Source organism: Canis aureus, chromosome 16 (assembly GCF_053574225.1).
Source record: "Canis aureus isolate CA01 chromosome 16, VMU_Caureus_v.1.0, whole genome shotgun sequence".
Lineage (NCBI taxonomy): Eukaryota > Metazoa > Chordata > Mammalia > Carnivora > Canidae > Canis > Canis aureus.
The window spans coordinates 16,569,633-17,466,987 of record NC_135626.1 but is presented as its reverse complement, the minus strand read 5'-3'; the positions used below and the strand labels follow the sequence as shown (position 1 = coordinate 17,466,987).

Genomic DNA, 897,355 nt, shown 5'->3' with positions numbered 1-897,355 from the left:
TGTTTCTCAGGGCAGTTACTATCCTTAGCTCACCCCAGTAGGTAGTATTTGGAGTCCGATTTCGAGGTGAGTGGTCTGAGAAGACAGAAAATGTAAGCAATTTGCCTACGGCTAGGCGGTTAGTAAGGAGGAATTCGAACTCTGGTTTGGAGGGACCGGGCCACGCCTCTAGGTGCTTCCAGTCCCCGCAATAGGCAGCCCCCGAGGTCAATTACACTTTTACTACAGCGTCTTCAGGGACGCTTCTGGAAGGATCTCTCTGCCCTGGGGTTATCAGGAAGAAGGTCTTCTCTGCAATCAGTCACTTCCTCTCCCGAGGGGACCACAACCGGGTGGAGGTGGTTAAGCTGCCACCTGCTGCTTTCTCCGCCCAGCCCCACTCTGGTCCTTGCACATAGCGGGAGGGGACTGTCCTTCCAGCATTCGTGGTCATTCCCTTTGTAATGTCAAGTGTGGAAGATGGAATTTAATTTTTTTGGGGGGGGGAATTTGGAAGACTCCTACATAATACTTCACCGTGCCAGATAGATAGATCCCTAGTTGCTCTGGCGACCTTTGGTACTAATATCCCGCACCTTTCTCAGGAGCCCCCTCCATCAGTCACTCTCCTTGGAATCTGGATCCCTCCTCACGTTCCACCGGGATCCAAACTCAATCCTCAAGGCCGCACCTTCCTTCCAGAGCAAGGCCTGTGGCCCCTTCCCTCCTCAGCGAAATGCAAAACGCCTGTGGGTGGGGGTGCACCCCAGTCCAGCCCGCGGCGTCGGGACACGGTCTCCGTTCGGGCCAGGCCTGACTCCCTTCCCCACCCTCTCAGGGGAGCGGGGGCGGGGGCGGGGGCGGGGACAGTGTGGGACCCTCTCCGGCCACCCGCCGCCCGCAGTTTCACGAGGCGGACTACATGCCCCATGATGCCACGGGGCCGGGCTACCACAAGCTCTGCCCCGGGCACCCGGGTCCCCCTCCCCTCTCCCCCACATCCCCGCGCCTCTCGCCGGCCGCTCGGGCTGAGGGCCGGGCAATGCAGCTGCAGGGAGCCGGGGGCTGCGGGCGCGCGTCCCTGCGGCGGCGTCCCCGGGGTTCGCGCCCCGTGCGCCCCCACGCCCGCTGCGGGCGCCTGCTCCCTCCGCCGAGCGGCGTCTTTGTGTGCGGGGGTGTGGGAGGTGAGGCGCGAGTCCGCGCCGCGCCGCCGAGCGCCCGCTCCCTCCCCGGGCGGGTGGGGGCCTCTCCGCGCCGCCCGCCACCGCCTCGCGAGGACGCCCGCGGCCCGCGCCGCCCCCGCCCGCCGGCGCCGCTCGCACATGCCCGAGCCGCAGCCCTGCGAGCAGGCAGCGCCGGCCCCCCGCCCCGCGGCCCCGGGCCCCGGTTCCGGCGCCGTCCCCCCTCCCCGGCCGGGCGCCGCGGCCCCGGCATGAGGAGCGGGCGATGATCCCAGCCAACGCCTCCGCCAGGAAGGGGCCCGAGGGCAAGTACCCGCTGCACTACCTCGTGTGGCACAACCGCCACCGCGAGCTGGAGAAAGAGGTCCGCGCGGGCCAGGTAGGAGCGCCGTCGGGGCGCCCGGGGACCCCACGGCCGGGCACGCCCGCCGGCTGTGGGGAGGGGGCGCGGCGCGGGCTGTCCCGCCTCCCTGGCGAGTTTGCAGAGCTTCTTTGTTCCCAGCCGCGGCTTTTGTGCTTGTTGACCGGGTGAGGGTGATGGGAGCGGCCCCCGCCCGCTCCGCTCGGGCTGGGACGGGGGAGGGGGCGCACGTGCTTGGGACCCTCCCGGGTTGGGGTCGGGGCCGGGGCGCGGTGCCCCTCCTCGGCCGAGGCGGAGGGCTGCGGGGAGGGGCTGCCGGCTCGGGGCTGTGCTCCATGTGGTGGGAGAGTCCACGGAGCAGCCGAGCGGCGACACCTCCCGCGCGAGTGTGCGGAGGTGGGCAAGGCCTGCGTCGGGAGGGGGTCACAGGTCAGGGATCGGAGACTAGGCGGCGACACTCCCGGGCATCCCGGCCCCACCCAGTGCCCTCTACCCTCGGGCCGAGCGCTACCTCTGTTTGCTCGGATTGGATCCCTCAGACCCCAGCGCCCTCTGCCTTGGGGAGCGAAGAAAGAGACCCTCCCCGCCCCCCATTGGGACCGCCCAGAGGGCCTTGTCCAGGTGCTGAAAGGAGCTCTCCTGCCCTCTGGTGCTGGGGCCTGGCTCTGGGCGCTGAGGAAGCCTGGGGCCACTGGCTGCAGGAAGGATTTGAGGTTCTTTACACAGAGCGGGCTCCCTGGTTCCTGCCAGTCAGTGAGGACGGGCGGGTCTGCCGGCTTTGGCTGGGTGGTGGCCTCCCAGAAGACAGGCTGAGGGATGGGGTCTTTCGGTCATTCTTCGGGACCAAAGCAGGCCCAGTTCACAGGTAGCTCTCAAATCTGCCTTTGGTCCCCAGGCCACAGACGGGCGTTTGGGGTATGGACAACTCACCGTCCAGGGTGGGGAAGCTGGAGCCAGAGCTGGGCCCAGCCTGCCCTTGCCCTGGTTTGCCTCAAGTTGAGGCCTGCAGACTTGGCCCAGATCCCAAGACCCTGGGGGCATGGGAGGGGTTCGTTCAGGAGTTGTCCCCTTGGGGAATATGCCTTTTGAGGGCCACTTCCTGAGTCACAGGAAGTTCAGTTTGAGGAGCTGTCTGCTTCCCAAAGGACAAGTGAGCTAGAGAGCAAGGTGAGGGTCAGAGAGTCTCTGAAGTCCATCACTGAACCCTCAGAGCAACAAAGCATCTGCCTCTGCAGAGTAGCCCTAGGAACTGTTGGGGTGACTTGAACCTCCAAGCCTCTGAGCTGGCTGGTATATCTACCTACATTCTACCTCTGCTTAGACAAGGGCACTCCAAGTTGCTTCTCGGACCGTGCCTCTGTCTGTCCATCATAAAGGAAGTGGTTTGCAGCCATACAGCCCTGATAAGGGAAGCGAGGCCTGAGTGATAGGTACCCCTGGGGGACGAAGATGAACAAACCAGGCACATCCCCTGCTCTCAAAGAGCCCCTGTTCTGGTGATGTGAGTGTGAACAGGGAGTAGTGTGATGTGCTGGGTGCTAAGACAATCCAGTCTCTTCTGACACTTTACTGTTTCTCTTCCTTGAGGGCCAAAGAAGACAAGCTTTCAACACAGGTTACAGCTGGAGGGATTTAAATCTGATCTGAGAGGAACTTCCTGATGGAGTGATTGATGATTGGTCCAAGGATTGTTAGGCAGAAGGCGAGTGGCTGAATCTCCAGAACGACTCCGTTGCACTCCCTTGTCTGAGGGGTGGGTGGTTCTCTCCTTGCTGAGATCAGAGAGAGGCAAAATGCCCTAGGAGAAAAGACTCTCACCTAGGCCTCTCTGAGTGACAATACTCAAGTCAGCCATCTTGCTGGAGTGAGACTTGTGGGGGGGGGGGAGCACTGGACCCCGCTGCATGTGTGTTTCTCTTTCTCTCTGGTTGCCACGGAAACTCACGGAAACTCGGGCCTCACCCTTGTCCTCACCCACTCACCTGCACTTCCCTGCTGGGCTAGTGTTTCCTTGAAAGGGATGCTGCCTGCCTGATCCAGGATAGCAGTATAGCGGGGAATGTCAGGGACTGGTTGATGTTAACCCTTGTTCAACCACAAAGGAGTGAGGCCCAGTCCTCTCTTTCGCTCCAAGGGTGCCAAGAAAAGGAATGCCAGTCTGTCTGCGTGAGAGAGGCCCCTGGATGTATCTCTACTCTAGGACTGACCCAGAGTGGCCCTTGAATCCAAATGTGTACTACTCAGGGTCCCAGGGAGAGCCGAGGGCCCCCCCAACCCAGCCCTTTCCTGCAGGGGATGGGCCAGGGGGCAGCCACCTAACATCATAATGAAGCCCCTTATGCCCTAGGCATCCCAGCAGGGGTTTCCTGATCTCTGGTCTTCTTAGCACCAACTGTCACAGAAAATATGCAGGCTTTCTTTAAGCACACAGCAGCTGGGTTTCCCTGGTCCTCATTGGCATAGTTGCCTCTCCTGCACTCCAAGAAAGCCCCACAGAGGCCCTCCCATGGGCAGAATGGGCAATGCTGGCAGGCTGGGGAAGGGGATGACCTGGCAGGCAGGCTTTGGAGCAGGTTTGTTGGCTTTGCTCAGTGCCCCCCACCCCCACAGTTCTTTTTCGGGGCTGGAAGCAGGGATTGGTGGGGAGATGGGAGGTGCTCATCAGGTGTTTTGGTGAAGGGGAGGGTCTGTGACCACCCATAGCTGGTACCCAGCAGTATAATGATTGTTGGGTGCCCTGTTTCCTGTCATACACAAGCCTGCCAGGTTGGGAGGGGGCGGGGGGCTGTAGGCCAGTGGATGTGCCAGTTTCCCCCTGGCTGGTAAGGCCCTGAGGTTGGGTCAGCTGGCTGTGTTCTTGAGTCACAAGTCCCCACTAGTCCCTGGGGGTTGGGAGGTGGAGGTTAGGCTGTAAAGCTCCCTGTGGGAGGGCCAAGGGGAGCAAGGTTCTTCCCCTGGCAACAGACACTCTGGAGGGGGCCAGACTAGGTTCCCAAGGGAACATTTTCTTTCCTAGGGCTGCCTCCATCATGGTCCTCCTCTCTGATTGCCTCCGTTCACCCTCCTGACCTATAGGCAGGAAAGATGGGATTGTGGGGGCCCCAGATGCTCAGACAGAGGCTGCCCCACCCAAGGTACATGGTGTGTCCTGGAGCACCTGTGATCCCCTCTCTCCCTAAAATAGTCCCACATCTGATGAGTTGGGAAGCTCAGGAGAGGGACCCACAAGACCTAGAAACCAAAACCAATGTGTCTGGGAAGCAGGGGAGGGGCCGCATGGGAGAATAGTCAGCAAGTGCTGCCCTCACCCACCTTGAGGAAGCATCCGGCCTCTCTCTGACCCTTGAGTGAGCTCAGGCCTACCTGGTGGGAAGGCTGGGAAGCAGTGAGTACCCCAGACTCTGGTTGTCCTCCTTGGGGGTAGGGGAGGCAAGGGAGCAGGGAAAGGAGAGCAAGGCTGAGCATATAAGGCTCTGTGCCCATCACCTTTCTCTTCCAGCTGTACACTTTGGTGTGTCCTTGTAAGATTTCATCTAAACAAAGTGTTCTGCTAATGTTAAACAAGTTTGCAAAACACCCTGCTAGTGCCTGTGGCTTCAAGGGATATGCATGTGCAGATATGCTGGCTACAAATGTGTGTGTTGCAGACACAAATGTGCAGTGTTGTAGACACTTGCAGATCCAGAGGGTGGCTGAGCACGCAGGTGCCTGTACATCTAGGGGAGCACAGGTGCCCGGAGTGTGGAGGCAAAAGGAGTATGAAGCTGTTTTCCTGTGGCACCTGTTCACATGTGTGTGAGTGTCTAGGTATGTGCCCGAGTGGAAGCAGGGAGTCCCTCTGCCCAGGGAGGTCAACAGACACCCCCCCACCCCCCCATCCCCCGCTTTTGACTCCAGCTGGGGCCTGCTGGGGGCGTAGGGTTTCATTCTCTCGGGGAGGAGGGCTTAGTGTTAGGTTTCATGGGAAACATTTTCACTCCCAGCAATGAAATGGCTGCAGGCCTTTGCCGAGGAAATGGATAAATTCTACCTGGGCCCAGGGGCAGGGTGCCACTTCCACTGCAGGGCCTGCTTTGGGCAGCTTGGGAGAGCTTTTTGGGGGTTGGCTGGGTGTCCACTGGCCCTGGGAAACTACAAGACCCTGGGGAGAGCTCCCAAGGAGTGGAGGGAGGGAGGGGCAGGACTGCCCAGCTCTAGCCATGCCAGCCTCTCTCTGAGGCCTAGAGGTGAGGCACCCAAAGGGGAGAGTAGCAGGCCTCATCTGGAACTCGGGCTGGGCAGGATGCCCTGTCAGCTCCCTGGGGCCTTGTTAGCAGCAGCAGCAACAGCCTCTCGGGCAGGGCTGGTGGGACGTGTAGATGGCTCAGCTGCAGCCCCAGGGGAAACCATTCCTGACTTCCTAGGGGCTGTGGATCCTCTACTCCCCTCCAGGACTCAGGGCCCACCTAGGTTGGACACCGAGGGGCTCGCCCATCCCATAATAGGTAAAGAGTAACTAGTGGTCTCCCTTCTCTGTGGGGAGTTGCTGTAGAGGAGTGTGTGTGTGTGGGGGGCACTCAGATTTCTAAGCCATGGCTCAGAGGGCCACTCAGGCCAGGCACACTTTTTTTTTTCCCCCAAGGTTCCTAATATATTTAAAAATGAAGAAATGGGGGCACCTGGCCAGCTCAGTTTGTAGAATTTGTGACTTCTAATCCCAGGGTCATGAGTTCAGGCCCCAGATTGGGCGTGGAGCCTACTTAAAAAATTCAAAGTAAACAATGAAGAAATGCCAACACAGGACTGTAAAAATTATATAAATTACTTAAATTATTTAAAATGTTTTGTTTTTTTACAAAGGAGTTCATTCTCATGTTTTAAAAAATATATATGTAGCTGTTGTTGGAGGCTTGGAATGAAAAGCAGTAGCCCTTGCTCCAGCCCTCCCCACCTCTCTCACTCCCTGGAGGTGACCACTTTGAACTCTAGGCCGTTCTGTTATTTACCTCCATAATTACAAACAATATATGTCTACAACTATTTATTGGTTTATCAATTTTACATTATATTGCCTTCCCCTCCCCGTGTCCCTTAAACTTAGTCATTTATGCATTTGTTGAACAAATATTTATTAAGCACCAGTTATGTGCCAGGAACCGTCTAGAGACTGGGGACGTGGCTTTGAACAAAACACCCAGGGACTTTCCCTTTGTGGGGCTTACAGTCTAGGTGAGGGAGACCATGGAAAAATGAACAAGCAATCTAATGTCAGAAGAGAACTAAAGCAGGAGCAGTAGCGGCAGATAAATAGCACTTGTCATTTAAGATGGGTTGAAAGGGCAGGTCTCTCTAAGGAGATGACATTTGAGTGGCCACCTGAATGAAGTGAGGGAGAAAACACTGTGGCTGCCTAGGGTATCCAGCAGAGTGGACTTTGGAGGAAGTGGAAGAGCACATGAGTTCAAAGAGATGCCCAGGGATGTTGGATTCTATTCCAAAAAGGATGGGAAGCTAAGGGAAAGTTTTGAGCTAAAGGGTGTCAGAACCTGAGGAACATTTCACAGGATGATGGAGGCTGTGATGGGTCATGTGGGGACCAGACCTAAGACCCAAGGGAGGAGTGAAAAGACCAATAAGGAGGCCACTGGGCACCAAGGTGAGAGAGGGTGGCTGCTACCAGGATAGTAGCATCAAGGTGATGAAAACCGAGAAGAGTCTGGATCTGTTTTGAAGGTGGAGCCCATAAGGTCAGGTCCATGCTGATGGATCAGATATGGAAGGTGAGAGAAAAGGAAGTGATAAAGATAATTACAAACAAAAAAGGGTTTGTTTGTTTTTGTCAAAAAAAAAAAAGAGAGCAAACTGAGGTAATATTTCCTATGGGGAGAGGTTTGGGGCAGGTGTAGCTGTCCAGGGGTGGCTGGAGTGAAGAAGGCAAGGGAAAGATGAGAAGTGGCAGGAAGTTGGGATGTCTCATTTTGTTTCATGAATTCAGGTATCTTTTCATATATTTCTGAGGATAGAAATTACTGTTTTCCTTCCAGAAAATTTTCTTCTGGCTCCTGCTTTGATAGTATTTCCTTTGGGTTTTTAGCATCTATTTGCATGTTTTGTATCTTTTGTGTTGGCTTTCCTCAAATGTCCAGTCACCCTTGGCTGTTGGGGCATATTTAAGAATGGCAGTGTGGAGAGACACCTGGGTGGTGCAGTTGGTGAAGTGTCTGGCTCGGTTTTGGCTCAGGTCATGATCTCCAGGTCATGAGATTGAGCCCTGCGTCAGGCTCTGTGCTTAGTGGGGGTCTGCTTGGGATTCTCTCTCTCTCTCCCTCTAGCCCCTCCCCCATTTGTTCCCTCTCTCTCTCTCTATCTCTCTCTCTCTCTCAAATAAATAAATATTAAAAAATAGAATGGGGGTGTAGAACTTATTGGTGGTCAATCACTACTATAGCACGGTTGGCTGGCAAGCTGGCTTGCTTATTGTAGGATCCCCATTTGTCTGTACCCAGAGGTCTTTGGTACCTCTAGTTTCTCCAGAGAAGAATCCTCCAGTCTCCTGCTAGGGGTGGGATGGGGCAGTGATGTGTACTGTTGGGCTGTCAGTACTTAAGGACCTGAGGCAGGGAAGAGACTGGCCTTTCACTCTTTAGCCCCATGACCTCATCCTCAGGCCAGTGTCCCCAAATCTAGTGCCTCACAGGCTCAGTTTCTACAGAGAAACTGGCATCCTATGGAGGGGAAGGGGCATCTGCCAGCTTTATAAGATTGGGGAGGGGATCAGGGGTTCTGAGTTTTAACCAACTCCCCTGTATTTAGCTCTGAGCCTCATTCACACCTCTGCCATTCCTGCTGCATGCACGTTCTGGACATTTCGAGGGTGATCCTGCCTGACATGCGTTGGGGTTCCCCTATGTGAATGCTTGGGTTCTAGTACCTTCTGCTCCCTTAAGCCCATTGTGATGCCCCAACCACTTTCCACATTCTGAAGATGTGTTATCGTTTCTTACCTGCTAACATCTCTTCTCTTTACTCATGCAGGTTTTAAATATTTTATTGACATTCTCATACTGACTCACAATTTTTCCTTTTGGGGCACTCCTCATTCCTCTGTATGGATTTAAGTTTTCATCTGTTAACATTTTCCTTCCACTTGAGTAACTTCCTTTAACATTTCTTACATGTCTTCTGGTGATAAATTCTCTTAGCTTTTTTTGTTTGTCCACAAAAGTCTTTATTTCCCCTTCATTTCTGTAGGATATTTTTCACAGGACAGAGAATTCTAGGTCAACATTTTCTTACCCCAGCACTTTAAACATTTCATGGTAATGTTTTCTAGCTTGCACAGTTTCCCTTGAGAAGGATTCGGTATTTCCTGTAGTTTTCATAGTACATCTCATTTCTCAAAATGATTTTAAGATTTTCTTTTTATTGCCAATTTCAGCACTTGATTATGGTGGGCCTTGGTGTAGTTTTCTGGGTGTTTGTCTTGCTTGGAATTCGTTGAATTTCTTGTTTCTGTGGGTTTATCATTGTGTTAGTTTGTGCAAAAAAATGACCACAGACTGGATGGGTTCAAGCAACAACATTGTATTCTCCCATTGTTTTGGAGGTTGGGAGTCCAAACTCAAGGAGTCAGCAGGACCTCACTCATCCAAAGGCTCCAGGAGAAAACCTTCCCTTGCCTCTTCCAGCTTCTCGTGTCTCCAAGCATCTCTGGGCTTGTGGCTGCATAATTTCAGTCTCTGCCTCCTCTTTACATGCGACTTCTCTCTTCATGGATCTCTCCTTTGTGTCTTATAAGGGCATCTGATTGGATTTAGGGCCCACCTGGATGATCCAGGGTGATCTCATCTTGAGAGCCTTAACTCTAATCTCATCCACAAAGAACCATGTTCTGGGGCGCCTGGGTGGCTTAGTTGGTTAAGCAGCTGGCTCTTGGTTTCTGCTCAGGCCATCATCTCAGGGTTATGAGATTGAGCCCCGTGTCAGGCTCTGCACTCAGCCTGCTTGTTCCTCTCTTCCCCCTCTGCCCTTCCACCCCCATCCTACACATGCGTATCTGATATCTCTTTCTCTCTCTCAAATAAATAAATAAATAAAATATTTTTAAAAAACCATTTTATTTATTTATTCATGAGAGACACAGAGAGAGAGGTGGAGACACAGGCAGAGGGAGACACATATGCTGAGAGAGCTAATTCAAAGGAAGAAGAGATTGCCTCCTTATTTTCCAAAGAAGGTTTCTTTTTTTTAAGATTTTATTCATTTATTCATGAGAGACATAGAGAGAGACAGATAGAAACACAGGCAGAGGGAGAAGCAGGCTCCCAGTGGGGAGCCCGATATGGGACTCAATCCCAGGACCCCTGGGATCATGATCTGAGCTGAAGGCAGGTGTTCAACCACTGAGCCACCCAGATGCCCAATAAACAAAATCTTAAAAGAGAGAAAGACCCATGTTCCAAAAAAGGTCACATTCACAGGTTCTGGGGTTAGGGTATAGATGTATATTTTGGGGGGACACCACTATTCAACCTCCTACAGTAATTTTTTAAAAAGATTTTATTTATTTGACACAGAGAGAGTACAAGCAGAGGACCTGCAGCGTGCGAGGGAGAAGCAGGCTCCCCACTGAGCAGGGAGCCTGATGCAGGACTGGATCCCAGGACCCCGGGACCATGACCTGAGCTGAAGGCAGACGCTTGACTGATTGAGCCACCCAGGCGCCCCTACAGTAATTAAAAACAATTTTTTGGAAAAATATTTAATGTAATTTCTTTAAATTTGTTTTATTTTATTTATTTTACTTTTTAAAGTGTAGCTCTGCCAAGTGTAGTCTACACTTTTTTCTTAAGATTTTTTTTATTTATTCATTTGAGAGAAAGAGAAGCAGAGAGCACAAGCAGGGGAGAAGGGCAGAGGGAGAGGGAAAAGCAGGATCCCCACTGAGCAGGGAGCCCAATGTGGGGCTCGATCCCAGGACCCCAAAGGCAGATGCTTAATCATCTGAGCCACCCACGTGCCCCTCTCTTTAAATTTTAAAGAGATAATGTTATCGCTTTAAATTTCTTATTTCTCCTACTTCCTTATCCTATCCTCTGGGACTCCAATTACAAATATGTTAGAATATCTATCTGTGTCTCTCATGAATAAATAAATAAAATCTTTAAAAAAACTCTAAAAAAAAACCCAAATATGTTAGAATTCCTTATAGTGTCACAAGATTGTTGAGGCTCTTTGGAGGTTTTTCAGTACCTTTTTCCTCCTCTGTACTCCATTTCTGTTCTATGTGCTATAGTTTTGTTGTTGTATCTTCAAGTTCATTGAGTTTTTTTTTATTCTGTAGTGTCTATTATTTTATCCAGTGAATTTTTTCATTTCAGATACTTATCTCTTATTCTTTCTTTATGAACATTGTGTTCATGTTTTTCTGAAAAATCATTAGTGCACTGAGCCATTCATCATCTTTATCATTTTTTAAAGATTTATTTATTTTTAGAGAGAGAGAGCATGGGTGGGAGGGGCAGAGGGAGAGGGAGAGAGAATCTCAAGCAGACTCCATTCTCAGTGGGGAGCCTGATATGGGGCTCGATCTCATGACCCTGAGATCATGATCTGGGCTGAAACTGGGAGTCCGACACTTAAACTGACTCTGCCACCAAGGCACCCATCTTTATCATTTCTGAATATGTTTCTATTAAATGAGTTTTCTCCTGATTATGGGTCATATTTTCTACTTCTTTGCATGTCTAGTAGTTTTTTTTCTAGTAGTTTGTAACTGGATATTAGATATTGCAAACATTGTCACGTTAAGCACCTGGAATTTATTGTCTTTCCTTAAAGAGTGGTAGGCTTTGTTCTGACTAAGTTAAGTTACTTGTGAATCAGTTTGATCCTTTTGAGATTATTTTTCATTTTTGTCAGATTGGATTAGGTGAGCCTTTTCTCTTAGGATAGTTTAGCCCTACTACTAAGGCATAACCATTCTTGGGTCTCTGTGGAATACCCTGGGTGAACAAGGACTCTCCACTCTAGCAGGTTAGAGCTTAAAGGTCTTCCTGCCCTGAGACATGAGTGCAGAGAATTTACCAGCTTATTGCTCCTTTTCTGTCTAATGTTGAGTTTCACTCTACACAGGCAAAGTTTAGTATTCTTGGAGGAACCCCATGCAGATTTCTGGAGCTGTTTGCTTGCATATCTCACTCCTTCTTGGAACTCTGTCCTGCAACTTTGTCTCCTCAACTCCTTAGTAAGACTCCCATGCTCTGCTAGAGATTCCCTTCCCTGAATTGCTTTCTAGAATGTTCCTCCAGGTAAAGATGTAGGCAATCACAGGGCCTACCTTGTTTGTTTCTCTTAACTTCAGGAATCACACTCTTGGACTACTTGTTGCCTACTGTCTGAAAACAATTTTGAATACAATTTTCATGTATTTTGAAGCAGTAGTTTTCTGTTTATGGGAGGGTGATTTCAGTTTATCTCATCATGGTTGCAGTAGAAGCCTTTGACTGGCATTTTCATCAATTTTGAGGAAGGAGATGAGGAGTTATATGCATGTGAACAGTACACTGTATTTAGCTAGAGGTTCTTAGACTCCTGGACTATATTTAAATATTTATGTTTAACAAACATGTTTTTATCACCCAACTGAAATCTCATACAGTTAATCATGCTATTCACAAAACAGTAATAGAACTTGTAAAAAAAAAAAAAAGTTTATACATAGTGTTTTACAGGCAAAGGACACGGGGTTGTTTTTTTTTTTAATATTTTATTTATTCATGAGAGACAATGAGAGAGACAGAGACACAGGCAGAGGGAGAAGCAGGCTCTATGCAAGGAGCCCAGTGTGGGACTCAATCCCGGATCCCGGATCACGCCCTGAGCTGAAGGCAGACGCTCAACCGCTGAGCTACCCAGGTGTCCCAGGACATGGGGTTAAAGTTGTACCATGAACGTATTCTTTCATTCTCATCAATCTATTACAGCATTTGTTTATCACTCAGTGATAATGTCAATGGTCTAAATTGATAGCACTTCCTGAAGGTGTGACCTTGGACCTGCAGGCTGGGTCCTGCCTCAAAGTGCCCTCCTTGGCCAACAGCTTCTCTAGACCAGCCTTCAACACTAGGCTTACTCTTCACAGACAGCCCACTATGGAGCCTTGGGGGAGCAAACCCAGCCAGGAGGCTTAGGTGGACAAGAAAGGAGGAAGGTCCTTCCTTTCTCAGAGCTGCCTCCTGCTCTGTCCTGCAACCCACCTAACCCCCACTCATGGTGTCTGACTCTTCCATTGCCTTGTAAGGTGGGCAAGGCAGGGCAGTGGGGTGGTTGCTGCCCATCTAGAGGCTGTTAGGTGGGCTGCCCCAGAAGTGACCAGGGATACATCTTCACCTCTTCCTCCAGGTGGACATCGAGCAGCTGGATCCCCGCGGGCGGACTCCCCTGCACCTGGCCACCACCCTGGGACACCTCGAGTGTGCCCGTGTGCTCCTGGCACACGGGGCAGATGTGGGTAGGGAGAACCGCAGCGGCTGGACAGGTTGGCACCCCTGCTCACTCCAGCCCCACAGCCAGGGTCCCCTGGCTTCGCATCTTCACCCTTGGTTAGCTGAGGGGGGCCCCAGGTAGGGTCTTGTCCTGTGACATTGCCCCCCAATCCCCAGTACTTCAGGAGGCTGTGAGTACCCGGGACCTGGAGCTGGTACAGCTGGTGCTGCGGTACCGGGACTACCAGCGGGTGGTGAAGCGGTTGGCAGGCATCCCTGTGCTCCTGGAGAAGCTGCGCAAGGTGAGGGCCAGCCTCCCGGCCTCTACACTGTAGCCCTTGAACCCTGTCTCCAGCACAGGCTCAGGCACTCTCCTTCTCATTCTCCAGGCCCAGGACTTCTACGTGGAGATGAAATGGGAGTTCACTAGCTGGGGTAAGGAGGCTGATGGGGGGCCTCTTGGCATTCTCCCACCTCAGGGCCTTTGCACCTGCTGCTCACCTGCTTGGAGCTCTGCTGTCATAGCTCTTCCCATCGTGCCTTCTCATCTTTTAGTTCCCAGCTCAGGGCCACCTCCTTAGCTAGGTTTCTCAGACACTGCCTTGATTCCATTCTTATTCTTCCTTCACTTTGTAATGATTCACTCATGTATTGGTTACTTGTCACTCCTTGCTAGAAGGTAAGCTCCAAGATGGCAAAGGTCCTGTCTTGTTCAATGTTGTATCCTCAGGGACTAGAATAGTGCCTGGTACATAGTAGGTGTTTAATAAATACTTGTTGGAAGATTGGATGGAAGATTGACTGAATGAATTAACAAATGGGACTTGCTAGTGCCTGAGACATGCGTGTCTCCAACTTCAGGTCGCTTACATCTGAGCGACTGGTCTCTGTTCTCACAGGGGGAGCTGGGAGAGGGGCTGCTCTCAACAGTTCTTGCGTCCTTTCCCAGCCACACCATTGACCCTGCCCCCCACGCCCTGAGGTGGCCCAGGTTGGGTGGGCCAGGCAAACTGAAGCTGTTCCTGCCTTTCCCTCCTACCTAGTGCCTTTGGTGTCCAAGATCTGCCCTAGTGACACCTACAAAGTGTGGAAGAGTGGGCAAAACCTACGGGTAGATACCACGCTCTTGGGCTTTGACCACATGACATGGCAGCGAGGGAACCGCAGCTTCGTCTTCAGGGGCCAAGGTCAGGCAGGCAGGAGGCGGGGGCAGGGTGGGAAGGCTGGAGACACTCCCCCACGCCCCTGACACCCCCATGCTGTTCCATGGCTGGCAGACACAAGTGCCGTGGTCATGGAGATCGACCATGATCGCCGAGTAGTGTACACAGAGACTCTGGCCCTGGCTGGGCAGGATCGTGAACTGCTGCTGGCTGCTGCCCAGCCCACCGAGGAGCAGGTGCTAAGTCGCCTCACTGCGCCCGTCGTCACCACGCAGCTCGACACCAAGAACATCTCCTTTGAGAGGTGAGTGGGCGTGGCCTTGGTAGCCTAGAGCCAGCCTGCCTGGGTGCCCCCTCACCCCGACCACCCTGCTTCCCCAGGAACAAGACTGGCATCCTGGGCTGGCGCAGTGAGAAGACCGAGATGGTGAATGGGTATGAAGCCAAGGTGAGGCCACCACTCCCTGCTACCAGAGCCCGCCAAACTCCTGCCTAGGGAGCTGGCAGGGGTTTCCTGACCACCCTTGGGGGTGCAGAGGCAAGGCTGCGTGGAGAGAAAGGCACTAGACTAACAGGTACCTGATGAGGATGCCAGAGTTTATCGAGCACTTACTGTACTCATGGTCGAGGCACTGGTCCCCGTTTTCTTTGGATGTGTGTATGAATACAGGTACACACCCACACTCACTCAATCCCAATAACCCTTTGGGGAAGGTGCTGTCAGTATTCCCATTTTACAGGTGTTTCTTGAGCCTTTCCCACAGCATCCCATTTAATCTTCACCAGGACTCTGTGGAATACAGTACTGGCCCATTCTCTGATGAGGAAACAGGCTTGGAGTGGTCTCATGACCTGGACAGGGTCACATAGCTATCAGTGGCAAAGCTGAGGTTCAGACCTTGGTGGCCTGGCTCCAAAGTCTGGCCCTTACCCCCTGAGGATACTGTGCGGGTCACTCTGGGATCCCTGTCACCCGTGTGGGGCCACATGGTGTCACTGGTGAATGAAGGAACTGACATGGCTCTGCAAGGTTTCCCCCTGGAAGGCTTCTCTGGCCCCATAGGCTGGGTTAAGGCCTCTGCTTTTGGTTCCCACAGCCCTCTCCCCCCGCCACACACACACATAGAATGTGTTTCATGCTGCATTATAACTGTCCATTTTCTTGTGTCTTCAACTAGCTGTGAACCTCAAAAGATGAGGGTTGTCTCTAGTCATGCTTGTTCACTGTGGCCTGATGCCTGCCTCAGTGCCTGGCACTTAAAGGCTCTTCACAAAATGTTTGTTGAATGAATAAGAGAATGGATGAATGGCTTCATATAATTGGAGTAAACAACTCTGCCATCCCCTAGTGGACTCCTTCCTTGCAAGAAGTGTTCATAATGCCCTTGGGGGTAGGGGGTAGGGTACCAGCATTGTCTTTGAGCCCTTTGCTCCTCTGTCCCCAGGTATATGGGGCATCCAACGTGGAGCTCATCACCCGGACACGGACAGAGCACCTTTCAGAACAGCACAAGGGCAAGGTCAAAGGTAACTAAGCAGAGGTGGAATGCGGGGGAGGTGTGAGGAAGCAGTGCCTGCTGGAGTACCTCCCCCAGTCTTCCCTGTGACGTCCCAGCAAAAGCCAGGAGAGTTTATTCATGCAAACACGTTTCAATTCAAGTGCTGAATGCTAATAATTGAGAGTGACTGCCTGGAGTGCAGCCAGGAAGATTCTAGGCAACATTTGGGCCCAATGGGAAGGAATGCTGTAACTGGTAATTAATGTCTGCATTGGATTTGAGGTGCAAGTATCACATGTGCTATTTATTGGCCATCCCAGTCTCATGGAGCATATCCTAAGAAGTAAGCCACGGGGCCTGCCACTGATATTCTGTGCCTCTTGACCTCATACCTGACTCTCCAGGCATGAGTTAGTCTGTCTAGAAAGATGGTTCCTACCTCACAGGGGAACTAAATGAGGTGATTAAGATGGAAGTGCCTGAAGGAAGACACACGCACTCACATGCACACCGCAAAACTGCTCACCAAAGGCAGGTATATTTTGTCCAGTGTCACCAATATGGACACTTTTGAAAGTTTCTCTGGAGCCCCAGGTCTCCTTCTGTCCCTGCTGTGCTTGTAGTGGTCCTGGCCCCTGTCCCTTGGAGTCCTCAATCACCTCCAGATGCAGGTGCCTGAGTGTTTGGCATGGGCGAGCCGTCCTCCCGACCTGCCAAGACCTAGTCTGCTCCCTGGGTCTGGGTGCTGTCACTTCTGAGGGCTGCAATGTCCTCTGAGATGCCACATTTCTTGTAGGCTGTAAGACACCTCTGCAGTCCTTCCTGGGAATTGCTGAGCAGCATGGGGGCCCCCAAAATGGGGTGAGTGTATGCTGGGGTGCCCGTGTATGGAAGGGTGTGGATGTAGCTCAGGAGGCCTGGAAGGCGTCCTGCCTAGAGTGGCCCATGTGGAACCACTTTACACGCTGCCCAGGGCAATGTCGGCTCCACAGTGGCAGGGGGGCTCGCCCTGGGGCCCCATGATATCAAATGGTTGGCCTGGCATCAGAGACTGAGAAGGGCTCATGGGCACCTCTTCATATGGTACAGACCCTGATCACTCAGACTCTGAGCCAAGCCAACCCTACTGCCATCACTGCAGAAGAGTACTTCAACCCCAACTTTGAGCTTGGCAACCGGGACATGGGCCGCCCCATGGAACTGACCACCAAGACACAGAAGTGAGGCCCCCTGATGGTGCTGGGGAGGGGTGGGCAGGGCGGGGGGTGGGGGGACCCTCCAGAAAGGTACGAGAGGCCATGGCTTCTACTATGCCCCTCACCCCTTGGGATCTGGGGGGGCAGGTTCAAGGCCAAGCTGTGGCTGTGTGAGGAGCATCCCCTGTCCCTGTGTGAGCAGGTGGCCCCCATCATTGACCTCATGGCTGTCAGCAATGCGCTTTTCGCCAAGCTCCGGGATTTCATTACCCTGCGCCTGCCGCCTGGTTTCCCAGTCAAGATTGGTGAGACCCCACCCGCCCTTTCCTTGCAGCTGCTGGTGTGTGTGTGTTGGGGGCAGGTGGGGTCTAGATGGGGTAAAGACCGAGGGTGCCTAAGGTGTGACAAGGTCGGCGGTGGCACCCACGGTTTCTTCTCCCTCAGAAATCCCCATCTTCCACATCCTCAACGCTCGCATCACCTTCGGAAACCTCAATGGCTGCGACGAGCCGGTGCCATCGGTGCGGGGCAGCCCTGGCAGTGAGACCCCTTCCCCCGGCAGCGACTCCTCCAGCGTCAGCAGCTCCAGTTCCTCCAGTGAGACCTCCCCCAGCTGCGTGTCTGCCCTCCTACCCCTGCCCCCAGCACTGGCCGGCTCCCTCCCCGGGCCGTGGGCCCCTCCGGCTGCGCGCTGACCCCCAGCCTGGTGCCCTCAGCCTCGTGCCGCGGCTGCGAGATCTCCCCCGCGTTGTTCGAGGCCCCACGTGGCTACAGTGTGCTGGGCGGCCAGCGGGAGGCGGCGACCCGCGAGGATGACGACGACCTGCTGCAGTTCGCCATCCAGCAGAGCCTGCTGGAGGCCGGCAGCGAGTATGACCAGGTGCGGCCTCACCGCTGCGCCGCCCTACTGGACGGTGGCCTGCAGCGCCACCCTCGCTAACTGGCCACGTCCCTCCCTCCAGGTCACCATCTGGGAGGCGCTTACTAACAGCAAGCCGGGCACTCACCCCATGTCCTACGAGGCCCGCCGACAGGACAGGTCAGTGCCCGCCGGTCCTGACCCATCATCCCTGCCCCGAAATAACACATGCACGGAGCACCTCCAGATCCTGTCCCAGTGGCTGCGGACACCGACGGCTGGGCAGCTCCTCTGGGGCCCAGTAGAGCCCCTACTGGTATGCAGAAGGCTCCCGCCCCACCCTCTCCTCACTCTGAGCAGTACTCCGAGAGCGCCTCCAGGCCTTCGGACCCTTACCAGGCAGGAGGTTGGGGCTGGGGTTCTAGATGATGCCCACATGGGCCGGTCCACCGTCAGCTGGGCGGATGGGCTTTGCAGGGACTGAGATCTGTCACAACTGGGTGGGAGCCAGGTGGAGCAGGACTCGTTGCCTCCACTGGAGGGTGGCGAGGCCCCCTCTGTCCCGGGGCCTCCACGCCGTCTCCCGGCCCCCCTGACATAGGGGCAGGCGCGCCCCAGAACCCTCGACGTCTGTTCCCCCAGGAGCGCCCCGCCCACGCCGCAGCGGCAGCCCGCGCCGCCCCCGGCCCTGGCGTCGGTGCCAAGCCCTCGGCCCAGCCCGCGCCCGGGCCCTGGCGGCCACGTGTTCCGGAGCTACGACGAGCAGCTGCGGCTGGCCATGGAGCTGTCCGCGCAGGAGCAGGAGGAGCGGCGGCGGCGCGCGCGCCAGGAGGAGGAGGAGCTGGAGCGCATCCTGCGGCTCTCGCTGACGGAGCAGTAGCGCCCACTGCCGGGCCCCTCGGCCACGCCCCGCGCGACCTGCCCCGGAGCGAGACTCGCTCGGCTGCCCGCGTACCCGCCGGGACCGTGGAGGCGCGGCCTCGGGGGCGCGGAGGCTCACCTGGCACCGGACGGGGAGGGATTCGCGCGGCCACGAGGTGCCCGGCCCGGGCCCCGGAGGCTGCTCGCACGGTCCGGTACCCCTGCTTTGCTGTATCCTGACGCCCACCACTCTGTCCTGGGCTCAGACTTGTCGGAGGGGGCCAGGCCGTCCAGAGGGGGAGCCGGGTCCTTAGAGGAGCAGTGTCCCCGTCCCTCGCTCCTTCTGGCCCGGCCTCCTTTTCTGCTCTCAGAACCTACTGTAGGACACTGTCCGTGAAGCCTTTGCATCTCCGCTCTTCACCCCTGGAGGGCAGCTGAGCTCCCCACGTGCTGCGTTGCTGCTTTGTCCCAGACACAAACCAGCGCGTCAAGGGCCCAGCCCTCCGTCACCCCGGCATTTCAGCGTCAAGTGCACTTAGCGGGGTGCCCGGCTTCCCCAGCCCCCCACACCCCTCCCGGGTCTCAGGGTGGTCCCAGTTTCTCCTTGGGCGGCCAGAGGTTGGAGTCCCCATCCCCAGGGCACGCTTTTGTGATCAGGGAGGGTGCCCAAGGTGGCCCCCGGTTTGGGCAAGGCCAGGTTCCTTCACGATGTCTCGGCAAACGGGGGACATATTTGGGCCGGGGGCGAGCACTAGACCCTGTCCCCTGGCCCCGCTTCTGGGCAGGTGCACCCTGGAGCCCTCTCACCGGCTCAGGGCCCTGGCACCACCCCCCACCCCTTCCCACCAGCTGCTGCTAGCCCTCTGTGGTCGTGTGTCCCACCTGCCCCCAGCCAGGGGCTGACTCTAAAACCCTTCATCCAATGGTGCTAACCCCCGGCTCTCCCCTGCCCCGCCCCACCCACCCAGAGAAGCACAGACCCCGCCAGGGGCAGGGGCCACCGCACACCCTTGTCCGCCTTCTCTCAGGCTGGCCTTCCTGGCTCAGCCAGTGAGGCTCAGTAGGGACACAAAAGGGATGGAAGAAAAGAACAAAGAGAAACTGTTCCTCTCACCTCCTTCCCTGATGCCAGGGGCACCAGACTGACTCTGAGGCACAAATAAAAGAGGCTTCAAACCCAAGGCTTTTCCTAGCTGGCTTTACTGGGAAAGAACGCCCACCTACGGCTTGGGGGTTCCTTCTGAACCTCAGTGTGGGGAGGGCTCTGAGGTAAGAGAATGCCTGGTGGGTCCTGAGCCTTTGTCAGCACCCCTGCAAGCCTGGGGATACAGCATTTGCAGAGGTTGGGGGTCTGGCCCCCTCACCCCCACGCATGCTGGAGGCACAGACTGAGCAATTAGTAAAAGAATTAAATTCACTAAGTCTTGTTTTCCTCCTAGAGTCAAGGCCACACACAGCAGAGGGCTGGGGGCAGTGGGGGGCGGGGGAGGGGGGTGGGAAGAAGGGTGTGAACCTGCTTCCATGCCAGTTTTCTGATTAGTTCTCCGGCGGGGGTGCAGTGAGGAAGCCGCCCTCTCCCCTGCGGGTGAAAAGAAGGAAGACAGCCCTCTGCCCTAGACTGCTGGGTGTAGCCGTGGGTTCGGCTCTACAGCCAACGGGTTTTGTGTATGTCTGTAGAACTGGGGTGACATCCGTCCGCTTTCCCACTTGGGGGAGTGGAATCCAGTGAGCTGATTAGAGGGGGAAGCCCTGTAACTCTCCCCGTTCGGTCTGGCGAGATCTGTCCAATCGCCACCCCTTTGAGGTCAAGCCCAAGCGCCCCGATATCCCCAAGAATAGAGCGAATACTAAGCACTTCCCCTGCCCCGGGCGGGGGACAGAGGGGACACCGCGTCGCCGTGCAGCACCATCACTGAGGTCCCCGTCACCCCGGGGCTCCCGAGGCCAGCTCCTGCCGAGTCCCGGACGAGGCATGGAGCCCGGCGGGTGCCAGGCGGACGCGAGCCTTCGCGACGCTCCATTCGTCCAGGACTCCCGCGAGGGGGTGGTGTTCCCTGCCCAGTTCCGCCCCAGCCCCCGCCCCGAGAGGCGGGGTCCGGAAGTCCGGACCCAGAGTCGGGGCGGGGCCGAGTCCTGCTCCCCGCCCCGCCGCGCCCCCAGGCTCCGAGCGTCCCCCGCGCGCGCCGCTCTAGTCGGTGCCGTCCACCAGCTCGCACAGCATGTTCTCCAGGGCCGTGATGCGCTGCTCCTGGGCCTGCACCTGCTCGCGCAGGGCCTTGATCTCCTCCAGCAGCGTCTCCAGGGTGTGCTGCTGCTGGGGCGCGGAGGGCGGGAGAGGCTTTGTCACGAAGGGGCCGCGGTGGGGAGGGGGGTTGGGCCCGGCCGCGCGGAGCAGAGCGGGAGCTCACCGACAGGGAGGCGTCGCTGGCCGACTGGCTGCGGCGGGGGCCAGAGGGGGGGCGCACGTCCAGGATATTGCGCTTGGTGACGCGGAGCTCGCGGTGCTTGGGAGGCACGTAACCGTCCCTCAGCGAGATGAGCACCGGTTCGGCGTCCTGGCCAGATAGCCATTCGTCCGCTTCTAGGGCCGGCTCGGGGCCGGGAGTATCTGGGTATAGGTCGTCCTGGAACAAGTCTGACTGTGGGGGCGGGGGGGGGGCAGGAAGACCAGCGTTAGCAGAGGGCCGGGTTGCTCCGCTCCCTTCGGCCTCGGAGCCCTCTCTGCCCAGCCCCTCTCCGGGCCCCCTCACCTTGCGGGGCACAGTCATGACGATGGGCTCACATTTTCTTTCGTGCAACTTGTAGAACCTGCAAGGGAGCGGGATTCAGCACCCCCGCCGGCTCCCACCCCTTTTTCTGCCTGGGACCAATAAGTCGGAGACCCAACACTTGCTGAGCCCCTACCATGCACTGCACTTCAAAACACGTTATTGATCCAGTTGGTAAAACATTTCTGATGGGGGGGGGGTTATCATCGTTTTACAGATGAGGAAACTGAAGTTTAGAGAATGTTACACTAGTGAACGCTGGGGGCTGGCATCGAAACAAGCCAGTTTGACACACACCCCCAAGCCCCCTCCTTCTCTTCCCCCTGCAAAATACCCCCACTCCTTCTGAAAGATGATACTATTGGAGAAGACTCTGTCTTCCCCGATGGCAAGTGGGGACAGACATGCAAGAGAGAAAGGCAAAGGCTGCTGACCGGGCGATCTCACACTTGCTGACTTCCAGCCCCCGCTTGGGCATGAAACCCATGCCCCTCTGAGGCTCCTTGCTGCTGAAGGTGTTCAGGTAATGCACGAAAGGTGGTTCGTCCGTAATCTCAAAGTATCGAATGCTGCTGTCGCCCTGCAAAACCAGTGGGTTCGGAGACGCACCCAGGCGGGGCCCTCGACAGGTCCGTCCAGCCCCTGCCACTCCTCCCGGGTCCAAGTACCTTGCCGCATAGGTAGACGATGCTAGAGTCGGGATCATAGAAGGGCAGTAGGACCCCGTTGCTTGTGTCCATCTCCTGCAGTGCCACTGGCTCCTCGAAGTTGTTCTGCCCGGGCACAGGAGGCGTGACCAGCTCTGTCCCAGCCACCGTGCCACTTCTGGATCCCCTGAAGCCCCTTTACACTTCCTACCCGCTCCACAGCCCATGCGTTCCCAGGGCAGCTCTGGTGAACCGAGCCGCACGTCCCGCCCACGGACACATCACTCCCAGTGCCCCGCCCGCCGGCACATCTGGCCCCTGCGCCGCCGCATGCAGTCACCGCAAACCACCCCCAGGGACTCGGCATCACCAGGTGGGGGTGCCAGCCTGGGCTCCTTCAGGCGACGCAGCAAAACTGGGCAGAGGGGTGGGTGTGGGGATGGCAGGCGCTGCAAAGGGGGCAGCAGCCTCCAGCCCAGTCCAGGTGGGCATGCCCTGCGGGTGGGGGGCGCCTGGCCCCTCTCCCGTGATGCCAGTCCCCGGGGCACACACCCCAAGCTTCCAGCTGCGTTACCGGGTCCCACAGGCCCAGCTCTCGCTGGCTCATGCGGGTGAAGCCCGTGGTGAAGATATGACCCTGGCGCGTGAAGACGGCCCGCATGGGCCTCATTCCCTCGTGGGCCGCAAACCTCTCCTGGGGGGAGGGGGAGACAGGGAGAGGCGTCACCCAGCTGCCTGCCTGGGGGAGCTTGGAGGGACGAGCGACCGGCTTGCTGACTTTGGCGGGGGAGAGCCGGGGAGGTGGGATGAGGGGGCTGGAGACAGAAGGGGGCCTAACTACTCAGCTTCCTCGGGGGGGCCCCGGCTGGCGCCCAGGCCGGGAGGGAGCGGGAGGCGCGCGCCTCTCGGCCGATCCCGACCCTCAGGCGCGCTCGGAGGCGGGGCCCTAGAGCAAGGGAAGTCCGCCGGCTCCCCGGGGTCGCGGCGAGGCTTCTCCCGGTCGGGAGCTCCTCGCGCCGCTTCCGCCTTCTCGCGCACGGGCCGCGGCCTGGGAGGGCGCTCGTGGAGCCCCCGAGGGAGCGAGCGCGCGCGCCCAGCGCGGCCTGGCCTACCGGGTCCCAGAGCGCGAGTTGCCGCTCACTCATCCTGCTGAAGCCGGTGCTGAGTAGCTTCCCGTCTGCAGTGAAGACGGCCCGCAGCGGGCGGGCGCCCTCGTGAGGCCGGGCTCGCTCCTGCTCGCGGGGTTAGTGGGTTAGAGCGCCCGCCGGCCCGCCCCCGCCGCCACCCCGGCCGCGCCCGCCGCGCGCTCCCGGCGCAGACGAGCACGTGCCCCGCGCCCCGCGCTGGAGTGAGGCTGGCGAGGCGGGTGCCGCCGCCCCCCAGGGCACCGAGCTAGGACTAGCGGGGCGCGAGGGCTGCCCCCTGTCCCCTCGCCCGGCGGGTCCACTAGGGCAGAAAGGGGCCCGCCGGAGAGCCGCTGTCGGGGGGCCCCAGACCCTGGAAGACGGCGCTGGGTGCCGGCCGGCGAAGAGGAGAGGGGTCCGGGAGGTTTCATGCAGGTTCTGGTGGAAGGACAGAGCTTGCGGCTTCTCCCCTGCTCAGTTACAACTCGCAGAGCACTGCTCTGAGCTTCTGGGATGGAGGGAGACGGAGGGAACAGGAGCGGGGCAGAAAATTGTGGGCTTAAGTGGGGCTTGGGGGTGGCCTCGGGTTGGGGCGGGGGAGGCGAGAGCTGGGACTAGAGATTCCGAGGATCCAGGATCGAGGGTACGGGGGGGGGGGGCGGGGGCTGATAGTTGGTCCCTGGGGTAAGGGTTGGGGAATGGCCGAGCCAAGCTTACTCACCGCCACCACCTGGCCCTTGCGGGGGTCGATAATGCGCAGCGTCTTGTCCTTGCAGGTGGTGGCCAGCAGGCTACCGTTGCTGTTCCAGCACACGCTGTGGATGACGTCCGGGTGCAGGTCGTCTAGGCTCAGGAGCACCTCCCCGGTGCCCACATTCCAGATGATGATCACATTGTCACCACCTGCCCCGAGCAGCCAGTCACTGTTACTTGGGTCCTGCCTTGCCCACCCCCCCCCCACCCCGCATCTACAGTAGGGACCCCTCCCTAGGCCCCCAGACCTGCACTGAGCAGGACATTCCGGGCAGTGGGGTGCCAGGAGAGGATGCCCACACGTTTGGAGTGGCCCTCGAGTGTAATGATGGGTTCTGTAATGTTGCGCACGGGAGTATAATCTGGAATTTGCCACACCTGGGAGGGAGGAAAAGGCATAGGGTGAGTGGAATGAGTAGCCTGCTTTGTCCCTCCACTCCTCCCCAATTTTGCCCTCCCTACTGCCCACCCCTACCGGCTCTCTTGAGTGGTAAGGGTCAAATGCAGGGCAGGATGTAATGATGTCTGTGAAGGGCAGAAGCAGCTGGGAGCCAGGAGGGGGCAGTGCCAGCTCTCCAGAGACCTCTCTATGCACCCCAGCAGGGAGACTTCAGAGCACTGCCCCTTGCTCTTCAGGCCTCAAGTTGGCCATGGCTATAATTAGTCCTAAGAAGTGCATCCTGGGAAAGGGTGGGCATGTGGCTAAATATAGCCTGGGAGCTGGGCAGAGCAGGGCTAGGGCACCTCTTTTTCCGCCTTCCCTAGCACAGGTGAGACGGGCCTCCCCCCTTCCCCTGCCCCGCAGCATCCATTTGGCTCCTACCATGACCGTGGTGTCATCTGAGGCACTGGCAATGACGTTGTCATTGTGTGGGCACCAGTCAATGTCCAGCACAGGAGCAGTGTGCCCAGTGACCAGTGGGTAGTTCTTATCCACTCGTCCTGTCTGGAGGGGTCAGAGAGGGAGCTGTAGGGTCAATTTCCTGTGTGTTTTTTGGGGGCAATGGACCTGTTTACATCTCAATACTCTATCACCTATTTTCTCTTTGCAAACCCCTTTTCTGCACCTCCAACCGCATCCAACTACTTCCTGTATTTCACTGAAGGCAAAGAGAGTTGAAGTATTTAACATCAGGGGATCAGACACAAGAGAGGTAATGACTTAGCGAAAGACCCAGAGCAAGATACGGGTTGAGCCAAGACCTGAATTCTCAGCCCAGTGCTCTTGCAAAAAATACCTACTTGGAGAAGGCTATTCTTGGGCCTGTCCCCCCAGTTAGGACGTCTGTAGGAAGCCCCTGGTAGAAGAGGTCAAGATGAGGTAATATGCAATGCAGTGGCCAACAGCCCTTTCCCAGTCACCCTTGGCAGAACTCCCCCTTGACCTTGGAACCACCAGCAGCAGGTTCCCAACCTAAGCTGGGGCTCATCTACTTTTGGTCTTTATGGGCTTTTTATGGGGTCTCTGAGGCCTTTGCAGGGGCTGGCATCAGTCCAGACCAGGCAGTAGGGGAGAGGGGTGGCCATGTGGCATTGGAATGGCAGTTGTACTGGGTGAGGAGGTGGCTCCAGCTGAAATTTGAGCCCTGGGGATGGTGTCCTTGGATGATGTCTGCATTGTCCCTGAATGAGTCACTGGCTATTGTCAGGCCTTTTCCTGACCCTGCCACCTGCAGGGTCTCCCTTAACAAGGTGTGGGGGCCAGATCAAGGTCATGACCTGGAGTGGCCATCCTGGGGGGTGCAGATTTCCAAGGGGCTTGAGGTTACTCAGCAAAGGTGGCAGTACTTGCCTGGCCCCCATCCCTGGGGTAGGAAGTGGTCTGGCCTTATGTGTTATGTCCCTCTGCCCTTTGTTTTCATTCTATCTCACTATAAGAACCATAGTGGGGAGGTGACCAGGGACTATTTGCAAAGACCTTGATCCTGTCCTGGGTGTGCTGCTCTGGGGTATGATTTGATCAAATGGTCACCCTGCACTGGGGAGAAAGATCCCACACCCAAAACATGAGGTGGTGTGACACTAGGAGAGACAGGAACAGAATCTGGGTCAGGTCCTGGCTCTACTGCTTCCCAGCTATCTCCACAATAGCCTTCTGGACCCTGCTGGGAACAGGGGGCTGCACAGAGAAGGGGGTGGGCTATGAGTGGGTGCAGGCTGCTGTGATGCTGCTGTTCTCGGTGGGGTGAGGGAGCCTCTGAGTTGGTCCCCAAGGGCCTGGGGAACAGGGAGCAGCCGATGGATACAAGCTGCCCTCCTGACTGTAGAAGGAGTCCCCAGGGGCCACAGCCAGCATCTTCCCACGTGCTTTCTTCCCCTCATCCCTCACCTTGGCCAGAGGCAGGACAATGAAGGCACCTCCACCCCCAGCCTCCACAATAATGGCCAGGAATTTGGGGTTGACCGCACAGAAGGAGCTGTCCCATGTGACCTTGGACACCCGGATGTCCTCGTAGGACTGGTCAGCCTTTGCGGCCTGCCCAAACACATGGCGGAACTTGCTCTGCCGAACCACACGTCGGCTCATGGCTGTGGGTGGAAATGGAGGATCTCAGTGCCCAGAAATGCCTTTGGTCTTGAGTCCTGTGAGCTGTGGGAGGGAGGAAGAGCAGGAAGGGGGGTGACGAGTGAGAAGGATTACTGGCTACGAGTCAGATCCTAGAAGCAGGGAGCTCTCTTCCAGGTGATTAAACTATGGGAAGGGTCTTTGCTGCCTATAAAGTGCTGCTTAATTCAAGGGGTTAGGATTTGGGGCCTGACTTCTCCTTTGAGACCCAGGCAGGGGACAGTGGAGTTTGACTGGGCCTGAAAGCTTCCTGCAAGTGAAGTGGTTTTGGGAGGAGCCTCAATGCCAGGCTGCCCTCCTGCTGCCATCCGTGGATGAGCATCTCTTCAGGAAGTGGTTTATCTCCCAGCAGCACCTTGTCCAGAATCAGAGGCCTTGGTTGTGGGATCTTGGCTCGACGCCAGCTATGGGGCTAAGACTACAACACCCCCAAGGTCCTCAACTCTGTGTCTCTAACATAGTTCAGGCAGATGGGCTTTTGTCTTCTTCTAAAATTTTGCTAAGGAGAAGTTCCTCCTGTCAGCTAACTTGAGTCTTTCCTGCTGTTTTCATCAATTTCCTCGCATCCTGTTGGGGAACACAATGTAAGGTGGATCTCTCCTCTTTCCACTCTTTTCTTCTCCGTGAGGTCCTGACCATGGTCTGGCTTTTGCCTACCATACATGGGTCTCGCTTCTCCTGTGGGTCCTCTCTCCTGTTGAACTCTCCCAGGGTGGGGTCCTCAACCCCGCGGGGCTAGGGCCAGATTTGCAGGAGTGGGGAGGGTGAAGTGCTTTTTCTTCAGCTGGGGTCTCTGCTGTGCTCTTCCCCAGGGGACTCATCGAGCTCTTCCAAACCCCATCCCCTGACTCCTGCCCCTCCCCAGCCCCGGGCATCCTTGTGCCCTTCACGCCGCTCCTGCGGCCCCAGGCCTGAGGCCCGGGCCTCCCCGCACCCCCTCGGCTTCCAGCCCCGGCACTGCGTTCTTAGGAAGCGAGGTGTCGGTGCAGTGCAGGCGCGCGGGCCGCTGTCCGGCCAAATATAGACACCAAGTCCGCCCCGCCCGGGACCGAATTTGGCGGCGCGGGGGAGGGGGCGCAGATCTCAGCCACTTCTAGAGCCCCCGCCCGCTGGGTGGCTGCGGTGGGGGCAGGGGGCAGGGGGTACCTGGTCCTGAGTGGGCGAGGGGCGCTCGCGCTGCGGCTCCTCTGCAGAGGGGCTCGGTGCGCGCTGGGGCCGAGGGAGTCGGGATGCCGGAACCTCCCCTCCGGGTGTCCGCGGCGTCTGGGGCCCGGGTGTTCCTCTGCGCGCTCGGGCCGCTGCTCGCGGCTCTCCGGGCCCGGCGTCGCTGCAGTCCCAGCTGCCGCTGCCATCAACCTGCGGGGGCGGGGCCGGGGCCGGGGCCGGGGCGGGGCCGCTGTGGCCCCGCCCCTCCAGCGGCGGGAAAGTCGAGCGCCGCAGCCCGCGCAGCGCGGCCGCCGGCCCCGGAGAGCTGTCAGGTGGTGGAGTGTGACCGGCGGGCTGCGCGCCTCCTTCCCCGCCCTCGGTGCTCCCGGGCAGGCCGGGCAGACCCGGGTTCCCGCACCCGGCGGGGCTCCGGCAGGGAGGGCCTGCAGCGCGCAAGGTCAGGTGCCCTCGCGCCGCCTTCCTGCCGCAATCGCACGCCGGATTTAGCCTGTGCCGGCTGGCGGGCCTCGGCTGCGGGCCTGCACGTCCGGACCCTCCCGGGGACAGGCTCCGGAAAGGTGCCCTGGAGTGAGGGCCGAGCCAGGGCTGCTCCAGTGTACCCGACAGGCGCTGTGAATGTCGCTGTTACTGTTGTTGTAAGTGGCCATAGCGACCACTTGAGAACCTAACACGTTGGCACTGTAACTAGGCCTTTCGCCCGGTTAGAGAGGATTCCGTGGAGCCCGGCAGAAAGGCAGCCCAAAGATGGGGAAGTGAATCCACCTCGACCCCGTGGGGAGACACCACATCAAGGCGAAGCAGCTGCCACAGGCCTTTGGCAGTCACGTTTTATTTTATTTTTTATTTATTAAAAAAGATTTTTAAAAATTTATTTATTCATGAGACACACACAGAGAGAGAGAGAGAGAGAAGCAGAGACAAAGGCACAGGGAGAAGCAGGCTCCACGCAGGGAGCCCGATGTGGGACTCGATTCCAGGACCCCTGGGATCACGACCTGGGCTGAAGGCAGGCCCTAAACCGCTGAGCCACCCAGACGTCCCTACTTAAAGAAGGATTGTATTCATTTATTTGAGGGAGAGAATGAGGGTGAGAACATGAGCAGGGTGAGGGGCAGAGGGAGAAGCAGCCCCCCTGCTGAGAGGGGAGTCAGTTGGTGGCTGGGCTCCAACTCAGGACCTCAGATCATGACCTGAGCTAAAGGCTGATACTTAACCTACCGAGCCACCCGGGAGCCCCAGTAATCAAATTTTAGATGACCAGCCTGACTCCTAAGTCTTCTGGGACTTGTTTGAATTGATGCCCAGCTGTGTTCCAGGGAAGTCCCAGCCCTCATTCATTCCCCCTGAAACCCACAGATCTGAGTATCCATCAAGGCTAAGGAGGAAATAAAAAGAAACCTGTCAAAATACAGCCAGTGAAGAACCGCTCGTCCCTGAAAGCTGCTGTGCACCCAGCACTCATCGATTCTTGCTTTGGATCATCTGGCCCTGGAGGACAGCATGAGGCTAGTTATTACCTCCAATTCTCCAAAGCACACCTGGGAATCAATGGAATGGCCTTCCAGAGGGCAGAGATTAGCATTGGGAGTAAAGGAGATGGCAGGTGGTAGCCCATACAAGGCTCCTTCTCAGAAAGAGTCCAAGTATCCAGTGGCTTGTAGGGGAACAGAATCAGAAACTGTTACGGGTGCTCCAGAAATAGTTTATGGCAGGGAGGGCCATAAGGGTAGATGAGTTTCCCTTTCACCTAAAGATTCCAGGCACATGATTAGGAGGGAAAGATCTGAGTGACTCAGTTGCTCCTTAATAACAATAGCTCGTAGTTATTGTGTCAGACACTGTTCTAAGGGCTTTACACATATTAATTCCATTCTGATAATAGCCTTCTTATTAGCTATTATTATCCCTATTTTATAGGTGAGGAAACCAAGGCACAGAGAGATTAAGTAGCTTACCCATCACTCAACTGGTAGTTGGTGGAGCTGAGACTTATCCAGGGGTCCAGCACCTGGGTCCATGCTTTTCAGTACCATGCATTTCTGTCTCTTGAAGGATAGTGCCACCTTATCTCATAAATGCTGATACTGAGATTTACTTTTTGTGGCACAGAGGAAAGAATGCTTGGACTAATTAGAAAACTGGAGTTCCAGCTCTGGCTCAATCACCTCAGTTTTGCAGTTCTCTGAGCTGTAAAGAACAGGAGAGGCCTGGGTCAGTTTCTTTCCGACTCTGCACCACCTGTTGGCAGACAAGGAGTTTGACATGCTGCCTCCTACCTTTTCTTTCTCCCTTGCTTTTTCTCCTCTTTAAAGAGCCTTCTAGTCTAGAGGCAAGAGTCTGAAACTAGGAAGTAGGAATCCTTTAATCCACCCTGCCTTTGGTTCTGTCATCTGAGAAGGGTGCTCTCCAGGTACAAGAGCAGGGATTCACAGGTAATACTTGGACCAGGAATGCCTCAGCCCTGCCCTCTAGCTTTCTTCTGGCTGCCAAAGCTTGGCAGAGAGTGGGCAGGCAGATCCAAGGCATAAAGAACTAATCAGGGGAAGAAGCCATTTGGGCTTGGTGCTTTCCTGTGTGGTTAACCAATTGAATTATTAGCGGGGTTTTGAACTACAATCTGTAGAAGACAGGCATGGATTTAATCTTTCATAAAGTCTTTTTCTGGAAGAGGTGGCCTGGCAACTTAGACCCTATTTGCTTTGGCCATACAGACTGAGCTTATCTAGTCAGTGACGCCAGGCACCCGTAGAAAATTTTGTAAAATGACCTTGCCTTCACCATCATGCACTGGCACTTTAGCCAGAGACCAGTGATGTGCCCCTCCTACTTGATTTGGATAATTCAGAATGTAGCAGGCAGGCTTAACTTTAGTTTAAGGCAGTATTTTAGTATTTTTTTTAAAGATTTTATTTATTAGACAGAGAGAGAGAGAGAGAGAGCACAAGCGGGGGGAGCAGCAGGCAGAGAGGGAGAAGCAGTTCCCCATTGAGCCGGGAGTCTAATGTGGGGCTCGATCCCAGAACCCTGGGATCATGACCTGAGCTGAAGGCAAACGCTTCACCAACTGAGCCACCCAGGTGCCCCTGAGGCAGTATTTTCTCTGGAAACGTCAGTACATTGTTTTGTTAGCAATTTGGAAACTGAGCTTTCCCTAGGTAATAGTGATGCCTTGTATGTGATGAATGGTACCACTAAATATCTCATGATGGGTCTGTGGAGGAGTGGGAGAATTGGAGAGCCTCTCCCTTCCAGACCCAGCCTGTTTTAGAGAACTGCCTGTTGATCTGATTTCCCTTCTTCCACCATTGACATCCAATGCTTCTCTTCTAATAGCAAGAGAGGGTTAAAAAGTTTTTACTTCTTTAGAAATCAGTGAGCTGAGGTGGCTTGCGCTGGGAGCTTGTGAGCTCTATCTCACAAATGTCCAGAGAGGTCAGCCACCCAATAAATCTAGTCCCTGTTGGGGCAGGTCACAGCAGCTGTCCCAGAGCAGTCACTCTGTACCACACACGGCAGAGGACTTTTGGTCCCTTTGCTTATTCATTCTCCTAACATCCAGGTGGTGGCTTTGGCAAGAGCTTCTTTGACCAGGCAGGTTCCCAGCTTGGTCACTTGGTTGGAGCCACAAAGTCTGAAATAATCTTTAGTGATTCTATTTCCCATTCAGTCTTTATTTTCTGGGAGGTAGAAAGTTGTACTTCTTCCCAGAGCTCAGCTAACTCTTAAGGATGTACATGACAGAGATCAATGAGAAGTGTTTCATGTGCTGCATTGCTCATCAGTGTTCTCTTCCAATCCCTCCACCTTCTCAGCATCGCCCCCCTTTTGTGGCACTTTATCAAATACACGTTTCATCTTCAAAATAAAAATTTATTTAATCTGTAACAAGAACATTGAATCTGCACATTTGCGCACAAGTTCACATTTAAAAACAGCAGAGCACATCAGTAATAAAAAAAATCTATAATACAAGTGGAACATCCCAACCACCAGGAAGATTAAGGAAGGAGATGAGACCACTCTTTATATTCTGCTTCAAATGCCTCAAAAAGGTCCCAGAGATTCCAGGGAGCACCTGCTTTATTTAATAAAATGTGAGCATAAAAGTTTGGGACTGGCCTGGGGCAAAGTTAACAGTCAGTGGGAGTCTTTTGGACTTGCGTTCTACATTTAGAACAAGTCCTATGAAATAAAGTAGGAAGAAAAAAAAAAAAAAGGCACCTTAAGCTATGCCAGGCAAACCAAAACCCCCCAAAAACAGAAAAACCAAACAATTGCCTGCAGGCCTGTTGACTGAGAATCATTTCAGGGCCAGTTACCCAGTTTCCAGATTGAGTCATCAGCTTCAATTAAGCCCTGGGTATTAGCTCTGCATGTGCACGGAGGATGCTGCCACCAGTGTCGCTGTGAGGACACAGATGACTAGCACTAGTCATAGACCCTTTGAGGCATCTTCAAGCTAATGGATGACTCTAGTTTAGAAATCCTGTCCTGATCTCTGGGGCACTGAGAAAACGAGGCTGGTTTTCTTTTCATAGCAAGAGCCAGGCCCGGTCACCCTCCACTTCCAGGCTGGAAAAGTACAGAAGCACCTTGCAATAGCTCTTCATGGCATCAAGGGACCTCAAAGCCCTGGAACAGGAGTGAGGAGCATGCAGCTTCCTGCTTTGGGGGTGGGCTTTTTCCTAATATGAGTGTCAGAAGAGTTGAGGCAGCAAGTACATTTATGCCTAATATATGCCTTGATCTTCTAGTCTGGAAGGGAAAACAAAGTCCAAGATACCTTCAAGTTGCATTGGTGCTGAAAGAGCTAAAATTTCATCTACCATCAAAAAGCAAAACAAAATTAGACAAAAATGACACTAGCCATTCACCATTATAACCATCACTGTAAGACACGCCATCACTGACTGAGGAAAGGGCTATTTCCACACAGAGTGCTGAACAGGAGTGCAGGACAGATGGGAGTCAGCTCCAGGTCCTCCTCATTCACCCCTGAGGGCTGGCCACTGTGGCCCTGCTCTGTTTGAGGACTCACAGGACAGCCGGGGCTGGGTGCCTGGACGAGGGGACTCAGTGGCTGTCAAGATGATGCACGTTTTAATTATCACAATGTAAACAAAGTATCCACAAATAGTTTTCAAAAAGAGCCTAAGAATGGATTTAAAAATTTTAAAATGCCCTTAAAAGTGACTCTCTTCACAATAATGCTTTCTTTTTTAAAAGAAAAAACTCCCACGAAAACATCTTTACCAAACATGCCTGGATTGCTTTAAAACTGAAATTCTCAGATGGAATAGGTGAAGATTTTTGTGAGCTGCTATGTCTCAGAAACTTCAGGTCTCTCCAAAAGTATTTGTCTGGGCCCCTTTAGCAGGAGGGGACCTCAGAGCCTGGGCTATCATTCTCAGGCCGTCCTTGGAGCTCTTGGTAGTTCCCCAAATGAGAAAGAGCCGGGATAAAGGTACAGAACCAGGAAACTGCTAGATAGAGAGCCTTAAGAGGTTGGGATGCTAAGAATGATCCCAAGCATTACGAATCTGAAAGGCAACCAAAATGAGAGATGAATATTACTACACTATAGTACTACAGGTCTACTCTAGTATACACTACACCTAAGTGTTTCTGAAATCAAGAAAGGGTTGGGGTTTCTCTCCTTCCTAATGACCAGGTAACCCTCTAGATTACAGCTCAAAAGTTGTGTGCTCCTGGGGTTTCTACCCCATGCACCAAAACGTTACTTTGTATTTGCATGTGCAGGTGTATGCACGTGCGTGTGCACACACATACACACATTTCTCTCTCTCTCCTCCAGAGTAACTGAGAGTCAGACTATGGTGGTTTTCAAAAGAGAGGCATGGAGCAAGAGGTCAAGACTTTTCCTATTCACCTCTGTCAACCTACTAGACCTGCTGTTCTGTATCTGAGTTTTCCATGAACAGAAAAGGGAAATAAACCACCCAGGATTATCAAAAAGTTTGAAGAGAAGAAAGTCTGAAAAGTCCTTGATAGCTTATCATGTATTTTCCTTGGACATCGCTCAGCTATGCAAATAAGAACACTCAGTTGTGGGAGTTTGAAAGGGCTGGCAAAACCCTATATGGCATGGTTGAATTACAGACCCCATGTAGAGGATGTTTATTTAAGTGGGCAAATTAAATGGTAACAAAAAATGTAATTCAAAAAAAGGAAGGCAGACCAAGACGATTTCCTTTCTCCTTTTTCTTTAAAAAAAAAGTTTTCTTCACAGCATTAGAGGATCTCCTCCCCATCTCTGTTGTTATTTAATGCAGTATTAACCGCAGTTGCGGGGACGAGAGAGAACAGGGCAATACTGTCGATCCTGCTTGTACTTAATGTGAGGGAGGTCATCATTGCATCACTACTGTCTTCACCTCCATGCAAATCCTTCTCCCCAACCCTGCCACAACTTCCTGTCCTTTTCCTATCATAACGAGGGTGGTGGAACTGCCTCAACAAGACAGGGCCATTTAGATGGATGAGCCCTGGAAATTCATAACCCTGTCTTGCGAGCCTCTTCACATTGATACAAATACCACCTAAACCCAAACACTTTACAGCACATTAAATATCCAGGAACCACAAAGCCATGTGGAGGATATATTTAAACATTTAAGGGAACTGTTTAAGGACAGCACAAGTACGTGTAATTACTACATCATAGAGACACTAAGAGCAGGAGGTTTCTGTCCAATCTACCTCCCAGCAGTGATGTGAGACCCAACTGTAGCTTCCACACAGGAACTGGATTCACAGCTCCCCTGGAGCACCTATGAATGGCCTCAGTCCACCTTTCCTCTCTCATGCAGGTCACCCTACTATCTGCTCCCACCAAACTCTGGCCTTTGATATCCCCTCGACAGTCTGGGCATCTGTCTTTTCCTCTCAGTGCCGGGATGAGCCAAATACCAAAGCCCAAGGCTGTACTCGGTCAATCTCTTAGCAATGTGGACATCCACCGAAGCACCAGGAAGCAAATCTGCAAACCTCTTCAGTTTTGATGAGCTACAGGTGTTCCATTCCAGGCTGAATGTTTTCTGTAAGAAGCTCAAACTGGCTTGTTTATGGCAAGTGCTCCTGTGTTAGGCATCTCCACGAAAGCAGCAAAGCAACAGCATCCTAAAGTTGTAATGGCACTGGAGTCGTAATGGGTGCCTGCCCTTAGCATTAGAAACTTCCACCCTGGGCAGCAGGAACACTCATACACACTCCCTGGCTGTGGCTCAGCTACTGGCAAATAACCCGCTGGGATTTCAGCCTCAAAGAGAATTCAGCTCTCAGTCAAAATGTGACCTATGGGAGCCTGAAGGAGTTTCTCCAAGGAGGAAGTTACTAAAACATAACTTGGCAGGAGCTGGCGATCAGAAGTCTCCATTTAAATGATTACAACCACCATCAATAGACTCTGCAGATTCCTACCAACACCCATCAGCTTTATTTCTGTGGTATGTGTTTTCTCCAGTTGCAGCTTTACTCTTTCTTAAAAAGATTAAATCAAAAAGACCCTACGACATCAACAACAAAACACTGTAAGGAAATGACAACATTATGTACATAAATACTGTGTATAAAGTAGAGAAATGACAAATCTTCCAGGAAAAGGAGAAAAAAAAACCCATGTCAAGTGTTAACGGTGATAACATCGATAAGAAAACTGCGTTCAACGGAGGTTATACATAGGTAACGTAACAATTTAAATATCATCTATGAAATAAAAAAAAAAAGGCAGCACTGGGAGAAACAGCATGAGGAAGGAAAGTAAATTGGAAAAAAAAATGGCCATTAAACTCAGAAGGCCCACAGAATTATTCAAGTAATGGAAGTGTTAAAACCCTACGGATGTATTCATTTTTACAAGAACACACTGACTTTCAATTGCTGTTTTTCAAACTTGTCCCTATTATTTTTTTTGTTGAGAGGATGTTGCAGAGCACATTTCCTGGCAGGGAGGGCCAGGATAACCGCCTATGTGCAGCCCACTGACCTGGAAGATACTGTGCCGCAGCCTCTGCACACTTTGCTTCCACCTCCTCCTATACTTTCTTCTACACAGAATCTCTCAAGATTTCATTTGGGGTTCTCTTTTAATTTAAAAATTATGTGCTTGGGGGAAAAAAAACTATTTGCTTGGTAAGTTTACAAAGCCAGCCATTATCATGCCTTTTGGTAATGATATACTCTGGAATTCAGAAGTGGTTTCTGGAAGACCCCCCTTTGAAAGCAAAGCAGAATCAGCCCACTTGGGGAACTCTCAGTGGGCTGGGGCCCAAGGATGAGAGCACATGGACGTGTGGCTGCCCTTCAGTCCAATCCTATGCATCAGGTCTGAAGCCCAAACCATCATCACACAGGCCCAGGGGAGCATTTCCGATTTCCAGCTTCATCTCCATCCTCCCCATCTGTTTCCTTCCTTAAGCAAGCAGGCATGCTTTTTTCTCAGAGGGGAGCTGATTGAAAAACAGCAATTTGCCTTTGATAAAGGTGCTCTTTGAAAATGAGTATTTTTTGAGGTTTGAATTTTCTAAAAATAAAAAATGATAAAAATGGTCTAGTTGTCCAAATCAATCTTTCTCTCTCTCACACACATACACAGAGAAAAAAACCCAAACCCTGCATGCGCCAGGAACAGTAAAATGACCAAAATATTATAAAATTAACCAATAAAGTGCATGTTCCTTACATATTACACCTGCCCCTTTTATAAACATTTCTTTTAGAAAGTTCCATGTGTAGGCTCAGAATCACATGGTATTATAGAAGGGGTTGCTTGTCCGTTTTTTGTCGTTTGCTTTTTTCAGTCTCCTAAGGGGGTGAGTTCTGCCGTGCTGCTGACGGGGCGCCACAGCCAGCCCTGGAGCCGGACCCGCATACTGCAGTCCCTGGGATTGGAGCAAAGGCAGGCCTCCTTCAGAACTAGTCAACTCAGGGCCTGCCCTGGGGAGCGAACACTGCTGACTGTAACCAAATTCTTTGGCATACTGTACAATGGGCTTCTCCACTGGCTTGCTCTGCGCAATACACTCTGTTGTTCTGAGTTGCTCTATAAAATACTTGGTGGGCTCTAGGTTCTGGGGGGCATCTGGGCTTTCTGAGGGCTCCTGGGCCTCCATGGCATGCATGCCTGCATCCGTTCTGAAGAAGGGCTGGAGCAGTTTGAGATGAGGGGGATCAGAGGAGACAGGCTCTCTCTCCGATAAACAGTTTTTACAGAGGTCCAAGTAACCTAACTTGGCAAGGGAAGCCGAATGCCTCATTTGGGATGGTTTGGTGAGCCCTCCCTGGCAAATCGCTCGGGACTCGATTTCTTTAGTGCGCTCCTTCACCACACTGGGGCTATTGCTGAGACCCTTTATATTGTCACTACTAGAGCTATGTGGGAGTTGACAGGCTATGAGAAATGGGTCCAGTTTTTCTTGTAACCCCCCACTACTGTCATCGAGTTTGCCTGGGTCTTTGCTGGTTAGCTGTGAGTCCTTGGACAGCACTTCACTGCCACCAGAAAAGGGGCCCTCCTGACTTTCTTCCCAGCTACCCTGCTCTGATGAGGGCTCATTGTCTGTGGTGCTGGTTTGCTCTGTGAAGCCTTCCAGGTGAACAACGGTCTGGGGAGGTGCATAATCCAAGTTGGCAGATGGTACGTGGGTTGTGTGACTGACAGAAGGCACTCCTGTGTCTGGGGCTGTTGACAGGCTGTTGTCCCAGTCCTCAGGGCTGCCCAGGGTAGAGGTCATGTCGGTGGGGCTGTCGTGCTCAGGAGGGGAAGAATGAGACAGAGGTAGCACGTTGGGGTGCAGAGGAGCCTGGGCGGGGCCCAGGGTCCTGTTCAGATTTTCATCCAGTGCACAGAGGATGGTGATGGAGTCCTCCACTTTCACTTTCCTCAGCCCTTGCTCCCCACTCTTTTTGCTGGTGGCTCTTTCACCCCCCAGCCCAGGGTGATCAGGGGGTGTAACTGTGTGGGTAGACTCCATGATTTCCACCTTCTTGGGAAGGGAAAGAAGGACCGCCTGTGTCTCTGATCCCTGGCATGAAACCACAGTCCTCTGCTCCCTCAGGACTCCTTCCTGGTTTGTTCTAGTATCTGACCCCGGGCGCTCCTGAAACACCAGTAGCTCAGGTGCTAGAACAATGGAATTTTGCTCAGAATGGGGTAGTGAACCAGTTTCAGACCCACCGCATTTCCCTTTGCACTTGTTAATCTCTGGTTCCTTGGGGATAAAAGAATGTTCAAGGGTAGCTTCATCACTTTTCCCTTTTGGTGCTGGGTCTGCTACAGAAGAATCATTCTTGGAATTCTTGCGAACAGACAATGAGGTACAACCAGGGGCAGCACCGTGGTGCTCTTGCTCTTGTCGCAAGCGCTCTTCAAACTCCAAGGTGGCTCGCCTCACAGACCCAGGGCACCACTTGGCACCTGGGTGCATTCCTGGGCCCCAGAGCTCTTGTTCCTCCTCAGCTGGTTCCTCTTCTTCTAATTCTGTGGTGGATGAGTGTGTCGTCAGGCAGCCTTCAAGGTCCCACTTCCCTGAGTCTTTGGCGAGTTCAAGTTGGGCTGCGTAGGAACCCTCACTCTGCTCCAGATTTCCAGGTCTGTTCTCTAGGGCATGGGCCCTTTCAAGGGGTAGCTCATGGATAGTGTGCTTCTTTGGTGTGTGGCATGGGTTAGATAGGAGGTCTCCTTTCAGTTGAATCTGTCCGACTCCTTGACTGATGGATTCGATCTCAGTAACGATTTCTTTGACCGAAATTGCATTTTCTGAGTGAGATTGCATGAAGATGTCTGGGCTGACCAGTTCTGAGATTGCCTAGGGAGAAAACAGTGAGATGGTTATGGCAAACAGTCTCATTAAGAATGCCAGATGTTTTGCTTATTAATCTTCTAATCCAGGAGAACCTTCTGGCTATGAGGACACAAATCATGGAGCGCCTGAGACTGTCCTCTGGCCATCTGTTTTATCAGACAAGAAAAAAAACAACAACAACCCAGATTCGTCAAAGGCAGAGATACAAAACTTGTTACAGGTTGAATCACGGTCTACTAAACTTTTGTTCTGTTTACTCAAACAGAATTCCAACCCAATATCTTCCTTCCAAATGAACATCGGATAGCCCTGGAGGTTCCTATAATCCTTACTTTCCTAAGACTATTATTAGTCTTCAGGATTTAGGTCATTCTGGGGTAGATGAGATTTTTCTTCTCTGGCCTATCAACTTCCAGTTTGATTCTCACCTAGTTCAAGGGGAAGAGTTCCATTTAGGGGCTCAGTGGTCACCTTAAATATACCCAGTGTTCAGGCAGGATGGAAGAGGCTATCATCTGATGTCTGATTTGGAATCTCACTGTTCTCTTCTTTCCTGTCCTGCCAGCTTTCATCTTTATCCTCCCACTGCATCTTTTGGCAGTAGCATTCCAGCACATGAGGGCACTCTGTACCTGATCACACAACTTCCAAGTTTCACAAGGCTCCTTCCGGGCAAGGTTTACTTGGTTTATGGAGCCACATGCTTAAGCAAACTTAGAAACTGTGACTCTCTGACATTTTATTGTTCTACCAGTTACAAATTCCTAGATGGTTTAGAACGAGGCAAAAGAAAATTAGCCAATATAAAATCAAGTCCTACTGTTAAAAAAAAAAAAAAAAAAAGAGGGTAAGAATTTCATAGTCTGAAAAATGGCCGTTGGACATCTCTTAAAATGGCATCATGATAACCATCAATTTACTTTAACATTTTTATAAACCTTCAAAGTTTAGTATTTTCCTTGGAATTGTTCTGGTCTTTCTCCTTCAAAAGAAAGTCAGAGCTAGTACAAACTAACAAGGTCAGTTACACCTTTGGGAGGAATCTGCTGGGACATTTGGCAGGGGGTAAACTAGCCAAGACTGGGAGAGAAGCCACAGCGGGCCCAGTGTGTGCATGGGCTGTGGAGAGAGTGCTCATATGACGAGGGACTCTGCAGAAAAGCTATTTCTGTCAGAGCTACTATATTGACTGGTCCAAAGGAGAGTTCAAGCATTTCTGATTTCCCTGTAAAATAAAGCAGGGGCATAACTTTTGGGGAGAGAAGACAGAAGCAGAGGCAATGACTGCCCCGAGGTAGTTAGAGAAAAGATAAGTCAGGGACAAGGTGGTAAATATAAGTAGGCAGGTATCAGGAGATGTAAAAAATGTAGTCATCCCCAGTGGAATCATTAAGTGAAGTTTGGTTCGTGAGAGTAAATCTGTCACCATTTGCTTCCCAACTACTGTATTAAACTGATCTAATATACCACTGCTTTTAAGATATATCCCAATTTCTCAAGTGCAAAATGACATGTAAGTATGAGCTGTAGAACTGATGACACACAGTAGGTCTTTCCCTGGCCTGAAATGGCTCCTAAGGGCTCACATGCCACAGAGAAGAATCTTCAGATCCTGTCTGCTCTCAATCATTTCCCAAAACCATCCCTCAAGTCTTGGATACCATAGGGCCTGAGATGAGGAACAATCCAGAAACATTATCAATAGCAAGAACTCATCATTGATTGCTACTCTAACGACTATTTACAAATGTCTAATCTTTGAATTTTCTAAGACGGGATTTCCTAAACAAATTGACGTCCTCAGAGAGACTCAGGTCTTACTAAGGCAGCATGTCAGTCCAAGGCACTTCATTATCTGTGAGATCTGATCCAAACTGCAGAGGTCCAGGGAGGGGAACTCTCCTTGTGCAGGCAGGACATTGTTTCGGCTAATCCCTTTTTCCCCACATCCCCCTTTCAGAAGTGCTTCCAAAGACACCAAGAGCCTGGAAAGATAAATTCCTCAAAAGGAAATGGATTAAAAATTTTTTTTAAACTTAAGTTTTCAAGAAAAGTCTCAGCTACACTGTCTCTCCCATGCTGCCTTCCTAAATCTTTAGCAACATCAAATACAAAATAAACACAGAATCCCAAAGATTTTGTCTTCCAAGAGAACTTCATTAGGTAGAGAACTACTATAGTTTTTACCTTTGACTGTTCCTCATCTATTGAAGATTCTTCAGATGCATGGGGAGTATTACTCAAAGAGCTGCTTCTCTGGTCATCGGTTGTCACTTCAGAAGGGGTGACTTCCACCACTGAGAGTCGACAGTTCTCACTCCTTCCTCCACCCAGCTCTTCCATCCTTGAGTGGGAAAAGGATCGGGATCGGGTTTCTTGGGACAGCTCTACAAACTTTTCTAGGGCGCTAAAGAAATCAATGCGATCTGTACTGAAATCTGAGACTTCAGCCTGGCAGCTGGGTTGGGGGCTCGGAGATTCAGGGTCAGGGGACATGGGAAGGTCTTTCAGGCGAGATGTTAACTCTTCCAAAGGCAGCAAGTGGACATTCACATCTGTTTTCAGTGCGTCTGTCTCCAAATCTTCCACTGTTAAGTCTGGGAACTTGCTGGCAATTTCTGAGGCCTGTCCAGGTTGGATTAAGGCTTTGGATGCATGGCAGTTGTCAAGAGGGAATTTTGATTCATTGAGACAACACCCTGACGAGCATCCATTGATGTCATTTAGATTTAATTCATCTTCAATCTGTCCAGCATGAAATTCCCTAGAAGTAAACTCCAAGCAGATCATTCTTTCTTTGGTACACAGACCCTTCTGATGTTCATCCTGTGGGACAACATGTTCCACAAAGACGGGTGGTATGGAGGGGTGACCCTCCATGGTCTTCACCTCAGCAATCTGGTCTGCTGAGCTGGTGATCTCCTTCTTGTTGAGTTCTAGCCCTGGTTTGCAGATGGGTTCATGGTGGTCTGAGAGGTCACTATCTGAATGAGATCTCCAGAGCTTGTTATGCCGCTGTTTGCTGTGGAAGACATACACAGGAAATGCTTTACTCTGGTTTGTGAAATCAATCAACACCCTCCCAGGAAACTGCTCCCAGATAAATTTAAATCTTAACCTGCAAAATGCTTTGTTAATACCCAAGGGAAGAAGTAGGCAATAAACATTTGTAAAGGTGCTCAATTTAACTAATAGCAAAAGACAAACAAAGCAAAATAACAATAAAAACGAACATGAGATCTGATTTTTTGCCTATCAGACTGAGCTTAAAATGGATTGCTAGCACCCAGTGTTGATGATGGCATGGCCAAACAAATCTTCTCATATACAGTTGGTAGGAATGTGAATTGTAGAAATTCTGAGAGTGAAATCTGATAACAGCTCTCAAAATTTAACTCTTTAACCAGCAATTCTTCTTTTAAGAATTTTTCTTGGAGAAATACTACTATAAGTGCACAAAGATATGGATATAAGGATATTTGCTATGTAATACAGTGGTACCAAAGGATGAGACAGACACATACAAAAGAGGATTTATTTAAATTACAGTCCATATACCTATATGCCATGCATGAAGCTGTTAAAAAGAGGTATTTTAGTGGAAGGTTGTCCAAGGAATACTATTAAGTGAAAAAGCACGCTGACCACATTTAGAATGGTCAGCTCCCATGTTACAATAAGTAGAGGAAAATACCTGGAGGAACATAATTAAACTGGTAACAGGGTTTCTTTTTTATTTTAATATTTAAATTTTTTAAATTTTTTTATTTTTATTTATTTATGATAGTCACAGAGAGAGAGAGAGAGAGAGAGAGAGAGAGAGGCAGAGACACAGGCAGAGGGAGAAGCAGGCTCCATGCACCGGGAGCCCGACGTGGAATTCCATCCCGGGTCTCCAGGATCGCGCCCTGGGCCAAAGGCAGGCGCTAAACCGCTGCGCCACCCAGGGATCCCGGTAACAGGGTTTCTTTCAAGGAAGCCAGAATACTTCCGGGGAGGGCTTTACATTCTATATTCTATATTTCTATAGGTTTTAAAATTTAAAAATAATGAGCATGTTTAACATTAATCACCAGGAGGGGAAGCTAAAACAAAACAGCATCTAAGCAATACAAAGAGAAGTATTCTATTGGAGCCCATTACAAGTCCCCATTACTGGAATAAAAATCTGATACAGGATCAATCACTCAAGTAGAAATGTGAGGAGGGTAGTAATCTTTCTTGAATTAGAAAGCAAAGATGAGGCCAGTAAATCTGCAGAAAAACGTTGGTTAACAGAATGGAAGAGGATACGCCTAAAGTATAGGCTCCTTCCGTAAGAATCTCTGGATAAAAATCATGAAGCTAAGGGGAAGCATAGAAAAGCAGGTGGCCCAAAGGAAGATCACACACACATATCCATCCTTTGGCTTGTTTTATGGAGTTTTTTTTTTTTTTAAAGATCTTATTTATTTATTTGAGAGAGCGAGCGAGCGAGCGAGGGCACATGAGCAGGGGCAGAGGGAGAGGGAGAACCAGACTTCCCTATTGAGCAGGGAGCCCGGCAGGATTGATCACAGGTTCCTGAGATCATGACCTGAGCTGAAGGCAGACACTTAACTGACTGAACCACTGAGGTGCCCCTAGAGAGAAGTTCGGATGGGATCGAATTTCATTTCAAACCATACTCTCTAACAAGGGAGCAGTTCCCAAAGTCCAAGCCAAAAAGAAAAAGGTGGTCCTGTGGCTGTCAGGATCACCTGCCCAGGAAACAGGTCCCTAAATGTGGCATTTAGGGGTGTGGTTTTCATGATTTATGAGTTGATGAAGAGTTACCTAACTGCAGAGTGTAATAGGAAATAGCCCAAAACAATTTACCGCAGGCTCAGTGCCACGCCTGCCTGTGAATCTCTGCCGAGTCATGCGCCTGCACTAATGTGAACCCATTTGTTCTCAACTCTGCACCTGCTCTCAGTAACCCCTGTCTGTCTGCTGCTTGGGTGGGGCTTGCTCTGACTCAGGCCCACACAGCAGAAGGGTGCTTTTCCGGGTAGGGATCAGGTCATTCTGTTTATGAAGACAAGCTATAATCAATCAATAGCAGGGAGGAAGGTAGGGTTTTCACCCTTTCCAAGCTGCATGAACTCCAGCCACCCCTAGGAGGAGACAACATATCACACATGCCAAATGAGTGAGTGACCCTGGGGAGGGGCAAACTGAATGGTGGAGAGGTGGAGCCTGAACTATACACTGTGACCAACCCATGCCAATGTGCTTCCTTTTAAAGTTTCTTTTATATCTAGACGCTCTTGTTTCCTGACCTACATATGGCTGCGTTCTCCAATTTCTATCCCTCATCTAACCTGAGGATGTACAAACCTGCACCAACTTCCCTAGGCATCGATGGCAGGACAGTTCCTTGTGATGCAAATGACTGGGAAGACATTTCAGGGAGTAGCTGTTCTCACTATATTTTCTAGTAATATAAAGGAACAGCTTATTTTACCAGTCAACAGGCAAATGGGATTTTTCATGATCCTAAGGACCTTCCAAAGTATGATTTTCCAAAACTGCCTGCAAATGAGATTGAAGTTATGCTAATAGGTACCAACAGTATGTTTCAGAAGTGGCTGACATTACAGCTGCTTTTTGCCCAATAGGGATTTCCTTCTCTTCCAGAGGTAAGTAATCATCAGAAAATATTAAGTCAGGGCTCTGGAATTAAACTGACACCGACTTGTAAAGGAGAAAGAAAAATCCCCACCAAAGATAGGTTTGATTCTGCTTTTTCATTTTTGTAGTAAGACCTGCAAGGAGACTGGTAGATGGCTCTCTGATATAATCAAGATACTCATTAATTACCATGGTCTTGGAAGCACTTTCCTCCTCCCACCTCAGAGGTTTTAGTAAACTCTGTCCTGAATTTTGTGTTTATCATCTTCTTTATAGTGTCATTAGGCTTTGTTCTTAATATACTGCTTAGTTTTGCATATTGTGAACTTATATAAATGAAAATATACTCTATGTATGTATTCTTCTACAACCTTCTTTTGTCCACACTGTTTTTGAGATTCATCCGTGTGTGCAGCTGTAATTTCAGAGTGTGATGAATATACCACAGTTTATTTATCCATCCTGTTGATGAACAGTTTTGGCTACTATCAACAATTTCGGCTACTACTGCCATGGACATTCTTGCACTTGGTACATACTTTGGCTTATGAAAGATGTTAAAATATAGGAGCAGAAAAGGTGGGTCACAGGGCATATGTGCATCATCAGTTTTACTCAGTAACACCAAACTGTTTGTCAGTGCAGCTTTTCCCCAAGTCAGTTTATTCTGATGCTTGATCACTGGTAGGGATAGATTTAAGGCACTGGACCATATTTGTTATTTTTAAATTGTTAGTGTTCACTTATTTTATTTTTTTTAAAAGATTTTATTCATTCATTCATGAGAGACACAGAAAGAGAAGCAGAGGCATACACAGAGGGAGAAGCAAGCTCTCCGCAGGGAGCCTGATGCGGGACTCAATCCCTAGACCCAGGATCATGCCCTGAGCTGAAGGCAGACACCAAGCAGCTGAGCCACCCAGGCATCCCAACTGTTAATGTTTAAATTCAGCTGACTCTCTCCATCTATTTCAGGTAGGCATCAAGTAAACAAGTCACCAAAAAGAACTTCAGAGTTGGTTTGTGGCCTAGATGATGCAAAGAAGCTTCAGGTTCTTTTCTCCCTTGAGAAACCTCAGACCTGAATTTGGATTCACATAAATACAGTGACACACATGCGATGATTGGGCCATTCTGGGCAAGAATTTGGCCTTTTTTTTTTTTTCATTTGTTTTTATTGAAGTTTGATTTGCCAACATATAGTATAATACCCAGTGCTCATCCCATCAAGTGCCCTCCTCAGTGTCTGTCACTCAGTTACCCCAACCCCCCACCCACCTCCCCTAAAATTTGGCCTTTTACTTTATAAATGAACAAGAAGGAAATCTAAGGGACAGGATACATATGCTATCCCATTTTCTTGCCTCCAATTTGCTTTCTTTCTTCTTGTTACATGTTTGGTAAAGCACCAACTTTGAGAAAGTTATATAGAGGAAAATACTGCTAAAAATGAAATATCAGTTATAGTAAAATCAGATTGTTTATGCTACCTCTTAGGGCATTAGGTAGCCCACAGAAAGTAGAAGAAAGAAAAAGCATTAATTGAGCATTTTCTATGTGTTGTCCATGGTCCTAAATGCTTCAAGATTATTTCACTGAAAAGCTATTAAGGAAAGCCTTAATCTACAATCTCAATTATAATGTGAGTTCATTCTCAGATTCCCTCCTGCTGACTGACCACTGTGCACCAGCTAACAAGACTTCAAAGTCTCCACCAGCAAAGCAGGGGAATGTAAAAGACACCTCTGCCTCTTTTGGCCCTGGTGATAGGGGCGTTCAAAGAATCAAAACTGACATCTATGAAGACATGTGGCATGAACTCTCCCTGGCTACCACCCAGTTTCTTCTCTGCCCCTTGTATACTGGAACCTAATATCACAGACACATGGTCCAGCTTGCAAATGCCTGAAATCTGAACTTGTCTAATGGAACAAAAATCTGCCAGATACCTGCATGATCAGAGTACAGAATGACAAACACGGCTGTTGGCAGTTTAATGGAAGGTTTCAACACACACACACACACACACACACACACACACACACACACCCTCTTCCTGTCTCATTCCCATCCCCCAGCTATAAAAACACAAAAAATAAAATTAGAAATGAACAGTATTAGTGGCTTTATAATACCCTCCCTTTTTAGGTCCAAAGGATTAAATACTAGCCTTCCCCAGGCTCTTAATGACATACTGAAGTATGCAAAAAGTTCCCTGCATTTCAGACAGGTGGTCACTGTTTGGCCCATAGCCTCACATTCTGATTAAGAGACTATGACCAATTCATAAATCACAGGAGCCTGGTATCACTTTGGTAAACTTCTTTTCCACCAAGATGTTGAAGTACCGAGCTAACACCCTCAAACAGAGGGCTGCCACCTCAAGTTAAGTACCCAGTGCTACTCTAGACAACCATGTAGTTGAAAGAATGCTAGTAGCAGGGCTCTATCTTTTTGAGAAAACTAGTACATCCTTCCTGGGAGAAGATCTGGAATATAAGATCTAAGTGCCTCCATAGGAAATGGGTTTCTTGGCAAACAGATAAGTAGGATTTTTCTAAGGACTTTCTTCTCCTGGTTACCTAAACTGTAGAGCTTCAGACAGTTCCAGGAGTCTGGGGCTTCTCGGTCTTTGCTCTTCTAAGCAGGCAGACCCTGGAGTAGCACTCAAGGGCTGGGCAAGATTCTGTTGGGCCCAATACACTTGGCAGCTAGTTTGCCAGTAGCCTCAAGTGCTGTCTTTTAAGAAAACACCAGAGACTGAAGATCCTAATGACTGTATACCCAGCAGGCACTCGCACTCTTTTTCCTAACTGGCAGAGGCCTAATTTGGTTTGGGTATTCACTGTTCCATGGGAGCCCCAGCAGGAGACAGTCTGGAGGGAGGAGAGTAAAAACTGGCCACTTATTCCTCTAACTCTCTCTCCCTGCAGGGTCACTTCAGGTTGGCTGTGTCCCCTGACTGAAGGTTATCTCTCTTCTCTGAAGGTGCCTTTTTCTCCAGGAGTTTCCTTCCAGGTTCTAGTAACTGCTCCCTCCCTCTTTAGGCCTCACAGCTATTACTAAACAGCTCTGCTGACGCAAGTCCCTGGATTCTACTACAATCCCACAACTTTGTAAAAAATTGCTTTATAAAATCTTCCTCAAATAATCCTAATCTAAGCATGCTGTTTCTTGTTGAGAACTTGATTGATGGATGTATTCTATTACTTGCAGCTGAAAGCAGCCGAAGTGATACCCCTAGCACTAGATTCTAATTCTTAAAATCCAGGAAACATCACAGTACAGGAAATTCTAGGACCACTTCCTATTCTAGTTTCTAATGGAGTTAATGTGCCTGTGGGTGGTGGCAGGCAGCGGTTGGAGGAAGAAGGAGGGGATAAATGGCACATGTATGTATGTGTTTCTGGGTAGCCCTGGAGAAAAATGATGATAACTATATTAGAATAACCCTTACCAGTATATATTGTACATTTAAAAAAAAGATTTTATTTTTAATTTTTTTTAAAATTTATTTATGATAGTCACACACACACACAGAGAGAGAGAGAGAGAGAGAGAGAGGCAGAGACACAGGCAGAGGGAGAAGCAGGCTCCATGCACCGGGAGCCCGATGTGGGATCTCCAGGATCGCGCCCTGGGCCAAAGGCAGGCGCCAAACCGCTGCGCGACCCAGGGATCCCTAAAAAAAGATTTTAAAGTAATTTCTACACCTAATATGGGGCTTGAACTCAAAATTTCAAGATCAAGAGTTGCATGCTCTAATGATTGAGCCAGCCAAGGCACTGTAGTGTACATTTATACACATTTTTATTTACAACAGCCCTGTGGCATAGGGTTCTTTAAAAATATAAAAAAAAATTAATTTAAATTCAATTTAGTTAACATATAGTGTATTATTAATTTCAGTGTGACATAGGGTTCTTGTCATTTTATAGATGGAATCAGGTGAGAATCAGAACTGTGAAGTAACTCCTCAAAGTAGCAACAAGAGAATGAACCAGAGATGGAAACTAGATCTACTGACTCAAATTCTGTGGTTTCCTCATTCCCCAGGGCTTGCTCCTCCCTCCATGAATCAAGCCAAGGAAGGCAGGATAGAACTGAAAGGGAAAGGAAGAGGCAGTGTGATTTTGTGGGTTATGCTGCCCTTGTTATCCTCATCTAAGATTTTTCTGAAGTTCCTTTAATATCTAAGAAAAACCACATACGCTAAAAAAAAACCCAACCCAACAGCTTGCAGTAGCCTGAGATTCCAGAATAAATACTGAAATTGGCAGGACACATAGTATCCTTGCTCTCAATGGGTCACGTGAGGACACTGCCTAACATCCGTCATGTGTATGTCTGGGAACATACAATATTTGTGTCTCATCTAACCCCCAGATGCCTCTTTCTTGTGCCAAAAAGAACTGCTGTGTCCTACCTTTTGATCTAATCTAAAAATGTCATCAAAATCTGGCCCCAAAGACCTCTAAGTTCTTTTTAAGTGGAGGAGACTTGAGTATCCTCCCTGCCTCCTAAAAGAATGGCTCAGATGAAATCATGCCAAGTACTGAGTAAACAGGAGGGTTTTTTTTTAGTGGAAACCATAATGCTATGCTGTGGCCACATTTTCACAAGACTTTGGGGGTAGGAGGGTGGTCCCTCTGCCTGATAGGCTGGAAGGCTATTTAACATTTTGTTCAGGGAAACAGATTCAGATTCAAGAGTCAAGACCAAGTCATGAGACTCACTGGAGTCACACTCTGGCACTGGCCCCAACTGCTTCTAGGCAGCTGTGCCTTCATCTGAACAAAACCACCTAGGACATGCCCATATGGAAAAAACAAAGCAAAATGTAGCACTCCACAGAACTTTAGCATGTGGCATCTCATGAAATTGATCCTTAAATCCAATTTAATATACAAATCTCTTTCCTGAAAGTGGCTTCCACCACCAAGGGGTAAAATAACATTTCATTACTCATTTTATAACCGATTACAAAATTATTGTTGAAGTGAATTCTTATTCATACAGGAAGATGTTCAAGATCTAGTACTGGGTAGACAGAGAAAGATAAATATTGAATGGTATCACTTATATGTGAAGTCTAAAAAAGCCAAACCAAGAGAAATAGAGAATAAGTGGAGGTTATTAGGGGGTGGAGGATGGGGGAAATGGGGAGATATTGGTCAAAGGGTATAAACTTCCAATTATAAGATTAGTAAATTCTGGGAATCTAATGCACAACCTGGAGATTATAGGTTATAAAATTGTATCATATACTTGAAAGTTGCTAAGAGAGATCCTAAATATTTTCACCATAAACAAAAGAAACAGTATGTGAAGGAATGGAGGTGTTAGCTAATGCTGTGGTGATAATCAGTCTGCAATATATAAATGCATTAAATCAACACCTTGGATGCTTTATTTTTTTTTATTTTTTATTTTTTTTAATTTATGATAGTCATACAGAGAGAGAGAGAGAGAGAGAGAGGCAGAGACATAGGCAGAGGGAGAAGCAGGCTCCATGCACCGGGAGCCTGACGTGGGATTCGATCCTGGGTCTCCAGGATCGCGCCCTGGGCCAAAGGCAGGCGCCAAACCGCTGCGCCACCCAGGGATCCCCCTTGGATGCTTTAAATGCATATAATGTTATATGTCAATTCTATCTCAGTAAAGCTAAGGGTTAGAAAGGATGGTCAAGTGATGGCTAAGTGCAGTGTAACTGTTCAATATACATTCCTGCAGCTTAATAAAAACAAAAAAAGAAGATCAGCTATTGGATGAAGAGGTAGGTAGGCTGAAGAATAGTTTTTGTGAGAAAATATCCATCAATATATGTGGTAGGAGTCAGAGCTGGAGAAACACGCAAGATAGTGTTGATTGCTGTCTATGGGTATTGAATTTATAAATTATTTTTCTTTGTGTTTTCTGCATTTTTGCAAAGCATATATATATATAATCAGATTAAAATATGTTTAAAAGAAGAGAGTTATTTCCAGAAGTGCCTTCATACCCCAACTGTGATTTGTCACATAACCAAAATTCTGGAGAAGGCTCACTGAAACCAAGCACTGAAAAAAAATGATGCCTAAAATAGCACCAGGTATTTTTTATTTTTTTATTTATTTTTAAAAAATGGGCTAATTTTTTTTTAAAGAATTTCATCTATGCTTAGCATTACTCTGGGAGCAATAAGTATCCGTTTGATAAGGCAGCTGTGTCTGGCCTTAGAAGAGGCTGAAAAATGTTTATGATAATCAGCACCAAGTTAAGAATTAAAGTAAGAGAACAGTATTTTCACCTTTTGGTTTAAAGATCATTTTTGAATGCCTGATCTTCTGTATTATTCTTAAATGCTTGTACTTATTTTTTTAAAAACTAGATTGACAGAGGTTTCAATTTTCAAAATGTATCACACATCCAAATTGGGCTGAGAATTAGCTGCAGGGAAGGATGTTTTATCTTGCCCCAGGGAGCGTATTGGAGGGAAAATCTGAGAAAGTCACTGAAGGACTCACCTTGCCAGTAAGATCCCCTGGTACTCTTCCAGTTGTCTCATGAAGCTGGGATTGGGCTTGGTCACTGTTCGCCTTTCCTTCACATAGTCATAGGCCCGGTCCAGATTCCAGCCATATTCCTTCATTGCATAGGCAATCACAGTGGAGGCTGAGCGACTCACCCCCATTTTGCAGTGCACAAGGCATTTAGATCCATGTTTCCTACATTGGGGAATTGAAATAAGTACACAATAGTGAGTATATGTTATTTTATTTATTATTATTATTTTTAAAGATTTTCTATTTTATTTAATCATGAGAGAGAGAGAGAGAGAGAGGGGCACAGGGAGAAGCGGGCTCCATGCAGGGAGCCTGACGTGGGACTCGATCCCAGGTCTCCAGGATCACACCCTGGGCTGAAGGTGGTGCTAAACCACTGAGCCACCGGGGCTGCCCTATTATTATTATTATTTTTTTTATTGTTAAAAATATTTGTTAGTTGTTTATTTAACAAGAGAAACTATTCCATAATCCAGTATTTGTGTTTCATAGTTCAGGAACACAGGTAAGTGACAAACTTCAATGGAACTCAATCCAAAGAAATTCTTTATATTCCAAATTTACTTTGCTCTCTGAAAGATACCAGCCTTCTTCATCTCCTCAAAATCTTTCATGGAATCAGGGCAGCCCCAGTGGCGCAGCGGTTTAGCACCGCCTGCAGACCGGGGTGTGATCCTGGAGACCCAGGATCGAGTCCCATGTCAGGTTCCCTGCCTGGAGCCTGCTTCCCTGCATGGAGCCTGCTTCTCCCTCTGCCTGTATCTCTGCCTCTCTCTCTCTCTCTCTATGTCTCTCATGAATGAGTAAAATCTTAAAAAAAAAAAAATCTTTCATGGAATCATAATTTCTTTCTTTTCTTTTAAAGACTTATTTACTTATTTGAGAGAGAGAGAGAGATGGAGAGCAGTAACAGGGTGGGGGGCAGAGAGGGAGGGAGAGGCAGACTCCCTATTGAGCAGGGAGCCCGATGTGGGGCTTGATCACAGGACCCCAGGATTACAACTCAAGCCGAAGGCAGACGCTCAACTGACTGAGCCACCCAGGCACCCCGAAATCATAATTTCTGTAGAAATCTGCATACGCCTCCCTCTTGGTTCGGCCACAGCAAACTTATAGAAAGTTGCAACCCCAGGGATACAGTGAATGCTCCAACAATATGAAATCTCAGACGCTTGGCCAGAAGGTCTCACATCTGAGGTTTTGTCAAAGCGCTTGAAGTCATGTAGTTATTCTCCTTAACACCTACCTACCTCAAACCCAACATCCTTCCTAACAGAAATGGACCTAGTGAGTACATTTTAAAAGGTTTTAAATGTTTCCAAGTATCCTGTTGTCCTTCCATTTTCTTCCGATCCATCCCACCTTAGTATACTTATATACATAGTTGAATGTGCAAGGAAGGGAGGCAGTTCTAGTGTACTCAAACAATATTCAATGTTAATATTAATCCTTTTAAATTCATTCAGCAAACATTTACCAGGCGATCACTGTATGTAAGACAATGTGCAAGATACTAGGAGGTAATGATAAAGTAAATTTTCGCTGAATGGTAGGGTTCAGTGGGAGAAAGAATTAAAATTCAAGATGGTAATTGCAATAACAGGTGGTCACAGAGTATGAAGGGAGAATTTTTAATTTAGAGACTGGGCCCCATGTTGCAGGTTTGAAGGCCAGTACCCTTGCAGTCCCAGGGACATGTTTCAAGGCTGGCACACTCTTGAGTTACAAATGTGACGGTGATTCATCTACTTTATCCAAATGTTCTGAGTTGCTTCCAGTTCAAATTCCAAGAAAAGTTGTCTCTGGAGGAAAGTACAAACCAAATGAAACTAGCCCTCCTCTTTTACTCAGATGTAGCTCTAGATATCGCTTTTCACAACACCATCATCATATTTTGTCTAGGGCCTGGCTCTATAATCCACGGAATTGGATGGGACAATGTGACACACCATGTGGTTTTCTCAGTGAGGAGGGTGGAATTACCTACCTGTTGTTGTTTTAATGGGGTGGAAGAAAGAGGAAGCAAAGTTGCCATAAAGTGACACTAAGAAACAAACAAAACCCCATGGTCTCAATATGCCAGAACTCATTACCTTGGATATGAACATCACTCAATTATGCTATGCTAATTCTGCTAATAACACAGTGTCTGGCACAGAGTAAGCCTTCAAATATTTACTAAATGTATGAACAAATGTATGGATCTGCTGTTAGATCTGTCAGCTGTTAAGTAGAAACATTTTAAAATCTGGAAAAAAGAACAGTTACTCTTGGGGCGCCAGTGTGGCTCAGTGGTTGAGTGTCTGCCTTTGGCTCAGTTCATGGGGTCCTGGGAGGGAGTCCCCCATCAGGTTCCCCACAGGGAGCCTGCTTCTCCCTCTGCCTATGTCTCTGCCTCTCTCCATCTCTCATGAATGAATAAATAAATAAAATCTTAAAAAAAAAAAAAAAGAATGGTTACTCTTTTCACTAGTATATGTGGGCTAAAAATCCTTCCTAGGTGGCTATTCCAATAAATTAAAAAAAAAAAAAGTACATTAGCCTAATAGGGGAAATCTATTCATTCATTCACTCACTCACTGTATTATAGTAAACACGCTTTCTTCCAGAGGCTTATAATTCTTCTGCTGGAGATAGACACACATGAAAAAGTTAAGTACAATGCAAGGAAGGCATGAAGTTATGTGCCAAAATGAGTGAGCCAGATAAGTGATAGGAATTCAGAGAATGATCTGCAATAATCAAAATAGTCTCAAAAGGAAGGTAAGATTAACTTCCTACCCATCATTTAGATGCAAAATTTTGGGGTCCTTAGGTTGGTGCAGGTGTGTGTCTCTGTGTGCTTAGATCCCAAAGGACTAGAAAATTTTTGTGTTGTTTACAGCACCATAGGGTTTTCATTTAGACTACAGTACACAGTAACTCAGATATAAGTTCAGACATGTGCTCTATATTTTCCCATCAAGCTCTGACATCAAATTTTAGGTCTATATCTGCAGGCATGGAAGGTATTCAAAGTTAGATAATTTTAAGAAAAATACAAATATGAAATCCACCCCTATAAAAGCATTTATTCATTTTGAATGAGGCTTTTTCAGTAGATGGCTTCTAACTCACATACTGAAGGATCTGAAGTCAGTTCAGAAAATCCAATTTCCTCTTTCAGTTTCTGCCACATACCCTCCCCTCCTCTCCTGCCCCTCCCTATGCTGGGTTGTCTTAGATTAAGCCTGCTATCACTTTAGGAATGCTAAACCCACCCAGCCATCTGTAGATCAAGTATGGAATTCAGGGCCCTGATCAGCGTGCCATCTCAGATGCTGACCTAAACTTGCAGGAGTAGGAGAGCCTGCTTACATGTAACCTGCATGCCTCACCTTGAGGCTGAAATCAGCCTTTCCTTTCACTGGGACTAGGGCTTGCCTGAACTCTAGCCTCTTTGGCTGTGATCCTCACAATTTGCCTAGTCTTTTCCAGTCTCCCTTACTTAGGATACTAGACTCTTCCTAAATACTTGATAGACTCCGAGATAAGACATGATCTTTGGTTCAAGTCCTATTTTCAACCCTTGTTACTTAACCTCTCGGAACCTCATCTCTACAGTCTGTTCCCATCTGTACAAAAGGATGACAGTATATGCCTCTTTGGGTTCTGGAAAATATTACATGAGAGAATATGTGTAAAGTACCTGGCACACAGTAAGCATGCCATGAGTGGTATTATTGAGAACAATTTAATAATAGCCTTCAAGAATATAAAACACTCTCTCAGGTGCTAGCTAGAGACACACAGAGTATGGGCTCAAAGCCAGTGTAGGAGGATTCAAGGTACCTAAGAGGAAGAGCTTCTTGACTATGGAGGTCCTGAAGAAAGATGTGGAATCACTGCTGAAGGAGGACTTTGAAAACAAAAGTGCTTCTCATCTGCCAGGGATGATTTGAATGTGGTCCCATCAAAGGGGCAGCATGGCCAACATGCTCATTTATGGTTTCTTCTACTGAGGGAATATGTAGGATTGGCAAGGAAATCCCCAGGGACTTAAAAAACAGTGCTGACATATTAATAGTAATTAACACTAAACACTAAAGTATGGGACGCCTGGGTGGCTCAGCAGTTTCGTGCCTGCCTTCGGCCCAGGGCGTGATCCTCAAGAGACGGGATGGAGTCCCACATCGGGTTCCCTGCGTGGGGCCTGCTTCTTCCTCTGCCTCTGCCTCTCTCGGTCTCTCATAAATAAATAAATAAAATCTTTAAACAACAAAACATTAAAGTAATAGCATTAGTTTCACTAAAATGATTATCAACAGAAGGGCCAGAGAAAAATTTCACTGTTTAGAGTACCGTTAAGAGTCAAGTAAAAGAATGAGAAAAGATTTCCAAAGCTCACTATGCTTCCCATCTTGTCTTCAGAAAGGACTCCGTATCCCAACCATCTGGAATAATTTCTACCCTATAACTTTCAAATGTCCCCTTTGGCAATGTAGGCACTTCCTTCAGAATATCTTCCTTTGTTTCCCCTCATCTTGTGCTCAATGCAAACAGTTAACAGGAGCTTATCTTCTTCCAGGGGCTTCATCTACTCACAGGGAAAGTATGATGCCACCAACCAACTTTTCCCCAGGATTAAGGAATCTCAGTCTCCTTTTCTTCTTTACTTCCTTCTCCTAGAGTATAGACATTAAACCACCTATACCTCTCAGGCCCCAGCCATGTGCGGTGCACGAGGAACACAGGTCAGAGGATTTGTGGAACCATTACTCACTTTGCTTTAGAGATGAATTTGTAAGTGTCATTCCAGTAAGCCAGGAGATCTGTTGCCTCTTCATCATATACTCGGATGTTATGATACTCAAAGACTCCTGGGAAGAAGTTATCTATCTCTCGAGTGACATTCAAGATATACCGCACCCTGTGAGAAAACCAAGGGAAAAATATGTGCTCTACTATTCAGGCTAAACCCATTCTTAGGACTGTTTTTCTTAATTAAAATTTGCTTACTCCCTAGACTGAAATTAAATACTAAAATATTGAAAAAAAGCTAAAAAACTAAGGGACTATATACTTATTTAGTACAGAAACTACATAGCAGAATCCAGGATATATCTGGCACCAATGAATTACTAAGAGAAAAGGTGTCTACCAAGTTCAACATCTAAATTCCATTTTCAAAAAAAAAATTCCATTTTCAGTTTATGTAGTTACACAATCTCATCTTTGACAGTCTTTCGAAAATATGTCTCGTATTTTACTTCAAAGGATCAACCCAAGGCCAATGATCTGAAAATTTCTCTTCAGTTGCTAAAATTACCAGAAACATAATTCATTCTTTGGAAGTCATTTGTATTAAATCAGACTATTAACATCTACTTCAAGAAACTAAAAACAACAAAATAGGAAAGGTCAAAATTTCCTCTTACCTTTCTAAATGCTAAATTTTGCTCTATTACTCTCTATAAACAAAAAGAAAAGCAGAATAGGTGAGGGCTGGGAAGGTCAGAGGAAAGTTGGACCTAAAACTCTCATAACTCCCTGGGCTGCTGTCCTGGCCATCACAGCAGCAGATGTACCTGCAAGTTCTCCCATACCAAGAGGATTGCAGAAAAATTTCTTCTGATATGTCTCTCACTGTACAATTTCAATAAATGCTTGAGTTCAATTTGCCAAATGCTTATCTTTTCTCAGTGCTGTGTGGACTTAGACTTCACTGGAGTTTACTCCACCAATACAACACAGACTAATGTATTTCCTCTGCAGAAGCGGTTTCCTTCTTAGAACTAACTACACACGGGGTTCTTACAAACCCAATCTCTGAAGTCAGAGAAACGACTACAAAAAGAGAGGGAGAGTCCTAGCTAACCCATTCTGTGGTTAAGGTCAAGAGACCCAAATTTTTCTTTGTTTTTTGGTTTTTGGTTTTTATGAGACCAAAATTTTTCTGAAACATGATTTGAACCTGTTTTAAATCTGCATCAAAGTCCATTACTAGAAACAATTTTTTTCTTTTTAATATAAAAAGCAAGCACATGCAATTGTGGAAAACAGTACACAGAGTTACTTTATAACGCAGCATTTTCCTCTCCTAGGTACGAAATGAAATGAAAAATAAATCTACCCCCAAAATTGTACATGAATGGTACAGTAGTATTCATAATAGCTAAAAAGTGGAAACAATTCATATGTCCATCAACTTACAACTAAATAAACAAAATGTGGTATTTCAGACAATGGAGCATTTTTGGCAATTAAAAAAGGAATGAAGTACTAATGCATGCTACAATATTGATAAACCTTGAAAATATAATGTGAAATGGAAGAAACCATTTTTAAAAGAGCATATATTATACAATTCCATTTAAATGAAATGTCCAGAACAGATAAATCCCTAGAAATAGGAAGCAGATTAGTAGTTTCTAGAAACTGAGGGAGAAGGAAAATGGGGGTGACTGTACAGGATTTCTTTGGATTTGAAAAAATGTTCTAAATTAATTATTGTACAACTCTCTAAAAGACAGTATCATTAAAGTGTACATTTTAATGGGTGAACTATATGACTTACACTCAATAAAACTGTCAAAAGAAAAGCACACTTCTCTTATTTAAAATAAAAATGAAAAAAAAAAGACCTCTAATCCCATATTTTACTAATGGATTATGACAGAAGCCTTCTCAATCCTTTCATTATAGAACTCTAGACAACCACTACCAACTGAAATTAGCACTCCTTGAAACTTCTTCTGACATATCTTATGGAGTAGCACTTTACATGGGGTTCTGCAGTCAGTAGATTGGGTGCCACTGCCAAAATTAGACTTGAAAATCCCTTAAATGATCCAAAAGGGGCAGTGTTCATATTTTGTAACTGTAATTCTTAATCCACAAGCGTTTAAGAACCAGTGAATTTATGAAACAAGATCTAAGTAGATGTCTGAGCATCTAACTATACTGTCTTTTAAGACAAATGCATCTGTGTTTTATAATTTAGCATTATAAGTAGTAAATGAGATGAACAGGTATCATCTCCAGCTGGGGTTGTAAGTTAAAGTGCATTCTAAAGTCAAAGTATATGTATGCATGATGTTATTTCAATGCATTTGGCAAGCACTGGCTGTATAAAATCTCAGATTTCATATTAAACACTGTATCTACATGCTAGTTTCTGGCAAGTCACAGTCAATTTTTCTATCATTCCTTCACATTTACTGAGTACCTTCTTGGTATAAAGCTCTGAGCTAGGCAGACATGTTTTATACAAAACTAAGATACAGTCTCTATTTTCAAGAACTCTAGACTCAATTCTAATCAATTTAAAATGTCCAAGTTCTATTTATTTTTATATCTTAAATTAAGTAACCAGATTCACTCCTCGCATCTCCCCACTCCAAGAACTCTTTGTATAAATTCTCTGGCTTAAGTCTTGTTCCCAGTTCATTTTAACAATTATGACATACTTTTCTTTTGAAGTAAAAGTAGGGAGTATGACTCTGATTATCATGCTAAAGATAACCAGAAGGCTGACTTACAGCTTAGAAAACAGGCAGCCAGCAACTATCCATCACTACTTCTGGATTTCAGTAGGTCTTATCACTGTCCACAATTAAGAGTTAGCATGGCTATGTTCAATGAAAAATTTAGGCATTAGCTAAGAAGTAAAAAAGGAAGAAGAATGGCAGCTTTTTGCTTGCTAAGTGTTCATGGTGATCTCAATAGCTACTATCAAACTCAATAACCATACTGTTTAGGGGCACATTTCTTAATACAAGGTAGGTATTCTTGTTCAATTTCAGAAGCTTGTCCACTTTATATTTATAACCTACTTAGACTTCAAACACCTTACTAAAAAAGGATAGGGATTGATTCTTATTTTTCCTTGGATCCCTAGTATCTAGCACTGTACCTGGCCCACAGAAGATGGTCAATAAATGTTGAATGAGCAGCTATGAACCCAACACATGCAGTTCTGTGTACTCTCACATAAAAAGAGGAACCAAAGGCAAAACTATGGAGACAGTAAAAAGATCAGCGGTTGCCAGGGGTGGTGGTGGGAATAAATGGGTGGAACGGAAGATGTTTAGGACAGTAAAAAATCCTCTGTATGATACCATAAATGATGGATGCACGATAGATTTGTCCAAGGCCAAAAACTGGACACCAAGAGTGAACTATACTGTAAATATGGACTTGGTGTGATTATGATGTACTAATGTAGGTTTATCAATTATAACAAATGCACCACTCTGGTGGGGATGGTAATAATGGGGGAGGCTATGCACATATAAGGGCAGAAGTATATGGGAAATCTCTGTACCTTCTTCTCAATTTTACTGTGAACCTTAAATTGCTCTAAAAACAAAAAAAGGAATCAATAACTACATTTGTTTTAAACAGCAGGAAAGGCATGCATATTTATTTTGGAAAGCCTTTCCACCTAAACAGTATCTTTTTCTTGAGAGTTGTGTGTGTGGGAGGATGAAACAGTGGGAGAATAGCCACTTAAATTTTTATTACATTACACCTGATTAGAATCAACTTGAAGCAACTCCTAAGATTAAAGTTACTCACTGACACCTATTTGACAGGAAAAAGTAAAGAAAGAACAGTGATTTCTGTCATGGGGATGAAAGCAATTGCTCTGTGTGCTTACCCTCGGTTCTGTAAATCCTCTAAATTGGAGGCATTCCATTCTGAGCCCTGTGGAACCAAATAAAAAACAAGGTTAGGGAGTATTAGCAAATGAACAAAATACAATACTTGGAAAGGAATCCTGAGGAAAGAGCCAATAACATCTATCATGCTTCCTTTCTATATGTCAGGTACTTTGTATATTATCACATTTTGTTTTCATAAGTGATAGGGTAAAAAAGTTATCTTTATTTTTACAGATAAGAAAACCAGCCCTCATAGAATTCAAATAATTTTTGCTCAAGATCACATGCTGGAAAGGTATCTTTAATCATCCTACATTCTAAGTTAAATGTCATCTGTTTTCCTTGTTAAAGTATTTCTTTCAGGACAATGTATTGTAATTTTTACTTGCATATTTATTTATGTGCTTATTTACTACTTTTCTCCTCGACTGTAATGTAAGCTTCTTGAGGACAGCAACCAGGTGGGAAACAGGATATGCAAAATTTAAAGAAGGGAGAGTTGTACAGATTATCTAGAAGATATACCAATTTTTAATATTTTACCACACTTGCTTTCTCTCTCTCCTTCCAATATGTATCATACTTTTTTGTCCTGAGCCATTTGAAAGTAATCTGAGCAATCATGACACTTCAATACCTGATCATATATTATGAACATGAACATTCTCGTTTCACTTTTACAACGAAGAGAACACTAACACAATATTCTAATACATTATCAATATTTTATTCAAAAACCGTCCTCTCAAACTATCCTTTATGTTTATCCAATCAAGAATTATACTTAAAAAAAAAAAAGAATTATAATTTGCATTTAGTTGCCACGTCTTTCTCATTTAATCTGGTCTTGGACAGTCCACCTCAACTTTACATTTAGTCTACATTTTAAATGTAGTCTACATTTTTGTAGACTATAGGTCTGTAATCTTGGAGAACTCCTAACAATCTGGATTTGTCTGATTTGTCTCCTGATAATTAGATTCAAGTCAAAATTCCTGGCAAGAATATTACAAGGATGATATTGTGTATTTCCTTTTTTTTTTTTTGATATTGTGTATTTCCTATCGCATCAAATCTTGAGGCAAATTATGTCCATTTATCTTACTTGTCATGCTGAGCTTGAATTCTTGGTAGGTACCTTTGTATCTGCCACATCTCATATTGTAAAGATTTCTTAACGACTAATTAGTAATCTTTAGGTATCAGATCTTTGAGGTCATGTGAATATCCTGTTTCACAATAATCTTTTACCCTATGGTTTTAGCATCAACTGCTGACCTTGTCCAAGGCAATTATATTACTGGAGATTGAGAAAATGGTGGTTTTTTAATTCTATCATTCCTTTGGATGGTAGCTGGCATTCTTCTTTGTAAAAGAGAGCTTCACCGAGTCATCCCTTCTGCACTGTGAATGCCACTATGACTTCTTGAATTCATTTTGTACTTGGAATGTTATACAATCCATTACCATTTTTTTTCCTGACACTCAAATTGTCCTAAATTTGACCAGTGGGAATCTCTTCAAGCAGGCAGGCTCCTTTTGATATGACCCCACTAGTTTTTGAATAGGTCCTTGCTTTCTGGCACAGGAAATTGTTTCAGATTCACTTTGTGAATGGAATTAGCCCTTTCCCCAAGGAGCCCTGGTTTCTTTTAGCAAAGAATATTTTGCAATCAAAACCTGGACATAATTAGATATGCTCATAAATATTTAGTGTTACTGCTTCTAAACTTTTCAGTGGACAGATCTAGGGACTATTTTTTAAAAAACTATTGAATTTCCAGGGGCACTTGGGTGGCTTGGTTGAGTGTATGACACCTGATCTTAGCTGAGGTCTTAATCTCAGGGTCATGAGTTCAAGCCCCATTTTGGGCTATAGGCTGAGTATGGCATCTACTGAAAAAAAAAAAAAATTTACACCGGTACCTCCAATTCAAAGTTATTACCACAAGGTTCTTCCTTTTCTTTCTTGCCCCTTTGTCAACATTTTTCTCTCTCTATTCCAGAGTGATAGCCTTGGTTTCCAACAACTCATGTGCTCTATTTACAAAATAACTTCAACATTACTATTACTACACCAATACCATAGCCAATTACAAAACTATCAAGTTGAAATTTCTTTTTGTAGTTTTTTTTCTCTTCCCATGAAGAGGTTCAATCAGAATATTATGCTCAGGGATCCCTGGGTGGCGCAGCGGTTTGGCGCCTGCCTTTGGCCCAGGGCGCGATCCTGGAGACCCGGGATCGAATCCCACATCAGGCTCCTGGTGCATGGAGCCTGCTTCTCCCTCTGCCTATGTCTCTGCCTCTCTCTCTCTCTCTCTCTCTCTCTCTGGGACTATCATAAATAAATAAAAATTAAAAAAAAAAAAAGAATATTATGCTCAAAAGTTATTTGAATTAATTTCCCTCTGTGAAGTTATCCATTAGATATATACTTGGGTTCATTCACCCTTGTCTGTATTCAATTTTGGGTATATCCCTAAAATTGTGCCTTTTCCACTTGATTTTGCATATGCAAACTTTTTTAAGATTGAAAATCAAAAGCTTATTTTTTTTAAAGATTTTATTTATTCACGACACAGAGTGGAGCCTGCCTCTCTATTTCTCTCATGAAAAAATAAAATCTTTTAAAAAAAAAAGTAAACTTTAAGTCTCACTCCCACTCTAATCTCCTCAATCCCTAAGGGTAAACATTTTCATTAGTTTCTGGCTTATTCTACCTATGTTCTATTTTGAAAAAACATAAGCAAATATATCCTTGTTACTATTTCTTACTTACATAAAAGTAGTATACTACATATAGTTTTGTTCTTCGCTTGCTTTACTTTACAATACATTCTCAGAATCACTTTGTAGCAATTCAAAGAAAAATTTTCCTTATTCCTTCTTACATCTACATAGCACTTCACTGGATAGTGATAGATTTATTCAACTAGTCTCCTATAAATGATGTTTCATATTTGTGGAAGTGAGGTTGTTGAGTAAAGGGCCAATGCAGTTTTGTTAGACATTGCTAAATTCTATCCATAGAGGCTGAAACAATTCTGCATTCCCAACAACAACTATGACAGTGCCACTTTCTCCAAGGCCTTGCCAACAAAATGTGTGGTTAAGCTTTTGAATTATTGCCAATCTGACAGGCGTGAAAGGTTATCTCAGTGTAATTTCAATTTGCATTTCTCTTAAGAGTGAGCAACTTTTCAATGTGTCTGGTCCATTTACTTTTTTTGGACTATCTGTTCATCTCTTTTGAAAAGGCAAACATTTAAAAGTAAGAATTTGCCTATTTTAGAATTATATATTAAATGGAATTTAGCATTAGAAGACTCAGGTTCAAGTTCCAACTTCCCACTCTACTGTGGAGCACTGGGCAAATTGCTTAATCTGTCTTCACTTTTCTTATCTGCAAAATGGAACACTCCTCCCACCTACTCCTACATACCTAAATGAGTACCGTCTCAAATTACAAACAGGAAGTTTTTCCTGATCTCCTCTGCCATGTGAGAAAACAAAGAGAAATCTATAACCCAGAAGATGGCCCTCACCTGACCATGCAGGCACGCTGATCTCAGATTTTAGCCTGCAGAACTATGAGAAATAAGTTTCTATGGTTTTTTAAAAAGTATTTTATTTATTTATTCATGAGAGACACACAGAGAGACGCAGAGACCTAGGCAGAGGAAGAAGCAGGCTCTCTGCAGGGAGCCTGATGTGGGACTAGATCCCCTGATCCGGGATCACACTGTGAGCTGAAGGCAAATGCTCAACTGCTGAGCTACCCAGGTGTCCTAAGTTTCTATTGTTTAAGAGTCTCCATTCCAGTGCCCACCCCTTGACAAAAAACAAAACAAAACTGGTTTCTCCCATATTAAAGTGGAAAAACCCTCTTTCCATCCTGAATTCTCTTCCACATACCTTTCTTCATAGAAGTAAAATCTAATACTTTATCTGATTCCATATTTCCCATAGGTCTCAACCTACAGCACTGTGGTTTCTGCTCTCATCACTCTTGCTAATGTTACTAACGACCACTTCTAATTGTCTATCCCATTGGCCTTCCGTGAATATCTATCTGATATGGTTCACTACTCTCTCCATATAGAAATAGATCAGATTGCACAAAAATCTAGCCTCATACCTGGCACAAAAGAGAGGGTCAACAAATGTTTATTGAGTGAATGATCAAATAAGGTAAGTAAATGGAGCACTCTGAAAAGTGCTATGCAAGTACTATCATCATAATACAAGTGATATGTTATTCAATTTGTCCGTTGAACTGAGATATATATTTATCTATCTCAGTAGATCTACTGTATAGTAGATCTACTGTAAAGTTCTATTTAGGAAAAGGACAGTAACTGATGGATAACTGATCTTTTTTATAAATCAGGGCTCAGGTGACTTGCTTTAAAAAAATCTGGGAGGTTCTTAAGGCTCTGTGCTCAACCTTTGAAAACAAGCTCTCCCACAAAGAAAGAGGTAAGAATCCTAAAGAACTTCAAGGAGACAGAAGACAAGCAATAAGGGTTGAGTGGCTTAATGGTAGCCAGGGAAATGTGACCACTGCACTTCTTAATTTAGAAGTCTAAATCCTCTGTGGAACTTTGTCCAGCTAGATGGAAATAACCCTTACGTGATGGGAAAAGTCCATGGTTTTCATCTACCTGTCCAGAGAAAACTCAATGACAATCTGAAATGGCACATATCCAGAAACAAAATAAATTAAAAGCTTTGGCTACTTTCTCAATGAAGTCCATATAACATGACTTGGGCTCTGCTTAGGGCTGCTTCAGGTTCAACCTGAAATGAAGAACTGGAATCAACATGGTGTAATTACTTTTCTGTCCTTAAAATAAATGCCATTCATATTAGCCCCCTGGGGCCCTCCAAAGACTCAATCTCCCCCCCACCACATGCTTCTCAGGCTTACAATGACACAATTCCATGGGGTTTTCCACTATGTTCTATATAATTATGCAAAGCATATTCTAATCTTACTGAGGTGTAAAATGAAATCTTGGGACTATAATACATTTTTAAGTAAGTTCATTTTCATCTTTTACTCTGGTTCCCCTATATTGTGCCATAGTCCAAAAACCCAAGTGACTAATTTTTTTTTCTTTCTAAAAAAAATTTTTTTTAAGTAGGCTCCATGCCCGATGTGGGGCTTGAACTCATGACACTGAGAATAAGAGTCATATGCTACTGACAGGGCCAGCCAGGCACCCCCAAATGACTTATTTCTTTTCAAATATTATCCTTATGAAATAGCCTTGTAAGAGTCCAAGTGCTTCAAGCAAAAGAGAAGAGAGCACATTTATAGCAAATAAGAAGGACTGTATTCGGGTTCTACTAGGATCACTATAATTTGACATAATCTCCAAGGACTGGTACCTTCTCCATATCTTCATCATACCACACCTACAGCCTCAACACTGTGAGTCACGTTATTGAGGCAACCAGGCACAAGAGCTCTATTAATTTTTCCTTCTGAGAAAAGTTCATGCTACAAATCTCCAGTTGAAGGATAAAATCATGAATAATTAAAACAGCCCATTTGATTTAAGTCTCATCTATTCATATATCTTCTATTTCTCTGCACCTACAAAAGTAACTACCAATTTGAGGCTTTATTTTTCTTTGAAAAGGAAATATTATTCTGTAATGTCACATATTAAGAAGGATAACCATCAGCAGTAAAAACCAACTAGTTTTTTATTTATGAACAAAATTACTGGTTGTGTCCAATATTCCTGTTTCCCTTGTTCAACTAAGAAAGCTGCCTGCCTTTCAGCAAAGGGTCTCTCTTTTTTTTTAAAAATTTTTATTTATTTATTTATGATAGGCACACAGTGAGAGAGAGAAAGAGAGAGAGAGAGAGAGGCAGAGACACAGGCAGAGGGAGAAGCAGGCTCCATGCACCGGGAGCCCGACGCGGGACTTGATCCCGGGTCTCCAGGATCGCGCCCTGGGCCAAAGGCAGGCGCCAAACCGCTGCGCCACCCAGGGATCCCAGCAAAGGGTCTCTGTTCACATTTAGCTTTTTCTCAGCCAAACTGGACAACCTCCAGGAGAACTGTTGATATTGAGACTTGGTTGGGCAAAGGCTTCCAGCTCAGAGTACAACTCTTAAGGGTGTGGAAGAACTTTGGGTGGAAATACCCTGGCTTCCAACCAATCAATTCTCTCTTCTCATTGCAGATTTTCTTTAAACTATGCCTTATACTTTTCTTCTCCATACCAGCTGGATACCTTTCTAAATAAACAGCTCTGTGCAGTGCATTGCAGAGCTAAGCAGTTTCAAAAGGAAGGGGAAAAATCCTGCCGCCTTCCTTCACACAATCTGCTTGCACTTCAGGCATGGCAGCTCCGCACAAGATGAAATGACTTTGCAGAAAATTAACACCACCACTTGCAGCTTGGATAAAACCTCTTTTTCCATGTCAATTGCTGGGAAAGCCAGCAGAGTACACACTCACTGGAGAAGAGATAGAGGTTTGGATACAGGATATGGTGGTGCAAAGGGAGAAAGCCATTGATGAAGAAGTGTTATGTACTCATTTTGCTGGGTATGAGTTAAATTTCAGAATTCTCCAGTTTGGAAGTTTTTCCCAAGTAAGAAAAATATACACAATGGAAAGAACATGTCCATTCTTTAGGAAACAGAATTATAATCTGAAGCTGATTAGGATTTCCCTTTTTCAAAAATATACAGACCACATTAAGAAAGTAAAAAAAGACTGGAATATTATATAACAAAATGTATCATTGCTTATCTCTTTTGCTGGTGATTAAATGTTATTTATTGTCTTCTGAAATTGTCTAAGCTTTCTACAACAAACATGAATTACTTTTTTATAATAAATAAAAAACCTAAGACAGAAGAATATGCCAATAATCATGCTAAGTAAGTCCGAGAAAGACAAATACAATACGATTTCACTTATATATGAAATATAAAAAACCAACAAATAAAACCTGACTCAAATATAGAGAACAAGGGGATCCCTAGGTGGCTCAGTGGTTTAGCGTCTGCCTACGGCCCAGGGCATGATCTTAGAGTCCCAGGATCGAGTCCCATATTGGGCTCCCTACATGGAGCCTGCTTCTCCCTCTGCCTGTGTCTCTGCCTCTCTCTCTCTCTCTCATGAATAAATAAAATATTTAAAAAATATATAGAGAGAACAAATTGGTGGTTGCCAGAAGAAAGCTGGGTGGGGGAATGGGTGAAATAGATAGGAGATTAAGAGTTACAAACTTCCAGTCATAAAATTAATAAAGTACAGAGATGAAAATGTACAGATTAGGGAATACAGTCAATAATATTGTAATAACATTGTACGATGACAAATGGGACTGTACTTATTGTGGTGAGCACTGAGTAGTACATAAAATTGCTGAATCGATATGTTGCAGCCTGAACTTAATATAACATTGTACGTTAATTATACTTCAGTCAAAAAATAAACAGAAAGGAATGGACTATGTGTAGCTCACTAAAAAAAATTAAATTGTCTAAACTTTCTAAAATGAACATGATTTATTTTTATAATAAGTAAAAAAAAAAACCCAAGACAGAAGAATATGCCAATATTCATAAAATAATAGGATAAATATACTGGTAAAAATACTCAAATGCATTTGTAGTTGATTAGGGACTCAAATCTCAGGAGAACTGGACTGTTTTTTCTGAAAGAGTACTACTAAAATTTCTCTATATATCCTAAAACATATTATTTCAAGAGGAAGTACGGAGAAGATAGTCCTTGGGTGGGTGGCATCAGAGACACAGGGAAGTCCACCCAAATTAAACAGGTTGAACAGTCACATATTAATTGTATTTCATATTCATTATGTCTACATCCTTTCTGGCATTAAAATACAAGTAATGGAAAAGTGACTTCTGAGTTTACAGCTCTGGTCATTTTCTAACATGAGCTATTTTTGGGTATAAGTACTTGCTGTTCATAAAAATTAGTCATGTTACACAGACACAGTTAGGGGCAGGGTCCATTTGAATGAGTGACTCATAAGTTTTCTATAGATGATCCAAAAATTCTTTCCAACGATACACCAGCAGGGAATACTTGGAACCCTTGCGGAGGTATACACAGATGACAACAAAGCCAAGTACTTTACAAATGGAAAGGTCAATGACAGTTTTGCAGTATAACCTACACCCAGAAATGGCAACACACATTGGTCAAGTTAAAGTCATGGAAAAAAAGTTCCCTTTCCAGCTCACAGCTTTTCATGAGTAATTTCATAGCTATACAGCACTATGAATCACTCTACAAGCACACATACTCTCAGACTGTCAAAAAGTTAATTCAGGGCACAAGCCTTCAATGGCATAAAATCTGACTGCTTGGTGACATAAACTCTTGAATATTCAGGGGTGAGATGATCCAATTTAGTCAGTTCCTGTGCATTTATTCCTCTTGTTTCCTGTTTCTCAGCTTCTAATCATTTCACAAATGTGAAATAGAGAAAGGAAATGAAATTCAAACCAATCAATTTATTTCCTTATTACAGTATTTTTGGTCAAAGTGTGTGGGAAGTGGAAACAAAATGAAGTTCTGACATTCCCCACTGATTTTAATTACCTTCTTAACCTTATTCCCACTACTGTGTACAGATGGAAACTAAAACTCTTCTAACATTTGGGAGGAGAATGAGTCTTAAGGTTTTTAGAAGCTTCCCTAATCCATTGGTCAGAAAGCTATCCTTGGGCTAAGTGCAGGTCACTGAATGTTCAGGAATCACGAACAATTTTAAGTCACTAAAATTTTAGCAATCACAAAAGTATCGGGGGGACTCAAAATGCAGCTATAAGGTTCTAAATGTTTCTAAAGTTCAATAGTCTCTCAGTTCATAAGTAGTCCAACCTGCTCTGCTCAGATATATTAGGCCTTATGCAAATTTGGAAAATGTGAAAGAGTGATGTCAAAGGATCATTCTATTTGGATACACTGTATAAAGCTATCGTGGACTGGTCTGTTTGACTTTTGACTGTCATGAAGAACAGATGAGATATTTAACAGTCCATGCAGGAGGGAAGGGACTGATTTGTAGCATTTGCCCATTTCCTTGGTGTAAAATTTCCCACCAAGTCAATTTTAATCCACCAGCTTGATGTCACTGAATGAGGAATTGGGAAGAGATGAGCAGAAGCCCACCATTATCTAACATTTCCACCATATAGTAGATGTAAATAACCTAGAGCACAGATAACAATAAAATCTAGTAAAAAACTAGAAAGGGATAGGGTTTAAGTATTTATTACTTTTGTTTTTAAGTTATATTTTATTTAAATATACTCAAATTTAACAATTGTTCTCCCAGAGCTGGTATGGACTAGATTTAGCACATCACTTAGAGTGGTCCTCAGACTTACCAAGAATACATGCTCAAATATCTGTGTAGGGCTATCCATTTGGCCAAGGATCACTATCATTTCATTATCTATAAATTCCTTGAATTCTCGCAAGTTGCACACCATTTGCATTTCCAACTCAGTTCGTATCTGAAACAAAGAAGACATATTTTACTCATCTCTGAAAAGTACCTCTGTACTTTCAATCAATCATTCACTATTTCTAACCCCATACCCACTGTTATCCCACTCCTAGTCTTGGAATAAGAAGAACTCAAGGTCTCTCACCTCTTTGGATGTGATATTCTCCAAATCCTTTTGCATCATTATCTCCCTTAATTTGGTTTTAATTAATCTTTCTGTTCGCTCACGTTCAGTTGGTCTGAGAAGAGAGAAATGGTGATTTTTTTTTCTTAGGCAGGAATTTGACTAGGTTAATGAAAGTGCCATTTGGTTGTTTCCAAATTGGCAGACTTTCTTTTTTTTTTTTTTTTTCCAGACTTTCTATATTACCCTCAAACATTTATATTCTGGGGGCATGTCAAAACAAACAAACAAACAAACAAAAAAGTATTTAAAAAAGTTTTTCACAATGTATAGAATGTAAACATGTAGAAATGATTACTTGAAGAGGTCGTACATGTTTAAAAGCCCTTAAATATATCCACGTACATCTATGAAGGACTAAAAAATAAGCTATACTGTGTATACTACTTTAATGCAGATGCATAGTCATACTGTTCCATCAAGTATCCCTGACTACCACTTGCTGAACTAGAATACCAAGCTGGGTAGAACAGTGGTGTGACTCAGTAGGGATCAGGTCTTCTGTGGCTTAAAATGCCACCTAATGCTCACCATTCATTGCTATTATTCTAGAAAACAGGAAAGATGAAAGAATGATTTCTGCCTTCTTAACTGAAGCAAATTCACTCCAAAATGGGTTTTTAAGAATTAACTACTCAGAATATTTCCATCCAAAATACATTCCTTCTCATAAAGCTCTCACAACATCTCTGTGAAATTGTTACCCCCATTTTATAGATAAAGGAATAAATATGTGAAAGGTTAAATGACATGCCAAAGATCGCATACACTGGCAGGAGAACCAGTACTCTCAGCCCAGCCTAACACTCTACCTGCAGGATTATGTTGCTTCCCTTAATCTTCTGACTCTTAAAAATAAAATTACCCTTGGAACTTTAATAGGAAATTAAACTAGTAAGCTAACTCTCCAATTACTAGAAAGGTATTGGTTTAATGTAACTGGATGCTTCTCTCTAAAAGAATTATTTCATATTATGCAGAATTTGAGTGAGGCTGACAAAGAGCACTTTCTGTCTCATCTTTCCCTCTTACCTACTCAAGAAAGGTATCTGCTCTGTACCTCCTTATTTGGAGATGGAAATGGACTAAGCCTTCAGGCATCCTGTCTGCCCTTGCTGCCTACAGCCTTATCACTGTCTGCAAAAATAGCTTCAGTAATCTCCAAAGATGGATGCTCTGACCTCAGAACCTTGGGGCTCCCCACCACTTGGGCTTGTAGTTTCTCATGAACCCTGCAGAATACAGATAATGCCTGTGCCATCTCCCTATCTGCCAAGGCATCCCTGTCTTGAGCAGGATTAAATTCTTAATCATGCTCCCAACCATTTTTCCTAGACATAGCTAATGGTAGAAAGTTATACATTAAAGTCTTCCATTAAAAAATATTTATAGGGACGCCTGGGTAGCTCAGAGGTTGAGCATTTGCCTTCAGCTCGGGACGTGATCCCAGAGTTCTGGGATTGAGTCCTGCATCAGGGTCCTGTATGGAGCCTGCTTCTCCTCTCTCTGCCTATGTCTTTGCCTCTCTCTGTGTCTCTCATGAATAAATATATAAAACCTTTAAAAATATTTATAAAACAAATTTTACCACCTATGTGCATGAGTTAGATCCCTAGTTAGCAATCTTTCTCCTAATCCTTCACGACAGTTCTCTGAGGCAGAGTGATTTGGGAGCAGACACACCTGGGTATTTTTTTTTTTAATTTTTTTTTTTCTTCACACCTGGGTATTAATCCCAGCCCTGCAACTTTACTAGTGGTACAACCTTGAACAAATTCCTTCCCTTCTCTGAGCGGGTTTTCTTTTTTTATAAAATGAGTATAATAATATCTGCCTCATGAGGTTCTTATAAATGATGTACCACGTATAAAGTGCCTGGCATAACATTTAACATACACTGGAAGCACTATACATGTATGTTCCCTTCTTCCCTTTCCTTGTATTTCAAAATACAAACTTTATTTGCAGTAGAGTACCTAAATCCATTTTGGCACATATTCTCCCTGTACGCTCAGCATTCTTTTTCAGGCTTTTCTAGTCAATTTAGGGAGAAAAAAACATTATAACACAAACACACTTTCTTGATTTCACTAGAGAAAAATTTGAAAATACACAAAGACATGAAGAAAAATAAAAATCACTGAAAATCTCTACATTAGAGATAATCATTATCAATACTCTGACCTACAGCTTTTCAGTTTTTCTTTCTAGGACAGACCTTTGGTTTGTAAATATATCATTAAAGCTGGAGTTATATTGTACATACTAAGAGCTAAGATTTAATGAACCTCCAGCATGTTCCAGGGACTACTTTCCCTTGCTTGGGGATATAGACAAATTATTGCCAATTTTCTTTCCTTTTCTTTCTGATGTAATATCCAAATTTTCTCTAATAAAATCATAAGAAATGAAGAGTTTTCACTCTCATGTAAGTCTGGGATAGAATGTCCATTTTTTTTTTTAAAGATAGTTACACACACAGAGAGAGAGAGGCAGAGACACAGGCAGAGGGAGAAGCAGGCTCCATGCACAGGGAACCCGACGTGGGATTCGATCCCAGGTCTCCAGGATCGCGCCCTGGGCCAAAGGCAGGCGCCAAACCACTGCGCCACCCAGGGATCCCCAGAATGTCCATTTTTGAGCCAGATGAGACATCCATTCCTTTGATAACCATCAATCAGCTATAAAGCATGAACTCAGTAACGTTTTCCAAGATTCTGAAAGCCAGACTAAGCCTTATCATTTCAGTTACTGTGGGATCTTCAAAATGACTAGGGCTAATGAAAAGGAGATCCTAGTATCAATAACACCCTATGCAAAAAAAAGTTCCACTTCTTTTTTGACTGTCCTGTTCATACAATTCTTGGAAATTTCACCTTTTCTAGTAAAAGTAAGTTTACACTATTACCTAAATAAAGCATTTTCTTAAAACAAAATCATGAACTGTTTTGGTATCAATTTAGGAATCTGAAGGTGAAGGTTTGTACAGTCAGATAGTAAGTAGATAGATACTCTTCTTTTCCAGTTGTAGAACACCTTGAAAGTGCAGAAAAATAAATTCAGAGCAAAAGAAACATCCTGATTAATGTCTGAAAGTTTTAACGTGTAGGCCTAAAAAGGAAATAAACATCCACCTCAGGCCTTTATCCAACTTACCATACACCAGGGAGATTTAATAAAATCTCACTGACAAAGACCCAACAAGGCAACAGTGGGGTTGAGTCAAACACTTGAATTATAAATTATTTTTAAAAATATGTGACCAGAAATCAGTTTAAAATGAGCAATAACAACCTAGGCAGTCTTTTAAATTGACTGGAAACTTCTTGTTTTCTTAAGTATTAGAAACATCTCTTTAAAAGCTTCTCTATGTTGGGCTCCTGGCTGGCTCAGTCAGTAGAGCATGTGACCCCTGATCTAGGGGTTCTAAGTTTGAACCCTACATTGGGTATAGAGATTACTTATACGGAATCTTAAAACAAAAAAAGCTTCTGTGTACCATTAATTTGCTTATTAAATCCTTCTTTCACAGATGATGCCAAGGCAGACTTCAGCCTCACTCTCTTTAAACTCAAATTTCAAATTAGTGGAATCTGAATGGGATTTTATGGAATTGCAGCTCTTTACTATGGAGATTTCATTGTGCCCAGGAGTTAAACTCCTGTGTTTGCAGACAACAGAAAGAATAGGATTCTTTGTGTGGCCAATGTGTAGTATAGACATTGACTAGTATCATTGGCTAAGATTAATTCTCGAAGAGGAGAGATTAGGGAAGAACATGTTGCTTTTGACCCCCTAGAATACAACAGAGACACTTCAGTGATCCTGAGTAAGCTGACTTACATGTCTGTGAAGAGAGCTGGAGAGTCAGGCCGGTGGGACTGCACATCCTGCATAGCATTCCATTCATTGACTGACGATTGATCTGAGTTGATGTGGCTCTCGTAATAACTCACCCAGGTGAGAAACAGGCTGCCTGGATAGTAATTATGCATTCTGGCCACTTCACAAGCCTTGTGTAAACTCTGTAATGCAGACCTGAAAGATACGCTGGAAAATGAGCACTGCAGAACCATGGGGATACCAGAAAGCCAATAATCCACAAGTACCCAAAACTCTTTCAATTTTTAAACCCTATAGAATTTGGCCTCTGGAGAATCTATTCCTGGAATTTAAGATTCTCTGATTTTGATTATACCATATTATCGATTTATAGCTATCTGCTAGACACTTTTTGCTGAAATATATAATGCATTAATAAGGTTAGGAGTAGAGAGGAGCAGAACAACCAGGACAACCCACCAGTGAAAAATAGGTCTAGGTACCTACAGAGCTCATGATCTTGTAGTTGGATTCTATATGTTGTATCACTATAGAACTAAAGATCTCAACCATTTACTACATAAGATTTGTTTCCCTTGGCACAGAATCATCTTACAGCATAAATTCCCTATGATTCTTAGAGGGTCCACAAAGACCATATAGATAGATGTCTCTAAGCCTTGAAGACATGTCCTTTGATGCCCAGGAAGTACTTATCTAATAACATTTATCATTCTTGTTGCTTTAGTCTCTCAGTCTCTTCAAACCATTTATTCATACACTTGAGCTACTTTCTAAGAATAGCTCTGGTTATACTAATTAAATCTCTGACTATGAACTCAGGAACCCAAGAGGGTAAACAAACCTGAAAAGTACCTTTTAAAAAAAAACTTTTATTTTTTTATTTGAAAAGAACCTTTCTAGTTATATATTTGAGAAAAGCTGAAGCCTTAAATGGTAGGAAATTAATTACATAAGAGCAAAGATCTTTCTACATTTTGTTTACTGACACATCTCACGTGCCTATAAGAATGCCTAGTTCATAGCTGGATTAAACAAAATGTCTCATTAGCTATAAGCTAATGTCTTTCTCTTATGGGAAGAGGACAGTATGAGAGAATTCTATAGGCAATCCATTGACATCTTTCTTTTAAAAATGCCACTTAATTTCCACCCCCCATAGCAAAAGTGATCCATGCTAACTCTAGAAAATTTAGGGACCTTAAGTAAAGGCAAAAATATCCTGTAGTTAACTACTGAGAAATAACCACTGTTAAAGTTCTAGTATAGATTTCTTCAGTCTTTTTGTCAAGGCATCCATCAATAATAAAGATATGACCACATTCTATATACATTTTATTTTATTTTTTTAGAAGATTTATTTATTTTAAAGAAAGACAGAACAGGGAGAGTGGCAGAAGGAGAGGGAGAATCTCAAGTAGATTCCCTGCCGAGTATAGAGCCTGATGCAGGACTTCATCTCATGACGCTGAGATCATGACTTGAGCTGAAATCAAGAGTCAGACGTCCAACTGACTGCGCTACTCAGGTATCCCTCTATATTTCTTTCTTTTCTTTTCTTTTTCTTTCTTTCTTTTTCTTTCTTCTTTCTTTCTTTCTTTCTTTCTTTCTTTCTCTTTCTTTACTTCCTTCCTTCTTTCTTTTTCTTTCTTTCTTCTTTCTTTCTTTCTTTCTCTTTTCTTTCTTTCCTTTCTTTCTTCATTCATTCATTCATTCATTCATTTATTACATTTTAAACTTGATTTTACTTTAAACCTTCTTACCAGCATATATGTCAATATTCTTCAATGAAATTATTTTAATGGCTGTATTATATTTAATAACATCAATGCACCATAATTTAATTCATATTTTTCAGACATTTAAATTGTTTTCCACATTTTGCTATTATTACAACACTGACAAACATTCTTATAGTTAAAATTTTTACACATATCCACAATTATTACCTTAGGATACATTTTTATTTTATTTTATTTTTATTTTTAAAAAAGGATAAATTTTTAGAAGCAGAATTACTAGGTCAAAAGGGCAGGCAAATGGTAAGGCATGTTGGCAAGAAAGATTCATTCTCAAGAAAGGTTGTTGTAGTTTATTCTCCCACCAATAGTAAATGACAATTTACTTGTTCAAGTCCTTGTCGATCCCAAATAATGTAAATTAAAAAATAAATTAGTTATCAACCTAATAAGGAAAAAAATTTCAGTCCATTATTTTCTTAATTTTAAAGATTTTATTTATTAATTCATGAGAGACACAGAGAGGAGAGAGAGAGAGAGGCAGAGACACAGGCAGAGGGAGAAGCAGGCTCCATGCAGGGAGCCTGACATGGGACTCGATCCCGGGACTCCAGGATCAGGCCCTGGGTTGAAGGTGTCCCTAAACCGCTGAGCCACCTGGGCTGCCCCATTTCAGTCCATTTTTATCTGGGAAAGAGTTTTCCTTAAAAAATAAAGTTGCAGAATCTTTTAGAATGCTTTGTATTACTCAAAGTAAGCCAAATTCTCAGAGAAGTTTTTCTAATTCTCAGATAATTCTCTGTGAATTTCAGTTTCACTACATAGATTTACAGGTAAGGGTCAGCTGAGCACAATATTTGATGCATATTATCTTCATTGGGAAAACTTGTGCTTCAAAAGCATATGCCACATGTGTCTGAGGCAAGAATCCTAAAATACACTCAAGGCTTAGGGACGCCTGGGTGGCTCAGCAGTTGAGCACCTGCCTTTGGCCCAGGGTGTGATCCTGGAGTCCTGGGATCGAGCCCCATACCCCTGCATGGAGCCTGCTTCTCCCTCTGCCTATGTCTCTGTCTCTGTCTCTCTCTCTCTCTGTCTCTCATGAATAAATAAATAAAACCTTAAAAAAAAAAAAAGAAACTAAAATATACTCAAGGCTTGGCCATCTCAGATATTTCTGTTGCATACAGGAGCTTCCCAGGAAACTACATTAAACTACCTCCTGTGAAGGAAACACCTGGTCAAAATGCCACTTTGATCCATAGATCACCTTTTTTTCCCCTGTGACTTTCAGTTCACTATTCTCCAGATGGCACAACAAAAAGTTTATTCAGCAATAAGCCAACAGAAGTAGGACTAATCAGTTTGCTTTAGAACATCAAAGATTGAACTAGGTTATTACTTGAATCTTCTTTCATTGTCTAAAGAATTAAGACTGCTTTGTACTCCTTCTCAAAATATAACTGAAAATACTGTCATTTATGGGATGTCAGCTGTTTGGCTTTACTTGGTACCTAGGAATAGGTATGTCAGTTGCGTGTAAAGGAGCCTTAGTCAAAGAAAGTAAGCTTTCCATGAGAAAATTATGTGAAATATGCCCTAAAATTCAAAAATCTGTTTTAAACACATGACCTGTAACTCTCTTGCACCTCAATTACTGCATGAAATGATAAGATTCTGAAGTTCAGTTGTCTCTGCTTTATGACTGCATCCACCTCAAGCCTATCAGTCCTGTTATTCAGGGGCAAATGAGCTCCTTGGAATCTTTTCAGGCTCCTTTATTTCCTGTTTGGTTTTTGTTCTATCCATTCTGCTCCTCATGAGGACTTCTACTACAGAATAAGGTAACTGAATGAGAAACTGAAAATCAAATCCCTAACTCAGGGATAGACTCTGAATCTTAGAGTCATACTATTCCCTAGTCATCAGATCATTTTTCTAGATAATCTAGAATAAGAGAGTAAGAGTCTACTCTGCCTACATGGAAAAAATACTCTCAGGCCAGTTATGTAACCTCTACAAAACTTCAGCTTTCTCACCAATAATAAGAACTACTATTATTATTTTGGGGAGTTGGTGTGGTGATTAGATAGATATAACCCATATAAAGCGTAATTCTGATATATATAGTTAAGTAGCCCAGAAGTGTCAGTACACCAGTTGATGGTTATTAACATTTATAATGTTTCGGCTTTATTTGCATTTTGCAGTCTTACAGTCATCAGAAATTTTAATGGAAACTTATCTATTAATAGTATCCCTGATTACTTTAAGAAATTAAACACTAATGCACTGTAGTAGTATGATGTTCTAGATATGGCTCTAGACTGCCACTAACTTAATCAATGTGTCCCGATAAAACTGTTCCAACCAGCAATCTGACCCAATAAGTATCTTCCAGAGTCTAAGAACACCTGTGAATTTTACTTGTTCACCAGTGCTTAAGGACTTCCACTATGATAATTTGAAAACTGAGCTCCTAGGTCATCTTTAACTATGAGGGACACACAAACAGATCAAACAAAAAACCACACACAGATCATACAGCATTTTCATAGAGAACTGTACTATTTCAAATATTACTACTTACAAAATATTGCCCCAATAATATATTTAAAAACTTTCACAGAAAAAAACCCCAAAAACCTTTATAGAGACATTAAAAGTCCTCTTACCACATTGCCTGTACAGATACAGGTTTGAATATATGCACTCTGTTATCCGTTGATACACTGAACCCACTAAGGGAAGAAAAAAAAAAAAAAAGAATGAGATAAAAATCCACAAATGAGAGTAGCTTATTTCAGTTGTGAATTTTCAAGGTCATTTCCCAGGCTAGCAACTGCTGGCTCAATGGAAGAAATCATCAGGCACTTCATGTAGAAGTTAACTAGAGTACAGGACTTGACTGAAAAGCTTCAACAAATTGTCTGATTTTATCTACCAAGCAAAATGAATGGACTCCCACACTGGAATTGGGGAATTACATATAATTTCCCAGCTGTAGCTACAAACTGTTCTGCTATATATTTCTATTTGGAAGCCTTGTGGGTTCTTAGCAAACCTGACCCTGGTTTTATAAACTGGAGCAAACATCTTGGTCTCTTGGGGACACATTCTAAAAACACCAGGAGGTGGGGGTGGAGGGTCACTGGAAGGAATTGGCACAGGAATGGGGTTATACTGTAGGCTGACAGCTGGCAGAGGCAGCAAGAGGTTATTTGAAACAGAACATATCATCCTCTGGGAGAGCATTGCAACAGTCCCACATGTTCAGATTGAAGAGCGAGCCAACAAACTAGTTTTTCTTTGTTTGGATTCTTACTGTAGTCAGCCTAGAAGAACAGAAGTAAGAGGCCCTGGCAAGTTGTATTTTTACTCCACTTTACAAAACAGGAGTTTTTTTTTTTTTTTTAAGATTTAAAAATTTATTTATTCATGATAAACACAGAGAGAGAGAGAGAGAGAGAGAGAGAGGCAGAGACACAGGAGGAGGGAGAAGCAGGCTCCATGCCGGGAGCCCGACATGGGACTCGATCCCGGGACTCCAGGATCGCGCCCTAGGCCAAAGGCAGGCGCTAAACCGCTGAGCCACCCAGGGATCCCCAAAACAGGAGTTTAAAAGGACTCACTGAGTTGCTGACATGACAGTTCACTTGGGCACACTGGGCCTCCCAATCAGCTTAATGAATGGGCATGAAGATGGAACCTCACCCCTTGGCTTTCTATAGGTGAATAAAAAGGGAAAGCTCTTACCCATCACCATCCAAATGAATTAGGGTATCACTCCAGAGGGGCAGGACTAAGCCCATGGTACAAGTACTACTGCAAGACAAGACAAGAAATAGTGTATAGGTTAATTCCTGTTACTCTAGGAAGCAGTTCTTTACTCTTTCAACACAAAGGATAAAACCCCTAAACTCTAAATTCTGTCGTGTTAGAGTGGAGGAATTTCTATCATATTACTTTTAATGTAATGCATGTACTCTGGAGCTGTATCAAACAAGTAGTCAAGTCCTTATGGATTTAACAAAGAAAACTTACTGACTGAGCTCCTTGTATTGCTATTTCAAAAATGGACACTGTCTAAAAAAATCCAGGTGATTGCTGCTAACTTGTGATTGGTAGGCTTCACCTCAAGGTCACAGACTCCAATTCAACTCTAAAAATTATTTCTAATGCTAAGAACTATTTCTGGTTGCTGAAGACCTCTGAATACATAATTTGTCCAAATTTAATCCTGAGGTTTATGTAGTTATTGAACATTAGAACACATTCAATACTCTAAAAGGGAAAGGGAATTAAAATACTTTAAAAAGTAATTGTTAATGGTTTGTGATCAAGTTAGACAAAATACACTCAATACAACTTAAGTAAAACAGTACTTGGTGGCAGTGCACTGAACTAGCCTAGCACTGCTGAAATGCAGAGTGAATAGAATTGTCTGCAAGCAACAAAAGGGTAGCCCCAATACAGTAAATTAAAATCCTATTTAAATCACTCATTAACCCAGGGAGGAAACTAGCTTTAAGCTAATGGAACAGGTTGGAATAGGATGCCAGGGACTCCCAATTGTGTCTCTAACACACCATTCCTCTGGACAACTGTAATCTATCCCCGATCTCTGCCACTTTCTCTTCTTAAGGCTACTATAAACCATTTCCCTCTTCCATCCAGTCTCCCAAAGGCTCTGACACCCTCTTCCTGCCAGTGTAGCTAGAAAAGCAGTATGGTATAGTAGAAGGAACCTTACACACGGGAGGCAGAACAGCAAAGTATGATTAAGAGCACAGGCTCTAAAATCAGATGGGCTCTGGACCCTGAGTTCTAGCACTACTGCATAATTTTAGGCAAATTATTTAATTGCTTTGTGCTCCAGTTTCCTCATCTATAAAACTGAATAAATATATACCTTCTTGATTGGGCTGTTTTTGAAGATTACATTAGGTAACACATTGAAAAGTGTATATAACAGCACCAAACATAATAATAACTACCACTTACTGGGCAGTTACATCTTGTCAAAATATCTGGATTTGATCTTCAGTATTTCAGTCCCTTCTGACAAGCTATTCACTGTCTCTCCATCTTAATTTCACCTTTTTTTTTTAAAAGATTGTATGTATTTATTCATGAGAGACACAGAGACACCAGCTGAGGGAGAAGCAGGCTCCCTATAGAGAGCCTGAAGTAGAACTCAATCCCAGGACCCCAGGATCACTACTGGAGCCAAAGCCAAAGGCAGATGCTCAACCACTGAGCCACCTAGGCGTCCTTTAATTACTTCATCTTAAAATGCAGGTAACAAAACCTACTTTATCATAAATATATTTTTAAAGATTTATTTATTTATTTATGACAGAGAGAGAGAGAGAGAGAGAGAGAGAGAGAGGGGCAGAGACACAGGCAGAGGGAGAAGCAGGCTCCATGCTGGGAGCCCGACGCAGGACTCGATCCCGGGATTCCCGGATTGCACCCTGGGCCAAAGGCAGGCACCAAACCGCTGAGCCACCCGGGCTGCCCACACATCTGATTTCTTAAGACACTGGATCAGGAGAATCTGAAGTTATTGCCTTATATTTCTAGGGCAAGGCTGAAGTGAAGTTTCCATGCAGTCCCAGTGCTTGTTTTATTGGGTTTCCAAAGGAGGAGTCAGGAAGAACCAAAGGAAATAAGATACAGAGTAGCACTGTCCACCTGAACTTTCTGCAACGATGGAAGTGTTCTATGTATATACTGTCCAATACTGTAGCCACTAGTCACATATCACTAGAGTACTTGAAATGTGGCTAGCTGTGATTGAGGAACTGAAATTTAAATTTTGTTTAACTTCTTTAAATAGTCACCATGTGGTTAGCAACTATTGTACGGATAGCACAGATGGAGAGAGAAAAATCCAAATCAGAGGTCTTATAATACTAATGAATGTAGCAAGGTAGGTGCTCTTAAAGGGGAAGTGCTTACCAAAAGGTCTGTTGCTTAGCTAACATCAGAGGTTAAATCTATGCAGAGAAAACCTAAGTGTGGTTTACAAGCCTGTGCAATTTCAGAAGATAAAATTAAAGGCTGTAAGAGTTATACGAGGTAACAACTCTGGCCTTGTGATCCTTGTGAAACCACAAATAATTTTCAGGTTGACTATACAAGCTTAGGTAAACACTTGTTTGGAAAATCTTCTAATGACAATGTGATTCTTTTCTTCCCAACAGCAGAACAATTAGAATCACTCCCAGCCTCTTCTTTGTGGCTAAATTCTCCCAGGCCTGGGTCATGCTGCTAGCTACTCCACAGTTCCATTCTAGTTCTAAACCAGGAAGTCAATGCTTTGAGACATCTGGCAGGATTTCCTGAGGCTTATTATCTAGAGAGCAAAGATCTGCTTAGCCACATTCCACAGTCTTCCTAAGGTTTCTCCAGAAGAAGTAGGAAAATAAAAAAGGAAAGCAATAAACTTTAGGGGGCACAAAAGAGCCAGGTTCCGAGTGCGGTATGATACCTTTAATTACAGGATGCAAAGTACTGCTAAAGCCAAAGGTGCATGATTATAAAAGGTTCTGTTCTGAGTTTAAAGAATCAACTCTGTCCTTTTAACTCAGAAGGAAAAAGGAAGCATAAACATTTGGTAAAAGCAAGGTGTAAGGCCATGAATAAATATAAGAGATTAAAGTAGGGGCCTCTTTGAACCCAAGACCTATTGGTACACTATCACAAAGGGTACATGCTCTAGAATCAGCAAAGTGATTCTAAAATAAAGTTAATGACAAAGAAAATGCAGCTTTTTATTCCTGGAGATAATAAGTTTAAATCATTTGCTTTATATTCATTACCACCTAAGGATGAGAGGAAGGTAAGGAAGAGTGATAAATTAGGAACATAACCAAAGACATTCGCTAATCATTTTCATCTCTCAAGACCGTATGGCTAAGATACTTTTGTACTCCGTAGTTTTAGGCATTGAACTTTAAGAGTAGAATGGCATAAGATGTTTTTGTAGTAACCCAAAAGGCAACTGGAATTTTTATTTAAAAAGGAGTTTTCTCATCCTTCCTTTTTTGGTACCATACCTGTCATTAGAAGAGAAATCCATTCCTAGGACGATGCTTTCTTCAGTGTCTTGTCTACCATTAGTTGAAACCACTACCATATAGCGTGTTCTATTCTGGTAAGTACTCTCTAGTCTTACAGCCTGGAAGTTAACAGACAACAGATATATTAGGAAATTTAGAAGGTCAGTTTTAGATCATTCAACCTTTTTTACTCAGCATCTTAAAGCATGCTCAGGAAGACTTAAATTCAAATTCCAAAAAAAAAAAAAAAAAAAAAAAAACAAAACAAATTCCAGCTCATGTATTAACTATGAAACCTTCAGTAAGTTACTAAATTAATTGGAGGGAGATAAAATAATACCTATCCTATTGGATTATAAGAATCATATGAAATAGTGAATATAAAGCACAGTGCCTGGCATATAGTAAAAGCTCAATAAATACTGGCTACTAGCGTAATTTATAATAAGAACTACCAGGGCATGTTCTAAAGACTGAGGAGGGAAATGTGAGGTATATGAATGTGAGCATTGGACTCATAGATACAAGTCCTACAAACAATTATAATACAAAGCAAGCTATTAATATAAGAGGAGTGCACTCTATTGAAATCTTACAGATTATACACTACAAGATTTCCTTCTTTAGTTTCAGTGATAAAGAAATTGCTTTTTCAGAGGCTTATATTACTTTTTGTCAAAAAATTTTTATTTATTGATTGTTTATAGTATTTTAAAAGGGCCTTCTGAACATTTGAATATGGACAGTGTCTTAATGATATTAAGGATTTACTGTTAGTGTTACAATGACACTGTAGTTACACCTTTTTCTTAAGTACCTGGAGTAAAATAACATGGTGCCATTTTAAGGTTGTACTTTAATATATTCCAACAATGGGTAGCAACCAAGATGTCCTTCAGTAGGTGAACGGATAAATTAAATACATCCAGACAATGGAACATTATTCAGCACTAAAAAGAAATGAGCTAAAAAGCCATGAAAAGACATGTGGAATCTTAAATTATTACTTATATTTACTGTTTATATTACTTACTTATATTACTATGTGACAGGAGCCAATCTAAAGAGGCTACAGGGAAGCCCTGGTAGCTCAGTGGTTGAGTGCCTGCTTTCAGTCCAGAGCGTGATCCTGGAGTCCAGGGATCGAGTCCCATATTGGGTTCCCTGCATGGAGACTACTATTCTCTCTGCCTGTGTCTCTGCCTCTCTCTTTCTCTTTATTCTCATGAATAAATAAATAAAATCTTAAAAAAAAAAGAGGCTACAAATTAAGAATATATATTTTTTTTAAATTTGAGAGAGAATGAGAGAGCGCGGGAGCACAAGTGGGAGAGAGGGAGGGGGAGGGAGAAACAACTCCCTGCTGAGCAGGGACCCTGAGATCATGACCTGAGCCGAAGGCAGACACTTAACCAACTGAGCCACCCAAGCACCCCAAGAGGCTATATATTGTATGATTCCAACTATATGACATTCTGAAAAGGCAAAACTATGAAGTCAGTAAAAAGATCAGTAGTTGCCATGGTGTGTAGGGGAACAGTTTTCAGAGCAGTGAAACTACTCTGTTTAATACCCAAAGTGATAGGTCCATGTCATTATACAGTTGTCAAAACTCACAGAATGTACAACACCAAGACTGAACCCTAATGTAAACTACGGACTTTGAGTAATAATGATGTGTCAATGTAGGTCCATCAATTGTTAATAAATGTACAACTCTGGTTGGGGGGGGGATGATGATAATGAGGGAGACTATGCATGTGTGGGGCTAGAGGATATATGGGAAATCTCTGTACCTTCTGCTCAATTTTCCTAAAAGTGCTCCCCAAAAACATCTACTAAAAATTTTGTTAAAAGAGATCTTATATTAAGTGTCCTTATAATAGTAACTATTATTAATAGAATTGGAGGCAACTTTGGGAAATGATGGACATGTTTATGGCATAGATTGTGGTGATGGTTTCATGGATGTATACTTATCTCCAAACTCATCCAGCTGTATATATTAAATATGTACAACTTTTTGAATGTCAATTATATCTCAATAGTTATTTTATTTTATTTTATTTTATTTTATTTTATTTTATTTTATTTATTTTATAGAAAGAATGACAGAGAGTATGAGCGGGGGGTGAAGGGGCTGAGGGAGAGGGAAAAGCAGACTCCCCGCTGAAGGCAACCAGATGGTCCTTGCCTTCACAGAGCATACATTCTGGGTCACTCTTCTTTTAATGTGTTAATAAATAGCCAGGAAACTTGTGTACTAGAGGCAATTTACTCTGTATAAAATACCCCCCACTCCTTATTTCAGAAGAGACACAGAGTTTCAATCTCATCAACTGGCTTAAGACATCTCTCAGAAATGGGGCAGAAATTTCTATTCAGGATTCTTTCAGTGCTTCTCCTTTCCCTCAATTCTGTCACTAATTCAAAAGTAGCCAGAAAAAAAAAAAAAAAGTAGCCAGGCAAAGAAAAAAAGAGACCCAGTCACATGGCTTAAGTGAGCCATTTAGCAAGGCAGAGGTGCGACTCCAGTGGCTATTTCTTCGTTTCTGTTCTGATACTCCTAGAAAAAAGTAGGGAAGCACCAAAGGCAGAATTTGCCACATTAAAGCTTGTTTCTTAAAAAAAAAAAAAAAAAAAAAAAAAAAAAAATTAAAGCTTGTTTCTAATAGGTGCTGATGCAACAAGAAGGTAATGCCTACCATTCTGATTCTAAGTACACAAGGTAGAGAGCTGTATTGCTAACTTTATGTCTCATAAAGTAACAAAGAAACCAAATTCATTTGTGAGAAGCTAAGAACTAATATTTAAATAGATGAAGGTCTAACCCTAGTGGGCTGGGTTAAACAAGCATTATACACATACAGCTATGGATACTAGTAAATACACATAAGGAGGCCTGAAAGGCAGCACAGACTCTCTGATTCTAGGAACACATCATAAAATATTAAACTATTCAGAAACCCAGTTGTAGGTAAACTAGAATCTTTTATAAACAGATCTCAGATGTTATTATATATCTAAACTTGGGCTTGCCTCAGCAAGCTCTGAGCTAACTTTAGTTCAGTTTCCTGAATATGTTAGAGGCTCTTTTATCCTCTGTCAAGGCTCTAAGAATTTCTGGCAAGGATCAAACACAAATGGAATGGGAACAACTGAACTGTGCTCCTGATAATTTATCCACAGCTTCTACACCAACCAGTGGCAACTGACTGGCTAAGTGGAAACTGATAAAAAGAAAAAAGAAACAACCTCCACAAATATCACCCATCGTATAAGTTATCAGGCTAAATTAGCAGGTAAGCAAACGTTTGTTTGTTTGTTTATTTTGGATATTCAGGGCAAATATTAGTTATTTCTTTTTAAAAAATGAGGTGTGTTTATTTACTCATAATATCAAGAGCATTTCAAATGTTAGGCCTTCCCTTGCTAATTAATATAATCATAACATCAGGTCCCAAACCTAATGGGGAAGACCCTAGTCATTTTACATTGATTTAGAATTGAGTAATAGGTGCAACTCAGATTTTTTCAATGCCAAGCTTCTTACACGGAAGAAAGGCATTTTGAGGCCTTGGGATTTGATCACAGACCTCTAGAGAGTAACAATGTAATTGTTCTTTTTTTCTAAAGATTTTATTTTTAAGTACTCTTTACATCCAACGTAGGGCTTGAATTTACAACCCTGAGATGAAGAGTTGCATGCTCTACCAACTGAGCCAGCTAGGCACCCAATTAATTCTTACTAAAAGGAAGTAGAGCTTTAATCAGGGGGTCAAAAGCCATGACGTTAATTCAACACCTATATATGTGTTGAGGTGAGATGAAATTTCTTATAGAAAAAATTGGTTGAGATGAAATTTCTTATAGAAAAAATTGCAATGCTGAGGATGGATCTGAACTTTCAAATTCCCTTTTAGGCTTCAAGATTCAAGGTTAAGAAATTAAAATTTTAAGAGCCACAGCATAAAGAAAAACCTAATACCTAACTGGTTTGGAGGTTTATTTCATATTCCTGTTAGGAAGAAGATTGACAAAATCTAATAACCTAATTCATCAAGTTAATCAGAGACATGTAATTAAAAATGGCAGTTTGTACATAATACCCTAACATTAGAATTGGCAGCAAGTCCAGTGTTTCCTTAAATTCCTCCAAAATTTACATGGAATTGACAACTGAAATAAGACAACTCAGGTGCATTTGATTAACTCCAGTTCTCACTAAAAAAAGATATCACTGAAGTTTATTCTAATTGTCCAGTCAAAGTAATATTTTGAATTTTAAATAAATACTTGCAACAACAGCAACTATGAAATTATTCCAAGAAAGTCCGATTATTGCTTAAATTTGGAAACCTATTACAAGTGTCAGGTGAACTTAATTCAGCAATCTGAGGATTGAGGTAAGTCTGAGAAGTCATCTGCCTCTGCTTTATTTCTGATAAGATGTCAACCTGTTTGCAAAGCTCATCTATCAAAGGATGTTAAAACTTCTCTCAGTGACTAATTTTGTAATTTGATTACAAGCAGTTCACAAACAGTAACCTGATAAAATAACTTCTGTCCTCAGTAACATCAAGAAATACTATTCCTTAAGCTTACACTGCACCTTTGCCTTTAATTTCTTTTCACCAAGAGTCTTACATCATGCCACTGCATGCAATGTTTATCCTCAAGGAAGCTACATTATAAAGTCCCAATGTCTAGACAGGCAGCTCACCCAATTCATCAGAGAGAAAGGTTTCAAAAATATGTAAATATTAAATTCTAGCCAAAGAACAAAGCAAAGTCATTATCTAAAATTAAAATAGACTTCAGATGTGACACTAATAAGCTAAAGAACACTGTTTTCAAAAGAAACAGAGCTTGAAGGAGTTTTAGGATTCATTTTTTTTTAGCCTATCACCATGAAATTCTTAAGTTAAAAAAATGTATTATATTCTGTGTAGCCATTAAAAACAGATTTGTTTAAAAAAAACAGTTTTGTTGACATGGAAAGATATCCAAAATAAAGTGTGAAGTAAGCAGGTTATACGTCAGCATTTATATTTTTATCTCATTTTTGTTAAAAAAAAGTGCTCTGACACATATTGTTTTCTCTGTTCAATTCTGAGCTCAAATCAATTGTCGAAACCTTCATAGTCATAAAGATCAGTAGTAAAACCTTTTTGTCCATTGCTCAAAACTGATTAGCCTTTCATATACACACACATTTCCCCCAATCTCATTCATCCATGAGCAAGTCTTGTTATCTACCGTCACCTTTTTTTTTTTAAGGTTTTATTTATTTATTTGACAGAGAGAGAGAGCACAAGCAAGTGGAGTGGCAGGCAGAGGGAGAGGGAGAAGCAGGCTCCTGCTGAGCAAGGAGCCAGATGCCAGGCTCAATCCCAGGACCCTGGGATCATGACCTGAGCAGAAGGCAGATGCTTAACCAACAAAGCCACCCAGGCACCCCTACAATGTCAACTTTTAAACACACACAAACACCCCTCCTCACCCTCAGACATAAGTCTTATTGTTTTAAAGATTTTATGTATATGTGAGAGAGAGAGAGATAGAGCATGCGTGCGTGTAAGCATGATGAGTGGAAAGGAGCAGAGGAAAAAGGACAAGCAGACTCCATGCTGAGTGTGGAGCCTGATGCAGGGCTCAGTCCTACAACCTTGAGATCATGACCTGAGCCAAAATCAAAAGTTGGCTGCTTAACCAAGTCAATCAGGAACCCCAAGTCTTACTGTTTTAAATTACTTTATACTTTGGCTTCTCAGAACTACAGAGATCAATCAGGGAGACTAGTATGTCTTCTGATACTCAGATTTGGCTATTTTCATTATTGATCCACTTTAGTAAGAGCAAAGGTCAGAGAATCTGATATACTCTGACAATTCTCACTCTCTCTCTCTCTCTCACACACACATACACACACACACGAAAGACCAGAAGGATGCTAAGAATGGTTTTCTCAGAGTATAGGATATACAGTGATTTTTACTTTCTTCTTTATACCTTCCTGTATTGTATGAGTTTTGAAAATTTTATGTTTAGAAAAAATAAACCCATTTTCATTTGGGGAAAATATCAATGTACTATAAAAAACAAAACCCCAAAAGTCCTTATTTTTTAAAACTCTACTGCAAATTACTCAAAAAAACATCTCCTTGTACCTTATCAGCACCTTAGTTCTGGTTAAGAACATTAGTTAAAATTACTTCAAATGTTAGGTAAGTTTTTCATTTCCCAGTCTATTTTTTTTATTAAATGGGTCTTTGATAATGTGCAAGAGTACTAAAAAACCAGTCTTCATTTCGCCAGCTATGGTTTTCTAAGTACTGAAGTTACTGCTTGATACTGTATTTGAAATGCAGAGCTTCCCTGGAGGAAAAAATGGTTTAGTCTGATTTTCAACTCTAAATGTGGGATTTGGTGCCACTATCTGTTGTTGGGTTGTTAAAAAAATAAAGGCAGGGCTTTCAGTTGACTATCAAACTTTTAACCTTATGCACAAGCCCCAGAATGAGAATTTTAGCATTCCAAATTTAACTCAAAACAAAAGGCCTTGCTTTGACTATACAAATGCTCCTTTCAGTTAGAAAAGTGCTAATTTGTCCAAAGTCATACAATGTATTCACTCATTTTCTTGAAGATGACTCACTCAATAATCTGAAACATAATGACTATGTGTTTGTAACAATTCAAAACAACTGTAAAATGGCTTGCCATTAATTCAGAAGCATCAGTTACATTTTCTGAATTTATATCTTATAAATGTAAAGCAGCTGAAGCTGCATAGTTTAGCAAGGCAAGAAAAAAGCTAATTGCCAACTCTGTCTTCTTTTTTTTTTTTTTTTTTAAGATTTTATTTATTTATTCATGAAAGACACAGAGAGAGAGGCAGAGACATAGGCAGAGGGAGAAGCAGGCTGCATGCAGGAAGCCCAATGTGGGACTCGATCCCAGGACTCCAGGATCACGTCCTGGACCAAAGGCAGACACTCGACCACTGACCCACCCAGGCATCCCACCAACTGTGCCTTCCTAACTGCTTCCTTAATGCTCTCCTGTGGTTAAAATTATTTTAACATTTAGAAGTGCAAGCTAAACTCCTGAAGGTTATCAAGGAGAAAAAGATAAAGTGATGACAGATCTCAAACTCTACCAAACCACAAAAGTTTTGGAAACTATAAACATGTATCTAATGGACATCAAGTATGTGCAAGTGACCATTACGGATTTTAGAGGAGATGTTCTCAAAATGTGACTCCTGGATAAGCAGCATCAACATCACTGGAAGACTTGTTAAAAATGCAAATTTTTACTGCCTTCCTCTCCCCAGATCAAATGCTGTGTGTGGAGTCCAGCAAATGGCAGTTCAACAAAGCTCTGCAGGTGATTCTGATATACTCTAAGGTTTGAGTATCACTGCTTTAGAATATTAATCCTATAAGAACTGTACCTCACTTTGTTCACTTATAAAGAAGTGTTTACGATAGAAGTATATAAAAATATAGACAAGACTTACATAAATGTATGCTGTGATTTTTCAGATTAGGATAAAAAATAATTGTGTAAGGTTTTCTTTTTTTTTTTTTATTCACTTATTCATGAGAGACACACAGAGAGAGGCAGAGAGAGAGAGAAACATAGGCAGAGGGAGAAGCAGGCTCCTTGCAGGGAGCCCAATGTGGGACTTGATCCCTAGACCCAGGATCCTGCCCTCAGCTGAAGGCAGATGCTCAACCACTGAGGCACCCAGGTGACCCTGTGTAAGGATTTCTTATTTCATATTCTTTAAATTTCAAGGGAAATTTCTCACTCAACAAAAATTTGTTGCCATTTTAAGAAGGTGATACAGGCAGCATTTGAGAGAAAAAAATGACAGAATTTGAACACAGAATGATTGAGTGAAAAATCAGTTAATTACCACTGAATTCAGAGACCTGATCATCAATTTTTTTAGAGTCATTCTTATATTCTACTCATTTTCTTTCTTCCCATTGAAAAAGCAGAGATCAACCATTTGAATTTAACATGCTGACAGAAACCCAATTTCCAAATTACCACCCCAACCTAGAAGGGCCCATCACCACAGGCTTAGATTAGTGGTACAATAACTACCTAGTAGACCTCCATGACTTAAGATGGCTTCCTCCTCCCTACTATTCTGTATTACTTCTGAAGAATCTCTCTCTCTTAGTAATCTCTACAACCAACGTGGGGCTCAAACTCATAAGCAGAGACCAAGAGTTGGATACTATACTGACTGAGCAAGCCAGGTGCCACTCTCTTAAATACTGTAGCTATTCCATGTAATTCTTTGCTCAAAACCTTGTAATGTTTCACACTACTGCTTACTGAAGAGGCAGAGGTATTATCTTCAAGTATTAATCTATCTAGAGGGTCAGATAGGGAATATAAATGAGTGAAGTAGGCCAATATGAAATATTAATTAATTCAGAAGCATCAGAAATATTATTCAGAAATATTAAATGGGTAGAAATGCTCTTTACTTTTCATAAAGAAACATATCATCTCATTTTTTTCCTATTTTAATTAAATATTCTAATATATATATTTTTAAATTTTTATTTATTTATGATAGTCACAGAGAGAGAGAGAGAGAGAGGCAGAGACACAGGCAGAGGGAGAAGCAGGCTCCATGCACCGGGAGCCTGATGTGGGATTCGATCCTGGGTCTCCAGGATCGCGCCCTGGGCCAAAGGCAGGCGCCAAACCGCTGCGCCACCCAGGGATCCCCTTAATTAAATATTCTAAAAGAAAACTAACAGTGAAGAAATGATGACAAATGGTGACACCTGGCTTTACAGTCTAGGAGACAATAGGATATAGGGGAATTATGGTAAATTAAGAGCCAAGGCCATATCCATGTCTGCCCCTCCAGGTCTAGCAAGTTTTGTCATGTGAGAATAAGGTCCCAGTGTTGCCAGAATTTTATATTTTGAAGTCAAGCTCCAATTATGGTTTTTTATGTAAAATTCCATTTTAAAATTTTGAAATTCTGGCTCAGAGTGAAAAACACCACCAATGAGGTCCAAACAAAACAGATCTGTCAGTTTGAGACCTCTAGTTTGAAGCATTAAATCCCTATCTGCCTGCCTTAGTTTTCTGGTATCTAATCTTCCTTATGGTAACAATAATCCCCAGATTTGGGCAGCATTTTATACTTCTCAATATACTTTCATATCCATTTGATCCTCTTGACTATGAGATGTAGAAAGGAGATGAGAGGAAGCAGGCTGAGACAAGCTAAATAACTTGTCCAAGACCTGAGCCCAGGTCTCCTCACTCTAAGACCAGCACAAATCCCTGGCCCTTTTACTCTCTCCTTGTCCCTTACATGCATTTGCCTCAGTCATGCCCTCATTTAGAAGGACTGTCTTCTTTCTCTCTACCAATCTAAATTCATCATCTTTTAAGACCCAGCTCAAGGTCAGCTGTACACATAAAACCCTTCTAACTAGGGCAAGTCTCAAAGTATTCTTTCTTTTGAACTTTAGTTGTTGTTATGGTCAATAACTCACAAGCTGGTGCTTATCAACAGCCTTGAATAATCAATTTATTTCACATCATTTCACATTAGTTCATATCCCCAATTATATTCTAAGCTCTTTTTTTTTTTAATTATTATTCTAAGCTCTTTGATAGAGCTGGCATGTTACTCTTTTTTGTTCCACATAGTTTCCAGCACTCTGTTGGGACATTAAAAATGACTGCTTAATGTCTGCCATCTTGACAGTCTTTTGAGTAAGAGTTATAATGATAACACTAACTTACCAGCCTGATGTTATCTTCTGGTCGGAGTAATATGAACATTGCTTGGAGATGCTGTTGGAGATCACCTGGTGAAATTTATGAAACAAAAAATAATTATTCTCCATTGTAATATCAACAGAGAGGATTCCTTCTATCTTAATAACCTATATAAAAGAAAGTTCTGGGTCACTGAAGGACTACAATTAGACACATAAATTAAATGTCTTTATTAATTATTAACTTCTTTTTTAAGTGGAAAGACAGATGGTAGACTGTATTTCTATACATTCACTTTTAGCCTATACTATATTAAAATTTGCTTTATGTTTGTTCAATGGGAGGTGCACTTGAAACCAATCTCAGTTCCAAACTATTGTGGATGTTGATGAAAGCAATGGTGAGATCTGCAGGGCTGTGCTTTCAGGCCCACTAAAAGTGGTAAGGAGGGAATCCTGAAAATGGGGTGTGTGATGAATGAGGTTAGAATTACCTCTAGCGGTTAAGGACCATCCTGCTAAAAGATGAAAGGGTCAACCAGGAAATTAAGGAAGAATTAAAAAGATTCATGGAAACTAATGAGAATGAAGATACAACCGTTCAAAATCTTTGGGATGCAGCAAAAGCAGTCCTAAGGGGGAAATACATCGCAATACAAGCATCCATTCAAAAACTGGAAAGAACTCAAATACAAAAGCTAACCTTACACATAAAGGAGCTAGAGAAAAAACAGCAAATAGATCCTACACCCAAGAGAAGAAGGGAGTTAATAAAGATTCGAGCAGAACTCAACGAAATCGAGACCAGAAGAACTGTGGAACAGATCAACAGAACCAGGAGTTGGTTCTTCGAAAGAATTAATAAGATAGATAAACCATTAGCCAGCCTTATTAAAAAGAAGAGAGAGAAGACTCAAATTAATAAAATCATGAATGAGAAAGGAGAGATCACTACCAACACCAAGGAAATACAAACGATTTTAAAAACATATTATGAACAGCTATACGCCAATAAATTAGGCAATCTAGAAGAAATGGACGCATTCCTGGAAAGCCACAAACTACCAAAACTGGAACAGGAAGAAATAGAAAACCTGAACAGGCCAATAACCAGGGAGGAAATTGAAGCAGTCATCAAAAACCTCCCAAGACACAAGAGTCCAGGGCCAGATGGCTTCCCAGGAGAATTTTATCAAACGTTTAAAGAAGAAATCATACCTATTCTCCTAAAGCTGTTTGGAAAGATAGAAAGAGATGGAGTACTTCCAAATTCGTTCTATGAAGCCAGCATCACCTTAATTCCAAAGCCAGACAAAGACCCCGCCAAAAAGGAGAATTACAGACCAATATCCCTGATGAACATGGATGCAAAAATTCTCAACAAGATACTGGCCAATAGGATCCAACAGTACATTAAGAAAATTATTCACCATGACCAAGTAGGATTTATCCCTGGGACACAAGGCTGGTTCAACACCCGTAAAACAATCAATGTGATTCATCATATCAGCAAGAGAAAAACCAAGAACCATATGATCCTCTCATTGGATGCAGAGAAAGCATTTGACAAAATACAGCATCCATTCCTGATCAAAACTCTTCAGAGTGTAGGGATAGAGGGAACATTCCTCGACATCTTAAAAGCCATCTATGAAAAGCCCACAGCAAATATCATTCTCAATGGGGAAGCACTGGGAGCCTTTCCCCTAAGATCAGGAACAAGACAGGGATGTCCACTCTCACCACTGCTATTCAACATAGTACTGGAAGTCCTAGCCTCAGCAATCAGACAACAAAAAGACATTAAAGGCATTCAAATTGGCAAAGAAGAAGTCAAACTCTCCCTCTTCGCCGATGACATGATACTCTACATAGAAAACCCAAAAGTCTCCACCCCAAGATTGCTAGAACTCATACAGCAATTCGGTAGCGTGGCAGGATACAAAATCAATGCCCAGAAGTCAGTGGCATTTCTATACACTAACAATGAGACTGAAGAAAGAGAAATTAAGGAGTCAATCCCATTTACAATTGCACCCAAAAGCATAAGATACCTAGGAATAAACCTCACCAAAGATGTAAAGGATCTATACCCTCAAAACTATAGAACACTTCTGAAAGAAATTGAGGAAGACACAAAGAGATGGAAAAATATTCCATGCTCATGGATTGGCAGAATTAATATTGTGAAAATGTCAATGTTACCCAGGGCAATATACACGTTTAATGCAATCCCTATCAAAATACCATGGACTTTCTTCAGAGAGTTAGAACAAATTATTTTAAGATTTGTGTGGAATCAGAAAAGACCCCGAATAGCCAGGGGAATTTTAAAAAAGAAAACCATATCTGGGGGCATCACAATGCCAGATTTCAGGTTGTACTACAAAGCTGTGGTCATCAAGACAGTGTGGTACTGGCACAAAAACAGACACATAGATCAGTGGAACAGAATAGAGAATCCAGAAGTGGACCCTGAACTTTATGGGCAACTAATATTCGATAAAGGAGGAAAGACTATCCATTGGAAGAAAGACAGTCTCTTCAATAAATGGTGCTGGGAAAATTGGACATCCACATGCAGAAGAATGAAACTAGACCACTCTCTTTCACCATACACAAAGATAAACTCAAAATGGATGAAAGATCTAAATGTGAGACAAGATTCCATCAAAATCCTAGAGAAGAACACAGGCAACACCCTTTTTGAACTCGGCCATAGTAACTTCTTGCAAGATACATCCACGAAGGCAAAAGAAACAAAAGCAAAAATGAACTATTGGGACTTCATCAAGATAAGAAGCTTTTGCACAGCAAAGGATACAGTCAACAAAACTCAAAGACAACCTACAGAATGGGAGAAGATATTTGCAAATGACATATCAGATAAAGGGCTAGTTTCCAAGATCTATAAAGAACTTATTAAACTCAACACCAAAGAAACAAACAATCCAATCATGAAATGGGCAAAAGACATGAACAGAAATCTCACAGAGGAAGACATAGACATGGCCAACATGCATATGAGAAAATGCTCTGCATCACTTGCCATCAGGGAAATACAAATCAAAACTACAATGAGATACCACCTCACACCAGTGAGAATGGGGAAAATTAACAAGGCAGGAAACAACAAATGTTGGAGAGGATGCGGAGAAAAGGGAACCCTCTTACACTGTTGGTGGGAATGTGAACTGGTGCAGCCACTCTGGAAAACTGTGTGGAGGTTCCTCAAACAGTTAAAAATAGACCTGCCCTACGACCCAGCAATTGCACTGTTGGGGATTTACCCCAAAGATACAAATGCAATGAAACGCCGGGACACCTGCACCCCGATGTTTCTAGCAGCAATGGCCACGATAGCCAAACTGTGGAAGGAGCCTCGGTGTCCAACGAAAGATGAATGGATAAAGAAGATGTGGTTTATGTATACAATGGAATATTACTCAGCTATTAGAAATGACAAATACCCACCATTTGCTTCAACGTGGATGGAACTGGAGGGTATTATGCTGAGTGAAGTAAGTCAGTCGGAGAAGGACAAACATTATATGTTCTCATTCATTTGGGGAATATAAATAATAGTGAAAGGGAATATAAGGGAAGGGGGAAGAAATGTGTGGGAAATATCAGAAAGGGAGACAGAACGTAAAGACTGCTAACTCTGGGAAACGAACTAGGGGTGGTAGAAGGGGAGGAGGGCGGGGGGTGGGAGTGAATGGGTGACGGACACTGGGTGTTATTCTGTATGTTAGTAAATTGAACACCAATAAAAAAAAAAAAAAAAAAAAAAAAAAAAAAAGAATTACCTCTAGCTTTACAAAAAGCTAACTATTTTGCCATTCCAATTTCTGTAAATCTTCAGTTGCACTTAACGTAAGAAGATTTTTAGCTTCCCCTTAGAATAATGTCAATGGTTTAAAATGATTTCCGTTATTAGTGGCTGATATTAAAGTAAGAGTATTCATTAAATATTGTGGATCCCAAGAAATATATATTCCATTGAACCTAATGTTAGGTATTTTAACATGGCCAACCATTATTTGAATACACATTTGTTTCTATACATTCCACAAAACTAAATTGAAAATTTTTTTTGTATTAAAGTATTATAGATTTCCTTATACTTCCTATTCTACACTAGAAAGCTTTGGCTAGTAGGAGATAATTAGATGAAGTACTGTTATAAATGATGACAATCCGAGAAGAAAAAACTTCATTTCATGGCCACCCAGGTCCAGCTTTTTTAAGAGTCTAAAGTGACTGACATAGCCACTTGATCATAGATGCCAGTGGAACCTGTTCTTACATTTGTCTTGAAATCTACATACAAAATCTTCCTCCAGGTAACTTCAACTGTAACTGTGAGAGGAAATACTAATATGTGCAAGAAGCGGTGAGGGGCAAGAAGAAAGAGAAGTAGACTAGCGAACAGGTATTTGTTTAAAAGGTCAGCAAGTCTGAAAGCTTCTCCTTTTCCCCTGATGTTTCCTTCTCTTAAAGAATAGTTTTCTTGCCTCCCATCCCCACCCCCATTTCAATGCTGGCTTCTCACTGATTCCATTACTGCAGAATCTTTCAACTTTCAAAATTAAAAAGGAGAATCATTATGTTTGGCCAGGTCTGTTCTACCACATTTCAAACCCAGAGACACAATCTTAGTCTCACGTGTAAGAACCAGTATGGGCTCACAGGTATAAAGCCAAGAGAAATGAAAACATATGTCTGCACAAGAACTTATAAAGATTCATAGTAGCATTATTCATTAACAGTCAAAAATTAGAAACAACTCAAAAGTCTATTTACTGGTGAATGGAAAAATAAAATGTGGTATATCTACACACTAGAATATTGTTTGGTCATAAAAAGTAATGGAGTACTGACACATACTATAATGTAAATGACTCCTGAAAACATTATGCTAAATGAAAAAAGCCTGTCTCAAAAGGCCATTTATATAATTCTTTTATATGGAACTTCTATGGAACACTCAGAATGAGTAAATCTATATACCGAGAAAGTAGATTAGTGGTTGTTTAGTAGGACTGGCAGGGAGGGTGGAGGATATAGGGAATGACTGCTAATGGGTAACTGGGTTTCTTCTAGGGGTGATAAAATGTTCTAAAATTATAGTGATAATTTTTTATATACTAAAAAAACCCCACCACTGAATGTATACTTTAAATGAGTAAACTAGTGAATTACATGGCATATGAATGGTATTTTACTAAAACTGTCTAAAAAAAAAGGAGACAAAGTGTTAGGTATAAACAATGAAGAGTGACTTAAGATACATGTTATAATTGAGCTAAGCAGCTGAGGCTTTTTAAAAATTAAGATTCCTTCTGTTCTATCAGTAAAATGACTGGAGGACAGGATTTTTAAGATGGAGAACTTGTAGACGAGAGCCATTTCTGGGCAGATAGTGGCCCTAAGTCCCTACACCAAGTGCTATTGGCCCAAAGATCCAGCTGGCTTCTTGGAGGTTCAGGTAAAAGTTAAGAAGCCCTATCCCTACTGTAAAGCTTCTTATGTGAGTTGGGTATGTGGAAGCTAAGGTTTGTCAGTGAAAAGTACTGCCAATAAGCAAACTGGGTATCTGCTACTGGGAAACCTTAATTGAAAAGTCACATAAGAATTAGAGTATTTCTGTACCTTATTATTTTTCCAACACAAATTGATTGAGATATATATATACTTATATATATTCATAATATATGTTTCTAACACAAATTTATTGATACACACACACATACATAAAACAAGTTTTGCTAAGTGCCAGAAAAATAGTGGGAGAAAAGTGATTACTGTGCAGTACAGTGTTTTCTTTCAGTTCTACAGGACCGTTGGAGAAATGGGACTGAGGTTGTCAGCTGTTTTGAACTAAACAAAAGGCAAAGAAACCAAGAAAGGAGTGGCGTATGTGGAACTTTACCTGCATGCTTGTTGCGTCTGTGGCTAATTCTTGGTGTGGATGAGCCATTTCCCCGTGGTAGAAAAAGCGCAGCACCTTTGACAGTTAGAAAGCTCTCACTGATGCTATAAGGAAAAAAGTCAAAAGGAAATGGATTATTTAAGGAGGAAAAAATCAGAGTGAGATGGAGATCCATTTTGGGGTTATTCTCTTGCCCATCTTCCAAAGTCCCAATTTCATGGGATGAAGTAAAAATAAAATTGAAAGAGATCCTTTTATTTACATAGTCCTATCTACTCCAGACAATTTTTCTGAAACAAAACTTACAATATTCTCTATATATTAAATGGTAGCAGTTAAGAATGAAAGGCTCTGGAAACAAGATGGTAAAGGCTCTGGAGCCAGACTGCCTGGGTTTGAATCCTGGCTCTGCTGCTTCTTACCTGAATGAATTTTAGGGGGCTTAAATTTCCTTATCAATAAAACAAAAGTAATAAAACAAAGCTGTGTGAGGAGTCAATAAGAATACAGTTTTTTAGAGTGATGCCCTTATGCAGAGGGATTTTTGAATTCAAATGCAACCAAGGTATAAAGTTCTCAGTTTTGCTTTAGAAGTGTCTCTAGAAATGAAGCTGGCAGACACATCTGAGAACATTTTAGTTGCTTTTAAAATTCCCAAAGCTCCATCATAAATTTAATTCTTAGTGTCCCAAGTAGAAAATAAAAGGTACAACGGGACTTAGAGTACTGTTCAGGACAGTAGTAATATAATTTTCACTTAGACCGCTGACATGGGTGGTTTTTTTTTTTTTTAAGCTTTTTATTATAGAAAATTACAAACAAACAGAAACAGGATAATATAATAAACCCCCATGTTCTCACACATTTCAGCTTTAATTCAAGGCCAATCTTTGTTTCTTCTACATTCTTACTCTCTTCAACTTGTCCCTAAAGTGAAACTAATCCCAGACATTCTATCAGCAAAAAGTCTTTTAACTGGTCTGTCTGCAACTACTTCTGCATCACCGTTATCCACTTACCAAAGAGCAACCAAGGGGATTTTATATATATAAAATACACATATATATTAAATGTGCTTCCCTTTGTATTTACAAGTAAAAGTTGAAGTCTTTAGTTTAGACTTCATGGCCCTGTAACATCCAATAATATATTATTTCTCTGATTTTGTGCTAGCTTCCCTTTTGTTTGCTGTAGTTACACTGGTCTCTTTTGTGTCTTCTATATTCCAGGCCCCTTCTCAGGGCCGTTGTACTTTTTATTTTCTACTTGGGACACTTTTCTCCTGGCCATCACTATTTAAGTCACAGACCCAGCATCATCACCTCTTCCCCATCCCAATCATACTCTACCCTGCTGTTCTATTCTGTTTCCTTCAGGATATAGATTACTCACTAAAATTACATTTATTTACTTTGTATACTTGATTGTGGTTATCTCTTTATGATAGAATATAAGCTCAGTGAAGAGCAAGGATTTTATTTTGCTCAGTATGTATCCTCAACATTGGAAATAAGTGCCAACCACATATTAGGTGCTCAATGGCTATTTATGAATTAATTCATCCTGGGTTTTATTTTTTTTTAAGATTTTATTTATTTATTTATTCATGAAAGACATAGATAGAGAGGCAGAGACACAGGCAGAGGGAGAAGCAGGTTCCCCCTGGGGAGCCCAAAGTGGACCCAATCCCAGGACCCCGGGATCACGACCTGAGCTGAAGACAGACACTCAACCACTGAGTTGATGTGTCCTATCACTGCAGCAGGAATTGTAATTTAGGACAAGAAAACAGAAATTCTGTAATTTCACATGTAGAGAAATAATTGTTACAGAACTCAATATAAGTGGCAGGTTAATGGATTATAAATATAAATGTTTGATGTTAAGTTAATTGGCAAATAAAATGAAAACACCTCTATAATGTTGTTAGTCATTGACTCAATTTTATCTTCAAATTAAATGGCATGAAGCTGATAAACTTTTGAGCTCACTTTCCAAATAGATTAGAACATGCTTCTAAAAACAAAGGTAAAAATCCAGATGCCACTTTAAAAATCTGCATGCCGGCTGGGAGGGGCTGCCTTTATTTTGTTTTGTTTTCATCTTTAAATAAAGCATTGCACTCTTGTGGTCTGTTTCACAAGTCTTGTCTCTTGTTACGTTCGTGGTATGCACATGTCACCCTGCTGTGGGTCACTCTGTCTTACTCACATTACAGGAACAGCCTAAAACAAAATGTCTTGAGTGACAGGATGAGTGGGGTACACCACAGACAGGAAATGAAATTCACACTTCTGCCAACACAGCAATTGTCTGCTTTACCAAATGAAAATACTTAAAAAATACAGGCCAATATTCTACCTATCACCAGACAAAGTTACAGCTGTTGGCACTTTGGTTTCTGGTAAGCAAAGTGGTCTCAACATCCACAAAAGAAGTGTATTTGTAGAGAGCTTAAAAACAACCAAGCATACTTCAGTCATTCCTTTTCTGAGACAGAGGCAGTTTCTCTTTGGCAAACACTAGTTTAAGAATGAACTTCTGGTTTGATACATTTATTCTTGCTCATACTTTAAAGCAAATCCAAGTGTGTTCTTTAAAATGTATGCAAGTGCTTTCACAGGGGGAGGGCTGAGGGAGGGCCAGGGACCCTTGCTTATTTCAAAGCTACCTAAAAAAATTCCTGATTGTAAAAGACAGACCAGGAGTCAAACTAACATAAGAGAAAAGAATCTTTTCTATTTGAATCACTTACACAAACCTCAGCGAACTTTTCTGAGAGAATAAAATGCACAACAGATACAGCTGGGTCAGGAGACTGCCGTACTAAGGTGCAATACAGGCTCCCAGAGAGTCATGGCAGACACACTCTGGATGATACAGTCAATCCTCTTTATTCTATTCTACAGATTATGACTCTATTATCATGAAAGTGGCATATACTGTTGGTTACAGGGGACCAGAAATAAAAGTGTGACTGATTACAAAAACCCTTTATCATCACTGAGCAAAAGTCAAAAAGCTCTATAAATGCTATCACAGATGGGACAGCAGTATAATGGTGTGGAAGTGAAAAAATAAAATTCACAACAATAGGGTTAGGTGGTTCAAATTCAACTTGAAAATTAAATGCTTTAAAAAAAAAAAAAAAAAAAAAAAGAAAATTAAATGCTTTATTTGCAGATGAATAAAATTAAATGTAAATTTAATTATATGTAATTCACATGTACTTCAGTGTAAGGTAAAAGCTTAGTATATTTGCTAGAACAGCAAAAGATTCATTTATGTAAGTATTGGTCTTTCTGAAAAAGCTTCCTGAAGATTCAATCAACATAGAGGTGGTTTCTATTTAAAAATTTAGAGAGCAAGTAAAAACTTCTACACATTTTCTGAGTTGACCAATTCTGGAACAGAAACAGGATTTCACCATTAAATTTTATGGAGCCATCCATAGGTGATTACAGATGTCTAAATTAAACACAAAACCAAAAGGACTTTAGAACCTCTATATTAAGGAAAATGCAAGATAAAGAGGATACCACTTTCTCTGTCTAAAGATGGAGAGTACTTAGCTCCTTAAGAAAATGACACAGGATCATCTTTCTAACAGAGTGACATCTTTATCTGAATACTATTGAAGGATGAGCACTGGGTGTTATACAATATGTGGGCAAATTGAATTTAAATTTAAAAAATTAAAAAAGAATACAACTGAAGATTGTCTATTCCTCTCTTGCCATGAAGATTACTTGCTCAACAAAAGAGAAAATCATTCCTAATCAGACATGTGAATAGCTAATAATAACTAATTTGACTGAATGCCTAGTGTATGCTGGGCACTAAGCTAAGCACTTCATTTAATCTTCACAACAATCCTATGAAGTAGGCACTATTTCTTTTTACCCCCAATTTATACATAGACTGACGGTCTCAACAGATTCTTATTTGTCCAAGATCACACAGCTAGTAATCCTCAGAGCAAGAATTCAAACCAAGATTTAACTTGAAAGTTCATGCTCTGAATCACTATTATGCTGTTCTTGTTTTATGCTATACTTTATGTACGATGAAATGCAATATTTTCCCACAGAACTTTCAACAGAATAGAATTTAAGAGTACAGGAGTGAAAGAGAAGGACTGAAATAAATCCAGATCTCAACTCTTCTCATGCTTTGTTTCTCTTATCAATGTTACAAACAGAAAGACTATACACTGAGGGGAATCAAGAACATCTGGCTGAGAGATGAATCCAGATGGGCTGGACAGTAGAGAAAAGAACTGTAACTTCTGATGGGAATGACAGTAGCATTTCAGTCTTGAAAATGGAGGAAAGACTATTCTGTTTTAAATAGATTTGGGGAAGCACTCTGTGCTAATCTCTCCCAATCAAAATCACTTCCTAAAGCATGAAATTTGTTAACTGGCAGTTTGTTCTCAGGCACAGTGTAGAGGAAAGGGTCAACTAATGGAAGAAAATACTTAACTGTTCTGCAGGTGGAATAATTTTTGAAGAATGTGGCCCGGGTGATCATCCATGACCAGCAGAAAGACCAAGGAAGCAAAATAAAGCAACAACACACCTGGCCAAATTGTGGACTATCAATTGGATAGTCTCCTGTTTTACAAAAAACATACATGAAGAAATGGATCATTTACTATGGGAAATTGGGTTTCAGAAAGTGGATGCAATACTTCTATTTCAACACATATATATTAAATGTGCTTCCCTTTGTATTTACAAGTAAATACATTAAAATGAAGTAGATTTTCATGTTTGTGTTTGTAATGTTTGGTATTTCTGTCTAAGCCAAAGTTTATAGGTAAATTATATTTTACCTATATATTACACAAAGTAAGATGCTTGCCATTTATATAAAATCATATAAAATTAAAATACACATAACATAAACTTTTATTTTTGTCTTGAGGAATATTCATCTAGGAGAACGTTTCAAATATATTCTACTCTAACATTCTCCTTTTCTTGATATATGTTCTCTGCTCATTTAGTTGTTTAATTTTCAGATTCAGGGCACTAGGAGAGCTTCTGTCAATTCCTTAAGTGGAGAGGAATTCATGTCCCCATTTAGCGTGACCATATCAAAAAGAAAGGAAATTTCATAATAAAAAGCTTCAAATATCAGACCAGAGGCCAAAAGACTACAGAACTATCAATACCACTACCTACTAAAAAGTTTGGCTAAATAAAAAAAAACAGGAAGGAAAAAGTCATTGTGCTTTGATGTTGAAACATTGCTGCAAAAATCAAAAGCATATTTCCAAGTAGTGAGAAGTTTGATCTGTAAGCCTAAAAGAACTTAGGGACTAGACTATAATGTGAGAAAATCTACATCCAAATATCATATGTACTCTTCTCTGTGATTAAATATTCCCCAATCCCATCCCCACCATACAGGGTCATATATTCAAATGACAGTATTAGAACAGGAATCAATACCTGGAACCCTCTTCCCCAAGGTATGAACTCCAGACACATGTCTATGAATGCAGGCAACAGGATTATTTCTCTCCTCATTGACAGACAAGCAAAAGTTGGGGGTACATTAGTAGACCAATTGCTGGCAAAGAAGAGAAGGACTTAGGACTCTAAGTTCTTATTCATTAACTACAACCATCAGACCATTTTAGTTACAGCTAATCTTCCACTGAAAGTATCTTGCACAATGCCCAGCACAAATGCTCTCAGATGCAGCTGTTTGTTTTTCCCCTTTCCTACTTTTCTACAGTCTAAGAAGAAAAGCAAAGGTCTATTTGTTTAAGGCTGAGGGACAAACACTTTCAGGTCTATCCTCCTGGCCTTTTCCCTATAAATCATAAATGGGAGAAAAAAACAAACCCAGAAAATTCCCTTTGTTTTGTTCATTCTGGATATTCATTCACTTGGTAAGATCTTGCAATGATTCCATTTTGTCTCAAACGTGCATCTTAGAAATGTTCAGACAGAAACAGAATGTAGGATCAATAATTTTACCACTCAACCTTCCAATTTCTACAGACTGGTGTACATTTGAATTGACATTTGCTGTTTTTGGCTGTCCAGCAACAGATCTCTGGTCTCCATTTGGGGAATTCCCCAAATGTGCCTAGTCTTGATGGCTTCCCATTCTGAACTTCAAGGGGCTTTCCAGGAACCTGGCATGTAGTTTAGGCCTGGCCAGTTGGATATTCTCCCTGAGTCTTAAGACAGGTGACCCAAAGGAGTAGAGAGTGGGGAATGGTAACATTCACTGTGGGGAGAAAGACAAGGTATAGACCAGTTTGCTCCTACTTCCTGGCCTTCCTTGAATGCCCCTGGCTCCTGCCTGTTCTCTAAGCCTCCTGTCCATTACGTGAGCTCTGACTTCCTTCTAACAAATATTCTGGTTAAGATTGTTAAAATTCATTTCTGAGCTTGCAACAGAGAATCTGATATATTAACTGAAGTTCAAAGAATTTAATGACTTGTCGCAAGTCATGCAGATGGTTAGGTAGAACCTAGACTAAGCCCCATCATCTGACACCCAGGGCAACACTTTAACCCTTTATCCTGAGTTAGATGTTCTCACAACAGGACATTTTTAGTATATGTGCTGCCGAAGCGAGCACTCTCACAACAGGACATACTACAGGTCTAATAATTTGAAGCAACCAGCAGTTAAAAACACATCTGGTCAGTTCATCTAAAGAGAACAAAGACAGGATTTTACTGCAAAGCTTGGTGTGATATTTGTTCTATTTTTCACAGTATCCTGAAGACAAAGTTCAGGTTTGAGTGGGGGAAAGTTTAGACATATTCCCATGAGGCAAATATTTTAATGGTATTTCTTAAAGTTGCTTTCTCCCCCTTTTTCCTTTAATAAGCTTGTTGACTATTAAACTTGCTTTAAAAAAATATCAAAAACTATATGCCAAAAGTAAAAAGTTAGGAAAATCATGGGGCCTAGGAAGGAGGGCGAGAAAGCCAACTTGAGAAGTGGATGCAAAAGAAAAAGAGGAAGGATTCAATACATAAAATCAGAAATGAAAGAGGAGAAGTAATTCACAGCACAGAAATATAAAGGCTTATGAGACAAATATGAAAAATTATGTGCCAATAAACTAAACAAAAAATGGATAAATTTCTAGAAACATACAATCTTCCAAAACTAAATCAGGGAGAAATAGAAAATCTGAACAGACCATTTACTAGCAACAAAATTGAAACGGCAATCAAAAAAGTCAAACAATGTCCAGGACCAAATGGTTTCACAGGTGAATTCTACCAAACATTTAAAGAGTTAATACCTATTCTCAAATTTCAAAACACAAAAGAGGAACGAAAACTTCCAAATTTATTTTATGAGGCCAGCATTATCCTGATACTAAAACCAAACAAAGACACTACAAAAAAAAAAAAACAAAAAAACTACAGGTCGATATCCCTGGCGAGCATGGATGCAAAAATCCTCAACAAAATACTGACAAACCAAATTCAACAATATATTGAAAGGATCATTCACCATGATCAAATGGGACTTATTTCAGGATAGTTCAACATCTGCAAATCAATCAACATGATATATTACATTAACAAAATGACGGATAAAAACCACATAATCATCTCAATAGATGTAAGGAAAAAAGCACAGGACAAAATTCAACATCTGCTCATGATAAAAACTCTCAACAAAGTGGGTTTATTTTATTTTTTTTTAATTTATTTATGATAGTCACACAGAGAGAGAGAGAGAGAGAGGCAGAGACACAGGCAGAGGGAGAAGCAGGCTCCATGCACCGGGAGCCCGACGTGGGATTCCATCCCGGGTCTCCAGAATCGCGCCCTGGGCCAAAGGCAAGCGCCAAACCGCTGCGCCACCCAGGGATCCCAAAAAAGTGGGTTTAGAGGGAACATACCTGAAAATAATAAAGGCCAGAAATGATCGAGAATCTTGTTCTAAAGAAGGTTTTCCTCCAAGGAAAGGAGAAACTGTCTCAGCTCAAGGGAGAGGAGCCCATTTCCTTTACAAGCTGAGTTAACAAAGCTGTTCAGTCGTGTGGCCTTAAACTCCAGACTTAAATACTTCTCTTTCAAAAAGGTAAAGCTTAAAAGCTGTCTGGACCAAAAAGTAAATGACCTGAACAGTTCTTTCTCAGTATTTAAATTGCCAGATGTATTGGTTACCAAGACATGACCAATATTACTTGAGACCAAATTTAAAATAGTTGGTGGGAATAAACAAGACAAAACAAAAAGATATTAATTCAGAAAAACTGTTCATCATTTCATTTGCATGATTCACCAAATACCTTCCCAGGTATTTAAAACACACCTGCAGAAGGAATGTAAGCTGTTTTAAGCACTTGGCCAAAATGTCCAACCCAAATCTGTTTTCAGATTTCTCTTTCACCCTAATGCAAAGCTTCTTATGAGGTTCAGGCCATCTTCTATTCTTTGCTGCTGTCATCTTTGGACATCCTTGTCACTATCTTTTACTTAATATTAATACCTCTCACCTAGCTCAATCTTCTCTTTCGCTTTGATTTCTACTATAATCTTAGGAGATTCCATTGTTCATATAGATGAACATGCAAGTTTTGTCCCCAAATTTCTCATCCTCCTAATGTTCAAAGACCTTCACCTGGACTCCAGATTTCTAACTCCCAGAGTCCCTTTGGAAGGCATCAGATCTTAATGGACTTGATTTCAGAAACCAAATTCCCAATTTCTGGCTATAATCTCCTCTCTTGTGACTCTCTTTTGTTCAGTCTCTTCACCGCACTCATGGCCACTTTGTTCTATATAAAGATGACTTCTGATTAGTTATTTATTGCCGAATAACAAATTAAAAAGTAGAAGCTTAAAACAATAAAGAACATTAATTCTCAGGCAGCCTGGCTGGCTCAGTGGTTTAGCACCACCTTCCGCCCAGGGCGTGAGCCTGGAGACCTGGGATTGAGTCCCATTTCGGGCTCCTTGCGTGGAGCCTGCTCCTTCCTCTTCCTGTGTCTCTGTCTCTCTCTGTGCCTCTCATGAATAAGTAAATTAAAAAATATATATATATATATATGAAGAACATTCATTCTCTCACAGTTTCTGTGGGTAAGGAATTCTGAGCCCCTTAACTGGGTGGTTCTGGCTCAGGGTCTCATTATCAGGATGCAGCAGGCATTTTGAAGCCCTGATGAGGACGGACAGATCTGCTTCTAAAAAGGCACCCTTGGGCAGCCCGGGTGGCTCAGTGGTTTAGCACCACCTTTAGCCCAGGGCCTGATCCTGGAGACCCACATCCAGCTCCCTGCATGGAGTCTGCTTCTCCCTCTGCCTGTGTCTCTGCCTCTCTCTCTCTCTTTGTGTCTCTCATGGATAAATAAATAAAATCTTAAAAATAAAATAAAATAAAATAAAATAAAATAAAATAAAATAAAATAAAATAAAATAAAATAAAATAAAATAAAATAAAATAAAATAAAATAAAATGGCTCCCTTACGTGAACCTCGGTGGCTCAGTGGTTGAGCGTTTGTCTTTGGCTCAGTTCATGATCCTGGGGTCCTGGGATTGACTCCTGCATCAGAATCTCTGCAGGAAGCCTGCTTCTCCTTCTGTCTATGTCTATGCCTCTCTCTCTGTCTCATGAATAAATAAATAAAATCTAAAAAAAAAAGGCTCCCTCAGATGGCAGATAGGAGACTTCAGTTCTCTGCCATGTAAACTTCTGCACTGTTCACCCTGCGTACTCTTATGACATGTCAGCTGTCTTTCCTCAGAGTAAATGATCCTGAAGAGAACAAATGCAATGTTTTATGACTTAACTGTGGAAGTTACACACCATAATTTTTCTCTTTTTTTAAAGATTACTTATTTTTAAAGATTTATTCATTCATTATTTTTTTTAGAGAAAGTGAGCACACATGTAAGCAAGTATGCATGTGAGTAGGGAGTGGGTGAGGGAGTGAAATCCTCAGATTCCCTGTTGAACATATAGCCCCACATAGGGCTCAATCTCATGACCTCAAGACCATGACCTGAGCCGAAATCAAGAGTTGCATGCTCAACTGACTGAGCCACCCAGGCACCCCTCCACACCATAATTTCTGCAACACACCATTAGTTATACAAGTCAACCATATTTAATGTAGGAGGAGGCTACATAGGGATGTAAATACTCCAAGTCAAGAATCAATGGGAACCATCCTGAAAGCTGCTTACTACAGCTTCTACACTGGTTCTGTAGCTCAGATCTATTACTAGAGGTTTAGACCTATAAAATAAACTGTCTACTAGATAGCTTTTTGTTGATAATAATGACAACAACTTTACCATTATTTCACAGACTTTAATTTGTGAAAACTTGCAATTTGACATAATTGCACCAAAAGGTTCTCTTTGGGAGTTGTGTCATGGTGGTGGAAGTGGTTAGGTGTTGGTTCTGAGCACAACAAAATAAACTTAAAGATGCTGGGATTATCATTTATTGGAATATCCACCCTGTGTCAGGCATGAAGTCTGGTGTTTTAATTACTAACTCACAATAACTTTAGTAAAGGAAATCACTCTTCCCATTTCATAGATGAAGAAGCATAGATGAGAGTAACTTGCCTCAGCTTATCAATTACATAATTAGTATGATAGAGCAGGGATAAAAATTCAGGCCTATTTCCAAGTTTTTTTTTTTTTCCTTTCTTTAAATTCAATTCCATGGCTTCTTTAGTAGTTTGAGTTCTTTCTGTACAATGCAGTCTCATTGTAGCCTACCCACTAAAGTACCAACTGGGTTCTAAATGAGAATTCTCAAATATCAGAAAACCAAGGGTTGGTTAGTTGGTTTCTTTTAAAATTGAGTCAGTTCAGTGCTACTTTATTGTAGTCTTACAAGTAATTCTCAAAACTCCCTGGCCACAAACATTTAAAACAGTCTATAAAACACCAGTCTGTCAATTTTCCTTATCAAATCATTTCTCCTAGAGTTGTTCTCTACCTTACTAGGCTAAGAAAATGAAATAATTTGCTAACATACACTCTTGAAAATCCTTCAAAAATTTATACTCTTAAGGAATTTCTATACCTAATGTGGAGCTCGAACTTACAACCCCAAGATCAAGAGTCGCATGCTCTTCCAACAGAGCCAGCCAAGTGCCCCCAAAATAATTATTCTTAAATATCAAACAAAGGGAAATATGAAAAGGCATGGCAAAGTATGTTGAATGTCTTTTAAACCTATTGCTTGATTTTCTTTACTATCACTGCACTGACTTTTTAAAGTCCTTGAGCAAATCCTTATTTTCATAACTATATTAATGCATATTACAGATCCCCTTGGCACAATGAAATCCAGAAGAAACACTGCTGCCAGTTCTTAGGTTTTGACACTTATAAAAACAGTTAACTTCTATAAAATAGTGATGATGATGGAGGAAGAGAAAAAGGAAGAGAATGAGAAGGAGAAGAAAAACATAAGTAAAAGGCAAAGTTCAAAGGACAATTTAAGGGGTTGTCAAGGGAAAGGAAAAAGAGAAAGCAGTGGCAGTCTCGGGCCTTAATTAGCTCACAGTGGTTAAACCAATCCAATGTTGCTTGTTTCCTACTCTCTTCCTCCTTTTTTTTTAAAAAAAAAAAAAAAAAAAGATTTATTTATTCATGAGAGACAGAGAGAGAGCGCGCGCGCGCCAGAGACACAGGCAGAGGGAAAAGCAGGCTCCATGCAGGGAGCCTGATGTGGGACTCAATCCTGGGTCTCCAGGATCAGGCCCTGGGCTAAAGGTGGTGCTAAACTGCTGAGACACCGGGACTGCCCTACTCTCTTCCTCCTTAATCACTATAGACTCATCCTAGAATTGCATCACCAGTGGAGATAAAAAGTTTACCCCACTTGTTCCTTGCAAATTTAATCTGTTGAGCTTTCTTGATGCCTAATCTAATGTTTAATAATTAATTTTTCAGATTTACTAAATGCACACTTTAAATCAATTCATGAAGAAGCAATGACCCAAAGCACTTTCTTCCCTATTTTCCAAATACTATTCATAAGAAATCAGAGAGTTAGAAATAAAGAGATCACATTGTAGTATTTTGCAATACCCTAGAGTGCAATGTGAAGCAATAAGAATTCCAAACATTTTAGTTAGGATTTGGAAAAAAAGAAAAATATTCCAATCAAAATGATCCAAGTATAAATTTCAATTTCATATGTGTTTTAAAGAAAAAAAACTGGGGCACAAAAAAACTGGGTGGCTCAGTCAGTTTGAGCATCTGCTTCAGCTTGGGTCATTATCCCAGGGTCCTGGGATGGAACCCCACATCAGGCTCCCTACTCAGCTGGGAGTCTGCTTCTCCCTCTCCCTCTGCCCCTACCTGCTGCAGCCCCTACTTGTGCTTTCTTTCTGTCAAATAAATCAAGAAAATCTTAAAAAAAAAAAAAAAAAAAAAAAAAGAAAAGAAAAGAAAAGAAGAAAAGAAAAGAAAAGGATACCTGGGTGGCTCAGTTGGTTAAGTATCGGCCTTTGGCTCAGGTTGTGATCCCAGGTTCCTGAGAATGAGTCCCACATTGGGTTCCCTGCTTAGGGGAGTCTGCTTTTCTCTCTCTCCCCCACCCAAACTCATTCTCTTGCAAAAATAAGTAAATGAAATATTTTAAAAAACTAAAGAAAAAAGTTAAAATATCACATATTTTCGGGTTTTCAGGCAACTGGCTGGATCACAGTCAGTGAAGCATGTGAGTCTAGATCTTGGAATTGTGAGTTTGAGCCCCATGTTGGGTATAGAGATTACTTAAAAATAAAATCTTAAAAAAAAGTCACATATTTGCTCCAGTGTAGCAACAGATGTACAATTCCATACCTAGACTGCTTTTAGGTACTGGTTGAGCTAGGTCCTATAAACTCCCAAATGGCAACTCAAAACAAAGGAAAACATAAGGAACAAAAGGAAATGATTTTAAGTCAAAAGGCAAAATTTTTGTACAATGACTAGAAGGAGAGCTGCAGTCCTAATCCTACCATTTTCTCACATGGTACCCGACAATGAGGCTGTATGTGTCTTACAGACTTGCTTAATCAGAGGACGCTGCCACCCCAGAGATTTATCCTTTAAACATCTAAGCACAGGGGACCACAGTTTCTAAAAGGAAGGTGGCTGAAGATATTCTATTTTAGTAAAACAAGAAGATATGGTCCATTTCATTCTTTTTTGTAAAATAAGAAAAGAAGAATAATGAGAGATAATGGATATGGCCTTATTCACCATTAGAGAACACAAGGTGAGATGTATAAACAGCTTGACAAGGTAGACAACCAGTTACAAGTGTAGCACTGCCACCAACAACACTAGTCCGTATTGGGAGAGTTAAGGCTTGCACACACATGCAGGGCAAAATACATAGACACTTTTTTTTTTTGGCTGTATGAATTGGTAAGTTTGTTTATATTTACTATGAATGCTGACATGTGGACTAATTTGTGTTTTCGATTTGCTTTTCTGTTTCTTGTATATCTTTTGTTATCTATTAAGGTAAAAAAAATACATACATTCTATTTCTATCTTCACGTGCATATCTTAAAGCCTTAATAAGTATTTTTAACAGCAAATTAAACTATCACAATGTAATAGTTTTACATTGTAGACATGTTTTTTTCTTTTTCTTTTTTTTTAAAGATTTTATTTATTTATTCATGAAAGACACACACAGAGAGAGAGAGAGAGAGAGAGAGAGAGACAGAGACAGAGACAGAGACAGAGGCAGAGGGAGAAGCGGGATCCACACAGGGAGCCCAACGCGGGACTCGATCCTGGGACCCAGGATCACGCCCTAGGCCGAAGGCAGGTGCTAAACTGCTGAGCCACCCAGGGATTCCCACATTTTTTTTTTTCTAAATAAGGCTGTCCTGGAGTGGACCCAGTAATGTGCCTTAAAAATCAATGTAATTTAAAATACCAGTTTTTAAGTGTTAATGAAACTAAAAATCCTACACATACATATGTCTTACTTTTAAAAATAAAAGTTGGGTCTCAGTCATACTCTAAAAACTAGAATACTTGGGTGTAGGAAAGGAAAATAAAAACCAGAACTCACTGACAAAATGCTGATAAAGTTGCAATGCCCTTTCAGTAACTCAAGACCCAAAACCAAATTATGCTAGAATCAGGGAAAAAAAAACAGGGAAGTGGCTATATAACAAAGTACCTGAACTTCTGCTTAAGAAAAAGGCCATAACCAGGCAAAAAAAGCCATGCATGTGAAGAATGGGAAGGTAATATGGTAGGAGTGGAAATGGCTATTAGCAAAGAAAGGTGACATTGTGGGTGACAGTCTTCTCTTTTTGCAAATTTCTCTTTAATGATGTTATACTGTGTTTTCAATTTTTAAAAAGCCCCCCCCCTCCTTAAAAAAAAGCAGTACAGGAAAACACACCGTGGGAACGGAGTCAACCACACAGATGTTTTGCGTAAGCTGCTTTTCAGAGACATCTGCCTTTGTGCAAGACTTGAAAAAGTAAAGCTGTTGTCAACAAGTTCTCCAAAGTGAGGGGTGGGGCCTGAGAGAAAGTGAGCTGTGAAGAAACCAACAATTAGAACCCTGAGGGCTGTGAAACACAGAGTTTCTTAGATTAAGTTCTTCATTTATGAACCACCTCTCTGCCCAAAATGCTTTGCCATTAGCAATGTCTACTACTCAAACAAGGAGGATTCAGCTGCCCCTATGTTCTCCACTCAAGTGATCGAGGCTGTTCGCAGTGCCATTTGGCTCTTTGCAGTGGTTGCCTATCTTTGTGGTAGGAGAGATAGGGCACAATCTCCTATGTAAAAATCCAAGTGGGAAGCAAGATGCCCTACTCCTCTCTTCTTGTTCCAACTCCAAATAAAAATGATTATGTACAAAAGAATTCATGTAAAAGCAAAAAATAATAATGCATTTATCTGTTCTACTATCTTGCTTTTGTTTATTAAACTTTATTCTGGGGGATCCCTGGGTGGCTCAGCGGTTTAGCGCCTGCCTTCGGCCCAGGGCGTGATCCTGCAGTTCTGGGATCTTGTCCTATGTCAGGCTCCCGGCATGGAGCCTGCTTCTCCCTCTGCCTATGTCTCTGCCCCTCTCCCTCTCTCCCTCTCTCTGTGTATCTCTGTGTATTTATTCATGAATAAATAAATAAAATCTTTAAAAAAAATAAACTTTATTCTGTCTAGCAAGATGAATATTCCTAGGTCTAAATTGTTGGCTTTCCTGAGTAAGGCAACAAAGGGAGAGTGCCTTCACATTGCTTTACATAGTGGCCAGTCTAACGCCATGTACAGAGTTTAATAAATGTGATCTGCAAATAACAGGGACAGTGCTAAAGACTCAAGCACACTTTGGAGGGTAATTCAGTGTGAAAATCACTGTGTAAAACCTTTGGAGCTCATGGAGCAAGTGCCTAAGCCCACATGTCTGCAACACAGACTACAGGAAAAGGCTTTCTACTTGTCTGCAGTTTCAGTCATGCTTGATGTGAGTGGGGAACTTCTCTCACAAAAGAACTTTCAACTTACTTGCAAAGTTCTCACAAAGTCCTAATTGGTGTTCTGTCTTGAACTTCCCTTTTCTGAGAAGTTGGGTGTGTTGTGTGGGTTACTATCCTACATCTGCCTTCTGAGCAAGTTAACTGCAAAAGATTTTAGACACCTCTTGGTCAGGCACAGGAGCCTCTAAAGCTCCACTTACTGCTAACATGACAATGGAGGTGATAATCTATAGATTTATATAAATTTGTTACATATAACAACTGCTAATATAATCTGACAAACTGCTAATATGATCTCATTATATTGTGCAAAAGTGGAGGCAGGGCGCAATAAAGATGGGGAGAAGTTAAGTGGGGCACAGATCTATAAGGTCTTATACAACTTGCCAAAGAATTTGGACTTTACTCTGAGGATAACAGAGATCCAAAGTTTGCATTTCCAGAAAGATTTCTCCAACTACAGCATGGAGAATGGATTGGAAGGGGTTAAAACTTAGAAAAAAGGAGACAGATCATACTCCAGGTGAGCAAGAAAGGTGGTTTGATCAGAGCTAATGGGAAGGAAGAGGAGATGGATATCTTGGGGATATTTGTCTAGCTTACTTTCTGGTACAGATGGAAAATTGTCAGAAAAACCTGAGAGAGAAAAGCTTTGATACACACAAATTTCTTGCACTCAAAGAATGCTTTTTCTTTTACCTCCTGACTCTTCATTTATTCCCTTTAACAAATTCCAATGCTTTAAGACTCTCACCCAGGAGGATCAAAGAAATATATTTACATGGCTATCAGCTTTCATACCACCTGCTTTGTCCAAAGGTTTCTTTCTCATAAGTTATACTTCGTTAATCCTTAGATTTTTGAGATAAAATCTGCCTTACCCTATCTATCTGCCAGCTGACAGCCAATCATCCTGGACAAGTCAGAGAACCTCAGAGGCAATTCTTCCTCATGTCACTTTGTTATCACACATGTCTGTATCATTTCCTGCCAGGCACCAAACTTCCAGCATCTAGGAAGAACAGCTGAGGAGAATGTTTTTACACAAAGGACTTCCCTCCTTCCTTCTCCCCCATTCAACGGATATGACAATACGTTGATGATATAGTTAGGGCTCAAGTTAAGTGAATGATAATGCAGCTAAGTTCTGGAACTACCATTTTAAACCATTCATAAAGACAGCAAACTTAGTTGTCTAAACATAGTAATAAGCAAAAGATAATCAGAATGTCCACCAAAGGAAGGCCAAGTGAATTTTATAAATTCATTTGTATTACATCAGAATAGGATATTAATGAAGAACTGCTAAGCAAGTAGTGCTAAATCTCTTTGGCTCTCAGCTAAATTAAAATACCTGTTATTAAAAACTATTAAAAGACAAGTAATTAAATTCCCCACCTCTAAAATCAGTGCTTGTATAAAACACGGCTGTTGGGGAGTTTTAAGAGAATTTATATTACAGATGAACCACCCACAGGCTATCCAGAGGAAAGGACTGGATAAGTCTGGGAAATGAGATTTGATTCACTATATATCTAAATTACAATACAGTTGCCATGTTGTAATAAGCAACTATCTTCACTTCTTCTCTTCTACAAATGAGATCTAACAGTAAACAAGATGTTCGAGTGAAATAGGATGGAAAATATGATAAGGTGATTATATCAAACTTTTCCACAAATAGACTTTCAGTTCTCAGATCACGTTTTCACTGACTTGGGGGAAGCAGTAAACAGTAGGTACACACTTGGCTAGGACTCAACTGACCAGAGGGTTATGTTTTTAAAAAATTTTTTTAAAGATTTATTTATTTATTTATTTATGAGAGAGAGAGAGAGAGAGAGAGAGAGGCAGAGACACAGGAGGAGAGAGAAGCAGGCTCCATGCCAGGAGCCTGACGCGAGACTGGATCCCGGGACTCCAGAATAGCGCCCTGGGCCAAAGGCAGGCGCTAAACCGCTGAGCCACCCAGGGATCCCTGTTTAAAAAAAATTTTTTTTAAATAAATTTATTTTTTATTGGTGTTCAATTTACCAACATACAGAATAACACCCAGTGCTCATCCCATCAAGTGCCCCCGCTCAGTGCCCGGCACCTATTCACCCCCACCCCCCGCCCTCCTCCCCTTCCACCACCCCTAGTTCGTTTCCCAGAGTTAGGAGTCTTTATGTTGTCTCCCTTTCTGATATTTCCCACATATTTCTTCTCCCTTCCCTTCTATTCCCTTTCACTATTATTTATATTCCCCAAATGAATGAGAACATATAATGTTTGTCCTCTGATTGACTTACTTCACTCAGCATAATACCCTCCAGTTCCATCCACGTTGATGCAAATGGTGGGTATTTGTCGTTTCTAATGGCTGAGTAATATTCCATTGTATACATAAACCACATTTTCTTTATCCATTCATCTTTTGATGGATGTTTTTTAAATTTTTTAAAAAAGATTTCATTTATTTATTTGAGAGAGAGAGCGAGCACACACGTCAGAGCACAAGCAGGGAGAAGAGGGAGAAGCAGGCTCCCTATGAACAAGGAGACTGATGTGAGGCTCGATCCCAGGACCCTGTGATCATGACCTGAGCCAAAGGCAGATGCTTAACCAAATGAACCACCCAGGCGCCCCTGATCAGAGTTTTCTTTTCTTTTCTTTTTTTTTTAAAGATTGATTATTTATTTATTTATTCATTCATTCATTCATAGAGACACAGCTAGAGAGAGAGAGGCAGAGACAAACGCAGGGGGAGAAGCAGGCACCATGCAGGGAGCCTGATGTGGGACTCGATCCAGGTCTCCAGGATCATGCCCTGGGCTGCAGGCGGCGCTAAACCGCTGTGCCACCTGGGCTGCCCCTGATCAAAGTTTTCTAATCTCACTTTACCTATGGCTGAAAGCCTTTGAGTCAGTTTTAGTGCTTTAGGATTCTCTATTTACAAAAGAAGTTAGTATCTCACCTCTTGCACAGAAACATGAAGAGGTAGAGAGAAAAGCATGGAACTGACAGGTGACCTAGAATTCTTGTTCAGTCACTAACAAATCATATTAATATGAGGTGAGACAATTGGATCTCAACTTCCTGATATAACATTATAAACTCCCCAAGTTTATGATTTTTAAGAGATTATCACCACAAATCTTGAAAGTACTCCATTAGTTCAAGATGAAATCATCACCATATTTCAAGGGTATTAAACAATTTAAAAAATATAACTAGGTTTTTCACAGCAGAAGAGATAACTCTCAAAGAACTTTCCTAAAAGTTATGTAACAATGGGATAGACTATTCTGTGAATGTGACTTAAATCCTGTCAGTTTCTGTTCAGTAACCAAAGAGTGAATTTGTTTACTGAATTCCTTGTTCAACTGGAAAATCTATCTGCAAGTGGAATCCCATTCCTCTCCAACCCCAGCATTGGTTAATCAAGAAGAAAAAAAAAAAAAAAAAAGGAATATAGGAAGACTACTGGGGTAGTTTTACACTCATAAAGAAGGGTAATGAATGACTGCTTGAACTAAAGGGTGGTATACTGGAATCACCTGCACTGGCCATATTACTGATTCGTTTAGCCCTCTAGAAAATCATTGTACTTCTCTTTATCTGAATTTCTTCATCCATAAAATAGGATTAATATATCTGCCCTGTCTCACATGGATAGGGGTCAAATGTCCTTTCTTCTTAGTAGACAAAAGTTTGTGTGAGCTTTCTAAAAAGTAGCAAGTATTGGGACTATATAAACACGAGATATTCTAAGGTACATAAAGTTTATGCTTTACCTTTTACATCCTGAATAAATATTAACTTTAGGTCAATTAAACAGAGAAATCACTCTCTAGGCATGTTTTCACATGGCATGAACTTCTGCCATCTTTCTGAAGTGACTCACATTAGCTTTTAAAACAATTTATTGGTTTAGTGCAGAAAACTTTTTACCTAAGAACGCTGAGCAGCTTGAAAGAGCATCTTAGCCTATTGGCAGAATTAGATCAGTGCCTCTATTTCTTTAAATCTAATTGTAACACTAGTATTGAAGACCAGTTAAGGTCATTCTACTGTCTCTCTCCATACTGGCCAAGTCTACACTTTGCTATATTTAGACAAGGTATGCCTACCCCATTAAAGATAGGAGACTCAAACCTAGGCATAGGATCACAGCAGTGGGGTTTTATTTCAGCTGGTGAGGGGGGAAGACACTAACCAAAAAAACTAATGATGCATTCCTTGGCAACCAAAAGAACAACCAATGCTCAATTGTATTTCATTCTGAGCAGACGTATAATCTCTAGTATGCACGGAGCAATCTCCATCACAAACTCTGGCATAGTTATGACTAACTTAAAACCTTGAACATCTTTTAGTTAACTCACCCTGCCATGTCTTAACCAGAGACCAAGAGCTGCCCAGGTCAAAAGGGTAAAACATTTCAACAGTTTGGTCTCCTGGGAACTGGAACAAACAGGTTTTTAAACCAGGAATCACCATTGTATCAAAACACCAGGGTCTGGCTGGGCAGAGCCCTCCAGCAGTGTCTGGCTGACAGCCTCCAGGACCTAGCATCCAACAAAAGAACCAAAATGGAGGTAAAGCTGGTTTATGCATTCATTAAAAAAAAAAAAAAAAGTTATAGAACATGGATTTTATAATAAAAATGTGTTGAACTAAGTCAGAGACATGGTAGTTTAGGTAATGGGGGAAACTGCTTGGCTAAACATATTTCTTTAAGTGGCCCCTAAATTTGGAATCAAAATAGTCCGAGAAAAGCTAAGAAAACCCCAATAACAATCAGATGTTTTGGTATCTCCCCAACTGACAGGGGAAAAAATTAAATACATTTAAAGAATGCAGTAAATGTACTTCTGAAACAGAAGTATAGCAAACAGAAATCTGTTTATCTTCATTCAGAGGAAACTGCACATTGCAATTATGAATATTTCCACTGCAGGAAAGATAAGCAGATGTTGGATGTTTTCCCAAAGTTTCTTTAGTCTCACTGAAGAGGTTTATGTATCTGCTTTACAGTTTTTCAGTTAACAGTTAATGCTAAAAAGGAACATTCTGAATGTTTTTTTCTTCATAATACATCTTAACATTTCTACAGTGACATATTTAAACAATAGTACCAAAAAGATAACTAAACATGCAGTTTATATGTTATACTTGTTTCTTTATTTTCCAATATTTACTTCTAAATTAAAAGTTACATAAATAGTTCAGTATTTCAAAAAGAGTAAATTTTGAAAAATTCCATTTTCTGTTTCTTCTGCATTAAACCCTACTTAAAGAAAAATACCTGTATCTAAGTATTCTCAATTGACCCTGAAAACTGAAATAATCCTCTTAGAGGAAAAAATTCTAAGAATGATATATAAAGGTGAGTTTTTTTTTTTTCTTTCTTATTAGGGTGTTTAATTTCTGAGAGCTAAACTAGTCTGAGTTTTCTCAAGGTTTTATATGCAAAACCCAGAATTTTTTGCCAGAGCAAATAGGCACTGGATTAAGGCCTAGATAAATAATGTGAATGGCCAGAAAGCAAAAATGGCACATAAAACTTGATTTGTCACATTTCTGAAGATTTATACGTGGTAGGCTGGATAATCTACCTTAATAGCAAAGAATGTTTTAATGGCTTGGAGAATCCCTAACCTTCAGTGCTTAGTTGAGATCAACTAAATATCTAAGCCCAGAGAGGTAGTCTCTCAAACCTCCCAACAAGTTCTTTATAATTAATTTCATAAGTACCTGAATTAAATACAATTAGAAATCTTAATTCCTCTCACAACTTTTTCTTCAAAGTAAGACTTTAAGTCATTTTTGCCTTCTTTTTTTTTTTTTAAATTTTTATTTATTTATGATAGTCACAGAGAGAGAGAGAGAGAGAGAGAGGCAGAGACATAGGCAGAGGGAGAAGCAGGCTCCATGCACCGGGAGCCTGATGTGGGATTCGATCCTGGGTCTCCAGGATCGCGCCCTGGGCCAAAGGCAGGCACCAAACCGCTGCGCCACCCAGGGATCCCTCATTTTTGCCTTCTTGGATATAGTTCAAGGCACTGGAAATGCTTTACTCAATATTGCTTCTTTTTCAACTTACCACATAGGTTGTGACTATTTGTTGAGGAACACAAATATTCAGGCTTTACAGTAACATTCTGAGTTTTCCTTAAGCAAATTCGATTTTTGGAATATCTACTCCAAAATTATTATAAGAGAGACAGAGACAGAGATAATTCAAAAGGCTGTACAATCCTTCTCAATAGAAAATGTTAGTTCAGAATCTTTGTGTTGGGAAATCATGAGTGATTGTTTAAAAATGGAAAAATGAATCTAACTGGTAAGGTCAAAAAGCTTAAAAAGAGTTTACTTAATTTCTAAGTCAAATGCCTGAAACAGTCTATTCCAGGTTCTTAATTTGGGGTGTGAGAGGGGGTTGGGAGGGAAGGTCACTAGATTCCTTTGAGACTCTGATGAAAGCTATGGCCTCTCCTCCAATAAAATAAATGTACTAATCATACTTCTGCATATGATTTCACCGTATCCATGAATTTCTAGTCTAAAACTCTGGTTTTAGAAAGGAACTTGGTAATTGCCGTAAAGAAACCATGGGCAGCTGGGAATTAACAGCCTCCCCACTACCACCACCTCATCTTTTAGCAGGTAACAATTTAGCTTTAACAAGAGGTAAGCGCTGAATGATCGATCTTGGATTTAACTTTGAAACCAGAGGAAACACACAAAAACAGATAAAAATTGGGACTTTCAAAGGGTCTTTTTAATTAATACTTCGGACTTTGCCATTCTAAAAGCGCACAACAGGCAAATCCTTTGAAAAGATCCTCTATTTGTCGCACTATGTTCCTCCCATCTCTCCCCATTTCTGAAAATCCCTCTACAACAAACGTTTATATTACAAGGATCCCCAAGCAGTAGGTGAAAGTTCTAGAGTACTAGATATATTTTATTTTTAAAGATTTTATTTATTTATTCATGAGACACACACACACACACACACACACACACACACACACAGAGGCAGAGATACAGGCAGAGGGAGAAGCAGGCTCCATGCAGGGAACCCTACGTGGAACTCGATCCGGGGTCTCCAGAATCAGGCTCTGGGCTGAAGGTGGCGCTAAACCACTGAGCCACCCAGACTGCCCCTAGAGTACTAGATATAACAGAATTTCAGTACAATAAAGAAATTTGGACAAGATTTTGAAATTCATTAAAATTAAATCAGACCAAGGGTATCTAGGTGGCTCAGTGGTTGAGCATCAGCCTTTGGTTCAGGCTGTGATCCCGGGTCTGGGATCGAGTCCCACATGAGGCTCCCTGCAAGGAGCCTGCCTCTCCCTTTGCCTATGTCTCTGCGTCTCTCTCTCTATCTCATGAATAAATAAATAAAATCTTTAAAAAAATTAAATTAGACCAGCAAATGAGATTTTACATTTCCTAAACCTGATGGATACTTCAGAAATTTTAACAACTGTCCAGAGCATGCTATGTCATGCACCATGCCATTACAGTACTTATTTTCTAGGAGTGTGAGCAGTCTAAGATCATCAACACATTGAACACTGCTTTATATGGTGATTCATCATAAAGGTAATAACTAGGGTTAGAGCTTTATTGATCTTGTGATTTTATAATCCATGCTACATGGGAAAGGATAAATGCAAATTTTGACTGTTACTATAAAGGTTAATGTTTATTACAGTTAACAATCCTTACCTATTGCCATTATGTTCATAAATGCAGTCGCCTCAAATTGTTTAGGTGACTTTTTTGTACCTAGAAATTGATTTATACATTTACATCAAATATCTAGACTTCAGTTTGTGGCTCAATGATTTATTAGGCAGGTACCTGACCATTTTCTCTAAAATAGTACTGCCTACTCCCAGCCTACTTTCCATCTTTTTGTCCTGCTTTGTATTTTCTTTACAACCATATCATCAACTGATTACTCATAATAATTTATTTACATGATGGAATGTAAGTTCTAAGAGCTGAGACTTGGTCTTTTTGGATAACTGATGCATTCCCAGTGCCTAAAATGTTGTAGGTGATTAAAGAATGAATGAATAGATATTTACTAAGTAGAGATTTGAGATTAATTATAGCCAAACACAGACCAGTACAAAAGCATGGGATATAAAGTAACAGACCTTGGATTTCAGTCACTGCTCTTGTGCTTTTTATAGAACCTTGAACAAGTCATTTAATCTCTTTGAACCTCAATCTCTTTCCTTTAAAATGATGCTAAAATATTATTACACAGGGTTGTTGCAAGGATTATAGAAAATAACAGAAGTAAAAACTTGTTGCAAATATTCATGATTATATCCCAGGAGTTATTCTTGGAAAATTGACAGAAAATTCTGTAAAACAGATCAATCCTGAGAAAACAAGTTATTTCAAGTCCCCTTATCCTTTGTCTTGCAGATCTGTAGAGGCAGAAGGAAGTAATGAGAAAGAACAATGTTAAAAGAGATGGGCTTGAATTTCTCTTACTAGGTGGCTGACCTTTAGAAAATCTCTTAACCTCTCTGAGGCTTAATTTTCCTATCCATAAAATGAAGGGGGCAAATACTGCCTTAAAAGTGTAGTTGTTTGATTCACATGTTATACTAATTGTGAAAGCACTTTAAAAATAAAATGCACAGGGGCACCTGGGTGGCTCAGTGGTTGAGTGTTTGCCTTTGGCTCAAGTAGTGATCCTGGGGTCCTGGGATTGAGTATCACATGGGGATCCCAGCAGGCAGCCTGCTTCTCCCTCTGCCTCTCTGTGTCACTCATGAATAAGTAAGTAAAATCTTAAAAAATATATATGCATATATAATACACAAATAATATGTTTTTATTGAAACCAATTAACTGCCATTCGTTAAAGAAAATCCTAATCTTGTTTGTTCCACCAGTCAAATGGAAGGTGATATTCAAGAATGTGTTCACATAGACTACAGGCAGAAGCATACATACTCCTAATTCTTGCTGCAGGTTCTCCAACTTTGGTGAGAGGATGGAATACAACAGAAAATGATGGAATAGGAAGGTATAGAATGGGAAAAGGAAACAGAGGTTCAGAAAGACACTGAGTAAGTAGCAAAGCTCTCATCTATTTAACTTCATATCCCACAGGCAGCACTAGCTTCATGGATGTGTGATCTGTGTAGTTACACAGGGTGGGTGCTTGGAAGGGCCCTACACTTGGTTTAATGTTCTGCTGTTGCTGTCTTGAAATTCTTAATTCTTTTTGAACAAGGGGTCCCATGTTTTTGTTCTGCACTAGGCCCTGCAAATTAGGTAGCTGGTCCTGCTCACAATCTTTCCATTAGACTAGAGGACAAGGACAATAGCTTATAATTTCAATAGCTCTGTATACAGGAACCACTGCTAACTTAAAGGACAGTCACCAAAAAGGAAACCTTTAAACAGGCTGGTAGATAACATATTTGTAATACTTGAATTCTAAAATGAGCAAAATACTACTTAAAAGCCAATTTAATTTTTTTATAACTTTATTTCATGAGAGACACATAGAAAGAGGCAGAGACATAGGCAGAGAGAGAAACAGGCTCCCTGTAGGGATCCCCATGTGGTACTCAATCCCAGGACCCCAGGATCACAACCTGAGCCAAAGGCAGATGCTCAACCACTGAGCTACTCAGGTGCCCCCAAAGCTAATTTAATTAAAAAGCATTAGCCCAGGCAGCCCCAGTGGCTTAGCAGTTTAGTGCCGCCTTCAGTCCAGGGCGTGATCCTGGAGACCTGGGATCGAATCCTATGTCGGACTCCCTGCATGGAGCCTGCTTCTCTCTCTGCCTGTGTCTCTGCCTCTCTCTCTCTCTCTGTGTCTCTAATAAATAAATAAAATTAAAAAAAAAAAAAAAAGCATTAGCCCTTGAGCACCTGAGTGGCTCAGTTGGTTGAGTGCCCAACTCTTAATTTTGGCTCTGGTCATGATCTCAGGGTTGAGGCATGGAGCCCTGCCCTGGGTTTAGTGTTCAGCAGGGAGTCTATTTGAGATTCTCTCTCTCCATCTTCCTCTGCCCCTCGCCTCTCATGGTCATACAGGTGAGTAGGCATGCACATGCGTGCTCCCCTTCTCTCAAATAAATTCTTATTTAAAAATAAGAATTCTTAAAAATATTCTTAAAGTATTCTTAAAAATACTTTTTTTTTTTAAAGTATTAACTCCAATTAGAAATGCAAATGGCATACTTCTTTCCTATCTTTGTGATCCTCATAATGGGCAAAAAGGTAATGTTAGTAAATGAAATACTGGAATCTAATCTCATTGACTTTCCATTCTGAAACCCAACATAAGATCCTATGATGGTGGATTATCTTTGGTTTTGATTTAATATCTGTTATCTCACAGTAAGCAAAGTGACACTGCCACATAAATCATTTCTGGAGTGAAATCTCTAACACAACCCAATTCAATTAAATCACACCCTTTAAATAATGTTGTTTATTTCTGCTTCTGCTGACTACAGAGGCAGTTGGTGGTTTTTCTTTGACTGAAGTGGAGACGCTGAAGCTGCTAAAAGGAACATTTCCCAGGTCCCAATTCAGTTTCTGATGTCTGCAAGCCAAAAACATGCCTTTTCCCCTGAAATCTGCACTGAGTCTATACTAGTCCATTTTGACCTTTGGACTCCTTATCAGTCACCTTGGGTCTCTGACAGTAGTTGGGACAGGCCAACCCACAGAGGTCCACTCTCTGTGAACAAAAGCTGGCTATGTAAAAGCGATGAGCTGTGGGCAGAGATACCATCTGAAGAGAAGGTGCTGAACTCATCCTCTGTGTGCCAGCAGCATGTCCAGGACTGCTGCCACTACAAAAAGTGAAACTTTTTCTCAAAAATGTTTTCTCAAAAATGTTTTCTCTCCCAAAATGTTTTCTCTCCCGGTGATTTAAACATATATCTTCATTAAGGAAGCAGCTGGATTTCAGATAGAGGCAGGCAACCACTACTACTGAAACCAGTGTGCAACTGTGATCTGCACTCTAACGCTCGGCTTTTTCCTTCTCATCTTTCTTTCTTTCCTTTTTTTAAGTCGGCCAGAGGAACCACTCTAGTTACTGTTTAGATCTGCCAGTGACATTTCAAGGTAATATTCTGTAAGAGCTTTAGGAAATATACACACCCTTCTCCTTTCTCCAATACTCAACACTCATATAATCTCAAAGATGAAAACTTTTGTTTCAAGAATTTAGCAGCTTGTTCCCTAAAAGAGTTAACCTCCTCACATCGAGAGATATACCCACTCCTTCCTATGGATAGGATCAGGAAATTCTAACTTCATGAGTATAGTTAGAATAGTTAACAAACTAATATATTTGATCATCTTTTTAAATTTCACGGTCTTTAGTAAGATGGTACTATGGGAAATCTCAATGCTGAGTAATACTTCCTAAACAGAAAACAATGAAATGTTGCTCAAGGTCTGAGCAGCAGGAGTTTGCTGCAGGATCCTAGGTAAGTCTGTTTATCTTTTGGGTCTAAAAGTCTCTAAGTCAAAAATGGTGCTGATTTTAGAATAAAATGAAAAAAGGTAAAACAAACTTAGATTCATAAACACTACAAATATATTCAACAACATCTCAGAATAATTAATCTTATCAACATACTATTATTTCATCTATTAGTTCTATACAAATAGTTCACAAATTAAAGCATTTTCCATTAGTGCTTAGGTATGAAATAGCTTCCTGACAGGAAAAGGCAAATGAGGATCGATTTTTCTGGGTCTCCAAGCAGTTCAGATGAATTAAAGAATAAAACTGGGGATCCCTGGGTGGCTCAGCGGTTCAGCGCCTGCCTTTGGCCCAGGGCGTGATCCTGGAGTCCTGGGATCGAGTCCAGCATCGGGCTCCGGACATGGAGCCTGCTTCTCCCTCTGTCTGTCTGTCTCTCTCTATCATGAATAAATAAATAAAATCTTAAAAAAAAAAAAAAAAAGAATAAAACTGTATTTACCTTGATTTCACTTTTTATCACTTCAAGTGAATTTTATCACTTAGTAATTCATTCAGGAAAATGAATTACTAAAATTGTTGGTGGGAGTGAGACTGGTACATTTCTCGTAAACAAACTAGCAATCTATTAAAAGCCCTAGAAATAGGCCTACCCTTTGGCCTAAAAATCCTAGAATTAGGCTTTCGGATATTTCTTTTGTGGATATGTGCAAAGACTTAGGCACATGGATATTCATTAAGTTTTGTTTATGGCTGCAAGAAACTGGAATAGTCAAAATGTGCAATAGGACAGATTTTGAATCAGTTCTATGGAAAACAAATAACTCTTAAAAAATGATATGAAAGAAATGTGTTTGAGGACAATGGCAGGATATTTGCAACATGCTAAGTGAAAGAATCAGATTACAAAGCAGTAGATAGAGGACAGTTCCATTTTTAAAAGTATATACATACACACACAGAGAAAGCCTGGATAATGTTAATAGTAAAGTTCTTTGGGAGATAAGAATGAAAATAATGGTTTTTGTGAGAAAAAGGACTGCCTTAGTTTTTTTTTTTTTTTCTATAATAAATGTGCACCATCTACAAGTATTGAAAAATAACCAATACTTTCTGCTTGGTTTTTAATTATCAGTAAGACCAGTTACATTAAAAAAAATCACTCACCTAGGAGACAAGTTTGCTTTTAAGCTGAGTGGATGGTAAAGAATGAGATATTACCAACTTTACTGAGTATAAAGTAGGTAAGTTTTTTTTTTTTCAAAGATTTTATTTATCAGAGAGAAAGAGAGAGGATGAGAGAGAGAGAGAGAACAAGCAGGAGGGAGGGGTAGAGGGAGGAGCAGACTCCCTGCTGAGCAGGCAGACGAAGACCCAGAACCTTGGGATCACCACCTAAGCCAAAGACAAATGCTTAACAGTAGTGGCACCCCAATAGATAAGTTTTTAAAGCAAAAGAGATTCTCTATTTGGAAATTTCTCCAAAAGTGACTTTTAAGAGTGCCATAAAGAACAGCACTGGAATTCAATATTTGTTAATTTTGATTTTAATTGAAGAAGAGACTAGATGTTATTATTTTTTTAAAGCACAATAAACATTTTCTGAAAAACAGGGCATATAGCCTTGCTGAGAAGTTCTCCAAGCATCAAAAATGGCAACAAAAAACAAAGAGAATTCTGGTAGTGTGGGAATAGTTAATTGACCCCAGAAGAGCCGCAGAAGAGAACAAGCTCCAACTCACCGATAGTTAAAAAGACTGAAGTATGTTCTCAACAGACATACTCAAGTACTTCCAAGGAGGTAATAAAAAAGTATGATTAAAACAATAATCGCTTTTCATTTTTAAGATAGAGAGATGATAACTAGCCAGTCTACAATTTTCAGTTTTGCTTTAATTTTGAAAAAAAAAAATTACTCTGGTTTTAAATTTATTTACTTGGAATTACGAAGTAGAAATAAGGGTGCAATTTCTCTTGTTTTCTCAGTCTGCTATTTTCTCTCAGTATAGGAGAGTATAATAAGGAACAATCTGCAAAAGTTTTAGTACTTTGTTGCAGTAACTCATCTTTGAATTTATATCAGTAAACTATCTTTTGGGCTAGGGTAACATGGCACTTACTCTTGATCTTTATTAATTGATGTGTAATTGTGGGTCTATTATGTGTGTAAAAGATCCAGGTCCACTTGGATGGTTTGCATATGTATTTGACTTAGAAACTAAGGAGCTGCATTGCTTACAGAACGCTAAGTTGAGCCATTAATAGGCAACCAGGCCATTAAACTGGTAACCCAGCCAATAAGAACAAGGACAAATAGTAATCAGAACACCCCACCCCTTATATCTCACCCTACTGTAAATATTACAAGCCCTCTGTGCCATGGGAACCACCTTACCTACCACATGATGCTGATATAATAATATCTAGAGTTAAAAGTACCCAGAGGAAGCAGAGAAAGAGGGTTTTGCTTTGAATTACTCAAATGTGCTTTTTTCTTTCTCTTTCCCCTTTTTTTTTTTTAAACCATAAAGCCACTAACAGATAGATAGTTTAATGATTTCTGTTCTTAGGCTGCCTGTGGGGATTTCACATTGTGCTCCCAGACACTGGTACTGATTCATTAACAGCATTGTAAAACTGGCAGCCTTCCTAAGTAAGCTATGTAAAGTCTGCAAATGTTAATTACTGTGCTGTGTATTCAGTGGGTACTCGATATAACTTGATAAATTCTGTCCCTGATATATGCGAAATACACTCATAGCAATATCCTAAAGAGTATATAATCAGTCTACACAAAAGCCTTTCTGGATTCTCCTTTTTTTTTTTTAACCACAAATGATTAATAGCAGTCCTTTATTGAAAATTAACTATTTGTGGGATCCATGGGTGACTCGGCGGTTGAGTGTCTGCCTTTGACTCAGGGCATGATCCTGGAGTTCTGGGATTGAGTCCCGCATCAGGTTCCCTTCATGGAGTCTGCTTCTCCCTCTGCCTGTGTCTCTGCCTCTCTCATGAATAAATGAATAAAATTTAAAAAGAAAGAAAGAAAATTAATTATTTGTAATATGGCCATAACATCTGCCACATTAGTCTTCCTTTTCTCTCACCACTCAAGTAGCCTTTATCTCTGTTTATACAAATCAAGACATTTAAGACAGGAAGAAATAAAGGTCAGAGTCCCAGCTCAAATCCTACTTCTATAATGCCTTTTCTGATTGGCTCATTTACAATACCTTTCTGTCCTCTGAATATTTAAAGCACTGTTTGGACCATTCATCTGGCACTTAGGACTTGCTGTTTTCTTATTTATCCTTTTATTGACCTGTCTTATATCTTCAACAGACTGAGCATTCCGACCACTAGAACCATGTCTAGTGTTTCTTTTAATCTCCCACCCTTCGCCCAGAATAGGTACAATCGTGACAATGACGCAAATGATAGAATTTTACCATCAGGCTGGCTTACCACTCTGTATTCTAATTCTTTCCCCTATGTTTTAGCTTATATCAAAAGAGCAAAAATATTAGCTACTATTTACTGAGTGCTATTAGCAGTAATTCACAAATATCACATTTAATCCAAATAGGTATTCTAAGCTCCATTTTATTAATGAGGAAATTAAAGCTTACAGTGGTTATATAATATATTCAAGGTCACACAGCTCATAGGTGGTGAAACTTGGAAAGGGACTATGGTCTGCTTCATTCCAAACACTAGACTATTACTATTAGCAACCAGAACAAAGGGTAAGTAAGATTCTGAATATGTGACCCATGAGAACCTCTAAGAATTTTTAAAGAAAATATTTAAGAAATGGGATACTTTAAGAATTCAATGTGAAATTTTACTGGGGACAGATGAGTATCACAGAGGGGAGACTGACAGAATGATCTATACCAAATCTGGTTAAAGGGATATCAAAGTAGTTCAGTTTCATATACTGTTTGACCTATTTCATTCATCTTCTAGGAAAAGAAATATACATTGAGTATTTACAACCTCTTTAGGTGCTGCAACTTTTCAAACTAAAACTCCCCACAAAAATAATAAAAAATAAAAAATTAATAATAACAGAAAATTAAAATATTTTGGTGTTTATGGGAATTGGGTATGTTAATCTTAGGAGAAACAGTATAGGTTCCTTGAACAATAAATATGGGTTTGAACTGCATGAGTCTACTTATATGTAGATTTCTTTCATTAAAAATATTGGAAAATATTTTGGAAATCTGCAACAATTTGAAAAAAATTCACAGAAGAACCATGTGCATAGAAAAAGTCAGAAATCATTGTGAGAATATAGTATATAATACTTATAATATACAAAATACATTTTAATTGGCTGTTTATGTTATCAGTAAGACTTCTGGTCAACAGTAAACTATTAGTAGTTAAATTCTGGGGGTGTTAAAAGTTATACACAGATTTTTCTCTTTTTCTTTTTTTTTAAGATTTTATTTATTTGAAAGAGAGAGAGAGAGCGCGTGAGCATAAGCAGGGGAGTGGGAGAGGGAGAAGCAGGTCCCTCACTGAGCAGGGAGCCTGATGCCTACCTTGATCCTAGGATCCTAGGATGGTGACCTGAGCCAAAGGCAGACACTTATCAACTGAGCCACCCAGGCGTCCTTATACATAGATTTTCTATGCATAGGGGGTCAAGGCTCCTAATTCCTGCCTCATCAGGGGTCAATTGTAATTCCAAGTCTTCCACATCTAAAAACTGTTACAATTTTAAAAAACAACACTCCAAAATAGGCTAACAAGAGGTTTCTCTTTATTCAAACTAATTCAAGCCTCTGGGTTCTGTTGCTTTAACAGACATAATTAATGCCAAAACTCTCAGGTTAGTAAAAGAAGGATCACACCCCTGTAAAACAGATTAATGCAGAAAACAAGAGTTGCTCAATTCACACAAACCTGCAAAAAAGGAAGTGAGCCCAAATTTGCCCTTTGGTGTGCAACACAAGCAATCTATTTATAAATCATGCGCTACATCCTTTCCAAATCACAGGAACACCTAAAAGGCCTTAATGTTCTTAGCACATTTCTTCAGGTTAAACCTAATTATATTAGTGGCAGCAACATCCTGCATCATTCAACAATGCAAAGCTAACTTTAACCCTAGCTTAAAGTAGTTAGGATACCAATTTTTTTTCTTTCACCTTAGAAATTCAGAAACATTATGTGATAGCATCTAAACAACTGGTCTTTGGCCTCAAGGTAGTTTAACATATGGTAATTAAGAGGACTCACATTTACTGGAGAAACCCAAGAAGAGATGTGAGCAACATATGCACAAGTTTGGACCCCTCCATTACCCCAAGGTCCAACAGCTCTTGAAAACAGAGAATGACAACATCCTTAATTATTTAGCTTAGGGTAGTGGTTTCTCAGTACTAAAGAAATTGCTCAATTTTAGGAGTGATTACACATAAGCACACAAGCAAAAAGTAGTAATTTAGGAGGAAAAATCTACTCTCAATTAACCAAAAAGAAATTCTGACTTGAACATATCACAACTTCACCATTCCTGTTCATCTTCATTGTGCAGATTTACTCTTCAGGTAACTTGGTTAAAGCATGGCTCCAGTAAGGTCAAAGTTGAGAGCTCTCTTTTTTTCCCCCTTGGTTCCAAGCCAATTACAGCTCTGACTTCAAACAAACACAAGTGTGGATAAAACCACATAAAGTTATCACCACTAATGAAAACATACATGCACCCTTATACTCTGACAATAGATCATTAACCTTTTCTTCATATTTGAAGTCCATAACACCTGGAAGATTCACTAGATGTAAACTTATTTGATCATCTTTTAAAAAACATTCCCCCTTTTAAGGCTATTTTCTCTATGTAAAAATCAGGTAACTACAAAGACAGTATTAAAATCAAAGAAAAAGAAACACTTCATGACTCTTTTAAATATTACTACTAGTTTCCCTACCCACCAAAGAGAGGAAAAAAGACCTTATATCATAAATAAATGCTTGGTTTCAATCCATTATCAATTATCTATCAATTATTCTAATTCTGTTTGCCCATTTCTGTAGAGGACAAGACGTAGATTTAAAAAGTATCATGGGGATCCCTGGGTGGCTCAGTGGTTTAATGCCTGCCTTTGGCCCACGGCATAATCCTGGAGTCCCAGGATCAAGTCCCATGTCGGTCTCTGCACGGAGCCTGCTTCTCCCTGTCTGTGTCTCTGCCTCTCTCTCTCTCTGTCTCTCTCATGAATAAATAAATAAAATCTTAAAAAAAAGTATCATGGATGATAATTATACTTAATGTGAACAAAGACATTTAAAAGTTTGAAAGGCAAAAAAAAAAATCATAAAATTGTAATAGTGGGAGTAAGACTTCTTGGTTCCAGGCTTTTAAAATACGGATAATTTCTGCTAAAGAACGGTTTCAGATATAGAAACAAATGAAAGGCTACACCTAAATTATTCTACAAATCAGACATAAGTGAGACAAAGATAACATCAAAGATTTGACAAATACTCAAAACCTAAAATCTTAAAGAATAGTAAACCAAATCCAGCAATCTGTTAATAAATAATGCAAACAGCATGTAAGGATCTAACTTTAGCAACTCAATATAAGTCACTGCAATACTGGCAAAAGGGGGGAAATATTACCATTCCAACAGATGCCCAAAAAGCATCTAATAAAATTCAATAACTATGTATACTGATATAGGTTGATTAGGTATACAGTTGACCCTTGAACATGTGGGGATCAAGGGAACCAAGCCCCCACAAAGTCAAAAACCTGCAAGTAACTTCTGATTCTCCAAAAACTTAATAGTCTACTGTCGACCTTCTGGGTCAACAACATAGTCAAACAACAATATAGTCAACAGTCAATAATACATATTTCACATATGTATTACACTGTATTCTTACAATAAAGTAATCTAGAGAAAAGAATATATTATTCAGAAAATCGCAAGGAACAGAAAATACATTTAAAGTACTGATTGTAAAAAATATTCTGTGTATAAGTAGACTTGTATAGGTAAAATTCATGTTGTTCAAGGATCAACTATAGCAGGAAATATCCTCAACTTGATAAACAGTCTATGCCAGAACATATAGCACAAAATACCCCTATTTACAAAGCATAAGAAACATTCCTTGTACAATGGAAAACAAGATAAGACCATTAGCACTGCTAGTATTTAACATTACTTTAGAGCTCTAGTCAAAGCAATGCATTTATAAACATTCAGACAAAATTTATTTACAGGTGATATAATTATCCACCCAGAAAAGTGAAAAAAATTGCTTTAAAAATCTACTGGATATTTGGATCAAGCAAGAACTCAGCAAGGTGGTCTGATATAAAAGCAAATATACAAAGAATGGGGCACCTGGGTGGCTCAGTTAAGTGCCCGACTCCTGATTTTGGCTCAGGTCATGATCTCAGGGTAAAGATCAAACTCTGCACTGGGTCTGGATTCTGCTTAAAATTCTTTTTCCCTCCCTCTGCCCCCTCACCTAAGGTGTATGAGTTCTTGCATGCATGTACTCTCTCTCAAACAAAATTATGTGTGTGTGTGTGTGTGTGTGTGTGTGTGTGTGTGTATAGTTTTGCTAAACACAGTGAATAATTACAAAATGTTATGGGAAAGAAGAGTTCAAGAAAAATATTTAGATATCTTAACAAAAACTTTATGAAACACCCATGAACATAACCAGTAAGAAATGTGTAACTGCTGTATGAGGAAAAGAATAAAATTTAAATGAAAAATATTTAGAAAATAGTAGACACATACCACATTCCTCATTGAGAAAGCTCATTTCACAAAGCTGTTAATTCTCCCCAAAACTAATTCAGTACAATTTCAATCAAAATCCTAATAGGAGTTTTTATTTTTACCTTTTAAAATTTTATTTAAATTCCATCAACACATAATGTATTATTGGTTTCAGAGACAGAGGTCAGTGATTCATTAGTCTTATACAACACCCAGGGCTCATCACATTCCATGCCCTCTTATTTTTTTTTTTTCCATGCCCTCTTAATGTCTATCACCCAGTTACCCCATCCCTCCCACCCCCCCACCCCCATCTAATAGGATTTTTTAAAGTCGAAATTGATAAGGTGTTTCTAATACTTATCTGGAAAATAAAATAAGCAAGAATAGCTAATACACTGAAAAACAGGGGCACCTGGCTGGCTCAGTCAGTAGAGTGTGTGACTCTTGATGTCCAGGTTATGAGCTTGAGTCCCATGTTGGATAGAGAGATTACTTAAAAATAATGAGGGTGTGCTTTCAAAAGAATTTGAGGGGCACCTGTGTGGTTCAGTGGTTAAGCTGTTGCCTTCAGCTCAGGGCGTGATCCCTGGGTCCAGGGATTGAGTCCTGCCTGGGGCTCCCTGAGGGAAGCCTGCTTCTCCCTCTGCCTATGTCTCTGCCTCTCTCTGTGTCTCTCATGAATAAAAAAATAAAAAAATAAAATCTTAAAAAAAAATCGAAATATCCACTAAATCCCCATAGTAAGTATACAATGTGGTACTGATGTCATGAACAGAAAAACATCAACAGGATTTACTTGTACAGAAGCAGACTCCAAATATCTATTAGAATTTAATATATAGTAGGTGTAGCATTTCAGATCAGCAAAGTAAGAATGGACTAAATAATGACATTGGAATACATGACTATCCATTTGGAAAAAAGGTAAAGTTACATCCTTGTCTCAGGTTTTAGAGAGTGAAATATTTAAAAAGTATACACATATTAGAAAAAACACAGTAAAATATTTTATAATCCTGGAAGTACAGGAAGGGTTTTTTAATTAAGATACAAAACTCTGAAATCATAAGAGAAAATACTAGATTTTATTACACAAAATTAAAAGCTTTTATAACAGGATGCAAAGTTAAAAGACATGCAATGAGCTGGTAGAAGAGTTTTTTTTTTTTTTTTTAAGATTTTATTTATTTATTTATTCATGACAGACAGAGAGAGAGAGAGAGGCAGAGACACAGGCAGAGGGAGAAGCAGGCTCCATGCAGGGAGCCTGACGTGGGACCCGATTCCAGGTCTCTAGGATCACACCCCATGCTGAAGGTGGCGCTAAACCGCTGAGCCACCGGGGCTGCCCGGTAGAAGAGGTTTTTGCCACATATTTAGAACATACAGACTACGCCAAAAAGAAACAAATACCAACAGAAAAATGGTCATAAGTACAAACACACAAATAAGAAAGATGAAAACGACCAATAAACAATATAAAAGGATACTTAAGCCTCTCTAGTAATAAGGGAATTGCAACAGAGAAACATTTAAGACTGCCTGTGTCTGCATCCTGGTTGTATGACCTTAGACAAGTTACTCAACATCTCTGTGCCTCTCATCTGTAACTGAGTATATCTAATTCACAAGAAAGAAAGAATTAGATAATATGATCAGTATTCATAATAATGCTTGGTACACAGTAAGAGTTCAATAAAAAATTAACTGCTATTTAATATTGTTATTAACATTACCAGGGTTGGTGAAGGTAGATTCTTACAGCTGGTAAAAGCTTTTTTAGAAAGCAGTTTGGCAGTATGCATCAAATTTTTAACATATCCATACCACTAGACCCAGAATTTCCACTACTAGAAATTTATCTAAAGAAACGTTCCCACATATAAACAATGGTATCAGCAGAATGCAGGATTGTAGAAGCTCTGTATGTGGAGACAGGAAATGCTGGTTCTAGTTTCAGTTCTACCGATAACAAATCATGTAACTGCTATGCAAAAAATCATTTCACCATTACAATTTTGTTAGTTTATTATTCCATAAAATGTGGATGATGACTTGCCCAATCTGCCTCAGAGTAATACTTAAGGGTTGTGGTTCTCAAAGTGTAGTTCCTGGACCAGCATCATCTAGGAATTTATAAGAAATGCAAATTATGCATACTCATCCCAGACCTACAGAGTCAGAAACTCTTGGGGTGTGGGCAGCATTTGTGGTTTATTTTGTTTTTGTTTGTTGTTTAGAGAGGCAAAGAGAGAGAAGTTTGGGGAGGGGCAGTGGGAGAAGCAGAGAGAGAATCTTAAACAGACTTGATGCTTAGCCCCACACAGGCTTAATCTCACCTGAGATCATGATCTGAGCAGAAATCAAGAATCAGATGGTTAACCAACTAAGCTACCCAGATGCCCAGGCAGCAATTAAATAAGTTGTTTAGGTGACTCTCATAGAAGCTTAAGATCAGAGATGAGGACATGTGAAGTCACTTGGATAACTACAGAGCAGAACTCAAAGATTTCTAGTACTATTACTAATTAACACAAAAATTAAAACTGTTTCTACCTTTCAGTTTCACAAAATGTTACATTTTGGATAACCATCTGGATATGCTCCTGTTGCTAAGCTTGAGCTTTAGAAAGCCTTGATGTGAAGCTAAGAAATCAAACTCATATATGAAATCAAGTAATAAATACAAGTATCTTAAGTCAAGGATAAAAAGCTCAAGGTAACCTGTTTAACAAGTCAAGCAATGTCCCAAGCACTTAAGTTCCAAGATTTCTTTTTTTAAAATTTATTTATTTTTAATTAATTTTTTACTTCCAAGATTTCTGATCAGAGGTTTTTATAATGGGAGGTTTCATAAATGGGTTTTAGTGGTAGCCTCTGCCAGCATTTTATCTATAATTCTTGATCTTTCTCTGAACTTTGTAGGACACAAAAATAACCACGTATTTGATAAGCTGTTTGGCATATACCAGTAACACCAGAAGGCCCCTTGCTCAGCAGCTATATCTCTGCTGCTGGGACTGGAGCTTGGCTTCTTAAAACAAGATAGGCTTCCATATCTTTCAGAAATTCTGATTTCTGTTTTATTGAAAAGTATGTATAGACTCTTAAAGGGTATGGAACTTTTCATGATTATTTGAGATGTCTCATTTAAGACTCCTGAAATTTGATCACATGATGCTCTGGGTTGCTCACATATTTTTTTTCTAGTAGGATTTAAACTTATGACAGTAACTATTCTTAGTTTCTGGAGTAAATTTAATCACCTCTTAATGTTCTTCATTGATACCATTCAACCCCATATTTGGTACAACGAAAAAGGGAGATCATAATCTCTAATAAAATACAGTAATATCTGAGCTATGCTCTAATTTCATCTATGTATAACAGTTCAAAGTCCAGAAATTAGAATGAGCCTGTGAAATCATCAAATAGGTGTTTAAACACTATACTCTAAAGGTCATGAACTTTCTCCATAGGCTTGCCCCCAGGATCTCACTCTATTACTCTAGCCTTTTTACTGACACAGTTCTCATAGGATTTGTTACTTGGTTTCTAAACCTACAGCAAATTTTAGGCAGCAAAGGAAAATAAAACAAAGGTTCTTACAAGTGGGTTCTCAGCAGTGCCAAGAGAACCATCCAGCTAAGACTGGTCATGTGTCAAAGTACTCCCTTCCCTAAACATACACTTAAAATTTTATTTTTAAAGATTTTGTTTATTCATGAGAGATACACAGGGAGAGAGGCAGAGACACAGGCAGAGGGAGAGGCAGGCTCCCTGAGGGGAGCCTGATGTGAGACTCGATCCCAGGACCCCAGGATCACGCCCTGAGCTGAAGGGAGAAGTTCAACCACTGAGCCACCCAGGCGTCCCTTAAAATTTTTTTGGAGTCAGTATTCACTTAGGATCCTGAATTTTAATCTTTTAGTTGCTCCCACCAGTTGCTGCTATTTATAATCTGGCATGACAGGGATATGCTCACACTAGTTGAGCTTTACAGTATCAAGCCTTAGAAATAATACTTCCTTTTGGGAAGGAGATTAACTTTTTATAAGATCACATTTCTTTGAGAATCTGATTAAAAATACATTTATCTGCAAAACATTTTCATACGATCTCAAGGAGTTTACTGACCTTCTAAAGCCAGTCCATAAAATACTAGGCGACCACAGATTCAATTTAAGATTTTTTGCATTACATGCCAAAAATGCATGTTTTAACAAAATTTTCGGTTTTATCTTTATCAGAATGATCGCTAAAGATTTTTAAATGACGATGAACTCAGCGACACTATGAATGCAAATAAAAATGATGGCTAATGTAATACTAATGAATACATTTTAGGAGAAGAGAAATTTGGATATTAAATCTCTTATAAAGAAATAAGTGACAAAGACAAAAATGAAAAAGAAATATTCTGCAAATTCTTTATAAGACTGTCTACCTTAGCAAATCTTAGTGTAAGCAAATACATTTTTCACTGCTAAGTTGAAGATGTCAGCAGTTAAGGACAATTCCCAAGATTAAGTCTCAAAAGTGACCTTGTAACTACTAAGAATATAATTTTATAGTGGTTGAGAGCACCAGTGTGGGAAACATCTGGATTCTAAGGACAGTTTTGTCACTTACTAAGCTACATGGCCTTAAGCAACTACTTAACTTCTTTAAATCTCAGTTTCATCGTCTGTAAATAAAACAAAAAGATTCACAGAGTTGCTGTTATTATTAAATGAGACAATATACATTAAACTCTTAGCACAGTGACAAGCGGTCAACAAATGGAAGTTCTTAATTATTGTTCAATTTCAATTAACTCATTTTTTGTGCAGGGGTTTATAGTTTGCAAAGTGTTACTGGCACATATGATTTCTTACGATTCTCTGGATTAGGAACCTCATTTTTACAGTGGAAGAAACTGAAGACAAATGATACCCAAAGACAGTAACTAGTCAGAAAAGAAATTTGGGCTTAATTTGATTATACTAGGAACTAAAATGCAACATTCCTTTTCTCCCCCAAAGCTGAGAAGCTCTACCTTTTAAATTTTGTTTAATCTTCTTAAAAATCATAGTTAAATATACATAACAAAATTTGCCACCTCAACCATTTTAAAGTGGCATTAAATATAGTCACATCATTGTGCAACCATCACCACCATCCATCCCCCAGAACTTTTTCTTCTTTCTGAAATTGAAACTCTATCAAACACAAATTTCTCATTCCCCCTTCCCCAAATCCTGAGGATTACTTTAGGTACCTCATATAAATGGAATCACACAGTACTTGTCCTCTGTCACTGGCTTATTTCACTTAGAATGTCTTCAAAATTTATCCATGTTGTAGCATGTGTCAGAACTTCCTTCTTCTCTAAGGTTGAATAATATTCAGCTGTATTACATTACACATTTGTTGTATCCATCTTTCTATTGATGGACATGTGGGTTGATCTTCCTATTTTTTAAATACGTTTTTCAAGTATTGTTAACACTATTGAGATTGGTTATCCAGTTTTAGATTATTCCTTCCTTTCCTTTTCTTTTACTCCATTTAAAAAAATGCAAGTAAGTAATTGATTTAATTTTGTACATTCACAGCAGTAAAATCAATTTTTTTGCGTGTGGCTATTTTTTGTAGGAGCACCACTGTGAATCAACACAAAAGAAAAACACCTGAAACTCAAATAAATTTAATTTGATTTGGTGGGCAAAGCAAACCATTAATTAAAATATATTAGATGTAAGATTATTTATAAATCACATAACTGGCTATTCTTGGAACCTTTAATAGAGATAATGGAAAGTTTCTATTGTTGGACATAAAAGTTTTCCAGTGTTGACCTGGGAAGGAGACAGCAGCGTTGCTTAAGTACCAGGAATCTGGGAAAACCTCAGTAGCTGACGCTCCTGGAAGGACTCGAGAGTACTAATACACTACCTAAAGTAACCCTAACCACTCCACTGGTTTAAGGATGCAACCTGCATAGACACAGTTCCTCTACTCTGCGTTCTATAGATAGCGTTGAGGGGAGATTAACCACAAGGTTCCGCACACAGTTCTCAGAAACAGCTAAACCACAAAGGAAGGGAAGGACAACAACTCTAGAGACTTCAAAAACAGCGACGATTTAAAGATGCGTTGAATCTTGCACTTCCGTGAATGAAGGTGTGCAGGCGGACTTGCACTACTATAGGGGGAGACTAAAAGAATAGCCAAACTACTGAAATCCAGATTACAGCCAGCAGGAGCGAAGAATGGACAGCCTTCCTTTGTTAACGGCTTGCAACAGAAACCTATAGTCACCGCAAACTTACTCGAAACAACAAAAACCCCAAACAACACAGATCACTAGCAGGACCCGCAAGGGAGTCCAAACGTTTCCGGGCGCCGTTTCAGAAGCTACAGACCGCCCTGCACCCCTAGAGTCTCCTGTTCAGCTGTCACTCGGTCCCCACAGACAACTTCCCAGGGACGAATGCACTTTGTGCTTCCCTCAAGGTTTACCAGAAATTCTCGCAAAGGGTTCTCCAATCCGCCCAGCCCCCGGGGACACGATCTGCCTCCAAGAATTACCCCACACCTCCACCCCACTGTACCCCTGGACACCTCGAAACCTCCAAGCACGCAGGGTGCGATTTCGCTCTCGCTCTCTTGCTCCCCATGATGTTGGGGAAAGCGGCTGCTGAAACGCAAACTTTCCCAGCTTTCGAAGGGCGGGAGGGCACGCGGCGCACTCACAGCTGGTTGATGGCGTTCTGCGAGATGACCGCGTTGGCGGAGAAGTAAGGGATCATGTCGGGGCCACCGAGGCTGCAGGTGCAGGCGGGGGACGCCTTCCTCTCGTGGGCCAACGTGCTCAGGGTCATGGGGCCAGCTCAAGGAGCACAGCTCCGCATCTTGGCGCCCGCCCGGTTCGGGCACGAGGCGGTCGCGTGGGGCTCCGTCGGGCCAGAGGCGCGGGCAGCCCGAGCTCCCCGCGTCCAAACTGGGCCCGCCGGGTTGTGCGGAGGCCGTCGCCGCAGCCCTAGGGCTCGGCTGTGAAGTCCCGGCGGCTGGGCGCCACCACCAGCCCGCCCCAACCCGCGTCCGGGGCGGGGCGCTGCGGCGGGGCGGGCCCAGAGGGCGGAGAGAGTCCGAGGAGCCAAGAGGGTCCGCCCTTTGGGCGCTCCGCCCCTGAGCTCGTGGCACCTACCGTTGCGGGCATCTCCGAGTGCCGGGAAGGATCCGCACCCAGATGCCACGGCTCGCGTTAAGGAGTGAAGCGAGCCTGGGGTAGGCAAGAAAGGTTAGCGTTTCTTGGGAATGTTTCCATAGCAAGATCCTGCTTCGTGAACGACTCTACACATTGAACTCGAAACCCCATTTTTTCAAATGTTCTTAAAACTTTGAAAGGCAGTTCATTCACAAATGCAACGAAGACTTATCAGTGGGTTTCTATGTACTAAGGGCTAGGGAAACTCAGAGGCTGTTTGTGTGTGTGTGTTGGCGTTTTCTTTTGGGGGTGGGGGGCAGAGGGAGAAAGAGAGAGAAATCCAAACAGGCTCCACCCAGCGGGGGCAGGGGATGCAGGGCTCATCTCAAGACCCTGAGATCCTGACGTGAGCTGAAATCAAGAGTCAGAGGCTTAATCCAATGAACCACTCAGGCACACTTGGATTTTTTTTTTTTTTTTTAAAGCAAAACAGCTTAAGTTGTGATGGGGAAAAACTCCTATCTACATTTTCCATACCATCTGCTAACCCTTGTAAATAAATGTATAAAGGGCTTTCCAAATGATTCTCCAAACCAAGGATTCACAGCCTTAGCTGTACATATGAATCACCTGTGGGTTTTTAAAAAATGTTTATTTTTATTTATTTATGATAGACATAGAAAGAGAGAGGCAGAGACACAGGCAGAGAGAGAAGCAGGCGCCATGCCCGGAGCCTGACGCGGGACCCGATCCCGGAACCCGATCCCGGGACTCCAGGATCGCACCCTGGGCCAAAGGCAGGCGCGAAACCGCTGAGCCACCCAGGGATCCCCCACCTGTGCGGGTTTTAAACACCCCAATGCCCGGCTGCACTCTAGACCTATCAAATAAGAATCTCTTGAGGGTGGGATCTTAGACATCAGTATTTTCCAAGGCTCCCCGGATGACTGCAATGTACAGCCATGGTTGATAACTATGTGCCAAATGATCTAGGAGATGAAGACAGGCTAGAGAGTATATCCTCTCCTTACAGAGGTAGAAATAAATATTCAGGATCTAGCCAGATGACCTCATTTGTAAGTGACATCACCAGTTATATGACTTCTGATGTAGGTGAGGCTTTTTCTACCAAACCCTATATACCCTGATTTCTTCATGAGTTTAAACCTTTATCATGTTCCTAACAACTCACTAAGCAATGCCTTTTACCTGACCAGGAACTAGCTCTTCATAAGATGAAAATTTCTCTTCTCTCTCTCTCTCTCCTGTATGCTATATAGTGGTTTACAAAAGGGGTTGACCTGGTACAGGCACTCAGTAAAGGTTCCCTCATCTCTTGCCCTTCCAGTCTCATCAGAACAAATATTTCCAAGCATGAGCATGTTAGGCTTTTCTGAATACCTGACTAAATTATGTATCAATAAAATTGTCTTTGGACCTAGAGCCAGAAATTAATAACTTTAAAAAATGACTTCACTATCCAAGACAAAAGAAACAAAAATGAGAAACAAGTCACTTTAAGACTCAACATATGCTAGAATTAAGAAGAAACAAGTTTTTGTTCTATATGATTTTTCAGATCTTTTTTCCTATTAGGAAGTTTGGTGATTTTCTAAATACTAGTAATGAAATAATCCATCTAAATTATATATTTTATGCCTAAAACCAGAAACTCTTTTGTTAGTTTATCCTTCCATAAAACTTAAAGTTGTTGCCAAGGCACTAGGGATTTGAAATATTGCAAACGCATCCTGGAAATAGGGATCAAATTTCCCTCAGATCTGGTAAAAGAGGGATCCCTGGGTGGCGCAGCGGTTTAGCGCCTGCCATTGGCCCAGGGCGCGATCCTGGAGACCCGGGATCAAATCCCACGTCGGGCTCCTGGTGCATGGAGCCTGCTTCTCTCTCTGCCTGTGTCTCTGCCTCTCTCTCTCTCTGTGACTATCACAAATAAATAAAAAATTAAAAAAAAAAAAAAAGATCTGGTAAAAGAACCAGTTGGCAAGTGAAGAGTTAATGAAAGGTCTGGAGTCCAGTGCATCATCATCTTCATCCACCTCTAGTAAGGAAAATGTTTGAAAGATTTATACAGGCTGTGTCAGCAGGCACCCAAATGGCAGTGTAAGAAGAAATCTGCTGATACACCCCAAAATAAATTGCTTTAAATATCTGGCAAACTTGCCAGTTTGTAACTTCTTCCAGGCTGTAATTTATTACAGCCTCCCGGCAGTGATCAAAAAAAGTCAGCAAGCTGTTTAGAAGAGCACTGTTAAGGTGAGTCCATTCCTTTCATGACAGCAGAGATGGTATTTTATCGAAGTCAGTACTCAATGATGCAGTTTATGAAAGATGATGGAATGGTAATCATCTATATCTATTTGAAAAAGAAGTCAGCAGGAAATGTATCTTATTCAATTCATACTTAATATCTCTGACATGTAAAAAACGCTAAAGATAAGGATTTCATACATATGTATATTTGTCTTTTATAGATAGGTTCCTATTGTGACACCCCAGAAGTGCATAGTCCTTTGTTTCCCCTCAAAAGACCTCTGCCAGTGTGTGGTTCAGTGGAGTCTATTTTAACACCCCCATCCAGGCCTTTTCAAAAGCTTTCAAAGTTAAATTCTCACTTTGAACTGTAAGATTGGAAATTGGGAAAGTGCTAGAACGTGCTTCATAGTTTTTTTTTTTTTTTTTTTTTTAAGAAAAAAACGAAATCATCTTTGCAAACTGGGGTTCCTTTAAGGGAATAGTTCTTTCTGCTACTGTCTTAAAAAGTTGAACAAATTCCCTTTCTTTTCCCAATCTGCAGAGTGTCAAAATGTCAATCAATTTGGTTTCAGCTCAATTTAATCCTTTACTCTGGACTGTCAGGAAACAAGGCTCTAGGGAGCAAGCTCTCTGTACCCAACCATCTAGGAATTCAAAACTGATTCCAAAGTAGACTGAGCAACATGAAATAAACTAAGCTACTTTTCTACTTCACATGAAGTCAGAAGAGGCTTTAAAAAAATCTGCACAAACGCCCTGGAGAAAAAATGCTGCATTTCTTCATTCTCTTGCTTGAGTTAGAAGATTTAAAATAAATTTTGTCTTGTCATTTGCTGACCATTTCAAGGCTCAGAAATATGAATATTCTAAAATGTTATTTTGGCTTTTGACAGCATTAGCAATAGCCAAATTAAATTTTTATAGAATTATATGCTAAAAGCATTAAAATTTTATTTTCTATTTTTTTTTTATATCATGGTTTTTTTTTTAATTATTTATTTATTCATGAGAGACACAGAGAGATGGAGGCAGAGACATAGGCAGAGGGAGAAGCAGGCTCTATGCAGGGAGCCTGATATGGGACTTGATCCCAGGACTCCAGGATCATACCCTGGGCCGAAGGCAGGCGCTAAACCACTGAGTCACCCAAGGATCCCCCAAAATTTATTTTTAACAAATTTTTAAATTGGAGTTCCATTTGCCACCATATAGCATAACACCCAGTGCTCATCCTGTCAAGTGTAAAATTTTTTTTTTTTTTAAATAATAGATGTCCCTTGTATCCGTAAGGTACTTCTTGTTACTATGTCTTCCTGTGCTCTCTGTAAGGTATAAACACGGACTTACTTGCTGACCAGGACAGACACAAAAGTGGCTTTAAATGTGAGTGAAGGATGTGGCATGCTTTTGCTGCTGTAACAAAATTTCAACCTGGGTGGATCACTTGAATGGAAGGAAGCTAATGAGCTAAAAAAGTGATAGTGTTCAAGTGCCAAAAGCAGTAGACTAGAAACCAGAGGACCTAAGCTCTAGTTCTAACATGGCCACTTAATAAACTAAGATTTTGGCTAAGTCATTTATTTTCATCTGTAAAATAGGATAATAAAACTCTAAGGAAAGGTCTCCAAATCTTTTTGTTAGAGTTGGGAACCTTAGGAAAGGAATTTCATTCAGCCTAGAAATCTTGAAAAATGCATTTAATCCACTTAAGATAAATAGTCATCTAGTTCAAAGCAATAGAGCCTAGCACTTAAAAATCCTAACCTTAGTTTATACAGAAAATGGAGTATTACTTAGCTATAAAAAAGAATGAAATCTTGCCATTCGCAACAACATGGATTGGCCTAGAGAGCATAATGCTGAGTAAAGCCAGTCAGTCTGAGAGATAAATATCATATGGTTTCATTCATATGTGGAATTTAGTGCTTGCTTTGGCAGCATATATACTAAAATTGGAATAATCATTCACATGTGGAATTTAAGAAACAAAACAAATGAACAAAGAGAAAAGAGACAAAATACTAGACATTTCAATATAGAGAACTGGTGGTTGCCAGAAGGGAGGTAGGGAATGGGTAAAAAAGATAGAAAGGATTAACAGTACACTTAATGAACACTGAGAAATGTAGAGAATTGTTAAATCATTATATTGTACACCTGAAACTAATATAAAGCTGTGTGTTAATTATATTTGAAAGAAAAATCATAATCTTGCAATTATTAGGCAGGATTTGAATCCTAATGTCACCATTAGCTGTGAACTTTGGATTGTTACTTAATCTCTGGCTCAGTATTGGTATCTAATTTATGAAGTTACTGTGAGGATTAAGTTAAGAGACAAAGTTACTTGAAAGAGTGTACAGCATAAAAATCTACACTTTGGACTTAATGGCTCTGTAAATTTAAAAGAGTTAAAAGAAAGGTTGGGGAGCTTGCTCTTCACAAATACAATTAGTGAGTCAGTCTCCAAAGAAGAATCTTAGAGTGCATGGTTGTAATAAATCTACTTATTTATTTTTAAGGTTTTATTTTTTATATATATTGTTAAAGTTTTTATTTATCTATTCATGAGACACACACACACAGAGAAAGAGAGAAAGAGAGAGAGAGAGAGAGAGAGGCAGAGGGAGAAACAGGCTACATGCAGGGTGCAGGACGCGGGACTGGATCCTGGTCTCCAGGATCACGCCCTGGGCTGTAGGCGGCGCTAAACTACTGAGCCACCCAGGGATCCCCAAGATTTTATTTTTTAAGTAATCTCTATACCCAGTGTGGTTCTTGAACTCACAACCCCAAGATCAAGAGTCATGTGCTCCACTGGCTGAGCCAGTCAGGAGCCCCTAAATCTTTTAATTTTAAATTCTTTTGCTTTTCTAACTCCTCTTCATCATATTTTTTGGCTGTCTTTCTGACATAAAAACTCTTAATAGGGAAAAAAAAACCTATGTGCCTTTCTTTAGGTCATTAAGAAAGCTGAGTGTGTATGTGTTTGTGTGTATGTTGGGGGTGAGCAGGGAGACTCTAAAGTCTGTCTGGCATCTTTGAGGTAAAGTTGACTGTACATTTTAATTTATTCGTTGAAGAAGTTAAGATGTTGACTAGAAATAATTCTCTATATTCTTTTCCACTAGTCTGAAAAATAACTAAAGCAGACAACATTAAAATGTCAATGAATCTGATATCAGAAGTTCTAGATTCTAGTTACTTTAATCATGGGCAAACTTTTCTCTGTTCCAGCCTCAATTTCTTTAATCCTAAAGTGGGGATGGTAATGTTTTACCTCACAGTTTTATAGAAGTGCTTTGTGAACAAGACGCATGAAATTCTCATAATTACCATTCATAAATTGGTCAATCAACTTCTAGTAACAGAAAGCTAGTTGTATTTCTTTGTATTTTGGGTGAGAAGTTGATGAATGAATGAAAATTAAAATACATACAAATATCCCCAATGTATCACCCCATTTCATTCAGGAAGTCTTCATTATTATTGTTTGCCAGGTAGTTAATCACATTAACTTAATATTGCATTTGATAGTAAGATCTGCAGTGTTTACTGGATTTTTATATTTACAGCCTTTATTTTTTACTTTTAAAATATTTTATTTATTTATTTGAGAGAGAGACAGCAAGAGATCATAAGCAAGGGGAGCAGCAGAGGGAGAGGGAGCCCCACGTGAGGCTTGATCCCAGGACCTTAGCCGACTGAGCTACTCAGGTGCCCCTGTATTTACAAGTTTTAAAATAACAGTATAACTTTATTTTAAAAATACCTAGTCATAAGAAAATATGATTATATCTGTCAGAAGGCCTGTTTGTATTTTTGTTTTCTCCAAGGGCATGATCTACAGAAATAAATAGTAAATTAATCCCCTGAGTGTCAAAAGGGAGAAAACCAACACTTTAAAGAGTTATAAAACAAAAAGCCTGTTACCTGGAGTAGCACAACATTCTGTCTCCTGTTAATCTCTAAAATGCTAGGATAAAACTCTCAAGATAAAACACCCAAGTTCATACAATACAATAAACCAAACTCTGTAAAAAAAAAAAAAAAAAAAAAAAAAAAGGCTCTTAAAAGCAATCGTTTTGCAATCACCATGTGGCTAATAGTATTATTTAAAAGAGCATCAGACAATAGTTTTAAACACTGGATAGAACAATGTCACTGAACCCTTCTAGTCCTTTCCATGGAACTTTCCACCATAAGAGCATGGGGAATACTGAAAAGATCTGCGTATCAACTCCATGAGAGGCAATCTCTAAGGCATTCATCTGCCATAGTCTTAACCACCATATGCTCCAGTAGGAAGAGATGCTGAAATGCTGCTTTCTTCAGGTTACAAAAGCCCCACATGCTATTGTTTAGTAAAAATAATAGGCATTTTTATAGATCACTTTTCACATCCAATACACCTTATAAACCATTTAATCATTTAATCCCTATTCTGTCTCTTTAAACATTTTATTATTTAAACATTTTTTAGTTAAGATTTTATTTTTTTAGGGGATCCCTGGGTGGCGCAGCGGTTTGGTGCCTGCCTTTGGCCCAGGGCACGATCCTGGAGACCCGGGATCGAATCCCACATCAGGCTCCCAGTGCATGGAGCCTGCTTCTCCCTCTGCCTGTGTCTCTGCCTCTCTCTCTCTCTCTCTCTCTGTGACTATCATAAATAAAAAAAATAAAAATTAAAAAATTAAAAAAAAATTAAAAAAAAATAAAAGTAACATGCTGAGTGATTGAAACTTTTTTTTTCATATTCAGAAAAGTAAAATAAAAGTCACTCTTCTTATCCCCATCATCCTACTCCCTGGGATGATTGTTAATATTTCTAGAAATTTTCCTTGCATATGTAAATATATTGTAGCTGCCCTTTAAGAAACATACATGCACCTAAGCATAGTATTATATTATATACATCATACATATTATTCTGCTTCTTGTTTTTCCCTTCACTTATCACTGTATCTTAGACATTTTTCTATATTTATTTTTTTAAAGATTTTATTTATTTATGAGAGACACACAGAGAGAGAGAGAGAGACAGAAACACAGGCAGAGGGAGAAGCAGGCTCCATGCAGGGAACCTGACATGGGATTGGATCCCGGGTCTCCAGGATCAGGCCCTGGGCTGAAGGTGGCGCTAAACCGCTGAGCCACCCAAGGCTGCCATATAGATGTATTTATTTTTAAAGATTTAATTAATTAATTAATTAATTCATTCATTCATTCATTCATGAGAGACACACACACACACAGAGAGAGAGGCAGAGACACAGGCAGAGGGAGAAGCAGGCTCCACGTAGGGAGCCTGATGTGGGACTCGATCCTGGGACTCAGGATCATGCCCTGGGCCAAAGGTGGCCCTAAACCACTGAGCCACCCGGGCTGCCCTGCCCTATATTTATTTAGATTTGCCTCACATTCTTTTAAAGGAATGCATAGTGTTCTATTTTACAATTAAATATTCTTTATTTAAACAGTCCTCTACTGATAGACATTTAAGCTGTTTACAGTCTTTACCATTATATACAATATCATTATGAATATGCTTTCATGTGGTCTTTATGCATACATGTGAATATTTATACCTAGAGGCAGAATTGGCAGTTAGTTAAAATATTTTGAACATCTTAGGAATTGTTAGATATGATCAAATTGCCCTGCTGAAAGGTTTAGTTTTTTTTTTTTTTCCCCATGGAATCCTAGTGCTTCCTATGCTGTGATCTATTAAATTAACTCAGCGCCCAAGATCCTCTTCTACATCCCATCTTTTACATACTACATTAAAATATATATATATATATGTGTGTGTGTGTGTGTGTGTATGTGACACAGGCTTATAGAGAGAAACTAGAAAAACAGACTATAAACAAAAATTAAAAACTATTATTATGGATATTGATTTCAAAGAATTAATTAGACTATAACAAAATATATATAATATATATATTTTAAAGATTTTATTTCTTTATTTATGAGAGACACACACAGAGAGAGGCAGAGACATAGGCAGAGGGAGAAGCAGGATCCATGCAGGAAGCCTGATGTGGGACTCGATCCCGGGACTCCAGGATCATGCCCTGAGCCAAAGGCAGATGCTTAACTGCTGAGCCACCCAGGCGACCCAAATATATGAAATATTAAACTACTTTGAAGATAATATGATTTTAAATTAAGAAGTAATTTTGGAGGATCCCTGGGTGGCGCAGCGGTTTGGCGCCTGCCTTTGGCCCAGGGCGTGATCCTGGAGACCCGGGATTGAATCCCACGTCGGGCTCCCTGCGTGGAGCCTGCTTCTCCCTCTGCCTGTGTCTCTGCCTCTCTCTCTCTCTGTGTGACTATCATGAATAAATAAATAAAATCTTAAAAAAAAAAAAAGAAGTAATTTTGGGATCTTGTTTGATGCTAATGCTGTATACTATAGTAAATGAGCCAAATGTGGCTTTCAATGTCTTGGAATGGGGTGTGAGACAAGAGATAGAAGAATAGAAAGTTAATTTGAGAATAACAAAAAAAAAAAAAAAAATGGAGGCTAGAGGAGCTGAGAGGTTCTTAAAAATAAAAACAATAGCTGACATTTGTTGAGCTGACATTTACTGTGCACCAGATACTCTATTAAGAGTTTACGTGCAGGGGAGGGAGAGTTTGAATAACTTGTTTAAGGTTATACACCAGTATTTCAACCCCTGCCAGTAATTCTGGCTCCAGAACATGTTTCCTTAACAATATTCTACACTGTCTCCATGATGATGGAGGTTCACTATGGAACAAGTTAAGTATGAAAAATTCTATTGCCAACAGGAGGAACTCCTGAAGATGTTACTTACCTTATTGCACTGGGTATTTTCTCTTCAATTTGATCCTAGCTATGCCTAACAGGTTCCTGACAGTAATAGCGACCTAACCCAGTACTATATATAGCAGTTAAGACTTCTGGCTGTTGTATACCATCCCCTTGCTACCAAATCCCTTAGAACTCTGAATTTCAAGCTAATATTCATCACAAGACATTTTCCAAGGCATTTATATCTATAGTTTTTTGTTTGTTTCCTAGTTTCTTTATACAGCATCCTATGTGAAGGAAGCATTTAATGTATTTGTGGATAATGGTGGCATCATCATCTTATTTGATGTTTGAAATAAACCTACTAGCTAGGCAGGTATTATCATTCCTTGTGACAGTTAAAGAAAAAGATGAACAGACTAATACCTAGGTGATAAGAAGCCTAGACTCTAGGTGCAGATGTGTCTAATTTATCCTATATACTGTTGATAGACTGACTGAATTCAGTTGGACTGAATACCTGTATGCCAGGCACTTTCTAAGATACTATCAAAATGACTAAGAATTAAATACTTTTATAATAATTCTTCACTCAGAATCCCCAAGCAGTTCCTTATTCCCTTTCAGAACAAGTTGAAACTTTCCCTTCTGGTCTTCAGGTCCTCCATAATTTAAATCCTACAATAATCCATTCTGTATGGCATATTACCCTCAATTCCATTCCTTCTCCAACACAGTCAATGTAACTTTTTTTTTTACCCATTCTCCCAAAACAAATCTTTGCTATAATTAGGAAGGTCTTATCCTGTCCTTCTGTATCTGAGTCTCATTCTCCTCTCTGTCTGTCCTTCTGTATCTGAGTCTCATTCTCCTCTCTGTTCAAGTTGTCCCCCTTCTGAGACCACGTTTATCCAGACTTTCAAGTATCCATGAAACAACATATTTTTGAAGGCCTAGTTTTCTCAGTTCTTTCAATAATTAGAAACTCTATAGTGTTTTCATATTCATCCTCACTTGATTCTCATTATACTCCTGTGTATAGGTAAACAGAGCTACCTGGGATTATCAGATTCATTTTCAGATGAGGAAACTGAGGCTTAGAAATTAAGGGTCCTGCCCAAGTTTACACAGCAAGTGTCAGAGCTAGGATTTGAACTCAGGTCTTCTGATTAAGCCCAATGATCAATTCCTTATTTGTAGTATGCTATGACTTTTTCTAATTCCTTTAGAATTTATAATCTATATTATAATTCAAAGTTTTGCTATTTTATGCTGTATAACTGTCTCTCAATGGGAGCAAATCAGACACAGTAACTCTCTTTTGTGGACTTCACAGAGCCCAGCACAGTGCTAGGAAGTCTAAAGCATTAAATATATTCTGATTGGTTGGTTGATCCCTTATACTGCACCTCACTATAGTTTTCTTAGGACTCTAGATAAATATTTCCTGAAGGAATCAATACATTAGTTATCTCCCTCACAGTTGGTAACGGAGCGGCCCCTAAGACTCCTTTTCACAGCCTCATCTTTCTCCTGCTCTCTCTTTTCTGATAGATATATGCCTCCTTCACACAGAGAATCTAGTAGAAGGCCTGGAACACAACCCAGCTAGGTATGGGCTTTATTTTTATTTTCAAGCCTGTCCTAGACTTTCAGGAGCCAAAAGTACAAATCACAGCAGGATTGATTCAGCCCTTTCACAAGCAATTTAGTACTACGCAGTTTGTTTAGAGTGGTCAAGTTTCTAGGCCCTGGCTGAGCAGCATCATTATCTCTTCAAGCTTTCATGTATCAGCTTCCCAGACCATATTTCACTTTCCATGTCCTTCTTTTCTAAAATCAGGTGAACATACAAAATTATATACTTACACAATTATACACTTTTCAACAACTATGTCAAATATCTTCAAGGAATTTGAGTATGCTACAGGAAGTTTTTCTTTTTGGGTTAGGCAAAACCAAGAAGTATGCAAAAGTTAATACTCCTCAATCCTTCGTAGAAAGGATATTTTGTACTTTAGCAAGTGCATCAACAGAGCAAAGATATGGTGTTGTCAGATTCTATTTAATCCACCTCAGCTGGAAGGCCAACTGGACAATGAATCTTAAGTGAAGTGAAAAATACTTTCAAGGGAAAAGAAAACTAAGTAGCAAATATTTTAATTTTTAATTGTGAAATATTTTAAACATATGTCAAAGAATAGAGAGGATAACAGTCAGATACTCAATAAACAGTACTATCACATTCTTTTTACTCTCCAATTTTAAGAAATAAAGTATCACAACTGAAGCCCTCTGTGAACTTCTCTATGATCCCTTTCCTGCCTGTCTGTACAAATAGCTACTCTTCCTGAATTTGCTGTTCATCTTTCCATTCATGTTTTTATATTATGCATATGGCTTATTTTTAATGTAAAATTCACTTAGAAAGTTGTAGCTTGTAAAGCCTTGAACTTTAAAAAAATTTCTTATATGTTACTACATCAAAATACATATAAAAGAATAAATAAAACATGTTTCCTGCTTAAAACTTCTAGGCCAGGGTGGATAGGTTAAGTAGATATGTGATAAAGTCAACAGAGTAAAATGCTAATTGTGAATCCAGAAAGGGTGGTTATTTGGGTGTTTACTGTACAGTTCTTTCAATTGTCTGCCTGTTTACTTTTTTAAATAATAAAACATTGGAAAGATAAAACATGGGCGCCTGGGTGGTGCAGTGGGTTAAGCCTCTGACTCTTGTTTTCAGCTCAGGCCGTGATCTCAGGGTCCTGAGATTGAGCCCAGTGTGGGGTTCTACTCAGCACAGAGTCTGCTTGAGATTCCCTTTCCCTCTCCCTGCTTGCATTCTCCTGTCTCTTACTCTCTCTTAAAAAAATGAATAAATAAATCTTAAAAAAAAATAAAACAAAAACCTCTATTTCATATTTTGTCTAAATATCTCTGAGGAATAGTATTAACTGGTTTTGGATACTCAAGAACCTGGTACACTTACAGAAAACGATAATTAGGCCTGATAGTCTAACTACTATTTAGGTTCTTACTATATGGTATCTAACAAATAAAATGAGAAAAAAAACCCAGACCCTTTAAGATTTATCTTCACATAGTCACTTATAAAGCAGTTATTTCAGCTTTGACTTTTCCATCCTTTTCTAGGGAGTTAATGAAATGATTTGAAATGATTTTATAATCCCCTTCTCACCAGCTCTGGGCTTAAACCCAGAGCTGGAAAACTATTTATGGTTGATAAGCATCACTAATAAAATGAGTATATTACATAATTAGAAGACAATACTTTAAAAAAATTTTAAAGATTTTATTTGAGAGAGAGAGAGGGAGGGAGCATGAGCAGGAGGAGGAAGAAGGAGAAGCAGACTCTCCACTGAGCATGAGCCTGATGTAATACAGGACTCAATCCCAGGACCCTGAGATTATGACCTGAGCTGAGGTCAGCTGCTTAACAAACTGAGCCACCCAGGCACCTGTAAAACTTTTAAAAATGTTTCACCATGATAAAATATTTATGTAACAGTACTTTGCCTATTTTGAAGTATTTTTATATTTCTGTATTATTTATGCCTCATAATAAGCATGCTAAATTTTTTTTTAAGGAAGAGGAAACTGAGTCTCAAAGAATGAAGGTCATGCAACCAATACAAACATACATCTCCTAACTCCAATACCAGTGTACTTTCCATATAACTGAAAATAATGGAATATAAATCTTTTGGTTTTAGTGTTTTAAAATGACTACATTACCAGTAATTACATTATTTATTATTTGTTTGTAAGGTACTTCATGTTAAGTGGTCTAATTTAATAGTAATTACTCCTTGAGCTTGATGTTTTCATAATTTTATAGGTAAAATAACAGAATAAACTCTAATGTGGACTGTTTCAGTTGCAGAATATTGCCTTTCAAAATGAAGATCTTTAAGGAAAAGGATTGTGTTAAGTTAAAAATAGCAATTCAATTTTGGGAAATAAGAGATGTTACTGCCTAAACCCAATTCTTTTAAAAGACTTTATTTATTTATTCATGAGAGAGAGAGAGAGAGGCAGAGACACAGGCAGAAGGAGAAGCAGGTTCCATGCAGGAAGCCCAATGTGGGACTCGATCCCAGGACTCCAGGATCACGCCCTGAGCCAAAGGGAGATGCTCAACTGCTGAGCCACCCAGGCATCCTCTAAACCCAATTTCTAACAACAAAAAAATTTTTTAAAAGATTTTATTTATTTGAGAGAGACCATGAGAGAGAGCATGAGCGGGGAGAGGGGCAGAGGGAGAGGGAGAAGCAGGCTCCCTGCTCGGCAGGACCCTGGGATCATGATTTGAGCTGAAGGCAGATGCTTAGCTGACTAAGTCAGCTAGGTGCCCCTCTAACAAAATTTTTAATGAAAAATTACTTGTTAAAATTAAATTTAAAAATATGTCAAAGCTGATTTTTTTAAACTGAGCAAACAGGAAGATATAAGTAGCTGTTAAAAATAAAGCCCTTAGTGAAATTTATTGATTGCTGAGAACCACTTATAATTATAGTGCTTTTTATGTCATAGAAAATAAATTGGGGTTTTGAATGAGAGCCTGGTGACAGATTTAGCTAACACTGAATGAATTACAATTAAAGAAAGTTATTTTCTTCTTATATTATTACAGGAGCAATTTATTCTAGATATTACTGGAACAGAGGTGGATGATTAAACAGTCAGTTAAACTGTAACAAAAACATAGCTGCCCAACTCTCCATTCTGAAACTCTTTATAGTTGAATGCAATTGAAAGTGGCACCTAAATATACATTTAAAATATAACTCGTAAGAAGAAATCCCATCAATAAAAGAAAAAAAAAAGCACATAAACACCCACCTTTGTGAGCTGTTAAGTTTCATTTTCTTTGTAAAATGCAATCTCTGCTTAAAGACATTTTAATTCTCCACAGCACTCCCATCTCCAAAGGTCCAGACTGATACTGGACTATATTGGGTGATACTACTTAAATGACAGATGTGTTCTACCAAACATTAAGTTCACATTTCTCAGAGCTCAAAGTTTGTTCTGTATTCCAATAAACATAAAACATGTTTTGCCCAAGAACCCTTTCTTAAAAATTTTCAGAAGAATGATAGCTTGAGTCTGTCAAACTAAAGCATTAACTACAGAATTGCTGCTTACATTTTTACATGGACATAAGGGTAAGCACTGAAATGTAAGTGAAATGTAAGTGCTAATCTCTAGAGAAAAACTCTATAATAAAAACAGAACACTGGGAGATAGAATATTACATTTCTTATACTGAATCTTTACAACAGGGCTTTCAATGTCCCTTCAAATATTAATTCATAATATTGAATATTTGGACATATACAATAATGGCTGTTCATATTTTACCAATAGATAAACAGAGGCACACCAAAATATTAATACCAACTCTGCCAGGCACCATATTAATGCTAGGTATTCAAAGAAGTATGAGAATATATAATTATATACTAAATAGTTCACAACAAAGCAGGGCAGACAGAGGAGATATATGAAAAACTGGCCCTCAATTCACCTAACTACCCAGTGTTCTCCCTGAATGGTGTGCTCTTTACTGGTCTGCATTTGAACAGTTTATTCCTCCCCTCCACTCATCACCACCCAAAGCTGATTAATGCTTTAAGACCCCTTTTATCAAGGTTATAATGGTTCTTAGTAATAGTGAATAACATTTGCTGAACATTTACTATATGCTAAGCATTATGACAAATTATATAAGTGAATTATACCTCATTTCATCATCATAGCAATCTGTGAGAATTGCTAACCAGCTCCTACTTTTCAAGGACTTGAGGGGGATGCCTGGATGGCTCTGTGGTTGAGCATCTGCCTTTGGCTCAGGGCGTGATCCTGGGTCCAGGGATTGGGTCCCGCTTTGGGCTCCCTGCGAGGAGCCCACTTCTCTCTCCATGTCTCTGCCTCTCTCTGTGTGACTCTCATGAATATATATATTTTAAAAAATAAATAAAGGACTTGAGGGACTTACAGTCTCCATTCTCTCTATAAATCATACTGTCATAGTAGCAGAGATTGTGTCTGCCTAACAGCCCACTCTGCTCTAGTAATGCCCATTCACTTCTACTTTTGCCAGTAGTTGAGTGCTTATCAAGAATCTGTGTTGGGATCCCTGGGTGGCGCAGCGGTTTAGTGCCTGCCTTTGGCCCAGGGCGTGATCCTGGAGACCCGGGATCGAATCCCACGTCGGGCTCCCGGTGCATGGAGCCTGCTTCTCCCTCTGCCTGTGTCTCTGCCTCTCTCTCTCTCTCTCTCTCTCCCTTTCTATGTGACTATCATAAATAAATACAATAAAATAAAAATAAAATAAAATAAATACTTAAAAAATTTTTTTAAAAATTTATTTATGATAGTCACACAGAGAGAGGGAGAGAGGCAGAGACATAGGCAGAGGGAGAAGCAGGCTCCATGCACCGGGAGCCTGACGTGGGATTTGATCCTGGGTCTCCAGGATCACGCCCTGGGCCAAAGGCAGGCGCTAAACCGCTGCGCCACCCAGGGATCCCCCCCCCAAAAAAAAAAATTAAAAAAAAAAAAAAAGAATCTGTTTGTGGGGCAGCTGGGAGGCGCAGTTGGCTAAGTGTCCAACCCTTGGTTTCAGCTCAGTGTTCAGCTCAGTGTTTCAGCACTCTCAGCAGGGAGTCTGCTTGAGATTCCCTCCCTTTGCCCCCTCCCACATAAATAAATCTTAAAAAAAAAAAGAATCTGTGTGTTTGTTTTAAAAACTGTTGGTGGCCATTGCATTTCTTATCATAATTGTATAATGTAATTAAGTATTATGTAAACTCAATTACATGAGTTCAAAAATAAAAAGTTATTATTTCTAAGAATATAAACTCATGTTTTTGAAAAACCTAAATAAAGGCTAATTACTTTAAAAACTGCTGTTAAGTGCAGCCCAGGTGGCTCAGCGGTTTGGTGCCACCTTTGGCCCAGGTGTGATCCTGGAGACCCGGGATCGAGTCCTGCATCTGGCGCCCTGCATGGAGCCTGCTTCTCCCTCTGCGTGTGTCTGTGCCTCTTTCTCTCTGTGTCTCGAATGAATGAATGAATGAATGAATGAATCTATCTTTAAAAAAAAAAACAACAAAAACTGCTGTTTAATTAGGTGTGGCTAAGCAGGCTGTAAAAGACTAAAGGAAAGTTCTAAATTCCTAGTAGGATTCCGTGTTCAACTGTCTTCACAATTATCTCTGTAAGTCCTCACTCTAAAGAAATCAAAACAGGAAACTAAAGACAATGCTTGCATGATGGTTGGATTATACAAGCAAAACTAGAAATCAGAGTATCAGAAAACCAGGACAATCCACATCTCATCTAATTCTAAAATCCAGATTTGTCACCAATACTCAAAAAGCACCCAATAAAAGTTAACATGATAGGGGCACTTGGGTAGCTCAGATGGTTGATCTCAGCTTGGGTCTTGATCTCAGGGTCATGAATTCAAGCCCCATACTGGGCTCCATGCCCCCCCTGCCCCCCTCCCCAAGTTTATAAGATAAATGAATGAAAAGAGAAAACTCTTCATGGGAGGTGATATGAAATAAACTTTAAAGGATGAATGGGATGTTACTAGACAGAAAAATGATTGGAAAGGGCATTCTAGAAGGGGATAGGAAAGGCATTAGTTAGAATGAATATATACTCAGTTTGAATTTGAGTTTGGAGCTGTATGATTTGAGCAAGTCACTAATCTCTTTGGGTCTCAGTTTCCTCATCTGAAAAATGGACAATAATTCTCTGGAACTGTTAATAGGATTGAATGAGATAATAAATATAAAGCATTAATTTGGTGCTTGAAGGCATATATAAGTTAGCTATAGGAGAATAAAAGGTATGCTTAGGGAAGAGCACATAGTTCTTTCGGGCCTGAATAAAGGGTGTAAAGTTGAGTGGTAATAGGTAAGGCTGGAAGGTTGAACTGGGTTCAGTGTTTATTTTATTTATTTTTAAGATTTTATTTATTCATGAGAGACAGACAGAGAGAGAGAGAGAGAGAGAGAGAGAAGCAGGCTCCATGCAGGGAGCCCGAAGTGGGACTCGATCCTGGGTCTCCAGGATCAGGTCCTGGGCTGAAGACGGCGCTAAACCGCTGAGCCACCCAGGCTGCCTGGGTTCAGTGTTTAAAATGCCATACCAAAGCCTAGACCATCCTATAAGCAATGGAGAATAATGAGTGACTTTAAATTGTAAAGTGACATGACTAAATCTGAGTCATGCCTGAAGGTAGATGAAGGATATATCAGCATGAGGATCAGTTAGATGCAAAGGGATTATATAGGAGGCAATAATTCATTTTTTTAAAGATTTTATTTATTTATTCATGAGAGATACACACACAGAGAGAGAGAGAGAGAGAGAGAGAGAGAGGCAGAAACACAGGCAGGAGAAGCAGGCTCCATGCAGGGAGCCCGACGTGGGACCTGATCCCGGGTCTCCAGAATCAGGCCCTGGGCTGAAGCTGGCACTAAACCACTGAGCCACCTGGGCTGCCCAGGAGGCAATAATTCAAGGAAGAAAAGGGCCTAGACTAAAGCTGAGGCAGAAATTATAAGCAGAAAAGGAAAAATCTGAGATAAAAATACATATATTTTATGTAACCCCTCTGCCCTTGATTCTATAAATACAGAATTAAAGTCCTTTATAAAGCTATTAACATAAATCCTGCCACTAAAATAAATTCTGTATTATATTATACAAGCTTTTAAAATTTGATTAAAATAGGTTTTGCCAAATGGTAGTGAATACCCAGATTATAAAGCTTGTAGTATCATCACAGAATAAAAGGATCAGTCTGTCCAAATCCACCTTAACCTGTTGCTTACTATTCTTACTTGGATATTTATTCAAGAAGTTGTTTTCATGGTGTGGGAGGAGGGAGGATGGGTGAAATAGGTGAAAGAGATTAAGAGTACATTTATAATGATGACAAACACTGAGTAATGTACAGAGTTGTTGAATCACTATATTGTACACCTGAAACTAATATAGCACTATAAATTAATATGCTGGAATTAAAGAAAAAGAAGTTATTTTCTCTAATTAAAATTTTTTTTTATCTGTACTAATTCCTTGTTTCAGTCTATAACCTTGTTATATTCTTTCATCAGGAAGAGGTTAAGAGGCAGAAGTGACCTTGGGCTTTATTGAATAGCAGGGGGTAGGGTAGAGTCAGGGATACATATGAAGTTTCTAGCTTAAACTAGTAAGTGGATTGTGGGATCCTTAATAAGAAGAGGAAGAAACTTTGTAAGAGAAATTTCATATATACAATAAAGACAATCAGAGGACATACAAGAGACTGTAGGCAGTTAGAAATAAGAATTTAAAGCTCAAAAAGAAATCTGAGGTGAATACATAAATTTGAAAGTTCTTGGCACATGGGCATGAAGAATGGGATGTATGAGTTCACCAAAGGACAACATACAGAGCAGAGAATAGGAAGCCATCAACACTTTTGAAATTTTATGCAAAATTAAGTTGTATGCACACATTTTTCTTTTGAAAAGGTCTAGCATTTCAAATGATTCCATCTGTGTTCCCCAAAAGATTGAAAATATTGCTCTAAAGTTAAAGAGAGGTTACGATGATTTCTTGGGGAAAAATTAACTTTTAAGAGATGAACAGAGGTAGACTTGCTGGAGAAACCAACTGGGAGGCTATGGGCAGGGGATATAAAGGGAACCAGGAAAGAATGATGAAAAGCAAGCCAAAGGAGGTCAGAACTGCAGAGAAGAAAGGTCCATGGTGCCATTTAAGACAGGAACCAAAAAATATTCACTGGTGATCCTAACAAAAGCAGCAGTTTGAGTGGCAGAAGGGGTAAAAGATAGGTTTCATGGGTTAAAGAGTGAATGGGAGCAGACAAAGGATGCAATATAAATGTATCCTAAATCTAAATGTAGACCATCCTTTCAAGAAATCAAAATAAAATTGTAATTTGAGATGAAAACAAGGTTATAGAATATTTTAAAATCATATTTTAATTTATTTTAGTCTGATAAAGATCAACCACATTGATAAAATGAAGGAAACAAGCCAGTTGAGAAAGGTAAAATATATATTTAACTTGATGACAAAGTAGGATACTGTCACAATAATTGATCTTGTTATGCAAACATTTTTAACTTAAAGAATATAATATTAAAGAGTCTAAACTCCAAGAAACCACTAGAATTTTTTTTTTAAGATTTTATTTATTTATCTATGAGAGACATAGAGAGGCAGAGACATAGGCAGAGGGGAGAAGCAGGCTCCCCGTGGGGAGCCTGATGTGGAACTTGATCCCAGGATCTGGGGATCATGACCTGAGCCAAAGGCAGCCGCTTAACCAGTGAGCCACCCAGGTACATCCCCCACAGAATGTTTTACGACTATTAGAATATTTTGCAGAGTCACACTTTCCAAAATGTATTCACATACTTGAACCTCAATGATCCATGTCAAGTTGGCTTGTCAGCTATTTTCCAGAAATTTCTAGAGTGACAAATCTAATTGTGTTGTATGTGTATGTGTTTTAAGAATAATTTAATCTTTCATTCTTGACATGTTTCTTATATGAAGAGATCTGTATAGGTTCATTTTCTGCCCCTTCCCCTTTGCCTAAGAGCAGATGCACAGTGATAATTGTGTTAAAATAATGGCTCACTCCCTCCCTTGGCAATCTCAACCAAATCTCTTAGTTTATAATATTATTATTATTGGAATCCTGCTAAGTAATCCTGACCTTCTCAATTCCAGGCCAGTTCCTAGGACAACCTACCTGCATGTTATAAGGCATTTAGAGTACAATACATCCCTAAATAAACTACAGTGTATATAAAAAACCAAAACAGTATGTGTGGGGGAGGGAGAATTCAGTTAATAAACTTTGCATGGTAGAATCTGGTACTTTAAAAACTGAACACCGGCATAGTGACCTTATCTAAGGAACTTGGAATTTCATATGTAACTTCCAGCCAACAGGTTACTTAAAACAATAACAAAAACAACAACCATGCCCTTTGCTCAAACACAGATAAATCTCCAATTTAAAAATAGTAACACTCATGAACTTCCTATTGGCATAATATTTTTACATGTAATTTACATGCAATCTTCTCATATATGCCTTTCTTATCTTACACATGGCCTATATTTTCCTGTTCCAGAGGATACAATATTTTATATGGCTAAAGATGTAGCAGCAATATATATGTAAGAGTAATGTGTGTTTGTAATGTATATATGTTAGGGCATCCTTTTTTATAGAAAGCCCGAAGTTTGGTTTTCTTAAAATTCTTAAAATTTGGCATTCCATAGAGTTCATATACCAACCTAACACAATCACCATTAAACTCAGTTGAATATTAAAAGTGATTTTGATTATATGTTCCAGCTGTTAAGAGGAGGGATAGTTAAACAAAACAAAACACTTTGTCCTGCTGGGTATATTTTAACCTATTTGAAAAAAGCTTTAACCTTAAAATCAACTGCTCTTATTCCCTCTCTGAGGAACTAGGCTATAGTGATTTTGAAGGTTTCTGAAATATGTACTGTGAAGATTTATTTATTACGGACAAAAAATTATGATCCTAATTTGAAAAGAACTCAGTTTATAATGATAAAAAGGAAAAACAGTAAAAATAATGCTAATAGTTACTATTCCTTGAGTGCTTATTATTGTGATAGGCATTTGGCCTTCATATTTTATGAAACTACTTATGAAAAACTGTAAAAGATTCTTGTTTCTATTATAGAGTTAAGTAAACAGGCTCAAAGAGGCTAAAGATATTTTCCCAAAGCCTGAAAATGGATGAGAAGTTTGGTTCTTTATTCATTACTTCTACCAAAAGTTACTGAATACTTTATATGCGCCAGAATTCAAGGATACAATCATGAACAAGACAGAGATTCTTTCTGTCCTTACTCAGTGGTAAGTGGCAAGAACAGACAACAAGTCATATATAACAGTGGTGGAAGTGTTGTAAAAGGGAAGCAGAGAATTCTGTTAGTGCATGAAGTGAGAATTTTTCTACTGAAGAGTATGGATTGTTGTAAGCAAAGATGGCTCACAACCAATCATGTGTTTTAAACAGTTTCTAAATTTCCTGACTTTTTGTTTGGTGTTTCAGCAGAACAGCTGTTTTAGGGCTGGGCTAGGTAATCAATAACAGGTCCTTTCTTCTTTCTCCAAATGACTGCCTGGCTTGGGGAAATTCCCAGTGAATAATTAACACCAGAATAGTCTGCCAGTTATGTTTATTAATATATTTTTCTGCCTCAGGACAGTGGAATAGTAGTGAGTCAGAGAAGCACATAGATGTGCCTCTGCTTAATATTCATTGAATGAATAAAACAAGATGATCAGTACCTTTAAATAGGGATTTCTAAATATCATCCAATGGCTGTGACTTTAGGTTATCATCCAGGCTAAATCAGATTTGAACTACTGACCCAGAGATGGGAAATTCCCATTTCTAATTAAATACTAGATTTGTAACTAAATAAGAATTTTATTGGTATCTAAAGTCTGTCAACTTCTTGTTTTCCTCAGTAAATAATCTTAATACTATATAATATAAAAAGTGTCGGTCAAAACACAGAGTTAGAGAAATGGGGCTGTGAGTTTGTGAAATTAAAATGGAAAAGAATTTAGACAAGTCTAGAGAAAACATACTACTAGTTTACATCTTGCTGTAATACTGGGTGCTTAATATTTGGTAAGGCTTTCCTATATGTTATTTTGCTTTTTCAACAGACCTAAAGGATAGATAGGCAGATGTTATACTCATTTTTCAGAAGAGGGAATTGAAGCTTAGCATAGTAAGAGGTGAGACAGGACTAAAATTAGGTCTTCTTACTGTTTGTTCACTGCCTTCTCCCTCTATTACACTGCTGGATACCCATGCTTTCCTTGATGACCCCTTTGTATATATAAAAAGAAAATAAAACTGTAGACTTAGAGTCTTATCTAACTAGACAGGATGTCTAAAACAAACTAATTTTATAGCAATAATATTATAATGAAGATAGAAAAATCATAATGTGGTCCATTCCAGGCCATTACATCAGTATGATAGAAATTGTAATGCCTATAATTTATATACATTTATATATGTTTCTACTTTAATTCAATTTGAAGAACAGATGCTGCTCTGGGATAAATTTTTACTTTTACCTGGGAAATTTTTTGTTTTACAGAAATGTTTTTCAGAAGATAAAAATATGGCAAACATTTTGGGACACCTGCGTGGCTCAGTGGTTGCGTGTCTGCCTTTGGCTCAGGTCATGGTCCTGGGGTCCCGGGATGGAGTTCCCACATCAGGCTCCCACAGGGAGTCTGCTTCTCTCTCTGCCTGTCTCTCTGTCTTTGTCTCTGTGTATCTCTCATGAATAAATAAATAATATCTTAAAAAATATATGGCAAACATTTTGAAGTACCTTTTCAGAAGACTAATATTCTATAAGTAATACTAATATTCAACATATTAGTTCTTGCAAATGCTCTTTAATTTCACTTTGTAAAAATTCTCTATCAGAAGGTTTAGAGCATCTTTTGAGATAATTAAATGTGAATGTTGAAGTGATATGGAATTTGATGATGATGGCAATTTGAGAGTTCATTTGGGTTATAAAGGAAATCTTTCTGTAGTATCTATTTCCTTTAAAATATATCTAAAACTAAACATACTATATATATATATATATATATATATATATATATATATATATATAGTTTTCTTACCCTGAAATATATATATATTTGTATGTGTATATATATATATATATATATATGCATGTGCACACACACACACACGTATGTGTGTATGTTTCAAGAAAAATCATGTAAATCAGGAGTTCCTACAGTTAAAATTGTTTAAATCCACAAGCATAAGAATATAAGAAAAAAAAAGCTTGACCTTATACTGAACTCAGCAGTTCTGAATTTAAGTATTCAGAATAAAACTTTCCTAATAGCCTCTTATCCTTTCATCCAAAACAAATAACTTGAAGAGAACAAGAAGTAAAGTACATTAACTTTATTAATTTTTTTAAAGCCCCCTGAATATTTCCTGGAGGAAGATGATCCAATGCAAAAAAAGATAGTCTCTTTAACAAATGGTGTTGGGAAAATTGGACAGCCACATGCAAAAGGGTGAAACTGGACTATTCCCTTACACCATACACAAAAATTGACTCAAAATGGATAAAAGACCTAAATGTGAGACAGGAATCTATCAAAATCCCAGAGAACAGAGGCAGCAACCACTGTGACCTTGGCCACAGCAACTTTTTGTTAGACACGCCTCCAAAAGCAAGGAAAACAAAGGCAAAAATGAACTATTGGGACTTCATCAAGATAAAAAGCTTTTGCATAGCAAAGAAACAATCGAGAAAACCAAATGGAGAAGATATTTGCAAATGTCTTATCAGATAAAGGGCTAGTATCCAAATTCTATAAAGAACTTATCAAACTCAACACTCAAAGAACAAATAATCCAATCAAGAAATGGGCAGAAGACATGAAGAGACATTCTCCAAAGAAAACGAAAGGGCCAGGGATCCCTGGGTGGCGCAGCGGTTTGGTGCCTGCCTTTGGCCCAGGGTGCGATCCTGGTGACCCGGGATCGAATCCCACGTCGGGCTCCTGGTGAATGGAGCCTCCTTCTCCCTCTGCCTGTGTCTCTGCCTCTCTCTCTCTCTCTCTCTCTCTCTCTCTGTGACTATCATAAATAAATAAAAATTAAAAAAAAAACAACCAAAAATGAAAGGGCCAAGAGACACATGAAAAAATGCTCAACATCACTTGACATTAGGGAAATTCAAATCAAAACCACAATGAGATACCACCTTACACCAATCAGAATGGCTAAAATGAACAAGTCAGGAAACAACAGATATTGGCAAGGATGCAGAGAAAGGGGAACTCTCTTACACTGTTGGTTGGAATGCAAGCTGGTGGAGCCACTCTGGAAAACAGTATGGAGGTTCCTTAAGAAGTTGAAAATAGAGCTATCCTATGACCCAGCAATTGCACTACTGGTTATTTACCCCAAAGATACAAATGTAGGTGATCTGAAAGGGTACTTGCACCCTGATGTTTATAGCAGAAATGTCCACAATAGCCAATGCAAAGAGTGCAGATGTCCATCGACAGATGAATGGATAAAGAAGATTTATGTGTATATGTGTATGTATGTATGTGTGTACACACACACACAAAACATGAGACTCTTAATCACAGGAAACAAACTGAGGGTTGCTGGAGGGGAGGGGAGTGCAGGGATGGTGTAATTGGGTGATAGACATTAAGGAGGGCATGTGATATAATGAGCACTAGATATTATATAAGACTGATGGGGGTGCCTGGGAGGCTGGTGGCAGTTAAACATCTGCCTTGGGCTCAGGTCATGATCCCAGAGTTCTGGGATCAAGCCCCATGTGGGGCTCCCTGATCAGTGGGGAACCTGCTCCTCCTTCCTCTGCCTACACTCCCCTGCTTGTGTTCTGTCAAATAAATTAATTAAATTAAATTAAAAGTCTTAAAAAAAAAAAGACTGATGAATCACTGACCTCTGCCTCTGAAACGAATAATACCTATGTGTTAATTGAATTTAAATAAAAAAATTAAAACAAAAAAAGAGAATATGATAAAATTTCAGAATAATAACTAAAAGAAATAGAAATAAATAATCTACCAGATAAAGTTCAAAGTAGTGGCCATAAAAAATCTCATGGAACTCAGGAGAAAAATGAATGAACATAGCAAGAATTTCAACAAAGAAACAGAAAATATAAAAAGAGTCAATCAGAGCTGAAGAATTCAGTAACTGAAATGAAAACTACACTAGAGGCAATCAACAGCAGATCAAAATGTAGAATGGATCAGCAATCTGGAAGACAGGGTAACAGAAATCACCCAATAAGAAGAGCAAAAAGAAAAAAGAATTTTCTTTTAAAAGATTTTATTTATTTATTTATTCATGAGACACACACACACACAGAGGCAGAGACACAAGAAGAAGAAGGAGAAGCAGGCTCCATGCCCAGAGCCCCATGTGGAACTTGATCCCAGGACTCTGGGATCATGCCCCAAGCCAAAGGCAGATGACTTAACTGCTAAGTCACCCAGGTGTCCCAGAAAAAAGAATTTTTAAAAATGAGATTAAAGGATCTCTGGAACAATATCAAACATACAAACATTTGAATTATAGAGGCCTCAAAAGGAGAAAAGAGGCAGAGAAAGGGAGAGAAAAACTATTTGAAGAAATAATTGCTGAAAATGTAGCTAACCTGGTGAAGGAAACAGACATCCAGTTTCAGGAAGCAAAAAAAGTCCCCAGTAAGATGAACCCAGAGAGACCTACATCAACACACATTATCAAAGCACCATCAGTTAGAGAGAGAATCTTAAAATCAGTAAGAGAAAAAACAACTACTGAAGTACAAAGGAATTCCCATAAGATTATCAATTGATTTGTCAGCACAAACTTTACAGCCAGAAGCAACACAATATATTGAAAATGCTAAACGGAAAAAACTTCCAACCAAGAGTATGCTACCCAAAAAGGTTATATCTCAGAATTAAAGGAGAGATAAGGAATTTCTCAGGAAAGATAAAGACAAAGGAATTCATCAAAACCAAACTGGCCCTATAATAAATATTAAAGAGACTTCTTTAAATGGAAAAGAAAAGTACATAACTAGAAATAAGAAAATTATGAAAGAAAAAAATCTCATTGGTAAAAGTAAATGTATAGGAAAAGGTGGTGGATCAACCACCTACATAGCTAGTATTAAAGTTAAATACTAAATTCTTAAAATCATCCAGATCTATAATAATTAGTCAAAGCATACACAAAATAATAAGATGTAAAATGTGACATCAAAAACATAAAAGATGGGGAGGGAGGAAGTAACAATGCAGTGCTTTTAAAATGTCTTCTAAGAGGAAAGTTTATAGCAACATAGGACCACTTCAAGAAACAAGAAAAATCTCAACACAAAAATGTACAATTACACTTAATGGAACTAGAGAAAGAACAAAACTCAAAGTTAGTTCAAGGGAGGAAAGAATAAAGAGAGTGAAAATTAATGACACCGAGACTGAAGTAAAAAAAAATAGAAAACATCAATATAAGTAGGAAGCAGTTCTCTGAAAAAAAAAAAAAAAAAAGAAGAAAATTGATGAGCTTTTAGTCAGGGAGGAAAGAATAAAGAGAGTGAAAATAAATGATACCAAGACTAAAGTAAAAAAAAAAAAAGAAAACATTAATACAAGTAGGAAGCAGTTCTGTGAAAAAAAAAGAAAAGAAAATTGATGAGCTTTTAGTCAGATTCATCAAGAAAAAGAGAGGACTCAAATAAATAAAATCAGAAATGAAAAGAAGTTATAATTGATACCACAGAAATACAAAGAATTGTAAGAGACTAATACAATTATATGACAACAAATGGGACACCTAGAAAAACATATAGATTCCTAGAAACATATAATCTTTCAAGACTAAATCAAGAAGAAACAGAAAATCTGAATAGATTGATTACTAGTAATGAAATTGAGCCAATAATTAAAGAATTTCCAACAAACAAAAGCCTAAAACCAGACAACTTCACAGGTGAATTCTATCATTTATGGAAGAGTTCATACCTATCCTTCTCAAACTATTCCAAAAAACTAAAGAGGAGAAATACTTCCAAAATCATTCTATAAGACCAGCACTAGCCTAATACCAAAACCCAAAGATATCACACGCTAAAAAAACTACAAGCCAATATCCCTGATGAATATAGATGCAAAAATCCCTAACAAAATATTAGCAAGCTGAATTCAACAATACATTGGAAAAGTCATACACTATAATCAAGTGGGATTTATTCTGAGAACACAAGGATGGTTCAATATCCACAAAATTAATGATACACCACATTAACAAAAAGAAGGATAAAAAATCATGTAATCATGTCAATAAATGCCGAAAAACCATTTGATAAATTTCAACATCCATTTATGATAAAAACTCTCAACAAAGTAGTTATAGAGGGAACATACTTCAACACAATAAAGGCCACTATGACAAGCCCACAGCTAACATCATATCCAATGGTGAAAAGCTGAAAGCTTTCCCTTTAAGATCAGGAATAAGACAAGAATGTCCATTCTTGCCACTATTATTCTACATAGTATCAGACATAGCAATCAGACAAGAAAAAGAAATAAGACATCTAAAAAGGATGTCTTGGAAAGGGAGAAGTAACACTGTCATTATTTGCAGAGTAAATGGTACTACATATAAAAAACCCTAAAGACACCACCCCCAAATTATTAGTAACAAATTAATTCAGTAAAGTTGCAGGATATGAACTCAGTATACATAAATCTGTTCTATTTCTATACACTAATAATGAACTATCAGAGAGTAATATTAAGAAAACAACCCTGTTTCTGATTACATTAATAAGAATACCTAGGGGTAAATTTAACCAAAGAGATGAAAGATCTATACTCTGGAAAATATGACATTGATTTTTAAAAAAATGAAGTTGATACAAATAAATGGAAAGATAAACTATGCTCATGGACTGGAAGAATTAATGTTATTAAAATGTCCATACCACTCAAAGCAATCTACAGATTCAACACAATCTCTATCAAAACACCAATGGCAATTTTTCATAGAACTAGAACAAGTAATCCTAAAATCTGTATGGAACCACAAAAGGCTCTGAATAACCAAAGCAATCTTGAGAAAGAACAAAGCTGAGGTATAACATTCCATGAATTCAAACTATACGACAAAGTAATCAAAACAGTAATGATACTGACATAAAAACAGACATATATTTCAATGGAACAGAATAGAGTCTAGAAATAAACCCACAATTAGAAAATTAATCTTTGACAAAAGAGGTAAGAATATGCAATAGAAAAAAGACCATCTCTTTCATAAATAGTATTGGGAAAACTGGACAGTTTACATGCAAAAGAATGAAACTGGACCAATTTTTACACCATAAACAAAAATAAACTTAAAGTGGACTGAATACCTAAATGTGAGACCTGAAAACTTAAAACTCCTGGAAGAAAACAGAGGCAGTATGCTTTTGGACATTGGTCTGAGCAACATTTTTTGTATCTGTCTCCTCAGGGCAACAAAAGCAAAAATAAACAAATGGGACTGCATCAAACCGAAAAGTTTTTGCACAGGGAAAGAAATCATCAACAAAATGAAACGCAACTTACTGAATGGGAGAAGATATTTGAAAATGACGTAATCAATACGCGGTTAATATCCTATTTATATAGATGACTAGACATTTTTCCAAAGACACATAGATGGCCAACAAACGTATGAAAAGACACTCAACATCACTCATCATCAGGGAAATTGCAAATCAATCACGGATATCAACTCACACCTGTCAGAATGGCTAATATCCAAAAGACAAGAAATAACAAGTATCGGTGAGGATGTGGAGAAAAAGGACTTGTGCAGTGTTGGTGGGAATGCAAAATGGTGTAGCTACTATGGAAAGTAGTATGGAGGTTCCTTAAAAAATTTAAAAAAATAGAACTACCATATGATCCAGCAATTCCACTTCTGGGTATTTATCTGAAAAAAACAAAAACACAAATTCGAAAAGATATATGCATCCCTATGTTCAGCACAAGAAACAGAGTTAATAATATTTCAACAACTTGAATGGTGACAGTACAGTATGGTGTTCCTCCCTACGAGGAACTCAATATATATATGTATATACTATATTTTGTTCATCCATTTATCTGCCAGGGGACACTACCCCTATATCCCCCACTCCCACAATCCCTTCCCTCTGGCAACCAACAGATTGTTTCCTGTATCTATGAGTATTTCTGTTCTGTTGTTTGCTCATTTTGTTTTTTAGATTCCACATATAAGTGAAATTATACAGTATTTCTCTAACTTATTTTACTTAGCACAATACTCTCTAGTTCCATCCATGTCACAAAAAGGCAAGATTTAATTCTTTTTTTTTTTTTTAAGATTTATTTATTCATGAGAGACACACAGAAAGAGGCAGAGACATAAGCAGAGGAAGAAGCAGGCTCCCTGCGAGGAACCCAACGTGAGACTTGATCCTGGACCACAGGATCATGCCCTGAGCCGAAGACAGATGCTCAACCACTGAGCCACCCAGGCATCCAGATTTCATTCTTTTTTATGGCTAAGTAATAGTTCACATATTCTACTGTACTTGTTTGTATGTATACTTATATCCATACCACATCTTCTTTACCCAGTCATCTATTGATGGACACCGAGGTTGCTTCCATTATCTTGGCTATTCTAAATAATGCTACAGCAGACATAGGGATGTATATATCTTTTTATTTTTTTATTTATTTATTTTTAATTTTTTTATTTATTTATGGTAGTCACAGAGAGAGAGAGAGAGAGAGAGAGAGAGAGAGGCAGAGACATAGGCAGAGGGAGAAGCAGGCTCGCTCCATGCAAGGGGAGCCCGATGTGGGATTCAATCCCGGGTCTCCAGGATCGCGCCCTGGGCCAAAGGCAGGCGCTAAACCACTGCGCCACCCAGGGATCCCTGTATATATCTTTTTAAATTTGTGTTTTTGTTTCCTGCCACAACTATTCACCTTAAAAAAGATGTCTTGGGATTTCAAAAATTTATTTCAGTGGTATACTTCTTTTGTTGATTTTTATTTATTGTCTTATAATTTTATTAGTTAACTCATGTAAGATAGTTGTTTATAAGTCAAATGATTAAATATTGGATGCCGTATGGTGTAGTTTCATACTCATCTTCCTGGTTGTTCACAACTAATCAAAGTGGGTCATCACAATCAACAAAGCAATGAGTTCATAAACATGCACAAGGAAAACTGGTATTGAATGTCGTCCATTTATCTTTTTACCAAAAAGTTAATAATATACAATCTGATTTTTAGTTCTGTGATATTATGTTTTTATGTTTATCTTTTGAGAAAGACAAAGTATTGCTAGAATTGTCATAAAATGGGTACATTGTTTATGTACCCATTAAACAATAACTCTTCATTCTCCTCTTCCCCCAGCCCCTGGCAATCAATACTCTACTTTCTATCTCTGAGAATATGACTACTTACTGTATGTATCTGGTATAAGTGGAAACATACAATATTATTTGGTGACTGGTTTATTTTACTTAGCATCATATCCTCAGGGTTTACCCATGTTGTAACATGTGTCAGAATTTCCTTCCTTTTTAAGGCTGAGTAATATTCCATTATATGTATATACTATATTTTGTTCATCCATTTATCTGCCAGTGGACACTTGGATTGCTTCCGTCTTTTGGCTATTGTGAATAATGTGCAATGAACATGAGTGTACAAATTTCTCAAAACCCTGCTTTTGACTCTTATGGGTATATACCCAGAAGTGGAATTGCTAGATCATAAATATTTTGGCTTTTTGAGGACCTGTTATATTGTACCATTTTACATTCTCACCAACAGTGCACATGGGTTTCAATTTCTCCACATCCTCAACAATACTTGTTATTTTCTGTTTTTTTGGATAGTAGCCATCCGGATGCATGTGGTGATATATCTCATCTTAGTTTTGATTTGCATTTCCCTAATGATTAGTGATACTGATACTGAACATCTTTTCGTGTACTTATTGGTCATTTGTATATCTTCTTTGGAGGAATGTTCTTTACCCATTTTTTAATCGAGTTGTTCAAAGGTTAATTTTATGTGTCAATTTTGCTGGGCCACAAATTTCTGGGCCCAGAAATTTGGTTAAACATTATTCTAGGGTGTCTCTGAGGGTATTTGTGGATGAAATTAACAGCTGAATCAGTAGACTGAGTAAAACAGATGGCCCTCTCTAATGTAGGTGGGCTTCACCATTCCATTGAAGGCCTAAATAGAACAAAAGGCTGAGCAGGAAAGAATCTGCTCCCTCTGCTTGTCTTTGAGCTATGATATCAGGCTTTTCCTGATCAGACTCAGGTTCAGACTGGAAGTTATGCCATCAGCTCTCCAGGGTCTCCAACTTGTAGATATTGGGGACTTCCCAGCCTCCATAATTGTGAACAAATTCCTTATACTAAATCTGTCTATCTATTTCCTATTCTTTTTCTCTGGAAAACCTTAATACAGATTTTGGTACTGAGAAGTGGGGTGCTGCTATAATGAATACTTAAAAATGTGGAAGTGGTTTTGGAATTGAGTAATGGCTAGAGGCTGGAAGAATTCTGAGGTGCATGCTAGAAAATGATAAGATTGTCATGAAGGGAGTGTTAATAGATTGTGGTGAAAGTTCAGAAAGAAAAGAGAAGGGCTGGAGAAAAAGCCCTTTATCTTCTTAAAGAATATATCAAATCATGAACAGAATGTTGGTAGAAATATGGGCAGTAAGTCCATTCTGATGAGGTCTCAGATGGAAATGAGGAACATGTTACTGGATAAGGGAGAAAAGGCAATACTTGTTATAAAGTAGCAAAGAACTTAGCTGAATTGTGTTCATGTTCTAGTGTCTTATGAAAAGTATAACTTGTGAGTGAGGAAATTAGATATTTAGCTCAGGAGATTTTTAAGCAAAGCACTGAAGGAATGGCTTACTTCCTCCAAACTGCCCATAGTAAAATATGAGAAGAAAGAAATGAAGTAGTTGTTAAGCAAAAAGAAAACAGAACTTAGAGACTTGCAAAGTTCTCTGTCTATATTGTAAAAAATGAGAAAGCATGTTCAGAAGAGAACACTAATGGTGTGGTGATTAAGCTGGGTAGAAACCATGGACCTCTCCACAGAAACTAGGAATAGAGATGGGATTTATACCAGCCAGCTGAGACTGAAGGAAGCAAAGAAAACAAGACAGAATGAAGGGAAGCTGTGAACATGCATTATCCTTCAAGAAAAGGGAAGAAGGACCCAAAGGCGATTCAGAGATCATCAGGACTGCTACTCCAGCTAAAAATCCAGAGTGCAAAGCTGCCTTTACATTGGTTCTGCTGCCTAGCAGAGTGCCAGGTGGATGGGCCCTTGCAGAACACCAGATGGGTGGCACTTCAAGGGAGCCAAAGGTGCAGGACTGCTCTGCTGAGCCTTGGGGATGACACAACTCTAGGGAGTCAACTGCCCTAGGGGGTCCCCAGTGTAGAATATCAAACCAAAGAGCATTTTTCTTGAGCCTTAAGATCTAATGGAATTTACCTTGCTAAGTTTTGGATTAACTTGGGGCCTGTCACATCTTCTTTCTTTCCTTTTCGGAATGGGAATGTCTTCCTAAGCTCATCTTACCACTGTGTTTTGAAATACATAGTTTACCTGGTTTCATAGTTCATAGCTGGAGAAAAACTTTGCCTCTAATCTCACCCATATCTGATTTAGATGAAATATATTTTTTAAAGATTTTGTAAAGATTGTATTCCCTGAGCAGGGAATCTGATACGGGACTTGATCCCAGGACTCTCGGATCATGACCTGAGCTGAAGGCAGATGCTTAACTGAATGAGCCACCCAGGTGTCCCATATTTAGATGAGATATTTAGATGAGACTTTGGACTTCAGACTTTGGAGTTGATGCTAAAATGAGTTAAGACTTTTGGGGTTGCTGGAATGGATTTTTTTTATGTGAAAGGGGCATGAATTTTTTGGGGGGGCAAGATAGAATGTACTGAAGTGAATATTTGTGTGTTTCTTCAATGCATAAGTTGAAGCTCTAACCCCCAATGTGATGGTATTTAGAAATGAGAGCCTTTGGAAGGAATTTAGGGTTAGATGATGTCACAATGATGCCATGGGGCTCCCATGACAGGATTACTGTCCACATAAGAGTAAGAGACCAGAGTACCCTCTCTCACATAGCTATATGAGGATACAGCTGTTGAAAGAAGACAGCTGTTGAAAGTCAGAAAGCAAGCTCTTACCAGGAACCAAATCTGCCAGCACCTTGATCTTGGATTTCCCTGCGTCCAGAATTGTAAGAAATAATCCTTTTGTTTAAGCCTCTCAGTCTATGGAATTCTGTTATAGGAGCCAGAGCTGAATAAGACAGGTTGTTCTTTTGTTGTTGTTGTGGTTGAGTTGTAAGAGTTCTTTATATATTCTGGATATTGTCCCCTTATCAGTTATATGGTTTGTAAAAATTTTGATGCAGACTAATTTATTTTTGTTGCCTGTGAACATTGGTTTTTAAAGACTTCATAGTTTGGGGTAATGATATTAAATGATTACTTTTAACTTACGACTTTCCCAATAAGTAGCATTTGGTTAAGATAAGAGATAATTAGTGCAACTTTTTATTACCTGGAACCGGCATTAGTTTTAATAATATGCTGTTTACTATTTAATTCTCTACTACAAACCACAATTGAACCTGCAAACTGAAAAGATGAATTCAGGCATGCTCAACGAAATGATGCTAACTTAGTGCTGGTTTATTCTGTGATAAGTGATGGAGAATGCCAAAATAATCTGTAGTAGTTAAGCACACAAAAAAACCAACCTCTTCTATACCATCTAGATACAAAGGGCATTCAACTGGCACTTAAGATGAGTTTTTTTGCTTTGAGTCAGACTAAAGTAATTAGATTTAGAAATAGCCTGGGAAATATGCTGAATGTAAGAAATTACAGCAGGTAAGTAAATTTTGATTTTTTTAAAAAATATTTTATTTATTCATAGAGACACACAGAGAGAGAGAGAGAGAGAGAGAGAGACAAGCAGGCTCCATGCAGGGAGCCCGACGTGGGACTCGATCCCAGGTCTCCAGGATCACGCCCTGGACTGAAGGCGGCACTAAACCATTGAGCCACCCGGGCTGCCCAAATTTTGATTTTTTAAAAGAGATTTTGTTTATTTATTCATGAGCGACACACACAGAGAGAAGCAGAGACACAGGCAGAGGGAGAAGGCTCCATGCAGGGAGCCCGACGTGGGACTGGATCCTGGGTCTCCAGGATCAGGCCCTTGGCTGAAGGCGGCACTAAACCGCTAAGCCACCCAGGCAGCCCTGTAAATTTTGATTTTTAAAAATGTGGGTGCTTCCAGGTTTTTCTTCATTTCTTCTTTGAATAAATAATCCTTTTCTTGTAAATAGAAGAAGTTTACAAATCTCCTCTGCTCGTCATATTAATGATTTATTGTTGACAACTTTAAAAACAGTGGTCTTTATGGTTTAACAATTCAGGATTGTGAATGAGAGTAAACTTGCATTGCCTCATTGTTATGTAATTTTTGGAACAACAATTAACCCAACAGATGCCAAGCCAACACATAAAGCTTGAAATTAACCCAAAGATCTTTACATTTGGCCTACTAGAAAATTTAGAATCTTTTGGAATCCTTTTTTCACTCTAATGGGAATAAGGTTGTGATACCTCTGGTAATCATTCAGCTAAAATTTTTTCTGGTTTCTATCTCTTAGCCCTATGCAAAAGAATGACACTTCACTGTCAGATCATCCCCAGGAGATAGTGAGAAATTAAGCTTCAAGCCTAATTTTTAAAAAAATATTTAATTAATTTATTTATGAGAGACAGAGAGAGAGAGAGAGAGAGAGAGAGGCAGAGACATAGGCAGAGGCAGAAGCAGGCTCCCTATAGGGAGCCTGATGTGGGACTCAATCCCAGGACCCAGGGGATCATGACATGAGCCAAAGGCAGACACTCTACCACTGAGCCACCCAGGTGCCCCCAAGCCTAATTTTTCATGCTAACCAAGACAGGAAAAATACTGTCAATAAGTCTCAGTTACTGATGAAAAGGAACTATTTTTATATAAACTTGTAGTTTACAAGGATGGTATACAGCAACAAGGACTTGATAATCAATTCATCATTAAGGGAGCATTCCCTTTAACCAGGTTCCCCACATTGAGCATGCTTAGTGTATACTGCCTCTGTATTATTCAGAATGGCTCATGTGATTGAGTTCAAAGGATACAAGTTTGGTAGTATTTAAATGACCATCTTGAACTTACCAGGACTGTTCTTAGGGAATAAAGCTGATTTATAAAACCACTTAAAAAAACAAAACTTAAGAAGATAACAAAAATATTATTATATACTTCCTAAATATCTCTCATAATCTTTTTGTTTTACTGGCAGCAGGTATTGGTACCCTTTTAACAACATTCCTACTACTCTTTGAGTATTCATTTTATTTGAAGGACTGGGTAAGTAACTCAGTATATCCTTTGTATTTAGGAAGTGAAATATTGACCAATCTGTAAGAATTTAAATATCTATCAAAATGAATAATAAACCTAAGTACAAAACTGAAGGCTGAAATTTTCCTAAAAGGTAATGAAAAATTACTTTTTATTTAATTAATTATTTTTTAAAAAAACCTTTTTCTTACTCAAGAGTCTCCAGACTTGGGTAAAATTTGGGCCAATACTGGCATATCTGCACTTTCTTAAAGCAATCTACCATTTTATGTATGTATGTGGATACGTATAATTGACATACAACATTATATTAGTTTCATGTGTACAACATAATGCAATCTACCATTTCAAATCTTTGAGTCAATAACTGGATTCTTAAAGCAATCCCATTTAGAGAGACCAATTAAGGATCTTGGAAAACCAGAATAAGCTAATCTAACAAGACTAGGAAAGAATTAGAGAAAAAACATTAACTACAGAAATGCTACAGAATGTAATACACAAACATACCTCCGGGGCTGTGACCGGCATTCCTCCTCCCCACTGTCTGCCTCCTGCATAGACAAGAAAATGATAAAAAAATAATTTAAAACCTGAGGTCTCATACCATAATACCAACAATGCAATTTTACTAAGCTTTACATGTAGGACTATCTCATTCATCTTGTGCACTTGAACAAATTCTCTCCATAAATAGCAACTTCAACACAGAAGGTTGATATGTATCAGTAGAATTTATTTTTGGAAGAAATTTCAACAATAGTCTACAAACAAATTTCACTGATAACAAAATGCTAACAGTTAAAGCATTACCTCTAAAAACAACTAAAGATGTTATGCCACTTTACGCTACTTCAAATTCAAAATGAGTGGGCATTCTGATTACCGCCAACAAATCTCATTCAGATGATCTATTAAAAATTTTGATCCCCAAAGAACCTAAACAATGAGCAGCACTTCACAAAGTGCTCATGATCAAATCATGAACAGTAGCACTTCACAAAGTGCTCATGATCTAATCATGAACAGTTAACCTCAACACAATGGCTACTACTTATTGAGTGTTTATAATGTGCCAGGCTCCTTGCTCAATGCTTTAAGTACAGTGTCCTACTTATAAATTCAGAAGGCTGAGGGGTGCCTGGGTGGTTCAGTTGGCTAAGTCTTGGTTTCTTTCTCTTTTGTGTGTGTGTGTGGTTTTTTTTTTTTTTGAATAGTTTTTCTTTCTTTCTTTCTTTCTTTCTTTCTTTCTTTCTTTCTTTCTTTCTTTTTTTTTTTTTTTTTAAGATTTTTATTTTATCCCTGACTCTTGGCTTCTACTCAGGTGATGATCTCGGGGTTGTGGGATGGAGCACTGTATTGGGCTGCACACTCAGTGGGGAATCTGCTTGGGATTCTCTCTCCCTCTCCTTGTCCCTGCTGCCCTGTTTGCTAGCACACACACTCTTTCAAACAAACAAACAAACAAACAAACAAATAAATAAATAAATAAAATCTTTTTAGAATTCAGAAGGCTGATGGTACTATATTTCTCACTGATTCTTTTTTTTTTAATTTCTCACTGATTCTAATACATACAAACAGCTTAGGATAAATATCTTCAGTCAATAAAAAAAAAGGCACTGAATCATAGTTTAATTGCAATATCTATTTTTTCTTAGTGGTACATAAAATAATTGAGGGTGTTATGGCAATTAGATCCAGTGAAATATGGATTTTACAGATGAAGAAACTGAAATTCACAAAGAGGAAATACATAAGTTTCCCAAGGAAACTCATGTGGTGAAGCTAGAATTAAAAATGACAAAATACTGCCTCCCCATGCATTAAAAAAGCATATCATTTACTCCTCCCTGGCCTAGGTTAGAATTTTTAAGTTATTACACAGATTTTTATGTACATAAGAATGCTGACATAAAGAAAAAGTAAGAAAAGATGTCAGAATTAATAATACTAAAGTGCTAAGTTTTTCTTTGAGTTTGCTCCCTGACATTTTATATTTGCTTTTTGGTCACTTTTTCTCTATTTGGCAAACATAGAAACTGGAGGACAAAAATAATTTCAAACAGTATGTATACTGTCTGCCACTGAGAGCCACCTACATTTTCATGTTTATGGAACTATCCCCATTCATCTCTGTATCATTCTGTCTCCATCCCTGGTCAGCTACTATTACTTAAAATTCTACAACATTTATTCCCATTTTATTTTTATTATTTTAAAAAAGATTTTATTTATTTATTCATGAGAGACACACAGAGAGAGGCAGAGACATAGGCAGAGGGAGAAGCAGGCTCCCTGGGGGGTGCCTGATGTAGGACTTGATCCAGGACCCCAGGATCACAAACTGAGCCAAAGGCAGATGCTCAACCACTGAGCCACCCAGGTGCCCTATTTTCATTATTGATTTCAGGCATGCCTATTATTTCCCACAAAGGAAAGAATATAGCAAAGAATCTACCTACAGAGAGAACAAAAGTTAAATGTCATAGTGTGCTAAACTATTGCCTAAAGGTAGGTTTTAGGTTCAGAAGTATTCACCCTTTAAGGACTGAAGAGTGTTAAAAGGAAAATAACTGATTGTCCCTAGAGTCAATAGAATCTGGAAAGTTTGCAAGAAAGAAAATGAAAAGATTCAGATAAGCAAATGTAAATGTTAGATTTTGAGGCCCAAGGGAACTATTATATATAGAAATGATTTCCTGGAATCTTATTTAACAAATAGTGCTTCCTTACGATTACTACAATTAATGAGCTCAACTTCTGATGTATTCTCATATCTTTTAATTGTATAAAAACTATATAAAGGGTATATTTAAGATAAATGTAAGTTATGAGGCACAGTAATACAATGAATACCTGTAAATACCTTTCTACTTAAGAGCTAGACTAGTACTGGGGCTCCTGGGTGGCTCAGTTAGTTGGGCATCTGACTCTTGGTTTTGGCTCAGGTCATGATATCAAGGTCCTGAGATCCAGCCCCTGTTGGGCTTTGTGCTCAGCATACAGTCTGCTTGATCATGACCTGAGCCAAAGCCAAGAGACAGAGGCTTAACTGACTAAGCCACCCAGATGCCCTTTTTGTGTTGTTTTGGTGGAAATATGTTTTTGTTTCTCTTGGGTAATGGGACAGATGCATGCATAATTTTGTAGGAAATTACCAGGCCTTTTTCCAAAGTGCTTGTAACACTTTACACTTATCAACAATGTATGAAAGCTGCAATTACATTTAGCATTTTTCTTCTCCTATGGTTATTGTTTTCCATGTCCTCAGAAACTTTTGCTTACTCTTTAGTTACAAAAATACTTGATCATATATAAGGTCTATCTATGACCCATCCTGAAAAAATATTTGTATATGGTGTCAGGCAGGGGTGAGGGATGAGGTTCCTTTTTTTTCACATGGATACCTAGTTTTAAGTATCATTTGTTGAAGACTTTCCTTTCCCCATTGGATTACTTGGCCCCTTGTAAAAAATCAAATGATTGTATATGTGAGGTCTACTTTTGGGTTCTTAATTCTGTTCCATTGATCTATTTGTCAGTTTTTATGCCAGGCCCACACTATCTTGACTACTGGATTTTATAGTAAGTTTTGAAGGAAATATAAATCCTCTAACTTGATTCTTTTTCAAGATTTTGCTTTATCTTCCAGTAAGACTTTCTGCCTTGAAATCTACTTTATCTGATATTAATATAGCTGTTACACTTATTTATGCTCATGGTTTGCAAGACTTATTTTTCAATTTCTTTATATATTAAAGAATGTCTCTCTTTTTAGATTTTTATTTATTCATGAGAAACACATACACACAGAGGCAGAGACAGAGGCAGAGGCAGAGGGAGAAACAGGCTCCCCACAGGGAGCCCAATGTGGGACTCGAGCCCTGGACCCAGGATCATGTCCTGAGTTGAAGGCAGATGCTCAACGGCTGAGCCACCCAGGTATCCCTAAAGAATGTCTCTTATAAACAAACCATAACTGCATCTTGGGGTGTCTGGGTGGCATAGTCGGTTGGGTGTCTGACTCTTGGTTTCAGCTCAGGTCATGGTCTCAGGGTTGTGGGACTGAACTCCAAGTCCAACTCTGCATCTAACATGGAGTCTGCTTGAGAATCTCTCTCCCTCTTCCCCCGTACCCTTCCCCATTCTCTTTCTCTGAAATAAATAAATCTTTTTAAAAATATAGTTGTATTTTGCTTTATCTATTGTGACAATCTTTGCCTTTTAATTATAGTGTTTAGTTCATTAACATTTAATGTAATTTGATACAATTAGATTTGGATCTACAATGTTACTATTTATTTTCTATTTGTCACCTACATTTTCATTCCTCCTCTCTGTCTTCTTTTGTATTATTTGAATATTTTTTAGAATTTCATTTAATTTATTGGTTCTACCTCTTTTCATTATTTTCTATTCCATTGTCTTTTTTTTTAATTATGGCTTATTCTTAAACAATATATCATTTAGTTTTGATTGTTTAAGAGCTTTAAAAATTGTATTATATATATGTGTGGTCTTGCCAATATGCTTTTTTAATACTAAGTATTAAAAGCTAACAAGATTAACCCACTTACTACATATAGCTATATTTCATTTTTACCAAGGTAAAAGACTGCATTATATGAATATAAATAACAAAGTTTATCCATTCTACTTGTATAGATTGTTCCCCATTTTTGGTGACATCAACCATGCCACTATAAATATTCTTGTACATGTCTTTTGGTCTATATGCATAAGAGTGTCAACACAGGATATATACTAAGCAATGGGATTGCAGGGTCACAGGGTAAACAAAGGTTAACATTTACAAGATAGTGCCAATTTATTTTCCAAAGTAGTTGTGCTGACTTACACTCCCACCAGGAAAGAGTGTTTTGGTTAATGTTAAATCCTAGCTACACTTGGAACCGTCATGTTTTTATGTTTTGCCAATCTAGTATTATATCTAACTATGGTCTCAATTTGCTTTGCCTTGGTTACTAATAAGTATGAACAACCATTTATGTTTATGGCCTATTACTAACTTCCTGCTTTTTGCCTCATACCTAAAAGGAGCAGACCAAAAGGAGGATAATTCAAATGATTTTCAGTTCTTTGATGGATTTTTTTCTTTTTTTAAAAAGATTTATTTATTTGAGAGAGAGTGTGTGCATGAGTAGGGGGAAGGGGCACGGGGAAAGGGATAGAGAGAATCTCAAGCAGATTCTCTGATGAGCACAGAGCCTTAGTTCTTGATGCTCAATCCCACAACCCTGAGATCATGACGTGAGCCAAAAATCGAGAGTCTGACACTTAACCAACGAGGCACCCTAGATTTTTTTTTTTTTTTTTAACCTGTGAGAATTGTGATGAAAGTATATGGAGAAGTAAAAAGCAAAAACATCCTTGATGCTTCCTTAGGAGGGCATACACAACAAAATCATTTATATTTACAGAGGTGAACAAACTAACATTTATTGAGCATCATTATGAGCCAAGTACTTTATTTTTTTTTTAATTTTTATTTATTTATGATAGTCACAGAGGGAGAGAGAGAGAGAGGCAGAGACACAGGCAGAGGGAGAAGCAGGCTCCATGCACCGGGAGCCCGACGTGGGATTTGATCCCAGGTCTCCAGGATCGCACCCTGGGCCAAAGGCAGGTGCCAAACTGCTGCGCCACCCAGGGATCCCCCAAGTACTTTATATGTTATTTACTAAGCACCATAATTAGACTTGTTCAATGACACAATGCCAATAAATGGTATAGTTAGGATTTGAACTCAGGTCTATCTTTCTGCTATAACCAGCTTCCTCTAAACTAAGAATCTGACTTTGATACCTATATCCAAAGATAGGGAGTAGGGAGGGAGCCACAAAAGAAAGCATTTCTTTTTTCATGGCTTATAATAAAATAATTGTCAACTTTCTTTTATGACTTCTACACTTTAAAATAGTGCCAAAGGAGGGAAAATTTCTTTGGCACACACAAAAGAGCAGGTCAGAGTAGTGCTTCTAATGCAAGATCCTCAACTTTTTTCTTTCTTTCTTAGATTAATATTACAATATTCAGGGCAATGAATGATTTGCTTTCCATTGCTATTACTTGGAAAAAGAGACTTAAAGAAAAAAACAACTTAGTATATATCAAGGTACTGTAGGCCTTAGAGTACAATGGATTCAAAAGGAATGAAGAAAATGCTCAATTATATTTCTTTCAGTAGAATCCATTGCCACAAAAGCAAAGATAAAACACTGCTTACTCAATAAGAATAAGTCATACAGTTATCTTGAATGGTGGTATTTAAATGGTAACTAAAGGTAAAATTCTTACTATTCTATTCTAACAAGTGCATATGACAGATATAACCAACTACTCTGTCAAGTAACTTCACACCTTGTTAGGAAAAAAAAAAAAAAAAAAAGCCAAAATAGTCAACCTGCTCAGAACATTAGAAAATACCAGGAGGAAAGTACAGAGTTTCTTCTTAGTGAATGGAATAATTTCTAATGTGTAAGGAAGAGATCTAATTAATTGAATGACTAAATATATGTTTGTTGGTTTTTTTTTATATTCCAGAATCCTATTATTAAATAATTAGTTCTTGATGCTCCTAAGAAAAATTCAACCTATAAACAATATGGTATGAGATTTTAAATAGAATTTAATTTTAGGCTATTTTCAGGAACCATTAAGTATGAACTGAAAGATTAAAGCATTCTTATGAATCTATTACTACCTAGGCATAAAAGTAGGTTGCTAAATAAAAGATGTCTGGAAAAATGTAAGCACCCAGGTGATATTTGCTGATGAGTAGGCTGGGGAGAGGGAGATGCTGCTAGCCTTGAAATACACTGCACTAGACAGGTGTTGTTAAGCATGTACCTTCCCGAACCTTACTGTTTAAGATTCTTTATACTTTCTATATGCTTCAATCCAAGTGGACTCATTCATTATACTTCAAAGGTATCTATTAGCTTCCTTTGTCCACACTGTTTCATCAACATGGAAGGCCCCACTCCCCTCTCCTACATCCCTTCCCAGCTTTGAAAGATGGTTTCAAAAGCCTGAAGTTCATAACATTTTTAAAAATCATCTGATAAGCTGTCTGTCTCCCTCCAAACTTGTGACACCACCCAGTTCTGTTTCTGGGTTACCACTGGGAGCTGTTGCTGGATGTCTTTTTTCTATAATCTTTAAAAATGTTATTAAGATGTGCTACTTAACTCACCCATTTGTGAAAATTTCAGAATTGCTATATTGTCTTTTCTATCATCAGAGATCCAACTCTTTGAGGCTACTTGGTTTTAAAAAGCAACAAGACTTACTGTGTTCTGAACTTGTTATAACTGACAAGCAGGCAATATGAAAACTTTACAAGGTTCTTAACTCTGGCTCCCTTTACAACTTTTTAATAACAATAATCTTTAGTCCTCATGCTTACCAATTTTTATTCCTTAGCTTTGAGGTGGGGCCAATGGTGTGTTGGGGCTGGTTAGTAGGCTCATGAGACCAAATTGTTAGATTTTTAGGAATGTTGTGACACTTACATTGGTAGCTTGAAATTGGCCATAGTGGGTATTTACTGGGGAAATCAGCAAATGCTACATACAAATCAGCCCCAGCCCAGAGAACAGGTTTTTAAACATCTATACCATGAGGTATGTGGCACAAGAATCTGTAAATTTAAAAAGCTTCATAGATAACTAATAAGCAGTTAAAGATTGAAACCTTTCTCTTTAACATTTGGAAAAACATCAAAAAGCCCAGGATACACATAGCTACTACTTCCTCAAGGTAACTGTGCTAGGTACCAGGGAGATCAGTGATAATGGTAACTTAGCTCTCCAAAAGGATCTATTGTCCCCCTTTCTAGACTATAAGGTCTGTAAGGGCAGGAATATGTTTGAATAGTGATAGTCATATGCTCAGTAGACATTAGATGAATTAATAAATACTGTACAAAGTATCATAACCTTGGTATCACAACTAGGTATCACAACCTAGTAAGTGGCAGAAGTAGGAATAAACCTTCAGCTAATTCCAATATATCATATGCGTCATCTCCATTAAATTACTGGTCATATCCTTGGTCTGTCAATCAAAGATGAGTGCTTAAAATGGGAAAGAAAGAAAGTAGCATCCATCATAAGGTAGTAAGACTATGGCTCTGTGCCATGTTTTCCTTCTCCATAATTTAAAGTCTTCTCATGGGGCACCTAGGCGGCTCAGTTGGTTAAGCATCTGCCTTTGGCTCAGTTCATGATCCCATGGTCCTGGGATCGAGCCCCACGTTGGGCTCCCTGCTCAGTGCAGAGCCTGTTTCTCCCTCTCCCCACTCCCACTCATGCTCTTTCTCTTAAATAATAAATAAAATCTCTAAAAAAGTCTTTTCATGACTATAATTCATTTAAGCCACCCTGGGATGAATGCTATGCAGGTATGATTAGAGATTTACTTTTCTGCTGAAGAAACTAACTCATGAAAGTGTGAAGATTTAACCTAAGAGTAAGCAGTAGAGTCAAGATTCTGTCTGTTAAGGTCAAACCTTCTGCCAGAACAAGCTACCTCTCTTATATTAAAAGAATACTGTGGGGACACTGATAGGGGCCTGATCCTAAGGCCTTATCTTTGAGTTACTCCCTATCCAGATTCTGTTCCCTTCTACTCAAGTGAAATTCCACATCTCATTGTCCGACGACTTCGCCATTGGTCCATTTCCTTCTTTGTAGCCTAAGCCCTCAATATGGACATACAGTCTTATGTTTAGTCAGGACATAGTGGTATAACTGTACTAATTGTTTAAACATTGAAATACTTCTATACTAGAGGGCAAATAGTAGCTGTCTACTGCCTCAGAATGTTTCAAGATCCGACAACAATCAGGATGATGCCTGGACAGCAGAGGATTTCCAGGTCTTGCTCCTGCTTATTCTAAGTGGTTTTATAGCAATGCCAGACCAGTTGCTAAATATTCTGAGTATCATTTCTACCTACAGCAAATCTTTTCTGTTCTCTAAACTTAGATTTAAAATTCTTAGCTCTGTCTTAGCTTCACCCTAGAGATAATGCCTGTATGCCTCTTTCACCTATATCATCTGTTCTGTTTTGCTGTGTGTATTCTGCTAGCCACACTCCAATAAAGTTTTTATTTTATTTTTTTAAAAGATTTTATTTATTTATTCATGAAAGACTGAGAGAGGCAGAGATATAGAGGGAGAAGCAGGCTCCTTACAGGGAGCCCAATGTGGGACTCGATCCCTGGACGGGGATCACACCCTGAGCTGAAGGCAGATGTTCAACCACTGAGCCACCCATGCATCCCTGACTTTTGGTTTTAGTACCAGTCCTTTGCAACACATGATTATTACCATGCCTCCCCAAGGAATTTAAAAATAAAAAAGGCACTGATAACATCTGAAGGAGCTAAATAAAATCTGCTTATTGAAGTTTTTCTTCATATTAAACATTTGAATTGTTTGTGGATATAAAGAATTAGGATACAATTAACCAAAGGTACAACTTGAAACATTATTCAGAAATAAATCCACAAAAGACTCTGAAAAGCCAAAGATATCTTGAGAAAGAAGAACAAAGCTGGAGATATCACAGTCCCAGATTTTAAACTATACTACAAAGCTGTTGTAATCAAAGCAGTATACTACTGGCACAAAAACAGATACATAGACCACCGGAATAGATTTGAGAGCCCTGAAATAAACCCACTCTTATATGGTTAATGTGCTCCTACAAAAAAGGAGGCAACAATATACAATGGGGGAAAAGATAGCTTCTTCAATAACTGGTGTTGGGAAAACTGAAGGACTACATGCAGAAGAATGAAACCAGGCCTTTCTGTACCATACACAAAAATAAATTCAAAATGGATTAAAGACTTATTAAATATAAGCCTGAAACCATAAAACTCTTAAAGAAAATAGGCAGTATTAGTCTCTTGGACATCAATTTCAGAAATATTTTTCTGGATATGTCACCAAAGGCAAAAGAAACAAGCAAAAACAAACATTTGGGACTACATAAAACAAAAAGCTTTTGCACAGTAAAGGAAATCATCAAGAAAATGAAAAGGCAACCTTCTGAATGGAAGAAGATATTTGCAAATGATATAACCAATAAGGAGTTAATATCCAGAATATATATATATATATAACTCAGAGAACTCAACACCCTAAAATAATACCATTAAAAACTGGGCAAAGGACCTGAATAGACATTTTGCCAAAAAAGACTTAAAGGTAGCCAACAGATACATGATAAAATTCTCAACATCACTGATCATCAATCACTGATCATCCCAGAAATGCAAATCAAAACCTCAATGAGATCATAACCTCATACTAGTCAGAATGGCTAGTATCAAAAAGATAAGAAATAAATGTTAGTAAGGATGTGTAGAAAAGGGAACCTTCCTTGTGCACTGTTGGTAGGAATGTCAATTGATGTAACTACTCTGAAAACCAGTATCAAGGTTCCTCAAAATACTACAAATAGAAGTACTATATGATCCAGTAATCCCACTTCGGGGCACTTATCCAAAGAAAACAAAAATGCTTATTTGAAAAGATAAATGCAGCTCTATGTTTATTGCAATGTTATTTATAGTGGCCAAGATATGTAAGCAACCTAAGTGTCCATCAACTGACAAGCAGATAAAATATGATACAGATGTAAGATGGAGTACTACTCAACTGTAAAAAAAGGAAATCTTGACATTTGCAGCAACATGGATGGACCTAGAGGGTATTTTGCTAAATAAAATAAGTCAGATGGAGAAAAATAAATACTGTATGATTTCACTTATATGAGGAACCTAGAAAATAAATAAGCAAAAACAACAACAACAACAAAAGAAAACAAAAAGAGAAATACATTAATATATAGAGAGAAGGGATCCCTGGGTGGCGCAGCAGTTTAGCACCTGCCTTTGGCCCAGGGCGCGATCCTGGAGACCCGGGATCGAATCCCATGTCGGCCTCCCGGTGCATGGAGCCTGCTTCTCCCTCTGCCTATGTCTCTGCCTCTCTCTCTCTCTCTGTGACTATCATAAATAAATAATAATAAAAAAAAATTTATATATAGAGAGAAAAACTAGAGGTTGCCAGAGGGAAGGAGGGGTGGGGTATAGGTGAAATAGATGAGGGAGATTAAGAAGTACAAACTTCTAGTTATAAAATAAGTTATGGGATGCAAAGTACTGCATAGGGAATATAGTCAATAATATTTTAATAACTTTGTAGGGTGCCAGATGGTAAGTACAGTTATCTGGTGAGCATTTCATAATATATATAATTGCAGAATCACTATGTTATATACCTGAAAGTAATATAATATGCCAACTATACTTCATAAAGCAATCAAGGAAAAAAGCTGGGCAAAGAACACATGTAGAAGAGTAATAAAGGAACACTGATTACCTACCAAATACTACTAAGCAGCATAATTGTTTCAAATTTTCCAAAGTCATTTTCAAACCAAGTAGTTGATAAATATATGATCAAAAAGAAACGAGAATATTTAAGACATAGTGTACTGCTGGATGGCTCAGGGCGTGATCCCAGGATCTGGGATTGAGTACTGGATAGGGCTCCCTGTGAGGAGCCTGCTTCTCCCTCTGCCTTTGTCTCTGCCTCACTCTGTGTCTCTCATGAATAAATAAATAAATCTTAAAAAAAAAAAAAAAGACCTAGTGTGCTGCTAAGACTAGTTTGATTAGGGGGAAATGCATTGCTATTTTGTTTGTATTCATATTTAAATCTAGATAATTAGCTATTCAGCCATCAACAGGGGAAAAGACGGAATCAGGATATGGGATATCTTTGGCAAATAAATAATCAACATATTCATTAAAAGCTCCTAGAGTCCACAGGGGACAAAAAGAAGTTTTGAGACAGTATCATAGTCAAGGAGTTTATCTGGTCATTATATTTGAACGGTAGATACAAACAAGTACAGTGTAATTGCATGGCACAGGAAGTATAGTTCACTGAACTCAATTCAGAAGAGAGATCTCACCAATTCAGAAGAGAGATCTCACAATGGGTTACGGTATTCACAGGAACAGTGAGCTATGAGTCCAATCTTGACAGAAGAGTAAAATTTGAAGAGGCACAGAGACTGACAGGGCATTTGAGACATGAGCAAAAAGAAGGAAAATAGGGAATACATTTGGCACTGTTGGAGTGGTGGTGAATGGATCTGCTGAGTTGAATGAAACATAGCACTTGCCCTGAGATGAGTTACAAAGTTGCAAAAGGCAGGGATCTAGGCCTGATCCCAAGGGGAAAGCTAGGGAAGGTATTTATCAGCATTTTAGAAAATTAAACAAAATTATAAATACGTTGCTTTGGTGGTAATGAACATTCTCTAAGGAAACAGAGGCTAAAATTTAGAAAGCCAATTAGGAAAAATGAGGTACTCTTCCTAAAGCCGGAGGACATTGTGCAATATAACCACAGATCTCCACTAGAGGGCAGACAAGTCAAAGCTTATTCTGTAGTTAAACTAGAGACACTGGCATCCACAGAAAATACTGAGAGAAAACGTCATGTGTTCTTTAAAGACCTTTTTCAGTGCTTTCAACCTTGGACAGAGCCTTTAAATAGCATATAAATCTTTCACAGAATAGCTTTCTGTGGTATAAAATGCTTCTTAGTTGCAAAATAGACCAGTGGAAAAGTTATACATTAGGAACCTGGCTTAGCTGACAGGCACATGTGCTTATAAACATACCTGGAATGCCAAGAGCAGCACTCATTACTGGCTACCTTACCTCAGGCTTCCCCACCCATCTCAGGCACATCCTAAACACTACTCATGCCAATGCCTAACAATGTGTATACTAGCTGGACCATGATTTCAATCTAGGTTCTCCTTTTGGTCAATGGAAGATGTGCTTGGTCTTAAGGACTCATCCCTTTAAAGTCAGAGTGAGGTGAGGTCACCAGATAGAGGTTCCTACATGTACATTTGATTCAGTAGGCTGAGGAGTTCATATGGGGGTGCTGGTGGGAGTCATAGGGTCTCACTAACATAGCATGAATATTAACGTCCAAATAAAGGGTTGAGAATGCCATCAAACTTTTTAGATGCTAAAGCTAGATTTTACAAAGTACATAAACACTTTTTCTGTTTTGATCTCTTGCAAAATGTCTGTCATTAAAGGTACAAGGGCAATAGTAGGTTGCCTTTCTGCCATTAGCTGGGAGTAGTTTTCTTCCACTCTTGATCAATGCTAGTATCACAAGTATTTTCTTGGCAACATTTAGTTTCTTAAAAACAACAACATGTGGGTTCAGATATTAGGTATTTCAACTGCAGGTAAAATTTGCTATACTAAGATTCTGGTAGTATCTTTAATAAGCCAGGCTACTGAGTATCTTAGATTTTGCTATACTGTTCCCTCTGCCTAAAATACATTTCATTTCCCTTTTGCTTGCCTACTTCTACTCAAGTATGGAGAACAGATCCTTCAACCAAGGTGTCCCATTTTCCATGTTGTAGATTCAGTCTTCAAATATTATTTACTATATATAATTTAAATAGAAAAATGTAGTAAAAATCCCTAGCACAAGAATATTCATAGCCATACCTATTGCAAATTTTCACATGGTCAATCATTTTAGAGACTTCCATAACAGAATTCTGATATAAGCAAAGATGAATGGTGCAATGTTCTCAATAACAGTTAGGAATCAGTCACCTAATCATCATCCTCTGCTTTATGGCAATCTCTATCAAGAGCTTTAAAATTGGTTCCATTTTTGACCTTATAGTTTCATGTCTAGCAAAAACAAAACAGAAAAATCTTCAAAGATCTGTATACAAGGTAACCAAATACAGACTATTCATAACAGCAAACAAGTCACCTTAATGTACAAAGACAAGAGTTGAGTAAATAAAGAAACTGCTAAAGAATAGAATTGTATTAAGCCATTAGTTTATATTGTCTATTTAAAAGAAGAACATGATCAGAAAGTGAGGATTACTGAAAAAAAAAGGACAGGTTTCTTATGGGATGTGGGTTCTAAGTGATAACTTTCTTCTTTATGATCACTTATATTTTCTAAACTTTCTACAATGATCATGTATTATAATCAGAAAAAAACTTTTAAAATGTGGATTAAGGACATGGAAGAAATGTACAGATTCCTATTCTTTTTCTTTTCTTAATTAGATGTCTTCTGATATATTAGGTAGAAGATTACACATGTCCATCAAACCAATGTTTTAAAAGAGACAGAATTAATAATTTGGAAGATCAACCAGTAAAAGCCTCTATTGGCAAGTGGCTACTTGAGTAAATCACATGCTCTTTTGAACAGTGGCTTCTAAACCCCTGCTACAACTATGTGAATTCAACTCCAGTTCACAACTTTTCCTATTCAATGTTCTTTTTCTCTAGAGCCATGCTTTTTAAACTGGGATACAAGTACCCCAGGGTCATGCCTCAGTGTGGTAGGAATTACTGAAATCAAAGGTTGAGTATAAATCATACTCCCAGAGCATCAGTTTTACTTAATTGGATGTAATATTTTCTTTTCTTTCTTTTCTTTTTTTTTTTAAGAGAGAGGAAGTGGGGAGGGCTGAGGGAAAGGGAGAAAGAGAATCTTAAACAGGCTCCACACCCAGAGCAGTGCCCACTGGGTTGGGGGTAGTGCTTAATCTTACAACCTGAGATCATGACCTGAGCCAAAACTCAAGAGTCCAACACTTAACTGATTGAGCCACCCAGATACCCCGATGGAAAGTAATATTTTTATGGCAACAGAGATACAGATATTTAATTTGAAATTTGAAGTAGACTATAATAATTCAAATAAATCTCAGGCTTATAATAGACTCCTTTAAACTCTGTATACCCAGACTGCCAGAGGTTTTCATTCATTCATTCATTCATTCATTTTAAAGATTTTATTTATTTATTCATGAGAGACAGACAGAGAGAGAGAGAGAGACAGAGACACAGGCAGAGGGAGAAGCAGGCCCCATGCAGGCAGCCTGATGTGGGACTCGATCCTGGGTCTCCAGGATTAGGCCCTGGGCTGAAGACAGCACTAAACCGCTGAGCCACGGGGGCTGCCCCAGAGGTTTTTTATTCACTACCCTCTGCTGTTAGAGACACTTCTGGTAGAAAGACATGACGAGTACTATAGAGGACTGCTGTGTGTAACTTTATTTATTTGTGTATTTATGTACATACATATGTATATATGTATTTTTACATAGGTTCTATGCCCAAAGTGGGGCTTAAACCCACAGCCCTGTGATCAAGAGTCACATGTTTTATCAACTGAGCCAGCCAGGGACCCTTGCTGTGTGTGACTTTATTTTTTTTTATTTTTTATTTTTAAAGATTTTATTTATTTATTCATAGAGACACACACAGAGACAGAGGCAGAGACACAGGCAGAGGGAGAAGCAGGCACCATGCAGAGAGCCCCACGTAGGACTAGATCCCAGGGTCTCCAGGATCAGGCCCTGGGCTGCAGGTGGCGCTAAACCGCTAAGCCACAGGGGCTGCCCCTGTGTGTGACTTTAAAATAAAGCTTGTGGGGCAGCCCGGGTGGCCCAGCGGTTTAGTGCTGCCTTCGGCCTGGGGTGTTATCCTGGAGACCAGGGATTGAGTCCCACATCGGGCTCCCTTCATGGAGCTTGCTTCTCCCTCTGCCTGTGTCTGCCTCTCTCTGTGTGTGTCTGTCATAAATTAAATAAATAAATAAATAAATAAATAAATAAATAAATAAATAAATAACGCTTGTGTCTAATATTGAACAATTAACATATAAGTTAAATTCTGGGGAGTATGGTCAGTTAATAAATATGAAGAGAAGATCAGATGCTTATGACTCCTTATTCTAATTCCTTGATCTACCTCTAAGACTACAGGCTGGCCACTTAACTTTATTTGGTTCCATAAACAAGAGACTAAATAAAGAACAAAAGTGGTGAAAAAGTTGAGTACTTAAACAACTCAAAGCCTTAAGGTTTTACTTGAGGTGAAGCAGAGGTACTGAAGTAAAGAAAAAAATATGAAATTATAAATTAGAATGTGACCTAATTCTTAATATAAGTTAGGCCTAGCTAAGGATCCTTGCTAACACACTGAACATCATAAGGAATCCAATTATTAATAGTCTTCCACAATTAAAACACCCCTGGCTTTATTTTATTAATGGAAATAAAGGACAGAGGAAAAAACTGGCAACTTATTGCAGGAAGCTTTTAATTACACTCAATCCCCATTAACTTTGACAACCCATCAACTCAACTACAACAAGAGCACCTCTCCCATTAATATAAGTCTAACTAGAACTGCATGAATACAAAAAACTGTTTAATAGAAAGGTAAAATCTTATGAGAGAGAACCATTCCGTCATTTGAATTTCTCCTCCAATTTGTTAAAAATCAGAATCATGTATTATTAATTTTTAGATTATCTAACCCACCTCAGAAACTTGTTAGCTACTCGTTGTTATGTGTCTATTGTTTTTCACTAAATACTTCCACAAAGTCTTCTCATTTTCTTCTCCAGCCTCACTTTTAACTTTCCATTTTGCACAAACCTCAAGAAATTCTCTCCTTAGTCTTTGAATTTTATACCTGGAGATAACTTTAGGAAATATTTATTCTCTAAACTCTGGGAAAATATTATTGATGCATCTATCAATCTCCTCACCAGTTATCAGTCTAAGACAGAAGAAACTGTTACAATCAACTTTTCAATACAATCCTTTTCTTCTTCCATCTGCAGGGAGTTTGGGAAATACCTCATCAGTGATGCTTTAGAATTCTGACAATCAAGACCAGTAACTACAGGAAGCCTGTGATGATATAATCAGATTAGTTTTCTAATTACCCTGTTGTCTATTAGTAATGTATTCTTTGATTTGGATTTTTTCCTCAAAACTGAATAGAACTGGGGAGGAAACAGGAGATTAAAAAGACAAAATTGAAAGGCAAGATGGATATACCTGATAGGAAGCCTCTTCCCCTATTTACAGATTCTAGTACAAAAAAGTTTAACTGAAAACATTTATCCCCATTGTCATCAGTTAGATATTTCTTGAGAAACTAGTACAGTCCCAATAGGGATTTGGCTGTATGTAAAAATTAAAAAAAAAAATCAATAAAAAGCACCAGCAATGCCATAAGAATGCAATTCCTGGAAGCAAAATAGTTTGAAAAAGACATTCCCCAGACAGTATCCCGGTTAGTAAACATTTTGAAACAACTGCCAAGAAATATTTATTACTTCCCTAATTTCCTGGAAACATAACTTTCCTGATAAACAATGCCTTGAACATCTCGTGAAAAGAACAAATTCCAGGACTACTGAGTAAGTGTTGGTAAAATGAAATATTACACGCTCTATTTCATCAACTTGAATCTATGGAATAAAATAGTAGCTATAAAGTATACTGCAGAAAAAAAAAACTCTCAAACTATCAAAGTAAATTGAGATAGCAGACAAAAATGCATTCACGCTGGGGCACCTGGGTAGCTCCAATAGTTGAGGGTCAGACTCTTGGTTTCAGCACAGGTCATGCATGATCTCATGGGTCATGAGATGAGCCCTGAGTTGGGCTTCACATTCAGCCAAAAGTCTGCTTGAAAATTCTTTTCCTCTGCCTCTCTCCCCACTCACATGTGCATGCATGCTCATTCTCTCTAGAATAAATAGATCTTTTTAAAAAATGTGTTTGTGCTATATTTTCTGTAAGATCTAAGAGATCAACAATGAGAAAAACTAGGCCTTAAAGAAAATCAATGGTGGCTTATAGTTTTATCTATGCATATGATATGAACACATGTACCCAGTCATTATCAGCTTCAGGTAAGTGCTTCCACAGACTGCACCACAGAACTGAATTTTTATAAAGTGATCATTTCCAATTTTCATAACTTTGAGGAGTCACATAGTGGAATACTCAGTATGCACAATCCAATGGCAAATAAGCAGTAATTAAGCTAACTACCTGTGACAATTATAATATATTCAGATCTGATTCTCAACCTTTTGAGCAACTGCATCACATAGATAATAACTAATCAACTCCGGGTTCATAAATACTTATTTCTTGGGCTGTATAGTCAAGGGTTTAAAACAATTTCACATAAGTAAAATATAAGAAATGTAAAAAATATTTCCACTTTTTAAACTATTATATTTTATATGAACTAGGCCCATGACGTTTTCCTATCAGGGAGTTGGTTGGGCAAACTAATTCAAAAGTTATGGTTCTTCTTTCTATATTGATTAAAATAAAGACCAATGCCAATAATAGTTATGCTTATAATGTAGAAAGACAAAATAAATTTAAACAGTATACCACAGGTTGTAAATATCCAGCTTTTCCCCCACACTTCACTTCAAAAAGCTTGTGTGAGAAAAGCAAAATCTGCTTCCATATGACTCTTGACATTCTTAGATTCTTCAAAATGAATCTACCACTGAAACAGGAGACATAAAATATCAGACCTACATGCCCATTTAAGAATTGTCTCATAAGTCAGTCCAATCTCCAAGTATAGTGCTAGGTGTTGGGGATAAAACAGATACCATCCCTGCTTCAGTCTGAAAAAGGAAGCAATCAAATAATCACGAGCAAAGAAACAAAAATAAATTGTAACTATAAGCAGTTGGGAAATAAAAATACTACTACTGGTGTTCACACATACAAACTGATTGCACACCCCAGGTCCCAGCTATTATGCTGTCTGCAGTAAAAACCCTAACTCCCAGGGTACCTGGGTGGCTCAATCAGTTAAGTGTCTACCTTCTGCTCAGGTCATGACCCCAGGATCTTGGGAATGAGCGGGCATTAGGCTCCCTGCTCAGTGGGGATTCTGCTTCTCCCTCTGTCCCTCTCCCTTTGCTCGTGCTCTCACTTTCTCTCTCAAATAAACAAAATCTTTAAAAAAAATCCTAACTCCCTTCTAAAAGTTATTCCTCAAGCTTTCTTTCATTTTTCATCATTCATTTACAGAATAAAACAAATTTAAATAAAACATTTCCATTGAATTTATGAGTGCTGCCATGGAGACCACCTCACAGGCTATTAATGTAGACTTTGGATTTTAAATTATAAAGAAGCCTACTGGAAAACTAGTTATAAAAATTAAAAAATATATAACAGATATTAAATTCAGATTAGACTGAATTCAGCCCATTGCCATCTCTCTCTTCTAACTGGTCCTTGGACTGTACACCAATTTCTGCATCTGCTGCTTGGGGGAACCATCAACCATAAGAACTCCAGGTACTTTCATTTTTCTTTCCTCCTATACCATCTACAAGCATCTGAAAGAGTCCATTCAGAATTCAAACTACTTCTAGTTATTTATAGCACCACAACCTAGGGAAATGCTTCAGTCAAAAACATATTTTGCTTTGACCTTCCTACATCAAGGAGTTGGTTCCTGTTTTTTAGGAAGAAAAATCATGTAAAATCCTAGTCTCTGATCTCCCTTGACTGGGTATGAGCTCTCCTTTCCTGAATTCCTATTCTTTCTTCTTGCATTTATCTTCTTTCTTCAATTATTATTATATGTATTTATACCTTATCCTCATTTATTAAGGGGAAACCACCTAATAGATATTCTATAAATTTTTACTGAATGAATGAGTAAAATATGAAAGCAAATTATGAAAAAAATGTTTCTATGTAAGGAAAGGAAAAATGAGTAAAATGGAATTTATATAAAAAAAAAAACAACAACATGGGGGAGGTTAACGTTCTGGTCTATTATGTAGCAATAAGGGCATGAAGCAAATAATCAGCCAACCAAGGCAAAATAATAACCAAAGAATATCTAAATGTGTTATACTTAATAAATTTTGGAATTCGTGGTGATAAGAAACTGGAATCAAGAGCTAAATAATAACCTGGGTCAAATTTGTGGCCTAAGTAAAGGCAAAGGCCACACTTAATATGATCACAGAACCAGAATCACCAATGCCCTCTCATTCAATGCATCTTGTCCTCTGAATTCAAAGATGCTGCTACCTCCTTATATACTAACCTATTCTCTTCAGCATCTCCAGTGATATGCAACATACTGGCAATTAGTTAACAAGTGCTGCACTTCCTCAATCTCACTAAACTAAGCAAATTTTAAGTGGTATATATTTCCAGCTATAGAAAGCCTTTGTTAAAATAGTGTATAAATACTGAAAAAAAAATTTTATGAGCCAGGTACTCTTTTACTTTCCTTTATTTCTTCTGGCCCTCATTTTCTCCAATCCTCACTTCCATAAAGCACATTTAATAGACAATTAATAGCTCTTGGCTTTGGGAAAATCAACCTAGCTCTAGTTCTTCCTGAAGATCACAGTGGGCTAAGGTTGGCCATATTTATCACTAATAAAATGAGGCTAATGTTGACTACTTAATCACATTTTCAAAGAGGCTGCAACCACACTGTATTGTTGTGTTGATAATAATGGTGAGCTGAAACTTGGGACATCAGTGAGCCTGATCTTTTTTCCTCAAAAGACAATTTCTACAATGTTTCCTTTGAAACTTTTTTAAAGTGCCAAAGTACAATTGTGAAAAAATTAAATAGCTTTACTCTACTGAAAACTAAAATGAAAAATATTTTCTAAGCAGATGCATGCAATGCAGGTTACAATTAATGAAATTTATGCATTATAGAAAATAAGCTGATTTGCTGGGAAGGCGAAATTGCTTTAATCAAATAGACATGATTTTGAGGAATTTCATGTGATATATTAAAATAATAGTTTCTTATTTTATTTTTTTTTTCTTATTTTAAAAAAGGGCATTAGAAATGTTAACTTTGTGACATTTTCATTTAAAAATGAAAGAGAGGTGTACTTGAGGCACGTATGATTACAAAATTATAGTAAACTTTCCAGAACAGTAGAAGTAAATATCTTCCTCACCCCACTCAGGGTCTGATACCTTGCAACGGGCCAATGTCCCTCTGGGTAGAAGCCTTCTTCATGTTCCTCAGGCTCTAACTAATAGTCCCTGTATTAGGACATGCAACCTTTGCTTCCCACAGAGACCCTCACCTCACCCTACTCACATTCTAACAATTCACCTCAGGGCTCTTATATCCCACTCGCACTGAGCCTGGGTGCCTAAAGACACCCATCATGCTTAGTCCCATCTAATGGCTTTTATAGTGTATTGTTAGAGACAGGAAGAAATGTGTTTTACTTTTAATGATTTTAACTATAAACACAAAGACAACCACATTCCTCTAACAAGTATTTACTGGACTTCAACTATGTGCAAGGCATATACTATGTCCAATGGAAGTATGTAGCTCTCCCAAGAGCTGCTTTTCTGAAGAGTCCATGATATCTCTACTTATTAATCAGGATGTTTTTCAGTTTCAAGCAATTAAAAAAGCCACCCCAAAAAGGCTTAAACACTAAAGAAAAGTTTCATCTTAATTCTGTAGCTGAATTTTCTCAACAGTGCAGTTTTTCCCATCTTTTGGCTCTGCCATCCTGACTGTGTCAGCATTTCTCTCAGGCTACTATGGTCCTGAGATGACTGCCACATTCAAGGTCCATCACATATATATCCAACAACAATCAGCTGAAGAAAACAGCGTTTTCCTCGTGTCTCTTTAAGTAGAAGGAAAATTGCCCCAGAAGCCTCTTGTACCCCCCACCTTCTCCAATTTCCCCTCTCAACTCATGGCTTTGAACTGGGTCACATGCTCACGTTTAAGCCAACTACTGGCAAAGGGATGGCACTCTCTGGCAGCTAATGAAACAATAAATAATTTTATTTTCAACAATAAATAACATTTATTTTCCTAGCTAAGCCAGTTTTTATTTACTCTCAACTAAGAATCCAAATACATTATTTACCATATTTTCCCATGTAGATAATTGAGAGGTAAGAAAAAATTATTATTATTATTATTATTTTTGGAAGGAGAGGGAGAATCTTAAGCAGACTCCATGCCTAGCACAGAGCCCAACACAGGGCTCGATCTCACAACCCTGAAATCATGACCTATGCCGAAATCAAGAGTTGGTTGCTTAACCCATTGAGCCACCCAGATACCCTGAAAGAGAAAAAAAATTTATTTCCATTTTATAGGTAGAAAAATTACCCAGTGTGCTCTGCCTGTGAGAATATGTTGCCCTTCACACAAGTTGGAGAGTCCAACACAGATACTGAAGATTAGAATAAATAAATAAATGTGTGTGTCTAGTTTTTTTTTTTACAGCAAAATATTCCCCAAAATTTTGGTGAAAAAATTTTATACACCTGTCTTTATTTAATTTTTTATTTTTACACCTGCCTTTAAAGTCTAGGACTGGGACATGTTTTATGTGGTATGAACAAATGGCATTGCCTCAAAAAGGCATGACTCAAAGAAGATGTTCATGTCCACAGAGCTCACTGCTGCCTATATTACACACTCACTTTGCAACTACTGTAGGTTCCTTGATGGTTAACTGCCAAGGCCTCTTAATTTCAAGGCTTCCATACTGATCCTACATGTCTGCAAATCAGGCTTTTGTTCAATCTGTCCTTGAAGCATTTCCTCTTATTTGTCTGGTTTCTCTACATTCAGAGAGAAGGCCTATTCAGGCCACATGAGAGAAGTTATCGTGGGCAAGGCCAGAGTGCTTACATACTGTCTGAGTTTTAAATATTTGTCATTATAAACTTTGTCCTTCCACATAATATGAAACAAGGCAATTATAACTTGGTCAGAGGTCACAGTCCTAAAAGAAGGTTTAATTCTGTAGTAAACCAGGAAACAACGCTGCTTACTTCTAGTGTGTAGGCTAATACTGAACTAGAATAACTCTGTATACTAAATATTTTAATAATCTCATTCTGTGGACATTAGTGTTTTTAGATCTTATACCAAAATATTTCTTCACCTAGGGATACTTGGGTGGCTCAGAGGTTGAGTGCCTGCCTTTAGCTCAGGGTATGACCCCGGAGTCCCAGGATCGAGTCCCACATTGGGCTCCCTGCATGGAGCCTGCTTCTCTCTCTGCCTATGTCTCTGCCTCTCTCTCTCTCTCTCTGTGTCTCTCATGAATAAATAAAATTAAAAAAAAAAAAACAACAAAAACGATTTCTTTATCTAAAATATTTAGAAAATTTTAGCATAGAAAAATATGTTCCACACAAGTATCCAATCAGATTGGCTATAATAACCTATAGCATCAAAGTCTTAGTGGCTTAAAAGAGTAACAGTTTCTCATTAATGCTACATGTCCATTTTAGATTACTGAAGATTTTGCTCACTCACCAAGGACATGACTGGCCACTAACTATGGCAGGAAGAATAGAGTATAACAGATTATGCATCAGCTTTTAAGACTTAGAGCCTTCCACCTAGAAGTGGCAAAAGTCACAAATTTCATTTGCTAACGCAGTCACGTGACCATGTGCAACTCCAAAAGCAGCTTAATCCCACCATTATCTGGAATAAGGAGAACCAGAAATATTAGCAAACACAAATGACTATCATAATAAAAGATAAGGACACTGTATTATACAAGATGCTTTTGGTTACAACCAATCTGACTTAAGGAAACAAACAGTAGTTAGGTAGTGGTTCACATAACTGGTAAATCTAATGGAGGGGGGATTTAGAAATGCGATAATGTTATTAAGTCTCTATCTTTCTCTCTCTTTGGATTCTGCTCTTCTTAATCTTAGGCAGATTGTTTCCATGTGGTAGAAAAGTGACCACCAACCACCAAGCATATATCATCCTTTTAATCAGAGAGTCCAGGAAAAAAGAATGTAATCTTTTTTACCACCAGCATCCGTATCTAACATGAGTCTTAACATGACTCTAATTGGCCCTGCTTGGGTCATATGCTACTCTGAATCCATCATGGAATCCAGGGAAAATGGGTACTTTGACCAGCCTGATATGTATCTATGGACATATGGCTGTCCTAGTGGCAGAAAAGCAGGGCCAAGGATTGTCAGCACCACCAGAATCACATAGAGTAGAATAGACAAGCTCCCAAAAGGAAAGCAGATCATACCAAATAAGCAGCAGCTATCTACCCACAGAACCCTATTATTTCATTTCCTTCAGCATTCCCTTCAACTGTGATGACATATTTAAAGTTAAATTCTATAAACATAAACTCATGTGGTCTTGGCTTTCATACTACAAATTACTGCTGATATTAAGCCAGATCCATTGTAAAAACATACCAGGGAATGTATACAGGTAAATCCTGGGACAAAATTTCTTTAAGTTATTTTGCATAAGGCTTCTCTGACTGTAAATCCAAGCAATTAACAAGGAAATTTCCTCTTACATAACCAATGCAGTGGGTGATTTTTGAGATACCCAAATGAACAACATGACAACATGATTACTATGCTTGTCTATGTAAGGATTAATATCCTTTTCTTATTTTAAGTGATAGTCAACAGCAATAAAATAAACTTTGTTTTCTCATTGTTATTCATCTAAAATTTTTGTAGAAACAAATTTTTAAAGAAATTAAATGCTCAGCTCCCAGGAAGTTCTAGGTAACACACACTGTGACTTGGTACATTCCTCAGTGTAGCTTCTTAAAACTGAGCAGGACACACACAAAACAAAGAAAAAGAAACACAAAACAGTATGAACAAGAACACTAAAAAAAATCAATATGGTTTCAGCATCTGTATATGAACATTTTTCTAGATCAACATAAGCCCACATGACTTTAGGTTTCAGTAGTAATACTATATAACACATTACTTAATCATTTTAAAGAAGGTAGCTACATATAGTAAAACCTCTGTTTACCTTCCTGCAACAGCTGATAAAGCCCTGTTTTTGGCCAATCCTTTCTCACTCAACACCCTTTCCACTGCCAGAACAATTTAGCTGATGCTTTTAAGTCTTTCCTTAGAGCATAGAGCAACAGAAAAAACAGCTATGCAGGTGGAGCCATCATGTTGGACAAGAGAAGGAACAAAACACAAAGCCCACTTTCATTTTTAAAATGGAATTATTCACCATCTGTGAACCATCTCACCACAGGAAGTCTGACAAATTCAGTAAGTAAACTTGATTGCAGTGAACTCTCATTGACTACATAAGAAACGTTAAATTTTTTTTTTTTTTTTTTTTAGCACTTGGCAGCAAAACTCCCTTCAAAATCTTGCCCTCTTATGTTCTCAAGCTAGAAGACAAATTTAAACATAAAACAAAGACATTCTGGGCAGGGTCTGAATTCACTGTAAACTTCTAGAATAGATTTCCATCTACGCCAAACTCCCCAGGATTCTTAAAAAAGATGACATGCTTTAGCCACTCTCCCTAGTTTCATATAAAGAATCAAAGGCAGAAATGTATAATTTTAGAAAACAGGCTAAAGATAACAAAAGTCAGGCAGTGAGAATTTCTATAAGCATGTGATATGGCAAACTTTAAAGTGAAAGAAAAAACACATTTTTTGTGTACTAATTTCTTAGAAAATATTAAATTGGAAGATCCCAGTTTCCAGGCCTAGAATTACATCTCACTGAATGAAGAAATGAATGGCATTTAAATCTTTTGTGGGGCTGGAACAATCTATTTTGGAAAAGCAATTTTGGGGGGAGACATTATTAACATTTCAAATAGTGTCAACAATTAACCTTGATCAACCTGAAGCTTTGCTCAGCAGTATAATTACACACATCAGTTACCCAGCATTGTGGGAAACAAAGAAATACAGATGTTTCCAAGCAACTAACTACATTTTGTTGAGTTTCCTATGTCATACTCTATCATTGGTATTTGTGAAAAGCCAGCTTCAAAGCAAAACCATAGCTAGGGCTAAAGCGAACAATCATTCCTCAGCCTCCATTTCCATCTTCGAATGACATTTATAAAAGTAAAGCATAAGAATGATATTTCCTTACCAGTCAACTAGACTAGATTCCTACAGTCCAGTAGTGTGGTAGCTAGGCGAGCCCATATGTGACTTTTGGATAGAAAGCTACTCCATGGACCACCAAAAATGGGTGATTCTCAGAGGAATAGATGAACCCTTTGTGAGACTGTTAAATTATAACAGTGGCTAACATTTATTACAGGCTTACAATATGCCAGGCCTTAATCTAAATGTTAGCAGATATTATCTCATTTTAATCTTCATAATAATCCCACAAGGCAGGTATACTATTTATTATTTCCATTCTTCAGATGAGAAAATTGAGACTTAGAGATGGAAAGTAACTTATCCAGGGTCGTACACTCTTCACCACCACACCATACTGACTTTCTGCCAACTTTCCTATTATTAAGAGCTCTATCCCCCAACAAATGAGTTAATCAAATCAAATCACAGAAAAACAAAAAGCCATAGACAGCTGGGGCTTTGTTTTTCTGTACATTCTTCAGAGTACAGCCAGGCAGATCTTTTTAAAATGTTAACTGGTTCACTCCCCAGCTGAAAACTCTGCAATGGCTTCTTATTGTCTAGAGAATAAAGACCAAGATCCTTAATTTAGCTTATAAGAGTCTTTGTCTGCTGGCCTTTGCTGATATCTCTAGCATCATCTTGCGTTTTTTCCTCCCTTATTTTCTATGCTCCAACATTACTGGCCTTCTTTTGGTTCCCTGAATATGCCATAGGTTTCCTGAGCTGTATGTATTTTCTTCCCCACTCTCTCCACCCAACTCTCTAGTTAACTTTGACTTATCTTTCAGAGCACAATTCAAAACACTAGTTCTCCAAGGAAGCCCTCTTTTGCCTACTAACCCTTAAGGGTGTCAGATCCCAACTTGCTAGATTCTCATAGTATGTGTACTTTCCTCTTTTCAGAATCCATCACAATTATAATTTAAAAATTCAGTGCATAATTAGCTGTTTAATGCCACTTTTTCTACTAGAATGTAAGTTTCAAAAGGAGGGACCATGTTTGTCTTATGCGTCACTATATCTCAGCAACTAGCACAAGTGTCTGGCACATAGGAGGTACCCTGTACATATTTGTTCGTTGAAAGAATAACCAGTGAAGGGTAACCATATACACAAGAAATGGAAACTAAGGTCATGCTCTTAAGGCACAGGGGTCAGTCAAGGAAGTGTGATTATGGTCACACTTGAAGGAAGCTCCAAGGCCAGTTCTGCTCCACTTTTGGTACTGTGCCTAGTGCTGCTCCACATTAAGACAGTTTAAATAGTTCAAGATAGAGATGTAGAACCAGACCAGTAGAAACGGAGAAGGAAATGAATGGAGAAGGATATGAAACAGTAGTGCTTGCTTTAAAACAAGACTTAATGAGAGATGGAGCTGATCATAAGACCTGGACCTAATTCACATGGTAGAATTTAAATTATTATGACACAGCAACATCATATTTATGTTCCAGTGGCTTTTAATTGGTATTTACTTGTTATATGTACTCATAACAGGAAGGGCCATAAATTCTGAGTGCCAGAATTGCTTAATATAGTCCTGGCTGCTCTATAGTTCACTTTTAAGACATCTAAAAATGGCCCTAGTGAAGGTCTGCTAGCGTTAAAGAAGTTCTTTGAGAAGGAAAACGCACACACACACACACAAACGTTATATACCAAAAATTGAAAAGGCAACCCCTCTCCCCCATGAAGATCACTGAGCACTTCCACAGATATAACCTGTACACTAATCAATTCCAAGGCTCTTCATAGCAGCCAGAGAGATTCAGGCTTAAATGGAGGGGACAGGTAGAGACGTGTAATAAAGAGTCGTTTTATCCTATATATTAACTTAGGGCAAATACAGTATTTCCTATCCTCTCTTCTTTGAGACTACAAGTAAGAGATTCTAGAGACCTTGGCTTAGTTGGGTACTGGATTGATTTTTAAAAATCTAAAGTAAATTTCAAAAACCCATTGTCTTTAAAATATGAATAAGACAACTTTGATATTCCAAAAGTCCTTCACATCTTCACCATTTGAATGACACTCCTTATATTTAAGGCCTCTGTGTGTTTTAATTCTTTTTGTTATTTATTTATATAGTTTTTAGTAGTTGTAATCAGAGTCTATGTGTAAATTTTGTTCATTTTTATTTTATTTTTAAAGATGGTTTTAAGTACTCTCTACACCCAATGTGGGGCTTGAACTTACAAACCTGAGATCAAGAGTCTCGTGATCCACCAATTGAGCCAGCCAGGTGCCTCAAATTTTTTTCATTCTTAAATTTGTCATATCACGCAAGGAGTGAATTACTCTCTTCTTGTGCCACATTGTATCTAGTACACACATCTACTCCATTATTGAACTTACACTATTTTTAATAATCTTATTTAGATATCTGTCTCTTTTTCTAGGCTGTGAGCATTTAAGGAAAGGAGTTGTCTTCTTTCTTTTAAAATAACATTTGTAGAATGAATGAATGAATGACTGGTGACTATGAAATTCTGTTCTACTCCTCTTTTTAATTATTTTAATACTTTTTAACACATACACATGGTATACAATTCAAAAAAGGACAATATGATAAACATTAAACAAGTCTCCATCTCACATCTGTTTCCTGAGCCAACAAGTTTTTCTCCATAAAGACAACTGCTGTTTATTATTTTTATGTGCATTACCAGATACAATCTAGGCATATTTAAAGATCTAAATATATTCTTAACCTCTAATTTTTTTCCCACACAAATGAAATCTACATACTGCTTTACATATTGGGTTTTTTTTTTTTTTTGGTAAGATTTACTTACTTATTTTAGAGAGAGAAAATGAGGGGAAGGGAAGATGGAGAGGGAGGGAGAGAATCCTTAAGCAGACTCCCCACTGAGCTTGGAGATGGATATGGTACTTGATTCCAGGACCCTGAGATCATGACCTGAGCAGAAATCAAGAGTTGGTGGCTTAACCAACTGAGCCACCCAGGTGCCCTGTTCGTATTTTAACAATAGGAGATAATTCCATATTAACTCATATGGAAAGACTTTGATAGAATCTAGAATATTTAAAATTTTTTACTATTACAAATGACTTTGCAATGGATATCCTTGAATATATGAAATTTCACATACATAGGAATATTTCTGGAGGATAAATTCCTAATGAAATTTCTAGAGCAAATTCTATGGACATACAGAATTTTGATAGAAATTTCCAAAATGTCCTCCATGGAGCTCATCCTAATTTATAGTCCACCAACAATACATAGCATTGCTGCTTCCCCTATGTCCCCACCAACATAACACAATATCACACTTTTTTTTTATCTTTGCCAATCTGATGGGTAAATAACGGTATTGGTTATGAGGACTACAGAATATTTTTTCATATGGTGAAAAGCCATTTGTATATCTTTCTGAAAAGTCTATTAGTTTCTTTTGCATATTGTTATGTTTCTGATCTTTAAAAAAATTGTAGAACACATTATGTATTATAGAAATTAGCTCTTTATCATACGTGTTGAAAAGCTTTTTCCAACATGCCGTCTTGTAAGTTTACAGGCTCTTTCAATGTAGAATTTTTGGCTTTATGTATTTGAATATATCAACGTTTTCTTTTATGATCTCTGAGTTTTGTGCCTAATGCCTTCAGAGTTAATATTACCATAGTTTACTTAACCATTCCCTTTCTCTTATTATTAAACATATTCACTAAAATTTTAGTACTATAATTTTCTTTTTAAACAATTTCCTTAGAAGAAGTTTTCCAGAATTAAATTTCTAGGTCAAAGAGTTTGGACATTATTATAACTTTTGACTGAACTGTCGGATTGCCAGGATTTATAATCTTCACCAATATAATCATCAAGTTAAGAAGTATACATGAATATCATGCACAGATCTTTTCTAAACATAAATTTATACTAGCATTATTCGAATCTATTAGGCTCATAATCCAGGGTTTAAAGACTTGTATCACACTTCTACAGAATCTGATCAGCCTAAGAACTGCTGTTATTTCCTGGGAAGAAAAAGACTAAATGGACAAATTCTTCTGGAGCAAAGAGGGGAATTCAGAGGACTCTGCTGGAAAATCCTGAGAGTAACTTGGCAAATTAAGCACTGCAGTAGAGTCAAAAGAAGACAGCAGCATTTAAATTCAAGGCTGTATTTCATCATTTACTTCCTTCTCTTCTTTCCCAAGAGCACAGTGTCCCTCCTGTCCAACATTCTTTCCAAGTATCTTGAGGTTCTAGCAACCATGTAACACATCTCAGTCAGCTTCTTCCTTTCCATGTCTTCTGCTTGGCTCCTGGATTAGCCCTTCAAGTTCTTTAAGTTCAACTAAGGCCAGGAAATAAGATGTTGATCCAAAGTGGAAAATCCAGTCACAGCCCATGCATGCCAAGAGAGCACTTCCTTTTTTTTTTTTATTTTTATTTTTATTTATTTATGATAGAGAGAGAGAGAGAGAGAGAGAGAGAGGCAGAGACACAGGCAGAGGGAGAAGCAGGCTCCATGCACCGGGAGCCCGACGTGGGATTCGATCCCGGGTCTCCAGGATCGCGCCCTGGGCCAAAGGCAGGCGCCAAACCACTGCGCCACCCAGGGATCCCAAGAGAGCACTTCCTTATGCAAATATACCTAGTATAGTTATAGCAGAGATTTTCAGATTCTTTGGGGGCTATGTCTCTCTATCATTTGCTGAAATTCATATTCTGCTTGCAATATTTTTTGCTATTTTAGGAGGAAAGAATTATTATTATAGTTTCATAATCATAAATTTTATGAGGCCTCTTCTGGAAATTGGTACAGTGTCATGAAAGTACTGCTTGTCAGACCAAATAGGAGAGTCAAAAGCCTGGGGTAGATTCCATGCACATATCTGACAGCCGGTATAGTTTGGTGAGCAGAGCCTTGGAAATCAGACTTGAATTTCACCACTTACTAGATGTGTGACACTAAGCAAATCCCTGAGCTATTCTGAACTAAAATATCACCATGTTAGAGAAGCCCTTCTTGACCATCCTTTATCTAAATGACTATTCTCCCTTATTATTATTCCCCCATTTGTATTTTTCATTCCACTATCACATTTTATAATTGAATACTTATTTATTTTTTATTATGTGTGTTCCTCTGTAAATTCCATTAAAGACTGGGTTTGATTTGTTCACCACAGGATACTCATTGCCTAGCATGGTACCTACCACAGAGTAGGCTCAAATAACTGTAGAATAAATGAGCTTAATTTCACTGACCCTAAAATATTATTTAATATGAATAATACACATAAAAACATATAATACAGAGCCAGGAACATGGTTAGTGTCCAAGAAATGTTAGCCATTTTAGTTATAGTTCGCAGCAAGTCATGGCCTTTGTAGCTCAACTTTCCTAACTGTAAAGTGAAAGGAAAAGTTACTAACCCTTCTCTACTGCCAAAGTACACTGTAAGATTACAAAAAATAAACAAAAGGCATTAGAAGGAACTCAGAAGACAGGATTCATTAAGATTAAGAATTTGTTAAATTTACAACTCTCCCATGACATTTATCTTAAGTCAGGGCCATCCACTGCTCTCTCTAGGATTAGGAGTTCTTGCCTAATAGTCTGAAATTGCAAATTCACTAGGACTTCACCCTAACCACTGAGTAAAAAGATATTTGGGAGAGCAAATTAGGGTTGAGAAGAGCTGTGCTTGAGTACAACAGTGGCAGCACTCTAGAAATTAACAGAAAGAATGGAGAATTAATCTGGCTATAAAATAGTCCAGTGATAATTCCAATTTCCAGTGATATGTACTATCTTACCTCTTGAAACATGAACTTGTTATTAAGCTACCTCCTCTTTCCTTAAACTTCTGTCAACACTTTTTTACAATATCTCAAATTCAGTCTTCAGAAGCCCCTAGATCTGTAATCTTATAATTCCTCCCTAGTGAATTTCTAAGAACCATGATTCTCAACTCGGGTGCATGAAGTACCACCAATGGACCTTTGTAAAGAATAAAGATGTCCAAAATCCGCTGAATGAAAAAGTTGCTAAGATTTGAGTGTCTATTTTTGAAAAGCTCCACAGATTATTCTGGTGCAAAAAAACAGAGCTAATAACCACTATTCCATTTGCCCCTGACCTCCTAGCACCAGAAAAACAATATTTCATTCAAGAGCAAAGGCAAATCCAGCATTAGGATAAAAGCTCAGAGTATCAGGCAGACTTAGCTGTCACTGCCAGCAGGATCACACACCTCACGCAAGCCTCTGTTTCTTCAGCATTAAATGGGAAATACTAGGAGTACTTAACCTCAAAGACTTGGATTTAACACTAACTTGTATGAAAATCACCTAGAATGTTTGGCAAATAACAAGGGCTAAATAGATCGCCTTGCTAACCTTCCAAAAGGTAAATTATTTCCACGCTACAAGCTAAAAACTGTCTGTATAATTTTATTAATGAAAAAACCTACAAGTCATGCCATCTTCTGGTTTTCTTGCTTTCCTAAATCAAAATAAGGGACAAATACACCTGAACATGCCCTGCCTCAGATTATGAAAGCAAGATAACTCAGCTAGTCAGAGACTTTTATTTGGTTGATTTTATAAATTAGACCAAGCTTTTGGTGTCCGCCTGCAATTGTTTCACTGCTACATTCTATATCCTTGTGCCAGATATCTCTGGTCAAAAGGACCAGAAGTCAGACCAATATAAATTCAGCACAGGTGAAAGCAAGCATCATTTTTAGATTCCATTACCCAAGGCATTAAATATGTGTAACTTGCAAATCATTATGCTAGGCACTATGGAAAATATAAGGATGTATATATAAGAGAACATTTCTGGCCCTTCAATTATCGTTTTATGAATTTAAATATATTTTACTTATTTTTTAAAGATTTATTTTTTATGAGAGCAAGAGTGCTTGCACTCATGCACAATCACAGCAGGGAGGTGCAGAGAGGTCGACTCCAAGCTGAGTGTGGAGCCCAATGTGGGCTCTATCTTGCCACCTTGTGATCATGACCTGAGCTGAAACCAAGAGTCAGAGGCTTAACCAAGTGTGCCACCCAGGTGCCCCTAAATACTATAATTTAGAAATGGCCACAAGGCAAATCAAGGATGGTGAAGAAAAGGAAAGATGGTCAAGATGTCCATTTTTTCCTTCTCCTCCTCTACAGAGCTGGACTATAAACTTAAATTGTGCCCACAGACAACAGTGGCACTGTCCTGACTCTGTAGAAGAGATGGTGACACTAGGGGATCCTACATCTACCCCTGCTCTCTACTTAGCACAGAAAATGTGCCAGGCCACCTAAGTACCTTATATAAATCATCTCATTTGATACTAACAACTCTCTGAGACAAGTACTATTATTACCCCCATTTTACAGATGGGGAAGTGAGGCTTAGAGAAGTGAAGTCATAAAGCCAGGAAGTGGTGGAGCTGAGACTCTGACCCAGGTTGTCTGAGCCTGAGCTCTTTATTACATGATGTTGAGCCCTGATTCTGGAGGCTAAAAAGGGTTGTCTAAAGAGCATAGCCTCATGCTCACATCGAAATCATGTGGTCAAGAAGTCATAATAGTGGTTACCTCGGGGGCTGAGGGTGACGATGGCTGAGAAGGGAGAAAGAGGGGTATTTAGCAAAAGGGGGAATTGGTGGAGGGGGGTGGTAATATTCCATTTCCTGTTCTAGGTACAGGTTATGCAGTTTCAATGTGTCTTTGTGAAAATTCATCAAGATATAAATAAAAGTGCAAGGTAAGTGCACTTCTCCACATGTATATTTTATTTCAATTAAAGTAAAATATACAAAGTCTAAAAGTGGTCTTTAATACTTTGCCTGTATACCAGCTCCTAGCAGTACTGATGAAGGAAGAATAAGTCTTTATAACCTCATGGAAAATCTTGCCCTTAACTGACACAGGTTCACTGAGGATTTGGATCACTGAATTTCAATATCTTGCTCCTCTTTTAACAGAAGCCTAGGGAATTTCACTGAATAGAAGTTAAATGCATTGTACCTGAGTTATCGAATGCAAAGTCAACTCTTAGGATTCTAATCAATATCCGGGAATCCCTGGGTGGCTCGGTGGTTTAGTGCCTGCCTTTGGCCCAGGGAGTGATCCTGGAGTCCCGGGATGCAGTCCCACATCGGGCTCCCTGCATGGAGCCTGCTTCTCCCTCTGCCTGTATCTCTGCCTCTCTCTCTCTCCTCTGTGTCTTTCATGAATAAACAAATAAAAAATCTTTAAAAAACAAAAAAAAAGGATTCTAGTCAATTTCCTATTTCGTCCATTCTTAAGGAAACAGATATTACAGACATTGCAGATTGGAGCTCTGATTGAGGAGGTACAAAAATTAGCATAGCTTAGAGTTAACAGTGGTTTTTAATCCCTCATTCACATTAAAATAATTCTGGAACCACTTACAAAATACCTATATTTGGGTCCCCCTCACAGAGATCCTGATTTAACTAGACTGGGGTGAGACTCTTATTAAATTATTTTATTTTATTTTTATGATAGTCACACACAGAGAGAGAGAGAGAGAGAGAGAGAGAGAGGCAGAGACACAGGCAGAGGGAGAAGCAGGCTCCATGCACCGGAAGCCCGATGTGGGATTCGATCCCGGGTCTCCAGGATCGCGCCTGGGCCAAAAAGGTCGCCAGGTGGGCAGCCTGGGTGGCTCAGCAATATAGCGCCCCCTTCAGCCCAGGTGTGATCCTGGAGCCCCGGGATCGAGTTCCACATCCGGCTCCCTGCATGGAGCCTGCTTTTCCCTCTGCCTGTATTTCTGCCTCTCTTTCTCTCTCAATTTCTCTCTCTCTCTCTCTCTCTCTCTCTCTGTCTCAAATCAATCAATCAATTTTAAAAAAAAAGGTCACCAGGTGACTCTAGTTGCAGACTAGTCATCTAGTGATGTACTAGTGTACATCTCACACATAATGAGATGTACAGAGTTAAACAATAAGGATAATTTTAAAAATAGCCTCTGTATATCTAAGATTACTACAAATCTCATTTTCCCTCAATTAAGTCCACTCATGCAGGTAAGATTTTAAAAAAAGAAAAGTTGAAAATTATTTCTCATTTGTTATTCTAAGATAAAATAGTTGAGGTATGCTTTCTGATTATATCTTATTCTGTAACAAAGAAAAATAAATTTGGCATCACAGGAGGCCTTTTGCCAATTTCTTCATTTAGATCAGACTCCCTCCAAAGGGAAAAACAGGAATACCATTCATGGTGAAACTATGTTTTTGCCATCGGCAACACTTTTATCCTGTTCTCTGACCAGGTGCCCTAATAAGTAATCACTCTACTACACAGCAGAGGTGATGTAGAAACAATTCAAATAATCCTCAACTCTGGTGGGAACAGCTGTTTGCTGTTGGCTAACTGGTCATTTGGAACCCATAATAAAACTCACATCTTCTTAGCAACAAATTTACTTTTTTTTTGCTTTTTATATTTGTGTTGTCCAGTGAAATGATTATCTCTGCAAATGAACCTGAAAAAAGGAAAAAAATATAGTACTAAGAGCAGAATGAAAGAAGAAAATACAAATCATCAGAAACAACCAGATGCACATACTGTCGGCCTACACACCATCACCACCTTCCAGCCAACTACTTTAGTTATCATTGTTTCTGTAGATTATCCACAATATATAGTTGTTGCATGTGTCTGCTCACAATCTCTAGAGTCTTACAAAAGCAGGTTTAACGACAATAGCAGTTTTCCCCTTTTAAATACAGTTTTACTTTCTGAGCTTATAAATCAGTCATTGTTTTGATCATCCCATATACCAGATTCCAAGACTTAAAACATACAAGAAAAATAAGATGCTTCAGGAGAATCCTGAAGATTAAAGTCCCTTCTATTCTCAGTCCATAGGCTGGCTACTCAATAGCAGGCCTTGAATTAGCGCTTGCTTTATCTTAATGCTAATAACTTTTTACAATTCTTAAATCCTTTATCTTAAACTTAGTGAGATTTAAACATTCTCTCTCTCCAAAGTTATTCTTCCACTCCATAAAATGACTACAAGAGAAAACTTCCACAGAAGTTGTCATCTAGAAGGACACTGGTATGTTCTGAGACACGTGTCTTGCCCTAGAAAAGAACACAAATCTACAGTTTAAAAATGTAAAGCATACTAAGCCAAATAATCCTTACATTTTAGATTTTCCTTTCTTTTTGTCTGCCTTCTCAACATTTGATTCAAGGGTGGCCTTTTCTTTTTTTCTTTATTTTATTTATCTATTTTTTTTAAAAAAGATTTTCTTTATTTATGAGAGACACAGAGAGAGAGGCAGAGACATGGGCAGAGGGAGAAGCAGGCTCCATGCAGGGAGCCCGATGTGGGACTCGATCTCAGGTCACCGAGATCATGCCCTGAGCCTAAGGCAGATGCTCAACCACTGAGCCACCCAAGCGCCCTTTTTCTTTCTTTAATAACAAAAGGCTAACACTCTTTCCTTTCACTGGGTTAATCAAACAAAATGCTGTTTTGATTGCATTAAAGGAAAATGCATTCTCTACAAGGATTTAATATCCAGGCAAAGGAATTAAACAGACCACAAAAATAGTATGACCATCTACATGTGTCTCCTCCTGTTTGGCAGGGTGGGAGTGGGGTCAGAGAAGCAGGGAGAGGAGAGAAAGAAATAGCTGTTTTGAGGAAATAAGCTAACGTAACAAGCATTTTCCTGACCTCTAGGCTGGGGAAGATATAAGCCTGCAATGGTAATGAACTTACTTGTTTCTAATTGAACCCTCACAAACATGATAATCAAAATTCCAGCTCACACAGAGCTTTTTCTCCTTTAAGGCAGAATAGCAGCAGGTCTGGGATGAGGAGTGAAGAGGACTCTCAGGAGTCTCAGTGGCTACTGCAGCCACCAGTACCCCAACCTGCTTTAGTCACTGTCTATGATCTTTCTCATCTGAAGCCGAAGGGAAACTGCAGCGAGGGCCACTACCTTCTTTCTCTCCAGCCTTTGCCAGTCACATTGTCAACCCTGCTCTGGGGCAGACAGTCCCTTTTCCCATGATGGAGGCCTCCAACAGCCCTGCGCACAGCAAAGGGAATAAGAAGCAGCCTCCACCCTTTATCTGGTTCCCTAGAGGCTGAATAGGCCCAGAGAAGAGGCAGAAGCCTTTCTATATTCCTCCCCTCTCTTCCAAGAAAGCCCCAGGAGATCTAAGGCAGTCAGTCAGTCCTCTTCCAGAGAAAGAGCTTATCCCTTCTTTGCCTCCAGCCAAGTTTCCTTCCACTCATTCAAGTATTTCTTTTCTTCTCCTCATATACTGCATATGAATGATTTTCTCCTCTCCTTTTTAAGAACTTCTATGAATATCTGTAAAACTAAGTTGTTGAAGCATAGAGTGTACAGTTCTCCCAGGGTAGATTCTTTAAAAAAATAAAATAAAATAAATTAAAAAAAATTCAGCTTTATTGAGGTATAATTCACAAATGAAATTGTAAGATTTTAAAGCGTACATCATGGTGATTTGATATACATATACACTGTGAAAAGATTCTCCCCATCTGGTTAATTAATATATTCATCACTTCATATATTTGTCTTCTGTATTAAAACATTTAGGTTCTGCTTTTTTAGCAATATCAATTATAAAATGCAATGTTATCAACTACAGTCACCATGTTTTACATTAGATCATCAGACCTTGTGCATCCTATAGCTGGAAGTTTGGTGTTAGGGTAGATTCTATACTTTATGCCTAACCTCCATAGCCCTGGGCCCAGTGATTAGTGCCTGACAGTCAATCAATGCTTGGAGAATAAAGGAATGAATATATGCACGTGTGTGTAAGTGAATACAGCCAACCAAAGTTTAGAATTCGGTTATCCTGAGATTGAAGAGAAAGTCCTTCAGTGATTAACTTTACCTCCTACTCTTCTTTATGACAGTTAACTTCTATTTCAAACAGTTATCAAGATCCCATGTCATTTCCTTTGTAGAAAATTCAAAGTGGGTCTTTCAATCAGTTTACTCTCCAGTTTGGTTTTCAAGTATAAGCCTTCAAACTGGGAAGAAGCTCTTCAATCTTTTTTAATGTGAGGGTGGGGATGGGGAGCTAAGGAAAGGGAAAAAGACATATGGGTGGGACGTACTCCCCAAGAAAACAAATCAGGAGGAGAATCCAATACTTTTTAAAAGCCAGCCAGTATGTGTAACCACTTTTGCCTTATGAAGAGGAAAAGACAACAAACCTAACTTAAATGAATGAAAGGTCTGGCAATTAAATAAAGCAACCCAGAATAATCTGCAAATACATATACCCAACTAATAGTTTCTCAGAGACCCACTAAAAGTAGAGTTATCTTTTCTCCACATGTGTACAACTTCATAAAAATATTCTTCATATAGCTTGCCATGTACTGGTCTCTTTAAGATGAAATCAGCCAAAAAATAAGCCAGTCCAATAGAGAGGATGCCACTGCTGACTGAACCAAATAAATCTTGAGGAAACTATATAAAGAACCTTGGCATATATTCTATCAATGACGATGTTGGGATCCCTGGGTGGCGCAGCGGTTTGGCACCTGCCTTTGGCCCAGGGCGCGATCCTGGAGACCCGGGATCGAATCCCACATCGGGCTCCCGGTGCATGGAGCCTGCTTCTCCCTAGCCTGTGTCTCTGCCTCTCTCTCTCTGTGACTATCATAAATAAATAAAAATTAAAAAAAAAAAAAAAGACGATGTTACCTGCTGACAATGAGATCACTGATGGGTGTCAGCCAAGATCTGGTGTCAGTGCTGCCCCTGCTTATCATACAACACTGGGCAAAGACTATAACCTTTCCATACCCAGTCTGTCATCTGCAAAATGTTGATAATAAATAAGTGTTCATGTGAATTCCTCAGTTAATGTTTTCAAACACTAGGAAATGAGTACAGCTCTAGCTATTAGTGAGTGAGTCACAATAATTAACTTCCTGCCATTCCACATTCATCATCAATGCTGAATGAAGTGCAACCAGATAAGTCAATGTAATAGTTGAATGAGGTCCTGAAATAGTGATCACCTTCTTTGTGCAATGAAGGTGAAGTAAAGAAGACAGTCTACAAGTAGGCAGTACTATGGTGATATACTTAAGAGGCACAGCTCACTTCGAGAAATAAAGTTTCCACTGGTGAAACTTTAACAATATTTATAAAATGCCTACTGTGTACAGTAAACATCCTGAAACAGACAGAATCCAGATTTTATCAAGGTTTGTAGAACCTAGTTTTAGCCATGGCTAGCAAAGGTAGTTATCCTGTTGGAAGAGATTTACATTTGTTAAAAGTCAATTTAAGGGCACCTGAGTGGCTCAGTGGATTGAGCGTCTACCTTCAGCTCAGGTCTTGATCCTAGCATCCTGGCATCAAGCTCCCTGCTGAGCAAGGAGCCTGTTCTTCCTTCTCCCTCTGCCCTCCCCCCTTGTGCTCTCTCTCTTCTTCTCAAATAAATAAATAAAACCTTAAAAAAAAAGTCAGTTTAAGTCCTCTAATTTCAGCCTGATTGCACAGGTAATTTGCAATAATCAAGCAATTATGTTGGGGATCAGGCCAGATAAATAAAATCTATAACATCTCATGAAATGTAGTTAGATAGATCCACATTTGAAATGACCCAGTAATTATAATATTGTATAGCTTAACATTATCAACAACCAGGATGTGTTGGGTTTATGTATGTGGGGTATAAAGGTCCAGTGACAGCACTAATACCAAGCAATTGCCATGGGGAAAGGGAAACTATTGACAATTTAAAAATGTAAAAACCCACAAAACAATCATCCTTTGTTGAGGGAGAACTTACTCAAAGTTCCAGGATACAATATCTTTCTACTTTATAGATACACCTTGAGTGGAGATTACTATGCATACATATATACCATACTATATATATACTCATTCTAAGTCACTTATTTGATTTCACAGACTATATATTTGGCTGAGTGACACCAAATAGATGAAATAATAGGTGCTATTTCAGTTGCATTTAAGAGCTAGATTCATCTAAAAAGCTTTCACTTGAAATACCAAAGGCTTTATAAAACATATACCTACGTACATTGGAACCACTAAAGATATCTGATTCTTCACATTCACGGCAAAGTAACACTGCTGATTCACTGTCTTCCAAATGAGAGCTCTGTAATATAAACAACATCATTTCAGAGATCCAAATGAATGGGGCCATAGGCATGAGGGAAAAGCCAGCAGAAATCACTGAATCATGTTAGCTCATAGGTGAGAAGGTGCAATTCTGATTAATGATGTCTATTTTGGAGAGAATAAAGCCAACGAGTTGATTGGTTAGGTGACTAGAAAACTGATTGAGGAATGTTTGATTAGCTTGAAGCATTTTCTGTGGTTTCCAATTTGGGCAATGGGGTGTCCGTTTTCTGGTCACCCCATGGAGGACATGGAGATAGAGGACATGGTATACACTCTGGACACTTCTCGGAATGGGGTAGGTTTGTGTTTATTTATCCTCATATCCAAAGGTACATATTTGATATGATTGTTTAGAGTCAGGCTTTAGAATATAGCATAGGACATGATTGGGGTATCTAACTACTAGCCTCATTAGCCCTCTGCTAACAAGTGTTTATAAGAACAGCCAAAAGATATGCCCTACCCAAGTCCCCCTGACAGATGCCAGAAAATAATTTAAAACCTTTCTTCCACTATCCAATCTCTTTTTCAGAATCTGTCTAGAAGATAGATACGGAAAACGAGACAAAGGAGTGAAACAATTAGCTGGTAACACAAGACTATTTTTCCCTTATGAATAACACCACCACAAAAGAGGAGAAAAAAAGCTCCAACTCTGACCCATTAAGTTCCATCCAAATGTTTGCTGTTTGAGTAACAGCTGCTGGAAACTGAGCTTTCCCTACATAGAGATGTAGATGCTATGTCATCAAAACTTCCCATTATCATATTATCCAGCAATCCCACTTCTGGGTATAAATCCAAAAGAACTAAGATCAGGATCTGGAAAAGATGTCTGCACTCTCATGTTCATTGCAGCATTATTTACAACAGCCAAGATAACAGAATCAACCTAGAGGTCCAGATATAATATACGTATCTATCTATCTATCTATCTATCTATCTATCTATCTATCTATATTTTAAAGATTTATTTTTACTTATGATAGACAGACAGAGAGAGAGAGAGAGACAGGCAGAGGGAGAAGCAAGCTCCATGCCAGGAGCCCGATGCGGGACTCGATCCCAGGAACTCCAGGATCGCGCCCTGGGCCAAAGGCAGGAGCGAAACCACTGAGCCACCCAGGGATCCCCCCTATCTATCTATATTATAGCGTTCTCTCTCTCTATTATTCAGCCTGAAAAACAGGAAGTCCTAAGTGAAATAAGCCAGTTATAGAAAGATGAAAACTACATGATTCCATATATTTGAGGTATCCAAAATAATCAAACTCACAGTAGCAGAGAGTAGAATGCTGGTTGCCGGAGGGACAAGGTGAGGAGTAGAGAATTTTTGTTTAATAGGTATAAAGTTTCAGGGATCCCTGGGTGGCGCAGCGGTTTGGCGCCTGCCTTTGGCCCAGGGCGCGATCCTGGAGACCCGGGATCGAATCCCACGTCAGGCTCCCGGTGCATGGAGCCTGCTTCTCCCTCTGCCTGTGTCTCTGCCTCTCTCTCTCTCTCTCTGTGTGACTGTCATAAATAAAAAAAAAAAAAAAAAAAAAAAAAAAACGGAGCTCTCCAATTCTGGCCCCAATGCTCCTGTTGCAAAAAAAAAAAAAAAAAAGGTATAAAGTTTCAGATTGTAAGATGAAAAAGTTATAGAGATCCACTGTACCACATAGTATAATACTCTATTGTGCTTTTAAACTTTTTGTTAGGAGAGCAGATCTCAGGTTAAATGATCTTACCACAAAACAAACAACAAAAAATTGCAAAGAGGCACAAGGAAACTTTTGGAGGTGATAGATTTGGTGATGGTTACAATGATGGTTTCACAGGTGTGTATGTCCAAACTCATCAAATTGTATATATTAACTATGTGTAGTTTTTTTAATCAATTATACCTCAATAAAGTTTTTAAATAAATGACAAAAAAACTTCTCACTACTACTGGCTGAAATTTAATCACATTTAACTACTCTGTGGCTAACCTAGTTGACTCTTTGATTTTTCAAAGCTGAAACTATGTTTCAACCCACTGAATACCCGCAGAGATTAAGAGTTTTAGAGTGGAAATAAATGAAAGTAAAGTTCATTGTTATTATTCCTGGTAACTGCCTTTTCCTGGTTTATTTCCTTCTTTCTTTTTTCCTACCTTGATCCTTTGCTTACTTTAGTTTTCCTTATTACAACCAAATCTCATCTCCATTATCCCTCTCTCTTCCTCTTTTATAAAATAAAACAGAAACAACCAAATAGTTAAATCACTTTTTAAATCCTGCAAATACATTTGTTTTTACTTTCTCTTTCTAATTTTTTTAATCTATTTTTATTTATTTATTCTTACTCCCTTGCATTTTGGAGGGGGGGGGGAATAAGAACTTTTAAAAAAAGATTTATTTATTTTAAGGGGGGGATGGCTGGGTGATGGGCATTAAGGAGGGCACTGGATGTGATGAGCACTGGTGTTATATGTAATCTCATAACCCTGAGATCATGACCAGAGCCAAAATCAAGAGCTGGACCCTTAACCAAGACACCCACCCCGGGAAAAAATAAGAACATATACCTCCCATTTGTATTCTTTTTTTAATGGTGGTTTTAATATTTTTTTTAATTTTTATTTATTTATGATAGTTACAGAGAGAGAGAGAGGCAGAGACACAGGCAGAGGGAGAAGCAGGCTCCATGCACCGGGAGCCCGACGTGGGATTCGATCCCAGGTCTCCGGGATAGCGCCCTGGGCCAAAGGCAGGCGCCAAACTGCTGCGCCACCCAGGGATCCCCCATTTGTATTTTTTAAAAATCAGACTACAACATACTTGAAGACTTCTAAAGTCATATTAGAAAGGCTAAAGGCATTAAAAAAAAAAAAAAAAACCACACACACAAAGGATCTGAAGGAATAAGGTAGAGATCAAAACTGCTTTCAATTCTCCCAAATACTCATATCAAAACAGATGATAACATAGGTAATGTTAAGCATATCAAAAGTAGCTTGTCACTGCCACAGAGTATACAATTAATCCAAATTACACTAGTTAAGAGTTTAAAGTTTTCATTCTTGTAAATATTTCAGCATGTTTACCTGAGCTCTTTAAAATAGCTTCAAGACGGGATCCCTGGGTGGCGCAGCGGTTTGGCGCCTGCCTTTGGCCCAGGGCGCGATTCTGGAGACCCGGGATCAAATCCCACGTCGGGCTCCCGGTGCATGGAGCCCGCTTCTCCCTCTGCCTGTGTCTCTGCCTCTCTCTCTCTCTCTGTGACTATCATGAATAAATAAATAAAATCTTAAAAAAAAAAATAGCTTCAAGAAAAAAAAAATAAAAAAAATAAAATAGCTTCAAGAAAGAGGTCCTGTAACAACTTGCACTCCTAAAGTTATTTTAAGACTTTACTGCAGACTTATTAATTGCAATTTAATTCGTTAAGATACAAAGTATCAATTTAAATATACTGGTTGCATTAGAAATAACTGGTTCACAGAACAAGTATTTACTTGCAAACAACATACTTAGTTCCAAATTAATTCTAATCCTAAAGGAAGACAAAGGATATTTCAAGTTTTTTCCTCTGCTTTCTGGGGTACTTGGTAATTCCAGTCCCTGAGTTGAGTTGTTCCTGGGTTCTGCAGAGTGAACTGCCATACTTTATAACTATGAATGTATATTAAGGAATTCTATTAATGAACGAATGAATATTTAGGAATTCTATTAATATAATTCAGCACATTAAGTCAAATGAGAAAACTATAGGATTATCTAAATATATTGATGCTAAAAAAGTATTTGATAAAATTAACACTTTCGGTACACTATGAATAAAAGATGCTTCCTTTACTCACTCTTTAGGTGGGCTTTCATATATACACAGTACTCAAGTTGGTAGGCCCTTACCCCAACTTGGCCTTGCCTGAATTTCATATTGAACAAAAACCTCCAGTGTTTTTCTAGCATGAGGATGGTGATCATCCCCACTTGGTACTGCAGATACCAATTCTCCTTTCTTTTCCCTCTTTCCCTTCCTTCTTTCTTTCCTTCCTTCCTCCCTTTTTAAATGTCCTTTTGGTCATTTCAGTAGGAATTTTGAAGAGGATAAAGTCAAACTCATGTTTTTTGCATTAGAAGTGCCAAGTTCAAATCTTAACTAATTTTTTTTTTAATTTATTTTTTATTGGTGTTCAATTTACTAACATACAGAATAACCCCCAGTGCCCGTCACCCATTCACTCCCACCCCCCGCCCTCCTCCCCTTCTACCACCCCTAGTTCGTTTCCCAGAGTTAGCAGTCTTTACATTCTGTCTCCCTTTCTGATATTTCCCACACATTTCTTAATTGAGTTCATATCATAGTTCTGCCACCTATTAACCATGTGATGTTGATTACTTAATCTCTCTGAGCTCAATTTCCTCATTCATAAATATTGGCACAACAATAGCATCTACCTAAATAGGGTCAATGGAAAGATTGCATGAGAGATTACATAGGAAGAGCACTTAGCATGACTTAGCTACTAATGTTCTACTGTTGCTGCTGCTGTTGCTAATAATAATATGATAGCAATAATAATCTCCATACTACATGTAAAAAGCTTACAAAATTGCATTAAATTCTCTTTCAAAGGAACTTTTGCTATCTAGGGAAATTTTGCTCCTATAAAATTATAAGTGTTTCAATTCTAAATAGAGACAACTTGCATTCCCTATATAACCCTGAAGTGTTGAGCTCACAATGAGTCATTTGTTACAATTTATTGTACCCCTACTAAGTAATTTTCTGGGTGCTGAATTAAATACAGTAAAACTCTAAACAAAAAGGGAAAGATAACTGAGTAGGTTCCAGAATTGTTTTTGTTTTTTATGGAGATGCAAAAACTACAAAAATAAGGATATGGCTCTGTGAAAATATGTTCCTTTGGCTAAGTATTGTTTGGAGAAAAACAGAGGCGAAGATTGTTGGTAGTAAACACATCCATATATAACAAGAAATCTCAATCCAGAACAGCTTCTAAGCAACAATTATAGTAATAAAATGTTGCAATTTTTATATGGAATGTATGATGCAAGGACTCATGTCCTAAGGAGGATGTTTTGAAGAGTGTTAAAATCTAAGTAGTGCAGTTACCTAACAATTTGCAAGCAGAAGTCTTAAGAAATAATCCCACAAGAGTCAAAACCTTTTGCTACTCTTAAGAGTCTTTTATTCTATTCTTGTTACAGTTTATGTGATTTTAAGAAGCAGAAAACACTATTACATTTCTTTTATCTTTTATATTTTCTTCTCCAACTTCTTTGGGGAGTTCTAAGTGAACACACTACAGTAGTTCTTAAAAAATAAAAAACAAAACTAGAGATTTAGAAAATATACTATTAGACACCATACCATAAAATATGTGTGTACCTTAAAGCCTGGTGAACACTTTGGGACTAAGAGCGTTTAACCCTTAAAAGGCCAAGACAAGAGGTAGGTATTATTTATCCTGACACATACATGTAGCTGGCTTGACAAAGTGACTTCACAGCCTAATGATGACCTAAGTGAGACAATTCTCTCTCTGTAGTCCCTAACCCCAAGTTACACATTTAAAAACTCCCTTCCTTCCTTCACATTCCTATGACTTATTTTTATAACTGAAAGTTTGTGCCTTCTGACTCCTTTTACCCATCTTGCCACACTTCCCCCACCTCTGGCAGCCACCAATCTGTTCTCTGTGTTTATGAATTTGGTAAAAACCATGATTTCAATATATAATATATGCATATTGCAAACAAAATTCAGAAGGTGTAAAGGAGTATTTAAATTTTCCTCCCATCCCTATCCTCCCACCTCCTAATTCTCCACAACCCAATTCCTAGAAGTAATCACTATGTGAGTTTCTCGGGTATCTTTTCAGAGATATTATGTGTACATACAAGGATATATGTATATCCTTTTTTCTCAAAATATACAATGACACACCATACCTATTTTTCTGTCATTATCTTTTAAATCTATTTTTGTTTCACTGTTTTAAAATAACATAACACAAAATTTACCACCTTAACCATTTTTATGTATAGAGTTCATTAGTATTAAGTATATTCACATTGTCGTTCAACCAATCTCCAGAACTTTTTCATCTTGCAAAACTAAAATTCCATGTCCATTAAAAAACTCATCCTCCCCACTCTATCCCCCTGGCAATGGCTATTCTGTTTTCTATCATTTTGATTACTCTCAATACTTCAGGGGCACCTGGGTGGCTCAGTGGTTGAGCATCTATCTGCCTTTGGCTCAAGGAGTGATCCCAGGGTCCTGGGGTTGAGTCCCACATGAGGCTTCCCCCAGGTAGCCTGCTTCTCCCTCTATGTCTCTGCCTCTCTCTGTGGCTCTCATGAGTAAATAAATAAAATCTTTTAATAAATAAATACTTCATATAAGTGATATTATAGAGTATTTGTCTTTTTGTGACTGGCTTATTTCACTTAGTATGTCTTTAAGGTTCATCTATGTTGTAGTATGTGTCAGAATTCTTTCCCTTTTAAGGCTGAATAATATTTCACTGTATATATACATACACCACATTTTGTTTATCTATTCACTGGTCAATAGATACTTATTTCAGTATTTTTGATCAGTTAGTCCATTGTATAGATGTTCCACAATTCAGTTAATCAGCCTCCTATTAATAGGTTCAGATTACTTGTAATTGTATTCATTTTCTAATTTGCTGTAACGACAAGCTTGACAGCTTAAATGACGCAAATTTATTATCTTTGTAGTCTAGAGGTCAGGAGTCCTAAAATCAAAGTGGTGGCAGATCCATAGTCCTTCTGGAGGATCTAGGGGAGTTTTACAGATTGAAATGTGCCCCCTCCCCCAAATAATCCCTAGGACTTTATAATGTGACTGTATCTGGAGATACGGTCTTTAGAAAGGTAATTAAATTAAAATAGGGTTTATTAGAGTAGGTCCTAATACAATATGACTGGTGTCCTTATAAGAGGAGGAAATCAGGACATGGTAACACAGAAAGGAAAGCCCATGTGAAGACAGAGATAAGACAGACATCTACCACCTAAGGAGAGAGATCTCAGGTAAAACTATCAACCCTGCCAACACCATGAATTCTAGCCAGAACTGTGAGAAAATTAGTTTCTGTGGTTTAGGCCACTAGTCTATGATACTTGTTTTGGCAGCCCTGACAAACTAATACAGGGGAATCTGTTTCCATGCCTTTTCCAGCAACTAGAGGCCACCTGCATTCCCCTGACTTGTGGCTCCCTTCCTCCATCTTTAAAGTCAGCAAAGATGGGTTGAATCTTTCCCATTATTTTATCAATCTAACCTCTTCTCTGTCTCCCTCTTTCACCTTCAAAGGCCCTGGTAATTACATCGCCCCCTATTCCAACAATCCAGAATAATCTGCCTATTTTAAAGTCATCTAATTGGAAACCTTAATTCTGTCTGCAACCTTAATTTCCTCCTCACCATGTAACATATTTCCAGATTCATAGCTGATTAAGATGAGGACTCTTTGGGAGAGGGGAGCATGATACTGCCTACCACAGAATCTTCTTTTCTGCAAGTTTTACTGGTGAAAAGAATTGTTTTATAGAACCCAATATTCATACCAGTATAGTGGGAAGCACAAATAACATTACAGCTATATACTTTGCACATAAAGCGGATCCTAAAAGCTTAGTAGCAGCAGCAGAATGTTTGAAATTGCCTTTTCTGGATGACTGTTTGGATTTCATTCAACCACAATATCTCACACACAGGCCTCTTTGTAATCAATGGTACAGATCTGCAAGACAATTGGCTAGTATTAAGGATATAATCTATGGCCATTGAAGGACAGCAATAATTAGTCACCTAGAAAGTTTAAATCCGGATGAATTGGTAGTTCCTTCTTGGCATCCACAGTTCCTTGTACATATATTTTCTAACCCTTACCTCACTCTACCATAATTATTTCTATATATATTGTTTTCCTTCCTCTAGAGTGTGAGTTTTTCAACTTGTATCTTTAGGGCCTGGCACACGTTAAGCATTCAATAAATATTCAGGGCAATTCTTCCCTGTTGTCAATAACAATAACACAAATTGAAGATGAGTTGTAGTCTTTGTGTATAGCTATGGTTAAGAGACCAATCGTCTTTCCAAACACATGATGTTTGTCCTTTAATTAGTCATAGTAGCAACAGCTCCTACTGAAGGGCCAACTGTTACACGAGACACTGCCTCCATTAGGCTCCAAGTTAGCATGGAGGCTTTAAGCCAAAAGGGAATCTTTATTTCTCAGAGCTACTTAGAAGGTTGGCTTGTCAGTGGCTGACTGAGTCCAGGTACTCATATCTCAGTACTCCCTAACTTTGGCTTGCAATTTAGTCCATCTCACCTACAGAGGTATTGTTGCTTTTCACTCCTTGCATGTACCATGTAGCTATTTTACAGTAAGCATCACAGGCATGTTTCCCCACTCAGTGCTCCCTTCAAAAGCAATAGGATTTCTCAGTATAAATCTTATCCATCCTTCACAGATCACTCAAATCCCAGAATTTCAGGAAGCTTCAAAATGATGATTTCAGCCTCACTCACCTTCCTCTCCTTTAAGCCTTCATTGCCTTGGCAGGGTTGGCAAACTATAGCCTATTATCATATGGCCAGCAAACTAAGAATGGTTTTCACATTTTTGAAGGGTTTTTTGTTTTGTTTTGTTTTGTTTTGTTTTTTTAAAGGAAGAAATGCAACAGAGACCATTTGTGACCAGCAAGACCGAAAATATTTACTACCAGGCTCTTAACAGAAAAAGGTTGCCAACCCCTGCCCAAAAACACACAATTCTGCCTAATGAGAAATTGCCTAGAATTGTCTCTAATCTTTAAGAATCATAGTCTTAGCTCCCTTTAGTAGATTCTCCCTGTTGTCTACCAAAAGTCATCTCTCAACTCTCTCACATACCTACTAGTCCCACCACTGAAGCTGAAAAGCCATATACCTGCCTTTTTAGCCTTCAAGCAGGCCAGCACAGTTACATATTCTAATCCTGGGCAGCCTTCGTGGCACAGTGGTTTAGTGCAGCCTGCAGCCTAGGGCGTGATCCTGGAGACCCGGCTCTCTGCATGGTGCCTGCTTCTCCCTCTGCCTGTGTCTCTGCCTCTCTCTCTCTCTGTCTCTATGAATAAATAAATAAATAATCTAAATAAATAAATAAATAAATAAATTAATTAATTAATTAATTCTAATCCTAGTCAAGGGGACCTAAGGGCAAGTCTGCTCGAGGGAAAGATTTCCAACCCTGATAAAGGAGAATTGAGAAAAATAATGACAAAAACTCTGCCTTTTCTCTGCCTTTGGCTGCAGTGGTGCAAAGATATGAGGTCTATAGCTGTGACAGCTATTTTGTGACCTTGAAAGAAGAGGCTCAAAACCAAAAGGCAACATGCTAAGGATGGCAGTGCAGGAAAGCAACAAAAGAGACTAGCTTCTATGGACAGTTACGATAATCAGAGCATTTCTGATTTAATACTAAAATATTTAATACTGGGCAGCCCCGATGGCGCAGCGGTTTGGCGCCGCCTGCAGCCCGAGGTGTGATCCTGGAGACCCGGATCGAGTCCCACGTCGGGCTCCCTGCGTGGAGCCTGCTTCTCCCTCTGCCTGTGTCTCTGCCTCTCTCTCTATCTCTCTGAATAAATAAATAAATCTTTGAAAAAAAAATATTTAATACTAAATCTTGTAAAAATTATACACTACAAAATCATTCATTAACTGTAAGTGGCAGAACAAAGATTTTAACTGAAATCTCCTAGATACCAACATCCTACTCTTTTATTATCTCCCCCTTCTAAGTCTTTTATCTCAAAAAACAGTGATAAGATTTAGAAGTTCTCCACATTTTATTGAGATATAACTGATAGATAACATTTTATTAGTTTAAAGTATACAACATAGTGATTTGATAGAAGAGTAGTTGTAGATTGGGAGACTTTACTTTTTAATTCTTTGAATGTTCACTTATGATAGTATGAATGTTCACTTATGATAGTATCTCAGATCCTAATTAAATACATTACTTGTAATAAAATTCACACTCTCACACATATTATTTGAGTATTTTTTTTAAAAGCCCACCAAATCCTGTCATCTTGAGGTTTGGGGTTTTTCCTTCTCTTTTTTTGATATAACCATCTGTCCTACAAAGGCATGTTTCTGAAATAGGAGAAAAACCTTAAGGAGTGATTCTTAAAGTGTAGTCCCACATCACCAGCAACAGCATCATCTGGGAACTTGTTAGAAATGCAAATTCTTAGGCTCCACCCTGGATCTACCAAATCAGAAAATCTGGGGGTAGGGCCCAGAAATGTGTTTTTAACAAGTTCTACAAGTGATTCTGATCTACATCTACAGATAACATTGTATAAATCACTGCTTTAGAACCACAATGGTGCAATCATATCAGTCCTAGACTAGCTCTTTAAAGCAAAACCAACAAAAGGAAACTGGTGAATTGTCAGTGAGATCTAAAAGCAGTCATATATATATACATAGATTATTCAATTTACATAAAGAGGCATTGCCTGTATTTAATGAATGCCTACATAGGTAACTAAGGTACCAAAGAGGATTCTGAAAAGCAATCATCCACAGAAGAACAAATTAATAAACAAGTAGCTAGCAAGTTCATAAACACATGAAAAAGCAAAGAAGCCAGTAGTAGATGGTCAACCCTCACTGAAATCTCACAAAAAGAAAATAAAATAGCAACTCAGAACTTCTAGATCTGGAATCTCAAAATACAAAACTTGGATTTATGTCTCTAGTTGCTAATTAAACGGCTCAAAACTGATATACAATCCATAGAGAGATTATCTATTTGTCTCACCTTAGGCAAACCAAACAATCTATTATTTTCCATTTGGAGTTGGGCTTCTGCTATTAACAAGTTAGCGGCTTAGTTCCCTCCTTTCTGTGTAGGAACTAAAAAAGAATGTTCTGTCAACTTCATGAGCTGACAGCAGGCTAGCAAAGCAAGGAGATATAAAAATTTAATGTGCGCTGAAAGCATACAATTCTCGTTGACCTCCATTTATTTTGGTAAATCATCCTATATATTATCTTTATGGTCATTAAAACCTTAGACTTCCAATTCCTTATTTCCCTCCTCAGACTAATATATGAGAGCTACCTGTGGTTTAAACACAGCCATTAAAGACCCCCAACCCCTGCCATACAAATACCTTTAAAATTTTTTGTGTGCAGCTTGGTTTGGAACCTGGGCTATGAAAGGAAACAGGGTTTTAGAGACGATAATGCGTATACCATGTAATATGACCACTGTATGCTTCTGTAGAGTGTGCAAAGAAGTGAAGCTCTGTTATTCCTTTGGGGAACACAGGTTTGAAGAGCAAAGAGACAGCTATTTTAGAGAAACTGGAAGAATTCAGAAAACAAGAAGACACTGAAAAAGAAAGCAGAGAAAAGTCTCCCTTGGACAACTGTCTGGGTATGTGTGCCAGGAAAGAAAGACAAGTGCAGAAAGATTGCTGTTACTGAGATAGAGTCCTGAGACATGACCAAGTCAGGTTTCAGATGATTGTGAAAGAACAGTTTTTACTTAAAATCAAAGATTAGACCTGTTTCTCAGTAAGTAAAGAGCTTGATTCCTTCTTTAATAAGTAAGAGAACTGAGAGACTGAGCTCTAGCACCATAGGAGGAATCCAGGCTGATTAGCAAGGAAAGCTAGAGACACTTAAAATTAAGGACTAACAAGCTGAGCTGGGAGTAAAGTAAGTGATGATCTTGACTTGTAATTAGTTTCCTATTTTGACCACAAGATCTCTTCTTACTGCAGAAGGGTCATTTTTGCATTCTAATTAATTGCCTGGACTATGATGAGAGAAGCTGCTCAGAAGGAGCTAAAGGGCTGTAAACCTCAAGTATAATCTTCCCAGAAAATTCGCTCCTTGTTTCTTTGGAGAAACAGTTATACCAACTATTAAAAGTATCTGAGGGGATCATCACTTGAACACCTCTCTAGAGCTTTCCTTCTCTGATTCGACTCTCAACATGTATGAAAAATCAGTTAGTTTGAGGTCTGGTAGAGGTAGGGCTTGCTCCTCAAAATCCTTTAATTCATAAAACTGTTAAAGATGACAGAAGCCCAATTACAGAATTGGCCCAAGTCTGTCTTTTTTTCTCCAGTCACTCACAATTCAGGGGCTGACACAATTGTGAGATTGCTAAACTCCTTGGGGAAACTCTCATGCTGGTAGGAGACAAGGTGATCACATAAAATTTAGTTTCCACCAGAGAATTTTGAGAAGGGTCCCTATCAAATATTGGTCATGGGCCAATGGTATTCCCAAGTGACAAGAACAAGGATACGAGAGACCCAAAAGAGGAGAATATCAAGGAGGATTTAGAATCAGGAAACTTGCAAGAAAGAGTCACTCTGTTCAGGCCAGGGTCAGCAGAGACCCTTGTTAACAAGATCCTCTGATGACTGCCACAGAAAGGAGTTCTTCTGAAAAGAAACTTGCAGAAAATGATGAATTGCTTTTGACAGTGGTTCTTCTCAAGAACAAAGGCAAAATGCAGGATGGTCCTCTGCAGAAGTCAAAATCCATGTCAGCTTTTTCACAGAACCCAGGCCTAGTAGAAATCAGAGCTCTTTTCATGAGTAGCAGGGCTAGATACTAAAGCATAGTTTATGGTTGCTGTTGTCCTGATACTAGAGAAAAACCTGGAGTTTACACATGGATTTCTTGCATAGGACATTAGTCAGCACAAGGAAAAACTCTAGGCCCAGGCAATGCCCCTGAGGAAGCAGTGACAAGTGCCATGTCCTATAAACATCAGTCAAGTTCTGAGAGGCAGAGCTGTCTGAGCCTGGATAGAACTGTCAAAAACCAGGATGTTCCAGCAGAAAAAAAATCCCCTCCTAAGAAGATAATTTCTCTGAAAGAAAATGTTCATTCCATGTCAAACTTTAGTTCTTTCTCATGTTAACATATCCTCTGAAGTGGATGGTCTGTTTCTCTTAACCAAGAAAATTCTTTACAAATATACTAATTCCTTCTAGCTGGAGTAAAAAAAAAGATAATAAAACCCGAAAAGCCATTGACTTGGGAGTTGTCCTAACCCATTTTGTTATTCCCACTATTCCCACAGTCTAGATGGAGAACAAATTTTGACATTAGAATACCACTGGTATTATTGGTTGGTAATGAAGCCATGTGCATCTCAGAAAATTATCATTTAAAATACAAAAATGCACGGCTCCCAGGTGGCTCAGTTGGTTAAGCACAGAACTCTTGATTTTGGCTCGGGTCATGATCACAAGGTCATGAGGTCAAGCCCCGTATGGGGCCTCACTAGGCATAGAGCCTGCTTGGGATTCTCTCTCTCTCCTTCTCCCCTGCACCACTGCATGCACATGTGTGCATGCTTTCTCTCTCTCTCTCAAAAAAAAAAAAAAAAAATATATATATATATATAATTTACTCTCATCCCTTTGCCACAACAAGATAATTCCATTAGGAAGGGGACCAACTCATCAGGAAATGCAATGGAACCCTACACCCTCCAGATACTTTAAATCTGGAACTTACTGTCTGTAAGTTCAGATCACTGCCATTGGCTCATGTGGATTTGTCAAAGGAAGGTGGTTAGAAAGATCCAAAGTAAAAATCACCCTAATAGTTACACTTCCACTGGGAGTTAGAAAACAAAACATCCACTACCAAAACCCAACTTTTAGATCCAAACTGAGTAGAAAACAGACTATATAGTGTCACAGAATAAAACTTCCTCTGATGAAAAGTGTCTAGTTTCCAATTTCCAATGTCTTTCTTTCTCTAATCCTCAACTAACTGCAAACAGAAATGAATAGGTAGTTCCTTCTTGTGATTTGAAGCTACGAATTGTCTGCTTAAAGGATAAGAAACAGTTTCATATTTTGACAAAAAAAGATCACTTGTGGTTAGGGCTCATAAAAGTCCTCTCTCCAAGGACTGTTCATAATTTATACCTAGTCAAGTAATACCACTAAGTATACCCAGTTTCCTCAGTTCCAAATAATCAAATGAAGATACTTTCTAATCTTCTTATTGAAATAGTTTTTCAGGTTTCTGTGTATGTTTTAGCATTAACATTTTTTAAAAAGATTTTATTTATTTATTTATGAGAGGCACAAAGAAAGAGAGAGATGCAGAGACACAGGCAGAGGGAGAAGCAAGCTCCATGCAGGGAGCCTGACGTGGGACTCCCAAGTCTCCAGGATCAGGCCCTGGGCTGAAGGCGGCGCTAAACCACTGAGCCACCCGAGCTGCCCTTAGCATTAACATTTGACAAAATTCCTTAGCTAGTTATTTCCCATTTACTCGTAAATCTATAATAGGCCTAATAATTTTGAGAATAAGTAAAGAAGTGTTGTCCTTTCCGACACTATAGAATCTTATGAAGGAAGTTAGCACTTCCTTTGAAATTTTGAAAGTTTTGGTGTGTTTGGGAGGAATGTGTAGTTATATTCCCTGTCCCACTTGGCCAACGGACAGCTGGTAATCTCAAAAAGCAGACACCATCTTCATTTCTCAGGAGCCCCACTGCAACAAACCACAGTTTTTCAAAGTCTCCCCTGAATGTGGTAATCAACTAGCATCTACTCATTTCTTCACATTGCAGGCTGAGAGCCACGAATAGCTTGTGAAATCAATTTAGTAGTTTGCAGCAACATAGCTTTTTTTTTTTTTAACTGAATAGAAAAGAAAATATCAGAGTACACTGCATAAAGGAAGAGGAAGAATTGTTTCATGAAACTTCTGTTTTAGATATGTATGTGTTTAAGAGCACCTATATAAGCATAAAGTAATCAGAAAATATCTTTTATGAAGGCACTAAAAAAATAACATTTGAGGGATCCCTGGGTGGCGCAGCGGTTTGGCGCCTGCCTTTGGCCCAGGGCGCGATCCTGGAGACCCAGGATCGAATCCCACATCGGGCTCCCGGTGCATGGAGCCTGCTTCTACCTCTGCCTGTGTCTCTGCCTCTCTCTCTCTCTGTGAGACTATCATAAATAAATAAAAATAAAAAAAAAATAACATTTGATTAGTAAATTTAATTTACTTCCTTTCACTTGCCCTCTAACTGATGTGCTAAACAAACAGTAGATCCCAGCAGGAAATAAGAGAATAGTTACCAAAAAATAAAAAATAAAATAAAATAAAATAAAATAAAATAAAATAAAATGGTGTAACTTCTAGAATACTGGAGAAAATCTTTGTGGCAATGGGTTCAGCAAAGATCTCTTAATGGTACAAAACACATGCACCATAAAAGAAAAAAAATCATGAGATATATTTCAACAAAATCTGCCTTCAGCTCAGTATATGATCCTGGAGTCCCGGGATCAAGTCCTAGGTCAGGCTCCCCTAGAGGAGCCTACTTCTCCCTTTGCCTATGTCTCTGTCTCTGTCTCTCTGGGTCTCTCATGAATAAATAAATAAATAAAATCATAAAAAAAAAGAGAAATATTCCATATTAATACATAAAGAGCTCCCTTGTTTTTATTCTTCCTAGGTAGGATTTCATTGCATAGATGTATCATGATTAATTAACCAGCATCCAAGCTTTTATTATTAGAATAAATGCTGCAATAAATAAGAAAAATATCATTTCACATAATTACAATAAATTTCTAGAAACACAGTTGCTGGGCCAAAGGAAAAGTATAGCTTTATTTTAAGTAGATGTAAAGTTAGGATGTGACCCAAGAGTTCGGTTCACCCTTAAAAACCAAACCTGACAAGGAATAGAGGTCATATAGTTAGCTGACCAGCGATGACTTTAAAATATTTTTCTTTATGTAAGTAAAAATGGCAATGAAAATACTAAATGATTATTTTCAGTAATGGTTACTTTTCAGTGATGGCCAGTAACTCTAATTCAGCGTTCTATATTATTTCCTTGTTGCCACAGATGGTTCAAGGCAATTACAGAACTCTTAAGTTCATTTATTCAACTTGCTATTGTCCTAAATACTGCTCTGCACTTTTTAAAACATTAATGTTTGGCATTTTAAATAGCATCATGATTTTAAACTCATTCACAATGCACCAAGTTTAAACATTTATTGAATCCTATCTATAAAGACATTGTCCTTGCCCTCAAAGCGTTGACTAAATTAGTAGTTTACAATTGGGGCAAAAATTCAGAAAGGAGTGTTTTCATCTTTTAATGTTATATAATGATCTGTGCTTTATTTATCTTTCCTTCAATAAATAGTACACCTGGCTGCATATTTTCATGTGCTTATTTGTTATCTATATCTTTTCTTGGTGAAGGGTCTATCCAAATCTTTTGTCTACTTTTTATTCTCATCTTCCTATTTAGTTGTAAGAATTCTTTACATATTCTGTATACAAATAACTTTGTTAGACATATTTGACAAACATTTCTCCCAGTCTTTAGCTAGTTTTTATATTCTTTTTTAAAGATTTTATTTATTCGAGAGACAGCAAGAGAGAGCAGAACAGGAGGGAGGGGCAGAGAGAAGCAGACTCCCCACTGAGCAGGGAGCCCAATGTGGGGCTTGATACTCAACCGCTGAGCCACCCAGGAATCCCAATATGGAATATTTCTAAGTTGGACTAGGTGGAAAAAAGCAAAAGTATTGTGTATAATGTGGTACCATTAAAGTAAAAGAGCAGAAAGGCATACACACACACACACACACACACACACACACTGCTTATCTACATAAGCATATAGTATGTGTAGAAAGAGTCACAGAAAACTAATAATATTAGTTAATTAGTTGTATGTGAAGAGGAGAATAGCATGGCTGGGAAACAGAAGGAGGAAGAAGACTTAAAAATCAAATAATAACAATGAAATAATTTACTTATCCTTTCAGCATAAACAAACCCCAGAAAAAAACAAATTTGATTAAACTCCGACATGTCTGAGTGAGGATACTGACATGTCATAGAGGCAGGCACCTATCTGGACCTGTGTGAACTCCTTTAATGACATGGAATATTGGTGTCTAAAACCCCAAATCCATACATGCCATCATTCAGACACTGATTTAGCAAATTCCTGCTGGAATTACATCTTCATTGTCCATTTGATAAAAATAATAGTTTCCCCTTAAAATTTCTCTTCATTACCTGTAACTTCTATCTCAATAGAAAATGAAGAAATAGTCTTTCTTATAATGGATAAATGAAGTCTGGGCATTCCCCAAAGGTCAAAATAGGATCTTCCATAGGTAAACCCTAATTATATACAGGCTTCTAAATATGACAACAAAATATGGGGTAAACTGAGGTAGTATAAAGGCTTTCTGAAGTTGTGAGATTCCCTTCAGCATTTCTAAAACTTCTCACATGAGAAAGAAGGGAAGCAAAATATGGAATTTTAGGAACGAAACTCTGGCTAACAGGGTTATGGAACATCTAAGAAGTCACGGGATAGGTCTGACTTTCTCAGAGGAGAGTTGCTTTTTCTTTTTTTTTTTTTTAAATATTCCCAACATCTGCTATTAAAATTAGTTCTGCACAAATGTTTGCAGACGCAGAGCAGCTGGCAGTCTTGCCTGCTGCATTTTGCCTATTGGTGGATCATAAGCAAGTCACTAAAGAAGGGCTATTGAATTTTCCATTTGTGTTCCAGTGTTTTCAGAGAACTGGCAAATTTATGTTCTGGAATACTGGATCCAGAATGTTAATGTTGTACGGAACTCTGGGTAGAGATTGAGATATTCTAGCAGAATTGAAAGTTTATACCTATTCTCTCAAGATAACAGGATTTGAAAATATACTCCCTTGCAGCCATTTGCAAGCAAATCTTTTTCACACCAGTATAAAGATATACTACTCTATCTACACTAGTGCTTTCTGATTCATTTGATTTTTTAAAAAAGAAATCAGAGAATAAACATGTCCTACTCCATTAGTTAATAAAAACTGTAAAATAGAAAGGATACAATTTTCATCCTTCAGGCTGGCAAAATTAAGACTATAAACATTTCTAAAACTATTAAAGAAAAGAAGAACAGGAACTTGCACACCAATAGCTCTGAGTGTAATATGGTAAAATTTTTCTGAAAAGTAATATGACATTGTATCCTAAATAAATAAATAAATAAATAAATAAATAAATAAATGCTTATTATCCTAGGATGCCTGGGTGGCTCAGCAGTTGAGCATCTGTCTTTAGCTGAGGACGTGATCACGGGTCCAGGTTCCCTGCAAGGAGCCTGCTTCTCCCTCTCCTGTCTCTTAGGAATAAATAAAATCTTAAAAAAAATAATGCTCATTATCCTAAACTCAGTAAATTTCAGAATTCATTTTAAAAAGACAATCAGAGATGTATACAAAGATTTATGTACAAAATGTTCCCTATAGGGGGATCCCTGAGTGGCTCAGCGGTTTAGCGCCTGCCTTTGGCCCAGGGCGTGATCCTGGAGTCCCGGGATCGAGTCCCACATTGGGCTCCCGGCATGGAGCCTGCTTCTCCCTCTCCCTGTGTCTCTGCCTCTCTCTCTCTCTATCATAAATGAATAAATAAATCTTAAAAAACAATGTTCCCTATAGAATTATATATAATGAAACCCAAATGTCCAACAGGTAAATAGCTAAATTATAGCACACTAAAATGACTATTTTAGTAAAACACAGGGAGACTCTTATTTCAGCCAAATCCTTTAATAAGTCTGAATCATTTTTTTAAAACAGAAAAACAGTGATAGAAAGCAGTGGTCTATTAGACATGCTTGCTTTGGGTTGTTAAAAGTTATAGAAAGGTAAATTAATTTCTTTTGAATTATGTAAACATTGGTTTCAGACTAATTCCAGCTCTAATTCTTGAAAACTTTTCAAGAGTTATGCATTTTTTTAAGATTTTATTTATTTATTCATGAGAGACACACAGAGAGAGGCAGAGACATAGGCAAAGGGAGAAGCAGGCTCCTGGTGGGCAGCCCAACGTGGGACTTGATCCCAGGACCCTGGGATCATGCCTTGAGCCAAAGGCAGATGCTCAACCACTGAGCTACCCAGGCATCCCGAGAATTACATCTTTAAGGTTGTTTTAATATCACACAATTGGAACTGGTGACTATTAGTACTCACTGGACATAACCACGCAGTACAACATTAGCATGAAGTCTTGGCTCCCATTCAATAAACAATACATAGCAACAATAAAAATAGGTGTGTATTCTTATGCGTAGATCCTACATGGAAAAAGAAAGGCCAAATTGCCCTCCCATCCAAAAATGCTGAATGATACTTACATACAGGGAGGTGGGTAAGGAACAACTAAAGAAGGCGGGTGGGCTAGTGTTCTTTTAACATGCTGATGTGGAGCATAGGAGGGCTTACAGTAGCATGGGAAAATTCTTGGTAGCCTGAAAGGTAATTTTATGGCACAGTAAAGTACAAGTAATGTCTGAAATACTTCATGTTTGAAAGAAAAAAGTTAAATAATTCTGGTAAGTTTCAGAGCTACAGGGTTAAAAAGAAAAAGCAAGCAAGCCAACATAGAAGCAAAACAAAAATATCCATACTTACTAATGGGTTACCTTAAAAAAACCCAAGAGAAATGAAATGGAGTAGAATGGAGTAGAAACATAATTTTAAAAATAGTCTTTAAAATGTGTAACTAGCTCAAAAACTTTTAAAGAAACATATGAAACAAATACATAGAGACAAGAAATACATTTAAAGAAAGAAAGAAGAACCAAGGTCACATATCAGAGAAGAAAAGTTGGGCTTTTTCATCTTTATCTACCAAGGCAAACATCAATCAACTTCTACTATTAGTATAAGACCTGTGACCAGAGTAAAGCAAATTAAAAATAATTGGAAACTTAATTCAAGGGAAGGTTCTCCCCACTCCATCCCCTTATATTCTGGTTTTATAAGAGGTTATTGACAAGAACACAGATGGACTAATTTATAAACAAGTTTCTAGGGATCCCTGGGTGGCGCAGCGGTTTGGCGCCTGCCTTTGGCCCAGGGTGCGATCCTGGAGACCCGGGATCGAATCCCACATCGGGCTCCCTGTGCATGGAGCCTGCTTCTCCCTCTGCCTGTGTCTCTGCCTCTCTCTCTCTCTCTCTGTGACTATCATGAATAAATAAATAAAATCTTAAAAAAAAAAAAAAAAAAACAAGTTTCTAGGAAAAGTTCTCCAGAGATTTCATATTTGGCCCAGTTTCTTCCACTTTCCATATCTATACTCCCTCTAAAGAGAAGTGTTCAAAATAATGGCTGCTTTCCAGAAACGCTTATGAATATTCTAAGAAAGATATTTAATTAAAAGGAATTTTCAGACTCTTTTAACTAAAAAAAAAAAATCATCATTGGGTTTGTTTTATTTATTAGCTTTATGAGTTGTGAAAAGAGAACACTGAGATGCAGAATTCTGATTGTCAGAAAGCATGTAACTGGGCCAAAAAATTAAGTTAACTAGAATGCTGCAGAATCTCAAAAGAAAAAGGACTTGGTCTTAAGCTTTCTTTTCTTTCTAACTTTCCCCTGCCAAGTGATCTCATTAGTCACAGGACTTCAAATATCAACTGCTCACTGATGATTCCCAAATGTATATTCCTAGCCCCAAAACTCTCCTTTAAGGTGCAGACTCATATTCAATTATTTGTCATCTGTATGGGGGGTCTCACACTCATGGGTAGACTCCCCAGTTGAACTCCCACTCCCTCCCCCAAATCTGCTCCAGCCTAGAATTCCTTATCTTAGAAAATGGTGCAAACATACACCTCAGCTGCTATAATCAGAAAGCTGGAGGAGCACCTGGGTGGCACGGTCAGTTAAACCACCCTTGATTTTGGCTCAGGCCTAATCTCAGGGTCGTGAATCAAGCCCCATGTTAGGCTTCACACTCAACTCAGCACAGTCTGCTTGAGATTCTCTCTCCCTCAAGCTCTCTCTCTCTCTCTTTCAAATAAATAAATAACTTTATTTATTTATTTATTTATTTATTTATTTATTTATTTATTTATTTATTTAAAAAAGCCGGTCATGTTTGACATATTCCTTTGCCTCAATCCTCTATGCCACTTATCAGGAAGAGGTTCTACCTCAAATCTACCCACTTCTTGTCTCAGCTGCCATAGCCTCCCTACTGGCCGGCCTGTTTCTACCCTATCTCTCAGTCTGTTCTCTAAAAAGGGCAGCCCGGGTGGCCCATCAGTTTAGCACCACCTTCAGCCCAGGGTGTGATCCTGGAGACGCAGCATCGAGTCCCAGGTCGGGCTCCCTGCATGGAGCCTGCTTCTCCCTCTGCCTGTGTCTCTGTCTCTCTCTCTCTCTGTGTCGCTCATGAATAAACAAATAAAATCTTAAAAAAAAAATTAAAAGAAACCAAAAGCCATCTTTTGAAAGCAGAAATTTTTTTAAATTTTTTATTTATTCATTAATGATAGACAGAGAGAGAGAGAGAGAGAGAGAGAGAGAGAGGCAGAGACACAGGCAGAGGGAGAAGCAGGCTCCATGAAAGCAGAAATATGGTCACACTCTGTTGAAAACCTTTCAGTGGTTTCTCCATATCTCTGGGGGTGGGAGGGTGGGATCTAAACTTCTATGTTCTATAAAAGCCTCACATAATCTGGCCATTGTGTACCTCTCTAGTTTCCTTGTTTGCCCCACTGTGTTGATCCAGCCACACTGGCCTTCCTGATTCTCAAACATGCCAAACTCTCTCCACCTCAGAACCTCTGTATATGCCATTCCCTTTATGGAGACTACTCTCTCCCTTGTCTTCCTGGGACAGTGGCTCCTACTCATTCTCCAAAGCTCATGAAGTTTGACTTCTTCAGGAGGCCTTTCCTGACCTCCAATCTAAGCACTGCTTCCTATTTGTTTCAGTTGTAGAATTACCAGCCTGTAATTAAAAATTCATGTACACACTTAATTTTCACTGCTATGTAGAGTAAGCTTTGTGAGAGAAGGAACTATGTCTGCTTTATTCATTAGTACGTATTTATTGCCCTACCACAGTAGGTGACACATAATAGATACTCAATATATATCTGTAGAATTAATAAATAGACAAGTAAAGATTTTTAGAAAGCAACTGGAGAAATATATGATACTCATGATCTCAATCATCTGAGCTACATAAATTATGATTAGGCAGAAAAATAAGCTCAAAGCAGCAAGTAAACAATTGAAAAGTCTGATTGGCTTATTTTCTGATGTCATCATAGGAGATCTTAAGCACAGCATTTGGTGTTATTTTTCATAATTATATAAATTGTACAAAGTGGTGGCTAAATTACATGAATGTCCCCTAAACTTCATGTCTATACTATTTATTTTTTAAAATATGTGCAGAAGTATCTGGGTTTTGGGTTTTTTTTTTTTCTAGCTTTAAAATTCCAAAAAAAGTCTAAGAATTAAAATATGATGACTATGCTTCCCAAACAAAAAGAAATCAGAATGTATGTTGATGAATATTTAAAACTAAAAGTATTAAAAATCCACAATTATTATCATTTCCATATTACAAATAAGGGTATAGGACTCAAGTAATTTACCAAGATGAGTATAAGAGTCAGAATCAATATTCAAAATAGGTTTTCTTACTCAGAAGTGCATGCTGTTCCTACTTTGTCACAGTGCTTTCCACTGTTCATTTATGTCAATATTTGTCAAGTATCTACTAGGTGCTATTGTGATTTAATAAATATGAGGAAGGAAATTATAACTTGTCCTTAAAGCTAACAAATACTTCCAGAATTAAACTAAACCTAATGAGAGAAAGAGTGAGAGTGAGAGACACTACTTGAAACAAAGAGAATCAACTGTCTGTCATTTTCTTTGTTACATCTGCTCCAACAGCATGTGACATCCTTTTGAGGCCTCTGGCCCATCAGAATGTTATCAAAACAAGATGCATTGTTTCCAAGTCCCAATCAAGGCCCAAGAAAATAAAGCTGGTGTAAGTAATGCCATAAATAGAATGTTGGATATTCTAAGTTTTGACACCTAAAGATGTTAGAAAAATGAAGGATGTTTTTTAAAAAACTTAATGTTACAAAATAATTTGTTCTTGATGATCAAATAAAAAATAAAACGCAGACCAAGTGCAAAGCCATAATATACTTATGCACATGCTGCTAGGAAAAACACCCCACTAGTCATTTATTCATCCATCTATCCATCCATCCGTCCAATATGCACCTGACTAGCCAGCCATCACACATCACTGTGAGTGCCTATTACAAAGGATACTCTGCCGCACAATATGTAAGGATAAATCTAGTGTGGATTCCACCCATAAGTAGCCTTCAATTTAGTACTAGAAGGAAAAAATAATTATAAGATTGGTTAAATAGTGAGACAGAAAAATCCTTTCTGCTCAAGCATTAGGGATGGCTTTGTGGAGGAGAGGTGTTTGAATCAGGCGTGGTTCAAAGATACAAAGATACATATATATGGAAATGTGAGGAGAGTACACATGTGCATTCTGTCTGGGTAGAGGCAGCAGGATGAATACTCTAGAGGGGCAAAATGGAATGCAGGCTTCATCCTGGAGTCCATAATTGTGCTATTAACTCAGCCCACTTAATTCGTAAATGTTGAGAACTTTCCCACTTGTAACTGTAAAATGGAGCTAGTTATCACCTTCCTTCTTGACTGAGCTTTTGTGAGAAGTAATTAATATGTACAAAGGAGTAATACTCTCAGAGGAAGTTTCTTTTCCCAGATTTTGAAGTGAAGTTATTTAAAGTAAAATAATTTTACACATTACATTTTCTATCCTAGCTTCTCCTCAATAAGTCTTGCATGAGCCAAAGTTACTCTGGCCAATCTAATGAATAAAACTAGCATAATTCCACAAAGTATCACAGAATCCCTTGCCTCCTCCAATTTATGTCCTAATCTTGCTAAGCTAGTGACACAGGTAAAACAGCAACTGCCTGGGAGTGAAATAATGAGACAGAAAATAGTTTGCTGCCACCAGACTATAAGCTTCTTCTTCTTTTTTTTTTTTTTTAATAAGCTTCTTAACATAAAAGAAAATAATTCTCAGAAACTGAAAGGATCATTACAAATGGATTTAGTTCAGCTTACACAGATGAGGGAACTGAGGTTGAGAGAGTTCTAATGATCTGTTCAAGACTGCTCATCTAGTTAATGCCAGACCTAGGACTTTCATTTCTGGTCCAGCATTCTTTCCTTTACACCAGAGGCTCTCAGGAAGAATCCTGCCTGCAGAACTGTTCAGCATAGCCCTCACAGTATTTTATTAATCTGAATTCTTAAATTTTTATTTATTTATTAAGTGCAAGTGAATGCGGGGAGGGAGGGGTGGAGAGAGAGAGAGAGAGAGAGAGAACCCTGATGTCATGACCTGAGCCAAATTCAAGAGTGGGACACCTATCAACTGAGCCACCCAGGTGCACCTAAACCTTTTTTTTAGTTTAAGACTAGAAACTAGAACTTATAGTATCTAATAGTAAAATGGTTTTAAAATGAGAAAGAGACATAAAATTCTTATATTAAATGGAATTAGGAAATCGTAAACCATCTACAGCTCTTATTTTCCCAATATCATTGTTAATAACAATATATTTATGAAAAGTAAACCAGGGAGATGAAATTAGAACTTGAAATTCCCTAAAAACTCAAACGTTTAAAGCCTTCAATGAGAAAAAAACATTAAACACCTCCACTTAGATTAGATTACATCATTGGCTTCTCAAGATGTAGAGCATGAAGTTTGGTTATGGAATTCAATAGCTGGGGGCTTCCAGGACATACATACATAGCTTAGTTCATAGCTATCAAATCTGCCTGTCACCTGAATAGCTATACAATGCATTTTCTTAATTTTTACTAAAATGAGAATATAATTTTTAATTTTTGGAAAATGATGTTTGGGGCACACTCACTGCCATTACTGCTAGAAATGTCAACAAAACAACCTCCCAGATTCCTAGGAAGCAATCTGGCACACATGCCAAAATCCCTTAAAAAGTTCACTGCCAGGCATCCCCAGTGGCTCAGCGGTTTAGCGCCGCATTCAGCCCAGGGCCTGATCCAGGAGACAGGGGATCAGAGCCACGTCCAGTTTCCTGCATGGAGCCTGCTTCTCCTTCTGCCTGTGTCTCTGCCTCCTTCTCTCTCTCTCTCTCTCTCTCTCTCTCTGTGTCTCTCATAAATAAATAAAATAAATAAATAAAAATAAAAATAAAAATAAAAAGTTCACTGCCTTTTTTCCAGTAAATCTATTTTGATATGCCATGTTACTTTCTCTTACTATCATTACCATCAAATGAACATAACACATTTGAAATCATTAAGGATTTATCAACTGACCTTTAGAGTCTAGAGAATGAACAAGACTGGACTCAACCTACCTACATACAGGTTTATCCCACCCTTTAGCACTGCATAGTGTTCCAAAGTTTATTTAAGCATTCCCCTATTATTATTATTATTATTATTTAGCACTCCTGGGAATTTATTCCAGAAAAATGAAAATTAAAAAAAAAAAGCATCAACACAGCCATTACACATTTGAAGGCATCTCTGCAGAGATGATAAAGATTTCTCAAATGTCTTCAATGTTGATTTTTTTTATAAATTTATTTTTTATTGGTGTTCAATTTGCCAACATATAGAATAATACCCAGTGCTCATCCCATCAAGTGCCCCCCTCAGTGCCCTATTAATGGATATTTAGGGTTTTTGGTTTTGTTTTGTCTTGTTTTGCTATTACCAACAATACTACAACAATCATTCTGTGGCAGATGCTTCTGTTACATATAAGAAGTTTTTCTAGGGTAGATACCAAGAAAAGGGCCTGCTGAGTCATGAGGCACAAGTATTTTAAATTTTAATAGATACTGCCAAATTTCCCTCCAAAGCACCTGTACCAATTTATATGTCTACCAACTGTTTATGAAAATATCTTTCCCAAAAAAAAAAAAAAAAAAGAAAATATCTTTCCCTATTTCCTCATCATACTGGATATTTTTCACATTAAATATTTTTCCTAACCCAATGAGTGAAAATTTTATCTTATTTTTAAATTTCTCTAATTACTGATGAAATTGAACATATTTTCTTATTGGTCATTTTTATTCCCTCTTCTATGAATTTGTTTATTTTTCCTTTTAAGTATTTTTACATTATTTATAGGAATTCTTTTTATATCATTAATATAAAGCATTTGCTATATATATTATAAATATTTCTCAATTATTGCTTTTTTAATGTAATTATGCTATCTCATATTAGAATTTACATTTTGATATAGTCAAATTTATTCATTTTTTTAGGTTTTTGTGTTTTGTGACTTAATATCTTTCCTTTCACAACATCATAAATATACTTTCCTATATCTTTCTTCTAATAACTTTATGTATTTAAAAAATGTTTAGGCCTATAATCCATCTGGGATTTATTTTTGAGATAGGGGTAACGTGGGGCTCTACTTTTTTACCTTTTAGAAAGCTTATTACCAACTCCAGCTGTAGTTCTTCCTATCCCCCTGGTTTGAAACATCATTTCTATCCAAATATATACATAGATCTGTATCTGTTCCATTAATCTATATTGCTTTAGTAATGGTTTATAATACATTTTGATATCTGCTAGAGTACATCTTCTCTCACTCTCTTATTTTAAAATATTTTAAATGCTTGAGCATTTTCTCTTCCACATAAATTTTTATTTTTTCAAAGATTTTGCTTATTTATTTATTTTTTAAAATATTTTATTTATTTATTCATGAAAGAGAGAGGCAGCGACACAGACAGGAAGAGAAGCAGGCTCCTCGGGATCCCTGGGTGGCGCAGCGGTTTGGCGCCTGCCTTTGGCCCAGGGCGCGATCCTGGAGACCCTGGATCGAATCCCACATCGGGCTCCCGGTGCATGGAGCCTGCTTCTCCCTCTGCCTGTGTCTCTGCCTCTCTCTCTCTCTCTGTGACTATCATGAATAAATAAATAAAATCTTTAAAAAAAAAAAAAAAAGAAGCAGGCTCCTCGCAGGAAGCCTATGTGGGACTCAACCCCTGCACCAGGATCACACCCGGAGCCAAGGGCAGACATTCAACTGCTCAGCCACTCAGGAGTCCCTTAAAGATTTTATTTATTAATGAGAGACACACACACACACACACACAGAGAGAGAGAGAGAGAGAGAGAGAGAGAGAAACAGAGACACAGGCAGAGGGAAAAGCAGGCTCCAAGCAGGGAAGCCGATGTGGGACTCCATCCCGGGACTCCGGGATCACGCCCTGAACCAAAGGCAGACACTCAACTGCTGAGCCACCCAGGCATCCCCTACATAAATTTTAGAATCAGCTTATCAAGTTCCAAGAGAAAGCCTATTGGATACTGACTGGATATAAACTAGGAGCAGCTCCCAGTAGGTAGAGTATGTAACTCTTGATCTCAGGGTAATGAGTTCAAGCCCCATGATGGGCATACAGCATACTCTAAAAAATTTAATAAATAAAATTACATTTTACAAAAGGTATAAATTAATTTGGTTAGAAATAGTATCTTTGCAATATTAAGTCTTCTCTTTAAGGAATATTCCTTTACTTGGGTTTTCTTTTATATCTTTCAATAGGTTTCATATAGATTTACAGATCTCTTGTCAAAGCTACCATGCACAGTATGTAAGAATGGTAGTTACTATTATTATTTTTTAATATTATTTATTTATTTATTTATTTGACAGAGAGAGAGCGTGCGCGCACACAAGAAGAAGAGCATCAGGCAGAGACAGAGGGAGAAGCAGGCTCCCCACTGTGCAGGCAGCCTGATGTGGGGCTCGATCTCAGGACCCTGGGTTCATGACCTGAGCCGACTGAGCCACCCAGAAGCCCCAATTACTATTATTATTAAGGGTTTATTGGTTACAGCATACTGAAAAATAAACAAGGAAGCATATTCTAGAAGCCACTGTCAGTTTCCCAGGCCGAAACTAAATCTGGATCCTAAATTATCCTTCATCCCACATCTCTCTTCCTATTCTTACCACTGTACCAAAAGGTCCATTTTTAAGAATTATTTTAAAACCAAGTTTTAAAAATTCTAATTTTAGTCACTAATGTATTATTAACTCTTTAGAAAATTTATTCAAGCCTTTTACAATCTTCGGCCAAATCCTAATAAAACACTAAGAGCATCTAAAACTACATTTCTAAGACACAGCATGTAAATCATACTTCCTGTGTAGGGAAGGGATTTCTAATTTCTACTCCATGGATCCAGATATCAATTAACAGAATTATCTCTCATCCTATTCTGCCTGCCTGCCAGTAATTACCATAAAATCCCAAGGAATAAAACCCAATTATAGTACTCCTTCAACTTCTATCCATGGGCCTGAAGATACTTTACCAAGAGTATACAGTACCTCTGAATGCTAAAACTGAACAGAACCTTAGGGAATCATTCAACTCTTATTTCTCAGATGAGAAAACTAGGGCCAGATAGATGAGGAGACTGGCCAAGGCCAGAGAGTTATATGGTAGCAAAGCCAGATGAATGGTTCTCTTATCAGGCCAATATTATTTCTCTCACACCGTGTAATTTGTGTTACTCTGAAGCCACCTGTTTTACTTGATAATATTCCTATGGATATTTCAGTAACACTTAATGTATAATAACCAGGAGCAGTAATTAATTAATATTATAAAATCAAGCTATAACCATAAAATATATTTACAAATATAAAAAAAAAGTCTTGGGGAGAGAGGGAGGGAGGGAAAAAAAAAGTCTTGGAGCACAAATGGAGACTTTTGTACATTTGGGATATTATTATGGAATTGTTTAATGAGGATTAATGGAGAATAAGCTTGGGCTTTAGTAGAAAAACCAACAAATACAAGGCATTTGGAGTGTATTTCCTAGATCCTCTTTCCTAGGCCCACCAAAAATGATATGGAATTCAAGACTGGAGTTTAAGACAAGAAAAATAAGGTAGGCCAATCTTTGGCATGAACTGTTAAGGCTCTGAAGTCAACTGCCTGGATTCTGACTCTGTTCTACCCTTTATGGGTCCCTCAATTTCCTCATTTGTAAAATATGGGTGATAACAATACCTATTCTCAGAAGGTTGTTGTAAGGACAACATACTTATAAAGAGCTCAGTGCCTGGCAAAGAGTAAGTGCTCAGTAAATGTTCATTATTCTTACTTCTTTCTCTTTGGAGAGAAGAACTTTCTGGTCACGGTAGCACAGGGAATAAGACCTATTTTTAAATGGTCATCTATACTGGAGGTTAGGAGATTCTATTACTAAATAATAATTTTAGGAAAAAAAGAAGTATTTTCAGCTTTGTAATTTAATGTGAAGAAAACATTTCCTTCCTTACCTTTTATAAGAATTAGTATAATCTTATAAAATGCATAATAGCTTTATAGGTTAGTATGTGTAAAGTTAATGAAGGAAATTGTAATTAGACATTGCACTTGACCTCACCATAGAAACTGATAGATACCAGCAAGAAAAAGCCTACCTCCATGAAGCTCAAGAGTGGGAAGTCTTCATGGTCCCACAGAATGATTAGAAAGAACTTTGAAAAGAATCAGACATTAAGTGTATTCCTTTCCCTCCAAAATCCAAGAAACAAGAGTTGGAGCTTTATAAATAAGATTCAGTTCTATGGCAGAGACAACTTGGAAATTAGGTAACTCTTTGGGGTAGGATCTTTATGAATGCAAAATAAAAATCTAGTAATTTTTACAAACCAAATATTTTGATGGTTTAAATTTCTATAGTCTTAGCAGCAATCTTTTTTTTTCTTAGCAGCAATCTTAACCACGTAAGTAGTAGAAAAAGTAATTATAAAGAAAGAAAATTGAAATAATTCATATACTTTCATAGGTAACTTCCATCCTTCTAGCTTAAAAGAGTGAATAGTTTTATATAAAAATTGAGTCTAGTTTTTCTTTTTTTTTTTTTTTTAATTTGCATTTATTCTATGCAGAATTTACTCCCGGGTCATAAGTTTTTGTTTCTTCAGTTTCTTCTGGGATATCGTTTTCTTCTGCAACCTCCTCTTCTGGTTTAGGAACAATCTGCTCTTTTTCAGTAAGAATCATCTCAATGTGGCAGGGAGAACTCATGTATGTATTAATCCGGCCATGAGCCCTGTAGGTTCTACGTCGCATCTTGGGGGCTTTATTCACCTGGATGTGCTCAATGACCAGAGAATCTACATCTAAACCCTTAAGTTCAGCATTACTCTCCGCATTTTTAAGCATGTGCAGTAAAAATTCAGCACTCCTCTTGGGCCACCGACCCTGTGTCCAGCCCCACTGTTTGGCCTGCGCACACCTACCAACTCCACCATTGTAGCGACGGAATGGCACACACTGCTTCTGCAAAGTGACATCTTTCAGATACTTGGTGGCTTTTCGAATATGCATACCCTTGATGGCCTGGGCAGTTTCACGTGTGTTCTTAAAGTGAACTCGAAGATTTGAATCTCTCGACTTGCATGATTTTGTAGGGTTTTCTGGGTCCAGCAAGTAGCGAACCATCTCCGAAGGTCACCTCAGGCCGCTCGGGGGAAGAACGAGTCTAGTTTTTCAAGCAAATAAATGGTGCTGAGACAAAAGGATAGCCACATGCAAATGAAAGAAGTTGGTTCCTACCTCACACTAAGAATTTAACTGACTGAGCCATCCAGAGGCCCCATCAAGAAGCTTCTTTCTAAAATGAAAAAAATGGCTTTTAGAATTTAAAAAAGCTGAGATATAAGGAGATAGTAGACATTTTCAATAGTAAATATATATTATATAAAAAAAAAGACTTCCTAGAAGTCTTTATCTAGTATTTCTATCTGTTAAATGTAGAAATTTGGGGATCCCTGGGTGGCGCAGCGGTTTAGTGCCTGCCTTTGGCCCAAGGTGCAATCCTCGACACCGGGGATCGAATCCCACGTCGGGCTCCCGGTGCATGGGGCCTGCTTCTCCCTCTGCCTGTGCCTCTGCCTCTCTCTCTCTGTGTGACTATCATAAATAAATACAAAAAAAAATTAAAAAAAAAATTAAATGTAGAAATTTGAGGGGCTCCTGGGTGGTTCAGTGGTTGAACGTCTGCCTTTGGCTCAGGTTGTGATCCCAGGGTCCGGGGATGTCCTGCATCAGGCTTCCTGCAGGGAGTCTGCTTCTCCCTCTGCCTATGTCTCTGCCTCTCTCTCTGTCTCTCTCATGAATGAATAAATAAATAAAATATATTTTTTTAATGTAGAAATTTGAAAGCAGCTCCACCCTAACACCTCACCTAAAAAAAGGGATTCTACAGAAAAGATACGTCCCAAAGCTTATAAACTCATCCCTTGGTGGTAGAGAGTAGCATGCTTTTTAGACCTTCAGTTTATTTACTGTTACTTCCTTTTTTTAAAAAAAGATTTTATTTATTCATGAGAGAGAGAGAGAGAGAGAGAGGCAGAGACACAGGCAGAGGGAGAAGCAGGTTCCATGCAGAGACCCCTACATGGGACTCGATCCCGGGTCTCCAGGATCATGCCCTGGGCTGAAGGCAGCGCTAAATGGCTGAGGCTGCCCTTTACTGTTACTTCCTATTCAACTCTGTGAAGCTTGATTTCCTGGTTTTCTAGTTGGAAGAGGATACAAAGCAGCAAATTAGTGGAAGTAAAGAACTACTATAGAGGAAGCAGGAAGTGACAGCTGACAATAAGGAAGAGGATCCATTAAAGCTATAAAATGTAGACACAAACACAAATACCAAGAGCACATTCCTACTTGAAAAAGAAGCTCCTAAGGGTATTACTGTATTAGAACTCAGTGTAATGACTCCACTCTAAAGCTAATCTCCCCATCTGTCCTCTGGAACCTCCCTCCTCCCATCTCCTCTTCCCTACCATATCTTGACCCCTCTTCTTGCCAAAGGACTCCTTCCTCTCAGCAGAGAAATATTCTCAAATCTCTCCCAAATAACACAAAAGGGCCCTTCTTTCATCCCACACTCTCCTCTAGTTACTTTCTTCTCCTCTCCTTCAGAGACAAGGTTTTGGAAAGAACAGTCTCTGCTTGAAAGGGGAACCCTCTTACACTGTTGGTAAAACTAGTGCAGCCACTGTGGAAAACAGTATGGAGGTCCCTTGAATAATTGAAAACAGAGCTACCCTATGACCCAGCAATTGCACTACTAGGTATTTACTCCAAAGATACAAATGTAATGATCCGAAAGGGCACCTGCACCACAATGTTTATAGCAGCTATGTCCAGAATAGCCAAACTATGGAAAGAGCACTGATGTCCCTCAACAGATGAATGGATAAAGGTGTGGGGCATATATCCAATGGAATACTACTCAGCCATCACAAAAAATGAAATCTTGCCATTTCCAACGACATGGGTGGAACTAGAGAGCATTATGCTAAGTGAAATAAGTTAACTAGAGAAAGATAATTATCATATGATCTTACTCATATGTGGAATTTAAGAAACAAAACAGAGGATCATAGGGAAGAGACAAAAAAAATAAAACAAGATGAAATCAGAGAGGGTGATAAACCATAAGAAACTCTTAATCACAGGAAACAAACTGAGGGTCACTGGAGGGGAAGTGGGTAGGGAAATGGGGTAACTGGGTGATGGACATTAAGAGGGCATATGATGCAATGAGCACTGGGTATTATATAAGACAGATGAATCACTGACCTCTATTACTGAAACCATACAATTAATTATATGTTAATTAATTGAATTTCAATAAAAAGAAAAGAAAAAGAGAGAATGAAAGAAAGAAAGAAAGATCTCTGCTTGCTTCCTCCCCTTCCTTACCACTCATTTATATTTTAACCTGCTGCAATACAATGGTCTTCTGATTACCCACTCCACCATAAGTGCTCTCACATAGGTCACTAGTGTCCTAACTTCCAAAGTCAATAAGTGCCTACCCGTTCTACTCTGTTGACCTCTCTAAGACATATGATCCAACAGTGACCACTTCCTTCCTGAAATTCCCTCTTTGCTTATAGTCTGTGATGCCACACTCAACTTGAATTCTTCAGTTTCGGGATGTCAATGCGATGTATGCACAAAAAAAGAGGGGAAGAGGGATGAAGCTTATGATCAAATGGTTTGGGAAATGTGGTATTAAGTTAAACAGGTTTCCTTACTATAAGATTTCTCAGATTTCTCATATCAATACTGGTGTTCATTCTAACTCTACAAGATGGAGTTCTGCAGTGTTTCCCAAACTTACTTGACTCTAGAACCCTTCCTTCCCCTTTAAAGAACCATGTTATATGACAAATTAATTGAGGAACATAATTTGAATAACATTACTCTTGATTTTCTTTTCCAGTCTTATCTGCAAGATCTTCTTCCTCTGCTAGCCTCTCAAATGTCCAAGTTCCTCAAAAGTCCACTTTTAGTGCTTCACTCATTTAGTATCTTAGTGACCTCTCAGTTCTCCACTTAATCTCCAACCTATACATTCGTCCTAATCACTCAATCACATACTCATGGTTTTGATCTGGCCTTAGAGTCAACAAGTGACTCTGCCACTTACTGTATAGCCTTGGATTCTGGTTTCCTAATCTGTAAAGTGGGAGTAATGGTAACTATTTATAGGAATAAATCATATAATATAAAGAATTTACCACAGATATTTAGAAATTATTTACACATTTAAACAAAAATTCAATAAGTAGTCACGATCACTTTCTCTGTCTCCAGCTAGATCTCCTTGCTGAGCAACAAATATATCTATCCAACTTAGGAATTTCCCTTGGTTGTTTCAAATATATCTCTAACTCAAGAGGCACATCCCCATCCTACCCTCTAATGGCCCCTCTACTCTTTAGCTAGATGAATATCACTACTCTCTAACCAGCTGCCCAGACCTGAAACACGTATTCACATTCATACACGTTCTTCCCTCTGCCCGTCAATTTACTAATTATATCTCTGACTTCCCTCCAATATATTTTCAGATAGCTACCTTTCTAAAGTGTAAAATCTGATCACATTACTCTTTTGCTTAAAATTCTTCAATATGTTCTCATGATTTTCAGGATAAAATTCAATCTCCTAACCTATCATTTGAGGCTCCTGATGATCTGGCCTCTTATACCTCATCTCCCTCCATATTCCATCCTGATATACTCTCCACTCCAGTCAAATCAAATCACCTGTATTTCTACAAATGGTCATACTGTCTTGTCTCTGGACATTCTATTCTTCTGTTCATAAAGTCAGTTCAACCACACTCCTATCCACTTTACTGCTGGTTAATTCTAAATGGTCTTTTTCATGAGTTTAATTATATGTCATTTCATTCCCAGTCTTTATATTTTCTCTATAACAAATGTAAAACAAAAAAAAAAAAATAAAAAAAAAAATAAAATAAAATAAAAAAATAAAAAAAATAAAACAAATGTAAAACACAGCCTATAAATTTAAATATTCATTCTCTACCTATTTAATACTATAAAATACAAGCAATACATTCAAGTTGGTTAGGTAAAATCATCAGCTCCAGAACAGTTTTATTTTAGTAATTAGGAAGTCTATAATTAAATAAGATTAACATTCCTTCACTGTCATATATTTATTACATATTTTTTTATATTCCAGATACTAAGGGGGTCACAGAAATGAACAAGAAAAGCTCCTGACCTCTGAGGCAGGCTGACCCTTAAATAAATAACCTCAATATAATGCTATATATGTGCGTGTATAAAATTCTAAGAGAAAACAGAGAAAGAAATAACTAACTTAGATGAGGTGGTTTCAAAATAATATAATGGGAACAAATTACAAATAAACTATTTTCCCCCTCAGTGAAAAACTCACCTAATAATATCAAGATAAATTCTAGTTCTATCACTAGGTTCATTTGCACATTCCAGTTAACATCTGTTGTACAATGAAATGATGACTTTGATTCTCATTATTTTCCTGGTTTAGATAATAAATTACAAATTCACCTTGTCTACCATCCACTTCCTGTTCCCCTAAAAACAACCTCAATAATTTGTTCTTTTCATTCTGAAAGCTGTATCTATCATTTAACATCTTTAGGGGGAGGCAAGTATCTAATTTTAACTACTGTCTCTGAGATGGATCAGCTTAAAAATATTTCAGTTTTACTACCTCGTGCTCCCTCCCTCCCCCTCAAATTTGCTGGGAAAAAAGACTGTCTTGTTTAACCGTCCACTCCCCCCACCCCCAAAAAAAAAAGGTAAGTAAGTGGCTGGAATCAATAGACAAAATCTATATTAATTTACATGGTGAATACTTTTTGAAAATGTCTCTCAAGGCAAAAATAAAGAATTCAACCTAAACATATAAAATAATAAAGCAATGAAAGTATCTTTTTTAACTAATAAAACAGAAGGTATATTTTTAAATGAACATTCTTTCCAAATAGTCATTTTGAGAGGTTCTATGATATCCTGCTATTTGAAACATTTTGGGACTATCTGCTTGGAAACAATGCTTAAGCCAGTTCCTGATTCATAAAAATTTATCTTACTATCTGGTAGACAAATCTATTTTCTTTCTTTCTTTCTTTCTTTCTTTCTTTCTTTCTTTCTTTCTTCTTTCTTTCTTTCTTTCTTTCTTTTTTTCCCTCTCTCTCTCTCTCTTTCCTTCCTTCCTTCCTTCCTTCCTTCCTTCCTTCCTTCCTTCCTTCCTTCCTTCCTTTTCTTTTTATTAAAGAGGAAGAAAGGGAGGGAAGGAGGGAGGGACAGCAGTGAGGGGGGGAGAGAGAAGGGGCAGAAGTAGAGGGAGAGAGACTCTTAAGCAGGCTCCATGCCCAGTGCAGAGTCGGATGGTGGGTGGTGGGGGTGGGGTGGCTCGATTTCACAACTCTGAGATCATGACCTGAGCCAATACCGAGTCGGATGCCTAACAGACTGAGCCACCCAGATGCCCCTTTTGCCTTTCTTTCTTTGACTGAAATTATTAATTTTGTGAATTAGGCTCCAGGGCTTAGGGCTCCCTTCCCTGTTATCTCTCTGCCAAAACTCTTGAACAAGTCAGACAAGCACAGATGTGCTATCGGCCCCAAGATTATGCACCAAATATTGTCCCACAGCTCTGAAGGCAGGGACAGATTATTTCAGACATTCTTGTACCCCAAGGGCCTGAAATATGAAAGATACTCAATTAAGATGTTTTGGTTTGGTGAATTAATAATCATCAGATATGGATACAAATTTTTCTGGCAATTGCCAAAAATCAAATTTACCTTCAAAGGAAGATTTGCTACCCTTGGAGATATTTAAAAGAATTGAAGGCAAAGCCAAAAAAGAGGTTCCAAAGATGCTAAGTGAATACTGTATCATTTGCACAAGCATGTTGCCTACCTTCTTTAGGAACTAGACAATAGTGCTTCAAATATACAAGCTCTGTTATGCTTGTCAAAGGAACTAGTCTTATTACCCTATATCCTGGAACTCCTTAACTAACTGAAATCTTCCAAATAAATAAAGAAAAAACTAAGGTCCAAAACCCAATTTGCTATTTTTCATCAACTTCTGCCCTTAAACATTTTCTTACATTTAAAAACTCTCTAATTCACTCAAAGATAAGACTGCCAATCAATTACAGTCAAAATGCATTAATCCTGCCAAAATCATAATCATGTTTCAATCCTCCCCAAAGTTTTTGTTAAAAGTTTCTGCAAACTTCTCTTAGCTTTAGATTATTAAAATTGTATTTTTCTTTACTGTAAAAATGTCTTGAGTTTAAGTTTCAATACAATCTAAAAGAAAACCATAAAAATCTCTAAATCTCTACAACTACATAAATAAATGTCTATATATCTTTCCAGTTATCCATACCTGCCCCCTTTTTTTACTAGCAAACAGTATTTCCAGGTATCACGGTAATATCTGTACCACTATAAAGGTATCAAAATCAAATTTCCATTAGACCTAGTTCCATAACCACAGTAAGATTTAAAAAAAAATACAATAAGACTCAGTAGCTGAATTTAATTAACTGTAAATGAGTAAATCATCCAATCATAGAAGAATGGGTCTCCAAGGACAGTAGGAGAAAAATAATCACAGGTAAGAAAGATTGAGAGATATTTAAAGTTTTAAAAGTATAAGCTAATTATAACTCATGTATTATCAATGCCACACCTTAAATTCCCATGGTCACTCACACAACAATGATACTTAACCATTCTTACTATTAAGAATTTGTGGGGGGGATCCCTGGGTGGCGCAGCGGTTTGGCGCCTGCCTTTGGCCTAGGGTGCGATCCTGGAGACCCGGGATTGAATCCCACGTCGGGCTCCCGGTGCATGGAGCCTGCTTCTCCCTCTGCCTGTGTCTCTGCCTCTCTCTCTCTCTCTCTATCATAAATAAATAAAAAAAAATTAAAAAAAAAAGAATTTGTGGAACAAGGTCCCTGTATACACAGATTCCTAAGAATTTTATTCCAAATATGAATTAAATTCTATGGGTAGGTTGCCAGCATCTGTTATTACTAGTGCTCATACTGAGCAAAGAAACACCACCCTGTTACTAACATACTACATCACTATTTATGAGTCACCTTAAAACAAGATTTTCCTCCTTTGTTTAAAAACAAGACAACCCTATACCAAGCAACAAGTGATAAGGTACAAGTTTAGACAACTTTACATTCAGTAGAAGAAAACACTTGACAGCACTTGAAAAAAAGGACATTATTGCTTTTAGAGTTTTACTATCACTCTTTTTTTTCTATAAGATTTACTTATTTTAGAGAGAGTGAAAGTGAACATGAGACGGGTAGGCAGAGGGAAAGAGAAGAATCACAAGTCGACTCTGAGATGAGCCCCAAGTGGGGCTCCATCCCAGGACCCTGAGATCATGGCCTGAGCCAAAGCCAAGAGACAGATACCTAACCTCTGTGCCACCCAGGTATCCCTAACACTCTTATTCTTACTTGAAAATTTTGGATGTTCAAGAGAAACATTCAGAGGTTGCACCCCCTGCCCATTGTAACCTGCAAAATAAATATTTCATCTCATAAAAAGGGGGGTTCTTTTTGTCTTCCTATATGACAATTTCTTGAGCTTTATTTATACCTTTCCCTATATATGATTCATTATATTTGAGTGCTACAATCTGACCTAAGCAACTTAAGTCCCAAAGCATTTTAAGCAACAAAATACAAAAAGTACTTTTTTGTCAGTGGTATAAGATCTTGTTGGACATGTGTGAACACTGTAAAACAGAACACCAGTAACTGTCAGTTATGGGTCAGTACAACTGTAGTTGAAAATGGTTAACATCCTTAATGAATGACTCCTAGATGAATTTTATCATTAGGGCTTCCTAACATCTTAGATTTCACTTAATATTACTTTGTCCTTGGAAAACCTTTACATCATAAATTTGAAAGGAAGCAAAACCAATGTTGCATTAAAATAAAAATATTCTCTTTTTTAAGATTTATTTATTTTAGAGAGAGTGCACAAGCAAGAGGGGGTGCAGAGGAAGAGGGAGAGAGGAAGCAAACTCCCGGCTGAGTGGGAAGCTCAACACTGGCTTGATCTCAGGATTCTGAGCCTGAGCCAAAATCTAGAGTCGGATGCTTAACTGTCTTAGCCACCCAGATGCCCCCAAATCAAAATATTCCTTTTTCTTTTTTTTAAGATTTGATAGAAAGAGAGTGCATGCTAGTGAGGAGAGGGGTAGAGAGGGAGAGAATCTCAAGCAAACTCCCTGCTGAGCATAGAGCCCAATGTGGGGCTCAATCCCAGGACCCGGAGATCATGACCTAAATCAAAATCAAGAGTTGGACCTTTAACCTAAAATCAAAAAAATTTTTAAAAAGATTTTATTTATTTTTTCTTGAGATACATACAGAGAGAGGCAGAGACATCGGCAGAGGAAGAGCAGGCTCCCTGTGGGGAGCCTGATGAAAAACTGGATCTGAGGACCCCAGGATCATGCCCTCTGAACCAAAGGCAGCCAGCCGCTCAACCGCTGAGCTACCCAGACATCCCAAATCAAAATATTCTTTTTTTTTAAAAAAAAGGATTTTATTTATTTATTCATGAGAATACACAGAGAGGAGAGAGAGAGGGGCAGAGACACAGGCAGAGGGAGAAGCAGGCTCCATTCAGGGAGCCTGATGTGGGACTCGATCCCACGACCCCAGGACCACACCCTAGGCCAAAGGCAGAGCTAAACCGCTGAGCCACCCAGGCTGCCCTCAAAATATTCTTTAAAAATATTCTGTGTAGGGATGCCTGGGTGGCTCAGTGTTTGAGCGTCTGCCTTCGGCTCAGTTTGTGATCCTGGGATCCAGGATCGAGTCCCACATTGGGCTCCTGGGAAAAGCCTGCTTCTCCCTCTGCCTGTGTCTCTCTGCCTTTTTCTCTCTCTCTGTCTCTCTCATGAATAAAATAAATAAATCTTTAAAAAATATATTCTGTGTAAATGCTATATTTCAAAATTTAAACAATAAAAAAATAAAAGAAAATTAGCATTTTTTAGGTCATGTTAATTTTGGCCTATATTTGGAGGCAGTTATGTTAGAGTTCTCCTTTGAAATGTAATTGATAATCTTTGTCCTAATCCATCAACACTGACACTATTCCTCTCTCTAAGTTTTAGCTGGTATGACAGAAAAAAATAATTATCATTGGTTCATATTGCACATCAGGAGCCTAGATGAGCCTTGGACAAATTCAATTTCTTCATCCTCACACATCATATGCTGTACCTATGGTAAAATTAACAGCTGCCATTTATTGAAGGCTTAAAAAGACCAGGTTCTATGACGAATATCTCACAAATAACTCTGGAGTTGCATCAAATGTGCTTTTCATTTATACTAATTTGATTATATGTGCTTAGAAGAGAGTAAATATGAATGAAAATATGTTATGTTATGGTACATATGATTTTACCTGCAATTATATTCAATAAGTGCATGTAACAAAGTGAGCATGAAGGCAAATGGGTGGCTCAGTTGGTTAAGCATCGCCTTTAGCTCAGGTCATGATCCCAAGGTTCTGGGATGGAGTACCACTCTGGGCTCCCTGTATAGTGGGGAGTCTGCTTCTCCCTCTGCCACTCCCCCCTGCACATGCTCATTCTCTCTCTCAAATAAATAAATAAATAAATAATATTTAAAAAAAAAACAAAAAACAAAGTGAGCATGAGATGGAAGAAGCTGCATCCCCTCAGACAGTTTCAATTATAGAGTTGTATGTGCAAAACCTATATATTGTTCTTTATGGATGATTTAAAAGGTTTTTTTCTGAGATAATTTTGAGTATAATTTAATTTTTGCCTTATATGCTAACTTTAGAACTTTGCTAAGGTAGGACTTCACTGTGTCTCATTTGGTCTTCATGAAGACTCTGTGAGATAGGTATAACTACTAACCCTATTTTACAAAAGAATTAACAGAGAGATCATGCAACGTGATTGGCAGAGATAAGATTCCAACTTGGGTCTTTCTGATTCCATTAAACTACTATGCTCTATCGCAATATGCCCAGTTTCCATATGGGGCATGAGAGGCTCAGAAAGATTAATAAGCAAACTGGTCCAGTATTATTCTGCTAATAAGTCTTTATATTAGGACATAAACTCATTTTAAGTTTGACATTCTTTCCACATGACAAAAAAAAAATGTCCTTTTTTCCAACAGGTTATCCTAGAAACCTATAAATTACTGATAGAAGCCAGGAGTGAGTAGTAAATGGGGGGTGGGGTGGGGGTGGGGAATGTTGTTATAAAGTATTCATAAACTCGTGGCCTTATGTTTAGCCCTCGAGATACATTCCTTTAAATCTCCATTAGTTGTTATGATAGACAAAGTTTGACAACAGCTATTGCAAACATCCTTCTCCCTTGTTGCCACTCAATGATTACAATGGAAAGTCATATACTTGCCTTCCCAGGCTGTCTTGCACTAAGGGTTAATCATGTAATCTAGTTCTGGCCAGAGACTAAAAGAGAAGTCTTCTAGGAATGGGGGGTTTATTTCCAGGAAAACTTATGCTCTTCTAATCAAAGGTATAGCTAATTGCTGGCACTGTACCTTTTACCTCTTTCTGTATCAAACACAGATACACTAGCTGGAGCTACAACAGACATTTTTTATATAGAGACAAATATAAAAATGAGAATCAGTACATTATTGATGGAAGAACACAGTTATAAAGGACTAGGGTCCTTATGACATTGTTGAGCTACTGAGTTAGTCCTGGACGATGTATCTTGGACTTCCTGTCAGATAAACCAAAAATATTCTTATGGTTCAAACTTGGTCTTTTGTTACTTGTAGCCAAAATCATTTCCAGCCAATTCAGTTGCTAATATTTAAAAATCAGGAGATTTCACATAACAATCTGCATTACTAGTGTTTCTTGAACTAGAAGACTTTTCTGGAAACACTGGGTCTCTCACTTGGTCACAAATGTCAGTCCCTGACCATAGAGTTCTCAGTCTCCAAATTACCACAGACCCCATGTAGCCAGCTTTGCTAATTTTGTTCATCTGTCTAATCCCATTGTCACTTTTAAATGTGTGATCTTCTGTATTTCACTGTATGTCTAGTTTAGAACCCAGGTAGCCACTTGAATGCCTAGTATCCTAGAAAATCTCCAATCAGTTACTACCAAAGACATAATAGAGCAGTTTTGTTTATTGTTGTTTTTTTTTTTTTAAGATTTTATTTATTTATTCATGAGAGACACAGAGAGAGAGAGAGAGAGGCAGAGACATAGGCAGAGGGAGAAGCAGGCTCCATGCAGGGAGCCCGATGTGGGACTCTGATCCCAGAACTCCAGGATCACGCCCTGGGCCGAAGGCAGACACTCAAGCACTGAGTCAATATGGAGTTTTTAATACAGCAAAGACTCTCCTGAAACTGTTTAAGAAATGAGTTATTCTAAACTTTATCCCTGGAGCCAAACTCTGGAAACTATTTAACATTAAAATAAGGAGTTAGAGTAGTCAATTTTCTAGTTCTGAAATTCTGTGAAACCTTAGGAAGCAATATGTATAAATAAACACTAAAATTTTGATAGTAATCAAAAGTCCAAGAAACCTCCTGAATTTCTTACATAGAAGTAGCAAAGAAATATATAAAAACCACTATATTCAAGATCCCCCAAACAAGAAACTGGGATTGTGACTTTGTAGTCTTAGCAGCAAGGTTAACTTGGGGTTCTGATATTCAAAGCTATTAAATTAGAATTTCATAAAAATCTCAGAAGTCACAGGTGGGGGGATGATGTAGGACATTTCAAGATGGCTATCATCCAGGAGAACCAAATAATCTCAATTTTTACTAGAAGCAGTTCCAAGAAATGACACACGTCTCAACTGCCAAAGACTATTTCCTGCCAATTCTTTGGAAAATAATATAAACAAAGGCTGAATTATGTTAAATATCACTCATTAGTGCCTACTGAACATTAAATTTGGAAATATCCTCAGTGCAAAATTCACCATATCTTTATCTGAAAAGAATTCTAATAGGTCTAATGGTAGTTGTAGATAACCACAAACTATAGTTTTCACTATCTTCAAATGTACTTCATTACACATTACTTCATTACTGTTACAAAGATGGTTGTGTCCATTTGAATCCAGGGAATACAACTTCTCATAAAGTAACACTTTTGAGAGTAGTACATACTGGACACAATATAGTAACCAGTAAAGACCAAAATATGTAGCCTAAAATAAATATGCTTTGGAAGCCAAATTACCATAATCCTTTTTTTTTTTTTTAAGATTTATTTATTTATTTGAGAGAGAGAGAGAATGCAAGTATGAGAAGAGGATGGGGCAGAGGGAGAGACTCCCAAGCAGGCTCCCAGCTGAGCCTGGAGGTGGATGTAGGGCTAGATCTCAGACACTGAGATCATGACCTCAGCTGAAATCAAGAGTCAGAAGCTTAACCGACTGAACCACCCAGATGCCCCCTATCATAATCTTTTAAAATTATGTATGTAATACTGTACAAAAAGCAAAAAATTAAATCTAGTTAAAAAGAGTAATCACTAGTAGTTATTGAACATTGAACACCCACTATGCTATAGTGCTAGGCACTGTACTAAGCAGTCATTTAGTTATTTCAAGAAAGCCAACAATAATTCTGTAAGATAAGGAAACTGAAACTTAGGTGATTTGCCCAAAGTCTACACTTAATAAGTGGAAGAGCTCAGATTTTAACTCCAGAATCTGAGTCCAGAACCTAAAGCCAATTTAACCACGATGCCATAATGCAGCCTACTTCCTTGAGAACAAGTACGTAAGACAAAAAATCATTATTAAATTAGCCAGAGAGGGAAACTGTCCTTTTGGGTCTGGATTTGGCAGTGAAGAAAAGCATACTGAATGAGGGCCAATGTATAAAATACTTTTTCTTCAGAAGAATATAATCAAGAAAGGTTTAGCAGCATTAAAAAAAAAAAAAAAAAAAGCCCCATTATTTCAGTATCACTATCACATTACCTAATAATCTTAAAGAAATTCGGCTCTCAACTTCCAAAATGGTATTTCAAAAAGTCAGTAATAAACCAAGTAAAGTGAGTAAAAAGTAAAATGAGGAAAGAGAACTTAGTAATTTTAGGGAGAGGTTAAGAAATAACTATCTTACAAGGCATTTTCTCTACTATTGACCCATACATTTTCCAAGAACATTTTTGTGTACTCAAATATTTTCCAAAGGCAATTATCCATTTCAATAATTTTTCCTTCATCTTTGAATTCAGGTCTATATATGATCTAATTCTATATAAGGTTTCACTTTGGAGTCCACACAACTATTACAGAAAAGTTTTTGTCTTTTTTTTTTTTATATTTTATTTATTTATTTGACAGAGAGAGCCCAAGCAGGCGGAGCAGCAGGCATAGGGAGAGGCAGGCTCCCAGCTGAGCAAGGAGCCCCAGTGAGGGATTAATCCAGGGTCCTGGGATCATGACCTGAGCTGAAGGCAGACAGATGCTCAACTGACTAAGCCACCCAGGTGCCCTAAAAAGTTATTTCTAATTAGAGAATCACTATTATGGTTATTTCAGAAATGTGAGCCACAAATAAAATACAGAATAAAAAAGTACAAAATCAAATGGGATAGTATTTCAGTATATCAGCAGAATGAAGAAAGAATAAAATACAGAACCTCAATCATCCAATTTTCTGAATCACATGTTCAAGATAAGGCAACTTATAAAAAAAAAGGCAACATGTTTTTAAAAAGGTAGACTATAATAGCAGCTTAAATGATATAAAGTCTTGTGCACAGTAGGACTTAATATTTGCAAATGAATAACCCAATAAAGTGAAAAAAAGCTATGAGAAAAAGAAAGAATAAGCCTGAGACCTGTTAAAACAGTCTTCCCCTAAGTGCCTTGAATCACCTGCAAGGACAGCTGGAAACAAAGCAAAGATAATTTGGTGAGCAACATTTCTATTTCTTTTAACGTTTAAGGCCGACTGGCATTCTGAACAAGCTCATGTTAAACAGAGGTCCAAATCTTCCTGTGTCTTTAATGTTTTTCATTTTGTGCCACAACTATAGTCTTCAATTTCAAAAACACAAGAAGATTTAATGGTTTTCTAAAATTCTCTTGTTAAAATATTTTGGATTAAAGTTCTATAAAGCAGTGCTTACACAGAAATGTCCTAATATCTTCTTTCTCCTAAAGGCTCTATATTTAATTTTCAAAGTTCTATACCCGGCAAAAATGTTTTGTAGTAAGTGGAGGACTTCCTGGATTTTTCAGCCACATCTTGCCTAAACAGGCTTCCTTTACAATCAGTATAGTTTCCTTTGAAGTTTAACTGAAAACCACATAATCAGCATAAAAATGCTCAGAGTTAACTCTTTGAGGAATCTCCACACAGTTTTCCAAAGTGGCTGCACCATTTCACATTCCCACCAACAGTGCAAGAGGGTTCACTTTTCTCCGCATCCTCTCCAACATTTGTGGTTTCCTGCCTTGTTAATTTTCCCCATTCTCACTGGTGTGAAGTGGTATCTCATTGTGGTTTTGATTTGTATTTCTCTGATGGCAAGTGATGCAGAGCATTTTCTCATGTGCTTGTTGGCCATGTCTATGTCTTCCTTTGTGAAATTTCTGTTCATGTTTTTCCCATTTCATGATTGGATTGTTTGTTTCTTTGCTGTTGAGTTTAATAAGTTCTTTATAGATCTTGGAAACTAGCCCTTTATCTGATATGTCATTTGCAAATATCTTCTCCCATTCTGTAGGTTGTCTTTTAGTTTTGTTGACTGTATCCTTTGCTGTGCACTACGACCCAGCAATTGCACTGCTGGGGATTTACCCCAAAGATACAGATGCAATGAAACGCTGGGATACCTGCACCCCAATGTTTATAGCAGCAATGGCCACAATAGCCAAACTGTGGAAGGAGCCTCGGTGTCCATCGAAAGATGAATGGATAAAGAAGATGTGGTTTATGTATACAATGGAATATTACTCAGCCATTAGAAATGACAAATACCCACCACTTGCTTCTACGTGGATGGAACTGGAGGGTATTACGCTGAGTGAAATAAGTCAATCGGAGAAGGACAAACATTATATGGTCTTATTCATTTGGGGAATATAAATAATAGTGAAAGGGAATAAAGGGGAAAGGAGAAAAAATAAGTGGGAAATATTAGAAGGGGAGACAGAACATGGAAGACTCCTAACTCTGGGAGGTGAACTAGGGGTGGTGGAAGGGGAGGAGGGCGGGGGGTTAGGGTGACTGGGTGGCAGGCACTGAGGTGGGCACTTGACGGGATGAGCACTGGGTGTTATTCTGTATGTTGGCAAATTGAACACCAATAAAAAATAAATTTATTATTAAAAAAATGCTCAGAGTTGAGAAAGTTGCAGCTTTTATAAGATGGAGAAGACGAATCAAAATATTATGCTCACAGAAAATTTAGTGCAAGTTTTTCCAGTACTCTCTCAAGGAAGAAATAGGTTGTATTTCCTAACAGGGTTCAATAATAAAAACCATAATCAAAATGTAGCCAAAGTCTGAACCAAAGACCTCTTGTTATATCATATGTGACTTCATTCTTTAGAATTGCAGTTGCTTTAGAATTGCATTTATTAAAAGCTGCATTCAATTTCAATTGCCAGCTGTTTGGTATAGTTGAATTAGATAGATCATTCTTCTCACCTATTGTTTCTTTGTACAAAGATATATTTAAACCCATCAATACATTCAGTGTCCTCAGATTCTCTATATTTAAAATATATCTGTACATTTTTGTTCTACTTTGCCACATGATTTATAGCCTCAATCATTAAAAACACCCCACGTTCAGTCTCTTATTTGACTATACAAACTAAGATGACCTCTTGCAATGATCTGTCTTACCATATAGCAGAACATCCAATTGATTAATTTGCTGCTCCGCATGGTCTAGTGAACTGATAAGCTCTCAAGAGAAGGTTTTTTGTTTTTTTAAAGATATTATGTATTTATTCATGAGAGACAGAGAGAGGCAGAGACATAGGCAGAGAGAGAAGCAGGCTCCCTGCGGGGAGCCCAGTTCGGTACCGGATCCCAGGACCCTGGGATTAAGACCTGAGCCAAAGGCAAACACTCAACCACTGACCGACCCAGGTGCCCCAGGGAAGATTTTTAAAGATATGGTTACATTAATCATTCTGTATGGTGCTCCAGTATCATTATACAATCATACATAACTTGCCATGAAGACTGGGACTCTCTCATTTAAAAAATAAAGCTATTACTGAGTAAAAAAAAAATTTAAAAAGAAAGAAAAAAGATATAGAGAAACTAATCTCTGAAATAGGCTATTTGTTTGAATTATATTGCATAAAGCAAGTATCTTCCCCACCAAATGTGTGTTCTAATGAAAAATTGCTTAATAAATGGCAATCCTAAATCACCATCATTATAAAAACAATTACTCCATGAGTGCATGCTTATTTAGTGCCAGATGTAGTGCTAAGGCTTATTTCTATGAAAGAAGTACTATTATTACCTCTATTCTACAGATGGGCAAACTGAAGCATAGATCAGTTAAGTGACTTGTCTAAGTCTGGTACACAGTTAAGCCAGGATTCAGATTCAGGCAGATATTTTCCAGACCCCACACCCTTAACCACTATAGTGAACTGCTTCATGTTGCTATAGCTATTTGAAGCCTAAGAGAGAAATAAAAATACTATTGGGGCTTCCCCACCATATGGTCTATATTAGAATCACTGGCAGATACTATTTTTATTTGAAACCACAATCACTTTCTCAAACCCCAAGGAATCAATGAACTTCCTTAATAGATTAAGATGCTAACATTGTGGTTTAATTTTTGCTTGAGATATGCTAAGTATCATAATTGTGAAGAGAAGTTGCTCTCAAATTGTTACTGTTTCTATAAAAGTGTCTGCAGCAATAATTGGAGAATCACTGCTCCAATGAGTAAGGTGTACAAAGACGTCTTTCCTTAAACTTTAATAAATATTAAAAAAAACTTTAATAAATATAATTTCACACATTCCCCTGTTAAGCAGTAAAAAAGAGGTTGGGCTTTTTTTTTTTCTTTAACTAGAACAAGGTATGGAGCTGGGAGAGGAAGAATGGGTGAGGGGCAAGGTAACTACAAACACACATTTTCCAAAGACAGAAGCTTGAGTATCTATCTGGCTACCTACCATGCCTTAGACAGCAATATCTTACAATAACTGCCTTGTAGGAAAAAAACAAACTTCTAATTACGAATGGAAATGAAAGAGATTAGTATTGAGAAGTAAATAACATATCTTTCATTTTCTTGGCTGTAAAGATCTTTTGTTCCTCCGTGTTTCCCAATTACTCTGTTCCACATTCCCTATCCATTATCCCCTTCGGAAGTGGTATCTTCTTCACTGTACACACTTGGTTTTGCCTCTCCTATTGCACTCACTATACTACTTTTATTCATTATACATGCATAGTTTATAGCTGCCTTCCCCCCATTAGACCTGTGAATTCTAAGACAAGGATAATGCCTTACCCCACAGTGCTTGAGAAGGTTCTCAAATGAGTTTATCAACTGCCAAGATACATGAAGCAAAATGACACAAATCACAGTGATTCAAACTAAAGCAGGGCAAACATGAAACAAAATGAGTAAAAAAAAAAAAAAAAAGGAGAGGAAGAAGAAATCAAACAGTACCCAGAGAGACTAACTCTAACACCCAGAAAATAATTTAGTTAGTCTAGTAGCTGGTCTCTGAGTGTGACGACCAAAGCCTAAATACCAGCTCTGCCACTCAAAGCTATGGGAATCTAGATAGTTCTCTGAAAATCACTTTATCGGTAAAATAGGAACAATAATAGCATTCCTTCAAATGGTAGTTGTGCTGTCTTTTTAGTGCTGAACCTAGTGTCTACAGCACAGCAAACGCTTGAAACATGGTAGCTCTTAGGACAGTAATACTTTAAGGTTTCTTACCCCTTATCACAAATTTTAACAAATTCACTTTAAAGGATAGCCAAGCAAATGTATACACTATATGAAAAGTAAAACAGCGTAGATGTTACAATTCAGAAAAATTATGTTTACTTCTCCAGCTCTATTTTCTGCACTTTGCAAGGCATCAGCACTGTACTGCTTGTGGTTCCCAGCGTTCATGTGCCATTTCTAATCCCTGTCCTTTAAATTCATGCTTAAGAATGCTTCCCTCCCTCCTGCTACTCACCCCTAACTCCCTGTTTGCCAGCCAACTCCCACTTTTTAAAGCTCAACAAAGAAATCCTTGCTGGCCTTCTTTCTCTTTCTCAAGGCTTATATCATCATCTATGATTACTACACTGTACTCTAATTACTTAATACCAATCTTTCCACTTATACTCTAAAGGCTTCCTGAGGCCAGGGACTAACTGGCTGCTGGATCCCCAATCCTGGCATGAATGAGTAAATAGTCATCTCCAGAACTGAGTATAGCATAGGATACAAAAAGGTACTAAATTACCTTTTTTAAAAAAATTAAATCAAACAGCTCCATAAAAACTAAGCTGCAACACAGTATACTACTTCTCCATTTGTTTCTAAGCATATTTTCTCCCACTCAGTCAGTGAAATATTTCCCATTTCTCAGGAAAGCTTAGGAACCATGGGACCTCTCATTACATCTCAGAGCCAAAATCACCTCATGAGATTTTCTCTTGACAAATAGGAAAATGAAGGGCACTGTGAACAGCAGCTGTGCTGCTCAGCTGGGCAAGAAAATGCAGGGCAGTTTGTAAAAGTATCTGAAAAGGACTCAGTGCTGAGAATCAGAAATAGAGAATGGATGGGGTTACCTGAACAAAACAGCACTCATTAAATATTTGCTGATTAACAAGATTCGTTAGGTCTCTCCCATGTACACTTGACTTCTGAGATATTTCAGACTGTGTCTTATCAATAATCACAGAGTTTTTAAAATTAGAAAACATTTCCTTATTATAGCTAAGTTTTTTTTTTAAAGATTATTTATTTATTCATGATAGACATAGAGAGGCAGAGACACAGGAGGAGGGAGAAGCAGGCTCCATGCCAAGAGCCAGAGGTGGGACTCAATCCCAGGACTCCAGAGTCGCGCCCTGGGCCAAAGGCAGGCGCTAAACTGCTGAGCCACCCAGGGATTCCCTATAGCTAAGTTTTTGAATGAATGAACAAGTGAGAAACATGGACATGTGAATGCCTACAATGGGCCAGGCAATTGTGCAGCCAGCAAAACAGAGACATTTAATGGAAAAACAGTAAAGCCAAAGCTGCTGGTACCGGGAATGGCATTTAATGGTGCTATATAGAAAGGTCCTGTGGGCTCTGCATGGTGCCTTTTTTAGACTGGGCATTATCTAGAATCTGCTCCCTTTCATTTTTTTTAAGATTTATTTATTGGGGGACCTGGATGGCTCAGTTGGTTAAGCATCTGCCTTCGGCTCAGGTCATGATCCCAGGGTCCTGGGATCAAGCCCAGCATTGGGCTCTCTGCTCAGCTGGGAGCCTGTTTCTCCTGCTCACCTTACTCGTGCTCTCTCTCTCTGTCAAATAAATAAATAACATCTTTAAAAAAATGCTATTTATTTATTCATGAGAGACAGAGAGAGAGAGAGAGAGAGAGAGGCAGAGACACAAGCAGAGGGAGAAGCAGGCTCCATGCAGGAAGCCCGACGTGGGACACAATCCCAGGTCTCCAAGATCACGCCCTGGGTCGAAGGTGGCGCTAAACCGCTGAGCCACCCGGGCTGCCCTAAATAAATAAAATCTAAAAAAAAAAAAAAAAAAGATGTAATTCTTTATTTGAGGGGGGAGGGGTAGAAGAAGAGAGAGAGAGAGAATCTCAAATAGACTCTCCACTGAGCATGGAGCTGGATGTGGGCTTTATCTCATGGCTCTGAGATCATGACCTGAGCCTAAATCAAAAATCAGTGGGTGCTTAACCCACTGAGCCACCCACACACCTGTTCCCTCTCACTTAAAGCCAGACAGAAAGGACAAAAGACCTGAAGATACCTTTTGATTACCAAAGGACTGCTCTTACTCTGGACTTCCCAAGGCACCTGAGTCAAGTTTTAAAACCTAACCAGTTGAAGTTGTCTGTCCATAAATTAAATGAATACTAAGTAATATGTGCTAAACTAAACTTCTGTGGGGCTAGCAATGGAACTTCAATGGAACACATTTTAGCTTATACTTCAGTTTAGTATTTCCCATAGGAAATATATACTCTAATATATCATCAGAAAAAGAAGTGATTGCTTCATAAAATAAACTGAGACAAGTTGTTAACTGTTTGGAACAAAAAAAGTTTAATATTTACCTCATACTATGTAGTAAAATTAATTTCAGTTGATTAAAGTTAAATATAAAAATAAACAATTAAAAATTTTAGGAAACTAAAAAGAAAAAAAATTTTAGGAAAATATCGGTGAATATATCTCTGTTGATGGAAAATTGAAATAAGTAGAAAAACAATGGGAAAACATACATACACAGACTTTGGATTGATGGTACTAAAATTTTTTTTATTCCATTAAAATTTTTTAAATGTCTAAACATCAAAATGAATACGACAAACCAAATAAAATGGCAAATGAAAGCCAAGGCAAAATGTCCAACATAACAGAAAAAGGTTAATATTCTCAGTATATAAAAAAATATTTACAAGGGGAACCTGGGTGGCTCGGTTGGTTGAGGGTCAGACTCTTAGTTTTGGCTCAGGTCATGATTTCATGGGTTATGGGATGGAGTCCCTCATTGAGCTCCATGCTCAGCATGGAGTCTGCTTGTGATTCTTTCTCTTCTCTCTCTCCTCTCCCTCTTCCCCTTCCCTGCTCTCACACACTCTCTCTTAAATAAATAAGTAAATCTTAAAAAAAAAAAAAAAATCAGGGGAGCCTGGATGCCTCAGTCAGTAAAGCATGTGACTCTTGATCTTGGGATCATGAGTTTGAGCCCCACACTGGATGTAGAGATTACTTCAAAAATATATTTATTTACAAATCAATGTGGCAAAAACATTCATAGAGAAAGCTGAGCTAATCATACGAATGACTTACAAAACAGGGAATATAACATATGATAACAAATATTTGAAAAAATGTTTAACCTCTGGAAAAAAGGTATATTAAAATGATAAAATATTAGTGGTTAAGAGACAGGGTTCTGGGGTTAGACATCAGGCCTATAATCTTGTGTAACTCATTCTACTTCTCTGAGCCTCAATTTTCTTTGTAAAACAGAGATGATAATAATAATACCAGAGGAGTGATGGAAAGATCAAGTAATGTAATGTATGTAAAGTACTCAGCACAGCTCCTGGTACATAGTAAGTGTTCTATAAACAATAGCTCTTATAATAAAGAATATGAATGATGATTATGATATTCAGTGCTGATGAGAGTACGGTAGAGCCAACATTTTTATGCACCTGACCTCTGACATATTTCACACTTAATCAACAAAGTTAGATTCAACCTTTCTGGAGGACAATTTAGCAATATGTACCCAGAGTCTTAAGGTGGTCATATTCTTTAGGCTTCTGGAAACAGAAAGGTTTAAAAACAATGGAGGAACTCAAATTGGAAAAGTCTGCTAAATAATACCAATATCCATCGATTCATCCATCCATTGATTCATGTTTTTGACCCTGGTGATACAAAAGTATGAAAACAGACCTAGTTCCTGGCTTAAAGGTTAGTTGGAGAGATAAGCAAACAATCAAGTACATTAAGGAGATAGAGCCATGATGGTTAAGTATAGGGTGCTATGGTGTGCATAGAAGGAGCACCTACCATGGTCTGAGAGTGGAGTCAGGGAAGCTTCCCAGAAGAAGTGACATTTAAGCTGAGACCTGAGGATGAGTAGGAATTAGTCAGGTAAAGAGATGAAGAAAAAGTGTTCCAGGTAAAGGGAACAGCATGTGCAAAAGCCTAGAGATCAAAGGGAGCATGGCATGTCAGCTTGACTAAGCAGTGTGCAAGGCAGGAACTTGGGAAAAGACAAGGCTGAAGAGGTAAAGCAAGGTTTGCTCTTTAAAAGTCTTGCTAGCAAAACTCTGGAAGTAGACTTTATTCTAAGGGCAATGCAAAGAATGTAAAAGCAATCAGTGCTAATAAATAGTCAACATTAATGATATATCAAGAGGATATATAGGTTGAAAAGAATGAACAAATAGCTCATAAAGTAGAAATACAGGATTGTAGTGAAGGTGGCATAACTCTAAGTTTTACTAAAAATCACTGAATTGTACAATTATTAAAATGGGTTTATTTTAGGCTTTGTAGACTATTGTAGGCTTTTTTTGTAAATAAAGCTATCTTTAAAAAAGTTAACAGAAATGCCTACTGAACATCTGAAAAATACTCAACTTGTCTAGTAATAAAATATATATATAATTAATGAGGTACTATTCTTTATCCTTGAAAATTAGTAATGATTAAATATGAAATGAGGATATCCAGTGTTAATAAGGCTAGGAGAAATGAGTATTCCTATACTATGATAGCTGAAATAAATGTTAATTGGAACCTTTCTAGAAAGTATAAATATACAACAGGAGTCTAAAAATTGTTTATACTGTATGATCCAGTAATTATATTTCTTGAAATCTTAATAAATGTTCCAAAATGCAGTCAATATTTATGGCCAGTGATGTTCACTGCAATGTGATTTATAACAGAAAAAAAAAAAGTTGGAAAAAATCCAGATGTTCAACAATAGTGGAATGGTTAGGACAAGTTACAATTGCCCAATGCAGCCATATTAGTGATATGGCGCTATACCTATGATATATATCAAACTGAAAAAGAATCAAATATGCCAAATTATACAGATATATTTCAGCTATGTAAAGTATATATACAATGATATAGCACATATCTCTCATTCTCTTTTCTGTGCTTTTCTGTATTTTCCAAAATTTACTACAAGGACTGTGTATTATTTTTACAGTATAAAAAAGTACCTAAGCTGTCTTCAAAAAATTAAAAAGGATCACTTTTAAGTATTCACACTTCAGATAAATCAATTTCATATTTGCTACAGTTTTATTTTCTGTCTGGGGGAAAGGTGTGATCATATTTGAATATATGAATAACATATTTATCTAGCATCATATATGTAAATAAATTTCCCAGTTAATAAAAATGTGCATCAAAAACTTGAAAACTTCAGTGAAACTTGGATGGATATCTATCTCAAAATACAATTCACTTAATCCTGATTGCTTAAATGAAGACAAAACAAGATGAAGCTTTATTACGATTATTCAGGATCATTATTATGACCACATAAAAGTAGCTCTGAGGGACCACTGGTCTTAGGGACGTATTTGTCATTATATTAAGTAGTTTATAACTGCTAAATTTTTTCTTATGCCTGCTATTTATAAATCTCCTTCTTCCTCCCTTGCTATAAACCGTCAGCTAGCATTTCCCAGAACCATAAGCAGACTGCCTTCAGCAGCACCTGCCACACTTTCCATTCCTATTTTGCCATTGATAATCTTCTAAGAGTAAGAAAACTAAATATCCAAGTTTTAAGAATTATGTGTAAACTAAGAGATAATAGGCTTCAAATAAGGGTATCGCGTATCACCTAAAAATGATTTGTACAGACCAAGATTATTCTGTTCTACTTAAGGTTACAATATAAATGAACTGCAAAGAGAATGAGTTCTTTTTTTTTTTTTTAAGATTTTATTTATTTATTCATGAGAGACACACAGAGAGAGAGAGAGGCAGAGACACAGGCAGAGGGAGAAGCAGGCTCCATGCAGGGAGCCTGACATGGGACTTGATCCTGGGTCTCCAGGATCATGTCCTGGGCTGAAGGCAGTGCTAAACCGCTGAGCCACCTGGGCTGCTGGAGTTCTTGACTGTATCTCAAATCTTGATTATATCTCAAGTCTAGTTCTTTTACTATATTGGCAGTCAAGTTCTCAGGATCAGAAACTCATATGCTGTTTCATGAAAAGAGATGTGGACCAGGAGTCAAAGGCTATTTCATGAAAAGAGATGTGGACCAGGAGTCAAAGGAACTTAGTTCTAGGCAGGTTCTTACCCTAACCAGTTTTGTAACCTTTAGTCTTTTAACCTTGGTACTTGTCCTGCATAACTTATGAGGCTGCCCTAGAGTTAAATTAGATCACAAACGCAAAAACACTCTGAAAAGTATAAAGCACTAAAGTAAATATTTGTATGGTATTTCACTGTATTTATATGACCATGGATCAACATAGGTATCCATTCAGAAAATTCATACCAGAAAGAAGAGAATTTTTAATTGCCTATTAATTAGGAAATATCTATTATCTCAGAAGTACAATACATTCCAAAGTTAGCATCTCTGATTCCTCCTCCCCTATATCCAAACAATTCCCAGGTCCTTTGTGTTTTCTCCAAAATCCCTCACATCTGTCCCTTTCTTTCCATTACCATGTCACATCCCCAGTTTAGGCCTTTATTATCTCACACCTGGGCTACTGTAACAGCCTCTAACTGACTCCACTCATGGCGTCCCTCTGCCTCTCTTAAATCCCTCTAGCTAATAGGTGCCACATCAATTTTCTTAAAACACCACTGTGATCATATCTGCTCAAAAACCTCTTTAGGCGCTCCACTAACCTTCCCTATCAAGTCCAAACTCCTAAACTCAGCAGTCCCGTGCAGTCCCAACTTCCTCTTCACCTTTATCTCTTACTATTCTTCCAAAGAAATCCATCCTTAAACTGGTCTAGTTAAGTTATTCAAATATGCTTTGTACTTTTCTGCCTGTAAATTTTGGTAATACAGTTTCTCTCCGCCTGGGATACTCTCTATTTCCCAGGCCCTACCCTAGACTATATTCTACCCATACTTCCAGGCTGAGTTTGAATCCATCAACTATATGTACTTCTCTTTGATTATCACAAAGGGAAAGATGGAAGATTCTAAAGTTAAATACATCTTCAACAACTGAGTGACTCTGGGCACATTAATTAATAGCTCTTGGCCTCATTTTATTTACTTGTAAGACAGGAATACTGGCAATTTCCTTTGGACATAATGTAAGGAGTAAATGAGTTAATCCACGTAAAGCACTTGGAATGATGCTTGGCATAGACAAGAATCCAAGAGATGTTAGATATTGTTATTATTACTCTTTCCGTTAGTGAATTTATCTTAATCTGAATTCAGCCAATACCTACGGCCATTACAAACTAGCTGTTCATGTACATACAGTACCATTACCCTCACTCTCCTTTTCTACTCTTTTTTTTTTCTCCTTTTCTACTCTTACATCTCACATTTGTTCTTCTTTCTATTCCCTCCTAAGTTTACACAATACTAATACAAGGATTAATGTCTTATACATCTATCTGTAATAGTCATTCATAACCAGTAGGTGACCTATAGATTTGTTTAATCCCCAACGAATGAATACTGAAGAGCTGACAGTATTAAAATGCCCTATATCACCTATGGTGAAAAAGTAAAATAAAATGCTTAAAATTATTAATTTAAAAATCTAAATTTCCAGTCTTACAAAATTAAATCTCTCCTTTCATGATTCTCTAGATTGTTTTTGCTCTTTTATCTTCAAAGCAAACAACTCGACCTATTTATGCAACAAGAGATGCAAGAGCAAATATATGCAGGTCAGAGAGCAGTCAAATATTGGAACACAAGAACAAGACAATTGAGCTGAATATAGTTCTGGATGAAGTGAAATAGGAAGACAATTTAAGGGGAAAGGTAACTGGCTCATCAGTCATACACTGTTGACACACACACACACACCAGTCCTAGGATTCCTTTACACTCAGAGCCACATATAAACAGCTGAAATAACCAGGCTACTATAGCAAGTAGATGGAGAAATATCAGTCAGTTAGCTCACCAACTGAGCTTACCACATGAACAATTTAATTACCTATCTCAAAAGTGACTATATCATACTTCAATATTCTAATAACTAAGGTATGGCTAATTAAGTCATATCAAGTAGATATGGCCTTACTGTATACTAATCATTCACCTCAAGAAACTTAGTATGATAACTTGATATATATATATATATGTTATTATAACATAAACTATTTTTAACAATGCCCAGGGAAATGATAGTATAATACTAGTTTCTAGTGTATTTGCATGACTCTACCAACTTTCAGTTGCTTTCTCAGCCAAGATCGGGCCTAGTGACCACTATCCTCAAAAGAGAGAGAAGATGGTCTAATGGAATGTTAACTTTACAAAAACCAGCATAAAGTACGTAAGAGAAAAAAATTATTAAGTTTCTGTCCATATGATACTTGTCTTCGGAGGATCCTAAAACATTTTACCAGCTTTGAAGTGCAATTATTCTCAAATCACAAAATCTTAAGAGTTGGAAAAAGCCTTAGAAGTCCCCCACTTCAGGAATTCTTTATATTATCTTCCAGGCAAAAGGTCCTCCAGCCTTTCTTTTAATACTTTAAGCAATGGACACTCACTATTTTTGCAAGGTTGTCCACTTTACTGTTACAAAATTCTTCCTTACAATACAATCATTGAACATCTGCCTCCCTGAACTTTTACTCAAAGATCCTAGTTCTGCTCTCTGGAATAATAAAAGTTAATCTCCAAAACAGAATCAATTCTAGAATTAGGATGTAATTGTCATTTTGGTTACACAAAATGCAAAAGAAGGCTCAGGAGAAAAAAAAAAAAAAAAGAACAGAAACCGCCACTATACACAACAAAATTCTGAAATTCAGGAAACTATGTTGAAATCACAAGCCACCATATTTTCAAGATACCAAAGCCCATGCCTCAGTGAACAAACAATATTAAGAATAACATGATGCTTTACAGCGAAAGGTGGTACAGTGTTTATTGAATACCTTTTGGCAACCTGAAACTACTAAACCCACCAACTCAAGTTTTAAAAATTACAATTCTGTAGGAAGTTCAGGATGGCTTTTCCAATTGCTCATATTATCATTCTATTTCCTTCTAAAATATCTGGATTTTTTTAAGAGATCCCATTTCGCCCCACTGGTGACATATTTTATTTATTTTTAATATTTTATTTTCTTAAATTAACATTTTCAAGAATAAAGCTTAAAAGAATGGGATGTAAAGGAGTGGGGGATGGGGCTAGGAGGGAAGTCAAAAAAGGGCCCAGCCGGAAAAGGCTGGTTACTGGGTAAGATTTTCCTTCTGGAAGCATGCTTCACTGGCATAGGTATCTAAAGGAGCCATACAAACACCACCCAATAATAGGAATGATCATGAACGATGAGTGTTATGGCATTAATGTCTGTTAAGATGTAAGTGAATTGGTACTGGTCAACAAGCAGCGCCAGATGCTTCAGGACCTCTTAAGAGGAAAGGTAAGGGGTCCAAGAAGCAGAGACCACGGCCACCCTCCGAGGGAAAGAAAAAGGGAAGAAACCAAGGAGTAACTACCAGCTCAGCAATCCAATGAAGCCCGAACAGTACCAGAGCACAAGAAAGACAGCAACGGACTAAGGAGAAGGCACACACCCCGAGAGCCCTGAAGAAGGGGGTGCAGTATGCGAATACTGAACGCATCCAGGAAATGGGTGTGGGTAAGGGGATGTGGTGGGTGTAAGGGGCAACGCAGGTGTCCCGTGGTCCTCTCCCTGCAGCAGAGCAACAGAGGGTTCGAGGAAGGGGGAGGGTGAAAAGCGAGAATGACTCATTCCCAAAAGGAAGTGTTCAAGCCATAGGAAAGCATGCCACGGCGGGGGGGGGGGGGGGGGGGGGGTTGTCCTCAGGGCGAGGACGGCGAGAGCCAGGTGCCCAGAGTGATGGGAGCAAAACCCAACGTCCCGTAGCTCCCGTAGCTAGTCTTTAAGATAGGGGGTGTGGGGGGTTCGCGGCAGCCGAGTGCCAAGGCCTGGGAAGCGGCGCGGCGCGTGCGCAGTGGCGCTCGGCGGGACCCGCTGAGGCAAAGCGGAGCCGCAGTGACAGAAGCGAGCGGAGCCGCCGCCGGGTGGGACTCACCGAGGCGCAGGGGCTGGAGGTGGTGCTGGGGGTAGGCGACCGCTGGACCGTGACCAAAGCCATCTAGGCGCTGCTGGGTTGTTCCGGGCAGGGCATTCTTGTCCTGAGTGGGGGGGGGGGGGGTGACGGAGCCGGGATGGGGAAAGGGGTATGGGATGGGGGTGAGGGGAACGGGGAGAAGGAGGAGGCCGCGGGAACGGCCGCAGGCTCCGCACCCACCACCAGACTCTCGCCTACTGACGCGCCGAACCGGCGGCGGGCGGGCGAGCGGGCGGTTCGACAGCAGCGGGGCACAATGAGCGCTCCCAGTGCGCAGGCGCCACCTGTCAGCAACCGCCTCTCCCCTCGGCGCGCGCCGCCGCCTCGCCGTAACCCTTGAGTTGCCGGAAGCGGGCCGCCGCCCCTTCCCGGGTTTCCTCCTTTGCTCCAGACTCGCGCGGTTCGCCCGCGTGGAGAGGCTGGCTGTGAGGTGGGATGGGGGAGGGGCCCCGGGCCGGTTTAGGTGGGGGAGGGCCGCTGGAATCCCTACTCCTGAGAGACGACCATTTTATGAGGTGGGGGCGCGCGGCTTAGCCGATCTTAGTGAAAGGAAACGGAGGTGAAAATCCTGAGGCGAACACGTTGTTGTCTGGTGAGAAGGGGCTTCGCGGGGTTTCAGAGGCTTTCTCTAGGCGGGAGGGAGACTTCCTGGACTGGAGACCCTCCAGGCGCGACCAGGAGACGGGTTTACCCCCCTTTGGACTCGGCTCTCGGCGGCTTTTTCTGAACTTTACCACCCTGTGTCCATGGTTTTTTTTTTTTTTTTTTATGATGAGACTTTATGAAAGAAAGAAAGAAAGGTTTTTAATTTTATACCCTGGGAAGCTTCAGGGTACCCGTCAGGCTTCCCCTATTACCCTGGCCTCTCAGGACTCATTCAGTATTCCCAAGGTGGAGAGCAGGCTGCGTGAGCCCCGGAGGCCAAGAAAGCTGGGCTCACGGACTTAGAAGGGTCCAACCTGCTATTTACCTCCCACTTGTTTCCTGCTAGGTAGAAATTCTCTTAAATAGGATTTGCTTCTTGAGATTTTTTTTTTTTTCTCCTTTGGCTCTGGATTTCCTTATTGCATAGACATATATGAGATGTAGATTATTAAATATTTTCCAGGAATACTTTCTAAAAGATAAACCGTCCACAGACTATAAACCAAGAAATTAATTTTAAAAAAATCAGGATTAAAAGGGGGAGGAGGATCTCACTATGCAAATACCACTGACTACACAGAGAAAGAGTTGACAAAGCTATTTCTCCGTTTGAGTGGATGCCCTGCAATATACCACCATACATATCAAAACTGTAGAAAACACACACATTAAGGAGTTTGCAGTTATTAAAGCCTCCTCCTTCTATTGTCACTCAAACTCTCTTGGATCCTTTAAACTGACAGGGCTGTCATGAGCTCTTTCTGGCTGCTGTATGGTTAAGTGCCACTAGAGCCCTCTGTGCTGAGCCTTTGTTCTCTCTCTGGGGCCCTGCGGTTGAAATAATTAGCAGGGAGGTTCCATCAAGAATCAGACACTGAGGGTCCCTGTACTGTACAGTCTTGTGTAGAATGAATTGCAGAGAAGCTAGCTGGTAGGCTTTTGCCCCCTGGTGGTGATGAAGAGTGCCTGCGAGACAAAATTAAACAAAGATGTATGGTTCACAGATTAAACAATCTGACTGTGTGTGTTTTTTTTTTTTTCCCCAGAGCTGCGTAGTAAACAGGAAAAGAAAAGACAAAGTTCAGAAATAAGAACTTTGAACCAATGCTTACGAGACCAAACAGGAAGCTACATGCATAACTAAGAAATGTACGTAGCTGAAAGCAGAATGAACTCGCTTAAGTGAAACCTGTGGTGTAGAAACTATTCTAGAAAAAAAATATTGTACAAATCAACAGGTCTTAGTAATGTGCTCGTATGTTAATTTTCTTTGTGACTCAGGGATAGCAACACTGATTATCTGCTTTTGTGTGGCAACATAAATTCTTTTGGCAGATGACTTAATTCCATTAATCTTAGAGTGGGATAGATCACTACCATAGCAGTCAAAAGACCTGGCTTCTAGTTCCAACTCCGTAAAACTTAATTCAAATGGCTTAAATTTTTTGAGCATTAGTTTCTACAGTGGATCACTAACTCACAGGATTCTTGTGATCGAATGAGATGATGCATGATAAAGTACAGTATAAACTGTAAAACCCTGTATGTAATTCAGTTAACTTTATTATTCTCTAAAGTTTGTTCCAAGTTCAGTCAGCTTTTGTTGAGTGTACCCTATGTGTAGAAAACAGCATCAGGCTAAAAGGGAATAAAAAGGGCTTAAGAAGACATAATTCACACCTTTTCTTAATAGTAGGAAAAGTAGGTTAGTGGTGAAGACATGTCTCATCTGTAGGCAGATATAGAACATCTTTGTTAAGCATATCTGGGGTGATAAAATCCTGGTCAAAATTAGGATTCTAAAAAAATGGGATTATAAGGTATACAGATTCACATTAAGTCCATTTGTATCAGGAAGGTAATTTACTAAATTACAGAGGAAATATCTCTTCCTGGTATATAACCTTTTAAGGAAACTAAGATTTGGAAATTACTGGCACATGTTCATTAATTTAGTCACCATTAATTGAGAAAATGCTGAGTGTGTATTATATTGCTAGGCACTGTTTTTAAGAACAAATAAAAGTCTACCAGGGGCTCAAAGCCTGTTAGCAGGGAAAAACACACCAAATAATGACATAATGGTTTAGTGGTACTGTGGTTTCAATCACCTCTACTAGGCCTCCAAGGGAGATACATATACAGGAGAAGCCTAGATGTGTACAAAATGCTTTAAAAACACAGAGAAAGAGGTCTGGGAAAATTCACATTTTATGATACTGACTTTCAGGCTTTGGCTGCCGAGCTAGATCACATATGAGCATTTGAAATCTATGCTCTCTGCCCCATTTATCCCTCTTCCCTGGGCTCCATCCTGGTTTCTACTTGGTCTTCTGGTGATCTAAGTGTGGAAGTATCTCCTTCTAATAGAGAAAAGATCCTAGAATCTTCTTAGTATGTGAGTTGAATTTGAGAAGAGAGAGACCAAGAAAAAAGAGAGAGAGAGAGGCCAAGTGTAAGATTCCCAAAAGAGGAACCCAGAGACAGAAGTCCTCCTAGTTCTATTTATGGAAACTTTTTTCTTCCCACCTGTGACCTGTGATAATGGAGGCCTACTTGTGCCATTGGAACTCCTTTAACCCTTAACTTTTATCATCGCTTCTTAAGAGGTGAAATTATAGGGGAACTTTTGAAATTCTTGAGGTCAGAATTTGAAAACTTTGAGAGCTTGATGAAAACTATTAATTCTCTCTCCAGAAAGATATACTTGCACATTTCACATACTCACTGAAATCCATTGAGAGTCCCCAGGTTAAGAATCCCGATCTAAGGCTTAAAACAGTGCTTCTCAACCTTTTTTCATATCATTACATCCATAGAAATGATATATGTATAGCACACTGGGATAAATTAAAGGGGATTTGGAGGCAACTCTATGGGGCTTGGTGAAAAAAAATACTATATAATATAATGATAAAAATAAACTAAAAAATAAACATATTAAGGATAATATTAAATATTGCATTTATATAAGCTTCAAAATAGTCTTCTCAGAAATTTAGTGAAAAAACCTGAGGTTGCTTCTATAAACATAACATTTTTTTATGTAGGTTTTAAAAAACATTATTACAATATTATTGACTGTATTCTCTATGCTGTACTTTTCACTTCCATGACTTAATTATTTTATAACTGGAAGTTTTTGCCTCCTAATCCCCTTCACCTATTTCATCTGAACCCCTACCTCCCTCCTTCTGGCAACCACATTTGTTCTCTGTATTTATGAGTCTATTTGTGTTTTTTGTTTATTTGTTTTGTTTTTTGGATTCCACACATAAGTGAAATCATATGGTATTTGTCTTTGGCTTATTTCACTTAATATAATACTCTTCACATCCATCCATGTTGTTGCAAGTGGCAAGATTTCATTCTTTTTTATGGCTGAGTAATATTCATATGTATACGTATTCATATCTATTCTATCACATTTTCTTTATCGATCCACCTATCAATGGACACTTGGGTTGCTAACCTATCTTGGCTATTGTAAATGCTGCAATAAACATAGGGGTGCATATGTCTTTCCAAATTGGTATTTTCATTTTCTTTAGGTAAATTCCCAGTAGTAGAATTACTAGATCATATTGTAGTTTTATTTTTGATATTTTGAGGAATCCCTATACTATTTTCCACAGTGGTTGCACCAATTTACCTTCCTACCAACAGTGAACAAGGGTTCCCTTTTCTCCACATCCTCACCAACACTTGTGATTCATGTCTCCTGATAACTAGCCGTTAAGACTGGTGTGAGACAATATTTCATTGTAGTTGTGATTTATCTTTCCCTGATTATTATTGATGTTGAGCATCTTTTCATGTGTCTATTGGCCATCTGTATGTCTTTGGAAAAATGTCTAGTCAGGTCCTCTGCCTATTTTTTAATCAGATTGTTTTTTTAGTGTTTAGTTGTATAAGTTCTTTGTATAATTTAGATATAAACTCCTTATTGGTTAATTTGCAAATATCTTCTCCCATTTAGAAGGTTGCCATTCTGGTTTGGTTTTGGTTCCCTTTGCTGTGCAAAAGCATTTTATTTTGGTGTATTCCCAATAGTTTATTTTTGCTTTTGTTTCCCTTGTTTGAGGAGGCATATCCATAAATATGTTGCTAAGGTCAATGTCCAAGAGATTACTACTTATGAATTTTATGGTGTCAGGTCTCACATTTAGGTCTTTAATTCATTTTGAGTTTATTTTAATGTGTGGTATAAAAAAAGTGGTCTAGTGATCCCTGGGTGGCGCAGCGGTTTGGTGCCTGCCTTTGGCCCAGGGCGCGATCCTGGAGACCCGGGATCGAATCCCATGTCAGGCTCCTGGTGCATGGAGCCTGCTTCTCCCTCTGCCTATGTCTCTGCCTCTCTCTCTCTCTCTCTGTGTGACTATCATAAATAAATAAATAATTTTTTAAAACATTAAAAAAATAAAAATAAAAAAGTGGTCTAGTTTCATTCTTTTGCATGTAGAAGTCCAGTTTTCTCAGCACCATTTATTGAAGAGACTGTCTTCATTTTATGTTCTTGCTTCCTTTGTCAAAGATTAATTGACCATATAAGCATGGGTCTGTTTCTGGGCTATTTTGTTCTATTGATGTGTCTATTTTTGTGCCAGTACTATACTGTTTTGATTATGATAGCTTTGTAGTATATCCTGGAATCTGGGATTGTGATACCTCTAGCTTTGTTCTTCTTTCTCAGGATTGCTTTGTCTATTCAGGGTCTTGTGTGGTTCCATACAAATTTCAGGATTATTTGTTCAAGTTCTGTGAAAAATGCTGTTGGTATTTTGATAGGGATTACGTCAGATTTGTAGATTGCTTTGTGTAGTATGGACATTTTAACAATATTAATTCTTTCTATCCATGAACATGGTATATCTTTCCATTTGTTTGTGTTATTTTCAATTTCTTTCATTGGTGTCTTATATTATTCAGAGTATAGGTATTTCACCTTCTTTGTTAAATTTATTCCAAGGTATTTTATTCTTCTTGATGTGATTATAAACAGGAGTATTTTTAAATTTCTCTTTTTGCTACTTTGGTATTAGTGCACACAATTGTAACCGATTTCTGCGTATTAAGTATGTACCCAGGGGATCCCTGGGTGGCTCAGTGGTTTCGCGCCTGCCTTTGGCCCAGGGCGTGATCCTGGAGTCCCGGGATTGAGTCCCACAATGGGCTCCCGGCGTGGAGCCTGCTTCTCCCTGTGTCTCTGCCTCTCTCTCTTTCTTCTCTCTCTCTCTATGTCTGTCATAAATAAATAAAAATAAATTTTAAAAAAAAGTATGTATCCTGCAACTTTACTGAATTCATGTATTACTTCTAATAGTTTTTTGGTGGATTCTTTAGGGTTTTCTATATAAAATATCATGTCACCTGCAAATAGAGATAGTTTTACCTCTTCTTTACCAATTTGGATGCCTTTTATTTCTTTTTCTTGTCTGATGGCTGTGGCTAGGACGTCCATTACTATGTTGAATAAAAATAGGGAGAATAGACATCCTTGCTTGTTCCTGATCTTAAAGGAAAAGCTTTCAGTTTTCACCATTAAAGATGATGCTAGCTGTGGGCTTTTCATTTATGGCCTTTGTGATGTTGAGATATGTTCCTTCTAAACCTACTTTGTTGAGAGTTTATATCATGAGTGGATTTTGTATTTTGTTAAATGCTTTTCTGCATCTATTGAGATGATCATATAGTCTTCATCCTTCCACTTGTTAGTGTGATATATCACATTGATTGGATTATGAATATTGAATCATCCTGGACTAAATCCCACTTGATTGTGGTGAATGATTCTTTCAATCTATTGTTAAGTTTGGTTTGCTAATGTTTTGTTGAGGATTTTTGCATCTATGTTCATTGGAGAAATTGGCCTGTAGTTTTCTTCTTTTGTAGTGTCTTTACATTGTTTTGGTATCAGGGTAACTCTGGCCTCATAGATTGAATTTGGAAATTTTTCTTTCTCTTCTATTTTTTGGAATAGTTTGAGTAGAATAGGTATTAACTCTTCTTTAAATGCTTGGTAGCATTCAGCATTGAAGACATCCAGTCTTGCACTTTTATTTATTGGGAGTTTCTGAGGACCTACTCAATTTCATTACTAGTAATCAGTCAGTTCACACTTTCAATTTCTTCCTGATTCCATTTTGAAGACTGTATGTTTGGGGGAATTTATCTGCTTCTTTTAGGTTGTCCAATTTGTTGGCATACAATTTTTCATAGTTTTCTTTTATAATCTTTTGTGTTTCTGTGGTGTTGGTTGTTATTTCTCATCTTTCATTTCTGATCTTTTTAATTTCAGTCCTCCCCTTTTTTCTTGATGAGTCTGGGTAAGATTATCAATTTTGTTTATCTCCAAAGAATCAACCACTGGATTCATTTAACTTTTCTTTTGTTGTTGTTTTTTGTTTTTCTGCAAGCGTATTTCTCCTTTTTAAATTTAAATTCAATTAGCCAACATATAGTACATCATTAGTTTCAGATGTAACGTTCAATAATTCATCAGTTGTGTATAACGCCCAGTACTCATCACATCACATGCCTCCCTTAATGCCCATCACCCAATTACCCCATCCCTCCTACCACATCCCCTCCAGCAACCCTCAGTTTGTTTCCTATAGTTAAGAGTCCCTCCTGGTATTTCTTCCTCTCTGGTGACTTCCCATTAAGTTTTCCCTCCCTCCCTGTACAATCCTCTGAACTGTTTCTTATATTACATATGTGAGTGAAACCATATGATGATTGTCCTTCTCTTATTGACTTATTGCAAAATAAGTTTTGATTTTTTTCTATTGATTTTTTTAGTTTCTGTTTCATTTTTTTCCACTCTAGTCTTTGTAATTTCCTTTATTCTGCTAACTTTAGGCTTTATTTGTCCTTCTTTTTCTAGTTCCTTTAGGTGTAAGTTTACATTGTTGTTTCGAGACTTTTCTTGTGTCTTGAGGTGGACCAGTATCACTAAAAAATTCCCTGCTTCTGCTACATCCTAAAGATTTTGGACTATTGTGTTTCCATTTTCATTTGTCTACATGTTTTTGTTGTTGTTATTGTTGTGTAGTTTTTATTTCATAATCAGAAACTTAACTCTGCAATCCAGCTAGACTTTGAAGGGAGTAAGGAAAATATGGAACCTACTTTGTGCAGTGAGAACACAAAGATTATAGGATATTTCAAGCAGATGGGGGTGAAGGGGTGCTCTCCTGAGCTACAGAAGGAATGGTCTAGTAGTTAAGATAAAACACAAGTCAAATTTATTAGATTTGTCCACAGTAAGCAATAGTGATCTTCTTGCTGGTTCTGCCATTCCTGGACCCAAAGCTCTCCATGGCTTCCACGATATTCATGCCCTCTTTCACCTTGCCAAAGACCACATGCTTGCCATCTAATCTTTCAGTCTTGGCAGTGCAGATGAAAAACTGGGCACCATTTGTTTAGGGTCCAGCATCTGGACAAGATGCCAGGACCTGTGTGCTTAAGGATGAAATTCTCATCATCATATTTCCCCCCATGGATGGATTTGCCACTAGTGCCATAACAGCCTGTGAAGTCACTACCATGGCACATAAATCCCAGAATAATCCTGTGAAAACTGGAAACTTTATAACCAAATCCTTTCTCCTCAGTGCTCAGAGCACAAAAGTTCTCTGCTGTCTTTGGAACTTTGTCTGCAAACAGCTCAAAGGAGGTGCAGCCAATAAAGATGGCAGGTCTTTAGAGACTTGCCATCCATAGCAATGTTGAAGAACATGGTGGAGTTGACCATGGCTGGGTGACATGGGCAGCTCTGGGGTGGTGGCATCTGCAAGGTTGTCTCCATGTATATTTTTATTTCCTCTTTGATTTCTTTGTTGACCATTGGTTGTTTAGTAGCATGTTGTTTAGCCTCAATGTGTTTGTGTTTTTTCCATCTTTTTTCTTTAAAAAGAAATATTTTATTTATTCATGAGAGACACACAGTGGCAGAGACACAGGCAGTGGGAGAAACAGCCTCCCCACGAGGAGCCCAACATGGGACTCAATTCTGGGACTCCAGGACCATGTCCCCAGCTGAAGGCAGCCACTCAACCACTGAGCTCCCTCCCCCGCCCCGCCCCAGCATCCCCATCTTTTTTCTTATAATTGATTTTTAGTTTCATACTGTTGTGGTCAGAAAAGATGCTTGATATGATTTCAGTCTTCTTAAATTTATTGAGACTTGTTTTGTGGACTAACATGTGATCTATCCTGGAGAATATTCCATGTGCACTTGAAAAGAATGTCTATTCTGCTATTTGGGGATGGAATGTTCTATATATATCTGTTAATCCAGCTGGTCTAATGGGTTATTCAAAGCCACTCCTTCCGTATTGATTTTCTGTCTGGATGATGTATTCATTGATGTAAGTGGCATATTTAAGTTTCCTACTATTATTGTATTACTATCAATTTCTCCCTTTATAGCTATTAATATTTGCTTTATATACTTAAGTGCTTCCATGTTGGGTGCACAGATATTTACAATATCATTTCTCTTATTGGATTGATTCCTTTGTCATTAGGTAATGCCCTTTTTCTCTTTTAAAGTCTGTTTTTTCTGATATAAGTATTACTACCCTGGATTTTTTTTTTTACTTCCATTTGCATGGAATATCATTTTCCTATCCCTTCATTTTCAGTCTATATGTGTCTTTAGGTCTGAAGTGAATCTCATAGACAGCATATAAATGCATTTTGGTTTTTTATCCATTAAGTCACCTGATGTCTTTAATTGGAGCATTTACATTTAAAGTAATTATTGATGGGTATGTACTTAATACCATTTGTTGTTTTCTGGTTGTTTTTGTAGTTCTTTGTTCCTTTTTCTCTTGCTCTCTTCCCTTTGGCTTGATGGCTTTCTTTAGTGTTATGCTCAGATTTCTTTATTTTTTGTGCATCATAAGGTTTTTATTTGTGGCTACTGTGAGGATCGTGTATAAAATATGTGTATAGTAGCAATCTGTATTAAGTTGATGGTTTCCTACTGTTGGTTTGTTGACTTCAGTTCACATGTGTGCTGAAGAACACATTCTAAAGGCACTACATTTTTACTCTCCATGTTTTATGTATGTGATATCTTATTCTACATCTTTATTTTGTGTATCCCTTGACTAATTTTTGTAGATATAATTGATTTTACTATTTTTGTGTTTTAACCTCCTTACTGGCTTTATAAGTGATTAATCTACTACCTTACTATATGTTTGCTTTTACCAGTGAGATTTTTTCATAATTTTCTCCTAGTTATGTTCTTCTCTTTCCATTAAAAGAACATACTCTTCCCTTCCCTGTAGGGGCATCTAAGTGGCTCAGTTGTTTAAGCGTCTGAATCTTGGTTTCGGCTCAGGTCGTGGTCTCTGAGTTATGAGACCAAACCCCACTTTGGACTCCTTGCTGGGCATGGAGCCGCTTGGGATTCTTTCTCTTCCTCTCCCTCTGCCCTTTCCCCATCCTGCTCTCACTCTTGCTTTCTTAAAGAAGAAGAAGGAGAAGGAAAAGAAGGAGAAGAAGAAGAAGAGGAGGAGGAGGAAAAAGAAGAAGGAGAACTTCCTTTAAACAAAAAATAAATACAAACAAAAAAAGGAATTTATTTTAACATTTCAGGTCATCATTCAGAATTTAAGATGAGATCAAGAGTTTCCCAGATAAACAAATGTTAGAGGAGTTTATCACCACTAAATCAGTCTTATAAGAAATGTAGAATTTTAGGATTGAAATGACTGCATGTAATTCCTGAACAAGACAATTTAACAATGATCACTTGGTAGTCATTATTGATGAGACTATAATTCATGTAACTAGGTGATGAATTTAAAATGATTTTCACAACAATTAAAAATGTACGCGTATAAATTATCTGTGACTCTAATAGCTCTTACTTTTTCCCATGGCAAATATAATGTGGCATTATCTTATAACATGACTGGATTTAAAATCCACTTAAACTTTTCGTATCAAGTATATATTACAAAATAATGATGAAGCTCTAATTTGCAGAGTATGACTGTGTTATTATAATGAAAATTCTGCAGCTAAGTTGGATGTAACTAAAAGGATACATCAGCTGTATACGAAGGTAAGAATTCAATATATATGAACAGAGGCAGATTGGGAGCTGAGTTCATAAGTATCTGGCAGGCCTTCCTGCCTTTCCTGGCCACACCTTGGGCTGTGAGTCCTGCCCTTTGAGTACCTGAAACTGCACTTTTTCAGCAGCTCCAAGGCTCTGAGCTTATGACAAGCAGCAATACTCACTGCAACTGGCTTTGGAAAGTGATGCCCTGGTAGTGGAATACTCCTTGGCTTTGCTTCTTTCTTAAAGAATGCCTGCTTTAATAAAGCAAGTTCTTCGTTGTGCTTGCCTCCTGTGGGACCATGGGGGACACTAGGATCATAAGGCTCTTATTACTTTGGGCTACTCTCCGAGAATCCTTGGAAGAAATTGCTTCTGGTCAGGGGTGAATTATGTGGAGGCACCAACCACCCCAGTCATTCCAGGCCACTCAGAGCTGAATAGGTAACTATCTTGCAGCAGTACATCTATAACTCATTTATTACACACTAAATGAAGTGTGTCACTTAAAAGACTATGGTTTATATAGCTAAACTTATTAAAATATTTTGTTTTTAATAACCCAATTCCTTACATTTGAAATGACTAGTTACAAAGTGATATAGCTATAAATTAATCAATACAGATAGAATATATAATAGGTGGAGTATGATTGAGTCATGTATTACCTTTACCTGGTTGTAATTTTTAATAAACTTTAGTAATCTTTTACTAACTTTAATAATCAGTGCCCAGATAGGGGCACAAATAGAAACCACACTAGTTATTTGAATAGATACTTTAACAAGAACTGTTAATTAGATATAAAGTTAAGTAGATGACTGCAAAGCTAAAAAGAGAAATCTAAGGTATGATAGAGGGACCAACTGTTACTGCATCTAGAGCTGGAGAAAAAAATAAAGGAAGCAAAGGAAAAAATTTACAAATTTAGAGGAGTGACCCCCCCCTCCCACACACACACACATACACAGAGCTAAAACTCAGATCTCTGGGAAGATGCTGCTTAGCTGATGTTGGTGCTTCTGAGCTTAGAGGAGGGACTACATTGGACCCAGACTTCTAATTTTTTTTTAAGATTTTATTTATTTTTTCATGAGAGACATACATAGGCAGAGACATAGGCAGAGGGAGAAGCAGGCTCCCTGTGGGGAGACTGATGCAGGACTCGATCCCAGGACCCTGGGACCACGACCTGAGCCAAAGGCAGACGCTCAACCACTGAGCCACCCAGGTGCCCTGGACCCAGACTTCTAAGGCAGGAACATTGTCTGGCTGGAGTTGGTGTCTTTGAGTCAATGAAATGTACAGGACTGTAGAAAAACTACAAACTGGATTTAGTCATTGCAACAGAAAGGACCTACTGCTAGGAGGATAAAGAAGCATTGCAGAGGTAAAGCACACAGGAACCAAAAGATTACAAGAAGCAGTCTTGAGATACACAGGAAGGAACAATTCTCTTCTCCTTCTTCAGTCTTGGGGTCTCCCTCTGGTGCCCCCAATTAGCAGAGCTTACCAGAACCCACTGGCAAGGCAAAAAAAATGTGGTTTTTAGAGTCTCAGCTCCAGCATCAAAGAAGAATACAAAAAGATGAGTTTAGTGCTGAGTTAATAATTTAGTAACTAACATTTGACTGATATTGAAATTGATACTAGAAATGGAGTTTAACTTTCATCCTTTAGTTTGCACATATTTTATGAAGACAGTTAAAGACCATACTACTTCCTGCTCCCCAAATCCAATAAGCATAATGTCATCAATGTACTGGACAAACTCAATGCTGATTGGAAGGTCAAGATGCTCAGTATCTCTGTGGACTGCATTATGGTAGAGAGCAGGAGAACTGAGATAGCCCTGGGGCAAGACAGTGAAATTATATTGTTGGCCCTGCCAAGTAAAAACCAATAGCCTCTGGTGTTCTCTCCAATTTGTATGGAGAAATAACCATTTGCTAGGTCAATAGCTGTATACAGGGTGGCAGGGATTGTGTTGAGTTGCTCTAATAAAGATATTACATATGGAAGGCAGCTGGAAACATCAGCTGATTAACTTTATAATAATTTACGATCATTCTCCAAAATCCATCTGCCTTCTTCATAAACCAAACAGGCAGGTTAAATTGGCATGAGATAGGTTTCATCACTTCCTGCTTCTTTCAGATCTTTGTTGGTGTTACTAATCTCTGTAATTCCCCATTCTGCCATCCCAGGAAAGCAAAATTGTTTACTCTTCTGGTATATATGTATGTAAGGGAGGGGACTTCCCAAGGGCTACAACTTGGCCTTTCATATTATAAGTGCCCTGGAAGCACTCCAATATTAAGAACTCTGAGAAGGCCAGCCCCGGTGGCGCAGTGGTTTGGCGCCGCCTGCAGCCTGGGGTGTGATCCAGGATTGGGTCCCACGTCAGGATTCCTGCATGGAGCCTGCTTCTCCCTCTGCCTGTGTTTCTGCCTCTCTCTCTCTCTCTCTGTCTCTGTCTCTGTCTCTCATGAATAAATAAATAAAATCTTAAAAAAAAAAAAACTCTGAGAAAAGAAGAGTAACAAGAGAAACGTAAAAAACAACTAGGGAAGTGGGAGAAAAACTCAGATATTGTTATCCTGGAAGCCAAATTAAGAAAGTACAGTATTCCCCCACTATCTGAAGAAAGTACAGCATTCTTTTGAAACATTCTGTAAACCAGAATGATGCCAAGAAGTAATTACCATTTATACATATGGAAAAAATTTTTGAGCATTCCTAGACCCCAAAAATCAAATCTCTTAGGCTTTTCTGATTTCTTATGACACATCTTGCTAATGGATACATAAAATACATTGAGATAAAATACAGATAGAGGCTCAGACAGAGTTCAAAGCAACAGTTGCTGAAGGCTGAGCTATTGAGTGTGGTTCCTAGAGAAGGAGCTTAGGGTGTATGCTGCTGTATAGTGGCTCACTGCAAAATGCTGAATGCTATTTTGTACTTTCTGCCTTTTTTTGGTAAAAGCAAAAATCCTCTTCATATTTCTTTCCCTTAGGGAAACCAGGTGGTGGTCGATGCATCATCAAAATTAATGCTCAGTTATGACCTACCTCAGCAATACCCCAATTCAACTGTGTTCAGGCTTTTCACCACTGGCATAAATGGTGCTAATCTTAAAGGATCCTGCACCCCAAGTCAGTCAGCATTACAACAATACTTCATGAGACCCTCATGCTGTGCCATGTGCAGTTCAGTAATACTTGCTAAACATCCCAGCAAGCAAAATCTTCCAAATCCATGCAGAAGAAAGATCAGTGTGAAAATTCAAATGTCCTCCAGAAGTTTCTGGGTTCTCACCAGACCATCCTCCTTACTTTCTTTGTGGTGCTGTTGTCAACAGCTTTTGTCTTTCTAGCATACAATGCCTTCATAAACAGGATACAGGCAATACCAGTTGTTTATGTATCCACTCTAGAAACACCACAGCCAGGTTCTTATATCTCCACACATTCCTCCCCTCCCATTCATGGCTCTACAATCCTCACCAGCCTAAAGTCAGCTGCAACATTGGCTATGGAGTATAAGGTACTAACTTCCACTTGAACAAGTCCCCTTAACTGTAGAAGGCTGGAGATTTCTAGCCCTAGACCAGGAAGCCTAGCAGCAACCTCTACATTCATAAGCCCCTAAACAAGGCTTCTGAGAACTGTAAATAAAGGGTCCTAAACTGTTCCATTAAAAAAAAAGACTCAATTTCTCACCTGTCCACCATAAGCCCACACTTAAACTGGTAGATTGTAGTGGCATTTAGAGTCCCCAGGAATGAACATCACCTTAGTGCCAATGTTTAGAAATCCCTGAAAAACCTGAATATTTATTTTCCCTGGCACATAGTCATTTTAGGAGATGACCACAGATCCTGTGAAGAAGATTTGGAAGATTTTTCCCTATATACTGATGGCAGTGCTGCAGTTTCCTCCTTTAAGTAGATCCAACCTTGCCTTCAGTTATGGGGTTTAGGCCTAGAAACTGGTGAGATGTCAGAACTCTCCACTGTGGTTACTAGAGTCATATTTTTGGTCACCATATATGGATTTTTTTATACCATAGGTAGATGACCAACATTTCAGTAGGCTGGCCATCTCTTTTATTCCTAGAAACACCAGTCCTTTAACCACACAGATTGCTGAGAGTCAAAAAAAACATCTGATTACCACTGTATTTCCACTGCTCTTTATGGTAAATGTGTCTACTTAGGTAGTTAGGTAGGTAGTTAAACACTAATATTTGGCCTCTACTATCCTGAAATGGGTCATTCCATATGCCTATAGAAGAAAGCCACTATAGAGCTTTTCAAGAATATAAATACTCCCATCACTAATATACTTTTCAATGCTTTAGTAAAGTGTTGTCCCTTAGACAGAATTCTCTTAGAGGATGTACTTGGGGGGAGTGGATGTGCAAGTCAATATGCAATTAAATCTACTCCAATATTCCTATTTCCCTAAGCCTTGGTATTTCTTCTTACATTATGCCAAGGAAGTTCCAGTATCTCAGTTTAAGCACATGCTACTAAAGAGTCCAAGTTTCAGTGAATTTACCAAATAAATGATTAGTGTCACTTCCAGCTGTAGATGCTAAAACATTAAATCCTTAATTTCTGATAAGTGTACCCATATTAATAAATTCTAACAACTCAGCATTATATTCTGTGCTTCTTTCTTTAATTTCCTTATAATATACTCTCACACACATTCCTTGGGTTTCTGCCACTGTCTATGCAAATCATAAAATCTTTTGCTATAAAAACTATTTCTTCCTGGCCAGACTTTGTATTTGCACTGCTGGAGCATTTTAACATCTGATTGTAGTTATGAATCTCCTAGAAGTAAGAGGTGGTTATGGTGAGTCTTGAGGAAAATGGGCATCTCCTAGTAAGGCAACTGCCCCATCCATTTTTCATCCATTCTTCATCCATTCAGCCACTCTATGCATTTTAATGGGGAGCTTTTTTTTTTTTAAGGTTATTTATTTATTCATGAGAGACACAGAGAGGCAGAGACATAGGCAGAGGGAGAAGCAGGCTCCCTGCAGGAGCCTGATGTAGGACTCAATCCCAGGACCCCAGGATTACAACCTGAGCGGAAGGCAGATGCTCAACCATTGGGCCACCCAGGTACCCCTTGATGGGGAACTTAATCCATATACATTTAGAGTAATTATCAATAGAGAAGAACTTAATAATATCATCTTGTTCATTGTTTTCTGGTGTTTCATAGTTCCTTTGTTGCTTTCTTCCTCTCTTACTGCCTTCCTTTGTGAATTGATAATTTTCCATAGTGGTATGCTTTGATGCCATTCTTTTTATCTTTTGTGCATCTACTGTAGATTTTGGCTTTGTTGTTACCAGGAAACATAGACTACAATAATTATTTTAAGCTGTTAACAATTTAATTTCAGTTACATATAAAAACTCTACCTTTTTACCCTCCTATTTTGTTTTTGATGCCACAATTTACATCTTTTTATATTGTATGTCCATTAGCAAATATTGTAGTTATAGTTATTTTTAATACTTCTGTCCTTTAACCTTAATACTAGAATTAACTGATTAATATACTACCACATTACGGTATTGAAATATTCTGAATTTGACTATATAGTTGTATTTATCAGTATGTTTTATGTTTTCATATATTTCATGTTACTAATTGGTGTCCCTTTTTGCCAGCTTGAAGAATTCCTTACAAATTTTTGTAAGACAGTTCTAGTAGTGGTGAACTCCCTCAGCATTTTTTTTGTCTGGGAAAGACTTTGTCTCTTCTTTATTTCTGAGGAGAATTTTGCCAGATAGAGTATTCTTGACTACTTTAAACATATCACCCCACTTTCTCCTGGCCTATAAGGTTGCTGCTAAGAACTCTACCAATAGTCTTATGGGGTTCCCTTGTAGGTAACATACTTCTTTTCTATTGCTGCTTTCAAGATTTATCTTTGTCTTTGATTTTTGACAATTTTATTACAATGTGTCCTGGGGAAGATATCTTTGGGTTGAATTTGTTTGCAGACCTGTGAACTCCTTGAACATGGACATGCAGATATCTCTGCAGATTTGGGAAGTTCTCAGACATACTTTTTAAACTAAGCTTTCTGCCCATTTCTTCCTCTCTTTAGACTCTCATAATACATAGATTATTTCTCTTAATGGTGTCCCAACAATTCCAAGGGCTTTCTTCATTCTCCTTCATTTTTTTCCCTTTGTTTTTCTCTGACTGGATCATTTCAAGTGATCTGTGTTCCTACTAGGTATTTATTTACCCCCAAAAAAGTGAAAACGATAATTCAAAAAGATAAATGCACCCCTATGTTTATTGCAGCATTATTTACAATAGCCAAGATGTGAAAGCGACCCAAGTGTCAATCAATAGATGAATGGATAAAGAAAATGTCAGAGTGCCAGGGTGGCTCAGTGTCTGCCCTCAGCTCAGGTCATGATCCCAGGGTCCTGGGATTGAGCACCGCATCAGGCTCCCTGTCAGTGGGGAGTCTGCTTCTCCCTCTCCCTCTGCCTGCTGCTCACCCTGCTTGTGCTCTTTCTGTGTCTAATGAATAAATAAAACCTTAAGAAAAAAAGATGTCACACACACACAATGGAATATTACTCAGTTGTAAAAAAAGAATGAGATCTTGTCATTTATGACAAGATGGATGGACTTAGAGGGTGTGCTAAGTAAGTCATACCATATGATTTTACTTATATGTGAAATCTAAAAAACCAAAACAAATAAACAGAAAGCAAAAACAATCTGATAAATACAGAGAACAAAGAGATGACTGTCACAGGAGAGGGATTTGAGGAATGGGCCAAATGGGTGAGGGGAGTGGGAGATACAGGCTTCCAACTATAGAATGAATAAGTCACAGGGATAAGAAGTACAGCATAGGGAATATAGTCAATGGTATTATAATAGCATTGTATGGTGACAGATGATAGCTACATGTGTGGCGAGCATAGCATAATATATAGACTTGTCAAATCACTATGTTTTATACCTGAAACTAATGTAACATTGTATGTCAACTATACTTCAATAATAATAATAGTAAATCTGTGTTCAGATTCACTGAATCCTCTGCTTGGTCTAATCTGCTAGTGAAGCTCTTTATTGAATTCTTCATTTCAGTCCTTGTATTCTCCAGTTCTAAAATTTCTGGTGTTCTTTTTTATGTTTTCTCTTTGTAGACCTTATCATTTTAAAAAGATTTTATTTATTTATTTGACAGAGTGCACAAGCAGAGGGAGGGGCAAAAGGAGAGGGAGAAGCAGGGTCCCCGCTGAGCAGGGAACCCAATACGAGGCTCAAACCCAGGACCCTGAGATCAGGACCTGAGCGAAAAACAGATACTTAACTGAGCCATCCAGGCACCTCAGGAACTTATCTTTTCATTATTTTATTGTTTATTTCATCAAACTGTTTATCTGTGTTCTCTTGTAGCATTCTGAACATCTTTAAAACAATTATTTTGAATTCTTTGTTAGGTAATTTATGAGTCTCTACTTCTTTGGGGTCCATTACTGGAAATTTACTGTGTTCCTTTAGTGGTATCATGTTTCCTTGATTCTTTGTGATCTCTGTCACTTTTGTAGGTGTTTGTGCATTTGAAGAAGAGTCACCTCTTCCAGACTTTATGGAATGACTTTGGTAAGGAAATACCTTTACCTGTGGTTGGGAGCATGCTGGAACATGCTGTGACCCTTGGTCTAGTACTACAGGATGCCAAGTGTGAGGGCATGTAGTGCCTGTAGATGGAGATGGGTGGAGGTGGCATGGTGTGTCATTGGCTCAGGAAGCTGTGGTCCATGACATCAAGAACTGCATGATCCTTGGTGAGAGTTGCAGGCAGTGCACAATGGCTGGAAGGACTGTTGGGTCCTTTAAAAAAAAAAAAAGATTTATTTGTTTTCTTTTAGAGAGGGAGAGCATGTGAGGGAGAGAGGGAGGGGCAGAAGGAGAGGGAAAGAATCCTAAAGCCGTCTCCCTGCTGAGCACAGAGCCTGTAACGGGTCTATCCCAGGACACTGAGATCAGGACCTGAGCCAAAATCAAGAGTCAAACACTTAACCAACTGAGCCACCAGGGTGCCCCTGGTGGATTCTTTAACAGAACCTCCTGTCTACTGGCTAGGTACCATGCCAGACAGTGATGGTGGCCATAGCCAGTGGTATGCACACACTTGGCTGTGGGGCCAGTTGAGGCTGGCTGCAGAGACCATACAGATGTGCAGTGGTGAAATCTAGGGCCCCCAGCAGAGTCTGGGGCCAACTGCAGGCACATAGGCAGCTGCAGTGGCTCTGGCTGTCAATGTGTACATGTGTGACTATAGGGGCTAGCTATAGGCACATGTTTGGCAGGGGAGGCCAGTGATGGGAATTGGGGCTACTGTCTTACAGGTGCACAACTATAAGGTTAACTATAGTGAGTGGGACTATGTAGACCAATGTCGGGTTAGGGTCAACCCAGGCCCAGCAAAGTCTGTACAACTGTACAGACTTTGGCTTTTCCTGTGGGGCTGCTGGAACAACTTGCTGTGGCATATGCACAGTAGTAGAGGCTGATATTGGGAGTTAGGCCAGCAGCATGCAGGTGAATAGCTGCAGGAATCTCTTGCCATTCTCAGCAGTTATCTCTGTCTTACCCTGGATTTTCTTTCCTAGCCTTACCTCTAAGTGTTCATCAGCAAGGGTTTATCTTTAACCTTTTTTCCCCTCTCCTAGAAGATACTCTTATTGGGTAAGCTCCTACCAGCATCCGTCTGCAAATGTATCCTTCTGTCAGTACCCAGGGGTTTAAAACTCATGAAATCCAGCTAATTGACATCTCTTATCTTCTATTAGTCTGACAAATCAGAATTGTGTATAATTTCTGCCTTCTACCTAGAAACCCTTTCCTCAAGGTTAACTGGCTGTCCTTTCATATATGACTGACAGTCTTGTCAATCAAGATGCCAAATGCTGCAATTCACCAATTTATAAATCTACTGGGAATGCATATAAAGGGCCCTTACCAGATTCACAAAAACTCTGTCTCATAGCTGGCAATCTACATAAAATGACTGTATAATCTCACGGATGGGAGGATGAGGTATGTAGAATGTTATGAACTTTGAGTAATTCAAAAGCAAGTTAGTACTATTCAGACTAGGTAATACTTCTGTCATTTCCCGATGGACTTGATTATGCATAACTTCCTACCAATGCACCATAATATATTTCAGTGTCATTAAGATTCTTACTGGAAATTTCTATAGACCACTGGGCAGATACCTAAATGTGTTAGCATCTCCAAACTCAAACTCTTACCCTTCCTTCAACCTGTTTTCTCCCCTTTCCTTATTTCATTTCATGGCATCATCATCCATTTAGCCTTGTAAATATGAAAAAAAAAAAAAAAAAAAAAAAACCACTCCGCGAACCTTAACTATTTCTCTTTCACTCTTTAGATCCAATTTTGCCCTCAATCCTGATCATCATTATCTGTTTTAGTTTATGTTCCCTCTGAGTAGACTGATACAAAGAGTTGAGTGCAAGTTCATTTGGGAGGTGGTTCCAGGAAACAATGGTAAGGGAATAGAGAAGTATTACAGGAAAGTGAAGGAAGCCTGTATTATTGGGCAGGTTGCAATTCAGGCAACTGAAGCTCTATTCCATTGAGGAACTCTGGGAGACAGAAATGTTCTACCCATGGGACCATTATACAACTCCCTATCCATCCCTGGCCGAGGGCTTCTCTTATTAGATACCAGCTCTCAAGCGCTTCTTGCCTATCCCCACATTTGAACTGGCAGGAAACCCTCAGACAGAATTCCAGGTGCTTACAGTCTAAAACCATCTGCATGCACTGCAAAAAGTGAATCTGAAGCGATATGGTTTGGGGATTGGCAATGTCAGGCAGAACCTAGACTGATGAGGGCCATTTACTGCAAGTGCAACATTTCAGGTGGAAATTTTACCTTCATTCTTTCTTCCCCCTGTCCTTCATAATTCCAGTCTTTGCTGGTGGAGGTAACTTTTTAAAAACACCAATCTGATCATATCTATTCTATGCTTAAAAGCATAAAGTCCAAACTCCTTGATTCAGCATGAATAACTTTTACAGATTGAAAAGTGACTTTTTCAGCCACATCTGCAATTTTGTTTTATATAACTGTGCTCTGCTACATGAGTGCTTCCTTTTTTAACTTTCATACCCTCGCATGTATTGTTCCTTTTCCTTCAAATACTCTTCCCCTCTTCTTTACACAAAAATGTCTTATTAGTCTGTTAAAATCCAGTTTAAAAATCTGTAATTCTATGAAAACTTCCCTGATCTCCCTGGGAAAAGTAATTGCTTAACCCTTTGTGTTCTTAGCATTTTATATGCACCTCTTCTTTTGCACTTTGCAGATTGAATTGCATTTTTTTATCCCTTTTTCCATCGCTAAACTAGGAACTCTTCAAAGGAAGTTTTCCTGTCTCCCTGAGCACAAGTCTTACTCATCTTCACAACTCCAATGTCTTTTTGCATATAGAAGGCACCCATAAAGGTTTATTGTATTGAATTTATCTGGGTGGATCCAAACAAACTGTTTTAAAAAGAAATGGAAAGGAACTTCTTAGTAATTTCAGGAGATGGACACTGTAAGCAGAGAAAGCAGTCTATTGGGACCTAACAAAGAAATCTATTTTATATTTATTATTTAAGAACTTCAAAAATGCTTTGAAGCAGCTATTCTAAAAGGTTGGAATCTGTTGTCTCCAAAGGCAGTAATTTTGGTTTCTTCAACTAGAACATGTGCTGTGTTGATAAAAAGAAATGTAAACACTCTAGCACATTATAAAGACACCATTTCAAATTAAATCGTCCCTGCATTGTAGCTACCCCTAGAAGCAGAGGCCAAGTATATAAAATCTCCTTTCTACATAGCACCTAGCCTAAATATACACAAATTCTTAAATGATTTTTGACACAGCAATGATTTTGATAATTTGTGACTGAATCTGGTCATTTGCAGTGAAGTAGAGATCTGATAATTATCCACTTTCATTCCTTAATATAAATAAATCACATTCCTCTCAGAACTCCTCATTCAAAAAAATACTTAGTGAGATTATTACTCTAATGTCTGTATTGTCATTCTCACATGAACTGAGTAACCATCAAAGTTTCACTTCATCTCATCTGAATCATTATTTCAAAAATTAATGATAATAATAATGTCTTAAAAAATTCACTTGCATTACTGTTGCCATTTTGTGTGTGTGTTTCTTTTTTTAATGATAATAGTGGTGATTATTAATGGTTGAGTTTTCTTGTCATTAGCCTTGCACTAATCTAGTTTTGGTCAGTAACAACAGCATTAACAGTAGTACAGTTTGAAAAGTTTAGCAGTTGAGAACTTACCATTCAATAGAATCATGGGATGCAGTGGGGGTTGGGGGTGATTTCAGCCTTCCACAGTACTTTTTGTTATTTATTAATACTTTCTCTTTTTGTTATTAATATTGGTCTGGTAATACTTTTCCCTACCATTTTATGATACTTTTAGTGGCCCAGATGAGTGAGTCAGCATTTCAAGAGGAACCTAAACCTGCTCAGGTATCCAGCCTACATAGGTTTCTAACTACTTAACTATGAGAGAATTTGAGATGCAACATTCTTGAGAAAATTGAGATGTGGTATCATATTTTATTATTTAATTGTTTTTCTTTTTAGTTGCAGTATTGTGCATCAGGTTATGATAAAAGTGCTGGAAAAAAAGGGGTTGGGGTGCCTGGGTGGCCCAGTTGGTTAAGCAGCCAACTCTTGATCTCAGCTCTGATTTGCTCTCAGGGTCATGAATTTCAAGTCCCACATTGGGTTCCATGCTGGGTGTGGAGTCTACTTAAGAAAAAGGGGTGGGGAGACGCCTGGGTGGCTCAGCGGTTGAGCATCCACCTTTGTCTCAGGGCATGATCATGGGGTCTGGGATCAAGTCCCCCATGGGGCTCTTTGCAGGGAACCTGCTTCTCTCTCTGCCTATGTCTCTGCCTCTCTTTCTGTGTCTCTCATGAATACATAAATAAAATCTTAAAAAAAAAATAAAGGGAGGGATGAGGAGGGTATCAAATAATAATTGGGTCACTGTAATCTGCTTCTAGCTGGTTGGCATTTATAACAAGTCTATTACTGTTTTAATTTAATACAGCTACTTTGTGTGATTTTATTTGGTATGATGTTTGCCCATTATGTAAAATTTTTTTACATAAAAGCTTACTATACTAGAGTATGTTAGTTTTATCTTTAGCTTCTTTTGTATACCAGTTACTAACACTGTTTCCATTTCAGGAAAATGGAAAAGAAGACAAAGAAAACAAACCCGAAGAAACTGAAGTGAAAGAACCTACTGAGGTAGAGTTTTCATGAATAATCAGATGTTAGTGTTGGAGAGTCAGCTGGACAAATTAATTTTCTTATGAAGAAGGAAAAGAAAATATGTGGGTATTCAAAAAGATAGACAAAATGGCAAATGGAAAAGAGCAAGTTCATGTTAATAAGCTGACTCATTTGAGTCAGTTGCAGGAAGTTTCCATGGACAAGTAAATTATTTGTGAAAAGCTATTATAAATTATAGGTATATAAAGATTGCTTTCTAAAATGAGAACTATTACCCTGAGTACAATAATCATCAGTTTTTAGGGTAACTTCACTATTTGTTCTGAAAATATAATTCCCATGTTAATAATTTAACTAACTTTGTGTTTGTTTATTTTTTTTAATTTTTTTTTAATTTATTTATGATAGTCACACAGAGAGAGAGAGATTGAGAGAGAGAGAGAGAGGCAGAGACATAGGCAGAGGGAGAAGCAGGCTCCATGCACCGGGAGCCTGACGTGGGATTCGATCCCGGGTCTCCAGGATCACGCCCTGGGCCAGAGGCAGGCGCTAAACCGCTGCGCCACCCAGGGATCCCTGTGTTTGTTTAAATACAAGACTTTAATGAGGAGGAACATTCTATAAAAAAGGGGAAGCAGGGATCCCTGGGTGGCGCAGCAGTTTGGGATTCCAAACTGGGATTCTTTAACTGGGAAAGTTGATGCAACTTTGAGGAAAAGTAACTCATTTTAAAACTGAGGTTTCTTTTCTCCTTTCAGAGTTCACAGGGTGTACCAGGCAGTTCAGCATTAGACACCAGCAGCAATGTGGCCGAAACAGAAGCAGATGAAATCAAATCCCAAGGTAGAGAGCTAACCTACAATGGAATTTAAAACAATTATATTTTCACTGGGGATGCAGTCCTTTAAGAGTTTGCCTTTAAAAAGATATACTCCCAGGGGTAATTTAAATACAATTTGGGAAATAGTTTAAAATCTATTCCCTTCACCATCTTTTTTTTAAGATTTTATTTATTTATTCATGAGAGACACAGAAGGAGAGAGGCAGAGACAAAGGCAGAGGGAGAAGCAGGATCCCCACAAGGAAGCCAGATGTGGGACTTGAACCCATGAGCCTAGGATCACCACCTGAGCAGAAGACAGACGCTCAACCCACTGAGACTACAGGCATCACTATAGATGCTACTTAAAACTTTTAGGTGCTTGCTTTTCTCCAAAGGGCTTTCTGTCTCTTAAACCACTTAAAAACAATTATTTACTCTTTTTTATTATTAACATATAATATGCACTTTAAGAACCAAACTTTCCAACACTTATTCTGTTTCTATTGTAAATTTGTAATATTAAAAAATTTTTGTAATATTTTTGTAGCTTCACTAAGTTTTAAAAAGTTTCTTGGAAAGTCCCTTGTCACCTGCCCCTCCCCCCATCCCAGTTTCTTGATTTTACTTCTTCTTCACTCCCACCCTCCATCACTGTTACCACTACATCTACTTTACCTTTACCCTAATCATTTCAGCCAGGTTTTTTTTTTTAAGTTAGTTTATTTATTTTTAGTAATCAACACCCAAGGTGGGTGAGATCAAGAGTTGCATGTTCTTCTGACTAAGCCAGCCAGGTGTCCTTCAGCCAGGTTTTTAAGTGGATTCTTTCATTTTAAACATGCCAAACAGAATTGTTATAAATTTAAATTGATTTTCATTTTAATCGGTTTGTGACCAAATTTGCATGTGCAAAACTTCACACTTGTATTCCATCATATAATTTATTGCCTCGCTAGAAAACTAATCAATCAAGAGTTTGTGGTATTTCCTGTTCTTGTACTTTCCATTTCTGTTATTGTTTTTCAAAGTATGATAGTAGGAAGTGTGTTTTGTTTGAGTTTTTTCATCCCAGTATATGATATATGCTGAAAAATTGCAGTTGCTTATTGCAAATCAGTTGCAATGCAATGTATTTATTTATCTAGTAGCCAGTCACTATGAAGCCTAATATTTTAAATCTCCCTTTGTAAACATGTGTGTGCACATGCATGTGTCTGCCTATGTATGTACAAGAAGTGGGAATAGGAACTTTTAATGCAGTTTCAATATATCAAAGGAAGTGTCTTTATTCTTCTTATATACTTGTCAAAATTAAAATGATGTTATCTTGTCAGACAGCTCTCAGAATGCACTCAAATACATATCTTTGCAAAGAAAATATTGTGTTTAAGTTCATTTCTTTACCCTAGTTATTATACTTTTCAAGGTATGAGCTTAACTTACATTTTGAGATGTCGTTTTTTGAAAATATGTTTGCTCAGGGTGCCTGGCTGGCTCAGTTGGTAGAGCATGCAACTCTTGATCTCAGGGTTTTAAGTTTGAGCCCCATGTTGGGTATAGAAATTACTCAAAAATAAAATATTAAAAAAAGAAAATATGTTTGCTCAATTCTATTCTTATTTCATAGCCCTATTATTAACAAAGTTTTGTAGGAAATGCATTTTCCTAAAGCTATTGAATCTTAATTCCAACAGTATTTAATAGTGCTTCTTTTCCTCCTTCTTTCTGTATAGTAATTCTGCCTTATACAAATGTTAAGAATCAAGCCAGCTAAGTTTCAGACAGGGCCTGTATTTAAGAACATCACACATTTAGTTGAGTAGCCCTGCTGGGTCAATTTGCACCAGTTTAATCTGCAGCCAATCCCACTAATGTTATAAGCCCTCTTGTGAAGAAAGAATCTGCTAAAGCTTGTTATAATGTGGATAATAATTCATTCCTATATATGTCCTTAAATAGGGTTGTACCAAGGCCATGTACTAAGTGCAAGAAATTATGAAAGTCATTTCTAAGGCTGGACCTTTCAAAATATGAATACAGAATTCTTTTGTGTTCCTACTTATTTAGTTGAAAGCATTAATGCCCAAATAAGTCTTTGAATGTTAGAAGATGGATTAATACAAGGGTGAAGGTATACATGTTGGGGAAGAATTTGAAAGGCTTTTAATGCTATGAAGAGTTTAGGAAGGTAATCCTGAAAAAGAATTTCAGTGCTTAGCATATGCCTGCCACAAAATGAGGCATTATTGAGTGAATGTGTAAATGAATCAATCAATCTATAAAAGATTTAGGAATGCCCATGCATAGACCTGCTCAAAAACCCAGTACCTGTTTGAACTATATTCAACAGGACCTCAGAATTAATTTGCCCTTGGGCAGTGCTGTAATTTTTGATCCTTGAACTCAGAGGTCACTCAAAAAACAGCTCCACATAGGCTTGCATAGAATTCTAATTTATTAACCCCACTATTGCTGTGCCTACTTTTCTTTTCTTGGTCTTACGGCTCTATGAGAGAAATGTTTGACTGGAGTTGTAACCAAATACATATCTCTTCCACTCTGCATTTCAGTGCAAACACTAGGATTATTGCTTAGCCAAGCACACTAGAGAAGCACTAGCAGTCTGCAACAAGATAGAGAATGTCATAGTTCATGTGTGAATGCACATATGAGCCATGGCAGATGGGTAGATATTAAGTTGCTATACATCTGTAACACTACCTTTAAAGCAGGAGGGGATCCTCTTTGGTTTATGCTGGAGAGGGTAAAAGCAAAGAGAGTAACATTAGAATCCGCAGACTTTAAAGGATTGCTCTCTTTTTCACTTATTTAAAACAAAAACAAAATTATTGTATATTAATGTGCATTGTGATGAACCAGAGTGGAAACATCCCCTCCCCCTCAAAAATGTGGTTAACTTGTTGACAGATCTAACTGAGAGGAAAGGGAAAGCACTATACTACCCTCTTTACTACCTCTATATTGGAATAAGAGAATTAGCCAAAGAGGAAATCAAAATACTTAATTTTTTCCTGGGCAGAAAAATGGATACTATCTAGGTAGGATTTAAAATTATTCTTCAGAGTATTCTCAATAAGGCTAGGGGAAATTGTAAATAAATAAAACAAATTTTAAAATATTTGTGGATAGCTCCCCACCAAAAATGAGATTGAATAAATACATTTCAATACAGTCATATAATGAAATACTGTGAAGCAGTCACAAATGAACAAACTAGTTTGTTCAAAACTAGTTTTGGTTCAAACCAAAAATAATAAGATACCTAGGAGTAAATCTAAACAAAGAGGTGCAAGATCTGTACTCTGAAACTTTAAAACACTGGTTAAAGAAATTGAAGATAACACAAAGAAATATAAAGACATTCCATGCTCTTGGATTGGAAGCACAGATATTGTTAAAATATCTTTATTACCTAAAGCAATCTATATAGTCAATGCAATCCCTATCAAAATACCAATAGTATTTTTTGCAGAACTAGAACAAACAATCCTAAAATTTTTATGGAACCACAAAGAACCCTGAATAGCCAAAGCAGTCTTGAAAAAGAAAAGAAAAGCTGGAGAGGCATCATATTCTGGACTTCAGATTATATTACAAAGTTGTAGCAAAACAGCATATGGTACTATAGACACATAGATCAATGAAACAGAAAATCCAGAAATAAACCCACAATTATATGGTCAATTAATCTTTGACAAAACAGGAAAGAATATCCATTGGGAAAAAATATCTTTAAAAAATGGTGTTGGGAAAAATCGACAACAACATACAAAAGAATGAAACTGGACCCCTTTCTTACACTATGCACAAAAATAAACTAAAAATGGAAGAAAGACATAAATATGAGAGCTGAAGCCATAAAAGTCTTAGAAGAGAGCACAGGCAGTAACTTCTCTGACATCGGCTGTAGCAGCTTCTTTCTAGATATGTCTCCTGAAGCAAGGAAAACAAGAGAAAAAAATACATATTGGGAATACATCAAAATAAAAACTTCTGCACAGTGAAGGAAATAATCAACAAAACTAAAAGGCAATCCACAGAATAGGAGAAGATGTTTACAAATGACATATCCAATAAAGGGTTAGTATCCAAAATATGTAAAGAACTAATACAACTCAAGATCCAAAACCCAAATATTCCAATTAAAAAATAGGCAGAAGATATAAACAGACATTTCTCCAAAGAAGACATCCAGATGGTTGACGCATGAAAAGATGACGAACATCATTCATCATCACGGAAATGCAAATCAAAATTACAATGAGATATCACCTCCAACCTGTCAGAATGGCTAAAATCAACAACACAAGAAACAATGAGTGTTGGCAAGGATGCAAGAAAAGGACCTTGTGTACTGTTGGTGAGAATACAAACTGGTGTAGCTACTGTGGAAAACAGTATGGAGCTTCCTCAAACTGTTAAAAATAGAACTACCTCATGATCCAGCAGTCTGCTACTGGGTATTTACCCCCAAAACAAAACCAAAAACACTAATTTGAAGGGATACATGCACACCCCAGTGTTTTACTGTGGCATTATTTACAATAGCTAAACTACGGAAGTAGCCAAAGTGTCCATCAATAGATGAATAGATTAAGAAGATGTGATATATAACGGAATGTTACTCCACCATCAAAAAGAATGAAATCTTGCCATTTGCAACAACATGGGTGGAGCTAGAGTAAAATGCTAAGTGAAATAAGTCCATCAGAGAAAGACAAATACAATATGATTTCACTCATATATGGAATTTAAGAAACAAAACAAATGAGGAAAAAAAAAAAAACAAATGAGGAAAGGGTGGGGAGGGTAGGTGAAATAGGTGATGGGGATTAAAGCATGCACTTGTCCTGATGAGCACTGGGTGATATATGGAATTGTCAAATCACTATATTGTACACCTGAAATTAATATAATGCTGTATGTTAACTAAATGGAATTAAAATTAAAAAATTTTAAATCAATGAACTAGAGCTACACTTTTCAATAGAGATGAATTTTCCAAACATAATATTAAGTATTAAAAAGGTCACAGAATACACATGCATGAAATAATTTTTACAAAATTTAAAAGCAAGAAGAACAATATTATACTGCTTTGATACAATATAAACAAATGCAGAGAAATGATAAGCATGAAGTTCAGAATAGAGTTTCTATTAAAGTAGGGGTGTATGAGAGGCTTTAATATTTAGGTAATTTCTTTTTTAAACTAAGAGTAGATACATGACTACCTATTATGTCATCATTATACTTATAGGTCTTAAATATTTACTAATAAGATTTTTTTTAAATGCTCTATAATATGGAGGTTCTGGTCCCTTGCCCTTTTATTTCACTAGTACAATTTTTGAGAGGAATTAATTATTGAGGCATGAATCAATATCTTAAAAATAATGTGTATAAAAATAATTTCCATATCTATTTCTTCCTTTCTTCTGCATCCATGAAATAACAAAAGCAAAAGACTTTAACAATACATGGCCCTGATCCTATTGTGGTTGAGCTAGGCACTGGTATCTTTTTCAACACACAGAGGCAAATTGACTAGTGGGTAATATTTGAAAAGGCCTGAAATATTCCATCTCCATGGCCATGTGAGAAAAAAACTTTAAGATTCCCATTAAGTTTTTTATTCCAATCACCTCAACAGCCAATATATATGTATATTATTATATATAATAATAAATATATATATTCTAAAAATGGATAGCTTATTGTTCAGAGCCTGAGTTAGCTTGGTCCTGGGAACCCAGAGTCATGCTAGGAAAAAGTCATACAATTTAATGTGCTAACACCAACAGAAATATGTGGTCTTCCATCTCAGATGGACTTTCTATGTTACTTGGAAACTCATTTATCTGTTTGTGATATGCTTCCTTACACCTCCATAATGATTATTTCAAACTTTTATTATGCACATTCAAGCCTATGATCACACCATTTGTCAGTTTTAGCAATATTTATTTTATCCCACAAAAAAATAGAGGCTATTAGAGGGAATGCCCTCCAGTAAGTGTAGGAAACACCTCATCCAAGTTTATTACATATTTTTTATCTCAATCTCTCATAGCTCCTCAGATCCTAAGGACCATCATCTAATCTCTCTCCTGTAGTGTCTGTTTTCCTCTCTACATTGGCTCCTTCCTTTCACTCTCTAAATATAGTCAAGACTATCATACTGTAAAGAAAAGTCCTTCCCTTCACAATCACATTCTTTGAAATAATTGTCCACTTTTCCAGTTTATACCTCACCTCCAAGTCCCTTTTCAAACCACTGAAGTCCTAGTTCCTTCCATTCTTATCACAGAAATTGCCCTAAGGTCATGAAGAATAACTGGATGGTAAATATACCTTCTACTTCTTATATCATTTGATTTCTCTGCAGCATTTTTGACACTATTGACCACTTCCTCTGTAATGGTAATATTTTTTTGTCTGTCCAACATCTCTTTGGGAAACCACCCTTCTGTCCTTAATCCATTTGCTTTATTTTTTTATTTAAATTCAATTAGCCAACACATAGTGGATCATTAGTTTCAGATGTAGTGTTCAATAATTTATCAGTTGTGATGTGTCTCTTGGCTATTTGTCTTCTTTGAAAAAAGTTTGTTCATGTCTTCTGCCCATTTCTTAATTGGATTATTTGTTTTTTGGATGTTTAGTTTGATAAGTTCTTTATAGATCTTGGGCATTAGCCCTTTATCTGATATGTCATTTGCAAATATCTTCTCCCATTCTGGAATCCATTTGATTTAAATGTGGCTGGCTTCATCCTTTTATTTCTAGGGATGGGTGGTGATCCAAACTTGATCAATCAGAATATTCACCACCCCTTCAATGCTGTGAATGGTTCAGAAATTGGCAAATAATTTATACCAAGTCAATTAAAGCTTTAAACCAGATTTTTTTAAACTGGAATTTTAATGGCAAATTTTTAAAATCAATGATTATAAAGATTATGAAAATCTAAAGCTGCTGCTGACCATTTTTATCAATATCTGAGGACAACCTGCCTAAAAATTCAACAGAGCAAATTAGAAACTAGAGGTAGATTTCAGTGATTCCTGAAAACAGTTATATTCCTGGATTTTCCAGCTATATGAACTAATATTTTATATTTTTAATTTAATATCTATGAGATGGATTTCTATTGCTTGAAATTGAAAAGGTCTTTAATAATACACCCTTCTTGAAACTCTTCTTGTGGTTTCTATGATTCTAATCTATCCTATTTTCCTCCCAACTCTTTAGTCACTCCTCAGATTCCCATGTTCTTTTCTTTTTGTCTATTCTTTAAAAATGTTGCATAAGACTTATAAGTCATGCAATGACCTTTGAGCAGCAGCAATAACATCCTGACTTAAACAACAAAAAAACCCTGATTTTAATAAACATGTGTGTTATTTTTTAAATGTTGTGTAAGATTCCTTTCCTGGTCCTCTTCTCACTCTAGACATTCTCTCTGTGTGAGTTCATCCAATAAAAATAATAACTATAGGACTCCTGGGTGGCTCAGGGGTTGAGCATCTGCCTTTGGCCCAGGGCGTGATCCCAGGATCCAGGATCGAGTCCCACATAGGGCTCCTTGCAGGGAGCCTGCTTCTCCCTCAGCCTGTGTCTCTGCCTCTCTCTCTCTCGCTGTGTCCCTCATGAATAAATAAATAAAAATCTTTAAAAAATAACTATAGATGTTTTAGAGTATATAATTTCATATATACACATATATAATTTTCTCATGACTATCTTGTAAAGTATGATTATTATTTTTTTTTGTAAAGTATGATTATTGTTTCCATTTTACAGAGGTAGAAACTGAGTCTAAACTGGGTAACTTGTTCTAAATTACTGGGCTAGGAAAGATTAGAGATGGAATTTGAACCCTGGTATCTGTGATTCCAATGTCCATAATATTTTTTAACACAACATTTATTCATTTATCAAGTAATTGAGTTCTTACTATGTTTTCTGACACTGTTCTAACCTCTGGGAGACAGAGTCCCTGCATTAATGTGTCTTAATTTCTAAAGGTGTGTTAAAAACAGATCATTCCTCCTAAAAAAATACATGGTTTTAGCCAGTGCAAGAACACAAATAAAGGAAATAAAAGTTATAAAAATTAGTAAGAATAAGATAGAAATGTCTCTTTTTTTTCTGATAACATAATTGAATAAAGTAATCGATATAAATTTAGCAAGGTTTCTGCATACAAAGTCAGTATACAAAAAATAACTTTCATGCATTACTTACCTCAACTCTTAGCTTGTGAGGGATGGTAACTGGGACCCTATGACTGCTCCTGTCACCTGTGCCTGCTACCTGGAGCCATCATGCATAAGTACATCTTCATCCATGTTGCCCAGGCTGGTGTCCAGATTGGCAATGCATGCTGGGGACTCTGTTGCCTGGAACATGGCATCCAGCCTGATGGCCAGATACTGAGTGACAAGACCATTGAGGAAGGAGATTATTTCTTCAACATCTTCAGTGAGATGGGTGCTGGCAAGCATGTGCCCAGGGCAGTGTTTGTAGATCTGGAACCTACAGTCATTGATGACGTCTACACTGGCACCTACCACCAGCTCTTTTACCCTGAGCGCCTCACCAAAGGCAAAGAAGTTGTTTCCCCAAGGCACTACACCATCGGCAGGGAGATCATTGGCCCTGTCTTGGACTGAATTCAGAAACTGGCTCACCAGTGCACAGGTCTGGTTCTGGGTTCACCTCCAAACTCCATACTGATGGAACATCTCTCTGTCAGTTATGGCAAGAATTCTAAGCTGGAGTTCTCCATTTACCTAGCCCTTCAAGTTTCCACAATTGTTGTAATTGAGCCCTACAACTGTCCTTACTACCAACACCACCCTAGAGCACTTTGACTGTGTCTTCATGGTAGACAACAAGGCCATCTATGACATCTGTTGCAGAAACCTCGATATTGAGGCACCTGGGTGGCTCAGTTGGTTACGCGTTCAACTCTTGATTTCACCTCAGGTCATGATCTCATGGGTTGTGGGATCAAGCCCCGCATCTGGCTCTGCCCTCACCAAGGAGTCTGCTTGAAAGTTTCTCTCCTTCTGCCCCCCTAAACACGCACATGCATATGCGCTCACTGATTCTCTCCTAAAAGAAGAAGAAGCAGCCTTGATATTGAATGCCTAAACTACATTAACCTTAACCACCTTATTAGCCAGATTGTGTCTTCCCTCACTGCTTCCCCCAGATTGATGGAACCCTGAATGTTGATCTGACAGAATTCCAGACCAACCTGGTACCCAATCCCTGCACCCACATCCCTCTAGCCACATATGCCCCTGTCATTTCTGCTGAGAAAGCCTACCATGAATAGCTTTCTGTAGCACAGATCACCATTGGATGCTTTGAGCCAGGCAGCCAGATGGTGAAATATGACCCTTGTCATAAAAAAAAACACATGGCTTGCTGCCTGTGATTTCCCAAGATGTCAATGCTGCCAATTGCCACCATCAAGACCAATTGCAGCATCCAGTTTGTGGACTGGTGCCCCATTGGCATTAATTCTAGCCTCCTACTGTGGTACCTGGTGGAGACCTGGCCAAAGTATAGTGAGCTGTGTGCATACTGAGCAACACCACAGCCATTGCTGAAGCCTGAGCCCACCTGGACCATAAGATTGACCTAATATATGCCAAGCATGCCTTCATTCACTGGTATGTGGGTGAAAGGATGGAGGAAGGAGAGTTTTCTGAAACCCATGAGGACATAGCTGGCCTTGAGAAAGATTATGAGGCAGTTGATGTGGATTCTCTTGAAGAAGAAGGAGAAGAACACTAATTACCATTGCTTTCAGCCCTGCTTGTCACACTCAGAACTTTAGCTTAAACATTTGCTGACAGGCATTAAACCTCTCTGGTTATATTGTCTTCACTTTCAACTGTGATCATGTCTTACTTTTCTGTGTGTAGCTGTAAGATTTTTCCATCATGTTTCAAAGTAAAGGCTTTAAGAAATAAAACAAAACCCACAAAAACAATTATATTTCTACATATTAGCAAGAAATAATTAGAAAATAAAAAATTTTAATACCATTTTAATAACATCAAAAACATTAAATATCTAGAAATAAATCTAGCCAAAAATGAGCAAAACTTCTATTCTGAAATTACAAAGCTTTGCCAAGAGAAATTAAAGCTGTCTTAAATAAATGAAATATATACCTTACTCATGTCATGAATTACAAGACTTAATATATATTGTTAAGACAGTAGTTCTCCCTCAATTGATCTCTAGATTCAATGTAATTCTAATCAAAATTTCTCAGGGCTCTCTATATATGTGTCTGTATGTGTATACATTGACATGTTGATTCTAAAATGTATGTGGAAATGCAGAGGACCCAAAAAAGTCAAGGAAATCTTGAGGAACAACAACGTGGAAGGATTTATACCACCAAATATCAAGATTTGTAACAGAGTTACAAAAATTAGGATGGCATGATAATGACATCAGTATAGAGAAGCAAATGGAACAGAATAGTCCAATTGGAAGTCCTACATTTAAAACAAGAGGTGGGGGATCCCTGGGTGGCTCCGCGGTTTGGTGCCAGGCTTCCGCGCAGGGCGTATTCCTGGAGTCTGGGGATCGAGTCCCACATCCGGCTCCTTGCAGGGAGCCTGCTTCTCCCTCTGCCTGTGTCCCTGCCTCTCTCTCTCTCTCTCTCTCTCTCTCTCTCTCATGAATAAATGAATAAAATCTTAAAAAAATAAATAAAAATAATCTTTAAAAAATAAATTAAAAAAATAAAACAAGAGGTGTTTTCAGAAATGATGAAAAATGTATTTTGAGTCCTACCTTACCCCACACACAAAAATAAATTCTATATATTTTAGACCTAAATGTGAATAATAAAACAATTAATCATTTTAGTAAAATGCATAGGAGAATATTCTCATGATTTGAGAGTAGGCAAAGATTTCTTAAGCAGAACACAAAGAATGTTGTACATAAAAGAAAAACTTGGGAAATAGACATTAAAATTAAGAACTTCTGTTCATGGGTGTCTGGATGGCTCACTTGGCTAAGCCTCTGATTCTTGTTTTCAGCTCAAGTTGTGACCTCGTAGGTTGTGGGCTGAAGCCCCATGTCTGGCTCTGTCCTCTCCAGGAAGTCTGCTTGAAAGATTGTTTCCCCCTTGCCCCACTTGCTTGCTCTCTCTCAAAATAAGTAAATATATCTTTTTAAAAAAAAAAAAAAAGAACTTCTGTTCATCAGAAATCACCATTAAGAGAATGAAAAGGCAAGCAGGATCTGAGAAAAGATATTTACTGTACCTTTGTTCATCAAAGGTTTTTAACTGACTATATAGAAAATTCCTACAAATCAATAAGAAAGCCCAACAGAAAAATAGACAGTAGATTTGAACAGAAACGTCATCAAAGAGAACATTCAAATAGCCTATAAATAGAGGAAAATGTGTTCCAGTTCATGAGTCACCAGAGAAATGCAAATTTAAATCACGAGATAAAATTATGTGTTCAACAGAATAACTTAAAAAGCAGACAGTGCCAAATGTTGGCAAAGTTATGGAATACAGGGATTTTCATACACTGCTGGTGGGAATCTAAATTGGTATAACTTCAGAAAACTGTTTGGCACTATTTATAAACCTGAACATACCTCATTTTCAGCATTTATACTCCTGGAGAAATGAATCTATACACCTACCAAAGGACATGTGGAGAATGATTATGGCAGCTTCTTTTTTGTTCTAGCCAAATTTGGAAACTATTCCAATGTCTATGACCAGTGGACTGAATTTTAAGAGTATAGTATATTCATACAATAGAATACTATGCATCAGTGAATAACAACTACTGCCATGCAATGTGGATAAAAGTAGTTAAATTATTGGGCAAAACCAGATACAACAGAGCACATGCTGAATGATTCCATTAATATGAAGTTCAAAAACAGGTAAAATTAATCTATAGTGCCGGAAGTCAAGGAAGTTTTACCAAAGAAGGAAAGAAAAAAAGGAAAGAAGGTAGAAAAGAAGATGGGGAGAGAGGGAAAGGGAGAGGAAGAAAGGAAGGGAAGAAGGAAGGAATGTTAGTGTTAACTTTGGAGGGAAGCTGTGACTGGAGAGGTAGCATGAGAGTGATTCTGGAATCATGGTGATGCTCTTTTTTTTAATGTGGTAAAATATACATAATATTTTTCATTTTAACTATTTATGAGTGTACAATTCAGTGACATTAAATATATTGCCAATATTGTATAATCATTATCACTGTTTATAGCCAAGGCATTTCCATTATCCCCAACAAAAACCCTCTACCCCCCCCAAAAAAAAAAAAAACCCTCTACCCAAAACAATACATTCCCTTTTTTTACTTTCCCCAATTCATAGTGATATCTATATCACTTTCTATCTCTATGAATTTGCCTACTCTAGCTACAATATTTTTCCTTGGATATCCAGGTCCATCCATGTTGTAGCATATATCAAATTTTATTCCTTTTTAATGGCTGAATGATATTCCACTGCATGTATATACATTTTATTTATTCATTTATCTGTTGATGTATGTTTGGGTTGTTTTCACTTTTTGCCTATTGTGAATAATACTGTTATGAACATTGGTGTACAAATATCTGTTCAAATCTCTGCTTTCAATTTTTGTAGATATATACTTGAGAGTGGAATTATTTAGTTATATGTTATTCTATGTTTAAATCCTTTGAGAAACTACCAAACTCTTTCACAGCGGCTACATCATTTTACATTCTTACCAGCAATGCACCAGAGTTCCAATTTCTCCACATTCCCACCCATACTTATTTTGTTTTTATCTTAATTTTTTATAACCATCCTAGTAAGAGTGAAGTGCTATCGCATTGTGGTTTTTTTTTAAGATTTTATTTATTTATTCATGAGAGACATACAGAGAGAGACATTCATGAGAGACATACAGAGAGACATACAGAGAGACATAAACAGAGGGAAAAGCAGGCTCCCCACAGGGAACCCAATGCAGGACTCTATCCCCGGACTGGGATCATGCCCTGAGCCCAATGCAGACACTCAACTGCTCAACCAATGAGCCACCCAGGCATCCTCTCATTGTGGTTTTGATTTGTGTTTCTCTAATGACAAATGGTGTTGAGCATTGTTTATATGTTTATTGGCTACTTGTATATCTTCTTTGAAGAAATGTCTCTTAAAGTTCTTTGTCTGGGCACCTGGGTGGCTCAGTTGGTTAAGTGTCTGCCTTCAGCTCAGGTCATGATACTAGGATCCTGGGATTGAGTCTGGTATCAGGCTCCCTACTCAGGAAGTCTGCTTCTCCCTCTACCCCTCCCCCTTGCTTGGATCTCTCACTCTTTCTCTCAAATAAATAAATAAAATATTTTTTTAAAAAGTCCTTTGTCTATTTTTTAATTGGGTTGTTTGTTGTTATATTTTAGAAGTACTTTATATTCTTTATGTTAAGGAACATTAATTTCTTATCAGATAGGCAAATATTTTCTCTCATTCAGTATTTTGTCTTTTCACTTTCTCGTTCTATCCTTTGATGCACAAAACTTCCTAATTTTGATGAAGTTGTTTATCTATTTTTCCTTTTGTTTCCTGTGCTTTTGATGTCATATCCATGAAGTCATTGCTGAATCCAATGTCATAAAGATTTTCCCCAAGTTTTCAGCTGAGAGTTTTATAGCTTTAGCTCTTAAGTTTAAATCTTTCATTAAATTTTTGTTCATTTTTGCATATGGTATAAAAGTCCAACTTTCCAAATCCTTTGCATGGGATATCCAGTTGTCCTAGCACCATTTGTTGAAAATACTGTTCTTCCTCCATTGAGTAGACTTGAAAAAAATACATTAAAAAATTAAAAAATTAAATAAAATAAAGTTTAAAAAAGAAAAAAATACATATATATACACACAAATTAACATATATACTTACATACATATATAAATATGTGTGTATATATATATATGTAGATTTATTTATGGGCTGTCCTATTCGTTGGTCTGTGTCTGTCCTTATGCCTCTAATACTGTTTTTAATTACTTTAGCTTTAGCTTTGTAGTAAGTTTCAAAATTGGGTAATGTGAATCTTCCAAGTTTATCCTTCTTAAAAAATATATTTTATTTATTTATTTGAGAGAGAGAAAGATAGCAAGAGAAAGCACAAGCAGTGGTGAGAGGGAGAAACAAGCTTCCTGCTGATCAGGGAGCCTGACTCAGATCTCCATCCCAGGACGTGGGATCATGACCTGAGCCAAAGGCAGTTGTTTAACTGACTGAGCCACCCAGGCACCCCTTCCAAGTTTATCCTTTTTCAAGATTGTTTTAGCCATTCAGGGCCCTTTACAATTCTATATGAAAGCAAGGATCAGGTCATCCATTTCTGTGAAAGAGACTGTTGAATTTTGATAAAATTGCATTGAATCTATAGATCCCTTTGGGTAGTATTTACCTCTTTACAAATTAAGTCTTCCTATCCATGAACACAGGATTTTTTTCATTTATTTGTCTTCTTTAATTTTTTTCATCAATAGTTTGTGGTTTTCAGCATTTATATCTTTATTCTTCTTGGTTAGATTTATTCCTAAGTAATTCTTTTAGGTGCTTTTGAAAATGGAATTGCTTTCCAAATTTCCTTCTTGGGTTGTTCATTGCTATTGTACAGAAACACAACTAACTTTGTGTGTTGGTGTTGTACCTTGCAACCTTGCTGAATTCATTATTAGCTCTAGTGGCTTTCTTGTGAATTTTCCAAGATATTCTATATATAGGATCATGTCATCTGTAAATATAGGGCTTTTTTTTTTTCCTAAAATGGATGACTTTTAATTTCTTTTTCTTCTCTAATATCTCTGGCTAGAACTTCCAGTACAATGTTGAATAGCAGCTGTGAAAGTGTGTATCCTTGTCTTTTTCCTGATCTTAAGGGGAAAGTTTTCAGTCTTTCACCATTGAGTATGATGTTAATTGGGGGTTTTTAAATAAATATCATTTACCATTCTGAGGAATTTCCCCTCCGTTTCTAGTTTTCTGAGAGGGTTTTTTTTTTTAATCATGAAATGATGTTGGATTTGGTCAAATACCTTTTCTATGTCAATTGAGATGATTATGTGGTTTTTTTTCCCCTTCATTCTATTAATGTGATGAATGACCCTGATTGTCTTATGTTGGATCACAATTGCATATCTGGGATAAATTTCTCTTGATCATGGTGAATATCCCTCTTACTATGCTCTTGGATTTGATTTGCTAATATCTTGTTGAGGATTTTTGCATCTATATTCAAAAGGAATATTGGTCTGCAGTTTTCTTGTGTTGTCTTTATCTGCTTTTGGTATTAGATTAATGCTGGCCTCATAGAATGAGTTAGAAACCATCCTGTCCCCTTCAATTCTTTGGGAAGAGCTTGGTAAGGATTGATTTTATTTTACTTTATGTTTATTCTTTTTTAAGATTTTATTTTTTTAAAGTAATCTCTACACCCAACATGGGGCTCAAACTCACAACCCAGAGACCAAGAATCACACACTTCACTGACTGAGCCACCAGGGGCCCCCGTTTTTAATTCTTTAAATGTTTGATTACACTGTTGGAGCCATCCAGTCCATGGCTTCTCTTTGCTGGGAGAGCACTGATTACTGATTCAGTCTCTACCTGCTATAGGTATGTTGAGATTTTCTATTTCTTTTTTAGTCAGTTTAGATAATTTTTTTGTTTCAAGGAATTTGTCCACTTATTCTAGGTTATTATTCCTACCTCTTTGAGACTGGTGGTAATGTTCCCACCTTCATTTCTTATTTTGCTTATTTGTGTCTTTTCTTTTTCCTTGCCAGTCTAACTAGATGTTTATCAATTATTGGCCTTTTCAAAGAACTAACTTGGCTTTATTGATTTCCTCTACTATTTCTATTCTCTATTTTGTTTATCTCCACTCTAATCTTTATTATTTCCTTCCTTCTGTTTCAGTTCTGAGTTTATCTTGCTCTCCTTTTTTTAGTCCCTTGAGATGTAAAGTTAGGTGGTGCCTGGGTGGCTCAGTTGGTTGAGTGTCTGACTCTAGGGTTCATCTTAGGTCCTGATCTTATGGGTTGTGAGATCAAGCCCAGAGCTGGGCTCCATGTTCAGCAGGGAGTCGGTCTGGGGATTCTTTCCCTTTGCCCCTTCCCTTATGTACATGCATGTGCGTGCACACATTCTCTCTCTCTCTTAAATCAGTCAATCAATCTTAAAAAAGATGTAAAGTTAGGTTATTGATTTGAGGTCTTTTTTTAATGTAGTCACTTATGGCTATAAATTTCCCTCTGAGCACTGCTTTCACTGTATCCCATAAGTTTTGTATGTTATATTTTCATTTTCATTCATCTCTAAGAATTTTCTATTTCCCTTGTAATTTCTTCTTTGGTTCGTTGGTGTTTAAGAATGTGTGTTTAGGGGGAGGGGCAAGATGGCGGAAGAGTAGGGTCTCCAAATCACCTGTCCCAACCAAATTACCTAGAAAACCTTCAAATTATCCTGAAAATCTATTAATTCGGCCTGAGATTTAAAGAGAGAACACCTGGAATGCTACAGTGAAAAGAGTTCATGCTTCTATCAAGGTAGGAAGACGGGAAAAAGAAATAAACAAAAGGCCTCCAAGGGGGAGGGGCCCCGCGAGGAGCCGGGCTGAGGCCGGGGCGAGTGCCCCCAGGACAGGAAAGCCCCGTCCCGGAGAAGCAGGAGCTGCACCAACCTTCCCAGGCGGAAAGGGGCTCGCAGGGAGTTGGAGCAGGACCCAGTAGGGCGGGGATGCCCTCAGGCTCCCTGGGACAGTAACAGAGCAACTATGCACCCAGCTCCCTAAGGGCTGCAGCGCCCACCGCGGGACCCGGAGCAGCTGGGGGGCGGGGGGGGGGCTCGGGCGGCGGCTCCGCAGAGGGGGCTGCTCGGCCAGGAGCAGCTCGGAGGGGCTTGAGCGGAGGAAGAGGCTCCGTGTGGAGGGGGCTGCGAGGCTCGGGGAGCAGCTCGGGGGGCTCGAGCGGCGGCTCCGCGGAGGCGGCTGCACGGCCGGGAGCACGAATTCAACCGCGCAGACCAGGAGCACTGGGTGCCGGGACACAGCCCAGGATCCGGCCTCCCCCCGGGACAGGCAGAGGCCAGGAGGGCCCAGGACTGCAAGGACGCTCCTACCCCGAGCTGAGCAGATCAGCGGCCCCGCCCCGGAGCCTCCAGGCCCTGCAGACAGAGAGCTCCGGAGCTACTGCGGGAGCTGAATCCAGGGCTCCAGAGCTGGCCCCACCACTACGGTTGTTCCTCCTGGGGCCTCACGGGGTAAACAACCCCCACTGAGCCCTGCACCAGGCAGGGAGCAGAGCAGCTCCCCCAAGTGCTAACACCTGAAAATCAGCACAACAGGCCCCTCCCCCAGAAGACCAGCTAGAAGGACAAGTTCCAGGGGAAGTCAAGGGACTTAAAGTATACAGAATCAGAAGATACTCCCCCGTGGGTTTTTTGTTTTGTTTTGTTTTTGTTTTGTTTTGTTTTGCTTTTTTATTTGTTTGCTTCCCCCACCCTTTTTTTCCCTTTCTTTCTTCTTTCTCTTTTTCTTCTTTTTTTCTTTTTTTCTTTCTTTTTTTTCTCTTTCTCTTTTCTTTCCTTCTTTCTCTCCTCTCTTTTTCTCCTTTTCCCAATACAACTTGCTTTTGGCCACTCTGCACTGAGCAAAATGACTAGAAGGAAAACCTCACCTCAAAAGAAAGAATCAGAAACAGTCCTCTCTCCCACAGAGCTACAAAATCTGGATTACAATTCAATGTCAGAAAGCCAATTCAGAAGCACTATTATACAGCTACTGGTGGCTCTAGAAAAAAGCATAAAGGACTCAAGAGACTTCATGACTGCAGAATTTAGAGCTAATCAGGCAGAAATTAAAAATCAATTGAATGAGATGCAATCCAAACTAGAAATCCTAACGACGAGGGTTAACGAGGTGGAAGAACGACTGAGTGACAAAGAAGACAAGTTGATGGCAAAGAGGGAAACTGAGGAAAAAAGAGACAAACAATTAAAAGACCATGAAGCTAGATTAAGGGAAATAAACGACAGCCTAAGGAAGAAAAACCTACATTTAATTGGTGGTTCCCGAAGTTGCTGAAAGGGACAGAGGGCCAGAATATGTATTTGAACAAATTCTAGCTGAAAACTTTCCTAATCTGGGAAGGGAAACAGGCATTCAGATCCAGGAAATAGAGAGATCCCCCCCTAAAAGCAATAAAAACCGTTCAACACCTCGACATTTAATAGTGAAGCTTGCAAATTCCAAAGATAAAGAGAAGATCCTTAAAGCAGCAAGAGACAAGAAATACCTGACTTTTATGGGGAGGAGTATTAGGGTAACAGCAGACCTCTCCACAGAAACCTGGCAGGCCAGAAAGGGCTGGCAGGATATATTCAGGGTCCTAAATAAGAAGAACATGCAACCAAGAATACTTTATCCAGCAAGGCTCTCATTCAAAATGGAAGGAGAGATAAAGAGCTTCCAAGACAGGCAGGAACTGAAAGACTATGTGACCTCCAAACCAGCTCTGCAAGAAATTTTAAGGGGGACTCTTAAAACTCCCCTTTAAGAAGAAGTTCAGTGGAACAATCCACAAAAACAAGGACTGAATAGATATCATGATGACACTAAACTCATATCTCTCAATAGTAACTCTGAACGTGAACAGGCTTAATGACCCCATCAAAAGGTGCAGGGTTTCAGACTGGATAAAAAAGCAGGACCCATCTATTTGCTGTCTACAAGAGACTCATTTTAGACAGAAGGACACCTACAGCCTGAAAATAAAAGGTTGGAGAACCATTTACCATTCGAATGGTCCTCAAAAGAAAGCAGGGGTAGCCATCCTTATATCAGATAAACTAAAATTTACCCCGAAGACTGTAGTGAGAGATGAAGAGGGACACTATATCATACTTACAGGATCTATCCAACAAGAGGACTTAACAATCCTCAATATATATGCCCCAAATGTGGGAGCTGCCAAATATATAAATCAATTAATAACCAAAGTGAAGAAATACTTAGATAATAATACACTTATACTTGGTGACTTCAATCTAGCTCTTTCTATACTCGATAGGTCTTCTAAGCACAACATCTCCAAAGAAACGAGAGCTTTCAATGATACACTGGACCAGATGGATTTCACAGATATCTACAGAACTTTACATACAAACTCAACTGAATACACATTCTTCTCAAGTGCACATGGAACTTTCTCCAGAATAGACCACATACTGGGTCACAAATCGGGTCTGAACCGATACCAAAAGATTGGGATCGTCCCCTGCATATTCTCAGACCATAATGCCTTGAAATTAGAACTAAATCACAAGAAGTTTGGAAGGACCTCAAACACGTGGAGGTTAAGGACCATCCTGCTAAAAGATGAAAGGGTCAACCAGGAAATTAAGGAAGAATTAAAAAGATTCATGGAAACTAATGAGAATGAAGATACAACCGTTCAAAATCTTTGGGATGCAGCAAAAGCAGTCCTAAGAGGGAAATACATCGCAATACAAGCATCCATTCAAAAACTAGAAAGAACTCAAATACAAAAGCTAACCTTACACATAAAGGAGCTAGAGAAAAAAACAGCAGATAGATCCTACACCCAGGAGAAGAAGAGAGTTAATAAAGATTCGAGCAGAACTCAACAAAATCGAGACCAGAAGAACTGTGGAACAGATCAACAGAACCAGGAGTTGGTTCTTTGAAAGAATTAGTAAGATAGATAAACCATTAGCCAGCCTTATTAAAAAGAAGAGAGAGAAGACTCAAATTAATAAAATCATGAATGAGAAAGGAGAGATCACTACCAACACCAAGGAAATACAAACGATTTTAAAAACATATTATGAACAGCTATACGCCAATAAATTAGGCAATCTAGAAGAAATGGATGCATTCCTGGAAAGCCACAAACTACCAAAACTGGAACAGGAAGAAATAGAAAACCTGAACAGGCCAATAACCAGGGAGGAAATTGAAGCAGTCATCAAAAACCTCCCAAAACACAAGAGTCCAGGGCCAGATGGCTTCCAAAGGGAATTCTATCAAACGTTTAAAGAAGAAACCATACCTATTCTCCTAAAGCTGTTTGGAAAGATAGAAAGAGATGGAGTACTTCCAAATTCGTTCTATGAGGCCAGCATCACCTTAATTCCAAAACCAGACAAAGACCCAACCAAAAAGGAGAATTACAGACCAATATCCCTGATGAACATGGATGCAAAAATACTCAACAAGATACTGGCCAATAGGATCCAACAGTACATTAAGAAAATTATTCACCATGAACAAGTAGGATTTATCCCTGGGACACAAGGCTGGTTCAACACCCGTAAAACAATCAATGTGATTCATCATATCAGCAAGAGAAAAACCAAGAACCATATGATCCTCTCATTAGATGCAGAGAAAGCATTTGACAAAATACAGCATCCATTTCTGATCAAAACTCTTCAGAGTGTAGGGATAGAGGGAACATTCTTCAACATCTTAAAAGCCATCTACAAAAAGCCCACAGCAAATATCATTCTCAATGGGGAAGTACTGGGAGCCTTTCCCCTAAGATCAGGAACAAGACAGGGATGTCCACTCTCCCCACTGCTATTCAACATAGTACTGGAAGTCCTAGCCTCAGCAATCAGACAACAAAAAGACATTAGAGGCATTCAAAATGGCAAAGAAGTCAAACTCTCCCTCTTCGCTGATGACATGATACTCTACATAGAAAACCCAAAAGTCTCCACCCCAAGATTGCTAGAACTCATACAGCAATTTGGTAGCATGGCAGGATACAAAATCAATGCCCAGAAATCAGTGGCATTTCTATACACTAACAATGAGACTGAAGAAAGAGAAATTAAGGAGTCAATCCCATTTACAATTGCACCCAAAAGCATAAGATACCTAGGAATAAACCTAACCAAAGATGTAAAGGATCTATACCCTGAAAACTATAGAACACTTCTGAAAGAAATTGAGGAAGACACAAAGAGATGGAAAAATATTCCATGCTCATGGATTGGCAGAATTGATATTGTGAAAATGTCAATGTTACCCAGGGCAATATACACATTTAATGCAATCCCTATCAAAATACCATGGACTTTCTTCAGAGAGTTAGAACAAATTATTTTAAGATTTGTGTGGAATCAGAAAAGACCCCGAATAGCCAAGGGAATTTTAAAAAGAAAACCATATCTGGGGGCATCACAATGCCAGATTTCAGGTTGTACTACAAAGCTGTGGTCATCAAGACAGTGTGGTACTGGCACAAAAACAGACACATAGATCAATGGAACAGAATAGAGAACCCAGAAGTGGACCCTGAACTTTATGGTCAACTAATATTCGATAAAAGAGGAAAGACTATCCATTGGAGGAAAGACAGTCTCTTCAATAAATGGTGCTGGGAAAATTGGACATCCACATCCAGAAGAATGAAACTAGACCACTCTCTTTCACCATACACAAAGATAAACTCAAAATGGATGAAAGATCTAAATGTGAGACAAGATTCCATCAAAATCCTAGAGAAGAATACAGGCAACACCCTTTTTGAACTCAGCCACAGTAACTTCTTGCAAGATACATCCACGAAGGCAAAAGAAACAAAAGCAAAAATGAACTATTGGGACTTCATCAAGATAAGAAGCTTTTGCACAGCAAAGGATACAGTCAACAAAACTAAAAGACAACCTACAGAATGGGAGAAGATATTTGCAAATGACATATCAGATAAAGGGCTAGTTTCCAAGATCTATAAAGAACTTATTAAATTCAACACCAAAGAAACAAACAATCCAATCATGAAATGGGCAAAAGACATGAAGAGAAATCTCACAGAGGAAGACATAGACATGGCCAACATGCACATGAGAAAATGCTCTGCATCACTTGCCATCAGGGAAATACAAATCAAAACCACAATGAGATACCACCTCACACCAGTGAGAATGGGGAAAATTAACAAGGCAGGAAACCACAAATGTTGGAGAGGATGCAGAGAAAAGGGAACCCTCTTACACTGTTGGTGGGAATGTGAACTGGTGCAGCCACTCTGGAAAACTGTGTGGAGGTTCCTCAAAGAGTTAAAAATAGACCTGCCCTATGACCCAGCAATTGCACTGTTGGGGATTTACCCCAAAGATACAGATGCAATGAAACGCAGGGACACCTGCACCCGGATGTTTATAGCAGCAATGGCCACGATAGCCAAGCTGTGGAAGGAGCCTCGGTGTCCATCGAAAGATGAGTGGATAAAGATGTGGTTTATGTATACAATGGAATATTACTCAGCTATTAGAAATGACAAATACCCACCATTTGCTTCAATGTGGATGGAACTGGAGGGTATTATGCTGAGTGAAATGAGTCAATATTCATTGAGGACAAATATTATATGTTCTCATTCATTTGGGGAATATAAATAATAGTGAAAGGGAATAGAAGGGAAGGGAGAAGAAATGGGTAGGAAATATCAGAAAGGGAGACAGAACATAAAGACCCCTAACTCTGGGAAACGAACTAGGGGTGGTAGAAGGGGAGGAGGACGGGGGGTAGGAGTGAATGGGTGACGGGCACTGGGGGTTATTCTGTATGTTGGTAAATTGAACACCAATAAAAAATAAATTAAAAAAAAGAATGCGTGTTTAAAGTACCACAGATTTGTGAATTTTCCAGTTTTTCTTTTGTTATTGATTTCTAACTTCATCCTGTTTTGGTCAGAGAGGATACTTTATGTGATATCTATGTTTTTAAGTTTGTTGAGATTTGTTTTGTGGCCTAACATATGATTTATCTGAAGGATATCCCATGTGTGTTTGAAAAGAATGTGTATTGTGTTGTTGTTGGGTAGAATGTTCCCTCTATGTCTATTAGGGATAGTTAGTTTTTGTATATGATAGGAGCTAGAGGTCCAACTTCATTTTTTTCCCATGTGGATATCCAATTTTTGTAGCACCATTTGCTGAAGAAACAGTTTTTCAAACCCCGTTGAATGATCTTGGCACCTCTGTCAAAAATTAGTTGGTCGTGGGATCCCTGGGTGGCGCAGCGGTTTAGCGCCTGCCTTTGGCCCAGGGCGCGATCGTGGAGACCCGGGATTGAATCCCACATCGGGCTCCCGGTGCATGGAGCCTGCTTCTCCCTCTGCCTATGTCTCTGCCGCTCTCTCTGTGTGTGTGACTATCATAAATAAATAAAAATTTAAAAAAAATTGGTCGTAGACATATGGGTTTAGTTCTAGACTTTCAATTCTATTATATTTACATATGTCTATCCTTATGCCAATACCAAAAGTTTTATAGTTTTTTTTTCATATTGGTCATGACACATTTTTGTTTGGTTTATCTCTAGGTATTCTCCAGTTTTGTCACTATTGTAGAAAGAAACTTCAAAAAATTATATACTTAAACAGTTATTGCTAATACCTAGGATATATATCATATATATATATATATATATATATATGATATATATCTCATATATATATAAATCTATCATTGGTTTTTTAACAACTAATAATCAATTTTAACAACTAATAATCAATTTATTTAAAAGGTTAATTTAAGCACCTGTAATGGTGACTTCAGTCTTAACTTTTGGTTCAGTATTGATGGAAGTAATCTGCCTAACAATCTCAGAAGGGCTGTGCAAATCAGTGAGTTGTTTGTAGATCCTTATCTGAAAATGATCTTCAAGTCTTAGAACTTTCACCACAAGGAGTTTTTCTTATGGTGATTCTCAAGGCATCCAAACTGGTCCTTTCATTTTGAGATTCTTTACATTTTTGCCTCTGATCAAGTAAGGCAGCATAGACTTTCTCCAAAGATTTTATGTTGTGGTTGGCTAGAGTAATTCTAATTTGGTGAATTGCCACCTCTGGTTCCATAGGTGTCTTCCCAGGTCCTTAAAAGCCATGGCTTTGGTGGACCTTCTGACAGACTTGTTTCTCCAAGTGAGTGAACTGAGGTGAGTCAGGAGCTGAGCCAGGTGTCCAGAGCTCTGCTGTAGGTCTGGCTTCATTGTTCTCAAAGACTACTTTTGTATTTTAATCATGTATCTTGCATTTGTTATTTGGTGCTTTTAAAAAAATAATGGTAAAAGGCACATAATGTACAATTTACCATTTAAACTATGTTGAAGTGTACAATTCACTGTCATTAAGTAAATACACAATGTTGTCCAACCATCACCATTGTCTAGTTCCAGAGGTTTTTCATCATCCCAAACAGAAACTCCATTTGGTAAGATTTGTATCTTTCTTCAGTAGTAAAATATCTTCTTGCATTATCACTTTAAATATTTCCTTATCTCTCTAGTCTTGATTCACTCCATTAAACACTTTTATAAGACGAATATTAAAAGTTCTGGATCTATCCTCCATTCTCTTATTTCCTTTGACCTTTTTATCTGCTTTGGCCTGGTCTTCCAGCTTGCTGATCTTCAAGGCAGTGTGTTTATGGTTTTGTTGATAGCAATGATTCTTTTTAATTTCCAAGTGATTTCCCTTTCATTTTTGGTTTGTTTAGTTTCTTTTTCTTTTTTAAAAAGATTTTTATTTATTCATTTATAGAGAGAGGAGAGCACAAGCAGGGGGAGCAGCAGGGAGAGGGAGAGGAAGAAGCAGACTCCCCGCTGAGCAGAGAGCCCAATGTGGGGCTCAATCCCAGAACGCTGGGATCATGACCTGAGCTGCTTAACAAACTGAGCCACCAAGGCACCCCTAGTTTCTTTTTTAAAATAAACTTTTATTTTTTTAATACTTTTAGATTTATAAAAACATTATGAAAATAATACAGAAAGTCCCTGTTTATCCCACATCCAGTTATACCTATTATTAATACCTTGTATTAAAGTGGCACATTTGTCACAATTAATAAGCATATTTTATCCAGATTTCCTTTGTTTTTTTTTAAGATTCTCTCTCTCTCTGAGAGAGAGAGAGTGAACAAGAGAGTTCATGAGTGGGGAGAGGGGTCAATCTCCCTGACCTAGGGAGAGGGAAAGAGAATCTGAAGCAGACTCTACACTGAGAGTGGAGCCCAACATGGGGCTTGATCTCATGAACCTGAGATCATGACTCCAGCTGTAACCAAGGGTTAGTTGTTTAACCAACTAAGCCACCCAGGCAACCTAGATTTCCATATATATATATATATATATGGTAGACTCTTCACTGCCTCCTTAGCAGACATTTCCTCACTTTTTTGCCTGCTAACTGAGCCTCAATTTTGTAGCATATGGAAATCCCTTGATATCCGGAACTTGCTCTAAATCCTGGCATGAAGGAATAAATTATGATTAGTTAAAACTATTCATAATCCCTTTTTCCTTTACCAGTTATTAATCTAGGGGTAGATATGCAACTTAATAAGGCCAAGGAAACATAAAGGAAAATCTTGGAGCAGAAAGTCAGGGATATTCTCTTCTTATATAATAAAACAGAACCACAAAAGGAGAAGAAAACCCTTTTGTTCTCAATTCTCTTTTCCCATAAAGAAGTGATTCTGGGAGCTGCAATAGCTACCTTGTAATCCTCAGGTACAAGCACAAAAAACGAAAAAGAATAGAAACAGGCTAGGTACTTAATGAAAAGCAGTGAGCTGTTGAATGACTTCTGATTAAGTCAACAATTAATGTTCTTATGGTGAAAGTCACTGTTATCTGATTTTGTGTTATTTTCAGCTATGTTTGGATATACCATGTAAATGGATGTAAAAAATCTTTTTTTCTAATAATATTCTAAAGTAACATAGATTAAAATCTACTTCTCATGTTTCTTATGTTTCACTTTTCTTCCTCCTCAGAAATACACCTGGAAGGGCAGTCAAAAACTTCAGTTTGTTCAATAAAGGACTCTAGCACTAGAGTCTCAAAGAATTTTGTGGTTAGAAAACCTGCAAAAGTGATCTTCAATTTAGATCCAACTGCGCTGAATTCAAAGCTAGAACAGCCATGGAAGAAAAATTTTTTTGAAAGATTGGAGGCAAAAGCCCAGAAAATGCAGCAGAAAATAATAGATAAGGATAACCTGAATAAAGAACTAGAAAAAAAGGCTGAAAAAAACCTCCCTAGGGATAATTTGGCCAAAGAGTGGTTTAATGCTGAAAGCATGACATTGGACAGTCGTGCATATTTGCTGGACAAACTTCTACCTACCTTAGTTCCTGGCGTGGAAAAAATGTTAATGCAAGTGGAAAAGAAGAAGCTTTGGGCAGAAGGTGATATTACAACCAAGTTTAATCCAAATAATCATTTGGGGGAATACTTAATGAGAAACAATCCTTATTATATAAAAGATTCAGGAATGTCTGGTTATCAAAGAGTGATGAGGGATGTCACAGAAGACCTGAAGATACATGTTCCCAACACTGTTGGCAACAGGTACAATTTGTTGTATTTTCAGTTAATGATCTAAATTCTTACATTGAAAGCAAGTAAAACAGTAACATAATCATACAAATAGGACATACATAATTTTGTAGCTATTCAAGAAGTATGTATTGAGCTACTAGTATGTGCTTCACTATTTATGAGGTGCTATGAAGATTAATGAAGCATATTAAACAATTTTCTTGAATTCGTGGATTTAGTTTTCTCAATGATTCAAAGTATATATTTATTTGGTTATCTGTCTCCTTGCACTACAAAGTAAGCTATATGAGAGTAGGGACGTTTAAAAAATTTAACTTTTGAAAAAAAAATAAAAAAAAAATAAAAAATTTAACTTTTGGGTTAGGCAATATATTCATTTGGTTCAAAAGTCAAAATGTATAGAGTTATACAATGAAAAGTTTCTGTCCCATTCTTATCTTCCATCTACCCAGTACTCCACCTCTGACATAAATAATGACTGTTCTTCATTTTCAGTGGATTTTTCCAGTTTATTTATACATACAGGAGCAAATGCAAATACAGATTTTAAATTTCTTCCTTTTATCTTTTTTTTACTTGCCATTTACCTCTTTGTCATGCAGAAGATATTTTATTTCTATGTGATTGAATTTATTTACTTTCATTTTATGACTTCTGGATTTTGAGTCCTTGTTATTTTCAAGATATCAAAAAAAATCCTCCCATGTTTTCTTTCTGGAGTTTTTATTGTTTTAATTCCCATTTTAAGTATTGATCCATTTGGAATTTATCCTAGTGTAAGATGTTAAGATATGAATTCAACTTTTTCCTTTTCCAAATAGCTACATACTGATCCCAACAATGTCTATTTTGCCCTGCTGTTTGAAACTTTATTACTAAATTCCTATATATTATAGAGTGTACTTCTGCATTTTTCTATCCTATCCCATGGACTATCTCCCTGTTCACGCACCACGTTGCATCGCTTTAGTCACTGAGACTTGTGGGATGCCTGGGTGGCTCAGCGGTTAAGTGTCTGCCTTCGGCTCAGGGCATGATCCGGGAGTCCCAGGATCAAGCCCCACAACAGGCTCCCTGCATGGGCCCTGCTCCTCCCTCTACCTATGTCTCTGCCTCTCTCTGTGTCTCTCATAAATAAATAAAATCTTTTTCTAAAAAATCACTGAGACTTTTAAGTATACAGTCAGTCCCTGATTTACAATGGTTTCACTTAATGATTCTTTTATTCTATGTTGGTGCAAAAGTGGTATGTGTTCAGTAGAAATCATACTTAGAATTTTGAATTTTGATCTTTTCCTGGGCTAGCAATATGCGGTGTGATGCTCTCTCATGATACTTAGCAGTAGGAGGTGAGCCACAGCTCCCAGTCAGCCATGCAATCACAAAGGCAAACAACCCATAGATTTAAACAATTTTGTACCCATACAACCCATCTGGTTTTCACATTTAGTACAGTATTTAATCAATTATATGAGATATTCAAGAGTTAATAAAATAGGCATTTGTTAGACGATTTTGCCCATCTGTAAACTAATATAAGTGTTCTGAACACATTTTTTTAATAATAAATTTATTTTTTTCTGAACACATTTAAAGTGGGCTTGACTGAACTATGATTTGGATAGGTTAGGTGTATTAAGTGCATTTTCAACTTAAGATATTTTCAATTTATAATGGGTTTATTGGGACCTAACCCTATCATAAGTAGAGGAAGATCTGTATTTCAATAAATCTGACTGTGCTTGTCTTCATTATTTACTCTTTTATTCTGGTGTTTTTACTTTTTTAAGATTTTATTTATTTATTTGAAAGAAAGAGTGTGCACAGAGGGAGAGGGAGAGGGTGAAGCAGACTCCATGTTGAGCAGGGAGCCCAATACAGGATTCTATCCCAGGACCCCAGGAACATGACCTGAGCTGAAGGCAGATGCTTAACCAATTAAGCTACTCAGGCGCCCCATGTTTTTCCTTTTTAGTATGAACTTTAGAAACGGTTCATATACTTGAAAACAAGAAAAAGAACAGCAAAACAAACCTTATAGGAATTTTTTATTGAAATCTGTTTAAATTTATTTATTAACTTAGGGAAAATCAACATCTTTAATAATGACAAAAGTTTCTATCTGAAAACATATGTCTTTCCATTTGCTCATCTTATTTTGTATCTATCATTGTTATCTTAAGGTTTTTTTCATTTAAGCTTGCATCTCTTATTAGGTTTATTACTAGTTGTTTTATTATTTTTTTATTGCCATTGTAAATGGGACTTTCTGCTTTCATTACATTTTCTATCTATATGTAGTTTGAATACATGAAAGGTATTAATTTCTGTATATTTTTTATACTCTGCTACCTGACTGGATTCCATCATTTATAGAAAAATTTTATTTTTATTAAAAGATTCATTTATTTGTTTGAGAGAAGAGAGAGAGAGAACACGAGTGGGAAGGGGCAGAGGGAGAGGGAGAAAGAATTTGAAGCAGACTCTGAACATGGCACTGGATATGGGGCTTGATTCCACGACCAAGAGATCATGACCTGAGCCAAAACCAAGAGTTGGATGCTTTACCAACTGAGCCACCCAGGGACCTCTGCTTATACAAAAATTTTCATTGTTTTTTTGGATTTTTCTAGCGAGGCAACAATATCTGCAAAAATAGAAATTTTCCTTCTTTGTTTTCAATTTTTATGCTTGTAATATCTTCCTCTTACATAGTTACATTACCTATTACTTCCAATAGAATGTTAAATATAGTGATGACATGGGCATCCTTGTTTATGACTTTAGTAGGGATGATTCTTGTATTACTGCCTCATCATGAACAGTTTTTAAAACTATATATTAATGCCATAACTCTACTTCATTTGGATCTGAAAAAGATATATTTTATTACATTAGAAAAAATGTGCAGGGTGTCTGGGTGGCTCAGTTAGTTAAGTGTCCAACTCTTGATTTGGGTGCAAATCATGATCTTAGGGTCTCAGGGTCCTGGGATGGAGCTTAGCTTCAGGCTCCATGATGAGCATGGAGTCTGCTTAAGATTCTCTCCCTTTCCCTCTATCCTTCCTCCAACTCTTAAAAAAAAAAAAAAGGAAAGAAAGGAAAAATGTGCCTAATTTCTATATTATAAAATGACTTTTTAATTTAACTTAATTTTATTTCATCATAGTAAATGTACTCTTTAATCCTCATCTCCTATTTTCTCTACCCCCACACCTACCTCTCCTCTGGTAGCCATCAGTTTGTTCCCTATAATTAAGAGTCTGATTCTTGGTTTGTCTCTCTTTCTCTTTCTCTTTTTTTTTCCTTTGCTCATTTGTTTTGTTTCTTAAATTTCACATATGAGTGAAACCATATTGTATTTGTCTTTCTCTGGTGGACTTATTTCACTTAGCATTATTCTCTCTATCTATCTATCTATCTATCTATCTATCTATCTATCTATATATATTACTCTGCCATCAGAAAGGATGAAATCTTACTATTTGCAACAACATGGGTGGAGCTAGACTATAATGCTAAGTGAAATAAGCATTGTAATATTATAATATATATAATATAAAATATGTTTTTGTTTTGTTTTGTTTTGATCCAGTAGTGGACTGCTGGATCATAAGGTAGTTCTATTTTTAACAGTTTGAGGGAGCTCCATACTGTTTTCCATAGTAGCTGCACCAGTTTTAATTCTCACCAACAGTGCACAAGGTTCCCTTTTCTTGCATCCTTGCCAACACTCATTGTTTCTTGTGTTGTTGATTTTAGCCATTCTGACAGGTGGGAGGTTGTATCTCATTGTAATTTTGATTTGCATTTCCGTGATGATGATGATGATGATGATGGATGGTGTTCATCTTTTCATGTGTCGACCATCTGGATGTCTTCTTTAGAGAAATGTCTGTTTATGTCTTCTATTTTTTAATTGGAATATTTGGGTTTTGGGTCTTGAATTGTATTAGTTCTTTACATATTTTGGATACTAACCCTTTGTTGTATGTGTCATTTGCAAACATCTTCTCCTATTCTGTGGATTGCCTTTTAGTTTTGTTGATTATTTCCTTCACTGTGCAAAAGCTTTTTATTTTGATGTAGCCCGAATAGTGTATTTTTTTCTCCTGTTTTCCTTACTTCAGGAGATATATCTAGAAAGAAGCTGCTGTAGCCTGTGCTTTCTTCTAGGATTTTTATGGCTTCAGGTCTCATATTTATCTTTCTTCCATTTTTAGTTTATTTTTGTGCATAGTGTAAGAAAGTGGTCCAGTTTCATTCTTTGCATGTTGCTGTCCATTTTTCCCAATACTGTTTGTTGAAGAGATAGTCCTTTTCCCATTGGATATCTTTAACTTTTTAAAAATGTTTGATAGAATTCACCCTTGAAGCCATCTTGTCCTGGACTTTTGTGTTTTGGAAGTTTTTTGATTGTTGATTCAATTTCATTGCTGGTGATTAGTCTGTTCAAATTTTCTATTTCTCCTTTTGTTAGTTTTGGTAGGTTGTATGTTTCCAGGAGTTTACCCATTTTTTCTAAGTTGTCCAATTTATTAGGAAATAGGTTTTCATAATATTCTGTTAGAATTGTTTGTATCAGGCAGCCCAGGTGGCCCAGCGGTTTAGCGCCACCTTCAGCCCGGGGTGTGATCCTGGAGGCCCGGGATCCAGTCCCACGTCAGGCTCCTGCATGGAGCCTGCTTCTCTCTTTGCCTCTCTCTTTCTCTCTGTGTCTGTCGTGAATAAATAAATAAAATCTTTTTTTTTTTTAAAGAGTTCCTTATTGCATGTATTTATTACCGAACCAACTTACTGGTGCAGAAGCATAGTAAGAGAGTAAAATCACTTCCGTGATAAAACATGTCTATTCAGGTAGCAGTGATGTTTACAGAGTGACAGGATACAAGCACATGACCTCCATGCAGCATAAATATATGTGCCATCCCATGTGCTGTCATTACAGATCCAATTTGATTCTTCTCCAGTGTCTCCTCTTGAAATGGTACCTGATTTTATTACCAGTTTTCATTTGAACCCACTGGGAAATAGGACAATTCTGTCTTTGTTTCTTGGCCAGGAATCACTTGATCCTGAAAGTCTTTTGAGAAAACATGATGAGAAACCCTCAACTGCACACACTACCATGGCGGAGAAAAGAACTGTTCTATTGGGGATTTTTTTGGTTTCCATATTATTTATTTCCCCTCTAAATCTTTATTATTTCTTTCCTTTTACTGAGTTTGTGTTTTGAACTTTTTTCTAGATCCTTTATAGAGTGATTTTTTAAAAAGATTTTATTTTTTTGAAAGAGAGCACACACAAGTGGGGGGAGAAGCAAAGGGAGGACAAGCAGGTGCTGTGCTCCCCCACCTGCATATGGGGCTCAGTCTCATGACCCCGAGATCATGACCTGAGCTGAAATGAGTAATCAGATGCTTAACCAACTGAGCCAATTTTTAAAGCTCAAAAATGATTGTTAATTTTGTCAAATGTTTGTTCAACACTTATGGAGATGATCATTTGATTTTCAGCCTAGACCTGTTGATGAATTTTATTAATAGATTTCCTAATTTTGAGCTATTGGAAACCCTGAAATAAATCCCACTTGGTTGCTATGTATTTGGTTACATTGAAATATGCTTCCCACTAATAAGACAAAACAAATGTTTAATTCTTTTTAATCACAAATTTTCAAAATATTATATATATCTATGTTTCTTTATGTCTCTGTATCTGTCTATCAGTAGTCACCTGGAGGGGCAACAAATGAAAGGTTTTCTTTCCCTTTTGGGAGAAGCGTTCCTTTTGAGTATCATTGTAGACACATTGATTTTAATATATATTCAATGTATTTTAAGTCATTATATTTACCTTTTCTTTTGATCCTCAGCTTGATCCAACTTTGGCTCCTATATTCTTCCAACATTACTCCTTTAGTCTTTGAAAGCTTTGTGCACTTTTTAAAAGGATTCTTTGTCACTTTTAATAGCAATCATTCATCTGGGAGCTAGCAATGCTCATAAATATTGTATTATCATTGCTTCTAGGCTCTTTCAGGACTCACAAATATAATTTTTAAAAATAATGAGTAGGGATCCCTGGGTGGCGCGGTGGTTTGGCGCCTGCCTTTGGCCCAGGGCGCGATCCTGGAGACCCGGGATCGAATCCCACATCAGGCTCCCGGTGCATGGAGCCTGCTTCTCCCTCTGCCTGTGTCTCTGCCTCTCTCTCTCTCTCTCTCTGTGACTATCATAAAAAAAAAAAAAAAATTAAAAAAAAATTTTAAAAATAATGAGTAAATATTGATAATTTTGTATCAAATATAATGTTTCAGGTTTTTTACCTGACTCCTTGATTTTGAATTATATTTATATTTTTTCTAAAAATCTTGGCTCCTAACAACATGAATAGGATTATTTGTCTTATCCTACAATTTACATTAAATAGTTTCAATAGCTTCAAAGTAATAATACCAACAATCCCAACAAAAGAACTACTAAATATTGTTTTAGCTTTATTTGCAGATTTTTTTTGTCCATAGAACATATCCTTCTAAGTATGTGTATGTGACAAATGAAACCACACAACAACTAGAAGAAACCAGAGATTAAGTTCCTTTATTACCATAGAAAAGCCTTTTTAACCATAAAAATTATGAAAATATTGCTAAATTTGATTACATAAAAATTAAAGGGTTTTTGCCTGGAAAATTAAGTCACAACTACTCGATTTTGCTATTGTAGTACCAAAGTAATTATATAAAATATGTAAATGAATAAGCATGGCTGTGTTCTAATAAAATTTTATGAATACTAAAATGTGAGTTTCATAGATTTTCCACCTTGCCACAAACTATTATTCTTGTTTTGATTTTAAAAAACTATTTTAAAATGTAACAGCCAATCTTAACTATTGAGTGGTTCAATACCAGGTAGTAGGCCAGATTTGGGTCCTAGGCCTAGATAACATCTAGGTCTTTTCCAGATCTTTAAAAACAAAACAAAACAAAATGAAACAAATAAGACACTTTGGATGTCTTCTTCTCTTCCTAAATCTTTCATACTTTCCTTCTAATATCTTCTGGCATGAATACTTATACTAAAATTTATAAAAGAACCTAAAATTCTTTGTGATCTCTTTTAGTGTTCTTCCTATAGGGTAAGCAACTAATCAGGAGCTTTAGAATAATAATTCTTGGGATCCCTGGGTGGTGCAGCGGTTTAGCACCTGCCTTTGGCCCAGGGCGCGATCCTGGAGACCCGGGATCGAATCCCACGTCGGGCTCCCGGTGCATGGAGCCTGCTTCTCCCTCTGCCTGTGTCTCTTCCTCTCTCTCTCTCTCTCTCTCTCTCTCTCTCTCTCTGTGACTATCATAAATAAATAAAAATTAAAAAAAAAGAAACTTTAAAAAAATAAAAATAAAAAGAGCTTAGACATGCAAGACCAAGTTCAACATTGCCTTTAAAAAAAAAAAAAAAAGAATAATAATTCTTTTGAAATTAAGTACATATATACTTCTAGAATAAAGTAAGAGATATATACAGAACTCTTGTTTTCTTTTATATGTGGACATGGAATTTCAATTTTCAGCTAAAATAGCCTTTCTCAGAGTATGGTTACCTACAAATCGCATCGGGATTATCTGGATTCTTGGTTAAATGTGCAGATTCCTAGCTTCTTCCTTAGACCTTTCGAATCAGAACCTTTAGGAATGTATTGAGAATAAGTTCCAGAGGAGGTTATAATGCACACTAAAAATTTTTTTGCAAAGCCAATTATGTAGAGAAACCAAATTAAGGGAGTTTAGTACTAGTGAAAAGTTCCAACAGCAGCAGGGAGCAGTGTCAAATTTAATTAATAGCTTAAAGAACATTTCTGTTCACCATCTGTTCTTGCAGAGCAATAAATTAGATGTGTATTTAGATTTACTGCCATAAGAAATACTTAAAATTTAGGAACTGATGTCAAGGCTATAAATCAATATATTGACGTATTGACAAACACTTCCTCCTGTTAGAAATATGGAAATCTCAATCAGTACATAAAACTAGGCATTTGTCAATACTTATAATAAGAATAGTAATGAACACACTAGGACTCTGGTCTAGGTCTCATTGCCAACAAATGACATGATACAAGAGGGTTAGTTTGTTTCACTGAAGCTTCTTGAATTAGGGGTTTGAATATTTAGGGTCATTTGAAGCTTGATTAAGAGCTCAGTTTCTATTTTTTTTTATTAAGAAAATTTTCTTTAAGTAATCTCTACACCCCATGTGAGACTCAAACTCATGACCCCAGGTTCAAGAGTCACATGCTCTTGCTGACCAGGTGCCCCAGAGCCCTACTTTCTATTGGAACAATGCTGTTGTAGGAATTTCATGCAAGAGTTAAAGAAATCAAAGATGCAAATAAATAAATAAATAAATAAATAAATAAATAAATAAATAAGAAATCAAAGATGCTTTGTTTGCCTAGATTGTCAGGATTTGGGCTTTATCTCTTTCTGGCAAAAATTCAAGATCTATATATCAATATATGACTGTGTTAAGCATCTGTAGAATATTCAGAAATCGTAGGGATACTTTACAACAGCACATATCTATTGACTTAAAGCTTGGATACCCCCCCCCAAAAAAAAGCTTGGATACCCAATAATCTTAACTAAAACAGTCTTGCTTTTAAACTCTCTGAGCTATGTTATTGTTTGTGTCATCTTTAATCCATTAGATAGTTTTAGAGAAGTCTATTTATATTAGGAGTGAGAATTTTTCTTATTTATATTAAAGAAAAATGATGATGAATACAATTTTGTTTAGTTTGTCAGGACTTTATACTCTAGTAATGATGTTAAAGTATCCATTTGCCTCAACCTGATCCAAAAAAAATTTTCATCTATATATTTCCCTGGATAAAAAGGGATTTGTTTTTGTTTGATGTCTAAGAACAACAGACAAGACATTCCTATTGATTTTGGACAATTTTTATAGTGGTAATCACTTGTCTGAAAAATAAATATAACTGTTGTTTCTAAGTCTTATGCATGCAGTATACCTTTTTTTGCTTTTCCTCAGAGTTTCTGACTGACAGATAAAGAATTAAAGTGGATTTTAATTCTTACATGTAATTTTGCAAAACTGATGAGGTTAAGTTGGCATCATTTTGCTTTTCTTCATATTTTTTCTTTTAACATTTTTTCTTTCAGTATCTTTTCCCTCTGACTCTTGATTCCTCATGTGCTTGGAGATGCATATTTTATAAGTCACAATTGCCTTATTGTGAATTAATAATGAAAAGTAGGGCAGCCTAGGTGGCTTAGCAGTTTAGCGCTGACTTCAGCCCAGAGCGTGATCTTGGAGACTCGGGATTGAGTCTCAACGTCAGGCTCCCTGCATGGAGCCTGCTTCTCCCTCTGCCTGTGTCTCTGCCTCTCTCTCTCTGTGTCTCTCATGAATAAATAAATAAAATCTATTTAAAAAACAAAAAACAACAAAATAATAATAATGAAAAGTATTTGCTCTTTAAAAAAAAGATTTTATTTATTTGAGATAGAGACAATAAGAGAAAATGAGCATGAATCAGGGGGAGGGACAGAGGGAAAGGGAGAAGCAGACTCCCCTCAGAGCAGAGAGCCCTATGTGGGGCTTCATGCAGGACTCAATCCTAGGACCCTGGGATCATGACCTGAGCCAAAGGCAGTCGCTTAACTGACTGAACCAACCAAGTGCCCCTGTATTTGATCTTTATTTTTTTTTTATGATTGTATTTATTTATTCATGAGAGACACAGAGAGAGAGAGAGAGGCAGAGACACAAGCAGAGGGAGAAGCAGACTCCATGCAGGGAGCCTGATGAGGGACTCGATCCCAGGACTCCAGGATCACGCCTTGGGCCGAAGGCAGGTGCTAAACCGTTGAGCCACCCAGAGATACACAAGCCAAGTAAAAACTAAAAGGGAAAGAAAGAGACACAGGCCTTTATATTATTTAATAATTAAAATTTTTTTACTTGATAATTCCCTGTGAGTTAACTAATATACAGTGTTTAAAGAACTTATGCAAACTATGTGACAACATTCATTGTGTGTTTCTATTAGAATGTAGTATCTACAAGGGGTTTGTTGATTTACTTCAAAGTGCTTGCTTTTTGTGTTCCAAAAAAACAACCCCCACCCCCATCCTCACTTGCAACTTTCAACAATTTTGATCACATTGTACATATAAGTTGGGCATATTATAAAGCCTTCATTGTATATTAGCACTTTTTATAAAAAAAAGTATAAGTAAAAAAGTAAAGTACTTTAAAAAGTAAAGTATCTTTGTCATTGTTTTTCAGAATTTAATCTCATCTGATGTTAATTTTGCAACCCTACTTTCTTTAATGTGTATTTTCATAGAATATCTTTGTTCATCCTTTTTTTTTTTTTTTAAGATTTTATGTCTTATTCATGAGAGACACACAGACAGAGAGAGGCAGAGAGAGAAGCAGGCTCCATGCAGGGAGCCCGATGTGGGACTCAATCCCAGGACTCCAGGATCACGCCCTGGGCTGAAGGCAGCCGTTCAACCTCTGAGTCACCTAGGCATCCCTGTTCACCCTTTTTTGTTGTTGTTGTTCATCCTTTTAAGATTTTCTGAGTAATTTTAATTTAGTACTTTCTCAATGTACAGAATATACAATGTAGAATATTCTTTGTTTTATAATTCAACCAGAATTTTTTTAATGGGTAGGTTTTAATATATTTACATGCATGGATATAATAGGTGAGTTTTAGTTCTATCACTTTGTATGACTTCTTTCTTATTTTTAGCCTTTTAATATAATATTTCACTATAAAACAAACAAATAAAACCCCAAATATCTAACTTATGCTTACAATACACCAGCCACTAGGACTTGGCAAGAGTAAGGGAATGTTTCATCCTTGATATGGATCTTCTTCAGTTGCCAGGAGACAGTGACTTCCTAGACAGATGTCTGCTCATACTTCACACCAGCTGCTACCTCTTAAGTGAGCCAAATTATACTAGGAAATCCCATAGGCGCTTCTCCCACAGGTGATATTATTAATATCAAGCATTTTGTCAATTTGCATTGAATATCATTGTTTATCAATCCAATAAAACAGGTTATGCCAAAAGTGAGTGGATAGATAAGGAAAATGCTTTTTTAGAGTGTTCAAATGACTATTATACCCAGTGGTGTGTGGTAGGACTTCATCAAACAGGTTCTACTTTTGTTCAGCTTGAAACATAATAATAATGTATATACATGGGCTAGTTTCATAGCCATCTCTAAACCACATTTTGTTGCATATGTATATATCCCATTATTAAGTACTTAGAAATTGAAGAACTTATGGACTGAGAAGTCATGGTCTTCTTGGATGTTATCCTAATATCATACAAACAAGCATACTCTACAACTTGATGTTCAAGGAGTCTTTTGTCCTGCTTCAGTGGCACAGGACATTCCTAATATTAAAAAGACAGTTGAAGTTTCTGAGTCAAGTTCACTCCAATGGGGGTTGGATATCTGGTATAATACCTGACAAAATGTGGTGGTCCTAGAGTAAGACTGTCCAAGATGTCCAGGAATTCCTAGGATTTGCCTGGTAAAACTATCGATTCATTTTAAACTGTCCAGTAACTGATATCCTCATAAGAAAACAGGAGTTTTCGAGATGTCTGGGTAGCTCAGTGGTTGAGCGTCTGCCTTTGGCTCTGGTCATGATCCCGGGATTGAGTCCCACATCAGGCTCCCCACAGGGAGACTGCTTCTCCCTCTGTGTATGTCTCTACCTCTCTCTCTCTGTGTCTTTCATGAATAAATAAATAAAATCTTAAAAAAAAAAACAGGATTTTTTTTCTGTTTATAGAAGAGAATAGACTGAAGATCTTATGTGCTATTGCATTGGTTTATATATCTTCTGCCCTACTTCAGTCCTGAACCATCAAAACAGATGCTTTCCAGGACTCCAGTGGTAAATATTCAGTGAGAAATGCCCTCTGCCTTGTTCATATTCTTCCAGGAAGGTGGTTCAATTGGAACTCAATTACCTCATTTTGGAGATAGAAATTTTCACCATCAAGGCCAGCTTCAAAACTTGCAGGCACTAGATCTGAGGTACCCAGCACATAGTGATATTGAACTCAGACCACCCACCAAGCCCTGACTTCGTTCATCTGGGCTAGATAGGCTGCATTATTTATGGACATCAATTTTATTATCTCTTACATATCAGCTAATCAAAACCACTAGCCAGATGCCCTCTCCTCTAATCCAGAGTGTCAACTTCCTCTGTCTAGAACATTATTCCCTTCTTTTCTCTTACTAAACAATTTTTTCTTGTGCTTCAAGAATCAACCCAAGTACCTGGGCACCTGGTTGGTGCAGTCTGTTGAAGGTTGAACCCTTGGTTTTGGCTCACGTCCTGATCTCAGGATTGTGACATTGGGCTCTGCACTCAGTGAGGAGTCTGCTTAGGACTTTCTCTGACGCGCCCCCAACCCCCCACAATTGCTCTAACCCTCTCTCTCTCTAATAAAGAAATAATAAATTTAAAAAGAATCAACCCAAGTATCTGGGGTTGGCATACCTTCTGTCACATCTGCTTTGGTTAGGTACTCTTTCTTTATATTCCTGAAACACCTGTAGTCTTGTGTTAATCGTTAGCACATTGTAATGTAATTGTTGATTTACCTCCCCATAATCTCTTTGAAGACAAGTACTATTTTTCTATTATATCTATGTTTCCAACACTGAGCACGATAGTATTGGCATGATAATATTTGTTTTTTCTTAGATAAATTAATAACTTAGATTTACTGAAGAGTCTTCACTCAGTTTATCAGTATTTGCCAAGTGCTCAATGTTGAGCCATACCTTATAGGGAAAAAATTTTAAATTTGATTCTTGCCATGAGGAACATACACACTTGAGTTGAAGAAATATAACTAAAACATAGGTAAGTTTATCAAAGCAGTTGTCCAAATATGTTTTCTCCACTTCCAACACATTTCTCAATCTGTTATACCTGGCCTTCATTCGAGGCCCTCTTCAATAAATGTCACTTACTGAGATCACAATGTTCTCCATGTTTTGCAATCCACAGCTTACTTGGCCTCTTATGAATATTCAAGGATGTTGACCATCTTCTTTGAGAGTCTTTCCTTTCCCTTCCATGGTATCATTCTTGTTTTCCTTCTACCTCTTTTTAATCCTTCTTAGCATCCTGACTGGCTCCTTCTCTGCCATCTGATCTTTAAATATTAAGATTCCTTGAGTCATGGCTCTCCAATTACTCCAAATCATCCTTGAGTGTTCTCATTCCAACACATAACTTCAGTCACCTTCAAGTTGCTTAGAGAAATCTCTAGCCCAAATGTCTTTTTTGAGCTTTAGACTCAACTAAATGTGCAACTATTTATTCAATATCTGTACTGGGATGTTTCACAAGCACTTTAGTGTCAAAAGCATTGTCTTGCTTGGTTTTGCTTCAAGATTTTCAAGCTCAAATCCAAGGGATGACCCTTGACACCTTCTGCTTCCTCACTACACACTTCTTATCAATCATTAAGTCCTGTTGATTTTATGTCCTTCTCTCAAATATTCTCATTTCTGATCTTCCTTGTTGCTGTTACCTTAGTCTAATCTATTATCAAGTCTCACCTGCACTATTGCAAGTTTCCTAGTTAGTACATTTACACCCACTCTTGTTCTCTCATAATCTATTCTTTACTTGTAACTGAAGTGATTTTTTTAGAAGTTAATCTTCTGCCCATTTCTTAACTGGATTTTTTATTCTTTGGATGTTGAGTTTGATAAGTTCTTTATAGATTTTGGATACTAGCCCTTTTTCCAATGTGTCATTGGCAAATATCTTCTCCCATTCGGTAGTTTGCCTTTTAGTTTTGTTAACTGTTCCCTTTGCTGTGGAAGCTTTCCCAAGCTTTTTATCTTGCAGAGTCCTAATAATTCATTTTTGCTTTTGTTTCTCTTACCTCCAGAGACATGTCTAGTAAGAAGTTGCTGCAGTTAAAGTCAAAGAGATTGCTACCTGTGTTCTCCTCTAGGATTTTGGTAGATTCCTGTCTCACATTTAGGTCTTTTATCCATTTTGAATTTATTTTTGCATATGGTGTAAGGAGGTGGTCCAGTTTCATTCTTCTGTGTGTGGCTGTCTAGTTTTCCCAATACCATTTGTTGAAGAGACTTATCTTTTTTTCTATTGGATATTCTTTCCCACTTTGTCAAAGATTAGTTGACCATATAATTGAGGGTCCATTTCTGGATTCTCTATCCTGTTCCATTTGATCCATGTGTGTGTTTTTGTGCCAGTACCATACTATCTTGATGATTACAGCTTTGTAATACAGCTTGTGAATTGCGATGCCTCTAGCTTTGGTTTTCTTTTTCAATATTCCTTTGGCTATTGGGGTTCTTTGCTGCTTTCATATAAATGTTAGGATTGTGTGTTCCAGCTCTTTAAAAATGCTGGTGTTATTTTGATAGGGATTGCATTGAATGTATAGATTGCTTTGGGTAGTATAGATATTTTAACAATATTTGTTCTCTCAATCCATGAATATGGAGAGTTTTTCTGTTTCTTTGTGTCTTCTTCAATTTCATTCATAAATGTTCTATAGTTTTCAGAGTAGAGATCTTTTTACCTCTTTGGTTAGGTTTATTCCTAGGTATCTTAAGGATTTTGGTGCAATTGTAAATGGGGTTCATATCTTCATTTCTCTTTCTGTTGCTTCATTATTGGTGTACAGAAATGCAACAGATTCTGTGCACTGATTTTATTTTCTGCAACTTTGTTGAATTCCTGTATCAGTTCTAGCAATCTTGGGGTGGGTTTTTTGGCTTTTCTACATAGAGTATTAAAAAAAAAAAAGGTTAATCTTAACATGTTTTTCCTCAATATGGAAGCTTTCGATGGTCTCCATTTACTCTTAGGAAAAAGACTAAAATTCCTAACTAGGTCTATAAAAGTTTCCTTGTATGACCTTCCTGTTCCCTAACTTAGTTCACTGCTGCCTCTCTTCTCACATTCTACTCTCCAGGCACATAGGATTACTTTCAGTTCTTTGAATATATTATGCTTCTTTCCACCTCAGGGTCTTGTTGTATGCCATTTCCTTTGTATCATTCTTCTCCTTTCTGTTTATTTTATCCTGCCAATCCTTTCCAGTTTAGTCACATACTGCTTCACTGTGAAATATTCCCTTATATGTTCTCTCATTGCATCCTGTGTTTCTCCTTTACTGCATTGATCAAAATTGTAATGCTTTTTTTCCCTCCTATAATGTAAGCAGGAATTGTTGGTCATATTAATCCTCACATCTCCAGTATCTAGTGTTGTGCTGTGTAAGTAATGCTCAATAGGTATCTGTTAAATGAATTAACTTATTCTAATCCTGTTTTTGCTTTCATGATGAAAGTTTTTTTGTGCGTGTGTGTTTTACTTTTTTGTTTTTGCCTTTAGATACATATGATTATTATAAAATATATCTTACTTTAGGGTAATTGAGTATTTAATTTTGAAATCTTTGGAATTAATTATCAGTATTTAGTGGGGAAGCTATGATAAATGTTTTTCATCATTTCATAAAATTCTAAATAGGCCTAATTATTCATCTGTTCAAATATCATTGATTAACCATTAACTTAGATTTTTCTTAAGTCATTACATTTTTCATCAGGAACCTCATTTTGTAATAAGATGTACTTTGAAAATACAAAATATTTTGTAAAATAAGTACTTACAAAATAAGTAAGTACTATAATTAAATAGGCACGTCATATGTGGATTTTTATAGGAATACTCATCACATAAATAATAGGGACATCCTCCAGGAATGGCAATTCTAATTTAGCTTTCTGAAACTGAGATCACTGGAACTTAAAAACAAACAAAAACTGAATTTATTAACTTGCCAGGCAAGGTAACATACAGTAGTGAAGAATTCACTGACTAGTTTGCAGAGGAGGAAATTTTAGGTGTTTTTAAAAAGTGTTAGGAAGGGAGATTTTATAATGTTTATACTTATAACAACTTACAACAACTACCACACTGTATGAATAGAATGAATCCATAAGTTTGTACATGATTGATTATAACAAGTCCCATTGTTCAGCAGTCCAAAAAGAGTCTTCAGTTAGGCCCAGTAGTGGTATACTAAGGTCACTCAAAGTTTATGGTCAGTTCTCCACATAAGCTGGCTAGAACTCATTTTGATGAAATACAATATTCAGTTTTAATACAATATAGGCAAAGGCTGCTGTAAGAGGAAGATGTTCCTTGTACTACTTGAATGAATAGATAGAATTTGGATTGTCATAATTAGGATAAGGAACATTTTTACTTGTATTTTTTTAGAGAGGTGAGGGGCAGGGAGAAGAGAGAATCTTAAGCAGGCTCTGTGCCCAGCATAGAGCCCAACATGAGGCTTGATCTCACAACCCTGAGATCAAGATCTCACATACCTGAGCCAAAATCCAGATTCATATGCTTACCGACTGAGCCACCCAGGTGCTCTTCTATTTTTTAATTCGATAGGTTTATACTGTGCTTTTCTTTAATACATCCCAAAACTCTTGTTAAGATGGGGAAACTTTTTTTAAAAAAAGATTTTATTTATTTATTCATGAGAGACACAGAGATAGAGAGTGAGGCAGAGACACAGAGGGAGAAGCAGGCTCCATGCAGGGAGCCTAATGTAGGACTCGATCCCAGGACTCCAGGATCACACCCTGAGCTGAAGGCAAACACTTAACCGCTGAGCTACCCATGCACCCCAGGGAAACTTTTCTTATTTAGCTTTTGCTACATAACAAAATGCCTCAAAACTTGATGGCCTAAATCAATAATAATTTATTTGCTTGTGATTTTGTGGGTTGATAATGTTGGGCTGGGCTTGTGGCTCATCTCTGCTACACATCTTATCAATTGGACTCATTCATACATTACAGTAAGATGTTGGCTGTTTACAAAAGTAATGGACGTAACAGGATCATTATCCAGCAGGCTAGTGTAGGTCCATTTCCAAGGTGAAGGTAGAAGGGCTTCTAAGTTCAATTAAAAGGGGCTAGCCCCAATGTTCAAACATTTTTCTTCTTCTTTTCATTTTTTCCAGTTTTGTCATGATATAACTGATAACATTTTTCAACTTTCTGTTTGCATCATGTTTGCTAATGGCCCATTAGCCAAAGCAAGTCACTTGGTCACAGCCAGACACAAAAGATGCAGAAATAGATTCTACCTCTTAAATGAGAGAAGCTGCGACATCATGTTGCCTGCAAATGGACATGTACACAGGAATGGGAAAAATTAGTGACCATTTTTGTACTTTATCACATTTTAAATGTAGATTTATACTTAGAACCTGCTTGTAGGTTATGTCTACCCTACACTATGCAAAGTTAAGAGTTTTGGATGCTATAAAGTTCTGTTGATTGATGTAGATATATATCCTCATGAGATAATGCAGACCACAGAAGAAAAATTTTACTCATTCCCTGAATGAGTTACAAAATCAATTTAAAATCCATTTGGATTATATTTGGAGTCTCATGTACAGTGGCCCTGAAATACAAACTAGGTTTTGTTTCTTTATTAAGAAGAGGGAGGAAATGATGTCTGAGCAGAGTCCTAAAGGACGGGCGTAGAGGATTTAGTGAAACAAAGAGAGGAGGAAAGTATTTTAGGCAGATGGAAACATGACAGAAACCCCGTTTTGCTAATCCATTTTTGTATTTCAGTGATTGGTACACAGGAGAATTTGGAGATACCCAGTACTTATTATGCAATATTATTTACTTATCTTGTTCTGCATTGGACCCTAAGCTTTATGATGGCAGAATCCATAGTAGATACCCAATAAATGTTTGCATAATGAATGAATAAATGATTGATTTAGTGAGTGAGTGTTTGAATGAATAATGAGAAAAGGCTGGAAGAAAGATACAGATAAAGATTAGAAAATCATGCAAGAATGAAGATAGAAGTGGGGAAAATGGCTTATAGTGAGAGGGAAGAGGGGAAAGAAGGAGAGAGAGAAGAGAGAGAAGGAAGAATGGTGAAAGAACAGGAGAGCCAGCAGAGAAGGGACTGCAGAACTGAGATAAGTGGTAGAGGTTTGGCTGCTTAGCATTTGCATCAGAGGAGCTTAGCACTTCCTTTAAAATACTAATTAATCTTCCAGCAGCTCAAAAACAGGTCTTTCTGCACTATTAAGCCACTTGCCTATTTTTATTTTCAAGCTTCTAAGTTTATTTTTGAAGGCCTATTTACCTTGAGAATTTTGAAGGCATTATATGGGCATAATAAAGAAATGACAGATTTTGATTGATTCTTTTGGATTATTAGAGGTATTCAATTTACTAGTCCTAAATAAAAATTCTTTTGCATTTCCAAATCTGTCAGGTCACATTAGTCTTTTTTCTTTAAAAGATGAAGACCTGGCTCAAACAAATTGTATTTGAAACCAGCAGCTATTTTGATTATTCTGAGTCATTTTGGTGTTTCAGTCAAAACCAGTTCGAGGGTTTTAAAGTCTTAATAGGGATGATGAATATGGGAACAATTAAAATCATGACACTTTCGGGGGATCCCTGGGTGGCGCAGCGGTGGCGCCTGCCTTTGGCCCAGGGCGTGATCCTGGAGACTCGGGATCGAGTCCCACGTCGGGCTCCCAGTGCATGGAGCCTGCTTCTCCCTCTGCCTATGTCTCTGCCTCTCTCTCTCTCTCTCTCTCTCTCTGTGGGTGTGACTATCATAAATAAATAAAAATTAAAAAAAAAATCACGACACTTTCCCCATTCCCATCTTGGGTGATAAAGCTCTATCTGAATATAAGGATAACTGTTATGCTTAGAGGCTGTCAAAATATTTGACTCTAGATGTTTAAAGGAAATTGGTAATATATATTCCTAGACAGAAATCAAAGTTTGGTCCAAGACATCACAATTACCTAAGATGCTTGTTATGAATGCAGCTTCTAGGCTTCCACTCTAGACTTAGAATTAGAATCTTTCCAGATGATTTTTGGGTCCAGAGAAGAGAGAGCCCCTTCATCCTAAGGCCTTAGTGCATTCAGCTTTGCTTTTAGGTATATGTGGCAGCTTCTGGGGCTATTTTTAATACTTCTTATGTATGGTATTTTGTTGAGTATGATAAGGCGCACCTCTTATAAAAAGTCAAAAAATACTAGAAGGTAGCATATGATTAAACCAAATTCAAGTGCTGCGGAGAGGAAGGGTCACCTAAGTGCTGCGGGGAGGAAGGGTCACCTCAGGCCTAAATCAAGGAAGATCTCATGGAGTAAAGACAGGAGCAAAGTTTATTTTTTTTACTTTTTATTTTATTTTTAAGATTTATTTATTTATTTGAGAGAGAGAGCACAAGCGAGTGGGAGGGGAAGAGGATGAGGGAGAGAGAATCTCAAGCAGATTCCTCACTGAGCATGGAGCCCCGTGCCTGCCCAATCTCATGACCCTGAGATCACCACTTGAGCCAAAATCAAGAATTGGAAGCTTAACTAAATGAGCCAAACAGGCACCCCTTTTATTTATTTTTTAAGATAGGAACAAAGTTTAAATGAGGCTCTGAATTGTTCTTTTCTGCCATTTGAACAATCTGAATCGGTCTTAACTCAGTATGTCTTTTATTTCAATATCCTTTAGAGTAACCAAGATGAAGGAGAGTATTAAACAGAAACGAGAACAAAGACAATTCATAAAAGAAGTCAAAGTCAGGGTGACCAAAACACGGAAGCAGGCTCTGCAGGAGCAATTCAGTGAATGGATTCTAGACCCCAAAGGAACAATTCCTATGGTTGTGGTAAGAAAGGATGATATTGTGCAGTGTAAGGGGTGGGTGATAAGAGAATGATTGCTGTAATTTTGAGTAGAGTGCTAGAAGCCTACCTCTAAATTTTCAGTCTTGCTGAGTAAGCTGATTCTTGACCTGTCTGGTCCATAAGAGTCAATTTCTTCAATTTTCTCTTGAGCATTTGAAAAAAAAAAAATCTAGCTAGATTTCTAAGATATTGACTCTGGCTGAGGTTCCCAAACTCTTCAGTATAGATAGATGTCACTTTGATTTGTTTCTTTGTTTTTTTGTAGATGTGTGACTAATTACTTCTGTAGACAAAGAGTATGTGTCTTTTAGCTTCAAGAAACAACTGTACTCTAGCAGCTGAACATTTTCTCTTAGGTATAGGTAGATGTGAGAACATTTATTGGTTATATACAAAGCCAAGCATATTTTCAATTCAAAGTGAATTATTAAAAACAGACCAAGGAAGACAAGCCACAGACTAGGAGAAAATATTTGCAAAAGAGATAGTTCTGATAAAGAACCATTATCCAAAATATATAAAAAACTCAACAATAAGATAACAAACAACTAATTTAGAAAATGGACAAAAGACCCGAAACAGACACTTCACCAAAGATGTATAGATGGCAAATAAGCATATGCTCCACACTTGTCATCAAGGAAATGCAAATTAAAACAATGAGATACCACTACACACCTATCAGAATGGTCAAGATCTAGAACTTTGACAACACCAAATGCTGACAAAGATGCACAGCAACTGATGGGAATTGTTGGTGATAATGCAAAATCACTTTGAACGACGGTTTATAATTTCTTATAAAACCAAACATTCAAAAAAAATAAAATAAAACCAAACATTCTCTTATTATATGATCCAGCTATCATGCTTATTGATATTTACCTAAAGGAGTTGAAGACATGTCCACACAGAAACCTGCATGTGGATATTTATAGCAGCTTTATTCATAATTGCCAAAATTTGGAAACAACCAAGACTTCCTTCAGTGGTTGAATGGATAAATAAACTGTGGCACATCCAAACAATGGAAATTATTTAGCACTAAAAATAAATGAACTAAAAAATAATAATAAAATAAAAAATAAAATAAATGAGCTATCAAGCCATGAAAAAAAAATATGTATTATTAAGTGAAAGAGGTCAATCTGAAAAGAATACATATTCTATGTTTTCAACTTTATGACATTCTGGAAAAAAGTAAAACTTTGGAGACAGTTTAGATCAATGGTTTCCAGGAGTGAAGGCAGAAGGAGAAATGAATAAGCAGAACACAGAGGATTTTTAGTGTGATCAAACAATTCTGTAGAATATAATAACAATGGATACACATCATGATACATTTGCCAAAACCCATAAAATGTACAACATCAAGAGTGACTCCTAATGTAAACCATAGACTTTGGATGATATTTCATGTAGGTTCATTGATTATAATAAATGTACCACTGTGGTGGGGAATGTTGATAGGGGTGAAGCTATGTATGTGGTGGAGGGGCAGGGACTATATGGAAACTCTGTGTACTTTCTGCTAAATTTTTCTGTGAACCTAAAACTGCTCTAAAAAATCAAGTCTACCTTTTTGAAAGTAAGCTGTATGCCCAGTGTGGGGCTGGATCAGAGTCGCAAGCTCTACCAACTGAGCTAGCCAGGGATCCCTCAAATCTATTTTTAAAAAATGGACCAAGAACTCAGAAATTTTGTGTTTTTTAGTAATTGAAGAACGAGGAATTGTAAAGGATTTTTTGGATTGTCAAGCTGGTTGCCAAAGATGCCCAGTGTCTGAGGATTGCTAGAAATGTCCTTGGAGGGGACAAAATAGGATCACTTTCAGCATCCTAGTTCTCACACAGAACGTTCTCAATGGGAATTATTGAGGGAATATGTGAAAAAACATTTGATATACTTTGAAGTAGTCTATAAACTAAATGTTAACTATTACTATTTCTGTTCCTGGGTTGAGAAGGAATCCTTGAGAAGGATTACTCAAGATTTAAATAGACTCTAGATGGCTTTTAGTCTAAAATACTAAATATATGTCAATTGAGAAGTAATACATGGTATATTTTCTTTGATTTGCAGATTCAGAATGTTCTTCATGAATTTTTTCAAAATCCAGATTTACAGCTTGGTAACCCTGCCTATTCCCATAGTATTTCTATTTTTCCCTCTTTTTTTTTTTATTTTTTTTATTTTTCCCTCTTTAATAGGGGTTAGAGAGGTGGTAAGGGGACAGATGCTGGATTAAGATAGAGTTAATATTGAGATATATGTTATTCAAAGTTCTTATACATATACTTAAGTTCTTTTGCTCTTTCCAGATGAAGAATGTAGAAAAACAGAAAAGGAATCAGTTATTTTCAATCCCTTTAGTCAAGTGCTCCATTATATTATAAATATTCTATATTATCCCTTTATCATCCTTGATTATCAAGTTCCTAGAAAATGTTACTTACATACACAGAATTTAAAAAGAAAGATATAATGTCCTAATTGTGATATAAAGGGAAAATATAAGGAAATATATAAGAAAATTGTATGTAGTGTATTTCAATATATAAATGCCTGATTATAGCTTCACTAGAAAACATATTGTAATCAGATATTTGTACTTACTTATAATGAATGGTTAGATATAAACAAAGTAAAATTATATCCAATTGAACATTTTCATTATATTTGACATTTTGAAATTAGAGCAAAATGAATTATTTGTATATATACATAGAATTCCCATAAACAGGAGAGCTACAAATGCAAACTGACACAGATGTGGTGTATTGGAATTCAGACAAAACTTATGACATTATCTCTCATTACATATTTTCTGAAATGGTGGACAGCTCTTGGTAGTTTCAGAAGAAAGCAAAATACAATCCATTCTCAAATTTTCATAGTAGTTACACTCTTCGAAAATTTAACAGTAAAAAATATATTCTGTATTTATATGTGAAATAGTTTCTAGACTCAAATTTATTCTAAGCAGATTTTCCCCCTACTTGAATATCTGGCAGGAGAGGGAAAGTCTCTATTGTGCAGGAATTGCAGGCTTAAAAAAAATTTTTTTTTAAAGATTTACCTATTTATCTGAGAGAGTACAAGCAGGGGGAGGGGCACCGGTAGAGGAAGAGAATCCTCACGCCAACTCCCTACTGAGCCAACTCAGTACATTCAGTGTACTCAATCTTCAAGCCAACTCCCTACATTTAAATGTATTATTTGAATCCTTTACTAAAAGAACATATTAATATATTATTTATTTAATTTAAGAAACATTGAAGACAAAATATTTAAAAAGAAAATTTGTAGAAGTGTTATATTTTAGGACATGCTTATATAAATGCTAGCATAAACCAACACAGTTGTTTTTGTAGTCTTTTTTATACTATTGATATGAATATTTGTTTTTGCTTTATCTCAGGCTGGTCATTAATAATGTAGAAATGTTTATTTCAGTGTTTGGGTTGCTTGGTTTAAATAAAAGCCAGGAAAAATAATAATTTTGTAGTAATTGCAATGTTACCCAACTATATATCATTTGCTTCATTGTGAATATTGATGGATGTTAAGATGGACATTAAGAAATAATTTTATGTCCTTTTTTAAAGTGCTATAAAATGAATATGAAATATGAATGTATTATAGCCAAACTAACTAGCAAATAACCTTTTTTCCACAATTAGAAACATGTTGCAAACCATTGGATATTGTTGACTCGATGGGACCAAGATTGAACAAAACAGAATTTATAGAAGTAAGAAGTTATTCATTATTTGAATCAAATTATTTTGCCTGGATGTCATACAGACATTAACTTAGAGTTAAATTAAACTAAGGTATACTAACTTGTTTCTATTCTAAGATGCAATATTTATTTTATTTTAACTTCTCTGAAGTTAGGGTACATCTTATGATCAAAGGCATTTTACAGCTTCTTTCAGTTAGTGGTCCTCTTGCTTTGAAAGGGAGAAAAATCTTCACTCACACCTTCAGTTAAGATCAGGAAAAACCAGCTTATTTTTTCACTGACTTTTAGATAATGAAATCTAAAAGTTATAAAACATTTCCTATGGGCCATTGTCCTAAGCTATCCATGTATTAACTCAGGTAATGTGCTCAGCAATCCTTCTTCCTGCTTTTATTTTTTTTTTAAGATTTTATTTTTTTATTTATGAGAGACACACAGAGAGAGAGAGAGAGAGAGAAAGAGAGAGAGAGAGAGAGAGACATACGCAGAGGGAGAAGCAGGCTCCATGCTGGGAGCCCGATGTGGGACTCAATCCCAGGACTCAATCCCGGGACTACAGGATCACGCCCTGGGTGGAAGGCAGGGGCCAAACCGCTGAGCCACCCAGGGATCCCCTATAGACAAAGACATTTAGGTACAAAATGGTTAAGTAACTGGCACAGGTCTCATAATTGGGGAAGCTGTGCAAATTTGTACTCATGCAGTTTGGTTTCAAAGTCTACAAAGTATTTATTTTCTTAAAAAAATTTAATTCAGTTAGTCAACATATAGTACATCATTAGTTTCAGGTGTAGAGTTCAATAATTCATCAATTGCATGTAACACCTAGTGCTCATCCCATCACATGCTCTCCTTAATCCCCATCACCCAGTTACCTCATCCCCCTACTCACCTCCCCTCCAGCGACCCTCAGTTTATTTCCTAGAGTTAAGAGTCTTTCATCTATGGAACATTTTATCTGAAAAAGCATGGGATTACTTTTGTATTTGGGTTGTATTAAGATAAGCAAAAGAAGCCATCTAATGGTACCAGAGTCCTAAGTCTTTTATAGGCTGATTTTATATTTGTTCATGTCTTTCCTCTAATTTCCCTGGTTTTTCTCTGAGTCCCAGAGTCAGGGTAACTTTTTCCTTCTCTCCTACACCCTGGCTCCATTGTAGGTGATGACTATATACTGTATACAGTTTCAAAGTTCTGTGTGAAGAATTCTGGAATCCTTCTTGAAGTCATTATCATAGAAAAATGTGACAATTCTGTCTTAGTTACATTCTGTGGTTTCTTAGATCTGTATTTGTCTACATGGCAGCCATTAGTCACAGGACCAAACTCATATCCAAAGTTGTTTTTATCTTTCCTGTGACCCAAAGCCCATACCCTGAACCACCTCCTTATCTAAATCTCACCAAGCCAATATTTCCTCTGACCTAAATCAACCCAGGGCCAGGTACCAGACAACTAGGGATGGCGCCTATGCCCCAAAGCCCACCAGAATTATTCAAGCTAGCCAATTCTAAGCTGTTCACCATACCCTGTCTTACTTTTCCTGAGGAAACCCAATAAAGGCTCTGACCTAGACTTTCTCCTTAGTCCTCTTCTGACCAAACCTGGTGCTTCCCCTGTGGTTTTGTGTGATGTGGCATGTTCCTTTCTCCCTGAAAGTGGTAAAAATATTTCAACGGCATTAGCCTCTCCATGTTGTCAGTAAATCACTGCCATAAATTACAATCTTGATGATACAAACAAGACAAGTTACTAAGAAATATACAAAAGAATGAACTATAATATTAACATGGTTTAGAAAAAGCTAAGGCCTTATTGCTTTAGTGTAGTAATATTTCTATTTCTTTGCAAGACACTGATTCTATGTGCTACTTGGCTTTTTGGCTTATACTAGTTTCCCTAAAAGTGGGCAATTTAGAAACTTTTATTTTTTTAATAAAAATGTAATACAGATTTTACTATAGTAAAGCAATAAAGCTTTTTCAGCCTCCAGAACTATGGGAAAACAAATTTCTGTTGTTGAAGCCAGCAGTTTTTGGAATTTTGCTATGGCAGCCTCAGCTAAGACACAACTCTAGTAATTTTTAGGATAGATTCCTAGAGGGTATTACTAGGTCAAAGAATGCACACTGGAAAGATTTGGGTATCTATTGTCAAATTATGCTTTTAATTGTATTGATTTATTCTCCCATTATCAATGTATGAGAGCTTTCAAAGTACCATATTCTCACCAACAGTGGGTATTATCGACTATAAGAAACCTCTGCAGGGTGCCTGGGTGGCTCAGCTGGTTGAGCCTGGGACTCTTGGTTTTGGCTCAGGTCATAATCTGGTGGTTGTGGGATCCAGTCCTGCTTTGGGCTCTGCACTCAATGCAGACAGAGTCTGCTTCAGATTCTTTCTCCTTCTTCCTCCTCCTCTGCCCCTCCCTGCTCACACTTTCTCTCTCTCTCTCAAATGAATAAATAAAATCTTAAAAAGAAAAACCACTCCAATTTGAATGCATTTTGTTTTTTAACTTTTATCTTTTTGATTACTAGTGAAGTTAAACATTTTCTATATAACTTTAAAATATCTAAATCAGTAGTCTACCTTATGATTGGTGGGTTTTGATAATGGAAAAAAGATGCTGTATGCACTTTATAATAAGCAAAGTATCTAATAAAAAGTGACAAAAAAGATGAAATTAAAACCATTGTTAAAAGAATATCAAATAATGAAAATAAACAATAAACAAAACAGCAGATTTAAATATTAAGAATCATGTCATGGAACCAAGACTATTTTTATATTTGTAAATGTTAAAATTTTAAGTTTCTAAAATTTAAAAATAATAAAGATGATAGGACTAATTTAAAACTATGAATTTATGGAAATTAGAATATATAAAAGGAAAAAAAGAAAGGGTACTGGGTGGCTCAGTTGGTTAAGTGTCTGACTCATGGTTTCACTTCAGGTCATGTTCTCAGGGTTGTGGGATTGAACCCTGTGTTGGGCTCTGCACTCATGGAGTCTGCTTGAGATTCCCTCCCCCTCTCTCTGACTCTCCCCCGACTCCCCCCCTCAAAATAAATAAATACTATCTTTTTTTAAAAAAGAAAAATAGATTAGAAATATAATGAAAAGTTAACAATTAAATATTAAAACTTTTTTGATAATAGCTTTATTGAGATATAATTCACATACTACATTTATTTCCTATAGTTGCTGCAACAAATTACCACGAATTTGGTTGCTAAAAAACAAATTATTCCCTCATAGTTCTGGATGCCAGAAGCGCAAAATCATTATTACTGGGCCAAAGTCACGCTGTTGGCAGGGTTGCATTCACTCTAGAGAGTCTTGTAGAAAATTGCCTCTTGTAGCTTCTGGTGGTTGGCTTGTGGCTACAATCACCAATCTCTGCTTCTGTGGCCATAGTGCCTCATCCTCTTCTGTCTGAGAAACCTCCCCCTTATAAGGATATATGTGATTACATAACCCAGGATAATCTCCTCATCTAAAATACCTTAACTTAATCACAGCTACAAAGACTTTCCCATACCAGGTCATATTTACAGATTCCAAGGATTAGAACCTGCTGTCTTTGAGGTCCATTATTCAGCCTTCTATACATACCTTAAAATTCTTCCATTTAAAGTGTACAATTCATCATTTTTTAGTATATTTACAGAATTGTGTGATCAACAATCCATAGAACTTTTTCATCACCCAAAAAAAGAAACCTCATGCTCATTAGCAGTCTTCTCCTATTTCTCTCTAAACCTCTAGGTAAACCTAGGCAACCACTAATATACTTTCTTGTATGGCTTTGCCTACTCTGGAAATTTCATATAAATGGAATCACAAAATATGTGCCCTTTTGTTATTGGCTTCTTTCACTTAGTATAAAGTTGCCAAGGTTCACCCATTTTGCAGTATGTTCACTTAATGTAGCATGTACTTCATTTATTTTTATTGCTGAATAATATTTCTTTGTATAAGCATACCACATTTTATTTATCTATTTATCAGTTGATGGATAATTTGTTTGTTTGGGTTGTTTTCACTTTTTGACTATTGTGAATAATGTTGCTATGAACATTTGTGTATAAGTTTTTGTGTGAACATATGTTTTCAATTGTCTTGGGTATATACCTATAAGTGGAATTGCTGGATCATATAACTCTGTTGAACCTTTTGAGGAACTACCAGACCCTTTCCCACAGTGGCTGCACAAGTTCATATTCCACAAACAAAGAATGAGAGTTCTAACTGTTCCACATCCTTGCCAACACTTGTTATTCTATTCTTTAGTTTTGTTTTTTAGTTATAACCATCCTTGTAGGGATGAAATGGTAACTCACTGTGGCTTTGAAAGACATTTCCCTGATGGCTAAAGTGATATTGAGCATATTTTTCATGTGCTTATTGGCCATTTGTAAATCTTCTTTGGAGAAATATCTACCTTGATCCTTTGACTATTTTTTTAAAGATTTTATTTATTTATTTGAGATAGAGAGCAAGAGCGAGTAAGAGAGAGAGATAGAAAGTGAGCACAAGGAGGGGAGAGGAGCAGAGGAAAAAGAAGAAGCAGCCCAGCCGGGAGCCTGATGATGGGCTCCATCCCAGGACCCTGGGATCATGACCTGAGCCAAAGGTAGACGCTTAACTGGCTGAGTCACCCAGGCACCCCAATCCTTTGACTATTTTTAATTAGGTTATTTGTACTTTCATATTTTTGAGTTATAAGAGTTCTTTATATACTGTAGATAATCTTTTGTCAAATATATAATTTGCAAATACTTTCTCCAATTCTGTGTTATCTTTCTACTTCCTTTTTAAATTTTTACTTTTTAAATTTTTTAAAAAAGATTTTATTTATTTATTCATGAGAGACAGAGAGAGAGAGACAGAGACAGAGACAGAGACACAGGCAGAGGGAGAAGCAGGCTACATGCAGGGAGCCTGATGTGGGACTTGATCCTGGGACTCCAGGATCATGTCCTGGGCCAAAGGCAGGCGGCCCTGGGCTGAAGGCAGGTGCTAAACTGCTGAGCCACCCAGGGATCCCCATTTTTAAATGTTTTTAAAGTAATCTCTATACCCAACATGGGGCTTGAACTCACAATACTGAGATCAAGACACAGACTCTATCAATTGGAGCCAGTCAGGTGTGGATATCTTTCCACTTTCTTGATAATGTCCTTTGACACACAAAGTTTTTAATTTGGGTGAAGTGCAGTTTATCTAATTTTTTACTTTTGTTGCTTTTCCTTTTGGTCATATCTGAGCCCATCATCAGGCTCCCGGCTGAGCTGCTTCTTCTTCTCCCTCTGCCCCCTCCCCTCCTTGTGCTCACTTTCTATCTCTCTCTCTTACTCGCTCTTGCTCTCTATCTCAAATAAATAAATAAAATCTTTTTAAAAATAGTCATATCTAAGAAACCAGTGCTTAATTCAAGGTCAGAAAGATAGACTCCTTAAAATTTTATAGCTTTAACTCTTCCATATATGCCTAGTTAAGTCTTTGATCCATTTTGAGTTCATTTCGTGTATGGTGTGAAGTAGTAAAACTTTTGTTTAAGTATTTGATAAATCAGAGAGGTAAAACATAACCTCTCTGTAAACATAAACATAAACAAATCCTCATAAGGATATAAACAACCTGTAAATTACTTATCAGACTTCAATTCCTATAGATCTTGTTTCAGTTTTCACAGAATATTGGTAAAAATTTATCATAAATAGGCCACCGAGAAAACCTTATAAATTCCCCAACCTGGAAATCATTACGTAGGGGCGCCTGGGTGGCTCAGTCAGTTACGTGTCTTTGGTTCGGGTCATAATCCCAATGATCCTCAGATCAAGCCCCCCACTGGGCTCCCTGCTCAGCAGGGAGTCTGCTTCTTCTTCTGCCCTTCCTCCCTCTCATGCTCTCTCTCACGCTCTCTCAAATAAATAAATAAAAATCTTTTTTAAAAAAATCATTATGTAATAAAACTGGAAAGTAATAAATTTTAAAATTATTGAAGTCCAATCATTTGGAAATTTTAAAAATACTCTTTTAAATAATTACTGAGTCAGAATCTTATATCTGATTATGTGGAATCTTGTATCTAATTATCTGGAATGCTACTAAATATTTAAATGATAAGAAATTATAGACTTAAAATTCTTAAAAGGGATGTGGTGGGGAATTTTAAAACAATAGATAAACATAAAATAAAATAATAATATATATATTCCCATAACTTTGAATTTTTGTTAATACATTGGCATATTTTTTCAAGAAAAAGTATTCAATTTTGTAAATATTACTGTTACCAAAAAAGAATTCAAACAAAACATAAAAGTACAAAGACAGAAATTTTATTTTATTTTTTAAATTTTTTAAAGATTTATTTATTTATTCATGAGAGAGACAGAGAGACAGAGAGAGAGAGAGGCAGAGACACAGGCAGAGGGAGAAGCCGGCTCCATGCAGAGAGCCGGACGTGGGACTCGATCCCTGGTCTCCAGGATCATGCCCTGGGCTGAAGGCGGCGCTAAACCACTGAGCCACCTGGGCTGCCAAGACAGAGGTTTTAAAATCACCACAAATTGGGGTGCCTGGGTGGCCCAGTTGGTTAAATGTCCAACTCTTGGTTTCAGTTCAGGTCATGATCTCAGGATTGTGAGACTGAGCCCTGCATTAGGCTATGTGTTGACTGGGAAGTCTGCTTAAGATTCTCTTTCTCCCTCTGCCCCTCTGCTTCTCCTCCCTCTCTAAAAATAAATAAGTCTTTAAAATAAATAAATGATAAATAAAATCACCACAAATTTCTTACCCAGAAATAACTATTGTTACCCTTTACATAAAGGTGAGCTTTATGTAAAATAATTTTATATACTGTCTTAATAGATAGATGGGTATATAGCAACGTAGATGATCATAAAATCTGTTATAAATTTTGTTACTTAAAATAAAAAAATTATATTGTAGCTGATTCCAATGGAAAAAGAAAATCTGAAATAAAAGTAATTATTGAGGGATCCCTGGGTGGCGCAGCGGTTTGGCGCCTGCCTTTGGCCCAGGGTGCGATCCTGGAGACCCGGGATCGAATCCCACGTCAGGCTCCCGGTGCATGGAGCCTGCTTCTCCCTCTGCCTGTGTCTCTGCCTCTCTCTCTCTCTCTCTCTGTGACTATCATAAATAAATAAAAATTAAAAAAAAAAAAAAGTAATTATTGAAATTGAACATAACCTCACAAAAATTATTCTAAAATCACTCTAAGACTCTATGATGAAAATTTTATTATTATTATTATTATTATTATTACGATGATCCACTTATTATTATTTTATTTATATTTTTCAGAGAGGAGGGTGGGGCAGAGGCAGAGGGAAGAAAAACTTAAGCAAGCTCCATACCCAATGTGAAACTCGATTCTGGGCTTGAAACCCTGAGATCATGACCTGAGGCAAAATCAACAGTCAGACGCTTAACTGACTGAGGCATCCAGGTGCCCCTCCATTCATTATTTTTTAATCACATATTTCAATTATAGAAATAACAATTGACACTCTACTATAAAAGATGAAGGTATTTAATACTCCCTCATCTTCTTTTTCCTTGTTTCCCAATTTTAGTTATTTTATAATTTTTATTTTATGCAGATTTACATTATTCACTTTCTTTTCTGTAATTATAATTCCCATAGTTGATTAATCTTGAACTAATGGATTTGAGATTCACTTGCTGTCCTTTCTTAAAATTTATTTTTATTTTTTTTAATATTTCACTTATTTATTTGAGAGGGAGGGGATTGGAGGGAGGAGCAGGAGAGGAACAAGCAGACTCCATGCACTAAGGGCAGAGTCCAAGTAAGGGCTCCATCCCACAATCCTGAAATAGGACCTAAGCGGAAATCAAGAGTTGGACACTTAATGGACTGAGCCACCCAGGAGCCCTGCCCCCCCTTTTTTAAATTGAGGTGTAGTTATACAATGTTATATTAGTTTCAGGTATATAATATAATGATTGAACAGCTCTATACTTTTCTCAGTGCTCATAAGTATACTCTTAATCCCCTTTATCTATTTCACCCATCCCTCTCACTTACCTCCCTTCTGGCAATCACCAGTTTGTCTTCTGCATTTAAGAGTCTGTTTTTTTGTTTCCTTTTTTCTTTATTTGTTCATTTGCTTTGTTCCTCAAATTCTACATATGAGTGAAATCATAAGATATTAATTTTTTTTTTTTATGATAGTTACAGAGAGGGAGGCAGAGACCAGGCAGAGGGAGAAGCAGGCTCCATGCACAGGGAGCCCGATGTGGGATTTGATCCCGGTTCTCCGGGATCACGCCCTGGGCCAAAGGCAGGCGCCAAACCGCTGCGCCACCCAGGGATCCCAAGATATTAATCTTTGAATCACTTATTTCACTTAGCATTATATTCTGTAGGTCCATCTACATTATTGCAAATGACAAGATTTATTTTTTATGACTGAATAATATTCCTTGCATATATATGTACTGTATCTTTTTTTTTTAAAGATTTATTTATTTATTCGTGAGAGACAGAGACAGAGATAGAGAGAGGCAGAGACATAGGCAGAGGGAGAAGCAGGTTCCTCGCAGGGGCCCGATGCGGGACTCAATCCTGGATCCCGGGATCACGACATGAGCCAAAGGCAGGTGCCCAACCACTAAGCCACCCAGGCATCCCTTACCATATCTTCTTTATCCGTTCATCTATTGATGGACACCTAGGTTGCTTCCTTATCTTGGCCATTGTAAACAGGGCTGCAATAAACATAGGGTTACATTTATCTTTTTAAATTAGTGCTTTCATTGTCTTTGGGTAAATACTCAGTAGTGGAATTACTGAATCATATGGTAATTCTATCTTTAATTTTTCGAGGAACCTTCATACTGTTTTCCACAGAAGCTGCACCAATTTACATTTCTACCAGCAGTGCACGATGGTTCCTTTTTCTCTGTATCTTCGCTAACATTTGTTATTTCTTGTATTTTTTATTTTAGCCATTCTGACAGATGTCAGATAATATCTCATTCTGGTTTTAAGTTGCATTTCCCCAGTGATTAGGGACATTGAGCATCTTTCCATGTGTCTGTTGGCCATCTGTATGTTTTCTTTGGAAAAATGTCTATTCAGGTCCTCTGTTTCTTAGTTGGATTATTTTTTTGGTATTGAGTTATATATATTATATATATATATTATATATAAATATATAATATATATATTATATATTTTGGTATTGAGTTAAAATTCTTTATATATTTTAGGTATTAACTCCTTATCGAAAACCATCATTTGCAAATGTCTTCTCCCATTCAGTAGGTTGCATTTTTGTTTTGTTAATGGATTCCTTTGCTATATAAAAACTAGAACAAATAATCCAAAAATTTGTAAGGAGCCACAAAAGACCCCACATAGCCAAAGCAATTTTAAGAAAGAAGAACAAAGCTGTAGTTATGACAATTCTGGGTTTCAAGATATTTTCTAGGGCAGCCCCAGTGGCTCAGTGGTTTAGCGCCACCTTCGGCCCAGGGTGTGATCCTGGAGACCTGGGATCGAGTTCCACGTCGGGCTCCCTGCGTGGAGCCTGCTTCTCCCTCTGCTTGTGTCTCTGCCTCTCTGTGTGTGTGTGTGTGTGTGTCTCTCATGAATAAATAAATAAAATCTTTTAAAAAAAAGATATATTCTAAGCCATAATAATCAAAACAATATGATACTGGCATAAAAATAGATATATAGATCAAGAGAACAGAATGGAGAGTCCAGAAATAAAACCACAATTGTATGGTCTATTAATCTTTGACAAAAGAGACAAGAACATACAATGGGGAAAAGACAGTCTCTTTAACAAATGGTATTGGAAAAACTAGACGGCTACACTTTCTCACACCATACACACACACACACACACACACACACACACACACACAAACCCTCAAAAAGGATTAAAGATCTGAAAGTGGGACCTGAACCATAAATTTTGTAGAAGAAAACAGAAGCAGTAATTTCTTTGACATTAGCTGTAGAAACGTCTTTCTAGATATGTTTCCACAAGCAAATTAAACTATTAGGACTACACCAAAATAAAAAGCAGTTCTAGGATACCTGGGTGGCTCAGTGGTTGAGCCTCTGCCTTTGGCTCAGTGCGTGATCTCGGTGTCCCTCGGTGTCCCGGGCCTACTTCTCCCTCTGCCTATGTCTCTGCCTCTCTCTCTTTGTATCTCTCATAAATAAATAAAATCTTTAAAAACAAACAAACAAGCAAGCAACAACATAAATAAATAAATAAATAAATAAATAAATAAATAAATAAATAGCACTTCCTGTCCTTTTACAATGGCTTTGCTATACCCGAACTACTTATTTTGATTCATCTCTTAATTGGCTGAATTTATTATAAAGTAGTTTTTTTCAGGAAGGTCATATAAGTATTATATTTTCTGAGTTCTTTTGTGTTGAAAATGTCCACATATTGCCTCTAAAAATATACTGTATATGGGTATAGTGTAATTAGGTCATAATTTCTTTTCACCTAAAAACAACTAGACTTTGCTTAATTGTTTCCTGGTATTGAATGTTGTGAAGTCTGATGTCAGTTTTACTTTCCTTCTCTCTTTATTTATTTTAATTAATTCAGTAAATATATACATATACACACATACATGTATTCATACACACAAATCATATACAAATACATATATATCCAAATATGTGTATATATGTGTGTGTATGTATATCCATACAATTAAAATGAGGAAATGGGTAAGTCATGTAAACCCAATGATACTTGATACAAACTCATTAACATTCTACATAATACCTTTGTGTGTATATATATATAGTATATGTCTACACACACACACACACACACACACACACACTTTTGTTTTAATGAGTGGTTTGACCTATTAATATTAGTTTTCCTGACATTTCCCAACTTCTCTTCCTGAAGTGTAAACAACCCATATTCAGGTACTTTCATTATAGAGAAGAATTATTACATCAAGAGAAATCAAGAAAATATTTCTTGTATAGAAATATTTTTTTAATTTTTTTAAAGATTTTATTTATTTATTCATGAGAGACACAGAGAGAGAGAGAGGCAGAAACACAGGCGGAGGGAGAAGCAGGCTCCATGCAGGAAGCCCTATGTGGGACTTGATCCAGGGTCCCCAGGATCGCACCCTGGACCAAAGGCAGGCGCTAAACTGCTGAGCCACCCAGGGATCCCCTGTATAGAAATATTTGTTGAAAATATTTAATTATCTGATCAACAAATCATTGAGCCATTCTATATAGCATATGACATAGAAGTAGTGTTTGGAATATTTGTTTTTAAAGAGATTTGCTTTAAGGCTATTTTATCAACACTCATTTAATCAAACTGGAAGAAAATAAAATTGTAAATGTTGGGCTCAGGGGCAAGATATTACACACACGTGCCATCCAGTGGAGATACTGCGCCATGCAATTACCTGTGATCATTTGTAATAAGCAGTGTAATTAGCATTCAGGATGGAGCGTGTTTGAAGAAAACAGAATCATTGAGTAATAATATATAGAGAAAGACAAATGCAGAGAACATATGATCACAGATGCTTCCATATACATACCATTTTCCTAGGTGTCTATTTTTGATGGCTAAATGAACAGGTGACAATCTTTTTGTGGAGTATAACCTCTCTTGCTTTTCATCTGTTTTATTCCGTAAATGAAGACCAAAAATAACTACTTTTAGAAGAATATTTTATATTCTTTATAACATATTAGAGAAGAATATATTCATATCTAGTCTCTCAGTTATTGAGTATATACTAAATAATGAATATTTACTTTCTGGAGGAGAGATGTCAAAGTCAGAAGTTGTATTTTTTACCCTTGAGGACCAGATAATGCATTGTTGTATGGAAGTGTGCCTGTGAGTACATACAGTGTATGTGTATATGGATGTGTGCATGTGTGTGTGTATGTGTGTGTGTGTATATATGAGCATGCAGACATAGACAAGCTGGATGAAACCAGAGTGGGATCCAGGGTCAAAGTATAAGCAAACTAAGGAACACACCACAACAAGACAATTACAAAGCAACCAACAGGTACAAAGCATTATGATTATTATATTCATCACTGCCAAGGGATGCATAATAAAATAAAAGAGACTTCAGTGGGGCAGATTTCATATAGGAAACTCATCTGGTGGTCAATAGGTTTAATGACCTGCCATACCTTTCGCCCCTAACTTTCAAAGGAACCTTTAGACATTTCTATGTTGACAGGAACAATTTAAGATGTAGAATGTACTGATTTATTTAGGATTTTTGTTTTGTAAGTTGAATATTTATACAAAAGAAATATGTTTTGGGAGAATGTCAGGCTTGTTAAATTCTCAGAACACTCTGGTTTCCAAAAGACAACTCATTCCAGCAGACAAAACTTAGCAGTTGTATCATTTTAACACTGGTTGAGTTGTCAAAATAGATATCGTTTGCAAGTTTAAAAAGGAACTGAGGTCTTAAAGTTTGGATTTCACTGGGTTTCCATTATTGTGCTCAGGCCAGAAGTAAGCAGGTGCTGACAAATGTATCTTTCCTGAAATTTCCAGATTTCAACCTTACAGAGGATCTACCCTTTCATTTCACTATCTGATTAATTTTTTTTATCAATAGACGAAAACCACCATTAATGTGGTTATAGACAACATAGTTAGATTTTTTAGGTAGGAAGTTTCTTTTAATTTCCTGGACTTTTTGAGCTCTAGAAATTCCATTTGTTTTGATAAGAATTTTCCTTTTTATGATAAAGAATTTTCTAATAATTTGCTTCCAGAGAAGTCTGAGAAATAAGCATGATACATCTTAAAGCAAAAGTTACCTGGAGTTGTTAAAATGCCCATAATTTTTTAATGACAGTCCCACAAATGGCTGTATGCCCCTCTCCAAAAAAAAGGTCTCTGTAGGTTTTTTGGAACATGAAATAGAAGGGATATTTTATATAGTGACTGGAGTCTGTGGTTTATTTTATTTTATTTTTTTGTTACTTTTTAAAGTAGAATCCACACCCAGCTTGAACTTACAACCCTGAGATCAAGAGCTGAGATCAAGAATTGGACAGATACTTAACTAACTGAGCCACCCAGGCTCCTCTGGGGTCTGTAGTTTGAATGTGCCCGAAATGGAGTTCTTCATAAGAGTGACTTTCTGTGGGGAAAATGCTATCTGAAGAATGCATCACCATGCACTACCAGGGAAAGGAACTTTCTTATCTCTAAACCATGAGTGATGACTTTTAGTATGACAAGAGTTCATGGAGTGAAAGGTAAAGACAGCCTCAGGTAGAAGAGAAACTCCAAAGACCCCACAGTGAGGAACTGAGGGAGGCTGACTTCTTTTCACTGCAGATCCTCTTTCCCCACCTCTGGGGGCTCCAGAGACTGACATACTTCTGTTTCTACTGATAGTATCAACTGGCTCTGGCCTAGGTTATATTCTTTCCCTGGTGTAATTTCAAAGTTAGTTCCTCCAACTTTTGCCTCCAAAGTAATACAAAGTATAGGTTTCTCAAACAAGAGTGGAATCTCTTTATTCATTTATTTACTTTTTAAATATTTTATTTACTTATTCATGAGAGACACAGAGAGAGAGAGAGACAGAGAGAGAGACAGAGACACAGGCAGAGGGAGAAGCAGGCTCCATGCAGGAAACCCCATGTGGGACTCCATCCTGGGACTCCAGGATCATGTGCTAAACCGCTGAGCCACCCAGGAATCCCCAAGAGTGGGATCTTTTTTTTTTTTTTAAGATTTTATTTATTTATTCATGATTGGGCGGGGAGAGAGAGAGAGAGAGAGAGAGAGAGGCAGAGGGAGAAGCAGGCTCCACACAGGGAGCCCAACGTGGGACTCGATTCCAGGTCTCCAGGATCACACCCCGGGCTGAAGGTGGCGCTAAACCGCTGGGCCACCGGGGCTGCCCAAGAGTGGGATCTTTTAAAAGACTATTCTCTAGGGGGGTATGACCTACTTATCAGGAGGTATGACCTGCTCACTCTAGGCACCAGAATCCTGACTCAGGTTGTCATTTGTGTTCATTGTCATTCCCAGTTATCTGTAACAAACACTTATATATTCTTTATCATGTGATTATATAAATACAACAAATGGATTGAGAATGGATGAATGCATACCATAGAATAAGAACTCTCTGTCCTGTTTGCCCCATGTGTGGTTATCCAATGGGATGGTAATGGAATGATTGCTTCCCACATAGTTAAAGGCTGTGAAGTTTCTTTTATGGCAAAGGATTTAGATATTTACAGAAATGGTCTGCTGTGTAAAAGCAGGATACAACACACCATGCTTCCAAACAGAGGTTCTCCAAAGTTTTCCATAGGAATTAAACCATTGGCATGGATTAATGTCTAGATTTTCAAACCATCCTGGTTTGCTCATCTCTGAGGGGTTTCTTAGAACACTGGACTCTCAGTGCTAAAACTAGGGAAGTCCCAGGGAAACTGAGGCAGTTGACCACCCTCATTGAGGAGTTCTCTTTGCTTTGATCTTATCTCCCACCTGATCATTGTGAAGACTCTGGCCACACATCTACCTGCTCACCAGGGGCAAGTGAAAACAATCTAATACCTTCTTGTTTACTATGGGACTGGGTAAAGTAAGGGTCAGTTTCTCAGGAGCATCCTTCAGTTGGCCTGGGCTTCAAGTGGTATGAAGTCTGCACCTGAATCATATAATGGGCTATATGCAAAACTACAAATACTATCCACTAGGATTTAAATATTAACTTCAGATTCTGTGACACTAAGGAATTGGTGCAGGAGTGAATAAGGACCATGCCTCTACCTGAATTCTCTTTTCTGGGACTTAGTCTGTTCTTGCTCCACAGTGCTCTGCTTTGAGATAGTCCCTTTCTTATGCTCAGTTTTCTTTTCTTTTTTTCAAAAAGATTTTATTTATTTATTCATGAGAGACACACAGAGAGAGGCAGAGACACAGGCAGAGGGAGAAGCAGGCTCTGTATAGGGAGCCTAATGCAGAACTCAATCCCAGGACCCCCACATCATGACCTGAGCCAAAAGCAGACGCTCAATCGCTGAGCCACCCAGATGGCCCTGCTGTTGTTTTCTATCAGTCACACAGTCTGAGGACTTCAAACTGACGTGGCTCAAAGTTTAAATTTTAAATGAGAGGCTTCACCAAATTACCCAAAGACTGTGTCTTTCCTTGAATGTATTCTACTAAATCCAGGCTGTGCATTTTCCCCAAAATGGTATGTATCTGAGTGGCTCTCTATTCTGTTATTTGTAATTTGCATTTTGTAATTTTTGCAGTTTTGTTCTGCTCATTTTGTTTTTCATGTGTTTTGAGCTATATGGCAGGGAAGGGAAGAAGAAGGAAGAATGATGGCCTTAGTGGAGGTAGACGTAGGAGCAGCAATATGTTGCAGCAAAAACTGCGTGAGGAAACCTTGGGATGAAATGAAGGAATTTTATTATTTTTAAAAAATTTTTATTTGTTGTCATTATTATTATTATTTGAAATGAGGAAATTTTAAACCGGGAAATGGGATGGTCCATGGTAAATTATCCTCCAAGGTGTGCATCTTCGTAGGTGGTCTTCAGCTGTAGGAAATACACAAATTAAGGAATTTACTGATTGGCAACTCCTTATTGTATCAGTTTGCTAGAATTACCATAACAAAGTACTGTGTGACTTAAACATCAGAAATTTAATTTTCTCATAGTTCTGGAGACTGGAAGTCCAAAACAAGGTATTGGCAGGGTTGGTTTCTTCTGATGACCTCTGTCCTTGACTTATAGATGGTCATCTTTTCCCTGCACCTCCACATGGTCTTTCCTCTGTAAGTCTGCGTCCAAATTTCCCCTTCTTATTAGGATACTAGTCATATTAGCTTATTACCCACCCTAATGACCCCATTTTAATTTAATTACCTCTTTAAAGATCCTATCTCAAGAGTGCCTGGGTGGCTCAGTCGGTTAAGCATCTGCTTTCAGTTCAGGTCATGATATTAGGGTCCTGGGAATGAGCCCCGCATCGCATCATCCATCATCGGGCTGCCTGCTCAGCAGGGAGTCTACTTCTCCCTTTGCCTCTGCTCCTCCCCCCTGTTTGTGTGCTCTCTCTCTCTCAAATAAGTGAATAAAATCTTTAAAAAAATAATAAAAAGGGGATCCCTGGGTGGCGCAGCGGTTTGGCGCCTGCCTTTGGCCCAGGGTGCGATCCTGGGGACCCGGCATCGAATCCCACGTCGGGCTCCCGGTGCATGGAACCTGCTTCTCTCTCTGCCTGTGTCTCTGCCTCTCTCTCTCTCTCTCTGTGTGTGACTGTCATAAATAAATAAAAATTTAAAAAAATAATAATAATAAAAAATAAAGATCCTATCTCAAAATGCAGTCACATTCTAGGGTACTAGGGTTCAGGCCTTCAATGTATGAACTTTGAGGGGGCACAACCTAAACCATAACATTGCCTAAGCTATATCTTTCACTAGCAGGTGAAAAATCATGTGTTTCAGTCTGTCACTTTTATTATTATTGGATATCGAATAAAGCCTTTGTTCTATTCATTTGTTAACCAAATGATTCTGATTTTTTTTTTTTTAATTTATGATAGTCATACAGAGAGAGAGAGAGAGGGGCAGAGACACAGGCAGAGGGAGAAGCAGGCTCCATGCACCGGGAGCCTGACGTGGGATTCGATCCCGGGTCTCCAGGATCGCGCCCTGGGCCAAAGGCAGGCGCCAAACCGCTGCGCCACCCAGGGATCCCCTGATTCTGATTTTTTAAAATCAAAAGAGTTAAAAAAAAATAGGAATCTAAAGAGTGAAAATATATTTCTGCTTTGTTGAGTATATAATTAGCATTAGTTGTTTTTATTTTTTATTTTTTTAAAAGAACTTATTTATTCATGAGAGAGAGAGGCAGAGACACAGACAAAGGGAGAGGCAGGCTCCATGCCGGGAGCCCCATACAGGACTCAATCCAGGGACTCCAGGATCATGCCCTGAGCCAAAGGCAGATGCTCAACTGCTGAGCCACCCAGGTGTCCCAGCACTAATTGTTTGTAAAAGTTCCCTGAGACTGGAAATCTAATTTTCTTCCCAAATGCTAAATGAACATACTATTTCTTCAATGATAGATAGCCAATATAATTTGTGTATTTCAGTATTCTACAGTCCTTGTTTGCAGGCTTTCCTGAAAATCTTGTTTACTACCAGGACTTCCAAATACAGTTTGGAGGTTTAATGCCTAAACTAGTTAATATTCAAATACAGTTTTCTTTCTATTGTTTTATATCACCTACTTCATCAACTCTTTAGTATGTCTACAATTAAATAAGTGTAAATCCCAATGGCCCAGAGCTGTAGAACTTAATAGTAAATACCAGCCTTACTGTCTCACCAGTAAGTGTGACATTTACTACATTCTCAACACTTTGGTTTTCAAGTCAGAAAGGAACAGCCCAGAATTCATCACAATGGGACCCAGCACATGGAGATAACTTGATTAAGTACAATTCAAATGTTTATCAGTTCACAGAGCTATTAAATGGAAGGATATTAGTGGATCATTCTATTCTTAATTAATCTAAGCAATCATTTCAAATTGGTGGATATTGATTGATTTCATAGGATAGGATTGTAGTTATTTGGCAACTGATAGTCTTTATGTCATATAGCCCACACTCATTCAGAAAACCCATAGGCTATAAATCCAGAATGTTGAAGTGTCTCTTGGAGAAATAGTTAAACTAGTCCTTGGTTTAATAGGATTATACAACAAGAAAACTCAAATAGCCTTGAGGTCAAGTCCCAAAACCTAAGTTAATATATTAAGGGATTTTAGGATTCTGGAATAATTAGGAACAGTTGCCCCACGTCATCTATTTCAATGGTTCTCAAACTTTAATGAACATAAGAATAACCCAGAGGGCTTATTGGCTCCAGAATGAACTTTTTATTTCAAGTTACCATTTGTAAAGATTGGTAGAAAAATACCCAAGTCTATCTGTCCCCTTAGCTGGGGCCCCCTTGGATTTCCATACATGGTTTATACCACCACATGCCCCCACTGGCTAATGACACAAGAGTTCTGAGTATTGGGATAAAAAGAAAGAATAACACCGGAAAACTGTTGGGGCCTGTTTTTTTGAGGAGAAAAGAAAGTTGATTTCTCTTCCCCAAGAACCCTGGGGGTAGCCAGTCTGGTCATGTGACATCTACTCATATTATTTCTTTTTTTTTTTTTTTTTTAAGATTTTATTTATTTATTCATGAGAGACAGACAGAGAGAGAGAGAGAGAGAGACAGAGACAGAGAGAGAGAGGCAGAGGTAGAAGCAGGCTCCATGCAGGGAGCCCGACCCGGGACTCAATCCTGGGACTCCAGAATCACGCCCTGGGCCAAAGGCAGGCGCCAAACCGCTGAACCACCCAGGGGTCCTCTACTCATATTATTTCTGTTCTGACTCTCCATACTTGTGATTGAAAGAAGCCCAGTTAAGAGTTGGAAATGTATTTTGCTTCCAGAAGGAACGCAGATTCTAGGTCCCACTCCAGAGTTTCTGATTCAGTAGGTCTAGAGTAGGGCCCCTAAATTTACATTTCTTTTTTTTTAAATATTTTGTTTATTTATTCATGAGGGACACACACAGAGAGACAGAGGCATAGGCAGAGGGAGAAGCAGGCTCCCTATGGGGAGCCTGATGCAGGACTCGATCCCAGGACCCTGGGATCATGACCTGAACCAAAGGCAGATACTTAGCCACTGAACCACCCATGTGCTCTTTAAAAAAAAAAAAAAGGTTTTTCTTTATATACATTTTGCTTTAATAGCCACCAAAAAAAACTGTGTTCTTTCTTTTTTCTTAAGTTTTTATTTTGGCAGGACTCAGCCAGCGGTTGAGTGTCTGCCTTCGGCTCAGAGCATGATCCCAGGATTCGGGATCAAGTCCCACATCGGGCTCCTTGCATGGAGCTTGCTTCTCCCTCTGCCTGTGTCTCTGCCTCTCTCTCTCTCTGTCTCTCGTGAATAAATAAATTTTAAAAATCTTTTAAAAAATTATTTTAAGGCACCTGGGTGGCTCAATCGGTTAAGCATCTGACTCTTGATTTCAGCTCAGGTCATGATCTCACAGTCGTGATATTGAGCCCCAAGTCAGGCTCCATGCTGGGTGTGGAGCCTGTTTGAGATTTTCTTTCTCTCCTGTTCCCTCTGCCCCTCTCCCACCCTATATCTCTAAGAAAGTTTTTATTTCATTTCCAGTTAGTTAACTTACAATGTTATATTAGTTTCAGGTATACAATATAGTAATTCAACACTTCCATACATCATTCTGTGCTCATCACTACAGGTGTGTTCTTTAATTCCCATTCCCATTCCCCTACCCACCTCCCCTCTGGTAACCATCAGTTTGTTCTCTATAATTAAGAGTCTGTTTCTTGATTTGCTTCTCTCTCGGTCTTACTTTTGTCCCTTTGCTTGTTTGTTTTGTTTCCCAAATTCCACATATGATTGAAATTATGTGGTATTTGTCTTTCTCTAACCTATTTCACTTAGGATTATACTCTCTATCTCCATCTATATCATTGTAAATGGCAATATTTCACTCTTTTTATGGCTGAATAATATTCCATTTTATTTTTATATATATATATGCCATATATTCCATCTTCTTTATTTTTTTTATTCCATCTTCTTTATCTATTCATCAATTGATAGACACTTGGGTTGCTACCATATCTTGGCTATTATAAGTAATGCTGCTATAAAAGGAACACTCATGCACTGTTAGTAGAAATGCAAACTGGTGCAGCCAGTTTGGAGGTTCCTCAAAAGGTTAAAAATAGAACTACCTTATCCAGCAATTGCACTATTGGGTATTTGCCTAAAGTATACAGGAATACTAATTCAAAGGGATGCATGCACCTGTATGTTTATACAAAATTTACATTTCTAACAAGCTCTCAAGTGATGCTCTCAGAGCTTCCAAAAGGCCTCAGGGGATATGGTCAAGGGATCACTTTCTGAGAATCACTGATTTCATTAGGTTTTTCCTTCTAAATAGGTATGTCAGCCAAGAGGACTTTCATTTTATAGAGAAAACTTTCTTGGTTAATTTCTTACCTAGCTCAAATGAAAGCAAGAGCAATGGCTACAAAGAACTTATTACATGAAATATCTATATTCTGTACATACACAGGATCCTCTTCCTGACCCAGTGAGATAGCTGCTGTGATACATGTTTCACAAATGAATAAACTAGAAAGTTCAGTGGCTTAGCCAAGATTTCTCAGCCATATGGGAACTGGGATTTGAACTCAGGTTTCAAAATGTGAGGTTTTTTGGTCTTCACCTTCCAGAAATGTTTAGAATCTAATGCCTTCTCACCACCTGCGCTCTGTGGTAAGCCATCATCATCTCACAAACTGCCTTATTTCATTAGCCTCCTGACTGATGCCCTTGCATTCACCCTTGCCTTTTAAAATGAAAGGTAGGGTCTCCTGGCTGGCTCACCGAGAAGAGCATGTGACTCTTGATCTCAGGGTGAGTTTGAGCCCCACTTTGGGTATAGAAATCACTAAAGAAAATAAGATTTTAAAAAAGGGGGATAGAAACATAGATAAAGGCAGTCTTCTGCTCAAAATCCTCTCATGGCTTCCTATCTTACTTAAAGTAAAAACCAAAGTTGTTAACATGGCCGCAGGGCTCAACATGATCTGTCTGGTGACTCCTTTTTCTTCACCTCTCTCTCCACTCTTCCCTCATTATGCCTCTACCATATTAGCTGCCTTGCTTTTTCTAGAAAACTCCAGGCATGTTCTCACTTCAGGGCCTTAGCACTTTTCCAGGACAGCGCTTCTTCCATATTTCCATGTGGTTTACTCCCTCCTCTCCTTCTTGGCTTAAATGTTACCTTCTCAATGAGGCCTTCCCTCAGGTTGCAATCTCTGAAAGTAGGTGCTGATGCAGATGTTGGTGTGCAGATTATTAATTAGGGATCGATAGCTATAAAGGGGGAGAAGTGAAACAGAATTAGGCAGAAGTTGGCTGCAATACAGGCCTGATAAAGCCTCATCCAACCCAGAAGAGAGCAATACTGAAGCAAGTATTATTGCCCATTAGTGTATCCTTCATCAGGTTGAATGTCCAGGCCTCTATATTTCTCTCTTATTTAATTACTGAACTCAGGCTGCCCTATGAAAGGCATCACCAAGGCATGCTGGCTTTCACCAGTGGAAGCAGACCCTGAAGGAGGTGAAAGCTAAAGACTGTCTGCTGACCACCCTCTTACTATAATGGGGAATCTGTGCAATGTATCTCCAAATCTACTACACCATCCTATTTAAAATTGCAATACTTCCTATAGTCCCTGTCACCTTTCCCAGATTTCTTCTCTTTTTTTAATTTAAGTAAAATTGGGTTATAATGTCCTATTAGTTTCAGAGACATATCATAGTGATTTGATATTATTATACATTATGAAATGGTACCCATGATTAAGTCTTATTATCATTTGTCACCATACAAAGTCATTACAATATTATTGACCATATTCCCTATGCTGTACATTATATCCCCAGGACTTATTTGGTTTGTATCTGGAAGTTTGTCTCTCTTATTCCTCTTCAACTATTTTACCTACCTCCTAACCCCTCCCCACTCTGGTAGTCAACAATTTGTTTGCTGTATCTTGATGTCTTTCTATTTTGTTTGTTCATTTGTTTTGCTTTTTAGATTCTATATGTAAGTGAAATCGTAAGTATTTGTCTTTTGTCTGATTTATTTCACTTAGCATTGTACCATCTAGGTCCATCCATGTTGTTGCAAATGGCAAGATCTCCTTTTTTATGGCTAAGTAACATTCCATTGCATACATATACCACACTTTCTTTGTCCATTCATCTACTGATGGACACTTAGGTTGCTTCTATGTTTTGGCTATTGTAAATAAAATGCTAATGAACATATATATCTCTTCAAATTGGTGTTTTCATTTTCTCTAGATAAATACTCAGAAGTAGAATTGCTGGATCAGATGGTAGTTCTGTTTTTAATTTTTTGAGGAATGTCCACACTGTTTTCCATAATGTCTGTACCAATTTACATTTCCACCAACAGAACACAAGTGTTCCCTTTTCTCCACATCCTTACCAACACTTGTTGTTTTTTTTTTTCTTTTTGATAATAGTTTGACTGGGGTGAAGTGATATCTTATTGTGGTTTTAATGTGCATTTGTCTGATGATTAGTGATGTTGAGTATATTTTCATGTGTGTGTTGGCCGTGCCATCAGTATGCCTTTGTTACCCTTGCCTCAAGAGAATGGTCCAAAAAATACTATTAAGACAAATGTCAATGAGTTTACTGCCTGTGTCTTCTTCCAGAAGTTTTTGGTTTCAGGTCTTACACTCAAGTCTTTAATCCATTTTGAATTTGCTTTGTGTATATGGTATAAGATAGTGGTTCAGTTTCATTCTTTTGCATGTAACTGGTTTTCCAATACCATTTATTGAAGAGACTGTCTTTTCCCTATTTTATGTTCTTGCCTCCTTTGTCATAAATTAATTGACCATATATGCATAGGTTTATTTCTGGGCTCTCTATTCATTGATCTATGTGTCTGTGTTTATGCCAGTACCATGCTATTTTGCTAACTATAGTCTTACAGTATAGCGTGAAATCAAGGAGTGTGATATCTCCAGATTTGTTCTACTTTTTTGAGGTTGCTTTGGTTATTTGAATCTTTTGTTGTTTTATACAAAATTTGGGATTCTTTGTTCTAGTTCTGTGAAAAATGCTATTGGTATTCTGATGAGGGAAAATACAAGTTCTTAACCATTACACTATTCTGCATCCCAAAGTAACACATAAAAACTTAACTGTACTCATTGATCCATCAAAAATAATAACAATTAGAAGGTTTCAGTCACCAAGAAAGCTAAATATTTAGAAGAGCTCTCTTACTCTGCTTTAAAATTTCCTTTTGGGGCAGCCCAGGTGGCTCAGAGGTTTAGCGCCGCCTTCAGCCCAGGACTTGATCCTGGAGACCCGAGGCCGAGTCCTACGTCAGGCTCCCTGCATGGAGCCTGCTTCTCCCTCTGCCTGTGTCTCAGCCTCTCTCTCTCTCATGAATAAATAAATAAAATCTTAAAAAAAATAAAATAAAATTTCCTTTTGATCTCTAAGCCAGTTGAATAATAGTTTATGATTCATTAGCATGGATTCAAGCCTAATGTATCTCTTACATAATACATTCTAAATTTGTCTAGATGATACTAATGAGGAAATGAGATATATACTATATCCTGCATTTCAAAAATCATGTCAATAAAATATTCCAACAAAATGTTCATTTTAAACAAACTACATTAGTATCCTTTAATTGCAAGAAATAGAAGCCAACCTGAGTTAATGCAGCTGAAAATGAAATGTATGAAGTCCAAGGACAAGAATATGGTCTGACTTCCGGAAGAGATTAGAACAGGGATTTGGAAAACACCAAGACTATTCTCTCTGCTTTCTGTTTCATCTGTCTCTAGGTACTGACTGTTCCTGCATTCTCAGTTCACCTGGAAGAATCTGGTCACCCAACAACTCTTAAGTTTACATTTATAGGTCCAGCCCCGTGCTCGCTTAGGCAGCACATATACTAAAATAGGTCCAGCCCCTCTCAGAGGACAGTTGATCATTTCCCAGTTCTATTTCCCAATTCCTGGTGGAAAGAACCCGAATGGCTTTGTTTAGGTTAAGGATCATCCCCTGGTCCAATCATTTATGGCTAGTCAATCTAAACTGGACTACCAGTACAAATTTGGCTACCACTGTGCTTGATTGGGATAGAGATGGAAATCACTGACTTATGAGTTGGGCTAACATTTCAAGAGGAGTTCATTCAGAAAGTCTTCCAGTGCTAGATCTACATATATAACACAAGATATTATAGTCAGGTATAGATCAAGAATGTAATGTCCCTGACCTATTAAAGGAGCAAAAATCCAGAAGGCAATATACACTGGTGGTGAGGCTGAGGAGAAATAACCTCTCATTCATTAGTGGTAGAAGCACAAAAGGGCACAAGCCTGATGTCAAACCTATCAAAAATACAGTTGCATTTACTTTCTAAGTTAGCAATTCCACTTCTGGGAATCTATCCAACAGAGGTGAGGAGAAATGTCCCACAAGCATATATGTCTTCTGACTCTACACTTTCAAAATAATAAAAAGATAGACAAAGGATAACTTTTTATAATGTCAGAAGACAGAAAATCCACCTACAATCCCCATTACCTTATACTCCAATAATTAAATGTAGCCAGTCCTGGAAAACACATGATCTTATATGCCATATATCAAGAAAAAGACTACATTCAATTTTTTAGAACTATTAATTTGCAGGCAACATTTTATAACTGCTGCTATTTCATACTGTGAAGTAAAAAGTCTGCCCTATATAATGCTGATGTGATCTAGAGGGGAATTGCTCCAAAAATAGTCTCACTGGTGTGTAGTTTTGGGGACTGTATTGATCACCATTCTGTGCAGCACAGATGTGGAATAGTACTAACATTAAAATGCTTTATCTATGTGACAAGAGAAGGATACGGAAAAAAATTGTAGCCAATACTTTCATGTACAATGACTGAAGTCTTGGGAAAATCCAAATAAAGAGCCCGTTTTTAAAGTAATCATTTATCCTTCTTTTCTCTGCAGTATGTCTCTTCATATGTTGCAGACTTTAAAAATGAAATGTTCGAGAAACTCCTTAAGCACTTTTGTCACTGTGCAGATGAATTCCGGGAGGTTATAAAAACAGACATGCGGAGGCAGATATTTGCTGAACTCTTCCTGCATTGTGACCATGGGAAGGTAGGATAAGACTCTTATTTTTTTTTTAAGATTTTATTTATTTATTCGTAAGAGACACAAAGAGAGAGAGAGGCAGAGACACATTCAGAGGGAGGAGAAGCAGGCTCCATGCAGGGAGCCGGATGCAGGACTCTATGCTGGGAATCCAGAATCAGGCCCTAAACCAAAGGCAGATGCTCACCTGCTGAGCCACCCAGGCATCCCAGTAGGATAAGACTCTTAAAGCAGTGCTTCTCAAACTATTTTTTTTTGAAGAACCTGTTTGTTAGGTTTTTTCCAAATGAACGGAGGAGAAATAAAAAACGGCAGAGCCAGGCAGTAGGTTCGAGAGTGCTTTAATGGGGCGTGCTCCAGGGCGAAGGCCAGGTTCCGTGACTCGGAGAGGTGGCCGGAGTCAGGGAAGTCGCACTGTGGTTGGGGAGTGTGGGGTTTTTTAAGCCTTATTGGTTCCAGGTCTGAATCTGGGTGAATCCCTTGCCAAATTAGGCAAGGGAACACCATGTCCCTAGGTGATTGGCTGGGGATGGGGATAGTAGACGATGGAGGGTGATCCCTGGCTGGAAAGTCCTGGATGGAAAGTTTCGGTTTCCCGTCTAGGCTTCGATTTACTGGAGATGATGTGGTGGTCCTGGCTGTTTTGGCGGGAAGATCAGCCATTTTGACCCAATTTGAGATGTCCGCCATTTTGGGTGCCCCTGTCTCTCAGCCAGCCCAACACTGTTGGTGTTGATGGTGATGCTTTTAATTGCTAATCCACTGTGGACTGACACTCAATGAAAAATGCACATACAAAATACAATCCACATTTTAAGAAAGATTTATTTATCTGAGAGAGAGACAGAGAAAGCACAAGCAGGGGGAGGGGCAAAAAGAGAGGAAGAGGGATAAGCAGACTTCCCTGGGACTGGGGACCCTGACTTGGGGCTCAATGCCAGAACCCTGAGATCATGTCCTGAGTAGAAGTCAGATGCTCAATTGACTGAGCCACCTAGGCAATCTACATGTTTTATTATCAGATTCAAATCTGATTTATTATCAGTTACTTTCTCAAATTGTTATAAAACTTTCTGGATACTATTCTCAGTTTCTGTATCTTTCTTGTCACAGACTAGTACCAGCCTGTAGAACACATCTTGCATGGCACTGCATTTCACAATGTACAACTTGTCTCTAAATCTCTTTCCCATTCTTAATAATGAGTTGCTTAAGATTGTTTTTGCTTACTCTCTTTGCTAGTGGCTTCTTACAGAAAAGAATTGTTGGGAATAGGAAGCTTACCACATTTTATTATGCTGCCTCTTAAAACATGAAAAGTTGGGCAGCCCAGGTGGCTCAGCGGTTTAGCACCGCCTTTATTGGCCCAGGGCCTGATCCTGGAGACCCAGGATTGAGTCCCACGTTGGGCTCTCTGCATGGGGCCTGCTTCTCCCTCTGCCTGTGTCTCTGCCTCTCTGTGTCTCTCATGAATAAATAAATAAAATCTTAAAAAAAAAAAAAAAAACATGAAAAGTTGATATCTACAAGTATTTCTAAGAATGGTGTTTGGAAGGATACAAGTATGTCATGATACCAAATGGATTTGCAAAAATAGATACAAACTTTATTGGAATACATTTATTTATGAACTTTATATTAGTTTGTATCCTTATGTTCCATAATAGATTTAAGGAAGCTTACAAGATTAGATAAAATGCAACAAAGGAACAGATTAAAAGTAGGATGAAAAAAAAAAAAGAAAGGATACTAAATGAAGCTGGGAACAAAGCCCAAATTGCATACTCTAACGACCTAAATATTTATTATAGGTCATCTACAAGTTTGAATCTAAGCTTCCTAGCAGTGAATGTGAGTAGGGAAACATAACTATGCTCTATTGGCAATGTTTGCGAGATAAATATAAACTGGGTTAAGAAGTACAAATATTGGGGCACCTGAGTGGCTCAGTTGGTTAAGTGTCTGCCTTCAGCTCAGGTCATGATCCTAGGGTCCTGGGATCAATCCCCATGTCCGGCTTTCTGGCTCAGAAGAAGTCTGCTTCTCCTGCTTCCTCTCCCTCTGCCCCTCTCCCCCTACTCATGTTCTCTCTTTCTGTGTATCTGCCTGTTTCTCTCTCTCTCTCTCTCTCTCTGTGTCATTCATAAATAAATAAATAAATAAATAAATAAATAAATAAATAAATCTTTTAAAAAATAAATAAAAAATATAGATTTTATTTACTTATTCATGAGAGACCCAGAGACAGAGAGAGAGGCAAGGACACAGACAGAGGGAGAAGCAGGCTTCATGCAGGGAACCCGACGTGGGACTGGATCCTGGGTCTCCAGGATCATGCCCTGGGTGGAAGACGGCGCCATACTGCCAAGCCACCAAGGCTGCCCAATAAAATATTTTAAAAAATAAATAAATAAAAAATAAAAAAACATTAAAAAGTACAAAAATTGAACTACTCTTGCAGCCCAGGAATAAATCCCATTTGAGTGGTGAATAATTCTTTAAAGGTACTGTTGGGGGATCCCTGGGTGGTGCAGCGGTTTGGCACCTGCCTTTGGCCCAGGGCACAATCCTGCAGACCCGGGATCGAATCCCACGTTGGGCTCCCGGTGCATGGAGCCTGCTTCTCCCTCTGCCTGTGTCTCTGCCTCTCTCTCTCTCTCTGTGTGACTATCATAAATAAATAAAAATTTTAAAAAAAAGGTACTGTTGGATTTATTCAATTTGCTAGTATTTAATTGAAAATTTTTGCATCCATGCTCATCAGAGATATTGTCCTGTAGTTCTCTTTTTTAGGTGGAGTCTTTATCTGGTTTTGGTTTCAGGGTAATGCTGGGCTCAGAATGAAATTGGAAATTTTCCTTCCATTTCTTTTTTTTTTAAGTTGCATAATGTTAAATCTAAAGCAATTACTAGGAAAAAAGAGATAGAGCTAATAAATCAATGTGGAGATAAATGGAATATTAAAATGTAATAGAAAGAAGGCAGGAAAAGAAGCAAAATCAAAGAACAAATGGAACAAATAGCAAATTTGTATATTTAAAGCCAACCATAATGCTAATTATGTTAAATGTATATGGTCTAAATAATCCAGTCAAAAGGCAGAGATTGTTGAGTTGAATAAAAATGCAAGAACCAGGCGAGAGCTTGGGACAGTGGTGGAGTAGGAGGACCATGAGCTCATCCCATCCTATGTTTGCAACTAGGTATCATCCACATCCAAGTCAATAAACCAGAGATGCTCTGAAGACTGGCAGAGCAAACTCCACAATTAAATATAGAGAAGAAGCTACATCTGAAAGGTTAGGAAGGTCAGAAAGGTGGAGTGAGGCTCCTGGGAGGTGGGAGGGAGCTGCACACAGGGAGAAGGAGAGAAATGGGCCCTCACACCAGAGGGGGTGTGAGCAGAGGGAGCTCACACAGGGAAGATTAATCCCCATAATATTTGACTTTAAAAACCAGAGGGACTGAATTCTGTGATTTTGTAAAACTAGTGGGTCTTGGAGCCTGGAGCTTTAAAAGTCAACTGTCTCAGCACCTGGCAAGGGTGAGTGATAGCTGGGCTGTGACCCTTAAAGAGACAGCAGCCTGCTTGAAGAGCCAACATAAAAATGGCAGTTTACACAATACCAGGGCAAACAGGAGATAGATCTATCTATTCATACTGATTCTGGAACATGTTGGGAAACTTCTTTGAAAATGAGGAAGTTGGCAGGCACTATTTTCCTCCTCTGCCTCCCCAGCATAAACACAGAGCCATGTGGAAGGCAGTGCTGCACAGATGCTTGTAGCCTAAGACCAGGGCTCAGGGCAAATTTTGTTAAAGCTGTGCATGCCCTGCCCAGCCACTGGGTACACAGCTGCCACCAAGTGCCCCCAGCCACTATCACCCACTGAGTTCAGCCGTTGTCACAAGCCACACCCAGCCTCCCATCCCCAGCTGCCCCATCATGCAGCCCCAAGCCACTGTAACACTTTGGGGGATCTGGCACAGGACTAGTGGCCTAGTGGAAATTTTGCTAACATAACTGCCCTGCTCTCAATTTCCCTGACAGGCACACCCCCTCAGAGTTGATCTGCATGGGTCCCACTAACAACACAGAGAGCAAGCACAGCCCACAACAGACAAAGTGTCAGTGCAGATGACTGCACTGAAAGGAAAAATGACTCAGACACAACAGCAGGGCATAAGCAACACACATAGGATACTGTCCTGAAATGCCAGGTTATGGTAAACAGGGGATACTATGCTGCAAGGCTCTCTAGGACCACCTCTTCATAAAGTCACTACTTTCAAAAGCAGAAGACATAACTGGCTTCCTTAAAATACAGAAACAGACACAGAGGGGAGACAAAATGAGAAGACAGAGAAATTTATCCCAAATAAATACAGGACAGGACTACAGCCAGAGATGAAACAGATGTAATAACATACCTGATGGAGAAATTAAAGCAAAGATCATAATGATACTCACTAGATTTGAGAAAAGAGTAGAAGAGTGAATGAGACCCTTAACACAGAGATAAGAAATAACGGCAGATAAAGGGCTCAATAAATTAAATAAGAAACATGCTTAACGGAATGAATTGCAGGATGGGAAAAGCAGAGGAATGAATTAGTGACCTGGAAGACAGAGAGTAATGGAAAGTAATCAAGTTGGACAGAAGAGAAAAAAAAATTACACAAAATGATAATAGACTTAGGGAACTCATAACACAAAACATTCGTATTATGAGTCCCAGAAGATGAAGAGAGAGAAAAAGGGACAGAAAATTTATTTGAAGAAATGATACCTGAAAATTTCCCTCATCTGGGAAAGGAAACAGATATCCAGATCCATGAGGCACAGAGAACTCCCTTCAAAATCAACAAAAGCAGACCCATACCAAGACATACTGTAATTAAATTTGCAAAATATAGTGATAAAGAAAAAAATCTTAAAAGTAGCAAGACAAAAGCAGTAACTTACAAGGGAAAACCCATAAGGCTAACAGGAGATTTTTCAACAGATATTTTACAAGCCAGAAGGGAGTGGCATGATTATTCAAAGTGCTAAGTGGGCAGGCAGCTGGGGTGGCTCAGCAGTTTAGTGTTGCCTTCCTTGCAGGGCCTGATCCTGGAGACCTGGGATCAAGCCCCTTTTCAGGCTCCCTGCATGGAGCCTGCTTCTCCCCGCTCTGCCTCTCTCTCTCTCTCTCTCATGAATAAATAAAATCTTTTTTTTTAAAGTGCTAAATGGGAAAAATCTACAGCCAAGAATACTCTATCCAGGGGTGCCTGAGTGACTCAGTTGGTTAAGCATCTGCCTTCAGCTCAGGTCATGATCCTAGGGTCCTGGGATGTAGCCCCACATTGGGCTCCCTGCTCAACAAGGAACCTGCTTCTCCCTCTCCCTCTCCCCTTTGCCCCCACTCATGCTTTCTCTCTCTCTCAAATAAACAAAATCATTAAAAAAACACAAACACTGTAATAAGAGACAAAGAAGGACACTGTATAATAATAAAGGGGACAACCCAACAAGAAGATATAACAATTGTAAATATTTATGTACCTAACATAGGAGCACCCAAATACACAAAACAGTTAATAACAAACATAAAGGAACTAACTGATAATAATATAATAATAATAGGGATTTTATAACCCCACTTACATCAATAGGTAGATCATTTAAACAGAAAGTCAACAAGGAAACAATGACTTTGAATCACACCCTAGAACAGATGGATTTTACAGATATATTCAGAACATTCCATCCTAAAACAGCAAAATACACATTCTTTTCAAGTGTACATGGAACATTCTCCAGAATAGATCATGTATTAGCCCACAAAACTAGCCTCAACATTTCAAGAAGATCGAAGTCATACTATGCATCTTTTCTGACCATAGTGCTATGAAACTAAAAGTCAACCACAAGAAAAAATCTGGAAAGACTACAAATATATGGAGGTTAAATAACATGTTACTAAACAATTAATGGGTCAGCCAGGAAATAAAAGAAGAAACAAAAAATTGCATGGAAACAAATGAAAATGAAAACACAATAGTCCAAAACCTTGGGGATGCAGTAAAAAATATTCTAAGAGGGAAGTTTATAGCAATACAAGCCTATCTCAAGAAGCAAGAAAAATCTCAAACAACCTAACCTTTCATGTAAAGGAGCTAGGAGGAGAATAAACAAAACCTAAAACTAGAAGGAAGGAAATAATAAAGATTACAGCAGAAATAACTGATATAAAAACTAAAAAAAAAAAAAAAACAAAAAAAAACACACACTCCATAAAACCAGGCACTAGTTCTTGGAAAAAAATCAATAAAATTTATAAACTTTTCAATTTTACTTGAAACATTCACCAAAATGATCATTGATACACCACGAAAGTTGTCCCAATAAATTTAGAATTGAAAGAATTGAAATCATATAGTATATGTTCTTTGACTAGAGCAGAATCAAATTAGAAATCAGTAACAGGAAGATAGTTGAGAAATACCCAAATATTTAGGAATTAAATAATGCTTCAAAATAACCAATGGACAAAAAATAAATTACAAGAGAAATTAGGAAATATTTTCAACTCAGTGATAATTAAACACAATATGCTAACATTAGAGCTGTAGAGCTAAAGTGTGCTTAGAGAGAAATTTATAGAGTACTTTCATAAGAAAATGAGAGAGGTCAAAAAAAAAAAAAAAAAAAAGAAAATAAGAGAAGTCCAAGTATCAGTGATCTAAGCTTCCATCTCAAAAAGCTAGAAAAGAAAAGCAAAACTAAATAAATGAAAAGTAGAAAGAAAGAGATGATAAAGTAATGGGCAGAAATAATGAAATAGAAAACAAAGAATAGTGAAAATCAATCAAAACAAAAGCTGGTTCTTTGAAAATATTAATATAATTGATAAATCTCTAGGTAGACTGATCAAAGAAAAAAGAGAAGATATAAGTAACTGATATCAGGAAAGAAAAAGGGGACACCAGCGTAGAGCCTGAAAACATTAAAAGAACAATGAGGGAACATTATGAACAACTTTTGCCAGTAAGTTTGCAGCTTAGATTAAATGGATAAGTTCACCAAAAGACATAAATTACCAAGTCTGACTCAAGAGGAAATGGAAAACCTGCATGCTCTTGCATTATAAAGAAATTAATTAATGCCATTAAAAACCTTTCCACGAAACTCTAGGTCCATATGGCTTCACTGATGAATTCTATCAAATGTTCCAGGAAGAACTAATTCCAAACCTGTGCAGTCTTTCGAAAATAGAAGAGAGAACACATCCTACTCATTTTATATGACCAGGATTAATTTTATATCAAAACCAGATAAAATGATTCCAAGACAGAAAACTATAGACTAATATCCCCCATGAGCAAGATATAAAAATCTTTGATTTAATTATAGCAAATTAGTTCAGCAACATATTAAAAAGGAAATATATCAGGATCAAGTGGAATTTAACCCAGAGATGCAAAGTTGGTTTAAAACTCAAAATTCGATCAAGTCAATTCACCACATTAAGAAACAAACAAACAAACAAACAAAAAAAGATGTATGATTATCTGGCAAAATTCAACACCTATTCAAAATTTTAAAAACAGGGATCCCTGGGTGGCGCAGCGGTTTGGCGCCTGCCTTTGGCCCAGGGCGCGATCCTGGAGACTCGGGATCAAATCCCACATCGGGCTCCCGGTGCATGGAGCCTGCTTCTCCCTCTGCCTGTGTCTCTGCCTCTCTCTCTCTCTCTCTCTGTGACTATCATGAATAAATAAATTTAAAAAGAAAAAAATTTAAAAAACAGAAACAAAAAAATTTCAGCAAATAGAAATAGAATTTCTACAACCTCATAAAGAGCATCTCTGAGAAACCTGCAGTTAGGGCAGTAGGGGTGGCTCAGCGGTTTAGTCCCACCTTTGGTGCAGAGCCTGATCCTGGGGTCCCGGGATTGAGTCCTGCATCAGGCTCCCTGCATGTGTCTCTGCCTCTCTCTCTCTCTCTCTCTCTGTCTCTCATGAATAAATAAATAAAATCTTAAGAAAAAAAGAAAGAAAAAAAAAGAAAAACCTGCAGTTATACTTCATGGTGAATTTTTAATGATTTCCTCCTTATGTCTGGGACTAGGCAAAGATGTCCACTTTTATTTAACATTGTGCTAGAAGTAGTAGCCAGTGAAATAAGGCATAAAAAGAAAAAGAAAACTTTGTTTATTCGGGAATTTCATGATCTTCTATGTATAAAATCCTAAGGAATATTTTTTTAAAGATTTTATTTATTTGTTTGCTTATTTATTTATTTATGAGAGAGACAGACAGACAGAGAGAGTGCATGAGCAGGGTTAGGGGTAGAGGAAGAGGGAGAAGCAGACTCCCCACCTAGTATGGAGCCCCATCTGCAGCCTGATCCCAGGATCTTGAGCTCGTGACCTATGTCAAAGGCAGATGCTTAGCCAACTGAGCCACCCAGGCACCCCAATACTAAGGAATCTTTAAAAATAAAAATTGAGGGCATCCCGGGTGGCTCAGCAGTTTAGTGCCGCCTTCAGCTCGAGGCATGATCCTGGAGACCCGGGATAGAGTCCCATGTCGGGCTCCCTGCGTGGAGCCTGCTTCTCCCTGTACCTGTGTCTCTGCCTCTCTGTGTCTCTCATGAATAAATAAATAAAATCTTAATAAATAAATACATAAATAAAAATAAAAATTGAATTCACTAGAACATATATATGATTTAGTAAGGCTTCAAGACATACAGTCAATACACAAAGATCAATTGTATTTCTATATATTAGCAATGAACAATTGGAAGATGAAATTTTAAAATGCCATTGGCATTAACATTACACACATGAAATACTTAGAGATACATTGAACAAAGTACATGCAATATCTAAAGACTAAAAACTAAAAAACACTACTGAGGGAAATAGAAAAAAAAAACCTAAACAGAGAGAGCATTTCTCAATTCTCTCAAAGGCCATATTCATGAATCAAAAGACTAAATATTGTTAGTTCCCAAAACAACCTATACATTTAATACAATTCCAACCCAAATCTCACTTGGAATCTAAGTGACGCTTATTTATTAAAATTGACAGAACTAATTTTAAAATTTATATGGAACTTCAAAGGATGCAGGATAGCCAAAATAATTTTGAAAAAGAACAAAATTGGAATATTTACACTACCTGATTTAAGGATTTGATATACATCTACAGAAAACAAGACAGCACAGTATTGGTATAAAGATAGACAAAAAGATTAATGGAACCAAATAGAGTCAGACATAAAACCACATGGGCACAGGCAATTGTTTTCAACAAAGAGTGGTGCCTAGAATAATCTTTTGAAAACATGTGCTAGAAAAACTGACTACCAATTCTAGGGGGAAATAATTGTACCTCAAACTTTACCTCCCACCATACATAAAAATAAGCTTGAAATAAACTTTAGACTTAAATGTTTAAGGTAAAAATCACAAATTTCTAGAAGAAAGCATGAAACTTAAAAGAAAATTTGATAAAATGGACTACACCCAATTTAAAAATTCCATTTTTTGAAAGATACTATTAAATAAATGAAAAGAGGGACACCTGGGTGGCTCAGTTGGTTAAGCATCCAACTCTTGACTTCAGCTCAGGTCATAATCTCAGAGTTGTGAGATTGAGCCCCATGTCAAGCTCTGGGCTCAGTGTGAAATCTTGAGACTCTCCCTCTCCCTCTGCCACTCTCCCTGCTTGTGTCTTCTTTCTAAAATCAAGAAATAAATCTTTTTAAAAAATGAAAAGGAAGCTATAGACTGGGAGAAAATATTTGTAATACATTTAATGACAAAAATTTGCATCCAGAATCCATAAAGGACTCCTATAACTTAATGAAACAATTCAATTAAAAATGCCTATGCCTTTTCATGTCAGAAAAGAAAATATATGTATGTTGAATACATGGAAATATGTTCAATGTCATTAGTCATCAAAGAAATGCAAATTAAAACCACAATGAAAAAAAAAATAAAAAAAAATAAAACCACAATGAGATAAAAATTATACTCACTAGAGTAGCTAAAGTTAAAAAGACTGACAATACCAGTACAATATCCATTCATGATTAAAAACCCTCAACAAAGAAGATTTAGAGGGAACATACTTCAATATAGGCCATATATGAAAAACCCACAGCTAACATACTATTCAAACTAAAAGCTTTTCTCCTGAGATCAGGAAAAAGACAAGGATGTCCACTCTTACCACTTTTATTCAACATAGTATTGGAAGTCCTAGCCACAGCAATCAGACAATTAACAGAAATAAAAGGAATCCAAATCAGTAGGCAAGAAGCAAAACTTTCACTATTTGCAGATGACATGCTACTTTCTATAGAAAATCCTAAATACCACACCAAAAAAACTACTAGAACCGATGAATGAATTCAGTAAGGTCTACAAAATCAATATACTGAAATCCATTGCATTTCTGTTCGCTAACAATGAAGTAGCAGAAGGTGAAATTAAGAAAACAATCCCACTTACAATTGCACCAAAAATAACAAAATACCTGGGAATAAACTTACCAAGGACATGAAAAACCTGTGCTCTGAAAGCTTATAAAACACTGATGAAAGAAATTGAAGATGACACAAACAAATGGGAAGATATTTCATGCTCAAGGACTGGAAAAACCAATATTGTTAAAATGTCTGTACAACCCAAAATAATCTACAGATTTGATGTAATCCCTATCAAAATACTAAGTATTTTTCACAGAATTAGAACAAATAATCTTAAAATTTGTATGGAACCCTAATAGGCTCCAAAAGTGAAAGCAAACTTGAAAAAGAAGAACAAAACTGGAGGTATCACAGTCCCAGATTTTAAGATACAACATAAAGCTGTATTAATCAAAACAGAATGATACTGGCACAAAAATAGGCACACAGATCAATGGAATAGAATAGAAACTCTAGAAATAAACTCTCATTGATATGGTCAATTAATTTTCAACAAAGCAGGCAAGAATATACAGTGGAGAAAAGATAACTGCTTTAACAAGTGGTACTGGGAAAACTAGACAGCTGCATGCAAAACAAAACAAAACAAAACAAAACAAAAACACCCCAAAAATAAAACTGGACCACTTTCTTACACTATACACAAAAATAAACTCAAAATGGATTAAAGACCTAAATGTGAGACTTGAAACCGTAAAAATCCTAGAAGAGAGCACAGGCAGTGATTTCTCTGACATCAGCCATAACAACATTTTTCTAGAAATGTTTTTTTAAGGGAAGGGAAAACAAAAACAAAAACTATTGGCACTACATCAAAATAAATTTTTCTGAACAACAAAGGAAACAATTCATGAAACTATAAGACAGCCTACTGAGTGGGAGAAGATATTTGCAAATTACATATCCAACAAAGGGTTAATATCCAAAATATATAAAGAACTTCTAAAACTCAACACCTCCAAAACCAAATAATCCAATTAAAATTTGGCAAAAGACATGAGAGTCATTTCTCTAAAGAAGACATTCAGATGGCCAACAGACACATGAAAAAATACTCAACATCACTCATCACTCATCATCAGAGAAATGCAAATCAAAACTCAATGCAGTATTACTTCATACCTTTCAGAATGGCTAAAGTAAAAAATACAAGAAACAAATGTTAGCAAGGATGTGGAGAAAAAGGAACCCTTGTGCACTGTTGCTGAGAATGCAAACTGGAGCAACCACTGAGAAAAACAATATGGAGGTTCCTCAAAAAATTAAAATAGGAGCAGCCCAGGTGATCGCCGCCTTCGGCCCAGGGTGTGATCCTGGAGACCTGGGATCGATTCCCATGTTGGGCTCCCTGCATGGAGTCTGCTTCTCCCTCTGCCTTGTGCCCCCCTCTCTCTTTGTGTCTCTCATGAATAAATAAGTAAAACCTTTTTAAAAAATTAAAATAGAATTACCATATGATCCAGTAATTCCACTACTGGGTATTTACCCAAAGAATACAAAAACACTAATTCAAAAAAATATACATACCCCTATGCTTATTGCGGCATTATTTATAATAGCCAAATTATGGAGAGAAGCCCAAGTACCCATCGATAGATGAATGGATAAAGAATGTATATATATATATATATATATATATATATATATATATATATACACACACACACACACAATGGAATATTATTCAGCCATAAAAAGGAATGAAATCTTACCAATTGCAACAGCATAGTTGGATCTAGAGAGTTCAATACTAAGTGAAGTAAGTTAGTCAGAGGAAGACAAATACCATATGGTCTCACTCATATGTAGAGTTTAAGAAACAAAACAAATGAATAAAGAAAAAAAGAGACAAAACAAAAAACAGAATTTTATCTATAGAGATAAGATGATTACCAGAGAGGAGGTATAGGTGGAAGAGATTAAGGATCACTAATGATAAGCACTGAGTAATGTATAGAATTGCTGAATTATTCTATTGTACACCTGAAACTAATATAACACTATGTTAACTATATTGAAATTAAAAAAAAAAAAAGACTGACAGTGCCAAGTATTGGCAAAGATATGGAACAACTAGAATTTTCATACACTGCTCATAGGAATGGAATAACCACTTTAGAAAACATTTTGGCAGTTTCCTAAAAAGTTAAACATATACCTACCATATGATCCAGCAGCCAGCAATACCACTTCTAAATATTTACCAAGAAGAAACGAAATAAAATTAGAAAATTTAAATATATGTATATACAAATTTTTGTATGTGAATGCTCTTACCAGTCTAAATCACAACTCCAAACTAGAAATAACCCAAGTGTCCATCAACTTGTAGATAAACTAAACACTTTGTAGTATATCTATACAGTGGAATATTACTCAGCAATTGAAGGAAATGAACTACTGATAATAACATTGATGAATCTAAAAAATATTATACTAAATGAAAGGAGGCAGACAAAAATACATACTACATAATTTAATTTATATGACAATCTAGAAAAAGGAAAAGTAATCTATAGCAGTAGAAAGCAGAAAGATAGTTTTCTGGGGCCATGAATAGAGGGGACTGGTTACAAAGGGGCACAAGGGAACTTCTTGATTTAATGAAAAAATCTATGTCTTCATTGTGGTGGTAGTTACATGCATGTATATATTGTCACAACTCTTTGAATTCTACACTTAAAATTGGCTCATTTTATTGGATGTAAATTATCCAAATTATCACTGGGGTCAATAAAAAACAAGAATGGGGACACCTGGGTAGCTCAGCGGTTGAGCGTCTGCCTTCAGCTCAGGGCATGATCCCTGGGGTCTGGGGATCACTTCTCACATTGGGCTCTCTGCGGGGAGCCTGCTTCTCCCTCTGCCTGTGTCTATGCCTCTCTCTGTGTCCCTCATGAATAAATAAAATCTTTAAAAACAAAACAATAAGAATGTTCATAGCATTATTTATAAAATCAAAAACTAAAAAGAATACAAATGTATATCAACAATGGAAAGATAAATAAATAAAATAAACAATATAATAAATAAATAATATAATAATATAAATAAAAACTTATTTAAAGTTTTTATATATTAATGCACTACAATATTATGTAGCGATGAAAAATAAATTACAGACAAATGAAACATGAATAACATTCACAGATATAATGTTGAACAAAAAAATGTACAAAAGGGCATATACTATATAATTTCATCTACATTAAATTTTAAAATAGGAAAACTATTGTTACCTTTGGAGAAATTATTGTCTAAGAGAAACCATGAGGGACCCTTCGGGAAATGATGAAAATGTTCTATCTCTTTACCTGAGTGGTATTTATACAGAGTATAGACAGGGAAACATTCATTGAGCTAAACACTTGGGATATGCACACCCTATTAGTTTCTTTTTTAAGTATGCTCCCACCCAACATGGAGCCCAACTCAGGCTTGAACTCATGACCCTAAGATCAAGACCACCTTTTACATATTTATTATCCCTCAATGAAAAAGTTTTTAAAATTAGCACTGTGGTTGTTTAGAATGCACTGCCCTTATAGGAAGGGCTGTAAGAGAACAAATGGCTGCTGCATTAAACCACAATTACAAAGTGTTGACTACAAGGACTGTCAGTGGATGGGCTTCCTTTCACTGCATTTGAGAAGTTGTAGAAAGTAAAACCAAGCTCAGGGCTTTAAATTCTCAGCGCAAATTGCAGTCAGAAAACCAGAAAATTTTCATGATGACTTTGAAGGAATATCTATTTCTTGTAGATTCAGGGCAGATGTGGATGAAAAATCAGCCCCAAATTTAATGTGACAAGATTAAAATGTAAATTGAATTCATACAGTTGCCAAGTCTCTTATGTGAAAGTTAGCATGCTCCTTGGAAAATAGAGGAACCCCAAGACTTGGAATGTTTACATTTGGATGGAAACTAAGACTTGAGCTACAAATCTCTCTAAGCCTCCCTTGGCAGCAGAAGCAATCTCTTCTCTTCTATTTGAGAATATTAGCCTTTATTTCCTTAGAGTCCCTATAATAACTTCACTTAAGGTAATTAGCTTGCAGGGGTGTGTCTATTTTCCTTAAGGTCCCCCTATTTAGCATTCATTGCCTTTAGACCCAAAATTGGAGTCAGATCTCATGTCCCATCAGGACTAGTCAAATCTGTACTGAGAGTGATTGTTGGTACTCCAAGAAAATAGCAAGTTTTTGCTCATTCATCACAGCAAAAATCTGGAGGATATGTGTGGGGATTGATTATAAAACCTTTAGGCTAAGAAGGATTGGATCAAACTTGTCAATATTGTTATACTTAGAAGATTTAATTAGCAGTAATATTCTGAGTATCTGAGAATGGTTTTAACAGTTCCCTTGACAGGTTAACTGAAACCTTGACCCAAATATGGCCTACATTCAATGAGATTGCAATGCTAGAATCTTCTTGGCATACTATAGAGGAAGAAATCCAAAGGCTTATAAGATTGTTAAAGTTGATTCTCTTATGTATCCTGCTATTATGCACCTTTACCATATCCTCCCAGAGGGCCCAGATGACACTTTCTTAAGAAATACATTAATGAGGGGAGTATTAGCATCTCTAAAAAGCTCTTTGGCAACTGTCTTCTGTAGACTGAAAATGATGGTAGTAAATATTGCCATTGAAATTATGGGAAACCAGAGTAATAGAAGACATGGTATTTAACTGCCAGATACAAGGTCTACTGGTGAAAGTCAGTACTTATAGATAACACAGATAAACGGTATTTTGACCCAATGCCTAAGGTCAAAGTTCATATTATAATGGGCTCATTTTGCTTAGGGCTCACACTACATTATTTACCTACTTACTGATTGTATAATTGGAAATACAACAACGAACAGCAAGAATTAAAGTGGTTATCTGAAAATTTTGACCCACATGGCTTTTCTCTGATGATCATGGTTTCCCCAGAAATTAAATAGATAGGATGTCTACTAAATTATTTTTAGAGTTAGTTATAGAAAAGCTCTAACTATGGGGCCAGAAATGTGAATTGAGACACCTCAATGGAAAATCTTGGCTTCTTATCTAGTTTCTAGACTTAAGCCAATTTACACATACAGAATTCTTTGATTCAGAAAAGGAAGCCGGCTCTCTTGAGGAAGAATCCTATAAGACCACCTCAAGCATGTACAGTAGATCTTACTCCAGGAGTTCCTCAAAAGATCTGTAGCCATTTACTAGGGTGAAGTTCATTGGAAAAAGGGCAATATCCAAGATTTTCTGAGATTACCAGACACTGACTTCAAGTTAATATTAATCCCTAGGATCTCAAAATGCCCCAGTGGGCCATTGGTTAAAATTAGAGTTTATCAATAAAATTGTTTAGAAAATAAAAAAAAATTTTTTTTAATAAAATTAGAGTTTATGGATGTCAGGTAATAAATGCTATTTTGGCCCCCCAATTAACCTGTGTATTTAGCTATGTTTATTTCTGGTTCCTGAATGTATAATTGGAATAGACATACTCAGCAACTAGCAGCATCCTCACAAATTGGGGGCTGAAGGCTATCATGGTAGGAAGGAACAAATAGAAACTCGTGAACTTTCTCTGCCAGAATGGTAAAAATCAATCAGTCAATCAATCAAAAGGAAAAACAAAACAATTCTACAGAAATTAGATATAAAAATATATGAATGATGTGAAGGATTCAGAAGAAGTAACCCTATTACATTCTTGTCTAATTCTTCTGTTTTGCTTATACAGAAGATATTTTTTTTTAAAAAGATTTTATTATTATTTGGACAGAGAGAGAGAGCACAAGTTGAGGGAGCAGCAGCAGAGAGAGAGGATGAGGGAGTGGCAGGCCCCTGGTGGAGCAGGGAGCCTGATGCAGAGCTGATCCCAGGATCCCCAGGACACCGGGATCATGACCTGAGCAGAAGGCAGATGCTCAACCAACCCGACCACCAGACACCACTGCAGAAGATAAATCTTAAAGAATGTTTGTAGGTTATTGTGACTCCATTTGTAGTTGTTATTCACCATGTGGAATCTTTATTAAATCAAATTGACATAGCCTCCTCATTTACAACTATTGGTTTGTCAAATACTATTTTCTTCAGAGCAATTTACAAGACAAACAGAAATTTGACTTCACCTGTCAAAACTGTACTTTTACTGCCCTACCATAGCACTAAGGCAGGCTTCTTTCTCTCTATTATAATCTAGTATGCAGACATTTCACAGAAATGTCAGATCTACTACCTCAACTATTTCCATCATGGTGATTGGACCCGCTGAGCATAAAGTAGCATTAGATGCCTCAGTACAGCCCATATGTGTCAGAGGGTCAAAGATAAAAACCACATAAAATCAGGGTTTACTACCTTAATAAAAGTTTTAGCGGTTCAATAGTCTGAAGCATGATAGAATATCTCAAATATGAGGCAAATGTGCCACCTGCCACAAAGAAAGAGTCACAATGTTTATTGGACCTTTTTACAGCTTAGGAACAACTTATACTTTCATGTGCTGCTCTTATACACTAATTGAGCTGTCAGCTGCTAGAGTAAGTCCCAGAGCTTTGTAGAAAGAAAAGGCTTTGTGAGATTTGTAGGGCTGCAGCACAAAAAACCTTCTTTACCTTATACCTTATCACCTAGACGATCCTACGGTATTTGAAGTGTATGGGGCAAATTGGAATGTTATAGCAAGTTGCATTAGAAGAATTACAGAGTAGATTCCTTGAGTTTGGGAGAAAATCATGCCCTCTACTAATGTTAACTATTCTCCCTTGGGAAACAGCTCCTGTGTATGATTGATTATACTGTGATAAAACCATTCACTTATTACCTGTGTAATTTTCTGTATGTATGTTGTATTTTTTTTAAAAGATTTACTTTTTAAAAACTCTACGGAGGTGAAGGTCCAAAAGTAATTACAAAAAGAACAAATTGGGGAGGATTTCTCTGGTTTTTAAAAATAAAGCTATATTAAGAGAATATTGGGCCTGGAATCAGATTTATGGGTATGTGAGACTTTAGTGTATACCATAGGTAGCATAGGTGAGAAGGGCACCTAGGTGGTTCAGTGGTTGAGCCTTTGGCTCAGGTCATGATCCTGGGGTCCTGGCCCACATTAGGCTCCCCACAGGGAGCCTTCATTTCCCTATGCCTCATCTCTGCCTCTGTGTGTCTCTCATGAATAAATAAATAAAATCTTAAAACAAAACAAATAAATCAGTGAGAAGAGACTAATCAATAAATGCTAAGTTGGGATAATCGGGAAAAAATTAAAATTAGACTTGAGCCTCAATAATGAGCAAAAATAAGTCCTGTGTTATCGAAAACGTGGATGTGGAAAACAAAACTGTAAAAGTCTTAGAAGCACCCATAGAAGACAGAGCATGTCTTTTGACCTTGGTATAGGTAATATTTCTTAATGAATACCTGTGATAAGCACAAACCATGTAAGAAATATTCAACACATTTGGCTACCTCAAAATTAAAAACATTAATATGCCTAAACTTACCAAAAGTTAAATTTAAAAATAAGTGATTAAACTGGGAAAGGATATTTGCTATATAGATAACAGAATAATCATTATCACAAATTTATGAATTATTAAGAAATAGACAACTATTCCCAACTGAAGAAAGGACATAAAAAAGCCTTCCATAGGTGAGGAAACCCAAATACAGATAAACATATGAAAATATATTTAATTTCACTAATAGTTAAGGAAATGCAAATTAAAATAACTAGATACCATTTTTTATCCATCAGATTGGAAAAGAATTATGAATTCAAACAATATCAAGTATTGTCATGATATGGAGAAATAATATTCTCATTCAGCAATGGTGAGAAGTAAATTGGTATAGGTATTTTGTGGAGCAACTTGACAATATCCACTATAGCTGAAAATGTTGATAGTGTACAATCTATTAATTAACACTTTTAATTACTTACCCTAGGGAAATGTTTATACATGTATGCAAGGAGATGTGTATAAGGATATCCACTGCAGCATTATTTTGGTATCTAAACACTGGAAATAATCTAAATGCCCATCAATAAATGAATTTTAAAAAAATACAGTGTTTTGGGGACACTTGGGTGGTTCAGTTGGGTTAGTGGCCAACTCTTGATTTCCAGTCAGGTTATGTTCTCAGAGTCCTGGGACCACACTCCGCATTGGGCAGTGAGTCTGGCTTGAGGATTCTCTCTCTCTCCCTCTGTCCCTCCTCTCTCTCTCTCTCTCTCTCAAATAAATAAATAAATCTAAATATTTTTTAATTACAGTGTTTTCATATTATAGCATACCATACAGCAGCTAAAAGGAATAAAATCTATTTCTTTACATACATGAATTGACCTCAATGTTTGGTAAATAAAAGCAATTTTAAAAAGCACACATGTGGGCAGCCCCGGTGGCGCAGCGGTTTAGCGCCGCCTGCAGCCTAGGGTGTGATCTGGAGACCCTGGATCAAGTCCCACGTCAGGCTCTCTGCATGGAGCCTGCTTCTCCCTCTGCCTGTGTCTCTGCCTCTCTCCCTCTCTGCATCTCTATGAATAAATAAGTAAAATCTTTAAAAATAAATAAAAAAATAAAAAGTACACATGTGCTATGATATCAATTATATGTTTTTAAAGTACATAAACAAAATATTAATAATCATTTCTGGGTGCTGGGAATACAAACATTAGTTTTATAATTTTCTCTATTTTTCTGTGGTTAAAATATTTCTCAAAAATTATGCAAAAAACAACTAGAGAGCCGTTGTTTCAAATGTCATACTCAGATCACATTAAATAAGAACTGAGTATTACACATTGGATTTAGCTATTAAATCAGTAACTACTGTAAAGCATCTATTAAGTGCAAGGTATTTTGACATGTCACAAGATAGAGAAGTAGAGTATAAGCCTAAAGACAAGATACACTTTCCTGATTTTGACTCTGCAACTTTTATTTACATAATTATGGTAGTAGTAGTGATGATAAAAGCTTCAAGAAACTGTATTTCATTTACATAAAAATCTCAAATCTCCTGTATCAACTAATTGCAAACTTTCTGCTTAGGTAGGATTTTTGGATCGGCAGAGGACATTGGCTTTGTTGGAAACATTCTATGACCAAAGTTCAAAAATGCTTAGAAGTTTGCTACGAAACCCAAGACAATGTAAGTGCTGTTCAAAGGGAGTATGCTTGGGGATCCCCGGGTGGCTCAGAGGTTTAGCGCCTGCCTTCCACCCAGCATGTAATCCTGCAGTCCTGGGATAGAGTCCCACCTCAGGCTACCTGCATGGAGCCTGCTTCTCCATCTGCCTATGTCTCTGCCTCTCTCTCTCTTTCTGTCTCTGTGTCTCTCATGGATAAATAAATAAAATTAAAAAAAAAAACACAAAGGGAGTATGCTCAAGCTGGAATGACAGAGTACATTCATATACTAAAAGTATTCCCACGGAATCCTTTCACATGACATCTCCCTAATTAGATCATAGTAGCTAATCTAGCTGTTCATTCACCACAATTAGATGTATTTTTCACTATAGTGCAATACTAAAAGTTGTCAAGTTAGAACTCAATTTTAGGTTCATTCGAATTAAGAGGTGCTTGAGTGAAATCTGAATGTTTTGGAAATTAAGTTGGTAATGGTAATTCCAGTTTTAATGTTCAACTTAGAATTCTAAAATTTCTAAAAAGAATAATTCCTTTTCCCAAGTATTTTTACTTGTATGCCTTTACTGAAATTATACAGTAAAAATCTTTCTTTTATTGCTTCCAAAACAAGTAGGATTATGGGTTTTGTTTTTATATTTATTTTTTTGAAGGGGGAGAAAGTAGGGGAGGGGTGGGGAGAGAGAGAGGGAGAAAGAGGGAGAATCTCTTTTTTAAAAAATCTTTTATTTATTTATTCATAAGAGACACAGAGAGAGAGGCAGAGACAGTCAGAGGGAGAAGCAGTCTCCCTGCAGGGCACCTGATGCAGGACTGGGTCCCAGGACTCTGGGATCATGACCTGAGCCAAAGGCAGATGTTTAACAATTGAGCCACCCAGGTGAGAGAGAGAATCTTAAGCAGGCTCCATGCCTAGCATAGAGTGTGATGTGGAGCTTGATCTCACAACCCTGAGATCATGACCTGAGCCAAAATCAAGGGCCAGATATTGAACCAACTGAGCAACCCAGGTGCCCCCCCCCCTTTTTTAAAAGATTTTATTTATTTATTCATGAGAAACACAGAGACAGAGAGATTCCTCCATGCAGGGAGCCTGACGTGGGACTCGATCCTGGGTCTCCAGGATCACACCCTAGGCCGAAGGCGGTGCTAAACCACTAAGCCACCCAGGCTGCCCAGCCATTTTTATTTTTTAAAAAGAAAGTCTTTGAGTGACACCTGGGTTGCTCAGTGGTTGGGCATCTGCCTTTTTGGCTCAGGTTGTGATCCCAAGGTCCTGGGACTGGGTCCCACATCAGGCTCCCAGTAGGGAGCCTGCCTCTCCCTCTGCCTATGTCTCTGCCTCTCTCTGCATGTCTTTCATGAATAAATAAATAAATAAAATCTTTAAAAAACAGTCTTTGAAGGATGGGTTTTCTGAAGAATGTCAATATTTTAGATCTGTGTGAAAATAGATACTTAAAAATCTATGAGTGATACAGATTATTCCTGAAAATTGTGGGAATCACACTTTTAGAGCTTAACAACTAAGTGTTTGGGGAGGGAAGGGGATGGTCTTGTTTCATGAGTCCCACTACAGAGAGTAGTCCTGGACACCAGGGTCGTTTTGTTATTGTTGTTATTTTTTAAGTGGGATTCTGGTAAATGCTGTGCAATCTTCCCCTAGAATTCTGAATTAGGTGTTCACATAAATTGTGGAGGAAAAGAATTGAGGCATAAAGAAGAAAGAAAGGGAGAGATTAGGGAAGGTAGAGAAAAGGAATATTAGAAAAACATAACCCAGGGAATGATAGAGACTTGCTTTTATTTTGATATTGTAGATATTGAAAAGGTATTTGAGGTGGAAGACATGTGTCCTCTTCCTCATCCCTATGCTATACTTTTTGTTGGAGGGCCAAAAGTAGAAGATAAATTTTATTGTCTTGGCAGCCTAAGCAACTCTCCAAGCAGAAAAGGAAGAATCAGAGCGCCTGGGTGGCTCAGTGGTTGAGCATCTGCCTTTGGCCTAGGTTGTGATCCCGGATCCTGGGATAGAATCCTATATCAGGCTGCCTGCAGGGAACCTGCTTCTCTACCTCTCTCTGTGTGTTTCTCATGAATAAATAAATAAAATCTTTTTTTAAAAAAAGGAAGAATTATGCTCAATTCCATACCATACCTTTTAGAAAGGGATGATTTCTAACTTACAATAGTAAGTATCTTTTATGTTCCTTTGAATATCTTTTTGCTTTTATTGTGTTGTAGGGAAAGGTAAGTTTTATTTATTTAAAGCAATAGGCCTATGCTACAATTACCGTGATCAATGCTGTTTTACATTAGTTTACTAGCTCTGATTCTGTATTATAATATCAATTATTTAGGGAAATATTTTGTTTTCTGCATTAGGGCCATTCATTGAATTTGAAGAGATAGATTTGCCTGAGTTCTGGGGAGACATGGATAATCAGAAACATATTTATGAAGACTTTGACAAAGTGCTCTTAGAGATGAATGCACAACTTTCTGAAAAATATGCTAGCAAAACCCAAAGCAAATTGTTAGAAACTCCAGAAGATCAACATTATCATGATGAACATAGTGAATCAACACTACCAGAACAGCAGAGAGGGACAACTGCAGAACAAGAACGAAACAGAATTTTAACCAAGGAACAAGAACAAGGCAGAGAGTTAACTGGAGAAAAAGAACTAGACAAAGACTCAGTAACAGAACAAGAAACCCACACAGGGTCAACTCCAGAACAGGGATCAAGTAGAGAGTTAATAATAGAACAAAGACTACATAGTGACTCAGTAATAGAACAAGAGCCACCACAAAGCATGTCTTCTTCAGAACAAGGAGTCAACATGGGAGCAACTGCAGAACAAGGACTCTACAGAGAATCAATAACAGCACAAGGACAACACAAACGGTCAGACACAGAACAGGGACCACACAGAGGGTCAACCTCAGAACAAGGATCACGCAGACAGTCAGTAATAGAACAAGAACCACTCAAAGGGTCAACTGCAGAACAAGAGCCATCCAGAGAGATATTCCCAGAAAGACAACAGGATTCAACCTTACAATCAGGAAGAGATAGTATTTTCAGAGAAAGTAAAATATTTAGGAATGCTACTTCCTTTGAGTACACTGAAATCTCCCCACAGAAAGAGAGGACTCAGGAACAAACCTATGAAAAAGAACTATTTGTGAGTTCTGAGCTGCAAGAAGAAGTCTCAACATCACGAAGAAAAGATCATCTTTCAGGTAACACAGTTCAATCTATGACATTGCCTCCATGCTTTGTGGAGTGATTGTAAAAGTCTTTTCAGAAAGTATGCATTCCAGTTGGGATCTTTTCTGGCATATCAGATCATTCAAACCTTAGATATTTTGCTGTTCAACATGTGTCTAGGCCTTGAACAATTAAATGCAAACCAGAATGTTTCTATTGTCAATTTACCTAGAATTCCTTTTGTACAGGAAGCCCGTTCATAAGGAAGAAATCTGGTAATGTTACATATAGAAAATTTCACTGAATTCCTGAAAAGGCAGTAGAAGCCCCTTTGTTTGTTTGTTTGTTTGTTTTAAGATTTTATTTATTAGAGAGATAGGAAGAGACAGAGAGAGAAAGGGAAGAGGAACAGAAGGACAGGGACAAGCAGATTGTGTTGAGCACGGAGCCTGACACTGGTCCAATACCAGGACTGTGAGATCATGACCTGAGCCAAAATCAAAAGTTGGTTGCTTAGCCAACTGAGCCACCCAGGTGCCTTGGAAGCTCCGCGTGGTTTCTTTCTTTCTTTCTTCCTTCCTTTCTCCCTTCCTTCTTTCCTTCCTTCCTTCCTTCCTTTCTCTCTTCCTCTTTCTTTTTTTCTTTTTAAATTTTATTTAAATTCAATTAATCAACATATAATGTATTATTGGTTTCAGAGGTAGAGGCCAGTGATTCATCAGTCTTGTATAACACCCAGTGCTCATTATATCACATGCCCTATTCATGTCCATCATCCAGTTACCCCATCCCCTCATCACCCTCCCCTCCAGTGACCCTCAGTTTGTTTCCTATGATTAAGTCTCTTAGGGTTTGTCTCCCTCTCTGATTTTGTCTTGTTTTATTTTTTCCTCTTTTCTTCTATGATCCTCTGTTTTGTTTCTTAAATTCCACATATGCATAAGATCATATGATAATTGGCTTTCTCTTATTGACTTATTTCACTTAGCATAATATCCTCTAGTTCCATCCATGTCATTGCAAATGGAGATTTCATTTTTCTGATGGCTGTGTAACATAGTCTGTTGTGTGTGTATATACATATATATATATATACCACATCTCCCAGAAGCCCTTTCGTTTTAACTATAAAATGGATCTTCCACTTTTTAAATAAGATATATATTCTAGGGCAGCCCGGGTGGCTCAGTGGTTTAGCGCCGCCTTTGGTCCAGGGCATGATTCCGGACACCCGGGATCGAGTCCCATGTCGGGCTCCCAGTGTGGCGTCTGCTTCTCCCTCTGCCTGTGTCTCTGCCTCTCTCTCTCTCTCTCTGTGTCTCTATGAATAAATAAATAAAATATTTTTAAAAAGATATATATTCTAGAAGAGTTTCTGAAAGTTATATTTAAGACAAAACAAAAACAAAAACAAAAAACAGGGACGCCTGGATGGCTCCGTGGTTGAGTGTTTGCCTTTGGCTCAGGTTCCTGATCCTAGGGTCCTGAGATTGAGCTTCCTATCAAGATCCTTGCAGGGAGCCTGCTTCTCCCTCCTCCTGTCTTGGCTGTCTCTGCCTCTGTCTCTTTTTCTCATGAATACGTAAGTAAAATATATATATTTTTTTTTTATTTATCTACGATAGTCACACACATACACACACACACACAGAGGCAGAGACACAGGCAGAGGGAGAAGCGGACTTCATGCACCGGGAACCCAACATGGGACTCGATCCCGAGTCTCCAGGATCGCGCCCTGGGCCAAAGGCAGGCGCCAAACCGCTGCGCCACCCAGAGATCCCCCTAAATAAAATATTTTTAAAATTTTTCTTTAATTTTTTTTTTTTTATGATAGTCACAGAGAGAGAGGCAGAGACACAGGCAGAGGGAGAAGCAGGCTCCATGCACCGGGAGCCCAATGTGGGATTCGATCCCAGGTCTCCAGGATCGCGCCCTGGGCCAAAGGCAGGCACCAAACCGCTGCGCCACCCAGGGATCCCTAAATAAAATATTTTTTAAAAGAAACCCTGCACTTCAAGTATTTGTTCTGCAGAATACTTTTACTCTGAATTACCTATGCCAATATATGCCTTTTTGCTGAAAATTTTTAACTTCTTAGAGAGCCAGTCTCAATACCACTTAAGACCTCAGTTAGGCATAAAATTTTTAAAGTTCTGTTCTTTAATTTTAGAGTCCCACAGTCCCAAAGAAAATCCTTATTCAAAACTTGTGTTCTAGATTCTACATTAACTAATTTGAAATATATCATTTTATCAGCATTGTGTTTATCTCTCCATAAAACAGGGCTATTAATTTTTGGCTCTCCTTATATAGTGGGGATGCAACTAGAAAAATTGTGAATATAGCAACTTCACAATAGTAAATTAATAGTAAATTCACAACTATTTACTAATAAATAGATGTTATTTATTAGTAAGGACTTAATTTCATTGACTGTAACAGTGATCCAAAATGACAGTGTCTAAAAAAAAGAACAAAAACAAAACAAAACAAAAAAACAAAATAACAGTGTCTAAAAAATAATAATAAAACAAAATAGCAATGTCCAAACAATATAGGAGTTTCTTTCCTTCTAATACAAATGTCAAAACTTATATGACAGCTCAATCTCATGAAATCAGCAGTGGCTTAAGTCCTATCTTGTGTCTCCTCTTACTACATAGTCCTGGATAGCTCACTACCATGTCCATATTCTGACCAGAAGGTTAAGGAGAACAGGTAGGCATTACATCACTTGCTTACAATTGGTTACAATTTAGGCATTTGTTGACATCTATCTATGACAGAGGCTAGGAAATGTAGCCCTCATATTGAGTGCCCAAATTTGGATACCACAAATAGTTTTTGTCATAGAGCTGCTCTCAACAACTAAAGTTACTAAGTGATATCATTGTGATTGAATGTGATATAACATATATTGGAAATAACCTGATAGAAAGTTTTTGGTGTTCTATTGCAAGTCATTTTTCTCATTCATTAACTTAGGAATATATCATGGAATTTATAATGTCCAATTCATAGGCATTTTCTTTTTTTCCTTGCAAGTTTTTTTTTAAATTCCAGTTTGTTGTAGCCATTTTCTTTTGTACCTTCTAGAAACTACAAAAAAGGAAATTCAGAAAGATCCATCCTGTGAAAAGTCCCAAAAAATAGAAGGAAAGTCATGGTCAGGTAACTCCTCATTTAATCCTCCTTGCATTTATACTCTAGAACAAAGACATTATGAAAGTGAAATTAAATTGTCTATGTAACGAAATGTATATTTTGTAGGTGAACTTCTTACTTGTAACTGGAAGATGAATTATTTCAAATGTGAAGATGAGGAGCAAGCCAACTTACTCTACAGTGATAACAGGTTCACAGGTACATGTTAGCAACCAAACTAGGAAGGATAGATAATAGCTCAAGTGATGAATTTAATTTACTATGGTACCCCATGATAAAGTCTGAACTTAGTCAAGACACAGGGGATCCCTGGGTGGCTCAGCAGTTTAGCGCCTGCCTTCGGCTGGGGGTGTGATCCTGGAGACCTGAGATCGAGTCCCGTGTCGGGCTCCCTGCGTGGAGCCTGCTTCTCTCTCTGCCTATGTCTCTGCCTCTCTCTCTATCTGTGTCTCATGAATAAATAAAATCTTTAAAAAAAAAGTCAAGACACAATGGCAAGGTGATCCTTGCATTATTTTGTTCCTGAGCTAATGGTTCTAAACATATACAAGATGAATGTTTTTGGTGGTAGTTGTACATGTAGGCATGTGCTATTGGTGAATACTTCTCTGCTTTAAAATATATGTGTTAATATACAATTTGTTTTTACCATTACATGCCTTTACAACTGCTTTGAACCTATGATCTAGGTATACAAAGGGAATCAGATATTGGATATTAGAACTCAATAGAAATAATCCTAGCTATTCCTCTCCCTGGTAGTTCCATAACTCAATATGTGACACAGGTTAGAATCGGTCTTGTTTTTGAAGACTTATAAAGAAAGATCTACTTAACAGAGAGAGAGTAGCTTTTAGATCCCAGATAAACCATGTATTTAACAATGATTGTTCCAACAAGTACTCATATTTTACTACACTGTTATTTTATCATTTTACCTTTCATCAACAAGTAAAATAATTATATTATTTTCTTCCTACCTGCAATTTTTTCTAATTTAAGCCTGAATCAAATAACAAACTTTCTATCCTCAAAATATTTTGGTGAAATACGTGGCATTGGTCAAGGTCCTGTGGCCTGCTAGTTCATATTCTTCTTCTCCTGTTCTTACTTCTTTATTTCAGTTTTGCTTAACCATCTTAAAAAACTGCATGGGTGATTATTTTTAAGTCATATCAAATCTCATATGGAAGGAATGAGGGCACACATGATTGAATTGATGAATAAATTGAACATAAGTCCCTGGGCTGATATTTTATGAAATACACTTTATATTATGAGATTGAGCTTCTAGATAAATATATTAGTCAAGACTTTTTGGGGAAGAGGCTGCAATAGTATTTATAGATTTATATAACTGTCAAGACCAGACGACAGCTGGCTTCAGGCACAAATGAATCCAACAACTCAATAACAGCTCAATAATAATTTCTGCCTTTCAGCCCTGTTCCTTTCTGTGTAATTTTCAGTTTTAGGTAATCTTCTCCATGCTGTGGCAGAAATGTCCATAAGAGCTGCTGAGCCTATATCCTATATTCAGGAATCAGAATATGTAAAGAGTGATTCTTCCCCAGTAGTACCCCAAAAAGCTCTGCGGTTCATTTTTATTGGCATATACTGGACTACATGGTTGTCATATGGGAATCATTGACCAGACCTGTATCATATGGTCACTCTTGTAGCAAAGGTGGAGGAGGCTCAGTATCACCTGATTCATCTAAATCTAAAAAGAACTTATCAAACTCAATACCCAAAAAACAAATAATCCAGTTAAGAAATGGGCAGAAGACATAAATAGACATTTTTCCAAAGAAGACATGCAGATGGCTAACAAACACATGAAAAAATGCTCAATATCACTCATCATCAGGGAAATACAAATCAAAATTACAATGAGATACCACCTCACACCTGTCAGAATGGCTAAAATTAACAACACAGGAAACAACAGGTGTTGGTGAGAATACAGAGAAAGGAGAACCCTCTTATACTATTGGTGGGAATGCAAACTGGTGCAGCCACTCTGGAAAATACTATGGAGGTTCCTCAAAAAGTCAAAAATAGAACTACCCTACGATCCAGCAATTACACTACTAGGTATTTACCCAAAGAATACAAAAATACAAATTCAAAGGAATACATGCACCTCAATGTTCATAGCAGCATTATCAACAATAGCCAAATTATGGAAAGAGCCCAAAACTTCATCAACTGATGAATGGATAAAGAAGATGTAGTGTAGGAGTGCCAGGGTGGCTCAGTTGGTCAAGCATCCTGGGATGGAGTCCCACAAATGGCTTTGTGCTCAGCAGGGAGTCTGCTTGTCCCTATGCCTCTTCTTTTGCCCCTCCCCCCAGCCATGTTCTCTTTTTCTCTCTCTCAAATAAATAAATAAAATCTTTTTTAAAAAAGAAAAGATGTAACATATCTAGATATAAATATATATAAATGGAGTATAACTTAGCCTAAAAAAGAATGAAATCTTGTTATTAGCAATGAAGTGGATAGAGCTAGGGCAGCCCAGGTGGCTCAGCAGTTTAGCGCTGCCTTCAGCCCAGGGTGTGATCCTGCAGACCGAGGATCAAGTCCCATGTAAGGCTCCCTGCATGGAGCCTGCTTCTCCCTCTGCCTGTGTCTCTGCCTCTCTCTCTCTCTGTGTCTCTCATGAATAAATAAATAAAATCTTAAAAAAAAAAAAGAAGTGGATAGAGCTAGAGTATATTATGCTAAGTGACATTAGAGAGAGACAAATACCATGTGATTTCACTCATATGTGGAATTTAAGAAACAAAGCAAACAAGCAAAGGGGAAAGAATAAGAGAGAAAGAGAGAAAGAAACAGATTCTTAATTATAGATAACAAACTGATGGTAAACAGAAGGGAGTTGGTTGGGAGGATGGGTGAAATAGGTGATGGGGATTAAAGTGCATTTGTCATGATGAGCACAGGGTGATGTATGGAAGTCCAGAATCACTAAATTGTACACCTGAAACTAATATCACACTGTACAGTAAGTGGAATTTAAATGAAAACTTAAAACATAAAAAAACCAATTATTCTAAAAGAGTAATACAATAAGATCTCATCAAATAATACTTTTGTCTATTAAAAGATGTCATTAAAGAAATATATAAGTCACAGATGTGGAAAAAGTACTTGAAATATTTGCAAAATTTATATCAAACAAAGGACTGGTATCCAGAAAATATTAGGATCTTCAACAACTCAAAAATTAGAAGATAAACAACGTAATATAAATGAGCAAAACATGCTAATAGATGCTTCACAAATAAAATACATAAGAATGACCATGAACACATGAAAATGTGTGCAATGTCATTAGCCATCATGAAAGAACAGGCTAGCATTAATGAAAAAACCACTACCCCTGACCCGAATGGCTAAAATGGAAAAGATTGACAACACTGACTATTGGCAAGATTGTGGAGAAACTGGAACTCTTCAGTACTGTTGGTGGGAGTGTAAAATGTTACAGTTATTTCAGAAAATATCTGTGTGTTTATTGTAAAACCAAACACATATTTATCCATGGCCCAGAAATTCCAATCCCAGGTATTTATCCAATAGAATTAAAAGCATGTTTACAACAACAACAAAAACACATATAAGAATATGTAAACCAGGTATATTTATAATAGCCTAAACTTTCTGGAAATATTTCAGGGGTCTCTCAGTAAGAGAATAAATTTAAAAATTGTGATATATTTATAAATTAAATATTTCTCAGCCATAAAAATGAAATATTTGTACATGTGAAATAAAAATAAAAATATAAGCTGACAATAAGGAAGAGATGCTTTCCTGATGAGGGGAACATAGATTCCTAACAGAAAAAAGGCAGCAGATGTTTATTACAATAAGTACTCATATATTTTCCCTAAGCTTTAAGAAATTGTTCACTTTACTGTTTGTTGTATGTTTCCTGCTTATTAGACCTACACTCAATTATCAGAAATATTCAGTCTTACAAGGAAGTAAAAGGTAGAAGTGCTTTCAATGGAGTTTCCTTCAATCTGCTCCAGTTTGTGCAACTTTTGGAGACATTTGTTGGTGAAGATGTCCCCTTGAGTGTCAGTGAGACTCTCACAACCTTTTTTAAGAGGGGCTATGTTGAAACAAAAGAAGAGAAAATAAGTGGCTTAGAACAGGTGAGCGATATTATTTATCAATAAAACAAGTAGAGTCACTATTATTAGTAAATCTCTCAACCTCAGTTACTCCTAATGTGGCTTTTTAAAAGACTTATAACCAAGGGACCCCTGGTAGCTCAGTTGGCTGAGCATGTGACTCTTGATCTCCATTCAGGTCTTCATTTTAGGGTCATGATTTCAAGCCCTGCATTGGGCTCCACACAGGACATGGAACCTACTTAATAAAAGAAATAAATTTCATTAGAAAAGATTTATAACCAAATTTATCATTTTGTTTCAATGAGCATAGCCATTAAATATTTTATTTTATTGTCAAATGTTCCGAGATCACACTCCAGAGAGTTCATTCCCCTAATAACATGATTGCTGGTGGCAGGAGATGGTTTATTGTACAGCTTTCTTTTGCTCCTCTGAAGCTTGAAGAGCAGATTCTGAAGAGTAGATATGTGTATGTACAAAAAAAGTGTGTGTGTGTGCACACTATATGCTGTGTGAATGAATTTAAAATGCACATACCTAGGAGTACAATTATTATTTGTATATATATTTTTATTCATGTGAGTCCAGGTAAAACATATTTCCTAAGACCTTAACTAGTTACTTGAGTGATAAATGCATACACATTAGCCCATTTAAACAATTTATATGCTCTTTTGTGAAATACATAAATTACACTCACCAGGCATATTCACTAACCTCAGCAGCCTTATGAGTCTTCTCAATCTAATCCTAGAATTGATATCTCTTTTGCTTCCTCAATTGCAGTTCCCCCATTTAACCAAATGCTATATATTCACTTTCTTTTAGCAATTAAATCTATGTAAAAAATAATTTAGTTACTATCTATCTAACTTATATAATTAACCTAGTAAAAAATCTAAAAGGTAAATAAAATCAATGTCAAGTTGTGTTAAAATATAAAAAAATAATTCTTGAATGCAGTCATTTTTCATTGTTTGAATACTAACATTCATCCTCTTTCACTGCACAGCATCTCCCACCAAGAAGCCAGGTAGAACGTGCCATGTATTTATCACATTTCTGAACAATCAGTGAGGGAGTAGAAAGAAATGAATCAAAAATTCTTTAGAGGTGTAGTCCTCTTCCTAAGTTAATGTGTTTCAGTCCAATGCAGAGAATGCCTGTTTTTGTTTGGGTTGGGTTTGGTATTTTTGGTCTAGGGGTGAAACAGAGAAATGGTGTTTAGAGGATTAAAATTAAATGATTCATTTTCCCATCAATATGCTATTTCAGCTTTCTTTTATAAAGCTGTTTTTAGAAATAGTGCTGTACTTTTGGAAGGATAAACATAGGATGGCAGCTAGCACAATGAATAGTGTGTCTTCTGTACTTTGTCATCTTGTTTGTATCCCTAGACTAGACAAAATGCTTCCAGAGTCCGACAGGAACTTCTCCTAGAAGCCCTGTTTCAGAAGTGGGACAGTGATGGCTCAGGCTTCTTGGATCTGAAGGAAATTGATGAACTTTTGTACACATACAAGGAGGGAATGGAAAAAGAATCCATGAAGAAAGGTAAAAAGATAAGAATTTTCCTATTAAAGGTGTGGTAACAACTTGGCTTCAAATTTTCCAGTACTATGACATGTATAGTTAAAACTCTGGTTCTGAAACCACAAGACACCACTTCACACCTATTAATATGGTTATAATTTTTTTCAGCTTTATTGAGATATAATTAACATAAAACATCATGCAAGTTTAAGGTGTACTATGTGTTGATTTGATACATTTATATACTGTGAAATGATTACCAAAGTAGCATTTGTTAACACCTCTATAACTTCCCATAATTACTATTTCTTTTTTGTGATGAGAACATTTAAGATCTATTTTCTTAGCAACTTTTAAGTATATAATACAGTACTGTTAACTATTATCACCATGTTGTACATTAGACCCACAGAACTTACTGATCCGGTAATAGAAGTTTATGCCCTTTGGGGCACCTGGGTGGCTCAGTCGGTTAAGCATCTGGCTCTCAGTTTTGGCTCAGGTCATGATCTCAGGGTTGTAGAAATGAACCCCATGTTGGGCTCCACACTCCACATGGCGTTGGCTTCAGACTCTCTCCCTCTTCCTTTGCCCCTCCCCCGGCTTGCGCATGCTCTCTGTCTCTAAAATAGATTTTAAAACCTTTAAAAAAAAAGTTTATACCCTTTGGCCACCAGTCCCCCATTTACGCCACTATAACCCCTAAGAAATACCATTTTACACTCTGAGTTTTGCTTTTTTTAGATCCTACATGATATGTAGATCATGTATATATCATGATATAATATTTGCCTTTCTCTGTCTGATTTCACGCAGCATGATGGCTTCAAGATCCATCCACAACAGCACTCCATCTTTTTTCATGATTGAATAACATTCCAGTATGTGCATGTGTGTGCGCATGTGTGTCTATGTGTGTGTGTCTGTGTGCATTTAGGAATCACATTTTCTTTATCCATTCATTCACTGATGGACACTTAGAGCTTTTTTTCATATCTTGCCTATTGTGAATAATTCTGCAATGAACATGGTGGTACAGATATCTCTTCGAGAGAGTGATTTCATTTCTTTCCAGTAGATATTCAGAAGTGGAATTGCTAGATAATATGGCAATTCTATTTTTAATGTTTTGAGGAAACTCCATACTGTTTTTCTTAGTGGTTATACCAATTTACATTCTTTACATTTTCTCCACATCCTTGCCAACACTTGTTATCTCTTGTCTTTTTGATACTAGACATTCTGACAGGTGTGAGATATCTCATTGTAGTTTTGATTTGCATTTATCTAATTGCTAGTGATGTTGAGCATCTTTTCATGTACTTTTTCAGTCATTTGCATGTCTTTGGAAATATGTTCAGTATCTTTGCCTATTTTTTAATGTCTTGTTTTGGTTGTTGTTGCTTAACTATATGAGTTCCTTATGTATTTTGGATATTAACCCCTTATCAGATGTATGATTTACAAGTATTATCTCCTATTCTTTAGGTTTCCTTTTCATTTTGTTGTGCAGAAACCTTTAGTTTCAGGTATTCCCACTTACTTACTTTTGCTTTTGTTACTTTTGTTGTACGGCTGTAATTTTAAAAATAGAAAAATAATAAGTGTTGGCAAGGATATAGAGAAGTCGGAACGCTCATGCACTGCTGATAGGAAGTGTAGAAAATGGCAGAGCTAACAGGAGTGGAATATGTTGTAGAGTGCTTTGTCCAAGACCCTAATGTTAAATAGTTATATTACTTTTGTACCTAGCTACCCTCATTCTTAGGGTTTAAAATATCCAAAACATTTCTCAGTTCTGTCTATTTTCTCTCTTTGTTGTATCTCTCTGCCTCTACAAGGTTTGATTCACCTCTCAAGTGCAGCTGGCTTGCAAGTTTCTCCTGGGTTTAATAATTTAACCACTTAATTCTCCTTAATGACTTCTCCTAAACTTCATTTTTCTCTTCTGATCAATACTTCCCAATCAAAAGTTACTAAAATTATTTTTCCAGTATAATAAATTTCCTCATTCATTTGATTAGATTCCAGTATAAATTATTTTGCTTTCCATTGGGTTTAAAGATTTATCTGGTGACTTTTACATACTAGATTTCCAATTCTTAAAGTATATGGTGCATGATAAAAAGAATGATCAGGGTTAGTTAGGTTTTCAACTCTTTCAAAAATTATGTGTTCATTGATCTTTGAATGTACCTAAGTTTATCAATTGTCATGTGTTTTTCATTCACTATGTCTTTTGCAAACTTTATACTACACTACTTGTCATAAACTGCATCCAAAGCACGAAGTTTCAAAGGACACAATGAAGTGGTTTCCACTTATTATTTCATAATACAGAACTGTGTTCTATAGAGGAAAGAACACTACACAATGGTCAGGAGACCTGGGTTCCAGTACTGGATCTTTCACTTAATGGTCACATGACCAGGGGTGCCTGGATGGCTCAGCTGGCTAAGCATCTGCCTTCAGCTCAGGTCATCATCCCAGGGTCCTGGAATCCATCTCAGTGTTGGGCTCTCTGCTCAGTAGGGAGTCTCCTTCTTCTCCCTCTGCATCCCCCCAAAATAAATAAATAAAATCTTTTTAAAAATGGTCACATGACCGAAGGCAGGTTACTGAATCTCAACAGAAGCACCTGTCCTCATTTGTAAAAGATAGCAGTTAGATGTGACAATTTCTAGAATTTAAGAAATCTGAGGATATATTATATTATATATATTATATAAATATTATAAGGAAGTTCCAATACATATTACTGAAGTACAGCAATAGGTTAGATGTGACAATTTCTAGAATTTAAGAAATCTGAGGATGATATTATAAGGAAGTTCCAATACATATTACTGAAGTACAGCAATAGGGATAGGTAGAAAGCATAAAATGTAATGAATTAAGCCCAGCAAATGAGAAGGAGGAAAGTAATGAGGAGGCACAATCTGCTGCCAGAAATAGATTTCTGCAAGCAGGAAGAACAAATTATTCTCTCCAAGGGTAGGCTTATACAAAATGACTTTCTCTAAACACATATTGGTAGCCACCTGGCCTAAGGGGATGATTGCTGAGTTGATGGCCATATGGAAGAAGAAAGGCAGATTTAGCTTCTATAAGAAAGGAAGAAAATTCTAAATTCAAACATTAGCTAATAATTGATCAGCAACTCTTCAAATAGCTCTTTGTTGTTGTTGTTGTTGTTGTTGTTTGGTTTTACTCTACCCTTCTTATCTATTTCAGATTAAAAATTGGATAAAAATTAGAGGGAATAGGATAAAGTGACAGAATTAGGAATTTCTACAAATGTTTCTGCTGGTATCCTCAAAATGAAAGTTTTTTATAAGGAATGGGCAACTTGAAACTTTTAGCCAGTAATTTTCCCTTTTTATTCCTGTCTAATACAGCCTAATGTTCTGAGAAGAAATATCATATATAAAATGTGTAAAACATGTGATCTGTCTATACTGTAGAATTTAATGGACTAAATCACACTTTCTCCATTACTTGCCATGTAATAGCTATTAACATGTGTTGGATATATACACCCTTTAATTTTCTATTAAATTATAATATCTGTTTTTTATTTTTATTTATTTTTTATTTATGATAGGCACACAGTGAGAGAGAGAGAGAGAGAGAGGCAGAGACACAGGCAGAGGGAGAAGCAGGCTCCATGCACTGGGAGCCCGACGTGGGACTCAATCCCGGGTCTCCAGGATCATGCCCTGGGCCAAAGGCAGGCGCTAAACCGCTGCGCCACCCAGGGATCCCCTATAATATCTGTTTTAATACATAAATTTCTTTTTTCCTTAGTAGGCTCCACAGCCAGCATGGAGCCCAGCATGGGGCTTGAACTCATGACCCTGAGATCAAGACATGAACTAAAATTAACAGTTGGATGCTTAACCAACTGAGCCACCCAGGCACCCCTATATAAGTTTCTATCTAAGTAGAATTTTTAACTTTCTTAACATTAAAACATCTTGGTGATGCATTTTGTCTCCAAATTCTAGAAGTCTTAAACACTTGAAAACTACATTTGTTTAGAAAATCTCATTTAAAAACTCACATAGTGGTTTTTAAAGAAACTGAAAACTGGGCAAATAGTGTAAAACAACAGCTATTTCTTCACTCTGAAACAAGAAATCTACGAAACTCCTCAGTCTTTCCTTGATTGCCATAACCTATACATTTTTGAAGATTTTAGGCTGATTGTTTTTAGTATGTCCTCCTTTTAGGTTTGTCTTATGTTTCTTCATGATTAAATTCAGATTATTCACTTTTAGCAGTAATAACATGTAAGTGATGCTGTGTTCTTCTCATTAAATCTTAGAAGCCCCATGATATCTGTGGAGGCTCCTCAAAAAATTAAAAATAGGGATCCCTGGGTGGCTCAGTGGTTTGGAGCCTGCCTTTGGCCCAGGGCATGGTCTTGGAGTCCTGGGATGGAGTCCCACATCTGGCTCCCTGCATGGAGCCTGCTTCTCTCTCTGCCTCTCTCTCTCTCTGTGTCTCTCATGAATAAATAAATAAAATCTTTAAAATTTTTTTTAAATTAAAAATTAAATTAAAAATTGCCGTACAATTGAGAAATTATGCTACTGGGTATTTACCCAATGATTACAAAAATACTAGTTCAAAAAGATATATGCACCTCTATGTTTATTGCAGCATTATTTACAGTAGCTAAACTATGGAAGCAGCCCAGGTGTCTGTTGATAGATGAATGGATATGGAAGATGGTATAAAAGCACACACACTTGACATACAGTGTAATATTACTCAGTCATAAAAAAGAATGAAATCTTGCCATTTGTAACAGCATGGATGGAACTAGAGAGTATAATGCTAAGTAAAATGGGCCAGAGGACAAATACCATAAGACTTCACTCATATGTGGAATTTAAGAAACAAAACAAAGGGAAAAAAAGAGACAAACCAAAAAACAGATTCTTGACCCTGGAGAACATACTGAGGACTACCAGAGTGGGGGTGGGTGAGTGAGGGGATGGATGAAATAGGTGAAGGGGATTAAAGCATACACTTATCTTGATGAGTATTGAGTAATATATGGAATTGTTGAATCACTGTATTGTATACCTGAAACTAATATAACACTGTATGTTAATTACACTGGAATTTTATTAAAAATGATATGTCAGTTCCTTCCATTTAAAAATTACTCTTTTCCCTTTGTAATTAATAAGTTTTTTGTGTTTGTATGTTGAAACCATAGAAATATTCTTTATTTTTTTTTCTTTTTTTAAGATTTTGTTTTTAAGTAATCCTTACACCCAATGTGGGGCTTGAACTCACAACCCCAAGATCAAGTTGCACACTCTACCAACTGAGCCAGCCAGGCCCCCCAGAATCATTCCCTTTCTGGTCAAACCTTTTGTTCATTTATTATAACAATATGTATTCATGGTTTCCTATTTTATTCAATGGATTGTGATCCAACACTAACACTATTTATCCTAACATTCCTATTGTCCCAGTTTGACCAATGAGAGTCCTTTCAGCTTGGCTCCTGTGTCCTCTTCTTCCCACGAACATTCTATTATGAAAAATTTCAGGGGCACCTGGGTGGCTCAGTTGGGTAAGCATCCAATTCTTGGTTTTGGCTCAGGTCATGATCTTGGGGTTGTGAAGTAAAGCCCATGCCAGGTTCTGTGCTTTCCCTTTCCCTCTGCCCCTCCTCCTAGTCATGTGTGCTCGCTTGTTCTCTCTCTAAAAAAAAAAAAATCTTTAAAATTTTTTCAAGTGTACAGCAAAACTGAATGAATTTTACAGTGACCATCTATATACCTACCATCTAGATTCTACCATTAACACTTTATTACACTTTAAAAATTATCTATTTATTCATCTCTTTATCCCTCTATCCTTCTATTTCTCTTATTTTTGATACATTCCAAAATAAACTGCAGACATCAATAGATTCCTCCCTAAACACTTCAGCATTAATATCTTTAATTAGAGTCTGATATATGTTAACAGCTTTTTTCTTTTGAGGTAAAATTACAACAAAATACTTAATTTTTAGGTGTACATTCACTGAGTTTTGGCAAAGCATAACTTGTGCATCCAATATCCTTTTTAAGATATAGAATACAAAGTTCCCTCATGCCCCTTTCTTATGCAATCCCCATAACCCAATCCCCAAGACAACCACTCTTCTATTTGTTTTCCACTATAAATATGTCTTATCCCTTCTATTTCATATTTATGCAATCATTTATATATACCCTTTTGCTTAATGCTTCTTTCACTCAGCATATCCTTTTCTTGAGATTCTTAGATGTTGTTGCATGTACTAATAATTTGTTTCTTTTTCTTTTTTGAGTAGTATTCCATTACATGAATATACTATAGTTTGTGAGTCCATTCTCCAACTAATAGATAGACTGTTTCCTATTCTTGGCTATTATGAATAAAGATGCTATAAACAATCGTACAAATATTTTGTGCGAATATATATTTTTATTTATTTTTAATAAATACCTAGAAGTAGGACTTCTGGGCTATAGGGTAGGTGTATTTTTAGTTATATAAGAAACTGCCAAACTGTTTTTGTGTCCTTTTAACATATACCCATTCTTCTTTGAACACCTCTTGTTTTGCACAATGAGATCTTCAAGATTCATCTTATATGTGCCCTGCTTTCACTCTGGAATCACCCATTTCTTTGAGGAACCCTGGTTTCCTTTAGTGGAGAATGGTATTTAGACGCCATGATCTTGGTTCTACACGTGTTTACTGCTCCCAGGTCACACTGCTTCTAAGTTTCTCCTGCAGAATATGTGTGTGTGTGTGTGTGTGTGTGTGTGTGTAAACATTTACATCTGTACATGTGTAAATATCTATTAATATTAAAAACCAGGGATGCCTGGGTGGCTCAGTGGTTGAGTGTCTGCCTTTGGCTCAGGGTGTGATCCCAGGATCCCGGATTGAGTCCCACATCGGGCTCCCTGCATGGAGCTTGCTTCTCCCTCTGCCTGTGTCTCTGCGTCTCTCTCTGTGTCTGTCATGAATAAATAAATAGTATTAAAAATATTAAAAACCATAAGTTCATGCCCATACTTCCTAGTTCAAAATAGTAACAGGGTTCATTCTAGTTTTCTCACTTTTTTTGTAGCTCCCTTCTTTTTTGCTTGTTTTATTTATTTATTTATTTATTTATTTATTTATTTATTTATTATTTATTTAATTTATTTAATCAGTCCCCCTGTATGGAACTAATCTCCCACCACACTGTCCTCTCCCCCCACACTGAGGTCCTGACTTCCCAAGTCAGGCTGTCCCTCCATTTGATGCCCTCCTAACTCTGCTCAGGACTAAATACCTCATGTGGATATCCTCTTCTTCCTGCTTGGGTTCTGATACCCCAAGCTAAACAACCTCTGCAGGGCCACCCTCTCCACTCAGATAGGCTGAAGATTGCCCTTTTACATGGGTAACATCCTTACCTGCTCAGGCTCTGACAACCCATGCCAAGTCACTTCCTGAACAATGCCCTCCTTACCCCACTGGATTCGGGTATCCTGCTCTGGGCCATCATGGCTTCCTTTGATCAGGAGGAAATGCTTACTTCACCCTGCCCTACCAATGGCCTAGGACCTAATTGTTCAAAAAGGAAAAGGAATAAAAGGAGAAGAAGAAGAAGAAGAAGAAGAAGAAGAAGAAGAAGAAGAAGAAGAAGAAGAAATGGAAGAGGAAGAATCCACAAGTTACTTTTAATTTAATTCAAGACTATCAGTTAGGACCCTTTGAGTCCAAGTAATAGAAAACAAAAGTCCAACCATAAAAATGAGAAGCTTTCGCATCACTTGCCATCAGGGAAATAAAAATCAAAACCACAATGAGATACCACCTCACACCAGTGAGAATGGGGGAAATTAACAAGGCAGAAAACCACAAATGTTGGAGAGGATGCGGAGAAAAGGGAACCCTCTTACACTGTTGGTGGGAATGTGAAATGGTGCAGCCACTCTGGAGAACTGTGTGGAGGTTCCTCAAAGAGTTAAAAATAGACCTGCCCTACGACCCAGCAATTGCACTGTTGGGGATTTATCCCAAAGATACAGATGCAATGAAACGCCGGGACACCTGCACCCCGATGTTTATAGCAGCAATGTCCACAATAGCCAAACTGTGGAAGGAGCCGCGGTGTCCATCGAAAGGTGAATGGATAAAGAAGATGTGGTCTATGTATACAATGGAATATTACTCAGCCATTAGAAATGACAAATACCCACCATTTGCTTCAACGTGGATGGAACTGGAAGGTATTATGCTGAGTGAAGTAAGTCAGTCGGAGAAGGACAAACATTTATATGTTCTCATTCATTTGGGGAATATAAATAATAGTGAAAGGGAATAGAAGGGAAGGGAAAAGAAATGGGTAGGAAATATCAGAAAGGGAGACAGAACATAGACTCCTAACTCTGGGAGGCGAACTAGGGGTGGTGGAAGGGGAGGAGGGCGGGGGGTGGGGGTGAATGGGTGATGGGCACTGAGGGGGGCACTTGACGGGATGAGCACTGGGTGTTATTTTGTATGTTGGCAAATTGAACACCAATAAAAAATAAATTTATTATTAAAAAATAAAAAAAGAGAAGCTTTCATTGATAAGATTACTAAATGTACCAGGCAGTATTTGTTCATTGTCAAATAAATGGTATATAATGGCTGCTTGTCTTTCAAGGGAAGGAGAAACTAGTGGAAGACTTCTTCAGGAAGGAGAGATTTTGAAATTTAAACGAGAAGGGTGCATAACCTATGACATTAATTTATAAGTATCAAAGAAACTTGCACATGTGCACTAGGAGACATGTATAAAAATGCTCATAGCACTGTTCATAAGAGCAAAACACTGGAGACAACCTACATGCCCACTGACAGGAGAATAAACCAGTGGTGGTATGCTTACAAAATGGCATAGTATATAGTGGTAAAAATGAATGAGTCACAGCTACAAGAACAACATGGATGATATGGTAACATAATGTAGAATAAAAAAGTAAATCCCAGGAAACTATGTATAGTATGATGTCCTTTTTCTGAAGTTTACAAATAGGCAAAACTAAACCACATATTGTTTAGGAGTACACACACAATAACACTATTGGGAAAATAAAAAGAAGAAAAAATAAAGCAAAAGCAAAATTTCAGGATATTGGTGGGAGCGTGGGGAGGTAGGGTATGGAACAAGGGCAGGACATGGAGGAAGATGTGTTATTGGTAACATTCAGGTTTGGTAGCACATTTGTAATTGTACAATTAAAAAAATAAAAGAGTTATGGATGCAGAAGTGGCAACACATTGTCAGGATCATAAGTAGAATGGAGATACTGGAGCAACTAATTTCTATATGGTATTATGGCTAGATATTATTGGAAAGTGGACTGGATCTGGATATGGTGAGACTTTTTCCCTTGTCTCTTTTTATTTATCTTTAATTTTTAAATTTCATATGGTTGACACACAATGTTACATTAGATTTGGGTGTACAACATAGCAATTCAGCTTCTCTATACATTACGCTATGCATACCTCAAGTGTAGATGTCATCTGTCACTGAATATGGTAGGACTTTGAACAAGGGAATTGCATAATGCAAATTGTGCTCTATTTTATTTTTTATTTTTGCATGCTGATATCTTTTTATTAGATATTGTTTGGAATAATTGGAAGGGTGTGTTTGATTATTTAAATGCTGTGATTAATTAAAGCCAGAAATTTGACTTATTGCCTTTGAGGTTCACTTGAGTTGTGTGATATTTATTTATTTATTTATTTATTTTAAAAATTTTTATTTGCATATAGCTGACACACAATGTTACATTAGTTTCAGGTGTACAACATAGTGATTCAACTTCTCTATTGGTTATGTTATGCTATCTATGCTCACCTCAAGTGCAGCCACCATCTGTCACCATACAACACTATCACCATATCATTGACTTTATTCCCTATGCTGTGCCTTTTATTCCTGTGACTTATTCATTTTATAACTAGAAGTCTGTATTTCCCACTCCCCTTCACCCTTTCTGTCCATCCCCCAAGCTTCCTTTCCTCTGGCAACCATCATCAGTATGTTTTCTCTGTTTATAGGTCTGATCCTGCTTCTTGTTGCAAGTTACGTTTTAATTTGATTTTGTAAATATGTATTGAGCCTTACTCTTGGTCATTTAACTATGTAGTAAATGATTAATACTGGCTTGGGATTCTGGAAGTAGGAATGGAGAGGAGTGGCAGAAAGCTATATTACCAAAGGCTAACAGGATAGGATTAAGTGGCCTATTAGATATGGAAGGTAAAAAATAGGGAGGAGTCAAAGTTGACCCTGGGGTTTCACCTGGCTGAGTGTGGTAGAGTTTTGATGTTTTAAACAAAACAAAACAAAAAAATCAGAGGATACCTGGGTGGCTGTTGGTTAAGTGTCCAATTCTTGATTTTGGTTCAGGTCATGATCTCAGGGTTGGGAGGTCAAGCCCCAAATATGGCTCGGCATGGAGCCTTTTTAAGAGTCTCTCTTTCCCCTTCCTTCTGCCCCTCCTCCACTCTCCTCTCCTTCTTCTTTTCTTTTCTTTTTTTCCTCTCTCTCCCACAAAAAAATTAAAAATAAAAAAACATAAACAGGGAAGATAACATAGGACTTCTTGAGCTCAATACAGGAAGTCATTGTACGATGCTCCATTGGACTTTGTTTTTTTTGTTTTGTTTTGTTTTTTCCGTTGGACTTTGAGATGCCTTTGATATACACCTGTTTTCCCATGGGGAGCAGTTGTTAGGGGCTTCAGTCAGAGATAAAAAGGGAATAAAAATTTCCCCCCATAGATAAATGAACTTTTGATTAGTTTTTAGTTTCATGTTTATGTCTTTTAGCTAAACTACACATCCAATTTCCAAAGCCACAACCTGATCAAGAAGTGAGACTGTCTTCAAAACAATTTCAGAAATACATAGAATTGGTTGTCTCTGAACTCAGGGGCAATGAAGATCATGTTCTGGAAAGTATTGTGGAGTTTCTGGTGAATACTTTAGAAAGGAGCCATACTGAGAATCTGAGGAATTGTGCCAGACGAAAGTGGCTATACCAAATCCAACATGCTGCAGAGACAAGTGGAGTATCCCTGGAGCCTGTGTACACTGAAACCTTTAAGGCCCTCACCCAGGTATGTTTCTCTAAAGTGATATATAAGAGGAAAAATTTCCCCATAGTAGGTAATATTCAATGGTTGCAAAGAGGTAGTACACTAAAGGCTATTTGAAAAAATCACTGGGTACCGCTATAGATGTTTTATTCATTCCAAAACATTACAATGATCCAATATCTAGGAAAGATGCAACAGGAATGATTGTAGGTTGGGAAGGTAGAAATAAAGAGGAAAGGTATAAAAGACAGAATCATGTCTTGAAATTTCTAATTTCATTTCTGCAGAAAGTCAAATAAAGCTTAGAGCAGAAAATAGACTAATATTGAAAAATACCAGTAAGGAGATGTGCAGGCAATTTAACCTACATTTCCCTTGTATGATGTTTTGGAAGTTGGTTTAGAAAGGAACTACATGAACCACAAAATCATTATAAAGTAGGATACAACACCACACAATATTTCATAGCACTGCTTAGAAACACGCTGATACTATTATAGAATCGTGTTACTTAAAATACATGACTCTGATGGGACCACTGCCCAGAGCTTTGCCATCCTCTCCTAAACTCCCAGCTGGCTGCTCCTCACAGGCAGAAACAGCATGGCTGTCTTCTACATATGTCACAAATTCCACTAGTCCAGGAAACCTGGAGTCATTCATCTCAGTTAAATTGCAGCACCTAATTAATGGACTCATTTACTGAATGGCTGAATTTTCTAATGTAGTTTGGAGTGGTGTGACCAGCAACAGAAGACAATCTAGAAAAAGAGGTATTATTTCAACTTGCTTTAGGGATTTGTGGTACATTTCTGTTAATTGTTCTATAGGTCTTTTATGTAGAAAAGAAAGACTAAAGGCAGAAGAAAAAACAGCATCAAAAGCAAACCCAAATATATAGAAAGAGAAGACAAATATCAAAGAAAGCATCTTTCCATGTCACCAACTTATGGACATGCTCAATATATGTGTTAACACACAGTATTGTTAATAACATAATATTTTGGGTACAGAGAATTTTCAGTTATTTTACTTAAAAATAGTAGTTGCAAAAAAATAGTGGTTGCATGAAGTCTGCAAGCTGGGGCCCCAAGAAATTTTTTCCTGACATAAATCAAATGTCATAGCTAAAATATGTTAAGAATTCCTTAAGAGCATTTTTTTCTACATTAACTTCATAGTAGATGGTGAAAATCTACTTAAGAAATATGAGTGAAGTGAAGCCATATTCTTGCCCTAGTCCTCTAAAATAAATACTTTTGACTGAAGCTTAGACAATATGGCTATAGTTTAAAGGGATCCAAGTTTTAAACCTCTAAATCTGAGTAAGACTTGAAATTTTTTTATTTTTTTTTTTAGTAAACCAGTCTAGTTGATATAATGTAAATTGATTCCACTCATTAAAATTCAGATTTGGGAGACAGCTGTGATGTCAGCCTTTTCCCCAACTATCCATGAAAGGTAATTATTGCAGTCAGATGTTCAAACAGGCTAATGAAGGGAGACATGATTAAAATAATAGTTATTTGACTATTGGCAAATACTATGGCCAGAAACATTTTGCCATAGGATGCTGAAGCCCATGGAAATAAGAAGATCTGTGCTCATATTTCCCTCTTAGAAGAAAACCTACTACTGCCTGATAGAGGGGAAGTTGTATTAAGGAACGTAGCTTGTACTTTAGATGATGCTCCATTTGTACTGAACAAAGTGCTCTACAGGGACATGAAGGGAATCAGGTAAGAATTTCTTGAGGAGGTTGGTTTTATCCTTCTAAAAGATAATTGCCTTTCCAAAGTAAACTAGTATTGAAATCCTAGTTAGCTGCCCAAGAGATAAATGCCTCAGGTCACCAATGCTTCTAGAGTGGGAGGTGATGGGCTTCCAGTCTTGAATAATTTCACATGGTAATTTCTAGAGCTCAGTCCTAGGCTTTGATTTGCCATGCTGGGACTCTGCTTCACAATATCAGCTCAATTATTTCTGCCTGTTTTCTAAGTTATGTCTCTGGCATCCCATTTGTATATGTTTATTATGATCCAAACTTGTTTTAAAATCTTTTTTCAAGTCAGACTCTCCAAACTGGTAATTTCCTGAGTCCACTTCTCTGACATATAATTCCAATAATTATGAATGGAGAATTTATCTAATTTCTTGCACAGTTTCATCTAAAGCCTCCTCCTGTGCCTTTCTATCATCTTCATATTCCTCTTCCTCAGCTTTACAGTAGTGGATGAAGGTAAGCCAATACACGTCCCCCAAGTTCAGCACCATGGGAACGTCTTTTTCTGGAACCATTCCCTCAAGAAGAGTGATCAAAATGGATCATTCCTGGCCCTGCCTCTTCAGGATGCATACATGAGGATCTTTGGGGTCATGGCTGTGGACACCCTAAGAGATAAAAAAAAAATAAACATCTTTGTACCTCATGAGATCAGATTCTATCAGGTAAGTCATGGAGGAATTCTTCAAGAACAATGGTAGGATGGCCTCTCCCTCTATACTTTTTAAAAAGCAAAACCTAAAACCAGATAAGAGTAAAGCTATATATAGATAGAGTCATCATACTCGTCCCTGTTCACTGTGTATACCTAACAGTCTTCTGAAAGGTTCCCCATTACACGTGGAAGGGACTCTCAGCCTCAGGTATACATCTATGCTTCAGCCTTGTTGGGGAGGTTGTTAATATGTATCCCATTGCACTAATCATAGGAACAGCATTTTATGCTATAGGACTGAAATCCAACCATTAGACTACAATTAAGATTTACTAAGTAGGAAGGAACCTTTAGAAGAGACATATTTGTGTTTTGTTAATAGGAGAACCTAGAAATCTTTTACTATTTTCACAAATACATTCCTATGGCTCTTGGTTTCAGTGTTAGGATTTTTGAGGATGAAGAATGAAGGAAAAAACTTGAATGTTTCTCGAGTATGCACATTTTCAAATTAGAGCACAAAAAGATAAGCACTTTTAAGACTATAACTGCACCGGGATCCCTGGGTGGCGCAGTGGTTTGGCGCCTGCCTTTGGCCCAGGGCGCGATCCTGGAGACCTGGGATCGAATCCCACGTCGGGCTCCCAGTGCATGGAGCCTGCTTCTCCCTCTGCCTGTGTCTCTGCCTCTCTCTCTCTCTCTGTGACTATCATAAATAAATAAAAATTAAAAAAAAAGACTATAACTGCACCATTTCTACAAGCGTTTTGATTTTATGAATAGAAATTGCAATGAAGGAAGATTGAAAGCCTTCATGGAGGTGATAGCCTGAGATGTAGCAGCAATCAGGAACTTGCTGCTTTATCACTTGTTCCCTTCTAAGCCTCTGGCTCTTTATGTTTATTTCCATGATTTAAAATTTTCTCTTCCTGGGGCACCTGGGTGGCTTAGTAAGTTGAGTGTCTGACTATTGGTTTCAGCTCAGGTCATGATCTTGGGGTCATGAGATTATGCCGCACATCAGGTTCAGTGTCGAGTCTGCTCAAGATTCTCTCCTTATCCCTCTGCCTCTCTCTCTGCTTGTGCTCTCTCTTTCAAATAAATAAATAAATAAATAAATAAATAAAATATTTAAAAATAAAATTTTCTCTTCCCATTTACTGGATGTATAACTGAGAAAAGTGGTAGAACCTTTTTCTCTGGACATCTTTTTAATAATATGATTCACTCTCATCTGACATAAGAATGATATGAAGAAAAAAAAATGATATGAAGATAATTAAAAGAAAACAAAGGAGTATGGAGTTATCAATATAGTCTTGTTAGAGAACATGTCAAAATGAATTTTAAATGGACTCTAGCTTCTGGGTTACCCTTAGATGGCTTGGGTATATTATAAAATTCATATAGTTTTGAAGAATTTGTGGTTCCTAGAGTCTCTTGACAGTAGGATGACAGATGGGTTCTAAGGACTTACTATCCCTTCTCTGTGGAACAGACTCTCTTTGCGTCTATAAGAAGACTGTGTAACCTAGCATGTTGCAGGCCTTGGAACAGAGCACAGCCTGTACTACTGATCTGATGACAGAAGCCACATGAAGATCCAGACGTTAATATTTCATCATATCAGGGGAGCTCCTACCCATCTGCCCAAGGCTGGCATTAGTTCCTGGCTTTTAAATATTTTTCCTCATTTCAAACTTTATCTTATTCTTCTGACTCTATTCTCTGATAGTACATATCACAGATTTCATTGGATGATTATCAGGAAGCATAATAAGTTATATGGATCTTATAGTAGATCTCTCCTTACATCTTTGATTTCTTTTTTTTAAGATTTTATTTATTTATTTGAAAGAGAGAGTGACAGTGATAGAGCACGAGAGGTGAGGAGAGGTGAGGAGAGGGAGAAGCAGGCTCCCCACTGAGCAGGGAGCCTGATGTGGGGCTCCATCCTAGACCCCAGGATCATGACTTCCGCTGAAGGCAGATGCTTAACTGACAGAGCCACTCAGGTGCCCCTCACACCTTTGATTTCTTGAGATCCTTCTTTTGTTGTAAAATCTAGAACACTGCCTTTTGAGAACTGATAAGTAATTTGTCGTAAATAGATTATCATGAACTTATAAGAAAATCCAATTAATGCATTATTTTCTGGTTTTTAAAAACAAAAGAAAATTAAAATTTTCTGTCTCTACAGGGTGTTGCTAATGTCTTTAGCACTGCCTATCACTATGTCCACAGCAGGGAGCACATCCTGCATGTTGTGATTACTGGCATTGGCTGGCTCTGTGACATCACACCTGACATCACCGCCATCACTACATACTTCATTGAGCCTGGCCTAATGCAGGTAGGCAACGTTGGGCAGTATTAGACCTCTAATAGAGTTTCTAGATATATTATCTTGCTAATATTTTAAAACTATATTGAATTAGCTGTTAAAGCCACCTGGAGGGATCCCTGGGTGGCGCGGCGGTTTGGCGCCTGCCTTTGGCCCAGGGCGCGATCCTGGAGACCCGGGATCGAATTCCACGTCAAGCTCCCGGTGCATGGAGCCTGCTTCTCCCTCTGCCTGTATCTCTGTCTCTGCCTCTCTCTCTCTCTCTCTCTCTCTCTGTGTGTGTGTGTGACTATCATAAATAAATTTAAAAATTAAAAAAAAAAAAAGCCACCTGGAGACATATTTCCCAAAATCCCAATTCAAGATCCTTGGTTGTGGGACGCCTGGGTGATTCAGTGGTTGAGTGACTGCCTTCGGCTCAGGGCGTGATCCCAGAGTCCTGGGATTGAGTCCCACATCAGGCTCCTTACAGGGAGCCTGCTCCTCCTTCTGCCTATGTCTCTCTGCCTTTCTCTGTGTCTCCCATGAATAAATAAATAAAACCTTAAAAAAAAGATCCTTGGTTGTGAGTGACAAAAGTCCATCTCAAACTGCCTTAGGCAAAATTAAGGAATTGATTGACTGATGTGACCAAAATGAAGAAAGGACAGGAGTCAGGCTGCCTTCTGGGATGACCAGAACCAGGAATTCAATACCATTAGGGTTCTCTTGTGTTTTCTCTCTGCAGTTCTCGTGTTTGCTTCCCTCTACGCTTTGGCTTGGTCCTTCCAGCTTAAGATAGGTTTTCTCCACAGGGCAAGCCAAATGCTTAGTAACTGAAAAAGAATCTTTCCTTTTTGTTTCAATTTGGAAAACCCAAGAGAGCTCTTTTTAGTCTATCCTGAGATATGTCCCCCAGCTGGGGGTGGGGGTGGAGGAATTTACAGTAACTGATAGCCTCCACCAGAATCATATGGGTAAAGAGGGAAGAGATGAGGCACTGCTGTTTGGAAGGATATAATTACATCACACCAGTTTAAAAATGCCTATCTATAACATGATGAGTTTTTGCCAAATGTTTATTTTGCTTCTTTACACTTTTTCCCCCAAGTTTTTATTTAAACTCCAGCTAGTTAACAAACAGTGCAATATTAGTTTCAGGTGTAGAATTTAGTGATTTGTCACTTATATACAACACCCGGTGCTCATCACAAGTGCACTCCTTACTACCCCTCACCTGTTTAACCCATTCTGCATGCTCCCCCACCCCCCAATGGCCTACCTCCCCTCCTGTAACCATCAGTTCTCTATATTTAAGAGTCTATTTCTTGGTTTGCTTCTCTTTTTTTTCACACTTAATTTTATTAATTTTTAAAAAATATTTGTTTATTTAAGAGAGACGTGGCACGGGCAGAGGGGAGAAAAAAAATCCTGAAGCAAACTTCCTGCTAAGCACAAAGCCTGACATGGGGCTTGATTCCAGGACCCTGAGATCATGACCTGAACTGCCTCTCCCCTTCTCTCCAGGCTTCTTCCTCTCTGAGTGGTTGGACCAAGCTGATAAGGCCCTGGCCAAAGAGCAGAATCACAGAGCTCTCTGGCAGAATGAACAGACTGTGGAGGTGGAGAACGCATAGTCCCGGGTGCTGTTCCTAGGGGTGGGGTAGGAAAGGGAACTTCCAAGTGCCCTCAGAACTGGGGTGGGCCACCCAGCGTGTGGGGGTGGGGGCTGAGAACCATTCAGTGTGGGGAGCAGACCACCAGGTCTGATAGGCCACAGTCGGAGTGTTGGATCTGGGGAGGATTTGATTTGGCCAGTATCCATGCTTAAGAAGACCCTTTTTAGGGCCTGAAATTTCCCTTGTTAGGGAAATGATATCTAGGGCTCCATGAAGAAAGTTAAAATTGCCCACAGCAGTCAACAGAAAGCATGGCTTCTGGGGCATGTAGTTTTCACAATCACAATGCTGTGGACAAGATCATGAGAGTCACTATCCATCTGACTCATGTTATGGAGGTGAACAAGACTATCTCCAAAGTAGGGGGGAGGAGGACCATTCAGCAGCCCAGGGTCTGGGGAGCATCACAACTGGGCAGAGACCAGAACAGCCTGTCCAAAGCTGTAGTCAGGGGTTTATCCTAAGTGGAAACTAGGTGAGGTTTTGGTGTTGAAAATGGCTCAGGGTGGCTATAGGATACCTTTTTCCAACCACCTGACTGATAAATTCTTAAGCTTCTCCTTCCTCATCTGCAGCTCCTCCAATCTATTCTGCTCCCTTCTCCAGCCTGCTTTCTACCTCAAAAAGTAGACAGTATCAATAGGCTCCTTGGCTTCTGTTTAGGTTTGTCCAATGAGATGTATCAATAGGAGATTGCAGGGCAAAAGGAGAGTGAGGCTGGGGTGTTTTGCTTCTGGCAGTCTTTCTGCCAGCCTGCTGTGGGTTGGCTATGTTTTTCTACACCAGGTCCCACTGTAATCACCTAGTCCTTAAAAGAATAGGACCTTTTCTGGCTGTGGTCCCTGAGAGATGGGAGGTTGGAAGAAAAACCAGAGAGATGGCAGGGGGTAAAGAATTGGACACTTGTTGCTGGTTCTGAGATGTGCAGGGCTATGTACAAAGATTGAGGTTTCTGGGAGTTAAGGGCAGTCCCCAGCAAACAGCAGGCAAGGAAACCAAGACCCCAGTATCTTACATCCCTAAAGTCTTGAGAGGGACAAGTGATTAACCTGTGTGCCTGGTTTGCTATCTTAAATCATATCAGTAGGCTTTTGAAAAAGCAAATGCCAGAGATTAGTCAATGATTGCTGCTTTCTACCTCATCACATTTCTTTTCTAAGGCAATACAGACTTTCTGCTTGAATGAGAAGGAAGGGGGAAGAGATTCTCAGGAGGAAAAAATATACAATACCACAATTAATGTTTCACAACTCATCATATATGATAGAAAGCAATTTTTTTTCTACCTCAGGCTTCAAAAATACTGTTATTTTGCCTAAAATATTCTCCCCACTTCACCCTGTAACCTTCAGATTCTACATGAAATAAACTACAAACATTGCCAAGGAATCAAAGTTTTTTATAAAATAGAAAATCATATCATGATTTTTTTGACAAGACCACCACTTTTTAAAAATATAATTTCTTCCAAAAATTATTTATGTTTAACAAAATTCCAAGAAAAAAATCCCAAAATTATTTCTTAAATTGACCAGAAAGCAATTTTTTTCTACCTCAGGCTTCAAAAATGCTGTTATTTTGCCTAAAATATTCTCCCCACTTCACCCTGTAACCTTCAGATTCTACATGAAATAAACTACAAACATTGCCAAGGAATCAAAGTTTTTTATAAAATAGAAAATCATATCATGATTTTTTTTGACAAGACCACCACCTTTTAAAAATATAATTTCTGGGATCCCTGGGTGGCGCAGCGGTTTAGCGCCTGCCTTTGGCCCAGGGCGCGATCCTGGAGAGCCGGGATCGAATCCCACGTCGGGCTCCCGGTGCATGGAGCCTGCTTCTCCCTCTGCCTGTGTCTCTGCCTCTCTCTCTCTCTCTGTGACTATCATAAATAAGTAAAAATTAAAAATATATATATATAATTTCTTCCAAAAACTATTTATAAGTTTAACAAAATTCCAAGAAAAAAATCCCAAAATTATTTTTTAAATTGACCAAATTATTTTAATTTTAATCTGGAAGAAGAATAAATGCATGATCATAGCTAAGAAAATAAGGGATGAGAGGGAATTTACAGTCTTGGTCTGGGGAAGAACAGTTAACCCTACATCACAGGTTGAAACAACTGTGAAGTTGCTACAATGATGACATAATAATATAGAACTTCCCTGCACCAAAATTAAAGACAAAATAAATAACTTTAGTCAAAGTGGGACGAAATTGCCAATATTTAACAAAGAGTTAACATTGTTCTACACAACTTAGTAAGATTTTTTAAAAATCCAAAAGAAAAATAAAGACAAGTATACTAAAAAAAAATTTTTAAGCATATTCAATAAACATTGAAAAAAGTTCCATTCTATAATGAAATAAGTACAAAGTTAAGTAAAAGTAAACCTTTACCTATTAAGTTGAAAACAATTTTTTAAACTATAATTTGAAATGCCTTTTAGGGTACTTGATAGGATGAGCACTGGGTGTCATTCTATATGTTGGCAAATTGAACACCAATAAAAAAATAAATTTAATTTAAAAAATGAAATGTCTTTTAGACTCTAAATGGAGATATTAAATAGGCAGTTGAATATATGAACTAGTGTTTGGATAGAAATCCCCCCTAGCAAATAAATGGTATTTAAAACCATGAGACGGGGATCCCTGGGTGGCGCAGCGGTTTGGCGCCTGCCTTTGGCCCAGGGCACGATCCTGGAGACCCGGGATCGAATCCCACATCAGGCTCCCGGTGCATGGAGCCTGCTTCTCCCTCTGCCTATGTCTCTGCCTCTCTCTCTCTCTCTCTGTGACTATCATAAATAAATTAAAAAAAAATTTAAAAAAAAAAAAAAAAAAAAAAAAAAAACCATGAGACAACACGGTGAATGTATTTCATGCCACCAAATTCTATACTTTTAAATGGCTAAAGTGATAATATTATGCTATGTATATTTTACCATAATAACCAAAAGCAAAATAAAAACCATGAGACTAGATGGAATAACCAAGAGAATGAGCGAGGATAGAAAAGAAGTCTGAGGTCCAAGCCCTGAGATAATCCAAGTGTTTGGAATCATTGTGGCTCAAAATTATGTTAAAAAAAATAAAAAATAAAAAAATAAAAATTATGTTGACTTTGACCTATTATATGAAAAACATTTTGTATACTAACCCCTGACAAAAATACAAACACCACACACTTAAAACAGAAGTTTCACAAAACAATACCTACTTTTACTATTTGAGAATATTTTCTATTCTATTTCATTCTTAAAAAAAAATACTTGTCAAAAGAGAAAAGCGAGAGGATAAATACTAAATAATGTGTGATGCATCCTATAAGATACCTAGGAATAAACTTAATCAAAGAAGCAAAGGATCTATGCTCAGAAAACTATAGAACACTCTAGAAAGAAATTGAAGAAGACACAAAGAAATGGAAAAACGTTCCATGAACATGGATTAGAAGAACAAATATTGGTAAAATGTCTATGCTACCTAGAGCAATCTATACATTCAATGAAATCCCTATCAAAACACCATTAACTTTTTCACAGAGCTGGAACAAATAATCTTAAAATTTGTATGGAACCAGAAAAGACCCCAAATAGCTAAAAGAATGTTGAAAAAGAAAACCAAAGCTGTTGGCATCACAATTCCAAACTTCAAGCTCTATTACAAAGCTGTGATCATCAAGACAGTATGGTACTGGCACTAAAACAGACATAGATCAATGCAACAGACTAGAGAACCCAGAAATGGACTCTCAACTCTATAGTCAACTAATTTTTGACAAAGCAGGAAAGAAGATCCAATGGAAAAAAGGCAGTCTCTTCAACAAATGGTGTTGGGAAAATTAGACAGCCACATGCAGAAGAATGAAACTGGACCATTTCCGTACACCATACACAAAAATAGATTCAAAATGGATGAAAGACCTAAATGTGAGACAGGAATCCATCAAAATCCTAGAGGAGAACACAGGCAGCAATCTCTGTGACCTCAGCTGCAGCAACTTCTTGCTAGACATGTCACACCTCTCCAAAGGCAAGGAAAACAAAGGCAAAAATGAACTATTGGGACTCTGTCAAGATAAAAAGCTTTTGCACAGCAAAGTAAACAGTTGACAAAACCAAAGTCAACTGACAGAATGGGAAAAGATATTTGCAAATGTCTTATCAGATAAAGGGCTAGTATCCAAAATCTATAAAGAAGTTATCAAACTCAACACCCAAAGAAAAAATAATTCAAACAAGAAATGAGCAGAAGACGAACAGACATTTCTCCAAAGAAGACATAAAAAAATAAATGGCCAAGAGACACATGAAAAAATGCTAAACACGGGATCCCTGGGTGGCACAGCAGTTTGGCGCCTGCCTTTGGCCCAGGGCGCGATCCTGGAGACCCGGGATCGAATCCCACGTCGGGCTCCCGATGCATGGAGCCTGCTTCTCCCTCTGCCTGTGTCTCTGCCTCTCTCTCTCTGTGTATGACTATCATAAAAAAAAAAAAAAAGAAAAAATGCTAAACACCACTTGACATCAGGGAGACACAAATCAAAACCACAATGAGATACAACCTCACACCTGTCAGAATGGCTAGAATTAACAACTCAGGAAACAACAGATATTGGTGAGGATGCAAAGCAAAGGGAACCCTCTTACACTTTGGTGGGAATGCAAACTGGTGCAACCACTCTGGAAAACAGTATGAAGCTTCCTCAAAAAGTTGAAAATAGTGCTCTATGACCCAGCAATTGCACTACTAGGTATTTACCCCAAAGATACAAATGTAGTGACCTGAAGGGGCACCTGCACCTCAATGTTTATAGCAGCAATGTCCACAATAGCCTGACTATGGAAAAGAGCCTAGATATCCATTGAGAGATGGAGTAACTGGATGATGGACATTAAGGAGGGTATGTAATGTAATGGTCACTGAGTATTATATAAGACTAATGAATCACTTAACTCTACCTCTGAAACTAATAATAGTTAATTGATAGTCAATTAACTAATATAATTAACTAACATAGTTATTAATTGAATTTAAACTTAAAAAATCTTACAATTTTATTTTCAATTATATCTCAATAAAGCTGAAATTAAAAAATAATAAAAACAAAAAAAAGGAGAAAAATGTGTAATGCATAAAGTGAGAATGACAGATGCTAGTATCCCCACTTTCCAAAAGTTCATGTTAGGTCACTTCTCTTTTACAAAAGACCCTCATTAGTACCTGTTTTTGCTAACCGAAAGAAATCTGATGAGCAGTTTTGCTTTTATTTTTAGAAAGGCAAAAAGTGAAAATGGTGTTCAGCATTTGTTTTGCAGTGAGTCTGTAGAGCAGCAAGAGCGGCCCTATTAAGCTCTCCTCACCCCACAACTGCAGTCAGCATCAAGCCACCACACCTTCAAACTGTATCTGTGAGCATCTGTGCTTGATCTCAATTTATATTGTGCATCCATTAGCAAGATGTGCTCTAAAAGCCTGAGAGTCCAGGAATGCTCAAAAATCTCAAAAAATGTGTAAGTTATTAGTTTTTCATTTTATGCTGTTTTAGCTTAAGAAAAGTTTCTTAGGTATGCTCTACTTTCAGATAGCGGAGCAAACCTGTATTGGAAAAGTAAGGGGGTGGGGAATAACAAGCCAGTAGCAGAACAAATAAAATGGGGGATAGTATCATTGCAGCTCTTTTTCTGAACAGTTTCCTGGAAATTTTTGACCAGAGTAATTATCTCATTACTGAATAATTACTGAGGCACTTGCTGAATTTATAGTTTCTTGGTCCAACTGAAATTAAATGAAAAGCTTATTATTAGGTATAGTATTTATGAGCCCCTTATTTTCTATATTATGCTTGTAGTCTTAACAGAAGTGGCCAGACTGACACAATTTTGGGGGAGAAGTGGAAACAGGAGAGGAATTGTTTAGTTTGGGCTAAAGATTTAAACCTAGAAACATAGTCACAGTGAGACTCTAAAAAATCATGTTAGTCTAATATATATAACACTAAATAAGCCATGGAAGAAAGAAATTAGTAAAAGCTGAATGCTCATTTGCCAACATCAGAGAATCTTTCTAGTTTGCTAAATACTCTGTGGAGAACACTTTTTGTCCAAAAAGTTTGAGGGAACACTTGAGGTCATGGCAAGAGGAAGCTCCATACTACACAGCAGTGTGCTTCTTCAGAGCACCATTCATCATACAGTCACTATTAATTCTATTATCAGTTTCCCTTTTAATCACAGAATTGTTTACAGGTGGAAATGAAAACCCCTTTTTATTTCTTCTAATTGAATTTGTCTTTTCTACAGTTTAGTATATCTTACAGGATATGTTAATCTTACTTTCTTATAAATAAACTAATCTCTACCAAAAAAGAAAGTTGGTGAGACTTATTCCAAGCTCATCTAATTGTATACATAAAATATGTGCAGTTTTTTGTTTATCAGTGATACTTCAATAAATCTGTTTTTAAAAGGCATTAAAATGGGGGGCTCAGTCAACTAAGCATCAACTCTTGATTTTGTTCAGGTCATGATCTCAGAGTGGGGAGATTGAGCCTTTTGATGACTCCACGCTTAGCATGGAGCATGCTTAAGATGCTCTCCTTCTCCCTCTGCCCCTCCCCATTTGTGTGCACTCTCTTGGTAAAAGAAAAGAAAAGAAAAGAAAAGAAAAGAAAAGAAAAGAAAAGAAAAGAAAAAAGAGAAAAGAAAAGCATTAAAATATTTTCACAACCCATAGGTTGATTATGACCTACAGTTTATAAATCTCTTAGAGCTGAGGAAGAGAAAGAAGCAGAAAGGAATATGAGTGATTCATAGGAGAACCTGAAGAGAGTGATGTCCCAAAAGCCAAGTGAAAAAAGTATGTCAAGAAGAGAGTTGTTCCCTGAGTCAAATGCTGATGTAGTGGAAGATAATGACTAGGGGTTAATCAGTGGATTTCACAATGAGAGAATCACTAGTGACCTTAACCATAATGGTTTTGATGAGATGGTGAAGACAAAGGTCTCATGGGAGAATATTTCTTATTGTTCTTATTTTCCTTGGACTTTTCTGTATTTTTCAAATGCTCTACATTGTACTTTTCACATAAAAAATAATATAAACACATGGTTTTATCAAAATTATTTAAAAAATAAGTTTCTGTGCTTAAAAGAATATTGTAATTTGAAATTTTTCTCTTGTGCACACCTTGTTCTTAATGGTATTAAATAAAATGTCTCAGATGCTTCAAGATAGAGATCATCTAAACTTTCCTAATTTTTTTCCTATTTTTCTGTTCCCAAAACCTTTACTGGGAAAATGAGGTCTAATTATTCCTCTCTATTGAAACTCCTTCATCTTTTCAAGGATTCAGACTATGTTTTACGCAATATGATGGTTACCAGACACCTGGGTCTAACAGAAATCCACAGGAACCCCCCTATAATTTTCAGGAAGACATGCATCTTCAGGTATGAGATACATCTTTATGCCTGTTTTGTTTGACTGCCAAAACACATTCCCCCTCCAAGTTAGCAGCCCTGAGAGACACAGCTTTTGCCTATTATTAGTATACACCTGAATCCTATTCCGATTGATTTTTAAAGAAAAATTCTTGTCTTTGTGGGACATGTTAACTCCTTCCCCCTTCAAGTCCTTTTTAAAACAGGTTTCATTGGTATTTTATATTAAAATTGCATGTTTTTAAGCACAATAAGTGTTTTATTTTCTAGGATTTCCTGGTAAACATGGAATTCAACAAAAAACCACCAGGACTGTGAAAAATACATACACTTACCCGAGCTCATCATCTTAATGTTAACAAGCCTGTGAATGTGTATTTTTCATTTAAAGACAGGCTGGGTGGCTCAGTCAGTTAAGTATCTGCCTTCAGCTCAGGTCATGATCCCAGATTCCTGGGATTGAGCCCCACATCAGGCTCCCTGTTTAGGAGACTTCCTGCTGCTCCCCCTGCTTGTGCTCTCTCTCCCTCTTTGTCAAATAAATAAAATCTTAAGAAAAAAAGGAAACCATTTGTTTAAAAAAAATTTTTTTAAGCAAATAAAGAAGACAGGCTGGGAACATCTGTGTGGCTCAGTGGTTGAGCATCTGCCTTTGGCTTGGGGAGTGGTCCTGTGGTCCCAGGATGGAGTCCCACATCAGGCTCCCTGCATGGAGCCTGCTTCTCCCTCTGCCTATGTCTCTGCCATTCTCTCTCTCTCTGTGTCTCTCATGAATAAATAAAACCTTGGAGGAGGAGGAGGTGGAGGAGAAGGAGGAGGAGGAGGAGGAAGAGGAGGAAGAGACAACAGTCTGGGCAAAGGTGGGGAGGAAGCAGAGAATATGGTCTTTAATTAAAGTATCCAGTTCTGGATTATTTTGAGTGCCTTTCCCTGTGGGATGCAAGGAACATTGCCCATCCGTAGACAGGTGCAAAACAGATCTTAACAATGGACACACATATTGCAAAAATTGAGTAGGCAGTAACCAATCTCAGTTCAGAGGGCTAATTTGACATTGAAGTACATGCGGTAATTAGTATATGTGCTGCCGAAGCGGAGCACCACATGCGGTAATTAAATTTTAGTGTGGCCTCATACCTAAATGTTCATTCAGGTTTAAGCTCTTTTCCACATACTTATTCCTTGTGCTGGTCAAGCGTTTTATCAGAGTCCTTGTGACACCCAGACTCATTACCTTTGACTCCTGTGTGTAACTTAGAACAGTTGCATTTTGAGGAACTTTGTTGACCAATCAGCTTTATTGTTATGCCTGGCAAGTTTAGCATGATGCATCATTACTATGGTAAAGACACAGATTGGTGGCTTAGCAGCAGGAAGGGGTGTGAACAGCAAAAAAAAAGAGGATATAATCTTACCTGGCATTATAGGATTGATGTTATGAGCCATAAATGTACTTTTTGAGGCTATGCAAACACCAACATTTTTACAAATATCTCAGAAGAATGACATCTCAATATCAATGTAGACTAGGAAGGGGGTTAAAGAGGTTAAAAGAAAAAGAGAGAGAGATGTGTCTGTGTGTCACTAGAGACAGAAGCATCTATACATTTCAATGAGAATCTCAGGCCCCTTGAGGAAGTACTGCCGCTGCTACCCAGATCCCTAATATATTTTTTTGCCAGCTGCTGCAGGTACAGCTGCTAATGACTCACACCATAACTTGCTCTGGAGGAGTGCCCTTGAGTGATGGGAGCCCCTTACTAGGTGTGTCTCACAGTTATGTAAACACACACTCAAAGCATCTTAGAGCCAATGACTGCTTCAAGGTGGGGCAAATTCTTTGGCACAATTTGCCTTCCAGAGCTCCCTTGGAATAGGACTGAGGTTAGCCTTCGCATTCTTTTTTTTTTTTTTTTTTAAGATTTTATTTTATTTGGAGGCGGGGAGGCGGGAGGGGAGGAGTGGAGACAGCGGCGGCGGCTCAGGGGGGCGGGGGCAGGGAGCCCCGGGAAACTGATGGGGTCGCGGGGGATCTTGGGTGAGGGGGAGGTGGTGAAAGGGCAGCCGTTCAACGTGGGTCCGCGCTACACCCAGCTGCACTACATCGGCTAGGGCGCTTACGGCATGGTCAGCCCAGCTTACGACCACGTGAGCAAGGTTCGCGTGGCCATCAAGAAAATCAGCCCCTTTGAGCATCAGACCTGTTGCCAGCGTACACTGAGGGAGATCCAGATCTTGCTGTGCTTCTGCCATGAGAACGTCATTGGCATTCGGGACATTCTGCGGGCGCCCACCCTGGACGCCATGAAGATGTCTACATCGTGCAAGACCTGATGGAGACAGACCTATACAAGCTGCGCAAAAGCCAGCAGCTGAGCAACGACCATGTTTGCTACTTCCTCTACCAGATCCTGCGAGGCCTCAAGTATATCCACTCAGCCAATGTGCTCCACCAGGATTTAAAGCCCTCTAACCTGCTCATCAACACCACCTGTGACCTTAAGATCTGCGATTTTGGCCTGGCCGGGATTGCCGATCCTGAGCATGACCACACTGGCTTCCTGACAGAATATGTGGCCACACGCTGGTACCGGGCTCCAGAAATCATGCTTAACTCTAAGGGCTATACCAAGTCCATCGACATCTGGTCTGTGGGCTGCATTCTAGCTGAGATGCTCTCCAATGGGCCCATCTTCCCTGGCAAGCACTACCTGGACCAGCTCAACCACATTCTAGGTATCCTAGGCTCCCCATCCTAGGAGGACTTGAACTGTATCATCAATATGAAGGCCCGAAACTACCTACAGTCTCTGCCCTCCCAGACCAAGGTGGCATGGGCCAAGCTTTTTCCCAAGTCAGACTCCAAAGCCCTTGACCTGCTAGACCGGATGTTGACCTTTAACCCCAACAAACGGATCACAGTGGAAGAAGCACTGGCTCATCCCTACTTGGAGCAGTACTACTACGACCCAACAGATGAGCCAGTGGCTGAGGAGCCTTTCACCTTCAAAATGGAGCTGGTGATCTACCCAAGGAGCGTCTGAAGGAGCTCATCTTCCAGGAGACAGCCCTCTTCCAGCCTGGGGCACTGGAGGCCCCCTAGTCTGGACAGACACCTCTCTTCCTTGGGGCCTGGCTCTGCCTCCTGCCTGCCCCTCCCCTGCCAGACTGTTAGGAAATGGGCACTGTGCCCCACCCAGACCCCAGATGGCCCAGGTCCAGGCAGAGGGTGCACCTGGCCACCTTCCACGGCTTTGCTCTGGCCTCCTGCTCCAGGCAGGCCAAGGCTCCCTCTGCCCCGCCTCCCCTCCCAGGACCTGAGGGGCTTAGGTGGCCCCAAAGTAAATCGCCCTCTGCTGCTTGCCTTCGTCTACCCCAGCTATCCCAGTCTCTGGTAGTTCTGGAATGGAAGGGCTCTGGCTGCCCGAGACCGACTGAAGGGTGGTGGGGGTATGGGGGACACTGACCCATTAAAACCTCACCCCTTTTTCCCTGAAGGAATATTCCTGAGGCTCCAGGGCTAGTCCCCCTGAGGGGCAGGGCCCAGGCCTAAACCCCCTCCCCCAAAGCTGCCACATCTAACACCCCCTACTGCCTCTATATGTGGGTGAACAGAAGTGGAGCTGGGGGCACGAGGACAGCCTGGTGCTCCTGCCCACCCCTGTGCCTATATCTAATATATAAATATAGAGATGTGTATATTAAAAAAAGATTTTATTTTATTTTATTTTATTTTATTTATTTTATTTTATTTATTTATTTATTTTTTAATTTATTGAGAGAGAGTGTGCTCACGAATCGGTGGAGGAGCAGGGAGAATCTCAAGCAGACCCCCCCGCCCAGCACTGAACCCGACGTGGGGCTCAGTCTCAAGACCCTGAGATCATGACCTAAGCCAAAATCAAGAGTTGGATACTTAGGAAACTGAGCCACCCAGGTGCCCCTAGCCTTCACATACTTATTACATTTTTATTTTATTTTAATCAATTAACATATAGTGTATTATTAGTTTCAGAGGTAGAATTCAGTGATTCATCAGTCTTATCATGCCCTCCTTAATGTCCATCACCCAGTTACCCAATCCCCTCCTCTCCAAGGACCCAAGACCAAGGCAGACGCTTAACCAACTGAGCCACCCACGTGCCCCTAGTCTTCACATTCTTAATTAGCTTCTCCTTCCCTTTTCTACTTTCCTCAGACCTTTATAGGTTTTCCCAGAAAGCACTCCCTCAATAAATCCTTTGCATAAACATTCCTGTCTCAGGCTCTGCTTCTAGGGAGCCTGACCTACCTAACATACTCCCTGTTCCTTCTGGCATTCAACAGATACGTACTGGACAATATGTAAACAAACAAACAAAAAACCCCAAATACCTTCAGAAAAGCATAAGTCTAGCAAAGACAATAAAGCAGAGCAGCATGCTGGAGAGTGACCTTAGATGGCTTGATCAGAGAAGGCTTCTCTACCAGATGAGTGAACTGAGGGAGAGAGCTCTGTGCAATCACAGAGAGGAGCAGTGCAGGCAGATGGAATAAGGGCTGGTGCGGCTGCAGCACTGTTGGCACAAAAGAGTGATTCAGGACATTTGGGTGGAATTTTATGAGCAGGCTGATGTTTTATGTCCTCATGCTTATTTGGTTTTGGTTTCAGAGACTTCCTCTTTAAATGTACAGACAGTTCCGAAGTTGTCTTGGCCTCTGTCTGTGGAGAAAACCACATACTAATTCCACTCCGTGAGAGAACAGGAAAAGCTTTGGGAGTTCTTGATTTTAACATTGGCAAGAGTAAAATGTTATTGTATCGAGAATTTAAAGACCTACAGAAAATGATGAAAGTGGTCCAAGCTGCCTGCTACGAAATACTGGGCGAATTATCTGGAGAAATAAAGAAAAACTATATCCTAGGTATCGTGAGTGAGGCAACAATCTCAATTCATGGGTTTAATAAATACCAAAGGAATCACAGAAGGGTGCATTTTCTAAATGGAATGACAATATACAGCTCTTTCTAAGTCAAAGAAATTCCCTCATGCAGTCTTGGGCTAATGAGTATGGTCTATAAATTAGAGCGAAGGGCACGAATCTCACCTCCTTGGCTGGAATCATGGTGTAGAACTGGAAGGGGGCTCATAAAAGCAATGTAGAACTGGCATTTATCAAATGCCCCATTGTATATCGAGTGCTTTAAATATGTAATTTCAATTAGTCCTTACCATAATAACTCAGGCGAATGGTGATAACTCATTTTATAGGTACAGAAAGTAAAGTTCAGAAAAACAAAACAACTTGCACCAAACCACACAGTTAACAAGTGGTGAAGCCTGGATTTGCACCCCAGTTTGGGTGTTCTTTCCACTGTATTACACAGCACTAATTCAATGGAACATTTTGTTTTACAGATAAAGAAGCGAAAGCCCATGAAAGTAATGATCCAATAGCAAGCTAATGGCAGAGCCAAGACTAGACCCTCATGCCTGGGATTCCACACCCACGAGGCTACTCTTAGCACAAAACCAGTTTGGGCATAAGAGAGGGAAGAAGGAAGCATGGAAACCTTTAGCTACCTAGGATGGAGTAAATAGAGTAATGTGTGGGATTAATCTGAGAGGTTTCTTGCCATTAGGTAAGGTGGGTTAAGAAGAAAAAAGAACAAAATTCATGTCTTATAAGCATCCACTATGTACTTATCCACTAAGCACTTTTACATATATCACCTCATTTAATTCCCGCAGATCATCAGGGAAGTAGGGATCAGCTCCATGCTCACAGAGAGGAAAAGGGGGTTCAGAAAGACAAAAGGGAGAGAGTAGGTATTCAAACTAAGGTCCAACCTCAAAACCTGAGTTTTTACCTTTCCTTAAAGCCTCTTCCTGTGAGCTTCAGGTATAATTTCATTTCCATGTTTTGATTTCATGACTAGAGAAACTAAGATTGTTTAAAACCATAGGATATGGCCTTTTTCCTGGAAAAAAAGAAGTGTACTGTATATGCTCAGAATGCTCTGAAAAACTAATATATGTACTGAATGTGGGGAATGTCACCCTATTGTTTCAGAGATTGAAAATGTAGGAGAAGTCCAGCGGGCAGGAGTACTCTTTTTCCGAATCATGCTACAAGAGCTGCAAGAAAGCCTCCGATTGCTTACCTCCATAGACTTTGTATCACTGTTGATCTATGATTATCATATTCCAGCAGAGTCCGTATCTCTACCAGACAGCAAGACCCAGGAGTTGGAAGCCAACATAAAGCTAGTACAGGACATCCTGATAGGGGTTATTTTGTTCATCCATCCAGAGTTGGAATTATCAAGTGAGTTTGGAAATTGGGAGAAGTGTAAACTGGTAAGTTTTTAAAAGTACTCTCTTTACTGAAGAATAACACACACAGGTTTCGGTCTACCAATAATAATTGTACAAATCCTAAATGTACAAATGCAAGGATTTTCATACAATGAACATTTTTAACCAGCATCTAGATCAAGAAACATTAGCAGCATCCCCAAAACCTTCCTTTGTATCCTCTCCCATACACCCCGCATCACACATTCGTACACACACCCACACACACCCCAGAGTGACCAGATCAGAATCATTCCTGACTTCTAACACCATAGATTGGTTTTGCCTGTTTTAAAATGTACATAAATGGAATTATGTAAACTGGTGAATTGGGTACTCTACTTCCACTTGCTGGTGCTCCCCCATCACTTTTGTTCTTTTGTTCACAGTATGTTAGCAGATATTTAGTCGAGAATATTTGTGACTTTGATCCAACTGCTAAGCATGTGGAAGTTAATTTACAGCTCATTGGTGAATATATCAGAGGTAAATTTACACTTAATTGTGGTCTAAATCTAACAGCAATAAAACATGGTTGCAATTCAGATATACAGATTTTTTTTTACAATAAAGTAAGTGGCTTATAAAATCAATTTTTAGGAGAAACAGTTCTGATAGTAGTCTTAAAAGGAGGGATATTTGTTTATGATCGACTGTATTCCCCGAAGTGACTATTCATGCCACACATTTGAGAATTCTGAGTCACATCCATCTCCCACTTATTTAACTACATTACATTATTTACTAAAAGAAACAAAAGTAGGGGCACCTGCGTGGCTCAGTCCATTAAGTGTCTGCCTTCAGCTCAGGGCCCTGGAATGGAGCCCCGTATCAGGCTCCTTGCTCAGTGGGGAGTCTGCCTTTCCCTCTCCCTCTGCCTGCCACTCCCCTGCTTGTGCTCTCTCTCTCTCTCCAAGTGTCAAATAAATAAATAAAAATCTTAAAAAAAAAAAAAAAGTGAATAGGGGTTGTAGTGAAGATGGGAAACAAGTACATTAAGGAAAAAAGGCTTACCTTTTAGGTTTCAATGAAGAACCAAAGGAAAAACAGATCTTGAGTCTTTATAGACTACTAACAGACTTTTTGGAAAAGTAGAATCAGCAGGAATCAAGAATAGGGAAGCTCCCAGGTTGGAGAAGGTGATGAGCTCTTCGGCCACAGAGAACTACCACATGTAACAGTAAATATCCAGAGTGAAATAGGTGAAGAGATTAAGAATACACTTATGATGAGCACTGGGTAATGTATAGAATTGTGGAATCACTGTACTGTGCACCTGAAACTAATATAACACCATCTGTTAGCTATACTGGAATTAACATTTTTTTAAAAGAGTAAATATACACATAGAAGCATACATTCTTCCAGTTGTGTATGTTATCTCACCAAAGACTTCAGGCTGTTTGTGTGAATGGGCCAAAAAGGAATAAATTTAAATTTTATTTCTTTTTTGATTACTTATGAAAAACTAATCATCAGTTGAGATGATGGCTCTGTAGAAATTGTTCACTAAACCTGTCCCTTTCCTCACCTTCTCCCTCTGCTACTGTTCGTGGAGACTCTGCGCCAAGTCAGAAGGGTTTCTTGACTTCTGTGATACATATATGAGGCCTAGAAGCTCAGATCCAGAGAGACTCCAAGGAGAATAGGAGGGGAAAGGCAACCAGAGGAAGACACTCACTCCTCAGGGGTGTCTGTGGTAGTGGAAGCTTATAGCACAGTGGAAGGATGTAGCCGTGAGCCAGGGCAGATGGATAAGGGAGAAAGATGTTTTAGCCTAGGAAGGCAAGACAGTCTCAGAAGTTTGGGAGTGCTAGAGAGAGGAGAGAACATGAAATCCAAAGAAAAGTTAACATGAGTTCATGTGGACCATTAGTGTGATATGAACAAGATTAGAATTTCTATTTGGAATGGCTTCTACTGTAGCCTTGTGACTCTGGGCTGATTTCATGGAAGCCTCTGAATTCACAGATGTCACAGGTATCACTTCTTCTAAGGTGTTATTCAAGGGAAATAGTAATAACAGCAACAACAAAATTAATACTCTGTGACTATCTTGTTCCATACTTGTTCACTCTCCATTCGCTAATGACTTAAAACCCAGAAGAAATATTCTCTATATTGGTTACCCTTTTTTCCTTTAAAGTAGATTCACTCCCTACCATGAGCTCCAGCACACCCTCCCACTCCACGTGGGAAACTCTCCCTGAGCCCCTGCTCCACTTTGGTCACCCCCAACCTGCCAGCTCCTTGGCCAAGAGCCAGACCCTGCTTCCAGGGACACTCATGTCCTCTCAGACTGCTGTTTTCCTTCTTGGGCAAGGACGCAGGCACTCACCACTGAACAATCTAGTCCTTCTGTCAGACGGAAGCTGAGGATGGGGAGCAAGCCCATCCACTCTCCATCTTGCAATGGTGTTCAGGATTTGGCTCTTGCCGTAAATAAACTCATCCTCAGATAAAGACTTATTCTGTGACATCATCCCAGTGCTTTAAGGGAATCTCCTCAGGTTCCACCTCTAACTTCCCTATCAGAACTACCCCCCCACCCCCACCCCATAGTCTTGTATAGCTCCTTTGCTTGAGGAAACATGCCAATTTCCGCCTCCTTTGCCTGACCCCACTTTAAATTGTATAACCAATTCGTGAGCTGCCTTGATCGCCAGTGCTCCCACTTTATCTTTTCCAACAGTGTCCTCAGGTGGCAGGAATTTTAATTGCAGTTGGATTCAGCCAGAGCTCCAGAGCTCCTAGCCTCCCCTACAACCATTGCCAGAGCTCTAGTATTATAGTCTCTGCTACAATCAAGAAAGTCCATAGGCCACCCAGATACCAACCTTCTCTCCTTCATTTGCAATTGTATTTGGAGATTCTAAGCTCCCCAGTTGGGGAAAGGAAGGGGAACTTTTGGGGGCACCTTTCTGTTTGTGCTGAAAAAAGAGGAGACTTCTGGCAGGGCAATTTGTTGCTTGAAATTTATCTGAGCCTCCTAGCGGTGTCAGTTAGGGCCCTACTCAATAACCCTACCCAGCATGAAATACCACCAACAATGTTTGTCCCTTCTGCCCATGTTGGGGAGGGACTGTTAACAGCTCCTAACCCATCAAGCCTTTCAAACTAATGATTTTGCCAAGAAGATAAAATCAGGGCTGGTGGTGCACCCATACTTTCTTAGGACTTCTGTTGCCAACTTTTTCACCCTATTCCATCCTAGTTTTAGAAAGGCATATATATTTTTTAATGTTTAGAAAAGGTATATTTTTTATTATTTTTGTCCTAGATTTATTGAGGCATTATAACATATAACATTGTATTAGTCTAAGGTGTACAACATAATGATTTGATTGTGTATATATTGAGAAATTGTCACAATAGGTTTAGTTAACATCCATCACCTCACATAGTTATAAGATTTAAAAAAAATAAAAATAAAAAAAATAAAAATAATAAAATAAAAAAAATATTTTTTTTCTTGTGATGAGAACTTTTATGATCTACTCTCTTAGCAACTTTTTTTTTATTGGAGTTCAATTTGCCAACATATAGCATATCACCCAGTGCTCATCCCGTCAAGTACCCCCCTCAGTGCCCGTCACCCAGTCACCCCAACCTCCACTACCCCTTGTTCGTTTCCCAGAGTTAGGAGTCCAAAGTGGAGTGGGGTGCCCACCTCCACTATCCCTTGTTCGTTTCCCAGAGTTAGGAGTCTCTCATGTTCTGTCATCCTTGCAACTTTCAAATATATGGCATAGGATTGTTAACTATAATCCCAAGGCTGTACATTACATTTCCAGAATTTATTTATCTTATAACTGGAAGGTACTTTATGACCACCTTCACTCATTCCCCCACCTCCTAATCCCTGTCTCTGGTAATCACTAATCTCTGTTTCTGTGAGTTCAGTTCTTTCAGATTCCACACACAAGTGAGATCATATAGCACTTGCCTTTCCCTGACTTATTTCGCTTAGCATAATGACTTTGAAGGTCCATCCATTTTGTTACAAATGACAGGATTTCTTTCTTTTTATGGCTGAATAATATTTCATTGTATATATGTACACCACATTTTCTTCATTCATCCATCGATGGACACTTTGGTTGTTTACATGTCTTGGCTATTGTAAATAATGCTGCAACAAACATGGAGGTTCAGATATCCCTTTGAGATAGTGATTTCATGTCCTTTGGATATATACCCAAAAGTTGGATTTGCTGGATCATATAGTGGTTCTATTTTTAAAATTTTGAGGAACCTCCCTATTGTTTTTAAAGTGGCTCTACCAATTTACATTCCAACAGTGTACAAGGGTTCTATTTTCTCCACACCTGCATCAATACTTGTTACTTCTTTTCTTTTTGATAATAGCTATTCTAACAGGTGTGATGTGATATCTCATTGTAGTTTTGATTTGCATTTCTAGAAAGGGGTATTTTATAATATTCTGGTAGAAGTCCAGGCAGCAGAATCCCGCCTTTAGATTGGGGCATCTCTGAAGGATCATTGGGTAGCTTTGTTCAGTGGGCTTGGCTTCTAAGGCTGTGCCACTGCACATGAATGTTGCTGACACACTTTCCTGTCAAGAACCCAGTGACTCTGGTGACCACTGGACCAGGACCCAGACAGCTGTGCATACAGTAGTACATTAAAAGCCTCTGTCACTTTGCCTGAAGCACTCCCAGTAGTTGGCCTCCTACCTGAAGACCTATGACCTAACCACCTTCTCAAGGATCTATTCTCCCCACTCCACTTTGGACATCTGCTGCCAATCTTGTCTGCTCTTTCTGTAGGGTATCCCATACCTGTCCTATGTCTGCCTTCCAGGGGGTTTGGACAGATGGTGTCTACCAGGAAATGTTCTTGGACCTGGAAGCAAGAAGAACACTGCCTTTCATTTCAAGTGTGACCATAATCACTTTGCTATATAGAATCTGTACTTCTGCCAAGTGGCCATACTTCCTCCCCATGCCTAAATCCAAGGGTCTCTTAAGTCCACAGGCACTGGTCTCTGCAAGAGTTCCCCAGACCCTTCACTTCCCCTGCAAGAGCCCTAGAGTTCCTCCTATGCCAAAGCAGCCTGAGCCTCAGTGCTGTTACCATCTATCTATCTTATCTATAAAGAAATTTTCTTATCTATAAAGAAATTTTCCAGCTTCCTCAAAAAAACACCATGATGATCCTCCAAAGATGGCAATGGAGGGAGATACCCCACCATCAGAGGAAAGGATTGCTGGACTCCTAGCCCTGATTAACTCTGTTTTCAAGATTCACCTTCCCCAGGTGATCTTGACCTAAGTGCTATTGCCACCACCATGGTGGCTCTAGCAAGTGCTATTCTCTAACTCCCTCCATTACAAGAATGGGACAGGACTCTCTCCTTCATTCCCCACTGCACAGCTGAATATGAGACAGGAATCTTTCACAAGATTCTCCCACTTTCCAGAAATAATCAATATGAATACAGTGCTGAATTGAATCTGCAGCTGTGAGGATGTGCCTGATTCTTTTAAACAAGTCAAAGTGAAATGGATTACGAGATACCAAGAACATTGTTTTGCCCTACTAATTAGGACACTCTGTATATTATCATTAGTTTGGATTTACATTCTCTACCACCTTCTTAGACCTAGTTTCTTGGATGGTGATTACTTCTGGAATTTTTTGTTTTCCTACCTGTTGGACAAAAGCTGCAATCACAGTTAGATGTGGGTTTAGCAGGGAGCCTGGAGTGTGCCATTTATGAAGTGCTCACAGATTTCAGGTTCTAGAGGAGGAGACATCCATTCAGTTTCAGAAGATTCCTTTTGTCCTGGAAAAAACTCTTAAAGGCACCTATTAGTGAAGATACTGAACAAGTACTCATTCACACACTGTTTGGGAAACTATTTTAGGGTTCAGTAAAGACTTGGGGCCTGGATGCTTGACCCATTTCCCCTGCACGCAGACCCCTTCCATCTCCAGTCCAAGTCCTCCAGGGGGAAAGAAGAAAAAAAAATCAAATAATCAATTCTCTTTCTGCTCCTATCACCTCTTTTGATTTTAAACTTTTATTTTCCAACAATAGTTTTTGAATTTAGAGAAACAACATGGTTTAGTTGTCTGGGTACCATCACTGATGCTTTAATATCTGATAAATCTGCTAAAGATCAGTTTAATGACAACATTTTTCTATTTAAGGCAAACATAATTTTCAAGAGTTCCTTGACACATTTTTTTAAACTTTGGTAGATGTTAAGTAATCTTTTATTGCAAAGGATTATAAAAATTTTATTTTTATTAAAGTATTTTAAAAGGTCAAAAAGAACTAAAAGCCTTCTAACAAGAGTCAACTCTTTTAACAAAAGTTCCCCTCACCAGAGGTAATTCCTTTTGACTCTTTTGACTGTTTCTTCTTTTTTTTTTTTAAGATTTTAATTTATTTATTCATGAGAGATAGAGGCAGAGACATAGATAGGCAGATGGAGAAGCAGGCTCCTCGAGGGGAGCCCAATGCAGGGCTTGATCCCAGGACCCCAGGATCACGACCTGAGCAGAAGGCAGACACGCTCAACCACTGAGCCACCCAGGTGCCCCTTGACTGTTTCTTCTGACATTCACACATTTCTGTGTTTCTAATATACAATATTGCTATCTTTTCATTCATCAATTTTAAACCTTTTCAGTTGATTTCCTCTTATTATAGATGAAAGTTTAGCCCTGTTGTACCACCATTCTCTTATCCTATCCTCCCAATGTAATTACATTACCATTTGGGGTTAAATAAAAATGCAGTGTTTACATGATTTTACAGCTGAACACTGTAACATATTTAATTGCTCCTTTTTCATTTTTTGTTTTTCCTGAAGTAAATAATTAGCTCTTTTTTTTTTAATTGCTAAGTTTTCTTTGTATTTCCTGATAATTCCCACTCCATCCATTTGTCTTTTCATATAACTTCCCAAAAGGAAAATTTGGGGGAAAGTTTTAACTTTTTTAGTTCCTTTTTTTTTTTTTTTTTTCTTGATGACATCTCTTCTAGAGATCTTAATTCTCTTTCTAGGGCTGCCTGGGTGGCGCAGCGGTTGAGCTCTTCCTTTGGCCCACGGCGCGATCCTGGAGACCCGGGATCCAGTCCCACATGGGGCTTCCTGCATGGAGTCTGCTTCTCCCTCTGCCTATGTCTCTGCCTCTCTCTCTCTCTGTGTATGTGACTATCATAAATAAATAACAATTAAAAAAAAATTCTCTATCTAGGGTCTTCCCCGCACCCCAGATCTGCTACTCAGTTGCCTTCCTGAAATGCATTCTGCTGCTATCATAGGAAGTTACTTTGCCTTATTCTGAGGTAGCACATCTCCAGCAGTATTCTGAGAAAAAGTGGGCGAATGGTAAATTTCTTGAGACCTTTCATGTCCGAAAATGTTTTTATTCAGCCCTCACATTTGATCTGTTGTTTGCCAGGAAACAATCTTGAAGACAATGCCTCATTGTCTTTTTTGAGAAATTGATATAATTCACATACCACAAATTTCACCAATTTATAGTGTATCATTCAGTAGCTATTAGTATATCTACAAGGCTTTGCAATCATCACCACTATCTAATTTTAGAATATTTTCATGACTCCAAAAAGAAACTCTGCACTTATTAGCAGTTACTGTCCCTTGCTTCTCTCTACCACAGCCCCTGGCAACCACTAATCTACTTTCTATCTCTAAGATTTGCCTATTCTAGCTAGACATTGCATATAAATGGAGTCATACAATAGGTGGCCTTTTGTATCTGGATTCTTTCACTTAGCGTAATGTTTCAAGGTTCATCTTTGGTCTATGTATCAATATTTCATTCATGTTTTATGACTGAACAGTATTCTATTATATGGGTATACCAAATTTTATTTATCCATTTATCAGTTGACAGACATATGGGTTGTTCCTACTTTCTGGATATTGTATGTAACGCTGCTATGAAGTTTTTTTTTTACAAGTTTTGTGGGAGCATATGCGTTCAGTTCCCTTGGGTGTCTAACAGGGGGTGGAATTGCTGAGTCATAGGGAAACTATGTTTAACTTCTTAAGGAGGTAGCTCCATTGTCTGAAAAAGCTTGGAAACTACCAAGATTGCTGTTGAGAAGTCTAAAGCCTTTCTGAAACCTGATTCTGTGCATTGTGACCTTTTCTTTTTTGTTTGTAGTTTTGTTTCTTTCCAGAAGCTGGAGAATCACCCCCCTTTCCTCCAAGACTGAAATTTCATAATGCTGCTATGCCTTGATATAGGGCTGTTTTCATCTACTGATCTGAGCATTCACTGGGCCTTTTTTCTCTTGTGAAACTCGGGTCCTTAAGTTCTGTGTGTTGTCTTCCATGGCATCACTGTTGCTACTGCATAAAGGTACCCTGCTGAGGAGGTGGGTGGAGACTGAAATCTAACCAGGATTCTATTCACTAAACTGTGCGCCTTAGCTTAAGGCTATGTCTACTTACAGGAGGGGCATCCTTTTCTTTCTGCCTCTTTTTCTGCTTACTGAGCTGCACTCACAGAGTGTATTCATCCATGGTAGGTGTCTTTTTCTCATTTACACAAAGGTAACCTAGAGGGTGGTGACACCGCCCTCCCTCTTTGAAACTCCCATTATTCAGACATTGGATCTCCTAGATTAAGTCTCTCAAATCCCTATATTTTCTCTCCTATTTTCCATCTTTTTATTTCACTTTCTGAGACCTTCTGTCAACCTGATCTCCTAATCCTATCGAATCCTTGTTTCTGCATGTTTTAATGTCTAAGAGCTTTGGTTCTCTAAATCTTTGCTTTGTACAACATCTTGTTCATGTTTCATGAATGCAACATCTTATCTCTCAGAGTATTAACAATAATTATTTTTTGAAGGTTTATTTTCTCTGTTGTTTCTCCTTTCTTTCTGTTTTACTGTTTTGGTCTCTGTATCTCATCTCTACATCACACCAATGGACAAGTTCCTTCTCCAACACTAGCTGTTTCTCAAAGAGGGTAACATAGAAAGTCTTTGGACTAGGGACTTCAGACACAGTCGAGAACGGAGAGTACCAGAGTGAAAACAGGGACAACCTGAGTCTGTTTACTGAATATAGAGACCTCTATATTCTAAGTTTTCCCACCAAGCTCTAGGCAAAAAGGAGAAAACAAAAGGAGCAAACAACTGATACCTATATCTTTGGGGTATAAGAAAAATATTATAGGACTTTTATTTGTAATTATTTTATCCCATCATTGCCTACTTTCTATTTTTTGTTTTTAAATATTTTAAAATGAATAATTTATGGGGTGCTTGTGTGGCTCAATAGGTTGAGCATCTGCCTTTGGCTCAGGTCATGATTTCAGGGTTCTGGGATCAAGCCCCATGTCAGGCTTTCTGCTCAGAGGGGGTCTGCTTCTCCCACTCCCTCTGCCTGCCACTCCCCCTGCTTGTGCTCTCTCTCTCTCTAATAAATAAATAAAATCTTTAAAGAAACTAAAAATTAAATGAATAATTCATAAATATACATATATTGGGGCCCATGCTTAACATTGTTACTGAGGAAAGCACATAATCAAAACAGAGTTCAGAGGCCACTGCATTAAACTATGAATTTTTGTACAGTAAATCACATTGATTTCAATTCTCGCATTTGATTTATAGCTATATCATGAAAACAAGCCAATACAATGTAATATCTTACAGAAATTTTGCTTATTTGGTCCTGGGGTCCTGGGATCACGTCCCACATCAGGGTCTCTGCTCAGCAGGGAATCTGCTTCTCTCTCTCTCAAATAAATAAATAAATATATATATATATATATATATATGTCTTTTTATTTTTATTTTTTTAAGATTCTATGCATCTATTCATGAGAGACACACACACAGGGAGAGAGGCAGACACAGGCAGAGGGATAAGCAGGCCCCACGCAAGGAGCCGGATGCGGGACTCAATCCCGGGACTCCAGGATCGAGCCCTGGGCTGAAGGCAGGCACTAAACCGCTGAGCCACCCAGGGATCCCCTAAGTAAGTGTTTTTTAAAAAATTTTTTGCTTACAACAAAAATGAGACTAATATACCTACAAGAAGTCAATGTTCCACCCGGAACAAAATTCCATTCAATTTTGGATAATTCAAGAAAATGTAAAAAAAAAAAAAATGTGTTTTTCCTCCTACTTACCACTGGTTCTTTCCTGATAAGCAGGAAGCAACACCCTACAGTACATTTCAGACTACATTAAATTAACAATGACATATTAAGTGCCTGACTGCCATAGCAAATATGAGTTTTCTGACCCACATGAAAACTGAAATATGCACACACACATGCTCTTTTAAGTATACAATGTTGCATGGACATTGAGCTCATTGCATGTAACGGTAATATGAAGAGGTGGCATAGGATGTATAGAACAATAGAAATAAAGGAACTAAAACTAAGAACTAATGATAAAGAGAGGAACATTCAAGACATACTGCTGATCTTGGATTATTAGTTGAAAGGAGCAGTCACACTTTAACTTTGGAATTTGATGCTTAAGTATTTCATTATTTTTGCTTTGCCCATCTTTCTAAAGATTTAACTAATCTAGTGTTAAAGCAGAGATCCATAAAGGGAATTTGAATTAGAAATATCCTAAAACAGGGCAGCCCCGGTGGCGCAGCGGTTTAGCGCTACCTGCAGCCCGGGGTGTGATCCTGGAGACCCAGGATCGAGTCCCACCTTGGGCTCCCAGCGTGGAGCCTGCTTCTTCCTCTGCCTGTGTCTCTGCCTCTCTCTCTCTGTGTGTCTCTATGAATAAATAAATAAAATCTTAAAAAAAAAGAAATATCCTAAAACATCCCAATGTTTTCAGCGAAATCAACTTCTTATGTAAGTTTGATTAAATAGAACCTACAAAAATACCGTAAAATGTTTCTGAGTCAATAGGTTCATAAAGAGATTTGAAGATTGACCCAGCTACCCCGCTCAGATGCCTTCAAATAATTTACTATAACCTTTATCAAGGCAAAGCAAAAAAACACAATTTCTTATAGTTAGAAAAGAGACAAAAGTAGTATATCTGCTTCAAAGAATTAATGAAACCTGTGCAACCTGACATCTGCCAAGCTGCAAAATCTGGCATCTCTCCATCACAAGAGGGCAGTAGCGCTCAACCATCTTTAATGGAAACCCAACAGAGCCAAGGAGGCTTCATTAGAGAAATCATTACAGCCAGTTGTTAACACATCAATCTTTCATTGGAAAACTCAGGCAAACAGGAACCACAGCCCAGATAGGTCCAGAGCTTCTGTCCCCGGTAACAAAAAGACAGGAAATAAGCAAAAGGGGCTTGTGAAAGGGAGAAGCCTCCCTCCCCATCCTCATGTCCTTGAATCACCGTGGAGATGGCTGACTAGCTTAATAATGGCTGCAGATAGGGGTCTGTTTCATTTGGATGTTCAGATAAGAACACTGTGGCAGGCATCAAGGGAACAGAGCTCTTAATGGGGATTTGGGAAGGGCAGAATAAAAACTGTTGGGTGCAACAAAGCTGATATCTCAGAAAATGAATTAGGCTTGGTTTTAGGAATGAAACCTTGAATAAACTTTAGATTCATTAACATTGGAACATTAAGATAATCAAAGTAAACTTTGCAACCTATAGCATACCTTGTAAAGGTTCCAGGAAACTAATTAATACAACAGGGATCAATTATAACAAATGCACCTCAATATTTTTAAATGTTTATGTTGATTGGTCTAGTATTATATAACTTGAGATGAATCAGGTATTTTTAATGTGCTCTCATGTCCAGCATCTGTTTTTGTTTCCATTCATTATGGTCACTTATGTTAATAAGCTATAATCTGAAAAGACTTTTAAGATTTGAAAAACCTAACTTAATCATTCCGTACTTTAGTCCCGGAACAATTTAGAAAAAAGATAGTACTTCTGTGTGTGTTAAAAGAGAGAATTTTACAAAATTGTACCCCCATGTTTTAAAGTTACCCTCAAATAAAAATTGAGTCTTGTGAATATTTCCCAGTTTTTATGTGACTTTCATATCTCATATTGTACCTTTTGTTACCAAAACTTTGAAACCATAGAAAGGCTAAATCTAATTCAAGGAATCTTGTTCCTTCGTATATAAAAAAAAAAAAAAAAAAGGGCTAGAATATAGGGAAATAAAATATGTTCTGTCATTCTAATAGATACCCATGAGGCACAGAATTGTCATTGTTGTCAATAAGCCATTGGATAGAAGATGATATTTAAAAACTCCTATTCAATTATGAGTATCATTTAATGGTTTAGTCAACTCAAATTAGCAAACATTTATTGGGTTAGGCACTATAGTAGACAATAGGATTAACAAAAATGTATAAAACACCAAGCTGAGGGTGAGAGTCAACCTAAAAGAAGGAAGGTAATTAATATGTTTTAGAAACTATAACATTGTTAATCCTCATAAAATATCTGAGGTATTATCCCTGTTTTATGGAAGATGAAACAGACTAACGGCGATTAAGTGGACTGCTCAGTCACAGAACTAGTTGGTGTAGAGCCAAATTGGAACCCAGATCTGTTCAACTTTTATAATTTTTTAAAAAAGATTTTATTTATTCATGAAAGACACAGAGAGAGAGAGGCAGAGACACAGGCAGAGAGAGAAGTAGGGCCCATGCAAGGAGCCCGATGTGGGACTCGATCCCAGGACTCCAGGATCACGCCCTGGGGCGACTGGCAGATGCTCAACCACTGAGCCACTGAGGCGTCCCTCTGTTCAACTTTCAAAGCATATTCCCTTTTCATTGGACCATTCTGTCTGAATATTAGTCATTGACTCCTGGGGAAAAGTAACTTTTATAAATGACAGTTTAATAGTTTTCAATTTGACAAATGAAACATCAAGGTGTGCCGTGATCACATATTTTATTATTTTATTAAAGATTCATTTATTTATTGAGAGGGGGGGAGAGAGAGAGAGAGAGAGGCAGAGACACAGGCAGAGGGAGAAGCAGGCTCCATGCAGTAAGCCCAACGTGGGACTTGATCCCGGGTCTCCAGGATCACACCCTGGGCTGCAGGCGGCGCTAAACCGCTGCGCCACCGGGGCTGCCCATGTTTTAAAATAAATTTTAATTAGGAAATATTTTATTTTTTTTAAAGATTTTATTTATTCATGATAGTCACAGAGAGAGAGAGAGAGGCAGAGACACAGGCAGAGGGAGAAACAGGCTCCATGCAGGGAGCCCGACGTGGGATTCGATCCCGAGTCTCCAGGATCGCGCCTTGGGCCAAAGGCAGGCACCAAACCGCTGCGTCACCCAGGGATCCCAGGAAATATTTTAAACATAGAAGTTAGAGGGGTGCCTGGCTGGTTCAATCAGAAGAGCATGCAACTCTTGACCTTGGGGTTGTGAGCCCAAGCCCCACATTGGGTGTAGAGTTTACTTTAAAATAAGTTAGGATTAACACCTGTGTAGTCATTACAGTGCCATATGCTATATTCAATCTTAACGCTATTTATGAGTCAGACACTTTTAAAGAAATAAAACATTATAGAAACAGTTGAGACTTTCTATCTCTCCTTGATCCCATTCTCTTTTCTCTCTAAAGTTAACATTATGATTTGATGTTTATCAGTTTTATGCATGATTTCTTTTATTACATGCTTATGAATCTATAAACAATATAATATTATTTTGCAGTGTTTTGGTTTATCTAAAAGAACATTTGTTTAAACGATTTTATTTATTTATTTGAGAGAGAAAGAAAGAATGAGCAGGGAGGTGGGGCAGAGAAAGGAGAAGCAGACTCCCATGCTGAGCAGGGGATGATCTCAGGACCCTGGGATCATGACCTGAGCCAAAGGCAGATGCTTAATCAACTGAGCCACCCAGGTGCCCCAAGAACATATTATTTTACAATATACTTTTTGTGATAATTTGTTTTTGAGATTTATAATCAAAAGTAGTTCTAGTTCTTTAATCATAAAATGCTACATAATATTATATGAATATAGCAACATTTATTATAATCTATTTTCTTATAATTACATAAAATTCTGCTATGGCTTTAACTTAACATGCCTAATGAACTTTCATTATAATACTAGAACTTATATTTTAATAATAGAATTACAAAACTAGCTGAATTAACTTTTTTTTCTTGGTACAGGTCATTCTCGAATTGAAGTATGGAAATTTGGTAATATTGTCATCGAATACCTATACCACTGGGCACACATCTGCTTAGCTCTCATGGAGCTAAACAAAAAACCAAGCAGTGCTATTTTACCCCCGTTGCCCTCCAAAACTGACTCCTGTGTTTATGCAAAAATGCCAAAGGGAAACTTGCCAGGGAAATGCTAATGAATTGGTACTGTATTTAGGATATTTTTGTCATGTTGTTTTGTTAACTATAAAACATTTTCAATTGGAAAGGAGTGCCACATAGACATATTCTTCTCCTAGACATTTACCTCAGCACTTTTAAAACAAAAATGCTACCTAAGGAGAAATTGATCTAAAAACTATCTAGTTAAGGTAGCCGTAACCAAATATATGTTATACAATATATTTAAAAGTTTCCTTTTAGTCTTAGCTTTGTATCTGCCATGGGACTCTTGTGGTTAATCGGGTAGAGTTATTTTTATTCTTTTAAGGTACAAAGTAAAGACTGAGGATTTAAGGGGAAAAAATGGCAATTTTTACATTAAGAGTACCAAGTAATAAAGATTTTAAGAAATGAACTGGGAATTGTTTTTCTAACTTTTCAGAGACTTAAGTGAGCACCACTTCTTCTTCCTCCCCAGCTCTGGCTCCCCCTCCCCACTTATTTTAACAAATTATTCCGATGAATAGAAATTCTTGTGGAAAAATGTCCATGACTCATGGAAAAAAGAAAACACTTTTTTTTTAATAACAAAAACCTCTCAAGTTCAAGAACTGCAAAAAGAATTTATATTTATTTAAAGCTTATTATTATGGCAAACTTTACTGCTCTTTTGTGAGATTTCATCTTTGCAATAAGATATCTGATGAGAGTCCATTTTTAATAAAAATTTGGGAAATTAAACTTCATTTTCTTTATTTTGTTGACAAAATGTGATGTGTTCCAAACATCTTATAATTTGAGATTGGAGGCCCCTTCTTAACCTTTTCTGATAAGATGGCAGTGTTATTACCAGTCCTCATCTCCTGGATGCCCAGTTTTAACCTATAAGCCTATTTCATATTTAGAAGAGGGCTTTTCAGGGCATTTGCAACAACATTTCTAGGAACAATGTTCTTGAAGATATTAAACTGAGAGTCACATATCCTGATGGTTTCGGAACAAGCTTATAGAATTCACCGTGCATACAAATGGCATTTTAGGCAGTGAGGAGAGGACATTTTTGCAGAATGCTACCTTCTTAACCATTATCACAGGCATTAGGTTAACTAAATGGCATCTAGCCTAATGAGAACAGATATCATACATTTGCGTGGATTTTAACTCATTAAAAGTAATTTCATACTCCATTTCATTTGATCCTCCCAATAACCAGTAAGGTAGTCAGTCCAATATTATAATCCCCACTTTATAAATGAGGACATAGGCTCAAAGAGTGAGTTACCTAGGTCCAAACAGCTAGGAGAACCAGGGGGACCCAGCATTCATCTTTCCTAATTTTTGCCAGCACCTCAGTCATCTCACAAACACTTTTCAACCTTTACCAAGCTAATGACCATGTGATCAGGCTTTTGGAAACTACTTTAAAATTAAGCAACCAACAATTAAGATTAATTGAATTTATTTGACCATCATTCAAGTAAAATACCATGCCTTAACACCAGGAACTTACTTTAAGTGAAGCAGATGCTGTTTACACTTGGCAAAAATTTGGATACAGATTTATATTTAAATCTATTTATTGGATAGATTGATTTGAATAATCTGAACAGATTGAATTACCTATAGTTACATATACTTCAGAAGCATATAATTGATTAGATTTTTATTGGCTCTCTTTGCTGTAGCTTATAGGTAACAAGGACACTGTATGGTGTCAACCATCTAGACAATTTTCATTCTTTTTTTTTTTTAACTTAAAGGAGATAGAAGTTTATTGAATATACTAAGGGAGGAACGAGTAAGGAGAGACTATCTACCAGGACATGGTGGTAGGGCTAAAATTATGGGGGAAATGAGAGGGTATGAGAATGTATGCAATTTTCCTTCTTTGGTAATTATGTCCAGTTTAAGTAGCCCATTGGTCAGCTAGGGCCTATGGCTATTTTGAAGTGAGTCACTTAATGAGCCTGTTTGCATTCAGCCCAGTGGTCATGGTGAGCCCTTTAGCCTTTCTCAGGTTTCCATTAGTCAAGCCTGTTGTCTACAAGTGGCCTCTACATTCTTCCCCACCTACTCCCCCCCGCCCCCCCCCCCAGAGATCAACAATGACAAATCTTTGGCATTTGAGCAGAGGACTCATCTTCAGTAGCTGCTTCATATTGAACAGAGGAAGGCATGCTGTCCCTACCTAAACTTGTGGATCCATCAAGGGTTTTGTGCAGTCATAGACCAGAACATGGCATTATATTAAAGTGCTGAGAGGAGATTTGAGTGAATTTAAGTGAAATTCTCTAGTGGCCAGGTCCATGGGATTTAGAGGGAGGGGACCCTCTGATGGCATGGGCTGGAATCCTTGTGGAATCATCATTTGTATGTAATTGTTGGATTCAATCAGATGCATAGGAACATATTTTGCCTGTAGATCAGGATGGCAGCTGGAGCCAAGGGAACAAAAGGAAAAGGGGTGGGGAGGTGGGGCAAAAGAAGCCAGGCAGCTGAGTTAAATCAGCATCAGGAAAGGGTCCCAGGGATTCCTGGGTGGCTCAGCAGTTTAGCACCTGCCTTTGGTCCAGGGTGTGATCCTGGGGTACCAGGATCGAGTCCCACATCGGGCTCCCCACATGGAGCCTGCTTCTCCTCTGCCTGTGTCTCTGCCTCTCTCTCTCTCTCTCTCTCTCTCCATGTCTCTCATGAATAAATAAAATCTTAAAAAAAAAAAAAAAAGGAAAGGTTCCCAAATGAGTCCATCATGCGTGCAGATTTCCCTAGATGAGCTTCTACTGCCAAGTGCACTGTCCATTAGGAACAGAGACTTCAGAGAGATGGAGTGGAAGATGAAAGGAAAGGGATCCTTCACCCTCAGAGGCACAGGCAGTCTGACTTGTCTGCCCTCAGACCTTTAGATCACATCTGGGAGCCATCCTGGCCAGAGATCTTCAGTTGTCTGAGAAGTACTAGGGTTAGACTGCCAAAGGGCCCAAAAGAAAGGAGAGGGAAGGAAGGATCAAAGGGCAAAAGGGGCAAAAGGGTAAATTCCTCACCCTTTCAGCAAGGGTGGTGTGGTGGGCTCCCTCTGGGGCTTCAGATCCTCACCAAGGAATAACCTTGGCCACGGTTGTCAGTCCCCTAAGGAGTACTAGAGTTGGTCCATTGAGGAAAAGTCCTGGGAAATTCCAAGAGAATCTGAGAATAGTCTCCGCCCAGGAGAGGTTCTCCATATGGGCCACAAAATGTGGGACATTCAGATTGGGTGAAGGCCGGTGGTGCAGGCAGTGAAAGAACTCACCTAAGGCAGAAGAAAGGAGATAGAAGTTTATTAAACTGCAAAGGAGCCTCAGTGGGAGAGATTGTCTGCTCCGAACATTTTCCTTTTTAATTATGGCTTTCCATGGTCTAGGAACAAGTTTTCAAGACAATGATACTGGAATCTTCAAAAGTTCCTGTTGGTTCTTTTAACAGCTTTATTGAAATATAACTTATATAGAATATAATACACCCACTTAACATGTACAATGTAATGGTTTTTAGTATATTTACAGAATTTGCAACCATTACAACAATCAATTTTAGAACATTTTCATTACCCCCATAAGAAACCTCATGCCTATTAGTAGTCACTCTCCATTTTCCCCCACCCAAGCCCTAGGCAATTATTCATTTTCCTTCCTGTATGGATTTGCCTACTCTAGATATTTTATATAAATGGAATCACATATTATGTGATTTCTTGTGACTGATTTCCCATTCCCTCTTAATATAAGCTACCAGCTACTCTTACATTCCATAGACATCCCCAATCCACTGACTCAGATCTTTTTGCCAGTAATTTTGGGAATTTTCATTCTTCTCATGGGAGGTTTATGTAATGCCACTCTCACCTAAGCCCACCCTACATCATTAACTCTGTGTTCTTACTCTCCCTTATATGATTTTATTATAAAGGCCTCCCTCAATAGATAATATCAATTAATTAAATATTGCCTATTTCTTTGTGATTAGGCATGGTAATTATACTCAGAGGGTGTTCCACTTCCTAGTCATTAATTCTATTTTACCTCTCCTCAATCTGCTGCCTGGGCTTAGACTGTCCTGCCCACAAGCCACAACCAGAAGGCACCTCTTGGTGGCCACATTTTGTTCTATATGACCCTAACTCTCCAGCCATAGCTTTTTGCCAAAGGGAGACCAATTTGTGAAATGGACTAATATAGAAAGTAACCAAACCATGGATAAACCAAACTGGGAAATAGCAATAGAAGCAGTGTCTAGAAGGATAGTTAAGTGTTTAGAGAGGCCAAAAGTTTCATGCCAGGCCTTAAACAAATTAAAACATACTGACTTTCAGGTAGTACAAGTTAGCAGAAACTGTTGGTAGAGAAAAAGTTTAGAGAATGGGTAGGGATAAGAATGCACAAAAAGGCAAAGGGTACAAAAAACACCAGAGACTTAAAGAGTAAGGAAATAACATCAGTAACGTTAATGTCAAATGACTCAATGGAAGACCCATTAGTTTGGGTGCTGAGGACCCTATAGTTGTGTTGGATCCAATTCTAAGTCAACTGTTTTGTTCTTGAGGTCTTATTTCTAAAAGTCTAAGAATTATCTCTTGTGTAACAGACAGGAGTATGGTAGTGATGATACCATCTTTTATTGGCTTACTCTGCTTCTTTTCTTCCCGCATCTTCAATAAAAGTTCCTAAACTCAGGTTCAAAATGTTAGGAGGTTTCTCTGTGTTTCTGATTCACTGATCAGGAACCACCATTGCCGCAAACTCTGCCAAGTGACGGAAGAACCTGAGATCTCTGAAACCCTTCTACCTCTGGGAAAATCATACAACTGCTTCACTACATCCTAAAGGTAATGGGAGAATACAGGATCCAATACACCAATTCAAAAGCTCACTTTATATATAGGATATTGAGCTGGGTAATTTTGTATAACTAATTCCCTATTCAGTCTCTTCAAGCAAGAGGCAGACAGTCTTGGCAGAGGGCTTTATTTTTACCTTTTATTGATTCTTTTTATTTTAAGCAAAATAACATATACTCATAGTTTAAAGAGTCATCCTGTTATACAAGGTCTTTTAAGACCAGAGCATTTCTCAGTCTCTCTTCCCCCCTATTTTTCTTACTTCTGAGTCAACTACTTTCAATTCCTTTAGCTCAGGCATTAATAAACAGCCCAAGGACTAAATCTAGACAGTTGCCTATTACAATATAGTTTTATTTAAAAAAGCCATGCTCAGGGGTGCTTGGCTGACTCGGTGGAACAAGTGACACTTAATCTCAGGGTCATAAGTTTGAGCCCCACATGTGACATAGGGTTTACTTAAAAAGGAAGGAAGGAAAAAGAAAGAAGAAAGGAAGGAAAGAAGAAAGTAAAGTCATGCCCATAATGTTTATGACTGCTTTCCAATTTTAGTATATGTGCTGCCGAAGTGGGCATTTATGACTGCTTTCACACTACAAGGGCACAGTTCAGTAGCTGCCAAGCTACTAAGACCCCAAGCCCACAAAACCTAAATATTTTTTATTTGACCCTTGGCACAGAAAGTTTCCCAACCCCTATCTTGGCTTTTCTTTTGATATGTACCTCCACAGTGTGAATGAACATGCTGTGTGGCTACATTTTTCCCCCGATTTAAACAATATTTATTAGCCTCCCAGTATGCATTACAAGGATTTAGCTTCTTGCCCATATGTGTGTTGACACACACAAACACGAAACATTTCCTATTCCTCCATCCTTTACAATATATTACAATGTAATTTAAGTTAGAATAGACTGATATTTAATTTAGCATTAGCATTGTGATTATGTATGCTATTTAAGGGCTTAGCCATGAGGTAAATTATAATTTTCCTTTTGTAAACATTTTTTCACTTTCCCTGGAATTAATGTCAAAAGAGTGGCTGGAGTGACCATAATAATAACACACAAAGTTGATTTCAGAGCAAAGAATATTACCATGATAAAGGTCATTTCATAATGAAAAATAGGTCAATTAAGAAATCACAGCAATCTTCAATATTTATACATCTAATACCAGAGTTTCAAAATACGTGGAGCTAAAACTGATAGAACTGCAAGTCCAAAGAGACAGGAGTAGATTACTGGTTACCTAGGGTCAAAGGGTCTGGGATAAAATAATTGACTAATGGATATATGCTTTCTTTCTTGGGCATTAAAAGTACTCTAAAATTGATTGTGGTGATGGTAGCACAGCTCTCTGAATATATATTAAAAATCACTGAATTATACACCTTAAATTTGTGAATTGGGGGTGCCTGGGCGGCTCAGTTGGTTAAGTGACTGACACTTTATTTTGGCTCAGGTCACGATCTCAGGGTCGTGATATCAAGTCCACATTGGGCTTCGCTATGTTGGCTGTGGAGCCTACTTAAAATTCTTTCATTACCCCACTTGGCCATCCCCGACTTAAAAAAAAATGGCTGTACTAGATAGAAATCTGATATACACAGAAATGGTAAATATGTGAGCAAACATAATATTTTTATTTAAAAAATGTTTTTGGAAGATAATTGCTTAAAGCAAAAATAATTATGTGTTTATAACATAGAAGTAAAATGTGTGAAAACAATAGTACAAAGTCTAAGGGAAAATGGAAGTACATTTTTGTAAGGTTTTTAACTTATACATAGAGAAGTATATTCTTACTTGAAGACAGACTGAGATAAATTTTTTTTTAAAGATTTTTTTTTTAATTTTTTAATTTATTTATGATAGTCACAGAGAGAGAGAGAGAGGCAGAGACACAGGTAGAGGGAGAAGCAGGCTCCATGCACCAGGGAGCCCGACGTGGGATTTGATCCCGGGTCTCCCAGGATAGCGCCCTGGGCCAAAGGCAGGCGCCAAACCGCTGCGCCACCCAGGGATCCCGACTGAGATAAATTAAAGATGTATATGAGAAACCTAAAGTAACACCTTAAAAAAAACAAGTATGGCTAATAAGCCAACAAAGACGTTGTATCATAAAAATCTTAAGGTGAATTGTAAAAATTTCTTGATCAATCCAAAAGAGGGCAAAAAAAAAGGAAAATAAAGAGCAGGGAGGGTTAGAGAACAAAGAACAGATTGGAAAACAGAAAAACTGCAACCATACTCATAATCACTTTAATAGGGGGTTTCTATACTCATAATCACTTTAATATGGGGTTTCTAAACACCATAGTAAAAGAAATTGTCATATTAGACAAAAAAAGCAAGACCCAAATATATAATACTATCAATATGTGACCCACTTTGACTATAAAGACACAAATAGGTTAAAAAGGTGGGAAAAGATATACTATGCTAACAAAGCTGGCTGTATTAATATCACATACAGTACATTAAAAGAGGGTAATTCTCAATGGCAGAGATCAATGCAAGAGGACCTAACAATCCTAAGTGTTTATATACCTAATAACAGAACTGCAAAATAGAAGAAACAAAACTGACAGAATTGAAAGGAGAAATAGATCCACAATTATAGTCGAGTATTTTAACATCCTTCTGTTAATTGAAAAGATATCTTTGGTTGCCGTAAGACCAGCTTGGAATGGGCCAATTGCTAGTGAATGCAGACGGAATGTGACTAGATTTAAAAATATACATATATATGATTTTGACTTCTATACCCAGTATTGACACGTTATTCATCCCTTTGTCCCGTGAGCACAGGTCCTGTATTAACGTATAGATTTTCATCTTCTGCCCAGTTCCTGGAGCCAGGTATACTCACACAGATTACCTCCGCGGGGCGGGGGGACACAAATATCGATAGCCTTAGGGCAGTGTTTTTCAAATTTGAGTGGTTATCAGAGTTACCTGGAGGGTTCGCTAAAATTCAGATTGCTGGGTCCCATCTCGGGAGTTTCAGAGACAGGAGGTCTAGGAAAGGGCCAGGGAATTCGCATTTAACGAATTCCCGGATGATGCTCCACACTTTGGGAACTACTGGCTTAGAATTTTGTCATTCCTTTCCTCCCATTAAATTCGAGACAGCCAGTGGGTTTCCAAACAAAGCCGAAGGCCGTAGGAGTCGTCTCCCCATAAGGCGTAAGCAACTCAAAAGGACTCAGCAGCCACAAGTGGTCCGCACCTCCCAGACCCGCGCGAGAGTTTACGTGACGACGTCGGCGTCGGCGTCAGCGTCACGTCGGCGTCAGCCACGTTCAGCGGAGACGGGAGCAAGATGGCGATTCCGGGCAGGCAGTGAGTGATCCGGGAGTTAGGGTCAGGCTGGGAACGGAAAATCGCGGCGACTTTGTCTTTGGCCGAGGAGTAAAAGTGCGCTGGAAATGAAGGGGCTTGTGTCGTCAGGGATAGAGACGGGGAAAAGCGAGAAATCCTGAGGAACATATTCCCCTCCCCCCCCCCCCCCCCCCACATTTTCCAGGATGGAAGCCCGAAGTTTGAGGGAGAAACTTGTGAGGAAATAAAGGAAGTTAGGCTGAGGGGCAGAGAGCGAGACTTTTCTATTTTCCAAAAGCTCGGTCTGAGGCCCCTCAGTCTTGCTTCCTACCCCGCGCTTGAGTTTCTCCGTGGTTGGATGCTTTCATGGGCAATGAGAAGAGACAATTCCTGGCTTCCTTAGACGGCCTTATTCTCCTTGGCTGCTCAAGTCCTGATTCCCGCCCTCCCTTCTTGTTTTAGGAATGTTGTGCTGAGAAACCACAGAAAAGGGTAGGCATATAGGGAACTGGGGTATACATTACCGCAAGAGAGACAAACATTACGTGTTCTTGGAAGTTTTACCTTTGATGTATAATCCTTACTTCCCGTGATCTCGGCATTTTAAAGGCCAAAAACGTGAGAAACTAAATGAGTTGGATCAGACGGTTCTCTGAGATGATCCAGGACAGCAAATGAACTCAGTAGAGTGTAGTGGGCATTTGCCCCGTGTCTACAGGGGTTTCTCAGTTAGTGGGCATTAACAGCTTTCCGCTAACATGTTCTTTCTAAAACGATACTATTATTTCATTATCTAAAACATTCTTTAATTACTTCTTTTCTTTGATTAAAATGGTATTTGAATTTGGCTCTTGTCTGCAAATAGTTACTTAAAAGTAATACTTATAAAATCTTAACGCACATTAGAATTTTGAGATCACTAAAAAGCAGAAACTGTTACATGTTCATAACCTATATGATATGTTTTGGCGTGTTAGCTTCATCTGGAAGAGGTAGTGGATGTATTATTTTTTAACATTTAAATATAATGGTGTAATTTCTATTTCAAAAAAAAAAAATGCAGGTATGGGCTTATTTTGCCAAAGAAAGCACAGCAGTTGCACCCTGTTTTGCAAAAACCATCAGTGTTTGGGAATGATTCTGATGATGATGATGAGGTAAGGGAACCTATGTTTTTCCGTTGCATTGTTGGAAATAATAATATTTTTAATAGAACTTGCAAATTTGATGTCTTTGCGTGCCTTGTCATCGCAGTGTATCTGGAGTATTATATAACATATAATGTATTGTATATATAATATATACACTCTAAATATTATATGTAAGTATATATGATATATAAGTTTGTGTAATGTATAGTATGTGATAATTATATTTACAGCATTATCAAAAGGAATATTTAAAGAAAGACTTCTCACTGATTTTTTTTCTTCATAAGTGATACATGGGTGATCTAAGTATTTTTTTAAGTTGTGAATTTCAGTTATTTCTAAGCAGTTATACAGAGTTGTTTTAGACAGCTAATACTGATGTGACAAAATTGTTAATATACAGATCCCTGAAAATGAGCTATTGATACTACTACAATAACATCTAATGTTAATATTTTTTGTTTTAGCAGCCAAAACAATGTTTTCCTGTGAAATCCACAGCTTATAGTAGAAACAACCCCAAATGTATCTATCCTTGTCTAATACTTAAGTCGTTTTCTGTATTTCTAGACTTTTGCATCAGTTAATCTCGTACTTCGTTTGTTCTGGCAGACAGGTAGCTTTTCTTTCAGTTTTTACAGATGTTATAATGCAATAGGTATATACTTGAACGTATTGCATTTTATAATGTTCAATATACTTGAATATACTGCTTTTTGCTTTCCTTCTGTTTAAGAAATTGGTTCTGGATACAGTCTACTTCCCTACATTCTGCCTAGACAACTATCACATTATGATTTTTATTTGCATTTCCCTGATGGCCAGTGATATTGGCCATTTAGATAGCATCTATGGAGAAATGTCTGTTGGTATCATTTGCCTATTTTAAAATTGGATTATTTGTCCTTTTAAGAGTTGTAAATTTTCTTTATATATTCTTTTTTTTTTAAAAGATTTTATGACAGAGAGAGAGAGAGAGAGAGAACAAAAAGGGGGAACAGCAGGCAGAGGGAGAGGGAGAAGCAGACTCCCCACGGAGCAGGGAGCCTGATATGGGGCTCCATCCCAGGACTCTGGGATCATGACCTGAGCTGAAGACAGACACTTAACTGACTGAGCTACCCAGGCGCCCCATCTTTATATACTCTAGATACTAGTCCCTTATTAGATATAATTTGTGAATATTTTCTCCCATTCCGTGGGTTATCTTTTCACTTTCTTGGTAGTATCCTTTAAAGCACGAAAGTTCAACTTTGAGAAAGTCCAATTTATTTTTTTCCTTAGGTTTCTACTGCTTTGGTGGCGTACCTAAGAAACCACTCCTTAATCCAGTGGCACAAAGATTTGTACCTGTGTTGTCGTTTTACTACTTAAATTTAGGTCTGTGATCCAATTTTTTTTTTTAAAGATTTTATTTATTTATTCATAGAGATGCAGAGAGGGAGAGAGAGAAAGAGAGAGGCAGAGACATAGGCAGAGGGAGAAGCAGGCTCCATGCAGAGAGCCTGACGTGGGACTCGATCCAGTGTCTCCAGATCACGCCCTGGGCTGCAGGCGGCGCTAAACCGCTGCGCCACCGGGGCTGCCCTGTGATCCAATTTTGAGTTAATTTTTGTATACTGTATGAAATAGGGGTCTTTATTATTTGCATATAGATATCCAATTGTCCCAGTGTCGTTTGTTGAAGACTATTCTCCATTAAAATGACAACACTTCTGTCGTTTGTTCTAATATACAAATAAATATATATATATATATATATATATTTATATATATATATATATATATATACATAACCTACCATGGACATGCTTATTCTGTAGTTTCACATCCTGGCATACCATGTAACACAAAGCAAAAATCTGAGAAGGATGGATGTACACAAGTGATTTGAAAAGTTTACATATGTTATTGTTCTTTCTTTTCCATTGTGAAATGAGGCTGGACAGTGGATACACTAGAGCCAGAAAAGCTGGGCTAGTCCATTTTGCTCTTTCTTCTTTCTGTCTACCCCTCCCTCTTTTCTTCTCCTCTTCTTTTACATAGAGGGACTTTAATTAGTTAATTAAAGTTAATTAGTTTAATTAATTAGCAGCGAATTAGTTACATAAATAGTCAAAAAGAGGATGGTGAGGCAACCCAGAGATTAGCAGTAGTAAGAGCAAGTAGTGATAAATGGAGGGATACAGGTAAGATACAGGTCTTGGAGGCCAAGAGCTAGGGTGACCTGGGAACTGGATTCTTACAGAAGGAGCTGAAGCCACTGGGGAAATTCCGTCTTAAGTAGAGAAAAACGCAGAGAGGAATACTTTGTTTTTGATCTTTCCAATAGATCATCTTTGTTTTCCTTAGGTAGAGCTCAGCCAGAAGCCAACTGACAAGAAAGTTGTAGCTTAGTTCTTAATGAACAGAATATAAAACTTTTAGTGTAACAACTTACCAATAATGAGATCAGTCTGATGAATTCCAGCTTATTCTTATACTGAGAAGTAAATTTCTTAAGTATATTTAAATAGTTGTGATGTTTGAATATAAATCTCTTATTTAAAAATTAATCAACAATTTAGGCAGCAATGAAATTATTGGTGCCTTGGGGAAAATGTGGAGAAAGATATTTTATGGTTCTTTCCTAAAGAGGGCATTTGATATACCTGGAAAGGAGCTGCTACAAAGCAAATGCATTGGTGCTTGCAGCAATTAAGAAGCATTTGAGAGCCCAAATTTAAGATTAGACTTTGTTTCCAATGGTCCAGCAGATGGGGCCCTAGTAAATGAATTCAATTTTAATATATACTTATAAATCCAGAGTAAGTTTTAAAAGTAGGAAAGTACTATTTAAATGATTCGTCTTTTAAAAATTATCGAAACTAATTAGAAGTAATTATTTTTGTTCAAAGGTAGAGAAGATGGGAGTTTTTACCCTATATGAGTAAGAAGTTTATATTGTATCCAAATGCTACTGTCTGATCATGTGTTAGAAAAGTTTTGCTGTGATAGTAATGTGTTTATTCCAGTGTATCCTCTTCTAGTCCCATTGCCACCACCTTCATTACTTAGATTTTAATAGCTTTGTAACTAATTTTTTTTATCATCTGTCTTCTTAAATTAATTTGAAATACTGTTTACAGATTGATCTTTTTAAAGTTCTATTCACTGTAACTCTTGCTTTTGAACCTAATCGTATTTAAAATCTAAACTGCTATTGAAAGCTTGACATTGAAAGCCTTCACTGTGCTCTGGCTTCCAAATGCTTATTAACATTTTTTCTAACTGTGCTCCTCTATGTATGTATGTGTCTGAGTTTTTTTGCAACTCTGCTTTTCTTCACACTAGAAGTCTCCTCATTCTGCGTGTCCAAATTATAGCCATCTTTCAAAACCCATTGCAAAAGCTGCTTTCTTCATTTCCCTCAGGGGAAGCAGTCTCATCCTTTTTTGGTCGCTGTTCTTTTCTTAGCACTTAGCTTTTTATACCTTGTATTGTAAGTTACTTGAAAGTCTTTTTACTATATGAGCTCCATGGGTTAGGTTCTGGATATCTATGCTGATACGTTTACTACATGTAAAGTTACTTACTCAGATGCTTTAGCTGTCTGAATTGTAAAGAGCCAGGAAGTAGATGTTTGGACTTTGCAGACTAACTGTTGAACTTCACTCTCTTGCTGTGAAAGCAGCCATTAGATAATATGTAAACGAACGAACATGACTAATGAATGTATTCTAATAAAACTTCACTTATAAAAAGAGGGGTGGCTGGCTTTGGCTGTAACTTGCTGACCCCTGGTCTACACAATTATTCTCAAAAGTACTTGTGATAACCAGTAGTTTTTCACAAATGTTGTAAGATAGTCAGTGACTAAAATAGATTTTGCATGACAGGTTAAACAAGGAACTTCATTTTAGATGTTGCTACTAAGTGCTTGTGCATTTTGCAGAGCCAGTGGCTTTTCCTTTTAATCTTGGCAACTGAAATACTTATTTCTAGACAATGTTCTTGTAAGATCCTATTTTACATTGTAATTTCATGAAAGAAGTATGAGCAATACAACATGAAAGTTGTTGCAGTTTGCTATCTTTATCCAAAAGCAACAATTTTCAGATTAGATCAAGATACAGAACTCTTTGATCTCTTTACAGAATTACTAAGTTAAAAAAAAAAGAATTACTGAGTTAAACTAGATAGCAAATATTTATTAATTTAGTTTTCTTAAACGTGTCAGAAATGTCAGATAAATGGTGGATGATAACAAAAATTGCACTTTGAGTCACTCAGAAGCCATTGTATAGTCCTTTTATAGGTTAAGCGTTCATTTGTCACAAGATGTATGAAGCATTTATAAAAACACTAATACTTCAGGAAAATGCATTTATAGACAAATATAGAATAGAAATATCTAATAAACATTACAGATATTTCATCATAGTATATTTAAGAAGTGTAAATTAAATTAGGACAACAGTGAGCTGCCATTTTTTACTATATTAGCAAATACTTTTAGAGAATGGTAATGGCAAGGTTTTGGTGAAATGGGTGTTCACACTTGTGTTAGTATAAGTTGGTGCCTCTTTTGGAATGTAGCTATGCAATTTATATCAATCCTTTAGAAGTTAAGTGTGTTTAACTCAGTATATCAATCAAAGACAAACTGTATTTTCCCTTCTAAAATTCTCTCTGGAAGAAATTATCAGAAATTTGAATTAAAGATTTATAGATACTCAAAAATCTTTGTTTCAGGGTTGTTTATGAAGGCAAAAACTTAGAACCAGTCCAGCTTTCTACAATAAGTGTATGGCTAAATGTGGTGTGATGTATATACAAAATTGTTACAGATAAAATCAAAGGAAAAAAGAAAGCATTGCAGAATATTAATTATAGTTGTCTTTGTGTAGTCTACTGATGAACGGTTTTTTGTATTTTTATGTATTTTCCAAATATTCCACAGTAGTTGTATAATTGAAAAAATATTTTTTAAGAAAAATTAATGGTGAATTTGATAAGCATTGTCTATAAGATACTTAGATTTTAAATCATGTTAAAATATAAAAGGAAATAACACATTTCCTCTGATAGAAGGCATAATGAAACAGTGAGTATTGGAACTACTTAGAAGCATGAAGTAAGGTGAAATGAGCAGAATACAAAACTGAATAATATAGTTGTATACATATGTGCAAGTAGAAAAATAAATGAAATCTGTTACTTTTTTGGATGATAGCACGTGGGTTTTTTAGTTTTCAAAAAAGTTATATTGTTATTAAAATTTTGAAGAATAGAAGGAAATGAGTGCTTTAAAAAAGATAGCCATAATTGTATATTCTTGAAGTTAGAAACATTAATAAGTAACTGGGTTACATGATAACACTTCATTGCTTTCACTATTTCTTAATCTTTCTCCACTTTAATTGCAATCTTTTAAAAGCATTTTCTAGGAAAGTAGTCTGTATAGGTCTGTTTTTCCTAATGAAAAAACTAATTATTTTGGTTGGATGCCTATTTGGTTTGCTAATAGTGAGAAAAAGTTAAAATGTTAATCTGTCACAACAGTATAGTACATCTGAACCTATAAAGTTTCAGTTGTGGTTTTTCGTTAGTTATAATAATTTTCTATTTCTCTGAATATAGTCTGGTATAGTTAAAATGACAGTTTTATGTAAACATGACAAAGCAGATTATGTATGGAAAGCAGAAAATGTATATTATTTTAGTGGTGACTAAAAATTTTTCATACTTTTCTCATACTACTAAAATGAATTCCTGGTAAATTCATGATACTGAGTATATCTAACAGCAATATAAGCCATGAGGGATTTGAAGTAATTGTGCAGTTTTACTAAAAAAGGCATCCCTATGACTTGCTGTCCATAAGTGAAACAGAAACCTAAGAAAATGCAAGAGGAGAAAAAAAGACAGCACTAAATGATAGAAGTCTGTTACAAGGAGTGGGACAGATGACAAGAGAAGTCTATTCTTTTCTTTTTTTTTTTTTTAAGTAAGCTGTACACCAAGTATGGGACTTGAACTCACGACCCCATGATCAAGAGTCACATGCTTTACTGACTGAGCCAGCCAGGTGCCCTGAGAATTTTCATTTCTGTTCCCAACCTATTGGAAGGTAAAATTAGAGAAGTAGCTGAGTGAACCCAGATTATGAAGATGAGATGAGGTAGGAGTTTATTATCTTTTTTAGGAAGGAAATGCTACTATTAATCATGAGTCCTTGTAGATATGTATAATTGATTTGTGAATCTATATTTAAATCTATGCATTTTTAGCCAGACTTACTTATGTTTGCAGATGGGCAACTTTTAAAAAAAATTTTTGGTATGAAATATAATGCGCCAGCATTATTGTATTTTTCAGCTTGAGTGTTTTGTTTTATAATTTCTATCTCTTTATTGGTATTCTCTATTTGATGAGACATTGTTCTCATACTTTAGTTCTTTAGATGTTTTCTTTGGTTCTTTGAATGCATTCTGTGTATGGATCATACTTTCTTGTTTCTTTGCATGTCTCTTAATTTTTGATTGGGAACTGAAAGTTTAAAATACTACTGTTTGCCAACTCTGGAAACCAGAGCCTTTCCTCTTTCCAAGGTTTATAGTTTTTTGCTGTTTTTTGTTGTTTTTTATGTAATGGCCTTGCTGAACTAATTCTTAAAGTTTATATGTTTTGTTGTGTGTGGCCACTGAACTCATGTTTGGTTAGCTTAGTGGTTAGCTAATGATTTGACAGAGATTTCTTTAAATACTTGTTAACTAATAAGTCTCCAGTCTGCCAAGGGGCTCTAATTGCAGGGCATGTCTGCAGTATACCATCAGGCATTTTACAGCTTTGCCTTAGCCTTCACTTCTTGCTTGTGCAGAGCCTCAGGGTCCGTTGTGAGAGTTTAGGACATTCTCAGGTCTTTCCTGATCAGGCACAAATGTCTGTATGCATGTGGACTTCATGATCCTCAGGAATATGGGAGAGCTTTCAAAGCCCCCTATTGAACATCTTATTTCTCAACATTTTTAAAGCTTTTTGTTTAGCCTATTGTTTTCCCCAAATGTTACAACTGGTATGCATTATGGCAGGCAGCCCTGATGTTCAGCAGTTGTCTTTGATTGTTTTTGACAGACAGCTCCAGGGAAAAGGCTCTTTTACTTTGGTGCTCTGTCAAGTTAAATAAAGGCAGCCTTGTGAGTGGTGTGTCTTCCGGGAACCACCAGACAGGTCCAATAATAATTCTCTGGGATAGAGGTTTTGAAGGATCTCTAACCCCATTCTGCCTTCTCTAGTGGCTGCTAGACTGCTGGTTTCTGTAGCACAATACAATCTGCCATGGTTGTAGGCTGTTGTTTTTAGGCTACCATGACACTAGGGAGGGGATGATGGAAATGGGGGAAGTTAAAATGTTACAGAGTTCTTACTAGATTCAGCTGTTCTTGAATAAATGCTCCCTGGACTCCTTTAAGCCTTTAGTTAATTTCCAGAGTTCTGAAAATACCAATTCTGACTTTTTTTTTTTTTTTGCCAGTGTTAAAAAAGAAAGTTTTGTGCATCCATATTCTGCCATTTTCAGTGACTTCCCAAGGTATCTTTTAAGCTTCTCCAATACATTTTTGTACACTTCAGATAAAGTCCTCTTCCTGGTTTTTAAATCACTATTGGCTTCCCATTGCTCTTAGTATGAGGACCAGAATCCTTATTTTTGACTTGCAAAGTCATACATTGTCTTGCTATTCTCTTGCTGTCTTGCCCTATTTGAGTCTTTAAAATTGCCTTAGTAAGTGAATTTTAGTGCACTTTCAAGTACACATTTTAAAAACTAAGTATCTTGGGCAGCCCCGGTGGCGCAGCGGTTTAGCGCCGCCTGCAGCCCGGGGTTTGATCCTGGGGACCCTGGATCGAGTCCCACATCAGGCTCCCTGCATGGAGCTTGCTTCTCCCTCTGCCTGTGCCTCTGCCTCTCTCTCTCTCTCTCTCTCTGTGTGTGTCTCTATGAATAAATTAATAAAATCATTAAAAAAATAAAAATAAAAACTAAGTATCTTGATTGGACTTGTATTGGTTTTATAGGTTAGCTTAGAAGACAATTGATATTTTAATATTTTAGTCTTTTCATTTATAAAGACGACATATGTCTTTATTTGTTTAGGTGTTTTATATATCCTTTAGTACAATTTGAAAATTTCTTTCAGATCACACACATCTTTTATTTATCTAGGTACCTTCAATTTGTTGCTGTTGTAGAAGGGACTTTTTTTGTGAATTATTATTACTAGTACATATGAATGCTGCTTATTTCTTTTATTGATTTAATTCTGGTTCCTATATAGATCTCATAACTTGATGATTTCTTTTGAGTTCTTTTCACTAATATTTCTTATTCCTCTGTGTGTGTGTGTGTGTGTGTGTGTGTGTGTAATTGCATTACCTGGAAACTACAATGTAGTGCTAAATAGAAAACAGTGATAGAAACATTCTTATTACACATCTGACTTTAATGGGAGTTGCTTATAAAGTTTTATAATTAAATGTGATGTTTGAGCTGTAAGTTTTTGGTACTGTTTCTAGTTTACTAAGAACTTTTATTATAAATGAGTATTAAATTTTAATCTTTTAGCATCTATTAACATGAATTTATTTTTTGAAGTTAAGCCATCCTTATATTCCTAGAATTTTTTAATTATTATTTAGTCTGATTTGGTGCACTCTTGCCAGTCTTTTTACTGGTGCTTTCCATTTCTGAGGTCTTTGGCTTAATTTCTTTTCTTTTATTTTTTAATTTCATTGTTGAGTAGTTTTTCAGCAGGTGCTCATAGGGACATATTTTCCTAACAATCTTAATTATTAAGAAATAATTGCTTATTGCTTTTATCACCTAAATATCTGCTTGAATGGGTGTACTATTTCTAGAATAACAATTTATTTCAAAACCTTGTAGCCATTAGTCATTTTCCCTGTTGTAGAATATTCTTATGAGAAAGTACAATACTATAGTGTTTTGTTTTTTTTTAATCCCTCTTCTAGATGACTTTTTTATTGGCTTGGACAACTAGTGGGTATTTTCTTTTTATTCTTTAAGTTCAATGTGTTTTGGTGCAAATAATTTGGAATTATTTTTTCCTGGAATGAATTGTTGCTTTTTATCTAAATATTTAATTTTTTCTGGATGCCTGGGTAGCTCAGCAGTTGAGCGACTGCCTACTGCCTTCAGGTTCCGGATCCGAAGGGGGAGTCCCATATCGGGCTCCCTTCGGGGAGCCTGCTTCTCCCTCTGTCTAGGTCTGTCTCTCTCTCTGTGTCTCTCATGAATAAATAAATAAAATCTTTAAAATTAATATATAAATAAATATCTAATTTTTTTCATCATTTCCCAAAAATTTATTATCACTGTATCAGAATACTTTTTCTGATCCATTTGCTAGGTTATCTTTTTAGAGGATCATCTTGGTTTTTATATTGCTGTGCACTTATTCATTATGTCACTCAACAAATATTTAGTGATTTCTGTTCTGTGCCAATGAAACAAAACAAAGCCATGGCCCTTGTGGAGCTTACATTCTTGTGAGAGGAAGAGAGGTGATAGTTATCTAACAGATAAGTAAATTACATGTTAATTTACAAGGTGACAAGGACCAAGATAAAGTAAAGCCAGGTAACATAAGAGTTAAACAGATATTTGGGGAAATTAATCAATTTTTGTCTTTTTTCTCTGAATTAAACATTATCTTAAACCTTTGTTGGTATTTAGGTCTTTTCTGTTTTTTGCTGTTTCTGATTTATTACCTCTAATGGTGTTATTTCAGTCCTCAGTATGTTTTCTTAGTTCTTCAGTCTCCCTTTCCATCCCTTTTATTGTTTTATTACCTGACCATTAACTCATTTGATTTAATTTGTGGTCTTATTCTGAAGGGATTTGACAGGGAAGAGAGAGAAGAGTTAGAGATGATAACTTAAAGGAATAATAGTAGAGTTAGTGGAATTTTCCTTCTTGTTTTCTTAGGATAGAGATGATTTATGTATGTTTAAGCTGGAAGGGAAGAAGCTAAAGAAAAGAAGAGATTATATAGCTAAGGAAGCAAAAGTGTCAAGCAGTAAATTGGTGTATATCCCACACAGAGCACTTGGGTAATAGTAAGATATTTGAATCTGGATCTGCCTGATTCCAAAGTCCATGCTTTTAAACATTATAATACTTCCTTTGAGAGGTAGGTTGTTTATAATAGAATTTTAAAAGTTTGAGAGAGCGGTGCCTGGTGTCCCAGTCTGTTAAGTGTCTGCCTTTGGCTCAGGTCATGATCTCAGGGTTCTGAGATCTAGCCCCACCTGGTGCTCTCTGCTCAGTGGGGAGCCTGCTTCTCCCTCTCCCTTTGCCTGCTGGTCCCCCTTGCTTATGTGCACTCTCTCTCTTTCTCTCTCTCTCTCTGTCAAGTAAGCAAATAAAATCTTGAGAAAAAAATTTTGAGAGAATGGATTTCAGAAAAAGGGTTAGTCTGGGGACTGGCAGAGATCAGACAGACTTCAGAGACTCCGTCTTGTTTACTGGTTGGAAAAGGAACACAAATAGAAGTTATGTTGAGACATGGTTTTTACCATGTGAAATTGCACAGCTCTGCTTCCAGTGATTTAGGAATATTTTAAGGAGATGGGGCTATTAACTTTCAACAAAGTGGATATTCAGTTGTCCAGAATATTTTTTTGAGGAGTTTCTCCCCAGGGTTTTCAGTAGAGGTGTCACTACTTCCAGAGGGGCATTGGGAAATTTTTATGGCGGCTCCTGCTTATTGTAGTTTTTGAGAGTATTATTGACACCAGTTTTTGATGTGGGCCAGGGAACGTGGATATTCTGCATTTCATGACCCCCATCTATATAGGTAAGATCCTATAGATTAAAAACTATAATTTTATGAGGCTATCCCTAAGTTCTTTTTGCACATAAACACAAAATCTTTTGTACATTTTTTTTATTAAATAAGTTTAACCAAAATTTTAATACTTTTAGAAAAGTATTCTTACATGGCAAAACATATGCTAAAATTTCCACTAATTTGTTTTGTACATCAAGAGATTATATCTTATTTTGTTTTTACCAGGGGAGAGGGGGAGAGAACTTTTACAGAGAGTTCATTTAAAAAAATTCTGTCACCATCATCAATATCACTTGTGATATTTAGTTATCAGTTCTGCAGTAGCATTTGTATCTATAGCATTAATGGTGATTATAGTGAGTCTATGTAGTAGAATGATACTTTGATACTTACTATTTTCTAATATGCTTATGCAGTTACACATAGAAATATAGTATTATTCCATTATAAATTACTTCCCTTTATTCTTTATAGTTCTTTATGGATGTATATGTGTGTATCCAAAGCTGCACAAAAAAGAAGGAATATGTCTATAATTTTAAAAAATTGTATAGAAGGTTTATTATCTGTGTTTCATTTCAATATAAAGAGCCCTATAAAAGAAGGGTATTGAGTATAATAGGACTGAGAAGTACTGTTTAGTGCCTTTCCCAGTGATGTAAAATGGTTCATTTATTGTATATTAAATTCCCATAGATATGTGGGTCTGTTTCTCTAGACTATTCTGTTCCATTGATTTCTTTCTGTAATCCTTTTCCAGTGCAGTTTTATTTCAGTTACTCTAGCATTATAATTTGGTTTGATATATTGGTTCTAAGATGCTTCATTAGTGATACTTTCTTGAGTCACCAGAAAGTGTCAGTGGAGATTTTCATTTGGCATATCATTATTGCCTCCTGGGTGACAGCTATTATTTTTAAGATGTCATCAATTTCTGAGACATTAAAATGTGAAAAAAATGTGTTGTAAAATCATTGAAATAGGGTGTTGTTATCTTCATTTTACAGTTGAGTAAATGAGCAGAGAGTTTAACTTGCCTAAGATCACATAGTTAATTGATTTCATAGCTCATATGCTTGATTGGGGTCTTTTAAATTTATTGTTATATTTTTTCTAAGTATTTATTGCTGATATATAGCAATAGTTACATTTGCTCTAGGTTCATGGTAAATACCCTTTTTCAAATTGGAGAAGTTGCCCTCTGTTGTAGGTATATCATTTCTAAATCTTTTTGTTTACAATTTTTGGGTAATCCTGTCTACTGGGTCCATCTCTATAGAGTTCTGTCAGATGCTCCTCCCTGTGAGAGAATATACTTTCTGCCCTTGATACTAAGCTTATCCATGAGACTTGTTTAACTAGTGGAATGTGAGTGAAACTGATAAGCTATATCTGAGCAGAAGCTTTCAGAGCCATCTTGATTTAGGCGTTGCTTTTCCGCTCTGCCGATATGAACAGCGTATTGCAGATAGGGTCTGCCTTCAGCCTGGAATGAAGTCAGTATGGACCTACAAGCCATCCATAATGGACATGTAGCATGAGCAAGAAATAAACCTTTATACCGTAAGCCATGGGATTTTGGTTTTCGTTGTTTTTTTTTTTTTTTAAGATTTTATTTATTCATGAGAGATGCAAGAAAGAGGCAGAGATATAGGCATAGGGAGAAGCAGGCTCCCCTATAGGGAGCCTAACTTGGAACTCTATCCTAGGACTCCAGGATCATGACCTGAACCAAGGGCAGATGCTCAACCACTGAGCCACCCAGGTGCCCTGAGTCATGAGATTTTGATGATGTTATTTGTTAACACAGGATAGATTAGTGGAAGTTGACAATAATCTAGAATGCTGAAAATTTTTATTAGGCATTTGGATTGAATTTTATCACTTTTTTTTTTTTTTTGACATCTATTACTATGGTGAATTACATTGATTTTTCTAAAGTGAAACCACTCTTTACTAGAATAAACCCTCTTGGTCTTGGTGTATTTATTCCTTTATATGTGCAGCTGGATTTTATTTGCTTTTTTTTATTGTGGGAAAATATACATAACATGAAATTTACCATTTAGCCATTTTTAGATGTGGAGATAGGTACATTTACATTGTTGTACAATCATTACCACTCTTTAGAACTTTTTAAGCTGTAATATGGAGTTCTAGAGATCCCCAAGATCTTTTCATGAGGTCTGCAAAGTCATACTGTTTTCATAATAATAAGACACTATTTGCCCTTTTTTAAATTTTTTTATTTTTATTTTTTATTTTTTATTTTTATTTATGATAGTCACACAGAGAGAGAGAGAGAGAGAGAGAGAGAGAGAGGCAGAGACACAGGCAGACGGAGAAGCAGGCTCCATGCACCGGGAGCCCAACGTGGGACTAGATCCCGGGTCTCCAGGATCACGCCCTGGGCCGGAGGCAGGCGCTAAACCGCTGAGCCATCCAGGAATCCCCAGCAATCTTCTATTAAAGGGATTCACCGAAAATATAAAACACTGCCACTCTTCTTAATTTATTTGTAAAGTACATTTATTTTTCATAAGAATGTCATTAGCATGAATGGATTTATAGTTATGATTCAGTGAATTAATAAAATTTTCTTTTCTAATATCGAATATGGTAAATATTGATAGGATGACTCATGTAATAAGCAAAAGCTCTTTGGGTCCTCAGTAAGTTTTAAAAGTATTAAAAAAGGTCCTGAGACCAAAATATTCAAGAACCTCTGCCTTAGAGTAGTTAAAAGGTGTTAAAATGGGCAGCCGCGGTGGCGCAGCAGTTTAGCGCCACCTTCAGCTGGGGGTGTGATCCTGGAGAGCGTGGATTGAGTCCCACGTTGGGCTCCCTGTATGGAGCCTGCTTCTCCCTCTGCCTGTGTCTCTGCCCCTCTCTCTCTCTCTCTGTCATGAATAAAGAAATAAAATCTTTTTTTTTTTTTTTTAAGAAATAAAATCTTTAAAAAATAAAAGGTGTTAAAATGCAGGGCGCCTTGGGTGGCTCAGTTAGTCAAGCTTCTGCTTTCAGCTCAGATCATGATCCTGGGGTCCGGAGATCAAGCCCTTCGTCAGGCTCTCTGCTTCATGGGGAGTCTGCTTCTTCTCCCTCTGCCTCTCTCCCTGCTTGTGCTTTCTCTCTCTCAAATAAAATCTTTAAAAAAATAAAATTTGTTAAAATGCAAAGTAATATATTTGCATTTTGTCCTTGACTATTTCCATTTCTTCTTTTTTTTTTTTATTTGTTCAGATTTCTACTTTTCAGCTAATGTCCATTTACATTTTCCTAAATAATCGTTCATTTTTTTTCTAGGGATTCGAATCATACTTGCAGAGAATTTCAATAATAGTTAAAACGTTTTCTTAAAATCTCTTAATTTGTGATTCTGTCTGATTGTATTCCTGAAGTTTATTTGTTTTCTCCTTTTTCTTGGTCAGACCTGGCAAAAGTTTGATTATATTATTTATTGCCTTCTCGAAGAATCAGCTTTTCGATTACTGATCATATTCACTCTTTCAGTTTTCTATTATATTACTTTTTTCTTTGTTATTTCCTTATAATTGTTTTTTTTTTTTATTTTGTTTTTGTTTTGTTTTGTTTTAGGATTTTATTTTTAAGTAACATGGGGCTCGAACTTAAAACACACATACTCAATTCAACTCACATGCTCTTCTGACTGAGCCAGCCCAGTGTCCCTTTGTAATCTTTCTCTATTCTTGGTCTGTTTTCTTTTAAATTCTTTGACTAAAAGTCATTTTTCTTTCCTAAGAAACTTATTAATAGCTATAAGTGTTTCTACAGTCCTGCTTTGCAGGTCACAAGCTTTGGTTTTTAGTGACCTCATATATTTTTTAAAAAGTAGTTTATAATTTATATTTTGTCTTTAATACCAGAATCATTTAGAATTTATTGGGGTTTTTTTGTTGTTGGTTTCATCATGCTACTTCTCTGTCTTGTACTTGCATAAATATGTTCTCAAGTAATTCTTTTGGAGAATTAATGATGTCCCATTATCTGTCTGTGGGTAACAATCTTTGAATCCTTGCAGACCTGCATATGTCCTTATTTGGCCTTCATACTTGAAAGATAGTTTTGTTACATATAGAATTCCAAGTTCAAAATTATTTTCCTATAGAACTATTAAATATAATACTTTGTTTTTATATCCACTATTTATAAATGGAAGTATGTGATATCTAATTCTTTGTGAGTAATCTGCACTCCCAACTCCCTTCAGATGTTTTAAGGTTTTTCTCTTTATCCTTGGTATTCTAAAATTTTACCAGGCTTACTCAAGTTCCTGTGTTCGTTCATTCCAGCTAATGGCAGAAATGAAATTTCTGTTATTTGCCTTTTCCAAAAAAAGGCAGAATATAAGAATCCACTTGTATTGCTGCTTCTGATGCAAAAACTTCAGTTAACCTATCTTCTGTCTTTTCCTGTTTTCTGTCCCTTACTTAGCGTTTGTGGCACCTTGGGAAATATTCCTACCTTCTCTAGCATTCAATTTCTGTGGGCAGTTTGGTTTCTTGGCTTTTATCTTCCTCACATTTTGAGTCCATTGAAGGTTCCCATTGTTTGTAGCATGATTATGGATTTCCTTTCTGTCATTTTGAGGGTTTGGAGGAGGAGAGGAAGAAGAGGAGGAGACGGCTGCAGCATGTATTAATTTGCCACCTTAAACCAGAAGCTTTGCATATTTTCCTAGCTTTAAGATCTTGGGCAAATTGTTTAATCTTAGTTTCAGTTCCACATTAAAAAAAAAAAAACCTCAAAAAAAAAAAAAACGGAAAAAAACCCTCTATTTTTTAATATGGCCTACTAAAAGTTTATTTTAAGGATTAGAGAGTATATCTTAAATGCCTAGTACATTGTGCAGCATAGAGTAGATGTGTAATAAATGGCACCTATAGGGATGCTTGGGTGGCTCAGCAGTTAAGTGTCTGCCTTCGGCTCAGGGAGTGATCCTGGAGTCCCAGGATTGAGTCCCACATTGAGCTCCCTGCATGGAGCCTGCTTCTCCCTCTGCCTGTGTCTCTGCCTCTCTCTCTATGTGTCTCTCATGAATAAATAAAGTCTTAAAAAAAAAACAATAAATGGCACCTATATTGCTATGATATTGAATGCCTAGAGTAGAAGTGTAATGAATGGTACCTAGATTGCTATAATAAAACTAGTATCTTCTCTATATCATCATTAATCATTAGGCACCTGAAATTTTCTTGTGCTGTCTCCATCTTATGTTGTATTTGACAGTCATAATTTTGGTAACCTGACCTTTTTTGTGTCTTTAATAGAATCTTGATCTTCATGTTGGATTGTGGCCATTAGCAGAGGGCCATTGTATTAGAAAAAATTCCATAAAGAAGACAGTAATAACCATAGTTATATTTTTGAATTACTGGTTTGTTTGATTGTATACAATCTTATTGTATCTTTTTTACTCATTTTTTTAATTAACAGTTTCTAATTAGAAGATAGTAAAAGCTTTGCTTCCAAATTTACTATTAAATAACAAAGTTAGCTTTTTATTTTTCTAAAACCATACACATCTTCCTCATATATTGACAGGCTTTGTTATTGCTTATTCCAACTTTACCATAAAAAAAATCATTAAAAATTTTTTTTCCTGTATTTTCATGTTGTGTTTCAGTGTGTATAGTGAGACAAAAAGCAATAATCCCCCATCTCATTCTTGGATTTATCAAAAGCTGAAAATAAAATAGATCAGATCATTTCTGGAACAAAATTACTTTATTAGTTTAGTAATAATTTGAGGTTACTTTAAAGATAAGAACCAGCTTTTGGGAGAAGATTGATTTCCTGCCTTTGGGCTTTATCTGCAAGAACTACATCTTCAGTGTCAAGAGATTGTGTATTTATAACTGAACTCTAATAAAGTCTGTACTGGGGGTGCTGCACACCTGACTTAGTCATTGTGATTATATATTAGGTGCCAAACTGTTGCTTGTCTTTAAAAAAAAAAAAATTTGCCAAGTGTATTTCATTAAAATTTGTGTGGGGAGGACTGCAAGACCTTGACTATTGATCATAAGTATGCCAGTTATTACCAATATAGTTAATGATGTCCCATTGGAAAATAAGTTTGTGTTTTTAAGTGGGGTAAAATACAATTTTCTTCTTATTGGTGAATTAAGCAGTAATTGGAAGAGGTCATTAATTGCAGTAAATTATAATTTTGCTAAATCTTATAAAATATTTTCTATAGCTCTTTGACTGATGCAACACAGGATATTGAAAACCATGTTCTCAGTTTGTTTTCTTTAAATCTGTATCTTGTACTTCATGTGAGTGTTAAAGAACTGTACTTTTTTTGATGAACCATAATTACCCTCCTTTAAACACTCTTTTTATATTTCTCCTGCTTTTTGCTGTCTTTCTGTCACAGAGAAGTTACCACACAGAAGAGAGAAGATAATTTCAGAACTGCATTTTTCATGACATTTTCATATCTGTGTGTATATGTCTTTCTGGAACTGAGACATTTCTTTGGCAATGGAAAGAACAGTTACATATGTAGTAAACTTTTTTCAAACAGAATTGTTAGTCATACTCTTTGTTTCAAGGCACACTTAAATTATCAGCCTGTACAAAGCTCTTTTCCTGTTTTATTATTTTTTCTTTTTATCCGTAATCCCCTCTCCCATTCCCTTTTAAACATACCCTCGTGTGTTTGATATATAGATGTGCTTGAATACGTGTCCTCTTGTATTGTGTTTTTGAGCATGTGTGTTTTATATGTATAAATATCAGATCTTTTTTTCAGTCAACACTGCATTGCAACGTGTATACCTAGTTGATTGTAACTACAGTATTTGTCAATTTTATTTGATATCATTCCCTCAGAAATAAGCATTTAAGTTACCTCAGTTTCTCCTACCACAACAGTACTGTAAAGAGAAAAAAAAAAACTGTTCTCATACATGTCTCACCAAAGAGTTCCTTTGGGGGATATATCTAGGAGTGAGATTTTTTATTTTTTTTTTATTTTATTATTTATTCATGAGAATACACAGAGAGGAGACGGAGAGAGAAGCAGAGGCACAGGTGGAAGGAGAAGCAGGCTCCATGCAGGGAGCCCGACGTGGGACTCGATCCAGGGTCTCCAGGGTCACGCTCTGGGATGAAGGCAGGCGCTAAACCGCTGAGCCACCCGGGCTGCCTGGAGTGAGATTTTTTAATCAAAGAGTGTATAGGGGCAGTAAGCAGTAAGCTAGAAAGAGCTTAGGTTTCTGAATGACATGTGTACTAAATAGTTGTCTTGCCAAACTGAATTGCCCCATTGGAATAGTTATTTAAGAAATATATAAACTTAAGCCCAATATTCAAAAGCTAGTTTACTATCAAGTTTAGAGTTGACTGTAATGTAGCATTTATGGAGGATAAATTCTCTCTTTTAAATGTAGCCAAATCAGTTTCCTTCTATATGATTTATGCTTTATAGAAGTCTTGTTTAAGTAGATAGTCACTGCCCTGAGGCTCCCAAGATTATTCTCTCTACTATTGGATTTGTGATACCTTTTATATAAAGATCTGTAATCCATATTGAATTCACCTTTATACATGTGAGGTAGGGATCCAGTGTTACTTTTCTTAAAATGGTGCAGGTGTCTTGCAGTACCATCTATAAATAATGCATGCATTTCCTCCTGATTTATCAGCCGTCTTTATCATGTCAAGTTTCCATATATCTGTGAATCTGCTGCTAAGCTCTTGTTTATTGTTAATATGTTGCTATGGCAATTATACAAGTTTTATTGTTACGGCTTAGTAGTAAATCTTACTCTCTAGTAGAGTGAGTCCCTTTATACTTCTCTTTAAACTTGATTGAATTATTTTTAGATGTTTATTCTTACATAGACATTTTAGAGTAAGTTTGTGAAATTTCTTGAAAACTAAAACAAAGCCTTCCTGATTTGTACTGGAACTGCCTTGCATTTATGATTAATCTTTAAGGAACTACCTCTAAGTGTGGTATAGTTTTTGAATCATTTAGACTTCTTTATGAAGTAATTTTTTTACCCCATTAATGTTCTCTGCCTTATCTTTAGGTTATATCCTAGATAATTCATAAAACTAATTTGAGTGATACTTTATTTGCCTTTTGACTATTTGGTACAGAGCAACGCTGTTGATTTTGTAAGTTGATTTTGCATCTGGCAGTCTTTCTAAACTCATTTACTATAATTTGCCTACTCTTCTAATCCTTATACCTTGCTTTCTCCCACCCCCATTTTATTATATTAGCCACATCTTCCAGTAACATGTTGAACAAAGCCTCAATGGGCATCTTTTCTTGTCTGTATCATAAATGCAATGATTATGAAGTTTTCCATTAAGTTTGATGTTGATTAGTTTTTAGTATGTAGGCTTTATGAAGTTATTTACCTTCAGTCATAGTCATAGTTTACTGGTAACTTTATAATAAATCATAAATACATATTAAAGCTGTCAGATGACTTTTCTGAATCTACTGAAATAGTAATTTTCTCTTGTAGTCCATTATTAAATTGATTTTCAAAATTTTTTAAAAGATTTTTTATTTATTTATTAGAGACACACACACACAGAGAGAGAGAGAGGCAGAGGGACAAGCAGGCTCCATGCAGGGAGCCCGATGTGGGACAGGATCCCAGGTCTCCAGGATCACTCCCTGGGCTGAAGGCGGCGCTAAACTGCTAAACCACTGGGGCTGCCCTAGATTTTCAAATATTAAACCATTCTTGTATCTCTTGTTTATTTTTGAGCAGGATGTTATTTTTAATATACTAATAGATTCAATTCACTAATTCTTCATTTAGGAGTTTCAGACTTCTATGTTCATAAATGAAATGGGCTTTAGTTATTGTCTTAAAATGTGCCTGCAGATTTTAATTTATGGAGGTGACATTAACATGGAGAGGTCAGTGCATTGAAAGATTATTACTGTTTGCAAGAGAAGGGAGCATGCTAATTCCAAATACAGGGGATACAGGAACCACCAGGTTTGGTCAGGAGGCAAAAGAAGGAGCAAGGGGAAAGGCAAGGCAGGGCAGTATAAACAGTTTAGAATTTGCTAGTTTGAATAATGTTGGCAGGCTCTGGACTATAGAGGTGATCTCCAGTTGTTAGTATCTGACCCTTAGTGCTTAGGGCAGAGGAATAATGCCTCCTAGAGTATAATAACTAGGCTAAGTAAAGGAGATGATTTGAGTATGAGCTCTAGGTTGGTTAGTTTACATAGGAAAGATACATTCCTGGACTAACCCTTTGCATTCTGTCAGGAATTGGCCAGTCCTGGTAGAGATAGTTTCTCCCTATTCAGTGAAGTCACAAATGCCAGAGCATCAAGAATACAGAAAATAAGAAAATACATTTAATGTAATTGGCCTTATGGTAGATGGATGCCAAATAGACAAATACAGAATCTAAGGAAACACAAACAGCTCTCTGTTCTTTTCTTATTACTAAGTTTTTTTTTTTTTTTTTTTAAGATTTGTGTATTTATTCATGAGAGACAGAGAAAGAGAGGCAGAGGGAGAAGCAAGCTCTCCGCGTGGAGACTGATGTGGGACTCAATCCCAAATCTCAGGATCACGCCCTGAGCCGAAGGCAGTCACTCAACCGCTGAGCCACCCTGGCGTCCCTACTATCTAGTTTTGAAATCAAAATTATGTCAGCCATATAAAACATGTTAGGTATTTCCCTCTTTGCATTCTATTATCTGTAACACATTGCAGAAAATAGAGATTATTTGCTCCCTAAAAATTTGGGAGAATTCAATTTGTAAAGCTATCAGGGTTTACGGCTCTTTGGGAGAGGATGTCTTTTTGGTTTTTGGTCTCTTCAGATTCCTTAACCAATTTAAGAAAGTGTATCCATTCTGATTTTCAGATCTATTAACCTGAGATCTATGATCTTTTATAATGTAAACAAAATATTATTTTATTATGATAGTACTTTTAAATCTTTTGTCTATCATCACCTGTATCTCTGTACTTTTCTTGATTAATCTTGCCAGAAGTTTATGTTTTATTAATCTTTTCAAAGAACCAGCAATTTATTTTATTCATCTTTTCATTTCGTGGGTTTCTACTCTATTTGATTGATTTCTGCTCATATCTTTGTTTCTTTTGTTTTTTTTTAAGTTATTGTGTAGATATTTTTTCAACTTGAGTTTAATCTTACATGAGTATATAAATCTGTAGGTTTTTTTGTGTACTGCTTTAGTTATGTCTTATAAATTTTGTTATATAGTATTTTTATTGTTACACTTTTTGTAACCTGAGAATTTAGTATGGCTTTTAAGTTTCTAGACATATGGGTAGAGGTTTTTTTTTTAAGATTTTATCCTTTCATTCATGAGAGACACAGAGAGAAAGAGAGAGAGAGGCAGAGACACAAGCAGAGGGAGAAGCAGCCTCCATACAGGAAGTCCTATGCGGCACTCGATCCCAGAACCCCGGGATCATGCCCTGAACCAGAGGCAGACCCTGGACTGCTGAGCCACCCAGGCGTCCCTAAAAATATATTTCTGCTGCTGTTTCTTTTTTGTTATGGGTTTATAGTTTTATTGTTAAAACCAAAGAACATAGATTATATGATGTTTGCTTTGTGGCCAGCACATAGTTTTTATAAATGCTTCTTCTATCTTTGAAAAGCATGTACTTCCTACAGTATGTAAGTTCTCTATATATTTGTTAGAGCTTACTTGTATTTTCTGTAATTAATCTTTTCCTGTTGATCAATTAGTTTTGGAGAAGAATAAGTTAAAATTGCTATCTAAAATTGTTGATGTCCTATAATGCTGAGAATTGTTGCTTTGTGCCTGTGTTTGTAACATTATTGCGAAGAAATTCATATGCCATAAAATGCAGTGGTTTTTAATACACTCACGTAGTTGTGCAGTCATTATTATTACTTAATTTTAGAAAATTTTTGTCACCCCAAAAAGAAACTGGTGCACATTAGCACTCACTCCCCATTCCCCCTTTCCCCAGACCCTGGGGACTAATTGACTTTCTGTCTCCTAGTCAGTGGGTTTGCCTGTTCAGGATTTCAAGTAAGTAGAATCATAAAATATGTGGCCTTTTGTAGTAACAAAACATGGCTTCTTTAACACAGCATAGTGCTTTCAGAGTTTTATCTGTGTTTTAGCATTTATCAACACTTCATTCCTTTTTTTTTTAATAGTTTTTTTTTTTTTAGATTTTATTTATTTATTCATGAGAGAGAGAGAGAAAGAGAGACAGAGACACAGGCAGAGGAGAAGCAGGCTCCATGCAGGGAGCCTGAAGTGGGACTCGATCCCAGGGTTCCAGGATCAGGCCCTGGGCTGCAGGCGGCACTAAACCGCTGAGCCACTGGGGCTGCCCTACTTCATTTCTTCTAATGGCCAAATAATATTCTCTTGTATATTATGCCATATTTTGTTTATCACTCATTTTGGTGGGCATTTGGATTTCCATTTTTTGGTTATTAAGAATAATGCTGCTATGAACATTCATGTACAGGTTTTTGTATAGACATGTTTTCAGTTCTCTTGAGTATATACCTAGGAGTGGAAATGCTAGACTATATGTTGTCTCTCTGTTTAACCTTTTAAGGTATTGACAGACCTCAATATTGCTGAATCATTTTACATTCCCACCAGCAACATTTAAGGATTCCAGTTTCTCCATGTCCTCATCAGCACTTACTTTTTTATTTTAGCTCTTCTATCGGGTGTGAAATGACATTCATTGGGGTTTTGATTTGCATCTCTCTGATGACTGATACTGAGCTTCTCAAGTGCTTGTTGGCCATTTATATATCTTCAGAGAAATGTCTATTCAAGTCTTCAATCAAGTCCTTTGTCCATTTTTAAATTGGTTTTAGTCTTTGCATTGTTGAATTGTAAGAATTTTTTATTCTGGATACGAATTCCTTACTGTATATATGATTTGCAAATATTTTCTCCCATTCAGTGGCTAGTTTTCCACTTTCTTGATGGTATTCTTTGAAACACAACTACTTTTAATTTTGTTGAAGTGCAATTTATGTCTTTTTTCAGTCATTGCTTGTACTCTAGGTTTAGTAGGTCTCACAAATTTTGTCATGTAATGTGTAATCCATGATCACAAGATTTATTCCTGTTTTCTAAGTTTTATAGTTTTAGTTCTTATTTTTAGGTTATGGTCCATTTTGAGTTTTTTTAATATGGTATGAAGTAAGTATTCAGCTTCATTCTTTTGAGTATGGGTATCTAGTTCCAGCACCATTTATTGAAAAGACTTTTCTTTCCCCTGTTGAATTGTTTTGGTGTTTTATTTATTATAAGAAGCATAAATGTTTATGTATGCTAGTTCTTGATCTCTTTTTCCTTCAGTATATAATACCTTACTTTGTCCTTTATATTTGTTTTTGCCTTCAATTCTGTTTTAATTTTCTAATTATTGTGAAGCTCTTGGTTTATAGTTGTCTTCATATTTTTTTTCCTAGCCATTTATTTTCAGCATTTTTGTGCCTTTTGGGATTTAGCCTCCTTAGGCTATTCCTATTGACCTCCTATTCCTACATTTAAAAAAAAAATCCAATCTTAAGAGTCTCTCTTTAGATCAGTGAGTTTGACTCATTTACATGTATTGGAATGTTGGGTTGGAACTTTTTGTCACATTATTTTGTATTTTTTATTTATCATACTTTTTTTTTCTTTTCCCATTGAATAGATTGGATTTTCTTTTCATAGTTTAAAAGTTATACATTTTGTTCTATTTTAGTTAGAATTTTGGTCATTGTATGGTAACAGGTAGTAACTATACTTCATGGTGAGCATAGTGTGACATATAGAATTATCGAATCTATATGCAGAACATAGTGATGTTCTGCACCTGAAACTAATATAACGTTCTATGTCAACTGTACTGCAATAATAAATTCTTTTTTTAAAGACAAATGGTCATTTTTAGTTCAGACTTTTTTTTTTTTTTAAGTCCAGACTTTCATTTATGTATTTGGGTTTTTTAGTTGTGGTTGTTATAAGTATTTTTATATACATTACCTACTTCCCTTCAACCTAAGTACTACAGCAGACTCTGGCCTCCTGCTGTTCCCAACCCCACATCATCACTGTTTTTATGTCATCTAGTAAGTGAGATGTTGGCAAACTATGGCCTATGTGCCAGCAGCCTGTTTTTAAGTAAAGTTCTATGGAATATACTGAGATCTGTGCTATCTGTTATGGTAGCTACTAGTCATAGAGAATTTTAATTTTAACCTTAAATAAAATTTAAAAGTTAGTTCCTTAGTCACTCTAGCCATATTCATGTTGTCCGTAAGCTGCATGTAACTAATGGCTACCATATTGGACAATGCAGATATAGATAGAATACTTTAGTTACTCCAGAAAGTTCTATATTATACTTAGCTACTCTAGATACTTGGCTCTGGATGTTTGGCTACTCTATATTGTTTGGGTTCTATGTTTTCCTTTTTGAAGATAATAGTAAGTTTTACTAAATTATTTGTTCACTTCCATGTATCTTACAGTGACGTTTCTTGCTGGGAATAATTCCTTTAATGGGTATTTTCAAAGAGAGCCTTTAATGCAGGAAATCTTTAAGACTATGTTTAAGATATCTTTACTTTTTGGTGATAGTTTACATGGGTATAAACTTTTTTTGGGGGTGGGTATAAACTTTTTGGTTCAAAATTCTATCAACTTTTTTTTTTTTTAAGATTTTATTTGTTTATTCATGAGAGACAGAGGCAAAGACACAGGTAGAGGGAGAAGCAGGCTCCATGCAAGGACCCCAATGTGGGACTCGATCTCGGGACTCTGGGATCACAACCTGAGCCAAAGGCAGATGCTCAACTGCTGAGCCACCCACGTGTCCCTCTATCAACATTTTAAAATAACTCTGCACAGTAATTCTAAGAATTACTTTAAATCTTGTGTTACTGATGAGATAATCTGATGTCATTTTAATCTCATTCCTTTATAGATGAACTACTCTGTTAGAAGCTTTTAGAATTTTCTTTTTGTCATTGATTCTCTTAAATTTCGTTGTATAAAGATGTTTATGTATATATGTATGTTTTATTTATCCTCTTTTTGGCATTCATAGCTCTTTAGTTTGACTTTTTTAATTCTAGAAAATTCTCACTCATATATTTCTGTGAATCTGTTTAATTTATACATCTTCTGTGTCTTCTGTTTTTATGAAGTTAATATTCCATCATGTCTCTATACCTTTAAAAAAAGTCTTTTTTGTCCTTTCCTCTTATGTCTCACGAATGTTTCTTAGTTTAGTAATTTCTGCTCACTAAAACATTTTTCAGCTATACCCATTAATCCATTCACGTATTTCTTTTTCTTTCTTTTTTTTTTTTTTTTAATTTTTATTTATTTATGATAGTCACAGAGAGAGAGAGAGAGAGAGAGGCAGAGACTCAGGCAGAGGGAGAAGCAGGCTCCATGCACTGGGAGCCCGATGTGGGATTCGATCCCGGGTCTCCAGGATCGCGCCCTGGGCCAAAGGCAGGCGCCAAACCGCTGCGCCACCCAGGGATCCCATTCACGTATTTCTTTATATTTTCATTTTAACTATATTTATATTTTTTATATGTACACCTTATTTCAAACTGTTTCTTTCTTAAAAACTTTTTTAAAAATTTAATTATTTAGGGACGCCTGGGTGGCTCAGAAGTTGAGCGTCTACCTTTGGCCCAGGGTGTGATTCTGGGATCCAGGATCAAGTCCCACACTGGGCTCCTTGCAGGGAGCCTGCTTCTCCCTTGGCTTGTGTCTCTGCCTCTGTGTGTGTGTGTGTGTGTCTCTCATGAATAAACAAAATATTTTTTTAAATTTTTATTTATTTATTCATGAGAGGCAGAGAGAGAGAGAGGCAGAGGCAGAGGCATAGGCCAAGGGAGAAGCAGGCTCCATGGAGGAAGCCCCATGTGGGACTCGATCCTGGGACTCCAGGATAATGCCCTGAGCCAAAGGCAGACGCTCAACTGCTGAGCCACGCAGGTGTCCCTCTTAAAAACTATTTCTATTTCAAGTTACCCACATCCTCTCATGTCTGAGGTTATGTATTATGGTCATTTAAAATTTATATTCTTACTGGCTCTTTAGTTCTCTTTTTTCTGTGTACAGTTTTTGTATTTTTTATCTTTAAAAAGATTTTAATAGTTCTTTTACTTCTTCAATGCTTGATTGGGGTTTTTTTCTATGAACACATTTTCCATTGAGATTTTCAACCACATTAAATTAGCTGGTACTGTGTTTGAGAGGAGTGGTCAGGTAGGAGAAAGGAAGAAGAACCTCAGGGCAGAGAGCCTGTGATGTTAGTTGGAATTTCCATCAGACTGCAAGTCTGGATGATTTGCATCATCCATCAAGTGACCCCTCCTAATAACTCTGTCAGAGGGTTACTCTTTATCAGGACCAAACTTCCATGAAATTTTGTTTAGCCAATGGAAAAGGAAAGATTGGGGTTGTCACCATAGCTAAACTGGAGTGCTGCTTTGACATTACCTCAAAGCAATTGCTTTTTTTTTGTCCGATGAGGCTGGAGGAAGACATATCTAAAAAGCTCTCCCACCATCCAGCCCCCTAATTGTGTACCATATACTGTTCAACTCTGGGTTACTACTCTTCCCTTCCTCTGTCTAGACAAGCCAGTGTTCATTTCCCCAATGGTTTTTCAGTTTTGTTTGTTTCTTATATCTAGCCTCTCACTTGTAGAACAATTTCAAAGGGACAGAGCTTGGGTTAATATCTTATCAAGAATTGTAAGCTGAATATGACTAATTTAAAAATTATGTACTTTTGAAAAAACATTATGTACTTTTGGCTTTTGATTACTTAATTTTTTTTGTCACAAAATTTTCTAATTTTTCTAATTATTAATTTAAGCTTTTACTAGTTGTTTACCATTTAGGAATCATATATTGTCTTGACAGTGGGAAAGGAACAAAGGGAGGTCCTGGGCAATGGAAGGAAACTGGTTTAGGAATATTAAGTGATAATTCAGAAAGTGGATAATGTAGATTTCAGTGCACTTTTTTTGTATCGTTTTCTTGTTCAGAAGTTTTAAGTATCATTATTTAAGCATCTGATGTCTAGAAATTATAATGGGTGCTACTGATAGAAATTTGAATAAGAGGATCTCTGCTTTCAAGGAGCTCTTTTTAATACTTTATGAAAGTGAATTTATATATAATTTAGGTTAAAACTAAAATATCTTCACTTCTGAGAGAAGCTAAAATTTCAGAAGCTACTAAGGGTGTTTTGTTAGGATTAGGGCCATTTCTCTTTGAGCACCCAGGGATAAAAGGCCAGATGGAACAACCAGCCTTACTTTGAGAAGAATTTTTTTTGTGGGCTCCTTTTCTTGTACACAGCTTTTGTTCATTCTGCAGTCTATTTGACTATGATGGTTTTTGGCTACATATGGCTTCATCTGATTTGGGCTACCCTGCTTTCTCTTCTTGAAATCAGCCTCTTTATCTTTTATGCATTCCAGGAATGATTTGCTTTGTGTACTTGGACCCTGCTCTTTAACTTGTCTCTGTCAGTCTGTTGATCTGTTGCATAATAATTTGCCTCTACTACCAGATTCCTGCCTCTGAATTTGCTCTGTACCTGTCTCATATGTAGTTGGTTTGACATATATATTCTCTTGGCTTTGGTTTCTAAATATGCCCTTTTGTTCTTCCTGAGGTGATTCATTGAGGCTTTCCTGCAACTGATTTTCTAAAACACTGGTCAGCCCTGTCACTGGTTCAGATCCTCTCTTCTTTCGGTCTTCCAAATTTTTGAGTTGTAATAAGCACAGCTCATTTTATTTTAAAATTGTTATATATATTTTTAAATTTATAATTACCTACCACAGATAAAAAGAGTCTATAGTTTTTTTGTGTATGGACTGATGTTATTTTACTTTTTAAAAGCAGCCTTATTGAGCTATAATTGATAACATACATGCACCTACTTACAGTATACAGTTTGATAAATTTTGACACAAGTATATTTCATGAACGGTCACTGAGATAAAGATAATGAACGTGTCCAACACACCTGAAGATTTCCTTCTGTCCCTTTGTAGTTTCTCCTTCTTGCCCCTTCCTATCCTTTCTCCAACCCCCAGGCAACTACTGATTTGACTTCTATAACTGTAGTTTTCATTTTGAGGGATTTATATAAATGAAATCATACAATACATACTTTGGTTTAGGGACACGGGTGGCTTCTTTCAGCATAATTACTTTGAAATTAATTAACACTGTGTGTTTCAGTAGTCTACTCTCTTTTCTTGCTGAGAAGTAGTCTATCCTATAAATATACCACAATTTGTCTAATTCACCTGTTGATTATTTGGATTGTTTCCAGTTAGAGCTGTTAAAAGTAAAGTGGCTATGAACATTTGTATGGACCTAGATTTTCATTTCTCTTGGATGAATACCTAGGATTGTGTTTTTAACTCTTTAAGAAACTTCTTAATTCTTTTCCAAAGTTGGTACACCATTTTACGTTTCCACTACTAATATATGAGAGTCCTAGTTGCTCTAAGTCCTTTGTATGGATATATTGTTACTTTACTTTTTAATAAAACATTTTATTCTTTTAATGTTCTACAACTTGTGTTTACAATTAAATATTTAATAATGCCTGGAATATATTTTGATGTTTGTTAAAAATAAGGTAAGATGTCAGTTTTAATATTTCTTTCAAAAGGCAGACAGTTGTCTCCACCTCATTTTATTAACTAGTCTATCATATTCCCATGGATTTAAAACTTGCCTTCCTAAGAAATTGTTTCAGAAAAATACATTTTTCATCTTTGCCCATTTTTCAAAACCTAAATGTTTAGATATTAGAGAAAAATGTAGAATAAATCAGAAAGTTCTCCACTTGTAATGTGATAAAGTATTTTTTTTTAAAGATTTATTTATTTATTTATGATAGAGAGAGAGAGAGAGGCAGAGACACAGGAGGAGAGAGAAGCAGGCTCCATGCACTGGGAGCCCGATGTGGGACTAGATTCCGGGTCTCCAGGATCTCGCCCTGGGCTAAAGGCAGGCGCCAAACCACTGAGCCACCCAGGGATCCCCATGATAAAGTATTTTAAGGAGGTAAAATTATGAGGATCATGTCCTATATATGAGATATAATTGAATTCTCAATGGAAAACTTGTCATAAGACTTCAGAAATACACATTCATATCTTTTGGATAAAGTATAATTTTCTGTTCAATGCATAACAGTTCTAAAGACACAGGTCTGGATGAAGTGATCTCTACCAGATAATTTGTATGATTCTACTTCTGATTACTATTTCTGCAGCCTCCTAGCTTAGAAACTTTTATACCATGTTTGGTCCTCTTTTTTTCTTCATTCCTTCTGTCCGTCTGCTTCCAAGTTCTGTTTCTTTTAAAGCATTGCCTAGTTTATCCCATTTATCCATTCCCATGTACTATGGTCTTATAATCTCAGTGCCCCTTAGTCTAATTCCCTATTGTCCATATTACATTGATTCCAGATCATTTTTCTAAATGACTTTTTCATTGAATTAAAAAAATTATTTTTTTGTCTTTGCATCAGAGGGCTCTATTTTTCATAATGTAGTCTGAGTCCAATTTTAGTTCTTAGCACCCATGTAGAAGTCATTTGTTATAATCATCTTGATCTTATTCTTTCCTGCCAGGTTTATATCATTTTCTTTTCTTTTCTTTTCTTTTCTTTTCTTTTCTTTTCTTTTCTTTTCTTTTCTCTTTTCTTTTCTCTTTTCTTTTCTTTTCTTTTCCTTTCCTTTCCCTTCCCTTCCCTTCCTTTCCCTTCCCTTCCCTTCCCTTCCCTTCCCTTCCCTTCCCTCCCCTCCCCTCCCCTCCCCTCCCCTCCCCTCCCCTCCCCTCCCCTCCCCTTCCCTCCTTCCTTCCTTCCTTTCTTTCTGACTTCATTTATTTAGAGAGAGAGAGTTCAAACATGGAAAAGGGGGGAGGGAGAGACAGAATCCCAAGCAAACTCTGAGCCAAGCACAAAGCCCTACGTGGGGCTCAGTCCCGAGCCAAAATCAAAGAGTCAGACATTCAACCACTTGAGCCACCCAGGCACCCCTAGGTTATTGTATTTCTTTATAGGGTTTCCTTCATTTCTCTCTTTTTTTTAAGATTTTATTTATTTATTCATGAGAGGCAGAGACACAGGCAGAGGGAGAAGCAGACGCCATGCAGGAAGCCCGCAGTGGGACTTGATCTTGGGACCCTGGGATCACGCCCTGAGCCAAAGGCAGACGCTCAACCGCTGAGCCACCCAGGCATCCCTATAGAGTTTCCTTTATGTAATACAACGTTTTTTCCCCATGTTACCTGTCTTTCTAAATTTGCCTTAGACCTTCCTCTTCCATAGATATTTCTTTGACTCTCTCAGACCATAATGTCTTCTCTGAATTTTTAATACCTATAGTAAGTTTCTCCATTTACTCTCTTTGATCCTTGCCCACTTCCTTGGACATGTCAGCTATGCCATTGCCTATTCCCTGTGCCTGAAAAACTATTCTCTCGATCTCATTGTGACTTGTTTTCTTACCTTTTACAGGTCTTTTTTTTTTTTAACCTTTAGAGGTCTTGGTTCAAATTACACCTCATTGAGACCTTCCTTGAGTGTCCTATTTTAAATTCAGTCCTCTCTTTAGTCTCTGTACCTTTCTTTGATTTTTTTTTTCTTTTTTGGCATAGAGTGCAATATATCTGACATAAATTTTACTTGTCTGTTTTTGTTTCCTTACAAGTTCATCAAGGGCAGGGATTTTGTTTATTATTTTTAACCAATGCCTTGAATAGTGCCTTACACATGGCATATGCTCAGTAAATACTTAGATGAATGAATAAATGCTATTAGGTTGGTATTAAGTGTTCTTTAGTTACATAAAGGTATTATTGTTTAGTTTGTTTAGTTCTTTAAAGGTTGGACAGAGTGACCTAGCAACATTAAGTACTAACTGACTGAAGGTGTAGAATTGGAAACTTTGACCACACTAAGGTAGGTGGCACTTAATATTGGTCAAGATACTAAGCATAATTAACTTTCAGTTCTTTTTTTTTTATTTATTTTTTATTTTTTTTTTATTTTTTTAGCTTTCAGTTCTTTTTTTTTTTTTTTTAATTTTTTTAATTTTTATTTATTTATGATAGTCACACAGAGAGAGAGAGAGAGAGGCAGAGACACAGGCAGAGGGAGAAGCAGGCTCCATGCACCAGGAGCCCGACGTGGGATTCGATCCCGGATCTCCAGGATCGCGCCCTGGGCCAAAGGCAGGCGCTAAACCGCTGCGCCACCCAGGGATCCCTTTAGCTTTCAGTTCTAAGTAGGATCTTAAAGTTGCTTTTGTTATAATAAATTAGAATAACTCTGGTTACTTAATAAATTACAGTAATCTGGTTATATAAAAATAAGTATTCCTTTCGACCACTTAGAAAATACAGAAAAGTATAGACAATATAAAATGTTCATAGGAATAAAGTAATAGGAATTTATACACTCTTGGTGGGAGGGTGAATTGGTTAGACCACTTTGGAGAACAATTTGTCAGTATTTAGTGAAGTTAAAGATAGGTGACCTACAATGTAACACTTCTCCTAAATAGTTACACATGTATCCAAATATATGGACAATTTTCATAGCTGCTTTCTTTGGGGAAAAAAGAAAAGGAAATTACTCAAATGAATGTTTATCAGCAGGAGAATGTGTAAAAGTTTCAGGTCATGCAAAATAAACAACATCTGGAGACATACATAGGGAGGTAAACTATTCCTCCACTGTCATAGTCTCTGGCTTTGACTGACATAAGACAAATTAACAGGAGAAAAGCAGAGCTCACTTATATTTATATGGGAGCCCTCACAAGAAATATGAAGACCCAAAGAAGTGACTGGACCTAAGTACTTATACACTAGGTTGAACAGAGCAGAAATTGTGGGAAAATAACCAAAATATATGTATAGACTAAAGAAAGATAGTTATTTTAACAAGGTATGTTTAGATTTCTCTTGGCCTTGACTCCCCATCTTCAGTGATAAGTTCATTTCTACCTTCTGGCACAGGGAAGGCACCTTTCACATGAGAAGTTTATCTTCTGCTTTTAGGAAGAGAAAGGAACGTCTGAGTGTCCTTACATTTAGCTGTTTTTCAAGTGTCTTCAATTCAGAATATGCCAAAAGCAGCATATTTGGATGGCCATGTCCTGAACTCATTCAATACATATGTGGCAAAACTAACATAAAGCAAGGAGATTATATAAACAAAATTTAGGGTGGAAAGGTGGGAGATGAGATTTAGTGAAGGATATATATAGTGACTTATTGATAATGTTCCATTTCTTAGGCTGGGTAATGAATTCACAGGTATTATGTTATTTTTTTGTACTCTTATTGTACATAGTTTTTCATAATAATTTTTAAAGGTAGCAGGTATAGGGACAGTTGACAGGGTGTAGGACGTTTGCAAAGAGAGGAGGCTTGAATATAGTTGATAGGGAAAGAAGAGAGACTTGATTAGTAAAAGAGAAGATTTGGTAAATACCTTTAGGGCCTGGTTAAAGAGGTACAGTTGGAAGCTAAGAAATAATTTTCAGGAGTGCTTGGCAGCCCTACTATAGATAGCAGATGGTTGCATGGATCCAAGACTTGTGTTTATCAAGTAGGTATAAAAGATGGGCAGTGGGAGTTTAGATTATTGGCAAGAGTAGCTGAAGATTCACTACTGTAAAGAGTCTAATAGAAAATGGAAAAATCAAGAGATTAGTGGCATCTGTAAGATCAAAGAAAAGATATAGTGGAAATAAATATTCAAGAGAGCTATGCATCTTACTGAAATCTGAAATATTGTAAGTTGCCTTTTTATTTTATACATCGTTAAGAAAACACTACCGGGGTGCCTGAGTGGCTTAGTTAATTGAGCATCTGCCTTCAGCTCAGGTGGTAATCCCAGGGCCCTGGGATTGAGCCCTGCATCAGGCTTCCTGCTCTACAGGGAGCCTGCCTCTCCCTCTCCCTCCCTCTCCCTCTATCTCTTATAAACAAATAAATAAAATCTAGAAAGGAAGGAAGGAAAGAAAAAAGAAAAAAAAAAGAAACGGGATCCCTGGGTGGCACAGTGGTTTAGCGCCTGCCTTTGGCCCAGGGCGCGATCCTGGAGACCCGGGATCGAATCCCACGTCGGGCTCGCGCGATCCTGGAGACCCGGGATCGAATCCCATGTCGGGCTCCTGGTGCATGGAGCCTGCTTCTCCCTCTGCCTATGTCTCTGCCTCTCTCTTTCTCTCTCTCTCTCTCTATCATAAATAAATAAACATTTAAAAAAAGAAAAGAAAAAAAGAAAGAAACCACTACCAATTAATCTATGACAGTCTTGGGGCAGCCCAGGTGGCTCAGAGGTTTAATGCCGCCTTCAGCCCGGGGCCTGGTCCTGGAGACCTGGAATCGAGTTCCACGTCAGGCTCCCTGCATGGAGCCTGCTGCTGCTCCCTGTGTCTCTGCCTCTCTCTCTGTGTGTCTCTCATGAATAAATAAATAAAATATTTTTTTAAAAAAATCTTTGATAGTCTTAGGAGTTAGAATTCTAATCATGTTTATTACACAATGCAGTATTGAAAGAGTTCTTTTAGTCTTAAAATGTAAGTTTTTACTATTATTCTTATACATATATAAAAGCAAAATAGGAATGAAAATAATTAGTTAAGGGATCCCTAAAACTTTTTCAAATCCAGAATTTTTTGTTTGTTTTTTTCTTAATAGTCGTGAGGTTGTGAGTTCTTGTTTTTAGATTTTCCAAAGGATGCATATGAGGGAGTCATCATCAGTCTTTATTTGGACTTTCTTTTTCATTCAGACTCATTGATGACTGTATTTTTCCAAGTTTATCATTCTTTCTGACATCAAGCTTAATAGTCATAGGATGGTATTTGGAGGTGGTAAACTAGGCATGTTAAGTAGTAGTCCCAAGAGGGAGTCCAAAGTAAATTGTCTCTACCGAACAGCATAATGTTAAATACTACGTCACCAACACTTGATGACACTCATTCTGCAAGTTTTGATGCTGACACCATGTAATACTCACACACATGCAGATAGAACCAACTATATTAAGAATACCTCTTAATCAACAGTAGTTAGATGATGCCCACTGATTATAAAGCGTATCCTGATTTCATTGATACAAGGATGTGAAATAATGTACATCTTCTATTCAGTGAAATTTGGTAGAAGAGTAGTGGTTGTTGGGTTGGTTGTCTAGATTCATAGTTTCAGAGCCAGGTCAGTCACAGATAATGGCAAGATGAGCATGATAGGGTGGCTAAGTAGAGAGGAGACCATTATAACTGGACCTGAGGAAAATAAGGTCAGGTCAAAGTGTTGTATGGTTATCTATGATGATGATGGCATAATCAGGGTGTCAGAAATAGTAATATAAATTGAGAGTAAAAGGGATAAAAGTAACAGTCACATGGCATGCAGGGATTATAAAGGACTTCATGGGAAGGTTTTAGTCAAGGTAAAGACACGAGAAGCAATGTGACCATAATATGGAAAGGGATGATTATTATTAGCAGGAGACTTACTTCCTGAGTAGTGCTTCCTGAGACGCTACTTCCTGAGTAGCGAATGTGGACTAATATGGATATAGCATTAAAGTTTGCCCCATACATTAAATGTTGTTGAAAACAAATTTTTAAATGGCTGCGGAACTTTCTGTTGAAAGGTATACAGCTTACTTAACTGATCTTTTTTTTTTTTTAAGTTTTTATTCATTTATTCATGCGAGACACACACAGAGAGAGATAAGCAGAGACACAGGCAGAGGGAGAAGCAGGCTCCATGCAGGGAGCCTGACATGGGACTTGATCCCAGGTCTCCAGGATCCCGCCCTGGGCTGAAGGCAGCGCTAAACCACTGAGCCACTGGGGCTGCCCTTAACTAATCTTCTGATGTTAGAAGTTAGGTTGCTTCAAGTTTTTCACTAATGTGAATGGATATCCCGTCATATATAATACAATGAATATCATAGCACCAAAATCTTTTTGTATATTTTTGTATATCTTTTTTTATATATCCATACAACAAACTCCTGAAAGTGGAATTACTGGATCCAAAGAAGTGGTTATTTTTTTCAGGCTTTTAATACATTTTGCCAAATTGGAACCATTTCACACTTCTCACAATGTAAAAGTATATATTTAGTCATTACCTTGCCAGTATTAGATGATTAGAACTCTAAAAATCTTTATCAGTTTGATAGATAATAAAAGTACTTTCATCTCTTTAGTTATTAGTAAGATTCAGTTTCAGTTCATTTTTTCATACTTAATGGCCCTTTATGTTTACTCTTAATTTTCTGTTGATAGTCATGTCCATTTTTTGTCTGAGCTTATATAATAAAAATTTTGTATCTTTTTTGCAGCCCTTAAACAAGCTTTGTACATACAAAAGAGTCATGTGAATGTGGACAAACAAAGCTCATAATAGAGATTACTGAGTTGTAGGACCTTTAGTAAATGATCTGTTGCTAAGTTAAAAAAAGATAAAGAACAGGAAGTTTTCATTTCTAAGTTCTCAGAGCACAACCAAAAATTATAGCCATGAGCCATTTATTTGAGGAAGGACTGATTCTTGAACTATTTTTTCTTTAGTTGCAAACTATTTTGGATAAGTGGATAGGTAAACATCTTATTTCATAAAGAAGGCTATATGAGATTTTTAAAAATTTTTGACTTATGGAAAAAGACCGATTTCTGAAAAAAAAATACTCAGACCCCTTTTCTGAATTTTTGGGTTTTTCTTATTTTAAAAATTTTTTTGTTTAATTTTATAAAATATTTTTGTGACTAAATAAAGGTAATTCAGTAATAAAAACTAATGGGCCAGTATCTTATTTCTTTCCTAGTGTCATTAAACTATATTCTGTGTATTGGTGAAGGAGCTCTGGTAATACATATAAAGCTATTTCTCTTCTGGCAGTTCTCACAGCCCAGGAGTCAACCCATCTGAACATCCATGGTGATGTAAGAAATGTGCAATTGTGTGATTTCTCCTGTATTTATCTGAGTTGTGAAGGTTTTCAAAACCATTTTCCTTTTAATTCAGTCATAATCTGACTACATCCCAATGAAATAAACACTAGATTGATTAAATAATTTTTATTCTCTACACAGAACAATGAAGGTAGTAAAGACCAACTAGTTTTTTATTTGGAGTGTTTTTCTTTCTTTCTTTTTTATTTTTATTTTTTTAATTTTTTTTTATGGAGTGTTTTTCTTTCTTTCTTTTTTATTTTATTTTATTTTTTTTAATTTTTTTTTTTGTGGAGTGTTTTTCTTAATTCTGCAGTTTATGGTGCCTGTACTTGATAACCACATCTGTGTGTGTGTGTGTGTGTAGAGGGAATAGTATATTGTTATATATTATTAGTAGGTATAAAATAGACCTGGCATTTTATCTCCTTTTTCTTTATGTTCATTTTTTATTTGGAATTAAAGTTAATAGAAACCTACCAACTCTTAGATTAGACAAAAAATTAACATGTTGGGGTACCTGGCTGGCTCAGTGGTTGAGTGTCTGCCTTTGGCCTAGGTCGTAATCCTGGAGTCCTGGGATTGGGTCCTGCCTTGGGCTCCCTGCAGGGAGGCTGCTTCTCCCTCTGTTTGTGTCTCTGCCTCTTTAAGTGTGACTTGCATGAATCAATAAATAAAATCTTTAAAAAAAATTAACATGTTGATCAAAAATGATTCCTCTCCCCCTTTCAGTGTTGTACACATAGCAGGTTCTCAGAACATGTTTGTTGAGTGAAATTGAAATATTTGCAAGGAAATACTACTTGAGGTTTTACAAAAGGTTATTTCCCTGAGATTTTTGGTATAAAACCTATTTTGAAAGATTGGTATGATAAATTACTAATGTATCATTTATAACTTCAGTTATTTTTTCTTTAAGATAAAGGTCCGGGGTGCCTGGATGGCTCAGTTCATTTAAGTGTCTAACTCTTGGTTTTGGCTCCGGTTATGATTTCAGGGTGGTGAGATCAAGTAGGGCTCTGCAATGATTATGGAGCCTACCTAAGATTCTTTTTTTTTTTTTTTTTTTTTTAAATTTTTTATTCTTTTTTTAAAAATTTTTTATTTATTTATGATAGTCACACAGAGAGAGAGAGAGAGGCAGAGACACAACACAGGCAGGGGTGCAGGCTCCATGCACCGGGAGCCCGAAGTGGGATTCGATCCTGGGTCTCCAGGATCGCACCCTGGGCCAAAGGCAGGCGCCAAACCACTGCGCCACCTAGGGATCCCCATCTTTTTTTTTTCTTTTTAAGATTTTATTTATTTGTGAGAAGCAGAGAGAGAGGCAGAGACACAGGCAGAGGGAGTAGCAGGCTCCATGCAGGGAACCCGATGTGGGACTGGATCTAGGGTCTTCAGGATCACACCCTGGGCCCAAGGCAGGCACTAAACCGCTGAGCCACCCAGGCTGGCCAAGATTCTTTTCTTTCTGTCTGTCCCTCCCTATCGCTTGCTCATTCTCTCTTAAAAAGAAAAGATAATATAAAGACCCTTACAGGGAGTAATTTTTTATCTTCCTACATTTAAAACTAATGGTAATTTGTGGTTTTATTAAAAGGCACGGTTACTGAATACTCTCTTGTATTATCCTGTGAATGAATTGGTTTTCAAACATAAAATTTGAATAATTGCCTGCCTGCTCGTTTTTGGAACTAATCAATTAATTACTGTATTGTGTGATTAGGTCACTCACATTCAACCTTAATCATTTTATTTAACAGCTGTTTTTCCTTAGGTCATTTGTAGGCTAGAATATTTTGTGGCAAGAACTAAAGGGTTTTGTGATATCTGTACTAAAGAAAATACATTCCTTTAACATAATGCTGAGTGAAAAAAGCCAATCTCAAAATGCTTCTATTTATTAAACATTCATGAAGTAACATACAGAGATAAGGAATAGATTAGTGGTGTCAGGGATTAGGGATGAGGAGAAGAGGTGATATGGCTATAAAGGGGTAACACAGAGGAATCGTGTTGGTACAGTTAAATATCTTGATTAAGATGGTAGTTACATGAAGCTATACATGTCATAAAATAGCATAGAACTGTACACATATTTTCACAAATGTACAACTGGTAAAAATCTAAATAAGCTCTGTGGCTAGAACCAATGTCTGTTTCCTGGTTGATATTGTACTGTAGTTAATACAAGGTGGGGGAGGATAGGTAAATGGCCTCCCTATACATGTCTTACAAGTACCTGTGAATTTATAATTATGTCAGAACAAAGTTTTGGAAAATATACCTTGACAAGAACTCCACCCTAAACCAAAACAATTTTTAAAGGCAGATACCCATTCAGTTGGCATCTCCTTGGTATCAAGTCCCACCATCCAGTTATTACTATAGCAGTGTAGTAGAGGACTCCCTCAAAGAAGAGTTCTTTTTTAATCTACTCATGCTTTGAGGAATGTACTCTCATTTATAAGCAGTTCCTAGGAAAGCCACTATCAGTTCTAGAAAACCCATTCCTTAGCTATGCCATAGTTCCCATGACTAGTGATGGACTCAAATGTACGGATCCTCCATTTTCCTGTTTATTGATATATTGAATATCAAACCTTAAGGAATCTTAGCACACAAAACATGCACAGCCTTTTGAATATTCAACAGAATAGATGTTTCTCTTTTAGTAGATGTAAACTGAATCATACTGTACAACTCTGAATAAATTCCAATCTTATATTTTATTAACTATGCTGATAAATATATTAGACATAGTTTGCATGCTTTGTGGTAAACACTTTGGTTTAATTGTAGTACTGTTTTCCCACAACTTATTGTTTAGATATAAACAATATTTTTTTGAGCACTTCTTTGAGCCAGGTAGTTGCTAACCACTTTTTACAGATTATGTCATTTAATCCTTGTGAGGATTAAAGAACCTTGTGAAGTGTAGGTACTGTTACATAGATGAGTAACATACCTGAAATAAGACAGCTAATAAGAGAAAGAACAGTTTGAATCTTGGTTAGATTCCTAAGCCATTATTCTGTACTTCCTTTTTATACCATACAATAAAGGAATTCTAAAGTTCAAGGCTGATGTGTTGGTGGTTATTATATATCCCCACTGAGCCGGGAGCCTGAGGCGGGGCTCCATCCCAGGACCCTGGAAACATGATCTGAGTCAAAGGCAGACATTACCAACTGAGCCACCCGAGCACCAGAATATTTTCAATTTATGATATGTTTATCAGGATATAACCTCATCATAAGTTGAGAAATGTTCATAAATTTAAAGTTGAGTCTTAAAATTTTATTAGTATTTTAATTCAAGGATATCTCTAACGACTTGGAAAAACAACCTTTAAAATGTAAAATCTGTGCAGCCCCGGTGGCACAGCGGTTTAGCGCCGCCTGCAGCCCAGGGTGTGATCCTGGAGACCCTGGATCGAGTCCCACGTCAGGCTCTCTGCATGGAGCCTGCTTCTCCCTCTGCCTGTGTCTCTGCCTCTCTCTCTCTGTTTCTCTATTGAATAAATAAATAAAATCTTAAAAAAAAAAAAATCAATCAAATGAGCTTCAAAAGGAGATAATCTATGACTTTTTCAGCTTAGGTTCAGAACTACTTCTTTATCCCCTGATGGTGCTGTTGAAATTCCAGGGATACAAGTCTGTGAATAGAATACGTAAAATTATTGTACTCCCCTCCATTGTGATACTACCCTGTAAGTAATATCTGATTTTTTCCAAAGGTCAGAGAGACATCATCCTTCAAAACAGCCAAAAACATGGAAATAAAACCTCTTGTCTCAGTACATATATATATATATATATATATATACTTTTCGTTGGAAAGGCTCTTCCCAGTCTGCTTATACCATATTATGAGAGTCTAAAAAGTACTAGCTCTATGTTTTATTTTTCTAAGTTCAGTAGTTTGAGTTGAAACAATTTGAAAGTGACAGCGGGGCTGCCCCGGTGGCTTAGCGGTTTAGCACTACCTTCAGCCCAGGGCATGATCCTGGAGACCCCCGATCGAGTCCCACGTCAAGCTCCCTGCATGGAGCCTGCTTCTCCCTCTGCCTGTGTCTCTCTCTCTCTCTCTCTCCCTCTCTCTCTGTGTGTCTCTAATAAGTAAATATCTTTTAAAAAATGTAAAAAAAAAAAAAAAAGACAGCAGTTGAACTGTGACCAAATGGAGGAGAGAGGAAAAAATAATAAAGGCAAGTAAAAGTCTAGTATTTGGAGACTTCTAGTCAATTCTTAAGACATTATTAAGTCAATGATCAAGAAATATTTAATTTATACTGGTTAGAAAGACTGAAATATTAAAAATTGGAAGGAATTTATGAGATATGCTTATTAGAATATTTAATATTTTAAGGTTTAAAATGGACATTCTAATGAGTAAAATGTATTATTACATGATAGGGAAATTTGTATTAAATGAGTGATAAATGTAATACACAAGTAACACACTTAGCATAGCACCTGGCTCCGTAAATGTTAGCTATTGTTTTTGTTAATAATATCTTTTCCTCTAGTTGTAGTCCATTTACTGTCACCTAAAATGCCCTTAGTTCTTTGCCTATCCACTTCTTTAATTTATTAAATATGTGTTCGATTATTTGAATTGCCTTTGTGAATTAACTTTATCTCCATGGTCATAGGGAACTAGAATTAGGTTTATTTTTTCTGTTCTGTTTGTTGCCATGGAAGACAAAGGAAGCACCACTTGATATTGTACAGCTGAAAGCAGCAAATGTCAATAGGCTAGAAAACTAGCCTAGGGCTGAGGATTATATTTTTCAATAAAAGATAAATTCATCAGTAGACTCATTTTAAGATACAATTCACATAACATAAAATTCACCCTTTTAAAGTATACATTTCAGTGTTAATATATTTACAGAACCTTATACTTTTAAGACAATATTTTTTTAAAGATTTATTTATTTATTTATGAGAGAGAGAGAGACGGAGAGAAAGAGGCAGAGACACAGGCAGAGGGAGAAGCAGGCTCCATGCCGGGAGCCTGACGCGGGACTCGATCCTGGGACTCCAGGATTGCGCCCTGGGCCAAAGACAGGTGCCAAACCGCTGAGCCACCCAGGGATCCCCTTAAGACAATATTTAAGTAGTTTAATTATATATATATATATAAAGTTTAGCTGTAAATGTTTACTTTCACCCATGTGGTTACTACTTCCTAAACACCTCTTGGCTTCTCTTAAATTCTTTTTGGTTCAGGTCTGTCATATCTCTTTTAGGAACACTTTCTTGATTCTGTGCTCCCACAGACTTTTTTTTAATCCCTTTATTATATATAGCATATCACATCTATATTGTAGTTATCTCTTTAGTTACTTGTCTTCCCTTTCAGACCATTTATCTTTCAGGGATAGAGCCTATAATTTTCCTTACTATCTTCAGGAGCTGGAACACCTTAGTACATATTTATTGAATGATTATAACCACCGATAGTTTTAGCTTAAGCATGTACTAAGCCTTAAGCATATACTGATAACTTGATATACTATATACAATATGCTATATTAAAAATATGTGCTAGGGATGCCTGGGTGGCTTAGTGGTTGAGTGTCTGCCTTTGGTTCAAGGCATGATCCTGGGGTCCCCAGACCAAGTCTTGTCGGTGGGTTCCCTGCGGGGAGCCTGCTTTGCCCTCTGCCTATGTCTCTGCCTCTCTCTCTGTGTCTCGAATGAATGAATAAATAAATAAATCTTTAAAAAATAAGTATAAAAAATGTGCTTTTTGTTGCTGAGAATCATACCATTAAATGTGTTGGAAGGGACCAGTGCTCCCCCACCCAACACATGCACACTCACATACTCACATTCACATGTGCATACAAAATAAATTGTAGTCCATAGAGATTGAGTACCTTAGTGGTGAAGTTGGGAATAAAAGGCCACATCACCTCATTTTTTTCCTGTATCACTCTTATACCTTACAGCCTACTGTCTTGATTTATAACAAAAATTCATTTATTTCTTAAGGTTTTGGTAAAGACTTTGAAAATGTAATTTACTTATAATATTTTTCATAATACTTTTCTGGTTTTTCGTATAAGTAAGGAACTAGTTGCCAGCCAGAATACTTGAAAAGAAATTTTCAATTGGCTTAAACAGTGACATTTTTATGTTTTATAGACCTCCGTGAGTGAAAGCCTTCAAAGGGAAGCTGCTAAGAAGCAAGCAATGAAACAGGTAAGGTGGCTGAGTAAATATATGTATTTGGTGAAATAAATATTTTCAGCCCACATTTTTATTTTATTTTATTTTATTTTATTTTATTTTATTTTATTTTATTTTATTTTATTTTATTTTATTTTATTTTATTTATTTAAGATTTTATTTATTTATTCATGAAAGACACACACAGAGAGAGAGGCAGAGACACAGGCAGAGGGAGAAGCAGACTCCATGCAGGGAGTCCAATGTGGGACTCTGTCCCAGGTCTCCAGGATTAGGCCCTGAGCTGAAGGCAGCGCTAACCCGCTGAGCCACTCAGGCTGCCTCACCCCATATTTTTAAATGTCAGGTTTGGTATCTAGGTCCTGAGACTAAGCAGTATAGCTATGTATAGAGAGATAATATTATCTTGACCCTCATTTTCTGAAAATGTTTAAAATATTTCTTGATTTACATATATTTCAGGGTTTTGTGATAAATTTTAAAGAAAAAAGCACAATAGAGAATTAGCTCTTTATTGCTCTGTTGTAGATTAAACCCATTTCTGCTTTCAGCTGACTCAGTAGTCAGTCTTACAGTGGATTATATGGTTTAATAATTCTTACTAGTGAGCCTTGCTTAAAAAAAGTCTCTTCACACCAAAGTGATTTCATCATTATATAATTATTTGAAATTAATCTACTAAGAATGGGGAATATCTGATAATTCTCAATAGATTTCTCTCGCACTTTATATAGTGCTCTATAGTATTTCCGAGCACTTTTTTGTAAATACATTATATTTTTTAAATTCTCACAAATCTGCCCATGATCTGATTAAGAAATCTGAAGGTTCAAAAGGATAAATGACCCCTTATGATCACACAGCTAATTACAGAACTAGGCCTGAAGGTTTACTAATTTTTCTACTACACCATTGAATCTTCGATTTAGCTGTTGCAAAACATAATGAAATTAAACAATGACACGGTACCTTTCTTTTTCATTTTTTCCCCTCCACATTTTCTTTATCCTTTAGCATCTATGTCTCCCTACTCTACCTGAATCCTGTATAGGAATGAATTTGTTAAATACTTTCTAATGTGCCAGACATTATGGTAACCACTTTCTAAGAATTAACTTCTTAAAATAATCCTCTAAGATAGACGCTCTTAAAATCTTCATTTTATAATTGAGGACTGGAAGGCAGAAGGATTTATGTGACTTTCATGAAGTCTCATAGTTTAACCCAAGCAGTACAATTGCAGAGCTCATGCTTTTAGTAACTATGTTTACTGCTACTCCGAGGAATGGCACAGAATTATATATTTTGGTTATGTTAATGAAAGTGGAATATACTGTGTAACTCAGCAGTCTGAAAATGATTTAATATGCAATTTTTAAAAATGTGATTTTTTTTAACATAAATGCTGAAATGCTTTGAGTTATAATTTTAGAGCTCTAGAATTTTTAGAGACCATCAGAGTTCAACTTCTTCACCATATTGATGAAAGAATTAGTTATGGAGAATCTGGTGACTTTTCTAAGGTCATGTAGTTATCTTGTTTTCTAGTTTATTCTGACATTTTTTGTGTTGCCTTTCCTTACCTATTTAAAGCATAAATCCCAAACTTAACTTTATTCTTAATCCTAGCTGTCCCAAACTACATTTTCTCTTAGTGAGATTTTTTTTCTCATAGTTTGCTTGAAAGTTAGGAGTGCTGCTATGCTCTTCACGTACCTTTTCCCTCCTGCTGCTTTCACAGAGCTGGAACATCTGTACTTCCTGCTTTTCACTTTATTCTCCACTAACTAACTTTTATGATGAAGAATACTAACTTGACTACTATATCTAAGATAAAATACTCTTAGAAATGGAGTATTTTATTTTTTCTTATTATTTTTATTTAAATTCAATTAATTATGGGATCCCTGCGTGGCGCAGCGGTTTGGCGCCTGCCTTTGGCCCAGGGCGTGATCCTGGAGACCCGGGATCGAATCCCACATCGGGCTCCCGGTGCATGGAGCCTGCTTCTCCCTCTGCCTGTGTCTCTGCCTCTCTCTCTCTCTCTCTCTCTCTATGTGACTATCATAAGTAAATAAAAAATAATAATAAAATAAATAAATTCAATTAATTAACTTATAGTGTATTATTAGTTTCAGAGGTAGAGTTCAGTGATTCATCAGTTGTATATAACACCCAGTGCTCATTACATCACATGCCCTCCTTAATGCCTGTTACTCAGTTATCCTATACCTTCACCCTTCTCCCCTTCAGCAACCCCCAGTTTGTTTCCTATGATTAAGAGTCTCTTATGCTTTGTCTCCCTCTCTGATTGCATCTTGTTCTTTTTCCTTCCCGCCCCCTATGCTCCTGTTTTGTTTCTTAAATTCCACATATGAGTGAAATCATATAATTGTTTTGGATTGGCTTATTTTTCTTAGCATAATACCCTCTAGTTCTATCCATGTTGTAAATGGCAAGGTTTCTTTCCTTGCCTGCCTGCCTGCCTTCCTTCCTTCCTTCCTTCCTTCCTTCCTTCCTTCCTTTTTTTAAGATGGCAAATACACCATTGTGTGTGTATATATACATATGTATATACACACACATATATATACATATATATGTGTATATACACACACACGCACACACAACATCTTCTTGATCCCATCTGTTGATGGACATCTGGGCGCTCTCCATAGTCTTGCTATTGTGGACATGGCTGCTATAAACCTTGACATGCAGGTGCCCCTTCAGATCACTACGTTTGTATCTTTGGGGTAAATCCCTAGTAGTACAATTGCTGGGTGAAGGGTAGCTCTATTTTTAACTTTTTGAGGAACCTCCGTACTGTTTTGCAGAATGGCTGTACCAGCTTGCATTCCCTCAGCAGTGTAAGAGGCTTCCCCCTTCTCTGCATCATCGCCAACATCTGTCATTTCCTGACTGGTTAATTTTAGCCATTCTGACCAATGTGGGGTGGTATCTTATTGTGGTTTTGATTTGTATTTCCCTGATATTGAGTGATGTTGAGCATTTTCCTTTGTCTCTTGACTATTTGAAGATCTTCTTTGAAGAAATGTCTATTCATGTCTTCTGTCCATTTCTTGATTGGATTATTGATTCTTTCATCCATTTTGCATCTGTTTTTGTGTATGGCGTAAGAAAATGTCCAGTTTTGTTCTTCTGCATGTGACTGTCCGATTTTCCCAACACCATTTGTTGAAGAAACTTTTTTCCATTGAATGTTTTTTCCTGCTTTGTCAAAGATTAATTGACCATAGAGCTGAGGGTCTGTTTCTAGGTTCCCTGTTATGTTCCATTGATCTGCGTGTCTGTTTTTCTGCCAGTACCGTACGGTCTTGATGATTAAAGCTTTGTAATAGAGCTTGAAGTTCAGAATTGTGATGCCACCAACTTGGTGTTCTTTTTCAACATTCCTTTGGCTATTTAGGGTCTTTTCTGGTTCCATACAAATTTTAGAATTCTTTTTTCCAGCTCTGTGAAAAAAGTTGATGGTATTTTAATAGGGATTGCATTTAATCTATAGATTGCTCTAGGTAACAGACATTTTAACAGTATTCTAACCCATGAGCATGGAACATTTTTCCATTTCTTTGTGTCTTCCTCATGAGGTATCTTTCATGAGTGTTCCATAGTTTTCTGAGTATAGATTCTTTGCCTTTTTGGTTAGGTTTATTTCTAGGTGTCTTATGGTTTTGGGTGCAATTGTAAATGGGATAGATTCCTTAATTTCTCTTTCTCCTGTCTCATTTTTAGTGTATAGAGATACAACTTATTTCTGTGCATTGATTTTATGTCCTGCCACTTTGCTGAATTCCTGTATGAGATCTAGCAATTTTGGAGTGGCATCTTTTGGGTTTTCCACATAGAGTATCATGTCGTCTGCAAAGAGTGAGAGTTTGACTTCTTTGCTGATTTGGATGCCTTTTAAGAAATGGGGTATTTTAATAGATGACATTTTCTTTCTTTCTGTTCTTTTATCTGGACAGTGCACAGAACTGATGATGGCAATATTATCTTACTCCCTATTTCATCGGAAAAGCTATTAAATGTCATCATTAGATGTAATGTTTTCAGTAGGTGTTTGGCAGCTATCCTCAAGCTAAGCTCAGAAATTCTTTTTTTGATCTTGGTTTGAGGTGTTGTTTGTTTATTTTTTAAAATCATATATGAATGAACTGTATAAAATAGATAATACAACAACTTGGAATGTAAATACAGTTACTATCCTCATTTTTTTAGATGAAAACTGAGACACAAAAAGAGTACACAAACTTGCCCAGAGTAGCTAGTAAGTATAGAGCCAGGATTGAAACCCAGGCAGCCTGGCTCCAGACCGGTGTTTATATTTTCAGTCTGAAATGTGATTCATAGAATTTTTATAATATATATCTGATTCACGATCCTCTCTCAAAAAAATTACCTAAGACTTTTTATGTATTAGCTGGCTTATATTTTTTATTTTTTTTTTAATTTTTTTTTTTTTAATTTTTTATTTATTTATGATAGGCACACAGTGAGAGAGAGAGAGGCAGAGACACAGGCAGAGGGAGAAGCAGGCTCCATGCACCGGGAGCCTGACGTGGGATTCGATCCCGGGTCTCCGGGATCGCGCCCTGGGCCAAAGGCAGGCGCCAAACCGCTGCGCCACCCAGGGATCCCCATGGCTTATATTTTTTAGACATGTTTGTTTGTTTGTTTATTTTAGACCAAACTAGAAATCCAGAAGGCCCTTGCAGAAGATTCCACTGTATATGAATATGACAGTATTTATGATGAAATGCAGAAAAAAAGAGAGGAAAATAATCCTAAATTGCTTTTGGGAAAAGACCGAAAGGTTTGTATCTGAAAATACAAATTTATTTGACCTTAACTGTATTTTAAAGATTTATTTCTTTATTTTAGGGTATCTGCATCTGCAAGTGAGAAGGGAAGAGGGAGAGGGAGAGAATCTCAAGCAGATTCCCCATTGAGTGCAGACCCTGACACAGGGCTTGATTCTCACTACCCTGAGATCATGACCCGAGCTGAAATCAAGAGTTGGATGTTTAACTAACTGAGCCACCCAGGCACCCCTTGACCTGAATTTGTTGTTGTTGTTGTTGTTAAAGATTTTATTTATCTATTTGAGAGAGAGAGATAGCAAGAGAGCGCATGAGTCCGGGACAGGGAGAGGGAGAAGCCAGCTCCCCACTGAGCAGGAAGCCCAACATGGGTCTTGATCACAGGATCCCAGGACCACGACCCAAGCCGAAGATGGCCGCCTAACCAACTGAGCCACCAAGCACCCCTTGACCTACATTTTATATCAATCATATTTTAGCATGAGGATGATATGAGGAAAAGCTTTCAGGTATTTAAATTGTGAAGAGCCCCCAGTTCCAGATGATATAGATTTGATTTAGAACCCAGGAAGCCCTAGGTTTAGTATCCTACTAAAGTGAATAAATTATCTAAGAATAAAAGCAATAAGTTTTCTTACTTGCTTTAACCCCTTCACAAATTTTTTAAATTTTTTTCTTGAAATTTTTTTTCTTAGAAAATCTTTATATTAATAACTCCTCTTTTCATATTTTATGCTTTATCATCCTCTCATCTCAGTTCAGATTTTCTATCACTTTTTCTTTCACAAACATAGATTTTTAAAGATCTTTGCATTTTATAGTATGTACAAGTAGGGTGCTGGTGTAAAATTGCCACTATTTTTTTTTTTTTAAGTAGGCTCCACATGGAGCCCAGTGTGGGGCTTGAACTCACGATCCCAAGATCAACACCTGAGCTGAGATCAAGAGTTGGACGCTTAACTGACTGAGCCACTCGGGCACTCCCCACTCTTCTTTTAAATAACCGTATATCAACTAATGTGAAAATCTAGTAAAAACCTTTCTGATTCACTTATCTATTGAAGTACTCAGAACAATACCTGTAAAAAGGATGAAAACACAGTGGAAAAATTACTTAGTTTGAAATTTTAAAAAAGTAAAATGGCATTTTGAATAATTTCTGTCTTTACACTTAAATTTTTATTGAAAAGACTTTTAGTTTCAGCCTTGCTAGTAAATTTATATTGAATTTTGAGAGGATGAGGATCCCACTTATTTGGATTAGCCATTTTTATCTTAATTCATGATTAAAAATAGAATATTCTTAATTTTTATTTTTTATTCTTCCTAAGTAATCTTATTTTTCCCCCTAGCCCAAGTATATTCACAACTTACTAAAAGCAGTTGAGATCAGAAAAAAGGAACAAGAAAAGAGAATGGAAAAGAAAATACAAAGAGAACGAGAAATGGAGAAGGGAGAGTTTGATGATAAGGAGGCATTTGTGACATCTGCTTATAAGAAAAAACTGCAAGAGAGAGCTGAAGAGGAAGAAAGAGAGAAAAGGGCTGCTGCACTAGAAGGTGAACTGGAAGAGGGAGGAGGGGAGAAGGAAACAAGCAGCAAAATTCTGCCCTGTGGTTTAGCCATGTGCTCTGTCCCTGAACTCCTAGATGATAATGTTATGGTCCTCATTTATGTGTATGAATTCAAGATGTAGTTATGATATTCTGTAGTATTATAAAACAGAAAAGATGATGACTGAAAACACAGCTGCACTCTCAGTAACTATTACTTCTACTGGACTTTTCACAACTCTCCTTTTATTGCTTAAAACTATGGTTGTTACAAGTCATTGCCTTAGAAAATGATTCCAAATATAAAAACCTTTGTTACAAGGCACAACACCACAATATTTGTCAGAAACAATATAAACTAAGATTTAAATCCAACTTGTATTTTCTGGGTTTAGAAAACTAGAATAACATCACTCAAGGATGGGCATTTAGAAAAAGAATAACATTAATTCAAGAAATAACAGAAGATGTGCAGGAGCCAAAGAATGTCTTAGTACTTTATTTCAGTATTTTCTACTCATGGTCATTTCTCAAGATCTAAGTACATTGTGTTCTTTTAAATAGCTTAATTGGCAAATATTCATCAATTTTAAATAGAAGAAAATTAAACCTATAATATTATGTCTAACCATGTACTGGGTATTCATCTAGAATACCAGTTTATATGTTTTCTGTGAAAGACCACATAAATATTTTAGGCTTTGTTTACCATATGATTTTTGCTAGAGCTACTCAGTTCTGCCTTTCTAAGGCAAAAGCAGCCTTAATAAATGAACAAGGCTACATCCGATAAAATTTATTTACAAAATAATATAGGCCACATTTGGCCTGAACGCTGTAGTTTGCCAACTACAGATCTAGAGAGTAGTTTTATACACTCTGTATGTTACATTGTCTACACCATAAAATTGAACTGTGTTGTGCCTTGTTGAATATTTTCCTCTCGCTTTTGCCTTCCCTCTCTTAGCACGTTTGGATGTAACCAAGCAGAAAGATCTCAGTGGATTTTATAGACACCTATTAAATCAAGCAGTTGGTGAAGAGGAAGTACCTACATGCAGCTTTCGTGAAGCCAGGTGAGACATGGCATATGGAATATTAGAAGAAAGAAGAAAGATTCTGTTCATGATCTATAATTGTGGGATCATTTTAACCCTTTGAAAGATAGGGGATTACAGCATTGCATATTGTGTTGTCAGTTAAACCTGATCTAATTGAATTGCTAGGGATTTATACTTTCTTAATTAAAAACCTGCAGATTTAGTTCAAATATTTCTATTCTGCAGTAATCCTACAGGTATTTTCAGATAGTATATAGAATAAGTGGTTTATTTTCGTAAGTAGAACATGGCATCTATAAAACATAAGATTCACGTATCAAGGGCTAGAAATGTACCACCTAATAATGTAGCCACTAGGCACATGTAGACTGTTGAAGACCTAAAATTTTGGTCATAGTAGCCACATTGTAAGTACTCAGTTGCCACATTTGGCTAATGGCTACCATATTAGATGGCACAGATATGAACATTACAATTTCTGTAGATATGTCCATTAGCACTGACATAGAAAGTAAGTATTGGAGGGGTTTTTTGGATAAAATCATATTGTAAGAATGGTGAAATGACTGTTATAGGTATATAGCTAAAGGTAAAGGGGAGAATTTGTCCTGAGCTCATATCTGAGTAAATGGTTTTTTGGAGCAGAAACCTCAGATTAGAGGATCTAAGTCTGTATTGCTGCTGAAGGAAAGAGGGGAATTATGACTAAAGAGACGGAATCAGATTTATACTTTGCTCTGCCAAATGCTGGGTTTGATTACAAAATTGATGAAAATTATAAGTCTTAGAAAGTATATTTGAAGAGAGATTTTTGAATGGAAAAAGAATTTCTATTAGAGTTTTATCAGGAATAGTTGTGAGGCCAGCCATGAAACTCCATAATGTCATTTGGTAGTTGTACTTTTCTTGGAGTCTAATAATAGAATTTCTAACTATTAGATAATCCTTTAGCCCAGACAATTCTGCCAGCAATTCCCAGAGAACCACAGTTGTTCTGTTAGTATGATTATTAAGTAATCCATAAGAATGAATGTGTGATTGATGTAAATAAATTAGCCACACTTATCAGTTGGGAAAATGTAAGTTATGTAAACAATTTTTAGTGTTAGTGATTGTAATCAGGTGGATTCACAAATTCCCATTTTGTTGTGATAGGTGCCAAAGGGTTATATCAGGAAGGTTGTGCTTTTTTAATCATAAGAGATTATTTAGTGATATTTAGAATTAGATTTCACTGTGAAAAAAAATCATCTTTACTTATTTTGAGGACTATTTTTAAATTTTTTAAAGAGAGAAAAATCCAGCAAAGAGCTGCAACTTGAGCTTCATGTTGTGAAAATAGTACTTAGATCCAGAATATATCTTACTTTTCCCAATTATTCTTTGTCATGTCTATAAAAATGTTAATGCCTGAAGGTTCTAGTGGTCCAATACAGAAAGCCTGATTTTCTCTCTTTCACTTCTACCTTTTTCTGAAAATATTCTGAATGGTTAGAAAATACTAGTTGGCAAATGTTTACAAGTTAAATAGCACCTTTTGCATTTAGTAGTTGTATAGGTTTAAGTATTGAGAAAAATTGCATGAACACTTCATGTGCTTACTTCAATGATAATGTGGCATTTTGTGTTGTTTTAAGGTCTGAGATAAAGGAAGAGAAATCAAGGGGTTATTCTGATGAATTAAGTTCAGAGAACAGAATAATACCACGTGAGAAATGCAGTCTCCAAACTGTTGTGCAAGTAGGGGAAAACCCAGATGCAGACAGTGACTTTGATGCTAATAGTGAGGATGATGAAATGGAAGAAAATAATAAAGTGAACTGCAGAAGGAAAAAAATCACAGAGACTTCTGAGAGTGACTCCAAGCATCAGAGGCACTCCCCATCTTCTAGTGAAGAAAGAGAGCATGGTATCAAATGCCATACAAAAAGGTCCAAGTCAAGAGTTCATGAGAAAAGGGAAGATCAGCACCAAGAGAGACAATCCAGGGATCATGAGAACTATTACACTGACCGTGATTACCGAAAAGAAAAGAAGGATTCCCATAGGCACAGAGATGCTGGTCATAGAGATTCCCACTGGAAGAGGCATGAACACGAAGATAAACTGAGGGGAAGAGACCAAAGAGAAAGAAAAGACAGAGATTGGAAAAGGGAGAAATACTCCCTAAGAGAACAAGAAAGAGATAGACAACGAAATGAACATGACCGACACAGTGAGAAAGGAGAAGAGAAGGAAGAGAAAAGCAAAGAAAAGGAAGAGCATATGAAAGCAAGGAAAGAAAGACATGAAAACAGTGATAAGTACAGAGATCGAGAACAACAAGAAATAAATGTTCAATCTTCAGGAAGAAACCGAGACAAAAAAGAAAGCAGCCCAAATTCTAGGGCAAAGGATAGGTTTTTTGACCGGGAAAGATCCAATAAAATGAGAAATACGGAAAAGGACAAAGAAAGAAACTCAGAGAAACCCTCCAGTTCTGAAACATCACTGGGAGCAAAACACAGACTCACAGAGGAATGTCAAGAGATGGGCAAAGAACAAGAGAAACCACATGAGGTGGGGAACAAGTTTGCAAAGCGAAGCAATGAAGAAACTGTAATGTCAGCTAGAGACAGATACCTGGCCAGACAAATGGCACGGGTTAATGCAAAGACATATATTGAAAAAGAAGATGATTGATAACTACCCAAGTAGACCTGTGAAAGCACAGAAGATTATAACTCCTGGAACATGCTGTGTGAAGGTATAAAGGAGTGTGTTAACAGTGGTTGAGAGGCTATTTTTTAATATATTTCCAAAATTTATTTTTGGTTTAAGTAAAAAATAAGTCCTTTTATCTTGAATATTTGAATGAGTTGATACATATTTATTTAATTATCAATACCTGGTTGTATTCAAACAACTTCAAGAGTGTTAAATCCCTGTAGTTACTTAATGAGGAAAATGGGCTCCACTATAACCATTAAAAAATAATTCAAACAACTCTCCTAATAATGTTGGTTTTGTTGCAAGAGGTATTACTTTTATAAGTACTGTATTCTGGATAAAAATATGTGGATTTGAACAATAAAGTAGAAACTGTTGCTGTACTTTGTGTTCTGAAATTTGTGTTAATGTATAAAATAGGGATCATACATCTTGTCGAGTAACTTCTAGCTCACAGCATATTTGGCTTAAATGCAAATAAAAATAGTGATGTGTTTGTACATTTAATTTGTGCTCATATTTTATTTTAAAAGTATGTCCTTAATTTATGCCACAATTCCTTTTTTATTTTTTAGTTAAAAATCACTTTAATTCTGAAACCCTAGCAAGTTGGTAAATTAGTTATATTATTTCAGTCAGTTTTAGCTAAGGATGAAAAGATGGAGACATTTAATCTAAATGAAGTTAGCTAAAGATCCAGGTAGCCTATTTAAGAGCCTCTCTTATTAAAAAAAAAAAAAAAAAAAAAAAAAGAGCCTCTTATTTTATGTACTCTAATAAAGAACTTAACATTTGGAGGCACCTGAATGGATCCATCACTTAAGTGCCCAACTCTTGATTTCAGCTCAGGTCATGATCTCACAGTTGTGAGATCGAGCCCCATGTTGGGCTCGCACTGGGTGTGGAGTCTGCTTAAGATTCTTGCTCTTCTCTGCCACTCCCCCTATATTCTCTTTAAAAAAAAACAAAAAAGAATATTGGCTTTTAGAAAAGAAATTATATTAAGGATCAAATCTAGTATTCATAAATCATTTTATTAAACCTTTAAAGCCAGGGCGCGTGGGTGATTCAGTGGTTGAGCGTCCACCTTTGGCTCAGGTTGTGATCCTGGGGTCCTGAGATCAAGTCCTGCATTGGGCTCCCTGTGGGAAGCCTGCTTCTCCCTCTGCCTATGTCTCTGCCTCTCTGTGTGTCTCATGGATAAATGAATAAAATCTTTTCTAAAAAATTTAAAAATAAAAATAAACCTTTAAAGCCAAAAAGGAAAGTAACAAGAAATTTAATGCCTGTATCTCTTGACTGACACATTAATTATCAGTTGTATCCTAATAATTTAAAATAGATCAGTGATGGGGCACCCACATGACTCAGTCCATTTAGCATCTGCCTTCGGTTCAGGTCATGATCTCAGGTCTCGAGATTGAGCTCCGTGCTGGGTTCGTACTCAGTGAGGAGTCTACTTCTCTCTCTGCCTTTGTGTGCGTACTCTCTCCCAAATAAATAAAATCTTTAAATAGAAATAAAATAGATTGGTGACAAACACTTAAAAAGCACTGATTGCAGGTACATAGAGTGATATAATGTAACTGAAAAAGTTCAGGTGAGGTGGTAGAAGGACCACAAGTGACAGGCTGGCTAAAAATCTTCAACCTCTGTAGGGAATATGGTTCCTTTGTTGGGGTTGTTATAACTATAGCTGTGTATTGGGAACATAGTATGTAAGACAGAGTCAAGGAGGGAGAAGACTGGAGTCCCAAGAGTTCTAATAAGAAACTCGATTCCTTTCCCCCAGAAGTTCAGAGATTTTCACAAGCAGCCTAGATGTTTTAGATAGGAAAAGCTATATATATTACTTTTTTTTTTTTTTTAATTTATGATAGTCACAGAGAGAGAGAGAGGCAGAGACACAGGCAGAGGGAGAAGCAGGCTCCATGCACTGGGAGCCCGATGTGGGACTAGATCCCGGGGCTCCAGGATGGCACCCTGGGCCAAAGGCAGGCACCAAACCGCTGCGCCACCCAGGGATCCCTATATATTACTTTTATTTATTAACAAAATTTGACATAACTCAGGGGTGAACTACAAATTAAGGGTTTTCTCTGATCTCCAGATAGATGTTTTTGCATCTCTGGCATTCATATTACCCTTTTCTGAGTACAGTATCTTGGTTTTCCCTTGGGAAAATAACCCCCTTCACTACTTAATCTTGTGATTCAAAAGGGGTTGAAAAGGCTCCAGGAAAAGGTATGTGACTTAAGCGAGGCCACTTCTGATGCTGTCAGACTTAAAGAGATGTTTTCCACTACCATTGTCGACTTCAAAGATTGAGGTGAGTCCAGAATTCTGTGGGAGAATGAATGCCTCACTGTTTGACAGGATAAAGCCCACACAAAAGAGTAGAAATGAGTGGAGAGAAGGACAAACACCTGATTACTTTCTACTTTCTGGCTCTAGTTGGTTTTTTTAGATATTTTAAACCAATACTTACCCTGCCTTTTCTTCAAGTTTCAGTTGGATTTCTGGCACTACAGCCAAAAAAGCCCTATTTTATTCGAAGTTCTACTTATGATAAGTACATGGCAGAAGTTACTGGAACATTCGTAATAAACTTCTAAAACTTGTAGCATAACCTGCATTTTTTAAAAAGTGCATATAGGGCAGCCCCAGTAGCTCAGCAGTTTAGCGCTGCCTTCAGCCCAGGGCATCGAGTCCCACGTCCAGCTCCCTGCATGGAGCTTGTTTCTCCCTCTGCCTGTGTCTCTGCCTCTCTCCCTGTGTCTCTCATGAATAAGTAATAAAAAAAATATTTTAAAAAAATAAAGTGCATATAAAGTATATAGTTTAATTGGTTTACACAGGGTGAACAGATCTGGTATAAAAAGAACATTATCTGACCCACAGAAGCTCTCTTCATACCCCTTCCTGGCCCACTTATTACTCCTTCCCCCCCACCTTTTTTTAAGATTTTTATTTGAGAGAGAAAGCATGAGCTGGGGAGGAGCAGAGGGAGAGGGACAAGCAGACTGCTGAGCATGGACCCCAACGTGGGGCTTAATCCCATGACCAATGAGATCATGACCTGAATGGAAACCAAGAGCCAGATGCTTAACTAACTGAGCCACCACCCAGGCACACCCTGCCCCCTGCCTTTGACTTAACACTATAGATTAATTTTTCGTGTTTTCTAGATTGTACAGTATTTATGCAGTCTACTATAGATGGACATTATTTCCTATTTGGGGTTATTATGGAATATACTTGTAGGAGCATTCTGATCCTTGTCTTCTAGTTTGCACATAAATATGTTTTGGTTAGGTATTTCTTAGGGATAGAATTGCTGATCCATAGGTTAGGAATATGTTCAGCTTTAGTAGATAACTATCAATAAATTATACAAAATATACTTCACCAGTGTATGAGACTTCCAGTTATTCCACGTTCTTGCTTACACTTGATAATTGTTTACCTTTTGTCTTTCGAGTTTCATCGTTCTGTTGGTATATCTCATGGTTTTGAGGTTCTTATGGCTGTTGTGTTAGTATTTGAATATCTCCCTTTTGGTTTTAATTTATTTGAGCGAGAGCGAGCGTGTGCCAGAGAGCATGAGTAGGGGGTAGGGATAGAAGGAGAGGGAGAAGCAGACTCCCCACTGGGTAGAGCCCACTGTGGGGCTCAACCCCAGGACTCTGGGATCATGACCTGAGCCAAAAGCATATGCTTGACTGAGCCACCCAGGTGCCCTTGAATATCTCCCTTTAAAAAAAAAAAAAAAGATTTTATTTATTCATGAGAGAGAGAGAGGCAGAGACCTAGGCAGAGGGAGAAGCAGGCTCCATGCAGGGAGCCTGATGTGGGACTAGATCCTGGGACTCCAGGATCACTCCCTGAGCCAAAGGCAGACGCTTAACCGCTGAGCCACCCAGGCATCCTAAAATCTCCCTTTTGAAGAGTATGTTTCTTTTGTCTATCTTAGAGGGGCTGGGGCTACATTACCTGCCTTTTTTTTTTTTTTTTTTTCATGACCTAAATGGTTTTTGTTTTGTTTTAAGAAAAGGAGAAAGAGAAGGGGCAGAGGGAGAGAGAATCCCAAGCAGGCTCGACACCCAATACAGAGTCCAACGCAGGGCTCAATCTCACAACCCCAAGATCACCACCTGAGCCAAAATCAAATGTTGGACATTTAACCTCCTTTGCTACCTAAGCACCCTATTCTTTATATATTCTGAGTAGGAATTGTCCTTGTAAGTAACTTGTAACTTCTCCCCTTCAATGGCTTGCCTCTTCACTCTCATAATGGTATCTATTAATGAATAGAAATCTTTAATTGCCATAAAGTTTAGCTTAGTCGAAAGTTAAATAAAATTTAAAAGTTTACTTCCTCAGTTACACTAGATGTTTGAAGAGCTCAATAGCCACATGTATCTAGTGGCTACCATATAGGAAAGTGCAGATTATTATAGAACATTTCTACCATTGTAGAAAGTTCTGGGCAACACTCTTCTAGAAGCATAATGCTTTTAGTTCTACATAATGTCCGCTTTTCACAATTTGATTAACCAGGTACCCAGAATGAATTTTTTATGTAGCGTAATATATGGGGATTAAGATTTTTTTCCCATCTGGCCATCAGATAGACTCACCAGTGAGTGAAAATTTGTTTAAGTAAAAACCACAATGAATACCATTGAACATCCACTGAGAACAGCAAAAATGTTTAGATATAATACCAAGTGTTGTTGAGGGCGTGGAGAGCAATAAAAAGTCGTATATGCTACCAGTGGCAAATGAACTTGTAGAACTTTCTTTGAAAACAATGTGGTAATGCTGCGCGTTTTCTGTAACTTGTTTTTTTCCACAGATGCACCAGGAATTTTCATAATAAGTGTTTTTCATCAAACCAGAAACAACCTAGAGTGTCTATCAGTAGTAAATAAATCTGGTATATATATTTGCACAATAAGACCTACACACAATTGGGATGAATTTCACAGTATTGTAAGTAACATAAAGTAACTTGCATAGTTATTTTTAAAACAAGCAAAATGGTATGGTATAGAAATACCGTGGGTAGATAATAAAAGAAAAAAGCAAGGAAATGATTGTTAAAGTCAAGACTCATGATGCAGGAGAGGTACACACAGGCTTCTAGATGCTGGCAATATTCTATTTCTTGACTTGGATGGTAGTTATTCTGTATGGATAATACATCTCACAACATTTTTGTAATCTTAAAATTTCTAATTTATGAGTCAAAGAAACTGTTAGCCATCCTGGTTAATTTTAGTCATTTCTACAGGAAGAATCTATAGAAATATTGATTATTTAGCTTGTGCACAGGGCAGCAGTATTTGATAATGTATGATTTGAAATTGTATGAATTTGAAACTCATACAATTACTATCAATAAGTAATTCATTAAATTTATTGATAGATGGGGGGACAGTTTGCCTTTTTTAAAAAAAAATTAATTTGTGAGAGACACAGGCAGAGACATAAGCAGAGGGAAAAAGGAGGCTCCCTGCGGGGAGCCTGATGTGGAGTTGATCCCAGGACCCTAGGATCATGAACCGAAGGCAGATGTTCAACCACTGAGCCACCCAGGCACCCTAGATATGTGGCTTTTTAAGATTTTATTTATTTACTGGGGAGAGGAAGAAGCAGACTCCGTGTTGAGCAGAGAGCCTGACATGGGCTCAATCCCAGGACCCCGGGATCATGATCTGAGCTGAAGGCAGATGCTTAACTGACTGAACCACCCAGGTGCCCCTAGATGGATATTCTTTTAAATATATGAGATCCAGAGGGCACCTAGACGGCTCAGTTGGTTAGACGTCCCAATTCTTGGTTTTGGCTCAGGTCATGATCTCATTGAGCCCTGCGTCAGGTTCTATGCCCACCAGGGAATCTGCTTAGGGGTTCTCTACCTCTGCCCCCCTCCTCTCTCTCTCCCTCTCTCTCAAAAAAATAAATCTTTTTAAAAATAAATAAGATCCTGGGGATCCCTGGGTGGCTCAGCAGTTTAGCACCTGCCTTCGGCCCAGGGCATGATCCTGGAGTCCCGGGATCGAGTCCCACATCGGGCTCCCTGCATGGAGCCTGCTTCTCCCTCTGCCTGTGCCTCTGCCTCTGTGTGTGTCTCTTATGAATAAATAAATAAATAAAATTGTTTTATAAATAAATAAATAAAGTCCAAAATAATATACCTTAAAGAAATTTTATGAATTGATAAGTGGCTGTTCCTCTGACTCCATTTTCAACAATACATAAATAACTCAAAATGTTTTCATTTTCCTTCTCTCTCCCTTTGTTGATTCTCACTCCAATCACATAAAATAGTAGTGCTGTTTCATGATAACCATGCTCATATATACTGGTTGCTTTGCTTAGAACACCACCTATGTTTCTACCCAACTCCTTATTTTTAAAACTGAACTAAAGTGTTCAGAGAGCCACTCCTAATACTCCTCTTTGTTTTAGCAACACCTGTTTCCTTTGTATTCTGTGCATTATGATAGTGTGTTAGTTGTTGGAGGGCAAAGATCCAATGTCAACTTTGTATGCCCAGTGCCTACTATAATGCAAAGTTTTTGTTTCTTTTATCTTAATATCCCATAAACATTTCTTAAAATTAGAATTTTAAAACTGGAATGACCTTAGACATCATCTAATGTAGCCCTTCCAATTTAAAATGTTTTTAATACACTATGACATCATATTTAAGTCTTTTTTAAAAAAGATTTTATTTATTCATGAGAGACACAGATTAAGAGAGAGAGACAGAGACCTAGGCAGAGGGAGAAGAAGCAGGCTCCTTTCAGGGAGCCCGATGTGGGATTCAATCCTGGGAATCCGGGGTCACGCCCTGAGCTGAAGGCACTCAACCGCTGAGCCACCCAGGCATGCCTATGACATCATGTTTAAGAGCTGAAACTTGGAGGTCTAGGGTCCACTAGTTACTACCTGCATAACCTCGGACAAATTAAGTTCTCTAAGCTTCGGTCTCATTTGTAAAATGGGAGTAATAAAAGTGTGTCTTTGGGGCACCTGGCTGGCTCAGTCAATGGAGCATGCAGCTCTTAATCTCAGGGTTCTGAGTCTGAGCACCACGTGGGGTACAGAGATTACTTAAAAAAAATAAAAAACAGTGGTGTCTTTCATAAGATTGATGTGAGAATTGCTTGAAACAGTGCATGCAATGCTGTGTCCAACATTAGTAAGCACACAATAAATATTAGTAATATTGTTACTACTCATAAGGAGATGGGGCCAGTGAAGTTGAGTGACTAAGGTTACTTAGTTTGGTAGTTGCTGGGAAAGGACTTGAGCCCTTATCTTCTCAATCCTGTCTGGTTGTACTTTGCATTGGTGCAGGGAATTTTTTTGCTTTTGGAGAAATAGATGACAGTCACACAATGGAAGGAACGAGGCCAAATGAATGACATGAAATATGACATATTTTCATACATTTATCAAATTGAGGGCTATGTGTCATGTGTTAGATTCTTGTTCATTGTGTTAAGAAGACAAAGCCTAAAAGAAGAAATAATAGTTTATTATCAGGCAAGGTTGTGGATTGGGAAAAAGAATTTAGACATATGCTTAAGTTTCTCCCTTGGAAGTTGCTTTCTTTGTCCAAGCTCTGCCCACTTCATTATACACTAATCCCCTTCCTTGCTTGGCCCCTTAAGAAAATATGATGTTTTTTTAAGGTTATAATTATAACTATGAATGTAAACTGATCCTCTCCCCTTTTGATTATCCTTTCCCTAGCAATTCAGTTCATTAAGTGTGCAGGATAAAAGCTGTCATGGCCCAGAGCTGGGTGTCACTAAAACACAGTGAATAACTTATGTAGGAGCAGCCTACACTTTGTGTCAGCCCAAATGAGGGTTGGGGGGGGGGGCGCAGAGTAATTATGAAGAGAGGAGGTCCATGCAAGAGGTCGATTCCAGGTGTGGTCAAGAAGGCATCCATAGGGCAGCCCCAGTGGCCCAGCGGTTGGTTTAGTGCCGCCTTCAGCCCGGGGTGTGATCCTGGAGACCCAGGATCGAGTCCCATGTCATGCTCCCTGCATGGAACCTGCTTCTCCCTCTGCCTGTCTCTGCCTCCCCCGCTTACCCGTCATGAATAAATAAACAAAATCTTAAAAAAAAAAAAAAAAAAAGGCATCCATAGCATGAGTGTCAGCGGTGACTGCCCAGCATGAGTGGTCAGCCTGAGCAAGGTGAGAAGGGCATTCGTTCAGTGCACAATCCCAGTGTGAGGTGTCAGAACCTGATTGAGATAAGGAGAGGAGCAGTAGAATATTGCTTACATTCAGGGACACCAATCAAATAAGTAAATATATTCAGGATAATGGGAGCCAGGTTTCTCATTGTCCTAAAGGAGTCATAAAGAGAAAAAAATTGAGAGAGACTGTTACAGCGTTGGATTAGAACTGGAGATAACTGCTATGAACTCAGTTTTCACAGTAGAGATCGAGAAATAATTATGGATGCCTGTGTGTGTGCGCACAAATATGCACATGCACACACATGCTTTTGTTCTGTCCAATGAGAGACTTGGAATCAGGGACAACCCACTATGATCATATCTACCCCCTAGACCTTGGTTTCTAAATACATTCTTCACTAAAATGAACCAGGGCTTCTTGAAGGAAAGGCTGTCACAGGGAAAGTACAAGATGATCCTGGAACATCTTATTCCAGAAAGGAAGGAAGTGTTCTAAATGATGAGGACATGCCAAAGGGACAGAAACGATATTGCCAGGACTCTCACTGGCTAAATAAGGGATCATTTGAGCATCAAAATTAATGATTACAGCCCACTGAACAAAATAGGAATCCATAAAACAAAATAAATGAATAAAAGAGGAGGAAAGGAATATTTGCACAGTCTCAGAATAACACTCCCTACAAAATACTAATTAATTACAAAAAGAAAAAATTTACAGTGGAAAGCCTGGCAGACACAACCTTATTTGGGTGATTGAAGTTAACACCAATATGGGACAAATCAAATTGTGCTCCACCAGATACAGGAACATGGCATCATTTCCACAATATTTGCCAAAAATACTTAACCTGAATCTAATCATGTGGAATCTATCATCAAATGAAACAAACTGAGGGACATTCTGCCAAATATCTGACTTGTAATCTCCGAAAGTATCAAGGTCATGAAAATCAAGGGAAGACTGGAAATCTGTTCTGGCATGAAGAAGGCAAAAGAGACCTGAAACTAAATGAAAAGTGTGATTCTGGACTGGATCCTTTTGCTAAAAGTACGTCATCGAACGGGGTCTGAGATTAAATGGCAGTGACGCATCAATGTCACTTTCCTGCTTTTGATGGTTCTATTTTGACTATGTAGGAGAATGTCCTTATTTGTTGAAAATTCATCACACATGATTTTCATTTTTGAAATTAGGATCTGTGTATTTAGGCTTCTATGGATGATGATTTTAAAGACAGCATGCAAATAACCTTTGGCCTGGAATCAGAAAACCAAGGTGTAAGTCCTGTCCTGCAACTTTTCAGCTGTGAACTTGAGAGAAGTAATTGACTTCTTTGGGCTTCAGGCTCCTCATCAGCAACACTAGGGAAATAACAACTGTTGTCACCCAGAGCTCTGATGATCATGTGAGATAATATGTGTGAAAATACATTAAAACCTTAGTTTTAAAATTTTACACAAATTACAAGGACTTGTAATAATTTAGCTTTCCTGAAATTTAATATTTCTCATTCTAGGTAGTTTTGATACTAAATATTTGTAAATGATATGCAGTGTTTGGGAATTGTGTAAATGTTTTGATAATATACAATTAAGATTTTTATCTTAACCTTGAGAGTTTGGGAGTTTTGTTTTTATCATGAGACAGAAGAAAGCTATATATCAGGCTGTTAAGAGCTATTACAGTTATAGTTCACAACATTTGCCAAGACTTCTCCTCTAATTCAGACCATTTATGACTAAACTGCATAAATGAATACAAGGGCATGCTATGCATCTTAAAGAGGGGATTCTACTTTTATACAAATAAAACATAGTTTAGTTCTGCCACTAAAGTTTAAAAATAATTGTTTCATGTAAAAAATAACTGAGAAATTTCATATTCCCACTGTTGACAGAAGTGAATAGAAGAAGGAATTTACTTAATTTTAGCTGTAGGTAATGTGGAAGAAGAAAGTAAAGATGAGGGGAAAGAAATACCATTTATATAATTCAATTAACCATAACCCAGAACTTGAAGCACCTTACTGATATGTCCAACTCATAAAGTATCCTGAAAAATTGTTTGTAAATCAAACCCTATTTTATTTTGTTTTAAATGTTTATTTATTTGAGACAGAGTGTGTGACTCAGGAAGGGACAGAGGGAGAGAGAAAATCCCAAGCAGACTCCCCACTGTGGGCAGGGCTCAACTCAGGGCTCCATCTCATTACCCTGAGACCACGACCTAAGCCGAAATCAAGAGTGGGGCACTCAACTCCCTGAGCCACCAAGGTGCCCCAATCAAATCCTATTTTAAATGCCATTGGAGAAATAACTGCAAGTCCCTAATTTTATCTTTTAAAATATGTATTTTTCATATTTCATATTTCATACCAAGTTTTCTTAAAGTGTACTTCTAGTATTAGAGTTTGAATAAGAATTATCTTTCAAAATAGCTTTTTTTTCTTTTTAAGATTTTATTCTTTTTTTTAAATTTTTTTTTAAATTTTTATTTATTTATGGTAGTCACACAGAGAGAGAGAGAGAGAGAGAGGCAGAGACACAGGCAGAGGGAGAAGCAGGCTCCATGCACCGGGAGCCCGACGTGGGATTCGATCCTGGCCCTGGGCCAAAGGCAGGCGCCAAACCGCTGCGCCACCCAGGGATCCTAAGATTTTATTCTTAGGTAATCTTTATACCCAACATGGGGCTTGAGCTCAAAACCCTCAGATCAAGAGTTGCATGCTCTACTGACTAAGCCAGCCAGGTGCCCCCAAAATAGCTTAAAAAAAAAAACAAAAAACAGAAAATGTTCTTATTTGGCTATAGTATTTTAGCATAAAGATGGAATACTCCTCCTCCCCAAATATTTGTTGTTTGGGCTGTCAGTGTTTACAAACTGTTAGAAATAAATGATCTTTAATAAATGATCTTTAATAATAAATGATAATTTAGTTGAGTAATTTGGCCTGGATATTGTGATGTATTGGTAAGAGAAATACCATCTGAAATTCCAACTGAAATATATTGTGAATCATTAAAAAAAAAAAAAAAAAAAAACTTTTCTTGAGGGACGCCTGGATGGCCCAGCGGTTGAGCGCCTGCCTTTGGCCCAGGGTGTGATCCTGGAGTCCTGGGATCAAGTCCCACATTGGGCTCCCTGCATGGAGCTTCCTTCTCTCTCTGCCTATGTCTCTGCCTCTCTGTTTTTTTCATGAATAAATAAATAAAATCTTAAAAAAAAAAACTTGAAAAGATGAGTTGTTCTGAAACACCCAATTTAGAAACAATTTAGATCTCAATTAATAAAACAGAAGGACATATTTAAGATTCCATCTTAAAATGTTTATCTTTTCCATTAAGGTAAATGGAATTAAATTAAATTTAATTAATTAAATTTAATTTAATTCCATTAAACCAATTAGGAATATTATTTCATTCTAGCAGAGAAAATAACCTCACCTTTGTTTAGAAATTTCCAGATCCCAAGAAGAGCATAGAAATAAGCTAGATCACAAGTTTGCTCTGCCTATAATGTGGTTATCTGAACTTCAAAATATTGTTCTATTATAAAAATTTAAAGATTTAAGCAATGAAAGGAAAGTAAGAAAAAAAATTAGAGATTTCCATCCATGGAACTAATCACACTGAATTTTAATAAGATAATTTACTTATCTCTGATATTGAAAAAAAATTTCAAAAAGCAGAATGTTTCAAATGGGCCAGAACAGCTTTCTGCAGTTTAGAGACAATCTCTGTGGTTACATTTCTTTTCCCATATTTGGATTTATAAACTTCTCTAACATAAGCTCGACTTCTAGTGAAGAGCATTTTGTGTAACTCACCTTTTATTTTAAATGATGCATGAGCTCCAGGATGACTTTAAAGTATATAACTCTTCCCACATAGCATAGGACTATTTTGTTTTTATTACATTACTTATGGGATGACAGGTTATGACATAGTCTCTCTGAGGAACCTACTGCTTTTCTTTCCCACCATCCCGACCAAAAAAAAAAAAAAAAAGAGTGAAGAAAGGGTATGGTGAAAAGTACCCTCTGGTTACTGCTGTGTTTAATGAAGACAACTATTCTGAACAATTCTGGTATTTTAAACACCAGTTATTGATTTATGAGTAGAGATGTGCTAAGAAAGGAACCAGGCTTGGATTGTATGATTCTGTAGCTAAGCACTAAGATATGTGTAAGAACACCACACAGTTAAGTCATTGCATTCCATACTTTTAGGCTTTGTTTTGATGGTGAACCCCAAACCCCAAATACAACGGGTGGAACATATCAGGTCACTCCTTCCTACTTATCAGAAAGAATATGATTCTACTTCTAGGAGAGTAATCTCCCTTTTCAGGCTTGGGGGTGGGGTGGATGAATTAAATGGAAATTCATATTTAAGCTTAAATTTTGAGATTGGTGTCATCAAATTAACAAGCTTAATAAAAAGATGATGAGGGGGATCCCTGGGTGGCTCAGCGGTTTGGCGCCTGCCTTTGGCCCAGGGCACGATCCTGGAGACCCAGGATCGAATCCCACATCGGGCTCCCGGTGCATGGAGCCTGCTTCTCCCTCTGCTTGTGTCTCTGCCTCTCTCTCTCTCTGTGACTATCATGAATAAATAAATAAAATCTTTAAAAAAAAAAAAAAGATGAGGAAGTGAGCCAGCTCACTAAATAACTTTTTTTTTTTTTTTTTGCCCTATTGTGAGATTTCATTATTTGATTTGATTTTCACTGTTTGATCTTGGAGCTATTATTTTTACTTTGTGTTTGTCAGGGTCTTGCCTCCATTTCCAGATGGGGCAGCCAGAGCAATGAATTTAGGTTACAAGTCATATGCATTCTACACACAAATGTAATAAATTTTAAATGGGTTGTAAGTTTTCTGGAAGGCAAATCAATTCTTTGGCTTCATTGCTTATCAATATAGGAAACAATCTTAATCAGTTGAATTGCCCCCATGCTTTTATCTTGTGTCTTGCCTATTTCTTACTAATAAAATCACAGAAAAAAATTCACTTCAGTACTTAACTTTACAATTCAATTCCATTTTTATTTTTTTTTACTTTTGTGTATATACTACATTAGGTGTAAAAGGTCTTTAAAAGATTGTTTTAAAGTCCATCTACCTACTTCTAAGTTTTCCTTTAAAAAAAATCCATAGTAATACTGATAAATAGGGATCAAGTAAATGCAAAATGTGCAGAACAGAGATTTTGGTTTTGTTTTTTTTTTTTTAAGTCCAGCGAAGTCTGAAAACTTTTCAAAACACCTATATAATTCCCTCAACACCTGTCTTGGCAAAACTTTAACTCCCTTTGAAAAAGTGCTTTTAAGAAATGATATCTTTGGAGCATGTGTAAGTGTGTGTGGGATGGAAAGAATTCATATCCGAATATCTTTATAAAGTAATTCTTAAAATTTGCAAAGCTATTTACCACTGAACACGCTGCCACTTATACAACCCCTCTCCTTTCAGCGTGCTAGGAAGAAAAGAGAATGAAAATAAGGTAGCGTGAAGGAATGAAAGAGTGAAGATAATGAAGGTAGGTCAGTGAGGGACATTTTTTTAACCCCTCTTCTTTTCCTCTAATATTTTGGGAAACTTCTCAGCAGCACATATCTATAAGGAAAATATCCTGCTGGGAGAAGCAAAGAATCAGAAATAGAAGGATATAGGGGAAATACAAGGAAATGGCTGGGGCAGATTGTTGGGGAAAGAAACCAAGAGAGGAAGATCTATAATTGGATAAAACCAAGCCTCTGCTATATGAGTCTTCTTTCTATAAGGCTGTTAGAATTAAATTCGATATATATAGAGGACTGAAATTATATGGGGCTAGACGACTGAGTCCCTTTTATCATTGACTAGGCTTTATCCCCTTTAAGATTTTGGTGAGGAAAAAAAAAAGATTTTGGTGAGGAATTTTATGCTACAAGATAAATTCTTCACTCATGCATTTGAAAGTCACAAGCCACCAAAGGTCAAATTTACTCGATCTGTATCAAAGGCTTTGTGTGGGATGCAAGGTTATTATTCACTTAACTGACCCTTTTCCAATTAGCCTTACTTAGTTTCGACTCAATCCTGAATATTATCTGGAGGGCTCACAATCCTGGTGACCAACCAGGAAGGGTTGGGGGAATTCCACTTAAGGCTAGAGTCTCCAATCACTTCTGGATTGAGGGTGATCTTGGTTAAGGTCACGGTGCCAAACCTATGCCCTATAAGCAAGAATTGGATTTAACCTTTCTTCCCAAAGCAGAGTAACCTGAGCAGCCAAACCCAGTCATTTGAAACAGAGCTTAAACCAGATAGTCAACTGAACATTGAAGATGCATTTGTCAGTATCCTTCCACAAAGCAGTTTATGGCCAAGCCACAATCCCTAATGAAATAGGCCATATTTGCCTGTGGAACATTATCCTGAATGTTTAGCTGGCAGAGACAGGAAGATAGCAATGAAGTGCAGCAAATGCTAAACACTGGCCCATAAAGGAAGGTGTGTGCTAACGCAATGTCACTGGAAAAGAAGGTGGCAGAGCATGTTGTAGTAGTTATACCCTTATAATAACATACATACACATTTGTTAATGTAAGAAAAATCAGAGCAAATTCATAGTTTGTAATGGGCCCAAAGTATTAGAATAGAGATAAGGATCCACTGAAACAACAGCATATACACAGGCTCACATGTATACATTATTTCCATTTAGTTTCTACATCTTCCTGACTCCACAGCAGCACATGGGTTGTTACAGGGTTCTAGTAGATTCCAGCTATAGAATTCTATGCTACTCAGAAAATATATGGCTAGCAAAACAGCGTCCCTGTTTTCTTCTACATGGTTTATGCATTTATGAACAGTGAAACTTTTAGAAGCAAATGGATGTCAGATACCAATGATCATAACAAGAAATGATGCAGGAGACTTTTACAAACTTGATTCTAAACCTAATCCTGATTAGATGGTGGCTTTCATGACCTCCATACACAGCCTCACACATCTAAAATAGTCCAGTTTAGCTATGTCATAGATTTAACATGGTGATATGTCCAAGAGATTTCAGAGAAACAAGTCATTGGAGGCCATAAGAGTCTGGGCACCATAGTCTTCTGGGACCATCTCTCCATGAGAAGGCCCTTCCATTGTCAGGGGTAGCTGGAAACTCATTCACTTAGAGGGGTGAAGGTGAGGCATGACTTGTCAGAACCAGAGGAAGAGATTGTTAGGAAGCCACTTTCTCTCACTGAAGCATGTTATATGGCATTCAAATGGATGTCCCCATAAGGAATTTCTGTCGCAGTTTCTGGAGTAATGCCTCTAATAATACGCTGTTGGGAAGAAAATATGATGTTAGACACATTCTTTTAACAGTTTTGCAAAAATATTTCAACGTTAATATTAAAACATTTAGCATTTTAATGGCTTTACTAGTAAGTTGGAATAGTATCATTGACTTTCCTCATGAAAGGAATTCCCAATTTATTTGTTCTCAAATACCGATAAAAGTGATGTATTCAGGGAGCACCTGGCTGGCTCAGTTGGACAATGTGACTCTTGATCTCAGGGTCATGAGTTTGAGCCCCATGTTGGGTGTAGAGATCACTTAAATAAATACAACTTAAGGATATATTCAAGAACTATAAGCATCTGTCAACTAATTACAGAAATCATCATAATACTAATGGGAGAAAATGATGAGCTTTCATTAGAACCTCCACTGGTGTATAACATGCTTTCGATGACCCAGGAAAGGACATCTTTTTCTCTGGACAGAGGCGGCTTCCTGTAGCCCCACACCACAGGGTTCAGGGAGCAGAGTTAATGCTGGACTCTGGCCCTCACCCTCAGCCAGGCTCCTTGCACCCTGCGTATCCACCAGAGGCCTGGTGCGCAGTGCCAGCTGATGGCCACAGTGATGGCCAGGATGTTACTGATCTCATGAATCTACCAGTGAAGAAGTACCGGTTAGTTCACACAAGGGTACAAACTATCACATAATTTAAAAAGATGTGACCATTTAAATCATCACTCCTCAAGCAAACTTATGTTGGCATAGTACTCATTACAGGGAAGAGTTTAGGAATTTTTAGTTTAAAACAGCTGAGATACACAGAATCTTTTTTTTAAAGATTTTATTTATTTATTCATGAGAGACACACACACACACAGAGAGAGAGAGAAAGAGAGAGAGAGAGAGCCAGAGACACAGGCAGAAGGAGAAGCAGGCTCCATGCAGGGAGCCATGATCCCATGTCTCCATGATCCCATGTCTCCATGATCCCAGGTCTCCAGAATCAGGCCCTGGGCTGAAGGTGGCGCTAAACCGCTGAACCGAGATACATAGAATCTTTAAGACAGATCTGACATATGCTTGGGTTTAGGTATGAAATCCATAGCCCACCGTTAGCATCAGGGTCACATGAAGCAGCTCAGGGATGCGAAGAAGTGAAGCAGCACTTCATAGGCTTAGGAAAATCTTCATTAAGTTGCTTGGTAAAATCGATGATGGCCAAAAGTATGTATGGGAAGTGGGTGAAATTGGATCTGAAAGCTTTTTTTGATTTATGGATTGTAGGTAAAGCTCTGCTACTGTTCCTTTTTATTTGGGATTGAAAAAGTATGTAGTCCCCTTCAATTTTTTTTTTCAGTATAGTTGATACACAATGTTACATTAGTTTCAGCCCTTCAATCTTTTATTTCCTGGTTCTGGGACTTTGTTCTTTAAGGAGCAGAGCCTATGGAATCCAACCAGTTCCATCCGCATAGTTAGTGAAATTAACAAAACTGTACATTTTGTGTTCTGAATGGCTGAAATATATCACACTAGAAATCCCCATAAAAAGGAGTTGCTGCGGTCCTCCTCAGCTACCTGGACATGTCAAGCCATAGGAAGCAAAATTTCACAAACTATCCCTCCCCAGAGATGAATGTGTAAGCCATACTGATTGAACAGAATTATGTCTAGCTAATTGGGAACTAGACACAGATCATCCTAACCAGTTGTAAGTGGAGCTATGTTGTGCGGGAAGAGAAGAGAGCACTAGGTGTAAGGTGGCATGGTATAAACATTGGAAAGGAGAATTTTTGGCTTTTGTGTCAGAGTCCCCAGCCACCATTCAGCTACCCTTCTGGCTGCTGATCTCCCAAAATGCCAGGCCCACTTTTATTTTCCATATTTTGGCAGCATTCCAGCTGCCAGACTCCCGTTGCTCTCAAAATTTGCGAGGCCACTTGGCCTTTCGAGAGGTGATAATCTAAGAAACAGGTCACCGTTGATGTCTTCATGAATCCTTACTTATCAGGGCCCCTCTTCCCAGGGTCTTTGTGCAGTATACTAGGAGTTTCTACAGCAGAGACCTAATCCAGCTGATGACTCCAAACTTGGGACTTCCAGGCTGCAGGTACATGTGATATCTGCCAAATTCCAGGTGAGCAAGTGGTGGACCATTCCACAAACTCCAACCTTATATATGGTTGGAAGGTGCAAAGATTTTAAGAAATTTACCTTTCTCTTTGTCTTTTTTTTTTTTTTTAACTATACCAAAATTTCCTATGAGGCCTCCCTCTTATCATAGATAGAATTATGGACCATCAAGTCTGGTATTCACAAAGAAGTATAGTTCCTTGGAGTGCTTGGCAAAAGAACCCAACATGTTTTATCCTTCTCAGAGATTAAGTGTGCAAAGGGGCATATAAAGGCTTTTGAGAAGTACTATAGTAAAGAAACGTATGTAACTTGCATTAATCCACCATTCTTCAAAGATATTTGACCACATAACCTTTTCCCCCAGAAGTAACACCTAGTGATATTCCATAGAATATTTTATTCCTTAAAACACTTTGAGGGCAGCCTGGGTGGCTCAGCGGTTTAGCGCTGCCTTCGGCCGGGGTGCGATCCTGGAGACCTGGGATCGAGTCCCACGTCGGGCTCCCTGCTTGGAGCCTGCTTCTCCCTCTGCCTGTGTCTCTGCCTCTCTCTCTCTCTCTCTCTCTTTCTCATGAATAAATAAATAAAATAAAAAAACACTTTGAGAAATGGTAATCCAGTCCAATAAGCACATTTTATAGATGAAGAAACTAAGGCCCAGAGAAGGTGAGTGACTTGCCAAACCATTCGACCAGGTCCTTTCTCTACCAGTCTTCCTTGACTGGCTGTATCATGCTTCCTGCAAACCATATGGTGGCTTATGGCAAAGATGACCCTGCAATCACCCTTACTTAACTCTATTGCTAATGGATCTGAGCTGTGTTAATTATTCACCTTTGGGTGACATTTCCCTGTAGTCAATGGGGAATTTGCAAGACAGATGATAAGGATTTGAGGTGTAGTCTGACCAAAGAATACTGACATTTACTAACGTAACTAGAGTTCCCACCCTTGACCTCGACCTCTGGATTTTAATCAATGGAACTAGTGGATCATCACAACCATGATAAAGGACAATTTGAAGGAACAAATTCAACGATTCTGGGTCTGAGTGTGTATTTCAAGCAACACCAGAGTCCAAAGCCCTTGGGGAGGAATGAGGTTGTGATAGGACTGGTTTCAGTATAGAAAATAACTCCTTGCAGAGTTCTGTTCATCTAGGATTCAGTTTTTCTCTTTGGAAAAAGAAATGAACTCATCTCTTTTGAGAAAGATCTGATGTTTAATTGCTTATATTCCCTTGCTTAATGTTTCTTATGAAATGTTTTAGGAAGGTGAGTAGGATGGTCTCACATTTGAGCTTTGCATATAAGAGCCAGTAGACTAGCCCACTTCCATTCTCAGGTCATTACAGATAAGGTCCCTTCTAGCTTTCCCCAACACCACTCTTCACCTTTGCACTCATCTCCTACAAAAGCACCGAACTGCAGACTTCTTTAGGCTCCTCTGCCACAGTAACCTTTTTGCTATGGCAAGAAAGATAACCAAACAAGTAACAACTCAAGCATTTTCAATTCTCAAAGTAATGAAATACCACATTACTGGGAACCCCGGTGGCACTAGATGAAAAATGGCAACTCATTGCTCCTGAACCTCTAGTACAAGTTTCTACATAAACTATAGATACCCTGAGGACAAAAGTGAACAAAACTGCACCTGGATTCTGAGCTTCCCATAGTTATGTCCTTGGACAAGTCGTTGAAATAAGGAACTTTTGGCAAAATTATTCCCAGCCTCAATATCTTACATCTAAGAATATCTACCCATCCACCTCACAAGGGTGCTGATAGCAAAATGAGATAATCTACATGAAGATGCTTTAGAAAATATACAATCTTACACAAATTATAAGGTTTTAATAAGAAAATTTTATAGCACATTATTCATTACTGTATTAATATTACTATAATGGTGACTTTTTTATTCCAATGGTTTGAGCTAAAACTATTATATTGCTGTAACATCTTTATTTAATGATGATTTTCAAAATAGCACTCATCACACTGATGTTAGAAAAATGACAAGGGACATTTTCCACCATAATCTCCACTTAAATCAAAATATGTGTCTTGCTTCAGGGGCATCTGGGTGGCTCAGTCAGTTAGGTGGCTGACTCTTTATTTCAGCTCAGGTCATGATCTTGGTGTCCTGGGATGGAGCCCTGTGTTGGGCTCAGTGGGGAGTCTGCTTGAGGATTCTCTCTCTCCCTCTCCCTGTGCCCCTCCCACTGCTCGTAGGCTCTCTCTCAAATAAACAAATCTCTAATAAAAAATATATGTATTGCTTCAGACATTACAGATCTAATGTCCATCCCCAATGGCAAGCAGAAGGCAAAATAGTCATCTGATAAGTGTAGAATGCTATACACACCTCAACCTGTGTGCTGTGGTGCATGCAAATAACAACTCACACTTTTGCCACTGCATCTAAGGCTCATATGAGTGGCAACCATTATAGCTCTGCACATTGGTTTTGGTATATAAATATATAAGATTGAGAACCAGCTGGTGAACTTCACATGGTTAACTTATCTCCTTTAAATAGAGCAGAATAAGAAAATCCTTTTCTCCCCAAACAATTACTAGTCTGAACATACACACTAGTACCTACCTCTTTAAATGTCCCTGGAGTGGTGACCAGCCGGTAAGTTATATATGTGGGGATGCAGATGAAAGATGAGGTTCCTATGCAGTAACCCAGGATGATACTCCACTGCGGATAATTATATTGGAAAAGTCGTAGCTGTGGTGGGCTCATCAAAAAACTACAAATGATGAACTGAAACAGAAATGCCAAAAAACATTAAAAATCATAACAATATCCTGGCAGACAGTTCTGATACCATGAACACTAAATGCTAAAGCTGAGTTCCTTTCAGGAAATTCCCCAAATGTGATATATTCTAGATTGGTGCATTGAATCCACTCATTTCTCTGCCCAAGCTGTAACAGTAAAACAGCCAGGTGGAGATGCCAAGGGCCCAGAAGGTTGTTTACAAGGAGTTAAAGCAACCCCTTCAGGGCAAGAAGGAAGAGACTGGCATCTATTAAGAGTATTTGGGCCCCGTCTCACCAGACAGTGAGGAACAAACTGGATGAAGACCTCTGTATGGCTCCTGCCAGTCCTAAGGCTTCACAGTTCTCTGAGCTGTTTTCATTTTGTCCTGCATTTCTCAGCTGTCAGATGGAAGTTACCTATGTCCAGGAGAGATATTAAGATTCTCAAGACCTGGAGAGGATGTGGACTCCTGGGTGTGTGTTCCCTCTTTGTCCTTTTCTTGAGCTCTCTGCTTTTCTGCACTGAGCGCCTTCGCCTGGGGTTTTCACAAGGATGGCCCAGCCAGGACCCATCTCAACAACGAGTGACTGCCTGCCATAGGCCCTCATCATGAAAGGAATAATGGAAGGAAAAAGCAGCTTAATATACTTTTTACTTGAAAATTCAAGTGAAAATGTCTCCTAAGAAAAATTTCACGATGTGCTCCCAACCCGTGGTTTATAAGTTTCCTTACCTTGGTTTGGTTTCTAGAGAGAGTGTAACTACCAGTTTTTGCCTAGTAACTACTGGACCAAAATCATTACGGCTCTTGATTTAATTTTATTGTATTACTTCATAGTCATAAAGAAAGCAGTAACGTAAATTGTGTGGTTAAACATCTACTTATATATTTTTTTCTTTGTCAGCAGGAACAAAATGGGAAGTTGTTAAACACACATCCATCTTCCCAACAGTATTATCCTACATCTGGGAGGAAGCTTTCCAAACAGGACCTGGCCAATTGCAAACCTTTCTCCGCATTTACTCACACCTCGACCCAGCTAAGGAACACAGAAAAGATGGGATAGACATAGTTAGGAGCCCTCCCTTCTCTAGCTCATCTCATCTTGATGGTAGGTGTGTGAAATCCAGTGCAGTTCCCAGAGGTCTCAAGCTCTTGTGGGAGTAGTAAGTGCTGCCCTGTACACCTCTTTGCCTCTCCTTGCTCATATACAGTATTTTCTTTCTTTGTAGCTTGGCTTCCGTGAAAAAGAATATTTTTAGTAAGCTACTCATTGTTTACCAAAAGCAGCCTTAAAAAGCACAGAGCAAGGGATTCTGGGTTCAGTAAACCCACAAGTAGAAGACAGATTTGCCTCCTCTTAATTGGGCTCTGGAGCATTTGCCTTTAGAGGAAGTGAGTAAAGCAAACATCACAGGGATTATGAGTGAATATCCCTGAAACAAATCTGTGCGTGAGTTTTGCTGAGCAAAGAAACTCACTGACTGTAAACCAAGTGTTCACCCAGTCTGTAAGACAACCAGAGGTGCGCAGAAATTAAAGTAGTAAAAGCCTGGAGCCAGAACGACCGTGGAGCATGAGAGACACTCACCATGGGCATAACATTTAAGTAAATTTCAGTAATCAAGAAGTAATATGCGAGTGCAGCATTTTAAAAAGACAAGAACTAAAAGGGCCAGATTAGGGTCAGTGAGGTGAGACATGCAAGTATGGGGTCAGATTTTTGTGTTTATTTAAAATCTTGAACTCTATTGACTGGGGACTTCTTTTGCATTAGTTTTGGTTTTTAAAAAATACTATATTAAAATAGTCTTTATCCTGATTACTGAGGTTTATGGCCCCCCTTAAATTTGACACATGTGGTGCATGCCTAACTTGCCTCTCCCAAATCCCAGGCCTGGACATTGTTTCCTCAACCATGTGGGGGAAACACAAATAAACAGACAGATATAGCTTCTTCCCTCAAGGAAATAATGCAATGTCTCCTTTTCCTTTGAAAAACAAATGAAAGGATTTAAGTAGATTATCAAGAAGCACTGGTATTGGGGCACCTGGGTTGCTCAGTGGTTGAGCCTCTGCCTTCGGCTCAGGTTGTGATCCCGGAGTCCTGGGATCGAGTCCCACATGCTTCTCCCTCTGCCTGTGTCTCTGCCTCTCTCGCTCTCTCTCTGTGTCTCTCATGAATAAATAAATAAAATCCTTTAAAAAAAAAAGCAGCACTGCTATTAATATAAATTAATAATCCATTTATGTCAGCACTTCTGCTTCTAGTTATGGCAGACTAGGTGGTTCAATGCCAACCCTCTTACTGAAAACAACCAAACTTCTCGATTTAAAAAAAAAAAAAATACACATTTTCAAAACAGATAAACACCGGAAGGGGGAAAAAAGAGAAAGAAAGGGAAGCAAACCATAAGAGACCCTTAACTATAGGGAACAAGCTGAGGGCTGCTGGAGGGATGTGGGACAGAGTAACTGGGTGATGGGCATTAAGGAGGGCACAATGTGATGTGATGAGCACTGGGTGTTGTACGTAAGTGATGAACCACTAAATTCTACTCTACTGGGATGCCTGGGTGGCTCAGTGGTTAAGCATCTGCCTTCGGCTCAGGTCGTGATCCTGGGGTCCTGGGATTGGGTCCCGCATCGGGCTCCCCACAGGGAGCCTGCTTCTCCCTCTGCCTGTGTCTCTGCCCCTCTCTCTGTGTCTCTCATGGGTAAATAAATAAAATCTTTCAAAAAATAAAATAACTAAATTCTACTCTACTAAATATTAAAGCATATGTTAACTAACTAGAATTTAAATAAAAATTTGAAAGAAAAATATACATGTGTTTTTAATCTACCTAAAAGCACCAGGGAACTTGTAATAGGAACTACCAGGCCAAGTCCGGGACACTTAGCCACCCTGGGGCAAGTGTCTCCTTCAGAAGGATACCAGAAGGAAGGCAGAGGCGCATGCTGCAAGGGGTAGGGACAGCTGATCATGTCTTGACAAATAGGCAACACTTAGAACTGAACGTTCTCACCCAGAGTCCTTTGTCAACAAAAAGATTCTACTTTTGACTTAGGCCTATGCTTGAGGACTTTTGTGTGAGGGATAAGAGAATGAATAAGAAATTATAAGGACCACTCCTAGGGCCTTCGAAAGCGAAGCTCAGTAAATCCTTCCCAGGTCTTGAAAAGGTCCTACTTGTCATGTGACCTGGGACCCTTTAGACTTCAATTTCCTTAACTGTAAAATGGGGTGTTAGGAAGAATTGTTCACAGAATTGTAAGGATTAATAGAGCAATGAGTGTAAGTTTAGCACAAAGTCTGGCCTGGCAGTGCATATTCAATAAGTGTTATTTATCATTATCACTGAGCTGGGGAGTGATGTGACACATGCAGCAGGGACTCAAGCCCAGCCTACCCTTTCGTGGTGCTGGGAATCAGAAGAGGTGGGAAGCATGGGGAGGGCAGTGACTCGGAGGGGTCGTCAATGGGGTTTCAGAAGCGCAGGTCATGCTTTTATTTCTTAGCATGGTTTTTGCTGCAAAAGTGTGCTTGATTTATAAAACTCCAATAAGACTCACACTTAAGATTTATACACTTTTCTGTGTACGTTACACCTCAATACAATTTACTTTTTATAAGTGTTTGGGTGACTCTTCAGAGCCAGAAGGAGAGGGAAACGACCACTCACCAGGAGAAACAGAGGGCTGATGGCTACCCAGCAGATCCTCCAGAACCATCCAGGGCTGAAGCCAAGCATTTCCTTCACGTCACTGCAGAACTGAGTGATGCCTAAAATCACGCGCAAGAGAAAGAGATTGACTGAGGGAGGACATGGCCCGTCTTACCCCTTGATTCTCAGAAACAGTTAGCAGCTCTGGAATTCCTCCTCAGCTGGGCTCAGGGGCACCAATCTGCTCTGAAGTTGAGACGGCGGACTCGTTACACAACTGCACCTGATACAAGCAATGTTCTGTCTACATAGAGTGGGGGCTGGGTGGACATTTGGGCAGGGACCCAAAGCCCCCTCCTGGTGCCCACACTGCCTTTCTAAGATCTCAGCACACGTTTGATTTTATTGTTACTGCAGAAAATAAAGTTGAATTTTTAGAAAAAGATTTTATTTATTTTTTCAAGAGAGACACATAGAGAGGCAGAAACACAGGCAGAGGGAGAAGCAGGCTCCCTGCAGGGAGCCCAGTGTAGGACTCAATCCCAGGACCCCAGGATCACACCCTGAGCCAAAGGCAGACGCTCAACCACTGAACCACCCAGGTATCCCAGAAAGTTGAATTTTATCTAGGAATTGTGAGCCCACTTGACAAGAGACTGACCCAACACTGGAAACTTTCAAGATAAAATTTTAACCACATATTGACCATTCATATGCCGGATCAAGACCAAGGTTCTTCTATAAAGAGTATGTGAAGGAGAGAACTGAGAACTCCTGACTGGTGAGAGATTGGGAAGGGAAGACTAGGCTGCAGCTGCTTCCCTGACTGTCCAGCACCGCGAGGTCCACAGCGATGCACATACTCTGAACTCTGTCCTCATCACTGAGAAGGTAGGGAGGAATTCTTTTTTTAAAAACTGGGCCCATGTGCAACTCAGAATATGGGGCCTCCCCTTCTTCATATTATGTATAATGGCAAACATGCTAACACTGTTTTATTACCATAGAAACTAGGAAAAATCAATACATTTTCAGAATGAAATAATCACTTCTTGATTTTAAAGATGAAGAGAGGTATCTCCAAGCCTGGTTTTTCTTTCTTTTTCTTTTCTTTTCTTTTCTTTTCTTTTCTTTTCTTTTCTTTTCTTTTCTTTGTTTTCTTTTCTTTTGTTTTCTTTTCTTTTCTTTTCTTTTCTATTTTCTTTCTTTCTTTCTTTCTTCTTTCTTTCTTTCTTTCTTTCTTCTTTTCTTTCTTTCTTTCTTTCTTTCTTTCTTTCTTTCTTTCTTTCTTCTTTCTCTCTTCTTCTTTCAGATTTTATCTATTTATTTTTTAAGTAATCTCTACACCCATTGTGGGACTTGAATTTATAAGCCTGAGATCAAGAGTCACATGCTCTACAGACTGAACCAGCCAGGAGCCCCTGAACCTGGCTCTCTTCGTTTCAATTGCCTGGGTCATCCCCATCCTCACCCACGGATTCTTGGGACCCCCTGCCAACAGACCCACGTTAGCTCACTCTCTGTGCTCCTGCTAGTGTCAACCTTATCAGATTCCATCCCAGGCTCATAGGAGGTGAACTGGAGATTCTACCAAAGCAGATAATGCAAACAGGAACATTCCTGCCTCTTCCCTGGAAGATAATCTCCTAAACTCTATCTCAAGGCTTTGCGGAGGGGCTCTTTCTTACAAAATTTAAATTGGCGGCCAACTCTATAAAGTAGTAGTATATTGTACACTCTAACAAATGCATTCACTTTGCACTATTTCTTTGTTGTCTGCAATTCTTAGAGCCAATCAATATTTTAAGCATCCACTACAGATGAGCTATATGGAATTACTTCAGCCTATCTCTGCTGGGTGAACATTTAAACTCAGAAGGAAAAAAAATGTCTTTCCACAAGTAAGGTGAATTTGTGGTAGAGCGTGAAGGAAAAGGTGACCTGTTTCTGAAGCAGGCACTCTGCTGGGGTGGTTTTACAGACCCCCAGGCAGGTGACATCTTGTACCCCGCTCTGGCTTTCTTTGATGAAATCTGCCCTTCTTTATTCTGGCGGCTACAAGCTGGTGTAGAAAGGCTTATGACTGGGGGAAGGAAGCATCTTACCATAAAACCAATACACAGCAACTGCCTCTATAAGTGCAACGGTGAGCACTGCGGGCCCTGTGGCGTACTCCTCCAGCAGCTTCACCACGTATGCCCCGCCCTGGAAATGAGATCACAAACCTGATTAAGTACTTTCTGAGGCACTACCTCCTCTTTATGATGAAAGCCAAAAGCAGGTTCTTAACTTAGGATAATTCCTGCATTAGACCTAATATAAATACCCTAGAGCCTGCCTCTTAGGCCCTTGCAGTGTGGGCCAGATTTCACTCCATCAGATGTCTCTTCCTGTCCTATGGAGCACTCTCTCCCTGTTTCCTCTCCCACTAAGCTTTAAGAGACAGACTCAAAAGAACCCCTGGATCTGTTTTCAACTTTCAATTTACTGAACACTTACTGTGTACTCTACCCTAAAGAATCCTGGTCCCTGGAGACTGAACCTGGGAGAGTTCACACAATACCAGACACACTGAGCACAATGGTCCTGGTATCACCTTCTGTCTTAACTCACCAATTCCTTGGGTCCTCCTCAGCTTCCCCAACCCTCCCCCCCACCACCTGCTGAAGCTCCAGAGCCATTGGGATGATGGCTTGAAGATGCATGTCTTCAAAATCTATCCTGAGTCAGGAGGACACAAGCCTAGGATGCCTGCGGGTTCTATCAGATTCTGTTTTACAGTATTTGCCTCAGCTACAAAAAAATAAAAAAATAATAAAAATAAAAAATCATGGGAGATGGTCTGACTTCTTCACCACTGCAAATTCTCTGGAGGAGACAAAGTGACATTACAAGCATGAGATGCCAGCCTTCAGATATTCTGCATATTAGGACATCAGGGCAATAATCCCATGAAAGCCGAGAAGCAAATCTTATTTCTCCAGATACTCTGTCAAGCCTGAAATCTAGTTGAGTCTCCTGTAAAATGCTAAGACCTTCAGTTACATGCACAGATTCTACCAACAGATGCTGCCAGAAACCATTGCTCTTCTGGTCCCTGGTGATATTTTAACAGCAGTGTCAACCCCTCTTACTTTGGCCCCTTATATGGCCTCAGGGCACCATATAGGATGGGAGGAAAGGAACAGGTTCTTGCAGTGTTCTGCTGCCCAGGGGAGGCTGTGCAAAGCTGAGAATTGTGGTACTCACAAAGGTCAGGGTGACCAGGGATCCAAAGAAGCAGGTAATGACCACACAAAGCACAAACCACTCCCGGCGCTTGGACCAGATGTGTGGAAACTCATCTAGCACAGCTGTGATCACCCCCTCCAAGCCTGCAAACTGAAAGGGACACACAAGCAATCACAAGGGAGGGCTGGGGACAAGTCTGTTACCTTTAAGGACAACAAACAGGAGAGAGAGTTGCTGGTCATGAGTAGATCCCCTTCTACACCGGCCCTCACTGGAAATATACCACCCTGTTTTACAATGTCATTTAGAACCCAGCCCTAAGGATATCAAGGAAAGAAAATATAGTACCTGGACAGGACTTCCTTTTTAAAAAATATTTTATTTATTTGTTTGAGAGAAAGCACACAAGCAGAGTGTGGGGCAGAGGGAGAAACAGACCCTCTGCTGAGCATGGGGCCAGACATGGGGCTCAATCCCAGAACCCTGAGATCACGACCCGAGCCAAAGGCAGGCACTTAACTGACTGAGCCACCCAGAGCCCCTAGATAGGACTTCTTTATGTGAGGTCTCTTGGGGAGACTTTGGTTGTGCCAGAAAGGCCAGCTCAAAGCTGAAAGTCATCCCCCACTAATAAGTAAATACAAGGTGCTGAGACAAATGTGAGATAGCAGGGTACGGAGACACAAGAGTGACTTTGCTCTGGCCTTTGGCTGTTGCCATCTGGTCAAGGAACAGGGTATAGTAATAATAGTTCACATATGCTGAGCCCTGGCCTATGCAGACACCTCACTCATTAGCCCATTAATGAACCTCTAAATGCACTAAAGATCAAGAGCACCACAGTGAGGGCTGAGCAAAGGGCTGAGGGAGCCCCAGGAGGAAGTAGCCAATGTCTGGGGTGGCTGGGATGGGAGGGATAGGTCCACCTTCCTCCCACTCCCCTGCTTCCTCTTCCCCTATCTCCACCAAAAAGCCAGGTTTCCTTCCCCATTCACTCACAGTGCTGTCCAGGCCCAGTGTGATCAACATCAGGAAGAAGATGATAGCAAAGAATGTGGATGCTGGCATGTTGGCTATGGCTTCTGCATATGTGATGAAGAGGAGGCTGGGGCCTGAAACAGAGCGGGAGAGAGGAGGTGGTGGTCACCAACACCTTCCCTGCAAAGATGTCTCGGGGGAAACTCAGCCACACCAACAATGACAATTCTTGTCACAAGGCCTTACACATGAATTAGGCTTTAACACATACCAAATTCTTGCTCACGCTCCACACCATTCCACCTGCCCATCCCAATATCATGCAAGGCCAGGAGGGAATAGTATCATCTTGAAAATTGTGAACCCTCAATCAATGGGGGAAAGAGAAACAAACCCAAGACCCTAAGACTAACAAAGCTGCATACAGGAATAAGAGTTTCTGCCATATAATTCAGAGCTTTTTTTTCCAGGGCCAGGATATAGCCCTATAGCATTTAGCTCTTTCTGATGGCTTTAGCTCCAGAGCTCCAGAATGGTAGGAAATGTGAAACTGATTGCAAAAGAGTCATAGAGTCCTTGGAATAAAGATCTCCCACTATTTTAAAGTCCCTTTTGATAGCGTGAGGGACATGTCCTCAATCTCTCATGAGCTAGATAGGGGTGCCTTAGTTTGGAGTACAGGAATGATTGGAGCTATGCATCAGGCCAAAGACAGAAGCAAGAAAGCCCTGGGATTCCATCCACAAGATTCCATTGCCACTTTTTCAATATCTGTTACTTCTTTTCCATGGAAACCTCATAATACAGTAGAGGGACTATGTCATCTACATTTTATTTTTCTGCAAGAGGAAATTCTAAGGATTAGTAATCGTTTGCTTACTTACTAGACTTGGACTCATTGCCAGACCCAAACCCACTGGTTCTAAAAGCCCTCATCCAAGTCATATTTTCAAGCCCATAGTGTACTGAAGGCCCTTGAACCAGATGCCACGGGTGCTGCCCCATCCCCACCATGGCTAAACACAGAGGCAGTGAGTTTCTCTTAAACTGTGGAAAGTTTTTAGAGGAACACTTAGAAATAATTCAAAAGATATATATTTGTAAGGATCCAAAGAGTAGCCAAGCAACTCAGTGAGAGCAAGGCATGTAAAGAGAACCCAAGTTCCCACCTGCATCTTTGGCCACCTCAGACACATCTTCGTTCCTCATCTCAGCCATATATCCGAGCACTGTGAAGATGACAAATCCTGACACGAAGCTCGTCATACAGTTCACCACACTGGTCACCAGGGCGTCTCTAGAGCAGAAAACCCATGTGGTCTGAGACATTTCCAAGTAGAGAGTCTCAAGAGCATCTGTCTCCAGCCAAGGCAGGGTGAGCCAGCTGAACCCGCAGGGACCTCAGGCCTGTCCTGGTGTCCCCTCCCCTCCTCCCAGTCCCTGCCTCTCAGACTGGTTGGCAGCTGCCATTACCACCATGCATGGGAGGGGAGAGCCGCAGGTCAGGACTGGTTAAAGAGATGGTCCTGTTGTGAACTGGAACACAGATTTCTTGACTTCAAATAAGAATTTCTCCGAAGCAGGGCCCGGATTGGAGTCGGGCCATCTGAGGGCCTTGGCCTCACATTTATGAAGCCCTCAGATTTAGACTATAAACATTATGTGCAAACAGGTTACAAGACTGCCATAGGGATATCCTGACACTTTTAAAAGAAGACCTTGTCATCTAACTTCAGGTTGGTGTCTCAGTGCAATGCCACATTGATTAGGGTACTTTTTAAGAAAAAATTAATTCTGTAATTATCTTGTGAACAGCACCATTAGACTGCTGGACACTGCCATCTGTTATAGAGCATTAAAACAAAGTTAACTCTAAAGATGATGAGTGATATTGAAATTGTAATTGGTATTACACTCCCTATTTCATCAAAATTTCTGAAATGAGATTTTGCCACAAAAATTATGGCATTTTGCATTGGTCAAAATAACTCAATCATTATACTTTTGTGAAGATGTGCATAAATAAATGGTCACATTATAATTTTTGTTAAACACATTAATAAGTGAAATCTAAATATTTAACATGTTGCGATTTTTGTAAATCTGTTTTGGAATTTAATTTTTTTTATACACAGAGACTCTCACCAAATGGAATTGGCCTGGGGCCCCTCTCAATCTCTGAATGGCCTGGGTGAGGCTATGGACTAGGTGGGTGCTCTGGCCATGGTGCAGCTGGTCAAGGACCTGTGGTACACCTAAGCCCAGCCGAGTTTGAGGCCATAAGTTCGGTTGCCTTCCTCCGGGCCAGCTGACTATGCTCACCCTACATTCAAGCTTTGCTTGGGGAGCCCCAGATACTCACTGGTAACAATTGTTGTTGAATTTGTTGTAGCTAGCAAAAGCCAGTAAAACCCCAAAGCCAGGACCAAGAGAGAAGAAGATCTGAGCAGCAGCATCCACCCACACCTGGAAGGCAGGAGACGTAAGGGTGAGAACTGAGCCAGGGCCAGCGCTCTCCCCTCCATGTGGCTCCATGCAAAGTGAAAAACCAGGTTTCAAGCTCCTTCCAGGGGCAGCCACATACCAAGTGCAAACAAATGTGATTTCTCTTCCTCACGTTTTGGCATAAACCAATTCCCTGGCCTTGACTGTACTTTTCATGCTTGCATTTCTGATTTATAACATTATTGCAAACTTGCCACTGAACCTAAATTTCAGTTGTCCCTATTGAGCTTCATTTGGTAAAATGACAGACAGGTGCACATCGTTTTCCTCATCATCTTACCCCTGTCTCCAGGAGTTTCTGCCAGTTGGGTTTCAAGTAGAAGAGAACACCCCTCCAGGCTCCAGGGAGGGTGGCCCCCCTTACCAGCAGGACAGAAAGGATGATATAAGGGAAGGTGGCTGTCACCCATACCACCTGTAAAGGAAGGGAGTAGAAACACAGGTTGTCAGCAGGTAGATAGATGTTGGTGTCTTTCATTCTTGAAAACATCCTAGAAAAGAGACACACCTCTCCTTTTCTGTAACTATAGGAGGCAGGGTGACATGGCTAAAATATCAGAGCCTTTTGAACCAGACAGGGATCTGGTGCACAGCTTGCTAGTACTATCACCTCTAAACCCACTTCCCACCTGTAATATGGGAAAACACCCAGCAAAAGATAATGAAGTAGCCAGTGATCAATAACGCACTGATCATGGCCCATCATGGGTTTTCAATAAATTATTGCCATTTTTATTAATTGTGACACCACAGATAGGTTAAAGGAATTTTTTTAAAAAAAATCACACAATGGTTCTTGGGATTGGCCCATTTCTAGAATTTTTGAACAGATTTGGTAAAGAGAAACCAAATGAATTGTGAATCATGAATCGTGTTTGGTGTTGAAGGAAACAATGTCCCTCTGTCTGTGGCTGTCCAGGATACTGAGTTCTGAATTTGAATCCTCTGGGACCCCTTGGCAGGCCTGGATCCACAGCCAGAGTCCTCCTCACCTTGCCAGATGTTTTGACACCTTTCCAGATACTGAAGTAGATAACAACGAAGATCAGCATGATGCAGAGGGTGAGCTGCCAGCTGATGCCACCCAGGTCCTGAAGTCCATTAGACCGATGGAGCTGCAGGACGTGGCGCCTGGAGTGAGTGAGAAAAAAAGGTCTGTGAGATGGCCTGAGCAGCACGCTGAGCTGGTGGTCTGTGACAGTTCCGGCAGGTGCCAGAAGAAGCGGACATCGCCCTACAAGGACCAGCCTTAGGAACTCCTGGCTCTGCCCATCTTGAGGCACAGGGTGCCACAATTGGCCCACAAACCCCGGGAGGAGCACTCAGCTCCCAAGGCGGACTTTCAGGCATCTCCTTTCCTGGCTGGGTGTGCAGGTGGGTCCCTTCCCACCTCAAAATTACTCTCTCTTGGGCTGCAGCTGCCAGAAATTCTGGCATTAAAGAGTACTACCTACTCCAAAGGGTAGGTCCCACTTGTGAAGTGAACACATGATACTAGAAACTCTCTGAATAGTTTCCAACTACTGAAGCAGTGGGAGGCTTTGATTCCATGACAAGTGGCTGAGAGTGGGGTCCAGGAAGAAGGTGCTTCTGACACAAGGAGTAATTTCAGAATGTGCAAAAAGGGATGGACTTGGGCACACTGGGGCAACCTGGCCTGCCATGCTGGAAAGGAGGGGGACAACACAGAAGGCCATATTAGGGAGCACCCAAGGTAGAGTCCCCCTGGCTCCAAATCTGCCTGGGGCTGGCCTTGCTGCTCCCTCTCTTTCATTTACCTCCCTTGCCCTCAGAGTTGCATTTCTCATAAATCTGGAAAGAGATAAAGAGCCTCTGCCTCCTTCCTCGGAAGCCAAGTCCCAGGGGTGTGACCTGCACCTAACAGACCACCCCCTCACTTACATGTAAAATTCTTCTGCAGGGGATGTTGAGTGGGGCGTCCAGGTGATGTTGTCCCCGGAAAAGTAGTTGGTGCAGTTGCCAGTGTTCCAGGAGTTCTTGCAGCTGGTCCAGGGCAGCTGGTCCGTGAAGGACGAAATGAGGTAGTAGAGTGCCCAGGCCATGATGGTGTTGTAGTAGGAGGCAATGTAGAAGGCAATGATGCAGATGGCATAACCGATCCCTGGGAAAGGGAGGGGGCGGTAGGCCACGTTTACAGGGCGGCCTGGGCCTTGGAGGGCCCTGCAGCTCAGGTGAGGGGGGGGAGGGGCTGCCATTCGCCACGTCCCCCAAGACCTGGGAGATGGTGGGCAGGTGGCAATGTGGTAAATTCCTTAGATGTATTTGTAAGATTACACGTTTGACAAAATAAGTGTGTGTGTGTGTGTGTGTGTGTGCAAGTGCATGTGCTGTTAATGCTTTAAACTTTTTCTAGTTTGGTTGCTTTAAAAAATATTTTTATTTGAATATAGTTGACACACAATGTTACATTAGTTTCTGGTGTACAACACAGATAGACAATCTACACGTTATGCTCTGCTCACCACAAGCGTAGCTGTCATCGGTCACCACACGACATTACAAACACCACTGCCTCTATTCCCTGGGCCGTGCCTTTCATCCCCGTGACTGATTCATCCCATAACTGGAAGCCCATACCTCTCACCCCCTTCACCCATTCCGCCCATCCACCACCTCCTTCCCTCTGGCAACCACCAGTTTATCCTCTATATTTATAGGACTCTATTGAGTTTACTTTTATTTATTTTTTTTTTTTACTTTTTTCACTTTTTTTTAACTTTTTTTTTTACTTTTATTTTTTAATGCTTATCTTACTTCTATTATTTTTTTAAGTTTCTTTTTTTTAGTCATCTCTACAACCAATGTGGGGCTCGAACTCATGACCCCGAGATCAAGAGTTGCTTGCTCTACCAGCCAAGTGCCCCAGGTTTACTTTTAATTGTCATTTATTCTGTTTCCTTTTAACAATTTCATGCCACTTGAGCAGTCAAAAACTTAATTACTCAATTATTTCCCAGAGATACCTTAAGGCCTGATTCCAGAAGAAGGTCCTGGCTCCCACACATGGACGGAAATCACCTTCCCTGCAGGATGCACTCACCTACCCACCCAGCAAGCCTTTCAGTTACCTTTGAAAATCGGGCAGATTTTCCTCCATATTGAAATGCATCCATTTCGGTGGTACTGGCCCAGCGCGAGCTCCATGTAGAACAGCGGGATCCCCCCAAAAATGGCCATGATAGTGTAGGGGAGGAGGAATGCCCCTGAGGTAGATGAAAGACAATTTCACCCCCTGCCCACATCTGCCCCAGAACAGCCCAACTGATCTGGACACCAGAGGTCATGCCAAGATTCACAGGGCCATCTGACACTCAAGTATCACAAAGCCACCCTGTGTTGAATGACCTCACACGGTGCCCCTGGTCTTAGTGCTTTGCCAGAACTCCACGGTCAAAGAGGGGTTTCAGAGAGTAAACGAAGGAGCCAGAGAGTACATGGAAAGAAAGCTGGATTTGGGATCAACAGACCAGGCCCTGGAATGGGTTGTGCTTCTAACCACCCAGCGGACCCTGGTCACCACCCCTCCCTGAACCTGTCATGGGAGCATGAAATGACAGGATTGAGGTGGGCTGAGCCTCCCCACACCAGCCACACACAGGAATCACTGGTGGTGAGTTTAAGAACGCACATCCACCCAGACTCCCTGAAGCAGAAGTTCCAGGGATGGGTGTATAAAGGTAATTTTTAAGCTGCCCAAGTGATTCTAACACAGCCAGAGTTTGAGACCCTTAGGACAGATCACCTATGACAACCTGCATGATCGCTGCAATAATCTACAAGTCCCTGAATTCTTATCTTTGTTCATCCGTAACATCCCTGGCTCCAGACACTTATTACTGATATTTGGCTATATTCCCACAATCCCACTAAGCCAGAATGCTCCCCTCTTTAACCACCCTTTGCAGATGTGGCTGAAATGGTCAGTTTGCCACAGAATGAGGAAGTGCGGAGCTGCTGCGTCACTGGAGATGCTGGTGTCCCCTGGCTCTCATGGCTGAGACAGAATTTGGAAACACCAAAGTGGGAATTGCTCACCTGCTGCCTGAGTTTTAGCCCAAAGGGTGGGTCAGCTGTGATTTTCACCGCTAAATTTGAACCCAGAAGGCAGTGCAACTCAGAAAGTTCCCACCTCACTTGCAAACACCCTGACAACATCTGGCTTGAGAATAAGAACCATGTTGTGTTTTCATGGTGGCATCTGTCCAGTGGATCTGCTTGACTGGCTTTATAGTGGGGAATGAGGGTGGGAGAAACATCACCAGTACCCCCAGCCCCTTATAAAATGCTCAAGCAAAATGTGAGCCCTCCTAGGCTAGTGGTAACTTCTGCTCCTTCCCGGCAAGGAGGGCTGGGCTTCCCAGGCCTCCTGGAGCTGCCTTTGCCTTCACATGGACCAAGGTTCTTTAAAAATGCAGCAAATCCAGGCAACTCTGCATCATGCCATCGAGGAAATGAGGACACTAATGAATTCTTTCCCAAATTTCATTTTAGCTGCCCTCCCAAATCAGTTGCCAGAGCTTCTGTCAAAATAAATATTGACTGATTTGACTTCCACTTCTTGTCCTTTTTCCCATTTTGATAGCAAGTCCAATGTCAATGCAAAGGCCCCATACCTACTCCCTCCTCTCCATTCTACTCTCTGCAGCTCCCATTGCCATGCCTATAGTCAACTGCTCTTTTTGATAATCTACAAAGTTAACTGCTATGAAGGCGTTAAGGGTAGAAAGAGGAATATGGGGCAGCCCCGGTGGCTCAGCGGTTTAGCACCGCCTTCGGCCCAGGGCGTGATCCTGGAGACCCAGGATCGAGTCCCATGTCGGGCTCCCTGCATGGAGCCTGCTTCTCCCTCTGCCTGTGCCCCCCCCCCCTCTGTCTTTCATGATTAAATAAATAAAATCTTAAAAAAAAAAAGGAGGAATATAAAATAGTCTCTCGCCTCAAAAATTTAGCACCCTTGTAGGAGACATGAGGCAGATTCAGTGGATGGTTTGGGGTTATCATTAATGCCAGGCTGTGGCTGGGTTCAGCTCTGGATCATGCTCAGGTTCCAGCTCAAGACTGAACCTAAGCTGACGCCCTTCTCTGACCACACACAAGTCCAAACGCCCGGGAGGGTCTGGGACTCCAGAGCCACTTCCCAATTTATCCTTACACAGATGTAACCTCTCTGGACTCTGCTGAGCAGAACATGCACAGTGCTGATGGCCATTCTCTTGCTGTGAGAGCAGAGCTTGGATAATGCAGGGATGAGAAGGGGGCTCTTCCACAAAGCACTAAGGATGCTGAAAATCTGGTGAGGGCAGGTTTGGGAGAGCTTTATCCAACTTCATAACTCAGAGAGCCTCAGACATGCTAACCTAACATTTGACTTCTGGGGATTTGTTTTTTGGACCAGCCTGGAAGTCTAAGCAATCAGGTTCCCAGACTCATCAGTTAGGTAAGACTGAAGAGACATGATCACTGCTCTGGCCTCCCAAGAGGATCTACAGACCATCCCTGGGTCAGAGCCTCTGCACCCCCGATACTGACCCCCTCCATTCTGGTAACATATGTAGGGGAAGCGCCAGACGTTGCCCAGGTCCACGGCATAGCCAATGACCGACAGGAGGAAATCCATCTTCTTGCCCCAGGCCTCTCGTTCCCCTTGATGAACTTCGGCCACTAGGGCTGTGGTGGCAGCTGGAATGGAGTGCTGAGGGTCATCTCCTGCACCAGGGCTTGGAACTGCTGAGTACCCACTGGAGATTTGGCCAGACTCCACCTTATCCTCGGGGACAGGGACACCCTGCTGTAGAACTCCATTTTCCTGACAGTCTTCTTTATCCTTACATGCTGATAGCTCCTTCTGGGAATTTAAGGCTGTGGTTTCCATCCTGCTGGCTAGGAGATGATACTGACACCCATCTGCTGAGGATCCAAACTGAATTCTCAGGGCTCAGATCTGTGGATCTCCTCAGAGCTTTATTTCAATGGGATCGACAGCTCTGTTGGAAAGGCACACAATGAAGGGAGAACAGAGTTACGCATTTTACTTGTCTTTGGTATTAATTCAAAAGACATCTTAAACTACATTAATTAATGGGATTACAAATGCATCCATCAGGAGTGAAACCTCTTATTTGCTATATAGCAGTCAATAAAATCAACTACAGTTTTCAACCTGTATGAGGTATCAAATCACAAGTCATTCACAAAGGAAAAACCAAAACAACAAACCAAAGACAGCAAATCACCCAGGTCTTGCATCGGCTCTGTTTAAGAACAAAGTACTGACCTCACTTAGAGGGACTGGAATTGCATCCTGGAGTTTACCAGTAACTTGGAAGAGGGTAAGAAGAGGGCTTTCTTCATCAAAACCTTGCAGAGCACTTACCTTGTCCTGAATGCTATGCAGAGGGTGGGTGAAGAAACAACGAAAGAAGCAGTTTCTACTTGCAAATAGATTATTAGGACAATCCTTACTACCATTTAAGCTGAGCATGAGCTATATTTTACATAAATTATAGGTGTGACTTTAAAAGGAAAAGAGTAAAGGCATGAGGTGAAAAGGCCACCTTTGGGGAGGCACCCCTAGCTCCTTAGCTGTGGACTTTTCCATTCTTCCTGTGGTCCAGCTCTTAGAGATTCTAGCTGCTTCTGGCCACGTCCAGTCCATCTGTGCTTCGCGGAGCCGCGTCCGCATGGTGCCTGGGCAAGTCTGCCCCGGCTCTGAACGGCCCTGCTGCTCACCGTGTATCTCACCTGCCTCTCCCGGCAACTCCTGAGGCGGATCCACCAGTTACTCTGCAACCGTGGGCAGGCGGGGTCACTTCTCCTCTAGGCCGGAAGAGCCAGTGAGAGGAGCGTGCAGGTTACAGATGCCAGCTTGGCCCGTGTCTCTGCGTCCAGCACGCTGGTAGGGAGGGCTGGCCAGGGCCCCAACACCCCCATAGCCCTGCCGGGGCCGAGGTGCGGGGAAGTCAGGGCAGCAATCTGGACCGAGGCCTCACCCGTCAAACGTGAGGCAGAAATCTGAGCCCTATTGGACTTTAAACCTATGGCCTATTATAAAGTAGTAAGGAGCCAAGACCTCCCAGCTAGCTTCATTTCATCTGGACCTGAACTTTTCTAGCTCTTGAAGTAGTCTGGGAGCTGAAATAGGTTTCTGCTTAGCTCAGATCGTGTCCTACCTTTCTAGGGATGAGTGCTATCACTGCTCACATCTGCGAAGATCTGATATCACCCTTCAAATCCAACAGGTGGAGGATGGCTAGAAATGGATAGTTAATGCCCTGAAAAATTCGAACACAAAGTAGTAGATTCACATATCGATGACTATGTACATAAATATCATCAAGGAAGAGAAATGAACATGAGGTGAGGCAAATAATTAGAGCTTTGCGTTCATTGGGTTCATTTTCCTGTGAAGTAGAAAATAAAAATTTTAAAGAGATTGACTGTTGCCAAAAATATTACAGCAACAAGAGAGAAACCAGCTCTACCGACCTAGGGTGTGTATGTGTGTATGTAAGGGGACAGGGTGGGCATCCTGGCTTCTACCGATTCCAGCTGCTTGGCCCCCACCCCCTGACCCTACCCTGGGCTCAAGGATGCAAACACCACTCATAGAAGAGCATGAATTTCTGACAGTGATCTAGATAAAACCCCACTGTGTTCATCTTTATGCTGTTCTCCAGCTTCTCCCTGTCCCCCTCCATGGACTTTTTTTTTCTTTAAAGATTTTATCTAGTTATTCATGAGAGACACACAGAGAGAGGCAGAGACACAGGCAGAGGGAGAAGCAGGCTCCATGCAGGGAGCCTGACGTGGGACTCAATCCCAGGACCCCAGGATCACGCCCTGGGCCAAAGTCAGGTGCCAAACCGCTGAGCTACCCAGGGATCCCCCACCCTCAGACTTTTAAAATTAACCACACAGTCTCTCATCCACTATAAGTAACCATGTAACAGGCTAATGGATTTTTTTTTTAATTTCATTATTTTTCAAGAGATGAAAAAGCAGTGTATTTAAATACACAGCTAAATTCAATCTGGACTTTGCAGTCTCTGGTTCTGTTGTTTGAAGACAGCCTCTGCACTTCCCTTCAGCCTGTATCAACCACATGTTTGCCACCGTGAAGAAGTTCAACACTGAAGAAGTTGAAGACCAGATGACAGGGAGCTTTATGGTGTGCAGCCCAATGGCATCCAAGGGACAGAGACAGCCTATGACCAACGCTCCCCCTTCCCCACCTTTCTTTCTCCACCTTCAAAATGGTACCCAAAGTCTTCTGAAGGAACTTCTTCCTATCTTGAATACTGCACTGTTGCTCTTGTGCAAACTGCAGCTCAGGGGCACCCAGTCAGTTCAGTTGGCGGAGCCTGTGCCTCCTGACCTCGGGGTCATGAGTTCGAGTCCCAGGTGGGGTGTAGAGATTACTTTAAAAACAAAACAAAAGGGATGCCTGGGTGGCTCAGTGGTTGAGCGGCTACCTTCGTCCCAGGGTGTGATCCTGGAGTCCCGGGATTGAGTCCCACATCAGGCTCCCTGCATGGAGCCTGCTTCTCCCTCTGCCTTTGTCTCTGCCTCTCTCTTTCTGTGTCTCTCATGAAAAATAATAAAATATTTAAAAACCAAACAAAAAACTACAATTCAAAGAGCAGCTATATCCTCCAATCTTGCTCTGGCGGGCTATGGGATGGACACGTCACCCATCTCTGAAGAATACAGTGGTAGGATGAGCAGATACTTAGCCACACTAGTGCCTCTGTCACCTTCCTGACACCGGGGTTTCCTGTACATTCTCCCTTGGGGCACTCTGCAGGGAAGCTGGACAATGTACATGTGTTGGTGAACTTTTAGGGGCAATGCCTGTTCTTCAGTATCTTCAGGGGTTCATCCCCTAAGGTAACTGATCTGGATTTCTTGGCATCTGTCACAAGCAGCTCCTAGAAGAGTAACACACTCTTCTCTATGTTCGTTCTGAGCATTACAAAGACTTTGTTTCCGGAAATATCCCCCAGCACTTTTTTTTTTTTTTTAAATTGCATCAACAGGCTGAAATGGCCCAAGTTGTAAGAAAGCTGGTCCAGAGTGATCCTCAGCTGACTCACAACCCCAGGCTGGTCTCTCTCCAGCCAGCTCTGCTCTCTAGCTTTCTCTGATGGTGCCTGCACTCCTGATCACAAAACCTGGGGTACAAACATAAGTTACAGCCACCCAAAGCCACCGAACAGGCAAAAGACGCACATCTTTTTTTCTCCGTCTCCCAATTGGAAGAAAGCTCCTCCCGTTACTAATCCAGTTGGCCACGAGTAGACGGCCTGGTCTGGACCCTCTTCTGTGGCTCCCACTTTCTGATTTTACAGAGTACTGGCCACCTTTTTCTACTGAGACCAGCAGATCACAGTTGAGAGCAAGCTGCCTCAGGAATATAGAAGTAAGCGTTAAGAAAATTGGCTTCTAAGAATGTTCTCTTAAAAGCTTTCTTTTTTAGAAGATATTTTTATCCTGCTGGGTAGAGATTGTAAACGAGGTCAACATTATAGCTGTGACCTCCTCCAGGCAGCCTTTGAGTTTCTCTGTGGCCAGAAAAAGCCCCAGAAGCCTTCCTTGGCACCCTGAATGTGTACCCTTGTGCCAGGGTGAGCAGGTGCCAGGCTGACGGTGGCACTACATAACCCTGCTCCTCAGTGGGATGACAACCTGACATGTAGGACCCTTGTCCCCGCATCTCTGCACGTGGGCAACGTGGTGGTGCCATTGGTGGGCTGACTGTTTTCTGTTCATACCCCTGCTTCATCTCAGCCTAGGAGGGGGGCTAAGTCACCCCCTTTCCCTCTACCACAGTAGAAAGGAGGACTGTTTCTATTTAAACTTCTTCTGATCAAATCTCCATTCCTCTTCCCACAAATCCTGTCTCTGTAGCCAGGGAACCAGTATTGGAACAAGCATGTAATCACAGTGATTAGTCATGAAACCACCCAGATCTTTTTTTTTTTTTTAACCACCCAGACCTTTGGAAATGTCCATGACCCTACTTGTCACATCTGTCAGCACACTCCAAGCAGAAACACTATAGAAAGTTTGTACTTTGACTTCAGTTGTCGAGATCAAAGTGAGTTCATGTCTCAAGACACTCAGTTTTCATTTTCAATGACAAAACAAAACCAAATCCAGCACGAATTAGAGATTTATCGCTGAGAAAAGATTAATTATAGTTCATATAGCCAAGTGGCAATTTGCATTCTCTCTTCAGAGAGGGAGTCTGAAGTTCCCAAGACCCCTCCTGAGGGTGGCATGAATTACAAAGGCCCATTGAGATTTTGAGCCTGGCCCTCCGCCACCGGCAACACTGTGCAGAGATGTACTGTATGCCTACTACGTGCTCGGCTCTTGGAGGCAAAGCAGGCACAGTCCTGCCTTCATGGAGTTCATGGTGCAAGGCCAAAATCTGACTGCAAGAAAAGCAGTATTTATGCTTAAAGAGGGAGAGGCAGGTGCTGCTCGCGATCGCTGTTGCACATCCTATTGTAAACAGAGCTTTCCGCTGACCCCATGCAACATGTTCAGAGGCCTCACATTTCCAGCTCCAAGGTGCCCTCAGATTTTAAAAGTTTTCCTTTGGTTCCTATTGTGCAGCTTGTCTCACAGGAGCCTGGACTTGAGTGGGTTCTGGCTCATGGTCCCCACAGTGTAAAGACAGTGGTTTATATTTGTATCCACAGGGCCTCCTGGCTCACCCTTCAAACAAAATAGACCTCACAATGTGAATGGGGAGGACAGGGAAAATCCACTTGTTTTTGGACAAAAGGGGTAGAAATGAACACCGCCATCCCAACTGAAGAAGTCTTTGAGTGAGACAGTCAGTTTACTTTTTTGGAGAGGAATTAAATAGCCTATAATCCTTAGGTCCTTATCATGTGAAAGGACAAAGGTCTCTGTCCAGAACTTTCCCTGCCTGGGAGAGGGTAAGCCTAGACCAACCACCTTCCAGAGGCACCACTTAACTGTTCTCATGCCTACACCTCATGGCCCTCCAGTCTCACAGATCTGCCCCAGGACCCCAGACCTTCCACCTACTGGCTATGTGACTTGGGGCAGGTCCCTTAACCACTCTGGGCTTTCATTTCCTTGTATGTAAAAAAGACCATGAAAATTCCTGCTTCCTAAAGGCCGTTGTGGGAAATGAGGGGGTGACGGCTGCTTTTCTCAGTGTCTAGCACGTGGAGAGTGTCAATAAATGACGGGGAGCTGATGGCCACCAGGCCACTACAATGTGCAGCGCATCCTGCCCTCCAGCTTCACAGCTCTGTCAGGGGGCCTAAGGCCCAGAGGCTAGGTGATTCCTAGCCCACAGCACAATATGTGGGCAGCCTGAGACAGAAGGACGGGCTTCCATGCCCTTCCATGGGCCCTCCCTGACTGTGCTTGGTCCTCTCGGTCAGTTCCTCTCCCTGGGGTCACTGGGAAAGTTATAGACAGCAGATTCCCAGGCTGCTGTCCCAGAGATTATAATTCAAAAGATCCATGTGGGTACTGCATGCTTCACAAGCGCTCTAGGTTATCAGGGGCAGGTGGACCACCAAGCACGCCCAGTACATCCCTACCCTGTACTGCTGCTTCCCTGAATTATCCCATATCCTTCCAGCCTTACTCACCACTCCAGCCCAAGATGGTCCCTCTCTACTGTGTACAATTACTAATGTGCATTCATCACTGATTATTGTGTATCATTAGTTATCCTTTTACGTACCTTTGCTTTGGATGCCCTGGCAGCAGGGGCCATGGCTCATACATCTCTGTACTCAAATACTTGTGCAGCTGCCCACACAGAGGTTCTATTTTGGGTTTCCTGGGTGCAGGACCTAGCGAGCCCCAGGTGAGGCATTTCTGAGCCTACCCCTCTCTGCTGCTCACCTATCAGAGAGATCTGCTGTGTATCTTGGGGGTGGAGGGAGGACTGTCACAACAATCATTTTAATGGACTGTGGACTACAAAAGACTGACATGTCTGGGATTAAAGAAGAGTCTAGGTTGTGCTTTTAGACTTTGAAACAAGTACCAGCAGGCACACCCATCAACGGCCTGTGTTCCAAACGTTCATCTGTGAGTTCCTCATCTGGAATTTGGAATGTATTTTCTACCTACAGAAATAAATCTTGCAAAGGATGGCTAGCCTCTTAAACTAGCTTAAAAAATCCATGCTGACCCAGAAAACACTGAAACATCTAAAACAGAAGGTGTGGGACACAGCATTGTCAAGTATGACCAACGATGGGGGTGGACAATGGAGCTGATGGGGCGTTATCTCCCAACTGGCATCTATCCATCTGAACTTTTTTCTGGTTCTTCAGAAAAACTAAACTTCAGGAGAGGGCAGGAAGTGGAGAGAATCCTATGCAGACTCTGTGGAGGAGTCTTCCAGGCACCTTTATTAGAGCTAGAGACATTGAGGACATGGATTTATCATATGGAACCTCACAACTTCCAACTATTTGCTGAAAATGAAACTGCTGCCACTGTTTCAATGTGGACAAGGCCCAGAGAGGACTTGGGAGACTCAGACAGCTGACAGGTTAGATCGGGCAGGATTCAGATGGTCATTTACACCTTCTAAGTAGGCCTTTATTGTTGTCATAATGCAATTTATGCCATACATAGAAATCAAGATCCAGAAACATGGCAGTATTTCCAAACACAGATTTTCTCTTCCTTAATACAAAGCCTATCACTAAAACTACTTTTGTGTAAAACAGACATGATTAGGCCCACGAAGGGAGCCAGGAGAGGGAGAGCTGGCAGGGAGAGAACATGCCACCCCCACCCCACCCAGGGAGAGGGTGTTAGGAAGGGAGGGTGGATTTACCTGTGGCAGTTGAGCAAAGCAGTGAGAGAGGGTGGGGAGAAAGAGATCTGAGATGGAATGAAGTACAGTGGGAGTGGTGGAGGCAAGAGGAAAGGGTGAGCTGGGCCTGTTTGTCTGGGCAGGGCAGGGAGCAGAGAGGACACAGTGGGGTGGAGAGTGGAGGAGTCATGGAGGCCACAAGATGTTAGTGATTCAGAGAATGTTGCTTGAAGGGGCGTATATGCTCAGGTCAAGAAGTTCTGAAAGGTGCTTTACAATGTGTCACACATACAGTTTGGCAACATTAATAAAGATCAGTTCAGGGCAGCCCAGTGGCTCAGTGGTTTAGCACCTGCCTTTGCCCCAGGGTGTGATCCTGGAGACCCAGGATTGAGTCCCACATTGGGTTCCCTGCATGGAGCCTGCTTCTCCCTCTTCCTCTCTCTCTCTGTGTCTCTCGTGAATAAATAAATGAAATATTTTTTAAAATAAATAAAAATAAAAATCAGTTCATCATTACATAGTATCGAGCTAGGCCTCAGATGCACAGAGGTCAGAGCAAGAGGTGGTTTCCAATCCCTGGGAGTCTGGAGTCTCAAGAAGTAACCCTCCATGCTGCAAATGACACCAATGAGCTAGTAGGGAAAACTTAAATAAGGACTGTAATAGTTGCACATTTGATAATATTTTATCAAATTGTTTCCCAAATGTGACCATAGTGGGGCTCTGCTTATGTAGGGGAATGTCTTTATTCTTAGGAGACAAGAGGTGAAGTATTTAGATGTCTGCAAAGACAGAAAAATTATATAATATATAGTTTGTATAATTGTTACATGAATTATGTCACACATATTACATAAAAGTGTATCAAACTATGTATGTTACAGATGCAAAAGTTAGAGTGTACACACATGTGACAAAATGTTAATGACTATTGGCTCTGAGGGAAGGTTCACTGGGACATTTCTCTGATGTTTTAGTTGAAATTCTTTAAAATAAAAAACTGGGGGCACAGGGCACCTGGGTGGTTCAGTCAGTTGAGCGGCTGCCTTCAGCTCAGGTCCTGATCCCAGGGTCCTGGGTTCAAGTCCCAAGTCAAGTTCCCTGCTCAGCGGGGAGTCAGCTTCTCCCTTTCCCTCTGTTCCTCTCCCACTTGTGCGCTCTCTCAAATCAATCAATCAATCAATAAAATATTTTTTAAAGAACCAGGGGGAGGAAAATCACTCTAGTCTTCAGAGTGAGCGCTGGGAACCCGGGAACCCTCCAGTCAGCCGGGCCTCCCTGCGGCTGAGACATACCCAGAATAGCATATCTCTTCTCTCCTCTCCCCGGGCAGGGCCTCTCCTCCCCTTTCCTGCAGCTCAGCTCCTTTCCTCTGAAACAAGGAAAAGAGCCAGCTAGCTTGATTAGTTTTTTTTTTAATAATAAATTTATTTTTTATTGGTGTTCAATTTGCCAACATACAGAATAACACCCAGTGCTCATCCCGTCAAGTGCCCCCCTCTAGCTTGATTAGTTTTTAAAAACAACACACTCGGGGGAGAGGCAAAAACAGAGGCACAGGAGATTCGGGTTCCAGCCCTTGCAGCCATGGGTGAGCTCGAATAAGCCACAGGGCACCTGGAGCCCTTCCAGCTCTGCTCCCCCCTAAATTTGAGGGAGTCCTTCAGGTAGAGGAAAAAATGGTGTTTATTTTATTTTCATTCAGTAGGTCAGTAATAATGGAAATTAAATGTTCTTTGTGCCCAGAAAAATCACACAAAAACAAGAAGGCAAAGCCCGCCAGCTCACTCCCTCCAAGCGAGCCTCTCTGCCAGCCTCCAGCTCTGGATTCTCCCAGAGTACACGATGGGCTCTTAGATCTGCCGTCTGGCCTGGTCAGCGCCTGGAGACCCTGGCCACAGGCTGGCCCTGGGATGTTACCTCCACGTCTCCACATTGCTGGGCTTCATCTCCTGCCCTGCAGTCCAGGGGCTGGGGGTGCGGGGTCTGGGATTCATGAAAGTATATCCAGTCCTGGCTTTTAAAAAGTCCACGGCTGGGACACCTGAGTAGCTCAACAGTTGAGCATCTGTCTTCGGCCCAGGTTGTGATCCTGGAGGCCCGGGATCGAGTCCCACATCAGGTTCCCCGCAGGGAGCCTGCTTCTCCCTCTGCCTGTGTCTCTGCCTCTCTCTCTCTGTCGCTCATGAATAAATAAAATTTTTTTTTTTAAAAAAGCCTATGGCTTAGGGGCACCTGACTGGCTCAGTCAGTGGAACATGTGACTCTTGATCCCAGGGTTGTAAGTTTGAGCCCCACATCGGGCGTAGGGATTACTTAAAAATAGAATCTTAAAAATAAAATAAAATTAACTGATTAAAAATAAAAAAGCCTATGGCTTAAATACCCACTAACAAGGACCGTTGATCCAAGGATGGGTGGCAGCAAGGGAGCTGCTGCCAGGTTGCAGGGGAGCCAAAAGAAAGGAAAAAATAAGGCGAACTGCCTCACACTGACCTCCTCTCTACTCATTTTGTCACCACATAGACACAGGGCTAGGAGAACACTTACTTGGTTTAAAAGTGTGTTAGCAACATCCCTTGATCTTCCCACTCGTTGACAGCCAGCCTAGGTCAAACTGAGGGAATGCCCCTGCATAGAGACGTTACCCAGAGATCATTTCAGAAAATGGGGCCAAGTCAGTAAGATGAGCTCTGCCTAGAAATAAAAGGGCTGTGTCAGCCTGTGGTGGGTCTTGTGCCCACCCAAGAAAAGCTGCTCACCCTCTGCTCAGGGAAAATCACTTATGCCAGGTTTCTTTTTCTTTTAAGATCTTATTCATTTATTCATAGAGATGCAGAGAGAGAGAGGCAGAGACACAGGCAGAGGGAGAAGCAGGCTCCACGTAGAGAGCCTGACGTGGGACTCAATCCAGAGTCTCCAGGATCACACCCTTGGCTGCAGGCGGCGCTAAACCGCTGCGCCACCAGGGCTGCCCATGCCAGGTTTCTTCTACGGGCCGGTTTCATCTATTTCCCATCTGAATCCCTCCTAGAAAGATGAGTTTTCTTTCCTTAGGGTACTGTGAGAGTAAGCCCAGAAACTAATTCCCCACAGGAGCAGGGTAAGTCTCACTTGCCCCAGAAATGGAGAAGTGGGGTGATTTATCAGATCGTTGGCTCCACACCCAAGCCTGTTACTGCTACGTAGAACAAACCTCGGAGGACTACAGCCAATTGGCAACAGCTCGGTGGCTGGAAAGAAAATCGGCACAGCCCAAATCTCACTGCCTGGAGGCTGATTCCACTGCACCACACCCTGGGCATGTTGCAAAAGGGATGTGGGGAGTGGGCAAACTCAGGCTCCTGTTACCTGTTGGTGCTGAGGTGCAGGACTTGACTTGTGCAAACCGCTGCCTTAGAATGAAAGCCCGGGGCCCCAGAGGACCCTGACTTGACAGCAGCATCTGGGCAGAGTCCCGGCACTCAGGCATTTTGCACCATCATTTCAAGTGGCGTTTGCTTAAAGTAGAGAGATTAGGATGAATTGGAGGGGACTCAGACATCATGTCATGCAGGGCCGCCTCCTGCCCCTCACTTAGAGCTTAGGACTGTGACACCCAGAGGAGCTGATTTGTGATGGGAACAACTAAGGTGTGAGGTACCTTGTGATAGAGAAATGACTGCATAATTTTCCCTTTGGTCACATGGGCATCTCTCTTCAAAAAGTCAAATCATGACCATATCCTGTTGATTCATTAAATCAAATTAAACTTCTTCAAGCAGCCCTTCCTTTGTTCTCTCAGATAAAACCATTTGATGACTACAAAGGAGAAGGAATTGTCACTTACTGGCTTAATTTCTGGAATCACCTGGGTCTCTCTTCAGAAGGGGACACTGGGGATGTTCCTGTAAGCCTGCCCTCAGAGACAACCACCTCCAGCCAAGCACCTCCATTCCACCACCACATGGCCCATTCGTGAAACTCTTGGACATGCCTCTCTGAGTCGCATCAAAATGTTCAGATAGGGGATCCCTGGGTGGCGCAGCGGTTTGGCGCCTGCCTTTGGCCCAGGGCGCGATCCTGGAGACCCGGGATCGAATCCCATATCAGGCTCCCGATGCATGGAGCCTGCTTCTCCCTCTGCCTGTGTCTCTGCCTCTCTCTCTCTCTCTCTGTGACTATCATAAGTAAATAAATAAAAATTAAAAAAAAAAACATTATAAAAAAAATGTTCAGATAGCTCTAAAAATTCCCCAACGAGGAATTTCTGAGGTTCTGCTAATTCCATTAAAACTTCAACATCATTCTGCCCCCACCGTCACCACTTCACCCCCTTAGTATATGTTTCTTAAGCAAGAACCTGAAAGAAATGGGTTGAGTGTCTATCTGTGCTGCTACTACATTTCTGGAATGTCCCACGTAGATCACCAGAGTGCTGAGCAGACTTTTGATTAATTGTGAAGCAGTCTCTATCTGTTTTTATTCAGGTTCAGGGAAAAAAAAAAAAGAAAAAGAAAAACCCATGCACAAAATAGCTTGCTTAGTTTGCACCAGCCCCACTAGGACCTGACTCTCATTGGTGCTGGTGGTATGAAAACCACCACTGGGCATCAGTGGCTCCACACAAAAGCAAGGAGCAGGGCAGAGTCAAAGCTGTGTGCTTCCCTCCACTGCTGAAAACCCAAACACTAATGCCGCTCATACTGCCCCTCCGTCTCATTTAAACATAAATCCCAGTGTTGTTTTCTTAGACATTTTCCCTATGTAACTGAAAGCAAAACACATTAAATATTTGATCTAGTCTTACCATGATGAGAGCTAGCAGGCTCATAAATAATCCATTGACCTGGTTCATTTTTCTGGACAAAATAGATCATAAAAATACACACACACACACACACACACACACACAAGCGTTTGTAATGTCTGCCTCTTAGAAATTCCACCCCTCTCAAGTTCTTCAGAACCCCAACTGAAAAAGAAATTCTTTATGCAAAAAGACCCAGTGCAAAAGGAAACGTGCTCCTTTGCGTTCTTTAGCTCCACAGAGTGTTTTCCAAGACATATTTAAATGCACACATTTTTCTTTAGCAACACTAAACATTTTTTCTTAACACACTTCAACGGCTGGAGTCTGAGTTTCCCATAAATTCTGAATGGCCCGGGAGGCGTTTGAGCGGTGCCTGGGCTCTGCCGGCGGAAACCACCGTCCCACTTAAGAGTCGTTCAGAGACTTCTCTAGATACCGGGCATTGATGTCAACCAGACCCTCCCTGCAGAAACGCCTCGGCCGGGCCGCCTGCGCGCCGCGCGCTGACCCAGGGGCGCGCAGAAGCCGCGACTTCAGCTGCAGCAACTTTCCCCCCGCGCCGGGCAGCGCTCGGCGTGCGGCCGCCTCGCAGGGTCTTGCTCCGGTACCGGCCTCGGAGGAAGCCCCCCACCCTCGGGAGGCGAAGGAGCCCCCGCGTCCGGGGACCGCGCGCCCCGCGCCCCCGCGGCCGCCCACCCACCTGCCGGGAGTCGGTGCGGAGGCTGGTCCGCGGCGCTCCGAGGTGGGGCGACCCTCGCGCCCTCGAGGCCCGGGGGCGCGGCTGCCTGTGCGGAGCTGGCGCCCGAGCGGCCGTATTTGTACTCTCCTTCCCTCACATGGTCTGATCTCTAGATAGCCGCCGCCAAAGAGCTCTTTAAGAATTTTTGCGTCACTTTGAGCCGCAGAAACTTTACATTTCCGCGTGGCCGCGGCTCGGCGTTCCCCCGGGGTGGGGTGGGGGCGCCCGGGGCGCTCTCCGGGTGGGGGAGGGGCCGCGCCTTGCAGGGGGGCCCGGGGGGTGGCGGGGCCCCGGGGGACGTGAGGAGGCCCCCCCCCTCCCTAGAGGGGCCAGCGCGCTGGGAACGGGGGAGCCCGGGGCCAGCGGGGGCGCTGGCGGAGGCCGAGCCGAGCCAAGGATCCCAACCTCCTTGCTCTCACCTTGCGGGAGAGGGGGCCGCCCCACAGCCCGCAGGTCTAGTTCCGCCCGCACCAGTTGCCCCCAAAATTATGTTTGGGATCCTGCTAAAAATCACTCCTTCAGAGCGATCTTTCTGGACCACTGACACCCCATCACCTCCCCCCGCCCCCCACCCCGGAGTCCTGCTCTATTTCTCTCCCCAGGACTTAGCGCCTGGCAGTCCTTGAGCTCATCTGCCCCCCACCCGCCCCCGTCCCCCGCCCCGGGACGTGCGCTGGGCCAGAAGGGACCTGGCCATCCCCAAGGCCTCCAGCAGTGCCCAGCTTAGTGGCTCACACCAAATACTTGCAGACAGAAGGAATGAAGGCATCCGTTCCCCTGTTAACTAGCCACACTTCAAAGCTGTATGGGAACAGCGTCTGGCTAGTGAGCGGCCCAAGCGGACATGCCCCTGGTCGTTGCTAGAGTCGATAAGGTGCTACGATATCTGCATTATCTGCGGAGGTTCAACAGGAGCTTATTGTTTTGAACCAATGTGAAAATACTGCTTAGATTTTAAAAAAAATTTTTAAACTTAAGTTTAAAAATGAATTTCATGTTATTTGTCGGGTTACCTTTTCAGTAGATTATTGCAGTTTTGTTTTGTTTTGTTACATTTTGAAAAGAACAGATGGAGTCCTTGCTTTGGGATGTCCCTGAGGCAGAGATAAGAGGGCTGGGACTAGCGCCTCGCGCTCCTCCCAAAGGAGGCCAGGGCCGGAGCAAAGCTGAAGGAAGAAAGGAATTACAAGCTTGCAGCCCCTATGCACTTGGAGGTATGGAACCCACGAAGCTGAGCATGCACTCAGCCGGGCTGAGCAGGTGTCTGCGGGGAGCAGGTGGGTTCCCCAACCTGGGAGCCGTCAGTGTGAGGCTTTGGCGCCACCTAGACATCAGGGTGGCAATTACAAGGCAGCCGGGCCGCTCTGGTGAGCCGCGGGCGAGAAGCGCTGCGGAGCCAGGCTGGTGATTCCTGGGCAAGCTTGGGAACTTCATCTCGGGCCAGATCCCCGGGCGGCAGGGGCCCGCGTGGGCACCTCCCCCTTTCAGGCGAACAAGTTGCTGTCCCCCTCCCCCCCGGGTTCTCCTTGGCCTTCTTAAACTCGTGTGTAAGAGCAGTATGGGTAAGGGGCTAAGCAAACACAGGGTGTCATTCCAAGGAGGGAGCAGGGCAGAACCGGGAACGAGAGTGCGAGGGGCCACAGGCTGTGGCAGCACTGGGGGTGACTTTAGGCTCCACCGAGTCTGTCCTCCACCTTGATTCCAGCGTGGCTTGTAACACCGCTCCACGGCCCCACCAACCGCTCCAGTAGGATTTCTGGCCAGCCAGCCCAGGCCGCTCTGGGTGGCGCCTTCTTTGGTGCGGTGCTGGCCTGGAGAGTGGGAAGCCCCGGGCCTGGGTTAAATCTCGGCTCTGAGCCCTTACTGTCCTGTCTTTGTGAGTTTGCTCCCACACAGGGTGAGCTCCTTTACGTCAACCTGTCTGCCCTTTGGGTCCCTTATGTGTGAAATAGGGATTCTGTGAATGGTGGGCACCACCCAGCTGGGGGGTGCGAAGAGGCTGACATTGCATGGCCCAGCTGTGCACCTCTCCTCCCGAGAGATGCTTCCCCCATCCTCCTCCTTCAGCCTTGGACCACCCAGGCCAGTCTTCTGTCCTCTTGCTCCCTGGCTAAGGGGACACTACCAGAAAAAGACGTTAGACTTTACCCAGACTTACCTTCTCTCGTTCCTTACTGCCTCCCTGGTGGAGCCCACACAGAACTGTCCCACACAGCCCATCCTCTCTCTAAACATGGGCTTGCTCTTCCACTTGTCCCTGTGGGTGCCACCCTACAAACACTGCTTAGCTTCAGCCGCCCCTGAATCCAGCCCATCTCTCCTCCCTAGGGTGACCCCTTCCCCACCTGCTGCTGACTCTTTGCCGCAGCTGCCCAGGGATCTCCAGCAGCTGGCTGTCTCCCTGCTTCCCCCTGAGGGTGGGCTCCCGCAGCCCTGCGCCCTGCCCGGCTGCCCGTCCCCATCCCAGCGCCTTCAGGCCTGGGCACCTGCTCGTGCGGGCACAGGAGCGCGGAGGCTCTCCCGTCAGAGCCACGCAGCAGGGCAGAGCTGACGTGGACGCCGTGTTCCGGGGAAGGCTCCCGGGGCTCGCCCGACCCAGGCCAGGGATACCCCAGGGCAGCTGGGGGGCGCGGGGCGCAGGCAGGGCCCTTGGAACAGAAGGAAGGAGGCCGGGAGGGAGGCGGAAGTCAGAGCCTGGAGGAGGACCTGTGAGGCTGGCGCCTGGCCGGCGTGGAGGGGGCACGACGGCGCCGCCCCAGTGCCCGAGCCCGGAGCCCGGAGCCCGGAGCCCCGGCCGCTCCGCCGCGATTGCTCCCGGGCTCCGGCTGCTGCAGGGCGCACGCAGCCCGCCGCCACCGGGAGCACCGTCTCTGGGCGCCTCGAGGCCCCGCGAGCCCTTCCCCTGCGGAGCCAGACCAGGAACAGCGCCGAGGCCAAGCCCCCTCCTGCAGGCCTGGGGCCGTCCGTCCCTCGGCCTCTGTTGTGGTTAACACAGTCATGGAAAGTGCGGCCCACGCCTCTGGGCCTCGCAGCGTTCGCGCCCTCGCAGTTCAGCCTGCGCCATCCCTCCCGAAGCGCCCCGTCCCGTGACTGGCGGGGAGGGGACAGCGTTGGCCCCTCTGTTCGCGTCCAGCCACGTGCAGAGTCCAGAGCCCCGGGGCGGGATCTGCGGCGTCTCCCCCTCAGAGGGCCGGGCCGGTCCCCAGCGCCGGGCTCCCCGGATCCCGAAGAAACAGGGAAGGGCCTCGGCCGGGCAGCCCCATCCCGAGCGCCAGCAGGGCCCCGGGAGGGCGGCGCGCCTGGGACGTTGGCTCCCGCTCAGCCTTGAGGAAGGTGCTTTGGTCACCTTTCCGGGCCCCTCCTTTCCCAGCCCTTAGCAGCCTCCTGCGTTTGATAAACAAGCCCTCCCGTTGTGACAACCGTGTGTCATATCTTTGAACTGGGATGTTTGATCTTCCTTCCTTCCTTCCTTCCTTCCTTCCTACGGAATTCCCTCCTCTGGCGGGAAACCCCCTGAGCTGGGGGCCACCTTCTGGACGGGGCTGGTTTCTCACCCTCTCCCTTGGCAGAGGAGTCTGAGCCCAGAGCAGCACGAGCCCCAGGAAGGGCCCTGCTGCCCTGTGGGCCCCACCGGGTATCTGTAACCCCGTCTCTCCTCCTTGCCTGCCCGGGCCGGGGCTCTGAGCTCCCGAGGGAGGGGGCTCCAGTCTCTCCCCGCCTCGCCCACAGCAGGCCCCGGAAGCCCCCCTGTTGCCAGGGAGCTGAGTTCGGAAGTGCTTTCTGCTCTTGACAGACTGGGAGCACCACTGAAACCAGGGCTCCAGGTAAATCCTGGCACAGCCCACAGTGGAGGGCCACACAGCTGGTGGAAAGAGGGAGGCAGCTGATTGGGGCACATCTGGGAAGTTCACAAGATTTACTGTTTTTGTTTAAGATTTTTATTTATTCATGAGACACAGAAAGAGGCAGAGAGAGAAGCAGACTCCCTGCAGGGAGCCTGATGTGGGACTCGATCCCAGGACTCTGGGATCAGGCCCTGAGCTGAAGGCAGACGCTCAACCACTGAGCCACCCAGGTGCCCCAAGATTTACTGTTAACCGAGGGGGGAAAAAAGCCGAGCATAGAGCAGGTGCTACTCTGTTTGTTGGGCAGGGGGAGGCTGATAATGTGCATTGAAATCAAAGTATATACAGGTGAGGAAGAAGAACAGGGAGGAGGAGAACACGAAGGGAGAGAGAAACAGAGGGAAAGCAAGAAGGCAGGAAGACATCACAGGAGCCCCAGCCTTGCCTCGGAGCAGGGTAGAACCTGGAGGTGTCCCCAGGACCGTGGCTCTGCCTCACGTGGTTCAGACTGATTCTTCCCCAAACAGGGCCAAATTAATCAGCACCATTATAAATCCATTTCTTCCCTAAGGAAGGGGGCAAATATTTGCTCTTACTAGCAAGGATGTAGCGAGCTGAGAGGTGAAGTTTAGGGCTTCGCTCAAGATGAGACCAAAAGGTACATAATTCTTTTTGGATCACCTGTCTTGTGCTTCCAGCCCCTGAGGTTGGTCACCCCTCCAGCCTGTGCTCATACTGCCAGTTTTCCATCGCCGGTTTAAGATTATAAAACACTCACCCTCTCTTTGGCTTTTCTTCCCTTCTAGGAACTTCAAGATAACTTGTGCCTCTGTGTGTAGGGAGGTTTTCCCTTTGTCTCTTCTTGGTAATCTGGCCACCCTCATCCACCAGCCTCATTGAGGTCTGTAGTCACTGTGGTTAGAAGTGAGTATAGAACCAGTCAGCATTTTTTTCCTTTGCCAACATTCAAGCCATTTGTAAGTGTATGGCACTTACTAGAAGGTCTCACTCATAGAAAGCCACCTTTTCCCCCGGCTTGTGTATAAACACCTGACTTTCCCAGCAAAATGATCAACCCTAGAGAGGAGGGAATTGTTTGGACCTCAGAGGCCCTGGCACAATACTGGATGCGTTGGAGAAGCTCTGTGAGAACTGATCATTGATAAAAGCTACCATTTGGGGTGCTGGGTGGCTCAGTCAATCAAGTGTGCCTTTGACTCAGGTCACGATCCTGGGGTCCTGAGACTGAGTCCTGTGTAGTGTCAGAGGCTGCTTTTCCCTCTGCCCTGCCCTCCCCCACCCCCTTAGGCTCTCTCTCTCTCAAATAAATAAAAACTTTTTCTTTTAAGATTTATTTTTTTCGTAAGACACACACACACAGGCAGAGACACTGGCAGAGGAGAAGCAAGTTCCCTGCGGGGAGTCTGATGTAGGACTCGATCCCAGGACCCCAGGATCATGGCCCAAGCCCAAGGCAAATGCTCAACCACTGAGCCAACCAGGCGGCCCTAAATTAAATCTTTTTTTTTAAAAAATAAAAGCTACTGTTAATGGGCATCTACCAGACTCATTCTACACATTGTCCTTTGTCCTTCTCCTACTTTATAGGGTAATATGCAGTATAAACTCTTTGGTTGTATTTTGCTGTAAACGTCTTTAAAAATAATGGACAGTTTTCATCCTTTTCAAGCTGAAAGTTTTCATATTTAATACACTTAAAAATATTATTTTCCAATAAAAGTGGTAGGAAGACCAAGGCTCAAAGAGGTTCCATAACTTGTCCGTGGTTACACAGACAGTGGTAAAACCAGACTGAGTCCAAAAGCCCTGCGCCTCCCATGGTGCTGGGCTGATTTGAAATGAGAAAGGTAAAAGCAGTGAGAAAAGTGACATAAAACTTGGCGGGTTTTCCCTCTTTTTTCTACTCGCCTTAAGTAAGTCACCTTCATGAAGTCTAGACCTTTCTGTTCAGCACTGAAATGAAGATCACAGAGACTTTGTTCTGCTCCTCGTCCCCGTTGAGCAAGTTATATAGGAAAGCAGACTTCAGATCTATGTATAAACTTTTAATTGAGTAGAGCTGTCAGAAAATAGGGCATTTTCAATCAGTCAGCCAATCAGTGCTTACCACGAGTCAGGCCTGTGAACGCAGTGGTGAGCAAGACAAAGCCCCTGCCCTTGGGGAGCTGACAGGGAGAATCGACTTTGGGGCACACAGACAAACATATAAATAAATAGGATCATCACAGAAAGTGATAAGCGTGAAGAAAATAGGCCACGATGGCAGCAGAGAGGGCTGGTGTGGCAGTGGTCGAGGCAGTGGGGAGGGAAGCTGGCCTTCACATCACCTGGGTCGTGAGGAGCCAGCCATGCACAGACGGGAGGGAAGAGCTCTAGGGAGAGGAGATGGGAGTGAGCTTGGTGTGTCTGAGGGGCAAAATAGGAAGAGGGTGGTTGGCAGCAGCAGAGTGAATAAGACGGGAGATGAGGAAGTCCAGTCTGCAGAGGTGGGCAGAGGCCACGAGGGAGGAGGCCGAGTGCTCCTGGCACAGAATGTTCCAAGGATCTCTTCACTGTTCTGGGCAAGTCAGGTCCCCAGCCAGGGGAGAAGCAGGGAGGCTACAACTCTACGTCAACCACACTCCAGTACTTTCCACCATTGGCCCACCCTGTCTTGGCTTCTCTGCTCTCCTGAACTGCAGCTGATTTTATTTTTTTTATTATTTTTTAAATTTTTATTTACTTATGATAGGCACACAGTGAGAGAGAGAGAGAGGCAGAGACACAGGCAGAGGGGAAGCAGGCTCCATGCAGGGAGCCCGACGTGGGATTCGATCCCAGGTCTCCAGGATCACGCCCTGGGCCAAAGGCAGGCGCTAAACCACTGCGCCACCCAGAGATCCCTGCAGCTGATTTAAAAAAAAGAAAACAAACATGAGGCAGCCGGGAAGATGGTTCCCAAGAGCACTCCATCCACTTCAGGAGGAGTTACAGAACTAGAGCTCTAGAGGAGTAAGCAAAGCAAAGCAAAAAAGAGAACAGTTAGTATTCAAACTGTACAGAGAGAGGCGCACAGAGGCTTCCCGTCTTCACAGTCCTGCTCCCAAATAGCTACAGCTGGTAGGAACCAAACGATTGAACACTCCCTCCGTCCCTGTCTTCCTTTCCCTTTGTGGTAATGCAGAAAAGGCTGAATTTGAAAAGGGACACAAGGGGCACCTGGGCAGCTCAGGCTCTTGATTTTGGCTCAGGTCATGATCTCAGGGTTGTGAGATGGAGCAGATCCGTGCTGGGTGTGAGGCCTGCTTAAGGTTCTCTTTCTCCCTCTCCCTCTGCCCTCCCATCCTCCCCACTCTACGTCTCTCCTCCCCCAACAACCCCCCAAACCGCTTGTTCTCTCTCTTTAAAAAAAAAAAAAAGGAAACAAAACAGCTCTGGCTGGCTTATTGCTAATTTTCAATCACATTGTTTCATAGACCCCCAGGGAAGAAGAGTCAGAGTCAGAAACAACAACAACTGTTTGAACAAGTTGTCCTAAACATGGGAATGCTCATCTGGAATTACTTAAAGGAGTCAGGCTCAATGGCGGTGCCCATGCTCAGCAGCACTGCTGGCCCACACCACACAACTGGAGGAATGAGTTACAGCACAGGGCCCTGGTGCTGCCAGCAGCAAATTCGAATTAAGCTGCTCTTTAAGGACAAGCTGGAGCAAGCAAATGCTCCACAACCACATCCTGAAGGCATGTCTCATTATCAGGTCCTGGCTTCTTGGATGTGTAGGGTCAGCATGACTCTACATGTCTCCAGAGTCATCCTGGCTGGCAAGGACTTTCTAGGGGTCAGAGTAAAGCTAAAGAGTTCCCAGTCCCACCTCCCTATTTCTGCATTCAGCAGTCACCCAAATATTTGCAAGTTCCTCCAATTCAGGTCTCTAGCTAAACTTTTGGTTCATTTCCCTTAGTCTTCAGCAGAGAGCACATATGCAATGTTGTTTGTTTCTCTCCACTGGATCTGAATTTTATTTGAGAAATAGTTTTTAGGGATGCCTGAGTGGCTCAGCAGTTGAGCATCTGCCTTCGGCTTAGGGCGTGATCCTGGAGCCCTGGGATCGAGTCCCACATGGGGCTTCCTGCATGGAGTCTGCTTTTCCCTCTGCCTGTGTCTCTGCCTCTCTCTGTGTGTCTCTCATGAATAAATAAAATCTTTTTTTTTTAAAGAGAAATAGCTTTTATTAAATATTTGGTTATGAAGATTATTTTTTACTTATTGTGGATTTGCTTTGTACTTTGTTTTAGGACTTTTGCATCTATATTTATGTGTGATTTACATGTAATTTTTTCTCTTACTATCCTTGATAGTTATGCCAGATCATAAAATAATGTTTTATGCCATAAAATAATTCTTTACATCCTTCCTTTTAGGCTAGTCAAGATTCCCCAGAGATTTCCAATCTCCTGAGCACCAGAACTTTTTTTTTTGAAAGACTTTATGGGGGGGAGGGCAGGAGAGGAGCAGAGAGAGAGAGAGGGACAAGCAGACTCCACACTGAGTGCAGAGCCTGATGCAAGGCTCCATCTGAGATCATGACTTGAGCCAAAACCAAGAGATGGGTGCTTAACTGAGCCACCATGGCAGAGAACATTCAGAATGCAAATACTCATTTTATCCTCTTATGGCACTTTCATCCTCAGTTATGTGTCCATGAACTCTTCTCCCTCGAGAATAAATCTTGAGTTGGCTGACAGAGCAGGGGATGTACAGTTACTTAGCTGCCCAAAGTAGGGAGGGGGAACCTAACAGACATCTCCAGTAACCCTCCTTTTGTTCCCAATTCCCTTAATGACTAGCTGGAACTACCATATTCAGGGGATTATGCAATGTAAATTGGTTTGCTTAGCGCTGGCTTTCTCCACCATTGCTTAGGATTCAGTTTTTTTCAGCTCTGCTAAATCTTCCAATGCCTCTGTCTGCTTTCCAGATTACTGTTTCTCCTTTTCTGTTACTCTGGAGGTTGTGGATGTAGGTCTTCTAAACCATTTAACAAAGTTGAGGGTATCCTCCAGTTTTCAAATATCTGCAGTATCTATAATAGTATACTCCTTTTTGAAAAATATTTTATTTTATTTTAATTTTTATTTATCTATGATAGTCACAGAGAGAGAGAGAGAGAGAGAGAGAGAGAGGCAGAGACACAGGCAGAGGGAGAAGCAGGCTCCATGCACCGGGAGCCCGATGTGGAATTCGATCCCGGGTCTCCAGGATAGCGCCCTGGGCCAAAGGCAGGCGCCAAACCGCTGCACCACCCAGAGATCCCAATATTTTATTTTTTTAAGAGAGAGCAAGTGCTTGGGGGAGGGGTAGAGAGAAAGAGAAGCAGACACCCTGCTGAGCAGAGAGCTGGATGTAGGGCTCCCATACCAGAACCCTGGGATCATGACCTGAGTCGAAGGCAGATGCTTAACCGACTGAGCCGAGGTGCCCTAATAGTATTCTCCTTTTAATTTCTTGTGTATGTTTTAATTGCCAAGATCTGTTAATTTACTTCATTTTTTAAAAGGACTAATTTATGAGAAAAAAAAAAGGACCAATTTATGGCTTTGTTGATCCTATTTTTAATTTCTGCACTTTTATGCTTAAGATTTTATTTATTTATTCATGAGAGAGAGAGAGAGAGAGAGAGAGAGAGAGAGAGAAGCAGGCTCCATGCAGGGAGCGTGATGTGGGACTCGATCCCGGGTCTCCAGGATCACGCCCCTGGGCCGAAGGTGGGCACCAAACCGCTGAGCCACCCAGGGATCCCTACGTTTATGCTTTCTTTTTTTTTTTTTTTTTTTTTTTTACGTTTATGCTTTCTTTAGGTTGATTTTGCATTTCTAATTTCTTGACATAGATGTTTAGCTCAATTTTCAGCCTTTCTTCCATTCTAATAAAAATTTAATGCTATAAAACTTAAGTACTGTTTTAGCTGGACCTGCCATTTTGATACGCAGGTTGTTTTTTGTTTTTTTTTTTAACCATTGTTCAGGTTAAATTTCCTTTGATTTCTTCTTGGATCTATGAATTAATTTATAAACATATAGGAAACTTCTAGCTATCTCTTAATTTTAGCTTCTAACTTAATCACTTGGAAATTTGTTGAGGTTGACTCTACTCTGTAATACATGGCCAATTTTTGAAAAAGTTCCATGTGTGCTCAAGAAGAATCTGCAGTTATTAGTTGCAGTGTCCATTATACCAAACTTACTAAATGCTTAAATCTTTTACATACTCAATTGAGTTTTTGGTTGCTTGATCTATCAACGATTGAGAAGTGTGTTAAAATCTTCCATTATGATTTGGATTATTTTTCCATATAGTTGTTTGTTTTATATATTTTGAGGTTATTAGGTACATACTAATTTAAAATTTAGGATCTATATTTTTCTGGAGAATCAAGTAAACACATAATTATGCATTGATTGTATCTCTAATATCTCTGCTTTTTGTTTTAAGCCTATTTCCAAGGTCACTGTGTTGTACAACTCCAGGAAGGCTGTGAATAATATACCCAAGAATCAATCTAGTTATTGAGTAGCCTTAATTTTGCTAATTATTAGTATAGCCACAACAGATTTATTTTGATTAGTATCTGCCTGATATATCTTTCCTATCCTTTTTATACCCCAGGTTGCTGATGTTTCTTGTAATCAGCTTATGGCTGAATTTCTTTTTTAAAAACTCCAGTTTGAGGGGCATCTGGGTGGCTTAGTCAAGTTAAACATCTGCCTTCAGCTTAGGTCATGATCTTGGGGTGCTGGGATTGAGCCCTGCGTTGGGTTCCTTGCTCAGTGGTGAGTCTGCTCCTTTACCCTCTGCCCCTCCCCACCTCATGCTCTCTCACTCTTGAATAAAATCTTAGGAAAAAAAACCCCAAAACTCCAGTTTGACAATCTTTTTTCAGGAACACAACCCACTTATACATATTGTAATTATTGACACATTTACATTTATCTCTTATTTTGGACGCTCTATTTGTTCTGCATTTTTTTTTCTCACCATCTTGTATTTTCATAGATTGATTATATTCTTGCTTGGAAACTATATCCTTATTTTTTAGTAGTTAATCTAGAGAATTTTAGGATAAATTATTAACATACCAAAGTCTAGTATATGTGCTGATGAAGCAAGCACTGACAGACCAAAGTCTAAAATTAATCAATATTTTTTCCTAAATGACAAGGATTATGTTTAGTCCAATCACCTCCCTAATTATAATTATCTACTTTTGTGTATTTTAGTTTCATCTTTCTTTGAATGCTACTAGACTTACCTACAGGCACTTTTTGTTTAGATGCACTTATTTATCATATCTCAGAACTTCCATACTGGATCACTTCCCTTCTGTTTGATTGAAAGTATATCTTATTTCACCCTTGAAAGACAGTTTCATTGAGTATAGAATTCTAGGCTCACAGTTAACTTCTCACAGCACCTTGAAGATATATTTCACTCTTCTTGCTTATACAGATGCTGATGAGGTTAGCTGTCAATCTAATTGTCTTTTCTTTGGAGGGAATAATCTGTGTTCCTAGATGCTTTTAAGATCTGTTCTAGGGGGATCCCTGGGTGGCGCAGCGGTTTGGCGCCTGCCTTTGGCCCAGGGCAGGATCTTGGAGACCCAAGATCGAATCCCACATTGGGCTCCCGGTGCATGGAGCCTGCTTCTCCCTCTGCCTATGTCTCTGCCTCTCTCTCTCTCTCTATCATAAATAAATAAAATTAAAAAAAAAAAAAAGATCTGTTCTAGGGTTTTGACGTGATGTGTCTAGAAATGGGTTTATTTATCTTGCTTGGAACATCAAGGGTCTACAACAATATTGTAAACACTTCGATTAAAGCTTGGGTCTATATCTAATGTTATCTTGGAAAGTGCTTTACCAGACAATATCCCTGGTAGGACTGAGAAGATTCTAGGAAAGCCAGAAAGGTAGGGGGCTCAGGCACTGATGGAAATGCTGATTAGGATGCTATACTTATTTGCTTTCAGTGAAAGGGAGATGCAGTCTCAGTAAATCACATACTCTCCAGCCAATTCCAAGGCTGGACTCAACAAAGCTTCATTTCTTACTCTTATAGAGACCCTGGATCTGGATGAAAGAAAGGGCTAAGTGCAGGGACACAAGCTCTCTTAGATGCTTGGAAATCCTCTGCAGAAGCTAGTGAGGATCGGCACCAGCTGGCAAGGATTATCTATACCACAGAGAAACTGAAGCAGGGAAGCCCTGAACTCTCTAGCTGTTTTTCCATTTTGAGGTATATGAGTCACCTGGTTGCCTCCCTTTGTTGCTAAATAAAGAAACTCTTAGATAGATCAAATAAGCCACTTACTCTCATTTAGCAAAGTGTTTTATTCAAAAGCTTCTCAGCACCATCTAGTTGTCAGAAAGAATGGTATCACCTTTTCCTACCCACCCAACTCCCAATTCCAGAGGCAGAAGTTAAACCATTTGGCTAGAGCTCCCCCTAATGATTATAATTCAGATCATGATAAAGTTTTAGTTGTTCTCACACTCCTCTTTCTCTAAGCCTCTACTAACCCTGCTGGAGTAGAGCTGTGCTCCCTCACAGTTCCAAACAATAGGAAGGAATCATGTCAGACTTGATCAACCTCCCTTTCCTGGGTTATTAGAGGCACATAAAATTACCTTGAAAAAAAAAATGAATTTAGTGACTGCCATCTAGGAAGGACAGTGATACTGTCAGGCAGCATGCAGTTTGAAAGCTCAAATCTTAGGATAACCCTCCCCCAACTCTACTCTAGAAACAAGGAGCATCAGGTCCATTTTCTCTCCATATTCAATCGCTCATCCTCTCCTGTCTTATTAAAAGACACTAACTACACCAGACCTGTTTTGACAATTAAGACAAACAATTACATCTGATTAAAATGCGAAGAGATCCTGAGCTGTTGGAGGTGAGGAGAGTACATAGTGTGACCTGATCTTTCCTTTAAGAATATTTTGTTTCATCATAAAGCACACTTCTCCAAAGAGGTTCCTGGAGGAGAAATCCAAGAGTCTGACTGTGTCCTGTGGGAACCTGTGTAACTTTGGCTTCAGTCCTTGGATCTGTCTTTTGCAGCTACTTCAGGTCCCAAAGGAGGAAGAGAGTGCTGGAGGCAGCATCACTTGGCCAAAGCCCCCATGGGGTCCCAGGCTGGCAGGACAATGGGCTCCTGCTCTAACACGGCTAGCACCTCTTCAGGGACATGCTTCCTGTCCACCACCACTTCGTAGACATATTCAGAGAACCACTCATCTGTCATGCACAGGTAACCTGGAGAAAAGAACAGAAGCCTCGTGAATGCAAAGGGCAAGGGGCAAAGGGCAGGAACCCTACTGGCACTATAAAAAAGTGTCTTACAAAACTTGTATTTGCACATGTTTTTCAGCTTTCCCATCTATATAACCTCACTTAATCTAAGTCTTACTAACAATTCTGTGAAGCAGACATGACGGGCATGCCTATACTTTTATCAATAAGAAAACTGGGTGACATTCCAGAGTAAGTAAATGACAGGCTCCAGTCATGCAGGTAAGGTTCAGACCTGGGCCTCAGATCAAAGACGTTACCATATCTGGTGCTATTGCACTGGCCAGGCTGTCTGGGCTGAAGATGAGCACATGGCCCCAGAAGACAGGTGGAGACGCTTCGTGTTCATATAGCCCACACCAAGGGGATTAATCTCTAGGATCAGAAGGGCAAGCACACTAGTTCCATTCTTACCCTCCCCACCCTCTCAGCATTACCGGCTCATCTCCTACCTTCCTCCCTACTGTAAATTCCTACAACCAGTTAATAAGCTGCCAGGGGAAACCTGGGGCCAGGTTAGCCACTTATTTGCAGATGATAACACATATGCAAGTTACACAGTCTTTACTTTCCTAGTGGGAAATCTGTGGTGAAGTTCAGGCAGCACTGGAAGGCCTTCCTCAGCAAGTCCCTGGGGTTTCTGGATCTCTTTAGTGGGGAGGGCTGTAGAGAGGCACAGTTGTACAAGCGCCCCAGGTTGAAAGTGCAGGTGGGACAAAACATGGTGTCACCAATCTATCCATCTTAGAAGCCTGCCTTTTCCCATTAGGAAGAATAACCCTGTATCTCAGGCTCCACTAGGACAAAACAAATTCCCCTTCAGGAACATACATCCAACAAATCTAAACAGGGAGGGGGAAATGCTTGGGAAATGCTTCGCTTGAGCCACAGATGATATAAAGAGCAAAATTAAAATGTGAGACTAAAATGTGTGTATTTAAAACAAGAACTGGTCAAGGAGAGAGCACAGAGCACAAAAATGTGAATCTACATAGAGGTACTGTGTGCACCTACACTACCAAGGACTCAGGGGCACTAGCAGTTATCATCATCATCATCACCTATCTTACCGTATTTGGCACCTGTTCTGTACCTGACACTTGAGCCATTTTTCTCTCAAACTGTTTGTACAAATCTGTATCTGTGCTATATAGTTTCTCACTACATAGGACCGAAAGAAAGGAAGAAGATATAGGTATTTCTCCCAAGGTAGTCCTCTAGTGCAGTAGTTCTCAAACTTCTAGGTCCCTGAATCCAAATGACACACTCTTAAAAATTACTGAGGACCCCCAAAAATGGTTTATGTAGGCAACAGCTACTGATATTTACCATATTAGAAATTAAAACAAAAGTTAAAAATACTAATTCATAAGAATGAAAAAAACATGAATATAAATAATATATTTTTAGGAAAAAATCATTATATTCTCCAAAACAAAATAAACTTTAGTTAGAAAAGTGGCTTTGTTTTCCAATTTAATGTCTGGCTTCACAGAAGACAGGTGAATTCTTTTATCTGCTTCTGTCTTCAATCTGTTGCAATCTGTTCTCTGGCTGAAGTAGAGGAAGCAAAGTCTGGCCTCACACAGATATGTTGTTGAAGGAAGACCTTGCAACCCTCCTAAGAGGGCCCTAGGGACCTGCACACTTTGACAACTGCTGCTTTACAGGCCAGACCGATTTAAGTACTTAAAATACAACAGGATGGCAAATCTAATTGTGTAAGCTAAATGGTGTAACAGGGGACATTATTTAACATGAAAACACAACTGTTTTGGTCAGGTGACCCGTACCCACTTCCCCTCTTCTCCTCTGACAGAAGCCAAAGACAGCTCCCCGTGATGTGGCATGGGATGTCTATCATCACCAGAAAATGCCCTGGCAAAGTGCTTATGGGCTCCCTCCAGGACGGGTAAAAAGGAAGGCATATTTGTCCATGATGCCAGCCTCCTGATCCAAAGCTCCTTTTCTCAACGGAAGGTCCTGACAAGGGAACACAGGTCCGTGTTGCAGCCTGGGCGGCTTCTGGCTCCTGGCTTGATTATAGACTCCCAAGTCCCTGGCTTTCCTTCTGTCAGTCAGTCGAGGACCTGGCTGCACTATCACCTATACTGCTACCAAGTTCTATCGACGGACAGACAACTCTGTCTACTGAAGAGCTAACTAGTACCATTTCCTGCTGCATCCTAAGTAACTGCTTCCTGAGAAATTCATTATCTGCCTTCCCCAAAAGGGGCTTTCAGGACAGGAAACCAGACTCCTAAACACCATGCCATTTGAGACAATAGTCATCCTTCCCCTTAACATAACGCAGGCTAAATAAATCCCTGGAGTAGCTCTGGGCAGTGAGGCAGGTGAAGGACAGAGGCAGATTCATGTAATAAAGTTCTGTGTCCTTATGACAATACTATCATCACACAATCAAATGAGTCTTCAAAGAATGCACAGAGAAAATGGACAATAAATACATGTACACTATCTTGTTCCAAAAGCAGATTAGATTAAGTCCTCACAAATTAAAGCTCCTATCAATTGCAATCCACCCTCGCAGTGTCCCTACCCAGAGGACCTGCCTTGATTAGTCTCTCTTTTCAGGATATGAGTTCTTTGGGGGCCCAGAAAAACCTCACGCTCTAGGTGGCTGCCAGGTAATTGCACCCTGAGCAGATAATGAACTTGGGGCTGCTGTAACTGTTGTATACTGTGTCTCTTGGGAGTTTCAGATTAAGATCAGTATGTCTGAAACCCAAGCAAGCACTGCGTAGGGGAGCAGCAAAATACCCATTCAGACAGGGTGTTTGGGTTTTTTTGGCTTTTTTTTTTTCCCCCCTAGGCAGGTTTAAAGGTTAAAATTTTGATTTGAAGAAAGTTGCAGCTTCTAGCCTGTAAGCACTGTGGCCACTAGGAACATGCATTCCCCAGGGAAAAAGGAAAAGAAAAATCTGCAACCAGGATCCCAGGGTTATATTTAGGGAAACAGATAAATGGATAAAGAAATTCAGCTTTAGGAAATAGGTGAAATTACAGTTTGCTTAAGCTTTAAAGTGTTATTTACATACAATGAGAAAGAAATAAGTGAACAGTCCCTTATAAAACTGCCAATGTTTCTGTATTTGTTAAGAGAAAGGGTAGTGTTGGTCTGTAAAGGGAACAACAGTGTTTGTCGATACAGTTCTAGACTGATTAGGCCAAATTCACTCAGAAACAGAATAGTTTTGAAAAGGTTAGTGTAAAAAAAAAAAGAAAAGAAAAGGTTAGTGTAAGGGAAAGAAGATCTTTACCTGAGAAGAGTTTTCTGAAATTCTACCAGAGATCTTACATTTCAACCTTTCAGACTTGATTAAAGTGATAAATATATTATCAGTTATGAATTAGATGTATTTTTTGCTATCTTCTATGAGGTACTTTGCCTCACTAACACATGATTTGGGGTTGATGTGGTGTTTGGGGGGGGGACTGTTTTTGAAAAAGGTGTGACAAAATCAAGTTTCTGTTCTGCTCTGATGGATGTGTCTGGCAGAAGGGACCTAAGGAGGTTGGACTCTCATGGCTTCATTAAGTCACTGCCAATCTTTCATCTGATGGTGATAATTCAACGTTGAAGAAAGCCTCCAAGAAAGGAAAACAAAAACCTCACTGGCATTTGTCTCATATTTCCAACTCCCTAATAAATAGTTTGAAACTGGACAGCCCGGGTGGCTCAGCGGTTTAGCGCCGCCTTTTGCCCAGGGCCTGATCCTGGAGACCCGGGATCGAGTCCCACATCGGGCTCCCTGCATGGAGCCTGCTCCTCCCTCTGCCTGTGTCTCTGCCTCTCTCTTTGTGTGTCTCTCATGAAAAAGTAAATAAAATCTTAAAAAAAAAATTTAAAAAATAGTTTGAAACTACTTCACGGAACATTAGCTTAAAATGAAATTAAACTTAAAATGAAGTTGCAAAGACCATGTAACAACATGGAAAATATTTAAGCAATGAGAGTAAACTATATAAAAACGATGTATCTAATATAATTAAAACCATGTTACAAATCCAGGTACAAAAAAAAAAAAAAAATCCAGGTACACAGGTGAAGAAACCTTACAAAAAATAACAAATTGGTAATTTTATACAACGGGTTAGGTGATTTTCTCCTCAAAACTTCTGAATTAAGTCTTACATTGGTTTTTGACTCCCAAACCTAAAGATTACCCAAACAACGCTTATTAAAGAGATTTTGTAAACATGGGAAGAGGAGGAAGATGAAAAGGAAGAAAATGAGCAAGAGGTGGTTGAGGAGCAGAAGAGAGATATAAATTTAAGAACTGCCTACAATCTCACCATCTTGAGATAAGCCGTGTTCAGATTTTACATACAGTCTTTGATAAAGTTTCGGTGTGTGTAGATTCTATACATTTAATAAAAACAAGACATCACATATACTTTTTTATTACAAAGTACCACACAGGCTGGTTTCCACTTCATCTCTTTCCATATTAATTTAAAGAATACAACTATTTACATCATAATTTTTAAGTGCTGAATTTGGATGAGTAAACCAATGAATTTTAACCCATCCCCTACTGATGAAGTCTGACTTGTTTTTTCATGCTATAAATATTTTTGCAATTAAATCTTTGTACATATCCTTAATTATCTATTTAATTTTCTTAAATCTTCATCAATATTTGGTATCTATAATTACAAACAAATTGGTCTTTTTGGGTCCAATTTAAGCCTTTCTGTGTTTGTGTATTTACTTGTATTTATAGTTTTCTTTTGCAAACTTCCCATCTGGGGCCTCTGCCTATTTTTACCTGGTGTATTTCCCTTTTTCACAGGGATCGGTAATAACATGTCATATATTAATACATTAGCATGGCTGCACACATTTTTTTCTTGTCATGTCATTTTCCTTCTAATGTAGTCTGTGATGCTTTCTAGTCCACTCCACGTTTTTATTTTTATGAAGCCAAATTTATCAATCTTTTCTCCTTTACAGTTTTAACTTTGGTGCTATGCTTAATGAACATGGTTCTGCTATTATAATGAAAAATACGAGAAAAAGGTAGGTTAAGTGGTAGGAAAATATTAGAAGCATAGTCTAAATGAAAACCCATCACTCACTATGGCCTTGGCACAGTCTAGTCTCCAAGTATGAACATACATAATTTCTACAGATAAGTGATGATAATCTGTCAACCACTTCTGTTAGGTGCCCATTGTGTAAAGCAGCCTTAATATGTTTTATTTCTATAGGGTATGCTGTTAATGTGCAAAATGACACAATCCCTATGAAATGGAATTTGGCAATATCTACAAAAGTTCCAAATGCATTTACCCACCTTCACTAATGCCATTTCAAGGACCTTATCCCACAGACATACAATAGTTGCACAAATACTTTATGTATTTATGCACAATAATTAATACTCATTTAGCACTTACCATATGCTAGGCACTGCTCTAAGTATCATATATATATTAACTTACTGCAATATTGTTTGTAACAGCAAAAGACTGGAAACACCCCAAGTTCCATTAGTAAGGAAACTGGTTGAATAAACTATGGTACATCCAGACAATGGAAAATAACCAAGCTGTCCCGTTACGGAAACATACTGATATTGAAATGCCTCCAAGACATGCTGTTTAGTGAAGTGAGAGCAAGAGCAGGGTAATATGGTGTGTTACCTTTGATGCACTAAAACATGCTAAAAACATGAAACAGAAACTAAGAGAAATTGGTAACCTGAAAGAGGGGAAGGGGAAGAGAGTAGAGAGTGACAGGGAAATAAGATTTCCCTTGATATGCTTTCTTGTAATTTGATTTTAGAGCAGTGTGATTTTATTATTTATTAAAAGAATTACACTCTAGAAAGCAAACAAAAGCATAGACATAAATCTTTAGGGAGTTTCATTTCACAATGCAATTTCACATCCACTATCCTTTTTTTGTTTGTTTTTTAAGATTTTATTTATTCATGAGAGACACAGAGAGTGAGAGAGGCAGAGACACAGGCAGAGGGAGAAGCAGGCTCCATGCAGGAAGCCCGATGTGGGACTCGATCCCGGGACTCCAGGATCACAGCCCTGGGCCGAAGGCAGGCACTAAACTGCTAAGCCACCCAAGGATCCCAACACATTCACTATCCTTGTTTTGGTTTTAATCCTAAACAACACTACAAGGCAGAAAGGGTTGGTATGAATTGTCTAAAGTCATATAGCCAGTAAGTAAAGCCCGTATGCACACCTGGGCTTCAATATCAGAGTGTCTGCCATGGGGCTCAGCTTCCTCCTAGAGAGTACTTAGAGACTTGGTAGTTATGGCTGAAGCAACAAGTAACAGCACGTAATCTAGTTCAGGTACCTGCTTGGTACCAACTCCACCTGCTCACACATTCACATCAATAGCCATGTCATGGCCCAGTTTTTGCTTATGAGGTATTCTGTATCTTTAAATCAAAGAGATGCCATATGATCTGGATGCATGTATTTAGAAGACAGAGAACAGGGTGGGCTGGATGTTAAAAAAGAGAAAAGGAACCAATTATGAGACAGACATTGGACAGTGATCTGTAAAGAGGCTTCTCTTCCCTCGAGTAAACACAGAAGTCTGGCTATATGGTGGGAACACATTCCTGAAATCTTTCAATAATAGAAGGGACACTCTTCTAGCTTGGTATTACCTATGACTTTTTTTTTTTTTCCCAAAAAAAAACCCAACAACAACAACAACAACAACAAAAGCTAGAGAATTTACAGAGTGAAAAATATGGTAGGGAAAGAGGGCTGTTTTGGTTTATGGGTTGTATTTTTTAAAACCATCAAATCACAACCAAGTTCAATTAACAGAAGCATCAAATCACAACCAAGTTCAATTAACAGAAGTTCAATTATTCAATTAATAAAGAGGAAGAGTCCTCTGCTAAGGAGTCCAGAAGGATCCCACCCACCTCTGCACTGAGGAGAGAAGGCAACGTACCAACCAGTCAGATTTCTCCTTCCCCTGGACCAGTAAGCACTATCCAGAACACACACAATTCTGCCAGATTTCTAATGATGGACATGAGAGCAAAGTACAGATTTAGGTGTCATCCAAGGGTTCTACTGTCCACTGAAACTCAAAGACTTCTCTTTGACCCCAAAACTGTCACTACTCCTGCTGCAGGTAAAGCTTGCTTTTTGATATCCTCAAAAGCTCACACTTTCTTGGCCTCATTCCTCAGACTTACCTGACGCATGCTCCACATGCCAAGGGCTACTGGCCTCCCACTTCCTTTCCAAAAAAATTTTTCTTAAAATTCCACTCACCCTTGAAGACTCACTAAGGGGCCTTCACAGTTCTAACCACTCACCATCTACCTTGCAATTTATCCCTCATTTTGCACTTATTTTTGTGTTTGTTTTACTTATTCTTTTTTTTTTTTTTAAGATTTTATTTATTCATTCATCCAAGACACACAGAAAGAGAGAGGCAGAGACACAGGCAGAGGGAGAAGCAGGCTTCACGCAGGAAGCCCGACATGGGACTCAATCCCGGGTCTCCAGGATCACAACCTCAACCGAAGGTGGCGCTAAACCGTTGAGCCACCCGGGCTGCCCCTACTTATTTGTTCTTATAATAAATTACAAACACTAATATATGGAGCAAGATTTACAACCTCAACTGTCCCAGCTCCAATCCTCCTGTCCCCTCCCTGTACCTAGCATTTGGAGGGATTAGTACGGCTGTTGGCTGATGTGGTAGATATAGGACAGTTGGGCTTCCATTCCCATCCCTCCTAAAGTTTCTAAAAACTGCCCAAAAGCCTTTTCCCTTGACTCATTTTCTGACTGCTCTGCTGTAGCACTATTCAGCACCAAGTTCTCCTTGACACCTTGCAGTTCCTTGACTTCTCGAAAAGCCCCCACCTTGGCTTCAGAGTCTTCCTATTGTCTCCCTATTGAGAGGGCTCTCTGCAGTTATCCCTTTCTCTGTCATTTGCCTTCTTGGAAAAATCATCTCTTCACTTCCCTTTCTGGGCCCACTGACCCTGTATCTTACAGTCTGAGGAGCACACCATGAATGCCACTTCTGTCCCATCACAGCCCTCTTCAAACCCCTTTCCTGTGTCCCTGGTGAATATCAGTTCCTCGGAGGGTCAGACATTCATTCCACCATAGTCTGTGCATGGTTCCCTGCATCCCATCAATAAATGTGAGGTGATGCTATTGCTAATGGTTTTTCCTCAGCACTAGGTTTATTCATCCCCACTGCTTTCTCTCACGAAACTAAGCCCACGTGGTGAGCCATCCATCTGGTAAACTGGTGATGTAGTGCAATGGTCACACTATGATCCTGAATTCTTAGAGATCTGAAACTGGGGAAGCATGGGCAAGTTAAACAGCCCTCCTCTAGAAGAGACTATTTAAGGGGCCTTCTTGTTCTGCCTTCATTTGTCCAAAGGTAACATTAACCACAATAATAACGACAGCTAATATTTTTGAGCACTCCTTATATGCCTGCCACAATTCTCACAACAACCTTATGAGGGGGGTACAATTATTATCCCTATTTTACAGATAAGAAACGTACAGTATAAGTAGGTTAAATACCATGACCAAGGTCAGACTGCCAACAGGTGGGATTGCCAGGCCCAGGTGGTCTGGCTCCAGATCCTATGTTTCTTCACCTTTATCCTTCTCAAATCAATGCAAATACACCTTGGAGATGATCAGGTGAAAACAGTAGATCCTCTCTACAGGAGAAAGCAAATACATGCACAAAACTCTATGTTGAATGTGAGGAGATTTATCCCTAAAGCAGAGGCCTGTTACAGGTCAAAAGGAGCTACTGTGCCATTGTTTGTCCCCTCTCACAAATGGTAGCTCTTTCCTAGTCACACACTTTGATAAGGAAGCAGCAATCTGAGAACGCACACTCCCTCTGTTCCACACACATGTACTGTTTTTTTAGCCCGATTCATGCAGGCTCTCTGGTTAATAAAGATGGAGGAAAGAACTCTGATACTCCTATTTGGTAACAGCAGCACTTTTCCCAAGCTGGTAGAGACATGAAAACCCTGAGGCAACACAACAAATTTGTACCTTGCCCCTTTCCAGAAAGTTAGAAGCCTCTGCTTTTAGCTTGTATAATTTTCTCTTATTTCAGTATATTTAGCTCAATATTGCCTGTAATTTACGTAACTTGTACAAAACTGAATCTCAAACAGATCTGCATATACTACATTATCTTTTATAGGTAATATACATTTTTAGGGAAGCTGTCTCTGTCAAATTAAGAAATCTGAATCCCGGGGCACCTGGATAGCTCAGTTGGTTAAGCGATCAACTCTTGGTTTCAGCTTAGGTCATGATCTCATGGGTTGTGGCATTAAACTTTGGGATGGGCTTGAGGAGTATGCCTGAGAGTCTCTCCCTCTGCCTCTCCCCCAACTTGCATGTGCAAACTCACTCTCTGGAGAACAATCTTTTTTCTTTTCTTTTTTTTTTTTTTTTTTTACAGATTATTTAGTTATTCACGAAAAACACAGAGAGAGAGGCAGAGACATAGGCAGAGGGAGAAGCAGGCTCCCCAGAGGGAGCCTGATGTGGGACTCGATCCCAGGAACCCAGGATCATTCCTTGAGCTAAAGGGAGATGCTAAACCACTGAGCCACACAACCATGCTCATATCCTGAGTTACTCTACCTCCATGCCATGAGGAAAAATAAATACAAATGCATCAACAAATTTTGAGTTCTTATAAAGATGCTATGAACTATATATACTGAGTACCTCTGAGAAAAATATGGAATACTCCTTAAACTCTTCAGAGTTACATACATATGTATGCAGCATACAGTTTGAAATATGCACTCATATATTATTTCATTTGATGGCTATAAACAAACTGTAGGACGTCATAAAGAAATAGAAATTACCATGTTACTGATAGAGAAATGTGAAACTATACAAAGTTAAGTTATTGTCCAGGATCTATAATCAAGAAAGTAGTAACTGTCTCTTTTGGTTTCACGATAAACATTAGATGAAGGATATGATTTTTTTGCCTAGCTTTGGACATACTATCTCCAAAATCATATGGTATAGTTTGGCTGGTGAGGCTAGTTTTCAGGAAGCAGCAGAAGTCCAGATATAACCTGAATCAGCCAAATAAATTTCTTTCCAGATAAATCTCTAATATAATATGGCAACATCTCTTTGATGGAAATCAAGACATTCTCTTTTAGAAAGAAGCCTGGAAATGTCACTAAAATGAAGTCAGGAACAGAGAGGCTACTTGTAAGAAAAGATGAAGAATATGGGTTAAAAACAATTGTAAAGATTTATTTATTTATTTGACACAGAAATAGAGACAGAGAGTGCGTGCACACGCATGCACACACAAATAGCGGGAGCGGCAGGAAGAGGGAGAGGGAGAAGCAGACTCTCAGCTGAGCAGGGAGCCTGACCTGGGGCTTAACCCCAAGACCCTGGGATCATGACCTGAGCTGAAGGGAGACACTTAACTAACCCACCCAGACGCCCCTTAAAAAAATGTTAGATGTTCATCTGAAAGGTACAAAAGCAATTTGAAAAATGAAAAACTAATTTTGGTTCAAAATAAAAACTAGGAGAGACAAAATTTTTAAAAGAAATATTTTCAGGATGCCTGAGTGGCTCAGCAGTTGAGCATCTGCCTTCAGCTTGGGGCATGATCTTGGAGTCCTGAGATCGAGTCCCACATCAGGCTCCCTGTGGGGAGCCTGCTTCTCCCTCCGCCTGTGTTTCTGCCTCTCTGTGTTTCTCATGAATAAATAAATAAAATCTTAAAAATAAGTAAGTAAAATATTTTCTGGGGCACCTGGCTGGCTCAGTTGGTACAACATGTGACTCTTGATCTTGGGGTTGTGAGTTCAAACCCCTTGCTGGGTATACAGATTACTTAAAAAAAAAAAATAAAATCTTAAAGAAAAAAAAGAAATATTTTCTTTTCTACCGTGAAAAGATTTAGAAAATAATATTCTCCCTATCCTCACTCAATGGTTGTATTATGTAGCATATTAAGAAACCAGACTAAATGAACATTGAGAACTTTGCTATGATAATTCCATGTTCAGAATTCTGCTGTATCAGACTTTAAAACTAGAATACATCTCATGATTAAGTGAATCAACCATAAAGAAGTTCCATAATGACACTGGTTCACTAGGAAGACCATTCAAGAATTCAATTTATTGACTATCAGAAACACTTTATTACATGCATGCCAGAATTTGATAGTTATTGAAGTTGGGTGACAGGCACATGGGAGGTTCCTTAATACTATTCTGTTTACTTTATATATACTTGAAATTATGCATGATAATAAGGTAAAAAAATATAAAGCAGCATGGACACAATAATTCTGGGAAGTTATAGGTGGTTAAAGTTTTTTACTTGCCCAACGCACAATGTGTTGTTGTATTTGAACATAAACCTTCACAAGATATCCCATCCCTCCCTACTCATTCAGATCCGTAGCCATAATGGTGCTCCTCGGGCCCCTTCCCCTGGCATGGCACATTTACATGATGTCTCCAGATCCTTTATACTTTTATATGTCCCCCAACCACTAGTTTCTGATCACCAAAGATCATGAACTGATTTGTTGTTTCCATGAGTAGACCACATGCTGTTAGGACAGAGAAACTGAGAGGAAGCAAAGTTTAGTGGTTAAAAAAACAGGCTCTTGGCATCAGACTGTCTGGATTATAATTCTGGCTCCATCACTTATTAGCTAGATGACCTGCAGCTTATTTTGGTTTACAGTATACTCTTTTCAAGTGACTTACTAACTGAGAGAAGCACTAAAGGCTATTCTATTTTTAAATTCTTAAATGTTTTACCAAACTATTTTACTCTAACAAATAAGCCTACTGACTTTTCAAAATGAAAGACAATGTAACTAACAAGTCCCAAGGTCTCTTCCTCATCCAGTTGTGAAATCAATTTTTTTTAAGATTCTAATTTTTAAAGTAATCTTTATATCTAATGTGGGGCTTGAACTCACAACCCAAGATCAAGAGTCAGATGCTTTAATGACTGAGCCCCTCCATTTTGTTGTGATCCATTAATGTACAAAATGCACAGCCAAGTATTTTAAGAAGCAAGTGAAAGAAGAAAGCCATGTTGGTAAAACAACATGTTAGACATGTGGTCCAATTTCAGTTCAGCTAAGAATGCTGGACTTCACCAAAAGGAAGTAACCCAAGGGGCCCAGTATGACCAGAATTAATTTCTCCTTTTACATCTCTTGGGGTCAGAAGGTACTTTTGTCCATTTTGGTAAACAGGTTATTCGATTTACTTCATCATCTCTGGCAAGAAAGGCCATGAACATGACCAATGGGGAAGACCAAAGCCAGGAGTGGGCAAAGGGCAACGGCAGCATGCCTAATTATCTCTGCTGTGTTTATATCTACACTGCTTTTTCAGAAACCATCAATCTTAACAGGCAGAAATAGAATAGAAACAAACGGTTAACAATGTTATCTACAGAAACAATCCCAGCAATGCTGCTTAAGATTGTTTTGTCTCCTGAGAGAGCACAGAGGTTCTGCCTCACATATGCTGGTCAATGCCCACCAGGATGACAGACAGCAGGGCCTTGCTGGGATGAAAGTGTATCACCAGCATAATAACATACTACACATACTCTCCTAAGGTCAGGCCAAGTGTGTTAATTAATAAGTTAGATACGGTTTTCTTTCTTTCCTTACTGTTAAGTAAAAAGTAACATTGCTAAGGGGGGCCTGGGTGGCTCAGTTAAGCCACTGACTCTTAATTGGCTCAAGTCATGATCTCAGGGTTATGAGATCAAACCCCAAGCCCTGAGTTGGGCTCCATGTTAAGTGTGGAACCTGCTTAAGATTTTCTCTCCCTCTCCCTTTGCCTGCCCTCCCCCCCAAAAAAATTACTAAAAAATACATGAAAATAATTTATTTTGGCTTTGAGAACTACCCCCTACTCCCAATTAGCTCATATCTTTTTGCTCTACTGAAATGCTTTGCTCAGTTATTCAAGAACAACAAAAAAGTTAGTTTAATCTTCATTAGATAGTTGAAGATTTCACCAAGAAGGATTACAGGCAGATTACAGGGTGAATAAGACCTCAGCTCTCTCAATATAATGGAATTACTAAATTAGCAAAAATAAAATTTTTATTTAGTAGTAAAGGGGTACAGTTGATTGGGGAAAAAGAAATAACAAAGTGGCCCAGAATCTTCTTTAAGAGTAGGTATTTAGGGGCACATCTTGGTGGTGCAGGCCATTAAGCATCCAACTCTTGGTTTTGGCAGGGGTTGTGATCTTGGGATCGAGCCCCGAGTTGGCTCTCAAGCTGGCAGAGTCTGCTTGGGATTCTCTCTCCCTCTGCCCTTCCCCCTTGCTCTCTTGCTCTTTCTCATAAATAAATAAATAAATAAATAAATAAATAAATAAATAAATAAATAAATAAATGGTATTTAGGTTCAAAGTAATAAACAGTATTTAGGTTCAAAGTAAGTTCAATAACTTACACTGCAAACAGAACATTTGCCTGACTTAACAAGTGTTTATTCTATCTTAAATGGATATAACTGTGTAGTGTAAAACCTGAGAATTGTTTTTCTTTCTTTTTTTTTTGTAATGCAAGGGCCTGACTTAAGCTTTGATTGCTAAGACATCCACTGCAGAGATGGCTATCTCAAATAAACACACTGCCAGCCACATGACTACATAAAGAGCCAGGCCACCTCCTTCCACTGAGGCTCCTTTGTTTTGGAGATCCTAGTTGATTTTGGTAACTGACCATTTAGGCCACTTGCTTCTTCTCTTCCCACACTTTAAGTTCCTGCTCTTATGTTTTAAATTCACCAATAAACAGTGAGCCCACGAAACCCGTCTCCCACCCTCAACTCCCATTAAAAGATAACTCCAGGCATGTGCATGCTCTCTGTCTACCTATAACACTGATGTGTTGGCTCCAGGTGAGCTGTGTAATTTCCAGGTTCTGTAAGCAATAAACCTTTATTTTTTCAAAATTTCCTGATGGTTATTGCTGAAGGGCATCTTGCAAACAAATAAAAACCACAAGGACTGATCGAGCCACAACACTGGTTATTGGCAGGCTGAGACTAACAAAAAACATACTACTAATCTATAAACCGAGTGACTGTTACAGATGGAAAAAATATCATAGAAGCAAGCCAAAAGATCCAGGCTCATCTAAACCATAACTTTAGTCCATTTCCTAAGCATTAACCTTTATGATAACAAACCCAATTACAGGGACCAAATTAGACCAAAAATGAAACAGAAGCTACAGAAGTGCATATGAAGCAATATCTTATGTTTTAAAATGTTACAAATATTGGGACGCCTAGGTGGCTCAGTGGTTGAGCACCTGCCTTCAGCCCAGGGTGTGATCCTGGGGTCCCGGGATCGAGTCCCACATCAGGCTCCCTGCATGGAGCCTGCTTCTCTCTCTGCCTGTGTCTCTGCCTCTCTCTGTGTGTCTCTCGTGAATAAATACAAATCTTTAATAAAATAAAATAATAAAATAAAATATTACAAATATCAAATCCTTCCAATTCAAGGCAAGCTATCCCTTTGCATTCATTTCTTTACTACCAATTTGCAGATGTAACTATATCATGAGTTATCTTAATCTTTCTGCTAGGTTTGTTAAGCTTTCTAACCTTTTCCACCTGATCCCAATGTGTATTTGTCTTAAAACTCATCATATAAGGAATCGCTAATTTTAAAAAATACCTTACTTTAATTCATAATATAACAAGCACCATATAACCATAAAACAATCGCAGAAATCACAGAAGTACACCCAACTGCTGATGAACAGAAATGCACGAATAGCACTTGTATTTGTTTACACAGAAACACTGAGCTGCTGAGTTTCACAGCAGATCCCAAGGATGGTCAGCCAAAATTCACAAGGATCACATCACGGGGAGATGAAAAGACTGGGAATGACAAATTATATGGCTTTCAGGTTTTGGCCTGTGCTGCTGAATCACAGCATACTCAAGTTCAAAGCTCAATTTCTAAAATAGCAGTTTTCAAATAAAAATGACTGATGTCCCATGTGTTCACCCCCAAACCTCTGCACTCCTCCTCTTCTACCTCTTACCATTGGAAATACTAAAAAACACAACTGGGAAACCACTATCTAAACAGGTAACAGAAAGAGTTGCTGAGATCTCTATTTTCTTTTTCTTTTTTAGTAAGGAAATTTCTGGCTGATTCTTGATTGGTGGGATGTATAATGAAGTTTGATTCCAAACGTTTGGGTATCTCACTCAATTTCCTACCTACTTCTTCTCAGTCTTCTAGCTAGTCTAGTAAGCTGTGGTTATTGCATTTTTCCTAGTCAGAATCCACTGGCTAAATGTTAAGAATATGGACTCTAGGAAAGAGCTGCTACAAAATACCACCAACACAAGTGAATATACACGCTCACTTGCATAATACTCTATGGTGGTTGCCACTTTGGGTTAGAAACTGTAAAACTTAAAGCATAAAAACACCTTGCAGCTCCCAGGTGACTCAGTCAGTCAAACATCTGCCTTCGGTTCAGGTCATGATCCCGGAATCCCAGAATCAAGTCCCACATCAGGCTCCCTGCTTAGTGGGGAGTTTGCCTTTCCTGTCCCTTGGCCCCTCCCTCTGCTCCTTCTCTCTCTCTCTCTTTCTCTCTCGTGCACGCACAAATACATAAAATCTTTTTTAAAAAAACCAACAATACAAAAAAAAAAAAAAAAAAAACCTTAAAAGGCTTTTATCTAAACTATGAAAAACTGTCTTGAAAAGTAGGGTCTCAAAAATTTGCAAGAATATACCCTAAGCTGTTAATTGATGGTGATCTCTGGGTGATAGGATTAATTTAAATTTTTATTTTCTTCATTTTGCTTATATATGTGTTTTTTTACTTTTCTTTTTTTTTTTAAGATTTTATTTATTTATTCATGATAGTCACACACAGAGAGAGAGAGAGGCAGAGACACAGGCAGAGGGAGAAGCAGGCTCCATGCAGGGAGCCCGATATGGGATTCGATCCCGGGTCTCCAGGATTGCGCCCTGGGCCAAAGGCAGGCGCCAAACCGCTGCGCCACCCAGGGATCCCTTTTTTACTTTTCTACGACTCATATATTACAACTGTTTGCTTTTAGCCCAATCACTATAATCTCCTTAAGACTTCTGCCTGGGTATTGATTTGTCAGAATAGAATAGTTCTAAATGGTAACCATTAGAAGTCATTGGACTTCACAACGTCTAAGGAGACTCCAACAAATGCTTAAGGTTTCTTGCCAATCCCATTCTCCCATTCAGAAGGTTCTGACTTTCTAGAGAGTTTGTGCAGTAGATGAAAATACACCAGATGCATTATAGGAAAGCATCCTGGCAAAGGGAATTCAACCTTCTCACTGGTCAAGTGGTTTTGGTACAAAGAGGTTTGGTAGGGTCAGCATGATTTACAATGAAGACCAGCACATACTGGTCTCAGAATCAACTTGGGGGTTTCAGGCATACCATGTCGGTCAGAGATCAAGGGGGCAAACGAGATCCTCAGGTTTTCTGTGCAATAGTCTATGCAATGGATTAATTACTAAAAAAATGCTCTACACCAGAGCAGCTTTTACCCATATCTCTTAGGAGGCAGAGAGTAGTGAAAACTCCAGTCACCCTGAGTTAGCATTGTTAGACTAAGCTCACCTTTGTGGCCATGATCTTCACCCCATGAATTCTCCACTCTCCATTTCACAAATGCACCATCCTGATCATCCTGCAAAAGAGTGGATAACAGTGTATAGTCTGAAACAGATCCCTCCTGCTGAAGTATCATATAGTTTCAGCTCTTCTTCAGCCACTCAGAAGAAATAGCCTTCTCTATACAGCTATGATATACGTGATCAGGGCCATATATTCTTTACTATAACTAAGGGGATCTAATAAAAGTGGCGTTTAACTCTCTTGGGAGTAAAAATGCAATAAACCTAACAACAAATACTATTTTCTCCTTTATATTCGATGCTAAAAATAAACATATTAAAGTGCTACTTAGCTGACAATATGAAATATCAAATTACTAAAAGTGGTCAACACCATCTGAACCCAGGGACCCTTGCTTTTAACCAATCAGCAGTCTCTGTAAAGGCTTCCTACTGTATTCATCTTAGAAATGACTCTAAGACCTGGTCAGAGTTTTAAAAGAAAACAAACACATTCTCATCATACTGTCTAATTTTCTACTCAATGCAACCAAGTAATGATATTCCCCAAATGTGTGCTTTTATTGATTCAGTTACATAAATATGGAATTTAATACAATAGAGATTAAATGGCAAAGCAAAAGTAAAAAGACTATTTTCATAAAACAAAATCCAGACAGTTCTTCTATTGTTCTCCCTCTTTTATCTTCATTAATAAAATAAACTCAATTATAATCTTCTTAAAAGGACAATGATAGTTATCATGATAACCTTCATTTATAACCTTTACTATAGTAACACAGAAAGGGACAAGAGGAAGGCTCCATTTGGGAAAAGACTTTTTTCTTTTACATTTACCCAGGGCATTTGCTGATGTCAAAACAACTCAAATCTTTGAGAAGAGCCCTGGCCCCTAATGATTTCATCTGTCAACTCCCACTTGCATATAACTGCATGAGTCTCATCTACATGGGATCTAACTCTACTCTTTTCTTAGCTCTCAATAATTTTCAGTCTCAGAAATAGCCAACTATCAAACTAACAAGTTTCAAACACTCTTATCTGTCCTACCCCTTAATCTTGGCCCCGGGTACCTTCAAAACCAAATAATTAGGGCAGCCCCGGTGGCATAGCAGTTTAGCGTCGCCTGCAGCCTGGGGTGTGATCCTGGAGACCCAGGATCGAGTCCCACATCAGGCTTCCTGTATGGAGCCTGCTTCTCCCTCTGCCTGTGTCTCTGCCTCTCTCTCTCTCTGTCTCTATGAATAAATAAAATCTTAAAAAAAAAAATAATAACAACAATTAAACTATATATTTTGGGCTAGCCTACCAGATGTCTGTTTTGGTTTTCTACTTCCCCATTGTAGTACATTTTTACTTTCCTTTTAAATATCACCGTTAGAATCTATACCACCTAAGGTCATTTACTATGAGTCTGCAATTGATTCCTCTTCTTTCCTTTGCCTGCATGACCTAGATAGAGCTGTTCTCTGTGTCATCTACAAATATGGTATAATACCTGGACCTCCAACACAGATTCCAAGAAATCAGCAACCAAGAAAAATAACCTAGAATATAGCTACTACCATTTACCTTTGCATAATTATTCAAATGTAGTACAAACTAGTATTGGTAGCCAAAAACACAAAGTGGCGGGATCAGAGAGATCTCAATATAGAATTCCAGTTATGATAACATAAATTCAGCTCTATACTATTAGCACATAAAGTAGCTCCATTTCTCTGAGGAAAAAAATGGCACGTTAATAAGCCATACCAATCAAAGAATGGAAGTTTCAGAGAAAATGACATGGTGTGTATGATTTTTATTTCTCAAAATTAGGAGTATAATAGAGATGGAAAATGATAAAAAGCTGAACCTCTCCTGGAAAATACTGGTTTTTCATTTATTTTTGTTTTTTAATAATTCTCTAAATAATTTGAGTATATTATACATACACTGAATTTTACAATATGGTAGGCCCAAATATATAAATATAAACCACTTAAGGGACACCTGGGTAGCTCAGCGATTGGTTGACCATCTGCCTTTGGCTAGGGTTGTGATCCCAGGGTCCTGGATCAAGTCCTGCATCGGGCTCCCTGTGGAGAGCCTGCTTCTCTCTCTGCCTATGTCTCTGCCTCTCTCTCTGTCTCTCTCATGAATAAATGAATAATAATAAGAAAAGAAAATCTTAAAAATAAATAAATAAATAAAAGCCACTTAATATTTTATTTTAAGTATTTTAGTATTTTACTTACTTTGGTATTTTGTTCTATTTCTTATAGCATTTTATGAAAAGTTCCTTCTAACACTTTGCTTCTAATATCAAGGTAGTTACTCTTTAACTTTCTATCCAGTAATTTGGCTGGAAAAAGAACACTTTTGCTTGTGTTGGTAAAGAATTAAAGTAGTTTTAAGTCTTTTCTTCCCATGATCCCTGAGCACAGGAGTGAAATATATACTCTACAGCCTAGAAATGGGAAAGCTTATTTATGAAAGATAAAATTTCAGTTATTGTTTCCAATACATGGTTCCAGAAATAGCGATACTACTATTCAGAGTATTTCATAGGAAATTCTAAATACTTTACGTCCAATTTTCTGAATAGCTCTGTATAAATCCTATAATGGGCAAGGAGTCCACAAATTACTGTATTGACATTTTATTGCAGAAGAATCTGAATGACAAATGAAAAGAAGGTAACTCTGAAAACGTAAGTCATCAAAATATGAACACTTTCAGGGTACATTTTAATTCCTTATAAATAGAACTTATCTTTTCCCTCAGGTTTTCTCTTCAAATCAAGAACTTCCAAAGTCACAGAAAAGCTGTTACTTCCTTACTCCCGTTTGACCCAAATTTTACTCTTCATGGAAAGTTCCTATTTTTATTACCTCTGAGCATGCAGCCAAACCCCAAGTGACGCATGTACAATGTCTTGCCTGGAAGCTAACTTTTAACAGAAATCACATGAATGAAGATCTGTTGGATAACAGTCTACAGGAGAACGTAGGTCCATCTGGGCAAACACTGCAATAAGCATGCTGAGGGTCATACCTTCTCTGAGACAGCGGTGAAGGTCATGGCGTGGGTCATAAGTGACTCACCAAAAGTCAGCCTCTCAGCTTTATTCATGTTCTTCAAGGAGACACCAAACACTAACTCATGATCATAGCTGTAAAAAAGCATGGTAGTACAAAATAAGGACAGTATAATCATGGGGAAAACTGACTTCTGGTTGCAAAAGGAACATAAAAGAAACTGAAGGAGTTCTACAGTCCAAATATGGGCTGTGGCTCTTCAGAGAATATGGTACACATGCAGAATTTGGTCTTTCTTTCTTTTTTTTTCTTTTTTTTTTTTTTAAGATTTTATTTATTTATTCATGAGAGACACAGAGAGAAAGAGAGAGAGAGAGCGTGAGCAGAGACACAGGCAGAGGGAGAAGCAGACTCCATGCAGGGAGCCCGACATGGGACTCAATCTGGGGACCCCAGATCATGCCCTGGGCCAAAGGCAGGGGCTAAACCGCTGAGCCACCCAGGGATCCCAGAATTTGGTCTTTCAATGGGATTCCATTCTCTACGTGTGGCAAGAGTACTGAGGAAAATATGAAGTCAACAAATTTCCCATCTCAAAGGCTGACAAGTTTGTGATGATCATTTGGCAAGAAAACCTCAAAAAAATTTTTTTTTTGAAGTAACCTCTTTTAAAAATGGTCTCTTCTGTGGGGTGCCTAGGTGGTTCAGCTCAGGTCATGATCTCAGGGTCAGGAGATTGAGCCCCTCATTGGTCTCATGCTGGGTGTGGAGCCTACATAAGATTCTCTCTCCCTTTGCCCCTCCCAGCCCCTCCCACTCTAAAAAAAAAAAATCTCTTCTGAGCTGAACCACCCAGTTTCTGAACTCCTTTAGACCACTGCTGACAGTAAAATTTAAATAATGTCAAAAAGATTAGAGAATATCTGTCAAAGTTTAAAAAATCATGAATTCTCTCTTTTAGCAGATTTCTCTTCTCTGTTGTTAAATGTCAAATTATTTACTCAACTTCTTAAAAGTAACAATAAGAAACCAAAAGGGGCATAATAGGGAATTCTGTATGATTTAGTTAGCAAATGAACCTTCACTGCCATAAGCAAACAGGAGGCATGCTTTAAAGTATGCACGTAAATTAGTTCTAGTTGCCATAAAGACAAAATATATAAGGCATCAAAGTAGGAGAAGTAGTTAAGAAGGAAGAAATAGCAAACAAGAAGTGTAGAAAACCTTTCATCGCACCTCAAATGTACTGAGCAGATTTACACAGTAATCAATTCATTTTTAAAAGTGCTTTTCTCAGCGGCCCTCGTGGCTCAGTGGTTTAGCGCCGCCTTTGGCCCAAGGCATGATCCTGGGGACTCGGGACTGAGTCCCACATTGGGCTCCCTGCATGGAGCCTGCTTCTCTCTCTGCCTGTGTCTCTGCACCTCTCTCTCTCTGTGTCTCTCATGAATAGATAAATGAAATCTTTAAAAAATAATAATAATAATGAAAGTGCTTTTCTCATATAGGATAGTTTTTTAGGAACATGCAATAATTTCAACTCAGATATGAAGTATGATATTGACTTCCCAGGTTAGAGCATATACATATGTGGAGCTTATGCAGTGAGTCCTTAAACTCTACAAGATGGAAAAGATAGGGGGGAACCCTGGGTTGCTCAGCGGTTTGGCGCCTACCTTTGTGTGATCCTGGGGTCCCGAGATCGAGGCCCACAATGGGCTCCCTGCATGGAGCCTGCTTTTCCCTTGGCCTGTGTCTCTGCCTCTCTCTCTCTCTCTCTCTCTCTGTCTCTCATGAATAAATAAATAAAATCTTAAAAAAAAAAAAAGATGGAAAAAGATAGAACCGCCCTCAGGCCAACCTTCATCTTTGGGTGAACCTCAGCTAAGTCATTTCATACCAAGAGTGCAATCCAACAGCAATAGCCCACAGATGATTTTCTATTTTAAATCTCTTGTACTCACACATTCATGTCACTGAGGCCCAGCTTGCCACTGAAGTGTTTTCCAACATCACAGCCAAACCACACAGCCTAGAAACAGAGGAAAGAAGAAAAAAGAGTCAACATAAATCCTGCCTGCCTATTACATCAAATAAGTAGAGAAGAAATTTTAACCCCAATGAGGAAGACCCAGAAAAGACACCAACCTCTCCATCTTTGATGGAGGCAGCAACCATCTTTTTCAAGAAGTCAATGGGCTGGTTGTTATAGAGAGTTTTTCTCCCGCCAACCATATTGCTTAGGTAGTCCACTGTGTAAACTCTGTTGTACTTGTGCTGCGGCCGAGGGTCATTCACTAAACAAATCTATTGAGATTAACGCATGTTGATTAGAACATAAAACCAGGAATGTCAAACAAGCAGACACCTTTCCTCTATATTCATACATGGGCATCAAACTCATCACTTCTGCCTACAAGAATAAAACACTACAAATACCTTGTTAAATAACAAAGAAACAAAAGGTGGCAAAGTCATGTGAAGAGAGATTCTTGCATAACCTAGTTAGTGCAAGGTACACCCTTTGGGAGCTGCATCTAATTGTTTTTCCTACTAGAACTACCTCCAAACTAATTCTGACGAATTGTATGCCCTGAACATGGCAAGATAGAGATCCTGTCACTATAAGACTCCTGCTCTCACGTTACAAGACAGGCTCAACTCCTGGCAACACAGCAACCAAGCTGAGTTTCCACTCCTAAAACAAAGCCACTTGTAAGACGGTCGAAATGCCAATAGAGTAAGAGGCTCTGATCATCTTGCTAGTTAGCTGGAGAAGACCTGAAGAGAACAGGAAAAACCTGAAGAGAACAGTGCTTTAAGGACAGCGCTCCTTTCTATGAGAAAGTCCCCAGTGAGGCCCACAGTACAGAGATGCTCGGAACTCATGGTGAGAAACACTTCATCTCCTTTCATTGGCTTGCACCTTAGAATAATTCTGGGACCAAACTGGAGGAGCGTGTGGGAATTAAACTGACCGCTGGCCTTTAGTTAGAAAAGTCTCCGAAGAGGAGCAATGGGGAAAGATGACAGATCCTCAGATGACCAACTTTATCATTACATACATAAAATACCTCAAAGGAAAGGAAAAAAAAGTTTGTTCAGTGTCTAGTTTGATGACCAAGCAAAGAATCTTAGACCTTTCCTTGTAGTCAACAGGTATTTGAAAATAAATAGCCAGTGGCTGCCAGTGCCAGTCTCCAACCTTATTTTCCATATTGAAGAGTGGCTTGACATGTTCCCTGTAAAACTCCAATGGTGTTATGGGACCAATCCTCTGATAATTTTTATCTTTGTCTCGATACTCCCAGGTGAATGTCTCTGGTGGATTACCCAAACAAATGCACACCACTCGGAATATCTGGAAGAAAGGAGAAGGACAAATGAGCAATGGCTGGGGAAAAGCCTTACTTTTTACCTCTTTGCTTTCCTCAAGCTTGGGAAACACTAGAAATTAGCAGCTAAATCAAGCTAGAAGTTTCACAGGAAATCTAATATTGTTCCAGAAATTTGAAGGTTGAGGTCCAGGATTTGATATCAGTTGACTTGTGAGTTCATAAACACTGAACAATACAATTCTGAAATGTTAATATTCAGTACTTAGTATTTGCCCTGCAAATTAAACTTTAGTCAAGAAACCACTCACCACTGATACCCAACAAGACCTGGGTTGCTACTCTGCTGATTATATTTCAAGTGACAAATAATGACACATATCATAAATGGATTTTCTTCCCTTTAGGTATCTAGGTTTTCCTTTGATTGTGACGGGGTCTCCACTCATAGAAAAGGCATTCACTTTTCAGTTGGAGCTTGGAATAACTTTCAAGGGAAGATACCACTTTTTGGGTTGAGACCCTACCAAAGTTTTTAATGATGTCACACCTTCAAGTTAGCATCATTACAATCCAAGGATATATTTTGTATCATTTTCATCTTATAAAAAGACAAAAATAGAGGCATACAGAGATACCTTATAAAAGGTCACAGTATAGAAAGGCTTCTTCTGCTATATCAAATTTGCTGTTATCTTTTTAAAATATAACAAGATCAGCTTCTTCTTCCACCCCACAGTTACTACCCTGATTCAATTTCATCACTTATTACCTGCATTATTTGTACTACACATTTTTTTTTAAGATTTTATTTATTTATTCATGAGAGGCAGAGACACAGGCAGAGGGAGAAGCAGGCTCCATGCAGAGAGCCCAATGTGGGACTCGATCCTAGGACTCTGGGATCACAACCTGAGCCGAAGGCAGACACTTAACCACTGAGCCACCCAAGTGTCCCTGTACTACACATTTGTATACTCCATTACATACAAGAGAAATGGTTCTTATATTTATTTAGCGTGCTTCTTTTGTGCTAGATACTGCATATCCGCTAGGTTCTTTTAATTCTCATAACTCTCTCTTAAGGTATAATCTCCCTTCCCATTTTTCCCTCCTAAAAGATTGAGAGATTAAGTAAACTGCCTAAGGCCACATAGCAAATAAGTGCAAGAACCATGATCTAAATGAAGGTGATACATTGTTTTAAAAAAATATGTATCGCTGTATAAGTACAGGGTTTAAGAAAAGGGAACATTTACTAAATGTCTACTGCATTGTACTATAATCTTTGAATATCACATCTCTGAATCTTTTCAACAAAAGTAGTAGATATTATTCCTATTTTACAGATAAGGAAACCAACATTCAAGGAAATAAATAACTTGACTGAAGTCAGAAAACTAATAAATGGCAGAACTAGGAGTTGAACTCAGATCTGATTTCAGTGGCATTTCCATACCCCCACAAATCAAGCATTTATCACTGTAACTTTCTGGGTTTCAAATAATTTGTCTCCTCCAAAAGACTTCAATTCTTAAGGATAAGGACCAGGTCATGGATGTTTTGTCTCTCCTATAACATCTAGCACTATATTTGATCTAGATATGATAGCTGACCTGAACACTGTTCTAGTCTCCATATCATTAGAGGATGAATAATTTTAGAAGCACTAGTTTCTTCAAGTCATTTCCTATTGAAGATTCCATAATGCTTCCGTATTACCTCCCACAACAAATCTAAACTCTGAAACTTAATTTATTATTCTCACTTTTTTACTAAGACATAACATATTCAGTAGGTATGTAAAGTGGACTAATTTGAAACATACAACTCTATTCAACTTTTCACATACACTTATACTCATATAACTACCATTTAGATTAATATATGAAACATTTCCAGGACTCCTGAGGTTCCCTGGATCCTCTGCAATCAATAACCAACACTTCCCCCAAGGTAAGTGGCATTTTAACTTATATAACCAATGATTAATTTTGTCTTTCTTTAAGTTCATATAAATGGACTCATATAGCACATTCTTTTTTAAATTTAAATTAAATTAATTAACATATAGTGTATTATTAGTTTCAGAGCTAGAGTTCAGTGACTCATCAGTCAGCATATTCTCTTTAGTGTCTGATTCTTTGGTTGACATAATGCCTACGAGTGGGCTTACTAATCCATTCTTCACTGCTCCGTAGTATTCCACTGTGTAAACACATTATGGTTTATCTACTCTCCTGTTCATGAGACATGAGAGTTGTTTGCAGTTTGGGTTAGTATGAATAAAGCTACTATGGACATTTTTATCCAAACAGTTCTCAAAATGGTTGAAGGAACTTATATATTCACCAGTATGAGAGAGAGGAAAAAAAAAAAAAAGTAAGGAAATTTCAATTGTACTTCATTCCTCCTAATACCTGACATTCTATTTTTAATTTTAGCCATTTTGGTGGTTATGTAATTGAATCTCAATGTGGTTTTAATGTGCCTTTCCCAGTTTTTAAAGGCCCCTTGTAACTTCACCAAACATTATTTCCCACCATGGACCCTGCTCTCCAGTCAGACTTGTCTGGGTCTCTTTACTGTCCACTGAATGCACTCAACTCACTATCACCTTCATAATTTTGTTATTTCCTCTGTTCCTGAGATCCCAATCCTACTCCCATACTTTATAGCTCAGTACAGAATACTCTTCCCTCAGAAAGTTTTCAGTTTTCATTAATTATTCCAGCTCACACAAACCATTCTTTGAACACTTCTGGCATAAAATTTTTTTTTAAAGATTTTATTTATTTATTCACGAGAGACAGAGAGACAGAGAGCGAGAGAGAGGCAGAGACACAGGCAGAGGGAGAAGCAGGCTCCATACAGGGAGCCCAACGTGGGACTTGATCCCAGGACTCCAGGATCACGGCCTGGACCGAAAGTGGCGCTAAACCGCTGAGCCACCCGGGCTGCCCCTGGCATAAAAATTTAACATTTGATTCCATAGAGCCATTTATGTTTCTCTAAGGTCTTCCCCACCACTAGACTTAATCAGTACGGACAGGAACTAGGTCTTAGACATATCCCAACAAGCCCTAGAAAAACCACATTAAAACAGTTTTCTTAAATCAAAAGTTCTCTAGCAACTGGCATGAAATTTGAATTCAGTTCAAACTCAGCTTCTGCTCTCTTTAAAAACATTCTGATGGGGATCCCTGGGTGGCGCAGCGGTTTGGAGCCTGCCTTTGGCCCAGGGCGCGATCCTGGAGACCCGGGATCGAATCCCACGTCAGGCTCCTGGTGCATGGAGCCTGCTTCTCCCTCTGCCTATGTCTCTGCCTCTCTCTCTCTCTCTCTCTCTGTGACTATCATTAATAAAAAAAAAAAAAAATCTTAAAAAAAAAACAAACAAACAAACAAAAAAAAACATTCTGATGGTTGAGGCCTTATTCACAGGTATAGACAATATTTTCCTACACTCCAACATCCCAGAACTCGGTAATAGTTAAGTCAAACATGCCAGCTCCAGGCCATTTCTGACAAATGGACCATGGACTCACACCTGTCACAAGCTGATTATACTAGGAAATCATCATCTATCAATTCCATTTATAATTAAGGACATTTCTCGTTTTCCTCCAGTTAAGGGAAGAACAATGGCTCCCAAAATAACACCGGTTTTTTTTTTTTCTCATTTCATCTACTAGAAACTTATACTTTGGAAAATTCTCTGTTAGAATGAAAATCTCTGAACTTTGTCCTTCTAAATTTTAAGAAAAGGTGTACTAAATATGGATACGATTAGGGTAGCCTATCCTATGTTGCAGAGTCATTCCTGGAAGCAGTGGAGCTATTTTATTTTTAAAATAATGTCCTACGGGGATCCCTGGGTGGCGCAGCGGTTTGGCGCCTGCCTTTGGCCCAGGGCGCGATCCCGGAGATCCGGGATCGAATCCCACTTCAGGCTCCCGGTGCATGGAGCCTGCTTCTCCCTCTGCCTGTGTCTCTGCCTCTCTCTCTCTCACTGTGTGCCTATCATGAATAAAAAAAAAAAAAAAAAAAAAAAAAAAATAATGTCCTACGAATTCTATGGGCTCTTTCCATCACTGTGGTCTCAACCTAGGAAGATGACTAACTCAGAGGATGACCTGTGCCATATCCCAAAGGTACCCGAAAAGCAGGCAAAAGCTTAGAGAACAAAACAAAGCTATAGCCTCTAAGAAACACTTCTCTTTCCCCTCCTTCTCCTAGGACCTATTCTACTCTGGAGAACCCTGCTGTCCTTAACCTGAACCCACATTCTTTTTTCACTTTCTAGTCCTTCCCCTTCAGAAATATCTGCTCCTACCTTTGTTCTAGTGAAATCACCAGATAATCTATGCCTCTCCCATCCTCACCCATCACTTTTACTCTGAAAGACCACGTTAAAAGCTTAGTTTTGGGTACTCCTTAGCTGTACTTGAGTGGTTGATTTCAGAAGCCAGAACTTTTTCCAGTTTGACCTTGAGGGAAATTTATTAGATACCCTCGTCCCTATCTGACTTCCTCATCCATCAGGGAACACATTCGTAAGATCTCCTAATGCTTAGTTTGCATTTGTATTTTATCATCAAAACCGAAATTGCTATGTATTTATTTCTCTTCATCATCCCCACTGCATTTCAGGCCTCAAAACACTTGGGAGAGACTGGAACCTGATACCACGGTTCAAATTTATGCTCTGAACCAAAGCTAGAAAACAAGGAACAAGCCTGCTTGTTACATTAGGCCAATGATTAAGGAAAAAGAGATTCTTAATTCATGGGTTATTATAGAAGACAGAGCAGGATTCTACCATCTTAACAGAAGCAGATTAACCAACGGAAGAGGTTATGCTTGCCTTTCATTTTGTTATGTTCTGTTTTCCAAGAGAGAATATTCCTTTACCAGTATTTACTATATGGTCCTTAAACCACCTGTCTCTTAAGGCTGTATCATTCTCAGGTTGGTTTCTACTACTGAAGAGGCAGGGCATCATATGAGCAACTGTAATTGAACTACTCTAACCATGGATGAATGAGTTGTTTGGGATTCACATGGACTAGAAAATCATTTGTATTTGCTCAGCACCAAGGTCACATATGGCAACCGTACGAATCTGTCATGAGGAGGACACTGTCATTGGTAACTATGCTCAAGACAATGACAATGAAAGTGTACAGCTAGAACACGCTTTGATGAGGAAAGTTTTATAAACTTAAATGATGTGTACTTTTTTTTACAGCTTTTATTTTAATTCCAGTTAATGTACAGCATAATAGTAGTTTCAGGTGTACAATATAGTTAATTCAACACTTCCACAGAGTATCCTGTGCTCATCATGACAAGTACACTCCTTAATGCCCATCACCTATTTAACCCATCCTCTTATCCCCTTCCTTCTGGTAACCATCACACTGTTAAATGATGTGTACTATCAACTTAGTATTTGTTACACGTGTATGGCCATATATCAGTGAGACCATTTTGATCAATTCTTAGTCAACCAAGGGTGGTTTATCAAGCTCTGCCAGACAGTGGCCAATAAAAAGGAAAGGCTAGAGCTAAGCCCATTGATATTAAGACAACTAGGTGAATTTGTTTACTTTTAAATACATTTTAAATATAAATACAGATGTTTTACACTATAATTTACATAGTACCTTACTATTTGGCTCTATCTAAAGTAAAAAATGTTAAATCATTTCCTCCTTCTCCCCAAAAATACATTAGTGGAAATTCAAATTTTTGCTATCTAAATGGATTCTATGGTGAATCCTTCTGCAAGATAAATGCTTATGCCCTATTGCATATGTTTTATAAATCTGAAATTTTATTAAAGATGCCTATAATGCATAAATGAAAGTAAGAGTGACATCCTTTTTTCTAGAATTTTAGTAAAACCATAATTTGAGACATGTTGCTTTGTTTTATATTATTTGTTTACCATGATTATAATTATCCAAAGCCATTCACATTCACGTCAGTTTGTAACACTCTGGAAAGAGTACCGGGCTCGAAGCCAACTAAAATCGTTAAATGAGCTCTAACTTAAAAAAATTTTCCAAAGTATAATCTCCAGAGTCCCTGATACTATATCTTCTTGATAAGAGGATCTGCTGTTCTAAAATAACATTCCCTGTTCTCAAAGGTACAAAACTGACAAGAGAGCTTTGGACAGCCAATTCTGCTCTCTGGTGGTCAACCTGGGAGCATCACCTACTTCTCACGAGATACATTTGGCTTTCAGAACAAAAGAAAGATACCAGACATTGAACACAAGTCATTACACACAATTGAATACAGTTAAGACTAAAAGCATATTCCTCAGAATATAAGTACATATGTAAAGCCACAATTAGCCCATTTAGGAAAATATATTTGTGACTTCAATTGAAATTACCCATTCCCCATCCCAGCACTTCCTATCTTTCCTTTATTTTTGTTCATAGCACTTACCTTCTGGCATATTATATTTTTTACTTATTCTATTCATCTCTATTAGAAAGTAAACTATACGAAGGCTGGAATTCCTGTCTGTATTGTTGACTGCTAAATCCCCAATGCCTAGCTGGACAGTATCAGGTATATATGTTAAAAAAAATATTTACTGGATAATTACTCGTAATTGTGATTTTATATTACACTTAGCATCAGAACCAATCCAATAAAAAAGTATTAAAACAGAGTCAAGGGAGTGCATCCAGGGAATATAGGTTTTCCAATATGCTAGAAAGCTGAAGGTAGAAAGATCTATTCCTTAATGTCACCTGGGAACTGAGTCTGCTTTCCTCTGAATTGCCCAACCAAATAATAAGGTGACCCTGCTGATTCTGAATATAGTTTTAAAAATGACAATAAAATAAAATAAAAAATAAAAAAATGACAATAATAACAATAACCTGGAAGAATCCAAAGTTTGTAATTATTCCTTTAAATATAGACTATTAGAGGATATTGTCTTAAAATTGTGATGTGGACCAAATATAAGAGGGCAGGGCAGCAATATGCCAAAAATTGATCTTGGTGAAGGAGTCACTGAGATCCTTCCCTCGCACACTTTGAGGAGTAAAGGGAAGCTCCGCTGCCATATGCCTCATCTATAGCTGCCTCTTGTGGTCAACTGGCTTCTATGATTTTATATCCTTGGCTAATTAAAATTACTGGAAGTTGAAACTAACTTCACAATGTGAATATGAGGACCAACTTGTAATGCATCAAAAAGCTGCAGCTGGGGTCAGAAAGGCAAAAGTCTTATTTCCAGTTTATATTCATTTTGTATTTGTTGCCTATATTATTACCTATTATATTGCCTATAAGTAGGCAGAATGTAAATTATAAAGAAAATTCTGCCTCTCAAGTCTAATTTTATGAAGAAAGGTCTATTGTAATTGGTCTCTAAAAATACTTTTCCCAGAGAGATCTGTTCATTTTCAACGATTTGCTGAAATCTAACATGGTGAATAAAGGAATGGAAAAAGAAAAAAGGACACAGAAAGCATGAAGCACGGAACAGGAAGCAATGGATGTGTGGATCTCAAAGACAAATGATGTGGCTGTGAGTCAATTCCCATACACCTGGCTCAGTGGGAGACCGACGTGGGGGATGGGGGAGTAAAGTGGGGGCAACAGCTGAGCGAATCATGAATCTTTACAAGGGTGAGAGCTTAAAGTCGGCTACAGGCAGACATGGAATGGAGGAAGGGTTACAATGGAAAGGCAGTTCAAAGATAACCTAACAACTTGTAATGGAGTAAAACTAGTGAAGGTAAAAGATTTCAGGGCTTGGAACCACTACAGAAGTGACAGAATCTTGGAATCTTTATTTGTATTTACAAAACTGGGTTGTTGAGAGAGTGTACAATAAAATTTGAAGCACTGTAGAAATACTAGTTGCTACTATTGTTATAAAAGTTACAAAGTTACAGTGCCCTTAAGAAATCATCTGCTCCTGGGGCAGCCCAGGTGGCTCAGCGGTTTAGCACCGCCTTCAGCCCAGAGCCTGATCCTGGGGTCCTGGAATCAAGTCCCTGCACGGAGCCTGCTTCTCCCTCTGCCTGTGTCCCTGCCTCTCTCTCTGTGTCTCTCATGAATAAATAAATAAAATCTTAAAAAAAAAAAATTCATCTGCTCCTTACTGACCAAGGAATTAAGCTCAAAGGTAAATGGACCTATTGATCACAGAGTAGAAAAGTCATACGGACACAAAAATGTAACAGAAAACAGGTGAACTATGAAGAAAGAAAATTCAATGTGGAAGTAAACAAGCTAGTTACAAGAGGGAAGGAGTAGGGACCTTGGTGACTGCTCATGTGCAGAGCAGAGAAGACAGCTCTCTACTGCTTTCTAGTGGAGAATGAAAGAAAGGCAATGATTAAAAACAGAATCAACGGGTGTCTGGGTGTTGCAGTCAGCTAAGCACCCAACTCTTGGTTTCAGCTCAGACTGGTCTCGGGATCCTGGGATCAAGCCCTAAGTTGGGCTCTGCCTGCTTAAGACTCTTTTTCCCTTTCCCTCTCCCAGTCCCAACCCTCTCTAAAATAAATTAATTAAAAAAATAAGATAAAAACACCTACCTGTGGCAGAGGAGATATTTTCTGGAGGCATTACATATATTTTTAGGCAGGGCAAGACATTAAAAAGTATACTTAAAAGCTATGTGCCCTTCTGTGATGTTAAAGGAAATGAGCTCATATAGAGAGCTGATAACTAATAGTCAAATGATGACTTTGAGGATACTTCTAGAGTGGTGTCTGAATCAAAGAAACAGTAAGAAATCTGCATTTCCAGTTCTATCCAGACCTGAATCAGTCTGCATTTTAATAAGATCTCTAGGGAACTGGTAAGCACATTAAAGTTTGAAAGCACTACTTTAGACCACATCTGTTCTTTCCCTTCTCTAAAATCTTAGTATTTATTATTTTTCTCATTTGCATTTGCTAGCCCTTTCCACACACGGGTTCCCTCACACTCCCTAACTGCCAAAAGACCTTCTTTCATATCTGCAAGCTCTCCACCTCAAGCTACCATGACATCACCAGATTCTTCCCTTTTACCTGTCCCTTCCATATTAGCAAGTCCTGACAACTTCACTTCAGAAATACACTCCAAAATGTATTTACTTCTCTCTATCCTCACTGTCACCAGCCTGGTCCAAATCACTATAACCTCTCATTACATAACCACTAGAGCCCTCTAACTCACCTCCCTACTTTCTCTCTCTGCTTTACTATCCATTCTCAAAACACTCAGAGGGATTTTTTCTTTTTTTAATACTGTCATAGTTACCTCACTACCATGGCTTGCAGGCCACATGTAAGCCAATTCTCCTTTCCTCTACAAGACCCATTCCAACCATTTTCACCTTCTTTCCAAGCCAAGCCACACTGTCTTCTTTTGTTCTTCAAAATACTAAGCTTTCTCCCATCTTATAGTTTTTGTACTTACTGTCCCCTGTGTCTGGTATGCTCTGTATCCACATCTCTCATGGGTGGTCTTCCTGTTTGTCATGTCTTAGCTCAAATTTGACCACAGAAAGGCTTTTCCTGACCACCTCAACAATCATCATATTATTTGTTCTTCAAAGTATGTGTATCGCATTAGATAGTTTCTTGGTTCATTTACTGTGTATTGTGTGTCTCCCTCCACCAGAACGTAAAGTCCATGAGAGCAGGGACCATGTCTGTCTTGGTCATCACTGTAATCCTAGTGCTTAGATATGATTAATATTTAGTAGGCATTCCATTAATACTTAATGAGTATCAACTTTTTTCCTTCTCTTCATTGCCAAGCTTCTTGAAACTGCCTTTCTTTTCTTGCGTGGTCTGACTCCTCTCCATCTAGCTCCTTCCCTTCTCCTTTCTGCTGACTTTTCCTGACACACCCCTATTCAGGAAATCAGCAGCCTTTTCTCAGTCCTCATTATTATCTGACCTATCTGCAACATCTGACACTGATGACCAATGCCTACATCACAACATAGTTCTGGCACTCACTTTTATAGAAATGGGTATTTTCCAGAATTCTTTACTCACATCTGTTCTATTCCCCTGGAGGAAGCAAGATGGAATCATTCACATCAAGCAGTGACTTATGTTAAGCAGTGACATAAGCAGCTAAGGGTGTTGCAGTGGTTAAGACCAGATATTGCCAAAACCAGCAAAGGCTGACAACCAGAACTGATAGCACAATCAGAGGAAGCCTGCAAAAGGCTCACAGCTGATTAACTCTAAAAATGGGAGGGTTTTTGCAGCAAACTGTCAGACCCTACAACAGATGTTGACCCTTTCACAACTGACCAAATCAAAAAGGCAACTGCCACCAAAGCTCTGCCTGACTCATCTCTGAACAGATTCTCCACTGCTTGAACATAACAAGTAGCACATGTCTAGAGGTGACCCTATCCAGGCCAAGGCCCCAACTGACTTTGCATTTGTTAACTTCTTACCCTTGCTGTATCTTGTCTGCTGTATGACTTTGTGTTGCACTTTCCTTTGTGTGATGTGTATGAAGCCAAGTTAAACATACAGTCAATGAATTTGGAATCCTGAACCTCCTTTACAATTATTTTAACCCTGCTTTATGACTGAATAAAGTTGACAACGTAGAAAGACACAACTTACATGTGTGTCTTCATAACATGCTCAAAAATACCTTCTATTCTCCCTCAGGGATTTGAATCATTCCCAAAACTTTAGCCATTTGTACTATCATCATTATCACTTGATCATTCTCTTTCCTGAGCTCCAGAATTGATTCCATATGCTTGAAAACCATCTCCAACTGGACAGTGAGTGCCTTGGGACTAGGCACTTTAAAGCCAATTATTTTTCCTCTTCACAGGTCTCTGAAAATAGTTTCTCTGACTTGTGTGAACCACAAAAGCATTCTCCCAGATTAACTGTATTCTTTAAAAAATTTTTTTAATTTGAAAAAATATATATTTTTTTAAATTTGAATATAGTTGACATACAATGTTACTTTAGTTTCGGTTGTAAAACAGTGATTCAATACCTCTATACATTAGGCTACACTCATCTCAAATGTAGCTACCGTCTGTTACCATATATCATTATTACATTACCATTGACTATATTTCCTACTCTGTACTTTTTATTCTCATGACTTATTCATTCTATAACTGGAAGTCTGTACCTCCCATTCCCCTTCATCCATTTTGCCCACCCCTCCAACCTCCTTCTGTATGGCGAACATCAGTTTGTTGTCTGTATTTTTGGTCTGATTCTGTTTCCTGTTTGTGTTTATTCATTTCCTTAAAATTATATATATATTTTTAAGATTTTACTTATTTATTTATGAGAGACACGGAGAGAGAGAGGCAGAGATACAGGCAGAGGGAGAAGCAGGATCCATGCAGGGAGCCTGACGTGGGACTCAATCCCAGGACTCCAGGATCATGCCCTGGGCCTAAGGCAGGCGCTAAACCACTGAGCTACCCAGGGATCCCCTCCTTAACATTATTTTTAATGATGAATTCTTGGCAGATAAGCTGCCAAGTTATACAGATTCTCCTCAATTTCTCCACTCTTTTCCATTTCTCTGGTCACTACCCTTGTTCAGGCCAAATTAGTACCACCTGAACTGCTACAACTTCATAACTAGTCTCCCTAACTCTCCTCCTTCCAACTTCACCTAATTAATCTCCTAAAGTCCAGCTTTATTTCACATCACTCTTCAAAAATCTTCCTAACGTCTCATTTCCTACTAAATTAAATTCTCATCCTAGTATTCAAAACTCCTATGATATTATATCTAATTCTAACTTTCCACATTATTCTAGCTTCAAACTTCAATGTGCCTCAGGATCACTAATTTAATGCAGATTATACGGATCATCTCCAGAGATTCAGATTCAGTGTATTTGCAGTGGGACTCTGAAATATGCATTTTTTGACAAACTTCTGATCATTCTAATGCAGACTTCAGACTACTTTTTGAGAAATACCATTCTAGCTCTGCCCTAAGATTCTAAGTAAACTACCCTACTCACTGCTCACCAAATCTGCCTTGAGTATACCAAGAATGCTTTTTACTCCAAATTCACTTCATTCAAAGCACATCTCAAATGCAACTTTCTCCAGGAAGTCTTTCTTGATCACCAAGTAAACTGTAGCAATTCTATCATTGTAGTTCAATATGCTTGCATATCTCTCAAGACATTTACTTCACTTTGTATTACTTATTTTATTTCCCTATTAAATGTAAGTTACTTTACATGTATTATCTGCAACTCTTGTCATATAACAGGCACTGAGAAATATTTGACTGCATGCTATGGAGGTCCAGAATGCTTCATACAGTATGCCTCCTGAGTGCTATCATCAGAAATAGAACCTTGGGCTGGATGGATCCAAGTCTGACTCAGTAAGCAATTTTGAACATTCTTTCAAGTCAAGAGTTAGAAGGATAAAAGTTTTTCATCTACTGTGAGAAGGAAACATGTTCCTGGGCTTTTGTCTTTCTTTTAACAGCATCCATTAATTATGATAGAAGACATACAAGTTTATTTTCAAAAAAACTTCTGATCCTCAATGAGCTAAAAAGAAAAATGTGACTTCAGATTCAATGAAGACATTTAAATGATAGTTTACAAAGTTAAGGAATAAAGATCTTCATTATATTTGGTTTTCAAGACAGATAATGATGTAAAATGTATTTAGGGTTGTAAGCAAACATGAAAACACAATTTATCTCCATTTTAACTAAGGATTTTGTATTGTTTGGAGATGTGAAATTTTCACTTCTGAAGTAATTCAGTCAACTAACTTTTAGCTCCAGAATACTTAAAAGAGGCTACCTAAATTTAAATATTTAATTCCTATTACTCAAGAATTTTAACTATTAAAGAGAGTCTTTGGTTGAAGTACTTATTAGTTTTCCTATTATATATCTCTTTAGTAAAAAAGGAAACATAATATGTGAACATTATCTATTCCCTTTAAGAACCTTTAAGAATTAACCTGAGGTTAGTTCCTTATTCAGTGTCAGAGATGTCCTCTAAGGCTATCAAAAAAATAATTCTCTCTTCTCTTCCAGAATCCAAAAGAGATAATCACACTAGAAAATGTTACTTCTTTGCAACAGTTGATCTTAACCAGACATCTGAGAAGCTTTTAATAGACTTCTTTTTGAGAAATACCATTCTAGCTCTGCCCTAAGATTCTAAGTAAACTACCCTACTCACTGTTCACCAAATCTTTAATAGTATAGATGCCTTAATTATACCAATGCCAAAACAGGAAAACAGAGAAGAATGAGATGGGACTAGCCTCACAAATATTACATTATAAGTAGCTTCAGCAAGTAAAATAGAGTTATTGGCAAATGAATAAACAAACTGATAGAACAGAACTGAAAGCCCAGAGGCTTTAGAATGATAAAAATGGCATCAAATTAAGGGGCAGAGAGAGGATAAAAGGAAAAATGTGTGTAAACCAGGTAGTCTCTCGGGGGGAAAAAAGTTAGATCTATACCTTATACCCTATGCCAGGATAAATTCTAAGTGGATTAGAGATTCAAATACAAAAATAAAAACCCTGCAAGCATTAGAAGAAAAATGGAAGAATTCTTTCATAATTAGAGAAAAGCCTTTCTAATTAAAAACCATAGTTTTCAAATTTGATCATATATAAGTAAAATATGCTGCACAGAAAAAAACATAAACAATAAACTATGAAAAAAATTGCAATATATCAAAGAGGGCTAAGGTAAAGAGTACCTAGAAATTATAAAAGAAAAACAAGCTAAAGATATGAATAGTTCACAGAAATGATGCTCAGCACCACTCAAAGAAAGAAAAATATAAGTTTAAACTACAATGAGATACTTTATCTATCAGATTATCAACTCTTTACCTATCAGACTGGTAAGTATCCAGTTGTTTGATAAATATATTGCCTTGATAAAACTAATGGGAAATAGGTTCTATCAGATATTGCTGATGAGAGTATAAAATGGTATAGTCCCCAAAGAGGATAATTTGGCATTACATATTAAAATTACAAATGAGTATTTTTCTCTGACCCAAAAATCCTACTTCTTGGGGCACCTGGTTGACTCAGGTGGTAGAGCATGCCCACTCTTGATCTCAAGGTCATGAGTTCAAGCCCACATTAAGTAAAGTTTACTTTTACAAAAAATTCTACTTTGAGGCAGCTCAGTCGGTTAAGTTCCTGACTCTTGATCTCAGCTCAGGTCTTGATCTCAGGGTTGTTAAGTTCCAATTCTGCACTGGGCTCTATGCTGGGGATGGAACCTACTTATTGAAAAAAAAAAAAATTCTACTTCTAGAAACGTAACCTACACATATACAAGCATGTATGCAAAATGATGCATGTACAACATTATTTACAATATTTTTAATAGAAGCTTGAAAACAATGTCCATTACTAAGGACCAAATAAATCAATTATGGTACACTTATATTCAATAGACATAGATACATTAATACATATTAAGTTAAACAAAAGGATGTGCAGAACAATATAAGTACAATACTAACATCTCTGCAAAAAAAAGGAGGAAAATAATATAAATTCATATTGGATTGTGAAGAAAAAAGGTTTCTGAAAGGATAACTAACAACTAATATAAGAACAGAAACTAATAAAACTGGTTGCAGGGGTGTATGGGAACTAGAAGGATGGAGAACAGAATGGGAAGAAGACTTCTCACTATATACCTTTTTATATTCTTGATATTTAGAAAATGCTTTTTATTCAAAGATGTATTTAATATAAAAAAAAAAAGAACATAATTAGGCTCCAGTCTCAGGGAAACTGATCTTGCATGTCTGGAGCAAGCCTAGGCCTATATTCTATTTTTAAGAGCTGAGAGCCACTGCTACAGAATTTCTTAAGCAAACCACAATGGCTTCCTATCTCTTTTATGGGATTGATATTATTTCTACTCCTTGTTTCATGTTCTGCTTTTAAGAGAGTTTTGAAAGAATACATTAATAATCCTAAAATCTGGGAGTAAAAAAAAAAAAAAGGGTAGATACACTGAGAAAACTTGTAACAGAGGTGACTACATGTTTCCAAAATGGAGCTGTCTGGTCTGTCATCACAACAAGCAACCTGCACTTCTCTAAATAATGCCTTTAGTACAAACACATTTCATTCAAAGCTATCTGAGCTTCACAGCTGTTGATTTTGATGTGCTTAAAAGGCTAGGCAAATCATAGGTACTAATTTGTGGTTTTTAAAACCTTAGTTAGACTCTTCCATTACCAAAGAGTCAGGATCAATAAAGATGGGTTTGAGAGACTGTAAAAATCTAAAGACCTACCACACAGAATTCTGTAGTCAACAATTTAGGTAGAATCATTAGGTAAATAATCTTATAAAACATCCATACTCAGGACTTAATAAGGTTAAATTTTATTATTTTTTCTGAAGTAGGAGCAGGGAAGGAAATATATGTGAAATATATCTGCCCTAATTCTTACCAGCCAATCCCAGATCTTACGTACATCATTTGAAAGATCATTAAAGCAAACTAAAGCCAACAGGATGCTTATTATTGGCAACAAATATTATCTAAGCCTTTTTCCATAACTGTTTACAGAATTTTCATCCTTATTACATCCTACCATTTTACTTCATCATAAATGAAGGCAAATTATGCAGGAAATATGGTCTCAACGAGAGAGCATTCCAAGTCAGAAGGAAGAGAAGACTTACTAGACAACTGCCATGTATGTGCCAGGCACCATGACTTGCATTCTTATATTTAATTCCTTATTTGATCCCCTCAAAAATCCAATGAGGAATATATTTTAAATCCCAAACTGAACTCAGACAGGTTAAGAATATTACCCCAAATCTGGGACACCTGGGTGGCTCAGTGGTTGAGTGTCTGCCTTTGACTCAGGGCATGATCCCAGAGTTCTGGGATCGAGTTCCACATCAGGCTCCTTGCATGCCTGCTTCTCCTCCCTCTGCCTATGTCTCTGCCTCTCTTTCTCTGTCTTTCATGAATAAATAAATAAAATCTTTAAAAATATATATATATTACCCAAGTCAAAGAGCTATAAGTGGTAAAGCTCAAACTATAATCCATATCTAACTGCAAAGATTATTTTTTCTACTATACTTAGATACTTCTCTAAAATAGGAATCCTTAAATGAGGTAAGTATGAAATAATTTAAATGCTTTTGACAAAATGAAACCAATGAATATTTAAGAAACAGGGTCACCTGAGTGGCTCAGGCAGTAAAGTGTCCAATTCTTTTTTTTTTTTTTTTTTTTAAAGTGTCCAATTCTTGGTTTCAGCTCAGGTCATGATCTCAGGGTTGTGAGACTGAGCCCTACATCAGGCTCCGCACTCAGCAGGGAGTCTGCTTGAGATTCTTTTTCTCCCTCTCTCTCTCAAATAAATAAATAAATCTTAAAAAAGAAAGAAAGAAAGAAAAAGCAAGCAAGCAAGCGAGCTACCGTGTTAAGCACTGGGCTAGACACATTACACTTGAACAGACTTGAGAGCTTAAGGAACTCTGTCTCTGATCACATATCTGTTAAATAATGAGAAGATTAGAACTCAGACAGTCTGACTCCAGAGACCATGCTTTCAACTATACTTTACTGGCTCTCTAAAATTCAAAGGAAAACATGAGTGAAGCACTAGCTTTGTCCAAAGCAGTGAAAAAATTAGATCATTTTAACTCTATACAAATAGTTTTGAAAGGAAACAGCTGACTGATTCCTAGTAACGGCCCACTGGATGAAAAAGGGAAACGCTTTTCTTTTTTCAAAGTAATTCATACTTTTACACAGTCATCTGTATTATGGATGGTCTTTTTTTTTTTTAATTTTATTGATCTTTTTGAGAGAGAGCACACAAAGGGAGAGGGAGAAGCAGACTCCCCACTGAGCAGAGAACCCAACACAGAGCTTAATCCCAGGACCTTGAGATTATGACCTGAGTTGAAGGTAGATGCTTAACCAATTTTGCCACCCAGGCACCCCTGTATTATGGATAGTCTTAAGTAATAAAGATTAACTGCATATATAATAAATACTACCACATAAAATTTGCTTAATGCTTTTTATGTTTTCCAAAATATTTTTACATGTTATTTTAACTAAAATAACCATCAACAGCTTCCCATCTTTATTCCTACAAAATAAAGCCAAAAGTCCTGGCAACTACCTAATATCCCTCACAGCTCTGCCTTTCTAGCTTTATTTGCTACCAATCACACACAAGATGTTTTGTTTCAGCTACTCTATTCTCTGAGGATTCTGCCTTTGTTCATGCCCCTGTACATGCAATTCCCTTTGTCTGGAATGGCCTTCCCAATTACCCGTCTGATAAACTCCTATTGCTATTTCAAGAGCTGGTTCAAATACCTTTCCCACAAAACCTTCAGCTCACTGAATTAGTTACTCCCTCCTCTAAGACCACCAAATCCTTTTTTCACACCTGTGGCATAGGATTTACCATATCTCTTCCAAGATACATACTCTTGGAAGAGATTGAACTCTGTAGAGCTGTCTTTCTCTCTTTTGTATCCCTAGTGCCTTAAGGTCCTAGTGGGTAATCAATACTTATGAAATGAATAAAAGAATAAATTATATAAAACACTAAATTGAGAATTAGAAGATGAAAGTATAAGTCCCATACTAAAATGCAATGTATACCTCAGTTTTTTCAGCTGTAATTTTCAATTCAATTCTATACTTACTGCAATGACTATGCTTAATTATTTTAACAGTTGGAAATATCCTGAGAGCTTTTTAAAACAGTCACCAAAAATCCCAATTGTTATTACCTCCTCCATCATGACATCTTGTGTGGCTGAGATTTCTCCTTTGGTCGCTCCACTATGTACCAGGTTCCGTAGTCGTATACAGAATTCTCTCATCTATGACAGAAACTTATTCAGTACTCCAAATAGTTAACCAAACTTCAACTATAAATGAGCCTAGCAGACCAGTGCTAGTTCTTTTGAAGTATAACTAGGCCAAGACCCAGGGCAAAGTTCATAAAAACATATATGTTTTCCCCAACCAGTCCACTTAAACACATAGTTAAAAACTTTCCGTAAAGGGAAAAAAGGGATTATTCCCAAAGAATTCTATGTGGAACTGCTACTGCTTTGAAACTGATGATATGCTCTGTGACAGTCTGTACCTGGGTATGAGGAAAATGTCTGATCCCATAATGCCTATCACCCTTAGGAAAAGCAGGAGACTTAAGTTGATTATGCTACTAAGTCATTCTAGTAGATTTTTATTTAGAATTTTACTGGTTATTCACTTTTTCTCTGCCAAATCTCTTTAACAATGGCTATGCCCACCACCCCCCCCAATAGTTTTCATTTTTTGTTTTCAATTTTGAAAGGACCTAAGATAAAGGTGAGTCTTAAATCTAACCACCGTGCTAAAAAGGATCTTGCTCTCCTCTAAAATGAAATCCAATAATATGTTATTAAAGATCTTTTAACCTGTGGATAAGAATTCTGAGTTTCCTGAGTGGAAAATAACCTATCTCTAATATTGGGGAAACACATGTATAGTTTATTTTAAAATGTAATCTTTCTCCCAGTGGTGACAAATCCAATTTCAGCCTCATAGATCAAGAGGACAGATTCTGGCAACTCCCAGTTCTCAAAAAAGATGTCTGGCTGGTAGAACAGCATCCCTTTAAGACTTATACTTATAACCTCCTGGGGGTGCCTGGCTGGCTCAGTCAGTAGAGAATGCAACTCTTGATCTTGGGTTCATGAGTCCAAGCCCCACGTTGTGTGTAGAGTTTAATATAAAAATTATACATATATTTCCCGCCTTGGGAAAATGGGTTATGTAGAGAAAGAGAATGATTCATTAAAATAACTGAAGCAATGAAAAGCAGTTCAATGACTACATCAAACGTTTAGTGGGTGGATAAACTACACTGATGTGGTTCGGGGTCACCTCAGAACTCTACATACTCTTTAAGAAAGTCTCACAAATAGTTCTCTCTGGTTTTACTAGAACATAAAGCTTTCCCAGCCCACTCCCACTAGAACCCAGCGGGCTTATAGCCCATATTAAGCATGAGACTTTTCTTTCCTCAGTACCTATAAGAAAACATTTAAATCAATAGAAATAAAAGTAGAAGGTTTTTAGAAAGAAAAGAAAAACTCCAGTCTCAATTATTTTTATAGTTAATATGTAGCTACATTGCCTTTGATAGACACTGAGCAGCTACCTTGTACATAGACTGTGTATACTGAAATGCCCAGGAATCCCCATGGAAAATCAGTTAAGAGTTTTAAGGTAAGTACACTAAATTCAATCCCACCCTGCTCCATATGTTGCACCTTGTGATTCAGAATATCATTCATCCTTCTGGTTGCCTCTGTTGTGTAAGATTCAGGGAAGCACTTCTTAGGGACAACACCATATTTTTCTAAAAGAAAACAAAGTTTAGTGATCGATAAGGTAAAATAAACTTCAACACTAAAAACTGGGGCAAAAATAGCTTTTTGTTTTAAAGAATAGGCCGTATTTTTCTGGCCTAAATCAGAAAACTTAACAACCTTATGCTTCATATTAATAAACAGATCATTTAATCTGGATATTTATCAATATATCTAAAAATGAATTGTTCTTTTGATCTATCATACTTTGTAAAGTGCTCAGCATGATGAGGTTTTTCCAAAAGGCACTACTTTTTTGATTGAGGATATTTTCAAATAGTTGCAGTTTCAATATGTTTCTTGATTATATCAATGGACAAGAAATAAGCTTTTTCACAGAAAGTTAGTTCTACTTAATACAACCAACTCATCACAGTACCTATCTCCTTACCTCTTATTTAAGAAAGGTGAGAGTGTGAGATAAAAGTTCTTAGAGTTAACTGTATACCCTTCTGGGAGACTAATTCTATTCTACTCCGTACATAACCCACAAAGAAATGGCCATGCCCAATCATAGACTCTTGTTTGACCACACTATTTCAGTTCCATTAGAGAAATGCTCTTACCAACAATATTGACAAGCATATCCCACTGTCCGCCATCATTTGCGGGATTCATAAGCAAATACTGCACCAGCCTACCATCCTCAGGCTCCTTTTTCTGGGCTGTGTCCACAAAAGCATTTAAGAAGAAATAACAACGTTCAACCTAGAACAAGAGAAGTTAAATAAAATTAAAGGAAAAAAAGAACTAATACTTTTATAGGCATTAGCAACACAATAGGAATCTTGGGCCTAGCATAGACCCACCATAGTAGGTATTTTTAAACTAAAGTTGGTAATTAAATACGAATATCTGGCTTCATAAGAATATTTATTTTCTTCTTATAGCTCTACAGATACATTCCAATAGTTTATCCAAAACAATGCATTGCTTTATTTTGAAACAAAATCTGATATTTAGAGTCTTAATCAGTAAACCCCTCATGAACACATCTAATGAGCACATTTTAAAAATTAAAAAACAAATAAAATTATTTACTGTTTTTCAAATAACCAGTACCCAGAGATGGGAAATTTGGTCTTAGAAAGACCAAATAACCTAAATAAAGATGGTAAAAGGAGAAATCATTAAAAACAAAACAAAAAATTTTAAATAAGAAACAAAGAAACAGTAGGGTGAGTAAGTAGACTTACTATTTCATTGTAAAAAGTAGCCTCCTACCAACCAAAAGCAATTCTGCCTTTGAAGAGAATCAACCTTTGATACTTTGAAAATCAGAATAAGTGATGTCCCATCTATAATGGAAGGCAAACTACAACTGGAAAAGCAAGAAATGAAGGGATATTCCCTACCAACGTTGATACTAAAACAAAGAGTCTTGCAAGATCAGTCCCCTACCTTGTCCCAGAAAAAGAGGTAAGATTGACTAAACTCAAATTCTTCAATATTTAATTTTTTCATGAATGGAAGTCTCATAACATTCAGACAAGAAAAGATCCAGCATCGCCCTGAAACAAGAAAGCAAACCAAGAAATTAGAATTAGTGTTCACATAGATTACATTGTTCTATCTCTGTTTCCCAAAACTGAATGCATGACAAGATCTTGAACAATTTAAAACTAAATTAGAAAGAACAAAATAGGAAAGGTAAATTAGTATTTGAAATATATATGCAAAGACTTAATATCCTTAACATATGGAAAAAACTCTTTATATATCATTTAAAGAATCGAATACAAATCACCTAAGAAAATCACATTAGAAAAAGAAATACTGGGCAGCCCCTGTGGCGCAGCGGTTTAACGCCGCCTGCAGCCCAGGGTGTGATCCTGGAGACCCGGGATCGAGTCCCACCTCAGCCTGTGTCTCTGCCTCTCTCTCTCTCTCTCTCTCTCTCTCTGTGTCTCTATGAATAAATAAAATCTTAAAAAAAAAAAGAAAGAAAAAAACAGATATATTGCTAAAGACATGAGCAGAGATCATGAATAGATAATTTAATGGCCAAAAAAGATACAAATGGCAAAGAAACATTTTTTGAAGTTCATCACAAGACACCTGTTAGGTGAGGATACATTATTTTTTAACTGATAATGCCCAATATTGGGATGAATTTGGGAAACAGCATTATTATACAGTCTGGACATAAATCCAAACAAGTAAAAGATATCTGAGAGCAATTTGGCAATATATGACAAAAGTTTGAAAAAGTTCTACCCTTTATTCTGGAACACAAAGTATATGCTTCAAAATAAGGTAACCCTAACATAAGTCAACTTCCATTCTCCCAAAGAGAAGTAAAAAGAAAAAGTTGTTGGAATGCCTGGTTGGCTCAATCTGTAGAGCACGTAGCTCTTGATCCCAAGGTTGTGAGTTCCAGCCCTGTGTTGAATGTAGAGATTTCTTAAAAATAAAATCTTCAGGGGTGCCTGGGTGGCTGTCAGTTAAGCAACTGACTCTTGATTTTGGCTCAGGTCATGATCTCATTATGAGACAGAGCTCCGCTCTGGGCTCTCCATTGGGTGTGGAATCTGCTTAGGGTTCTCTCTCTACCTCTCCTTCTGCCTCTACCCTCACTCGTGTGCCCTCTCTCTTTAAAATAAATAAATCTTTTTTAAAAATAACAATAATTTTGCAACAAGAGAAAACAATTTAAAATAAGTAACTACAGTGTTTCTTAAAAGTCACTAATTACATAGTGCATCTTTACCTTAGGTTTGTCTGTATGCCACCTCTCTCATATATACTATATTATTTTCCAGTAAAGAAGATCCAGATGAACTGTTAATGTGAAAACTGCATGAAATAAACTATATAGCTTATGTGCTACTTGAATCTCTTGTAAATAAAAGTGATACTACAGAATATATAAGAAGTGATCTATTCTAGAGGCACATTTCCAGGCTTTTCCCTAAGAGATCACTGCAATCTGAACTATGTAAGACCAGTGTGACATTACTAACTGGATCATTTGTAGCCTGACAGTCCACACCATCAAGCACTTCTTACTATGGCACAACAGTAACTACGGCAAGGTCATGGCTTTTTTCCCCTTAACATTTAAAAATCAATTTTACTGAGGTTTAATTTACATACAATGAAATATACCCATATTAAATGTACACTTTGAGTTCTGACTGGTCCTCAGCAAGCACCGATCTGCTTTCTGTCAAAACAGACTGGGAGTGGGGTGTCTAGGTGGCTCAGTCGGTTAAACATCTGCCTTTGGCTCAGGTCATGATCTCAGGGTTCTGGGATTGACCCCCACATCTGGCTCCCTGCTCAGTGGGGAGTCTGCTTCTCTCTCTGCCTCCCCCAGCTTGTGTTCCTGCTCACTCTCTCTTTCAAAAAAAAAAAAAAAAAAAGACTGAGAGTAGTTTTTAAATGGATACAATTTAAAAAGTTATTTTAGTATGATTTTGTTACAAGAATGTCCTCCTTATTTAGATTCCTGGATAACCAATCTTTTACTGTAGCTGTTTTTCTGACAGTGGTGCTAGACAACAAAATAAGAACTCTTAACAGGTAAAGCATGAGAACTGAGTGTTTTTCTGCATTACAAATTGGTCTAGTGAGCCCAATAGCACATCTGCTCAAACTGCAACCAAAAAGCCTTAAAAACAACATTTGGGGGATCCCTGGGTGGCTCAGTGGTTGAGCGTCTGCCTTTGGCTCAGGGCGTGATCCTGGGGGTCCTGGGATCCAGTCCCACGTCGGGCTCCTGGTGAGGAGCCTGCTTCTCCCTCTGCCTGTGTCTCTGCCTCTCTCTCTCTCTCTCTCAAATAAATAAATAAATAAAATCTTTTTTTAAAACCCCACACATTTGATATTTTGATACAATTACATTGAGTTTTTTCCATTGCAGACATTTGTGTATGGCCTTCAGGGCGAGAACACGTTGGGGAGTTTTCTAGAGCATGAACGTATTTGGATGGTCCGTTTTGTACCAAGAACACCTCTCTCCAAGACTCCAGGCTACAATCACATGACTTCAGGGCGGAATATCCTCAATTACATTCAAACAAATGACCATGGACTTGTCACTTCGGTGTTCTCGAAGCAAATACACCACCAAGCCACGGGGGGCCAAAATAAGTCACAAGGTACTGTCCTTGGAGCTGCCTTTCCTTGTGTCTGTTTTCTGAAATTCGCTACAAGTTCTTTCAAACAAACTTCTGCTCGAGACCATCAAGACCTCGAAACGGGGCGCTGTTAATAAGGTCCAAGAAAAGTGTGCAAGGAGCCGTGAGACCTCACCTGAGCTCTTCTGGTTGGTGACCGGCTTGCCTTCCTGAGTCACAGCGTGCTGGAACACATGCTGGGCACCCTGCACCGTGGCCCTCTTCAGGCAGATGTCCAGCAAGTCGTGGGTGGTCCCCACATTCTGGGCAAGTACGAACTGAGGGTCCGAGTTCAGTTTCTGAATCAGAGCAGCCACCTTCTCCGGGTTCAGTCCTGTTGGAAGACCACACGGGATTTGCGACACCAAAACGGGGCTGAAGAGGGCTGACCCGGGGCTCCCGGAGCCCTGCTCTAACTTCGGAAGACCCTCCGGAGGGGACCCTGGCGGCGGCGAAGCCCTTCACCGGCGCCATCGCCGCAGGGCCGGCCCCCTCCAAGAGCGCTGCAGCCCGCCCAGAACGCTGCGTTCCCGCCCGCGCCCCCGGGTCCCGGGTCCCGGGTCCCGGGTCCCGGGTCCCGGGTCCCAGGCCGGGCTGTCCCCGCCGCCGGCCTCCGGCGCCCCCGCCCCCGCCCCCGAGGGAGGACCCGGGAGGGCCCCGGCGGGGAAGAGCGGCGCCTCACCGGCGTTGTTCATGGTGGCCACGGCGCCCGGCTGGGGGACGGTAGTTTCGGGGTTCTCGGGGGGGAGCACCGGAATTACGCGGGGGCTCGCGGCCTCAGCTGCCGGACCTGCCACTCGCAGCCGGAGCGCCGGAAGGAGCGAACCGGCTCGGTGGCGGCGGAGGGCTGAGGCCCGGGGAAACGGGGTCCGCGGAGGGACAAAACTCCCCCTCGCGTTGCTGAGTCAGCGCCGAACGGGCTGGCCCCGCCCGGGGGAGGGCCGAGCGGGCGGGCTCACGATCGCTGCGTGCCGCCTGCGCCCCTGCCCACCTCCGCGTGGCCGGCAGCTGCCCCGCGCGACGCCGGCACCCTGGCCCACGGGGAGGCCGAGCCGCGCCGCGCCGCGCCGGCCCGGAGCCCGAACACCCTGGCTTTGGGGAATGCACCCAGGAAGCCTTTCCAGAGCCTGAAGGCAGCTCGAGGCACGAGGGCGGAGCCGAGGGGCTGCAGAATTAACGCGGGGCTTGGGGTGCGTGGGCTCGCCGCGCGCGCACACGCACCCACGTGCACGGAATGTGCCCAGAGGCTCTTCCTATAGGCATCCTTCGCTGACCATTCGCTGCATTTTCGATGGCAACTTGTTGCTTGGATTCGAGTCAGAACCAAGTTCTTGTATTTGAGGGAAAATTGGAACCAAGCTCTTTCCCACCCACTCAGAAGCTACTACCACGGTTCTACAAATATGCATCTGCTCGTTTCAAGAAAACTACCCATTTTGGGCTTCATGGAGTCAGTGAGTGTTTCCTGCTTAGCCCAGCATGTTCTGTGGGCTTAACTAAAGGGGAAGCCGGAGGTCAGTAGGATGCATGAACATTGTATTGCCAGGCCCTCCACAGAGCCTGCAGATGGGCGCCCCTGTCCTTTCCGCAGGCTTTCAAGAGAACTCAGCAGTTTTCGAAGGTTTTGAGATTTTCAAGCCCTTTATGTGTTGTTTTTTTGTTTTTTTGTTTTTTTTTTTTTTTTGTGCTCTGAAATCTCAACCTTGTTTTCTTTTTACGATTTTTTTTTTTTTTAATTTGAGAAAGTGAGCGAGACAGAGAGAGAGAGAGAGAGAGAGAGAGCTCAGGAGCAGGGCCAGAAGGAGAGGGAGAAGCAAGCTTCCTGCTGAGCAGGGCGCTGCCAGGCTACACACATCACAGGACCCTGAGATCATGGCCTGAGCCATGGCAAACACTTAACCCACTAAGCCTGCCAGGTGCCCCTCAAACCTTTTTTTAAAGATTTTATTTATTTATTTATTTATTTATTTATTTATTTATTTGAGAAAGAGAGCATGAGTATGAAGGGTAGAGGGAGAAGGAGAGAGAAAATCTCAAGTTGATGTGTGGGGCTGATCCCAGGATTGAGATCATGAGCTGAGCTAAAACCAAGACTCTGGGGCTCAACCAACTGTGCCACCCAGGTACCCCTGAAATCTCAACCTTTAATGAGATTTTGGGATGACACCCACAGATGATAAGGCAAATAACAAATATATCTGCCTTATTGAAAATCCTTTCTGCTACTCAGAACAGTGAGAAACCTACTGTGGAACCCAGAATCTAGATCCTAGTTTGAAAATCATCGCTGATTCTAAGGAACCCTATTATCTGGAAAAATCCACACTCAGATACAAGTTATTTGAGAAAACACAATTTCTATGTCCCCACAGAGACCTACCTAAAGTTTGGGGATATGACATAACTATCTCCAAAAGAGCCCATCAACTGTCCTATTTTGAGATTCTTCTGATGTCTGAAGAAAAGGAACAGGCTGAAAAAAGTCTTGGCTCTTTCACAAAATGATGTCCAAGCATCCTGCCCAATTCAAGTGACAAAATTTTATTCAATATCTTTCATGTACCAGGCACAGAGCAAGCTGCTGATGATATGGAGATCAACAAAGCTTAACCTTACCCTTAAGAAATTCACAATGCAGTGGGGAAGATGCAAAATAACCTTTAGACAATCTATACTAGTATACCAGTAGTACTGTAGAACCAATGAGGAGAGAGCCATTAATTAGGGCCAGAAGTGCCTGAAAAAGGGGATGATAAGTGAGCATAATCTTAGAGTGGATGGGATTTTACAAGGAAAAAAACAACACCAAAAAACAGAGGAAGGGCATACAAGGCAACAGCAAAGGCACAGAGCATTAAAACACATGGCAAAATCATGTTGAAGAAACTGTGCATCATAGTCTGATGTGGTTAAGAGAAAGGAAGATGTTGAGCTCAGGGGCAAGGTATAGAACTGGAAAGGTAAGTTTGGTCAGGATATGAAGGGTTTTATATGCTATGCCCAAGCATCTGTAGTTTATTCTATGATTAATTAGGAGAATTGATTTTTAAACAAAGGAGCAATGGATAAAGAAAGAAAGCCAACAAGCAATGAGGAAGATGACTTAGAGGGGACGGATTCTGGAGATAGAGAAAGTAGTTAGGAGAATGTTCCAGTAGTGCCTTTGAGAGACGATCCTTGAACTGAGGAAAGGAAAGAGATACAGATAACCTGGAAGTCTACAGTTGAATGAGAAGCTGGATGGTGGTGTCTAACCCAGAGGGAATATAGAAAAATACATATTTAGAAGTATGTGAGTGAGCAGGTCATGAATTCAGTTTGGGCCTTGGCAAGTTTGGGGCACCCACAGGATCCCCAAGAACAGAATTAGAGGAAGCAAATGAAAAGATGTCTAAAGATTAAGTAAGACATGCACTTCTTGGAACCATGAAAGTCAACAAGGTTGCAGAGTGAAAGAGAATAAAGCAAAAAGGGAATGAGGAGTGAGGATAGTACCCTCATTGACAGCATGCAGTTTTATCTTATTTTATTTTTGGAAGATATTATTTATTTATTCATGAGAGACACAGAGAGAGGCAGAGACATAAGCAGAGGGAGAAGCAGACTTCCTGCGGGGAGCCTGATGCAGGACTCTCTCCCAGGACCCCAGGATCATGACCTGAGCTGAACGCATATGCTCAACCACTGAGCCACCCAGGTGTCCTGCATGCAGTTTTATAGGGTGTTTGAGGAACAAGGATGCCAGGCTGAGTGGGGTGAATAGAGCCTGAAGCTCAGTCCAAGCTCTGCTTGCCAAGCCATGCACCCTGGCCCAGGACTGTACTCAGCATATGGTGCATCTTTTACTGTTTATTACAAGGAAGCCATATGAGGATACCACTAATTCTAGAAATAGCAACATTTAAGGAATGGGTGAAGACAGAGGAACCAGCAGGGAAGGACAGAAAAAGCAGACAGAGAGGTAAGAGAGGATATAGAGTGGTATGTCTTGGAATCCAGGAAAGCAAGGAGAAGATAGTGAAGGGGATGGAAAGGTTCAGAGCAGTTGGCTCACCACCAGATCAGAGGTGAGCTTAGAGAGGAGGGCTTTAGCGGAGGGCAGAAGCCACACTGCAGTAAACTGAGGCGGAAGAACTAACTGGGAAGCTCTTTGGGGAGAAAAGGAAATCTTATGTTTATGAGGAGGATGAAAGGCAGGGACCAGTACAGATGATGGATGCCAGAAGTGTATAATCACTAGAACAAGAGCCCAGAAAAAAAGGAGAGATGGAATCACTGGAGAAGGTGGAGGGGCCAGTTTTACAGCTACTGCCACCCTTTTCATGGCAATGATTACATTTCCCCACCCCATGCCCAGAGATTCCTATCATCACTTTGCCAGATCTCCTGCTCTACCCTCATTGTCAGGGTGGCACCCTTAGTACCAGCTTTCCACCCAGCAACTCACACCCAAGTATTCAGCCCCCGTGTGAGCACAGAGAAGAAGGGCAGAATAAAACTGGTTTCTCAGTGGGTTCACTCCCAAATGACCCACCCAGAAAGATATTTCCCCAAGAATAGAATTCTTAGGACCTACCCCTCCAACTCCATCCAGAAGAGATGTTGTTAGGGCCAGTGACACCTCATAGAACAAAACAACTGAAACAATTCTAGGATGAAGTCCACAATATTAGAAATGGAAGTCTTTATAATTCCTGTGAAATGATGCCACCTGCCATTGCAGATGTGCCTAGCACCTGCTGCTTCCTTGGGTTCCACCCAGTTAAAGCAAACAGGACCAGTCTCCAAGCAAATTCTACATCCTGGCTCCCTCCTGTGCTGTCCACCAGTATTGACATCTATTGGTCATTTGCTTCCACTGTGATGGAAAAGAACAGATTTTTATGTTGGATGGAAGTCTGGATTAGTATCTAATGTAAGTATTCTGAATTTAAGTGTTGCCCTAGTTAACGCTGAGATTTGCTTTGATCAGAAAGCCTTCTGATAGTTCACCAGACCTGACAGTAAACTTCAGAGGTCACATACTGCTGTTCTGCTGGCCCAAATTCAGCTCCTAGATGTATCATTTGGCCTACATGGTGTTTTAAAATTTTTGAGCCAGTATTTAGAATTAGGAAGTTTTATATACAAATCTGGGCTACTGGCTTCTTTTGAAAATATTTCCCCACAATAGTCATTTCTCTATCAAAAGTGAAAAAAAAAAAAAAAACACAAGTTAAGGAGGCTTGCCTCCTTAACATTTTTTTTATATCAAGCTTGTTTCACTCATTTACATTTATTACATTTATTTATATTTGGGGTTTTCATCCCCTTATTTCAGGTGACCTAGGCAGAGTTTGGAAGGACTACTTCTCTCCTTCTTCTTTTTTTTTTTTTTAAGATTTTATTTATTCATTCATGTGAGACACACACACACACAGAGAGGCAGAAACACAGGCAGAGGGAGAAGCAGGCTCCATGCTGGGAGCCCGATGTGGGACTCGATCCTGAGACTCCAGGATCACACCCTGGGCTGAAGGCAGCGCTAAACCGCTGAGCCACCTGGGCTGCCCTACTTCTCTCCTTCTATACCCATCCCTACCCTTAACCTGCAAATTCCTGCCTCCCTGAGATGAGTAAAGTTAGCAGGAGCTGACTCAGATAAGGCTTTCAGATACTGGATCTTGGGACTCTTGGGGCCCAAAGGAGCCCATGTCCCTTCACTACACTTTTTCTCCAGATGCACTCATCTGAGTACAGATAACTGGCAACTTCAGGACTTCTACAGTCTCTGCCATTTCTAAACTCCATGTAGGCTTAATCCAACCCTGTTACCCTTCCTCCAGATTCAGATTTTAAGTGTTTAACATATTTGGCATCGGTTGTAAATCATGTCCATGGTTTTTTTGAAACATTCTCCATATTCTAGAATGACATTGTTTTATCAGTAATATTATTCCTTCCTCTGGATATGACATTTCTGCCACGCACTCCCTGTTCTGGATGCTACCCATTCACAGAGCATTCCAGGCAGAGGAAACAGCATATGCAAAGGCAAAGAGGCACAAATGGGCTTGAATGTGATTCAGGAGAAGTAAGAAAGTCTGGTCAAGTTTTGTGAGTATGTTATTTATACACATTTGAAATAGTTCATTATAAACTATCAGTAATACCTTACTGCATGCACAAAATTTGCAGCAACATGAAGCCTTCACGATGTTTAACATTTGTCAGAAATGGCATACTTTCAAAGCTAGTGGTAGCTCAGTAAATCAGAAAGTACTTCTGTGGAAGGAAAGAAAAAAGAAAGAAAAAGAAAGGAAGAAAAGAAAGAAATGAAGGAAGGAAGAAAAAAAGAAACTACTTATTCTGTTGCCACATGGAGGAGCCATTTTAGCTAGTAAAATAGTATCTTCCCTTCAATAAATTTACATTTATCATGAAACAGTCTTGCTGAATACTACTGCTAAATAGTCTTGAATTATGGATGTTTTTAACTTTGTGTAAAGTTTCAGGAATGTATCCCTTGTATAAAATTCAACTGCAAAAAAAAAAAAAAACAAAACAAAAAAAACTCAACTGCGGGGCAGCCTTGGTGGTCCAGCGGTTTAGCACTGCCTTCAGCCCAGGGCGTGATCCTGGAGAACCGGGATTGAGTCCCACATCAGGCTCCCGGCATGGAGCCTGCTTCTCCCTCTGCCTGTGTCTCTGCCTCTCTCTGTCTCTGTGTCTGTCATGAATAAATAATTTTTTTTTAAATCTTAAAAAATAAAATTCAACTGCACTAGAATTTGGTGTGGCAAGAGTAAATGACGAGGAAAAGAAGACATATAGGTAGTAAGAAATAAGGTTGAAAAGATCATTTATAGTCAGATTGTGAAGCACTATGAAGGTCATGCATCTTTTATTCGCGAGAATATTACTGTATCTACAAAATTCCCCCAAAGGTAGCAAGAAGACTGGGAGAAAATTATCTTCAAGTAATATTGCCCATAAAAGCAATAGGTTAGTATTATATTTCTCCTTATTTCCTTCCTTCCTTCCTTCCTTCCTTCCTTCCTTCCTTCCTTCCTTCCTTCCTTCCCTTTCTTTTCTTTCTTTTCTTTCTTTCTTTCTTTCTTTCTTTCTTTCTTTCTTTCTTTCTTTCTTTCTTTCTTTCTCTTTGTCTCTTCCTCTCTTTCTCTCTTTCCCTCTTGTTCTTCCTTTCTCTCATTTATTCAACAGCTTATTGAACTATCTACTATTTGGCAGCTACTGAACTAGGCACTTGAAACACAAAAATAAATAAGATATTGGTCCCTGACCTCAAGAAGCTTCAATCTAGGGATCCCTGGGTGGTGCAGTGGTTTAGCGCCTGCCTTTGGCCCAGGGCGCGATCCTGGAGACCTGGGATCGAATCCCACGTCGGGCTCCCGGTGCATGGAGCCTGCTTCTCCCTCTGCCTCTCTCTCTCTCTCTCTGTGTGACTATCATAAATAAATAAATAAAATTTTAAAAAGCTTCAATCTAGTAGAGAAAATTAAAAAACAAAATTGATCATTATTTTTTGATTAATAAAAAAAATATTCAGTGAGTACTGACTATGTGTCAGGCACTGTAGTTAGATAGAGAAATATGCAGGAAAACCAGACAGACAAGGTTCCTGCCCTCATGGTGCTTACATTCCAGTGGGGGAAACGTCATATACAGATGCAGATAATTTCAATACTGATATAAAGAGAGTAAAACAGCATGATGTGATAGTGACTGGTTAGAGGTAGTGGTAGCATAAAAAGCCCCTCTGAGGAAGTGACCATTTGGGCTGAGACTGAATGGCAATAAAGATCTGACCATGTGAGGATCTCTGGGAAAAAGTAGCAAGAAACGAGGAAAATGAAGGCAAGGGCCTCATTAGAGAAATAAGCAGTGGCCAACAAAGTCAGAAAGAACCCAGGTGCTGGGGCACCTGGGTGGCTCAGTGTTTGAGCATCTACCTTCAGCTCCTCTCATGATCCCAGGGTCCTAGGAGTGAGTCCCACATCAGGCTCCCTGCATGAAGCCTGCTTCTCCTTCTACCTATGCCTCTGCCTCTCTCTCTCTGTCTCTCATGAATAAATAAATAAAAATTTTAAGAAAGAAAGAAAGAAAGAAAGAAGGAAGGAAGGAAGGAAGGAAGGAAGGAAGGAAGGAAGAAAGAAAGAAAGAAAGAAAGAAAGAAAGAAAGAAAGAAAGAAAAAGAAAAAATGAAAAAATGAACCCAACTTCTTTCTGGCACTGGGATCTGCCATCCTCAGTATTGGCACTGTTCCTGGCCTTGTTCCCCTTGTGCTTACTTCTTCAAGTCTAGTGGATAAAAACCTGGCTTTTTCTTACTTCCTTCTAAGAGTTCAGACCATCTTTCTCAGGAGTTTCCAAGAAATTTCACCCTGGATTGTACTGTCTACAATGAGGTCATGTGCCTTTTCCTGAACTGACCATTGATTAAGGGAATGGGATTACCCCTACATCCATCTGGCCTATCCCTAGTGCAATAGTCAATTCCCTAAACTACGTGGCTTCTTTGGAGTGCAGGATGGGTGGGATGGCTGTGGGGCATCAACCTCAATGCTTACTACATCAGTAAGATGTTTAGATTTTATTCTAAGTGCAATGGAAAGGAGCGAAGCACATGTCCTGGTTTATGTTTTTAAGGATACACTGAATGTATATGTAACACATTTAATTAAAAAAACATTAAAATATACATGAAGAATTCCCAACTATAAATAGGAAAAAGACAAACAACTTAATAGGAAAATAGACAGGGGCACCTGGGTGACTCAGTCATTGCTTTTGGCCCAGGTCATGATCTCAGGGTCATGAGATTGAGCCCTGCGTCAGGCTCTGTGCTAGGCATGGAGTCTGCTTAAGATTCTCTCTCTCCCTCTCCCTCTGCCCCTCCTCCCACCGTCTCTCTTTCCCTCTAAAAAAAAAAAGAAAGAGAAAAAGACAAAACAGGCATTTCACCAAAAAAAAAAAATTATAACTAGCAAATAAACAGTCATGATAGTAATTCAAAATAAAATTATGATAAGATGCCACTTAATATGTGGACAGGTAAAAATTTTAAAGGTGGGGTGTTATAAAATACTGTTGATAATTCTTACATACAGCTTGTGAAAGCATAAATATTGCCACTTTGGAAAACATCTGTCAATATTTATAAAATTGGAGTCGCACACACTCTATAACTCAGCAATTTTATTCTTGGGTGTAATATTCTAAAGATACTCCATCCACTATGGTAGCCACCAGCCACCTGTGGCTGTTTAAAATGTTTTAAATTAATTTCAGTTAAATGAAACTAAAAACTCTACTTTCTCAGTCATAGTAGTCACCTTCCAGTGCTCAGTAACTACACATACAATCATATTATATGGTATAGATATGGAACATTTTCATCATCACAGTAAGTTGTATTGGACAACCCTGCCCTGGAGAAATTCTTGTATACGTGCACCGGAAGTCACAGTCAAAACCATTTATCTGAGCATTGTTGGTGATTGCATAGCACCTGGAAGAATTCCAATAGTTCATCAACAGTAATTTGCATGAATTGTGACATTCATACAATTGAACACTGCACAGAGTGAAAATCAACATGGATGAATTTCAGAAACAATGTTGAGTGCAAAAAGCAAATTGCAAAGCAAATGGCATGCAAATCTCAAGATTCAAAAACAAGCAAATTTAAATAATGTATTGTTTAGAGATGCCTACATGGCAAAGGAATTAAAAAATAAAAACAAGGGATACCTGGGTGGCTCAGCAGTTGAGTGTCTGCTTTCGGCTCAGGGCATGATCCCAGGATCCGGGATCGAATTCCCCATCAGGCTCCTTGCAGGGGGCCTGCTTCTCTCTCCTCCTCTCTCTCTCTGTCTCTCATGAATAAATAAATAAGATCTTTTAAAAAATAATAATAAAAAATAAAAACAGGGTCATCTGGGTGGCTCAGCAGTTAGGTGCTTCTGCTTTCAGCTTGGGGCGTGATCCTGGAGTCCAGGGATCGAGTCCCACATCAGGCTCCCTGCATGGAGCCTGCTTCTCCCTCTGCCTGTATGTGTCTCTGCCTCTCTCTCTCTCTCTCTCTCTGTATCTCTCATGAATAAATAAATAAAATCTTTAAAAAAAAATAAAAACAAAAATAAAAACAAAAACAAAGGAAGGGGCATCCAGCTGGCTCAGTCCGTAGAGCATGGGATTCTTGATCTGAAGGTTGTGAGTTTGTTGGGTGTAGAGATTACTTAAAATAAAATCTTAAGAACAATTAAAGAACAAGAGAAAATTAAGCACCATATTCAAGATAGTGTTTACCTTTGGGAAAGAGACACAGTCTGCTTCAAAGGTATAGGCAATATTTTATTTCTTAAATTGGTAGCTGTTCACTTTATTCATTATACCTAATTTTATACATTATCTATATTTTGTATATATGAAAGGTTTCTTCTTAAAAAGATTACTCTAGGGGCACCTGGGTAGCTTGTTGGTTAAGCATCTGACTTTGGCTCGGGTCTTGGGATTGAGCCCTGCATCAGGCTTCCCTCTCAGCAGGGAGTCTGCTTGTTCCTCTCCTTCTGCCTCTTCCTCATGCTCTATCTCTCAAATAAATAAATAAATAAAATCTTTAAAAAAAGATTACTCTATCTGTAGTGTAAGTGATAGATTGAAGAGAGACAGGAATGTAAGCAGGAAACCTGTTAGATGACAAGAATTTGTTCAGGCAAAAGGTGAATGGTGACATAGATCTAGAAGGCAGCCATAGAGAAGAAAAAGAAGTAGATATATATGGGATATATTTTGGAGGCAAATCACCCTAGCCCAAACCAACTCTAAGCCTGATCCTAACCATTATGCTCTGGTAGAGGTTTGCACCATGTAATGTAGAGCATAGAAAAGGAATATCTAAGTTAGACTAGGAGCTTCGTGGAAGAGATGACAGATCATCTGAGTTTGGGACAATTAGGAGTTCCTTAAGTGATGATTGAGGAAAGGCATTCTAGGTGGAAGTAAGATTTATTCAAAGATCTTAAGGCTAAAAGTTGCTGTTTGGGAACTGAGAACACTGAACATAGCTCAAGCTAAGAGTAAAGGCAGGAGTCAAACATGGAGGGTCAACTGTGCCCACTGAGAGGTTGAGACCTTATTCTGAAAATGCAGGAACACTGCCTCCATTTTCTTTCCCTTTGCTGGGAAGAAAGGAAGATGCCTGTAAACAACAAAGCAGAGCACTGATACAATGCTCTCAGATAATCTAGCCACAGGAGGTCCTGATTAAGCTGCTCTGAAAAATGCTTCTCCTCATGCCAATTATCTTTATAAAATGATCACCAAAACCTAAATTTTGTCGAATTACTAAAAGATTAAAATGAAGATGAAAGGAAAAAATAGGCATAATGGAAGAGAACATGATAGAGATGAAAAAGAAGAAATTAGATCTGAGAGAACATAATTAAATATCACTGGAAGAAGACATACAGCTGGCTAACTGACACATGAAAAGATACTCAACATCACTCATCATCAGGGAAATCCAAATCAAAACTACAATGAGATTACCTCCTCGTCCCTGGCTAAAATTAACAATACAGGGGGAAAAAACAGGTGTTGATGAGGATGCAAACTGAAAAGGGTACCCTTTTACACTGTTGGTATGAATGCAAAGTGATGCAGCCACTCTGGAAAACGGTGTGGAGGTTCCTCAAAAAGTTAAAGATAGAACTACACTATGACCCAGCAATTGCACTAGGTATTTACCCAAAGAATACAAAGATACTGATTTGAAGGGACACATGCACCCTGATGTTTATCAGCAGCATCATCAACAATAGCCAAATTATGGAAAGAGCATAAATGTCCATCAACTGATAAATGGTTAAAGAAGTTGTAGAATATATATATATATATATATATACATATATTTTCCAACCACTGAGCCAAACAGGCAGCTCTGATTTTTTTTAAAGAATCTATTTATTTGAAAGAGAGAAAGAGTGATCATAAACATGAACAGGGAGGAAAGAGAGAAGCAGGCTCCCTGTAAGCAGGGAGCCCAATGTGGAGATCAATCCCAGGACCTGGGAATCACAACCTGAGCTGAAAGCAGAAGCTTAGCTGACTGAGCCACTCAGATGCCCTGAAAAGCCAATTTTTAATGTTAAATAAGAAACGCAGCATGGAGTAAAGGTTTGAAGCCCATTAAATCTGATTTTATTTTATTTTTTTAATTTTTTTATTTATTTATGATAGTCATACAGAGAGAGAGAGAGAGAGGCAGAGACACAGGCAGAGGGAGAAGCAGGCTCCATGCACCGGGAGCCCGACGTGGGATTCGATCCCGGGTCTCCAGGATCGCGCCCTGGGCCAAAGGCAGGCGCTAAACCGCTGCGCCACCCAGGGATCCCTAAATCTGATTTTAGTCTCAACTACTATTTATAGGCATAAAGAATCATTTAAACTGAGTGTCTATTTCCTTTTCTGAAAAGTAAGATACTAGTTATAATAGCCAAAATTGAGTGAGTGCTTATTATGCCAGTCTTACATGTACAAATCTTTGTTCCTTTATTTCCTCATTTACAAAATGCGGATAGTTATAGAAGCTACATCCTAACTCAGGGTCATGGTAAAGATTAAATGATCTGAAAGGATAGGTAATTTATACAGCATCACAAGCTAGTGAAGTGGTAGAGTTAGGATTTATACCCAGGTAGCCTGATTCCAGAGACTAAGAATATAAGCTTGAAAGATAAAGTGTAAATGAAAGCATTTTGAAATTCAAGTACTTTAGGTGCACCTGGGTGGCTCAGTGGTTGAGCATCTGCCTTTGGCTCAGGACATGATCCCAGAGTCCTGGGATCAAGTCCCACATCAGGTTCCCCACAGCGAACCTTCTTCTCCCTCTGCCTATCTATGTCTCTGCCTCTCTCTGTGTTTCTCTCATGAATAAATAAAATCTTAAAAAAAAAAAAAAAGAAAAAAAGAAACTCAAGTGCTTTAGACATGTCAGCCTAAACAATAAACCTGCAGATTTATAAATTATTGTGTGTCGTATGTCATTTTTCAATTTGCAACAAAGCAACCATTGTGGATATTCAATTTGTGGATGGTTTAGGTTTATGGGTGCTTTTATTTTAGGTTTTGACAAATGAGATAAAATCAGGAAGTTTGTCTTAGGCATTTACATATAACACTTACATGTTATGCTTTTACACTGGCCCATTTTAATTTGTCTGACAAAGTAGAAAATCATGAAGACCACGCAACAAGACAAAGAAGGATCAATGGCAGAAACCTTAGATGATTAATAGCATTACAGAATCATAAAATAAGTTATGCCCGCATTTAGAGTAATCAAAGGAGATTGTACAGAAATCTCTAGCAGAAATATGAACTTGGGGGATCCCTGGGTGGTGCAGCGGTTTGGCGCCTGCCTTTGGCCCAGGGCGTGATCCTGGAGACCCGGGATCGAATCCCACGTCGGGCTCCCGGTGCATGGAGCCTGCTTCTCCTTCTGCCTATGTCTCTGCCTCTCTCTCTCTCCCTCTCTCTCTCTCTCTGTGACTATCATAAATAAAAAAAAAAGAAATATGAACTTGTTAATAAATCAGTAAATATTTTCTTAAAAAGAAATATAATACATGTCTCAAATGGGGGCAAAGTCCTGTAGCTTAGTAATTTCCAAGTGAGCCAAGTTTGTTATTAAACACTTTTATGAGTACCATAACTATAAAATTCAGGAAGTCAAGGCTATACTTCTTTAGCAGAAGCAAAGTTTATACCCTCTTGGGTGGAATGTTTTAAATTATGCCCTTGAGCTGCCTATAAAGCCTACAAATGACAGAATGAAAAATGACCTGTTTGGGGCTGAGAATCTGTTGCAAAAGAAGCATACAGTTTGCAAAATGCCATACAAGGAAGTATAGGGCCTCCGAAGAAGTGTTTCATTATCAAATCATTTAATATGAGGACTCACAGGATCTTAGAGATTATCTTTTGGTCTAGAACCTCAGTTTAGAATCTCTGGAAGATTATGGGACACCCTTGAACTGAGCAGCTCATTAGTGGCCGAGCCAAGAAAGGAGGCCTTTCTTTTCCCCAAAGCAACTGTTCATACATCTGGTAGTTTCATGTACATCTGATAGCTAAAACTCTTCTATGAGCAATGTTGAATATACACAGCAGAGTTGCATCACAAACTACAGAATTCAATGACCTCCTTCAGCACCAGTCAGGATGGATGATACAAATGGGTTTTGGTGTTACTCAATTAAGTTCCAAAGTCAGGCAAAAGATGGATTATAACCAATATCCTTGGAAATTCGTTAGGGAAGCATCACTTCCAAGACCCAAACAGCTCCTCTTCATCAGCATAGCAGAGTGGGTTTTCATTCCAGGATGGGAAGAGATTGCTGTTTCTTTGGTTGAGAACCAAATTAAGTAGTTGGCTTGCTTTAGGAGCCATGTTGTAAGATAAATGCACATCCTTGAACACTAGACTCATCCTCAGCTCATGAGATGCTCACACTTTAGGAACCGTGAAGAAACTAGAACTGGCTGGGAGAGCTGATTCTCCTCCTCATCCTCTGCTCACGTCAGGGCGCAGATTCTTTGCATTGAAAGGCCAGCCTCTCACAGGCACTTCTACATTGTTTTCTTTCCTCCTCTTCTACTTTTTCCCACCTTCTTTTCCTTCCCCCCCACCCTTCCTCACCTCTGCCCTTTTTGTCCATTCCCCCCTCACTCTGACACTCTACATCTACTTTTAACTTGAATTCAAATGTTAAGTGTAATAGGGTTTAAATCAGTCTATGTATGTTTGTTCCTGCCATATAGGAAGTACTGTGCCAGTCAGTTTTTTTTTTTTTTTTTTTTTTTGCCAGTCAGTTCTTAATGTAAAGGTAATTTTTCCTAGTGGTTAAAAACTCAGAAACCATACTACCCAGGTCTAAATCTGGTTCAGCCACTAATAAGCTGTGTGACCCAGGACACACAGTACTTAAATTCTCTGTGCCCTTGTTTTCCTCTCCTGTATAATGGGTATGATAAAAATAGGATCTTTGTTGTGTGATTGTTATGAGGATTAAGCGAATTATCATATATTTAAAGTGCTTAGGACAGGGATGCCTGAGTAGCTCAGCAGTTGAGCATCTGCCTTCAACTCCGGCTCCGGCTCCGGCTCCGGGTGTGATCCTGGTCCCGGGATGAGTCTCACATCAGGCTCCGAGCCTGCTTCTCCCTCTGCCTATGTCTCTGCCTCTCTGTGTGTCTTTTATGAATAAATAAATAAAATCTTTTTTTAAAAAAGTACTTAGGACACAGCAAGGTAGGTACATAGAAGAGTGTATCTATTGTTTTGTGATGCCTGGATATTTCAGGTTACCTAGACTAGGAACTCAATTTTGACAGTTCCGAATAATTGTGTATGCTAGTTTAGTTTCTCCTCTTCTGTCTCCCTTCTTCCTGGCATACAGTGATCACTTACAAGGCTCGGAGGGCTGAATGACTGTCCTGTACAAAACTGAAAGCAACAGCAGTACTGACACAGAGCCCAAAGGCAGGGTGATAAGAGGGGTGACTCTTCTTACTAGTTGTGTGACCTTGGACAGATGACTTTAACCTTTTGAACGTTAGTATCTCTGGTTGCAAATCATATAGGAAAAGAGCACTACCTATGTCACAGAGTGGCTATGAGGATCAAAAAAGATACATGTACCAATGTTCCATAAATTATTAGGTAGCGTGAAAGTATAACAAATTGTTATTAGTAGCCATAATTTAAGTAGAGGCTGAGGCTATTGTTGTTGCTATCATGAGTGTCTGAAGAAATCAAGACAACTATTTCCTGAATTTCCACAGCAATACTTTACCATAGGAATCTGTTGGCAGGGGTGCCAGATCTCCACAATTTTTTTCTTAACATGTGCATAATTCTCTGAGAACTCAAGTGTCGGGGAATTCACAGTAGTGTCCTCCATGTCTTCCCATATTCTGTCAGTGAAAACTACCCATGCTCTATGTTGTTTGCTCTGGAATCACCTTGTGTTGCAGAGATAGGCTCTTGAAGAAAGATCTCCAGAGTGTTAAAGAGTTTGTGGTACACTATGGATGCCCTATTTCTTTAAAGATGTGTTGTCTTCTTTAAAGATGTGAGTTTGTTCAAAGGGGAAAATGTGATTTTCATTTCAGGCTTGTCAGCATTTTAAATAATGCAGGGTCTCTGATGGGAGGGAATGGGGATTATGATTAACTTGTGCCTGATATTAAGCATCATTTCATTAAACTAGATTAAATTGTCTCTTGATTTCTTATTATAATGAAATGCCTGCATTAGTCAGGATAGGCTGAGTTATGCTGCAGTAGCAAATTAATCCTAAAGCCTAGTGGTTTTAATACAAGGGTCTATTTCTCACTTACCTGTGAACAGGTAGCTCTGTTCTACATAGCTACTCAGAATCCCAGGCTGGCAGATGCTCTAACATCTCTCCACAGTTGCCATGTCAGGGAAAAAAGAATCTAAAGAACATGCACCCATTCTGCTTTGCTTTGCCCAGAACTGACACTGTTATTTCTACCCATAGCCCCTTGAATAGGACTAGTCATATGGACTATCTAGTAGCGGGCAGGGAAGTGTGAGAAGAACAAGGATATTCAGTTAATGATAAATATCTTTGCCACGACCCTCAAGCCCCCAGTCAGTAAGATGCTCTCAGTCACATTCCAGTATCTTTACCCCTGTCCCCTACCCCAGGACAGTGCAGTGTAGAGAAGCAGTGTGGACTGTGAAGTCAATTTGAGGACACTGAATCCCAACTCCACCCTATTCTAATTGTGCAAGTTGGAACAAGCTATTTTGTTTCTCTAATCCTCAATTTCCTCATCTATAAAATGAGGATTCCAACGCCTACCTTTTAGGATTGTTGCAATTATAAGAAATTATCTATGCAAACCCTTTGGCAAAGAGTAATACTCATTGATTATAATCAGAAGAAGAAGGAGCAAATATTTAGGGCAGCAATTCTCAGCTCCAGTGCTGCAACACCGCAAGACATATCGAATGATGTCAAGGAGTGTTGTAACATCTTCAAGATGCTCCCCAACTAAGTTTGTTTTAAATTCCCTTTACTTACTCAAATAAATTGTCTATAGGTCACTAGAAGTAGGATTGGACATCATTCTTGGTGACATATGAGAGAAGTGAAGTTTGTCTTTATTATTCAACCTTTGCCCCTTCTTTGATATCCTCTCCCCTATTCCAGGCCCCAGGCTTTGGATCAGCCCAATAGGAATCCCATCTTAGCCACTCCCTATAAGTTAGTTAGCTCCATTAAAGTTGGGACAGCCATGAGTATTTTGTAAGGGTTGTTTACAGGATCAAATAATGCAGGTAAAGTCCTCAGCACAATATAACTAACTGTCCTCTGGCTTAATTCTTCATGGTCATGCCTGAGCTTTGGAGAAGAGGATAGGAGTGAAAATTACAAGAGCTGTTTCATAAAAATCTCCACGAAATAATGAAAGCCCAAGACAATGCTGGGTTGTAACTTAACTAACAGAGATCAGCATGTATTGGGGTAAGAGGATTCTTCTACTCCTAGACATCCAGGATTTAAATTAAAAATTTTTTTTAAAGATTGTATTTATTTATTTGAGAGAGACAGAGGGAGCACAAGCAGGGGGAGGAGCAGAGGGAGAGGAACAGCAGACTCCATGTTGAGCATAGAGCCTGAAGCAGGGCTTGATCCCACAACTGTGAGATCATGACCTGAGCAGAAACCAAGAGTCATATGCTTAATCAACTGAACCACCCAGGGCACTCCCCGCCAAATTTTTTTAAGTAAGAAAATTACACATTTTATTTTTTTTTAAAAGATTTTACTTATTTATTCACGAGAGACACAGAAAGAGAGAGAGGCAGAAACACAGGCAGAGGGAGAAGCAGGTTCCATGCAGGGAGCCCGACGTGGGACTCAATCCTGGGTCTCCAGGATCAGGCCTTGGGCTGAAGGTGGCGCTAAACCGCTGAGCCACCAGGGCTGCCCAAAAATTACACATTTTAATTCAGAGTTCTGACTTCTCTTAAAGAATCAGAAAATCTGTGCCCGATGGTAGCAATTAACCCTTTTTTAGACAAAGTTGTGTTCTCCATTTGCCACTGTTCCCACCACTTCCTATTGTTTTACCACTTGCCTATTCCACTGAACTGCTTAACCTCTGTAAGAATTTGACTTTATGACCTCCTGCCAGTAAGTTCAGGAAGTTGGTGATGGTGGCCATAACAGGGGTAAAATTGGCAAAGGAATTTGTAAGCTATTTTCAGTGATTCAAAAAACCTAATGGCAGTGATTTTATTATTAACCTATAAAAGATTGCCCAGGTTAATTAAGTCAAGCACCAGATTTCTTTGCTTTGAAATGGAATTACATCAACTGAGTAATTGTGTTGTAATCATAAAAGAAGTTCAGACTGGCAAGTAGCTATCACTGATGTTTTATTTATTTCTTTATTTTAATTTGAGTAGGCTTCATACCCAGTGTGGAACCCAATGCAGGGCTTGAACTCATAATCCTGAGATCAAGACCTGAGCTGAGATCAAGAGTCAGATGCTTAACTGACTGAGCCATCCAGGCACCCCAATATCACTGATGTTTTGAAAATTGGGAAAGCAGATTATTATTACCTAATAAATTCAGGTGCTTGATAGACCAGTTTTGTTTTGTTTTGTTTTGTTTTGTTTTCAAAAAATGGGGCCCTAGATGGAGAAAAATAATTATTGTAAAAGGTACCTCTATTGATAGAGGTGGAGAAGATAGCAACTGATAGAAAGGTGGAGAAGATAGCAACTGGCTTTGTCTGTCACTTCTCCACTGGTATTTGTCAAAAACAGACTATTAATGTTGGAATTTCAAGTAGCTTATGGTAGATAGAGAAGACACTTAGGGAAAGGTTATGGGGGCTTCTTTTAAGTTCTAGAATTTCATGACCTTTTAAGTCAGGTTCTAGGCTGAACTTCTCATTTTAAATAAGAGACACAGTTTGGGGCTGCTTGGGTGGCTCAGTTGACTAAATGTCCAACTCTTGATTCTAGCTCAGCTCATGATCTCAGGCTCATAAGATCCAGCCCCACCTCAGGCTCTTGCTGGGTGTGGATTCTTTTTCTCCCTCTCCTTCTGCCCCTCATCCCCCTCAATAATAATAATAATAATAATAATAATAATAATAATAATAACAGACACAATTTTTATTTTTATTTTTTTAATATAGATTATTTATTTATTTATTTATTTATTTATTTATTTATTTATGATAGACACACACACAGACAGAGAGAGAGAGAGAGGCAGAGACACAGGAGGACAAAGAAGCAAGCTCCATGCTGGGAGCCTGATTTGGGACTCGATCCCAGGACTCCAGGATTGCTCCCTGGGCCAAAGGCAGGTGCCAAACCACTGAGCCACTCAGGGATCCCCCAAACACAATTTTTAATAAAGGCTCTGTGTTTTTTTCAAAACCGAAACAAAATGAAATGCAGTGACTGTTTATGATATTGCCATGCTCTGTTAAAACCACTTAATGTCCCTTGTCTGTGCTAATGTACAAGGTCACAGTAGTTTATAAGGGTGAAGAGATTCTCTACTGATGACCTGTAATACTTAAGGATTGCCATATGTCCTAGAACAAAGCTGATTCATAATTCTACTAGGTAGGGCAAAGGTATTACGTTTTCATTTTTCTTGCCAACTCCTTTCAGCATTTAACTAAACTATTTGGGAATCTTTTGAGCATCACATGCATTAACATGAAATTTAACATGAAAATTAATCCTAATCCTTCTTCTAATTCAACCTCCTTATTTTCCAAAGGCCCAAGAGAGCTTAAAGGACTTGTCCAAGGTAACACAAGCAAGACTGGAATTCGGGTCTCCTGATTCCAAGACCAATTTAATAGTTTTTCCCCATTTCCCATTCCACTTTAAACTATCCCAATCATTGCCTGAGATCTAGTTTTTTCCATGTAGTCTCTGGAATTCTCCTTAATTGTCTAAACTTTCAGACTTTCACAATCCTCCTACTTTGTTCTTACACTGTTTTCACAAGGCTTCCAAATTCTACTTTGAGAAATCCTGAATGAGGAGCAAGATCTGAAGGCTTCCCCACAAAAACCTGCTGGGGCCTCCAGGAAGACTGAAAAACCTGTAAGTCCCAGTCTTTAATGGTCTCTCCATTCCATGCAGAAGGTTCCAAGGAAGCAGAGAGAAGCCTAACAAGGAGGATGTGTCTGGGTCCCTCTTACACACAACACTGTTGGGATTTCATACAATCTGCTCATTTCCTCTCTGCTTCCGTGTCAGTGAGAAACTTTTAACCACTTGGCTGATAGCAGATCTCTTGCTTTCTCTCTTGCTGTGGCACATTTAGCTACTGCAATATTAGACCAAAAATTCTGGTTTTTTCCCCCTAAGTTAGAGGGTGAGCACAGCAGATATCAAAGGTGGTTCTGAGCAAGAGGGCCTCTTCTCCTAACCCATCCCACTGTGTGGGACAGCAAAGCAGAGATTCTCAGGGAAAGAGAATGAAGAAATAATGGAAGTAGTGAAGGTTGATGATAAATCAGAAGAGCTGCAATTTATAACAGAGGTATACGAGAAGAGTATAGGCTGATTCATAATTAATGTTGCTGGATCTAGGCAAACAACTGTGCCAAAAGGGCAAAGGCTGCTTTGTGTGCAGAGCCGTTGGCTAGCCCATGTCCCCGGCAGTTTTCATCTCCATCCCCACATAGAGCTTACAAAGTCAGCGACTGTGTCACCAAACCAGGATGAGATGAGAAAAATAAGGACATATGCTGACTTTTTCATAATGCTAAATTTATTCTGTTTAAAAGAATGCCTTATATTCTGAGATTATATCCATCCTTTTTTTAGTCCTAAAACATTTCATTTATGAGACGACAGTGAAAGTAGATGATAATTTATATTATTTATGTACTTCTTTGGCAACTCAAAAATTGATCACTCTATGTTCAGCTCTCCTTTCCATTTTGGTATTGCACTTATTCATGAAACCCAAATGTCTGCCCATTTCCTACCTAGAAAAATACATACTAAATGGTAAACGGTGACCAAGCTTTTTGGAGCAAACCTCCATTAAATAACATATGCTTCAAGGAGAAGACAACAGAATCTTACTTTTCCTTCTTAATAGTTTTCTCCATAAAAATGTTCTGCAAGAATATCAAATTAGTCATCACAGCTACTGTTAAGTGCCTAATGAAACACTTCTTCATAACCTCTGACAATTTGACAGGAGTGAATTTAATAATAGCAATAAATACAGATGGGACTACATTAAATCAAGGAAGTCCTGATGCAAAACTCTTGTTGTGTTGGATGGCATCTCAGCTTTCTCATCTGAAATGAACCAAGAAATCAATTATAATGATGATCATGGCAATAAGAAAAAAAATTCAAAACAAAATCCACACTCTCGGAAAGAATGCCTTCGTTCTTTTTACTGACTGCTTACTTCTCCAAGGCTGGGGCCAACAGAGTAAAAGGAAGCCCCACAGAGAAGGCAGTGTTCAGAATGAGGACTGTGGCTTCTGACGTCGTTGTGAAGGAGAAGCGGCGTGGCTTCCCCCAGGGTCAGCCCTCTCAGTCATTTACATTATGTAGCTATACAATGCAGGAGCTGGACAGTAGCCCAGAACTTCCTAAGTGGAAAACAGGCTTAAGAGCAAGGGTAGTATTCTCAGTTCTAGGCAACCTTCCAATGGAGCCTCACCTGTCTTCTTCTAAAGTAGAGGCAGATTCTCCTCCACCCTCCATTCTAATCTGAACCTCTTCACCTCCCAGCACCTCCCATCTCAGGAGGAGTTTGCCCAGGATGGGCTTTATGACACACACCACTGTTACCTGTCTGCTCATGGAAAATCATTGGCCCCAGCCCAGAGTACTTACAAAGCGGTTTCTCTTTGAGGATCTTCATTCTTTATGCAGAGCTAAAAGCAAACACAGGGGCAATGAGTTTGCCTGCTTTTCTAAGGCTGTAGATAAACATTTTGAATGCATCAATGTGGCTCAAGGGATAGGAAGCCCAAATGTCTGTTAATCTCCTACCAAGAAAAGTACTCATCAATACAGAGGTAGCTGGAAATATAGAACCTCTGCACTGGTGCAGGTCTTATGTCTTTGGCCATACTAATTATTTCTACTGATCCTACAAAGATGTAATTCTTAAACCAAAATGCTTCCAGGATTCTTAGGTAGTTGAATATTTCTTTTTCCTTTCCTTTTCTTCCTTTCTTCCTTTTTCTTTTCCCAGGAAAAAATTTTGCTTTGGATTGGCACCAGGGGGTGGGTGAATTTCTTCTTGGGAGACGTTGTTCCCCTGAATCACACCCAGTTACCATATGTTTCAAGAACACCTCTTGCTGCATAACTAACAGCCTAGATCATACAGGTCTTTCCTTAGAGGCTTTCTGCCACATTTGCCTCCCTTTGGCACTGGGTGGAGCCAAATGCATGGCATTAACCTATGCATACACATACTCGGCATCAAGCTAACTGACAAGGTTAACCCTTCAACAATTCAAACTTTAGCTCATTACTACCAGGGACTGTGGCTATACTCAGAGGTGAACTGCTGTTCAGTGTCACTTTTTTCATGCAGATCTCTGAATCCACAGTAGATGTTTCTCTGTATGTTTATTTATTGTACCAAAGGTACCATAGCAACAATAAAGGGAAATTTAAAAGAAAGAAATATCAGCCCCAAATCCCCTATTCCTAACACCACAGCTATTTTCATACAGGTTTTGTCCATATGTATTTCCATTCTTTGCTAAAGCTGTATTCATCATATGTGTGCCATTTTATTCCTTTGAGCTACTTCCATTTTGGTCTTTGGAGAGACCAGATTGTCCAAGTATGGTTCCCAACTCTATAGTCATTTAGATAGCCAGTTTCCTGACTGGATTTAGATGAATTTATACCTCAATAGCTTAGAATATTTAGATACCTTCATTATTCTTTTTCTTCTAGCAATCAGTCCAAAGCACAATGTCAGAAAGACCACAATACATGCGGCAATAATGGGTTCTTTTGGCACAGTCACAGCTCTATCTGTTGGAAATGCAAACACAAGGAATAGCAACTAACATTTACATGAGTCTAATTTACGTACTTCTATGTCCCAGCCATGATGCCTTGCACTTCACATATATCATCCTCTTAATTAAATCCTTCAAACAAACCCAATAATACCTACCCAAGTTTTACTCTCTTATTGGTAACCAGATTTGGTATTTTTTCCTTCATATTTATTAGGCAAGATAATCCCAACACATAGGATAAACGCTTGTGCTCAAGATCTGTGCTTTCACTTCTAGCTTTGTGTGGCCTCATTTAGAAACTACTCTACTGAGCTATGAAGCCCGGAGAGGTTCATGGCAAACATATTTAGCCTGAGCACCAGCAGCAGAGCACTTAAAGCTGTGAAGGCAGCCCACAGCCAAGAAAATAATAGAGCAGGAAAAAATAAGAAAAACAAGTTGGTTTGGAAGAGCTCCACCCAAAACAGGATCCTGCCCACTTGAAAGCCAATTTGCCAAACTAGCATCCAGCTTGCCATATGAGTTGTGTATATATATATTTTTTTACATCACGGAGCACTTGTGATTCCTTCGTAACCAAGAGGGATGATATAATTCCCTAATCTCTGCATGTAATTTTACAGCCGGTTAGAATGACAGGGCCAGGGGACTCCTAGGTGGCTCAGTGGTTGAGTGTCTGCCTTTGGTTCAGGTCATGATCCCAGGGTCCTGGGATCAAGTCCTGCATCAGCCTCCCCGCAGGAAGCCTGCTTCTCCCTCTGCCTCTGTCCTCTCTCTCTCATGAATAAATAAACAAAATCTTTGAAAAAACACACACACACAAAAGAATGACTCGGCTAGGGGTCCCTACCAGCCATGCTTTTGTGGAGAGTTGTGAAGTTGAATAGCCTCAACTTCAATAAGCTGCCTCTTCTACCCCTTCTATCCTAGGAGTACTTGGGTTATTTGTGGCTTTGGTTTTTAAAGCAAGCGGCCCCTGGGCATACTGTCACTCTGCAGGACAAATTACTGAACACGCCAGTAATCACAGTAATGGGCATTGAACTGCAGTGGCTCTTCCTCCCCACCAGCCACTGTGTTTGTGTCCCAGATCTCCTCGAAGGGGGAGGAAATAAGCCCAGTGGTCACATAGTCCAACACTTCTGGCAGGGGTTCAGTTGGCTTCCTAGGAACTAGCAAGAAAGGCAATGAGTGGGCACAGGGAAGCAAACGACAAAGTGAATAATATTCTAACAAGAAAGAAGAGCCTCAGCTTGTTTGGCTGCTCTGAGCATATTGGCCTCGGACCAGGAAATGTGTGCATGAGCATTTTCTGCATCTGCTGTGCCAGGTATCTTGCCTTTCTCTTTTTTGATTTTTTCAGAAAAATAAAATTCTGTTTCAACTGATCCATATGATCCAATTAGAACAAGAAGGAACTTATTAAATGTACCCAAACAGAGGCTTTCTTTTTCTTTTTTAAGATTTTATTATTTATTTGAGAGAGAGAAAGAGCACAGAGGGAGAAGGAGAAGCAGACTCCCCACTGAGCAGAGAGCCTAACAGGGGGCTAGATCCCAGGACCCCAAGATCACAACCCAAACCAAAGGCAGAAGCTTAACCCACGGAGCCACCCAGGTACCTCAAATTTTCTAACCAGAAAATTAACTTAGCTTGCCCAAGTTTGCAGATGACATCATCTGATATGTCTATCAACTTCATAATTGAAGTTTTAACATGAAAGCAAACTTTAACGATTTTTTTAGTATGCCTGTATATTCAGCAACTAAAATTGACAGTTAAGGGTCTTAATAAATGTTTTTTTCAAATTAGAAGAGATGTTATCTAAGAAAACTTGACTACTTTAATCAAACTTTCAGAATCTGTATCAAAAAAACAAGTTATTTTTGAACTTGGATTCAGTTAATAGCAGCAAAGAATGATTGACAGCCTTGACTACTGCCAATTTCTATCTCACACTGTCCTGCTTGTTTCAACACCCGAAAATTTCCAGGGCTGGGGCACTGCCTAAAAAAGCCCTCAAGACTCAACATCCTCTACGGGTCTTCTGTGCTGTGCTTAGACTGCGGCTTTCTTTATCCTGGTACCAAGATGGTTGTTCCTATTTCAGTCATCACAGCTGCATTCTTGAGAGTTTCTTTTCATGCTGCTCACCTCAAGGTCAATTTTTGCCACAATCACCAGTGGTACGTGGAGGTGGGGGAACACTGGTCTGCATTCCGTTTGCTCTCTGACCTCATTTCTTTCTACTGTCTTCCTTGCTTTCTCTGCTCAGGTCCCCTTTCTCTTCTTGTATGAATGAGAAATATGAGGAGGGAAGAACACTTGGAACTTCATTTGTTCCCTGTTATTAATTGCAGGTGTGAAGAATCTGGGTAGATGGAGCATGAAGCCAAGAGAAAGACCTTTCAGGAACCATCTTCCCCCTCCCTCCTTACTGCTTAGCCTGTAGATCACAATTTCAGGGATAAGAATGATTTTAGAGATTCATTTTCTTATCTATTTTATCTTTCTCTTGGTGTTTCTGACTTCTCTTTCTGGTTGTCATTGGCTGTAAACTCAAAAGTCCAGTTCCAACGAACCTTGTTGCCCAGGAGAATTCATGAAAAGTACTCCTCCCTAAACGCTGATCAGAATTGTCCCCCCACTTGGTTCTAAAAAGGACCTTTACTCAAAAAGCAGTGTTTCATATGGAATGGGCATCCCAAATGGAAGATTTGGAATTCTTAGTGGAAATTCCTTAGATAGGGATGACTCACTAAAGAAAATCATAGCTACTAATCACAACTGTCATCATCAATTGCCACAAAAACATTTATGAAAACCTATTCTGACTTTTTGCGAGTTACCATTACTTAAAAAGAGAGTTACCAGAGAGAGAGAGAGAGAGAGAGAGAGAGAGTTACCTTTGACGATGAGGTGAAAGTCCTTGGTCTCCATTTGCAGAGATGAATTTGCAACACAGCTGTAGGTTCCATTGTCAGATTTCTTGACTTTGGTGATTGACAGTTGAAGAGACTCACTTGTCTGGTGGACTTGGTGATTTTTCTCTAAATTCAGGATATCACTATTTCTGTGCCACATCATTTGAGCCTGGGGGTTGGATCTCACATTGCAAACCAACTTCACATCACTGCCTTCCTCAACTGTTTGGAAGTCGTCTCCACTTAGAATAGGAGGAACTGCAAGACTCAAGCATTTAGGTTGAATTAGCAGATAAGCAGTAATTTACTATCAGTGTTCAAGATTTCCCTTCAGTCCATCTCATGGAGTAATTCATTAATTTGACAAAAATTTATTGAAGGGTACCTGGGTGGCTCAGTGGTTGAGGGTCTGCCTTCAGCTCAGATCATGATCCCAGGGTCCCAGGATCAAGCCCCACATTGGTATCCCCGCAGGAAGCCTGCTTCTCCCTCTGCCTATGTCTCTGCCTCTCTGTCTCTCTCTGAGTCTCTCATGAATAAACAAATAATTTTTAAAAAATTTGTTGAGCATCTACTCTGTGCCAAGTGTTGGACTAGGAACTGGGGATACAATGGTAAATTATATACATCCAGTTCCAAACCTCATAGAACTTTTATGTGGTACAGAAGATAAACCATGAAACAAATGTATATAATAATGAATCTGGGGGTGCCTGAGTGGCTCAGTCAGTTAAGTGTCCAACTCTTGGTTTCAGCTCTCGTCATGATCTCAGGGTGGTGGGATCCAACCCTGTTTGGGCTCCACGCTCAGGGAGGAGTCTGCCTGAAGATTCTCTCCCTCTGCCCCTCCTCCCACTTCCACGCATGAGCACTCTCTCTGTCTCTCAAATAAATAAATCTTTCTTTAAAATAATGAATCTGTACCAAGTAGACAATTTATAACACTACCTAAAAGTATAAGCCTTGAGTCTTTGCTCTCTGAAACCCATCTGTACTAATATGTTGGAGAAAAGAGTATAATATGAAGAAAGCAGAAATTGCAGTTATTGGTAATTCCATCCATGCCACTTACTCTGACCTTGGGAAAGTTACTTAACTGCTACGTAACCGCTCAGTTTCCTCATCTAGAAAAGTGGGATATTACCTACCTCACAAGGGGTTGTAAAGATTAAATGACATAATGCCTGCAAAGAATTTACCACAGTGCTAATAACCATTATTGTGGTGGTGGTGGTGGCAGTGGCCACGGTGGTTTTGTGGTGTCCTCACATCCTCTGTTTTTGCATTTCATCTAACCACATTTGCCCTGGCTACATTTACCAGTACCTATTTGCATTTCCTCAGTGATCCTCTAGAAATAATCTCCTCCCAGAAGGTGTTCCAATGGTGGCAACTCTGACATCCATGGAAAGTATGATCTTCTGAGTCTCTCTCATTCCTCTGTTAAAGCAAGTCCTTAGTCCCTCTATGATAAGAGCAGTCATTGAGACATAGATACTTGAACACATTTATCCTCACCAAATAATTCCAGCCCTCACCCCCACACAGCTTTCCAACATCCAAGGGGAGAAATGGCTGAGCTCTTTCTCTTCTCCTTGCCCCTTGCTTTTCTGGTCAAGGTGCTGAAGATTAATAAAGTGCTTGAAAAGTGGGTAGTAGGAAAGAGATAGAGGTGGAGAAGAGGAAAAAGGAAGCTTGTATAATCTGTGCACTGAATAATTAGACCATGAGTAGGCTGTGCTATTAATAACTCTTTCTGAAGAATGACATTTTGTTGCTCTTTGGAATGAGCTTGAAATTCTGTATCCATATCCAACAAGAAAGTTACGTGGTATTCAGATATGTAGGAAGCTGCTAGAATAGATAACACTATTACCAAATATATCATAGGACCTGTGGACATGCCCTATTAGTTGTTCCTTTTTATTTAACTATTTAAAATTAATTTTGAAGTCTATCAACTATACATGAGTATTCTTTTTTTTGCAAAAATTAGTACGTTTCAGATAAAGTTAAGGTCGTCTTTGATTCCATCTTGTTCACTTTCTAGCTCCCCAAAGATATCCACTGCTATGAGTTTGATGTAAATCCTTGCAGATCTTTTTTTTCTCAGATCTTTTTTTAAAAACCATTTTTATACATATAATGTACCAATAGGAAATACATCATATTGTTTTAGAAGACTTACATAAAAGACTTTATTCTCTCAATAGCTTGTATCTTTTTGAGATATATCCACATTGAACCATAGAGACCTAGCTCATTGTTTTAGAGCGCTACAGTGTAATATAGGACACTTTAATCATTTTACTTCATGGGCATTCTTTTTTTTTTTCTTCAGGGTGAGGGAGTGGAAGGGTAGAAAGAGAAGGAGAGAGAGAATCTTAAGTAGGCTCCACACCCAGCACAGAGCCCCACACAGGGCTCCCCATGGGGCTCAACACAGAGTTCTTAGCAGAGCTCATTGGGAGGCTCAATCTCACAATCCTGAGATCATAACCTGAGCCAAAATCAAGAGTCAGTCACTTAACCAACTGAGAGACCCAGGAACCCCTAGCCAAACCAATTTTAAAAAGGTAAATAACCCCCCCCCAAAAAAAAGGTAAATAACCCAATAGAAAAAATGGGCAAAGGACATGAGCAGGCATTTCACAGAAAAGAAACATAACAGCCAATACACTTATGAAAGGGTGGACACCCTCATTCTTAATTTGGAAAATGAAAATAAAATTTCAAATCAGGCTGGCAAGTTCTTAGAGTTTGAGGGTACTCAGTGCTCACGAGGGTATGGGGAAATAGGCACCCTCATGCATTGTTGCAGGAGCATAAATAGGGCAATTAGGCAACACCAAACAAATGTTAAAATACACACACTCTTTAGTCCCAAATTTCAAGTACCACTTAATATAGGGCAGACAGCACAGACTGACTAGCAGTTTCTCCCCCCTCACTCACAAATGACATTCAGCACCACGGAAACGGACACCGACTGATTTCTCTGCAGTTTGCAGGTAAAGGTGACTCCGTTGTCATCTTCACTGATGGAGGAGACACACACAGAGCTGGAATTGATTTTGTTTCCAGATTTCAAATCCACTGTCCCCTCTTCTCGGTACCAGAGAAGTTCTTCCTCTCTGGTGTGGTTTTGAACAGCACATTTCAGAGATTCTTGGGAGCCGAGCCAAGTGTCCAAGATATAGTTCTCAGTTCTATCATTCACAGTTAGAACAGAACCTGGGAGGGCAGGAAGAAACCATTAACACAAAATGAATGATCTAAGTGGCATAAACAGGGGATTGGTTAAATAAATCACATTACACCAGTACAATGAACTACTCTACAATAATTAAAAAGTCATAGTGATCTATACAATTTTACAAGGGAAAAGCTTCAGAATGTATTATTAACTTTAAAAAAAAGGAAAATGTTAAAATGATGATTACCAGATTTTGCTGCACGTTGGAATCACTTGGGGAATCTTTAAAAGCATACTGATGCTTGATTTCCACCCTCAGACATTATGATTTATTGATATGAGTGCAATCTGGGCATTGCATTTGCAAAAAGCCTTCAGGCAATTCTAATGTGCAGTGAAGTTTCAGAACTACTATGCACAGAACTATCCCATTGACACACACATACACACACATGCATGCACACATGCATGCATTTATGAGAAAAAATCTTGGGGAAAATCTCACTGTGTATACTGAGTAGGATTGATAAAAATAGAGAAAAAAAAAAAAACCCCTTTCCAGACTTAAATTGTTTATGTGAAAGTAGCAAAGGGAGTTGAAAGTAACAAAGGGAGGGGGCGGGAGAGGAAAATACAAATGAAAAAGGACTATAGTAAAATTGAAACATACTTAAGATACAACTTTAGGAGAATAGGCATAATGTAAAGTACATCTATAACAATTACTATAAATATATAAAATTGAACATACAATTGAATATGGGCAGAAGCCAATTTGAAAAGCTTTCTGATTAAGTGTGACAGGATTGTGGAAATTTTGGTTCTGCATTTCTTATGTCTTATTTGGGCAGTGCAGTAAAATAATTGATGTTTAAATAGCTATGGTTTGAGGGTAGTCGAGTTGTGGTGGAAGGATAATCAGGATACATAGCAGTTGGTTTTCATCTCTGATTTCCAGAAATCCATTCACTGTAACACACCTGAATTTCAGTTCTTACTTTCTTGGTTCAGGACCAAGTAACCACAGCTAAAAATGGCGTTAGCTGCCACAGACTTGTTTTCTACAGAACATTTGTTAATACAGTCTGTAAACACATGAACTTTTCCTTTAAAATGCACAAAGTACTGGTGAAAACTATGTGATTGCTGCCTAGTATTTTTCAAAAATCTGGAAGAATATATATCAAATGTTGTTGAGTGATTATCTCTGGATGATGGGATTTGGTTTTCTTCATTCTTTTTTTTTATTAAAGATTTTATTTTTTTTTAGAGAAGGATCGAGAGAGAGAGAGAGAGAGAGAGAGAGAGAACATGACATGTGCACATGCGTGCAGGGTAGAGAGGGGCAGAGAAAGAGGGAGAGAGAGAGAATCCCAAGCAGACTCCCTGCTGAGCTGGAGCCTGACACAGGCCCATCCCATGAAATTAAGAGTCAGACACTCAACCAACTGAGCCACCCAGGCACACCTTCTTTATTCTTTTATATATTCCCCCCCCCTTTTTTTTTTCACAATGACTACGTATTACTTTTAAAATTGGGGTTTGGAGGGATCTACTTCCAGGGTGGGGTGGAGAACAAATGCAGGGAAGATTTTCCTGTAGCAGTATGCTCAAATAGACATTAAAACTTATTTTGGGGATCCCTGGGTGGCACAGTGGTTTAGCGCCTGCCTTTGGCCCAGGGCGCGATCCTGGAGACCCAGGATCGAATCCCACGTCGGGCTCCCGGTGCATGGAGCCTGCTTCTCCCTCTGCCTGTGTCTCTGCCTCTCTCTCTCACTGTGTGCCTATCATAAATAAATAATAAAAAAAAAATTTAAAAAAAAACTTATTTTGGATGTCATTAGTAATGAAATGCATTGGGATCCCTGGGTGGCTCTGCAGTTTAGCGCCTGCCTTTGGCCCAGGGAGCGATCCTGGAGTCCTGGGATCGAGTCCCATGTTGGGCTCCCGGCATGGAGCCTGTGTCTCTACCTCTCTCTCTCTCTCTCTCTCTCTATGTCTATCATGGATAAATAAATAAATAAATCTTAAAAAAAAGTAATGAAATGCATTAAAAAGTAAAAAAATTGTTTTAAAAAGTAGAAAAATTTTGGCTGCGGCTATGGAGATAACAGAATATTTACTCTACCTTGCCATCTCAGAGCCATAAACAATTTTTCCATTTAACATTTTATCATGTTGTCTGACTCCCGTTCTCTGAGCCATACCAACTGTGTATCTGGTGATTTGGATTTTGGATTTTCCCAGAGCCAACTGATCATGTTTTAATCGGGAATTTTTCTTTATTTACAAAGAGACCAAAGGAATATTATTAACTTACTTGTCACCTCACGTGGAAGAAACAAAATCGCTAAGAGAAGAAATCTGCACATTTTCATTAGTTCCCTGATGTTCCACGCCATCTTTAACAAATTTACTTCTGATCTGCTGGGGAAAAAAGGGTGTAGTTTGTTCTGAACTTTGGTCTACACTGAGTTTATGAACCTTCCTCTTGTCTATCTTGCATTTAAAATAAAATCCCAGATGAGTCATCCCAGCTGTAACAGTACTTTTTCTAGTTTTTAATTAAACAATCTTGCTCTGATTACTGAGTTCAAAGTACCTTCAGAATTAAAGATTTTTTTAAGGCAAGAAAATGAAAACCACAAAGATATAGGCTATAAGATATAGGGCAGCCCTGGAGAAGCCCTGGGGAGGGTAGAACCAGTCTTCCCTGGAGAAATGGATAGAATGTCATTTTAACAGAAAGAGAAAATAAACTTGCTTCGTTCACAGACAGTCTCTACTGAACTGTAGTAATTCTGGTTTTGAAAGCCCCTCTTAGGGATCCCTTGGTGGCTCAGTGGTTTAGTGCCTGCCTTCGGTTCAGGGTGTGATCCTGGAGTCCCGGGATCAAATCCTGTATCGGATTCCTTGCATGGAGCCTGCTTCTCCCTCTGCCTGTGTCTCTGCTTCTCTCCCTCTCTCTGTGTCTCTCATGAATAAATAAATAAAAATCTTAAAAAGAAAAAAAAAGAAAGCCTCTCTTGGGTCGTTTTGTAAAAGTTGCTCACTGCTAAAGAGAGTTTTTGAGACCCCCTCCAAATCCCATAGACTCAAATGGTTCATAACTTAGAAAAGACTCAGTTGCAGTATGGTCTCTAGTCTTAAACCAAGTTAATCTCTCTGCTTTCTCCCCTCCCACCACCATCGTCCCCCTCTTATATGCGTTCCCTTTAACCCAGTGTAAACTAAAAATAATAGATAATAAAGTCCTCCTTTTTATCCTGCTATGCTTTTGCTTCTGTCATCTGCCTCCCTAGATACTTTCCACTTCATCTGGGAAAAACATGCATTCGTTGACCTCCTTTCAAGAGTACCGCTATGAATATGGTAGAAACACAAGTTGAATGATTCCTATGCAACAGGCACTGTGCTAAACCCTTTACATACATTCTTTCAATCCCCATGAAGTCCCTAGCAACCCTCTTGAGGTCATTTCTAAATGTTTGGAGAGGGGATCCCTGGGTGGCGCAGCGGTTTGGCGCCTGCCTTTGGCCCAGGGCGCGATCCTGGAGACCCGGGATCGAATCCCACATCGGGCTCCCGGTGCATGGAGCCTGCTTCTCCCTCTGCCTGTGTCTCTGCCTCTCTCTCTCTCTCTCTCTGTGACTATCATAAATAAATAAAAATTTAAAAAAAATAAAAAATAAATAAATGTTTGGAGAGATTACATAATTTGCCCAAGATCCCAAAGGCAGTAAATGTCAGGGCTAGGATTCAAACCCCATACTCCCAAGGCCAGGCTCTTAACCATCCCATTGCATCCACTGATATTATTCTCCATTAAGAAGCTGCTGTTAGGGGCACCTGGGTGGCTCAGCAGTTGAGCGTCTGCCTTCAGCTCAGGTCATGATCCCAAGGCCCTGAGATCGAGTCCTGTTCATAGGGATCCTGTTTCTCCCTCTGCTAAGTCTCTGCCTCTCTGTGTGTGTCTCTCATGAATTAAAGAAGAAGCAGCAGTGCCGTTAATCCCTTCTGAGCCCTGGCCTCTCCACAGGGGGACATGGAGTTTTGTCCCTTTAAAATAAATATTAACATTCAAGAGCTGAAACTTCCCTAGGACTTCTGTAGACAGGCTCTGCTCCTCCTCAAGCCTGTCCTGACAGGAGCAAGCTTCACTCCCGCCAGACTCACCCTTTCTGACTGGTAACCTTACATCAATATTTCCACAAAATGTAGTTAGTACCAACATCAATTCTTTTTGTAATTTTAAAACTTTGCCAAAAAGATTTCTATCAAGGCACTCCAATGGTGATGACCTCAGAATTTGGTCATTTGTAGAGTTTTCTGAAGCACTGACCACCGAAGGTGCCTAATAAGAACTGAGTAAGTGTATGGGCTCCTTGGCAGACCCTGCCCTACCCTAGTAATTAAGGAGGAGGATTAACATCTCCCCTCCCCTTCCACCACACCAGCCAGCATCTTTTAAAAATAAATTTCCCTTACTTGGCTTGTTCTAAATTTTCACAACTCTCTACTCTTCATACAAGACAAAGTTTTACTGCTTACCTGCCGAGCTCTGAAAAGCTGACTTCCTTGGCCAATCGTTCCTTCATCTGGAACCCCAAATCCTTTCCCTGTTACCATCTTTATAATACTTGCGTTTAAACACTTTATGACAGTAGGGTCAAGCAAACAAAATAAATTGGGTTCAAAGTCTCTTTCTTTTTATGGATTCTTAGAGAAGACACTAACTAGGAAAGACATCTTCAACTCTAAGTTTTCATGTGTACCCAAATTACCAGGTGGGACCAGATATTACTAAGGATGTAATTATTCCAGGAAAACCTGACCTTGTGCAAAACTGTGTGACACATTTCACAGAACATTGCCATGTTCAAGTTAGATAATGCACCGGGCTTTATTTTGACTGCTGTGAAAATCAACCCTCTCCTCAGGCTCGCCCTGTTACCATTCTCAGGATGTCAGATTATCTAAGTTATCTAACTTGAACATGGCAGCCAAAATACTGGAAGATTCCACAACTTATGCTGGAGACATATTACTTGCCACTGGTAACCTATGCCTGGTGCATAAGCTGTACTGAGCCAAGCACGACAACGAAAAGTTTTATCCCTTTAACTCATGTCTTGTAAGGGAATCCTTGTGTTACACTTTCACAAATTAGCAATTGAAGATAACTTTTTTATTGGTTAAAAAATATGTATGTTTATGGTATTGTTACACTGTGTTACGTGGCTAGTACCGTTCCCATTTATACAAGAATAGAATAAAAGAACATTTACAGTTATCTGCACATTTTAACATGTTGGTGACACATACCAGAGATCTGCCTCTTGGTGGTCGTGTGACTTCACCAAGGTATTTAACCTGTATGAGATTCAAGTTCTTTGTCAAGACAGTGGGAAAAATAATAACGTGCTCCCTACAAAGTCATTGTGAGGAGTAGATAAAGTATGTGAAGCAGCCACACAGTAAGCTCTTAATTAGCAGTAGCTATTATTATTAATAATACAGGCTGGGCAGGCATAATAAATAAAAACAGCTTCAGCATATAATATCGTTCCAGTAAGAATCGTAGCTAAGGGCATTTCTGTGGTTGAGTTGCAAGCACCATCTAAGAAGTTTCGAGTTTGCTTCTCTGTGAATCCAAGAGCAGTGTGTTTTACTATCATCATTTGTAAATGAATTTAGTAATGAACTGATGTCTTGGTTCTGGGTCCCTTGAGAGCTAACTCTGAGGCAAAAGCTTTTGCTGCAAGTAGTTTAATTCAAGGTGATCTCAGGGAGCACAGTAAGGAAATGAGGTAGGGAAGGAAGGATAACGAATAAAGGGTATGTTAATAAACAAGCTAGGGCTGTGGGTGACTGTCCTATGGACCCTTTGACAGGCTCTGCGGAGCACACCTCAGAATCAACTCATGAGGAGAAGGAAGCTTAGATATTTATCCATTAACTTCTTTCCATCATAAGTTAAGGAACATTCTTGAGGTATTGACTCCCCAGCATCTCCAGCCCATCCTATGAGGGTGGAGTGCACTCTTTTAATCCAGCCATGAACATTCCTGACTCTCAGGAAGTCGCCGGTTTGCTATATGGGAACTGTTTGCAGGTGACCTCTAGGCAGGCCAAAGGCATGTGAGCAGGGCACCAATATCAACTTCTATTTCTAAAGGATATTAAGAAATAACGATTAATTATTCTTAGGTGTGATAATAGAATTGCAGTTATTTACGAGAATGTCCTAATTCTTAAGAGATACCTGCTGAAATATTTATGGGTTAAGTGCCACAAGGATTGCAATTAACTTTCAAATGATTCAGCAAAAATACACATAGAGGCAGCTCTGGTGGCTCAGCAGTGTATGCCACCTTCAGCTCAGGGCGTGATCCTGGAGACCCAGGATTGAGTCACCCGTCGGGCTCCCTGTGCGGAGCCTGCTTCTCCCTCTGCCTGTGCTGTGCCTGTGCCTCTGCCACTCTCTGTGTGTGTCTCTCATGAATAAATAAATAAAAATCTTTTAAAAAATAAAATAAGAATAAACATACAAACACACACAAAACAAATAGCAAAAATTCACACCTACTGAATCTAGAATTTAGATAGGGTAAATAGATACTCAGTTTCAACCTTTCTACATACTTGACATTTTCATAACTAAAATGTTAAGGGAAATTATTTAGCGATATTTATTGAGTATCTCCTATGTGCTGAATACTCTACACACCGGGAGTGCCATCCAAGCCAACATGGTGTCTTTATCATGAATAAATAAAAGACTTTGCTTCTCAAGTCACTCTCCTAACATCTGTGGAAAATTGCTTTACTAACTATATAAATCTATGATGTCTACAAGATGAATGATGCTTCCTGAATTCCACAACAGTAAGTGGGTACCCTGAGAGATATAAAGATGCACAAAGCAAAGCTTCTCTCTTAAAGGGTCTTCTCATCTTAAAGGGAAAGTTAATAATGGTTAGGAGCCAGACAGCATGCACTCAGTGCTGGAGAGGCATTTCACATTTTTAAAAAATGATATCATGGCGCCCCTTCTGGAGAGTCAAAGAAGTGATGAGATTTGTGTAAGGTCAAAAAAGCCATTTCTGGAACATTCTTCTTTCCTAAAACTGACAGAAAAGGAAAACAATTTTGCCACAAATAGTTAAGCCTCGTAGTTAACCATTAAGCCCAAGTAGTTTGGCTGGTTGGAGTATTAACAGTGTCTATACTTCACATCTTCCACAAGTAGATCAGGCCCAGAGGGAGAGGAGAGAGGCAGACTCGAATCTGGAAATTCTTTGGAGTAGAAACCAATCTGGTCCACATTAGTCCCATGCATTTCTGGACAGAGGAGGGGGGTCTGAGAACTGGCATCCACAGCCTGCTGATTTAGGTGAGCAGAACAAACACCTGGAGAGGGGCACCTGGGTGGCTCAGGTGGTTAAGCGGCTGCTTTCAGCTCAGGTCATGATCCCAGGGTCCTGGGGTTAAGCCCTGTGTTGGGCTCCCTGTTCCCCGGGGTGTCTGCTTTTTCCCCTGCCCCTGCTCATGCTCTCTCTCTCCCTTGCTTTTTCTCTGTCAAATAAATAAACAAAATCTCTTTAAAAGAAAGAAACAAACAAACACCTGGGGAGTCTCCAGGCACCTTTCCTTCATCAGTTCTGATGAGACTCAGATGTTCATCTTTAACAACCTACCAGGTGACTGACACAGTGTTCAGGTTTCTCATTTTGAGAACCACAAACTATGGGACTAAATGTTGATGAGAGTGATGGAGGTGGGAGCCCCTCAACTAAGGGGGACGTGCCTAGAGCAGTGCCTACTGAATGACAGGACTCAAGAAATATTAGCAAAAGAATAAGAGGGAGGGAAGGAGTAAGGAAAGGAGGGAAGGAATGGAGGGAAGAGAAAGAAAGGAAGGGGGAAAGAGATGGGGAGAATACCCACTTGGAGATAAATTAGGGATGCAGGTTGGGTGCTCCCCTGGAAGAGACTGTGTACACAGGGCTGTCTGTAGAAGATGGACTCTGCAGGTGCATGGGCCTCACAGTACCTCCCGTGGTATGGGGATGAAGAATGGGAGAGGAAAATAAGCAACCAGCATGTCAGAAAGGTCTGAGAGGCACAATTTTTAAGCCATTTTTAACCAGTGCCATTCTCAAAGGTCTTCGAGCCACAGCCTTCACATCTGCTGTGACGGAGGCAGCAGATGGCTGGAGGGTTGCAAGCCTGGAGGATCATCTAGCTGGGTCACGGGGAATTCATTGAGGGCTTTAAAGTGACAGAAAAGCTAGAAATCTGGCAGTCACAGCCTAGCAACAATAGAGTGGTTCTTTGAGCAATGCAGGAAAACTTGGGTGACTTTACTATCCAGAATCTGACACAGAGCCCACTAAACCACTTAAACTCAGGGGCACCTGGCTGACTTGCTCAGAAGAATACATGACTCTTGATTTTGAGGTCATATGTTCAAGCCTCACATTGGGTGTAGAGATTACCAAAACATAAATAATCTTTTTAAAATGTTTTAAAAATAAATACACTGCTTATACTCACTCAGTCATGGGACTTCAGAATTTCTAGCTTAACCAGTGATTAATAATCCTCTAACTTCCCAATCTCCATTGGATTTCTTCATCATCAAAAATCTTAGACCTTAAATCAAGACCTGAAAGGCCACCTGTCTAGGGCTGGCAGATTTAGCAAATGAAAATACAGGACACCCTGTTAATTTTTTTAAAATATGTTTTTAAATTTATTCATTCATGATAGACACAGAGAGAGAGAGAGAGAGAGAGAGAGGCAGAGACACGGGCAAAGGGAGAAGCAGGCTCCATGCGGGGATCCCGATGCGGGACCTGATCCCGGGTCTCCAGGATCAGACCCTGGGCCAAAGGCAGGCGCCAAACAGCTGAGCCACCCAGGGATCCACCTCCATCCCTGTTAAATTTTAATTCCAGGTAAACAATGGATACTTTTCTAGTATGATTATGTCCTGTTAACTCATGACAAAGCCAATATTTGGGATATAGTTGTACTAAAAAAAAATCTGTATTTATTTGAAATTCAGATTAATTAAGTATTCTTTTATCTGGAAATCCTACCTCTATGTCTACCCTTCCTTTTTTTTAATAGATAAGGAAGTGCAGTCCAGAGAGGTAAAGAGACTTGTCCAAAGTGACACAGGGGTTAAAATCCATTCAGGATTTCTGGCTGCCCCACTGCATTCTTACCCAAATGCCTTATTCCAGAGTTTAATCAGCTTCTTGAACCACTATGGGTATGCCTTAGAGCATCAGTGAAATTCCTGAATTTCAGACAAAAATTGTGTGTGTGGACGTGTACCTGTGTGCAAGTGCACGTGGTTATTTTTCTGAGGAGACAGTTTCTTGCTTTTAGTTAGCCTCTCAAAGGAGTCATGATTTTAAAAAGAGCTTAAAATCCACTCCTTTACAGTATTATGCTCCACCTTCAAAATGAAGAACATCTATTACTTTGAGCTGAGGTCCCAGTTCTGATTCCCCTATATGCCTTCACTCCCTGGCACAACCCTGGACCCAGTCTCCCTACGGGATGAGTAGATTTTGTCTGCAAGAATACAAAAAAAGTACCCACTACCTCGTCTACACGCCATACAGCAGAAGTCATCCTACCCTCCACAACCTACTTATATCAAAACCAAAAATTCTTCTGATCTATTCTATATTTTCCTTGTTCTACCTCTTAGAACTGACAACCCAGAGTTGACAGACTAGAACATTATTCAGGGACTAAGGAGAAGGTAGCCGTGATGTGACCTTTGAGATTGACCACTAGAGGTCCCTTCTCATCTGCAGTGATTTTGAAGTCAGACTGCTAGAAGTTAGAGATGTTTTCCTGGGCCAATGGGGAAGGTCTCTGCCTGTTACAGGCATACTGTTGTGTTCTGTGCCAAGCAGGGGGGAGTAGCCATGTGATACAGCAAGAGTGATACAGAATAAAATGGCCTCCTCAGAAGTTGGACAATGTCTTCCAGTATCGGGCTCAAAGGCAGAGTTTCTAAGCAGAACAGGATTTGGAGCTTCCTCCTCCTCCAAAAGGAAAAAAAAAAAATCACAGGACCTTCCACTGCTCACCGTCACCAGGCAAACATCCAGCTTTCTTTGAAGCATAGTCTGGTACAAGCTGTGTTTACTGGAAGCTAATGAAGCTTCCGCTGGAGACCCTCATTTGCACAGGCCCATTCTAAAGGCCCTGACCCTAATAGCTTTATATTTATATTGACATATTCTTTTCTTTAAAGAAGGTGATCCCCTAAGTATATAAACATCAGGCCCCTTGGGGCCTGGATGTAGCTCTTCTGGCTCCGGGAAAGGGGCGGAGGATGGTTCAAATAGAGGCAGCCCTGGAGACTAACGAGGGAGAGTTTCCTGTGAGATGAGGAAGAGGTTCGTACATGTGCCAGACAGACAGCCACTTAATTTCCAAAGAACTGTAGCTGTGGGGGCACTAGAAGTGAGGGAGCTCCCTCTTGCCTGCTAGGAGCTTTCCTTGGCCAACAGGAGCTTGCCAAATCTTGAGGGCCAGGGTAGTTCACTGATGGGCCTGTAGCATCCTGTTGGCTGCTTTCTGAATAAACAAATGGCCCTGCCAACCATTGTGTAGATTTTGAGGGGGGAAATACTCCAGTCCCAGAATTCCCATGAGCTATGATGGGGCACGAACTTTACAAAAGAGTAAATAATCAATAAGGGTTGAATGAACAATGCTGTTTGGGTGGTTTAGCATGAATTTGGAATAAAAACTAAATCAATATCTAGAACTCCAGAAGCAGATGAGTGTAAGGAGCTGGGTTTTTTGGGGTGGGTTTTTTTTGGGTGGGGGGGCGGGGTTCTGAACAAGAACTGTGCTGGAAACCTGCAGCCAGCAATGTGTTAGAACTCACTAGTACCAGCTGGTAAAAGCTGACTCTGTGCATTTCTTCTCAATTCTGCATTCAGTTATTGCAACTCAGTAGTAGCTTGAAATGAGCCACGTGGGGAATATTTACACCATTGAAACTGGCAACTGCTACAGTACAGGGCTCTCCTCCCCAGGACTGGTAGTTAGATCTTTACCAGCACATCGCTGCCCATGCTTCATCCCTAAAACCTCCCTTACCCCAACCCCTCACTGACAGATCGCAGAACCTGCAAGCGTGCTGCCCTGTGTATTTGTGTGTGAGTAAACGCACAAAGGATCACATTTGTACACTTCCCCTTCATAGCCAGCTTGGATGTCAACAATCCTCCTTGCTCTGTGTTGACATTTTAGTGTTTTCTTACTAATTACATCCTAATTCCAGGCAGTGATCTCTCTCTCTCTCTCTTGAATTCACAATTGTTCTCTCCTTTACATCATGAGGACTTCAGTACCTCAGGGATTAAGGAGCTGGTTGTGAAAGCTTCTGAGGCAATGACACAGTCAGGACAGCCACTACCTTAGCTGCCCATAAGTGAGTAGTAAAGACCATATCGACAACTTGCACAGCATCGTCCAGATGGAAATCATGGTACTATTTGGTGAGTGTTCTTTCAAGATGCAGGTTCTCACCAATGCACATCCTATTCCCCTAGCACTTGGAGAAATTTGAAATGAGCATCTTTGCATCAGATGGACAAAAGCAGACAGAGAAAAGTCATACGGCTTTCTCAGGCCAGACCCAGGAACATTATGTCACTTCTCAGCCTGAAAGTCTTAAACTGCAGAATTTTATATGGGAAACATAGGGAGGGGACGGACATTTTTGTGTCTACTTTATGCAGATACTCTTGTAGCCACTAGTCTTTGAGGAGATCATTATTATCCCCAATTTCCAGACAAAAGAATGGGGGCCCAGGGATTGAAGTCATCTATTCAAGGATATCTAGCTAATAGGTAGTAGAATATTTAAGTAATAACTTGACATATTTAATGTACACACAGTTTGGCAGAACTTGCAGGAGAAACAATCCCTTGTCCTATTTCTCTCCACCTCCCCCCCTTCTAAATCTGCTCCCCAAGGCAACTTTTTTTAAGCTTTTACTATTCCTTCTGGTAGTCACCTTAATAACTCTGTCTTTAGCTGATAGGCTTACTAGTAGAATGATGAGTATAGTGAATTTGTTTAGTTTGTATTACGTCTGTATCCTCATTGCCTTCGTACATCAAATATTTGTTGAAAAAATACCATCATTTGATGTATCAGTTGGCTTCCTGCTATGTAAGGTAAGGATCTAGTGTGCTAACATTTGCCTTTCACCCCCCAGACTGCTTCCCTTTAAAGCTTTATCAATATTTTTACTTCCTCAGCTAGTCCTTTATAACTCTAAGTAATGCATATACTCCTTTATTTCTTATTCCACAACTACAGATGATATCTTTGGACTGTAGTGTGAGAGTGTTGGTTTCCCTACAGATTGCCTGATTTGAGGACCCACATCTTTTCCATCCCTCTGACCACTCCTGGGCCAGCGAGTGCCCCATTTTGGAAAATATATTTGAAAATAATAGGCCCTGGGTAATGGATTTTGAACTAGAGGTATTATTGGGCCAGTGAATATGAACAGAGAACAGTCTGAAGAAGTTGGAATGACTTTATCAAGCTAAAGTTAAGTTTGTTCAGAAGCATTAAAAAATACGCACAGACCAGAAGTCTGATAGCAGGTTATAATTTGCTGAAATTCTCCTATTGCCTAAGGTGAATTCCTGCCCTTTCTACAAAACAGGACTTACATTTTATATTAGGAATTCAATCGGCCCAAGAAACTAGTAGATACTCTGGGGTCTATCAACACAAAATCCCCGAGCAATGCCCTCCCATGTGTGCCCCAAGCCAAGTTATTTCCTTGGCATGCTGTGAAAAGGAGAGTGGGAGCTGAACATAGCCCTGGCATAAGCCTGGGTGTGGGTTTCATTTGAGAAAGTAATTGACACCGGGGAGCAGAGGCCATGAAAGGAAAACAGACATGGCCTTTGTTTCCCAGGGCCCTCTGGCTGACATTACACACACAACACAAACACTGTCCACGTTGGTGCTTGATACAGACTTTTTGTTTGTGTCCAGTCCCTGCCTTCTTCCAGAAGACAGCTTTACTTGTCTTTTATCTGTACTTCCAAGTCCCATTCTCTGTTCTTAAAGTACCTGCTGGCTCTGCATATCTGAGTAAGACAAGGGCTTGACCTACACATCTTGAACCTATCAGGCTTTTGGACTTCAGCAACACCCAGGACAGATGGCAGGAGAGCTCAGTTCAGAGCCCCACAGGCACCTGTTGGTCCTGCTATCTAAAGAAAACTCCAAGGACTAGCCCCTGTCCTGACGTAGCTCCATCCCTAAGTTCAGCAGGAATGTCCTCCTCTCTGCAGATTGCAGAGTTGCCAATGAGAACCCTGGCAATGTTTGCTTTAACTCTCTGCCCTGCATTTAGAGACAATATCTGCCTACTAGAAGAATATCATAGGGAGTAGTAGGGGAGTTCATGTCATGGCAAGACTAGATTGTATACATTTAGGGTCTGGCCTTGAACAACGCCACATCATTAGTTAGGACTAGAATCACTTAGGAGTAACAAAAAAATCTAGAAATGACTTAAATATGCAAATCTATTGCTCTCTCCCATATTTAAGAAGTCCAGAGATAGTCATCCCAGGATTGGTAAGGTGTGCCACCGCACCCTTCTTACATATTGCTTTATCCTTCATGGCTTCTATTCCCAAAGTTATCTCAACATGGCTGCTAGACTTCCAGTCATTGCATCCACATTGTAGCCAACACAAGGGAAGAGGGTGAAACTTGCTTCCTCTTTTAAAGCTATTTCCTGGAAGTTGCCTGTACCAACTACTTACATTGCTTATAACAATAGCTACTGCTTATACCCCATTGGCCAGAACATAGTTATGTGACCACATCTAACTGCAAGAAGACTGATCATTGTGGTTTTTACTCCAGGCAGCTCCATGCCCAGCTAATAATCAGGGATTTTGTTATTAAGTACAGAGGAAATGGAGGTTGAAGGACAACCAGCTCTTTCTAATCCCTGATGGAGCAGATCAATAAGAGCCTTGCTGCCCCAACTCAGGACACTCTTGTTTTAGTTGACTGGCTGAAACAAACATTACACATGTTTGAGAGCCAACTCCCAAGGATAAAGATGAAGCATCCTCTCAGGTCAAACCCACTCCACTGACCTCTCAGGTCACGCCAGACCAACTCCATTTGAGGGATTGGCATAATTAGTATCTCAATGTATCCTGGCTAGGAGGGCATGCTATCCAAAGATAACCTTTGTCCCTGCCACCGGAAAGAAGATCAATAGGCCCAGACCTGTCCCACCACATAGCCATGCCAACTGAAGGAGGCAGGGTTGGAAACCCACCAGCTCTATAATAGATATGTACCCAAGGGCATTGGACTCCTAATGAGGATCTGACTTAGACCTTGGACCTATCTCCAATGACTAACATGGTTGGTCAAGATATGCCTTCTAGATCACAGAGCACTGAGAATTCAGGCTATGCCAATTGGAGGAGTATAGAGCTTCACTGACCAAGACCTGGTGAATCATGGGGGCACCCCTGGTCCGGGTAAAGTCCATGCATGTATATGGATACTGTGGCAGGCAGTCTCTGAGAGGACCTCAATGATCCCTCCTCCTGGTATCCATATTTGCGTGTAATTGTTTTTCCTCGTGCGTGGCCAGGACTTAACAATGGAATATGGCAGAAGCTATGGGATGTCACTGCGAGATTAGGTTATAAATCTAACTCTGTCTTGCTCTCCATCTGAGCACTTACCAAGAGAATCCAGTTGCCGTTGTGAGATGCCCTGGGGGAGGTCCACATGGCAATGAACTGTCTCCAGCCAACAGCCAGGGATGATCGAGGCCTGCCAACAGCCACCTGAGTGAGCTTGGAAATGGATCCTTCTCCAGTCAAGCCCTGAGATAACTGCAGCCCTCACTAATAACTTGACTGCAATTTCGTGAGGAACCCTGAACCAGAGTCACCCAGCTAAGCTTCACCCAGATTCTTGCCCCACAGAAACTGTGAGAGCATAAATGTTTATTGTAAATTGCCAAGTCTTGGGGTAATTATTTATGCAGTGATAAATAACTAACATAGGTTGCTTACATCTTCTTAAGAAACTCTGTGAGTTTATTCCCATTTTCAACTTTTAAGACTTGTTGCTATGTCAGTCTTGAAGTGCCGGGTTGAGGCCATACAAGCATGTGAACACAGAGCTGAGATAATCCCCTTGAAATTAGAGAAATATCTCTACATGCAGTATAAGTGTCACAAGGAAATACTATAAATCACTTTCTTTATTTAAAAAAAAAAATGTGTGGGAGCACCCTTCTGCAGCAGACAACATGCCTCCACTTAGAGAAGCACTCTTGTTTCTTCTCGAAACATACTGAAAAGGCATTCACTCATTGGTTATATTGCATATTTGCAATCTCCTCTCTTTCCTTCAGCCCTGAGTCAAGGTCAGGGCACCTATTGTTTGCTTTGTTCTCTGTGAGGGAAGCAGTGTGTGGATTGTCATTCCGGTGCAACCTTTTATTCCTAGAATAATGCTCTTCTTTACTAAGCATATGGCCACGTTTCCAACAATACCGACTCCAATATTTTTTTTTTTTCACAAAATGATTATTATAGATGAAAACTCTTCTCCCATAGCAAGAATCTGCAGTGATGAATAGAATAAAATGCCACGGATCAGGATGCCTGGGTGGCTCAGTGGTTGAGCATCTGCCTTTGGTTCAGGGCATGATCCCAGGGTACCATGACCGAGTCCCGCACCTGGCTCCCTACAAGGAGCCTGCTTCTCCCTCTGCCTATGTCTCTGCCTCTCTCTGTGAGTATCTCATGAATAAATAAATATAATCTTTTGAAAAAAATGTCATGGAGCATTTTCCCCTTCCTATATGTAGCCACAAATACCAAGGGCAGTTTTGTACATAGAACAGCAGCCTTTTCCTTCCTGTGTGAAGGGAAGTATCTTTTAGGATGCACACGATACTAATTGCTCTTTTACATTGCATGTTGTTGAATTTTTGCAACAGCCTAGAACATTACTGGATAAACAACTTTTGTTTGCTTTCTCTTTGAGCATAAATTGTGTAATTAGCCCCGTGATTGTATTTATACCTTTTTGGCAATAAAATGATTTATAGCCTTGTTTTGCTGCAAAAGTGTAGGCTTTTTAAAAATATTTATTTATTTATTTATGATAGACATAGAGAGAGAGAGAGGCAGAGACACAGGAGGAGAGAGAAGCAGGCTCCATGTGGGGAGCCGGACATGGGACTCGATCCTGGGACTAGAGGATCGCGCCCTGGGCCAAAGGCAGGCACCAAACCGCTGAGCCACCCAGGGATCCCAAAAGTGTAGATTTTAATAATGTTGCTATAATTATAATATTTTCTGTCTGCTGTTAGAAACAAAATTTATCAATTTGGAAAGTATTATTTTGTTCTTATTCTAGAAAAAATACTACTTCTTTATTGAGAGCTCACCATGTTTTGTTTGAAAAAGACAATAAAAAGTCATGGGTGGGGATCCCTGGGTGGCGCAGCGGTTTGGTGCCTGCCTTTGGCCCGGGGCGCGATCCTGGAGACCCGGGATCGAATCCCACGTCAGGCTCCCGGTGTATGGAGCCTGCTTCTCCCTCTGCCTGTGTCTGTGCCTCTCTGTCTCTCTCTGTGTGACTATCATGAATAAATAAATAAAATCTTTAAAAAAAAAAAAAAAAAAAAAAGTCATGGGTGGCTTTATGTTTATATCTGAACAAGTTCATAATAAACAATACACTGAAGAATAGGGATGAATAAACTGCTAGCCCAGTAATATCTAATTTTCAGATACTCAGTATCCCTTTTACTATTTGTACTATTTTTGCTTTCTTGTGCAAAATAATCACATTTTCAGAAGCTTATCCTATAACATACAATCATACTCTATATTTTCTCTAGAGTCCTAGTCACTATTTTTTTCTTAAAGATTTTATTTATTTACTCATGAGAGACACAGAGAGAGGCAGAGACATAAATAGAGCGAGAAGCAGGCTCCATGCAGGAAGCTCAACATGGGACTCAATCCCCAGACCCCGGGATCACGCCCTGAGCCAAAGGCAGATGCTCAACCACTGAGCCACCCAGGCAGCCCCTATTCAACTTTATAATGCTATTTTGATTTATTGCATTCACATTACTATATTCGTGATTTTTATTTTATTTTATTATTTTTATTTTTAGAGAGGAAGGGGCAAGGGTAGAAGAAAAGGGAGAGAGAGAATCTTAAGCAGTCTCCATGCCTAGCACAGAGCCCAACGCTGGGCTTGATCTCACAACCCTGAGATCATGACCTGAGCCGAAATCGAGAGTTGATTATGTAACCAACTGAGTTACTGAGGCACCCCTATTTGTGATTTTTAAAAAATCTATAATAACAGGCTGATTGAGATATAATTCACATAAAATTTGCCCTTTGAAAATGTGCAACTTAGTGGTATTCAGAATATTCGTAGACTTGTGCAACCATCACTGTTATCAAATTTTAGATCATTTTCATCATCCCAAAGAGAAACCCTCTACCCATTAGTAGTCACTGTCTAGTCCCCCTTTCCCTCCAGCCCCTGAAAACCACTAATCTACTTTCTATCTCCACGGATTTGCTTATTCTGGACATGTCCAATGAAAGTAATCACACAACATGTGGTCTTTTATGTCTGACTTCTTTCATTTAGCATGATATTTTCAAGATTCATCCATTTTGTAGCATGTATCCTTTTAATGGCCAAATATTATTCCATTATATGGATATGACAGATTTTGCTAATTCCTTCATCAGTTCATAGACAATTAGATTGTTTCCACTTTTTAGCTATCATGAGTAATACTGCTATGGACATTCATGTACAGGTTTTTGTGTGGACATGTGTTTTTATTTCTCTTATGTATATACATATGAGAGGAATTGCTTGGTCTTATGATAACTCTATGTTTAACATTTTGAGAAGCTTCCAAATTGACTGTACCATTTTACAATCCCCCCAGCAAGAAGTGAGGGTTACGATTTTTCTGCATATTCATCATTTGTTGTTGTCTGCCTTTTCTATTTTAGCTATGCTAGTATGCTTAAAGCGGTAACTCATTGTGGATTAACCAAAAGATTAACAACTTTATTGAGATATAATTTATCTCCATACAATCCACCCATTTAAAGTGTACAACCCAGGATCACCTGGCTGGCTCAGTTGGGGGAGCATGTGACTCTTGATCTTGGGGTTGTGGGTTGAAGCCCCACGTTGGGTGTAGAGATTACTTAAAAATAAGATCTTTTAAGTGTACAGTCCAGTGGTTTTTCATACATTCACAGTTGCACAACCATCACCGCAATCAGTTTTAGAACACTTTCATCATCCTCAAAACAAACTCCATTCCCTTTAGCAATCTCATTGTGGTTTTCATTTGCATTTCCCTCATGAATAATAATGTTGAACATCTTTTCATGTGTTTATTGGCCATTTGTTATTGTGTTTGGAAAAATGCTCAAATCTTTTACCCATCTTCTTTTTTTAAAGATTTGTTTGTTTGTTTGTTTGTTTATTGAGAGAGCGCGAAAAAGAGAGTGAGCATGAGTGGGGGAAGGGGCAGAAGGAGAGGGACAAGCAGACTCCCTGATGAGCTCAGAGCCTGATGATGATGTGGGGCTTGATCCCATGACTCTGAGATCATAACCTGAGTGGAAACCAAGTGTCACACACTCAACTAACTGAGCCACCCTCGCTCCTCTTGGCCATTTTCAATTGAGTTATTTTTCTTTTTATTGTTGAGTTGTAAGATTCTTTATATATTCTAAATACAATTCCCTTAACAGGCATATTATTTATGCCTGTTTTATCCCATTCTGTGGGTTGTCCTTCTTCTACCTTGATAGTGTCCTTTGAAGCACAAATGTTTTTAATTTTGAAGATGTATAAATTACCTATTTTTTCTGTCACTTGTGCTTCTGATATCATATCTAAGACAACATTGCCTAATCCAAAATCATAAAAATTTACCCCTAATGTTTGAATTACACATTTTTTCTCTTACAAAAAGACTAGTATTCCAAAATTCTTGACATTTTCTCTTATGACAAGTGACTTTCAATGCTATGCTACCTAGCAGATATTAAAATAATAAATACATTTAGACATATCTTTAAAAGAAAAAGTAGTGCAACATAAAAGTAACTGCTTTTGCAAAGAAATTCTTTTTATTGAGAGACCATTTTGAAAATGGATGTCTGGAAATGTTTCCATTGTTATTTTATTCCTGAAATTAATATAACTGTATCATCACCTAGGAAACATTTGAATCTTTATGTGTAAAAAATTTTGGAAACAAAGTCCTCTAATCTAGTCATATTCCAGACATACGATTACAATGCCTTTCAATTGGCTTGCAAGAACAACTCTTTGACATCAGTAAATTTATTGGCTGAATTTTGATAAAACCTGGCATAATTGGTGGGTGGAAATGAATATTAGGATTTAATAATGCATTTTGGTGCATTTTAATACTATATTACTTTGTATCTTTTTCAGCTATGATGATGAATAAAAGCTTTTTTCAAAATAAACCAAAGTTAGAAATGTACTTGTGAACCTCTGAGTCACTAATTATTGAACCAACGTTAAAACAAAAACAGTGATATTTATTCATGTATACAGAGAACAAAAATGTTTTGTAAGTCTGAGAAATCAAATAAAAATTTAAATAAGAGTAGTCATTTCCTCTCTATTTCCTTTTAATTTATATTCTTATGCACATTTTACAATGTTCGTATATGTTTAGTCCTATGTACATTACTTAGAAATATGTAAATATACTAGATATTCGTACTCAAGCATTTTTATTGAGAGGGTGTGCTCTCAAAAGAATTTGAGGGATGCCTGGGTTGCTCAGTGGTTGAGTGCCTGTTTTCAGCTCAGGTTATGGTCCTGTAGTCCTGAGATCAAGTTCTGCATGAGGCTCCCCATAGGGAGCCTGCTTCTCCCTCTGCCTATGTTTCTGCCTCTGTCTCTCTGTGTCTCATGAATAAATAAATAAAATATTTTTTTAAAATTGAAAACCACTGCTTAGAAAGAGAAGTCTGAGCCTATGTACAAGATAAAGGAAGGGGAGGCAAGAAGATGTTAGGACAGGGGTGCGTGGGTGACTCAGTGGTTGAGCGTCTGCCTTTGGCTCAGGTAGTGATCCCAGGGTCCTGGGATCAAGTCCCATATCAGGCTCCCTGCATGGAGCCTGCTTCTCCCTCTGCCTATGTCTCTGTCTCTCTCTGTGTCTCTCATGAAAAAATACATTAAATCTTAAAAAAAAAAAAAAAAAAAAGGATGTTAGGACAAGAGACCAGTCAACACTTCTGCCACACAACATTGCAGGTCAGTGGTAATAAGAAGCTGAATTAGGGTGGTGTCATTTGGGGTGGAAAGGGACAGATACCAGAAAATGAGGTGAAAAGAAGACAGAGCAATAAGCTTTGGTGACTAATGGCATTTAGAAAGCCAGGAGAGGGAGGCATCAATGACTGAAACAAAAGAAGAAAAAGTTATTGGGTCATATAACAATGGATTTCATATTAAACCTTCCAGTTTTGATTGCCTTTGAGACCTTAAGAGAGAAGATCAAAGGAGCAATTGGAAAAAAAGACAGTGGGTGACAGAGGCTAAAAACAACTTTCCAGTCCATATGTTTTACAGTTTTAACATATTGCTGTAAAGATAATACACATTCATGGGAACCAACAGATTTGACTTCTTAAAATATGAGTACCCTTTAGAGGCACACACATCTCTCTTTCTCCTTCAGGACTTCCCAGTGTAGCAGAAAATAGGTGAGAAAGAGAATCCAGAGGCTTAGTGTGGAGACACCGCTCTGGGAAACTCAGATTCCAAACCCACTCTACCACTTAAGGCAACTTGGAGACTTATTTAACACTTTTAAGACTTAGTCTCCCCATTATTAAGTGATGGCCTAATAATAATTATTTTATATAGTTATTGTGCTCATTGAATGAGCTGCCTAAAGAACTTATGTCCTTGCCTTGTACAGTTTTGAAGCATTATTTAAGCATTAAATAAAAATTAGTTCTAATTATTGTCTGGTCTCTGTAGTTCCTGGAAAACAAATTGACTGCTGCGTTATCTTTTATCTCAGCCTACTACATCAGAGACTTCACATTCACATTCTTATAAAGTCTGGACCTCGTGTTACATCTGTCTCAAGATAAGTGTTGTTTTCTTCCTTCATTATTACTATAAACAGTGACACCCATTTAGCACATTTTTTTTAGTGTTTCATATAAAAACTATATATATACTCACATTCACATGTACACACACACACACAGACACACACACACATTCACACATACACTAAAGACCATATGAGACCTGAACTGAAAAAGAACATTAAAATGTCCATATTTGGATCATACCTATAGTAATGATTATTATCTTTATGTTGTAGACTGGGTGTGTCTCCCCAAAATTCATATGTTGAAATCCTAACTCCCAATGTGATGGCATTAGGGGGTGGGGCCTTTAGGAGGTGATAAAGTCATAAGGATGGAGCCCTCATGAATGGGATTAGTGCCTTTATAAAAGAGACCTCATGGAGTTCTTTTGCCTCTTCTATCATGTGAGGACACAGTGAGAAGACAGCTATTTATGAACCAGGAAGTGAACTTTCACCAGACACTGAATCTCCTGGCAACTTGATCTTGAATTTCCTAGCCTCCAGAACTAAGATAAATAATTTTGTTTGTAAGCCATCCAGTCTATGGTATTTTTGCTACAGCAGCTCAAACTTAGACATTTTACATCTATATAGAATTTTGCAGTCGTAGAAATGAAACACATTGAAAAAAGACAATGGAAATCCACCATGTATATACTTGGTGTCCCTGAGTAGAAAGCTGAGCAAATGGAGAATAAAAATATTCAAAGAGAGGGATCCCTGGGCAGCGCAGCAGTTTGGCGCCCACGTCGGGCTCCCGGTGCATGGAGTCTGCTTCTCCCTCTGCCTGTGTCTCTGCCTCTCTCTCTCTCTGTGTGTGTGACTATCATAAATAAATAAAATAAATAAAAAATAAATTATAAAAAAATTATAAAATTTTTAATAAAATTATTTTAAAAAATATTCAAAGAGAAAGTAGTTTCCTGAAATGAAGAACAGAATCTACAAATTTAAATCATACACTGTGTTGTAGGAAAAATTAATGCGAGAGGCATAAAAACATGACATAGTCACATGAAATGACTAAACTTCATGAACAAGTAAATAATTCTACATACATCTAGGCAAAAGATACAAGTCACTTGTTTTGTTTTAAAAAGATTTTATTTATTCATGAGACACAGAGAGAGAGAGAGGCAGAGGGAGAAGCAGGCTCCCCACAAAGAGCCTGATGTGGGACTCGATCCCAAGACCCCAGGATCACAACCTGAGCCAAAGGCAGATGTTCAACCACTAAGCCACCCAGGCACCCCTACAAGTCACTTGTAGGAAGAGGTAAAGCTGGATTCAAACTTATTTACAGCAATGGTCCATGCCAGAAAATGATAGAGCAATGTTTACAGAGTTTTAAGGAGAAATAAGTGTGACCCAAGAATTTTATACCCAGCCCAATTTCTACCTGTATATGAAGGCAATCAACAAATAGTCGTACTATTTGGTTAGGCTTAGCTCAGGTAAGGCATATATAAATACTTTTTGTAATAGCTACTAATGATGAAATCCAGTCAATTAAGATATTTCAGAATAAAAACCTAGGGAATGGGGGAAACGTGATGTAATGGGATTAGTCACGAAGTCAGATTTATGTAAATCTAGAAATAAAGCAAAACAATTACAGATGTTTACAAAATAGGTCCTACATGTTTGAACAAAGAAGAGCCAGCATGCCAAAGTGAGGAGGACATCTATGTGGTGGTGTGGCCTGTCACAGGATGTCAGAGCCTGAGTAGAGCAAAGAGGGTAACCATTCAGAGGAGCAGCCCCACACAGGGTAGGTGTCTATGCAAGGTACTGATGTTGGAGATCTGCTTGAATGCAAGAAGCTGGAGCCTTGCAGGGTGAGAAGGATATCCATATGGAGTGAGGGTGGTGGTGGTGGCAGCTAAGGGCAGAGTGACAGAGCCTGAGCCAGATGGTGAAGATGTTCATGCATGGAGGTGACCTGGCGAGGGTATCAGAGGAAGTCCTCTCCATGGGAGCACTGACTGGAATAGAGTTTGAGAACTTGAGCATGGTGAAAGGGAATCTCCTTTGGAGGGCATAAAAAAGTGTTTTGTCCTTATTTGTGATTTTTCTGACAGTGTATGACTATTTTTAAAATGTAGTTTTCACATAGACTATTTTTCTAACATTTCAGCTACTTATTGGGAAGGAAACAAGACACAGACAATATTTTTTAAAGTCTTATTTGATATGTATGTATACAAATGCTGGGAGTATCATATTAATCACATGATACAGATTCCTTTTAACTATGTCTTACTTTTCTAATACATAAATGCTTTCAGCTAGATCATTAAGGAATTTCATAAGGCTAATGTAAAAAAAATATTTTAATTCTACTCAAAGAAGCGGGTAGACAGTAGACACTGAGACTTCCTTGACCACTTCACTTTGCAGTGCCCATTCACCTCTTTCCTCAGCAGGTGAATGAAGCTTAGTGTTCAGGCTCCCAAGATTTCCTGGGACTCTGCTGCAAAGGCTAAAACTTGAAACCAACTATGAATTTCCTTGTGGTTTCACACTTGTTATTTTTTTTTTCTCACCTTACCACCACCCACACAGACTCAGCCTCCCTGGCTACATCGACTTTGGGTTGCTTTACTTCCTGGCTTCTGAGAAGCTGCGGCAGCAGAAGCTTTTGCTGGCTAAGCAGGGCCCCCATTACAAGCACACAAATAAAAATGTAGGCGCAAGAGAAGCACCAGTGCACCATCTGATGGTGTCTGAAGACTTTCAGTCACTGCCTCTGGGACATTTTTGCTTTAAATTCTTCCCTGTGAAAGAAAGCATGCTTTTGGGACACTAGAAAGATCATATTGGATCAGCATAATGGTTTGGTGGACTCAGGATTTCTATCATTGGTGGTGCCATCCATCCCTACTTTGTAGTATCTACCAGTAGCAGTTCCAAACTCTTGGTCTCCAAAACGATGCTAACCCAGGAAGTTGTGTGTGTGTGTGTGTGTGTGTGTGTGTGTGTGTGTTTAATTAATCAGTAATGAAATAAAAAGAGTAAGAATATGGGAAAACATATCCAAATGTCATTTTGGGGAAAGAACTGTTTTTTATCCTGGGGCTATGTCCTTCTTCTTCTTCTTCTTCTTTTTTTTTTTTTTAAGATTTTGTTTTTATTTATTTGAGAGAGAGAGAGAGAGAGAGAGTAGAAGGAGAGGGACAAGCAGCCCTGCCCTGAGTGCAGAGCCTGAAGTGGGGCTCGATTTCACAACTCTGAGATCCTGACCTGAGCCAAAAGCAAGAGTTGGAGGCTTAACTGACTAAGCCACCCAGGCGCCCCATAGCTATGTCCTTCTTACATTTCTTTTTTTTTTTTTTTTTAAGATTTGTTTATTCATGAAAGACAGAGAGAGGGACAGAGACGTAGGCAGAGGGAGAAGCAGGCTCCTCACAGGGAGCCCGAAGCAGGACTCGATCCCGGATCCCAGGATCAGGCCCTGAGCCGAGGGCAGGGGCCAAACCACTGAGCCACCCAGGAGTCCCAATCTTCTTACATTTCTTAACTGCAAAAATGTACCTCCTTTTAGGAAATGCAGGTGGTAATAGATGGCAGATTGTTGCTCATCAGTATGCTTACTTGGCAAAGCAAAAAGTAGACAACCTCATGTCAATCCCTGGGTAGGTAGTCTTTATTCTTTCCTTTTCTTTCTTTCTTTCTTTCTTTCTTTCTTTCTTTCTTTCTTTCTTTCTTTCTTTCTTTCTTTCTTTCTTTTTCTTTCTTTTTTTTTTAAAGATTTATTTATTTATTCATGAGAGACACACAGAGAGGCAGAGACATAAGCAGAGGGAGAAGCAGGCTCCCTATGGGGAGCCCGACATGAGACTCAATCTCAGGACCCCTGGATCATGACCTGAGCCAAAGGCAGACATTCAACCACAGAGCCACACAGGTGCCCCTAGTCTTTTTTCAATATGCTTTTTTTTTAAATGGTGGCAAAATACACATGACTTAAAATTCACTATCTTGACAATTTTTAAATATACAGTTCAGTGATATTAAAGGCATTCACATAGTTGTGCAGCCTTCACCACAGTACATCTTCAGAATTCTTTTTATTTTGCAAACTGAAATTTTGTCCCCATTAAATATTAACTCCTCATTTCCTCCTCCCCTCAGCCTTGGTAATCATCATTCTGCTTCCTGTCTCTTTGCCTTTGACTCTAGGTACCTCATATAAGTAGAAGCATATAGTGTTTGTTCTTTTGTGACTGGCTTGTTTAACTCCGTGTGATGTCCTCCAGGTTCATCCATGTTGTAGCACATGTCAGAATTCCCTTCCCTTTTAGGGCTAGATAATCTTCCATTTTATGTATCTGCCATATATTGTTTATCCGTCATTGGACACTTGGATTGCTTTCACCTTCTGGCTACTGTGAGTAATGCTGCTGTGTGAACAAGAGTATACAAATATTCTTTTTAAAAAAACTTTGATGAGTTTCGAAACATACATTGATTAATGTAACTGCCACCCTAATCAAAATATGGAATATTTCTATTACCTCAGAAAGTTTCCTTGGGCCTCCTTGCAATCTCTCCTTCCAAACAGGCACTGTTCTGACTTTTATCACTATAAATTAGTTTTGCCTACTCTAGAACTTAAAATAACTGAAATTATACAGTATGTACTCCTTTGCGCCTAGCTTCTTTTGCTCAGTAAAATGTTTTGAAATTTAGGCGCATTGTAATTCATTCTCCTCTATTCCTAAGTGTTATGCCATTGTATGAATATATGCAGTTTGTTTATTCATTCTCATTTGGGTTGTTTCCAATTTGGGGCTAATCATAGAGCTGCTGTGAATTATCTTGTATATCTTTTTGTGGACATATATTTTCCATTTCTCTTGGATACATACCTAGAAGTAGATCAGCTCTCATCAGAGACGTCTATTATAACTTTATTAGAAAATGTCTAACAAAAGTGTTTTATTTCATTTATTTTTGCCATTTTACCTTGTACTTCCCAGCAATGTAGAAGAGTCCCAGTTTCTCTGCAGTTTTGCCTTTGGTCTTGTCAGTTTTAAAAAGTTTTAAACTGTCTAGTGAATGTGTGATGGTACTTGTGCAACTTTTTATAAATTCCCCAGGTAATCAATTTCAGGGAATGTTTCAGATTAGCTTTGCTAGGATAGGACTCTTTGGATAAAAGTTAAAGAACACAACTTAAACTAGTCGAAATGGAAAACAGGGCAGCCTGGGTGGCTTAGCGGTTTAGTGCCACCTTTGGCTCAGGGCATGATCCTGGAGACCCGGGATCAAGTCCCACATCGGGCTTCCTGCATGGAGCCTGCTTCTCCTTCTCCCTGTGTCTCTGACTCTCTTTTTGTGTCTCTCATGAATAAATAAATAAAAATCTTAAAAGAAAAAAAAAAAAAAAGGAAAACAGTCTTTATTGCCTCCTCAACCTATCCATGGAGGACAGAGATGAAGCGGCCCTCAGGAATTACTCTCAGATCACTCCTGTATAACCTGTTTGCTCTGCCTCTATTCACATGTTGGCTTCATTCTCAAAATTCATTTGTCCCTGGTAAATTGGAACTTTTTCTTCAGGCAAGTCTAGACTTTCATCCACATGGTCTTCTAACTGAACGGAGAAGAAATCACCTTTCTCGTTAGTTCCACTTAGAAACTGATCTTTAGGGGAGCCTGGGTGGCTCAGTCTGTTAAGTGTCTGACTTTTGCTCGGGTCATGATCTCAGAGTCCTGGGATGGAGCCCTGTGTCGGGCTCCGTGATCAGCAGGGAGACTGCTTCTCTTTCTAACCTCTTCTTCTGTGCTCTCTCTTGCTCTCACTCTCTCTCAAATAAATAAATAAGTAAAATATTTAAAAAAAGAAATTGATCATTCTAGCTTGGGGTACACATCATCCCTGAATCAATCACCATATTTATCGCAGAGACCAGCCTCGGTTGTATGCCAGGCCTGTAGTGGAGAATGGAGAAACTATGATTGGACTGCCCTACCATAACTGTGTTTGGAATGGGGAAGAAAATTTTCTTTTCTTTTTTTTTTTAAGATTTTTATTTATTTATTCATGAGAGACACAGAGAGAGGCAGAGACACAGGCAGAGGGAGAAGCAGGCTCCACGCAGGGAGCCAGACGTGGGACTCAATCCTGTGTCCCCAGGACCACACCCTGGGCTGAAGGTGGTGCTAAACTGCTGAGCCACCTGGGCTGCCCCGGGAAGAACAGTTTCTAAAGAAGTAGAGTACTCTTTGAGGCAGGTAAAACAATACACGTCTATATATTCATCTTAATTTTTAAGAATGTTTATATTGCTAGACGCCTGGGTGGCTCAGTCAGTTAAGCATCTGCCTTCTGCTCAAGTCATGATCTCAAGGATCCTGCCCTGGGATCAAGCCCTGCGATGGGCTCCCTGCTCAGCAGGGAGTCTGCTTCTCCCTCTCCCTCTGCTCCTTCCCCTGCTTGTGCGCACAGGCTGTCTCAAAAAGAAAAAAAAAGTTTGTATTTCCTTGAGATCCAAAAGTCCTGGAACCCTGTTCTTCACTTGACAACCACAAGTCAGATATCTTAGACACTTCTAATCTCACTTAACTGGTACATCTTTCAGCTCTGAGTTTTTCCGATCATGCATGGACAAATTCCTGTATGACCTCTCAGGCTTACTGAGGAACTAGGAGGGGACTTCCATTTGAACAACATTCTGTTGGGTCCAGTAGCCAAAATGCCATCTAGGCCTCTTAACAACCTACCCCACCTTGCTAACATGTCAACATTCTCTTCCTATATTTTTCTTTGGCTACTTCATCTTGCCTTTGGAGCCAACTCTCGTCAGTAAATCATTGACTTTTATTTCCTCTCCCATTGTCCAGCTTTTAGCATTGGAAACTTTCTTTTTCTGCAATTCCCAGGCTCCAAATCTAATTATTTTAGCTCTTAGAAGCTACCTCAGGAACTCTCTTTTCCTTCCTGGCCTTGACCCATTCCTATACTACTTTTTGCTGGGCCTGCTATCTACCAAGTTCTGCTTGGTTTAACATTATCCCCAAGCATTAGTCTCTGGGCTACACTGGTGCCTGTGTTCAGCTTCAAGAAGTAACCTGTATTTCTAGCGCTCAAGGCTATGGTAAAGAAGGCCACATTTGCTGAAGCCATATCTTTATGATTGGGGTCATATAACCTCCCAGTTTCTATATTTCTAGATAGCAGTAAAAGTACAAAATGATTTAGAAGATGGAAGCCATTCTGTCTCCCTAATATGTTGTTGTTCTCAAAACCTCCTCCACACCTTGAAGTAACAACCACCAAAAGTTCGTTCAGCATCCTGATATGAGACACAATGATTTTGTGGGATTTTGTCAACAAGCAGACTGGTTCTTTTTCCAGAATACCAATTCCTCCCTTGTTGCCACCCCCCTCTTCCTTTCACTCATTAACAACCATGATGACTACCAGAAATTGGGAACGAGAAAAGTAGTTGTAGCAGCCAGAAAAGCAAGAGGCATCCTCCCATGAGTATTTATTTATTTATTTATTTATTTATTTATTTATTTATAAAGATTTTATTCATTTATTCATGAGAACACAGAGAGAGGGATTAGAGACATAGGCAGAGGGAAAAGCAGGCTCCCTCCAGGGAGCTTGATGCCTGACTCCATCCCAGGACCCCAGGATCATGACCTGAGTCAAGAAAGACGCTCAACTACTGAGCCACCCAGGTGCCCCCTCCCATGAGCTTTTAAAGGGCAGAGACAGGGCAGCCCGGGTGGTTCAGTGGTTTAGCATCACCTTCAGCCCAGGGCCTGATCCTGGAAACCCGGGATTGAGTCCCATGTCGGGCTCCCTGCATGGAGCCTGCTTCTCCTTCTGCCTGTGTCTCTGCCTCTCTCTCTTTCTGTGTGTCTCTCATGAATAAATAGATAAAATCTTAAAAAAAAAAAATAAAGGGAAGAGACAATGTCCAAAGCTGGGACCCCTTAAGACACCAGTGGGGGTAGGAACACCAAAGTGAAAGCAAGACAAATATCCATCTTTAATTAATGTAACCAGAATTTTGTAATCCTTAAATCTAGAAAGAAGCTTTTAATTTGAGCACATATGTAAGGTTTGTGGCATTCTGAAAAATAAAATTTTATTGTGAATTGTCTTTTGGGAAGGAGAAACCATAATCTCTTCGGCACTTAAGACCTCTGATGGTTTTCTTAATCTGGTTTTAACTGTGTTTTCTTTACTTCTGTATATCCAGAGCCTTGACTGAGTCTGGCAATAGAGACCGTGCTTAGTCAAGATATGTTAGATGAACTAATAAATGGATGGAATACCTGCAGAACACAACGAAGTACTGGAAGGAGGCAAAAATGAGAGTGAGAGGTGGGGTGGTGTTGGGAAGCAACATTTGAGAACCCGATGGGAACATCTGCTCTGGTGCCCTTAGAGTTTTGCTATAATTTCCACTCATTCTGTTTTATCTTTGACTGCATCAGTTCACTCTTTTTTTATCTGTCTTCATTGTCTGGTCTTTCTTTGGGTGCTGTGAAAAGTGTTTCCCTTCTTTAGTAAGCAAATGAGCTAGTAATTACTTCTTACAAGGGTCATTTTGCAAACCCACTGCCTTGTTCTGTGTCCCTGGCACTCAGGCTATCCTGGGAGCTTTGGCTCCTTGTGTGGGCTTGCAGCATTTCAGTAGCTGCTTTCTCCTTATAGCTCCTATATTCCCTTGTACTATTTCCACCCAGACCTATAACGGAAAGATGACTGCAGATTGTTCCCATAAATAGCATCAATCTCTTCACCTTCTGGAGCTTTATCATGTACTCTTGAGATGGAGTCCAGCTGGCTGGGTGTGAATGTGCGTTGCTTATGCCAATTCAGTCTCGGCAAGTATTTTCATCAAAATTAGAGGCTGAAATTGCTGGCTGCCAGAGCACCCCTGGTAACTAAACTAATCTGGTTAGGGGGTGTGAATTGTACTCTGAGGTCTTTATGCAAGAGTGCACAATCTCAGTTACTTGCTCTTTTTTTGGAGAATGTCTTTGAATCTGGGCATTCCTTACCACATCTGGGCAAGAGAGCACTTGGTCCCATATGAATATGTGGCTGGAATCAAGGGCCAGCCTTGGGCAAACCTGTAAAATAGGTATAAGGTATAACCCAAATAAAACTAGGCTACCTTTGGTTCTGTCTCAGCACAGAATTGCATCAAAAAAAAAAAAAAAAATCCAAATCCAACTCCCATAAAAGTCTTGAAAAGTTAAGTACTGTTAACTTTATATTTTGCTTTAGGATTTACCTTTCCATTATAGAACACACTTTCTCCTAAAGTCTCGCTTTTTAAGAGCTTCCTCCAATTTTCCTTTTTTCTCTGAGATTCTCCACCCTCATACATGCCCTTTATTACCCTCTCCCCTCTTAAGGGATGCAGAGTGCTAGTATCTTTTTAAAATTTTAACTGAGGCACAATTCATATAATCTAAAACTCACCATTTAGTTTATTTCTTTTTAAGTAGGCTCCCCGCCCAGCATAGAGCCCAATACAGGGCCTGAACTCACGACACTGAGATCAAGACCTGAGCTGAGATCAATAGTCGGATGCTTAATAGACTAAGCCACTAAAAAAAAAAAAAAAAAAAAAATAGACTAAGCCATGCAGATGCCCCTAAAATTGATCATTTTAAAGTGCACAATTCTTTTTTTTTTTAAGATTTTATTTATTTGCTTGAGAGAGAAAGAAAGAACATGAGCAGAGAGAGGGGAAAGGAGAGGGAGAGGAGAAGGAAGAGCAAACTCCCTAATGAGTAGGGAGCTTGATGGGCCAATCCCAGGGCACTGAGGGCATGACCTGAGGTGAAATCAGAGGCTTAACTGACTGAGTCACCCAGGTCCCCTAAAGTGCACAATTCAATGCCATTTAGTACATTCGCAATGTTTGTGCTACCATCAGCTTTATCTAAGTCCACCATATTTTCATCACCCCAAAAAGAAACCCTGTCCCTGGCAAGCAGCCATTCCCCTTGCATTTGTGTTTTGTAAAAGTTCCCTCTGGGATTCTCAAGGGTAACCAGAGTTGAGAACCACGAGCATAGAACAATTCTGTCTTTCCTGGGGCTTCCTTTGCTGACATCTCCACTCTTTACCCTGGCAGACTAAGCAGCCAGCCAAGCCAAAGATCCTCTATAGAAATATGGGGGCAAAGTCTGTTTTTGGCTCCAGTCACATGGCAACCCTATTCTTTTTTGAGGATTTTTCTCCTTCTCCTGTTCCACCCACTTATATCCTACTCTCATGAGCCCAGCTCTCAAGCAGCTGTTAATTAAGTCCTAAGAATCCCCACCATTCCCGCCCCATCCCTGGTCTCAGCTAAGATCACAAGATCCCTGACATGCATGCCTTTGAATTGAGGAAAAAATCCTTTAAGACTCTGAGGAACTCCTCTCTTAAAGGCATATTTCAGGCACTAGACATATGGGGGAAAGGGAAGGACTATTTGGGGAATGAAGGAGTCTTTCCCAGTTTCTCTCATTACCTATGAATGAGGCTTGTACTGAACAAACTAGCTGGAAGATAGGGTGATCCTCAGCACCAGTTACTGAACCTCTCAGAGCCTGTATTTTCACCCGAAAAATAAGGATGATAAAACTGACCCCAGGGCACCTGGGTGGCTCAATTGGCTAAGCATCTGCCTTGGGCTCAGGTCATGACCTCAAGGTCCCGAGATTGAGCCCCACATCATCAGGGTCTTTGCTCAGCGAGGAGCCTGCCTCTCCCTCTCCCTTTGCTCCTCCTCACTATTCATGCTGTCACTCTCTCAAATAAATACATAAAATATTTAAAAAAAAAAAAACTGACCTCAAGGGTTGTATATCAGAAAGTTGCAGCCACACAAACAGATTCTGGTTTAAGATGAGTTTATTAAAAGGATATTGGTTGGTTCACGGAATTGTTAGGAGGACTGGAAAATCCAAGATGCTACCTGGAGAGTAACAATGCCCTAAGGCAAGTGGCAGAATTTAGGACATTGTTCCTACTGTCACCAAGTACCATCTGCAGCAGTTTATCCTGCCACTACCACTGGTGCTCAGAGTGGGGTGTCCTGTTTGCTCTGTCACATGGAAACTATAGGTTGTTACCACTCACACTCCACTACAATCAAAATGAATTTCCAACAGTCTCTGCCTCTTTGTGTCACAATTCAAAGTTGCTCTCAGGTCCATCTGCTTGGCCAAACCCAGGCTGTGTGCCCATGACCCGGGAGAGCAAGCACCTGGCATTTTTAGCCTGTATCGTGGGAGAAAGTCTCACATCCCACCAAGACTCATAAGGTGGAAGATTCCCTAAAAGAAGGGAGGGGGTCTGGATACTGGACAGTCAGAAATGTGGACAATTGTTTCTCTTCAAGTTGTGAGGAAGAGCAAGACAAACTGTATAAAGAGCATACTGTAAGCTCTAATGCCCACATGGGTGTTAGTTACCAGCACTGTGTACATACTTATTCACGTATTTCTTACTTATTCCTCTCTGTTCTTATTTCACTGCATTGCAGGACTTCCGCTTCCTTCTTCTTTTCTTCTTCCTTTTGTCTCATACAAGGTTAGGTAACTCCCAGACCCCGGTACAGGGCACATGGATATATACCTTACAAATGTTGAATGGATAAAATGTTCTGTTGTTAGTATGGTGACACAGGTTGATATAGATTGGTTGTCTTCCCAGCTTCCATTCTCCACTTACTTTTTGCTAGAGGCTCTGACTTCCATCTGGGGATCCATGTAGTTCCTGGGATCAGATTCCATCCCGAGCCAAAGCCATGGAGTTCATAGTCTACACTAAGCCAATCAGTAGACTCCATCTCTCCAGCAGTGACTGGTTCAGGGGTGAGCATGTGACCTAAGCTGATCCAATCTAAGTGAAACTCAGCAATATTAATAGGACAAGGACATCCTTTGTTTCTTGCTGAGAATAAATGAGAAAGCATGTGGTTTTGGGAGCTTCAGGCAGCCCCCTTGGGACCTCAAAGGGAGACAAACTTAGAATAAAGTGAACATTACAGAAGACAGGTGCTTGGTGACCATTTAGTCATAAGGTAAAGCTATGCCTGAATCCAGGCTTCTCCTTTGGACTTCTTAGTTTTATGAGCCAACAAATTCCATTTATTATTCAAGTTAAACGAGTCAGGTTTTCTGATATGTATAACTGAAAGTATTTGATACTTGCTTACCTCCCTCTCTGCCTTGTGAGAATAGAACTGCTGTCCATTTGGTGCTGGTTGATAGTGAATTTTTTGGAAACGCAGATCAAAATCACTGTCAGCGGCATTGTGGTTGGGCAACAGTATATATATGCCCTAGAAACAGGCCTAACTAACTAAAATTTAAAGAACAGGCCTGCTTAACCAAGGGTAAGTTTTGAAAGAGATTTCAATCAACATCTTTCATTTCTCTTTGCCCTGGAAAGAAACAGACTCCAAGAAAGTAAGAGCAAACTCTATAAAGACAAAAACAAAAAACAAACAACAACAAAAACATAAAACAAAATGTATCCTATCTAACCCATAGAGAGAAGTACTGTGGAGTTACACCCTATCTGGCTGTCTTAAAGCAGGTTTTCTAGAAGCACAGTCTGAGACATTCTTGGATGAATGATTCATTGAGGAAGTGCCCTCAGGAGAAACCTGTAAGGGATTAAAGGAAGCAAGATAGGGGAAGAAGCTAAGTAAAGATGAAAGGACTCTTACTTCAGCCTGATTCCACAGAAAGCTTTGGATCATAAATTGCTGCAAAGTTTGTCCCATCCAGAGGCAAGGGACCCTGCATCTGTCATGACCCTGGTTGGGGAGTGGAGTGAGGAGCAGGGAGGCACATACAGGCAGTGTGTGCAACTTGGCAGGGATTTCTGGATAAAGCATCTCCTGTCAGATAAGGAGAACCTTCCAGAAAAGGGTGTAGGTATAGCAGCTGTTAGGGGATGGGTAGGCTGGTTTGGTAAAGAGGATCTGGGCAAGGATCCAACAGCACCTACAAGATGTGGTCAGATCTTCTCTGGAAAATTTCCTTACTTCACCCATCTTGAGGCTTCATTTTATATTTAAGAATTCCTCTTCAGAAATCAAACTGTTTTTGTGTTGTGTTGCTTGGAACACATCAGCAAACTTATGAAAATTCTAATTGAATATTGCTTCATGTTTTCATCATTCTCATCTCCTATACACAACTTTTTGTCAGTTTCTCTAATTCTTCTTTAAGTTTCTATGGCCTTCAGTTTATTCTTCATTTTCTTTTCTTTTTTTTTTTTTTTAAGATTTTATTTATTTATTCATGAGAGACACACAGAGAGAGACAGACACAGGCAGAGGGTGAAGCAGGCTCCATGCAGAGAGCCTGATGTGGGGGGGATTTGATCCTGGGACTCCAGGATCATGCCCTGGGCCGAAGGGAGGCACTAAACCTCTGAGCCACCCAGGCATCCCTACTCTTCAGTTTCTTCCTCTACAGGCACTAACCATGTGTCTGGTCACCTGAAAAAGCATTTCATTTCTTTGTTAACCCCTTAAAATTATTTCCATATTCTTTAAGGGGTGTTCACCAACATACACTTCTACTTCTGTTTTAGGCTTGGTTGCTTATTTCTTTCAGTCTTTTTCATTGCAAGTTAGATGTGCACACCATGTACTGACAGCTCAGTGTGAGTTAAGTGCAATGAGCCTCAGGGTGTGAGGGCAGGAGCTCTGGAAAGATTTTGCAGATTGGGCTGGAGTTCCCAGCTCTGCTGTGTGTCTAGCTACAGAACTTGTCTGAGCTGTTTAGTAGCAGCTGAAAACTAGAAACTTTTTAGGCTGCCCTGCTACCCATCAGAGTTGTTGTGAACATGAATAACATACATAAAAGCACATTATGTTATTAGTATGCAAACTGCATTGACATGATACCTTTCTTTCAAATCTCAAATTTGCTTTCAGATGGTTGCTTTTGGTCAGAATGAGATGATTTCATCTCTTACTAGTGTTTCCTGGGCTGCAAGCTGCTAGGATTTGACATTCTTTTGCAGAGGTAACCAAGAGCATGTGGTCACTTATCTGAGTGAGTCAACACTAGGGGGACCTGGGCATGGAGCAAAATTAAAGTGAAATGGAGAATTTAACTGTGATCCAACCTTTCCCTTGTCTATGTTTATCTTCTCAGGAGCCCTCCATCCCCTCAAGCTGGCTTTTCAGAACCCAATTCTTTGAACTCTAACTACACTTTTCAGGCTCCCAGATGATCTCATCAATCAATCAATCAATCAAACAAACAAACAAACAAACAGACCCTCTGTTCCATGTCACATTAGCTTTCAGGTATAAAGGACGTGATAAAAAAACAGCCAGTCCCTATTAAGTATCAATGATTGGAAACTATTATTACCCTCCATTTCTCCCTCCCAGTCTTTGAGATGATTATTTCACACCTTTCTTTTCTCAAACTTCTGACACCCACTATAGCATCCTTAGTCTCAGCTGATGGCCTTATTTTCCATTTCATTAAGAAAACAGAAGCAATCAGAGAATATCCACCAGCTCTCATCACCTTATCTACCCACTTACTTGTGCCTACGCCCATATATTCTGTGTTACTACAGATAAAGTGTCTGGCTCCTACCTAAGCCCTTCCACTGATGGATTAGATCCAATGGCTCCAGCAATTCTCCACCCTCTCTAATGCATTATCAGATTTTCCCTCTTTACTAGATCATTCCCATCAATACACAACCTATTATTTCTCCCATCTTAAAAACAAAAAACAAACCCAAACCCAAAAAACTCGTTGGCCTTGCACCCAACTCGTTTAGTCCCAATTTTCTACTCTTCTTTTTTTTTTTTTTTTTTCTACTCTTCTTTATAACAGGACTCTTCAAAAGAATTATTTCACCAACTCCACTTCATTGTCTTCTAGTATCTCTTGAACCCAGTCCATCCCGGTTTTTCCTGCACAACTCTGCCATGACTGCTCTTACAAAGGTCACCAGGAACCTCTGCGCTGCTAAATCGAATGGTCAATTCAATTTAGTCCTCATCTCGAAGAGTTTGTCTTCTGCCTTCCTTGTCTTGGATAATGGCAAGGCTATCTATCTGGTCACTCTCACCAGCTTGTGAAGTCATCCCTCTCTTCTTCTTCCCTCTTACCCAAGCCGTTGGGAAATCTCACCAATCCAACAACCCAAACATCTTTCTAATTTATCTTCTCCTTTATGCCCTTGCAATGCTTGCCAGACAGCTTCTGTCTGGATGGTAACTGCTCTTTAGTGTGCCCCACACTGTCCCTGCAATTCTCTTGCTAGAACAAAGATGTAATCCATACCACTCCATTCATAAGCAACTCCCTAAGTTTCCTATTTGCTGTGCAATTAAGCAAAACCCCCTCAACATAGTACTGAAGTCCTTTTACCATCCGGCACCATCCTGCCTTCACAGCTATGACTCCTGCTTCTGTCAACACATCTTATATTCTATCCACCATTCACAACCTGCCTCTGTCCTTTTATCCTTGCTGGTCCCACTGCCTGGAGTGCCTCTTCCTCCATTTTTTTTCCTGTTTGAGAATTATTATTATTATTTAAAAAAATGATTTCTGAAAGCTTGTAATATGCAAAGTATGACACAAATATTATACATGTATTATTTCATTTAATCATCAGAAAACTGAAATAACTTTCTCAAGTTAATACAGCTAGGAAATGGTTGATCTAGGATTTGAACTCTGTTCATGATCTGACAGCATTGGTAAAAATTTCTCTGACTCGTCACAATTAGTTGCCTTTTCCTGTGTTCCAGTAGCAGGTTTGTTGTTGTTGTTGTTGTTGTTTTTAATTGACTACACAAAAGCAGTTTTGTTACAGATATTAAACAAATAGACTCTGAAGCTAAACTCCCTGGGTTTGAGTCCTAGATCTGTGGCTTGCCAGTTCTGAGATCTTGTGCCTCAGTCTTTTTATTTTTGAAATAGGAATGATAATAGTACCTACTTCAGGATGGTTGTGAGAATTAAATGCAGCAGCCAACAGAAAGGGTTTAGCACAGTGCCTTTGCATAGCTCTGGCCCTAGACACACCATGTCCTGTCTATGCTCTATCTCCCTCATTAGACTCTGGCCTCCTGGGAGGGGAGACTTTCCTATTCATCTTCCAGTTCTCCTGCCCCCAGCAAGGTAGGCCTTTCACTAGAGTGGGTGCTCCATAAACATTTATCAAACTGAATTTGTAAGTGTATGGGTGTTCATGCCAGACAATGTGACATTTACAAGTTCATGGTCTATGCTGTGCTTTAATTACCTTCAAGTCCTTTAAAGAAAGTGGTTACCAAAGTCAACAAGACCATCCAACAGCTCTGACTTGTTTTTGAAAGTCCAGGTCATTACTGTTCTGCTTCTGTGAACAGGAAGCCTTTTCACCTTCAAGTTTTTCCTGAGTTCCCTCATTTGTGAGAACAACACTCTCCTTATGGGGGAGAAGGAAAGGGATACCTGTCACAGGGTTCAAGACTTCTCTGGGACAGCTAGAGGTATATAGCTGGAGGTTTCCCCTCCAGTGAGCAGTAACCAGGGTCAGATTTCACTTCTAACCACTGGCACAGTGTGCTTAGACCTGAAAGAGGTCAGAGGATTCCTGGGAGGGCCCTGGCTCAAGTTACATCACATTGTTTAACTGCCCTCAAGCTTGTTTATTTACATTTCAAGGATGCCTCACTAGGTGAGGTTGCAGGAGTGAGGTGGCAGGAAGAGGTTTCAAAGGAGTGTGAAAATAGTAGAAAGGGAAATATTTGATTAGAGGTTAACATGTCCCCTGGGGCTTCTTTGATTTGGATGATTAAGCACTCTCCAAGAGGAAGTGGTCTCTGTACAGAGTGGGGGCTTCTGTTCCCGATGAGTTGCAGCTGTGGTGTATGATGTGCACTAAACTAAGTGGGCCATGAAAGAGAAAGAGGCATTTACAGGACCAGCACAGTGACTTTTATACTCATCATCTTCACCTGAGCCTATGTTTTCTTCTGTCCTGTATCTCAGTGAACACCTGCAAGTTGGTTAGGCTGTAACTTGGGAGTCAGCCTATAATCCTCTTTCTCTGTCACCAGATTCTGTATACTTTCTCCCTTGAAAGTCTTTCAAACCCATTTCCTTCTCTCTGCTTCCACTGGCACCACCTTTGAAGGTTAAGAACTTCATCATGTCTTCTTGGATTGTATCTTCCTTATGGCTTTCTTGGTCTCAAATCTTAGACCTTCTGCTCTATTCTCTGTTACAGTCAAGGGAATTTTTCTTTTCTTTTTTAAAGATTCTATTTATTTATTCATGAGAGAGAGGCAGAGACATAGGCATAGGGAGAAGCAGGCTCCCTGTGGGGAGCCTGATGTAGGACTCGATTCCAGGACCCCAGAATCATGATGTGAGCGAAAAGCAGCTGCTCAACCACTGAGCCATCCAGGTGCTCCATATCAAGGGGATTTTTCAAATTTAAAATCCATCAGTGGCTCTCCATGGTCTTCTGTATTAAATGCTCCCCAGAGCCTAGTTTGTGAGGCTTTTCAGGTTCTGGTCTTGCTTCGCTGGCTTGTGTCCTATCAGGTCACCTCCAAACCTGTGAGTGTCTTCACATCAGTAATCTTGACCTGCATGCAGTCCTCAGTGCCTGCATTATTTGCTCTCAAGCCTTGCAGCTTTCTGTGTTTGCTCCTCCTTCTGCCCAGAATTCCTCTTTTCTCCTTCAGCTTCTCTTGTCCTTTTTTCCCCTTCAGGTTGAATGTCTCTATCATAGACTGTATCTGATCTCTATTTTGTCAGCATCTAGCTCTGGCAGACAGTAGTTGCTCAATAAATATTCGACAGAGAAATGAATTAACTCTGTACTAGTCATAGTAGGGTTCAATCATAGTTCAGAGAAAGGGCCTTGAAATATCTGGCTCTGAAAGAAGGAAATATCACAGTTACTGCAATTATGTTATTAGATGGGTAAAATTTCACACTTGATAAAAGAATTCTGAGGTTTTGTGTTTCTTCAAGCTAAAGTGACTGAAGATTATTTTAAAAACCATTTTAAAAGGCCTCTTCTCTAGACGATGAAAACCTTATTTGCCAGCTTTGACAAAACATGGAGGAGTTCAGGAATTACAGTCACCAAGCAAGTGTTTCCAGAAATGTCATACCTGCTGCTTTAAGAATGCCGTTCTAGGGCCAAAGTTAAACAAATCTTTCAAGAGAGTTGTGAGAGGTGAGAAAGCGAACTATGAAATGAAATCTGGGGATCCCTGGGTGGCGCAGCGGTTTGGCGCCTGCCTTTGGCCCAGGGCGCGATCCTGGAGACCCGGGATCGAATCCCACGTCGGGCTCCCGGTGCATGGAGCCTGCTTCTCCCTCTGCCTGTGTCTCTGCCTCTCTCTCTCTCTCTGTGACTATCATAAATAAATAAAAATTAAAAAAAAAAAAAAGAAATGAAATCTGCCTACATAGGGCTGAAGCCAGCACACACAAGAATTGGTGACAGTTAAATAACCTGGAGTGACATCAAAAGACAATATACATCATACATGATTCTACTAATGTATACACAAAGGGAATCTACTACACAGCACATTTCTGCTAAACATAAAGGAGACACCTTCTTTCAACACAGAAACTAAACTCTGGAATGGACTGCCTTGTGAGGTGAGCTTGAAGCGTCCCACTGTCTTCAATGGCTTGCACGGCGCTGGGCTCAAGCCAAGGCAGGGCGGCTCCAGGGGAAAGGGCTCAGGGTGGAAAGGGCTAAGGCATCCTTTGGCTCCTTAAACGTAGATTCTTTGGAACCTTTTGTTTTGTTTTGTTTTGTTTGTTTTGTTTTTAGTCCTTTGATTCTTTGGAACCTTTGATTCTTCCGATTGATTGTCGGTTCTAAGCGTTAAAGCTCAGTGGGGAAAACTGCAACAAAGATGGGAAGGGAGCTAGTAAGAGTACTCAGAGAAAAGTGGGTGGGACTTTAACGAGTAAGCCATAACAGAGAGATTGGGCGAGTAGAGGACAAGCGGAGCAAACGCAGAAGAGGAAACGGGGAGGAGGGAAAAGAGCGCGAGAGGAAACTTAGCGAAGGAAGGAAGGAAGGAAGGAAGAGAGTGACCCAACTCGTCCGGGACAGGAGAAAGGCACGCCCAGAGGGACCTGCTTCTTTAAGGGAAAGCCCCGCCCCCCCACGTGACGCCTCAGCAGGCTCGTCCACGATTGGCTGCGGCTGGAGGGCGGGAGGGGGGTTGCTAGGCGCGGAGGGGATCCGGCGGGCCCCCGCCTCGCCGAGCACCGAGCACCGAGCCGCAGGAGCCCAGCTGGGTAGAGCCGAGCTGCTGGAACATGGCGAGAGGCTGGGACGCGCGGCCGCCCCGGCGGCCCGGGCGCCTCCCGCCTCTGCTGTTCCCGCTGCTGCTGCTGCTGCTGCTGCTGCTGCAGAACCCGGCCCGGGCAGCGCACATCAAGAAGGCGGAGGCGACGACAACGACGACGAGCGCAGGCGCCGAGGCGGACGAAGGCCAGTTCAGTCGCTACTACCACGAAGAGGAGCTGGGCTCGGCGCTGAGGGAGGCGGCGGCAGCTGGGCCCCCGGGCCTGGCCCGCCTCTTCAGCATCGGCAGCTCGGTGGAGGGCCGGCCGCTGTGGGTGCTGCGCCTCACGGCCGGCCTGGGGCCGCCGCCTCCTGACGGCAACGCGGGGCCCGACGCGGCGGGGCCGCTGCTGCCCGGCCGGCCGCAGGTGAAACTGGTGGGCAACATGCACGGCGACGAGACCGTGTCGCGCCAGGTGCTGATCTACCTGGCCCGCGAGCTGGCGGCTGGCTACCGCCGCGGGGACCCGCGCCTCGTCCGCCTGCTCAACACCACCGACGTGTACGTGCTGCCGAGCCTCAACCCCGACGGCTTTGAGCGCGCCCGAGAGGGCGACTGCGGCCTCAGCGATAGTGGCCCCCCCGGGGCCAGTGGTCGCGACAACAGCCGCGGCCGTGACCTCAACCGCAGCTTCCCCGACCAGTTCAGCACCGGCGAGCCCCCCGCCCTGGACGAGGTGCCCGAGGTGCGCGCCCTCATGGACTGGATCCGCAGGAACAAGTGAGTGTGGTAAACCTCCCCGCGCCGTGCCCATCCACGTGGGCCTGCAAGGGCAGAGGCTGGGTCGGGCACTCCGTAGGCATTCGGACTGTGCTTGCGGGCCTGAGGGGCGGGGTCGTGAAGGTGGAAGGCGACACCCCGCAACCGCAACCGGGACAGGGCCCAGGCCGCTTAGCCTCCTGTCCCGCTAATAGTCCGGGAAGCGCTGCCTAGAGGCTGTCCTTTTTGTTCTACGGGTGCGAAGAGCTGTTGAGCTAGAAGGTAGACTCCTTTCCGGCATTCTGGTCCCTGTTGTCACAGGACCGTAGAATATGAGCAGTAGAAGAGAACTTAAGGATGACTTAGGTCAGCTCACTCATTTTATAGATAAGCTATCAATATTGCTCTTATTACCATAGGCAACGTGCTAAGGAAGCTCTTTCCCTGGACCGCGTGATCTCACTTTATGTTGGCCGCAACCTCATGAAATACACATCATTAATATCCCTGTTTTGCATATATGGGAAATGGAGGGTCAGATTGGTTAAATAATTTACACAGTAGGGAGTGTAGGTGGGATTTAGATTCAGGCAATCTGACTCTGTCCGTGCTCTTAGCCATAGAGGGAGACTGTAACCCATTAATGATCAATGATAAGTGACACTCCATGGGTCCTCTTGGTTATTTGACAGACACTGGTTCACTCCCAGTCTTTACTTCTGACTCCGCTAGGGAAATATATGGCTATGGCTGGAGAACTTGCACAGAGCTGGTACTATCATCTGTGAGCTGCTTCATTTTTGATTCTCCAGAAGGTTTCTGATGCCATTTGTGCACTTTATTAGTGGGCTGAATGCCCAATTATCACATTTAACACACACCTTAAGTGTCATTAAGCATTATGTGGAATGTAAAAATTAAAAGCAATAGGACCTCAAGAAATTGGCATATAACAAGAGAATATTATAAATATCTATGAGGTGTGTTTATGTATCCAGTTAAACTTTACAGGAATTGTTCCTACTGGCAAAATGTGTGTGGGCTGCAATAATATGGATCATCTCTGTGCAAGAGGTGAACTTGAACCATGTCTCAAGAGATGTGTCTCAGGAGATGAATAGGATTTTCAGCAAAAAGGAGGAGGAGAGGAATAAAAGAACTTACTCCAAATGGAATAATGTCTGAAGTGAGCGTGTACTTCTACCCTTTTCAAGTATAAGCTTCGCTAGCATATCCCCAATTTTTGTGTTTCATAAGGCTTGCGAGGCAATAGTTAATCTTGCCATCTCAATTTGAAGATTTCTGAGTGACAGATACTATAAAAGTAATAAAGAACAGAAAAGTTTCTCTATGAGACTTGGGATCATCTCTTTTGTAATATTTAAATACATAGAGCAGATCTAGAAAATTCGTAGGCATTATGACAACCCTAGATTTTTTTTTAATATTCTACCTTTCACTTTACTCCTCCTTTTGAGATCCCTTGTAGGTATTTAATTACACATGCATCTCCTGGAGAAGATTTTTTTTTTCTTTTAAAGATAACCATGTCACGATCTCTGAACATTTGCCTAAGAAACATGACTTTAATGTGTATCTTGCTGTTAGAAGCTGTGATGGCCAGGGCTTTTCTGAGATGATATATCAAATGTACTGTTTGCATTGCTTAAATGAAAATGCCCTGTTGTGACCCTTGCAGAGATATAAATTCCATGACTAGATTTTTCTCTTCAGTATTAGTTTTGCGGTGAAAATGAAAATGAGCTTTGCCTTGGTGCAAGTCACCTTGAGGCTGTACCAAAAGCTTTAAATTTTAAATGTGGATCAAAAATTTGCTCTCTGGTTAACTTTTTCATATCACAGTATTTAAATAACATAAGTTTTGGTTAGGGGCAGTTAGTTCAATGATAGGAGCTTGTACGAATTTAAAAGTTAATCTGTGTTTGCTGGCATCAGACAGAAAGTCATTTTGTTCCATAGCTATGGACCACCCGATGGTAACCAACTATGTTTCACACATGTAACTCTAATAAGAAGGGAAAGTGGGTGATTAGGGTGAAAAGTACATCCATCTATCCTCAGTTTTCACAAATTAACTTCACAATTTACCTCAAAATGGATAATCTTTTTTAAGATTTTATTTATTTATTCATGAGAGACACAGAGAGAAGGCAGAGACATAGGCAGAGGGAGAAGCAGACTCCTTGCAGGAGCCTGATGTCGGACTTGATCCCAGAACTCCAGGGTCACGCCCTGAGCCAGAGGCAGATGCTCAACCATTGAGCCACCCAGGCATCCCAAAATGGATAATCTTTAATGATAAATTAATAACAAAAGACACTGATATGTGAATAAAATTAAAAACACAAGCATACATGCAATTTGAGATTGATGCCTAGAGTGAGCTCTATGAATAGGAAATTTAAGAACTGAATGTATTAGTCTGTATGGGAAAATTATCTTTTTCAATGTATTTTCTGAAATCATTTGAATAATTTCTTGATATAGTATTTACCCAGCTATATTAGAAATAGATTTTTGTTGCTATTTCGGGTATGTAAGAATTTAAGACTTACTTCCTTCTGCTTCGGATAGTGAATTTTATTTTCTTTGTTTCACTTTATACATAATCCAATGGGTGTTTTTGTATTACTGATAATTGACACATGCACTTAGGAAAATATACAAGATTTTAACCCCATCATTAAAATAAAGATTTTATAGTTTTCTTGACCCCCATTTCTGGCACACTAGGCTTCTTTAATTAAATATACCTGCTTAGACTTTAATAGGAGATTGGCATGTAAATGATTTTTTGGTATGCTATTGAAAAGCATTATCATATTGCTGGGGGTGGGTATTTTTGAGGGGCTTGTGTTTTAACTATAGTGTCTTGAATCTTTAGAATTTAGTTTATCAGATTCAAGTTCTCATAATTTTTATTTATTTTTTATTTATTTTAAAATTTAGAGAGAGAGAGCATGGGAGGGGAGGGGCAGAGGGAGGGAAGAGAGAATCTCAGGCAGACTCTGTGCTGAGCTGAATGTGGGGCTCGATCCCCTATCCCTGAGATCATGACCTGAGCTGAAATCAAGAGTCCAACACTTAACTGACTGAGCAACCCAGATGCCACTCCAGTTCTCATAATTTTTAAAAGTTATTTGTAGGGTTATCCAAGACATAATAATGTTAACCTAGAGATTAACTTTTTAATATCTATAGAGTCTTGCTTACATACATTTATATTTAGCAGGTACTTTAAATCTTATGTAAGGAATAATATATGATACTGAAGTCAAGTATGAGGAACACTTCAAAGAATTGATTTGAATGGAAACCATAAAATATCTTTCAAATAAAATTGGATTGACATGCAAAGTTGGTTTGATAAAGACTAAAAGTGATAAGCTTCTAGCTACTGTAATAGGTATCCCTTTGTCTTGAAATCCTTATGAGTGGCATTCATACTTTTAAGACTACATAAGTAAAGGGAGGAAAATCTAACAATTGGATTTTATTACCTATATAGATTGCGTGTATTTTGTTGTTCTAAAAGCATTTGGTTAGGCCATTTTAATATTTCAGGAAAGCATTGCAAGAATTGCCATACAGGAGCACCTGAGTGGCTCAGTCGGGTAAGGGTCTGCCTTGGCTCAGGTCATAATCCCAGGATCCTGGGTTAGAGCCCTCCATCGGGCTCCCTGCTCAGCGGGGAGTCTGCTTCTCCCTCTCCCATTGCCTCTCCCCCTGGCTTGTGCTTTCTCGCTCTCAAATAAATAAAATCTTTTAAAAAATGCCAAAGTGAAAACAGCATTTAGTAGGGATTCCTGGGTGACTCAGTGGTTGAGCATCTGCCTTCAGCTCACAGTGTGATCCGGGAGTCCTTGGATTGAGGTCCCCTCCATCCCCCTTCATCATGTCCCCGCATTGGGCTCTCCCTAGGGAGTCTGCTTCTCCCTCTGCCTGAGTCTCTGTCTCTCATGAATAAATAAAAATCTGTTTTTTTTAAAAACCACAGCATTTAGTAGAGAATCTCAGACTTTAATGTTTTAATTGAAAATATACAATTAAAGTAGTATGCTTCACTTACTTAGAATATGCAGTTATCCATTTTATTTTTCTAGAATATGAGTGCCATGAGGGCATTTTTAATGTTTTTTTCCTGACATATTCCCTAGTGCCCAGAATGTTGACTCTTAAGAACATTTGTTGCTGAATGGATTACCTGAACTGGCCTAGCTTTCTTTAAACTTTCCCAAAATCAGAAGGGGAGAGAAAAGTACTCAAATTACTTTAGATATACAAATCAGAAGTAAATTGACAATACCTTAGCAGTATTAAAATGCCATTTTTTAGATAGGTAGAATGGAGTTAGAATGTTAGAACATACACTTAGGTTTTGTTTCTGTATCATTCTGTCACCCAAATGCTAGCACTGGTAGTGGGGAATAGAATGAAAGTCTGAAGGCAGTGATTCCCTAAGTAGGATGCTAGATATCTCCAAAGGAGTGAACATTAGTTGAGCAGAGGCTATAAAGCAGTTGTTATGCTAGAAGGTGTTTACGTGTATTAATTCTTAAAACAACCCTGGGAAGCAGGTAGCGTTAATCCTCATTTTACAAAAAAAAAAAATACAAAAAAAAATCCTCATTTTACAGATGAGAAAGAAACTGGGGTTCAATGAATTTAAAGGCAGTAACTTCTTTCTGATCATATTTTATTACTGGTGAGTGACAGCTCTGGGAGACTGAATGTTCTTCCCCATATTTGCGTGGCTCCAAAGCCCATGTTATTGCTGTTCTGCCAAATGGCATCCTCTGGTGTCTGGAAGATTGCTAATTACAGTTTTATATATATATATATATATATATATATATATATATATATATATATATAATGTATTAGTTTTTAACTAGTCTCTTTTCATAGTCTATTCTAGTCTATAATCATTGTTTTTATTGATTAAATTCTGTCTTCTGATGAATATTCTGTTATATTTTCACTTTTTGATATTTTCTGGGATAACATTGATCATACTTAAAATAACCTTCCAAATTAGACATACTATAGGCCTAAGGTTCTTTGAAGCATATAGAAAGAAATGTTCTATATAACTCCCTTTAGAATTTCTGTAGGTCAGTTCATTTCAGCCACAGAGAGGTAGAAGCAAGAAAATCCAATTTAGAGTGCAAAGAGCAAAGTGTTCAATCTGTAGTCACAGCATTAGTTTGAACTGTTCCATGAGGGAAGGATGTATAAATAGGGCTTCAGCATGTTTTTGCCTTTAGCTTTCACCATAAAAGGAGTTCTTCAGTATTTCTGTATCTATAAATTTCACCAAATTATAAATTGGTTCACTTAGAAGTAGAAACATTAAAAAAAATGTTTCTTTTATGGGAGCAGCCTTGTCTCCATGTCAGTTTATTTTTTAATGGGCCAATCAGAAGTCTTGGGCTTAGAAAGAGAGCTGCTTCTATTGTGATGCACTGAAGGACTAATCTTCTCTGTGCTATATTGTTTTTCTCAGAAAGCAGCTCACTGTATCAGGTTCTCCCCACCCCCAGTCTTCTCAACTGTAGCTTCTCTCTTGACAATGTGAATTTACTATATTGTGAAACTGTATTTGTGGGGCAGAACACATCCTGTTTTAAATTAGACTCTGTGCCTTAAACATTTTGGGATAGTAAATATAAAAAATCATGAAAGTCATTAACCTAACTCACATGTTCAACAAATATTTAAACAAACCATGTTTTCTACAATGTTAACATGTTATGAAATACAAGTATCAGATTGAACTATATGAAACTGTCACTTTTGTAGATCAAAAGTGACTGAACCCTGGCAGGTTCATATGACTCAACCTGATACATGCATTTGAATTCCCTGAATAAGATGTCTCCTAAAACGTTAACTTGTACTGTTTTTCAGCTATTTTTTCAATGATGGGGAAATTCTTTAAAGTTGCTTAAGGTTGGGGGGGAATCCCTGGGTAGCTCAGCAGTTTAGTGCCTGCCTTTGGCCCAGGGCGTGATTCTGGAGTTCCCGGATTGACTCCCACATTGGGCTCCCTGCATGGAGCCTGCTTCTCTCTCTGCCTGTCTCTGCCTCTTTCTCTGTGTATCTTTTATGAATAAATAAATAAAATCTTTTTAAATTATTAAAGTTGCTTAAGGTTAACTTAAATTGCAAAAACTGTTTGCCTGAGATTTGTTGAACTGATGAGACTTTCTTTCCTTTTCTTTTGTTGTTCTGCTTCCAATAGCTGATAGAGTTGTTTTCTAGGTCTCTAAGAGATACCTGAATTCATTTATGAAAGAGGATTTTTAAATACATGACATTTTCTGTGCCTTTTTTTACTGATACATGCTTTGGTTGTTTTCAAAGGTTCGTGCTTTCTGGAAATCTGCATGGTGGCTCAGTGGTAGCAAGCTATCCTTTTGATGACTCTCCAGAACATAAGGCCACTGGAATCTATAGCAAAACCTCAGATGATGAAGTCTTTAAATACTTGGCAAAAGCCTATGCATCAAACCATCCCATAATGAAAACGGGTGCCCCTCATTGTCCAGGAGATGAAGATGAGACTTTCAAAGATGGGATCACAAACGGCGCACATTGGTATGATGTGGAAGGTATGGAAAGTTATGAATTTGCTATGTTTTCCCCCTTGTTCATTTGGCCTTCCTTCCTTCCTTGCTTGCTTCCTTTCTTCTTTCCTTCCTTCCTATCCCCCTCCATCCCTCCTTCTTTTCTTTTCTTTTCTTTTCTTTTCTTTTCTTTTCTTTTCTTTTCTTTCTCTTTTTTTCTTTTCTTCTTTTCTTTGCTTTCATTAAGTAAGCTCTATGCCCAACATGGGGCTTGAACTCCCGATCCCCTGAAATCAAGATCACATGCTCTACTTGACTGAGTCAGCCCAGTTGCCCTCATTTAGCTTTCTTATGTATACTCTAAGTGGAAAAGAGGAAATTTTGAGGAATTCTAATTTTTAAAAAGCATTTCTTTTTTAAATTTTGAAAATTTCAGACCCACAGTACAATTGAAAGACTATATGAAGGCCTATATTATCCTTTATTTAAATTCACCAATATTAGGCAGCCCGGGTGGCTCAGCGGTTTGGCGCCACCTTCAGCCCAGGGCGGGATCCTGGGGTCCCGGGATCGAGTCCCGCATCGGGCTCCCTGCATGGAGCCTGCTTCTCCCTCTGCCTGTGTCTCTGCCTCTGTCTCTCATGAATAAATAAATAACAATTTAAAAAATAAAAATAAATAAATAAATTCACCACTATTATCTTACCCTGAATGCTCCACCTCTCCTGTCCCTTCCCCTCACACATTCTCTTTTGCCAAACCATCCAAAAGTAGGTTGCAGTTTCCTTAATATTTCACCTGTAAGTACCTCAGCATGTATTTTCCAAGTATAAGAACATTTTTATGTACAACTATATACCATTATGTAACTGAGAGGTCAACTGTAATTCAGTACTACCATCCTGTATTCAGTCCATAACTCAAATTTCTTTATTATTCCTCAGTTCTCCTTTATAGCTCCTTTTCTTCCAGATCAGATCCAATCAAGGTTCGAGCATTTTATTTGGTTCTTGTGCTTTTGTAGTTTCCCCAATATAGAACCATCATATCAGTACTCTCTTTTCTTAATTGTGGTGAATCCTTTGAAGAGTTCAGGTCACTTGTCCTACAGAACATCCCATATTCTAAATCCTAGTCAAATTTTCCAGCAAGACTTACATAGATTACATCATACTACATCAGGACACACATAAAGTACATGTGCCATGTGGCCATGGAGGACATCTTAGTTAATGTGATGCTTACCAGTTCTTTCCCTTTTATATAAGGACACATTTTCCTTTTATATTTTAATCTGTCGGGTTCATGTAATTTTTTAAAATTGTGGTTGAACACACACAGACATATAACATAAAACTTATTTTAACTATTTTTAAGTATAGAATTAAATGACATTAATTACATTCACAGTGTTGTACACCCATATCCCCACTGCCTACTTACAAACATTTTTCAACACTCCAAACAAACTTGGTAACCATTAAGCGATGATTCTCCATTCCCTTCTACTCTACTCTCTATCTCTGGATTTCCCTATTCTAGATATTTCATGTAACTGGAATCATGTGTTTGACCTGCATCTGGCTTATTTCTCTTAGCATGGTGTTTTCAAGGTTCATACATTCAGCACTTAATTGTTTTTTATGATGGAGAAATATTCCATTGTATGTATATACTCCATTTTGTTTATCTGTTCCCCTACTGACGGGCACTGGATTGTTTTCACCTTTTGGTTGTTGTGAGTAATGCTGCTATGAACATTGGTATATAAATATCTGTTTAAGTCCTGGTTTGGGGAGCATCTGGGTAGCATGTCGGTTAGCCTGCAACTCTTGGTTTGGCTCAGGTGGTGAGATTGAGCTCCCTGTCAGGCTCTGTGCTCAGTGTAGTCGGCCTGGGACTCTCTCTTCCTTTCCCTCTTTTCCTCCTGCTCATGCTCTCTTTCTCTCTCCCTAAAATAAATAAATCTTAAAAAAAAAAAAAAAAAAAGTTCTTGCTTACAGATAGATCTTTTGGATATGTACTCAGGACTGGCATTGTTGGGTCATATGGTAATTTTCTGTTTAGTTTTAAGGAACCACCAAATTGTTTACCACAGTGGCTGTATACCATTTTACATTCTTATCAGTAATATACAAGGATTTTTCACTTTTCATGGAATATTGTTTTTAAAAAAGTTGTTAAATTAAGTTTTTTTACCTTTTCTTTTTAAGTGTTACATAGACCAGCTGTTGTGCTTTTTAAACTTTTGATGTCCTTTGAATAATAACCTATTTTTTAATGCAGTCTTAGACTATTAAGACTAAACAGAAGGAAAAAGGTAATTCATGGAAATGTCCTCTGTATAAACTTTTTCTCCTCTTGGAATCTGCCCATGGTGAAATATCTTACCTCGTCCTTACTTTTTTTTTTTTATTGGCAGTTACATTATAAAGTGTCTTATTACTTTCTCTTTAATGTGCCTCTATTTAAACCTTTGAATTATTCTTTGACTTTATATGTGTGAAGCATTGTTTACCCAAACTGGATCCTAAATTTGAGGACTTGATAATTTTGAGTTTTTGATTCCCCTGTATTTCTACCAATATTTTTTGTATATAGCAAACATCCATAAGAGGTTTAAAATAATTAGAAGCCATTTCTGCCCGTAACAACTAGAAGTGATTTGAAAATCATTTAATTTTTTTATAGATAAGGGACAGACTTTGATGTTTAATCCCATTTCAATCTTCAGCAAACATACTTAATCAAATCTGACTTTATGAACTAATGGTTTTGTGATATAGTCAAGTTGCTTCATAATAATTAAAGATATTATTTAAAATAATGTGTTAACAATAATTTACTTTTCTTTTTTGGAGAAAATTGTAACCAGAAAGTAATTTCTGGTTGATGATTAAGGAAGGTAAATCTATGTTATACTATTAAAAAAAAGAGGGTGTTGCCTTCACAGTAAGATTATTCAGTTAAACCGGGATCCCTGGGTGGCGCAGCGGTTTGGCGCCTACCTTTGGCCCAGGGCGCGATCCTGGAGACCCGGGATCGAATCCCACATCGGGCTCCCGGTGCATGGAGCCTGCTTCTCCCTCTGCCTGTGTCTCTGCGCCTCTCTCTCTCTCTGTGACTATCATAAATAAATAAAAATTACAAAAAAAAAAAAAATTTAAAAAAAAAAAAAAAGATTATTCAGTTAAACCAGATATCAGATTTTTCTGATTCTTCAAACATATGAAGAAGCTAAATTTTGCTGCTGCCATTATTATTGTTTTAATGAATGTCAACTTTTCTCCTTTCCTAGCTGGGTGGCCATTTACTGTTATTTCTACAACTAGCTTTTATCTCTTCCTGCCCCAGCAATATTGAGCAGTTTTAAGGGTTTCAACAGGGCAAATTCACTTTGTTTATCTTATGCAGGACTGCAGTGAGTAAGATATTGTGAAACCTGTGACTCGGCATGTATTCAGACCCGGATGTCCTGGAGTAATCTGACTGATGCCTTATGTGATGTATTTAGAAATTCTAGCTCAGGGGATCTCTGGGTGGCTCAGCGGTTTAGCGCCTGCCTTTGACCCAGGGCGTGGCCCTGGAGTCCCAGGATTGAGTCCCAGGATCGAGTCCCAGGATTGAGTCCCAGAGTGGAGTCCCACATCCAGCTCCCTGTATGGAGTCTGCTTCTCCCGCTGCCTGTGCCTCTCTCTCATTCTGTATCTCTCATGAATAAATAAATAAAATCTTAAAAAAAAAGAAAGAAAGAAATTCTAGCTCAAAGAAGTATATACTTTTAGAGCTAAAAGTGAATATATTTATCTACTCTAACTCTTTTTCTTTATAAGAAATCAAGACCCGGGATCCCTGGGTGGCGCAGCGGTTTAGCGCCTGCCTTTGGCCCAGGGCGCGATCCTGGAGATCGGGCTCTCGGTGCATGGAGCCTGCTTCTCCCTCTGCCTGTGTCTCTGCCTCTCTCTCTCTGTGTGTGACTATCATAAATAAATGAAAAAAAAAATTAAAAAAAAAAAAAAGAAATCAAGACCCAAGAAAGGAAATAACTTGTACAGTATCATTTATTACTTTAGCAAATATTTACTGAGCCTCTGCCACATCCCATATACTGTATTAGGTGATGGGAGCAAAGCAGTAGGAGCAAAATAGGAACAATTCCTGCTGCCAAGGATCAGGAAGGATATTAGAAGCATGGGATATGGGGTCATCTGGCCTCACCATGTTCACGCTCGTTGCCAGGATTGACTCAGCATATCCAGCCTGCCTATGAGGGTGGGCCTTGCTTCTCTCAACATGTGTCTCAAACCTGCAGGATCCCTCTAGGGAGTAACTATCCTAATAAGGCCTCTGAATGAATAGTCATGCTCTGCTACTAAAGCCTCCTTATTGTAAGAACCTAAGCTGAACTTATTCATGGAGCAGACTCTTTTTTTTTCACCACAATGTGCTGATTTGTATGACTTTTGTCTATCATTCTTTTTTTCTTTCTTCACAGTTAAGAAGACCTAAAAATCATCTGATGGTTTATTCTAAACCAAATTTAATGAAACTGAACTGTAGTTTTAGGTCAACTTTAAAAAATTGCTTTCTTTCAACTTACAAAATTTTACAAAATGGCAAGTAATCCTAGACCACCTATAATTGAAATTATATGATCAAAAGTCACAATTAGATATGATTTTTAGAAGTTTACTTGGGCAAATGCTGTTATATTTCATTTCCTTGCAGGTAAAAGAACTTTGGAAGGCAGTATAGTATAGGCAGTGTAGTATAGGGGCTAAGGACAGAGCTTTGAAATCTGACTGGCTTGAGTTTGAATCCCAGCTCTGCCACTGACTACCTCTGTGTGTGTGTGTGTGTGTGTGTGTGTGTGTGTGTGTGTATGAGAGAGAGGGAGAGAGAGAGAAAGTGAAAGAGATATCTTGGGCAAGTTAAGGAATTTCTCTGAGACTCATTTCCCACATATATAAAAGGATGACAAATACTATCTACCTTATAGGATTACGAGGCCCAAGTGAGAATGGATGTAAAACACTTAGCTTCGTTGCTGACTATGATTAGGTCAACTGCCATAGGCTTTATACTTATGTCTTTTTAAACCACTGCTAACTTTTCAAACTGGTAATTATGAATTTTTTTTTCCCCTTTTCCCCTTTGGAAGAAGAAAATGTTCTGTGGATTTATCAAACTTTATTCCCTCTCCTTTTATACTTTATTTCAACCTTTTCCCCCTTCACCTTTTATTGGGCAGAGAGTTATGAAATGTGACCAGATAGCATCTAATGTAACTAACTCAGTTTTTTGTGAGTATAAGCTTTTTGATCACGTGGGCAGCTATTCTCTGCATAAAGTGGAGGTCAGACTGAGCAGCACTAATGTGCTCTAAATTTTGAGGTATATTTGGCTTTAAATAGATTGCTGACAGAAAGGGAAAAACATGGGGGAGAATAATTACCAAATTGTTTTGAACAGCATGAAAGGTTATATTTGGTCCAAAAAGCAACTGAAAAGCTTATTCTGAAGTAGCATTTTCTGTGTCATTAAGCAGGATATTATGACGAGGATGTGCAGAAAAAGGAAGCCTGGTACACTATTGATGGGAATGTAAATTGGCATAGCCATTGTGGAAAACAGTATGGAGATTCCTCAAAAAATAGAAATACCATATGATCCAGTAATTCCATTATTAGATATTTACCCAAAGAAAATAAAAACACTAATTTGGAAAGATATATTCATCCCTATGTTTATTGCAGTATTATCATAGCCAAAAGATAGAAACAACCTAAGAGCCATCAGTAGACGAATGGACAGGGCACCTGGTGGCTCAATCAGTTAGTCATCTGCCTTCAGCTCAAGTCATGATCCCAGGGTCCTGGGATCGAGCCCTGGTTGGGCTCCCTGCTTCTCCTTTGCCTCTGCCCTTCCTCCTTGCTTTGTTCTCTCTCTCAAATAAATTAATAAAATCTTTTTAAAAAATAGACTAGTCTATAAGGAAGTGATGTATATATGTACACACACGTATATGCACATATATACATATATATAAACACAATGGAATATTATACAGCCATAAAAAGAATTCAGTTGTGTCATTTGAAGCAACATGGATAGACCTAGAGGGTATTATACTCAGTGAAATAAGTCAGACTGAAAAAGAAAATACCATATGGTTTTATTCATAAGTAGATTCAAAACAAACAAACAAATGAATAAAAAAACAACCAAATCAAACCTATAGAGAACAAACTGATGTTTGCCATAGGGGTGGAGTGGAGGCTTGGGCAAAGTAGAGTGAAGGGGAGTAGGGTGTACAGGCTTCAAGTTATGGAATTAATGAGTCAGGAATAAAATGCACAGCATAAGGATTACAGTTGATATAATAGTGATGTATTGAGATAGGTGATGACTACACTTGCAGTGAACATAGCACAATGTATAAACTTGTTGAATTTTTACTATGTTGTACACCTGAAACTAGGTTAACATTGTATGTCAGCTATACTCAAATAAACAAAAAGCAAAAACAAAACAAAGCCCAGGACATTATGGATTAATCATAAGATGCCAGACAATTGGAATCTATTTAAAACAGACCAAAAATGAATCAAATAGTGTAGAATTGAAAAAATACATATCTGATAGTAAGAATAGACCAATCCATTAATACAATAGATTTTAATTAAATATTTTATTTATTTATTTATTTATTTGACACAGAGAGAGCGCACAAGCAGGGGCAGTGGCAGACAGAGGGAGAGGGAGAAGCAGTGGGACTCAATCCCAGGATCCTAGAGTCATAACCCGAGCCGAAGGCAGATGCTTAACCGACTGAGCCACCCAGGCGCCCCAGTAGGAGATTTTGAACATGTCTCAGTATTTGTTAGATCACAAAGACAAAAATATCAATAAAGACACAGTAGATTTAAATAACATAAATAAACCAACCTGCCTTAATGAACATGAAGAGAATACTGTCATATCTAATTTTCCTGCAATCTTTACTAATCTGAAGTATAGAGGAAAGGTAATTTACCACTAGTTACACTTACAGAAGATGTGTCTGGTTCTCTTAGTGCTTATATTACTTTGTTTTTAAAATTATGTTATAAGCAAAGTAGCAAACCTACAAAAACCTAAAGCATTCTTATATCTTAGCTTGTTTCACATTTTAACGGGATCAGGTCCTAACTTACTAGCAGGACACTAAAGGTCCCAGACTCAAGCCTACATTTCTGGTCTTCTCTCTTACTTCTTCCCTGTCGTTGAACTGCTTGTCCTTTCCTCAAAACATGTACCTTGGCTATTTTCTGGAATGTTTTTCCCCAGTTCCATTCTAGTGGAACCTCTAGTGTAGTAGCTGTCACTCTTTTGCCTTCCTGGAGCTTTTTGTTGATACCATCAATACAACGCTTACCCATTTCTGTTGTTAGTAGCTTTTTGTGTCTCCTGCTAGGACAATGTGGTACTATTCGTTTAAAGTTATCTTTACACAAAATGTATTGGTGGGGAAAGAGTGCTAGAGTAGGAGGCACTAGGGAGGTGTTTACGCTATTTGGAGCAAGGTCTTTTTTGGAAATAAGGGCTTTATCTAGAGGGATGCTGTGGGGATGAAGAGGGTGTGTGAAATATAAGAAATTGTGCAGAAAAAACTGTGGGATTGACTATCCGTTGTTAGATGGTAGAACAGAGTGTCAAAAAGAAGGACCCAAAGATATAATCGGAGGTTTTGAGCTTGGAAAAGTGAGAATGATAATGGAAATAGGAAAACTCATGGGAGGAGTGCTCATGTGTTCCTATTCTCTTCGGGTGAGAGAAGAGTGAAGATCAGGATGGTACTTGATGTTTTAGTTACAAGTATCCAATGGGCAGTTGGGAAATAGGCCCTGGAGATTGGGAGAGAAGTCAAGATGATAAAGAGATTTAGGAGTTTTGAGATGTGAAAGTGTATGGCAGCGTATATGATTTTGAAAATTAAATTGATATTGTTTCCTGGCATAATTTAATTGGCTAGAGCTAGAGCCAGAAATTCAACTAGAATATATTATATATATATATATATATGTTATATATATTATTGTATATTATATATGTAATATATTCTATTTATGTAATATATATACACACATACACACAAACTATATATATATATATGTAATACAAATACAAATAAACAGATGGCTGGTTTTTTGTTTTTGTTTTGTTTTTTACCTCTAAAGTGAATGTACTTTTGGCATTTTGCCCTGGGATGTTTTTTTTTTTTTTAAGGAATGCTGGAAGTTCAGATATTAATTCTCAGTCCATTGTTCATGTTTTAAGATAAGCAAATGAGCATTAGTAAAGTGCTTTTGGTCTTCTCTGATTTGTTCATTAGGGAGGTGATTGGACCTCTTTCTTTTTTCTTTATTTTAATCTGAGTGCTGCCTAATTTGAAAGTAAAGCAAAAAGGTAAAACAGTTCTCAGAGTACTTGCTTCTACTTGAGTCATGAATTTGCTTTAGGAAACTGAAGTATAGCCTGATATTTTAAAATCTGACCTTTAGGAGCGGCACAGTTGTGTATTTTGTAATGTGATAATAGACTTATGTGACGGTTGAGAACCAAACATTAATTACTACTTTAGGATTGGTCCCTAAATCTTCAGATCTGATGTCTAGAAATTAGATGTGCTTTTTCTTTTTTTGTTTTTTTCTATTTAACTCAGGTGATAGAGAATTGGGATTCTACTTTAAAAAAAGGAAAATGCAGTTCAAAGACCTGTGTGAGAGATCATGTTGACCAAACTTAAACAGAACTGAAAACAGATGCAGAACTGTGTAATTTAGTTTAACTTTGTACAACCACATCATTAACAAATATATATTCAGTGGGAGTGGTGAGGGAAATAGATTTTTAAGATAAAGTTGCTGAGAATACAACGACCAAGTTAAGATTTGCTCAAAATGAACTTGAATTTAGAGACCAGGAATATGGGGATTTTTTTTCAAGGGCAACCTCTTTTTTTTTTCCCCCATTCATTTTATCCAGATGTCCCACTTAAAATTTTTTATGAGCACCATCCTCATTAGCTTTTAAAAATATCTCAGGGAGTGTAAAATTATCACTTTATATCTCATTCATTATCAGTAAAGAAATTATTCACATATGTCAAAATTGTGAGAACTTTTCATTATCCTTTGAAGTAGTTTTATTAAAGAAATAACAGTAAGCTCAAAATTTGAATATAGGATGGAAATTGCCAATCTATATTCAAGCACTCCGAAATGTTTTTCCTAATGAAATTTCTTTTTTTTTTCCTAATGAAATTTCTTAATACATTTGCAGTTTTTTTCTGTAAATGATTTATAGGATTCTTGTATAATACAGTTTCATACTTTATAATTTGGCCTACAAAGGCAAGTTAAAACAAACTTGCTATGTTCAAGTCTTAACACTGAAGAATTGATTATATTTTTTTCTATTGACTTTCTGCTTGAGACAGAAGAGTGGGTCATTCCTTAGTTCTCTATTTTTGAATGAAGGGTTAAATTTATTAAAGTAATTCTCCCCCAACAAAGCTAGATCTCTCTGTAGTGAAAACAGTAATAAGGACTGGTTCCATCATAAAGATGAATTGAGTGTATTAAAGCATATGAAAATGTGTTATTAGACAAATGAAAGAGTTTAATGGATATGAATAGATTCTTTGATCAGAAGGTTTAGCCACCCATTACAATTACTGTTGATCACAATTTGTTGTACTACTGGACAGATTTCTAATGGTTACACTTTCAGTCTTGTTTTTTGATACTAGAAAAGGAATTAAAGCATTATAGGTTTCATAGTATGTTACATCAGTTTTTTCTGAACATAGAAAACTTCGGATTGCTAGGTAGGTTTTGTTTGTTTTTTTAAAGTTTTTTTTAATATATTTTTTTAAATTTTTATTTATTTATGATAGTCACAGAGAGAGAGAGAGAGAGAGGCAGAGACACAGGCAGAGGGAGAAGCAGGCTCCATGCACCGGGAGCCCGATGTGGGATTCGATCCTGGGTCTCCAGGATCGCGCCCTGGGCCAAAGGCAGGCGCCAAACCGCTGCACCACCCAGGGATCCCCCCCCCCCCTTTTTTTTTTAATATAAGTAATCTCTACACCCAACGTGGGGCTTGAACTCATGACCCAGAGATTAAGAGTTGCACACTCTTCTGACTGAGCCAGTGAGACACCCAGATAGGTAGGCTTCAAAACAAAATTCATACCTTTTTTCTTTCTTTGTTAATTCTCCTTGTGAGTAGAGGAAATAATCTAAATCACTGGTTTTCAAACTGAGGTATGTGTGGGGAGAAGGAAGAGACCTGTTAGTTTCAATAACTTTAAGAAAATAAATTTCCAGGGATCCCTGGGTGGCGCAGCGGTTTGGCGCCTGCCTTTGGCCAAGGGCGCGATCCTGGAGACCGGGAATCGAATCCCACATTGGGCTCCCGGTGCATGGAGTCTGCTTCTCCCTCTGCCTATGTCTCTGCCTCTCTCTCTCTCTCTCTGTGACTATCATAAATAAATAAAAAAATTTAAAAAAAGAAAAGAAATTTCCAGATCTTCCATACCTACTCTTTCCTAAAATTGGTTTGCCTGAGAGAGGTGCTTACTGCGAAGATTCAATCACATGTCCTCTTTGACCACTTGACTGAATATAGGCATAGTTTTCTACACACCTGAAGCTCACTCTGGTATATTGACTCAGTTTTACAAACTCTCGGGGCAAAACAAAAGGGACAATTTGGTGATTACTTTAATGGTATCCTAAAAGCATCACGCCAAACTTCTCATTAAAAGATATTTTTGGAGTGCCTGGGTGGCTCAGTCAGTTGAGTGAGGGGCTCTTGATTCTGGCTGAGGTCATGATCTCAGAGTCCTGAGATCAAGCCCCACTTTGGTTCCATGCTCAGTGGGGAGTCTGGTATTCTCTCTTTCTCCCTCTGCCCCTCCCCTCTAAATAAATAAATACATCTTTAAAAAAAATATTTTCAAGAATTATTACCTGTTTATTGTTTATTAAAATTTATAATTTTGCCTTTCTGATAAATTTTATGCCAGTTGTTATAATAATTCAATCTGGAAGACAAAAATTAGTACTTAGGGCATTAAGGTAACTGAAAATTAAGGAAAATTTAAGTATATACACATACATATTATAGTTTAAAGTGTTATAGGATGATCAGTGAAAGACTTGGAACCGTACAAATATGTCACACTCAAATAACAATCTGTGGGGGCGCCTGGTGGCTCAGCCAGTTAAGCGTCTGCCTTTAGCTCAGGTCGTGATCCCAGCGTCCTAGGTTTAAGCCCTGCATCCGGCTCCCTGCTCAGAGGGGAGCCTGCTTCTCCCTTCTTTCTGCTCCTCCCCTCTGCTCATGCTCTCTCAAATAAATAAATATTAAAAAAAAATCTGTGGATGAAGCAGAACAGAAATATAAGTTCAAGTAGAAAAAGGGAAGATATAAAATTCTTATTGTTAAAGAAGAGTATATGTTCATACAAGTTTTAAATAGATGATTCCAGGAATTAAACCTCAATTTTTACTTATTTGGGGACATCTAAAATAATAATGTAAAAGTTTTATTTAAAAGTATAAAAATTTGTGCAGTCCCAGTGGCCCAGTGGTGTAGTGCCACCTTCAGCCCAGGGCGTGATCCTGGAGACCGGAGATCGAGTCCCACGTTGGGCTCCCTGCAAGGAGCCTGCTTCTCCCTCTACCTATGTCTCTGCCTCTCTCTGTGTGTCTCTCATGAATAAATAAAACCTTTAAAAAATACAAATTAAATAAAAATATGTAAGCATTGCATAATTTTTCAAAATTATTTTAATATGAATAAACAAGTTTGAAAGTCATTGGTTTAGATAGCCCCCTGAGAGAGACTAATGGGTAATAGAGGCTTGCTTATTTATAATTGTTAATAAGTTAGATAAATAACAGATCATTTATGCTATTAGTAAAGTGCTTTATTGCTTTGAGGCATGCCTGTAATGAATGTTCCACTTCCCAAATTAAAATTTTCTTTGACTGGATAAATCTATAGTTCTGAAGTCTGATATTTAATCTTTTAGCCTGTGTTGAGCTGCATGACATCACCTTAAAAAAAGCAAATGTGTTAACTGAATCTGGAAGTAGGTGCAGCTGTCAGTAACATCAGACTTATCTACAGATTAATGGCTATTATCTGCTACAGGGAACTCTTTGTATAGGGAGGGTTTTTTGTTGTTGTTGAGGGAAAAATCAAGACAACAAGATCTAAATCAGTTACTTACTCAGAGTCTTTGACATTTAGTATTGGGAAAATAAATGTTAAGTTTAACACAGATAACAAATAATGCCTATTTGTAGCATCTCACAAAAAAAAAATCCCAAGTTATTCATAATACTCAATTAACATCTTCATTTGCTTCCAGTTTTTTTTTTAGATGATTTTAAAAATGTAATTTCTAAACTGAAGCGAAGTTGGTGAATAAAAACTTTGTGACATTCTAAACTTAGGGTAGCTTTATCTTTTTTTGTGTTGCAAATAAAGGTTAGTTTGCTACTATTCACATTGGTGGGTTCCTATGAGTTTAGAAATAGGTAGATTGGGTAGACACCACAACTTAACAGTTGCTTTCTGAGAATAGTTTATTATTATAGGCTTAGAGGAAATATGCTTTACTTTTATGAGATTTCATTAAGAAAAGGATATCCTGGGACGCCTGGGTGGTTCAGTGGTTGAGCGCTTGCCTTTGGCTCAGGTCATGATCCTATGGTCCTGGGACAGAGTTCTACTTCCGGCTCCCCGTGGGGAGCCTGTGTCTCCCTCTGCCTGTGTCTCTGCCTTTCTCTGTGTGTCTCTCATGAATAAATAAATAAAATCTTTAAAAAAAAAAAAAGGATTCTTGGGCACCTGGGTGGCTCAGTTGGTTGAGCGGCTGCCTTCAGCTCCTATCTTGATCCCGGGGATCTTGGGATTGAGTCCCACATTGGGCTTCCTGCTCAAGGGGGAGTCTGCTTCTCCTTCTCCCTTTGCCTGCCTGCCACTCCCCATGCTTGTGCACGGTCTCTCTCTCTCTCTCTCTCTCAAATAAATTTTTAAAAAGGATATCCTATATGTAGCCCTCTAATACTAATTTCTGTGTAATTCCATCATATCAAAGAATATACCTTGTATGATTTCAGTTCTTTTACATTTGTTAAGTCTGTTTTATAACCCAGGATATTGTCTGTCTTGATGAATATTACATTTATACTTGAAAAAGAATGTGTATGCTACTGTTGTTGGGTGGGATGTGCTATAAATGTCATTTAGATCTAGTTGATGGTGAAGTTGAATTGTAATGTTTTCTTGGTCAATTGATCCTTTTATCATTATGTAATATCCTCTTTATCTCTGGCACTGTTCCTTGTTCTGAAATCTACTTTAGCTGATACTACTATACTACTATAGCCCCTCCATTTTCCTTTTGTTCTATGTTTGCATAGTATGTCTTTTTCCATTCTTTTACTTTTAACTTACCTATGCCATTACATTTTAAGTGAGTTTCTTATAGACAGCATGGAATTGGCTCTTGTGGGGTTTTTTTGTGTGTGTTTTTAAAAAATATTTTATTTATTTTAATTTTTAAAAAAGATTTTATTTATTTATTCATGAGAGGCACAGAGAGAGGAAGAGACACAGGCAGAGGGAGAAGCAGGCTACCTGCAGGGAGCCCCATGCAGACTTGATCCCAGGACTCCCGATTATGACCTGAGCTGAAGGCTGATGCTCAACCACTGAGTCACCCAGGTGTCCCTGGCTCTTGTTTTTAAATTCATTTGACAATTTGTCTTTTAGTCGGTATGTTTATACCATTTACACTGGATATAATTATTGATATGTTTGGATTTAAGTCTACTTTTTAAATTATTTTCCTCTTTATTCCCTCTGGTGTTTATTCTGCGGCTTCCTCTTTCTTGTCTTCTACAGGATTGTTTAAATGTTTCGTATTTTATCTCTGTGTTTTTTACTATATCTCCTTTGTATAGTTTATTTTGGTGGTTGCTCTAGGAGTTACAATTTACACACTTAACTTTTTTTCTTTTCCATTTGTTTTTATTGAAGTTCGATTTGCCAACATATAATATAAAATCCAGTGCTCTCCCATCAAGTGCCCTCCTCAGTGCCTGTCACCCAGTTACCCCAACCCCTCCGCCCACCTCCCCTTCCACAACCTTTGTTTGTTTCCCAGAGTTAGGAGTCTCTCATGGTTTGTCTCCTTCTCTAATTTTTCTCACTCAGTTCCCCTCCTTTCCCTTATAATCCCTTTCACTATTTCTTATATTCCCCATATGACTGAAACCATATGATGATTGTCCTTCTCTGACTTATTTCACTCAGCTAATACCCTCCAGTTCCATCCATGTCTATGTAAATGGTAGGTATTTATCCTTTATGATGGCTAAGTAATATTCCAGTGTGTGTGTGTGTGTGTGTGTGTGTGTGTGTGTATCTATACACCGGTATATATACCGCATCTTCTTTATCCATTCATTTGTGGAAGGACATTGTGGCTCCTTCCATAGTTTGGTTATTGAGGATGTTGCTGCTATGAACATTGGGGTGCAGATGCCCCGGCGTTTCACTACATCTGTATCTTTTGGGGTAAATACCCATTAGTGCAATTGCTGGGTCACACTTAACTTTTCATAGTTCTACATAGGGTTGATATTTTACGACTTCAGGAGGAATGCACAAATCTTAACCACCACATTGTACCCTCCACCACTTTATTTGGTTATGTGTATATTCATTGAAAACCTCACCAATGTTAGGATTTTTGTTTTCAATTGTCATACATATTTTAAAGAACTTAAGAGGAAAAAAATAGTTTATTATATTTACCTAGATATTTACCATTTCTGTTGTTCTTTCATTCTAGAGGTTCCAAGTTTCTCTCTGGTATCATTTCTTTTTTACCTGAATAAGTTTCTTTAGCATTTCTTTTAAAGCAAGTTGGTTTGTGATGGATTCTTTAGTTTTTCTTCACTGAGAATGTCCATTTTTGCCTTTTTCACTGGTTATAAAACTCTAGGTATTGGGTTGACAGGTTTTTTTCCTTTTAAATGTTCTGTGCTCTTGCCTTCGGGCCTCCATGGCTTTCAATGAAGAAATTCAGTCATTTGGACTGTTGTTCCCCATATGAGCATATCATTTTCCTCTTACTGCTTTCAAGACTTTTTCCTTTGTCTTTGGTTTTTAGAAGTTTGGTTATGAAGTATCTAGGCTTTCTTTTTTTTTTTTTTTTTTTTAATTTATCCTGTTTGGGATTTACTGAGTTTCTTGAAATCGAAGTTTATGTCTTTTGCCAAATTTGGGGAGTTAATAGCCATCATTACTACTACTACTACTACTTCTTCTTTCTCCTCCTCCTCCTCCTCCTCCTCCTCCTCCTCTTCTTCTTCTTCTCCTCCTCCTCCTCCTCCTCCTTCTTCTTCCATTGTGCCCTTTTTCTGCCCTCAGATTCCAGTGACAAGAATGTCAGACCCATGGGTAGACCTTTGTCCCTAAAATTATTCTTTTTCTTCTCTGTTGTTCACATTAGGTAATTTCTACCTGTCTGTCTATAACTTAACTCATTCTTTCCCTTTGTCGATTCCATTCTTCTGTTGAATTCATCCAGTAAATTTTAAATTTTTGGTCATTATATTTTTCAGTTCTGAAATTTCCTCTTTGTTCTTCTTTATATCTTCTGTTTTTTATTTCAAGAATGGTTCATCCTACTTCCTTGTAGTACGGCTAAAATAACTGCTTTAAGGTTAGTGTGATAATTCCAACATCTAGGTCACCTTGGAGTTGGTATCTCATCATTATTTTTTCCTTTCAAGTGTTTGACATTTTCCTGGTTCTTTGAATGTAAAATAATGTTGAGTTATAGACTGGAAATTTTAGATCTTATGAGATCTGAGTCTTGTTTAAATTCTATAAAGATGATAATTTCTTTTTTTGTTTTAGCAATGAATGACCCAGTTAGGCTCCATTTTAAGTTTTGACTTGCCTCCTGTGGGCTGTGATTGCAATATCAATTTTCAAAACTTTTGTGATTCTGTTCAGATCTGTTCTATGTACTCATCTCCTAAGGACCAGTCTGGGAGCTAGGCGGTGATCTGTTTTGTAATTCAGTTCTCCGTGCTTTTGGTATGTTGTTTAGGATCATACCCACACATGTGCAGTTCAAGATTGAACCCAGGAGTTCATAGACAACTTTATGGGATCCCTTTCTTAAGGTCCTTCCTCTCTAAGATATCACCAATAGTCCCTAGTCTCCAAGGTCTCCTAATATAGATGATAAATAAAGACATGAAGGGATGTGCAGTATTATCTGTGGTCAGGGAAATACAAATTAAAACTACAGTGAGACCCCACTACACACCTACTAGAATACTTCCAGTTAAAAAGTCCGAACAGTTGCTTGAGCAGTTTGTTAGGTGAGGATGCAGGGCAACTGGGACATTCATGTACTGCTGGTAGGAATGTGAAATGGTAAGCCACTTTGGAAAGCAGTTTGACAGTTTCTTATAAAGTTAAACTTTTACTGTATGACTCAGCCATGCCACTCCTAGATATTTATCCAAAAAAAACCATGAAAATATATACCCACACTAAGATCTCTGTACAGCTCTATTTATAATCACCAAACTGAAAACAACTCAAATACCCATCGAATGTGAATGGATAAATAAATTGTACTATATCCATGCGAGGGGATACATAGTAATAAAAAGTACAACTTAGGACAGCCCCAGTGGCTCAGCGTTTTAGCTCCGCCTTCAGCCCAGGGCGTGTCGGGTCCCATGTCAGGCTCCTTGCATGGAGCCTGCTTCTGCCTCTGCCTGTGTCTCTGCCTGTCTCCCCCCCGCCCCCCTGTGTCTGTCACGAATAAATAAATAAAATCTTTAAAAAAAAAAGTAGAATTTATATATGCAACAATATGAATGAACCTCAAAAGCATTGTGCTGAATGAAAGTAGCCTCATACAAAAGGCTTCACACTACATGATTTCATTTATATGACATTCTGGAGAAGGCAAAAATATAGGCAAAGAAATTAGATTAGTGGTTGCCCAGAGCCTGGGAGCTGGGGGGAAGGGAACTTCCTGGGATGTTATAAATGTTATGCATCTTGATTGTGGTGGGGCTTATATGAATGTACACATTGCACTATGTACTTAAAAGGGATGACTTTTACAGTATATAAACTATATGACTCAATAAACCTGATTAAAAAAAACACTATATAGCAGTATGTTGATTAGAGAGATTGTCAAAATTGTTTTGATTGATCAGTTAACTCATACTTGAGTATAGGGGAGTATTGTTTTGAGGATAGTTTGAGTATAGTTTTTGAGAAACTGTATGTTTCAAAGAAGAATAAAATTTAAGTATCATGAAATAAGATTTATCTTTATATGCTGTTTTGTAATCTTGTTTGTTATATGGTAAATACCATGCCCATAAATATATGTCCACAACACCTTAAATAGTTGCATAGTAGCTTATTTTATATAATAATTTATATACTGACCCACCATTTTTGGACATTCAGGTTGTTTCCAGTTTTATTCTCTTTCAATTTAAACACTATAATTCTCATCCTTGTAGCTATTATCTTGGAATAAATTCCTGAAAAAGAAATTTCTATGTTAGGGTCATACCTTTTTTGAAGATTTCATACACATAGTTTTTGAATTATTACTCAGGAATGTTCTAAATTCCCTTATTTTATGAGGTTTTTTTGGTCTCTTTTTTAAAACTATTTTTAAGATTGTTTTTTGATTAACCAATATTTTACAATTGTTACCAGTTAAATCCATCATTTTTTTCCTTTTATGCTTTTGTACTATTTTGTTGTCATACTCGGAAAGGTTCTCATCCTGAGACTATGAAAATATTTCTGTTGGCTTCCAGTTTTGTTTACGATCCCATTGTTACATCATTCCATATGGATTTAAGCACTTATTTGGTATGATATGAAATAAACCTCCCCTCTATTTTTTGTCACATGGTTAACCAGTTGTTCATGTAATAATTACTGACTAATTCATTACCCATCGGTTTTAAATGTATCTTTAATCATTTTGTTATTGCAAATGTTTTTGTTACTGTGCTTTCTGCTTTGTTCTATTGGTCTGTTTATTTTGATCTTAACTGTACTGCCTTAGTAAGTACAGTTTTAAGACATTTTAATATGTAGCAATGCAAGTCCCTATTGTCATTCTTATTTTTTAATGTTGTCTTGGATATTCTCATCCATTTGTTTTTCTAAATTTTAGATCATTTTGTCCACTTGGAATAAAAATCTATTTTTCTGTGTAGTATTTATAAATTAATTTCAAGGAAATTTGATATTTTTATAAGCCTCCTATCTAGAAGCATGAAATCTACATCCCTCATTAAAATTTTATGTTACTTAGTATTATACATTTTATTATATTTATTTTTATTTTATTTTATTTTATTTTATTTTATTTTATTTTATTTTATTTTATTTTTTTTTATGATAGTCACAGAGAGAGAGAGAGGCAGAGACACAGGCAGAGGGAGAAGCAGGCTCCATGCACCAGGAGCCTGATGTGGGATTCGATCCCGGGTCTCCAGGATCGCGCCCTGGGCCAAAGGCAGGCGCCAAACCGCTGCGCCACCCAGGGATCCCCATTTTATTATATTTAATCTTATGTGTGTTGTGGGTTTTGTTGCTGAGATCTTTTTTTCTGTTATGCTTTCTGATTATTGCTGAAATATGGGAAAGGAATTAATTTTTGTATTGTTTCTATGTAGTGTGATCATCCTTTTATTTCCAATATTTACATGGCTTTCTGTTAAATAGGGTCTTATCACAGGAAAACTTGGAGAGCGTATGCCAAGATTCAATTAATATTTTGTATTTCTCCTAGATTCTATACTGTGAGGCTACAATTGATTCCACAAAGATGTGTTACAGTTAGGTACACTATTCACTGTAATACTTCCTCAAATCTATAGGACCTACGAAAAGAGTTTTGTCTCCATGAATCTGACATTTAGTTTTAGATTGTCTGTAGTTATATGATAAAAAAAAATTTGCAACACTATGTGATCTATGGGACTAGAGGCCACTAAATGTAACTTCTCTCTTGGTCTTTTTAAAAATATTTTATTTATTTATTTGAGAGAGAAAGCATAAGCAGGGGGGAGGAGTAAAAGGAGAAGAAGAAGCAGACTTCCTGATGAGCAGGGAGCCTGATGTGGGGCTGGATCCCAGGACTCTGAGATCATGACCTGAGCTGAAGGCAGACCCTTCACCAATCGTGCCACCCAGGTGCCCCTGTAATTTCTTCTCTTGAAGTCTTCTTTTTCAAAGACTTCTATTCTTCCTCTCCACTCTTACCCTGGGAATATATTTCTGTGTGTCATTAATTGGCACTGACTAGTTACAGTACTATTAAAGCTAAGTCTAAAAAGCTGATTAGATAATATTTCAACATATTACTGTAAACTTGGTCTTCTTGTTGCTCTTAGCTAGCGTTTCTTAAATTGCTACTGAAGACAATTAAGGGACAGACAAAAGATGCCAAGACTCAAGCCAGGTGATTATAGTGTTGTAAGTAGTCTACTTCACTGCCTTCGGCATAATTAAAATATGAGTTGGCCATGTTTGCAATTTAAAACAGCTATTAAATTTTACATATGCAAAAAACATATTAATCCACACTCGCATTGCTCTGAGATTGTAATTTTTATGTATTCTGTGTTCTGCTTCCTCACCAAAACTAGACTATGAGTGAAGGTATGTCTCTTATTTATAAATCTTATAATCTTAGTATAATATCTTAAACATAATGACCATTGTATTATGACCAATATAGTACAAAATTGGAAAAAGTTACTAAATATGTATGGGGTGTCTGGGTGGCTCTGTTGGTTAAGCATCTGCCTTCAACTCAGGTCATAATCTTAGGGTCCTGAGATGGAGCCCCACATCAGGCTCCCTGCTCATCAGGGAGTTGGCTTCTCCCTCTGTCCCTCCCCCTTACTCATGCTCTCTCTTTCTCCTTCCCTTTCTCAAATAAATAAAATCTTTAAAAGAAATAAAATATTATATATGATAACTACTATGTGTATTTCACATGTGTACATACAAGTGAGAGTTAACCAAAGATGATCATAGATACCAGACCCAAAGTGAGTGCCAAGATGCTGGACAATAAGAGAAAGCCAAAAGATGGATACCTTGCCTTCTAAAAAAAGGCTTAAGACCAAGTTACTGGGCTTGTAATGGTTATAAACTTGCATATATTCTGGAAGACAACCTCTATTTGACATCCTTACATAGATGTTCAAGGGGCATCTCAAATTTAATACATTCAAAACAAATTTTAATTGCCTAGTTTTTTTTTAATTTGTTTTTTAAATTTATGATAGTCACACACACAGAGAGAGAGAGAGAGGCAGAGACACAGGCAGAGGGAGAAGCAGGCTCCATACACCGGGAGCCCGACATGGGACTCGATCCTGGGTCTCCAGGATTGCGCCCTGGGCCAAAGGCAGGCGCCAAACCGCTGTGCCACCCAGGGATCCCCTAATTGCCTAGTTTTATTCCTTCATCAAATATTTACTGAAGGACTACTGTGTGCCAGATACTGCTCTAGTGCTTGGAATATCCATCAGTGGGTGCAACAAATATTTCTGCTCTGTGTTGCTTATAATCTAGTAGAGAGAAATAGGCAGTAAATAATAAACTTAATAGGTAAATTGTTAAGTACTGTAGAAAAAAGAAAAAGTACAGAACGGTGAGCAGAATTATGAGTGTTGGTGGGATGGGCTTGGGGACAGTGCTGAGGAGAGGAGCAACTTAAATGGGGGAAGTCAAGTTGAAATTGGAACAAAAAGCTAGAGGTGAGGGAATGAATCAAGCAGGGATATCTGGAAGAAGAGCATACCAGGCAAAGGGAATAGCTAGAGCAAAGACCCAAAGTCAGGAGATAGCTAGTATATCCAGTGAACTGCAGGGAAGTCGTTGTGGCAGATGCAGAGCCAGTGATGGGAGAGTATGAAAGGACGTTAAAGGGCAAAGGAAAATGGTAGAAGACAAGTCATGTAAGGCCTTTGACGACTATAAAAACTGGCTTTTAGTCAGAATGAAAAAGGGAGTCATTGTACAGAAAAGTAACATCTGACTTACATTTTAACAGAATTAATCTGACATCTCTGTTGATAGAAGGGCTAGGGCAGGTACAGGGAGACCCATAAAGAGTGATTGAAGAAATCCAGGCAGAGAGGATGGTCGCTTGTACAAGGGCAGCAGCCATGGAGGTGAGCAGAAATCTTTGGTTTCTGGATTTTGAATTTAGAGCTAGAATGATTTTCTAATGCTTTAGATTGGAATGTGACTCCAAAGGCTTTTGGCCTGAGCAACTGGAGGGATGGAAGTGCCATTAGCCCTGATAGGAGAGACTGCAGGTAGAGCAGGTTTAGAGACGATGAATATATGTTAAGATTGTGATATCCAAGTAGAGATGTTGAATAGGCAATTGGTTGTACAAGTCTGGAGTCTGGGAAAGAGATATAGGCTAGAGATAGAAATTTGAGAGTTGTCAGCCTATAGATAATATTTAAACCATGGGACTACATGAGACATGAAGGGAATAAGTAAGAGAAGAGGACCAAGGACAGAGCTTAGAGATGTCATAGCTTTTTCCTTTGTTCTTATCCTTTCAGATAGTTATGGCACCACTATCTCCCTAGTTTCCTCTCACCAAAAATCTAAAAGTCATCCTTGATTCTGTATAAAAAAGTCCTTTCTATATCCAAATCTGTCTGCTTCATGTCTACTACCAACCTAGTTACCATCCTTTTCTTCTCTAATTCTTCACTCTGCTTCCCCTTTGCTCCCTGACCCCAGTCATTTTCCACACAGCAGTCAAAATGATCTTTTTAAAAAGCAATTCATGGGGCACTTGAGTGGCTCAGTTGGTCGTGTCCAACTCTTGATCTCAGCTTAGGTCTTGATCCTCAGGGTCATGAGTTCAAGCCCTGCATTAGGCTCCACACTGAGTGGAGAGCCTACTTCAAAAAAAAAAAAAGTGGCTTAGATCATATCATATCCCTGTTCAAAACCCTCCAATGTCCTGTGCAGCAAGGAAAGCGATCAACAGTATAAGAAAAAGCAGCCTATGGAAAATATTCGAGAACCATATATCTGATAATGGTTTAATATTTAGAATATATAAAGAACTGCAATTCAAAAAAGAAAACCCACAAATAATCTGATTAAAGAATGGGCAAAGGATATGAATAGGCATTTCTTCAAAGAAAATATACAAATGGCCAATAAGCATATGAAAAGATGCTCATTATCACTAATTGGGAAAAGCAGATCATAACCTCAATGACTCATCACCTTACACTCCTTTGAGATGGTCATTATAAAAAATAAATACCAAAAAAACAAAATAGTAAAGATGTGGAGAATTTGGAACCCTTTGCATGGTTGGCGGGAATATAAAAATAGTGCAGCCACTATAGAAAACAGTATGGAACTTCCTCAAAAAGTTAGAAATAGAATTATCGTATGATTCAGTAATCCTGCTTCTGAGTACCTATACAAAAAAATTGAAGCAGGATCTTGAAAAGATATTTGCACATCCATCTTCACTGCAGTATTATTTAACAATTGCCAAGAGACAACTTAAAGGTCCATTGACATTTGGATAAAGAAAACATGGTATACACATACAATGGAATATTATTCTGCCCCCAAAGGGAAGAAACCACATCTGATAAAGGACTGTTATCTAAAATACATGAAGAATTCTTAAAACTAAACAATAAGAAAAAAAAACTTGATTAAAAAGTGGGCAAAAAACAGACACCTTACCAAAGAAGTTAGATAGGTGGCAAGGATGCCTGGGTGTCTCAGTTAACTGTCTGACTTTTGATTTGGGCACACATCTTGATCTAAGAGTTGTGGGACTGAGCCCTGCATTGGGCTCTGTGCTCAGCACAGAGTCTACTTGTCCCTCTCCCTCTGCTTCTCCCCCTACCTGCTTGCTCGCTTATTCTATTTCTCTCAAATTAATAAAATCTTTAAATAAAAAGAGTTATACAGGTGGCAAATAAACATGAAAGGATGTGGGCGCTGTGATGGCTCAGTCAGTTAAGCAGCTGCCTTTGGCTCAGGTCATGATCCAGTGTCCTGTACTGAGCCCTGCAAAGGGCTCCCTACTCAGTGGGGAGTCTGCTATCCCTCTCCCTTTGCCTTTCCCCCTGCTCATGCACTCTCTCTCTCTTTTTCTCTCTTTGTCTCTCAATAAATAAAATCTTTAAAAAAAAACATGAAAAGATGGGGCATCTGGGTGGCTCAGTGGTTGTGTCTGCCTTTGGCTCAGATTGTGATCCCCAGGTCCTGGAATCAAGTCCTGCATTGGGCTCCCCTTGGCGAGCTTGCTTCTCCCTCTGCCCATGTCTCTGCCTCTCTCTGTGCGTCTCATATGAATAAATAAATAAAATCTTAAAAAACCAAAACATGAAAGATGTCCCATATTTCATGTCATCAGGAAAATGCAAATTAAAGCAACAAGTTACTACTACACTCGTACCAGAATGGCCAAAATCCAGAACACTGACAACAAATGCTGATGAAGATGTGAAGCAATAGAAACTCTTTCATTGGTGGTAGTGGAATGCAAAATGCTACAAACCACTTTGGAAAACAGTTTGGTGTTTTCTTTTTTTTTTTTTTTTTTTTTTTTTTTTACAGTTTGGTGTTTTCTAAAAAAACTGAACATATTCTTACTATATGATCTAGCAACTATGCTCGTTGGTGTTTACTCAAAGGAGTTGAAAACTTACGTTCACACAAAAATCTGCAAACGGATGTTTATGGTGACTTAATTCATAATTGTCAAAATTTGGAAGCAACCAACACATCCTTCAGTAGGTGAATGGGTAAAATAAACTGGTACATCCAGACAATGGCATATCATTTAGCACTAAAAAGAAAACTATCAAGTCATGAAAAGACATAGAGGAACTTTAAATACCTATTACTAAATGAAAGAAACCAATCTGAAAAGGTTATATACTGTATGATTCCAACTAAATGACATTCTGGAAAAGGCAAAGCCATATGGAAATAGTAAAAAGATAAATGGTTACCAAAGGTTAGGGAGTAGGAGGGGGTTAATAGGTGGGGCACAATGGATTTTTAGGGCAGTAAAACTACTCTAGATGATACAGTAATGGTAGAAACGTCATTATACATGTGTCAAAACCCATAGAATATATAATAATAAGAGTGAATCCTAATGTAATTTATGAACTTTGGGTGGTAAGGATATGTCAACAATGTAGGATCATCAGTTTTAATAAATGTACCACTCTGTTGCAAATGTTGATGAGGTAGCTCATGCTTGTATAGGGGCAGGGGGTAAAGGAAAATCTTTGTACCTTCTGCTCAGTTTTGCTGTGAACCTAAAATTGCCCTAAAAAATAAAGTCTATTAAAAAAAAGCAAGTGACAGAAACGATAAGGTTATAATAAACTTTCTACATAATGAGTGTGTAGGCTTCTATGTGTATAGAAGTGGTGAAGGTAGTTGGCTGTAGATATTCTTACTCCCCCTTTTACTTCTCTCTTCCACTGAACACATTTTGAAAGGATTTGTTGTGTTTTTCCACCTCCCTCCCTGATTTATGTAGCTGCATCACCCTAGATTTGGCCTTTCTTTTTTTCTTGCCACCTTCTTGATAAAGGGGAATACAGTTAGAAAAGTAGGCACTTAATAGTGCTTTGGCGTGAACATTCTTCACAACTTTAAGATCATGTGTACTTTTCATGCATGCTGTTAAAAATCTTAACCTCTCTGTATCCTACATCTTACATTTGTAAAATGGGTGAAATAATAATACCTACCTTATACACTTGTAAAGATTAAATGTTAATACTCTTAAAGCTCATAGAACAGGTCTGGCATATGGTAAACACCCAAATGTAGAGCTGTTATCATTATTACTGTTGTTATTAATTGATATGTTTGTGCTCTTCATAACTGTTCATCCTGTCAGTCAAATTTATTTCCTTTATGTATATTCCTTTTCAGTGTATATTCTTTTAACCTTCCTTAGTGTCCTCTATAATCTAAGAATATTCCCCAACTTCAAACAATTTTATGAAAAGAAAATTTATAGATGTAAAGGTGGCTGATTTAATTTTTTTGGTCTTTTTGAGGGTAGAATTCTGAGAGTAAACTTATTTTTTCCTTTATGTTACAGGTGGTATGCAAGATTACAATTATGTATGGGCCAACTGTTTTGAGATTACATTAGAACTGTCTTGTTGCAAGTACCCACCTGCTTCACAGCTTCGACAAGAATGGGAGAACAATCGTGAGTCTTTGATCACATTGATTGAAAAGGTAAAAGTAGCAGACTGGAAGGTTGGGGTATAGAAATAATGAATGACATAAGGGAGAAATTTATTTGCATATGAGTAGCAATCTTTAACAGTTCTTTTCCTCTGGAGGGCTTTCTCTGATTATCTTAGAACGCATTTATAGGCTAAAATAATTAGCCAAACCTTTACTGTCAGGTTCTTACAATGTCGTGTGATCATATTTGCTAGAGAGCCTTTACTACTATATCAGTCATGGACATCAGTTTAATTTAAATATTGAGCAGGGTAATATATTATTGAATATACCAGAAATTATTACTTAATGAAAAACTATTCCTTGTTGAAAAAATTAGAAGCCTACGTTGGAGGAGAAGGAATTTCAAAAGCATATTACTGGCCTAGATGTCAGACACATATGACTTAAATTTAAGAATTTCATATTGTCTATATTTTATTTTCACTTGGAGGCATTGAAAAATATTTCAGAGAAATAGAAAAGTAACCTTATTTTTTAAAGAAATTCTAGCATCAGTGCAGAGAGGTTGTTTTCTCTTGCCTTCCAAATTGTCTTTGAGCAGCCTACTTTGATTCTTGTTTTTTTTAGGTCCATATTGGAGTTAAAGGATTTGTTAAAGATTCAGTGACGGGATCTGGCTTAGAGAACGCAACCATCTCAGTGGCTGGTATTAATCATAATATCACAACAGGTAGATTTGGTGATTTCCACAGATTACTTGTTCCTGGAACTTACAACATTACAGCTGTTTTAACTGGGTAAGAATTTAGACTTTAAAAATATCAAGCTTCTGTTTATAGCTAAGAGAGAAATACAGTCTAAGAAATGTTATTTACTGTATCTGGCTTTTATTTTTCCTTGTTTTCTGATTTTTCCCTCCTTTATAGTGAGAAAATAGTATTGTGGAGTCTTTTGTCACATACTCTAACAGTATAACTGGATATGAAGCATAATTGTAAAAGTGTCAGGAAGGATAGTTTTAAAAGCTTAAAAAGACAATCAGCTGTGTAAAGCATTACCTTAAAGCTAATTGAGTACCAGAGTAGAAGAAACTTGGAGCTCTGGGAAAGACATTTTATTTTATTTATTTCATATTTTTAAAAATTTTATTTATTCACAAGAGACACAGAGAGAGAGAGGCAGAGACATAGGCAGAGGGAGAAGTGGGCTCCCAGGAGGGAGTCCAATGCAGGACTTAATCCCGGGACGGACTCCGGTATTACACCCCCTCAGCCGAAGGCAGACGCTCATCCACTGAGCCACACAGGTGTCCCAGGGAAAGACATTTTAAGATCTTATTTATTCATGAGAGATACACACACACACACACAGATGCAGAGACACAGGTAGAGGGAGAAGCAGACTCCATGCAGGGAGCTTGATGTGGGACTCCATCCTGGGTCTCCAGGATCACGCCCTGTGCTGAAGACGGCACTAAACCGCTGAGCCACCCGGGCTGCCCTGGGAAAGACATTTTAAAGAGCTGTATTATCATCAGCTTTCTAATATATGAAATGAATGGTTTCTTACCTCCCCTGGACACTTTTCTGGAAGCTCAGTTTGCTAAGGATTTAATTGAAAATGTTTCATTTAGTTTGAACTTTACTATTTGGGAAACTAGTTGGAATGTCAGTTTGATAAGGTATTGCAAAGAATTGGATGATTTATCCCTTCTTTGAGTAATGTAGTAATGGTTACAGTCTTTCATATTATTCTCTCCTTTGCATGTAATTTTTGGTAAGCATTCTAATGTGTGGAATTGAGAAGAGGGTAAGAGAAATAGTTCTTTAAAGACTTATTAACCTGGGATTCTCTGAGATCATATTCTAAAAGACTTGAATTTACCCATTTACCTTTTTTCAGTTTGAGTTTTGATAGACCACTAAGTATAAGAGAATGAAAAACCTGTTGTGCTTTTATAATGTTAAAGCATTGTGTGTTTGAATTTAACTCCAAGCCACCTACTTTTACAAAAAAATTTTTTTTCAGGTATATGCCACTGACTATTAATAATATAATAGTGAAAGAAGGACCAGCCACAAAGGTGAATTTTTCCCTTCGGCCGACTGTGGCTTCGGTAATCCCTGACACAACTGAGATGGTAGTAACTGCTAGCACAGTTGCTCTGCTTAGTAATCTTCCTGGAACACAACCCTTCCAACAACCAATTCAACCAAAGGACTTTCACCACCACCATTTCCCTGATATGGAAATATTCTTGAGAAGGTTTGCCAATGAATATCCCAACATCACCCGGCTTTATTCACTGGGAAAATCAGTAGAGTCAAGAGAACTTTATGTAATGGAGATATCTGATAATCCAGGTGTCCATGAACCAGGTAATTGGTGTGGTCTTATACATAATTTCAGTAATGCCTCTCAGAGCTATGTACCATAGTTCTGTGTTTCATCTAGAAGGATAACTTATAGTAGGTATAACTGGAACAAAGAAAATGTAACCAATCTTTTGCAAGAAAAGGAAAAAATCCATTTCATAATCCATATCTGGCACAGTATTTAATATACTGGATAGATTATATTTTTTTCTGCTGATAATATTTTTATTTTCATATTATATGGCATGTGCATGTGTGTATATGCTTTGAGCCTGCTCAGATGTATATCTTAGTAAGGAAGCTGCTTTATAAGATACTTTTTCCTGCTTCTTTTGCCAAAGTATGTCTTTTCTAAAATTTTTGGTTCAGGGCCTTACATATTTTGGGGAAAAAAATAGAGTCTGTGATAAAATAAAAAGGAAAAAACTCTTCTATGTAATTATCTTATTTTCAGGTGAACCAGAATTTAAGTACATTGGAAATATGCATGGAAATGAAGTGGTTGGACGAGAACTATTATTGAACCTCATTGAATACCTTTGTAAGAATTTTGGAACAGACCCTGAAGTAACAGATTTGGTTCGCAGCACTAGAATTCACCTTATGCCATCCATGAATCCTGATGGATATGAAAAGGCCCAGGAAGGTAAAGAATAGCTGTCTATTAATGCTTAACTTTTTTGATTATCATAAGGATTTTTTGGGAGTAGAATTTGAACTAGTTATTTCCTTGGAATTTCTTCTTATTTTGTCTTATAATTTATTTTGTTCTGGCTTTTGTATTCTTTTTTTTTTTTTTTTTTAAGATTTTATTTATTTATTCATGATAGTCACACAGAGAGAGACAGAGAGGCAGAGACACAGGCAGAGGGAGAAGCAGGCTCCATGAACCGGGAGCCCGATGTGGGACTCGATCCCGGGTCTCCAGGATCGTGCCCCGGGCGAAAGGCAGGCGCCAAACCGCTGCGCCACCCAGGGATCCCCGCTTTTGTATTCTTTTAAGATAGGCTAGTTCATTCAACAATTATGATATCAATTTTATATTTAATGGAGTTCTTCACTGTGGTAATGGCTCTTATTGCCTAAAATATAATACAAATTTTTGATACATTTTTCCATTTTAAGAATAATTATAGGGACGCCTGGGTGGCTCAGCGGTTGAGCGTCTGCCTTCGGCTCAGGGCATGATCCTGGAGTCCCAGTATTGAGTCCTGCATTGGGCTCCCTGCATGGAGCCTGCTTCTCCCTCTGCCTATGACTCTGCCCCTCTCTCTCTCTGTGTCTGTCATGAATAATTAAATAAAATCTTTTTTTAAAAAATGGAATAATTTTAGGTAACTTAATTCTTTGATTAATAATAACTTAATAAAATAAATTTAATTATTTTTAAAAATTACAGTGTAACATAATTTTTGTTAAATTATTGTATTGAGGGATCCCTGGGTGGCGCAGCGGTTTGGCGCCTGCCTTTGGCCCAGGGCGTGATCCTGGAGACCCGGGATCGAATCCCACGTCGGGCTCCCCGTGCGTGGAGCCTGTTTCTCCCTCTGCCTGTGTCTCTGCCTCTCTCTCTCTCTCTCTCTCTGTGTGACTATCATAAAAAATAATAATAATTTAAAAAATAAAGGAACCTGGATCTTTAAAAAAAAAAAAATTATTGTATTGGGAACACTATCCCATAGGTGAAAACTCAAACCAAATCTCTTTTGAAGCCAGTGACTCTATTTTGACTCCCAGTTGTATTCCCCATGCATATTCTAAACCTGCTGAGTTACTGACTTTCCATTCCTCTGGCTCATCTCTCCTGGGCGGTATAGTCAGAGCAGGGTGCATGGCCACTTGCTTACTGGGGCTACTTTATGCCTAACACTAGGAGTGTGAGAATCTCTCTTCCCAACCTGTGGTTCCTTCCAGGCAATCATACCAGTGAGTAGAGTAGGTACCAACCATGTGAACATGCAGCCACATGACTCTCACTGACTGAACACTGAGAAAACCAACCAATGAATGACCAGGTTAATCCATTTTTTTAATTCAGTTCATTTCGCTAAGGACTTTATTCTTTGTCAACCTCACAAATCCCTCCATATTCCTCTTTTGAGACCTTTCTGAGAGATAAAACTGTTCTAATAGTGAACCCTCCAGTAGATGTTTCTCATTCACTTGCAAATTTTTCTCATCATAGTGATATAATAGGATTCACATTACTTATTAAAAGGGAGTAAATTTAAATTCAACCCTTTCTTCTCCTTCAGGTTAAACTTCCAACCATGTCCTTGACTACCTTTTTGTGATTACTTTAATGTAAGCATGTCACAATTTTCTTCTTTTCATTTGGTCTATCTCTTTACAATATTTTAATTAACATGTATACCAGTTCAATAGAACCTCCCTCTGATCAGTCATGTCCACTGAACATAGTGATCACATCATTGTATATGGATTATTGACAATTGAGCAATACTTTTGTTTTGAGCAATGTTTTAGTATAATTTATGTAGTTGGATTTTTTTCCCCTCAAAGTCTGAACAGAGGACAGAAATGAAAGAATAATGGTTTTACCTTTCTGTTCAAAAGATCTGGAAGAGAAACACTTCTTTAATGTACAATACCAAAAAATGCATTTTTTTAAAGATTTTATTATTCATGAGAGACACACACACAGAGAGAGAGAGAGAGAGAGAGAGGCAGAGACACAAGCAGAGGGAGAAGCAAGCTCAATGCAAGGAGCCCGACATGGGACTCGATCCCAGGCCTCCAGGATCAGGCCCTGGGCTGAAGGTGGTGCTAAACTGCCAAGCCACCCGGGCTGCCCCCAAAAATGTATGTTTTAATCATAGTGTGATAATTAATCATAGTGAAGACTGATGTGTTCACATTTACCTTTGAGTTAAGAGCAGTGTGTTTGATTAAAATGTAAGTGAAATATGGCTTAAATTTGAATACTTTCTCATACAGGAGATTCAGTGAGTGTAATTGGCAGAAACAACAGCAACAACTTTGACCTGAACCGAAATTTCCCAGACCAGTTCTTTCAGATCACAGATCCTACCCAACCAGAAACTATTGCTGTAATGAGCTGGATGAAGTCCTATCCATTTGTACTGTCAGCAAACCTGCATGGAGGTAATAGCAACTTGATATTCCAGAATTAATTCCTGTTGAGAGCATTTGAAAATCTTGGTGGAATGTTACCTGTTTATAGTCTTAGGTATTTTAAAACAGGTATCTATTACCGCTTTTAGGGCAGAAAATAATAAAGATCTTTTCTCATTGCTTTTTAAGCCAATTTCCTGGCTATTTCCCCCTTTTCTCTCCCACTCTTCCCCTCCCCCATACTCCTTCCCCACTGTCTTCTCTCTCCCTCCTCCCTATCTCTCTCTCTCCCCTTGTCCCTCTCGCCCTCCTCTCTCCTCTGCCTTCACTTAGTTCTTCAAGTGTTTTATATTTATCCCTCACATGTGTTTTATATTTATCCCTCTCACTGGGAGTTTGGTAACATACTCTTTGTCATTCAGAAAAATTAAACACTAACGAACTGGAAATTTTTAGTCCTGTTCTTCCCTAAAATTAAATAAACTCTTTCATGTACGTTTATAAGACATTCTCTTATCTTTTCCTTGCTATGTATTTAGCTGCAGCACAATAGCCTCATTCTCCTATAGTGTTTGGGCTTACACACCTTCATATAATTTAGCAGGAATTGATCAGATGAATAGGATGAGAGGTCAAGATTAAAAATAATCACAATGTCCAACTAGGGCAATGTGAGTAAGAGTGAAAGTGTAAATACCAAAAAGAACTGAAAACATATGTCTACGTGTAAACTTATACATGAATATTCATAGTAGCATTATTCATAATAACTTAAAAATAGAAACAACCCAAATATCCATCGACTGATGATTGGATAAATAAAATGTAGTATACCCATACAATTGAATATTATTCAACATGAAAAGCAGTGAAGTCCTGATGAGTTTTACAACATAAATGAAACTTGGAAATATGCTAAGTAATAGAAGCCAGTCACCCAAAACCCTATTTTATGAAATGTTCAGAATATGTAAATTCATAGAAATAGATGATAGGTTAGTGGTTGGGGGGAAATGGAAGTGACTGCTAATGGGTACAAGGTTTTTTTTTGGCATGATGAAATTGTCTATAATTAGATAGTAATGATGGTTGTACAACCCTGTGAATGTATTAAATAACAGTGAATTATATACTTCAAATGGATGGGTTGTATGTTATGTAAATTACAGTTGACCCCTGAACAACATGACGGTTAGGGGGGCCAGCATCTGTGCAGTTGAAAATCCATGTATAACTTCTGACTCCCCCTAGACTTAACTACAAACAGCCCACTGTTAGCCAGAAGCCTTACCAATAACATCAATAGTTGATTAACACATATTTTGTATGCTGTATGTATTATATACTGTATTCTTAGAATAAAGTAAGCTTGGAAAAAATTTTATGTTATTAAGAAAATCATTTGTAGAAATACCTTTCTACAAAATCACTAAGAAATAAGTTTGTAGTACTGTATCGATAAAAATCTGCATGTAATGGATCCACACAATTCAAGTGCCTGTTGTGTGGGGGTCAACTGTTCATCTCAGTAAAGCTATTAAAAAAAAAAAAAAAAAAAGAGTGAAGTTATTAGCACCAGGGGTAATAGGGAAGTAATCTAGTGTCAATGTATGTCAGGATATCTACTGAAGTTATCACAGTTGAGATTTAATGGCATATAGATTAACCTGCTATTTTATTTTTTTTTAATTTAATTTAATTTAATTTAATTTAATTTAATTTTATTTTATTCTATTCTATTCTATTCTATTCTATTCTATTCTATTCTATTCTATTCTATTTATTTTAAATTTATTTTTAACCTGCCATTTTAGAACAGTACATACTTATGTTTATATTTAAAAAGTAAGTTGAAATTCTCCAAAAGTTGCTTTGAAAGCTTGCCAGAAGTAGGAAAAAAAATATTTTTACATTTGGTAATCATGAACAACTCTTAAAGACCCAAACAGGAATTATGAAGCCACAACCTGGTTGGCAAAATAATTTTTAATATATTTTATACCATGTTTGATAGAAAACAGTTTTTTGAGTTATAAAAAATATTCTCAGAATATATCACACATCGTGTTGGCTAAATCTGAAAACTTAATACTTATATTCCAATGAAAATAATTTACAGATTTACAAATGTATCAAGACCTTGTCACAGTAGGAGATACATCTCCAGTCATCTAGACTAGTTTCTTTCAGGACATATCTTGGTATAAACTTCCCTCTTAAAACCATTGTTGCTACGTTCTGAAGGTTTTAAATTATTGTATTTTCATTTTTATTTGTTTCAGTGTACTTTTTTATTTCTTCTTTTATTTTCCGATTGATCTATTAATTGTTTAGTAGCATGCTATTTAACCTTCATGTATTTGTGTACTTTCTGGATTTTTTTTTATGGTTAACTTCTAGTTTTATAGCATTATGGTCAGAAAAGATGTAGAGTGTGACTTTGATTTTTTTAAAATTTGTTGAGGCTTGCTTTGTGGCCCAAAATGTGATCTGTTCTGGAGAATGTAACATGTGCACTTGAAAAGAGTGTATATTTTGCTGTTTTAGGATGAATATATCTGTTAAATCTATCTGGTCCAGTATGTCATTCAAAGCCAGTGTTTCCTTATTGATTTTCTGTTTAGATGATCTGTTCATTGATGTAAATAGGGTGTTAAAGTCCCCTGTTATTGTATTATTATCTGTTAATTCCTTTATGTTTATTATTAATTGTTTTATGTATTTGAGTGTACATAAATATTGGGTACATAAATATTTACAATTGTTCTATCTTCTTGTTGGATTGTCCCCTTTATTACTATATAGTATCTGTCTTTATCTCTTGTTACAATCTTTGTTTTAAAGTCTATTTTGTCCAATAAAAATATTGCTACTCTGGCTTTCTTTTGACACCCATTTGCATGATAGATATTTCACCATTCCCTCACTTTCAAACTGCAGCTGTCTTTAGGTTTCAAATGAGTCTCTTGTAAGCAGCATATTAGATGGGTCTTATTTTTTTATCCATTCTGTCATTCTGTGTCTTTTGATTAGAGTATTTAGTCCGTTTATATGTAGAATAATTATTGATAGATATGTGTTTATTGCCATTTTATTACTTGTTTTGTGGTTGTTTCTAAGGATTTTCGCTCCTTTTCTCTCTTCCATGGTTTGCCTGGTTTCTTTAGTGATATATTCAGATTTCATTCTCTTTATTCTTGGCATATTTATTAGTGGTTTTTGATTTGTGATTACCATTAGGTTTGTATATAACATCTTCTGCATATAGCAGTCTATATTAAGTTGATGGTTGTTAAAAAATTTGAACCCATTTACTCCTCTCCTCCCTATGTTTTAGGCATATGGTGTCACATTTTACATCTTTTTATTTCATGAGTTCCTTGACAGATTTTTTTGCAGGAATATTTATTTTTACTGCTTTTATGTTAACTGCCTTCATACTGTCACTTTAATCTCTCCTTTTTTTTTTACTCAAAGAGTCCCCTTTCATATTTCTTATAGGGCTGCTTTACTGGTCATGAACATTTTTAGTTTTTGTTAGTGTGGGAAACTCTTTATTTCTCCTATTCTGAATAATAGCTTTGCTGGGTAGAGTATTCTTGGCTGCAGGTTTTTCCCATTTAGCACTTTAAGTATCATGTCACTCCTTTCTAACTTGGAAGGTTCTGCTGGAAAATCTGCTGATAGCTTTATGAGGTTTCCTTTGTATATAACTGTCTTTTATCTTGTGGCCTTTAATATTTTTTTTCTTTATCAGTGTATTTTGCCACCTTAATTATAATATGTCTTGGTGTGGATCTGCTTTTGTTGATTTTGTTGGGGGTTTCCTGTGCCACCTAGATCTGGATATCTGTTTCCTTCCCCAGATTAGAACAGTTCTTAACTATTATTTCTTCAAATAAATTATCTCCCTCCCCCCCACCTTTCTCCCTTTTCTTGCTCTGGGAATCCTCTAATATAAATGTTATTATTTTTGATGGATTCACAGAGTTCCCTAAGTCTAGTCTCATTTTGCATAATTCTTTTTTCTCTCTTTTGTTCAGCTTTATTACTTTCCATTACTCTGTCTTCTAGATCTGTTCATTCCATCAAACATGTTCTCATTTCATTTATTGACCCCTTTAACTCGGCTGTTATTCCTTATCTCTATGTTAATGGTCCCACTGATGTCCTGCACTCTTTTCTCAAGTCCAGTGAGTATCCTTATGGTCATTGCTTTGAATTCTCTATCAGGCATGTTATTTATAGTTGTTTTACTTAGATCTCCAGCCATAGCCTTGTCCTGTTCTTTCATTTGGGACAGATTTCTCTGTCTTCTCATTTTGTCTAAGTTTCTGTGCCTGTTTTTCTGTGTTAGGAAAGTAAGCTGCATCTCCTATCTTGCGGATAATGGCCTTATGAGGAGGTCCTATATTGCCCTGCTCTCTCTGCAGCATCCCTTCTTCCCCTAGAAGCCTGGTATTCTAGGATTATCTTCAATGTGTGCTGTGTATGCTCTGCTGTTTTGTCCTGGCTGCTTTATCCTTCAGGCAAATTGCCTGCAGAGGCTCTTTGCCTATTGTGGGTAGTGTTGGGTCCCTAGCCTGAATGTGGTGAGTTTTAACTAGATATGTTCTGGTTTGCTTGTGAAATGAGACCTGTTGCCACCACTACCAGAACTGAGGCCCTGCAGAACTCCCAGTTCAGGAAACACACTGTGGGCAGGAGCTTGGGTCAATCTTCTGGGGCCCACTGGGTTGGAACTTAAGCAAGTGAGACTGGGAAAGGTGGTTCTTCCAGAGCATGGAGGTGGGAAAGTGTGGGATGTGGAGGGATGGAGCTTGATATAAGCAAGTTAAGTAGTGAGTGTCAGCACGGCACTAGTTTCCACTGTTGGCCCTATGCTTATGCTGAGAGGTAGGAGAGGGAGATGGCTCTGGCCAGTTTCTTTGTTCCTAGAGGAGTATCTCCTTGAATGCTACTTCTCTGGGACACACTCTAAGATGAGCAAATAACCTCCTCACTGTGTGCCCCAGGTACTCTTCAGATTGCTGCTTCTACACTGTGTGTCCACTGGCTGTTCACTCTGCCTTCTCTTCAAGAGTAACCCCAATATCCTCCAAGCTCTCCCAGAGCCAAGCATGCTAACCTTTAAAACTCCAGGCTTTAAGCCCCTTTGGTTGCAAGGACTCACAAAATTCAGGCCTTTTCGCTTGCCAAAACAATTGCTCTGGGGATTCATTTTCCCCTGTGCATCCCTGTTTGTGTGCTAGTCTGTCTCTTGCCCTTCTCTGCAACCATGGTTCCCTCTCCACTACAAGGACCATGATCCATTTCTTTCCTAAACCGTGTCTCCACACTTCCTAGCTTCTTCCATGTGGCCTCTTCTCTATGTTTTATGGAGTTTGTTCTGCAGTCTTCAGATTGATTTCTGGGGTATTTAGGATGATTTGATAGTTACCTACCTGTATTCGTGGGATGCGGGTCCTTCTACTCCACTGCCATCTAACCCTTCCTCTCTATGACATTTTGTTTTCTCATCATAAAATCTTTAAATGGGTTTTGAAATCTTAGCAAAGAAATTTAAAAGAGGATTTCTTTGGTGTCAACAATTCAGAAGGATTTTGAAAGAAAAGTAAGATTCCTCTTTGTAAATTTTGATACTAATTTTTAAAGTTGAAATTAATAAAACATAAAATTAATCACGTTCAGGTGAACAATACAGTAACATTTAGTGCATTCACAATGTTGCACAACCACCATCTCTATTTAGCTCCAAAGCATTTTCATCTCCCCAAAAGGAAATTTCTTACTCATTGAGCAGTTGCTCCCTATTTTCCCCTCACCTTCCCCTCTTCAATTTCTTTTTTTTTTTTTTTCTTTTTTCTAAGATTTTATTTATTTATTCATGAGAGATACAGAGAGAAAGAGAGAGGCAGAGACACAAGCATAGGGAGAAGCAGGCTCCATGCAGGGAGCCTGATGTGGGACTTGATCCCGGGTCTCCAGGATCATGCCCTGAGCCGAAGGCAGGCACTAAACCGCTGAGCCACCCAGGGATCCCCCCACTCTTCAATTTCTTACTCATTGAGCAGTTGCTCCCTATTTTCCCCTCACCTCAAGCCCTGGTAACAACCAGTCTCTGTTATCTCTGTGGACTTGCCTGTTTTGTATATTTCTTTTTTTTTTTCTTTTTTGTATATTTCATAGAATGGAACCAGAAATGGAGTCATGCAATATGTGATCTTTTGTGTCTTTCTTTTTTCGCTTAGCATAATGTTTTCAAGTTCATTCATATTGTGACATTTATTAGTACTTCATTCCTTTTTATGGCCAAATAATATTTCATTGTATGTATATATCACAATTTATCCATTTTTCCACTGAAGTATATCTGGGTTGTTTCTACTTGTTCACTCTGATAAATAATATTGCTGTAAATAATGATATACAATATCTGAGTCCCTGACTTCAATTTATTTGAGTAATTCCATGTTTTGTGCTTTTTTTATAAAAATTTAATTCCAGTGTAATTAACATACAGTGTTATATTAATTTCAGATGCACAATATAGTGATTCAACAATTCTGTACATTATTCAGTGCTTATCATGATAAGTGTACTCTTCATCCTCATCACCTATTTCCTCCATCTCTCCACTTCTCCCCTCACCTTACCCTCAGTTTGTTCCCTGTAGAGTCTATTTTTTGTCTGTCTCTTTTCTTTGTTCATTTGTTTTGTTTCTTCAATTCCACATATGAATGAAATCATATGGTATTTGTCTTTGACTGACTTATTTCATTTAGCCATGTTTAGCTTTTTGATGGAAATATCACCATATGATTATTGCATATTTAGCTTTCTAAGGAACAGCCAAACTGATTTCCACAGTGGTCATACAGTTTTACATTCCCAGCAACATATGAGGATTCCAGGTTTTCTACATCCTCATCAACACTTGTTATTTTCTGTTTTATATTATAGCCATTTTAGTGGGTAAAAAGTGGTATTTCCTTGTAGTTTTGATTTGCATTTCTCTGATGACTAATAACAAGCATCTTTTCTTGTACTTGGCCGTTTGTGTATCTGCTTTGGAAAAATATCTGTTCAAGTCTTTTGCCAATTAAAATTTTTTTTTGTCTTTTTGTTGAGCTGTGGGAGGTCTTTATATAGTCTGGATACTAGGCCCTTATCAGATTGCTGATTTTGATATATTTTCTCCTGTTCTCTGTTCTATAGGTTGTATTTTAACTTTTTAAAAATATTTTAACTTTATTAATAAAGTCCTTAATCTTGATGAAGTCAAATATATCTATTTTTTTTTCCTTTACTGATCCTGCTTTTTAGGTTGATACTAATTTTTTTAAAATAGACTATTTCATAGAAATAAGTCTTTTATGACTTTTTTTCTGTCCTTAGAAAATTAGCTGTACGAAAACAGTATTGAGTAGAAGTTGATGTTGGCTTTTTTCTGTTCTAATTTTTAGATATGGAGGTCATAATTCTGGGATGAAATGAACATTTTTTGGGACATTAAATTTGTCTAAGCAGTATTGAACTGGACTTTTTCTTCTTAGAACTATTTTGGGGCATAGAATGAGCATAGTTCTTCATACTTGCTTCATAAAAATTTTTTTTGCTCTATACAAATGTTGGCTGGTATTTGTTACTACAGGATTACCTCATCTGAATTCAAGTTGAATATGTTCTTTCACTTCCATTCCCATGAAGTGGCATGATAAAAAAGGCAAAGATATGTGAGTTAGTAGAGATAGAATACATGAACAGGTGAACAAATGAAAATTGTGGAAATTGTATTGGTTTCCAGTCTCTAAGCAGTATTATGAAAGTGCAATTTATGTTGATAATCCATCTTGAAGGAGATAACATGATACATTTTCCTCTTTTCCCTTGCAGGTTCTTTAGTAGTGAACTATCCTTTTGATGATGATGAACAAGGGCTTGCCACATATAGTAAATCACCAGATGATGCTGTGTTTCAACAAATAGCACTTTCTTATTCCAAGGTAGGCTTGTGTTTAAACATAAAATGCTATAAAGTTCTTTAATTAAGCAATGCATTAAAACAAAGTCCAGTAAGAATCTGGTCAGGTACCTTCTTCTTGGTTACGCTTTCTGTGATTCCTTTGCATGATTCCTTTCATGCTGTCTTACCATTTTTTCTCCTGTTTTCTACCTCACTTTGAATATATTGTGTATTTCCCCACTAACCTTTAAGCTCAAATAATGTCTTTTTGCCTGCAGTTTTTAGCATAGTACCTGAATCGTAATAAACTAATCATAATAAATATAAACTAGTGTGCTAGTTTATTTCATTTGACTAGTATTTTAATTATAAACCTACCTTTAGTCTGAGGTAGAGGTTGACAAGCTACAGCTTGAGAGCCAAATCCAGCCTACTGGATTTAGAGTTGAGTAGTTGCAACAGACACTTTCAAGCCTGTAAAGCTTAGAATTTTTGCTGTCTGGTCCTTTATAGAAGAAAATTGCCAACCACTAGTCTAAGCTATCAAAGAGCCTATATTAACATATACCAAGGGAAAACAGGTAGAAATTTATGTGTTTTCTAAACTTCTTGTAATGAACATACATTAGTTTTATAGTCAGAAATGGTATTTGTATGTATGTGTGTTTGTGTGAAATTTTAATGGAAAAATTATTCTTAGATAATGTGTTAAAAGTTGGGGCTTGGCAACCAGGCCTGTTAGTTTCAATTTTTGGTCTTATTACATACTTAGTCTGTGATTTTATTGGTTATAGGTAGAGAATATTAAGACTGCAACTCTGTGGTCTCTAATCACAGCCTTCTGTTATTTCATGTTGCCCATACCTTCATTCTGCACAAGTGGACCTTGTGAGTTTGTTGAGAGTTTCTAATGGGAATATGTCTATTTTAACTTTAAAGAATAGTTGTCTTCTGTTTGGGCACACCATTTTTGAGGGATGTTTGTGGCATATGAGAATATTATACCCTCTGAATAATCAAAATAAGTGATCAGATTTTGCTCATATCCCCATCACATTTGGTGCTACTTTTTACCTTCATTGTGACATTGAGTTCCTTGGCCTCTTTTTGTTTTCTTTGACCTTTAGTTCTTTTGATTTTACTTTCTACCCAGCTTAGACCCACAAGCATCCCTTTCAGTGATACTCTTACTCACACTTTGGGATACCCTTCTGACATACCTGCCTTGCCAATGTCCAATCTGCAGTATTTGTCACCACTGTCTCTCTTATACATCCCAGAAAAGCCACACAGTTGTGGAAATTGACCACACTCCGTCTATGCTCTCTAACCTCAACAGAGCCATCGGTTCTACTTGGCAATGCTTCATGTTTTGCTGCTTGACTCTTTGGCGTGTTTCCCACTTAGATGATTCTAAACCTTTATCCTCTACCTGAACCTCCTAATCCCAACTTTACTCCCCTTATTCTCAGTAGATCACTTTGCCTTGACTAAGTAGAACTTTGAATAATCTGATGTGAGTTCATTCAGATTCTGTCTTCTCCAGTGTTATCAATTTGTGTCTTTCCCATGTTTTACTCCATTTCTTGATCTCACCACATCCTGCCTCCTCTGGAAGCTTATTCCTTTATTTCTTCTGTCGTAAATGGGAAAGATAATAATTAAAATCCTCAGTCTTTACTCATAGCCTCCTTTCTCTTAGCCGTGATCTATCATGATCTATCATATATCCAAATCCCCCATGCTCTACAATAGCTTCATGGTGAAGAAAAGCAGACCAAGACAATCTGTGAAGACAGAAGTAGGGGACTAATGAAGGGCAGACCTGAAGGTGATGGAATGACTACCAAATATTAAGTGCACCCTAAATCTGAAATCTAAATAAAAAGGTAATTGGGCAGGTGAGAGCACTGGAATATTGAAAAGAAATTTCAAAGTATATACAACTTATAAGTCTGGTGCAATTTAAAGGGACAGACACAATTTAAAAGGATAGGTGGATTTAAAGGGAAATCTTCCAAACTTTTAACTTCTGGGGCAGAAAAAAAGGCAAAAAGAAATGAAGAAGAAGTGCCCTTTGGTAATTGGATAGTGAAGAGGAAAAGAAGAAAAGAGGGGAAATGTAGGATTGTACAAGACAGAAGAGAACCATAAATCCAGAGGACTCACAGCTCCACCCTTATTTCAAGACAAATAAAACAAAAACACACTAAAGTACTTTGCTAAACTGACAGAAAAGGGCACCATTAAATAAGAATCGTATATAACAGCCCAGTATCATAAAAATGAACAAGAGATAGGTTCATCCAGGACGCCTGGGTGGTTCAGCAGTTGAGCATCTGCCTTCTGCTCAGGGTGTGATCCTGGGGTCCTGGGATCGAGTCCCGTATCAGGTTTCCCTGAGCAGCCTGCTTCTCCCTCTGTCTATATCTCTGCCTCTCTCTGTATCTCTCATGAGTAAATAAATAAAATCTTTAAAAAAAAAAAAAAAAGAGAGAGAGAGAGATAAGTAAAATCCAAGAAGAACTATTTGAGAAAATCAGGAAATGAAGTTTTACACATATTGCTTGAGGAAACCTTACTACCACCAAAAAATAATCAAGAAGCAGAAGAAAACTTTAAGTCAGATATTTAAAAAGTGAAAACAGAGAACAAAAAAGATAAGAAATGAAGGACAGTTGATAAAACTCAGGAAATACATGGAAGAAAAAGACAAAATTATCTCTAAAACAAAAAAATAAATTACAAGAGCTAAAGACCTCATACTTCCCAATTTCAAACTTACTGCAAAACTATAGTATACAGGACACCTGGGTGGCTCAGTGATTGGGTGCCTGCCTTCTGCTCAGGTCGTGATCCCGGGATCCAGGACCGAGTCCCGCATCGGACTCCCTGCAAGGAGACTGCTTCTCCCTCTGCCTGTGTCTCTGCCACTCTCTTTTTCTCTGTGTGTGTCTCCCATGAATGAATAGAAAAATCTTAAAAAACAAAAACAAAAACAAAAAAAAACTATAGTATACGACACTGAGATACTAACATAATAAGGATGGACATATAGATCAATGAATTAGAATTGAGTACAGAAATATGTACTTACATGTATGGTCAATTGATCTTTTGACAAGGGCACCAAGACAGCTTAAGGGAGAAAGAATAATCTTTCCAACAAATGGTGATAGGAAAACTGGATATGCACATGCAAAAGAATGAATTTGGGCCCCTTCCTCTACCATACCCCCAGAATTATCTCAAAATAAATCATAGTCCTAAATGTAGGAGCTAAAACTATAAAACTTTTAGGAAAAATATAGGAATAAATCTTTGTGACATTGAGTTAGACACTGATTTCCTAAACGTGATATCAAAAGCACAAGTGACCCAAAAAGATACAGTGGGTATCATCAAAATTAAAACCTTTTTTTGCTACAAAGGATACTGTATTAGTTTCTTACAGCTTCTGTAATGAAGTTTCATAAATTGGGTAGCCTAAAACAGCAGATACTTCTTTTCTCATGGTTCTAGAGTCTAGAAGTCCAAAATGAAGGTCTTGGCAAGGCCAAGCTCTTTCTGGAGCCTGTAGGGGAATCTTTCCTTGTCTCTTCCTAGCTTCTGGTGTTTTGCTGGCAGTCTGTGGCATTCATTGGTGTCTAGGTGGATTAATTCAGTCCTTTGTCTTCACATGGCATCCTCCCTGTCTATATACAAATTTTCCCTTTTTATAAAGATATCAGACATATCGAATTAGGGCCTAGTCTAATTACCTCATTTTAACTTGATTACCTCTATAATCAAATACAGTCATATTCTGAGGTCTTTAGGGGTTAGGACTTCAACATATCTTTTTTAGGGGACAGAATTCAACACATAACAAAGTATCAAGGAAGTATAAAGGCAGTCTACAAAATAGGAGAAAATTACATATCTGATAAGAATCTTATATTTAGAATATACAAAGAACTCTTACTAAACTAACTCAACTAAATAATCAAAAGACAACCTAATTGAAAAATGAGTAAAGGATTTGAATATACATTTCTCCAAAAAGATATACAAATTACCAAGAAGTACACAAAAGATAATAACCTTAGCCATCAGGGAAATGCAAATCAAAACCACAGTGAGATACCATTTTGTACCCACTAGGACTGGCTATAGTAAAAAAATGGAAAACAAGTATTGGTAAAAATAGAGAAATTGGAACCCTGTGTATTGCTGGTAGGAATGTAAAATGGTGCAACTGTTTTGGAAAGCAGTTTTGCAGTTCCTAAGAATGTTAAGTATAAAATTATCATGTGATCTGACAATTCCACTCCTAGGTATATGCCCAAAATAAATGAAAACACATATCTACACAAAAGCTTATACAGTAGACACTTGAACCACAGGGGTTTTAACTGCATGGGTCCACTTGTATGTGGATTTTTTTCTATAAATATAGTCCCACAAATGTCTTTTCCTTATGAGTTTCTTTTTTCTTTTTTTTTAAAGATTTATTTATTTATTCATTCAGAGAGAGCGAGAGAGAGGCAGAGACACAGGCAGAGGGAGAAGCAGGCTCCATGCAGGAAGCCCGATGTGGGACTCGATCTCGGGTCCCCAGGATCACACTCCGGGCTGCAGGCGGCACTAAACCGCTGCGCCATCGGGGCTGCCCTCCTTATGAGTTTCTTAATAATGTTTCCTTTTCTCTAGCTTATTTTATTGTAAGAATACAGTATATAATATACAAAGCATGTGTTAACTCACTGTTTATGTTATTGGTTAACATTTCTGGTCAGAAAAAAAAGACTTCTGGTCAACAGTAGACTGTTAGTAGTTAGGTTTTGGGGGAGTCAAAAATTACACCTGGATTTTTTACTGTGTGGGGGCATTGGCACCACTAACCCCCATTTTGTTCAAGGGTCAACCAAACACAAATGATAGCAGCATTATCAGTAATAGCCAAAAATGAAAACAATACAAATGTCCATCAAATAATAAATGGATAAAATATGATACATTCACACAGTGAGTATTATTCAGCCATAAAAAGGAATAGAGCACAACAAATTACAACTTGAATATCTCTTGAAAACATTATGCTAAGTGGAAGAAGTCAGTCACAAAAGACCATGTAATGTATGATTCCATTTATATGAAGTGTCCAGAACAGGCAAATCCATGGAGACAGAAAATAGATTGGTGGCTTCCTAGGGCTGGGGAAGCAAGGGGAGGCCAGGAGAAGGTTGGAAGAGAATGAAGAGTGCTAATGGGTGTGGATTTCTTCTGGGAAGATAAAACGGTCCTAAAATTTACTGTGGTGATTATCACACAACTCAGCGAATACACCAAAAACCATTGAGATGTGCACTTTAAACGGGTAAGCCGTGTTGTATGTGAATTACATCTCAGTGAAGCAGATTTTGTGAACCTTGAGAAGACTAAGGGGTGGGGTACCCATTCCCATCCATCCCAGTTTGTGCAGAGGCCAAAAAGAGCTTAAAAGTTACATACCAAAATATTAAGTAATCTTTGGCTTACAATTTTCTTCTTTTTGTGCTTTTGCATTTTCTGATCTTTCTATAATAACTTTTATTATATTTTAAGTATAATGAAATTCAATGAATTCAATTAAGTGAAAGTAAAGAAACAGCTTTCTGCTATATGACGTGACAGACACCAAGTGACAAGAAAGTTTCAGGAAGGTATTAGTGGAAAAACTAGTGATTTCTGAGTAAAAATTAGTTTATTTTAGTTAACAGTATGACATCAGTGTTAATTTCCTTTTTTTGATAATTGTGCTTTGGTTACATAAGATGCTGACCTTAGGGAAAGCTGGCTCAAAGATATATAAAACCCTCTGTACCATTTTTACAACTTTTCTGCAAGTCTAAAATTAGTTCAGGAGGAATCAAAAGAAAAGAAAAAAACTAAGTAGTCTCTTGTGTCCACTTCCTTATTGTTGTTCTCTCATCTCAGTTTCTTTTTTTTTTTTTAAGATTTTATTTATTTATTCATGATAGTCACAGAGAGAGAGAGAGAGAGAGAGGCAGAGACACAGGCAGAGGGAGAAGCAGGCTCCATGCAGGGAGCCCGACATGGGATTCGATCCTGGGTCTCCAGGATCGCGCCCTGGGCCAAAGGCAGGCGCCAAACCGCTGCGCCACCCAGGGATCCCTCATCTCAGTTTCTTATCATCTTCTGCCTACATTGTTTTACCTGCAAGTGCCCCTTCAAAGATTACTAGAAATTTGTTGTTTTTCTTAATTTTCTTGACCTCTGACATCTGATACTGTTGTCTTCTCCACATGATCTCTTGCATTGTATAATAGAAAGCTCTGGTTTTTTTTCTTTTATTGGCTGGACATTGTCTTTTACTTTCTTTTTTTCCTCCATCTTCTATCCTCAACCATTTTTACCATCTTGTCACCAAGATGTCACCACTATGTCACCACTATGTAAGTGCCTCTTTAAAAAACTGTTTCATAGAATGGAAGTTACTGTAAAAAAAGATTAAAAGATCCAGGCAAGCAAACAAGAAGAAAATAAACCTAGTGAGCCCTCATCATTTAGTATCTTGGTATGTAACTTTTAGACTGTGTGTGGACTGAGACTGGCCGTCCTCACCCTCAGTCTTCTTTAAGTTGTCAAACTGCATGAAAAAATTTAATTAGGTTTTAAAAATTATCAGAGTAGCGAGAATTAAAGGAGATGGTAAATGCACACGGTAAAATCAAAAGCCACAACCTCCCGGCGTGGGGGGGGGCCACATGATGTTACATTTGGATTATTTCAGTAGTACTCTGATGGCTTTGGTTTATTTTTCATGTTATTAGGATAAACTTACCTAGAGCCATGAATATTTCACATATCACCCTTTCTTCAGAGATTTTTAGTGGCTCTTTATTGCTCTGAGATAAAGTTGAAATGTTAATAGCTACTTCCTAGAACTATGGTGTCTAGAGTAAGGTTTATACTAGATGATCTGTTAAGATGTAAGAAGAATATATTAGAAATTCTATTTATATTTAAAACAAAATTTTAAAGATATTTATTTATTTATTTATTTATTTATTTATTTATTTATTTATTTATCAGAGAGACCAGAGAGTACAAGCAGGGGGAGGAGCAGAGGGAGAAGGAGAAGCAGGCTCCCCACTGAGCCCATGGGGTTCAATCCCAGGACCCTGAGATCATGACCTGAGCCAAAGGCAGGTGCTTAAGCAACTGAGCCACCCACCTGCCCCTTGTTTATATTTTTTTTCCTTGTTTATATTTTTAAATTTATTCCTAAAAAACTTTTATTTTTATGCAGATTTATATTATGTCTATTGTATTAGTATAGTAATACATCTGTATAACTTATAATTGAATGGATAGATACTGATGGAAATGGAGAGAGAGACATAAAGGTGTGTGCACATCTTCAATAGAAAAATCAGAAAGCAAAAGAGCATGTACATAATTATTACAGTAATCCAAAATAATTTTTGTTTGATATGAAAGCAGTGGGATCATAAACTTGTAATTGGTATGTTAAGTTTATGAAAGGGGGTTGTTATATATATATATTAAATTTTAAATCAAGGGAAGTTGTTTTCATATATATATATACATATATATATATATATATATATATATATATACACACACATACACACACACACACGTTCATGTGTGTATGTGCATACACTTTTTTTTTTTTTTAAGTAGGCTCTATGCCTAACATGGGGCTTAAATTCATGACCCCAAGATCAGGAATCACATGCTTTACTGACTGAGTCAGCTAGGTGCCCTGCTTATATATTTTAAAGTTAAATGGTTAATTCTCAGTAGTGGGAAAATAGAGAATTGTTATTTTTCTCTTCGTGCTTTTTGTACAACTTGTTTTCTATTTCCACAAGAAAGAAATGAAGTTTTGACTATCTTTCAAAGCTTAGTTTCTTTGGGAAACCTCCACTGCTGCTCTGGTCAGTAATCTTTCTCTTCTCTGAATTCCAATAGCGCTTACTTTTGTCTCCATGGCAGTTTGTTTCATTCTTCATTGGGCAAGCTATTGCACATGCACTATGCTAGATGCTGATAGATGCTGAGGACACAAAGACACAAATTGTTTCAGGGAACAGTGTCTTGTTTTTAGGGAAGAAAAAGGTACAACCAATTGTAACAGGGTACAGAATGCAGTCAAAGCACAGAGGGACCATCTAGAAGTAAGAGAAAGCTGCTTACTCCACATCGTATGTGAATTATCTTTCTGGGACTTCCAAGCTTCTTGAAAACATGAACAGTTTTTTGTGGGATTTTTTTGGAAGTGGATTGGGTTGGGTTTTATATTACTTGTAACTGCAAGTAATAAAGTATGTTTTTTTACAGAGCACATTTAATTTTGATTTTTAAGTGCTCGCTTCGGCAGCACATATACTAAAATTTTGATTTTTAAAAGTAGGTAATAAGTTCATATAGTAAATAGTCAAAATGGCATAGAAAGTTATATATGAAAAGTCTCAGTGCTTCCCATGACTCTGCTCACCCCATTCATTCCCACCCCCCCAACATACCCTATTGGTAACCACTTTTATTATTTTTCCTTATCTTTCCTGCAATGCAACCAAATGTAAGTAAAGATTCTTAATTTTTTTTCAGGAAAATTCCCAGATGTTTCAAGGTAGACCTTGCAAGAATATGTACCCTAATGAATATTTTCCTCATGGAATAACAAATGGAGCTAGTTGGTATAATGTCCCAGGTAAACATTATTTAATATCAAGGCCATATAACTTGATGGATTTTCTTCCCATTGGATGGTGCTGCTTCTTACTGATTTTTTTAATTTTGAGAAAATATCATTCTTTTAAAAATATTATTTAAATAATTTAAAATATTCAGATAACCTTTTCAATTATCTTTTAATTTGGTACATTTGGAGTTTCAGTAAAGATAGTGTACTAAAACTTTATGAAAGTGTTATATTTTACCTCTGGCTGTGACAAAAAACCTTTGGTGTGCTAATAAAAAGAGGGTAAGCTATACTTGATTTCTTCTTGGACATGAAACTATAGGTATCTTACCTATGCCATCCACATCAGGGAACTCTCAAATGAACATACTATTGTTTTTCAGCCAATGCTGAGAAAAGATGGATTTGGCTTTTTTACTAGGAGTGTTGCTTACTTTTTGGGATCTGATCTAGTTCTACTTCTTCAGAGTTACTGATTTTAATTTATTATCCTTTAGGTGGTATGCAGGACTGGAACTATTTACAAACAAATTGCTTTGAAGTGACTATTGAGCTAGGTTGTGTGAAATACCCATTTGAGAAAGATCTGCCAAAATTTTGGGAACAGAATCGAAGATCTCTAATCCAGTTTATGAAACAGGTAACTATTCAGGAGTGAAGTATGAAATTTCTCCTAAGAGCAAGAATACTTTTATGTGTACATGTAGTTTTCACACAGTGATTTTCAAATACACCCTTCTGAATTCAGCCTATTCATGTTTTGGTGTGTTTATCTAGAAAATTCATGGATGAAAATGAGTTCACTTGTATGCAGGAGGAGGAATTGAAAATGATTAAACAAGGTGGTGGTGGTGATTTGCCTTTTTTTTTTTTTTTTTTTTTTTAAGATTTTATTTACTTATTCATGAAAGACACAGAGACAGAAGCAGAGGGAGAAGCAGACTCCCTGTAGGGAGCCGAATGGGAGACTTGATCCCAGGACTCCAGGATCATGACCTGAGCCAAAGGCAGACGCTCAACCACTGAGCCACCTAGGCGCACTGATTTGCGTTTTTTTTTTTTTTAAAGATTTTATTTATTTATTTGAGAGAGAAAGCACATGCACAAGCAGGGGGAGGGGCAGAGGGACAAGCAGACTCACTGCTGAGCACAGAGCCTGATGCAGGGCTCCATGTCGGGCTCCATCCCAGGACCCTGAGATCATGATCTGAGCTGAAGACTGACACTTAATGGACTGAGCCACCTAGACGCCCCTGGAATGGATGTTTTAGAATAAGAATATTCTCCTATATGACATTTTCAAGTGCCATTATCTCACAAAAGAAAATTAATAGTATTCTCTAATATTACCTAGTACATAGTCCACATTCAAATTTCCCTCTCTTTTACCCCCAAATGTCTTTTCATAGCTATATTTTAGAGCTAGGATCTAGCCAAGGTTTATGTATTGCATTTGATTATTACATCTCTTTACTCACTTTAATCTAGAACAGTCCTTCTATTCCACCCCCTTTTTAAAAAAGATTTATCTATTTTTTTGAGAGAAAGGGAGTGAGCAAGTGGAGGGGACAGAAGGAAAGACTCCCTGTTCAGTGTAGAGCCCCAACATGGAGCTTGAAATGGAGCTTGACATGGAGCTTGATGCAGGGTTCAGTCTCTTGACTCTGAGATCATGACCTGAGCCAAAATCAAGAGTTGGAGGCTCAACTGACTGAACCACCCAGGCACCCCTGACATTTCCCTTTTAAAGAGGACTGGACAGTTTTCTTGTAGAATGTCCTATATGCTGAAATTGTCAGATGTGCTAAAGTTTAAACAGTGCTGTTTATATTCTTCGTGATAAAGACAAACCTAAGGCTATGAAAAATTAGCCCTTCAGAAATTAAAATACTTTGCTTAAATGGGTGTTTACGTTTAGCTTTGCTCTCAACTCCTAAATTCCTATTTGTTCCACATGTTACTTTATCAATCTATTATTTTGGATATGAGTTCCCCAAATAATTAGATGATGATCTTTACCATTCATATCTGGGTGTCCTTGTACTTTATCCAGGTTCATCAAGGTGTCAAAGGATTTGTCCTAGATGCCACAGATGGCAGGGGTATATTAAATGCCACCATTAGTGTTGCTGAAATTAATCATCCAGTGACTACCTACAAAACTGGAGATTACTGGCGTCTCTTGGTTCCAGGAACTTATAAAATCACAGCATCTGCTCGAGGGTGAGTGACTAAATACTTTGATATTAAGTGCTTGAGGAAAGACAAACATGATTCTGTCCTAGAAGATTATTGTCAGAAAGCCTTGGAGAAGTCAAGCAACCTTGAGTTTAATGCTTGAAAGTTTAGAGCTGGTTACACATTTGATCCTCCTCTAGTGATAAATGAGTACATAAGCTATCAGATTTAAGAAATCTATGAAATTCTGGACTTTAAACAGTAGACTCCTCCTCTCAGGTCCCCAGCCCCCTGTCCAGATGTAAGGCTATGGTGAATGATTCCTTCACTATTGGTAACAATTCTGGGAAATACCTGTTAGTTGGGAAAAAAGGGCTCCTGTTCTTTTTTTTTTTTAAGATTTTTATTTATTTACTCATGAGAGAGGCAGAAACACAGGCAGAGGGAGAAGCAGACTTCCTGTAGGGAGTCCGATGTGGGGCTCAATCCCAGGACCCAGGGATCACCCCCTGAGCCAAAGGCAGATGCTCAACCACTGAGCCATCCAAGTGCCCCAAGGACTTCTGCTACATACATGTTTTCCAATAAATACCACCACTTTACATTTGTTTTCTTTTTAAAGCTCTTTCACGCTCTCTTTTTCTATCCTCACCTAAACCATTCTTTTATTTATTTATTTATTTTTTTAGTTTGAGTATAGTTGACACACAATGTTAGTTTCAGAAGTACAACATAATGATTTAACAAGTCTATAGTTATGGTCTGCTCATCACAAGTACAGCTACCTTTGGTCACTGTACAACACTGTTAACACTGTTACAATACCATTGACTGCATTCCCTGTTCCGTACCTTTCATCCCTGTGACTTATGCATTCTGTAACTGGAAGTCTGTATCTCCCACTCCTCTTCACCCATTCTGCCCACCTGTCCCCTGCAACCATCAGACTGTTCTCTGTATTTATGAGCCTGTTTCTGCTTTTTTGTTTATTTGTTCATTTGTTTTCTGAGATGCCATATCTGAGTGAAATCATATAGTATTTGCCTTTCTCAGCCTGATTTATTTCACTGAGTATAATACCCTCTAGGTCTATGGATGTTGTTGCAGGTGGCACAATCTCATTTTTTTTGGTTGCATAATATTCCATATATACCACATCTTCTCTTTTTAAAAAAAGGTTTTATTTATATATTCATGAGAGACACCGAGAGAGAGGCAGAGACATAGACAGCAGGAGAAGCAGGCTCCATGCAGGAAGCCTGCTGTGGGATTTTATCCAGGACTCCAGGATCATGCCCTGAGCCGAAGGCAGACGCTCTACCACTGAGCCACCCAGGCATCCCTATATACCTCATCTTCCTTATCCACTGGTCTATTGATGGATGCTTGGGTTGTTTCCATATCTTGGCCATTGTAAATAATGCTGCAATAAACATAGGGGTACATGTATCTTTTTTATTTATTGTTTTTGTTTCCTTTGGGTAAATACCCAATAATGGAATTATTAGATCATAGGGTATTTTTTAAAAATCTTTTGAGGAACTTCATACAGTTTTTCACAGTGGTTGTGCCCATTTACATCCCCATCAGCAGTGTAAAAGGGTTCCTTTTTCTCCACATCCTTGCCAACACTTGTTATTTCTTGTCTTCTTGATTTTAGCTATTCTGACAGGTTCGAGGTGGTATCTCATTGTGGTTTTGATTTACATTTCCCTGATGATTAGTGATGTTGAACATCGTTTCATGTGCCTGTTGACCTTCTGTATATCCTCTCTAGAAAAATGTCTATTCAGGTCCTATGGCAATTTTTAATTGGATTGATGGTTTTTTTGGTGTTAACTTATATAAGTTCTTTATATATTTGGGTATTAAACCCTTACTGGATATATCATTTTCAAATATCTTCTCTCATTCGATAGGTTGCCTTTTTGGTTTGTTGATGATTTCCTTCACTGTGCAAAAAGCATTTTACTTTGATGTAGTCCCAATAGTTTATTTTTGCTTTTATTTCCCTTGCCTTAGGAAATATAGCTAGAAAAATATTTCTATGGCCAATATAAGACAAATTACTACCTCTCTTCTAGGAATTTTTATGGTTTCAGGTCTCACATTTAGGTCTTTAATCCATTTTGAGTTTATTTATGTGTGTGGTGTTAGAAAGTAGTCCAGTTTCATTCATTTACATGTAGCTGTCCAGTTTTCCCAGCACCATTTATTGAAGAGACCACCTTTTCCTTATTGTATATTCTTGCCTTGTTTGTTATAGATTAATTGACAATGTATGTATGGATTTATTTCTAGGCTTTCTATTCTGTTCCATTGATCTATGTGTCTGCTTTCCGTGACCACCTTACTGTTTTAATTACTACAGCTTTGCAGTATACCTTGAAATCTAAGCTTGTGATACCTCAGGTTTATTTTTCTTTTTCAAGATTGCTTTGGCTATTTGAGGTCTTTTGTGGTTCCATACAAATTTCAATACTTTTTGTTCTAGTTCTATGAAAAATGCTGTTGGTGTTTTGACAGGGATTTCATTGAATTTGTAGATTGCTTTAGGTAGTATGGACATTTTAGCAATATTAATTATTCCAATCCATGAGCATGGAATATCTTTCCATTTGTTTGTATTATCTTCAATACCTTTCATCAGTGTTTTATAGTTCTAGGGTTATAGGTCTTTCACCTCTGGTTAAGTTTATTTCTAGGATTTTATTATTTTTAGTGCAATTGTAAATGGAATTGTTTTCTTAATTCCTCTTTCTACCTCTTTGTTATTAGTGTATAGAAATACTACTGATTTCTGGGTATTTTGTATCCTGCAACTTTACTGAATTTATTACTTCTAGTAGATTTTTGGGTAGCCTTTAGGATTTTCTATGTACAATATCATGTCATCTGCAAATAGTGACAGCTTAACTTCTTTACCAATATGAATGCCTCTTATTTCTTTTGTTTGATTACTGTGGCTAGGAATTCCAGTACCAGTGGCAAGAGTGGACATCGTTTTCTTATTCCTGATTTTAGAGGAAAAGTTCTCAGCTTTTCACCATTGAGTATGATGTTAGCTGTAAATTTTTCATATGTGGCCTTTATTATGTTGAAGTATTACTTTGGTGAATTTTTCTTATTTCCAATTCTCTAAGAAAGGCAATTTTCATCTTTTTTATAAGTTTTATTTTTACAAAGATATATTTACTTAAGAAAATGAGCTTGTGACTTTTTTCTTTGGAAAAAACTTAATTTTCTTTATCTTCCTCATCCTTTTTTTTTTTTTTTTTTTCTATTTATGATAGTCACAGAGAGAGAAAGAGAGAGAGGCAGAGACATAGGCAGAGGGAGAAGCAGGCTCCATGCACCAGAAGCCCGATGTGGGATTCGATCCCAGGTCTCCAGGATCACGCCCTGGGCCAAAGGCAGGCGCCAAACCGCTGCGCCACCCAGGGATCCCTATCTTCCTCATCCTTTATAAACAGCTTAGAATCGGAACTACTTGACTCTTTAATCTGAAACATCGTTTTTACTTTCTTAGTTTTCTTTTTTGTGTTTTAATAAGCGTAGGTATTACCAGTAGATATTTTTCTCTCCCCTTACTGGCTGTCTTATTTATGAAGAGTTAGTTTGAACATTACACTGAAGTAAGGATAAGTACATGAAAACATTTATAGTTACTGCTACCTTTTTTTAAAAAAGATTTAAAAAATCTAGTGGTTTGTAAAATGGATGGATTAGAACTTCACACTGATGAGAAATGAGATCTTTTCAGTTTTTCTTCCATTTTAGCATAGTATTAGAAAAACGAAAACAGCAAGATATCTGAAAAATAGGGCAGGAATGATGCAGTTGATAGAAAATGTCCTAATTAGTACCTCTCAAATTTTTCCAAACATATACCCTGATGACAGACAAGTGAACTCAGATTCCAGGAGACATGGGGTATTTATAACTTTCTTTTGACGTCATATGTTGTTTTTTTAAAATATTTTTATTTATTTATTCATAGAGAGAGAGAGAGAGAGGCAGAAGCACAGGCAGAGAGAGAAGCAGGCTCCACGCAAGGAGCCCGACGTAGGACTCGATCCAGTGTCCCCAGTATCACACCTCGGGCCGCAGGTGGCGCTAAACCGCTGCGCCACCGGGACTGCCCTGACGTCATATGTTTTTTTTCTTTTTTTAATATTTTTTAAAAATATTTATCTATCTATTTATTTATTTATTCATTTATTTATTTATGATAGTCACAGAGAGAGAGAGAGAGAGAGAGGCAGAGACACAGGCAGAGGGAGAAGCAGGCTCCATGCACCGGGAGCCCGACGTGGGATTCGATTCCAGGTCTCCAGGATCGCGCCCTGGGCCAAAGGCAGGCGCCAAACCGCTGCGCCACCCGGGGATCCCTGACGTCATATGTTTAATCAAAAAACTCATTCACATTTTACAGCCTATCCATGACTCTTCTGTATTAATTAATATTTAAAACAAATAATAAATTATCACAAAGTTAAATATTTGACTCTTACAGGATTTATCTCAAGGATTCATGTCTCCTCTGAAGACTTCTATTTCCCTTAAAACTGGGTATTCCCACTGCAGAAGCATGGCTCTGATGTCTCCTTTATTCTAGGTATAATCCAGTTACCAAGAACGTGACGGTCAAGAGCGAAGGTGCTATTCAGGTCAACTTCACACTTGTCAGATCTTCAGCAGATTCAAACAACGAATCAAAGAAAGGAAAGGGGGATAGCACCAACACTGATGATGTCAGTGATCCAACTACTAAAGAGTTTGAGACTTTAATTAAAGACCTTTCAGCTGAGAATGGTTTAGAAGGCCTCATGTTACAATCTTCCTCAATTCTGGCTCTTTATCGATACCATTCATACAAAGACTTATCAGAGTTTCTGAGAGGACTAGTAATGAACTACCCACACATCACAAATCTCACCAAGTAAGTGCCACTCTCTTACTGCTTTTCTTTCTTTCCTTTTTTTAAAGAAGTTACATTCAACATAAGCCATGTTGAATGGTTCTTGTAATTTATTTGGGAGCCGCATATAGAGAGAATTGAAGTTTACTTATTTTGAAACAGATATTGCTTAGAGATCTTTCTAACACTGAAACTGGAAATTTTTGTGAGGAACATTGGAGGAGAATTACTTTTTAGATTAGCAATGGATGATCTGTGCCTCCTGGACATGTAAAATTACTCTTCCTAATGATTACTTTGACTGAATCAAAAACGTTCTCCACTTCTCAGCTATAGATTCATGTCCTGGCTGTAATTTAGTTTATTTTGGGGGGGGGACAAGGGACAGATTTGGAGCTATGAGCTCACCCATTAGGGATCATTCTTTTTTTTTTTTCCAAATAGAAAATTAAGCCTGGTTGCTGTCATTTTCTCTAGTCTTTATTAACAGTTGCTATTCCCTGAAAACTTAGGGACAATAGGTGATTGAGGGTCTTGGAAAAATATTCAATACTGGCTTAAGTAAAACTGATGCTGAGCCAGCCTTTAGCTTCACTTTCTGTGTCTTCTCTGCCTCACTTTCACTGTTTCATTATAAATTTTTTTTAGGTCTTGTTATAGCTACTCGAATATTTTCTTGATTTGTTGATACCTATCATTTGCCCATTGAGAGCTGTACTCTGCATTTTTCCCTGAGCTTATAGTTCTCTACTACATACGTAAGGAACATTCTCTAGCCTTTTACGTTTTTACTTTGTTTTTCTTTATTTGTCCTTCTAATTTTACCTAGACATTTAGCTTCTCAAATACTGGTTTATAATATTCCTAGATGCAAAGATTGTTATTTACATTGGCAATACCAATTACCTCTCTTCCTCAACTGATTCATAAATATTTCTGCCCAATTCAGGTTTTAATATTGTCCATTTTAGTGCCATTTAGAGCTTGTAGACTTTCTTATTTTAAAATAAACGAAAAATTTGACATAATTTTTTGTTCTTTTCATTTAAGTTCTAGTTCATTTAAGTTCTTTTTAACCTTCCAATTCAAGATGCACTTTTCAGTTAAATATTTTCCCCTGAATATGCAATACCTGCCAATGGTAAGACACAAGACAGTTTTAGGTGGTCCACCAACGGGCACTAAGCATCATTGAATAGAATTGTGGGAAACCAGTAATTTTTCTTTTCTATTAATCCTTCTCAATTTAATACTGATATTTTTTCCCTACATAACTCTTGTAAATCTCCCTTTGTATCAAAGAAACCAGGCCTTAAGTTCAGAGCTCTTGGGCAATCATAGCACTTTAAATGATTTTTCTTGCAATACTAGTATTGCATTTATAGTAAAGTATAAAGTGTCTTATTTATATAAATTAATTTACATTCAGAAGTAAGGTTCTGTACATTTGTATATATGTAAATTTTTTCATAAAAAATGTGAGTTAATTTAAAAAACATGTTAGCTAAATAGTAGTACAGTACTACAGTACAGTAGTACAGTATAGGAGGCAGGGTAAATACTGTGAAGATGGCATGAGAATGACTGAATTCCTAAATTTGATAATATCTTACTTGTATTTGATTTTCTTCGGTCAAGGAAAACTAATTTTCTTAGGGTTTTCTGATATAATGATTCATTCTTTAAAGATTTAAAGGCTTTTCATGTTTGTTTTCATGACTTTTTAAAATATCTGTATGTCAACATTAACATAATACCTGATTACTTCTGACTTTTTGATTTTTGAAAGTTTGGGACAGAGCTCTGAATATCGTCACATTTGGTCCCTTGAAATCTCCAATAAACCCAACATATCTGAGCCTGAAGAACCAAAGATTCGTTTTGTTGCTGGTATCCATGGAAATGCTCCAGTTGGAACTGAACTACTTTTGGCTTTGGCAGAATTTCTCTGCCTAAACTACAAAAAGAATCCAGCTGTTACTCAAGTAAGAGAATAACCTGTTTTGACATGCTTCAGAAGGGGAAAAACAGAGTCATGCATTGAGATTAAGGCACCATTAAAAATTTTTTAGGAGCACCTATCTGGCTTAGTTGGTAGATACCTGTGACTCTTGATCTCAGGGTTGTGAGTTCAAGCCCCACATTGGGCCTAGAACTTACTTAAAAAAATTTTTTTTTAATTTCCTGTTGAATTTTACACAGAGGCACTTTTAGTGTATTATAAATTTTTTTTAAATGGACCATCTTTGGGCAGCCCAGGTGGCTCAGCGGTTTAGTGCTGCATTGAGACCAGGGCATGATCCTGGAGTCCCAGGATCAAGTCCCACGTCAGGCTCCCTGCATGGAGCCTGCTTCTCCCTCTGTCTCTGTCTCTCTCTCTGTCTCTCTCCCTCTCTCTGTCTTTCATGAATAAATAAATTAAAAAAAAAAAGAAAAAAAAAACTATAAAAAAAAAGGACCATCTTTGTCTATACTCATTGTTAATAGTGTCTTTCTGTTATATTTCTTTGTGTGTAATTAAGAAGCATAGAAGAAAAAATACTAAAGATTTACATTCAGTCCTTCACTCCTTTAATAGTCAAATTGCCCTTCTTTACTCACCATTCTGTACATTCTAACTTGAGAGACTTCCATTGCTAGGAATACAAGGAGGAAAAACAAATAGTTTTTCTTTTCATGTAAGAAGTTCAAAATTATTGGACATCTTGGCTACTAAGAGATTTTAGAAAAAGCAATATGGCTTTTTCTAAATATGGTTTTGTCTACTTTAGCCACCCATGACTACAGAAAAGAACTTTGATCCACAGAATTGGTCATATATGATTAAGGAACCTAATTCTGTGTTGTCTTAGAGACAGGAAGTGTGCTCCCTCTAGAGCACCCACTAACTGGCACTGCCTATACAGACTTTAGGAAAGGGGAAAGGAACTAATACTTGTTTAGTACCTGCATGTGTCAGGTGCTTACACCAAGTACTTTCCATGTATCATAATTTAATCCTCGATTTACGTTATCTCCATTTTATAGATGTGAAAACTGAGACAGAGATAGTTGATAACTTACACAGCTAGTATGTGGTAAAACTGGGATTTAAACCCAACTGTGTCTCACTCTAAAGTCTGTGCTGTTCCGTTTTACCATACTGCCTCCCCTAAAAGAAATTTGGGGAAAATTTATGTCATGGTTAGGACCAGAAAGTACCTATGGGATTAGGTGAGATGAACTTAAATCAGACTTGACCAAAAATTATTTTACCATTTTCAGCAAATTGTATTGATTTTTTAATGTGAGTTGTAAAGAGTATCCAAGGACATTTTTTTTTTGTTCTTTTCTTAAAAAATGGGAGAGTAGGATACTGGTTCTCAAGCCTGGCTACACATTAGAAACATTTGGGAAGTTTTTAAAAATACCAGTACCTGGGCCCCATCCCCGAGGACATCATTATTTCTTTAAAAGCTCCTTAAGTTATTCTAATGTATGGCCACATTGCTACCTATTGATACTGTGGTTATAAGACACTATATGTCCTAGGTAAAACACCTACCAGGAATTTCAAAACTTCTAATTTATGAGAATTTGCCTCACTGCTCTAATTAGGCTTGAACTACTAATCTTACTCTAGAGATTTGTTTTGAGATGAGGATCAGAATTATTTGGCAAGTTTAAGGAAATATACACATACCTCGAAACCTGTAATATCAGAGAAAAAAATATCTCTGCCAGGGGAGAAAGTTAAGAACCAATGAATTTAGGGTCTCCAATATTTTCAATCTATAGATTATTTTAACAGAATAAATAAGTCAGAGATCACTTATTCTGATTTACTATCATAAACATACAGGATAAAGTATATAACAAGTTAGTTCATGCCACATATGTAGATATTGATGCCTATGGACTATCTGGAGGAGAAATTATTATGAGTAAGACAAATATTCTACTCCACTTTGCTATGCTGATTTCAACTCTCCTGTCTCATTGTTTCCAGACATAGACTGCTGTTTGTTAGATTATGCATTCCAGTTTTTAATTTGGAAAATGTAGTCTAACTATTATTATTGGTTTCAGCCAGTGGTTGGCAAACGTTTTCTATAAAGGGACATATAGTATATAATTTAGGCTTTGTGGGACTGTTGTTCTGTGTTACAACTATTCAATTCTGCCATTGCAGCACAAAAATAGTCATATGAATGGGCATGGCTGTGTGCCAATAAAACTTTATTTACTATAGCAAGCAGCCAGCTGGATTTAGCCTGCAGACAGTGGTTTCAGACCCCTTTGTAAGTCACCAGGAGGTCTCTGGGAATATTTGTTATGCAGTAGTTCTTCATTTCTTTTTAAATTTATTTGGAACAAGAGCGAATTTTCTATTTGTTTTCCTACCTTTTAAGTCTGTTTAAAACAATAAAGACTTTCTGTTTGAGGCATGGGAGGGTATCTTATGATTCTACATAGGGCTAACTGATTTTTGTTTCTGTTTTAGCTGGTTGACAGGACTAGAATTGTGATTGTCCCTTCTCTAAATCCAGATGGGCGAGAGAGGGCACAAGAGAAAGACTGTACTTCAAAGAGAGGACAAACAAATGCTCATGGCAAAGACTTGGATACAGACTTCACAAGTAAGCCTAATTTGCAGCTAACTTTATTTTTCTTTACTAGGAGATTGGTAGATTGTGTAGATGAGTAATTGGTTTACTTTTATGTAATATGTATAACATATAAATGACAAGCTAGAAACTTGTCCAGTTTTTCTCCTTTATCATTTACAAAAGTAATTCAAGTTTTTTCTTAGAAATTCTATCAATAATATTGGAGGGGTTCCATTACTAGTCATATGGATATTTATATTTTCTCTCCCCCCCCATATATGTGTACACACACACACACGGTGTGTGTGTGTGTATTGATTTGAAGGAGCCTTTCTTACTGACTTAAATAGGATCATCAATTATACATATTATTCTGTGACATTTTTCATTGAGTACATCACTGATATCTTTCCATTTCCAATATTTATAGATCACTAACATATTCTTATTAATGGCATCTTAGTATGCTGTTAATATATGGCAATACTCTAGGTTCCTCAACAATTTTCCTACTAATGGACATTTAGTTTCTTTTTAATTTTTTGCTCTTGCAAACAGCACTACAGAAAACATTCTGATTTCGAAAAATTTTATTTTCTTTCAAAGACAATTATTTTTTAAAAGAGGTTATATCCATCCCTTTTTGTTTCCAGTAATAACATTCTTAGATTTGCTTAGATCATTAACCTTACACATCATCTGAAATATGTAAAACTCAAAATAATCTATCTTCTAGAGTGTATCCTTTGTGCTATTGAGATAATGGCTTATGGAATAATAAAGTGTTTATATACAGATTTTTTAAGTTAGCCTCTGATTGTGTTCTTGTAGAGAATATTTTCTTAGCTATTCATACTAAAATTTTAAAACTTAATATTTTATATTCAACTTTTGTATTTTTTAGATAATGCCTCCCAGCCTGAAACTAAAGCCATCATTGAAAATTTGATTCAAAAACAAGACTTCAGTCTTTCTGTTGCTTTAGATGGTGGTTCAGTGCTGGTCACATACCCATATGACAAACCAGTACAAACAGGTATGTAGAATGTTAGTTTATGTATATACTATTCAAGCTTAGGTAGGAAATTCCAATTAGGTAATGTCCCTTCTAAATTTTTTTTTTAAGATTTTATTTATTTATTCATGAGAGACACAGAGAGAGAGAGAGAGGCAGAGACACAGGCAGAGGGAGAAGCAGGCTCCATGCAGGAAGCCCTGTGGGACTTGATCCTGGGACTCCAGGATCACACCCTAAGCCAAAGGCAGATGCTCAATCACTGAGCCACCCAGGCATCCCCTAAATTTTTTAAAAATAGTGAGCATTTGAGCACACTCCATGAGCAAATAACCAACCTAGGAAGATTGTACATATAACTGAGTTACTTGGAGGGGAGAGGTCAGATCTAATGATAGGCTAGTTTTATTGAGTGTAGCCATCTTATCACATTTGTTCATTTTAGTTCAAAAACATTTTTTTGAACAACTATTATGTCTGTAGACATTGGGAATATGAAAATGAATAAGATACATTGCCTGCCTCAAGAAACTCATTATTATATGTAACCAAATATTAATAAAATAGAATTGCCCTCCCCTGGTTTAACCCTGACTGCCTAACTGGTTGCACTTAAGAGGAGATTAACAATTTCTTGTTGAATCTCTCTGGGACCATTGTATATGGAGGTAGTTTGTGTTGTTTTCAATGTAGCTTATAAAAATCTTGTTATTAGACCACAGTTGCCCTAAAATGTAGTAAAACATACCAAAACAAGTTTGTATTTTACTGAGGTAGCCTCTTGTATAAACTAAACATTTATACCTTTTAATATAAGGAAGATGCATGTCTTCTTTGTCTGATTATCTTGGGCTAAACAGAACCATGTGGTTAATTATAATAACTCCTTGATAAACCTCAGTGAGGCACAAGATTTACTAGGAGAGAAAGATGCCTTTGTATCCATGAAGTTGAGCTTAGAGTAAAATCTTATAGACTTCTCCAACTTCTGAATTTTTCTTTTTATAGTGGAAAACAAAGAAACTCTGAAGCATTTGGCATCTCTTTATGCAAATAACCATCCATCCATGCACATGGGGCAGCCCAGTTGCCCAAACAAATCAGGTGGGTATTTTCTGTGTCCTTTGTTATTGTTGCTGCTTTCTGGGATAGAGAGTGTCTGACCTTAAGGTCTTGCTGATCTTCTATCTCTCAATACTTTTATAGATGAAAATATTCCAGGAGGCGTAATGCGTGGAGCAGAATGGCATAGTCACCTGGGCAGCATGAAGGTATGCTCTGTAGAATACAGTGAAAATAGAACTATAATTATTGACCATTGAGTGACAGAATAGGCGACTTTTCTGATATAATTCAAGTGAATGGCATCTGTTTCATGGCTTTCTTGACAAGACAGCCCTCAACCTCTGACAGCATTTGTTTTTTGCCATTGTAATCATTTTTAATTGTACAGTTCAGTGACATTAATTACACTTCAGTGCTGTGCAACCATCACCATTCTAAACCATCTATTTCCAAAGCTTCTTTATCACCCCAAACAGAAATTCCACATCCACTAAGCAATTATTCCTGATTCCACTGGTAACCCCCAACTCCTGGTAACCTCTCTACTTTCTATCTCTATGTTTTTGCCTATTCTAGATACTTCTTGTAAGTGGAATCATACAATATTTAATATTTGTCCTTTTGTGCCTGGCTTCTTCACTTAGCATAATGTTTCCAGGGTTCATCTATTTTGTTAGCCTGTGCCAGTACTCCATTTCTTTTAAGGCTAAATAATGTTCTGTTGTATGTATAAACATTTTGTTTATCAGTTCATCTGTTGCTGGACACTGAAGTTGTTTCTACCCTTGGCTATTGAGAATAACATGCAATGAACATTTGTGTACAACTGTAAGTTTGAACCCTTGTTTTCAATTCTCTGGGATATGTATCTGGCTGTGGAATTGCTGGTCATGTCCTAATTCTGTTTAACTTTTTGAGGAAGCGCCAAACTGTTTTTCACAGCAGCTTAACTGCTTTACATTCACACCAACAATGTATGAGGGTTCCAATTTCGCCACATCTTCATCAACACTTGTTATTTTCCTTTTTCTAAAAAAAATTATTAGCTATCCGAGCAGGTGTGAAGTGGTACTTCATTGTAGTTTTGATTTGCGTTTCCCTGAACTAATAGGGTTGAGCATCTTTTCATATGCTTATTGACCATTTGTGTATGTTCTTTGGAGAAATGTCTGTTTCTCCATTGCCTGTTTTGTTATTTTTTTATTCCATTGCCTATTTTTATTTTTTATTTTTTAAAAAAGATTTTATTTATTTATTTATTTGAGAGAGAGAATGAACAGGGAGAGTGGCAAAGAGAGGAAGAAGCAGACTCCCAACTGAGCAGGAAGCCCAATGTGGGGCTTGATCCCAGGACACTGGGATCATGACCTGATCTGAAGGCAGTTGCTTAACCCACTGAGCCATCCAGACATCCTCTGTTGCCTATTTTTAAATTGGGTTGCTTGTCTTTTTGTTGTTGCTGGGTTATAAGAATTCTTTATATATTTTAGGTGCTATACTTGTCATTTACATATTTGGATCAAACACTTATCATTTTGTTTGATTTGCCAGTAGTTTCTCCCATTATGTAGGGTTGTCATTTCAGTTTCTTAGTGATGCCCTTTGATGCACAAAAGGTTTTAATTTTGATGAAGTCGGATTTATCTGTTTTTTCTTTTGCTGCTCATGCTCTTGTTGTCATATCTAAGGATTCATAGCCAAATTTAAGGTCATGATGATTTATCGCTATGTTTTCTTCTATGAGTTTTATGGATTTAGCTCTTGTATATAGGTCATTGATACATCTTAAGTTGATTTTTGTATGTAATGGGAAGTAGGAGTTCAACTTCATTTTTTTGCATATAGAAATCTAACTGTCCAAGTACCGTGTATTGAAAAGACTATTCTTTCCCCCATTGAATGGTCTTGGCACCCTTGTCAGAAATCAATTGATGTATGGGTTTATTTTTAGACTCTCATTCTATTTCATTGGCCTTTATGTCTATTCTTCTCCTAGCTTTTCTCACTGTTTTGATTGCTGCGGCTTTGTAGTAAATTTTGAAATTAGTAAATGTGATTACTCCAACCTTTTTATTTTTCAAGGATGTTTTTGTCTATTCAAGACTCCTTGCAATTCCATTTGAATTGAGGATTGGCTGGCTTGCTTGCTTGCTTTCTCTTCAAAAAATACTATTGGAATTTTGTTACGGGTTGTGTTAAGTGTGTAGATCACTTTGGGTTATATAGACATCTCATTAGTATTGTTTTCCTATTCATGAACACAGTTACATCTTTCTATTTACTTAGATCTTCTTTAAATTCTTTCTGATGTTATTTTAATTGGTTGTCCATACACTTCAAATTAGTAAGGAGTTGTTAGCAGGTAGGTGGTTGCTAATCATTTCATTAACATGTGCAACTAGAAATTTGGCCTCATCCTCATCTCTGCCTGCTTTCCGTCCTTTTTTTTTTTTACTAAGAAGTTGCTATGTGTAAGGTACTTTGCTATGCTGTTGATAAATGAAACATATTTCCTATCCTATTGTACAAATAACTGTTACAGAATTAACTGATTTGATCTCAGAGAGAGCAACTCTCAGGTGCCATAAGAAATTAAAGACATAGACCTGCCCTACGACCCAGCAATTGCACTGCTGGGGATTTACCCCAAAGATGCAGATGCAATGAAACGCTGGGACACCTGCACCCCGATGTTTCTAGCAGCAATGTCCACAATAGCCAAACTGTGGAAGGAGCCTCGGTGTTCATCGAAAGATGAATGGATAAAGAAGATGTGGTTTATGTATACAATGGAATATTAGCCATTAGAAACGACAAATACCCACCATTTGCTTTCCACGTCGGTGGATGGAACTGGAGGTTATTATGCGGAGTGAACTAAGTCAATCGGAGAAGGACAAACATTATATGGTCTCATTCATTTGAGGAATATAAATAATAGTGAAAAGGAATAGAAGGGAAGGGAGAAGAAATGGGTAGGAAATATCAGAAAGGGAGACAGAACAGGAAGACTCCTAACTCTGGGAAACGAACTAGGGGTGGTGGAATGGGAGGAGGGCGGGGGGTGGGTTTAAATGGGTGACGGGCACTGAGGGGGGCACTTGGCGGGGTGAGCACTGGGTGTTATTCTGTATGTTGGCAAATTGAACACCAGTAAAAAATAAATTTATTATTAAAAAAAAAAAAGAAAGAAAAGATTACACCTAGTCAGAGATGTGGTCTTCTCTTCATAGAATAAATGGTATTTGGGATGCAGAGATGGTGAAGCAGAACATTCCAGAAAGAGGAAGCAGTATGGACAGAGGTCAATAAGCAGTCTAGTTTAGTTAGAACAGGAGGTGTAATGGAGAGCAGCAGAAGACAAGAATGGAAAGAGAGTTTGAATCTCTGAACACTTTGTTTTAGTAAGGAATGGGAAGCCATTGAGAGTTTTGAGCAGGTATATAGTAACATGATAGGAACTGTGCTATGGAAACATTAATCTCTCGGCAATAGGAGATTATTTGGAGGGAGAGACCATGGCACAGGGACACTGGTGTAGAGTAGCCTAGACAATAAATAGTGAGGGCCTGGGCTAGGATGGTGACAGTGGGAGCAGAATCAACGGATGAAGTTTCAGAAATATTTGCAGATGTGGAATTGATAGGATTTAGCAAATTATGGATGATAGTGAGAAACTCAAGTCAAAAACAACAGATTTCATGTCTGCATGAGAACATGAGTTAATACCATTAACTGAATAAGGAAAAAGAACAGATTTGAGGGGGGAAAGGTGGTAAGTTCAGTTTTGGAACCTTTCCACACAAGCAGTTCCTGTGCTTGGAGAATTGCTTTATGGTAAGCAGTGGCTGCTGTCACCAGCAGGGTGAAGGTATCCGAGGGCAAGTACTTGTGCTTCTGCCTGCAGGCTCCAACAACAGCTGTGAAGTTATGGAGTTAAGAAGGAAGCTGGCCGTCTCCATGCACTTATTTATTCACTTCATTCAACAAACCCTAACAAGCCCCCTCTACCTTCCAGGTGCCATGGCAAGCACTGGAGATGCAGAAATGAATTAGACCTAGTCCCTAGTCTCAAGGACTCTATTCACAACAGCTATGGTTTTGACTGATTATAGTACTGAGTGGTTTATTCAGATTTGCTATTAAATGCTTTACAGACTCTTTGTTTATACCACCTAGGTTTTCTTTCTTTTCTGTTGGATCACAAAACCTCATTCTTACATTTATTTATTAATTTTTCTATATTTGTTTTTGAATTTTTATATTCTAGGATTATAGTGTTACCTATGGTCACTGTCCGGAAATCACAGTATACACAAGCTGCTGCTACTTCCCCAGTGCAGCACAACTGCCTTCCTTGTGGGCAGAAAACAAGAAGTCTCTTCTTAGCATGTTGGTTGAGGTGAGCCTTTTCCTTTTAGCTAAAAGCAGATTTCACTCCCAGGAATATGTTCAATAAAAAGCTTTATCAAAGCATTTTCTTAATGGTTTACTAATAACTTATTTATTTAATTTTTTTTAAATTTTTTTTATTTATGATAGTCACACAGAGAGAGAGAGAGAGAGAGAGAGAGGCAGAGACACAGGCAGAGGGAGAAGCAGGCTCCATGCACCGGGAGCCCGATGTGAGATTCGATCCCGGGTCTCCAGGATTGCACCCTGGGCCAAAGGCAGGCGCCAAACTGCTGCGCCACCCAGGGATCCCTATTTTAAACATATATAGAGAAAGAGTTTTGTTGAATTTATATCATCTAATAGGTGCCATGATTTCACATATCTGAAATCTGCTGTAATTGAGGTCATTTAACCCTGTGAGATGTTGCATATTTTTTCATTTGAATATCATGCAGAGATAGTGTACTGTGGTGGAAAGTAAATCTTCAGGACATTAGAAGTAGGTCCTAACACTTGAGGCTTTGACTGTGTCAGAGTTCTCTTTTCCCTATTTCATCTCTATGCTCTAAAGTAGGGAAGGAGTAGTGAATAAGGCCAGAGTCAGTGGGGAAGAACCCACAAGCCAGTTTTGTGGGGAGTTTTGTTGTTGCTCTGTTTGTGTATTGTTTTTGTTGTGCCACCAGCTATTGCCTTGAGGATATCTGGGAACATAAATTTATATTTTGAATATTTTTTTCAGGTTCACAAGGGAGTCCATGGTTTTGTTAAAGATAAGACTGGAAAACCGATTTCTAAAGCAGTCATTGTACTCAATGAAGGAATAAAGGTGCACACAAAAGAAGGAGGCTATTTCCACGTGCTGTTGGCCCCAGGCGTCCATAACATCAATGCCATTGCTGATGGGTATCAGCAACAACATTCCCAGGTCAGAAACTCAGATTTAGTAGTACCATATGAATTCTCATTCTTAATAGCACTTCTATTTTGAAACTTGTGAGGAAAAAAGAAATAAAATGTGTAACTAACTCTTGATTATGATACTTTTGTTATCATAATCTTCAGCAAGAACAGGGAAATTTTTACAGCATTTTGTATACTTCCAAGGACAGTGACTCATCTCCTTGGTGTGGTAGAAAGGCTTTAGGAATATTCCTGGGATATAATATACCTTAAGTAAACTTTGTCATAATTCTTGCACTTTATCTCTCTAGGTCTTTGTGCATCATGATGCAGCTAGTTCTGTGGTAATAGTCTTTGACACGGATAACCGGATATTTGGGTTGCCAAGGGAGCTTGTAGTAACTGTATCAGGTAAAGAAATTTAATTTTTTAGTAGTTGAAGCTAAAACCGGTTCTGTTCCTGAAACCAATATTATACTATATGTTAACTGACTAGAATTTAAAGAAAATTTTGAAAAAATAAACCAGTTCTGACATTTCTGACATTTGAGAGTAGATTGCCTCCCCAATCACCTGAAGCTAATCACTTTTCTTCTAATATCTCCTTATCTAAACACTTTTTGGATTTTCCTGGAACACTGGTCTCCCATACATTCTCATGGCTTGCTCCTTCATATTTTCAAGTCTGTACTCAAAATGTCATCTCCACAGAGAGGCTTTTCCTGATCACCCTAAGTAAAATAGCACCCCAGTCACTCCACTCCACTTTTTTTATTATAGCACTTATTATACCACTTGACATTGTATTATATATTTAGTCATTTACCTGTCTATATTTGATCTTTCCCACTAAAATATAAACACCCTGAGAGAACAGGGAGTTTATCTACATCTCTAGCATCTAGGACTATGGCTGGCATGTAGTGGGTCTTAATGAAGAGTTGTTGATTGAATGAATCATTTGCTTTACATTAAGATCATAAATCCTTTGGATTTCGACTTGTATTCTATTTTTTTAAGATCATGGAGGAAGTATTTGTTTTCTCCAGGATTAATATGTGCCATAGCTTGAATTACTGAAAGAAAGGAAAAAAGAAGTGTGGTAAAATAATAAATACTCTGCTGTGTGTGTATATATATATATATATATATATATATATATATATATATATATATATTTTTTTTTTTTTTTTTTTTTTTTTTTTTTGACAGAGAACCTTGGTTCCTTTCTAAGTGCAATTTAGACTTGACACAAAATAACCAAGTTTTACTATACGGTCTGTGGGGGAGGGATTTTCAGTTAATAAACAGTGGTGTATTGGAACTACGGTCAAATCATAGAGTCTATTGTGGAGCGTTTAAAGTAAAGAGTTATCAGCTTGAACTAGATAAAATGTGAATAACTTAGTCGTTAGAAGCATAGGAGCTAGGAGTCAGCAGTGGTTTAAGTCTGGCTTCCCATCTATTTGCTTCAATGAACTTAATTTTTATTATGAATTTATTACTATTTTCTTATATTAAGACTCTTATTTCAATAACCCATGTATAAATATGTTAAATAAATGAGGGGTTTGGGATGAGGTAAAATTTACTGGAAAAGATCAGTAGAAGTCAACTGATACAGAACCAGTGTAGAACAGTAGACAGTTTGATTTCATTGTGGTAAAAGAAAAATATGCATATACATACACTAAGAAAGCTCTGGAAAAATATTCATGAGAGCTATGAAAAATGATCTCTGGTTAATAGAGATATGATACGGAATTTTGGTTTGGGGTTTTAGTATTTTTGCTTATCTGTATTTTTCTAATTTTGCATAGTATGCATGTACTGCCTGTGTAATAATAAAATGTTGCTTCTAAGTGCATGAAATGAAGACAAAATAAATAAAAGGCATACATAAAAGGTGTCATTGTAAGCAGCGTATTCATATTCTGAAAGCGGGACACCACTTATATGGTGATTTTGTTTGGCAGGTGCCACCATGTCAGCATTGATACTAACAGCTTGCATTATTTGGTGCATCTGCTCAATCAAGTCTAACAGACACAAGGATGGCTTTCATCGGCTCAGGCAGCACCATGATGAGTATGAAGATGAAATTCGCATGATGTCAACAGGCTCCAAGAAGTCCCTCTTAAGCCATGAGTTCCAGGATGAAACGGACACTGAAGAGGAAACGTTATATTCTAGCAAACATTGAAACACAGACTTCACATATCTCCCAGCATAAATACCAAGCAAAATTACAGTTCCTTTTGGGAGACACACTGCATTAAGAAGAGACTCTCTTGCTTCTTCAAAGAGCTTTGGGAAGTTAACTTGCTAAATTTGTATTCTCTGTGAATTTGGCTGGCAGTTTTGAACTTCCCCTCCTTTAAGTACTCTTACCTTTAAAAAAAAAAAAAAAAAAAAAAAAGGTCTGCTTTCTATTTATGCAGCGATGGGACAGCCACTTTGTTTTTCTTTTTAATTTAAGATGAGCTGTTTGGAGCTTATGTTATAACTGCATAAAGCCAACTAGTGGATGTTATATATTGCACATCAAGTGTTTACTAGTGGCTTTAGTTTTTTTTTTTCTTCTTCTTCTTTATTTTAAATGGCCAAAAGAATCCAGAAACATTTAGGCAGGGTCAGCAGTCAGAATCTGACATAAAGCTTTAAAAACTCAAGGCTTTCTCAGCCTACTGAAAAGTACTTTTCTCTAGTTATTAAATAGCTGGAGTTTCTCTTATTATTCAGGTTTAATGAAGGCTGAATTAATTTTTAAATATATATAACATTAGGAAATGAATAAATGGGCTTCCGCATTTGGCTTTCTACTTTTTCCAAGGTTAGACCAGAACTGGTGGGCTATGCTCTAAGCAGGATTTCACTACCTCTCTTGTAAGGTTTAGCAGAGTTCTAAATACCCTCATTTTAAGGGAGAACTTGTTGACTTTGTTGTAAAAGATCTAAATGTCCATTTGAATAGAACTGAGAGGGAGATCTACCAAAAGCTAAAACTTGTGTCGCATATCTTTCAACTTGGTAAAATCCCACAGGTGCTGCTGCTTTTAATCTGTGAAGCACTAGTTTATTCTAGAATACCTAATTCTTTAATACTTTCTAAATTTGAACCTTTTTCTGTATTGTACACTTATGGCTCTCAGATGATCCAGCAATGTACAAGATCTGAATTCTACTGAAAATATCTGGAAGTGTGGAAGAGACCTACTTGCACATTCTTTAACTGACATTTGAACACAAAATATCTACAGTTCATGTTCCAGTTCAAGCCTATGGATATCCTACTGTTATTCAAATAGCTTGGCCAGTCTTACTCATATATAAGCCTCTGCAAGTGATTGGGTTCTTTGTCCTAATGTTTCATTTGACAGTCTCTTTTTGATCAACCAGTTTTTTTTTTTTAAAGTTCAATTGAAAGCATTTAAATATGGCTCCCTCCATTAACAAAAAAGTAAACTATGGACTGCCGTGTACTATAACACTGTAGTGAGAAAGTATCATCTTCACTGCCACTCAGGTTATTGCAAAGACCTGAAAGATTTGCATTTTACTGTGTCTATCATATCATGCTATTCAATGAAATTGATGCTTTTTTAAAGTCTGAGTCTTACCAATGATCTAATGGTTTAATACCTTTGAATGTTTTTAATGGCTAAGTTGCTGCTGAATTTGTACTAAATCAGGGGATCAAAAAATTGCTCTCATCTTTTCGAATTGTATTCTATACCCATTAATGTATCAATCATCCCAAAGCCTTCATATGGAGTGGTTTACCATCCATATAGGTCATTCCAAGTTTCCAAAGTGGCTTTATATAAAGAGATTTGGTTTGGCAGGAATAATGAGGTCATGACATTTGTTAGTGAGTATCTGTGATAAATTTGGGTGGTTCAAGGTTAAGCCATTCTGATATTAATCCTATTGTTAACAACTAAATTTTTAGCCCTTGCCACCCATTCTCACCCCACCACATACACATCTAATACTTAATGAAATATTTGTCTTCTAATAATACTTTATATTTTCTTTAGGGGGGTGATGTGGTGGCATTGCTCTTTTTAGCTTTACTTTCAAGAGTGTAAAGTCAAAACTAACAAAGGGCCAATGAGTGGCTTGCCCTGCTTGGGACATTGCAGGTAGAAATGAAACAAAATTGATGTGACAGCCTTTACTTTATTAGCATTGGTCTTCACTAGAGGGTGCCTTTTAAATTCATTTCTCCTTTGAATTAAACATGTCTTAAACTGTTCATCACAGTGGCTGGAGTCCATGCCTTTTAAGCATGTATAAAATTTCTTTAGAAATGAACATACAAATAGTTCTTTTAGTAATTTTTCCTGAAAATAAGACCAAATTCTGCTATGAATCTTGAATCTTTAATGAATTTCTGAATAATGCATTGCTCTGGAAAATAAGATCTTCTCAGCCTGTGTTAGCTATGAACATGAATGTATAGGATCATGACTACTAAGATTGTGTTATCAGCCCTGCTTTGTCTTTTATTTGTGGATCTAATCTTAGACCACATTAACTGCTTAAGGCATTGAAGCCATATGGAATGGGGAATGCATTTCTTCAGTGTTTCTCCTAGAGACTTTTCATTTCCTTGGAGTCATGGAGGCAAGTAAGTATCACAGTATTAAGAAATTTGCCCAAATCTGAGTTGTGCCTTTCTTTACTCACAAGGCATGTTTTTTGTCCTGGTGATCAGTTTGTAAGCCTTTTTCCCTCCCAGCTCCTTAATAAAAGCAAAGTGATCGAGTAGGTAATTTTCAAAGTGTCTGCCTGTGTAAATGTACTTGTACTGTTTATGCAGTTCAATAAGATAAACCCAATTTAATTTCAGATGGAGAGCCTTTTGGTTTTGATGTATTTTGCTGAACACTTGCATAGTGTTAGGGATCCCGTCCAGTTGAGGAATGCTTGCAATTCTTATTGGAGGGAATTTGTTTTGGGACTTTGTCATCCTCCAGAAAGGAAACATAATGTATATTTGGCCCAGTGTGATTGATTGGTTAATCTTTGGTAACTTTCACCTGAATAGGATTTGCTGAATTAATGAATATTGAACTTAAAAATAATTACAAATTGACAAATAAATAAAAGGTAGTCCTTATGCCTGAGCTTATTGTGTTTCTGAGCTAATACCAGGTTACTCAGTAACCATGATCTGCTCTTCCATTTCAGCTTATTCTCAATAGTAAATAGTTTTCTCTTCTTGTTGCCAGAAATGCACCTATGCCAGGTTTTGTCCCTGCTGTATTAAAGCTTCTTGGCTATGAATGCTGTAATGATGCCCCACCCATGGTTCTCTGGTAGAATTGTTTTTAACAATAACAACTTTATTGTTACTACAAAAAATTCTACTGTGGTTGATGTTCAGTGACTTTCTACCTAGCAACTTTTTGGTAACTCTTTTGAGTTTCTGATTTAACTACAGCAGATTCTTTGGGGTGATTAGGGCCCTTGATTAATGTCAACTAAACTTGGATTTCCAGTTTATAAAGAAATATCTCCCAACACCCATTTCTCCAACCTTTAGCAATAATTAATTTTCCACTTGATTTTCAGAATATTGTCCTAGTTGATTTTGATTAGATAGAACATATTATGAAATTTGAAAATAGGCTACCATTTTAAGGCAATTGGATATAAATTATGTAAATATGTATGATTATAGCTTTTATAAATGGCATCACATAAATGTACTAGTGACATTCTATGCTAGCCATACTGCAGATTTTCTGGAGGTATGACCCAATGGTATTTTTTTATGCTCAGAATAAAAATCAACTTTACACCTCTCCATTTTTTCAGAGTGACATCCCAGGCTCCAGAACAAGTCTATAGCTATTTATATGAGGTGCCCAACACTCATTCATCTCAAGTGCTTCAGTCTTTCGTTTATTTCATGCACTGTGCCTTCAAAATGAAATTTTAAAAGGGACTTTAAATGAAGTTGAATAGTAGTTTTAAAAAGTCAATCTGTGTAATTTATGTGAAATCTAATTGTAATGAGGTCCTTTCTGTTTTTTATATGTAAACAGATCTAATCCTGTATAAAAGTTATTTTATGCTGTTTGTCTTTCTTTGTGTTTTGTCTCATAATCTTTTTTCAAAAGCAATGGACCAGAAAAAATTATTGTCCGATTAGAAAGTTATGTATTTGGTTTTTCTACCTATACTAGAAAGAAAATAGTACCCAGCTAGGAATATACAGTATCACCTGTAGAGTGTTTTTGTCTTCATGAATTGACTCAAAGCTGTTTCTGAAATAATCGCATCATATAGCAGCCACAGTCCTTTTGTTTGTGGCTCAGCTAGATTGATGTATGTCCAATCACTCCACAATAAACACCATAAAACTGGCCATTGAAAAATTTATGTATGCATTTCAAACTGGTTTGTTAAAAATTTTGTCCTTTTTCCAAATAAGCCACATTCTATAATGTGTTCTGCCACTTTAGGCACAGTAGTGATGAATTCACCAACCCCTTTCATTTAGCAATGATTTGTTGATACTGGTGGCTCAATAGGAATAGGGAAATCGAAATTACATAAAAAGATGGGCTCTGCTGACAGGGAACTCATAGTCCAGACCAGAGAAATAGAAATGAGAATAACCGGACACCTGGGTGGCTCAGTGGTTGAGCGTCTGCCTTCAGCTCAGGGCATAATCCTGGAGTCCTGGGATCGAGTCCCAGATCGGGCTCCCTGCATGGAGCCTGCTTCTCCCTCTGCCTATATCTCTGTGTGTCTCTCATGAATACATAAATAAAAATCTTAAAAAAAAAAAAAAAAGAATAGGCCATATTTCCACAGTGACTGGTTCCTCTAAAAAGAAAATTTCTGCTATAGGGGAAGTATAACATAGAGATTTGAACATGGACATTGTATTGTATTGACATACTATTTGACTCAGAATTGAATGCCCATGATAAACAGCATCATTTTCCTTCATTTGCTGTTTTCTGATTTTTTGAAGCCAGAAAGAAAGGTGTCAAATATATGAACAAAGATCTGTGTACAGGTGGTCATTTTAATTTAGAAGAAATCCCTACACATGAATACTAAAAACGAGAGTATGAAATTTTCTATTATGTAGTTCCATAGATTGTCTATAGCATGGCAGTGAAGTTTTTAAAATTGTGCCAAATGCTTCATATTTGTTTTTAAATTAGATTGTATTTATGTTTATTCAGTGAAAAGAGCCTTACTTGCCTGCTGTAAGAAGTCTGAATAGAATGGGGTTTTCCCCTCACTGTTTGAAATATTTTCCTAAATTTTTGTCAGGAGTTTCTCATAACTGATCAAGAACCTTTTGGTTTGTATCATAAACAGTAAGCTATCAATTATATTTCATTTTTCAGGTTTCTAGAAGCTAATTATTCTTGGCAGTTAAGCATGATACGCAGTGCTAACGCTATTCAGTTATGAATAAATGCCATTGTGTTAGGTCTTCATCTTATTCTCACTTGCAGCTAGAATGCCAGTTGATTGTATAGTGTTTATAGCAGACCTCAGATAAATATCTCAATTATTACCCACAATTTAAAATAAATTGTGCAATTTACGGATTCAATTAGAAGTAATATAAAGAGGCTGTGATGCAATCAATGCTGTAGGTGGAAAATAGTAGCAGCAGGTGGAGAAATTTAAGATGGAACATGTAGAAAGAGATTGTAGAATAAATAGAAATTGCTATAACATGCGATTGTCACCGAGCTTGAGCCAAAGCAAAGGGGTCATGGGGAGAGATCTAGATTGTTAGATCTGAACCACTACTGTTTTTTAGTATTTGAAGTCATTCCAATATTTATAATTATTATTGTCACCTAAATAGGTATTGTTTGATTCTAGTAGAGTTGTTCAAGATCAAACAGGCTCTGATTTAGTGTTTGAAAGATTTGAGGCACCCATAAGAATTGATCCTGAAGATAGGGAATGGGATAGGTGGCGAGTGGGCTGATTATGATAATGGCTCAGTTGGACAACTCTTGGATTTTTTTTTAATTTTTTTTTTTTTTAATTTATGATAGTCACAGAGAGAGAGAGAGGCAGAGACACAGGCAGAGGGAGAAGCAGGCTCCATGCACCGGGAGCCCGACGTGGGATTCTATCCCGGGTCTCCAGGATCGCGCCCTGGGCCAAAGGCAGGCGCTAAACCGCTGCGCCACCCAGGGATCCCGGATTTTTTTTTTTAGAAAATAATTTTATAATAGTTTTAGATTTACAGAAAAGCTAAAATCTTTAGTCTGAAACTAAGAAAATCCAGAGTTGGCTATTGGGTTTTTATTTGGAAGATGTGGGTGTTGGGAGGGCAGCAGAGGAAGGATTGTATACATGGTTTTCTATTCAGCAGGACTTGAATGGAACACATTTGAAAGGGACTGAGCACCGCAAATATTTTGTCTAGAATCTAGCCACGTACGCATAGCCTAGGTGGTCCAGGTGTCAAGCCATGTGGTACTACCTCTAGGTAACTGAGTTAAACTCAGTTCTTCTCTGGTGGAAGGTATTTCCATCCTGGATTTGGAGGAGACCTCATGATTTTGCAATGACCAAACATAGGCAAAGATAACTAAGCATGTAAAGAAATAAGAAACCACCAGTAAGAAAGAAAAAGTCCTATACTGGTTTCAGATGTTGAAATTATCAGACACTTGTAAAACAAATACACTTAACTGTTTTCAAAGAATAGAAGATAAGCCTGAGGCTATCACAGGAAACTATAAAATAATAGAACTTCCAGAAGTGACAGCACGGAACTTAAAATGCAGTTAAAATGGCAGATTGGACACAGAGAATCAGTGAATTACAAATAGACCCACAGAAACTCTCTCTTATGTATTGCAGAAACCAAAAGGTAGAAAATACAGAGAGGGTAAAAGTGTGGCTTTAACATAATAACACATGTTTGATCATCAGAGTTCTAGAAGAGGAAGAATGGAGTATAAGAAACTATTTTGAAACAATGACATAGAGTTTTCCAAAATTGATAAATGGTATCTATAGATTAAAGAAACAATCCAAGCAAGAAAAAATAAACATGCACATCTAGACACATCAGTGAAGCTTCAGAGCACCAAAGACAAAGAGGGAAAAAAAGCAGAGAGAAAATAACTTAAAAAAAATTAGCAGTTAGAGGTGCCTGGGTGGCTTAGCGGTTAAGCATCTGCCTTTGGCTCAGGTCATGATCCTGGGGTCCTGGGATGGAGTCCCACATCGGACTCCCTGTGGTGGGCCTGCTTCTCCCTCTGCCTATGTCTCTGCTTCTTTCTGTGTCTCTCAAAATCTTTTTTAAAAAAGATTAGCGGGGATCCCTGGGTGGCTCAGCGGTTTAGCGCCTGCCATTGGCCCAGGGCGCGATCCTGGAGTCCCGGGATCGAGTCCCACATCAGGCTCCCGGCATGGAGCCTGCTTCTCCCTCTGCCTGTGTCTCTGCCTCTCTTTCTCTCTGTGTCTATCATAAATAAATAAATAAAATCTTAAAAAATAAAAGATTAGCTGTTAGACTAAAAGACTCATTTCCAACCATGGAAACCAGAGTATAGTAAAATTATACTTTGGAAATGCTTGGTAAAACGTTAAATAGCTTCCAACATAGAATTTTATATTGAATATACCGTTCAGGAATAAAAAGGAACTTCCAGGTAGCTGAAGACATTGGTGGCAACCTAAGCTACCTGTTTCCCAATATGTCATTGCAGAATAATGAAAAGAAAAAAAAAAAACCACAAGAAGGACAAAGTAAATCTACATAAAAGTCACACTTTAAGCACCACTTGGAGTCAGAGAATTTTGAAATGTCAAACTACCTGAATAAAATGAGAAAAATCAAATTTCAGCATGGAATCTTATATGCCTGCCCCAGCACCACCCCAGTGCAAGGTTTTGTGGAGTCACGGCAGATGGAGATCAGCTGCAATATGAGAGGAGGATGCCCGTGCAAGGGCATTGCAAACATTAGTCTGAAACTACTGCCAGAAAGACCAAGTCCATCTTCAGTCTGAGTCTAAAAACACATCCAAGTAGATCAGAGCACAAACTATAGGGAAGGAGCTTCAAAGGGAGCAGGCATGATTTAAAGGGACAGCATTGAAACATAGCTTCTGGTGAAGGAAAAAAGTGAAAAAGAAAGGAGAAGCACCCTTTGACAATTAGGTGATGAGAAAGAAAAGAAGCAAAGAGGAAAATTTAAGCCTTGCAAGATAAATGAGTATTGCAAAATTGAGCACTTTTAACTCCTCCCTCTCACCAAAGCAAACCCACAAAAACCCCCACTAAACTGCCTGGTACTTTAGTACCTACTAAAGTTGCTAGATTAATGGGAGACACCTCAGCCATGAAGCATGAAAATATAAATAACAGATATGGATATTGACAAGGAAAACGCAAATGTATCATCACTTGCATATTTGTGCATGTGAAAAGTACAAAATAATCTATAGGTAAATTGGAAATAATAATTCAGTTCTGCTTCCAGCTGTGGGTAAATTGGCCTGAAACAAAAAGACCTTCCCATCAAGAACAATTAGAAAAGCTGGATTTAAAAGCAAAACAAAACTCTTGCTTGAAGGACCGAAGAACTACTAAGGTAACAAGGACTTATGGGGTCCAGATCCTAGAGCAAGGGGAATTCAGGGGTGAACAGGATAGTAAAGTTTCACCTTGAGGCATTTGTTGATTCATAACTAGTGACTGAGAGAGATACCTAGTAGCAGAGAGGTAAGTCAAGAGGCAGAGAACTCAAGCAGAAGCTGTAGGCAGTATCGTTGGTCAGGGAAAATACAAATTTAGCCTCCATCAAGACACTGCTCAACAGTCTTTTTTTTTTTTTAAGTGTTTTTATTTATTTATTCATGAGAGACAGAGAGAGAGAGAAGCAGAGACATAGGCAGAGGGAGAAGCAGGCTCCCTGCGGGGAGCCTGAGGGAGGACTCAATCCCAGGATCCTGAGATCACTCCCTGAGTCAAAGGCAAGACGCTCAACTGCTGAACCACCCAGGCATCCCTCAACAGGCTTTCAGTTAGGACACCTGAGTGGCTACATATTAGAAGTACAGGCTAATCAGAAACAAATTTTTACAAACCCAGATTCCTACTTGGTATTAGTTCCACTCCATGCTGGAGTAAGCTGACGTGCCACTACCTGAACTGCTTGCATGAAGCAGGAGTAAACTGTCTCTGGAGGGAGATATTATCTAAAGCCTCAGATGATCACTACAAATTTTAATTTATAATATACAACATCTAATGGAAAGTTAATTTTATTGTCAAGACAATATCAAAAGATGAAAGATCAGGGATCCCTGGGTGGCGCAGTGGTTTGGCGCCTGCCTTTGGCCCAGGGCACGATCCTGGAGACCCGGGATCAAATCCCACATCGGGCTCCCGGTGCATGGAGCCTGCTTCTTCCTCTGCCTATGTCTCTGCCTCTCTCTGTCTCTCTCTTTCTGTGACTATCATAAATTAAAAAAAAAAAAAAAAAAGATGAAAGATCAAGAGAAAAAAAAAAAAAGAAACAGTCCCATAGGAGTTACAGACTTTTCATTTATCAGAAACTTTAAAATAATAGCAATGATAAATTCAAAAAGAAAAGATGGAGAATTTTAGCAAAGATTTTTTTTAAGATTTTATTTATTCATGAGAGACACAGAGAGAGACAGAGACACAGGGAGAAGCAGGTTCCATGCAGGGAACCCGACGCGGGACTCGATCCCCAGTCTCCAGGATCACGCCCAGGGCCGAAGGCAGTGCTAAACCGCTGAGCCACCCGGGCTGCCCTTAGCAAAGATTTTTAATCTTTATTTTGATCTGCAAAGATTTTGGCGAAGATTTAAAAATCTATTTTAAAAAAAATAAAAATAAAAATAAAAATAAAAATCTATTTAAAAATGGAGGCTTTTGATTCCAGACAAAATGGAATAGATCTATTTCTCTTCTATTCCTCCCAGTAAACAGAGCAAAAAACCTCATGTATTGTATACAAAACAAATAAGACTGAGTAAGATGGAGAGAAGAAGGCAGACCAGTTAGGGACTTCAGAATCCAAGGAATGGTATGCAGTGAATTCCTTGGGTTTTCTTTCTGCTCACATATCCTATAGTGGGTGTTGCATTATACATCCCAGGCAGGGATATATATCCCATAATGGAGAAGTTGGCAATCCAGAGATGCCAAAGGGTGCAAACACAAAAAGCCCAGAAGAAAATACTTCTGTCGCCAAAGGACACAAAAAGGGGCAGGCTACCAAGATGGAATTGTTTTAGACAATAATTGCACTACTCCAGCCAAATGCTACCAAGAAAACAGGCCCATCTCTACTCCTTACAGCAATGGCTGACCTGGCAGCTACACTCCACCCTCACCTGACTATAAAGAAGCCAGGGTAGTGGGTGGTGTCAAAAAAGGCCCAGGTTAGGGCGCCTGGGTGGCTCAGTCTGTTGAGCATCAGATTCTTGGTTTCCCCTCAGGTCATGATCTTCAACTTGGGAGATGGGAGATTGAATCCACTTCAGGCTCCACACTCAGGGAGAGCAGCTTCCCCTCTTACTCTCCTTTTCTTTCTGCCCCTCACCACCCCCCACACTCCGAAATAAATAAATATTAACAAAGAAGGCCCATATAGAGAGCTAGGACCTCCACCACAGCAGAGTGGTTATGAGGCCCCACATTATGCCATCAGTGGAGGCCATCCAGAGAAGCCCACCCAGAGAAGAGCAGTTAGGCACCCCAACCCACCACCTGGGTTATCATCAGAGGCCATGGGAGAACCTGAACTTCTCTACTTCAACATTGTAGTGACAAGGCAAGTTCCCTACCACCCCCACCAGCACAATGTCAGAGGACGCCTGCTTAAACAGAAGATTTAAATAAGATCTTTAAAATATCCAGGATTACAACTTAAAAATAATTCATTATACCAAGAACCCAGAAAATTTAAACTTGAAGGAAAAAAAGATAATTAACAGGTGCCAATATCAAGATGACAAGATGTTGGAATTATCTGACAAGGACCTGATAAAAATATTTTAATGAGCAATTACAAATAAACTTAAATGATAAGAAAGACTCTTAGGAAAGAAATAGAAGATATGAGGAACCAAATGGAAATTTTAGATCTGGGGGCACCAGGGTGGCTCAGTGGTTGAGTGTCTGCCTTTGCTCAAGTCATGATCCCGGGATCCTGGGATGGAGTTCTACATCCGGCTCTGTGCAGGGAGCCTGCTTCTCCCTCTCCCTATGTCTCTGCCTCTCTCTCTCTTTCTCATGAATAAATAAAATCTTTAAGAAAAAAATAAATTTTATATCTGAAAAATACAATAATTGAAATTAAACATCTCAGTGAATGGCCTCAATAGCAGAATGGATGGGAGAGAGGAAAGATATGCCTGTCAGTGAAACTGAAGACAAAAATAGAAATTACCGGGGATCCCTGGGTGGTTCAGCGGTTTAGCGCCACCTTTGGCCCAGGGCGTGATCCTGGAGACCCGGGATCGAGTCCTGCATTGGGCTCCCTGCATAGAGCTGGCTTCTCCCTCTGCCTGTGTCTCTGCCTCTCTCTCTCACTCTGTGTCTGTCATGAATAAATAAATAAAATCTGCCTCTGCTTCTCTCTCTGTCTCTCACGAATAAGTAAATTTTAAAAATATTTTTTTAAAAAATAGAAATTACCCAATCTGAACAACAGAAAACAGACTGAAAAAAAAATTAGTAGAGCCTCAGGGATATGTACGACTCTAACAAAAGATCTAGCATTCATGTCATCAGAATCCCAGAGGGAGAGGAAAAAGAGTAAGGGACAGAAAAAGTTTTAGAAGAAACAATGGCTGAAAATTCCCCAAATTTGGCAAATGACATAAACCTAAGAGTCAAGAAGCTGAGCAAATCCCAAACCGGATAAAACCAAAGAAATCCACATTAAGACACATCTTAATCAACTTTCCGGAAAGTAAAGAAAAAATCTGGAAAGCAGTACTTAGCTATAGTAGAAAAACAATTAAAAAAACAGCCAATTTCTCATCAGAACCGTGGAGGCCAGGAGGAATTGGGCACGTTTTTCAAGTGCTAAAGGAAAAAAAAAAAAAAAAAAATTGTGAACCTCAGATTCTACATCTGGCAACGGTATCTTTCAGGAATTAAGGGGAAATCAAGACATTATCAGATGAAGGAAAACGAGTCGAATTTGTCTCCAGCTGACCTACTCTTTAGAAACGGCTAAAGGAAGTTGTTGAAACAGAAGGGCAATGATACAAGAAGGAATCCTGGAACATCGGGAGGGAAGAAAGAAAAATGTTAAGAGTAAAATATGGATAAATGCAGTCCACTTTCCTTCTGCTTTTGAGTTCTATAAATCATGTTTGGCAGTTGAAGCAAAAATTGTAACGTTATGTGGTGTGGTTCTCAATGAATGTAGAGGAAATCTTAAAGAGTCGTAAGTGGGAGTGGGTGAAGGGACAGGTGTGATTTAAACACCTCTGTGGGACGTAACTTTTCTACATTTCACTAGAACTGGTAAAATGCGGACACAAGCCAACTGCGATGATTTGTGTGTCTTTCGGGGCGGCTTTGGACGGCTGATTCCGACAGGTTGAGGGGGCCGGACGAGGTACACGGACGCAGTCGGCCGGGTAGGCCGCACACCTGCCAGAGCCCGAGGGATGCTGGAGCACCCGCGGAGGAGGCCGGAAGAAAGGGCTCGTCTTGGGAAGAAAAGAGCCTGCGGCGCCGAGAAGGGAAAGCGGTTGGCTGAACACTGGCGATGACTTTCTTCTCCGCCACGCTGGCTCCTGCTGAGAGAGGGGGTAAGCTGACCTGAGGGCGATGATGCGGGTTTGGGGCGCCGGAGAGGGCAGGAGCAGCACCAGGACAGACACTCAGGTAGTGTCTGGGATTAAAAATGGTTTCCAGCCCCATTGCTGAAGAGCTGTGAAACGATTAGTTGGCCGCCGGGGGGCGGTGTCCGTGGAAACTGACGTATCCCGTCGGCCCTGGCGCCGGGGCGGAAGAAGGTGCGGAAGTGATTCTCTGGCTCGCCTCGTCTCTACTCTCCTATCCCGACTGACGTTGGACAACAAAGATGGCTGCAGGAACCAGCAATTACTGGGAAGGTGAGGGCGAGGCTTCCGTGTGGGTCTCACCAAGAGGTAGAAGGGCTGGGTAAGGACGGGTCTTGGGGGAGGCGGCAGAGGAAAGAGCCCGGCCTCCGGAGCGGCCGAGCTGACGGGTGAGGCTTCTCTAGTGGGAGCCCCTGGCCTGGGGGCTGAAGAGCCCGAACGGTCTGGGGCAGGGGGGCTGAGCCGAGAGGCAGCGAGACTTGGGACAGAGGTGGGCGGAAGGAGCTGGGCGGGGAAGGAAGGTCCTGAGTCCCTGGGGGAGAGCGGAGTTGAGGGGCCAGGCGAACTTGGACGAAGGGGCTTGGGGGACGAACTCTGAGAGGAGACGAGTTTTGAGCGAGAATATCCCGACCCCAGGAGGCTGGAAGAGTCAGCGTTTTAAGAGTTGAGGTCACTGTTGGACAGCGGAGTAGGATAAGGGGAAGAAGGAACTTGTCAGTCCGGTCCATCGAGGGAAGTTCTATGGACGGAGTGTCTCCTCCTCGGTCCCTTTGGCAGGACTGAGGGCTGGGACTTCGAGGATTGGGTTTGGAGACTTCGAGTCGCGGTTTGGAGACTGAGGAAATAATTACCCTCTGCCGTGGAGATGGGTTTTATTAAAAAGCGAAAGTTGAGAGAACCAGTGTGAATTGCGGTGATTGCATTTGCTATATACCTCTTTAGCACCCCCCCCCCCAAAAAAAAAAAAAACCTGTCTTGTGATTTGACAAGTACGTTTATTGAATTAATGAAAATATGTTCCGATAGAGTGGGCTGTTATAAAATTCCCTCCTGGACCATGATGACGACCGAGGGTCAGAGAAGGCTCATCTGTTTCTTTCCATTGTCTCTCTGCTCTATTACAATGGGAGCTACTCTCCGAAGCCTCTTGGAAACCACAAGTAACAGTACTGTCCCCAGCAGCCAGTTGGTTGGTCTAGGAGCTTAGTTCGAAGTTCGTCCGTATTTTCCTTATTACACTTTCAGAATGCTTTGTATTGTTTTGGTTTGGTTTTTGGATGTTTTCTACTAGGGAGGACAGTTCTAGTTGCAGAGAAGCATGATTATAGTTTAAAACATGTATTTAAATGCCTATTTGAAATGTGTGTGCTAGATAGAAAATATTTTTAAGTTCTGTAGAAGCGGCTATTGGTATCCTTAATACTAGTCGTTAGGCTATAGTTTTTTGAAGCGCCATGTTGTGATAATTACAGCAGCTTGTTGTTGACATCCTACTCTGTGCCGAGGGCTTTAAGCACATGGTTACTAATGCATAGAAAAACCCTGAAGGTAGGGTCCTGGGATGGAGCCCTGCTTGGGCTGCTAGCTCAGCAGGAGTCTGCTTGAGGATTTCTGTCCCACCCCCCCCCCCCCGCCCCTTGCTCATGCTCACTGTCTCTCTCTCAAATAAATAAATCCCTGGGTGGCTCAGTGGTTTGGTGCCTCCCTTCAGCCCAGAGCGTGATCTTGGAGTCCCCGGATCGAGTCCCACATCGGGCTCCCTGCATGGAGCCTGCTTCTCCCTCCGCCTGTGTCTCTGCCTCTCTCTCTCTCTCTCTCTGTCTCTCATGAATAAGTAAATTCTTTAAAAATAAATAAATAAATCCTAAAAACAAAACAAAAAGTGAAGGTTCATTGGTTCAGTAGATTTTCAATAAATCTCAGAGCCAAGTTCTCAAAATCTCAGGATGTTAGGATGGGATAAGATGCGGAGACCTGGTCTCTGGCAAAATATGTTCCACTGTGTTCTACTGCTTCCTACTTCTGGTTGCTGATAAATATATTGAAGTAATGTTTTGTAATCCTTATTCCTGAGAGATGAGGTCCTTATAATATTTCTTTATATATTTCAGCCCTTGTATTTTGAGGCCCACTTTACCATGAATGAAAGTATTCACATCTAGGGATCCCTGGGTGGCGCAGTGGTTTGGCGCCTGCCTTTGGCCCAGGGCGCGATCCTGGAGACCTGGGATCGAATCCCACGTCGGGCTCCCGGTGCATGGAGCCTGCTTCTCCCTCTGCCTATGTCTCTGCCTCTCTCTCTCTCCCTCTCTGTGACTATCATAAAATAAATAAAAATTAAAAAAAAAAAAAAAGAAAAAAGAAAGTACTCACATCTAGATGTGGGTTTCCTGACTGGACTTCTCTCCCTCAACCACTAAGCCAAATTACTATAATGTTTCTTTTTGCTTCTGTTCTTTTAAAACTTAGGCCCTTATTTTTGTCATACTTATATTTGACCTTGTTAGTCACATAGTTTATTATTAATTTTAGCCTCTGTGAATTTCCTTCAGTAAACTTACTGAAAGGCCAATTTTTAATCCTTTGTTAATAATTATTGTTTCTTTAAGCGTCAGTTAATAACTCATTCTACTAAGAAATTCATAAGCTTTGGAATGTAAAGAGACAGGAAAACCTCAGTCGAAAACAGTGATGGGTTCTCTTTTATGAAGTTAATTGATAAGTTGATGTAATGCTGATCATAAACCATACTCAGGTTCTTTTATGATTTGTGTTGTCTTCTGTTTTCCCCCCAAATTACAAAATTTTAGTCATTGTTACAGAAACCATTTCAGGAATGTTAGAACAACAGTTGTTGCCTAGCTATAATGGAATACAGGGGAAATTTCCACCTCTCACTGTCTCTCCATTTCATGACCCATCTGAAGTTTAAATAAGAGACAGTGTGCTTTTCTGGGGAAGTCTTTGGCTTTCTCCTTTTAACACTTTTCTTAATGGGGAATCTAGATCAATATATGATTATTTTCATAGTTTGTTTTCTTCAGAATAGTTTTGTGATTTTTATGTCTGGGTGATGGACTCTTCGTGTTTAATTATTTGCTTTTAAAATTTTGTCAAAGATCTCAGAAAACAAGCTCGACAGCTGGAAAATGAACTTGACCTGAAACTAGTTTCCTTCAGTAAACTATGTACAAGTTACAGTCACAGCGGTGCCCGAGATGGAAGACGCGACAGGTATAGGTACTACCAGATTCTGTCTCTTATGCCTTAAGCCATAGAATGTTTTTAAAATCATTAAAAAATAAGCTAAAATATGTAACTCTGTAACTCAGTCTATTGGTGAATTTTTGGTATTTTATGTGTTTTTGTTATTTATATGTTAGTAATTTATAAAAATTTTTCTTAATTCTTGAGACTAGCATTTATTTGGGATCCTTAGGTGAAGGTTGTGATGGTGTCAGGAGGAAAATGCTAAGGCTTAAGAATGAGTCTGTATCAGAGGTAAGTTTCCAGTTTAGCCAGTGTAAGGGAATGTGGTTGATTTCCCACATTGTATTTCTTATAACTCCTGGTTGTTAAATGGATCTAAGAAACTATTCAAATGTAAAGTATACATACTGCTATTCTGGTGTTTTATAATGAATCTAATGCAGTGTGTATCCTCACTATTAATCATTGAAGTTGTTTTTAATTTTGGTTCTTTTTTGAGAAACCAGAACAGTATTGCATTGAACATAGGGAAAATGTATCCTTATCTTTGAATCTTATGCTCACTTTAGACCATCCACTTGTTTAAAAAAATATTAGGAAATATTTAAGATACTTAGAAAGGTATGAAGAATAATGAATCCTCATGTGCCTGTTTTCCTCTTTAAGAAATAATCATTATCAGTTCAGTTGAAGCCCCTAATTTCCCATTTTCTGCCTCCCTATAATCTTATGTTTTTACTAATATGTTTGTGTTCCTAACAATTTGTAGTATCTTAACTACAATAGTTACTTTGCAACTTGGTTTTTGTTTAACATTATCTTTGTGATGAAGCTTTGGGTACGTTTAACTGTGGTATATTCATTTGCTACATACAGCATCATTGTGGTTGTGTTGTTGTTTATTATAATTTGCAGATGGACATTGTTTCTAATTTTTGCTAATTAACTTAATAGCTGACACAGTGTTCATCACGTGTCAGATACTGTTGTAAGAGCTGTATATGAAGACTGATAAGAACATTTTTACCAAAAAAAAAAAAAAAAAAAGAACATTTTTACCTATAAAAATGGCACATATCTAGCAGTGGAATTGCTGGTAGCAGAGTTGTTATCCTTTATTTCACATACTTTTTTGAGGATTGGCTGTGGGTGGGATTTTTTTTCAGCCAATCATTATAAAACAATAAAAATTGAGCATGGATTTGAACCCAGGTCTTTCTGTCTCCAGAGCCTGTGCTCTAAAACTTTTTCTTTTTCTTTTTCAAGTTTTTATTTATTTATTTATTTACTTGCTTATTTATTTATTTATCTGAGAGAGAGAGAGAGAGAGAGAGAGAGAGAAGGAAGTACAAGTAAGAAGGAGAGGCAGAAGAGGAGGATGAAGCAGACTTCTCACTGAGCAGGGACCCCAATGTGATACTCATGACCGGAGAAGAAGGCAGACACTTAACTGATTGAGCCACCTAGGCACTCCACTCTAAACCTTTTTATGAACATTCCAACAAAAAGAGTCATTTCAACATCATAGCCAAAGTATTGCTTCTTTTAAATAAGGGCAAATTATTAAAGAATTAACAATAGCAGGGCCAACATACTGACTATAGGACCTAAAAGTAAGCTGTTGCCATGTCATATAGCTTTGGTTGCATGATGTTATTTTGGACTTGCCTTTACTTAGCAGGTAAAGAAAATGACGAGGGTTCTTTTGTATGTGTAAACTTATTTTATCACCGAAAAGCATTTTTCCTGTATTTAAGTGTCCTGCTTGATTATGCCAGTGAGTATACAGTTTTAAAACTCTGAATTGAAAAAAAAAAAAAAAAAGTAAAACTCTGAATTGTCAAGAGACACAATTACATGATGCTTTTTCTATATTTTATGTGCTTCATGAACGTAATACTTCTACAACAAATTGGGACTGACTTTGTAGATTTCCTACAGCCCAACTCTCCCTTCAGTAAGAAACCTAAGGCCAGGGATCCCTGGGTGGCGCAGTGGTTTAGCGCCTGCCTTTGGCCCAGGGCGCGATCCTGGAGACCCGGGATCGAATCCCACGTCAGGCTCCTGGTGCATGGAGCCTGCATGGAGCCTGCTTCTCCTTCTGCCTATGTCTCTGCCTCTCTCTCTCTCTGTGTGACTATCATAAATAAATAAAAATTAAAAAAAAAAAAAGAAACCTAAGGCCATGAGGATCAAAGATTCAATGTATATTCTAAAGTGTTGTTATTGGGATCCCTGGGTGGCTCAGCGGTTTAGGGCTGCCTTCAGCCCAGGGTGTGATCCTGGGGTCCTGGGATCGAGTCCCACGTCGGGCTCCCTCCATGGAGCCTGTTTCTCCCTCTGCCTCTGTGTCTGCCTCTTTCTCTCAGTCTGTGTCTCTCATGAATAAATAAATAAAATCTAAAAAAATAAAAAAATAAAATAAAAAATAAAGTGTTGTTATTGCCTAGATTGAAAACATGTCATACTGAATAAACTCGGTGATGACTGGAATTTTTCATCTAGGAGAAATTTTTTTTTTTTTTAAGATTTCTTTATTTATTCATTCAGAGAGAGCGAAGAGAGAGGCAGAGACACAGGCAGAGGGAGAAGCAGGCTCCTTGCAGGAAGCCCGATGTGGGACTCAATCCTGGGTCTCCAGGATCACACCCCGGGCTGCAGGCGACGCTAAACCGCTGCGCCACCAGGGCTGCCCTACTTTTTGTGTTTTGAGAACTTTATGGTCTATGGATCATCACATTAACTATAATGTGAATTCACTTTAACTGAATTGTAGTATTGTGGAGAGGTTTTTGACCATTTCCCTGGACTCATAGACTCTGAGAATGGTGAAAATGGAGATTGTCTCTTCATTTATTCAAGTATTTAATGAGTATCTACCATGTGCCTGACACTGTTCTAGGTGCTTGCCATATATCTGTGAACAAGCAGTTTCCCTCCTCAGAGAGCTCACATTTGTTGGCCCATTGTTCTTTTTCATATATCTGGGGAGGAACCCTATTAGTAGTATTTAGAGCATTTTTGCCTGGGCACATTCTAAGAAGTAACCATAGAACATTGGGTTAGCTCTAACATATGATAAAGAACTAGGAGGAAAAAAAAAAAAAAAAAAGAACTAGGAGGGATCCCTGGGTGGCTGAGCGGTTTGGCACCTACCTTCGGCCCAGGGCATAATCTTGGAGTCCTGGGATTGAGTCCAGCATCGGGCTCCCTGCATGGAGCCTGCTTCTCCCCTGCCTGTGTCTCTGCCTCTCTCTCTCTCTTTCTCTCTCTCTGTCTCTCTCTCTCTGTCTTTCATGAATAAATAAAATCTTAAAAAAAAAAAAAAAAGAACTAGGTATTTGGATATATTTTAAGACAAGTAAATTAGAAATAAAAATTTCACACCTAATTAAGCATTTTAAGTAAAAATCCTTTTCATTGGTTACTTTTTGGTTACTTTGTTTCCCATTACTATTGCTGTGGAATTGTATGTGGAGAGGGGAAATAGTAGCCAAAGTGTTTTTTTTTTTTTTTATGTTAAACTGATGATTTAATCTATCTTTTTTTAAGATTTTATTTATTTATTCATGATAGTCACACAGAGAGAGACAGAGAGGCAGAGACACAGGCAGAGGGAGAAGCAGGCTCCACGCAGGGAGCCCAACGTGGGATTCGATCCTGGGTCTCCAGGATCGCTCCCTGGGCCAAAGGCAGGCGCCAAACCGCTGCGCCACCCAGGGATCCCGATTTAATCTATTTTCATTTACCACACCCAAGCACTGTCACAGGGCAGGACAAAGTCTTCAGTAAGATTGAAGAGCATTGTCATTGCCTGGGTACTTATCTGTGTTCAGTAGAACTGAGATCTCAGTTGAGCTGCTCACATGATAATGCATACCATTTGGGGACCAAATGAAGGTTAGTCGATTTTCAGAAGAGGCAAAATAAATTTTCTGGACATCTGGTTTTATTTATTTATTTATTTTTAATTTTTAAAGATTTTACCCATTTATTCATGAGAGAGAGAGAGAGAGGCAGGGACACAGGCAGAGGGAGAAGCAGGCTCCATGCAGGTAGCCTGACATGGGACTCGATCCTGGGTCTCTAGGAAACTGTGAAACTGCTGAGCCACCTGACCTGTCAAGGACATCTGGTTTTAAAATTTGAATCTGTTGGGATGCCCGGGTGGCTTAGGAGATTGAGCATCAATCTTTGGCTCAGGGCGTGATCCCTAGGTCCCGGGATCGAGTTCCACATCGGGCTCTGCAAGGAGCCTGCTTCTCTCTCTCTCTCTCTCTCTAATGAATAAATAAATAAAATCTTAAAAAAAAAAAAAAAAGAATTTGAATCTGTCAAACGTAAGTTTCACTTGTAAAAAGTTAGATTTTAATGAATAAATAAATAAAATCTTAAAAAAAAGAATTTGAATCTGTCAAACATAAGTTTCACTTGTAAAAAGTTAGATTTTTGACTGACTATTCAGATTAGAAAACAGTTCACGTTTTTGTAAAAATAACCAAGAAAACCCCTACTGAATTGCATAATATAAGTAGAAATGTAGAAATTTGGTTCTGAAACCTCCCTGCTGGACATGGCTATCTATTTTAGCCTTAAAGCCAGTTCCTGATTACTTAATAACTAGTAATCCAGTGTGTGAATCATATAAATCTCAATTTTATTTCTTTTTGACAAGAGTCGAGGAAAGAAAAGAGAACTTAATTTGAATAACCATTATTGCTTAGGAGTAAAAATTAGAAAGACTGTTCTTCACAGATCTCATGACATAATTCATAATACCTTTTATACTTTCTTTTTTATGTAGTACTACTTAGTTCTCCAGTTTTGTTACACATAATTTGTTTTTTTTAGATTCAGCATTTAATTGGGCACTGCCACAGCTTAAGTTACTTTACATTACTAAGGTTAGATATATTAAAGCTCAGAAAAACCTTATGTACAATTATACTTTATATTGGAGGTGCCTTGGTGGCTCGGCTCAGTCAGTTAAGTATCCAGCTCTTGATTTCGGCTCAGGTCATGATCTAACGGTCATAAGATCAAGTCCTGTGTCAGGTTCCATACGGGGCTTGGAACCTTCTTAAGATTCTCTCTCTCCCTCTGCCCCTCGCCATTCACCCATCCACCACCATATGTGCGTGTACACTCTCAAAAAAAAAAAAACAAAAAAACAAAAAAACACCTATTTTATACTGAATTTAATATTTAGAATGTGTGTGATTTTTCTAGAAAAGCTAGTTTCTTTCTTTTTTTTTTTAAAGATTGATTTATTTATTTATTTATTTATTTATTTATTTATTTATTTATTTATGATAGACAGAAAAAGAGAGGCAGAGACACAGGAGGAAGGAGAAGCAGGCTCCATGCCGGGAGCCCAATATGGGACTCGATCCCAGGACTCCAGGATCGCGCCCTGGGCCAAAGGCAGGCGCTAAACCGCTGAGCCACCCAGGGATCCCCGAAAAGCTAGTTTCTTAAACAGAATGTCTCTGAGGTTCCACTTGCCCTCTTTAAGAATAATTACCTTATTATTTTAAGTATGTTTTAAAGGTTTAGGTTTAAGTAATGGATTCTCTTTACTGGAACTTCTCTTTAGTTCTGACACAACACCCCTTTTAAATGGATCAAGCCAAGATAGAATGTTTGAAACGATGGCAATTGAGATTGAACAGCTTTTGGCAAGAGTAAGTACTTTCTGTTAATTGGCTGTTTTACTAGTCAGCTGTGTTAATCACTTGTTAGATATGGTACTCGATTATATTAATGCAGACATGTTTATTGAAATCACCCTTTCATCCAAGATATGTGCCTGCCGAGGCCCCTTGAATTTTTATTATAGTCATTCTCAAGTCTTACGGGTGTTATTTTAGCCTTTATTAGGGGGGAAATACTGAATCCTTGCCTGTCATTTTGCTTTTGGGGTGGCTTTTTGTTTGCTTTGTTGTTAGCCAGAAGAGCATACAGGCAAATAATTTACTTTTATCTCTTTATAGTGCTTTTAAAAATATTTTTATTGGTTTTCTTTTCCTTCCTCTTCTTTTTAGCTTACAGGGGTAAATGATAAAATGGCAGAATATACCAACAGTGCGGGTGTCCCATCTTTGAATGCAGCACTGATGCATACGTTACAGAGACATAGAGATATATTGCAGGTAATATATTGGGCTTCAGACTTTTAAGTTACTGTAGTGAGTTTTTTTAAATCCCTGAATAGAATGCATATACATGTATTTTAGAGACTAAAGGGAAGAATCTTCTGAGACAATAAATATTATGCTATAGAAATCTGTCTTGTTTTACTTTTTTTCCCCCCTTGTTATAATAAAATTCTGAAAATACCTGATAGCTCTTGCTTTTGCCTGGTAAAAATGAATAACATTCATCACTAGGTACATACTTCTACTGTGGGAGACCTTGGTAGCTAGCAATAACAGTGGAAGAGCTAATGGCATGCATAGGCCACAATATGGTGGTTTAGAGTATACTTTCATCAGGCTTTGAAGATAATGTAGAAAGACGGTAATTTACTATATTTAGTATATTTAAGAAAATATTAAATGTATACCAATAAAATTAAATAAACTCTTAAAAATTTATATATACAGATATATTAAAAATGTAGTTCGAATAGGAAGGTAAATGTTTTTAATATTAAAAAAATTAAGCGATCATTTCTAATTTTAAAAACTGTTGTAAAAATAAGAATAGGAAGACACTTCATTTACCTAAGGTAAAATGTGTATATCATATTAAAACGAGCATGATGCTTAATGATAAAGCTCTGAAAGCATTCCCTTTAAAGAAACAAGATAAAGATATCCCCAGTCACCACAGGTATTTAATATTGTTTTGGAAGCTCTTGGTGGGGATCCCTGGGTGGCGCAGCGGTTTGGCGCCTGCCTTTGGCCCAGGGCGCGATCCTGGTAGACCTTGGATCGAATCCCACATCGGGCTCCCAGTGCATGGAGCCTGCTTCTCCCTCTGCCTGTGTCTCTGCGCCTCTCTCTCTCTCTGTGACTATCATAAATAAATAAAAATTTAAAAAAAATAAATAAATAAAAATGGAAGCTCTTGGTGGTGCAATTAGACAGAGATATAAATAAACAAGATCTAAATAGTGACAAGGAAGAGGCAAAACGTATTATGTAGCAGTGAAAAGATTATCTAATACTACTAAGAAAAACAACTTAAAAAATTAGAAAGAAATTAAGATGGTAGATTACAAAATTAATATAGTAAAGCAAGAAGTTTTCCTATATATAACCAATAACCTGTTAGAAAATATAATGGAAGAAACTAAAATCCTTGTATATAAATTTAATAAGAATGAATAGGACTTGCATGTATAAAACTTTACTGAGATTGGGCCCCCGGGTGGCTCCAGTGAGTTAAGTATATACCTTCGGCTCAGGTCATAATCCTAGAGTCCTGAGATTGAGCCCCACTTTGGGCTTCCTGCTCAGCGGAGAGCCTGCTTCTCCTTCTCTCTCCACTGCTTCCCCTACTTGTACACACGCTCTTTCTGTCAAATAAATAAAATCTTAAAAAAAAAAAAAAAAACTTAGTAAAATGAAAGTAGATTTAAGTAAAGGAAAGAATTACTCTGCCTTTGGATAGGAAGATGTCTCTCTAAATCAGCCTATAAGTTGAGTCCCTCCAAATGGAAAAAGAGGTTTTTGTTTCTTTTTTCTTTTTCTTTTTTTTTTTTTTAATTGCCGAAATGACAACAAAGTTCATTTGGAATCACAAACATACAAGTGCAACCAAAGGAGAAAAAAAAATGTGTTGGGCAGCCTGGGTGGCTCAGCGGTTTAGCACTGCCTTCAACCCAGGGCATGATCTGGAGACCCGGAATCGAGTCCTGCATCGGGCTCCCTGCATGGAGCCTGCTTCTCCCTCTTCCTGGGTCTCTTCCTCTCTCTTTCTCTCTGTGTCTCTCATGAATAAATAAAATCTAAAAAACAAAACAAAACAAACGTGAAAATGAAGGTAAGTAGTAAAGAGTGCCTAATTCTCCCAGATATTAAAACCTGTTAAGAAGTTAGAAGAATTAAGACAGTTTGATTCTGGGCAGCCCTGGTGGCGCAGCGGTTTGGCGCCGCCTGCAGCCCAGAGTGTAATCCTGGAGACCCGAGATCGAGTCCCATGTTGGGCTCCCTGCGTGGAGCCTGCTTTTTCCTTTGCCTGTGTCTCTGCCTCTCTCTCTCTCTCTCTCTCTCTCTATGAATAAATAAATAAATAAAATCTTTAAAAAAAAAGTTTGATTCTGGAGAAAAAAAATACCAATACAACAGAGCAGACATAGAAATTAAGTTTCTGATAAAAGTGGTATTTTAAATGAGTAGGAACAAGAGGTATCGTAAATTAAATAGACCTGTAGCAGTCAGCAAATTGTGTGGGGAGAGGGGACAAACTTGAATTTCTGTCTCAATCCTCACATTCAGAATAAATTCTAAATGGATCAAAGACTTATATGTAGAAAAACTACAGGAGTTTAGAATGGGTGAAATTAAACATTGTAGAAATTATACATTTTTAAACAATACCTAATAACAGAACCTATAATGAATGTCTAATTTGCTTAATGTACAGAAATAATAGAAATTTAAAAAGTAACCTAATAGGAAAATGAGCAAAGGATACAAACTGGCTGTTGACAGAAAATGTCCAAAACTGTAAAAAGATGTTCAGCCACATGCTGAAAAGAAAATATATGAATCAAAATGAGAAAAGATTTTTCACCTGTCAGAATAGTTAGCAAATATTGAAGAACAGCTAGCAAATATTGAAGCATCTAGTAGCGTATTACAAGAATATAGAAAAATGGGATCCCTGGGTGGCGCAGCGGTTTGGCACCTGCCTTTGGCCCAGGGCGCAATCCTCGAGACCCGGGATCAAATCCCACATCGGGCTCCCAGTGCATGGAGCCTGCTTCTCCCTCTGCCTATGTCTCTGCCTCTCTCTCTCTGTATGACTATCATAAGTAAATAAAATTAAAAATATATATATATAGAAAAATGAGCCCTCATTCACTGTTGCTGGGAACATGAATTGGTGGTCTATTAAATCTATTGGTGGGTTAGTACTATCAATTTTAATGTAAGATTCTTTAATCCACTTTTCTTCACACTTTAAAAAGAGGAGTTAAGGGCAGCCCCCGTGGTGCAGTGGTTTAGCGCCGCCTGCAGCCCAGGGTGGATCCTGGAGACCCTGGATCGAGTCCCACATCAGGCTCTCTGTATGATGCCTGCTTCTCCTTCTGCCTGTGTCTCTGCCTCTCTCTCTCTGTCTCTATGAATAAATAAATAAATAATCTTAAAAAAAAAATACATGCAGCCATGTTAAAAAATAAAAATAAAAAAATAAATGTTTAAAAAAATTAAAATAAAATAAAAATAAAAAGAGGAGTTAAGTATGTATACAGAATATTTATTTTTCAAATGGCATTTTTTAAGACAAAAGTAACTAAAATGTTTACTAATAGGGTATTTACTAAATTATGGTAGTCATAAGATAGAATTCTATACAGCTATTAAAAAGAACATAGATTTCTTTTTTTTAAAAAGATTTTATTTATTTATTCATGAGATATATATATAGAGAGAGAGAGAAGAGCAGAGACACCGGCAGAGGGAGAAGCAGGCTCCATGCAGGGAGCCTGATGTAGGACTTGATCCCGGGAATCCAGGATCACACCCTGCGAAGGCAGGTGCTAAACCGCTGAGCCACCCAGGGACCCCGATTTCTACTTGTTAATATGAAAAGATTACTTGATATTTTATGAACTACTGGAAAGACAGTATATAGCAGAATACCGCTGACCCTTGAACAATGCAAGGATTAGGGGTCTGACATCCCACCTCTCCACTCCTGTGCAGTTGAAAATTTGCATAAAACTTTTGCCTTCCTTAAAAACTTAAGTACTAATAGTCTATTGTTGACTAAAAGCCTAACATAATCAGTTGATTAACACATACTTTGAATGTTATACATATTATATACTGTATTCTTACAATAAAGTGTAAGAGAAGAGAAAGTGTTATTTAAAAATGATAAGGAAAATATATTTGCAGAATTGTAGTGGACCTGTGCATTTCAAGTCTGTGGTGTTCAAGAATCAACTGTAGTTTGATTTCTTTAGCATAAATGAAAGAAATAATAGGTAAGCTGGTATACACAGAAATGTAGTTCCTGAAAGAAAATAGAAGAAAATGATCATAGTTATGAGCTTTAGAACAGGATGGTTTTTATTTTTGTTCCTTTTGGTGCTCTTTTTAGTATGCTCTCCATTTTTATATTTTTGTGTTCAAAGAGGCAGTAGGGGCTTTCTGGGAGATGAAATTATGATTTTCATCTTCTCTGTATGCATCTCTGAATTTTAAAAAGTAAAGAATACTCCTTAATTAAAAGTATGGTAGTAGAGAAAGGAAAATATTTATTTATTTATTTATTTTTAAAGATTTTATTTATTTATTCATGAGAGACAGAGAGAGAGAGAGAGACAGAGACACAGGCAGAGGGAAAAGCAGGCTCCATGCAGAGAGCCTGATGTGGGACTTGATCCCCGGTCTGCAGGATCACGCCCTGGACTGAAGGCGGCGCTTAAACCCCTGAGCCACCGGGGCTGCCCGAGAAAGAAAAACATTTAAAGATTATTTTGTTCTTCGTAATTCTTTTGGATCTGTTCTTCCTTTGACTGGTTTAGAAATTAAATTTCTGTGGGAATTCCAAAAAGATGAAATTTGAAAGTAAGCTCCACTGGATGTACACTAATAAGTAGAGAGAACCCCTCAAAGTTTTATCCTAGGCTATTTGGAATCATTTTATCTTAAAGTTATTTTTTTCTTTATAATTCTGTCCCATAAGACAAAGTACTAGAAGATACAAGGGATAGCCATCTAGTGGTACTATTACCCCAACACTGAATTGTTTTCATTTGAAAGAAGTTGGTCACTCTTCAGGAAAGGGACTATAATGTTGTTTTTACCTCGTGACTATTTGATTCTTAAATAGCAATTTTCTTGACAGTAACATATGATGACAGTATATAATTGGTTCAATAAGATGAAAACATATAAAGAGCTTATGTTGAGATTGGATATTGATTTATTGCAGGATTATACACATGAATTCCATAAAACCAAAGCAAACTTTATGGCAATACGGGAAAGGGAAAATTTGATGGGATCAGTACGAAAGGATATTGAGTAAGTTACCTTTTATGTTATTTTGTAGGATGTTGAAGCTCTCTGTGTTTCCCTTTCTGATAACAGTTACATATATATATATGTATCTCAGTAATTTTTATAGATATGTATGTGTATAAATTTATATATATGTATGTATATGTGTATATATGTGTGTGTGTGTGTAAAGAAAGAAACTTTTATTTCTCTGGAATTTGAAATATCTGTTTTCCAGGTTTTATTCAAACTTCATAGCCATGTCAAATTATTTAAGAACTCCCAATGTTTTTATGCTAATCTCAGTCTATAACTTTAAAGATTTGTTCTTCCATCCATTTACCTTACGTTCAATAATGCAGTCTAGCATTTCATATGCACATTTAAATTTTTTTTCTCAGAGTGCCTGGGCAGCTCAGTCAATTGAGCATCCGACTCTTGATTTCTGCTCAGGTCATGATCTTGGGGTCATGGGATCAAGCCCCTATTGGGTTCCACACTTAGCAAGGAGTCTGCTTGTTCCTCTCCCTCTGCTTCTCCCCTCTCTCTCTTTCAAATAAATAAGTAAAATCTAAAAAATAAAAAATAAATAAAATATTTTTTACAATTGTAGATCTGTTGGGCAGCTAATTAAACGTGAAGACTTTCCACTTTTGGACCATCTATTGATGCTTATCATTGTCTCCCTTGTGATAATTTAACTATTTTTAAAGATTTTATTTATTTACTCATGAGAGACACAGAGAGAGGCAACACATAGGCAGAGGGAGAGTCAGGCGCCCTGCAGGAAGCCTGATTCAGTACTCAATCCCGGGACTCCAGGATCACAACCCGAGCCGAAGGCAGATGTTCAACTACTGAACCACCTAGGCATCCCTTGTGATAAATTTATGGTACTTATGTTTCATAAGTAATGATTATCTTATGTTTCATAAACATATCTATAGTATACATCACCATATCATAATCTGATACGTACCATGTATACTCTGAGAAATATTTTCCTAGAGATCCTTTATTTTGTTCGACAGTAAAATAGTTTTGCAACAGAAGTAATTTCATATTCATTTCATTCAGAATTTTTGCTCAAAACTAATCGAGGATTACCCAGCCATCAAATTTATGTTCCTGTCCCCAAAAATTATCTTGGAAAGTTAATTTTTATTGTATGTTCTGTTTTTTTAATGTTTAGTCTTATGTACTTTGTGAAACATGTAGGAGTAAAAAAAAGCAACATTTTTGCCATAATTAGATAGATATTTTGTAATATTTATTGTTCTCAGGAACATGTAAGTCTTTTTTTTTTTTTTTTGTAAGTCTTTTACTTAATACCTGTACAGACTATTCATGTACGTATTTTTAGGAATACATTGAGAACCGGTGTTGAGGCAAATTTGTGGGAATTGTTAGAATATAGCCCACTATAATAACTTGCTTTCTGAAAAATAATCATAAACATGTTCATCCATTCATTAAACTATTTTCTGATTACCAGCCATGAGTAAGACTCTTGATCAGTCATAGTAGAAGCTAGAAATGAAAAGACCAACTTAGCCCTCTAGGAGTTTATAATCTGGATACTAGAGAGGAGTAAGACATGTACTCAGGTTAATATAATGCAAAGCAGAATATGATTAGTAAGATGAGATATAGTAGTAATAACTGACATTTTAAGGTTCTTTGCAATTGTACACTACTTTTCCATATATTACCTCTTTTCTGGCTTCATATAGTTTTTTGGTATAGATAGAAATAATTAGTACTAGGCAGCCTGGGTGGCTCAGCAGTTTAGCGCCGCCTTCAGCCCAGGGCCTGATCCTGGAGACCTGGGATCGAGTCCCACATCGGGCTCTCTGCATGGAGCCTGCTTCTCCCTCTGCCTGGGTCTCTGCCTCTCTCTCTCTCTCTCTCTCTCTCTCCCCCCCTGTGTCTCTTCCTCCCTTCCTCTCTCTCTCTCTCTCTCTGTGTCTCTCATGAAATTATTAGTACTAAATTATAAAACTAGGTATTAAGAGACTTGTCAAAGGTTAACTGGCAAAAAAAAAAAAAAAAAGGTTAACTGGCTAATAATAAATGATGCCAGTATAGATTTAAATCTAAATCACCTGTCTTCAGGGCCCCTGGCTGGCTCGGTTGGAGGAGTGCATGGCTCTTGATCTCTGGGTTGTGAGTTTGAGCTCCATGTTGGATGTGGCAATTACTTTAAAAAAAGAAGAAGAAGAATCGTCTGTCTTGCAAGTTCTATGCGTTTTTGGTTATCTCATGATGCTTTTCCTGGGGTTTCTTTCCTTCTCTGCTTTGCAAATTAGCACTGCCTCTTAGCAAGCAGTTCGGTTTTATCAGCATGGCCCTCTTTTGTCTTCCTATATGTGCCGTTTCTTGAATTTTTTTTAAAGCTTTCATTTATTTTTTTGAAAAAATGAACAAGCAAGAGCACAAGCAGAGGGGAGAGGCAGAAGCAGACTCCCAACCAAGCAGGGAGCCTGATGCAGGGCTCAATCCCAGGATCCTGGAACCTTGACCTGAGCCAAAGGCAGACGCTTAACCAACTGAACCACCCAGGTGCCTCAGTTTCATGAATTTTGCATTTAGTTTTTGTAATTTTAACATGAGTAAAGAGCAGAAACATGAGTGTTGATAGTAATGATAAAAATTATTTTCTTGTAAATTTTAGTGCATTTACAGCCAAGACAAATGCCAGAATTGGCAGATCTCAAGCTTCATTTTAGCTCCATAGGCTTTAGCTGATAGACTACATATACCATTGTGAAGGAAAACATTCTATAGCAGTAGCTTCCTACCCCATATGCTGTGTAGTAACCAGTTAAAATTTTATCTCCATTTGGAGAAAATTAAGAGACAATAATATAAAAAGATAATAACAGCAATAGTAGACAGAGGAAAAGATTTTTGTTTGTTTAAAATGTTGGATTAAAAAAAAAAAATTAATAAATAAAAAATAAAATGTTGGATTAGGGGGATCCCTGGGTGGCTCAGCAGTTTAGCGCGCCTGCCTTTGGCCCAGGGCGGGATCCTGGGGTCCCGGGATCGAGTCCCGTGTCGGGCTCCTGGCATGGAGCCTGCTTCTCCCTCTGCCTGTGTCTCTGCCTCTCTCTCTCTCTCTCTCTGTCTATCATGAATAAATAAATCTTTAAAAAAATAATAAAAAAAAAAAATAAAATGTTGGATTATTTTGGTAAAAAATAAACACTTAGCCCTAAATTAGAGAGGCAATTATATTTTTCTATTTATTATGGATATCATTTTTAGAAGATGAAAATGAATTTTAACTGTTCACTCAAAACAATAGGCTCAATTTATCTACTTTGGATATTACTGGAGTCGATCACTTCTATTTTGCAATATCTGCCAAAAATGTTCTTAAATTTTCTGTTTTATTCTAGGTCATATAAAAGTGGATCTGGAGTAAACAACAGAAGAACTGAACTATTTTTGAAAGAACATGACCACCTTCGAAAGTAGGTATTATTGTATACATACATGCCATGTAGCTTCTCATGCTTACAAATTCCTTTGTTGATGTAACAAACGTTTTGTGGTGTTTTTTATAGCAAGTGCTTTATCAGTGCTGATTCATTTAATTCTCCTAAGAACCCTATTTGGTAGAAATGGAATTGTAACTTTTCTAGCTGTTAATTAGGAAAGATACTATGCTATGGAATATCCAAAATCTGCATTCACATCACTTAGTTTTTACTTTTATCTTTTTATCCTTAATGTTCTTTTCTTTAGCAAGTCAATCCATCTAATATATTTGTTTGGTGCTGTTGATTAGTAGTAATGATAGTAGTAATGATGCTGATAATAACTTATGTTTTAATGCCCTGTTACCACTTATATAAGCCAAGAAGCTTTATTTTTTTTTTTAATTTTTATTTATTTATGATAGTCACAGAGAGAGAGAGAGAGGCAGAGACACAGGCAGAGGGAGAAGCAGGCTCCATGCACCGGGAGCCTGACGTGGGATTCGATCCCGGGTCTCCAGGATCACGCCCTGGGCCAAAGGCAGGCGCTAAACCACTGCGCCACCCAGGGATCCCCCAAGAAGCTTTATAAAGAGTAACAGGCAAAAAAAAAAAAAAAAAAAAAAAAAAAAAAAAAAAAAAAAAAAAAAAAAAAAAAAAAAAAAAGAGTAACAGGCCATAGGTCAGATCCAAAGAAAATATCTTATTATCTAAGAATTCAGAAGAAAAGCCTAAAAATGAACTCTGTATGTTTTAAAAACAAGTCACCATATTCTATCCCTTTTTCATGTATGTTTTTCTCTGCAAGCTACTGGTTTCTTTAATATTTTCTCTGCATTTTGTTGTAGAACTTAGAGGTCAGAAAGTTACTCCTCTCTGAGCTTAGCCTCTAAGCCCTTGAGCAGCTAGTATCCACAGTAATTAAATGTTACAAATTATGTTGATATTTGCTGCTAAATGTCATAAATTAGTCATGTCTGAAGGATCTTAATGTACTTTTCAATTTATTTTTCTTTAAAGATCACCACTTTAAATATAAGCTGGTGAAATCAGAACATGGAAAAAGACCTTTTTAGAAGTCTGGGTTCTTGTAGTGTTGGATATAGTTCTTAGTGTCCTTTCTTAATCTGTTGAATGTTATTGATTGGCACAAGGGGGCAGTCTTTCCTAGAGTATGTTTAGTTTATAGTTACTCCTAGCTTTGGTAGTTCTTTTTGTATTTGATGAAAACCACCATTTTGCGTTACATCCAAAACTATATTAATACATTCTTTAGTTACAGAGTAGATTTGAGGGATAAGACACTCGAGTAGCACAAAGTAAAGGTTAAAATTGCGTCAGTGTTTCTGTATTTATTGCTTCAAAAAGATGTTAAAAAGTTAGAAATGAGGGTGCCTGGGTGGCTCAGTTAAGCGTCTGCCTTCGGACCCAGGTCATAGTCCTGAGGTCCTGGAATTGAGCCCCATGTCAGGCTCCCTTCTCCATCTCCTTCTGCTGCTCCCCCTGCTTGTGCTCTCTCCCTGTCAAATAAATAAATAAAATCTTAAAAAAAAAAAAAGAAAGAAATGCTGTAGTTGAATTACATTAAGAATAATTTGGGGATCCCTGGGTGGCGCAGCGGTTTGGCGCCCGCCTTTGGCCCAGGGCGCGATCCTGGAGACCCGGGATCGAATCCCACGTCAGGCTCCCGGTGCATGGAGCCTGCTTCTCCCTCTGCCTGTGTCTCTGCCTCTCCCTCTCTCTCTGTGACTATCCTAAATAAATAAATAAAATATTTAAAAAAAAAAAAAAAAAAAGAATAATTTGTTGCTGTAGTATACCAGAGTAATGATATAAATTAATATTGTTTATTTCCAGTAATTTCCAAACACTTTTTCTATAAATTATATATGAAAATTTGCAGTTTTGCCTTCATTTTGACAATTCAAAGAAAACCCTTCAGGAGTTTTATATTGTTCATTTTACAGGAAAAAAAATATATCAGTTCAGGAGCATATAACAAATAATTTAGGGTTATAAAAATGATGAGAAGATTGGAAATCAAAAGGTGTTTTCCATTTTTCTCAGTTTTACATATGATATACTTTATATATACTCCTTTCAGTATTTTTGTGAAAAAGTTTATATGTGCTCATTCTGTACAGAGAGAAGCAGGCCAGATGAGTTGTATGGAATATGAGCTTCTGATGAATTAGGGAAGTTGTTGGGACTTCTGGGTGGCTCAGCAGTTGAGCGTCTGCCTTTGGCTCAGGGTGTGATCCTGGAGTTCCAGGATTGGGTCCTGCATCGGGCTCCCTGCATGGAGCCTGCTTCTCCCTCTGCCTATGTCTCTGCCCCCACCCCCCTCTCTCTCTCTGTCTCTCTGTCTCTGTCTCTCATAAATAAATAAATCTTCAAAAAAAAAAAAAAAAAAGAAGAAGAATAATTAGGGAAGTTGTTGAGACCAAAAGCAAGGGCTCAGTCATTGCTCTCAACATTGGAACACAGATTCCAAATACATTTTGGGAAAATCAATCTTTTGTGGGTAAATTATAAATATTTGTTAGGTAATAACATAAAATCATAGATGATCGGTGTACAAATAATATGGAAAACTTTTTCTGTTTTTTCAGTGTCATCTCTGTGTCATTGGCTAAGTCCTTTAGGGAAGAATTGGCAAGGTCTTTTCAGAACTTTTTCCTTACAGAAGCTAGAAGTGCTCTTTATAATAAAAGTTCTCAGAGTAGAAAGTATGAATAACACAAAAAAGACAATTCAAATCACTTGTTAGTACAGATTCTGTGACCATTTTTTACTGGTAGATTGGGAGCCTTTTTGCATGTTATTTGATAAATTATTGGTTTATTTTTGCATATATCTCATAATACAGACCAAGATGTAACCATTTCCCTAATGTTGGCTTTTTGGATTATATTCAGTTTTCATTATTATACATATTGAAGTCTTTTATTTCCTTATGATTCTTAGAATTGGAATATATTCATTTGTAAAGCTTTTGATATATTATCAAATTATCTTCTAAAGGTTCGCTAGAGTCTCATTAGTAGCATATATGTAAACATTCCCCAGTGCCTTCAGTAACACTGATATTTTGAATTTTTTTAATTTATATCAAGTTAGGCAAAAATTCTGCAGTAATAGACTTTTTTTTTTAATACAAGGGATACATTTTCATTAGAGAAAACATAGGTTAAGCAGCCAAACAAAAGCATAAAGTAGTAGTAGTTAAATTAGCCTAAAGGTGATTATAGAAACCTGTAGTGATTATAGATTATATAGTTCATTTGTAATTAATAGGCTAGATTTGCTACTAGGGTATTTTTTTGATATTTTTTATTTTGATATTTCATGAATAAAGATTTTTAATATCCAGTAACTCAGGTAACTAGTTTGATTTTGTACAGTAGCACTGGACTTTTTATGGCTAGAGAAGCAAATGTAGTTTTTTTTTTTTTTTTGCAAATGTAGATTTTTATTTGATTCTTCATAACATTTTTTATGGTAATGTACACTTCTATACTTGTTTCAAAAGTACATATTTTTGCCTTGAAAAAGAATAAAACATGTTTTAGAAATGAATGCCAAACTTAAAAAAAAAAACTAATTTTGTAATTGTTTTTACCAGTTCCCATTAATACATTTTATCTAAAAATAAATGTTGTTAGCTTGTAACAATTTATCTTATGAAAGCCAATAATTTCTCTTCCTGTGGATAAAGTAGCTTTCGTTTTTGACTTGTTATTCTCTGAGTCTGTTTTCAGTACATCAGTCAGAAGAAAATGCTGACTTTGAATTAGCGTCAAGCTTGTAGCTATTTGTTTTTTACTGGGCTGTAATGTAGATGTATTTCTATGAGCTCTTTGCTTGCTATTTAGATTGATTTCTCTTCCTTTAACCATTTTCTTTCATTGTTCTTTATATTTTCCTTTTTGAAAGAAGTATCTGAATTAGTTTTCTATTTTTAAAGTTCTTTTTTTCCTTTAAGAACTATTACCATTATGATGTCTCTCATCCTTTACTTTTAAAGGATATAGTTTTAACATATGTGTATTTTTGTATTAGTAGTCATTTCCTTTCTGTCACTGAATAATTTCCACTGTATGATATATCTTGGTGGATACGTAGGTTAATGTTTTAGTTTTGGACTATTATCAATAAAGCTGATATGACCACTCTTAGACAGTTTCATGTGGCTCTGTTTTCATTTCTCTTGAGTAATTACGTAGGAGTTGAATTATTGGATTATATGGCAAGAGTAAGTTTATGTTTCGTTTTATAGGAAACTGTCAGACATTAAGTGGTTTTATCATTTTTGCATTCCTGACAATCCTATATTGAACTTTCCAGTTACTTTAAATCCTTTCCAGCATTTGATAGTGTCAGTCCTCTTTTAGCTATTCTAATAGATGTGTAATTGTATCTCATTGTGGTTTTAATTTGCACTTCTCTATGACTAATGATAAACATCCTTTCAAGTGCTATATGCCACTTGTTTATCTTTAATGAAATGTCCATATATTTTGCACATTTTTTAATTGGGCTGTTTATCTTTTTACTATTGAGTTTTGTTTTGTTTTTTTCTACTACTGAGTTTTAAAAATTCTTTCTGTATCCTGGATACAAGTTCTTTCTCAGAGGTTTTGCAAATGTTTTCCTTGAGGCTCGGACTTTTTTCATTTTCATTATGAAAATTTTTTCATTTTCATTATGCTCTAAAAGAGCAGAGGTTTTACATTTTGATGAAGTCTAGTTGATCAGTTTTTCTTTTATGATTCATGTATTTTCAGACTGAAAAATCTTGACCAAAGTTTGCAAATATTTTGCCCTTTGTTTTCTAACAGAAGTTTTACAATCTTAGCATTTTTACTTCATTTTTGTATCTAGTGAGTTAAGGTCAAGATTCATTTATTTACCACATGAATATCCAGTTGTTTCAGGACTGTTTATTGAAAAGACTCTCCTTTCCCCCACTGAATTAATTGGCACCTTTTATTGAGAATTAATTAACCGTTTGTTAGTTGGTTTATTTCTGAACCCTATATTGTTCCATTGACCTATATAGGTCCATCTATTTTTTTTTAAGATTTTATTTATTTATTCATGAGAGACAGAGAGAGAGAGAGAGAGAGAGAGAGAGGCAGAGACACAGGCAGAGGGAGAAGCAGGCTCCATGCAGGGAGCCTGACGTGGGACTTGATCCCAGGTCTCCAAGATCACACCAGGGGCTGAAGGCGGCACTAAACCGCTAAGCAACCCAGGCTGCCCTATAGGTCCATCCTTAGGCCAGTAGCTGAACTGTTTTGATTACGTAGCTTTATTTTAAGTCTTGAAATAAGGTAATGCAGGTCTTCTAACTTTGCTCTGTATTTTCAGAATTGTTTGGCTCTTCTGAGTCCTTTTCATTACCATACAAATTTTACAACCAGCTTATAAAAAAAAAAAATAAAAATAAAAACTTGCTGGTATTTTAAATAAGATTACATTGAATCTGCACAACCATTTGGGGAGAATTCCCATGGTAACAATAGCAAATCTTCCAATTCAGGACCGTGGTATGTTTTTCTATTTATTTAGGTCTCATTTTTTTTCTTGTAGCATTTTATGGTTTTCACCACACAGGTGAAATTATGTTGCACAAATTATGTTAAATTTGTTTTTAAATATTTCCTGTTTGGGGATGTGATTATAAATGGAATTTTAGGGGATCCCTGGGAGGCTTAGCGGTTTGGCGCCTGCCTTTGGCCCAGGGCGCGATGCTGGAGTCCTGGGATCGAGTCCCATATCGGGCTCCCGGCATGGAGCCTGCTTCTCCTTCTGCCTGTGTCTCTGCCTCTCTCTCTGTGTGTGTCTATCATAAATAAATAAATAAATCTTTAAAAAAAATAAATAAGTGGAATTTTTCATTTTCCAATTGTTTTGTCTGATACAGAAATATAATTGATTATTGTATATAACTTTTCATCCTATGACCTTATTAGTTTACTTATATTTATAGTAGTTTCTTGGTAAATCTTTTGGGATTTTCTATGTTTGTAATCATGTTATCTAAGAATTTAGTTTTCTTTCTTTCTTTCTAACCTGTGTTCCTTTTATCCCTTTCCTCATTGCACTGGGTCAAACCACCAACACAATGCTAAATGGAAGCAGTCAATGCAGATATTCTTGCCTTGCTTTGTATTTAGGGAGAAACATTTATCCTTTGATATTCAGAGAGTTTTTGTACATGCCCTTAATCAGGTTGCAAAAGAACCTTCCCTTCCTGATTTACCAAGGGTTACTTTTTTTGTTGGTTGGGTTTTTTTAGCTTTTTATTTTTTTATTTTTATTTTTTAATTATTTATTTATTTATGATAGTCACACAGAGAGAGAGAGGGAGGCAGAGACACAGGCAGAGGGAGAAGCAGGCTCCATGTACCGGGAGCCTGATGTGGGATTCGATCCCGGGTCTCCAGGATCACGCCCTGGGCCAAAGGTAGGCGCCAAACCGCTGCGCCACCCAGGGATCCCTTTTTTTAGCTTTTTATTTTGAAATTTTAGACTACAGAATAATTGCACAAATAGTACAGAGAATTTCTTCTACCCTTCACCCAGCTTTCCTAATGTTAATGTTTTATAGTACCTTAATACAATTATCAAATTCAGCAAATTATCATATAATAATATTAACTAAACTACAGACTTTATTCACCGATTCTTTCACTAATGTTCTTTTTATGTTCCAAGATTCAGTTCAGGCTCCTATGTTGTATTTAGGTGTCATGTCTCCTTAGTCTCCTCAGATCTGTGATAAAATTACCCAGCCTTAATTTGTCAAGAGAAGATGTCAGACAGACATACCCAAGTTAAGGGACATTGTACAAAAATAACTGACCACTACTCTTAAGTGTTCTGGTCTGACCTTACGCATTTTTGGCAAGAATACCATATGGTGATGTTGGGCCCTTCTTGGAGCATCATACCAGGGTGTATATCATGCCAGTATGTCTTATTGATAATATTAATCTAGATTGCTTAAAGTGGTGTCTGTCACATTTCTCTACTGTAAAATTGTTTCCCATTGTAATTAATAAATATATGGAAAGATGCTTTGAAATTCTGCAAATACCCTATTTCTCTGTGAACTTTTTCCGGTAGTTTTTTTTTTTTTTTTTTTAAGATTTTATTTATGTATTCATGAGAGACCCAGAAAGAGAGAGGCAGAAACACAGGCAGAGGGAGAAGCAGGCTCCACGCAGGGAGCCTGATGTGGGACTCTGATCCTGGAACTCCAGGATCACGCCCTGAGCCAAAGGCAGATGCTCAACTGCTGAGCCACCCAGGTGTCCCTTTTCCAGTAATTTTAGTATCCGTTAGTGAATCTTGCTTCCCCAGTTATTCCTGGGTTGTTTGTCTACTGGTGATTTTCTGTTTCCATCGGTCTGTACATTTATTTTTTTTTTAAGATTTTATTTATCTATTCATGAGAGAGACACACAGAGAGAGAGGCAGACACAGGCAGAGGGAGAAGCAGGCTCCATGCAAGGAGCTCGACATGGGACTCGATCCTGGGTCTCCAGTATCACACCTCAGGCTGCAGGCGGCGCTAAGCCGCTACGCCACCGGGGCCGCCAGTCTTTGTACATTTAATAGTTGAGATTCTCTAAGTACCCTTCTCCCTCATTGATTTTATTTTTTGTTTATCAGTGTAGACTCATGGATATTTATTTTATACTTTGGGTTATAATCTAACACCATCATTATTTTGTTGCTCAAATTGTTCCAACTTTAGCCATTGGGCATTCCTTCAGGTTAGCTTCTGTCATTTGACATGCCCCATCTTTTTTTTATCTTTCTTTATAATTTGTTACCACACAGTTTTCATGGCTCTTGTATTTTCCCTACCTCAGCCCTGGAATCAACCACTTCTCCAATCAGCATTAGTTCCTATTTTTGGAGAATGGTTCAGAAACTAAGACCTGGGTACTTATTGTGCTTATTGTCACTGGACTATTACTGCTTTTAGTCTCTCTCTTGCTAAAAGTTGTTGTCATGGTTGGGGTTGAATTTTTTATGTCTTGTTTTGCATCTACCGAGGTGATCAATTTTTTTCCCTTATTGCTGTAATATGGTGAATTGCATTGATTATTTTCAAACATTAAAGCAATCTTGATTCCTAGAATAAACTCCACTTTGTCATGATATATTTATTATCCTTTTGATATATTCCTGAATTTATTTTAAGGATTTTTGCATTATGCTTGTGAAGAATATCTTTAGTTTTCTTAAAATATCTTTGGCCCCATTAAATGAGTTGAGAAATGTCCCCTTTACTGTTTGCTGAAAGAATTTGTACAGGTTTGGTGTTATTCTTTCCTTAAATTAAGTTTGATGAAATTTACTAGTGAATCTGTTTCAGCCTGGAATTTTCTTTGTGGCAAGATTTTTAAACTACAAATGCAGTTTCTTTTGGAGATACTCCAAGACTCTTGGCTCTGAATTTCTCCCTGGGCTTGAGGGTGCAGGGGACTGGGAGGGTTACTGTGATTGGCCCAGCTGATCACAAATCCATCACTATGGCTAGTGGACTTAGAACATCTGTTAATCAGAAGAGAATGTGTCATATACAGAGCTCCAGAGAAGTTATTAGCCAACTTTCGCTTCAGTTGGATTTACTACACTCTCTTCTGTATTCCAAGCCATAAACATAGAAATAGTATGGTTAAACAAAATCTTTTCTTCTAGTGATTTTTTTTTAAAGATTTTATTTATTTATTCATGAGAGACACAGAGAGAGGCAGAGACATAGAGGGAGAAGCAGGCTCCCTGCAAGGAGCCCGATGTGGGAGGATGTGGGACTTGATCCTGGGATGGGGATCATTGCCCCAAGCCAAAGGCAGATGCTCAACCACTGAGCCACCCAGGCGTCCCTTGAGGTGGACTTTTACTTTAATTTTCCATTCTAGGGGGATCCCTGGGTGGCTCAGCGGTTTGGCACCTGCCTTCGGCCCAGGGTGTGATTCTGGGGTCCTGGGATCGAGTTCTGCAACAGGCTCGCTGCAGGGGGCCTGCTTCTCCCTCTGCCTGTGTCTCTGCCTCTCTCTCTCTCTCTCTCTCTCTCTCTCTGTCTCGTGAATGGATAAGTAAAATCTTTACAAAAAAAAAAATTTCCATTCTGCCTTCCTCCATCCCCCACCACTACTGAATTATGAATTTTTTGTGGGCCTATGAAACGCTGCATGATACAACCTACTGCCTAAATCTCCAACCTCCTCTCCATCCCTTCATCTATATCACTCTTTCCCTTTGTTTATTAGATACTAGATATGGTCTACGGCCATACCACCCTGAACGCACCCGATCTCGTCTGATCTAGATACTAGATATGCTGGCCTCTATTTACTTCTTTCCCAGAGATACTAAGCCTTTTCCCTTCTCAGCTTCTTTGTACTTCTAACTTGTTCTATCTGCTTAAAATACTCTTTTCTTAGCTTTTCATGTGGCTTATTCATTGACATCTTTAGTCTAAGGTCACTTGTCACTTCTTCAAAGAGGAGTTTCTGACTATATTATCTAAAATAGACCTTTTTTATCTCTAAGAAGGCACTCTTTTTTTTTTTTTTTTGGCTTCTCTTATAGCATTTATGAGAATCTGTAATAATTTGTTGGGCTTTTTATTTTTTATCATCAAGTGACTCCTTGAATGTAACTTTTGTAAAGGTAGGGACCTGATTAGTCTAGTCTGTTGGCAGTGTTGTGTCCCTAGTTCCTATTATATCATAGACACTTAATATTTATTTCTTGTTTAAATGAATGGATGTATGTAGATGTAAACAGAAGGTATTAATTTTGGTTTCATATACATGTATATGTAGGACACCTGTTTCCCATTATAGGAAACCTGTTTCATTCATTTACTTATTCCCCAAATATTTATTAAATACATACAATGTATAAGATATTGGTCCAGATGCTATATTTACATATGAAATTTGATTTTGAGAACTAAAGGGGATATTATTAAGGTGATAAATAATTAAAAGTCAAATTCTTCTATGGTATATACTAACAGTCTTTGGCAGATGCTTATCTCTCTTATTTATAGATAGAAACAAGATTCAGAAAGGACATAGGCTAAGGTTTCATAAAAATTCAAACCTGTATTTCCTAACCTGGTTCCATATTTGTCCCACATCATACTGCCTCCCTGTGACTTGCTTTTTTTTAAATTTTATTTTTCTTATTTTAGGGATTCAGCATGCATAATGCTATTAAGGTTTGAAAGATCAGTTGCTTTACATTTTTCTGAAAAGCAGGTGATGTGACCTCCCTGTGTCTTGTTTTTGGGGTGTTTTGGTTTTTTGTTTGTTTGTTTTGGTTTTGGTTTTGGTTTTTTGTTTTGTTTTGTTTTGTTTTGTTTTTTGTAATGGGATTGTAGCTGTCCCTTTATGTTACATGATTTTTTAGGAAGAATGGCTTAAGAGTTAAGGCATTTTACACAATTAAAAGCACTTAAAAAATCAAAAGAATTCATTTCACCTAACTTTTCAAATACAGGGCTGTTGTATAAAGCAAGTTACATTTAAATACACAGAATCAATTACAGTATTGAGAATATGTTTTGTTTTCATTCCATTGACTTCAGCAGATATGGTTTTTATTATCTGAGATGGTACATATACTTGTACACTTAGGTGTAAATATGTTCATGAGTAAGTAAAGAACTACTATATTGTCAGAGGCTTACCTTTTCTCTACTAACAATTTTTCTTATGACTTTTTTCTTAGCATATGTTTAGACTATTAATATTTTGAATTTTTTTAATTTATCAGACTTGTCATTTAGGTTAGATGATCGAGAGTTGTGGTTGTGGAAATATTTTACATAGGTGTTTTAAAAACAATGAAAATGGCTTCATTTTTTGTTTCATGATTTTAGCTAGATTTCTCGGAGGTCCCACAGCTAATTAAAGCTGGTGCTCTGTGTTGCTTCTGCAATACTACACTGCTTTTCTAAACCGATTTTTTTTTCCTATAAACTGCTAAGCCCTTACAGAAATGTAAGCTTTTACTGTTGCTATGATCATTATTCAGAATCTAACTTGATCCAAATTATACTGAAGAGAGAAACTTGTATCTTTTTGGACAATTAGTATGTACTCAATCTAAACCGATTTTTATGGTATCCACATCACACAGTTGCTAAGATAAATGCATGTAAAGAAGCTTTGTAAGGCATGTCTATATGAAGCAAAACATAATGAGGGTTTTAGAGAGTAAGAAAAGCAAATACTAAAGATGAAAACCTTTTATGTGCATTGTTAATTTACATGCCTTAAATATAATTTGAAATACTTCTAATGTTAGGATCATCTTTGTGAAATTAAATTTTAATTGTGTTAATGGAGCATGACCATATTTGAAAAGTATAAGACATATGATCACCATAATTTAGTGACTTTTACAAGGAGTGGCTTTATTCCAAAAGTTTTTGGTGTAATCATATGTACATTTGTTGTGTAATAAATACCATATGACTCCAATTAAATGATGGTCAGATTACCCAGTCCCACGACCTGGGATCACGAACTGAGTCAAAGGCAGACTCTCAACCACTGAGCCACCCAGGTGCCCCTGCTTGTTATTATTTACTTGGTAACTACCTGAAATGGTTTATACACATACATACATACATATACTTTTATTTCTTTGTGAAACATCACTCCATGGAGAAAACACCATTATAAAGGTAATGCTAATGAAGCGATCCTACAAAAAGTGGTGCTCCTGGGACGCCTGTGGTCCAGGATCGAGTCCCACATTGGGCTCCCTGCAGGGAGCCTGCTTCTCCTTCTGCGTGTGTCTGTGCCTCTCTCTGTGTGTCTCTCATGAATAAGTAAATAAATCTTAAAAAAAAAAAAAGTGGTGTTCCTAAGTAGAAAAATGAGAAGCTTATGGAAGAAGCTACATGTATTAGTAGTAGCCATAAATATGAGAATATGCAAAGATCTTGAGATATATCCCTTACCTATATTAGGGGTTTTCATATAATAGAGACTTGAATTTTTAACATATGAGGACTGATAGTATTTATTTCACTGTGTTATCTATCATTTCATTTATGGGATATTTTATTTTATTTTTTAAGATTTTATTTATTTATTCATGAGAGACACAGAGAGAGAGGCAGAGACACAGGCAGAGGGAGAAACAGGCTCCATGCAGGGAGCCCGATGTGGTACTCAATCCCGGGTCTCCAGGATCAGGCCCTGGGCTGAAGGCAGGCGCCAAACCGCTGAGCCACCCCGGGATCCCCCATTTATGGCATATTTTAAAATTACATGTTATTATTTTAAATTTAATTATTTTAAATGTAATTATTTTAAAATTACATGCCCCATTTGTCTCAGGTTGTGCAGTTGTCTTCCATATTGAAATAGATGACAAAGCAACTTAATAGAACTCTGAATAATACTTTTCTTATTTTCATATTCATGTGGTAGTATACAGTTTTATAAGGCAAAATAACCTAGTTTGGAGCTTTTATGCAGAACTCATTTTTCTTCCCTTGGAGCATATGGAAATCAAATCTATCTTCAGTCAGTACATGGCTTTGTTATACAGTAAAACAGAGTTGGAGATACTCTGCTGTAGTGAGGAATTTATCTTCCCAGATATGTTTGCACAATGTGACATATATATCCTCTGTCTGCCCCCGTTAACTATGATTGCTACTGTATTAATCTAACAAGTGTCTTGTTACTCATTTATTTAACAAGTATTAAATGAGTGTCTCCTGTGTGCTAGGTACTATACTAGGCTCTAGGGAGTCAAAGATGAATTAGACTCAGCCTCCACTCCTTGGGAATTCATTCTAGTTGGAGAAATAATAAACATAATTATGATATCTTATAAGATATATTCTTAAAGTATTAAATGAGACACCATTTCCAAAAAAAAACTTTGTAAGCTTTACAAATTTAAGATATTTTTCTTCCACTGCATAGTACAGTGTCTAATATATCCTAAATGCTTGTTTATTCATGAATGAATTGATAAAAAACAAAATAATGAAAGCATAATATTATTAAAAAAAAGAATAATTAGTTCTGCCTGGGTGTATACATAATGGGAAAGGCTTCACAAAGGATGTGACTTTTGAGCTGGACTTTAAGATATAAGCAATTTATGTTGAGAATAAGGTAAAGGGATTCCAAGGCAAGAGAAAGACTAAAACATGAAAGCACTTTGAACTCTATCAACCGTGTATGTTTAGGTTTCTCATTCTGCCTGTGTCTTTGCCTCTCTCTCTCTGTGTCTCTCTCTCTGTCTCTCATGAATAAATAAATAAAATCTTTTTTAAAAAAATGAAAAAAGCTACAGATGGGAAGAAGATATTTGCAAAACACTTATCTGATGAAGGACTGTTACCCAAAATATACAAAGGACTCTTAAAATTCAATAATTATGGGACGCCTGGATGGCTCAGGGCATGATCCTGGAGTCCTGGGATCAAGTCCCACATCAGGCTCCGTGCATAGAGCCTGCTTCTCCCATTGCCTATATCTCTGCCTCTCTCTTTCTGTGTCTCTCATGAATAAATAAATAAAATCTTTTTTTAAAAAATTCAACAATTAAAAAGTAGGCAAAAGATCAGAACAGACAATTCATCTGAGATGATAAGCAGATGGCAAATAAGCATATGAAAATATATTCAGCATCATGTCATTAGGGAATTGCAAATTAAAACAATCAGATACCACTATATACCTATTAGAATGGCTAAAATCCAAAACACAGCATCAAATGTTGGCAAGGATGTGGAGCAGTAGGAACTCTCGCTGCTGGTGGAAATACAAAATGGTATAGCCACTTTGGGAGCCAGTTTGGCAGCTTCATTAAAATATTAAATGTAATCTAACCATATGGTCCAGCAGTCATGCTCCTGGGTATTATCTAAATGAATTGAAAACTTATGTCCAAACAAAAGCCTGCACACAAATGTTTACTCATAATTGCCAGAACTTGGAAGCACAGATAGAACAGTACATCCATACAATGGAATATTATTCAGTAATATAGGAGTAACCTAGCAAGCCCCAAAAGACATGGAGGAGCCATTAAATGCTCAAAAGAAGCCAGTCTGAAAAGGCCACATACTGTGTGTGTAATTCCAACTATAGCACAAAAGGCAAAACTATCAACAGTAGAAAGATGAGCTGTTGCCAAGGGTTCGGCGGGGGGCGGGGTGGGGGAGAAGAGGAAGAAGAGTAAGTAAGTAGGTGGAGCACATGGGCAGTGAAGCTATTCTGTATGACATTGTAATGATGGGTACATGACATTATGCATTTGTTAAAACCTGTAGAACAACACGAAAGAGTGAACCCTAATGTAAACTATGGATTTTATATAATAATGACCAGTATTGGCTCATCAATTGTAATGTACCACACTAAAAGATATTGATAGGGGAAAATGGGTGTATGGGAACTCTACTTTCTGCTAAATATTTCTGTAAACCTAAAACTCTTCTAAAAAATAAGTCTATTGATTTTAAAGAACACACTGCTAATAATTTAGCTTTAACTTTTCTCTTTTTTTTTTCTCCCTAAATTAGAATTCTGAGTCTGATGCTTTACTCTTTGTCCTTAGGTAACTTCATGTAATTAGAAAACAAAATTTCTATGCCAAAGGAAATAAGGAAATAAGCCACCATATATAATGTTAATGGAATAGGGATTGCAAATAATTTATACTTTCATCCTTTTTTCTCTATTTCCCAGATGGTATCTATAAAATAAATATCTGTTTGCACTAAAACAGTTTTTTGTATCCTATTGCAGCTTAATTGTATTCACTTATCTATCTGTTTCAATAGATATATATATGCAGGGGCACCTGGGTGACTCGGTTGAACGTCCGATTCTTGGTTTCAGCTCAGGTCGTGACCTCAGGATCCTGAGATTGAGCCAGTGTCTATTTGAGATTCCTTCCCCCTCTCTCTCCTCCCTCTGCTCTTCCTCTGCTCCTGCTGTCTCTCTCTCTCTCTAAAAGAAATAAATAAAATCTTTTTAAAAAGAGAGTGTATACAAAAATAAATAAGACCTAGATCTTAAGGGTCTCTCTGTTTAACTACCAGTAAAAGACTGCATCACCACAGTGTTTGGTGTAAATGATATGATTGGTTGCAGTTTACAAAGGGATCAGTTTTATTTTTTTTTTAATTTTTTTAAAGATTTTATTTATTCATGAGAGACACAGAGAGAGAGAGAGAGAGAGATGCAGAGACACAGGCAGAGGGAGAAGCAGGCTCCATGCAGGGAGCCTGACATGGGACTCGATCCTGGGTCTCCAGGATCATGCCCTGGGCTCAGCTAAGCCGCTGAGCCACCAGCCTGCCCAAAGGGATCAGTTTTAAAATTGTTATTTTTGGGGATCCCTGGGTGGCTCAGCAGTTTAATGCCTACCTTTGGCCCAGGGCACGATCCTGGAGTCCCGGGATCGAGTCCTGTGTCGGGCTCCTGGCATGGAGTCTGCTTCTCCCTCCTCCTGTGTCTCTCTGCCTCTCTCTCTCTATGTCCATCATAAATAAATAAATCTTAAAATAAATAAATAAATTTAAAGAAATAAAATTATTTATTATGCACTTGCTTATCTTATTTACTTGTTTATTTGTTTACTATGTACTTAATAGAATAAAAGAGGATTCTAATTAGGTGTTATTTAAGTGATTTTGCCAAATTCTTATTTTTTTTTTTTTTTTTTGGTTTAAATTGCTTTAAAATATGTGCTTGAAATCCCATTTTTTCCCCCTGAAATTTGTGCCATTTTGCAGTGTGTGTGTTGGGGAAAATTAATTATTAAAAAGAATTGTTTAAATGTTGCTTTGGTGATTCCACTGTTCAATAATTGGTGATGAAATTTGACTCCTTGTTTTCACCTAATTTAAATTGGTCTTGAGATAAACAGAAACTTGTTGTTTACAGACTCCAGATGACTTTATGGAATGCCTTTGAGCTGTTATGAAGTACTTGTTTAAGAAGGATAATTCCACTTCATTGTATATATTATTCCCCAAAGGAAAGCAATTTTAAATTTGACTTTTACAATCTTTATGCCATCTTTATGGAACCACTCTGTTGTTGAATTGGTATCCACAATATCAAAAATGCTTGGAATGAATGGTGTCTATTCAGGAGGGCTTAGGGTAAATAAGTGACTTTGAGCAATCTGAAACTTAGAAATCGCTGGCCTTCCTCTGTATTTGCCGTTGTATAAGCTATGGATGCCACTGGGAGGGAGGACCTCCTTCTCCACAAGATAGGATATTTGGGATTATAATTTTGTTTTCTTCAATAAGTAAGAAAGCCTATTAGGTTGGTTTCCTTTTCAGGGGAATCCAGCCAACTGTTTTCTTTGACTGCAGTTCAGATGATGCTATAAAATTACCATTATATGAGGATAAATTGTGAATTTGAAATATTTAAAATGACCTATCTTAATGAAAATGTGTTTTAAGAAAACCTATTATTGAAAATCAGTTTTCTACAAAAAAATATGGAAAATGAAGGCATGAGTATTTGCCTTATAAGATACTTAATATAATTTATGTAAATAGAATGGTCTTATTACATTTAAAATACGACTTAATGTTACTTTCAGAAAGGGTACCTTTTTTTTTTTTTTTTTTTTTTTGAAAGGGTACCTTTTAAGGAACATACTCATTACATAAAACAAGGGTTATATCTCTGTGCTACAAACAACATCAAAGAATTTTCTTGCTATGAAATGACACAAAAAGTTGTTCCTTAGTGGCCATTTCAACCTCACTTCTTCAAGGACATTATCTTTGAATAGAAAACAGAATGGCTTTGTTTTCCAATCAGAGTCTAGCAGTTAGGGTGATTTATTAGCTAGTAGAACTTTAGCTCTGAGATCTGTGGTCAAGAACAAATCCACAAGAAATTTTCATATCTTATAGAAATCAGATAATTATAATAATGGAAGTATATCTAGCTGGTTTTCTGATGATTTGTGTGAAATGCTTAGCTTTCTGTTTTTTCATTTTTATCTAGGCAGATTCACTTGAGTTTAGTTAGATTGAAATGTATTTTCCATATTAGGTTCTGTTTGTTTGTTTTTTAACACTGTTTCACCACAATAATACTACTTAAGGTATGTACCTTTATATTCAGTCTAACTTGGGATTGAATTTGTGTAACTATTGTTGCTGTTTGGTACATTGGTCAACACTTCAGTTTTTAAATTTTTAGCTTTTCTGTTCCATTGTTTATCCCTCTGCCAGTATCATGGTCTTTTTTTTTTCTCCAACAGTCTTGATTACTGCAGCTATGTAATAAGTATTAAATTTGGGTAAATTAATTCCTCTCGTTTATTCTTTTTTCAGAATTGCTTTAACTATACTAATTATTTGGCTTTCTTATAAATTTTACAATAATCTTGTCTATATCTAGGAATTGCATTAAATTTATAAATCAGTTTGGGGAGAATTGACATCTTTACTCTGTTGAGTTTTCCAACGCATGAATGTGGTGTATGTCTCCATTTATTTAGGTCTTCTTTGATTTCTTCATCAATGTTGTGTCTATACAAATTCTGAACTTGTACACAAGTTCTGTACAGTTTTATTAGATTTACGCCTGTTTTTCTTTCAACAGTTATAAATGGCATTCTTTTTAAGTTTGGTGTCCACATGTTTTTTGCTAGTACATAGAAATACAATTGATTTTTGCATATTTATAATGCAACCTTGCTGAACTCATTCTAGAAATTTTTATATAGATTATTTGAGATTTTCTATGTAGACAATCTTGTCATCTGCAAATAAAGATCTATTTCTTCCTTTCCAATCTGTATACCTTTTATTTCCATTTCTTGCTTTATTGCATGGCTAGAATTTCCAGCACTATATTGAATAAGACTGGTAAGAATGGGGTTCCTTGCCCCGTGCCAAATCTTACAGAGAAGTGTTTAATCTTTTACGGCCTTTTTTTTTTTTTTAAGATTTTTATTTATTTGAGAGAAAGAGTTTGCATGGACAAGAGAGAGCATGAGCAGCGGGGAGGGGAGAAGGAGAGGGAGAAGTAGATTCCCTACTGAGGAGGGAGCCCGATGGTGTACTCAATCTCAGGACTCTGGGATCATGACCTATGCCAAAGGCAGACGCTTAACCGATTGAGCCCCCTAGGCACGTCCAGTCTTTCACTGTTAAGTGTAATGCTAGCTGTAAGTTTTTGTAAATCCTCTATCAAGTTGAGCGAGTATTCCTCTAATTTTTCTGATAATGTTTCTCATGATGGGTGTTGTATTTTGTCAAATGCTTTTTAGCCTGCTCATATATGGTGGGTTACATTGATTAATTTTTGAATAATTTTTTTAAAAAATTTTATTTAAATTCCACTTAGTTAACATACTGTGTAGTATTAGTTTCAGGTGCAAAATATAGTGACTCAGCACTTCTATACAACATTCAGTGCTCATCTCAAGTGTACTCCTTAATCCCCATCACCTATTTAAACCATTCCTCCATCTACCTCCCTTCTGGTAACCATCAGTTCTCTATAGTTAAGAGTCTGTTTCTTGGTTTCCCCTCCATCCCACGTCTTTTTTTCCCCTTTGCTCATTTGTTTTGTTTTTTAAATTCCACATATAAGTGAAATCATACAAGGTTTGTCTTTCTCTGACTGACTCATTTCACTTAGCATAATACTCTCCATCTAGCTCTGTTCATGTTGTTGGAAATGGCAAGATTTCATTCTTCTTTATGGCTGAGTAATAAATATATTACTTTATATATATATATATATTATGCATGTAAATATTCCATTATATATATTTACACACACTACATCTTCTTTATCCAGTCATCAATCTGTGCACCCTTGGGCTGTTTCCATAATTTGGCTATTGTATATAATAAGCAGCAGAGTGCATGTATCCCTTTGAATTAGTATTTTTGCATCTTTTGGGTAAATACCTAATAGTGTGATTACTGGATCATATGGTAGTTCTATTTTTAATTTCTTGAGGACCCTCCATACTGTTTTCCAGAGTGGCTACACTAGTTTGCACTCCCCCCAATAGTGTAAGAGGTTTCCCTTTCTCCACATCCTTACCAACACCCTGTGTTTCTTATATCGTTGATTTAGTCATTCTGACAGGTGTGAGGTAGTATCTCATTGTGGTATTGATTTGCATTTCTCTGATGATGAGTGATGTTGAGCAGCTTTTCATATGTCCGTTGGCCATCTGGATATCTTTTTTTTAAAATATTTTATTTATTCATGAAAGACAGAGAGAGAGAGAGAGGCAGAGACATAGGCAGAGGGAGAGAAGCAGGCTCCATGCAGGGAGCCCGACGTGGGATTCAATCCCAGGTCTCCAGGATCACGCCCTGGGCCAAAGGCAGGCACTAAACCGCTGAGCCACCCAGGGATCCCCTGGATATCTTCTTTGAAGAAGTGTCTGTTCATGTCTTCTACCCATTTTTAATTGGATTATTTGTTTTTTGGGTGTTAAGTCTTATAAGTTCTTTATATATTTTGGATACTAACCCTTTATCAGATACATCATTTGCAAATATCTTCTATTCCGTAGGTTGCCTTTTAGTTTTTTTGGTTATATCCTGATTTTTGAATATTGAAGCCATCTTGCATTCCTGGAATTAACCGCACTTAGTCATGGTGCATAATTCTTTTTATATGTTGCTGAATTCTATTTTACATTTTTAAAAATTAGGAGAACTGAGTTAATTTTATTTATCTCAAGAACCTGTTGAGGAGCTGTTTACTTGGTTATTAAGACAAAAATTGAATGATGACTGTGAACAAGGAGAAAAGTTACCAAATCTGAAAAAGACTAAAGAAATTATAGGAGCATTCATATGTTGTTCATTCTTTGGGGTGAAAGGGGTCAAAGAACTGTTGTCTAGAATATGGATAGTCTGTCCTAGCTATTTAAATTGCTTCCTAGAACAATAAAATTTAGAATAGAGATCCTCCAGTGACATAAAGGTTGCTAGATGAGAGGAAAGGGGAAGAATAGAGAAATGGAATAAATCTTAAGAGTATAGATTTTTATTAGAGAGAAGTCATTATCTAAAAGTAGTAGGGAAAACTAAAACTGATTGTAGAAGAGAGGAAGAGAGCTATCATTTATTGAGACAGTAAGAGCCAAATTTCTGAAGTCAGACTGAATTTGAATCCCACCTCTGCTAATAATTGTGAACAATGATTAGATTACTTCTTTCAGTCTCCATTTATGTGTGAATGATGAGAATGATATCTACTCTTGGGTGGGGTAGTGTATTACATTCCACATATGAGAGATCATGTGATATTTATCTTTCTCTGTCTTATTTCACTTAGCATAATGCTCTCATGGTCCATCCATGTTGAAAAGGCAATATTTAAAAAAAAAAAAAAAAGAAAGAAAAGGCAATATTTCATTCTTTTTACCACTGAGTAATATTTTATTGTATATATGACAATTTCTTTTTTTTTTAAGATTTTATTTATTTATTCATAAGAGACAGAAAGAGAGGCAGAGACATAGGCAGAGGGAGAAGCAGGCTCCATGCAGGAAGCCTGATATGAGTCTCCATCCCGGGACCCCAGGATCACGCCCTGAGCGGAAGGCAGATACTCAACCACTGAGCCCCCCAGGCATTCTTGTATCACAATTTCCTTATCCATTCACCTGTTGATGAATTTAGGTTGATTCCATAACTTGGCTTTTGTAAATAATGCTGCAGTGAACATGGGGATATGTATTTTTTTTTTAGTTAATATTACTACTTTCTATTTTTCACTTTTTATTTCACTTCCCAGAAGTGGAATTGCTGGATCATGTAGTAGTTATATTTTTAATTTTTTGAAGAACCTCCATACTATTTTCCATAGTGGCTGCACCAGTTTATATTCCCACCATCAGTACACAGGGGTTCCCTTTTTTCCACATAATTTCAACAGTTGTTATTTCTAGTCTTTTTGATAATAGCTATTCTAATAAATATGAGGTGATATCTTACTGTGATTTTGATTTGCATTTCCCTGATGATTAAGATGCTTCTTTTCATGTATCTTTTGGCCATTGATACATCTTTTTTTTTGGAAAAACATTTATTCAGATCTTAGGCCACTTTTTATTCAGATTGGGTGTTTTGTTGGTTTTTGTTTTGTCTTGTTTTGCTGCTGATAGGAGTTCCTTACATATTGAATATTAGCCCTTTACCAGATATATGATTTGCAAATATTTTCTTCCATTCAGTAAGTTGCCTTTTTATTTTGTTGATTGTTTCCTTTGCTGTACAGAAATTTTTTAGTTTGGAAGAAAAAATATTTTTCATTTGATGTAGTTCCATTTATTTATTTTTGCTTTTGTTGTTTTTGGTATCAAATACAAAAAAATCATCACCAAGATCTATGTCAAGGAGCTTACTGCCTGCATTTTCTTTTGAAAGTTTTATGGTTTCAAATCTTATGTTCAGTTCCCCAATCCATTTTGAGTTAATTTTGTGTTTGGTGTAAGATAGTGTTCCAGTTTTATTCTTTTGCAATGGCTGTCCAGTTTCCCCAAAAGCATTTGTTAAAGAAATTGTCCTTTCCCGCTTGTGTATTCTTGGCTCCTTTGTCATAAATTGACTATATATGTGTGGCTTTATTTCTGGGCTTTCTGTTCTGTTCTGTTGATCTATGTCTGCTTTAATGCTAGTACCATACTCTTTTAATTACTATAGTTTTGTAATATAATTTGAAATTAGGGAGCATGATGCCTCTGGCTTAGTTTTTCTTCCTCATGATTGTTACGGCTCTTCAGGGTCTTTTATGATTCTTTACAAATCTTAGGATGGTTTGTTTTGTTTCTGTAAAAAAAATGCTGTTGGAATTTTGATAGGAATTACATTGAATCTACATATTGCTCTAGGCAGTATGGCCATTTTAACATTAATTCTTCTAATCCATGAGCTTGGAATATCTTTCCACTTATTTATGCCTTCTTCAGTGTCTTGTATTAATGTCACCTTGTGTTTAAATATATTCCTAGGTATTTTATTCTTTTTGATGCAGTTGTAAATGGGATTTTCTTAATTTCTCTTCCTGATAGTTTATTATTAGTGTATAAGACAGATTTTTGAGTCATGGGTTTTGCATTCTGCAACTTTACTGAATTCATTTATTCTAACAGTTTTTTGATTGAGTCTTTAGGGTTTTTAATATGTCACCTGCACATAGTGACAGTTACTTCCTTCATTGCAGTTTGGATGCTTTTTTTTTTTTTCTTTTTCTTACCTCATTGGTCTGTTTAGGACTTCTAAAGCTATATTGAATAAAAGTGACAAGAGTGGGCATCTTTGTTTCTGATCTTAGCTTTCAGCTTTTCATCATAGAGGATATCAGTTGTGAGCTTGTTGTATATGATCCTTATGTTGAGATACATTTCTTACCTGCTTTGTTGAGAGTTTTTATCATAAATGGATGTTGAATTTTGCGAGATGCTTTTTCTGCATTTGTTAAGATAATCATGATTTTTATCTTTCATTTTGTTAGTGTGATGTATCCCATTGATTGTAGATGTCAAATCATCTTTACATCTCTGGAATAAATCCCACTTAATCATGGTGTATGATCTTTTTTTAATGTATTCAATTTGGTTTGCTGACATTTTTGTATAGGATTTTTACATCTGTATTTATCAGGATATTGGCCTATACAGTTAGTCTCCTCTTATCTGTGGTTTCACTTTTCATGATTTCAGTTACCTGTGAACATTACCTTTTCATGATTTCAGTTACCTGTGGTCCAGAGGCAGGTGATCTTCCTTCTGACATATTGTCAGAAGGTCAGTAGTTGCCTAATGCTACTGTTCATTCCCCTCACTTCACCTCATCACATAGTCATTTTATCACCTCATATTATCACAAAAAGAAAGGTGAGTACAGTACAGTAAGATATTTTGAGAATGAAAAATCACATTCACATAACTTATTATAGTATATTGTTACAATCCTATTTTATTCTTAGTTATTGTTGTAATCTCTTATGGTGCATAATTTACAAATTAAACTTTATCATAGGTATGTATGAATAGGAAAAAAAAACATAGTATACATAGGTTTCAGTACTATCCATGGTTTCAGACATTCTCTGGGGGTCTTGAAATGTAGTCTTCTTAGACAAAGGGAGACTACTGTAATTTTATTTTCTTATGGCATTTGGAACAGTACATGGCTCATAATCTCTCCATAACTATTAGCTGTCATTATTTTTAGCAAAATTAACAAAATTAATAGTCTGTTCTTTTGCACTTAATTTAGTAGTTTATTTGATTTTATCTTCATAAAAAAATAAGGTTATTTAAAAGATAAGGCTATTAACACAAAACTGGTTTGATGAGGGGCACCTGGGTGGCTCAGTCTGTTAGGCATCTGCCTTATTAGGTTATGGTCGCAGGTCCTGGGATGGAGCCTGCATGGGCTCCCTGCTCTGCAGGGAGTCTGCTTCTCCTTCTCCATGTGCCCCTCCCTCTGCTCATGCTCTCTTTTGTGCTCTCTCTCAAATAAATAATATCTTAAAAAAAGAAACTGGTTTGGGAGCACTGAAGTGGCTCAGTTGGTTAAGCATCTGTGTTCAACTCAGGTCATGCCCCTAGGGTCCTGGGATTCAGCCCCAAGTCCGGCTCTCTGCTCAGCAGGGAGTCTGCTTCTGCTTCTCCCTCTCCCGCTGCCCCATCCCCTGCTTGTCTGTGTGAGCGCACACTCAAATAAATAAATAAAATATTTTTTAAAAAACTGATTTGCTGTGATTGGCAATATAATTATTTACTTTCAAATTATACTTCCTGAATCTTAAAATGTCTTTTTTTTTTTTCTCTTGACCTTCAGTATACTAAGGCTTTAATGAAAACAGTCAACCAAACCATTGTGTTGAACAAGGAGATATTAACCCAGTTATAGTTAACCACTCCCTCTTTTGTGAACTTATGACCACCTTACCAAGATGCCTGTAGGCATATATATTCTCTGTCTCTGTAGTCTGTAGAAGTTAGTACCTTACTTATCTTTGTAGCTCCTGTTTGATGCACTTCTTTTCCAGGGTACTTCCATACATTTGTTAACAAAATAAATGTTTATCATATTTATCAATAGAATTCACCAGAGCAGTGGGTTTATTTGGAAATTTATTATCAACTTTATGCTTAGATTTAGAATTAGTGCATAGTTACTGAGAAACTGCTGTAATAAATAGCAAAAAATACTTAGTGTTTACCGTGTACCAGGTTCTGTTCTAATCACTATATGTAAACCTCTCTAATCCTCTTAACAAGTAGAGGTGGAGTGTTTTTGCTTATCATTCCCGTTACAGTTGAAAAAAATGTAGGCATAGGGTAATTTACCTAATGTCCGATTGCTAGTAATTTACCTAATGTCCGATTGCTAGTAGAGACAGCATTCAAAAGCCACATAGTCTGCTTTTAATTCCTCCACTATCTTTGTAATTTTTGAAGTTTGGGTTTTGGTTTGTTTGTTTGTTTGTTTGTTTGTTTGTTTTTAGGGGTGAGGAGCAAGGGAAGATTGAGAATCTTAAGCAGGCTCCATGCTGGGCATGAACCTGACTTGGGGCTCCATCTCATGACTCTTGAGATCAGGACCTGAGCCTAAACCAAGAGTTAGACACTAAACTGACTGAGCCACCCAGGCGCTCCATGTTATTTTTGAAATTCTCAATCATAGGGCTTATAGAAGGTATTTATGACATTTTTTAAAGTTCATTTTTGTCTCTTAATTCATACATTAATAACTTAGATTTCCTGGTCTACTACTTTATTATGAAACTTCCAGTTATTAGTTGATACCGTGAACTTAAAAATTATTTTGCAAAGTAGTTAGAAAAAAATGTGCAGGTATTCAATTAAGAACCTGCTGTGCAGGGACGCCTGGGTGGCTCAGCGGTTGAGCCCCTGCCTTTGGCTCAGGGCACAATCCCAGGGTCCGGGATCAATTCCCACATCGGGCTCCTTGTGAGGAGACTGCTTCTCGCTCTGCCTCTGTCTCTGCCTCTCTCTCTGTCTCTCATGAATAAATAAATAAATAAAATCTTAAAAAAAAAAAAAAAAAGAACCTGCTGTGCACCTTGGGAGTTAGTTTTCACGCATTCTGCCATAAAGCAGCACCTTTACCTTGATACCTATGAATTCCTTCCTAAAATAGACTTCTTTCTTTCCACTGTGTGAACATAAATAGGCAAACATTTTACAGATCAAAGGTGTGTTTAGTGTCTTTATTCAGATTCTTGAATTGTTTTACAATAAGTAAGCTGAAATTTGGTTTCGTTTCCAAAACAAAACTGTTCCCCAAAAATGGAAGGAACTTTAAGGTGTAAATAATTACTACTTATAGACATCAGAACTATATTTCCTTATCCTGTCTCAACAAGTTGGTTGTAATTCTTAAGGTTTGAATAGGTTGTGGTGACAAGTTTGAGCTATCTAGATTAAAGAAGTTTCATTTCTTTATGCTGTCATTAAAACTGTTCTGTCTTTAATCATCAAGTATTTCTGTGGAAGAAATAGATTTAAGCTAACAAATACAAGTAAGATGAAAATTATACATGTGGATGAATTAAATTTATTTCAGGGCCCAGAATATTCTTCAGATGCTTTCAAAAGTCTTTGATATTCTGTTAATATAAATGGCTGAAAAGTTAACCTCTAACATGTAGAAAAACTAAGTACAAGTTTTAAATTAAATGTGCCTTAATGATTTCAGAATTTTCATTTTCATTTTATTTTCAGTTCAGATCGTCTGATAGAAGAGACAATAAGGTAGGAAAAATTTTTGTTGTACTTTAGTGTGTTTTTTGTTTGCTTGGTACATAAACATGCTAAATTAAACCCTGTAACTAGAGTTAAAGTTAATTTACCATTCTTAAAGATGGGAATTTCACTAGGTTGTGATGTATTTTTACTGTGTCCTTTCCTTATCAGAGACATTTGAAGCCCAGAATTTTTGTTTCTAGAATTAGGCTGACTTACCTAGGTTAATTTTTCTGATTAATTCATATTCAGTACTTTCAGCCTCAATCTTTTCATTCTCAAGTTTTAGTCGAAAACCACCTTTGACATGTGATTTGGCAGATGTCTTATTTATACCATTTATGTAGATTTGGTTTTTTCACAACAGCTGCAGAAAATCTTCTGCAGTAATATTTAGTGTTATCTGTAATAACACTGAAGTAGTTATTGCTTAAGGTAAGGGACATTTATTTGTTGGTCTGAACTGCTTAATTCTCTAGGTTTGGTGAATTTTTAGGTACTGTCTTATGACAATAAAAAAGTAAATGAACTAGATATGATCTCGACAGTTTAGAATTCAGCAGTGTCTAAAGCGTTTCTTGGGAAAGATATAATGAAGTACTTGGAAACATCAACAGACCTGTTTTACTCCTACCAGTGGCCTTGGTGTTGTGCTCAAATGTTCTACATGCTTTATTTTATTTAATTTCTTCAATAACCCAAGAAATAAATACTGTGTCCAAAACAAAAAAGAAATTAAGGTAAGTAATTTGCCTATGATCACATGACTGATAAATTATGTTGAGGATTCAGATCCTCAAATCTGAATCTCTGTAATTCTAGAACTAGGGCTCTATCTAAACTACTACCATATTTAACACCTTGTAGAAAGAGTACAAGCTTTGGAGTGTGATTTGGTTTGTGCTGCTCATCAGATCTCTGTTCTTGGATAAGTTTCTTGGGGCCTTCATTTTCTTATGTGTTTAAAAACAAGGATTGGGCAGCCCAGATGGCTCAGCAGTTTAGCGCCACCTTCAGCCCAGGGCATGATCCTGGAGACCTGGGATAGAGTCCCATGTCAGGTTCCCTGCATGGAGCCTGCTTCTCCCTCTGCCTGTATCTCTGCCTCTCTCTCTCTCTCTCTCTCTCTCTTCCTGTCTCTCATGAATAAATAAAATCGTAAAAAAAATTTTTTTAATAAAAATAAAGATTGATGATAATATCTACCCTAAAATACTATTTTGAAGATTAAAGATAGTATAAGGTAAAATGCCTAATACAATGCCTAGCTGATACTAGGTAATCTATAAGTAGTAGCTGTATTACTAATGCAAACTGTTTTAATTTTTTATTTTGATATTTCAGAATTCCAAGAGTACAAAGAATTCCCATATACCCTTTACTTAGATTCCCCACATTAACATTTTGCCACATTTGCTTTTTCACTTTTTTCCTGAACTATTTAAAAATAAATTGTAGACATGATGCCTCTCTACCACTAAATATTTCATTGTTCATATTTTAAATATGTATTTATATTGATATGGACTCATAGATTCTTATTTTATTCAGTAGGTTATAATGTTTCTATCATTATTTAATAAAGTATAATCACTTACAGTAATATGCAATTATCATATCTGGAGATTTTGTTTAAATTACATGCACTAGGTTGTCCATCTGAACAAAGTTTTCACACAATTGCCTAATTGTCAACTGAAATATTTTTCTTTGACTCCTTCCCTTTCATCAACACATAAAGTAAAATCACATTTGCCAAGGATTTTTTTACTTAAAGTTTCCCTATAATCCTGTTCCTTTTTTTCTTCCTATTATTTCCTCCTCTTTCTGCCTGATTTTTTCTGGGCCAGCCTGCCTTAATTAAACTGTTTAACTCAAAGCTGACCTATTTAAGGGCTAGTAATATGAGTATAAAAATTTGGAGTACTTCCTAGGATAGGAACCTTTGAGAACCGTTAATCACTGCTACGACTATTTTGCTAGTTAAAAAGAAAATATATATATAATTATAAGGGCTTTTTTATTTCATTATTTGCCTTTATTTCAAAATATGGTAGGTATCACAAGTGAAATTTTACTGACTCTGAAACTAGTTATAATTACTTATAGATACTATAAAATTTAAGTGCCAAATAATTATTTTTGCATATTCTCTATTTAACAGTTTACTTTTTCCTTTCCTTTTGGAGATTTTAAGAATATGTGCAAACTGAATATAGACTCTGGCATCAATTAATTGAAAACTAATATTTTTAATATTTATTCTTAAGCTTTAAACCTAGTATTGTCTGTTGAAAAACTATGTGTCTGAGTTTAGAACTAAAGTAGGTAAGAAAGTTCCAGTAAGCACATCAATGATTTATCATTTTAAAAGCATTACATATTATTTGGAGCTTATGTTTGCTTCTGAGTATTTGACCTTTGAAATAACAACAGCCTAGAGTTCACTCAGCTTGACTCCACATGATGCAATGAGATGGGAAAGTATATCTAGATACATTCTGTGTGGTACTGGCAATCATGCATATTCAACAAGATAATAACATAATGTATGATGATAATACCCATTCTCTAAGGAATACAAAGTGCTTTGTGGAAATTATTTTTTAATCTTCTTTATCTACTTCTGAGACAAAGTGCATGGGAGATGGTGATAGTATAGTCCCAGTGTAAAAAACAGAGGCATATATGATTCAAAGATTGCCTTCAGAAGCTCAGCCTCACTTTAAATGAAGTTGTGTTACTTTATATAAGACCATCATACCCCTTTTAAAGTACATAAATTTATGTTAAAACAACCACATTTTAAATGTATCCTATTTTGTTACAGACATAATTATGAATAAGAACTAATGATGCAAAAGATGTTGTTAGTTTGGACTCTCCTTGTGTTCTTTTGGATTTGGGATCTAAAATTCAGTGTAAAGTTAACATTGTGGGGTTCCTTCTGTTTTACTCTCTTCTGGTTGTTATCCAGGCCTGCTCCACTGCACTGGTCCAGGGGTCCCTGTTACCTTCAAATACCGCCTTTTTTGGATCAGCTATTTCTTTTTTTTTTTTTTTTTTTTTTAAGATTTTATTTATTTGTTCATGAGAGACACAGAAAGAGAGAGGCAGAGACACAGGCAGAGGGAGAAGCAGGCCCCATGCAGGGAGCCTGAAGCGGGACTCATCCCGGATCCCGGGGATCATGAGCTGAGCTGAAGGCAGACACTTAACCACTGAGCCACCCAGGCGTCCCTGGATCAGCTATTTCTTGAATTTAGTGTCTTCCATTTTCTTAGTTTATTCCCTCATTATGCCAGACCATATTCTTTAGTAGTTTCCTAAGACAGAACAAGAGGTCCAATTTTGGACTTCTCACATATATCCTTGATTCATTGTTTAGCTAAGTTAAAGAGTTCTGGTTAGAAATAATTTTGAAATGTTTGAAGGTACTGTTTTTAAGTTCAGTGCCAGTTGAGATATCTGGTCCTTTGAATGTGATGAGCTTTTTTCTTCTGGAAACTTTTAGGGTCTTTTTCCCCCATGTTTTGGGGTGTTCTTTAACCTCCCCATAGTGAGCTTAGCACACATCTTTTCCAATTCATTGCACTGGACATTGGGTGGGCTACTACCATCTGGAAACACATCTTCAGTTCTGGGAAATTTTCTTAAACTATCATTTTCCTACCTCCTTTTTCACTGTTTCATTTCTGGGTTTTTTTTGCTTTTAACCGGTAATAAATAGGTTGGGCCTTCTGTTGTTCCTTTCTTACCTTTTCTCTGTTTTCCATTTATCTTTTTTTCAACTTTCTGAGAGGTTTACTCGATTTGTCCTTTCAATGCTTCTATTACATTTTAATTTCCGTTCTTTTTTAAAATTTACACCAGTTTTTCTAAGGGGTGGTTACACTCTTACACACACATATATTTATGTTTATGTTTCATGGTTGTGATGCCTTCTTTTCTCTCTCTGAAGACATTAAATATAATTTGATTTTAGAGTTTCTTGAGCTTCTATTACTGCCTGTTTCCTCAGATTCACTTTTCTGTTTGCTGGTTAGTTGGTTTGGATCCCTGCCTTTCATTAGAGGCTTTTCTCAAACTCATAGTGATTCTTGGTTCTTTGTTCATATTTAAGGGTAAGGCTCCAAAATCCAGTACCTGGAAGCTCGTTCTGTGTACTTGAGTGGTGGGACACTTGCCAAGTGGTAGACCCCACAGTGGATGATCAGAAGGGGGCCTGGCTGTTTCATTGAGAGCTTCATAATGTCAGTATCTCTAAGATCTCTTCTAGGTTAGATCTTCTACTGAGCTTGGGACAGTCACCTGACTTAATGGTTCAGGAAAGGTAATGTAGGGGTCTGGCATTTACTTGTACAAATTCCATTTTTAGCCCTATTCCACAGTTTTGCCTTCAAAGATACCTGATCCCCTTAATTCATTTTTTTTTTTTTCTCATCTCCTCAATTCTTTATCTTTTCTGGGATCTGGGAAAAACTTTTATTATCATTGCTTGACTCTTGGTGGTACTGAGGCAAATAACTGCAGTAGATTTGGTGCTGATAATGTTATTCACATTTCTTAGTCACTCAGGTAGAATTCCTGCAATTTTCTTTTCAATTTTCTTTATTATTATTATGTGTACAGTGTTCTTTTTGTAACAGTTTAAATAATTCTAAAATATATAAAGAAAAAGTTCATTTCCTGGTAGTGTCCCTCCATTCCTGTCCCCTGAGTAACTTATAATAACTGACAGTTGTTAATATCTTTCTAATATGCTCACTGTCATACAGGTGTATACAAAGATGGTTTATTGCTTGAAATGAAAAAAAGATTTCATACTTTACACATCGTATGCCTTGCTTTAATCATTCAGTATATCATAAAAATCCCTCTTGGTTAATAGAAATAATGCCATCCTATTCTTTTTAATAACAAAATATTATTTCATAGTGTGGTTAAATCATAATCTGTTAAACCTTTCCAGTGTTGTTTCCATTTGGGCAGTTGTTTTTGTGTGTTTGTCTTTTACTATACCAAATAGTGCTCTAATATATATCCTTTTATCTGTCTCTTCACACACTTGTTTCTTCTTTGCCTCCTTCTCAATTCTTGAAATTTCATGTTTTATTTGCCATTTGCTTAGAGTACTCCCTCTAGCATTTTTCTCCAATAGGATAGCTGGTGTTGCCTGTTCAAAAATATGTTCATTCAGCTCCCAGATGGGTTAAGCTAAGAGACCTCTAAGCAGAGACCCCTACCAGAAGTGGCAGTAGGCAACCCAGCAGTTTTTTCTTCTTCAGGACTCGTGGCCTGTCAGCTGTCAGTTCATAGGTTCTTCTAGTTGTATGTAGCAGCCCTTTATCAGCTGCAGGTACCAGAAGCAGTTCTGTCCATTACTGCAGCTCCAGTGCATGCAGGTCCATGTCTTCCACTCTCGGGTCTCCTCAGGATGCAGTGAAACATAGATCTTTGCCCCAGGCTTGGAGAAAAATCTAGTCTTCCCTGTCGTTAGTTCCTTGGTTCTTCCCTTGCTTGAAAGAGTATAACCTACCTGGCTTTCTTCCTTGGAGATTTCGAAAGAATGTGGGATCTCAGATGGACCCCTCCCCTACATATCTGCCTTAGTTCTTATGTTTCTCCATGGAAGAAATTGGACCAGAAATGCGGTCAGGAATTTGTGCTCTGATCATCATCTTCCTGGAATCTCTTCATCTCTGTTCCTTTTTTTTTTTTTTTTTAATGTTTCATATATTTTCAGATTTAAGAACACTCTGTTTCTTGCTGTTTTTTCTGTCAGTATCTATAGCATTCTACTGTGTATTACATGTCAAAATGGATACTGACCTGCCCTCTAGGTTTCTAATGTCCAGGGAAATAAGGCTGTTGAAAGTTGACCCTGACAGTGACAGCAAAAAAATACCAACTGAGATTCTTTTAAATAGGATATCAGTGTAGTCACTTGGAAGAGACTATTAGTTTTTGTAAGGGAAGGGACTTTTTCCCATCTCTCTTAGGCATTTAGTGAATGTGTAACCTTTGTCAAAACCTACTTGGAAACCCAGCATAATGTTGCACATGTCTCCTAAAATCTGCCTGGTTGATTGTCAAGTAGAATTCTGGAACATAATCTTTTCATAAATTAAAGGCTGGTTATATATGAATATTTTGTGATGTGGTTACACTTTAGGTTCTATTTTTATGATCATAATTTCATAGTTCCCTCTCAACAGTTTTTCTGATAAAGGATATTTTAGTAGCTGGCCCCTTTCAAAACGATTTTAAGAAGCTTTTGTAATAGTGATTTGTCTGTTATTTCATTTGTTACTTTGGGAAAACTCACAGGAACTGGCTTACTGCCTTGTCCAAAAAGATACCAGAGGATAGCAGTGGGGATGGAGTGGTCATTCAGGAAAGGGATAGCGTTAAGGTGACTTGGGAAATGATTTTTTTTTCTCTGCGCATGCTTTTCAAGATTATGTTGCTTATTTTAGTTTTCTGTTCACTTTTACGGGTGTGATGGATCCATACAGGATAATTTTAAATGCCAATGTAATTATCTTCTCTTTCCCCCTCTTCAGCATTGCTATGGCAACAAAAGAAAATATGACTTCACAGAGAGGAATGCTGAAGTCAATTCAGAGCAAAATGAATACTTTGGCCAGTATCCTTTTTGAAATTTTGAAATCACTAGTTTTTGGTGGGGAGGTATCTATGCCTTTTTTGCGGGGCGGGGGGGGGGGTGGCGGTTAGGTTGCCATCATCAAATAGCAGTTGAGGCCATTAGTAATTACATAATATGAATATGCCTTGCATTCCTACTTTATAAAAGTTGATTTTGTTTAGTGCCATTTGTAAAAGATTGTACACCATAAGTCTGATACTAATAGATAGGAAAATTATAAATGAATTTTCAAATTACAAAATTATTTTACATTTTAAAAACTCTTGAATCCATGTTAGAATGCCACAGTATATATTATTCTTACCTCACCATCATAAATTACGTGCTTTTTCTTACTTTTTTTCCCAGTTTGGAGGATAAGTCAGTAGCAGATGCTTAGAAGGAGAAAGAAGGAGACAGACATCCGTACATTTAGAGGAGTTGTATTTTCATTGTGACTCTTCATGCACAAGCTGAATGCTAGGATAGATTGTTTCTTGTGACTTCTACCTTTTTAATTCTTGAGTTTCCTGATTTGAATTAGGATTATTAATACTTCCACAAAACCCAGTGGGGAAACTGGTAAGCCTGCTACTCTGAAATATTCTGTTTACTCTCTGAGAAGTCAAGCCTTTTGGAGAAAAAGTTTTCTTTCCCGGTTACTAAGAGAGGAAGAACCTATAATTTTCAAAAGCTGAGTATCTTCTGGTCCTAGATAATTTAAGGCCACTTTTAGTTTGATACTTATTTCCCTAAGGAATATCCTGGAGTGTATTGGTATTTTCTAGTTTTTTGTGAGTTTTGTTCTTGTTTTTATCACCCTAAATATAAAACCATACATCTGCAATCATTTATATTTTATATTGGGTTACACAGTTTACAGAGTACTGTTACATATACTTGTATCATCAAATTATGATACTTCCAGAAGAATGTGTGTTCAAAAAAATCAAATAAAATGAGTGTTAGGACTCCATAGAGAGGTAGCAACAGAAACCTAATTCAGACTGACTTAAGGGGGGAAAGGAGGAAATTAGTTTGTATATATGTATCTAAAATTCATGGGTAGAATTTGACTTAAGACATGACTCAATTCAGGAGCTCAGATTTATGGTCAGATTTCATTGTTAAACTGCCGTTCCTCTCTCTCTTTTCCCCCTACCTATTCCACTTCTTATCTTTCCTGTGGTTGACCTTATTCTCAGGTTTTCTCCTTATGGGGACAGAGATGGCTATAAGAGTCACCTTCTACTAGTTCAGAAGTCCCAGTGGAAAGGTGGGTCTTTTCTAACAGCTGTGATAAAAGTTTCAAGAGGACTGTAATTGCCCCAGCTAGGGTCACTGGAAAGGAATATTCTTCCTGGCCAGTCCTGAGTTCTATATATACCTGATGGCAGAGGACAAGGTCAGCCCACACTCTTACATGGACTGAACTAGATGACTATAGAAGAAGACAGAGGGGACTCCCTAAAAGTAAACTGGACAGAAATGTGCACATTAGAGACAAGGTTTCCTAATGCTGAGAGTTTGTGTACTCTAAGGGGATTGTTGATCTTTTTACTCAGCAAAAAAAGATTCAGCATTTGTTCTATATGAGATTGGTATCTTGTAAAAGTTATTGCCTATTATTTCATGCCTCCTGTTCTTATATATTTTTAAAATTATTTCTGAAAAATTTTTTTCATTAGTTCAGAAACACATTCATACAGTATGTGAAGCTCTATCCTGGGTAGACAGGGAATTTCAGGATTAGTAGAAGACATGGTCCTAATCATATAATATGTGGAATATATAAATACATGAATATAGTCCCTGCTGAGTAGTTTAATGACAGAAAAATGCAATAAGGATTCACAGGGTGGAGATACAATTCCAGCCCTCTAGTACTGTAGGTGGGTTTTGTTGGTGGTTTTTCTGACTTTGATATGATACCTCTGTTAACAAAGAGGATTCACCTGCAGGTATATTGTCAGAAACGCAAAAGAGTACAGGATGAGCACACATGTGCTGTGGTCTACAACATACAAACTAGAGCATGAAGATATTTTAAAATACTAAGTAAAATGTAGTTGTGACTGTTTTTAAACCTCTAAAATTGGAAACTTCCTATCTTTTTTTATGTTTCCCAAGTAGGACAGCTAGAGAGCAGTGTAACCTACTTTCCTACCATATCCTATCTACTGCTGCAAAATAAATTTAAAAATTTAAATAATTCACCAGTGACTGATTTCTTCAGACCCTAGAGTTGGTTCCCACCAATTCCATTCCAAGGGGCTTATCACCCTGTGAGGAGAGGATCAGTTACTTCTTCAAAACTCTTCTGGCAAAACTTCCCACTCTCCTGAGAGAAGGGGTTTAAAGAGAGTGGGAGGTAGGGAAGAGAGGGAGAGGAAGGAAGAGAGAGGGAGGGGGGAAGCCGGGGTGGTAGCAGTCGTAGTTGGCTGTACCTGTGCCTCCCTGCCCTGCAGTGTTTCTCTCTTCACACACTGGTTCCCACCCTGACCTGGTCGTAATGCCTCAATTTGGGGGGACTTTGAGCAGTAGGACATCCCTAGCTTGGGCATGTGTTTTTTTAAGACTCCCTCTGTGTAATTTTCTTCTCCTGTATTTCTTCTCATTATTTATTGTTTCTGGACTACACTGATCTCTCTTTTTGTGACTCCTGTGACTTTTATCTAAAGAGGCTTCTTCAAATATGACCTTAATAAAGATTTCCCAAAGATCGTTTTCCTGCTGTGAACAGCCTGATCCAGCGGATCAATCTTAGGAAGCGGCGAGACTCACTCATCCTGGGTGGTGTCATTGGTGTCTGTACCATCCTATTGCTGCTGTATGCTTTCCATTGATGGAACATCTCCAGGGACTCTTAACAACCACCACTTTCACACCCTGATCTGGAATAAGGAAAAGTAGGAAGGAGAAGTTGATGCCCTGATGATTATCCTGACCAGCAGGATTAATTCAAGACTGGTAGCGGTGGACTCTGCTGTGACATGGTCAGGTTGAGCTGAAGCCACAGTTTTGCTGTGCTATCTTTTCTAACACATATTTCCTTCTGTTTTTAGTTTAAAAAAAAAAAAAAAGTTTTCAGTTGCTTTTGTCTTCCTAAGAGGTAAGTAAACCAATCAGAAACAGTTTCTGTGCTTCAGTAATAGTGTCGAAGGCTGATGACAAGCCAGGTCTTATATGTGGACTCTTCAGAAAACCAGGTTTCTCTATATCCAAAGACTGCTTTCCTTTCAGCCCCAGATTGGGTTGTGAATAAAAATAGTTCTTCTCCTTTTATTTTACACTCATGATGAGAAATAACAAGTCATTTCTTGATAAGCTGTGCTACAAATTTCTACTCTGAGTCCCTGTTTTGGTATTCAAGGAAAATTACATTTTTCACAGATTCTTTGAGATGCCAACAGATAACTTCAACATAGTTGAGGTTGTCTGAAGCAGAAGACAAACACTGCAAAAAAAAGCTTTTTTTTTTTTTCCTTCTTTTTGTAAATTGTATGCACACTGGGGTTAACTGTATTACTGGAAAAGCATCAAGAATAACAGGCTTTTTTTCAGTCATTGTTTTGATTTTTTGCTTCTTCCATAGGATTAATATTTGCTACTACAAGTAAATGAAATTTCAGTTCTACAGTGATAAAAGTAGCTGATAGCCAATGTCTGTCATCACCCCCACCTATTCCTCATGTCAGAATCGACTCTTGAGTGAGGGGACTGGTCAATTTTCAGTGAGATCTATTCAACAAGCCACATGTAAAAAGACATTGAGGGGTCACCGTCCAGATAATTCCAGTTGTAAATGCTCCATGATCTAGGAGCAAAAGTTTAAGAACTACTGCCTGATGTTCTAGAAATTCTGGGTGTTATGAAAACCTATTCATTCCAAATCTGTTAAGCTTTTCCAAACATCCAGAGAATGCTTTTACTATTGAAGGTGCGTGTGTCAGAATCTCGCTATGTCTGCATCTGACTTCTACTACCGCCCCTGGACAGCGATAGAATTTTAAACCACCCACCCAAATTCTTTTCAGGCTTACCGTTTCTCCATTTCTGTACACGTATGACTTACTTGTCCAACTGAACTACCACAGATAGCTTGAAGACGTCAATATCTACACTCCTCACTAAGAAAGAAGGTTGCCCTTCACTGTTGGAATGTTGACTATGGTATTTATAGTGTTGGCTTCAGACTCTGCCACAGGGAATAAAAGGATATTAGCATGCAGTTCTTAACTACATCACAGTATGTGGGCGATGACATTCAGGTGAACTTAATACACAGTATACTAACCCCTGGTCTGATATAGAAACTGAGAGGTGTTTCCTTCTGGTGTCAAAGTTTTATTACGTTCCGGGTGTGAAAGGCATTTGATATATATTTTTTTTTAACTGTGAGGTTTATTTTTCTAAATATGGGTTGATTAATAGGTTACTTGATTGGGGATGCCCTTAAAAGAAAGTAAGTTTTCCCAATGTGGATCATAAAGGATCAGAGAAGTTCATTTATTAAATTCTGTGTTGGGAGAACAAAACTACTCTCCCCTGACAGTTTATTATTATCTTTGATTTTTCAAAGGGCCTTGATTGGTGGTTGTGCCTCAGCTAGAATTTATGGGACTTCCATTGCTATATGGTTGGCATTTATACAATCTGAAGTATCATAAATAAAGTTATTTATTTAATTATATAACCAGTCTTTTTTACTGGTCTGATTATTTGGTACATTCATTAATGCTGATTGTGTGAGAGTAAACTGAGGGCCTGAGCTAATTTAGCTTGCTGCACTAAACACTACTTTTTGATGGCTGATGAGCCTTTCTATTAGGGTTATGCTTAAATGAAGTAATAGAATTATGTTATTTTCTTTATGAAAATTAACTAGTTTTTCCAAGCAACTTGAAAAAGCTTGGTGTGAGATGTTGGTGTCAGGTAGGTCTGACTAACTGCCCAGTGCTGTAGCCCATAGTGAGGTGACCCCGGGATCAAATGTAGATAGTCAGGATAGGGCTTGTCCTCTCCTCCTACAGTTCCTTCATTCACAGAAAGAAATCCTGGAATAAGGAAGTAGAAGTGTGCCATTTACAAGAAGAGGATTTGAATCCCATGATAGCAGATTTGAACTCCTTCAGTTTTGTGCCATTTAACTTTTTTTTTTTTTTAACCATCTTTGTTTTCTCCCCTTTTTCTCCCCTTACAGACCTACTGCTAGGCTCAGGGGCCAACTGTAAGTTGCTTGTTACAGCCAAGAGGTCAGAAGGAAGTGGCCTCTTAGGGGAAATTATTCTCCCTCGGCCATTGTCTTATATAATAATAATAACGGATCTTTCCTTTGGGATCATTTTGATAACCATTCAAAACTTTTCCCTTTCACTAAGAAGGCAAAACAAGGGAAAAAATTCCCAAAAGTATACTGAGATTTTGTTTTAATGTGTGTTGATAACTTTAGTTAAAAATGTTTAATTTACTACTAAGTTCAAACCCAGATATCCATATGCTTCAGTTCATCTGTCCTGGCGCCCTCTACATTCTTTTAGAGTTTTTAATGATGCTGAAGGATTCCCTATAACCTGCATTTCTCACCCTTAATTTTTCTAGTGTTAGAAAAGGGCTTTCCTATGTACCAAAATCCCCTATGTACCAAAATCTACTTGTACAGAATGCCTTTTTCCCTTCTGCAGATCAGGCATGGAAGTAAAATCCTAAGAATTGAAACAAGTGAAGAGAGGAGGCATCACACGGGCACTTTTTGTACCTGAAACCAAATAATATTTACTTTAGGTCTTTCCTACTGGATGCTGAATACATCTAACTAGGACAGTGTACTTATTGAGACTTTTGATGTCATGACTTTGGCCTCTGTGGAACTGAGGCACCCTGGACTTGCATTCCCACCATTGATTGTCTATTTCACTGTTAATAATCTCAGCCTGATGAAAAGGACTTTAAAGAACTGGACTAACTTTTTTGGTTTTCTAATACCTCATGTTTGATCATTAGCCGGATATGATTTCTTAAAAATTGACCGAGTTCTCTAACTTGCTGCGGAGGTTAAATGGACATGTCTAGGATTATACTAAATGTGGCAAATGTAACTAAAGCACAAATGGATTCCACTCAGAAAAGTAAAATGATTGTGCTCCATTCTCCTTTTGGGTTAGAGGTGGTTTAGCCTGATCTCTGTACAGATGCAGAGCTTTTCATCATGGTCTTTATAAACCAATCTCGTTATTCTTTCTTTTTTTTTTTTTTCGTTATTCTTTTATAAACTTGCATACTCTTAAGCTTCTCTGGGAAAAAATAAGGACTAAGTAACTCTGAAGGATGTTTATTGGATAAAAAGCTGAGATATAGCTGAGCCATGTCTTGAGGGATCTTTCTTATTTTCTTTGTACCTAACGTCTCTCTTTAGTATAAGAGTATTTGCATCTGTTCCCATCCTGTTAGCTCTGAGAGAGGAAGGGAAGTCATTTCCAGTCACACTTTACCAGGATGAGAGATGTCTCCTCATGAAAAAATGCCAATACAGATTTTTTAAAAATCTATTCCAAATGCACTTTCTAATTTTTTTGCTTTTAAAATGGCTTCTGGAACCAGATTTATTGTATTTGTACTTAATTTTTGTTGTCATCTAAATGTGCATTTTCTGACTGTATAGAAGCTTTGTTATGTAATTTAATAATAAATTAGAAATCTAAATGGTTGTGCCTATGGTTGTTTGTATTGAAATAGTACCATTGAGTTAGTTTGCAATAATGATTATGAAATCTTGGGTATAGATAAGTATTTTTCATGATGTCCTAAAACCTAGAGTGAAGTAGTATTGGTACTGAAAAGCTGCCCCCTCACCTATCGTTCAAAAACATCATATGAATATTCCATTGATAATTTAGCCCAAGAAATGAAAGAGAATCTCTTCTCAAAATGAAACTTCAGAAGGTATGACAGGAATGTAAAATTGTAGAATTTAGCAAGAGAAATGGGTTCTTATCCTCCCTAAATAATGACTTTTTATCCTACAGATCAGAACTTGATTGTCTACCCCACCAGAGAATGAAAATCTCTCATCATCCGTTACCTCTCCAAAATGTTTTTATTCATGTTTTCTGCATCCTTTTTTAAAATAACAATACAATTGAAATAAAATTCATGTACCATAAAATCTACTCTTTCATGGTGTGTGCTGATGGGGTATAGTGTATTAGTTGTGCAACCAGCACCACTAACTTCAAAACCTTTTTATATCACCCCCAAAAAAGCAGCACCATTCCCATTAGCAGTGACTCCCTTCCCCCTCTCCTTTTTATCCAACCAGAGTGTTCTTACTGTCTTGGCCACCCCAGTTTTTCCCTCTTACCCATTGACATGATTTCCAAAGTACCCCCTTCTTTCTTGAGATCTTGATATTTCTTTGGCTATTAACGTGCCCAGCTCTGAATGTGCACAGCCCCACATAGACCTACATAAAATCCAACACCACTCTCAGTGAGGGTAGCCATCCCTTTTATAGATAAGGAGATAAGCCCAGAAGGATTGAGTGATTTGCTCAACGAAAAGTAAAGCAAGGATTTGAATATTGAGGGCTTTTGGTCCCAAATACTGTGCTAGTTCCACAAGATAAAATTTAACTTGTGCTGCATCATTATGAGAGAAGCTATGAAAGAACCACCAATTTTGCCTGGTTTTAAAAGTGATATATTTAAAGTTTATTTAAAGTCCTAAGGCTTGATTATTTTAAAGGACTACTAACTACTGGCTGAATGCTCAGTAAAGAGGACTTGTTTTAAATCACTTCCTTTACGAGAACTAAATGTAATGCACTGCAGTTGTAAAAAAAAAAAAGTTTTTTTTTTAGTGGCTTTCATTGGACCAACTCTGTTCCTGTTCAACTCTTCTTACCTTCTAGTTTAGAACCTCGGAGGTCTTCCTAGAGATGGCCGACGGTGGCAGCGGTGTGGTGCATTTCCTCTCTGGGTGGAATGGCTTTGATGGGCCCCCACTCCTACTAAACCTGCCCTTTCCCTGGGAAAGGATCTGAGGTACCGCCCCAGCATGCCTTGTCTGATGGCAGAGATGCCTAGAATTTAAAAAGAAAGAAAGAAAAAAAAAGCTGGAGAATCTTACTGAAAATGTTTATTTGTTTATTATCAGGACATTTTCTCTTCTTTCTCTAAAGCAAAAGCCAGAAGAAAAACCAAGTATATTCCTCCTTCTGAAGATACAGACTTGCTGGCTGATTTGGAACAAAGAGGGATGCACTTTATCCTGATGCCTTCTGCTCCACCCGGCTAAGATTCCCCCACCTTGGCAGAGCTCCTCAGCTTGCAGAGCTCTTTATTACTAACTCAGAAAATACTTAAAAGCTAGGAAGATTGGGTGCTGAAAATTTGTAACTGCTTAGAGGAACCCCAGAGATCACTTGGCTGTGTTCTCCCCTCATCAAATTATCATCTCTTTTGTTACCCTGATCTGTGGTATTTAGCTCTCCTCCTTTGGGATACAAAGCTCTTAGGAAACCATCACTTTCTCTTTATTAGTGCATTTCTTTTAGATATTCTCAAGCATCTAATTAGTTCATCCTTTTACTGGTGAAATTGCTTACAGCTTGAGGGAGAGCAGGCAAATATGATTGGTAACTACTTTTAAATCACTGCTGAAAAAGTATGGTTTCAAAGTAATCATTTCCCTCAAAGTGACTATTTATTTCTAAATGAATGTGGTGCATAATTCATAGAATTCTCCTGGATGTATGTGCTCTCGCAGATAATGTGTTAAAAATATGGCATTTTGTATTTTTCTGGAATAAGTCCTCAGTCCCCGTCTTGACCTCTCCTGTGCCCTGTTGCATGTCCCACAGGTAGGACCCGGTTGTTCACTAGCAACTGCGGTGACCGTCCTGAGCTGGGTGTCCTACCTCTCATGTAACCTCTCAGAGCGCTCCGCACACAGCTGCCTAGTATATCTTCCTGAACAACTTCCAACCCCTCATTGCTCAGTTCAATAATATCTGGCAGCTCTCTATCATGTTTGCCAGTGTGTTATAGTGAATTAACACTCAGAATATACACCCAGCACTTTGCTACATTCCTACATACATGACACAAAGTCCTGTTCACTTACATAGTATTCTTTTATAGATAAGGAAACAAAGCCAAGAGATCAGAGTACTTTTTTTTAACACTACATGAGCTTTATTTGCACAATCTGTATAAGATTTCTGAATCTGTCCCAATGAGGGAAGAAGGGGCCTGTCTCTCACATGTGTTACTAAAATGCAGATTAATATAATTGCTGATCAAACTTACTGTTGACAAATAATTTTTGCCCCTACTTAATTACTGTGACCATCAAGGCGGGATGGGGAGGAGGGAACCTTTTCCTAAGACACTCAGATGCAAAGGGCAGGTAGTGTTGCAACCCCCTCGCTGATCGTGCACCACTCTGAAAATATGCCTTTTGGCTCTTTCCCGCCACCCAGGGCAGCAGCAAATTTTCCTGTCGCCTCCTTTTGGCCAAAGCAGCCAAATATTTAGAAGTCTTTGCTTCACGGATGGCTAGATCCGCAAGTACTTTCCTGTTGAGCTCCACCTGGCACTTAAATTGACAGTGAATGCTGGGTTCTTCAGGCCACGCTCCTGGGAGGCCCCTGTCATTGGGTTAATCGAAACCAGAGTCTCCTCAGGTTCCTCTTCCTCAGTTTTCATGCTTTTGTGCATTTCATGAACGCTCTGCTCACAGTTCTGAGCGCCAGCCCTGGAGCACTGATCTTCCTTGCCTGGAAGCGCGGTGGGCGCTGCAGCTGGTGCACTGCGGGGAGGGAGACCCTGGCGCACGCCCTTTGGGCAAGGAACGCTTCCTCATCCCTGTGCTACCCGCTGCAGGGCTGCCTCACGTAGTAGAACACGTGCTGTATGCTGGCACTGGATCTGACACCTCTAGGTGATTTTTGCCATGGGCAAAATCACTAAACCACGCTCGGCTGTTTTGTTTTTTTAATCTGCAAAATTGACTCGAGCAACCTTATGCAGTTGTAGAGATTGAATCAAGTAAAAAATAACAATGGTACAAAATTCCTCAGAATGTTCTCAAGAAATAATTGGGGGTGGGGACGTCTATTAGAGCCAAGTCCCTGGGGGAACCAGGGCAGTGTTCTGTTCCTTGTTACCATGTGCATGAACTTTATGCAGAAACTGTCACGCAACTGGTGGGGCGGCGCCTGGGTGATTCATTGGGTTAAGCGTCTGCCTTTGGGTTAGGTCATGCTCTCAGAGTTAGGAGATCGAGTCCCACATCAGACTCTCTACTCCTTGGAGAGTCTGCTTTTCCCTCTCCCTCTGTCTCCTCTCCCCTGCTCATGCTGTCTCTCTCTCAAATAAATAAATAAAATCTTGAAAAAGAAAGAAAGAAAAAAAAGCGAAAGAAAGAAAAAAAAGAAAACCTGTCACACAACTCTTCTAAATTCAATGAAATCTGACTCAGAGCCCCATCCTACTGGGCCTAGCAAAAAAAAAAGAAAAAGAAAAAGAATCTTGTTCATAATTGAATCGCCTTTCCTTTGCCTCCAGGTTGAGCAAAGTTCCCGAGAGTCTTTAAATGTCCAGAACGTTGGGGGCAGGCACTCTGATCCACGCTAAACTCCACAGATGTGTTCATTCTCTGAGCCTTCATCGTTCTCCTTGAGGCCACCAGCCACCTTGCCTCTATGTCACCCTTGGGCTAGGGATCTTTGCCAAAGAGCTCCTGGGTCTGGAGCTCCTGGGTGCTCCAGACTCCTGGTGCACCGCCAACCCACAGCCATTCTCCTGAGGTGTTGCCACTCCCAGGAGCACTGGGAGGGACTGGCACACTGGCAGAGAGTGAGGCCCAGCTGATGCCGGTGACCACCCCCCCATCTCCCACTCCACCAGCGTGCTCCCACGATTCCCTCTGTCTTTCTACCTTCCTCTTCCCCTACTGCTTCTAGGATGAGACACTAACTGGCAGACACAGACGGTTGTGGTAAAAGAATGAGATGCTAATTCCCTCAGGAGCTCCTCCCCCTGTTGGTAACCTCAGGACCTGGCACACAGTAGGCATTAAGTGCTTGGTGAGTAAATGGAGGAAGGAATTTAAAAAGTCACAAAGTTTTAGCACTAATTTTCTGCGTTTGGAAACTCAGGACCCACATTCCCACTCTTGGCGGGGCGGAGAGGTGATAGTCCTGCCCTGTGTCCTGTTGTCTCCATACAGCTCAGAGGGAGGGCCTCCCAGAGCACCCTGAGACCTGTCCACATCTCAGGGTTGGCGGTACAGAGTTGGGAGTCCTTCTAGGGCTCTTCCTGGTGTGATCTTGCCCCTCCCTCAGGGGTCACTTGGCAATGTCTTCAGACATCTTTGGTTGTCACAACTTGGGCAAGGTGGGGTGGACACTACTGGCAGTTCGTGGGTAGAGGCCAGAGATGCTGTTAAGTATCCTACAGCACACAGGACAGCCACCCTTGCCCATGCCAAAGAATCTGTCAGCCCCAAGTGCCAGTAGTGCCAATGCTGAAACACCCTGGCTCCAACTGAATTCATGGTAAAGTTGACAATATCCCTCCAGGGATGAAGGTTACTCAAATAGATCCCATAAGCACTGATTCCTCCTTACTACCCCATGACTGGCCCCCCACCACTTATAGGGCAAAGCTGGCACACATGATTTCCACCTCCCCTCGCCCTGCCTTTCCCTCTTGCTTCGCCCCATCAGTTCCTCAGCCCCACACTGCATATATTTTCATCATCCCAAGTGACTTCATGTTTCAAGGGCTTTGTAAAGCTCCTCTTTGAAATGGCCTCCTTGGGACGCTTGGGTGGCTCAGTGGTTTGGCGCCTGCCTTCGGCCCAGGGTGTGATCCTGGAGACCTGGGATCGAGTCCCGTGTCGCACTCCCTGCAAGGAGCCTGCTTCTCTCTCTGCCTGTGTCTCTGCCCCTCTCTCTGTGTGTGTCTCATGAATAAATAAAATCTAAAAAACAAAACAAACAAACAATGAAATGGCCTCCTTTCCTAGCCTGTCAAACACCTCCCCCTTGTTTTAAAACCCTACCTGTGGGAAGCAACTGCTGAATGGGTACAGCGTTTCTTTTGGGGGGGGGGGGGGATGCACTGTTTTAGAACTGTAGAGAGGTAGTGGGTAGCACAATGATGGAATGTGCTAAATGCCATTGAACTGTACACTTTTATTTTAAAGATTTTATTTATTCGTGAGAGAGAGAGAGGCAGAGACATAGGCAGAAGGAGAAGCAGGCTCCTAGAGGGGAGCCTGATGTGGGACTCGATCTCAGGATCCCAGGATCACGAGCCAAAGGCAGACACTCAACCACTGAGCTGAAACTGTACACTTAAAATGACCTCTGTTATGTGAATTTCACCTCAATTTTTTTAAAAAGGAAAAAGAAAAAACTACGTAAATGGCCTTTCCTCTGGGAACACTTCCTGAGCTGCCCCTCCTCTGTGCCTCCTCTTTTCCCTTGTCCCCCCCCCCCACCTCTATCAACAAACATAGCAGGTGCTCCATAATTATTGAGGAAGAGAGAGGGAGCGGTCCATGGAGGGATCCTGTTGCCCTGCACCACAGTGGCTGTAGCACATGGAAATGAATGTCAGCAGATGTCAGAGCGTCTTCATGAACCACCACCTCCCTGCTTTACAGCTGCCCGGCCCTTCAATCCTGTGATCAGTTCAGGCAGACTAGGCACCACAGGGTGCCTGAGTTCCCACAACTGGCTCAAGACAATCCATTGCAAAAGAAAGTTTGGTACCAAAGAGTAATTACAAACCAGGACTGCACTACCAGTGCATAGGGAGCATGACCACCAAGGACATCCCACTTTGTGGAATTCTAATAGCTGCTGGGCAGTCCATGCAGGGACTGTCCCTGCCTTTCAAAGCAGGCAGGACTTGAGCTAGTGGGAAAAATGGAGCAATTTCAAAGTCTCCATCAAAATCATAAATTAATATAAAAGGGGCTAATCAATCTCTTTTTTAAGATTTTATTTATTTATTCATGAGAGACACAGAGAGATAGGCAGAGACAGAGGCAGAGGCAGAGGGAGCAGCTCCCTGCAGGGAGCCCGATGCAGAACTCCATCCCAGGACCCTGGGGATCATGCCCTGAGCCAAAGGCAGATGCTTTAACCGCTGAGCCACTCAGGCGTCCTGGGGCTAATCAATCTTATAAGGTGCAAAAAGATGTATAAATAAGGATGTTCATGGCAGCATTGATTGTAAAAGACTATATGTATCCTAAACTTCCATCAGAGGGAAGATGGCTAAATAAATTATGTAAATCTGTATTCAGCTGTTAAAAAGAAAGCTAATTTACTAATTTACTATGTACAGATAGGCAATGATCTCCAAGATGTGGTAAGTGGGGAAAATGATCTGCATGTGTCACATACACATAATGTGTGTTTTATTTTTTTTTTTAAGATTTTATTTATTCTTGAGAGACACAGAGGGAGAGACATAGGCAGAGGGAGAAGCAGGCTCCATGCAGGAAGCCTGATGTGGGACTTGATCCTGGGACTCTGGAGTCCCGCCCTGAGCCAAAGGCAGACGCTCAGCCACTGAGCCACCCAGGCATCCCCATAATGTGTTTTTTATTTTTATTTTTATTTTTTTCATAATGTGTTTTTTAAAAGCAGCTTTATTGAGTTATAATTGGCAGATAACTCCCATATTTAAAGTGAACGATTTGATCACCATAATCAGGATAGTGGACATCTCCATCATCCTCCAAAGTTTCCATGTACCTCTTTGTAAATCCCTTCTTCTTACCCCTCATTACCTGCTCATCCCCCAAGCAACCACTGCTCTGTGCTCTATCACTATAGTTGACATCTTCTAAAGGTTGTTTTTTTTTTTTTAAAGATTTCGCTTATTCATGAGAGACACAGAGAGAGAGGGAGGCAGAGACACAGGCAGAGGGAGAAGCAGGCTCCACGCAGGGAGCCCGACATGGGACTCGATCCCAGGTCTCCAGGATCACACCCTGGGCCGAAGGTGGCGCTAAACTGCTGAGCCACCCAGGCTGCCCCTAAAAGTTTATATAAATGGCATCATACAATATGTACTCTTTTGGAGTGGGTCTGGCTTCTTTCACTTAGCATAATTATTTTGAGATATATCTATATTGTTGTGTATACCAATAAACCATTCTTTTTTCTTGCTGAATAGTATTCCATTATATGAATGTGCCACAATTTGCTCATCCACTTCTCTGTTGTTGGACATTTGGGTTGTTCCCAGTTTGGGACCATTACAAATAAACCTGATGTGAACATTCACGTACACATCTACGTACAAGCTTAGATTTACTTTCCTCTCAGGTAAATACCTAGGAGTGGAATGGCTAGATCACTTGGCTAGTGTGTGTTTAACTTTTTAAGAAATTGCCAAGTTATTTTCCAAAGGGTACCATTTTAAAATCTAGTCTGTGAGAGTTCCAGTTCCACATCCTCACCAATGTTTGATGTAAGTCTGTTTAGCCATTCTCATAGGTGTGTGGTAATGTCTCATTGTGATTTTAGTCTACGTTTCCTTAATAACTAATGATCTTGAGCTCTTTCATATGTTTGTCACCTGTGTCACTAAATGTCTGTTAAATCTTTTGCCCGCTTTTATGGGTTATTTTTTTTGTGTAGAATATTGGAAAAGATATTGGAGACGGTATGTGCAGCCACCTCTGGGAAACAGAATGAGCAAATTGGAGGCCACAGTCAAGAAGGACTCTTAATTTCTCACCCTGAATATACTGCATTTTATAATTGTTTATATTTTTTAAAAGGGAAATAGGCTGCTTAGAAAAATGTCAGTATTGAAAGCAGGTTTTATAATGGATGGATGGAGACGGTTCTGTTTAGCCAAGAGCACTTCAGAAATCCACACTGGTAGGAAGTTGGAGCACTGAAGCATTAATGGAACTGTGAGCTTTTTACATCGCATCATATTTAATCATTTATGGTGGCACACAAGTGGCAGTGATGCCGTCTGGGCTGTGACTCCTCTAAGACCCCATCAAGCAGGGCTTGGTATTTATGTTTAAGTGAATATTGTCCTGGCTTCTTAATCTCCTCCCTCTTCCCTGCTCGAAGGCAGTCTATGGAAAGAAAACCCAAGACTGGCTCTCCCACCTTATCTGTGATCAAAGATTTGGTAAATTTCCCTTCCCACAGCCTGCTTTCTGCTTCCAGCCCTGCTTCCCACCTGGGGCATGACTTAGATTTGCAGGTGTTCTGATCCATGGTAGGTAACTGGCCTCATCCAAGTTCATATCCTTTTAGGAAAGTGATGGTGAATTAATAAGAAATGCTTTATCTTCTAAGACCTCTTTGTGACTATTCTGGTCCTGCTCTTTGGTCCAACCCACTAATTAGTTCATAAAAATTTCACATAAACTAAAATTCATCTCCTAGGCTGGGCTGAGTTCTACCGGATTAATATTTAACTCCAAGGAAGCATGGACATCTGTCTTAAAGAAATTCTTTATTCTAGGGAAGGATCTACATTGTCGTCATTATTTGAATGTCACTGAAATTTTATTTTAGCCTAAAACTCTCTGTATTGCCCCATTGAAAACGGGAAATTCTTACAGATCCATTCACTGGTTCAGCATCTATGGGGTTTTGTTTTATTTTTTTCCTTATGAAAGAAACATGCTTTATGATAGAAATAAGGATCAAGTAGAAAGATTAAAAGAAAATAAAAATTCCTATTTAACCAACATCCTATGATAACAGCTAACACTTGAAATATTTTTCATTTTTGAAAATATCAGAATACTTACACGCATATGTTTTTTTAAAGTTGGGATCATATGGTACATACTATAAGATTTTTTTCATGGACTGAAGCACACACAGCTTCCACATCATTACATTTTCACATGCAGCATACTTTGCAGGGGTCACACTGAATTTCATTATGCAGACACCCAACTTCTGATTGTTTTGTTATACAAATATAACCAACACTTCATTTATTTATTTATTTATTTATTTATTTATTTATTTATTTATTTATTTATTTATTTATTTTTGAGAGAAGGACAGCACAAGCAGGGGAAAGGGGCAGAGGAGGAGAGAGACTCCCAAGCAGACTCCACACATAACATGGAGCCCGATGTGGGGCTCAGTCCCATGACCCTGAGATCATGACCTGAGCTGAAATCAAGAGTTGGACACTCAACCAACTGAGCCATACAGGTGACCCACCAACACCCTATTTTTTAACTCTTATGTGGTTTCCAGTTTTTACCCCATTATAGGTAACTGAACAGCACTTGACTTTTCTTTTTAAAAATCTTGAAAGAAGGAAACATTTTTCCAATTCTCAAGACATCCGCAGCCTGATGGCTTCTTTCTGGGTGAGTGTGTGTTTGTTTTTTGAATTGGACCTAGTTGAGCTTTCCAATTTGCTATGAAGAATGTCCAGGCTATTTCTCATAGATAAAAGAAAAAGGGATCCCAAAGAGGAGGATGCCAGAGTAGAGAGAGTAGCACTCACCCATTTAGAGTGGGACAGGAATAGTTTTCATGGAAGCAGAGCTGCAAAGAACTAAATAACCTCCCCTGGAAGATTCTGTTTAAAACTCTAGGTCTCAGGGTACTTGGGCGGCTCATTCAGCTCAGGTCATGACCTCAGGGTTGTGGAATCGAGCCCTGAGTTGGGCTCCATGCTGAGCAAGGAATCTGCTGGAGACTCTTTCTCCTTTTCCCTCTGCCCCTCCTCCCACCCCACCCCCCTCAGATGAATAAATAAATGTTTTAGGGACACTTGGGTGGCTCAGCGGTTGAGCATCTGCCTTTGGCTCAGGGCGTGATCCCGGGGTTTCAGGATTGAGTCCCAGAGTCCACATTGGGCTTCCTGTGTGGAGCCTGTGTCTGCCTCTCTCTCTGTGTCTCTCATGAATAAATAAATAAAATCTTTAAGAAAAAAATTAAAAGGGGATCCCTGGGTGGCTCAGCAGTTTATTGCCTGCCTTTGGCTCGGGGTGTGATCCTGGAGTCCCGGGATCGAGTCCCACATCGGGCTCCCTGCATGGTGCTTGCTTCTCCCTCTGCCTGTGTCTCTGCCTCTCTCTGTGTCTCTCATGAATAAATAAAATATTTTTTAAAAAAGAAAAAATTAAAAAATAAATATTTAAAAAATAAATAAATAAAACTCTAAGTCTCATGGTCACTGCCTGTTCTTTGGAACACTCCCCCTCCTATTTGTGGTTTGTTACTACGACCGTTCTCAATCCTTGTTGCATACTGGGATCACTTGGGAACCAAGTGATGCATGCAGATCTACCCCGATTGGACTTGGGGTGGAGCCCAGATGTTGGAATTTTTCTAGTAATCTCTCTAGATGATTCCAACTTGCAGCCAGGACTGAGAACTTCTGCTTCTATGGCTTTTTACTCCTCCGATGGGGCTTGAATCGCTGCCTTTGGTGCTCAATCTCTTTAGGCCACAGGCTATGCTCAGGGAGACCCTACTTCCTACTTTGTTTTGCCTAAGTCATAAGCAGCTGTTTCAGAAACGCTGATGCATGGAGGAAACTATCCCAGCTTGCTCCCAGTGATTAGGGTGAAAAGATCAGCATTTCACTACAGCTGCATCCACCTCCCTATTAGCTGATTAGCTGAAACAGCAGACACTGACTAAAGGAGCTCTTTGAGGGCTGAGCTTTTAATGCCCAGAGGCACATTAGGTAGCTAAACAATACTGTATTCACATCAGGCAAAACCATCTTGCTTTGGGTTGCAGTATTTGCTTCCTGGAGAAAGGGGGCCTCGCCTTGGTAACACCTGGATAGATGGAAAGAGAGAGGAGCATGCCTTGCATTCTGGAGACACTGATGGCTATGGAGGAGGGAGCATTAGACCCAGAGACAGAAGATGTGGGCGTGAATCTCATCTCTACTTTTGTGTAGCAGCAGGACCTTGCAACTAATCCAGCTGATGGTCAGTTCCTTCTCTGTAAAACAAGGATAAGGATGGGCACTCTAAGTACATCATAATTATACGCTAATTATGTTGTCAGAGTTATGGGAGGTAACGTTCACAAGCATATCAGCAAATCCAGGGATGTGGGGCTGACCTGACAGAGATTTTTGTGTTTGTTCTAATGGTCAGAACCCAGGCCTCTTACGCTGCTTCAGTCCCCGCTCTTGCTGATGTGGGAGAGGAGAGAATCCGCAGGCAGTCGCTGGCAGCCATCCTCAACAATGGTAAGAGCAGCTAAGGGGGAGAAATGTGAGATACACTCTGGTGGCAGGGCACAGGCAGCTGGAGCCCAGCGATCCGTAGTTAACAAGCCCTCCAGGTGATGATTCTATTGCACACAAATGTCTGAGAACCATTGCTCTGCAGTATTTCTTTGTATGAATACCCACACACAGTGTATTTAGCCAGCCGACCGTAGACGGATAGTTTTTAGTTTGGAACTATTACAAGATGTGCTGCTCTGAACATTCTTGAACACAGATTTTGGGACACATATGTAAGCTTTTCTGTTGGTTATTTATACCTAGGAGGAGAATTGTTGGATTATAGGTTATACATGTATTTAGAATATTTAGCTTTAGGATATACTGTCACAGTTTTCCAAAGTGATTGTAGCAGTATCCATTCCCACCGACAGTGGTTCTTCCATCCCCTCACAAACACTTGGTGTCGTCAGTCTGAACTTGCATATGATCCAGCAACTCCATTTCTGGGTATATACCCCATAGAGTTATGACTTTCGTAGCATTATTCACGGTAAGCAAAAGGTGGAAGAAACCCACGTATCTGTTGATGGATGAATGGATCAACAAAATGTGGTATGTATGTGCAGTGGAATATTATTCAGCCCTAAAAAGGAAAAATCCTAACACACGCTACAATGTGGATGAAACTTGAGAACATTAGGCTGAGAGAAGCCAGTGACAAAAAGGACAATTACTGTATGATTCCACATATTATACGAAGTACCTAGTCAAATTCTTAGAGACAGAAAATAGAATAGAAAAATAGGTGGTTTCCAGGGAGTAGGCAAGGGGGGTAAGATGGCATTAGTGTTTAGAGTTTTAGTTTTGCAAGATGAAAGGAGTTCTGGATATGGACAGTGGTAGTGGCTACACAAAAATGTGAATGTTGGGATCCCTGGATAGCTCAGCAGTTTAGCGCCTGCCTTCAGCCCAGGGCGTGATCCTGGAGTCCCGGGATCGAGTCCCACCTCGGGCTCCCTGCATGGAGCCTGCTTCTCCCTCTGCCTGTGTCTCGCCTCTCTCTCTATCTCATGGATAAATAAATAAAATCTTTTAAAAATAAAATTAAATAAATAAATAAATAAATAAATAAATAAATAAATAAATAAAATAGAGCTTCTGGTGAAAGAATGAATAAAATCTTTAAAAAAATAATAAAAATTGAAATAAAGTAGAGCTTCTGGGAATAAAGGACCTTATGATTTGTCCCCAGGTAATTTGCATTAAGAATGAGACTGAGGGGATCCCTGGGTGGCGCAGCGGTTTGGCGCCTGCCTTTGGCCCAGGGCTCGATCCTGGAGACCCGGGATCGAGTCCCACATCGGGCTCCCGGTGCATGGAGCCTGCTTCTCCCTCTGCCTGTGTCTCTGCCTCTCTCTCTCTCTCTCTCTCTCTCTCTCTCTGTGACTATCATAAATAAATAAAAATTAAAAAAAAAGAATGAGACTGAAGTTTTTAATGAAAATGAAAACCTGCAGTTCACTATTTAACTCATCTGTGTGCTTTGCTTATCATCTGTTAACCATCTCTAAAAGGGGTGACTTCTTCATGTCTGTTCTCTCCAAACACATCCCCATGTCCCCAGATGAAGGGTTTTCTTAATTTCTCCCTCACTGAATTCCTTCTTTGAGGCAAGAGAAGGCTCAAGGGAGGTGTTTTTCCTTCCCTGCAGGACCAGGTATCCTGAGAACGAACCTCCAGGGCTCAGCTTCCCCAAACCACGCCCCTCCTACCTCCCTGCACCCCCGATCTGCCCTGGGGATGTTCCTCTGAGCAAGGAAAGCATCCTGGGGCACAGGGCTCTCAGGACTACAGCCTCCTGGGGCACGGGTTTCTCAAGGAGCCTCCTTGGGCAAGCAGGACTTTGCTAGATGTGGATGGACAACTCAGAGCTACCCTTGGGGCCAGAGCTGGGCTGGAGGAAACTTTTAGGAACAGACTCCCCAGAAACCTCAGAAACATGAGCAGCAATCCAGAGATGAAAACTCTAGGACCTCTAATTAAAATGAAGTTAAATCCATACAAGATCTGGTATTCTGGTTTTGTAAGTGCTGATAGCTGTAGGTGACCAGAAAGAAGACTGGTGGCCTTGGAGGAGGCAGCTGAGAAAGAGCCCGAATTTGGGGAACAGAAAGACCTACTACGCCGGATTGCAAATTACAGGCTGTCAGAAGCTGTTCTGTTGGGTCACACTTGGGAACTGTTGCCAGTGGGAGACAGCAGGTGCAATGGTCATCTCAAAAGGTACTCTGAGATACTCTTTGGTTTGGAAAGAGCAAAGACCCAAAGAGGTGGAGGATTTTATTTTTAATTAGCAAGTACAATTGACAGAGTTCATTTGAAGTGGTGAATATAACACAATTGATGAACTACTACCATCTCCTGCCTATTACCATCTCCTGCGAGTGAACATGTACATGTTGCCCTGGATTCATTCATTCATCAGATGCACGATAAAGCACCTCCTACGTGCCCAGCCTTTTCCTGGGCCCTGGACATTAACTGGGTACATAACAGACTCTTTGGGCTTCTCTGCAACTCAAATACACTATGTATACACAGCCAACCAAACAAAAACCCGACAGCAGATACTTAAAAAAAAAAAAAAAAAGATTTCAGATTGTGGTGGGGGGAGAAATAGATAGTAAAGTAAATCAATAGGATGAGTTCAGAGGATGGTTAGTGCCATACTGACAGTAAGCCTGCTGAATGTGAGCATGTCTAGAGTATATAATTTCAGGACATTTTTGTCTTATTCATTACAGTTTTTTGCATTTTCCAAGTGTGTCACAATAAAATTGTATTAATTTTGTGATCAGAATGAAGTGAAGGAAGGAAGGAACCACTCCACACTCCCAAGATGTCAGCTGGGGGAACACAAGGGAGCCCAGCCCGTACACACTGAGCAGTGGGGCTAGGGTTGCTGGTAAGGGGTTTTTCCCTATTTCCCCCCACCTTTTACGCTGTTGTCATTACAATTAAACCTGCTGCACGGGGAGCTGAAGTCAGTCTCCTTGGTGTGTGTTTACCTCCTGCCTGTTTAACCAGCACAAGAGCAGCTCCCACAGGCCATCATCAAAACATGAGTTCATCAGGCATGGTTCCTCTGGGAGGGTGAGCTGGTCTGATCTGGAACCCTGTGTCTCCCTCTCCAGGGAATGCCCTGAGACCCTAGACGGAGCCCGGCCTAGGACTTCCCTCAGCTTCCCAAAGCCCCTGACAGATGGATGGGTTTGGGGATAGCTGTAAGGTGGTTTGAGAGGCAGGAGGAAACCACATGGCTGAATCCCATTACATGAACTTTCCAGCATCCAAGTTGTCCCTGACATGAGCATTGTGCTACAGCCACAGGACCCCAGAAAGCTTGGCAAATAGCAAAGGTCTCAGGGCAGCCCGGGTGGCTCAGCAGTTTAGTGCCACCTTCGGCCCAGGACGCAATCCTGGAGACCCGGGATTGAGTCCCACATCAGGCTCCCTGCATGGAGCCTGCTTCTCCCTCTGCCTGTGTCTCTGCGTCTCTCTCTCTCTCTCTCTCTCTCTCTCTTTCTCTCTCTCTCTCTCTCTCTCTCTCTCTGTCTCTCATGAATAAATAAATAAAATCTTTAAAAAAAAAAAAACAAAAACAAATAGCAAAGGTCTTCTGACCTCAATAGGGGAAAGGAGGAGGTATCTGCCTCCGGCTGGCGTAATGGGAGGGCAGGCTCTAGCAAAGGGAAACTGGGGCAGGGGCTGGGAGAAGATTTGAGACAAGAGCCAGAGTGAAGCATCCAGTCCTAGGGTGAGGGCCAAGAGCAAGAATTGAAGCCAAAGCAAAGGTCGAAAGAAGTAAACCTTGGGGAGGTCCCTGGAGGTGATGCCCATGCCAAGGGAGGGAGGTTTTCTGGAGATCAGCCCAGTCCAAGGAGAGACAGAGAGCTGCTCTGGGCTTCCAGCCCCTCTGAAAACACCCACTCCCTCCCACCTATGCTGTGCCGTGTGGTGTGTCCTTTCAGTCCGGTGAGGCTGGCATGCCTGAGGAGGCAGTTTTGAGGGAACTCAAAGGGGGCTGCTACTTAATCTCCAGCAACAGCGCCAAGAGCCCTTAGCTGATGAGCCCTTTTACTATCGAGCAACTTGCTGTGTATTAAACACAAATTCCTTTCTGGAAGCCTGGAAGCAAAATGCTCAGGTATTCACATTGATTGCTTCAGCTAATGGATTATGGGGAAGATTTTTTCCTCCCTCCTACATTCCTATTTTTAAAAATTAGATTATAAATTGTGTAAGTACCATGGAAGTGAATGCTTGTCGTGAAAGTCTGAAGAAACAAGGGCAATGGATTAAAACACTCTGTCCCCTCCCTGGGGCTACTCCCCCACCCCGTGGGTGCCTGTTGATTTCACTTGGGGGCATCTAACTTGTACTGTTTTCCTGTTAAAAAATGTTAAGGAATGAAGACTGAGTGGGCCAGGGAGCACCAAGTTCTTGAGGAAAGTTGCTGACAGCACTCATGGTGCCTGAGAGGCCTCTGGGGTGCTTGATCCTTGCGCCATACGGTAGCTCACTGCATTCCTTGGAGGGTCCTAGGGAGACCAGTCCTCTCTGACCCAGAAACTTCAGCCTCTGACAGGCAACTGTGGAGACACAGTTGGGTCTGAGGCACAGAGGGGATCCCTGTTAAAAAGTCCTTGAGGAACCCAGAATTCAAAGTAAATTAAGACATGCATAGAAGAAAATTCTCCATCCAGGGAAAACACATGGAGAAACCTTGGAGACATGGGAGAGGACTGAGGCAAGAGTGTGGGGTGACTGACCCCCAGCCACCCACCTCTCCAACTCCTGACTTCTGCTGCCCACTTTGCCCCAACAGGCAAATACCACAGGAGAAAGAGTCTTCTGGCTGTGAGTCCTAATGGCCTGGCAGTGCCAGGAACCGTAAAGAAAGTCAAGGCAGCTTAGAGGCCCGTCCATCATTGCCAGGAGATCCCCCAAGACTGTCAGGTGTGGTCAGCCTCAGCGCCACAGGCTCCCAGCCACCTGGCTCCAGGGGCTGCCTCGTGTAGCCCCCATCTGCCAGCATCTTCCCACTTCCCAGCCCTTCTGGTTGCCATGGTGACCAGGGCCGTAGTCCCTGGCTCTCAGGAGCCTTGGAATCCAGTAAGTCCTCAAGGGCAAGAGCTGCTCCTGGAACACCTTCAGACTTTGCTCCCCTTGTGCTTAAGCCCTGCTTTTAAATTATAGGCAGGAAAAAAAGGACAGAAAAACTGGGCCCCTAAGTGCCCAGCAATAGGAGAAGAGATGAGCAAATAAATAAGTGATGGTTTATACATATTATACAGCCACTAAAAAAGATGTTCACAAAGAGTCTCTATTAACATGGGGAAATGTTCAGCTCTGCAAATCTAAAGTAGGTTTGCAAGAAAAAAGCTCCTCAAAGAAAGGGCTTGGCGGTGCATTGATTTTAGGAAATGCCGCATCTCTATTCTCTCTTGGAGATTCATGTTGCATGGTGGTGTATTCAAGGCTCTGAGAAGTCTTCCAGTCCAGCGCTCTACTTAGCTGTATTTAATTCAATGTTTTCCTGATCTATTTGATGATAGAACTATTTTCCCAAGACCCCTTTTCCAGCCATGGGGCCAAGGTGTGTGACCCTGCCTGTCCCATTGTCTCCCGATCAGGTGGTCTCTATGTCTTCAGCAGATGGTTGGTTCCCACATGCCTCCCTGGACACCCCAGGAGCTCCTCAACACAGAGGTTGCATTTCCTTCCTCTTCCTCTCACCCCTAGTTCCCACCCCATGGCCTATGGGAATTTGCGGTAACGCCTTTTGGAATTAGAGTCCATGTTTATTTCCAGCATTGATACTGATGATCTGACTCTTCCTTCTTTAACTGGTGTTTATAATGGGTTTTATCATCATAGGATGAGCAATCAATTCACTCTTCTACTGTCATTAATTTACCTATAATAAGAGATTAATCACCTACTAGGCAGGAACCAGGTGCACTAACCAGCCTTCCTGACATTGCTGTGAGATGAACCCAACACTTTCCCACCTGGACCTTGGCCCATGCCAAAAAAAAGGGGGCGGGGGGGAGGAAAGCAAGCAAGCTAGTCTCTGCTACAGAAACTAATATGTTGAGTGGGTTTAGAAGGAGGATGGGCAGACTATGTATGGCCCATGGGGCTATTCCAGTCCACATGTTTTTATAAATAAAGTTTTATTGGAACCTGGCCATACTCATTCATTTTTGTATTATCAATGGCTCCTTTAGGGCTACTATCTGACCCCTTACAGAAAAAGTTTGCCAGGGGATCCCTGGGTGGCGCAGTGGTTTGGCGCCTGCCTTTGGCCCAGGGCGCGATCCTGGAGACCCGGGATCGAATCCCACATCGGGCTCATGGTGCATGGAGCCTGCTTCTCCCTCTGCCTATGTCTCAGGCTCTCTCTCTCTCTCTCTCTCTCTCTGTGACTATCATAAATAAATAAAAATTAAAATATATATATAAAAAAAAAAAGAAAAAGTTTGCCAATCTCCAATTTAGAGGATTTCTCAATTAAGTTTTATTTATGATTCACCTTGGGTGACAAGGAAAGGAAAAGTGTCAAGCCTGACAGTATGTTGCTAATGCTGTTTCAAAGCAAGAAAAGCGCAAGCTGTACTCTTCAGCAATTATTGACAACTAGCGCACATATTAGTAGGAATAATAATAATGCTGATTTTCATGTTGGTCAGCTTAACTCTTTTAGTGCCCTCAGGAGGATGAAGGCAGGTGAGCAATAAGAAGGAAACAAATAAATAAATAAATAAATAAATAAATAAATAAATAAATAAATAAGGAAACATCTGCTTCTGATATGGCAACATGAAGAGCAGATAGCTCAGTGAGAAGTAAGGCCCTGCTTCTGGAAAGACGGCGTAGTTAGGGACAGGATCCACTTAAGACGGAAGCAAGAGGGGCGCCTGGGTGGCTCATTGGGTTAAGCATCTGCCTTTGGCTGAGGTCATGATCTCAGGGTCCTGGATCGAGCCCCACATCAGAATCCCTGCTCGGTGAGTAGCCTGCTTCTCCCTCTCCTGCTACCCCTGCTTGTGTTCTCTCTCTCTCTCTCTTTGCTCAAATAAATAAAATCTTTAAAAAAAAAATATATATATATATATAAAAGATAAAAAGACAGAAACAAGAAACGTCTCCAAGCATGGAGTCCTGGACCCAGGCAGTAGCTCCCAGGCCTCCTGTGATTGGCGGGGTCCTCCCCACCTGTCTGCTCCCACCCCTCCTAGGCTGTGCAATGTCATGGTGTCTTCTGTGGCACAGACCACACCCCTCCAGACCTCTGGGGCTTTGCTCAGGCTATTCCCCTCCTAAGATGCCCTTCCTCACCCTTTCTTCCTCCCACCATTCACTCAGCTCAGCTCCACAGGGAGCCCTCTGACCCCTCCTCAGCACTGCTGGGATGCCCTCTGCTTATCCCCATCTTCACACAGCCCAGGCTCTGTCTACTTTGTGTGTCTCTCTGCCTTCCTAGGCTGTGGGCAGCTTGTGAGCAGAGACCACACCTGCTCTGCTCCTGTACCGAGGCTCGGGCCACTAGGAAAAGCATTCAGTGCAGTGTATTTGTGGCAGAGTATTGCTTTGAAATATTAACCACATATTTTCCTTTTCTCGTATTTCTCTGAATCATCCTTTCCTCCATTCACTCAGTCTTAATCTCAAGGTAGGAAAGACCCAAGAAAAAGCAGGAAGGAAAAGGAGCCAGTTCTTGGCTTTTGAGTTTCAAAAGCCTAGTTTTTTGAAAGAACTAGTGGCTTAAGAAATAGATTTGGAAGAATATGTGTAAGAGGAGTCGGAGCAGGGCTCCTGCCCCAAGACTCCCCGATCAGAAGGGAAATGAGAAAGGCGGGGAGGCGCCTGTCTGCTCCCATGGCAGTGGTGGTGGTGGCGGTGGTGAGGGGGACATACAATGCAGCTCTTGGTGGGTTTATAAGATGCAGGAACGGAGGGGCTCTAAGCATGTTCCTCTGGTTAAGCAGGTAGAAGGAGAGCAGGGCCCCAGAGAAGACAAACACTGCTAGTGGGTCTGGGCAGGCAGCACGTGGGGCAGCCTGACGGAACGTCTACAGCCCACAGAGCCAACGTGGCGGGAAGCCCTGGTGCTGCCCAGTGTCCATTTTCCCTGCCTTCCTTCCTTACAGAACCTTGCTTTTCCTTGGGGCAGCAGCCTACCCGGTGAGAAGACTGTACTTCCAGCCTCCTTTGCAGCCAGTGGTGGCCATGTGACACAGCTGAGGTCAAAGAATGGAAAGCAGAAGTCACTAGATGGGACTTGCAGGAAAGCCCTTTAAATGGAGCCCACTCAGCCTTCGTTGGCCCTTTCTGCCCTCCCCCTTTCCTCCTTCTCCCTAGTGGGAATGGCTGGAGCCCTGCAGCCATCCTGGGGCCATGCCTAAGGTGGAATGCCAGAAGGCAAAAGGGCAAAAGCCTTAGGCTTGGATGGTGAAGCGAGCAGACTGCAGGCACCTGGTTGATGACCCCATGGGCACACTGCACCTCACCATTGGCTGCCTACCTCTGGACTTCTTGTTAAATGAGAAAAAAGAACCCTATCTTGCGTGCACTGGTGTTCAGAAGGGATGGACTCAGGAGACAACGGAGCCATCTTCAGGCAAAGGAGAGGGTGGAGGAGCAGAGGAGCCAAAGCGGAGACCAACGGGGTAACTAAAGGTTGACTCCGCAGCCCTCTACAGGGACTAAGGACAATGGAATGAGGACCAGACTGTTGCCACCTCTGTCCCCAACACCCCAGCCAGCTGCAATCCGCAGGGAAAAGGGAAAGCCATCTGAACCGACCACACTTATGTTTCTGCCACCAGCCATGTCGGGGCAAAAGAGAAATGAAGTTTCCTGCACACCCGAGTTTGGCCTGAGATTATACATTGTACGTTACCCTTAATAAATATGAGTTAAATGGAAACGTGGAACAGAACTGAGCCCGAGATCTACAGTGTCAGGAATGAGCTGATGGACTCCAAAACCTGCAGTCCCATTGCCTTTCCCAGGTGGTTCTGGGGCCCCTGAGACTGTCGTTTGGAAACATTTGGTCAGAGAAAGAAAATCCCAGGAGGAATCCTGAATAATTCTTTTTTTTTTTTTTAATTTTTATTTATTTACTTATGATAGTCACAGAGAGAGAGAGAGAGGCAGAGACACAGGCAGAGGGAGAAGCAGGCTCCATGCACCGGGAGCCCGACGTGGGATTCGATCCCGGGTCTCCAGGATCGCGCCCTGGGCCAAAGGCAGGCGCCAAACCGCTGCGCCACCCAGGGATCCAATCCTGAATAATTCTTGTGATGTCCCCCCACGGCCCCCTTCACTGCCAGGGCCACACCCCTGAGGCTCCGACTGCACCCCACGCCAAGCAGGCTTCTCCATCATCCAGCACTCACCCCTTCCCAGCCAGTGCCCTCAGCCCTTGGCCAAGACCTGGACACCAATGAAAGAAGCCACCATGTATCATAAATGACATCGACATCATTACTGGCTCCTGCTTACAGAGCAGGCACCGCAGGTCAGGATGACATGAGGACCTTCTCAGGCATAAGGACCCAGCTAGTCAGAGAAGTTAAAAGGCTCAGCCAGTGAAGTCAGGCCCAGTGACTCTAGAGTCCCAGGTGAGCAGAAGGAAGCATGGCCAGGATGGGTCACCTGGCTCCTGCAGCTGCAGGCAGTTCTGTACCAGCTGGGCCGGATCCAGAGCCACCCCGAGCCTGCAGGACCTATACTGGGCCTACCCGTGGGCAGGAGGAGACACTTGAGATTCAGGAAGCCCATTAAACAAAGAGGAATAACCCCTGAGCACTAAGGTGGGAGGAGCCTGGATGCCTCCAATTTGTAGTCCTCAGTGCTTCCTTCCCCTGCTGAATTATTCATGTCCACGGCCAGGCAGCAGATCAATAATGCAGGAGGCAGAAGCCCTGGCAGGCCCAGCTTCCAGCAGACCGGCTCTGCCCTGGGCTCCAGGGAGGGACTCTGCGGTGTGGGCAGGCCTCTGGGCCGGGGGCACTGTCCTCAGGGCTCCAGACTGGGAGCTGGGCTGCAAACATACCCAGGAAGGGACCTTTGTACAATTTCCAAACCTCCTCCACCTGGAGGGGCCCGTGTGTCCTTAAGCACAAAGAAACTATGGGTACAGATCCAACCCCTGGAGTAGGAACTCCCACCTCAGGATGAAGGTGAAAGAGACATCCCCTCTAGGGCCCAGAGTCTGGAGGGTAGAGAGTCAGGAGAGCCAGAGAGTTCATTCTGGTTACAAGAAGTTTTCATCCAAGCAGTAGCTTTAAGACACCTGTTTGACTTTCCAGCAGATTCCATCAGGTCCATAGTGCATGGGGCAGAGGCTGGGGAAGTTTCATGCTTCCTTGGGAATGGTGCTTTTGGGGGCACACCCTCCATGATGACCCTCTGACCTCCACCCACATGCATGTGCCCCCTACACAGAGGCCACAGCCTTGCTGGCAAACACTTTGGGGAGAGGAGTGCAGACCTCTTCTGCTGTGAAATGCCAAACTTATCTGGGGTTTCTCTCTTTGTCCTTCTCTTTGTGTCTCAGTATTGCCTAGATTTTTCTCAGTTTGTTACAGTAGATCCTGGTAATAAGAAGGAAAGGAAAATGACTGTTATTTTTGGAGGGGAGATCAGAGCCCCGTTGGAGAAGGTGCACCTAAGGTGAGACCAGCTAGCACCTCTCCAGGCATCCAAACCAGAGCTTCCCCAAACGTAACCTGTAGATGAACCCCCCACGGATCTTGTTAGAGTTTAGGCTGTGGCCTGGGTTTCTGCATTTTTGCCAGTTGCTGCTGATGGCCAAGCTAATGGTCCAGTGACCGCGCTTTGAGTAGCGAGGCTCAAGAGTCTATCCCAGTGGCTCCCAACCTCAAAAGAGCATTGGAATAACCACTGAAAAGCTTTTAAAAATCCAGATGCTCCAGCCACACCCCAGACATTTAAACCAGATTCTCTAAGGGTGGCAGCCAGGCCTCAGCATTTCCTGAAGCTCCAGGTGATTCCGTGGTGCAGCCAGGATTGAGAAGCCCACCTGACACCAGCTCAGCTCACTCCTTCACTTGAGGACACAGCCCCAGAGAGAGGCCAGGGGTCTGCTCACAGTGACATGGACAGTGAGGGCAAGTTTTGGGGGCCTGAGCCAGAGAGCTTTCCAGGGCACACAGGGTTGTCTCCTATCATGTGCCGGGAAGTGGGGAGGAGGCAGATAGGACTGGGGATGGAGGACATTGGGGCTTCAAGGGTCAGGACAGGGTGCCCAGAACTGCCCAGACTCTGGGATGCTCTCCAGGCTGGAGTCACGCTGTGCTCCCCACATGTATCAAGCTCTCATGCTTCACCTGGAGGAGCCTGCCATCAGGCTTCCAGCAGCCCTGTGGATTCACAGAGCGGATTATCACCCCACTTACAGATGGTGAGTTGGGGTTCAGAGAGGCCAGATCCCTCATCCCAGGGTACCGTCATCTGTCATCTGAGGCCTGTGCATTGTGGAAGCTCTAACTTTTCCCTCACTGATTGTAAGACACGTGTACTACCTGCTTCCCGTGCAAAGTTTCTAAAATTGGGTTGTGTCTGACAAATGATGCTTTCAGACTACCAAGCCAGGCACTCGGGCGATGTGATTGTTCCCGGCAGTGCCCCTGGGTAGCAAGTGTCCATCACCTTAAATTGGCAGCATTACAATGGTAGCATCTCATCTTCATTGGGATCCGTGGGTAATGTTTTAAATATCTTTGGAAATGTCATGAGAGGCTCCTGGTGGAGGCCACCTTCCTGCTCTCGGTTCCCCTGACCTCCCAGGACAGGCTTCTGCCCCAGGTTCCCTCCCTGCGGCCCTCATCTACCCAGGGCACATTCACTTACCCTGCCCTCAGGAACTTAACTCTCTCCTTCCTTCCAGAACTTTCCCTTTAGGTCAAAGGTCATATGGTCCAGAAAACTTGTCCTTTTCATCTTTGTGTCCTCAGGGTCCAGTACATGGCCTGGTATGTAGTCGGTGCTTGATGTGGAGGCAGCTTCTAGGCAGCAGGTGTGAGCACTGGAAGCTGAGTGAGGTAAAAGGGCCACAGGGACAACCGGGCTGAGTGCAAACAGACCTATCAGGTGACCCAACCTGAAATAACCATAGGCCCTAATTAACCAATTACAACCGGGCACAGTTCCTACGATTACCAAAAAAGAACAAATTCCCTAAGTTCCTGTGCTCCCTCACTCTGCTCTATAACTGTGACCCCTCACCACCACCTCGTCCCAGACAGTCTCTCCCTGTCCTGCCCGCTGCTCCCTTACAGTGTATTCAATAGACTTCTATCTCCTTTGTCCTGCCTTGGGTGAATCCTTTTACCACCCGCACCACTAGCCCCCAAAAGATTGGGACACCCCACATTTGGTGCCACCTGCCATCTGATCAGAGCACTCCACACTTAATAGAGGTTTGTGGAAGGAGAGAGGGAGGGGGCCTAGCCCAGGGTCCTTTGGGGAACCTCCCTCCCACTCTGGGACAAAGGTGGCTGCTCCCTTCATGGCTCTCTCAGTATCTGCTTGCTGTGTCCCTCCCAAATTTCTATGTTGAAATCCTACCCCTCAAGGTGAGTGTTAGGATGGGATCCCTGGGTGGCGCAGTGGTTTAGCACCTGCCTTTGGTCCAGGGCGCGATCCTGGAGACCGGTGATCGAATCCCACGTCGGGCTCCCTGCATGGAGCCTGCTTCTCTCCCTCTGCCTGTGTCTCTGCCTCTCTCTCTCTCTCTCTGTGACTATCATAAATAAATAAAAATTAAAAAAAAAAAAAAAGGTGAGTGTTAGGAGGTAGGGCCTTTGGGAGGGGCCGAGGTCAACAGCATTCTGGGATTAGCGCCCTTATAAAAGAAACCCCCAGAGGGGGAGGGAAGGAAAGAGGAGGGGCTGTCACTGCCCACACTCACCTCCCCGCTCAGCCTGCCCTCTTGCAGGCAAGGCGTGGCCCCCCCTCCCCCCACCTCTCCCCCACTGGGACTAACTTGCCTTTCCTTCCATAGGGCTTTCCTCTCTGGGTAGCAAAGTGTGGCAGCAAGATGCCAACTTTGGGGTCAGCCCTAGGGAAAGGGTCAGTTCACCAACATTTATTCAGCACCTCCTATGTGCCAGGCATGGTGTGACCTGGCACAGGTCCCTGACCATCTTGGCATCTCAGTTTACCGATCTGAACCAGGGAATGACACTCGTAGCCCCTAGGATTTACCCATGTACATGAAGTGCCCAGCAGGTGCCGGGCTGTCAGCAGGTGGCGGTTTCCTGCTCTCTACTCTCTGCTCCTGAGGTCTTTGTCCAGATGCAGAAAGAACAGCTGAGGAAGGATGGGACTGGCATTCCTCATTAGGGAAACTGAGGCCCAGGGAGGACAGACTTGCCCAGGGGACCACCTTGAGTGTGCCCTTGCCCAGCTCCCAGTGTTTCCCTTGCCCAGTCCCAGTGTTTCCCCTTGCCCAGCTCCCAGCCCCAGCCCTGGAACCCTGGAACCCACAGGCTGAGTGAATTCCGCTCGTGCCCCCGTGGTTTGGACCCCCTTGGCCCTGGCGGCACAAAGACACAGGCCCGTGGTGCATGTTTACTTTCAGCTTTATTTCTTCCCAAGCCAAGCGATACAGAGGGGCCACCTGCCGGGTGGCGGTGGGGGTAGTTCTCCCCCTGGGACACAGGGAGAGGCTGCGTCAGCGCCCCAAGCTGGAGGGTTCATGTGGCCAGCGGCCGGACCTCCAGTGGAGCAGGGACAGCAAGGGGTGAGGCCTCCGGGTGCCAGGCTGCCTGTGGGTGGAGGCGTCAGGGGACCCTCCCCCCCAGTCTCTCTGCAGGGTTCCTGGTCCTCTGGCCAGAGGGATCAGACTCCAGGGGCCTCTGCCTCCACAATGCTCAGAGCCTCTGAGCTCCGTCCTTGGTACAACTACAAGTTTCCCAAGTTGTCCTCTCCTGAACGGAAGGACGCCCCCGCTGTCCTGTGGCTGTCTGCCAGTGGCTTCTCTCTTCTGGGCTTTGAGTGTGGACAAGTGTGTGCCTGTGCAGATCCAGGGCAGGTCTGGGTGTGTACGCCAGTCACAGCACCAGCCCCGCCTTGGCCATCATTTTCCGGACAGGACCATGCCTAAACCAGCTAGTCACCCTCTCTCTTCCCCCTGGGGTGCTGAAGCTGTGGTCCCCAGGGCTTGCCAGGAGACCACCAACTCATGAGCGGCCAGTTCCACAGACGTCATGACAGCTCCTGGCCCAACCTGACTTGGCAAGTGACACAAATACTCTGGGCTCCCTCTCTCCCTCCCCCAACAGAGGCATCTCTATTTGGGCCTCAGAGGTCCTGTAAAGCAAAGCCAGCCCCTCCTTCCGGAGTTTGCTCCCCAGGGGAGGAACTGAGGAACTGACGCTGGAACAGGAATGCTGGGCCCCAGAGGGATCCGCCCAGTGCCCCTGGGCCCTGCATCCCTCCCCTGCCACCAAGGCCCTTCTAGAAAGTTCAGAGCTGCTCTTGGGACTCCTCCTGGTAGACAGAGCCTCTGTGCTAACAGGCTCCCTCCCAGGAGCTCTGAGGAGCGTCGGGGAGACAGGCAGGGGACCTGAGAGAAGGCACAAGGGCTCTGAATGGGTGTGGGGGAAACCATGTCTGCCAGCCTGGGGCTAGTCTGGCTGTGGCTGGGAACAGGCCCTCCCATCAGGGGCCATAACGCCCACCGGCTACTGGGCAGGGCCTGGGAGCTGAAGCCAGCAAGGTAGGTGGGCCTAGGAGAAGCCCCTGTGGGCAGAGCCTGTGCCAGTAGAAGTCTGGGGAGAATCCCAGGGCAAGAAACCAGGCAGGAGGTCAAAGGACCCTGCTCAGTCCTTTCAGTTGTCAAATTAGGTCCTGACACAGGAGCCATAGTGTCACTCCCTGCCTCCCGGCACATGAGTGTATTCCCAAGCCCAGGGCCTCCCACTCTCCCAGACTGGCCCCTACAGCCAGGCCCTTCCCTCCATCTTAGAATTCTCTAGACCAAATCAACACTAAACCTTCATCAAACCCTCCAACCCACTCCCTGCTAATAGCCTGGGAGCCCATGGGAAGTCCCCCACCAAAGGTGTTCCCAAAACCCCCTCTAGGGAAAGCCTTTGTAGTCTGTGGATGGCCAGGGACACAGGGTAAAGCACAGAGCATCAGGGGCTTCTGGGCTGGGAACTACTCTGCATGGGGTCCCAAGTTTGTACCCTAGACCATCAGGGAGGCCGTCGCAGGAGGCAAGCTCAGGTCTGGGCTCCTCATGGGCTGAGCAGGTCTGGGGTCAGACCCCAAGCAACGGCACAGGTAGGGAGGGAGCAAGAGGCAGGCTGGGTCATCCGGGGAGACGTGTTGGGACCGGAGCTCTCAGCAGAGATGATCCTGAAATTGAAAAGCTAGAGAAGAGGTGCAGTTCCTATTCCTGTCTTCACCAGCATTCCTTCTGGTACCTCCACCCTGTGATGCAGGGGGCCCGTCACCTCTCTCCAGGCACCTGCACATCTTGGGTGCCCAAGGAGGTCCCAGGGTGTGTGCTGGGCGGCAGCTGAGCCTCTGAGCTGGGATCGAAGCAAGCATGTGGCACAAGGCATGCAAATAATCTTTTTTACACCCGGGCACCCCCCACCCCGCCCACAAAAATACAAAAGAGAAAGTCCCACGTCCTGGCTCCTGCTCATCAGACACACAGGGAATGTGCTGTTTCTCCTCTGCATCTCCTCCGCGGGGCTGGTTCCCCTTCCGACAGGCAATATGTGCTGCTTGGTGGGTCAGGAGATCGTAGGGATAAGAAACAAGCCAGTACACCGAGGCCAAACACCGGGCCGTGTCCATCAGATTAAACCACATTATTCGTTCTTCTTGCTTTTTGCATCTAATGTGGGCTGACAGTGGGGAGACCTGGGGGCTTCCCTCCAAGTTCGTGCTTTGGGGGCTCAGGGACGTCACTGTCCTGTGCTCCCGCGGGAGGTGGGGTGTGTGAGTTTGGAGGCCTCCAGCCGGCCAGGGCTGCCTCCACCAGCGCAGTGCCCCGGTTGGTTTTATTTCTTTGGAACTGTAAAGAGAACAGTCACGGCAGAAGAGAGCTCAGAACAGGCGTTCAAGTCCTTGCCTGGAGGATTTGGGGTTTTGTTTCCTAATGGGAAGAGGCAACAGGGTCCTCTGACTGGGGTGTCTAAACTCCCACCTGCAGCCTCAGCTGTCAGTTCACAGCGCCAGAGGACCCCCAAACATAGAACCATTGAGGCCTGAGTTTTTCAAACAATTCCCTTTGCCAGTTTGAGTTCAATACTCATCCTTTGCCGTCAAAAAAGTCATGGCAAACGTGATAAGCAGCCACAGGACAAAGGAGGCTGAGGTGCACAGGGGGCTCCCCAGCTAATGCTCACACCAGCAGGCCCCTGCCCCTCATGTTCCTGTGCGGCCGCCAGCCCCACAGACAGCATAGAACGTGCTTCATTTCAAACACTTGGACAGTGGAGGACGTGGATTTGAAACCCAGGCAGGCTGAATACAAACTGAACTCTTCCCTCTCCAAAGTGGCCAGGGCTGCCCATGACCCCACCGCCGAATCTCAGGCTTTCTGCCCCAGGTTGAACCCTCCTGTTCTAAATCAGTGCCTCCTTTAATGACTGGACTGGAAATCTTACTGAAATGCAGACCCTTAGCTGAAATGCAGTGGGTTTGGGCTGGGGCCTGAGACTTTGCGTTTCTGACACACTCCTGGTGTCAGCAGCCACTGCTGCTGGTCCACATGGCGCATCTGGAGTAGCCAAGTCTTTAGGGGAAAAGCTTAGGCTGTTCCCTGCAAGAGGCAGAGATGGTTGGGGGCTTCCCAAGACGAGCATGTGACAACGCTGCCCTGCACAGCCCAGACGCTCAAAGCTGTGCTGGCCCATTGAGCAGCTGAGGGTCACCTTTCAAAATGGTGCCCCCACTTGGTTAATTTCCCTGGGCCAACTCTGGGGGCTCACAGAGTGTTCCCCCCAGACTTCCACCACATGCATTGTTTATTCCCAGTATGTGCTGGCCATCGCAACAGGAATGCTTCCAGGGCGGGCCCACCATTCACCAAGCAGCATCACATCCATGATCTTGGGTGATGCTCACAAGGCTCAGCCAGACACGACACCAGCCCAAGTCCCTCAGAGCTGAGACTGGAGCTGGCCGCCTCTGACTCCCAGGCCTGTGCTTTTCCCATACCCTTTCCTAATGACCCGGGTGAAAGGCAAGTCAGAAGCCAGTCTCATGCAGCTGGGCACCACCGGGGATAGGGTCACTTCTGAGAGACGATCGGTCTATGTCCCCCATGTGCTCTTACCTCATTCCCACTGCCCCCTCCCCAGGGAGCTGGGCTGCACCCTTCCGTAGTCCCGAGCAAGCTGGCTTGCTTGGCTCCCTGTGACGGGGCCTCACCTGTGAAGTTGACGGTCATGGCCACGATGATGATAATGATTCCCATGATGATGAAGGTGATGCTGAGCAGCCGGGCCAGGCGACCCAGCCTCCGAGCCCCATCCAGGTCCCCCTGTTGCACGCTACTTCGGGACTGCAAAGAGAGGGTGGCAGAGACCTCAGGAAAGCTGTTCCCAGCAGACCTGTGGGGGGGCCCCTGGCCTGGGCCTCCAGAACCCACCCAGCCTCCACTGCAGCCCACATTCCAGCACCTATCCTGAGGACAGGAAGCAGGCTTCTCCTGCTCAAGTGGCTCACATCTCTTGTGGGAACCCCCAACGGAGCCCACCCCTCACTGGAAACAGAACCAAGCAGTGCAGGGCACTTCCTCTCAGAGCAGTGCTGAGTCACAGTCACAGTGGCAGGTGGCATAGTAGGGACCGAGAGTCTGGGAGGGTGGGCCAGGTCCAGGCCATGCTGAGCTGGCAGGACAGGTAAGCCCCCCCTCTGGAGCCCTGCCCAAGGCTCACTGCTATGGCCACCCTAACAAAGCCCTATGGCTTTTTCTGTAGCCCGAGGGCCTGCCTCTGCTCCTCTATGACCCTGTCTTCCACAACAGGAAAAAATATCATTGATCCTCCCTCTTCCTATTTCGCACCCAGAAACCACGAGCTTCCTCAACTAAGCTGACTTCCCAAATCATACCAGAAAGGCAGGCATCTTGGGTTTGAATTGGAGAGGCTGGGGCTTGGGGGAGGCCATGCTTGGCTTCACAGGGGTCCATTTGATACCTCACTCTTTCTCAGTGAGCTTGGTTTTTCTCAGCCTTATTTAATTTAGTGAAAGCAGGTGGGTGGTGTGGGGATGGCCAGCTCTTGGGAGGTCCTACAGGGGCTCAGTAGGAGGTGTGTCCCAAGTGTATCCATGGAGGCCCCACACCCCATCCATGATGGTTTAAGAATCAGCCTGCTGACCAAGGCTGGCCTGTGACTTCCAGACTCCTCCAGCTCTAGAAGTCTCTGAGGCTTCCTGGACTTCTAGAAAGAACAGATACAAGCAGGAGTCCACTAGAGGTGTGACTGCTTTCAAGGTATTAGGCCACTTATTTGGTTACTTTATTATCCAAATATCTGAGGCTCCTGAGTTCAGCAAGAAATACAGTTGAGTCCTTTGATGATGGTGGTGGTGGTGGTGATGATGTCTTTTTTTTTTTTTTAATTTTTATTTATTTATTTATGATAGTCACACACAGAGAGAGAGAGGCAGAGACACAGGCAGAGGGAGAAGCAGGCTCCATGCAGGGAGCCCGATGTGGGATTCGATCCCAGGTCTCCAGGATCATGCCCTGGGCCAAAGGCAGGCGCCAAACCGCTGCACCACCCAGGGATCCCGGTGATGATGTCTTGAGACCTTACTTTGCACCAGGCAGGTTGCTAAGGACTACACCTGAATCTCATTTAGGCTCAGAACACCCCATGCACTTGGCAATGTTGCCCACTTTTAAAGAAGCTGAAGTTCAGCAAAGATACCCCTCCCCTCTCTGTTCTCTTCATGAGGGTGCTCTCCCTCCCCCAGGTCCTGTCTTTTTCTCCTCTCAGAAACCTAACCAATCTCCCACCCCACACCATGGCTCCCTGTTCAAGCTCCTTCCAGGACGGTACCACCTGCCTGCCACAGTGTTTGACATCAGACTTGCTCTGCCTCAGATCTGCTCCTGGCCTTGTGCTCCTCTGTCCAATTATTGGCCACAGCCTGGAGTCCATCATCCCAGTTGGTCACAATGCCTGTCCCATCCATCCTACCAAGAGGTTTCCTCTCCTGGTCAATTCCACTGCAGTCTTCTCTGGCTGCCTTGCACCTGCCCTGGGTCCGGTTCCACTTCCCACCCAAGCCAGCACAATGGCCTCCTGAAGATCCATCCCCAGCTCTACACTCTCTTCCTCTCCATGCCACTCCCCACACGACCATTCCCCTCCACAGAGATTTATGCCAGACCCTGTGCTAGACCCCTGGCATGTGGTCGTAGGGTGGGATCAGATTGGAGGTGGAGGAGATCCCTGGGTGGCTCAGCAGTTTAGCGCCTGCCTTCGGCCCAGGGCGTGATCCTAGGGTCCCAGGATCGGGTCCCACATCGGGCTCCTTGCGTGGAGCCTGCTTCTCCCTCTGCTTGTGTCCCTGCCCCTCTCTGTGTGTGTGTGTGTGTGTGTGTGTGTGTGTGTGTCATGAATTAATGAATAAAATCTTAAAAAAGAGAGAGAGGAAATGGAGAGTTGGAAGCTGATGCACAAGTTTAAGAAGATGGTGACTTAGCCAGTGACCCTGCCCAGCATCTTCCATGGCCTCTCCACTGTTCACAGAACAAAGTCCAAACCCAGGTTAATGTTGCACTTCCAGATTTTATCCTCTATTCTTCCTTTCCACAACCTCAGGACCCAGCCAATCTGAATTGCTCCAGGTCTGAGCACCAACTGTCACATGCCTTTGCCGGTGCTCTCTCTCCTGCCAGCATTCCCACCTTTTCAACCACTGGTCCATATCGTCTCCATCCTTCGATGGCTGCCCCAATGCCACCCCCTCTGTGAAGCCCACCAAGGCTCCTCCACCTCCACCAGAATAACAATCCCTATCATTATTCAAACATCTACCTTGTACCGAGAACCATGTTAAGTCCTTGTCATCCAGCAGAGCATTAGAGCACCTAACACTCCTATGAGTTAGGGAGTATTATTAGACTATTTTACAAATGAGAGGCTGGAGCACAGAGCACCACGCAGGTGTGAGAGAAGCAACTGGAGCAGAGAAGAGAGGCCAGGTCAGCAAGGACCCTGACTATCACAAAATGGAATCTGGATTCTGTCTTGCAGGTACTGGGCGTCCTACAACTGAGTAAGACAAATAGAGGATTTCATCAAAACAGGAGAGAGAAAGATCCAGTCAGAGGGAGAAGATGAAAAGACCCAGAGGTGATTGGTGCCCCAATGTCCTGAGTATTCCTGAGTTCTGAACCCCAGTGTCCTGAACTCAGGGTAACAGAGAGATTTAGACTTGAGCACAGCCAGCAGAGGAGAGCACCGCTGTCTTGGAGACAGGACAAATGTGGGTACTGGTGGTCTCACACTTCAATAGGTCTGTAGGAGGGTCTGGTCAGAATGTTGTGAGTGTTCATGCCTCTGGACCTCAGGGTGCCCAGTGACAATGGACAAGTGTCATCCAGCAAGAGGTTTAGGAGGAGGTGGGGCTGGTTTGAGGAGGGGGCATGGGCGGGGACTCAGGCAACAGCCCATCCTGAGACTCACAAGCCCACCTAGACCTGGCAAGCAGGTGCAGCCTCCCAGCCCCCTACAAGGCAAGGGCAGCCTGGAGGGCTGTCTAATTTTGAAATTAGACTTCCTGCGTGCCTGTCCCCACCCTCTACAGCTCTCCTAGCTCCATGACCCTGGATGAGTGGCTTTTCTCTGTCTCTCCTCATCCTCAAATATCACCAGGTATGAATTCTTGACCTTTCTAACGTCCCTCAAGTCTGCCCCTACATCTCCAGCTGTTTCCACTGCCCTATCCACTCCTGCAATATGTTTCATCTGGAGACTGCACCAGCCTCACCCTTCAAGAATCACCTCCAGTAAAACTTTCCTTGGTGCCCAAAAGCAATCAATCAGCCCCTCTTTGGGGCTCCCATAGCATCTTACACCATGCTCTCTTCCTCCCTTCCCATCTTGTATCATTAGTTCTCATGTCAATATCTTACCCTAGACTTGAAGGCAGGGACCGAGCAGCCTCAATCTTGGTGTCCCTCTTATGTAACCTAGGGACTGGCCCTAAGAGACATTCAGTAAGCATTTGAGGAAGTAAAGGATAAAAGAAGAGAAAAAGAATGAGAGAAGAGTCTGTTTTGCAACCACTGAACTTAGCCAGTGGAATGCTCCAAGTTAATAGAAGATTCATGAATAAAATAAAGGCAACAAGTCCCACAGGAAAGATATCTGTTATCTGGGTTTTGTAACTCACGCCACCTCCAGCTCTCTGCATGGCCAGCCCAGGTCACTGCACGAAGGACTTCAACATCAAGGCAACACCTTCTTCCCTCTTGGGAGGAAGAGGGGGCAACATACAGAAATGCTTCAGGAATTTCCAGGAAGTTTGGCCTTAGAAATTCTGGGCCTGGGCAGCCCCAGTGGCGCAGTGGTTTGGTGCCGCCTGCAGCCCGGGGTGTGATCCTGGAGACCCGGGATCGAGTCCCATGTGGGGCTTCCTGTAGGGAGCCTGCTTCTCCCTCTGCCTGTGTCTCTAAACAAAATCTTAAAAAAAAAAAAAAGAAAGAAAGAAAGAAAGAAAGAAAAAGAAAAAAGAAATTCTGAAGCTACTTTGAATCATTACCAAGAGACTCATTCTCAGCTGTAAGCGTGGCATGCAGCGGGAAGGGGCACAGGATTTGGGATGAGTCCTGCTCCTCACTTGCCAGAGAAATCTTTGTGCATTTGGCAATGATTCAGGACCCGTGGAGGCGCGTGTGTGTGGTTGCTTGGGTATAAGAGGTGGGAAGGGGAAGCAGGAGGGAGAAATGAATTTTTCACTCTAAACTCAATTGCTCTTCATTATCCACAGAGCCATCAGCCTGTGCATCCCTCTCATGCATGTTCCTTTGAGCCTGAGAGACAGTGTTCAGGGACATGCACTGGGAATGGCCAGATAAGCCATTGTTGGATCATACGCTGTGTCATAAGTTGTGCAACGTAAACCTCACGACTATTCTGTAAATCTTAGTTTTCTGATCTGTAAAATGGAGGGAATAGCTGCCTTGAAGAGGAGAGCCCTACTTTTATATATAGAAGTTCCTTACCACTAGCTGGCACTCATTTCTGAAGTCCTTCCATTAGTTCCCAAATGAAAAATTCATCCCTTGACTCCAGGAATGGAAGAAGATCCTTCATTACTTTTTATGAGTGACTTACCAGCTGCATATCAAACCCCACTTAATGACATCCTCTCCCCTTTATACCAAATGGCTCAAGTTGAAGGCACAATAATAATTGCAGTAATGGTTGTAATGACAGTGAATTAATAGATCATTTGTGATTGCAAGGCTGTGGGAATGGTAAGGGAGAAAATGAATTCAGGTTAATAGATCAGTGAGGAAAGACACTGAAAAAAGCCTGAGAGCTGGTAGGGGGTGGGGAGGGAAGCAGATGGGGTAGGGGAAGTGTTGGGGAGAGCTGCGGGGGGGGGGGGGGGGGGTGGGTGCGTAGCTGAAACCGCCAGAGGAGGGTGGCTGCCGAACCTATCAGGAATGAGCTTCCTCCACTCATGAGGCTCAGGCCAAGCCCCGGCAGGTCTGAGGAGGACTGACAAGATGTGATCAGCTGATCGATCGCTGACCAGCTATTTGTTCTTCCACAGAGATCAAGAAACTCCTGGCAGGTCAAAGCTAAGGGATGTGCTTCCCCATGCCCCCTTTCGCATCCCTCTCTGTACAACAGTGCAATTCTTTCTGGAATGCTCTAACTACAGGGTTAACTTCAGTTGCTGGAGAGTGGAGAGGCATGGGGTGGGGTGGGGGCTCCTGGGGAAGGACTCCAGTCAGCTCCCATGGGGGGTGGGAGTGGGAGTGGTTGGAGATGGTTAGGACCTTGAGACAGCAACTGTTTGCCAACCATTCAGAAGTATGTCAATATTTTCAATACTTTAAGCCATATGTCTGTGCCAGCTGACCCTCAGTACTGGTTGGGGCTCAGCGCTTTTGCTGGGTGAATGCATGAATGCATGAAAGGGAGTGAATGCAATGAAAGGGAGTCTACAACTGGTCAGTTAAATAACCAGGTCATCCAGAATGCCTGAGAAAGGGAATATTGAACCACTCTGGACCTCTTTCATGCTTCCCACATGTGGTAAGAGGAATTGACAGAAAAGTGGTTGATCAGAGGCTTCCAACAAAACCATGGACAGGGCTGCCCCTCTCCCAGACGGCGTCACGAGGGCTGACACTCCAGTATCCCCCAAACTGGCTCAAGTCAGAATTGCTTGCCCACTAGGGATTTGCCCTTTCCTCTGACATTACAAATTTCATTTAGTATTAATAACAGTAACCACTGCCATTTATTAAACATTTACTATGTGCCAGGCTCTGTGGTAGGTGTTTTCACATATTAACCCAGTTAATCCTCCCAACAGATTTATGGGGTAGACAGTCTTATTAAACCTGTTTAGTAGATGAGAGAACCGAGGCTACAGAAGGAAGTTGAGGGATTTAGACACGGTCACGCGGCTTTTAATGCCCAGAGCTGGGATGCACAGCCAGGTCTGTCTGATGCTTGTTTAAGCACTGCTGTCAACTGAAGGCCCAACTGCCTGGGGTTCAGGTCCCCCTGTTGCTGGCCCTGAGGAGGAACATGGTCATCTGTCAGCCTGACCCAGGAGAAAAACAGATGAAGCCAGTCCTGGCCACCTCAGGAGGCTCACGGGAGGCTGCAGGGTTAGGTCTGAATACCTGGGATCCTGTTGTTACAGCCACAGTGGAAAGGACCCTGCTGGTCCACTAGTCTCCCACTGATAGAGTCAGTAGGGGTGGAGAGGGATGACATGTTGAGGGGGAGCGTGGAGAGAAAGAGGGAAGGAAGTGGATCATCACATCATCCCTGCACAAATGCCCCCAAAGGTCTGGCTTTCCTGGGAGGGATACACCATCTTTGTCCCCAGAGGTAGATGCAGGGCAGGGGCATGGAGAAAGATTCAGCATCCAGCGGACATGCCTCTTACCAGTTGTGTGACCATGGGCAAGGCACTGCTCAAGTGTCTCTGTCACCTCATGTGGTAAATGAGAACAATTAGCCAGACTGTCGGCCTCATAGTAGGGCATGCTCTGCAGACTCTAAGCTCTGGAAAGGCCATCAGGGCTGTGGGTCTCCTTCCCCGCTGGGGTCAAGGGCTTTACTTGGTAACTAGAGTGGGACTCAGGTAAGGAGTTCTGGAGTCTGTCCCCAGGACCTAGAGATACCAGCACAGGAGACTTACTATCTGTACTCTCTGTCCCTCCTTCACCCCTGCTTGGGTGGGGACACGTCTCATGGCTCCATGAATAACTGACCCCTTCCTTCCTGGGGACTGGGAGGGTCCTGTGAACTAGCTGGCTCCCAAAAGAAGGGAGACAATGGTGGGCACACCCAATAACACCCCATCCTGGCCAGGCTCCCCCAATTCCCACGAGGTGGGCTAGTGTCCTGGGTAGAACAGGGGCTCTGGCTCCAGCCATCTAATCCTGGGTTCCTCAATCCCAGCAGGTTACTCCACAGCTCTGCTTCAGCTTTCTCAGCTATAAAAGGGAAAATAATACCAATACCTGGACCTCATATGGTTATAGCCTGGATTAAATGAGATAATGTATGTAAAAAATGTGGACCTGTGCCCGACATTTAGCAAGTGATATCCCTCAACACAGGGCTCCCCCAGGCTCCTTCTTTCTGGTTTCTCACAGTTCTCTTTGGAAATTCATTTCCACAGCTCTACTCCACCTCGCTGCCACCCCATATGGCCCTGCTTTGAAATATCAGCCCCCAGAACCTCTCTCATGCCCTCTCTCTCACAGCACCTGCTCTTGGACTTCTTTGAGCCTCTACCTGTTACCCCGCCCTCTCCTCCAAAGTCATCACCACCTTTCTAGCCTCATTCCCTCCAGCCCAGCCTGATCCTTCTGTCCCACATTTGCCATCCTCGCCAGCATCATTCTGTGACACTTGGTCTGCCTTCATGGCAACCCTGCCATCCCCAGCCTTGGATGGATCCAATGTCCCATGTGTGACTCTATACCCAAATAGCTGGAGAAAAAAAATGCACCACCGCGCAGACTGTTGACCACTCAGGATCCTGATGTCCAGCCTCAGCAAGGCCCTTAGGTCGTTGACCTCTCTGTCCCTTGTCACCTCTCTTGTCATCCCGTCACCGGGCCCTTTTTCTCAGCAAACGTCCTTGTGTGTGCCCCTGGTGGCATGGAGCCCATACAGCATGAGCCAGCTCCTTTTCACTTGAGCATTTCTATCTGCTGCTGCCCTCATGGCCTTTCCTGCAGGCTCCCAGAGACGGGGTCCCTCTTTGGGATCCCACTTCTGCACCCTCCATGAACCTCCTCAGTCACCTCTCCTTCTTGCCTCACCCTCTCCGTCACCAGGGTCCCCAGGGGTCTGTAAGTGGCCCAGCCACTGGACACTCACATCTGTATTGGGCCTGACCTCTCCACTGCATTGGACTATTCCTCCTCCTCTCAAACTTGCTCCTCCCTGGGTGTCTCTCCCTCTCTTCTAGTTTACCTTCCACCCCTGGAATCTTCTTTTCAAAACTCTTTCCTGTCCCCTTCCCTTGGAGTGAGATAACCAGGAGTGTGAAATAATTGCCACTGCTTTCTCTTCTCCAATTCTCTCATCGGTGCCCTCCTTCTTAAGCCACTGCTCAGCCCATGCCTTCATCATCCCATCTGGACTAACTCAAGAGCGTCCTACAGGGTCTCCCTCCCCCCAGTCCTGCCTGCTCAAGCTCATTTCCCAGTGCAGTTGGGTGTTAGTTTTAAAAATTTTTTTTTAAATTTTTATTTATTTATGATAGTCACAGAGAGAGAGAGGGGCAGAGACACAGGCAGAGGGAGAAGCAGGCTCCATGCACCGGGAACCCGACGTGGGATTCGATCCCGGGTCTCCAGGATCGCGCCCTGGGCCAAAGGCAGGCGCCAAACCGCTGTGCCACCCAGGGATCCCTGGGTGTTAGTTTTAAAATGTGAACAGACCACATCATGCCTCTGCTTAAAATTTTTCAGGGGCTCCCCAGAGCCACTAGGATAAAACTTAAATCCCAAGAGCAGGTCCCTGCCTACCTCCCTCCATCACCATACTCTTGCATCCTTCCACCATGTCAAATAGACCGTGTCCTCCATCTTCCCAAATGCCTAGCATGACTCCTCATTGGTAAAGGGGGCATATTCATTCATGGGGGGCTCAATCATTCTCTACTACTTAGTTGTCTCCATACAAGCAACTTGCCAGTCAAGTGAATGGTCAACTGAATAAATGTTAACAACTCTTAGAAGGTTTCCAGGAATCCTTTTTGCCTCTCACTATGCCCTGGTCCAGGCTTCTTCATCTCTCACCTGTGCTCCTGCAAAGGTTCCTTCTCCCTACTGCCAGGCTCAGAGGGACCCCTTCCACCCCTCTTACCCTGTACCAGCCAGCTTTACCAAAATGGAAATCTGACCACACCTCTCTCTGGCTCCAAACCGTGTGATACATATGCCACAGCCCAGCTGAAGCTTGCAGCCACACCCAAAGGACCACATGCTGTAGGATTCCACTGATATGAAATGTCCAGAAGAGGCAAATCCATAGACACAGAAAGATAAGTGGTTTGTTAGATTTGAGGGGGCTTATGGGAGAGATGGGGTGATAAAAAAAGGCATGGAGCTTTTTTGGAGGTGAGAAAAATGTCCTAAAACTGACTGTGGTTATGATTGCATTTATCTGTGAACATACTAAAAATCTCTGAATTGTACACTTTGAACAGGTGAATTGTATGATATGTGTATTATATTTCAAAGCTCCGAGAAAACCCAAAAAACCCATGATGGCATCCCATGCCTGGCCAGGGAGACACTCAGGTTCCACTTAATTATTGCTACCATGTAAGAGCACTTGCTGTGTGTTGGGTATTGTACTTAAGCACTTTGTGCAGCTCATCTCACTTCACCCTCACACAGCTCTCTAATGTAAGTGTTGTGTGACACCCATTTTGCAGATGGGAAAACTGAGAAGAGAGATTTGAGTCACTTGCCCGAAGCCCCATGATACCTCGTGGTTCCATCTAGCATGAGCACTTCTTGCAGTATGTTACAGGATCTGTTTACAAGTTTCTCTCCACTAGACTGGAGGCTCCTGGGAATTGGTTCTGGTTTAGCACCATATTCCCTGCCTCTGGCCCAGTGACCTTCAGAATGGACTGAGGAACCTGAGGAGGATGTACAAATGTCCTGGGGGTGGCTTCAGTGGTCTCACAGTCTTGGACTCAGGGGCATTTGACAATGTCTTCCCAGCCTGCACCCTGTCACCCCCACAAAGAGATGGATTCCAACAACCTGTTTTCTCCTGGGCCCTTGTAAGGTTTCCTCACCAAAGCTTGTCTCCCCTTCTGGGGCTTCTCCCTATAACCAAGAGGGTGGCCCTGCCCAGAGCCCCTGGCTGCACCTCTGAGACCTGGTTCTGCCCCAGCAGCCCCTAAGTGCAGAAAGGTACAGGAAGCTCCTCAAAGACACCCCCCCACTGTCGGGTCCCGCTCAGCCCTGGATCTTGTGCTAGATCTGCCAGGGGGTCAGGGAAGGCATCCCTGGATGGACACTGGGCCTTAGCAAGGCGGAAGGAGGTGTCTGAGGGGTCAGGGGCTTTCTCAGAAGACAGCCCAGGAGCAGCAGGAGTGACCACAGCTCTCAAGGACTCAGTGACAGATGACTCAGCAGGGAGTCCCTCCACAGGGAAGCAGACAGCATCTCCCTGCCCTGTCCCCCAGCCCTGACCAGCGTGGGGCCAGTGCTTTACTACTCCTGTTTTCTGTTTGCATTCTGAAAGCCAGTGCCTGCCCCGTGTCTCTCTCACCACCCTTTCCGTCCCCCCTCTTCCTGGACCTCAAAAGTCACTCGCCAACATCTACCAATGTTTGCTGTGGATCTTCTGTAAGTAGCTCTAATCAAATGGCTTGGTTTGGGGACAACCTAAGTTTACTCAGAACCCTAAGGACAAGTGTGTGAGAAGCGAAGACTAGCTCACATGCTCCTCCTTGGCAAGGCCAGCCATGCCCTCTGACACACACTTTTCATCCACGGCCCAGACCTCCCCTAACCTAAAGACAGACTAAAAAAAAGACAGACTAAAGACAGATGCTGAAATCAGTGTCAGCACTGAGGCCCAGGGGCTCCAGCAAAAACAGCTCCCCCCAAGGAGCAGCCTCGGGGGAGTCAGGCCCCAGGGCCCTCAGTGCGCGTCAAGGAAGCCACGCCGGCTCTTGGAAACCAGAGTTGGCAAAGGCCATTAGAACACCCAGGTGGCCTGGGGTGAAGGGTGGGGGCAGCTGGCTCCCCTCCTGAGAACTCAGGGTCCTGAGAGCCCACACTGGCCACAACCTCTACTAACACACAGCCACGGCCCCACTCAGGGTGACTCCTTGGGACACTCCCCCCTCCAACAAAAGGCAAGCCCTCGGGGATCCCTGGGTGGCTCAGCGGTTTGGTGCCTGCCTTCGGCCCAGGGTGTGATCCTGGAGTCCCGGGATTGAGTCCCACATCAGGCTACCTGCATGGAGCCTGCTTCTCCGTCTGCCTGTGTCTCTGACTCTCTCTCTCTCTCTGTGTCTCTGTGTCTCTCATGAATAAATAAATAAAATCTTTAAAAAAAAAAAAAAAAAGGCAAGCCCTCCCAACTTCAACTTGGCTGCCTCTCTGCAATGTGGAGTTGAGCTCCATGTGGCTCCCTGGGGTCCCTTCCCTAGCAGGGATGTGTGCAAAGTCAAGCTGTAATGACAAAAAGCCGAGATGAGGGAGGGCAGCAAACAGAAGGTCTTCGGTCCCTGGCCCCCTCTTCTGTTGGGGGGGGGCGGTAGTAGGCCAGGTGAGAAAGGGAATTTTCCTCCCAGCCCCCAGCCCCCAGCTCTCCCTCCTTTGCACCCTAGGCAGAGTGGTGCCTTCCAGGGGAACATGCTTCCTGAGCCCAGGGCCCAGTCTCTGCCCTGGAGCAAAGAGCAGCACTTACCATGATAGAAAATATGAGGGGGATGAGGTTGAGGGGCCAGACGGGACAGAAGCAGGAGGCGATGGCAAGGATGAGGTAATCTTTGGGGACTTCTTGGTCCTGGGCAGAGGAGGCAGTGGCAACGGAGGATGCCCTCCTAGAGCTGGCCCGAGAGGGAGACCATGGCAGTGTGGCTTCCTGTCGCCCCTCAAAAGCCACCTTGAAGGGCAGGCCATGACCATTCTGCTCCAGGTCCAGGGCCCCGGAGAGGGACTTGGACAGCTTCAGTGGCTTGTCATCCTTGCCTTCCACCTTCGTGAGGAGCTTCTCCATCTCTGGCAGGTCCAGGGGTAAGGCAGTGCCGGGCTCCTGAGCCAAGGGAAACTGAGGCTGCACAGGGTTGGCCATGTTGGCTTGGGGCTTCAGGCTGAGACGATCGGCTCCAGAGGGACCTCAGCACACCATTCCTCAGCCCAGATCCAGGGGCCTACAGGTCAGGGGCAGAAGTGTCACCCAGGGAAGCCAGGGCTAGATGGCAGGGTCGGCTTCTCCAGGCAGCCCGAGTTCAGAGGCTGAGGCCTGTCTGATGCCCCCGAGGAGCTTCGGGAAGCTGGAGCCCTGGGCTCTGTTCAAGTTGGAGGCCAACTTTGCTGGTGCTGCTAACAGCACAGATGGGCGGGGAAGTAACAGAGGCAGCTCCAAGAGCAGAGAGAAGACGCTCCTCTCCTGGGTGAGGCTCAGGCTAAGTCGGGGAGGGAGGGAGCCAGTATGTGTGTACACACAGCTCCCTCCCTCCCCCTTCAGAGATGCTTTTCCTTTTTAATTCCCCTCTCCCCTGAGAACTGCCAAGCGGTGTACTGCCTCTGCCCCAGCGCAGCCCAGTGCAGCCCAGAGGGACTGGGGTGGGCCTCTGGCTTCCACTGCAGCCACAGAACCTGCCTCAATGGGCTGGGGGCTCCAGGTAGGGGAAAAAGACAAAGCGGGTCACAGAGTGTGGGGGTGTCTTCAACTGTCCTGGGAAATGGAGCCCTCCGCTTCTCTTCTGCTGGAGTAGGCTCACACTCCTTCCCCTCTGTCGGGAAACGCTGAGCCCCAGACCTAGGGACCTAGGCAGCCCACCTCCACCCTCACCTCCATCCCCCTGAGGTGTCCAGGCCACAGCCTGGCTCCGGGCTCCAGGAGGGGAGGGTGGACTAAGCATCGCCTGAGGATCCTGCCTCAATGGGGTTCTGAGCTCCTCAGGGTGTGTGTGGGGGGTTGTTAGGGAGGAAGGTTCCATGAGGGTTCTAACTCATGCCCATCAGGGCCTTTCTGGAGTGCTCTCAAGGAGCAGCAAAGACACTTCTGTTCACGAGCTCCCTGGGGGCAGATGCCAGTTCTGAAGGGCTTCGATCCTGGTGAGCCCTCACCGGGTGAGCCTGTCCTCTCTGATTCTTGCGGTCTCCCGTCATTCCCTCCCCTGTCTTCCCCTTGTTTCAGCCTCCTCCTCCATGCTCCTCATCTCTTTTGTGTCCCCAATATCTCTCTCCTTTCATAAGCACCACCTGGAATCACTCTGTGTGTGTGTGTGTGTGTGTGTGTGTGTGTCTCAGAGTGGGTGGTGGGAGAGGGTACAGGAAAGAATCTAAAGCCCTAGCTAGGGTCATGCAGGACAGGGATGGGAAGGTAGAGGTGGGATGGACCTCAGAGGTTGTGGGGTTCTGATAGTCCCGATGAGAAAACTGAGGCCGGAAATGGAGGGACACTCATCTCAACCAGATATCACTCCCTTGTCCGGGCTTGGGGCCCAGCTTGGCACAAGATGAGCCACTGTAGTGAAAAGAAGTAGCTTTGGTTTGTGTGTCAAGCTGGCCTCAAAAATGCTGCTTCCAGGGGCACCTGGGTGGTTCAGTGGTTGAGAGTCTTCCTCTGGCTCAGGTCATAATCCTGGGGTCCCTGGGATCAAGTCCCGGGAGCCTGCTTCTCCCTCCCTAAGTCTCTGCCTCTCTCTCTATGTCTCTCATGAATAAATAAATAAAATCTTAAAAAAAAAATGCTGCTTCCAGCAAGGGCTGTGACAAGGGATGGGGGTGGGGGGTTGGAGGGTGGTAATGTGACCAGATAACAGAGTGGAGGGAGGAAAGAGCCACATGCTAGGGGCTCAAGGGAAGTCTGGGGAGCTGAAAAGGCACCTGGAGACTAATGAGTTTTGAAAATAGTGTGTAACTTTGTTATTTTCTTTTTAAAGATTTTATTTATTTATTCATAGAAACACAGAGAGAGAATGAGAGGCAGAGACACAGGCAGAGGGAGAAGCAGGCTCCATGCCGGAAGCCCGACGTGGGACTCGATCCAGGGTCTCCAGGATCACGCCCTGGGCTGAAGGCGGTGCTAAACCGCTGCGCCACCGGGGCTGCCCTAGTGTGTAACTTTGGCACAAATTTTCAAGTTTGGTCTAGGGGTGGTAGAAGGGGAGGAGGGTGGGGGGTGGGAGTGAATGGGTGACGGGCACTGGGTGTTATTCTGTATGTTAGTAAATTGAACACCAATAAAAAATAAATTTAAAAAAAAAAATTTTCAAGTTTGGTGAATCTGACTATACTAAATTAAGAATTTTTGCTCCATAAAGGAAACCCATTATTGTTTGCAAAAGGCTGTCCTCCAGGGCAAGCAATGAGATTGTTGCTCTCTGTGGGGAAGAGCAGGTAGGGTGGGGGATAGAGACTTCCTCCTTATCTCTGTTCTTAAGGAAGCTCTTTCACCCTCAGGCCAGGGGTGGGGCAAGAGAATAAGCTGGGCTACCTTGCCCAGGAACTTCCGAGAATGTGCTAATGCCTTTTTAAACAGGAGATCTCCCGCAGAGGGTGGGAAGTTGGGTCCCTGAGACCCCTATACTCTAAGTCAGTATCAGACTTAGGCACTTCCGTATTACATGTGGAAGCTGACCCTGGGCCCCTCTGGGGGGGGCGCCCTATAGCTGCCCGGCCCAAAGGTTCCATAGCCTCTAGCCCAGCGTGGCTATTGAGCACCTGAAACGTAGCTAAAGTGAAATGTGCTGGGGCACCTGGTGGCTCAGTGGTTGAGCATCTATCTGTCTTTGGCTCAGATCGTGATCCTGGGGTCCTGAGATCAAGTCCTGCATCAGGCTCCCTGTAGGGAGCCTGCTTCTCCCTCTGCCTATGTCTCTAGCTCTCTCTGTGTTTCTCTCATGAATAAATAAATAAATAAAAATCTTTTAAAAAATAAAGTGAAATGTGCTTAACTATAAAACACACTTTCGAATAATTAGTACAAAAAGATATGTAAGGGGCGCCTGGGTGGCTCAGTTGGTTAATCGTCTGACCTTGGCTGGGGTCATGATCTCAAGGTCCTAGGGTTGAGCCCCACGTTGGGCTCCATCCTCAGCAGGGAGTCTGCTTGAGGATTCTCTCCCTCTGCCTCTCCCCCTGTGTTCTCTCTCTCTCAAATAAATAAATAATCTTTAAAAAAAAAAAAAAAAAAAAAAGGAATGTAGGCAGCCCGGGTGGCTCAGTGGTTTAGCACCATCTTCAGCCCAGGCATGATCCTGGAGTCCCGGGATCGAGTCCCACGTCAGGCTCCCAGTGCATGGAGCCTGCTTCCCCCTCTGCCTGTGTCTCTGCCTCTCTCTCTCTCTCTGTGACTATCATAAAAAAAATAAAAATAAAAAAATAAAAAAGGGGTCTTTTTTACTTACTTAAAACTCTAAGAGAAAAGAAAAAGCCAAGAAGCCCCCAGGGTGACTGGTGGCTGTGGGGCTGCCAGGCTGGCTTCCTGGTCTTGCCCCCCCAACCCCTGCCCACCCTGGGATGACTAGGCCACAGGGCGATGCTGGGCTCACAGTGCCATCTAGTGGCCTCGTAGTGATGAGGGGAAAGACCAAAGGTAGGGCTGGGGCCCGGGGAAGGGGAGGAGCAGGGAGGAGCCTCAGGTCGGGGGTCCCTCCAGGGCGGGTAATACGGTGCAGCCAGCTGCCCCCACTCCAGTGTGCGGTGCCGCCTCCGCACTTCCCCCACTCCCAACTAGGCTCTCTCTGTCTCTCTTTTGTTAAGATCTTATGCATTTATTTATGAGATTCACAGAGGCGGAGACATAGGCAGAGGGAGAAGCAGGCTCTTCACAAGGAGCCCAATGCGAGACTTGATCCCCGGACCCTGGGATCACGACCTGGCCCAAGGCACATGCTCAACCACTGAGCCCCCCAAGCATTCCCCAAGTAGGGTCTTAAACGGAGGCCCATGGCATACTTAGCATACAGAGTGGGTTTGGTCTGCACAGTGTTAACTCAATATGTGCTTTTTTAAAAATCCATTTCACATAGAAATGGAGCACCAGACTTTTAACATGAAGATCTGGGAACTCTGGGCCCGTTTTCTGCAAAACAGCAAGGTGCTGGGCTAGCTGCAGGCATGGAGCTCCTGCAGCTCCACCTTCAGGAGGCTGGCCTTCCCCGGGGGATTGGAGCTGTGAGCCCCTGCAGCTAGACAGACGGACTGGCCTGTCTGTTCCACTGGCTGCTGAAGAAAGGTATTCCCAGGTATGCCCTGCCCCTTCCTTGCCCAGACCCTGGCCCAGTGAAGGTCTGGCTGGCTGAAGACACCAACCAAGTGCCCAGGGTGTGTCCACATGGACGCTAATTCCTACCTCTCTGCCTGGCCCCAGCCTTAGTGCACTCGGAGCAAGGAAGATGGCGAGATGTTAGCAGTGAAGGGGAAAGGGACCTGCATACTGTGGGGATGTCCTTTGAGGGTAGGATGGGCAGGGGAGCAAACCTCGGAAGGATGGGGGAGTTGGACCCCAATCCAAGGGTAGAGGTAATTGAACTCTCTCAGATCCATGCCCCACAGGTGTCAGGAAACCCTCTGGGGCTGACGGGGCAGGAATAATGAAGTCAATTCCTCTTCTCACTGAGGCCCTCCTGGGCTTAGCTCACCCTGCAACTGCAGCCTTCTGGTATCTGTGGTACGTGTGAGCATGCATGTGCACACACACACACACAATGTAAGAAAAACTTGATGTAATCCCACTCCTATCAGCAAGCATCCAGGTTTCACATCCAGTGAAGTGGACTCCCTGCAAAGGATCCACTCAGGATACTTTGTCCTTGCTGTCCTTGCTCAAAACATTTCCCTACCCCTCTTTGGAAGGCTCTCTAAAGAAACAAATCTTGCACCTTTAAAAAGCAAGTGTGAAGAACCTAATAGATACTAACTGTTTGCATCTCTCCAAATTCTCTTAGGGTATCGTTCATGTACCTACACGTTTGTCTATGGTTATAATCAGTGGGCACAGACCATTGTGTGATCTGCTCCTCTAACTCACGATTTTCCCTCTGTTAGAACACCAGCCTTTGCTCTTCACCATGTCTCTAGGATTGGGCCTTGGTATTCTTTCAAATCTTTCACTGGGCCAGTGCCTCTGGGACCACCTTCTTTGCAAATATGCTTTTCCTTTTCGGATTACTCCGTTGGAGTACTTTTTTTTTTTTTTTTAATTTTTATTTATTTATGATAGTCACACAGAGAGAGAGAGGCAGAGACACAGGCAGAGGGAGAAGCAGGCTCCATGCACCGGGAGCCTGACGTGGGATTCGATCCTGGGTCTTCAGGATCGTGCCCTGGGCCAAAGGCAGGCGCCAAACCGCTGCGCCACCCAGGGATCCCCTTTGGAGTACTTTAATTGCAATTTGGCCAAATTGTTTTATATCAGAAAAGGAACAGATCCACAGGACAACTAGAAATCTGGAAATGTGCCCTTTCCTCACCATCCCTGACAACATCGGTCTCACATTTGTTATCTATCTCTGCCAGTGTGTCTCTCTCATTGCTAGACAGACAAGGTGCTGGTCCCTGTGATGGAGGCAATGAATACAAGGGGAGGGATTGGAAGGTTCAGACTTCCTAAGAGGAGCCAAAAGACTGCGTGTATCAGCCCTTCGTGAGCTGTGAAGCTGCTACCAGGGTCTGCCATTCTTCTCTGTGCCCCCTCTTTCCTGCACTATTCCAGTGCACGGTTGCGATCAACCTTATAGATAGAGGATTTCTGTCTTTAGATATACCAGTCTTCCATCTCTCTCTCTCTCTCTCTCTCTCTCTCTCTCTCTCTTTAGACTTATTTTGGGACACCTGAGTGGCTCAGCAGTTGAGCGTCTGCCTCAGGCTCAGGGCGTGATCCTGGGATCCCCCATCAAGTCCCCACATCAGGCTCCTTGCAGGGAGCCTACTTCTGCCTCTGCCTATGTCTCTGCCTCTCTCTGTGTGTGTTTCTCATTAATAAATAAAATCTTTTTTTAAAAAAGTTTAAGATTTATTTATTTATATATTTGAGAGAGAGCATGACCTGGGGGAGAGGCAGTGGGAGAAGCAGAGAGAATCTCCAGCAGATTCCCTGCTGAACTCAGAGCTGCATCCCATGACCCCAAGATGGTTACCTGACCAAAATCAAGAGTCAGATGCTCAGCCGACTGAGTCACCCAGGCGCCCCAACACTTCGTATCTTTTAGCCATAACTTTTAGCAGCTCTCCTACATGTTTTCTCTTTCTAGCACTTTCCTCTTTAGATTTGCTTCATACCTATTGTCAAACCATTTTTCTCTGTATTTGGACAAACCTATCTGGTCTCCGTTGATAATGTCCATTTCTTTAATAATCACAAATTTAGCTTCTTTCACAGTAAGCCAGTCATCTTGGATGGATATGGTTTGGGGATCCAGATTAAAAAAATCAAACAAGGGTTCCAGAAAATTTGGAGGGCACATGATTAAAGGTATTCGAGCCCAGGAGACCCTAATGCATCAGGGAGAGAGGTAGGGAGTACCTGTTAGGTCAATAAATGCACATATACACACACAAACATTCACACGTCCACATGTCTATATAAGCACTCATGTGATGTGTGGGTGTCAGAGAACCTTTGCGACAAAAAAAGGTCTTTGAATACTAGGCAAACACCTAACAGCACTCAAATATACACAAGTATGGGGGAGCCTAGGTGGCTCAGTGTTTGAGCACCTGCCTTTGGCTCAGGAAGTGATCCTGGGGTGGTGGGATCGAGTCCCACATCAGGCTCCCCATGAGGAGCCTGCTTTTCTCTGCCTGTCTCCGTGTCTCTCGTGAATAAATAAATAAAATCTTAACAATATATATGTGTATATACACACACACACACACACAAATGCACTCGAACACATGGTCCTGATAAGACAATAGCTAATGTGTTTTCAGCTTTCATTTATAAAACAGCTTCCCACGCATTCTCTCTTTATAACAACCTGTGAATAGAATTTGTCTTAATAGCTTTCACTCATTGAGCGCTCACAGGGCCGGACACTATGCTAAGTGCTTGAAATGCATTATCTCATTTAGTCTGCACAACAGCCTATGATGCTCACCTTTAGCCCATTATACAGAGGGAAACACCGGGGCTCAAAGCCCTTAGGCAATTTGCCAAAGGTCACTGGGCTGGAAAATGAAGACACTGCGAAGTACTTTCACATCCTCCCCTGACTTCACACATCTGCTGCACATTCACACTTCCACCTGCAGGGGGCACCCTCACCATTCCTGAGCTGAGAGTGCAACTGAGCCAGAACTCTCACCTCTTTCTATCCTGGAACTTAGGAAAGCAGGACTTACTGGTCATTTTATTATGTTTCTAGGGCATAAAAACCTGGAGCCGAAAAAAAAAAAAAAAAACCTGGAGCCGAAGCAAGGCAGAGGCATTGTCCAAACTTATCATAAGATTTATAAGAATATACAAACAGCAACAATTTATGGAACACCTTCTAATCGCCAGAAACTGCACATAATGAACCAGTGTTAACCCTCACAGCCACCCTGAGGTGGAATCATCTGTGTCAGTGGTGAGGAACTAGAGGTTTAGAGAGGGTAAGTGATGCCATGGGTCACACACGTAGTAAGTGGCAGAACACACGTAGGTCTGGCTCTTTCCTTTCCACTATCAGACGGTGGCACCACCTCTCCACAGATGGAAGGCTCAGTGGGCAAGCCTGGGGCCAGATTCCCATATTTTGTTCCTGATTGGATCCCATGATTCCTCTGCCCAGAGTCAAAGCCTTTTTGTGATCTGTGCTGCAGCCACCTGCCCTGTAAAATTGGGAGTCCTAATACCTGTGGGCTCGGGACAGGGTGCTGAGTGTGCCAGCCAGTGTCTTGCTTGCAGAAAGCAAAGATATCTTTAATTACAGCAGTGAGCCTCACCTTGACTATCTGGGGGATCTCTCACTCATCTCTGGGTCTATAGCTCCAACTTCATCTGTGATGCTCCCCCAATTCTGAGTTGTGTAACTTTTCTTCCCCCAGCTGGAGAGTGTCCAGCTCTCCAAGGAGACCAGAGAGCCCCCAGCCCCTCCCCTGGCACACCTGGGTTCTCACCCCCGCCAGCAGCAACTGCAGCAGCAGCCTGGTCAGCAGGAGTGGGGCCAGACACTAGCTCGGGAGTGCTCACCTTAGATCCCAAAGCTCTCCAGACCTCTCTGGGAGGGCCAGTCATGCCTCCCACTTTCTCAGCAGACTCGGCCTCAGGCCCTAATTCCCTTAGCCTCTTCCCTGTAATCTTTTGATTCCACCTCTGCCCCTCATCAGAGAGGCTCTGGCTGCACCAGACCACTTTTCCCTGGGAGCTCCATGCACCCACACTGAGGGTACAGGCAGGACTTACTGACCCCCCAGTCCGTGGTCTGCTGTAGGCTTCCTTTCCTGGGACTAGCCCAGACTTTGCTTCTGATGCAGCCCTGGCAGTGGGTCACTGCAGACAGCGGCTCTGCAGGGTATCCCGTCCAGAGGTGAGGCTGACCCCAGCTTGAGTCTCTTGGTGCTGCTCCCCCTCTTCAAATAATGTCCTCTCCCACAGTGCTCCTCACAGTGCTCAGCCACACCTGGGGGCTTGCCAGGAATCAATGCCCCAGGTACCTACCTCCAGGCATCAGGCCCGGGTCCCCACATTCCGCAGTGAGCTCCCAGTCCTCAGGCTTTCCTGCCACCCTGGGCCACTAAGCCCAGTGGACACCTTATAGCAGACAGAGATGGCAACTTTTTCCTTTTTATTTGGCTCCTTCTGTTGGCTCTCTCAGATCACAGACTTGGGGTATCAGCACAGGCAGGGGATGTGGACAGCACACTGTCATCCGACCACACCAGGGGTCACCCGCCCTCCCACATTCAAGTCCCCCTGTCCAAAAGCCCCCTTTCTCCTATAGAGCAGCAAGAGAACACAGGACTCAGAGGCACAGGACTGCAAAGATCACTTTGAGAGAAGAGTTCAAGTCCAAACGGAAGGATCCTGCACCTTTCTTGGAGCCGCCACCCCTGCTTGGGATCCGGGCGGCGAGAGGGGTGCCGGGCAGCGCGGCCCTGGGCTCCAGTTCCTTCCCACTGGCCAGGCTGCCTCCTCTCTCTCTCAGGCCTCGGCCACTCCGTTGTGGCCCGGGGGTTTGGGGCAGTCTGCCCGTTTGCAGCCGTGGCCACTGGCTCCTCCCTCCAGGCCTCCGGTAGCTCCCGGGAGCCAGTCAGGAGCGCTGGGAGCCCAGCCCGGGGCCCGCTCGCAGGTGGGCCCGTGGCCAGGCCGAGGGAGCCGCTGGGACCCGGCGCCAGCTTCCCGCGGACGCCTGGGCCGCGCCCTGAGCCTCGGCCGCCGCCCGGGGCCGTCCGGGGGGCGTGCGCGGGGAGCACGAGGCGCAGCGCGGCGCGAAGGGGCCGACGGGCGGCGGCGCGGGCGGCGGGGGGCTGGAGCCCGCTTCCCCGCTGCCCCCCGCGGCGGCGCGCGCGGCCTGCCCGAGGCACTCCAGGTGCCCGCAGGGCCAGCGGGGCGCGGGGCTGGCGCGCAGCACCAGGGAGAGCGCCGCGATGCGGTGGATGGCCCTGCGCAGCGTGGCGATCTTGGAGAGCCTCTTGCCGCCCAGGTCGTGCCGCAGCGCCCGGCGCAGCGCGTTGAACGCCTCGTTGTAGTCCAGGATGCGCTTGCGCTCCCGCACGTTGGCCGCCATGCGCCGCGCCTTGGAGCGCACCGGCCGAGCGCGCTTCCGGCCGCCCGCCGCCTCCTCGGCCTCGCCCTTCTCCCTCAGCACCCCCAAACGCCTCCCGGCCTCCGGGCGAGAGCCCCCCGAGTCCTCGGAGGAGCCCTCGGCCCCCTGGAGGCCCCTGAGGCCTGGTCCCGGCACGCGTCGGTGCATGGCCTTCCCCGGGCCTCGCTGCCCCCCGCTCCAGCCCACTGGGCTGGCAGGCCACCTCCGGAGCCTCGACTCCTGCGGGCTGGACACTCCCCGGACGGGCCCTCTCTAGCTGGGCTTTATGGCACCACGTGGCTCTCCACCCTCCCCATCCATCCATCTCCCTCCTCCTGCTTTATTACCTGCCTCCAGGTAGGCTGGCGAGGGAGGAACCGAGAGGAAGGAAACGACGAGGGGAGGAAGCATGCAGATTCTTGTACTAGGGGACCAGACGGGGCGGCCCGGCCACGCCCGGGGCAGTGCTCCAGCCGCCAGGGGGAACCCGCCCTGCCTCACTGGGGGGCCTCTCTCGGGTGACCAGGTTGAACCTTCTACACCTGCAGCCCCCAAATACACCGCCAAATTTGGCCTCTGGGCGGGAGTGCTGGTAGGTGCACAGAAGGGTCACAATGGTAGTTGAGTGTGTTTCAAGAACCTGGAAAGTTCTTGTCCAGGCCTGTGGACAACCACAGAGCTGTCCTTGAGGAAAGCATGACTGTCCCAGGGGGACCATACAGAAGGGCCCTGCAGGTAAAGGGGACCTGGAGCTTCTTGCTTTTTCAGCTACTTGAGTGAGGCTGGCTGGGATCTGGATTTGGGCTTTTAATGGGCCTTACTCTCCCTCTCCCTTGCCTTTGGCTCCTACTTCTGAAGGCAGAGCTGGACTGAGTCAGCAGCAGAGGGTGATGTCTCTCTGGCTCCCCTTGTGGTACCCATCAGGGGCATCTCTTGGTATTCAGGGCCCTTGTGTCCCATGACACAGAGCTGCCATGTTGTGAACTCAGAGAACCCACCCCACCCACCCATTCCTGGGGATTTGAATTTGTAATAGTCTCAGAAATAGAATAATACTAGTCCTAGAGGAAGACCCTCAATGGAATTTCAGGCATCCACAAGTGAGATATTTGGAGTACCAAGGTCAATCTCATTCTCAGCCATAGTCCAAATGCCTCAAAATGGAAAGGCTTGCTCTGGCATCAGCTGGGATGGCCATGGGGTTCACATTCATCTCACCAAAGACCATACCAACAATCCCATTATTTCAAACTGTTAATTGCTCCATGGTGAAAGAGAACAGGGCACTAGGAAACAAATTATATATGTATCTGTGTGATAATTTGTTTTATTGTCAGTCTTGCTCACTAGACTGTAAGCATCCTTAAGGATATTTGTATTCCTAGGGCTCTGTTCCCCAAATCTGCAATATCTATGAAAATAAAAAGTGAATGAAAGCAGATAGAACTGGATGTTTTCTCCTCTCAATCTCTTTCCCATCACCCCACAAATACACACATATGCACACATGATCACACAAAAATATACACCTCCAGGAGGATTCTACACAGAGCATAGGCCACAGATGTCTGAGCGCCCAAGTCCACCCATCCAGCTCAAGTCACAGGATGTCAGTCTCACAGGATGTCAGTCTCACTGATGTCAGAGTGAGAGGCAGAGAGAGTCAAAACCCAGGAAATCTGGGACACCTGGGTAGCTCAGTGGTTGAGTGTCTGCCTTTGGTTCAGGTCGTGATCCCGGGGTCCTGGGATCGATTCCTGCATCAGGCTTCCAGTGAGGAGCCTGCTTCTCCCTTTGCCTGTGTCTCTTTCCCTCTCTCTGTATCTCTCATAAATAAATAAAATCTTAAAAAAAAACAAAAACAAACCAGAGACTCTGATTCCTGAGTGTTACATTCTATGGCCACCTCTGCTCCCACCCTAATTCATGTCCCTTAGCGCCTCAATGTCACTCTACAAAGAATGGAGTCATTGCCCTGCTCATGGCTTTGCCCAGCCCTTCAGAAAAGCCTGGCCCCTAGGGCCAAAGGTGGGAGTGTCAGGAGATAGCAGGTGGACATTTTAGTCCCAGAAGGGCCAGGTAGAATAGGTGATTTGGTAAGTGGAAGCCCTCTTCTAGCCTTCCCCCAGCCAGTGTCCCCTTATGAAATGTCCCCCATCCATGGCACCTTGGGGCCTATGAGTGTTTCCAGAGAATTCCCCCAGACAGGGAGTCAGGAGACCCAGGTCTAGTTCTGCTACCCACTTGCTTCATGACTTTGTACCAGTCATGGTACCTCAGTTTCCTTTTCTTTGCAAAGAAGACATCCTTTCTACAAAAGAAGGTAGGCAGGACCAGCTACATAATTTGCATGGCCCAGTGCAAAAGGGAAATATGGGGCTGCTTATTCAAAACTATTGAGATTTGAAGATGGTGACAGCAGAGCATTAAACTGAGCTTGGGGCCCTTCTCTGCGGGGAGGGGGGGCAGGGTGCACAGGTCCCAAGTCCATGAAGCTGGCCTTGAGTATAGGACACAGTAGTGTAGTGGTAAAGAGCACAAGCTTTGGATGTAAACTCATCCAATATTTGCCTCTTCCTTTTTTTATATATATATTTTAACAAATTTTCTTTATTTATTTGAAAGAGAGAGCACAGTAAGGAGAAGAGGCAGAGGGAAAGGGAGAGGGAGAAGCAGACTCCCCACTGAGCAGGGAGCCCAATGCAGGACTCCATCCCAGGACTCTGAGATCATAACCCGAGCCAAAGGCAGATGCTTAACTGACAGAGCCACCCAGGTGTCCCTGGTATTTTTCTCTTTCATAAAAACCTCAGGAAAGGCTCGGAACCTCAGTCCTCTACCTGCCTCAGAGGACTCAGCGAGGTGGAACCCGGTGAAGAGTCGGCCTCAAGAAACACCATGCCTGGTTATCTTGAGGGTAACCTCAGTCTGAGTATGACCATTAACAGGTTTCCTCTCCCCCATGTTGTCTCCAGGGAGCGCATAACACATGATCAGGAGGAAAGGGATGGGCAAGCCCAGAGCCCCCCTCATGAAGGATAGACATGAGTTCCCCGAGGAATCCTTCCCTTCCCACTGATCCCCAGGGCAGCCTCACAGAGGGGACAGTCTGCCTGGGGCAGTGTAGGAGCTAAAGGGAGGGTGCCAGTCAGGTGATAAACATACTTAGGGATGCCTGGGTGGCTCAGTGGTTGAGCATCTGCCTTCTGCTCAGGGCATGATCCTGAAGTCCCAGGATCGAGTCCCACATCAGGCTCCCTGCATGGAGCCTGCTTCTCCCTCTGCCTGTGTCTCTGCCTCTCTCTCTCTCTCTCTCTTTCTCTCTCTCTATGTCTACCATAAATAAATAAATAAAATCTTTTAAAGAAAAAGATACTCAAATAGTTTCAACCAAGTATAAAAATTAAAAAGAGCTTGGCTGACATAGAGAAGGGTTGGGGTAAGGAGGGAAGGTCCCCTAAATGAAGAAGGACAAGCAGGAAAGAATAGAGATTATAGGCTGGAAGCCAGGAAAAGTCCCAATAAGCCCAACTGCCCTCCTCCTGGGCTGACATTTGTTACCTAGAGTTTCCTTGGCTAATCCTATTTCCAATACCAGCCGAACTGATGAATGCTGGGACCCCAGGGAGAGCACAGAGAGCAGAAGTGACAAACCGGTGCCCACCTGCTTACCCTACCGCAGGTGAGCAAGGGCCCAGCAACCCAGGTATAGCTTGAGGGGATTCAAGGTCAGCCTGTAGCCTCCTAGGTACACAGGTTGGGAAGGCTCTAGGCCGGAGTTCTGGATGGAGTTCAGTGGACTGCAGGGAGTCACTAGGCTCTGCCACAGCTTGCTAACCTTTCCTCTGTGAAGCCAGCCCTGAGCCCTTCCCTGCAGGGCTCCCCTTCTTTTTTTAAATTTTAATTTTATTTAAAATCAATGAACATATAGTGTATTTTTAGTTTCACAGACAGCATTTAGTGATTCATCAATTGCGTATAATACCCAGTGCTCATCACATCACATGCCCTCCTTAATGCCCATCACACAGTTACCCCATCCCGCCATCCATCTTCCCTCCAGTGACCCTCAGTTTGTTTCCTATAGTTAAGATAACCTTAACTATAAAAGACAAACCTTTTATGGTTTGTCTCCCTCTCTGATTTCGTCGTATTTTATTTTTCCCTCCCTTCCCTCCCTTCCCTTCCTTTCTGTTTTGTTTCTTAAATTCTACATATGAGTGAAGTCATATATTTGTCTTTCTCTGATTGGCTTATTTCATTTAGCATAATACCCTCATAGTGATCCAAAGGGGCACTTGCACCCCAATGTTTATAACAGCGATGTCCACAATAGCCAAAATATGGAAAGAGCCCAGATGTCCATCGACAGATGAATGGATAAAGAAGATGTTACATATATATATATATATATATATATATATATATATATATATATATATGGAATATATATATGGAATATATATATATGGAATATATATATATATATATATAGAATATATATATATATTCCATGTAACATATATGGAAACCATGAATGAAATCTTAACATTTGCAACTACGTGGATGGAACTAGAGGGCTCAGATCCCTGGGTGGCTCAGCGGTTTAGCGCCTGCCTTTGGCCCAGGACGTGATCCTGGAGTCCCGGGATTGAGTCCCGCATCAGGCTCCCGGCATGGAGCCTGCTTCTCCCTCTGTTTGTGTCTCTGCTTCTCTCTCTATATATATATCATGAATAAATAAATAAAATCTTAAAAAAAAAAAGGAACTAGAGGGCTCTCCTTATTAAACTCCAACTCAGAATTTAGCAGATCATATTGTATTCTTGTGTTCATGCTGGGTTCACATTTAGGTCCCAGTCCTACCACAGTGTCTGGTACATAGCAGGTGCAAGGAAATATTTCCTGAATGTTGAATAGATGGTGTGATTCCTGATATTAAGAATTTCATGGGGATCCCTGGGTGGCGCAGCGGTTTGGCGCCTGCCTTTGGCCCAGGGCGCGATCCTGGAGACCCGGGATCGAATCCCACATCGGGCTCCTGGTGCGTGGAGCCTGCTTCTCCCTCTGCCTGTGTCTCTGCCTCTCTCTCTTTCTCTCTGTGTGACTATCATAAATTAAAAAAAAAAAAAAAGAATTTCATGAAACATTGGAAACTCCACACTGGTCTGATGAAACAAACTCTATATTCAAATCCAGGAAACCTTTATTGAGCATGTACAAATACCAGGCCCAGTGCTATAGGCTCTCATGTGTGTTGAAGCTGCAAACCTGTATTAACTTAAGTCTAGAAGCTCAGGATTAAAATAGAAGGATATAAAACCCAGCAGCCAAATAGAAATACTTTAGAATCCCCCACCCACCTCGTTCCCTGGGGGTAATTTGACAGTTGTCAAAACCTGGTTCTCTGCATGCCTGGCTGGCTCAGTTTGTAGGGCACAGGACTCTTGATTTTTGGGTTGTAAGTTCAAGCCTTGTGTTGGGTGTAGAGATTACATAAAAATAAATTTTTTTTTAATTTTTATTTATTTATGATAGTCACACACAGAGAGAGAGGCAGAGACATAGGCAGAGGGAGAAGCAGGCTCCATGCCGGAAGCCCGACGTGGGACTCAATCCCGGGTCTTCAGGATCACACCCTGGGCTGAAATCCATGCTAAACCGCTGAGCCACCCGGGCTGCCCTTTTCTATTTAAGTTTAATTTTTTTTAATTTTTAAAAATATTATTATTTTTTTTAAAGATTTTATTTATTTATTCATGAGAGACAGGGAGAGACACAGGCAGAGGGAGAAGCAGGCTCCATGCAGGGAGCTCGAGTGGGATTCGATCCCGGGTCTCCAGGATCACACCCTGGGCCAAAGGCAGGCGCTAAACCGCTGCGCCACCCAGGGATCCCATAAAAATAAAATCTTATAAAAAAAAGAAAAAGCTGTGGTTCTCATATTGTGTTTTAATGGCAGCAGTACCTCTGACCTTATCCCAGATCCACTGAATTCAAAATTCTGTCTTAACAGCAAAGTAGTTGGAATGCTCAGAAAGACGTATCTGATTCTCCAGAGTCTCACTCAGTGGCTATTAAATTCTAGTTTGAAAATAAATAATAAATAAATAAATAAATAAATAAATAAATAAATAAATAAATAAATCCTAGCGTGCATAGGAATGACTGTTGAGGTTATTTACATCATACTTGCATGCTATATCGTAGGGTTTATTCAAGGATGGTTTTGATTACACGCAATTTTCTTCTTGCACGTTAACTTTAGAAAACCCTACCCCTGCGTTGGTTGGAGGGAAAGTTTATGACAAGAGACAACTGTAGGTCTCAAAAGGAACAAAGTGGCCATAGAAAATCAGCAAGGAAAAAAATAAATGAGATTGAACCACCGACTTCTCTTCGGGTCCCCTAACATGAACCCTCTAATCGACCTTAAGACGACGTTAGGAAAAGCTAAGAAAATGCCCAAGCAGCACCATTCCCAGGTCCGGGAAGGGGCTCTCCCTCCAATCCCTCCTTCCCCACCCGGGGTCCCCAATACAGCTCTGGCTCTTCTTTCCCGCGTTCCGGACTTTTCCAGGCCAGCTCCCCACGCCCCTCCCCTGCACAGATCAGGACACGGCCCCGGGCTCCACATTCATAATTCTGAGCCACACTCTCCCGACAAATGGCCCGGCGCCCCGCCCAAGAGGGGCGCCCCCGCCTCCCTCGGCGCGCGGCCCCCAACCGCGGGAGTCCGCCGAGGCTCGGTCCCCGGGGCGTGCTGCTCCGCGGGGGGCGCGGGGGGCGCCGGCCCTTCAAAGGCGGGCCGCGGGGCCAGTATTTCCGAGGCACCCGCGGGGCGCCCGGGCCTCCCGCCGCGCGGCTGGATCCGCCCCCGCCTCGGAGCAGCGCGTCCCGGGCCCGCGAGGCGCGGAGGGAGGAGGGGCCGCCGCCGTGATTTAGGGCCAGGCGGTTCCGCCGGCGGCCGCGAAGGTGCCTATTACCGCTCGGCTGGGCCGGGATGTCAGAAATTCCTGCTCTTCCTCTGGAAGTTCCGGCGTCGTCTCCCCCCGCTCCCCCACCTCCAACCCCCCCTCCCCCCACCCCCACCCCGCCTCCACCCCCCCGCCCCCCCCAGGGGAGAACAGAAGTCCCACCCGAGAGAGAACGGAGCCCGCGGGGTCCTGAGAACCGGACGAGCGCCCGAAAGCGACCTCCGGAAGGCCTGCCTCTCCCCTCGCCTGCAGCGGGACCCTCTCCAGGTCCGCTCCGAGATCGTGGAGGGATAATTTGGAACCTGGCACATTTGGGCTGGGTTTCAGGCGCTGCCCATTCATTCATTCATTCATTCATTCATTCAACTGAAGTGCATTGACTGCCTAAGGAGTTCGTTACTGGTGTAGAGTAATAAAACAAAAACCTGTCCTCATGGAAGTCACATTTTTTTTTTTTTTAAGATTTTATTTTAGGGAGAGAGAGAGCAAGAGCAGGGGCAAAGGGGCAGGGGGAAGCAGACTCCCCGCCGAGCAGGGAGCCCTCCTGGGGCTGAACCGCAAGACTCCGAGACCATGACCTGTGTGGAAGGCAGACCTTAACCCACCGGAGCCACCCATGCGCTGGAAGTCACGTTCTAGTGCGGAGAGCAAATCATAACGAAAATAAGGAATTTATGGAGTAAATAAGCACTATTAGAAGTACATTAGGAGGTAATAAATGCTCCCCGGGGAAAAGAAAAAAAACAGCAGAAAAGGTAGGACGCAGAGAGTGTGTATAGGTTCAGGGGCTGGGCGGGCAGCGGGGTAAAGCAGAGCTCACCTGAGAAAGTGACATCTGAGGAAAGACTTGAATGTGACAGCATGGTGGCTTTCTTGAGGAAGAGCTTCCAGGCCGCAGGAATAGCACAGGGCAAAGGCCCTAAGGCAGGAGAGTATGGACAAGCAAGGTGGCCAGTAAGGGTGGGGCAGAGTAAGAAGCCAGTTTGTGTTGGTGACATGGCCATGTAGGCCACCGCAGTATCTTCCAATTTTACTTGGGCGACAAAGGGAAGCCATTAAACATTCATCTCCTTCCCCTCACTTCATGGAGCTTTCAACAGGGGTGCCTGGCTCTCAGTCCAGGGAGCTTGCAACACTTGATCTCAGGGTTATAAATTCAAGCTCCATGTTGGGTGTAGAAATTACATTTTAAAAATATGTTAGGGCAGGGACCCCTGGGTGGCGCAGCGGTTTAGCGCCTGCCTTTGGCCCAGGGCGTGATCCTGGAGACCCGGGATTGAATCCCACTCCAGCTCCCTGCATGGAGCCTGCTCCTCCCTCTGCCTGTGTCTCTCCCTGTCTCTCATGAATAAATAAACAATATCTTTAAAAATAATAATAATATTTTTAAAAATTAAAAAAAAATTAAACTTAAATAGAAAAGGGCAGCCCGGGTGGCTCAGCGGTTTAGCATGGATTTCAGCCCAGGGTGTGATCCTGAAGACCCGGGATTGAGTCCCACGTCAGGCTCCCTGCATGGAGCCTGCTTCTCCCTCTGCCTGTGTCTCTGCCTCTCTCTATCTGTCTCTGTGTGTATCTCATGAATAAATAAATAAAATCTTAAAAAAAAAAACTTAAATAGAAAAAACATTAGCTTTCTCTTTCCCTGACTGTTGGATGAAGACTCCCTCCACCCTACTTCATTTCTTCATGTTAGTGTCCTCCTTCCCCTACCAGTGCTCTGGGGCGTGTCCTTTTCTCTCCTGCCTCCCCTCCACATCTCCTGGCTCATCAGTTGCTCCTCCCTTGGTTTCATAGCTTCCCCCCTTCACTGGCTCTTTCCTTGGAAATAGAAAAGTGCTCAGGCTGCCTTCTCTGAGCTAGTCTTTCTCTACATACTGCAATGATTATCTTCTTCCTTTCATCTCCCAGCATCAATTCTCACTCCTCATAAGCCAAGTCTGGCTCTTGCCACCCCAACCCCCAGTCTTCTAAAACCCTCTTCTTATTCATTCATCTCCCCAGTTACACATTTATTGAGCATCTATTTACCACGTCTTGTCTTAGGTACTGAGGATACAATGATGAAAAAAATGAACAGGGTTCCTATCCTCATAGGGCTCACCATCTAGTGCAGGATACCATCTCATAAACAAGTTATTTCAATAGCACAAAACAAGAACTCAAGGTTTAGAAGTAGGGCAGAGGAGTATGAGTTTCTCTGAGGGGTCAGGAAAGGCTTCACAGGGCACGTGATGCCTCAACTAGATTTCAAAGGATGAAGAGGAATTTGCCAAGCAGACAAGGGGTAGAAAGACATTGAAGATCAATGGAACAACATGTGCCAGGGCCCAGAAGTTTAAGCCATCAGAGTATGATGAGGACAACGCAGTAAATTGGCTTTTCCAAACCATGATATGAGAGACCAAGAAGTGGGAGGGGAGGCTGGGGATTACTAGGAATCATGCCCCAAAGCTTGGGTTTTGGTTATTGTAGGTCCCTGAATACCACAGAAGGAAGTTAAGTTGATGAGTGACACAGTCATATACAGATTGTAGCTATAGCTCCTTGAGCAGTATGGAGAATGGATTTAAGGCAAACTCCAGTTAAGAGACTACTGCAGGGATGGGACGCCTGGGTGGCTCAATGGTTGAGTGTCTGCCTTTGGTTCAGGTGGTGATCCTCGAGTCCCAGGATGGAGTCCCACATCGGGCTTCCTTCATGGAGCCTGCTTCTCCCTCTGCCTATGTCTCTGCCTCTGTGTGTGTGTGTGTGTCTTTCATGAATAAAATAATAAAATCTTAAAAAAAAGAAAAAGTGATCCCTGGGTGGCTCAGCAGTTTGGTGCCTGCCTTTGGCCCAGGGCACGATCCTGGAGTCCTAGGACTGAGTCCCACGTCAGGCTCCCTGCATGGAGCCTGCTTCTCCCTCTGCCTGTGTCTCTGCCTCTCTCTCTATGTCTATCATGAATAAATAAATAAAATCTTTTTTAAAAAATTAAATTAAAAAATAACTTTAAAAAAAAGAGGCTACTGCAGGGGTCCAGGTGACAGGGGAGGGGCCTGAGATATGCAAGTTGGTGGGATGGGGGAACTGGAGTCAACACCTGTTTGGAAACTAGAACTGGCACAGGGGCCACCAACTGGATGTGGCAGATGAGCATCTCCCCATCCTCCTTCAAGAACCAGAAGCCTGGGATTTCTGAGAAGACTCTAGTGATGGGCTCTCTAGGGTCCAACTGTAGACCTACCTGGAGAAGGCCCAGGTAGGGCAGAGAGCTGATGGCGTTATGGTCACCTCTGGGGGGTAGCTGGGAGACCTGGGAGACTGGGGCATTCCCATGCCTGCTTTTGTTATCATTGTTGTTTGCTAAGTAACATTCCAATAGTCTTCTTACCTGGGGGGAGGGGCACCTCCCTGGTGGGATTTCAGGTGGGAGGGATTCCTCCCAGCTGAGACAGACAGGGGTCTTGATTTGAATGTAGGAGCAGGTGTCGCAAAGAAACAGGCAAGACAGGAGAAATTACTCTGCCAGTACCTGGGCCAGTAGCCTCCAGTGTCCTGCAGGGGCATCCCTAGGAGGTTACTGTCTAGGCAGGGTCCAGCCACCCGGTCTCCTGTAATTCCTATGAGTTTCTTTAATTTGATCCCCAGTCTTTCTTTCCATTGACCTTATGAGCTGCCTCAGAGCTACCCAGTAAGTTCCTCTTCCGCTTAAGTGAACCAAATTGGGTTTTGTTGTTTACAACCAAGAATCCTGACAACACAAATTCCCAAGCCAGTCCCTGTACCTATGGTGTGCCAGCTTTGAAATCTGGGCCAGGTCACTTAGCCTCTCTGATCCTTAGTTTCCTCATCTATAAAATGAATTGATAACTGCCTCCTAACCAGATTGTAATAAGTAAATGACAGCATGCACAGAATACCCTTGGTGCTGTGCGTGGCACATAGGCACTTAATACAATTTTGTTATTATGATTGTTATCCTCTTTCTGGCAGACTTACCACCCAGGAGTTCTTTCTTCCAAGCTCATGCAGGCAT

General features: G+C 39.6%; 12 protein-coding genes, 5 long non-coding RNA genes, 2 other non-coding genes and 2 pseudogenes across 88 annotated transcripts; 9 read left to right on the top strand and 12 right to left on the bottom strand.

Moving 5' to 3' along the window:
* Positions 1-1,330: 1,330 nt before the first annotated feature.
* ANKRD13B (ankyrin repeat domain 13B) lies at positions 1,331-19,745 on the top strand. 6 transcript variants are annotated; one of them, XM_077851901.1, is made up of 16 exons: positions 1,400-1,539; positions 3,109-3,223; positions 12,904-13,039; positions 13,164-13,288; positions 13,376-13,421; positions 14,030-14,173; positions 14,264-14,453; positions 14,531-14,597; positions 15,595-15,676; positions 16,445-16,509; positions 16,738-16,868; positions 16,992-17,149; positions 17,289-17,441; positions 17,561-17,724; positions 17,807-18,019; positions 18,346-19,745. In XM_077851901.1, exons 2-16 carry the CDS (start codon positions 3,194-3,196, stop codon positions 18,802-18,804), a joined length of 2,163 nt encoding a protein of 720 aa, XP_077708027.1. In that variant the 5' UTR covers positions 1,400-1,539; positions 3,109-3,193; the 3' UTR covers positions 18,805-19,745. The 6 variants fall into 6 exon arrangements, with proteins under 6 accessions (XP_077708026.1, XP_077708030.1, XP_077708031.1 ...); XM_077851902.1 differs by having other exon boundaries at positions 1,408-1,539; positions 3,117-3,223; XM_077851900.1 differs by lacking the exon at positions 3,109-3,223 and having other exon boundaries at positions 1,331-1,539.
* Position 19,746: 1 nt separating this feature from the next.
* Positions 19,747-27,789, bottom strand: CORO6 (coronin 6). Of its 11 annotated transcripts, none has more exons than XM_077851906.1 (12): positions 27,569-27,789; positions 26,186-26,446; positions 24,680-24,802; positions 24,105-24,234; positions 23,825-24,006; positions 23,092-23,211; positions 22,554-22,673; positions 22,001-22,105; positions 21,767-21,912; positions 21,315-21,372; positions 20,973-21,203; positions 19,747-20,878 (listed from the first exon to the last, which is right to left on the bottom strand). In XM_077851906.1, exons 2-12 carry the CDS (start codon positions 26,381-26,383, stop codon positions 20,753-20,755), a joined length of 1,539 nt encoding a protein of 512 aa, XP_077708032.1. In that variant the 5' UTR covers positions 26,384-26,446; positions 27,569-27,789; the 3' UTR covers positions 19,747-20,752. The 11 variants fall into 11 exon arrangements, with proteins under 11 accessions (XP_077708032.1, XP_077708033.1, XP_077708034.1 ...); XM_077851907.1 differs by having other exon boundaries at positions 19,747-20,875; XM_077851908.1 differs by lacking the exon at positions 27,569-27,789 and adding an exon at positions 25,099-25,154 and having other exon boundaries at positions 26,186-26,421.
* Positions 27,790-31,438: 3,649 nt separating this feature from the next.
* SSH2 (slingshot protein phosphatase 2) lies at positions 31,439-273,462 on the bottom strand. 7 transcript variants are annotated; one of them, XR_013354117.1, is made up of 17 exons: positions 272,989-273,262; positions 214,446-214,526; positions 174,996-175,039; positions 97,318-97,421; positions 91,408-91,472; positions 81,607-81,728; positions 78,299-78,367; positions 77,218-77,283; positions 72,804-72,998; positions 68,922-69,015; positions 68,655-68,783; positions 59,251-59,297; positions 55,372-55,518; positions 50,571-50,771; positions 40,600-41,434; positions 34,310-38,415; positions 31,439-33,129 (listed from the first exon to the last, which is right to left on the bottom strand). XR_013354117.1 is itself a non-coding variant. In XM_077851890.1 (17 exons), exons 3-17 carry the CDS (start codon positions 175,014-175,016, stop codon positions 36,352-36,354), a joined length of 4,194 nt encoding a protein of 1,397 aa, XP_077708016.1. In that variant the 5' UTR covers positions 175,017-175,039; positions 214,446-214,526; positions 272,989-273,043; the 3' UTR covers positions 31,439-36,351. The 7 variants fall into 7 exon arrangements, 5 of the variants coding, with proteins under 5 accessions (XP_077708016.1, XP_077708017.1, XP_077708013.1 ...); XR_013354118.1 differs by having other exon boundaries at positions 36,291-38,415; XM_077851890.1 differs by adding an exon at positions 167,900-167,934 and having other exon boundaries at positions 31,439-38,415; positions 272,989-273,043.
* LOC144285991 (uncharacterized) lies at positions 84,534-99,537 on the top strand. Of its 2 annotated transcripts, XR_013354121.1 has the most exons (4): positions 84,534-84,911; positions 88,469-89,001; positions 95,729-95,817; positions 97,216-99,537. It is a non-coding gene; the product is annotated as an uncharacterized LOC144285991 (long non-coding RNA). The 2 variants fall into 2 exon arrangements; XR_013354120.1 differs by having other exon boundaries at positions 84,539-84,911; positions 95,729-99,537.
* Positions 86,723-86,793, bottom strand: LOC144287328 (small nucleolar RNA U2-30). The gene has a single exon (XR_013355165.1). It is a non-coding gene; the product is annotated as a small nucleolar RNA U2-30 (small nucleolar RNA).
* On the bottom strand, positions 87,378-87,454 carry LOC144287329 (small nucleolar RNA U2-19). Its single transcript, XR_013355166.1, has one exon. It is a non-coding gene; the product is annotated as a small nucleolar RNA U2-19 (small nucleolar RNA).
* On the top strand, positions 171,028-173,420 carry LOC144285989 (uncharacterized). The gene is made up of 2 exons (XR_013354119.1): positions 171,028-172,296; positions 173,001-173,420. It is a non-coding gene; the product is annotated as an uncharacterized LOC144285989 (long non-coding RNA).
* On the top strand, positions 272,913-449,886 carry EFCAB5 (EF-hand calcium binding domain 5). Of its 34 annotated transcripts, XM_077851868.1 has the most exons (26): positions 273,474-273,619; positions 291,369-291,423; positions 295,307-295,356; positions 296,086-296,148; positions 296,892-296,976; positions 322,842-323,418; positions 343,080-343,236; positions 345,338-345,386; positions 346,939-347,009; positions 371,747-371,902; positions 391,454-391,553; positions 393,938-394,801; positions 397,869-397,943; positions 398,043-398,135; positions 401,892-402,106; positions 403,486-403,642; positions 414,506-414,795; positions 416,344-416,513; positions 416,994-417,222; positions 419,413-419,565; positions 421,063-421,178; positions 433,319-433,572; positions 434,722-435,008; positions 435,395-435,491; positions 444,832-445,006; positions 449,146-449,361. In XM_077851868.1, exons 3-25 carry the CDS (start codon positions 295,315-295,317, stop codon positions 444,963-444,965), a joined length of 4,434 nt encoding a protein of 1,477 aa, XP_077707994.1. In that variant the 5' UTR covers positions 273,474-273,619; positions 291,369-291,423; positions 295,307-295,314; the 3' UTR covers positions 444,966-445,006; positions 449,146-449,361. The 34 variants fall into 34 exon arrangements, 25 of the variants coding, with proteins under 25 accessions (XP_077707987.1, XP_077707993.1, XP_077707988.1 ...); XM_077851861.1 differs by lacking the exons at positions 273,474-273,619; positions 444,832-445,006 and adding an exon at positions 272,913-273,019 and having other exon boundaries at positions 449,146-449,886; XM_077851862.1 differs by lacking the exons at positions 273,474-273,619; positions 444,832-445,006 and adding an exon at positions 273,439-273,457 and having other exon boundaries at positions 449,146-449,886.
* On the bottom strand, positions 280,856-281,715 carry LOC144285988 (peptidyl-prolyl cis-trans isomerase A pseudogene; annotated as a pseudogene).
* LOC144285992 (uncharacterized) lies at positions 362,512-377,641 on the bottom strand. Its single transcript, XR_013354122.1, has 3 exons — positions 377,548-377,641; positions 367,951-368,042; positions 362,512-362,637 (listed from the first exon to the last, which is right to left on the bottom strand). It is a non-coding gene; the product is annotated as an uncharacterized LOC144285992 (long non-coding RNA).
* LOC144285307 (mitogen-activated protein kinase 3 pseudogene) lies at positions 429,772-432,706 on the top strand (annotated as a pseudogene).
* Positions 449,887-457,369: 7,483 nt separating the features above from the next.
* NSRP1 (nuclear speckle splicing regulatory protein 1) lies at positions 457,370-511,429 on the top strand. Of its 5 annotated transcripts, none has more exons than XM_077851897.1 (8): positions 457,476-457,522; positions 458,565-458,658; positions 464,643-464,815; positions 500,710-500,766; positions 505,463-505,591; positions 506,951-507,158; positions 508,120-508,228; positions 509,851-511,429. In XM_077851897.1, the coding sequence occupies exons 4-8, from the start codon at positions 500,758-500,760 to the stop codon at positions 510,893-510,895; spliced, it is 1,500 nt and encodes a 499-aa protein (XP_077708023.1). In that variant the 5' UTR covers positions 457,476-457,522; positions 458,565-458,658; positions 464,643-464,815; positions 500,710-500,757; the 3' UTR covers positions 510,896-511,429. The 5 variants fall into 5 exon arrangements, with proteins under 5 accessions (XP_077708022.1, XP_077708023.1, XP_077708021.1 ...); XM_077851895.1 differs by lacking the exon at positions 464,643-464,815 and adding an exon at positions 457,964-457,993 and having other exon boundaries at positions 457,488-457,522; XM_077851896.1 differs by lacking the exon at positions 464,643-464,815 and having other exon boundaries at positions 457,370-457,522.
* A 12,458-nt stretch (positions 511,430-523,887) lies between these two features.
* SLC6A4 (solute carrier family 6 member 4) lies at positions 523,888-560,243 on the bottom strand. Of its 2 annotated transcripts, none has more exons than XM_077851893.1 (14): positions 560,090-560,243; positions 547,298-547,752; positions 544,837-544,971; positions 543,650-543,869; positions 542,740-542,878; positions 542,028-542,162; positions 541,605-541,708; positions 540,412-540,539; positions 539,264-539,376; positions 538,283-538,414; positions 537,139-537,238; positions 535,052-535,152; positions 531,197-531,364; positions 523,888-526,487 (listed from the first exon to the last, which is right to left on the bottom strand). In XM_077851893.1, the coding sequence occupies exons 2-14, from the start codon at positions 547,638-547,640 to the stop codon at positions 526,413-526,415; spliced, it is 1,893 nt and encodes a 630-aa protein (XP_077708019.1). In that variant the 5' UTR covers positions 547,641-547,752; positions 560,090-560,243; the 3' UTR covers positions 523,888-526,412. The 2 variants fall into 2 exon arrangements, with proteins under 2 accessions (XP_077708019.1, XP_077708020.1); XM_077851894.1 differs by lacking the exon at positions 560,090-560,243 and adding an exon at positions 557,148-557,291.
* Positions 524,430-534,767, top strand: LOC144285993 (uncharacterized). The gene is made up of 3 exons (XR_013354123.1): positions 524,430-524,698; positions 528,477-528,560; positions 532,273-534,767. It is a non-coding gene; the product is annotated as an uncharacterized LOC144285993 (long non-coding RNA).
* A 12,099-nt stretch (positions 560,244-572,342) lies between the features above and the next one.
* Positions 572,343-620,856, bottom strand: BLMH (bleomycin hydrolase). Its single transcript, XM_077851858.1, has 12 exons — positions 620,650-620,856; positions 620,104-620,301; positions 617,248-617,357; positions 616,413-616,554; positions 615,748-615,836; positions 614,215-614,307; positions 596,284-596,439; positions 595,227-595,385; positions 595,043-595,110; positions 593,095-593,212; positions 590,039-590,108; positions 572,343-573,290 (listed from the first exon to the last, which is right to left on the bottom strand). Exons 1-12 carry the CDS (start codon positions 620,660-620,662, stop codon positions 573,139-573,141), a joined length of 1,368 nt encoding a protein of 455 aa, XP_077707984.1. The 5' UTR covers positions 620,663-620,856; the 3' UTR covers positions 572,343-573,138.
* Positions 620,857-641,249: 20,393 nt separating this feature from the next.
* Positions 641,250-653,813, bottom strand: TMIGD1 (transmembrane and immunoglobulin domain containing 1). 2 transcript variants are annotated; one of them, XM_077851856.1, is made up of 7 exons: positions 653,745-653,813; positions 651,514-651,620; positions 648,950-649,228; positions 645,977-646,252; positions 642,977-643,080; positions 641,917-641,957; positions 641,250-641,367 (listed from the first exon to the last, which is right to left on the bottom strand). In XM_077851856.1, the coding sequence occupies exons 1-7, from the start codon at positions 653,789-653,791 to the stop codon at positions 641,364-641,366; spliced, it is 858 nt and encodes a 285-aa protein (XP_077707982.1). In that variant the 5' UTR covers positions 653,792-653,813; the 3' UTR covers positions 641,250-641,363. The 2 variants fall into 2 exon arrangements, with proteins under 2 accessions (XP_077707982.1, XP_077707983.1); XM_077851857.1 differs by having other exon boundaries at positions 651,514-651,617.
* Positions 653,814-689,719: 35,906 nt separating this feature from the next.
* CPD (carboxypeptidase D) lies at positions 689,720-769,807 on the top strand. The gene is made up of 21 exons (XM_077851855.1): positions 689,720-690,546; positions 696,913-697,160; positions 722,404-722,546; positions 723,129-723,298; positions 724,530-724,879; positions 725,331-725,522; positions 727,835-728,002; positions 735,869-735,978; positions 744,561-744,663; positions 745,152-745,294; positions 746,708-746,877; positions 751,451-751,774; positions 753,543-753,738; positions 756,237-756,372; positions 757,247-757,378; positions 758,366-758,461; positions 758,564-758,628; positions 762,693-762,824; positions 763,557-763,742; positions 764,029-764,128; positions 765,694-769,807. The coding sequence occupies exons 1-21, from the start codon at positions 689,798-689,800 to the stop codon at positions 765,918-765,920; spliced, it is 4,140 nt and encodes a 1,379-aa protein (XP_077707981.1). The 5' UTR covers positions 689,720-689,797; the 3' UTR covers positions 765,921-769,807.
* An 8,874-nt stretch (positions 769,808-778,681) lies between these two features.
* On the top strand, positions 778,682-836,067 carry GOSR1 (golgi SNAP receptor complex member 1). 8 transcript variants are annotated; one of them, XR_013354106.1, is made up of 11 exons: positions 778,682-778,839; positions 781,686-781,806; positions 787,373-787,460; positions 787,821-787,928; positions 792,892-792,983; positions 796,364-796,438; positions 822,233-822,262; positions 828,820-828,902; positions 829,247-829,484; positions 830,108-830,178; positions 835,928-836,067. XR_013354106.1 is itself a non-coding variant. In XM_077851850.1 (9 exons), the coding sequence occupies exons 1-9, from the start codon at positions 778,809-778,811 to the stop codon at positions 831,746-831,748; spliced, it is 747 nt and encodes a 248-aa protein (XP_077707976.1). In that variant the 5' UTR covers positions 778,682-778,808; the 3' UTR covers positions 831,749-835,604. The 8 variants fall into 8 exon arrangements, 5 of the variants coding, with proteins under 5 accessions (XP_077707976.1, XP_077707975.1, XP_077707980.1 ...); XR_013354107.1 differs by lacking the exon at positions 830,108-830,178; XR_013354105.1 differs by lacking the exon at positions 835,928-836,067 and having other exon boundaries at positions 830,108-831,118.
* A 24,717-nt stretch (positions 836,068-860,784) lies between these two features.
* TRARG1 (trafficking regulator of GLUT4 (SLC2A4) 1) lies at positions 860,785-877,190 on the bottom strand. Of its 2 annotated transcripts, none has more exons than XM_077851847.1 (3): positions 876,361-877,190; positions 864,522-864,749; positions 860,785-863,255 (listed from the first exon to the last, which is right to left on the bottom strand). In XM_077851847.1, exons 1-3 carry the CDS (start codon positions 876,745-876,747, stop codon positions 863,076-863,078), a joined length of 795 nt encoding a protein of 264 aa, XP_077707973.1. In that variant the 5' UTR covers positions 876,748-877,190; the 3' UTR covers positions 860,785-863,075. The 2 variants fall into 2 exon arrangements, with proteins under 2 accessions (XP_077707973.1, XP_077707974.1); XM_077851848.1 differs by having other exon boundaries at positions 863,103-863,255; positions 864,617-864,749; positions 876,361-877,186.
* An 8,190-nt stretch (positions 877,191-885,380) lies between these two features.
* Positions 885,381-886,851, bottom strand: BHLHA9 (basic helix-loop-helix family member a9). Its single transcript, XM_077850423.1, has one exon. The coding sequence runs from the start codon at positions 886,523-886,525 to the stop codon at positions 885,863-885,865; it is 663 nt and encodes a 220-aa protein (XP_077706549.1). The 5' UTR covers positions 886,526-886,851; the 3' UTR covers positions 885,381-885,862.
* Positions 886,852-893,779: 6,928 nt separating this feature from the next.
* On the bottom strand, positions 893,780-896,703 carry LOC144285264 (uncharacterized). Its single transcript, XR_013353594.1, has 3 exons — positions 896,564-896,703; positions 894,155-894,253; positions 893,780-893,969 (listed from the first exon to the last, which is right to left on the bottom strand). It is a non-coding gene; the product is annotated as an uncharacterized LOC144285264 (long non-coding RNA).
* Positions 896,704-897,355: the final 652 nt, after the last annotated feature.

What these genes read in the sequence shown, in the direction of transcription:
- GOSR1 (XM_077851849.1), top strand. Translation starts at nt 778,809, where the DNA reads ATGGCTGCAGGAACCAGCAATTACTGGGAAG. An exon ending in CTGATAGAAGAGACAATAAG is followed by an intron (nt 822,263 to 828,819) that starts GTAGGAAAAATT and finishes CCCCCTCTTCAG; the next exon opens with CATTGCTATGGCAACAAAAG. An exon ending in CAAAATGAATACTTTGGCCA is followed by an intron (nt 828,903 to 831,623) that starts GTATCCTTTTTG and finishes GATTTCCCAAAG; the next exon opens with ATCGTTTTCCTGCTGTGAAC.
- TMIGD1 (XM_077851856.1), bottom strand. Translation starts at nt 653,791, where the DNA reads ATGAAGGAACGATTGGCCAAGGAAGTCAGCTTTTCAGAGCTCGGCAG. An exon ending in AGCTTTTCAGAGCTCGGCAG is followed by an intron (nt 651,621 to 653,744) that starts GTAAGCAGTAAA and finishes TTTTTTCCCCAG; the next exon opens with CAGATCAGAAGTAAATTTGT. An exon ending in GAAGAAAAAGAATAATGAAG is followed by an intron (nt 641,958 to 642,976) that starts GTATCTAAATAT and finishes GTTTGCTTTTAG; the next exon opens with CTCTGCATAAAGAATGAAGA.
- SSH2 (XM_077851887.1), bottom strand. Translation starts at nt 273,051, where the DNA reads ATGGCTTTGGTCACGGTCCAGCGGTCGCCTACCCCCAGCACCACCTCC. An exon ending in TGCCGGTCACAGCCCCGGAG is followed by an intron (nt 97,422 to 174,995) that starts GTATGTTTGTGT and finishes TTTTCCTTATAG; the next exon opens with CATCAGTGAGAGCTTTCTAA. An exon ending in CAGAAGATAACATCAGGCTG is followed by an intron (nt 81,729 to 91,407) that starts GTAAGTTAGTGT and finishes GTTAACTTCCAG; the next exon opens with GCTGTAAGACTAGAGAGTAC.
- SLC6A4 (XM_077851893.1), bottom strand. Translation starts at nt 547,640, where the DNA reads ATGGAAACCACAGCCTTAAATTCCCAGAAGGAGCTATCAGCATGTAAG. An exon ending in AATCTGCCCGATTTTCAAAG is followed by an intron (nt 543,870 to 544,836) that starts GTAACTGAAAGG and finishes TCCCTTTCCCAG; the next exon opens with GGATCGGTTATGCCATCTGC. An exon ending in GTGTCAAAACATCTGGCAAG is followed by an intron (nt 542,163 to 542,739) that starts GTGAGGAGGACT and finishes CTTCCTTTACAG; the next exon opens with GTGGTATGGGTGACAGCCAC.
- CORO6 (XM_077851906.1), bottom strand. Translation starts at nt 26,383, where the DNA reads ATGAGCCGACGTGTGGTTCGGCAGAGCAAGTTCCGCCATGTGTTTGGG. An exon ending in TTGTCCTGCCTCTGGCCAAG is followed by an intron (nt 24,803 to 26,185) that starts GTGAGGGATGAG and finishes TGACCCCTCCAG; the next exon opens with ACAGGACGAGTGGATAAGAA. An exon ending in GCAAGGGCCAGGTGGTGGCG is followed by an intron (nt 23,212 to 23,824) that starts GTGAGTAAGCTT and finishes CCCCGCGAGCAG; the next exon opens with GAGCGAGCCCGGCCTCACGA.
- ANKRD13B (XM_077851900.1), top strand. Translation starts at nt 1,426, where the DNA reads ATGATCCCAGCCAACGCCTCCGCCAGGAAGGGGCCCGAGGGCAAGTAC. An exon ending in GAACCGCAGCGGCTGGACAG is followed by an intron (nt 13,040 to 13,163) that starts GTTGGCACCCCT and finishes CCCAATCCCCAG; the next exon opens with TACTTCAGGAGGCTGTGAGT. An exon ending in CTTCGTCTTCAGGGGCCAAG is followed by an intron (nt 14,174 to 14,263) that starts GTCAGGCAGGCA and finishes CATGGCTGGCAG; the next exon opens with ACACAAGTGCCGTGGTCATG.
- EFCAB5 (XM_077851861.1), top strand. Translation starts at nt 295,315, where the DNA reads ATGAGTGAGTCAGCATTTCAAGAGGAACCTAAACCTGCTCAG. An exon ending in AAATCCAGATTTACAGCTTG is followed by an intron (nt 345,387 to 346,938) that starts GTAACCCTGCCT and finishes TTCCACAATTAG; the next exon opens with AAACATGTTGCAAACCATTG. An exon ending in CAGTGATAACAGGTTCACAG is followed by an intron (nt 398,136 to 401,891) that starts GTACATGTTAGC and finishes CCTGCTTATTAG; the next exon opens with ACCTACACTCAATTATCAGA.
- BHLHA9 (XM_077850423.1), bottom strand. Translation starts at nt 886,525, where the DNA reads ATGCACCGACGCGTGCCGGGACCAGGCCTCAGGGGCCTCCAGGGGGCC.
- BLMH (XM_077851858.1), bottom strand. An exon ending in AAGATGTCATGATGGAGGAG is followed by an intron (nt 596,440 to 614,214) that starts GTAATAACAATT and finishes CCTTTCTTCCAG; the next exon opens with ATATTCCGAGTGGTGTGCAT. An exon ending in CCTCCATCAAAGATGGAGAG is followed by an intron (nt 595,111 to 595,226) that starts GTTGGTGTCTTT and finishes CTCTGTTTCTAG; the next exon opens with GCTGTGTGGTTTGGCTGTGA.
- NSRP1 (XM_077851895.1), top strand. Translation starts at nt 457,503, where the DNA reads ATGGCGATTCCGGGCAGGCA. An exon ending in CTGAGAAACCACAGAAAAGG is followed by an intron (nt 457,994 to 458,564) that starts GTAGGCATATAG and finishes AAAAAAATGCAG; the next exon opens with GTATGGGCTTATTTTGCCAA. An exon ending in TGCAGCTTTCGTGAAGCCAG is followed by an intron (nt 508,229 to 509,850) that starts GTGAGACATGGC and finishes TGTTGTTTTAAG; the next exon opens with GTCTGAGATAAAGGAAGAGA.
- CPD (XM_077851855.1), top strand. Translation starts at nt 689,798, where the DNA reads ATGGCGAGAGGCTGGGACGCGCGGCCGCCCCGGCGGCCCGGGCGCCTC. An exon ending in CTTGGATACAGACTTCACAA is followed by an intron (nt 756,373 to 757,246) that starts GTAAGCCTAATT and finishes TGTATTTTTTAG; the next exon opens with ATAATGCCTCCCAGCCTGAA. An exon ending in GCTTGTAGTAACTGTATCAG is followed by an intron (nt 764,129 to 765,693) that starts GTAAAGAAATTT and finishes TTTGTTTGGCAG; the next exon opens with GTGCCACCATGTCAGCATTG.
- TRARG1 (XM_077851847.1), bottom strand. Translation starts at nt 876,747, where the DNA reads ATGGCCAACCCTGTGCAGCCTCAGTTTCCCTTGGCTCAGGAGCCCGGC. An exon ending in CCCTCATATTTTCTATCATG is followed by an intron (nt 864,750 to 876,360) that starts GTAAGTGCTGCT and finishes CTCTCTTTGCAG; the next exon opens with TCCCGAAGTAGCGTGCAACA. An exon ending in GAGGGGGCAGTGGGAATGAG is followed by an intron (nt 863,256 to 864,521) that starts GTAAGAGCACAT and finishes TTCTCTTTACAG; the next exon opens with TTCCAAAGAAATAAAACCAA.